Raw genomic sequence first — 993,243 nt, 5'->3', positions numbered from 1 at the left:
CAACAAATAGAGTCATGTCAGATAATAGTAATCTTTCCTCATCATTTGAACCTTAACTCAGACAATAATCAATAACAAGAAATGAAAAGAAATGAAGCCTGGTAAGTAAGCCAGGTAAGTCTTGCCCAAATATTTACATCTGTTACCAAAATTCCACTTACTGTTTTATTGCTGTCACAGATTTTATCCCCACATTGTTTTGTTATATAATTGTGGCCTTGTTAGGAAGATGTTTTAATTCTGCTGCTTTTCATGTTGTTACATAGGCATTTTATTACACATAATTTATAAACCTATCAGTTATTTTTAATATTCTGTCTAGTATAGTGGTTTTGAACCAGGGAGAGCATTGCACCCCAGGGGACATTCGACAGTGTCTGGGGACATTTTTGATTGCCACATCTGAAAGGGGATGTACTGGCTGGCTCCTACAGGGCAGAAGCCAGAAATGCTGCTACACATTCCATAATGCACGGGACGGCCCTTACCGTGGAAGACGGCCCAGCACAACGTGGCAGTGGTACAAAGGAGACACTTACCTTCATGGATGTCCCGTGGCTCTTGTGAACATCTTCCTGACATCAGCTGAGTAGGCTCTTTTCCACCTCTCCCTCCTGCAGCACTATGATCAACATTTCTTTATGCAAAAAGCTTTTATCACATTTAGGATGACTCCTTAGTACCAATTCCTGTAAGTGTCATTGGCAAGCATTTTGAGCATTTCTGTGTCTTAGTGCTTTGGCTTTCCAAGAGGGTGGTCCAGTTTACACTCCCACTGCCAAGGTGCTGGAGTCTTACTTACTCTGAAAGCTCATGGGTTCAGGCCTCTGCTCAAACATCCTCTCTTCAGAGCAGCCACATTCCCCCAGATGGAGTGTCCCCTCTTCCTAAGGAAGATACTCAAATATTTAGCACTATTATCAGAAGGGGCTTGAGCTGGCTCAGTGTCCAGTGTGTGCCGGCTGAATGTCAGCCCACCACTCTGCAACCCCCTCGCCCTGGGTCCTCCCACCTCCTTATCCTGCTGGCTTTTTCTCCAGAGCACATTTTGTTTCCTGATAATATATTGGTTTGTTGTCTGGTTGCTCCATTAGTAATATACACTCCATAAGGAGAGGAATTTTAAGTAAACTTCTGTATTTCCACACCCAGAACAGTGCCTGGCACATTACCTGCAATACGTTTTCAATGAATGAATGAATGAACCAATGAATGATTTTTTTAAACCCAGGACAGGAGTTCCCGTCGTGGTCCATCGGACACCAATCCGACTAGGAACCATGAGGTTGAGGGTTTGATCCCTGGCCTCGTGCAGTGGGTTAAGGATCTGGTGTTGCCATGAGCTGTGGTGTAGCTCGCAGACGCGGCTTAGATCCGGCATGGCTGTCTGTGGCTGTGGCTTAGGCTGGCAGCTATACCTCCAATTCAACTCCTAGTCTGGGAACCTCCATGTGCCACCTGTGCAGCCCTAAAAATCAAAAAATCAAAAATAATAAAATTAGGACAAAACTATTCTTTACTAATAATCCTGGGAAACCTGACTGTAGCGTTCCTCGACATACAATAAAAAGGTATCAGTTTTGACCTATTTCCTTTCTGTAGCACCTTTGTAAATTAGCGCAATTGAAAAAAGGTGCTCCGGACAGAATTTATCTCCAATATTAAATGACGTAGAGCGGTTCTACAGTCTCAGTAAATAATAAAGATGAGCGTGATCCATCTATTTAGCTAAATGTACCAGAATTCTAAAGTCCATCATAGTGCCCAGTCTGAGACTCCCTGAGAATTTATGGCAGCTGTTTCTTCCTATAAAACTAATACAAACATTTAATATGTGCATGTTCTACTCAACATTACACCATAGGACTCTTCCTTAATTTTCACATTTCTGATCCCAAATCCCCTAATTTGTTAGCATATAAACAAACTTTCCCCAAATATACAAAACTCAAAAAATAAGCACTCTTTATAAGCAGATACACTTTAAACAGTTTCTTAGAATTGAATCCCATTCAGGAGTTCCCGTCGTAGTGCAGTGGTTAACGAATCTGACTAGGAACCATGAGGTTGCAGGTTCGATCCCTGACCTTGCTCAGTGGGTTAAGGATCCGGCATTGGCATGAGCTGTGGGGTAGGTTGCAGACGCGGCTCGGATCCCATGTTGCTGTGGCTCTGGCATAGGCCGGCGGCTACAGCTCCGATTCGACCCCTAGCCTGGGAACCTCCATGTGCCACGGGAACAGCCCTAGAAAAGGCAAAAAAAAAAAAAAAAAAAAAAAAATAGAATTGAATCCTATTCAGTACATAGAATCAGAAATCCAAAGTACTTATTGAATTAAAATGAACTTTTTAGGGAATGTGGGAAGACCTACACATTTGTCAAAATAAAAACACACTCTTATTATTATAAGTCATGATCGAATATTTATTAACCACTGGCTAACTGCAAAATATTCTTGAACTTTAGCAGTCTCATGAGTTTAGTATTGTTGTTAGAGAGGGTTAAATGTTAAGACATATAAATTAAATGCACTACATTGGTATGCTAGATACCTTCTGTTTTAGCGCATGACCAACACAAATTAAGCTTTCAAGTTAGGCCTTAACTTCATGTTTTGCAACTGTTGCTAATTTTAAAAAATTAATAATGAGCGTTATGATTTTTAAAAAATTGGAAATAAGAAGTTATTGGATTAGCTGTCAGTGACTAACAACTACTCCTTTAAAACAGGCAGCTTTTCTCACTGGATTCTTTCCAATAGAATTCAGGTCTGGTCAGTGCAGTTCCAAAGCAAACAATCCACAAATGTCAACCATTGTAAAGAAAGCTAATCTCTACAACATATAAAATTAGCTACTTTGCATGACTACGCATCTACGAGGGAGCTAATAATATATTGAATAGTATGAATTTAATACGAATATTTGTTATGACATGTATATGATTATTATTATACTTTTCCATCACACAGTAAGTAAGGTGTGTTCTAAAAAATTATACATTTGAGGAGTTCCCGTCGTGGTGCAGTGGTTAACGAATCGGACTGGGGACCATGAGGTTGCAGGTTCTATCCCTGGCCTTCCTCAGTGGGTTTAGGATCTGGCATTGCCGTGAGCTGTGGTGTAGGTTGCAGATGTGGCTCGGATCCCGAGTTGCTGTTGTTGTGGCTGTGGCGTAGGCCGGCAGCTACAGCTGTGATTCGACCCCTATCCTGGGAACCTCCATATGCCGTGAAAGCGGCCCAAGAAATGGCAAAATGACCAAAAAAAATAAAAATTAAAAAAAAATTATACATTTGACAATTTTTTGACAGAAGTGTCTCTAAGGAGTTCCTTTCTCTAATTCTCAAAAAGGCATCATGTGGGCTAGTGGTGGCCCTAAAAACACAGTAAGAGAGATTCTGTAAATCAAAGTTTTTCCTAAATTTAGACATTTTTCTCTTAGTGTTTTTTTTTTTTTTTTTAACTTAGGGCCGAACCCGCAGCACATGGAAGTTTCCAGGTTAGGGGTCAAATCAAGGAGCTAGAGCTGCTGGCCTACACCACAGCTACAGCCACGCAGGATCCAAGCCATGTCTGTGAACTACACCACAGCTCATGGCAATGCCAGATCCCTGACCCACTGAGCGAAGCCAGGGATCAAACCCGCATCCTCATGGATCCAAGTTGGATTCATTTCTGCTGCGCCACAACGGCAACTCCCTCTATGACCATTTTGAGATTCTCATTATGGATCTGATCATCTACGGCTTGAGAAGAATGGATTCTTGGAGTCTTCCAAATGTATCCAAAATATTGAAAAAAAATCTCAAAACTAAAATCTCATTATCTTTAACATAAACTTAAAGCAAGTGTTATTACAAAAGTTATTGCAGAGTTACCGTCGTGGCGCAGTGGTTAATGAATCCGACTAGGAACCATGAGGCTGCGGGTTCGATCCCTGGCCTTGCTCGTTGGGTTAAGGATCCAGTGTTGCCGTGAGCTGTGGTGAAGGCCGCAGACGCGGCTCAGATCCTGCATTGCTGTGGCTCTGGCATAGGCTGGTGGCTACAGCTCCGATTCGACCCCTAGCCTGGGAGCCTCCATATGCCACGGGAAGCGGCCCTAGAAAAGGCAAAAAGACAAAAAATAAATAAAAGTTATTGCAAAAAAAATTCCTAATGTCTTTAAACATCTACTTGGTATCAGGCTTTTCTCTTACATTTTATTATTAACCTTTAAAACCATTCTGTGAATTACTGCGTTCCTCATTTTACGGAAAAGGAAGCAGCTAGTACGTTGTAGAACCATCTGTTTCTCAGAGAAACTTGTAGTGTCTCATGAGTCTACAACAAGGAACGCTGGAAATGTGTCATCTGGAGGAGGCCAGAAAAGGCAGAAGGATCTGGAAGATGGGAGCATTGGGTCTTACCAAATGCTCCAGGGATTCACAAACTGTGGCTTAAGTTTAGGCTTATCAATAGACTCCACCCATCCATACCCAGATTCTACCACCTTTACTGTTGAAATTTCTGCTGGAAAACTTGCGGTTGAGAGGGCAGTGTTCCACTCTGTCTGTACCCACGCTGACATTTCCTTTCCTAGCACTCCCACTGGACCCCCCTCCTTAATCAGACCCCCTTTGTCACTCGGTCATCAAGCTCAAACCATCTATTACATCGGTGCATGCCCTCTCCCACTCACCAGTTCCCTAGATCCCGCGCCATCTGGGTGCTCTTCCAGACTGACAGGGATCAATGCAACATAAGCTGTTATTTCCTAACTGATTATGTTAAATTCAATGTCGTGGTAGAAAGAAATGCCACAACAGACATGTCTCTCCTTAGCAATAGACTATTGATCGCCACATACTACTTTTGGCAGGTGGAACCAGGCCTTGATCAACGTTGGTCCTTTTCAAATAGCACAGATGGTATCTCAACTGCTGTATGTCCCCCACAGAACACCTGTTTATGGGGAGAGCAGAAGTAATTTCATATGCCAGAATATGACCACGGCCCATCAGAAAGTTTAATGTATATCCCTAAAGAGAAACATTTTTTTTCTCTAAGGTGAAAAAAAGATTTATACAACTTGAGATATAATTCACATCCTGTACAATTCACACAAAGCGTACAATTCAGTAATTTTAGTATATTCACAGAGTTGTGCCTCCATTCCCACAATCAATTCCACAACATTTTCATCATCTCCCCGCAAAACCCCCCAAACTCATTAGCAGTCACTCCCACTCCCCCCAAGCCCCCCAGCCCTACGCACCCACTAATCTACTTTCTCCCGTGTAGAGATTTGACTACTCTGGACATTTCATACAATTGAGACCACACGTTATGTGCCTTTCATGCCTGGCTTCTTTCACTTAGTATATTTTCAAGGTGTGTCCATGTTGTATCATGTTATCAGTACTTCATTTCTCTTTTATTGCCAGATAAAAATTCCAGGGTATAGATACGCCACCTTTTGTTTATTCATCCATTATTAGATGGACATTTATTTGACTTGGTTTGGTTTCTGGTTGTTATGAATAGTGCTGTTATGAACATCTCTTTATAAGTTGTTGGGTGGACATATTTCCATTTCTCCTGGGTGTATACCTAAGAGTGGAATCGCTGGATTATACGGTAACTATGTTTAACCATTTGAGGTACTGCCAAACTGTTTTCCCAAGCAGCTACACCATTTGGTAGTTCCACTAGAAGTTTATGAGGGTTCCAGTTTCTCCACGTCTTCACCAACACTTGTTATCTTTTTCACAATAGCTATCCTGGTGACTCTGAAGTGGTATTTTTCTGTAGGTTTGATTTGTATTTCCCTGAGAGCTAATGCATATTGATCATCTTCTCCTATGTTTATTGGCCTTTTGTATATCTTCTTTGGAGAACTGTCAATTCTGACCCTTTGTCCATTTTTTCAATTGGGCTTTGTCGTTTTATGGGATATAGTTCTTTATTCTAAATACAAGTTCTTCTCTTACCTGATATATGATTTGCAAAAGTTTCTCATTCTGTGGGTTGTATTTTGCCTTCTAAATGGTATTCTTGGGAGCAAATAAGTCTTTAATTCTGATGATATCCAACTTATCTATTATTTTTCCCATTTGTTGCTTATGCTTTTGATGTCATTTATTTAAGAAACCATTGCCTAATCCAAGGTCATGAAGATTTACACCTATGATTTCATCTAAAAGTTTTATAATGTCAGCGCTTATATTTAGGTCTTTGATCCATTCTGAGATAATTTTTATATGTGTTCTGAGATAGGGAGTCTAACTATTTGGGTTTTTTTTTTTACTTTTTTAAAAAATTAAAGTGTAGTTGATTTAATATTGTGCCAATTTCTGCCATACATTAAAGGGATTCTAACTTTATTCTTTTGCACGTGGATATCCAGTTGTCTTAGAACAATTTGATGAAAAGACTATTTTCCTCTATTGCCTTTTTCAAAAATTGACCATAAATGTGAAAGTTACTTCTAGACTCTCAATCTATTCCTATTTTACACTTTTTCCTCAGAATTTTTTTTTTAATTTTTTAACTTAAAAAAAAATGGAGCATGTGGAAGTTCCTGGGCCAGGGATCATAACTCCGCCTTAGTTGTGACCTGTGTCACAACTATGGCAATGCCAGATCCTTAACCTGCTGCACCACAAGAGAACTCCTAGAATTGTTTTCTTAATATCACTTTTGTTTTGTTCAATTGAAACTACATACAAATATAGTCAATTTTTGAAAATCTTGTATCTCACAAGTTTGCTGAATTCATGTATTAGTTTTTTCTATGCTTAATGAGGTGATCATGTAGATTTTGATTTAATCTTACATATTTCATTTTCCAAACACTCAAGAGAAAACCGTTAAGAAATATCATTTCTAAATAAATCGTAATTTTACAAAAAAGGCATAAAATAGCACTGATGCACAGGTTTATGGATAGGCATCCAACTGAGTCAGTTTGAAAAATACAAAAATAAAGCTGCATGAAGAAATGTTTTCTTTGCTCTTTTTGCTTTTTAGGGCCACACCCATGGCATATGGAAATTCCCAGGTTAGGGGTCAAACTGGAGCTATAGCTGCCAGCCTACGCCACAGCCACAGCCACACCAGATGCGAGCCATGTCTGCAACCTGCACCACAGCTCAGGGCAACACCGAATCCTTAACCCACTGAGCGAGGCCAGGGATCAAACCCACGACCTCATGGACACTAGCCAGGTTTGTTTCTGCTGAGCCACCATGGGAACTCCAAATTTTTTCTTACTAAAAAGATTAAAAACGTCACCTGCTGATTACAGGAAAATATGTTGCTGTAAGAAAAAGTTGCATAATAAATTAACAAATGATACAGTCGTTATTACTTTTATACATACATGGAAAACACATGATAGAATTATTAAAGTTCTCTGGTAATTACCAGCATCTCTTGTTCAGATGTTGCATATTAAAATAGAGATTTATATTTCAAAAACACCATTGTATTGACTTCACCAAGACATATCATGCTTTATATTTTGATAGATCACATTAGCAAGCATGTTTTTGCACCACAGTTCAGAGCTGTGTTGCCTGGGAAGATAAAAACAAGATATAATTCTCAATTATGGCTTGATTGTGCTCTGTGTAGTATACATAATGCCTTCTGCTTTAATTCTCTCCAATATTGGTCCATAGATCTCCTTTGAAAACGGCCCCATCAGGCCTTTAGCTTGAATTTCACCTGGAAGAAAATAAGTTTGTAGTTACCACCTTAAAGGGGGAATGAAAGGTTAACTTCTGTAGTAACAATCTCTATACAGCAGTAAACTCTGAGTCAATCATTTGTTGGCGGTCTAGAGATTTTTTAAATAGCTACTAAATCATTATTTAACCAACACTCTAAAAGGAAAAGGAGTTAACTGAAAGCCCAGCTGGACTTGCGGACCGAGTCTGAATTTATACACTTCACAGCATTAACCATCAAATCATAAAGTATAACAAGAAAGTAAAGGAAACATAACTGATCTACTTTATTTGCCGATGTCATTTTTTAAGACGCATAACACCAACAGAATGAGATTAAGCCCAACCTGGTTGCCAGGGCACCAGCATCTGTTAGAACGGCTGAGAGAGCAAGTCTGGGTGCTCACTTTCAAGGCCATGATGACCTCACCCCTCATCACTTCTTCACTCTGCTTCCTCAATAACGAAGCAAGGGGGTGTAATTTGATATTAGCTACCATGCTATTCTAGATATGTCTTCTCATCATTTCACATTTATATGCTTTGATTTGATGCTTTTACTCCCCTCCCACTTTCACAATGGGGTGTTCTATCCCGAGGTCATGCTTACTGAATACAAACGTGATCTTAAGGGGAGAGTGGAAATTTGGATTCCTTTCATTCCAAATATATATTGATTATTTGTAATAGGTTGAGATAGGAAGGTTAATGAAACATGGCCTATATTTTTCAAGATCTGGAAGTGAATACCCTCTACTATTTCAGGGTCGCTGCTTCCAAAATATGAAAAGCCAAGGAAAGAAAGGAAGGAAGTTAATACGCCCTGGGGACCCTTCTGTGTAGTAGGAGCTTTATTTATTATTTCCATTTAGTGTCAAAACAACCTTATGAATTTGTGATGACAATCCTAACTTTAAAGATGAAAGAACTCTGACTCGAAGATGCTACCTTGCACCCATCACTCAGCCATCTGGGGGCTGAGCTGGTACAGAAATCAGGTCTAACTCCAAAGCCCCTGGTTTTTACTCATCACAAGGTGATCTGCCAGTCAGCCAGGGCTTGGGTCTTCTGAACTGGCTCCCTTTTACTTTATTTTAATTTTTATTTTTTCCTTTTTAGGGCCACTCCTGTGGCATATGGACATTTCCAGTCTAGGGGTTAAACTTGAACTACAGCTGCCAGCCACAGCAATGTGGGACCCTTAACCCACTGAGCGAGGAGGCCAGGGATTGAACTGTACTCATGGATACTAGTTGGGTTCCTTACTGCTGAGCCATGATGGGAACTCCTGAATTGGCTCCCTTTTAGTTAAAAGACAGTGTCATACTCAAGAATAATTATTTTCTATCCAGGTGCTACATGACTTGGAGATAATATGGAGACAGACTTGGTCCCGCAATGAAAGAACTTACCATCAAGTAACATCTTGGCTGCCATAGCAGTGGGTAACCCCACAGTTTTGGCCATGGCTGAAAAGCCATTGACATCCCCGTAAACCACAAGATCAATTGTTTTATTTTCTAGATGTCCAGAAGGATGTCTGATTCCAAAGTTGTCTCTCATCACAATCATATCTTTCTCTCCAGGGCCTTAAAATAAATAAACATACATTTTAAAATGCCACCGCCATTACAGATCCAATGTCGTATTGCACCCCCTTGCTTCTGCCCTTCTGTTCTCAAGTTTCCTTTCCCATTTTATATCTATATATACTTAGACAATTGTGTTCACTGCTTTCTAGCCCAAACACCAAATTAAAAATGCAAGGAAATGGTAAGTCAGAGCTAGTTCCTCTATCCAGGATATATCTGTATCATATTACAGATCCTGTGTGTACTGCTATAGAGGCTACCCACCCTTCTCCCCAAAATGCTCCTTCAGCATTTCCCTAATGTGCCAAAAATTAAAACTAGTGATTTTTGCCTTTGCCAGCCATATTAGCCAAGATCTTTTTTTTTTTTTTTTTTTTTTGGCCACACCTGAAATTTCCCTGGCCAGGGATCAAATCCACACCACAGCAGTGACAATGCTGGGTCCTTAACTTGTGCAGCCACAGGGAATTTCAAGCCAAGTTCCTTCTTACTGCAGAGTTCCCTTATTCTTCCTGCGCTTCCCGCGCTTTTCCCCTCATTTCATGTTTCCTCATTCCCACTGAGTGGCTCCAGCCAGACAAACTAATTCACAGATTCTTATGATTCTTCTCCTGGGATGTTTAGGTAATAGCCCCCGGCCTACCATAGGAGAGCTTCGTGGCCAAATGTTTGGAGAGTGCATCCACCAGAGACTCTGCCCGAGGGACTTGCTCATCCCCAAGTAAGCCCAACCTGAGAAGCACAAGAGAGGGCTGCATTAGTGCAAGCCCTGTACATATTCTCACTTGGGAATCAGAGAGAGAACTTGTTGGGTTTTATCTGGAAAGGGCAGGACCACAAGATGAGAGTTCAAGTTATAGGACTTTTAAGTTCCTGTAAAATAGCAGTAACAAGAGCAGTGTTTAAACCTTTAGAGTCATCCCAGATGCTCCTGGGAGTGCAGCCCGGAGCCTGAACTGACACATTATGAATGCACATCGTTGTAAAGCTTTCTAAGATTAATTTACAGTTTGGTTCTCGCATGTCAAGGCTACCAGCATAATGGCCACAGCTACGTGAATAAGTGTTTTCAAGTAGTTAAAGGAAGACTGGGAGAACCTCCTACAGGAGAGAAAAAAATATCCCACCTTTCTTGGGAACTGAGTAGAGAAGCTCCTCAAAAATAAGTCTTCCCGGAGTTCCCGTCATGGCACAGTGGTTAACGAATCCGACTAGGAACCATGAGGTTGCGGGTTCGGTCCCTGCTCTTGCTCAGTGGGTTAACGATCCGGTGTTGCCGTGAGCTGTGGTGTAGGTTGCAGAAGCGGCTCGGATCCCGTGTTGCTGTGGCTCTGGCGTAGGCCGGTGGCTACAGCTCCGATTAGACCCCTAGTCTGGGAACCTCCATATGCCGCGGGATCAACCCAAGAAATAGCAACAACAACAACAACAACAACAAAAAAAAAAAGGATCTGGCTTTGCCATGAGCTGTGGTGTAGGTTGCAGACGTGGCTCGGACCCCACATTGCTGTGGCTCTGGCATAGGCCGGCGGCTGCAGCTCTGATTCAACCCCTATCCTGGGAACCTCCATATGCTGCAGGTCCGCAGACATAGCTTGGATCTGGCGTTGCTGTGGTTGTGTTGTAGCTCCCATTAGACCCCTAGCCTGAGAATCTCTATGTGCTACAAGTCTCCATGTGCTGCTGCAAGTGTAGCCCTAAAAAGCAAAAAAAAAAAGCAAAAAAACAAAAGGGCTAATTAATCACTGACCTGGTGTTTTGCTCTAAGCTGACTGATTGGTGCTTACCATTCGGCAGCCTCCAGCTGGGCACTGTCTCCTCCTAGTTTCTTAAAGACAGCTTCCTTAAGCACATCAGACTTGGAGGAGGGTAAAATCCCAACTAGATCACAGAGGAGTTCTTTCTGGTTGGAAAAACAAAGATGAAAATTCTAAGTTCCTGGTAAAATGAAAAATAAGTTGATAAGTTATCCTATGAAACCATTAGAGGACTTCCCGTCATGGCTCAGTGGTTAACAGATCTGACGAGGAACCATGAGGTTGCGGGTTCGATCCCTGGCCTCGCTCAGTGGGTTAAGGATCCAACATTGCCATGAGCTGTGGTGTAGGTTGTAGATGCAGCTCGGATCTGATGTTGCTGGGCTGTGGTGTAGGCCGGTGGCTACAGCTCCCATTAGACCCCTAGCCTGGGAACCTCCAGAAGCCACGGGTGCAGCCCTAAAAAGAAAAAAAAAAAGAAAAAAAAAAAAGAAGAAGAAACCATTAGACCTCAAATGCACTTCAAATTTTAAATTGGAAATAATTAGAAATAGCAAAGTGTGGCACACACATGTGTGTACACACAGCACACTGCCACATATCAATAAAAGCCTAGTATTTCAGGATGTTATTTCTGCAATAAAAATGGGTCATAACACCAAATCAATATGAAAAAAAGGTGATACCATAGTCACTATCACATTGCCTGCCTTTGCATAGCCTCTCCATAACCTTTTCATCCTCAAGGAGTTGATTTTGGCCAGAAAAGAGTGGAAGGGGCTTAGTGCTATGGTTGCTAGTAGCAACCAGAGTTCTTTTGTAGGTTCAAGAAATGAGGAAGAGGAGTTCCTGTTGTAGCTCAGCAGTAACGGACCCCACTAGCATCCATGAGCTTGATCCGTGGCCCCACTCAGTGGGTTAAGGATCCAGCATTGCCATGAGCTCTGGTGTAAGTCGTAGACATGGCTCAGATCTGGCATTGCTGTGGCTGTGGTGTAGGCTACAGCCTGCAAATCAACCCTTGGCCTGGGGACTTCCATATGCCACAGGTGTGGCCCTAAAAAAAAAGAAATAAATGAGGAAGATTCTACAGAAAATAAAATCTAAAATCTCAAGGGAGGGAGTTCCCACCGTGGCTCAATAGTTAACGAACCCGACTGGCATCCATGAGGATGCAGGTTTAATCCCTGGCCTCGCTCAGTGGGTTAAGGATCTGGCATTGCTGTGAGCTACAGTGTAGGTTGCAGATGCAGCTCAGATCTGGTGTTGCTGTGGCTGTGGCGTAGACCTCTAGCCTGGGATCCTCCATATGCTGCGGATGCGGCCCTAAAAGACAAAAAGACAAAAAAACAAACAAAAATCTCAAGGGAAGAACAGTGGTCATAGCTTTTTCCACTTCCTAAAAAAAGACTTTTTACAGGCTCCCTAGGTGAAAGTTATGCTCTAGATTAAGGATCAACAAACTAGTCCCCAAGCTAAATTGAGTTCACCACCTGGTTTTGTAAATAAAAAGTTGTGTTGGAATACAGCCATACCCATTTGTTTATGAGCAGTCTGAACTGAGTGGTCTGTAGAAACAATATGGCCCACAAAGCTTAAAAAAATTACAACCTGGTCTTTTACTGAAAGAAAAAAAAATTGCCAGACTGCAGTTACCAACGTGAGGGCATTGGCCCCAAGAATGCCTGCACTAACCTTCCCAGTCCAGCTCCCTCAATTCCAGTGAATATAGCTATTTATTCACTGCTATCCAACAAGTAAATTTATGACAGTTGTAGTCTAGATTGAAGTGAGTCTCAGATACACACACACACAAACTGAATGTGTGTGTGTGTCTTTTTTAGGGCCACACTCCAGGCATATGGAGGTTCCCAGGCTATGGGTCCAACTGGAGCTACACCTGCCAACCTACACCACAGCCACAGCAATGCAGGATCCGAGCCACATCTGTGACCTACACCACAGCTCACGGTAACACCGGATCTTTGACCCACTGAGCGAGGCCAGAGATCAAACCCTGATCCTCATGGATACAAGTTGGGTTAGTTAACCACTGAGCCACGACGGGAACTCTACAAACTGAAATTAAAAGGAACTGGCGAGCCAGAATACCAGCATTTCTTGGGAGACATAATGAGATTAGCAATATTGATTCTTTTTTCCTTGTGATAAATTTCTGGCATTTCTATTAGAATATGAGGTCATTTATTTAAGTTAAATGACCAACTGGTAACAAGTTAATTCCTGGAAGTTAGCAGAAGCTCTACTTTATATTCAGGTCAAAGCCTTCCAAGTCCCTTCCAGCCCCGAGACTCTAAGATTTTAATACGACACAGATATGCGCATAAACTCAGTAATTAAAAACTCAAATTGCTCATGATCACAAATAGCCAAATGAAAGAACTACTGGAACTCAGGGGTTGGGAATCTAGTTCTATGATCCCACCAGCATTTCTCCTGTTACATCAGTTTCAAGAGGCCCAAGCTGAACTCCTGTTACTGCATCACTTCTTAGACAAGTGGCAAAGCCCAGAGCACAATGCCAAGAGCAGGTCCATCTCTACTCAGGGCTGAGGGAGCATCAAGTGGTAGAAGTTGCTGCAGGGAATAGGCCCTTTGAGTCCACCTCTATCCATCCTTCCATAACAGTGAAGGGAAAGAGGGCTCTGGTGTTAGGAATTAACTTCCTGCACGTTAAGTCACAGAACGGGCGCTTTTTCCGGTCCAAGCCAAGGTTCTAACCTGACCATCTCAGGAGGCACTTCTGAAGAGCAGCAGACAGTGTATAAATCTGGAGTCACTCACCCAGGTGAGGGGGCTGGCTTCAGGTTGGAGGGCAGGAAACACATCTCTGTTTATAAGACCCAGTTTTACAAAGCCATTCAAGGCTTTGGCATATCCCTGTAACAAGAGGTATTAAGCAGTATGTGAAAATGTTCTCTTCAAAGAAAAAAAAATTTAAGTTTGTTTGAAAAGAGGGATCTATCTTCCTAATTCATTTAGAGAACAGGCTGAAAATGGCCATTTGTAGTGCTAGTATTGATGCAGCCGCCTTCAAGTTCAAACCAAAATCAGTGGTGTTGCACAATCCCACCGATTCATATAAGAGACCTTGCAAAGAATGAGTCTTTACTTTTGTTTCTGGGTAACATGTGAGTGGTGTTTTCTGACAGTTTAAGGGCAAATTTACTGTGTTCTCTGATTTCAGGTCAGCAGAACTGTATTATAATAGAACAGTTGTTCTCTCTCTTATAACAGAAGAAAGAGCTTGTAAGAATATCCCCCAATGCAGATAATCCATTCTACTGATTAGGAACCATCATCCTAAAGCATATAGGGAGCCAGGGAAAGGTAGGAATTAGAGCAGTATTTCTAAAATGTCACAGCTCTGATTAAAATTCCCCATGTGTCCGCCACTGTCTAAGGGCAAGTCGGAAAGTCCTTGGTATATAAACCCATCCCAACACATCCCTCCGGCCTGACTCACGAGTCATCATCTCCACACTCACCGTCCCCCAAACAAGCCACTGTGCTCTTTCCAGGACCTCAGTGCATGCCGCTCCTGTGCCTGGAAGGTGGTAACCACCCTTGCTCACCTATGAAATGCTCATTCTTTCCTTAAGACCCAGCTCAGCACACCTGCTAGGCCCCCAAGTGAGGGGGCGCTCCCTTCTTCTCTGTATTCCTGGAGCTTTGTGTTCATACCTCTGTCATGGCACTCAACACAAACTGCAATTAACTGTCTCTTCAGCTGCTGAACTGTCAGCATAGAAATTGTGTGTGTCTGTGTGTGTGTGTGTGTGTGTCCTTCATCCCCAGTGTCCATCACTACGAAGGACTGGATGGAAGAGATTCTGAATGAGGAAGCAAAGGACCACCATAATGTGTGTTCTTCTGGGAGCACATCATGCGAGGGGGTGGGGTGGGGGAGGGAGGGGAACGGGAGTCCAAACACGTGGCTTTACAGCTACTGCAACTACAGAGGGAGAGGAAGGAGGAGGGGGAGGGGGAGCGGAAGGAGGAGGAGAAGGGAGGAAGAGGAGGAAGAAGAGAAGAGAGGTAGGAAATTATTTCAAAAAGCAATGAAGTTATTAAGCTATAACACAGGTCAGGTTGTCATTGTATTTTTTACCATTTAATGTGTGAATTTTCACATTTCTGAAAGGTGTCCTATTCAAACTGTTCAAAGGTTACTAATCAAAAGAATTCACATTCATTTGCTCGAACCCAGTGTAAATATATTTCAAAGAGGAGAAACAAAAAAGCAAACCCCCCAGCTTGCTTCTAGAAGCTGAGAAATGCTGGAGATCCTGTCCTCCAACAGCTCAATGATGAAACATTTCCGAGCTATTTCTTAATCTCAGACATATATTTTTAGGGTGACCTCTACAAATGATTTTATGATGGGTATGCATTTATCAATAAGCACTTGGCAAGCTGCTGCCACATGTGAGACTCATGCCAGGGGCTGAGGGCACAGAGATGAAAAATGCAGACCCCACCATGAAGCAACTCCAGCCCCAGAGAAGCATCAGCTGAGTCAAACAATAAGGCCTGGCACAGAGTGGGCAGAACCATGACCACTGAGGACTGACTGCGCGACAGTGGGGCATCACAGGTGCTACGACAGAGGTGAACACGGAGCTGGGGACACAGACAAGAAGAACTCGAGCAGATGTGGGGGAGCGGAGACAAGGAGAGGAGTTAAGAAAGACCCAAAGCTGGGTCTGGGAGGACTCAGGTGACAGGCAGGCGCAGGAGAATCAAGGTCTCCCTGCCATATTTGGGTGACAGGGCCATTTCTCTAACATTGGAAGGCATATGCGGGTTACTGAAGGGCTGCTGACACTGCCCGGATGGTGGCCCTGAAGGATATGACCACCGTGACGATGGACATGGCTTCCATCTAGACACATTTTGAGAGCTTTATGTCATTTTTTTTTTTTTTTTTGCTTTTGTCTTTTTTAGGGCCACACCCGCGGCACATGGAGATTCCCAGGCTAGGGGTCCAATGGGAGCTACAGCTGCCACCTATACCACAGCCATAGCGACACCAGATCCCAGCCGCATCTGCAAGCTACACCACAGCTCATGGCAACACCGGATCCTTAACCCCCTGAGTGAGGCCAGGGATCGAACCCACAACCTTATGGTTCCTAGTCAGATTCCTTTCTGCTGCGCCACAATGGGAACCCCTATTTAATTCTTAATAGTCTTAAAATCCTCTATTTCTGAGTCTGTATGTTTGGTAAGAGACTATAACTAAGGCTATCAGTAAATCCTAACTCCTGAATCCCATGGGAAAAAAAAGTCACTACTTAAAATCTTAGTACAGAAGACTTTTTTTTTTTTTTTAAGCTATCGCATGAAGTGGCTTGATACAGGATCTCAATTCCCAGAGCATTAAATTCTTAGAACAAATTGAGGAAAACAGAATTAAGAATCTGCCAGATCTGGGGGGTATATGGCTTCAATTCACACTAGAATTTCTGCTGTACCTTAAAGGCTTGTGAAACATCCATGGTTTTCCATCTTCCAAGCATACTCTGACAAATCATTTAGTTCCTGGACAGTGAGGACACCACATTCCTATGAGTAGGTGCCAAGAAACCTCACAGGGCACAGGGATCTGAAAGCAGATCTCGAGTTTTTAGGGATCTATGTATGTTAGACGCACTGGTTGTAAGTGGGTTGGGTCGTGCCCCTTGTAATTCGTGGCCACTCAGAACCTTAGAACGGGACCTTATTTGGATCTTTGCAAATATAATTAGTTAAAGATCTAATCAAACTATATTGAGGATGGGTCTTAAATCCAATGCCTGGTATCCTTGTAAGGAGAGAAGAGGACACAGTGACACAAACAAGAGAAGGGGATATGAAGACGGAAGCAGAGATGGGACCAATATGCCTACAAGGTAAAGAACAGCAAGAACGGCCCACAACCACCAGAAGTGAGGGGTGAAGGTGGGGGACAGTTTTTCCCTCAAAGCACCAACCCTGTCACACTGTGATTTCAGACTGTGACCTTCTGGATTGGGAGAGAATAAATTTCTGTTGTTTTAAGCTAGTAGTAATTTCTTACAACAGCCCTAGGAAACTATGACACAGATGGCCTTAATCTGGTCACACTTGTAACTACTCTGGTGATTAAAAAGATGTGTACTTGGAGTTCCTGTCGTGGCTCTGTGGAAACAAATCCAACTAGGAACCATGAGGTTGCAAGTTCGATCCCTGGCCTTGCTCAGTGGGCTAAGGATCTGGCATTGCCATGAGCCGTGGTGTAGGTCGCAGATGAGGCTCAGATCCTGCATTGCCGTGGCTGTGGTGTAGGCTGGCAGCTGTAGCTCCAACTGGACCGCTGGCCTGGGAGCCTCCATATGCCACAGGTGCGGCCCTAAAAAGCACCAAAAATAAACAAACAAACAAACAAACAAACAAACAAAAACAGGCAACCTGTTCCTCTCCAATAGAGCCACTTACCTTGTACCTTAGTGTTCCTCGCAATAAAGTGTGAGCCGATGAAATGCCATAAATCTCGGCATATTTTGTGCTGTCTCTGTTAGGATAACCTTCCAAATTCAATCCAGGGAAATAATCCATGGGAGTAACAGAATCCAGAAATGAGACACCCCCTACGACATTCACAACCTGAGGAACAGAGAAAAGGTACACGTGGGGTTAAAATAACGTGGCCCCTTTGGATTTACCGGTATCATCTGAGTAAAAAGAAAACCTGGGTTTTATGAGAAAAGCAATGGGGATTTGCAAACAAAAAAATTTAATGACACTACGCTAATCAACATCTCCTACTCGAGCTGTTCCTCTAATGTCATAAATTCACAAGGCCGTTGTTCTCCCAAGCGTTAAAATCTGACTTAAACCATTTCATTTTTTACTAAGATCTTGCTTCTAATTTTTTTTTATTGCCCCTGGATAAGACTACATTGAACTGTCCCTCTAGAGTTTTGTTTTGTTTTTAAATTAAGCAATATGCTACAAGCAACAGATACCCAAGTGGCTTCTGTGCTCAGACAGCAATGGTCACATTCTCACCCTGTTCTTCTTCACTCCCATCCCCCTTCTGAATGCCATGCCAGGTGCCAGTCTTGTGCCGCCATTCACACAGCTAGCATTACTGAGCCCCTGCTATGTGGGTACCAGGATCACACGCACGGTAGAGGGAACAAGGACCGTGATGAATGAGATTCAGTTCTTGCCTCCAGGTACGCCTTTGCTCATTGAACAAACATTTGCTTAATGTCTCCTAAGACCCAGGAGCTCACAGCCTAGCCTAGTCAACCCACCTGTGTGTGAGGGGAAAGGCAGTGGGGAGATGCCCCCTCACAGGGAGTACAATGTGATGGTCATACGGTGAGACTCAAAAAAGTGCCACCCTGGAGTTCCCATCATGGCTCAGTGGTTAACGAATCCGACTGGGAACCATGAGGTTGCGGGTTCGATCCCTGGCCTTGCTCAGTGGGTTAAGGATCCAGCGTGGCCGTGAGCTGTGGTATAGGTTGCAGACTCAGCTCAGATCTGATGTTGCTGTGGCTCTGGCGTAGGCCGGTGGCTACAGCTCTGATTCGACCCCTAGCCTGGGAACCTCCATATGCCAAGGAAGTGGCCCTAGAAAAGGCAAAAAGACAACAACAACAACAAAACAAACAAAAAACAGAAAAGCACCAAGCACCATCTAAAATTCCAAGAGCGAGATTCCGAAGAAAGTGGGAAATGCTTTCCATGGAACTTTCTTGTGAAACTCTTCTAGACTTCACTGTAAACATTTCCAGAGGAACCATTTCTATACTATATCTATAAAACAAATTTCTTTTAGCAGGATTCCAAAGTTTTAAAAAGTCTGATAAAAAGGCAAATGTTAACTTTTAGGGTCACCTCCACCAATCTCTCTTCCATAACCTATAGCAATTCTAAAGTCTGGTTTACTTGTTTGAAGGTTAGGAATTTTTGAGAAAAATTCTGGAAGATAATGTGAGAAAAAGAATGTACATCTATGTATGTGTGACTGGGTCCCTTTGATGGATAGTAGAAAATTGACAGAACACTGTAAACCAACTTATAATGGAAAAAATAAAAATTAAAACAGAAAAAAAAGAATGTATATATCTGTATAGATGGATCATTTTGCTGTACAGCAGAAATTGATGGAATATTGCAAATCAACAATAATAAAACATTTTTTATAAAAAGAATTTTAATCGGGACTACTATATTCTAGCACTGTACTAATCAGAAATAAATCATAAGTCTTTCATGAGATCCTCGCAAAGAAAATAGGGAAATATAAGTTGAAAGAGAATGATTCATTTAGAGATTGACAGCTGCTGAAGCAACTTGACCCAAAAATTACTGGGTAATTTGATATCAACTCGATATCAATTGTGACATATCATAGGCTTCATTAATAAGTCCTGTCCTGTTTAACATTTTATTAATGACTTGGATAAAGAAAGACCTATTTACCAATTTGGCAGAGGATATGCATTTTTTTTTCTGACTCAGCAATGCTCAATCCAAGACCTACCCCAGCAGACACGCAGCTCACTGCTGGTGCAGGCTGGCTGCTCTAAGTCTAACGGACCCTTTCCCCACACAAGCACTCACACCCACACGTTTCCCAGCCACTGAGAATAACTGACAGCAAGCTTGCTATATATAAGACATTTAACACAGACAATATTCAGATAAGCATTTATCCAGGGCCCCTACTGTTTGCCAGCTATCTTATACATTACCTTTAAGCCACACAATAACCCATTTTTCAGAGGTGAAAACTGAGGCTGAGAGTCACCCAGAGGCAGAATGGAACCTAAGTCTATTGGACTCCAATGTCCATGTTCTTTTTACTCCACCATGTGGTCCACTGTCTACTTTCTACTCTACCAGACTGTCCCTTTAACCTTGCTTATTTGTGGATCAGTATTTTGAGAAGGATATTGATTGACAAGATACTGCATTCCCAATTATGCCACCAATGATGCACCTGAAAATTGTACCGAGCATGGCTACAGGCAATGGAGAGCAGCAGCTACGAAGACGGGGCTGGTTGCTGTAGTCAGGAGAGAGACAGGTGACAGAAAGGGCGCTAGAAAACCTATGTCAAAGTTATGTTTGCAGAGCAAGCCCCATCTGTAGTTAGTGTATTCGTTTAGCTTGGGAGTGGCTTGAAGGAGAGGATGGCAGGCTCTGCCATGTCACACCAGGTGCCAGAATATCCCACCACCCACGAAGGGAACAGAACTCAGACAGGACATAATTACCATCTCCAAATGTATGGAAGGAAATCAGACTTGTTGGAAATAAGGTTAGAAGTTAGAAGTTATCAGAGTTCCCATCATGGCTCAACGATTAACGAATCTGACTAGGAACCATGAGGTTTCAGGTTTGATCCCTGGCCTCACTCAGTTGGTTAAGGATCCAGCGTTGCCGTGAGCTGTGGTGTAGGTCGCAGACAGGGCTCAGATCCCGCGCTGCTGTGGCTCCAGCGTAGGCCAGCAAGAGCTCCGATTCGGCCCCTAGCCTGGGAGCCTCCATATGCTGTGGGAGCGGCCCTAGAAAAGGCAAAAAGACAAAAAAAAAAAAAAAAAAGTTAAAAGTTAGCAATAGTATGAGTGGTAGATGCACTGTCCTACCTCCTTGCAGTAATTTCCAATGAGGTATGTCCTACTTCCTGGGGCACTGCCTGAGTTGCTGGAAAAATTTAAGATCTCAACTTAAAGCAGAAGCCAGAGAAGTCACCTGGCTTCCCCCGTGATGAGTCTGTGACTTACATAAGGTCCACTCCACAGTGGAGGGTGATGGTGGCAGAGGGGATGGAGGGACTAGAGAGGCTTTGAACAGTTTAACACTCCAGGTTAGGACTGACACACTTGAATTTCTGAGTGAATAGTACCGCATCTGGAAAATTCTTAAACAGAGACAAAGTGTGGGAGTTCAGACAAAAGAAGAGTGAACAGGGGCTGGAGTGGTCAGGAAAAGCTGCATCCGTAAGAGGAGACCTTGAAAAAAGTATCATTTTAGCAAAGAAAAGAAAAGCATGTTTTCCCTTGGTGTCCTCTACAGTGTCAGGGAGATGCAAAAAGCACTCTTTTTTTTTTTTTTTTTTTTACAAAAGGAGTTCAGGATAAAAGAGAAAAACTTCAAATTCAACAAATACAACTTCTGCTGCTTGAAAGTAACCTCTCATTTTCCCTGAGCTCTCACCTCAATTTCTTTTTGTAGCGAATATTTGCTAGGAATTTAGGACATGCCTGACACTCCGTTAGGCAGACTATAATCCATGCGACCTCATAAAACCCTACTGCAGGAGCTCTGCGGGGCTGGTGTGACCATGCTTATCTTCACGCAAGGAGCCCAAAGTTCAGAGAAATGAAATGATTGTTCCAGTGCCACCCAGCCAGCAGTGGCTGAGCTAGTGCACCAAGCCAGGCCCACTGGCATCTGATCCTATGCTCTTTCTGTTACACACGTTGCACCCCACTGAACCTTCTTCCCATTATCTTCTTTATCACTTATATGGCCTCCCAAAGATAAGCATTTTGCCCAAATGAAGCAAGAGCTCTTCCCCCACTCACATGGGAGTTTATACCAAGCAGAGGCCCGTCTCTCTTCCACGACTGCAGAAGGTGGAAGGGGGCTGTGGACACACAGCAAGAGATCAGCAATGGCCGAGAAAAGGACATGTGCCTGGTGGAACATTAGACTGAGGCTCAGAATGATTCATAGACTTGGAGAACTATTCAGGTCCTCCGTGTCCACGTTACACCTCAGGACACTGATGCTCAGGGGACCTTTACGATTGCCTGGCCTTTGGTGACATGGAGGGATGTCAGCGCTTGGATCAGAATTCAGGGGTCTTGTTTCATAGCCTGAAACATGTGGATGTGTTTTTCCAGAATCAAAGTAAAGTGTCCTGCTTGTTTGCTAGGGTTTTAAGGGCAGCTATGGTCCCCTGGTCGCTAAATCGGTTCTTCTCAAGTTCGGTTGCACATTAGAACCCCAAGCCCATGTGGATCAGAATCCCTGGGGATGAGGCTCAGACATCAGTATTTTGTAAACTGCCTTGGCGATTGCAATGTGCAGCCACGTCTGTGTGCAGCACTCACTGCAGGTGCAGAAGTCAATGGCTGATGATAACATTCACTTTGTTTCTCAAGCAATTCTTTCAATTGATTCCTGTCTGTGTACAAAATAGATTTGGATCACAGATACACTGAGAATTTATAATACTGCTGCCAGAATAATCTTTTTAAGACCCACATCTGATCACATGGCTCATCTCTCCCTGTGGATTTGGGACCAGGGGGGAGATGAGTGAGGTGCCTTGGGCACACAATTTAAAGAAGCACCCTCTGGAGTTCCCATTGTGGTATAGTGGAAACAAATCCAACTAGTATCCATGAGGATGTGGGTTCAAATCCTGGCCTCGCTCCATGGGTTAAGGATCTGGCGTTACCGTGAGCTGTGGCGTAGGTCACAGAGGAGGCTTGGATCCTGTGTTGCTATGGCTGTGGTGTAGGCCGACAGCTGTAGCTTTGATTTGACTCCTAGCCTGGGAACTTCCATGTGCCACATGTGCAGCCCTAAAAAGCAAACAAATAAATAAACAAGAAAACATAAAGAGGCACCCTCAGTCTAGTTATAGTTGTTCCTAAATGTGAGTCCTTTCTTACAGTCAAGAGCATAAACTATGACAGCAGATCGATGAGATTTGGACAGTGGCCATGCCACTTGTCATTTCTGTAACTGTGGCTGAGTTAGCTAATTACTTCTGATGCCCGTTTTCCCTCTTAGGAGCCTTACAAGTTTGAAGAGTGAAATGAACTAGAGGCTTAGCCCAGCCTCAGTGGCAGTGTCTGTCATGCTGTCCCCTTCTTATCTTCCAAGGCTGAACCTATCTTCTCTTCCCTGCTAATTTTCCTCTCCCCAGCCTCCTCAACAAGGTCAAGTCAACCGCCCTCTCCTCTGCATCACTGTGGCACTTGAACATACTTTGGAACGTCCCTCATTGGATTATAGCTATTTATTCTAGTGTCTGTCTTTCCGGCCATGAAGCAATCTGGTCAAAGAAAGGAGAAAAGGGGCTTTGGAGTTGGTTAGACCTGGGTTTGAATTCCAGCTGAATGACCTTGAACATTCTCCTTGAGCCACAGTTTCCCTATTGTAAAATGATGAAAATAATACGAAACTCAGAGAGCTCTTACATTCTGCCTCAGAGCAGCTGGGAAATAAATCTCAGTGTCTTTCCCTGAGCCCCCACACCCTCTGTTCTGAGAGCCACCTCTATTCCTCTGAGATTAGGAACTTCATTCAGTGTGACAACCTGTAGTGCCTTGGCCCACGTCCAGCACATAGTAGGGATGCAGGAAATGTCTGTCATGATGAAATAAATTGCAAGATGACCTATAGTTACACATGCAGAGAAACTGAGAAACGAATATTGAAACTGCAGAAACAACTTGCAAGGGACAGAGAGGAAAGAATGAGCATGGGCTTTGCTGGGAACAGTAAGGAGACCACTCTAAATGGAAGAGAAAACATGCACTGAGAAACACTGCAGGAGGAGAGACTGCAGAGCAAGCAGCACGACCAGCATTAAAGGGCCTCGGGACCAGGGAGAGAGGGTTTGGACTTTCTTAGGCAGTTAGTGCAGGTTTGTACGCTAAAGCTTTGATGCCATTCCTCACCTTTCCATTGAGCAGATAGGTGGCGGGCTGCATGATGTTCATCAAAACTCCCACTGGACTCCAGCTAAACTTGTATCTCAAAGGATTGTTTGAATGTTCAGGGGCTGGAAGCCCGCCACAGTAGGAAGTATAAGATTCAATCTGTAAAATAAAGAATCAATAAACTAGGGAGAATTAACAATAAATTAGCGAGAACAATCTATCCAAGTAATTAACTGAATACAATGACACAAATAAGTAAAGTTATTACAGCTTCCCCTTTCTTAAAAGTTACAAGGGCTTTCAAAAATACATCCTTAAAGGAGTTCCCATCGTGGCTCAGTGGTTAACGAATCTGACTAGGAACCATGAGGTTGTGGGTTCAATCCCTGGCCTTGCTCAGTGGGTTAAGGATCTGGCGTTGCCGTGACCTATGGTGTAGGTCACAGACACAGCTCAGATCCCATGTTGCTGTGGCTCTGGTGTAGGCCGGCGGCTAAAGCTCCAATTAGACCCCTAGCCTGGGAACCCGCATATACTGTGGGCACGGCCCTAGAAAAGACAAAAAAAAAAAAAAAAAAGATACTTTATATACTTACAGATTGATAATATTACAAAGAATTTTTCCTATCTTTTTTTTTTTATACAGGGAATATAGCCAATATTTTATGATAATTTTAATGGAGTGTAACCTTAAAAAAAGAGAATATAGCTATTTCTACAATCAAAATTATAGAAAGATTATTTCTGTACACAGAAATCTGGACCCCTTAATATTTTCCTAAATGGACCTTTGGATGTCAGATGACTCACCGTGGCTCCCACTTCTTTGGCCTTATCTATCGTTTCCATTGCCAACATATGGTCAAGACCAGGGTCCAATCCCAATTCACCAATGACTGTGATGCCAGCATCTTCCACACTGCAAAACGTGAAAAGAGAGGAAAGAAAGATTTGGAGGGAAAATAAAAACAATTCCATGGGGCTATTTTGTTGAAGAAGACAGAAATTTACCTCTTTTCTAATTCCTTTAGCGCAGGAGTGATGTAGCTTGCAGTGATCATGTTAACTTTGCTTGCAATGCATGCCTTGGCCACAAGAGGATGCAGTACGTAAGGCAGCAAGCTTCAAAACAGAGGGAGAAACTAATCAGAAACTTTCTCTTCCAACCCTTCCTCCAATGAACTGCATGAAAGCTAAGGCATCAATCTGATTAAATTATTCCATCAGAGATGATCAGGGGCTCCTTGAAGACTGTAGAATAAACTCATCCTGTTATCACATTTAAAACTCTCCACAATGACCTTCACTTAACCTTTCCATTTTTTTCCCTGTATCTCCTTCACAAAATATTTGCAGGGACCAAAGAAGCTATTGCACTTCTCCATTCACAGCCTTTACTCTTCCAGGTCTGAAGCTTTACTCTCTCTGTGTCTTTCACTTCAAATAGTCCCTCCACCCACTCACTCCAACCAGGTCATACTTCCCTTTAAGAAATGTCTGGGAGTTCCCGCCTTGGCTCAGTGGTTATCGTATCTGACTAGCATCTATGAGGACGCAGGTTCGATCCCTGGCCTTACTCAGTGTGTTAAGGATCCAGCATTGCTGTGAGTTGTGTAGGCGGCAGACACGGTGCAGATCCTGTGTGGCTATGGCTGTGGCTGAGGTGTAAGCCGGCAGCTACAGCTCCAATTCAACCCCTAGCCTGGAAACCTCCATATGCCACGAGTGTAGCCCTTTAAAAAAAAAAAAAGTCTGAAAAGTAACCCCTCCAAGAAGTTTTCCCAGATTCCCCCAAATCCAGACCTTCCTCTGCATGCATTCTATCCCTTTATAACATTTAATGGAATTTATTCCACTCATCCTCATATTTCTATGATTTTCTGTCTTGGGTCCCCTAGTGAAAAATAAGGTTGCTTTTCCTTTTACCTGTACATTTCCCAAATGGCCATCTTTATTTTATTTATTTATTTATTTATTTATTTAGGTCTTTTATAGGGCTGCACCCGTGGCATATGGAGGTTTCCAGGCTAGGGATCTAATCAGAGCTGTAGCCTTCAGCCTAGCTAGGCCATAGCCACAGCAACACAGGACCTGAGCCGTGTTTGAGACCTACACCACAGCTCATGGCAACACCTGATCCTCAACCTACTGAGCAAGGCCAGGGATCAAACCTGCAACCTCATGGTTCCTAGTCAGATTCGTTAACCACTGAGCCACGAGGGGAACTCCCCAAATGGCTATCTTTGAAATAAGTCAAGATGACCCATACATTACATTAAAGAGCAGAGTCTAAGAAAGGCCAAGAGAGGAGATAAGTTTCAGTGGTAATGATTGGTGTAAAAGCTATTCGAACAGCTCGAGGTCTATATGGTGAGTAAGAACTGAAACTGTACTCAAAATTCTGCTTTGGTGCTAGGACCACAAATCAGCCCCCCCCCCAAAAAAAAGAAAAGAAAAAAATGAATTTCCTTAAATATTGATATAAATAAGTATATTCTTGTTCTATCCAAGGAATAATAAGAATCTTGTCAATCACATAACAATATTTAAGTTCTACTTTCTTATTACCTATTTGGTAAAGGAATCTACATGGTACCAATGAAAATGAAAATGCAAACTTATTATTACAGTGTATCACTGTACTTGTTACATTCTTCCTGTTTACCTCAGACTTTCTCTATTTCACATAAAACAAAACAATAAAACCACCTCTCAGGCATTTAATTTCTCTTCAGGTTAACAGAACAGAGTATTGTCATTTAGAGTTGTTTCCATGCAGAATAAAATTGTGTACATACTTTGAAAGTCACAATATGAAAACCCTTGATCTCTTTTTTTTTTTGGCTTTTTTAATCAAAAATAATTACTATTAAAAGCCAATAAACAAAATACTTGCAAAAGTCTTTGTTGGAAAAACATTAATAGAAAATGTTCAATGGCATCATTCTAAAGGTTGAGTGTTTTTTGTCACATTTGTCACATTAAAAACTTGCCTGATAAAAATACTACCAAGATCTAATATGTTTAAATGTTGACATTAACAGCACTAATTTAATAATATACTGAGAACTAGAATGATTGACTTCAATGGTGCCTATTTTAGACAAAGGGATTAGAGTTCATAATTCACCATATATGTAATATGGCAACTATTTAAAAGGACGTAAGTCATTAATCCAAAGAGCTGGAAACGCCACTTGTGAAAACATACATAAAATAAAAATTTAATTTTCAAAGTAATTTATCAAACTCAATTATTACTTTGCATTAAATTATTAAAAACTAAACTTGCAACTAAAACCATGACAATTGGACATATTATTATAAAAATTTTTGTGAAACATATTCTTTAATCTTTTTGCTTTGATAGTCTCTAACATTGTGTTTGTATCAAAACATTCTTTCTCCAATTTCAAGAATAAAAAGTTGGGGAGTTCCCGTCGTGGCGCAGTGGTTAACGAATCCGACTAGGAACCATGAGGTGGCGGGTTCGGTCCCTGCCCTTGCTCAGTGGGTTAACGATCCGGCGTTGCCATGAACTGTGGTGTAGGTTGCAGACGCGGCTCGGATCCTGCGTTGCTGTGGCTCTGGCGTAGGCCGGTGGCTACAGCTCCGATTCAACCCCTAGCCTGGGAACCTCCATATGCAGCGGGAGCGGCCCAAGAAATAGCAACAACAACAACAAAAAAGACAAAAGACAAAAAAAAAAAAAAAGAATAAAAAGTTATTTAAGGAGTTCCCATGTGGCTCAGCAGGCTATGACCTCAACTAGCATCCATGATGCTACGGGTTCCATTCCTGGCCTTGCTCAGTGGGTCAAGGATCTGGGTATTGCTGAGAGCTGTGGTGTAGGTCACAGATAAGGCTTGGATTGAGCATTGTTGTGACTGTGGTATAGGTCGGCAGCTATGGCTACAATGCAACCCCTAGCCTGGGAAATTCCACATGCTGTGGGTGCGGCCCTAAAAAGACACACACACAAAGTTATTTAAGGAACATTCCAGTACAACAATGTTTAACAGCATTTCCTCTATTCAGCATAGAAACTCAACCAACTGAAAAAAACGAAATGTAAAACAAATTTTGCTAACACTAAATTTTATTGAAGGCCACCAGTTTGCTGAATTTTAAAATTTGCACCTATTAATAGGTTACTGTCTAGGTCCGTTATCTTGTCATATTTTGCTTCTGATTTTGTTCAAAATGTGTTTTATGATGTTCTTTCCTTTTCATTAATCAAAAACAATGTTATAGGAGTTCCCATCATGGCTCAGCAGAAACAAATCTGACTGGTATCCATGAGGACACAGGTTCAATCCCTGGCCTCACTCAGTGGGTTAAGGCTCCCGCATTGCCATGAGCTGTGGTGTAGGTTGCAGTTTCGCCTCAGATCCCGCATTGCTGTGGCTGTGGTATAGGCCAGCAACTGTAGCTCTGATTTGACTCCTAGCCCAGGAACCTCCATATGCTGTGGGTGCGGCCCTAAAAAAAAAACAAACAAAAAAAAGTTATATTTAAATATCTATGTGCGGCAAAACAAATTCTCTTTGTTTTATTCAATAGGCTAGAATATTCAATTTTGAGTAAGGGCTTATTTTCATAATCATAGCCTGACAGACAAGGTCTATTGGTTATTGATAAGTTTTTGCCAAAAGATAATTAATGTACATTGAATTTGTGTAAATTGAATGTTTCTAAGTGCCTAAAGTGAGCCTATATTTAAACACATCAAGAGATAAGGCAAAAGTTCCCACTTAGAATTACCTTTTATTTGTCTGTTTTCCAAGCACCCTCTCCCTTTTTCAAGTAGGACATCACAGAACTTTCTCCAAAGATATTATTTGAATTTAATCTAACTATGAAAGTGACCTGATTATGAATGAGCACATAACTTTCTTCACTCCATCTTGGAAAAATTATAGTCTAAGAATAAACGGCTTACTCTCATCACTTTGGTATTTCGAAATCAAGTTTAATTATACAGTGACCCTCACGTAGCCCGTATCTAGAAGCTAGATCTACATTTGTATTAGACCGTAGTAAATAAGATATTTCAAGATCTGTTCCTCTGCTAAGGCTAGAAACGGTCATAGGGCTAGAGAATCTATTTATTTTCCTTTAAGCTTTATAAGTCCAAAGGATAATATAGCCACCAAAATATGATGCACGAGTGCATGACCTAGCAAGTCTGCTGCTAGGTAAATACTCAACAGCAATGGTAACCAAAAGATAACTACTAAAGTGTTCATGGCAGCCCTATTTATAATGGTCAAATTCTGGAAATAATTTAAATATCCATCAACGGTCAAATGGATAATAATAATATATCCACACAATGAAATACACTGCAATTACAGACACCACAAACGACTCTCACACTGCTGAATGAAAGAAAGCAACCACAATGAGGAAGATACTGAAAGACTCTAACTGTACACACTGACAACTAGCAGAAACTAATCTCTATGTTAGAAGCCAGGAAAGTGTTTACCTTTGAAGGATGGGATTGGCAATAAAAAAGGGGCTCAAGAAGAGCTCCTTGTCTATGACAATATCCTGCGTCTGAATGGGGATGATGGTTACATGGCGTGTTCACTTTGTGATAATTCGCCGAATTATGCACTTATGACTTGTGCACTTTTCTGAATGCGCACCTCCATTTAATAGTTTACTGAGAGAAAAGGAGGCATGAGTAGTAACAACAGCAAGGAAATATAGAGCAATCGTTTCTTGCCACATACTAACCTGATGACAAGATCCTGTGTGGCCACCAAGGAGCCCAACTTCTCTTCCTGTTTACCAACATCCAGGCTCACAGGATTAATACCGTATTTCTTGCCCAACTGTTCGATCTGATTCTTCATGTCAGAGCCTATTTTAAGAATTAAAAAAAAAAAAAATCCAATCCTTAGATTTCCCTCGAGTCAGAGACTAAAACATTTTAACATCTCCAAAAATAATTTTTCAAAGTTTAGAAGCAAAAGAGTCATCCAAAATTCAGAGTGATCATGTTTTGAAATCAGTTTTACATCTTCTTCTTTAAAAACTGGGGCTTATTTACCTACTGTTATTTCTACATTGTCGTCTCTTGACAGGTATTCCAATACAGGCTCAGATACGTAACCAGATCCAAGAACCAAGACCTTTTTCTTGGTGCCCATTGAAAGTGACTGGGCACGTTCCCTAGAAATAAGAGGTGGAGGAGAGAAAATTTTAACAAAAAAAGTTTGCTGTCTCCATACCAAACTAAAACTCAAGACTATGAAGCCATCCTTTTTCCCCACATTTCGTATAATAAGACCCTCAATAGGAGTTTCCTATACCAAGATTTTTCATTAATTATTTTAGATTTTGTATGATGAGCAATAGACTCTGACGCTGCTAAGGTGTGTGAATGAATGCTAAGGTGTGCACATGCTGGGCCGATGCCTGGCTTCCTCGCAACGGAGTAACTAGGTGTCACATTTTATCCTTCTGAGGGACATGCTCAAGAGCCTGCTGGGTGCCTTAGATCAGAAACCTCATTCCCTCCTCACGACAATCCGAGGAGACAACCATTTGCGGAGGAAATTATCATCATCCACGCTGGACACTGTCTTGTCATTTATCTTGAGGGTCGCTTGAAAACAACTAAAACCGTAATTGTGAAATCACAAATGCCATGGATTAAGGGTAGAAGCCTAAGATGAGCCACTAAGTAGAACTTTAATTCTTGAACTTTTTGTTGTTGAAATTTGTGCCTTCCTGACAAAAAACTTTGTCTTTCTTACAAACTACGACCTCCAAGCAGTGACTAAGTCTTATCCATCTTTACAAACCCCCTATTGCTCACTGCATTTTGTCTTAAATATGGAAGATACTCATTAGAAATCTTTTGGGAATTCCCACTGTGGCGCATTGGAAATGAATCTGACTAGGAACCATGAGGTTGAGGGTTCGATCCCTGGTCTCGCTCAGTGGGTTAAGGACCCTGCATTGCCACGAGCTGTGGTGTAGGTTGCAGACGCAGCTTGGATCCCAAGTTGCCATGGCTATGGTGCAGGCCGGCAGCTGTAGCTCCAATTTGACCCCTCGCCTGAGAACCTCCATATGCCACAGATGAGTCCCTAAAAAGTAAAAAAAAAAAAAAATCTTTTGAATCAAACCCCAGATATCAATGCAAAACATCAGAAATGGCTTGGGGTCAGGAACTTAAGCAGAAGGCTCTGTGGCTAGAATGGTTTAGGGCAGGATGTCTCTCAAACTTTAACCTTTATTTTGTTTCACTTCATTTCACTAATTATAAGTGAATGAAAATAAATTTAAATATGAAATGTCCCTGCCCCTTTCACCCCCAATACTTGTATTACTGATGAGGGAAAGTCTCCTTTAACTTCCACCCCATCCCATTTCACTTCCCAGAAAGAAACAGTATTATTTGGCCAATATAGGTGCTTTCTAACAACACTTTCTGTAGTTTGTATCGCTGAAACACTTTTTTTCCCACTGCAACCATGGCATACAGAGGTCCCTGGCCCAGAGGTCCCTGGGCCAGGATCACAATAGTGATCTGAGCCACAGCGGTGACAACGCTGGATCCTTAACTGCTAGGCCACCAGGGAACTCCAAGCAACATGTCATTTTGATGTCTGAAAAGTAAAACGTTCAAAATACACTTAAAAAAAACTCACTCCTGGATTTTAACACTGCCTACCCACCAGCAAGCCCAAACACTTCGGGTGAATAATCACTGTGCTGAGGAATGAAGAAAACAAAAGAATAAGGTAGGATTCGGGATAACACAAATTCCCTTCCAAAGTCCATCTTCATTTTCAGTCTCTCAGCACAAGATTCCATCTGGGAAGAAGGGCCAGGAGTCCTAGGAGCTGGAGCCAAGCAGCCCTGCTGCTACATGAACTACGGTGGGTAAAGAGTGAAGGTATCATCGTGACAAGCCCTGTTAGATACGTCACTGGGATTAGTAACAGGAGATGATCAGATGATGAAAATGCAAAGATTCACAGAACTGTGAAAAACAAAACGCAGGACGTTTCCCCTACAAGACACTCTCCTACAGAGTTACAGATCTAGTTGCTTTTTCATGAAACAAAGTATATGAGCTTGCCATCAAGCCAGAATATTCCACTGACACACAAAAATAACTATAAGCTAACAAACATGTGGAAAAGGCACAACAGGAGTACTTGATCTGGTCAGATCTCTGATTTACTTCTCGTAGGTAGAACAATTGAGAAAGAAGATCAGGCGGTTTGTTGGTTTTTTAAAACTTTCCAACTCTGGCTCCTCCTGAGAATTCAGGGCGTGGGGTATTTTGTTAAATGTGAACAGATCACTGGAGCTGAAACAAATGCAGGTCAAGTGCAATCAGCTGTAGGAGAGCAGAACATTCCAAAGAAATGTCAGTGTTTCCAAACTTGAATAGTAAAATCAGTTAAGGAAACAGAGGCCTTAGCTAAGGGCCTCTCTAAGAGAATGCTTCTCTTGGACACATTTGCCACCTTACTTGTTGACACTTTCCTCCTAATAAGAATCCCCCGGGCAACGTGGACCACTCACCATTTTTTTCCTTCACTACTTTGCTTTCTTTTTTTAATCTAATTTTGATTTTGTGTTAGAATATAATTGATTTACGATGTGTTAGTTTCAGGTGTACAGAAAAGGGACTCAGTTATACGTATACATACATCCATTCTTTCCCCATATAAATATTACAGAATATCGAGCAGAGTTTCCTGTGCTATTGAGTAGGTCCTATTTTCTATATATTTACTACTTTTCTTAATTTCTAACAAAGAGGTCACGCTGCTAAGTATTATCCCAAACAAAACAGAGTCCAAATCCTCGACTAAAAACCAATCTGAAAAAAAAAAAATTAAAAAAAAAAACAATCTGACAAATGCCATGTGATATCACTTATATGTAGAATCTAAAATAGGGCACAAATGAACCTATCTATAGAACAAAAACAGACTCATAGAGAACAGACTTGTGGTTGCTAAGGGAGAGAGGGAGGGAAAGGGGTGGGCTGAGAATTGGGGTTAGAAGATGCAAATTATTACACTTAGAATGGATCAGTAATAAGGTCCTACTGCATAGCGCAGGTAATACAAGAATATATATATGACCGGGTCACTTTGCTGTACAGCAGAAATTGACACAACATTGCAAATCAACTATAATAAAAATTTTTTAGTAAATTAAAAAAATAAAAACCAGTCTGAAAGCACCATAGACAAGGACAGTGTGCTCATTTTCCTTTGAGAGAATAATTGCGATATTACAATAAACAAAATGCTAGCAAAAGAACAAGAACTTTTGCAGTTTCAGTTGCTAACACACAAGTCTACATGGGATATTAGAAAGCCAAAATGATGCTACAATACTGCTGGAGGGAAAATAATTCACAGTGGTTTCAGCCAGTCCCGTTGTTTGAATTTCCTATATTGACAGACATTTTTTGAAAACTGTACATTGCCTAATTCTAGTATCCTGAACTCACATGGAAGCATTAAAAAAATACTCATGAGGAGTTCCCATTGCGGCGCAGTGGTTAACGAATCCGACTGGGAACCATGAGGTTGCGGGTCCTTGCTCAGTGGGTTAAAGGATCCGGCGTTGCCGTGAGCTGTGGTGTAAGTTGCAGACGTGGCTCGGATCGCATTGTTGCTGTGGCTCTGGCGTAGGCTGGAGGCTACAGCTCCGATTCGACCCCTAGCCTGGGAGCCTCCATATGCCGTGGGAGCAGCCCAAGAAATTGCAAAAAGACGAAAAAAAAAAAAACAAAAAAAAAACAAACAAAAAAAACCTCATGAGATCCAAGACAAGAATAGATATACTGAAGTTCCTGTTGTGGCACAACGAAAACAAATCCGACTAGTACCCATGAGGATTCAAGTTCAAGCCCTGCCCTCACTCAGTGGGTCAGGGGGATCCAGTGTGGCCATGAGCTGTGGTATAGGCTGCAGATGCAGCTTGGATCCTGCGTTGCTGTAGCAGTGGTGTAGGCTGGCAGCTGCAGCTTCGATTGGACCCCTAGCCTGGGAACTTCCATATGCTGCAGACGGGGTCCTAAAAAGTAAAAAAAGAACTAATATATTAAACAAGAGGATGTGAACAATGCTTACCTGCTCTCTCGGAGTGTCTGGATGTATTTATACTTCTTAGCCAGTGTGCCGTTGGATGTAATCACTGCCTAAATATATACGACACAAGGTATTTCTTTAGTCACCACTTTTAGTCCCATGAACATGGGCTCATGACAAATAGAGGAGAAAGAGAGTGACGAGATGGAGCAAAACAGGGAGAGAAACAGGGAAAGGGAAAAATGGAAGTGAGGATAGTGGTGGAAAAAATACATTAAGGAAAAGGATTTATTTTCATAACTTACGTCTCTCACCACGGGAGAAAAATTCTGACTTTCAAGAGGCTGCGTCGCATCTGATAAGATCTGAAAGGGAATTGAGATTGAGAAAAGATAAATGACACTACAAAGAAGGCTTCTCGCTATCTGTATCTATATTAAAATATTAGTCAAAGGAAAAAAAATTTAGAAATCAGTTTTCTGAAAATCACTCAATTGTGTAAATAACTAGTAAGAGAAGTTTTCTGCAGGAGTTCCCATTGTGGCACAGAGAAAATGAATCCAACTAGTAACCATGAGGCTACAGGTTCAATCCGTGGCCTTGCTCAGTGGGTTAAGGATCCAGCATTGCCGTGAGCTGTGGTGTAGGTTGCAGACATGGCTCGGATCTGACGTGGCTGTGGCTGTGGCAGGCGGCTACAGCTCCGATTGGACCCCTAGTCTGGGAACCTCCATGTGCCATGAATGCAGCCCCAAAAAGCAAAAAAAAAAAAAAAAAAAAAGGAAAAGAAAGAAGTTTTCTACAAGCAATGAACTCTGCCCTCAAGAACATGCCATTTTGGTACAATTTCCAGTTCTAAAACGAGAGCTTAATTACAATCTGGTTTGCTTGCTGGAAACACAAAAAATCCTATGCTTCCCCACCAGTCAGATGAGCATTCTGGCAAACACCACCACAGGCTGTACAGGCACAGTCCTCAGCCCGAGGACCTCTGTTCCACCCCCAAAGGTTCGGGCTGTTCTATAGAAATAGAGAATGAGTCTTCCAGACAGCAAGACCACCAATCCCACCATGCAGTCTCCTTAAAATCGCTATTAGTTCTGTGTACAAGCACATAAACATTTCAAAAGTGTCGAGAAAAATGTCTTGACCTGGTAGACCTCAAGTCACTCATACTCATCCCACTTCCTCGCAAGGAGTCAGACGGCCAACAGAAGCCACACATCTCACAGCATCATCCCAGCATCTCAGTGCTCCTCTTTACTTCCAAAGCATCCAGCTTTTGCAGAGACCGCCAAAGGGTGAAAGTCAAGTAAGTCAGTATGGTTGCTTCCGATGGGCAGGGGGTGGGGAACGAAACAATCGTTCCATCTTTCTCCATAGGTTAAGGTCTAGAGCAGTCACCCAACTAAGAGCAAAATGCACCTACTCGATGCTAACAGGACAGTATTTATTCACTGTGTTAAAATGAATATAAAAGTACTTTCATGAACCTAAAACATAAACAACTAGGCTCTCTATTCCTGGGATAATGGCATTTAAAATACATATATTTTATATTCTCTCCCTCCTCCACTTCATTAGCATCTTTCTGTGGTTGTCGCATCCCATCTTATGGCAGAGTTGTGCACTTGTCCACTTGTCGTATCCCCTTCCAGGACCTCATGCTTCTGTAGGTCCAAAGCTGTGTTTGTTTTAATCCTCTTCATCTATATATATGTATGCCTTGTTCCAAGAAACAATAATTAGCTATTAAATTCAACTGAAACAAAACTTCTGTCTTGCTTCAAAACGATATCCTATGTGCCCTGCAATACTGCAGGATCTGTAGGGACCTCAAGTCAGAAAGGAGAATCTGAGGGAAACAGGACAGTGCATAGTCAGGCAGACCTCTTGTTTCATTTGTCTTCACTTTATTGTGCTTAATAGATGCTGCTTTTTTCACTGAAAGTTTGTGGCAAGGTTTGCTTGTGTCGAGAGGGTCAGTGCCATTTTTTCCAATAGCTTTTGCTCACTTCATGTCCCTGTGTCTCATTTTGGTAATTCTCCCCAAATTTTTTATTATTATATTTGTCATGCTGACCTGTGATCAGTGACCTTTGATGTTACTACTGCAAAAAGATTACGACTCACTGAACATTCAGAACATGGTTAGCATATTTTAGCTACAAATTTTTTTTTTTTTTTGGCTCTTGTCTCTTTAGGGCCGCTCCCGCGGCATATGGAGGTTCCCAGGCGAGGGGTCGAATCCGGAGCTGTAGCCACCGGAACCACAGCAACTCGGGATCCGAGCCACATCTTTGACCTACACCACAGCTCACGGCAACGCCGGATCCTTAACCCACTGAGCAGGGCTAGGGATCGAACCCGTAACCTCATGGTTACTAGTCAGGTTCATTAACCACTGAGCCACGATGGGAACTCCTATAAATCATTTTTTATTGATGTACAGTTGATGTACAATATTGAATTTCTTATGTGTGTATATTGTCTTTAAACATAAAGCTATTGCATACTTTATAATAGACTATAGGAGACTTTAAACATAACTTGACTACGTGCTGGGAAAACAAAAAATTCCTGTGGCTCACTTTACTGTGCTGTTCGCTTTATTGCAGGAGTCTGGAACCGAACTCACAATATCTCTGAGGTAACTTTAAATACAGCCCCCCCACCGTTATCAGAAGAGAACACAGACAGAATACTTCACCTTGTAGTGGTAAGCAGACACACATACTATCAAGACTACGTAGAGACAACCAACAGGTTTCACAACGTCCCATGCTTAGAGACAGGCTGAGATGGAGGCTCCCAAGACAACCCCACCACACCACGTGGAAGATCATAGTGACATATAAAAAGAAGAGAGTGTGACAATTTAGAGAAGCTGGCTTGTCAATAGACACCTAAGCAATACCACCTGCCTCAGTGCAGTGCTGACCAAAAATCTCCATCATCCCACTGCCTTGTCATACGGCCTAAAAGTCTAGAAACTCTTGATTCAAGTACATACAAGCATATCACCTTTTTTTTTTTTTTAATTTTATGACCGCACTCACAGCATATGCAAGTTTCTGAGCAGTTTCTAGATGCAACTGTGACCTACACCACAGGTGTGGCAATGCTGGATGCTTTAACCCATTGTGCCGAGCCAGGAATCAAACTCGCACCTCCACAGCAACCCAAGCAGCTGCAGTCGGATTCTTAACCCACTGCGCCATGGCATCCATTTTTTAATGTACATTTCCCATCCAACAACAGTGAATGAGCACTTTCCAGACCAATCCTTTCATTGAGAAAAACCAGGGGAAATCGGAAAAGTCTCAAGTTCAAAGATAGTAGAGACTTGCTATACCAGAATTCTGGAGAAGGAAGACCAAAAGGATGCAAGATTTGGCACCACTATTCTTAGATGTAGTTGCCCATTTGGAGGCAATGGCTGGGATGCTGAGAGGTCAAGCAAAAAGCAGCAGAGAGAAACTCAGAAGAGCTCTGCAGTGACCTTAAACGACAGAGAAATAAAAATTGGAGTTTAAGTCCTGCTGAAGGAGACCCTAATAAAGGCCAAATTTTCATCTGGGATCCTGAAAGAGGGTATTCTAAAGAAAGGATAAATTGAAAACCATCGGTTTTCCAAAGGACCAAAGCCCAGCTTTGAATCACTTCCACCCCTAACTGAACTGAGGTGCTACTGTCCTATCTCCCTGCCAGAAACAAAGGAAATCTCTGGAAAAAATTACACAACATCCAGAGCCGCAAATCATCTAGAATTTTATGTGTACAATATCCAACATTCGATCAAAAATAATCAGGCATGTTAAATAATAAGAATCCACTGAGAACCAAGAAAAAATAAAACAGATAACATAAACAGACCCAGGAAATGTATTAGAATTATCAGAAGTGAGTGTAAATTCAGATTAATATGTTCAAAAAATAATTTCCCCCCCAAAAGGCAAAATGAAGCCGTAGTTATTAGTCAAGATAGTAGGTACCTTTAGGAAGGAGAGTGGGATTGATGCTGGGAAAGGCATGGGGGCGTTCTGGGATGTTAACACTGTTCTATTTTTTTACTTATAGAGTGTTCACACGGTCTTTGTGATAATTTATCATGCTGTGTACTTATGTATCACTCATGTGTGACACTTTAATATTTTTTATTACTACGTAATGTAAAAAATTATATTTGGTTCTTTACAAAATTTTTTCTTTAAATTTCACTTATCTTTCATCAGTCCAAAACTCTGCCAGAGTCAAAATGATTTAATCAATGTATTATGACAGGAGTTCTACTTTAGATAGGAACTAAGTTCTAAAAGACCATGTCTCTTATACCCCACAACTATAAACTCTAGACAAAATACAAACCAGGAGTTCCTGTTGTGGCTCAGTGGTTAATAAACCCGACTAGTATCCAGGAGGACGCAGGTTCAATCCCTGGCCTTGCTCAGTGGGTTAAGGATCCAGCATTGCTGGGAGCTGTGGTGTAGGTCGCAGACGTGGCTCAGACCCCACATTGCTGTGGCTCTGGCGTAGGCCGGCAGCTACAGCTCTGATTGGACCCCTAGCCTGGGAACCTTCATCTGCTGAGGTGCGGCCCTAAAAAGACCAAAAAAAAAACAAAGAAGAAGAAGCCTAAGTAACTACATAAGGGCTTCAGAGCATGAAAAATAGCAGGTGGTTTGGGGAGAGTGTTAAAACTTGGAAGAAATAACCAGCACAGTAGTCGGGTTTGCTCTTCTTTTGGCATTGCCCTGAGCAGGGAGCATGTGGTATAAGAAGATAAAAAGTTCAGCAAGCTCACAGACTTTCTGATCTAAGGAGACAAGAGTGAAACCCAGAGCACCACAGCCTCTGGAGTGTGAGGGGGAAATGCCAAAAAAGGACGGATTCGGAGTTCCCATTGTGGCTCAATGGTTAATGAATCTGACTAGGAACCATGAGGTTGTGGGTTCGATCCCTGGCCTCGCTCAGTGAGTTAAGGATCTGGCATTGCTGTGAGCTCTGGTGTAGGTCGCAGATGCGGCTCAGACCTGGCATTGCTGTGGCCCTGGCGTAGGCTGGGCGGCTACAGCTCCGACGAGACCCCTAATCTGGGAACCTCCATATGCCGCACGTGCAGCCCTAGAAAAGGCAAAAAGACAAAAAAAAAAAAAAAGAAAGGACAGATTCAGATAAAATGTGAAGCCTAACTTCCATGTAAGCTCTGGTCCAAAACTGGAGAGACTAAGTATGTACAGATCCGAGTATAAACAATCCAGGTAAAGATGAAAGAGCTGAACTTTTATTTGAGCTACCTGCCTCAGGTGAGACAGAGTTCTCAGCTGAAGGGTAGCCAAATTAATTGGCTGCTTAAAAAATAAAAAACAAAAACAAGAACCCAAAAAAACAAAATCAACACTTTTCAGAGAAACATAACAATCCAGAACCTCCGCATCATGACTATGTACCTCGTCCAGGACACGCTCCAAACTCATCCGACTAAGGAAAACCAGCAAACTCTGACCTAACCCGTTCTCACGGGAAAAGACAACAAATTTCACGCCCAAGTTTACCCAGAATTTTGGAGATACACGGTAGACTGTAAAGTAGCTTTTATACCATGCTCCGTGTGATAAAGAAAACCCAGTCATAATCAATAAAAAGGTAGAAATTCTCAGAAGAGAAAGAAGAAAAAGAACCATACAGAAATGTTAGAATTGAAAAGACAGTATCTGAAATAAAAAATCCAGGTAAAGGGTGAAAGGAAGCTATTCAGTCTCCAGGGAAATGATTGCAGAGGGAAATGAATGAACATCCCTGAAAACAGAAAACATCCGGATAAACTGATTATTACTCTTTTATATACACATGCCCTTCAGCCACTTAGAGCTTTACAATTCCAGGGTGCTGGAACCAGAGGTCCCATTAAGATTATGTATTAAAACCACCTTATTTTACAGAGAAACACCTGAGGCTCAGAAAGGAGGTGAGTACCAGTCTCCAGGACATAAACCCAAGTTGATGTCTCCAGTAAAACCTGCCATGCGTATGCTCCTTCTCAGGCTACTTTAATCCCTTAGCACCGATTGCAGACACACAGCAGATCCAGCACTATGTCAGCAACCCTTCTTCGCCTTAACCTCTTTGTGCCTCAGTTTCCCCATTGGTAAAATGGGTTGATAATATGGTACCTACCTGACAGGGTGATTGTAGGTTATTTGAAAATTAAAACATATAAAATAATTTGAACACATCTAGAACATAGTACACAATATACAACATGCTGTTCAACCACGGTAATGCTTGCCCCCTGCTTTTTCTAAAGCCTGTTATGTCTCCCTGCTGACATATTACAGGACGAAAAACAGGGGGTCGACATGGAATGGTATGTGAAAGGAAAGAAGAAAATCACGAACTGGAAGTTGCCCTTATCCATGCCACAGTATGTACAAACCCATTTCAGAATGAGAGCCCCTGAGTGGAACGACAGATGATGCGTATGCGTGGGACCACCGCCTGAGGCAGACAGCCGTTAGCAATAGAAATAGAGCAGGATGGGTATGAACACTCAGGGTAAGGACTGAAAGTAAGAAAGCTTTCAGGAGTTCCCTTGGTGGCTCAGCGGTTCATGAGCCTGACTAGGATCCATAAGGATGGGGGTTCAATCCCTGGCCTCGCGAAGTAGGTTAAGGATCCAGCGTTGCCTCCAGCCGTGGTGTAGGTCACAGACTCCACTCAGATCCTGAGTTGCTGTGGCTGTAGCGTAGGTCAGCAGCTGTAGCTCTGACCCCTAGCCTAGGAACTTCCATGTGCCGTGGGTGCAGCCCTCAAAAGTAAAAAAAAGAGAAGAAAGAAAGATTTCCTCTGACAAAGAAAAACGGAGTTTAGGTAACAGTGGCCAATCACTGATCACAGTAATACCTAGCCAGAACATAGTGACTAAAATACAATAAAATTGTCTATATTTATGATTTTTCAAATCTCTTAATCACAGTACAGTAAGACTGCTCCAATATGAATTGACCTAGAAAGCAGGAAAATAATTGAAAATAAAGCACATCTTATCTCACACCTCATGAACACTCTTAACAAAATCTTCTTAGGGAGAGGCATACACAATTGTAATTATTCATGAAGGCAGTTATATAACAATATTTCCCATGAAATGAGTAAGCAGAACATGTGAAATAAGAATGTCGGTAAATACTTGGGGGAAGGGCTGGCATTTCATTTTACAGCAGATTTCTTAGCTGCAGGAGACAAGAACATCCTTAAGATCACTCTGAAGTTCTATTAAAGCCACAGAGATGTTGCAGATGCTACCAGTCCGCTTACCATTTCTTCAACAAAAGGGTAGAGCATGTCTCCAAAGTACTCTGTAGATTCAATTGGAAGTTGTGCCGGCAAATTATCAATGGAACACATCAGAATCCCAGAGCCTTCAACACTAGGAGAAGCAACATGCTTTATTCAGATGGACAAAAAATGTTATCTGTAAGCTCTAACTTCCCTAGGTGTGGACTCCATTAGCTAGGCTTCACAATCACCTGAAATTTTGTACCAGAATACTAAGAAAATAAATAAGACTTTTCCAACAAACCTTCTCCCTTCTTCTGCAACCCATTTCCCACTTGAATACAGTATATATAAAAGTATGTGTGTGTTTTAAGAGTTGAAATGTGTATGGTTTTTCCATCAAATTTTTAACATGTTGAGCATATCTCTGGAAATTTGCACACCCTCGGTAAAGATGTGGTGTTGAGTATTTTAGATGAGTATATCGGAGGAAGTAACTCATGTATTAGTATGTGTCTCTCCTCATCTAACAGCTTTGCAAACTCACCTGTCATGAATAATATGCTGATCTGCATCATACATGCAAAAGGGGTGCTCTATTGTCGTACACTCAGTCATAAACTCAATAGACCCTCCTGTGTCGGCTGAAATGTCACATATTGCCACAAGTCTGTAAATAACATCGATACTTAGATGAGAACGTGGAACTCTGAGGTCTCCGACAGAAGTAAAAATGAGAGCAAATGAAAGGTACTTCCACAGTTTTCAATGTAGAGGCCAAGTCTTCCTAGGCTCTTGGCTCTTTTTCCTATAGCTCACTGTTGAGGAAACTGTTCTCCAGGGACACAGAGAATCTTTCCAAGAGGAGTTTAGTTTCCCCAAGCAAAAAGAAAAAGGGGAAGGAAAAGAGATAAAGTAAAACAAACAAAAAACCCTTCCTTAGAGAAATGATTGACATCCGCCTAAAGTTAAGCCAGTTATGAAGTTCAATTACAATACCTCCACCCTGCTTAATAGTACATAATTTTACATGTTATTACATAGGAAATCTCTGGAATTAAGAACAGAAGTCTCAACCCAGGATTCAAAATCCCTTAGCGGTTGACCACAATTTTCCTGGCCAATCTCTGATTTCCACTGACCCATATAAACCCTATCCTAGTAGTTCCCGTTGTGGCTTGGCAGTTAACGAACCGGACTAGCCTCCATGAGGACCCAAGTTTGATCCCTGGCCTCGCTAAGCGGGTTAAGGATCTGGCATTCCCGTGAGCTGTGGTGTAGCTCGCAGACATGGCTCAGGTCTGGTGTAGCTGTGGCTGTGGCGTTGACCAGAGGCTACAGCTCCAATTCAGTCCCTAGCCTGGGAACCTCCACATGCCACAGGTGCAGCCCTAAAAGACAGAAAGACCAATAAATAAGTAAATAAATAAATAAATACATAAACCCTATCCTAGAGCTAGACTGTCTCACGCACAGTCTTAAATTGTGCTTCAGTGGCTCCATGTTTATCAAATCCCAGTCCTATCAGTCAAAAGTTCTTGTTCTCCCCACTCCTCCTAAAGACTGTGCCAAGCCCGTGCTCCCACTTCCTTCTAAGCTCCGGAGATACTGATTGCTCCTAGCATTTTCTTGGTATTTACTTGATGCCAGCTGCATGCCAGAGGGCACAACCATATTTTTTCTCTCTCAGCTTAGCAGAGTGCCAGGCAGACCTGGTTTTCCACAAATATTTATTGAGTAATTTATTCAACATTGAGTAATTATTTGAATGAACATCGTGTGTCAAACAATGTCCTGCATACTTATGGCCAAGACAAATGGGGACCCCATCCTTAAGGGATTAAGTTCTAGTAAGTTGGGAAAAACTATAAACACAGGAAAAATAAATGATCATGAGTTTCAGGGGGCAGGAAACAGTAACAGGCTGTTACTGAGAGGTGGAAACGGAGAAGCAAGAGAAGAACTCTCTGAGGAGCTTCCTTTTGAGCGATGTGTCGAATCACAGAGATTAAGAGAAGAGAATTTCAAGACAGGAAGGGAGGAGTTCCCATCGTGGCTCAGGGGTAATGAACCCAACTAGTATCCAAGAGGACAAAGGTTCAAGCTCTGGCCTTGCCCAGTGGGTTAAGGATCTGGCGTTGCTGTGAGCTGTGGTGTAGGCCAGCGGCTGCAGCTCACATTCAACCCCTAGCCTGAGAACTTCCATATGCCTCGGGTATGGCCCTAAAAAGACAAAAAGAAAAAAAGAAAAAAAAAAAAGAAGAAGGGAAGGAAATAGACTTACCAACATAGAAAACAAACTTATGATTACCAAGGGGGAGAGGGATCAATCAGGAGTTTAGAATTAACAGATATATACTATATATACAATAAATATCTAAACAACAAGGACCTACTGTATAGCAAGGGGAAATACATTAAATATCTTATAATAACCTATAATGGAAAGAATCTGAAAAAATATTTCTATCTATCTGAATCACTTTGCTGTACACCTGAAACTAACAATACTATAAATCAACTGTACTTCAATTTTAAAAATTAAAAAAAAAAAAAGAGGGAGGGAGGGTTAACTGCCAAATATTCCAAGAGGTGGAGTAAGGTAAGACAGACAACTGGCCATCAACAGTCAAGTCCTGTGCTCTGTGGACTGTCTATGTGTGGGTCTTGCTGCCAAAAACTGCCATCGTTGCTGAAGTCCTTACTTGTGTGGCAATGCAGGGCAGCCTTCAACACCAGCAACTGAGGACTTGCCTGGAGCCAGGAGACTCTGAGCATCTTGGCGGGTTAGTAGACGAGGGGTATTTTGTTCCCAGTAGATCCCATTGATTAAACAAGTTGTATAGGGTGCAATCTGTAAGGCAAATTCCCAAGTTCAACGAGGTAGGAAATGGCCTTTTTCATTGCAGTGTGCTGAAAGAGAGCTACCAGTAAAGTCCATGAGGAAATTATTTAAGGTTACTTCTAATTGGCTTTGTTATTTACCAAGTCAGTGGCCACGTTCTGAAGCAAAGACAATAAACAGCCACCCAGATTTCAATGGAGAATTACATTATGGGAAAATATATGAACATATATTAATAATTTGCATTCTATAATGCATTGCAGAGCCAAGACAAAGGAAATAACAGAATAGGGCTCTATTTCCAGCTCAGCCTCTAGTAGAGTGTGATCTAAAGCATGCTACCTCAATTCCTCTGGGCTCTGTTTTCCTTACCTGCCAGATGGGGATAATACGTACCCTAGTCCTCAAAGGAATGCTGTGAAGATTAAATCAGATAACATCTGTAAGCTCCATGGACAAATGTGCTACATGCATGCATACATGGTAACTAGGTCATTTTTAAGTTTTAGGATGTATCCAATCACCAATACTTCTGTGATTGGGGAAAAGAGAAGAGATGGAAACTTACTAGATTCTAAATTTTTCAATTTGAAATGTTTTATAATACCTGTTTCTCAAGCATCTCCAGCATTCTCCAGTTACAGGTAAGAATCCTTCTTCTATAATATGCTCTACATGCTATAACACTAAATTTCATACCAGAATCTAGAAATTTTATATTGTTCAAATGTATCTGAGATTATTTGAAACATTCCTTTTCACCATAGGTGCATGCATTTTTTGTTGATTTGAGCAGGACCATTGTATGACCAATGACTAGAGAACACCCAAATATACTATCCCTCTTATGAGACCAGTGTGTTCCCATCAGAAGGAATTGAATTGGAAGAAACTTTTCTGTGCAGTTGAGATGAGTCTCTGCTTATATAGCTATACTATTTCACCCTGGTCCCCTGTAATCAATGGCATATATATCAAGATGGCTGGCTGAGGTTTCAATTGCAATTTGTGGCCAGAAAAGGGACAGATGTATTTCAAGACCAAACCTCACAGACACTGTGCTTTGTCAACAGTACTAATTCAGGATAAACACGGAAAACACTAACGCGCAGGAAATCGTTTAGCACTATGGGGTGCATGCAGACCTGAAGTAGAAACAGAGTCAGTGAAGCTGAAACCACCAGACCCACTAATTGAAGGCCACTCCGAACAGCAATAAAAGCCAACAACTCCTAGGCCCAACTCATCATACCCAAAGGAGTCACAACAAGTCAATGTGGGGAACTGAAAAACAATGTACACACTCACAGTATCTCCCCTTAAAAAGGGCCTAACCATAGTGTATCATGAGCAGCCAGCTCCGGGGCGGGTATGACACTCACGTCGGTACTGAAACGACTTGTGTAGCGCTCAGGATGCTTGTCGTACTCGATGGGGTCATACACACCATCGGTTTTCCTGACAAGATGATGATGGCGACTCAACACGGTCCCGTACACTTTTCTCAGGTCTTGGGAGGAGAAAGAAATGAGTAAAGTGGGTTGCAGATGATAGACTATGGCGATAGAATACTGTAACACAGCACCTGTTGAAAAACGGCAAAAGATGCACACACCACCCGCCCCCCTCACCTCCAGTTTGGGAAACTTCTTTTAATTCATGTGGCTCCACATATTCACAAGGTAATTCATTGAAGATTTCTTGGGCTCCCTGTAAAGAAGACATGAGTGACGATCTAAAAATCAGTCTGAAAAGAGCCAGTGCAGTTTCCTGCAAAAATTCACCCTATAATAATATAGCTCAGCTTATCCTGCCCTGCAACTGGGACCACAACACAGGAGTACAGGTCAGCTCTTGAATGCAGCCTACAAATCAACTTTATTCCCACTTAAACACTACTCATTGGGAGGGACTTTATTCTTTTCACTTAAAGTTATTCAGCAAAGGAGTTTCCCCTCATGGTGCAGCGGAAACGAATCCAACTGGGAACCATGAGGTTGCGGGTTCAATCCCAGGCCTTGATTAGTGGGTTAAGGATCTGGCATTGCTGTGAGCTGTGGTGTAGGTCGCAGATGTGGCTCAGATTCTGTGTTGCTGTGGCTGTGGTGCAGGCTGGCAGCTAGAGCTCTGATTCGACCCCTAGCCTGGGAACCTCCATATGTTGCAGATGTGGCACCAAAAAGCAAAAAAAAAAAAAAAAAAAAAAAAATTATTCAGTATAGAAACAAAAGTATTTAGAAATAAGAGTACAATAACAATATTTCTATTTACTTTTTGATCCATTGCAGAAATTATTTCAAATTTGGAAAACTATATTTCCTACAAAAAAAAAAAAATCAGATGGGTATCTCACAGAATAATAAATAGCGATATCCTGTCTTTGCTAAAGATCTATTTTACAAAATTCTCTGGGGGATCACAAATGCATTCTCACAACTACCTCAAAAAGAAGAAAGAAACAATTCTAGTCTTGAATTAAGCCTAGAATTTTTTGGCAAAACTTCAAGTCTTGAAAAATTTACATCCTGGGATCACTTCCAAATTTTTGGTCATCTCAGTGACGGAAGTAAAATAGACCACCCTAGAAACAGACCTTTACACAACAAGTACTTATTCTTCTGAGAAGAAAAAAAAAGAAAAGGAAAAGCATTCAAGCCTCTGACAGCTTGGACTCAGCTGAAAGCAAAGACAGTACGTTTGGACCAGTGCTGCTCTTTACTGTGGGAAAAGCACATAGGTAAGAAAAGTACCAAGAAAAGAAGGCCCCATCATGGAAAAGGAGGCTCTGAAATGTCCACAAAATGCCCACATCCTTTGCGTTAGTGTCAGAGTTTCAGACTCCTTTACAGAAAAGAAAACAGTTGAAATTTACCTTAGATACGTTACCAGTTCCTGTGAACACAAATGTTAAGGGTCCTATTGACTTTGGCATCAAACCCAGAGATATTTCATAGCCAGCGTCCCGGACAGCTTGCACAGCCTGACTGCTGTTCCTGTAGTTATGAGCCATGCCAATGTGCTGCAAGCAAGCACACACGGTTCAAGTTAGCCTACCATCCAAGACATGTTCCCATTCTTAAAATGTGACATTTAAAAAAAAAAAAAAAATACACAAAAACATCTCACCATAAAAGGTGTGTGGTGTCCCAAAGCAAGGAGCCTTAAACCCATTCCATGTAAAATGTTGAGCATCCCTGTTGCAGAATCAGACCAACAGAAGATAGACCATTAGTTGGGAGGCGTTGAAGCTGTTCTTTACTGCCCATTCTCCAACCTGCTTGGTGCTCCGACAGCGTCTTTTTCCTTAACATTAGTCACCCTCAAGATTCTGTACCAGGCTCTATTCTCTTCAGTCTTTACATTTTGTTTCCTTAGCTAATCTCCTTCATTCCTGAATTTCAAGTACTCTCCATATGCTGATGACTCCGAGTCTATAGTTTTAACACAGTTTTAATTTATGTCAAGACCCAACCAACCACCTTATGGATTGCCTTAGCAAGCCTCCAGGGAAGACCTCGGCATCCGACATTCTCTCCTTCTTTTCCAGATGAGAATTTTCCCTCTCCATATTCCTGCCAAATTTTCTTTGGTCTTTTTTCTGATGTCAACTTTGAAAGGAACGATTTACATACAATAAATCACACCAATTTAAAACCTACAGTTGGATAATTGTTATCAAATGTACGCACCCATATCACCACCAACACAATCAAGACACAGATTATTCCCATCATCCCGGTCAATCCTCCCCAGCCCTTGGCCCCAAACAACTACTGATTTTATTTCTGTCCGTATAGATTAGTTTCTTCTTCAGTTTCATACAAATGACATTTTAAGTATTTACTCTTTTTGTGAGTCTGCTTTTACTTGGGATAATATTTTTAAGATTCATGAATGCTTTGGGAGTCCCTTTCATGACTCCGTGGTTAGCAAACCCAACTAGGATCCATGAGGATGTGGATTTGATCACTCACTTCGCTCAGTGGGTTAAGGATCCAGCGTTGCCGTGAGCTGTGGTATAGGTCACAGACACAGTTGGGATCCCACATTGCTGCAGCTGTGGTGTAGGCTGGCAGCTGCAGCTTCAATTCGACCCCTAGCCTCGGAACTTCCCTATGCCTTGGGTGCCGCCCTAAAAAGCAAAAAAAAAAAAAAAAAAAAAAAAAAAAAAAAAAAAAATTCATGAATACTTTGTGTGTATAAGCAGTTTGCTTTTTTTTTTTTTTTTACTGCTCAGGAGTGTCGCATTTTATGGATATACCACAATTTATTTATCCATTCCTCTGATGATTGCTTGGGCTATTATGATTGAAGCTACTATAAATATTCTTCCCAAAAAAATTTTCTTTCTCTTGATAAATGTCTATGACTAAAGTTTGTTTTACACATTAATATTCAAGTTTTTTAATTTCTACTTGAGTTGTGCCTTTCAAGGATTTGTCCGTTAACACTGTCAAATTTATTGGCCTAGTCATAATATCCCCTTATCCTCTTAATATCTGCAAGGTTATGATGGTTCCTCTTGTATTCCTAATATTGGTAAAAAGCAGCTTTTTTTTTTTTAATCAGTCTCACTAGAATTTCTCAACTTTAGTGATTAAAAAAAGAAGAATCACCTTTTGATCTTCTCCATTGTTTTCCTATTTCAATTTCATTGATTCTCCCCTTATCTTCCAAATATTTGAAAATGTTCTGGCTATCCTTCTGTTATAATTCCAATGTCAATTTCATTATAGTCAGTGCACATACTCTATGATTTCATTATTATTATTATTATTTTTTGTCTTTTTGCTATTTCTTGGGCCGCTCCCGCGGCATATGGAGGTTCCCAGGCTAGGGGTCGAATCGGAGCTGTAGCCGCCAGCTTATGCCAGAGCCACAGCAACGCGGGATCTGAGCCGCGTCTGTGACCTACACCACAGCTCACAGCAATGCCGGATTATTAACCCACTGAGCAAGGGCAGGGACCGAACCTGCAACCTCATGGTTCCTAGTCGGATTCGTTAACCACTGCGCCACGACGATGGGAACTCCACATACTCTATGATTTCAAACCCTCTCAATTTATGAAGAATTGTTTTGTGACCCAGCATATAGACTCTCTAGGACTTCTGGTTGTGGCTCAGTGGTAACGAACCCAAACAGTATCCATGAGGACCCAGGTTCGAACCCTGGCCTCACTCAGTGGGTCAAGTATCTGGCATTACCATGAGCTGCAGTGTAGGTCACAGATGCGGCTCGGATCCCAAGTTACTATGGCTGTGGTGTAAGCTGGCATCTGCAGCTCCAATTTGACCCCTAGCCTGGGAACTTCCATACACTTCAGGTGCAGTCCTAAAAAGCAAACAAAAACACAAACAAATAAAACACCGTTAGACACTCTAGGTGAATGTTCCACATGACTTGAACAGAATGTGAATTCTATTCTGAAGTTGCTGGATGTGGGGGGGGGGGGGTGACAGTATTTTGAGTCTTATATCCCTACACATTTTGTCTAATTACTCTGACAATTACAGGTCTTCACGTAGTCTAGCTTGATACATTCCATGGGGTGTTTCTCAACTAAAAATGGTTCAAAGTTCTAAGTGGGACAAAAACCAAGTGATGTTCTTCCCCAAACTCCAGTTCTTATCCTTGCTAGACTGCTCCTCTGTGGGCTCCTGTCCTCAGCCCTCTTCCTCTCTTTTATATGTTCTCCCCTTCTTCAGTTTCTCATCACCAAACTGACCTCTCTTTCCAAGCTTCCAAACAGAACCTCCTAAACTTCAGAGCCTATCCGTAGTCGGTATCTTTCCCCCTGCTCTCTTTTTCTTAATTTTTGTAATGAACATAGTTTAATAAAATAAAACACGTCTTATTTTACTCCCCTGATATTCATCACCCTTAGTCACACCCCTGTTTATTTTTAGTGGTGAAAATGAACACACCTATCCCCTTGCCACAGAAAAAACAGTTACTCCTCAGGCAAATTGAGAGAGTGGGTGATGTAACAGCCCTGGGATACCTACCTGCCACACCTGCCCACTGTCCAAACGCCACTACCCGTATTCCTCTATGATCCACCATTTTCTCATAATCGATAAGTCGGATTTCCTGAAGAAAGGATAAAAAATTTCTCAACCAGACTCATCCTTAATTTCAATGAGTAGTGCATATGAGCAAGTGAGTGTTTCACATTTTTTTTTCCCCTTATAAAATATATCTTGACTTGCTGAGGTGCATCATGAACTATTTAGAAAATGCTGGGTCACAAACCAGTGACAGGTTTGTGTTTAGAGATGGAAGAATGGTCCTAGCAGGGTGCTAAATGCCCCTTGATGATAAGCAATAAAATAACAAAAGTTCTTGAAACTTTTAGCCCAGCATGATCTACAAATATATTTACATAATGCCCCACTTATCCTCTCTCAATTCCTTCTAGTCTCAAAAAATAAAGCCCTTCTTGAGATTAATCCCTGTGAGCTAGAACCCAACTTTCTTCGCTGTCCTCTAAGGCCACTGCTGAATTTTTTCTCTTCCTTGTATTATCTCTTTACAGTGTCTCTTCCCATCAGCCATTCTAAATACACCCAGGCCTCTCTTCTACCTTAAAAATAACAATACTCCCTCTCAAATCCACACAAACAAACCTATCTCATTCTCTCTCTCTCCTCCGTTCCCTTCCCCTCATCTGTCTAGTATCTCTCTCTGTCTCTCTTTTTTCTCTCTCCATCCTTTCACAAGTAAGCTTCATTTTAAAAGTTAAAACACATGCTGCCTGTGTTTCACTTCCTTGCCTTCACTAAAACCACATTTTTCCCTTCCTTAGCAATCTTCCCTCTCTTTTGGAAATGCCCTATTAATTCATGCTTAAAAGCTACTGACACCTTGTAATTATAGAATGTTTTAAACAGTCATTTTATTTCCTCAGATGATATGAGTTTTATCAGGTGCATGGATTTAAGAATATTTAATATTCATCCAACTCCAAATAACTTATTATAAAATGTTGCCCCAGAGCAGCCTGCTGGGTCTGTTTTTATTAATTTCTTGCAATGAAAGGAAGTTCATACAACAACAGAGAAAAAAGTTTCTGAAGTTATTTTTGAGTAGTATATCTGCTTAAGGGGAAACATTCTTCTTGTAACATTATTTCCATTAATTATGTTTTGAATTTGTTCTTCTGAAACACTGCAAATTAACTACAGCCTCCCTCAAGTGAATCTGAAATTAGTAAGAATGAATTCTACAGGCCTATGTAAAATACGTCTTCCTCCATTGCTTTTACTGTGGGTGACTCTTCTGTCCTCTACCGATTGTCCAGTTCTACTCTAGTTTCTATGCCCTAATGTCCTTACCCCATGACGTAGGCCTTGCACGTCTCCATCTACCTTCACTCCTTACCCTCATTCAGTCTTCCTGCCTCTGGATACCATCTAGTCTCTGACCAATTGCAAAATGTGTATCTGGAGAAGCTGCCCTCTTGAGCTGCAGACTCACTTCTTTGCTTTTTTGTCTCATGGACAAATTAAACTCCACAAACCCTAAGCTCTAACTCTTGATCCTCTCATCCAAGCTTGCTGCTCTGGAGTAGCATCAGCTCAATCTTAGCCAACTCCTTTAAGCTTCTCAAACCAAAATCTTGGCGCCGTCTCCGACTCTTCTCTTTCTCTCGTTTCAGCAGTGAACCCTGTAGGGTCAGACCTCTAAACATCTCCAAGATTTTCCAGGTATCCCAGCCTGCCCTTCCGCCACCCTCATGCAGCCACCGTCATCTGTGGCCTAACATCTGGGCTAGTTTAGACTAACAATCTTCCTCTTAATTTTGTTCTCCTTTTCCCACCTCCAAATTATTGCCAACGCAACTGGCTGAATAAGCTTTTAGAACATGATTGACTCTAATCCTCCACACAGAAAGATCATCAGGCCTTTGCACTATTATTCTTTTAGTTTGAAGATTTTTTTTCCCCAATGGATATGGCTTGATCCTTCTTCACTTCCTTCAAATTTTGCTCAATGCCAACTTCCCAATGAGGCTCCCTCTGATCATCCTATTTAAACTAGCATTGTCACCTCCCCCAGGGCCCGGCACTCCTTTCTTTCTTCCGTATCATATTTATCTCTATTACACACATCACCTAGTGACATATGAGGAGTCATTTATTATCCATCTATTCCTACTAGAATGTAAGTTCTGTTCACTGAGGTGATCAATGTCAGACACACTATGGGCGCTTGGTGAGTATCTGTTGAGTGAAGAGATGATAGTTTTTCTGTCATATTTATATCTCAGACAAAAAATTCTTTCCCTTATGAATATTAATAAGTGCAGAAGGAGTCTCCAGTCCAGTTCTGGTACTAGAGTTGGGCAGCCCCATTCAAGTCGCTTCACCTCTCTGGGCTCCATCTGAAAAGTTAAGGTGATGGGTTATATGCCCTCTGAGGTTCTTTTCAGCTCTAAAATTCTACCTAGGGACATTTGACCAATTAACCTTATAAATTAAGAATCATTTGAGGCAAATGCTTCTATTGTTCTTTTCATTTTAGAATACAAAAGGAATGAACTGCTTGGTTCCTCTTATCACAAACTCCAAGATGGTCCAGCCTAGAAGCCTAAGAGCCACAGATCTACTCAAGCACTAACTAGCAGATCACCTTTCCTATGAAAGTAACATGATATATTCCTAGATGCTGAAAGAAAACAAAAATCCCTCGTGACAGTTAAAAGTTTTTTAAAAAAACTATGTTTCTAAATTAACATTTATGAATATTGGTCACTAATTACCTGTTTTAGAATCTCATCCAACAAACCCATATTGGCCTCCTGAGCCTTTATTGTGTGGGAGAAGAATGCATAAGTCTTCTTGGACATTAATTTTTCCTCTGGGGGTCTTTTAACTCCCAAAATTAGACAAGCTTCAGAAATATCCTCCTGAAGAATGCCACCAGCTTTCACATATTCCTGGGAATATAATTTTGATTAAAGGTTATTCCCCAAAATTCTGTTATTCATATTTTAATAAATAAATGTAGCAAAAAAAATTTTAATAAATAAATAAATAAATGAATGTAGCAGTTAAAAGGCACACACTTTCAGAAGAATAAAATAAAATTTCTAATATTCTTACTTGCTGGCTACAGATCAACCTAACATGCTTGACTTTTATAGCAAACACTTTTATTTAAGAACAGTTAAGGAGTTCCCATTGTGGCTCAGTGGAAAAGAATCCCACTAGGAACCATGATGTGGTGGGTTCGATCCCTGGCCTTGCTCAGTGGGTTAAGGATCCGGCATTGCTGTGAGCTGTGGTGTAGGTTACAGATGTGGCTCGGGTCTACCGTTGCTATGGCTATGGTGTAGGCCAGTGGCTACCACTCCGATTAGACTCCTAGCCTGGGAAACTCCATATGCCGCAGTTGCGGGCCTCAAAAAGACAAAAGACAAAAAAAAAAAAGTTAATAGTCTGACATCTTTTTGCTGGCATGCCTGTGGCATGTGAAAGTTCTCAAGCCAAGGGATCGAATCCAAGCTGCAGCTACAACCTGATCCTTAACCCACTGTGCCACAGCAGAAACTCTATCACTCAGGTGTATTTTTATTATTTTTTATTTATTTAATTTTTCTTTTAGGGCTGCACTTGCAGCATACGTAAATTCCCAGGCTGGGGGTTGAATTGGAGCTACAGCTGGAGACCTGCGCCACAGCCACGACAATGTCATAGCCAATCCGCCTCTGCAACCTACACCACAGCTCACAGCAATGCCGGATCCTTAACCCACTGAGCAAGGCCAGGGATCGAACCTGCAATATCAAGGTTACTAGTCGGATTCGTTTCCGCTATGCCACAACAGGAACTCCTCAGGTATATTTTTAAAAGACAGACACATATCTGCAATATTTTCTTTTTCTTTTTTGGTTCAATTAGTATTTACTACTGCCCTACTCTATGCAATGGACTGTGCTGGTGATAAAACACAAAGACAAGATCCTTCCTATAAAGGAACTCATGAAAAATTATAAAAGGAAGTCAGAGGCACAATACATGAGGCTAAACTCAAAAGAACATTATGATTAGCATGATTTAAGTGGTATATTAATTTAATGGATCTTGAGATAATTCCCAGGTGGGATGATCAAGGAAATACAAAAATTTAAATTAATCTAAAAGACTGGGCAGGATTTAGAGGTAGGGAGATAGGAGATACAAGATGGTAATACCAGCAAGAGGCATTGAAGGAATATATACAAATATGGAGACAGGAAAGTAAGGAGACAGTCAGGGCATGAGTGAATATATGAATATTATGAGTGAATATAGCTTTATTGGATAAAAATAAAAATAATCATTGACATTTATTAATAATAAATTACTATTTGCTTTGCTAACCTCTTTGCATGATTTATTTAATTCTCAAAAACTCCCATGAGGTAGGTACTATTATCCTCATTTTATCAATGGGAAAACTGAGTGTTATTTATTAAATATAGATTTCATAGCTATTGTACATGGAGGTAATAGATAGTCATTTCAGATTTTTAAATAAGGGGGTAGCATGATCCAGGGAGAATTTTAAAAGTATGAAAGCGGGCTATTGAGTAAAATGAAGATAAATCTAGAAAGGAATCTACTTCAAAGGAAGGTATAAACGAATAAGAGAGATAGTAAAAGAATGAACGTGTGGTTCATACCTGATTTCTTTGAAAAGAGTCTATTTGCCCATTTATAGTGGACTGGTTAAATAAATCATGAGAAATAATGGAGTAATTAGAGGAGAGTAATTACTACACAGTCATTAAGTAGAATGAAGCCAATCATTAAGAACTGACATGGGAGTTCCCATTGTGGCTCAGCAGTAACGAGCCCAAGTAGTATCCATGAAGATGAGGGTTCGATCCCTCGCGTTGCCACTGGATTAAGGAGCTAGCATAGCTGTGAGCTGTGGTGGAGTGATTTCCAGGATATGTTGTAGATGGAACAAAGCAAGGTGCAAAAGAAAAGATAGAGTATACAACAGATAGAGTATTCTGCATAAGATTGAAGGGAAAATTAAAAACACACACACATGCACACACATATAAACATACCTACTTTTGCAAGAAGAGATATAGAAATGACAGATCAGAAACTAATGAAAATAGAAACCTACAGGGTGGGTGGGAGTGGCATGTAGGGAAATAAGATGAGAGCAAGACTTCTCTGTGTCACATTTTTTTATATAGTTTTAATCTTTGAAAGCTGTAAATATTTAACTTATTTGAAAAAATTAAATTAAATTAAAAGTATGTAAAAGCAAATATTAAAATGTAATAAAAACAAAAATAAACCAATCCAACTGGATATCATATTGACAATGTAACCACACAAAAAAACTAATTCAGACATCTTTTGAACACAGCATTCTGAATATTCTTTGTATATTCTAAGACGTATTCTAAAGACAAAATTCTAAGAAATATAAACCTCCATCCAGCATTCTTATTGAGGTATAATTAACATTATAATAGTTTCGAGGGTATAACAAAATCTAATATTTATATTTTACAAAATGATCACCACAATAAGCCTAGTTAACACCCATCATCATACACAGTTATAGATTCTTTTTTCCTTATGAGAACTTTCAAGATCTACTCTCTAGCATCAATAGATTTATTGCTGGTTGTAATATTAGTATTATGATTCAAACACTACATATAAAATTTAAATCAAAAAAGATTTAAAAGCAAACCTTAGGAGTTCCCGTTGTGGTGCAGTGGTTAACGAATCCGACTAGGAACCATGAGGTTGCGGGTTCGGTCCCTGCCCTTGCTCAGTGGGTTAACAATCCGGCGTTGCCACGAGCTGTGGTGTAGGTTGCAGACGCGGCTCAGATCCCGCGTTGCTGTGGCTCTGGAGTAGGCTGGCAGCTACAGCTCTGATTAGACCCCTAGCCTGGGAACCCCCATATGCCACGGGAGCGGCCCAAGAAATGGCAAAAAAAAAAAAAAAAAAGCAAACGTTAAAATGTAATAAAAACAAAACAAAATAAATATACCCAGGAGTTCTTTTGTGGCTCAGTGAGATAAGAATCTGGTGGTGTCACTGCAGCAGCTTGGGTTGCTGCTATGGTACAGGTTCGATCCCTGGCCGAGGAACTTCCCTGTGCCATGGGGACAGCCAAATAAATAAATAAGTTCAATTAGATAGTAAATTAACAAAGTAACAACATAGAAAAACTAATTAATTAATGGGCTAAAAATGTGCATTAATGTTACAAAAAAATACAGTTTTTACCACTGAAGAAAACAGATGCAAATATAAAAATTTAAAGGTAGGAAAAACCTTCAATGTTAAAATTTAATTTGGAAACATTAGTATTAACTCATGGTTAAATAACAGCTATGTATGTGTGTCTGTATATTTCTCAGCTCTGTCCACTAAGAGGGCTAAGAGCAACAATATCTCAGTAACAATAAGCACACCCAGCACCAGATCTTGGTTTCTATATATAAAAAGAAATCAGGACTCCCTGAGGAAATGGTTAATTCCAGAGGTGTGGCAGAAAAAGCATAAGGTGGAGCTAGGACAACCTGCTATTGCTGGAAACAAGAAAGTTCAAAAATAAACTTATTCATGTCCAAAGGACATAGGCGCCCTCTTAAAGGCACTCTGTCTCAAATCTGATAATTAGGACATTTGAAAGAATAATGGCTAATGGATTATCATACATTAAATGAAAAAGGCCCATGCAACCATAATAATACTCAAAAGAGCAGGAGAGACAGGGGAAACTAAGGAAAAACTTTTTCTACAGAAGAGTATCAGCAGAAAAAAAAAAAAAAAAAACTTAGGTGCATGATAAAATCAGAAAATCATTGCTTTGCAAGTTTCCATGTAAAAATTCAGGCCAAGATTATTGATGGATACTAACATTAACTGAAAGCTTGTTGAGAAACAGGAGATTCACAGGTCTCCAAATATCACCCCCAAATGACACAGTAATTATGAAGGGAGAACAGTACTTTTACAACAGAGAGATCTGGGAGCAACCAGCTCAGTCAAGTCACATGTTCTAACCATGTGACAAAAACTGGATATTTTCTGTCTGATGTGATACAATGGGAAATATATATCACTTATAAAATATTTATGTCAAAAGTGCTTAACCTGAATCTAATCAAAAGGGAAAAACTAGACTAGTTACACCTAGAAGCAGAGTATTCTGCAAGTTGACTGGCCCGGACTCTGCAGAAAGAGTCAATGTCAATGAAAGCCAAAAGAGGGGTGGGGGCTGCTGTTCTAGATTAAAAGAACTAAAGACACATAATAATAAATGCAATGAATCTTAATTAAGCCTCGATTAAAATAAAAACCATAAAAGACATTTGAGACATGGGGAATATGAAACGGGCTATGTGAGATGATATTGTGGAATTAGTAATTTCTTAGGTGTGAAAATGATACAGTGTTTTATGTTGGAAGGTGATTTATTCCTAGGAAACGCATACTGAAGCATTTGCTAATAAAGCATTAAGGTCCACAGCATATTTTCAGTGGCTCAGGGAAAGAAAACCATATGCATATCTTTAAACTAAAAATAAAAGTCAAGGAGTTCCTGTCATGACTGGGCGGTAATGAACCCGACTAGTATCCATGAGGACGAGGGCTCGATCCCTGGCCTTGTTCACACAGCTCTGGTGTTGCCATGAGCTGTGGTGTAGGTTGCAGACATGGCTCGGATCCGACATTGCTGTGGCTGTGGTGTAGGCCAGCGGCTACAGCTCTGATTCTACCCCTAGCCTGGGAACCTCCACATGCTGCAGGTGCAGCCATAAAATAAAATAATAAAATAAGATAAAATACAGGTCAAACCTGTGCCATAAGATTATTGTGAAGAACAAACGGAATGATGAATGCGAAGGGCTTCGCCCAGCGGCTGGCAAGGTAAATGCTTATGAACCAACTCTACTCAGTGAAGAGTTTCCTGGAGTCATCTGTCTCCCCCGCCCTAGAACCAGGGTCACACACAAAGGAGAGAGTGACTGACGAAGGCGAGAATGACTGATGGAGGGCATCTCCTAAAAGCCATCCTTTCATCCCTCAGCTGGAGAAAGCATGGAATGGGGTGAAAATAATCCCTATTGGCTAAATTCTGGGCCCAAGAAAGGATTCTAACTAGAAATCGCCTTATAACTATAGAATCTCATTATAACCAAAGTCAAGGAATATTGCCATGTGGTCCTTAAGTGACCCTAGCAAACATTTTCTTTCCACTTAGATGCTCGCTGTTTTTCATACACAAGGTCATGTTACTCCTCTATATTTAGAAAAATGGAAATATTTACCTTATCATGAATGGCCCGCCGATTGGAAGGCTGTATTAAGACCTTGTATCCCAGATTGGTGATCCCTTTGACGTGCCGGGGGGCCAGAGGCGCCCGCCTCTCCCAGGCATTCACATCCTCCCTCCTCAGCGCCATCACCGCCTTGTGGTGAAGCCTCTTGGAGAGGCTGAGCCTCAGCCTGCCCAGCTTGGGCCTAGAGAGTCGCAGCATCTCGAAACCTGGTAACTGCAAAGACACTGTAAGAGCAGGACAACACAAGGCAGGAGGGCTCACAGGGCAGTTCTGGTCTCCGGAGAAATCTGCTGTAAAATTCAACCAGCTCAGCTGGTTCACAGACGCAAGAGGGAGAACGGGGAGGCAAAACTGGATGATGTAAAGGGTTCCTTCACCCAAACAAATCCAAACTTCCATAGATGAAGGTTTTTCCAAAATCAAAAAATGTCCCAAGCAACTTATGGGATGCTAACCACTATCTGCTAAGCCGAAATCATTTTTTAAATATATATTTTAAACATACATTTTACAAACATATATTCAGCACAAACATTGTAAGCAAGTTAATACAATACAAATACAGGAAGGTAATTTATGCCAATTTTGATGACAAAGTTTATTTTTTCTTTTTTTCTTATTAAAGTATAGATGATTTACAGTGTGGTACCAACTTCTGCTGTATAGCAAAGTGACTCAGTTATACACATATATCCCAGGAGACCGGATATAGTTCCCTGTGTTACATATACAGCAAGACCTTGTTGTCTATCCATTCTAAATGTAATAGTTTGCATCTATCTACTAACCTCAAACTCCACCTCCATCCCACTCCCTCCCCTCTCCCCCTTGGCAACCAAAAGTCTGTGATCTATTTCTGTTTTGTAGATAGGTTCATGTGTGCCCTATTTTCAATTCCACATATAAGTGATATCATATGGTATTTGTCTTTCTCTTCCTTACTTCACTTAGCATAAGAACCTCTAGTTGACCTGATGACATAAAGTTTAAAATCCTTTAATAGTGTGTAAGAGTCTTGACAATCCAGCTCCCACCTCTCAAATTTCACCTCTGACCGTTTCCTCAACTAGTTCTACTCAATGTGGATTTTAAAGCCCATTGTCAGGGAACTGCTTTTTACTGGTCCAGGATGAGACACACGTAGAAATAGAAAGTAAGCATCTAGAAACCTTTATATCCCAAGATCATTTTTCTAGTGATTCATCGATATTGAATTTTATCAAAGCATTTGTCCTGGCAGATTGAAATTTAGGAAAACAAAACAAGCCAACAAATACGTTTTTCATATTTCACGGGGGTTAGAAGCTGAAGAAGCATGGCCCTAAATAAACCCTCCTCCCCACCTGAGACCCCCCAGCCTCCCTTCACTGACTCTCTTTGTTACTCTAAACATGCTCATTCCCTTTACAGAGGTTCCTCTCGATACCACATTCTCCTGCTGGTGCATTAGGCCTGGACCCGTCTTAAACACTTTCCTAAATCCTATTCCAGATTTTAAAACCCTAGTTACTTATTCCATCAAGAAATATTTATAGGAGGCTTACTATGTGTCAGCACAGAGTAAATTTTATAGAAAATTTTAAAGCATAAATAGCAAACACTATTCTGTCCCTCTTCAAATTACATAAACTCAGTAGTCAAAGGTCATTTCTAACTATAATTTGCTGAACTGTTTGGATGCTAAATCTTAGTCTTCTATGTTTAAGGATGGCATCAAAATATAGAGACTAGATGATATTACCTCTTCTAGAAATTCCCGACCAATAATTACCAACATATAGCAACATTCCTCTGGAATCTATTTTCGTTACATCAGACTGCAGTCTCTAAATCAGACCCGGAGCTCCCGTCGTGGAACAGTGGAAATGAATCTGACTAGGTAGGAACCATGAGGTTGTGGGTTCGATCCCTGGCCTTGCTCAGTAGGTTAAGGATCTGGTGTTGCCATGAACTATACTGTAGGTGGAAGACGCAGCTCAGATCTGATGTTGCTGTGGCTGTGGTGTAGGCCGGCAGCTGTAGCTCCGATTTGACCCCTAGCCTGGGAACCTCCATATGCCTCAGGCATGGCCCTAAAAAAAAAAAATAAAGTAAATCAGATCCACTTTATAGGCAGGGAAGTGGAACATATGAGAACATTTCCTGGGGGCAAACTACCTGTCACCTAGAAAATTTATAGGACAACTCACAACACAACTGACTAAAAGAATAAAGCAAATAGCACAGGGTCCAGCCAAGACGGCTTTAAGAAGCCCAGGGGCAGAGAGAGAAAACTTGTCGCAAACAGCAAGCCAACACGCTGATGCTCAGGAATGCAGGCAAACCTTTACTCAGGCCAAACTACGGTTGATCAACATCTGTAAAAGACTGTGACATTACTCTAAGTTTTTGTTTATTTATATAGTCTTGTTTTTAAAGGAGGCCACGTTAAAGCCAAGCCAAGCTCGAGCCCATAACATTTATTCTCCTCCAAGCCAAAGAAAAATTTATAGAACTTGAATCCCTATGTGTGCAAATGAAATCAATTCCAAAGGCAAGTGTGATCCTTCTGAACACATGGCTGAGCCCAGAAAGGGCCCCATCTTCCCAGCAGGGGTTGTATCTCACATACCATTGGTGACCAAGTGACCCTAACCCTCTATACTTAGAAGGCGTTCTTGGCACCAAGATGAGAGAACATGTTTAAATAACTCAGTCTCTCTCCTCAGCCCAAACTTGATTTACAACCACGGCCTCCCCCTCTCTCGCTCTCCCCTCCTACCTCCTTTGTCTGCAGTTGAGGGGGGCCGTGGTGTGAGAGGAGACACAGACACACACACACATGTAATACTGCACACACATGTTTGCAAAGGCCGACTTCCCAAGGGGACTGGTGCAGCAGAGGCTGACGGGCATTTTATTGGGGAAGGTACTTTCACTTTCATTTCTTCTAGGGGACTTTTGAATCACAGTTCCTGACACTGTTTTTAAAGAAATGTGACAATAGTTACCACTGATTTAACGTTATATGCCAAGCACTAGGCTGAGCGCTTTACAGACATTATTTCCTCCTTGCAAAAATCTTACTAAACAGACACTATCATTATCCTCACTTTACGGATGAAGAAACTGGAGTGAAAGCCGACTACCATGGTTGCCTTAAAGCAGAAACAGAATCCCTAGGTTAATATTTACAGGAGAGTTCCCATCATGGCTCAGCGGTAATGAACCTGACTAGTATCCATAAGGATGCAGGCTCGATCCCTGGCCCCGCTCAGTGGGTTAAGGATCCAGCATTGCCACAAGCTGTGCTACAGGTCAGAGATGCAGCTTGAATCCCACGTTGCTGTGGCTGTGGTGAAGGCCAGCAGCTGCAGCTCTGATTTGACCCCTAACCTGGGAACCTCCATATGCCACGGGTGCGGCCCTAAAAAGCAAAAAAAAAAAAAAAAAAAAAAAAGATTTGATTATAGCTGTGTCTGATTTTGTTAGTAATTGCTTGAACCTTGAAACTTTGTCTCAGCATGGAACCATCTGAGACCACTACTCATTTCATTTTCATGTGATCAGGAAATATATAACAATGAAACTTTCTGAATTGCTCTGAGGCAGGCCATTGCAGGTATCTGGTATTTCATAGAAACACCCAGGTGGGCCGTTCTGGGTTTCCCTGTCCTGGATTTTGTGGGCTTTTCCAAGAATATCGGGAAGTAGATGTGATGTATATTTCTGAAAAACACCTTCAAGCGGAAGCAAGGCAGTGAGACTCTGCAGTTACCACTGGCTGTAGTGAAGCTACCTGACAGCGCTGCGTGCTGATAATAGCCTGTAGCCTGAGCAAGGAGGATGTGGAAAGGCAACAGGAGGAAAAAGCAAAGGAAAGAGGGAAAATGAGGAGGCGGAAGCAGAGATGAGAAATAAGGGGAGAAAGTGAAGTATCACACAGTAAAGGATGGGGAACAGGGCTCTTCCCCTAACAAGTTCTCAGCAGTCTTCCCTTCAAGATGTGATGAAAGGCCAACATTTCAAATAGCATTAAAAGAAAATTTTAAAAGATTCTTTTCTATGTAAAACAAGAACAGCCCTATGACACACCTTTTCCCATACCTGAGATTGACTGGGAATTTGAACTGCCTCTAAACGTCATGGGAATATTGTGGTGAACGGCACAGAGCAGCACTGAGATAGGAGGGAATCAGTGGATGGCCTCTAGCAATAGGAGAGCACGCTACATGGCAGCACCTCCCCTCTCCCCGTTTCTTCATGGGAGAGAAGACTTCAGAATTCATTTTAATTTACCTATCTTGCAAATTACCTACCTTGGTGATGCACCCATGAGAACTGGGGTGAGAAGGGGAACGTGCTTAATTGTTCTTGGTATTTTCTATCATTTTCAAAAGAAATGAGAGAGAAAATGGTCACTAGAGAAAAAAGACAGAGATAGATGATAGATAGATAGCTAGCTAGATAGATAGGCAGAGCTTCCCACTCCATACATAACCCATCATTTTTTTCAGTGACTATGATATACACCAGGGTCTTTTGTACATCATTACCCTAAAGAACATGATGGGATAAAAGATTTTATGAGGTGTGTTCATGAAAAGACTATGCCTGAGGGAAAGCCACCTTGAAGGGCAGGGGACCCCTTATGAGGTTGGGAAGGTCCTTTCAAATGGTGAGCAGACTGGTTTTTTGTACAGTTACATGGACTAATGACAGTAGTATTTAGTCATTTGCTTCTAGCACGAAAGTTTTCTAGTATTTTTGTAAAAAAACAAGAAAACCCAGAAATGTTCTTTTGGAGCTATCATTTGCCCGTGGATTGTGGCAGAGGTGTTTTGATGTTCTTTCTTTGATTAGAAATACATTTGAGGGGTACCTGAGGCATGCATATCATGATGTCAAGTCCTTACAAAGAACAGCAACCCAGTTCCCTGCTCATTTTCATAAGATCCAGCAGATCCCAAACCAACACCTGTTGGTGAATTATCGAGTATTAATTATAGCTGAGTATTAGAGTCAGAATGGACCTGAGAGAAGATAATCTAAAATAAGATGATATAAATGAAGGCAGTGTGCCCCACATAAATAAGAAATTTTTTATCTTTCGTAAAAGCATTTTCCAGACATCTATGGATGAATCATAATAAAATGGTCTGCTATTCTGGTTGGTATAACTTTTCAATGTAACTAGATTAGGTTAAATTTGAATGTTCTTGTCCAGGTAGTACTCATGCCATAAAATGATGCAATTGATTTATGCTGGTCTTCACAAGTTAGAGCAGTAGGTAGATAAAAAGAGCTGAGATCTACACAGAGCTTTTTATTCTTCCATCAAATGTTCAAAACTCCTTTCAGTCTCTTTGGTCCTTTCCATAACATCAATCTACTCAGAAAACTTTTTAAACCGATAAATCACCTACCAACACCAGAACAATGCACAAGCAAACACAAGAGCTTAAGTACAAAAAGGAACTGGATGTGGCCCTTTCTAATTTCTGTTGTTTCCATTGGGATATGTAAAACGGATTTCAAATTCATTATTAAAGACATTTTAAGGCCAAATCATCTCTCCCTCGCCCCCCCCAAATCAGAGATGTGCCTTTTGTCCTTATATATCTTTAAAATAATTCCACTAGAACACAATTCAGTAATTCAAACTAAAACTAAAAAATTACATGGGGAGCTTTCTCAGTGTCAAGTTATTTGCAATAATCAGGCATACATTTTGGTTGAATACTGAGAGACGAAGGATGGAGTAGCCTTGAGCTGAAGAAAATAAAGCAATGGGTGAGAAATGCAAATGATTTATATCCACACTTCCAGTTCATTCCAAAAATGTTAAGTGTGTTTAAGAAGCGGAGTGCCCATTGTGGCTCAGCAGTAATGAACCTGACTAGTTCCCATGAGGATACGGGTTCAATCCTTGGCCTTGCTCAGTGGGTTAAGGATCTGGCATTGCCGTGACCTATGGTGTAGGTCACAGACACAGCTCAGATCTCATGTTGCTGTGGCTGTGGTGGAGGCCGGCGACTACAGCTCTGATTCGACCCCTAGCCTGGGAACTTCCATATGCTGTGGGTCTGGCCCTAAAAAGACAAAAAAAAAAAAAAAAAAAAAAAAAGCCATGGTTTCCTAGGAAGCCCTGGTACTATACACAAGGATAGGCAGCTCCACGGCCATAAGTCTTGACCCACACTACCTATTTAGTACCTAGAGCATATTAATCCTGGATTAGGATCCAGGATTAGGTCCACAAGAGCTGCAAGTTAATAGAACACCTGGTGATGACCTAGAACTAATCCAAATACCTCCCAACCCCAAGGCTTGCTAGAACTAGGCTTGGGCATGCAGGAACACCAACCTCCATGCTTTTATTTCCTGTTGCATGGCTAATATTCTTTTAAACTCCTTCCAAAAGAGTTAGCTAAAAGTAAAAACAAGTACACTTGGGGTATGTCTATTAGTGTTAATCTGGTCTAAGAATATTTATAATTCTCCAGCCCATCAGCTACTCAGAGTCATCCACAGGTATAAGACCTATGAATCTCCTGGTCTCTAGCCTACAAATTTAGCTTCACTGAGATGGAATTTTGCAGTTAGTTCTGAATTGGAGTCTAATCCAAAATATTTATCTGCTTACTTGCCTGTCTCTTTGCTAACTCTAAATTCTTTGAGGAAATGAATTGTGTTTTCATCATCTCTGTATCCCAAGTGATTGCCGCATAAGAAAACTCAACTGTTTGAGGAAAGAATAAATAAATGAGCAAATTCAAATGACTCTCATAAAAACCACTGGACTAGAATAAGAACAGGAACTCATATCTCCCATCCCACAACAATGCCCCACAAAAGATCTAGTCTTTGCCAAGATCTCATAGACCAATTAACATTATGAAATACAATATAATATGATAGCAAAATACAGGCCTGGTTGCTGAGACAACCAGATATGATATGGGGCTCCTTACTTGACCTCAGTCTTGTAATTCAGATTGGGATATAATACTAAAGTCATTTTCAGATCTAATATACTTGATTATATTAAGTATAATAGTGGCTGGGAAATGTGGGTTATAAAAGCCTTAGAATTTTATGTTTTCTTCTAGGAGTTTTATAGACATGTTTTTATAACATGGCTTTCATAACCCATGTTAAACCTCCTAGAGGAAAACATAGGCCAAACACTCTCTGACATAAACCACAGCAACATCTTCTCAGATCCACCTCTCAGAGTACTGACAATAAAAACAAAAATAAACAAATGGGACCTAATCAAACTTCAAAGTTTCTGCACAGCAAAGGAAACCCTAAACAACACAAAAAGACAACCCACAGAATGGGAGAAAATCTTTGCAAGTGAATCGACTGACAAGGGATTAATCTCCAAAATTTATAAACAGCTTCTGCAGCTCCATACCAAAAAAACCAACAAGCCTATCAAAAAAATGGGCTGAAGATCTAAACAGACAGTTCTCCAAAGAAGACATACAGATGGCCGAGAAACACATGAAAAGATGTTCCACATCACTCATTATTAGAGAAATGCAAATCAAAACCATGATGAGGTACCACCTTACACCAGCCAGAATGGCCATCATCCAAAAATCTACAAACAAGAAGTGCTGGAGAGGGTGTCGAGAAAAAGGAACACTAGCACACCGTGGGTGGGATTGTAAATTGGTGAAACCACTGTGGAAAGCAGTATGGAGATTCCTCAGAAAACTAGACATAGAGCTACCATTTGATCCAGCTAGCGCACTCCTGGGCATCTATCCAGAGAAAACCACGACTCAAAAAGACACATGTACTCCGATGTTCATTGCAGCACTATTTACAATAGCCAAGACATGGAAACAACCTAAATGTCCATCGACAGAGGAGTGGATCCAGAAGATGTGGTACATATACACAATGGACTATTACTCAGCCATGAAAAAGAACAAAATACCGGCATTTTTAGCAACATGGATGGACCTAGAAATTATCATGCTGAGTGAAGTCAGCCATACAATGAGACACCAACATCAAATGCTTTCACTGACATGTGGAATCTGAAAAAAGGACCGACGGAACTTCTTTGCAGAACAGACACTGACTCACAGACATTGAAAAACTTATGGTCTCCAGAGGAGACAGTTTGGAGGGGTGGGGGGATATGCCTGGGCTGTGGGATGGAAATCCTGTGAAATTAGATTGTTATGATCATTATACAACTACAGATGTGATAAATTCATTTGAGTAATAAAAAAAAATATTTAAAAAATAAATAAATAAACATATCAAAGCACACACACACAAAAAAAAAGCCTTAGAATTTTAGAACATCAGGAGTTCCCATCATGGCGCAGTGGTTAACGAATCTGACTAGGAACCATGAGGTGGCGGGTTTGATCCCTGGCCTTGCTCAGTGGGTTAAGGGTCCGGCCTTGACGTGAGCTGTGGTATGGGTCGCAGACACGGCTCAGATCCTGAGTTGCTGTGGCTCTGGCATAGGCCGGCAGCTACAGCTCTGACTCGACCCCTAGCCTGGGAACCTCCATATGCCGCAGGAGCAGCTCAAGAAAACACACACACACACACACACAAAAAGAATTTTAGAATATCAACTCTGACTCATGAAGATCCAGCTAAATGAAGTACATTAAACAGGGAAACAAAATACCAAAAACACTATAGAGGAAGACAAGATTTTCACCAAAGTTACCTGCATTAACTGCAGTGACACGAACCCAGAGCTTACACCAGGCAGGGGACAGCTATCTCAAAGGAATTCTGACTCCGCTCCTCCACAAATGGCCTGGGTTCCTCAGTTTCCCACTTACTCTATGACCTTGGCAAGTAACCTGTCTGTGCCTCATCTGCAAAATGGGAATCACATTAATATCCACCTCTTGGGACTATTACGAAGTTTATTTGAGCTCGGATGCATAAAGTGCTGAACACTGCCTTGCATGCCCAAACACTCAACAATTGTTAAGAAAAAGGCCACAAGCCTGCCCACTCCTCAAAGGTGAGGGCAGCCGTTATCACCGTGAGAAGACAGCACTTTCCCTTCCTCTGGTCACACTGTGGGAAGGAAGCCTTCACAATGGCTCCATGTTAAACCTCCTTCCTACTTTTTTAGGGAAAAGGGAAACAGGGCCCAGCAGGCCTTCTCTTTAACTTTACTCCTTATGAATGAGTGTTTAAGATAAATAACTTCTTGTTTTAATACTGTATTTCATCAAATTTAAAACACATTCTTTCATATTTTAGCATCCCTGGAATGGGGAAGCATCTTACAATTGTCTGAATATAGTCATAATGTGGTTGGTTATTTCCCCTTCCAAATGGATAGCATTTTTGCAATTCCACAAATTCCATAGAATTGGGGGGGGGGGGCTCACCAAAGCAACTTGCCACTGTTTGTAATGTTATCTCCATGAGAAAATTAATATAAGAATCTTTGGAAGAGTAAAAACCTTTTTGTTAAATGGGCACTGCTTACACACCAAAAATTCTGAACCAAAGTCTGTTACTGCTTAAATTAAGGATTAGTTAGCTAAGGGGGAAAATTTTCAATTATAAATAAATCACAGTTCTGATGATGCTGTCACCAATAACGAGATGGATAAAAAAATATGATTTTCTGGAGACTGGAAAGTCACTTGGGGACATTGGCTTAAACTTTTGTCCTCCTAACGAACTCATTTTGCAGAATAGCCACCAGATTACATCACTAGAAGGGAGAGAAAGAAAGAAAGAAAGAAAGAAAGAAAGAAAGAAAGAAAGAAGAGAAAGGAAGAAAGAAAAGCTAGCAATTGAGAGGTAGGTAGGAAGGAAGGAGGGCAGGAAGGAGGGGAAAAGAAAAGGGAAAAAAAGAAAAGAGGAAGAAAGGGGGTATTTCAAGTGACAAAATACACACAACACAGACGTACATGTGTCTACACCAAGTGCCATGGGTTATTCATTTTTTCGGGATAAAGTATATAAAAACCACACGCCTAAGTCAATGAAAGTCCCATCCCGTGCACAGCTAGGTCGCTGTAATCACAGCTACGTTTGCACCACATTCCGATAACTGACCGCCCACAACGTCAAAAAATGTTCATCTTTGTTCAAGTTATTAAACACATACTCTCTCTCCCGCTCCACCCCATTCTCACTCTCCTAAAATCTGCCTGAAAAGCACACTTCTTCCCGAAGTAGTCAAGACCTTCAGCTTCTATCAGCGCCCCCTCCCCGGGCAAACGCTCAACTGGCCCACACAACCCCTGCGGGGTCACAGAGGTCTCAGGAGTTCAGGAGACGCGGACATCCAAGGCAACCAACTTTCTCACTTCTCCTAAATCTTGCAGCGGATGGACTCCAAGAGCGGCAGCTTCCGGAGGCGGAGGGGGGTGGTCTCCACCTCAGAGAGCATGGCCAGTCCCTTACGGGCAGAGTGAAGAAGTTTGTAAGCTGAGCTTGGTTGAGCACACCAGAGTTGAAAAGATCACCAGTAACTGCACAGAAGGAATGGGGGGCGCGCGCGCGGGGGCGGGGGGTGCTGCCCGCCAGAATCTCGGTCAACCACCCCCCGCTGCCAACCTAGCTAAAAAAGCACACACTCCAGAATTAACATGGGGTTTGTTCTACAGCTTCAACACCACTCCTTTTCTCCCCAGCAACCGCTCCCCGCCTCAGCCGTCGCCAAAAAAGAAAAAAAATCTAAATTGCCATCCCTTTGCTTTTCTGTGCAGTAATTGCGGAGCTGCGCCCACTGTCCCCCAACTCCCACCCCTCGCTCTCCGAGAACCGCTAGGAGGGGAGGCCTGGCGAGGAAGCCCCAGTGCTCACCACCCTTTTCCCCACGCTCTTTCCGGCAACGGGCCCGCGTCTGCGGAGCTCCCGGGTCGCCAGCTCGCACGGAGGAGGCAGAGCTGGCTCGCACTCCCCGCCGAAAGGCAGAGCCCCGTCAGCGATCCCCAAACTAACCTCACGGGCTGAGCCCACTGCCCATCTGCTCAGCCCCCTAGCACCCCTCCTCACCTCGTCCGGTCCCTGCAGCCTCCGTGCTCCAGGGGCCAGGAAGGTTAGGCTCGGAATTCCAGGCAGAAATTGGGGTGGGGGCCGTGAGGAGGAGGTGTTTGCTCAACTTCTCAGAACGTCATGCTTTTTCCTCCGCAGCCAATCAGGGGCCGCCCTGAGGGAACAACCTTCTCCTCTGCCAATGGGCGGCGCTGCCAGGTGCTAGGTCATGCCCTGCCCCTGCCCCTCCCCGAAAAGCCTTCTGCCTTTTAGGTCTCCGACCTACGTCAGAGACCTGGGGGCATCACGTCCTCCCAGGAAGGTTATTGACCAGGGTTGTAACTGTCAATAGAAGACAGGCGTGGATGGAGAAGGACGAAAGTAGTCTGGGCACAAGCTCAACAGATGCTTGAATCTCCCGGAAAAAAAATTTTGAGCTCATGTGTATCACGCTTGTTTAGTGGTATACACTTCTCAAAGCATTTTCACCTCATAACAAGTCTGTGAAACCAGATGACAGTTCTTAGAGTAATTTTAGAGTCCAGAAAACTGAGACTGAGAAATTAAGGGCAGTGTATTCACATCCGATGATTATTCATTTTCATTAAAGAATTTAATAATTTTAGTAATGAATTTTCATTTTTATGAATAGTGTGTAGTCCCAGAGGCTTTTTGCTCAAGCCAATGAGACGATCAGAGTTGTATGCCTAAGGGAATATGGTCTAGATAGTGCATAGAAGGTGTTTAAATGCGAGTGATAGTAAAGGAATTTTAAAGGAGAGAGTCAACACCATGAGTAGAGGAAGAACTGAAGCAATTCAGTGTTTCAGGTTTGGCTAAGTGGCGATTAGGGAGTTGGTGATATCAAGAACGGTGCAGGGAAACAGAGCAAGAAGGGAAGGCTTTACAGGAGCAATTAGTAATATGATTTTGGACATGTAAATCTAAAGGTACAGAGGAAACTCCAACTTCCAGAGAAAACTCTAATTTTCTCTGAAATTGTAGATCTGAGTGGAGTTTATAAAAATGTTTTAGGTTCAAGATTGTTGACATGAGAGTTTAATACTTAAATATACTTGTAACACATGTAAGTGTGTCGAAGAAAGTTATAAAAACAGAAGGGAAGGCATTCCGTCATGGTGCAGCGGAAACGAATCCAACTAGGAACCATGAGGTTGTGGGTTCGATCCCTGGCCTCACTCAGTGTGTTAAGGATCTGGTGTTGCTGTGGCTGTGGTGCAGGCCGACAGCTGTACCTCTGATTAGATCTTTAGCCTGGGAACCTCCATATGCTGCAGGTGCAGCCATAAAAAACAAAAACAAAAACAGAAGGGAAGATTATATGCTGGCCATTGACTCTCCAGGAAAATCACAGAGGGACTGCAAGTGTTTTCTCAGCCTCTAGTGCCGAAGCTAGGCTTCACAAAATGTATTTCCCCCATTCCTGTAGGGCCACTTAGCCAGGACTTTCAAAGAATATTAAACTGGATTTTTTTTTTTTTTTAGGGCCACACCTGAGGCTGACAACATTTTGAAAGGTGTTTATTGTTAAATAAGTGTGATGGTCATGAGCTCGAAACTTTTTCCAGGAGATACACACATCTATTTAATCTGCGATGCCCAAACTATTTTACCCAAAGTCCTTCACCCAATGTGTGAGTTCCTTCAAGATGTGGCGAAAAATCTGCCACCTCAGCTTTATGTCTACAGCTAAAAATCAGCCTGAAAAGAACACTGAAACATAGTCTGTGCTTTGCTATCTCCGAAGGATTAAGAGACTGGGTCAGAATCCTTACTTTTCCCCCTCTAGGTATATAAATCATGGACAGGTTACTTAGTTTAAAAAAAAAAAAAATAAAAGCCCAGGTTTCCTTATCTGTTAACAGGAAAAGAATAGGGACGACTTCGTGGGATCATGATGAAGGTAAAATGAGACGATGTCCAAGATGCTCTGCTAAGTGGCTAAAGAAACAGGCGATTATTTACCTCCCCAGCATCTCACATTGTCTACTTAGGTGTACTTCTCGCCATTCCAACTGCATACATTAGGAGACCTGCAAGGAGTGTGTTTAGGGATAAAGGAGGGCAACCAAAGTGGTGATGCACCCCAGGAGTAGCAACCAGGAGAATTACCTGCAGGCTTTGCTAGGGCCCGGGGAAGAGGGAGTTACCAGAACTCAGAAAGAGCTCTAGCTGCGGTGTAGCTGACGCTCTAGCTAGAGCCACCAGACGGTAGTGGCTTTTGACAGCAATGAAGATGCCTAAGGAATCAATAGGGAGCTACCTAAGGCAGGGGTCAGTAAGTTTGTTCTGTAAAGGGCCAGAAAATTAGTAATTTAGGTTTGCAGGCCTTAAGGCCTCTGGCACAGTTACCCAACTCTGTCATAAAAAGAGAGTAAAAGCAGCCACAGACAATAAGTCAATGGATGGGCATGGCAGTGTGCCAATAAAACTTTATTTTTAGGAGCTCCTGTCGTGGCACAGCAGAAACAAATCTGTCTAGGAACCATGAGGTTTATAAAAATTAACTACAGGCTAGATTTGGGCTGAGGGTTACAATTTGCGGACCCCTGGCCTGTGGAATGCATAAACCCTACACTCCTTTCCTGCCCTCCCTTCTCCTGTCAGTGCCTTCCACGAACTGAACACAAGGAAAGCCAGAGGGTTGATAGAGTCACAAAGTCAGGCCCTCAGGGACAGAGCAGGAAGAGAAGGGGAAAGAAATTCTAGTCAAAGCTTCATAGGAGAAGATCCAGCACAAAGGTATTCAGCAAAGGCCTGTCGAAACGAATGAATCCTATGCTTGGTCACTGTGAATTACTCTAAAATGGTTGAACACTCCTGGGAAAGCTATCAAAATTGCATCCTTGAATAGGCAAAGCCAGGAAAGGGTCCTGGGTTGGGGTGACGGCACCCAAAGCCTGTGATGCTCCATTAGCTTCTCTCTTGATTTTGCAATCCCATGCACTTCTGACTTGCCAATGAAACATTAACCTAGCCAAAATAATCCTTCTTCTGAATTCCAGACTACTGCTCAAGTGGTATGGTGTTCAGGGATTTTGCAAAATATGCACATGAGAAATACTGTGCCTTAAAATGAGGGAGCCAAATGTTTTTCGTCAAAGAACACTTGTTGTGATAAGTGTGACAGGTCTCAGAAATTTCTGCACAATGAGAAGCGACAACAGATGCAAGAAAAACCAGGCTTGGATATACCCCACGTCAATTTCTGCAGCCAACCCCTCAGACTCTTTCAATACGGGAGAAACCTTCACCCATGTGGGGTGCTAGGTCGATACTCCTAAAATTAGAAAGTTGATTTCCACTCAAGCTTCCTCTCTTCCTATTTTTTTTATTTTTTAATTTTTTAATTTTTTGCTTTTTAGGCCTGCACCCACAGCATATGGAGGTTCCCAGGCTAGGAGCGGAATCAGAGCTTTAGCTGCTGGCCACAGCCAGAGCAACACAAGATCCGAGCCGTGTCTGCAACCTACTCCACAGCTCCCGACAATGCCAGATCCTTAACCCACTGAGCGAGGCCAGGGATCAAACCCACAACCTCACGGTTCCTAGTAGGATTCGTTTCCTCTGTGCCACGATGGGAACGCCTCTCCCACTTTCTTTGGCTTTCTCTCGTCCCTCATTGTTCCTGTTTGGCTTTGTTCTTCCGGAGAAGCCGTGAGGGTAGTAGGTAGGCATGTAAGCATTGGTGTGAGCCAGACCTAGACTTAATCTCTCTTTCGTCAACTCACTTTTCCCATAAGGACACTGGAAAATGTCATAGTATTTTCGAGAAGATTAAGTGATGCATGTTCTCAATGTAGATGAGCTGTTATTGGGGTTTATTTTATTTTGTTTCATCTTCTCCTCCCCTTTGTATTCAGAACACATTCTCAATCTTTTTGCTACAAAGAGAAAAGAGTTGGACATTTGGAGGGAAGAGGAAGAAGGAATCCGGTGTGCTCCTCAGCTTGTTCTATTGATTTCTCAAGGCTTTATATTTCTCAAATGAACAGCAAATTTCAGAATATCACCTATATCTTCCCACCCTAATAAAATATTCTACTATTAAAAATAGAAATTTCTTATAGACAGGGAGTACAAAACCATATATTGTTTAAAATAAGAAGTAGTTTAGGAAAGAAAATTTCTTAAATGACAACTCCCATTGTTGTGGCACTCCCAAGTTATCTTGGGAATGAAACCTTTTTTAATCATCAAGGAATTTAAAAATCTGTTTAGGTAAGATAAGGACAGGAACCACCCACAGAACAAGTCACAATTCCTGCAAACAGGTTCTAGTGACTCCTGGGTCCCTCCACCCTTAAATGAAAAAAGCAGAGAAAACTAACTTTTAGTTCACCTCCACTACTATTAGCATTAGGGACCCTTCCTGAAAAAAATGTTGAGAAATTTCCAATCCCCTTTATATTTCCAGGATGAACCTTGTTGGTTTCTAATATTTTACAAAGTGCCCAAGTATCCATGACACCCTTTAAGAGTTACTTATGTGGGGAGTTCCCTTCATGGCTGAGCAGTTAATGAACCCGACTAGGATCCATGAGGATTCTGGTTCAATTCCTGGCCTAGCTCAGTGGGTTACGAATCTGGAATTGCCGTGAGCTGTAGTATAGGTCACAGATGAGGCTTGGATCCCGAGTTGCTGTGGTGTGGTGTAGGCGAGTAGCTGTAGCTCTGATTTGACCCCTAGCCTGGGAACCTCTACATGCTGAGAGTGCAGCCCTAAAAAGACAAAAGACAAAAGACCAAAAAAAAAAAAAAGGGGGGGGTTACTTATGCAGGCATAACTCACCTGGCAAGCTTGACGCCCATCATCAACTACTTAGTAACTATTATCATAAGTCTACCAGGACTTCTAAATTTTCAGTTACTAATCTATGCATTTTATAAACTGGGTAATAATTATATGCTATACCATACTGATGCCAGAAAGATGTTACCAGAATCTGGGTTCTTGTTCACACAGTCAAAGAATGAACTCCGTGAACACACAGGCAGCAAGCAAGCAAAGTCTTTATTACAGGAAAGCAAAGAGCTCCCAGGGCTGCTGGGAGGGGGGAGAAGAGCCCCTGCTCTCCATTGTCCTATAGGGGTTTTTATCCCTTAGAGATGGGGAGGGGGTACCAACGTGGGTCCAGAAAGATGTGGTTTTCTCCTATTGGTCTTGCTCAATTACCCATATCAGTCCTTGTCCAGTAAGGGTCTTAGAGGTGGCAATGTCCCATATGTCTCATTGTTTCTTTGCCCTTCTCTTCCCATAAACTGAGTCACAGGGAGTTAGGGATTAATGTGCAGAGGTACACTCCCTATGGTAAACAAGGCCTGTGGGGACGTTACTCCCTGGAGCCCTTAAGCCACAAATGTTAATTAATCAATATCCATATCAAAGAATGCATCGTAGCCCAGGCTCCTACACTACCCGAGTTGGTATTCTGCCTCAACATGGTATCATTTATATGTGTGGGAACTGCAGTTTGGCCCTTGCCATCAGCCTCTACACAGAGTGGAACATGAACCACGGCAGCTGCCCATCCACAGCACCCCCTGAGTGGAGCTCAGGGTGGAGACCAGGAGGGAGGCACGCTGTGCTCTGAGAAAACTGGAAGAACAGGTCTTCAGACAGATATTTTTAGGAGCAGATTTTATGAACCCAATTCTTGCATCTCCTCATATCTAGAAAAACACGAAAGTCCATCAATGAGGACTAAAGGCTGCGACTTGTAACCTTCACGAGACCAGCAGCAAACTTCTGTAAAATGTGTGCATGGCTGCAGGCACCTTCCCCGTCACCTTTACGACTTAGATCTTAATATTCCCCCTCTCAGTATTTCAGTACTTCTGGGCTGTACTTAGTGGGCAAAACAAAAGATGTCACAGTCATCTGTGAGAACAGCCACTCCCAAGGGTGGGCCAGTGAGCCACGAGGGAACGCAGGAAGGAGGGAACGCAGGAACGCATCAAAGGCGGGATTCCAGTAAGCCCAGACCTTTACGTCTTCCCATAGAAATGATTTTCGGGAAACCTTCTGTAAATCTGGTAAATCTTTTGTTCTTACTACCTCCCTTTTGTGGAAAGAACTCATATATGCTAGAGCTTCCCCTCTCACCTCCTCTGAGTGGTTTCTCGGGGCTACCTGAGATGCTGACTCCCAGGCTTAAGTCCTAATTTCACCCCAAGTAAAACTTAACTCTCAACTTTCAGGCTATATTTTTTTAATTGACATGTGGAATTTAAAATATGGCACAGGAGTTCCCGTCGTGGCAGAGCGGAAATGAATCCGACTAGAAACCATGAGGTTGCAGGTTCAACCCCTGGCCCCACTCAGTGAGTTAAGGATCTGGCGATGCCATGAACTGTGGTGTAGGTCGCAGACATGGCACGGATCTGGTGTTGCTGTGGCTGTGACAGAGGCTGGCAGCTGTAGATCCGATTCGACCCCTAGCCTAGGAACCTCCATATGCCACGGGTGCGGCCCTAAGAAGCAAAAAAATAAAATAAAATAAAATATGGCACAAATGAACCTAGCTATAAAACAGTAACAGACTCATGGACATAGAGAACGGACTTATGGTTGAAGGGAGAAAGTGGGATGAATTGGGAGTTGGGGTTGGTAGATGCGAACTATTACATTTAGAATGGATAAGCAATGAGGTCCTACTGTATGGGGCAGGAACTATACCCAGTCTCTTGAGATAGACCACGATGGAAGATGATAAAAGAAAAGGAATATATATATGGTATTTGTTTTTCTCCGTCTGACTTATTTCACTTAGTATGATAATCTCTAGTTGCATCCATGTTGCTGAAAATGGCATTATTACATTATTTCTTATGGCTAAGTAGTATTCTATTGCATATATGTACATATCTTCTTAATCCATTCATCTGTTGATGGACATTTAGGTTGTTTCCAGGTCTTGGCTATTGTGAATATATATACTCAGCCACTTTGATGTATGGTAGAAATTGGCACAAAACTGTAAATCAACTATAATTTAAAAAAATAAAAAATAAAAAAAAAGAATGAAGTGAGGTGGAGTTTCTGCTATGGCACAACAAGATCAGTGGTGTCTTGGGAGAACTGGGATGCAGGTTCTGTCCCTGGCCTGGCACAGTGGGTTAAGGATCCGGCATTGCCACAGCAGCAGTTTAGGTTGCAACTGTGGCCAGTATCTGATCCCTGGCCCAGGTACTCTATATGCTTTGGGGTGGCCAAAAAGGAGGAAAAGAAGAAAAAACAAACAAAAAAAAAGAATGAAGCGAGTGGAGGGTGAGAAGCTGACAGCAGAAGGATTAAGGCAAATCTTACTCAATGCATGAGAGCCCAGTGTAAAGGAGACAGGAGAAGGAGCTGCCACAAAGAACAGAAAAGGGTTTCAAAAAGGATAAAGAAGTCAAGGGTTTAGGGAATATCCACATCTTAGACACTTCTGTTGAATTTTAACAAGGAACTAAGTGCAATAAATCCTTCACTGCTAGAAATGACTTCTGCTTCTTTCCTTCTCTTTCTTGGGCACAGGCTGCCTTTGCCTGCTTACATCCTCAGCTTCTTCTCAGGTTCCATGGCTGGTGAAAGCATGGCTATGCCATCTGCTGAGCCCACAGCAGGAGATACCCTCTCTCTGACCAGAAGAGAACTGTGTTTCTAGCAGCTAAGGGAGTTCAATGGCCTTTGTATTGGGTTGAATATGTCAGATCCATCCAGAAGCCTCCAAATACGATCGTACTTGGAAGTAGGAGTCTTAGCAGATATAACTAAGGAAAGAATTCAGATGAGATCATACTTGATTCAGATGGGCTTAAATTCATTGAAAGTATCTTCAAAAGAAAAGGACACACCAAAGGAAGACGCCCATTACAGAAGCAGAGATTGGAGTTACGCTGCCACAAGCCAAGGAAACCCAGAAGCGCCAGGAGCTTGAAGAAAGAAGCAAGGACTCTCTCCGTAGGGCCTGCAGAGGGAGCATGGCCCTGCCGACACCTTGATATTGGACTTCTGGTCACCAGAACTACTTGGCTATCAGGTTCTCCCAAAAACAACCTTATCTCGGATTCTTGGCTCCATTGCCCCACATTCTTGTCAGTTCACATGGCTACTCCTTTGGCTATTTGCTCTATAACATGACTGCTTGTCTAGAAGACCAACTGTCTGTACACTTATGCTCTGTATGCTCTGGATTCTGCCTCCCTAGCTGCATTTTCTCCACCACTTGTAGCTGCATTCCACTGATAAGCGCTGTCCTCATCTAGTCCCTTCCAATTTGTCATTCCTTCCATGGTGTACCAAGGTACTAGCAGAAAAGAAGTGGCAAACGAAGACTAACGGAGAGAGTTCCATGAAAGAGGTATAGGCAAGGTGAAGGGAACCAAAAGGTTTGGTAAAACACTCAGGGATTATTAAGAGGAGATCATTGCTACTGCACAGCTGAAAGGACAAGAAAAGGGAACAGTGTTCCAGTGCCTAGGACAAGTTCAGAGCCATAGGAGAGGAGCTGAAGGACAGATGCTGGAACTACAGAACAAGCCACTGCCAAAATGGCCAAGCCAAGGTACGGGGGCAGGGGAAATAACTACCCCAACATCCTTCTCCTCTTACCTTCCAATACTCTGCTGCTGCCTCTTTTTGGCCAAACCCAGCTGGAAGCCAAAGGGCAAAGGAAGCCTGGTAATGGAGTCTGTAGAGGTCTGAGTCCTGAGACACAGAGGGTAAAGGGCATGGCAGAGATCAAGGTATGAGGCGGGGGTACACAAACAGAGACTAACCCTTACAGTCCATTTTTTGCTACTCAGCTTTCACTCTTGACCTTTGCCTGGATGAGAACTTGTGACGCCAACACAGGAGAAACAGAAACTCAGCTTGATAGCGGGATCGCTATCGAGCGATGTCTGTTCTCCCTTACATCCCACCACCGGCATCTACACTGTGAACTTAGCCTTCTTCAGAAGAGGGGGAAGGACAATTAAAACTGCTGCCACAGTGTTTTGTTAGCTGGTCACAAAACTTAAACGGGTAACAATAGCTTCCCTGTTTTGCCACTCATTCCCTTACTTTTCACCAGGACCTTGGCTGAACAGAATTCTTTAGGTAGTGGGGTTACGCAGGTCGGTACAATCTGAGCCCTTGGTGTTTCGGATTTAATAAGCTCTTAGAGTTTTCCACTGACTAGGGCTTTGAGCTGAGAATTCTAGCCTTTAGTTTATCTTTCATGTATACTCTTCAGAGTAGCCAGAAGTGTCCAGTTCATTCCACAAGCCACCCTGTGGTTGTCATAGCAACTAAGTGGAAAGCTATTTGATCCCTCATTACTTTGCTCTCTCCCTCCCTGTACTACATCACATGCTACCTTCAATGACCATTTGAGTAATGTGATGTTATCATACCCCATTTCCTCCCAGCAAGGAGGGTATCTGTGCATTCAAATATGTGAGCATTTGCAACCTGTGAATCCCATTTTGAGGATTACTTCTGGAACCAATGTCAATCAGGATCTTAGCTGGAAAAAAGGACTCAAAGAGTCCCTTGGCATCTTTTTCTTCTCATACTCCAAGTTTTGGCCAGAGTATGTCATCAGTCCAATTCAGTGAGAACTCTGAGGGCAAACTGGGGCTGCATTCCACTGTCTGGGTGGGGCACAGAGCAAGTTAGAAGCCTGGAGCATGGCTGTGATAGAGTATTCAGATGATAACCAGCATGCTTGGTCACGTTGACATTTTAAAAGAAAATGTGTTTTAAGATGTAACTCCTGAATTATAAAATTTAAGGTTGAGAAGTTTTTCAAATCTTTTTTGCAGAGCAAACATATAAATATTTGTCTCTTTAAACCAATTAACATAAAAGACTATATGAATAAACATGAGACTCTCTCAGTTCTAAAGGCCTGGAACCCCACTATCTAAATCCACCTCTACATGGAAAGATTACTCAGCAAATGCCAACAGGCCTTATAATTATTTTTCTTTGATTATATTTTCCTTTTGAGGTTTAATGAATTTGAATAACTTGCTGATGCAGTTTTGTTAAAACGAATTTATCCGTTTTAGAAATAATTTCTTATAAATTATATTTGATGTAATTATAACTGGAAACACTCTTCGGTAATAGTCTACATGTTTGCTAATGTCACTTGGAGCAAACAAAATTACCAGAGCCTATCTGGACTTTTTTTATTTCCTGGCACTAATGAACACTCGACTTATCCTTATAATTGTAGCAGTCCTTGGAACTGATAGTCTTCTCTTTGATGAGGTTTTGTGACCCTTCATGATGCCTCGTAAAACTGGGAATGATAAGATGTGGGTCACTCCTGTAAATAATGTCAAAATACAGTGTAATGTAAACGAAGGCATATTTGCTGATGCTAATGTGTTTCAATTGGAGAACTTACAGAGCTCTGCTACTGCTGGATGGAAATTGAGTTTAACAGCTCTGATTACACTTAGCATTAAAATAGAATGGAGGAGTGGGAAGTGCAGAGCTTGGGAAGAGTAACGCTGGGAAAGGAAGAGCACGCAGTGGTAAGAGAAGCCCAAGGACTACCAATAAGATCTTATGGAGACTCCAGTTCCTGGCTGAAAAACCACCATTTCCACTTAAAAGGTTTTATCTGGATAATCAAATGGACTTGGATCAACCTCATGATCTGGTTCTCCAGACCTAGATATAATGGGGAACATATATACTTGTAGAAATACGCCAATATAAACTTCCAGGGCGTTGAGTTATTTTAATTCTTGGCGTTGTACTCTTAACAACATTTTGATGGTTGGCTTCTGTTGTTATCATTTCATGGAGAAGGTTGAGTCCTGTGCTGAAGTATTTAAAGCAGGAATGCAGGAAAACTATTTATATAAACACAAATATTGGATTCTTACAGAAAACTGATGAATCCCGAGATGTTTCCCAGTGAAAAATATTCTGCAAAACATCCTAAAATACATGAAAAGCATAGCCCTAAATGTTTCCATGAAAAAACAAATAAATATGAACAACAGAGAGCAGTGAAATAAAAGTGGTGAAAGTAAAGGTCAGAATTGAAGCATATAATGTATATTTGAGAAGATCCTAAGTGTGAAACAAAATTTATATTTTATGGCATGACAAGAAAAAAATTAAACCAAAAATTTTTTTCTCTGTCTTTGGGCCTCCTCTCTCCCCTCTACTGTGCATTGTGTATCTGCATTATGCATTAACCACACATCCTCAGCAGGAGAAATACCTGCATACCTGCTCAACCATAAAGAGCAACATTCTAACATCAAGAAAACTCCTTACAAGATAACATTCCTTCTTGATCTTGCAAGGAGTCCCAGTGACCCACTTGGAGGTTTAGGTTGTGTAAACTGGCAAAGATATGTCATTTAAAGTATAGCCCTCATGGCGTTCCTGCTGTGGTGCGGCAGGCTTAGTGCATCTCTGGAGTGCTGGGACCTGGGTTCGATCCCTGGCCCTGGCACAGTGGGTTAAATGATCCAGCATTTTGCCCCAGTGAAGGTCTAAACTGTGGCTCAGATCTGATCCCTGGCCTGGGTGTGCCACAGCGTAGCCCAAAAAAGGGGGAAAAACATTTAAAATACAGCTCTCTGTCTCAAAAAACTTCCCTAACTGTACCTTGACTTCTAATGAGCAGGACAGTTCTTGGAGCTTCCTGAGATGCTGTTCCCAGGTTATAATCCTCAATTTGGCTCAAATAAAATTTCCCATTTCTTTCTTAGATTGACTGATTCATTTTTCATTAACATAAGAAAGAAATTTAAAAGTACATACAGTGATAAAATACAATGAGGTAATTACATGGTAATGGCTGTGTGTATATTAATAACTGAATCACCTCATTGTACAGCAGAAATTATCACAACCTTGTAAATCATATATACTTCAATAAAACTTTTTTGTCTTTTTTTAGGGTCACACCCATGGCATATGTAGGTTCCCAGGCTAGGGGTTCAATTGGAGCCTTAGCCACTGGCCTATACCACAGCCACAGCAATGCCAGATCCTTAACCCACTGATTGAGGCCAGGGGTTGAACCTGCACCCTCATGGTTCCTAGACAGATTCGTTTCTGCTGCGCCACATTGGGAATTCTGGGAACAGTTTTAAGACTTGGTTTCAATGGCAGGCTAACAGTTACACCTCCTTTCCTTTCCTTCCTTGGTGAATATTCAGAGTTACCTGACACTGAATTTTTATTATTGAAGCACATGATGAAATAGGAGTGACAAATAATTTTCTGGAACTCTCTTGGGGTATATTTACACTTATCAGAAGTCACCTGGTCATCAAATTACTGGCATGGGACTAGAGTTGGACTGTGTGGCTGGTAGAGAATCCTGGGGTGCACATACAGGAGTAATAGAGAAGAAAAAAGGGAGCGAGTAGGATCTGAAACCAGTAGGATCCAATATAAGAGGAAGTTTGCTGTTAAAAAAAAGAAATGAGAGGGCCGGAGCTCCCATCATAGCTCAGCAGAAAGGAACCTGACTAGTAACCATGAGGATGTGGGTTCAATCCCTAGCCTCGCTCAGTGGGTTAAGGATCTGCCACTGCTGTGAGCTGTGGTGTAGGCCAGCAGCTGTAGCTCTGATTCAACCCCAGCCTGGGAGCTTACATATGTGGCAGGTGTGGCCCAAAATTTAAAAAAATAATAGTAAGAGGAAAGGGCCTACAGAAGTTTCCAATTCAAAACATATAGACAGTTGAAGAGATGTTTTTTCACTTCTCATGACCACCAGCATGGTTGTGCCTAGACCGCTTCAGAAGCAGAAGAAAACAAGACCCCTAATGATGAGGAAAAAGTAGTACAAGGGTGGAATCAAACATTTTTTGAAGATGTCTAGAAAACAGAGGAGACAGAAATGGCGCAATTGGAAACAGTCAAATGAGAAAATACATTCTCTAATACAAGTACCATATTAGGCAGACACAGTAGCTGGCAGAGTTAAAGTGTTGTATTAGAGAAACCGAATGCAGTGTTCCAGCAAGATATCTAAGTGACAGCATAGAGTAGGAAATTAGAAATTCAAGACTAGAGTTAGAAAAGTTAAGACTGTAGGTAGGATTTGGTGTTTGCAGGCACAGACAGTAAAGAAAGCGAGGACCCATCCTTGTAAAAGCCTTCAGGGAAGGGGATGATGAGAGCTGGGCTTGGGAAGAGAGTACACCAGGAGAGTGGGGCACAGTGGACTTTAGGAGAAGGTGCTGCAAGGAGAAGGTGGAGCTGGGTAGAGAACTCTGATTTAAAGAAGCCACCTGGACCAAGAGTTCTAGGTATAATTAGACATACCTGGTGAGAAGCCATAATTTTGGACTTCAGGAATGCAATGGCTTGCAGTACCCAGGAAGAGATGGCTAAGGAGTTGTTAGAAAAGAAGGGGTCATGGGGTTTCTAAGCCCATATTGTTTCTACAATGCCTCCATATGGATCACATTTTCTTGTGTGAAATTGTCACGGGGGAAGGGGACCAAAGAGCATAACACCCAGACAGGTGAACAGACTGGTAGATTAATGGCTGCAAGGAATACCCATGAAGTACTGAAATGAACAAACAAGCAAAACTGTCAGAATAGAATTACATATCCAGCCCTCTCCTGCCAATAAAAGTCATTCAAAGATTAAGGTGAAATAGTTCCCTTCGTGGCTCAGTGGTTAACGAACCCGACTAGCATCCATGAGGACGATGGTTCGATCCCTGGCCCTAGTCAGTGGGTTAAGGATACAGCGTTGCCTTGAGCTGTGATGTAGGTCACAGACGCGGCTCGGATCCCAAGTTGCTGTGGCTGTGGTGTTGGCCAGCAGCTGTAGCTTTGATTCGACCCCTAGCCTGGGAACGTCCATGTGCCTCGGGAGCAACCCTAAAAATAAAAAAAATTTAAAAAAAGATTAAGGTGAAATGACATAAAAACATGTCCAGGCAAACAAAGACTAAGGGAATTTGTCACTAGCAATCCTGTGTTAAGAAAAATATTAAAAGAAGTCCTAAATTAAAAAATTAAGAAAACCGAAAATGGCAAACATAAGGGTAAATAAAAAAAAACTTTTCTAACTTTTTCAGAACTCCCGTTGTGGCACAGTGGAAACGAATCTGACTAGGAACCATGAGGTAGCAGGTTTGATCCCTGGCTTCGCTCAGTGGGTTAAGGATCTGGTGTTGCTGTGAGCTGTGGTGTAGGTCTCAGACTCCACTCAGATCCTGAGTTGCTGTGACTGTGGCGTAGGCCGGCAGCTGCAGCTCTGATTCGACCCCTAGCCTGGAAACCTCCCTGTGCTGCATGTGTAGCCCTAAAAAGCAAAAACAAACTAACTAACTGTATGCTATCTTAAAAGAAATCCACTTTAAATATAAAAACACAGATGAAGATAATAGATGGAGAAAGGCATACTAAGCAAACAGAACTCAAAAGAAACCTGGAATTGAATTATTACTATCAAATAAAGTAGATACCAGCAGAAAGGAATAGGTGAGGGAGATTAAGAGGTACAAAATTCCAGCTGCAAAGTAAGTGAGTCATGGGTATGACAGTATAATTGTGGGAATATAGTCAATAACCATGTAATGGCTTTTTGTGGTGACATATCCTAACGAGGCTTATCGTGGTGACCATTTTGAAATGTAGAGAAATATCAAATTACTGTGTTGTTTCACAGGAACTAACATGTTATTGTAGGTCGATTATACTTCACAAACAAACCCACAGAAAAAGAGATCAGATTTGTGGTTAGCAGAGGTGGGGAGGGGGTAGTTTGCTGGAAGGAGGAATTGAATGAAGGTAGACAAAGGTACCAACTTCCAATTACAAGATAATAAAGACCAGGGCTGTAATAAGCAGCATGATAAGCAGTCATAACGTAGTAATATATGTTGATGCAATATACAACATACAGCTGTCATTAACACTGCTGTATGTTATATATGAAAGTTGTTAAGAGAGTAAGTCCTAAGAGCTTTCATTACCACCCCTCCCCACCCCCACCATCAGTGCTCTTAGAAGAAGAGGAAGAAAGAGAGATTTCTTCCTCTCTTCAGAACACATTAAGGAAATGCCATGTGAGGACACAGCCAGAAGGATGCTGTGAATCTCACCAGCCACTGAATCTGCTGGCCTCTCATCTTGGACTTCTCAGCCTCCAGAACTAGGAAGAATAAATTTCTGTTGCTTACGTCACCCAGTCAATGGTATTTTGTTAGAGAGATGCAAGGTAAGATAACTGTAACCCCAGGGACAGATTAATCAATACTTCAAAAGCAATAGATTTTCTAGTAAGTTGAGTAAGGTTGTGTCATAAGTCATTTGCTCAGAATTTCACAATAAACAGTAGCATATTAAAGAATCTAGGAAGTACCTATTTTTAAAAAAGGAAAAAAAAAAAACCTATTTGAGTTAAGAAAGCTTTTTCCCATCAGAACTGTTAATTCCTCTTGGAACTATCTCCCTGAATAAACCAGTTTGAAAAGTTCTGGTTTCAATATTCTTTTAAGAAGTTTGTCAGCAAGTGAAATATGATCAATGGGTCATCTGATCAAAAAGGAAAAAAAATATAACTTAAAAATATACAATCATTATTTCTAAATAAACATACAGTAAAATTTTCCTTTTTTGAATATGGTCCTAAGAATTTTAACCCATGTATAGATTCGTAACCATAATCACAAATTTACAGAACAGTTACAGCGTCCCCCAAACTCCCTTCCTGTTCATAACATCCTTTGTAGCAATATTCTGCTCCCTTTGTTCTCTATCACTATAGTTTTGTCTTTTCAAGAATGACATACATTTAGGGAGTACCCATCCTGGCTCAGCGGTTAACGAACCTGACTGGCATCCATGAGGACGCAGGTTTGATCCCTGGCCTGGCTCAGTGGGTTAAGGATCCGGCGTTGTGGTGAGTTGTGGTGTAGGTTGCAGACATGGCTCAGATGCCAAGTTGCTGTGGCTGTGGTGTGGCAGCTATAGCTCTGATTGGAAGCCCCCCACACCAACCTGGGAACCTCCATATGCCAAGGGTGAGGCCCTAAAAAGACAGAAAGACAAAAAAGGAATGACATACACTTAGGACCTATAGTATAGCTCAAGGAAACTTATTCATTACTGTGATAGCCAATATGGGGAGAGAATCTGAAAAAGTATGGGTATATATGTATGGCTCATTCACTTTGCTATCACCTGAAACTAACACAACATTGTAAATCACCTATATGCCAATAAAATTTATTTTTTAAAAAAGAATGACATACAAATGGAATCATTCTGTATGTAGGTGACCCTGAGGTTAGCTTCTTCTACTTAGCAAAATGTCTTCGAAAACCATCCAAGTTGAGCAGGTATCAGCAGTTCATTTTTCCTTATTGTTGAATAGTATTTCATGGTGTGGAAGTATCACGGTGTATCTGCTCACTCACTAAAGATCACTGGGGTTGTTTCGACTCTTGGCAATTATGAATAGAGCTGTAAATATTTGTGTACAGGCAGTTGTGTTTTCATTTTTCTAAGAGTGGGATTACTAGGTCTTAAGGAAATTTATAAGAAACTGCCGATCTCTTTTCAGAGTGGCTCTACCATGTTTTACTACTACCGGGAGCCCAGAAAGTTCCAGTTTTTCTGCATCATCACCAGTATTTGGTATGTTTAGTCATCTTAATTTTAGATATAGCAGATATATAGTAGTGGCATTAAAGCTGTGGTATTCATTCCTATTTTCCCAGTGGCAGATGTGTTGGCTATCTTTTCATGTGCTGGTTGCTTGCCTTACACATAACTGCTTTAGTGCAATGTCTTTTCAAGTATGTCCACATTTGGGGGGGGGGTCTTTTTGTCTTTTTAGGGCCGCACCCGAGGCATATGGAGGTTCCCAGGCGAGGGGTCAAATCGGAGCTGTAGCCACCTGCCACAGCCACAGTCACAACCACGAAGGATCCAAGCCACATCTGTGACCTACAACACAGCTCACGGCGATGCCAGATCCTTAAACCACTGAGGGAGGCTAGGGATGGAACCTGTGTCCTCATGGATGCTAGTCAGGTTCGTTAACTCCCTCAAGTATGTCCACATTTTTAATTGGGTTGTTTATTTTCTTTCTTTTGAGTTTTAAGAGAGCTTATATATTTTGTAGAAGCAACGCTGACTAGTTATGTTCTGAGCTACCCGGGAAGTCAGAGAGCTTATACATTTTGGATACAAGTCCTCTGTAGAATATCTGGAGTACAATTTTTTTTTCAATCTGAAACTTCTCTTTTTTATTTCCTGAAAAGTGTTGTCCACAGAGAAAAGGAGATTAATTTTTATGAAGTCTAGTGTGTTAATATTTTTCTTTGGTGGATTGTGCTTTTGATGCCTTGTCCAGAACTCTTTCTTTAACCCCAAGCCATAAAGATTTTTCCCGGCTCAGCAGGTTTAGGATTCATTGTTGTCACTGCTGCAGCTTGGGTGGTTGCTGTGTCACGGGACGACACCTGTGCCACAGACCACTGGCCCCAGAACATCTGCACGCTGTGACTACAGCAAAAAAAAAAAAAAAAAAAGATTCCTCCCAGGTTTACTTCTTTTTTTTTTTTTTTTCCTCCAGGTTTACTTCTAAAAATTTGTATAGTTTTAAATTTTATTTAGATGTATGATCCATTTTAAATTAATTTTTGCATAGGTGTAAAGTTATGTCAAGGCTCTTTTTTTTTGCTTATGGTTGTCTAGTTGCTCCAACATGATTTGTTGAAAGGCTACCCTTTCAATATTAAATTGCCTTTGCATCTTTGTCAAAAATGAGTCGACTGTATCTGTGTAGGTTTATTTCTGGACTATCTACTCTGTTTTATTAGTTTATGTATGTATCTCTTTGTCAATATCACACAACCCTAAATGCGGTAGCTTTATAGTAGGTTTTTTTTTTTTTTTTTTGTCTTTTGTCCTTTTAGGGCCACACCCATGGCATATGGAGGCTCCCAGGCTAGGGATTTAATTGGAGCTGTAGCTTCTACCCTACACCAGAGCCACAGCAAAGCCAGATCCAAGCCACATCTGGGACCTACACCACAGCTCACGGCAACACCAGATTCTTAGCCCACTGAGCAAGGCCAGGGATCCAACCTGCAATCTCATGGTTCCTAGTCGGATTCATTTCTGCCGCGCCACAATGGGAACTCTTATAGTAAGTCTTAAAATCAAGTACTGTGATTTCTCTAATTTTATTCTTCCTTCTCTTTCTTTCATTTTTTTCTGCTTTTTAGGGCTGCACCTGGGGCATACAGAAGTTCCCAGGCTAGGGGTTGAATCGGAGCCACTGGCTCCAGCCTCCACCACAGCCACAGCAACAAGGATCCCAGCCGCGTCTGTGACCTACACCGCAGCTCACACCACAGCTCATGGCAACTCCAGATCCTTAACCCGCTGAGCAAGGCCAGGGATCCAAACTGCATCCTCATGGATCCCAGTTGGGTTGTTAACCACTGAGCCAAGATTTATTCTTCCTTTTCAAAATTGTTTTGGACATCCTGGTTCTTTGGCCATCACCCAGAAATGTTCATATCTCAAAAAAAAAAAAAAAACCAAAAAACTGTTGTGATTTTGATTGGAATTGCAGGGAGTGGGGAATGGTTTAAATGGATGAAGAGAGTCAATAGATAGAAACTTTCAGTTATAAAACAAATAGGTCCTGGAGACACATATACAGCACTATGTTGCATATTTGAAAGTTGCCAAGAGAGTAGATCCACAAAGTTATCATCAAGAGAGAAAATATTTTTGTAACGAGTATGGTAACAGATACTAACTAGACTTATTGTAGTGATCATTTCCCAATACATATAATATCCAATCATTATGTTGTATGCTTGAAACTAATATAATGTTCTATGTCCATTAGACCTCAATAAAAATGTTTTAAAGCAGCAAGATGGTATAAAAAATTTAAATAATGCTTGTATATTAAAAGTGATGATAAAAATAGAAGTGAAATTTTATCAATAAAAGTAATAAAATACTTAAGAATAAACTTAACCAAGGAGGGAAAAGACTGAAAACTATAAAGCACTGCTGGGGAAAAAAAATTTGAAAGGTGCAAATAAACAGAAAGACCTCCCAAGTTTATGGACCACTTTCATTCTCAAGCAAAGTGCAATCCACATGTGTGTCCTTGTCCCTTTTCTCCTAACTTACATATCATTCCACAATATCATCTTTTTGCCCACCTGTTACACCCATGGTTCCTCCCCATGTACCAGTCTGAAAACTATTAGCAGCTGGAATTGCTGCTTAAAGATGAGGACTTGCAAACTGCTGCTGGATGCGGTCAAAGCACATGATAACAGTAGCCTAATACTCTTGTTTCTTCATCTTGTGACATAAAGGGTTAAAATGGTCTCCACTTGGAGTATTATAAAACATACCTAGGCTTTCATCTGACAAAAGTTTCAGGATTTTGTTGAGAAGGGAAGGGATTGTTCAGAATATTTCTGAGTTTGCTGACAACAGACTATCAGCTGAAAGAAAGAGAAATAGAGTTGTCAAAGGGCAAGTTTCAAGGAGATACAGGCAGAAGGCACAAAAGCAATTAGACTGAACTGAATAGGGATGAACAAGTGGTAAAAGGTAAACTGGAAGGTTTTCAGTGGTATTTTAGTTCCTGTAACTTGTCCTTCCTCCCTTCTGGGGCTGCCTGATAAGAGAATATATTATTAAGACAAAAAAAGTTAAGCAAAAATGTATTATCACAACACCAGGGCAGGTAGGTATATCTCAATGGTAAATGATGGAGAAGAAGGTACTGTTTCGTTTTTAAGGTGAAGTGAGATCTCTCACCCCAGAGGACCTTAACAGATGCACCAGTAGGTGGAGGCTGGGATGCTGTGCAGAGCGTACATCTAATCACTAAGCCAACCAGCAACATGGATGAGAAGGGGAAAAACTACTTCATCTACCCAGTCTTCTGCTTGTTGTAAAGATACTGTCCAATTTACCTAATTTTCATTTAAATCTAGCAGCTATCAGAAAGCCAAGAGATGCTGACACCAAAGGGCACTGGTTTAGCCCAGTGATGCAGACTCCACTGAATCGGCCTTTTAACTCCCTCTCCTATGGAGAGAAATGAGGATGGGGTGAAAATAAAAAAAGGAAGGCCAGAAGGACTCACTTCAAACTTCCTGGGAAGTGTGAGTCCGGGGTGGAGATAAGACCTAAGATTTATAATGAGATGGGTATTGAGACTCAAGGACCATGAATCGATGACAAGATAGCACCTGGTTAGTTAGAAAGCAAGAATAAGCTGCTGTCTGAAATGCTCAAATGAGAACAACCAGGCTTTCGTTTATGATGTGTTGCCTCCATCCATTTAAAGGACCTAGAAAATAACCAAAACCGGGGGCTTGGAGCATTCACTTGAAGTTCCTAAAGACACAAAGGCCAAGCTGTAGTCACATTAACATTGCCATGCCAAACCTGGACAGCTGCATGCAAAACAAAGAAACTAGAGCACACCCTCACACCATGCATAAAAATAAACTCAAAATGGCTGAAAGACTTAATTATACGACAGGACACCATCAAACTCCTAGAAGAAAACATAGGCAAAACACTCTCTGACATCAACATCATGAATATTTTCTCAGGTCAGTCTCCCAAAGCAATAGACATTAGAGCAAAAATAAACCCATGGGATCTCATCAAACTGAAAAGCTTTTGCACAGCAAAGGAAACCCAAAAGAAAACAAAAAGACAACTTACAGAATGGGAGAAAATAGTTTCAAATGATGCAACCGACAAGGGCTTAATCTCTAGAATATATAAACAACTTATACAACCCAACAGCAAAAAAGCCAATCAATCAATGGAAAAATGGGCAAAAGACCTGAATAGACATTTCTCCAAGGAAGATACACAGATGGCCAGCAAACACATGAAAAAATGCTCAACATCGCTGATTATAAGAGAAATGCAAATCAAAACTACCATGAGATACCACCTCACACCAGTCAGAATGGCCATCATTAATAAATCCACAAATAACAAGTGCTGGAGGGGCTATGGAGAAAAGGGAACCCTCCTGCACTGTTGGTGGGAATGTAAGCTGGTACAGCCACTATGGAGAACAGTTTGGAGATACCTTAGAAATCTATACATAGAACTTCCATATGACCCCGCAATCCCACTCTTGGGCATCTATCTGGACAAATCTCTACTTAAAAGAGACACATGCACCCGCATGTTCATTGCAGCACTATTCACAATAGCCAGGACATGGAAACAACCCAAATGTCCATCAACAGATGATTGGATTCGGAAGAGGTGGTATATATACACAATGGAATACTACTCAGCCATAAAAAAGAATGACATAATGCCATTTGCAGCAACATGGATGGAACTAGAGAATCTCATACTGAGGGAAATGAGCCAGAAAGACAAACACAAATACCACATGATATCACTTATAACTGGAATCTAACATCCAGCACAAATGAACATCTCCTCAGAAAAGAAAATCATGGACTTGGAGAAGACACTTGTGGTTGCCTGATGGGAGGGGGAGGGAGTGGGAGGGATCGGGAGCTTGGGCTTATCAGACACAACTTAGAATAGATTTACAAGGAGATCCTGCTGAATAGCATTGAGAACTATGTCTAGATACTCATGTTGCAACAGAAGAAAGGGTGGGGGAAAAATGTAATTGTAATGTATACATGTAAGGATAACCTGACCCCCTTGCTGTACAGTGGGAAAATAAAAAAATTATATATATATAAAAAAAAAACATTGCCATGCCAAACACACAAAATTTTCACCTTTTTTTGTTTGCCTCACCCCCACCCCGGCCCCACTCCCTAGGCTGAACCTCTACGTGAGCAGGGAAGATCCTGGTTTAGCCCCCTCAGACTTTGCTTAATGGACCCCCTCAACCACCCCCCCCCTATTCTTACAGATCACTTTCAGACCATGTATTGAGAAAGATAGGGAAAGAGACTTGTTCTAGCATGTGGAGGGGATCACAAGTTCATACTCCATTTATGCCTCCAATAATTCTATTTGTCTCTTTTGCATCGTCTTCCGAGACGATGAATACTTCCATAGTAACAAAAGTCTGAAAATAAACCGTTACCTTGATTTTCACATTCTCAAAGAAAAATCCCTCAATGGCAACCACACCAGAATCTCAGCAATGAATATGCACACTGAACTTTGAAGTCATCTCAAACTTAAGTTCTTAATCTTTAAATACCATAGACAGGACTTCAGCCATGGAAATGGATAGGAGTGAATGTAGAGGAGAAGAAAAGTAATCTGGGAATGGAAAAATGATGAGGAAAACGAGTTGGAAAAATAAAGAGGATCCACAAAGGAAACTAAGAGGGAGCATCAATAAGAAATAATGAGGTAGAGAAATGATGTTAAGTGCTTATGATAGACCCAGAAAGGTGAGGACTTAAATACACCACTGAATTTAGGAATAGAGGAGGTCATTTCTGACTTGAGTAGAACAAGTTTAAGTAGCGTGATGTGGATGGAAGCCTGCCTAGAGGCCATTCACGAGAGCAGGGAGGAGAGGAAGCGGAGTATACTGCCATCAAACACAAGTCTGCATGCCCGACACATGGTGAGGCTGAACAAATCTAAACATCAGAGTTTGGAGCAGAGAAAGTTTTACTGTAGGGCCAAGCAAGGTGAATGTGCAGCTCATGGTCAAAAAAAACATGAATTCTCCAATGGTTTTTTGAGGAAGTGTTTTTACAGGCAAAATTTGGGGTGAGGGCTATAGGGTGTGTGACTGACTCTCTTCTGATTGGTTGGTGGTGAGTAAGAGGGCAGTGGTCCAGGAACCCTAGGCTCAGCCTGGTTGGGGCCCCTCCTGCAGAAGAACTCAAAGATTCATTGGTAAGACACATCCCTTGAGGAGACGTTGCTTTGTCACTATTGTTTCTTGACTGTTCCTCCTTTGTTTCCGCATTTCCTCTCTTCCCTAATTAGTACCTGTTTGAACCTGACCTTTGGAACTCAGGGAAGGTCTACAAGTTTGAAGCCTTTTTCTACAAACTAAAAATGGCTTTTCTGGGCTAAAAGGAAAGACTTTTTTCACCCAGGGATGGCCCTTCAGGGTCCTGCTCAGGGTCACTACCTTTCTAAGAAATTTTGCTGTCAAGGGGAGCAGAGAAATGATGGAAGCAGGTGGGACATACGAGATCTAGGGAAACTTTTTTTAGATGAGAGATATTACAGCATGTTCTGTGCTAATGTGAATAACCAGGTAGATACATACAGATTAATTATTGAAGGAGAATTGCTAAAGCAAGGCCCGCGGGACGGTGAGAAACAATGGAATCCTGGGCCCAAAAGGAGAGATTGGCCCCAAATGGGAACAAATGTTCCTCTCCTTCACGAGGTAGAAGTTACACGGGTTTAGGTATAGATGCTTTAGTAGATTAGGTAGTGGGAGCCTGTGGACGTCCAATGCTAATGACTTCTATTTTCTCAGCCAAGAAACAAGCAGGGTCATCAGTTGACAATGTGGTTGGGGGAGTGAAGAGTTGGGAGTTTGAGAAGAGGAGCATGAAGTATCCATCTAGCAGGAGTGTGACAGGACTGGAAAGATGTAAAATCCCTGGGAAGCAGCATAGGGGCTTAGTGGGTGAAGGACAGAGTCTGTATCACACTGCCCATTGTAGAGCAGACCAGGACCCAGCTCTGTTTTGCACAAGCAGATCTGAAAGGAGAGAATGTGAAGGGGAAGAGCCAAGCACATTCAACTCCAAATTGAATGAAGATTATTCTTCTTCAAAACCCCCTAATCAGGTAAGTCAATCTTCTTCTCAGAGAGAGAAGAGAGCAAATACCCCTCTTGAGCCTTTCCCTCTTTGGGAGTGGGAAGAAAATGTCCTTTCTCCTAAGAAAATAGGAGTAGGGGGAGATGTTCCCCGACAGGCTGCATCACTTAATGGCATCTCGGTGGGATACACATCCTCCACGTAGTGTTCAGCGATTCCTCTGAGACACTTCTTAAAGAACTGCCCAGTTTTATGCAAATATTCTGTTGAGATTCGTTTTAATTACCATGACAGAAAAAATAAATAAATAAACTTGGCCCCCAAAGTGGAAATCTGAGGCACAAAGAAAGTAAGGCTTTAGTAGCTATTTTCTAAAGATATTACTAAATTCCTACTTTTTTTAACTCAGTAAGGGGACTCCTGGATTCATAGGTCACCAGCAGTGACACTTAATGAGCCCTTCTTCAGTTTGCCGAGACCTGTCCTTATCCATTTTATCAGTCACACTTCCCTATGTGAGGTTATCACCCCAGAGCTGGAGCTAGAGTTATGGGGGCTTAGATAGGCAGGTCTACCTATGGTTGAAAGCCCTCAAATCAAAAACATTCTAAGTAATCCATGAGTCAGCTTGCTTGGAAAACTGGGAAGCACAACCCTGTAAGTAAATCCCACGTGGAGTACGAAGATGGCATTGGCCAACCGCTTCATGCCCAAATTGGATCCCGTCAAGATTCTGAGGTTCTCAATACACTTGGTTTGCAACAGTGAAGCCTGTCTAGCATACAAGCATGTGTAAAGAGAAATGAATCCCTTTGGGAGGAGACAGAACTTCCAGCCAACCTGACTATCTCAGGTGTCGGCCACCGTTGAGAAGGTTATGGTTTCTGAAGAGTCTTTCCAACAATAAAATGATCTCTGCCTGAGATCTTCAAAGGACAAAAGCAAAGTATTAGCTATTTAAATGTAACCAAGCCACTTTAAAGATAGCTAACAATTGAAAATGTTACGAAATTTATGTAAAAAACAAATGGGTAAAATGGTGGTTAATTTTATCAGTGCGTGTCCTATTTATAGAGGAGTATATTGTTATTTTTTGCACCAGATATTTCATCGGGAACAGAATTTCCATAGAAAAGAGACTCAGAGTAAGACTCAAAACGTACAAGCAGTTCTGAGGACTTTCCTCTACCTGTCTGCCTCATTTGCTTTGTTTGGTTTCACAGATGAAGTGTGGGGAAAGCTAAGGATGGGAAGAGGAACAGGGCAACAGCCATCAGAGATTATGAGATGGAAGCTTCTTGTCAAGGCCACAGAGAGAAGGAGTCGGGGTCCTGGATGATTGTAAAACCACAGCCCCACAGTTGGGAACTGCCTACTCAGACGTTAACATGAGAGAGCGATCTGTTTCTCTGTCTTGTTCAAACCACTGTTATTACTGAATGTCTCTCCACAGCTGAACCTATAATACAAGTCTTAATCAGGTCGTCTTGTTCTAAAGGAATGTCTCATTCAAAAAAAGTGTTTTTAATGCATATGGTTGTGACTCAACCTGGATGACCAAAAACTTCCTGCTACTTCAACAAAATGCACTTGTTAGCAGGCAGTGAGTTTCCTACCCAGTGAGGATTTTCATTCTTTGTTTTGGTACCTAGGGAGATGGCTCTCATATTTTTTCTGTAAATGACTTTGAAAATTTTAGACTTTTGCAAGACTCTTAAAAACATATTACAATTTTTTTCACGTACACAAATATAAAGCTGTTATTTAACGTAGTGTAATATAAAAATCTTATTTGCCTAATGCAGTTGATGCCAAAGTATATGTATTTGCAATTTAGATCTTAAAAAAGGTTTTCCAGCTTTTGCCATAATGTAGGTAACACAGTCCCATTTCATAAATGCAGAAATCCACAACACTCGTTTCCATTCTCTTAATTCAATATTTTCCTAAATTAAATTACCTCATATTCCAGTAAAATATAACTCCCAAGTTTATGCCTTTTTCCTTTTTATAATTATTGGTATCTCTATGAATTGCAGGGTATATATTAAGGAACCAGTTTACAATTTCAACATGAAATGCTTCTCCTCACTGTCACACGTATGCTACAACTCACAATTCCGCCACTGGATGGCACCAAATTTTACCTTTTAAAGTTGATTTTCAATTGAAATTGAGACCCGTGCACAGCAGTAAAGTAAATATTTAAGTTACCAGAGTTAATCAAGAACTAAATACTATAATCAGTTAAAATCAAATCTTAATCCCCAAGTCAATGTTAAAACCAACGTTTCTGCACCACATTTGCAACTGAAGAAACAAAATACGTGTGTAAATGAGCATTACAATTCAAAAGCGCTGACTCAAAGCAAATTGTATGTAACACCAATGAATGTTTAAACTTGAAATTAGATTAATCCAAAGGAAAACTATTCAAATACATAAGTCACAATAAACCTTAAGAAACTCGCAGTACAAAGACACAGAAAGTAATGCAAATATGCTCCAGCCACATGAATTCAGGTTGGAGAATATTTAAAGCTTACAAAGCCCCTATTTATTTATTTATTCATCTTTTTGTCTTTTTAGGGCCGCACCTGTAGCATTTGGAGGTTCTAGGCTAGGGGTCCAATGGGAACTATAGCCATCGGCCTTCGCCAGAGCCACAGCAACGCCAGATCCGAGATGGGTCTGTGACCTACACCATAGCTCATGGCAACCTGGATCCCTAGTTCGCTGAGCAAGGCCAGGGATCGAACCCGCATCCTCGTGAATGCTAGTTGGGTTTGCTAACCGCTGAGCCACATAGGGAATTGGCCCCTTATTTTATTTATTTATTTTTGAACAATCTGCTCTAAGCGTTTACTCCACTGTTTCACTCCCTTGGTGGGTTTTCTCAGTCGTGCTGTGGTCTATGATTTCCCTATCAAAGTGGCTTCTCTTAAAAGAAGAGAACCTTCAAGATATTCTTGGCACATCTTTCCTCTTTCCTCTGATGAGAATTTACACATCCAATCCAAAGTTACCCTTTAATCATTCTGCAGTATATACGTATACCAGTCATATTTTACGCCTTAAACTTCCACAGTGTTAATATGCCAACTGTATCTCAGGAAAGCTGGGGAGGGGGATGGGTGGAAATGTGTTTTAATACTGACTGGTTGGGCATCGTAACCAGCTTTTCACATGCTACCAAGGAAAAGAAATGTGCACAAGAGCAGGAAGAAACCAGAAGAGGACAGCGCTATCCTTAGAGCAAAAATTACACGTGCTTCATTGCGATAAATTCCATCATTTCTAAAATGAGTACTATAGACAGTGAAACTCCCAAGTAACCTCCTCTTCCTAGTAAAAAATACTAGTGACAGTTTGATGGGGTTTTTTAATGCAAATGGGGTCATAATATATTTTTCTGCAAGTTACTGTTAGTTTGACTATATTTATGGATATTTTTCTGTGTCAATATATATAAACCCACCTCACTCTTTTTAATAGCTATATCACCACAGAATATTGAATGGCTCTGCCATAATTTATTTAACCTATATGCGATATAGGAACATTGGGGTTATTTTTTTAAATTCATACTAATTCTTCAGTGGCCATCATTGCACAGGCATTTTTACATGCATGTGAGTGTATGTCTGTAGGTAACGTCCTATATATAGGCTATGAGACAAATTGGTGTCAAAGCCTCGATTCTCTTAGTTGCCACCCTCCTACTCCACCTTCTCCCACAAGGAAAAGCGTTCCCTCCCCTGCCCCCAGTTCTCCTAGGGTTCTACATGGAGATCACAGTGCCTCATCTCCACCTGGAAGATGAGACAGGTGGGTCTCAAAGGGCTATGCTAAGATGCTACATGCCTAGTAAGTACCTACAATGAAAGTCAGACCTAAGTTTGCCTGACTCCACAGCTGTGTTCATCCCCCTATACTGCACTTGGGTACAAACAGAAAAACCTGTTGAAAACCATCCAAATATGGAAGTGAAGTGGATTCCTCGGGACCCAGGATTTAGACTCTGGTTGGGTTTGTGCTGTTTTCTGAGCAACAAGAGATGCAGAGATCCCTACCCTGGCATCTAAATATTCTGACTCTACAGAATCACACAGTCCTTGCTTCTGGGTATCTGAATTTTAAGGTTTGGTAATAAGCCATGACTGGACGTTTTATATCTTGTCTGAGCACTTGGGAACTGTAGAGACCAACAGACTGTGATTAAGCACCTACAGTGTTCCCGGTGAGAGGCAATGTTCATTGGAGCATTCGTGACTCAAGGAAAGAAGAAAGCTGCTAGCAGTAGAAACATTCATTTATTTGAACCTGATAAAGCACTCAGATACTGTTGATACTTATAATCCAGTACATGCTTATAGGAAAAAAGAATGTTTTGATGGCAGAAGTTTGTTTCCTGTGAGAGGATTCTCTTCTATTTTCTTTCTTTTTTTTTTTTTTTTGTCTTTTTGACTCTTCTTGGGCCACTCTCTCGGCATATGGAAGTTCCCAAGCTAGGGGTCAACTCAGAGCTGCAGCCGCCAGCCTACACCAGAGCCACAGCAACTCGGGATCTGAGCCGCATCTGTGACCTACACCACAGCTCACAGTAATGCCAGATCCTTAACCCACTAAGCAAGGCTAGGGATTGAACCCACAAACTCATGGTTCCTAGTCGGATTCGTTAACCACTGCGCCATGACGGGAACTCCAGGATTCTCTTCTAACACTTCTCCAGTGCTGGAGAAGTCAAGACTAAGGTCCAGAGCGCACATAACTTGGATGTTCCCCACCCAATCCAGTCCCAGTGGACAGTGTGGTTCTAACAGAACATACCTGCCTGTAGCAAACCTGGGAAGTGAGTCAAGCTGCCTTCCTTACAGCATCTATCAGAGCTCCGTCATGGCTCAGCGTTTAACAAATCCTACTAGTATCCATGAGGATGCGGGCTCGATCCCCGGCCTCCCTCAGTAGGTTAAGGACCTGGTGTTGCCGTGAGCTGTGATGTGGGTCGCAGACGCAGCTCAGATCCTGTGTGGCTGTGGCTGTGGCAGGCCAGCAGCTGTAGCTCTGATTCGACCCCTAGCTTGGGAACCTCCATATGCCATAGATATGGCCCTAAAAAGCAAAATAAATAAATAAGTAAGTAGTATTGGCACAGTAATAGACTCAAAGAAAAATAGTACAAAATAGAGGGGATAAAAATGGATGAATGGATATGATGAAAGTAGCATATGAATCAGCAGGAAAGGATTGATTCTTCAATATGTAGTGTCAGCACAACCAGCTATACATTTGGGGAACAATTAAATTAGATTCTGTTCTGTCACACTGTATAAAAAGTAAATTCTAAAATAAAGTATCAACAGAAAATATTAAAAGATATTTTCCTAATTTATTGCAGAAAATCTGTATAAGCAAGTCACAAAAGTCAGAGCCATTAAAAAAAAAGGCTGAAATATTTGATTAGATAAAATTGAGAATCTCCACCTCATGGAAGGCATCACAAACCTATAACTATGGTGAACAAAGAGTGCTTATAAAACTGATGGGATCAGAATTGATTATGTAGAATGCACCAATGTCAATTTCTGGTTTTGACAGTGCACTACAGTTATACAGGTGGAGGCTGGCGGAAGAGTGCAACTATCTCCCTGTGCATCGTGTGTGTGTGCGTGTGTGCGCGCGCGCACCTGTGTGTACAAGCACGCTGGCGGGTGAGGGGGCAAGTTGCTATATATGTCTATGTAATGGTTAATTTTATGTGTCAAATTCAAGGGGTGCCAGAATACCCAGGTTAAGCATGATTTCTGGGTATGTCTATGAGGCTGTTTCCAAAAGCAATTAACTTTTTGAAGCCGTGTTCTTGGTAAGCTGTTCTCCCCAACATGTGGGCACATTATCCGACCCAGTGAGGGTCTGAATAGAAGAAAAAAGCAGGAAAGGGGGAATTCGCTCTCTCTGCCTGATTAATTGAGCTGGGACATCCCTATTCTCCTGTCCTCCCACTGGGGCTTACACTGTGGGCCTCTGGTTCTCAGATAACAGCACTGACGTCCCTGAGTCTCCAGCTTGCAGACAACAGACTGTAGGCCTTCTCAGCCTCCATAATCACATAAGCTAGTTTTTTAAAATAATATATCACAGAGAGAGGCACACCTCTGTAAATTTATATGCATATCCATATACGGTTGATGTTGAACATCACGGATTTTAACTCAAGAGTCCATTTATAAGCAGATTTTTTTAAAAATTAATATGTACTATAGTGAAATATGATCTGTGTTTGATTGAATCCTCAGAAGCAGAGCCACAGATATGGCAGGCTGACTATAAAGTTATACATGGACTTTTTTTTTACTCATGGGGGCATTGGTGTCCCTAACCCCACATTGTCCTAGAGATACATATATGGGGAAATATGTGTGTATGTGTGTGTGTACATATATACATACATATATATGTATATATATATATATATCTCCAATTCTCTGGGGGACCCTAATAGACTATCATTATTTCAACATCATAAATTAAAAATAAAAAAATATATATATATACTGAACAATTTTTTTTTAAACTTATGTTTCAAAAGTAATAAACATATCTGTAGAGAAGCAAATAAACAAGTTCAATGTTTTCAGGCAACAGCATGGTCAAGAAAAGCTCAGGCTCTACGGAGTGCCCGTCATGGCTCAGTGGTTAACCAACCCAACTAGTATCCATGAGGACGAGGGTTCAATTTCCGGGCCTCACTTAGTGGGTTAAGGATCTGGTGTTGCCATGCACTGTGATGTAGGTCACAGATGCAGCTCAGATCCCGTGTTGCTGTGACTGTGGGTGTGGCTGGCAGCTACAGCTCCAATTCAACCCCTAGACTGGGAACCTCCATATGCCACGAGTGAGGCCCTCAAAAGACAAAAGACAAAAAAAAAAAAAAAAAAAGAGAGAGAGAGAGAGAAAGAGAAAAGCTCAGGCTCTAAAGCCAACAAAACTAGGCTGAAACCCTAGCTTATGCAATGGGCAGATCCAGGCAAGATCCTTAATCTTGATAAGCCTCCATTTCTCATCTATAAAATGGACCTTATAGTAGCTACTGTATTGGGGATACTGTGAGAATTAAATTAGATAATCCCTGTAAAGCATTCAACCCAGCACCTGCCAAACAGTAAGTATTCAATACAAGTATGTTAGTTATAATTAAAATTATATTCGTTCATATTTAAGTATATTGTATTTCAATGCCCACATAATTTTGGATTTCTGTCATAGTTCTAAACCTGGTGCAAGCATAAAAAAAATGTTATGAAAGCTATTTTCAACTTCATTTTTGCACTAGAAAATAATTTATGAAATCTTTTATGTGAAACCTTTGGAGCTTAATTTTCTTCACTCTATTTCTCAGCATGCTGGAAAGCATATTATGCTATTGGCTATTTAGTCTTGGAATTTCATTCACACTGTTCTCAGGAAGTGTTGCCAAGGAGCACAGATAAAAACCAGAATTGTGAATCTTTCTTATCCAAATCTCACTACTAACTCCATCTCTGATGGCGGTTATATTGAAGACTAAAGTGAGTTGTTATAATGTGACCTTTGAATTGTACGATCTTTATATTAAAAAAGCATTATTTACTCAAAGGCAGCTGGGAGCCCAGAGCCCATGGCTACTTACAGCATTTTCTATGTCAGTCAATTTTCTGTCCTAGAGACAAAATGTGAATGGCCCAGTAGTGGAATGACCAATGGCAGTGAGGGGGTGGGGAGGGAATGACAGAACACTACATAAAGGATATATACACAATTAAGGAGTTCCTGTTGTGGCACAGCAGAAATGAATCCGACTACGAACCACGAGGTGGCCGGTTCAATCCCTGGCCTTGCTCCGTGGGTTAAGAATCTGGTGTTGCCATGAGCTGTGGTATACGTTGCAGACGTGGCTTGGATCCTGAGTTGCTATAGCTGTGGTGTGGGCCAGCAGCTGTAGCTCCAAATCGACCCCTAGCCTGGGAACCTCCATATGCCATGGGTGCAGCCCTAAAAAAGCAAAAAAAAAAAAAAAAAAAAAAATACACTCGCCATTAAATGTCACTGACTAGTCTCATTAACATCAGATTTTCTGGAAGCATTGTTTTCACAATCAAGCACTGAAAGTTGATTGGACGAAGATGAGAAGATGACCACCATTGGGTAAAATTGGATAGTAGGAAAAATTAGAAGGTTTTAAATTCTAAGATTAGAATTAGAATTTATATTTTCATGTAGAACTTAAAATAAGAAATGCAAAATATGAATGAGATTTAAAATTAAGTAGCTATCACACAATATGTTCTAGTTCATTGAGGCAGGATTTTAAAGTTTCTGTCAGGAACACCAGGGGACTCTCACCAAAATGGATTCTCTGATGTATCAATAGAACAATTTGCTTTGAAAGCGGTGGCCCACAGCAAGATGAGGAGTACCAGGAAGCAGCTCTCTACCTGCCAAAGAAGGGGCTGCAATATCTTGGCTCTACTACCAATTAGCCTATCAGCCACGCATTTGAGATTGGCCAACTCTGATTTATAAAAGTTGTTACAACTGCCCCCAAATTTGATTTGCCCCAACTGACCAGAATGCTATGGTTTTATTAAAAACCCAAATCCGGGAGTTCCCGTCGTGGCGCAGTGGTTAACGAACCCGACTAGGAACCATGAGGTTGCGGGTTCGGTCCCTGCCCTTGCTCAGTGGGTTAACGATCCGGCGTTGCTATGAGCTGTGGTGTAGGTTGCAGACGCGGCTCGGATCCCGCGTTGCTGTGGCTCTGGCGTAGGCCGGTGGCTACAGCTCCGATTCAACCCCTAGCCTGGGAACCTCCATATGCCACTCACGGCCCAAGAAATAGCAACAACAACAACAACAACAACCAAAAAGACAAAAAGACAAAAAAAAAAACAAAAAAAAAAAACCCAAATCCGGCCTCAGCTTGATTTCATGAAGCTCTCGTGGTTAGGCTGCCCTGAGAGTTGCTACCAGAGCCCACTCAACACCACCTCTGGACATGGAAATTCGATTTCTTAATATTAGTCAGGACTCTTCTAATTGTGAGTAACAGAGCTTTTACATCAGTCAACTTAAGGAATAAAACAAAAGGAAATACATGGGGTCATATAACAATTAGTTCCATTAGAAATGAATGTTCACGTTCCCATTCTTTCCCCCTTTAACGTATGTGGTAAGTTACTTCGCTATCATTTACCAAATTTTTCTATAAACATATGGACCAATTATCATCATTGACTATATTAAGTAATGATCAAAGCTGGAGTAAGCAACTACTACATTGATAAAGGGGGTTAAGAACAATCCAGAGTATCTGACTCAGCTCATCCCTTTGCCCAACCTAAATGAATCAGGATGCCTGGGGTTTGAATGTTCTAATAGGCTGTGTTCAAACCATGTGCTCAAGGAGTTCCCATCATGGCTCAGTGGTAAGAGACCCAACTAGTACCCGTGAGGAGACGGGTCCAATCCCTGGCCTTGATCAGTGAGTTAAGGATCCAGCATTGCTGTGAGCCACGATGTATAGGCCGGCAACCACAGCTCCGATTAGACCCCTACCCTGGGAATGTCCATATGCCCCAGGTGCCACCCTAAAAAGACTGAAAACAAAGCCAAAAAAACCATGTGTTTGAATCATGTGTCATCCCAGATGAAGGGGGAGGGGACTGCTAAACAGACCTAAAAGTGTTCAACTTTATTTATTTATATATTTGTCTTTGCTGAGGCTGCATCTGCTTCTTTTAAGATAGCATACAATTAGTTAGTCTGTTTTTGCTTTTTAGGGCTACACATGCGGCACATGGAGGTTCCCAGGCTAGGGGTCAAATCAGAGCTACAGCTTCCGGCCTACACCACAGTCACAGCAACTCAGGATCTGAGCGGAGTCTGTGACCTATACCACAGCTCACAGCAACACCAGATCCTCAACCCACTGAGCGCGTCCGGGGATCGAACCCACAACCTCATGGTTCCTAGTCAGATTCGTTAACCACTGAGCCACAACAGGAACTCCCAAAATGTTCAACTTTAAATATGAATATTTAAAACATGATCGGCATTGTAAGTATAATGAATATAATTACTATGATTATACATATATATACTTAAATATAATTATATAATAAATACACCATATAAAATATAACATGTTTGTACATATTAAATATATTTTAATTGTAGGCTTTTAAGCTTATTATATTTCATATTACATGTATTATATAATAAATAAATAACACATGACCTAATTATACTCATACATACTTGTATAAATACTGTAATTGTGATTAATAAGCATTGTAGTTATATGACTGCTTCTCATCCTTCCATCACCCCCCAAGAATTAAGGGTTATTCTTACTCTATTGACAATAACACTGAGGATTCAAGAGGTTAAGTAGGAGTTCCCATCTAGGGGCAGCAGAAACAAATAGGACTAGGAACCATGAAGTTGCAGGTTCGATCCCTGGCCTCGGCTCAGTGGGTTGAGGATCCCATGTTGCCATGAGCTGTGGTGTAGGTTACAGATGCCTCACATATCTAGCCTTGCTGTGGCTGTGGTGTGGGCTGTAGCTCTGATTGGACCCCTAGCCTGGGAATCTCCATATGCTGTGGGTGTGGGTGTGGCCCTAAAAAAAGACAAAAGACAAAAAAAAAAAAAAGAGTTTAAGTAGCTTCCCAGTAGTATCCTTTATAATTAAAACATATAGCTAAAAAAAAAATCCTCAACAGGATAGCAAAAAATACCTGAACATATAAAAGATTATAAATACAAATGCCAATCACAGATACCCAGAATGCAGGTATTTAAATATACTGATATATAAATCTCTGTGCGATGTTGCTTTTAAAACTTAGCTCCACCTTACTATAATAAATGCAGGGAGCCACTGAGAGGTCAATTAAAGTTGAATAACTAAGCCCCACTCCAGCATTTTAATTATAAAAAACACTGCTAGACTACTCATTTTTGTCTACTCATTGTTCCCTAAATAATATCCTAAGTTGCTAAAATGATAGACAATGATAGAAAACAGTAAAAAACAAAAAACAAAACAAAAAAAAAAAAACCTCAATTTTCATAGGTAACTAGACACTTCATACCTAGGAAACTGTACAGAAAACTGTTCAGAACTCAGTTTTATAATCTGGAAAATACTGAAAAGTTTTGATGTCAGCCTATGTTTTGATATTAGGAAGCTTTCTTTCTTTTTGAAAATATTAAGATCCAGCTACTGAGTCTAAAATGACCAGGACTACCTGTCACAATCTTGTGTCACTATCAGAACTACTAACCACTCTTGCTTTCTTTCAAACACCGATTTGAAAATTCCAATTTCAAACAGGATTCAAAAATACTCTGAATACATAAATATGATGTATGCTAGCATCTCTCCCATCACAACTGTCTTTGGAGGTTTTTCCAATAAAGTTTGGAAGCTCCATCTTTCATAACAAAAAGTATATAACTTTCTATGTGGCATCCATGATGAAATAGTACATTTAAAACAAGTCTAATTCCTGTTATCACCATATTTAAAATTAAATCTGAACAATTAAATAGGTATAGTCATAAAACTGAGTACCATAAGTTCCATCTACAACACATGCAGAATTTTGGATGAAACGACAGCTAAACACAAGAAATGCATACTTCATAATAAGTGTAAAATTTTTCTTACTATTTTTTCTGTTCAGAAATTACACAGTAAAGGAATTGAGGCACAGAGACAGAAATACATTTTAATTGCAGACCCCAAATAGTCACCTGAAAACTATTACTGCAGATTTATCAGAGAAGATCCCCCCAGGCATTCTTACCAGCCATCAGGTGACTTCCATTACATGAAAAACGCTAAAGCTTGGAATTGTTTTGGTTTTTCTTCCAGTGGTTACAAAAAGAAAAGGGCTAAAAGCAATTCAGTATTTATGATACTATTTAAAAATACACATGAGGAAAAGATTAAGCCAACTCTAATACATTAATATAGTGTAATATATAACTAAAACAGTGTTCAAGCAGTAAACATACAAAGATTTTGCTAAAATTGTTAAACTACCACATGGTCATCAAGATTTATAATGTGGCTATTACTTAAAAACATACTGTTTACATGGCAATAGGCCGACTGAATGTTTAGATGTGAGTGTGTTTTTACGGCTTAGTAACAAATTACCACAAATACAATAGTTTAATACAGCAAAAAATTCTTACCTCACCACTTCTGTAGGTCAAAAGCCTGGTACCACATGGCTGGTCTTCTCAGGGTTAACACAAATTTGACTCAGAGGGGTCCCTCAGGCTGAGTTCTTCTGGAGGTTCTGGGAGAAGTCAGCTTCCGTTGTTTAATTTCAAAGCATTTGTATTCCAAGAAAAATTCCGTTTTTTACAGTTTTAAGACTGTGGTCTCTGGTTTCCTTTCTGACTGACTGTCAGCTGGGGCTGCTCCTCGGCCGGACATTCCACCAGCGTCTCTTGCTGCAAGGCCTCCTTCATCTCCAAGCCAGAAAGGGTGCATCAAGTCTGAAAGGGTGCATCAAGTTCTCATGACTCTGACTCAGACCTAGAGTTTGTGTGATTCGTTAACACCCACACGGATAATCCCGCTCTTGTTAATCAACTGATTTCATAACTTAATTGTACCTGTGGAACTCCTGCTCAGGAGTGTTGCTTAAACTCGGCCTCTGCACACCGGCACAGAACTGAATCATGGAGACAGAGCTTTGGGTGAAGTAAAAAGGAAGAGCTTCATTGCTCTGCCAGACTCAAGGAACCACAGCAGATCAGTGCCCTCGACACTGCGCATCCCAGCCTGGAGGCAGTCGTGGGGAGTCTTATAGTGTTCAAGGAGTGGGGTGTGGTCAGCTCCTGGGCATTCTTCTGATTGGTTGGTGGTGAGTTAATTGGAAGTCAGCATCATCAACCTTCTGGTTTCAGCTGGTTTGAGGTCTATTTGTTTGTGGGCATTTAGTTAACATCTTCTACCTGATGAGAATTTCAGTCTGCAAAACAGCTTGAAAACACATGGCCCAGAGTATTATCTATATAGTCCTTGAGGAAGAACTAAAGGTCCTTGACTTTGTTGAATGACTAAAGTATTATTTTGTCTTGCTTGACTGCTTTCCTTTCTTTGGGCATTTTCTCACTTCTATGATTAAATTTATTTATTTATTTATTTTTATTTTATCTTGTCTTTTTACCATTTCTAGGGCCACTCTCACGGCACATGGAGGTTCCCGGGCTAGGGGTTGAATCGGAGCTGTAGCCACCGGCCTACACCAGAGCCACAGCAACATGGGATCCGCGCTGCATCTGCAACCTACACCACAGCTCACAGCAATGCCAGATCCTTAACCCACTGAGCAAGGGCAGGGATCGAACCCACAACCTCATGGTTCCTGGTCATGTTCGTTAACCACTGAGCCAAGACGGGAACTCCTAAATTTATTTTTTGACTGAGTTTTTTCTATAGACAAAAGGCAGGTGGAAGACGTAGGTGGAGCTCTATCCTGGGAAGGCCCCATAGAGTCCTGCTCAGTTATAGGAGTGCCTAGATTACTATTTAATTGAATAATTGAGAGAAGATGTGTATACACCAAGAGTCTGGGGAATACCGTATTTGAGAACATCTTAGAAGTCTGTCTATATATAGCAGCTCCATTTCTCACAGATTGAATTCTTTCTAGGGAAATAATTAAGTAAATCTACTTAAGAAATTGTTCTGATGTCAAGAAGGAGAATAAAGAAACCAGCCATCCCTATGTAGAAACTATATTTTTTTATATTTAAGAAATAACAAGAAATCTCTTGAATGGATGGGAACTGAAGGAGTGGATAGAAGAGGAAAGTAGTTGCTTGGACTATGGATTTAGGTCCTGGTTGGCATTTGAGAGATTTTCAAATTTAAAAAAGGAAATTATTTTTAATTGTCTTTCTCTGATCTAGTGGGTCCATCAGTGGTGTCTCAACGTGTTTTCAATTTACATTTCCCTCATGACCAACTATGTAAAATGTCTTTTCATATCATTATTAGCTATTTACATATGCTCTTTTGAGAAGGATCTGTCCATGTCTTTTTTCCACTTTTTAAAATAATTGAAATATTTTTCTTTATTGTTGAGTTTTTTGTTGTTGTTGTTGTTGTTGTTTTTTTTTTTGTCTTTTTTGTCTTTTTGTTGTTGTTGTTGTTATTGTTGCTATTTCTTGGGCCGCTCCCGCGGCATATGGAGGTTCCCAGGCTAGGGGTCGAATCGGAGCTGTAGCCACCGGCCTACGCCAGAGCCACAGCAACGCGGGATCCGAGCCGCGTCTGCAACCTACACCACAGCTCACGGCAACGCCGGATCGTTAACCCACTGAGCAAGGGCAGGGATCGAACCCGCAACCTCATGGTTCCTAGTCGGATTCGTTAACCACTGTGCCACGACGGGAACTCCTATTGTTGAGTTTTAACAGCTTTTTGTGAATATAATTTGCCAAACATGTTTTGCTGATATTTTCCCCAAATTAATTTGCCTTCCTTAATGATGTGTTTAACAAGTAACGTTTTTTTGTTTTAAAAAATTATGCGGTTTTCATCTATATATATCTCTATAGATATAAGAATTGGTGTCAGTAGTTCAAAAATAGTTTACTAAAGTATATGACCTTAAAAAAAAAAAAGTAAGTAGCTTCCCAGGCTCACTGCCAGTGAGTGGAGGAATGCAGACTTGAACCTGGGCAGCTCCAGTCCCTCAACAGCTACCCTGTGCTCTCATAGCCCTCTTTTTCTTCTGCTCTTTCTTTACCTAATAAACCTAATAGACATCTGCCAGCCCTCTAATCTTCAAATATTTGGTCTTCACTCTTTTCTTATGAAACACTGAAGTAATTTCCGTAGTCTGATGTATTACTCAGGCTATGATGGAAGGAGAGGGGGACTCAACTTTCATGAGTGAGGAAACCAAAACACTAAGATGTCTAGCAAATATTGGACTCTCCTGTCCTCTCAGAAAAGAGTGGCACCAAGCTGAGTGCTCACCTGGGCATGAACAGAGCCAGACAGGAGGGGCCTCACAACAGCAAGAGTGCAACAATCCATGGTGAGATGGCAGAGTGTTTTTCACTTTCTGACAGTATTACTTGCCCAGCACATCCATTCTGGAGCTAAGCTACCCAAATAAATATGCTTCATTCCCGCTGACCTCAGTAATATCACTCAGATTCTATGAGGCAAATCAGCTTTAGTCTTTTTTTTTTTTAATCTGAGCTCCTCAAATTCATGACTACTGCACATGGAGTCAGTATACTGATAACTTGCATTTTGTGAATAGAAGAATTGATGCTCAAGGTATCATAAATAGCACAAGAAGTGGATAAATACAACCAGAGCTTCCTTGTTCTCAATCTCTACTCATTGCACTGATGAAATAGTCCGTAAGAGATATATGAAGGGGTTATACCTAATTCTTATCGAAATTTTCCTTCAGTTGTTGTCTTTATTAACCAATTCTGAATTGGTCTTCCAGAGACAGTAGTATATTTTATTAAATGCTTATATAGAAGTATAAATATTATTCAAGGTACATGCATAGTAAGATGATAAATGACTTCCCCAGAAAAGCATACAAATTGAATTAACTTTGGGAGTGAAGTCTTCATTTTCAACAGAATCCCACACAATCTACTGCTTTCCCCCTGCTGAGAGTGCTAATTTAATTTTTCTTAACTAGAAAACCATAAGAAGATCTCTCTTTAGACTGGGTTTTCTATTTATTAATTTCTTTCATTGTTTCCACGATACTTTAACAACAACCGTGCATCAATGGTTACAGTATTTTCAAGCTATTTAATGTAACATCAGACAAAACGTTTCATAGCGGAATTCCTTTGGAGTGTTAGTCAGTTCGTCTCCCTGTATAAAGTATCAAAAGACAAGGAGTAGCAAAAGTTTATCACGGCCTCAGAAACACAGTAATTGGATGGAATTCTTTGGTCAACAACAGATACAGAGAGATGAATGCTAATTTTTCCAAGCATTTTATTTAGAAAGCAATTCAGGTGCACATGTTCAAAGAAAATATTTAGTATTAGGAATAGTTGTTTATGACTTTTCCCTCCGTTCACAGGAGCTAAAAAACTGCGGGGATGGGGGGGAAGGCATGGTTCTGCTTGTCAAAGGTAATTTACATCATAGTAAGAAAAGACACCTAAGGTAAAGCGCTTAACTATGTTCTCCATGCCTCAGACTCCAATTTGAATACTGTTTCTGTTCTAAAATTAGCTTAGAGCTTTAAATATTGTCAGAGTAGGAGAGCAGAGTTATACTACGAGTTGTATAATCTTGGGCAAAAAAACTTAGTTTCACTGAGTTTAATTCTTTATATAGAAAATAGACCTAATTTCTACCTTACAGAATTATTTTGAAGATGTGGTAAGATCATGAATGCCAAACATTTAGTATACTTCCTAGCAAACAGTACACGTTACATGGAATATAGCCCACAGAGGCCACTTTGAGCCATTTAGAAAATTGAAAACAAATTTTATGTTCGTATCAAACTCTGGAATAGAAAAGATACAGGTTGTTTATACAAGTAAACTTCTTGCTGAAGTATGAACACATACAGTAAAGCCCTCAAGTCGTAAGTATATTGCTCAATACATTTTAAAAATATACCCACACCAGGTAACCAGATCAAGAAACAGAACACTACCAGTATTTCCAAAGCCCATTCTTGTGTTCTGTCTCCCAGTCTCTACCCCCTTTTCAAAGTGAATCCGTGTTCTGACGTCTAACACCATAGATTAGTTTTGCCCATTCTTTAACTTATAAAAATGGAATATACTGTATGTATTCTTGTGTCTTCAACAATGTCTTGACCATGATATCCATATTGCTGTATGTATCACAGTACTTTATTTTCACTGCTCCCTTGTATGGATATACTACAATGAATTTTTTCATTGTAATGTTGAAGGATTCTTAGAACTATTGCCAAATAATGCTATTACGAAGATCCCTAATATAGTGATGGTATAGGATAAGGCTACAATGAAGAGTCTCTGTACATGCTTTTTAGTGCATATATATATATATACACATTTCTATTGGATATAATTTCTGTTGGGAGTGGAATTTCCAGGTCCTAGGGCATGCACATGTTTGCAGTCAGTAGATACCACTGAATTCTTCCCAAGGGGTGGCATCAGTTTACACTCCCAGGAGCCATGTATGGGAATTCCACATGCTTGCTGACACTTGATATTGCCAGATTTTTTTATTTTAGCCATGTGTCTGTTCTGTAATGATAATTATTTAATTTTAATTTCTCTGAATTGCAATGACGTTGAGCACTTTATTATAGGCTTATTGGTCTCTCTTTTGGAAATTCTCTTTTTTTCCCACCATTTCTTTAATTATTTTTTATAAGTATGGAAACTGAATCAAACCAAACACATAGCCAAACTCACTGCCTGGAAATCATCGGGTAGGGCAAAGAGAAACACCATGTCAAAGGTATTGCAATAGTTATTCTTTCATTTTTTTCATAACATCCAGACAAAAAGCACTTGTAAGTAAATTATAGTGAATGATAACTCATAAAGAGAAATGAAAGAATTTATGGAAATGGAAATTGAGGGAGAAAAGAGCTAAAATTTAATTTTAAGTGATTGACATTTTTTATATCAATGATAAGGAAAATAATATTCCAAGGTTAATGTATCATGCAAGTATAAATTGATGGTGTGTATTGGTGAGGTGGCAATGAAATTTCTTTCTTTTATTTTATTGAAATACAGTTGATTTACAATGTTGTATTAGTTTCAGGTGAATAGCAAAGTGGTTCCATTATATATTTTCTTTTTCAGATTCTTTTTCATTATAGGTTATTTCAAGATATTGGATGTAGTTTCCTATGCTATAAAGTAGGTGCTTGCTATTTATATATTTTATAGTAGTGGAAATTCTCTTTTGTGAATTTCCACTACCTGTTCAAGTTCTTTGCCCAAATATCTAATGGTTTTTTATTTATTTTTTTTCGATTTGTAGGTTTGTTTTTTTTTTTTAATATTCTGGATATGTCTTCAACCAGACACATGAATGCAAAAACATTCTTTCCTTCTAAATCTTTACTTTTACTTACTTAATGACTTTTGGGGGTGGGTGGGTAAGGGCTTTTTAGGGCCACACCCACGGAATATGGAAATTTGCAGGTTAGAGGTTGAATCAGAGCTGCAGCTGCCAGCCTACACTACAGCTGCGGCAACGCGGGATCCAAGCCATGTCTGCAACCTAACCTACAGCTCGCAGCAACAGTGGATCCTTAGCCCATTGAGCAAGGCCAGGGATCAAACCTGCATTCTCATGGTTTCATTACCACCGAGCCACAAGGGGAACTCCTTAATGATTTTTTAATAAATAAAAGTTCTTAATTTTAATGTGGTCCAATTTATCAAAAAAAAATTTTTTTTAGTTATAAGCCATATGAGTAACAAATAGCATTAAAAATAAATGACAGATTCAGAAGACTGGGGTTTTGCTCCCGTCGTGGTGCAGCAGAAATGAATCTGACTAGGAACCATGAGGTTGCAGGTTCAATCCTTGGCCCTGGTCAGTGGGTGGAGGATCTGGTGTAGCAGTGAGCTGTGGTGTAGGTCGCAGATGCAGCTCAGACCTGGCGTTGCTGTGGCTGCGGCATAGGCCGGCAGCTGTAGCTCCGATTAGACCCCAAGTCTGGGAACCTCCATATGCGGCCCTAAAAAGACAAAAATGGCAGAAGACTGGGGTTTCATTTATTGAAAATAAGATATGTAATATGAAATTACTATGCAGAAAATACTTAAAATGGAAAAATAGAATTTTTTGAATGAGAAAAAACTATTTAAATCTTCTGAGATGATTTAAAAACTTTTATTATTTTTACTGGAAATTTGGTGCACAGAATTGATTTAATCGTGGCCCTTTAATCATGGCATAGTAGAATCATTTGCCCAAGAATGGCCTCTTTAATTTTATTTTACTTAAAACGATAATGAACATTTGGATATTCACCACCTAATCCAAAAACTAGAATTATCAACCCTAACTTACACTTACTACTGCTGCTAGTATCACCTCAGTGGACAGTTAACAGCATGTTAAACATGGTTGAAAGCAAACTGAAGGACCAAGAAAGAGAGCTTAAAAATTACCATAATGCAACACAAAGAGAACAGAAGTATGGAAAATAGGAAAATAAATTTATGAGATGAGAAAGTTCTTACATAAGATGGTCTGATAGGAATTTAAGAAAGAGGCAATAGGGAGAATGGATGGAGAAAAGTCAAAAATATGAAGAGGTAATGACGAACAATTTCCCAGAACTGATAAAGGCTATCACCTCATATTTTTTAAAAACCATTAAAGCCAAAGCATAATGTATACAATTCACATATAGACGTACTGCAATGAAACTGGAGAACAAGAAGATTGAAGCAAACATTTTTCAATTTAAAATTTTACATTTGTAAGATAGCTGGAAAAAAAGGACTAACAGGCCAATAGCAACTATGCTAGCATCTGTTGTTGCTAGAGAACAGTAAAAATAATATATTTAGAGTTCATTAGGGAAAAAAATCCCAACTAACAATGAGAATTATAAAGTCATCAAAACTATCTTTTAAGAACAAAAATTTTCTTTAATATACATCTGGGTCTTGTGTCCTCTCTGTGGGAAGATAAAAGAAAACCGAGCATGTAGCAATAGAGCCTCATTGAGAAACTTCTTTTTTTTTTTTTTTTTTTTTTTGTCTTTTTGGGGGCCAAACCTACAGCATATGGAGGTTCCCAGTCTAGGGGTTTAATTGGAGCTGTAGCTGCTGGCCTATGCCACAGCCACAGCAACACCATATCCGAGCAGTGTCTGCGAGCTACACCACGGCTCACAGCAACGCCAGATCCTTAACCCACTCATGTGGCTGCTGTGGCACAGGTTCGATGCCTGGCCTGGGAACTTCCACAAGCTGTGGGAATGCCCCGCCCAAAAAAACTACTAAAAATATTTGGCATTATAAAAATAATATATCAAGCAAAAATTTGGAATGGAAATGGGAGTAAGTATAAATTCTATACTTTTAGCATTTGTTCAGGGCATAAAAATTTTTGATAAATTTTGGTGACAACATTTAATTGCATAAAAACATAAAAGGAAATACTAAAAGTGACTAAAAATAAGAATGTAACTAACCACTTGGAAGATGAAAGACAAGGAAAGAGCTAAGAGAAAGTGTAAACTGCTGATTTTTCTCATTTCCTTCTACAAGGAATAGTATAGTCTAAATTTGTTAACTTAAAAACATAGAAGATTAGGCATAATACATAAAGTTATAAAGGCAAGTAGGAGTTTTAAAATAGAACAAAAAATTGTCCAAATTATGAAAAGAAAAACATGCACACCTCAAAAAAATTCACATAGCAAAAGAAGGACTATGAAGCATTAACAACTTAACATGACAAAAAGAAATAAAACCCAATGTAGTTGTTATATTAGTAAATATAAATAGTATAAACTCAACAGTTAAAAGAAAAAGTATATATTTGGAAAATTTTTTAAATTCTGTATTGTATGTAAGAGACACATCTAAAACAATGTGATTCAGAAAAAGTTTTAAAATGAGAATATATTAAGATAATTCTAAAAAGCTAGCTAAAATAGGAGTTGAAATGTACTATTTTTCAGTAAACTATCAGAAAGAGAAATTAAGAAAATTTTCTACTTTATAACAGCATCAAAAAGAATAAAATAGTTATGAATACCTTTAACAAGAGATGAAAGATTTGTATACTGAAAATAATAAGATATTGATAAAAGAAATTGAAGAAGACACAAATAAATGGAAAGATATGCCTTGCTCATGGACCAAAGTAATTAATATTCAACCCAACATGAACTGCAGAATCAATTCAATCCCTATCAAAATCCCAATGACATTTTCCACAGAAATAGTAAAACAAACAAACAAACAAACAAAACTAAAATTTGAATAGAACCACAAAGTAATCTTAAGAAAGAAGAACAAAGCTAGAAGCATCACACCTCTTGGTTTCAAACTATATTACAAAGCTACAGCAACAAAAACAATATGGTATTAGCATGAAGACAGACACAAAGATCAATGGAACAGACTAGAGAGCCTAGAAATAAACCCATACATGAATGGTCAGTTAATTTTCAACAAAATAGTGAAAGATATACAATAAGGAAAGGATGCTCTCTTCTTTTATAAATCATGCTGGGAAACCTGGACAGCCACATGCAAAAGAATGAAATTGGACTCCTACTTTACACAATACAGAAAAATTAACTTAAAAAGAATCAAAGACATGAGGCTAAGCTTTGAAACAATAAAAACTCCTAGAAGAAAACAAAAGGGGGTAAACTTGTTGACTTTGGTCTTGGCAATGGTTTTTTGGATTTGACACCAGCAGCAAAGGCAACAAAAGCAAAAATAAACAAGTAGGACTGCATCAAACTAAAAAGTTTCTGCTCAGCAAAGGAAACCATCAACAAAGTGAAAAGGTAAATTATGGAATGCGAGAAAATATTTCCAAGCCACATGTCTGATAATGGGTTAGTATCCCAAATGTACAAAGGAACTCCTGCAACTGAAAAATAAATAAATAATCTAATTAAGAAATGGCCAAGAGACCTTTTTTCCAAAGAAACAAATGGCCAAGAAGTTAGTGAAAATGTTTTCAACATCGCTAATCACTGGGGAAATGCAAGTCAAAACCACAATGATTATCACTTCTCACCTGTCAGGGTGGCTACTACTAAAAAGACAAAAGATAACAAATGCTCATGAGCATGTGGAGGAGAAACCTGCAATGCTGGTAATGGGAATATACACTGCTATAGAGGTTCCCTAAAAATTAAACATAGAACCACCACATGATCCAACAGCCATAACTGTGAGCATATCTCAAAAGGAAACAAAGTCACTTTCCCAGAGACATCTGTATAACCATGTTCATTAGGAGCATTATTCACAACAGTCAAGGAACAGAAACAATCTAAGGGTCCATTGATGAATGAATGAATCCAGAAAATGAGGCCTGTATTTACAATGGGATATATTCAGCCATAAAAAAGAAAAACATTTTCATTTGCAACAACATGACATGACAGGATTTATAAGAAATACGTATTTGGTCTTTATCACGGCTCCTAGAACCCTTGGAGTTTCCTATGAGGAGAGCAATAGAAGTGTCTTTTATTATGTTAATGTGGTAGCTTTTGGAAAGCTGGTTGCCAGGGGAGCCAAGCCTCTGACCTCTGGATGGGGAGAGGATGGAAGGTGAATTAATCACCAATGGCCAATGAATTAATCAACCATGTCTCTGTAATGACCTTTCATAAACACCCAAAAGGACAGGGTTTGGAGAGTTTTCTAGGTGGTGAATTTCTAAGGATTCGGGGAGGTGATATGCTCAAGAGAGGATATGGAAGCTCTAAGACCTTCCCCCTACTTTGCCTATGCATCACTTCCATATGGCTGATCCCAAGTCATATCCGTTTGTAGTGAACAGGTAATCTGGTAAGGAAAATGTTTCTCCAAGTTGTGTGAGCCACTCTAGCAAATTGATGGAGCCTAAAGAGTGGGTCATTGGAACTTCCAACTGACTCTTACAGTCAGTCAGAAGAACAAGTGATGACTTGAACTTGAAATTGGTCTTTGAAGTGGTTGGAGGTTGGGGTGGGTGGCACAGTCTTACAGGAGTGAGCTCTTAAGTCATGGAATCTGACGCTACTTCCTGGTAGATATTGTTAGAATTTAGTTGAGTCCTAGGACATCCAACTAATATCTGAGTGTTGCTTGATATGGGAAAAAAAACCCACACCTTGGAACTAGATACATAATTGGAGATGGATGAACCTGGAGGGCCTTCTGTTAAGTGAAATAAGCCAAGGAGAGAATGACAAACACTGTGTGGTATCACTTATTTGTGGGATATTAAAAAAGAAAAAAAGAAACAAAAGTCAAATTCATAGAAATAAAGAGTAGAAAAGTAGTTGTCAAGGGTTGGGGGTGTGGGGGAAATGGGGATAGGTTGGCAAAAAGGGTACAATTTTCAGCGGTAAGATGAATAAGGATCTAATCTGTAATGTAGTGATATCGTCGATTACACTGTACTGTATAACTGAAATTTGCTAAGATAATAGACTTTAAATGTTTTCACCAAAAAAAAAAAAAAAACAAAAACCAAAAATGTGAGGTGATGGCTGTGTTAATTAGCTCAATGGGGAGAATCCTTTTTTACAATGTGTTCGTGTAATCATATTGTATACTTTAAATACAGTACAATTTCATCAATTTATACTTCAGTGAAGCTGAGAAAATATAGTTGTTTTGCCTAAATAATGATTATAGCTCACATTTACAGAAAGTACGTTAACATAAATAACACATTTAAACCTAAAAACAACCTCTGAGGCTTATTAGCCCCATTTTACAGATGAAGGAACTGAAGCATGGAGCAATTAAGTGAATTATTCAAATCACAGAGGAGGTCACATGGTCACTGGAAAAGACATGATTCCAACCCAAGTTTTCTAGCTCTAGAGCCTGGCTGCCTAACAGCCCTGTGCTAACTATAGTCCCCAAAAAAGAATTTTTAAAACATGTATTTTCATATGCTTAGAGCATTTTCGAGAAACTAGAAATTGTCGAAACAGTAGTTCTCTTTAAGGTGAATGCCTAGGGGTGGAAGAGATTTTTACTCTATTTCAACCGATTTTTGTTGTTTATTTATTTGGAAGAGAGTTAAAGATCATCATGCATCCAAAAGAATATATGAAACATCCATGTATATTTTTAAGCAGAACAATAAAATGAATCTCTGTGAATCAGCAGTCTTAAAAACATAATCATCACCAATACTATTGCATTTAGACCTGTTGTAAAAACCTGCTGATCATGTGAAGGTAGTGCTATCATTATTATTATTATTATTGTCTTTTTAGGGCCACACTCACAGTGTATGGACATTCCCAGGCTAACGGTTGAATCAGAGCTACAGATGCTGGTCACCACAGCCACAGCCACAGCCACAGCAACGCCAGATCCAAGTCGCATCTTCAACCTGCGCCACAGCTCATAGCAATGCCAGATGCTTAATCCACTGAGTAAGGCCAGGGATCGAACCTGCGTCCTTATGGGTACTAGTTGGGTTCGTTACTGCTAAACAGGAACTCCCTACTTTAATTTTTTTAATTAAAAAGTTGAATGGGAGCTATATGGATGGTGGGAGAATACGATTTTTGTCACCAAACAAACCCATTTACAGTTCCTGGGGAATAAAAATAGAATCTGGATAATAAAATGAAGTCTAACCTTTTATTCTTTCTTTTCCTCTGTGCTTGGTCTAGTTTCACTTGGTCATAGGAGGCCTGCTGCATGAAGAGGGCTCTCACCGAGCACTTCGGACCAGAGTTTCTACCTCGAAACGGCTGCACCAACACCTCAGCAGGGCGGGCTGTGTGCAGAAGTGTTGCACCCAACAGTGACAACGCAATTCAAGATGGCAGCGACTGGCTGTGTGCAGAGATGCTGTGTCTCCCGGGCACTGCGATCTGGAGCCAGACGCAAGAACACTCCGCCCCTTCCTCCCCTGCCCCGCCCCAATAATAATGCGAAACCTACAAAGAAGCCCCGCCCACCGCCTACCTGGACCGCCCAGTATTCTAGAGCCCAGCTCCAACCTCTTCGTTCTCTGAGCAAAGAATAAAAGCTTTCCTTTTCTTCTGAACCGAACTTGATCTCCTTCTACGAGAGAGACATACACAAGGCAAGAGAGAGACATACACGAAGCAAGAGGACCCTTGTTAGGGACACACTTGGGAGAGTTGGTAACATTTTTGTCTTCTCTATACATTTCTAAATATTTTTTAAGGAACCAAAGAATAAAGTGGGGAGGTGACTGGGAATGCTACATTTTCAAAAACGTAGTGGCTTGGCGTTCCCGTCGTGGCGCCGTGGTTAACAAGTCTGACTAGGAACCATGAGGTTGTGGGTTCGATCCCTGGCCTTGCTCAGTGGGTTAGGGATCCAGCATTGCTATGAGCTGTGGTGTAGGTTGCAGATGCGGCTCGGATCCCGCGTTGCTGTGGCTCTGGTGCAGGCTGGCGGCTACAGCTCCAATTAGACCCCTAGCCTGGGAACCTCCATACGCAGTAGGAAGCGGCCCTAGAAAAGGCAAAAAGACAAAAAAAAAAAAGAAAGAAAAGAAAAGAAAATGTAGTGGCTGTGAGTTCCAGTCACACCCAGGGATATTACCGCACATTATAATAGCCTAGCAATGCCTTTGATTAAACCCATGTGCACCTCACTTGAGGCAATGTGAAACACTATTGAAATATCCATTATAAGTTTATATAACAGGTTATTTTACAACCTCTGAAAGAGAAGTGAATTCCAGAGGGGAAAAAAGCAATTGTATGCAAGTCCTTTGCTTAAAAATAATGTGTATAAAAAAAACTGCCCATGGCTAGAGACTCTTATCACTATTAACTGTAGCATGAGAACTCATCTCCTTGGGCACCGGCAGCTTTTGTCTCGAACTCTACTCTTTGCCTTTGCCAACATCACTTTCAGTTTAAAAAAAAAGAAAAGGAAAAAGCACCTGAAAACCTTGAAAGCCCACTATCTTTCCCACACGGTTCTGGGACAAACAAACAAGTATTGTTCAGCTGCCTCACAATAAGGTTAAGGACCTTTAATAATAATGTTAGCACATTGATGATATTGTCAAAAGCTTTATTCTAATTCTGAACACACAGGCAGAATAAGTTGTATCACTGGTGCTTTTAGGTGTTCTTTCAAAAACCTTTAAAACCTGGTACCTTGTGAAATCTTTACCACTTAATAGAGAAGTTTCAGTTCTTGAGTATGCTACTTATGTGAAATAATGTTTTTCATTAGCAAATTGAGCACCAACAAAAATTTTTAAATAAATTCAAGTTTCTCAGAGATGCATTTTATATAATACATTCTTTTCAAGTGATAGTTTACTTCTTTCATTGCCAACTGTTGAAAGGACAATTCAGGAAATTGGATGTGAAGATGCTATTTGAAACACTACATACACAAAAAAACTTCTATCCTTCAGTATAATCTTAGCACTGCTGGCACAGGGATGACTTCAGCAGAAGGATCTTTAAAGTATGAGCCAACACAAGCCATATTTCTAGAATAATCTATACCTTAGATAACCTGACATATCCCCCATTGCCTTCCTCCTAGCATATATCACTGCCTTAGCCCTCTCACCCCACATCAGCAGCTGATGCTTTTTAACAGTATAGTATAGTGGCTAAGAGGCTGGACTTTTTTTTTTTCCATCTCTTTTAGGGCTACACCCGCAGCACATGGAAGTTGCTAGGCTAGGTGTAGAATCAGAGCTGTAGCTGCCAGCCTACACCACAGCCACAGCAACATGCGATCTGAGCCGCGTCTGCGACCTACCCACACAGCAACACTGGACCCTTAACCCACTGAGGGAGGCCAGGGATTGAACCTGCGTCCTCACGGATGCTAGTCAGATTTATTTCTGCTAAACCACTATGGGCACTCTGACTCTTTTAAATACATCTAAGTATTTAAAAGACTTTTAAGTATTAAGTAGTTAATTCAAACCCCAAAAGGCAGGCCCTTAATTACATTTTAGTAAGAGGAAAATCTAATAGACCACAAATCTCTCACAATTAAGAAATGTGTGGAGTTCCCATCAAGGTGCAGCGGAAACGAATCCGACTAGGAACTATGAGGTTGCAGGTTCAATTGCTGGCCTCACTCAGTGGGTTAAGGATCCCGCATTGCCATGAGCTGTGGTGTAGGTCACAGAGGCAGCTCAGATCTGATGTTGCTGCGGCTGTGGTGTAGGCTGGCAGCTGTAGCTCCAATTAGACCGCTCACCTGGAAACCGCCATATGCCGCAGGTGCGGCCCTAAAAAGACAAAAAAGAAAAAAAAAAAGAAAAAAGAAATGTGTGTGATATGAGGAAAAATTATATTTCATATATATATAGTAGGAGAGCCCATGGAGTTCCTTTTACATTAATTGGAGAAATGAACACAAAATCAGAGATGGAGTTAAGCATAAAACCCCAAATATTAGGTTCTTATTGCATTCATGTAGCCTAGAATGCAACCACAACCCTCACTTTTTTTTTTTTTTGATAATTCCTATTAAACCAGATGGAAAGAGAAATGTTTAAGTATGCAATAAAACTTGAACTGTTGTAAATGTATATTTAGGGAGAAAAGTGAAGTCAAAGCACTATGTTTTTTTAAAAAACTGACACTGTAGTTCTTTTCAAGGTAACAAGACAAATATCAGAACATTTTAATTACACATTTTTATGACCATGCAAGACCAAATAGCTAATTTGGCTGAGTATTTCCTTAACGGACTTGCTTGATCAAATAAACAGCTTGATTTGCTACAAAGTAGATATATATTAGAGTTTTGGAATGATTCTACTTTTTACCAGAACTGTTTTTTTAACACATTTTGAATTGCCTCTTTGTTACTTCCTGCACCATGGTGCACAGCAAAGAGAGGCAATATAATGCCTGTTTTCTAGCCACTATATTTTCATGCAGTGTAAAAACTGGCATCTAAAACAAGTCCTTGCTCTCCTGAATATAATGACAGCTTTACTTCTGCAGTCCAATTAGATAAGTCATGGTACCTGATATAAATTCTCCTGCTAGATCTAATTGGTAACAATTAAATTTCACCAGTAGGTCTATTCCATATACTTTAGAAGGTACCACCCCAACTTAACCACAGGTAATAGATGCTGCTCTGGAAAGGACCCTCAAAGATAAGGCTGCTTTGCAATTACAGGACAGCATGAAACTTCCATCTGTCTGCCCTTCTGTATTCAAAAACCACAGTCCTTGGGTTTCAGCCAGCTAACAAAAGACAATAGATCGCCATCCGTCTTATTAGATTATGCTGTTGACAGTATGATAATCCATGTGTGTGAACAAGGCTGAAAAGAAGGTGAGGGAGCAGAATTCTCTTTCTTCACAGCAAGCCTGTGAAGAACGTCATTTGGATTTTGGCAAAAGACACTGCCCTACAAGCATCCCTGGTTATAGCTCTGTGTCTGCACTGTTCAGATGGTATCCTCAGAACATCTGCTTTATTTGTTTGGGCTTTGCCCCCACCCCCACCCGGTGTTGTCGGCTTCTTGGAGGCAGGAAATCCAGCGTGTATTCCTCTGAGATCCCTAGGGAACTGGTGATCTTCTCTGAACAGTGGGTAATCAATAAGGACTTGTTAGGCTAATTTGTTTGCCACTCCTGTTTGCCAACAGCTCACAGCTACACCACATTGCTTGATATAGTGCTTCAGTGAATCCCTTATGAGTCCTTATGACAGTGTCATGTAATTGGAAAAGCAGGGAACAGAGGATTCTAATACCTGGATTTTGGTCCCCAATTGCTGCGAACTTAGGTGTTGTGGGAGATGCTCAGAAAAACTCTCTCCATTTGGCAGTCAGATTCCTTGATATTCTCCCATGGAGAACTTTAGGGAGAACTTTTTAAAGAGGGCTTTCCTGGAGTTCCCGTCGTGGCTAAGTGGTTAGCGAATCCGACTAGGAACCATGAGGTTGCGGGTTCGATCCCTGGCCTTGCTCAGTGGGTTAAGGATCCGGCGTTGCCATGAGCTGTGGTGTGGGTCGCAGACGCGGCTCGGATGCTGCGTTGCTTTGGCTCTGGCGTAGGCTGGCAGCTACAGCTCCGATTCGACCCCTAGCCTGGGAACCTCCATGTGCAGCGAGAGCTGCCCAAGAAATGACAAAAATAAAAATAAAACAGTAAAGAGGCCTCTCCTATCTTAGTTAAAATTACAACCACCATCAACTTCAGCCCCGAAGCCCTCTCCCCCTCGTCCTTGCTTCATTTTTCTCCACAACACGTCACACAGTTTCGCGTACTAACTTATTTTTTACTACCTCCCCTACACCAGAGCGAACGCTCCATGAAATCAGGGACTTTCGTCTCTTTCAATGAAAGTATTTCCAACATTTGGAACAATGCATGGGTGACTGTAGACACTCAATAAGTATTTGCTAGTGAGCCATATGTAACTACATTCCGCTCACAAGGAGATGGAACTAACAGGTTGGAACTGAGCTAGGGTCCGTTGCTATTTGTGGGCTCTTTGCTCAGAAGATAGGCTACATCTTGCAACAAAGAAAGAGAACATATAATATTTGCAAATTTCCTATTACAAGTACCTCTTTGTTTAGAAACTCTGCAAACCTGGTCTTTGTGTTTCTTCTGGACAATTAGGAGGAACTTTCCCTCTAGTGTCCTATTTAATAGAAATTATCCAGGAAAAAAAAAAAAAAAGAGTGATGACCACATTCCAGGTTACATAAAGCATTTGCTAGAATTGGCATCCCAGAGAAAGTTCAAAAAGGGTGTCATAATCTCTCCTCTGGGAAGTGGCATTTCAATCCATCAGAGATTCCGCTCAGAAGTTTCAAGAACCCCTGCTTGTGGTCCATCCCCTATCCTGAGAGGATAATGTCAGCTCATGGCTCAGAATCCTTCAAAAATTGAAAAATCCCACCTTCAGGCAAAAGACTGGAAGGCCTCAGTGAAACATCTCTGTATTGCTTAGTATTCTATTTGACAGGAAATAAATGGTTTGAAAAGGTCTTTACTATGTTCTGTCTCTTGGTGTCCTGCAATGTTCCATTTTACTGTCATTTTAAAGAGTTAGCAAATAATGTATCCTAGACAGAGAAGTCTATGAGAAAGAGTCCTACCAATTCTGGCAAGTATGCATGATAATCATTCTTCCCGTCCTTCCCCAAAGGGTCCCATAGCTAGTTATTTGGGTCACTACTTACCAAGGAGAGGAAATGCACAGTTTGACTTGCTGTTTAGTTTTGTTCTAGGGCTCTTGGACAGATGGTCTGAGTTGAAACTGATACTCAAGGACTTGAAGTGCCATTGGAGCCCAATTATTAGAGTGGAAGCATATGGGAACCAAGTAATAAATGGTGTTATGACCCAGATTATGTTATTATTATGTTATGATAGGTCCACTGGATCCACTTTGTTTAGGGACTCACCCAGTGGTCATTTCTCTTGTACCTACATGGCCATACTTAGTACTTGGGCAGAATTAACACAAAAATTCCTTGACATGGGGGATAAGAGCAGTTGCCATGAAGAAAACAAGGTGGGACTTCTGAATCTGCCCTTGCTCTTCCCGAGATAGTGAATAAAAAGCAAGATTCTGTTCAATTACTGATGAGATAAGCTTAGTGTCCCGTATGGTGGCCTGCCAGGAAAAAAAAAAAAAGTCATCATATTATTAATTTCCATCTCTGCTATTCTCTTACAGGGAATGTCTGGCCATGCAACCAAGCTGTGTAAGACATAAGAAGAAGCAAGAAAGTGCCATCCCTGGCCAAGAAAGGAAAACCGTGAATAGGAGCAGATTGATGTCTCAGACTGTAAAATATCGCATGATTATCAGATAGAGATTTTCAAGTAATTATGATAAATGTTAGAAAGAGGAAGTGGAAAAGACAGACAACAAGAAGATGGTAAGTTGTAGCAGAGAGATGGAAACTATGAATGAAATGGCTAGAAATTAAAAATATGAAATCAAAATTAATTTAAGCAATAGTTATCAACTGTGCTTCAACAAAAATATATTTAATTTAAAAATAGAATTCAAGTAATAGTCTGAATAGCACACTGGATACTACAGAGGAAAAGTAAGTAAATTTGAAGATAAGTCAATAAAAATTATTCATATTGAAATGCAAAGAGAAAAAAAGGGTGAAAAATAAAACAGAACATTTTAAATTTCTGGGACAATATCCAGGAGTCATGGCCGTAATACACATATTACAGTGGCCATACCCATATATTATGTTGGCCATACCCACAGCAGTGAAAATTCCCTGGGCCAGATACTTAACTGCTAGGCCACCAGGGATTTCCTGTAATACATTTTAAATAACTGCTGCAAACCATCAATAAAAAGAAAAACAAGGAGGTCCCATCGTGGCGCAGCGGAAACAAATCCGACTAGGAGCCGTGGAAACAAATCCGACTAGGAACCGTGAGGTTGTGGGTTCGATCCCTGGCCTCGCTTAGCAGGTCAAGGATCCAGTGTTGCTGTGAGCTGTGGTGTAGGCCAGCAGCTACAGCTCCAATTAGACCCCTAGCCTGGGAACCTCCATATGCCATGGGTGCAGCTCTAAAAAGACAAAAAGACCAAAAAAAAAAAAAAGAGAGAGAGAGAGAGAAATAGGCTTGTTAGCCTATTTTAAGGGGCAAAAGTCTTGAACAGACAATAAGAGAAAATATAGATATAGCCTATATCACATGAAAAGTGGTCAAAATCATTAACCAGTAGGAAAATGCAAATTAAAACCCAATGCGGTACCATTTCACACCTGTTGGAATGGCTAAAGTGAAAAAGTATGCCTGTATCTAATGTTGATGAGGCTGTGGAGCAATGGATCCTCCCACGTAGTGCCAGTGGGAGTCAAACATTAGTATAACTTCTTTGGAGAATTGATTGCAAATCTCCTAAAAGAGGCCTTGATCATCTGGACATCTGCTGTGACATGACATTGGACACTATACCAATGTTATCATGTAATTGAAACAGATGAGCAAAAGAACCTAGTACGTTGGTAGCTTTGGTAAAGCACCTGTGTTCTAGAGGGTTTATTTATTTACTTGTTTACTTATTTATTTATTTTGTCTTTTTAGGGCTACACCTGCGGCACACGGACATTCCCAGGCTAGGGGTAAAATCAAGCTGTAGTTGCCGACCTACAACACAGCCACGGCAACGGGGAATCCCAGCTGTGTCTGCAACCTACACCATGGCTCATAGCATCACCAGATCCCAGACCCACTGAAAGAGGCCAGGGATGGAACCCACAACCTCATGGATATTAGGTTCATAACTGCAGAGCCAAGACAGGAATTCCTGTTCCAGAAGGTTTTAAACAAACCCTATGAAGACTCAAGAGTCAACCACATCAGTAAAATTTTTAGGATTTTCGGTGGCCTGAGATATGTCAGGATTATCGCATATTAGGTTCTGGAGACAGCACATTTCACACTTGCAAATACTGCTCTAACCCATTAAGTGAGTGGCATGGAAGGCTGACAGCTTTTAATGAGATCCAGAGTCGTAAAGGGCTCTGGGGCAGGTTTTAGACTGTAGAACAAGAAGCCCTGTCACTTGGACTGTATGACCCAGCAGATCCTATTGTACTAAATCTGTGCTGAAAAAGATGTTGCATGCATTTATGGCAAGTTCCTGTAGGAGAATCATAACATTAAACACCTAGGGTTCTGGAGTAAGGCCGTAGCATCTGCAGCAGATTATTAGCCGTAGTAAGATGGAAATCTACATTGGAGATCAGTCCTGAGCAAGGCCAGGAGGCAGAGGAAGCTGCCTGAGCTGATGGCCCGGACTCCAGTGACATCCATTAGTATTGCCATGAAGTCTGCTTTCAGCTCAGACCGGAAATAAGTGCTACCTCAGGCCCTGAGCACAGAAGTGAAAAAAGGCCAAGCTGGGTTGACAGGTTGGCTCAGCACATAAGTGCAAGACAAAATATGGCTGCTGTTTCACTACCCCCTCACTCAGAGGGAGAGAAGGTGTCTGAAAGAAAATGAGACAGGGGAATCTTCCCCAAAGCAGGCTTGGATGTGGGCTGCTCCTGGGGAAGGGGTGCTGGAAGGCTCATCCCCCGCCTCGCCTCAGCTCAGGACTTAGCCGATGAACTATCGAAGCTTCACAGCACACTGTGGGGTCCGATTCCGCTCCCCTCACATCTTTGCAGACCTTATCCCCAAGAACACATCTCAGTCTCTCCAGTTCAGTCTTTTCCAGGAAGCCCAATTTGCAAACAATAAATAAAAAGAATCCATGAAATAAATCAGGATTAAATATTCTACATTTAGGAAGTTCCCATTGTGGCTCAGTGGAAACAAATCTGACTAGTATCTGTGAGGATGCGGGTTCGATCCCTGGCCTTGCTCAGTGGGTCAGAGACCTGGCATTGCCCTGAGCTATAGTGTAGCCCGCAGTCGTGGCTGGGATCCTATGTTGCTGTGGTATAGGCTGGCAGCTGTGGCTCCAGTTCAACCCGTGGCCTGGGAACTTCCATATGACATGGGTGCGGCCCTAAAAAAAAAAAAAAAAAAAAAAAAAAAAAAATTCTGCATTTAGCAAGTTTGTGGAAGGCAGAGAGTAATGTTAGTTCTACCTGGAAATCCAAGTTATCGACTTTGAGACTTGGTTTTTTAGTTCTCTTATTTCTGATGGTTAAGATGTTGTCACCTTGCCTAGAGCTATTCCACGGTATAGACTTGGAGGTGGGCCTAGCACGGCTGCCACCCCACTACCTGAAAGCAGAGGGCGCTTTTGCCTGAAACATGTGGGTACAAATCGCTTTCTCGCTAGTTTTCTGCAGCAAGGGGAGGGTAGCTTCCAAAAGGCTAATGCTTGCTGGTGAGATTGCAACAAATACTGATGTATATATAAAAGCAAGGAGGGACACTAAGGCCCCAAATTGGGGGGAAAGACACTTACTACCGCATGGGAACAGCCATGCTTGGAGTATGTCACGCAAAGGGCAAACAAGTATTTCTTCCCTCCTTTCTTTTGTCAGGTTTTTCCATTGGAACTCGAGTGCACAGAACTGCATTAATTATAATTCTAAATTCATAACAGTCTTCCAGCATTTATATGCAAAAGGCCTCCTTTTATTTGTTTGTTGTTCATGTGTTGTTTTGTTGGTTTGAATAACAAACAATGGTGAAATCAACGTTGAAGAGAAAATGTACCTGCTGACAATAACTCACATCCACATGAGATCCTCACCCGCCCTCTCCCCTTGCTTCTCACCTTGAAACTTGACTTCGTTGTTGTCTTACTTTCCTTTGATATAATTATATTATCATATTATACTGTATTTATTAATAGCATATACTTTTTGGTTGTCTTTAAATTTATAAAAGGTGCCGCTTTATCCACTTTTAGTGTATTATATTTCACAGTAAAAAAGGATTATTTAAAGGTACCATGATGAAATCTCTGCAGACTTTCACTTAAAATTATACGCCTAAAATTTACCCATTTTGTCCTACGTAGCTATGTTCATTCGTTCTATTTCTTGAATTTTTTTTTTTTCTCTGTCTTAAAGATAATGTGCTAACTTGAGCAACACAAAAATCTCATCCATTTCTGGAAGTTCATTTATAGACAGCACTTTTTTCCCTTATCTGTTCCTTGAAGAATATTTTACGGCGTTTTTCTTTTGTTCTCTCTCCCCTTGCATAACACCCTCATTCACTTTACTGGGAATCTCACACACGCTTTGCTTTTTTCTTTTTCTTTTTCCCATACAGTTTCAAGGAACCGTGGCATCTCTTGTTTAGTCTCAGGAGGAGGGGGGCTTGTTTTTCTGGAAAACCAGAACAGATAAATTCAAAATGCCTTTCATATAACACCACCTTTGAAAAACCCCTGTGCCTACGCAGGGGTTCTTGTGGGTCCCTTAAGCCCACCTGAGGCCTTATACCAGTTGAGCTGTTTGTAAAGATTCATTTCGTTGGGCATAAAGAAATCTCCTGTGGTATTGAAAACACGTCCCTTAGAGAATAAAGGACCAAGCTGTTGGGCATAATGAAAATCAAGTATTAAACCTCAGCCATACAGGCACTTCACACACCTGGAACAACAGCCCGATGGTTTGGAGAGACAATGGCAGAAAACGAATCTCATGTGTATTCCAGATGGTTCTGAAGGATCACAGACAAAAAGCGTTCATTCCACCCCCTTTTCAGAGCAACTCCAATTAAAATTTCCTTCGACTCTCAGCTAAATATGAAAAGTTAAGTGGTTACACAAGCCCCTGAGATGTGACAGTTATCTTTCTCCTCTCAACTTGCACGTGAATGTGAAGTCATCTTGCAGGAAGAAATGACCGACACCCAAAGCACCAGCATCACACGGACTTCTTCCTGGTGGACGCAATGACCAACAGAACACGGATCACCACACTGAGACGAAAAGAGATGGGAGTGCAACGTAAACTGTGCTCCCAGGCGCTGGAGCGGCCAGGAGGAGAGAGAAACTCCGAGCTCTGAGAAGTTGGATGGTGCAGCCACATTTCTGCAGAGACAGGAAGAACACAGTTCCACTGTTCACGACAGCTTTTAAAAGAGCAAATATTTTCTATTCATTCTGAAGAAAATTATGTTTGTGAGACTAGAAAATTGTGTGGATGCAAATGCTCCAACCTAGTAATTATCTCTGATCCGTTTCAATAAGCAAAGGTTTGGGGGAATTATTCACATATGAATCATTTTCACGGCTTTTTATTTGTAGAATAGACTGGAGCTCTGTGAATAAGAGACCTTCAACTCCTATTAACATTTTTGTGTGTAATCGAGGCTCTCCAGAAATTGAAAGACAAACATTGGTAAATCAATAAAAGAAAACATTATTTTATTTCGCCTTGGGCTCAGCCACCCACTGCCTGTCTTCTCTCCATCCTTGGAAAATTTTCTTTTGAGCTGACCCAGCTAGAATATGGACAGGCAGTGTGGAGGTGGGGGTGGGCGCTAGAGCTGAAGGGAGCTGCTTGAGCAAAGGTGAGAATTTGTGAAGAGGGGAAAAAAATACACGAAGCGGCTCCTTTGGCCGGATTGAAGGATTCGCGTGGGGAAGTGGCTGCAGAGGAGGCACTTTGTGGAGAAATTTGAATATGAACATAATTGGAAGCCACAGAAGCCACTGGGGCGAGTGTGGGTGGGGCGTCGACTGATGACTTGGGCTAATAAGTAAGTGGCAGTAGATCATTAGCACGCTGTCCTGAAAACTCAAGGACTCATGTTAGACCCACCACAACTAAAACATTGTCTTGGCTACTTCCTAACTCTGGGCAAGTTACTTATCTTGTCTAAGGCAAAATCACCTCCTCTCCAAAATGGAGATGATGATATTAACAATTCCAAATTCACAGCCGCCGGTTGTTGAGAGGATTACATAAAATCATCTATACAAAGTACTGGATACATTGTAAGACTAAGTATAAGTATAAGACACTATCATGGTTATTATCTTCATTATTGTAATTATTATTTTAGGAAAATTCTTTCTTTGTATGAGATGAGTAGAAATATCCATCCACTACGGCACTTGGCTCTGATAGAAAGAACCCTTATTTTCAGCAGTCCTGTAAAGCAACTAAGACATAGGCTTTTCCCATTTTGAACAGCCTTTTAAAATGTACCATTCTTGGAAAAAGTGATTACAAAGTCCTTATTGAAGATGACCTTAGGGCAAGGTGAACTTTACTTCTTTAAATTACCAAGAATAAACACAGGTGAACTTCAACTTAAGTTTCTCTGTAAATTTTCTGAGGGAAAAAAAATTGGCCCAAGTCTAGCAAAAAAAAAAAAAAAAAAAAAAAAAAAGAATGAATGTACATGTTAAAGGCAAGTCTGTGCAGAGAACCCCCAGTAATGCATCAGCGGGGAATCACCTCCCTCAGGAAGGAGCAGGGTAGCTACAGATTGTAGCAGATGGGGATTATGTTGTCTTTGTTTGGCTTTATGGGTCTGAGGCATAGGAACATGACGGGGTTACTCAATGACAGAATTAGGCAATTCCATACCCACCTTACTGCCTCCAGTTTTCTTTTTATTAAAGGAATGAGGAAATTCAAAGGAACAGCCATGCTTATTTTCTAAATAGGCTACTTAAAAGTCAAGATTTATGTTACCTATTTAAGTGGGTGGCTGTGTGAGGCAGAGGGACGCTTACTAATACCTAAGGATGGGGTAAGTGAGATCCCATTCCATCTCCTTATTTAGGGGGAGAGATTACGCACCACCTGATTTAGAAGAGAAGGGAAGGGTTCGAATTAGATGATGATCCAAAGTTTTCTCCCTGGTCTCCAATTCTTCGTTAGCCATCTTTTACATACCAGTGTCTTCTCACTCCTCCAAACCAGATGGGAGTTTTCCCTCCTTTAAAAAGCCATAGGCTCCCACATGTACTTGCTTCTAATAAATTCTATGCCTGTTTTATTAAAAAAAAATAATAATAACTGTAGGATTTCCCCCTCTTTTAGAACACTTACTACGCCCTACCTTGAATTCTAGTCAAGTGTATATCTGTCTCTATTTCTCTCCAATTGACTATAAGATCCTTTAAGGCAGGAGGTATTTTTTTTTTTTTTTTTTTGCCGTGCCCATGGCATGTGGAAGTTCCCAGGCCAGGGATCAAACCAATATAGGCATGAGGCATTTTTTATTCATTTTTGTCTGATTCAAGAGTGTATGGAAGGAATTTTATACCACAGCCAAGTGGGACTTAGTCCAAATATTTAAGGCTGATTCAACATTCAAAAATCAGTTAATGAAACCCACCATGTCAGTAGCCTAGAAGAGAAAAATCATGTGATTATATCAATTAATGCAAAAAAAAAAAAAAAGCATTTGACAGTATCCAACACACATTAGTAATTTAAAAAAAAAGAACCTCAGCAAACTAGGAACAGAGGAAAACTTCCTCAATGTAATAAGTAATATTTCATTAAATCTCTACCTGATATCAGACTTACTGGTAAGCAACTGGATGCTTTAGCCCTAAGATTGGGAACAGGGCACTCCCCTCAGAATTGCCCTAGAGAAACTAGCTAATGCACTAAGAAAAGTAAGTAAAAAGGTATACAGATTGGAAAGGGAGAAATAAAACTTTTTAATAATAGATGGTAATGATTATTATGTAGAAATCCCCACAAAATCTACAAAGAACTTCTGGAATTAATAAGCTAATAAAGCAGGATGGCAGGATACAAGGTCAATGTGCAAAAAGACCAAAAAAAACCTTATATACCAGTAATGAACAATTATAATGTTAATTGTTTAATTTATGATAATATCAAAAAATTATATTCTTTGATATAAATCTAGTACAATATATACAGAATATGTGGGAAACTATAAAACATTGATGAGGGAGTTCCTGTCCTGTTTCAGTGGAAACACATCTGACTAGCAGCCATGAGGACACAGGTTCAATCCCTGACCTCCCTCAGTGAGTTAAGGATCCAGAGTTGTGGGTGTAGGTTGCAGACTGGCTTGGATCTGGCATTGCTGTGGCTCTGGCCTAGGCCAGTGGCTACAGCTCTGATTCAACCCCTAGCCTGGGAACCTCTATATGCCTTGGGTGCAGCCCTAAAAAGATAAATAAATAAATAAAACACTAATGAAAGAAGTTAAAGAAATCTAAAGAAATGGAGAGAGAGTTTGTGTTCATGGACTGGAAACCAATAAATGTTTGGTTTCCAGTGGCTCAAGGGGAAGGGACTTGAACAGGTGAGGCACAGGAGATTCGGGGGTGGGTGCTGAAATGATTCTGCATGGTACTGTACTGATGGATATATGACCAGGAATCTTGCATTTGGACAATGGCAAGGGGTTGAATGGTGAGAGGACAGCAGAATTGAATGATCTTAAATCTAAGATTTTAAGCAGGCTCAATGGAAGCCTTGAGGGGTGCCAGCCACTGGACTCTCCCTACCCTAGATCCCCCACCAAGCAAGTTGCCTCTGTTTAGTGTCACAAATAAAAGGATGGTGAGAAATTACCTGGCTGCTTTTGAAAGGCTGAAATTGGAAACTGCCTATTTTTTTCCCATCTTTTTAGGGCCATACCCACCACATATGGAGGTTCCCAGGCTAGGGGTTGAATCAGAGCTGCAGTTGCCAGCCTAGGCCAAAGCCACAGCAATGCCAGATCCAAGCCACATCTGTCAGCTACACCACAGCTCACAGCAATGCCGGATCTTTGACTCACTGAGCGAGGCCAGGGATTGAACCTGAGACCTCATGGATACTAGTCAGATTTGTTACCACTGAGCCCTGATGAGAACTCCTAATTTTTTTATCCACCTCTGAAAAACTAGTTCTTTCTCAAAAGCTTTGGTGTTGTCCCTCCTGGATGATGAGTCTGAGGCTTTTTCCCCCCAACTTCATCGAGGGATGATTGACAAATAAAATTGTATACATTTAGGCTTTACAAGGCAGTGTTTTAATAAACATATTCATTGTAAAAGTAATCTCCATAATCAAGCTAATTAACATATCCATCACCTTATATAGTTACTCTTTCTATGTGTACTTGGTACACTTGAGATATACTAAGAAAACTTCAAGTAGGCAATACATTATGATAAACTACTATTGTCATCCTTTGCGTAATGTCTCCAAGACCTACAACTGAAAGTTTGTACCCTTTGATCAACATTTCCCCTTTCCCCTGACTTCCTAGCCCCTGGTAACTACCACCCTCCTCTCTATTGCTCTGAGTTCAACTTTTTTTAATCTTATTTATTTATCTTTTTGCCTTTTCTAGGGCCACACCCACGACATAGGGAAGTTCCCAGGCTAGGGGTCGAATCAGAGCTGTAGCTACTGGCCTACACCAGAGCCACAGCAATGTGGGATCCGAGCTGCATCTGTGATCTACACCACAGCTCACAGCAACACCAGATCCTCAACCCACTGAGTGAGGCTGGGGATCGAACCCAAAGCCTCATGGTTCCTAGTTGGATTCTTAATCAGTGAGCCACTTTTTTTTTTTAAACGTTTTTTCAGATTCCACCTATAAAGACACCATTTGTCTTTCTATGTCTGGCTTATTTCACTTAGCATATTGTTCTCCGGTGTCACCCATGCTGTTGCAAATGACAGGATTTTCTTCTTTTTGGAGCTGAATAATGTTCTATTGTGTGCACACAGACGCACACCCATTCATCCATTGTTGGACAACTGGCTGTTTCCATGTCTTGGCTATTGTGATAATTTTGCAACAAACGTAGGAGTGCAGATATCTTTTTGAAACCAGTAATGGCATTTCCTTTGGGTATATATTCAGAAGTGAGATTTCTGGATCATATGGTAGTTCTCGTTTTAGTTTTTTGAGGAGTCTTCATCTGTTTTCCATAATGGCTATACCAGCTATTGGTGACCAATTTATATTGTCACCAATAGTTCACAAGGGTTTCTTTTTCTCCATATCCTTGCTATCACTTGTTACTTTTTGTGAGTCTTTCACTTTAAAGAATGTGGTACATCCAGGTGCCCAAGAGGACACAGGCTGATATAACAAATGCAAGAATTTGTACCTCCGAAAGATATCAGCAGTGTCCAGCTAACTGCAATTCAAGCTTTGTCTTTATAAAATTCTTCATCTAGTCCATCATGGTTCTGTTTCCATTGCCACTGCAGAATCAGAACTGCTTTGATGGGTTTTTTTATTGAAGGGTCTATGTTGAATCAGTGAACGAATGCCTGGGTGAATGGATGGATGGACGAATATGGATAAATATTACCTGTCTTTTAAGGACCCTTCAATGAAGGTCTTCCTGATTTACCCAAATGAAAAGCAACCTCTCTCTGACCTATAAGCCTTATGTACAGATCTTTTGCCTTATTTATTTGTAGCAGAATCTCTATTCTCTGGTAAGTGCTCAATAATATTCACTGAATGAAAAATGCCTTCAATTATGCTTCTGTCACAGACTATATCATGGTATACCTCCCATTATCATTTGTTTCTGTAATAAATATCAAGCTATAATTTCTATGGGAGAATTTTGCCCTAATTTTTATTTCCTTCCGTTCTTATCACAGTAGTGGTTGTTCAATAAGGGCAGGAAAGAAGAACACACTTGTCAAAATTTTCCCCAAGAGCACTAAAAGTTGCAGGTCAATGTCTTATAAATTGCTCTAGAATTTTCTGGCATCCTTTAGGGATCTAACCCCTGCCAGTTATAAATTTAGAGAAAATATAAGCACTTCAGTCCGCAGAAGTGACCACTTAGTGAAGTGAGAACTAAGCATATTTTTCATCCATAAAAGGTGGAGTGCACTGAAAGAGGGTTTGAGAGAATTGCTAATCGTAAGGAAGACTAGTTAAAGACCACGGTCCAAAGGGGAAATCAATGCTAACGAGACTCACAATAGGGGAACTTCAGGTGATTGATTTTTCAAACACAACCAGCAATTCGGAATGCTAATAATGAGGAATAAATGAGGGGCTGTAAAGAAGGCCTGGACGCAACAAGCAATCCCAAACCCCGTCTATATTCATGCTAGAAATTTCTATCCCTTAGCCTATACGGGATTGTTTGATTGAATCAACTCTATTGATATTTATTAATTGGATAGCAAGACTAATGCTATCCAATTACAAATACAATGTATTGCTTGACTATACTTCCTCCAGATTTCTCAATTTTGTGACCTGCCCTTTTGTCCAGATCATTCTGGCACACCACCATGATTATATGTAACTGCTTCTTCTGCTCTGGATCTAAGGCCAAACACCACCGGCTGACCTCCTAATGCCAGTTTCCAGGTGGTTTGGGGCAGCAGCCAATCAAGAAAGAGGATGCAAAAAGCCTGAAGAGAGAATGACAGAACCCATGAGAAGCTGATTTTTAGTGAAGGAGAGTAGTGCTAGAGACTCCAACAGAAACAGAGGGAACAGGAAACCAACCACAAAGCTGTGCAAATACTCAGAAAGTGGAGCGTAATGGAATTGGAACGTGTAGGAAACTGGGTAGAGGCTGCCAGGTGGAGAGAGGCAGCAACACATACACACACAGACACACACACACACATCAAAAACAAAAACAGAAACCTTAACAGGGAAAAACATGCTACCCCTGACCTGATTCCTCACCGACCCAGAAACCTTCAGTCCTCAATAAGTCTGGCTAAGTGGACTGTGGCAACAATCGCAGATCACAGCCAGCTGGAGAAGGAGGTCGGAAACCAGATCCCACTTCCAGGCAGAGGCAGTGCTCAGACACTTAGGCAAGACCCGCAAGTGCCAGCAGCAGCAAAAATCCAGGAGTTCAACAGAAAATGAGACTTCAAAAATGGACAAAGGACATGAGCAGACAATGCACCAATGACAAGAATATATAAGTGGTCAGTAAACATCCAAAAACCATTCAAGGTCATTATCAAAGAAAGACACGTTGTTAAACTTTATTCTATCATTTTAGTCCCAACTTTCATAACTATAATACTTGATGATGACTAGAGTACAAGGGAATTTACACACAAACCTGGTGGGAATATGAGAGAAAATAAGCTCTGAAAAGCTGTCTGGTTATATATGTTATGTATAGTATCACATATGATACAACCCACGTAGTAGGAATTCATTCATTCATTATTTCCACGAGGCTTTGTTGAATGCCCTGCGATAGGCACTAAAATAGACACTCTTCCATTAACTTTACTCTCAGAAGCCTAGAGTGCAGTGGGGAAGAGAAGTTAATCTAATAATCACAGAAACATATCATTTCACACTGTGATAAGTGCTATGAAGGAAAATTACAATAAACTATGAGAAGGTAAGAGCAACTAGAGGAGCAGCTGCTGTCATCTTAGTGAATCAAGAGAAACCTCAGTCCTTCCTCATATTGTAATATCTTGTTACAATTTGAGGGTGAAGAGCCACCCCCAAAACGAATAGTATAATCAATGTACTATTCTTCTTGGCTAGATATTTATAACCACTTTATCTTGGAAAGTTCATCAATGAGAAAAGTTACATCACTCAACATATTACAGTATAGCCTGAGTTTTTTCTCCTTTTTTTGATAGTTGAGGTGAGTATTTGGTTACAACTGCCTTAAAATTTTCCCAAGCTAAATTCATTACATCCTATAACATAGAAAATTAGATTTGATGACTCCTTGAGGGTAACAGCAAAGTCAAAATTACATTTTACAGGAATCATGTAAAAAGCATTCCTCTGCCCTGAGTGATGAATCTGACTGCAGAGGCTCGGGTCACTGCAGAGTTGTGGGTTTGATTCCCAGCCCAGTACGGTGGGTTAGAAGATCCAGTGTAGGTCGCAGCTATGGCTCAGATTCTGTCACTGGCCCAGGAACTTCCATATGCCAGGGATGCAGCCATAAAAAGAAAAAAAAAAAAAAAAAAAACTATCCCTCAGACCTTGTCTTTGCTTTTGTGGTATAGCAATCTATTCCAGAACATTGCCTATTCTAATTCCTCAATTTTAAATACCATTTTAATTGTCTTCCATCTCTGTTGATTTTTAAAACATTGTTCATTGATTTAATTAGCAATATATATTGCAGATTATATTACACTACATCTATTACATTAATTCACTGATGGTCAAAGCATTTTAGGCCCTTCTGTTGTGGATGGTGGGTTAAGAACCTGACATAGTATCAGTGAGAGTATGGGTTTGATCCCTGGTCTCACTCAGTAGGTTAAGGATCTGGCATTGGGACGAGCTCTGGCATAGGTCACAGATGCAGCTGGGATCTGGTGTTGCTGTGGCTGTGGTATATGCCAGCAGGTGCTGCTCCGATTCAACCCCTAACCTGGGAGTTTCCATGTGCCACCGGTACAGCTGTAAAAAAGAAGGAAAAAAAACTTCAAATCCCCATTAGGATAAATACAGTATTCCTTAAAGAGTGCCTGAAATATAATCTAACTATACCTGCAGAATCTCTAGGTTTAGAAAAAAAATGGAGAATTGCATCCTTGAGTCAAACTGCTAGGCCCTTCAGCTGTACTTTTGACATTTTGCCAATAGCCCAGGCTGAGCAAAGCTCTACCAAACAATTTTTAGGAGTTGGGTGTTTACTATGAAGACGTTTTTGAGGATGAAATTCACTGCATCCTCTCAGTGTCTTCTCTCCAGGAAGACGTATCGGTGGGAATCCCTACCATGTCTTACTACAAAAACGGTTATATTTCTTCCCAGAAAATCTTTCTATAGGTACAGTCAGTCTCAGCACTGATGATTTCTTCCTTTTTCATGTTTGCTTTCTGAAAGCATAAAACAAAATTTGGGTCTCAGTGCCGGTAAACCAACAAGATCTGGCAGCACAGTACCATGCACTAAACCTAATGCAGTCCTGGATCTAATCTTTCCTGTCTCCATTTTCTCATCTGTTAACTTTATTCTCTTATACTGTGTAAGTATTTCAGGAATCTATTTTTAAATTCTTCCTGGAAGAAAGAAAAGAACTTTCTAATATCCCTAAAGAAACCTTTCTCAGAATGGGTTTTCTGCTAAAACAAATGAAAATTCTGAGGGCATTTCAAGCAGCCAAGCAGAGAAAAAAAATTGTATTTCCTCACGAAGGTCCTCCTTTAAATGCTGCTCTTCAACCTACTCTACTGGAATGTAGAGAGTAGGCTGGGGGGGAGAAAGAAAAGATCTTCTGTGACTCATTTTTGAAGGCTTCTGAATGAGCCTGGAATCTGTAATCTGAGGAAGCTCAGGTGGGGTAAAATCCAGACAGCATTTCTCTGAGAGGCCCGTGTTTCTGGCCAGGATTCATTGTTCTGAGATATTAGCACAGGACTCATGGCTGTGATGGAGTCAAGCATCCAGTGCAGTGGTGGCTGTGGCAGAATCTGAGGCAGAAGCTTGGCCATTTCTTGCCTCCCTTTCTTTCTGTCTGAGTTTAGTTCAAAGCCCTGTAGCCCAAATCATAAATGAGTGGGTCTATGAGCCAAATGATTTCCACTCAATAAATTCCTTTTCTTTTCAGATATGCAGATCAAGTTATGGGGGTTGTTTTCACAAATCTGGATTAGTCCACAGGGCTACTTAAGGAGCGAGGCTGACACTCTGGAATTCGACGGGGGGTGGGGGAGGGAGCTCCACTTTCTAATTCAGAGAGTTAATATGATGATGATGATATCAGGAAGGTGGTCCCAGGCTGGAGATGAGCGCTGACACAGGAGGGAAAAGCAAAGGAAAGACAGGATGTATTTTGTCTCAGAAGATGCTGAAGAACACAAATGTTATATATCCTCTTTTTTAAAATTATTACTTCTTAACTCCAGATAACAGATATCACAAATCAAAATGGCTTAAACCATGGGAATATGTTGTGCAGATTCAGGCATTCTGAGACCTGAAGGTGTACACAATTTTTGAGGCTCCCTTCATGCCAAATAAAGCAAAATTATAAATTTAATATTGCTTTCTAGATCTTAGAAAGGCCTACACAAGAGAAACACTCTGATTTTTAAACTTTATGTTAAACCTACAAAAATTATTTATACCTCCATAACTAGAAGTAAATTTATAATAGGTAGTTAATTAGCAGTTTGTTGATATCATTAAGGCTATAGGTTCCTTACAGATTTATGCTCTACCATCCTCTGCAAATCCTTTTCAAGTTATCTCTCCTCATGATAACGAGGATGCTGCTCAAGTTCTAGGCAACATATAAAAACACTAAAATATCCAGTAGAAGAAGATGGTCATTGAAATAAGGTAAAGGAAAAGAGATAAAAGTCATAAGGCTAGGAAAAAAAGAAGAAAAACTGTTTTTTTCTTTTCTTTTTAGGGCCACTCCCACAGCATATGGAAGTTCCCAGGCTAGGGGTTGAATGGGAGCTGCAGCTGCCAGCCTATGCCACAGCCGCAGCCACAACCACCGCCATGGCAGATCACAGCCACATCTGTGACCTACACCACAGCTCATGGCAAATTCCAGATCCTTAACCTGCTGAGCAGGGCCAGGGATCACACCTGCATCCTCATGGGTCCTAGTCAGGTTCGTTACCACTCAGCCACAATGGGAAATCCAAGAAAAACTGTTTTTATTTGCAGATAAATTTTGTTAAACTGTGAAAGACTGATTATTGATTATTTAGAAAACTCTAGGGAATCTACTGAAAAACTACACATGCTAATAAATTTAGCAAAGTCACAGCATACGAGGCAAAAGCACAAAACTTCACTATTTTATAAACTGGAAGTAAACAATGGGAAAATTGAATTTAAATATAATTCAATATATGATAGGCTCAGAACTACATTTAGGAATAAATTCAACAAAATATATCTTATACCCCTACACAGAAAACTATAAAAAATATTTCTTAGAGAAATTAAAGAATATCTAAATAAAGGAAGAAATTAAATCATATTCATGGATTGGAAGACAATATTGTTAGTGCGTTAATTCTTACTAAGTTTATTTAGAGACTCAGCACAGTTATAATCATAATTTCAGGAGGATTTTGTATCAAACATGAAAAACTGATTCTCAAATGTGTATAGAAATTCAAACTGTCTAAAATATCGAAAGCAGTCTTTAAAAACTAATAATAAAGATGGGGAGACGGGATTACGATGGCGGAATAGAAGGACTGGAGCTCAACTTCTCTCCTAAAAACAACAAAATTCACAACTAAAGGCTAAGCATTCTTCAACCAAATGGACTGGGAACCTTAAAAAAGATATCCTACTCCAGAAGAAAAAGAGGAGGACACATCAAGAGGTAGGAAGAGCAATTTCACGGTATAAACAACCCCATACCTCCCAGGTGGGAAGCCCCACAGACTGGAAAGTAACTGGTTCACAGAGACTTACCTACAGGAGTGAGAGTTCTGGGCCCCACATCAAACTCTCACGTGTGGGGATCTGGCACGGGGAGAAAGAGCCCCAGAGCATCTGGCACTGAAGGCCAGTGGGGCTTGTGCACAGGAGCTCCACAGGACTGGGGGAAACGGAGACCCCACTACTAAAAGGTACACACAGACTTTCACGAGCACTAGGTCCCAAGGCAAAGCAGTCTCCATGGGAATCTGGGTCAAACCTGACTGCAGTTCTTGGAGGACATCCTGGGAAAACAGGGGTGAATGTGGCTTGTTGTGAGGGAAGGACATTGAAAGCAAAGCTCTCAAGAATATTCAGCAGCTGCCTTTCTCTGGAGGGGGCCATTTTGGGAAAATCTGGCCCCACCCATCAGTCAGCAGCTGAGAAGCCCCAGGGCAAACAACAATCCAGGTGGGATCACAGCCCTGCCCCCTCAGTAAACAGGCTATCTGAAGACCCCTCAGGCACACAGCTGCCTCTAATCCCATCCAGAGACTAAGCCCCACCCACCAGAGGGATTAGACTTGGCTCCTCCTACCAGGGGGCAGGCATCAGTCCCTCCCATCAGGAAGCCTACAGCAAGCCCCCCATACCGACTTCAGCCACAAGGGGGGCAGACATCAGAAGTAAGAGAGGCTACAACTCTATTATCTGTAAGAAGGTCACCACACCAAAAACCTATAAAAGTGAAAAGACAGAGAACTATAACTCAGATGAGGGAGAAAGGAAAAACCCCAGAAAAACAGCTAAGCAATGAGGAGATTCTCAGCCTCCAGGAAAAAGACTTTAGACTGTTGATGCTGAAGATGGTGCAAGACATTGGAAATAAACTGGAGGCAAAGATGGATAACTTATAGGAAACACTGAGCAAAGAGACACAGGATATAAAACTGAAACAAGAAGAGATGCAAAATACAATAACTGAAATAAAAAATTCACTAGAAGCAGATAACAGCAGAATACAGGAGGCAAAATAACAAATAAGCGAGGTGGAGGACCAGATTAGTGGAAATTATGGATGCAGAACGGAAAAGAGAAAAAAGATTGAAAAGAAATGAAGAGAGCCTCAGAGAACTCTGGGACAACATTAAACGCACCAACATCTGTATTATAGGGGTGCCAGAAGGAGAAGAGAAAGAGAGGGGACAGAAAATATATTCCAAGAGATAATAGCCAAAAACTTCCCTAACATGGGAAAGGAATCACTCACTCAAATCCAGGAAGCACAACGAATACCATATAAAATAAACCCAAGGAGGAATACACCAAGACACATATTAATCAAACTAACCAAAATTAAAGACAAAGAGAAAATCTTGAAAGCAGCTAGGGAAAAGAAATAAATAACATACAAGGGAACCCCAATAAGGTTATCAGCAGATTTTTCAGCAGAAACTCTGCAGACCAGAAGGGAGTGGCATGATATACTTAACGTGATGAAAGGAAAAAACCTCCAACCAAGATTACTTTACCCAGCAAGGCTCTCATTCAGATTTGAAGGAGAAATCAAAACCTTCTCAGATAAGCACAAGCTGAGAGAATTCAACAACACTAAACCAACCTTACAACAAATACTAAAGGAACTTCTCTAGGCAGAAAAGAACAAGAGAAGAAGGAAAGAAAAAAGAGCAGCAAAAACAAATCCAAGTCAATTAATAAAATGGCAATAAGAACATACAGATCAATAATTACCTTAAATGTTAATGGACTAAACACCCTAACCAAAAACACAGACTGGCTGAATGGATACAAAAACAAGACCCATATATATGCTGTCTTCAAGAGACCCACTTCACTTCTAGGGACACATACAAATTGAAAGTGAGAGAATGGAAAAAAATATTTCATGCAAACGGAGATCAAAAGAAAGCCAGAGTAGCAATACTCATATCAGACAAAATAGACTTTAAAATGAAGAATATTTTAAGGGACAAAGAAGGTCATTACATAATGATCAAAGGATCAATCCAAGCAAAATGGATTAAAGACCTAGATATAAGACCAGACACTATAAAACTCTTAGAGGAAAACATAGGCTAAACACTCTCTGACGTAAACCACAGCAACATCTCAGATCCACCTCTCAGAGTATTGATGACATAAGCAAAAATAAATTAATGGGGCCTAATCAAACTTAAAAGTTTCTGCACAGCAAAGGAAACCCTAAACAACACGAAAAGACAACCCACAGAATGGGAGAAAATCTTTGCAAGTGAATCAACTGACAAAGGATTAATCTCCAAAATTTATAAACACCTTCTGCAGCTCCATACCAAAAAAAAAAAAAAAAGATGTTCAACATCACTCATTATTAGAGAGATGCAAATCAAAACCACTCTGAGGTACCACCTTACACCAGCCAGAATGGCCATCATCCAAAAGTCTACAAACAATAAGTGCTGGAGAGGGTCTGGAGAAAAAGGAACACTAGTACACTGTTGGTGGGATTGTAAATTGGTGAAACCACTGTGGAAAACAGGACGGAGATGCCTCAGAAAACTAAACATACAACTACCATTTGATCCAGCAATCCCACTCCTGGGCATCTATCCAGAGAAAACCATGACTCGCAAAGACACACGTACTCTGATGTTCATTGCAGCACTATTTACAATAGCCAAAACATGGAAAGAACCTAAATGTCCATTGACAGAGGAGTGGATCCAGAAGATGAGGTACATATACACAATGGACTGTTACTCAGCCATTAAAAAGAACAAAATACCGGCATTTTTAGCAACATGGATGGACCTAGAAATTATCATGCGAAGTGAAGTCAGCCATACAATGAGACACCAACATCAGATGCTTTCACTGACATGTGGGGTCTGAAAAAAGGACCGACTGAACTTCTTTGCAGATCAGATGCTGACTCAACAGACATTGAAAAACTTATGGTCTCTAGAGGAGACAGTTTTGGGGGTGGGGGGATGTGCTTGGACTGTGGGATGGAAATCCTGTGAAATTATATTGTTATGATCATTGCACAAAAAATAAAATAAAATAAAATAAATAAATAAAAATAAAAAGTAATAATAAAGATGTACTATAAAGCTATAGTAATCAAGATAGATTAGATACTATTAGAATAAAAAAAGACATATAAGTCATTGGAATAGCATACCAACTCCAGAAATAGATCCACAGTAATATGGTTATTACAGTCTCAACAAAAACACCAAAGAAATCCAATGAAGAAAAGAATAATATTTTGACAAATAGTTAAGGGAAAACTGGATATGTATGAGGACAAGAAATTATTCTCCACTCTTACTCCAAAATTAAATCAAAATAGATTATAGACCTAAACACGAAAGCTAAAACAATAATAATTTTAAAAGAAAACAGGAGAAATTCTTAGTAACTTTGGAATAAGTTTTCTAGAAAGAATGAATAAAAGAAAAAGGCTGATAAACCATAAAAATTAAAAATTTCTTATCAAAAGTCACTACTAAGAAAATGAATATGGAAGTTGTAAACTGGGAGAAAATGTTTGCAAAATACATTTTTGATAAAGAACTGAAATGTAGGATATTTAGAAATAACTCAAACTAATATAAAGAAGAGCACCTCAATTAAACAAATAGGTAAAATATTGCTATAAATATTTTTTAGTCATCAGGAAAGTGAAATACCATCATATACTCACCACAATGCCAAATATGGAATAACAGACTTACATATATTTTGTAGAGTGTAATATATTGCAATCACTCGGGAAAACTTTCTTATAAAATTAAACATACGCTTTCCCTATAATCCAACAATTCTACTTTGAGGTGATTGCTCAAGGGAAATAATAACAAGTTTCCTCAAAAAGATGTATATACTATGTTTATAGCGGCTTTACTCAAAATAGTCAAAAGCTGGATGTCCATTCATAGAAGAATGCACATCTGTGTTATATTCATATGGTGAAATACTGCCACACAATTAAAAAGGAAGAAACTACGGATGCATAAAATAACGTCGTTAAATCTCAAAAACGCTACACAGAATGCAAAGGGTCTTACACAAAGGAGTATACAGATGTTTAGTCCTATTTATATAAAATGCTAGAACAGGCAAATTAATCTATGATAGAAAAAAACAGAACAATTGTTGTCTCTTGGGGGATTTGACTTAGGAGGGAAATGAGGGAACTTTCTGGAGTGATGGCAAAGTATGTTGGTGGGGACTTATTTTACACAAGTGTATGCATTTGTCACTTAAGATTTTTATGTTTCATTTGAAATTTTTGCTTCAAAAGAAAAAAAATGTAAATACGTAGAGAACTCTAGTTAATATTACACATGCTGAAGTATCTAGTGAGAAGGGTATGGACATCTGTAATTTACCTTGAAGTGCATTAAGAAATAAGATGGACTGATGGAATTATAGATGGATAGATATGCGATAAAACATAGTAAAATATAGAACCTTATTGATGAGTATATGTATTTACTAAAAAATCTTTCATCTTTGCTAAACACGATTTTATAGTAAAAAGCTGAGGGAGAGGGGAAAGCCCAGAAAAGAAATGATTGCTTTATTCTTCTGAGTCTCTTTTTTATGAGCAATGAAGCCTTTCCCCCAAATAATTGTCAGAAGAATTTCCCTCTTTCCTCATTGGTAGGAATAGTAGTGTGCTGAAGCTGGCTCACAGTGGCTTGCGAGAGTCAATTGCTAAATTCTCAGGAATCTTGTGAGCCAGTTGATGTCACATTGGAGCTTGAATTGACCACAGAGGGATTATTTATGCCAGAGAAATTGGTGAATGCTACAAATTAGGACTTTTCTAAAAAGAGCCAGTCATTAAATATTTACCAATACACCCCTGGCCATTCTCAACAAACCCTGGACAAGGAAATCAAAACACAAGGGTAGACATATGTTAAGCAAGATATATCTGAGTTATGAGTCAGAATGTGAGCACCTGAGCCAAATCAGGTCTCTTCTGGCACGGAAAAAAAAAAAAAAAAGTGACTAATGGATAGCTAGTGACCGTGTCTGGCATACATATACACTGACTCGCAATTCAGAAGAGTATATAGTACCATTTTTATTCAAAAGGATATACAGTAAAATCTCTCCTCCTTCCCCTCTCCACTTTTCCTGCCCTTCCAGTCAGCCAGCTCTCTGACTGCATAACCAAAGCCAGGAATATTACATGCATGTACAAGCAGAAGTTTTTCTTCTTCTCATAGTGATCATATACTGCTACGCTGTTTTAAAACCTTGTTTTTTAACTTAATTTTATAAAAACTATGTTGAACATAATTCCATTCATATTTGAAAGCACTTTCGCATTTTTTAAGCCTTGTAAGGTTTCTATTACATGAATGCAGTACAAATGATGTTAACCTGGCCCTAGACATGGGTATATAGGTTGTTTCCAGTCTTTCCTATTAGAAATTATGCTGAAATGAATTAGAGAGTAAGTATTTCCCACATGTGAGACACATTTCTAGGAGTAAAATGATGGTGTCAGAGGGGGTTGTAACCTGTAATTTGAATGATGTTGCCAAAATCCTCTCCACTGATATTGTATCAGTTTAAACCACCACCAGCAATGAATGAATGCCCCTTTGCCCAAAACCTTGCCAACAAAGTGTGCTAAATCTTTGCTAATCAAGTAGGTGAAAATTACGTCAGTGAAGTTTTAATCTACAATTCTCTTAATGCACTTGAGGTTGAACATCTGAGGTTGAACATCTGAAAGACATTTGTACTTTCTTTCTCTGAAAGACATTTGTACTTTCTTTCTAAAGAACTGTCTCGGAGTTCCCGTGGTGGCGCAGTGGTTAACGAATCCGACTAGGAACCATGAGGTTGCGGGTTCGATCCCTGCCCTTGCTCAGTGGGTTAAAGATCCGGCGTTGCCGTGAGCTGTGGTGTAGGTCGCAGACGCGGCTCGGATCCCGCGTTGCTGTGGCTCTGGCGTAGGCCAGTGGCTACAGCTCCGATTCGACCCCTAGCCTGGGAACCTCCATATGCCGCGAGAGCGGCCCAAGAAATGGCAAAAAAAAAAAAAAAAAAAAAAAAAAAAAAAAAAAAAAAAAAAAAGAACTGTCTCTACGAACATTTGTAAGGTGCCTCATTTTCATGGCAAATGTTTAAGGAAATCTTCTTCATATAGTAAGGATATTTGCCATCTTTTTGCATTTTAAGTTGCAAACATTTGTCCCAGTTTATCAGTTTTCCTTTGACTTTGCTTAACTTTTTAAAGACATGCATGACTTTTCATTTTTATGAGGTTGGTTTATCAATATCTGTTTAATGTGTTCTAGGTTTGTTGCCATTCTTAGAAAATTATGCTCATTGTGTGTGTGTTCAAAAATGTTCCACATTTTTTCTATGGCTTTTATGGTTACATATTTTTCATTTAAATTTTTGTCCTTTTGCAATTTTCTGTGATTAACGTAGGATGTATAGACCCGTACTTATTTCTCTTAATGACCATTCAGCTGTCCCAGTACAATTTAATACTATGACTTATCATTCTAAAACAAAAACAAAACAACAACAAAAAACCAGCATCATCTCATTTATCAGTTATTTTTTGTCATTTAGTTTTTTAGTGATCAGTTTTATCATTTCTATATTTCCTTCTGCTTCCCTGAACATTTTCCTCAGTTCTTTTCCTAACTTCATGAGTTAAGTGCTAAAAACATTTCTTTTCATTTTTTCTAGATTATTGCTATAAAAAGGGCATGAATTTTCCTCTGATTTAGATGTATCCTAAAGGTTCCAGAATGTAGAGGTCTTTCAAAATTTTTTTACTAAAAGTTAATCAGATAAAAAAAACTGCTACAAAACCTATTAGGAACCATCACAGAACAAACATGGATACACATAGTCCAGTTTAATAAGAAACACCCTGTTAATCTCAAAGCCTCCTGTATATCTTCCAGCCTCATTCTCTTATTTCCTTCTCATAGGCAACAAATTCTCTATTTTTTCCTCATTTATTGGTTTGATTGGTACTTTCACCACATACATTTAAAATGTTTTTGTTAATGGATTCACATAGTGTGCATTCTTCACAGACCTGCCCTTTTACTCCAATTATGTTCCTGAGATTTAGCTGTGTTTTTGCACGTAACAGTAATCCACCTATTTTCGCTGCTGTTTACTATCTCATTGTATGTCCACCACAATCTTTGTATTATTTTCCTGTTAATAGACATTTGAATTGTTCCCAGTTTTTTAATAACTGTAGCAGTGCTATTATGAAATCTTGTACCCTCGTGCCTCTATGTCTATGGTAACTGTATGTGAGAAGCTAAGTTATGTAGCTAATAGAAGAATTACTAGGCAATAGAAACAGTATGTATGTATGTATATATATATATATATATACACACACACACACACACACACACAATACTAGATAACGCTGTGTTTTCTAAAGAGATTCCTAAAGTTATTACAGGTTCCTTTGCCATCTTCAAGAGGGTATAAGTGCTGCAGATGCTTTATGTATTTACCACCATTGCTGTTTGTAAGAATTTTAATTTTTCCAATTGGTTGTGTATGAAATGGGATCTCACTGTGGTCATACTTTGCATTTTTATGATTACCAAGAAGACTAAGCCTCTTTTCACATGCATGTGGGCAGTTTGATTTCCTTCTCTATAATTCCTTGTCAAGTGGTTGTCTGTTAGTCCATATTCTGTTTTGCCATTTCTTTTTGTTTGTTAGGTTTCTTTACATCTGTTAGATATATGTTGGATAAAACCATGGATCTGTGTTGGATGTTTAAGCCATTTTAGGTGTTGAAAATACCTTCTGTATACTTACTGGCTCTACTTCCTTGCTGTGAAATTTCTTGGTCTGAAAAATTCATGTGGTATGAAAAATAAACAGAGTTTAGAGAAGCCATGGATGGAAGTGCTGGCAAAAACACTATGTACAAGAAAGACAAATCTAAATACAGAATATCTATCTCTTCCAGCAAAGACAACCTACTGTCCTCCATGAGGAAGAGTCTAAAGTAATCAAGGTGTCACCAGCTGGTCACCTGTCCCATAGTACCATACCAGAGGCTCTTCATTAAATTCTAGTATTGGCAAAGAGGTCATTCATCCGTGAAACCCACATCAGTTTTAGCGAAAGGGAAGTCTATTGAGCCCATGCATAACTTCCATCCTTGTCACCAAGACTGCTTTGACTATGAACCCATTTAACAAGTATTGGGACAGTTGGGGAAAGAGAATAGCTAACCCTGGCTACTTGATAACTGGAAGATTTTGTCACAATTGATTCCCACTGGTGACCAGTATAGGAGACAGGAATATCCTCTTAGGCTGGGCCATTCAGAAAGGTCTGTTTCCAAGATGTTCCTTTCACAAATTCTCCAAATCATGTTCCTTCTCAGTCCTTGACTATCTGGATAAATAATTAGCTAATTATTAAGAATAAATGTAAATCCATGCTTCCTGCCATCTCTCCTTTAAATAGGAAATCAGATATATTACGCAAAAGTTCTTTCCAAATCAAGCATGTCCCTTCACTGTTTTTGAAAGTTTCCTCTCTTTGGATCATAACACTTCAGGAGTTCACTTCTGACTATTGCCATCGTATCATGTGGACCTATCTTTAAACTAGACTCATATTTTTTCCCTCAATCAATTATTATAGGGGGACTTCCCATCGTGGCTCAGCAGAAGTGAATCTGATTAGTAACCATGAGGACACAGGTTCGATCCCTGGCCTCATTCAGTGGGTTAAGTATCTGGCATTGCCGTGAGCTGTGGTGTAAGTTGCAGATGAATCTTGGATCCTGCTTGGCTGTGGTTGTGGCATAGGCCAGGGGTTATAGCTCTGATTTGACCCCTAGCCTAGGAACCTCTCTATGCTGTGGATGCAGACCTAAAAGGACAAAAAAATGTATCATAGGGGATGTCCCAAGAGGCCATAAATATAGGATGAGATATAGGTGACAGGAAAGCCTTGGTCATTTGCTCTTGCAGCTTACTCATGCCTTTAGGTTCTAATTAGGCTGAATTTCAAATCTAACACTTTCTCTTGGTAGTGGAATCATGCTTCACAAACTCAACTCTGTGGCTTGGTGGATTGGAAACACCCAGTTCATGTTGGGAGGTTTAGGTTTTAAAGTCATTTGATGTCTGATTGTCAGGTATCAAATATTCTCCAGGACTCAGTAAAAATCAAGAGCTTTTTCTGAAACAGAGTGCAATTATTTGAAGACGAGGACGTGACTTTGCTCTAAAACCCAAAGATCTGCTCCATGATTCCCCTACTGAATTCTAACAGAGTCTCCACATGGCCTTCTGATCCTCGGCTGACATTTATATCACTATTAAATTTGCTGCACAGCTCTTTTAACTGAAACTGTATCATCTCTGAAGACTTATTTTGCTCGGGATCCCACTCAAAATGTGTAGCCTTTAAGCCACTCAGTATATAAGTCCAAAGACAAACTCAGAGACGTTACCTCCATAGTCAAAAAACACCACGTGTCGTAACTTTTTTCTTAAGGTCAGGAGGTGTGAGAGGCAGCACCGTGTTCACTTTGGAGGTGCTATCCCCCCTCACCCCAGATTTCTAGGCCCTAAGATATCACTGAAGTGACAGGCTCCTGAATTTTCATTGGGCATATCGCTAAACTTCTGACACACCCTTGCCTTTCCAAGGCATAGACTTGCAAGTTTCTGCTCAAAAACACTTCATCGGCATGATGTAATCAATGCTGTGGATCAGCATGACTTCCTAAGGGTCAGAGACTATGGAGACCAGTAAGACAAAGGAAGGGTACTGCTGACATTTGCAAGTGGAAACAAATGGTTCTAGATGGTCTTTACTCATTACTGTGGAGGAAAGGAGCATTTGACAGACAGCAGGCTTCCAGGCCTCAGGGATGTGTTCATTCCCTCCAGAAAAGAGACCATCAATGGGGCTATAATTATAATTAGAATCATTCCCAGATTAAGTTGCCTAATCCAAGTGTCATTCTCTAAGATCAATTTATTTCTGGCACAGTCCAAACAGGGGTGTGTTATAGAAATAACTATGTATTACAGTTTTATCTTTTATGTGTTTGATGCTAAGATTTGAACTTCCCCCAAGACATCCAGAAGCACTAAACACGGCTTTTGAAATTAAAAAAAAAAAAAAAAAAAAAAATCTGTCTCTTGACAAAGCCCAGATCTTAAGGCTTATTCTACCACAGATTCTAAAGGTAACCTCTGAGAATCAAAGCAAAATGACAATTTTTTTGTCCTCAAATTGCATTTACTTCTCTTCCAAAAGATTTGTCTCTTATTGAAAAATACTAGTTTATACACAAGGAAGGTACAGAAATGGTAAAAATACTCCTGTTAAAATCACCTCTTCAGGAAAGCCTTTCCAAATGTCCACCTCACCCACTTCATTAAGTCCTCCTTTGAGAAATTCTCACTTTCTTTTTTTTTTTTTTTTTTTTTTTTTTGCTATTTCTTGGGCCACTCCTGCGGCATATGGAGGTTCCCAGGCTAGGGGTCCAATCGGAGCTGCAGCTGCTGGCCTACACCACAGCCACAGCAACGCAGGATCTGAGCTGCGTCTGCAACCTACACCACAGCTCACGGCAACGCCGGATCGTTAACCCACTGAGCAAGGGCAGGGACCGAACCCATAACCTCATGGTTCCTAGTCGGATTCATTAACCACTGAGCCACGATGGGAACTCCCTCACTTCTCTTTCAATGTACTTTTCATACTTGCAATTATCTTTGGTTATTTTTAATTATATATTATGATTACATTAATTATGATGAGATCCATCAAAGCACAATGTTCCTTTATTGCATAATTATTATCATCATTTCTTTTTGCCTTTGGCTTTTTAGGGCTCTACCCATGGCATATGGAAGTTGCCAGGCTAGGGGTCGAATGGAAGCTACAGCTGCCAGCCACAGTCACCGCCAGAGCAGCACAGGATCCGAGATGCACCTATGACCTACCCCACAGTTCACACCAACGCCAGATCCCTAATCCACTGGGCGAGGCCAGAGATCAAACCTGCAACCTCATGGTTCCTAGTTGGATTTATTTCCTCATGGAGACTAGTCAGGTTCGTATTATCATAGCATTCGGTACAAGGCTTGTCTCACAGTTCCTCAAACAACAATAAAGTTTGATTGACTAGCCGAATTAGCTTTCATAATATTTCCCCAGTTTTTCTCTCAGGCTTCCTTCTATTGCAGAATTCCTATAGATTCTTAGATGAAGCCTGAACCAGTTCACAACATATTTGAAATTTATTTGATTTCTCTTATTACACTATACTTTATTTTATTATTTTTTGGTCACTCCCATGGCATGTGGACATTCCTGGACCAAGGATCGAACTCACACCACAGGAGCAGCCTGAGCCACTGCAGTGATTAACACCGTATCCTTGACCCACTGCACCACAGGAGAATGCCTCTCATATCATACATATTTTTAAATTTGTTACTGTTATTTCCCTCATATTATATTTTAAACTCACTCTATAAAATGTTTGTGCTCATTTGAACAGCAATAAAGATGTATGTATACTATAAAAATATGTACAAAGGTGCATCATGGATTATTCAGTGGCATGTAGAATTTTCTGCCAATTCGTGGGAGACTGAGACTAGTTCTGAGTCCTGGTACATTTCTCAGACTATGTTTTCATCTCACAAGTTTCTAACTTTTTTATATACCAGTGTTATATATGTTGATTATATAAACGAGTGGATTAAATCATTTCAAAGTTAAGCATACCTAATCAACCCAGTCACATTATATTCTAATCTATGCTGTTAGCAAGGGAGACACTGTAACTTTCCTGATTATATTAGTGTAGAATTCTCCTCAGAGCTAATTAATAATTATAAGTTTCAACAGTGTAATTTTATCTCCAACTGTGGGTACTTTTTAAAAATATCCAGCCCCCATTGATTGAAAAGTTGAGTCATTCCTGGTTCTGGTTCTGAATTTGTTAAGCCTTATTCCTTTGGCATTCCAGGTCATTTGCTGTCAGACCTTACTGGTTCCAATATTTTCTTAGGATATTTTATAGCATCCTGAGTTTGGAATCAGAAGACAAGGCCATTTTGGTTCTGCCTCTTGCTGGCCGGGTGATCTTGAGCAATTCTCTTCGCTCTGAAGTCTTCAGTGTCTTCATCTGTCAAATGGGGTTTAAACTTGGTTTTCCTAACTTGTAATATTTTATAGAGAATCGAATGACAGCGTACATATAAAAAGTGTAAAAAGATAAGACAGGGACACTTTCTCACCGTAAAGAATTATAAAACTAGACAAACTATATGAAGGGCTTGTTTCAGGCACCGAACAATAGACCGTGCAGAACTATAGTCCTTAAGAGAAAGGAACCCTAGGAGGTAAACTCTAGATTTAGCCTGGCTTTCTGCCTGGAGGCAGGTTACAAAGCAAGGCCCAGGGAAGTGAGTCTAAACAGAGAACAACCATCTCACTTCATGGAGAAAGCAAATACCAGAGTGTGGAGTTGCTGAAGTGGCTGGAAACTATAGGACAGGGTGTGAAAGAGAAATGAACTGTATAGAAAAAAGAGCTCCAGAAATCCATATGGGGTTCCCTTGAGTCTTTGACCAAATACTAAGCTAAACATACATAGGGAGAAATTCCGTGAAGCCGGGTAGAGAATAACTACTGGAGGACTCTGAGATTTTAGAACGTGCCCAATGCTGGAAGATGGGATTCTGACCAGCAGGAGTGGAGAGACCTTGCTGATTACTCAAGCATTCAGCTGAAAACCCAGAAAAACGACATCTTACTACGGCTACAACAGACGGCTCCAACAAAACCTAAATTCAAGCTCCAACAAGATCGAAGACCTGGCTGAGGAATGAGAATTTCTAAATTAGAGTTTCTCAGTCTTGACATTATTGACATCTTAGACCAGTTAAGTATTTGTTGTGGGGGACTCTCCTATGCATTTTAGGATCTTTAGCAGCATCCTTGGCTCCTACTCCATACATGCCAGTTGTATTCCCTTCTCAGTTGTGACAATCAAAATGTCTTCAGACACTGCCAAATGCCCTCTGGGGGAAAAAATTGCCCCTCTGTTGAAAAGCATCACTCTAAGTGAATAAAAAGACTATATCGCTGGATTTCAAACTACCTGAAAGATTATTCTTTTCACAGATTACATAGCCGTCTGTTCACACTTACAATTTATAATCACGGTTGACTTCTGTTTTCTGTGCTAGAATATGAAATCCAGGAAAACAAAGTAAAATGCTTGAGAGTGTTTGGAGAAGAAGGAACCTTCCTATACTTGGTAGAAATGTAAATTGGTACAGCCACAATGGAAAATGTTATGGAGGTTCCTTTTAAAACTAAAAATGCGGTTGTTATGTGATCCTGCAAACCCACTTCTGGCATATATCTGGAGAAAACCATAATTCAAAAAGATACATACACTCCAATATTCATTGCAGCACTATTTACAATAGCTGAGACAGGGGAGCAATCTAAATGTCCACCAATGGATAATGGTTAAGGAGGATGTGGTACATATATACAATGGAATAGCCATAAAAAAGGATGAAATGGTGCCATTTGCAGCAATATGGATGGACCTAGAAATTAGCATACTAGGTGAAGTCAGAGAAATACCATGTGACATCACTTATATGTGATACCTAAATAATGATACAAAAGAACATATTTGCAAGACAGAAATAGACTCACAGACATAGAGAACAAACAGAGTTACCCAAAGAGATAGAGGGAGGTGGGGGGGGAGATAAATTAGGAGTTTGAGATTAACATATACACACTATTATACGTAAAAGAGATAAACAAGGACTGACTGTATAGCACAGGGAACTACACTCAATATCTTGCAATATACTATCATGGAAAATAATCTGAAAAGAATATGTATATACATCTACACAAACACACACACACACATAGATAAATCACTTTGCTAGACACTTGAAACAAACACAGCATTTTAAATTAACTATACTCCATAAAAAATAACAATATGTGTGTTAATTCCTAGTGCATACCCAGCACCTAAGCTGGTTGGTGCCTTTCACTTTGAGTGAATCAATGAAATAATGAATGAACACTGAGTTTTTGTCCTGGTTTTCTTGGGTTGCAGAGTGATTCTGTAATGCTGAGGCAGTTTCACGTTTATGTATCGCCTTTCGATTAACTGGAGCACACATGAGCTGGTCCCTCACTACCTGAATCATCCCAACCGATATGAATTTTCTACTATCGTTTACTCCCAACCTTTTAGCTTCTCAGGAAAGTAACAAATCCGCTGGTTCTCTTCTTTACATCATAAACTGAGAATTATTTACGTTTAATTGAAGAATTAAATTCTACAAAATGTTTAAGCTCTATGTTGTATCAGTCTTGGAATCAGACTAAGAAGAACAGTGTCAACAATGCAATTAGTGCTTTAAGGTGATAGGAGTATGAATGTTTAGAGAAAAAAATCTTGTGATATGATACAACTTACTATAAAAGATTTTTAAGTGAAAATTTTATCAAATTAATCTAAATGTAGAACATAATCTTGTTTACTATCACCCGGCTGCAAGAATTATCACTTTATGGCCAATTTTATTGATTTGTACTTATACCCACTTCCCTCCTACTGTTATTATTGTTCAGCAAATTCCAGGCGTCAATTTCACCCTTAAATAGTTGAACACACATCTCTAAAAGAACTATTTTTAAAACAAAACTACAATTTATTTTATATCTTAAAAGTGAACGTAATTCCTTAATTTTATTAAACACGCAGAGTTCAAATTTCCAGCAGCTTCAGACATCATAAATGACTCTCATTTTCTACAGTTTATTCTATTGACCTGCGATTGAAATAAGATTTACTCATAGCAATTGATTATTAATAGCAACTGTTTTTAGCAAGTGTTAAAATAAACAGCTATGTTAAGAGCATAGTGACAAGTTCTCTTATGGCACAACAGGTTAAGGATCTGGCATTGTCCCTGCAACAGCTTGGGTTGCTGCCCTGGCTGGGTTTGATCCCTGCGGGACTGTTTTTAAAATCTCTTTTAGCTGATAAGTTTTCTTGTTCACCTTGCCCTGGTCCCCTTCCCCTCCCCCGCCTTCCTCTCTTTCTCTTCTTTTTCTTCCTCTTCCTCTGCGGCTCTCCCTTAAGAAAGTGGGGAGTTTGTTCTACAGAGCTTTGTTGCAAACTTCAGGTTTAGCTGACATTTTTAAAAGGCAAATCATATTCAGAGATTTGTGTAAGCAATTTACATGTGTGGAATCTTTCACTTTCTCCAGATTTCATTCACTTTTAAATGGGGAATTACTTTTCTATGGTGGGCTATCAAAAGACATCACTAAATTTGTTACTGGGATTCAAGGACTCTGCATTGGTCTGAGCTTTTAGATTCCTCACACGTAAAAACTCTCCGTTATTGTTGTCAAGAAGAACAGAGTGAAATCAAACTGGAGATCTGTTCACTTGAGGCGAGCTTTCCACCTCCAGTTAGGAATGGATGCATGACGTTTTTTCTCCCCACTCTCACACTTTTGTACCCAGGAGCAACATTTTGTTGCTTGACAGCAAAATATTAGTATTGACAGACTTTTATTCCCTCTTTATTTAGTAACTTGATCTCCATAAGACCAATAGCAACATGATTTTATTTGACACCAATATCACCTTCGAACTTGAACAGAAAATGTACACGGTTATTTGTGATAATTTTGTACCTGTTCAAGTGCATGGTGAATTTTGACTTTTTCTTAGAGTTTGTTTTGGACAACGTGTCACAGTACAAGCAGAAAAAATATAATAGCAGAGGTAGATTTTCCTATCAAGGTCATTTATACACCAAGCTTCCTCTTCTGTATAACCTCTGCTGGCTTGAGCTGGCAATTGCTTCAACCCCAAGAGAACACAAATGACCACTGTGGTGATTAATAATATATCTTTGTTTTGAGTTAGACCTCCTGGAGCTGGAATGGATACATTGATTTCTAGAAATAATGAAATTCATAACAAGGTATCTTCTACTTACAAATATGATTCATTTCTTTGTTTTTAATTAGCCTAATAGAAACATACAATTTCTTGTGTGAAAGTAATCTGTGTTTTTCACAAAAACATAGCAAAAAGGCAATGGTTTATCTGATTCAAAGTGTTTTTTGGGACAGGGCAACAACTTCCTATACTTACCCACTGAGATTTAGATTTGCCTTTGATTTTTATGCTTTAAAAAAAATGTACTGTTTAGTAAAAGAGTAAGTCATGATCCCTTAAAATCATAAACTACATGTGTAATAAAGATTTAATCCATTAGAAGGGTTTTTCTCCTAAAGCGACAAAGAAAACTTTTCTGTAAGAGACGAATCTTAATTTTGATTTGAGATCATTTGTATTTTATTTTGAATAATTTACAAAGACAAAATATCCCATTACAGTTATAATTTAGTCAGTGCTTTGAGTTGTCACCAAATTTAACAAAAGTATGCGTTCTGACATTGTGAACTGCCACTAATATAAAGGACATCCATCAAACCATGCACACAGAACTGGGACTCATGATCCCATTGTATCTTGTGGCTTCATTTCTTCCACATTTGGAAAGGAGCAAAGTTTGATAGGAAACTCACTAAGCTTCAAATGCCACTAACAAGTAACTGATGAGGCCCCTAAAAATGCTTTCACTCACTGCTGAAAAATTGAGACCTCAGTCCTAGTCTTGTACAATAACTTGTTCTCAAACTAAATGTTTTAAAGTCAGAACAACTCTTATCCTGTAGGAACAGATATTTAGAAATCAGGATTTGAGTTCTAGGTTAAAATAAAATCAGTAGGAATTAACTATTTACATGATTCATTCTCTTCCCTTCTATACTGATTTCCAAAATTGAACAAAACATAAGGCCCCAGGTTGGTAACTTTCTAAAATTGGTTCCTGCAGTCCCATGGGCCACCTTCCTTTGCACCAAAAATTTAACTCCAGCAGAGAGTTGAAGATAAACCATTGCCCTCTGCGAATAATTTGCACCCTGGCCACTCTTCTTTACTAAACATGTGAGAATTTGCTGGTTAACTTCAAGTAAAAGGAAGTTGGACTGGGATAAGCCCATTTGCTCTTCATACCATTATGTTCATTTACTATTTTATAAATGAACATAAACAATTACGTAACACACAAATACAAACATGGGTTAGATAGTGAAGGAAAAACATTACTTTTTAATATTTTTTGGAGGGGAGGAATCTAAATTATCTAACTAAGTATCCCTCTTTATCAATTTTTAACACCCCCCCTTGCCAGCTCCCACCCCAACTTAATCTTTATGCTTATATCATCTTTAAGGAGATTCTCCTTGATGTTTAGTGACTGCTAACTGTTTTGTCATAAATCAAATTTCATTGATAATTTGCCTCCCGACAAGTAGTTCTCCTGAGTGCTTATTTTAGAGAATTTCCTTTTGGCTTCTCTTTCGTAACTACCTCTACGGCAAGCTACTCAAACCTGTGGCTAGACAGACAACTTTCTTCTTTGGCTGTCTTCTCTGGAACTATTGCTCCATCCCAAATCAGACCTGCACAAAGTCATTCCAGATAACGGGAGCGGAGCCTCTGTTTCTCTCTCTCCTCCACTACCACCAATGGGCCTATTCTATTCCAGAGGCTTTTTCAACATAAGTCAAAGTACATAAGTCAAAGTGCACTGGCAGAGGCTGGAAGATGAGAGTAAAACACGTAAGTACTTCCTAGCTGTCAGTATTCTATGGCTTAGTAATTTTCCTCAACAATGTTCATTTTCATTTCCACCAGTAAAACTGTATCACCTAGAAAGTCTGGGAGAATTACACCCTGGCGTTTTGAAAATAAGTTCAAATACTTATCGAGAATAAATTTAAGAGTCAAAGGCCATTTTCTGCCCATATAATGACCCCTGATCTCATTCTGTTTACTCAAAGAGCACAAATGGCTTTCAAGATCCAACTGACTAGGCCACCTTGAAAAGGTGGTTAGTTACCCACAAGCTATGAGACATTTTCCCCAAGCTCCCTGGGGCCCGGGCAGCTGTGAGGGAATGTGGCCTGCACCTGGGACAAAATTTTTCACTCGGCTGTGATATTCAGGAGAAACGGCATTTCTGCCAGCCTCGCAGATTCAGAATTGACCAAACTATGGAATTTCACAACTCGCCATCTCTTCCTGAAGTCAAATCTAATACAGACCTAGTCTCAGCAAAGGATAAAGTGGGGTGTGGGAAAGTCAGGAAAGGAGAAAGGTGGGATTCAATCAACTGATTTGCTAGGTTGGGACTTAAGTGCCCCAGGGCCCGAGGGCGACCAGATGGCAGAGGGCGTGCATCCTGGAGCAAGAGCTGGGATATCTGCACGTGGACTCAGGAATTCCGTTATCGGGAACCCTCTGGTCCAACCCCATGCCCGGGATCTTGGGAATCCCCAACCCGAGATGGGCTAGGATGTCCTGGGGGCCTGCTCCCCACGTGTCCACCGTCGCCTAGCCCCGAATGCCTATCACCTTCCTGACTCTGGGGCCGCGGCGGAGCCCCTCGGGTCATCGGCTCTCGACGTCCCATCCGTCCGGAGCTGGCAGTCCCCACTGGAAATGGGGGCTCTGGTTGCCAAGGAAATAGCCGCCTCACCCTTGCGGTGCCACCTACCTACCCGGCCCCTCGTCCCGCCTGTCGCCGCCCGGCGCTGCATTTCCTTGAGGGCCCCAAGACTTACAAAAGCAGGAACGGACGGCAAATTTAAACCCTTTCCCCACGCCTCTCTTTAGAGCCTCGGGGCGCTTGAGAGCCGGCAAGGTTGCGCTGCCCCAGGCGGGAGGGGATCCTGCGCTCACGATGCGGATCCGTGGGGGGAATCTCCACCCAGGCCGGGCCCGGAGGGAGCTCGAGGCCGAGGGAGGGGCCCGGTCGCACCCCTGGGACCTGCGGGGCTTCGCAGACCCCTGCGTCCCACTCCCCACAGCCTCCCTCCCCGGATGTGGCTCCGCTGCAGCGGGATGGCAGGGCTGGGCTGGGAGCTTGTCTGGCAGCTTCTACTGAGCAGCTAATAGTATAACAACCCGGCTTTGATAAATCTGAACTAATTACCCCTCTTAATTAAAGTCTTTAGCAGTTGTTTCACTGTTTTGGCAAGAAAACAGGAGAGATTGCAGTTAGAAAACACCAGAGCCCGAGCTCACAGCGGAGCTGCTGATTAACACTTGAAGCATTTCAAGGACCTGGCACCCGCCACAGTTTGGTTTTCATCCATGTTTCCTCCTTGGATGGAAGTATATTCGTCTATAAACATATATACACACAGAAAAACACGGAGGCTCCCTTTGCCAGCTGTAAAGAAGTCAGTAGGTGCCGTCAGGATGTGAACAATAGATCCCCGTCTAGGTGGTATCACTGTAATGCGTGCGTGGCTGTACACTACACACTTCTCCTATATATGTATTGTTCCTACTTAACTGAGCACTACAAATATACCAGATGGTCCAGGACAAAAGACTTGCTTCTATTAGAAAGCTCCATATTTTCTGTCTTTGAACTTATCGAATTTCATTACTTTATCAAAGTCCTAACTATTTGGAGAGACTCTTATTTGCTCTTAGTGATTTTTTTCAGATCAAATATGAGGTGACACTAAGCCAGGGTTGAACTTATTCAAAAGGAAGAAGGCTGAGGGGATCCGAATCAGTGATCTCTGGGTGAATAATATGAACAGAGCTCTGAAGTTTGTTGATTAAATACGCATGTTCCAAGTATTTATTTCCAACAGTCAATGAATCAGTTTCCACGTGCAAGAATCAAAACCAAAATTCCAATTCATCCATAATGAACCACCCTTATCTAATGTGTTTGTGTGCCTGTATGTGTGCATGTGTGCTCACGAATGCGGAATGTGCCTTTACAGGCACATGCATTTATGTGTGTATGTATAACATACACACAGAGTTTTGTTACCTCAGGGAAAGAGGAAATGATAATAAACAATCGGCAGGCATCTTGAGACCGCAGAATCAACACAATGGAAATATATACAATAATAAAATTAAAGTGGTGCAGCATTCCCGGGTTGGCTAATACAGGTCTCAATAAATACAGCAGAGATTTGTTTTAAAAAACAAAACAAAACAAACACCATCTCTCCACCCGAGATGAAAAGTCTTTCCAAATTAAAAAAAAAAAATAGAGAGAAAACAAACAACCCCCCAAATTTCCTCATAATTGTTAGTGCCTATATAGAATATGATACACAAGACCATTTAGCAGGTGCATGCAAGAGGTGAAAGGCCGGGGAATTCAGAGGCGTCTGGTCAGGGCTAACGGGTGCGGCCCACCATGCCCTGGGTTCTGCAGATGAGCTTGGGTAGAGAGGTCCAGCTCTATTCCGCCGCTGTCTCAGTGGTGGGGAACCCGGCTGGGGCTGGGAAGGGACTTTGGCCTTGATCACTGGTGGCCTGGGTGGAGCCCAGGCTGCAGGGGCCCAGGGGGCGGCAGCGGCGGCGGCAGAGGCGGCAGCGTCGCGGGCGGCGGCTGCTGTAGAGGGGGCGACGGGTCCGCGCCCGGCTCCCCGGCAGAAGTGCGGGTCAGCCCCAAGCCGCCGTCGTGCAGCTTGCGGACGTGCTTCTTGAGGTCAAAGTTCCTGCAGAAGCCCTTGCCACACGTGGGGCAGGTGAAGGGCTTCTTGTCGTTGTGGGTGTGCATGTGGAAGGTGAGGTTGTAAACCTGGTGGAAAGCTTTGTTGCAGATATTGCACTTGAACTGCTTCTCCCCGCTGTGGGTCAACTTGTGGTTTTTGTAATTCCCTGAAACAGACAAATGACAGGGACGTGGATTTGAAAAGAGAGCTCCTAAAGGGAGGAGGGGACGGCTGAAGGACCTCGGGGCTGCGACAGCTCGGGCAGCCCGTGCAGGGCTATGCTGCCCGCCTGCACTCTGCGCCCCCAACTCATTTTTAAACATCAACAATAAGATCGTTCCCTCCACATTTTAATACAATAGTTATTAACCCAATTATATAAAAGGAGAACCAGCAGTTAAAAAGAAATACCCCCTTTGTATAAGAGCCATGTCTTTCTCTAATACTCATCAGACTTGCCGATGGGAAGTTGGAATGGCAACACGTTCTCCAGTGACACCTACACTTTACAAATCATTTTCTGAAATATCCCCAAAGCTGAGGGCTTTCCTTAAGACTACTGCGAAAGACAAGCCCCTGGGTTGGATACCTTTTTGATGAAATCCTTTGCCACAGAATTCACATACAAATGGTTTGTAGCCTGCGTGTATTCGGGTATGGGTGTTTAAGGTAGAACTTCTATTAAATGCTTTGCCACACTGGTTACATTTATGAGGTTTTTCCTAAGAGGAGGAAGAAAAATTAGAAAAGTTAAGGTATTTTTGGTTAGTCAGCAGAGTCTTAAAAAAAAGACAAAAACACTGCTAAGCTCTCCCTCAAGCTTTTACATAAAACAAAGGCAAACAATACCGGGCATTTCCCCCTCGTCCAGCTGGTACTTTTAAAGCAAACCTTATGCTAGAGGGTAAGAGATTATTGGCCTTTTTTCTTTGTCTTTTTTTCTTTTCTTTTCTTTTTTTTTAACAAACCGCTAGGAAGGAAACAAGGTGAAACTGAGAGAGCCGAACACACCTGGGTGTGAATGATCTTGTGCCTGCACAGGGTGCTGGCTTGCCGGAAGCCCTTTCCGCACACTTTGCAAACGAAGGGTCTGGCTCCTGTGTGCACTGGCATGTGACGGGTTAAGTTATAGTGCGCGTTAAAGACCTTAAAGTTAAACACAAGTACAACAGGTTAGTCCAACAAGCACTTTAGAATCAAACTGGGCAGAGGAAGGGGAAGGAGGTAATAACGTTGTAAAGGTATAAAATGATTACAAAAATAAAATTAAATTTGGAAGGAAGGAAGGAAAAACATCCCCCATCCCTTACACAGTACTTACCTTTCCACACACTTCGCAAGTGAAAACTTTGGGCTTGGTATTAGGAGAGCCTCGGCTGAAGTCAGAGGTTTTGAACGCTATTTTTTCCGACAGAAGCTGGGCGCTCTCTTTCATGTAATGCTGCAGCTGAGCCTGGGACAAGTCTTTGAAAGCTACTCCCGAGGGGTATTTCTCCACCGCCGGGACCACCAGTTTATTCCTTTCCGCTAAATACGTTTTTGGCTGCGGGTGCAAAGGGGAACTGAGAAAGTAGGAAGCCACTGGGTGGATGTTAACGCCGGCCGTCGGGTGGCACGGGCCGTCACCTCGATTCAGGTAGCACAGGGCTCCCATGGCGTGGAAGGAAGAGTGGTTGACGACCCGCGGCCTCACCAGCTTGTACTGCTGCAGCGGCAGCGCGTCGCGGGCCAGGTCGCCCTTGAGACTCAGCGCGCAGTTGAGCAGGTCGCTGCAGCTGAAGGCAGGCGCCGCGGGCGCAGCTGCCGGCGCTGCCTGAGCCTCCAGACTTGTTTTCCGAGGCTCCGAGCCCGTCATCCCCGCCTTGGGGCTCGTGTCATACGCCACAGGCACGAAGGGGATCATGCAGGGGATCGACGAGTTAAGATGCAGAGAGTGCTTGGGGTCCCCCTTGGGCACGGCTCCCTGCAGGAAGTGGGGAACGGGCAGGGCCTTGGGCTCGGGAGTGCGCGCCATGATCCGTTCGATGGAGAAAGCCAGGGGTTTGGAGGTGCTCATCACGTTGCTCCGAGCCGGAGCAGTCGCTAACATTTTGGCAGTCGCGTTGTGGCAGCTACTGTCCATGTCTGAGTCGCCAGCGTCCGTCAGCCGGGGCCAGGCTGCGCCGTCGTTGCCTTGTTCCCTGCTTGTCACAGACCTGCGGAGAGGGGGACGGGCACCATCACCACCAGCAGCCTCCTCCTCCTCCCCAGCATCACCAGCCGAACCTGCCTGCCCAGCCCAATGGACTCCTGCCAGCCCATCGCAGAGATCTTGGCGCACCAATGACTCGGGGACAATCACTACTTATTTCTATCAATAGAAAGTGTTGTGTCAATAACGCAGCCAAGATCTCGCCAATCGTTAACTTCCAAGAGGAGAAGGTAAACTAGATAATTGCTCAATTCGCTTCCAACAGTCAACAGGAAAACTTTTTTTTTTCCTTTGCAGTCAGTGACTACTTTTCATTGGTGAGTGAGGTTCCTCCGCCCAGAAGAGGCGGGGGAGATCGCCAAAGCGCATCCGGCCCTCCCCTCCGCGCACACTCTCCCGCGCACACTTTGCTACCCTCCGCTCCCCCCCGCCCCTTCGCTTTTTACTCTGTCTTTTTAATTCTCAATCTGCTTAACCAGGCTTTAGAGGCCAAGCGAATCTGAGATCAATTTTCTCGTTTAGCTCTAAATGACATCATCTAAAATCATTGTGCAAGGGCTAAATAAGGAAACAGACTCTAATTCAGGGGCAAACGCCAGGCTATATTTATCAACCGCCAGGCTCTAGAAAGCTGCGTCCAGGCAGCCTTCCGCAGCGAAATCCGAGCCTTCCCTGTTAGGTTCCGCCGGGCCCGAATTGGGCCTGAGTCGGAGCCACACAGCCTCCTCCCCAGTCCTCTTTCTTCTTCTAGGGTCCGGGGCTGAGTACTCCTGGAATCCCAGAGTTTCCGCGCCCTGAACCGAGTCTGGACCATTTGGAAAACGCCGGCAGGTAACTGGCCTCCTCAAACGCCCCTGAGAATTAAAGGCCTTGGGAGGCTTGTTTTGTGTTTGTGGTTTTGCAAATGCGATGCCATGACATAAACTTGGGAAAGACATACTCCATCCACAAAGTTGAGGAGGAGTTGCAAGGAATAAACGGGTGTCACACCAAAAGAAATCTCGACTAGGGCCGGACACCACCCCGCCCCCCGCGCGCACACACACATACACACACACACGCGCGCGCGCGCGCGCGCTTTTTATGCCTTTCCACTGAGAGCCCGTAAAGAGTATTTCTTTAAGTACTTGCGCTCAGGTAGAGATCTCTTGGAACATTTTAAATACTGAATGTTGAACAGAGAGGAGAAACAACGTATTGATTTACTTCCCCACCTCCTAACTGCTGGTGTCCGCACGCCTCCTCAAAGCAGCGCAGGCGGCAGCCTTGGGTGTGTGCGCGCCGCAGGGTGACCAGCTCCACCACCTGCCTGAGAACCAGTCCTGGCCTCAGCCGCACTTCCGCCTCCCAGAGTGTGCAAGGAGACTGTGTCTTGCAACGTCCCCAATCCAGGTGCCCTCCAGGCGTGGCGCCTTGGCCCAAACTCCCCGGAAGGAGCCGTGAAGCGTTAAGGAGTGTTGCAGTGGCAGCGCTCCGGCAGCGCGTGTTCTCACCGCCTAGGCGGGCGCCGCTGGAAGCGAGCCCCGAGCAGCGGCGCGCGCGGTCCTCGTCGCTCCCCTTGGCAAGCCTGAGATCATGCGGAGCTTAGCCCTGGGGCCAGTCGTGCTGGGGTCCGGCGTGCACTAGCTGCGGCGTAAAGAGGACTCGGCTGCTGGGATCTTGAGCGGGGAGGCGGACGAATAGCGCGGAGGTGCCTGCGCTGGGCCTTTCCGCCTGGACGCCCGCAGCAGCTCAGAGTGCCTTCTACCTGGTGAGTTACCCGGAGGGGGTGCGTGTAGAACAAGAGGTGGCGGGTGCCAGACATCGAGCCAAGCGGGTGTGGGCGTCCTCTTCCAGTAGGAGTGGTGGAAAGGGTTGGCAGTGGGAGGCTGGATGCAAGCGGGCTAGAAACCCTGGGACTGCTGAGCCGCTGACCAATTTCACCTTCAAATGCAAAGCTGGACCCGGGCCGGAGGAAATTGACCTCGAAATAGTCCTTGTTCCCTACCCCATTGCCCCGCACAGGCCACCTGTGCTCACTCTGGCTTTTCGTGGGGGTCTGCCCGCGGGCCAAGAGAGGTGTAAACCGAGGGACTCTGGGTTTGGGAGCGCGCTGGGTGCACAACCGCGAAGCAGAGCAGCTGGATGGGTGGCAGGGAAACCTAATTGCGGAGGAAACTGGGGAGGAGACGTGAGTCTTATTGGAAGTTGGAGGCAGCCAAAGGGTCTGGTGGGGGAAAGGTCTGGATGCGACCAGGCTTAGCAAGGAGGCCTGTAAGTGCCTGGTTTCAGGTCTCCAGGTGGCGTGGGGTTGGGAGCACAGATGCAGCCGTAGAGAAGTACAGAATGAGGCGGGCGTGGGCCGGGAGTCCGGCAAAAGGCGCCGCACCCCCGGCGGCTCCTCCGAGAGGTTCTCGGCCAGGCGCAGACACCCAGGGTGCGCCCAGGCTGGAAATTCTCTTTCCGTTTGCCGTTGGGGCCGCAGAACCTGCCTCGTCTTCGCCCGGGTTCAGACAAAGAGCACGGGACGCCTTTGCTAGGGTAAAGCGGAGGGGGCGGGGGTAGTGTCCCACGACAGATGGGTCGCAGTTAAGACTTTAATTGCTGCCTTTGGGCGCGGATCAGGTTTCCTTCCCTACCTGCCGCTTCCCAACATCGAAAAATCTCCCTCCTGCTGCACTCCTCCGACGTAGAGCCAGGTTTACAAGAAAACGCGAAAAAGCACTAAGAGGCCGACTCTGCAAAGCTTTGGAGCGCCCAGCCGACTCACCACTCACCCGCTTCCGGAGCGTTACCTGCCTTCCTGACTGAATGCCACCAGTTTGTTTCTCGTTCGTGGCTTGTCCCTCCCTCATCTCCCCCTCCCCCACTCCCTCCTCCTTAAGGGCAGAAGAGCCTTGGTTTGACCTCGGGAAATTTCTCCTTCGTTGGACACTAAACTAAAAAGGAAAATTATTGGCTAAGGAGTATACGTGTTTTGCATGGTTGATATTTCAACAGTTTGCTTTTCACTGGTCTTTTTGGGCTTTGCCTTTTTGACAAGTGTTTGAAAGTATAGTGTCATTTGAGTAACACAAATATGGCAAAGTAGCAATTATGCCCTTCCTTTACTAGAGCTGAACTTCCTCATCCTAAAGACTGTGGAGGTGATTTATAAATCCAGGTCTTCATAGTCTAGCATTTGTTGGTGAGTATTTTCCATTAAAAATCTGAACTATATGGTAATCTTAAAAAATCTAAGACGTAAGCATTGTTTTGAACAAATGCAAAATGTATTCAGGAAGCGCTTCCATCTTATTAACAAATCTATCCAGTACTTGAGTTTTTTTCCCAAACACATTTGTAAAATAATAACCAAAAAACCACGGGTGAAAGAAGAGGATATTTAACAAATTGAGAAGCTTCTAAAACAGTTCAACACTTACAAATTATTAAAAGAATGCAAAGGAGCCTTGTTTGTTTTGTTAATGGAAAAATAGAAAGTCAGTAATAATTTCTTTGGATTTTCCTAGAGACTCCTATAATCCTCCCTTTTCTCATCAGAACTGATGGTTAAGTGCCCCCCTCCACCAGCCTTGGAAAGGCAGTATTCATTTTCCCTACCACTTTAAATCCTTGTGGAAGGCAAATTTTAAATGTGTGGCTTATCCTGGTTGAGAGGTCCTGAGGGAAGCAGAACAGCCCTTGGTCAGAGACCAGAGAACAAGCTCTGAGTTAAGACTTTCTGAGAAAATAAAAAAGTTTCACTCTGCTAAAGTAATTTAAAGTTCTTTTTTTTTTTTTTCTGGGGAATCTAAGTGTGATCTTAATGCCTCCTAAACAGTTCTTGGTATTACTCAAGAACTCGCATAATTTTCATAGGCTTTTGATTTATGGCCTTGTCACAAGTAAATGCAGTTTCTGGTCAAGATTATTGCAATCTGCAATAAAAGACAATAGAGCCATCAGTCACAAGTTTCCCATAATTTTGATCCCTTCTTCTTTAATGCTCCAAAGTACCATTGAATATTTTTAAAATAATAAAAAAAAAATGGACTGGGAAACATTATAACTTATCCAGCCTTCTGCCAAGTGTACTAGTTCATCCCTAGTCATGCTTTCAAGGTTTTCAGGCCTTTCCAACAAGGTTCCAACAAGGTTTTCTACCACCCCTGCCTTTTCCATAAAAGCAAGAGACTTTGCTTCTTATTAGCTACCGCAAGCTACACAAGCCAGAGAAAATTAGTCTTATGACTTCCTCCCCCTTTTCCAGGCATTCAGATTCATCTACACTTTTTCCTATTTAATAAATAGCACCCAGGGCAATGTACCTTCCTTCTAGAGGAGAAAAAACATTCCTAAATTCATCTATACTTTTGCTCAGCCTTTATCCCTGACTGATCTTTTGTTATTTCTTGTGTGTGATGGAGGCGGGTGATGGAATAGGACACAAATAGGAAGGGTCTGTAGGGTTCAAGAAAGTCTTGTTGAGTTTCTCTGATTAGTTAATGAACACACAGTAGGAACTAACTTTCTAGGACCTTAACAAATACCTGGGCCACAAGTTCAGATTTAAGGTTACTACTTTTGCTTTTAGTTAGCTTGGTAGCAAATACAGAATTCTGGCTAATTTTGTATAGCACGTGAAAGGCAGTAAGTATCACAGGTTAGGAGTAGAAGAGGCTGCAGTTAACTCACAGAACCATCTTTTCCTTGGGGAGAGGAGGAGTGGGAGAATGAATGGCTTAGGGCTTTGCTCTGGGTCTTTGTTGTTACTGTTTCTTTCATATTAGGGTTTCCTTTAAACCTCTCGAAATTCTCCTTTTGAAAACAACATTTGCATATTAAATTAGTTTGTAAAAGTAAATGAGGAGCCCCAAAGGTGAGAGCTGGTAATGAGCTGGCCGGCATTACAGTTGGCGATCGCTGCCCTGCCTTGGTTTCTGTCCCTCCACTAATGCTGGGGTCTTTCTCACCCATTCCCACAGGCCTGTAAAGTGTTTTCCCTCCAGACTCCCAGGCTCCGACTCAGGGCTGGACTTGATGGAAAAAGAAGTTTTTAAACACGTAACCCGATTTCTCCAACTTATTTGAGGAGCTGCCTAAAAGTCAAGCAACAAAAACCAGCCTTGCTTGCAATTGACAACGGAGTTATTGAAACTCGGGAAGTGAACAATTAGAAGAGGACCCCCCAAGTACCACTCTTCTTGTCCTACACCGCTAGCTGCTCATTGCGGTTGGCTGATAAGCGTTTTGTGGCAGTCCCCAGATAATTTTTTGAAAGTCACTTTGTGGTCAAAATAAAAACTATATTTACCACACAGCGCGACTCTTTCCTTGGTACTAGCCACGAGGTTTAGAGCAATTTTACTTTCAAACTTTCTTAATCTCACGAAACAAGTCGACAGTGGCAATTCAAATAACACAGAGCGAAGAATGAGTTTACAGAAATGGAGAAGCAATTAAAGTAAATCAAAGCCCTTGAGCTAGAAATCTCTCAGAGCCGTGGTAAATTCAGTTACCTCCCGGACCCTGGCTGTCGGAGCCCACGCCGACCCGCTGCCCTTGGCCGCCTGGGCTGCCATCACCTCGGCGTCCCCTGCCCTGTCCTCCGAGGGGGATCGCGTCCCGCTGCGGGATTCGGAGCTGGGGCGCCCGCCCCTCGGGCCGCGCTGGCCTGAGCTCAGCCAGGTAATAGAAGCCCGAAGTGAAAGAGAAAAGCTAAGCCCTCTCCCCGGCCGGGCTCTCCACTCATTGGCTCATGCCCACTAGTCCCAAACCGTTAAATGACGTTGGCAAGGCCGAGGGCTACCAGGCTGCGCGAGGCGGCCTTGGAGGGGGCCTGGAGGAGGCAGGGAGTTGGGGCGCCACTCCCGCTGCCGGCCGGCTGCCAGCCGACCTTCCCTGCCCGCCCGCCGCGCGGTGCGGCGCGGTGCGGTGCGCTCCAGCCGGCCGGGTGCCGGGTCCGCCAGCGCCTCGCGGTCGCCGATCGAGTCCCTCTGACCTCCAGCCTTGGGGACCGCCACTAACCCCGCGGGCTCTGAGGCCCCTCAAGGGCGCGGTCGCGCTCCTCCCTCTTTCCGTGCACCCCCCGGGGATCTTGCGGCTGCTCCATCCTCCTCCCCTCCGCGGGGTGGCCTGAAGAGGGGAGTCTCCAAAATCTCCCAAGAGTTTCGGGAGGGGGTGGGGTGGGGGTGCCGGATCGAGTTTAAAGACCAAGTAACAGATGGCGGAGAACTTCTGTTTGAAAAGTTTTTGAACAGAACATTCACTAATAGACTTGCTTTGAGGACTCAGAATGTAACTGAAGGGTCATTTAATCTAGATGTCAGGTGAAAGAAAACAGGCTTGACGCTGTGGCACGCCTAAGAAGGAACTGGAGCATCTTTTTATTAGTTTTGCCTGTCATTTTGGATTTCCCAGAAAACCCTTTCTTAAGCCAATTTTAAACGGGGGAGGGGCACCTCTGGATTCTCCTCCAAAAACCTTTCATGTCCATTGTCCCGTATTGTATTTTTGCGCTCTCCCCCACGCCCAGCCCTCGCGAATCTTCGCTTCGGAGCAGTTTGGCTCCTGCTTTGAATTAGTTGGTGTCTTCTGACGGTCCTGGGGAATGCGAGAGAATTTTCTAACTAGATTCTCCTGTTTTAAGGCAGTTTCCTTTTACCTTCCCCTCTTGGTCCCACTCTCCAATTTGTCCTTTTATTCCGGCTCCCCAGCTCTCCCTGTCAAGCCCCCCCTCCCCAAAAAGAGGAGATGGGAAGGCTGTCCACTGAGCACAATGCCCCCGCGGCCACCTCCAGCTGGCTTCCCGGGACCTAATGGGGAGGAATCGCTCAGCCACCGGCCGGCCCCCTTTTCTTAGTGGGGGTTGAGGCTCCTTTGCGACTCCCCCCACTTCCCTCCCTAAAGCCTCCCTCAGACCAAATCTTGTAGGCGTTGATCCTGGTTCAAGAATTGAGCTGTAATATCCAGAATATCCCAAGATGAGGCTTGATCTGTCATCGAGGCATCTTACTAACTTTTACAATGTTAAATACTTGCCTTCTTAGTTTGAAGCAATTGGAAAGTCATTTTTCCTTTTCTCTTCCCACCGTCTCTATGTTCAGTTTGAGTCTTTGAATTTCCCTAACTGCGGGCCAGCTGCCCTTGGAGTTTCCCATCCATCTCACAGGAAAAGGGTACAGGAAATACCGGGAAGCTAAGCGCCTGGAGGCGGCGTGAACGCCGCCGGTCACAGGGGAACAGCATCCCGCCGCCCGCGGTGACCTGGAGGGCCTGCCGGCGGCCGAAGACCAGACCCGGGCCAGATGACGGCACTGCGTCCCTGCCGACCCGCAGGGTCGAAGGTGGGGAGAAAAGCTGGGCCCCGGTAAAAAGCAGGAGGAAGACACGAGGCAGGGTACCATTCACAGAAAGAGAGGGGTCCGTTCCTGCTGCCAGTGGGGGGGTGGGGGGGAGGAACCCTCCTCTACCTAACCCTGTGATTCACAGCTTCTCAGAAATTTACATAATACAGGGGCGTAGATGTAAACCTAAAGGACAAAAATGATAATTCGACAGCCCGTATTCCATTTTCGCACCGTGGGCCTGGATATGTTCCCGGTGTTGGCACATTCCCCTCCCTGAGCTTTTTATTCAGGATGGAGAGTAACTGAACTTTCACAACACTGTTGAAAGGACAGGCAGAGCGGGAGGAAAAAAGGGGAGTGAAAGAGAAATTGGCTTGAGTGATGCTGATGTAGATTTCTTCCTGATAGCAAAAGAGTTTTAAAAATTGAGAGCATATGTTGTGTTCAAAAGGCAGCGGGCATGACAGTAATTGGGGTCCCTCACTTTCCAAAGGATCTGTTCCCCTTTTATTTGGCTGACATCAACATTTTATTTGAAAAGCAAATTCATTACCCTTTAATATTAATAGGAAATTCCAATTTATTACTTCCCCGAGATAAGTGAAAGTCACAACATCTACACAAAGAAAGGTCCTGCTGTCAGCCTGGCTCCAACTGGCCAACTCAAAATGCAAGATTGAAGAGGAAAACTTGGCAGCTATAAAAGCTGGCTTGCCTTTTGGATTAATTTTTTTTTTTTTTTTTTTTTTAGTTAGGGTTTTTTTTTTCCCCTTCTGCATTTGATACCACTAAGAAATTCAAATTCTGGAGCCCTGCTGGAAGCATTTTCTTAATGATTCTCCATGGAACATAGAGCAAGGGGAAATCCAAGGGCCAGTTGCATGGGATCCCAGGGTCCCCAGGTGCCCCTTTGGTCTTGTGTCGAGCAGAGGCTCAGGTGAATCTGGCGTCCAGTCCATCTGCAGGCAAGCAATGGAGCCCTTCCTTCTTGCTCAGTTGCTGAGGTGGCAGTCACTGGAAAGGAAAGAGGAAAGGGCTTTTCTTCTTCCATTTCTGCCCTTCTGCATGTTATGGTTGTTCCAACCATCCTTTTCTCTGCGAAACTCATGGGCAAAATTGGCCATATTCTCTAACATTCAATCCAATCCATCAGTAGTGTGCAGTTATTTTCAATTAATTTCTGGAGGTTTTACTTAAACCTGTATGGTTAAGAACTTAAGAGGAGAAAACATCTACTTTTTCAAGTATGCAGAGAATCCTGCCTCCACTAACCACCTGCCCTTTTGCTGTCCCATAAAAGGTAAATAATTACCCTGTTTCTTCCTTTTTGTCCCTTTCTATCTTTTAAAAAATGATTTCTTCAATTATCCATTGAAATTGAGGACAAATTTCCTCCTTTCTAAGAAACATTTTCTTCCTAAGTATACCTACCACCGATGTGTCCTAGACCTTTTGAGGGCTGAAAGAAATAATGCCAGTGCCCTGTCCTGCTTTGGCCTCCTAGCCAGGGAGTGCCAGCTGGGGAAGGGCCACACAGCTAGTGGACTCCGTGTTAACCCCGAATGAATGGTGGCAGTTCCCCTTTGCCTTGAATTGTTTTTCTGTAAAATGGGACTAAATCAAAGTCTACTTCATTCTTGGGGGGCTTTGAGATTGAAAAGAGATTTACAGATAAAACTACTTTACATATGAAGAGCTGTCCATCACCTTGTTAAAAAGTTAAGCTATAAACTTTTCCAAAATATTTCTCAGACAAATGTATTTAAAAACAACCCTTCTGCTCAATGATTTGCTTCCAGGTTATATACATGGAAATGTTAAAATACACATACAAATCACATTTGCTAAACTGTTTTTCACAACCTTGAGGACTTTCCTTATTCTTGATGGTCTGCTCTCCCACATCCAGTCTTGAGTTCCCCAGGAGACAATTTTGTCTATAAATTCACGAACTAACCTTTCACAAAAGCTTTTCAAAAATTCCAATTTGATTAAAGCAGATTCCATTTCTTTAGAAGGGGTTATGCATTTCTAAAATTAGTCAACCTCCTGATAGGCTCTCCTGATTATATGAAAGAACATGCTAGTGATCACCCAATGTAAGGAAAAAAACTGGGAAGTTTGAATGAATGACAATGAATGAGCTTCTTCAGTACAGCGACTTTGAAGGGTGTTTAAAAAAATTATTACCTAGCTTTTGTGTATGTTGGGGGAGGGCTAACAAAAGTTCTCCCCAACACAATCTGCTGCTACCCTGGCCTTTCCATGTTTCACTTTCCACTTTTTGAAATCCAGTCCTATTGGGTTTCAGCAGAATGAAACCCCTCTTGATTGAAACTTTTTCTGCATCCCTACTAAATATCCTTCCAAAGTTACGATTAGTTTCACTTCCATGGCATTTTAAACAGCAAACTTCAGCATTTAAAGTTTTCTTTCTGCCAATCATACCCAAGAGAGTTGTTACCTGTTGGCTGTCAGGAAAGAAGTAGTGTTTAAGGGCAAACGAGAATTGATTTAAAGCAGAAAAGGAAATAATCTGACACGCCGTTTTCGATTTCTGCAAATTGTGTGTATGGGCTCCATAAACAAGCCTGTGCCAGGGCCCAGGAACAAGCATCTACTCTGCCTGAGCTTTCTTGAGTTTGAATCAACCCTTCACTTCCTTTCTGACCGGAGAACCACTGATCCTAGGGATGGAGAATGTGAAAGGAGATCAGACAAACCTAGAATAGGCTTACTGGCTGATTTTTTTAAAAATCACATGCAAAGAGAGATTAAAGCCAACGTGGCATTCCAGAGTGGAAGGGTGTAGGTGCAATCCTGTTAGCTAGGTCTGGAACTCTGGAAGCTGGTACCAGGCTATCTTAAAGGAATGATGGGGATGGGGAATATTCCTCCAGTTTAAAATGCAGCTCCAGTCCCTTTGGTGAGTGATCAGTTTCTGCCTCCTCAAGGCCACCCCAGGCCTGGCCCCAGCACAACCAGGGTTCATCAGGGACACCCTGGATTAAGACCCTGGGCGTGCCCTCAGCCCAGCACTGGGTCTCCATGCTATTGGAGCTTTTTCCTAACAGTCTAGAAGGGCTGTCAGTTCAAGCCTCTGGGGCAGGATTCCGTGCTGGCTGTAGTTCTCAGTGCCTGGCTGAGGTCACCTTGGGGCACACCAAGGTGGCCTTCTGTCTCCTCTGCCTCTCTTTCGGTTCTCCTTTGCATTTTCCAAGCACTTTCTGTGTGTGCCTCTCTGGGCCGATGCACAGAACACCATTCTAGCGCTCCTTAAACTTTGGGAAACATTAATGAACATCAATTTGCCCTTGAAATTCTCTTGACCTCAAACTACTGGGCATGGGTTGAGGCCTGGGATTCCTTGTTTGTGACAGGCACCTCTTGATATACCCGTCTGGTTTCAGAGGCCCGGACCAACATCATCCCTATTTGGACCCAAAGACACTTCTCTAGCTGCCTCCCCTCCCAACTGCAGCTCCAGGGGACTGCTCTCGGAATGCTGGCCCTTTCTGAGACAGTCAGCTTGCCTGTCCCTCCCTCTCTCATCTTCCCAGGAAGCTGGCTGTATAAATAGCCCTGGAACTGCAATTCTAGCCAGTCCAAGAACTGCTCCAGGGACAGGGCTGATGGTCAGCTGAGATAACAGTGATCCGGAAGGACCCTGTGCCATTCCAGGGAGAACTGGGTGGTGAGAGTGGTGACGTATGTTGGCAGAGGCAGGCCTCCCACAATTTCTTCTGAATCCACCCCTACCTGAGAAAACAGTTAACAATGGCCACAACTTATTATATGGCTCTAATTCTCACACCCACCTTCTTTATTGAGTGCCCACTTTACAGAGAGGTTAAGTAACTTGCCCAAGGACCCTGAGCTCAAAGGTGGGGCAGGCATGTAGATGCTGGGACTCAAACCCAGGCTTTTCTGGCTCTGAGGCTCTGGCTCTTTATGGTTCCCCAGGCAGTGTCACATGCACCAGTTTCTGGGTAGTTCTTTAAGTCTGGGACTTTTTCATTCGTGAAGCACATCGAATTCTCTCTGTAGTGCACGCACACTCGGACAGGTCTGCCCCCAAGTTCCAGCCCACGCTGGGGAAAAGCCTTGCCCTGTGCTCTGCGGGGTGGGTGGGTAGCGCTTCGGGGCTGTCGCGGTTGCGGGGTCCCAGCTCCTTTTCGCTTCTGCCCTGGCCAGCCAGGCCCCTAGGCTCGGCTCCATCTGCAGCGAAGCACCGGTGCCACAAGAGCCTCTGGCCTTTCCCGAAGGTTCCTGAGGGTCCAGCGAGCAGGAGACCCACGCGCCCGGCGTCTCTCTGCCTAGTACCAGAGAGGGGGTGGGGAAGGGACTGATGTACAGGCGGGATGAGCCCGGCCCTCCCGAATCCCCACCAACTAGGCCTGCGAACTCTACACAAAGCCCGCGGGGGTGGGATGGGTGGAGGGCTGGAAGCGGGGCGGGGGCCGCGGGGAGGGCGAGCGCGGGGCGCAGGGCGGCGACTGGTCCCTCTCCGGGCGAGTAGCTGCCCCGCCGGCGGCGCGCGAACAACTCTCGGGAACATCGATCTGTCACCTCCCTTGAGGGACCCGGACCGGGAAATTTCCATTTTCTGTGCTGGGAGTAAGAAGTAAAAGCGGCCATGCTCTTGCTAGCATCTCCTCCATCCGTTCTACCACACGCGTGGCGGGAGGGGCTCGGAAGTCCGGGTCCGCGCCCGATGCCAGGCCTGGGGTCCCCGGGGGCGTCCGCGGGGTAACTCCGGGTGCGCCCCTCGCCGGAGGCCGACCGCGGCAGCGGGTAGGGGGTTCGGGGCTCCCTAAGTGACGACGGCGGAGTGGCCGCTTTCCCAGCCCGGGAACCTTCCCGGAGCTCACGGACCCCCTCTCCCAGCGCCGCCGAGGGGCCAAGCCGGCCGTGACCCTGGGGGGCGCGGTGAAAGCCCTGAGACACTTTGCAAGGGCGTTTATTGCAAAAGTAGCAGGAAATCCTTTCTCCAGAGCGAGGGACAATGAACAAGAACTAAGGGGAATTCAAGTGGAAAAAATCCGTGAATGCAAGAACGACCCACAGCTGGAGCTGGGAGGTTTCTATTAAGCGCTGTGCGCTTCTTTCCTTTTCCGGGAAAAGGCATTATTATCATCATTGTCTCCAACAAGTGTTTGGAGAAACTTTCCCTCTAAACATGCGATTTAACAAACCCATTCCGGCTGGACATTGGACTTGTATTAGTTATTTTCTCCTGCAACACTCACCAAACTGTCCAAAGAATGTATTGTGTTTGCCTTTCGCCAAAACCGTTTAGGAGCAGAGAGCTCGTTCTTTCGAGTTCGACATGCTTTTCATTTCAAAAATCGTGTTACACTTGTTAGGTTTTCGATTAAATTTTTTTAAAATACTTTTTTTTTTTTTTTTTAAGATCAACACTTGGCTTCTTTTACCAGACAGATGTTTGGGCATTCACCCTCACAGTTACACACACCAACGAACAATTATTAAGTCATTTCAAGCAATTTGCAGTTATGTTGAAGAGCATTTCTGGGCAAAAACTCAAAACCGACTTTTCATTCTTTTTCAGAGTTACTCTATAAATTTCCCTCCAAACATTTTTCTGTGGCTCAAAGGTTTGTCCACACAGTCCTCATAAAACCGTGAGCATCTCCACTACCTGCCCTTGACTGCTGTTGTCCTCCCTAAGCAAGCCAGCGGGGGTTGGGGTAGGGGAGGAAGCATTGAGAAATCTCCTGGGTGTACAAGGGAAGCAGCAGAGAACACACCACTCTGGCGAGGAGCTACAAGGGGCTGACCAGCAAAAAGCATCAGTAGGCAGGTTAACTAGGTCAGGTCAGCAGCAAGACCCTCCTGGCCACAAGTAGGCAACACTTTTCCCTTTATTTCTGAATTCTATCAGCTAGATAGCTCCTTGAATAGATATATGGCCAAGGGGGTGGCGGGCATCAGTCACTTACACTTTAAGATGAAATGGGCCCTTTACGCTGAGATAAGCTGTATCAAGCAAATGAACATTTTATGATCTAACTCCTCTTTGTGGGCTTGCTGGTTCAATCCCCAACCAGGTACGGTGTGTTAAGGATCCAGTGCTGGTGCAGCTATGGCATAGGCTGCAGATGTGGCTTGGGTTTGATACCTGGCCTGGGAACTTCCATATGCCACAGGCACAGCCAAAAAAACAAAAAACAAAAAACAAAAAACAAACAACCCCCCCCCAAACAAAACATTTTATAGAAACATGTTCTAGAAGTGCAGGTAATTTCCAAGTATAGAGCAGTTTCAGCTGTGCAAAGCAAGCTTGGGGTAGGCACCGTGGGTTGGGGGGGTTGAGGGTAGCCTGACTGGTCACCTGAGGGCTTGAAAAAGGGATAGAATTGGCCTGAGGATAGAGAAGAGGGGAAAGGACAGCATTCCAACTGGCTTTCAATAATACCGAGCTGGATTATTTTGTAGCACAGGGTCCCTTACTCCTAGGACCCAGAATTGAACCAAAACAATATTATAGTTATGTATAATAACTGTGGAAAGGATTAAAGAACTTTTCATAGGCTAGTCTGGGTCAGGCACCAGAATAAATTTGGAGGGCCAAGAAGTTCCTTCATTCCAATGTTTCAGAACTTACATTTACATAAATTCAGGGATAGCTTCATATTCTGCATTAACTTAAAAATTATTTATGAATGAATGCCAGCATATTTTTGAAAAAAAAATTAAATTTCAAAATACATTACAAGAGTTCTCCTAGTGGCGCAGTGGAAACGAATCTGACTGGGAACCATGAGGTTGCGAGTTCGATCCCTGGCCTCGGTCAGTGGGTTAAGGATCCTGTGTTGCTGTGAGCCGTGGTGTAGGTTCCTAGCCTGGGAACCTCCATATGCAGCCCTAAAAGACAAAAAAAAAAAAAAAAAAAAGAAAAAGAAAGAAAGATACAATTCAAAATTTTAGCCTGAAAATACTTTGGGGGAAAAAAACACTTATAACTACTAGTCAACTTTGCTAATATTCCTAGTATTACTCATGATTAGTTAACACTAATTACCAATGTTAAATAATACATGATCCATGAGTATGTAGTCAACATTACCTTCGCTAGAGAAATATGCTGCCATAGTTAACTAATTTTGTGTAACAAATGTATGTGCCTACTAGGTGGAAAGCAGTGTTAATATCTTTTAGTCATTTGATTGTAAACAAACAAACAAAAACGCAGAGCCAAACTGTTGAGATGTTTGTAATACTGCAACATTTTTTTACTGCATTTAATTTATACAAGTCTAATAAATACAGAAGTGGTTAGGACCAAGTGTACTTTTATTGCCTGCAAGCTGTTACACTTAGCAATAGGAGAATATGGTATGTTGATGGGAGCACACTTACTACCCTGCCCTTTGGGATTCTTTAATATTTGAAAGAAGAATTGTTCAGAATGGAACAAGACACAAGCCCATTGGGTAATCTAGTCTATATTTGGGTTTGGTGATCTTTTAAGCTCAGGAATACACCTGCAGACCAACTCAGAGTACTAAGAACCAAGATTGAAGTTTTTTACACGCATCACAACAATGGGTAAATTAACTAGAAAACAAACCTTGCACACAAATGATCAACTGTCAAGAACACACCATTTTGACAAGGGTACAATAGAGCTGGGTACAGTGATTAGAAGTGGCTTGTTCTCACAATGTTGTATTATGAGAAATACATATCTCACTTCACACACAGGACACTACTTTGATGTAATTACAGGGGGGAAAAAGTTAAGTCTTCTTAAAAAAAAAAAAGGTTCATGTTTCAATCACAGAGCCAAAGGTCATTTTAGGTCAAGCTACACAAAAAAAGCTGATCTTCTTCAAAAAATACTTGGCATTTTCTCCTTTAGCGCTGCTTCCAGGTTAACTTTTTAAAAGGTAGAGCGAAATACAAGCATTTATATTTGGTCCAAACAATCAATGTAATTACAAGGACAGGTACAAAATAAACATGTCACGGTCCTCCTCCTTCTCCTCCTTTCCCGGAGCTGCGTGGTCTCAGCCTTCTTCTTCTTCATCGCTGTCCTTCATGGTGATGCCCTGAAGCCCTCCTCCTTCCGAAACGGAAGCTGTGGCCTCCTCTACTGTTAAACGTCTGTGCAGGGTGTCATAGGTCTTACTGTTCAGGGTCCCTTCCAACACGCCCTGCAATCGGAAGTCCCTGTAGGTTTTCTGGAGGAAGGAGAGAGAATTTGCTTAGATCCCTTACAGATTATATGTGTGTATGTGTGTATATATATATATATATATATATATGTATATGCACGTCTAAACACATGTATGGCATTTCAGAAATGATCTTGGACGGTTCACTAAGGGATATGGATTGTGCTGCCCGTGTAAGTCATTCTGGTGTAGTTCTGGAGACTTTTGATAGCACTATTCAAACTAGAATCACTCCGAGTAGGTCAAAATGTTGTGACTGTCAGATGACAAATAAGCTTCTTTCCAAAAGGGTACTCACTGCACAGAATTTACTATTTGCATAACCTGTAACAAAGGTAAAATATGTACTGGTGTACATTTTAGAAGGAATTCTTGGCTTTTCAATTGAGGAGCCTGCATTTTAGGATGGAGAGATACATGATACTTTATAAAATGTGTTAAGTGTTTTGGGGGAAGTGTGTGGAGGGAAGAGGATTAATCCTATTATTACTAAAAGACATCTGCATCTTCAGCACGTGTGCATTATAAAATTTAATGTATAGTGGGTAGAAATTTGTGCACACCTCAATGTGTCTGCGAATTTTGCCCTTTCCTTTTGAAACTGCCTTGGAATGTGAACTGTCAAGTTCTGGCATCAAGCTTCCATAGATGGGCTAATAAAACACATATTTACATTTTGTGTGTGTGAAACAGTAAGGTATTTGGTGTATTATATGTCAAAATTAGAACAAATACCATTTTATTGTTTATATAGTGATCCTTGAAAACAACAAGAATTGGAGTTCCCGTCGTGGCTCAGTGGTTAGCTAACCGGACTAGCATCCGGATGCAGGTTCGATCCCCGGGCTCAGTCAGTGGGTTAAGGATCCGGCGTTGCTGTGAGCTGTGGTATAGTTTGCAGATGCAGCTTGGATCCAGCGTTGCTGTGGCTGTGACATAGGATGGTGGCCATAGCAATGGTGGCTGTAGCTCTAATTGGACCCCTAGCCTGAGAACCTCTATATGCCACTGGTGCAGCCCTAAAAAAAAAAAAAAAAAAAAAAAAAAAAAAATAACAACAAAAACTGTGGTTTCTGTGGCTCTTCAGATATGTAAACTGCAAAACTTCCCTTATTTCACTTTTCTCCTTAAGTGAGAATTTCTTCACACATGATTTTTCTATGATTAAGCAAGGTTGGTATTTTACTATTCATATTTAAAATGGCAGAAAATGTCTAGAGTTAGTTCACGGGGGAAACAAAGCACGAAAGCGCAAATGAAGATATCCCAGTCTGTACAGGCACTTTTAAGGCCATTAAAAATGTTAAATATCTCAATATCTTTCAAGACTTTTTTTTTTTTTTAATTCTTCCATGTTAGACTTAGATACTAAACAGCCGGATTTCAACAGACTGGGCCCAAAGTATCATTACATATCTATGCCACTGTTTTGTTTGAAATGATTGCTAATAGCCTTTTTTTTTCTTTGTTCTTAAAAGACGAAAAAAGTCAAGTAAGAAGAGGGAATGTTGTACTTCCTGCCCAATATTACAACCCCAATAGCTGAAAATTAACTTTAAGGGATGCTTGATTTCACTCAACACAATTAGAAGGGAAGTAGCGTGATATTCAGACAGTTGAGTTGAAGATGCTTATTTACTTGAGGCAGGAAGTGCTGACTGATGGCATCTTAATCCGCTGGATAGACACACCTGGTCTACTAACAGGATTCTGGGAAGGAGTCGAGCCATTACAAGGTAGCGAGGCCACTGGTATTTTCACATTTTATCCTCTTGTTTTCTGTCATCTGACTTACGCCCCACGATATCATTCCAAGTTTCAGAGGCAATCTTCACTTGTTATAAAGAAAACCCATATTTGAAAAGCCTACCGCATGTCCAAAAAATAAACCATGAGGAACACTGCACTGTATCTGGGGTCTCTATCTCAACAGCAAGAAAAAAATTTTTTTTCTTCAATGATTGAAACTATTTTTAATGTGACCTTAATATTTGATATTAAGACAGAAACCCCACCATCCTCATAATCTTTTTCTACACTATTAAAGCAGCTACTATGGTGATACATTCACATCAAAACTTACGGTAATTTACATCAGAACCCATGAGGTAACACTGTAAATTTTGTCTAGAAAATCTGGGAACTAGTATACATGGTATTCTACCATAGAGATTTGTGTTCAATTCTCTAACAGTCTAATAGTTTAAAATTATATCAAGCACACAAAATATTCATCTATAGATAATGCACCTGAAACAGAGTATTACTGTTCCAACTGGCAATTATATACTGAATTTGGGAGTCTTACTTTCTTATTGGGCTGACTTCCCCCCCCCTCCCCTCACCTCACGGTCCCACCCCTGGAATGACTTTGCTTAGATAATTAGCTTAATTATCAAAAAATTGGCCAGGAGAGAGTTGTATTGTGGATTTGCAGTCTTAAAGGCTTTCTAATTTGTATATAATTAAGACTCTACTTCCTTATTTTATTAGTAAGCGATAAGCAGTTAGGGGAACTGCAGGGCAGGTAGCCTTGCAATTTCTCTCTTTTTAGAATTCATAAAATGCTATTGACACTTAAGAGATCCTCTGTGGCTGCCAAGGTCTGCTTGGCTCTTACTTAGGACAAGTGCCTGCCACAGGGTGCTGCTCACTTGCCTTCTTTTCTCCTAGTAAAAGGCAGCTCATTTATGTTAAATGTCAAATGGCCTCTAGGGAGAACAGAAATCCATCAACCATTTTGATTATTTCAGGATTCTATTTCTCCCCTCCCTAAATAAAGCATTCTGATGTTAAAATTTTGTGAAAACTTTTGCTAAATCTTCTGTAAAAATCTGTGATTTGTTTTTTCTTAGTGTGCAACATGAATGAATCAATTAGTGTCTAAGTGTCTTTGTCGGGCAAAGCTGGCTATCATGTACATTTTGTTGGCACGTGGGTCTCACGGGCACAGAAGAATGACAATGCTTGTGATGTAAGGACCAGGCCGCCGGGGTCCAGCAGCCTGGCTCCTGAGTAGAATGCACTCCTCTCCTGCAACGTGCAGGCCTAGCCTAAACGATGTGGATAGAAGGAAAGCCTGCCCAGGGCCTGCTCGATTTTGTACATATACTATTCAATAGCTGCTCGAATTCACTGGAAAAAGAACATTAAAACATAACTATTGAGGCTCTGAAAAGTGGTGAATCCATGGATGAAACTGGTTAAACTCTGTTTATATTCGAAGTAGAAAAAACCAATTAGAACATTAAATTAATTCATTTTTAATTATTAAATGAAGCCCTATGACTTGATTAAATGCATCAGCCCAAGAAAGTACTGGCTGAGTTTGGGGACCTGCTTGTGAAAAACAAAACATGGAAAGTCAAACACATCCCTGAAATTGAATTTCATATTTATCAGCCTTTGCTATTGGTAGCCATAATGAAGACTATAGTAAGATATACTGACTGGCTTAGAATACAATGGAAATGTGACCCTATAATTAATAAAATTATTCATCATTTTTTTCTGCTAAAATATTCACTGGTTCTTGAACATCAGCCGTTATGACTATGTGAACATGATAAAATGGATAACTTTGAAAGAAACAAATGATGGGCTAATAAAAAAATGGGAGATTATTAAAAAAAAAAAAACAAAGAGCTTACCAATCTATCAACTAATACCAATCAGCTGAATATGTAATTTCTGACATCTTGAATGCAGTAGACAGTAGCTTGAAAATATGGTTGATCTTAAGGGTAACCAGCTAATCCCAATATGAATCACAGTACAGACTGCAATCTTACCGTATACATATATTTAGAAGGTAAACACAGACTATCCTGATTTTCTTTTATGAAAAACAAAAAAACAAACTTCATTTGAAAACTTTCCAAGTCACATTTATAGAAATAGGGAGAAACAATGGAGACACTAAAGCAAATATGAACGTTATCACAGTGTGCTTTCAGTTTCTTTGCAAAATAAGTAACACCTGGTAAAAAGAGCTCTTGATCAAAGGTATTCTGCTGAAATGTAGTAAGTTTAGCAGTATTAAAATTAGTGGGTGGCTATAATTTTTTGCTATTCATGAAGAATCGTGTTCGCTATTTCTGTGCCATTATAAGGTCTGGTTCTATGTTCCAGGAGATTTGCCCTTTTCTGACTTGAGAACAGAACTGTCCTCTGGGTAGGTCCTTCTAATCTGTGATAACCTATGTATCTATGGCCCCAAAGAATCTGTATTCTAACGAGGCTGCAGGAATCAATAGAAAGGTAGAAAATATTTTAATATGGATAAAACCTTTAATGATGCTACACAGTGATCCTTCTCAAATTTTGATATCAGAATCCTCTGAAGGGCTGGTTCATGCACAGACAGCTGCCCCCCCCCCCCAGAGGCTCTTGATTCAGGAGGTCTGGGGTGGAGCCCAAGAGTTTGCATGTCTAACAGGTTCACAGGTCATGCTGATAATGTTAGATCGGGAATGACACTGTGAGAACCAGTGCGTGTGTGTGGGTGCATGTGTACATATACACACAGACCCACAGCCATAAATATACACACATATAGATATGTGAATATATACATATCCATATATAGGTAAACACACGCATATATAGAAATATATGTTTATCAACATACTATTTGATAAATGGTTATAAAGTGGAAGTAAAAGTCACTTATATAAAGGAAGAGCTGATTGTCAATCGCTTAGAGTGATGTTTTTAGCCACAATGCAGAATTTGCCTCCATTTTAAGAAAAAGTTATACCTGTGTTAAGTTTTGGGCTTCGATTGCAATTTAGAAACATGCAACATGTGCTTCTACTGCAATGTGAAAAATCATGTTGAATAATATGACTTAAAGCCCCTACCCACTAATAAAACATGCACGTGACTGCATTTTCTCTTGAAAAGCAAAAGTCAAAATGGCTTTGTTGAACTGATATAACATCCGTTAGTGGTTCTGGATGGTCCCCAAGACTCAAAACTGATCATCTCTTCCATATAAGAAGGGGCGTGCTTCCAAAAGAATTCAGGCAGGGACGATGTTTTACTTTCATATTAGGATATAACAAAATAATGAAGACTCTCCTTATCCTAGGGGCAAATATATTTCAAAAGCCCTCATGATGATATATGATCCTAAAAAATAGGAAGGAAATGTATTAGGAGAAAACATTTCTCTACTGAGGAAAATTAATACAAAATTATTGTGGACCTGCGACATGTACTAGGAGCTTCATGCACATTACCTTCAAATGCGATTACCTGATAACAAAATAGTTTCTATTAGTGCAAAGAAGATATTTAGTAATCTAGCTGAAAATAGAATAAACAGCAGCACACCGTTGCTAAAAAGTGGTGTTTTGAAAGTACTTACATCCACGCTGTTACATTAGATACAATTTTCTTCTATGTCAATCTCTTATTCTTTATAGCTTGGTGGGCAATTCACATCTAAATGCATTTTGTTTACCTTCACAATCTTGATGAGCGTCTTCAGTTGGTAAATATGAAGCTGAAGGTCTAATCTATCAGCCAACCACACACAAATGACTTTCATGGAACTGCTGTACCATTGCTGGAAAGAAGGATGAGGGCAGAGGGGAGGAGAACAAAAAAGAAAACAACCTCTGCAGTACTCATTTGACAGATTCGGTAACGAGGGGGTAATGAAACACTCTGAAACGACCACAGATCAGCACTTGAAGTCAATAATGCTATAATTTCCTGTTAACAGAATTGCATGTTTTGCTAGAAAATCTGCTAAGTTGACCTAGGCTGTTCTTTACATGAATTAACATTACAGTCTTTCAGCAGTGACATATTCAGGGGAGACAGGGTTTCTACACTTGCAGCCTAGCGGCCTGCTTTGTAATTTGTAGGTAACAATGGGTACTAAATACATGGTATGGGACTGAATGGACTGCCAAGCAGCAGGAAAAAAATGGGTGAATTATTTTCAAGGGAAAATTTCCCAATGGCCTGTAGGTTACGCAAAAATCAGAGTGAGGCGAGTTATGCCATAATGCAGGCAGGCGATACCTAGAAAGAGCATTTTAAAGGAGGGATGGCAAAAAAAAAATCATCCGCAGCTTGCTAAACCCGCTAATCCTCAATCACACCTTTATCTACTGTTCGGTTTTTAGGTATTTGCCAAGATGATCTAAAACCATCTGAAACAGAGATTCCAGATCTTAGAAAGGAACATTGTCTGGATGGAATTCCTGTGTCTCCTAAGAATCACCAAACAGATGTCAGTTGTCCAAATACAAAAGAAAACGTTTCATTTTGCAAGTGTTTCTGGAGGGTTCATATTTTTCTTTTTCTGTTTATTATAACTCTCTTGAGGGGGAAACTGAAATTCTTCTCTAATGTAATTTCCTGCTCCCTTATAATGCCTGTGAGAATAGAAAACGAAGAAATTTTGTTCCCATTTAAAAATAAAAGGCAATCTGCCATTAGCGATAACATTTTAAGGGGTTCAGTCAGTACTTACATGCCAGAGCTAGGTTTAGGTAATACTGTAAGAAAATAACGCCACTCCTTCGGAGAGCTGTGAGAAATATCAACGGCCATTGAGCACTTGAGAAATGACAAAAGAGTTTTGAAAGAAAGAGGATTTTGTGCCTCGCATGTACACATAAACACAGTGACACTACAGATCACATGTGTGTGTGTGCATATGCTCTTGGGTATTCCAACACAGCAAAAATTCTTAACAAATATTTTTCTTCCTTAAAACGTGGTATATTCAAATTTCTAAAACAAATCTGAAGTGATACAAGTCAGTCTGAAATTCACCTGGACTTGTATTTCCTAACATTGTTCTCATTAAATTTAGTATAAGAAATGGCGTTTTAAGCATAAGTTAAAAAGGAACTAGTCTGACAGTTTGTCAGCCTTATTTCTATTAATTTGTTAGTATACTGGACACACATGCATAAAATAAGCTAATTAAAATGAATAACTGGTTTACTGAATACTGTGATATCAAATGGATGAATGAACATTTCAAGTTTTCAAAATGAACATTTCGAGGCTATGATTTTTCAAAAAAGAAGTCCCAAATTCTGCTCTTTCCTAATGATTACTTTAATTATTTCAGCATGTAAAAGTATCAGAAATAAGTTTTACACAATGAGATGCTCCTAAATTCTTAAAAAAATAAATTGCTAATAAATTCAGTATTTTAGCTACATACTAAAATCTGAACAGATATAGTATTTGATATTTAAATTCAAGACTTCCTTAATTTAAATTATTTATAGCCTCCATTTCTTCAGTTCTATTCTGATACAGGTAAACTTGCATTGGTATTGGTGATATTGAATAGGAGTTTACTGCATTAACATCTTCACCCCTACTCCACTCTCCAGGTCGTCTAACACCTAAAATGTGGTCAGAATGGTTATGACTCTTAAATTACAGTCCTTCTTCAAGGGATAATAATTTTTTTAAGTTTGGGAGGGACAGAATATATTGTACATGGTTTATAACGTACAAGTTAATCTGGCTGTTACACTGTAAAGCTACTGTATAGATATTAAGTTGTATGAATTTGAGGTAGATGAAAATACTTTCTTAAAATTACTCCATATGCATCTTATGTTCTTTAAAAAACCTTGCCTAATTTAAAGTTAATGTAACTTCATTTTTCCATTACATATAAATGATACTTATGATTAAGTGATAATTGAACAGACATCTGTAACACAGAAATTATTAATATGTTCTTTAATATAATGCAAAATTATAATTTAAAGAAAAATAATTTGGGAATAAAATGATCTGAAGTTAACTATAAATATAGAGAAAAAGCACTATGTTAATAAAGTGCTTAAGCTACTTTATCATCTTACTTTAAAGGCAAACAAATAATTCTACAAGGAACATTTATAAAAAAACTATTCTATCTCCTAATCGTGCGTTTTTTTTTTGGTTCCTAATCGTGCATTTTTTTTGGTTACCAAGTCAAAGCATTTTGAAGAATTTCAACTAAATCAAGCAACTGATTGAGAGAAATTAGTACCTCAGAGTTTATGTTGCAACAAAGCATAAGTGAACCACCTCACTAGGCCTGCTTCTTTCTTGTATATGGTAACACACACACACACACACACACACCCCACACACCCCTGAACATGGACAAAACCACCAAACAGAAATCACCAGCATTTTCCTATCTCTGGCGCTGGCATGGATAGGTTCTTCATTTGGGTGGAGAAAGGCAGGTCCTATATTTTCGTCTGGAGAAAAAAGTCAAAGGTAGGCAAGCTTCAATCCCCCTCTACCAGACCAAGCCAACCACCCCCTCTCCAAACAGAGAGAAAAAGAAATCATTTGAAAGGGATGAACGTGCGGGAAAGTGTGACTGTTAGAAAATGTGCTTTCATTTTGGAAAAGTTAATTTTATAAAGCGACTTGCTTGACAATTCACTTTTCCCTTCAGGAGATGACAAGGAAGGGGCGCTGGAGCTTGCACTCGAGTCATGGGTATGGCATTACTGCTTTATTCTCTGCTTGGTCTACTTAGGAATAAAGCGGTAAGTGTATATTCTAGACTTTTTTCCTCCATCAATCCATGCCAGCAGCCTACCACTTTAACAAAAAATGTTTTTTTTTTTTTTTTTCTTTTTGTGGTTCATTCAACTCCTGTAAGGGCATGCATTACTCACTTCATTTTCTTGAGATATCTCTTTTAAAGCAAAAAGAAAAGAAAAGGAAAGGCTAGGGTTGACTCTGTGAGACCCCTGTATTTATTCACACTTATTGTGCATGACTGTAGACTGGTAAATCATATTAGCAGCCCGTCTCCCCATCAAGCTGCTACTTGCTTTCCAGCCCTGGGAAGGTTCAACAAATCAACAGGAGCACGGAAAACAGAACATCAGTCTAATCTAGTGTTTAAGGTGAAGTTTTCAAACCCAATCTAAGAAGATCTTTAGAGCAAGCAACAAGCTGAAGGGCTCAGAAGGTGGTATTGACAATGAAAGAGTGTTGAAATATTGAGAAGCGCAGCACTTGTGCATTTTTAATAACAAGAGGGTCAACAAGGACACAGCTCCCTCCGTGCCAGGAGTTGCCACTGACTATGGAAATTGCCACACCAGGGCTATAAACGCTTGCAGTTCATCAGCTTTCTTAAACAGTTCATCAGCTTTCTTAAACACCCTGAACCCCCTCAGTGGACCTTTAGTCTTGAATTAACAAACCAAAGCAATGAAAGAGGGTGCAGTCTGAATGGCTGGCATTGATCCCCAACTGTGTCAGCACTGCTACAGGCCCTGAAAAACTCTCTCCATTGTCAATAGAAATTGACAAACCTCCTCTCCTAAATAGTGCAGCTGAGCCGGGCGGGATCCACGCAGCTGTAAAGGGCTCTGCTCTTGGGGCCGGGGAGCACTAACAATGGAACAAGCATGAGCTCTTTGTCAGGCCCAGACTCGGCAATTTTCTAACAAGGATTAAAGTTGTTTCTCGGCAGTGCTGGTGAAAAGAGATTTAGCAACATACCGTGCTTTCTTCATGCAAGTTAAAGAGAAGTAGTTAAGGAATTTCATTATTCTGTTGACTGGTGCAAATACAAAACAAATATATTAACTATGCACAGCTCCCTTTTCTGCCTAATTTATGACATTTGGAGGAGGATTCAACGAAATATAACACTTACTGCCTGGAAGCAAGCGCTCTGCCTTTATTTTGGAAGTTTTATTTTTAAAAAAAGTCCAGCTGCTTGCCACCTGGAATGAAGTCTCAATACATACTAATGCACAATGCCTTTAGACCCTCTGAGGCCGATATTCCTAAATCTGAATCACAAGACCACATAGGGTTCACATATCACGGCTGCTTTGAGCAAATGATTTCTGTCAGAAGGCGGCTTCTGATGATGATGGGCAAGGCAAAAAAAAAAAAAAAAAAAAAAAATAGCTGCTTTGCTGGGGAGCAAATCTGTGATCTATTTTCTGCTTAAGTGTTTAGCTTTTTATTGATTACGAATTGGTACAACTCGTTGATATATTTTCATTCTTCTCCAGCTAGGCTCTTCTCAATAGGTGAACAACAGGGGGAAAAAAAAACCAACCCCAAAACCCCACCACTTTTTAGTGCACTCAGCTATGGAACGGCTAAATTTCCAGAGTATGTATGCATTTCTTCATTTATTCCAAGGGACGCTGGTTTACTAGAGTTGAGTCACCGTGTTGGAATGAAACACCACCTAGAAAACTTCATCTTAGGAAATAGGTACCTTTTAAATGCTAAGTCAAACTGACTGAAAGAACAACTAATAGTTTCGAAAAGCTGAAGGTTTTGATAAAACTGATAAATATAAAGCCACTGTTAGGATCTCTTTGTGGCTTTAAGAGGGAAACAAAATATTTAGGAATGTTAACACATACAGTTTCACAAGTACATTGAAAAGTAAATATAAATGCTCCTTTAGATACTGAGTGTTCCTTTTGTTAACAGTATAACTAAATTTGTGCTCACTCCCCATTTCTAAATGCTAACATGCAGACTTTACATTACAGGTAAATTTGATAGAATAATACCAACATTTCCCTCCTCTACTCAAGGCATCCCACTGAAATGACTATATTTGGTCCCACACAACAGACTCTTGAAACACAAGCATTTTGAAAGTTTTCAGTGTGAATTTTTTGTTGGCTTGGAATAGGATTAAGGGCTATATTTAAGGAAAACCGAAACCAGTTTCTTTGGTTAAGAATATAGGATGCGTTCAACCCAACCTATACCCATCAACCAGCCACACCTGAGAAGGGAAGGAGGCGAGGGGGACAGAGACTTGGATCTGGACGTGGCACAGGGGACATGTGAACACACCAGAAAGACATCGACACAGTAGCTGCAGGGCAGGCAGTGTCAGCCCCATGATGCTACTGTTTGCTTGACTGAGCCTGTCACTTAATTTCTCTATGCCTCAGTTTTCTCGTATGCATATGAAGGAGAGACTATATGAATATAGCTTGAAAATAAGATTCTTAAGCTGTCCAGGAATATGACGAGATCAGATCTGATCTGACTGTTGAGGGAAAGGGCATGATTAGAAACAATACAGCCTGTGATTCTCCTAAAAATGAGCCAAAGGGAAAAGTCAAATTGTCTTTTTTAACACTGCTTACATATAGCTTTACCCATCCAAATAGGCAAGGAAGAATTCCAGAAATTTCTACCTTTATTTTGTTTTAAATTTATTCATTTTGGCCTTTTAATGAAGTACAGATATATAAAAATGATGCAATAGGAGTTCCTGTCGTGGCGCAGTGGTTAACGAATCCGACTAGGAACCATGAGGTTGTGGGTTCAATCCCTGGCCTTGCTCAGTGGGTTAAGGATCCGGCATTGCCATGAGCTGTGGTGTAGGTTGCAGACGCGGCTTGGATCCCGCGTTGCTGTGGCTCTGGTGTAGGCCGGCGGCTACGGCTCCGATTCGACCCCTAGCCTGGGAACCTCCATATGCCGCGGGAGCGGCCCAAGAAATGGCAAAACAAAACAAAACAAAAAAAGGTGCAATAAAGTGTAAAGAGGAATAAATGGAATGGAATTTATAAAGAACTGTGAAGTCCAATTATAATTACTATTAAATGATCATACCCATTACATTATAGCGCATATTATGTAATAATAATAATTTGACTATAAAGGCATCTGATTAAAAAAAATCCTCCATAGGAATCAATTTTCATTTGTTTCTTATAACAACCTTTACAAGGTGGCTTATTCCCATTTTCCGTGGAAACTGAACCCACACAGGTAGAAAAGTGAGTTTAGATTAATCAGTTCAGTCATTTTATGTAAGTGCGGGGTTAAAATTCATCTTATATCTATGCTCCAGAGCCTGTGCTCATGACTACTAGGTCATTTCCATTTCTTTCTACCAAACAGTCTATCACCGAAGCCTTTGATTTTTTAATTGTTTGGGAGTTCCCATTGTGGCAGAGTGGGTTAAGAATCTGACTGCAGTGGCCTGGGTCGCTGTAGAGGCACAGGTTCGATCCCCTGCTGGTGCAGTGGGTTAAAGGATCCAGTGTTGCTGAAGCTAAGGCTCAGGTGGCAGCTGCGGCCTGGATTCAAACCCTGGCCCGGGAACTTCCATACATTCTGGGTGTGGCCATTCAAGGGAAAAAAAAAAAAAAAAAAAGAAAAAAAGAAAAAGAACAGTTTGATGCCTGCAGCAGACAACTAAGAAGACAACCTCAACCATTCCTGGTGGTTCCTGAGTCAGGACTGTGACGTAACACAGGCGATGCTTACTGTTTCAAAGAAGTCTATGACATTTTCTTGCCCATTAATGCAATCTACATTTTCAAAGATATCCGTATACCTTTGCTATGTTATTATGTATGTAATGTAATACATTTTTTGAAGAACCACACTTTCTGCTAGGATACCAACCAAATGGTTCTCATGCCACGCATCTTCCACGTGTCTCCTTCTTAAGTTGTTTTAAAGTGCTCTACCCCCTAATGCTTAGGAATACTGGAAAGAATTTTTTTCACTGCGACAAAACAACGCAACGTGGAAAGAAGATCCTTACTTCATTCATGAGGGGATTCGATCTACATGTGCACTTTTCTTCATCCTTTTTAAAACACAGTAGGGAGTTCCTGTCGTGGCTCAGGGGTTAACGAACCCAACCAGTATCTGTGACGATGCAGGTTCGATCCCTGGCCTTAATCAGTGGGTTAAGGATCTGGTGTTGCTGTGAGCTGTGGTGTAGGTTGCAGACACGGCTCGGATCCTGCGTGGCTGTGGCTGCGGTGTAGGCCGGCAGCTACAGCTTTGATTCAACCCCTAGCCTGGGAGCTTCCATAAGCCATGGGTGTGGCCCTAAAAAAGACCACCCCCCCAACCCCCCCCCCAAAAAAACACAGAGAACTTGATTCATGCCTTTTTTTTTTCCTTCTGTGTTCCACATACTCACATTCAGGGTAATTTACATTTGTAGCTCTCTGAGGAAGTCTGCAAAGGGGAGTTGATGAGCCTACGATGTCTGCTAAGAAAAAGACAACGTAAAACTGCCAACACAGGAGGTTTGGCATATAGTGGGTACCTAATAAATGCTTGTTGAATGCTGAAAAATCTTTCCTACTCTTGAAATTCAATACTTTTTTTCTCACTCTTTCTTTTAAAAATCCACGAATATAATAACCATATTATATTTCTAGATGCATTTGATCTTCTTCAGTTGTAAAATAGGATAAGTGACATAATAGGGTAAGTTCCATAAACTGGGAGTTGCACAAGCTCTTTCCCACTCACTGCCATTTCATTAACTCCACATTTCCTTCCTTCCAAAATGTCCTGAAACTAATATTATTAAACCAGCCTATCTTTTCTCACGCTAAACAAAGAGCATTAAAATCAATACTGTTCGTCATTATTCATTATCATCAAGTAGGCAAGCACCTCTGTAAGCTTTTTCTGTGGTTCTTTTCCTGGTGCTAAAAAGACTCGTGATGATAAAGTGAAAATTTCAGATAATCCGTTGTTCCCCTCTCCCCTGCTTAATGACAAATGATAGGATGCACACTGGTTTGGCTAATCTCTTGATGGACTAATCAATGGTTTGGCGGAACTCAGTGGTCAATCCAGTTATAATAGTGTGTGTACCAGCTTGGCGCACAGACCTAGTCTATGAATGGTTTATTTGGGCATTCGACCTGTTCATCTGCTTGAATGACTCATTTTGAGCCCTATATATAAAAATTTGGTTACTACGACATTTAAGTCAATAATATGGGATCTGGATAAAAATAAATTGGACTCTTGCAACTTCTATTGAATGGTACCAGTTTGAGATAAAATCTAGATCTGAGAATAAATGATGAGCAAGTCTTACTGCTTCAGGTTCATTATCAACAATGGGGGAACAACCATTCTGAAGTTCTGTTCCGAGAGTGTGGGAGGGACCCGAGCAAAGAGCTGCCTTTCTGTCTCTGACTCAGGCTGCACTCCCCCAGGAACCATTTTCAGCAACTGAGTGACCAGCTGATGCTAGATGCTGGGTTTCTCTCTGTATCTATGGTTTTTAGGTGTGCCAATCCCTCTCTCTGGACTTTTAACCCCATGTTTGTTCTTTGACTAGATTCAGGTTGAACTTTTAAGACTCCGTTGAACCATTATTTCTGCTATGAAGCCAACGTTATCTCTTACTAGACAGAGAATCAGATGCTCCCATATTTCGGCTCCCAGAACTCTGTATAAGTATCTATAAAAATACTGCACAAGGTGCTGTCTGCCTCAACGGGCTGTGAGTATCCATAAGGCAGAGGCTGAGTCTTTCTTGGCATCTTCAGCTCTTAGCAGAATGTCTGCCACCGAACACGCATTACCTACTTGTTGAAGGACTGCTTTTAAATATTGGGAAACATATAAACTCTTACATACATTATAGTGGCAGTGCAGCTTTTCAACAGAAAAAGGTAAAAGTGTATCAGAGCCAGATGAACTGTTGACGTGAACTGCATGTTTTCATTAATTGAAAAAATAACTTAATGGATGGTAAAGTTGAAGAAAACACCAAAAAGTAAACAACTGCGTTTGGCTAAAGGAATTTAACACCGGACTTAAACTGTGACAGTCTAATTTCATTGTAAGTGATGGATTAAGTAAAGGAGACGGTACTGTAAACTAATAACACCCCCACGCGTATGTACCCACGGGAGTGTGAACACAGATACTCTTCCACACAAAGATAACGTTACGTGCTCAGATGCTGATGTGCTCAGCTCTCAGTCTGGCCCCCCGGAGTCTGTCACGCAAGCAGGGAACTGCCTCTCCAGCATATGCTCAGGGGTATTGGTATCTATTCCTGGTGGGTATCTGAGGCTGTGGGGCATAGCTACAGTACAGCTGGCAATGCTGCCCACGCATTTTCACAACTAAGTGACATGTGCTTGATGCCCCCAGTGCTCGTTGGTTTTGTGAGAAGTATTTTAAAGAGGCAGAGAAACATCATTGCAGAGCTCTCCTGGGAGCTGGGATAAGCCTGCCTTTTTTTTCTTTCTTTCTTTCTTTTTTTTTTTTTTTTTTTTGATTTTTAGGGCCACACCCATAGCATATAAAAGCGCCCAGGCTAGGGGTTGAATCAGAGCTGCAGCTGCTGGCCTACTCCAGAGCCACAGCAACTCCAGATCCTTGACCCACTGAGTGAGGCCAGGGATTGAACCCGTATCCTCATGGATACTAGTCAGATTCACTTGCACTGCGCCACAACAGGAATTCCTGGCTTTTAAGAGCAAAGAACCCATGAAGGGTAGAAGGGGCGAGTGTGCCCTTATCACAGTCATGGCTTTTATGCTGCAAGCACTGGAGCCAGGAACAACTCTTGCATTGGCCCTAAGTTCTGACAAGTGTCTGGTCATCTGCTTATAACAGACAGGAATAAACTAATGTCACAGGTAATCACTCTCATCTATTTTGCAAGTGTACTGAATTTTAACTCTCCATAGTACATCTGTTTGCAAAACAATCTATTCATGCCTCTTCAGTAGGTGAAAATATGAAACACTTTAATGTGGAAATTCACAACTCTTTCAAAAGACTTATTTGTCCCGAAGAAGGCAAGCTCCCTCGGAGCAGGGACTTGGTCTATCTTGTCTAACATTATATTCTCAGCCTCCTGTAGTGTGTGGCCTCTAGTAAATAAATACTGGTTGTAAGACTAAACAATAAAAAGAGTTAAGATTTCCTATTTTAATTAGAATCGTCCCTACTGAGTCATTGCTACAGAGGTACCTAACTTTATGGGATCAAACCAATGCCTAATCTTTTAGTCCCAACATTCCCCACCATTCTGTACACATTCTAATGAATGATGAGCTGGACTTCTTTTCTAGATCTTATGTATCCAAAACATCAAATAAATGAACATTCTATATCAGTAAACACAGGCATTATTGTAAATAATATAGAAGTGATTAAGGGGAAAGTCAACAAGAAATGCGGGGAGTGTATGGAAGCAAATTTATGAGGATCAGTAGAACAAAAAGCATGGGAAAAGGATATACTAGAATGCCTGCATAGGAGTTCCCATAGTGGCTCAGCGGTAACGAGCCGCACTAGTATCCATGAGGATGTGGGTTCGACCCATGGCCTTGCTCAGGCCATGGATCTGGTGTTGCCATGAGCTGTGGCGCAGGTCACAGACTCGGCTTGGATCTGGGGTTGCTGTGGCTGTGGTGTAGGCCGGCAGCTACAGCTCCCATTCAGCTCCTAGCCTGGGAACTTCCATATGCCACAGGTGTGGCCCTAAAAAGACCAAAACAAAACAAAAGGAATGCATACATAGGACTATGTCTTAGAAAAAAACCTTGTTCAGCCACATTCAAATACCACTTGGATTCCTGACTCTAAAACCCTAAGCACGACAGGGAACATTTTGAGAAGTTTCAAAGGACAGCCACAAAGATGATTAAAGGGCTAGAAAAGGGGTCTATGAAGAGAAGTTTAGCAAACAGGGATTACTTATCATGGAGCAGACAAGTATGACAGGTGCCTTAATAACAGTCTTCATATATAGGAAGGATTATTCCCTTGATATGCTGGCTACCTGCTTTTTGTTCTCCTTTGAGAGGAAAAGGGGAAATGGGTTTAAAAAACGGCATGAAGAATTTTAGGTGAGGTAGGGGTTAGAACTTCCTTTATTTCAAACAAAACATTTTGTCCATGGTAAGAGCAAAATTTAGATGGTCTCTTACCTAGGGCTGGGCTGAGATCAAGAAATTGGGGGTTCTCTGGATTCAGGGGTTTATAACACTTGTGGAAATCGTTCTTTTACAGAGCCTTTCAATGCATTCAATAAATACATGGTTTTGCCACAATGATGCTGGTTTACAACAAGAGCTGCTTCTTTACACGATGTTTTATTTTATTTTTAGTTGGACGTAGTCAGTAGTGGCGATCTGGCTGCCACTGCTGTGCCCACTTGCGAATGGCACCAACCAAGCAGATGGGGCTGGAGGAAGGGCTTGCAGATGGGACGGAGGAGGAGTTCAAAAGCCACCACAGAAAATGGCCTTAAAGTCATGTGTCATTTGCTTATGAAGTTAGGTTGGAAGAGAAGGAGAAGGGTAGCTATCGTTTCTATGAAAACATCACATTGGTCAACTGGTAGAGATGCTGGTCTCAGGGGAGGCCTGGGTATTTTCATTACTAAGTCACTGGAAGCCAGATGCAGTGCAAGCATGCAAAGCCACCAAGGAAAAGCCAGGCTCTGGGTGGGGAAGTCAGAGTCTCCGGACCATGCGCTAAGTGAAAGCGGCGCGAATTCAATACTAAGTGACTTTTGAAATGCTCAACATGTTCCTTATTTCAACTACCTTTGATAGAATCAGTTGGGAGAATATTCGAATTTCTTTCATGGATGAAAGCAAATGCACACTTATACATGTGGTGTTTAGGAAAACTTCTTGATGAAAATTCATGTTGCAACATCTTCCCTTCATCAGAGACAGTTTGGCCATTGCTTAGAGATTTCGGATGATCAACCACAAATTATTTTCTTCTTATTCAAGCAAAAGCCTCAGATCAGTTTGCATGTGAGTTTTTTTTTTTTTTTTTTTTTTTTTTTTTAACATCCTGAGCACAATTAAAGGTGAGTTAAGGCTCTGGTGGAAATCTAAAGAGCATCAGCAAATCCGAGCACTGCTCAGCTTTTGAATTGCTTTTCTACTTCTCAGTTCTTTTAAATGGTTTTCTATGGCAGGAACATTTTTCTTAATTAGTCACAGCTAATTAGTGTTCTGGCATAGACAAGTAATCAGAAATGTCAGAGCTGCAAGGCTACATCTCCCTAATCCTTTGATAATAATTTAGCCTCCTGGGAGGGCCCCAAGCTGCGGTAAGTAGTGACTGACAATAAGGCAAAATTAGGTGGGCAGCAGACCATTAGGATAGAAAAATAAAAAGCACTACCCGATCCCGCTGAGCACCATCAGGCAACTAACTGCACTGCCAGATGAGGTGCCTGTTTAAGCCTGTGTTGTTAATTAGCTGATTCTACCAGACCTGCCACATATGTCCAGGTGCCTCATGCAAAGATGTGTGTTGCTGGGCATGTGCCAAATGACAATTGTGTCCCGTGATCACATTTCAAGAATCTAAGTAAGACGTCCACATATTTCTTGAAGATTCTTTTGAATTATCAAAGAAAGAAGATCAACAAGCTACAATACATTTTTCTCGTGGAGTTTCTTTTAGGCAATTAGGCACGCTTAGCTCAAGCTTCTCAGGTTTTAATTCACCAAGAGCTTGGATTCAACTGTGGGTCTCCGGCCGCCGTGAGCTGCGTCCGGGCTTGCCACAGCTATTCTGGCGCACACCACACATCAAACGTAGATCCTTTCATAAATTCTTACACTTACGGATGATAACTTAGCATTAAAATGAGGCTTATTAACTAAAATGAACGAGACAGCTGTAATTCGAGAGCAGAGGTTTTGAAGAGAAACAAACTTTGAGGGGGGAAAAAAAAAAACAGCTAAGGAATAAACTCTGTGTGGCGTTCACTGAGGCAGAGGAACCATCTACAGAAAAAGTCTGTCTACAACTATCGTGAAAGAAATCGAACAACTTCAGCGTGAGTCCAGATACTGTGGGTAAAACAAAGCAGGAATATATGTAATTAAAAAAAAAAAAACAAAAAAAAAAAACAAACCCACCTGGAAAACAACGTGTGAAAGCAGCTAAAATGCTGAAACCTGGGAGATGGGAGATGCTGGTCCTGAACACCGATAAGAAACATAGCGTCCAACTTAGCCACCTCTCGTGCACCGTGAAGTGGCAGGGCAGATGGCATAACAACGGGTAGAAACAAATGACCTCGAAGAGTCTCAAGGACATCAGTGAGCTTACACCACCCACCTCTTCTATTGGCGGAAAAGGAAAATAATGGTTATGATGTGAGCGTGACAGGAACATTTAAATTTTGGATATCGATAGGAAAATCATGACTGGCCATCATGGGCCAACAATTACTGCTTTATGTTTGACTTCTTTTTACCTAGAGACAAAACCAAAAAGAAAATTCTCTGTAATGGGAATCTATACTGATTTCGGTAGTCTATTTAACAACTTGCCAGGCATGTGAAAGCGAAAGATCATTAAAAAGAGGCAAACTCGAGTTCCCGTCATGGTCATGGCTCAACGGTGACTGAATCTGACTAGCATCCCCAAGGACACAGGTTCGATCCCTGGCCTCGCTCAGTGGGTTAAGGATCTGGCGTTGCCATGAGCTGTGATGTAGGTCACAGACATGGCTCAGATCCCACGATGCTGTGGCTGTGGCGTAGGCCGGCAGCTACAGCTCCTCTCCGATTCGACCCCTAGCCTGGGAACCTCTATACGCTGCAGGTGTGGCCCTCAAAGACCAAAAGACCAATAAATAAATGAATAAATAAAATAAAATAAAAAGAGGAAAACTGCTATTTTTAAATCAACATTCAAATATAAGGGAACATATCTATAATAGCATGGAGTTATAAGAAACGCAAGAAGGCAAAGAAGCCTTCATCTTAGTGGGTTACAGCCTGCATTTCTAATAAAGAGGTTGGTTACCTACACAAAGAAAGTCATCCAAGGAATAGGACTGAAAAGGTAAATACTCAGTTCTAAAAATATCCTACTATCCAACAGTCATTCCTATCCATGGTCTGTTGATTTCGAGTACTCTTGGGAAATCAACATGTTAATAAATTTAATTTTAAAATAAGTTAAGGAGTTCCTGTCATGGCTCAGTGGAAATGAATCTGACTAGTATCCATGAGGATGCAGGTTCGATCCCTGGCCTTGATCAGTGGGTCAGGGATCTGGTGTTGCCCTGAGCTGTGGCATAGGTCACAGACTCAGCTTGGATCTGGCATTGCTGTGGTGCAGGCCAGTGGCTGCACTTTTGATTCGACCCCTAGCCTGGGAACCTCCAATACTGCAGGTGAGGCCCTAAAAAAAAAAAAAAAAAAAAGGTTAAGAATAGTAGTGTCAATCTTATCAAGGACGAATAAAATCTTTTTTTCTTTTTCTTTTCAGGGCCATGTGTGGCACATGCAAGTTCCCAGGCTAGGGGTTGAATTGGAGCTACAGCTGCTGGCCTACACCACAGCCACCGAAAATTGGGATCTGAACCATGTTGGCAACCTACACCACAGCTCACAGCAATTCTGGATCCCTAACCACTAAGTGAGGCCAGGGATCGAACCCACATCCTCATGGTTGCTAGTCGGGTTCATTACCCCTGAGCCACGACAGGAACTCCCAGAATGAATAAATTCTTGAATCAAAAAGTTTGAGATTGGCATGAAACACTAAACTCAAAAATTCTGAGCATTTCCCCTCTTTCTTATTTGGGACTCCAGAGGCAAAGAAGTGCATAGAAGTGCAAAATTAATTTTATTTTGAAAAGCATATTCACTTGTAACAGTTTTGTTTTTTTCTTTTTATCTTACCGTATCTTAAAATGGCTACCAAACTCACATAGTTTAGGTCCATTTTACTTAAAATGTTCAATTTAGAGTTTTCTTATCGAAAAGAATTCAAGGAAAGTCCTGAGAAATTAATCCTTTATAAAACACTATTTGGCTGAATATAACTGATTAACTATCATTTAAAGAATTACTTTTAATTTTATAAGACATCACAACATGATTTTTAAAAAAATCTCCTTGAGATGAGACTCCTCAACAATTAAATATTTAATCAGTTTATAACACAAGAGAATGTTTAATCTGCATGATTTACCAATTAAATACTGCACCCTGATGTGTCTTCAGCAACACGAGAGCTAAAGCAAAATTATTTCAAAGGGGCTCAAGATGGGCTATGCTCTGTAACTGCGCAAAGGGTTTGAGAGTTAGGTGGGCTGCATGTCTCTCCTGGACAATGGGATGCACTTTAGTCAACCCCTAAGGGCCTCGGTATGTAATATGCTTGGACAGCAGGAAGGGCCACAGAGGGTGCTCCTGTGCTGATTACTGTGGACGTCAGTTCTGGCTTCTTAAACATCCCCGCTTTCCAGCCTGGAGATGAGAAGCTCTCTGGGAAGGTGCCCAGCCTCTCTCCTGACACACGGGCACCTGGGCGTTGCGCTGTGTTTCCTGAGACCTGAGCGTGTGGGAAGAAACTTCATAGGAGGCACTGAAAATGGAACTTAAGGACTGGAAAATCATTGCCATACTTTCACAGTGGGATCAGACACGCTGGAGCCGGTTTTGCTCTGAGAACATTTTTAAAATAGCTGCTGACAATGATGTTTTATACACTGGGGTAAAAGAGATCGCCTACAGAGCAGAGGAGACCACCAGCTTTTGGTGAATTCATGATTTCTCCTGCTACAGGAGAACTTCCTTCAGATTTCTCTAATCCAGCTGAGACTGGTTTTTTTTTTTTTTTTTTTTTTTTTTTTTAGGGCTGCACATGTGGCTCATGGAAGTTTCCAGGCTAAGGATTGAATTGGAGCTATAGCTGCCGGGCTCCACCACAGCCACAGCAACACGGGATCCCTGACCCCACTGAGAGAGGCCAGGGATGGAACCTGTATCCCCCTGAATACTAGTCGGATTCACTTCCACTGTGCCACAACAGGAACTCCAAGAAACATTTTTTTTTAATTGAAAAAGTAAGTTGTGGTGCAGTGGAAATAAATCCAACTAGTATCCATGAGGATGTAGGTTCCATCCCTGGCCTCAATTAGTAGGTTAAGGATCCAGCATTGCCATGAGCTGTGGTGTACGTTGTAGATGTGGCTCAGATCCTGTGTTGCTGTGGCTGTGGTGTGGGCTTGCAGCTGTAGCTCCCCCTACAGATTTGACCCCTAGCTTGGGAACTTTCATATGCTGCGAGTTCAGCCCTAAAAAGCAAAAAAAAAAAAAAAAAGTAAATTTAACATGTAGATTTTTTTTTTCCCTTGGCTAAATTCAAAATATAATTGTACTGAGTATAATTTTTTCTTTTTTAAAAATTTGAGTTGCTGTACAATATTATATAAGTTACAGATGTACAATATAGTGATTTAAAATTTTTAAAGGTTATATTCCATTTATAGCTATAAAATATTGTTGTACAATATAAGAGACAAGAACATATTGTGCAGGTGTAGGTCTCAGATGAGGCTCAGATCTGGTGTTGCTGTGGCTGTAGCGTAAGCTGGCAGCTGTAGCTCCCATTAGACCCCTAGCCTGGGAACCTCCATATGCCACGGGTGTGGCCCTAAAAAGCAAAAAAAAAAAAAAAAAAATATATATATATATATATATATAGTGCAACATGGAGAATATCATATTAACACAGATTTTTAAATTTAGCATGTGTACCACTGATGACCACTTGACAGGCAAAGATAGCTTCTGTTTAAGATATGCTGGTTACCCAGAAGACTTAACACGAATACAGGATGTATGTGTTCCAACTACTTTTCTAAATGTAGGGTTCAGAACCCTGGTGGTAGAGATATAGAAAGTAGAATGGCACAGCTGTTCTTTTTTTTTTTTTTTTTTTTTTGCTTTTCAGGGCTGTACCCCACGGCATATGGAAGTTCCCAGGCTAGGGGTGGAATGGGAGCTGTAGCTGCCGGTCTACACCACAGCCACAGCTACACAGGATCTGAGCCACATCTGCAACCTGTCTCACAGCTCCCGGCAACCCTGGATCCTTAATCCACTGAGCCAGGCCAGGGATCTTTGGAACCCGTATCCTCATGGATCCTAGTCAGGTTCATTAACCGCTGAGCCGTGAAGGGAACTCCCACCGTTGTTCTTTTATACAGAACCTCTTTTCTAGTTCCCTACTACGCTTGCTGCTGCATCTTGAGGAGGATACGCTGCTTTTACCTGGCCATCACAAAACAAGCTTAAGAATTGCTCGCCGCTCTGAGGTGCAAGACTCTGCATGCAGCCGACCCAGTAAGTAACTTTTGTTGCCACTGCTAAAATGAAAACTAATTTGTTGGTTCAGAATCTGGAGTTCTAGAGGAACTCCTTCAGTGTATCTGAACTCCCCCGTACGCAGTTGCCAACAGGGGCCACAACTTCTTGATGCTCACGCGTACAATTAACAGCAGACCTGTGGCTGGGCCTCAGGGTTCTGGATTTCTGGTTCGACTCTCTTCCTACAAACACGTTGGTTCCACCATTTCAAATTGTGTACGTCTGAAGGATGGTAGACATAGCATCGGCTTTGAAAGTAGAGAGACACAACTTCAAAGTCTGATTTAACCCTTCAGTCCTTTCTTATCTCTGGGTGGGAGATTCCTCAACCTGAAAATAAAGCTAAAATGGGGACGATGGCATCTACCCAGAAGGTTAGAAATGGTAACGGTCAGGTACGTAGCACAGTTCCTGGTACATGGAGGTGTCCCAGGAATGGTAGTGGTGACAGCTGAGGCTGTTATTATAATTTTGACACTTTGAAAAGATTAGGGACGTCCCTATTAATCAAACTCAGCACCTTCTATTAACAGGGGAAATGCCATCATTTACTTACACGTCTTTGAAGGTATTTCTGTCTTAAGCAGAAGGTGTTTTATGGTTTTAACCACTTATGGGGTAAAGGAGAATGTGTCGATTATTTATCCTAATATTAACGGCTTTGCTCTTCAAGTGACGCTTTTAGTTTTAATATTTTAAGATTTGATGTAAAAGTCTAAGATTACCCTACATCTGGCTTTAAGATAATACAGATTTTAGTCACCCCCCTCTTTAACACATTGAAGAAACAAAAAAAGTTCCCACAGAGGCTAGAAGAATAACAATAGTAGTGTGGGATGCAGGGAGCAGGGGGATGGCATGTGGCTGCGGGGGCTGTACATGGACCACCGTAGGAGGTACCATTGTTTTTTACAGGTACATGCCAAAACAATGGACAGCAATCTAGGGCAATGGTCATTTTTTTGAACCTTAGTCACTGGTGCAATTATTTAATATGGAACCCTAAGCATTCAACTACAAATATTAGTAACTATTAAGATGCTTAACTGATCAAAAAGTTTTTGAGGCCAGAAACGGCACAAGTAATTAAATACTACCCTCAGGGAAAGTTTCACAGAATTTCCAGTAGTCTCTTCCATGCTTAGGGAATCATGCAGAAAAAGATGAGTGAGTAACACACATGAGCTCTTTTGTTAAAGTGCTAGTATTGGAGGCAGGATGGGTGTTCTGCAGAATTAATTTGTTTTTATATAGAAATAATTTTATTTGTCCCAAAATGAAGTGAATTTCATCTAGGCAAAAGCATATCCTTTGTAAGAAGTTAAGCACTCACATTGTATGATCAGAAACTGGAGCCCCTGTTCTCTTATCTGGTTTGGTTAAAACCACTTGGTTAAAACCAGGTATTGACTCACTGCAGTGTGCTCGCCCATGTGTGTGCTTATGTGTATGTGTGTGCATTTTCCCCTGCATCTGAAGGTAGGAGGTGTCCATTTCTTACTTGGGAAACACTTTAATTGGAATAGCAAAAGTTTGTCATGATGCCTGAATAAAACTGTTCTCTTCAATCTTCTATCTGTAATAGACAAGGTTGCTAACAGTATTTATAGGGTCATTATTTTCAACAGTTTCTTGACACCTAACAATATTATTTTAAGCTCCAGCCAAGTGGATTTCCAATAATTATATAATGTCTCTCAGTAATGATCTGTTGCTTAAGATACACATTCTGCTTTACCTTTCAACACATACTTGATAACCTCTCATTTACCAACTATAATTGAGGCACATTCAGTCCTGGCTAATTAGGGGCTCTTAGTACCCCCTCATCTGTGTTATGCTGGATGACATCTCAATAGCATCAGTCTAGTTTTTATTTTTAATTACAGCAATAAAAAATGTGCAACTTAAAAATATTAGAATGTTTAAGGACATTATAACTATTTTACAAATAACGAGTCCCATGTTCCGCTGGGGATATGCAAAATGACACAACTTTCACAGCGCAAGCAGAATGGTTGCTTGTCAAGGGTTCCTTTTGGAAGCAAACCCACAGCCATGTCTGATGCTTAGACATCGAAAGGAAAGTATATCTCTATCGCCAGGACTATTAAACTAGCACACCATCTTAACGTTGGCCTCCTGGCATCCACTTTAGTCAGCTCCCTTTGTTAGTGTTGCCCTAAATGGGGTCTTCAGAAGTCTGGTGAATATGAAGGGGAGTTGAAGTGGGAAATAACTTGATGAAGAAAAAAAAAAAGTCTACCTCTGTTAGGAACTGATGGCAAGCTTTGTAGCAAATAGGTCACCGAGACAAAAGACAGAAGATGTTAAGAAACACGCGGACACACAGACCCTCCCATCTACAGGGGCCTATTTCCTGAACAACTACCACGGTCTCATGACAGAGGATGTGCTTTAACTCTTCTAGGAAGAAACATAATGGGAATAAGATCAACACAACTTTCCTTCTCTGCTCAACATTTTTGAAAACGACCACATAAGCAAAAAAAGTCAGAGAGAACTTGGAAGTGAAACACACGCTTGTCAATTCAGAGCAATACCAAATGGAAGCAAAAGTTGCTAATACGGTTTCCGTATTTTGTAAAAGAGCCAGCTGGAAGGATGATAATTTTTCTACCCCTGCAGGGCATCAAAGCTTTTAGGAAATCATTCTTTTCACACATATTAACACTTAGCTTATTAAAACAGATGATACTTTTATTGTAAAACAGCCCGGGTAGAGGCTAGAAACATAAAGTAGGAAAGATAAGGCTCTTTTTGACCACCCAGCCTGACAAACAGCAAACACGGACACGACAGAGCAGGGTGGAGATGACGTAGGAGGACCTTCTGTAACTGCCACAGCTGAAGTGTCACCATGAAGCCCGTGAATTGCTGTTATGAAAACATTTGGAGTAACTTGCATAATTAAATGAAACTGCCAGAAAAGCATTTCTAAAATGCAGAGAAGATGTACATAAATAAATACAGTTCAAAGCAAATATTACATTTCAGAATTAGCATAGTAGTGAATTATGCAAAGTTATGTCACAAGCAAAGTACCATTTCCTTTGAACCAACGGCTGAATAATTACAAATGAGTGACAACATTGTTATTGAAATGGACTGCTCTCTTAGTCTCTTTTACAGACAGTCTATGAATGAAACTTGCTGAGCACGGCATCTAAAACCACATCGTCCCACTTCTAGGAGCTGCCATGCTTCAGGAAAGACCTTTGCGACACTGCTGGGGTATTCTATCTGTTAGCAAGCGTCAGCACTGGAAATCAAGATGAAAACGCAGACTAACTCCTAGTACAGTGGCAGATATTTGGCTTTATTGAAGTTTATTTCTTTATTTAATTGAAGAATATTACGTTAGCTTAAAAAACTTATGGTAGGGGCCAAATCCACTGTACCGTAATTCTGTTTATGGACTGCTGCAAAGGCAAGTGTTATGATGCTGTACACGACGGTCAACTGGTTATCCTCTTGCTTGTTAAAATTAACCTTAGAAGGATCTTGAGACTCTCATTCTAACAGTGACAGTTTTCAAGTATAAAAAAGAAGCCAATTAAGGCTTCTGTCACCAGTCAAAGAAATAAAACTATCACCTCTATTAGCTGCATAAAAGAAAAAGAATTAAAAGAGGAGTGTGCTTTGCAGACATACCATTAAAACGCAGCTTTTCCCTTCACACTGTGCCTACAACGTGAGCCTGCGTTGCAAGGGTTGTTACTTACATCAAACAACTTTTCTATGTACATTTCCTCATTGACCTTTTCTCGAAGAATATCCTGGTTTTGCCGAACAAACATAATATAGGTGTCTGCCAGATCCATTCCTGGTTTCTGTGGTGAGGAAAAAACATGGGGAATAAAACGGTATCAGGTCTTGGTTGTGAAAATATTATTTAATCACGACCCTAAAAAAAATCACTCATTATATCACTTCAAAAGTTACACTAGTAAAATATGCCTTAGATCAAGTCAGAAATGGGTACCTTCAAATTCTATAATTAAATAAAAGTTTATTATTGAGGTCTATAACTTGAACTCACAGTCATCATTATTCAAATGACTAGAAATATGTGGTTGTAAGCTAGTAGATATTTTTTTAAATATAGCTATCTTGCAAGGTCAATATGCCAAGCAGTATAAATGCATACATTTCCCCAAGAAATTCCCACATACAACAATCATTTCCTAAATGCAAACACAATTTCCTTTTCACCATTTCTGGCTGGTTTATCCACATACACTTATTTATTTATTTATTTTGTCTTTTTAGGGCTAAACCCACGGCATATGGAGGTTCCCAGGCTAGGGTCAAATTGGAGCTACAGCTGCCGGCCTACGCCACAGCCACAGCCACGCCAGATCTGAGCCATGTCTGCGACCTACACCATCGCTCATGGCAATGCCGGATCTTTAACCTACTGAGCGAGGCCAGGGATCGAACATGTGTCCTCACGGATGCTGGTCAGATTCATTTCCGCTGAGCCACAACAGGAACTCCCACATACACTTTTTTAGAAAGTTAGCTTTTTTGCCTTCCTTAACTACTATGGATGCTCAAGGAATACAAAATAAATTTTCTCATTAGGAAGATACTGAGCAAAAAAACACTGAATGCATTACAAAGTGAAATGTAAATCAGAATTCTGTGGATATCCATTGCTTCTACTCACACATATTTATCAATACCACCTCAAGGAGTACACTATTTTAGAAAGGCAACATCAATGAACTAGTCTCCTATGAAGAGTCAAAGATGAGGATGAGAGAACTCTCCAGAGTTCTCCGGCATCTGGTGTCTTCTCATGTGAGAGGAATGGGGCAGTTACGCTAATTCCTCTTTGCTATAGAGTCTACCAAATCAGCACTAGGAAGGGACAGAAACCCAAATGGCTCCTAGAGAGTTGTCCTTCTAAACGACTCTTTGGTTCCTGAGTTTCACATAACTGGACTCTATTGTTTGTGCAGTCTATACCAGGGATTGATTCATAATCTGTCTCGAGTTATCCATTTAACTAGAATACGGCATTAATAATGATGAAATGGTAGAAGGCATGCCCCAGGTAGTCAGTTGGCTGTACATCATTTCAATCTATGGGAGACTTTTATAAACCCCGTTATATGGACTCTCTGCAAAAGTAAACAATGTAAGGAAATCGGGTGAAAGAGGATATGGATCATTTAACTATTGCTATTGCAGGAAAGACAAGAGATCCCTCTGAGTGATGCTGAGACAGCAGTAGTGCTTTTTCCTTCCATGAAGGACAGAAAGCGATCATTTGCTTGGGAGGGGAGGGGATTCTATTTTATGTACAATGATAAAACTGCCCATCTCTTAACCAGCACACAGTACAGGCACTGGGCATATCTCATTAATAAAGTGATTTGATTTTTCGGTAACAAAGTTATTTCTGGGCAATAAAAATCACACAAAGTTCTTACTGTTCTTATACTTAGCCTAAAGGGGACTTTATACCACATAAATTCAAGAATCCTTTCAAACATGACCTTGACATAACAAAATTCATGATTAGTGTTAGTAATGATTAGTAATTTGAAACAACTACTTATATAAATGTCTTCACGGGTCTTTCCTTTAAGGGGATCCATACATGATGTAGGACACATATTCCAAACTCAGTGGAGACAACTTACCGAGTTCATGCCTTCACTATTTTTCTACATAATTCTCATAAGCAACGTGTCAAAGTTTATTTTTTTTTTTTTTTTTTTTTTTTTTTTTTTTTTTTTTTGTCTTTTTTGCTATTTCTTGGGCCGCTCCCGCGGCATATGGAGGTTCCCAGGCTAGGGGTCTAATCGGAGCTGTAGCTACTGGCCTACGCCAGAGCCACAGCAACGTGGGATCCGAGCCGTGTCTGCAACCTACACCACAGCTCACGGCAACGCCGGATCATTAACCCACTGAGCAAGGGCAGGGACCGAACCCGCAACCTCATGGTTCCTAGTCGGATTCGTTAACCACTGCGCCATGACGGGAACTCCCAAAGTTTAAATAATTACAAGACTACTCAAGAGAAACCTAGGTTCTCTGGGGGCGAGGGGTATATGCTATACCTATGTTTTTCCAGTGAAAAGGCAGGGTCATTTACTAACATCCTATTAGCACTTGAGGACAACTAAGCCATAAGCTAAGGATTTCTCTCCGTGCCTCTCAAATTTTGTCAAAACACCGAAAATGAGAACATTCAGAACACATACTGCTGTGGAACGAAAATGACAGGAGGACAATTTTCTATACATGATAACAAGCCAGTTCCACCTTTGAGTTTCAGTCAGGTGCTTGAAAACAAAATGCTAAGAAACATATGATACCAAGGCAGTTGGGCACAGCTCAGCTAAACGGAGAGTTAAAGAATAGACATATGAGAGGCTTGACTCCTCCACTATTTCTCCCCACCCCAACCTTATTTTTATTTTTGCCTTTCAAAAGAAGAGTATGCTTACAAGTGTAATTTAGTCAGTCACTTGACCCATGACGCTCCCTGGAAACTGAGTTGCAGCCAGGAGGAATGGAGAATCCTGTCTTTAAACACTTGCAATAGACTCTAAGGTAGTAGTTTTTTTCCTGATTCCTTGATCACTTTTAAGATAACACTAGACGTCATGAAACACTGTCTCGGAAGAGTTTATCTTTCCCCTGTCTAAAACTAACAAATACTTTACAATTTAAGCCTAAAAGAAAACTCGATGTTGTTTCCTTTGGCAGACCCAAGGGATAAAACCCTGAAATCTGTAAAGCGAGACAGCTCACCAACTCTCCAAGAAAATAAGAATTTCTGGCTGAGAGTATGAAGTAAAACTCATTTAAAAGCTTATTTCAACAAATTGTTTATTTTTATTTTTTTTTTCCTTTTGGAAATTACATTTTCTCCCTTTTAGCAAATTAAGATCTGCTTGTCTAGAAAACAAAACCTCCAAGTCTTACATTCCTCATTAGCATTATTTCTTCTGTTATCTTTGAGCTGTTTATCTATTCTTGAAATTGTGACATACGGGAATTTCACACCTAGTGAATATATTTTCATGTAGCTTGTGGCATGAGACTATAATCATTAAAAGAATATACACAAGTAAGAATAACTGCAACAGCTGGTGACATTTACCAATTAGAATTATCATTCTTTAAAACACTTTATCCTTCCTTTGGTGTATGAAGGGTAATTATCTCTGATAAATTGCTGAAAAAGATGTAATTTTCCTTTTAAACAGTTTCTACTTATAGTACAAATGTGTTTGGATAGAAGACATTATCGCTGGTTCAGTGATCCTTCGTGCAAAGACTCTTGTTTTATGGCAGTAAAATTTACATACATCTAATTCCATTATTACATGTTATCTGATTAGGAAATAAAGTTTGGTTAAAAAAAACAAAAACCTGAATGCGCTCGGTTAACTTTTTGCTTTCTGGTGTGTAAATGGAAAGAATGCATGTGTTCGTGTCACCCAGATAGAATATCGCTACACTTTCTGGTGCAAGTGGCTGTCCCCAGCCTTACCAGTGGAACAGTCTGTTAAACTTGGAGCTAGATGAGTTTCTATGAAGAATATCATGTTCTAGAGAACTACATTTACTTTTTAAATTTTTAAATTTTTTGGTGGTGCTTGAGGCACGTGGAATTTCCCCGGCCGGGGACAGAATCCGCGCCACAGCAGTGACTTGAGCCACAGCAGTGACAACACTGGATCCTTAACTTGCTGAGCCACCAGGAAACTCTGAGAAATTTTTTCTGGGTTTGTAATTAAATGACAGTTTTCCGAATGCACAAGAAAATAACAATTAACAACCAAATAGCAAGCACAGGATATATTCACTACCACTAAGAGAGAGTAAAGGCTGTTTTTTTATTCTCCCGTTTAAACCTTTGGGATCCTGAGTTCCCCAAGCACTAACTTTCCCCTCTTGTTTCGTAGGGGAGTAATCTCTAAATCACAGTAAGATTTCCTGGGTCTCTTCTAAATTTGATTCAGAAAAGAGCATACTTTAGCTTGAAGACGTTCGAGTGAAAGGATACAAGCTCTAAAAAATCCCCCCATGAGCATAAAGAAAGCAGTAACTATGGAAAGGAATGGCGTAGGGGAAGGTGACGTTCCTCTGACTTTGGCTGCATCAGTAATAGAATACACCAGCGAGTGAATGAGTTTAAGGAAGGGTGCAGACCGCAGCAAGTTTTTTTTCAAGCGTTAATCACTAGTTAACCTAGTGAGATGAACACGCCATTTAAAAAAAGAAAAAGAAAATTCCTTGTTAATTATACACGGCAAGTGCTCTTACTTCCTGCTGCTGCACCTAATCCCACAGGTGCAAGTCTTCACTCTCCCCATTCATGGGTAGGTGGGTGCAACGCTGCAGACATTTTTCACAGCTACACATTTAGATACAGAAGAAGCCGCTTAACCTCCCAAGGGAGGTTAACAATACACAATGCAAACACTGTCATGGTGTCTATTTAACAAGGAGACAAATTTTTATATATACTATTCCAGTCTCAAAGATGAACAGAAGCGACAGTATAATTGACTTAATTTGAAAATACGCTTCTCATAACCTAGAAAAGCTTGCCTTGAAGAAACAATCAAGAGTGGAACTGTGATTTATGAAAATCTGCATGCTTTGTAAATGAAATACCTGTACCTGTTCATTACTACCATGGGGGAAAAAATGGATCTTGTAAGATTTAAAACAATAGCATGTCTCCTTAATTTGAAATCATGATAGGAACAATTTACAGTTCAACTCTGGCTTTGCAGATCAAGAACAGTCTATAACTGATCATGAGGGAACACGGGACATAATTCTACAAACATGAAACTTATCCCAAGTACTGTTAACAATATATTTTTTCTTTTATGGTCTAATATACTCCTTATTACTTTGGCATTTATGCAGCAATTTCTATATTTTTTATCTGAGGGAAAATGGTCTTAAAATTAAGCTCCTTAAAATTATTTCAAGTAGTTTAAGTTATATGTTCTCGAATATTTTTAAAAAGGAGGTTTTTGAGTATAGCTATGATGATTATGATGTAAAACATACATATGTACTTTTTAACCAAATTTTCTACCAAGTGGAATAATTACGTTGTATTCATATATAAAAGCAAAAGGAAATAAATAGAAATAAACCCTTCAAATTAGATTTATTCCAGCTTAAATATTATATAAGCCCAGGCAGAAGAGTAATTCATAAAAAGAGGAAGGGGGAAGAAATGTAAACAATGAAAAAGTCACAAGGATATAAAATTTTCAAGATTTTCTAATAATGGCTTATATATATATTTTTAAAACCACCAATGAAAAAATTCTCATTGTTCTTTAGAAAAACTCCAAATTATTCTTTCAAGCAGTGAAACGGGCCACGGTCACCTTTCCCTTTGTTAAATGTGACAGTATTCAAAATCCCATCCACTTATACTTTTATGCATTTCGACTCCAAATTAGGAAGTAGAAAAATTCTGAATTAGATAACGGGGATGGACCTAGAAATTATCATGCTAAGTGAAGTCAGTCAGAAAGTTAGACACCAACATCAAATGCTATCACTTACATGTGGAATCTAAAAAAAGGACACAATGAACTTTGCAGAACAGATACTGACTCACAGACTTTGAAAAATTTGGTTTCCAAATGAGACAGGTCTGGGGGTAGGGGGATGCGCTGGGGGTTTGGGATGGAAAAGCTATAAAATTTGGCTGTGATGACTGTTGTACAACTACAAATGTAATAAAATTCACTGAGTACTCAAAAAAAAAAATAAAGATAACGGCATCCACATCCATCTGAAAACACCTTTCAGACGTGGAACATGTAACACGTGTGTTTTAAGTGTGTAATCTCATTCGGTCCCACGTTCCCAGGGAGAGGGTCACATTGCTGCGGATTTCTTGCTCTGGATAAGGGTCTTCTGTCTGCTGCCTGTGAGCACAGTCAGTAAAAAGCAGATTCCTACCACAACGCTACCAGAGTGTTTACTTCAGAATCTGCTATAATTAACGCTCCTGTACCTTATGTAGTCATGTTGCTTTCATTCTTAAAATCCACGCAAATGCTTCACATTCTTCCTTCTAAGTAGTGATATATGTTATGCATTCATAGTTTTAAGCAATAGTACGTTCAAACATTTTTGTTGCGTCCGTGGGGAAAACCTTGCAAAGAGGAGGTTATTTTAAATATTAAAAGGAATACTGGATAATAGTTTAAGAAATTAGCCTGAAATACTTCCGGAAAAGAGGTTGATTTTCAACTGAGATATATGGGCCTAATTTTCATCTTGCTATGGTCTCCCATTTGCGACCATAGGCATCTAGGATCTCTCTTGCTCTTGCTGACCTATAAAAATCACTAACATCTCAGAAACTAGAGGAAGAGCTGCTCGCACAGGAGGAGCAGACAAGGAAAGTGCTACTATGTGTATCACACATTGGCTTTATACTATTTTATACTTTTACACTATTTTCACATGTAATAATTATGATGATGATGTGGTATTCAATCTCTCAGTTTATAATATGTTCAGTTACCTTTCCCTCATCCGTGTATAGGTGATATGGTGTCAACTACAAAGGCTACACTGAGGACGCAAAGAAGTGAAATTAAAGTGCTGTGAGTATTACTTTATTTAGCTTTTAAAATTTGTTTTTCTTTATGGTCGTACCTGGAAGTTCCTGGGCTAGGTGTCAAATTGGAGCTGCAGCTGCCAGTCTACAACAGAGCCACAGCAACATGGGATCCGAGCAGCATCTGGGACCTACACTGCAGCTTGCAGCAATGATGGATTCTTAACCCACTGAGCTAGGCCAGGGATCAAACCCACATCCTCATGGACACTATGTCATGTTGGGCTTGTGACCCGATGAGTCTCAATGGGAAATCCCTTGCTTTTATTATTTAGACTGAGGAGTTCCCGTGTGGCTCAGCAGGTTGAGGATTAAGCATTGCCACTTCAGTGACTCAGGTCATTGCTGAGACATGAGTTTGATCCCTGGCCCAGGAATTTCTGTATGCTGTGGGCATGGCCAAAATAAATAAATAAAATGAAATAGAATAAAATTTAGATGGACTGGGAATGAGTTAGCCCCAATTTGGAACCTTCCCATTTTGGCTTAAAGGTGACCTGAGGGTGCTAGAGTGTCAGGGTTCAGAGGCAGTTCATGCATTCACCTTCTACGAGAAGAACTCAACAAAAGAAAGATGCGAGAAGCCAAGCATTCATCTACAAAGCGCAAAAGGCAACCTCCCCTGCTCCCAGACCAGTGAGACTCTCAACCCCGTCCCGGAGTGGATCTGCCTCGCCAGGCCAACGTGTCCCAGTGGGCAGGCGCTCCACTCCCCATGTTCTGCCGTAAAGCTCTGAGTTTCCAAGTGGCCTCATCTAAGTCATACACAATTATCGGAAAAAAAGGAAGGAGGGAAAACACCACCATCACCGAACGGAAGGGCTGCACATTTAAAAGTCACCACCGACATATTCAAGAGGCTTGATATTCACAAAGAAAGGAAAATAAATGAAAACAAATGGTTTTCCTTTTGGAAAATGGCCACGTGCTGAAGCAGGGGGTGGAGACTGCAGAGAACGAATCGTTCCGCGAAGAAACAATGGCAATGCCACTTCTTTCAATGGTGCTTTACCTTCCCTCAGCACTTCCCCAAGCGCATGCACGCTGAAGCCTCACGGGAACCTCGTGAAAAGGGCACAGCTCAGGGATCCCACCCTGGTCCGCCCGGCACAGCTGGGAAAATGGAAGCCCGTGGGGCAGACTGCCAGAAGGGGGCAAAGGTGGGACTTGAACGGAGACCCTGCACTCCACACCAAGCCTCTACAGCACAGAGCTGAATTCAAGCCGCACTGTGGGGAGGCGGAAAATGAGCAATCTTCGGCAAGGGTCATAACAAAGAGAGGGTGATTGAGAGAATTATTTAGGACAAGAGAAAGTTAAGCCATCTCTGTCATCTCAGGACAGACAACCAGGATCTGGCACCAGCACTAAGAAGCCCATCAATGGGGAATTTCCTTCTTCTAGGTCTCTTGAGCTGTGTCACCTCACTGTCCAGCACAGAGACATGCAGTGTGTGTACTGATGTCAACAGGACAATTTTCAACAGGCATTGTACACCTAACACACCCACCTCAAAATGCCCTATAACTTACACAATCTATAGAACAAAATTCTGGAATTAGTGTTGGAAAGGGCTCTTCATCCGTTTATTTTTAAAATTGTTTTTATTATTCAATGAATTTATTACATTTATAGTTGTACAATGATTATCACAATCCAATTTTATATCGTTTCCATCCCACACCCCCAGCGCATCCCCCCACCTCCCCAAACTGTCTCCTTTGGAGACCATAAGTTTTTCAAAGTCTGTGAGTCAGTGTCTGTTCTGCAAAGAAATTCATTGTGTCCTTTTTTCAGATTCCAACATGTAAGTGATAGCATTTGATGTTGGTGTCTCATTGTCTGACTTCACTTAGCACGATAATTTCTAGGTCCAACCATGTTGCTAAAAATACCAGTATTTCTTTCCTTTTAATGGCTGAGTAATATTCCATTGTGTATATTACCACATCTTCTTTATCCACAGGGCTTTTCATCCTTTTAAATGTTAAATGTCATCTGGTCATACTTCCTATGTAATGCAGAAATCTTCGGTACATCTGGCAAATAGTGGTGTAACTACTAACATCCTTGTAAACAATTTCTTTTTAAGTTTTTTTTTTTTTCCTTACACTGATTTCAGTTCTGCCTCCCACTAGTTTTTAGTCACTGTTCCTAGTTCTATCCTCTTAACTGATATAGAATGAAGCTTCTTTTTCTTCCAAATAGGAGCTCCATACTTTAAACAGGACTCTTTTGTCTCAGGTTTTTCCTCCCTCAAGGGTAACATTCCAATTTCCTTTTTTTTTTTTTTTTTCCCATAAGCCATTATTTCCAGATCCCTTTAACTATGCTGGCTGCTCTCTACTATAGGATGTAAAATACACAGTACATTTTGTTTTAAAAAGACTTTAGGTGGATTTGCCCACAATAACAGATGTGAGCAAGACAGTATAGAGCAGGACAATTACTTTTTAGAATCTGGACATTAGATTTATCATGATTAGTGATAATGTATGATAACAACGGATATTTATCAATGACTCATTTCATTCCAGGAATCCTGAAAAGTGCTTAGTATACAGTATATTTAGAACACGCCCAGACTGGTATAATTTTTTTTTTTTTTTTGCTTTTTAGGGTTGCATTTATGGCATATGGAAGTTCCCAGGGTAGGGGCTGAATTGGAGCTACAGCTGCCGGCCTACGCCACGGTCACAGCAATGCATCCAAACAGCATCTATGACCTACCTCACAGCTCACGGCAATGCCAGATCCCTGACCCAGTGAGTGAGGCCAGGATCTAACCCGCACTCTCATGGATACTAGTTGGATTCCTTTTCCTCTGCGTCACAATAGGAACTCCCAGAAGTGGTATAATTCTATTTCCACTTGATAAGTCATTGGTGTCCACAGAGGTATTTGCATATGTCCAAACTCAGCTAACTGAATGCACATTTTTTCATATGCCAACTATATCTTAACAACAAAAAAGAAGAAACTGGTGGCCAAGATCATACAGATATTAAGTCATGGAGTAAAGGTTCAAATCCAGGCCGTCTAGCTCTTGAGTTTTGGTTTTTAACTTTTCTGTTGTGCTGCCTCCACAGGTTCCTGCTGCCTTGTGGTTTTGTTTTAGCAGCTACCTTACATTATGGTCTCACATAATTTTTTCTACAATTTATTTTATTGAAGTATAGTTAATTTACAATATTGTATTAACTTCTACTGTATAGCAAAGTTATATTTGTATACATCTCTTTTCATATTCTTTCTCATTATGGCTTATCACAGGATATTAAATACAGTTCCTTATGCTATATAGTAGACCTTGTTGTTTACAAACTTTTTTTTTTTTTTTTTTTTGCTTTTTAGGGCCCCACCCATGGCATATGGATGTTCCCAGGCTAAGGGTCAAATTAGAGCTACAGCTGCTGGCTTACGCCACAGCCACAGCCACAGCAATGCCAGATCCGACCCTGAGTCTGCAACCTACACCAGAACTCATGGCAATGCCAGGTCCTTAACCCACTGAGCGAGGCCAGGGCTCGAACCTGCAACCTCATGGTTCCCGGTTGGATTCGTTTGTGCCACAATGGGAACTCCTACAATGTTTTTCTTTCATGGATGTTTTTGGTGTTGCATCGCAAAACTTACAATCAAACTTAATTTAAGGCTACAAACCTTTTTTTTTTTTTTTACATTTTCTTTTAGAAGTTTTATCATTTATGTTTTAAAGGTAAGGTTTTGATCAGTGCTCCTTTTGTGAAAGGTGAGGCAGTGTTCTTTTTCTCTCATGTAGCTCTCCTTAAAAATATTGCTTCAGAGAGTTACCTTGCTGGAACTTTAGCATAAAAAACAGTAACAGCCAATAGCACCTCATAGCTTTTGAAGTTAATGTTTACAGGCATCAATAGCAGATCTGTACTGTCTGGATCCTAGAGAGAAACTCTTCTAGCAATCTCCCATGGCCAGATCACATGTATGGTTTGGTATGCTCTGCTCTGGGTGGCAACTTGATTTGATAGTGACATGGGTAAGCTGGAATTCATCTAGAGAATGACTGGCATGATACAGAATTTGGGTACAATCGCTATGGCTGTTTCACCATATGTCTATTTCCCTCTCTCTCTCTTTCTTTGGCCGCACCCACAGCATATGCAATTTCCCGGGCTGGGGATTGAATCTGAGCCACAGTTGAGACCTATGCCACAGCAACACCTATTTTCCTACCTCTTTAATCTCTAGACACTGAACAGCCTGTGGGCAGGACATGTTTATTTTCATCATACAGGCCCAGAGCCTAGCACCTCATATGTATGAAATAAGAATTTGTGAATTCAGTGAAAAAGTTGAGGACATTTAAAATAGAAAAAAAAAAAAAAAGAATTCCTCAGACAATATATCCCTTTGAATAGCCACCATATCCCTTGGGAAGAGGACACACAATGATAATTATCATAAAATATGTGAAGGGCTATCATGCAGGAGAGGGATTAGAACCAAGATAGAATTTAAAGAGAAACAGAACCTCAACTCATTACATAGAAAAGGGGGCTGCCTTACTGTGAGCCTGCAATCACTGAAAAAATTAAAAGTGCCTGACGGAATCTTTGTGAGGGATGAAGAGGGGCCTTATGCATTAGGAAGGAGAGAGAATAAACCCCTTTCTGTATCTTTCCACTCTGAAGCTCTATAGGTTCTAGCTGATCCAGTAAAACGTTAAATTAAGAATTTCAAAAGCTCTAAGAACAGAAATAATTATGGTGCCCCATTCCATTTGTAATTCAAAATTAAAAACAAAATCGACATTATAAAATATGTTACCTCAACTATACTTCAATAAAGCTTTAAAAAAATAAAATGTGCTACGAATTCCAATGGCATTCACGTGTTCCCACGAGTACCTGTCCTTTTCTTTTTCAGAGAACAAACAGAAATGATTTCCCTTCATTCTCCCTGCTCTCTCTTGTGCTGCTCCCTTGTAGAACCATGTATGTATGACTATTTCTGCTTATCCCCCAGTACCGATTTTCTGATTCTAGGTACAAGACAAGGTCAAGACTTCTTTGGGAATCACTTGTAAAATAAAATAAAATTTCTTTCCCTCCAAAGAAACCCAGAAAAGTCCATACATAGTCTTTTCATTTAAAACGTTCATTTCTAACAAGTATAGCAGCAACAAATCCAGGAACTACCTAGTCCAAAGTATAAAATGCAGTTATGCATTTTAAAAATAATGTACTTTTAAATAATAATGTAGCCATCTATCAGCGGAAACGCATCTGACTAGCATCCATGAGGATGCAGGTTCAAGCCCTGGCCTCACTCAGTGGGTTAAGGATCCAGCGTTGCCGTGAGTTGTGGTGCCGTTTTGCAGATGCAACTTGGATCCTGTGTTACTATGGCTGTGGTGTAGGCCGGTGGCTACAGCTCCAATTCGACCCCTAACCTGGGAACTTCCATATGCTGTGGGTGCAGCCCTAAACAAACAAACAAGCAAGCAAGCAAACAGACAAACAAACAAACAAGCCACCTGCCAGTAACATGCATAACTTGCCGGCACTCAAACCACTCACACTCATGATGATCTAGAGAGGCGATGCCATTCGAGCCCAGCCTCAATCCAAGAGGAGATGACTTGTATTTCATTTCGTTTTAAATTTTAAGTTCCTTCAAACTGTGCTCTACTTCTTTGAAAACTGATACACGTGCCAAGATATATAGTTAAAAACAGAACATCTTAGGCCTTGATCATATATATGTGATAACAGAATTTAAGGCAAAAACTAACTTGTTATGACTATCAACTTAAAAATGCTGTCCTAGTGGATTATGATGTGAATTTTTTTCATCGTAGCTAAGTAAGTTTCATCATTTCCTCTCCTGGTATCTTAATCTTTGTACAAATGTGCAGGCTATGCATGATTTCCCAAGAATTCTGTGAAAAACCCAGAAGAGTACGTGAATGGTGATGGACTTGGAACACTTTTGTATACACTTTGGTGTCACCCGTTCGTCTTTACTGTTACTTTAACTCCTGTAAGAAACCTGTTAGGGTTTTCCTGAAAAGGGCAGAAGAGTGAACATTTTCCTATAAATGGTGCGAGGCATTTGCTACCTCATCCTAGAGCTGCCACTGAGCTGATCCGTTCTCGGGATGAGCTGACCTCCGTCACAGTCCCCAAGTTAAACGGAAAACGGACACTGAAATAACCTTGCCAGGCCTTGTTATGAGGCTGAGTGCTCGCTTAAGAAAAATAAATGGCTCCCCAAGGAAATGACACTAGTTTAAAGATTTGAAAAAACAAAAAAACAAAAAAACCCGTGCCGCACCATAATTATTTTTTAAAGAAAGGATTATATATAGTTTTCAAAAGCCAATCAAAAGTACTTACTGGAACATCAACATATTTTGCAGCTGCTTTCACCTTAAGTGGAAAAGAGATAATGATGAGAATTATTTCCTTAACTGTTTGCTAAGTACTGTGACAGCAGTCAAAAGACAGCGAGGAGAACTCATTCAAATACTCACAGTGAATGACAGAATGGAGGAGAAGAAAGTGCCTTCGTCATACCGTGACAGCTTCGACAGCACCCCTTCCAACACTGAAACAAACTAGAACACAGTTTACAGTGAGTGCCTAGGCTGCGACTGTGCATCCAAACAAATAACAGGGCAAACAATTCCTGGACCATCCTCTCCCACAGCATGAAAACACGGAAGGGTACAAACTGACGCCTGCGGGGCTGCCTCGTAATCTTTACTTTCATTCCGAAGAGGTTCAAGATGTGTGGTTGCCAAGGGGGAGCAGGAGGGAGTGGGAGGGATTGGGAATTTGGGGTTCACAGATGCAACCTACTGCCTTTGGAATGGATAAGCAATGAGATCCTGCTGTATAGTGCTGGGAACTCTATCTAGTCACTTATGACGGAGCATGATAATGTGAGAAAAAAGAATGTATATATGTATGTGTGACTGCGTCACCTTGCTGTACAGTAGAAAATTGACAGAACACTGTAAACCAGCTATAATGGAAAAAAATAAAAATCCTTTAAAAAAAGGATGTTCAAATGAACATCTAAGGATGAACTTTTACACTGCTGGAAATAATATGCACGCTGTGTTCTAAGATAAAATAACGTCTAATAGGAGTCTGGTTACTACACGTAGGAAAATTTAAATCACTAGTCAATAATTTTAAATTCCTGATACTACTCCTTCAAATAATTTTCAACTCCAATATCGATGTTGCTAAGTCATCGCAAGAAAAAAAAATTGTAACCATGTGCGGGATGGATGATGTTCACCAGACTTATTCTGGTGATCGTTTTGCAATTTATACAGATATCAGATCATTACGTTGTACACCCGAAACTAACATAAATGTTATATGTCAATTACATCTCAATAAAAAATTGAGATGTATTTAGAAGCAATGATGGTCAAGCTTTATCAAATTCCTTTCTATCACATGTCACGTGACCATTCCCTAACTTTTTCTATGTACAGAAGCTGAACGAAAAGGAACAGATAATGAAAGGGAGGTGTAAAACAATGGGGCCCTTGCAACAGACTTTGAAATGAAGTCTGACGTGTTAGCTAACAGGTGTTCACCAAGGAGTTCTAATCGGGACATGTAAGGATCACCCCTGCTTTCGGAAACTTTCAAAATAGCTGGGAAGCTTGGACAGACAAACTGAAATGCAAAGAGCACTGGACTGAGAATATTCTGTCACTGGCTGCTGTGTGGACTCAAGCCAAGCACTGCACCAATTCTTCCCTCCATCAGCTAAATAGTTTTGTGTCTGTGTTTCGGGTGGGTATGGAACTAACACTGTCTCGAAACTTTCACATTTCTAAAATTTTATATCTCCATGAAAGTTAAGACATGAGGAGTTCCTGTTGTGTTTCAGGAGAAATGAATAGTATCCATGAGGACACAGGCTCAATTCTTGGCCTTGCTCAGTGGGTTAAGGATCCGGTGATGCCATCAACTGTGGTATAGGTCACAGATGCGGCTCGGATCTGGTGTTGCTGTAGCTGTGGCCAGCAGCTATAGCTCTGATTCAACCCCTAGCCTGGGAACTTCCATATGCCGTGGGTGTGGCCCTAAAAAGACCGGGGAAAAAAAAAAAAAAAAAAAAAAGAACAGAAAGAAAAAGACATGGGTCCTGTGGAGTAATTAAAAACATGGAAAATTTTATTTTCTTGCGCAGAAACCTTAGGATCTGGCACGAAGATAAATAAGAGATATTATTAAGGATCTAACTGCCTACATCTTTCCTCTTTAGAACTAAAATAATATGCACTATTGACAAATTATATGTTCCCAAAGGAAAAGTACTGACAAGGTTTTTTAAATACGAAAAGGGAAATTAATGAAGGCTGGTTTTTGTTCACATAGCTGCTTCTTCAACCAAGTGATAATAGTTCTAGGGATGCAGCTTATTGGTCTCTGGTGACCAGAGAACTCGCTGCGAGGGCACAGGAGATAATCTTTTCTCTATGGCTGGTCAATTACCACAAAATAGTTTATGCAAAAGAAACAAAAACTTCCCTACAGGTTTCTCCATCACATCATTTGTGACATGATGTAAGAGCACAGAAACAAATTCATGCAAACTGCTGACTAAAACTTTTATCTTTAAAGGATGAGGATCATGTACGGCTGCTTAGTTATCCTAGGAGCTACGAATGTCACGAAACCCTACAAAATTACAAATTGCTCACAACTCCAAGTCCATTTAGCACTTTCCCTCTGCCCGTTAAGATTTCTTCCCAGTCGCAGCTGGCTAACTCAGCTTGATGGCGTTGGCAAAGAGCCAGAAGACCAATACTCCAGGGCTCTGTCAGACCAGGGGAAGGGAATTCCAAACTTAATGGCCCTCTGTGGAAAATGCCTCGTCTCTTGTAACTCAAATCTTGAGAGCCAGTGTGTGCTGGGTGATCTCATTTGCCACGAAGAGAGCGACGATTGCTATGGTTACCAGACAACCTGAACCACTGAAGGCTCTGGCACAACACCTGGTTCTTGGTGCCTTTGTGTGAGTATTTGTTTACAGAGGTGAGAGCAGCGGAGGGACGAGGCGCGGTAGAGGCAGAACCCTGTGGATGGATGTAGAGGGTCTGAGTGCGCATTGTAGCTCTGCCACTCTCTGGCCATGAGACATCAGTCTGGACAGCCAGCTTCTCTAGCCTGGGTGGTCTCATCAGCCAAAAAAAAAAAAAAAAAAAAAAAAAAAAAAAAAAAAAAAGGGAGAACAACACTGCCCTGCCCATAGCAAGGATGGCGTGAAGATCAGCAGAGATGATTCAGGGGGAGCGACTGTGCAAATGGCAACATATTAAGAAACGTAAAGAATTAATGTTATTGTTACAATTAGCTACATCACTAGTGATTATATGCCTAAAAACCTACAGATAAGTCACAGGTTAATGAGGATAGTAGCCTCAGGATTGTTTAGTGATCAGGAGAAAGAATAAATCTAGTTACCAGCAAATGGGTCTCATTCAGTTAAATGATATCCATGGAGGTGGGACAGAGTGGACGCTCTAAGTCAGAAGACCCAGGGCGTCATCCCATCTGTTTCAAGGTCCTCTGGCTGACAGCAGAAGAGGGAGGCCTTGGACACAGGTGGATTGGCTCTAGAGCCCATGCTCTTCACCATCATGTTCCAGAGGCGTAAGCCTTAAATGAGGCAACCTCCGTAATGTGCCTGGCTTACAGTACGGGCTCAGTCAATTTTGTTCTTATTACTGAGCACCTAATACGGGAAATACAAAATTATGACTCTTTGACCCTTCCCTCCAGGAACAAACTAACAGGAGAGACAGACATGTATACAGTTGGTCATGACCCAAGGCATGAGGTATTGAGGGACACTCCGTGCAACCCGAACTAGAAGAAGAAAGAATAACTTCCACTGGAGGAGACTGGGTAAGCATCGTTGCAAGCTGGCACTGGAGCTGAGCTGCAGGACAGCAGACACAGAGTGGCTAAAATGACACGTGGGGAAGCGCGAGCAGCTGAACTTTGAGCAGCTGTCTCCCCACTATGGCATCTGGCAGCCTGTCTGGCTTGGCTTGTCCTTGAGAGTCTGAAGCAGCACTGGACTATATCCCCCCAAGTTCAAGGCGTGGACCTATGCTCTGCGGCAGCCACATCCCAGCCATCTTTGCTCCATTTTAACAAGAGTGCAGAGCCTCTCCTTGGGATCCTCCCCACCCCAAATTGTCCCTGGGGAGACTAAATGCAGCGGAGGCTCTAAGTGCTTACAAGGCAGTGAACAGCGAGGACACCCCTGGGAGCAACCAGTGAGCCATACGGTTCCTCCAGGAAGGTTTTCTTTGTAAGATTTTTGTCAAGGCACACATGGTAGAAGAGCTACCTTAAAACCCAAAGTCTATTAATATCAAGATTGGCTAGTGATGATATAGTTTCCATCTGGCTTTTAATTGCATAAAACAGCAAGATTCCAAAGAAATCCAGTGAAATGCTGGGTTTGGTTGCTATGTCTTTAACTGCTTCCTGTGAACTTTCTTCGTACAGCTCAGGGAGTATATAAACACTTAGCAGTTTGCCTTGTGCTCTCTGTTCTCCTGAGGGTTTTGAGTTGGAATGAAACCCTGTAATCTCTTTGTTTCTCTGCTCTTTATTGGGGATGTCATTTACTGGGTTTGTTGGAATAATATTGAATACCTAGAGTCTGCCTGGGTCATTACCAACGTTGCCTCATCATGCACACTCTCGGGGAAATTAAAGATGAAAGCACGCTGCAATGACTGGTGGAGTGAAGGCTAAAGTATGCCACAAGGCATGTTGGTTTAAATTTCCTGTTGGATTTTAACAAGGTATAAGATTCATTTTCCTCCATACATGGAAAGTTGAACCACAAATTCTAAGAGGTGCTAGGAAGGATTCCAGCTATAGATTGGTGGGTTCAAAACACGCCGTTCTCGCCTTTTCAGCTGTGAAATGTTAGGAAGCAAACATTTACATGCAGGTTATTAAATCTTCTGCAGAAAAAAGATTCACCCATAAATAAGACTAATCATGAAAAACTATGTGTATTTTGGGGGGGGGGCGGTTAATAGGGCTAGAGATATCTATTAGCAGGTGTTCTCTTCTGTGTGGTATAATCAAAAATCCACATGGAACCAGAATATCATGGACTGGAAGAAAACCAGTTTCCTTCCCTGAATTGGAATGTTAATGTTATGATATAAAGAAAACAACTCTCTTTTCTCTCACTGTGACTCTACTTCTGCTTTGAACCTTCATTCCAAGAGACTCCAAAAAATTCTTTCCAGATTATCCGTATCTGCATTGAAGACAGCACATCTGTATATAGCACACCTCGTTCTGCAAAGTTTCTCAGACAACTTCCGAAACAGCCCACCTGGCCCTGATGTTGGTGAATCCTCCACATTTCTCTCCTTGTTCTTTTCGCCCTTGCTCTCCGTCCCTTGAGACTGAACCACCTTAATTTGCATGTCCTCTTTTCTAGTGCCTGTTACTCCTTTCAAGCAGGTGCTTAGATTCGAGCGCTTGTCTTCTGAATACATAGCCTTGATCCAAACAAGTAAATTCAATCAAACCAACCTCATCAGGTTGAGCTGGGGGAGATATTTTAACTATATCATCTAGACAGTCTGGGCAGATCTGTCCTCTGTCCCTTCTTAAACTAGAGTATTTCCCCCTGAATTTCTCTTATAAAGAACACGTGTGTGTATATATGTGTATTCACACCTACTTACCTATCTATCTATATATGTACTGAAAAAGTGTATACTCTTTTTTTTTTTTTTTTTTTTTTTACGGCTGCACCTCTGGCACATAGAAGTTCCCAGAAGGAGGGTGGAAGTGGAGCTGTAGCTGCCGGTCTACACAGCATTGCCAGGTCTGAGCTGCATCTGCTACCTATGCCACAGCCTGTGGCGATGCTGGGTCCTTACCCCACTGAGTGAGGCCAAGGATGGAACCTCGCATCCTTGCGGATACTAGTCAGATTCTTAACCTGCCGAGCCAAACAGGAACTTCCCAAAGTGTATACTCTTTTTTAAATCCTGTATTGCAATAACTGGGGACTTAGGAAGTTGAATATATGGCATGATCTTTTAATTTATACCCAGAATTTGCTGAGCCCCTATTACTGGAGTGAATCGTGAAAGTGGCTGCTCGTTCTTAGCTCTGCTGGCCATTCCCCCCAGTTCTTCCCCACAGCCCTTCCAGTTTTTCCTCAGCATCCTCATGTTGCACACACTGAATTCTGCTCCCATCTACCTGACTCACAGCTACCTGGCCAAGCTGGTCCACAGTGTGTATGCCTGTGTGCAACAAATATCAAAGGAACTAGCCACTCAGCCTGGACATATATAAAAGGGACATGAGAAGACAGGGCAGTGAAGCTCCCACTGTTTTCTTCTCGGGTCTTGCTGAGTTCTCTGTGGTGAAATGGAAAGACTGAAGGCTTAGGGCCACAGGCTCAAGTCCTGGCCCACAGGCCATCCCACCGTACGACCCTGGGTCTTGGTTTCCTCATCTGTGAACAAGGGTTCTGGACCCTGGGTGGATCAGACATGCCTCAGGGGATGGGGCCCCACAGGTAGGCTTGAGGCCTCCTTCCCCTCCTCAGTCAGAACTGCTTTGCTGCCATCAGCGTTGTATCTGGGGTGCCACCCAAGATATATTTGAAGATGTTACATCTCATAAACTTGACAGAACACGATAAACCAGCTCTAACGGAAAAAATAAAATGAAAAAATCATAAAACTATACAGAAACATGTCTTCTAAGCATAAAAACGTCTGAAAAGTCCCTGCTTGATGATCTCAGGATTCTCTTCCAGCTCTAGCGCTGTGTGTGCTATGGGGCTTCAGCGCCTGGGGCAAAAAGACACGGATCCCCAGAAGCCCCCACACGAATGTACATCAGGATCTTCACTTTAGACTGAGAAAGGGCTCTAGGCATTTTTCTCATCTAATACTCCTGCTCTTTTGATGAGGAAACTGAGTGATGCAAGAAGACTCAGTTGGTAACATGAAGACATGGGAACAGAGTCCAGCTCTCCCTCAGTTCAACTGATTTAATTAATTCTAATATAAGGTGGCAATAAATATGTCATTTATTGCATCCTCTCCTTGGCAAGATTTAATGTTCCTGCCTTCAGCTTTTTTCTTGGTAAAATAACCTATTAATTATCTATTAATTAATCTAATATTAATTATCTCTTTTTCTGGCTAGAAGCTTCTTTGGGCTTTTTAGTTTTTTGCTTTAAGGTGGTTTTCATTTCTTCGTTTCCTCCACTGGGGTTCCAGTTATAACACAACCACATGAGAAGAGCAGTCACCGAGAGAACCACTTCTCTCTCTCTTTTTTTCTGCTTTTTTAGGTCTGCACCTGCGGCACATGCAGGCTCCCAGGCCAGGGGTCCAATCACAGCAACGTGGGATCCGAGCCGTGTCTGCAACCTACACCACAGATCATGGCTACACCAGATCCCCAACCCACTGAGTGAGGCCAGGGATTGAACCCTCAACCCTATGGCCCCCAGTTGGACTCACCTCTGCTGTGCCACAATGGGAATCCCAAGAGAACCACTTCTATTGGCTGAGATCTTATGCTCACCTTTGGATTTTGATCCCATATCCTTCCTCTCAACTTTAGCCCCAAATATCTAAATATCTGAATGTCTCCTTGGTATCTCCCCCTGCAGGTATCTCAGAGGCAGCTCAATCCCAGCATGTCCCATACTGACCTCATGGTCTTTCCTTCCAAATCTGTACTTCTTCCAGGGCACCTGCATCACTGAATGGCATCAGCTTCCATCCCATGCTTCAGGGCATAAACCCAGAAGTAACCCTTAATGTTTCCCTTTCTCTCCCCATTACTAACCCTCTGTCTTCAGCTGCTCAAGCTGCTAAAACAGAATGCCATGGACCAGGTGGCTAAGAAACAACAACCATCATCCCTCACAGTCTGGACGCTGAAAAGTCCACAACTGAGGTGCTAGAAAACTCAGTGTCTGGTGAGGACTCACTTCCTGGTTCACAGATGATGTCTTCTGGCTGTTTTCACATGGCAAAAGGGACTGAGGAGCTCTGTGGGGTATTTTGTTTTTTATTTTTTTAATGGGCACTAATTCCACTTACAAGGACTCCAACTCATGACCTTATCATTTCTCAAAGGTCCTACCTCCAAATACTCTCACTCTGGGGATTAGGTTTCAACATATGAATCTCTGAGAGGACACAAAACATTCAATCTATAGCACCTGCCCACTGTATATCTTAAATGTTTTTGGGTTAATCCAACAGAGACCAATGTTACAGCCTCCTTACTATATGTTTGCTGCAGGTAATCCAGTGAGTCCTCTGACAGTGCAAATATGACTCATTCTCTACCCCCACTCCCTGCCTCTCCAACATTTCTTTGACTTCTCATTGCTTTTGTGATGAAGGCATTAAACTCCTCAGGACTGTAGTTGGGCATTTAACCATAACTCCTTGCTACATTTCAGCACAGAGTTGGGAGCCATCAGCATGGAGGTAAAGCCAGAAGTGTGAAAGTCACAGAAATCTGGGGAATGAGTTCAAGACTAAAGATGGAAACCAAGAATACTACCATTTAGCAGCTAGGTAGAGAGAGAACACAGAGATGGAAAGCCAAGATCTTTCTGAGGCATGTAAAATGTATGTGCAGTTGGGACACATCCTCTTCAGTGTTATGTGTGATTAACAGCCCTAGAACATTCTTAAATTATCTGTGAGAATAGCTAAGACATGGAAACAATCTAAAAGTCCATCGACAGATGAATAGATTAAGAAGATGTGGTGTATATACACAATGGAATACTACTCAGCCATAAAAAAGAACAAAACAATGCCATTTGCAGCAACATGGATGGAACTAGAGACTCTCATACTAAGTGAAATAAGTCAGAAAGAGAAAGACAAATACCACATGATATCACTTACATCTGGACTCTAATATAGGGCACAAATGAACCTTTCCACAGAAAAGAAAATCATGGACTTGGAGAACAGACTTGTGGATCCTAAGGGGGAGGGGGAGGGAGTGGGATGGACTGGGATTTGGGGGTTAATAGATGCCAACTATTACTTTTGGAATGGATAAGCAATGCGATCCTGCTGTACAGTGCTGGGAACTATATCTGGTCACTTACGATGGGGCAGGAAGGGGGATAATGTGAGAAAAAGAATGTATATATGTACGTGTGACTAAGTCACCTTGCTGTATAGCAGAAAATTGACAGAACACTGTAAAGCAGCTATAATGGAAATAATAAAAATCATTTAAAATTAAAAAATTAAATAAAGAAATAATTTGTGAGGATGTGGATGAGAGGAGGATACGGAAGGGAACTGAAGAGATAAAAAGAAGGAAGTGTTCCTCCTTATTAATTCAGAATTAAAATATGGGAAGAAGCATTTGGGATACAATATAAGGACTTCACTATTTTACTCACTGTTTTATACTGAATTAATTAACATGCTATAAAATATCTAGGACATACCTCTTGGAATTTGACAGACTAAAGACAGTTAATGTAGAAGTTACATATTTTAATTTTTACTGTCTTTGTTTTTTACTGATTTCCTGGAGAACTAGAATCAGTGCATTAGATTAGGAATCTGAAACTCAAGAGGTTTGAATCCTGACTCCTGCACTTCTCAAGTGTGTGACTCTGGTTCAGTTACTACATTGAGGTTTACGTCCCTTTTGGCGAAAGATGCGAAGTCCACCCATTTCCGAGGTGCTATGCGGTTTGAATGAAATAACCTATGTACAGTGGCTGCGTCACAGTAAGTACCTCAGAAATACCTCCTTTAAAAAGAATAACTTCTTCTTTGGTGAAAACAAATGGGCACACTCTATCTTAGGAGTTGTCTTGTTTTTAAACACACCGAAATTTTAAGGTAGTTTATATGACCCTAGAAGGAGGGTCTTCAGAGCGATGGTTCTCAAAGTCTGGCTCAAGGAGCCCCTACATTAAAATCACCATGGTGACTAGTTAAACATGCACATTTCTGCCCCTCTTCCAAAACTTCTGGAAAGCAGGGCTTGGGCAAGCACATTTCAGAAAGCTCTCAGGCAATGTTTTGGCAGGCTAACATTTAAGGACTGTATTACAGAATCGTATTTGTCTTGGCTTAATGAAATAAAACCCACCATTTACCAACATCTTCTCCGGAAGCTTAAGATGGTTGTCCAAGCTACCAAATTAATTTCATACTTTTCAGCCAAAGATTATTATTTTAAAAAGAATTTTAAAAAATTATAGTTGATTTACAACATTGTGCCAATTTCTGCTGTACTGCAAAGTGACCCAGTCATTCGTGTATACATACATATATACACATATACATATGTATATATACACACACATTCCCTTTCTTATATTATCTTCCATCATGGTCTACCACAGGTGACTGGATATAGTTCCCTGTGCTACACAGCAGGACCTCATTGCTTATCCATTCTAAATGTAATGGTTTGCATCTACTCACCCCAAATGCCCAGTTCATTCCATTCCTTCCCCCTGCAACTAAAGATTATTAAAAAGTGCTATTTGACTGTGAAGAGAAAGGATTCACAGAGAAAAACTATAATCCAGACCTGATTTCTAAATATAACGTCTAGTTCCATTAGGCTGTTTCAGTTAAAATTGAATAAAATGAAAATTTCAAGGAGTTCCCATTGTGGCTCCACAGATGATGAACCCAACCAGTGTCTACGAGGATGTGGGTCTGATCCCTGGGCTCACTAGTGGGTTAAGGATCTGGCATTGCCATGAGCTGTGGTGTAGGTCACAGACATGGCTCGGATCCCATGTTGCTGTGGCTGTGGTGTAGGCTGGCAGCTGTTCCCTAGCCTGGGAACGTCCATATGCACAGCTATGCCAGTCCCCCTGCCCCTGAAAAAAAGCAAAAAAAGCAAAAAAAAAAAAAAAATTTCTTCAGTTGCACTAGCCACATTTCAAGTGCTCCATAGCCGTGTGTGGCATACTGGATGGTGCAGGATAAACATTCTATCATCACAGACACTTATACTGGACAGTGTTGATCTCTAGAACACTATTTCCCAACTTGCCTCTAGGATACTATATTTTCAATTAACCAGATGCATGTGGTACAGAAAAATGTACACTCGTTACTTTGTCAGAAACAAATGCACAGAGGATGTGCAGTGCTGCCTGCCTCTTCTGCAACCCTTCCTCCCATCCCTTCAAATCAACTACTTACAGCCCTTTTGCCTTGTTGCCTCTTTAACCCTTCATCAATTGCATGCTAGCTTGTAATTCAGTGGTTTCCTTTATGTACCTTCTCCACAAAAGGCAACTTCCACCGGAGGACCGTGCTGATGGGGAGGCTCCAGCTGAATAAAATTTCCCCAGACTGCACAGGGTTAACTACGTCGCTTTGCTAGGCTGAGCTCCTGGGAGGGTGAGAATCTCATGGTCCTTCCTCTGAGAACTTCATTCTCTACTGGTTCACCTCTCCCCGCACCTTCCAGATGGTTCTCCTGGTAACCCTTCCCTTTTCCCCTGTTGGTGTCTGTCTGTTGCAGGTGTAGGTATTTGGTGCTGTGGGAGGAATCAGGTAGCACCATCCTAAACTCACTTTTTTTTTTTTTTTTTTTTTGCTTTTTAGGGCTATACCCATGACATATGGAAGTTTCCAGGCAAGGAGTCCAATTGGAGCTGTAGGCCCTGGCCCGTGCCACAGCAAGGCCAGATCTGAGCTGCATCTGTAACCTACACCACAGCAACGCGGGATCCTTAACCCACGGAGCAAGACCAAGGATCAAACCAGTGTCCTCATGGATACTAGTCAGGTTTGCTTCCTCTGAGCCACGACAGGAATTCTCCTAAAATCACCTTTCTTTGTGATTATTTTCTACCTCAATACCTGCTATCAGAGAATTTGGAAAACACAGAAAATTTGAAGAAACCCCCCCAAATCCAACTATAATCTCACCACCCAGATAAAAGCTCTGTTGACATTCCGGTGTTCATCTGTCTTTTTTCTATGTGATGCTAATTCAGACCATGGTTTACATTTATAAATATTCACTTAACACTGTACTACGAAACTTTTCCTTTAACAGTATAGTCTTTGAAGGCAAACTTCCTTAACACGGATGTCCCATAATCTACTTGACCATTGCCCTCATGTTAAAATTGATCCCAGTTTTTCAGAAGAAACATTGTGGCAAGTATCAATGAATATGTATCTATATCTATGTATCTATATCTGTGTATATAAATCTGTATATATATATATATAATGCATCTCTTTGAGGAGTGAGAAAAAAGTGCAAAAGGAATTTACAGTGAAAGGGAATTAATGTGTACTTGATAACAGTTCCAAACTGTCTTCTAGAAAGGTTGTAGCAATTTATACACACACATATACAGGCAATGTGAGTGTCCCACCTCACCTTTTCTAAACCTGGGTATTCACGTAAAAATATCCATACTAATTTGCTAGAAAAAATGCTATATAAATTGTAGTTTTTTGGTATTCCTTCAATTATTGAGGCTTAGCATTTTTCATGCATATTTGGGCATCTCTATTGTTTCTTTTCTGAACAACATGTCCTTTGTCTGCTTGTTAAATTGAGGGTGGCTTCTCCTTTGCATTTGGGGCATTCTTCCAATAGTTTTACGAAGCCTGATCTGGGGTTCTTTGATGGAGTATCTGCTCTTATCAAAGTGTCCCTTGGGGGCACGCCCACTTCTCCCCTCACCTTTCAGCTCCCTGTGTTCTCAGGTTGTTCATCTCTTTTCCTATCAGACTTCGATCTAATGCCACCTAAGGCAGTCTGTTCCACTCTAGTGTGAAATCATCTGATCATTCAGTGCAATGTTCATTTATGGTTCATCTCTACTTATACCGTGAAAGGGCACAGCTTTTGTCAAAGACGTCTGAAGCATCAGACAGGAAATAATAGTGGGAGACCTCTGGGAGGGGAGAACCTCAGACACCACCCTGCCAGCCTGCTTCGTCCGCCCGTGAGACCAGTTCTAGAGTCCCAGGGCTGTCACCGCAATAAGTGGGCTAAATTCCAGGACTGGCGACTACTTGCCTCATCCTTGGAGATAAGGCAAACATAAGAGAACATGAATGTGAAAGAATAAGGTCTTACTGGAAGATAGAGTTATTTTTAAAAGGACAACAATTTTAAGGAAAGCCAAAATTCATGATAAACCCCCAAACCAAAAGTTGCTGCCAAAGAGTATTCACAATTTGCTCATAACTTTTCTTAAAATTTGAACTTTCCTTGCACTTATTTATTTATTTATTTGCTGTGCTAGTCGCATGTGGATGTTCCCAGGCTGGGAATCGAACCTGTGCCACAGCTGCAACAGTACTGCATCCTTAACCCACTGTGCCACCAGGGAACTCCTCTTGCATCTGTTTTTGTTTTTGTTTTGCTTTTTAGGCCCGCACCCAAGGCATATGGAGGTTCCCAGGTCAGGGGGCTGAATCAGAGTTGCAGCTGCTGGCCTACACCACAGCCGCAGCAATGCGGGATCCAAGCTGCATCTGGGACCTACACCATAGCTCAAGGCAACACTGGATCCTTAACCCACTGAGCGAGGCCAGGGATGGAACCCGCATTCTCATGGATATTAGGTGGGTACATTACCACTGAACCTCAACAGGAACTCCTTGCATGTGTTTTTAAATCTACTGTTTCTCATTTAAGTATTTAGAAACATGAGGCAGATATTTCTAAAAATTCTCGGTGGAAAATAATTTGATTTCAAAAGGTAAATGAAGAATACCTTACCTTTGAAACTAGAAGTGAAATGATTTCTTTTACGGTGTTGTCAATCAAATCATCTATTTTGGAATGGTACTGCTGCTAGATATGAAAAGACAATGATGTGTTAGTTGAGGTGGACACAAAACTTGTCTTAAGTCATAAATGTTTTTAAAGCTACTAGTTATGACATATCAGATTTACATAAAGTGACCATTTTGCACATTAGAAGCAGAACAAAACCTTGAAAACGATCCACCCAATCAACACTTTTTGCATTGTGGTTTGAAAATTTTCCCATGTGCGCTGCTGAGTTAAGCAGCTAATGGGGTTATTATATAGGTGAATTGAGTTCTCACTCTTATTCAGGCAGAGGAATGTGAAGGATACTTTTTGTCTTCTCCTCTATAATTAAGGTGGCCGTGTATTTTTCTAAAGGGTTGGTTTAGCCGGAGAAGCAAAAAGACTAGAAAAGGGTTTAATTAATACAGCAGTTCATGTCTGACAACTCTCATTCATAAGTTATTCTAAATGTGCTCTAGAAATAAAATGAGCTCCCAATTGTTCCCTCTGAAAAGACCTTTTTGTCAGCGCAGGGAGCTGCAGTTTATACAATTCTTACAATATGCTCAAGCAAGGGCAAAATTAAAATTTCATCAACAAAGGTGATAGATGGTAACAAATTAATAGGCCATAAAAGGTATAATGAAACGGCACTCACTCCCCATAGTCTGATTACTGCCTCCTCATGAAAAAGACGCCTAAAGTAAATACAAAAAAGATGCATTTAAAATAAACCTGAAAGACTCTTTTTTTGCTTTCTTCAGAGAATACTAGAGAGTCCCATTCTTAAAGTAGCAGCTTTGGCTTCGATGGCGTGCGAAGGCACATTCATTTAAACAGTAATTCTTCCTTTAGAAGCATTTATCTGACGGCTGATTGTCCCCAATAGCCACTTCACAGAAAATGTGACTTGTAAAGACTAACCCTATCTTGATGGTTCAAGGCTTCTTGGAACAGCTAACATAATGCATAGAGTAAAAGTACTCAGGTCAGTATAAACATTAGACCAACTTAACAGCTGCTGGTTGAATGGTTTCCAAAGATGTAAGTTTTTGAAAGCTATTTTTTCCTTCTGAAAACATGTCTCAAAGTTTCCACACAGAACAAAACATCGACTTAGGTCTGCTTTGGAATACTCAGGAATGAGTTCTCTCCCCCAGCCACCACCTACCTGCATAAATAATGAAGAAAGAAGGTGTAATTTTGGATCTTGTGAATTATTTTCTTTTCCTGCTTCTGTGTGTGTGTGTGTATCCTCAAATATTTCTCTTTGCCCTAAATTTCATTTTTTAACTCAAAAATAATGAAAGGCCATCAGAAGGTTAGAAGATATAAAATAGTGGAGCTTCTACTATTTTAAACTGTTAAACTTTTGGGTTGGGCTGATACTGGCAATTCTTCAAATCAAGAGATGAGCCACCAAAGTGGTCATTTATAGCCTTTCAATGAAAGGCAGGGAAAGCCACAGAGCCTAGGAGCCATCAAAGTCTCTTATAATATACACCATCAGACTGTTTTTTCATAACTGAGCTACTAGCCAAAAGTAGAGAGGGAGGGAAGGGGAGAGGGATGGAAAGGGAGAGAGATTAGGAAGCGAAGAAGAAAGAAAAGTGTGCATCTTGAATATGTTATCCAGGGGCAAATCCAAATAGTATAAAAGTCGCTAGGCTTTTATACTATGAGATTCTGCTGGTGTAAATTGACGTGGTTAGCTCTGATTTATACTAATATGAAATCTAAAAGCTGTTGGGGACGTCCAGGGTCTGCTCGGGCTGCATGGTTGGCAGAGGTGGTCTAGGAGCACTGTGGGTGGAAATGGGGAGGTGGCCTCAGAAGTCACATTTTACATATCTATTCTGCAAAGAGAATACCCCAGAAATGCCACAAATAGATAAGAGAAAATGATGGAGAAGTCGTCACTCATTAGGGTATCCAGGTAGCTTCCAAAGACAGGTACGCACACACATGACGAGATCAAAACAGAGAGGAACAGAATTTATCTGGAAACATTCACATTTCCTAAGCTAAAACGGATAGGTTTTTCATTTAGATTAGCAGACCAAAGTTTTGCTAAAAATCTGCCAAGTTTTTGTCTGCAACAATAAAAGCCTGTAAAATTCCCATCAGAATATTTCCAGTTTGATCAATGATCCTACATGCCAGAATTTTGGTACTTTCCAGATCACTCAGACTCTCCCCACAGCTGCCCTCAAAAGTAACCATTCCTTGGTGCCTTGCTTCTCTAGTAGAGGACTCTGAGCTTGGATTAAGACAACCCTTGAGGAGTTTTTACTTCGTGGAGCCCAGGGAATTCAGATCAGGCATGGCTCTGAGATCCTGGTCCCCTACACTGGGGTAAATATCCACGTTTCACTTGACTGTTCGCATGTGGACATGCAAGAAATGGAGACGAAGCAAATGCCAGCGCAATCCAGCCTCCTTAAAAGACTTTGGTCCTTCTGTTGGGATGAGTTTAAAGGAACTGGATTGTTAGTTCTGGAAATGGAAGTATTTTACTGCAGTTGAGCACAAACCCCACATAAGGACGACCTCCCCCCACCCTGCAACCTGCTCCATTAAAGTGCTTTCATCCTCAGCGGATGGACCATGAGATACAGTGGTTCTGACAGCACAGGACTGCCTAAGGCCTGTGCAGTCATCTGCTTTTCTACAGGGATGGATAACAAGGATGTCTAAACACTGGTGGTTTCCTGATCTCAACATCTGTCCCTGAGGGACTGGCCTGAGATTGCTGACTCATTACACGCAGCTGTCACAAGAGCAGATCATTCACTCACTAATCACTCCATTAAATGCTGTTCTGGGCTGTGGCCAAGGGTGTCTGCATCATTCTGTGCCATATAAGAACACAGAATCTTCATTTAGGAGCCCAGAAGGGGCTCCACTGTGGGTAAGGAGTTGGGAAGGTTTTATCCCAGCAATGATAACATAACAAGTTTACTAGAGATTCTACAGCGGTAATTCCCTTACATACATAGAGTATACAGTTTATATTTTTATAAAGTTCCAAACTGTATAACAATCTAGCTTTTTCAGCAACTTTATTTGCAGCTTGCTAGAAAAGGGGGACCCCTGGCTCACCTATGCATGCAATGTTTTCACTCCTCTGCAACAATTCCAAGACTTGAGCATGTACAGAGAGGAAAAGCCTGTGCAATTATGTGGGTATATTTACTGGAGATTAAAAGCAAAGTATTAAATACTTTTTTTGCACTGAAATTCTCATTTACTACTTTTCAGGGTTGCTAATGGGTTTTACACCTGCACATTCTGAACTACGTTAATTGTGTGAAAGTTGTGGGGAACTAATTGTCTCTGGTGAGAAGGTACAGGTGCAGACATAATGAACAGTAGCAGATTACTCTTCAAAGCCATCCACCTATTAATGTAAAGCATCATTTGACAATGCAACAATGTTTTGTCATTTGTGTGGGTGCTGCTTTTCTTTTAAAGTACCGAAATGAATTGTTTCTTACAGGGAAGGACTTTTAAAGCAGTGACAAAGAAAAAAAAAATCAGTCTGTTCATTCAACAAATATTTACTAAGTGCCTATTGTGTATCAGATATTGCAATGTATATAACAGTAAGAACAAACGGATAAATCCAGTATTAATGGGAGAGGCAAGAGGATTCTATAAACCTGATGAGAAATGGCTGTGTGTATACAGAGACTTAAGGCAATATTCTCAGGCAGATGATCAAAGGCTTACATCTGGCTATTGAAAAGCAAGAGAAAGTGGTTATGAGCTACTGATATCCAAGCCAGCTGCCTACTCATTCAGATGATTAGAGTTAATCAATCGTGTTGTAAGAGATCAGAGAGTGATAATTACTGAACACTCTATATAACATGTATCAGTTGCTTACTGTATCTGTAAGGTTGTACACTGTGGTATCAGAAATACATCTTTTGTATAGCACAGGGAACTAGTTCCAGTCACTTGTGATAGGACACGATGGAAGATAATATGAGAAAGAAAATGTATATATATGCATGACTGGGGTCCCTTTGCTGTACAGCAGAAATTGACAGAACATTGTAAATCAACTATAATAATAAAAGGGAAAAAAAGAAATATATCTTTCCCTTCTGAATTGCTCCAAGAATGAAATACATGCACACACACATATATTATGGCCAAAGAGCTAATATCTATCTCTGGGTTAAGTAAGTTTGTTCACAAATAGCAGGCCTTCTCAGCCTCTTTTGCAGTTATCTAGGTCCTTCTGCTTGGGTGAGAATTATTAGCCTAGTGAAGAGTTAGTTCTGAGTTTACTCCCAAGTGTCAACTGTAAGAATTGTAAGACTTAACATATCCATAAAGAACAAAAACGTTTGACTTATGAAAAACCAACCCATCAGTCAATGAATTAAATCTAGTCAATCCTGTAGGCCCAAAGGGTTTTCAAACTGTGTTCCTCTGAGTTTCCGGGTGCTACCTCAAGACAATCTTATGCTGGGGAGGGGGACCCACCTCTTCTCTGCCTCTGCTGACAGGTACACCCTAGACTAGGAATGGGAGGAGAGGCTGTTATCACAGTGTGGGCATGTCCCCCATTGCAACCCCCAACTGAGTGATTCTGTATGAAGTGACCTTACAGTGTGTGGCCTCCTGGTCCTCAAATTTAGAGGTTACTCTGATGTATACTATTTGTCAGCTAAAGCCCCAAACTCTAAATTCTTCTGGTATTAGTAAAAGTATATACTACAGATATATGCATTTGAAAATATTAGCAATCACTCTGCTTCTGAATTTATTCAGACTTTAAAGGAGGGTGAATACATTAGGTTTGAAATAATTTTATCTTTAAAATTAAGAGTAGTTTGTTGATTCTGCAGCTTAATAGGGAAGAAACATTCCCCTTGGCATTATTTAATATTTAAGTATTTACATGTGGGTTTTTTGGTTTTTTTGTTTGTTTGTTTTTTGTCTTTTTAGGGCTGCACCTGTGGCAAACGGAGGTTCCTAGCCTAGGGGCTGAATCGGAACAACAGCTGTCAGCCTACAGTACAGCAATGCCAGATTCGAGCCACATCTGTGACCTATACCTCAGCTCACAGCAGCACTGGATCCTTAACCCACTGACTGAAGTCAGGGATCAAACTTGCATCCTCATGGATACTACTCAGGTTCTTGAACTACTGAGCCACGAGGGAAACTCCTACATGTGTTTTAATGTGTCTTTGGGTATTGCTACGTAGTGTGTTAGGCATATATACAGAAACCAAAAACCTGAAAATGAATGAATTACCCAAAATAAATTTGAACAGATGAAAATAAAAATGCAGACTTACAAAAATAATAATTCAAGTGAAAACGTGCTTTAAAAAAAAAAAAATGAAACTTACCCACTGACTACCAAACTGGATCATGCCATGGGAAAAAAAAAAAGACGATGAAGGAGAACATAAGGGAAAAATAGAGATGATAAAACGTAATTACAATGGGAAAAGATAAAATGAAATATACAACTTAAACAGAAAATCTAAGAAAAAGAGATTCATTTTCACCCAATAGTCACTCTCAACAAAAATAAATCGTGGGGTAAAATAAACCGTATTTCTGAACATAGAACCAAACAAAATAGAAATCAAATTGAAACAAATCAAATAAATGGGAGTATTTATTAAAAAAAAAAAAAAAGAAGCAAAGCCCAAATCTTAAGTACTTTCTACTTGATCTTTAAAAAATGGAAACTTTTGTGTAAATAAAATAATTCATGGGCTATTTCTATGGCCTGTTCTTTGGATGCAAAGTCCGGATACTCTATATTTGTATAAACAAAGCAAGCAGCTTCCTAGTTTTCTCATTTGCTTGTAAGAAGCAAGGTTTATGTAAATATACAACACCTAAGCTGTTAAAAGGTCTATCTGAAATTCAACGGCTACTTGTAGAATTTTAGGCAGTCTTCATATATTAAAAAAGACGACATTACCATGAGCAAAGGATAAAGGGATATTCCATTATTATAGTAAAGCAAAGATGAAACAGTTTTAAGACAGGAACCTGGTCTTTTTAATCTAATCAAGTGAGAGACTTCTAGAAATAGCATCCTCCTCTGCCAGGGCACCCTGTGCTGCATTTCCACATGCGACATTCGATCCACCTACCTCCTGTCCTGCATCCAGGGCACAGAGTTTGGTGCTTTGCTTTTTGGCATCAACTAATACATTAAACATTGTACACACGGAAGCTGGGATGCGCAAGTCAGTCGTTTTGCTTGCCTTTTGCAGCTTGAGTTCGAATGCAGTTCTTGTTCTATTCATTAAAACATGAATTCAGAGTAAGAAATTCTGACATATGTCCCACCTGTTTTGTAAAAGTGAAATCAACACGACAAGATGCTAATTTAAAACATGCAAATAGGGATTGTGGCATTGCCTGGGAGCTAGGAGGCGGGATGCTCTTCTTTTCAGGTGTCTTGTATGAAAGATCAGACTGTGATATTTTATATTAAACAGAGCTTTTGCACTTGCTCAGACAGCATCTCTACCCAAATGAAGCTACCTGGTACATCTAGTCTGTACTTTTAAGTGAAAAACCTTGTAGTTTCACTGAACTACCTGAATGAATATCCAAGTAGAAAAATCACTTGCTTCCCTATATTAAAGCAGAACAAATCCTCTGTGTGAGGTTTACCAAATCAAAAGGACAAATCTGGAAAACTCTAAAACACAGGATAAATGGGTAACAAAGAATGCGTAATTTTTTTTTTTTTTTTTTGGCTTTTTTAGTGGCATATGGAAGTTCCCAGTCTAGGGGTGAAATTGGAACTGCAGCTGCCGGCCAACACACCACAGCCACAGCAATGCGAGATCCGAGCTGCACCGCAGTTCACAGCAACGCTGGATCCTTAACCCACTGAGCAGGGCCAGGATGGAACCCTCATCCTCATGGATATTAGTCAGGGTTCTTAACCCGCTGAGCCACAACAGGAATTCCAGAACGTGTAATTCTTTTATGTCACTTAGTTTCTCTTTCAAATACCTAAAGTTGCATGTAGGTTTTTTGTGTGTGTGTGTCTTTTTAGGGCCACACCCATGGCATATGGAGGTTCCTAGGCTAGGGGTCAAATTGGAGCTGTAGCTGCAGCCTACACCTCAGCCACAGCAATGCTGGATCTGAGCCTCGTCTGCGACCTATACCACAGCTCACGGCAACACCAGATGCTAAATACACTGAGTGAGGCTGGGATTGAACCTTCGTCCTCATGGATGCTAGTCAGATTCATTTCTGCTGAGCCACAATGGGGAACTCCTTTTTCTTTTCTTTCTTTCTTTTTTTTTTTTTTAAAGAAACTGCATAACAGGTGATTTGGAAACGGTTTTGCTAAAGTATCCAAGGAAAATCCCACAGATCTTATACATCAGTCAGAGATGATGAACATGATTTTTTAAAAAACATTAAATAACCTACTTCATGGCCTTTCTTTAGGAAGCTGTTAAGCATTATTCTAAAAACAGGATTTTTCTTGCTTTCAAGAATTCAGAACTACTCAATTGCTACAACTAATATTTGTTATTCTAGTACGCTGCCCGCATTGGTGCTGTAAATACCTTGAACAAGGACAATGGGGAAAACAATGCTCATCAGGATTCAATGCTGATTTTCTAAGAACTATTAAAAAATGAATGTACATGTGGAAGAATCCCAAGCCTTATCACTTATTTCTGGTGAAGTTCTGAAGAATGAAAATGGATACTTGGAACTCACCTGATGGAGACAAAGAATACCAGAAAACATGCCATTTGGCAGCACACAGACACAGTACGTAATGCACAAAGTATTTAACAGACTGCTTCCATATGTCTTGGGAAGTATTGACTTGGGAATTTAAAGCACAGTATTCCCAGAGAGATGACAATAAGCACAACAGAAAGGATTAATATGGTAAAGGTGCTACTGATGAGGGCAATGGTTAAGAGACCTGAAAAACAGTAGCAGGCCAATTTTATCAATTACATGGGCCCCCAGAATTTAGGGCAAAGGACCTCATGTCCTTCAAATTTTGGAAAAGGAGTACATGCACATGGAAACCTTTCGTGTGACAGTTATATAAAAGGTACTTGGTAAAATGTGGTATTTGGGGAGCTGGCATAGGAAGCAGCAACTTGAAAAATACACGTCTACCTTTTGACACAGGCCTCAATCATATCACTGGCCATTAGTTTAAGTCTTTGCTCTAAGTGATGGGCAAATTCTTGTTCTGGCCAGTGTAGATCAAAGACAAACATTTGCAGTGCATCAAGCTTCCAAAAAAGGTCTTCCGATGTTGCTGAGCCATTGCTACAAGAAAAAGGAAACATGAAGAACATTGTGAACGCTCACGGTCAGCTACGCGGGTCCCCAGCCATTGTTTTTTCTTTTCTGTATCAACTGCCATCGGTGAAAAAATAAAAAAAATACTGCATAACAACCTCTAATGGTCAAGATTATCTTTGTTCAGTCTTATAATTTTTCCTTTTCACTTCTTAATAAGGCAAGGCAAGGAGAACAACATAGAAACAGTTGTAAAGTTTCACATAAAGGGGTAAAATGGATAATGATTCTTTAAGGGAAAGAAATCAAATTACATACATAAGGGCAAACATCTTAAATGTTTTGTTTTTTTAAGCCAATCTCTAGGATAAAGATAAAATACATTATTTCCTCCTAGAAATTTAGAAAAGTATGTTTTGTACAAGAAAACCCATATGACAGCAACTAGGAGCTCTACATAACTCAAGCATATGTGGCCTCTGTCACCTTGATGGCCTCTGTTTGTCTACAGGTGTGTGGCCTCCAGGGATTTCTTTCTTTTTTTATTTTTATTTTTTGCTTTTTAGGGCCACACCCCCAGCAAATGGAAGTTCCCAGGCTAGGGGTCCAATCAGAGCTACAGCTGCAGGCCTACACCACAGCCACAGCAATGCTGGATCTGAGCCACGTCTGCAGCCTACACCACGGCTCACCGCCACGCCAGATCCTTAACCCACTGAGAGAAGCCAGGACTGAACCCACAACCTCATGGTTGCTAGTTGGGTTCGTTTCTGCTGTGCCATGACGGGAACTCCCTTCAGGGTTCTAACTTGCTCAACTGCAAGTAAAGGTGAAACAGGTACTGGGAAAGGGATAACAGGCTGGGTAGGGAAGCAAACCTCCCACTTGGAAATGCTTTGTGCCTTTTCTTGCTCATAATTAAACCTAACAGTATGAGGCGTGGCCTAACAGAGAAATGACATTCAAGGTGCTCTCAAGTTGAGCAGCATCACATATCTTAGGGTCCCTTCCATCAACCTAACTGCGGGGCCAAGGTCTGCCATGCACTCACTACTATGGTAAAGTTACTCTAGGGACCAAATGTTTACACCGTGCGTGAAAGCAATTTCTGCCAGAGTAGGTAACACTTGGGTGAAGGGGACTATTACTACTTTCCATTAAGCAAGTACACAGCTTTGCCATAGAGGAAGGAGACAGGAAAACAGGATTTCAAAGTAAAACATTTCCATGTACATGGAAACAATTATAAAAGAGCACAAAAGAAAGAAACCAAAAGCTGCTTTATGATTCATTTCTGCTTAGCTTTCCAACAATTGTTTCACATATACTAACCGAAACTTTATATTTTAGCTTTGTAAAAAATTTTTTTTAAAATAAAATATTTGATCACAAGGGCATGGTCGAGACATTTCATGGAAAATAAAATCCTTTTAAATCACCACACTGTTTAGCTAAATGTATCTTAATTAGCCAGCTTAAAAACAATCACGTCCTGCTCTGGCTAATTAAAAGCTTATTTCTGCCCCCCACCCCCCTCAGCATCTTAGCTCCATTACCAATCTACTTTGCCTTCCTTCTCCCATTCTGCCAGTAATTCCTCCTGATCTTCTTGTCTAGCCAAGACGTCCTCAGAGTTAAATTCTCAAGGGAACAATCATAGCAAAGCAGTGAACATGACCCACAGCACTTTCCTCACTTAATATCTCTGCAGCTTAATATTCAGAGCCCCCCAAGTATCGTTAAACAAAAGAACCAGGCTACCATGCTGACACGGCTGTAAAAAAAAAAAAAAAAAAAAAGTTTGAAAAAAAACCATATTTAATTCTCGCTCTTGCTATTTATATAATAAAAATAAGAGAACAAAATGGTGATGCAATATCTTCTCATACATCTAACAGTGCACAGTTTGGTAGGCTGGAGGAACTCCGTTTCAAGAGAAATTGAATGAAGTACGTTTGCAAAGAAGCAAACGTACTTATAATTTTTTACTTTCGAGAAACGTAGGGAAGAGCACAAAAAAACAATAGCAACAAAAACCACCATTAAAACAAAATCCCAAATAGTAAAGGTAGAATTCTACTAAAAAATGGCCTTTCTCATAATATGTGACAATTCAATCTTTACAGGAAATACAGATATATGTTTTTTCTGTTCTTTGATATTATGGTAAGATTCTGAGCCATACATGTGCTTAATTGGGAATGTAATTAAGATAACGAGTGTTGGTTATAATTAAATCGACAGATAAAAAAATGTAAATAGGGTTTCTCTCAAGCTGGCATGTATAACCTACAATTTTTTTCAGAACTTTTCATTTTAAAATTATCTCCAATCAGTGACCTATTCCTAAAAGTATTATTAACAGATGAAAGAATTATGATGTGAATAAAGGAATCTGAGATAACTTCCTAAAAATGCCAGGAATAAACTTACCTTACTGGTATTCACTTCTAGAGCTAAAAAACCCAGAATGAGGATGTTATATACAGGGAGCAATTTGAAGGAGCAACTCTTAAGGTGATTTATACACTAGTAGGGAGAGATAATATCTTTAAACTCATTGACATTTTGGTATCTCTTCTCTTTATCAGTAGTTTCATTTTTAATTTCTTACATACGTAAAATGGGAAACTTTTCTTGCTATTTCATGCTTTCTAAGAAAAGCTAAAACAACGATGCAAGGACATCGGAACATTATGAGTAACGCTGGCCACCCTGACAAAGAGCCTTATGTTGACAGCCTTGGCAGATAAAGATAATGATGACTAACTTGTAAACCATATTTTTATTTGTCCAGAATGATGGACGTATAAGCTCTTTATTTATAAAGTCACACTCTGTTACAAAGACAGGACATTGCTGTCCTGAAACACAGGTCATTTTAAAAGAAGAAGCTGCCAATAATGAGATTTAGGGTTTAAAGCCAAGAGAGTAATGACCAAAACAAACAAAAAAGCAACCCAGTAAATTTCACAAGGCAGTGCCCATTATATTTTCCTTCATTAAAATCAAGGATGTTAAACAGATGGGACATGAGGAAGAAGGGGAGTAGAATTATAAAACAGTATAGAGAAGTACAAAAAAAAAATCACGAAGTTCATAAATAATTCTTGAGCACATAACAGACACCAATCTACACACCATAATAGCCCAAAGCATTTGCCTGAAAAAGATTCACATGTAACCTAATATCCTAATAATTATTATGAGTAGGGTGATTATATCAAATTTAAAGAAACACTGCAGAACTAATCTGTTTTTTTATCTTTTAAATTTTTTTTTTTGCTTTTGAGGGCCGCTCTTGCAGCATATGGAAGTTCCCAGGCTAGGGGTTGACTCGGAGCTACAGCTGCTGGCCTACGCCACAGCCATGTGGGATCTGAGCTGTTTCTGTGACCTACATCACAGCTCACAGCAATGCTGGATCCTTAACCCATGGAGTGAGGTCAAGGATCAAACCCGCATCTTTATGGAAACTAGTTGGATTCATTTCCACTGCGCCACAATAGGAACTCATATTTTGTAGGTTTTCATTCTTTCTCTTGGTCTCTTCTTCTCTCTTTTTTCAACTGTATGCAGACTGCACCGGGAACAGATCTGACATATGGTAGGACAGGTAGGAAAGACACTGGACAAGTTCTAGCATCAATACATTCTGTGGAAGCACCACATATTAACACAGGAGTGAGGGCTTGGAGTTGAGCAAACCTGGGTTCACTTACTTACTGTGAGACATGGACAAGTTCTGCTTCTTAACTTCTTTGTGACTTAGTGTCCTTAATGGTAAAATGGGGAAAAATGACATTTACCTCACAGGACTATCATAAGACTTAACTGAGATATAGAATTTGGCTCTGTAATTCTCAATAAATGGTTGCTCTTTTTCTTCGAATTATTATTCTATTAGCTGACTTCATAAGAGACTTTGTACAAAGCATTGACTATTACTGAGTTCATTTGATTGCTGGGAGGCTCACACTTTTGAAAACCATACAGTTACGAATAATAATGATGAAGGTGGATGGGAGTAATAATTACAGTTACAGTCACAGTGTAGAGTAGGAGAAGATATCATTTATTGAAAGCCTAGGCTGTGCCAGGCACTTTTTTACAATTTTTTAATTCAATTTATGAATTTATTTATTTTTGCTTTTTCAGGGCCACACCTGCGGCATACGGAAGTTCCCAGGCTAGGGGTCGAATGGGAGCTACAGCTGCAGGCCTACGCCACAGCCATCAGAATGCCACATCTGAGCCGCATCTGCAATCTACACCCCAGCTCATGGCAACACCAGATCCTTAACCTACTGAATGAGGCCAGGAATCGAACCCTTGTCCTCACCGATACCAGTCAGGTTCGTTACTGCTGAGCTATAGCATAACTCCCACAGTTTTATAAAATCCTCACAAAAACATCTTTAAATTAGGTGTCATAACCATTTTAGAGTTGAGGAAACAGGTTAAGAAATATTTAATGGTTAATAAATCAGGATCTAAATTTGGAGCTGCTCGATTTCAAAGCCCATGTCCTTTTCACTTTAGTGAGTCTTGGTAACTGAATCTTTGATAGGTAGGCTCAACACAATGTGCAGTTAATAAATACAGCTTATGATGATATAAAGATTATTTAAAAATAACAAGGTGCAACAGATGATATACGAAAGGACAAAAGAACTTGCTGGTACTGAGAACAAAAGACAGGCTCTTCTCTGCAATCTGAACTCCTGTTTCTTTAAAGACGAAGAAAAAAGTAGAAAAAGATTATGTTCTTGACACTCTTCTTACAACGGTTTTCTACATACACAAGAGGAATTGCGTGGGCAGTAATAAAGCTGGAGCCAACTAAGGATCCTGGACAGACATACTGTTAACCACACAGCTTGTCTGAATATGGAGAACCCTGGTTACATCACTTAGACTAGAGTCCACAGCCTGGGTCACACAATGACCTCAGCCCTGCAGATCACATATGAACGACATGAAACAGGTGAGTATTTTTTTAAAAATGGGTATCATTTATCATCGATATGCTAAGCTTAGCTTGATAGCTGAAAAAGCTCAAACAAATAAAACCAAAACGTCGTATTCCTCAACCAACAATGATAAATGCCATGCAATCTAAACACATCTGCACAGAACACAGCCCAGGCCATGCACCAGCTAACACACCACCAGGAAATAAGTGAGGGATACACACGTGGACTCATATAAAGAAGCCATCCACGAAGGAGTAGAAAAGCTAGGAATCTGTGGAAGATTAAGAGGCAGACTTGGAACTTTTGGAAGAGCTACATTGGGAAGACTGTTGGCGATATTCCTGTAAAGAAACAAACAACGTGGGAAGGGACCACCATAAGCAATAACTACAGATGGCCATGTGTAAAGTCATAAGGTCAGGACAGAAGAGACAGGGGTTCTAGCATCACTGGACAAGATACCTACTTGACAGGCTGCCATGTCTCCTGCTCAAAACCTCTGTGAATCGACTGGGCGATGGAGGACTCCATGAGATCCACGTAGCGGACAACCAAGGGCACAAAGAGTTCTTGCAAGTGTTTATGAAATTTTCCATTACATAAAAGTGCTGAAAGAGTCAAGCAGAAACAGTGTTTGTCAGAGGATAATATCAGGTATTTGGAAAATATGGATGAAAACTTTTCCTGAAGGAGTCTGACACAGAAGTGATAAAAACACAGAGAAAAATGGATCTTGCTTCTCATGCTGGATATCTTATCGTGAAAACTGATCAAGAAGTATAACTGACCTCCCATATGTGGCTGTCAAAACCACAAATAGATTCTATCTCTATAAAACATCCCTGGCAGGCGGTATGTTTTTATTTTCTAAGAGGTTTAGCGCACGAGGCATTTGACCACTTGCTGAAGATTCAAGGGAGCCGCTGAATGCCCTGAAGGCCTTGACTTGGGTAAATACAGCAATTAGAGTTATAATCCCTGTGGTATGCTATATATTGCAGAAGAGCTAAACCTCATCAGTTCTAAGAGATAATGTTTGACTATTTCTAAGAGATACACTAGTTTAAGTCACCAGAAGAGTGACTGTGGCCTTGAAAATGTCTATTTGGCTTCATGCACTTCTTAGTTATTTGCGCGTTTTTTTAGTCATTTGTTTTTCCACATGTGTACTTAAAAACAGCCAGCACATATCACGTGCATTTTCAGTTGTCCATCAGGCTTTAATGACTTGTGCTACAGATCATCCTACCTAAAGCGGTTGCAGAAGCCTGAGAATTTGTGTTATTTGGACAGGACTGCTGGATAGGATGCACTTACCTCCACTAGAATGTGGATGCTTTCTATGCGCAGGTCATAATTTCATTAGGACACAGGTCAGTGCTGGAGACCGAATGTCTGAGTCGCTCCCAAATTCCTACGCTGAAATCCTAACTCCCGACATGATGGTGTTAGGAGATGGGATCTTTGGGAGATGATCAGGTCATGAGGGCTGCGTCCTCAAGATTAGGACTAGGAATCGTATCAGAGAGACCCCAGAGAGATTTCCCCTGACCCTTTCACCATGTGAAGACACAGTGAGAGGATGCCTGGCTGTGAGCCAGGAAATCGAGCTCTGGCCAGACACCAAATCTGCTAGTGCTTTGATCTGAGATGCCCCAGCTTCCAGAACCGTGAGAAATAAAACGTGTTGTTCATAAGCCACCCAGTCTCCGATATTCTGTTGCAGCCGCCTGAACTAAGTAAGACAGGATGTTTCCTGAGCTGCACCGGGAAAGAACAGAGACTCTCTAGGAAAATATTAAGTAATGCTAAGCCATTGTCAACAAAGAATTTGTAATTTTTCAGATGGATGGTACCTATTTTCAAGTGAACATATCCTAAACATATCCCGAAGTCCAGCTGTGACTTCTTTTGTTAACCCTCAAAGCGAAAACGTGTTCATTAAAAAATACACTCTGTGGCTGGGAAAGGGATTTCCGAAGAGATGGTATTTTAATTGAGCCTAAAGGATAGCGGAGCCCTCCGTGGAAGATCTGGAGGGAAGGTTTCCGGGTACAGGGAAGAGCTAGCACAGATGTCCTAAGGAAGGAATGCGAGGGTGTGCTTCTGGAAAAATGAGGACGCCAATGCGGCAGGAGAGGGAGAGAGGGGAAAGAACAGTCCAAGGTGATGTCTAGATGGCAGGGCACTGTGAGAAAGAAGGATTTTATTGGGGACAATGGGACACGTTATTATTGTAACTGTTATTAAGAAGGCGTGACTGGATATGGTTTCTCTGGCTGCTTTGTGGAGATGGGGTAGGCGGTGAAGGGTGGAAGAAGCAGAGAAGGAGGTTAGCACTTAATAAGACCTGCAATAGACCAGATGAAGGATGACTGATGATGGCAGTGGTGGCCTGGCTTAGAGTGGCAGAGGTGGAAGCTGGGGAGAAGCCTCTCAGTAATCTTTATTATTTTTTTAGTGTGATGAAAATGGTTAACGATCCTGGCCTATACAACTGAAAGTTGCCAAAAGAGTAGGTCTCACATGTTGTTACTACACTCCTCCAAAAAAATCACAGGCCTGTGAAAGGAAGGTATGTCAACAAACCTTCTTGCATTAATCACATCGCAATACCTAAGTATATATATCACCACACGGTACACTTTAAACTTACACAGTGTTGTGTGTCAATTATAGCTCAACACTTTTATGAATTTGAAAAGCTGTATATGCTCTAAATTACTAGCACATTTTAATAGCACTGTCTTTATAAAATGTTCAACTAAATATGCTAATTTCCACATAATCTTCTTTGGGGCAAAATACCTCAAAAATCTAAATAATATTTTATGTCTGTCTGTCTGTCTGGACCCATGGCATATGGAAGTTCCCAGGCTAGGGTCAAATCAGAGCTGTAGCTGCTGGCCTGTGCCACAGCCACAGCAACATGGGATCCGAGCGTCTGTGACCTACATCATAGCTCACAGCCACGCCAGATCCTTTAAACCATTGAGCAAGGCCAGGGATCAACCCCACGTCCTCATAGACACCAGTTGGGTATGACACCGCTGAGCCACGATGGGAACTCCCTAAATCGTATTTTAAAACTTGGGCAAAGTATGTGATACTTACCGTGGTGGTATGACTATGAAAATGCACACTTTCACTTCAGTTTAGTGATTCTGAAATTTGTCAGATGGTGGAAAGCTACAGCGGGGTAGAGTAGAGTAGGAAGTAATTCTAAGTACAGAAGTTAATACAACATGATTCCCTCCCATCTCTAATTGATACAGTTTAGCATGTTTTTGTTGTTAAATAATCTTTTCTGGATTATCTATATACTAAAAGGCGTCTCATTAAAGTGAGAATGATAATTATACTTAATGACAAATATCTTATTTAGGAGACTAATGTTATCTTAATGATGCTTTCATTAGCACACTGAAAGGAGCCTTATCTATTCCTGGAGATTCCATCATAAAGCTAGAAGGTATCATAGATCATATAATTCCATTCCTTTTATCAAAGGTCACCTACGTAAGGCCATTAAGCTGAAGTATTCTTATTCGAGTCATCTAAATCACTGTGGTTAAAAAATATTAAAACACACCCCCATCTGCATTTACTGGATTTTCCCTTCAGAACTCTCCTTTTCTTCTTCACCTGCTCCTTCTCTCCTCCTCCTCACTAGCATGTCTGGAGTGTCAAGCACTGTACGAAGGCCTTTGTATGCATGCTTTCATTTAATCATGCCCTCTGTAAGGGAAGCACTATTAATTTTTTAATTTCATCAATAAGGAAACTGAAACACCGATGATTTAGGACATTTGGCTAAGTCCTTTAGTCATTAGAAAGTAGAAGCAGGATTTGATACCAGAGCCCCTCTCAACGTCCACAGATTATTCGACTACCCCCCCTCGATTTTAGTTACCATCAACTCTCATCACTCTATCTATTCATTCACACATCTGTTAAACCTACCATCACTGTATTAACATTAAGACCTAGAAATAAATTTTTTGAGGTTAAAAAAAGTCTTGCAAATGACGAACACACCACACCATATCTTAGAGGAATTACATGTTTTCAGAATCAGAATTTTTGAAAACTTAGTTCAAATGAAAACGTGGAAAGGTTGAGCAAGACTATGACATTCAATGAATTGAAAAGTGAACCAAAGTCAGGAAGTGTGATTCCTCCAGTGCTGTTCTTCTTCCTCATGATTGTTTTGGCTGTTCTGGGTCTTTGAGCAATTCCAGCCCCGGGTCTATATCTAAAAAAAACCTAAAATGCTCAGTCAAAAAGATAATACATCCCAGTGTTCACAGCAGCACCATTTACAACCATCAAGATGTGGAAGCAACCTAAATCTCTCAACAGATGAATGGATAAGGAAGCTGTGGTATCTATCTATCTATCTATCTATCTACAATGGAATACTACTCAGCCATAAGAATGAAATTTTGCCATTTGCAGCTATATGGATGGACTTGGAAGACATTATGCTAAGTGAAATAAGTCTGACAGGGAAAGACAAATACTGTATGATATCACTTATAAGTGGAATCTAAAAATACAACAAACTAGTGAATAAAACAAAAAAGAAGCAGACTCACAGAGAACAAGCTAGTGGTTGCTGGCGGGGAGGAAGAATGGGGAAAGGGCGATATATGGGGAAGGGAGAAAGGGGTATAAACTACTGGATATAAAATAAACAAGGATAAACACACAGGTAATATAGTCAATATCTTATAATAACGATAAATGGAGTACGACCTTTAAAAATTGTGAATCACGGAGTTCCTGCTGTGGCTCAGTGGTTAACGAATCCGACTAGGAACCATGAGGTTGTGGGTTCGATCCCTGCCCTTGCTCAGTGGGTTAAGGATCCTGTGTTGCTGTGAGCTCTGGTGTAAGTCGCAGACGTGGCTCAGATCCCGAGTTGCTGTGGCTCTGGCATAGGCTGGTGGCTACAGCTCTGATTCCACTCCTAGCCTGGGAACTTCAATATGCTGCAGGAGCGGCCCAAGAAATGGCAAAAAGACAAAAAAAAAAAATTGTGAATCACTATATTGTACACCTGTAACTTACATGTCAACTATACTTTAATAAAAAGAGTGAACATTGTAAACATACTCAATGTGCTTATAATACACATTAAAAGCTGGACAATTTTATATTGCTATATAGCTAGACTAAGCCTGAATTTATGTAGCCTACTAATAAAAAATATATAAAGAAGCTTAGACTCTAGATCTTGATAGGTAGTTAAACATTGTCATTATTTTTAACCACACCAAAGATCAAATACACGCTAATGTAACAAATCATGACATCTGCAAATGAGCACTCTACCTCATCAATTCAAAAGCTACTTTATCATACATTTAGAGTTTAGGTATGTTGGCTATTAAGTCATACTTGGTTTGTTAAGATGAAGGAGCACATAAGGAGAATCACACTCAAGTTATTACTAAATGTTATTATAATGATTCGAAGATTAAGTAGCAATTGACTCAAACATATTTCTAGCAAGAGCGCTCTTTTATGTAACAAATTAGTACATCTGCAAATGAGCACTCTGCCTCATCAATTCAAACGCTACTTTACTGTACATGTAGAGATTAGGTATGTCGGCTATGAAGTCATACTTAGTTCATTAAAATGAAGCACATAGGAATCATACTCAGTTATTATTAAATGTTATAATGATTCGAAGATTAAGTAGCAGTTGACTCAAATGTGTTTCTAGCAAGAGCTCTCTTTCTGATACACTTGATAAGCACTGAATTCATTATCTTTTTACATAACTCTGATTATCTCCAATTCCCATCCTAGGAGTGAAAATAGAGATTTTTACCTACACCAGCAACCTGTTAGCTGTACTAGAGACTTTTCTATCACTTCCGACATTCAATTAGTCATCAATTCCTGCATATTTTATATCTTTATTATCTTTTTAACACATCGGATTCCTCTCTTCATCATCACGACCATTGTTGTTCTAGTTCAAGCCTTCTCATCTCCTGCCTTGGCTAATGCAAAAATCTCCTAACTGGTCTTACACTCTTCATTCTTCAACTGCCAATCCACCTCCTTGAAAATCTCAAGCAGAGGGGTTTGCTAAAATATAAAACTAGTAATGTACCTTCTGAAGATATTAATTCTTTAATGGATCCTTAAGACAAACTCCAAAAGCCTTAGCATGGTATGAAAGCCATATATGGAGTGTCTTTTTTTTTTTTTACAGTAATTATTATGATTTACTGAGAACATGTCAGGTACCATATTAAACACTTTGAGTTTATTTTTTTTTTGCAAATTTTTTTTTTGCAAAATTTTAAAATTGTTATTTCCCCAATACAATTATTTTTTCTACTGTATAGCATGGTGACCCAGTCACATGTACATGTATACATTCTTTTTTCTTACATGTCCCATCATAAGTGATTAGACAGAGTTCCCAGTGCTACACAGCAGGATCTCATTGCTTATCCATTCCATAAGGCAATAGTCTGCATCTATTAACCCCAAGCTCCCAATCCATCCCACTCCCTCCCCCTCCTCCTTATGGGGTGTCTTAATATGACTTTCTCTGGCTCATTTTGGTTGCCTGACCCCTACTACCCAAGGTCCAGCCATAATGATTTTCATGGTTCAGTTCAAGTGCACACTTTCCAAACTTTTCTTGAAATGCTTCATTCTGCTGTTGCTTTGCCTAATTAACTGGTTTCCCCTGCTTATTCTCCACCCTGCATAGGCTTCCACTGTTGTCCATGTTGTACTTCTGCACTTGTCGATGTACCTCTTTCTTCCTATGAGGTGAAAAGTCCTTGAGGAAGGGACCATGTCTGTATTCCTAGGACCCAACAAAGTCCTCAGCTCAGAGCAAGGGGTCAAAGTTTGTGGAATGAATGTCTATTTCGATACAATACTAAGATTAGACTACTACATAGTTACTACATTATTATTCTGTAAAAGAACCTATTGAGGTCTGTGTATCTTTCCATATTTCTTAAATAAAATATATGGTATTAAATATTTTCATGAGAAATTCTACGTTTAGACCCCTATGTCCAAGATCAGTCTGCTAAAAATTCTCCTGGATATGAATTTTGGCTATTTTATGTCTCTAATTTTAATGAATGTAGCAAAGGGAAGATTACCTCTGTTCAGGCACGATTAGATATGAAACTATTAAATTCTGCAGAATTAGGAGACAATGGAGACTTTCTGTATTTCCTGAGAACTATCACAAATGTTGAATTCTGGCCAAAAGTGTGCTCATGTTTCAACAGTGTTTCTTTTTTATTTAAAAAAAAAAATCAAATTTAAACTCATGTTCCAAAGTTTCAGAGAACTACCAATTGGTAGTATTATTTCTCTGGCAACTAGATTCAGAAAAGGCAAGAAAGGATGGAGGGAGAAATGGGGTGGAGGGGGGAAAAAAGAGGAGGAAAAATGAGGAGAAATGAAGAGAAAATACACACAGAAAGGGAAAGAAAGGGAAAAGAGAAAATTCCGCTTCAAAGGGCAAGACTCCTGGAATAAAGACAACACTATACTTGTGTATGTAAATGTATGCTTCTTTTCTCAGTTGCCCATATGCCAGTTTGCATCCCACTCTTATCAGACACTGTCAAGAGCCCCCTTAAGATGTCGCCCCAGGCATCAGAATGAGTGTTTCTATCTTCTCCATATGGTTTAATAAGGATAGGTTAGGACTTGGGGCTGCCACCTGTCCAAATCAAGCCTTTACAAGCTACCACTGCAACGTCTCATTGGAACAGGCAAGTTTTCAACGTGGCCTCATCCAAGAGCGCTTCTGACATTATACCTGAGGTGGGGAAGGATAAAGAGCTGCTCAGGAGGAGCCTCAAACGGGGCTAGGAGAACACGAGTGGAGGATCATATCTACTCTGTTGATAAAAATACTGTTTCCCCCCAAAGGTTCCATGTTTCCCAATATCACCTTGTCAGAACATAATGAAGCATCAATGACATCAAGCCCATCGGTACAATTAGAAACGGCAAAAAGCAAGCAAAAGGCTTAAATAAGAGGTAAACTGGGGGTGCAGATGTGCCCAATTATTTTGAACATCCCAATAATTAATAAATTAGTGTTGATTATTTACATACCAAAAAGAGTCTTACATTTACCAAAGTACTTGTCATAGGCTTTTAATAGCAAGATTTCAACAGAGACTTTAAACCACAATCCAATTAATAACAATTACTGAGACAATAATCACTGGATAAATTAAGATAAGCAGATAAAAGAGTTCATGTATTGTGTTTAGGGTAAAACTATGCTGTTGACTCCTGAGCCCACATAATCCAATTTTATACTGCAGCCTCCTTCCAATTAGTTACCATTAGTGGATTACTAGGAAGAATGATTCCCCCTAAAATGCTAATTAGGCATTTCAGAAGGGAAAGTGTAATTTACGATCAGCAACCCCACCGCCCAAAAAAACCCCCAACCAACACAAACAACAATCAAAATAACAGACTTTGCCATAAAACAACCATTATTCAAAGGGCTACAAATTGTATCAATCCTCAACAATGCAAGCACCATGGCCTAAGATTTAGAAGTAACAGGTCACTCTCCATGTTGACAAATGCATATAATGAGGACCCGTCACAGGACATATGAATCTGGGCTTCAGGAGCAAAGTCAAGAGAACTGCAGCCTAGAATAGCATTTTGTAAAATGAAAACACACACACACGCCAAACAAACCCCCTCTCCCCACTCGGATCTCAGAATGACACCCAGTCTAGAATCTAGCACATTAAGGAGGCACTCAGTAAATGTCTGTTTATTGAATAAACATCAATAAAGACCCACCCTCTGAAGGAAACTCTGAGAGCACCCCACTGAAGTTTAAGTAAAATAGAAAACTCTTCAGGTGTAACTCTCCTTTTAATTAAAATTCGATAAGTAATTTTAATAGTTTAGTAATATTTAATTTATCCTATACTACATGATAATCTCCTAAAGCCACACCCAACTCTTCCTTCCTTCTCAAGACACTTGTTAAAAATACTACAGCATATTATATATTCATCCATCTATCTATCTATCAGGCGCTAAAAGGTAATAAGGAGTGAGGGCACCGATGTTATACTTTCTCTTAGGTTTCTTATTTTGGGGGCAACAAGTCCAAATGCAACAAATCCGAGCGTAAAACTGTAATTAAAAATGTCAGGAGGTCCCTTCAAGGCTCAACAGAAACTAATCTGACCAGCAACCAGAAGGACGCAGGTTTGATCCCTGGCCTTGCTCAGTGGGTTACGGATCTGGCATTGCTGTGGCTGTGGTACGTAAGTCAGTAGCTACAGCTCCGACTGGACTCCTAGCCTAGGAACCTCCATATGCTGCAGGCATGGCCCTAAAAAGACAAAAATAAATAAATAAATAAGTAAAAGTCATAGCACACAGTCCACATAATTGAATTATAATTCTACAGTCTGTTGCATTATATTAGTAGTGCATATATGTCCATATCCTCCATTAGATTATGTTTTTAAGAGCAGGAATTGTTTTTTATCCACGTATCTATAAGGGGACTGGGTTTGGTAAATTGCAGGCTTCTGTTTCTTGCAGAATTAATTCATGAAAAAAAATAAATATATATATTAATCAAGACTTAGGGCAACCATAACAAAGAAGTCTCATGATCTTGCAGTTTTCATGCGGTCTTTTATGAGATTATAGCCAAATGGAAAAGAGTAATTTCACTCCAGTTGCACACACACTTTCTCATCTTTGGGGGGTATGTCCCACAATGCTGTCCTGGTACTGCAAACAACTGAGTGCAGCTCTAACGGGACCATCAGCTCTCAGGTGTGGGGTTCTTGATGCTCATGGCCTTCAGGAGTTAAAGATGTTCCTGCAGATCTACAGGGAAGGACACTTCGAGAGCAGTTCAGAACAGATTATTTTCTCTAAGGCGCTAACGTCTACGAGAATATACAACCAGATTAAATTGTGAGGATGTCTACATGCGATAAAGTTACGAGAGCAGTACTGTGAAACTCAATTAAAAAAAAAAAGTCACTGATTTTTTGCTTTTAGATTTCTGTTATAGTTTTGGTCGGTAAAACAAGTTCTAACCCACAATTTGGAATCCAATCAACTCTTGGGATTGGAGTTAAGTATTTTTCACGCGTTAGTGGTCATTTTATCGCTTGTAAAAGCTATAAAACTAAGCTGGCACAAAGTCCTGCTATAATCTAGAGGTTATATCCGTTCTGCATTGTTCCTAGTATTTGTATGTCCAGATATATCTACAAACACCAATCTGTGAATTTCAGATGTACAGCTCATTTAAGCACTTGAGATAGAGTGACATGAAGGTGTCAGCCCTCCATATTTCAAAGCTTGAAGATTAACCTAATATACAATATGGTGACCTAACAGTTCTTCATTTGAAAGAAATCTGAAAAATAATCTCTGATACAGCTGAAGTGTGAGAATAACCCAGCGGGATTTCCACCTCTTCATTTCTTAATGAGTTTTTTGATAATGAGAGGTGACTTTGCCAGTCACTCTGGGCTCTATTATGGCTAATTTGACTCCACTTCACTCTCCTTGTTAATTATTAACACTAGCCTTTTTATCCTCATGAGACCACATTCCAATTTTTCTTTTTTCGATTTTTATGAGCCCATCTTTATGAAGGTGAAAGTCTGGGAGGATAGGTTTTCACTTAGTGTAGAGCCCGAACATTTATTATTCGTTTAGGCAGAGATGCTGTGACATTGATTGTATAAGCACGGGTGTTCTTCAGTGTGGCTTTAATGTGCTAGCAATGTGAAAAGGCTGTTAATTAAAGAAGAAGCGCCGTGGTATTTTTCACTTGGGAATCTGTTCCCAGTAGAATGGTCATTTGCCACTTGCTAGCATATCCACAGATTAAAAGGTGACTAGCTTCTAAGGGCGTGCCTTTCGGTAGCCCTGAAAGAAATGATGTGTGCCGTTTGCAGATGGCTTTCATTTGTCCCCAGCCGTCACTTACCACTCCTGCTATCGACAGGAGGACTGTGGAAAAGAGCGTGCAAGGGCAGAGTCTATTTGTCCCTGCTTCACAGTTATGCAGGATCATTCAACTATCATGCTAATTGCTTCGTTATGAAAACATGTATTTTCCCTCAATTTTAATACATCTCTTTTTCAAAACTGTTTCGTTATCATTATCATTTGAAGTGATTATCCATCTAGTTAAATCTTGAGTTGGGGGGGGCATGGATGGGGTGGATGGATGCAGAGTGGAGAGGCAAGCTGGAGTTGTCTTTTTTTGGACAGTAATGAAGGAGCTGGAGTTTGTTTTCTTCATCAGTCCTGCTCTGGGAATCAGTGGGTGAGGCTGTGAGGGGCGGGAGATTAGGGACAGTTGCTAAAAGTGTGCTGCAGCTGGTCCTCGTCCCTTGAGGAAAGCCACACTTCATCTCCAGGGCGTCTTACGGCTAAGGCTTTCCCTAAGCATGCCTAGCTGGAAGGAAACACACACGCCCTCCAGACAGAACTCTTTTCTCCCCTCCATAACACCGTGACCGAATTCTCCGTCTCGAATCTTTTGCTCCACCAATGAGTTCAGTCCTGGAATGCTTGTCGTGGATGCTTCAAAATGCACATGCTAGGACAATACTTTGTTGGGTTCTTTCTGTACCCTTTAAGCAACCTGCTTCCTCTGCCTGTACAATTCGAGGCCCTTATAAATATTTTATGAGGTAAAAGTGAAAGTTCAAGGAGTCTCTTACCCCCCTACCCCGCCTTTTTTTTTTTTTTCTCATTAGGGCCACACCTGAGGCATATGGAAGTTCCCAGGGTAGGGGATGAATCCGGGCTGCAGTTGTAGCCTACACCACAGCAACACTGGATCCGAGGCACATCTGTGACCTCCATTGCAGCTTTTGGCAATGCCAGATTCTTAGCCCACTGAGCTAGGCCAGTTATCTAACCCGCATCCTCATGGATACTAGTCATATTCTTTTATTTTATTTTTTTTGTCTTTTTTGCTATTTCTTGGGCCACTCCCGCGGCATATGTAGGTTCCCAGGTTAGGGGTCCAATCGGAGCTGTAGCCACCGGCCTACACCAGAGCCACAGCAACGCGGGATCCGAGCCGCATCTGCAACCTACACCACAGCTCACGGCAACGCCAGATCATCAACCCACTGAGCAAGGGCAGGGACCGAACCCGCAACCTCATGGTTCCTAGTCGGATTCGTCAACCACTGCGCCACGACGGGAACTCCTATATTCTTAACCCACTGAGCCGCAACAGGAACTCCATCCTATCTTCTTTAAAAATATTATTTTGGAGTTCCTGTCCTGGCTCAGTGGTTAATGAACCCAACTAGTATCCATGAGGATGTGGGTTTGATCCCTGGCCTTGCTCAGTGGGTTAAGGATCCAGCATTGCTGTGAGCTATGGTGTAGGTCACAGACAAGGCTCAGGTCCCGAGTTGCTGTGGCTGTGGTGTAGGCTGGCAGCTACAGCTCCAATTGGACCCCCAGCCTGGGAAACTTCATATGCCGTGGGTACAGCCCTAAAAAGACAGAAGACCAAAAAAAAAAATATTTTATAAATGCCCTCCAGAACCTGCTTTTGCCATTGGCGATGGAGGCACACTGAAGACCAAGTAATGAGGTTTGTGTTGGCCTGGTTTCCTGCAGAAGGCCCCGCCCAGGCACCTCCCCTCTTTGGGGTTTAGTTTCTTCAGCTGGAAAATGAAGATGCTTGTCTAAGGTCCTTTCTACTCCCCCAAAGATAAGCACCTATTTTTAACTATTGAAGTATAAATATTTTAACAGAAGAAAGATGGTAAACATCCAGGGGGAACATCTAAATTATTCACTGAAAAACCAAAACCACCACTTGGCTCTAAAGCTTTCCAGATGCAAATAAAGTACAAATTCTAACTAATATCTCTATTAGTGTTAGTAATTTTTATTTTGGAAAAGCAGACATGAGTATGTGACATTATTAGTAATAAATCACAACTATTTAAAATCTCTACATAATTAGTGGTATACCACTTGTGGGTAACAACAAGCACTGTTATTCAGCAAATTATCTTCCTTAACAAGATTGGACATTTCAGAGCAATCTGTTCCTATTTTACCTCTGGCTAGTTAAAGTTTAAATTAATTAGGATTTGTACTATAACTCTAATTGGGTCAAAATGATAAAAACTGTCATGCCATGGCAGTGATGTAAGAATCTTTTGTAGAAGGGGTGGTGGTGGAGAAAGAACAGGAAGTTTTATATTGTCCCATAAGCTTTCCAAAAGGACAGTTTAGGGGCAGCTTGTAAGTTGAAATTTAGCATTTGAATTGAATTCATTAAATCATCATCTGACTATTTTAGGAATTTAATAAAACCCAGACTTATCAATAATAGTCTTCATTCCTATCACATATAATATTAATGGCAAAAACATGTATGTCTTACCATCTACTGAGATATCAGTAAGTGGTCTTGGCATTGGAGAGGAACTTATGAGTTCGAGTTGAAAGTTACTGCATTCTATTTCAATTCCCCAGACCACACCAAACTCCCAACCAAAAGGAAATTATGGCACCAGGCAACATTTCTATTTACCTCACTCCATAAAGGAGCTGTTTTTCTCTGAAATAACTTATGTTTTCCAAAATAAGTTAATCACTGCAAAATCAACACCTAGGTCTAGATTTACCCCCCAGACTGACAGCCCTCAAAGGATATCATCAGTAAATGCTTCTGTGTTTTTAAATAATATACAACAAGATGATATAACATAATACTTTATCCATATAATATAGCCAATGGAAGTAGAAATGCTTTAAGACAGGGGAGGGATATGTCATTCTTTCGAATTAAATATTCCCAAAAAAATCACACTTCTTATTTTATTTTAGTGTTATTATAATTTTTTCTTTAGGTCTGCAGGTGCAGCATATGGAAGTTCCTGGGCTAGGGGTTGAATCAGAGCTGCAGCTACTGGCCTACAACAGTCACAGCAACACGGGATCCAAGTCAAGCCTGCAACCTACACCTGGGCTCACAGCATTGCTGGGTCCTTAATCCACTGCATGAGGCCAGTGAGCAAACCTGAATCCTCTTGGTTACTAGACGGGTTTGTTTCTGCTGAGCCATAACAGGAAATCTTAGTGTTATTTTTGATATAACTCTCATAAAATTACACTTGCAATGTAAGAGCTTTTAAAAATAAATTTTAAGAGATGTTAATTAGTTGGAATTGCAGTAGAGGTTGCCCCCAAATTTCTAAGAAAACTAGAAAATGTTTTTGTTTATAATAAATTCTAATATATTGAATAGTTAAATGAGTCATCATTTTGACTCTTTGATGGTAATCATTAATAAATACCATTATCTTTGAATAACCCCCCAAATAAATCTACACATAGTCAATTCTTGAGTTTTCATGAAGTAGAGAAAAGCAGTGTTAGAAATAATCCTATATTTTTTCTCTTTAGGGACCTAAAGTACAATATATGTATTTGTTTTTCACAGCGGGTTTACTGTTACACACTCTTCTTAAGACAATATTAAACCTGACTTGTATTTCGCTAATACTTAGTGATATTGAGCATTGTTTCAAGTGCTTGTTGGCCATCTGTATATCTTCCCTGGAGAAATGTCTATTCAGGTCTTTTGCCCATTTTTCAATGGGGTTGTTAGCTTTTTTGCTGGTGAGTTGTATAAATTGTTTGTATATTTTAGAGATTAGGCCCTTGTCAGCTGCATCATTTGAAACTATTTTCTCCCATTCTGTAAGTTGTCTTTTTGTTTTCTTTTGGTTTCCTTTGCTGTGCAAAAGCTTGTCAGTTTGATTAGGTCCCACTAGTTTATTTTTGCTTTTGTTTCTGTTGCTTTGGGAGACTGACCTGAGAAAACATTTGTAAGGTTGATGTCAGAGAATGTTTTGCTTATGTTCTCTTCCAGGAGTTTGATGGAACATGTAATGTGAGTAAAACGAATGTATACATGTAACTGGGCCACCATGCTGTACAGTAGAAAAATATATACATAAATAAAAGATTTAAAAAAAAACCCTGACTTGTAATTCCTTAGCAGAAAAAAATGGTGATAAGAGACTAGGAAAGGAAGAAGGTCTTTTGAAGTCTGTTAGCCGCAAGAAGGAACCAAACTGGAACTTAAAATCTCACTGACGATAATTTGCAGAATCAGTGTTCACATACAGATAACAGTGGGTGTAGCAACTCCTGAGAGCAGATGCTGCTGTTGAGTCTGAAGTAGGAATTAAAGTTTAGTATTTTTGGCTTTCTAACATCATCTCATAGAAGTGAAGTTGGGTAAGAGGATGAACAGGGTGGCGAAAAGAATCAAGATTTAAATGTTAACAGATCAATATCTATAATATTTATTTAGCATCACATATGACCTATCACCTTCTTTCATCTTCATTGCCAATGACACTGTAGGCACTATTATTTCTCTCTTTTACAGATGAAGAACCTAAAGTTGATCAAGGTTAAGCTACTGTCAAAGGTAAAGTAGCAAGTGGCAGAGACAGATGTTTATCCCCGAGGCCCATATTATTAATTAGTATAACATGATGCCTCTCTTACTATAACAGGTTCTTCACTTGGTGTCCAAAATCCAGACATCCATGGGGAGGAGTCACTATGACGCACAATTTCATATTTATGTGGATGCTTTTCTCAGGTGAACAGTTGTAGTTTTATCACAGATCCAAAGGGAAGAATAACCAAAGGAAGGTAAGAAATGATGGACCACCATGATGAACAAAGGCAAGAATTTTTTTTAAAAAAAACAAAGATAAATGTCGGAAAAAGGACCGAGGTTTAAACCTAGAACTATAGACTAGTGATATCCTGGTAAGAGAGAAGCAAAAAGACCTGTCGTTTTAAAAATACAGCAAGTGTGAACTGTATTGGGTAACTAAGTTCCTGGGAGAGCTGGCAGACCTGCACTGCAGGAAGACAGGGCAGAGGGCAGGCAGCTCTCCTCGGGGTCTAGGTTCCTCAGGTCATGTCGTGGGCGCTGTGTGTGGGCGCTGTGTTCTCAGCATCACGCTCCAGAGCAATACTGAAAGATGGAGTGACGTCTCTTCAGAGAAATGTGATAAGAATGGTAACGGGTATGACACGAGGAAGAGCTAAATGACTGGGAATAATGGCTGCGAGAAACCATATGCAACAGAAGAAGGCCATTCCACGGATCAAGTAGGACAAGTCAGAACCAGAGGTTAGGAGGAAGCAGAATTCAACCTGGTTTATAATGAGAGTAACACTAAGAATAGGGGGTTAATGACCCCAAGACCTCTTCGAGTTGAAGCAAAGGCCTTCAGTAGAGACCAAACTTGGATTGAAGGGAAAGGTCAAAGAGAATCATCATAGGAAAGGCCCACAGGAATCTGTGCACGAAGAAATGCCTTCACAAAACCCTGATGAAAAACTAGGTTTCTACTGGCTGCTAGAAGACCATCTGCCAGAATAATTATGAAAGTTATCACTGCATTGGAAAAAATGTCTCAGCAGAGAACCTCTGATTCTCTTTAATTTCTAAATACTGAGAGAGCAAGTGTACCACAGGGCAATGTCGCTATCATCTGTAGAATCGAATCCCTTCAGACAAACAGCATTAGCACACTGCCTATTAGCAGAAGCCTTAACATAGCTCAGTGTCTAGAATAACAAATTTCTAACGTTTCTTTCAGAATGTTCGTATTCTCGAATACTTCAGAAATGTTAATCTTGGAAGATTTTCTGATTCAAGAGGTACCAAGAGAAGGTGCCTATGTCATCAGGGCTTGATGAAGGCAGGGCGGGTGGGAATGACAGCCACTTTGGAGGCCAGCGGAACAATGCGAGAGTGTTGCTGGTACCCCCCAGACCCTGGCTGGATATACCTTGGAAGGCTGAGCAAAGGTGAATGCTACCCATCTTGATCCTGCCAGGTGAGTGCTAGCGCTCTGTAAATAGACGCTTAGGCACACAGCGTTCCGTCCCTTCCCCCGTTTCCTATAATACAAAAGAAAATGCACATGCTTACCGTCATTTCTGAGGAAATTATTAAGTAGTTGGAAAAGAGGAAAACTGTCCCAGGAGTCTTGGGGTTGAGCCTCTAGTGCAGTATCCATATCCACTGTGAATAAAGCCCAAAATTTCTCTGCATGCTCTGCCAATAAATCAGGCCACCAGGCAAATGCCTGTGAAGAAATAAAGAAATAATGTAAACAGAGATTACCTCTTGAAAGATACACAAATACTGTGCTGCCTGAAAACGTGTTCTTAGAAGTGAAATTGTAGAGCAACATTGTAGAATATGGTATAAAATGTTTTAATATCTCTAGTCAGGGAAAAATATTGGAAATAAATACAAACATTTATAGCAGTTATGATTAAATTATGAGCTATAAGGAAATTTTCTTTTAGTCTTGTTTTATATATTTTTCAAGCCATTTAAATTAAAACTGTATTAAAAAGCAATAATATCATTTTACATTTTAAGTCAACTTTAGATTTTATATTTTATTTATCAATGCCAAATTTGTTTACTATTTAAATACATGCATTTATAAAATTTCCTTAAATAAGCTTTTTGCCCCTGTACAGCAGAAACTGACATAACATTGCAAATCAACTATAATAGAAAAAAATAAAAATCTTAAAAAAAAAAGAAAGAATGACTTATGTCCCTAATCTGGGGTGATAAATGAACATACACATTTGTGAAACCCAAAGGACCCCAAATGGATTGGCCTAAAGAGCTCTGTCCTGAGACACATCATAATTAAAATGTCAAAAGTCAAAAACAAAGAGAGGACTTTGAAAGCAGCAAGAGGGACTCATCAGACACAAGGAACCTCCCAAAAGGCTAATGGCCAGCAGATTTATCAGCAGAAGTTCATTCATGGACACAGAGTATAGAAGAGGTAATATTTGACATCAATAACAAAGTGTGTGCGGAGAAAGTAAAAGTGCAGGGTTTTTGCATGTGATTGAAGTTATCATAAGTTTACATGGTTAAAAACTCTGGAGTCCAGTTGAGAGGTGTGTCTTTGCCCATTAATAGTTACTTTAAATGTAAATGGATTAAACTCTTCGATCAAATGATAGTGGCTAAAAGGGTAAACAAGATACAACTATATGCTTGCTGCCTATGAGAGACTCACTTTAAAATGAAGGCCACACACAGGCTGAAGGTGAAGGGATGGAAAAAGATGGACAAAGTTATCATTCTATGCAAATGGTAACTGAAAGCAAGTAGGGGTGACTACACATAGAAAAAATACATTATAGGTCAAAAACTGCCACAGAAACAAAGAAGGCTATGCAATGGGAAAGGGTCAATTTGCCAGAAAGCTAAAACAATGAGGAATACATAAGCATCAAACATCAGAGCACCTAAATACATAAAGCAAACACTGACTGTGAAGGGAGAAATAGATGACTTACAAAAGGAGACTTCAATACTGCACTTTGAAAAATAGAGAGATTATCCAGACGGGAAATCAATTAGCAAACAGTGGCCTTGAACAACACCAAATCAGCCCAACAGACATACACAGATCATTCCACACAACGGGAGTACACTACATATTCTTGTCAAGTACACATGGAACATTCTCCTGAAAAGATTATGTTTGGTCACAAAAAATTCTTATAAATTTAAGAAGATTGAAATCATCCCCAGTATCTTTTCCAACAGTAGGAAAAAACCTAGAAATGAATAAGAAACAGAAAAGAGAAAATTTTCACAAATACATGGAGATTAAACAAGACACTCTTGAACACACATTCACTCAAAGAAATCAGAATAGAAAATATCTTGAGACAAATAAAAACTATAACATACCAAAACTTATGGGATGCAGTGAGGGCGGTACTAAGAAGGAATTTTATAGCAATGAATACTTACCTTAACAAATCTTTTGTTAGATTAACAAAGAAGAAAACAAAGAAGACGCTAATAAAATCATAAATGGAAGGGAGACATTACAACTGATGCCAGAGAAATAAAAAGACCATAAGAGACTATTATGAACAATTATATGACAAGTTGGACAACCTAGAAGAAATGGATAAATTCCTAGACACACATAACCTGTCAACACTGAATTAAGAAGAACAAGAAAAGTTGAACAAACTCAAAACAAATAAGGAATTTGAATCAGTTATCAACAAACTTCCAACAAGAAAAGCCTAGGAACAGATGGTTTCATAGGTGAATTTTATCACCAAGCTGCCTCCAAAAAACAGAACAGGAGGGAAATTACCAAACATATCTTATGAGGAGTGTTATCACCCTGATATCAAAAGCAGAAAAAGACACCACATAAAGAGAAAAACACAGGCCAATATCCCTGATGGACACGGATGCAAAAATCCTCAAAAAAAAATATTAGCACATAAATTTCAACAGCATATTAAAGTGACCATGTACTATGACCAAGTGGGATTTATCCGTAGGATGTAAAGTTGATTTGACACACACAAATCAATGTAATAGATCAAATTAACAGAGAAAATGATAAAAATCACATGGTCATCTCAGTAGATGCAGGGAAAGGATCTGACAAAATTCAAAAGCCTTTCATGATAAAACTTCTCACAAATTAGATACAGAAGGAACTTAACATGAAAAAGACTGTATATGAAGGGCCCATAGCTAATCCTACACCCTCCGGTAAAAAACTTTCCTTTAAGATCCAGAATACAGCAAGAATGCCCACTCTCACCATTTTTTTTCTCAACATGTTAATAGAAATCTGTGCTAGAGCAATCAGGTAAGCAAAAGAAATAATAAGCATCAAAACTAGAAAGGTAAAATTATCTTTGCAAATGATATAATCTGGTAAGTAGAAAAAACTGAATATTCTATAAAAAAAACTGTTGGAACTCATGAATATATTTAGCAAAGATGCAGGATATAAAATCAACATCCAAAAATCAGTTCTATTTCTATATACTAATGATGAACCATCTGAAAAAGAAATCAAGAAATAATCTTATTTACAATGATATAAAAGAGAGTAAACATTTTTAGAAATAAACAAAACCAAGCAGGTGAAAGACTTGTAAACTGTGAAGTATAAAACACTGATAAAAGAAATTAAAGCAGTCACAAATAAATGGACAGATATCTGGTGTTCATGGATTGGAAGAATTCATATAGGTAAAATGTCCTTACTACCCAAATGATTTACAGACTCAATACAATCCCTAACAGAATCCCACTGAATTTTTATAGGAATAGAAATAAACAACTGTAAAATTCATATGGAATCACAAAAGACCCCCCAGATAGCTAAAGAAGTCTTGAGAAAGAAGAACAAAGCTGGAGGCATCACACTTTCTGATAACAAAAAAGGTATACTGCTAAGCTGTGGTAATTAGATAAGTCTGGCACTGGCATAAAAACAGATATATAGCCCAATGAAACAGAATAGAGATCTCAGGAATAAACTCACACACACGGTCAACTAATCTTCAATGAGGGTACCAAGAATACACAATGAGGAAAGAACAGTTTCTTCAATAAATGTGCTAGGAAAACTGGAAATCCACAAAGCAAAAGAATGAAATTGGATCCTTAATTTACACCATGCACAAAAATAAACTCAAAATGCATTAGAGACTTAAACTTAAGAATCTGTGAAACACTTAGAAGGAAATAGAGAAGAAAAAGCTTAACTTTTTCTGTGGCAATGGTTACTTAGATATGACACCCAAAGCATAGGCAACAGAAGCAAAAATATGTAATTTATCAAACTAAAAAGCTAATGTGGAGCTCTCCTGGTGGCTCACTGAGTCAAGAACCTGACATGGTGTCTGTGATGATTCAGGTTCGATCCCTGCCCTTGCTCAGTGGGTTAAGGATCTGGTGTTGCTGCAAGCTGTAATGCAGGTTGCAGTGCAGCTCGGATCAGGTGTTGCTGTGGCTGTGATTTCCTCATACGCCTGTAGCTGCAGCTCAGATTTGACACTTAGCCCAGGAACTTCCATATGCTGCAGATACAGTTGTAAAAAGAAAGAAAAAACAGCTCATGTCCTGTAAAGAAAATAATCAACAAAGGGAAAAGGTAACCTATACAATGGGAGAAGCCCATACCTGATAAAGGGTTAATATCCAAAATATATAATATGCTCCTACAACTCAAATCAAAAAACCCCAACCGATTAAAAGATGGACATGGGGAGTTCCCGTCATGGCACAGTGGTTAACGAGTCCGACTAGGAACCATGGGTTTGATCCCTGCCCTTGCTCAGCGGGTTAACGATCCGGCGTTGCTGTGAACTGTGGTGTAGGTTGCAGACGCGGCTCGGATCCCACGTTGCTGTGGCTCTGGTGTAGGCTGGAGGCTACAGCTCCGATTCGACCCCTAGCCTGGGAAACTCCATATGCCATGGGAAGTGGCCCTAGAAAAGGCAAAAAGACAAAAAAAAAAAAAAAAAAAAAGATTGATATGGGATGGAAAAAAAAAAGACTTTTCTCTGAAGAAGACTAACAAATGGGCGACAGGTATATAAAAAGGGCTTCAACATCACTTACCATTGTTTGATTTTTCAAATGCCAATCAAAACTACAATGAGATCTTTATTTCTGTTTTTGTGCCAGTACCACATTGTTTTGATGACTGTAGCTTTGTAGTATAGTCTGAGGCCAGGGAGCCTGACTCCTCCAGTTCTGTTTTTCTCTTTCAATATTGCTTTGGCTATTCGGAGTCTTTTGTGTTTTAACTTGCATTTTTCTAATCTTGAATGAGTTTGAACATGTTTTCATATGTTTCAGGGTCCTCTCTCTTTCTCTCTCTTTTTTTTTTTTTTTGGCCATGCCTGAAGTATGTGAAAGATCCCAGCCTCAGGATCGAACCCATGCCACAGCAGTGACAAGAGCAGCTGCAGTAACAAAACTGGATCCTTAACCCACCGCACCACAAGAGAACTCCTTATACTGCTTTTAGTGAAATGTCTCTCATGTCTTTTCCTCTTTCTTCTATTCAGTTTTTGACAGTGTTATAAATTTTTAACTAAATAACTGTCAAAAATACACATTTCTGTGACAGATATTTTTGTGATTCTTCCAATTAAAATTAATTTTTACAAAATGATTCATCATAGTATACTCAGAGAAGTCCATATCTACTTTCAAGAACTTTCTAAGAATATGTGAGATTTGTGGTTGCAAAACTCCATTTAATTTCTGGCAATGTGATTTAGATTATAGCAAAGAGTCAAACCATAAAGGGAACCAAAAAAAAAAAAAGGTGGCCTATAAAATACTGACATACTGAGCATTTTCTTAAAAACCGTTATCCCCAAAATAATATTCAATATATTTATAGAAACATTACCATGTAAATAATTAGCAGGTGGTAAATAGAAGAAAATATTGCCTGAAGAAAGCACGGTGCAGTACAAGTATCAGACTCTAGAGTGAGGAACATTTTAACGGCTGGCTCCATACTTCTAACTTTGACTTCGCTGTTACAAACATATGAATGTGAAAGCCTGTTAGAAAAGGTATGTTCTATGGTACACTGAGCTGTTGTTCTTTGAAAATGTTATATTTGTATACTTTTTTGTTTAAATCTCCACTAGAATGGGTCTATGACAATAACATAAAAGTTAACAAAAATAAAACAGCAAACACCATTGCACTGCATATACCTCGCTTCCTGTCTTTGAGAGCCATGGCAGAGAAGCAGAGATTCCTTACTCTGAGCAGAGCAGGATCGAAATGCTAGTAAAAATGCAGTACTGCAAAGAGACATTTTCAATGTCTCACTTCCAGTTCATAACCAATACCTCTGCGAAAGGTTAAAATTAAGAAAACAACAGTCATGTTAGGTCAAGATTGTCTCGAGTCTCTGAGAAAAATTTCCAAAGCGCTTTCAAAAGTTAACTTGGAAGACAAAGCCATGGTGGGGAATGAAATGCAATGGAATATAAATTTTCTTAAAAAAACAAAACAAAACAAAACAAAAACCAAAAAAACCAAAGCAGCTTCAGGTTGGCAAGACTTTAATATTAATTCAAAATTTTCATCATGTTTTACATTAAGTACATATTTAGTTTCGAATTGTATTTCTGATATTATTATTCCTGATAACCTGTGATGAATGCTTATTGTTCTAATGATGACCAGAGAAAGAGTTAAGCAACCACTGTCTTTGAAAATGAAAATCGAGGGTTGCAGGCTATTATGTTAAGAACACAAGGTCAATACTACCACCTGTCCCCTCCCTCTTTCTGCCATCCCTCTGAGTGTCAGTGCTCCCACCCTGGGTTGGTAGGAAGAAGAAAGGCTGAGTAATTTCCTGCCCAGAGCACCACTTCTTGAGATGGCTGAGGCTCCACAGTGTGTGAGGCTTCACCAAGGGAGGAAAAAACCTTTCTTAGAAAAGCATCCATCTGTAGGACACCAATCGAAAGTCATGATTATCTGGGTTAGGGTTATCCTGGCTCTAAAGCTAAGCTGCTAATTAGTGTAAACAAGACGGCAGACGTAAAAGAATTTAATTAAGAAGAAAATACAAAACTTGATTGTAATCCTTTAGCCATTCTAGTCTATCAAAGTTCTAACAAATAATAAATCGTGTATAGTGAGAATAAACTATGTGGCAGGCTGAAGATACTCTGAAGGCCAAGGCTGTGTGTTTGTTCAATGTAGTTGACAAGAGTGGCAGGGAAGGCTATCCCTGGAACTGCTATCCCCAGAGCCCTGGGCTTTTGAATTTGGTGAGGCTTGACTGAGGGTGGGCAAGTCAGTTCCCCGGGTGGGTGGATTTCCATTTCTTTACCTGTAAATTAGCAATGGCAATACTTGCCCTCACCTCCTCCAGGGTTGTTTGGAAAAGTCAGTGAGTATGAAAAGCTCTTGCTTTACAAAAGTAAAAACTAATCATTACCGCACACAAAAATGAAGTGAAATTCACACAAATCTTATAACTTGAGTTTAGATGTTTTACCAATAATAATGTCCAACAGGAGTGTAATAGTTTCTATGTGCCAAGTATGGCTCTAAAGGCTTTTTGGACATCATCTTACTTAATCCTTTCAGGAAGACGGTATAATTACCTTTATTTTATAGGTTAGTATGTTCTGAGAGATTAAAGAATTTGCCCCAAGTCATAAAGTTGGTGGGTAACAGGACAATAATTTGAAGCCAGGTCAGGTGGAGTATAGAGACCAAGCTCGTACACTTCCAGCTTCTTTTTAATTAACCGTATATGGCACATTGCCTGTCCATCTGTCTATCTAGTTTTGCAGATCAGACCAAAGTTAAGATCCTCTGATTTTTCTTCTTGCCAGAGCATCTCTTACTGTCTGATTTCTTTATATCTTTTCTAATTCCTTTGAGGTCTTAGGCTTTTCATTACGTTTACCCTCAAAATATGGTAAATATTTGATAATTTACAACAACAACAGAAAGCATAAATGAACAAAAACAAGGCATCTGACTTCAGAATGTATTATGTGCTTTCCCCCCCCCCCGCCCCCATGCCACCCCCAAGAAAAGATCAGTTTGCAATCCTGTGTTTTGTAGATGATCTTAAAAGCTCTGGCGACAATCCAGTGTCTGGGGTATCACTCTGTTCCCCTCCCCCAGTATGCTGAAGGATCATATTCTAGAAATATTTAAGCTCTTTTGAGGAGCCAACACAATGGACTGGAACCTTCAGGGCAATACTTAAACAACTGTCAAATAAATCATAAGTGTTCTATAACTCTTCATTCACAAAAATCTGTGTTCGCAGATGAATATAAATATTGAGATAACCAAGTGAGACGAGGAGCCGAAAATACTTTAAAACACAGGTCAGGGTAAAGTGCTATTCTTGTTAGTCTATATGTTTAAATTCATGAATGATAATATTTTGGTAGGTTATCTGTGCCCGTGCAGTTTCCTTTGAGAGTCACTGCTGCAAGTGGAATTCTGCCTTTAGAACTCACCCAGGTGGAAGCCACTTGCTGGTCATCCTCCAAAAGGAGGGGCATTTGCTGGGTCATAGGCTAATCTAACCCTAAACCTAAACCCATCCTAAAAAAAAGGTCAATTTACCTCGCTGGCTATCTGGATATAAATAACTATGTAACTACAATTAACTCAACACTTGAGATGACTGCAATTCAGTTAGTACTGTGTAGTAAACAGATCTTGCTCAGAATAAGTTTTTGTATAATCACAGCTTACTATGTTCCTTAACGTGCATGGCAGGAGACAGCAATAAGGATACAAAGGAGTAAAAGCAATGGAAAACACTCAGATGTCCTTTCTCTATGTTAGAATCCACCCAGACACAGCATCTGATTGAGACGTCAATGTTCACGAGAATGACCATAAACACAAATATGTGTGTCCATGGCTGAACCCCTCTCCCTGCCCTGGCTCTGCTGCCAGAGCAGCCCAGGATGCAGCCAGCTGGGGTGCAGGATGCATCAACCATTTCCAGTGAACTGAGAGCTAAGGTGCAAACAGCAAACACTGAATTACTGTGAGACATCCTCCTTGCCTACAGCGTCACAGATATGGTGGACAATATGATACTTAAAATACTTTCGGGACTTTCAATCAAGATTCTGCTGTAACAATGAATAGCAGAATAACAACCTAAGCTGTGCTCAGGTTGCTTGTAGTGCCTCTCTCTCTGCCCCTTCCTCAGGGTTTATTTCCAGCCCTCCATCCCCATAGCAGAGTCCCAGGACATGCCAGGAGAGGAAGGCCTGACAGAACGGAAAGGGACATCTCCAGGCTTGTGCTGTCATCATTCTCTCGCCATTAAATCCCTGCTATGATGCTGGGGTCAAACCTGCCAGAAGAACCAGGACAAGACACCCATTCAGGTCATTCTATTCGAACCAAGAAATAACAGTGCGGTTCCCTGGAAAGGGCAGAGTCTAGAGTCGGCCCGAGTCTTCACCTCGTCACTAACCAGCCGTGCATCTCTGGCAAGCTTTCTTACCCGGAACGTGGTGCATGTGTGTGGAGATGGTGGGCTGGTGAGCCCACCTAAGGCTTTCCAGCTGGCATCCGGGACTTGCTGCCTTTGTCTCAGATGAGTGAGTGGCCTTGGATGGACAGCTGTCAGACCAGTTTGCCTAAATTTCTGGGCAGACACAATCTCATCACGGGAGTGTGGAAGTGAGCCTTAAAGATTTTCTGGAAAGGAACTTAAATGATCTTTCTCAAGAGAAAGCACAAAAACTTGGAAGAAAAGCCTGAGAGGAGAGGTCGAGAGACCTTCAGAGAAAAGGGAGGACTGCCTGATGTGTAAGATACTGTTGAAGATCTGGAGGACGTGACACCTGCTTAACTGAGAAATTGCTGGAGGGCAGAAACCACCCCTTGGCTCTGTGCTGTGAACCGCCGCAGTGGTGGGAAGCAGAAGGAAAACGGGAAGAGCGGACACAGGGCCACTTGAAGGTCCCTGAGACAGTCGCATTAACCTCCACCAAGGGAGCTGGGCTGGAGTTCTTTCAGGCAGGAAAGAACGTCTAGCCTGGACATCCAGCCAAATCAAGATCAGCGCACAGTGCAGTCCACTAAGTCATTCTGGAAATGCCTTTGGGATCAAACCCCTTCACCCCCAATATCATTCCAAGAAAAAAACAGGATCTTCTGGTTTAAAAAAAGGCACCAAAAAACACCACTAAAAGATAAAGCCAACACCAAAATGACAAAATCCTCTCAGCTGGCCTTTACTTAGATGGCCAGTAGTAACTATGCATGTAATTAGGAACGAGTCACCTTGACCCCAACAGGACAACAAAGATTAGCCTATTCAAAGAAATACAGTCCCTAATTCCAAGGAGAGGAGCTAGGTTGGCTTTAAACCTATAACCAGAGTGGGTTTTCCCTTATCTTCACATAAAAGTTCTTCCACGCTAGAAAAACGGGTGAAAGCGATTTTACTCACCTCTCTTCCCTGAGGAATTCCAGGAATTTGGAAGCATTGTGGAATGAAGACATGCCACAGCGTTACAAAGCATTTAAAAAAGAGGTCGTTATAACAAGTCTCTATTTTGGCATCCAGTTCAGTGATATTTATGAGTTTTGATTATCGTTTTTCAATACAGTCAACTCTTATCTTTGTGGAGTAGAAAATAAGTAATACTTACATTTTAATTATGTTTGGACACATTGTACTTAACAAACATGTAGTGGTTGTGTGGGGTATATAACACTTACTAATTACACTTAGAAGACAGGAGAGTTATTATTGTCCTTATTAGTGCAGAGAAATCAAACATATTTTTTTGTGAAATGTATAGGAATATTAGATGTACCTGTTTAGGTGAAATTGGATATCCAATTGGAAAAATTTTTTTTTTTAATTTGAAAAGGTCTAATACTCTGATGATAATGGCTTTTAACAAAAGACAAAGACAACACATACATGCATTTTTATCATATAATAATTTTCATTGTAACATAGCGGTAGTACTAGCCTAGAAAAGCTCCTCCTGGGAATTCATTTCAAATTATTGAAGCAGCTGTTTCTTCAGTTTAAAATAAAATATCCATAACAAGTTCACACATGACAGATGCAAGGTAAAAACTAGATTCCACAGTGTGAGCTAAAAGCAGATGTTTTGAATGATCATATTTATAACCAGATACAATAAATCTTAGTTACCTATAGTAAGGTTTCACGAATATTCTTTTCTGAGAAAATGTGCTTAAAATGTACTTCCTGTAGTTTCTCCTGTTTTGGAGAACTAGGCTTCATTAAATACAAATATTCCATAAATTCTTCTGTATCTGGTCTTTTTCATTCTTGCTCATTTCATGTGCTTCCCCAGGAATAAAAGCACTGCTGGGACACTGACATTGATGACATTTCTTTGATTCTACACATTTTCTCTACAGAATTCAAAGTCAGAAGACCTTTAAAAACATAAGCTCACGGCTACTAGAAGCAATGACACTTTTACGTCTCAGAAGAAGCAGTTTGCCTGATGAAATACCATTCTCTGTCTTTAGTGAGTGTTAATATATCATTAGAACTAGAATTTGTAAAAACTCTTAAAAAATGCAGGTTTAATGAAAATGTAAAGAAAAGTTGGATGGAAAGAGTGAATGACGAGAGGTATCAACCACATAGTTATGAATGTCTTCTATTCGACTGTGTTAGCATACGGTTTAGCACTACTTTTCCTTTTGCATATTGATGAGTTGACATTTCTAAACGAAAGCAATCAGGATGGTGGTGGGGGAGCAAGTGATCTGGCGGCACAAGATGGGGTCTGTGTTTCACCTTTGCTGCTTACTAGCTGTTCACCTTCGGCAGATCCTGTAAGCTCTCCCATGTCTCTCACAGCAAGGCTGTTGTCAGGAATAGACACTAAATTGCAGACATATCCAATTCCTTTGTAACACATAGGAGTTACAGTTCCAAGAAATGCACGGGTTCTCAGTGTTCTATAGATAAATGGCCCGATGTGTACCAAAGGCTATGGGCAGACCACTTCTTCAGTGTTGTCCCCACTATGGCAAAGCATTGTGTGCATCTGTGACAGTTAAAACAAGTCATCACCTCTGCGTGATGCTCTTCGTTCTGCTGCAAGACTTCTATGCAGAGCTCTGCCAGATGAAGAACCTCTTCCAGCTTCCTAGCAGGAGTCGCCTGGTTCATGGTCTCTATATTAAAAACAAATCATAATAATATGTTACCTTGAAAATAAAAAGCCAAGCAGAATCTAAGATGTAATGATGAGACCAGGGTGTCGAAACAGAATGAGAAAGCATATCTTTTGAGAAAGAAGAGAGACAAGAAATATAAATGAATGCATTCTTTAAAAAAAAAAAAAAGTCAGTTCACCAGTTTGCAGAAAATATTTGCTACTCACAAAGCAATCATAGAAAACCGCAAGTGCTTTGCCATTTAACATATAAGAATGAACAGGTGCATCAGCACATTAGATGCTCAACTTCTGCAACAAACAAGTTGTAATTCTCCTCAAGGTCAGAAATAAAAAGAAAAGCAGATACCACAGTCTCTTCCTTCTCTCTGCATTGTGTTTTTAATACAATACCATTCTCACCAGATGAGTCATTCCTGGCATTAGTGAAACCCATGCTTTTCTTTGTTGCTATTTAAATTTCCAGGCTGAAATGTGTAAGGTTCATGTCGATCTTAAATTGAAGAAGTACAAAGTCACCTAAAACAACTCTGACAAGCTGCAATTAACTGATTTCCTCCCCTCTTTCCCTGCCCACCATCCCCTCCTCCAACAGGGGAGGGGTGAGGAGCCATTCTTTAGAGCTGAAGGTTCTTTCAGCACTACGGCAAACCGGGATAAAAAGGCCAGGCCACAAGGAGATTAAGTGCAGCTACCTGAAATGCAGCAACAGAGAAGGCAAAGCAGTTGATTTCAGAGATAAAATGAAGTGGCAAAAATTAGGGCTGCCCCGTGTAATGAAGCTGTTTCAAAACTGAATGTGAAGAACAGTTTCCAATAAGGATATTAAAGATACAAGCTGTCTTAAATTTATGGATGCTCTCTTTGCCCCTGGAGGTTGTAAGGAAGAGAAAGAAAATCTTTGGATCAAGAGCTTTTTCTGTGGAACTGAAAAAGTCTTTTTTTTTTTTTTTTTTGCCATTTAATATCTAATACCTTTAATATCTCCCTAAAACTTCCACCTTTGCTCTGAATTTGTTCCCAAGGGATATACGATGATGCACTGAAACACAGCTTACGGTTGGTAATTGTTCATCGAACATTTATTATAAGCTTACTAGGGGTCACCATGTGATGCATGTGGAGGTGCCACCCCCCCACCCCCCGCTACACAGATGCCTAAATTCCCCCGGAGGATGAAAGCCACTGCTTGTCTGTGACAGGGAACAAAGAGTAGGATCCTTCAGGAAAATAGTTTGCTAAACGCCACAGAGTTGAGTGTGCCTGCAGTGAAGGATCTTGGCTGTGGGACGTAGGAGGAAGCAAGACATGTCCCTGCTCTAAAACAACTCAGACTCCAAAAGTCACTACTGCGAGGATCCTCAGATCGCACTATCCAATCTTCCACTGGTTTCATGATCACGTCAACCTCCTCAAACCAGGCTGAAGTCAAGGAGGTGCATGACTTTGCACGACGTCTATGCCATGGGGGGCAGCTGAGGTATTTCAGCCTGGTGAGGAAACTAAGAAAAGCTTGGAAACAATGCAAAGCAGACAGAGGTGATGCAGGGGGATGAGAGGAGAGACGGCTGAGAGTAGGTGTCTGTGTGTGTGTTGGGGGGCAGCAGTGGGAAGATAAACAGGACCCAAAGGAGGTCCTCCTGGGTAAGAGGAGGAAGGGTTTCTAGAAATGGTTGCATGACAGACGTGGTGCATTTCAGAGGAAGGTGATTACAAATGCTACCATTTATTGAGAGCCAATTATGTGTCAGGCACAGACCTGGGCACTTCCCATGTGTCATCATGCTCATTTTCCTAATAATTTTAAGCCATTTGGTTATTTATTCATATAAGTCATAGATAAGGAGACCAACTTGGAGAGATGAAATGCAACTAACAGGAGGTACAGGTGAGACCTGACTCACTCTCTCTGCTCTGCACTTGCTTGGCTACAGTATAAACGTGCTACAGAATGATGGGCCATGAGCCTGAGGTCAGATCGTGGCAGGCTTTAAGTAAGATAATAAGTAGACTGTGTAACTATATCCTACAGATAACTTGGAGCAGATGTTTCTTAGCTTGGCTTCATAATAAATTAATTTTTTGAAAATGTATTTGTAGCTGTGTAGAAGGAGGACTGGTGAGGGCCAGGTCTAGTAGCATGAGAACTTCAGGAAGATGGTAACGGAGACAGAAGAGGAAGGTACAGGGACATTTTGCAGAAAGGATCTGCAAGCCTTTGTGAGTGACCAGAAATTGCAGGTGAATGACCCGGAGGTTTGGAGACTATGTAGCTCAGAGAACAAAAATGCATGGCTGATGGAACTAACGAATGGGTCTTCAATGAGCCAGCCCATATATATTAGGACTAATTACCATGTACGTATAATTCAAATAAACAAATTATTCTAAACTAAAAAGAAAGCTGTGTATTGTAAAATTTGTGTGCACAGGAAATTAGGCTATCTGGATCTTTAGCCTGGCAAGCTTCTACGCATCACCAACACAACTAACAAAACTACATACTGCCTTAGGCGTGGGACCTTCTCAAAGTTCTGGGGCTGAAGTTGCTCCTCTCTGAGTTCTCCTATTACTGGCTCACGGGCCCGTTATTAGAGTGTGACCAGATCAGTCAGAAACTGAGTCTCATTGTCTTGTGTTCTCACTGTCTTGAACAGGCTTCAGACCATGACGGGTACTTAATGAATGTTTACTGAGAATGCAGGTAGAATAATTTTTGGGGAAAAGCATGTTAAAAATAGAGTCCATACCCAAATTACTTCATTTAACTTTGCATAGGATTGCAAATAGCTCTTCTGTTACTCGCACACCAAGAGTGGACTAGATGGCAAAGTCTACCTGTGAAATGCAGCTGGAATCTAAGGACACTGTTCAAATAATTGATGGAAGTTGTGTTCTTAAATTATTAGACAATGGTTTTGAGGGAAGAATTTTCAAAATAAATTTTAATTCTCAAGAACTTACATTCCTTAACTTTTCCATCTTTAGATTGAGGGTGTTGAGTATTCTTAAACCAAGGGTTAGGAATAGATTTTATGGAGTCTTTCAACCCCTTAAAATATATGCTAATTTTTGTGTATAAAGGCTTTTGAGGAGTGAAGGACTATAACTTTCAGGTTCTCAAAGTAGTCTGTGAGCCAAACAAATGGTAAGAATCACTGCATATACTCTCTAAGATTCTAGCTATGAGATTCTATGCTTCCTGTAAATATTGGGCTTTACCTGTCTTGGATTATATTATTTCAACTTGAAGAGGAAAGGGAAAGGCAACAAAATTTAATCATTTTTATCACAGAAGAGGAACTCATTTTTCTATATACTTTAGTATATTGTTTACTGAATCCTTAAAACCATTCTGCAAGTTAAGGAATTGGAATCCCCCCATCCCCGCTCCATTTCCAGATTAGGAAAAAGAATCTTGGCGAGGTTAAAAAAGTATCCAAGGTCATACAGATGCTGGTTGAGAAGGGATTAAAATTTTACCACTGATGTCATATAAGAAGCGATAATACAACATTTGAATTCTCTTCCATTTTCAATTCTCTGAATAGGATTAACACACACACACACACTCAACTGAATATATATATATTCAATACGAACTTCTGAAATAGCTGAAAGCTTGAGTTTACACAGTCACCATATCCTTGGCCATAAGTATGCAATAATGGAAAAGAAACACACAAGCAACCTGAAAACGTATTTCTCTTTACGTGTGAATATGTCAAAATCAGCTTTTACAATTGACACTCTCTTAAGGAAAAACTCAGAGTACCCTGTGTCCTACTGAAACTTAAAAACAGTCTGAAATGTTTTATTCTTTCCAGATTAAATTTACTGAGAGGATCAAAACTTTGTACTTGAACATAATGGCCACTCTAATACTTTAAATAAATAGCATTTTTATCAAGTACACTATGTATGCCATCTCTAGCTGTCACTCATTTGACTACAGCCAAGAAGTTTAATGCATTTCATAGTCAGAACTGTATCAGACAATGAGGTTACCGACAGCTCCATTAAAATTCTGAACACTGTGAATATTTGAAAACTCCTCTTTAAAATGTCCACTTTCCCTCTTTTTGTAACATTTCTACAGCATTACAGATGTCTCTATATTCTTTACACTTCACCCATTTTCTTCTGGAGACTTTTAAAATAAATAGGCCCAAAGTGGCAAGCTTGCTTGATGAATTTCAATGTATTACTCTTGGTTAAGATATTTCTTCATTTTGGAACACTTTCACTTTTCTAGGATAACACCTCTTGTCTCCTCAAAGCAATTACTTTTAATTATACCTCTGTGCATGTAAGGAGAGATTTCACCGGGAGAAAGGCCGGGAGGTGGGGAGACAGAAGAAGCCAGCTTGATCACTGTGCACTAGTAGGTGTTAACTCTGCTGCCCCACATCAAAGAGGATGTGTACTCCCAGCAAACTCCCCTTGGCTGACCCTTCCTCCCACTGCCTGTCAAAGTCCTTTGTGGCAGATACACAATGATGCTCATTGTGAAGGCTGTAAGGGGACATTGGGAGAAGACCAGTAAGATCATTTCAGTCCATTTTCCTCTATGTATATAAGATACATAGACATTTGAAATGTATTTGACCTTAACGTTTTCCAGACTGATTGTATCTGCACTTGCAGCTCAATGAGAAATAGAATTCAAGATGGTGCTGGATTGAAGGGCTATGGCAATAATCCCACTGTAATAATGACTTCTCTCCTTTGCACATGGGTTAGGATAACCTACTAGAGTGCACCAACAATAATTCATATATATGCACTAAGATTTCTTACCAGTTCTTTAACATCCCTAGATTCTGTGGCTCTGAATTTGATTTGACAAACATAAACTGCATGTAAGATACTATACGAATAACTGAAGGGCTATCACGATGGAAAAAAAAAATGATGCCCGCCTTCAAAGAATTTATGTATTTCTCTCCCTAACTGGTTTATAAGGTAGAGGATAACTACACCCCACCCATTTTTGATCAATAGGAAGTTCTATAACAGAGCTCTTACAGAGTGAATTAAATGTACTCAATATGCAAGAACAGAGTTACTGGCTTTCAAGAAACAAGATTAAAGATAGAGAAACAGGATGGCTTTAAATTGTTTGTGGATAATACATGGAGTTCTTCCAAAAAGAAATTATTCTTTTAATGGGTGTGTGTGTGAGTTCAGAAACTTCAGATCAGAGAAAGTTAGCAGCAGTCTGACACAGAAATCTCTCATCTTTTTCCTCCTCCCATCTGAAGAAAAAGAACTCACTCACCCTCCTGCTGCTTCTCCCTCCTTCTCAAGGATACAATCAGATGAATGGGGAGAAAGCCCTGACATTCAGGAGGTAACGGAGGTGAGAAACTTGTAAGACTGAAGAAGGAATTATAAGGATATATGCAGGTCCTGGGGGAGAAAAGCAAGACAGAGGCCGGGATAAAAGAGGAGAAAGAACAGGGAAAATGATCACTGTCTTGACAAAGGAGTTAAAGGAACGCCTTCTGCTTGAAAGGAGAAGAGGATGGACAACATGGAAGCACTGACCTGGGGCGCCGTGCAGGCTTTGCTTTGTGAGGTTTAACTAAACATGGATGTTGGGCCAATGGTACAACATCTAAGTTCTTCTACCTGAAACCGCAAAGGTCATTCAGTGGCAAGGGCTGTCAAGCACCCTCTCAGTGGACTGCTGATGGGAAAAACTTATCCATCCTTAAACCCACTGAGAAATGATGGGTGCTTCCTTGTGCCTCTCTTCCACCAAAGTAGATGGTGACCGCTCCCTCCAGCCTCCTCACCCTACAAAAACATACGGCACACAAACGCTGTACGCTGCTATAGGCCCATAAATGACCTGTACCAATCCGAGAGATTAGGAATGGTTCCATCTGAGTGACCATGTCCAATGCCTTTTCCCATCCTTACACTCCTACAGGCCAGCCCAGCTGGCTTGGGGGGCGTTCTGCCAGCTCCCTAGCCTGTCTTCATTTGAACCTTAATTCTCATCTGCTGTCAATGTTCTCCCTCTTTGCATGATCCATACTGATGACTCAGTTGGAAGAGTGTATATTTTATTGCAACTTTCTGACCCCTCCTCTAGCTCCAGGCACAGCAACCTATGGAAAGTGATACAGTACCAGAGCCTAGTACAGCGAGGCTCCTGGGAGTCCTAAACCTGGGCCAGATCTCAAAACTCATGGGCTTTCTCATCCCAAGAGGGAAGGAGGGCAGGAGATCAAATACTTCCCATTAAACAAAACAACCCCTTCCCCTCAAACCTGTCTGCCACTTTCTTTAGAGCTTGTGACTAGATTAGATGATTCTGGGAGAAATTCCCTCAACTTAGTCCCTAGAAGAAACAGTATTAACGTGCTGGCTAAGAAGACCACCTCAGAATCCAGGGGAGGGGCAGTTTCAAAAACTAAAGCCCACTTCCCCAACCTGAGCTATACTTTGTTCAGTATCTGACTCCTAACACATGGGGAATGATGCAAAAGCTTGGTGTATCATTAACTCTTTTGGCCTGATGTAGCCTATTTTGGTTTTATGAGTGCCAGACATAAATAGACATACATTGCTCTAATCAAGGAATATCTTCAGGATAGACCTGTGGTTCTTAACCTCATCATGCACCAGAATCACCCAGAGGGCTGGTTAAAACACAGATTGATGGCACTACCCCAGAGTTTTAGATTCAGAAGGTCTTGTGAGGGGCCAAAGAATTCATATTTCTAACAAGTTCCCAGGAGATGCTGAAATCAAGCTACAGCTTTACATAAACGTGTTACTGAAAAAAGGTGACTTTTCTATAGAATCAGAACACATTTTCACCTCTCTGTAATGTTATCCAAGGTACATATCTGGACAATCTTTGGATGAGTGAAAATAATCTAGGATGGGATACATATCTGGATAATCTCTGAATGAATGAAAATCACCTAGGATGCTATGGCCTCCCCACAGCTGTTTGAAATCCATGAGAATACCAGGGCCACAATGTTTGAAAACAAGAGGTCTATGGCCTCCTAATTCCAAGACTCCCTTTGGGGCCAACTTGTTTAATGACCCTGTCGTTTAAAACAACAGTTCCAGTAAATACCTTCTTGGAATTAACCATGCTAATGATACAGTGCTTTCGAGTAATTGTCCTGCAGTCCCAAACACTTTAACTACTTCACCTGGATTATCTTTCAAATCGATAAGTTCATTTTTAAGCTATGGAACAAAGGAGAACTGGACACTGTACTATAGGCAACAGCGGCCTAATTGGATCCAAACTGGGCAGTCCTCACCAGCCAATGGCAAATGATGATCCATGAGTGACGGACCATAAAAAGTCAGCTATACGTGGAGGTCAACGTCAGGGATACTTGGTGAGCCTTGAGGAGGAATACGGTGGCACAGTCCCCTCTTAAGATCTTAAAATACGGCACAGTGGTGATGGAATTACAGAGAGAGAAGATTACTAGGAGGCACGCAATTTAATATTATGTGGTTTAACATCTGTCACAGCCTTCTATAATTATGTGATTTATAAGAGTGAAGAAAGACACCTTGGTTTGAGTTTTACTCAAGTTTTAACAATCCTTTTACAAACTGAAACTCCAGCTCTCTCTAAATTTGTGAAACAGGAAGATCTAAGATCTCCTGGGGAAAAAAAAAAACCCTGCATGGTGTTGCTGATGGCAGAGCCTGCGAAGGCATGAAAGAGAAGAGAATTTTCTTATAAGGCATATTGACTTTGCTTTGCTTAGCTCTGGCTACAGCTATGTTGTAGGATTCTAATGTCAGCAGAAATTCTTTCCACTAGCAGTTTTGGCAGCTATTTGTATAACAGGGGCTTTTCCAAAGACTGGTCTTTAGCCATGCTATCTGTATTTGTGTCGCACATACAGGAGATACAGATTCAGCAGCTAAAACTGAGAAATGGTTCCCTCCCTGGTTTTATTGCTCTTCATATATAGATACACCATATTTATTTCTCCTCAATATCATTCAGATTCGGAAATGGAAAACCATCTGAGTAATCGCAAGTCTGATAAGTGCCATGCCAGTATGAAATGATCACATAATGAAGGCCTAGAGAGAGCGTGTTGTTTTATGCTTAGTCCTGTCTGTATTCTAATTATATTTCTGTACAACAGCCTCTCCCGGCATATTCGTTATCTTCTTACATACAGGGAGTCCCCCCACAGCTCCACACCCATCCATTTCCTGCCCCTTAAACTCTTTTCTCCATTTTCAAGGAGAGAGTCTGCCTCTGAAGAATGGAGGGCTAGGCAAGCAGGACTCAGTGAGGCGGTGGGGGTGAAGGCGGTCTGTGCAGGGATGGGTGAGGGGAAAGGCACTCCAGAGGCTTGCCAGCTGGGAGGCAGGCTGAAGGAGAAGGAATGAGAAGTTTCCTGGATACAGCAGCCACAATATGAAAGCGGCAATGTGCAGATGTCTCAGCCTTGGGTGCTAAGAAATTAGTCAAAAGCTCTTGATGTCTATATGTCTTTGTGTCCTTTGACTCATAACCAAACTCTCTTAGGGCAGACGGCGTGTGCATGAGTGGTGATAATCTATTTGATGCCAGGATTTGGAGGACGTCTCCTAGTTGGACAAGTGTAAAGACTGAGTGCAGAGACTAGGGCTGGACTTGGTGACATCCTGAGTAATCCTGCTGTTTTAACATCCTGGGTCTGCCTGTCACCATGCATGTGTGCATCTGCATTGATGCCTCAGGATATTTTATAAGTTTTCTTTTTGGAAAAAAAAATCTAACATTACAAATTCTTTGATTAAGTCTTTTAATGGAGTGCTTGAAGCTCTATGGCCACTTAGCTATAGGTTACCAGCAATGAAATCTCCCAAATTTCCCAACCTATTCATCCATCCGGGCTCTGAGTCCTCACAAACTCTGTCTAGAAATAAAGAGGTGAAATCTGTCAGGTTGCATTACTCTGGTTTTGTCCAATTGAAAAGACTTTTTAATATATCTAAACTCGGATTAACAAGGTGCTGCAGGAGCCACACTGCTGTGTGTCACTTGGCTTACCTGTTGACATGTGTTAGTAAATAAACAGAAGGGTCATCACTCAGTTGGTTTCAAACCCTGGCTTTGGAGGATGATAAATTCTACAGAATTGCTCAGGGAAGGAAGAAAGCTTGCTGTGTTGCCAAGACTGCATTTATCTGTGAATCACATTCCATACGAAAGTAAATATATAACAAAAACTACATGGCATGCTGTCAAGTGAGCTGAATAAACTGACATCTTTTCTGAGACCTTTTAGGGAACAGGTGTTGAACACTTGTAATGAGATTTCCATGTTATCTTCAGAGGAAGGAGATAAGACTCCAGCAAGAGCTGTTCAGAGTGTTACAGATCGTGGCCGAGGGACTAGTTCTCAGGAAGGAGTGAACGGAAGGCGATATTACACAGACATTTTATATTCTCAGGAGGTGCTTATGTTCTAAGAATTTTTACAGAAAGCAAATATTCACCCAAGAGAAGCTTTTGGAAAAAAATTTTTTTTTCAGATCCTGAAGAATCTGGGATATATTCAATTAAGTACTCCTGATGCATCACCTTGTGCATTTCCCTCCTATTATTTTACGAATCTTCTGAAAGTTTGAGAGTATCATTCATGAGGCTTTCATGGCCTCACTTCAGCGTGTGTGAAGTATTTTTTTTTTTTTCACGTATAAATGGTTGGCTGACAATTCTGTGCAGAAAATGAAGGAACTAACTTGGAACTTGCTATGTTTTATAAGACAGTTAAAACAATACTATTTCAGCTCAAACAGATGTGTGAGCTGGAAACTGGGAAAACTGAGGGAGTGAAAAGGTAAAAACATTAGTTGAGACCAGGTACAATGAAGAGAAAGGATATATGTTTAGTGATAGACATTTTCTTCAATACTGGAGAGGTCTCTAATCTCTCTGGAAGCCGGTTCAGTTTATTCTAATCAGTTCAGTGAGCCCTGCTTTCTGACACCATCTCTGAAATAGCCCATCCTTCCGTAGTGATTCGTGATCTCACTTTATTCTGGATGAAGCAGATCAGTGTCTCCACTCCTACTCGGAGTATCTGCCTGACCATGACGTTTTGGTGACGATTTTGTCTTTTTTTTTTTTTTTTTTTTTTTGTCTTTTTGCTATTTCTTTGGACCGCTCCCTCGGCATATGGAGGTTCCCAGGCTAGGGGTCAAATCAGAGCTGTAGCCGCCGGTCTACGCCAGAGCCACAGCAACACGGGATCCAACCGGCCCTGCGACCTACACCACAGCTCACGGCAACGCCGGATCGTTAACCCACTGAGCAAGGGCAGGGACCAAACTCGAAACCTCATGGTTCCTAGTCGGATTCGTTAACTACCGCACCACGACGGGAACTACTTGGTGACGATTTTGAAATTTGTCTTAGTATCTGGCAAGGCAAGTCTACATACTGTTTTCTTTTCTCCTTACTCAGTATCCTTATTTTTCAATTTAAACTTTGAAGTAGTTTTATCAACTTAAAAAAAAAAAAAAAAAACAAACAACAAAAACACACCACCCTGGAATTCTGGTGGACACTGCAGTGAATATACAGATTAATTTGGGGGGACAGTTGACATTTTAGTAAGTCCTCTCTCTTAATTAAGCACATGAATTGTCTCTTCTTCTATTTAGATTCCTCTCTGTGACCTTTATTTGAACTTCAGAATTTTCCTTATACAGGTCTAGGAAGTTTTGTATAATTTGGCCAACTCACAGAAGTCTTAGAGTTTGGTGTTTACTGTGAAAGATCTCTCGATCCACCCACCGACCTACCAGTTGAGAGATGGTACACAGCAGTGTTTCTGAGTGTGGTCCATGGACCACTGTGGATCCTTAAGACCTTTTGGGGGCCTGCAAGGTCCAAAGTACTTTCAGAATAAGATATTTCACCTTTTAAATTCTGTTGACATTTACACTAATGGTGCAAAAGCAACAGTGGGTAAAACTGCTGTTGCCTCAGCATGAATCAAGGCTATGGTGCTAAATTATATTCTTTATCACAATGCACTCAAGAAAAAAGCTTGTTTTATACAGGAATGTCCTTGATGAAAGGGCTAAAATTAATTTTATTGAATCTCTACCCTTGAATATACATTAAAAAAGTATCATCTGTGACAAAATGAGAAGTTCGCATAAAGTGCCTTTGTATACTGAAGTACAATGACTTTCTCAAGGAAAAGTGTTTGTGTGACTGAGTCCAGGGCTGAGCTAATTGCCTTTTTTTCTTTCATCGAGAACCATTTTTAGTTGAAAAGACTACCTTCAAAGTAGGGTTATTCAGACTTGAAAATTTGGTAGACATTTTCTGAAAAAAGTGAAGTAAACCTGTCACTTTAAGGAAACAACAGATAGTATTTTTTTGGCCAATGATAAAATGGGAGCTTTCAAGGAAAAGTGGAATTTTAGAAAACTTGTATCTGTCATGAGCTTGACAGCTTCCCAATGCTTTAAGATTTTCTGATGAGTTGGGGTGATATTAACAAGGATGTTTTTTTGGTATCACATAATATTTGTTAACATTAAGATCACAGCTAATATTTTTTCAAATGATGTTGAAAAATCACGCACAGTGAAAGAGCTATTCAAAATACTTGATAAACCAACAGAATTTAATGTAATAGCATGAAAAGTTCACTGACATACTTTCAGACTCCACATTTCAATTAACCTGTAAGAAACTACTACTTCCCAGGTTTTAGCGTAATATCAAAAATCCACAATTATCTGAAAAGTCTAGTATAATAGCCCTCCCTTTCCAACTACCTATCAGTATGAGCCCAGATTTTTTTCCTATCTTTTTTTTTAATGGTTATACCTGTAGCATACGGAAGTTCTTGGGCCAAGGACTGAAACCGAGCCACAGGTGCTACCCATGCCTTAGCTGTAGCAATAGCAGATACTTTAAACAACTGTGCCAGGCCAGGGATGGGTGGCTCCACAGTGCCCTGAGCCACTGCCATCAGATTCTTAACCAACTGAGCCATGGCAAGAATTCCTTTTTTTCATATCTTAACCAAAATAATACATGGCAATAGACTGGATGCAGAAGCAGGCATGAAGATCTAGCTGTTTTCTATTAGGGAAGCTCTTAAAGAGATGTACAAAAAGGTAAAACACTGTTAATACTTATTACTGTTTTTTGTCCTGGAAATGTTTTCTTTTCATAATCAAGAAATTGAAATAGTTGTCAAAGATCTCTCATCCCCAGATCCTTAAGCCCAGTTGTTGTGGGCAGGAAGCTCTACCAAACTTCTAAAGAATATATAATTCCTGTCCAAAATAAGTTCCCCTTGTGACCAGCCATACTCCTGGATAGTGTAACTCCCCACCAGACAGACTGGTGACCCTGGAAGTCAAAATACTTTGGGCAAAGTGAAATGAGGGTAAGGCGACGGAGAGAACATGCCCTACCCTTGGGTGGCAGATGAAAAGAGGTGCAGAGCTCAGGGTGGGGTAGTTCTGGGGGAGATACCATGGTTATAAATGGAATGGGAAGATGCAGAAAGAAGACTGAGGTACAAACCCCAGGAGAAAGCAGAGATACACAATGGAGTAAAATATATCCAGAAAGAGCTAAGTGGAATTGGGGTCAATGAGTTGGCCTTGAGGCAGCAGCTACCTCATTCCTTGGCTGTGAAGAATAGAAGACACGGGTGGGTATAAATAACGGGATGTTTGTAGGTACAGAGCTAGAAAGCTGAGGCTTCTTACCCAAGACTGAAAGGAAGAGACTGCTCTCAAATAACCTTAAACTTAGGTGTCATTTAAACTTAAAGTCAAGTCCCTATCATAAGCTGGTTTAGAAAGAGAACACTGTTTAAGACTGAAATGCGTTTTCATTTTTTGTAGATGGAATTAGCTACCACCATTGCTGACTGAGGTCGTCCTTATCCTATTAGGTCACACTCAAGACAAAATAGAAGAGGAGAGAAAGGATGGATGACTCACTGACAAAGAGACTGTGGATCAAGGGAAGGTTCTGCTCATTTAGGTCACACCAGACCAGGGCAGAGGCGTGACAAATCATCCAGCGTTGGCAACACGAACTCCAATACAAGAGGTGCAAGGCCAGAAGCAGAGGGCGGCGTGATGGTGCGGCCAGCAGTGAGCTGTTTCAGATGGAGTACCACATACTAACGTCGTCCCAGAATTAAACAAGGACCCACCAGGAGACATGGTGGAGGAGTGCAGACTCAGGACTAATTTTAGAGGAGAGCGAGCTAAGGGTCCTTAAATGTCGGCGTGCTTTGTCTGGAGCCGACAGACCCTTGTGCTTTGGTCACTAAAGCTCTGGGTAAATAGTGAGTGCAGAGGTCCTGCCAGGAGGTGGCTACTGACGAACACGGGTGCACCTCGTGTCTCCGTTTGGCTTGTCGCTTAGGTGGTTAGTGACCCGAGCAAGCAGAGAACTACACCTCACTCTTGTCCTCTGTCCTAAGATAGCGGAAGGTACACAAAGAGCTTTAAAGCTGTCAGACATAAGCAAATAACGCCTTCATCTGCCTCTTCTCATCAACGACCCCTGCCATTCCTACTTGATATGTTCCCCCAAACAGCTTTTGATACTTAGGAATTAAGCTGCCAACAATGTCATGAGCTGACCAGCGGACATGAACACGAATCATGTTGTGTGGGGTTGTTATCTTGAGCGGCTTAGCGAGGTGCTGGGAGAATAGTTGAGGCAAATAAACGTACTAGAAATCCTCATTCATTCCAGACTGGATGAGGAAATGGCCAAAGTGCGTTCGTACTACTCACATGGTGTTTAAAAGAAACTGGGATCCTAATGCTTTCTGGCACACACACTACATAGACTAAGGCTAAGGGTGGGGCAGAGGTGTTAAAGACGTCTTACTCAATATGCTGACTAGAACTACATTGATAACAATAGCGAAACATTTCGATGGTGTCATGCTAGGTGATAGAATCAAAGTAATGTATGGCTATCAGAACAATGTATCTTCTTAGGTAATTTAAATAGTTCACCGACCATCTGAAAGATATCCACAGCTTTGCTTTACACACAGTGCCAAAATAAAGTCTAATTTGACCCGTGTCCAGATGATCACAGATGCTAACTCAGGGTAGCTCAAGCAGTGCATTTTTACTAGATAGACACATATTGCCTTAGGAACTAAAAAAATCTTTGGAGATTTTATGATGTTTCTCAAAATTTTAAAATAAAAATAGGTCACTGTCTTTGTTTCAGAGCCAGAAATTGTATCTATCAATTTGTCCCTAAATCTTCAGGTGAAATCAATAAAAGCAGAAACGGTCACAGAGGTTTTACATTCAGGCCGATGGAGTCTAAGCCACATTGTCCAAATAGGCTGGACAGAAACGCTTTAATTTCCTTATTTTTAAGGTGAGGATTCTGTTCATTTTAATATACAGATTAACTCATGTAAAGTGTTGTCAAGTTTATGGGACTGCAAAATTTCAGGTCTATTATTTAGGTACCAATAAACTGACTTCATGGTAACACACAATACTCAACAAGTTTTTAAACCAAATTCATAAGGAAACTCAAAAAACTTTGAGAGTAACTGGGTCACTCTGCTTACAGCAGAAATTGGCATAGCACTGTAAAGCAACTATAGTTTAATTAAAAAAAACTCAAAAAAACTTTGAAAGTGTTATCATAGAAATATTAGTAAGAAATTACTAATCAAAAATTTCATCAGTATATATACACAATGGAATACTACTCAGCCATAAAAAAGGATGACATAATGCCATTTGCAGCAACATGGATGGAACTAGAGAATCTCATACTGAGTGAAATGAGCCAGAAAGACAAAGACAAATACCATATGATATCACTTATAACTGGAATCTAATATCCAGCACAAATGAACATCTCCTCAGAAAAGAAAATCATGGACTTGGAGAAGAGACTTGTGGTTGCCTGATGGGAGGGGGAGGGAGTGGGAGGGATCGGGAGCTTGGGCTTATCAGACACAACTTGGAATAGATTTACAAGGAGATCCTGCTGAATAGCATTGAGAACTATGTCTAGATACTCATGTCGCAACAGAAGAAAGGGTGGGGGAGAAAACTGTAACTGCAATGTATACATCTAAGGATAACCTGACCCCCTTGCTGTACAGTGGGAAAATAAAAAAAAAAAAGATATACAAATACAAAAAAAAAAAAAATTTCATCAACTGTGCAGTTCATGTACTCACTTCTGTGCCACGCTGCCTTAGGCAGAACACATTTTATTTATTTATTATTTATCGCTACATGCTGCCAATGGAGTGCTAAATTAAAATGCCACCCAGATGGCAAACACATCCCAATGACGTAAGGATGGCCACAGTGCGACTTCTCTCAAAGCAAGCAAGCAGCCTGGCCCTCTGGGAAAGCAGCTCCATCCTGCTCAACTGAGACTTTGAAAATGAGAGCACTGGGGCTTAGACCTGGGAACCTGGCAACCATAGGGCCCAGACAGATCCTCACCGCACAAAGCCTCTGCCTGTTCATTCCATGCTACCTTTTGTTTAGGGCACCTCCACGCTTTGAGTCACAAGAAGCTTAGGTACCAAATTAATGTAAGAATCGCTGTGAGGTCAAGGCAAGCTCCCTCTTTTATTGTAAGTCAAAGTGTGATATGTGGTTTTCAGGAGAAAGCAGGACTATCACTAGATGGTTTATAGCTATCCTTGTCTGTAAGAAAATTCCTTGAATTTAAGAACAAATGGATTGTTCTTTAAAAATAATAGCTAATTTGCATCAAGGCATGTGATTAAAAAAACACTAAAAAATAAAGTTTTACTATCATTTTGAACCCTGGAATATAAATAAAAATGATCTAGTACACAAAAAGTTGGTGATAAAATTAAACCAAAGAAGAAAACTAGTTGAATTTGCCATAGGGTAAATCTCAAACACTTGTTAAAATTTTTTGAAAAATTGCTTTTGAGAAATTTCAAGTTCTTAAAATGAATTATCTCTTCTCAAAAACTGCATGTAAATAATGCCCAAGAAGGAAAGAAGGCACTTAGAGAGAGGTCATTTGTTTTATTTCTTCTATTACAGAGCTGTCAAATCCCTTTATTCTGCAAACTTGGGCTGCCCATTTGAAGAATTCCCAAGGATGGAAGAGAACTATGAGTCAAATTGAGTATGCTGAATTTTAGAAGCAACTGAAACAGGTCAGATTACTAGATGTTATTAATGCAATTTGTTATCTATAACTTCTGGCTTCTGTGATCCAGAGTTAGTGCCTCCTCACTCCCACACCCCTTTATAAAGGGCATGAAATTCTGGCTTAATTTTTTCTAACCTCAGTATTTTTAAGGGGGTGGTTTTCTCTATGTTGTTAACTATTCAGTGATCGGCTTGAATGACCTCTTGCAAGGCAGCTTGACGGTTTACAGACTTCGCTCAGCTGTAAATAGCCCGGTCACTTTCTGGGCCAGAAATTCATTCGTCGATTCAATGATTCAAGGAGGTATTTATCAAGTAGCAACGCCCTAGACACCTTTCTCCGGCACTGGAGATAGAGCATTTTTGAAATACACAAGCCCTGCCCTTGTGGGGCTGATATTCTAGGACAACCATGGGATGAAAGAACTATTTTGTGTGTTAGAGCATAAGGGCTGGAGAGTGGCTGGGCGGCTAGGGGTGGCAGGGGAGGCTGCACGTGTGAATCATGTTCAACACCTGACATTTAAGATGTGCAGGGGAAATAGAATCAGCTTCTGGAGTTCAGCTCTTAGCCCTCTACCCGAGACCTGTGCTGTCCCACCAGCCACATGTGGTAGATGAATACTCAAAACAGGGCTACTTTTAATTGAGATGTGCTGGGAGAGGAAAATGCCCGTCGGGTTTCAAAGAAGTTGTAGGAAAAAATAATGTAAACAATCTCAGTGGTTGTGTATACGGAATACACTTTAATGAGATACTATTTTGGACATACTGGGTTAAATAAGCGATATCCTTAAAATTAATTTCACCTATTTCTTTTAACCTCTTTAATACAACTACTAAACATTTTTAAGTAACATTTATGGTTTTGATCATATCTCTGGGGGCAGCACTGTTCCAGACTATTTTTCAGATGTCCATGCATTTTTGACTGAGTGCAAATTTAACCATGCAAGCTTGCCAAGAATGCGGAGGAAGGAAGGCACGAGAAAATATGCAGATAACTTAAAGAGCTAGACAGTGGATTCTAATTTCTTACTTATTAGCCATGTGACCAGAGGCTGACTGGTAGATAATAACCTCTCTGCTTCATTCAATAGTATTTATTGTAAAGCGTTGTAAAGACCACATGGACGCATGCAAAGTGCTTAGAACAGTGTCTGGTATGAGCTTACTCTTAAGTAAATATCATCCTTTTTGGAAAAAATGGCACTACAAATGTTAACCCTTGGCTTTTGTGACGCGTGTGAGAAGTCTGTCCAAAAATGCCATTGCTCTGGATGAGAGGGACTTAGGGGCTGGGCAGCCAGTGAGAAGGGCACAAAGGAGGCTCTGGTGTGGTGTCTGAGAAACCATACGTGCAAATCTCAGGTCGGCTGGATTTTTTTTTTTTTTTTTTTGCTTTTCAGAACTGCGCCCACAGCATATGGAGGTTCCCAGGGTAGGGGTTAAACTGGAGCTACAGCTGCCGGCCTACACCACAGCTCACACCAACGCTGGATCCTTAACCCACTGAACAAGGCCAGAGATTGAACCCGCAACCTCATGGTTCCTAGTCAGATTCGTTTCCGCGGAGCCACGACGGGAACTCCAGGTCTGCTGGATTTTAATAACAGCAGCACGACCTTGTGCAAGTTACCAATGTTTTCTGAAGTCTCAGTTACCTCTTCTGTAAAATACCTGTTTTGAATAGTTGCTTAAGGAACTCTGAGGCAGGGTAAATGAAAAACCTCTGGGGCAACAGGCAGGTTATTAGATGACACAATTATGATAACCCTGGAGCAGAATTTTACTCTTCTTCGTGTGATACAAACTAACCGAGGATGACGATTATAAGGCTCAAGAGAGGATTGTTTCAAAGTCTTATCAAGCACTTAAGCTCTTAATCACGCAACTGATACTCTAATTTTTATTCACTTTTAAAAGCATCTCCAAGGGTCACTCTGCTGTACAGTAGAAATTGACAGAACGCTGTAAATCAACCATAATGGAAAAAATAAAAATCATAAAAAAATGTTGGAAAAAAAATCACATTTTTAAAATCACCTAAAAAAAAAAAAAAGCATCTCCAAAAACCCTTATTAGGTAACCCTGTCACCTTGCAACCAGACGCAATTAAAGGAATGTAACTACATTTCTTAAAAACCTCTCTTCTGTTACTTTAGAGCAGTCTTTAACCGAGAGCAGCTTTCCCTTCAATTCACTTAAATTACTGAGACTATACTCATTTCTCCCTCTTTTCCATGCAAGCATTTACTTTTTAAAAAGTAGTTTTCCCAGAGTCTGCAGCTTTGACACTTGAGCAATGATCTGGAGGGTAAATATACTGGATTAGGAGTTTGGGAGTAACATGTACCCATGACTATCTAGAAAATAGTTAATCGGCGAGGACCTACAGCACAGCCCAAGGAACTCTGCTCGACATACTGTGATAACCTGTGTGGTAAAAGAATCTGAACAAGAATGGATATGTGTATGTGTATAGCCTTTTCACTTTTCTATACACCTGAAATTAACACAACATCGTGGTCAACTATACTCCCAATAAAATTTAAAAACTATGTAAGAAAAAGGAGGACTTGGCTCTGGTGGAAGTGGAGACCAGGTGACAGCAACTTTCAGAAGCAGGGCCACTGTCTTTGCTCCATGATGAAGCCACACCAGGACCCCTTCCTAGTTCACGAGGGAAGGAGGGTCACCCTTGTCGGGGATCCGGACACCTGACTGCAGTCCCAGCTGGCTGACTCTTACTTGACGGCAAGTGGGAAAACGACTAACCATCCTGGACTTACTGTCTGCAAACTACATAAAAACTATTTTCGCAACAGAAATGTGGGGGATAAAATGCTATAAGAGGTTTTCAAAAGGTCCGTGGTGAAAGAGCATGGGCTGCTGCCACCACCCTGGGCTGTCCAAAGAGGGGATGGCAGTCTTGTTATTTTTTTCCATTTCACTTTCCCTAAAGTGCATTCCAGCAACCGTCGTAGGTATGTTCTTTCCCTTTTCTCTGGCTCTGAGTGTTTTGTTTCTGACCCTTCTGGGGGGTCAAACACCCTCAAAGAGCTGAAGACATGTTCCTTAATGGAAGATTTCTGTGAAAAATGACCCAAGCAAACTTGTCTATAATACTGCATGAAAAATTTGATGAAGATGAGAAAGCTAGGTCTAGAAAAGCTTATCACTTGTCTCTGGTGCCAACGTTTTTCGCTGGAACTAAGGGACTTCCTGTGTCTCTCCAAGTATTGAGTACCTACTCTGTGTCACGGGCACAGTGCTGCGGGCTGGGGAGACAACGGTGAAGAATTTTAGTTAAGACCCTGCCAGCAAGAGGATGAAGAGGAGATGGGCAGGATACACGGATAATGGCACAAGTAATTAGATTAATTACAACTGTGACAAGTGGCATGTACACACAAAAAAGTAACAGAAGCTTTGAAATTCAGAGACCCAGAGAACTCTTTCCTAGCGATTTCTTGAGAACAAGATTTCAACCTCTGCTCATTCCTATGACTAACAACTTTCAAAGTTAAGAGCTGCTAACTTTTTGTTTAATAGCATCTATGTTTTACTCTTAGGTTATTTTCCTGGAGTGATAAAAGAGAGTCCTCTTTTCTCGCTATAAGAGTCCTTCAAATGTTGGCGACCGCTTCCAAGTAAGATTTCGTGTACACGCCTAAAACCTAAGGCATAACATTAACATGGCCTCAGGTGTTTTGCTTTGCATTCATATAAAAAATACTGCAGAGCTTTTGCAGAGATAAATGGCCCGTGTTTTCCTTACAAAGCATCAGCAATAGGTCCAATAAAATCAAAGTCTTTTAGTATCTTTGTCAAAGCGATCTAATAGAAGACCTTAAAAGGAGAGAGCTTTTCACCAATATCAAAACACAACACCACCACATTGGAAATAATGGCACATACATGCACAAGCATTAATTACCTGTGTCCTTTTCTGCCGGGCCTAAAACATAAGAGAAGAGAATTTAGGAGAAAAGCAAACTCAATTCCGTTGCTCACTCACATAATGCAAGAGACCATCACGTAACGAAAAGTAGCCCTCTTCCTGTTTCTAACTCAAAGTGTATTTTGTTCTTTGTCTGACCCTGAGCATCAAACAAAGCTCTTTATTTTCTAAGATACAAAAAAAGGGGGGAGAAGGAAGAACATGAGAAGCATAAAAGTTTTTCTGGTCTAATACGCACGCCCTTTGCTTCTGTGAAGGAGACAGCTCAGCAGTCCTACCCGACCAGATTTCCAGACCCCTTTTTCTAGACCGTTCTCACACTGGACTTGAGATAAGAGAGTGCTGACTCCAGAGAGGAAGAGGTGGGAGAGTTCCCCGCTCATTCTCCACTGGGTCCAGGCTTTTCTCTGACACAGACTTGTTCTTCTGTGGGATCCAGAAGGAGGTTCCTTTCTGATTGTTAACAAGTTTATCTAGCTGATGCGTGAAAGCAGCCCAGGGCTGTGTACACAAGTGCTTTACCTGTTCATATTAAAATGGACTCTATAACGAGAAAACAAATACAGAGGTAAAACGAAAAACATACTGCATATCTTTTCAGTAGCGTCGGACAAGGGAATGGTCAAAAATATGAACTAAAAGAGTTACAGACAAAAGGATCTGCAGTGTTTTGCACAGGGTTCATAATACTTGGATAAAATAATACTGCGTTTACTCGGATTATCAACAAATTTGTCCCTTTGCAAGATTTGAAAGGTTTTAATATGTCTATTTTTATGTTAATTCTTTCAATCTGTGTTTCCAATATTCCCAAAGCCTGAAAATTGAATGAGTATTCAAAATGTGAAAACCAACCTGTTTATCTTCCACTTTCCCCAAATGATCTAATATTCGTTGCTTTTGCTTTAACACAACATGATATCATAATTAATGATGTTAAACTGGTAACTAAGGAGGTTTCATGTTGTTACTCTCGTGATATAATATTGGTTGCTATAGTGATGGGATGGCTTTTTTGTTAATCACTCAGGAGGTTGGTTATCATGTGCTTGTTAGAAAGCTTGATCAGATTTGGAAAGAAAAAAAAGATCTAACACGGCCAATTATAATCATCTTTTTCACTGTCCCAATTTTGATGAAACTATCCTAATATCAACAAATTAATAAATTTATAATTCATTAAACACAATTTTATATTAACAGTTGCTAAAGTTTTTCTAGTGGATGATTTACTTTTTATTTTTAGAGATGAGTATTTAACACTGTAACTCTTTCCTCCCTAAATTAATGCTACATGTATTACACAAGCTAGTTGTTTTATGATAAAGAATCTGAGGTCATTTCTATTTTAATTATTTCAGTCAAAAGATTGTTGGATAAAAGCTGATTGTGTGACTTTGCCACAAATTTCAATCTATGTATTTCTAAACATCTTAAACTTTAATGAACAAAAATGAATAATTATCCTTAATGAATAAAACCTGAAGAAAGAGAAAAAATGCACAGTCCTCTCAAGAGATCTAATCTTTCAAATGCTTCAATATATTGTAAGCAATTAAAAGTTGCAGGAAATTCTATCAGTTTATTTCAGCCCTCACGATAATCAACAAGTTTCCTCTTTTTTTCTGAGAGATGCTGCAGAACTGAAAATAAAATAATGTAATACTACGCTATACTGTCACTGATCAGGAAAGAATACTCTGCCCAGAGTTTAAATGTTAGACATGCTTACAGTAATGTCAAAAAATACAACCCATGAAAACACGTTTAGGTTTCTTCAAAACTCAAAATAAGAACAAAGGACAACTTAAGCACGGATCCTGGGTCTTTCATTCAAGCAGAGTCCCAGGAGGCATATTAAAGCAATGAATAGGAAAAAGCTCTTCAGTTCACCAGCTGAGATTTTAATGAGACATTTCCCTTTGCCGTGGCACAGGTTTGTTCAGGAAAGGAAAGGACTTCTCACAGAAAAGGCAGTTAATAGGCATTGTTGGCGCCCAGGGCCACTTCGGCAATTGCTCACTGCACTGACCTTCTATTTTGGCATATTCTGTGAGTCTCGTGTAATTGATCAAGGCAGCTTTCTCAAGACATTTTCTGACCACTTTTTTCACCTCTTCTGCTGGTATGGGAGTGGCAATGTCTTTCATTAAAACCTAGAGAGAGAGAGAGAGAGAGAGGAAGAGCATAAAATACTAAAAACAAGTACACAAATGGTCCTAGACCTGACTACTTCGTAGGAAGGGGTCCCTAAGCAACTTTGGGGGGAGAAAATGAGTCGGCACTTCACAACTGGGAAGTAATCTCTCAGTCTTGGCTCCTCCTGTCTAAGCCTCATTTATGCACATCAAAACCTCCCATAGGCCAGGCCACCATTCAGTGTGACTGTCACTTTTCCTCCAGGGACCCACAACACCACTAGAGCAGCTGTTTCAGGGGAGGATTACAGTCCTTAGGATAAGTAATAAACAAAGTTTATCTTGTATATCCCTGATTTAAAAGCTTTAAATCTCTTGAGCAATATACATGAAAACAAAAATTCATTAAAATAAGCATCATTTAGGAGCTCTGTAAAAATTAAGATCTCTACTCTCACTAATGAAACTTTAATCATTGTGATCTGCTGGGGGGGATGGGAACTTCTTTGTCTTAGTGAAATGAATGGAACATCAAATGTTAAAACACAAGGAAACTTTCTGGAATTAAAAAAAAAAATAAAACAAAAACATAATTATTCTCTGTTGGGTCCCTAAATTGTGTTTTTGGATTTTTCTTTTAAAAGTATTACTACCAGCAAATGGAAAATACAATTATGTCCAGAACTCAAACTATAATACATTTATGCACTGTCATAATAACTCATTGGTAATTTTCCTTAAAATTTTCCTAGTGATAAAAGTGCTCACAGTAAATTCTGCTTGTACTATTAGTCAAACTCTATTGTCCATATAATTGATGTAGTTTTTCTTGCTTTGCTTATGTTCAAATTATAAAATATAGCAAAATCTTACCATAAAGACAATACTTTTGTAAGCGTTCTTACTATCCTATTTGTCTTTTACTTTGAAAGAAATACTGAAAGAACATAAAGACAATCATTTCATGCTTCGTTATTTCATTCTCTTTTGATCAGCCTCAGCTTAAGGATTTTATAATCTCAAATTTTTTTCAATCATTCTAGCACTGGTGATCCTTGAGAACATATTTTCATTTTAATCAGGACAGGTTTCCCTTTGAAAACAAACTTTATCACTTAAAAACTTCCCCCTGTCAAATTTTTCACCATTTCTCATAGTAAAAATCTTTTAACCCACTGGTACATACTTGGCACTTTAATTAGAACTGCATATCAGACTATTGCCAGAGAGATCCTTCTGTTTAGAGTAAAAAATATATAAGCATTAACAGGCACTACTATTTTTAATGTGATTATCATTAAAATTTAAGATTAATTTTGTTCTACATACAGAACCATGAATTTTACTATTAGGCTTTCCCATGGTGACTAACTTTCAAATAATACAAAGAGCTGTTAAAATTAGAATATGTATATCTATTACAGAGGTGAGTCCAGGGGTTAAAATCAGGCAACGTTTCATAATATTTAGGAGCCACTTTGTTTGCAGTGAGCAGGGAGGGACTGAATCCTCTTTCCCGGTGAAGTGCAGATAAAGGGCTGGTAAGTGCAAAAACTGAGACACAACCTCTGATGCTTCCTCCCCACATTCTTCCAAGACATCCTAAGTATCAAGAATTCACATGTAGATTTTATTTTATTTTTCTAAGATGTCAGGAAGTATAGAGACATGAAAATGAAGAAATAGCCCCTACCATTTGTCTTTCAACCCAGCAAGAGACATGATTAGTGACTATAACTGGAATAAAGGTCACTGTTCATCCTGCGACCTGTCAGTGCAGGACATGAGGGCACCTCTGCTATTACTAACTCTTCCCTGCTCGGGGGAGGAGGGGAGCTCTGCCATGGAAACCAGCATAGAGGCGCTGCACTGGTACCCAGGATGGGATGCTATTCCAAAATGCAAAGCTGCCTTTAAGGATTTTATCTCACTGATGATACCTTAACGGATAGGATGAAATGAAAAGCCTGAACAGCCTGGGTTACATGCAGCTTTTAATATTATAAAAATTCTAATAAAACAGACAACTGTGACAATAATACTTTATCATACAATTCATGTTAATCAAGGATAAGACAGGAATAGACAGATGAATCCAGGCTGTAATCCAAAGATCTCATTTTAGTCATCAGTTCTAGCCCTCAGCTCCCAAATCCTGAAATCACTGAAGAATGTCTCTCCCTTCTGTTTTTCAGAAGTGTGAATGCACAAGGTATTATCTGGAACTGCTTGGGCAGAGAAATCGACAAGACCAAGTGCTTGAATTCCACAAATCAGGTCCAGAATACCTATTATGAAATATGGAAGATCCCTAGATATTCTTTTTATTTACTTTTAATTTTTTATTATTTATTTGTCCTTTTAGGGCTGCACCCTTGGCATATGGAAGTTCCCAGGCTATGGGGTCGAATTTTGGAGCTGCAGCTGCATGCCTATGCCACAGCAACATGGGATCCGAGCCGCATCTATGATCTACACCACAGCTCACGGCAACACCACCTTAACCCACTGAGCGGGGCCAGGGATTGAACCTGTATCCTCACAGATACTAGTCGGGTTCATTACCATTGAGCCACTATGGGAACTCTGACATTCTTTTTAATGCTGTTAAGAAATAGGACTCGTCCACATTACTGAACCGTTGGTGCCCACCTAAAAAGTGAATAGTTTTATAGACAGATGAAATGATACTTCCTTTTCACACCTCATTTGCCACAAAAACAGCAGTGGAGAATACACTGTCATTAATTAATGACTTTCAGCGTGGATATAAAACTTCATTTGCTATTGACTTTTTGTACATTTCTATAATTTCATGACTTCCACAATCATCAGTTTCTGTTAAGTCATGAATTCATTCAAAGTAACATGCAAAGTGAATGGAAATAAATTCTGAGATAAATTTAGGATAAAAGAAATGATAGGTTTGTGACTTAAATGTTAAACTTGTATACGGATGAGGACTATGACAGACAGAAGTACAGATAAGTCAGGGGGGTAACAAAAGACAACTGTACAGTCCGCAAAACCAGTGATCAGACATAACTGAAATAATGACTATTTCATGCGGGGAAAAGAGGTGGGAAAAATGGAAACTTCCAAAAAGATGCTATAAACTTGGCACAGGATGGCAGTGGTAGACTTCAGAAAGGCTTCTGGGAGGAAACGCAGGCTACAGAAGAATTTGAATGTAGCCAGAAAAGATGAGAAATTGATGAAATGCAACAGACCCAGAAGACACGGCCCTCGTGGAGGAATGGGACCGTCTGCCTAGTTCAATAACTAAAACACACAGCCAACAGGAACACAAACAGTATTTACAAAGTAATGTGCAAACATACCCTTTCAAGTAGTGAAAGTGTAGCTTTCAGCGCACCTTCGGGTCGTCCAAAGGGAAAACAGTATCTTTAAAAAAAAAAAAAAAAAAGTTAAACATTTAATATCCAAGACTGCTAAGTAATTTCCTCTTCTATTACTTGACATTATTGGAGAACAGTAAAAAGTGGTTAAAAGGGCATCAACCCACCTGGGAAAATTTTAGCTGCTGACATGTACCTAGTCCCATGATTTAAATGTCTCAAGCAGTAAAGGTGTACACTGTGATGAAAAAGGTTCTAAAGTTTCGATGATATGTGTCCAAAAATACAGTAATCAAAAAGGGATCTCCAGGGTCTTATAAGTGAAGAGAAACTTAACTTGCATTTCTGAATACTTTCCTGTTTAAGGTGTTATTCGGGCTCTGTGATAAAATGAAACGACTTTGCCCATTTCCTCCTGTATTTCTGCGCGACTGAAGATGGAAACCTCCACCACAGACCCTTTCGGCTTGGCTCCTCCCCTCGCCTCCTCCCCACCCAAACCTTCCGCAGCTCTTTCGCTTTCCTAATGCACATCAACAAGTGGAGGGCAGGTTATATGGGTATTCTGAAATCAGCGTCAGGGCTGGCAGGGGAAGTGGGCTCTACGTGGTGGTGACAAGCTTCCTGCTCTTTACAAGGGGGTCCCTCTTCAGGTCCCCTTTCGCCGTGAGAGAACAGAATGCCAGGGCTCCTTCGACCTGCTGGAGCGCCTCCCTGCTCACTCCACCCCCAGCCCACCTCAAGATCAAGTGCTACAGGCAGCTGGGATGTTGGGGACTGCCATCTGGCTCTGACTTAGACATCTTCAAATGAATAACCTGAAAAGGTCACTTATTTCCGTGTCTTTTACCACCATCCGAGGACTTAGAAGACATATATATTCTAAGACATAATTAACAAGACAATTTTTTTTTTCACACTGTAACTTTAAGAGGTTTAGCTCAAAAATACGTATGTTTTAAGCTCAAGTTTGTTTTACCGGGCCAAATTTTAAAAAGAAAGATTGATTCCTCACAAAGAAGAAGTTAAATTTATATCTGGACTGGGTTTTAGTCTGAGGAAACTTTCATTCACGTCGCATAAATGCAAGTGGCATAGCAATCTAGCCACTCACATTTTTCCTCGGAATACGGTTTACCATTTCCTTTACTATTAAAAATTTCCTTCACTTAATCGGGCCTCCATGCATCCTCCTCTCCTACCCTCCCCAGTGCATAAAATGCCACGGCCAATTTATCCTGATAAGAGTTTTTCCTGTGCAGGGGTGCTTTTCAGAGCATTAGCAAATTTGTAAAGTCGCTTTAATCATTTTGTATACCATAAACCTTAATCCACATTTAAATAAAACACAAATTGGGTCCTTGTAGTCCCCTCCTCCTGCTTAAATCTTTTCAGGGTATTTACATAATCCACCAATTGTCTTTCCTATTGTTTATTTCCATTAACCTGTGGGTGACACATTTTATGAATGGAATGTTACTGATCCCAAGATTACATTTAGCATTTCAGGGCTCTGAGGTCCCACTGGGTATGTTCTGAATTAGCATTAGCTGCCCATGATGTGTAAATAATTCAGCACATTTACAGAGTAAAAGTAATCCTTAATCAATAAAGTACAGAAAATAACTACACAGAAGCTTAATTAATCTTCACAAAACAAGTTTTCAAAGAAGGGGACCATTTTTGTTCTGTCTTTCGGGATAAATATTTTGGGTTTTTACCAATTTGATAGCTGAACAAAGTGGAAAACACTCAATTATCAGATGAAATTCAACCAAGTTTAATACCGAATCTGAATAAATTAAAGTCACCCTGATTTTCACTTTAGTAAATTAATTACAGAGATAAATGAGCCTGAATAGAGCTATCCAATGATTAAACTGTTTAAATTTTAAATTAAGACTTTAAATATGGTATTTTTTTTTATCCAAGTTATATGTGCACATAGTCTAGGAGGGAACTTCTAAGGGGATTTTTATGAAAAACATTGTCCTTCGTGTCAATTCCATCCCATGTCTCATGTAATTTCTCTAGAAAATTTTTTGTAACTTTTAGTACCTAAATGTCTCTAACCTATATGATAATATTTCAAATTCTTGATTTTCCAGTTCTAGATATCATACTAACTTCCTAAAACGGAAGAGAAGTACTTAGCCTTTTTTTTTTTTTTAAATAGATTTAGAGGTGAGACATATAGTGAACTGAACATATTTAAAGGACACAATTTGCTAAGTTTTGACATATGTATACACTTGTGAAACCATCTCTATAATCAATGTATTATATGCATATTCATGACCCCCAAATGTTTCCTCCCCACTTCTGGAGCCCAGTCCCCAGTGATTTACTTTCCGTCATTAAGATTAGTTTGCATATACTATAATATGTAAAAGGAATCGAGCAGTATGAACTCTTTGGGGTCTGATTTCTCTCTCTCAGCATAGTTGTTCTGATAGTCATGCATGCTACTGCAGTGTATCAACGGTTCATTCCTTTTCATTGCTCAGAAGTATTCCCAGACATTTTTTACCCGTTCCTTGTTGACAGTCATCAGACTTGTCGTCATATTTTGGCTATTACGAACAATGCTGGTATGAATATTCACACTAAAGTCTTTGTGTGGACAGATGCTTTTGTTTCTCTTGGGGAAATACCTAAGAGTGGAATAGCTGAGTTATACGTTAGGTGTTTACGTTCTTTGAAACTGCAAACTATTTTTTTTTTTTTCCAGGAGACAACTAGCACATTTATTTTCTAAACTATTCCTATTGATGTAATTTCACACATGCACAAATACTGCCAATAACAGTACAGAGAACTCCTCTGTGCCTTCACTGAGACTCACCAGTTATTTACATTTTATGCTATGAAATCTTTTTTTTTAAATTGGAGTATAGCTGCTTTACAATCTGTTAGTTTCAGGTGTACGGCAAAGTGATTTAGTTATACATATTCATTCCTTTTCAGATACGTTTCCTGTATAGGTTTGTACAGAATATCGAGCGGATTTCCCTGAGCCATATAGTAGGTCCTTGTTGGTTATCTGTTTTATATACAGTGGTGTGTGTATGCTAATAACCACCTCCTAATTTACCCCTTCTCCTAATGTTTCCCTTTTGGTAACTGTAAGTTTGTTTTTAAAATCTGTGAGTCCATTTGTTTTGTAAATAAGTTCATTTGCATTTTTTTTAGATCCTATATATGTGATATGATATTTGTCTTTCTCTGACTTACTTCGCTTAGTATGATAATCTTCAGGTCCACCTATATTGCTTCAAATGGCATTATTTCATTCTTTTTTATGGCTAATATTCCATTGTATGTAGGTACTGCATCTTCTCTATCCATTCCTCTGTGGATGGACATTTAGGTTGCTTCCCTGTCTTGGCTGTTGTAAATGGTGCTGCTATGACCATTGGGGTACATGTATCTTTTTGAATTATAGTTTCGTCTGGGTATATGGCCAGGAGTGAGGTCGCTGGATCATATGGTAGTTCTATTTTTAGTTTTCTGAGGACTCCCCATACTGTTTTTTATAGGGGTTGTACCAACTTACATTCCCACTAACACGTAAGAAGTTTGGCTTTTCTTCACACCCTCTCCAGCATTTATTGTTTGTAAACTTTTTGATGACAGGAGTTCTGACTGGTGTGAGGTGATAGCTCACTGCAGTTTTTATTTGCATTTCTCTAAATATTAGTGATGTTAAACACCTCTTCATGTGCTTTCTGAATGTCTTCTTTGGAGAAATGTCTGTTTAGATTTTCGCCCATTTTTTAATTGGGTTGGTTGTTTTTAGAGGGAAATCATTTAAGTTTTATTGTAGTTGATTAACAATGTGATCATTTCGGCTGCACAATAAAGCGATTCAATTATACACACACATCCCCATCAACAGTGTATCTGCGGATACTCAAGGTCCTTATCAAAAACGATGTTGGCCCTGTATGTCTGTCTGCAGATTCAACCAATCCAAATCGATCTGGCCAGGGATGTGAAATCTAAGGGTAAGAAGGACCAACTGTACTCCTATTTTCTTTCCATTTCCCCCCTCCCCCCGATTCTGGAAGATTTCATTAACCGAACTCTTTCAATAGTATGCATATATTTATGTGTCATTTGCATCAATTTCTAAGAGCTCTTATTTGTTCCCTAGTTTCTTTTTCTTTTTTTAACATCTTATTTTTTAATAGACGCTCCATCTTCTCAAATCTCTCCAAGGATATCAGTAATAGATTCCCGCCACCCCTTCCACCATTTCCCTCTTCCCATGTAATCCAAGTTGCCTTTATATTATTTGTTTGGGCTTTGTCTCCCACAGTAAAGACGTTCCTTAAATATCTGATGATCTTTCCTTGGCCGGCTGATCATTTTCGCAATTAAAAAACTGAGCAGAGGCCATGTGCACTTCAGCGGTACATGGAGACTATGGTCTTTGCTGAAGGGGAACTGAACTGAGCTCTCTCAGTGGGAGTCTTAACTACCCACAGCTTTAGGTCTTCTCTCTGGGGCTAGTCAAGAGTCCCATGGGCAGACACCTGTCACACGCATGGGAGGTCTAAGGCTGCCTGTATGCCTGCCCACCAGCATTTTGGGTGTCAAGCGTGTGGGTTGGAGGGAGAAGGCTGTGACTCTCAGATTTCAGAATGAACATTTATTTAATGCCCGTGTGTCTATGTAATCCTTAACTCCAACTGTGCCAGATGTTTCCTCCCTTCTCCCACCTCTGTCCAGAATTTTACTCTCTCCGGGGAATAAACCTGCAGTGCTCTGCCAGGGAATGGGGTGGGGGGTGGGGGCAGCGGCCCGGCTGCTGAGTTGGAAAAGAGATTTTGGAATCCGAGTGTGTCTTAAGCAGATTTATAACAAATCATCCTTTACTCTTAATTTTCAGAAGGGCTTAAAACTGGCTGTCCCTAAGCGTTTTGCTGAGTGTATGACATAAATCAGATTGTGTCTCTTTTCCCTACTGCCAGATTACGATCCAGTTTTTCATGGGTGGCTAAATCAGGTGCCATCTATCCTTCTGACTTTCAGGCTTTTAATTCATTTTTTCCATTTTTCCCTCTCTTATTCTTGTTGTCCTTATGGATTTATGTCTTTTGAAAAATACTGTTCTTTTACGTTCTGTGAGGAAGCTGAGCCAGACATGCATTCAAACTGCTGTCTTTACCAGAAGTTCCTCATTTATGTTTAATTTAGTTTGCCCCGTTATTTTATGTGTTTTGTGTCTGAATAAAAACCTTTCTATATAAGTGTTATTAATACTCTGGTTACTTCTTTGGTGTGTGTTGATGAGAATTTTATGTTCTTTCTAAATTTTAACATAAGCAGTTTAACGTAAGTGGCTAAAGGAAGATCATTTGGTAGAATCCTTAGGAAAATCTTCATGAACAATTTGAACTTTTTTCTAAATTTCCCTAAATGGATTCCTAGTTTCCTGTTTTATTTTAATCCTATTTCCTTTTACCCAGTTGTCCCATGGATTTAGCAAAAACAAAAGTGGTAAAATTAATACAAACTCTACAAACATCCAAAGGGAATATAAAAGTCGGCCCTAAGTGTCTAGACCAGTTTATTTTAGTTTTTTTTTTTTTGGCCTTTTAGGGCCGCATCAGCGGCATATGGAGGTTCCCAGGCTAGGAGTCAAATCAGAGCTGTAGCCGCTGGCCTACACCACAGCCACAGCAATGCCAGATCAGAGCCACGTCTGTGACCTACACCACAGCTCACAGCAACACCAGATCCTTAACCCACTGAGCGAGGCAGGGATTGAATCTGAGTCCTCATACATGCCAGTCGGGTTTGTTAACCATTGAGCCACAACGGGAACTCCTATTTTAGTTCTTATCTTCAGTACAAAGAGGTAAAAAACTCTGATTCTAGAGAAAAAGAATTCTAGAGTACACGTTGACAAATTATTAAGAGAAATAGAGAAACAAAACTAAGACGGAGGAGACTAAATAGATGATGCAGACAACTGTCATTCCTTGCATCCTACTGCCTCGTTGTGAGCCCTGTGGGGGCCAGGCCTCCCGCTGTGGCTGGCTCTGCCCAGCCCAATTCAATCAGGGTGGTCCCACTGCTTGTCAGTGACTGAGGATCTAGTGTATGGGCTTCCTCTGGCCCTTGGATTTGGTTCAGGGCTGGGCCTACAACATATTTCGGGCAAAAGATACAGGCGAAAATCTCCTAAGGAAACTTTTCATCTTAAGGGAGAATCGCAGAAGAGAGAGCTGCCACTACCTTCCAACTCTGGCACGTAGGGATGTGAGGCCAGGAATTTTGTGGTCTTGCTACCAATCTGGGGAAAACGCCATCCCAAGAAGGAGGGAAGCCCTGTGAGAATCACAAGGAAATGGAGCTCTGGCTACTAAATTCAGCCTGTCCTGAAGGTCACCCTACCTGGGGCCTGCATGTAAGTGAACATAGGCATTTATTTGTTTCAGCCAGTTTGAGGTAGGATTTTGTTACCTGCAGATGAAAGCACTGCTACAAATAACCATGGACACTTGGAGGGTTACTGATGCAGATGCTCAGCTGAATGATGTCTCCACATCAAAAACAGGAAAACCATGTACTGATTTTCACTAAATGACATACACAATAAATTTCAAGATCTCTGCCCAACCTAAAAGACAATATTCCTAACAGCAAATGCAGAGACATCCCCTGCAAATGCAAGAGCCATCTTTGTGTCTCTGTTTTGTTTATAAACTGAAGAAACAAAAAACAAAAATCTTAACTCTAAGTTGAATTCTGTTATGCTCTTGAAAACAGTGTTTCCTAATGTGAATGTATTGGCCTTTGGAGCAGAGTAATTCTCTAGTGTGAGGCAGTCCCACACATCATCTCTAAACCCAGCACCAGACGACTGCCTCCAAGCACAGTTACCAGGACACTTACCTTAAGGCGGTGGGACCAGCCCTGGTTGAGATCACTAATGCAGGGAAACAGATGAATAACACATCCTAGGAGAAGTTCTTCCCTCAGCATCATTTTAAAAATCAGAGCCTAAACGTTTCATATTGCAAACAAGGAAACTGAGGCCCAGTGCAGCCATACACTGTTCACATGGTTAAATAACAGTGACTTCAAACTCTTAAGGGGGAAGAGGAACTAAACTTTTTTTTTTTTCACTAAGTTCATGTGAAATGATTCCAAATCACGTACCTGTAACATGACAGACATGCGGTACGATATAATACCTTTACATGGCAACATTTCACAGGATCTAATGATGAGAGTGAAAGAAAAAGGCAGATTTCTAACTATTAGGGTTTATTAAACTATAATCAGGGAAAAAGGATACTATCAAGATCTTTATCCTTTACCCTGCAAAGGATTCTTAGTATCAATACTATTTTTGAGCAAGAAACCAGTGCTAGATGCAGTGTGGTCCTTGTTCTCATAGCGTGCAAATGAAAGCATAACTAAGGACTTGGGGAGTTTATGTCATTAATTTGTGATCAGTGACTAGGGAACAGTATAGCTGATGAAGACTCAAAGACTTCAGCTTTTCCACTTTCTGCTGGAGTGACTGAGAAAGGCTCCACTGTGAAGGTGGGACTTGATGCAGGGGGAGGAGCAGTCCCCAGGGCTGCGGGAAGAGGCTGTGCAAGGATGAGACAGGCAGAGGTTCAGCGGAATGGACGCTGAAGAGGATGGGGTCTCCCTAACGGGTAGCGGGAAAGGAGGGCGGGCTGAAAGCAGACCGTGGACTGAGCGACGTGGGCCAGACCTCAAGGCCCCGGAAGAGAAGCTACTGATCATTCCTGTGCAGTAGCAGAATGACAGAGTAAATATTTGTCGGGGGTTGGAGGGCTGAGTGAATTAAGAAGGCAAATACTTAAATTTATGGAGGATATACCTGAAATGGCTTATCTGATTCTCCAACAGGGAAGAGAGTCTTTCCTTTATCTCCTCAAACCTCTCTTTTTCTTCCATTGAGACGGTTCCAATCCCATCAGGCCTAAAAAAAAAAAAAAAGAGAGACAACCAGTAATTTGTAGTGACAGAACATTGACTGTTACGTATTTTGTATCTTTCTATTTCCCTGAAAAATCCAAATAATTAAGACAAATGTGTATCAGACCACAGTGTACACATTACTTTGTGTCCACAGTGGAAATTTATTGGAGATATTTGTAGCCATTTGCTTCATATTTTGGCCTGGGATGAATGGAACAGAATTATTCTCTTTAGACAGCCTTCAAGGTAAAGGATTACAATAAATATTTTTCAGATCTACAGAAAACAATGACTAGTCCTTGAGAAGAGCAGTGAAAAGAGTTTTATACAGTGATACCAAACATCTGACCAATTAAGTGCTCTGAATGGAAATACATATATATATATATATATATATATATAAAATAGACTGAACGCAAGCTAAATGTCAGACCTGCTTCGCTTCCAAATAAAAATTAAGCTAATGTGAAATTCGAGATTTAATTTTTTTTAATTTAAAATTTCTGCCCATACCTGTGGCATTTGAAAGTTCCCGGCTGATTGTGAGCCACAGCTGTGGCAATGCTGAATCCTTTACCCCACTGTGCCGGCCCAGCATTGAGCCTGCACCTCTGCAGCGACTGGAGCTCTGGAGTCAGATTCTTAACCCACTGTGCCACAGCAAGAACTTCTTGAGATTTTGTTTTAGATGTTATAAGGAACAGAAATTTTGGATTCATGGAGGGCTTTACTGTTCTATTTTTTATTTACATATAAATCAAATATAAAAATATGAATAAAAACATATAGAAAAGAAAGGCCAACTATGTTTCAAGACTTTTGTGCCTAACCAAATATGCCTATAAACAAAGGCAAATTTTCAGCAGGATTTTTAAAAGTAGCAACAAAGACTGAACAGAAACCTTCTTTTAGTAAGACTAGGATTGAAAATATAAAATCTAATAGCAGGGATTCAGAATTTATTCTGTATCAATTTAAATATCTGCTAGTATAGCAATCATCTAAATTTCTGAGTATAGGAATTTTAACTGTCTGTTAAAACAGAAGAAAAGATATATTAATCTCATATTCACTTTAAATATATATTTCAACAAAATGAATCTTTTGCATTTCTTAATACTAATCATTTCTTCCCTATTATTTTTCTAAAAATTATATTCCAGTTTCCAAAGACATTTGAACCTACTAATTTTCAATGTTTATGTATAAAACAGGTAGAATTGAGGATTATGAAAAATGGATATTTACATTTCTCAATAAGATTTTTATTTGCTGTTCTGTTTTTTAGACATCTATAAAGTGTGTGTGTGTTTTTTTTTTTTTTTTTTTTTGTCTTTTTGCCGTTTCTTGGGCTGCTTCCGCAGCATATGGAGGTTCCCAGGCTAGGGGTCGAATCGGAGCTGTAGCCACCGGCCTACGCCAGAGCCACAGCAACGCGGGATCCGAGCCGCGTCTGCGACCTACACCACAGCTCACGGCAATGCCGGATCCTTAACCCACTGAGCAAGGCCAGGGATCGAACCCACAACCTCATGGTTCTTAGTCAGATTCGTTAACCACTGCGCCACGATGGGAACTCCGTGTGTTTTTGATGCTTATAAACTACACAATTAGAATAAAGGCAACAAATTTTAAAGTTATACCTGAATCATACTGTCATAAAGACCTTTTATTCATGACAAAGCATCATTTTTTTCCCATAAAAAGCATCACTGAAATCTGATAATTTTTTTCTAATATAGAATATTATTTTAGAAAATGGCATGGTGCTTGAATTTATGCTTTGAAAATATTATTATACTTTTATACTTCACTCTAATCCACCAAAATGCTGTTGGAATGTTAAAGAAAAACAAATGGCAAAATATTGGTCTTTGAAATATTATCTTTTAGGAAGGAAAAAAAGATTTTAAGTCATAAGCTAACCCTAATGTTTTGTAATAACTTGATGGTGGATTTTTTTCACATATTACTTCAAAGTCAATTTCTACACAGCAAATAATAGCACAAAACCCAGACAGTAACCTAAGAATAACTGTTGCCAGTGATCACAAAAGTTGGAGAGCTCTATATCGTATTAGCGTGGGAAACTGTGGGCATTCAGACAAAAACTCTAACTACATACTGTTATTACAATGAAAGCATAAAACCCCACAGCACAAGGTTGTAGGTGGTTATTTCACAAAACACTCCCATACAGACCTGATGAAAAAGAGCAAAGAACTCGTCTTTATTGTTCCGACGACTGACCCAGTCCTTTTGCCTTGCTCTCTGATGGATGCATGTACTTAAATCTGAGCGGATTTTACTATTTGTTTCAACTGTCAAAGGAGACTGTCACCCACAGTGATAGAGTATGTCGTCCTGTCATATTAAACTTCACGGGGGCACGTTGCCCACCTGATGGAACGCAGCCAGGGGTTCAGTGGATAAAGAGAAAAGTCAGTCAGGGGAATGGCACGCGTGTCACCTTCACTAAGATACAGATGGTTATACACGGTGAAGGGCCATCACTTTACTGAGCTTATTGTTAAATGAGGGACACATCTGACACGTTAAACACATTTTATAGTTTGGACCTACCCTTAGTCACATGTCCTTATTTTAATGTGTACACTGGACTATGCTCTATATATCAGGTATATGAAGTGGCCTTCTCTATCTAAATGATTGGAAATAAATAGCAACTTTACTTCAGCCAAGCCTAAAAGGCACAGTCCTTCTAAAATTATCCTTCCCAGGGAATACAAATACTTCCTGTGTTGTTAATATTTTCCTGTCACAGTCATTATGAAAGCAAACATAATAGGAGTTCCCGTCGTGGCTCAGTGGTTAACTAATCTGACTAGGAACCATGAGGTTGTGGGTTCGATCCTTGGCCTTACTCAGTGGGTTAAGGATCCGGTGTTGCCATAAGCTGTGGTGTGGGTCGCAGACGCGGCTTGGATCCTGTGTTGCTCTGGCTCTGGTGTAGGCTGGCGGCTACAGCTCCGATTTGACCCCTAGCCTGGGAACCTCCACGCGCCATGGGAGCGGCCCTAGAAATGGTAAAAAGACAAAAAAAAAAAAAAAAAAAAAAAAAAAAAAAAAAAAAAGACAAAAAAAAGAAAGCAAACAACAATTATCAATGACAAAAATTTTAAATGTGCCTGATACTGTGCTGTTTTATATGTATAACAACATAAGGTGCTCACAGCAGTCTTTTCTCTAGTCCCCAAGAAAGGAGGTTGTTGAGGCTCAGGGAGGTGAGGTGACTTCACCAAGGTCACCCAGCTTGTAGGAACAGGAGCCTGGCCTTGAAGCTAGGTCTCCTGTGTTCCAAATCCAGGGCTCTTACTGCCCATGCCTTATTGTCTTTCATCTATGTTTTAACAAAAATAAACAGCAATTAAAAAACTCTATTTAGAAAATGAAGCTATAAATGAGAAGCTATAATGGTGGAACTATTTTAAATGCATTTATTTATATCCGACATGTTCTGTATTATGTGTATACAGCAGAGAGTTTAAGTATCAATACAGTTTAAAATACCTACCACTGAATCAGTGATTTCCTTAAAAAAAATCTTAACAAATGTTCTTTCATACATTACAACATAGGTACTTGCAGAAACCTTGAGAGAGAAGTTAAACCAGTTATAGTTTATGAACAAGTACCTAGTAGACTCAGGGGAACAAAGATTTAAAATAGGACAGCTGGGAGTTCCCTCTGTGGTGCAATGGGTTAAGATGACTGCAGGCGCTTGGGTCTCTGTGGAGGTGTGGGTTCGATCCCTGGCCTGGTGCAGGGGGTTAAAGGGTCTAGTGTTGCTGCAGCAGAGTTTGCAGCTGTGGCTTGGATTCAATCCCTGGTGGAGGAACTTCCATATGCTGTGCGTGCAGCCATAAAAAATAAAAGTTTTACAAGTTCAGTTTATAAGTTAATTTGTCAGCTGTATATTTAAAACATGTCCAGAACTTGACCCCCCCGCCAGCTACCTCTGTTCTCTCCTGATTCTGGTCATTATCAGCTCTCCCCCACGCATGGCTGTAACCAACTTGGTCTCTCTCTCCCCGTCTTTTGTCAGAGCAGTGGCTACACACTACTGTGGGCATTTGAAAGCATGAGTCATGTGCCTGTAGCAGGAACACTCACGGTAAAAGCCCAAGGCCATGCCGATCTCCTCCACGCCCTCACTCCAGGGCAAGGCCCTCCACTCCAGGTTGGCAGGCCTCCTAGCTAGTCCTCCCATGTGCTGCTTCAGGCCTTTGCATGTGCAGCTTCCACTGCCCAGAAGCCTTTCCCTAGGCACATGCACGGCTTGCTCACTCCCTTCCCTCCCAGCTCTACCGACATGACTCAGGGTGAGCAAGGTTATTTCTAACCAGTGATGTAAGAGTGTACATTTCCACAGGCCTCCTTATTGCTTGCCATTGTATACATTGCTGTCATCCAACATGTGATATATTCATTTATTAGCTCCCTTATGCTATACTCCTCGTGCTTGGGATGGTAGCTAGCATATAGTTAATGTTCAATACATAAATGCTAAGAAATGAATGAATGCTATATAAACTACAAAATATCATTCTTACATAAGAATTTATGAATTAGTAATACCACCGATATTATCATTTTTGTTACTTATGGGTATTTGGAATGTTTTTATTATATAGCTGTAGGTAAAACAGGAAAAGTTTTGAAAAGCAAACAGGAGCAGGAATTATTAAGAATTCTGGGTAAAAAGATCTCTAACAAAAGTTAGCATGTATTTATACCCAGCAGAAAAATTTCAGTGTTTAGGGTTTTGGTCTTTTTAGAGCCGTATCTGCAGCATATGGAGGTTCCCAGGCTAGGGGTTGAAGTGAAGCTGCAGCGGCTGGCCTACGCCACAGCTGCAGCAATGGGAGATCTGAGCTGCGTCTGCGACCTACACCACAGCTCAGGGTAGCCCAGGATCCTTAACCCCTGAGCGAGGCCAGGGATAGAACTCGTGCCCTCACGGATGCTAGTTGGGTTCATTACCGCTGCTCCACATGGGGACTCCAGCTGCCACTTTAATTACTATTGACATGAACTGCTTTAAGTCTCAAGAACAGAATTCTTTTACTGAGCTAATAAAAGTAAAAATGATCATGCCTCTTTGACATTGCCAAAAACATGATGTTAAAATATGGTCATTTAGAATGCTGAAAGACCAGTTTTTTGATTTGAATGTTAACTGGGCCTTAACTCTATGCCTAATAATATTAAAGGGGTTCCCATGAGAAGGAAACATATGCTGATACCAAGAGTGAATATTTTCATTTTTTTCCTGAGGCCTGTAGTTATTGAACTCACATGATTTTAATAAAAATGGTGTTCTCTGAAATAATTTTAAGATAGGAACAAATTATAAAGCACAGTTCAATAGTAGATACACTTCTTTTAATTACAGATGACTGTCAAACTAGCTATGGCACAGAACTTCCTTCTGGTATTACATAAAAAGCAACTGAATGGCACATACAACTGTGTCTATGTTATACTTGAAAAATTCTAAAAAAAACCAGAATCATACAACAGAACTTTCTGTCACTGATTCTCATCTAATAGACTGATCTTACATCTGCCACCTTTTCTGAAAGGTAGATTCACCCAAAACATAGTTCCTATACCTATTAAGGCCTGTACAAGTTAATTTGACTCAATTTCTCCATAAACTAAGGGATTGTATAATTTGTGCTACTCATCAACCTGGCAGGTTAAGCGTTTTAAAAGCAAACAGAATCCTTTCTATACGTTTGACACCTTGTCATGATGACCCATTTCTTCCGTAACAAGAACATAAGCTCTAAAAAACCAAACCAAAACAAAACAAACAAAAAAAGCCCAAACCTGTTCTGGAAAGACAACTCCAGAACAAGAGGGATCCACACTATCACCCATTGATTTTCTATGATCTCTGGTGGCTTTGGGGGTAGTTCAAATAATACATTAGTTTCTATAAAGGGGACGGATGATTACACTGTTATTTCAAGAAAGACCTGAGAGGAGGAAAAGAGTGAATGCCCTGGATTGCCGAGTCAGCTGTGTGAACACCAGGGAGAATACCAACGAAGGGATCTGCCTAAAGGTTCAGATAAAGGCTACCCTGGTTGCCCGCCCAGACTGGGCCATACCCAGTTCCCACGTTCTGCAGTCCTTACTTTTTCCCCCAGTGTAATGCATACCAACGGCCTATAAGACCAACACAGACTAATTCCGGCATGTTTATTACCCATGTCATCTGGGTGAATTTGAGTCAAGGACGGTCTACTGGCGGTCAACATATTTATGACCTCCAACCAAAAGGGTGAAACAGCCCATGTATTTTTTTTTTTTTTTTAAACAACACAAATCATGAGACCTGGTTGGAAGTTCACAGTGCAACCATGAAGTCTGAGAAAGCTGATAGTAAAGAAGTCTGTTTACATTTGTTTTAATTTAATAGCACATTCCAGAATTACTTATTCATGGTAACGCCCCACAATTTCCACTTAAAAAGCACCACTATTGATGGAGCATTTGTCTTCTTACTCAAAGAAAATGCTAACGTTCTATGGTTTATTTTCTTAATCACGTTTATCAGTGGGACAGCACTTAAATACTTGGAGAGAAATGTGCCCTTTGCTTTATGATCTCTAGGAGTTGGCATATTGCTGAGGAGGCCTGTGGGAAGACATACAGCAGGCGTTCACACTGCGTGGAAAAGTCTGGTAAACCGATGAGAGAGATTTCCTTTACCCCACACTCTCCCTCCCTCCCCAACTTCTCAGCTAAGTTAGCTTGTCCCGGCTGTTTGGTGGTTTGTGGTAAAAGATGTTTTGCAAGCAAGAGTGGGCAGATGCCAAAGTTCGTGGTGCTTTTGAGTTCCTTATAGGCTTCTTTTCACCTGCCCTCTCTGATGAGGAATGTACGATATCTTAGCCTCCTCCAGAGAGAGTGAGAAGGGGAGAGACACCTAGAGGGTGGTATTTCTGAATTGTCAATTCTGCCTGCAGCACAGCAGGTAAAAGTCACTTTGCACTTCGTGTATTTCCCACCAATATCCATTTGTGAACGGAATAAAAAAAGAGGAGGACACAGCACGAGAATAAGAAATGATGGAGGATGAGGGAGAAAACAGTACTCTCTCATTTTTCCTACCTAGACTATAACATCGCCTAGCGTTTCAAACACAATGATGTATCATGCGGATGGTCATATAACACATCATCAGTGTCTTTTACGTCCCTTGAAACATTTAAGTATCCAGAGTGAGAAATTAATTCTATCTCCATACAGTCACTGAAATAGAAGAAATGGATTTTCTATGAGAAAATATCTTGGAAATGAAATTTAAGGATCAAATTTTTCTCTTTTTCTAAACCTTCCTTCCTCCTAAATATTTCCATATTTGAATTTCCTACTGCATTATATTTTTTGGGGGGAGGTTTTCTACAAAAAAAAAAAAGAAAAAAAAAGCGGGAATCTGATACTATGAAGACATGTGATCTTGTGACCTAGTGTTTGTGGTAAAATAGTGATGGACAGACAGGTCAAGGACAGCTATCGAGGTGTGTCATAACTGCCCTCTGGAACCCAACTAAAATCACTGCTGCGCACAATTCTAGAATTCAAGACAAATAAAATACCAAAAGGATTTTAAAATAGACAGAATTAAGGTTGACAGTGTTCTCTGGTATAAGTGCCAACTCTGCCTAATACTAAATATTACTTAAGATAACTTTTTTTTTATTATTAAAGGGCCACATACACAATGCTTGGGAGGAGAATTCACAAAAACACAAAGGCAATTTTCTTAAATGCCTCGATCAGAAATAACTGGTAATAACATCTTGTAAATACCATTCTGCTTTCTATACATCTCTACATATATTACGCATTCTGATTTATAATTATGATTCTTTTAATGAAGCATAAACATTTTCTCACATCATTTAAAAATTCTAATATATGCTCTTTAATGGAAGTATATTTCATTATACAGATGTACTATAATTAATCCGATATTCCATTAGTAGAAATTTAGACTTTTCCCATTTTTTTCCCTACCATAAATACTGCTGTAAGAACTAATCTTACATATTTTTAATCTTCCTCTGATTGTTTCCTTGGGATAAATTCCTAAAAATACATTGTTAGGGGATGTTCCCATTGTGGCTCAGTTGTCATGAGCCTGGCTAGTATGCATAAGGACTCAGGTTCAAACCCTGTTCCTTCTCAGTGGGTTAAGGATCTGGCGACACTATGAGCTGTGGTAGAAGCTGCAGACATGGCTCGGATCCTGTGTTGCTGAGGCTGTGGCTGTGGCTGGCAGCTATAGCTTCAATTCAATCCCTAGCCTAGGAACTTCCATATGCTGCACTTGTGGCCCTAAAAAATAAAAAATAAAAAGCACATCATTAGGTTAAATGATGCTATGGACTGAAATGTGTTTCCCTAAAACTCATACGATGAAGTCCGAACACCCAGTATTACTGTATTTGGAGACAAGGCTTTTGAGAAATAATTAGAGTTGAATGAGGTCATAGGGCTGGGGCACCAATCTAATAGGATTGGTGGCTTTATCAGAAGAGGAAGATTGCGATCTTTCTCTTTTCTTAAGAACAAAGAGAGGAGGCAGCCACCTACAAACCAGGATGAGGGTCCTCCCCAAAACCCAACAACACTGACACCCTGAACTCAGGCCGATGGTGTCCAAAACTATTTAAGCCATTTGCTGTTGAAGCCATCCAGTGCACAGCATTTTGTCATGACAGCCTAAGCTACGACAAATAAGATAGTATTTTCAGGCATTTGACACATATTGCAAAAACCGCTTCTTAAGAAAGCACTTACCAATTTAGACTCTGACCCACAGGGCATGAAATTATTCCTCTCCCTCTGACCTGACCAACTGGGGTCTTTATCGTTTGTTATGATCATTTTCAATTTTATACAGAAAAAGGGTATTTCATTGTCTTAATTTATTAATTGCGATGCTGTAAAATGACACCACCTTTCAGGTTACACGGAGTCTTTCTACAGGCCGTAAAACGCACTCCATCTGCTCAAGGACATTTCACTGAAGGCTCTATTTATGAAGTGCCCCAGCACAGCACCTGCAAAGTTTGTAAAGGGACAGTCCGGTATCATTCATTTACTTATGCAACAAACATTTACTGAGTACTGGCCAGGTCCTGGGGGTACATTATCAGCACAAAAGAAATAACTCTGGCCCTCAGAGTTTTTTTTTTTTTTTTTTTTTCTATTTCTTTGGGCCGCTCCCGCGGCATATGGAGGTTCCCAGGCTAGGGGTCTAATCGGAGCTGTAGTCCCCGGCCTACACCAGAGCCACAGCAACGCAGGATCCGAGCCGTGTCTGCAACCTACACCACAGCTCACGACAACGCCGGATCGTTAACCCACTGAGCAAGGGCAGGGACCGAACCGCAACCTCATGGTTCCCAGTCGGATTCGTTAACCACTGCGCCACGACGGGAACTCCCCCCTCAGAGTTTATAATAGGGAAAGGCATAAGAAAAAGCAGACAATAAGCATACATTACATTTAAGAAGGGCAAAAGTATAAAAGCTCTGACAGTTTGGATTTGAGGCAAGGATTCCCTTTGGGAATGATAGCTAAGCTGAGAAGTGGTTGATGAGCACAAGTTAATCAAGTGGCCCCTGAAGCACAGCAGTTACGCAGAGGGTGCCAGGCAGCTGTCCTTAGAGATGTCCAAATGTTTTTTTACAAAATGTTAATTTCTATCATGTGACTTCTGCTCCTAGTATAGCAGACTGGCTTGATACTCCAAAAATCTCTCTTCACTACAAAACACCTAAATACTAAATAAACTGTATCAAATATACTATTAAATGCTACACTGTGCTATACTTATAAGAAAGTTAAAAAAAAGAAAAGAAACAAAAAAACAAAAACCCAAAACACAATTCTCCCAAGGGAAGGGAAGTACAAACAAACTAGAAGCTAAACCCAAAGCAGGAATGAATGTGAATGCCAGGACTGTCTTTGGGGCTAATGCTGATTCCAAGGAAGCTCTACCGCTATGTTCCAAGGAATGTACCACAGGATCAGAGACCTAACCTGCATGGGCCAAAAAGCAATGCCAAAATAAAATGGTAGAAATGAGTTTACTTATATTAATACACATGATAACTAGATGGACTAAACTGCTGAAAAAAACAGAAATGTCATATTCTGATCATTAAATCAGTCAGTTTGCTATTTATAAGACACAAGAATACAGAAACGCTAAGAGAATAAACATGTATCAGATAAATACCAAAAGAGGGCTATGCTAATAACCATCTAAATAAACTTTAATGAAAAATACGTTATTAATTATGAAAAGGGTTGCTAAATCACGATAATAATTTCCATTCATCAGGAAGATTTAATACTTTTTAAACTTGAATGTGCTTAATGAACAGCCTCGAAATACACAAAGCAAAAACTGGCAGGAGTAGAGGAAGAAACACCACTGGAGTAGCAGATCTTCACTCATCTTGGACATAAACCCCCTCCATCAAGCAGGTAAGACAGTACTAAGAGTTCAGAAGACCTGAACCACACAACTCCTGCTTGCTTTATCCAGCTACGGAATATACACATTTGAATATGTACATGAAACATTTAACAACTAGCACATAACTGTCCATAAAGAAGTCTCGACTTATGAAGAACCAATATCATAAGATTACATTCTCTAAACACAAAGAAATTAGGTTAGAAATTGATTTTCAAGTAAATAACCAAAAAGGATTCAATTTCCTAGAAATTCTAAAATAACTCTTCATCGAAAAAGAAAATTAGAGTTCCTTTGAGTGAATTTTAACATCTAAACATGACCGATTACGTTAGTTAGCATCATGTCCACAGACAAATCGATCTACTTTTTGTCTTTTTAGGGCTGCCCTCACAGTATACAGAGGTTCCCAGGCTAGGAGTCAAATCAGAGCTATAGCTGCTGGCCTATGCCACAGCCACACAAGATCCGAGCCACATCTGCAACCCACACCACAGCTCATGGCAACGCGGGATCCTTAACCCACTGAGCGAGGCCAGGGATCAAACCCACGTCCTCATGGATGCCAGTCGGGTTCCATAACAGCTGAGCCATGATGGGAACTCCTATACATACCTTTTTGATATTATCTTCCATCATGGTCTATCTCAAGAAGATTCCTGTGCTATACAGTAGGACCTGACTGTTAATCCATCCTAAATGTAGCAGTTTGCATACTCACCCCAAACTCCACTCCCTTCCTACTTCCTCCCCCTCTCCCTTGGCAACCACAGGTCTGTTCTTTATGTCTGTGAGTCTGTTTCTGTTTTGTAGATAGCTTCAGTTATGCCCATCGCTCCTTCTAATGAAAACAATGGCAGATGAACTGACGCATCTACTCAATGGTTTTCTAGTCTCACCTTCCTGCTTCAAATCTGCCTAGTCGGCTGCTATAAGACCACTACCAAAGCTCACCTTTACAAGAGTCCACTCTCCTTACAGAGCAATGCCCCAAAGCTTATTTAACTACCATATGCACATAAAACATCATCACTTGATATGTAAGTGATATTTTATCACTTACAAAATGTTTAGATAATCATAGTTGACCTACTCAGGAACTGTATCAGGTAGGTAGCATTGATATTATCTATAAGAAAGAGATGGGGAAACTGAGGCTCAGACAAGACCAGTTGCTCCACATAAAACAGCTCACAAGTGTTGGAGCCTGGACAGGAAGATGGATGTTCTGACTCCAAGCTCAGTGCCATTTCCAACATACTAAGTCTCTCCCCGCGTTGCTCACTTTGTTTTTGTCTTACCATAAAAATCATGGTTATCTTAAGTCCTGAACTCCAAGTTGGATGGGGGTAGATAGTTTGACTGAGGCAGATTTGGGCTGTTCTATAGTTTCTGAAAAAGTCAAAGCCGATTCCTCAGTGTGTATTTAAAAGGCATTCATTGACAACTGTCCTTTTTACCTCTGCACACGTGGCACACAGGGTAAAATTCATCAGATCAGCCACGCTCTAAGTTTAACCTTGCTGTGCCACTATCCAGTTGCTCCTTTGTCCCAGAAGTAAGTCTTTAGAGTCACAGTGGGTGTGGCATTTATACTCACTTCCTCTAAGTCCTATGTCAAAAGACCAGAGTTAAGAAGTGGTAATGAAAATTCTTGATGAGCCTAATGTGATGCACTGTTGTACGCTTTTACTCAAAAGCGCATCCTTGTCTCCAAGAGGAGAGGTGAGACGGTGCGTGATTTGTGAAGTGACAGGCAAGAGGAAACGCCCTCATCTATCAAGACGGAGGCAGGTGATTCAGTGAGGTGACTGGTGCCCACGAAGGTTGCTTATGACTCTATGAGATGGTCTGGAACTCACGGAACAGAGGAGGACTCTACACATAAACCACAGTCATCTCGTGATCCCTGGCCCTGGTTCTTGAAAGCGAGCCTGGCTGAGTGGCCTCTGTGGGATAGAAAGCAGCTCGAAGAACGCCCTACTGAATCGTGCAAGAGTCAGCGTCTACACTGCTATCTTACATTCAGCAGGGCCAAAAAAGCCACTTTGTGTTTCGGCCTTAGTTTCGCCACCTGCAGCGTGACTCACAAACCTGGCGTGTGTGTGAGCACACACATCATCCTAGAACTCTGCCCCGCAGGCACTGTCTCTTTTCGCCTCCCCGCCACCCCGAGCACACAGACGACGCCGAGCCGCCGCACTCTCCGCGGCGCCGCCCGAGCGGGGCTGGCGCCCAGCAGGAGTGTCTCGGTTTCCGTCCTTGACTCATTTTTCCCTTTCTTCTTTTCTTTTTCTCTCTTCCTCAGTCGTAGTACCAGCCAGACCTCTTCTGTTTAACTCTATTCTTTTATTCCTGAAACACTCAGGGTGCTATTCAGAGATGCTGTGTCTGCACAGAAGGGACACACCTAGAGCACTCCATGCCGTGTGACGGGATGGGCTCCCGCAAACGTTTCCCATCCACACAGCCCTGCTGTCCTTCGCCGCCGGCAGTAACAAAAGGCGGTCTTCTGGTCTTTTGAATTCTTGACAGAGGCAGTTCAGGTAATGAGTAAAACGACTCTTTGAGTGTGTGTCTTGACAGATGGAAAAATGGTCATAAAAAGAGAATACGGCAAACACCATAGAAAAGGCAGACTTGACATTGACAGCATTTTTAACGGAAGTCTGCATAAATATCAGATGCCACAGACATGGAAGAGAGAAGCTTCTTTTCACAAGGGGCACTTGCTAAAACCCAGAATGTTCTATGAACAAGGAAATTCAGAGTATAATTACATACATGCTGAAATATTCCCACTTAGCATGAGGTCTAACAGCTGTAACGACCTAGGTTTCATGTTTTCCTTCCCTCAAAATTCACATTCTTGTGGCTGGCTGACAAAAGGAAAATACGAGAATAATGACCAACCAACAGTGACACATTATTTTATAATTATCCAGTACCTTCGCCTTAGTATTCCCCTTTCCCATATGAGAAGGCCCAGTGCCAGAGAGGTTAGGTGATTTACCCAACATGGATCACATTGCAAATTTCCAAGCCAAGAATCAAGTAGACATCTTTGGCCTCTTGTAATTCTTTCATTGTGAACCGTACGACATTTCTGAATGTCATTATAGGAAACATGACATCTTTTGGGTTATGTTGGATGGAGCATTTCAACAGGAGTTCCCATTGTAGCTCAGTGATAACAAACCTGACTAGTATCCGTGAGGATGCAGGTTCAATCCCTGGCCTCACTCAGTGGGTTAAGGATCCAGCATTGCCGCCAGCTGCAGTGTAGGTCACAGATGCAGCTGGGATCTGGCAATGCTGTGGCTGTGATGTAGGCTGGCAGCTGCAGCTCCTATTCGACCCCTAGGCCTGGGAATTTCCATATGCCACAGGTGCAGCTCTAAAAAAAAAATAATAAATAAATAAAAATTCTACCCTAAACTGAGGTTCAAATTTCCCCAAAACTTACACTCCTTCCTTTCTTTTTCTTAAGCTACATGTGACCTAAATGTTGAATTAGACCCTGACTCCAAATTCTGTTCTTAAACACCACACAGAGAAACCTGAATATGTACGTGTTTTAACCTGGAAAATAGATTTCATGTGTCATATTAAGTATAACATACGCATGGCTATATAAACATACCATCCATCGCACTTCACAGTGCATCATAAGAAGGAAAACAATAGTTTACAGGATGGAAGTAACTATGGCAACCTGTAGATTCAAATCAGGCTGCCTCCCAGGCAGTGGCAGCAGCTCCCAGTTGCCTCAGTAACTTTCCATTAAAATGTGTCTCAAACACATACATTTTAGGGGCATGTTAGCTGAATTTTCCACTTTATATTCTCAATTTAATTGTACCTTTCTGTGTTAAGGACTAGAATAATCTGATCATACAGTGCTCTCTGGGTGTATCTGTTTCCCTGCAACCTTCTTATCTCTCTTGCGCTGTCTAACATTGGGAGGCCTAGATTTTGATAACCTTTGGTCAGGAGGAAATATGATGGAGCCTGGAGAGAGAAGAGACAGCTTTTACTACAACGGTCCCTCACTTTGACTATCAAAGATTGGCCATCCTGGTATCCTAACTGTCCCCTCCTGCTCCTCCGTCACCTTACCTAAACTCACCCAAAGTTTGTGGAGTGCAGAGGGATTAGTTTGGGGTAAAAGAAAAGCGACTACACTCTGTCACCCTCCCCTAATTTCCAAGTAAAGCTGGGTTCTGTAATGAGGAAAAAGCCTGAACAGATTCTGAGATTAGGATCAGTCTTGTTTTATTGTGGGATGAGGAAAGGCAACCGTAGGGACTTGAGCAAGTGCTTCCTCTGTACCTGCAATGTGCGAGGCTCTGTGGTAAGGCATACAGAGGCCAACAGGTGAGCAAGAAGTAGTTTTTGCCTTCAGAATATGATCTAGTGCAGTAGAAGCAGGTGTAGGGATGTGTGTGTGTGTGTGTATGTGTGTATTTAGTAGACAAGTACACATGATAAAAAGTTTATAACTACAGATAAAAGGTTTGTAGCATTTGCTTGCGTTAACACGAGTCTTCAGAGAAATTTTGTGATACTGACCGCTGAAAACTTGGAAAAAGAGAAACCTTTCAGGGAGGGTAAACGGGTTGTCTGGGATAAAGGTTATGTAGAGAAGAACAGCACACTTCCAACTGGGCAGATACAACATGATGATGTTGGGAAAACCCTGACACTCTGGCTTGTAATTTATTTTTATTTTATTAATGAAATGAGAATCATGGAAGGTTTTTTAAAAGGAGTACAGTAGTGGTTCATCTTTAATTTTGAAGGTGATTGCTAATCTGTGGGGAGGAAAAGCAGTAGAGAGATAAATAAAAATAGAAGCATGAAAAAAAATGAAGGCTAGAATTAGGATGGATACAATACAAAAGGTAAAAGAGAGACAAATCCTAGCAATACGGTAAAGACAGAATACTGACACTGGCAAGAAAATGGGGTTGGGGTAAAAGGAAAAAATAAATGAAAAACGAATGGGTCATTATTGGAAGCAATAGTAACACAATAAAGTCATTCGTTCATTCATTCATTCATCAAATATTTACTGAACACTTACTTTGTGCCAGGAGTGTTACTTTTTGTCAGGCACTCTACTAGGAGCTCAAAGAGGTATAGACACTGGTTTCATGAGATGATGGATTTCATTTTAAACATGAAGAGTTTAAAGTGTCAGGAGAACATTCAAGCTGCTGGCTGTAGACAGAGATCTGTAGTTTAGGAGAATAATTGGGTTGGAATTATCTGTATAAAGAGAGGTCACAGTTGAAGTTGTGGAAAGTGGCAAGATCACTGAAGTAGAATTTTTCACTGAAGTAGAAAAACTCTCAGCAAGAAGAGAGAAAGTTCAAGAACAGCAGTGAGAAAAAAATGTTATGCTGTATGCGGGGTCTGGAGAAACAAGAACTATTCGCAAAGAGATGGCCCAAGGTTTCTTTTACAATGATAAAATAAAAAAGAGGAGAGCGGGATAGCTGCGCCAGGGAAGAAGAGCAGCATTTGCAAGAGCACAGGGTCTTGGACAGCCCAGAGGACCAACTTCCCCATGAGAGAAAGGAGGGTGCAGCTGGAGAAGACAACCCACTTCTTGCAGCCTCACCAGCAAGTGAGGAGCTGGGAGCCGAACCGGGGAAATGGAGAGAGGAGTTTGCCTGGGAAGATGAAAAGAACAATGGAAAGGTAGCTTGACAGGATAATAATATCTAAGTGTCAGTGTGAACTATCCCTTTGCATGCTTTCAACCACTCCAAGCCAGGCATTGTTCTAAGTGCGTGATACACATTAAAGCATTTAATCCTTATCACAACTTAAGATTTCTGAAAGAAACTATCTTAGGTCTTACTCACAGGCACGGAAGTAGAGACACAACTAGCCTCAGAAGCTTGCCCTACCACACGTAGGTAGTAAGTATTACCACTCTGTTAGGTCGTGAGGCTAAGTGAAGCTTAGGCTTGTGGGAAGAAAGGAAATATAGAGAGAGGGAGGCGGAATAATGGCTGAAACACGGTAAAAAGGGGATGAGATGAATAAACACGATGACGACGTTTCTAAGATACCCTCACATAAAAGGTTTGTAGTGTTTGCTTGAGTTAGCTCCTTCACGGGAGGAGCCCTAGGTAGCAAAGTTTCCCTGGGACAAGATTAAAGAGGAAGTGACGCAGAAAGATTTTTAAGTTCAGAGGTGCATAGATATGGGGGCCTGCATTAGGTGATTGTTTTTTTTTTTTTTTTTTTTTTGGCCCTTTTGGTAAAGCCAGAGGTGAGCTCAGAGGGCTAAAACGGGACCCTAAAGTGTTCCTAAAGCGTAGGTTAGGGAAGGAACTAGGAGACTCTACGGAAGTCCGTTCTTTTTCTCGCTTTATCCACAGCAGCTTCTTCCCCAGTGGAAAAGCAAGCAGCATCAGGTTTACACAAACATAGCAACAAACCCTACCCAGCCAAACATATGCATTACAACAGAAACAGAGAGGACCCTTGAGCTGTGTGAACCCTAGTACCAGGTGGGACATAAGAACTAAAAGGCAACTTTTAATCTCATATTCTGTTTCGAGAGGCTTTGATGGCAAAAAGAAACATAAAGTGCAGCCCACCTAAATCAACAGCAGATTGATGTACATTTTTCCTTTGTGGGTTTTTTTTTTTTTTTTTCTTTTTCTCTTACAACAAGTGTTTGCTATTTAAAATCTGTTACCAGGTGATAATGGCAAAGTACATTTTTCTCTCTTCCCAAGTCAACCCTCCACATTTCACTGTGTGTTTGCAAGTAAAAATACCTGTTGCCGTGCACATGAGAAGCGCAGAATGCAAAGCTGTAATGGAGCAGGGTTGGGTCAATGACAGCACCATTTTCTGAATGTTCCATCAGTTCTGTAAGGTAGCAGAGATGTCTGTGACAGCCCCTCACGCCGTAACGGGCACAGTACTCATCTAACACGAAGACCTGTCCAGGGCTAAACCAACCCTGCAAAAAGAAGAACAGAGAAAAAGATGTTTTTTTTTTTCCGTACTAGGTTTTGCTTTTCTGGAGGCATTGTTAGGCTTTATGAGCAGAAGCTGCATTACAGTGTCTTCTGACAACATTTTTTCTTCATGGTATGTGTGTTTCATACTGTTTTCAAAAGAGTGAATGTCATCAGTTCTGGAACTTGATTTGAGCCAGGGACAGCCTCACACTATCCTTATTGCCACAGTGAGGCATGGGCAACCTGGCCTTCTCCAGTGTCACTCAAAATCAGTCTGATTTGTTCACAGGATCTAAACTGTCAGTCACAAAGAATGACATTCCAAAAAACCTGAAACTCTGTACGAATCAATTAAAAACAGAATGGCAAAGGAGTCACGGTGATAACTGAAACTGCCTCATTTCCAAAAGTATTTTATAAAATGAACTAAGAGAATTTCAGTAAGTCGAGCAGTGATAAACATGTCCTATTTCGGTATATAAATATTAGTGGTATTGTTCTCATTCCATTGTCTTTCTATGACCAATATGAAAAAGCAGTGGCTCTGGTTCTCTTGAAATGATCTGCTGGGGGTGTGTGAGTGCTGACTAAACCATCAGGCAGCCAGCTTGGCTAACAAAAGAGGGCAAGGTTAGGTAGAGCTGGTTTATAAAATATTTCTGTGGATTATACGGTTTAATTTAGATACAAAAGAGAAAGAAGGGGGAATGGAGGTTTTCAAAGGAGGGGCAGCATAATCATGCAAGAGAAGGAAAAGAATATCAAGACATGCCAAAAGATGAGGCTGCAATAAACAAAACAAATAAAAAGGAAGGAGAAAAAGTGGTGGTGGTGGTACAGGCACTGTCCTGGACATGCGCTGTACAGCCTCACTAGTTAGAATCCTCACGCAGGGCAGTCATGATGATCTCTGTGCTACCGATTTAAAAGCTAAAATCAGAGGTGTTCAGTGAACTGCTCAAGACCACAGGGCAGATCAGCGGCTGAGTCATGATTTACATCAAGGTCATCCTGCCCTGAAACACGTTCCAATCGCACCTACCGTCTAGGTGCCGCTGAAGGCACACGGCAGTGTTCTCCTCACACTCCCTATGACCCTTGGATCATCCGTATAATCAAAACAGCTCTTGACAATTCAGGAACCCCATGGAGGGGAATCCAAGAGAAAAAACATGCCTTAATGATGACTGTTCAATGTGTGCTTGTCCACGGAGAGAGGCGTTAGAGTTCTATAATGAATTGTTTTACCCTCCATGTAATTGTAAAGTTTGGGCTGGATCAAGTTTAAACTACGTAATTACAGGTTGAGTAACAGGTACCTAACAAAGAGTCTATAAATGAATTATATGATCAGAATGATCATAGCTGTAAGTTGTTTCATTTCTTCCAGAAACACCTCTGATAAGCTGAGAGTACATCCTGTCTAAAATTTCATTCATTCATTTATTCATTGGCCATGCCCCTAGCATGCAGAAATTCCTGGGCTAGGGGTGGAACCTGCGTCACAGTGGTGACCCGAGCTGTAGCAATGACAACACTGGATCCTCAATCTGCGGAACCACTAGGGAACTCCCTAAAATTTTAAAGAGAGTGTAACTTCATCGAATGCAGCTACTGTGATCAGTAGCCAAGAAACCTAGTGGTGATAGAAGTTGGGATATTTTGCCTGGAGAAATTCCAGAGGAACTGTCAAAAACAAAAGAAATCCTTGGATTTAAAGGCACGTATGATTCTTCGGCTCTAGTCTAATGCCCACGTTCTAAGGAGTCAAGCATTCCTTCTAAATGTAAATTTTACTTTGTATCCCCAAATTTGGCTGGTTTAAAGTAGCAGTTTAACTACCTAATTTTTTTTTTTTTTTTAAGCAACTCAAGTTATCTTTGGAGGGTTAGATGAAACTCAAGTTCCCTTTGTTATATACAGTCCTTGTTGTTTATCCCAGTGTTTCTTTCTCTTGTCACTTAGGTTATCTTTCTGGGAACAAGAGAGAGACAGGAATGGTATCACCATTTGGTGAGCAGAATTTAAACCTTATAATGTCTGTATAGGTGTTAGTAAATCCTATCATAGAGGTGTTTTGTTTGGGTTTTTTTTTTTTTTAACCTTTATTAAAGCCTTCTATTTTCATCCCACCTTCTCCAGAGGGACTGAGAAACTGCAGTTCAGTGTCTGTTCGAGTCCATTCTCCTGTCTATTGAGTGGCACAGCAGTGGTCTTCAAGTGTATAATTTTCAAATTGGGAAGCAATCGATTGGAATCCTTTATCCCTAACTCCAACTATAGTTATTAAATGAGTCAGGGATAAAAGGCCGATTCCTAGCAAGTATGTCTCATTTTTAAAAATCTTTCACTCTAACCTATAGGGACAAGATAGACAGATTTGTACTAACCAAGCAAGAATAGGAATCATTCAGTCTGTGATCCAAAGTCTGCCTCTGGAGGATTCTAAAAAGGAAGGCGTGGTCAAGCTTGCAGGGATTCGCAGAAATAAACTCATCCATACCATGTTTCTGAAAACGATCTGCATCTGTAAATTCAGAAAAGCATGTGCAATACATTTATTTTTCTGGTTTAATAACAAGCAAGTGTGGTTTTTGAACAACACAAAATGCATGCCTCATGAGAACAGATGACTTCTTTCCATTACATAAAATATGATGCCAAGAATTCAGGGTATTTAACGTAAACTGCAGCATTTTTTTTGGAGCCTAAAAAAAAGTGACAGAGAAAAATCTGCCAGCCAATCACTTGGAATGAGGAAATTATATTTTCATTCAGAACTATTTCAAATATCCATCACAGAAACAGATTTTTCCCCCCAATTTTAAGAAAAGTTGATATATTTTAAGTATATATTTACTGAAGGAACTGCCTGGAAAAGAACCCAGGCCTATTCATAACAAACCCACAACGATGGCTAGGGGCCTGCTTTCCAAATGGCAAACTAGGGCACAAATGAACACACTGACTTTAGCTGGATCACTTCCAGTCTTTTTTTTGTAGGGAGCTTTTAGCTGGACCAACTTTAATGTAGAAATGGCAATGAATGCTCTCAGGCTTCAAGTTTAAGAGGCAGGAAAAAGGGCGCATCATGTTTGTGCAAATATGCAGACAAAGCATAATGTCCCAAATGGCACTTCAATCAAAGGCCCAAATTTATTGTTCTTTACAGATTGCATCTTTCAACGCCTGTAGACCCTGCGGGTTTATCAAAAGGCAAGCTTTTATGATTGCTTTCATTAATGGTATGTTTTGTCAAAGTCTTCAATGTGAGTTATTTACGAAGGATAGAGAGAGAGAGCCACACACCACCCCAAAGGAGTGCTGGGGTGTTACTACATTAGCTCTGATAGAGAGGTAGTGCATATTGGGCAGGCAATCAGTTATCAAGATAAAAGTGGGCTCTCTTCACAATGGTAGAGCTGAGGCTCCATTGTTCCTTAAAATTCACAGATAGATCTCATCTCTGGTCATCATAAGGAGCAGAGTCCTAAATGTAAGCTAAATGTAGTTTTTAAAAACCTGTATGGTACAACCCTAAAATTGCAAAGGAAAGGAGACAAAAGTTTATTGATTAAACCCAATTATAGAGTCAGGCTTATAAAAAAACTCAATATTGATCTGTGGACATGATGCTAACATAATCAGTCACATTTAGATATTTAGCCCAGATCATATTGATCCATGTCAAGTTCAACTTTCAGCCATATTTGTGGATGGAAGAACTATGTAATTCAAGCTGAAGGGTCTTCAGAATCACATGTCAAAAAAAAAAAAAAACAAAAAAAACAAAGATACACAAACTAATCTCTCCCTCACATCAATGACAGATACCCAAACGGTGAATACAGCAAGCAAGCAGGGAATGGTCATTCATCAATGATGTAAGATATGAGGTTATGATTCATGGAGAGAGTAGCATATGTATTCTTTTGCATTTATTACTTACCAGAATGACTAAATACATTACATGTGGTAAATTAGTATTAACTGAATGAACAATAAATTGCTTTTCCTGAACTGAGAAATAAGGCAATTCAACTTCTCCTGTATTTTATTATGTCTGATAGCCTTTTAATACAGTTAAATATATAATAATGTGAAGTAATAATCAAATGAGGCAGAATGTTGAAAAATGCAAGGTACACATATTATAAAATCAGAGTTTGTATTTCAAAGAATTTGTCTTAGAATATTCATCTCTCCATTTATCTTGGTAAAAGAAAATCTTTTAGTATCACCTTTATGAAATTAAATTACTAATTTTATAAAGCATCTGCTGAATTTTATTATTTCTTTTACCAGAGAAGGTCATAACTAGAAGTTAAAAATAACGCCCATTAATGGTTTATCTGCTGAGAACAGGAGATGTAATAAATTTCAGAGAAAAAAAATCCATATAAAGATTTGTAAAAGCAAATTCTTTTTTAAAATAATGGGCGTACAAACTTAAAATATACAAGTTCCTGAAAAAAAAAAAAGTCTATAGCTCATTTCTGTAATTACAACATATTGCAAGAGTGAATTTACCTTATGAAGTATTTTCCTTATGAAATATAACTCTAAACCATATATTCACTAATGTAATAAGTCTTTCTGAATCACATGAATGGAAAAGTACTTTTCCAGTAATTACTATAATGATAAAAAAATAATATTCATGATAGTCCTTTAAATCACAAACATGTACATTGACAATGAAAAAATTATAGGCAAATGAACTAAAATTTTTATGAAAAAAATACCCCCCCCCCCCAGCAACAAAAACCCCCAACAACCTACAATCTCTCCAGGGCTGTAATTCTACAAAAGCAAAATGTACTGTTGAGGATTACCCCAAGAGCCCAGCCTCTTTACCTCTTCCTTTCTAATGTCCAATCAGCACAATTTAAAATATTTCATGTCAATATATTTCACCAGGCACTATTTTACCATCAGTGTCCATGAATTTATGAGAAAAAATAAATTAAAAAGGCAGCAGTTTTGATCTCCCTGCATAAAAAAGCTCTCATTTTAAAATTGTCTCATGACCTAAAAGTAGGAAATAGCTATCATCAAAAATACCAAGTTTCTCATTTTTATAGAAGAATATTTTCATACAGTTTTCTCTTAGCATAATATAATCCTCACTTAACTGTGAAGGTAACACAGAGATACCATCTAGATCAAATGGAAAACATCTTTCAATCTATCACAGAACCAAATCTAAGGCTTGAAGATTTAAGATTGAGTTATACTTGATTATCTTCAATTAATGGTCCAACCTTAACACAAAATTATGGTGACTAGTGTTAAATGGAACATTATTCATGGCACTAATCAAATGTTCCATGACAACTTAGTTCAGTTTGTCTTCCGAAACAATGGGAGAAAATCATCAAAAGAAATCAATAAGATATGAGCTGGAACAATGTACTACGAAACTGTCATACATGGTGATGATTAGCCTGTGGACTAAGTACAGATGTGGGACATGGTAATTGAGGATGCTGGGGGAGAGTTTCTATGGTAACAGCTGGATATTTGCTCCAGCGTCTTTAGGTGATACTGTCACCAGGTGTGGTGAAAGTGGATGGAATAAAAGCCGAAGTGAGAAAGATTACTATCTGCTATAGATTTAGGAAATTATGGAGTGTTTATTCAAATGGAAGCTGAAAAATTTAAATTTTCATAAAGGTAAGAGCTGTTGGAAGTCCAGACAAAAGAAGAATAAATAGGCTCATGGTATCCATTTAAACAGTTAACAGTGGCTTGAAAATAGCTAGACTATAAAACCATGTGAGGTCTATGAGCAAGCTGGCAGGTCCCACTGTGGTGGGAGGCCAGCTCCTATGTGCTCAGGCACTGGTGGGCATTGACCACTGCCAGCTCCTATGTGCTCAGGCACTTGTCCCAGGAAGGGCACCTAAGTCAGAGTTCAGACTGTGAGAAGGGGAAAAAAATTAACTGAAGTGTTTCTCTTCCCTTCGCAACTAATTCCAAAGATGCTGCCCCCCCCCACCCCCCGCTGCTCCTGATGGTGTGGGAGATTAGGGATATAAAAGGGCAAGGGGAAGAAAAGCGCTGGGGGAGGGGTCCCTGCAGAGAGGGGGCCTTCCACCAGCCTTTTGCGACCACTCAGGTGCTCAGGTGTCTAGGCGTGGGATGCGAGGATCAAAAAGACAAAGAAGAAGGTGCTGCTCGCTAAGAGCTTGTCTCCTCTGCAAAACTGTGGGCTAACTAAGCAGCAAGAGAACCTTTTGAAATACAGTAACTTGTTTTAAAATTATTCTATGGGGACTTCCTGGTCGTGGCACAGTGAAAAACGATCCTGACGAGGAACCACGAGGTTGCAGTTTCCATCCTTGGCCTCGCTCCGCTCCGTGGGTTAAGGAGCCGGCGTTGCTGTGAGCTGTGGTGTAGGTTGCAGACGCTGCTTGGATCTGGCGTTGCTGCGGCTGTGGCGTAGGCCGGCGGCAACAGCTCCCATTAGACCCCCAGCCTGGGACCTCCATATGCCGCGGGTGCGGCCCTCAAAAGACAAACCAAACCACAAAAAAAAAAAACCCAAATAAAATTATCCTATGGTTAGAGTTTGCCCTAGCTGCATTTACCACCACTCACCCCTGAGTGGATTTTCCTTTTAGCTCCAACTCTCGTTGAGCCTGAAAACTTACAGCAAGTTAAAAGTGGCACAGAGAAGTACCCCTGCTCTCTTTATAGCACCCACATAGCCTTTGACAAGAAGAATTTAATGTTTTAAAATTTTATGTCGATTATCTGGCTGGTATGTTCATGTACCTGTTTTATGATGAAGACCTAAGAGAAAAGGTTGGCCAGTAGATGCGTGAGGGGTTTGTTCACACCTCTATTACGGACCCAAATAATTTCTTGGCTTGTTTGGTAAATTGATTAAAAACAGGTGTATGGATTTACACATCTTACTTTCTGCAGCAAAGAACAAATAAGTAATGCTTTTGTGTGTGTGTGTCTTTTTGCGTTTTCTAGGGCTGCTTCCCATGGTACATGGAGGTTCCCAGGCTAGGGGTCAAATCGGAGCTGTAGCCACCGGCCCGTGCCAGAGCCACAGCAGCGCAGGATCCGAGCCGTGTCTGCAACCTACACCACAGCTCGTGGCAACACCGGATCCTTAACCCACTGAGCAAGGCCAGGGATCGAACCCACAACCTCATGGTTCCTAGTCAGATACGTTAACCACTGCGCCACGACGGGAACTCCCCAATAAGTAATACTTTTACATGATGACAATTTTAAAAAACACATACAGACCTATAATCATAGGTATTTATTTGAAATAATATATCCCATGTAAAAGTAGGACATACTTGGCCTATTAAGGGTGAAATTTAACTTGTTAGCTCAATCAGGAGAATCAGCTTATAAAATTAAATGTAAGTTTATACTCTGACTTAAGAATTTCTAAAAAACTTAGCTGAAGATTGAAAAGATGATAACTACTCTGGTTCATTTTTGACATTAGTTTATTATGAAATTCAACTAGTACCGTGGTATATTATGTAACATACATATTACATGTCCAAGTGAGAGAAAAATGAGGAAAAAAAAAAGGTGCTGCATAATATTTTGTTTGGGGACAGCAAAGAAGGAGAGTTTAACCAAACGATGTCTATCAGTCTGGCTAAAGCCTTGTTTGAAGCAGAAAAATTGGAGAGTGCTCTACCCATTTACTTAGCATTTCCGTATATATTGAAAGTCAAAGAAATTGGGAAGGAGAATAGATCCACTTATTGGATAAATACATAGCATTATTTATACTTTTAAAAGATAACAAGGTTGTCTCCTAATAAATTAGATTTTATAACTGCATTATTTTGTTCTGACTATCCCTAACCATTCAGTATGCTAGTTTAAAAAAGAGCTTTTCTTTTTAGTTATAAAAATGACACTTTAAAGAAAATTCAGGAAACAGAGGCAGTGAATTAGCAACCCTCCGATTAAACTCATACACTGTAAATATTTTAGGTCTATTTCTTCCAATATTTTTAAATCTTATTTTTTTTTTTAGCAGAGTGGAAATAATATCACATACATAATTTGACATTTTCCCACTTAACAGTATAGAGCAGTTTCTGCATGTTATTATAACATCTCCATTGCCATGTCCTGTATATGCCCACATGAATGACAGGTACTAGGTTACTAGGTTGTTTCCACTTTCCTGCTGTGGCAAAAGGAAGCATTTCTGTTGATAAATGGTGAAGTTAATGTAAACATCCTGGGTTTGTCCAGAAAGCAGGAGACTGATAATTTAAACGAGATTATATTACTCCAAAGAGAATCCTATCACTACGAAAATTTTAATACGGTGAAGCAAAAAAAAAAAGCAAAAAAAAAAAAAGAAAAGAAAAGAATATACTTACCCTTACCAGCTATAGGTCAGCAAAGAAATAAAAAACATATTTAAATGGGTTAGAAATATCTATTTCTAGTTATCTTGTTTTCTTCTGGCTGTACCCGTGGCATATGGAAGTTTCTGGGCCAGGGACTGAATTTGTGTTGCAGCTGTGACCTACGCCACAGCTGCAGCAATGATGGATCCTTGACCCACCGCGCTGGGACGGGGACTGAATCCATGCCACCTCAAGGACAACACCAGATCCTTAACCCGCTGCACCAGAGTGGGAACCCCTCCAGTCATTTTAATTTCATGTTATTTCCTCAGTTTCTACTACTGACTTTAAAAGTTGTCCTCCCAAGAGATGATCAAGGCAAAGAGATGGAAGTCAAGGAAGGGAGGAAAATACTAACGGCAAAACCACTCTCTGAAGTAGCCCGACGGCGCCTCTGGTGAAGGTCAGGGTCAGTGTTCTCACTCAGGTAAGGCAGACGCACAGGCTTATTTTTATTTTTTCTTTCCTCTTTTTTTTTTTTTTAAATGAAGATGAAATAGCAGGGTCTGCTCTGTCAGAAAACTTTACTAACACCCTGGAATATAAGAAAGAGCTTAACATGACTGGAACACATCTAGCTTTTCAAAATAAATTAATCGAGGAGTGGAAAATTCAGTTCCCCTAAGCCTGATCAATACTGCCTTGAAAATTCATTGTTATCTCACGGAAAGGTTTTGTTAGAAATTCGGCGCTTATCTGAATCAACCGATTGTGAGATCCTTTATTCATTCTGTAGTGTGCAGTCATGATTTTCACGTTCTGGACCCGGGGTTCCCGATCACTTTTTTTTGCCACTATGTGTGAGATGGAGCACTCCCTTTATGATTTAAGCACACTCTGTGAGTACTCCTTACCCTTGGGATGCAAAGAAAAAAAAAATGCTGGGGTGCAAGTGGGTAAGCGAGACATCTTCACAAGAAGAATTTTCAGGTCACTGTAACTCAGCAGTTATCAAATGGGGGTTAATATTCCCCAGCTTCGTCCCTGTCCCCTAGAACATTTGGAGATATTTTTGTCAGACTCAGGATAGGGGGTTTGGGAACGGAGTGGGTTGCTCCTGGAATCTAGTGGGTAGAAGCCAGGGATGATGTCAAACACCCTACAACACACAGGACAGCCCTCCCCACAACCCCCTAAAACAAAGAATCATCTGGCTCAAAACAATAGTCTTGCTGAAGCTGAGAAATACTGCTCTAACTTAGAAAGAAAACCATTATTCTATTTCTGGTCAAGACGGCAGAATTAAAAAAAAAATAGATGGTAGAATTAAAAACAGATTAACCCCTGTACCTGAAACAACTAAAAATTCATGAAAAAATATCACATAGGAGTTGCTGTTGTAGCTCAGTGGGTTAAGAACCCGACTAATATCCATGAAGATGCAGGTGTGATCCCTGATCTCACTCAATGGGTTAAGGATCCAGTGTTGTCACAAGCTGTGCCATAGGCTGCAGATATGGCTCGGATCCCTGGCCTAAGAACTTCCATATGGTGCAGCCATAAAAGAGGGAAAAAAAAAAAAGGTTAAAAATATCATACACAGAAGTTCTCAACATTTCGGGTATCATGCAACATAAGAGAGTGGTTCCTAGGAGGCAGGGAAACAGATGAGTCTTAGCGTTCATATATTCTTATATATTCTTATATTCACATCTATTCATATATTCTTTTAGTTGACCCAGGTTCGTGCCAAGAGGAAACTTCATAGCTGTAGTTCGGGGAAGAACCCCGGGAGAACTGGTGGTCTCCCTGTGTTGAGAAGATAGAGCTGACAGTGCAGGAAGGCCAAGCCGCTAGAGTGGGCAGGAAAGAGTGCTGCTCCCTCCTCCACCCCCTTTTGTATTCAATTAATAGGGACCACCTGGTCCTTGGGCAGGTGAAGCAACAATCTGAGGATGGAGAAAGAACTATGCCCTAAAGGACTAGAGGGGACAGTACCTCAAACTCACACAGGGCCTGGAAGAATGCTTGCTCCCAACAGTCGGAAGATAGAACCTCAAATTTCGCTGGTCATCAAGTTGGGACCCTGAAGAAGACCGCTAACCCTAAACTAGATGCAATTTGGTCCCACCTAACAAAACTTACAAACAAAACCTGAAAGGATCACACTTCTTTTCAAGTAATTCAACTGAGTCTTAGAATAAAGCTCAAGAATATTTTTTTGTGAGGAAAACTATACCAAGGCACATCATGATCAAATCGGTCACAACCAAAGTTTAAGAGAAAAAGCTTTAAAACAGCTTGAGGGAAAACACACACACACACATATGTATGGAGGAAGAAGAAGAAATGATGGCACATTTCTCCCTGAGAAACAAAAAAGCAAAGAGAGAGTGGAGCAAAGTCTTTAAAGTACTGAAAGAAAAATATCAAAATGAAGGTAAAATAAAGACATTTTCATACATAAAGCTAAAAGCTGAACATACTCCAAGAAAAGGCAAAGGAAGCCTGCAAGAAGTAAAATCTCTCTACAGGAGAATAAAGAGCGCCAGGAATGGTAACTACATAGTTGAGTATATAATGTTTTCTCTTATTTAAATTTCTTTAAAAGGTAATTGGCAGAGTTCCTGTCGTGGCTCAGCGGTTAAGGAATCTGACTAGGAACCACAAGGTTGCGGGTTTGATCCCTGGCCTCGCTCAGTGAGTTAAGGATCCGGCATCGCCGTGAGCTGTGGTGTAGGTTGCAGACGCGGCTTGGATCCTGCACTGCTGTGGCTCTGGCACAGGCTGGTGGCTACAGCTCCAATTAGACCCCTAGCCTGGGAACCTCCATATGCCACAGGTGTGGCCCTAGAAAAGCTGCTCTCCCCCCCCCCCGCCAAAAAAAGGTAGTTGGCTGCTCAAGGTATAATGATATAAATGTACTGTGAGATTTATGAATCTTGAGAGTAAAGGATGTTGAATGGAGAGTCACGATTTGAGCTTACAGTTAGTTAGAGACAAACTGATTGATTACATTTTAGGAGGAAGCAAAGAAGGTATGAGCAGACTGGTACAGGGGCTGGAAGGGAGCTATGTAAGTACACAATTGTGAGGTGCATATACTATTCCGGAAGCGACATAATCACTGGAAGATGGATCATGGTAAGTTTAACAGTGTACACGCTGAAGCCTAAAGCACACAGGAGACTGGGGGTGCGCTCATCTTCCATCTTTATTTGGCCGAAAGTGACTTTAAGATGCCTAAATGTAAAACACATGCCAAAACGCTACCCTCCTGAAGAATCTCGGGAGTAAAGGGTGCTGAATGGAAAGTCGCAATTTGAGCTTACAGTTTGTGACACACGCTGATTTATTACACATAGGAGGAAGCAGAGAAGGTTTGCAGAGGAGCTTAACAAGTTAAAACATCTGATTTAATGATGATTAAAGCTATGTCTGAAAGTGTTTCTAGCAATATTATATAACTTGTTATTAATTACTTGCAAATTAAAATGAAAAATTTAGTTCTTAATGATTTAAACTAGCATACAGAAAAAATGGCATCAATATTAAGGTATTTAGAAAAAGAAAGTTGCCTTGATGACTTTTTTTTTTTTTTTCTTTTTTCAGTCTACAACAGAGAATGGGCCTCTTATCCTTTCTCTTATTCTTGGGGTTTATGAAGAACAACTCTAGAAAATTGATAGTTCATCATTGTGGTATTCTGGAATCTTACCAATGCCAGCTTGATTTGGCAGTATTTCTCATTTCTACAAAACACATAAGTTATAATTACAATAAATTAAAATAAATTTTCTTTGCTGTTGTTGAGATTCCCAGAGACACCCCAATGCTTAGCAAATTCATGACTGGAAACCACGGGCACCATTTATTCCAGGTTTGTGTGAAAAATTAGATAACTGATTCTATGACTACTAAAATGAACTATTTTTATTCAATTAGGAATCAGTTAATGATGTAAACTATAATACTGAACAAATGTGCCTCAGACAATTTTATATCTTATTAAGGTTATTAATGGATAATCAAATTATTTTTCAACAAAACTTACAAAGCTGAGCATCTGCATGGAGAGGTCCTCCTTTAGGATTCAGCTTCTGGGTCTGAATTGCAGGAATGGGTTTATATGACTGACCTGTGGCCCTATACATCGCTTGAACCCACAATATTCTATCCTGTTCATCATCACTGGCGAATATCACAGTGTCTCCTTCTTTAACTGCATTGAAGAACATCTGACCACCCTGAAGGCCTGTGGAGGAAAAAAGACACCATCATTAACAACTTATGGGATCAACAGTTTTTAATCTCATTCACTAAAACATCTCTTGGAAACAAAGTGATCTGATATTTTCAGCTCAAGGCCTTGAATCATTTTTAGTTGAGGATCAAATCCACAATCCAAGGACGGAAGGGAAACAACAGGAGGAAGATTTACACTTCCGTGTCACTTGGGAAACTAAAAATAACCTAGGGAACAATTCAAAACACAGCAGCATTTTGCAAGACATACCAACCTACCCCATAGGAATGCATAGCAAAGTCTGATATTTCGCGGAAGAAAGTCCTTCTCTGTCGGCATATTTCTCAGTCTATGCAGGAGATTTATATGACCAGTTTAGCAGAAAAAAATACAGGTAAGACAAAAGTGATACATTATGTGGTATTTCACTTTTGCAAAATTCTTTCAGAGAAGACATTTTGCATTTTATCTGATTGATTAATGATTAACAAACTTCTACTTTTAATCTATATGCTAATTTCTTAGTCTATTTGTTGGTATCTATGTACTTATTAACCCTACTTTATTAATTTTATTAATCTCCATATATTCATTCATTCAATCCTTTAGTCACCCAAATTCACTAATCTTAGACCTCCAGTGTCCAGTATTATACCCAGTAGTAATATATTAGAAGGGGGAGAGAGAGGTGCAAGAATATGTTGCTGGGGAGAAAATTAGTAAAATATATGTACAGTAATGCATTAGTCATTTATTTCCCTCTTTCTCTGCACCTTTTTGCTTTTCAGTAAAGAAGTTTCTATAACCACCGCTGACATTTCTCATCTAATTTTCCTGTTACAGCAACTCTCACATATTCCATCCTGTACTAACAGAGATGATGAGTTATGGCTAAAACTAGCCCTCATAAAGATATAATTTAAGTCCATTATGTCTTGTCTCGGTATATACATGAAATATGTACCATTCACTGAATGGAGTGCAGAACCAACACAGGATATTTATGAGAATTTCATGAACACAGGAGAGGCAGGGAAAGTGATTCAACTAAGGATTACCTGGGTGAGGATCTGTGTAATCCACAGTGTATCCTTCAAGCTGCATTAATTCTTGTGGTTCGGACTTTTTCTCTCTATAACTGCACATAGCAAAGGTGTACTGGCTAACCTGTGTGAGAAAAAAGTTTACATATCGGTTGCATTAAGTTTATCTTTTAGTTTTTTCCTTTCTCAGCAGACTCTTCACCCAAATGTTTAAAAAAATGTATATCGTTTGCATATAGTTTTAAAATGTTAACATTTTAAAAATATTGCTCAGAGATTAAAGCAAATTTCATTTATCTGTTTACAGTTAGGCCTTTGATGCCCATGTCCCAGCATTTTCCAAACTGGTGATCTGCTGGCAAGGATCCTATGAATTGTTAACAGAAGAGCCATAAAAAGGAGTCACGTTAAAAATAAGTTTGGGACCATAAAACTCCTAGAGGAAAACAGAGGCAGAACACTCTTTGACATAAATCGTAGCAATACATGTATATCTTTTCTATCTATCTCCTAAAGCAAGAGAAGCAAAAACAAACAAATGGGACTAAACTAAAAGCTTTTTCACAGCAAAGGAAACCATTAATGAAACAAAAAGACAACCTACTGACTGGGAGAAAGTATTTGCAAATGATATGACTGGTTAAAGGTTAATATCCAATGTATATAAACAGCTCATACAACTGAACATCGAATAACTTGATTAAAAAATAGGCAGAAGAGCTGAAGAGACATTTTTCCAAAGAAGAAATGCAGATGGTCAAAAGGCACATGAAAAGATGTTCAAGATCATCAACCATCGGGGAAAATGCAAATCCAAACCGCAATGGGTATCACAACACACCTGTCAGAATGGCTGTCATCAATGAAAAAACAGATAACAAATGTTGGTGGGGATGTGGAGAAGAACTGGTGGGAATGTAACTTGGTGCAGTCACTGTGCTCAAAAAATTGAAAACAGAACCACCATATGACCCAGCAATTCCAATCCTGTGTATATGTCCAAAAGAAACAAAACAATAATTCAAAAAGATATCTGCACCCCAATGTTCATAGCAGCATTATTTATAATTATCAAGATACAGAAGCAACCTAAATGTCCATTAATTAATTGATGAAGGGATAAAGAAGATACGGTGTACATATATTTACATATACACAATGGAATACTACTCAGCCACAAAAAATGATGAAAGTTTGCCATTTACAGCAGCATGGATGGACCTGGAGAGTACTGCACTCAGTGAAATAAATCGGAGAAAGACAAATACTGTATATCACCTTATACATGGAATCTAAAAAAATACAACTAGTGAATATAACAAAAAAGAGCTGGACTCACAGATATAGAGAACGAATTAGTGGTTACCAGTGGGGCAAGAGGTACAAACTATTAGGCCTAAAATAAGCTACAAGGATATGTTGCACAACACAGGGAAGATGGCCAATATTTTATAATAACTGGAATATAACTTTTAAAACTATAAATCACTATACTGTATACCTCTAATTTACATAATATTGTATATCAATTATACGTCAATAAAAAAAGTTTAGGAATTGGAGTTCCTGTTGTGGAGCAGTGATTAACGAATCCAACTAGGAACCATGAGGTTGTGGGTTCGATCCCTGGCCTCGCTCAGTGGGTTAAGGATCTGGCGTTGCTGTGGCTCTGGAGTAGGCTAGTGGCTACAGCTCCAATTAAACCCCTAGCCTGGGAACCTCCATATGCCGCAGCAGCGGCCCTAGAACAGCCAAAAAGACAAAAAGTTTAGGAATCATCAGGGTAAATAAAGGCAAATAGGCTTCTTTTACTGTAGGTTTATGGCCTTTAATGTGCCAGCATACATTATGAATCTCCGAAAATGAGACATAGTAGGAGCATTATTAAACATGGAAGTATGGAACATTTTCAAGCACACATATTTCAAGACTTATTAACCAAAGTGAAAGATCTCAATAAATGTTGGGCCACATACACCCCAAAGAAGGTCCAGAGTGGATTTAAGTTTTCAGCAGCCAGTGGCTCAACCTGGCCAAGATCTGTGGTCTTTCCGCTCTGCTTCTCTTGTCTTCATGTTCTTGTCCTGAAGTCTCGCTGGGATAAAACCATAGCTGCCAACATCTCTGGGGCCTCCTTTCTGGTTGTTGCAGCTTAGGTGTAAGGTCACATATGAACTAATCACTGTGGCCAAGGGGCAAAAGTACCATTGTTAGTTAGCCCAGTGTGGGTCAAGAGCTCCTATCTATGGCCAAGAATACTGAATGGTGTAACAGGCAGGCTCTTAAAAGTTCCCCTAAAATAGGGGGTTGGGAGGTGCTATTCCCAGCAGGAGAAAAGGCGGTTTGGTGGACTCATAAATACCTAAATTGCAAAATATCCTACAACACAGGATTCCAGGGAAAACAGTTTGCTTATTGAGATGTCCTTTTCCCACTTTCATCCATCCATCCATCTACCTACCTACCTACTTTAGTATTTTATCATTTTAGGGCTGAACCCACAGCATAGGGAGGTTCCCAGGCTAGGGGTCAGATTGGAGCTGTAACCACTGGCATATACCACAGCCAAAGCAACGCGGGATCCGAGCTGCATCTGAGATCTATACCACAGCTCACGGCAATGCCGGATCCTTTAGCCCACCAAGCAAGGTCAGGGATTGAACCTGCATCCTCACGGGTACTAGTCAGATTTGTTTCTGCTGAGCCACAACGGGAACTCCCCCTTTCCCACTTTTAAAAAGAAACTGAAACTAAGGAAATATAAGCATAACTTTCAGTAGACAAAGATTACTTAAAGAGGACTCAAAAAGGAGCTAATAATGGGAGAAAAGAGATTACATGACAACCTTAAAATTAAGACTTCTCATTAAAGGTACTACAAAGAAAGTAAAAGGCAACTCCTGAGTTTCTAGCTGGCTGTCCTTTTCTGGAGAACCCTGACTGATAACTCTTTGCTCTAGCCAATCTCCTTTTAGGAACTTACTCAAGGAAGCAAATGGACAAGTACACATAGATGCACAAGGAGAGTGTTCACTGCAGCACTGCATAGAAGAAAAACCAACAGTGGTTTAGTTAAACACATTACAGCATGACCATACAGTAGTGTAATGCTATACAGTCATTGAAAGAGATAGGATGGATTCTTTTTCTGGACATAAAATGATTTCTAAGATATGTTATAACATAAAGAGCAGATTAAAAACAAAAATATAGACTGTGTTTTGGATAAACACTACACATACATATGAATAGAATCATATACACTAAAACATTTATGGTGATTATTATTGGGTAGTACAATTATAGCTTTAGATTTTTTTTTAGTATTTGAGGGTTTTTTCCCCCCAAAGAACATGAATTACTTTTATAATGGGATTTTTTTTTGGGGGGAAAAGACCCATAGTGCTGTTTGGGAACAGTGAGGCCAATAACTTGAGACACCTGTGGTTCTTGCTGCTTTTAGGTTTTCCTTTTCTTTTTCTTTCCTTATCTGATAGATGGTCAATGAATTTACTTTTTTTACCTGCACACATCTAAGGCTTAGAGATGAAACCTAGTGACTCCCATAGGAGCTTCAGTTTCCCTATGTATAAAGGGTGGGTGCTTTTTAAGAGCCTAGTGATAAGGGGTAAACAATAACATATTTCTACTATTTATTCTAAAAAATACAGTAACATTACATTTATTCTCATACTTAAGTCCAAAATCCCACCATTCTTCCATAAAGTGATTTAACATGTTATCTTCAAAATACTACGAAACATCTCAGGCATAAAAAAAGTATGATCATGGAGTTCCTGCTGTGGTGCAGGTGGTTCAGAACCTGACGGCAGCAGCTGGGGGCACTGTGGAGGCTCGGATTTTGATCCAAGGCCCAGTGCAGTGGGTTAAAGGATCCAGTGTAGGTTGCAGCTGTGACTTGGATTTAATCTCTGGTCCGGAACTTCCATGTAGCCATTAAAAAAAAAGGGGGGGGTATGATCGTATTCTTACATATATACACCCACCAGCCAGCTTTGCTGAATCACAACTCCTTATATATATACATGGAGTTAATATACTTTATGTCACCCTCCCCCTTTGGACAGATACAGTTATTGCCTATATACCTACTCAAACCCATTTCCTTTTCTCTTGCCAGAGGCAATTATTATGCCGAATTTAGTGTTTATCTCCATGCATGTTTTAACACTTTTATTACATGTAAATTCTTTCCGGTTCCTGAACCCAGTTCCAATGCACCTGTGGGGAGCGGGTGGGGGGTAGTTTCATCACCACCAATAAACAATGCTCTGTACAAGCTGGCTTTCCTACAATTTAACCTAATTCTGACACTGGCTCTAGGGAGAGAACATCAGATTCCACAGGTGAAGGATTCAGTTCAACAAGCCCGCCCTCTCCCTCCCCGACTTGAGATGTAAGTTGCAAGCCAAGGTTGTTTTGTGTTTCTGGGCCGCTGCTTACAACCCTGTACTTCAGAGCCCAGTCGCAAATCCAAGTTGTTAACCTGTGCCTGCGATCATCTGGCTATGGATCAGAGATGCCCACAATTCTTCTCCCACGACCCCTCACTCCGCCTTGGGGTCAATTCATTTGCTAGGGAGATTCAAAACACTCAAGAAACCAAGATCACAGGCTTCCCATGAAAGAATATAAATCAAGAAGGGTCAGATCGAAGAGATGGGGGGATCAAGGCTTGGGGAAGATTGAGGAGCATCCGTGCTTGCTGGTTCTCCACTCTTCCCAAATCTCCACGTGTTCACCGGCGTGGAAACCCTCGGAACCCCCTCCTTTTGGTTTTTATGGAGGCTTCATACATGACTGATTAAGTCACTACCCCTGGGGATCTATTTGTCCTCCAGCCCCTCTCCCTTCCCCAGAAGTCAGGGACCTTTCTGTCCCACCCTCTAATCACGTGGCCCCTAGCCTAAGGTACATTCCAAAAGTCTCTGCATCAACAGAAGACTTTTATCACTCTCATTACTTAGGAAATTCTCGAGGTTTTAGAAGCTCTGTGTGAAAATGGGGATGATGGCCAAATATATGCGCCTAAATACAGGAAACTGAGTGCTCTGCAGAAAACTAAATACGGAAAACTCTGAGTGATTTATAAGATGGAAATCTTATAAATCAGTGCTCTTTAAGTTACTTCTATATTTTTTTTTTTTTTTTTTTTTTTTTTTTTTTTTTTAATTTTATTTTCCCACTGTACAGCAAGGGGGTCAGGTTATCCTTACATGTATACATTACAATTACAGTTTTTCCCCCACCATTTCTTCTGTTGCAACATGAGTATCTAGACATAGTTCTCAATGCTATTCAGCGGGATCTCCTTGTAAATCTATTCTACGTTGTGACTGATAAGCCCAAGCTCCCAATCCCTCCCACTCCCTCCCCCTCCCATCAGGCAACCACAAGTCTCTTCTCCCAAGTCCATGATTGATTTTCTTTTCTGAGGAGATGTTCATTTGTGCTGGATATTAGATTCCAGTTATAAGTGATGTCATATGGTATTTGTCTTTGTCTTTCTGGCTCATTTCACTCAGTATGAGATTCTCTAGTTCCATCCATGTTGCTGCAAATGGCATGATGTCATCCTTTTTTATGGCTGAGTAGTATTCCATCGTGTATATATACCACATCTTCCGAATCCAATCCTCTGTCGATGGACATTTGGATTGTTTCCATGTCCTGGCTATTGTGAATAGTGCTGCAATGAACATGCGGGTGCATGTGTCTCTTTTAAGTAGAGCTTTGTCCGGATAGATGCCCAAGAGTGGGATTGCAGGGTCATATGGAAGTTCTATGTATAGATTTCTAAGGTATCTCCAAACTGTTCTCCATAGTGGCTGTACCAGTTTACATTCCCACCAGCAGTGCAGGAGGGTTCCCTTTTCTCCACAGCCCCTCCAGCACTTGTTATTTGTGGATTTATGAATGATGGCCATTCTGACTGGTGTGAGGTGGTATCTCATGGTAGTTTTGATTTGCATTTCTCTTATAATCAGCGATGTTGAGCATTTTTTCATGTGTTTGTTGGCCATCTGTATATCTTCCTTGGAGAAATGTCTATTCAGGTCTTTTGCCCATTTTTCCATTGATTGATTGGTTTTTTTGCTGTTGAGTTGTATAAGTTGCTTGTATATTCTAGAGATTAAGCCCTTGTCAGTTGCATCATTTGAAACTATTTTCTCCCATTCTGTAAGTTGTCTTTTTGTTTTCTTTTGGGTTTCCTTTGCTGTGCAAAAGCTTTTCAGTTTGATGAGGTCCCATGGGTTTATTTTTGCTCTAGTTTCTATTGCTTTGGGAGACTGACCTGAGAAAATATTCATGATGTTGATGTCAGAGAGTGTTTTGCCTATGTTTTCTTCTAGGAGTTTGATGGTGTCCTGTCGTATATTTAAGTCTTTCAGCCATTTGGAGTTTATTTTTGTGCATGGTGTGAGGGTGTGTTCTAGTTTCATTGCTTTGCATGCAGCTGTCCAGGTTTCCCAGCAATGCTTGCTGAATAGACTTTCCTTTTCCCATTTGATGTTCTTGCCTCCCTTGTCAAAGATTAATTGACCATAGGTGTCAGGGTTAATTTCCAGATTCTCTATTCTGTTCCATTGGTCTGTCTGTCTGTTTTGATACCAGTACCACACTGTTTTGATGACTGTGGCTTTGTAGTATTTCTTGAAGTCTGGGAGAGTTATGCCTCCTGCTTGGTTTTTGTTTCTCAGGATTGCTTTGGCGATTCTGGGTCTTTTGTTGTTCCATATAAATGTTTGGATTGTTTGTTCTAGTTCTGTGAAAAATGTCATGGGTAATTTGATAGGGATTGCATTGAATCTGTAGATTGCTTTGGGTAGGATGGCCATTTTCACAATATTGATTTTTCCAATCCAGGAACATGGAATATCTTTCCATTTTTTTACATCTTCTTTGATTTCTTTGATTAAGGTTTTATAGTTCTCGGCATATAGGTCCTTTACCTCTTTGGTTAGGTGTATTCCGAGGTATTTGATTTTGTGAGGTACAATTTTAAAAGGTATCGTATTTTTGTATTCCTTTTCTAATGCTTCATTGCTGGTATACAGAAATGCAACTGACTTCTGAATGTTAATCTTATATCCTGCCACTTTGCTGAATTTATTAATCAGTTCAAGGAGTTTTGGGGTTGAGTCCTTAGGGTTTTCTAGGTATAGAATCATGTCATCTGCATACAGTGACAGTTTGATCTCTTCTCTTCCTATATGGATGCCTTTGATTTCTTTTGTTTGTCTAATTGCTGTGGCTAAGACTTCCAAAACTATGTTGAAGAGCAGTGGTGAGAGTGGGCATCCCTGTCTTGTTCCAGATTTGAGTGAGAAGGCTTTCAGTTTTTCCCCATTGAGGATTATATTTGCTGTGGGTTTATCATAAATGGCTTTGATTATATTCAGGAATGTTCCCTCTATACCCACTTTGGCGAGGGTCTTGATCATGAATGGATGTTGAACTTTGTCAAATGCTTTTTCTGCATCTATTGAGATGATCATATGATTTTTGACTTTTTTCTTGTTAATGTGGTGTATGATGTTGATTGATTTGCGTATGTTGAACCATCCTTGTGAACCTGGGATGAACCCAACCTGGTCATGGTGTATAATTTTTTTGATATGTTGTTGGATTCGGTTGGCTAAGATTTTGTTGAGAAGTTTTGCATCTATATTCATCAATGATATTGGGCGATAGTTTTCTTTTTTGGTGGTATCTCTGCCTGGTTTTGGAATGAGGGTGATGGTGGCCTCATAGAATGTCTTTGGGAGTATTCCTTCTTCTTCAACCTTTTGAAAGAGTTTCAGGAGGATGGGCACCAATTCCTCTTTATATGTTTGATAGAATTCACCTGTGAAGCCATCTGGTCCTGGGCTTTTATTTGTAGGGAGTGATTTTATGACCTCTTCAATTTCATTTCTAGTGATTGGTCTGTTCAGTTGGTCTGTTTCTGCTTGATTCAGTTTTGGCAGGCTGTAAGATTCTAGAAAATTGTCCATTTCTTCCAGATTGTCAAACTTATTGCCATATAGTTGTTCATAGTATTCTCTTATGGTTTTTTGAATTTCTGCTGTATCCGTTGTGATTTCTCCTTTTTCATTTATAATTTTGGTGATTTGGGTTCTTTCTCTCCTCTTTTTAGTGAGTCTGGCCAGGGGTTTATCAATTTTGTTCACCTTTTCAAAGAACCAGCTCTTGGTTTTATTAATTTTCTCTATTGTTTTTTGAGTCTCTATTTTATTGATTTCTTCTTTGATCTTTACAATTTCCTTCCTTCTGCTGACTTTAGGACTTCTTTGTTCTTCTTTTTCTAATTCATTTAGGTGGAGGGTTAAGTTGTCAATTTGGGATCTTTCTTCTTTTTTGAGAAAGGCCTGGATTGCTATAAATTTCCCTCTGAGCACTGCTTTCGCAGCATCCCATAGATTTTGAGAGGTTGTGTCTTCATTATCATTTGTTTCAAGATAGTTTTTAATTTCCTTCTTGATTTCCTCATTGACCCATTGGTTTTTTAGTAGCATGTTGTTTAGTCTCCATGGAGTAGGTTTTTTCTCTTTCCTTTTCCCATGGTTGATTTCTAATTTCATGGCATTGTGGTCAGAGAAGATACTTGAGATAATTTCTATGCTCCTAAATTTATTGAGATTCGCTTTATGTCCCAATATGTGGTCGATTCTTGAGAATGTTCCATGAGCATTTGAGAAGAATGTGTATTCTGATTTTTTTGGATGTAGTGTCCTGAAGATATCAATTAAGTCTAACTTTTCTATTGTTTCCTTTAGGATCTCTGTTGCTTTATTGGTTTTCTGTCTAGAGGATCTGTCCATTGATGTGAGGGGGGTATTTAGGTCTCCTACTATGATTGTATTCTCATCAATATCTCCCTTTATGTCTGTTAATATTTGTTGTATGTATCTGGGTGCTCCTATGTTTGGGGCATATATGTTGATGATAGTAACATCCTCTCCTTGGATGGATCCCTTAATCATTAAATAGTGTCCTTCTTTGTCTTTCTTTATGTCTTTTGTTTTAAAGTCTATTTTGTCTGATATGAGCGTTGCAACTCCTGCTTTTCTGTCATGTCTATTGGCATGAAATACTTTTCCCCAGCCTTTCACTTTCAATCTATATGTATCTTTTGTCCTAAGGTGAGTTTCTTGTAGGCAGCATATTGAAGGTTTTTGCCGTTTTATCCACTCAGCCATTCTGTGTCTTTTGATTGGGGCATTCAGTCCATTGACATTTAAGGTGATAATTGATAGATGATTATTTATTGCCATTTGATCCTCGTGTTCCAGTTGATTCTATGGTTCTCCATTCTTCTTTTTTTTTTTTTTTTTTTTTTGGTTGGATGGTCTCCTGTTATTATCTGCTTGAGTGTATTTTTTTTTTTCATTTTTTGCAAATGCAATATTTGGTTTTGGCTTGTGGTTGCCCTGTTTTTTAAGTATGCTAACCCCTTCCCATAATTGTGTGTTTTAGCCTGATGGTCCTGTAAGTTCAAACACTTCATTATTATATTAAAATTAAGAAGAGAGACATACATACAAACAAAAAGGATTATTTACCTCCTAACATCCCTTGCCCACATTTTATGGTTTTGATGACTCTTTTATTTTTTTCTTTTTAATTTTATTTTGTTTGAAGCATGTTCATGATTAAATCTGTATGCTGGCTTATTTGAGTGACTGCTCTCTGATTGTATCTTCCTCAGTCCTAGTTCTTCCTCTTCTTCTTCTTCTTCTTTTTTTTTTTTTCTTTTCTTTTTTCTTCCCTTTCCTTCCTTTCTTTTTGGTTTAGAGAAGCCCTTTCAATATTTCCTTTAACCTGGGTTTTGTGTTGCTGTATTCTTTAAGTTTTTGTTTGTTGGGAAAAATTTTTATTTCCCCTTCTATTTTAAATGATATTCTTGCTGGATAAAGTATTCTAGGTTGCATATTTTTTCCTTTGAGCACTTTAAATATCTCTTGCCATTCCCTCCTGGCCTGTAGTGTTTCTGTAGAGAAATCAGCTGATATTCTTATGGGGGTTCCCTTGTAGGTAACATTCTGTTTTTCTCTTGCTGCCTTTAGGATCCTCTCTTTATCACTAACTTTTGCCATTTTTATTATGATGTGTCTTGGTGTGGGTCTGTTTGGGTTCAGTTTGTTTGGGGCCCTCTGTGCTTCTTGTATCTTGAATCCAGTATCCTTTAGATTTGGGAAGTTTCCAGCGATAATTTCTTCAAATATATTTTCCATTCCTTTATCTTTTTCTACTCCTTCTGGAATTCCTATTATGCGTAGATTGGCCCGTTTTATATTATCCCATAGGTCTCTTATATTGCTTTCCAGTTTTTTGATTCGGTTTTCTGTCTGTTGACCAGATTGAGTGATTTCCATTATTCTATCTTCCATATCACTGATTCGTTCTTCTGCATTATTCATTCTGGTTTTTACTGCCCCTAGTTCAGTTTGCATCTCTGCAAATGAATGTTCTAGTTTTTCTTGGCTCCTCCTTATATTTTCTAGCTCCTTTCTGAGGGTATCTGCATTGCTGTTCATATCTTCTCTTAATTCCTTCAGTATTTTCACTATTTCTCTTTTGAACTCCAGGTCTGTCAGACTGCAGAGATCAGTTTCATTGTTGACTGTTTTAGGTGAGTTCTCCTGTTGGTTTGACTGGGGGTGGTTTCTCAGCTTCTTCATCTTGCTTGTTGTCTTCTTTCTCCTTCGGAGGCGAGGTCTCGGTATATATTTAGTACATTGACATTGTCACAGAAAATATTAAATGTTATACAGCTAGTATTTATTTGCCCCTATCTTTACCCATTTTTTGGTGACCATTATTTCTTGAATTATAGTCTATCATTCTGAGTTAAATTTCTTCCCTTTCTCCCCTCTTTCCTTCCCATAAAAGTTGTCTGAATAAATTTTTCTTTTTCTTTTAAAATGTCTTTAGTGCTCCCTTATTATTTGCTTTTTAGGGCCACACGCATGGTATATGGAAGTTCCCAGGCTAGGAGTCAAAATGGAGTTGTAGCTGCTGGTCTACACCACAGCCACAGTAATGTGGAATCCGAGCCACATCTGCCACCTACACCACAGCCCCCGGCAACACTGGATCCTTAACCCACTGAGCAAGGCCAGGGATCGAACCAGCATCCTCATGGATACTAACTGGATTTGTCTCCACTGTGCCACAATGGGAACTCCAGTTCGCCCTTACTTGGGATAATTTAGTTGGTTATATATAGCATTTTAGGCTAGTCATCTTTCAGCACTTTGACAAGATTGTTCCATTCTCAGAAGGCTTAAACAGCTGCACTGAAAAGTGTGACAGAAGTACAAATGTGGTTCCCCTGCAATTTTCCTTTTCTCTCTGGTGTCTCTTAATCTTTGTTATCCTGTAGTTTCATTGTGAAATTTCTAGTTTTATATTTATTCATATTTGTTACATGTCACGTTTGATAATACGTGGGGTTTTTTTTTTTAAATCAATTTCAGATTCTTATCCACTACCTTTTCAAAGGTTGAGTCTGTCTTATTTTCCCCTTTATATTGTCTTTCTTCAAATCCTATCAGGAGTATCTTGAAACTTTAGATTATTTCCTCCATAGCTTTTACCCTCTTTACATGTTTCATGTTTCTGCATTTCTGTATGCTGAGTTCTGAGTAATTTCTTCAGACTATAATATCTTTTTTTTTTTTTGTCTTTTTGCCATTTCTTGGGCCACTCCCGTGGCATATGGAGGCTCCCAGGCTAAGGGTCGAATGAGAACTGTAGCTGCCAGTCTACACCAGAGCCACAGCAACGCGGGATCCGAGCTGCATCTGCGACCTACACCACAGCCCACGGCAACGCCGGATCCTTAACCCACTGAGCAAGGCCAGGGATCGAACCCGCCACCTCATGGCTCCTAGTCGGATTCGTTAACCACTGCGCCACGACGGGAACTCCCCAATTTTTTTTTAATGCCAGATGCCTTGGATATATTAGTTACTTTTTATCCAGAGGTACTTTTATGTTAATTTCTTAGCTTAAGTGTTTCTCTTATATTTGCATAACATAAATTAGAGCTTCCAACACTCTGAGCAAAGACTCACAGTTACATTCTTAGGAATCCATTTTACTCCACATTCAGGGCCTAAGGCCAAACAAATTTACCAGCCTGAGGGCAGGCTTTTTTCTAGTCCACCATTTTGCTGAAATCTAGCTTTTTTAAGTTCTTTATGAGAAAGTCTCTGTTCTAAATTCCCACTTTAAGAATGCCTCAGAGTGTGCTTGCTTACTTTCTTTTTTTTTTTGTGCATGAACAATGAAACTCCTAGCCCCTGACCAGGCAACATCAATACCCTTTGTCCACACTCCAGCCCCAGTGCAGCTACAATGTCACCTTACAAGCTTTACTATTTGGTCCCTGAGGTTTTCCTTTCTTCTTGCAGTTATGTATTTAAAAAGATTTATTATATGTTATCATTTCTAGATGTGTGCCATAAAAAGAATTCTTAGTATTATTTTTAGGACTAGCCAAGACCACCGATTTAAACCCTTTGGCTAATCTTTTGATTCTAATTTTGTTTTATGGAGTTTCTGAACAGTGGGATTAACTTTTATATGGATGAGAGAGACTACACAGGTCCTTTTCACCACATTCCAAGAAAAAAAAAAAAAACTATGATGGTTAGTATATAAAATCAAATGTATGCTCCAATTTGTCTTATAATGAAAAAAAAATTATTAGACACCAGAGACTACTACAAAGAAATTGTTTTGTGATCAACTATTATTAGAATAGAAATAGATTTTTAAGCAAATCCTTCCTGTTTTCCACTTCTTTCTTTTGGAGAATCTTAAAAACCTGACTAAAAGTCTCCTGATGCATCACCACAGGAACAGTCTGGAACCTGCTGGGAGAGAGATGAAAAGCCCAGAAGGTCTGCCTTCCTTGCAGGCTAGCGACAATCGCCAGCGTTTACTGGCTGGGGTAGGTACTAGGTCTGATGCTCCAGACAGACTATCCAGCAAGACTTGCCTGCTTTTATTCACCTCTCTACCTAAACTCCCAAACAGGAAATTACTACCTTCGCCTTTATTTATTTATTTATTTATTTTTGCCTCTTAGGGCTGCAGGTGCAGCATGTGAAAGTTTCTAGGCTAGGGGTGGAATTGGAGCTGCAGCTGCCAGCCTAGACCACAGCCACACCAGATCTGAGCCATGTCTGTGACCTATACTGCCGCTCATAGCGTCGCTGGATCCTTAATCCAGAGAGCGGCCAGGCATCAAACCTGCATCCTCATGGATACTAGTCAGGTTCGTTATCGGTGAACCACAATGGGGACTACACTACCTTCACCTTGAAAATCTCATTTTCTGTTTCTTTTTCTAGGAAAACTCTACTCCTTCCAAGACCCTGACACACTTGTCCTCTTTACCTTTCTAACTGCATTTCCTCTGTGTTTTCCCTTGGTTTTGCCTCTGTGGCTTCTATGCTGCCTGCTGTACGATCCCTGCCTTTTAATTTCTCCATGAAATTCAGCTTATTTCAATTCTCTACTGAGCCACATTTGAAAAGCTATTAAAAATACAAATCACATGCTCATCTTGTTTTTTTAAAAAGAGTCTAGCAGCCCAAATTACATGGCTTGTACTCTTAAATGAGTCCTCTTCCACTTGCGATACAAGCAATAATTGATTTTTAAAATACCAAACACTCCACTAAATAGGTTTAGGAAACAATACACACGAAGCCAAATTCACTCCTTTGTCCAACGAGCCTGTCTTGTGCACCTTTTATGTGATGGGCACAGCTGTGAGAGCCATGCGGGGCACCAGGTCTTACTCCTTCAAAACACACAGCTCCTGGATTTCCTGTCATGGCTCAGTGGTTAACGAATCTGACTAGCATCTGTGAGGACACAGGTTCAATCCTTGGCCTTACTCAGTAGGTTAAGGATCCAGCATCGCGAGCTGTAGTATAGGTTGCAGACACAGCTCGGATCCCGCGTTGCTGTGGCTGTGGTATAGGCTGGTGGCTACAGCTCTGATTCTACCCCTAGCCTGTAAACCTCCATGTGCCTCAGGTGCAGCCATAAAAAGCCAAAAAAAAAAAAAAACAAAAAAAAACAAAACAAAAACCCCAAAAAACCAAAACCCACACAGCTACAACGTGATCATAGTCAGAAAGCCATTAAAATGCTAAGATGATGCAGGAAAAACAAAATGAAACAAACAATAAGTCAAAATATAACTTGGGAAAATAATTACGGAATGATTATTCCTATTAAAAATAAATTCTTACCTTCTCAAAGACATCTGATTCATGTAAGCAATGAGATCATTCTATTTTTTATATAGAGAAAAAGACAAGACCAAAATAATGGAATTCATTGTAAACTGAAAATAGAATGCATTGTAAATTGAAAGTTGACCAGAAAAAGACAATAAGCAATTTCAAAACTGTGAAACATAATAAAATGTATAATTCCATTCTGAATCCCATATCTTATTTATACATATGTCAGACACATATAATAATGCACATGGGTTTGAACTTCTCAACATTATAGATTTACTTTTTGATAGTATTGTCTTAACGCTCTGCAAGGTATTTATTTAACCAGTAAAAATTAGCCAATGGGATGAAATATTGTCACCTTTGCTAGCATTACAGATTTTGATTATGTGCTGAGGATTTTAAGAGGATACACTGGAAACTAGGGACTACGACATCCAGATGACTCAAGTCTCACTAAATCACACATAGTCACTCCCAGAGCTAAGCTTCACTGAAGAGAACACACAAGATTATTCTCTGAAACATGCTGGTATAGAGACGAGGATTCTGGACCATTGAGAAGATGTGGAAATTGACTTTCCCAAGGTCACCCAGAAGGAGACGGTCATCTTGAATCTAGAACCTAAATCTCTTTAATCCAGTAGAATATTCCTTCCAATACACCACATTATAATTCACATTCTGAAACAAAAAGTATCCCCAAATAACAAGCCAATTGCCTCTTAATTTCTGGCAAAGATATTATTTAAGATAGCAGTAAGATATTTCCTGAGATATCTATAAGAATCTGTGAGCAAAGGCTACTGAGGGTGTAGGAGAGAAAAAAAAAAGTGAACTGAAGAGCAAGCCAGTTAAGGCACTATCCATTTATTATTTATCTTCTCTCACATTTAATAACTTGTTTTATACAAATTGTTTATTATATCTTTAATATAAAATTATAATCCTTTTATATATGTAACACTTCTCTTGAATTTTACTTGATCTGATTTATTTGTTTTTGTCTTTTGAGGGCCGCACCTGTGGAATATGGAGGTTCCCAGGCTAGGGGTCGAATTGGAGCTGTAGCCACCAGCCTACACCAGAGCCACAGCAATGCAGGATCTTAGTCGCATCTGCGACCTACGCCACGGCTCACGGCAACGCTGGATCCTCAACCCACTGAGCGAGGCCAGGGATCAAACCTGCAACCTCATGGTTCCTAGTCGGATTCGTTTCCGCTGTGCCACAACAGGAACTTCTTGATGTGATTTTAATACTGCCATCCTAGTTTCTGTGTTTTTGCCTTTTGTTTGTGGTATATCTCACATATGAATTTTGGTTTTTATCCCATTCTGAGTATCTGTTAATAGGTCCATTTAACTCATGTATACAAAAAAAATCACATATACATACATATACACACACCCTACTGTGTTCCATTATATGGTTACTAAAATTTCTCTGGCATCCCGTTTTTAACCTACACTACTAAAATTTTTCAAAAACATAACCGACCCTGTATTTTCTCTATTTACTGAAAGATAAATCATTTTTTACTGTCCTGTATATAACTTGAGAAATGTAGCATAATTTTATCTCCCCATTAATTTTCACAAAGTCTGGAGTTCAGGATTCACATGCTGTCAAAATTACTTATTTCATATGCCTATAACTTACTTCAGGATTTTTTTCATATTCATGAGTCAAAATACTTTATAACAGCAATTTAGATTTAGCTCTATTTCATCATTACATGCTTTAACTCTTCTATATTTTAAGGTTGATACTTCTGAGGTACTACACTCATTCACCTTTCAAGTATCAGGAATTCTTTCAAAATTTTCAGGAGGGTGAATTGTCTGTTTTCTGAATCTCCACCTGTATTATACTATTTTTTCCCAGTACTTTTATTCATGAACAACTTCTTGGATGTCTACTAAATCCTCAAGTCACACAATGTGTAGATACTCTACTGATTTTGTGGCTGAGTGTTCAGGAGATATCTCAGGTAACATGTGCATCTTTAATTGAAAAAGTATTTTGAAAGCAATGTTTGGACAAAGATCTCCTCTCACTAAATTTCCTGAAATGTGAGAAGTCTGTTTACCCCCAGGATAATTTAAATATCAGAGAAAAGCAGAGACTTTTGTTATACTGGATATTTGCTTTCTTTCCTTAGTATTTGCCATTGTGCACAGTTTTCATTTCGGACTTTCAGAGCTTCTCCATCGTCTTCTACAGAACTGATGGCATTTTATACGGTGTTCGTTGTCTGCATTACTGCCTAAAATGTACACATCAATTAGCTGCACTTTTACTGCCTTCTGATTTCTACTAGACCTCTTTCATTAACCTGTCAATTCATCTCATTTGCACACACTTTTTAACAGAGCCCATTCCTCAGCAATTTAAAACATAAAATATATTTGGTTTCGACACGACAGAATCTCTTCATAGGTCTCCATCAGCCCCTCCCCTCCCTTTTATCTGTCGCTGAACAGTGATTTTCAAGGTCTGATATTTGCTAAATGATAGGAAATCCTCATTGATTCCCTGAAGTCTCTCACTGGAGTATGGTCACAATCCCCCTCTTCAATCTCAAGAGCAAGTAGAAATGAACAGTTCTCTCTAATCCAATTTCCATTCTCCAGCAGGCATTTATGTGGTGAAGTTTTGATAGGTATTCATGCTGCAACTGTATGACTCTTTACACTCAGAAGCAAAACAAAATATTCAGAAAGATTTGCTTTTAGCAAAATTGTGGAAAGATCTAGTTGTAAAATGACCAAATATTAAAAAGAAGAAGATATATCACTATGCATTTGGGCCATATAACTTGGATTTTTTTTTTTTTTTGAGACGCTGAATACTACTACTGTGACAAAGGTTCTGTTTCCCTCTACTTATTTAAGTGAGCCAGGCTTCCTCGTGCTTACATCTTTCAAAAATTATATAAACAAAAAAGGAATTAACACGAAACCCTTTCTCATTATGGAATAAAAATCCATTCACAGATAGATTGGAAGGGAAACCATATCCTGCTCTTTAAGACAGGCATTTCCAAGAAAATTTAACTTTAATAATTGTTCTTCAAAATGTGTCAGCTGTGTGCTACTTATAACTGCAATTATACCTTAATATAAATCTTTAATACTTAGAGCCTTCCAGTTACAGGAGGTTTTGTCTATCTGCTTCCTTTTGACTGTTTTATTTTCTTCAGGTGAGGTAGTTTGACTGACTTGGTTTGTTCAGAAGGACAAGGGGAAATCATTATGGGTGTTGACAATAAAAAAGCTAATGATCAAAATTCTTTAGGAAAAGGGGCTTGTTGGCCTTCCTGTGTTATTCTTTATATCTAAAATCTCTGTTCTCTGGATCTTTATTTTGGCTTAAACAAGAGAAATTTAATGTTCGGCAGTGCTGGAGGCTACAAGTTTAATACTGAAGTGTCTGCAGGTAGGTCCCTTCTGAGGGCTGCGAGGGATAATCTGTTCCCTTTTTCTCCCTTCACTTGTAGCGGGTTGCTGGCAATTTTTGGCATCTCTTGGCTGTGGAAGTATCATATCCATCTCTGCCTTCATCTTCACCTGGCATTCTCCTTGTATGCATGTCTGCTTCCAAACTCCCTTTACTTATAAGGACACAACTCATACTGGATTAGGGGTGCACTACTCTCAAGTATGATTTCATCTTAATTACACATAAAAATTTGGGATCTTCAAATAAGGTTACATTCTGAGGTACTCGTGGGTTAGGACTTCAACACAGGAGGGTTTTTTTTTTTTCTTTTTCTTTTAAGTCCAAGTTTTAATTGCAGCAGACAAAAGAGTGATCAAGAAGATTTCGATGTATACTTATTTCCTACAAATAAAATTCTGTTGGGGAAAAGCCATGGAATTAAGAATTCAAGGACAGACTTATGGTTGTCAAGGGGAAGGGGGATGGAGTGGGATGTCTGGGAGTCTGGGGTTAATAGATGCAGACTTGCATTTGGAGTGGATAAGCAATGAGAGCCAGCTGTATAGCACAGGGAACTACATCTAGTTCCTTGTGATGGAACATGATGAGGATAATGTGAGAAAAAGAATGTGTATATGTATATATATATGTGTGTGAATGGGTCACTTTGCTGCTCAGTAGAAATTGACAGAACAGTGTAAATCAAATATAATAGAAAAAATAAAAATTATAAAAAGAATTCAAGGAGAAAAAACTAACATTTTTGCAATAACTATAGAGGTAAAAGAATCACAACGGTATTTAAATTCTATTCTATTATGATTGATTTAACGGTTTTATTTTAGAAACCGCATCCATTGCAATTAAACTTATGAAAAGTTTACAATGATCTGTAGTTGTAAAAAATTAACTTAAATGACATACCAGTAAACAGCTTGATGAATGATGTGAGTGCCTCTTTCTATCTGGTCTTTTTCAAGGAAGACATATCTGGCCCTTCATGATTTTTAGAGATATGAGAATTAGTCTTTCATTGGCTACTAGTTGGAATGGTAAACAACTAACTATAGTTTCATGTATAGCTACAATTTTCGTTATCTTCTTCCATGTTCTTATAAGTAGTTTCCCCATTATTCATTTATTCAACAAATATTTATTGGGTATCTACAGTGGATTTTTCTAGGCCTTGATGATACAACAATATCCCCAGCGTCAGAATCAAAAATAAAAAAACCAGAAAAACAAAATTAATCTCATACAGTGAGATGGAAAAGACCAAATTACAAATAAATAGAAATACCTAAAACAACTTAGGGTGGTGAATTGTTTTGAAGAAAAATAAAGGAGAGTAGAGTATGCCATTGAAGGGAGTCTAGTTTTGATAATGTGGCCAAAAAAAGGGGCTCTCTGAAGACAGTCATATTAAGATACTTCAGTTGCAAGTGACGTGGGATAAGCCAGCTTTAACACGTGGTTGAAGTCCCACTTTCCCATCCCCCTCTACTGCTTATTCTTTCCAACTTATCTTTGGCAAGACCTTGGACAGATCACCTTAACTGCTGTGGAGCTCAGCTTGATATTCGGAAAAGCAGAGACAACAATGCATGTTACATGGCTCTGAGGAAACTGGAGATAAGTGACAAAGAGCACCCAGCCCCAAGCTTGCCTGTTACATGTTAGTCACTCAATAAATCAAGCCCATTGTCAGAGAACCATCCCCATGCTCCTCCTCTACCTCTCTGGTGTCTTTCTACAGTCATTTCATTTGGGTTAGAGATGCAGTTTGGAATGACCAAGGACTGGCGACCACTAGGTCCCAGCTTTCTGCTTCCCAGTCTCAACTGCTTCTGTCCCTCTTGATCCTTCTACTTTTCCCCAGTCTCATGGGTTGTTTCTTTTCATTAAGAATATAGTGACTATGTTGCTGAAGATACTTGTTGAACAAATAGGTAAATGGGCAAGAAACGGAGGAAGAGAAGAAAAAGTGGAGATGCCTCTAAATACAGTTTTAGATATTACTGCCTCCATTTCTAATGGACATTATCTTGAACATATACGCCAATGGGTATTTTAAAAATTATTCTCTTAAAAAAGATTAATCTCTAAAGCTCTTTCCGTAAATTACGTTCATGTTGCCATGCATTAAAGAGTCCAGACTTGATAGGCATAATGCACCTGAAATGCTAAAAATCTGCCTAGCCACTTAAGATCTAGCTTTAAAAACTATCAAAAGGCTACTTGTCTTTTACATGCAATGATGTACTAATGCAATTATGCACTAATTCTAAAATCTTTAGAGATCCTAAATAAAAACTGCAATCAAAAAACCATCTTTTACAGAAATCACCTACTTTCCCAAGCCATGGTGATTTTTACGATAAAGTATGAAATATCTGTTTTATTTTGCATTTTTAAAAATATTATAATATCTCAAAAGTCACCTAAGAGACCTGGAGTCTAGCATAGATAATTGGGCCCAGACTTTTAATGAAGAGTACAGATGGAAGAGTAACAAAATACCAACGTCTAACCAAGCTGTCATTGACAATTAAGAAATCTGACCCAGGGGACAACAGAAAAAAGTGCAGTCTGGCTTTCAAATACTTTGGCTCAGGAAGCAACTAACTACCAACACCATCCTTTTGACTCTTTGGCTCCTGATTCTATTTCCATAAAATGATGCATTTAAACTTTTAAAAAATTTTTTATTTATTTTTAAAGTATAGTTGATATATAATGTTGTGCCAATTTCCGCTGTAGAGCAAACTGACCCAGTCGTGTATACACACACACACTCCCTTTCTTAAATTATCTCCCATCATGGTCTATCCCAAGAGAATGGATATAGTTCCCTGTGTGTACAGTAGGACCTCACTGCTTATCCACTCCAAATATAATAGTTTGCATCTACTAACCCCAATCTCCCGGTCCATCCTACTCCCCCCGACCCTCCCCTTGGCAACTACAAGTCTGTTCTCTATGTCTGATGTTGCATTTTATGATTTTTTTTTTTTGTATCTGTCTTTTCAAGGACTGCACTTGCAGTATGCGGAGGTTCCCAGGCTAGGGGTCTAATTGGAGCTATAGCTATGGACCTACACCAGAGCCACAGCAATGCCAGATCTGAGCTGTGTCTGAGACCTACACCACAGCTCACAGAAACGCCGGATCCTTAACCCACTGAGCAAGGCCAGGGATCAAACCCGCAACCTCATGGTTCCTAGTCGGATTCGTTAACCACTGTGCCACGATGGGAACTCCTCTGGTATAAATTCAAGTGAATCCTTGAAGCAACTTGTAGCAATTGGTTTGCTAGCCATTATCTAGACTGAGGGTCATCTGGAAAAGCTGCACTCTGAAAGAACTGTCATTATCAGGCGGCACTAACAGTTAAAATATGCTGCTCAAAGACACAACACAGGGGCCATGGGTTCACTAGGCTCCCCGTGCTTCTGGATGGAGGCAGTCTTACAGTCTTCACTCTGCCTCATCTCTACATGGCAGGGAATTAGACAGAAACAGGTGGTCTGACCTATTCTGATCTAGTATTTGTTTTCATTTATAAGCTTAGGTATAATCTTATACTACATTGCAAGGGAAAATCCAGTCAGTACAAAGACACAGCAGTGATAAAAATCCAATATTCTTAACCCAATCCACTCTTAATACCTCCATACAGAATGGATTTGTTGAGAATTGGGAGATATAAACTGACTTTAATCTGAGGACAGCGTTAAATCAGGTCTTGGCATCACTACCTCGAACGGGGCACCTTCAGTTGCTGAGGTCCCACAAGGCACCTGCATCTGCTCCAGGAAACCTCCCAGTTTACTTGCGACTGCCAATCTGTTCAGCACCTGTCCTGTCCACACGTGGAGGGGCCACTGATGAGTTCTCAGACCACAGCTTTCAGGTTTGTATGTTGTACTCTGACTGCAGGGATCATGTTAACAGCTGGCAGCTTAGCAACTGCCACCATCTAATTTCAGTAAAGATTAAGGCTTAAAAAATCCTTAGCTGGAAATGTTCTTGGCAGAGGCCAAAGGTGCTGCTAGAGTTATTAAAAAAAAAAAAAATCTCAGAGCTTAATCAAGAAAAATGAATACATCTTCAAGATCATGATGGATTTGAAAGGAATATATATTTAGTGTTTTGACCAAATGGCACATAAAAGACTTAGCAATCAGTGTATAAAAAAGAAAGGCAGTCTTTTTAAAACAATACTCAGAGCAATTAACACTTATTCACTTATTTAACACATATTTAGGTAGTTTCTACTCACACACAGTAGCTTATAAGACAGACAAGATCCTTATTTTCAAGGAGCATATATTCTAGAAGGGGTAAAGAGAAACTTAAAAATACATAAATAAAAATGACAACTTTGGTTAGAAATAAAATGCTCTGAAAAATACAAAACAGGGAGTCACTTCAGATTGAGTCTTTTCTGACCTAATTAAGGTGACATCTGACCTGATACCTAAATGGGCAGGTAGAACACGCCAGTCACAGGGAAAACGTAAGCCGTAGAATGAATGTTCCGAATTTCTTTAGGTGACTTTAGGGGTAGCAGAGAAACAAATGAGTGGTAGAAAGGTAGGGGGACTTAATTCAAAGGCACATCTGCATAGAAGTAACACTTCAAAAATAAACTCAGATTATTATATATTTATTGGAGAGAGGGGGCTGGTGACCTGGAGGTGTTAAAACTCCAATTCTTGGCACTGTGATTAATCTGGGAGCAGGGCATTACAGGTCAAGGTGCTGCTCAGTGACAGGCAGGGACTCATCGAAGGGGAAGCCAGAGGCCACAACATGCACAATATGCAGGACCTTCTCCAGGTGATGGTCAGAAGTTATTCTAAGAGTACTGGGAAGTCAGGGAAGGATTTAAGCAGAAAATTGGCAAAATTGGAGTTATGCTTCAAATAGATTATTCTGGCAATGTGAAGAATGGATTGTAAGGAGACTGGTGGAAAGCTGAAGCAGGAAAAACAGCTGGGATTCTATTGTAAAAGTCCACATGAAGATAATAGTGGTTTCAAGTAGAATGGTAGCAGAGAAGATGGAGAGAATTGAATGCAAGCGGGATACTGTTCTGGCTGCAGATGAAACAGTATTTTCTGACTGACATGGGGCTAATGACAAAAGAGGGATCAAAGACAACATCAAGGTTTTGGTTCAAGTATGCTCAAATATAAGTCAATTTTATGTTCCATACAGAGGTTTGAGAAGGAACTCAAAGGAGATATTCATTTAGTTTACATTTACCGAGTCTTTACCGTGAACAGAACACTGCACACGTTTATGTGTAGAGATATATACGCATATGAATGCACACATACACATAAAGATACACACATACAGCATGTTTAAACTGAGTCTCATGAAACAATTTTTAAAAATTGAGCCCATTAAAATTGAATGTACATTTCTCATTCATAGGTCCTCTACTCTTGCAGGTAGGGGTGAGCTATAAAGGAGACACAGACATTTTTCTGCAATCTAAACATGAAAATAACACATTTTAAGGGAAGACAGGGTGCATGTAAAAGAAGAATTTTTGCATCAGGATCACTTCCTGACCCGTATGAGATTTTCTTTACCAAATCTAGCCCTACTCTCCTTCCACTGTCTCTTGTTTAACATCAGATCTTGAAACATGATCCTTTTCATGTCTTTTAGAACTCTTTTGAAGAGTAAACGTAGTAAGCTTGTTAACGACCAAGGGTAAATTGTATAAATCAACATGGCCATTTCCTTGATTCTGGGCTACGGAAAATTCAAAGAGCACAAAGCAGAAGTTATGTAAAAGATGAAACTTAGAAGAAAAAACTCTTTTCCTCTGAGATTTTTTTCCAAATAAGTGCCACAACAAAAGAATTTTCAATTTTTTTCTTATGTGCGTTTTGAAAGATAAAATAATACAATGCAACTTGACCCATAATGACCATTAACTACAAAAAAGACAGAACCCCACAAAGTTTTGGTGACTATTAAGTGTTTATGAGTCATCTAGAGCTTTAGAAATCTTACTGCATATCATAGGTATCTTGTGCCCTTTGGTCCAGAAATTTTGTTTTTTATAAGAATACTCCTACATACATCCAAAGATAAATATGTAAGAATTGCATATATACTAATTCCAGCATTGCTTGTTGATTTTATAAAAAAAAAAAAAAAGGAATTTAAATGTCCGAAAAGGGAGATCTGTTACATAAATTATCTTCATCTACATTATGGAATTCAATCCATTAAAAAAATAAAGTGGATTTTTATATATTCACATGGAAACTTGTCTGTGATGTAATTTTAAAGAGGATCCAAACAATTCACAAACAAATATATATATGGGATGATTCTATTGAGGATGGATTAAACTGATACAAGTTTAGAAGGTCAAACTACTAACAATGGTTACTTGGCTGTTTGGGGATAGAGACTGGAATAAACTGGCAATGCTGGTAGGAGTATTGATGGGGGCCTTTCACTTACTGCCATAAATACTTGTGTAGGGTCTGATTTTATTCTTTTTTTTTTTTTTTTTTTTTTGTCTTTTTGCCATTTCTTGGGCCACTCCCGTGGCATATGGAGGTTCCCAGGCTGGGGGTTGAATTGGAGCTGTAGCCACCAGCCTACGCCAGAGCCACAGCAACACGGGATCCACGCCTCACCTGTGACCTACACCACAGCTCACAGCAACGCCAGATCCTTAACCCACTGAGCAAGGGCAGGGATCGAACCCGCAACCTCATGGTTCCTAGTCGGGTTCGTTACCCACTGAGCCATCATGGGAACTCCCTGATTTTATTCTATACTGACCATGTCTTGGGTTTGTAAATTTTAAATCAATTTAAAACATACCGCCAGGAGGGCCCATTGTGGCTCAGCGGGTTAAGGACCCAAAACAGTGTTCGTGAGGATGCAGATTTGATTCCTGGCCTCGCTCAGTGGATTAAGGATCTGGTGTTGCCACAACTTGTGGTGGCGGTCACAGATACAGCCTGGATCTGGTGCTGCTGTGGCTGTGGCCAGCAGCTGCAGCTCCCATTTGACCCCTGGCCTGGGAACTTCCATATGCTGTAAGTGAAGCTGTAAAAAAAAAAAAATTAACTAAAGCCAGAGGGCCACTACCCCATGACTTTCCTTATTTGACAGCAATATATTTGCTCACTTTGCATTACTATAGGCAAACACCAGCTGATGTTCTAAGGCTGAACCTAGATGATGTAATTTCCTGCAGTAGTGACATTCTCAAATGTGTGACAGCAGCCTGCTGCAGCGCAGCTCCACGTGTGCTGAATCTTTCAGATGTCAATAGGCTGGGGCAGCCACTTCTTGAAATTGACGGTACATTTTGATGGCAGCTCACTAACAGAGTGGTCCTGTTTGCAGCAGGTACAGTTACTCAGTGGCATGGCTGTTTACAGCCTGTGCCAACTCAGCTGATAGGTAATTAACATTATGTCTTGGTAGCCTGCTGTTGTTTGCAGCAACTTCAAGTCATGATTCTGACACATTGACAACGAGTAGGGAACACTTTGATACAGGGCCAAAACACAGACGTCTATCTACTTCAGTTTTCAGCAGTGTCACAGAGTAGGTGGGTTCCATGAGCATGGGACTCTTTATGCCACCACTGACTGGCCATATTTTTAATGTAGTAACACTGTTTTGTACCTCATGAAATGAGTGATCCACAGTGATTATTCTGATTATCTGTTGCTCTTCGGATCAGCTACAGCCCTGTGCATTAATTTAATCTTAGGAAAAGAGCTTGGCCTCTAGAGACTGACAGAACTGTATTTGATCACTTGAGTCTATCGCACACTAACTGCATAATTCTGCAAAAATATAATAACCCCTTTGTACATCAATTTAGTCTATGCAATGAGGATAATAATACCTACCCTAAAACACAACTTATTCTGAAGAGGTAAAGCAAGAATGTGGTTTACATAATAAATGCCTGCCACATTTGCTTAATAAATATTAGATTAAATATAGCAATAATTTTATTAATAGCTGAGTGGCTTCAGGAATTTTTGGACTACCATGGAATATGAAATACCTGGGGACATAGAGTTACTTGAATAGGTATTAGCTGAATAGAGAATTACAAAATAATTTGATTTGTTTAAATCATAAATACAGATATAGTATTTTAAAGCTATTAAATGGTTTATTATAATGAACTAAAATATATTAGTGTCATAAGTACTTCCCACCAAGGATATCCTTTAATACTAAAACACTGAATAAGCATAAGAAAAACGAGTAAGAAACACACTTAAGTTTGGTAAGATTTTAAACATTTTCCTCAAAACAACTCTTCTTTTAGTTTAGCCTGAGCCTAAATTTGCCTTCATTTAAAAAATGCAGCCTCTTGGAGTTTCCTTTGTGGCTCAGCAGTTAACAAACCCAACTAGCATCCATGATGATGCAGATTTGATCCCCGGCCTCACTCAGGGGGTTAAAGATCTGGCGTTGCTCTGGTGTGGGTTACAGACATGGCTCAGATCCTGCGTGGCTGTGGCTGTGGTGTAGGCTGGCAGCTGTAATTCCCATTTGACCCCTAGACTGGGGACCTCTATATGCCATGGGTGTGGCCCTAAAAAGCAAAAAAATAAAAAATAAGAAAATAAAAATGCAGCCTCTTAAAAAAACATGAAAATTGAGAGGTTCCCATTGTGGCTCAGTGGAAAAGAACCCGACTAGTATCCATGAGGACGCAGGTTCAATCCTTGGCCCTGTTCAACAGGTTAAGGATCGGGTGTTGCCATGAGCTGTGGTGTAGGTCACAGACGTGGCTTGGATCTGCCGCAGCTGTGGCTGTGGTGTAGGTCGGCAGCCGAAGCTCTGATTCAACTCCTAGGCTGGGTGGGAACTTTCATATGCCACACGAGCAGCCCTGAAAACAAACAAATAAAACACCCAACCAAACAAAATCTGTTTAATAGTCTATACAGAATCTAAATGGGATCCAACACTAATCTTACTTGGAAGTCAAATAAATATCCTATATTGATAATTAATTTATTTTACCATTTTAAACTCTGATTTAAATGCTTATACCAGAGTCCTTGAAAAGTCTCTTCACCTCAGGGGCTCTGCGAGTGCTCACCTTGAACAATGACTTTGCAGCTGACCAAACCTGACTCTCCATCAATTTTTATGAGTACAAATTCTTGGGCTGATAGCTGGAGCGCCAGCTCTCTCTCTCATATAATACACACTCACAAGTGGTGATGAGATTCACATTATCACTGGAGCACCATTCTGCCCACGGTGGCAGCAGACACAGCAGGGGGCTACTGTCCTCCCTAGAAATCGACTCCTTCACCTTTCAATAATGCAGCCTGCAGGTATGGCCCTACAAGTTATGTGCTGGCAGAATGAGAGATGTCTTTAAAAACACCAATAAAAACTACCCAGTTCCTCCCAATGAGTCATTCTTGTTGAACCTCCATACATATCCAGCTTGATGCTGAAGTGTGTATATTCTGTTTGTCTTCTCAGGACATTTGTAATTGAAAAGGAGATTCAACTGTATTTAAATTTTCAAAAAGTTGCCAGCATACTAGCATGTAAATCTTAGTACTTGCGGGTGTGGGATTCTCCGTGTGAGTGCGTTATGTACACATATTTGTATAAAGATACAATGCTTAACTAGGTCTTCAAATTTTAAGATAATATCTCAGGTAGACTAAATCTGAATTCATTATAATTTGGTGGCGTTTTTCCTAAGTTTTAATTATGGAGTAGAGAGGTTTACCTCCTTTGGTTTAAATTGGATTTTGCCTTTTAAAAATATTTGTTACACAGAGAACATTCTAGCTCCCTAAAGAGATGGTTCATGTTCCTTAAAGATATATCAACTAATGATCTAAAAGTATTAAAAATCCTTTTTTCATTTCTAAGCTTTCTTATGGGATAAAAATCAAAGTATACATTTTGCTCTTTTAATTCTTACAATCATACGCCAGTAAATAAGGGACAGAGCAAAGGATCACCCTGAACCTTACTTGACTAAAGGCATGAGGTGTCTCTTTGACCTCTCAAGACAGATCTACTAAGGCCTAATTTTCATATTAAGACAAAAGTGTATCAGAAACTCTTTTAGCCTATGGATACTTCACTGAACCTCTCTCTACACAATGAACACTCTGATTCATTTTTAAAAAATAGTGAATATGAGCCAGCAATCATGCTCGTTTTACCCTAGGGAGCTGGAACGTTATGTCTACACAAAAACCTGCACACAAATGTGTACAGTCGTTGGATTCATAATTGCCAATATTTGGAAGCAACCAAGCTGTCCTTCAGCAGGTGAACAAATACACTGTGGTTCATCCAGACAATGGAATGTTATTTGGTGCTAAAAAGAAGTGAGCATTCAAGCCATGAAAAAACACGGTAAAATCCTAAATGCATATCCCATACTACATGATTCCAACTCTATGACATTCTGGAAAGGGCACAACTATGAACACAGTAAAATGATCACGGGTTGCCAAAAGTACTGGGTTGCATCCTTATGTGCTCTCATAACATTCCCACCAGTTAAATTCTATGTTTACTATGAGTTCAGTAAGGGAGTTCCCATTGTGGCTCAGTGGTTAACAAATCCGACTAGGAACCATGAGGTTGCGGGTTTGACCCCTGGCCTTGCTCAGTGGGTTAAGGATCTGGCATTGCCGTGAGCTGTGGTGTAGGTCACAGATGCGGCTTGGATGCCGCGCTGCTGTGGCTCTGGCGTAGGCTGGTGGCTACAGCTCTAATTGGACCCCTAGCCTGGGAACCTCCACATGCTGCGGGAGCGGCCCAAGAAATGGCAAAAAGACAAAAAGAAAAGAAAAGAAAAAAAAGAGTTCAGTAAGTAGGCTTTGTTTAGGCCAAAAACACCAGCTACTGAACTTAGGGGATAGGAACGTGTATTTTTACATAAATGCATGACCCATGACTATGAAAAAGAAGCTGCAACGTCTGTGAAAAATTAGTAGACTGCTTTATAAAAATTTGATAGAGATAAATCATTAACACAAACTTTTCAAATTAGATGTGGGTGAGACAGCTCTAACTGGGAATAAAATCAAAATGCACAGAAAGAGCTGCACTCTAACCGCCTAGTAAATGCATTTAAGTTGTCCTGACAAAGCAAATAAATTAAACCTGTAAAAGAGAGATGATGCCTTATTGGTAGTTTTTGGAGGACAGATGACTCAGAAACCCCAACAGAGAGCCCTTCCTCAAAGCAATTGCCTGGGTTTTATATAAAAAGACTGCCAATGGGTGTGCACATCTTTTTTTAAACTGGTTCTAATTACCTAAGAAAAAGTTACATTTTTACCTGGGGGTTGGGAGGAACTACTTTTCACTAAAAGTTTGCATTTTCCATGAAGTTACCATGCCATGATGGCACATCAATAAAATAATATTCTCCAGCCATTGACAGATGGCTTTATTTCCGGATGGTAAATAATTTTTCTTCCTTGGAATTTCACCATGTTAGTCTCATCTAACCTATTGAAATTTGCTTACTGTGTAGGTAGGAATTCACAAGATTTTATAGACTGTTTTACATTAAGAATCCCAAGACAGCTTCTTTTCCCATATATATTCATTGGGAATAACACGGCTTGGATTTGTTTTATTATACTCTATGAGCAAAAGCTGTCCATTACTCAAAAACAAAACAGTCATCCACAGTGTGTATTCCAATATCTGTCTACACTCAGAATCCTATCACAAAACTACCAGTCAAGGTAATTTAAAGACATATATATGTGAATAAGTGATAAATATATGGCACATTTTTTACAAAAAGGCACGTTTTTGTGTATTGAGTTTTATCTATAAAATACCAGTACAGTGCAGTGGTTCTCAAGGTATGGTCTAGGCATCCTCTAAAGATCCTTTTAGGGGACTTGTGAGGTCACTACCACTTTTACAACAACATTCAAACATCCTTGCCCTTTTCACATTTACTCTCTCATGAGTGTACAGTGGAGTTTTCCAAAGGCTAAATTTCATCTGAGTTGCAACAGAACGAAGGCAATAACTGATATGAAAACACAGCTGCATTTTATTTTATTAAGCTAGGCATTAAGACGTGAGCAAAATCATAACATACTAGTACTTATTTCACTAAAATGTTTGGCTTGAAAAATCATTATTTTAAATAAAAAGGCTATTTGCACTGACATGTAATGGGTTTTACTATTTTTATTTTTATATTTTTTCTTTTTACGGCCATACCTATGGCATATGGAAGTTTCTGGGCCAGGGGTCGAATGGGAGCTGCAGCTGCAGGCCTTCACTAGGGCCATGGCAACACCAGATCCGAGCTGCATCTGCGACCTACATCACAGCTTGCAGCAAACTTGGGTCCTTAACCTACTTAAGCAAAATCAGGGACTGAACCTGAAATTTCACAAAGTTGAGTTCTTAACCTGCCAAGCCACATCAGGAACTCCTTTTAGTTTTAAGTGATTTAAAATTTTTCTCAGTCTTAATTTCTAATAGAGTGAATATTGATAGACATAACCCCCACAAAAATTTGAGAATGGCTTAGAGTGATTGTGTAACAGAAAAAAAAAAAAAACTTACTTGAACAAGGACAAAATAACGTTTTTTCCATCTTTTCCAAACCTTCTGTCCAAGGGCATATAGATATCTGGTAAGAAAAACAAGAATACATGAATACTGAGTAAATTTATTTCTTACATAGGTATTTATTCTTGAGACCGACCTGCTAAAGGCGAAGTTTAGCTCATTTGGAATCTGTGACAGCATGCAGCTTCTGTGTTACAAAATGACTAAGCCTGTCCCAAGACTCTTGAAAGGGAATTGATTTATATGGCTGATCAATTTGTCAGTTCTTTCCACCAACTGAGCAAAGCTGGACTTAGGATCATCAAAGAAGAAGTAGGAATTTTATTCTTACACATACTTCTTAGGAGAGACAAAGGCTATGAATTGAGGGTATGCTGCTGAATGTTTCAGCTCTCAGATGACCAGGGCTGAGGAGTGTGGCCTGCCAGGGACCTGGCTGTACTGTCCAGAGCCCAGGGTGAAGGGTCCCTGTCTAGAGGAGTGTCCCTGAGTTGTGCTTGGGCCAATCTCAGTTTCCATTTCCTCAACTGTCAATAGAATAAGGGCTGGATGCTCCTGCCAGCCCCATGCTTTGGAGACTTACCTGACCTACCGAAGCTTCTTACTGCAAACTTTCCTAACTATGAAATTCAGGTAAAAATGAGGACAGCATTGTATAATTTAAGATAGTTTTTTATTTAAGCAAGGCTTTTGTTTAACTTTGCATTGCCATTCGTAATTGAAATAGAATGATTAAAGTAGTCCATCACTTGGGAACAGAACTTTTGTTCTTACTGGGTAGACAGATGAAAGCTTAGGAGGAAAAAGAAGAAATTACAGATTAATCAGGTGTGAGTGTGTCATGGAGAGCTATTTAAAATTATACCACATACCTCCTACAAAAGTGGAAAACAGTGTTAGAAGTTTAAAATACGGCAAATAGAGACTATGCTTTTAAATTAAAATAAGGTTTTTCAATATTTTATCACAAACCCTTTTTCTGAGGTCAAGTTTAACATTGCAGAGGCTATACAAACTAACGTACATATGATTCTGAGCGATAAATGGAAGCACTAGAGATAACAGTTTATTTAGAAGCCAAAAGTCTCAGACTTACAATTTTTAAAACTTAAATCTTAACTTGAATTTTTAGTATCTGTCTTCACAAAAATAATTCTCTTTTGCAAAACGAAGCAAATATAGTTTTTACCCCCTTTACAAAAAGATCTATGGGGTTTGTTAGCTAAGATGCTCTGAAATGATGAACTCTCTTATTCACAGCTAGTGGAGTGTAACAGAAGACACCTTTCTGTGGGTTAACACGGCAATATGGAGAAACAAGCCTCACCTTTTCAGCCTGGCATTAGATAATTAGAGAAGCATACAAATTTGTAGGCTACGTGGATACATAGAACAGTGTTGTTTGTATTATGGGAAAGGTAACAACTTAAATGCCCAAAACTAGGTGAATTGTTTTATGCTGCCACTGAAAAAAAAAAATTTTTTTTTTTTTTTTTTTGGCTTTTTAGGGCAGCATATGTGGGCTATGGAAGCTTCCAGGCTAGGGGTCAAATCAGAGCTGTAGCCTCCAGCCACAGTCACAGCCACAGGAACACCAGATATGAGCCACGTCTGCAACCTACACCACAGCTCACAGCCACGCCAGATCCTTAACCCACTGAGCAATGCCAGGCATCGAACCCGCATCCTTATGGATTCAAGGCAGTTTCGTAACCCACTGGGCCACAATAGAAACTGCCTGAAAAAAAGTTATATATATATATATATATATATATACACACACACACACATATATATATAACATATATATATATATATATATTTTTTTTTTTGCCTTTTTAGGGCCGCACCCGCAGCATATGGAGGTTCCCAGGCTAGGGGTCGAATCAGAGCTGTAGCCTCCAGCCTAAGCCAGAGCCACGGCAACGCCAGATCCAAGCTGCGTCTGTGACCTACACCACAGCTCACGGCAACGCCAGATCCTTAACCCACTGAGCGAGGTCAGGGATTAAACCCGCAACCTCATGGTTTCCAGTAGGATTCATTTCCACTGAGCCATGACAGGAACTCCCAAAAATATTTCTGATAAAATTAATAACAGAAAATATATGTTATGTAAAAAGAAAATCCAAAACTACATATATACTGAATGACTTGAAATCTGTAAAAAAAAAATATATATATGAAATAATCCAAAATTTTAGTAACAGAATCTCTGGTGAAATTATGGAGGATTTAGGTTTCCTTCTTCCTTGCATTTCTAAAATTTTAGAATAAACACACACACACAAACATGGAGTTACTAAAAGTCAAAATAAATACTAGACTCTTGTATGGAAAGCATCAAATCAATTATATATTTTCTTTCTTTCAGACACATTAGCCTGCTGAAGTGTTTGGCCGGCATATGTTTGGCTCTCCCAGCACCCTTGATACCATTCTGTCTGCACTTGTGGATGCAATGCGAATTCATTTAGAGACTGGCAGGAACAGCCTCTGCTACTGTTCTCACCTGTTCACTATCCCCTCCTGAGGGCCCCTGGAAACCCTTTGCCCCACCTTCGCTCTAGCCTCTAATTTCTCTTCTGTGGTTCTGGTGATAGGTGTTTCGTTGCTCTCTTTCTGTCTTTCCTATATAATTTCCCTCTCCTGAAAGGCACATATCCAAGCTCCTATTACAGGGTTAACAGCAATGACCTCAGGAGCTATATACTGTGGACACAACAGATGTTCTCTATGCAAGTTCACAAGCAAGATGTGCATCCAATAGCTGCCTAGGAGCCAAGAGGGCACTTGGAATAACCTCTCCCTGTGACCACAGGCTGCTTCTCCAACGTGTCTCACTTAGCATGCTGTTGGGCCACTGGGTCAGACGTCAGTGAAGGTGAACAGTGATACACAGACCATCAACACCACAAGCAAGTGTAAGTCTTGCTGACAGTGAAGGTTCTGCATAAGGAACAATGTCAGCTGCAGCTTCTTTCAAAAATCATGGATCAACACATTTGGAATGAAAATGTACAGTTCCTGCCTGTGAAGACAGAAAGCAGAGGAGTGGGTGGATGCACACATGTGTATAGTGAGAGATGTCTGAAGAAATAGAACAAAAGACAATTCAAGATTGCAACCAAAGCAAGCATTTGAATGTTGGGCCTTGAGGTCTTTTGAGCTATTGCACTATAGGCATTGAATAAAATGTATACAGAAGCAGTCGCAATTGATCAAATGTTTCTAGAAAGGAAACACTCTTTAAGAGTTTTCCTCTCTACGTAAGAAAAAAAATTACATTCAACGAAGCTTGTCAGCATAAAGGAAATGTTACAGTTGCTAGGTAGGAAAAATGATAATTTCTGCCCTCTAGTTCTTCTATTAGCCAAACAAAAATTTTACATAAAAAATGAACACAAATGAAAGCTATCGTAAAAGCCATCAATACTGAATAAGAACACTTTAATCTTAATTTCAATAAATCTGAGTTTCTTCACTATAATCATGAGTTTTGGAACTAGGTACCAATATTGCTATTCAGCCACTTTTTTTTTTTTTCCTGTCTTTTTGCCTTTTCTAGGGCTGCACCCGAGGCAGATAGAGGTTTCCAGGCTAGGAGTCTAATCGGAGCTACAGCTGCCAGCCTACACCAGAGCCATAGCAACGCGGGATCCAAGCCATGTCTGCAACCTACACCACAGCTCATGGCAATGCTGGATCCTTAACCCACTGAGTGAAGTCAGGGATCAAACCTGCAACCTCATGGTTCCTAATCGGATTCGTTAACCACTGAGCCACGACAGGAACCCTGTTTAGCCACTTTTTCACTGGTATAAAAGCAGATTCTTTGCACAGGAGATACAACTAAAATTGAAGAGAGAATGAAGAAAAATGATGTTCATCAATATTGTCTAAGACCGCCCAAGAGCAAAAACTCAAGAACCACATAAGAATCAAGCAGTTAAAATGATTGCGTTGCCAATGAGGAATGATGCCACAAAGAATGATTTGGAAAACTGTAATATCGTTAAGAAAAAGCTGTCACATGAGCTTATCATGTATGTATGGGAAAAAAATCCAGAAAGCTGTGTCAACATGTTAAAGATGTATCAAAATGTTATTATCTGGTTGGTGAGATTTTCTTCTTCATGCCTTTCTGAATATCCCCAATTTCTACATTGAGCATGTCTTTCATTTTTTTAATAAGTAATAGGTTAACTGGTATAGTTGATTTAAAGTAAAATTCACCCATTTTAGGTATACAATTTGAATAGCGCTGATACAGGAGGAATGTAACCACCACAACAAACTTCAAACAACACTTCCACTCCCACCCCCTCAAAGGTTTCTTCGTGCCCTTTTATGACCAACCCTCTCGGCAATCACTGATTTTTGACCTTATAATTTTTGTTTCCCAGACCTTATAATTTTTGTTTACCAGAATGTCATGTAAGTAGAATTATACAATACATATGTAGCCTTTAGTGTCTGGCTTCTTTCACTCAGTATAAAGCTTTTGAGATTCAGCTTTTGTCTATATCAGGCTCATTTCTTCTTATTTCTGAATATTATATCTCAATGTATGACTTCAATGTGTTTATCCTTTGATGAGGTGATGACATTTGAGTTGTACCCACCTTTTTTGGCTATCTTAAATAAGGTGGCTATAGCCATTCACCTACTAGTCTTTGTGTGGGCACATGTTTTCATTTCTCCCGGGTAAATATCTAGGAATGGGACTACTGAGTTACAGCGGAAAGTGTGTTTAAAAGAAACTGCCAAACTCTTTTTGCATTACCATTAGCAATGATGAGCACTCATCTTACTTTTATAATGAGAAGAAATGATTATTATTAAGGAGTTGAAGGATGTGGGCATTAGAGCTCCATAAATAATACTTCCGTCATGACTAAGTGGAACTCTTATAGACCAAAGATGAGAATCTTTGTCACTTTATCTTGAGTACAGTGGGGAATTCCTATAGACTTTAATGGTTAAATGGGTTTTCCAGTTTTTAAGAGTATTTTCAAACTCTGGTATTTAAAGCAGTCCAAATTCTTTGTAGGTGGGTGTTCTTACCGTGGGATGATTAAAGTGTAGAGAGAGTAAGGAAAAAGGAGCCAACATCATTTGAATATTTGATTACAATCAGCTAATTCATTGATTAGAAAGCATCTGTAAAAAAAGTACATTCTCTCCTAACTCACCTTTATGCCTAATGCTGCTGTTGAATTCAGAGTTCTGTTTTTTTGTTTTTAATGTTGAGCGTTGTTGTCATTTATCTCTTTATGGATAAAAATCTAAGATTTTTTTGATTTCAGAAAAGTTATACTAAAGTTATAGTGATTATAACTAAATTTATAACATATTATGTTATACTAGGCAATGGATTCATTTCATTACATTTACACAGCAATACTTGAGTACTTTTCATTATTGTGAAATGAGTTATTCTATGTAGAGAGTCTGTATATTATTCATCCATACTGAATTTTTAAAGAATTTGTATATAATAGGTTGACTTGACTTCAGTCATAAAATATAATTTGATCATTCTTTAATGACTTAGAAGGGGTGCTATTGCAGTCCCAGGGTCATTACCACGATCAATTATAACTGCACAGTTCTGTAAAAGGAGAAGGTAGGGCTGACAGGACTCAGTTTACCATTTGATATATAATGACAACAGTGTTAGCTGAATGGATCTTTGAGAGCTATTTACTTGTCACTTATTTCTCTTTCATAAAAATGAGAATTAAAATATATATTAATATTTCTTGCTGTCTGAACTCTAGAAAAATTCATTTTTTAATGCTTTATGAAATCTGATTCTATCTCATTAAAGTGTAGAGAACATAACCCCAAAAGTGTATTTGTCATCTGGGGGGCGAGACAGGGAACCTTGGCTAGTTTACTGCAGATATGTGGAGGGGTCTGCTCTGCAGCTGTGTTCTTCCTGAATGTATTATAACTGCTGAGTCACTACTAGCTTCTTCTCAATTGCATGCTTTTCTCAAATAAAAAAAGTTTTTTAACAAGAGTATGTTAAGTCAGACATGCCAGATACCAGGCAAATTGGGAACACACATTTAACTGGGTTTTATGTGACGATTTATAATGTTACTCAATAAAATAAATATTTCTCACACAGCATGAGAGCAACATTCTCTAATGAGTGAATTTTCTCCACCTTAAAGAAGTTTTAAAGAGCAAAGCCAGTCTTTTGTTTTATTTTAGGTGGGATATTCAACATTATTTTCATCAACCTATAGAAGTTGGTTTTAAACAAAAGATGTTTTCTTTCCTTTTTAAATTATCTCAACTAAGTCAGAAAAGCAACACCATTTAGCAGTAGTTTTCACAGTCTTAATACATTCTCCAGTACTCTACATTAGAGTATGACCCTAGGAAAAAGATTCCTTAAGCAAAGTTAAATTTGATTCAAGATTATTATTTAAATGGAGGTGAAAGATATTCCATTGTAAGTATTTCAAAAGCACATATTTCCAATGTTAATTTATATTAAATATAGCATTTTTCCATTTAAGTATTTCCAATGTATTACAATACTCATGTCATTAGAGTATGTTGGAGTATTTTAAAATAACTGCTCATATGGGAAAAAAGAATGGATATATTTATATGCCAAACTGACTCATTTTGCTGTACACCTGAAACTAATACAACATTGGAAGTCAACTCTGCTCCAATAAATTTTTTTTAAAAAATTAAGTGCTCAGATACTATTTTAAAGTGTTTGCTTTTTTCAAACCCAACGTAAGTAAGGTATTAAGAAGTTGTTCTCTTTGAACAAAAAACTGCCTGCTTAACTTTAAAATCTTCTCTTCTTACATGGGATTAGGTAACAAAGAAATTAGCAGCACTGACACAAAGCTTGGATTTAACACATAAGAGTAAAGCCTTGAAGCATTTGGTTCTATAAATCGGTATAAATACAGCAATAATCTTAAAGTAGTAATCCCTCTTTTAGGGCTGTTTTTAATGGACAGTATATTTGCTCCTAAGAAACAGGAATCAGCGAGGAAAAAAGACACGAAATGAACTAAATGTGTATCAATGCTCCCTTTGCTGCAAATTTTTTTTTTTTTTTTGGTATTTCTAACAATTTCCAGGTCATACTCTCTCCTCAAATATCAAAGCTAAGTGACAGGGAACTTTAAGATTTTGGGCTGGTGTATTTAAAATTTGGTATGAATATACAGATTACGTACCATGCTGTTAGGAAAAACGTCAAGAAAAGAGAAAAAAGTAAGAGAAAAGAACTTTGGTACGGCCAAACCTCCAGTCAACATAGTTACTATCAACAAGGTAAACAGGTCATTATTTTTCACCCACTATGTCACAGCTATAAATGGTCATTAGAGAACCTCAAAACTTAATGCTAAAAATTATACAAGCTCTATGATCTCAACACAATCCTAAAAGAGTTATCAGTTAAGAAGCCAACTGGTATGAACATACACCACTGTTGCTTCTGTACGTTTTCATCTGGGGACAAACAACAGCTAAGTCGTCATGAAATCCATCAGAATGTCCTGGGACAACAGGAATAAAACCTTTTCTGTAGGGATATGTTGATCATTAACAACCTCTATTGCCCTCCTATTACCAATAAAATGGGCTCAACAATGTATTTACTGAGTAATATGAAGTTTGGTAAAAAATAATGTTCAAGCAAAACCAAAATCAGTACATTAAGGCACTTATTTTTGTTAAATTTTTAAACACATATTTACATTTCAACACGTGTACATTTCATTTCATTCACACTACAATGCTTCTAAAATAAAATGATTTTAAATGCTTATTTTTCACAGGACCCCTTTAGACTATTAAGAAAAAACAGATTCACACATAACATTGTGATTTACCTTCCTTTAAGCCAAAAAACTTCTGAAATTAGTTTTACTAATAAATCAAGCCATTTTCTATAAATGCTATATATTATCTGCTAATATATATAATCACAAAAGTTAATGAAAACTCAAGAGCTCATTTTCTGATTAGTTTTAAAAATTGAGATTTAACTCATCTTCGTAACACAGTATGTCTGAACTACATTATACTCTGTATTATCCTAGTGAAGAAACAGCTCATAGTCTCTAAGCTGAATTTGAAATAGAAAATGGTGACGTGAAATAAAGAACTCATTTATCCAAACACTTTAAAAAGCACTTTACACAACCTTTCTAACTTGAAGATTGTTCAAAGAACACTTCAACACACACAAATTTCCCAGACATATTACTAAATATTGTAGTTTAGTTTCAATTAGAGTGGTGGTATTCAGTTCTAATAGAAAGGAGAAAATGACGATTTATTTTCACGGAGTCCATGCTGTGGGAGTTCATGGTCTTACTTTACGATGAAAAATCACTAATGAATATTTGAAAAACATAATTGTATACAGAATATGGGAATTGTTCACTGCTGAAAAAAAAAGATTATTACTTTTGGCACATTACTTATGAGTTGAGCTTTTTATTCAAAGGAATGGGACAATCCATCTACATGTTGAATGAGAAAGCCTATTCTTCTACAAGCCTTCATTTTTCAAGGCAAAATACAGAGAGAAAAAAAAAATCAATATATAGAGTAGTTTAGTCCTGGAAAGGGCTTTCTTAAAGAGAAACCTCAGTCAAGGTTGAAAGAGCAATTAATGCAGGCTCAAAAATCTGGGCCATTCTGATAGAGTTCGGTTAACATGTGGCAGAAGTAATCATCCACTTGTGAAAATGATTTTCGGTTCATTCTCAAACACCTTTCAGACACTCATGATCCCATTTAACTGACAACAATACAGGCTATCCGTGGGCACCACTGCATTTGATGTGAAAACCAATAGGGACCAAATGCCCTCAGGCACTTTCAGTCATCCCAGCGCTGCGGTCTCTGCTCCACCGTGCACATAAAAGGAATCTTCCTTCTTTCACTACATTCTTCCTTTATTTAACCCCACAAGATTAAGCCTTTTTTTTTTTTTTTTTTTTGGTTTTGTTTTCAGCTAAGGATGAGAAGAAAAAACTGCCTCAAAACAACAGTGTGACCTGGGCATTAAGAAATCTAGAAGTAAATACTTTCCAGTTGGCTTTTATACTTCCTGAATCCTTAAGGGAAAGAGAACAAGAGGGGAGAAAGCAAGGATGGTCACCAAACAAAATTACAGAACATTTTGAAAGAAATGGTGATTGAGGAAAAATCAGAAACCCCTATTGTTGAGCAAGAAGTTAAAATGTGCCTATGTCAATAGGACAAGAGACTTAGAAGAGCAAAGGCGCAAAACGCAGTTCTTCCTTCCCCGTGTTACATTTTGCAGAATCAGGAACATAAAATGCCACCTCCCTTCCTTTTCCTGAGAAGTCCCATCTTCTGCTCATTTAATCTCTGTTAAATCTGAGCTTACATTGGCATTATCAGAGTAAACCTAAGAGCCTAAGCTATAAAAGCTGTCTTTTAAAAACTAGTTTGCTGTTGCACAAGCTACACTATGAATATAGGCAAACTGCCAGGATGAGAAGATGGTAAAACCCTACTCCCCCCTCAGATGAGACATCAAGGTCTTCAACGGACCACTCTTAGAGGAGGCATTCTACAGTGAAGGGCACACACTGGCACCTAGAAACAAAACAGAACTGCGGAAATTATATACACAGCTTTACAAGAAGTGGTTTTAAAAAGCTAGACACAAGCCAAACCATCGGGCAAATCAAACTGTACAGAGAAATTTTTCATGATTAAGGCAGTTTTTCCTTTATTTTTGATAATTCATCATCAGCACCCTTTCATAGCTTAATTAGCAGAAAAAGTGGCCTAAAACATCTTTTTCAGTGGTTCATCATATTACCAATAGTGAATATTTTAAAATTATACAAACTTGTCAGGGTCTCATTCTAATATGCTCTATTACAGAGTGCATATTTTTGTAGGCACGCTTTCATGTCTTTCCCAGTTTAAATGTCCTCCAAAATACAATAATACTCTTCTGCATGTGCAGAAACTTTACTGCTTTGTTAAAAATTCAAGAAAATTCATGAGCTTTCCAAGTTGGTCTACCCTAACCAGGCACACCTGCTTAGAGTAGAGCCTGTGCCTCCATCCCCTGGAAGGGGGTGGAGGGTCGAGGCGGTGAAGATGTGACTCCAGGCGTCAGGCTATGACACATTCCAAAGGGAAGGATGCTGTGCACTGCTTAGCAAACAAACACCACCAAAAACAAACACTGGAGCACTTAGCGATGAAAATGAAATAATTCACTTGGGCAATCCCAGATATTTTTATGGTCCAATCCACTAGGCTTACTTCTCCCTGAAAATGCACACGGTTTGGTGATAATGAACCAAAAGTTTTAGCAAAGGCTTTTACGCATGCCTCATACTACATCTTACTTACTAGTGGAAATACCCCTTTGGGGGCACACTGTTCCTAGTGCCAAGCAAACATTATACAATATAGGTCATCCTGAGTTAGCACAGCTACTGTAGGTTTCCCTTTTCTCTTCTGTTAAGTAGATATATCCGTTCTCTCTTCTTCATATTTAGGAAATGTTCAAGCAAAACATGGATTATGTTTGACTCCCAAAAGGTCTCCAATTCTATGACGTTTACTCTCTGATCTCAGTTAATGAGGATATTTTTGAGGGTTCTGACATTTAGAAAACAGTCTACGTCCATCTTTAAAGTAACATATCTTTGTGTTATTTGCAAAGGTATTTGAATTCCTCCTGACATACCACACATTTCACAGACTCCCTTCCCCAGCAGCCTTGGTCTACCTAAACCGTGTCACTTGAACTTCACTTTAGTGCTTTATGACCAATATTCTCTGTCCTCAAGGAGGTCTGGGGTTCTGGATCGACACTTGAGGGACTGAGCAGTGAGACACCTTTGCTGTCCTGCCAGCTCTGAGGTTGCACCTTGGCGTCAGTGTCCTGTCCCTGTCCTGTTCCCCTGAGCTCAAGTGGTTGTTTGGATAAGCCACCCAAGACTCCAGGCTGGGGGCCCAGCTGTGCTCTTTTCCTTGCTAATTTTTCTCTGATACGCTGCTCTTGAATTCTGGACTTGTTGGTCAAAGACATTTCCATGATTGCTCATATCTGTGAACATTCCTGTGCCTCAGCATGAGATCCTTTGATACTTTTTTTTTTTTTTTGGATACCAAGTACTCCTTTGTCTCAATACTCTGAGTTCTTGCTGCTTCTCTGATTGCCTGTTACTTGTCTTACCCCACCAGTCCCACACATCTTAATATTCCATCCATTCCCGACAATTTAAATTCATTTGGTTCTTGCCTCTCATGTTTCCAGTTTCCTCCCACCCCTCAGAGGTTAACGATTACTGGCTCAGAGAAGCCCTCCCTGACATCCCAAACGAGGTCATATTCTCTTCTCACATGTATTTGGCGAGATGTGGACATTTCTCCCATAGCCCTGCGACAGCACATGGCACAGCATATTGCACGGATGTCTATTTCCGACACACACAGCATGCTCTGTCAGGGTAAGGACTACATCAGTTACCACTCACCTCCCTGTCCCAGCACCATGCCTTCATCCAGCACATATTCCATAAACATTTTTGAAGTGACTGAACGGCTGTTTCTAGTCTTGGCATTCATTAGGAAGGCTTATCAGAAGGACAGAATGAAGAAAGTAAATCTCCAGCAAAAATGTATTTAATATATACTAAAGGAAAAGCCTTGGCTAGACTTTGGATTTTCCATAAAGGTTGTATTTTTATGTTTTTAATCAAGAATACTCAAATGGTTTTAGCAGCAGAATTTCATCCTGATATTTAACTTAATATGGAAGATCAGGAGTCCAGTTTGCCTATACGCTCACGATTTAAGAACAGATTCCCAGGGCTTCCGCCAATAGTTTGAGCCACAGGTGAAAATGGCCCAAGGTCACATTTTCACAGAGGCATGCGACAGAATATATTCTATTCTAGAGATCTCAAAATGCCAACAGATTTCTACTTCCTACACACACACACACACACACACACACACAGACACAGGTATATATGCTTTAACTTTCTGATATGTGAATGTTGCTGGAATCTCTGAGAAGGCCCAATAACTTAGTACCTCTTTCCTTTGCCTCAGTTCTGAATAAACTGGCTCAAGACAAAAGAGCCGTTAACAAGAAGCTAAAAGATCACTGATAAATACTGTAGAATGTGGCTTATTTCAGTGAGAGGAGGGCTTCCTTATGAGGTCCCCTATTATCAGACACTGCTGGTCAGGCTAAGTCTGTCCATGTGGAGATCCTGCTCCTGGCCGACTCATAGTGAGAGCAGCAGTGAACAGGTGCTCGAACAGGTGTTCAAGGGACAAATGGAGTGGGAAGGGCTGAGCTCTGCATGCCCAGGTCCTGCTCTCAAACTAACTAATCAGATGCTGCAAAAAAAGTGGGGGTGGGGTTTCAGCAGAGGGAGGCCAGAAGTATTACTGTCAATGGATATTCCTCCACATGGAAGCAAATATGAGGGGTGCAGAATAAGGGCTTTTTCAAAATAGAGATGAAAGAGTAAAAATGAGAGACAGAGAGAAGAGGAGGGATGGGGGGAGAGGGAGGGAGGGGGAGAGAGAGGGAGAGAGAGAAAGGGAGAAAGAGACACACAGAAACAGAAAATGAAGTCAGAGAAATAGATGAAGAAAGCAAATGATTCTCTTAAGTCTTTTGACTGGTATGTGCGTGGTGTGATTTTCACAATCTTTCATCTGTAAAACAGAAAAAGCACTATTTGCACCCTACGAAAAATAGTGTCATTACAAAAATTTGGTTGAATAATGAATGTAAAGGGGCCTTTGCAATTACAAAGCACAACTTCAATCAAGGCATTATCAATATCATCATTATCTTAGCGGGAACGTATGTACTGAAAAATACTTCAATGTAACTGTTTAAAAAAACATTGGAAAGCTTGGGAAGAGTGGCAATAAATTTTTCAACTTGAGGGAAAAAAACTTGAATGTGGCAAAAATTTAAGTATATATTTTTCTACAAATGAAGTATAACTATGAAATCACAAATTACAACAAAACAACCAGTTCTCATTCATCAGATAAAAGTAATATTTCTATAGAGTGCATGTATTGTATTTCCCAGCTCCTCAATTCCTTAGGGTCTTAAGAAACTGCTACTATTTTAGAGTTCCGGCTGTGCTGCAACAGGACTGTCTCCATTTCAGCAGTGCTGGGACACAGGTTCCATCCCTGTTTTGGTTGCAACTGTGGCTTGTATCTGATCCCTGGCCAGGGAATTCCACATATGTCACGGGGCAACCAAAAAATAAAAAAAAAATTAAAAAAAAAAAAGAAATGGCTATGGTTTAGTAATAATCTATGAGGGAAAACAATGTGAAAAAGAATATATATATATGTATATAAAATCTAATAATAGATATATATCACTGTGCTGTATACCTGAAACTAACAAGACATTATAAATCAACTAAACTTCAATAAAAAATAAAAGGAAAAAAGAAACTCCTTATCAACCTATTGAAAGACTACTATGGAAAAGTATACTTTTTTTTTTTAATTTTTTTTTTTTTTTTTGTCTTTTGTTGTTGTCGTTGCTATTTCTTGGGCCGCTCCCGCGGCATATGGAGGTTCCCAGGCTAGGGGTCGAATCGGAGCTGTAGCCACCGGCCTACGCCAGAGGCACAGCAACGCAGGATCCGAGCCGCGTCTGCAACCTACACCATAGCTCACGGCAACGCCGGATTGTTAACCCACTGAGCAAGGGCAGGGATCGAACCCGCAACCTCATGGTTCCTAGTCTGATTCGTTAACCACTGAGCCACGACGGGAACTCCCTTTTTTTTTTGTCTTTTCTAGGGCCGCACCCAAGGCATATGGAGGTTCCCAGGCTAGGGGTCAAATCGGAGCTGTAGCCGACAGTCTATGCCACAGCTACAGCAATGTAGGATCCAAGCCACGTCTACGACCTACACAAGTCACAGCAATGCAGGATCCTTAACCCACTGAGCAAGGCCAGGGATCGAACCTGCAACCTCATGGTTCCTAGTTGGATTCATTAACCACTGAGCCACGATGGGAACTCCAAGGAAAAGTATACTTTGATGATCCCTTTCTCTCTCACACATTTGGAGGAAAATCACTAACAAAATACAGGCAACAGCAGCAAGAGGGTTACATACAATAGGTTGGGATTCACTGGCTAGGCTTGTAAAATGTTTCTCTTTCTCCTGTAGACTGAAGCTTAAGAATTCCATTTATTTATTTACTTGGTTATTAAACTGTAGTCACAATGTTTCTGCCTATGAATGCAGGATACAAAGAAAAATGAAATAAAGATAGTCAAAAAAAAAAAATCACCCTTGACATTTATAAAACATAGTCACAATTTCAAGTCTCAGATATTTTTGGTTAAAACTGACCTGAGTGGTACCTTTGATTATTCATATACTGTTGAACACTAAGTTTTCTGTATTAATTTTATAAAATGTCTTGACAAGTTTGGTATGTCCAAAGTGAATTGCCACTTCACCTTCTAACATTTTCTTCTTACATTTTTTTTTTTAAAGAAAATGTCTTGAAGATTACTTAATACTACTTTAAAAGTGCCACTTGTGTTTCCAAGTTCTCTACTTCAACAGAAAAAAAAAAAAAAAAATTCTTTTGGGGGATGCTTGCGCCATCTACTGGAGAAATATATCACTACTTTTGTCAAATGAGAACTGTTGGCATTTCCAAAGACACTTGTGAGGTACTTCCCTCTAAAATGCAACACTGGGACAAAATCTGGTCCTTTTCTTTCTTCTGTTTCAAGGTATGTGTTAGTACAGGCAATCAGAAGCTTCTCCCACAAAACAACACAAGTGTACATTAGTTCAAGTAATTCAATATTCCCATCTTAATTTGACAGAATAATTCATTCACAGGCAAAAGTAGATACGGAAGAGAGAAACACTGATGGAAGAAAGGGGATTATGTAACCGTTTTACTGTTTATTTAAAAAGTATGCAAATACCTAACTTTAAAATAAATATAAGCATAGGCTTTCTCTCCCATTTAGCTACACAGCTAAGAATAAAGACTAGAATTGTTAGAATTTGTAGACTGTCAAAACTACTTTGCAGAAAAGAACTGAAACCATTCCAAAGCTATCCCTGGGTTTTTCTTAATAAATAACCACAATCACAATAAAATGGAGTGTAAAAAAAAATAAGTACACATAAGACATGATCTCTAACTAGCTTCCCCCTCCCCCACCTTCCCTGTATGATGGCACCACCTAAAGCAGAAGAACTAAGACGGAATTTAAACTCTATTCATTGTTCACTAAGACATTGTTATTTTTTCCCAGCAAAAGAAATGAGAATCATATTTGACGATCCACATCATAATTATATCTCTGGGTGTGGGGTGTGATTCATTTGCAGGTATTTATACATCTTCTCTTTAGTGGGATGCATGGATTATTAGAAAGTTAACATAAATTACGCTGTAACTGCAAGTGATTAGAATCCAAATAATTTTCAATTTATGGGTGCTTTCTCTACCTTCCTCTTTCCACAATTAGAGGAAAACAGACTAAAACAAAACAACTAACCAAACAAAAAACTCACTGCAGAGACTATAAAACATATTCTGGAGTTGGTGCTCTTGAGTGATCACTGACTTAATATTTACTTTGTGCATTTTAGGACAGAAGATACACTTACTGTAATCATTAACAACAGTGTTTGAAGATACTATGAAAAATCAAAGAAAATATTATGAAAATGAAGATAAACTACCATGGGAGTTCCTGTAAATCAGAGATTCTTAGATGACCTTAAATGAATAAATGATCCTTAATCATCAAATAAAATTAAAATTTATTAACTCTAAAGAGAAATATAGAATTCTAATAATTAAGGGAATTGCAAACAATAAAGTTTATGACTTAGGTTTCCAGTTAGATTTATTTTGCTAGGATTCAAGTGAATCTTTTAAATCAATCTGAAATTTAAAAAAATCAAAAATCAAAAAAGTAAATTGACTACAATTTACAGTAGAATATATTGTCAGAGCACACATCCTATACTGATATTCTTTGAATCAAGTAACTATTTCCAATGCATTTCATCATTGTTTTCTTTATGAACAGGTTACATTTTTTTTTAAACGTGTACTGAATTCCAGGCATTATGCTTTGTATTTTAACATATTATCTTGGTTAATACCCACTAAGAATCACAATCACTATCAGATAGTATAGTTATTGTTACAAACGATAACAAACACACAGCTTACCACCAACTTCTGAGACCTTCAATACTATAAAAATGACATTAAGGACTACCTTTAAGTTTTCATTAGCAATGCTCCCCAAATATACTTTCTAATTTTGCTACAAGATGCACTTTGCAGTTGTCAGTTGTGAGGGCACAGGCCCCGGCTTCTATATGTGAAAGACACTTCTTTCTCTTCATGGATGGAGACGTCTCTACCTGGAGACAGTCCTGATCTCAGAACAGTGATGTCCAGACCACCGCCTGTACGCTGCGTAAGACAGGGCCTGGACTGGTTGCTGATGGGAAGGGTTTACTTACTTAAACAGGGGGCCACTCCCTGGTGCTGGCTAGGTGCTAAGGCAGGAGTCTTCGTTTGGAGAAAAGACAAAGAACGTAATAGCGGGGAGCCCTCTTGAGGTGCCAGCTAACTCAGGCTGGCTTTTTGGACAGACCACACGGTTTGCAATGAGAGTCATAAACGGGTCAGAATCCACAGAATGAAAGCAAGCTTTACTGAGAGTTTCTTATATTCTCTGTGGATTCTCTTCCTTGCTCTCCGTTAGCAGCATGGTTTCGGCAGCTCTACCCTGCTCTAATGAACCAAAGGCAAACGAGGAAGGCCAGTCCACCGTGGAAGAGGAAGGACAGGAGCTGGAGGCAGGGCGCATGTGAAGCTAGCACAGGACGGAGGAAGGAGGTGAAGAGCCGTCCCAGGAGGGGACACTCGGTCCCTTCTGAGGCCAGTCACCTGCATCTCCAGAAGATTCCCCTTTCTGAGTGCAACACTGGAGGTTGGGAGTTGTTCTTGGCACAGAGGCCTTTCCTCCCAGTAGTTTCCATGAACTCTCAGGAACAAAATTAACTTATTAAAGAGAGAATGAGCACAGTCCCTACACGAACAGCCCACCACTTTGCTATGATTTCTGAAACTGGTCTCAGTTGAGCCTCATTTTTTTCTAACTGGAAATAGAGCTAAGAATTGGTTTCTTAGTTGCCTTAAAGGGTCACCTTGAGGCTCAAATGACCCAATAGATATAACAGCTCTGATAATAAATGTAAAGATACTATAAAGATGTAAAGAAATGCTCTTAGCAGTTTTTTGTTAAAATCCAGGTAAGGTCTTATTACCATCACATGAAGTTAAATTTGAGAAATGTTATTGGGCTTATTTATCTACATAATACAAAGCAAATGATTAAAACTGGTTTCTTTTTTGGGAGTGGGGGATGAGAATGACTAACGATTCTGACTCAAATGGACCTAGTTGTACAATCATGAATGCAAAAATTCTTTACACTCATTTTTTTGGTTCATGTAGGAGAGAAAACTTCCCTAAGAAACACATTTTCACAACATTTTAAGCACATCAGATGAGTTAATTTCTAATGTAGTAATTTCTAACAGAAATGTTTAAAGTATATCAAAATTCACTTATTCGAATTCAGCGCTTTTCAGATGTTATGAGCAAGTAATGAAATCATGCACAGAACGCTAGTGAAAACACACACTGCTGGGCCTGAGTTTCTGGTGCCCTGCAGCTGGCCTAAGAATCTGTATTTCTAACAAGTTCTCAGGTGAGGCTGATGCTTCTGGCCCAGACAACATATATTAGCCACTGGTTAATCTATACCTCTTCTGAAACCTCAGCCACCTTGAGTATATATTTAAAAGGCATTTTACCTAAAAGTATATAATTAGTTAAGCTTTCCTCAGAGTAGCACTATGAACAATTTTTCTAACTGAAATAAACAACATTTTTTCCCTTTCTTCTTAAATTTGATCATAGTGCCCCCAAGTGGACAAAAACGCTACTAACAAGAAAGGAAAACAATTATGTCAATTTATACCTGTATCTGACAGAATAGCCAACTGAGTGTTTTTCCCAGGACACAGCACAGGTTAACCGAAAAACTACCCACACATGCTTTGGGAAAGCTTACCACTCTTGCTCTCAGTGTTTTATTTATAACACTAACTTTGGGTCAATTAATTCCCAATCTCTTGCAGCTCTTAAATTCTACACTGGCATGAAGTAACCACAAAAACCTATTCAGAATCAAGTGTAACATCAAGAAATAGCAAAGAAGCTGTATTATTCTATAGTCTCCATCCTTACCATCCCATAGCTCCTCAAAGCTGCGATGGGATTGCAATATGCATTCGTGTAGGGTTTAGAAAGAAAATATTTGTGCTTAAATGACTATAATGCAGGGTGGTTAAACAGGCTCTGGCTAAACACTTGCCTCCCCAGTGTGGTTATTTCTGCCACATCCTGGAGGAATTCTCTGGAATAAAGTAAACCATTCTTTCTGGGTATAATACACCAGTACACGCCATAGAAATTTGTATGTCATTTTGCAGCACTATAATTCAGCTGAATTATTATTTTTTTTTTTAGTTCAGGGGGCATATATGGAATCAATAAATTAAGGGCTTCTAGTCAATGTCACAAAAGCAATATTGCTGATAGGTAAAAATGGTATCAAAAACACTGGTGAAGAGGCTTGTGGCTTACAGGCTTGATAATGACTAAACCTTTTTCTTAAAAATTAAAAATTTTATAGTTGATTTACAATGTTCTGTCAATTTCTGCTGTACAGCAAAGTCACCCAGTTTTACATACATACATACATCTATCTAACTATATATCTTTTTATCACATTATTATCCTCCATCACGCTCCATTGCAAGTGATCAGATATAGTTCCTTGGGCTGTACAGCAGGATCTCATTGCTTATCCACTCCAAATGCAATGGCAGAATCTCATTGCTTATCCACTCCAAATGCAATGTTTTCACCTACTAACCCCAAACTCTCAGTCCATCCCACTCCTTTCCCCCTCCCTCTTGGCAACCACAAGTCTGTTCCCCATGTCCATGAGTTTGTTCCCTTTCTGTAGACAGGTTCATTTGTGCTGTATATTAGATTCCAGATATAAGTGATAATATACAGTATTTGTCTTTCTTTATATGCATGTATCTATCTTCCTCCCACGTATGTGTGTATATGTGTATCTCTTCACTTTTCATCATTCTCTTAACTTTAAAAAAGGCTCTTCTATTTCAAATGTCTCAAATTTTTGTCAACTGCTCATATAACCTCATTCAGCCTAAGAGAAGGATAGAAATGCAAAGGGGAGGACCACAGGCTTTAGTGGCACATACAGTGACACTGGTGCATGCTATAAGGGGATAATGCATACACTGACCTCTGGATTTCCCCTGGCTTCCTTAAGCACATGTATTTCTCATATGAAATACCCCAAAGAGAGAGTCTCATGTTATTTCATGCCAATTAACAAACTGCTAACATGTCATGTTAATAAAAAAGCAATTGACCTAAGTAGAAGGGCTAATTAAATGGAGTAAGGTAATTAAACGATTCTTAATATGTAATCAAAAGATATGGCTGGAAGTGTTTCACAATGTTGTCTCTTTGTTTTCAAGTATCTGCCTATCTGCAAAATTCTAATCAGTGTAACCATATGCATAAAAGACAGATCCAGTGCAGATGTTAATTTGTTGCATGATAGAAATCAGGTGTTCAATTACAAATAATGGGGTGTATGAGAGAACGTCCAAGATTTCCATTTAGCTGAACACATGCATCTCAACCGGCAAATGATTGCAAAGCATTTATATTGGAATTAGCTACTAGCATGCACCCAAGGCACATCACATTCAAGTCATTTATTATCTTCATTATATAATATTCACATCCCCAGCCCTATGTGTTACCTAATTTGCCACTGATTTAGGAGTTTGAATATTTGATCGTCTAAATTCTATTTATTGTATCTGAATTTCTAAAAGGATGTTTTTGATTTTGAGCCAAATTCTAGAGCACTTTAACATGAGCAATTTTATTTCCAAATATTATTTTTTAAATAAGCAAAACCATTTGCTTTTGTACTAAGGCAAATTCCTTGAACTAAGAATATGCAAAGCTTTTAATATGTAAAGCCTATCTCAGCAAAGCCCTCCCAACATGGTACCTAAATGTATTTTAGCAAAGCAACCACAGAGAGGGCCAAATATATTCACGTGGTTAAAAGACATTATGCAGATTTTCTTTTTTAATATAATTTACAACAAAGACAAAGGCTTAAAACTTACTTGAGATTCACACCACACCAAGCTTACAGACTGATACAATTCTGAAAAGATGAAGAAATACCAGACTGATGCTGAATTATGTCCCAAATCAAGACACTAATATTGAGGGTTTGCAATTTAGTTATTCAATAACTAGTAAACCATATCTCTAAACCATAATGTCAGATAATCATGGAGGTGACAATGAAAAGAATCATCTGATTAGATGCAAGAATACTAGCAACATACATCAATGAGGAGGGCTGCGTTATTTTAAAAGAACATAGAAAGGACATTTAAAAAAAGTGCATTAACTTTTCAAATTCAAAATATGTGACTAAGGTCCCTTACTCATTTAGAAAATAAATAAATGTGATTGCTGAGTATGTGGCAACTTGCAAAACCTCAACTATTCAAAGATAAGAATGGTGAGGGATAATTCCTGTAACCAGGAGACGCAACATGGTGACATTATGGGCCCAATCGGACCTACAGATAGGCTTTGAAAGCCAAGTATCACAAAATATCATTCTGAATTTCTTTCTGTAAGGCGTGTTCTCTTGAGTCCCCTAATGCTGACTATTTCACTCTTCATGATCTTATACTTAATCGCTTCACACTTCTGTTTGGCTTGCCTGGCCTATGATGGCATTCCAGTATTGTGAATTCCTGGCGATCCCTTGAGAGACGGATTGCATATTATTAGGCAGTGTTGCCTGGTGGTTTAGAGAATAAGCTTTGGAATGAGACAAACTTGGATTTAAATCATGGTCACTTACTAGTCTGTAAGACTTTGGCCAACTTCTTTGACCTCTTTATGCCTCAGTAATCTCTGTAAATTGACACAACAGTGACATCAATTATATCATATAAATCATGTATATGTATATAAATTACATAAATCAGAGTTGCAAAAAATAAGAATATATCATATAATCAACCAAGAATATATATTATAAACAAGGTTTTTTAAAATTTAATTTTTAAAGAGTTTTAGGTTCACAAAAAATTAAAATGTAGGTATGGAAAATTTCTCACATTCTCTGCAAATTCTCCTCAGTACTGACATGCTACACCAGAATGATAGGTACATCTGTGACAATTGATGACCCTATAATTAACACATCATAATCACCCAAAGTCCAGAGTTTAGGTCATGGTTCACTCTTGGTGTTGTTCATTACAAGTATTTGGGCCTATGTGTAATGATACATATCCACCATTATAATATACAGAATATTTTCACTGCCCTAAAAATTCTGTGTTCTGCCTATTCATCCACTTCCTACCCCTCAACCCCTGGCAATCACTGACCTTTTTATTCTCCATAATATTGCTGTTCTAGAAGGTCATATAGTTGGAATTGCACAGCCTTTTCAGAGTTTCTTTCACTTAAGATTTCCTCCACATCTTCATATTTTGATGGCTCATTTCTCTTTAGCACAGAATAATATACTATTGCTGGATGTATCACAACTTATCCATACACCTAATGAAGGACATATTGGTTGTTTCCAAGTTTTGGCCATTCTGAGCAAAGCTGCTACATCCATGTTCAGGTTTAGTGTGGACAAAGCTTTCAACTTCTTTGGGTGATACCAAGGAACATGACTGCTGGATCATACATTCAGATTATGTTTAGTTTTGTAAGAAACTGCCAAACTGCCTTCCAGTGTAACTGTACCATTCTGCAAGCCCAATTAATGACAGTTTCTGCTATTCCACACACTTTCTCCATTTGGTATTGGCAGTGTTCCACAATTTTGCCATTCTAATTGGTACGTTGCAAGATAGGTAGGTTGTTGGTTGCTTTTTTTTTTTTTAAAACACAATTCCAGTGACAGAAAATCTCTCTTAAATTATTTTAATAAAAAGGAAAAGGGGGGGAGAGGAAAAAACTCCACAAGCGGTTTAATGAGAGTAATATAACTGATTCTCCAAATTAAAACTGAAATGAAAACATTACAAGAAAAAAAATTGTAGGCCAATTTCATCTATTAACAGAGCTGAGAAATTTGGCAGTGAAGATGAATATCTGAATTACAGAAAAGCAGCTCGACTAGTTCAAAAACCAAATGAAAATTTACTCTAACTCATCAGCAGTCAGATAAATTGAAGAGAATATTTGTCGTTTAATTTTAAATAGTTTTGATAATTTTAAATAGTTTTAATAAAACTATTTCAACTATTCATATGTTCCATGAATGTAGAGATGGTTTAATATCAGTAAAACCACCAATGTAAATCACTATGTTGATGACTTAATGGAGAAAAATAATATTACTACCTTAACAGATACACAAAAAGCATCTGATGAAGTTCAGAAATTGATGCTTTAACAAACAATTTAGTAAAGCTGTATATCAGGGGTATAAAGCAACTATGCTCAACAAAAGAAATTTTAGATATTATGATGGTTAATTTACACGTCAATTTGATTGGGCCATGGGTCCCTAGATATTTGGTCAAAGATTATTTTAGGTGTTTCTGTGGAGAGACACCTAAAATTTAGTTCTTTTAAAACTGAGAAAAGACAGATTTGCCTGCTGTCATTTCTAAATAACATAGCATTCAAAGCCTAGGCCCACTGTATATGACAAGAAAAAGAATGAGATAAAGACGGCAAATTAAGAGGAAAAAACTGCCATTATTTGCAGATGACAATCACCTACAGAAAAAAATATGACAAACTGTTAGAGTGAGGAAACTGCTCAAGTTAGCTTTCTACTATCAATACTATGCTTCTATACCAAAAAAGCAAAGATGGATGGATGGATTGCCTTCCACACAATAGTGTGGGAAAACTGACTTTTTGAAAAAGAAAAGTTCGAGTGCTTCCTTATTACACCTTATCCAAAAGGGAGCTCTATGTGGGTTAAACACCTAAAAGAATAAGTATAAAAAACCTAAAAGGGAAAAATGAAGATTATTTCTGTGACTTATGGGTAAATGATACTTTTAAAATGATTCCAAAGGCATAAATACACAGAAAGAAAATGAATGTTTTTGATTATCCAGCAGATAACAGATTGGGAGGATATATGTCATAACTAAAACCAACAAAAGATAATTATCTATGGCTTCTCTGTCCAACAATAGTAGCTAAATGTGGCTATTTAAATTGATAGAAATTGCAAAGAATAAAAAGTTGGCTCTTCAGTCCCACAAGCCACATTTTTCAAATGCTCAAAAGTCATATGTGGTCCCCATATCATGATAATACTGAAGCAAAATAAAGGAAAACCATCAATACTCCAGCAACCTGAAAGCAACCTAGGAATTCAAACTGGAAAAGGAAATGAACCTACAAATCACAAAAGCAGCAGCCTAGAAAAAATGTATGGGAAAGAAAAATATTCAAACTTTTTTTTTTTTTTTTTTTTTTGGTCTTTTCAGGGCCTCACCAGCAGCACATGGAGGTTCCCAGGCTAGGGGTCGAATTGGAGCTGTAGCCACTGGCCAACACCGCAGCCACAGTAATGTGGGATCTGAGCTGCGTCTGTGGCCTACACCACAGCTCCTGGCAATACCAGATCCTTAACCCACAGAGATAGGACAGGGACTGAACGTGTGTCCTCATGCTCATGGATGCTAGTCAGATTTGTTTCCACAATGGGAACTCCAAGTAAGCCAAACTTTTTAACCCCATGAAACACTGCTTCCCATTAATCAGAAAAAAACAAAATTTTGAAATTACCTAATTTACTAATTCTAGGTAAGCATATAGGGTAGTAAGACTGTAAATAATGACAATCTAGAAAGCAATTCTTGGGACATTTACTGAAATGAAGTATGTGTGTATCTGATTCTTATTTACATATGGTGGAGAAATTCTTACATAGGCTTACTAGGATGCATACAGACAATCAAGGGGGAACTGTGTATACCGAAGGACAGAGACAATGTGGGTGTTCACCATAAGAGGACTCCATAGGTCAAGTGGGGTAGAGACTATGGAATGTACAGAACATCAAGAAGCAATGACCTAAAAGAATGTATGTACAGTTACATATGTAGGTCTTAAAGTAATGATTCATAAAAACATAAGTCAAATATCTTGAGCACAAAATATATAAATCTAAAACACATATGCACACAAAACATTACATATATTATAAGGTTACCTAACATTCAAAGATACACTGCCCACTACAGAATGGATACCTATGCAGGTAGGAGCAGAATAAGAGATGGGATCGGGAATCAAAGAGCCAAAATGTAAAACAAAGGGGGGGCTGGTGATGGTGTGCCATGAAATGAGGAATATGAGCATTTGAATTTCAGTGCCTCAAATTCTAAAGGGACAAGTAACTGCTTTAATTCTTCAAGTACATGTCCTTTTAGGTGTATTTATTTTAACCTGAAAATTTTAAGGTATTATCTATAATTTTTAAAGTCCATTGAATATGAGATGTATAAGTTGCTATGCAGTGTTACCAGAATGTGTAATTCATACAATACTGACATCATTATTTATTAAAGATTTTTTTCCCAGATGGTGATGAATGCTCAAACTAAAAAAATGAAAACACATTAATATTCAAGAAATCTGAAAGCAATTTAGGAACTCAACTTAGCACTACAACAATTTAAAAAAACAAATGAAGATTTAAAATATAAACTCCATTTGTTCAAGTTCAATAATAAATCCAATAAAAATTAAGTTGTACTAAATTAAAGAAACATCTAAGATTTTATGGTTGTTAAACTTTCCTAACCATATATCACTTTAACAAAGTCTGTTGTAGGTATGCTCTTGAATTTGGAACTAAATATATATCTCAGCTCTTACAAATATTCTAACTAATTATTTCAGAATGAATGTAGAATGACACTTTAATTAGTAATGCATCTCCTGGCAATTAAGATTCTCTTGCTTTTCTAAGCAATTAAAATGGCAAGGCATATTATTAAGGTCCCACAATTTCTCATACCTCTTCCTGACAATTACCGTGAGAAATATTAAAGGCAAGATCACAGCTATAATCCATTCACTGAATATTCAGTAACAGGATAAACACTTTCTCCACCTTGCCTAGTAGTTTTTCATTTCACTCATTACCCATCAATCATTAGTCCAATTTGTGCTCTATCTCAAAGTTCAATTTTTCATTTTACACAATTTATTACAACCAATTGATTTTGTAGGCATGCACGTTGTAAGGATAATTTTAATTAATAATTTTTAACCCATGTATTCATGACATAACTTTGTCAGAACATGAAGTACCATAGAGTGGCTGATGCTGGCAGAAAATATCAGTGCTGGAATATGACACCTAAAATTACTGTCTATTGAATATATTGATATAACAAAGGCACAAGCACAAAATTGTAGATAACCACTGGTAAGGTCAGAGAATAAGGAGAAATAATTTTTAAATTTTAAATACCTAAGGTTTTTTTTTTTAAGTGGTATTATGAGGTGTCTTTTATGTTCTTTTTGATTCTCTTATAATTCTAGTTTCTTATATTAAATATATATTATTACTGGAATAGGAAAATAAAGTTACATGAATTTTTATACTACATAATGGTATATCATAAAAGTAAAACATGGCATTCACATAGGTATGAGACTGCTGAAAATTGTAAAGCACTATAGAATTTAAGAATCTCATTTATTTGTAAATCATAATTTGATTCAACTTATTTATTAATAACAACTAAAATGTATCGAATGTTAATTATGTGCCAGGCACCTTAGTGATCTTACCTATTTCTGTACAGGGACAGTGTGAAAATTGATTATCATCATTCTACTTAACAACAGAATAGTGAAGGCACAGGAAAGTTAAGAAATTTAGTCAGGAGTACCCAGTGATGGGGCTACAACCAGGCACATGGGCTGCCGGCTAATCCAGTCACTCTGACGAAGCTATACAGCTCTGCTATACGTTGGTCCTTTAGCAGTTTTCCTTGTGTCGTTCCAACAGTTCATCAGTAATTCATATCTTCCACTATAAATAAATGTAACATTGTCACCCTCTCAGATATACTTCATAAATCCAATGGTTGAACCACTGGAGCGAATAACACATAGTTGTCTCTAAGTACAAGTTTTGGCAGGTGTAAGCAGATCTTGGCGCATGTCCATAACTGTGTCTTGCTTAATGTCAAGGCAAAAGAGTAAACATAGGCAATCATAACTTGCTTTGAGTAAAAAAAGGAATGTTTGTGTCCAATGCAAAAAGAGGCAGTGCAGGGCATGATAACCTCAGCCAGGAACTCAGCAGTAGTATTTGCGATTGTAACATGACTTACCTTTTTTTTTCCTTTTTTTTTGGTAGCCATCTTACTCAGTTTTACTCATTTCAGATCTGACTCTTACTCATTTCATTCAGTGATTTCTTCTGCCTTGATCATCACGGTCTACATCAATCTAGAAATCTAGCTGATCACTCAGTTTGATCAACTTTCCTCCTAAGGATTTTCACATTTCTTTAGAAGAGTTGAGCCCTCTCCTCCTTAAGTATGTACCATGTTCCTTTAGTTTAATAAATACTCATAAACACACAGTTCTAACAATCACTACCTATGCAGACAATATTGTTCAGTTAACACACTGTTCTCAAATAATCATCATATGCTCGTTCTTTCACTGGAGTGACCAAAGAAAACTATACTCACTCAGTTTGGGCAACATCTTCAAAGAAAAATTTTTAAAAAAGCTATTTTTAAAATTGTTTTTGAATTATAAGGGGTGTTTGCAAATAGTTTCAAACCATTAGTTAAAATAGGTCCTGTAAACTAATTATTTATGATACGTTTTCAGCTAGGATGTTAAGGCATGGAAGAAGCAATTGATATCTGATAGCCCATCACATTCTGTATATATAACTGTATTTCGCCAGCTTAGTTTTTCAATTTACAGTTTTATTCCTAGCCTATGCTATAGGTTAAAAGCTGTTCTATTTCAGTGGGGAAAGTAACAGCAATTACTTCCACTGTATCTAATGCATCTTTTGTGTTGATTAATGTCTTTTTTTAAGCATTACTATTTTTAGCATATTTAGCCTTTCCATTCACTCTTTCATTCAGAGTTTGGCCCGTAGTAATTAAAAAAATCTGTGTTGAATGACTGATTCAATGAAACCATGCATGTATTCAGTGCCGGGTCAAACAATGGTAAATAATAAGCTTCTTTCTACAAGGAATTAACCTTAGCTGGATGGACAAACCAGAAGGTGGACAATTTTAATTCTGTAACAGTGCATGTTCAGTGTCTCTGGGAGCACAGACTTAGGAGCCTGAATTGAAGAGAGGAGGAGTATCCAGGAACTTTCATATTGTGTCTTTGTCTGAAAGTACATAAAAAAATCAACCAATTATCAGCATTTCATGTATATCACACTATATTATGAATCCTACGAGCAAAGTAATGAAGAGTCGGGATCCCTGCCTCAGGAGACAAAAATACAGTGACAGACTTAAACATATACGAATATAAGTATCAAAATAAGGGAATAAGTGGTAAAAGCCAAAAAAAAAAAAAAAAAAAAAAAAAGGATCTCACATATAGCTAGAGAAAATGTATACCAGTACAATTAATAATACAATTTGAAGTATTATCTTGTACATTCTCATTAATTCAGCAATTTCACTCTTAGGTACACACTCAAGAGAAACCACATACATGCCCCAGGTGACACACAAGGAACTGTCTGAAATAGCACAAATCTGGAAATCAGTCAAATCTCCCTTTTGATAAAATGGATAAATTATATTTATAGAAAGGCAGATCATACAGAAGGTCACACATATAATTAAATATATAGATCAATGTAGCATACAGCATGGGCCAAGGATTATGACTAATCTAACACTGAGTATCTAATGTATAATCCAAGAGGGAAAAAAGTCAACAGGATTTCATAGCAAGACAATAGTGCACAGTATGTTAGCCTTTTCTGTGCAACTTCTTAACTTAAGACAATCAATTATTTCTTAAGAACACAGTTATTTCTTTAAAAAAAACATTTTTTTTTTTTGCCTTTTTCTAGGGCTGTACCCGCGGCATATGGAGGTTCCCAGGCTAGGGGTCTAAGCAGAGCTGTTGCTGCCAGCCTGTGCCCAGCACCACAGCAATGACAGATCCGAGCCACATCTGTGACTTACACCACAGCTTACAGCAACGCTGGATCTTTAACCCACTGAGCGAGGCCAGGGATCGAACCTGCAACCTCACAGTTCCTAGTCGGATTCGTTAACCATTGTGCCATGACGGGAACACCTAAAACACAGCCATTATTTCTTACAGTTTCCTGAACAGTTCTACTGATCTGATCTGAGCTCAGCCTGACACAAACATGGGTGTGTAGTCAACTGCAGGTTGGTTAGCTGGCCTTGTTCATTTTATCTGGACTCAATTACATGCCTGACATCTTGGTCAGGACAACTGGGTTGATTCAACTCCATTCCTCTACTGGTTTAGCCCACACATGTCCTTTTGGCAAAGTCAGGGAGCAAGAAACAAAGTAAAAATGCACAAATGCCTTTTTAAGCCTCTGCTTATACCAAGTTTTCTATTGTCTCAAAGGCCAAAGCAAGTCACATGGCCAAGCCCAAAGTTGGAGGGGCCAACCTAAATACAGGGCAAGAGGTGTGAATTTAGGGAGTTCATCTGTTGGGTCCATTTATGCAGTCAACCCACTGCATACACAAAGAATGAATTTTCTACACAACCTTCTCTCTTCCACCAACATAGCAAAGCTCAGGCCTAGCTGACTTGATTTTATGTAAGGACAGTCCTAGGCAGAGGAAGGAGGCTTGCCCTTCTGGGGCCTGGGGTGAAAAGAAAGACAGAAAGAAGGCAGGCAGGTTGTGGGAGGCGCACCACAGACTTGAGGAAAACGCTAGCGTGGAAGGGTTTCTGCCCCAAGTCTCACTTCAGATTCTGTCCTGGACGCTGTGGCAGAAGCCAGCAAGAGTGATCCTGATGAAGCGGAGAGCGCCGGAGCCGCTTTAGGGTAAAAAGCATTCAATGGTTCCCTCAAAATCAGGGGCGTGGAGATGAAGTGATGTGGGTTAGCCGAGTTTCTGCTCAAGAGGCAGTCTATTCCTTTCCGGACCAAAATAATGCCACTTGCAGCAACATGGATGGAACTATAGACTCTCATACTAAGTGCAGTCAAAGTGAAAGACAAGCACCATATCACTTATATCTGGAATCTAATATACGGCACAAACGAACCTTTCCACAGAAAAGAAACTCATGGACTTGGAGAAAGATTTTCGTTTGCCAAGGGTTGGGGAGAGGGAGAGGGATGGACTAGGAGTCTGGGGTTAATAGATACAAACTATTGTATTTGGAGTGGATAAGCAATGAGATCCTGCTGTATAGCACGGGGAACGATACCTAGTCACTTATGATGGAGGATAACGTGAGAAAAAGAATGTATACATATGTGTGACTGGGTCACAATGCAGTATAATAGAAATTGATGGAACACTGTAACCAACTATAATGGAAAAAATAAAGATCATTAGAAGACCTTAAAAAAATTACTTTCCTTTCTGTGCACTTCTGTATTAGTGACAGAAAACGTGTAACCCAGTATCAGACTGGTATGGTTTGGTTAGGCAAAAAAGTAGAAAAAATAGGCTTGGGTTAGTAAAAGCATGTTCAGGGTTTATCAACTGATGTGGTTGAACTTGGGGGTTTGCTTGGGTATCGAAAGGGCAAAAAGTTGCAAAGACTAGATGGGATAGGTTTTAGAGGAACTTGAATACTAGGCTAAAAATGTGAATCTAAACCCACAGCAATGGGGAAGCACTAGAAGTTCTTTAGTAGAGATAATAGTATTCCTAAATTCTTGAATGGCTTACAAATCAGGTTAAACAAGAAAATTAGTACAAAAGTCACTGAACTTTATTTCTTTGTTGCTACTGCTGTTACAAGAGACTGAGACTTGGGGTTGGCAGAAGGAATAGCAAGGGATTCATCTGTGGGAAACAAGACAGAGGGAGGGATTAACTACAAGAGGTGAAGAGGAAGGGGTTAAAGGCGAATATAAAGATCAACCTAATGGGCAGAAGGGATAAGGCTGCCAATTTCACAAAACTGAATATAGACGACATTCAAATTTTCTCTGACTTTTGGTCTACTGCCATGCCTTTCTCATCTACTGTTAAAGAATTTTTTTTTTTCCAGAAGTACTGACATATGAAATAAAGGTACTAAAATATTCATATTTTTATTAAGACAATAAACATTTCTTTTTTAAAATCATGAAAATAAGGTGGATGTGCTTTTTCCTGTATTTGAATATTAATGTACCATCCTTAAGAATATAAATGACTTCAGGATGATTAGAAATTTTAATACTTGCAGACCCTTTGCTCTTCATTCATATCATCACCACCACTATTAATTAACATTTAAACTGTGGTGGTGATACTTGTTATAATCAGAACATGCTTCCATCTGGCTAAAACAAATTCATTTGCTATCTCCCCTATTATCATGAATTTAGAATGATTTTCAGGCATTTCAAACACAGGTGAGATGGGGAACTGTGGCTGTGATGTTACTTCCTGTCATCGATGTCTAATCCTGCTAAACTCCAGCTCTGATCAGAGAGAGATGAGGAAATACTCCTTATGACCATATGCTATTTATGCAAAGACTTACAGAATTAAATGCACTAGTCGTCAAGTTGGAACTACTACTAAAGAGATTCTTTCTAACCATTTCTGTATTTTCAGACACTACCCTCCTCTGTCCCTACTTCCTACTAACACTCATTTTCTCCCTTTTGGACCTCTCTCTTATGTCCCTCAGTTATTTTACTCCTCCTTTTACCTGGGGCTTCCAAAAGAGGCCAGCTTTGCTGTACCATCTGTTGATCGAGCTTTTTTTTGTCTTTTTGCCTTTTCTAGGGCCACTCCCACAGCATATGGAGGTTCCCAGGCTAGGGGTTGAATCGGAGCTGTAGCTGCTGGCCTACACCACAGCCATAGCAACGCAGGATCCGAGCCGCGTCTGCGACCTACACCACGGCTCACAGCAATGCCGGATCCTTAACCCACTGAGCAAGGCCAGGGATCGAACCTGCAACCTCATGGTTTCTAGTCAGATTTGTTAACCACTGCGCCACGATGGGAACGCCCGATCAAGTTCTTTTAGTGTTGTTGCCCTTCACTGATGCCATACTTCATCCCGCTAATTTATGCCTATTTTTCGTGCTCATTTTCACCCACAGCCATACTATGACTGTTCGAAATCTTTACAAGTGGTTTTTGTTTTTTGCTTTTTAGGGCCTCACACGGGGCATAGGGAGGTTCCCAGGCTAGGGGTCGCATCAGAGCTGTAGGTGCAGGCCTATACCACAGCCACAGTAACACCGGATCCGAGCTGCGTCTGCAACCTATACCACACAGCTCACAGCAACGCTGGATCCTTAACCCACTGAGCAAGGCCAGGGATTGGACATGAATCCTCATGGATGCTAGTCAGATTCGTTTCCGAAATCCTTTCAAGTCTTGGTAGCAGTCAGCCCTTTCTCTTGCCTATACCCTCAACTCGGCACCCATGCAACAGGTAGAAAACCCTTCCTGTCTCTCTGGCTGATCATCAAAGTGCTGGTTCCTTTTTAGTTTCTCTTCATTCTTCTTTGGCAGTTGTTGGGAAGAACATTTTCAGAAGTATTTTTGAGCTTATCTAAATGGAGTAAAAGTGTTCACTAAATAGAACTGCTGGAACAATTTTTGAAATAAAAATGACTACTTCAAATCAGGAGCCACTGTAGGGGAAAGAAATCGAATGACTTATTGATTCCACGAGGAGTATGAACAAAAACCTAGTTTTTTTTTTTTGCCCTAATGAATACTGGTTATGTAACACATCATTCTTATATATGAACCCTGAGGTACAATCCTACCCAGAGAAAATGTTGCTAAAACTTCCTCCTACAGTTCTAACCACATATCACAGGAAGGGTCTAAATATAAATGTTGACAGATAATAGATACCAGAAATTTACTTTATTGTGTTTAAGCAAAAAGTCATTTAAAAAACAAGCCTCACTACAGAGAACAACAACTTAAAAAAGTTTTTGGATAAGAATACACTTTTTTTCCCCCATACTACAGCTGTTAGATTTCCAGTCATATGGAAATCTGCGGACTAATGAAACTTCCTGTAATTATTCTGGGGCAATAATATTTTGAAGCACCCTTCAAAATAAATTTAAATTATAGTAGCACCAATTAGACAGTATTATAATTTGAAGTTTATGTCTAATATAGCTGAACAACCAATCCAAAACTTACTTTGAATATAAAAGAACTGTGAACATAAGTTCTGCATTATTTTCTCTTTGGGAAAAAAACATTCATTCATTCATGCAACAAATATTTAATTAGCTCCTGCTAAACAGTAGGAAATTTTCTGAAAGCTGGGTTTAAAAATAGCAAGGAATAAGGCAAGGTGCTTATAGACATTAGATTTGGCTGGGGATTAGTCAACAGCAAATCACTCAAATGGAGATAACATTCTAGTTGGTGAGACAGTTAATAAACAAGCGTCGATAAGTATAATGTTGAGTAATAGGAGCTTAAAGAATGAAGCAGGTCAAATGAGAGTTGGCAGTGAGGAAAGAAGAGCACTATTCAATGTAGGGTGATTACAATGAGCCTCACCAAGGAGACGATATCTGATCAGAAAACTGGCACAAGCGGGGTAGGGTAGATGTGGGGCCAGAGAATTCTGTAACAGCGTCAGCAACTGCTATGGTTCTACGTCAGCAATCAGCCGAGAGTGTTCAAGCAGCAGCTTTAGAACTCGAATCTCAAAGATACCAAACACTCTCAGTGATTATTTTTATTAAACTTTAGCATATATGGTAATCTATTCAATTAAATGAATGTCTTTCGTGCTAGGGTAACTACAAAATAGTCTTTTAGTAAGAACTGAGTAAGCTATTCAGGCTTATCAATCCCTCCTTAAATGAAACACAAATAAAACTATAATTAAAAAAAAACTGCAAAATACCTGAGGTGAAATTAAGGTTAACTTATTTGGTATGTACAAACTGAGACCAACAACTCATTGATAGGCGAGTAAATTTTAATACCACAAAGCAAGATGTGATAAGACTGCTTAGAGCTATGGCATGTAAGTCCTACTTCTCTAATGATTTAAGAAAATTAAAACTAGCAATTGCACTAACATGCAAAAGGCACCACACCAGTTATTTAAAATCCAATGCTTTGAAAGTATTTGCCATTTTTAAAATAAAACTGCACTGGAGAAAACAGAAGCTCTATCAGATTCTTCTCCCTTGCTATGAAATAATCTCCAAGCGTACTTTCTTAGAACTTGAGCTTATTTCTTAGATAAATCATTCAGTTTAGTTGCTCAGACGTGGTTGAAAGCTCTTACACAGTACAGTTGACCTTTGAACGACGCCGAGGTTAGGGATGCTGAACCTCCACTCTGCAGAAAGATCCTCTGTGACTTTAGCTCTCTGTATAGGCAGCACCTCTGCATCCTCAGATTCTACCAACACAGGATAGTGCATATTTACTACTCAACAAACAAAAGCAAAACCAAGTATAAGTGGCCATGCACTGTTCCAATCTACGTTGTTCAAGAACCAACTGTGTTTTTATTTTTCTTCCTTTGTACAGAGAAAAGACAAAATGAGCAGCAAAACACACAAAGAGAAATAAACCACCACTGCCACCTACATCCATACAGCTATTAAATAAAGATATAAATTAAAGCCTAACAAGAAAGCCCTCATGAGAGAGAGAACTTTTATACTCTCGAGAAATTAGTGAGGATTTTGTGCATTGTTATTTTCCCAACTGTCTTTGATCATCTTCTTCCAAATAAAGTCAAATGATGTAGTTAAAACTAGAAGGTCTAATCATATTTCAAGAAGCAATTTTTTAAAAATGTTTATTTCAATGACTGCCACTAGCTAATTGAGCACTTACTATGTAACAGGCACTGTGCTGCAAGCCTTATGAGTATATCTCATTTCATGCTCAAGACAATCCAACTTTATGGCTGAGAAAAGTGAGGCTATGAGAAGATTTGACCAAGCTTGCTTAAAAAATATGACAGGGCTAGCATTCAAACCCAGGTCTAACTTCACAACCTGTGTTCTTTATCACTCTCTACCCAGCTTCCTTGTAGATGGAAATGTCCTCAAAGAGAATAATGTGTTTTAAAAATCATTTGACCCTTTCCATCCTGCCCAGGAATTTGAACAATTCCAATCTTACTTTCCTTGAGAGACCCAACTTTAAGACTAAAGAATTAAGAAAAAGATTCCGGAGCTGGAAGAAACCTAAAGATCATTTAGTGAGTTCAGTATCTTGTTTAAAGATAAAGATGAAGAAACCAAGGAGGTACTGACTGTGGACCCAGAACGGCCAGAAGGCAGAGCTAGGGGGACCCTGGGTCTCCCAGTCCAGGCCCCCTATGCCTGGCTGCAGCCCTCCTGAGCGCTGACAAAGAGCAGAGCCAGGGGTCAAAAGTGGAGGGTGAAATGGAAATCATGCCTTATTTCTTAAAGTGTTTTGGTCTGTTTCATATTTTAAGTATTGTATGTTTATTTGTCCTTCTTTTATTAATAGCTGAACTCAAAGATATACCTGCCTTAGGGTTTTATTAATAGATAAACATATTAAGTATGACCATGTACTAGCCAGCTGGGCGGTAGGGAGCCTAGACTGGGAGACAAGCTAATGCCACTTTGACAAAATAAGATTTTGTTCCCTTTGGCCTTCAGACTGTCCCCTAAACTACTTGAAGATGATATACCTTTTTTTTTTTTTTTTTTTTTTTTTGGCTGCCCCCGTGGCATATGGAGCTCCCAGGCCAGGGGTCAGATCTGAGCCACAGCTGTGGCAACACCGGGTCCCTAACCCACTGTGCCAGGCTAGAGATTGAACCCGAGTCCCAGGGCTCCCAAGATGCTGCCAATTCTGTTGCTCCACAGCAGGAGCTCTAAAGATCATAAACCTTAAATCATAAACAAAATCATGCAACTTATTTTGCATTATTGAAGTTATTTCCCTTTAGGAGCAAAGGCCACACTTGAGTATTAGCAATAAGACTGAATGGTTCTACAGGTTGTTACACTGCAGTCCCTCAATGCCAGACTTCACTGGAAAGCAGGGAAAACAAGAATGCAGCCAGTTTGGTGTTTATCCTGTTCTTTCTGCTGGAAGCTCAACTATTGTCTCACTCTTGCAGCAGGAGATGGGCTCAGTGAGTTTTATATCTTTATGATGGAAATTAAATGGAGTTTTATATAGGATAACTTCAAAGTATTTCAATACTTCTATTCATTCAATAAATGTTCAAACTGCCAAACATGACTCTACAGATTTATGAGATTTATATGGCAGTGATTTGGTTAAAATTTTATCTTACTGATTTTAACAGTGACAAAATTCTTCTATAGTTATATACTCATGAAGTTTTATTTAATTTTTACTATAAAAGTAATCACAAAAGTTGCACACAAGACTTTTTGTTTGTTTGTTTTCGTTTTTTTTTTTTTTGCCCTTTCTTGGGCCGCTCCTGCGGCATATGGAGGTTCCCAGGCTAGGGGTCTAATCGGAGCTGTAGCTGCAGGCCTACACCAGAGCCACAGCAACGCGGGATCCGAGCTGCGTCTGTGATCTACACCACAGCTCATGGCAACACCGGATCCTTAACCCACTGAGCAAGGGCAGGGATTGAACCCACAACCTCATGGTTCCTAGTCGGATTCATTAACCACTGCACCACAACGGGAACTCCGCACACAAGACTTTTGGTAGATCCCGATCATAATGCTTCTACGTATTTGTGATAATTTTCTTTTTTCCCCTTTTTAGGTTATAGATTTGTCATACTAGTCATTTGCTTTATAAGTCCCATTTTATTTTGCCTTTCTTTTAGCTGAGAAAATAACATTTGGATTAAGAAAATATGATTTAACAGATAGGGGAACAGTAGTTTGAGATTTAAGTTATAGTACTCCTACCCAGCCACTAGGCTATGCTAAAGGATAGTCCATTTCTTCAACACACTTCTGCCTTGGAGCTACCCGAAAAAGCAGGAAGACAAATTCAAAAACTGGATACGAATTATTTAACCACTCGAAATCCAGCTGGAAGTTCATTTAACAGATTTATATAAGAGCTGGCTTACGTAATTAGTTTATATGACATACCTCAAAGAATAAATGAATTCAAATTTTTACCAAATAGATATCACTTAGTAGTGTTCGGTGTCATTTTTGAAGAATGAAATCATTATGCTTATGTAAATATCCATTTTCATTTGCATCTAGTCTGTTCTATTTAGAAACTATAATATATAGTTACAAGAAACATGATCTTTGGATCAGACATATTTTTCTTTCTCCTTCAAGAACAAAGGTCATTTTGAAATGCAACAATTGAGATTCAAACACCATTTATTTCATTTATTTTAGGTATTTTTCTCCACAAAATTATACTCTACCCTCTATGAATCATTTTAAACCTTCTAAACCTGTAAGGTTCTTCAGCTTAAGAATGCACATTACCGAATTACTTTGTCCCTAAAACTCTAAGGAGCACACTATTATTTTCGTCATTATTCATATAAATATATACCTTGTTTACACATGGTGGAGGCATGAAGGATTCAGACAGGTCTAAGAAACTTACAGTGTTGTTGGGAACACGCAAATACAGAGAACATGAATGAAAGTACTTACTTAGGGAGGATCTAGGGGCTATAGACGCACAATAAACGAAAGAGAATACATGTTAAAATTGTCACATAAGAGAGAGAAACGTGTTGCCCACATTATTAAAGCAGAGAATAGGTTTTTATGACTCAGGTCCCAAAGGATTTCAAAGTTAGATCTGGAAAGTGCTCTGAGGACAAAAGATCCACAACCCTCCTGTTTATTGTGTAACCACCTTTGACACCACAATCTGTAAGAGTTTCCCACATTTTAAAGATCAATTTTTAAACTCTTTTTCAATTACCCATTATTCATCTGTCAATCATTCATTATAGGATGAATTACCGACAGAACATAATCCTGCCTGAGAGCAAAACACTATTAATCTACTACTCCTATTATACTACTGCTTTGGCATATGACAGAGCACTCGGAGGAGAAAGGCTGGTTGATTTTCTTTTCTTAAATGCAGTTAAGTCCAGTGAAATCCATTTGTGAAGCACCACAGAAAAGACGAATATAGTCATGATAGTTATGATGTGGGTCAACTCAGGTTTTCCCATGTACATTTAAAACACAGGGGTGATATCCAAAATATTTAAACCTGTTACCACACAGGCACTGAGAAACCTGGACAGGTGCTTGTGGTCCCTGCCCATGGTGATAAATTGCTATTGCAACAATGCTGACGTTCTGGTTATTATTATGTCTAAAACTGGTACTGATTTATTATGTTCCATACTGTTACTGGTTTTTTTGATCACCATTAGGAAATATGATATTCTTTTTTTTTTTTTTTTTTTTTGTCTTTTTTGCCTTTCCTAGGGCCTCTTCCTTGGCATATGGAGTTCCCAGGCTAGGGGTCTAATTGGAGCTGTAGCCACCGGCCCAACATCAGAGCCACAGCAACGCAGGATCCAAGCCGTGTCTGCAACCTACATCATGGCTCACAGCAATGCCGGATCCTTAACCCACTGAGCAAGGCCAGGGATCGAACCCGCAACCTCATGGGTTCCTAGTCGGATTCATTAACCACTGCGCCACGACGGGAACTCCAAATATGATATTTTTAACTATGCTCCATAACATACCAGCTAGCAGAATAGCACCACAGATATTTTTAATTCTAGAGTTTCTTTCTTTTGCATATCATAAACTGCAGTTACCTGAATGTCTGGAGCCACCTGGTAGTATCTTTTGGCAAAGGCAGGTCACAAGAGTTCTTGAGCTTTCCAGATTAAATTCAGAGACTAGGATATATTCTCGTGAGTTGTCTCCTTCGCTCATAGTTTTGGAGAGAAGTCAACTACAGAACTGTTCTGGGGGGTCCTAATCAAGTCCTGGAAGGCAGCTGGATTGTACCACCTGCCCCAGAGCCTTCTAGAACAAGAAAATGCCAGGGTTTAGAGTGGAGCTTTCTTCCCACAGGAGCTGAAGGCTTCAGAACTTGCTAGGTGCCCAGCTTCATATTCAATCTTGGTTCTTGGGACAACCTGAAGGCTCTAGGGTATTCATCATGGCACTGTCCACGTGTACACCAGCAGCTCCCTTCGCATTATGGTACATAGGTTTCCGCATGTTGGGCCATTTATCAAGACAAAGAGACTGAGTTCATGGTAGCTAAGAAGTAACTACAATGCCCAGAACACAATGTTTGGTTTTTTTTTTTTTTTTTAATCTCCCTCTGGTTTCTACTAGTCTCTAAGGATTTTAGAGTGGCAGTACTCTAAGTCTCTAGTCTTAAGGCACTCTGACAGCTATACCAACATTGTCATGGTTGGCTAACAGCTCTTCCAGATCTCCTGTGTATCTGCTACGTCATGTGTCTGGACTACCCTTCCTCCCCACTGTCCAGCTGCTCAATTCATCCTTCGGCTTCATCTCCAAGGTCAGCTGTCTTGTGAGGCTTTGACTAACTCCAGCTAGAATCCGATGTTATTTCCACCAGTTTGCATTCTTATCACTACATTACTTATTACATAGTATTATAATTATTTGTGCACAAGCCTGAATCCTTGGCTAGCTGGTTCCTTCAGGTCTGGGATGGTATCTCATTGAGGTTTGCACTAGTTCAAACAGAGGATGTGCTCAATACACATCTGCTGCATAAATCAACAGTGAGCAGGTAGATGGACGGTAAAGAAACAACTCTAAATATTAAATCCCAGGAGCTCCATCAGCTTCATGCATCATCATTAGACTCTCTTTCTAGGAGCCTGCACCCTGAGGTATTCCTCCCCTAAGTGAGACTCGTTCTAACACTACTGCCCACCTAAACAAAGCAGCTCTGTGGCCTTCGAGCCTCATCCCAGCTGCAGGAGATACATCCAGGCTGCCTTCTGCTCAGAGCCTAGCTTTGTTTTCCCTAGCGGTCCTCCAAAGAATCCCTATCTTGCTGACTTCTCAGCTGACTGCCACAGTGCCAGAGGTTTGGCTCCAACACCAGCAGAAATGCCTCTCTGGTTAGGAAGGCCCGTAGAATGTCATGTCTTCTGCTGAACTTGGGGTGGGTCACTTAAACTACTGCTTCTCTTCAATTTAAGAAAAATCGTCACATTCTTTCCTAAAGGCTAACACCTCTATGCTGGGATTTAGCTGTAGTGAACAGTAAACTTAAACTGTTAATCTGAGAAAGACCTGGGCTTTTTTTTTTTTTTTTTAATGTATTTTTGTCCTTTTTAGGGCCGTGCCCACGGCACATGGAAGTTCCCAGGCTAGGGGTCTAATTGGAGCTACAGCTGCCAGCCTACACCACAGCCAAAGCAACGTGGGATCCGAGCTGTGTCTGCAACCTACACCACAGCTCACGGCAACGCTGGATCCTTAGCCCACTGAGCGAGGCCAGATTGAACCTACAGCCTCATGGTGCCTAGTCAGATTTGTTTCTGCTGCGCCACGATGGGAACTCCAACCTGGGCTTTTTCAAAACGTGTTTTCTCATACTCATGAGTTCAGACCTGTTTCCTCATCAGCTACAAGGAGAAAAGAACCCTGGAGATGGAAACTGACTCTGACCCACATCCCCTGGGGACAGTCCCTGCACTTCTGGTTATCTGCCAGCATTCGTCTTCTCTGGTATTGACTTCGTTTCTCACTCACGTATTGGGTGAATACTCATGGCCCTCCCGTCAAAACTTGTGTGGCCTCCTGGGTTCTACCCGCACCGCCATTTAGCTTTAACGTATACTGTATATGCTTAACTATTTCTGGGGGTCCAAACCCTAGCCTTGTTTCATCTATTACTGTATTTTGAAACAGTATTTCCTGGAAGTTATCTCCATACATCACGGTTCTTTATCAATGTAACGATGTATATAAGACCAATGCAATCAAGCACCAATATTACGTTAGCATGCGAACAGTTACGTTAACTGATACCCATGTGTTTAGCTATAAAGATGTCTAGAGATTAAAAAATAAGTTATGAAAGTCATTTTGGGGAGAAAAGTTCCATGTGAATGCCTGATATTCTGGCTCTGAGTAAAATGACAAAAGGGAGACAACGAAATGAAACCCAATAACTCAGAAGAAAAGCATCTTCAAGGACCCACTCACCCACTATGTTTCATATGTGGTGGTTTATCCATTCGCACTGCCAATTTGATTTTTAAGTCAGAGTCCTGGCTATTTTTTGGAACTATCATTCGGTGCAACTCAGCTGACTTGGAGCTGTTAGAAGTTGGGTATAATATCACCTGTAAGGGACAAAAAATAAAAAAAGAACACATTCAGGTGCATAATACAGAATGTCCAAGGAGAAGAAGTGAAATCCTTCCTATATATTTTCCTTTTCAAGAGGTGATATCATGCCTAAACGTGCCTAACAAACCATTTCACTCCCACCACAGCAGATGGGTTTTCAATACAGATTCGTTTATTTATTTATTTTTTGACAAATCCATATCATCACATAATGAGTTTTCTTCCTGTGTCACTTCATAATGAATTAATAGCACAGCAGCTACCGCTGAATTGACAGTTGAAAAATACTTAATAGACACCTATAATTTCAAGACCACTCTAAAACTCCTCAGGGCAAAAAAGTTCAGAAAGAAATATGCTTTGAAATTATAGATACCATGCTTAAAAAGCCAAACCAATTATTTGAAGCAGCAAAAATATACCTCATGTCTTAATATTTTCAGTGTAAAACAATATTAAGGGAAATCAACTCAATTAGAAATGGAAAAGACGGATCATAGCACATTTTCTGCTCTGGATCAATACCAAAGAAGGACTTTTTTCCTAACTAAATATTTTTAAAACTATAAAGACAGTGTTATGTTGACTGAAACAAAGTTAATTATTTTTGATAAAACATAACACCACAGCTCCACAGAGCCAACACAGGGGCCAAAGCTTACTCTTTGGATGTTAAGTACCATGTACGTAAAAAAAATATTTTTAGTATAAAAAAAGTATTTTCTCTCTTTTAGTCAGTACTGACACTATTTAGACACAGATAATTTTTAAGCCTTAATGACTATTTTAAAATAGGAGAACTATGTTCTGAGGTTAACGTACGAAATGCAATACATTCTATTTTAGGCAATTCTTGTTTTATTTCACTATTACTTTTCCTTTTTAGGGCTGTAGCATATGGAAGTTCCCAGGATAGGGGTCGAATGTGAGCTACAGCTGCCAGCCTATACCTCAGCCACAGCAACGTGGGAGCCAAGCCGAATTTGCAACCTGCACCACAGCTCATGGCAATGCCAGATCCCCGATCCACTGAGCAGGGCCAGGGATGGAACCCGCATCCTCATGGATACTAGTCGGATTTGTTTCTACTGTGCCACAACAGGAATTTCCAAGCCACTTATTTTAAACCAGTGTGAAAAGTAAATAAACTTAAAAATTTCTAAGTAGCAATACTGAGTATTTATGTTGTGAGCCACACAGGCGGTCCAAACGTTTCTAAGTAAATGGAAGAATTATAAACATACGCAGGTATGCTAAAATGTCTTTAAAGCACAACCTGGCAAATGAATTTGGCATGTTCTGCTGAAAATAAAAAAATATCCATTTCTTTATATAAATGTAAAGTGTTACCGAGAAATCTTCAAGCAAGGCTCCTTCTCTCTCTAGGAAAGACAACAGAGTCACAAAAGCTTCTCCAACTATTCTCAACTTTCAAGTTGTTAAATATGTCTATTTTGAGACTCTGCTCAAGCCTACCCTAAAAGCCATAGCTAAATTCAATCTAGCATATTTATACATGTAAGCACATAAAGGCTCATCCAAGAGCAGATTAAATGGCATTTGTGATGTTTTCAACAATTATGATCAGATTCTGGAATGAATTCTTTTGACTGCTGAGACAGCCAATGGCCTATTTCACAGACTCTTTCTTAAACAATAGTAAAGGAAAATAAGTTGATAATTTCTGGCTCAAACCAACTGACAAAGGAATGTCATTTTCAACTCCAGTGACTCCAAAAAAGAAAAACTAAGTCAGGGCTATACATTCTCTGCAGCTATGGCTGTTGTTTCCCTAGCAAGTCTGGAAAGCTTTTTCTATTTTTCCCTACCCCTTCCTCAAAAAAAAAAAAATTTTTTTTTTGGCATGAGTTGCCTACAAACATTATTCCTTTTTAATTCTTCTATGTTTATATGAGAATTGGTATTGCTCCAAATTTGAAACATCTTAAACAGGAAGAGAATATTTAAATTAAAACTTCTGACAATTTCTCTCTAAATGCCAGTGATGGGTTACAAAAAAAAAAGGTCCCCAATAACTAATTGCAGTTGTTCCTCAACTTAAGGAGCATCCCTGCCCTCATCTCTGCCACATTTTAATTTTCCAACAGGAACCTCTAACTAAGGTCCGTGGAAGGATTTAGTGCTCACCTCTGTCGGTTAAACATCTGAGTGCTTACTATGTGGGGTCACAGAAAGATGAAAGAATATCAACGAGTCCTCAAGCAGCAACGAGCTTATGGTCTGTTGCTATCAGAGCTAAAAACACCCAGAGACTACTGAGTAATACCACTCCTTTCTACTGGCTATCCCCGGGGTGGGTAGCAGTTTCCCAGTTTTGTCTGTCACTGGATTTATTCGCCATCATTTGTTTGACTCCTCTGTCCTATCGGACATGGAGCTAATTCCCTGTGTTAAATTTCCTCCATTGCAGTGACCTGGAATTGTCTGTTTTTCTGGACAGACTCAAAGGTGTGAACACTGGCATATGTAACAAATGGAGGCCTAGAGATATGAAATGTATTGCTTCTAAAAATGGTATCCCTCTTCCAGGCTTTAGCCATGGATGACGACAGACAAAGAAGCAACTCTCAGATATGTGAGCTCAAAGGGCCAGGGAGAATAAAAGACAAAGCAAGTATTTCTACATGCATAATAAGGATCTAATCAAGAAATCCTGAGCACTACCAGGCAGGGTGTCTTCACAGTACCTGCCACGACAGAATTCCACTTTTCTCATTGTACGAGAACTGCTCTGTATTTCCCAGTTCCCCTTTTTTTCGAATGGGAGGCTTAACTGTACCTTTTCTGCCCTGTTCCATTGCTATATATCGGATTTGTGCTTGAGCAGTGTGGGGAGGGCAGGTGGACAGGGGGCAGTTAACATGAACCTTAGTTCATCGGTCACCAGGCTGCAAAGAGCCGAAGCTGGACTGACTGAAATGCTGGACTTTGGCCTGAAAATCAGAACAGGCTGAAACTTTGGGGCTGTTTCGCTTTGTGAAAATGAGTATGTTCTACCTGTAATGAGGAAGGGTTACAGAATTGTATCCTTGGCTATAAGTGTGAGCCATGGCAGCTCACCTAACCATCCACCAGGATTCATGCTTTCACTGTATAGAATTGGGGCCACGAAGCAGCTAGCCAGCCATATTTTCTAGTTCCCCTTACATCTAAGTAGGGATATATAAAAATTCTAGCTAATGGAAGCAAAGTGGTTCAAGTCCTTTTAGGGAATGATAATTAAGACAGAAGTATGCATTCTTCATTGACAGGCAGCCAAATGCAGAGGACTCCAATACTCTAGGAAATGGGAAGGTCATAAAACAGAAAAAACCAGGGCCCTGAATCACCACATGGAGGAAATCTACACACATCCACAGTGAACTGCTACACTGGTACCATTTAAAATCCTAAAATGCTACTATTTGTTTGTTACAGCATTTAGCAGTATACTAACTGGCACAGTTAACACAGAGAGCAGCATAATACTCTCACAGGTAGTAAGTGCTTGAAGTATTTTATGTCATGAGAAGCAGATAAATAATTCTACTTCAATAGTTCAAGTCCAGAGGAGGATGTCTGATGTTGAAGGTACAATAATTAAAATCCTAAAGACATAACAATTTACTAACGATTCTTCTTGTATTTTAGGTTCACATAAAAATTAAATCATAGCTCTGTAGAAAAGTTAGCTTCTTATTTAGCAAAGTAGTTTATTCTTTGTTTTTCATTTCTCTGAACTTTTCTCCACACATTTCTGCTTCTTCTAGTTTATTTTTGTCACCAACTTTAAATGCCTTGTCACTTAGCATAACAACACATTTTATGATTTCTTATCTTAAATATAAATCCAGTGTATCTTCTTCATAATAAAATGTCAACATCACTTTCCATTTTTGCTAAGGTGTAATGGAAAACAAATTTTTTTTTCAGGCTTCATTTAAAATTCTAATTTTAAAAAACAAAAAAAGCAAAAAAAAAGGAGTTCCCGTCATGGCACAGTGGATGCAAATCCAACTAGGAACCATGAGGTTGTGGGTTCAATCCCTGGTCTTGCTCAGTGGGTTAAGGATCCAGCGTTGCCGTGAGCTGTGGTGTGGGTCGCAGACAGAGCTCGGATCCCGCGTTGCTGTGGCTCTCGTGTAGGCCGGCGGCTACAGCTCCGATTCGACCCCTAGTCTGGGAATCTCCACATGCCACAGGTGCAGCCCCGAAAAGACCAAAAAAGTAAAATTCTGTCCAACATAGAGGAAAAAACTTTAAAATGAAGTGCAAACACACATATGCACATAATATTTAGAGTAATATGGGGTTCAGAAGGATCTTTCTCTTAAAAAACAATTGTGTAGCTGATACTTCTACTACACTATTTTCCCTCTAATAAGATACATTAATTAAAGCCAAGACATGTGCATCTGGACACACACCATGATGGTTGAACTTTGGGACTTATGAGTTCATGAATTTTTAAATTTCTAAACCATTTCCATATCTGAAAAACTAAAAACTGGTGGAGGGAAAATCCAGAAGAACTGGGAGGGAACTAGACAGATTCTGGAGTGAGGTAATCAATTCACTGCCTCTTCTCATAAATATCTCTTAGCCCAGAGGAATTTAAAAAAAAAAAGACCACATGACCACAATAGTTGCACCATGGTCTTCAAGTAAAACAATAGTGCTAGCTATCTGGTATGAAGCTAGCTCAAAGATGGGACAATGAAAAATTCTTGAAAATTCTTGAAGGAATCAAAGTCCCTGTTGTGGCTCAGTGGTAAGAGCCCGGCTAGGATCCATGAGGACGTGAGTTCGATCCCTGGCCTCGCTCAGTGGGTTAAAGCTCCAGCGTTGCTGTGAGGTATTGTATAGGCCAAACATCTGGCTCGGACCCCCTGTGGCATAGGCTGGCAGCTGTAGCTCCAATTCGACTCCTAGCCTGGGCATTTCCATATGCCGCAGGTTCAGCCCTAAAAAAATAAAAAAATAAATTCTTGAAGGAATCAAGACAGACTTCATAGAAGAATCATTTCATTTTGGAGTCTAAAAGAACACAAAAGATTTCCAAGTTAAAAGACAGACATGACAAGGCTGTTGGACCTGAACCACCCTTAGAGCAGTAGCCTAAAAAAAGGCACGCAATCCTGATGCTGACATTCTTATCACACCTTTGGTTCTCAAACCCTTCCCCAAGGTTTGATTGGTCTTCTCTTTCTTTGTTCCCTGAGACCTAGCCTCCGTTCCTGTTGCTTGCCACTAAAAAACTCTGACCACTACAAATGTCCATTACATTTTCCGCCAGGTCAGTTGTCTACATCATCAAAAGGTAAGGCAAGAACACTAACTTTTAAGGATTAGGAAAAAGAAGAGAACTCTATACTTGAGCCCAGAGGCCAAGGAGGCAGAAAGAAAAGCAGAAGGGTGGGATGCACTACATTCAAGGCAGACAGCGTTTCATGGAACAGGAAATAGCTATCAGTGCTAAGTGACAATCAAGAGGTCAAGTCAAGGACAGAAAGCCTACTGTTTGGTTTAACAGCAGAAGTCACTAGAGATCTTAGCAAGAAAAAGTCTAGGTGAGGCCAGACTGCGATGGGGTGAGATGAGCGAGATCACTTTGTCTAGAAGGGACATCATGTCCAAAGCCAGGGAGAGTGAGGATATGGCCAGGAAGGTTTTGCTGAGAGGTGAAATCAGAGAGGAAGACCAAGAATAGACTGTAAAAGCACGTTTCCCTAAGGAGTTTGTATGTTATCCCGTAACACGTATTGAAAGATGCTTCTACTCTAGAGAACAACATCATCAAGATACTCTACTCTCGGAAAGAATTATCCCTGTTTATTCAGCTGTACAGCTCCTGGAGAAGAGTCATGTGTGGTTAAGTGTCCAGCATCTGATAAGGAAATGAAATGGCCTTAGAAATACATCTTTAAAACAGTGGAAGATGGGACTGAAAATAGCTTTAGCTGAAATGTTTCAATTTGTGATAAAAAAAATTGTTTTTTTCTGACAATCCAATGTTCTTGAAATACAGGGTATTTTAAAGAAATGTCCAAGGGAACCCCACTCCAGATAAGCAGAACTATCTGTATGAGAAGCCTTGACTTTGGGGGTTCTGTTGACAGTTTTCCTTCTCATTCACCTGACAATAAATTTTACAGTTTTGCAAGGAATCACGACAACTGTTCCTTATGGACATTTCAAGACCTTCTTGAAAGGTCAGAACCTTGAGAAAGTATGTGCTGTGAAAGAAATAACTGAATTTACTTCATTTCAATACATTTTTATTTAGCACATGTTAAAAACCTAGCACATATCTTCTCCAATGTCAGAGTCCTGTATTCTCCGTGTGTGAAGATGATGAACTGGCTGATTTTTCTGAGAGAAATCTACATCCTTCTGAGTAACATTTTCCAGTGTTTTAATACTCTTGAGGCTGCTTCGTCTAAATTATTTCTCCTCTCATTTAATATCACCAGTTCCTGTCCTACTTAGTTGAAGTGAAGAACACCTGCTCACTCTCACCAACACGAGGCTCTTTTGTAAACTGAAAGATTAGCACTGTGTCTTCTGTCAACCTTACTTCTGTGGGTAAAGCCAGTTCCCTTCATTTTCAAAGCTGAAAAGAATCCTGGAATTTACAGTACAGAAGTGATCCAACCCCCAACCCCTTACAAAGTGTGTACTTGGCCTGACAGAATTACACATTTCCTTCCTTTTATATAGTGTTTATTTATTTATTCATTGACTTAGTTTTTGTCTTTTTAGGGCTGGCCAAACCTGTGGTGTATGGAAGTTCCTAGGCTAGGGGTCAAATGGAGCTGTAGTGGCCAACCTACACCACAGTTTATGGCAACACTAGATCCTTAACCCACTAAGCAAGACCAGGGATTGAACCTACATCCTTATGGATACTAGAGTTGGGTTTGTTACCCCTGAGCCACAACGGTAAATTATTTTTAAAAATAAGATAGGCCTTTTTAAAAAATAAAGAATATGAATAAAGAAAAATGTTATCTTTACATATTTTTCTTGGCATTACCTTGTTTAAAAAATCGAATTGTAAGCTTTGCTATTTGCATGATGGGAGCTTGAGAGAGAGCATGAAAAAGACACCAAGGTATGTAAATTACACTCAAATCTTTCATGCCATCTCTACTTAATAACAAACCATCTCATGAAGGGCTTTGTGGAATGCATTTAGCAGAGAACAGTCTTTGAGGGCAGGAGCTACCGTGTGATACACAGAGTAAATCACCTGTGGCTCATAGGGTAATTTAAGGCAGTATCTTTCATTAAGCCATTCTTTTGACTTTTACATTGAAGTACAGTGAGGGTTCACAATATGGTGTTAGTTTCAGATGTACAGCACCGTAATAGCTTATTACAAAATAATGGCTATAATTCTCTATGCTGTACGGGGTATCCTTGTTGCTGATCTCTTTTAAATAATTTGTATCTTAATCCAATGCCCCTATTTTGTCCCTACCCCTCCCCTCTGGTAACCACTAGCACATTTTCTATATTGTCAGTCAGTTTGTTTTGTATATACCCTTACTGTTATTTTTTAGATTCCATATATAAATGATATCACACAGTATTTGTCTTCCTCTGACTTATTTCATGAAGCATAATACTGTCCATCCATGTTGTTTCACATCCTAGACACTTACTACGTGTCTGTTGGCTGACCAGTTGCTTGGTTGACTGGGTAGATGGGTGGATGCTTCAAGAAATTAGAAATAAAAATGCAAACTGAAAATTGATACTCCCTTGAGGTGAAAAAAGATAAAGGCTTGGTAATCAAAGTAGTGCCTAAGTCTGATAAGAGAAAATGACAGTAGTAAATGCCAGAACATGGATGTACTTGCCAGTCTCTAAACTTTCCATTTCTGGACTGCAAGAGGGAGAATCATAGCCTCCCAAAGATGCTAATCCTAATCCACAAGACCTGTGACTATGTTACATCCACGACAAAGGGGAACTGGTGTAGCTGGCGGAATTAAGCTCAGTGATTAGCTGGCTTGAAAAAAGGGAGATGATTCAGGTGGGCCAATGCAAACACATGGAAGTTCAGATGTGGAAGAGGAAGGACCAGGAGTGATGAAGTCATGCGATGTAAGAAAAACACTTGACTAGCCATCGATGGTTTTAGAAATGGAAGAAGGCCATGCCTGGGCCAAACACAGGCAGTGTCTAGAAAATGGAAAAGGTAAAAACTGAATTCTCCCTCACATCTAGAAAGGAACACAGCTCTGCCACTCCTTTAATTTTAGCCCACCAAGATTCACTTTGGACCTCTGGCTACCTCAACTGTCAGGTAATAAATCTGTGTTGTTTTAAGCCACTAAATCATTGGCAATTTGTTAAAGTTGAAATAGGAAACACATAGATACTAAAAACTGAGATTTGATTATAAAAGAATATCAACCTTACTTTAAAATTTCTTCTAATTGTGATTTGAAGATTTTTTTTACCATACAGATTTCTATCATTATCTCTGATTAAACAAGATGTTTTTGTGTGTGTGATTATTTCTCACATTCCAAATTATTCTGCTTTTATGAAATTTTTCAAAACATTGTTTTATCATTTTTTGTTAATTCACTTTAAGTTTGACTTTCCTTATCATAAGTTAAAAAAAAGGATTCACAACAAGAGATTATTTTGATTACCAGAACGAAGACCATCACACATACAGTTCCAACAAATTTCAAATTCCATACACCCAAATGATCAAGGATTGTATCTTCTAAGACCGACCTTGAAAGATGTAAAGTTTTTCACAATATTTTTCATGGCTCATTTAAAGTACTTGGCCCTTATTCATCTACCTGTATCACTTCTATTGCCTGTGAGGTCTCGACTTCATGCTTCTCCTTGAATAGAGCAATATATTCCATCACAGTTACATCTGTGTCTTTAAGACTTTTATAGGCAGAAAAGCATTATTATTCTTGATCTATTCCCCCTCAGCCATGAATTATGAATAGCAGTAACATTTATATTTCCATGCCAATTCAGTTTCTATTAGAGGACACTGCATGAGTAGCTTTATTGTGTTTCTTTTTACTAGTCTGGTTATAATAATGCCTGGCATTTATACGGAACCTTTCAACTCAGCGTCTCAAAGTGCTTTGTGAAATTTAAATTAGTTTTCACATAACCCTTAAAAGATAGGCACTGCTTTGTTATGTAAATAACTTGACACTGAAGTTAAATGAATACCTAAGGAAAATTATTTCAAAACAATAGATACTTTCAATTTTATATCCCCTCCCCAATACATTCTTTTGATTATTTCACAAACATTATAATAACTGATGTATCTGTTCTTACACTTTGAGTATTAAATATTGGAATTCGTAGACCTAAGCAATTTTATTTCTGTCAAACCATACATATATATGATGGTAGGATGGAAAGGAAGTTATATAGTAAGTCTAAACTTGCATTACTTCAGCTGCATCATTAAACTGACGATAATCATTGCAAAATGTTTGGGGACTGATTAACTTATAGATAAATGTTGGTATATATATTAAAAACCAACTAACATTCTGAAGAGAGAGGTGAATTACTATTCTTCATTCAACAAGAACTCAAAGCAAGGTCTAATAATTGAAACCTAACAATTTGCCAAAATAAGATTCATGAAAACCTTTGGAATTTGTCATTCTATCTGTATGCGAACAGTCAGAAGTCATTTAAATAATGGAAGCGGAAGATAGGGGAGTACAACGTTAAGAAATGTTGGTGTTACATTTTCACGTGCTCCAAAGAACTGAATGAGTTCAGAGAAAGATGGAAGGGTGGTGGGGAAGAAAGGTCAAGGCAGAGGGAGAGAGGCTAAGCGACTTGTTCATGACCTCGTTAAGGCAGAGCCAAGACTAGAATCATCATCTTCTGAAGGCAGGCTTCAAGCGTTTCGGTCTGTGATATTCAACAACCATCTAATTTGAATCTTGGTACTTTGACCTAAAGATTTTAGTTTTGACTCATACAATACATATAAATACTAGCAGCAAATAAAACTTGGCTTTTCAGTATCAGTGCTAGAGACAATGAAGGTGGGTATTATTAAGAGGCTTTGGATAGGTCCCAGATGCACAGGGACTTCTTAATGCAGGAAGAGATTAGTAATGGACTTGAAGATGTTCCACATGCCTCTTCTGTGTATTACAAGTAAGAGAGGGGCTGGACATGCTAGAACCTCACTCTTACTATAGAATCTAACAAACTATATTATCATCCTGTAATTGCTTTTTCAGCTTACCACTTGTTTAGGGGGCTCAGACATTCAAACAAAAGTGACTCATTCTACTGCATACTGTAAATTTGCAAAGGAGGAATGAAACAGAATCAAACCTCAGGAGATTTATTTGTTCATTCATCCTTCCAGCAATAGTTGGATGTATTGTGTGTTGGAAACTTAGACAGATGGTGTTACTGAAATAATATATCCTAGGCCTTACCTTTGAGGGCAAATGAAGGTATAATAATATTGTAGGGCTCATAAACTACACCATGAAGTGTATTATTACTGTGATGAGTTAAAATAACACTTAAAATAACCGTTATCAATAATAAGCCAACAAAGATGGAAAAACAGAACCATAAAAATTTCATTTAGTCTTAAGAAGAAGAAAAAAGGAAAAAAGGGAAATAAAGAATATAAGGGGAGTTCCCGTCGTGGCGCAGTGGTTAACGAATCCGACTAGGAACCATGAGGTTGCGGGTTCGGTCCCTGCCCTTGCTCAGTGGGTTAACAATCTGGCCTTGCTGTGAGCTGTGGTGTAGGCTGCAGACGCGGCTCCGATCCCACGTTGCTGTGGCTCTGGCGTAGGCCGGCGGCTACAGCTCCGATTCGACCCCTAGCCTGGGAACCTCCATATGCCGTGGGAGCGGCCCAAAGAAATAGCAAAAAGACAAAAAAAAAAAAAAAAAAAAAGAATATATAAGGGAAAAAAACAGCTAAATAATCAACTTAATCTTAATATTATAGTTTAAACACTGATTGAAAGGCAGAGACTATTAGATTAAATAAAAAATAAAGACCCAAGCCATATGTTGCTTCAATCAACATATTTTAAATGTAAAGACACAAATAGATTAAAGGGTGTAAAAAGATATAATACACCAACACTAGTTAAAAGAAAGCTGGGTCAGCTAAGAAAAAGACTTTATTTTACTTTACTTTTTTTCCCATTTATTTATTTATTTATTTTTTCGGGGCTGCACCCATGGCATATGAAAGTTCCAGTGTCTTTCCTTGGAGTTCCCGTCATGGCGCAGCGGTTAACGAATCCGACTAGAAACCATGAGGTTGCGGGTTCGGTCCCTGCCCTTTGCTCAGTGGGTTAACGATCCGGCGTTGCGGTGAGCTTTGGTGTAGGTTGCAGACGTGGCTCGGATCCCGCGTTGCTGTGGCTCTGGCGTAGGCCAGTGGCTACAGCTCCGATTCGACCCCTAGCCTGGGAACCTCCATATGCCGCGGGAGCGGCCCAAAGAAATCGCAAAAAGACAAAAAAAAAAAAAAGAAAGTTCCCTAGCTAGGGGTTGAATTGGAACTGTAGCTGCTGGCCTACACCACAGCCAAGAAGGATCCGAGCTGTGTCTGAGACCTACACCACAGCTCACAGCAATGCCAGATCCTTAACCCACTAAGCAAGGCCAGGGATTGAACCCGCATCCTCATGGATAATAGGTTTGTTACTGCTGAACCACAACAGGAACTCCAGGATATTAAATCGAAGTATATTAACAGGGACAAGGAAATCATTTCATGGTGACAAAGTGGTCAATTAATGAAGAGAGAATAGCAATCTTAAATACTTATGCACCTAATATATCTTCAAAATACAAGCAAAAAATGAGAAAAAAATGAAATTATAATCAGATATCAAACTCTCAATAATTGATCTTTAAAAAGATACAAAATCCTTAAGGATATAGAAATCTGAACAAGAACTTGTGATTTGACATTTATAAAACTACTGAACAGAAGAATTTGCAGTCTTTTCTACTGTGAATGTGGAACACGCACTAGATGGACCATATTATGGGCTACAAACTAAGCCTCAGTAAATTTAAAAAGGAACAAGCCATAAAATATATCTTTAAGCAAAACAGACTTCAATTAGAAATCTATAAGAGAGCGTGCTAAGAAAAACTCTTACATATGTGGAAACAACACAATTTTAATAACCCATGGGTCAAAGAAATCAAAATAAAACTTAGCACTTTAAACATGATGAAAATGAGAAAAACATAAAAATTTGGGATGCCACTAAAGCAATATTTAGGGAGTGAGCACTTATAGCACTAAATGTCTATATTAGAAAAAACTGATTTTTCTCAAATTAATGGCTTCAGTTTAATAAGAAAAGTATCATGGAGTTCCCGCTGTGGCACAATGGGATCAGCAGTGTCTCTGGAGTGCTAGGATGAACACTGGCCCAGGCTGGGCACAATGGGTTAAAAGATCTGGGGTTGCTACAGCTGTGGTGTAGGCTTAGATCTGATCCCTGGCCCACAAATTTCATACCCCAGGGGGTGGTGAAAAATGAAAAAAGTATAGTGAATTAAACTTAAACTAATAGAAGAAACAATAAATATTCAAGCAAAATATATTACACAAAAATTAGCAAAAGGAGAGGTACTGTTGTGGCTTAGCAGTAATGACTTCAACTAGCATCCATGCGGATGTGGGTTGACCCCTGGCCTTGTTCAGTGGATTAAGGATCTGGTGTTGCCATGAGCTGCAGCGTAGGATGCAGACATGGCTCAGATCTGGCGTTGCTCTGGCTGTGGTGTGCTCCAGCAGCTGCAGCTCCAGTTCTACCCCTGGCCTGGGAACTTCCATAAGCTGCAGGTGCGGCCCTAAAAAAAAAAAAAAAAAAAAAAAAAATAGAAGGAACTTCATTGACCTGAAGAAGGAGATCTACAAAAACCCTACAATTAATGTTATAATTAATGTTGAAAGACTGAACGCTTTTCCCATAAGATAAAGACTAGGATGTGTCCATTTTCACGACTTCCATTCAGCACTGTTTTAGAGGTTCTAGGAAGAATAATAAGACAACCAAAATTAAAAATTTAAGCACCTAGATTGGAAAGAACTAAAACTATATTTGTAGACAACAATATTGTCTACAGAAAAACAATAAAGCCACCAAGACAAGACTAGAACTAGTGAGTTTAGCAAGGTTATAGGAAGTAAAAGGAATAAAGAAAAGTCAATTACATTTCAATGTACCAACAATATCTAAATTAAAAAATTAAAATGATGCCATTTAAAATAGCAACAAAAATATGAAATACTCTGATAGATGGGACAAAAGAAATGCAAGACCTGTACACTGAAAACTATTAAGACACTGTTATGAGGGATGAAATAAGACTTAAGTAGAGGGATATACTGTGCTCATGGGTCAGAAGACTCAACACTGTTGATCAATTCCCTAAGTGATCTACAGATTCAATGCAATCACAATCAAAATCACAATGGATTTTTTTTTTTTGGTAGAAATCCACTAAATGATTTTAAAATTCACAAGGCATAACAAAGGACCTAGAATAGCCAAAACAATGGAATATTGAGGAGAGAAAATAACAAAACAGAGTTAGAGAACCATCACTACTTATGAAAAGGTCAAATCATTACAGCAGTGTGCCATGTACATCAAGATACGAAAACAGGGAGTTCCCATTGTGGTGCAGCAGAAACGAATCCAACTACTATTCACGAGGATGTGGGTTCAATCCCTGGACTTGCTCAGTGAGTTAAGGATCTGGTTTTGCCATGAGCTGTGGTGTAGGTTGCGGACATGGCTCAGATATGGGATTGCTGTGGCTGTGGTGTAGGCTGGTGGCTACAGCTCTGATTTGACCCTTAGCCTGGGAACTTCCATATGCTGCAGGTGTGGCTTTAAAAAGCAAAAAAAAAAAAAAAAGGAAAAAGATAGGAAAACAGATGAATGGAACAGAATAGAGTCCAGAAGTAGACCAACAAACATGTGGACTACTTTCAACACAGGTGTTAGGAAATTAAATGAAGAAAGTCTTTTCAATAAATGGTACTAGAACAACTCAATATTCCTACACAAAAACGTTAACATTTTTGGCCATGTCTGCAGCATGTGGAAATTCCTGGGCCAGGGACTGAACTTGCACCACAGCAGCAACAATGCAAGTTCCTTAACTGCCAAGCCACCAGGGAACTCCATTAAATTTGATTTATATGAAGTTCTAGATATAAAAATTATCTAAAAAGGGATCAAAGACCTAAATCTAAAACTGTAAAATTACTAGAAGGGAAGTATAAGAGAATTCTGACCTTAGATCAGGCAAAGATTTCTTTTTTATTTTTTTTAGGGCTGTACTGCTGCAGCTGCCAGCCTGCACCGCAGCCACAGCAACGCCAGATCTGAGCTGCATCTGCAACCTATACTGCAGCTCACCGCAATGCCAGATCCTTAACCCATTGAGGAGGCCAGGAATGGAACCTGTGTGCTCATGGATGCTAGCTGGGTTCTGCTGAGCCACAATGGGAACTCCAGGTAAAGATTTCTTAAGTATGGCACCAAAAGCCCAAGCCAGAAAAACAAAATAATTGGATTTCATCAAAATTAAAACCTTCTGCTCTCTGAAACACTTCTGAGAATGAAAAGAGACAAGCCAAATTCCGGGAGAAAAATATTTACAAATCATAAATCTGATAAAAGACATGTAAATAATACGCGGTTTTTCCAAACTTAAGAAGAAAACAAGCAACACAACTAAAAATTGGGTATATCTGTTGCATACCTGAACATATTCTTCATCAAAGAAGGTGTACAAATGGCAAGTAAGCACGCAAAGAATGTTCAACATGATTAGTGTTAGTTGTTATAGAAATACAAATTAAAACCATAATGAAATAACAATAGAAATAAGAAATTTGTACAGCGTAAATGTTGCACACTTATTCTCTCTGGGACCACGGCAGGCCTCTATTTTCCTGAGGAAACTGAAATGTCAACTTCTGCTACTATAATCACCCACATGGACCCACCATGGAGGACGCCTATTTATAACTTGCTCTTTTAGTGATGAGAATGTAAGGAAACGCTCTCCTCTGCCTCTACAGTGAGGATGCCAGCCAACTCCTGTGAGGAGATCCGAGGTAGACCCACTGAGGAACCACTGATGCACTCAGGATGACAAGTGGTCTCCTCCGACCCTCCCCGGCACGTGATTAATGACCCAGACACAGATAACTGCTGCTAGAAAAAATATTTAGAAAGACTTCACATCATATGTGAATGATCTCTGGCCCTTCACCTGTTTGTGGTCCTGCTTCTTGTCACTGGTGTGGCTTCTGAGATATGACAACAAAGTCTTGTGACAAATGGCTACGTGAAAGGATTAAAAGAGGAAGGAGAGCTTTTCTGGGATTTTAGTTTCAGAAAAAGGACACCACTCGTTAGAACTACAAAGATAATAAAAGTTTACTCTGCAAAGTGAGTTGAATTAGACATATATGAAATGCAAATGAATTCCCATTCCATTTTGCAGCAAGTGGTATTAATTTGCAGGCTAAAATAGCAGTCATCTAGGGCTGGCTATTTCAATAAAATTGGATATTAAATCTGCTTTCAAATTGAAGAAAAATGCCTATGATTATGATTTCACTAGCAGCTTCTCTAGTGCTTTTTTGATTCATATGTAGATGAATCAAATTTATATAATGCTGGAAGTGATTCTCAGCTATAAATTTTGTCTAAGGGAAGGCTTAAAGTGATTTTTATGAATTTAATTGTATAATTATTTGTGAAAAATTAGGATTGTTAATTATTCAATAAGGCATCTGCCTATTCCTGCCCTATTACCTTGTAAGTTGAAATAAGTTTTACGATGACTGTCTTTAAAACAAGCAATTAGAGACATGTTTTAAACTCTACCGGTTAATAATCAGCTATATATATGAGAGATACCATTAAATAGCCTGAATTTGTCTAAAATAATGTTAAAGCCTAGACATTTTAATATAAATGAGAAATAAACAGGTTAACATAAGTGAGGAATATATATGGGATATACCATTCCATATCCTGAATTTGGCTAACATAAGGTTAGCTCCTAAACATTTTAACATAAATGAGGAACTTAAACGGAACTATATAAATGAGAAAACCTAAAAAGGATGTACTCCAGAAAAACAAGAGGCCAAAAAAAAAAAAGAGAGAAAATCAGTGAATTAAGAGTTCCTAAGACACTATTTATCTCCCAAGAAGACAGATGTTGAACACATTTCTACAAATTAAGACATGTTGAATAGCAGTGCAGATAACAAATTATTATTTAATCAGCGAGGAAAAAAAGATGATGTTCTAGGTCCACTGCTCCAGAAAGGAAAACAGATTTTCTGATATATATGCTTCTCCATCCTGAGGGAGGTAGAAGAACTAGCCATCTCCTGTATATGCCAACGATGTGGTACAAGAGCCATGAACTCAAGGTGTATGAACAGACAATAGGTTCTTTTTCCAGCAACTGTCAGAAAGAATATCTTTATAGTAACACTTCTAAAGCTAAAAATTCGGTAAGAGTCTTCAAAACTTTATTTTGGACTCAAGAATACCATTCAACAAGTTACATAGTACCCAGGGGTACAACAATTCATTCTGAAAGACTCCGTGGAAACTGCATTGCCCACAGATAGATGCCTCGTGGGATCACTCCTTAGATCTTTATATGGCTGTATTACGTTAGCCTTGCTTTTAAATTTTTCAGGACAATTGCTTGATTATGGTGAACTATATATTTTGGGGTACTTAACTGGTCCACTATTTACCTGCTGGTACATACCCATAATGAGAAAAACTCCCTGTTCTGCCTCCAGGTATTCCTTTAGCACCTGGTGGAGGGCTGGCCACTAACTCAGATGAAAAATCTCCATATGCCATCTCTGTTTCCATAAATAGGTATTTGCATCTGCCATCTACAAACAAAATCTGCACGCCAAGCATCTGTCAAAGATCATAATCTTCAACTGCCCAATGCCTATTTAAATTTGAGCTATCATTTCAAAAACTATGTGCTATAATAGATTTTTCTTTCCTATCCTTACGAGTTCTCAATCCTAGCTGCATATTAGTGTCAGTGATACTATTTTTAAGCCAGTGATTCTCAACTCTTGATGCACATTAGGACATCTGTGAAATGCTTAAAATGCTCCTTCCTGGGCTCACCTTAAACCACCCAAAAGCGTGAGCCCAGAATCTGAGTCTTTTAAAACACGCCCCCAAGCAGTTCTTAGGTGAATCCAGAGTAGAGATGCACCATCACAAATGAAAATAATAAAAGCGGCCGGAGAGTACCATAATAAGATTCAAATCACTGTATAAAATGATATAAAATGACTATGCATGAAATGGCTTCAGCTTGAATAATATTCAGTTCCTGCTTTAAGTCATGAAACTAAACTGGTCCACACCAACACCATGATTTGTAAAACAGTCACATTTCCTCATTCTATCAAACGTAGTATTTAAAGATTGTTTTAGGTCAGAAAGCTCAAGTTCAAATTCTGACTCCTGCAACTGCTAACAAAGTGGTTTTCACCTCGATTCTCACTGTCTTTAAATATGGCCTGTTACTATCGCCGTCAAAGAACATTAAATGGAATATTTAAATAGTAAGCAGTAACAGCAACCAGTAAACCAATATAGCCATAGAGAAAAGAACTAGAAATGACAACAGAGATTTATTTCACCTAGCTCAATTTACAGACAAGGGGTCAGAAAACCAGAGAGTAAATGCCTCCGGATCACATTTAATAAAAGGTCAGTGGAGTTAAGCCTACTTTATATGGCAAAACGGATCTAATAAACCCTTTAGTGAGTTGCTTGCGTAACAACTATTACCTGATAGATCTGCTGAAGGACATCTTCATAATGACTGAACCTGCAATATTTGCAGTAATATTTACCATTTGGAATATAAAGAAGTTTTATCTTCTAGTCCACTGGGTTATTTTTAAATGAAATAATCAGACACACACTGTGACTAGAATATATTCTAAGGACCAAAAGAACTGCAAAGAAATACTGACTATTACTTTGTAAGTGTGTTGTTGGTTGTGACACTGGTATAGTATTTCTGGAACCATTTTATATGTATTATAAGACAGAAAATAAGTATATACATGGATGCTGCAGGGAACCTATAAACTCATGATTAAAAAAAAAAATATATATCCCTTAACCAGAAGTGATGATACATAGAATGTTGGTTTCTAAATTCCATTATCACTAAAAAGACCCAGTGCTGATTATAGGCCTGGGACAAGGAGAGAACGAGTTGAATTGATTAACACCTCAAGCACCAAAAAACAAAGACTGATGGGCTCAAACTTAATATCACCATTATCAAGAAAACCTGCTCCTGTATGACTCCTGATATGATGCAAAGGGAATCACAAAACATCACCTACCGTGGGGTTCTTACACAAACTGTTCACCTAAATCCAATCATGAAAAAGTAGTTAAGACAAATCCAGAAAGAAAAACCTTTTTTTTTTTTTTTTTTTTAGGCCATACTCACAGCACATGGAGGTTCCTAGGCCAGGGTTCAAATTGGAGCTACAGTTGCCAGCCTAGGCCAAAGCTACAGCCATGTAGGACCCAAGCCATGTCTGTGACCTACACCACAGCTCACAGCTATGCAGGATCCTTAACCCACTGCATTGAGGCCAGGGATTGAACCTGCAACCTAATAGTTCCTGGTCGGATTCTTTCCACTGTGCCATAATGGGAACTCCCAGAAAGAGAAATATTCTACACAATTAAACTTATAAGAAATGTCATCATGTACCACCTCATACCAGTCAGAATGGCCATCATTAATAAGTCCACAAATAACAAGTGATGGGGGGTATGGAGAAAAGGGAACCCTCCTGCGTTGTTGGTGGGAATGTAAGCTGGTACAAGCACTGTGAAGAACAGTATGGAAGTATATTAGGAAACTATACATAGAACTCCCATATGACCCAGCAATCCCACTCTTGGGCGTATATCCAGACAAAACTTTCCTTAAAAAAGACACATGCACCTGCATGTTCATTGCAGCTCTATTCACAATAGCCAGGACATGGAAACAACCCAAATGTCCATCAACAGACGATTGGATTAGAAAGATGTTGTGTATATACACGATGGAATACTACTCAGCCATAAAAAGAACAAAATAATGCCACCATTATAAAGGGGGCAGGCACTGTAATGCTCCTAACAACTAAGAATTATCCTGTTCAAAATATCAATTGTGTTGAGGTTAAGAAACTCTAACGGAGGTTAAAAAAAAGAAAACAAAAAAACCCCAAAAAACTGTCTTATGTATCAGGAACAAGCGAGCACAAGGCATTTCTCATATATACAAGTGACTGGAAAATATACCACTCATGCACACAAATAAAGACTGAATATATAAATGCATATATATACTATATATATGTGGCCAGCTGAAAAATTAATTGAAAATATATCAAATTAGATTACAGCATTAGACTTAAAATGGCTATTACACAGTGAAAAATAGCTATAGTAAGGAAATAAAGTAAAATGAAAGCAATGATCGTTTAAGTAAAAAAACTGACTCACAAATCCATCAAACCATATGTAGTTTCCAGGGTTATCCTGTTAGATTATGCCACCTGAACACTTTTGTTAAATGAATAAATGCATAAATATGAGCATATGAATGAATAAAAATTATGGCTTAGCTCTCTTGGGTAGTAAAAAATATATATATAACAGGGAAACAGTAGAGGAAATCTGGAATATGACAGCAGACTCACAAAATCGTCAGAAATGAAATAACTTCATTGAGTCCCCACTGTGGCTCAGCAGGAACAAAACTGACTAGTATCCGTGAGGATGCAGGTTTGACCCCTGGCCTCACCAGTGGGTTAAGGATCTGGCATTGCTGTGAGCTGTGGTGTAGGTCACAGCTGTGGTTTGGACCTGGCTGTGGAGTAGGCTGAGAGCTGTAGCTTTGATTAGACCCCTACCCTGGGAACTTCCACATGTTGCAACTGCTGCCCTGAAAATAAAAAAATAAATAAAATAAAAGAAAAAACTTCAAAGGCATAAAAGAGACATGAAGAGGAATATTTGAAATGAAAAGAAATCCTACTTTCAGGGGGAAAAATCTAATACATACACTAATCCTAGCATCCTTCAACCTCTAGCATCACACAAGCTGTCCACCATCACTAGAAATTGTCAAGATTTCTGAAGGCTTTATTCTCTGGAAAATATCTGTGCATGCCGTGTTCAGGTTTGGGTAAAACAGAGCCACGTTACAGAAGATAACTTTACAGCCTACTCATTGGAACACATCTACTTCGTAAATAAGACTTCAGGTAATCTTTCATACTGAGAGGTGTTAAGGGCACAAAGCCACCCTAATGTTGATTCTTTTACTGTCAGAAGAAGCCAAGTACAGATCAGAGTACTGGAATTATAGGATAAATATATTATAGGTATGAGGAAGTGACTATAGAAAAAAAAAAATTCATTGTTAACAAGTGGGAGGAAAACATTCTCACAGGGAAAATGAGAGAGGTACAACAAAGAAATATATGTAAAAGATATTCTGTAATTAGTCTAATCATAATGAATGCTAAGAGGAGATGGTTTCATATATGAAGAGGATGCTTTTATTTTTTTAAATTTTTTGTCTTTTTAGGGCTACACCTGCAGCGTATGAAAGTTCCCAGGCTAGGGGTCCATTCTGAGCTGTAGTGCCTGGCCTATGCCACAGCTACAGCAATGCCAGATCCAAGCAGCATCTGTGATCTAAGCCACGGCTCATAGCAATGCCAGATCCTTAACCCCCTGAGTGAGGTCAGGGATCGAACTTGTGACCTCATGGATACTAGTCGGGTTTGCTGCCGCTGAACCACAACAGGAACTCCTAAATATGACGTTTTTCATCTATGGACAGGAATGTTTAAATGAGGGTAACCTTTCACTGAAAGACAAGGTGGCCTGAACCACTCACACAGTGGCTGGTGGAGAAAATGTTTGACAGGAATATCTTATGTGTTCCTTTTACACACCCAAGGCCTACGGCAATACTTTCTACTACGTTATGTTACGACACCTTCATTTAGTAAATGAGAGCTGTAAGCTGGGCTCATGGGGAATTGCAAATAAACTATTAATTTATGAAGAGAAGGTTCACACATTACACGCTGGTCCATCTTAACTCTCAGTCAAGAGAAGTTAAAATTGTGCAGCTTTGCACACATGGGGTTGACCATAACTCACCCGTCCTAACTCTTTATCTTCAAGGGCCAGGACTCCAGTGCTCTCCGTGAAGAGCTTAACTTTGACCACAGGCCGTGGATGGGTAGTGGTAAAATCTCCTTGGGTTCCCCATCTGCAATGAAGTAACAAAGATTCTTTTTAAAATGCAGCATTATTATTTTTTTTTTTTTTCTCGGAAGAGATGTGTCTCTTTAGAAGGCATGATAAGCAATATAGAATTGTCTCTGGCTCAGTAAGGTTTTTTAATCTTTCCTTTTGTTTCTGACAGATGGCACAGTCAAGAAGGAAAATAATAAGTTTTGCAGCTTGTAATAATTACTCAACTGTTCCAAAAATTAGCACATTAGAGTACAAAACAGAGTGTGCAAGAAGAATTTGGGTTAAGATAAAGCTTTAAAGATGTAGCTATTGAAACCTATTTTCTTAATTCAAATACAAATTGTAGCACCATTTTTATGGATGTTTGGGGGAAACTGCTAGGGGTTTGTGTATGTAAGAGATAGTTTCTTAGAAACTATTTTTGCATGCTGAAGATTTCGCCCCATCTCTTTTTGCAGCCTTTAGATATTTTATTTATATGTTAAAAGTGGAGGTAACTATCTCTTCTCTTACTGTATATGATTTTTGTAATGTTACTGTCAAAAGGAAAAAATAAGCATCATAAAAACAGGAGTGCTTGCCATTAATTTCCCAATATGCTCTCCTAAGAATGGAGTTAAGTCAGCCAATATCTGGCTTTTCAAGTCATCATAACAAAATAACATGATTCCTTGGCTTATCTTTTAATTAATAGCATCGTATCACAGAGCAACTCATTTTAGTTTACAAACTTAATTGGCACACCTGATATTAAAAAAAATATTATCAATATTACTCATAATTCTAAGAAATCAGACATGAGATATCAGCACAGTGTGAAGAAAATGCCATTGAGAAAAACAGACACAGGAGGAAGAAAAGAGACTTAATGCAATAAAGATTCCTATTAAAAATAAGTAGAGCCAAATAAAAATAACAATTTCTTACATTATTTAAAATTTTACCATTTTCATGGCACTATCTAAACTTTATTTTATAAACCTACAGAAAGCTGAAACAACAACTTAATCGACAACTTAAAAGAACCAGAAAAAGAAGAAAAAAAACCTAAAGTCAGCAAAAGAAAATCATAAAGATCAGAGAGGAAATCAATAAAATAGAGATTCAAACAACAATGGAAAAAAAAAATAAAACCAAGAGCTGGTTCTTTAAAAGGGTAAATAAAATTGACAAACCTCTCGCAAGACTCACCAAGAAGAAGAGAGAGAACCCAAATAAGCAAAACAAGACATGAAAAAGGAAATATTTCAATGAATACTGCAAAAATACAAAAAACCATAGGAGAATACTATGAACAATTACATGCCAACACATTTGACAATCTAGAATGGACAACTTTCTAGAGACACACAGACTGACAAGACTAAACAAGAAGAAATAGATCATTTAAACAGACCCATCGCTAGAAATGAAATTGAATATTTAATAAAAAACACTCCCCCAAAACAAAAGTTCAGGACTAAATGGCTTCACAGGTGAATTCTACCAAATATACAGAGAAGAAATTATGCTCATCCTTCTTAAACCTTTTTGGAGAGGTTTAAGGAATAATCCCCAAAACATTCTATGAAGCCACCATCACCCTAATACCAAAACCAAAGATACTCCAAAAAAAGAATATTATGGGCCAATAACTTCAATGACCATAGGCGCAAAAATTCTCAACAAAATTTTAGCCAACGGAATCTAACAACAATAAAAAAGATAATACACCACAACCAAGTGGGATTCAATCCAAGTTCACAAGGATGGTTCAACATCTGCAAATCAACAAACATCATACACCACATTAACAAAAGGAAAGTCAAAAGCCACATGATCATCTCAACAGATGAAGAAAAAGCATTTGGCAAAATACAACATCCATTCACGATAAAAACTTTTAACAAAGTGGGTATAGAGGGAACATACCTTAGCATAATAAAAGCCATTTATGACAAACCCACAGCCAACATAATATTCAATGAAGAAAAGCTGAAAGCCTTCCCACTAAAATCTAGAACAAGACAAGCATGCCCACTCTTACTACTTTTATTCAACACAGTATTGGAAGTCCTAGCCACAGAAATCAAACAAAAGAAATAAAAGGTATCCAAATTGGAAGAGAAGTGGTAAAACTGTCATGCTCCGTAGATAACATGATACTGTATACAGAAAACCCTAAGGACTCCACATGAAAACTATTGGAACTGATCAACAAATTCAGCAAAGTAGCAGGATACAAGACTAACATCAGTAATCAGTTGCATTTCTATATACTACCAATAAAATATTAGAAAAGGAATATAAAAATAAAATACCTTTTAAAATCACACCCCCCAAAATTAAATACCTAGGAACAAACCTGACCGAGGAGGTGAAAGAATTATATGCTGAAAACTATGAAAAGTTAATTGAGGAAATTAAAGAGGATTCAAAGAAATATATTCTGTGCTCCTAGATTGGAATAATATGGTTAAAATGGTCATACTACTCAAAGCAATCTACAGATTTTTTGCAATCCCTATCAAATTACCCATGACATTTTTCACAAAACTAGAACAATAAAAAAAAAGTTATATGGAACCATGAAAGACCCAGAATTGCCAAAGCAATCCTAAGGGGGGGGGGGAGATCAGGAGGAACAACTCTCCCAGACTTCAGACAATATTACAGTGCTACAGTAATCAAGACAGTGTGGTACTGGTAAAAACCCCCAAAACACATACGGACCAATGGAACAGAATAGAGAACCCAGAAATAAACCCAAACATAGCCAATTAATCTTTGACAAAGGAGGCAAGAACACAAAATGGGAAAAAGTCTCAACAAGTGGTGCTAGGAAAATGGGACAGCTGCATGTAAATCAATGAAACTAGAACACAGCCTCAGACCATGTACAAAAATAAACTCAAAATGGCTTAAGACTTAAACATAAGGCAAGACACATAGAACTCCTAGAAAAGAAAATAGGCAAAACATACTCTGACATCAACCATACAAACGTTTTCTTAGGTCAGTCTCCCAAGTCAATAGAAATAAAAACAAAAATGAACCAATAGGACCTAGTCAAACTTATAAGCTTTTGTACAGCAAAGGAAACCATAAAAAAAAAAGACAACATATGGAATGGAAGAAAATAGTTGCAAACAATGCAACTGATAAGAGCTTAATCTCCAAAATATACAAACAACTCACACCAACTCAACAACAACAAAAAAATCCAATTGAAAAATGGCTGGAGACCTAAATAGACAATTCCCCAAAGAAGACATACAGATGGCCATCAGGCACATGAAAAAAATGCTCAACATCACTTAGGGAAATGAAAATATAAACTACAATGAGGTACCACCTCACACCAGTCAGAATGGCTATCATTAACAAGTCTACAAGTAACATATGCTGGAGAGGGTGTGGAGAAAAGGGAACCCTCCTACACTGTTGGTGGGAATGTAAACTGGTATAACCACTATGGAAAATAGTATGGAGGTTCCTCAGAAAACTAAGTACAGAAATATGACCCAGCAATCCCACTCCTGGGCATATGTCTGGACAACATTTTCACTGAAAAAGATACATACATCCCTACATTCTTTGCAACATTATTTACAATTGCCAAGACGTGGAAACAACCTAAATGTCTATCAACAGATGAATGGATTAAGGGGATGTGGTACACATACACAACGAAATAACACTCAGTCATAAAAAAGAACAGAATAATGCCATTTGCAGCACCATGGATGGAACTAGATTCTCATACTAAGTGAAGTCATAAAGAGAAAGACAAATACCATATTATATCACTTAAAGGTAGAATATACAATATGTTTGTTGGTTTTTCTTTTTCGGGCTGTACCTGTGTCATATGGAAGTTCCCAAGTCAAGGGTCAAATTGGAGAGGGGTACACCACAGCCATAGCAACATGGGATCCAAAACGCATCTGTCACCTATGCCACAGCTCATGGCAACACCAAATCCTTAACCCACTGGGCAAGGCCAGGGATTGAAACCTCATCCTCATGGATAGTTGGGTTCTTAACCCAGTGAGGCACAACAGAAACTCCTGGAATCTAAAATATGGTACAAATTAACCTATCTACAGAACAGAAACAAACTTATGGACATGGAGAACACATCTGTGGTTGCCAAGGGGGAGGGGGAGGGATTTGGGCGTTAGTAGGTGCAAAACTATTGTATTTGGAATGGATAATCAATGAGGTCCTGCTGTATAGCACAGGGAACTATATCCAATCATTTGTGATGAAAAATATTATGAGAAAAACAAAGTATATAAATGTATAACAGGGTCGTTTCGCTCTACAACAAAAATTGACAGAACATTGTTCATCAACTGTAATAAAAAAATTTTAAAAACTGAAAGCTTTAAAAAAAAAAGCCAAGCAAAGTATAACAAAACTATATAACCATGATGTCCCATCACAGCAGTTATAACATTGTGATGTATGTACAGTAAAAGCAGAGGCTATTTCAATGATCGAAGAAACTAACATGAAGATGCAATTTAATTTGTTCTTTGGAAATTAAAGTCATAATTTAGAAGGGAGAGATTCATTTAAGGTTGAAAAGCAGCTTAGTTCTATTTTAGAATCTCAGAAAGGGGTTAGCAAAGATTCTTTTAGCCATTTCATAGAATTAAGATGATCTGAGAAAAAGAAGAGCTAAAATAGGAGAGAAAAAAAAAAAAAAAAAGCAAAAATAGATTCAAAACCAAAATAAGGAAGTGGAGAACGATTCTCAATTTAGAGTGTGGGATCCTAAGCTTCGAACACAGTCCGATGTGGATGACAACTCTGGAGTCAATCCCCATGACCTACCCCTTTCTTTACTATCACGCGCTTAAGTCCGAAAAACTAACTTCTGGAGACATTTTCTTAAAACTGAAATCAAAAGATTTTTAGTAGTCATGTGAACACAGCCTAACAGTTTTCCATAGAATTTGCTCATCTTTTAAACTAAATTCTCTTCATCAAAACTCTTTTGCGTATTGAACTAATGGTGTTGTTTTTCTCCTTTAATGTCAAAAACTCCTTTGAAAGTATTACTATGGTTTTATATGATTATGTGAAATTCCTAATCCACTCCAATAGGCAGTTCTCCAAAGAGAAAAATACTGATGGATCCTATTAACCATGACTGAGGGACCTGGCGAGTCTTTTACCCTCATCTTCCTGTCATTTTACCTGAAGGGAAATGTGTTGCCAATTCTACCTGTTAGAATAAGACAAAGAATAACACATCTGTAAAGAACTATGCTCACTCACAACCCCACGAACTTCTGGAAAACTCCCTACCACCTCACAGTCCAGCACCTCCGACAACTCTTTAATCTATTCACTGTGGTGCATTGTTTACTCATTAAAAACATTTTATTGTGAACATCCTGTAGAAGGTGTCTAAAAATGAGATACACTGTAAACAATAATCAAAAGAAAACCGTGAGTGGGGAGTATGGAATGCTAATGCCATAAGGAAATGAGGAAAGCTTAACACACTTTCGTCAGGGAGAAGTTGAGGCACAAAGAGACAGACAGATCCTAACTGTCACAGACAAAGGACAAAGCTTTACAGACATTTGACAAAAGTGTGCAGTTTCAAAGGGCTGCAAAAATATAAATTTGATGGCACTGAGTCATTATAAATCTCAACAATTCAGGATACAAAACAAACTGGTACCACCTTGATAATGTCTCCTCTGAGACATGTACAGTTAGAAAAGATATGTATAGTTAGAAAATGCTGATGCATTCTATAAGGAATGAATTAAAAACCAAAGCCTTCCTCCTCCTCCACCAAAAAAGTCAGGGAAGGAAGGAAAAAGATAATAAGCCTATCTTCAATATTCACGAAGATACTTCCCTGTTTTCTACTTAACTGGCATGTTTAAACACTTTGAGGAATTAATACCAGTTATTATCTTCTTGGTATTTTCTCCATATTACATGATGAAAGAATACAGTACCCTTGCTGTCAATTTGCTATGACTCAAAAATACATGGCCTTTTTCTGCTGCTATGAATGTATTATTTATGAGGATTCAGACTTCCTATGTAAATCTTCAAATGAATAAAATATTTTCAAAGCCCCTTTATGAGGACTGCAGGACTCTGTGGCTATGAAAACACAGGGTAGTTCATACACCAAATGAAATAACTGACGTTACTTACGTAGCTCTAATAAATATACTGGAAATTTATATCAGGAGCCCAAATATATGTTCAACCTATATATGCATTTGTAAGGCTATTTCTAGGAATTTATCATAACAAAATAATCACATAATAAAAAAGTATAAGCAGCAACATTCACTATAGCATTATGTATAATAGCAAAAACAAGCAACTTAATAGCTAATATCAGAAATAATTATGTACATCATGTGTCATTCAATAGAATATTTTGCTGCTACTTATGATGGTTATCAAGGTGATGTAAAAACATGCATGATTTATAAAATTAAAGAGGACACAAAACTGAATCAGGGCCTTTTATTCATTCAAAAAAAAAAAATTGAGTACCTCATGTATGCCAGGCAGTGTTATAGTGTCAACAACCAAAGTCTAGCCTCTTGAAATTTATGTTCTAATAAAAGAATGTAGACAATAAATAATACTATATTCTGTAACATACATCCCTCTCTACCCCTGCACCACATTCTTAACAGCTGGATACCTCCTATGGCCTCTTAACAGTGGCTAGAGAATTAGATTTATCTTGTGACAAGAATTATCAAACATTAATAGCCTATTTGTTTTAAAGTATGTTGAAAATCATGAGCAATAAAACAGTCATGCCAAAACCCATTCAAATCCCTTAACTCAAAATTCTTATTCACTGTGAACATATAATTCACCATGATTACAGAAGCTAAGAACTTAAAAGCAGTCTCAATCTTTATTCTTCATCTATAATCAGCAGTAACGAATTAAGGATATTATGTAACTCCAGAATTCATTTCATCCATCATCTATCTCTTCATCCTTTCATCTATCCAACTATGAGACTGGCATTGGGAAAGGTAGTGGGAGTATTCAAAAAAAACAAAAAAACAAAAAAACAAGACTAAAGACCTGTGCTAAGTGAACTCAGGCTAGCAGGGGAGACAGACATACACACCCATTAAGAAAATAAACCATACCATGCAAAATTGTAAAGGGCTCTAAGTTGCACTTTTAAATGACTTTTGAGGTCAAGCACTTCCTCTTTACTAGTCATCTGTATTTCTGACTTGGCTTTTTATTACCATTGTCCACTTCTTTCTTTGCAGGCTTTCTTTTAATTGGTGATTTTTAAAAAATGCCTTGTAGACACTGTTTCCGATACATATGGCAAATACTACACTTCGTTATGTTCTATTTAACTCTTATGGCTTTTTCACATCTACAGTTTAAAAATATTAGCCAATTCTTTCAATTTGATTGATAGTTTGAGGTTGACATCCTATTCAAAAAATTTCGTTTTAACCAAAGATTATATGAATAGTAACCCATATTTCTTGTTTAAATCTTCAAGTTGTCTGAAATTTAGTAGTGATATTAAATGGCAGTTTCCTTTTTCCTTTCTGTCCCAGTTTCATTTGGTTGAGAAGTGCATATTTATTATATAAACTGGGTTTGGTTTTTGAACTTTTTGTTCTAAAGATCTCCTGAGTATAAAATTATACTGTTTTTTTAAATTGTTATGGCTTCATAATGTATCTGTTAGAACAACAACAACAAAAAGACATTTTCAACTTATATTTCTATTCAAGAAAAAGGGAGATCCCCATGAATTAAAGTCTACTCTAATATTTCTTGAACTCTTAAATTGTTGCCTTTGTCCATGTAGGTTTTACACATTCTTTGAACTCATTCTGTAGTATAGCTGACCCTTGAGCAATGTGGGGGTTAATCCCCATGGAATGAATAGTTGGCTTCTGTAACTGCAGTTCCTCCCCCTCTGCAGATTCAACCAACCACCAACCATGTAGTACTGTAGGATTTATTATTGAAAAACATCCACATATAAGTGGACCCATACAGTTCAAATCCAGGTGGTTCAAAGGTCAACTGCCTTTCTTATTTTGAAATTCTAGGGAATCTATTTCCTTTATATTATCTGACTATTGCTATTATAGAAGAAAGTTAAACTCCTTCGTGCCTACTCCCAATCTAGTGAGAGATTTTAAAATGATATCTTCAACAAATCACCTTCAATTCTATTGCAAAAGTAGTGTTATTAAAATAATCAATAAACAATGACAATTCTAAACAAACCACTTATTTTCTAGTAAAAACATTAAGGATCTAACAGAGATAGAAATAAGTCTTTAAAGAATCACATATAATTCTTAAGATTTTTCATGCTGCAATCACTTGACCATACAATCTACCTATAAATTATCATTTTCATAATGTAGGCATTTTAAGATTAAAGGTGATGTAAGACTCCTCCAACAATCTTTGCCTAAATAAAAGTTTTGGTTCATAACTTAAAAATCAAAACATCAAACATTTGGTAGCACTGAGTTAGATATTTATTGGAAAGTAGAATGTATTTCCAAGTTTTCTGCAACTGATTTCAAATAGGTCTGAGGTCTCTTTCTCCTATCCTATAGGGAATTTGCTTAAGGAATTGAATTTGGATTCCCCCAATTCATGATGAATAGTTAGGATGGTTCTGAGTTTTTCTCAATTATTCCTATTTGGTGATAAGGTAGTTGGGCACTCCTCACAAGCTCCAAGGACCAAGAGGGAATAAAGATGCTTGAGAATAGGATGCTATGAGTTCATCAGCAAGGCCTGATGGTATGTATCCTCAAGAGTATCAAACAGTATCAGCTACAGACAATGCACAAAAACACAGCATCACTTCCCAGGCCACAAGGATAACGTTTATTCAACAAATCACATTTTCACTTAAGACATCATGATATACTACTCTATCCTTTTAACAAAACCAAAGGGATTATTCTTCATAGCTATCCATCAAATATAACAACTTAGTAATCAAGTTAATGACAAATAATCACAACACAGTTCTAAAGAGTTTTATATAAAGATGTGTGGAGAAAAAATAGGATTACAGAAAATCAGAAACAGTAACTGAGTTCTTGCCTGAGTGGAACACCATGGAAAGGAGACAGGGCTAAAGAGTGCAGTTCCCAGAGATAGTTTGTGGGCTCAAACACCAATTCCAACATGCAAAGGGTCTCCAGGCAAACAACATTCTCATAACTTAATAGCGCTGCCCTCATAAAACTGTTGAAGTATAAATGAAGACAATTCCTAGTAATAACCATCACAGCCCAGCAACTTTAACATAGAAAGCGCACACACAATGCTAATTCTTACTAATAGGACCCAGAAGCATTCCTTTACCTATTAAGCAAAATGATACTTTCTGAAAAAACTTGGTCATTTTGAACACTGTGTTACTGTTTCATAAAATGGCGTCATTAAAATCCAGACAATATCCAGAAACTAGAAAGAAAGATGAACTAATAGTGAAACACGACAAAGAAGGGGAAAAAAGGAACGGGAAGAGAGAGAGGAGGGAGAAAGAAAAAGTGAAAAAAAAGAACAATGGAGAAAACGAGAGGGGAGAAAAGAAGGATTAATAAAAAGACCAACTTGGAGAAGAGAGTTATCAACTCAGAAGTACTCTGAATCTTAACCCATTTTTGCACATTATCTGTAAGCTTCCTTTCAAAAACAATTTACAGCCTAAAACGCTGACATGATGCAAATCTTAACAGAAGAAACAAAAAATATTCTTTAAAGTTTTATCAATCTAAACTTTGGGAGGATCTTTCAAAAACTCTGCACTAAAACTTTTTATTATGATGAAAAGATACTACAAAGTTATCTGTTTCTTCAACATGACAAAGAAAGAAGGAATCCTGGGATAACGTCTTGAAATTTAAGGTACGACCATATTTGGGAATGGCTTGGGATGGGTAATGACCACTTTCATAATGAAAGGGAAATGCCATGGGCTTCACCTTCATTCTTACTCTTGCTGTCTACTGGATGTTTTCCTTTTCCCTTCAAAGATACAGCTCCATTTTGTTGCTCTCAAGATCGCTAAAGCCCCGAGAATAACAGGATAAAATTATCTCTAAAGTCTACATTTCATTTATGGAGTGTTCAATGTCATTAAACCTCCATATCCAAAGCAGAGAAATCATATTACATCTGTACCATTTTCTTCTGAACAAGTCTAGCAAGTGCATTAGCACAAAATCAGATTTCAGGAAAGACAGAAGATATAATCTCTCATAAGCATTTTCCTTTTTCTCCCTCATAGCAGGATAGTTCAGAGGCATTAGCTTGAAGCATCTAATTTTAAAGAGAACCATTTGTCATGTCTTGCATTATAATTTTACTTGGTCCAGATAGTTCAAAAAAAGAATAACTTTTCATAAGATGGAAAACAAGATTTTTAGAACTTATATACAGGAAGACAGGCTAAATAACTGATAAATTAATGTAACTTTACAGCATAAAGTCTGCATATGCATGCAAATTCCTAGAAAGAGGTTTAAATAATAAAACACAATGGTGTAAAAGTGAGCATGACATACTGCATAAACCAATAATTAGTCACCTACAGAAATTTATCAATGTATATTCATACTGTTCTCATACCCACAACTTTGAAGCTTATGTGAGAACATCAGTCTGGTTTTATTCTGGTTTTTGATATGAAAATAAAAGGTGGATGTGTTATATAAACTGGATTTAAAAACAAAACAAAAAAACAAATCCTTTCAAATGCCACAGAATTAATGCATCATCCTATAAATGTGAAAATTAGTTTACAGTGTTTCCAACCAACAGGGTACAATGATCACTAATTAGTACAGCATATTGTTTTTAGTAAGTTGCAGTATAAATCCATGTGGGTCAACAGTCAGCTGGCACCTGCTTTACAGGATCTTGCAAGGATTAATCTCTCATGTGACAGAACTTCAAGTGGAGGCTAATGTGTTTGGGGCTAGACATAAGGGCCTGAAAATATTTTGCTTTACAGATTTTTTAAATTGGAAGGCTCTGAAATGGTTAAAGTAATATACTATTAGTGCATCCTATTCTTAATGACTTACATTTAAAAGCAAATACTCCTCAACTGTTTCAGGCAGCTCCAAAGGTAAAAGACTCTTGGCTTCATCTTCCTCATACCAATCTCTCTGAGAGGAAAGCAGCCCTGGGAGGGATCTTACAGTCTGTTTTTGGGGGAAGGCAGCAGCAGGTCCATCAAGTACAACAGAAGACACGCTCAGAAACACCACAGCTTTTACCCATACTAGATGCAGATGCAATTTGGGCTGACAGTTTTTTGACTTCTGGGAAGTTCATTTGTACTGAATTAGCTCCAGAAAACGTAGCTGCTGATGCCTGTTTTGGCTTTCTGGGCTCTTTAGTAAGTGAACGTAAGGCACAATTATTTCCACATAGCTGTGGTATCCAATCCCCAGGTAGGAAGCACTTTGTGGAAAGTCGCATCAAAGTCTAAGATATTTGGAATTCCTGAAATATTTGCGAAATCTTTACAGGGTCTGAAGCAAAATAAAATTAAAATTCCAGTCCTTAGAGTACTTTGTAGTAGTACAGAGCTGGTGTTTATCTTGGTCAGACCAAGTCTAGGCGGAGCTTTCATCATCAATACACCAGTGGGAAATCTAGTCTGCAGAAGAATTACTCAAGACCACTTGGCAGGTCTCTCCCCTCTTTTGGTTGGTAAGCACAGAGGGCAGCTTGGGATTTTTTGTTTTTTCCTTCATTCCTTCTGTTCTTGAACTACTATGGTCACCAACAGAAACTTTAATGGTGGAAAAGATGGTAAAATGTAAAGAACGGCTACAGAGATGAGTTGACTAGAATGACCAGAGCCACGAAAGAGGCTGAATCAAGTAGCAGGGATGTGGTGATACAGGCAGAGCCCCTCATGTAAAACACTGTAGGTACAGTTGACCCTCAGGATCTGGCAGGTTCTACACCTGCTGATTTAACTGCAGATCTAATTCAGTTGGCTGACTGCAAATGTGGAACCCATGGATGTGGGGGCTAACCGCATAGAGGAGGAGATCAGGAGCTGTGTCTCTTTAATTACCACCCCACCGGACAACTGCACAATTTGCAGGTATGACAACTCTTGGCCAGACTTCCAGTCCTACAAATAAAAAAGTACTGAAAATATTTCAGTTACAAACACACACAGTTCTACGGATAATAATGCAATCAACTCAGGCGGTAGGAGGGATACTATTAAATAAGAGTAATCACCTGAATCTGAAAACCACTTCTGAATTTTAAAATATAACGTTACACACTTAAATGGTAGTTTCCGTTTGTCAAACAAGTGGTTACCTACGTATCAGAACTGTCACAGCTGATAAACACATTTATATATATGTATATATGTATTTTGTCTTTTTGTCTTTTTTTTTAGGGCCCCACTCCCAGCACATGGAGGTTCCCAGGCTAGGGGTCTAATTGTAGCTGTAGCCACAGGTCTACGCCAGAGCCACAGCAACGCCAGATCCGAGCCGCATCTGCGACCTACACCACAGCTCACGGCAACGCCAGATCCTTAACCCACTGAGCAAGGCCAAGGACCGAACCCGCAACCTCATGGTTCCTAGTCAGATTCATTTCCGCTGCGCCACGACTGGAACTCCCCCATCTATATATTTTAAGAGTTTACATGAGATTGCTGTTCATTTCTTACCCAATTGCTGTCTCAGTCAACCCTGAAGATGTGGAACTTTCTTTATGGAAAATTTGTTAATGAGTAACAGGTGTGTTTTTGTAATTTATTCCAGAAACATTTTTTTGAGAGTTTAAATGTACTTAAGCATTTTGATGCTTGAACAAAATGATTTTGTAGTTATTTTTTCATTTGTCTCTTTGGGTCGATGTGTCTGATCCTATCATCACTGCCCCCATGCCCTGGTTAAAGAGAAAGTTAGTATAACAGTCACAAGAATTAAATGCTACATGACTGCTTAAGTAAAAGCGTAAATTTCTCTATGAAGTGACTCTGATAGAGCTTTTATTCACTAAAATGACTTCCCAGAAATAAAAAGGAAATCCTGAGGAAGATTTGTACATATTGTAATATGTCTATTTGCACATATTATAAAACCAAATACTAACTTAAGATTTGTAAAGACTGTCACCAATTTCCCTTTGGATACCTCACAAACATTATGTTAAACACTCAAGTCATACGTCTGATATAACTTCAAAAGAATCACAAAACTGTGATTTATACTTCAAGTTAATCAGGTAAAAATACATTTGTCGTACTTTTCAATGGAAGCAAACAGAATTTGCATAAAACCTGATTTGGCACCTTATTAACCTTTTTTAAGGGAATAATATGGTCTTAGAAGATGAAATATTAGCCAAGCCCTTTGACCACCGAAATGAGGTTTACAAAACGGGTGGAATCTAGCTTCCTGGTTAGATCTTCAATCACTTTGGAACTACAACTTCCTTTTTTCGTAATTATCTATACGCACACATTTTTAGCTGTTGCTTTGTTAATCCTTATTTACATATGCAAAAGTCAGAAGCAAGCAGTGTGGGTGGAACATTGAGTGAAAACAAGCACAGTTGTGTATCTGGTTAAATAAAAACATTCTACCTTTGCTACAAAAATGTCTTTTTGAAAAGTACCCAGATACTTCAAAAAGTAAGAATATTAAAACAGCTTTAAAGAACACTACAATCCCAGCTTAGATTGCAGGAGCGTTTTTTCCAAGAAACTCCATTTCGTTTATAGAGGAGATTTCAATAACGTAAAACATCTCTGTCACAGCACAAATGTTCTGGATATGCAAGATGGGACATCAGTGTTGTGTTATTTGCAATTTATTCAGGTCTGGGCCATGGGAAGTGATCTGTACAATGTCACTTAGCAGATTGCATTTCACTGTGTAGTGGGTGGAAATTAGGATGACAACTGACTCTCAGCTGCTTTGAAGTCCATTCCAACTCAGGTTTAACTTTCTAGAAGACTGTCAATTGTATGCGCATATCTAATGTCTATTAATCAGTATCCTCGTTATAGATGAATTACTCTGACGCTTAATAGATCCGAGAGAATACTGTCAGTTATTTGAGTTCAAATGCTTCATCAGATAGAGGTCCACCATTGAGCCAGGGACTGGGAATGCAGGGCTGAACAAGATCTGGCCTTTGCCTTGAAGGAGCTCCCAGTCAGGGGGCAGCAGACAGAGGCACCACCACACAGAGTGAGTTCTGAGAACAGATTGTACACGGGGGTTAAGGAAGCCTTCTGGGGAAATTAGGGTCAGGGGTTCAGGATGGCTTCACAGGAGAGCACCCTAAAACAAGCCTTCAAAGAAAAGTAAAAGGTAAGCAGCTAGGTGCAGTACAAAAGGTAGAAAGGGAGTTCCTGTCGTGGCTCAGTGGTTAACGAATCCGACTAGGAACCATGAGGTTGCGGGTTCGATTCCTGGCCTTGCTCAGTGCGTTGAGTGAGGATCTGGTGTTGCCGTGAGCTGTGGTGTAGGTTGCAGACATGGCTCGCATCTGGCATTGCTGTGGCGTAGGCCGGCAGCTGTAGCTCTGATTAGACCCCTAGCCTGGGAACCTCCAAACTGCCACAGGTGCAGCCCTAGAGAGACAAAAAGACAAAAACAAAACAAAAAAAAGTAGGTAGGCCCTGGGGGAGGGCAGATAGCCGTCCTCAGGGACGGTGCCGCCTCCTGTTAGGGGCATTTCAAAATGTGTGTGGGCAGAAGCTAACCACCCTGTGAGAGAGGGGGTCATTCCACGGATGAAAACCATAAAATGCAACAGCACTCCTGCTTGGAAACACCGTGGCTGGCAAGACGTACGAGGTGGGAGGCAGTCAGGTAAATGCAGGGTCTTTCACGCCAGATTTCATCCTCAAGGCAAAGGGACTTGAACATGCTGAGGGAAATGACCATCAGATCTGTTTTAGAAAAAATGGATTGAAGGAGAGACAAGAACAATGGCAGGAGACCCCACAGGGGCTCCTGCAGCAAAGGTGGCGGGTTGCAAAAAAGGTGCTGGCAATGAAGACTTACTTGGGAAGAGATTCGTTGGGCGTTCTGCAAGTGGAATCAATAGTATTTAGATGTGGGGATCAGAAAGGGGTCGAAATGAGCAATGCCCCCATTTCTGTAGACAGAGGTACACAGACTGAGATGGTAAACAGGAGGGGTGTGTTAGAGGTAAAAAAAGAACTGTTTCTATTTTGTTTTGTTTTTTTGTCTTTTTGCTCCCTGGCATATGGAGGTTCCCAGGCTATAGGGGTCGAATAGGAGCTGTAGCCATCGGCCTATGCCAGAGCCACAGCAACTCGGGATCCGAACCACGTCTGTGACCCACACCACAGCTCACGGTGACACCGGATCCTTAATCCACTGAGCAAGGGCAGAGATCGAACCCACAACCTCATGGTTCCTGGTCAGATTCGTTAACCACTGAGCCACGATGGGAACTCCAAGAACTGTTTCTATTCTGAACATGCCGAATTTCAGGAGGTGTAAGATCCCCGACTGAAGGTGTCCAGACGCAAGAAGGATGTGCTGTCCAGTATTAACCTGGATAACTAAAAAGACGACGCTAAGACTGTAGAATTACTTTTACTACAGCCTCTGAACTTGAAAGTTTTCTCACTGTATTTCTACTACAGGGACTCAACCATTATAAAAGTCTTAGAATGAACGATACTGCACACAATATGAATTACATATTAAAGTAATACAAAATAAATTGTATCTGTCTAAGAGAGTGATTATATTCTACTGTGAAATTCTTGCTTACCTATGCCACGTGGATAAATATTCCTAGATTGGATTAATTATCCTCCTTGTAATATATCTTAATTTACATAAGTAGTGCTATAAAACTGAACAATTTTGATCAATTTAGAAGAATGTGCTGTTGGAGTATTACATCTTTGGACTGCTTTTAAGAAAAGGATGATTATAAAATGGATGTACATTTTTTGTCCAGGCCATCACGAGCTACGTGATGGAAAGAAAACAAAGCAAACAACACATACAGTAGCTAAGTAAAGGAATCAGCCTCTTTGTGAACAGAAAGAGCAGCCCCATGGAGTCAAAGCAACAAAGCCAAGTTCAGCTTGGTGTAAACAAGCTCTGTCTTTCTAAAGATGCCACCGACTGAGAGCAAATAGAAAGGTCACTGGCTAGGTTGGGGACCTGCTCTGAAAAGCTGAGCCATGAAATATTCACAGATATGCCTGAGCAAATACTAATGATGAAGTTGTAATGGGATCGCTAATTTGATTCTGAGGGAAAACAGTCCATGTGTCCAGGTTAAGTCTCATCACAAAACTGACTAATCACATCAGATCCACAAACCTGTTCTAAGCCTCCCAGAAATAGTTACTTCCATAACTTTAATGACTTCACGGCTGAAATCCAGACCCTCTGCTCTAGGCCGTTTACCATTCTAGTGCCACTTCAAGGAGGATGCGTGCTGAGGCAAAGAGCTCAAATACCAAAGTCCACCAAATTCCTACTAAGACATGAACTGCTTGAAGCTGAACTTCAGCAGAACATACGTCTGTTTTGGCCCTAACTGCCCAAGAGTCTTACTTACTGAAGAACTAACCAGTCTTTCCCCTAAAAGTTCATTTCTTCACCTAGAATCCAGGATTTGCAGAGAAATAACATAAGGCGGCAGCAACCTGAAACACTGCCCCTTTGTAATTTGAATTTTTAGAGAGAACTTACAGGAAAAGTTGTTTAGATATTGACAGAAATGTTGACCTTTGGCTACTGATTATTTTAAAACACAAGTTGTTACTTTAGGAACACAGTTTTTAAATGTGGAAGATACTAGGCTAAGTTTGTAACACCCTTAGGATTTTATTCATAGTAAACAGTTTAAGTTCTTTTTCCTAGACATCGATCCTATTTAAATGTGAAGTAATACAGGGTATGAAAATAAGAAAAATGCTTAATAAATTGCCTCTACCACTCTGGCAGACCTATGTAAAAATTGTGATTTTTTTCTCCCCACATAAAAATACTAAAATTTTTGGAGATTCTTATGAGAATTTTACCAAATTCAATATAATCCAAATGTTGCCATCTGCCAGCAAAGCTATATTATGGCAAAAAAGAGGAAAATTAAACATTAGAACAGAGTGAGAATTTCACAAACTTGCTTCAGGTAAAATTTTGCTATTTTATAAGTCAACAGACAGCAAATCTTTGCCAACCAAATTCATCTTGCATTTTTATAGAATAATGAAATCTGTGCCAGGATAACAAAAGTATATGTCTCTAAAAACTAATTCTTCAATTTTATTTCTTCTGCCAAACCATCACTGTGGTTTCTTTGGTCTTAAGTCAATGAGGTCTTTTCAGAGAACTAGAGAAATTTAAAAATAGGCTTCTCTCCCCATCTTTCAAAACTCTGTAAATGATGTTATGTCAACATTTTTGATGCAATATTTCCAGAGCCTATAGTTTTAATTAGGAGGATATAAAAGTGCAAAACAAAACCAAAAAACCTTTGAAAGTTTACCTAAGACTTACTCTTTCCTTGAAACAAAAGAAAACGTAAGAACACTGTCACCTCTTCTAGATAACAGGATTCCTATACATAAAGAGGTCTTTTCGAATTTCAGAGAGAAGGAAAAACTATCATGTACAATAGGTTTCTTTCAGCAAAAGCTGTCTACTATCGTCAATACTTTAGAAGATTTATTTAAGTGTCCACTTCCTTCTAAACAGAAAGGCTTAGAAATTATGATTAAAAAAACACATTAATTTCAAATAATGCGCTTGTAATTAATCTTACTAAATAAATTAGTGACAAAATATCTCAGAAGTAAAACTTAATGAGTAGAGTCACTGTCACAAGTGCAGTAATAAAAGGGCCTTACGGGGGGAAAAATGTCACTTGGATGGTTTGAGCAGAAACTTCTTAAATTGACAAAGCTTTAGCTAGACTACGTAGGATAAAGACTCAAAACCAGAAAAGAGGAGATGTTACAACTGATACCACAGAAATATAACTGTGAGACTACTATGAACAATTATACACCAACACATTGTATAACCTAGAAGAAATGGATAAATTCGTAGAAACATACAACTTACCAAGACTGATTCATGAAGAAACAGGAAATCTGATCAGACTTATAACCCCGGTAAGGAGACTGAATTAGTAATCAGAAATCTCCCAACAAAAAAGCCCAGAATCGGATTGATTCACTAGTGAATTATATCACAATTTTAAGGAAGAATTAATGCTGATCACTTTTCAATCTCTTCAAAATAGTTAAAGAGAACACTTTAAAGGTCATTTTAAAAGGCCAGCATTATTCAGACACCAAAGCCAAAGACACTACAAGAGGAGAAACTACACGTAAATATCCCGAATGTACACAAACACTAAAGTCCTCAACAACATATCAGCAAAACAAATTCAATAGGATATTAAAAGGGTCATACACCATGACCAAGTGAGATTTATTCCTAGGATGCAATAATGCTTGGACATATGCAAATCAATGTGATAAACCATTCATTAACAGAATGAGGGATAAAAATCACATGATCATCACAACAGAGGCAGAAAAGGCTTTTGACAAAATTCAGCCTCCTTTTATGATAAAAGATCTTGACAAGCTAAATATAAATACAATTTAACTCAATATAATAAAGACCACATGTGACAAGCCCACAGCTAACACCACACTCAATGGTTAAAAAAAAAAAAAAAAAAAAAAAGAAAAACTTTCCTGCTAAGATCAGGAACAAGGCAATGCCCATTCTTACTACTTTCATTCAAGATACTAATGAAAATTCTAGCCAGAGCAATCAGGGAAAAAAAAAAGAGTTTTAAAAGCATACAAATTAAAAAGAAGTAAAATTATCCAGATAACATTTCTACTTACAAGATAAACACTAAAGAGTATACAAAAAACTGTTAAAACTAATAAATTCAATAAATTCGCAGAATACAAAAATCAACATAAACAAAACCAGTTGCATTTCAATACAGTAACAACAAACTATCCAAAGAAGAAATTAAGAATAGTATCAAGGAGTTCCCGTCGTGGCGCAGTGGTTAACGAATCCGACTAGGAACCATGAGGTTGCGGGTTCGGTCCCTGCCCTTGCTCAGTGGGTTGAGGATCCGGCATTGCCGTGAGCTGTGGTGTAGGTCTCAGACGCGGCTCGGATCCCGCGTTGCTGTGGCTCTGGCGTAGGCCGATGGCTACAGCTCCGATTGGACCCCTAGCCTGGGAATCTCCATATGCCGCGGGAGTGGCCCAAGAAATAGCAAAAAAAAGACAAAAAAAAAAAAAAAGAACAGTATCAAAAAGAATAAAATATTCAGGAATAAACTCAGCTAAGGATGTGAAAGGCTTCTAGAATGAAAATGAGATAAAACTAATAAAAGCATTTAAAGACAACACAAATAAATGGAAAGATATCCCATGTCCATGAGTTGGAAGAGTTAATATTGTTAAAAACGTTCATACTACTCAAAGTAATCTACAAGTTCAATGTAATCCCCATCAAAATTCCAGGGGTATTTTTTTGAACAAAAATAGGAAAAAAAAAATTCTAAATTCCAAATGGAACTGCAAAAGACCTTGAATACCAAAGCAATCTTGAGGAAAAAAGAAAAAAGCTGGAGGCATCACCCTTTTTTACTTCAAAACACATTACAAAACTACAGTAACTATAACAGTACGGTACTGGCACATATACAGACATATAGACCAATGGAACAGAATGGAGAGCCCAAAAATAAACTTACACATATATGGTCAACTCATCTTCCACAAGGGTGTCAAAAATATGTAATAAAGAAAAGGTAGTCTCTAACAATTTTTAGTGCTGGGAAAACTGGATGTCCACATGCAAAAGAATGAAACTGGACCTTCATCTTACACTATACACAAAAAACCCTGTGTGGAGTTCCTGTCATGGCTCAGTGGTTAACGAATCCGACTAGGAACCATGAGGTTGCAGGTTCAATCCCTGGCCTTGCTCAGTGGGTTAAGGATCCGGCATTGCCATGAGCTGTGGTGTAGGTCGCAGACAGGGCTCGGATCCCGCTTTGCTGTGGCTGTGCTGTTCACTGGCAGCTACAGCTCCACTTAGACCCTTAGCCTGGGAACCTCCACATGCCACGGGAGCAGCCCCAGTAAAAGACAAAAAGACAAAAAAAGAAAAAAACCCAAAAACCTTGTGTGACAAAATGGATGAAACTTGAAGGCATTATATCAAGTAAAATTAGCTAGTCCCAGAAGGACAAAAAGTGCATGATTCCACATACATAAGATATCTAATATAGTCAAATTCATACAAACAGGGAGGAGGATAGTTGCCAGGGACTAGAGTGAACGGGAAATGGAGGTGCTTTTCAACAGGCATACATTTTCAGTTCTCTACAAATTCCACATATCTGCTGTACGACATTTTCCCTACAGTCAACAGTGCTGTACTGCACACTCGAACATTTACTAAGAGGATAGATCATGTTTGTGTGTACTCTCACAGTAAAAAATAATTTTTCCTTCCAAAGACTGCCAACCTTGGTCTCATTTCAACTACAATCACATATATTTACCAAAGCACAGGTGACTTCTAATGTGCTAATTTCTGCTGCACAGCAAAGTGTACAATTGTATTTCATAGTTATACAACTTAAAATACTCTATATAATAATGCATATACCTATGTATTATGGATATTACTCCCAAAGGAGTTTTTCTATGAAGTCTATACAACCAGTCATTTGAATAAATATAAAAAACTAAATACATTATAACACATTGTACTGAACTATTTTTATGCATTACACTATAGTATGTTAACATTAAAAGTGTTCATAAAGAAGAGTGTGCCAAGACGAACCTGGGTGCAGAAACTGTCCCAATGTGAATGAGTCTTGGAACATTATTCCCATTTCCCGGACAGAGTAAGGCAAGGGGCAGCACCTTGTTCTCAGGCACAGAGGGATTTTTGACCCTGACTGCCTGCATCTCCCAGTCAGCCACCAATGCCATCTGAACACTCTGATGAAACGACCTTCTGTATTCCCGTCTTACTAGTAGTAAGGGACTGTGAAGGGTTCCAGGATATTTTTACAAATTGTTTCAGATGTCCCCATGTTTGAGACAATTCTAGTAATATTAATCACACTGAATTTAGGATTATTCTTGTATGTTTATTTTTAAATTTTTTTATATTAATGTATAGTTGGTTTACACTGTTTCTTCCATTTCTGTTGTCTGGTAAAATGACCCAATCACACACAGTTCCCTGTGCTTTACGGCAGGGCCCCATTGCCCATCCATTCCAAATATAATGGTTTGCATCCCCAAACCCTGAACTGTCTGTCCATCCCGCTTCCTCTCCCCTGGGAACCACAAGTCTGCTCTCCTTGACCGTGGTCTGTTTTGCAGACAGGATCATCACCAATTTCATATTAGTGCCATATTTTAGATTCTACAAACAAGTGATATCATATGGTATTTGTCGTCTTCCTTCTGGCTGGCTTCATTTGGTATGTGAATCTCTAGTTCCACCCATGTTGTTGCAAATGACATTAGTTTATCTTTTTTTAAATGGATGAGTAGCATTCCGCTGTATATATGTGCCATATCTTCTCAATCCATTCATCTGTTCATGGACATTTAGGTTGTTTCCATGCCTTGGCTATTGTGAATACCGCTGCGATAAACATAGGGGTGCAGGTATCTTTTTCAACGAAAGTTTTGTCTGGATAGATACCCAGGAGAGGGATTCCTGGATCATATGGTACTTCTATATTTAGCTTTCTGAGGAGCCTCCATACTGTCTTCCATAGAGGGTGTACCACCAACAGTGTAGGAGGGTTCCCTTTTTCCACACTCTCTCCAGCAATTTTTTAGTTGCTGACTTGTTCATGATGGCCCTCTGACTGGTGTGAGGTGGTACCTTGTTGCAGTTTTGATTTGCATTTCTCTAATAATTAGTGATGCTGAGCTTTTTTCATATGCCTGTTTGCCATCCATGTGTCTTTGGAGAAATGTCTATTTAGGTCTTCTGCCCATTTTTCAATCGAGTTATTTTTTTCTGGTTGAGTTGTATAAGTTATTTGTATATTTTGGAGATTAGGCCCTTGTCTGTTGAATTGTTTGCAAACTTTTGTTCCATCCTGTAGGTTGTCTTATCTTTTTAATGGTTTCCTTTGCTGTGCAAAAGCTTTTGAGTTTAATTAGGTCCCATTGGTTTGTGTCTTTGTTGTCATTACTCTAGCAGGTGGATCAAATAAGATGTTGCTGTGATTTACATCAAAGAGCATTATGCCTATGTTTTCCTCGAGAAGATTTATAGTATCTGGCCTTATATTTATCTTTAATCCATTTTGAGTTTGTTGTATATGGAGTTAGATAGCATTCTAATTTCATTCTTGTACATGTAGCTTTCCAGTTTTCCCAGAACCATTTATTGAGGATTATCCTTTCTTTTACTGACCCACATGTCAACTGGAGTGGGGGGTCTCCGGCTGCATTTCTATTCTGTGGCTCTAGCACAGGTCACGGTTGAGTGCTCCACACGTAATGTATTAACACGGTGCCAACATGGAAGACACGGCTGCAGTTACTGTCAACAGTGGCGGGACGCTCTGCTGCACAGTTAGTCACCCTTTGACAGCTGTGTTTTTCCACCGCAGATACAAATCTTCAATGACATCAATTGAGAAACACAACCAATGCTGATAGTAAATATATGACAACCGAAGAATGCCGTCCTTTCATAACTGACACTAGGGCATTATTCATGTTGAAAACTATTCCCTTTTGATTGAAACACTCAAATCTTTAAAAAAAAAATGGTTATGGGGTTCTCACCAAATAAATACTACACGACAACAAAAATACCCAAGCCAAAAATTACAGACAGGAGTCAGGAGACAAAAGCACACTTCATATAATGTTCTTTCATGCTGTCAAGAGCATTGGGTCTTTCATCAGCTATGAGCCCCTCCTGAAGATTCTCAACTCTAAAACAGGGTGCCTAGAGAAAAGGTTTAAAGAAAGGAGGAAATGGGAGTCCCTGGTGGCCTAGCAGTTGTCAATGCTGGGGCTTGGGTTCGATACCTGGCCCAGGAACTTTTATATGCCTTGGGCGTGGTCCCCTGGAAAAGTGTTGATTTAAAAAAAAAAAAAAAAGCAGAAAATGAACACAAGAGTAAAAAAACTGAACAGGGGCTAAAGCAAAGGCTAAAACATTCAGTACACAGGGAGCAGTAAAAGCAGAAAAATGTGGCCCAGTGTTCCTACATACATTATGTCAGTTAATTCAGAATACCTCCCTTGACATAGGCACTACTGTTCCCATTTTTCCAACAAGGAAACACATTCAAAGAGATGTAAGTGACTAGCTGTGATAACATGGCTCATCTGTGGCAAAGTCTAGATGTACACTCTGAACTGTCTCATTCTTCCCCTTAGCCATTTGGTCTGAATATAGACTCACTACCATCACCTTGATATTAGCATTTTAAAATCCTGAAATGTGAGTTTTTAAGAGATCTTACTTACTTTCCCATTTATTTCATATCCCATGTATTTCTTTTTTAAGGTATTATACATTCTGGTTATTTCTGCAAACATGAACATACTTGACCAACTCACAATAAATGCTATTCAATTAGATGTGTTTCCTACTTATTATCTTTCTTCTCATTTGCTGATTTGTCCTGGCAAACCTTTACACGTACCACTCCCAGTCTCTCTCCACAGCAGTGCTCTAAGAAGTGATTACCGCGCACGTGACTCAAGAGAACACTGGTCCTTCACTGCACCCTTGGGCACTGATCTGGTTTGGGTGAATACCTGCACCCATGGAGGGGAGCCCCAAGCCTATCTCCTTGGCTGCTGTCTGTATATTCAAGATTTAAGGATAGGAGCAGCTAAGACTACAGGCATTTCTCCTGACAGTATGGGCTGTGCAGCCTGCATGTGAAGCACTGCAAATGTCAAGTCTTCTGACCTTAGTACTTGGTCTGGCTCCAAAATCTTGCATGTCCTAGAAAAGCAGCCTTCAAACTTTTTCTCATGTACTTAAAATAATTTTGAAAAATTATGTACCCTCTTCACACGTTTTTTAATTGACATCTAGAATTTTTAAATATAAATTTAAAGAGTTGCAAAGGGTGTAATTTCTGGTGTGTTGGAAACATTGACATTTAACATAAAACGGTGATATCATCCTTAAGTGGATCCAAGGCAATTTATCATAGCAAAATGATTCCACCATCATCCATTAAAAAACAAAAAAAAAAACCCAAACACCTGTACAACTCCTCTTTCAGAATTTGATGTTATTCTTTTTTGCCTTGAAGTTCTACTTTGATTCTATTTACCCGTCATAAATTAGAATTTTATCCTACTATATTTTAATGCTTGACCAATGTCTGATTGATGATCCTATAATTAACTGTACTAAATATATGAATAAAGTTTTATTTTCTCTGATCATAAGTTTCAACGGGGGGGGGGGAGGAGGAGAGACGAGAGGGAGGGAGAAAATGAATGACTGTATTTCCTTCTGGAATATACATCAACATTGTAAAAGCCACACATGATAAGCCCACAGGTATCATATGCAGCAGTGAAAAAGTGAAAGCTTTTCCTCTAAAGTCAGCAACAAGACAAGGGTGCCCACCTTTACCACTTTTATTCAACACATTACCAGAAGTCCCAGCCAGAACAATTAGGCAAGAAAAATAAAAAGTATCCACACCAGAAAGGAAAAAGTAAAACTGTCTGTTTGTACATGATATTATCTCTTTAATAAATGGTGCTGGGAAAACTGGAGAACCATATGCAGATAGTGTATCTTCGAGCACACACAAAATCAACTAAAAATGGATTAAAGATTTAAACATAAGGCCTAAAACCATAAAGCTCCTGAAAGAAAACATAGGGGAAAATCTCCTTGACATTTGTCTAGGCAATGATTTCTTGGATATTACACTAAAAGCACAAGCTACAGAAGAAAAAATAGCTAAGCAGGACTACATCAAACCGAAAAGTTTCCACACAACAAAGGAAACAATTCACACAGTGTAAAGGCAACCTATGGAGTGAGAGAAAGTATTCCCAAACTCTACTGCTGATCATAAGTGCATATCCAAAACATATAAGGAATTCAACCAATTCAACAGCAAAAAGAAAAAAAAAATTAGAATAGGCAAAGAATAGAAACATTTTTCCCAAGAAGATATACAAGTGGTTAACGGATAAAGAGATGCCCCGTATCAGTCGTCGTGAGGAAAATGCAACTCAAAATCACAATGAGATATCACTTCACACATGTTAAGAATGGTTATTATCTAAATAATAAAAGAAAACAAGGGCTGTTAAGGATGTGGGAAAAACTGGAACCCTAGTAACACTATTGGTATGAACAGAATATGGTTTAGTTGCTATGGAAAACAGTATTGAGGTTTGTCAAAAAATTAAAAGTAGATCTACCAAAAAATCCAGCAATCTCAGTTATGCATATGGACTCAGAGATATTAAATCTGTATCCTGAAGAGGTATCTGTACTCTTTTGTTCAGTGCAGTGTTATTCACAGTGACCAAGATAGGGTATCCATCTATAGAAAGAACATATATATGCAAACAATAGAATATTAACACAGCCTTACAAAAGAAGGAAGTCCTGTCATTTGCAACAGATCTGGAAGACATTAAGTGAAATAAGCCAAAGACAGACAAATATCGCATGATCTCACTTATATACAGAATCTAAAAGTCAAACTCATAACAACAGAGCAGAATGGTGGGTACCAGAGCCTGGGGGTAGAGGAAAAGAAAAGAAATTGATCAAAGAATACAAAATTTCAGTTATAAGAGGCTTAAGTTCTGGAGACCTAGTATACACAAGCACAGCATGGTTACTAATTAATAATAATGGGGTGTATACTTGAAATTTGTTAAGAGTAGATCAAGTGTTCTCACCACACACACTAAAAGATAACTGTGGGAGCTGATGGATATGTTAATTAGTCTGATTGGGGTAATCCTTTCACAGTGCACATACATGAACAAACATCATGTTGTACACCTTATATGCAGTGTCTGTCAAAAATCCCCATCAAAATAAAATTCCTTCTGAATTTAGTGTTTATTACAGTCACTAGTAGTAGTCAGATGATCCAAAATGTGAGAAATGAACATCAATAAATATGAGAAGTAAAATGATTATACATTCATTAATAAAATGGATGGTGCTATTTTTCCAATTATTTCACATATCCATGGGTGACCATAGCTTAATTCTACATTGAAACAACTCAGCATCAATCTTAACCCAAGCTTTTATTCTTTCTGTTGTAAGCCCTAAGAAAATAAGTAGATGTGACATTATTATAGCAAAGTCTACCAACTTGTTTACTTCCTTCCGATTTGAAGGTCCCCAAACAATACAGTGATTGATAAGCAAAAAATATTTTTCAATCGTTCAGCAGCCAAAAACTTGAATAAATCCTTCACCAACTTTGTTGAAAGCAGCAAAATAGAAGACATCTAATTTATAGGAGGATTTATTACATCATTGCCACACTGCTTTCTCAAAACTATCAGGAACATGATAAATTTTCCCTTTGAATGGTGAAGTAGAGGGTTTTTCACTCTAGAACAAATGTCATGGTAAGACCTGAGTTGAGTCAGAAGTGTATTTTTCTTTTGTCAGGTCAAAGGAGGGAGACAGAAAAGAGGGTTGAGAATGAACTTGCATTTAGCAGTCTTCCCTCGAAAGATGGACTTTAGAGAAAAGTACTTCAGAACCAGTACAATTACACACTGTTTCTATTGAAACTACACTGTGCCTTGCACCCCTCTGGAAGTCATCTTGTTTACTCCGGTGGCCCCCCATTCTCAGGGTAGCCAGGAAGCGAGAATCTGGAAGTGATCCTGAATTCCAGCTTCGAGTTAGTACACGGAAGCAGAAGAACTGACCCTTTAAAGTGAATATGTTTTCCAAGGAATTTCTAGAAAATGGGAACTTGGAGCATGAGAATGAGGACTGGATATCCTGCTAATGTGGAGAGGTGCTGGCTCAAGTGTCATCCCCTATCAACCTACTGAAAGACAAAACTTTTAAAATTTCCCAAATAGTAGAGAAAACATTTCAATTCCATTACAGAGCACCAGTGAGTCACATTATGTGAGGCTGGTAACAGCCAGGAGGTATAATATACAGCCTTTGTCTTCCAGGAGCTTCCAATTTATCTGAGCCTCTGCTAAGAAAATTAAATTCAAGTACGAAGAGGATATGTGGGTACTATTACTTTTTTAAGGCCAAACTGGCAGCACATGGAAGTTCCCAGGCTAGGGGCTGAATCAGAACTGCAGCCACCAGCCTACACCACAGCCACGCCAGATCTGAGCCGCATCTGTGACCTAAAACTGCAGCTCGTGGCAACACCAGATCCTTAACCCACTATGTGAGGCCAGGGATCAAACCCGCATCCTCACGGACACTGTGCTGGGTTCTTAACCCTCTGAGCCACAAAGGCAGCTCCGTTGATATGATTTACATAGTTGCTCAGGGAAGTGGAAGGAAGTCAGCTACAGAAGGCATCACTCTAGGAACGAATGGCGTGGAGTCAGAAGTCGCAGACAGCCTGGGGGTCCCCAAGGAACTGCACCAGAGACATTAAATGCAGACACTCCCTAAGACAGAAGGCATGAGCTAACCGAGAGAGGACTACAAAAGCACCTACATACAAAGATGTTTTGTCCCTTCACCTCTTCCCCTCATCGTAACTTCCACCCAACCCCAACCTGGCAGATGGAGCACAAGCAGAACGTGAGGGACAGACAAGAGGACTGTTCCCAGGACAGGTTTCTGGGTGAGCTGGGACGAAGGAAAGGAAGAGCTCACCCTTTAGGAAGGGGTAGGTTTTGATTTAAAGTGCTCTGAAAATGTTAACACCTGAACATGTTTAACACCTGCAAATGAGCAGCAAAGCTACGGTTTCCGCCGAGATCTCCCCGAGAGGCGTGGGAGGGTGATGCCGAGGCACGTCTGAGAGCAGTACTGAGAAGTGAGGTTGTTTGCTTCTTACCCTCTGCCATTTTCATCCCACTCAATAAACTGGTTCCACAGATCCAATAATGAGGACCACTCCAAAACACTGCTCGGGGAAAAAAGCCGCAGATTATACGGGGAAGTTATTTATGAGCTGTAAATCCATCCTGGAGACGCTGACAATGACAGTTACACACGCTTTCTCCCAGGCCCCGTCACTGCTATTTTCCATTAGTGCTCTTCAGTGAGCATCGGGAATCTTAAGCCATCGTATTTTCCCTCTACTTCAGATGCCACTAATTATGAGGATCCGCACATGAGCTTCTTCTGCTTGCACATAAACTCGAGGAATGTAATTTCTGTTTTTGGCCAATGTTCACCTCTTTAGGACTCATTTTCTTCTGCATCAGTACTATGAATTTCAGAGAAATGTTATTTCTGGTGAATTTATATAAGAGAAAAGAATCTCATATTTTTAAAGACAGAAATGGGAACAGAGGAAACTTCTGTGAAGTTTGCATGTTTTCCTTCTGATTCATTAAAAGCAGGCATACTTTTGGATAGATCATTTTAAAATGTAGCCTATTTTCCCTCTCATCAGCAAGAATAGCTGGCTAATGAATTATACTTCAAAACTAATTCTGGCATTACCAGATTAAAATGAAAACTACTGTGTTGTCAAAAAGCAGTTACTTCTCTTATGTGAAATCTGTGTTTAACCTCTTTCAAACACTTGTCCCAACAGCTTGTCATTCTGATAAGCTTTCCATTTGAAGCAGCAATATTCGTTCAATAGTTTGACACATTATTACAATTCTCATTCAGAATTGAAAGTTGCCAGAAATGGGTACTGAAGCCTGCACTTTCATGAGGAAGAAGAATGTTCTATCCCAATAACCATATTTCTCTAACGATGCAACTCATCAGCTTATTGCTCCTTGCCTTTCTATTTTATTACTTTCTAAGGGAGGAACAGAGACCAATTAACCCTCAAATGTCTTTTTATTATTTTCATTAAAGTATAGTTGATTTACAGTGTTGTGTCAATTTCTGCTCTACAGCATAGTGACCCAGTATGAGAAACATCTTTTTTCTCATACTATCTTCCATCATGTTCTATCCCAAGAGAAATGTCTTTAATAACACAGCACTATGGGATGATAAAACTGAGTATAGCAAACAAACAAACAAACAAACCAGTGTTGCTCCTGAGGATCTTTTTTGTGTGCGGTAAGAACATTTTAAAAAATTTTTAAGAGGGTAGATCTCCTGTTAAGAGTACGACACAGTATTATAAATGATAGACACGACGTGGCACAGCAGATCTCTAGAGGTGATTCATCTTGCATGACTGAAACTTTATATTCCTTGAATAGAAACTCCTTAATCTCTCCTCTCCCCAGTTCTTGATTTGCTTTTCTGGCCATACTCGTGGTATATGAGACTTCCAGAGCCAGGGATCCACGGCTGTGACCTGCGCAACAGCTGCAACAATGCCAGATCCTTAACCTGCTACACTCGGCTGGAGATGGAACCTCCACAGCAACCAGAGCCTCTGCAGTCAGATCCTTAATCCACTGTGCTGCAGTGGGAACTCACCTTATTTTTTTTTTTTTAAACAATGAATTCCTTTGCTTTTTTTCCCCAAGAACCAAGGTCTACCTTGTGCTTCCACAGGGTATTATTAGCTCGTGTGTTTTTAGGCACTCAAAAGATGCTCATCATCTGGAGGGAAAGTGCTTTAAGATCACTATGTATCAGGAGACTGGTGACTACAACGCCACCATTACAAGTCTCCCCTATCGCTTTTAGTTTCAATTTGTCATCTGTTTATCCCTCCACTTCCTTTCAGGTTGTATCATTAAGGGCATGGACTACAACTGAAATAATGAAATGTCTCTAAATGGTAAAAAGGTATGAAAGTATAGTGGCAACACTTCTCTACCTCATTCATGAAGAACATAACTTTTCCTGGTTGACTGAGATGACAAAACAATGACATAAAAAAATCATGAGTAATTAAGTTTTCTTCATAACTAAAAATACCATTTATCTACATTCACTTCCTTTTATTAAAAAAGAAAAATTAAACACAAAACTTTAATAGATGATCTCACTACCACTGTTAATAAATCAAACTGGTCTATAAACACTGCTGTTATCAGACCCCAAGGTTCCATATCCTAAGTGATGTACCAATCACACATGCTGTTTTGCACCCAATTGCTGGCAAGAAATCCGAAACTACAGGAATGAAATAGGCAATGGTTAGAAATCATAATTACATTTATTGAAAAAATGAACTAAATAAGGCACTTTAATTAGTATCAGACAGAAGGACGAACTGATCTCCAGCAAAGCACAAACTGTTGAAGCAATAAAATTTAGAAAACGTGTCTGAGACATAATTCACTATGACGATGGAGGAGATCAATCTCTTTCCTCTTGTGCAAGATCAGTTCAAGATAAGAGTAACCACATTGCTGAAAAGCTGCAGTTGTTCAGTATTCAAGACACACACTTTCAAGGTGATCTAGCCCTGGGGTGTAAGGATAAACACAACTCTTTTAGTTCTTTTTAAAAGTCAACTCAATCTTCATGAGGAAACACAACTAAGGTATTTTAGCCAAACCTCTCTGAGGTAAGAGTGATAAAAAGAGTACTGGAGGCTTATGGCAGTATTTTCTAACTCCCAAGTATTTTAATTCATTTCAATTGTCCCTGTATATGGTCCCTACTATAGAATCTCTATGAGGGCATGCAGAGTATACCAGAAATTAAATGAGAAGTATCCTGTGAAAACTTTTACTATTTGTGGGAAAAGCTATTGTTAAAAATAACTATTTATATAAAAATTAACTGATTTGATTGATCAAATATTTAAGTATCAAATAAAAGTCACTGTAGAGATTGTGCTAAGTAAAGAAAAGCCGGATACAAAAGACTGCATATCACATGATTTCATTTACATGAAATGCCCAGAAAAAAATCTGAGCTAGAAAGCATATGAGTGGTTTCTTGGAACTGAGCAAGAGCTGGAATAGACTATAAATGGGAATGAGGGAACTTTTTGAAATGACATATTTTGAAACTAAATTATGATGGTGGCACGAGTGTATAAATACACTAAAAAAAATCTAAATTTTAATAAAAGAATTTTATGCTATATAAATTATACTTCTATAGCAAATAAGGTCATGTACCATATTGATAGAGTAAAAGGCAAATAGCACATGTTCATCTCAATAGATGCAGAGAAAGTATTTGTCAAACTCCAACACACTTCCGTGGAAAAGAAAGCCTCCTCAAACTAGGATTAGACAGGAATTCTCAAACTGATAAGGGGCATCTGTGAAAAAGGCACAGTTAACATCATGCTAATGATGAAGAGACTATGCTTTTCCTCTAAAATCAGGAACACACAGATGTCTATTCGTGACACATCTATTTAGCATTGTACTACAGGGGAATTAGGCAAAAAATAAAAAAAAATTAAAAAGCATTCAGATTGGACAGAAAGAAATAAAATGATCACTTTGTAGATGACATGACTTTATATACAGAAAAGTCTAAGAAATCCAGCAAAGAAAAACCTAATAGAATAAACAGGTTCAGCAAGGGTACAGTATATGGGATTAATAAAAAATCAAATGTATTTCCATACACTTGCAATGAATAATCCAAACATTAATTTAAAAGAACTCCATTTATAACAGGATCAAAAACAATACTAGAAATAAATTTAACCAAAGAAGTACAAAACTCGTACTTTGAAAACTACAAAACACTGTTGTAGGAAACCAAAGATCTAGATACATGGAAGGCCATCCCATGTTCCTGGGGAGGAAGACTTTTGCTAAAATGGTAAGACAATCCCCATCAGAATCCTAGCATGTGATCTTTGCAAAACCTTGCAGAATGTGACAAACTGATCCTAAAATTCACATGGAAAATTGAAATAGCCAAAACAATCTTGAAAAAGAATACAGTTGGAAGACTCACCCACCTGAATTTAAAGTTCATACAATACAGTGGTAATCAAGGTAAAGTGGTAGCATCATAAGGACATAGATAAATCAGGGAAATGAAATTGAAAGCCCATAAATAAACCCATTTATCTATGACCAAATGATTTTCCAAAGTGTACCACAAACACTTAATGGACAAGGAATAGTTTCTTCAGTGGTGTTGGAATAACTGGACTGTCACACACCAAAGAAGGAAATTTCATCCTACATCTTACCACGTACAAAAGCTAACTTAAAATGGATCAAAGACCTAAATGTAAGAGCTGAAATTATAAAAGTCTTAGGAGAAAACATAGGGATAAATCTTTGTGACCCTGGATTTGACAGTGAATTCTTAGATATGACACCAAAAGCACAAGCAAACAAACAAAAACCAGATACACTGGACTGGAAGCTGTCAAACTTTGGGCTTCAAGAGACACTATCAATAAAGTGAAAAGCAAATGCACAGAAAATATTTGCAAGTCATATATATTTTTTATATGTAAAAATATTTTATATCATATGAAATCATATGCATATATAATAATCACAAAATATATGCTATAATATATATTCTATAATATATATTTTATAATGTTTTATATAATTTACAATAATTTTATTATATATTTTTATATTGTAAATTTAGACTATACAAATAGCTTTTTCAACTTAACAGCCAAAAAGCAAATAATTAAAATTTAAAAACAGGCAAAAATTTGAATTTCTCTGAAGAAGATATATAAGTGGCCAATACAGCATATGAAAAGATGCTTAACATCATTAGTCATCAGCAAAGTGCAAATCAAAACCACAAGATACCACTTCACTCTTACTAAGATGGCTATATGTTGACATATATTTTTAAAAAGTTAAATAACAAGCATTGGGGAGAATGTGAAGAAATTTAACTCTCAAATATTGCTGGCGGGAAAGTAAAATGGTGCACTCACTTTGGTGGATCGTAAAGAGCGGAACATAGAATACCGATATTTTCTCACATTATCATGCTCCATCACATGTGACCAGACAGACAAAGGTCCCAGGGCTATACAGCAAGATCCCATTGCTTAGCCATTCCAAAGACTATAGTTTGCATTTATTAACCCCAAATCCCCAGTCCCTCCTACTCCCTCCCCCCGCCCCCTTGGCAACCACAAGTCTTTTTCTTTCAGCAATTCTACCCCTAGTTACATACCCAAAAGAACCAAAAATAGGTTCTTAGATAGGTATTTCTTTGTATACCAGCTTTAACTGCAGCACTACTCGCAGCAGCCAAAACGCTGAAACAATCCAAGTGTTACCACCCTAGATGAATCAACAAAATGTGGTACATACAGAAAATGGAATATCACTCAGTCATACAAAGGAATGAAGTCCTCAACCACGCCAAAGGATGGAATTTCTTTTTGAGGTGCTAGGTATGTTCTATAATTGATGATGACTGCACATCACTGTGAATACAATAAAACAGTTAATTTTTTAAAACAAATCTCTCCCTTGACTCCATATTCCCTGACAGAAATGGCCCCTATTCCTTCTCACAGCCTCCTCTTAAAGAGGTTTTAACCTCTTAAAAGAGCTATTTATCCTCCTCATTTTCACTTCACTGTCTCACTGTAAATCAATTCTATTTGGCTGCAGGGGTAAACACTACACCCTTAAATATGTGCTGTGACCAAGGCATACATGTGAGTTCAGGCAACTGAATTAGTGATTTCTGACTGAGCACCTAGTAGGTACTAGGATATAAGATCCAAGAGGACAAGATCTCTGCCCTTTCCTCACTGGGAAAGAATTAAAAATACATAGATGAGAAGCCCATTAATCTAAAAATTATAAAGTGACGAGCCTGAAAAACGTCTGCTTAGTATTAGGTTATCTGCAGGGAAGGGCTATTCTCAGCAAGTGATGTTTAAGTTTCTCAACACCAAGGATCCAGCTATAAAGAGAAGAGGAAAAGCAACTCGGAGGCAGAGGAAAAAGCAAGTGCAATCCTCAGAGTAGGCTGGTAGTAGATTGGAGGAACTGCATGAGATCCAGGTGAGTGGAACAGGAACTGACAAGAACAGAGGGGCAGGCAAGGCGAGGTCTCAGAGGTAATGAGAGACTGGTCAGGGGGCAGACCTGTAGGGTTCTGTAAGGCAGCATGAGAAGTTTCAGCCTGCTTCTTCTCAATCCCGTAATACTCTGTGCATATCTAATATTTAATCTTTTGTAGCCTGCCCCCCTCCACTGCCTTAGACCGCGCCCATCCTAAACAAAATCAAAGTTTCTTGTTCATCTTGACCTATCTAGTGCCCTGCCAGAATCTCAACAGAGGTCAAAGTTTCCTGAATGAACAATCCATATATCAATACCATACGGCAAAATTCCCAAGATCTATGAAGTAATTCTGAATAAAGTTTAAAGAGAAGAAAAAAATGTGCCCCCCCCCCTTTATTTTAACGTGATCTAAAGGCAGTGTACAAATGAACAGGACACTTTCCTTGAATTCCTTCCGTCAATCTAGTTATTTCTACCAGAGATTAAGATGCTTCCCAACTTTGAATCCATTGAAAAAGAACATCTTTCAAGCTTAAACTCACTCCCAGAATTCAAAACATAAAACTGCCAGCAAAGAACAGCTTCAGTATCTCCAATTATTGCATGGTAGTCAATAACTGGTTCTCCAATGCAAGCCTACTCACTGAAGTATCCCAAGACATCTTGCAGAATAGTGAGTGGCACCTCCCTTATCCCCACCGCAGAGCTAAAACATACAGAAATGGAAGAGCTACAGATTACATTTCTAGTAACCGAAATACAGGATTAAGCATGACCTTTTAAATAACACATAATAACAACACATGCTTTCCTTGCAAATGACTTACAAACATTTAATTGCCTAATAATTAGCTTCATATTTGCATGTTAGATTTTGTTTGTACTACACAGGGATTCTGCTATAGCTCTAATTATGGCATCATTATCCAGAAAGGCACGCACTGATTCTAGCACAGCTGAGACAAAGCTAGCCAAATAACGGTTTCAGAGTGTAAAACCACATACAATTCTGCAAAAAAAAAAAAAAAATAATAATAATAATAATAAAGCATGTTTCTTTGGGAGGGGAGAACAAAAAAAAAAAAAAAAAACCACTTTTTTTTCAACTGGCTTACTGTGGCCTTGAGGCTTCAGCCTGATCTGTCTGTAGTTTTTCTCCTCCTTCCACTTCCATTGTACAGTAAACAATTCGATTGGGAGCGACTGACTTCAAACCTTGCACTTCCATTATGACGATCTAAAGATAAGAAAAATGTTTCACTGATACACAATATTGACAGCATTTAGCAATTGAGACAACAGCATGAACTACAATTAGGAAGACCAATTGAAAAAAATTACCTGGCAATACCAAGAGTATTTTTATCTTGGGGGAAAGGGGAGGGAGTGGAATGGACTGGTTGTTTGGGGTTAACAGATGCAAACTATTGCATTTGGAGTGGGTAAGCAATGAGATTCTGCTGTATAGCCCAAGGAACTATGTCTAATCACTTGTAACGGAAGATGATGAAGGATAATGTGAAAAAAAAAAAGGTATACAAATGCATAACTGGGTCACTTTGCGGTACAGCAGAAATTGACACAACACTGTAAATCAACTATAATAAAATTTTTTTTAAATGGCAAATAAGAGTACTTTATATCCTTTATAATCTGTCTTTATTCAGGGAAAGCACAGAAAATAGCATTTTCAGCAAGTCTGATATCTGAAGATGCATCTGCTGCCAGTTGTTCAAGTCTCTAACATGAGCCACAATGAATTAAGTGGGATACAGACTTAAAAAAATGAATTAAGTGGAATAAAGCCTTAAAAAATTATGCTAAATCTGCAACCGGTAAGGCAGAAATATTAATAAAGATTCAGTCGAGGTGATAAAATACAGGTTGAGTTCCACAAAAAATGACTGGTAGACATTGTCACCATCACACCAATTCACTGATGTTAATACAGGACATCAGGAAAGGAATATATTCACTCATTTTATATGACAATTAGCATTTATAATAGAATGTTCTTTATGACCAAGGTACATTTTATGAAAAAATGGAAAACATAACTTGCCAAAACATAACTTGTCTTCCTACTAACCTGACAAGGGAAAACATTTTTTTCCCCATCCATTAGAAGTATATACTAATTTGATGCCGTCCACCGGAAGTGGGTGGAAAGACTGATAATAAACTTATGTATTTGTAACCCCTGGGAAAAGGGCAACGTACTTTTCAAGTGTGCTTTTTAATCTCTGGCAGCCTTTTAAATGATCTTAAAATATTATAACCTAACATTCTCAGGGGATGTATACATAAAATATGAATACTATTGAATATTATTTACTGCAGTTTTTTAAACAAAACTTGCATCTTAAAATTTCCTAAATTCTCAAAATTAAAAAAAATTCAATGGTATTTTAAAAAGAAATTTTGTTGGAGTATAGTTGACTTAGAAATTTGTGTTAGTCAATGGTATTTTTATATATGCACATTTTTTAATCTCATGTTGTATACATAAAAATTTTAATGTCATTCATGTCATGTAGCCACCAAAACCTTCACTAAAGCCATCATTTATTGGTCTTTTAATACCTTAATAAAACCATTACCCTTTTCAAAGAGTTGTGATATGAATCTTGAGGCATAAATCCTCAAAAAACCAACCCATTTTAAAAAGAACTTTTCTTTTCAGCTCTGGTACAATAGCTTTGTTTGTAAATACAAATGCCTACTATTTTTGTTCTGCTTTTTTTTTCTCATAAAAACATATGGAAAACTGGCCACCAAAACATACAGGTGAAATTCAGAACCATTTTCCTCCCTCAACCAAGGCTTCTGTCATTTTTATCACACTGGAATGCATACCAACACATGAAAAAAAAATGAGGACTTAACTGAAAAGAGACTATGAGAATTAGCAGAGAATAGATAATAGTTGTATCTTCCACAGCTGCCCTAATACTCAAGAAGTTGAGGTGACGTACTGAACATGAAAGGGAATTGTGTACATAAGATAAATCAAAGCATCCTGACAGCACTGGTTCATCTATGGGAATATGACTGTTTGCACTGCATCTCTCTCTGTGGTGTGTTTAATAGCCAAAGTACAAGAGAGAAGAAAGGAAGCATCTGCTTAGCACTATTTCTGTCACCTCTACTACAAGCTACTATAAACAGGACCTCCGAAAACAGATGACTTGCCAAACAGTTTTTTGCTCCTGAAAACAATACTTCCATCTGTGTCGGGAATATTCTATCCTGCAGAATTGCCACTTTCAAAAGATGTAACTTCTGTTATGAATCCATACATATCCGTCAACAAAGCAGAATTCTACAGATCTCCCTTCCCAAAGGAATTAGACAAGCACAGTCAGTCTCAATCATTGATGATAATGACAGCTAAGAACTCCATGGACTATCACCTAATTTTAGGTAACGGTTTCAACCAATTCCCAGCAAAATCTGATAACGACACGACAGAAAGTATAACAGATTTGCATTTCATCTTTTCTTCCTAGATCTTTATCCGCCTGAGGTAACAAGGATGAAACAGACAACGTTATTCTGGATGCATAAAGGGAAGCATGTACAAAATAGGAACTTAGACAACATGCCTCTGAATGTGCACCATCCGCCCACAGAGTTCCGTGGCACCCAGGCATGGGGAAAAATTATAGGGAACAGGGGACCCCATACGTACCTGCAGACACAGAGGAGGTTATGGGGTCTGCTAGCTCAATACCAACAAAAAGGCTCAGGGTGAAAATCCTTACACTATTCCCCTTACAACGTAACAAACTCAGAACTTCACAGATGAACATTTTCTAACCATACCTGAATATTTATCATACCACTGTATGGCTTAGTGTTTGTGAGTTAGCTTATCTCTTGCTTGTTAATTCTATTGGAAAGCTTCGTGAATGAAGCGATCTAAAAGTAATCTTGTGAGACTAATTGCTGCTTTTTGATGCCATCCAAGTCCCTAATTCAATAAATATCAAGTTAGCTGAGTGCCAGGCACTGCTTTAGGCTCTTCGGATGGATACCTCAGTAAAGAAGAAAGATCTTAACTTCCAATAGCTTACAATCTAGCAAAGAAAGTCAGACAAGGAATAACAGAAATAATAAATAATTGAATGTTAGGTGGCAAGAGCTGTGGCAAAAATTGAGCTTGGTGAGGGAATGGGGTGTGGTGGGAGAAGGGAGGGGTGGACAGCAATTGTTTTGAAATGATAAAATTTGAGAGGTTTTTCACATGTGCACTTCCTCCTTAGACTCAGTTCAGATCTTAGGAAAACACTCCTTCTCCACTGGACCAACTCTAAGCCTGACTGATGACATGTGAAACCTCTCAACTGGATTAACTGCTTGCCTTTCAGTTTTCTTAGGCTAAAATCTGGGGCCTGAGGAGCAAGTCTTAGCGAATGGGCTAAGGGTAATGATTCTGCTTGGCTGGGCTGCTGTCAGAGGACTTGGGGCTGGAAGAGGCACTGAGTCCTTTCCATCAGGTGCCCCCCACACAAGCATCGTGGAGTTTGCCCTGAAAGTGATTTCTTTTTGTTGTTAGACACTTCTTGTTGTTACAACTTCTACTTATAATACCGCGGGCACCACAGGACAGATTAGTATTCTGCCATGATAGGAAAATATCTATATAGACATAGTAACAGAGGACATCAAAACAATTATATAAATATAGACGCTTCTCAGACCATGGCAAAATGAAGCTTTAACTCCTATTATCCTAACACCATTTTATTGTTAACTGAGCAGCCTTGTTTAATATACTGGCAATAAAGTACAGAACAACAATTCATTGTTCCACAGAAAAACTGACTCATGAGCATAATTTTATTTTCAAAAGGGAAAAGAGAATTCATAAAAACCAATTATTTGCAGTGGTGTAAGAGTTTTAAGTAGCAGTAAAAAAAAAAAAAGTGTTTTGAACTGTTTCGGTTCTGCATGTTGATACAGATAATAGTAAGTTTAAGCATTACAAAAAGCATTTGCTTTCCAAATTAGTTTTATCATTAATGAATTTAACCATCAAACTCTTGTAAGAAAAAGTTATACTAATTAAATAATTGATTTTGTTTCTACAAAACCTTAAGAAAAAAAGAGTTAGCACTTCGCATTTCAGTCCAGAGGAAACCTGAGGCAGGAATGATTGGGAAATTCTACACGGAAGGACACTGTCGAGTTTCAAATTAAACATCCTTGGGTTAGGAGCTTAAAAAGATTGAGAAGAAACCTAGGTGCAAAGTCATTAGCTGATCCCAGAACTGAGTTTGGAGTCTGAAGAAAACCTCTTTATTTCTACTCTGGCACAAAATTTAGTCTATCAACCTACAAAGAAATTGTGAGCCTGGAAGTTAAGAAAGAAAGAAAGGCAGGTATCTTATCCTCAAGCTTGAATTTCTCTTAAATCACTTAAGGAAAGAACAGAAGCAGACATTTGCTTTTTCTGCCATAAACAAAGCAAGCCAAGTATAAGAAGTATCAACAAAGAAAGCTAGAACTGTACCTCCCAAGACTCCAGGTACTTCACTTTGTCAATCAGCAAACTCTAAGGCAGTGCTGGGAACCAGCAGAGAGAACACAACATTTTAAGGAAGGAGCTACAAGCGTCCATCTTTGAGAGAGCTATAAATTTAAGCTTGATATTGTGATATACGTGTGGGTGTTGTACATAAACCCACACACACATACGTGGATTAGCCCATTCACAGAAATTACTGGTGAAGAAATGTCATCATGAAAAATATCCACAGGGAGTGGTAAGAGGCAGTTATCAGCATCTTTGGTTTCCAGTGATTTGCATAAAAGGGATGCAACTCTGAAGTCTTAAGGAAGCACAATTTTAAACATACAACATTTGTTCTTATTTTTCCTATAATATTTACTGCACCTATAATGAAACTCAAAGTCCTAGAAAAAAGTCTTTACTTCCCATCACCGTGCATTACAACCGATTTAGGTGATTTGATCCTTGACAGATGATCTCACAGGCGAAGCAGACTAAAAACAAAGCTAACCAAAAGCCTGAAAGGAGTTTCCAAATGATAGTGAACTCAACTCTGTGTTTAAATTCTATTTCCAGCTAAGTGCTTATCTTACCAATAGATAGATTTACACTAGCCTAGCTGGCACCAAGAAAATCTGCCTCCAAATTTCCATTATTTTATTATTTAATCCTCATACTGCTATGTTTAAAGGGCAATTTGCATTAATTTGCATTCACAATCTGGCTGTCCAGCAAACGAAGAAGAATTTAACATCTTCAAAATACATTGCAGTGTTTTAAATTTGCAAAGTTACCACAAAGGTCAGCAGAAATGATCCTGCAACGTCGTTTTCGCTGTCAGAAGTGAACTTCGGGTAAAGTCACTTACCTCTAAGGTGAATGACAGCACCACGTCAGACTTTGACAGCTGAATCTCATTCTCATCTCCTATGTCCAAAAATGCAGAATTCTGTGAACGTTTTAATTTTTGTAACTTAAATTCTGGACCACCTTTTGAAACCGGAAGACTCTCCAAATTGGCCATTAGCAAATTCACTGAAGACCGCAGCTCTTCTATATACATAGTCTCCATTTCTTTTGCTATAAATCTGGGGAATTTTCTTTCCTTGAAAATAATTTCAAAAATAATGTTACACAAGTCATATTTCAATTTTATCATAAAAGATTAAGTGATGTATATACACTTGACTATCTTAGAAATTGTAACACTCAATGTAATGCATTCCCCTGATACTTGACTCTCTAGGCTTTAAAAGCCTCAGGCTTTCACAATTTTGGTTATGTTTAACTGTACCTTACATATCTTATGGATGATCATCATGGTACAAGATGGATTAACACAATACACATTTTCACATTAACTTTATTTTTCATATGATATTTACTTGAAAAACTCAGAATACATATAAAAAATTTTAGTGTACAGATGAATCTTAATGAGCCACTGTTAGCTTTGAAATACTTGGAATAACTCTGTAAGAGAAATGTTCACTATATACTACTCTGATGGCTAAGAAAATATTTTAATAGTACGTCTCTTATGATAGATGTGTAGTACTGGGAGGGTATGCATTCTATAAATAGGCATTCAAATTGAAAAACCTATAATGTTAAATAGCAATAGGACCCTATTTCTAAAATTAGTTAACTTCCATGTAATACAAATGTGCCAAAATCCCTTAGGGCCCAATATTCCCTTTTTAAGTAAAGTTTAGAAAAATTTAAGTTTAAAGCCTAAGACCAATTTATGATAAAAGCTATACATACTAAAGAGCAGTAATATAAATTTAGGAGATTCAGGGTTTTTTTCTGAGTTATATGAGTGTTGCTATCCACTTATTAGATCTCTGTAATCAGATTTTGTTTCTTTCACTCAAATTAAAAGAACATCCCAAATATTGGTACTTAAGATAGTGACACAGCTACTTCTAAACTGCCCTTAGAGAAGTTTATACTCATTTACATTCCCACAAATAGCAAGTGAGGTTTCCTCACATTCTTGGCTCTTTCTTTACCTCTCACAGCCTGGCACTTCTCTCTGAAAGGTGAACGGTATACAGCTTTGTGATAGGAAGTGAGATTTAATGTGATGACAGCTGGACAAAATCGGCTGGGGGATGAGAGCCTAAAGCAGCCACCATTCAAATGACTGCCTAATGCTCCAAAAAACCAATGCCGCCTTCACCACGACTTCCCCTGGCATCCTTCAAAACATAACCTAAGAAACCTGCATCTCCAGGGTGACTGGAACACACCCAGGGTGCGTTCATCAATCTGCCCCTGGTCTGACTCACTGGCACCAGTTCGTTCATGGAATGGAAAGGACCATCTGTCACGGCCTCACCAATGAGTCCCCGAGTTTCGGGCCACCTGTTTTTCTTTTGCCCCAATATAACCTTGGCATATTTCTTTTAAAATAATTTACCTGTGTCAATATTAAAATTGTGCATTTATTATCACAGAGTGATCAAGTAGCTATTCCCATAATTAACCTCCCCGAGGAAGATTCTTAAGTATCCTTTTCACATCCCTCTAGAGTCTGAAGCAACATTCTCACACAGCAAGTTTGCGTTCTCGGGAAAAACACGTTAAGTACTCGGTTGTCGAATACTTTGGTTTCCTTTGGGCAGGGGGTATAATGTTTTGGATGGTTTTTCAACACATGCAGAAGAGAAAAAAATAAAAAAACATTTTTACATTGAAGACTAGTTTTAAAAGCTGTCATAAAAAACATCCAAAACTCAAAAAGTGAGGGAGCAGGTCCTTTCGACATCATATGTGAGCAAAGGCTGTTGGGAACCTACTTAGTGTGACTTACTATTTACCACTGATTAGGGATCCCAGACAGTGGATGTCACCTGTTCCTTTGTAGAACTTTGGCAAAGATATAAATAACTTGTGTCTGGTGAGTAAGATAATTCAGCAGTTATAGTTGAAACTCTTGTTGGATTGGCCATTTTTATAGCCAATTCTTGAATTTTATTTTAGGTATACTGCCTAAAAAACAGCTACTTTTAAAATGCTCTTTGGATCAGTTTTAGTATCTTGTTAGTTAGGCTCATTAATTACATCTTGAGTACCCTAAACACTTTGTGTGTTCATTTTATATTTGTATGACAGTCACAATTTTGCCTTTTAGAAATATTTTAGCAAGGCAGAAGGAAAATATACATTTTTAAAAGTTTGGATGTATGAATTTTTTTTCCCGCAAATTTTCAAAGTCTTAAATGGAAAACTTAGCATTGGCAAATGAAAAACATCTATTTTTATTTAGCTTTCATTTTTCAAGGAGAAGACTGGCAGAAATCACCCCAAGTGACAGTCTGAGCAGCATTTTCAAACTTTCCAGGAAACAGACTATACTAGAAATTTTTTTCTCTTGGGGAAAAAACCAACAAATCTGTTTTAAAGCTTTGAGGTTTATTGATATTATTTCATAAATTTTATTTATCCTGCTTGTGTTGCCTTTTTCTTGAAAATGACTATACAAGTTTACATATTGCATTTGATCTTTTAAACTAGAACAGAATCAGAATAGGGTTAATCTAGTTAACTGTCAATTGTTACTATAAACCATAGCTTTAACATCCTAGTTCAGTCCTCTGTACGACTTAGCTCATTAGCAGCCGTGACACATTATATACATAAAAACAATGCTTGCTCCATAAATTTGCCATTTTTCAAATTTAGTCACTCTTCAGTGCTCTGAACTTTCTAGCAGAGGAAGCTTGGACCTGGCGCGAAGGATGAAGATGGTGACAACTGCGACACTGTAGAAATACTCTGTACATAAGATACAAATGGATTTCCCGGTAAATTTGGCATGAGGGGAAAAAAGGGAGCCAAAGGTGACTCCAGGATTTTGAGCCTGATGTACTGGAAAGATAGCACTGCCAAGAGCTGGCCTCCCTGGACCACTAGACTAGAAACTGTTAACACGCTCCTTCCCTCTGCCACTCCTGATTCTGCCTTCTCTGCTTTATTTTCTCGAGAGCAAACAGTCATCTTCCACAATTACATAGCATGTTTATTGTGAGCTCCCCAAGTGCCTCGTAAGAATATTTTTTGTCTGGTTTTACCCCAAGACAACTTATATTTGTCTGGATGTATCCCAAGCACCTAAAATAGTGTCTGGTTATTTTAGGAGGTGTTCGGTGAATACTTATTCATGGGATTTATGAATATAAAACTTCAGGCTCCAAAAGGTTAACAAGTTGCCTAGTGTTACATATATCCAGGAATGGCAATCACGGATTTGGCCTACCGGTCATTCTGGTCCAGTTTATCCAGTTTTCCTACTACTATTTCCTAATTAGGCCTTGGCTAAAATACCCAAGTCAATATTAATATCTCTTTAAACAGATTTCTGCCCTGTGGTTTCACTGTTATGATATATGCTGTGTTGTGGAGTGTGGTAGGTGTTACTAGTAGACTGCCAACTATTAATTACTAATAAAGTTCATTCCTGGATTTAGGAGACGAAGAGGCATCATAGCCTAAGAGAGCAAACCAGAGCTCTAGAGTCCAACGACCAGCACCTGAGTCTTTTGATTTGTTCAGTATTCTTGGTCAAGTCAGCAATCTTTCCTAAACCACAAACTCCTTGTCTATAAAATAAATTTATTATTCCATCTGCCCTTGCAGGTTTATAGGATTATGGGAGATATCAAGATAACAAGGTTGATAAATTATAATTAGCCTTATAAATATTTCATGAAGATGGCTTAAATGTGGTGAAACTGAAGTAGAAAAAAATGAAATATGCTCTCTTCTGCTAGTCAATATATTCACCAAAAGGGGGCATCTTTGGAAGCAGTATTTTTTTTTCCTTCTAACCCCATCAGCTTAAATTCCTTCTCCATGCTTATTCTACTTTATCAGCATCTCTGATAAAATCATCAGGATCCCCTCAAGGGGAAGGTGCTACACGTGCACCACGGACCCACTCCAGAGGCTATACACAGTTTTGTCCACAGATATGACCTTGAGAACACACCCAAGGCTTTCCACTCTGTCCTGTAACCCTCTAGAAATTCAGCCAGGCTTTATTCTAAAGCATCACATATTTTGGCCAGCCCCCAGAAGTCCAATTTATGACAGAGTGCACAGGTAAAATCTAAATACAAGTAGGCAGCTGTATGATCCCAGGTCAGGGTCCTGCCTCCTGTGCTGGGCACGTCTCTGGAGGCTCTTAGCCTCAGGTCTTAAGAAACGCGAACGCTCTTCCAGACAGACAGCTTCCAACTCAAGTTAAAGGTTTTGGGGAAAAGCATTCTTTTCTCTAAAGCTTCCAAAAGCCTCAAGGCTACTTGATTTCTAGTCTATGCATCCCACATCCAAGTTTCTGGAATAATGTCATGCTTCTCCCAATATCCAGAGGATGGTAACCAGCGTGTTCAGCCTCCGCCCTTTGGGAGAATGTTAACTCTTTGGCTCCTAATTCATACCATGATCCTCCTCATGTATCTCTTGGTTTGATTCTCACACAACTAAATGTCATCTCTCTTACTCAGATTCTCACCATTTTCTCTGTTTTTCTATTCATCTCCAATCTCTCTACCTTTTTTTTTTTTTTGTCTCTTTGCCATTTCTTGGGCCACTCCAGCGGCAGATGGAGGTTCCCAGGCTAGGGGTCAAATTGGAGCTGTAGCTGCCAGTCTACGCCAGAGCCACAGCAATGCAAGATCCGAGCCGAGTCTGCAACTTACACCACAGCTCACGGCAATGCCGGATCCTTAACCCACTGAGTGAGGCCTGGGATCGAACCCGCAACCTCATGGTTCCTAGTCGGATTCGTTAACCACTGCGCCACGATGGGAACTCTACTTTTTAATTGAGATGAACACAGTATTAGTGTTCTTAAAATGTACATGATCAGAAATACATTTTTCTTTGGAAAACACAAAAATCCAATTAATCAGAACAGTATGGGATATTTTTCCTTAAGATCTGCACAAGTTCACCACCTAGGTTTGGAAGGTGGTTATAAAGGGTGTACACACATACGTCAAGATGTAAACTAAAAACCTGTGCCCTTGGTGTATACATGTTATACCAAAATTCTTCAAAATGAAGAAAAATCCCAAAGTGAATATTTTTTAGAGAGACAGTGATAGATATAATGGAGAGACGGTGAAAGGGAAAGGCAGAGTCAAAGTTTTCACTCAGCAGAAGGGAAAAGGAAAAAGAATCTTATTCTCAGATAAAGAGCATTACAACCTCAAGTCTATTAGAAGGGTCTAAAATTTTATTTTTTACCACTGAAGTAAATTAATGCATCCATTTACTAGAGAATGATTTAGACAAAGAGACCTTATATTAAAAAGAAACTCATGGTGGAGTTCTCGTCGTGGCGCAGTGGTTAATGAATCTGACTAGGAACCATGAGGTTGCGGGTTCGATCCCTGGCCTTGTCAGTGGGTTAAGGATCCGGCATTGCCGTGAGCTGTGGTGTAGCTCGCAGACGCGGCTCGGATCCCGTGTTGCTGTGGCTCTGGCGTAGGCTGGCGGCTGCAGCTCCGATTAGACCCCTAGCCTGGGAACCTCCATATGCTGCAGGAGCGGCCCTAGAAAAGGCAAAGAGACCCCCCCCCAAAAAAAAAAAGAAACTCATGGCTTTTGTTTGAAATCTATTTCTGCTCACAGAAACAAAGTGATTGTACAAATAAAAGTAAATAAAGTATCGTATTCAACATACTGTTTGAGACTCTACTAGAAACTTCAGATTATATTTTTCATTCATTCAAGTATTAGTCGATACCACTGTATGCCAAGCACTGTGCTGGATACTTGGGAATATACTGTATGGTTCTGCAGGAAGGATGGTTTTCCATGTTTATATTATACTTTGTGCAATATTAAAGTTCTTCTAGGTTTGGTAGATTGAGAAATTCAGGCATTAAGAATAATTTACAAAAGTTATCGTTGCATTAAACATCTAAGGATGGATATGTAAAGTAGATAACATGCTCCATTTAGATAATATGCATTCAGGTATTTGGGCTTAAGAGGTATGCAGAGAGATGAGAAAATGACAAAACCATGCTGGACTTACCTATACAAAGCTCACTCAGCTCACAGAAATCTAAGTACAGAAAGAAATGTGGTACAGAATATCAAAAGTTAGCAATTTACCTTTGCCATTTTCTCTGCCAATTGCAAACGACCATCAAGTTCCCTTCTGATCTGGGCTGCTTGTTCATCTGCATTATCCAGCTTAAAAATAAAACAGAAATCACACAATGTCATTATTTAATGGCGGTGACCTACAGATTAAAGCAAAGACTAAATGACTCAAAAGCTTTACAAATAAATCCTCAGCTACCTATTGAGAACATAGAAAGTTGTTGAATGAGATTGACAGTCTAACTCTCTTGTGTGCTTTTTATTGTGGTTTGTTCACACACACACACAAAAAAAGTGAATAGGTCTCTAAGGTTAATAGCTCCGTTTACCAAAAAAAAAACCCAACCATAGTAATTCTTTGCCTAACCAATCCACAACATCTCTAAACCAAGAAGTCCTTGTTTCCTTGAGGATACACTCAGTCATCATTAAGCTTATTCATTCCATCCTTCTGCCCTCCTTAAGGTCCATCCTAAATAGTTCCAAAGACATAAATCTCTGGTTGGAGTCTTTCAAATTCTCAGACTGCATTTCTGGATAGTGAGATACTGAGTGATGTTTCACTTTTTTCCTTGTTCTTTCAAAAAATTTTTCCTTCATTTTTATAATAGTTTAGCCTGAATGCAAAGTTATCAAAGTACTATTTGATTGACTGCTCTAACTTGCTACTGTTTAAATCTTCATATGTTCCTCATTCTAGTACCAACAGATTCACACTGCCAAGAAATCGTTTTACAGACTGGCACCACATTAGAATTCCATTTCTTATTCTAAATCTGATTGAAAGCTAAGCATGTGATCCTCATTTTAAAAGATATTTCCACTTACATGGAAAATTTAACTTCTCCACTGAAATAATCCTTGACTTTTTCTACAACTTCTTTTAACTTTTCCTCATGACTCCATCATTTTTTATGATATCATTATAAAACCTCTTAAGTAGAGGTAGTCCTATGAGCCATGCACAGATGGAGGTAGGCTACAGATGTGAACCAGACCGCTGTTGCTCTTGGTTTTAGTTCCTTCCCTCCTCCTACTTCCAACCTTATTAAGCCTGGACCACATAATACAACCATCCTTTAGTAAAACTTCATCTAGCAGTTGGATTAGTATTGAGAACAACATTAACTATCCAGGAGAATTCAGATTAACTTATTTTCAAGTAGCCTTGAAAAGAAAAAACCTGAAAAAGATGAATAGGGGTAGAGTGGGTTAACAGGATGGTGGTATCAATGCATATGAAAAATCAGGAAGAAGGGCGAATGCTCCAGGAAGAGGTGAGATGAGATAGTTTAGGGAAAGGAGCTGGGAGAAGGGGAAGAAGGGGCGGTTCACGGGCGATGGGGCTGGAGAGAGAGGTGGGGCTACTTTATAAGCCTACTCTTGACACATGAATTAGGGAGTTTGGGGTTGGTTCCTGCAGTACTGAGAATTCAGAAAGATTTTCAGTAGGACTTTGGAAAGGTCATTGAGTCTATCTCCATCATAAAAAAACAAGTTGGAAGGACATAAGGAAATCTATCTGTCCATAAACCCACCCATCTATTAGTTTGACAGAAAAATCTGAGGTTACCTTTCTGAAAAAATGTTTCCAAGTTGATTTTTAAGAAGTCAATTCATTTAAAAACTGGCAAGATTTTAAGCTAAATCCTCACTGTAAAGAAGTTTCTGTCATCTCAAAAATGAATATACTTTTTAATTATTATTCAAAATCAAATAGGTTTCTCTTCATTGTGTCTAAGGTCAAAACCATTTACATTAAAAACGCACACAGGAGTTCCCTGGTGGCTAAGCAGGTTAAAAATCCAATGCCATCACTGATATGGCTTGGGTCATTGCTACGGCATGGGTTCAATCCCTGGCCTCAGAATTTTCACATGCTGTGGGCATGGCAAAAAAAAAAAAAAAAAAAACCCTAATATAATTATTAAGGAAAAGAATATATTGTAGATACCTATTACAGATAACTGAAATCAAGTTCCTAAAAACAAAAGTTATTTATAAGAACAGTGTAACTACAATACCTCAAATACATTAAATGTAATATGGGATATCTTCTAATCTCTATTTAAATGCTGATAAATACTTTTCCACAAAAAAAATGAAGTGGTTACTTGCATGTGAAGAGAAACAATTTCACCAGGAAATAGCATTTAATATCTTAAAAATTTTAAAATTCTCCTTCAAACTTCACCACAAAGTACTATTTAACATCTTTAAATATTTGTGTCTTCATACGAACAGCTCTTAATTTTAAATGAAAATCTTTGAGTCACTTCTGGGATTTGTGAGTTTCTCTTTAAGACAGTTTTCTACTACTTTTAAAAAATATTAGTACCTTAACTACATTTGTTTGAAAAAATGTAGACAAAGCAGAGCACTGCTGTACTAAACTCTGTTACCTGCAGTCACTGAGACTGAAACGTTATCAACTCTGATGACTACAGTGTCATTTTGTGACACCAGAATAGCATACTTCCCAATGTTTACCAAAAAAAGAGGAAAAGTTAATAAAGACAACGAATAAAACTACCATTGTTTGGGAGTTCCCGTCATGGCTCAGTGGTTAATGAACCCATCTAGCATACATGAGGACGTAGGTTCAATCCCTGGTTTCGCTCAGTGGGTTAAGGATCTGGCATTGCCGTGAGCTGTGGTGTAGGTCACAGATGTGGCTCAGACCTGGCATGGCTGTGGTGTAGGCCGGCAGCTACAGTTATGATCTGACCCCTAGCCTGGGAACCTCTATATGCTGCAGGTGTGGCCCTAAAAAAAAGACAAAATCATTTTAAAAACTACCATTATTTGTCTTGTTTAACATAATGCTAGACAGAATTCAAGGAATTCAAGAATCAAATTTTAATTTACCATCCCTTTTTTTTTTTTTGTCTTTGGGTATTACCTTTGTTCTTAACATAATTTAAAGTTTATAAAGTTTTTATGACCATTTTAAGATTGGCTTCTCCATTGAGATAATTGTAGTTCCACATGGCAGTTTTAAGAAATAACTGAGAAATATCCATGATGCACTGCCCAGCTTCCAATGGCAACATCTTACAAAACGCGACCGTCATATCACAAGCAGAATGCCGACAGATACAGTCATCCATCTTATTCCAATTTCCTTACTTTTACACATACTCATTTGTATGTATTAATTTCTATGTAATTTATCATTTGTTTAGGTTCGTACTGTCACCACCAGTTCTAACACCATATGTTGCCCTTTTATGAGCACACCCACCTCCCCCACACAATTCCCAGCTGGCTAGTTTTAATGATGTACTTCATTTTCAGAATGTTTAATAAATTTAATAAGGCAAGCAGATTTTCTTTCAATTTCCATTATTAAAACTGGAGAAGTGCTCCCACAAGGGATGAACATTTATAAACATTAGATTAGGGTCACCAACCTCTTTCATCTACACATCCAATAAGTAGGTGCTTTCCTCAAAGCCCATGGCCATCAAGAGTATCTATTTATCAATAACTCCCAAGTATGTATCTCTAGCTCATACTCTCATCACAGTCCCAAGACTTTTATCTTCAACTGTCTACTTCACGCCGTTTCAATTTGCATGAAGACAAGGCACATTGCATTTAACTTGCCCAAAATGGAATCTTGATTTCCAGCTCCCACCCCAAACACTCATTCCAGAGTACTTTATGTCACTTAAATGGCACACCTATTCACCAATTGCACAGGTCCAAAAGGTTGTATCATCTTTGACCTCTCTCTTTCCTTCACAGCTCACAATCAATCCAATTACAGTCAGGTCGAGTGAAACCTGGAATCACACAGTTGAAGGCAGACCAACTGAAGACAAAATCTGTAGAGAGATGCATTGTTCTTCTTGAAGAATTATCTTAATTTCATAGTTTACCTAAAGGGGTGATGAACTCAGAAGAGGTAAAGAACTACAGCTCTAAGAGAATCTTCTTTGGAGAAGCCTCGCTGCATTTGTCCTCGAAGAGGCTGTATGGCTTTCCAAACATAAGCCATGGGAAACAGCGACCTCAGACCTGCACATCACCAACTTTACCTTTCTAGAGATTTGCTGAATTCCTTGTTCAGAGCCTGTGTCTTAGCATCCTTTTACAATGTTGACTGAATGGTCCAAGATCACTTTACCAACTCGATATTTTTTCTACACCTACTGCACAGCAAGAACTGCTGAAGGTCATTCAGCAGCTGCAGAAATAGTAGCCTTCCAGGAGTTCATACTTCATACAGAAAAATAGTAAAAGATAGTATTTATGACAGAATAGAATAGCCACAAGTAAGCTATCAGTCAAAGACTGTGGGAATTCAGTCATGGAAGAGTATCTTCCTAATTGATATCAAGTTGGATTTGCTCAAATGGAAACTACAACAAATAGGCGTTAAGCAACAGAGAAAATGCTGATCTGATGCAACTATTAGTCTGGACTTGCAAATTTCAAACACTGGGCACTCCAGGCCCCAGTTCTCTCAAGTTCAGTGGAAACAGCTCTGGAAAAGAAGATCTAAGGGATAAAAAAATCTCCCTTCACAAAAGTCCTTCACTGGTGGCCATCTCTACTATAGGTAACAAAATTTTAAACACCATAAAAATAACTTTACCAAGTTTCACCCAAAAGCTTCATTTTATAACATGTGATATAATTTTTCTAATGCTTTAAAAACTACCAATATTCAAATTCATTAAATCTGCTCATATGTTAAAGGAAAAAAATGTCTTTTATAAACAGCACTTTTTTTTTTTTTGGTCTTTTTGCCATTTCTTGGGCCGCTCCCTCGGCATATGGAGGTTCCCAGGCTAGGGGTCTCATTGGAGCTGTATCCGCTGGCCTACATCTTAGCCACAGCAACGCGGAATCCGAGCCGCATCTGCGACCTACACCACAGCTCACGGCAACGCCAGATCCTTGACCCACTGAGTGAGGCCAGGGATCGAACCTGCCACCTCATGGTTCCTAGTCAGATTTGTTAACCACTGCGCCACGACGGAACTCCTATAAACAGCACTTTTGACAGCACTGTTTAGCCTCATTGCTATGATTAATCTATTTTCTAGAACCAGGATAACTGTCTTCACATTAATATTGTCAATCACTAAAAAGGGGGATTAATAGCTGTGTTTTCACCCATAATGATGCCTTTCTAGTGCTAACCCTAACCAATTGTGCCTTTTTCCTACTGAAAAAAAAAAAATTAGCTTTTCTGAGTTCCCAGTCCAATTACAGCTTATCTTTTCCAAGAAATTATATTCCATTATTTTCTTGTAATATTCATCTTTATCCTTTCATATGAAAACTACAAGTAGACTAGGATGTGCACCATTATATAAATTTAATGTTTTCCCTGAGATTGATTCATTTGCTAATTATTCTATTTATGTTTTCGACAAATCTGGTGATCTAGAGATAATACATCATGAGAAGTAATTGGCCCAAACCTAACACTGATTCCAAAAGAACACTCCAACACTGTTTATAATTTTCTAGTTGCCCAGTGTTTGATTTGACAGTGCCAATATGCATGGATTGTGCAACATAGCCTAAAAACCCTGATCCAAAGCTGTATTAACAAATTCACTTACTTCATCAATAAATCTGTTAATGCTCAACCATCATTCAAACCAAATAATTTATCATAAAGACAGAGTGCAACTCAATCCTACTGATTGCTCCTGCTCTTTTCTGGGCCAGGCCCTTTCATTCTCTCCGCCCACGAGCACACCCAAGTTGGTCCTTGGCTGTCCTAGTCTGCAGTTTTTTTGCAAAACAATGTCATCCTAAGTCTGCACACAGCTCTGGCCTCTCTCGAGAGTTCCAGCTCTCCATCTCCAGCTAAAGGCAAGGTCTTTCCTTTGAGGGATCCAACAAGGGCCTCCAACTAAAACTGAATTGCCCTTCTTTACAATCCACTCTATCATGGTGCCCCTACGTCCACACATGAGCCTCACAACCTTTGATGAGGCAAACATCTCAGAAGAGAAGCAGTCAAGGGTGGGGTGGGGGTGGGGATGGAAAGATGGGATTAAATCAGTGAGAGGAAGTGAATGTGAATGAGAAAGAATGATGCTCAAACACCTTAGAGTTCAGGTCCACCCTATTTTGTACCAATCGAACTTTTTAACCTCTTAGGTAGTGGGTCCCCTTATCTATACAAATTAGTTTGTTCATTATGGACAAACCGTATTACATTTTCCCAATCATCTATTTTGCTTGTGTTTCTCCTGCCTGGGATGCTCTTCTTACTTACCTCACTGTCCAGATCAACCTCCATATCTTCTGAGAAGAGTACTTACCTACCTACTGAGTAACAAAGCAGGTACTATCTGGTGACGTCTTTTATAACTGTATTATTATTATTCAGCTTCTCAGATATTTATGACCTTTACCTCACACCGCAACATATGACCCTACCACCCTAACAAGAAGCCTAAACCAATCCATCTCCAGTGCTGCGGCTCACAGGTTTAACAAGTACAAAGAATATTTCCACCTGGGTTTGAAAGGTTTCTGGACCCTAATATCCTTCAGACTGACCCATCTTTCATGAGACCTCTGACAAAACCAAAAACCCCTTCCTCCCTATTTTTTTTTTTTTTTTTTTTTTTGGTTTTTTAAGGCCACACCCATGGCATATGGAGGTTCCCAGGCTGGAGGTCCAATCAGAGCTGTAGCTACTGGCCTACACCACAGCCACAACAACATGGGATCCAAGCCGCTTCTGTGACTTACACCAGAGCTCACGGCAATGCTGGATCCTCAACCCACTGAACGAGGCCAGGGATCAAACCCGTGTCCTCACGGATACTAGCTGGGCTCGTTCACCACTGAGCCACAAAAGGAACTCCCCTCCCGGCTATCTGACCCCTGACAACTGGCCAGTAACTATAAGGTAACTAAAACTTTTTTTGCAATTTCATGCAACAAAAAGAATATAAGTAAATGAAGCTACTCCTGTACTCTCGAGCTAACACACTGCCTGTGTGATGTTATGTAGGAATCAGGTAGCAGTCTGCTGCTGGAGGCAAAGCTTTTAAAGAATTGCCTTATATCTACCTTCTAAATTATGTATAAGAAACCTGACTCAACAGCAGTTCTGCCACAGATTCTTGTAGAACAGGTTCTACGAGTCTTAAAAATGCATTTCCCAAACCACATTCTCTTTTGAATACTACTTAAAAGTAGGGGAAAGATGAATGAGTTAATCAAACATAAAATTGCCCTATGTGAACTGAACTATATTAAATAATGGATTAAAATGTTCAAAAGTAAGAACACAAGAAATTTAACCTCAGACATCAAAACTAGGGAACTTCGATAGCCTGGAGACTATGCATACATAGTCTCTAAAATGGTAGGTATAACCTCGCAAATTTTTACACATCCTAAAATCTTTAGTATTCTGTTTGGTATTAACACTTTATCTTCCAGACAAAAGTAACGAGCTAACATTTTCAAGCAATTATTACTTATTTCCCTCAATAAAATAACTGAATATACTGGAATAAGGATGAGACAGAGATTTCCACACTACATAGTACAGACACTACCAGTGATTTTAGAGAACTCTGTCAGAGTAGATTAGAACTTTAGCCTCATCAGGATTAATATGAGCTAAATTTATACAGTGCTACAGTCAGGAACTGTTTTAAATTTTTATAAACATTACTATAAACCTCAGAGCAACCATATGGAATAGTTATCATTATCCCAGCTTAGGGATGAAAAATCTGAGGCAGAGATAGGTTTAAGCAGTTTTCCAGGGTCAGGATCTTACAAGCAGGTCCAGGGTCTAAATCCTGCAGTTTGACCCCAGTATTCGATTTAACCACCTCACACGCCTTCACAATGCCTCACACTCAGCTTTCACTCTGCCACTATCTCTGAGTGTCCACAGCAGGAGAGACATTAAATACTACTGCATAATTTACGGTACAAAGATTAACTATTTATCCTATACTCATGTTGTTACAATGCAATAAAAGAGGCCTGTGTAAATATCCATAATACGAAGTAAATATCACAATGTTTGGGGTTGAGAATTATAAATTCCTCATGGATTTTTGCCCCCCCCTCTCACAATATTTAAGAGAAAGGAGTGAAGACAGGAGCAGGGAAGGCTTTGTGGAGGTGAATTTCTCTCCAGTCTTTAAGAATGGATTAGAGGGATTTCAAGTGAAGAGAGTAACAAATGAGGCAAAATTAAAATTCAAGAAAATACAGGGTGTGGATGAGGAACAGGAAGTGATTTCCTGTGCAAACAGGAAATAACATCATTTAAACACACTCAACAAGAAAGGCCTTTCCACCAGTTTGTAACAAATAGCTAGAATCAATCACGGCCACCCATGACACAAGGCCAAAGGTAAAAAAAAATAATAATACACAAGTCAAAGGAAGCAATACCAATAAAAGCTGTAAGTTGATTTAAGAACATAATAAAACTGTCTTCACAAGATTAAAAACTTCATTTTTAGAGAAGAAATTGATTCAACATTACTAATCAGATTCAAACTCATTTAACCAAAATCAGATTCTCATCTAACATATCGTGATGCATTTCTTTTTAAAAGAGGTGTTTATGTATACAACTATTATGGCTCAGGATTTCAAAAGTCAGGTATTAAAAGATCTCATCCGTCTTAAGGTTTTCACTTTCTCCTTGATGTTTCCTAAAACCCAACGGCTGCCATTTAATGACATTCACTTGAATCTTGTCCTCAAGCACTCTCAGATTTAAAACCACACACACAGCAAAGACATACCTTGCTAACAGTCATTTTCTCAGCTTTGTTTTCCTACTTTGAAAGTGATTTTTGTTATCAAATGTAATTGGCTCTGTAGAATGTACTTTTAAATTTCTGCCAAAGTAGACAAATTGTGTTAAAATGATTATCAACCACAAGCTACCAGTTGGGAAAAAAGATGACAGTGGTGAAAGGCAGATACCAATTTCCTCTGAGGACTCATGGCTCTCTCTCTTCCCTCTGTACCCCTTGAAGGGGGTCTTTAGAACAGACCCAGGGGAGACTCACAGCGAGAGAACAAGCAGCACAGGAAATGCCTCTCTTTGTTGGTTTTTAAAAAAATTCCTAGACCCGAAGTACTTAATCTCCAGAGCTAAAATTCTGAGGGGAAGGGGAATCATAAACAGGAACACCGTACTTTTTAACTATTCATGAATATTCCTGCTTATTCCTTACAAACAACCCAACAGTTCTGTAGGATTACTCAACACAGTTCTTATAGTCTTTAGAACAGAAGGACTTCTGGGGTTCCCGTAGTGGTGCAGCACAGACAGATCCGGCTAGGAACCATGAGGTTGCAGGTTCGATTCCTAGCCTTGCTCAGTGGGTTAAGGATCCGGTATTGCCGGGAGCTGTGGTATAGGTCGCAGACATGGCTTGGATCTGATGTGGCTGTGGTCCCAACTGGGCCCCTATCCTGGGAACCTCCATGTGCTATAGATGTGGCCCTAAAAAGCCAAGGGAAAAGAAAAAAAAAAAAAAAAAAAAAAAAAGGACTTTATTGGGTGGGGGTGTTTAGAGAGAGGAAGATTCAGTTAACTTTGCTTTGACTCTTGAGTAAATATGGGTGAGACTTTCTTCAGTTAATGGAATGAGATTATGAAAGATTAACGGAGATTGCTTTTGGCAGAAAAGATCAGGATTTAGATGGCTATAAAATTCAGTTAAATTAATCCTCTTAAAATACAAATAGAGGTAAAAGGAGAAGCCTGACACAGAGCGTATGTGGTCCTTTGTATTCCACGGTCAGACTTGGGGTCATTGGATGGTGTGTGTCTGCAATCTACATGAGCATTACAGGCATGGGCTCATGTCACTCAAACCACACCCCACCTTATTCTAATAGCCTAATCCCCCCACCCCCAAAGCCATGCTGCTCCACACCTCCACGTCCAGACAGGTTCACTCTCCCGCCCAGAACACTTCAGCATCTTCTCGTCCCGTGGACCTCTTTATGACACCTCAAGTTTACACACTCCTCCACAACACTGCAGTCTCCTTGCCCTTAAGAGGATAGAGCCAGGGACTTATCACACCACGGTGGCATTTACAACAGTGCTGCTGTCCTTATTTTTTCATTCAAACTATCAAATAACAGAGTTCCCGGTGTGGCTCAGTGGTTAACGAACCTGACTAGTATGCATGAGGATGCGGGTACGATCTGCAGCCTTTCTCAGAGGGTTAGAATCCAGCGTCGCCATGAGTTATGATGTAGGTCGAGAGGCGGCTCGGATCCTGCGTTGCTGTGGCTGTGGTGTAGGCCGGCAGCTACAGCTCCAATTCAACCCCTAGCCTGGGAACCTCCATACGCTGCAGGTGCGGCCCTAAAAAGACAAACAAAACAAAACAAAAACAACTAGCAGATAACTCGGTTTCCTATCTGTGTTTCCATCTGTATTCCCTACATGATTATGGAAAATGGGTTAACTAATTGATCCGAAAATACTGTATTACCTTGGTGTCGTATTTTAAAATAATCTTTTAAAAACATTCCTGTTTAAAGAAAGGCAGCTGATTCATTACTGGTACCACATAAGTAACAGTATTTTAATTAAAAAATGGGTGAAAACAAAAATGATTAGTATGACTACGAAACACACAGCTTTTATCTCAACTAACTTCATTTCTCTAAAATATAATTGTATTTACTTGAAATTCACTGCATTTCCTTAACGTTATTCTGAAATGAAACTTTCTACTGACAGACTGTGCTTCTTTCACCCCATTACTCTACTGTACCCTTTAATCTCCAGACTCAGGTAAATGATGGCTAAAAATTTCAGCTTCTGGTATTGTTATGTTGCTCATTTTACAATGTACACTTTGTACCTTTTTCATTTTCTCTTAATATTTTGTTCTATGAATGTGCACCCATGCAGGTGCATTGTTTGCAAACCAGAGTCCAAAACCTGGCAGGCAGTTTTAATAACAACTAATTTATGACACACAAGGGCTGTTTTCATGCGTTGTTTTTCTGAAAACACGTAAATAATTTTTTTTTCAATTATCCCCGATTTCATAACTTCATTGTGATATGTGCTATCTTCTAAATTAGTCCTTTTAAGAGTTTCCCTGTAAACCTTAATTTTGAAATTAATAAGTCTTGGCTCTGACTGAAAGTAATGTAAACACCTATGATTCTTCAGACGATGGCTTCCTGTTTTTCCTTCCCGATGCTAATCCTGCAGCTCTGGGACAAGGGGTGCAAAAGCCCGTGAGCCTCCTCCATCAGCTTTAGGCGGCAGCCCTGGCACTGCTCCCTTCTCATCCTTCCCAAGTCCCCAGGGGCTCTCTGGCCATTGCCTCCTGGCTCATCCTAGTAGAATAAAGAGCTTTCTATCCTGAGTGTCTGACCCTGAAGGGACAACACATCTTTGAGATTTCCTAGGAGAACACTGTTGGCGAAAACAAGGGGCAAGACAAGGGCAAACAAGTACAGATGCGAGAATGTTCCAAGTTAGAGAGTCTCAGAGCCTTTCCTGAGATTCGGGAAAAGTGACGTACAGGTCAGCAACCCAGACCGGAGCCAGATGCCAGCAGCCTGGCTAGCTTAATCCTCTGTCTGCTGCCGCAAGCCCTGTTCTACTCTATTCCTCTCTTTACACCACTTTTTCCTCCTACATACAACAGGCTATTTTCTGTGATTTCTATCACCTTTCCTTGGAGTTCCCTGATGGCCTAACAGGTTAAGGATCTGGCCCTGTCACTGCTATGGTGCAGATTTGATCCTTGACCCTGGAACTTCCATGTGTCATGCATATGGCCAAAAACCAAAAACCTATCACTTTTTCTTTTTCAAACGTTGCTGAAAAATAACAAAAGAACAAATAAAGTAAGATAGGCCCTGGAGGGGACAAAAAGAACCTTAGCTGTTTTTGTCAACAATCATTTTCATAATTTATGTAAAATTGTTACTCCAAAGGAAAGTTTTTCCCTCATTTCTGAATATTTCTGTCCTTTATTTTTGAGTTAATCAAAAATCTTTAAGCTTCGTTTCCAGGTCTCAGAACTGAAGAGAATTTTAGTTTCAACTCAGACATGCGAGTCATCCCCGTCCTTAAAGACCTGGACAAGCTCAACACCAATCACTTTTCTTGACTAATCAGAGCACTGAGGTTTCAGGGCAATTCGGTAACCCAGGATCTGGAGACACAGGCACAACAGAGTGCTACTGCACTTGGGACAGACATCAATGAAGACCATTATCTAACTAGTACTTTGTTCAAATTACTAAAAAGCTGAGTGTGGAGAGGGAGAAACTCCTACGGCTGCCATCATAAAGCAGCTTCCACACTTTGCTGGGCTTTCTTCTAGCAACCCCACCAAATTCTCAAGGGCAGGATCCGCAGTGTGGACCTGGCAGCAAGAGAGAGAGAGAAAAGCTATTGTTGTACTTCCCAGAGTCTTCTCCCACACAAAGGAGGAACAACTTTGCAACAAGAAAATACTGAAAACTCAGCCCATCTAGAGGAGGAAAGGGCTGCCCTCTGTGGTCCTTTGCAACCTTTCAGTCTTGCCTATTTGAAGAAAAACAATCCAACTAACCCAGAGTGATCCCAGGGTAAGATTCCAAGGAAACAAGTAGAAGATGCTTCAGCCAGGGAAGAGGGAAGGGAATAAGGGACATGGGTGAGGAGAGAAGCAATACTCCCAGACAAAGGATAGAAACACTTGTGAAGGCTACTCTCCGGGAAATAGGTCCCCTCAAAGACTGAGAGCTCATTGAACATGTCCTTCTCAACCCCTTGCCACAACCGCCAACAAGGCTCCAGTATAACCAGAGCTGATCATGGCTAAAAAAGCTGCAAGAAGAGGAACACATATGGAAGCCCAAAGGCAAGATAGGAGACCAAGATGAGGACACCGCAAGAACTCAAAGCTTCTTGTACCTGTGGTTACAACAAACACTACACACAGCCAGCCTTCCAGTCAGACTGATGTGAGTGTTCACACTAAAGACAAATACACCATTGCCGCAGGTATGGCCACGAAGAGGGGGGGAAAAAAAAGACAAATATACTATAGTTTCTATTACTTGATAGTGCATGTCTGTCAACAAAAAAATTACAAAGCATGCCAAAAGGCATTTAAAAAAGAGAAACACAGAGCACAGTCCGCAGAGATAAATCAAGCATTCAAACAAGATTTAGATGGGACGGAAACGAGGTAGTTGACAACAAGAGATGTAAGGAACTATCAACAATATGTTAAGGGCTCTACTGGAAAAAGCTGAAAACACAAGAACTGGTGGGCAACATAAGCAGGAAAACTAAGAAAATCACAAGGAAATGCTAGAAATCAAAAACATTGACAGAAACAATGCCGTGGATGGGTTCATCAACAGATTTGCTGATTCTGAGTAAAGAATCACCGAGCTGGAAGGAAGGCAGAAACTTCCCTCTCTGAAATGCAAAGAACTGAAAAACAAAAAAATGAAAAAACAGAACATCCCCAAACCATGAGGAGGAGCATAACAAATGTCATTAAAATACTGTAGGAGAAGATGAGACTAGGACATAAGGAATATTTGAAGTAATAATGGCTGAGAGTTTTCCAAATTTAATGACAGAAGCTCAGAAAATATTCAGCAAGAGAAATATCAAAAAACTCACACCTAGGCATGAGTTTGCAAAATGGGTAGGAAGGGATAGATAATAAGCTCATACTGTGCAAGACATGAGACATGGCCTCCGATCTCTCTTCTAAATCACAGATCCAATATCAACAAACAGCAGTCAAGAGTCATTAAACATCTATTCTCTCATCAATATTCCTAAGACGTCTATATACGTGTGTGTATAACTGAATCACTTTGTTGTACAGCAGAAATTAGCACAACCTTGTCAATCACTATACTTCAATAAAATGTGTTCAATTAAAATTAGAAAAAGCAGAGGAGACAAAGAACCAAGGCAAAAAAGTGACAACACTAACAAAGACTGTAGAATTTGATCCAACTACATCACTGTAAATATGAATGGTCTAAATACACCCATTAAAGAGTTCTCCTGTGGCTCAGCAGGTTAAGGGTCGGGCATTGTCACTGCCGCAGCTTGGGTTGCTGCTTGGTTAGATCCCTGGCCTGAGAATTTCCACATGCCATGGACACCACCTGAGGAGAGGGCAGTGGGGGTGGGGGACCCACGCCCATTAAATGACAGAGATTGAATTCATTTGAGTAATAAAAAACTTAAATAAAAGTAAAAAATAAAAATCATAGGAGAGACATGTGAGGTAATGGCAATATTCCACTTAGTTTTGGTCTGGTTTAGAGGGTTATGTTCAGATTATGAAAATTCATCAAGCTGTAAACTTACTAATAGAAGTATTTTTTTGCATGTATCTTAATCAAAAATAAAAAGGAAACAAACCCTTTTTTGTTGTAAAAAAATAAATAAAAGACAGATTGTCAGACTGGATTTAGAAACAACAAAAACTAAGAGGCAGTATGTGTTCTCCACAGGAAATTCACTTTAAACAAAAAATCAGATAGGTGAATAGTGAACAGATAAAGAAAATACCACGCCAACCCTAATCAAAAGAAAGCTGAAGTAGCTACACTAGTTTGAGACAAAGTAGACTTAAAAAAAAAAAAAAGATTATCAGGGACAAAGAGGGACTTTATATAATGATAAAGGGGTTAAGTCCACAAACAGACTTAACAATGCTAAAGGCTACAACCTGTAGAACAGCATCAAGATAAATGAGGCAAATACTGATAGAAAAACCAAATCCATTATTACAGATGGAGATGTGCCTTAGGAGTATATTCCAAAGAAACCAGGTCTTGATTCCCTGGTTTCTTTGCTGAAGTGATCTTAAGTAAGCAAAGATTAATTTTAAAACATTTTGGGAGTTCCCTTCATGGCTCAGTGGTTAACGAACCCGACCAGTATCCACAAGGACTTGGGTTAGATTCCTGAACTCACTCAATGGGTTTAGAATCTGGCGTAGCCATGAGCTGTGGTATAGATTGCAGATGTGGCTCAGATCCCAAATTGCTGTCGCTGTGATACAGGCCGACAGCTGCAGCTCCGATTCCACCATTAGCCTGGGAACTTCCATATGCCACACTTGTGGCCCTAAAAAGACCCCCCCCCAAAAAAAAATTTGTTTTGAATATTTTGAGCTACAGCTCCACAAGAATTTATCTTATGACCCTGTAACATTCAGTTACACCTTGAGTAACTTACATGTATCAGTTACTCTAATACATTTGTAATAACTCATTTTAGAGGTCTATCTGCTCTATTTAAACTTCAGTACATAATGAATATTTTGTTCAGATTGGCTTCCTCAACACCTAGCAAAATTTTTGATTTGACCACTCAGCGAATATCTAATGAAGGTCTGAGTCTGAATTTTACTAACAAACTATATTCCTCAATATTTAACTATATAAGCTACTGTTCCACTAAAAATACAAAGTCCCAGTTATGTTCCTTTCACAATAGAAGATTTTCGTTTTATCGTCAGCCCCAGCATTATCAAAACACCTGGTTTAATAATACTGAGAAAACAATTATAGTGAATGCATGAATTGTTCACAGGGTTACGGTTCCACATTGCTTTTCCATTAATTAATCTGTTAATTTATTCATAGGAAATGAGTCACAAATTAGTAATGCAAACTATGCAATACACATAGAATACAGAAATTGAGAAGTAGATTTTCAAAAAGATTAAAAATAAATGTACACATATGTAAACTATAGATGTGTGACTTAATGAACATATGAATTTTAAAATGTCAGAATTTTGTCAATTTACATTGTATATTGGGGCATAGGTAAGTAATTCATACCTCTAAAACAGGCAAAATACAACAAAGGAAGGAATACATTTAGACAAATGACAGGATCTAAAGACGAAAGATGTAAAACATTTTATTCAGTTTTTTGTATGTATCATTTAAAATAACTGAAGAGAAAATGTAGTATTTACTCTGTCACCTCTAAATTACGTAGTTTAGCCATCATCTTCAATTCATTGCTACCTGGTTGGGTTAAAGAAAAAATTTTTGAAGTTTCAGTCACTTCTAGAGAACTCTGACGATGAGTATCGCATCTTTATGAAAAATTATTTTGCACTGAGGAATACCCATTTATTATAAATTGCCAAGCTTCTTTAGATAACAGGTGATTTTCACTCTACTATTCAGGACATGCCCCATATATGCGCAGGGCATTACACACCATTAGGAAAGCTGATGTCCTAAAAACAGGGCACATGGGAACAATCACTGAATAAAAGGTACAGATATTCTTCTTTGCCTATCAAATAATCCTTTCAAAGCTTCTTCCATACATCATTATGGGACTTATTAAAATTCAGTTTCCCTCAACTCTCAAAATGACTCAAGAAAGCAACGTCTACCTTCAAAGGCCTGGGGCTCGTTCTGCTACGTCAGATGGGGGAAGGGAAGGAACGTGAGCGCTTACCTGACACGCATTGTAAAGGAGTTGGTGCTCCAGTTTCTTAATGCCCAAAATCTGCTGAAACATTTCATAGAGTTGTTCCTTGCTCAGAATAAGTTCAGAAACAGCACTAAGGGCCATTCTGTTCGGCTGTTTACACAAGTCCTCTTCGCCCCTGTAAATGGCATCATATTTGGCTATCCATGAGCTCAGCACTGTCTCTTTGCTCAAACCATCGATTTCTGGCAAACTCCGCACACGTTTTTCAATGTTTTTCTTAAACACCTCTCTGAAGTCATTAGCAGAACATCCTCCACTCTGAACCATTCTGGCCACTCTATCACTCTTCAGAAAAACCTGGGGACAAAAAAGAAAGAAAACAAAAACCCATTTACAATTAGGCAGGGACACTAACACCAACTGCTTTTGGCAACCCCAGAGTTGTGAAGTTATGACGCCAAATATTCCACAATGATTCAAATGTTTCATAATACATGCTAACCAATGACCAAGTCGAGGCTCCAAAATCATCTCTTAAAATGTTTTTTTTTTTTTTTTTTTTTTTTTGCTTTTTAGGGCCATACCCGAGACATATGGAGGTTCCCAGACTAGGGGCCAAATCGGAGCTACAGCTGCTGCCCTGCCCTACACCACAGCCACTGCAATGTGGGATCTGAGCTGCATCTGAGACTTATACCACAACTCATGGCAACGCCAGATCCTTAACCCATTGAGCAAGGCCAGGGATTGAACCGGCAACCTCATGGTTCCTAGTCAGATTCATTTCTGCTGCACCACAATGGGAACTCCAAAATGTTGAAATGTTTATGAGAGACAATAATGAGCATTGAGGAAACTGTAAGATGATCCAACCTTGACCTACATGCTCCCCACCTGAAGGTCATGGGCATCTCCCATAACTTAAACCTTTAAAGCTAGTTGAAAATGTAAATGGAGCTTGAGTGTTCTGGTTAGAGGAGAAGGCCCCTTATTGTTTAGGAATTTGAAGGCCAAAAGTGTGGTAACTCTAGTACCTAAGTCAATACCCTGAAAGTTATAACTGATAATCAAAACTATGCCACAGTTGGAGAGGGGGTAATACCTCTCCCCTTCCTGACTTCCCACACTCCCTAAGTTCTCACACTTCTCAGAGCTGGGAAGAATCAATGAAGAAGCAAAATCTAAAAGTTATAACTGCCCACTAATACTGGGTAAGAAATAAAATACCAACAGTGACAATCATGGAGAGAGATGCTTGTGAAATGGGTAGGAAGAGATAGGCAAAAAGCACATACTGTGCGAGAGACATGAGACCTGGCCTCAAATTTCTTTCTTCTAAAAACACGGAACCAAATATCAGCCAATAGCAGTCAAGATTCATTAAACATGTATTCTGTCATCAATATTCCTAAGAATCCTCTATGGGTTATATGAGGCTGTTTTTATTCCTGTTTTCTCCCTGTAACAACAAAAAAATTCTTCCGGAAGAGCCTGTAGGACTACAGCCCCACAAGTTAGAGCCATTGATATGGATTATGGAACAAAAGTTCAACTTTTTCCCTAACCCATGACACTGAGGTGCTCGCAAATGATGACCCTACTATCTGTTTTAAGCTACCGCAAGAGGGCAAGCAGCATGTGTGGTCCACACAAAGCAGCCTCACTTACCCCAATGTCCAGCATGGCAGCTCCGCTTCCAGGTCCCAAACCCTCTCCTCACCACTTGATTTCTCTCCTTTTCAGACCATTTGTACAAAATATCATTTTCTATCTTTGCTCAATGACCAGAAAGCACTGACTCTTGAATATTTTGGTTGACTAACCTACCGAAGTATGGGTTGTGAATTTTACATTAGACACAAGCATGACACATACACACGATGCTTCCTCACTTTACCAGCTGTGGCTCTGTCACAGTTAAAGACTCTTATTTTCCTCTGTTTTTAGGCCAAAACTACTTAAGTCACAGGTATAAGAATAGTGCCTTTATCTTGATCAAGGAAAATAAAAAATAGTCTTTTATCTAAAAGTGCTATTAACCACCTCCAAACACATGGGGTTGTCTCCGTCTCCTTTCTTGCCCTCATCTAATTGCACTCCTCTCATTGGGCCCTAGAATTCAAGACAAAAGTTATACAATTTTTTTCTAATCTCTGTTACAGCTGTATCTTGTTAAATGGGAACATACGTAGGCTCAGTAGTCAAAGGGAGCAGAGTGCCAGCTGTCAATCTACTGCTTTCCAATGCTGCCTTCCCCTGGCTGCTGGCAGTTTTAGGGGGTGCTGCACAGACACTGGAGGAAAAGGGGCTCTTCTTATACCTGAAGGCACATGGCACCAAGCTCTGTGGCAGCTTCCCTGCAGACCCCAAGGAAGGCTTCACAGAACACCTCCCACCCTGGCAGACTCCTGGTCAGTTCTCCAGGGCAGCACCTCCCTCGGAAGGCAGACCCCCAAGAGTCCTACCGGTGTGGCCCTGAAGGGAACTTCTGCCATCCAGCAGGACACACCCCATCCTCTCCAGTGAGGTCTGGATCCTGGCCCCAGGGATGAAGGGAGTAGGACCTTCTTCTAGGTCTGTTCCTTCCTTGCGTTCTGCGCTCCCTGTACCTGCTCCTCCTCTCTTTAGTTTTCCTTACCTGATACAGCTAATCCCCCATTATTCATGATAAATTTTCCCTGTTCCATTAGCATGTGGTTTCTGTCTCCAATTGCACCCTGAGACAGAATTACTGAAATACGGCGTGGAACACTATTTGTAAGGGAAGATTTGAAATGGAAATAAATAACTTTTAAAAATTTGATAACTGTATAAAACTTGGAACAGCAAGATATTTTTAAATTCACAACATAAATACCTTAAGACTGGCTTCAGAAAAACTTTTAATTACTTGATATCTAATACTAAGTTGGCAGGCATTTCATTTTTTTTTTGTCTTCAGCCTCTTCCACCTAACAGTCAGTGCCAAACTCTGCCAAGCAACCAAATAGTATTTTCAAAAGCAAGAGCACTGATGAACTTATATTTTCAAATCTTAATCTCCCCTATAAAACCATACCTAAAGCCATACTAGCTTGGTCCAAGTGTATGTTATCTAATCTACGTTTACTAAGTGGGAGCAATGTGTCAGGCATTTTGCTAAGTGGTGGAGACACAAAGACAGATGAGCCAAAGACCCTGCCCTCCAATAGCTGAGAGCAGCTAAAAGAGACGGGATATACAGGAAAACAGAAGAGGGTGAGAGCAGAGACTTACACAAGGGGAGGGAAAGAGAAGGAGTCATTAACTCTGCTGTCTGGGAGGCAAAGCTGGGGAGGAGGGGGGCATGGAACAGATAAGGGACCTGTGGCTTGAGTGAGAGGAAAAGGGAGAAGGAAACATATTTCAGAAACATAAAAGAGAGAAAAAGGATAGGATCATAGAACTGCATGGCCTTTGAAGGGAAGTGTAAGAATTTTTATACTTTAGGAACATTAAACGTAAGGGTAAAGCGAGCAAAAGTTGTGCCCATCAGACCAGAGACCAGATGGCCAAATGCAATGTGTGCCAAGCAAGGAACATGAGCTCTGCCTCAGGGTCCAGAGTTGACAATGGCTAGGTCACCTAGGTGCCAAAATGCTAAGAAGCCACAAATAAGTGGCAGCAGCAGCAAGGGTAGATGCCAATCAACCAGAACAGAGATCGGGATCATTTATCAGAGACCAGGGAATTAGCAGTAAGGACCTGATGTAGGGCAAACATGTGCTAGAGAGACAGGCTGAGGGGAGAGGGAGCTGGAGATGTTAACTCCTCATGGAGAGTTAGAGAATGTGTAAAGCCAGGAAAAAATATGATTCACAGAGTTACTGGGACGCTTGACTCCACTAACCAAAAATAATTGAGGAATACAGGTGGAACAATGTGTGTGCGTGTGTGTTATGGTGTGTTTGCAAACAGTGGTGGATACTGGGCAGCACGACCATGGATTATTGGTTTCGTTTTGGTAGAGGCCAGCTTTGAAGACCAAGTAGAGTAAAAACGGAGTGAGGAGCAAAACTCCAAGAAACACCTACATTTACAAAGTTGGCAGAAGAACCGGATCCAGGGAAGGCTAGTGGTGTCAGAGACGTAGAAGGAAACGGATGACATGTTAGCAATCAAGAGGGCAGACAGGTGTGACACAAAGAGAATCAAGTGCCGTCAGAGAAATCCGCTCCCATCAGCAGAGATCCAGCTGTCCCTGCTACAACCAGGTCACCCGTGTCAGAGAAGATTTCGTGGAGGGGTCAAGAGTGGAAGCTGACCTGCAGGGGCGAAGAGGACCAGTTGTGACAAACTTAAGACCCAAATAGAAGCCGTCCTTCTAGGAAGCTTAAATGAAAAGGGCAATGAGAAGAAGGCAAAAAGCTAGATGGCAATGAGGGCGTCAGTAAGGGGAGGCAGCATGAGGGGTGGAGGACAAAACACAGCGATGGCAGGTCACATCGGAGAGTCACGTCTGGCAGCCTGTGGGAAAGCAAGCTGCTGTGAGGCCAGAACCATGAGCTGGGCTGGAAAGCAGGTTCTTCAGGCCCAGTTGAGCTGCAAGATGTGCAAGTCTCGGCAGACAGCTTGACTGGAACTTCACGAGGAACCCTAAGCAGAAACCCGCTGCCAAGCTTCTCCCAGATTCCTAATCCTGAAACACTGTGAGATACCTTGTATCTGTTGTTTGAAGCTACTGTGTTCATGGATAGACTGTTGCACAGTCATAGCCAATAGTCATCCATCCACTTGGTTTACTCTCTTCATGCAGGTGTCAGTACCATCCTTTCCTCAGAGGAAGCCCTGCCCCCTCGCCTCGTTTCATCATCATACTCCCTCATCTTGCTCTGTTTCTCTATTGAGCCCATAGCATCCCCAGATATGCATTCACTGAGTCTCCCCAGAATATAAGGGTAAGGGCCACCAGAGCAGAGACTCTGTTTCCTAGTGAATCTGGTGCTGAATACAGTGACTACCCACAGTCAGAGCTCAAGAAAGTCTCACTTTTTCCAGCAAACCTATCCGCAAACACTGACTTCTCTACGGCTAAAGAGTTAGACACCTAGACCACAGGTTTCCTAAGATATGGATGTCCGTGGGAGAAGAACCAGGAGATGGAGGAACACCAAAAAATTGGAAGTATATGAAGTCATCACTGTTGACAGGTAGGAATGTTCTCCAGAGGGCAAGAGAGTCTAAGTGAGGGAGGAAGAGCAATGATCTGGAAGCAGGAATGAGTCCTCCTGGCCCGAGATGCAGAGAAAGGCAGGCTCCCGTCACAGGAAGGCTGCGCCTCCTCCCGAACCGGCCACGTCCCAGGTGGTCTGTGTGCAATCGCTTTCTTTTACGGAAACTGTGCGACTGCAATAGTTACTTGCAAATTCTATTACTACCTTTTTTTATTACTCACTGGACAGTAAGTTCCATAAAGCCAAAGACTGTTTCATTAACCATCATATGTGCGGCACCTAGTACCAAGGCAAGCACATAGCAGGCACTTAGAAAATGTCCACTGAGAGGATGAGGGAGGAATACATGGTTTGGCTGGTTAAACTAATCATTTCCCCCCCATGCAACTGCACAGGGTAATCATTAACCGGTAAGGTACACTGATTTTCAGTGATACACTTACAGAATAGCAGGACATGGACCTTGGCTCTCTGAATGGGAGAAGAAAAGGCATCTCATATGGAAGGAAGAGAGATAAGTGATGTCACAGAGAACTCATTTTGTGAGAAGAATGTGTATATCGTCTCAAGAACATAATACTAATTATTAAACTGTGCTGTTCTTGTAGAAATGACAGTTTAATTTTTCAGTTATTTATGAAACAGTAAAACATCTAGTCTCATAGGTATCAATTTTTTTTTTTAAGCTATGCTCACGGCATGTGGAAGTTCCCAGGTCGGGGACTGAACCCCCACCCACGGCAGCCACTCAAGCTGCTGCAGGGACAATGCGGGTCTCTAACCCGCTGAGCCACAAAAGAACTATCTTAATCCTGCATCCTTTCACTGTAACAATTATCGAGTTCAAGGCAGGTAAAGTGTGACCACATGCAGAGGCCAGTCCTAGACACCAGTCTCCACGCCAAGGGTACACAGACACCAGCTTTCTGCTCTAGGCCCCAGGATCCTCAGTGAAACTCTGTCTGGAGAACAGAAAACACAGGGCAGCCACAGGAACTTAGTATATCAACACGCCCACCCTTGAGCAGGCCTGCTGTCTCCCTAGAGCTCTTCACCTACTACCACCTTCTTTCATCCCATCACCCTGTGCCTTCTCCACTATCGCGCTCTTTGGCAGATTAAATGTTTAGGTTGGGAAGTTAAGTGACCAGCCCGAGATCACAAAGTTACCAGGAGAACAGAGCCGGGATCCCGGCCTTGGGAATCCAGGAGCAACATCCTTTCATTTCTTCTTCTTTCCCATGTTCCCCCCACCACCACCACACCCCACTCCTACCAAGCGTTCACCCCTGAGAGAGGTATATTCTGCTGGGTGCTGGCCAACACCCATGGAATTATCAATCCGTGACCTCCTTGGGAAAAGGCCACTGCACACAACCAGTTCAGGCTGGGAGGGAAATGGTGTTAAGAACTGGACATCAGAAAACCTACTGCATGTGCTACATTTTTCCACATTTTAGCGGGTTTGAATTTTTACAGGGGTCCTCTGAGAACCAACAACTGCCACCCTTCCCATTCGCTTGTTCAGCTTACAGAAAATGTTACAGAATGAACTAACGACAAAATTGAAACTGTGTCTGCGAAGGGTAAGTCTGCTCAAATACACTTTTCCACAAAAGCACTTATTGTTCACTTATCACTTCTGATCTGAAACACGCATCATTGATTCTTTGATTCAAAAGGATTGTATCGTGACGAGCAAAACATTATCTGCTTGCCAATCATTGTGGATATTTATGAGATGGTGCCTGGGAGGGCTGCCAGCATGTGTCCAGCCAGGAAAACATTGAGAAAGTACCAAAGCCCCACTTAGATGCCTTTTTCTCCTTAATGATGCCAAATAAAATATTGTCTAATAATTCTCATAATCTATGCTGTCCATGGAGAAAGTTTTTAACACTATTTTTCTGGTGTTATAGTTCATAATTTTTTGTTAACATTGATGAATTTAATCTTCCTAGATATCAAATAATTCCTAGTTTTCTTATATAAATATCAGTATTTATCAGGTCACTTTTCATGACCAAAGCCAGTCAATGGTACCCTGTTGACACCATGTTGTGTCTAAGTCTCCCTCGACCTCCCTTTCCAGCCTTCACTTCCACTGCTCCCAAGAACCTATTTTCTGCTCTAATAAAGGGAAACACTTGTTTATTAGCCTTCGACATTCTCAAGTTCCTTCCCCCATACCTTATCCATTTGTTTCATAAATACTTATCAAAAATACTACGTGCTGTGCAATGTGCTCAGTGCTGGGGATTTACTGGTGAGCAAAATGACATGGGTTTGCTGTCTGCACAGAACTTAGAGTCGGACAAAAAACTACAAAAACTAAAATGACTGCTGCTTGATGACTACTACGGGCAATTTGTGGCTCCATGAGAGTTGTAACAAGGTTTTGAATCTATCTGAGGAAGTCACGGAGGCTTCCCTCGAGGAGATGAATGGCGGTATGAGGACCAAGCGGAGTCAGCTGGGAAGTGAAGGGAGACCAAGGGACAGTGAGGGGGCGTGGGGGCGGGAACAGCCGGTCTCAGCGGGCTCCCATGAAGGGAATGAGGCTACAGTGGTGTGAGAAGAGACCTCAGAAAAGGAACAGGCTTTGTAAGCCCTGGAAAGGTGTCTGGCCTTTATCCCAAGAGCATGGAATGCCATCAAAGCATTGAAGTCAGAGAGTCATATGACAACAACCGCATTTTGAAAACAGCCAAGACGTATTCTAGGGGCTTTATATATGTTAATTCTCAAACACATTAAGAGGGACATCACCACCTACTCTAAGGTAAAGATAAAAGCACAGACTGGTAAAGACATTTGCCCAAGCACACACAGACTGTAGAGAAGTGAAAATTTAAGCCCAGACCATTTAAACTCAATGTGATGATTTATCAAGTTACAGCTCATTCAACAAGCCGGAGAGCAAGGAGCAGAGGGAGAATGCACGCCTCTTATTCTGGCCTCCTTTGTGAGGCTTCGTGTGGTGGTGCCATGTCTTCATCCTGTGCCTTCCTAGCACTCCCCACCCTCTGTGAAGATGTGCAACACACCCGCTCCTCACGTGGAGCAAATTCTGTACAGCTTCACCATCTCTCCTCTGCTTAGATGGTAAACTTCATTAGAGCAGCACATCTTTAGAGCCTCTGTAGGGTCTGGTATCATTTGATATCCAAATGTGAAAGGAAATCATGATTTCATCACGGATTGGAAAGTTATTAAATTTGAAAGGTGCTGTTTTGACCAGTGTGGGATGAAGTTTTCACCGATTCAAATGTAAAGAAATGAACAAATAAAGCCACATTTATTCCATATTTTAACAGTAGAAATTGTAGGTACAAGTCACTTCTCTGTAATATAATGTTAACAAATTGTGGGTTACTTTTTTTGTTGTAGTGATTAACGATCTTTCTTGGCAAAAAATAAAAAGATATATCTGACCTTGATGTTTTGTTGTTTTACATTTGTTTGTTTTGACCGATCCATGAATTACAAGGGTTTACAAACCACTGATTTAACCAATCCCATTCCCTTACCAAATGTTAAGAAATTATAATTTAAAACTGATAGCCATCTTAAATAATATAGGTAAGTGATACATCTAGACCTTTATCTGTAAACTTCAGGAAGCAGGTGCTTTCAAAAAACCCTCTGCCTTATAACTTATCTAAATCCCTTATACCAAATATCAACCCCCTAAACCACCAAAGACGACTCCTGTTGTCTGAGGTAGGAACTGAAATGAGTTTATATCCCAAAAAAAACCAAAAATGTGGTTTAAAAAGTATGAAACTGTTTTAAAAAAAAAATATGCATCCTATTCCCATCATCAATATTAAAGTTTTTATAAAGCTCCCCCCACCCAATATCAGCTAATGGCAGATCCTTTAGTCTGTCTTTTGCCAGTTCAATGATTAGCTTAAACCTCCCTAAGCCGATGGCAAATTCTCCTTAACCCTGTAACCACAGAACCTGAAACTGAAGAATTTACCAAGCCAATCACTCTGAGCACAAATATAAATGGAGAAGCAAGATCTCTGAGCTCTAGCTGGGCTTTCACTCTGTACAGACTGAAATTCATGGGGGGGAAAGAAAAAAAGATCATGTTCACAGTGGAAAATGGAGCCTAAGTGTCAATCCGTAAAGTCAATTTCTACATGCATACCAAGCGAAAGAAGGCATCACCCTCTCAATCCATCCCCTCATCCTCCCCCAATTTCATTCAGTGTTTCAGGATATTATAGAAAACTCTGGAAGTTCCTGGGTTGGGCTGCCTTGTTCTGCCTATGTGATGAAGGATTTGGGGGGAATTTTTTTGCCTTCATAACATCGAAAATAAAATTTTAAAATGTAGTATATTACGTTTGAAGTCTCATAATATCTAATGCTCTGTAAATCCTTAAAATCATTCATCTTTACTGTGTGGAAGAAAATGTGCTGTTTCCAGCTTTATAAGCTCCCAGCCCCAGCTGTGCATTCCCATTCACTCCCTCTCGCGTCTGCTGTGCTATTCTCCTCCCAGGAAAGAAGGCTCCAAAAATCGAAAGGAAGTCAGCCCTTAGTGCTCACGTGCGACACAAGCTGCGAGACTGGCCTGTTCTGGGTCGGGTTCCTCCCTGGTTGCAAGAGGAATAACACCATGTTTTTCAAACCCAATTGTTTGAGAACCATACGCAATAATACAGGAAAATAAACTTTTAATCAGTGTTTAACCAAGTATGATCCAATGCCAGCATTTGAATTGTAACCTGCCCTTCAACAAGTGCAGAGAGTATGTTTTTATAAACCTGAAGTGACGTGACATTGCCATGACATCCCAATACTTAACTTTAAACCAACATTTTGTTATGAAAATGTCCAAACATACAGAAAAACTGAAAAATTTGAACAGGTTTGAAAATCAATCATGTAATGAATCCTATTCCTTTATCAAATGTGAAAAGTCATGAAACAGCCAACGATCTCTTTTTGTTCTGACATTTACCTCCTACCTACATTCTACCAATAACTTACTTGTTTTCACATATCTATCTGTCCCTCCATCAGTACAAATTATTTTTGTTACACATTTCATTGTAAGTCAAAATCCAAGATTTTGTATTTGGCAAAATCCAAGATTTTGTATTTTACAAAATCCACAATGGATTGGAAAATAATCAACACTGGTCCTTTGCTACAGATACAGAATCTCAAGAAACTTTTGAGAAGGTAAGTGATGTCCTTATGTTGACACAGAAATTGGGAGAACTTATTTCTGAAAACCAAATCATTATATTTTTCACAACACTATCAGCATATCAGAGAATGAGATGCCCTTTCAGATGCAGGTTTATAAAAGATGAATCTTGAGGACTGCAAGTCATTTACCTCTGATAAGCCAAGAGCCTACAGGCAGACAAAGCTCCAAAATGAAAAAAGAATTCTAGAAAGTAAATCAATCTTAAAAGCAAACATTCTGTTAAATCAGAAAAATGAACCCCAAACCTCTTGAACTACATTTCCCTGGCAAAGAACTCTCAATAAATATTTGTTGAATGAATTCTGTAGTTTATCCCTTGTAGTTATTTGGTTTTCACCAGATGGCCACTATGTGTGGAATACTTTTTTTTTTTTTAATCTCAGAATGTGATTTTTAGGGTGGTGCAAGACTTTGAAAGCATAAATCCAATTACCTTCAGAGTTTGAATTCCCTCACCACCACCACTAAAATGACACCCAAGCCAGAGCCAACTCCTTCAGGAAGGAGTTATTTTTTTCTGGTTTTGGTCGCACCCATGGCATATGGAACTTCCCAGGCCAGGGATCAAACCCAAGAAATAGCTGTGATCTATACCACAGTTGCGGCAATGCTGGACCCTTAACCAGAGATGGGCCAGGAATCAAACCAGCAAAGACACAGAGACAAGCCAGATCATCAACCCACTGCACCACAGCGGGAACTCCCCCAAGTTACATTTTGACCACCTCCTGTGAGCGCTTCCAGTGCCTTTAGCTGGGGTTTTCCTTTCAAGGCCCAATCCTCGTTAAGTCCTCAAAACTTGAATTCCCTACATACTTTCTTCTTTAAAAACTAGCTTTTCAAGCCACCTGTAGTGCAGTGATTAAGACCAGGAGCTATGGAACCAGACCAGGTTCCACAGAGGCTCTGACGCAAACTGGCTGTTTAACTTTGGGCAGCTTACTTGGCCTCCCTAGTTTCCTCATCTAAAGAATGGGGAGACCAATACATGCCTGCCTCGGAGTGACTATTGGAACTCAAGGGGTTTCCACTTGTGAAGTGCATACGTATAATATCACCGTGGTACACAGTAGCTCTTTTTATCACAGCCATCCTCATCATCCCCCTCACAACCAGCAGCTCCGTTCAGGCTAAGCATCGTTGGGAGAAAAAGCCATACAATCTTGTAAATGGGAGTCCTACAGAATCAGGGGATCCAAAGTGGCAACCTTAAGTTTCACATAACAGCAAATTACCACTAATGTAAAAATAGTGGGTGGGCATTCCCGTTGTGGCTCAGTGATAACTAACCCAACTGGTATCCATGAGGATCTGGGTTTGATCCCTGCACTTGCTCAGTGGATTAAGGATCTGGTGTTGCCGGTCGGACATGTGGCTCAGATCCCACATTGCTTGTGGCTGTGGTGTAGGACGGCAGCTGCAGCTCTGATTTGATCCCCTAGCCTGGGAACTTTCATGTGCCCTAAAAAGCAAAAAAAAAAATATAAATGGTGGGTGAATTGTCTTGTTAACAAATCACAAGTACTCACTTTGTATCATCCCTTTTGCTGTACTGTTACATTTACCTCATTTAATTAGTACAGACCAATTTTTTTTTTTTTTTTGCCATACCTGTGGCACATGTAAATTCCCAGGCTAGGAGCCAACCAAATAAGAGCTGCAGCTGCTGGGCTACACTGCAACCAGAGCATTTCCTTATGAAACTGTTCCTTGCTTCTTCAGTTGAAACCCATTCTTTCATATTTCCAGAAGCCTTTATCAATTCCTCTCCATGAGATGTAACCCTTTATAACTTCATATTTGGATTTCTATCTATTTTTTAATTTTTTGGTCCTTTTAGACCTGCACCCTCGGTACATGGAAGTTCCCAGGCTAGAGGTCCAACTGGAGCTGCAGCTGCTGGCCTACGCCACAGCAATGCCAAATCTGGGAGTCACATCTACAGCCTAGACCACAGCTCATGACATCACCAGACCTTACCCCATGGAGCGGGACCAGGGATTGAATCCAAGTCCTCATGCATACTAGTTGGGTTTGCTACTGCTAAGCCACAATGGGAATTCCTCCACCTATATATTTTCAAGAGATAAAAACAAGTGAATCTGAAAGAATCAGAAGATGAACCTGGGAACTTGATTAATGTAAAGGCTCTTTGGAGCAACAAGCCCTATGGCAGTAGTTCTCAATCCTGTCTGCACACTGGAACCACCTGGGTCCCAGATGCCTAAGGCCCAGCCCAGAGGTCCTGGGTACAGCCTGGGCACTGAGCATTTTAAAAGCTTTCCAGGTGATTCTGATGTGCAACCAAAGCTGCTCTATGGGGAAGACTAAAAAAGATTAATAAAGGAATCTTAAATAGAACTCAGGATTGGATAGAAATCAGTAGAGACAACTCAGGGTAGGCAAATGGTACTGTAGAAAAAAATCTGGAAGACAAGGGCTTCAGTGGCACTTGGCAGAGTAAAACTACAATGGTTTACAACTGGTTCTAGGCTGAGGTGGAGAAGATGAAGCAGGCTGGTTAAGGGAAACTCTGCTTGGAAGGAAAACAAAGGACCAGTGGTGGCAATGAAGTCAAGTGAATTCAGAGGGAATTCTGAAAAAGACGTCAAGTTTTAAAAATGGCAGAACTTGTGCAGCAACAATGGCGTTGCTGACTTAGGAGATGAATGTTACAAATGTAGGGAAATATTCAAATCAGGGTTACCCTGGTCAACAAGGAGAAGGAAATTCCTATTAGCCCAGCAGCTGAAATCAAAGAACGCGGACGCTGGAGGTCTGAATGTAGACTGATGACAGCATAACTGTGGAGGGAGGTGTCATGAACTGTGGGGCAGCTATAAAGAAAACGGGATATTTGGTGGGAAGCTTGTGATGGAACACCTCTAACACGTGTGCCAGGAGCACATCATCTAACTCTATTCCCTGTCTCCACTTGCCCTTCTAAGAAAGTTCTTGCAGTTTAGAAAAACAGGGATGTATTTCAAGCTATTTCTGTATTGGTAACTAATAACCCATATTCCTTATTTTTTCATTATGAGGCATTAAACATTAAAAAAAAATGAAGTACAAAGCCAAATAAATTCTAACACACAAAACCCAGTTGCTCATAGTCAAGGATGGAATGGGAAACACGGAATTGCTGCTAAATTTGACTCCTTCCCAGTCTCGATGTGTGAAGGCCTCCCATCTTTTACTTCAATACTGCTTATAACTCTGATCCTTTCTCCCACCTGATTCCTGCACGCTGCTTCAAAAACCACTGAGTTTTGGAGAAGAAAACATTTGGAGAAAACATTTTGTACCCTAAGCTCAAATACCATTAGAAATGCCAGTCCCTGGCTCACTAAACCTTAGAAATATGTTACTGTAAATATTATGGCATCTCTCTACAGGACAACTGCATGATGATGATTCTACAGCAAGAGACAGGGAACTATCAGTATGGTGTCTTATATGAGGAATTGTACTGTTAAATTCACCAACAGGATCACCCAGTTAGTGGCCAAGTGTCTGAGAATCATTTTTACTACAGTTGGTATTAAATCCAATTTACTCCAGTAATAAAAAAAGATTTTAATTTTTATAAGGAGTATCAAACCCCTACTTAGCGAGGTGGGCAAGGGGAATTATCAGAGAATGCAGAGCTAGACATAAGGAGAAGTGCAAGGAAAATCCATTATGACACTGGTGTTAGAGGCAAAATAATTCACATTATAGCCCCATGCCATTATGGCAAAATACATTTGCATCACTAGGTACAAGAGAAAATGGTGTACCCCACAGAAGAGGTTAAAAATTTATTACAGTGAGTAATACCTAACATTTGACATAGCAGTGCTATTTCCAAGTTCTAGTTATTAAACCCAGAGTAAAAGTGGTTTATTGATCTGTTTACAGCGTTCTAAAGACAAGGATTAAAACTGCTGTTTTGGGCTGACATAAGAAACAGCTTTGGAAAGAATTCAGTCTGCTGCCTGTTACATGGGAGGCACTCAGCAACGTCAGTTCCCAAGGTCACTGATGTGACCTTTCCCTCCCCACCTTAAAAACAGATTCTAACTATCTTTTAGAGAACATTGGTTGAAAATTCTCCAATCAAGACAAGCACACCTTGTTAAACACTTGATGTTCCATTAAAATTATAAAAGCATACATCTGCAAATTTCTTATACACAAGGGCACATCAGGTCCAAGATTGACAATGATGAACAGAGTAGAGAGAAAGAAAGGGGAAAACAAGGAGAGTGCAGAGGAAAGATGGAAAGAACAATGTCAGTGTCACCATGAAGAGCAAACAACAAATTCCTCAAGTGCTAGGTCTACCATCAAACACATAGCCCACATACATTTGCTAAGAGTAAATAGAAGTCTAAGAATCCGAGAACCCTGGGAATGGGGGCTGCCAGCAGCACTCATTCCCACAGCTCCAATGATTCCCTCAGGCCACCAGGGGAAGGCCCTCTAACCAGCCCCTCACAGCTTATTCTGATAGGAATCCTACCAGGAGTGGCTCCCCTGGGGTCCCCAGTGTCCTGTCTCTTCAAGGTCATCTATGGACCCTCACAAAACTCTGCTCTCCTGGGATAAACTCAAAAAGACACTCAACTCTCCCAGACTTCAAGAAATACTACAAAGCCACAGTCATCAACACAGTATGGTACTGGTATCAAAACAGACAGACAGACCAATGGAACAGAATAGAGAACCCAGAAATAAACCCTATGGTCAATTAATCTTTGACAAGGGAGGCAAGAACATAAAATGGGAAAAAGAAAGTCTATTCAGCAAGCATTGCTAGGAAACCTGGACAGCTGCATGCAAAGCAATGAAACTAGAACACACCCTCACACCATGCACAAAAATAAACTCCAAATGGCTGAAAGACTTAAATATATGACAGGACACCATTAAACTCCTAAAAGAAAACATAGGCAAAACACTCTCTGACATCAACATCATGAATATTTTCTCAGGTCAGTCTCCCAAAGCAATAGAAATTAGAGCAAAAATAAACTCATGGGACCTCATCAAACTGAAAAGCTTTTGCACAGCAAAGGAAACCCAAAAGAAAACAAAAAGACAACTTTCAGAATGGGAGAAAATAGTTTCAAATGATGCAACCGACAAGGGCTTAATCTCTAGAATATATAAACAACTTATACAACCCAACAGCAAAAAAGCCAATCAATCAATGGGAAAATGGGCAAAAGACCTGAATAGACATTTCTCCAAAGAAGATATACAGATGGCCAGCAAACACATGAAAAAATGCTCAACATCGCTGATTATAAGAGAAATGCAAATCAAAACTACCATGAGATACCACCTCACACCAGTCAGAATGGCCATCCCTAATATATCCACAAATAACAAGTGCTGGAGGGGGTATGGAGAAAAGGGAACCCTCCTGCACTGCTGGTGGGAATGTCAACTGGTACAGCCACTATGGAGAACAGTTTGGAGATACCTTAGAAATCTAGACATAGAACTTCCATATGACCTGGCAATCCCACTCTTGGGCATCTATCCGGACAAAACTCTACTTAAGAGAGACACATGCACCTGCATGTTCATTGTAGCACTAATCACAATAGCCAGGACATGGAAACAACCCAAATGTCCATCGACAGATGATTGGATTCGGAAGAGGTGGTATATATACACAATGGAATACTACTCAGCCATAAAAAAGAATGACATCATGCATTTGCAGCAACATGGATGGAACTAGAGAATCTCATCCTGAGTGACATGAGCCAGAAAGACAAAGACAAATACCATATGATATCACTTATAACTGGAATCTAATATCCAGCACAAATGAACATCTCCTCAGAAAAGAAAATCATGGACTTAGAGAAGAGACTTGTGGCTGCCTGATGGGAGGGGGAGGGAGTGGGAGGGATAGGGAGCTTGGGCTTATCAGACACAACTTAGAATAGATATACAAGGAGATCCTGCTGAATAGCATTGAGAATTATGTCTAGATACTCATGTTGCAACAGAAGAAAGGGTGGGGGAAAAATGTAATTGTAATGTATACATGTAAGGATAACTTGATCCCCTTGCTGTACAGTGGGAAAATAAAATAAAAAAAAATTTAAAAAAGACACTCAAAACAGTGCTCCTGCTAAATCCTTCAGTAGCTTTTTTTTTTTTTTTTTTTTTTTTTTTTTTTTTTTTTTTGGCTATACTAGCCCTTCAAAGAGTAGCTCTTGGGATTAATTTAACCAAAACACTTGTCCATGGTTGGATATTTTTTTAAAAAGAAAAAAGCCTGTGTGTACCAAGCCAGCCATCACCCTACCTGGCCATGTGCCTAATTTTTGCTGCATCTCAGTTCTCTCTGGCCTTAGAGGAATCTCCTTCCTCCTTGGCATTGTGGAGGTCAGAATCAGCTTCTGCCTGTCTCTGAATTCCAGTATTGTTAGCACTGAGCAACTCACAAAAATCTCTTACTAGAGCTCTCTTCCAGGGCTGCACAAGAATTCACACCCCTCGTCAGCCCTGAGGAGTTCAAAGCTCTTCACTGCAATTATGCATGCTTAATTATAACACTGAATTCTAGAGTAACAATTGTAATTTTCCATTTTGTCAAAGTGATTTGGGATGAAAATTTTCAGGATGGAAGTTCCATTATTTTGGATGATTGGAATAAACTGTCCAGTTTCAGATTAACATATAAGAGTTACATTGTTTAAAAATCCATTTACTCAAATATTTGTGTGTCTAGCACTGTGCTAGATCCTGGGCAATACAGTACACAAAAAAACAAGATGTCATAATAACTTCCACATTGTGGTACTTATCTCCCAAATAATCTGACATATTTACAGTGTTTTATTTAACTGTAGAAAAATGAACCGGGGAATAAGTGGGACACTGAGAAGTAAATACACTGACTAAATGTAGGAATTCGTCATCATTTAAATTTTTCCATATATTATGTAACAACTATGATAAGCAATACTGGGCACTGAAATATCTGCAATTCACTTAAAGAGTGCTAGGAATTTTCCTTTAAAATTTCTATCACTATGCACACACAGATCACATAAGCTGCCCTAATGACTTGAACAGAACTAGTCAAAAGTAATACAGAAGTACAGTAAAATTTTCATGCCAAGAATGAAAACAGCACAATGACTTCAACGTCAGTATATTGTACTATAAATATCAAAAGATAAATTTTATTCTTCCTAGCATATAAAAGGTAATTTACGGTTTTCAAATTTCATTGGTACTTTCTATGTTATAAGGAACATGCAAATATATCAACAATTTTCTTACCAAAATAAAGTCCAATATATAAACAAAAAAATTCGGGGAATAAAGTTTGTCCTTGGTTTAACATTCCTGTGCACATGGAAATAAACCATATATACTCAGAGGATTAACCCACACTGACAAAAAGTCAGTTAGCAAAGATGAAAAAAAGGGAAAAAAAATCCTGCTAGGACTTTTTTCTGTCTCTGAGACTTGACAAAGCATGTAGATTACTGAAGTAACAAAAAAAGGACACAAAAACCACACTTCAGACAGACAAACTGCTTGTCAGTATTTAGGACCTGATTTCACAAACAGGTTTAATCCACTTCCTCGAAGGTCATGCCAGGTTGTCACGGTGGAGGATGAACATCTGCTGATACCGATTCGGCCTGGCCGGCAGTCTGAGAGGCAGGCTGTGCCTCCACCTCCACGTGGGTCACTTTATCCAACCTTCCTGCAGGAGGAGGTTCATTACCAGGGCCTTCCTCACTAGGTGACAAGAGACCAGGCAGTTCACTCGACATTAGGATTTGCAAAGATTCTGTTCCATCTTCAACATCCACTTGAATCCCCAGAGCTTTAAGAATGTCACATTTGCACATGGGGCACGTCCCGTGGGCTAGAACCCAGGGGTCAATGCAATTCTTGTGGAAAAAGTGTTTACAAGTCAGAATACGAACGGTATCATTAGGCTTATAGAGTTCAAAGCAAACCACACAGCTATCGCCATTGGGACCGACCTCGTCGTCTCCCTCTTTCAGGACCCGAAGTTGAAGTTGGCCGAAGGCTTTCTTGAGATCGGTAGTTAACCGCTGCCATCTTCTGCTCTGAATCCTTGCTACCCAAAGTCTTCGAATATGATAAAAGATGAAATATGCTAAAGTAGCAGTTGTGACGATCACAAAAGAGACAAAATAGTGATTCATCCAGATGATGTGTTTTCTTCCCACCTCAATCATGACTGTGACGTGAACTCCCTTCCGAATTAAATGCAAAATCTCCATGCCTTTTAAGTTACCAATCATGACCACAACGATGTCTTCGAAGGTCTGATGAGACATGGGAAAGACCTGATTGCCAGTTCCTGGGAAGTTGTAGATGATGACTCCACTGGCTCCCTTTTCCACGGCCACCTTGATCTTCTGTGTGAAGGTGCAACCTCCCCGTTCAACCAGTGCGAGCCACGTCTCTGAGTTCTTCGGTTTGCTGAAAACGGTACTGGGGTTGCATGCATTTTGTGTTTTTCCCTGTGGCGGCACAATAACTCCCGCCACCGTCTTCAAAGTGGAGCTTCTCCCAAATACTCCGGTCTCTCCCAACTCTGACAACATGCGATTCCCGACATGAAAAGATATGTTCATGTAAGCAGTCCAAACAGCACTGGCTCTGCAACAGTGCTGGCTAAGCAGCCAAAGAAAACTGAATGTCATGAGCCAGGAAGAGGCAACGTTGCTTCTCCAGGTGCCAGTCTTGAGGAGATTCATCATCTCTCTCTCGGCTCAACGACTGAAGGACCAAACCAACAAAAAGATGTGGCTCCCACATCTGTTGATGATCAATTGAAGATAGTAAAATCAAAAATATCTGGGTGAAAACAAGTTCCACTGTCTTTCAGCATGTTTTTGTAAGAAATTCTTAAAGATGTCTTATGAGTTTCGGATGTTTTATTTTTTGGAGAGAGAAAAACTTTAGATTGAAAAAAAAAATCCCAGTCTCACTACTGTAACTCTAGATACTGCTTACTGTTGGGTGATATGATTATGACATAAAAGACAACGCAGCCAATTAGGTAAGAGCTTAGAGCATGCTGCAAATTGACAGGCTTGAGTGTTTCAAATGCTGTTATGGGTGATTTCAGTGTTGTTACAGGATGGATTCGATCCTTGAGCCACATGTAACGTTAGCAGGTATCACATTAGACTAAAACACATAAAGATTATACAACGCATGCATTTAAAAACTTGAAAGGATATGCAAGAAAAGCCATACAACTAACATTTTCCTTCACGATCAGTGAAGCAAATATTCATAACAGAACAGCAAGTTTTAAAACCATGAATGACAAAAATTAGTACCATGATCAGAAATGTGATAGAAGCAGTGAAAAAGGTTTTAACTCACATTTGTTCAGAGTGCAATTTTTTTTCTATCATGTAAACTTTTGAACTGATTTTATTGAATAAAAAAGCTTGCTCAGAAGTTGGTTGGACCCGTTTGGTTTTGATTTGCTTTTTGAAAATAGGGTATATATCCTGTAAATTACCTCACCTCACTTCCCTCTCACATTGACTATACTTAAAGATGACAGCAGTAAAGACAGAAAAGACTAATCTCATTTCTCTGAAGACCTTGACATCTGTTACTAATCTAATGGTACCTTGACGGAAGAAGAGGATGAGTATAGGGGAAAAGATTAAAGACAGCAATATTAGTTTAGCACAATTCACTTTGAACAAAAATGTAGCTATAGATTTTAAAAAGAAAAGCTTTGAGGTCCTCACTTAGACTGAACCACTGACAACAGTGACTGGTCAAGATCAGAGATGCTTTTGTAACAAAATGTTTACCAAAAATCAAGAGAGATGTTCCGTGGAAGACCCCACATACACTGTCAGTTCTGCCTCTATTTTTGCTACACCTAGGCCAATGACACAATGTGACTTCATAGCTGAAGAATGACATATGAACTAACAAATACAGGCAGCCCCTGGTACTGCCACACACTTTCCTGGTGGTATCCTCTCTCAAGTGGTTCTTATTCACCAGCTAGGACACCAAAGACAGGGATTTTGACCTTGGAAAGAAATGACCTCTATGCATAGGGTACTGAGACATTTTTGGTTGGGTCTCACCAGGACTATGGGAGTTAGCATATTCTTATGAAACATTAATCAAGAAACAACATGATAACTCAAAATAGCAAAGAGAAAGGGAGAAAAGGTCCCTAACAGGCCCAACAAGTAGTAGCATTAAAAGAAAACACAGATGTGACCCCTACAGCTCACAGGGGTCGATTTTCTTTCCCAAAGCCCGTTAATCTGATTTCATTTCCACATGCTCGCTCTTTAAAAAAGACAGTGTAGTACACAGTGCATTGACTCACAAAGTGCCATTTGGATTAGAAAGCAATGATTTAGCATATTCTCCAGAGATTTTCATCAAAACACCACCCCCCAAATCTTTCAGCCTCTCACTGTTACATAGGTGTTTATCTACCAGGAAAAAAAGGCAGAGGAAAAGTAAGCAAAAAGATACGATTTGGAAAGACAATTGAACAAAATCTCAGTTTTGCCCTAGATCCATATTATCAAAATGCCCCAAATAGAGATATACACCACCTTAAGAGGAGAGCATTTACTTGAGTCAATTCTAGAAGGAAAGTCTGCAACCATAGCTGATCCACTAGGCTACAATTTAAAGGGCTCTGGCAAACAAAAGTGATTTTCTTAAAATACTGTCTAAATGAAGCATATGCTAATTTAAAATATTTTTGGATATATAACCAGAAATAAATAATTATTTAGAACACGTTACCTACAGAGTCAGTAAGCTTTGACAACCAGACTTCCTGGGTATTAATAAAATTAACCTTTGAAAATGAAATCAAGATCAGCCATACCACCCTGAACACACCCAGTCTCATCTGAAATCAAGATCTAAACCTATAATGAAATTTATTGAACAGAGGCCTTATTAGATATCAAATTAAACATATGGAAACAAAGTATAAAAATTACTAAACTTTGAAATATTCTGTGGCATTACCACAATTGCTGCAATTTGAAAATCAAGATTAATTTTGCTTTTAACATATACTACTGTTCTTATTGAGACAAGGGCAAAATGCGTAACAAAACACTAGAGAAACAAGTTCAAAGAGCTGGACATGATACGGAGTTTTATTTAAAAACACTAATTTCACCCTTTTTAGTACTTGCATAGAGAAGATACAGTTGAATTTTCTCTCTACATCAAGTGCTAAAAGAGAATTCATCTTAATCTTTGGAAAGACTCAGATCTTCGGGAGATTCTCTGGGTTTCTTAAGGTTTCAGAATGTCACACTTGCACATGGGGCATGTCCTATGGGCTAAAAGCCAGGGGTCGATGCATGCCTTATGGAAAAAGTGTTTGCAAGTTAAAGTACGTACTACATCTTGAGGTTTGTATATGTCAAAGCAAACAACACAACTGTCTTCTTCCGGGTCCAGTTCCTTATCCCCATCTTTGAGCACTCGCAGTGGAAGCTGACCTATAGCTCTCCTCACATCTGCCTTTATGTGTCTTCGCCTCCGGGTGGGAGAACTGGGCACTCTGGGTCTCCAGGCACAGAACAGGAAAAGGTAGGCCACCGTGGCAGCCAGGAAGGTAAACAGAGACATGACGTAATGGCTCAGCCAGGGCATGTGCATTCTCCCCACTTCAATGATGATCGTCACGTAGACTCCTTTCTGAATCAAGTGCAACAGTTCCATGCCTTTCAAGTTGCCTATCATCACCGCCACTGTCTTTTCCGTTCCCTGGTGAGACATGGGAAACACTTTGTTGCCCGTACCTGGATAGTTATAGATGATCACCCCATTTGCTCCTTTCTCTGCCGCCACATTGATCTTGTGTGTGAAAGTACAGCCTCCTCGTTCAATGAGGGCCAACCAAGAGTCTGCCCACTCAGGCCTGCTGAAGTTGGTCATAGGATTACAAGCATTCTGATTCCATCCTTCAGGAAGTACCACCACACCAGACACCCTTTCCAGAGGAGAGTGATTCCCGAACACGCCACTCTCTCCTAATTCTGATATAATCCGAGTTCCCACCTGAAACGTTATATTCAGGTGGGCTGTCCAAATGGCTTTCCCCTTTGAGACAGGAAGGCTAAGTAGCAGAAAGATGTTGAGCCTCAACAGTCCAGATGAAAGAGATCTATGGATTGAAGGAGTAATTCTAAGTAGGTTCATTCCTCCATTTGCCTAGTAACTGACAAACACGAAGAACACCACAACAGCCGTTGTAAAAGAAAAGAAGCTTGCTTCAAGGGTTGGCAGTAGATAATTAAAGCAGGTAAATGGAAAAAGTCTGCATGAATCAAAGATATCTTCCTCCTCCTGGCATTTTTATTTAGAATAACATTTGTTATTAGTACAATGTGATTTCAAGAAAACTGTGGCTTCCTAGTGGGGAAATTGTGACATCAGAGGTATTTAAGCCAATCCAAGAGTTTATATTAGTGCACTGCATACTGAAATCCTATTGGCCAAAGAGCTAGGCAGCAGTGACTCATGCTAAATACCAATCTGAATAAAGGTATAAGGCAAAAAAATGAAGAAAAAAAAGAAAAGGGTAAGAGTTAAAAAACAAACAAAAAACAACCACCTTGAGCTTCTTTCCTGGTTCTGGATAGGCTGAAAAGCTGCCTAAAGACTCCTATACTCATTTTTCTCCTGTCTATAAGGCAAAGAAGAAATCATTCACGTGTGACTGCAAGTACCTGGAGAATCACTAGTTCTCAGGTATCATTCTGTGCCACCCAATGTGCCATTCTGAGGGAAGGAAGAACAAGTCCTTCCCACCGGCTTCCAATATTAAATGCTTACCCCAGGCCTAAAGATTCAACGTGAGGGTAATTAATATAAACCTATATTGTCCATCCTGCCAGGCAAATTCGACTTTATTCACTAAAATCACTACTGAGAATCTACTATGGGCTCGGCAAATGCTAAGCATGGGTCACACATTGAAGAAACACAAATCTACTTTGTGGAAATTATCTGGTGAAGACAGATTAATTTTTTTGGCCATGCCTGTAGTATACAGAAGTTCCAGGGCCAGGGATTGAACCTGCGCCACAGCAATGACCCAAGCTGCTTCAGTAACAACCGATCCTTAACCTGCTTGCCACAAGGGCACTCCCTGATGAGGGCAGCTTTTAAAAACACATACGTGTAACTCCCAGTTGTGATAAGGGTTCTGCAAGTAAAAACACAGAGGATCAAAAGAAAGAGTAAAGGTAAAAGGGACGCAAACTGTGATTAGAGGCTCCAGGGCACTGCTAAGAAAGTAATACTTAGTCTGAGACCTGAGAGATAAATCAGAATTAGCCAAGCAAAGAATAAGCTCAGAAGATCTCAGGGGAATCAGCAGTTTCAAGACCCTAAGATGAGAAGGCAAGTTACAGGATCTGAAGGCACCTGAGTTTGGCAAAGCCAAAGAGGCAAAAATTAAGAGTGATGAAGGAGGTAAGGCTAACAGCAGTCAGAGGTTCAGGGTCACAAACCTTAGACTATGGGAGTTCTTGTTGTGGCTCGGCGGGTAATGAACCCCAACTGGCATCCATGAGGACACAGGCTGGATCCCTGGCCTCGCTCAGTGGGTTAGGGATCCAGTGTTGCTGTGGCTGTGGTGTAGGCTAGCAGCTGTAGCTCTGATTTGACCCCTACCCTGGGAACCTCCATATGTCAAGGGTGCGACCCTAAAAGAGACAAAAACAAAAAACAAAAAACAAAAAAAACAACCTTAGACTAAAGGATTCCCAAAGAAGAAACACACTGAAAGGCTTCAATCTGGGGATCGTGACTTAAGTGTTTCAAAGTGTTCACTTTCTCAAAAGTGCACTTTCGCTGCCTTAAGTGGAAAGTAAACAGAAAGAAGAGGAGAATAAAGCGATGAGGGTGTTCTGGGCAAAAACTGGCTCGGACTTCTGAAATCGCCGTAAAGATGTGGAGACAGACAAATCAAGTGACTTTAAAGGCACATTAACAGAGGAAGTAACTAGAAAGGTGGTGGTAGGCAGGGCAAAGGATGACCACAGCTATCACAAGTCACTACACCATTTTACTGTTGCAAACTATAGCAACCTTTCTGCTTTAAAGATGCCTTAATGCTTGCTTAGAGTTTAAGCAGTAACTGTATTTTAGCTCAAAACATCTCAAATCTAAAGAGTCTTCATAGAGCTGAAGAGACCAATTTGAAAAACTCACTCATGTATTGCTCTATCAGGTGAAGTGGTTAAGGCGATGGTAGTTAGGACCTGCCTTCTCTCTTCTGCCTGAATCTTAGGACAAACGTCCTTATATGAAACAATACTTTGTCTCTGACATAGTGGTTCCCAGGTAGGGGATAATTTTGCCTAGGGGTCTTTGGCTATTTCTGGAGCCACTTCTGACTGGTGCAACACTACTGTCATCTACTAGTTCCTGGCCAGGGATACAACTAAACATTCTAAAATCCATGTAACGGCCCTATGCAAGCAATTATCTGACCCAAAGTGTCAGTAACAACAGCCCTGGGAGAGAGGAACCGTCCCCAAATTCATTTGTCCCCGACAAATCAGGTCTCTTATTATGACACTTATAATTGGCAATATTGTAATCCATCAAGGAGGATTCCTCAACCCATATCCATTTACCGTCTTCCCTGAAATAAATGCAGCCAGCAGATGCCTGCCCCAGTGATCTATTAGCCTATGAAGCCTGATTAAAAACTATTTATCACGGCCAAATCCAAGAGCCTTTTATGCTGGGGCCAGAGTAGCTGAATGGCAAAGAAGGGAAGTGGGGGAGACTGGATGACTGATGTTACTCTAATCTGGGCCTTTCAGACCATTTATTCAATACACAGACTTCCTTTCTTTTTAATAGCCAAGTACTAAGGAGGTTTTGGTTGCTGCAAACACCAACCAAAAGCGACTGAAATATACTAAGGTTGGTGGATCCCCCTGGTTCAAAATCCCTGCCCACTCCTTCCACCTTGCCACACCACCTCTCTAGGTACCACAGGTTGATCTTCCTCTTTGATAGACTCACTTCATTATCCCCCAAAGTGGCTACCGTCGTTCCAGGTATCAATAGGCAGAAGGGCAAGGGCAGACCACCTTCAGAAGCACAGAGACACTTTTCTTTTCTGGAAACCTACTAAACTTGCCTCAATGTCACCATGGTTAGCAGTAGATATCCATGCTTAATGGACCCACCAGAAATCACAATTGGTTCAGGTTAACCACAATTTATCCTACACCTTCCCCAATGGAGTACATGGCAAGAGGGGACGTGAAGGTCATCAGTGCCCTGCCACCAAAGGAAAAAGGTATGAGCAGAAAGGTGAGCAAGTACATGAAGTTCCTGAGGCTTCCCAAAGGAATGCTATTTAAATAACCATTAGCCACAATAAACATGTAATATTCACTCTATACAAGGTGGTGATAGGAGCCAGAGCCTGTTACCAGGGACACAGCATGGCCTTGTTCTCAGGGGTCATCATCTAGGCAGGAGAAGAGTTATACACCAATTAGCTATGTGCCTTTCTATTTCCTAACTGCTGGGTTCCTATTAAAATTCAAGGTTATAATTGCCGTTAATGGGGGGGGGGATAAATCAGCCTCTCTATTCCTTTGCTATTCAGCAACCTCTGTTGAGAATGCTCAAACATCCAGAACTCTCTATTTGATAAGAACAACAGCTCAATACATTCACACAGAATTGCCTAGGTAAGATCTCTAGGACTACCAGAGAGACTTCAATATGTTACCTCACAAGTCCCTGTATTCAGGGCTATGATACTATTAGAGATCTCTAGGAACCCACAAAACACTCTGGATTTGCATTTCATCCTGAGAACAGCTGTATAGGGTTTCTGTGAGTAATGAAAGGCATCATAATGGGAGTTGGCAGGGACAGAACACTGACTCCTAAGTAGCTGCCTAAGAACCACAAAAAAAGTAATGCTCACGGCAAGTATTTTCTGAACTATCTTTACTTTTAAAGAATTTTAAAGATAAAACTTACTTGAAAATGTTACTGTATTTGATTGCAAATTGGTAAGACCTTGTAAAAATTTCTCCCATATGTTAATCACTACTCTCACATGGTCTCCTGGATACACCCAATAAAAAATTATTTCCCATAAACAAACATACTTTTCCCTCTTACTATTTCTGAACCCAGGAAAGAGTTCTGAACATGCTAAAATGGAATACGGTCAATTTAAAGACTAATACATAAGCTTTTTGAATTACCAACAGACTATACTATAATGGGGGCAGGTACAGACGTATAAAAGTCACAACATTCGCTCAGGCTCTTCATTCATTATTCTTTACATTAATAAATATAATAACTTTCTACATCACCAAAAGTTCTGATAACTCCATGTACTACGGGGGAAAAAAAAAAAAAAGCCAGACAGACATTTTAAATCACCATATCACTAGCCGTGACTTCCTCATTATGGAAGCCAAGATTCCTATTCCACTCTATTTGTCCAGAGTAGAGATAACACGGATGCATGAGGAAAAGGCAACTTGTAGAAGTGTTCCAGAAGTCCAAAGCTCTGAAAATCCAGTGTAACATTAAAGAAGAGGAATTTCCACTGACATTTCTCCAAACACCTAACAGTGCCTGGCTCAAAAGAGCATGTTTAAATGAATGATTAACATGGCCAGGCTTACTACACTTGGGCGAACACTTTCCACTGCTTTAGTTTGGCCTCATCATCGTTCCACAGTCTACAATTTTGCAATAGCATCTCATTTGCTATCACTGTTTTGCTCACCTTAAGTTCATTCTGTTGCCAGAGCAACCTACTTAAAAAAAAAAAAAAAAAAAAGTAACAAAGTGTCCAATGGCATGTCTGCTTGCTTAAATCCTGACATGGCTCCCTCCCTCCAAAGGGTAACACCCAAGCTTCTCAGAAAGGCACTATAAGCCTCTCCAGCCTGGTCCTCTTTCCTTCAATCCAGCCTCATTTACTACTATTGTCACTCCTGAAATGTCTGCAATTCTGAGGCCTTGGAGTGTCCTATGCTTCTATTTTAGCTGTCACTACGTTAGATCTTATACAGGCTTGTTCCTCCCACAAAACTCTCTCTACGGTAGGAACACTAATTGCGAAAGTGTTCCAATTACTTCCCTCCCAGTGATGATGCCCTTTGCAATGTGACTTAGCAGGTTGTTACATCAGGAGATGGAATTTATTTCTATAGGGCTGTTGAAATAAATCCTATCTCCTGATGGAATGGTGACTCAGGGGTCTGGTACTCCCGCTGGCAGACAGACTGGCAGGAAATCGATGACATGCTAGCACCAAGCCTAAGCCTGAGTGGAGGGGTGCACTCCTCCTCTGGCTCTTGAAACCCTGCTGCCCTCCAGTGAAGAAGCCTGGCCTGACAGGAGAGCACAGGTGTTCCAGCTGGGGCTACCCCAGGTCAATCTACAGATAGGCCACCATATGTGCGCCCCCAAGACGAGCAGAGATGTCTCCAAAATCCTGAGGTGGCCACAGACATGCGACTGCATCCAGCGGAGACCTGAAGAATCGCCTCACTCACCCAGACTCCTGAGCAATGACAGATACTGACCCTTTTAACAGTTCATTTAAATTAAAAAAAAAACTGCCCTGCTATACATTGAGTTTGGGAGTGGTTTATTATTCAGTAGCTGATACAGTTCCCTCCACAAAATGATCTACTCTACTAATCTCCAGGTCTGGGATTAAATCTTATTCTCATTTTTTGCATATTCAGCTTCTAGCACAGTATCTAGCACATCATAGGTTCTCAATGAAGATTAAATTGACATTCTCTGAATACTAACCTGTAAAATTACTTATCCAATAATGCACCTACTTAATTTAATATTTCAGTTAGAGCAGAGAATAGTTAGAATATCCATAATGATTTTAACCTTTAATTCTTCTATAGATTTAAGACTCATAAAAGTGAAGTTTTTATAGTCATACCTAAACGCTAAGATAAACGACCATCTGGAATATGACCAAATCCCTTTTAAACTTTAATGGGTATAAATCAAACTCCATAAATTCTTTTACATTCTGAATTCAAGCCTATAAAACTTTAACACTAAATTGATAACTTTTTCTTCTCATGCAGTCTACCAAGTTAGAAGACAGAATAGCTATCAACAGAGTAGAAACACATCACTAGTAGTTTGGGAAGTAACAGAAAAACTTAACACTGCTTTTGCATCAAGGAGGAGAGAGAAAAGCTGAACAAACATCCTTAAGCAAACATGAGATTCAAGATTAAGTACTCTGGAGTTCCCACTGGGGCACACAGAAACGAATCTGACTAGGAATCATAAGGTTGCGGGTTCAATCCCTGGCCTTGCTCAGTGGGTTAAGGATCTGGAGTTGTGATGTAGGTTGAAGACACAGCTGGGATCCCTCATTGCTGTGGCTGTGGTGTAGGCCAGCAGCTGTAGCTCCAATTCAACCCCTAACCTGGGAACCTCCATATGCTGCAGGTGCAGCCCTAAAAAGAAAAAAATTAAGTACTATAATTAGTGGTATTATCTTTCTTTGAGCCTAAGACAAAACACACCTTTTACCATTTAGACTGGATCTTTGTTTGAAAGGGTGAAGGGAGGCAATATAATCAAATAAAGAAAAAACATTACGCAGAATCATTTGAAGAATCACCAGAACTGGCCCTGTTCTCTTAACCGACTATTTTGCTTATGTAGTTAAGAACCACCGAGGATGAGGAGGCTGCTTTTGGAGCTCTGTCATTTCAAAGTTGTCCTAAAGCCCTAAAGTAGATTCTAGACCTCTTTAAGCTACAACTGGTCATCAAGGTTTGTACAAAGCTTTGTCTTCCCAAGACCCCTGGAGTGCAGTTAACAGAGTGAGTTCTTAGCAGTCAGAAATAGCAGGGCAGTGGCAACTAAGATTTTCCCACTTAGGAGTTTCTGTCGTGGCACAGCAGAAACGAATCCAACAAGGAACCTTAAGGTTGCAGGTTTGATCCCCGGCCTCGCTGAGTGGATTAAGGATCCGGCATTGCCATAAGCTGTGGTGTAGGTGGCAGACATGGCTCAGATCTGGCATGGCTGTGGCCGGCAGTGTAGCTCTGATTCAACCCCTAGCCTGGGTACCTCCATATGCTGCAGGTGCAACCCTTTAAAAAAAAAAAAAAAAAAAAAAAGCGGGGGGATCTAAGTGGGAAAATCTTTTTCAGATTCACAGGTCACAAAAGCTTTATTCATTTATTACGTAATTTGATCTCTCCTGGGAGGCAGCAGAGAAGAAAAACAGAAATACGGAGCCCTCACACACGCAGAAACTGTCCTGAAGCCCAAGGCTATGAGACAGAGTATCTGTGAAACCCCACACACTTGCTCTGTGAAGGGAGTCACACGGAGCCTCTGTCCTCCGATTTGTAAGATGGGGAAGTGATGCCTGCTTGGTGCCTGATGACCTATTTCACATCTATTTGAAATTCACCAAGCACACTGCTAGCATGGGGGTTCAATAAAGGGACCCTGTCCCTCTTCCTAATTCTCTGAAGGCTCTTTCCTCCCTTTTCCACCCAGTAACATTTTCTCAGCCTTCAAGACTGAGCCCCATCTCCCTTCTGCAATCGTCCCGGTCTAAACAACCTGCTCCTATGACACATTCTTTTTGCACCTACTTGTCATTTAACTTTGCCATATATTACATAGTATAGTTACAGGTCTGTCTACACTTGTTTGATTGAGAATGTCTTGGGAGGAGCCGTGTCATCTTATTTCTATAAATCCTGTTTTTTCCTCTTGTCCCTACACTAGCACAGTAAAATCTGTTCAGGGTCCTCCAACAAATGTTTGACTTTTTGAGCACTTGTTCTTCAAAACAGTAAGACATACCAGCAGCTTTTGGCAACCTCTGCATTACAGCCATTTATTTAAAAAAAAAAAAAACAGAAGCAGCAATGATTTGACATGTCTTCCCTCAGCTAAGAATTACTTTGACAACAGTTGTCCAGAAAAAGGTTTATTGAATATCACAGGATCAGAGGCCATCTGTCTCACATTTTCCCTCCAAAAGTCAAGAATAAATTCCATCCACATCTCTGAGAAGTAAAAAAAAAAAAAAAGTGGAATAATATACAGCCATAAAGCAACTATTTCTAATGCATAAGCAACTAGACTACGAAATTAAAAATGCCTATTTATATTTTTACATATAAATTATCTTTTACATATTTATTGATTTTGTTCACTTCAGAGCCTCAAGTCCTAACATCTTATCCATGCTAACAGTTACAGCAAAAAGTTCAAAATGCAACTAACATTCTCAACAACCCAGAAGGCCTTTTATTCCAGCCCCAAATGCACCAAAACCTTGCAATCCCCAGAAACCATTAGACAAATCCAATACAAATTATGTTCCACTATGAACTTCTAATGTTATCATTAAAAAATTCTGCACCTAGATTTTTAATAAAAACAGTATATGTTACACATGTACATTTTTAAATAAAAATAAAAAACTAGGTACATTTTTAAGAAACACTATTTTATTCTTTTTCCTACATCCTTAGGAAATTATATACTGCCATGGTGACATTTTTCTGCAGGTGTTAACATGAATTTTCTTTTCCCCTCTAAAAAAGGATTTTTTGACAATTACATGCTCTTTGAGGGTAGGATTTTGTTATATTCCTTTGTCTTTCTACAGAGATTTGTTTCTTATATTCTTTTGTCTTTCTACACTGATTTATGTTAAAATCAATTACTTGATTCTTCACAATAAAGGTGATTCTCTGACAAAAAGAATCTGGCAGGTTGTGTTTTTCACATACTCTCCAGGAGGACAGCCTAAGAACTATCTACTCAGCATCTACGCTTTTCTTTCACTCATTCATGCACACATTTATCAAGAACCTACTATGCACATAGTTCTAGATGCTGAGTCTACAGCAGTGATTTTAAAAAAAGTCTTTCTGTACTCATCAGCCTGTGTACCTGGGGATTCAAAGATGAGGCCAAGGTTGTATCTTATCCAAGAACTCTGATGTAATTTTTTAAAAAGTCATGTGAAGGAAGGGCAAAGTAGTACCAAAGGATAAAGCCTGCTACAAATGGAGCAGTTAAGTCACCCACAGTCCGGATACCCTAAGCTAGTATGTTTCCTGCAATCTGCGAGAAAGCAGCCCAAACAGCTCATTTAATCACAAAGCCTCATTAATGCAGGTTTATGAAGCTCATGGAACTGTTGAATTTTTATATTTAAAAACAAATATTTGATAAGCAGTACCAAATTTTCAAAACTCTTAGGAGGATTAAACAAATACACAGGTTCTGAAGCATTTAGGACACTATGGCTCAGACACAGACCCACAGTTGTTCACCACAATATCATCATAGTCGCATTCGCTTATTATACTAGGTAAGAATGACCCCAAGGTCTCTAAGGGACTTTCTCAATCCTTTCATTCTAAGGAAGTCTCCATACTGACATAAAACATTTACCATCATGTTTCTACACGCAACACTTTAAAAACTACTGATTACATAAGAGTCTGTGAACATCTCCAGCTAAACAACTACGTGATTGCCCATTAGAGAAAATACTTCATGATTCATAAAGGGTACATGAAGAAGAGTCAGATCTTGCTGATTATGAGTATCAAATTCATGGATATGCCAACTTCAAAAAAACAGATCTTTTTTGTTCCTTCACACCCACGAACCTCCCATAAAAACAAACACTAAGTTAACACTTTTGATTAGGTCTCCTGGCAAGATCTCTTTCAATATGTTCACCCAGTTATTGTTAAATTAGTAATCCATGGCACACTGCAAGAAGAACATTCATGTCACCCACGACTCAAAGTTTAACTTGAGACTTAAGAGGTTGTCATGTGAGAAAACAGAAGTGTAATATCCCCACCTAAAACACGTAGTCTGGGCAAGACCTGGAACTCCATTACTATTGTTCTAACGTCCATTTGAGTGAGATTACACTAACAGAGATTACACAATTGGGAAAATCAAATGACTGATACTCCATATAAATAAAAAGTCATATAGTTCATCCAAAAATGCACAGGAGTGACAGCCTCTTTACCTGCAAGTATTTTAAGTGGACAATTCATTGTTCCTTTCCTCTCTACAACGTTTGAGTTGGTTGTAGATGTTTTAAATTTTTAACTTGATTTTATACATCTCATTTTAATTTCTTTGGTAATTTTTTAAATGTTTTTCTCTTACACATCCTTTAATAAAATCAAACATTTATAGGGCCATAGGCAGAACAACTATAGAAAGAATCCACAGTAAACTGAAGATTGAATGCCACAAGATTCGACTTATGTTTATGTCTCAACAAAAAATACATGTATGTAAAATGGGCTACTTTGCGAGACACAGATCGAGCAATCTACAACAAAACCCACTGCCAAACACAGGTGTAAACCTACTTTCAAGGTGATTAGCACAGTGTTCATACAAACTATCCTAGCTGCTATTTCAAGTGTTGGCAGAAGATTTACACTTTGGCCAGAAGCACGTAAATACTTACTCCTCTATATACTTATCAAAGTTGAATGCTGCCCAGTTTGCAAAACTGAAAGATGACAAGTGCTATTTACTTGAATCCGAATATCCTTGATCACAAGGGATATTAACCATCTCGACACTGTACTAAGTTGAACAATGACTGCCCAAAATATCTATGTCAAATTCCTGGAGCCTGTGATTATCATCTGATTTGGAAAGTCCCTGCAGATGAAATTAAGAATCCTGACCTGAAGAGATCATCCTAAAGTATTGGGCAGGTCCAAACCCAAGGACAAGTGCCCTGGTAACGAGAGTCACAGGGTAGATTTGGCAGACAGATGAGAAGGGGGCAATGCAAACACAAAGGCAGACATCAGAGTGATGTGGCCTCAAGCCACAAAGTCAAAGAACGCCAACAGGCAAGCCTGGAAGAAGCTTCAAAGGATTCTGCCCTAGATCTCCCCTAGAGGGAAGGTGGCCTTGATTTCAGAGGTCTGGCCTTCCCAACAGAACAGACCTGTTTTAAGTCACAGAGTTTGCTGCAATTTATTACAGGAGCTACATGAAACTAATTCAATAGATTGGCCATTTAGGCTTCCTATTCTCTGAATCATTTATATTTCTTTTTCATGAGTTGTGAGCCTTTTCATACAGATATACAGGAGTTCTGCATGCATTTTAGACAGGAAGCCTATGCTAAGGATAAGCATTATGATATCATCTCAGTCTTATTGTCTTGCTTTGTTTTGCTTGTCATATGAAATATTTCAGCTTTAATTTAGGAGAAATTCTCAATCTTTTGATTTGTGTTTTCTTTGGCTTAGAAAAATCCTGTCCTAGTCTTCATACTTTTTCTTATATTTCCTTCTAAATTTCTGCTTTTCACATTTCTCTAGTTAATATATTTAGAATACATTTGTGCCGAAGGTAAAGACAGAATCTAGTACTAACTCCATTTGGGTAGCCAATTATCCTAGTAAAGTGTATCCAGTCTACTACCACCAAAATTCATTATGCCACCTGTAAGACATATCGAGGTCATAATCTGTGCAAAGGTTTATTTATGACCTAATGACTTATTTACTTGCCTTCTGCTACCGGTCTATCTCAGTTGCAATGACTCTGATCTCTGGTGGGGCAAATCGCCCCCCATGTCACTCCTCCTCCTCCTCCTCTAATGTGGTCTTGGCTATTGCTAACAGCCCTTTGCTTTTCCATGTAAATTTCAGTATCATCTTGTCAAGTGACAACACAAAGCAAAACCCTATCAGGCTGTGATTGCAATGACTTACTAAATTGAGGATAATTGCTATCTTTAGGACAGAGTCTTTCTATTCAGAAACATGGTCTCTCTTTTATATTCTCCAGTAATACTTCACAATAGTCTCCCCTGGGGTCTTGTAGTATTAGGACTGGATTTGTATTTAAGTGGTACTTTATATATCATGATGCTTTTAAGAACGAATTACTTTTTTTCCTATTGCTATTTTCTAATAAGTTATTTAATAAAAGTGCTATAGATTTCCGTTATGTTTGCTGGATAAAAGCCAGACAATCTTGAAGTCATTACTTTCACTAGTGTTTCTATAGGTCCCCTTGAAATTGTCTAGGTGGAAAATACACCACCTGCAAAATACAGAGTTTCTCTCTACAAGTTTAACAACACTCTTTCTTATTCCATTACAGCACATGCATACCTTGGAGAAACTGTAGGTTTGATGCCAGGCCACCATAATAATGAAAGCCATACAAATTTGTTTTTTGGTTTCCCAGCGTATATGTTATGTTTGCATAATACTGTAGTCAAGAAGTGTGCAATGGCATTATGTCTTTAAAAAACAATGGACATACCTCCATTTTTAAGTATTGCTAAAAAACTAACCATCTTCTGAGCCTTCAGCTAGTTAGAATGTGTTTGCTGATGGAGAGTCTTGCCTTGCTATCGATGGCTGCTGACTGATGAGAGTGGTGGTTGCTGATGGTTGAGGTGGCTGTATCCATTTCTTAAATGAAGTTTGCCACATCAACTGCCTCTCTCACAAATGATTTCTTAGTGGCACACAATGTTTGGTAGCATTTACCCACAAAATTGGACTCAAATTCTTTCCCAACTTACCACTGTTTTATCAACTAAGTTTGTGTAACATTCTAAATTCTTTGTTGTCACTTCAACAATCTTCACAGCTTCTTCAGCAGTAGATTCCATCTGAAACTGCTTCCTTTGCTCATGCATAATTTGCAATTCCTCACGCACTAGGCTTAAGCATGAGATGGCAGCAATTCAGTCACGTCTTCAGGCTCTACTTCTAATTCCTGTTCTCATGCTACATTTTACCACATCTGCAGATATTTCCTCCACTGAAGTTTTCAACTCCTCCAACTCATCCATGAGAGTTGGAATCAACTTCTTCCAAATTCCTGAAATACAATATTCAGTCAACTATACTTCAAAAAAAAAGAGAAAACTCAGTTAATATTTTGACCTCCTCCCATGAATCACTAAATGTTCTTGGTGGCATCCAGAATGATGAATCCTTTTCCAAAGGTTTTCAATTGGCTTTTCCTGGATCCATCAGAATTACTATCTATTTCAGCCACAAAATTTCAAACTTTGCTTTTCGTTTTTTAATTTTTTTTTAAATAGCCGCATCTGCAGTGCATGGAAGTTCCCAGGCTAGGGACTGAATCAGAGCTGCAGCTGTGACCTATGCCAGAGCAACACTGAATCCTTAACTCACTGAGCAAGGCCAGGGATCGGAGATGCATCCTCAGAGAGTCAATGTTGGGTCCTTACGTCCCAGCCACAATAGGAAGTTCCACAATGTGTTTCTTAAATAATAAAACCTGGAAGTCATATTTACTCCTTGATCCATGGGTGTTGTGTTAGCAGTCATGAAAACAATTTCATAGCACATCTCCATCAAAGTTCTGGGATGACCAACTGCACTGTCAATGAGCAGTAATATTTTGAAAAGAATTTTCTCAGGAGTATGTCTCAAAAGCAGGCTTAAAATATTCAATAAATCACACTGCAGGCAGATGTGCTGCCATCCAGACTTTGTTGTTCCATTTATGAAGTACAAGTAGAGCAGATTTAGCATAATTCTTAAGGGCCCAGGATTGTCAGAATGGTAAGTGAACAATGGTTTTCAACAGAAAGTCACCACCTGCATTAGCTCCTAACAAGAGAGTCACCCTGTCTTTGGAAGCCAGGCATTGACTTCTCCTCTCTAGCTATGAAAGTCCTAGATGGCCGTCATCTTCTGTTATAAAGCTGTTTTATCTACAATGAAAATCTGTTGTTTAGTGCAGCCACCTTCATGAATTATCCTGGATCTTCTGGATAATTTGCTGCAGCTTCTCCATCAGCACTTGCTGTTTCACCGTGCACTTTCATGGAGTGGCGACAGCTTCTCTCCTTAACCCTTAAGAACCAACCTTTGTCAGCTTTGAACTTTTCTTCTGCCAACTTCCTCACCTCACCAAGCCTTCACTGAATTGAAGAGAGTTAAGCCTGTGCGCTCTGGATTGTGTTTTAGCCTTTGGAGAATGTTGGGGGTGGCTTAATCCTCTACCCAGACCACTCAAGCTTTATCAGCATCAGCGACAAAGTAGTTTCGCTTTCTTTTCACATGGATGAGTGATTCACTCGAGTAGCGCTTTTTATTTCCTTTAAGAACTTTTCCTTTGGATTCACAACTTGGCTAACTGTTTGGCACGAGAGGCCTAACTGTGGGGCTGTCTTGGCTTTCAACATGCTTTCCTTTCCAAGCGTATTTCTAGCTTTCAATTTAAAGGTAAATGCGACTCTTCCCTTTACTTGAACACTTAGAAGTCTTTGCAGGGTTATTAACTGGCCTAATTTCAATACTGTTGTCTTAAGGAATAGGGAGGCCCGAGAAGAGGGGAAAAAAAAAAACAAAAAACAGGGAACAGCCAGTCAGCGAAACAGTCCACACACTTGCCCATTAAATAGTCCATCATTTTATACCTGCGTCATTTGTGCCACTCAGGACAATTACAGTATTAACAAAGTGATCACAGATGACCATAACAAATGTAATAAAATTTGAAGTAACTCCAAGAATTATCAAAATGTGAGAGACAGGAAGTGAGCAAGTGATATTGGAAAAATGGTGCCTAAAGACTTAATCCATGTAAGGTTGCCACAAACCTTCAGTTTCTTAAAAAAAAAAATTAACATCTGCAGAGAGCAATACAATGAAGCGCAATAAAAGGAAACCTGTCTATATTCAATGGTAAGTGACCGTCATCCCTGTCTTATTCCTGATTTTTCAACTTTGATCTCTTTACTCCCTATTAACTATATTGTCTGTACACTTCTGAAATTCACAAAGTTTGTAGAAAATGCTCTTTATCTTGAGTAGATTTGTTTCATGCTGAACAGAGGTTCGATTTGATTAAACCCACCCTGTTATATTAATCATGTGATTCTTCACCTCTTGATGTAGTAGGTGATACATTAATAGTTTTTCTAAGACTGAATCATTCACACACTCATGGGACAAAACATACTTCATCCTGATGTACAGCGCTGGAATTCAGTATTTTATTAAGGATTTCTGTATTCATATAAAATAAGACCAATCTTTAGTTTTCTCTTCGTACATTACCCAAATTTGGTTTGTGCAAAGATATACTAGCCTCAAACAAGCTTTGTCTCTTCTAATTTCTGAGACTTTCTTAGAAATTATCTTTCCTTGAAGGTTAGGTAAAAGTATTTGTGCCTAGACTTTTTTGGTAAAACAGACTGGATTATCATTTCACTATCTTAACAGATAAGTCCATTCAAGTTTTCCTTTTACTTCAGTCCAAATTATTTTTCACAAAAAGTATCACTTCCTGTAAGTTTCCTGATTTACTGGCATGACATTGTTCCAAGTAAATTCACGATTTTTAAATTATTCTATCTCTAGTTAAATCTCATTTTATATTCCTAGTTGTGTTTATTTGTACATTTTTATCAGTCTTGGTAGTATCTGCTTCATAAGTCTTATGTTACAATTATTTCTTTACACTATTTTAAGATTCCTATTTTATCATATTTATGTCCTTCCACGTCTCATACGTCTGTGACTACCCAGGCTTGGATAGCGATAATTCAGTTATCTCAGACAAAAGTGTATCGGGCAAAGATCACAAAGTTTAAAAAGATAAACCAAAAGTTTTGCTTTTTAGCTTTGCCAGAATGCTAGTCAGTCCACAGGATTGTTCTAAATCTATGACCTATGAATTTAAACACTCCCATCAGGAGACTAAGTTTGGCACTAGGAATTCGCCAAGTCTGAACAGCGCAAGAATCCATCTCTATATACAATCTCCTCTGAAATGGCCTACAACTGCACCTTCTTTCCTTGCAATGATGACCGCCCCTGTTATCCAGTTTTATTTGAGGTTCTTGATCTCTTCTGCCCAACACAAAACCTCTTAACCGTTCATGTCTCCAGGACTGAAGGACATGGGAGTTCTCTCCAGGGAGGACGGGATATCTGCTCTTTAGTGAGTGACCATTATTGAACTGTCCACCACTTCTAGTTAGGACTGGTTGGTCCTCCTCCTCGCAACCCTGCCTCTTTGAGAAGGCTTCTTGCTCCTGAGCCAAACTAGTGGCGGGTGACTTGGACCTGTAGACAAGTCAAATAAATACAAGTTTGGCTCCTCTATAAACCACACAGGATTTCTGGTCCTTGAAGTTCAAAACAGCAGGTATTTTTCTCCCTATGGCTACACTTAAAAGACATACAACTGTGCCTACGAAGATACCAGTATCATTCCAAGGCTACTCCATGGCCCAACTGCAGTACTGAGTCCATCCTCCTTTGAGTAACGTCTGGACTGTAGTATTGGTCCTGCATCTTTTAGTCTTTTTTTTTTTTTTTTTTTTTTTGGTCCTTTTTAGGGCCGCACCTGAGGCATACATAGGTTGCAATGAGCCTACGCCACAGCCACGCCATGTCGCAGCTGCATCTTCGACCTACACCACTACCGCGCACAGCAACGCCAGATCCTTAACCCACTGAGGGAGGCCAGGGATCAAACCTGCAACCCTCCTGGTTCCTAGTCGGATTCATTTCTGCTGCACCACAATGGGAACTAAAAGCTGCTTCTTAAGGACAAAGCCAGTTATACTTATCCCACCACGGTTAAAATTCTCCATACTTTAAGGTTTAAAAACTCACATAATCTGTGAGAGAAAGCAAGTTGTACAACTATAAAAACCAATCGCAGTGCAAAGCTCTCACATGGTCTGCTCTTACTAAGGTACCATCGAAGCTTAAAGTCCACGTTGGCCCTAACAGGAACATATGATTGTGCTCTCCTAGATTTTACCAAGGGCCATCATCTTTTATGGACATTTCAACACCAAAACTCCTAAGAATTTTTTTCCCTAAGTTTGCAGCAATTTCACTTGGTGGGCAAAACCAGACCTGAAGTCATGTGAGTCTATTTATAGCCACTTAATGTCCAAAGTAAAAGGGAGTTCAGTTTTCACTTGGAATGTGAATGTGCCTTTCATTGTACTAGAACAGAAACTAAGAGGTCAAAGGCTGACAATCCCTGTAACGTGTGTATTAAATCTGATTTTCAATATACCAGCAAAATTTGCCACTGAAGCAAACTGTCTAAGGCAAAACAAAAACTCTTCGTGCAGTGTACACCTTTCCTAATACTACCCACTCCATACATTCATACCTTTGATTTCAGGATATGACTGATGCCATCTTATCCACATATTCGGCATTATCCCTGTTTACCATTTGGTGTTAATTTCCCAAATAGGGTTGTCAGAACCAAATTACGAAGTTTTTCTCTTCTCTGATCCCACTAAACAAGCAAGGATGACAGATATTTAGTGGCAATGCCTGAATAGTCTGACAACTTCAAAAATGTGCAAATTGAAGGTACAAAGACAAAAGCACGGCATAGAGAGGTCTTGTTGATAAGATCTTTTCAAAAACTTTGAACAAAATATTAATGGATAAGACCACAAAGATTTTTACCAAAATTATTTCGCACACTGACTTTAAAAAAGGGGCAGAACCTTTTCCTGCCAATGAATAGTGGCTACCAACAGTTTACAGATAACACTGTCAGATTTTCCACCCGGAAATTATCCTGGAAGTGAAAAGGTGATAACTAACTTTCATAACCAAAAGTTAGTAATAATGAAGTAGCTGTAAGATTAGGGAGAGAAACAACACTCTATGGCAGAAAATCATCTTACACAACACTTAGCAAATAAAGTCTTTTCAACCTTTTCATCTTTTGGCTAACAGGCCTTAAATTTAGGCACATACCCTGAGGAGGGGGCCATAATCATTTTCCCCATGTAGCGAAATTCCCGGGCAGAAAATACGGATATGCTACTTAATTACCTCAGCACAACAGTAGTCTACCCTACATTCTTTACCTTTTTTTTTTTTGCCACAACGTGCAGCAGCTTAACATTACCTCAGTTCCCAGCCCAAGGATTAAACCTGGGCCACAGCAGTCAAAGTGCCTCATCCTAACCCCTAGGCCCCTAGGGAACTCCCTCTCTCATTCTTTACTTTCTCAAAAGACACTGAGTTTACTAAGTGGAAACATTACCTGCGTAGCTTATGTGCCGGTCGTTATGCAGGTCAACCATGACCTTTTAACTCACTACTCAAAGCGCTTATCAACACTCTCCATCATGTTCTTATAGAGCTAGAAATGTCTTGACATGGAAAAACCACAGGAGGGAGGAAGGGGGAAAAAGGAAGGGACGAGGGAGGAGGGAAAGGAAGAATTGGGTGGGGGGGGGAGGCGAGAAGAGAAGAGGATGGGGCAAGAGGGAGGAAGAGGGAGAAGGTGGCGAGGTGGGGGGAACTAGTGAAAGCTACCTGAAAGAGGGAACCCGAGAGCTCAGCCTCACAGCACAGGGAGAGTTCTCTGGGAAGCCAAGGGTGGCAGGAGCCTTCTCAACAGGGCGCAGGATAAGGAAAGCTGTATACTGCATTCAGGCAAGCACGCTTCCCCTGCGCAACCACTCATGAGCCAAGGGCATATGAGGACGATTAGTGAGACAAGGTGCTATGTGATATGGGTACTCGCAGAATCCATAGTCCAAACTGGAATTCACATCCTAACCCCCTCATGTGAGATTCAGCAGGCGGGGTCTTTGGGAGGTGCTTAAGTCACGTGAGGAGAACCCTCAGGAGTGGGACCAGTGTTCTTATAAAAGACCCGGGAGCTCCCTGGATGTTGCAGCCACCTGGGGACACAGTGGGAGGACATCCTCTGTCAATCAGGAAGTAGGTCCATGCCAGCCACGACCATCAATCTGCCAGACCCATGATCTTGCACCTCCCAGTATCTAGAACTGTGAGAAAGCTCTGTAAGTCACCCAGGCTGGCAGTTTGTTAAAGCAGCTTGAATGCACTAGGACAGAGAGGTGTAAGAGCTGCATGTGTCATCCAAGCATCACAATACAGCACTTGAAGGAGAAAACACTGTGGATGGAGTGACCAGTTATATAGGCCTTCTTGGGTACAATGTGGGGCGCCCAGAACTCTGTCAGCTGGGGTAACCGCTGGCAACAATGAAATGGACCTGCTTCTCCGTCAGAAGGAAGCTGGCCAGCCATCCAAGGTCATGGGAGACTCTGTCTTGCTTTCTCCCATCCTACTGCGTTTATGTTATGGTCACTAATTATTTCAAACTTTTCAAGGACTGCCAGCTTGCCATTTAAACATCCAAAACTGTGAAAAGCCAGGTAAAGAAAGAGCCAAAATTTGAATCTCTCCTTGTTATATAGACTCCATCTCTTTTGTATTCTTGCTGATAGCCATGGAACCTAAGGGGCCGGCCTGACAGGCTGAGAGCTCTGCCAAGAGGGGCAGGGGGAGGAGGGGAAAGGAGACGGGAGTGAGAGAAAGAGAAGGGCCCAGTCCAACTGCAATGTGGAGCTATGGCATGGAGGGAGCACGTTAGAAGCCCCCAACACCGCCCTTCCTCTCTGCTCCTGGGCTTGTTAGAACCATCTACTTTCGCTGGCTACCCTGCTAAGGAAAGAAAGGTCACCTCACACCACAGCTACCACCTGGGAGTGCAAGAAAGCACGAAACGGAGCCAAAATGGCAGCAGGAAGAGGCTACCAGGCTCAGAAAGAAAGAGGGAAGGCTGGTTCCCTCTTTTCTTCCCAACATGCATGGAAGGAAGGTTAAGTATATTTAATACCTCACCTTTTAAGAGTAATCCCATCTATCTATAATCATCACTGGTTTAACACCTTCTATCCATGCTACCCTATCTGACGTGCATGCAATTTTATAAGAAACAAGGTAAACTGGAAGGGAATTAAATTCCTCTGTGACACAAAAATTTTTAGAATGAACTCAGCAGTTAGGCTAAAATCTCAAATCTCAGCAGTATATAAAGGATTAAACCTACTCCAAGGTAGGTGCCTCATTATCGTGGTAGGTAGTACATTGGTCTCATAAATATATTCCATGGTGACAAAAAAAATCCCACAAAAGCAGAAAATCATCACATTGCTTCATCTAAACATGTAGAGGTGACTGGGGAAAGAAAAGTTTCTTCTCCACAACTATCTGTTGTCATTTTAAAAATAAAAGCATGGACAATCCATCTCAAAAGGCAAAGAATGTGCTCAAAAAGAATTCTTGCAATAGAAAATGACAGTTACTAACTTTTTTCCTGAACATTATGCTTGAATTAAACACTTCATGATTTCCCCCTACTTCTGGAGCAACAGACTACTCCAAATCCACATAACCAGTGGACACTCAAATGTTGGCTGAATAGAAATAAAACAGTTGTAAAGATAGTAAACATAGGCCATCCATTAACTACATTAGTGTTAATTCCTAAATGTGATTTGAGAGGTCCTACCAAACTTTCAGAAGCAAAATTAAAAGCTCTTTAAAAACATGATTAATGATGTTAAAAATGTATATTCCTAAACATACCTTAACAGTATACAAAGTCTAAGGCATTATGTGTCTGTTCATGACAAACCTTTGGGATCTGCTAGTATGCCCCTAAAATGTCCTACCCTCCTATCATGTTCCTAAAAGTGAATCACTTAGATTTTGAGTGATAACGAGCTGTTCATAAGGTTACTGCCACAAAAAACCACCCAAGGGGGATAAGCAAGTAGAATTAAATATGCTGCTTTGAATGATTAGGTTTATCCATAGGAAGCTGCCTTTTTTAGTACATAAAAAAACAGACTATGACAGTTACAAAAGGTTCAAGTGAAAAGTTAACATACCTAATCTTCTCAGCTTCATGAAATCCATACAATGCTAGTTTAAACTTTAAAAGAGTGAGTCTCAGTCATCCCCTACTCTAAGCCCAGAGTGTGGGCCAAGGTGACTTCATCATCAACTGCCTATACACGTCTCTCCCAGGAGACTGTGGACTCTGAGGTCAAGGACCTTACCTTACTCATCTTTGTATTTCCTGAGCATGAGGCAGTACTGATCAACACTAAACTTTTATCAATTAGATGACTCGTTTTGACTTGATTACCGACTTTATTGTCTATGTATGTTCAGTACAGCATAACCCATCATGTCCTGCTCTGAAAGAGCTTGTAATTATCAGAAAGCATTACATGTGACAATATGAATTAACTGGCTTCATCAATAATCTGGGCAGGTAGGTACATTATCTGTATTACAGATGAAGAAAATGAAATACAGCAAGATTGAGTTCTGGCAGTTACACAGATGAACGGTGTTAGATCTAGAATTCCAACTCAGAATTTTTTTCTGCCTGTTTTCCTCCTGTGTTTAAATTCCATTTCCCTATGATGAAGCTCTCACAAGTCCTTTAAGTCAGACACGGCGAACTATTTTTGTAGCATCGATCTTTTGGCATTTTGGTAAAGTTTATGGAGCCCTTCTTGGGATAATGCTTTTACATGCACAAAATCAAACTCATAGGATTATGAGGAAAAGCAGTTTTACTGCAGTTATAAAAATATTTTAAAAAATGTGTGTGATGGCAATTTATGTGCATCTTTTAGAACTCATTAACAAGATATAAGAAGGGATTTAAAAGTACCAGTTTCAGTGAAGTTCATGGACATAAACAGTATTTCAAGATTACAGCAATAAAATACATGATATAGAAATACACGTATTTTGATTAGTGAGAAAGCCAACAGATACTGCTGATACTACTTTTTTTTTTTTGTTCTACATTGATAATGTTAAGGCTAAATGTCAGCTAGAGATTAGTGAAAATAAAAGGTATAAATGTTTTCCCATCTGAGTTCACAGATTTCCTGAATGTCATCCAGATTAAGAACCTCAGCTGTATACTGCAGCTCATCAGTTTCTCTCTGAAATCATCTCCTTTCCTCTTAGAGCACACATCTCAGTTCTTCCTCACATCCTGGCTAGACCGTTGGGGAATGCGCCTTAACCTTTAATAGGCTATCAATTCCATAGGAGAAAGGGAGCATCCTTGCACCTGGAGAAACCACACAGCACCTCACACAGAATGGATGGCTGAAGGCTTCCAGGATAAATGCCCACACATGATACTACCCTTTCAGCTAAAGAGAGTAGGCATCTCATCAACAGCTTGAATTTTTAAAATACAGACATCCTCCTTCAAGACACCCAATCTGGAGTTCCCATCATGGCTCGGCGGAAACGTATCCAACTAGTATCCCCAAGTTCGATCCCTGGCCTTGCTCGGTGGGTTAAGGATCTGGCATTGCTGTCAACTGTGGTGTAGGACATAAATGTGGCTCGGATCCTGCGTTGCTGTGGCTGTGATGTAGGCCAGTGGCTACAGCTCCGATTCAACCCTAGCCTGGGAACCTGCATATGATGCAGCTGCAGCCCTTAAAAAAAAGACGACACCCAATCTTACCTCACTGACTCAGTAAGAAAAACTCCCATCATAAACCTGGCTTTGTAGGCACAAGAATGCTCCTCCAAGTGGTTTATAAAAACAAGAAGATTCTCCATCCTAGGGATTTCTTCCACGACAAAACATGAGTTTTTCAATTATAAAGTGGTAAGTAGCAGGGACTGCCTTTTAGTGTGTTTTATGGGGTACCAAGTGAAAACAGGCCCTTCAACAGCATTCTGAAAACAATTAAGATAAATTATAAAAGCTAAACCAAAAATGTAGTTAAGAAACAGATGATTAACGATTACCTGGGCTAGTCATAGTCTTACGAAATTTACCTATGTAACGCTTTTCAAGAGCTTACTCTAAACACTTTGATAATGGGAGAGAAAGGTTTTAAATACACGAAGATGAGATCAGCTTCCATTTGGACTGTGCCAACAAGGCGACACACATGGCCCCTCTCAAGATCTTATCCTGGAATCCAAAGACAAGAAGCTCTAAAAATAGAAGCTCAATTTTTAAAAAAGGTCTATTGAGTAAATCTGACAGACAATAAGCAGTAAAAATGTGACTTAAGTGTGACATTTACTAAGGAGAAAAACTTCATGACTCTTTTAGTGTCATAAACAGAAATGCAATTAGGCACCCTTGAATGCTTTGAGAAATTGAACAATGCTCAAATTTATCAAGATAAATTTTAATTCTAAAATCAGAAGTTTGATACCAAAAAAAAAAATCCAGATAAAATATCATTTGCCTAATATAGTTTTTCCAAGAAATCTACTTAAGCTTATGGTTACAAGAAAATTTCCTTATTTTACTTTAAATTGAGCAACTTCAAGAAAGAGTTAAAAAGCATGTTCTTTGTAATGGGGAAATCTTATAAAATATCATCTGTGTCCAAAAAGCTTACCCAGCAGGAAGCTGCTGGTGGTGCTCCTGCTCAGAGATCCTAGAAGCCATAACTTGGCATTTTCCCTAAAAGAGGATATGGCTGTGCACTAAATTTATTCAAAGAACCAAGATGATCCTGTAGGGAGTCTGATAGTTATAAACGCTCCCAGATATGTATAAACTCTTCCTGAATCATAGTGACAGGCCAAAGTACAGAAAGATTGTGGCATAGTATAAAAACAGCACCTCAGGTAGGGTAGGCCTGACGATGGCAACGTGAAGACCTGCACTTAAGCGCCCTCTCACCAGGTCTAGGGATTAGAGAATGATGCAATGAAGTTAGTCGCATGTGCTTCTGCTCTTTCCGGCTACCTGGCTTGGGTTAAACTTACCAATCGTCAGCCGAACTTGAAATCTGTACTAGGTCTACTCACCCATGACCCCCTGAAAAAATAAAACATCCTTTTATAAGAATGTAGATGCAGAAGAAAAGATGAAGAGTTAACAGATAAAGGACCAAACATACCCTCTGCCACAGATGTGCTACATGGGCGTGAAAAACAATCTCAGGTTCTTCTAAAAGTATGTGAACGAAGGAGAAAAATGCTCCAACAAGATTTCCTTGGCTATCGCAAGCAACCCAATTCTACAGTCTCTGGATCAGGTCTTCACAAAATGGACAGCAACAAGACTGCAGGCAAGTCTACAAAACATACTGACAGGCAGCAGAAAGCTAGCTACCCTAAATAGAAATGGGAATCACAGATAAGAAAACACATTTTCCAGATTCCTACAAAATGCTTAATTTAAAATGCCATCCTCAGAATTTAAGGAAATGTGATGGGAAATAGAATGACTAATATCAAAAATAACAAATACAATGTGATCTGCAGAGCTCAACAAAAATTTAAAACCTCACTTCTCATTACTGGTTACTGGACTTCATCTATGAATGTGTTGACCTTTTTTCAAACCCTCCTGCCACAGGATGCCAATCTTGGTTTACTTAGCGATCATCAATTCACTAGGGGAAAAAATAGGCCTTTTCCATGGTATTATTTCAAAGTTTACGAGAGATTTTTGACAGAACAAACATCCCTTGGAATATAAAAAGTAAATCCTTCCATCCCAAAGTGATACCGAGAAACTGATATCGAAATATTTAAATACATATCTGCCTCTCACTCTAGCTTGCATACGACAAGATTAAGCAGCACTTGGGTGGTACATATAAATCCTAGAAAAGGTAATCACAAAAAAAGAAAAAAGCCTTAAAAGGCTCTCAGTTTTCAAAACCAACCATTAAACCACTGCACTTCTTTTTTCAATCAAAGGTTGGTGTATAATGTCAGGGGAAAGCAGGTAAAAGAAAAGTTACGACACCAAACTGAATGTTCATGGTGGGAAGCTGGGACAGAAATTCCCAGTTTCCTTGGGAAGAAGCTGACAGCTAAAGTCAAGGTCCTTGGTGCTCTGGACTAGGATGTAAGATACACAGATTTTTATTTTTTCCCAAAATAAGTGTACAAAATTCTTGGGGCTATAGGATCAAGCCATGCTTTTTGTCGTTGTTGCTGATGTTCTTTACATTTTAGGGCAAGGGAAAGACAACATACAACATACAAGGAAACAGGAGTTCCCGTCGTGGCGCAGTGGTTAACGAATCCGACTAGGAACCATGAGGTTGCGGGTTCGGTCCCTGCCCTTGCTCAGTGGGTTAACGATCTGGCGTTGCCGTGAGCTGTGGTGTAGGTTGCAGACGCGGCTCGGATCCCGCGTTGCTGTGGCTCTGGCGTAGGCCAGTGGCTACAGCTCCGATTCAACCCCTAGCCTGGGAACCTCCATATGCCTCGGGAGCGGCCCAAGAAATAGCAACAACAACAACAACAACAAAGACAAAAAACAAAAAAAAAACAAAAAACCAAAAAAAACAACAACAACAAAAAAACAACATACAAGGCAACAAATTAACTCTCAGAGGTTTGTACAACAGGAAGGAGCTTTAGAAATCATCTTCCCCCATAAACAGATGGGGAAATAAGTCCACATCAAAGACTTGCGTTACCCTAATATTCTCGAAGAGCTACTAACCCAAGAACGGTGGTAGCTGGAATGCAGAGAGAAGGAAATAACTTGCAAACAAGAAAATAAAATCCAAAGGAAATAAAATGTAGTACAGTCTTTTTTTACTTGGAATGTGACTATGTCTCTCATTCTACCAGAAGAGGAAAATAACTGCAGCAGGAAAAACAGTTACAGTCATCTTAGGGTATAAAGAATACTTGTCAACAGTATTTAAGAGATGAAGATCCAAAGGGGAAAATGAACGAAGGACATGAACAGGTTAACGCACAAAGAAAGAAACAGGAGTGATCAATACGGAATGTTAAACTTTGCTAACAGGAAAAGAGATACAAGTGAACCTATCAGCTGGCATTTATTTTGTGCTAATACCAAGTGTGAAGAAAAAAAAGGGCACTCTCATATTGTCACGGCAGCATAAAATGTTCCTACTTTTGAGGGCGATTTGGTCATCTGCATAAAGTGCTTAAAGAATGTTTATCTTCTATGAGCGAATAGTATCACTTGAGAAAACTTGAACCTATGTAAGAATATAAATGATCACCTCAGCATTTATTTTAACAGTTAAAAATGGAGACAACTTTAAGTGTCTAAAAATAAGACGGAAATTGCATAAAATGTAGACGTACACAATGGTCTATTACACAGCTATTTAAAACTATTTATGGAGAAGATTTAATATTCAAGCGTGATCACGACATGAAAATTAAATGATTCCCGTTTCATACATGCAAAAGAGAAACACCGAACTTAGAACTGTCTATAGATATTGGGATTAGAGAGGATATTTATCTTCCTAATACTTCGACAGAAGTTTTTAAGAGGACAGAAACCTTTCCTCTTTATTTTTCAACTAAGAGTCACACAATACTTCTATAAAAGTGTTCTTAAATATCAAAGTAGAAAACTTCTGAATCCCAGAATAATGCATTTTAAATAAGTACACAATAAAAGGGCCAAAATGAGCGCTTAGTATTTTGAGATGAAAATATTTTCCTTTTAATGCGAAATTTGTAAATGCTGAAAATTTTTTTCTTTATTGAAAGAATTCTCATTTGTATCATTATACAACTAGAAACTCTAAGAAGCAAATGGTAATGGTGGGGGCAAGACTTATGTTAATACTTCTTTGATCATTTTTTAAAGATTAAAAACCTCTAACTCTCATTCATTCTCTGGAACCAAAAGAACATACATATACGCAAGTACTAAGAAAAATACACATCCTTTCCAAAAAGTTTGTGAACAGAGCCAACCCACAAAGAAAAGGAAAAAGACACCAACATCCATTTTTTGCACAATAACAGAACTTGGATGTTTGTTACACTGAAAGCAGCTAGGAAGCAATTCTATGCTGTCGTTTGGAAATCTCCAAAAGAAAAGCCATTTACTTCTCCACATATCTGTTATAAATCACACTGTCACTGGTCTTATTTGGATGAAGTCCACATGAGTTTTGCGAACAGAAGCCAATAGCTGATGAGAAGAAAAGCTTGGAAGGTAACGTACAATAAAGTTATGTATCAAAATCAGCTGAAATCTCCTAACTGAAAAACAAGCAAGAAGTTCCCACTATGGTTCAGCAGAAACAAATCCTACTAGTATCCATGAGGATGCAGACTTGCATTCCTGGCCTCACTCAGTGGGTTAACGATCCTGCGTTGCTGCGAGTTGTGGTACAGGTCGCAGACCTGGCTTGGGTCTGTGACTATGGCTTCTCTATGCCACACCTTCGGCCCTAAGAAGGCAAAACACGACAAAAAAAGAGAAATGGCTAGAAAGGAAAAGCAAATACTAGTACAATTACTGTCGATTTTGTCTTCTTCCAGACAATGAGTTACTGAGGTGGGGGGGGGGGATGTTTGAGGGGGTAAAAAGAAAACTTCAAGGGAAAAAAAAAAGACAAAGGTACTACAGAATCTAATAGCTACTAGCAACCATAAAATTATCAATATTTTCACTGCTATCTTTTATTAAATAGCTGTGTATGTACCTGCCATTTCTTCTTTTCCTGTTCTGGTTCTTTTCTAGCATGTCTGCCTAGTTGGCGGGGGGGGGGGGGGGAATGGACCCAAGTATGGAAACCACCTAATTATGCTAACCTTATCAGAGAAAAGACTGACGGAATTTCAAGAATAGATTTCTTTTTCATTATTATTTTAAAGGCCCATAATTAAACCAAAGTTAAGACATCTTGAATAAAGGATGAGCTAGAAATTGAACTGTCATATAAAAATTCTTAGTAGTATATGCTGCCATATAACATTGAATAGTATCCATGGTAAATATTTAACACTTTTATCACACACAAAGATGCATGGATGCACACCCAAGAGGGCACTGCATAATGAAATCCAAGGTTCAATTCTGTCTCAATCTAGTTGAAAGACATTATTTACTTTTTAAAATAATGAATGTAACTTGAAGAAATGCTTTTGATCAAATAATGGGGAGAAAGAGAAATATCTTGAGTGGCATACCTCTATCCTAGATATTGAAGAGAGCTAATGAAAACCAAATATACAAAAGTACAATCAACCTAAACAGATAACTCTTAATTGTCTATGGAAAATACAGACACATAACTAGGATAGAAAAAACTATTCATAAAAATCATTAAAGGAATAGCATTTATGAAGCTAAAAAATAATAACAAACTGACTTTGGGGAATTTGTCACCCTGAGTATGAAGACATTTTCTGTTTAATTGGCGACACACATTTACTAGGGATATATAGAGAGAACAAGCAAGCCATCACAGCCAAAGGCTATTAAAAATTCAAAATAGAAGCTCACCACTGATGGATTGTTGAAAACAGCTGTATACAGCAAACAACACGTAACATCTCTGAAAAGACAGCCTTTGAAATACATAGGCCAAAAAGGATCATAAAATCATGGAACACTAGGTTAGAAAGAACATAAAGCCCAGACATGCTTCCGAAGCATCCGCCATCCTCAAGCACTCACAAAACCATAAACTCGTGATAATAAAAACAAAAAATCCATGGAAATATTGAAATGATACTTTATTATAAATTGTGTATTTTTATTACCGAATAACTTTTAAAGTAGTAAGTGTTACATATTCATCCACGTAGTCAACAAGCATTTGTTGAAAGCAATTGTGTGCCACAAAATATGTGCTGTATTTGCGGAATGAGATGATAATCAGGACAGAAATGGCTCCTTCGTGGAACATACATTACAGAAGTCATGAGACCTAGGTCAAAATGTCTCTCAAAAATATACAGTGAATCAAAATCATCCAGGTCCAAGTTCAAAATTCAGATGCTCTACCCGCAGGATTTCTGATTCAAGAGGTATTGGATAGAACCCAACATCTGTTTGCAATAAGCTTTAGTGGAAAGAATGAGGTTTTAGCTCTGCTAATAATTAGCTAAGCAGCTTTGGGCACCAGTCACTTAACCTTGTGTCTAAGACGGGAATAATTCTGTTTAAAAGGTTTATTCTGAAGAATGAAAACATTTTTGCACTGTTTTGCACAGTACTTGGTACAGGTGTATTCAAAACGGCAACTGTGAAAGTTAGAAAATCTGGATTCACCTTGAAGTTGGATACTTCCTAAATATGTAACATTGGATAAGTCACTGAACCTCTGTGAGCTTCCATTTGTTTCTATGTAATTTGTGGGTAGCAATATTTTCACTGTTTACCACAAAGATACTGGAAGAAAAAACAGATGTTTTTGGTAAGCTATACAAAATTCTACATGGAGATAGTAGTTGTAAAGACTACTAGCACTGTTAGTCATAGCAGAGTGTACAAAAATATAATACTAAAAAAAGAAAAAGATTGGTGTGGGAAAAATTGAAAACCAAAGTTTTTTACCTCATTTTTCCAACAAAATGTACTTATCCACTCAACAGTTTGAGTACTGAATGTGCGCCACCTGGGAAATGGAAACTCCTCAAACGTAAATCAGGAAATATAGACTCCATACATATTAATACCATAAATCTTAACACCTTTGAGGGGGCACAAGGACAAGGTGGATGCAGTCTCACAAACCATCAATTGCTGAAAGTACTACCCAAAGAACAGAAAACCCTTGGTCATCTAGTCTACCGCTTAGATACTACTAACTGCCAATTACAGAAGTAAAAGCACTGAAGTTCAGTACAGCCCAACTCCAGCGACACTAGATTGAAATCCTCCCCACTGCAGCTTCCATGTTAGTCACAGTTCTACTCTTGGGACCAACACAACGCAAGCCTAATCTGTCTCCAGGCTAAATTATCTCCAGTTCCTTTAAGTGACCCCTATTATGATGTTTCAAACTGGAAAACCTTAAATGGATACACATCCTTTCATTTACATGCGGTAGGGAGGATGCCATCCTCATTTAGAAACCAGTGGCAACATTCCTTCATTTGAAGAACAGTGTTCTCTTTCTCACGGCTCAAGCAAACTTAATAAAAGCACCTATTTTGGAATATACTTACTCTGAAATAATTTTAGGTTTACACAAATGTTGCATATGTAATACAAACAGCCCCCATATCCCCTCACCCAGTTTTCCTAGTGTTAACACGTACAGCACCATAGGACATTTACCTGAACCAAAAAGATTTCATTATATCTTTTTATACAAAGTACTTTTCTAAACACATGTCCTTCATCCCGAACACACACTTTTGGCTTTTGTTTTATTATGCAAGTTATAGGCCCTTACATCTCATCTGTTAAGATTCAGGGCAAGATTTCATCTTGCAAGACTCTGACCCAAAGATTCAAGCTTTGGGTTTTACAAGATGAAAGGTAATGCCCTCTACTGGGTAAGATATTCCGAGTCAAGATCCAGTTGGACAGCATCCACCGTTGCCACTACATTCACACCGTATCTGTATCTGGTAAGTAAGACCCCTATACTTTCATCTTGTTCAACAGGCCTAGGCTTGGAGTAACATAAACCTCCCTGGGCTGCACTAAGCAACTTCTGATGCATACATACAATCGACTAAATACAAATCGAACCCATCATGTGTACATCCAGTTACTTTGCTATTCTTTCAAACTTATTTCCTACCTCAGAAAAGTTCAGACACACTGCATCTCTCCTTTTTATTAGTCTACCTTTGCAAGTTGTTCTTCAGCTGAGAGGTATAGAGCATCTGCACCATGGAAGGAATCCATCCCCCAAATGACTCTAAAGTCCTTAAGACAAAAAGAAATTCTCTCAATTTAACAGCTACTGGCCACCCACTGAAGCCGTTAATGACCCTGTGTGAAAACGGGTGCTCAGAGGAAATCCGCAGACAATTCCGGATGAGCACAAACTAAAATCACAAGGTGGTGTTGGTAGTAGTATTCCTCCAGGAAGAAAAGAATTCAATTTATTCTTGTGAAATTAGTTACTGGCCTTAATTATTATAAAGTTTAGTGAACAAAGTGGCACAAGATAGCCATTTACTATTGAAATCCTGATTAAAAGGGATAAATTAGACATGTGGACCCACAGATAGCTACACTCAGCTCTATCAATCACTGCCAGAAGATTTTTCTAAACAGCTTACTTCTCCTCAAAAGATGTGAATAATTTCCAACTCTGTTTATCTCTCAAAACCAGACTGTGGAATTAGTTTTTAAATGGCAAAATAGAATTGACAATGCTTTTAAGAAAGGTTGCAAACTCACAGCCTTCCAATCGTACCAGTGAGCTTCTTAAAATGGGAAAGCCATTAAAAAAACAAAACAAAACAAAAAAACTTTCAAGAGACATCAGAATGCCCAAAACAAAGCTCTTCAAACCTACCTCATAGTAACTCCGAACTGCATTGCAAAATGCTTCATCAGCTACGATTTGGGTTTCCCCGTTGAGGAAGGCCTGGAACCGTTCTTTCAGTAACTGCAATTGTTGCTTGTTAAGCTATAAGAAAAAAATCAGGACAAAAATTAGCCAATCCATGAAATGCAATGACTTTTAAAAGCTATTTTCCATCCTGGCTCAGTGGAAAGGAATCTGACTAGTATTCATGAGGATATGGGTTCTATACGTAGCCTCGCTCAGTGGGTTAAGGATCTAGCATCGCCGTGAGCTGTGGTGTAGGCCGCAGATGTGGCTCAGAGCCTGTGTGGCTGTGGCAGAGGCCAGCAGCTACAGCTCCAATTCAACCCCTAGCTTGGGAACCTCCATATGCTGTAAGTGTGGCCCTAAGAAGACAAAAAAGTTGTATTTGCCACATGTGTCTAAGATTTGATACCCAGAATTAACTTATGAGTCAATTTTACAATGTTTCTAAGTCACTGCCCAACATACTCTGGATTACCCAATATTAATTACCAGAGTCCACGTTTCTGCCCCAAAAAGAACCCCCATGATTACTACACTCCAGTCTCTTTTGCAGAGATGGGGGAAAAAAAAACTGAAACTCTGAATAAGAAATGAACTGTTGTACAAAAAACTGCCAGCTGTCCTGAACAGAGAGGGCCGAAAAGCCAGGCACCCTTGCAGGTGAGTGGACAACCACAGGCTTTGGACAAAGAGTAATAGGAAAGACAGAGCGACCCTGAGAAAGAACCCTCTGGAAAGGATATCTGTTGGATGCCCAAAGCTTGAATTCCATGCACACACACACCTCAGTGCCTGAGCTGAGATGAAGGAATGATGGAGAACAGAGAGGCAGTGGGAGTGGGGTGGCGGCCAGCGGGTGCACCTTTACGCAGGTTGGAGGAAGGCTGTGACTCAAGGTTTACAGCCAGATTTCCTCACCTAGGTCTCCCCGCCAGAGTTACTGAGCGAGGTTAGACACCAACCACGACTTACTAACCACATCTTCTAGTCTTCAACTACCACCAGAGGCAGCTGCTTCATTTTGTTGGGCTCACTGTAAAATGAGAACGAGGACCTCCTTGCTGAAAAATTTCAAGACTGCTGCAGCAAAAGAGCATTAAACCAAGCTGGTGCCTGGTGTGGCCACGCAGGCTCGGCCCACGAAGCCAGCCCAGACCACAGAGGCCCGCACTTCACTAGATGCAGGGCACATTCAGTCAAGCAAAAACATTTTTTTTTGCTCTTTAATGCTTAACTGGAGAAAGATCATCATCTTGCAGATAAAACAGCAAATCCTGAGCTACATAAGCAACAGGAAGGGGGTGATCTTTCCATCATTTCAGTCATCCTCATCAGACTCAGAGAGCCCAGCCCACTTCTGGATGCTACAGAGCGATGTGAAGCATTTGGAAACATGCCCGGGATAAAATGATTAAAGGATTAGAAAAACTAAACAAACTGGTATGATTTGGCTTCAAAAAGAAGGCTGATATGAAGCAAGTTTAAAACTATTCAAAAGGCTTATTAAAATGCCATTCAAATATGAGAGACAAGCTCTTTCAAAATATGGGTTTTATTTAGGAGACTAGCAAACAAGACAGCTTGTCAAGGAACTGCTGCTGGTACCAACGGACTGATAAAAAAAAAAAAATGTCCTGTTGCATCTCAGGGTAAAAAACCTTTGTCCTGAGCAGTAGAGAGAGAGGACGGGTCCAATTCTTTTCTAAGGTTATTTTCTCCATTTTAGGGAAAACTACACCAGGCTGATAAGCAGAACATCACCGCTATATTACATTCTCCATTTCTGTAACACAAAGCAAATGAAAGCAGAGGGTGTGTGTGTGTACCAGCAAGGCAAATGAAGCCTATGCCTTTAGCTCTCTCAACATGGTTCACAAAAGACACAGATGGAACTAGGACACCAACTTCTGAGTGAGCCAGCTCAGAGCACTTTAGCTGACAAGCCCTGGGGACCACCAAGAAAGGCTTCAAGTTGGAAACCAAGTGTCCAGGTGAAAGAATGGAAATGTATGTGGGGAATGATGATGAACTGGGTGCGGGGGGAGGGGACCTTATGACCATTTGTTCCAACTCCTCCATTATTTCATACATAAATACTGCTCAACAACTAGAACCTGGAGATATCTTCATTCCCTTTTCTTCTACCAGAGGCATTTATTCTTTAAAGAATTCCTCTAAATCTTTGTAATTTCTAGTTTGCCAGTGTTAAGTTTAGCCATTGTACCAGTGAGTTATGTTCTGGTGATCACGGTTTGGAAAATTCATGAATGTGAATCAAGGAGAGGAGATGTGCACAAACCATCTTAGAAACTATCAATGCTGGTGTAGTTCTCAGAACATGCTGAAGGCACCTGGCTAAGTATCAGGCTTCAATTTGTTATGAATAAAAATTCCTGCTGTCATATTGAAGACATAAAATGACAACAATATACAAACAGTTAAAAAAATACTTCATGGAGTTCCCGTTGTGGCGCAGTGGTTAACGAATCCGACCAGGAAGCATGAAGTTGTGGGTTCAATCCCTGGCCGTGCTCAGTGGGTTAAGGATCCGGCGTTGCCGTGAGCTGTGGTGTAGGTCGCAGACGTGGCTCGGATCCAGCGTTGCTGTGGCTCTGGTGTAGACTGGCAGCTACAGCTCCGATTAGACCCCTAGCCTGGGAACCTCCATATGCCGCGGGAGCAGCCAAAGAAATGGCAAAAAGACAAAAAAAAACAAAAAACAAAAACAAAAAACTTCAGCATAGAGAAAAGGTCTACGTTTCCAGGGAGGGAAAAAGGCAAATTTAAAATATAGCCATTGGAATAGTGGTCAGAAAGCAGATTTTCCTAAAAATCTGTATTATCAAAATAAACTATATTAAATATTAACGGATTGAGACCAATGTAATGGACCCAAGAAATAGATCAAAGACCACCAGATATGTACTATAAAGTAAAAGATGGTCTATTCAATCAATGGTGTTGGAATAACTGGGTAGCCATGCAGAAAAAAATTAAATTGGGCCATAACACAGTTACAGTCCAAATGAATTAAAACTTTTAACATAAAAAGATGAAATCATAAAGACATTAGAGGAAATGGAAGAATTCTTTTAAACACTAGTATGAAAAAGAGCTTTTTAACTGTGAATCAAATCCATAAATTTAACTACATAAATATAAAAAATAAATTTAGCATGGCATGAACTACTATAAACAAAATCATTGGAAAAGAGACCGGGGTTGGGGGGAAGAAACCAAACAAACTTGCAACTCTTTTTCTAAAGAGCTAATTTTCAAACACAGGGATTCTAGAAATTGATCAGTCTGACCAGTAAGCCCAAAGAAAAATAGACAAAATGGATACACTGCGAAATGACTCAAGCTATGAAAGCCTGTCTGACTTAATTTACATCTTTTCACGAATGAAGTCTACATGAGAGCAGAAAGATTCTGGGACAATCGATGGTGGAGTAAAGGTACCAGAAATCTGTCTCCCACCTAAACAACTGCACTGGCAGTTATCTGTCTGATGTAAATATTTTGGAACTCTGGAGCTTATTAAAGGCTTACAACATGAAGGGGAAGGCTCGACTGGAAACTGTAGTTATATTTTAATCATTTTAAAATTCTGTACAGTAGCAGCTACCCATCCCCCACCCCTCAAGCCCCACTGCAGCAAGGGAAAAAGAGCCAACAATCTAACTTCAAATAAATACTACATCCAAAGAGTGGTAATATAGTATTAGCTTTATAAAAGGCATGACAAAGTTCTCTTACATACTAATATGAAAAGATCTTCAAAATATCTTGGGGAAGGAACCAATATAAAACAGCATGTAAAATAAGCCATCACTCATATAGCAGAGAGACAAAATCAGAATATGTATTTGCCTCCATATGCAGACAAAGAAGAATGGCCTAGGACACAAGACAGAGAGAAAATAAGGATGAAAAAGATTTTTCAACCTATATTGCTTCATTTTAAGTTTCAAAGAATCTATACATGTAAGTGTAACTGGGTCACCATGCTGTACAGCAGAAAACTGACAGAACACTGTAAACCAGCTATAATGAAAAAAATATATAAAAAAGTCTCAAATCACAGCACTCTACATATTCAAATTTTAATCAATTTGTATTTAAATGATAATAGCCACTTCACACATTTTTTAATTCTGAACAATCATGATCCATTGCACACAGTTTAAATCTGATCATCCTGCAAAAAAAACTGGACCAATTGACTAATTTCTTCTTTCAGGTAGAAGTTTTGAATTTGACTGCATTTTTTTTTTTTTAATATTTTAAGGTTGAAGATTCCAAACAAAAAGTCAAAAAAGCAGCATAGTAATCATAGTAATCAACATTCTAATCAAGGCATTAATCTTTATGAAATCCATACCAAGTGGTCTCCTGGCCTTCATTTAAAAGCTGATTAAAACTGAAACACACACACCCTAACTTTATCACATCACAATGAAGCCTATTATAATCTTAGAAAGTTATGAAGGATTGAAACCTGTTTCCCTATACTTTCCAAAATCCTAGTGCAATTATCTTAGACCCAACCATCTAAACATTACTTTTCTTCTTCAACACAGCAGTTCAGGAACTTAGAGACTGGTACTAGATTAAGTTTTCTCTTTCCTAAAAGAAACTTTACCAGTTCCCTCAACATCCTAAGCATGCTCCATAGTTTGTCCTTAAATAAAACTGCATAGTTTTATGCAAATAGGTTGTATGTTTTTTGCTTGTTAGGGCCACACCTGCAGCACATGGAAGTTCCCAGGCTAAGGGCTGAATCTGAGCTGTAGCTGCCAGCCTACGCCACGGCCACACCTGTGACCCACAGCACAGCTCATGGCAAAGCCAGATTCTTAATTCACTGGGATAGAACCCACATCCTCAGGGATACTAGTCAGGTTCACTACCGCTGAGTCATGACAGGAACTCCCAAATAGGTTTTATTTAAGTACAAAAAAAAAAATATATACTTTGAAAGTTATGCCATAAAATGAAACTGATAAACTCATACAACAGCAATGTCCCTTCTAAAACATACTGTATAGACTGATCATGATCCCCCTAGGATGGGAAGGCCAACAAAGGCAAGTGGAAGAGCCCCTTCCCACATCTGAAGCACTATGTCTATTAGTTCAAACTAAAAGCAAATTAACTCTTCTTGGCAGTCGCATCAACTGACTCACATCGTGCTTATAATCAACAAAAATTCTAAAACATTCTTACATGAGCTTCATTAAGCCATATTTCACCCTGGCTAGCTTCAGATTTGGTTCATTGTTCCAGGAGATTTTTCTTTAAAATTCTGATTCCTTCAACCCCATGACCAAAGAACACTCCTAGTTCTGTTACACCGCTAACATTGTAAGGTACTGTCCAATCTTCATTCAGGTCATTATAAAAAAAAAATCCACCAGTTCAGGATTATGCTAAAAGAGGGAAACCTGTCACAGGACTTCTTCCTGTTTGACACAATCAACATGTGGGGGGAGAGTTGGTTTTATTTTTCAGGCTTTATATTAGCTTCACCCACATATTCTCTTCCTACCAGGGTGTTAACTAATGCATGAGTAAAGTATTTTTTAAGAATAAAAAAACTGACGACCAAAAATTATCTGGTGGGAATTTTAGAAGAGCTTTTTACATGAAACTAAACAGCAGAAACTTAACTAGTACATATATATCCTTGCAAACATCTAAATCCAACCCAGAGCCTTATAAAAAGAACACTTCAAATACTGACAGTAAAAGCTAAATTTTATAAATCTTGGCTGGCAGTGATAGTTTATCCATAATAGTGGTCTCGGAAAAAAAATACTTAACTTTCCAAGTTCATGGACGTCTTATGTCTCTTCTTTTTGTCCTCGAATTATATTCTAGCCTTTTCATTCTAAGACACAATCAACTGAAGCCTTATGCCAAGATCTTGATCACAGCAGGAGACCAGCCATTATGCTACTCGGGAACCTAGCAACCACTGCTGTACGGAGCCTGCCCTGACCTGTGGTCCCCATCATGAGTCTTAACGCTCATGGTAGGGCCTGCACGACCTCCTGGTGAGTAATGGGGACCACAGTCAGATTCTACAGCAGAGTGGCAGGTGACCAGAGAGTACTGTACCTCCAGGAAGGGGAGGAGCTGGCGTGCACACATACCTCAGAGTAGACAGACAAATATTTTTCAAGGAGGTAAAAAGGACTTAATCCAAGCACAGAAGTTGCTGAAATGCACAAAAGCATAGCTTCATCATTTGTTAATGAGATGTAGTAAAAGATATTAACAGGAAAAAGACTATGATATAGGGACAGTTTTCTTTTTTTCCCTTCCTATGGACACCACTGCCAAAAAGATCTATATAAAACCACTGGGGCAAAATGAGTAGAGTCTCCTACATTTTCTGAAACAGACCTTCCCAAACTCCATGTCAGAAGAGACTCAACCAAGGGGTTCCAGCCCATCTCATATATTATAAAATCCCATGAGAGGCATTGTTATTAATAACTTCCTATCCCAATAACTTTCTTCACCCTCTTTGGGACAATGAATACGTCCACCTAGGACTACAAATGCCAGCCTCACACGACCATGGAAATGGTCAAGAGACTAAGTTAAAGCCAATGAGATGTAGGCAAAAGGGCACATGACTTGCAAGAAACCATAAAAAGGAGCTAAAGCAAGTACTTCTTGCCTCTTTTCTCTTCCCTCTTTTCCCACTGGCTAGAATTGCATTTGCTAATTTGAACTGTCAGCTTAGCCCATGAAGATGATGGAAAAAACAAAAGAACAAGAGCCTAAAACTCCCAAATGTGGAGCAGCCCCTGTATCCCTAGACCACCACCTCCCAACTTCCTTTATGTGAGAGAGGAGAAACATCTCCAAGTACAAGCCACTCCGGGGAGGGGGATGTCCACGGGTAATGTAACTGACAGAAATCCCAGTGACATACCCAAGAGGGAGAAAATGCTATAGCACCACCTTCCCTGGCTACTAAGGTTTGTCTCGTTTTATTCTAAAACAAAAAATTCCATAGGTTATCTTATATGAAAACTTCCTTATCCAGGGAACTTGCCCTCAATGAACAGTGAACACCAGATTCTAAATGCCCGAGGGAGCCTAAAAATAAAGTTACTTTGACAAACTGAGTTCCAAGGTCCCACATCGTCGAAACGGAGACACTGAAAAGCTCCTGACTTGCGAATGCTGCTTTGACATAAAATGCATGCTAAGTGATGAGAACGGAGCAGAAAAACCCCATTGCACCATGGATAAACAGGCCTCGTGCTAGGCTTACCTAGTGCTAGGTATGATTGTATCCACACGCTCCCTGACCTCCTTGTCAAATTTAAGCCTCAGCAAAATTATATGTCATTACGGGGGACTGTCTTAGAGGATGGGAGCTGCCGGTGAACACACCCCAGAAAAGGTAAACCCATGATCTGTGACTTTCCCTGCTGCACTAAGTACATTTCATGCCAGTCTCATTAAATCTTCCTAAACCTCTTGCAATGTTTATCCTCATTTCACAAATGCCGAAGTTAAGCGCCAAGTGGTTAGGCATCTTGCCTAACTTCACATCTAGAAGAGATGGGACAGTCTCAACCACTATCTTGGATCTAAAGCCTATATTCTTTCCAACGTCCATGTCATTCTGTTTCCCTCATAGTCACACTTTTTCTTCCCAGTAAGAGGTGTTTAATTCCTGTACATTTTTAAGTTCCTCCCCCCACTACAATAAAAATCAGACTTTAGGATGAGAACTTGATTGTACCTCACCAGCCCTAATCCCACACTCAATGCCTCAAATTCCACAATGGATGAGAAAACAGCCCGTCATACATACCTCCACTTATTAATCAGTAAGGCTATCTATGTAAGACTAATAGGGCAACAGAGTGACAGGCTCTGACTGAGGACTACCGTCTGTGGGGCATTTTGGGTACAATCTACAGGCTCTTCAACAGGTCGCTTAACCTTCGTGCCTCGAGTTCTTCATCTCAACGATGAGGATAGTACAAATGCCATTTTAATAGGGCTGTTAGATACATATGGTGGTATTATTTCAACCACTGCAGAAGCTGCAGACAAAAATGAATCTTAAGATGAATGCAAATGATTAACAGACTCTCCAGAGCTGTGCTGTGCAATCCAGTAGCCACTAAACACACGTGGCTACTGAACACGTCAAAGTGTGGCTAGTCCAAGTTAACATGTGCTCCAAGTCTAAAACGCACACTGGATTTCAGATACTCTATGCAAGAAAAAGAAGATTATGATGAAAGAGCTAACACTTGCAGTTACATGTGTAAAAAACTTTTTGGATCTGTGGATTAAAAAATTAACAATGTGACTTCCAGCACTCTAATGTTTTAAGATAGCTACTAGAAAATTCTGAATTGCCTATGTGGCTCACACTAGCTTTCAACTGGACAGCACCAGGACAGAGAAACATGTGTGACGGTCAAGAGTCCCTTGAAGACACAAGTGAGCAGGGCCTTGCTGCATCCACAAAACAAGTGTGGCCTCACTCACAGCAGCAGATCCCCCAGCACACAGCTTGGGGCAAAGTCTGTGATGTAACTGATGGAAGAGAAACTGAGCAAGGACCAAAATGCAAAACCTAGGTATTTGCCTAGTGTTTTTCAATGTCAGAAAGTGAAGGGGGTGTTATGAGTCCCATGTTTATAGATGAGAAACAGAGGTTAAGGTACAAGGCCAGTTAGCTCATAGGACCAGGACCCTAACCCTAGGTCTCTTGAACTGAAGTCCACATTTTTTTTACCCTGTCCTGCATGCCCCATCCCACTGAACTGGCATGTTCGACTCTCGGGTCTTCATTCAGCCTAGTCTGACGAGACACCCGCGCTAAGTGCTGGGGACTGTGCCATGTTCCTAAGCATCACCCCAGGTAGAGAAAAGGGGCAGATCCTGATGACCCGCCCTCCCCAAACTTGCTTTTTCCAGTAGCATGTTTCACCCACCAGAGTCAAACAGGCCCTATGACCATAATTTTTAGTGGTTGGTCCCCACTAATAACATAAGATCATCAAAAGCAAAACCAATTGCAACCGTTAATTTTGTGTGTCAACTTGATACATAAAAGGGATGCCCAGATAACCGGTAATAAATTATTTGAGTGTCTATCATGGTGTTTTTAGAAGAGACTAGCATGTGGATTCAGCAGAGCAAGTAAAGAGATCTGCCCTTACTAAGGTGGGCAAGCACTCTGCCATTCATTGATGGCTGACTGCAACAAAAAATGCTGAGGTAGAGCGAATTCCCTCCCTGAGCTGGGAAGTCCATCTTTTCTGGCCCCTGCACATCAGAGCTTCTGGTTCTTGGGACCTTTGGACTCTGACTGAATTATACCACCAGCTTTCCTGGTTTCTCCAGAGGGCAGACTGTGGGACTTTTCAGCCTCTATAACTGCAGGAGCCAATTCCTATTAAAAAAAAAATCCTATTTTTATATATGAATATATATGTGTACATATAAATACATGTGCGTGTATATATAATGAATACAAAGTATGTATTTATAAGACAATATATATTTTCTTCTACTGGGTCTGTTTCTCTAGAGAACCCTAATATGTCAATCACTGTAAATAATAAAAGCCGTTGCAACCCAGCAATTCGGAGACGACTGAGGGCCAGGAGGGGATAGAAGGTTCAAAGAGCAACAGGAGCCATCCTGAGAAGTCCGTTCTACAATGGTCACTCCCTCCCCCATTACGGTCTGACAGAAATCAAGAAGGGCTCCTCAAACAAGTCGTCTTAGAGGTTTACTGCAGAAACAAGGCAGGAATGGGAAGTGGTCCTGGACAAGCTTTGCCGAAGTCAGAAGAGTCTGTAAACAGCCACCTTTGAAACTTCCTCGTCCATGGTTTCCCACAAGTCATTCTGGTGAATTATGTGAGCACTGCTCTTTTGAGGAAATATGATTTCCCCTTTACCACTCGTAATGTGTAATTTAACACCCAGTGAGAATAGCTAATACTAATTGACTACTTACCACAAAATAAGCACATTTCTAACCTTATTACAAGGATTTTTAAACTTCCTATAAGTAGGTTCCTTGTTTCAAATAGGAGGAAGCTAAGACCCGAGAAGTTAATAAAGTGGTCCAGTTCATACATTTTAGGGGCAGAGCCAATACATCTACTGGCGTGCTTGTGGCCACCGGCTATCCCTGAAGTTTCTCCTTGAATTCCCAAACTCACATTCTCCACACCCAGGTCAAGGGACAGGGCCACCAGAGCCTAACAAACACAACTGTGTGATTCAATCAGACTAAAGAGGCAAGTAAAAGCTCCCCTTCTTGCCATTTACCTTCAAAACATCTCATCATTCTCGCCCTGAGTCTGTGTACATGCCAAGTTCCCTCTGCCTGGACTATCCTTTAGAAACATAACTCGGACGGAACCTATAGAAATCATCATCTTTCTGCTCCCCCCATCCTCTGTCAGTTATGCACCCCCCCCACACACACACATCATTTGTTTCACGTGGCTTTCTCCTTACTATGGTGCAGACTCCTTAAACAGCAAGACCAGTCATCTCTATACCCCCTTCCCCAGGAAGTACAAAGTGTGTTCATTATGAATTCATTTGCAGGGGAAGAAAACCCAGAGAGGAAGAGGGTATCACCATTCGCTACTGCTTTTCTGGGATGTATCGTGTCACCAAAGCCTTATATCTAGCAGTGACATATGTGAGTAAGAAACAAGCAGTCTTAGAAAGAATACCAAGACCACTTATATGTTCTACAAATAATAAATTCATGCTCAGACTCAGTTAGGCCTGAAGAAAAAGCAAAGGATTTCTTTGATGAACTACAGTATGAGTGGTTCTGTTTTGCAGATGATACTGTTCTCAGGCAGGAAGCACTTTGTGCCTCAGAACCATCTGGTGTTTCACGGCAAAGTTCTGCATGCTGAAGCCATTTTTGAAAGAAACAGTGATTTTATATCCATTACAAAGAATTCGGACAGGATCAGCATCAGACATAGACTGGCCTAAAAGCTCAAACAATGACCAGCTCCAAGCCACACAATGGCCTTTTCCAGTAGAAAGTAGTTGGAGATAGCAGCTTTTGAAAGATGATTAAAAATATGTTTTCCCAAGAAGTAATCTAAATTTTTTTACTTTCTAAGTATGTCATGGATAAGAAATGGCTCTCTGCAAAGGAAGGAAGAAGAGGAAGGTAAGGAACTCTCAGCTTGGATCTTTGTGGACCCATCCTTCTAACATACACAGTGGCAGAATTAGCTAAGCATTAGGGATTAACTTACTGCTTTAATTTAGTGAGGGTGCATTTGACTGAAAGCTGCAGAAGCCCCAACTCAAGATAACATGTTAAAAAAAAAAAAAAAGAGGCGTATTGTCATACTTAGTTAATTCACTCAGTGAAGTCACCAACGACCTGAGACTTTTCTGTATGTCTATATCCTCCGAATGTTGGCTTGTCCTCAGATTTATCGTCTCCAAAAAAGTCCACGTTAACTCTATGCAAAGCATCCCCACACAATAACCAAAGGTTGAAGAAAATATTTTCATTCTGGAAAAGGGATAGAGGAAGAAGAAAACTTTCCCTCCAGCAGATATTCCCCAACAGGTCACTGGCCAGAAATGATTCCTGCATCCCTTCCTAAAGAAATCATAGAGGGAGAGTAAAAAGCATCTCATGGAGTTCCCATCGTGGTGCAGTGGAAATGAATCCGACTAGGAACCATGAGGTTGCATGAGATCCCTGGCCTTGCTCAGTGGGTCAAGGATTCTGTGTTGCTGTGGCTGTGGTGCAGGCCAGCAGCTATAGCTCTGATTAGACCCCTAGCCTGGGAACCTCCATATGCTGTGGGTGTGGCCCTAAAAAAAAAAAAAAAAGACAATAGAATCTAATGAACAACCAAAGAAAAGTCATCCAGAGACTAGAAGAATTTAGCCACTCCTGTATAAAAATAGGGACCCGATAGCTGAATAAAACCAAAGGTCAGTTCAGAAAAAAGGATAGCTAGAGAATGGCTACTGTTTGGGCAACTAGCACTGCTGCTCTGTTATGACTTCTCCAATAAGAAGGGCTGAACTGGAAAACCACACACAAAATATCAAGACCAACATCTCCTAATGTCCAACAATATTTCCCTAAGAAATAACAAAATTCTACTTGTACCTAAAACAAATCTTAGTTGTAACAACTTGAAAATTTTCAAATAAATCCAACAACCACTATGTTTTAATTTATCTATGTACTTAGGTGAAAAAATTCAAAGATCATATCATTCCCTTAACAATGAAAATTATTCCCTATTTCCTTCTTAAATTTTATAAAATTTCACCAGAAAAAATAATGCTATATCATCTCTAAGACATCATGGCAAATGTGTGTACATATATCAGCAAATTCAAGGATCTGTGAACATTAAACAGATAAAATCCTCTTCATAATCAACATTAAAAGAACTGAATACCTAGACCAGTATGATATAAGCATTTGCTTTAGAATTTTGGATTCTAAAAGTAATTCTGAATTTAAGTACAAAAGATTGTTGACAAGTAAAAGCAAATGTTCAGCATATTTGTTCACCAAGTGATGTCAAAAAAGAATAATGATTTTCCCATTAAGAGGGAAAAACAAAATGAGTGTATACTTAAACTAGCTTTGTCAGTGATAGAATAATTAACAAGAAAACAAAAAATGGTTGGAGTTCCAAGGATGGCAGAGTAGGAACAGCAGAAACTCACCTCCTCTCACACCAAAATTACAACTGTTTGCAGAACAACTATCAAGAAAAAGAATAAAACCTAACCAGGAGGATCTTCTACAACTAAAGATATAAAGAAGGAACCACGATGACATGGGCAGGAGGATGGAGTCGCAGTAATCAAGACAAATGTGCCTGGGTAGGAGACCCACACATGGGAGAATAATTACAAGTGCAGAGGTTCTGCCCAAGGAGGAAGGAATCTGGGCCCCACATCAAGCTCTGCAGCCAGAGGCTCCTAAGGCAGAGAATGAGCCCCCAGAACATTTGACTTTGAAGGTCAGTAAGACTTCACTTTCAGTAAAACAAGAAAGCTTTGGGAGATAGAGACCCCACTCTTAAAGGGCACACACAAAATCTCACACACACTGAGACAGAAGAAAAATAATCTGAAAGAAGCCTGGGTCAGACCCACTTTCTGATTTTGGAGAGTCTCCTGGAGAGAAAGGAGGCAACTGACTGAGGACACAGACCTTGAGAGCAGAAATTTGGCGGAGCTTAACCCACCAGGAGGTCACTATTAACAGACAAAAGGGAGAGATCAATAGTAACACAGTAATCAGGGGATTTTAACATCCCACTGACATCAATGGACTGATCTTCAGACAAGGTCCCTAAGGAAACACTGGCCTTAAATGACAGGTTACATCAAACGGACTTAACATATATTTAGAACACTGTTTCCAAAAATAGAGTAACATTCTTTTAAGTGCATATATTCTTCAGGGTAGATCACATGCCAGGCCACAAAACAAACTTATATGAATTTTAGGAAAATTAAAATCAAGTATCTTTTCCAACCACACCACTATGAGACTAGAAATCAACTACAAGGGGAAAAAAAAATGCAAAAAAAAACCCTAGTACCCACTACATGTGGAGACTGAACAACATGCTACTCAATAATCAATGGGTCACTGAAGAATAAATCAAAAATACCTTGAGACAAATAAAAATGTAATACAATGATCCAAAATCTATGAGGCACAACTAAAGGAGTTCTAAGGGGGCAGCTTATAATATACAAGCGCACCTCACTAGTAAAACCTCAAACAACTTAACCTATACCTAAAAAACTGGAGGTGGGGGAGACCTAAAAGTAGTCGTCAAAGATTAGGGCAGAAATAGATAAACTGGAGACAAAAAGAACAGATGAATGAAACTAAGAGCTGATTCTTTGAAGATATAATCAAAATTGATAAACCTTTAGCCAAACTCAAAGAAAAAAAGGTAAAGGGCCCAAATCAAAACTGGAAATGAAAAATGCAAAAATCCTCAATAAAATATTAAGAAACCAAATACAACCATACATTAAAAGGATCATACAGTACACTGAATCAGAATTTATCCTAGGGATGCAAGAATGGCTCAATATCTACCAAAATCTATGTGATACATCATATTAACAAATTGAAAAGTAAAAATCATATGATCATCTCAAAGCATACGGATAAAGCTTTTGGCAAAAATCAACACCGATATGATAAAACTCTTCAAGTGGATATAGAAGGAATATACCTGAACATAATAAAGGCTACAAATGACACACCTAAAGCTAACATCATATTCAATGGTCAAAAGCTGAAAGCACTTTCTATAAAATCAGGAACAAAACAAGGGATGCCAACTCTAGCCACTTTTATTCAACATAGTACTGCAAGTCTTAGCCACAGCAATCTGATAAGTAAATAAAAGGAATCCAAACTGAGAAGGAGGAAGTAAAACTGTCACTAAAGATGACATGATACAATGTATAGAAAATCCCAAAGACACCACCAGAAAATTATCAGAGCTTATCACTATATTCAGTAAAGATGTAGGATTCAAATTAATATAGAAATCTGTTACATTTCTATACACGAATAACAAACTATCAGAAAGAAGGAAACAATCTTTTATAATCAAATCAAAAAAATACAATACCTAGGATTAAACTCAAGGAGGTAGAAGACCTGTACTCAGAAAACTTACGGCAGAAATTGGAGATGACATACACATATAGAGACACCATGTTCATGAATTAAAAGAATTAGTATTGTTAAAATGGCCATATTACCCAAGGCAATCTACAGATTCAGTGCAATCCCTATCAAAATACCAATGGCATTTTTCACACAACTGGAATAATTTAAAGATTTGTATGAAAGCATAACAGACAGTCCCAAATAATCAAAACCACCTTAAGAACAGATCTGGATGTATCCCTGACTTCAGACTATACTACAAAGCTATAGTAATCAAAATAATATAGTACTGGTACAAAAACAGATACAGATCAATGGAACAGATTCCAGAAATAAACCCATGTACTTAATCTAAAACAAAAGAGAAAAGAATATACAATGGAGAAAAGACAGTTTCTTTATTAGTGGTGGCAAGAAAACTGGATAGCTACATGTAAAAGAATGTAAGGAAAATAGACTATATTCAAAAATAAACTCAAAATGGATTAAAGATCTAAATGTAAGATTGGAAACCATAAAACTTCTGGAAGAGAACACAGGTAGAATACTCTTTGACATAAATCACAGCAGTATCTTTTTTATATCTGTGTCCTAAGGCAAAGAAATAAAAGGGAAAGAAACAAATGCAACCTAATTAAACTTAAAAGCTTTTGCACAGCAAAGGAAAGCACCTATAAGACAAAAAGAAAACCTACTTCATAGGAGAAGATATTCCCAAGGGGTTATATCCAAAATACATAAACACCTCATACAACTTAATATCAAAAAAAAAAGAGACACATGCACCCGCATGTTCATTGCAGCACTATTCACAATAGCCAGGACATGGAAACAACCCAAATGTCCATCGACAGATGATTGGATTCGCAAGAGGTGGTATATATACACAATGGAATACTACTCAGCCATAAAAAAGAATGACATCATGCCATTAGCAGCAACATGGATGGAACTAGAGAATCTCATACTGAGCGAAATGAGCCAGAAAGACAAAGACAAATACCATATGATATCACTTATAACTGGAATCTAATATCCAGCACAAATGAACATCTCCTCAGAAAAGAAAATCATGGACTTGGAGAAGAGACTTGTGGCTGCCTGATGGGAGGGGGAGGGAGTGGGAAGGATCGGGAGCTTGGGCTTATCAGACACAACTTAGAATAGATTTACAAGGAGATCCTGCTGAATAGCATTGAGAACTATGCCTAGATACTCATGTTGCAACAGAAGAAAGGGTGGGGGAAAAACTGTAATTGTAATGTATACATGTAAGGATAACCTGACCCCCTTGCTGCACAGTGGGAAAAGAAAAAAAAAAAGAAAAAAAACAAAAACAAAAATCAGAAGACCTGAATAGACATTTTTCCAAAGACGACATACAAATGGCCAACAGGCACATGAAAACTTGTTCAACATAATAAGAGCAATGTAAATTAAAACCACAATAAGATATCACCTTACATCTGTCAAAATGGCTATCATCAAAAAGACCCCAGTAACAAATGCAAACAAGGATGTGGAGAAAAGGGAATCCTTGTACACTGTTAGTAGGAATATAACTGGTGCAACCACTGTGACCAACAGTAAGGAGGTTCCTCACAAAAACTAAAAACTATCAAATGACCCAGCAACTCCACTAGGGTAAATATCCAGGAAAAAAAGGAAAAAATTAAAAAAGAAACATGCACTCAAATGTACGTAGCAGTATTAACAATAACCAAGACATGGACGCAACCTGTCCATCAACATATGAATGGATAAAGAAGATGTGGTATATATAAAATGGAAAACCATTCTGCCATAAAATTAAATTTTGCCATTTCAACAACATGATGGACCTGGAGAGTATTACGCTTAGTGAAATAAGACACACTCTGTTATTACTTATATATGGAATTACAAAACCAAACTAGTGAATATAACAAATATGAAACAGACTGACAGATACAGAAAAACTAGTAGTTAACAGTGTGCAGAGAGCAGTGGGAGGGGCAGGATAAGGGTAGCGGATTAAGAGGTACAAATTACCATTTGTAAAATAAGCTCCAACAATATATTGTTAGGCACAGAATATAGCCAACATCTGGAGTACAACATCTAAAAATTTAGAGTCACTACTCTGTACACCGAAGTATATTAAGAACATCTCAATACATTTTTAATATTTTAGATTAAAAAACACATTTTGGGGTTTCCATCATGGCTCAGCAGTTAATAAGTCTGAGTAGCATCCATGAGGATGCAGGTTCAATCCTTGGCCTTGCTCAGTGGGTTAAGGATCCGACGTTGCCCTGAGCTGTGGTGTAGGTCCCAGACACAGCTTGGATCCTCACACATTGCTGTGGCTGTGGTGTAGGCCTGCAGTTGCAGCTCCAATTAGATCCCTAGCCTGAGAACCTCCATATGCCACAGGTGCAGCCCTAAAAAGCAAAAAAAAAAAAAAAAAAAAAAAGCAAATAAACACACGCATTTTTAAAATAAAGCCTGCTCCTAGGGCTAGTTAAGTCGAATGGCTATTTTGTGGTACACCACTGCATCCAAGCAGAAGGTCATCCCCCTTCCACAGTAGTTGGCTTCCAAGGTGGGGCTGCCCAATTAAATATAGGATGTCCCATTAAATTTCATTTTCTGATAAACAGGTAATGATAAAATACATTAAAAATTGAGATAACTTTTACTCTATCTCATGAAGTACCTGGCACATCCTGGTTCTAAAAATTATTCACTATTTATCTAAAATTAAAATGTAACCAGTCATCCTGTATTTCATTTGAATTAGAGCTTTTGACCTTCATTCTAGGTCTTTAATAACATCCTTCTTTCATTCATTGGATTGTCTACATTTCTGTCCTGTTAGCTTTGCCTCTTAGGACTTGATAATGTTTCATGGTCCAACTCCTTAATCTTTTCAGTGCTGCCTAAAAAGGAAGCTCAGAGGAAATTTCCACAGCAGAGCTCAGCCTGCTGTGCAAGACTATATCCAGACAAATATATGCCACCAAGAGCCAAGTCTGATCATTTTTATCGAATGAAGAACCAGCAAGTTTCCTGGCTAATCACAAACTTTGAAAAGCTTTTTCAAAACCTAGATATTGAATACCTAACCTATCCCTACTATTTCTGAATTCTTGCCCTGGAAAGCTATTCAGTTTTTAAGTTCTTGGGGGTCTGATGTTCAGCTAGGTTAGGGATTTGCTGGACCTGGTATTCATATAAAAAAATCTCCCCCAACTCAAAGTAAGGGAGGTTATCAATGAACTGATTTAACTTTTCACAGCATAATACTTGGCTGTAACTCTAGAATTTTAATTTTTAACCAAACCGGAGTAACAGATAAACATGATACACAGGATAGGACTAAAACCAATTTTTAAATTACGCTTTGGAATCCCCTTTGTGGCTCAGTGGTTAACGAACCCGACTAGGACCCATGAGGTTGCAGGTTCGATCCCCGGCCTTGCTCAGTGGGTTTAAGGATCTGGTGTTGCTGTGAGTTGTGGTGTAGGTTGCAAACACAGCTTGGATCCTGCATTGCTGTGGCTGTGGCATAGACCAGCGGCTGTAGCTCTGATTCGACCCCCAAGCCTGGGAACTTCCATATGCCGCAGGTGTGGTTCTAAAAAGCAAATAAATAAAAATCAAATTAAAAAAATAAGTTAGGCTTTTAATCATGACAAAGAAATAAGAGAGATTTATCTTCTGGTTAGTATAATCACAAACCACATTTTAAGATATAAACACTGTGTTACATCTTGTCTGCATTTACATCTGAAGCAAATTTCTCATTGGGAACAACCTAATTTTAAGTTGTCTGGATCTTACAGAAAGTGGCGAGTTTACGCCAAACCTGTTTTTTTAAGACAGAATATTGGCCATATCCTAAGAAATTAAAGCAATTCAAATAAACATGGAAAGGCTCTGGCTCCATAAACAGAACCTCCCAAGAGAACAAACACCACAGGGGTGGAGAAGGATCAATGCACAGGACCACTCACTGGTGACCAGACGTCCAACTATCGCCACATCACTGGTCTAAAGAGAAAACCTACAACACATGAAATATATACACATAAAGGCTTGTATAACAGTCAACTTCCATGTAATCCTGGCCACAGCATATGTCTACTGGTGAAAGGAGTGCCTTTGCTTCCACTCTATGTGCTGCCCACCTACTGGGGGACACCGAGCCACACCACCTTGAAGAGTCCTTGCTTACTAGGCTAATATTTAGAAATACTATCAGCTCCATTTTATAGGATAAAACCTAAAATTCACAAAACAGATGTCCAAGAAAACTCAAAAGGGATTCAAGATGCCAAAAACTGAAAAATAATCTAGGATGTGAATACATAGAACAGAAAACTTAAATATTTTGTGCTACAGATCTGAAAATCTTTCCATACTGAAGACATTATTCTAAAGTTAGTTTCTTTTCAGTTAATCTCTCTCACAAAAAATTCTGTTAACAAACCCCACTTACCCTATACCTATTTACACTGCTAAATTGCAGAACCATCAAAAATTATTTTTGTAACAAAGAACAGCACATTTTTTACTTTCTGGAACAGTTTTCTCATGTCCTGAATATTACAAATTCCTGAAATGTACCTGGATATCACAGTGAAATCTGACTACAAGGGGAGGTAAATATCAATGCAGAGATTTGAGTAATATGCTAATAATCACAAATATAATTTAGCACCAAAATCATTAGCACAGAGCAAGGAATTACAGGACATAGTTAAAGCGAAAAATCTCTGGGTACATTCTGCACAATTCAAAACTTTCATGACAGGTTTTTGATTTAGCGCATCTTCCTCAATATTAGTCACACACTCTGCCTTGTCTTTATAGAAGACCAGAAGATATTTTGGCTGCCAAATTTCTAGGGCTGCAGTACTGTTTCCAGGACCCCCTCCTTGTTAAAATTCCCGCAGCAGAGGTTAGGATGTAATCCCCTCAAGTCCTTTTCAACTCAAAAGCAGCTTAACCTTAGTTGACTAAGCAGATATAACTTACTCCTAAGCAGATAAGGCACATTAATAAAAACTGTCCCACCCATTAGGAACTGAGGGAAGAAGAGGAAAAGGAGGAGGAAGGAAGTAATGCAAGAGGAGGAGGTGGGGAGAGAAATGGGAGGGCATGACCTGAGATCGGAATCTCCACTCTCTGAAAGGAGGCACCCAGGAAAAGTACCCAGTGGCTATAGCTAGAGTCAAGCAAGTCGGTCAACAGTCCTCAGAAAGAGGTTACTTGTCACTGAACTCAACTGGTACCTACAGTTTCCTGTTGGCACATCCTATAAGTATGCTTTTGAAATAAAATTCGATAGGGTATAAATTAAGTCAAAGAACTCTTCCAGGAGAAAGATGCACCTTATACTACCTACAATGAAGCAGAGAAATTCATTCTCACACTGTTCATCATTTAAGCCTAAAGCCTCACTTCTGTACTCCCTTATCACCCTAGTTGTCTAAATGCATGGAAACAGGAAACTTTAAAGTATTAACCATCAACTTTTATTTAGAAAGGCTATGTTGCTTTTAGTGTTTCTTCAAATCTTCAGCAAGTGAGTAATGCAACAAATATTAAGAAACCACCACCTTCCAAGTACTGCGATAGGGATGGGGCCGACAAGAAAGAAGCCTATTTTCAAGTGAGAGTTTAGAGATATTGGAAGAGGAGGGAATCCTCATTTTTTCCAATACTTTGTAAAATAAACTGATGCTCTGAATAGATTGTTCAAATACAATTATGATTGAAGAAAGTAAATTTTTCTCTTCCTATTATCACTTTGGCCAACAGCTATCCATGGATAGTCAAAAATAAGGAGTAATTTAAAGCGCACTTCATTGTATATAGTTCAACACAAATGTTTGCATGAACTTGTGCATATACAGACATACTCTCCTACCCACCTACTGGGAATAGTATTTTACAGAGAGGAGCTTCTCAAACAATGTGACAGGTCGACAACAGGAATTTTTTAATTTTTAACCACTATTCAAAAAATGTAAAATAGTTGAATCATATGTAAAATAGTTGAATCATATGTAAACATTATTTAAATAGCTCCCTGTATAAACTTTCTTAATGACATAATTGTCATTTTGGCAAAGACGACTTGCTATAGAGCAGTCCCCGCCAAGGGGCTGTGCAATCCTACACAAACCTTTGGCTACATCTCTCAGTAGGAAAGGGTTAGTCACAGGTCATTTAGGATCAAGTTTTGTTTAGCATGTATGTAAAGTACTCTGTTCTCATTCCATTTAATTTGCTTACACGTTTCACAATTTTCCCTTCCAGTGACAGAGCACAAGTTCCCATCACTACCGTTACTATTATTTTTTGTCGTTATTACCTTCTTACATCAGTATTAATAAAGTCAACATAATGAAATTCAACTTAGCAACTATATGAATATATGTACAATTGGTTAATAAAAACTAAGTGACTCTTAAAGGAATTTGGTAACTTAGCCAAAGGTTTGCTTTTAAAATAATTTGACAAAATCCAATCCTCCAGGGGTTCTGATTAAAACCCTCCAGAATGTGGGCATACAGGAAACCTACCTCAACATAATAAAGGCCATATGACAAACCCACAGCTAACATCATTCTCAATGGTGAAAAGCTGAAAGAATTCCCACTAAAATCAGCAGTAAGACAAGGATGTCCCACTCTTGTCACTTTTAGTCAAGACAGTTTTGGAAGTCCTAGCTACAGAGCTACAGCAATCAGAAGCAAAATAAAAGGAATCCAAAGAGGAAAGGAAGAAGTGAAACTATCACTGTTTACAGATGACATGCTAGTATACATTAAAAAAAAAATCCCAAAGACACTACCAGAAAACTGTTAAAGCTCATAAATGAATTTGGTAAAGTTTCAGGATACAAAATTAATACAAGAAATCTATCCCATTTCTATATCAACAATGAAAGAATGGTAAGAGAAATTAGGGAAACAATCCCATTTATCATCACATCCAAAAGAATACAATACCTAGGAATAAACCTACCTAAAGAGACAAGACCTGTACTCTGAAAACTTTAAGACACTGATGAAAGAAATCAAAGACGACACACATGGAGATACACCATACTCTTGGATTGGTAAAATCCATGCTGTCAAAATAAGGATACTACCCCAGGCAATCTACAGATTCAACACACTCCCTAGCAAATTACCAATGGCATTTTTCACAGAACTAGAAGAATTTTAAGTTTGTATAAAAATAAATGCAATGATTAAAAGGTCTCGAGTTCTGAAATATTTATCTTAAACATATTTAAATATATTAAATTATCCTAAATATATATTTATATATCTATTACTATAGTATCTACCTCGTGCATTTCTAAATTTTAGCTGTACAATTAGATGAAATTCATACCTCAGTATTCCTAATGCCGTTTTAAATTTCTTGAATAGTTTATACTCACACATTAAGAAAAACAGGTTTGGCAGTTCCCATCGTGGCTCAGAGGAAATGAATCTGACTAGCATCCATGAGGATGCAGCTTCAATCCCTGGCCTCGCTCAGTGGGTTTGTGGCTGTGGTGTAGGCCAGCAGCTACAGCTCCAATTCAACCCCTAGCCTGGGAACCTCCATGTGTCACAGTTATGGCCCTAAAAAAAGACCAAAAAAGAAAAAAAAGGAACCAGTTTAATTCTTTTAGATCAAGTTTCTAAATTCCTAATAGCTCAGTCTCCCTCAGAAGTTTATCTAGATAAGTTTATATCTCTTTCCAATGTAATGCACAATTTTTTTTTTTTCCCAATCTAGTTCTTCACATGATGGTCACAGAAAGGTTTGCCACAAATCAGCCTATCTGATGAGGACAATACAAAATCCATTGGTGTACTCCAGTTTTCTGCAAACCAAGTGTCTCATTTCATGTAAACGTTACCAAGCTAAACAAAACTACCAAACCAAACCATGCTAATACCTTTCCAAAATACACCCGTTCTAAATATTAAGCTACAAATTTTAATAGCTTGAAAACTGTTTCATGAGCCAGGTTACAAGAGTCTCATACCGAACTCAAACTCATGCAACTAAGGACTTGAAACCCGAATCTCTCACCTACAAGAATCACCTATTTTATTAATGTTCATATTATCAACACTGTATTGTACATGGGACCAGTGAAGCAAAGGGATATTAGAAATAGGTCAGTTGCCAAAAATTTTAGTAGACAGATGTCAGGTGACAGATAACACTAATTTGAATTATTAAATCAAAAGAATTTCCATTACATATTAATGAATTCCTGGCTTTTAACACTATTTAAAAAATTAAATCCCAGAGTTCCCATTGGTGGTACAACAGAAATGAATCCAACTAGTATCCATGAGGATGTGGGTTCGATCCCTAGCGTCACTCAGTGGGTCAGGGATCCAGTGTTGCCGAGAGCTATGGTGTAGGTCTCACATGCGGTTCAGACCCCACGTTGCTGTGGCTGTGGTGTAGGCCGGCAGCTGCAGCTCCAATTCGACCCCTAGCCTGGGAATTCCCATATGCCACATGTGTGGTCCTAAAAAGTAAAAAAAATAAAATTTAAAAATAAATCCCTAGATTTATTTTGTTTTGTAGAGAAATATACAAACTTCCGGGGATGAAATATTCTGTGTGGTAGAAGGAAACCATGAAACCAGTAAGACATTCTACCATCAGGGCCCATGTTTATGTTCTGCACTGACAGGAATATGTAAAGGCTTTGACACCAAGAGTTTATTCTGAAAACATTGCAATTAACACATTTTCTTCCAAAGAAGCTTCCTATAGAAGTTTGCCTGGATTCCACACTAAATTTTGTTAACAAAATAGTGAATATAATATAATCCAAGCTGCTACTATCCCATCTGTTTTCAACTTTTATGTGAAGAAACAGGATCAGAGCACCATTTATTGTTTCCTACCACAGCATACTGATGGTACAAAAAAGTTCAATAAAGACTTTAAGCTGAAAGTTTTTTGTTTAAGAAAACTATTAATGCTTTGATTTCACCTTGTAGATCTGTCATTGGATAGTTACTGGCTTCAAAAGGTGGCTAACTTAAATGACACTATAGCACCAGAAGGAGCTAACTGAAAATTACAAGGACTCCATAAATACCTGTTAAAACATACGGACAAGGCTAATGGATTCAAAGTGAAAAAGGGAAGTTAAAGTCACTAAGCCCTGTACAGCTGCTGTTACCATTTTTTATTCTAACATTGTAAAACAGCACCTAAGTATACTTAAAGAACAGAGCCACTCTGAAATTCTTTTTTCAAACAGGTGGCCACACCTGCGGCACACGGAAGCTCCCAGGCCGGGGATCAAATCAGAACCACCACAGAGAACACTGAGTAGTTATGATGTGAGCCACCAGGGGAAGTCCCATTTTGAAATTCTTGATATGAGAATATTACAAAGAAATACATATTTGTTAAGAGATTAGAATTTAAAATATTTTGCCTTTAATATATAATTGAATTTACAGACACCTGGCTCTTTTCCCATGTCATTATCAGGTCATGAATTCTTGCCTCAGACTCCATTCAGGTGCCCTGTTCCCCTCCAGTCTGTACTCCAGAAGACACTCTAGACAGTACTGACATTACCACATCCCTTCAGGGAGCATCCTTCATGTGGAATAAACCTGAATGGTACTTTTTGGAATCATACTGCAAGGCAGACCTCCTCCTCCCTCCCCCTTTCTCTATATATGTATTTATTATAAATGTCCATTTTGAGTGTATTCCAGCACACTGGTGGGAAAACTGACACAAGGCCAAAGGGCAATGTTTCAAAACACTGCTGTTCAGCTTCTGTTAACAGTAAGTTAAACATAACTATTTTTCAAAGTGCTCTCTGTACTACATCAGTCTGGCCATCCCTGACCCTCTGTGGCAACACAGGAGAGAGAGGACCATGCCCCTGGGTTGAGGCGCTCTTGGCCAAACTCGGCATTCCAGTTCCTGATCTAGATGCTTTGTATTAATTTACGGCAGTTATAGGCATTCTCAACATACATGTCCCCCCAGAATGGCTGAAATTTGAAGCTACTGAATAATCATCTTGTAGTAACATTCTTGTTTGGACATTTAATCTCAAACGTTTCAAAAACAACTAGCCTTTGCTGCACAGCAGAAATTGGCACAACATATAAATCAACTATAATAAAACCTACCAACAAGTACCTGGAGATTAGAAGAGATATAGAAATTATAATTGCAATTTAGAAACCCATAGGCAGCCATTACCCACATGATACTGTTTGCACAGAACAGAAATCCACTTTAAAGCAAAGATAAAGTTATGAAAAGTTTATCTAGCCCATATCCCATTAGCTTGGCCATTTTCCCTTGTATGTTCACACAGTTCAGAGAGAGAAAATTAACAGAAGCATGAGGTAAGCAGACAAGCATAGCCATGATTCTCCAAAATAATTTTTTCCTACCCCTACAATGCCGAATTAAGAGTTTAGAAAAAAACCACCATTTGACAAGATGACACAATATTTTCCTAATAGAGAACCATAAAATCTATTAGAGGCAAATGGAACCCAAAAAGATAAGCTTGCTTCCCTTTATACTTTGTTAATAACTTCCTTGTAGTGTTTATACCCTTGGATTTTCTTTTTAGTTATAATTGATTGAAACTTATCTTTTTAAATTACTCAATGAATTTTATTACATTTATAGTTGTACAATGATCAGCACAACACAATTTTATAGCATTTCCAACCTCGGTCATTAAGGTGCATGTATAACCATCCCAAGCCTATGAAATTAGGAGCTGCTTTTGGTTGAAAACGGCCAGGACTTTTTAAATTTTTTTTAATTGCCGCACCCATGGTACATGCAAGTTCCCGGGCCGGGGACTGAATCTGAGCCACGTTCTCAACCTACACGGGTCACAGGTGCAGCAATGCCAGACCCACTGCGCCCAGCCGAGGATGGAATCTGTGGCTGCCAGAGACAGCACTGGATCCTGAACCTGCTGCACCACAGGAGGATCTCCCCGGGCTTATTTTTACAGTGCCCGTCAGCTCACAAATAAATGAATGTCCCACCCTATGGAGTTATACACCCAACCTCAGAAGGAAAAGGGCCAGGCTGCAAATAAAGCGAACTTTTTAAAGGATGAAGTAAAATACAATGAAATCTATCTTACGTAGTTTGATGACCACAGGGGTGAAACAGTAAATTTAATCTTGCGTTCAATTTGGAAAGCCTCTTCCACTGGATGTAAAGCACAATGACTGTAATATTAATTTCTGTGATGTATGCCATGCACTGAAATTAAAAGCCTGGATTTGAGTACAGATATGAATTTTATACCATGTCTCTTAAAAGAGTTTCCTACTCAAAATACAGTTAAGCTACGGCCACTTTTTAAAAAGGTACATCATATAGAACCATCTCTATTCCTTCTTAAGACGGTATATGAAAGCAGACCTGCAGGGACATGGGGCAAAAGCCTCTGAAGTTCAAAGGAAGATGTGATTTGCATGTGTTTACTGACCTTTCTCTAAGCAGTCTTCAGAGCAGATGCTAAGCTACCTTTCAAAATTAGAATTGAGTTTAATTATTTCTTTTTCTACCATGAAAACCTTTAGGATTAAAAAAGAAAGTGATAGCTACAAACCATCTATGTTTCTTAAACCAGTTTTTATCAACAGAGTTAAGGCAATGGGGATGGCCAGAATAAAAAGAAAAAGGCATTACGGTTAACACATTTCAGGAGTGCTTGTAGAGAAGAGAAATTTTTAGTTAAACTAAAACTCATATTTAAGGACTTCCTCTTTTGGGGCGGGGGGGGGGGGGGTATCCAGGAGACTTTAAAGGAAAAGTAAGAGGCTAAGGAATCCAGGTGGTTTCAGAGGAGACGACCATGTTTCTGTGAGGACCAAAAAAAAAAAAAAACCAAAACAAATCCAGTTTACCCACCCTATGGATTACTATAGTCTATAGTCTTTGGAGGCACTGCTTAAACCAGTGGGAATCCTGTATTTAGATTTGGTTACTGTCTGAAAATGAAGATCTGGTAACAAATTACTGTTCTGAGCAGTATTTTATTGAAAAGGCATACACCCTTACGAGCAATGAGGCCAAATGTCAGTCAACAAAGATTAAAACACAAGACAGAGGATGGACTGAAACAAAGGTTAGAAAAGAAAATGAAATACCATTTCAATAAAGTTATGTTTCTAGTTTTTTAAAAGTACAAAGAATTACTAGCCTGGTATATTTCATTATGCAGATCACATCATAAATTAAAAGAAATATGACAGAGGTAGTGCCCCTGAATTCTCAGCAATTCGGGGTTTCATTGCAAAAAGGCTTTTGAAACTTCTGAAAATTCTGTAGTAGAGCTTAGTGTCATTAGACTACACAGTCATTAAGCTGATTTATAAGAGGACTTTATGATTTTAATGGATCAACAGTATTATTCAGAAATGAGAATCTCTTCCTGTCTAGACCTTTGCTATTAGTCCAACTGTCATCATTTGTAAAGAACGCTACTTATCTTTGTAATGTGATTTTAGTATTATTTTGTCTAATTCTGTTCCAATCATATATCGTTTAAAGCTAGCAGGAAATGAAAAATCAAAATATAAATATCAGTTCCTTAAGTGTGCATAGAAAACAGAAAATAACTACAGATCACACCAATCTTTAGCCAACTAATTCAGAAATTCAGGCACAAGTTTGAGTTGTATGTGTATATATGTATACATTTGCCAAATATATGTATAAAAGTACATATATACAGTGAATAAGTTTATATGGAGAATACAATAGAATCAGTAGGTATATGCATATTGTATATGTAGGCATTTTCAGGTGAATAGATGCTGTATAGTAAATCATAATCAATAGTAGATGTAAATATATTATTAAGCAGTGTATAATCATCAGCTTCAGGAAAAATCCTGAACAATCCTCAGTTGTATATGTAAAGGCAAGTGTTTCTGCATAATGTATAATCACATAGATATATTCAGACAAGGACTGCCAGAGAGAAAACCCTCTAATATAAAAGGAAAAAAACAGAAAAAGGGAATTTGGCAGAAACAGACTATGCAGAAAAACAATAAACCCATCTTTAATACTATCTGAAAAAACATCCAATGAACAAACAAAATGCTCTTGAAAAATAGGATAACAGAAAGGAAGTACGCCATAGAGGGACCAGAAGATAAAGTTCAAGAAATCTAAGAAGGAAGAGGTAAACGATATAGAATATAATCATGAAAACACAAACTTGGAGGAGTAGCTAGGCAGTCTAGTACCAGGCTAATTGGAAATCCAGAAAAAGAGCAGAGAAAACTGAAAAATAAATCATCGACAGATAATTCAAGAAAATCTCCTAGAAAAGAAACATAAATTTTCAGATTAGGGCTGAGTTTCCAGGACAAAGGGTGAAATTAATAGGAATCAAAGCACATTACTGTAATAAAAAGAATTAGAATGGCTTCAGACTCCTCACTGGCAACTAAGAAAACTGAGCAAGGGCTTCAAAAACTTGAGGGAAACCATTTTCTACTTTTTTATTTTTTGTCCAGTCATACTATCAATTAAGTGGTTATGTAAAAAGGACATTTTTCAATATTCAGGAATTTAAAAAATATTTCTCCCATGCACAACCAACTCTCAAGAAGTTTTTGGAGGACGTGCTTCATCGAAATGAAACACGCTCCCAAAAGAGAGGAGGACCAGGTCCTACAAAAACAGAAGCTTCAACCAGGAAGATGGAGAAACCCGTGGATGAAAGAAAGGCACCAGCCACAGAAGGCAACCCTGCCCATAATGGAGCAAAGGGATGACACGGGAGATCTGCTAAGGCTGGTCACCCCAATGCACTTTGCCATTGTACGTTTACCTTCTTTTAGACCTGACAAAGCTCTGAGAGAACACGTCCTGCCCTAACAAAGGAGAGATGAAGGAAAAGAGGAAATCTAGGGTACAGGAAAAATGACTCCGAGAAGGCCAAGTGAATCATCTAGAACAGCAACAAAGCAAAGTTCCAGGAAGGAAAGCCTAGAAGGCAGCTTACAGACCACCTAGTAAGTTGGGGGTCTCCCGAGAGATGAAATCAGAGAAATTAAAAGATACTCTCCTGCTCATGGACCAACCTTCTGGAGGGCTGTGTTGATATCCTTTTGGATCATGTGAGAAAATCTGCAATTGGTACAGTGAAAACTAAGCAAAGCAAAGCAAACAAGTCACCATTAGCTTCAGGAGAAAATACAATCATACTACACAACAAATCCCAGCTGTGAACAGTATTTGCACATACATAATACAGTGATCTGAGAAAAAAATTCAACACAATTCTATGGGAATAATGAAGGGAGGGAAAGGAAGCAAAGGAGACAGTTGGGTAACAGCATGATAAGAAATCAGCAGATAATGGCTAAAACTCATCAATGACCCCAGTTCATAAACATCATGCAGAAACACAGGCATAAGTAATTGTCAGAAGAGGAAGGAACAAAGATGTTTCTTTTATGCAAATAAGTGGAGATAACACTGCAATACCACATCCATATTCAAAAAGCACTGTATCACCATGATGCAAAATGTCAACTCCATCCTGGAGAATAAGTGTTTTTGTCCATCTTTATTCACTGTGCCTGGCAGACAGGGGTTGCTCTATAATGCTTATTACTCAGTGAATACACAAATGGCCCCAGCAACATCAATATGATAGGCTCTGGAGAACTTTTTTTTTTAGGTACCACCAAAGGGGTTTGATTTATGACAATACTAACATTGGAATATATACATTAGGCTGTTTCAAAATTTTTAAAGTAGAAAAAGAAGTACTTCCAATATATTGCTTTATAGGATATGGGATTTAGTCTAGCCAAAGAAGTATTATGAGTATATTTATTGCATTAGTCTATCTAAACATTTACATACTTAACTTGGCCAAAAAAACTTTAAGATCGCTTCATTCAGGCAGCTAAACTCCTAAAATGCTCTGGGCACTCCTGCTCCTCCAGGCATTTCCCTAGTTCCCTTTGCCTCCCCCAGCCCACGTCCCTCCCACACTTTCGCTTCACTCAAGCTGCTTCTAAGACTGTATCATTCTCTAAAATGACCTTCTCTGATCCTTAAGACTGCAGACCCTATCCCTAGGTGTTCCCACAGAACCCTGCTTACACATCACAGAACACAAAAACTCCCTGGTTTTGCCTTTCATCCACTAGAAAATACGATCTGATTACAGTGACTGTATCCTATTTTTAATTTTATCCTCAGCAACCAGCGTGATACATGGTAATCATAAGTTCGTAAATGTCTGATTAACAAATATATTTGTTCATTAAGTTAAGGAATACTATTTAGCTCTTACTATGTGTCAGGTATTTTCTAGGCACTGAGAATAAAACTGTCAAGAGAGGGGGGAAAAAAAAAAGAAGTCTATTGTGGGGGGACGGGATTAAGATGATAGAATAGAAGGACTGGAGCTCAACTTCTCTCCTAAAAATAACAAAATTCACTAGAGACTGAGCACTCTTCACCAAATGGACCAGAAACCTTAAAAAAGATATCCTACTCCAGGAGAAAAAGAGGAGGCCACATCAAGAGGTAGGAGGGGCGATTTCACGATATAAACAACCCCATACCTCCCAGGTGGGAAGCCCCACAGACCGGAAACTAACTGGTTCACAGAGACTCACTTACAAGAGTGAGAGTTCTGAGCCCCACATCAAACTCTCATCTGTGGGGATCTGGCACAGGGAGAAAGAGCCCCAGAGCATCTGGCATTGAAGGCCAGTGGGGCTTGTGCACAGGAGCTCCACAGGACTGGGGGAAATGGAGACCCCATTCTTAAAAGGTGCACACAGACTTTCACGTGCACTGAGTCCCAGGGCAAAGCAAAGTCTCCATGGGAATCTGGGTCAAACCTTACTGCAGTTCTTGGAGGACATCATGGGAAAACAGGGGTGAACATGCCTTGTTGTGAGGGAAGGACACTGAAAGTGAAGCTCTCGGGAATATTCAGCAGCAGTGCCTTTCTCTGGAGGTGGCCATTTGGGAAAAATCTGACCCCACCCATCAGTCTGCTGCTGAGAAGCCCCAGAGCAAACAACAATCCAGGTGGGATCACAGCCCCACCCCTCAGTAAACAGGCTACCTAAAGACCCCTCAGGCACACAGCTGCCTCTAATCCCATCCAGAGACTAAGCCCCACCCACCAGAGGGATTAGAATCGGCTCTTCCTACCAGGGGGCAGGCATCAGCCCCTCCCATCAGGAAGCCTACAGCAAGCCCCCCCATACCAACTCCAGCCACAGGGGGGGCAGACACCAGAAGAGGCTACAACTCTGTTATCTGTAAGGTCACCACACCAAAAACCTATAAAAATGAAAAGACAGGACTGTAACTCAGATGAGGGAGAAAGGAAAAACCCCAGAAAAACCGCTAAGCCATGAGGAGATTCTCAGCCTCCAGGAAAAAGACTTTAGACTGTTGATGCTGAAGATGATGCAAGACATTGGAAATAAACTGGAGGCAAAGATGGATAACTTACAGGAAACACTGCGCAAAGAGATACAAGATATAAAACTGAAACAAGAAGAGATTCAAAATACAGTAACTGAAATAAAAAATTCACTAGAAGCAGCTAACAGGAGAATACAGGAGGCAGAAGAACGAATGAGCGAGGTGGAGGACAGATTAGTGGAAATTACAGATGCAGAAAAGAGAAAAAAGATTGAAAACAAAGGGAGAGTCTCAGAGAACTCTGGGACAACATTAAACACATCAACATCCATATTATAAGGCTGCCAGAAGAAGAGAGAGGAGGAAACAAAAAATTTTCCAAGAGATAATAGCCAAAAACTTCCCTAACTTGGGGAAGGAATCACTCACTCAAATCCAGGAAGCACAACGAGTACTAATATAAAATAAACCCAAGGAGGAACACCCCGAGACACATACTAATCAAACTGACCAAAATTAAAGACAGAGAAAATCTTGAAAGCAGCTAGGGAAAAGAAACAAATAACATACAAGGGAACCCTGATAAGGCTGTTAGCAAATTTTTCAACAGAAACTCTGCAGGCCAGAAGGGAGTGGCATGATATACTCAACGAGATGAAAGGAAAAAAACCCAACCAAGATTACTCTACCCAGCAAGGCTCTCATTCAGATTTGAAGGAGAAATCAAAACCTTCACAGATAAGCAAAAGCTGAGAGAATTCAGCAACAGCAAACCAGCCTTCCAACAAATACTAAAGGAACTTCTCTAGGCAGAAAAGAACAAGAGAAGAAGGAAAGGAAAAAGAGCAGCAAAAACAAATCCAAAGGAATTAATAAAATGGCAGTAACAACATACATATCAATAATTACCTTAAATGTGAATGGACTAAACGCCCCAGCCAAAAGACATAGACTGGCTGAATGGACACAAAAACAAGACCAATATATATGCTGTCTTCAAGAGACTCACTTCACTTCTAGGGACACATACAAATTGAAAGTGAGAGGATGGAAGAAAATATTTAATGCAAACGGGGATCAAAAGAAAGCTGGAGTAGCAAATACTCCTATCAGACAAAATAGACTTTAAAATGAATATTTTAAGGGACAAAGAAGGACATTACGTAATAATCAAACGATCAATCCAAGACGACAATATAACAATTTTAAATATCTATGCACCCAACACAGGTTCACCACCATATATAAGGCAACTGCTAACAATCTTAAAAGGACAAATCGACAATAACACAATAACAGTGGGGGACTTTATCACCCCACTTACAGCAATGGACAGATCAACCAGACAGAAAATCAATAAGGAAACACAGGCCCTGAATGAAGCATTAAACCAGATGGACTTAGTAGATGTTTATAGGACATTTCATCCAAAAGCAACAGAATACATATTCTTCTCAAGTGCACATGGAACATTCTCTAAGATTGATCATATCCTGGGCCACAAATCCAACCTCAGTAACTTTAAGAAAACTGAAGTCATATCAAGCATCTTTGCCGACCACAATGCGGCACGACTGGCAATCAACAAGAAAAAACCTGCAAAAAACACAAACACGTGGAGACTCAACAACATGCTACTAAACAACCAATGGATCACTGAAGAAATCAAAGAGGAAATTAAAAAAATACCTAGCAGCAAATGACAACAAAGACACAACACTCCAAAACCTATGGGATGCAGCAAAAGCCATTCTAAGAAAGTTTGTTTGGAAGCACAAAAGACCCAGAATAGCCAAAGACATCCTGAAAAAAAATGAAGCTGAAGGAATCAGGCTCCCAGACTTCAGACTATACTACAAAGCAACAAGCATCAAAACTGCATGGTACTGGCACAAAGACAGAAATAAAGATCAGTGGAACAAGATAGCCCAGATTTCAACCCATGCACCTACAGCCAACTCATCTATGACAAAGGAGGCAAGGATATACAATGGAGAAAGGACAGCTTGTTCAATAAGTGGTGCTGGGAAAACGGGACAGCCACATGGAAAAGAATGAAATTAGAACACTCCCTAACACCATATACAAAAGTAAACTCCAAATGGATTAAAGACCGAGACAGAAGACCAGACACTATCAAACTCCTAGAGGAAAACATAGGCCAAACACTCTGACATAAACCACAGCAACATCTTCTCGGATCCACCTCTCAGAGTATTGACAATAAAAACAAAAATAAACAAATGGGACCTAATCAAACTTCAAAGTTTCTGCACAGCAAGGGAAACCCTAAACAACACAAAAAGACAACCCACAGAATGGGAGAAAATCTTTGCAAGTGAATCAACTGACAAGGGATTCATCTCCAAAATGTATAAACAACTTCTGCAGCTCCATACCAAAAAACAAACAAGCCTACCAAAAAATGGGCAGAAAATCTAAACAGACAGTTCTCCAAAGAAGACATACGGATGGCCAAGAAACACATGAAAAGGATGTTCAACATCACTCATTATTAGAGAGATGCAAATCAAAACCACGATGAGGTACCACCTTACACCAGCCAGAATGGCCATCATCCAAAAGTCTACAAACCCTAAGTGCTGGAGAGAGTGTGGAGAAAAAGGAACACTAGCACACCGTGGGTGGGATTGTAAATTGGTGCAACCACTGTGGAAAGCAGTATGGAGATTCCTCAAAAAACTAAAAATAGAACTACCATTTGATCCAGCAAGCCCACTCCTGGGCATCTATCCAGAGAAAACCACGACTCGCAAAGACACATGTACTCCAATGTTCATTGCAGCAATATTTACAATAGCCGAGACATGGAAACAACCTAAATGTCCATTGACAGAGGAGTGGATCCAGAAGATGTGGTACATATACACAATGGAATATTTACTCAGCCATTAAAAGGAATGAAATACCAGCATTTTTAGCAACATGGATGGACCTAGAAATTATCATGCTGAGTGAAGTCAGCCATACAATGAGACACCAACATCAAATGCTTTCACTGACTTGTGGAATCTGAAAAAAGAACAGACTGAACTTCTTTGCAGAACAGATGCTGACTCACAGACATTGAAAAACTTATGGTCCCTGGAGGAGACAGTTTGGGGGGTGGGGGATGTGCCTGGGCTGTGGGATGGAAATCCTGTGAAATCAGATTGTTATGATCATTATACAACTACAGATGTGATAAATTAATTTGAGTAATAAAAAATGGAAAAAAAGTCTATTGTGGAGCACACATTCTAAGCAGAGACCAAAAAAAAAAAAAAAAAAAAAAAGATGCATATATGAGTGGTCCTTTGGTATCTGTGGAGAACTGGTTCCAGGAACCCCACTGATACCAAAATCAAGTTCCTTCTATAAAATGGTGTAGTAAGTCAGCCCTCCGTATCCCTGAATTCAGAGGGCTGGCTGTATGTATGAAACACAATGTAAGATGGTGCTGAGTGTTATAAAGCTGGGTAAAGGCACCCAGAGAAATAGGAAAAAGTACTATTTAGAACGGAGAGAGAAGGAAGAACTCTAAGGATTAAGATTAAAGATCTGACTAAGCGAGAGAGTCACTCAAATCAACAGAAGACTATTCCAGGGATAAGAAAGAGCCCAATTCCAAGCCCAGAAAGAGAATGTACCGGATGCACTCAAGGCAGGCATGCCACTCTCTGGTTAAACAGTTTGCACGGAATCATTTCATTCTTCCAAGCCTTATTCTCCCCATCTACAAAACCTGGAGTCCTTTAAACTCAAAGCAGCACTTGCATCCCAGGCTTCCTACAACCTGGCTTCACTGCTCTTCCACCTCCTACTACAACTCAGTTTGGGGCAGATGGCTGGCCGTGTATGCTGGCTTTCTCAGACATACAGTCACCCCCCTCCTTCTCCCAATTTAATCCAAACAGAGGGACCCATCTGACACTGATGGATTATACCAATTGAAGGGTACATGCTCTGGCATGTAACAGTTTATGCACTCCAAAAAATGCATTGGCCAGATCAGGATTTAGAAGGCTCACAGTTGGATTTTCACTCCCAGCAAAAAGTCAGGGCTCAAGTTAAAATCATATCAAGCAGGACTTCAATACCTGTAAATCAAGATTTTCAAGCCTAACAATATAATTCTCTCCCCTTATTAAGGACAATTCATTAAAATTCTCTGGTGACCAGAGAATTCTGGTCACCTTATACAGCTTCTTTCTGACCTGTGTTTAAAATTTTTTTTAATAGAAATTAAGAAAACCCAGCCTGGAAGCTAAGGGTGAACAGCCAACACCAAGAAGAGTGCCCAGGACATGTAAGAATCCTCATAAATATCTGATAAGCTATGACTGACCAGTTACTTACTAGAACACAGCAGCAGCAGTTAGGAACTCACGGATCACTGTGACCAGACTAACTTCCTAGAGCACCCACTTCATTGTCTATTCAAAATAAAGCTGCTGGGGTTAACAGATGCAAACTACTGCCTCTGGAATGGATTAGCAATGAGATCCTGCTGTGGAGCACTGGGAACAATGTCTAGTCACTTATGATGGAGCATGATAATGTGAGAAGATAGAATGTGTGCATGTATGTATAACTGGGTCACCATGCTGTGCAGTAGAAAAAAAACATTGGGGGAAATTAAAAAATTAAAAGAAAAAAAATAAAGCTGTCTGTAGTATTTCTAAAACTAAGCAGGAATACTCTTTGTTAGGGATATAGTGTGTCCTCTATGTAAACAGAAGAATTAAACACAAGCTATCACAGTTTAAGGGGCAGCTATCCAGGGAGCCTAAAATGTGCTGTGCTAGCTGAAATGCAAACCCACTTGCTCAGCCAAACAAACCTATATAGGAACCCTTATTATCTCTAACTTATCCCTGAGACCTATTTCAGTTCAGTAATGTTTGCAAGGATACATACAGAGGTGGATGGTTGCAGGTGAATCTCAGGTGTTTGATTTCTGGGCTTGTTTTCTCTAACTCTCATGAAGGTAACCAAACAATACAAAGGGTTTTTTTTTTTTTTAATATGACAATGGCTCAAATAATAAGTGCAAAAAGTGATTGTTAGCCTGCTGTAATTCAGAAAATTTTTATACTGATTTAAGAATATTCTATCAGACCACTTTATCAATATGCCCTTGGCTCACTCTGCTCTAACAAACCCCACAAGGGCTATTACATGTCTTGAAGACCATGCTCATTGGACCACGGTGGGCGGGAAGCAAGGTGAAATGTTCATTCCCCTCCCAAACACAGACACAGCTAAGAAAGACGGGCCCAAAATGCCCATCCATCCCCCCCCCTTGCTCCTTGGGAACCCCAAGTCTGTTCTTCCTGTCCATGATCTGTTTCTGTTATTTTTAGATCAGATCACCTGTTCCATATTTTAGATTCCATGACAATTCTGAAGTGTTGACACCTGAGAAAAGGTGTTAGCAAGGGTATGTGCCAGTGCAAGGGACACTCAATCTCAAGGAAGGGCTATTTCAGAAAGGACTTTGCAGAACATAGAAATGTGGCAGAAATTGCATCAGCGGATGACATGAGCTAACAGGATAAGGAATGATGGGTAACAACTCAGGCCTATAGACAGGGCTGAAGTTAAACCCCAGCTCTACCATTTGCTGGAGAGTAGGAAAATAACTCATTTTCATATTCTCCACAGCTCCCTTTCTTATCTGGAAAGTGGGGATAATATTATATTTCACAGGACTGACATATGAAATGAATCCATATCAAGTATAAAAGCCAAATGTCTGAGTTCCCACTATGGCTCAGTGGGTTAAGAACCCAACAGACTCCGTGAGGACACAGGTTCAATTCCTGGCCTCGGTCAGTGGTTAAGGATTCAGCATTGTCCCAATCTGCGATGTAGGTCACAGATGCAGCTTGGATCTGGCCTTGCTGTGGGATGGTGTAGGCTGGTAGCAGCAGCTTTGATTTGACCCCAGGCCTGAGAACATCCATATGCCACAGATGTGCCCCCCCCCAAAATTAACTACTTAATAAAAACTATTCCTGGACAACATAAGAAAAAACACAGAAGGCTGCCTGCCAAAGCAGGTTTTCTGTGCTTATCAAATGTAGTTTTCAGACACTTAGAAATTTTATTTAATGAGTTTTTAAATATGTATTTAACATCATTTTAACTTCTTCATGGCTAGTTAAGCATTCATCCCGTATTGAATGTTTCCTAGGTTTCAACACTAAACATGTTTCTCACCTAATCTTCACTCTTGTGAGGAAGATACTATTCCCCCATTTTAAAATAAGAAAATGTGGACACAGAAGTTACAGAAACTTCCCTTGAGGATAAAGGATAGAGCTGGGATTCCAAACCCAGGTCTGTTGGATTCCAAAGTCTATGCTTTTAAACATCATGTTACCCTAACCCCCTATTTCCTCAGAGAGCAGAGTTGTGCCAACCATGGTGCTTTTCAGCAAAGTTCAGCTTCTCGGTTGGAAAGGGATTACTGTACGATTATTTCTAAAAGGAAAAGTCGATAGCTCAGAAAGCCTTCAAAAGCATGAAGTTAGAGCAACAAAGGCTTAAACTCTCCACAGCTGGCATACCCACTGTGCCTTTTTCTTATTACTTCGGCATTCTCCCTAGACAGTGTGGCGTGTAAACAATTTTAGTAACAGTAAATTAATCACTTACTGACATTCCAAACAATCTAATTCCAAGTACCTTTAGGAAGATATGACAGAGGAAGGTAACACTGACTGGAAGAACTCCCAGATTTTCCATCTATTCATGAGACTGTAGTTAAAAAGGGTGAAGGAAGTATTTCATAATAGAACTTAGATAACAGGATTGCAGAGTTAAGCTTCTAGAATTCTACTATCCTTACTGTAACTGATCTGTTGCCTATGAAAGTATAGTTGATTTACAATGTTTCAACAAGTTCTGTTGTACAACAAAGTGACCCAATCACACACAGCTCCCTGTGCTGTACAGCAGGATCCCATTGCCCATCCATTCCAAATGTAACAGTTTGCATTAAAAAAAAAACCAAAATGCCCATCCATCCCACTCCATCCCCCCCTTTGCCCCTTGGGAACCCCAAGTCTGTTCTTCTTGTCCATGATCTGTTTCTGTTCTTTGTTATTTTTAGATCAGATCATCTGTTCCATATTTTAGATTCCACAAATAAGTCTTATCATATGATATGTCTTTTTTTTTCTAGCTTATTTCACTTAGTATGAGTGTCTCTAGATCCATCCCTGTTGTTGCAAATGGCATTCGTTTGTCTTTATTTCACTGGGGAGACAATAACTTTGCATTCCTTTTTGTTCCCAAGTCTAAAAAATAAGGTTGGGTGGAAGAGATTAGCCAAAATGAGTTGCTAGTCTTATATACAGCTTTTATTATAATCTGCAGCCAGCTGTCAATCACAAATTAACAAAGGGAAATGTGGTAAATTAAAGCCAAACTTGTCTCTTAATAAAGGAAGGCTTAAAGCAGGCACCTGCAAGTGTCCGTAATCACTGACATGGCTGAGTGAGACAAGCACCTGACATATCAGTCAGAGAAAATAGTTGATACTGGCAAGCTCAAATCTAGGGTTATGACTTCCACCTGCTAGTTACTGCTTTAGCATACCTGAGTAGCTAAGGTCAAGGTAACATGAAGATTTATCCATACCTGAAACATACAAAATCACCATATCTGAGATTTACCCATTATCTGAAACATACAAAATCACTATAAATCCAGGTAAGGATTTATAGGCACACAGGAATTTTTTTCAGTTCCTACTTTGCACCAATAATTGTTTAAAATATTTTAAAACCAAATATAGGAGCCCAATATATGGCTAGTTAAGCACAAAAAGGAACCTGAAAGGTTTCAGAAATGTCACATTAGCTTATATTCAAACAGAATCAGTCACAGAGGATGGTGATTGTTAAGTTGAAAACAAAATGCTTAAAAAGGACACAAAATAATGTTTTCAGTTTTGCAAAAAGAAAATATATGCTGTGTTTAAAGTTTCTGCTTAGATGTGAAGAAAATCATATTGTGCATAATTACATAATAACAGTTCCTTTGGAAGCAATATGTTTAGACTTATAAGCAAATATTTTCCCTTTTATGTTTTCTATTTCAGTACTGAGTAGCCCAAAGATCTCATGCATATAAAGTCACAAGACAGCATGAAGATGTGTTTTATTCTAAAAAGAAAGCCCAAATGAGGAATGACAACCACACTGCAAAGCACAGAGCTTATGATGGAAAAAATGTAGATAACCTGAAAGAAAGCATATGCTGCTAAAGTGCCACTATCAAAAAAGAAAGTCACAGCTGCCATAAGTATGTATTTCCAGATCACAGCAAGGCTGCCACTCAAACTCTATCAAATTGAGCCATTTCTTATGAGATACAACTCCAAGAGTTGGAGACCTCAAGTAAGTAACTGAGACATCTAATGTGACTTTCTGCTTTCTGATTAGCCCTGCCCTCTGGACAATTTAGCTTAGTTTTATGATTACTGGATAAATGACACTTAGCTCTATTCCTCCAACATATGGTTTCCAAAATTCATCGATAAAAATTAGCATCCAAATCTCATCTTCTCCCTTTGGATGGGCCTTTGGCAGCATGTCTATTCCCTCCAAATTTATAACACAGGAGAGCCCCTAGGCCTTGGACAGTGGCCCTCGGATCCACAATTTGCAACAGCACAATTCTGAGGGCTCCTTGACATCTCCAAGCCACAGCATCTGTGCTATTCCTTGACCCCACCACTTTGACCATTCAAAACCCATCATACCTCTCACTGCCAATTGTTTACGAAAGCCCCTCCCTCTTCTAATTCACTCTATACTTGGAACCTGATTTTCTCGAAATGCTATTAATCTGTCCCCTAATTCTAATGTGCAGAAAGAAAATGTGCCCTGCCCATCACCTGAATGATGGGACTGGCAGTGGCTGGAAATTCTCATGTGGTGGGCAGGGCACATTTTCTCTTTCTGCACATTAGAATTAGGGAGTTTTTCCAAGGTAACCATGCTGAGGTCCAACCCCAGGGATTAATGTAATTGGCCTAGGGCAGAACCCAGAAATCAGACTGGTTCTTCAAAGTGCTCTAGGAGATCCTTACCAAGCAGTAGGAGTTGACAACCATGGCCTTGGGTGGTTAAGGTCTGGAGAAATACTGCCTCAAGTACTTTATCACACAGGTGTTGAGTCAGCAAAGGATTTACTTTGCTGGTGTACAACTGGTCATCTTTTAGAAAGGACACTGGTGGCAGTGAAGAAGGAACAAAAAGACCAGAGCCTGCTGCAGCCTAGGCGATAGGGAGTCTGCATCCATCCATCCACCCAATAAATATCCGAGCTTCTACTGAATAAGATGAATAAGGCCCACCAACTCTTGCTCTCAATGAGTTCCCAGTGGCGAAAGAGGCAAGAAAGTTAAAATATTGTGCATTAAAGCAGAACAAACGTGAAAGATACAATGGGAGAAGAGAGAACACCTCAACATGGTGTGAATGGCAGAGGTATCACAAGACACTTCCAAGATGAAGCAGATTCCAAGCATACAAGGAAAGCTACAGCAGTCGCTAGGCCAACAAGGCAGTACATGGGAACCTCCTATCAGGCTTCTGCAGAATTAAATGAAGCAATGATGCAACAAGGGTAACCATGGGACCTGAAGGTCATCAGAGATAGAAATGAACCAGGGTAGGGGTTTTAGCTTTGCACTGAAGACAGTGGCACCCCACCAGGTGACTTTAAAAATAAAGTTGACATATTAGATTTGTGTTTCAGGGGAAAAATTCAGTCTGACAGCAGAGAAAGGATGGCAGAAAGGCAAATAAGGAGACCAGTCCGGAGGCCGTACGAACAGAGCAGGGGAAGAACAGGGGGACTAGCAGAGCCCTACATACCAGAGTTGGAGGTGGGGTGGGGGATGGATTCCACTTTTTAGGGGTTGATCTGGTACCAAGCTGACCCACTTAGTATTGAAGGGTGACAGAAACAGGAGTTGCGACTTTCAAGTGACAATGTGAAAACTGGTAGGAAAACAAGCAGAGTATGGAACATGTGTAGTCCATGAAAATGCTGGAAAAAAATATGACTGTATTAAATACTTCAGGAAATAAAGCAGTTTCAAAGGTAGAGTAAAATATCTATGAAGACAAGGTCATATTTCTTCAAGAATGGTTTAAGAAATTTGATTAATATGTCAGTTCAAAAGGTAAAACTTTTGGAAACCATACACTGATCTTAATATGTGCTAAAAAGGTATTTATCAAATTTGATATGGAGTTCTGAATTTTTTTTTTCTTTTTATGGCCACAGCCATGTACTATGGAGGTTTCTGGGCCAGAGACTCAATCCAAGTTTCCGTGACCTATGCTGCAGCAACACCAGATCCTTTAACCCACTGCACCAGGCTGGGGATTGAACCCAGACCTCTGCAGTGTGGTCACTGCAGTCGGATTCTTAACCCACTGTGCTATATAGCAGAAGCTCCTTAAATTGATCTTAGAGATACATCACAACACCTTTATCTCAAAACAAGGAACATTCCTTTGTGAAAAACAATCCCATTAAGAGTCAGAACAAAATACGAATTATCACTTTACTTTGATATTATCCTATTTAGAAGACCTGAATTAACTGAGTAACTAAATAAGTAAATAAGGGAGTTCAGGAAATTCAATGGGCAGAAGTCAAACTTGCCCCAACCCAAACCAAGAACTTTCCTAATAGTAAAAATGATTTTTTAAATGTAGCAGAAAATTAGCTGGCAAATTTAATCGCAAACTAAAAGAGGGAAATACATAAGGTTCAAAGATCTATATAAAAAATAAGTTTTTACCTAGAGATTTAAAAGAAAGCGTAAGTACCAGAAGAAGGACATGGCTATAGGGAACCTTTTAAGTGTTTTAGGTGAGCATGAGAACTGGCAGAGCATTTCGGAAAATGCTAGTTGGCCTAAGGCTCAGAGATTATTTTATTTAAGCAGCACAGCTCCTCTTTAATAATTCAAAAATCAATACTCATTTACTGAGTGCTATTAGTAACCACATTACACTATCAGCACTCAACTGCTATTATAAAAACGAAGGCTGTTTAAACTTTAAGCCTACCAATGTTAATAAGAAAATAAAGATAAAAACATAATTTTATGACTGTGTATTAAACACCATGAAGGAAGAATGAAGAGGGTACCTTCGACACAAAATGAAGGAACAGAATCCAGACAAGACATTTGGGAAAGGTTTTTGCTCAAAAAAACATTTTTCTATGTTTACACACACATGCTAAATGCTATACAAAAAACAAGTGTTACCTTTACTGGCACTGCTTTAATACCAGCAACAAGTTGGCATGTAAAACACTTAATTTTCTTTTCTACTTGTAGCAAAACAAACTGCTTTTCAAATTCTCTCCCACTTTTCTTACGAAGCTTTTCCTAAATTACTTTAAGAAATGAAGACAGCTCGATCTCACACCATTCTTGCTCTGATGTTTAGCATTCAGATTTTCTGAAACCCTGTGTGCTCTGCATGCTGTGCAGATTATAAACTTATTCTGTTCGTTTTCTACCTTGCGTAAACTCTGCATATTATAGGTCCACTTTTTTTTTATTAGTTAAAGGCTGTATAAAAGCAGAGTCAGGAAAATAATGTAGTTCACAGATACTGATTTAAAGTCTTAGCATTTTAAGACTTTAAAATAAAGGAGAAAATAGCTTTTCCATTTCACTTAATTTCCAGTACTGCATATTGACCTAAGAATCTCTAACAGTAGGTCTGAGTTATTGAAAGCTGTTTTTGGAACATAAAAAATTAACTTGCTAAATTTTTATCTTTCTATAAAATCTAAAAATACACGTTGGAAACATACTAACTGACAAAAAAGCAAAATCAAGCCAATTTATTTCCTTCACAGTGAAAGAGCTATTTTTTTTTCTTTTCTAAAAATGGAACAGTGTGTGAGCACAGGCTTATATTTAGCAATAAGAACCAAAAAACTTCCAAGGAAAAGTTAGATTCTTTGGTTTCAAGATCTGAAATCATTTACCTTCAGGTCACTCTGCTTAATAAAAGCATATGTTACGAATTTTCTACCAACCATGGTTTGTTCACTTACCATAACCTTTGCTACAGAGCAGACCATGTCTCTTATTATTCCTCTAGTTTCACGTTTAACACTCTGAGTCCCATGTTATGTACAAGAATGCTTAATTTGTTAGAATTTTTGTTGTCCCAAATTTTGTTGTCCCAAATTTAGACAAGCAAAGACTGAATTGTTTTCTACTCTATTTATTGAAATTTTCTTTGAAACCTACAATATTTAATATTTGACATTTGAGAGAGATAGCTCTAAAATTTTTACTTGCCTATTAACTTTTGAAAGAACTGGTTAAAGTTACTCAACTCTAACTTAAAATGCACAATAACCTACTTCTAAAAAATTTCAGCTTTATACATTCAGTTGCTATGCTGTTTTGTATCTTAGAAGTCTGAGGACAATTATACTCAGTAATTTCTCAGTATTGGATGCCCTTTTATCCAGGTGTGATATGAAAAATATTTAAGAAACAGTACAGCACAATGGCTGTCAAGAGTCTGAGATTTCAGGCTATTTGGAAACTGTTTTACAGATGCTGGCACAAGACAGGAGACTCCTGGATCAAAAGTAAAGGGTATTACTGACCACAACATAGAAGGCAACATTTGCTTCGTGTTCTTGTGTGTTCTCCTTGCCCCCAAATCCCAAAGCGGTAAGGTAAGGTGGTGCATTCACGATGCTGCATACACAGTGGGTTTGTGTTATAGCTGAAAATCCTGGGAGAATCCTGTTACAGCTGAAGGCTTTAAGGATAGCCATTTTCTGTTTAAGTGCTACTAGCACATCTATCCAAGTTTTGTCCCAGGAGGAGGCAATTTATTACCCTGGTTAGGAAACAAATTTACCCTGAGCCAAGAGATACATTTTTTTTCCCAATACTTTCTTACCAGTGATCATCTTTAATTTAGCACATGTAAATCCACATTTGCTTATCACCATCAAGAATTAACACTACATATGATCTCACCCTCCCCTCCCCCAATAAAACATGACAGTAAACAAGGTTGATTTCCCTTCCAGGCCAACATCAACTTTACTGGCCTGAAATTCCTGGTGTTTTTCCCAACAGTATAGCTCTTGCATTTTGAAAATCTTTTCCTAACTGCATTAATATTCACAACCATCTTATGAACAGTTATTTAGACTTAATCAGAAGTTTTTCGCTAGTTTCAGCATCCATTCTACTTTTTTAAAACTCAACTTTTAACTGTACATCATCACAACCCAATTTTACAGCATTTCCATCCCAAACCTCCAGCACATTACTACCCTCCCCAACCTGTTTACTTTGGTAATCGTAAGTTTTTCAAAGTCTCTACATCAGTTTTTGCTCTGCAAAGAGGTTCATTGTATCTTTTTAGATTCTATGTATAAGTCATAGTCTATGACATTTGTGTCTCACTGTTGAACTTCACTTAGTATGATAATATCTAGGTCCATTCATGTTGCTGCAAATGCCATTATTTCATTCCTTTTTATGGCTGAGTAATATTCCATTGGGTCTATGTACCTCACCTTTATCCACTCCTCTGTCAATGGACATTTACGTTGTTTCCATGCCTTGGCTACTATATATATAGTGTTGCAATGAACAATGAGGTACATGTATCTTTTCAAGTCAGGGTTTTCTCCGGATAGATGCCCAGGGGTGTGATTGCTGGATAGAACAGTGATTTCATTTTTAGTTTTTTGGGCAATGTCCATACTATTACCCATAGTGGTTGCACCAATTTACATTTCCACCAATAGCATAAGGAGGTTCCCTTTTCTCCACAACCTCTCCCAACATTTATTGTTTGCACTTTTTGATGATGGCCATTCCAGCTGGTGCAAGGTAGTACCCTCATAGTTTCAATCAGCATTTCTCTAATGATTAGTGATGAACATCTTTTCATGTGCATTTTTTTTTTTTGGTTTTTTTTGGCTGTTGTCTTTGAAAAATTATCTGTTTAGATCTTCAGCCTATTTTTTGATGGTTTTTTTTTTTTTTTTTGTATAGAACTACAGCAGGTGTTTGTATATTTTGGAGAATAATCCCTTGTCAGCAAGTATTTTTCTCCCCATTTTGTGGGTTGTCTTTTCATTTTGTTTAGGGTTTTCCTTGCTGAGCAAAAACTTTTAATTAGGTCCCATTTGTTTTTATTGTCATTACTTTAGGAGGTGGATCTGAGAAGACAATCCTGTGACCTATGTCAGAAGAGTATTCAGCCTATGTCGTCCTTTAAGAGTTTTATAGCATCTGGTCTTACATTTAGGTCTTACCAAGGCTTGATCTGTGGCCCACAATGTGATCTATCCTAGAGAATGTCCCATGTGCACTTGAGAAAAACATGTATTCTGCTTGTTTTGGATGGAATGTTCTAAAAGTATCTATTAAGTCCATCTGGTCTAATGCATCATTTAAGGTCTGTGTTTCCCTGTTGATTTTCTGTCTGGATAATCTGTCCATTGCTGTAAGTGGGGTGTTAAAGTCCCCATTATTGCATTACTATCAATTTCTCCTTTTAAGGTTATTAGCAGTTGCTTTATATATTGAGGTGATCCTGTGTTGGGTGCATATATATTTACAATTGTTACATCTTCTAAGACCTATCCTTTGATCATTATGTTATGTCCTTGTATCTTACACCATTCTTTAAGGTTTGTCTGATATTGAGTACTGCTACTCTAGCTTTCTTTTGATTTCCATTTGCATGGAATATTTTCTGTGTTCCTTGTGATTCTTTTTCCCCCCACTTGGATAGAAGTATGATTTCAAGTTCAATTTTTTTTCCTTCTGAAGTTAGATCAGTATATAGTTCCAAGGCCTATAAAATGACAATAATTGTTCTCCTATTGGAACTGTCTCACTCAGCTACTTCTGTGTGACAATTAATACCAGACTCTCAGTGCACATAGTAAGCATCTATTCTCACATTCACCAGTCTTCAGCAGGAGCAGCTCTGCTTCAGGCTACGGGCAGCCCAGGGGACTATTCCACCATCTCATTCTATAACCAGCCTCAAGGAGCAGAAGCTACCAAGACACATTCTTCTCATGCTGGAGGTCAGCAGCTCCCAGGGAGCTGATTCCATGGCACAGGTCATGACTCTGCTCACATTACACCAATATTCCACTGGCTAAAATTCATCAAAAGGCTAAGCTTGGAGTTCCTGTCATGGGTCAGTGGTTAACGAATCCGACCAGTATCCATGAAGACTCCTAGTCTGATCCCTGGCCTCAGTCTGTTAAGGGTCCAGCATTGCCATGAACTGTGGTGTAGGCCACAAATGTGGCTGAGATCCCATGTTGCTCTGGAGGCTGGCAGCTGCAGTTCTGATTTGACCCATAGCCTGGGAACCTCCATATGCCATAGGTGCAGCCCTAAAAGGAAAGAAAAAAGGACTAAGCTTAAGCAAAGAGGTAAGATTACACTCCGTCCAGTGAGCAGGGAGGAAAGTGAGCACTTGCTAGACAATAACCTAAATTCTGACAGTCATCTACAATATACAACTGAGTATAAACTTCCCAGTTCAGTCTCCCACCTCCCTTCTCCTGGATACAACAAACATCTTTTCAAGGCCTTCAAGATCCGAGGGTCAAGGAAACCAAAGCCCACTGCAGCAAGTCTCCTGTCTTGTGAAACATCTTCAGTGAGCCAGGTCTGGAGTCACACATGCAGATTTCATTGATATGTGTTCAAAAGCCTTCATTTTATCACTTTCTGTATCCCTTTCACCCATTCCAAGATGCTCCAATTCCCTGCTACTCTGAAACTACTGGCTTATTTCAGCCTTTTGGGTGAAACCCATCCACTGCCTGGTTACTTACTAGGCAGCCCATCCATTCCGTGTGTTGACTCAAGGGCCAGTCAGCATTACTCTTGATGGGATCTTGTCTGCTGCAGAACTGCTAGCAATTCCTCAAAATCTCAGGCTATCTGGTGGCATCCTTCCACATTTTCTAACACTATTGCCAAGTTTTTAAGTTTTTACGTATTTGTTGGTCCTTTCAATATTTTTAGGAGAAAAGAGGGAAGTGTGTAGGCTCAATATCTTGACATCAGAAGTCCAAAAGAGAGACTATAATTTTAAAAATCTACTTTGTATATTACATAATTTTACATAAATACATAAATATCACAATCATTTTTTTTCTTTTCTGCTCGATTCCACAGCACTTCCTCACCAGCCTTCTCTTTAAAATGCGGATTCTCAGAACCAACCACTGAACACCACTTCCATGCCACCCCACCCCTAGGTGAGAAGGAGGATAATTTTTCCCCATACTAATGCTGTTACACATACATAGCTACACAACTAAGTCATGGTTATTGTTTTGATTTCACAAAAATGGGCAAATATATAGTTTCTGGTGACCTGCATTTCTCACTCAACTGTACCTCCAGAGAAACCTCCCCTCCTCCATGTAATCTGGCTCAGGTCTGAGCCATTCTTTTCAGGGCTGCGTAACAGTATATAATATACAGCTGCACCACAATTCATAAAGGTCTTCCACTTCTAACAGTATTTACATTGTTTTCAGTTTTGTGACATTACAAATAATACATCAAAAAACATACAGAAGAATGTCTCATACATTCCTTATATAAGGGTGCTTTTACTCTATGGGGTTTATGTGGGAATGTTGAGTTAAAGGGTATGCTACTTTCAATAGATTTTGGCCGATAACTATCAACTTATGCATTAGAATATCCTCCCTCCCTTGCTGTACAGTGGGAAAATAAAAAAAAATTAAGAATATCCTCCCCATCACATTCATGAGAGACAAAGAATTATCTTAAAATTTTTGTTAGCCTGATAGCAACATTCTTGTCATTTTAATTTGCATCTTTTCATAAATTTGTTCAGTTTGCTCTTCTCTGAACTGTTTATTCATTTATTTACCCATTATCCTGTCGGTTTCGTCTTTTAATAAGTGATTTTTTCCATAGAATTGCTATAATGTATACCATATTTTCAAAGTGGGGAGACTTGTTTTGTTGTCTTTTGAGGGCCACTTCTGTGGCACATAGAAGTTCTCAGGCTAGGGGTTGAACCACAGCTGCAGCCACCAGCCTACGCCACAGCCAAGCAGGAACCAAGCCAAGTCTGTAACATAGACCACAGCTCACAGCAACACCAGATCCTTAACCAACGGAGCAAGGCCAGAGATCAAACCTGCACCCTCATGGATACTAGGGTTTGTTAACTGCTGAGCCACGATGGGAATGCCCAAAGCAGAAGACTTTTGATCTTGTTTATGGTATCTGCTGCTATTCAAAAGAGATTTACATTAAGTCAAATGTTCTCTTTTATAGTCTCTGTATTTCCAGTCTTGGTTAAGGTGTCTGGGCTCTTATTTTTTATATTAATGTCTTAACCCACTTGTGTTTTAGTTTACTCTGGTACATAAGAGAACTCATATTTGCTTCAACAATGCCAGTACCATTCAATAAAGAATCTACCTTTTTGGGAGTTCCCTTGTGGCGCAGTGGGTTAAAGATCTGTCATCACTGCTGTGGATCTGATTACAGCTTTGGTATGGGTTTGATCCCTGGCCTGGGAACTTCTGCATGCCACAGGCATGGCCAAAAAATAAAAAAAAAAAACTACCCTTTCCTATTTTTGTAATGAACTATCACTATAAATATATTTCTAGATTTTTAATATTGTTCCACCAAGCCAACTCTTAATACCATATTGACGATAATGGATTTATGGTATTATATTTAGAGACTATTCCAATTTAAGTAGCTACTTCCCCAATAAGGTTCTATTCTCACTTATTCTTCTCCATAAACTTTATAATTAGCCCTTTTAATTAAAAATCAGGATGGAATCTGTAATGAAAACGCTTTAAGTCTGTCTGACTGATTTGATATTTACATGCCACCAAACCTTCCATCTAAGGGCAAGAAATGTCAATCTATTCAGCTTTGAAAATTAAGTTTTCCTCTCACATGTCTTATGTTTATCTTGTTGAACTTGTTAATACATTTTTGAAGTTCATTTATTTGCATTTGCATTTCTAGATGTTCAGTGTAAAGAAAGCTATTATTTTGGTGCATTTACTTTATACACAGCAACCTCATCAAGTTCTCATTAATTTAACTAGACTCACGTTTTCTAGGTAAAAATATCAGTAAAAGGGATAATCCTCCTTCAATGCCTTGCACCAATGTGCTGCTGTAACCAATTATGTGAAGTGATTGTGTGAATCCCTTTCTATTCTATTCACATCTTTGTTTTGTTTAATATATTTTGGTGCATTTACATTTTTGTCTTCAAAGAACTTGCATTTTGAGTATCTTTGTCCTAGTCTCTTTTTCTAATATTAATACTGTCCTACTGACTTATTTTGCATTTCCTAGGATCATTTTAATGAATCTCTGTATTTCAAACATTTTTGTGCACATACTAACAAAGCAATAAGCAAAGCATATACCTGGCTTTATTTTTCTCACTCAACTTTTGATTTTATAATTTCATCTATTCATGCTTAATGACTGATATTTTATACATTTTATTTTTTACATCTTAAAACACATCTTTGTGTTTTCATCTTTTTATATTGCTATTTTTGTTCCGTTTCCTTATTTTTGAGTGGCTGATCAATTTATTTTTTCCCATTAGTTAAGAATTTCATGCTACACTCTTCTACTCCATTAGTAGTCATATTTCTTTTTCCTGTTATCATAAACATGACTATTCTTTGAAAAAGAACATTACAAGTACTCTGGTTAAGAAACTGAGTTTTCTAATTATGACCCTCTATTTACCCCCTTTTCTCCCCTAGTAAGCTCACTCTTCTATAATTTTTCTATTTTTCACCCTTCTAAAAATCTTTTCAGAATACTTCTACTTTTCTACCCACCACTTTCCACACTTAGGTTGTCTGCTAACTTTTCCTCTCCATTTTTAGGGAGGCTTAGTGGGTCCCTCTTTTGAACTTAGATTACAAACCCCCAGACAGCTATCTCCATCCATTTAATTTCTAAATATATATGCACCAGTAATGTTAAAGTTCACTGTGAATACTTCCTCTTTAACTTTTCCCATCTTGAGGTCTTTGTTCTAGTTCATTTACTATCTGGTGACTAACCTTAGATGGGGTACATGGGTGATGCTCTGAATTTCTGCATATCCTCAAACATCTTTTCTTTAACCTAGGCAGGTTCAACTATGTAAGCTGGAGGTAAAATTCTAGGATTGTGGTCCATTTCCTTCCATAATGTGCGGATACCTCCATCTCCTCTCTTTCTTACTTGCAAATGAGAAGTCCAAGGTCAGCTAGGTCCCACCTTCCAACATTTTCTTTTTTTTTTTTTTCCCCTTCTTGGGCCTAGTTCTATGTGATTAGAGAATATAGAATTTTTCCAGAATGTATTTAGACCATGCACCTTTCTCATCAGGTGAGCCTAGACCTTACTGAGCCCTTTCAATTTAAGTTCTTCCTTCAGCTCAAGTCAGAAGGATTGTCTATTACATAATTAGCACCTTTCCTATCTATAACTCACCTCACTAACTCCAATTATTTTCCTTTCAAAGTCACTAACCTACTCTCCAGCTCTCATTTTTTTTCATGATTTCAATCTTTTCATATCTTTGCTCCATGACTAAGGTATTTTTCACACAATCCTCTAGAATGCTAAATCAGGTGTCAACAGCAACCAACCTCCCCCCCCCCTTTATGCAGAAACGAAATTCTTTAATTGGCAATCATGCTTACAATTTTAGGTACAATTAAATCTAAAGAGATACACTTTTTTCCCCTCAAGTATTTAATGCGTCTCTTCCAACCTTTCTACCTCCTTTCACATTTGATTTTCCTCTGTGCAGCTATAGGTCTTTTATTGATTGCTGTCTTTGTTGGCTCCAGTCTAATGCTGGTTCTCTAATTTGCACACTTACCTGGGTGGTGGGACATTTAAAATCCCTAATGCCCAGGGCCTACTGAATGAGAACTGAAAGAAGTACTCAGGTATCAGTACTTACATAAATTCCCCAGGTAAGTCAAGCCAAGGTACTAAAGGTTTAATGCCACTCTAAATCTCACCCATCCAGTCCCTTGCAGAGACAGCAAAGGGAAGCCTCTTTGTTCTCAAGACTACTTGTCTTTGTGAGCTCAGGAGCGTGGGTGACCCAATCTAGCCATTCGTCTGTCTCTTGGATTTTTTGGGAGTCAGATATCCAGAACATTTTAATACCTCCACTACCAGGATTTCTGAAAACTGGGTTTTCTCAGGATCTGCCTCTCAGCTGCTCTTTATTTTGGGGTACCAATATTCTGTTCTCCTAGCAAGGCTTACACCACTTAGAGCAAGCCCCTACCTCCATGTGCTATTTCCCTTCTTTGAAGCCCCATCTGGCAAAAGGTCTCCCTTATTAACCCAGGTGCCTATAGGTCCTTCAGGGTCAGAAGAGCCAGGTAACAAGTTTCTATAAGAAATAAACCATACCCAGATCTTCATATTAAAACTCTTAGAAAGAATCCCACAGACTGATCTTTTATGTTTCCATGTCTATAATCAACATCTAAGTATAGTTTTTGCTCCTATAAATAACAAATTAGCATCACTGGGGTGATAGGTGAGAGGAACAATGGTTAGTCTGCTAAAAATGAGCATTAGACTCAGAGGGGAGGAAGAAGGATAAAACAGACTGGGAGAAAAAACTGCTAACACCTGAAGCAAAGTCAACATGATTTACAGATATCGACAAATAAATAAGCAGTACATTCATAGATTAGGTTTATACAAGAATGTGCAGCTGGAGGCACATCAACAGGGAGTGACATTCTTATATCTCTTCAATTTGTCAGTGTCAGGGAAATTGTGCGTGTAAGAATTTATCAAGAACTTTGTTAGTCATGGATTTAACAGCAAGTATATGGTACCCACTAGGTAAGAAATACAGCACAACTTGTGAATAATTCTGCCTTCCAATTTTGAGGTATCAGCATTGTTACTCATGTTGTGAGTCCTATATTCAAGACAGGATGGCAGCTACTACTTTCAGAGCTCTCACCATTACATGAAAAGTAAAAGGCAATAAAGTATCACCAGATTCCTTTTTTTTTTTTAAAGCAATTTTCAAACTTGTTTTGGCCATTCTTTTCTTCAAAAGAATTTAAATAAAAGCTGACATTGAAAACCAGAAGCCTGCTTAGGACCCAATCTTCCCAAACCTAAGCATCCTCCTCACTAGAAACCAAGTTCCATGCAAATGAAGGCTTTGTGTTTCTCAAAGCTATATCCTTCATGGCTAGAATAAGGAGGCCTTCCCTAATATTTAACAATTAAACCCCTTAGGCATATGAAGGACAATTGGGCAAGCACCATTCCTGACTCTTTTGTGTAAGGAGTCTCTGGGTAAGTCATCCCAGTAAGAATAAAACTTTAAGCACAACAGTCAGGCTTACTCAGTTGAGTGATGGGAGACAAGGTAAATCACCTTCCTGCATGCATTTCATGGAGTATTTTAGAAGGGGCTTTCTCCTCTCAAAAAAAGGAATCTGGTGATACTTATATATATATATATCTAGATATAGATATATATAGAAGGTTTGGTCACCTGTGTTTCATGCCATTTGACACCAAGTAGTTATCATGAACTCGTGCACACACTTTTTGGAGGGCACTGCAGAAATGGCCAGAACCAGCACAGGCCTATCAGCTCTTTGCTTATTACAACAATTTCTCAATGAACCACACACTCTGGAAATTGAGTTTGACTCTCATCTCTGACTCTCAGGCACATTCCAATGTGAGGTCCAAATTCCAGATGACTGAAGACTTATCAAAGTTCTAATGGACATTTGGGAGTGGGCAATTAATTAGCACCAGCTCTGGGTCTCCAGTACAGGTGGTTCATCTTTAATGGTAACCTCAGTACACTGCAACCATCTACATCCATATCCATCTCCCCCCTCAAGAGACTGGCTCCCTGAAGATGAAAATCACATTGTATACACATTAGTAAATAATGTAAGCTGTGCATTGCACAATTTACTGCAGGCTCCCATTTATGTGTCTGGGACAGGCAAAAGGTAAAGCTTCAAGTAACTGCATTCCAGGAAATCTGGCACTAGCAGGGTGGACAACCTTCCGGAATATCTTTAATCACATGCAAAAATTCATGTTGCTCACAGAATGAGGCAAAGTGTTACCAAACATCTGATCCCCTACCCTCAATTAGACAGCTCCCAAGGTCCAGCCCCAACTGGAAAGATTCCGCAGGACTTGAACGTTATCAGGAGTCCCTGACAAACAGCACTCAAAGGCTAGAAGACATACACATCCTCCATGTGACAGAGCATGCTACAGGAGACTGAGAAAGTAAACACTCAAGGCAAAAATCTGCCCATCAGGCTGGACTGACAGACACAGACAGAACCAACTTCAAATAGGAAGGTGTATGTTTTTTTCAAGGACATTCTGCTACTATGAAGCATGATTAAAAACCCCTTTCTTTGAGCATCTACTGTTCTACTCTCGGAGAAACCAAGTTCTCTAAAATCAGAAACTTTGCTGCTTGAAGTTAGTGTCAGAATGAAGCACTTCACTCTTGCCTGAAAGAAGTCACTCTGACATAGAAGTGGCCTTGATTTACAGGCCAGGTGCACAGCTTCAGAAAGAGGTTTCTGGATACAACATTCCACATTGCTCTTAACTTTGTAGTTTCGAAGGAAACAGGCCCATGGTCCATGGTGCAGTGATGCTGACCAATTTATACACAGTACTATTGTACTTTCAACCTATCACGAAGCTATTCATTCAAGTTTCACCTTAACTCCCATCTTCTCCAAAATCCTATCCCAACTTTTTATTTTCCTTTCACTTGTGACAAGTCTCATGAACAGTTCCTCTGGTGTGTGGTTACCCTCAAGTCAATGAGTCAAAAAACATGATCTTTTTGGACTACAGCTCTACCCTAGATGATCTTAGACTGATTGGGCTAAGACTTTTAAGAACTCTTCTGGTAACCACCCTTTTCCATGATTCAAGGGAAGTTTAGGTTCAAGTAAAAGCCTTATGCAATAAAACCAATCTCCAGGGGTCATAAGGCTCCACTTTGTCCCCTGTATTCAGTCAGGCTCAAGTGGACTTGTCCTCCCCAGGATAAGTCCTCAACCAGTCACTAGGATTGAGGAAATGCCTCTTCAGCACTACAAACAGCTCATCACCTCCCTCTCACCAACCCTTTCTACTTTCAACACACAATACACCCTGGCTCCTATAGGATGTTGACAGAAGTACTTGCTCTCTCCAATTCTTGGTCCCACCATGCTCAGACTCCGTATGTTCTCATATGTGGAAAGTGTCAGAAGGCAGAGGCAATGGTAATGGTTCCTCTTGGTCCTCAGCCTGGCTGCACAAGACACTGCGTGAGGGAGGAGGAGGAGGAAGAGTAGATCAGTATTAGGGTATCGTCCAGACTGGAAGGAACAACAACTAAAGCAGCCAGAGTATATTCAGGGCCTCCGTGGTTTTATAACCCCTTTCTTATCTGTCAGAAAGGAAGGGTTATTGCTCTGCTACCCAACACCCTCAAGGCCCAAACATTTCAAGGAAAGTTTAGCTTCTAATTGGTCCATGGACTCCAAAGGCCCAGTAATTAGAGCTTCTATTTAATTGCCTCAACCACTTCATCTTGACTTTGGAAAACACTCTAAACAAAAAGGGTCTTGTTGCAAGGGATATCTGCTAAGGACTACAAAAAGCTCAGCTACTTACTAGAAGCATTTATCCTAACCCCCAAACATCTTTAGTTCTCAAATCCAGGGGGCATCAGTACAAACCCTTCCCCTTCCCACAGCAACAAAAAAGTCCAGACAATATGCTTTAAAAAATTAACTTATAGCTACAACTGTCTAGAGGTAAGTGGGTACATTCAACAAGTACGTTCAAAACTTATTTGCAGATAAAACCCAGAGGCCAAAAAGGAAAACATTGATAATCTGACTCTACACAACTTTAAAACTTGCGTAAGAAGACAACAAAAATACTATTTAAAAAGGCAAAAACATGGCAGCAGGCGGGGGGGGGGTACCTGAAGTGCTAGGAGCTAAGGTGGTATTTTCCTTAACACAGCAGACTTAAATAAGCAGTTCACAGGAAATGACACTTAGCATTTTCTCAGAAAAACAAAGTACAGTTGAAGGTAGAGCGCTGAGGGGAAGACAAATTTTACATGTTCACGTAAGAAAAAGGAATCCTACTGGGCAGGTCTGAGGAGAGAATCACAGGTCTGCGTATCTAAATTTGTAAGGATAAAAGTTGTGGATTAAAAACAGAAAAACAAACCACTGTCACCGTGATGAGTTTTTCCTCAAATGGAATTTCACTAAAATTTTTATTACCCAAGGAAATACTAACTCCTCCTTGTCCAATGTAATTTTTGAAAATAAATACTGTCTAGAAATGAACTGAAAACAGGAACCACGGGACTTTAAAATATCAAAGCATATAAAGATCAGCCTAGCTCTTATGAATAAAACATCCAACTTAATCCACAGGAAATTGTTTTTTAAAATAAGGATCTAAATCTAGTATTCATATCCCTTAGTCATTCTTCATGAGCTATAGTTTTGCACACCATCCGGGGCTGAAATGTGTTTCAGGATGGCTCTTAAAGATACTCCAGTGCATGACTAGTTCTGCCTAATTGATCCAATACTTGAAAATTCACAGGCATGTAATCCAAGCCAAACTCTCCCAAGAGTCCATCTTTATAACTTGTCCTTGTCATCAAGTCTTCACACTAGAAGATTTAGGAATATTAACTATAAGTACATAAGGAAACAGTATAAAATAAGCGACCATTTTAATTCAGAGTTCAATAGGCAGTGTGCCCACAGTGTATCTACATTTGCCTCAATTCTCCCAGCTGTCTGAATTACTTTCTTAAACACTATACACCATGTGGACCAGAGCAAGGTAAGTTGTATGAGACTGCTGATGGGCTAAGAACACAAATGATCAATGTGTAAGGCCCGAGTTCCAGATGCTAAAGTTCTCTAACTTGTCTTACACAGATTCACATACATACATACACACAAAAATAAGTTTTGAAACCTTAACTCTTCTTAGTTCTTTCAAATGTTCTAGCCTTCCTTGGGTCATTCTGACACTCAATGCAAACTAAAACTGGAGTTTGTTCTGAACTGGGCAAAAGCTGAATCAAGCACGTCGTGAGATAGCAATTAATAGCAGCTGCCAGACTAACAGCAGCTTTTCAAACCATCTGAAGGAGGACTACAACAGGATGCCATTAACTAGTCAATTGTGATTTACCAACTGAAACATTTATTTCATTGCTATTTAATTATTCTAAGCCTAGAAAGAAGTTTTACAAAAACAGTCTATCTTGGAAGTTTTTCAGAGTCAATGTTAAAATTTTTAGAAATGTACTCAGTCTAATTATAACCCACAATCTAAAATGTTTCTTCAAAGTTAAAGCCATGAATATTAAAATTACTAAGTAGGCTGATTAAATCACAAATCTATCCTTCTCAATTGTCATTAAATTGAATTAAATGATTTATATGCCTCTATTTCTTAAAATCATCACTGGTAAAGAAAATACATTTTGTATGAATGTTGATGCCTAAAGGGAACTAAATCAAATGGCTAAGTCAGTCTGTAAACAAGAGACCAATTTCTACATATCACATTTGCTTTCTGTGTTGAATACTAAAAAGGAATGAACCTAAAACAAAAGGCAGACTCAGTGTCTGTCAATCAAACCAACATATTATACCAAACAAAATGTTCTTTTCAGGTATCCCTTTTGGTGAACAGAGATTATTATTCTGGTAACATACTATGGGGGGGGGGAAGCTAGTGTAGCTCAACATACCATTTTAAACCAACAAAAATGCAAGTCCTTAGAAGAAGCACCCTTAAGATTCTCAGAAGTATTTAATAGCATGACATTCTGAATTTTAAGTCAATTAGATTTGATCTTTCAGTCTATTTTCCCACCAAAGTAAATAAATGGAACCAATTATAAGATGTGAATAGAATGAATAAACATAGGTAGATGGCTTACCCCAGGTCAGGAAACTAGTAACGTATACGGTCTCTCAATATCAACCATTTACCTAACAGCACCAAGTTTATGTTAACTTCTAGTCCAATATACCATGGATAGGATCTATGCAGTTCTAATATGATTCATGTACAAACTAGTGTTCCTATTGGATTGTTCTTCAAAGAGTGCTGAGTGCAAATGAATATAAAAAGCTGTACCTTTCAGCCATACTAATACATGCATACTAAAGTCTTGCCTTTAAATAAAAGCACTCAAGATCTTTATAATTTCTTTAGTTTCCTCTCATTTCCACTTCCACTGATTGATTTAAAAAGGCTCAGTCCATGCCTCCAATCCCTGACCCTTGAACGTCAATCTTTGAAGTTCAAACACAATTCTCACTTTCATAATACTGTCAAGTATGTTTATAAATGCATTCTAACACCATGGAAAAGCTCTAGTGAGCTCTCTTTCTCCTCCCTTATTTTCATTACCAAAGAGGAAAAAAAAAAAAAAAAGGAGTTCCCTGGTAGCCTACAGGTTAAGGATCCAGCACTCTTATTGCTGTGGCTCAGTGTGCTCCCTGGCTTAGGAACTTCCACATACTGCGAGGCACAGCAAAAAAAAGAAAAAAAAAAAAAAAAAAAAAAAAAAAAAAAAAAAAAAAACACACACACAGGAAAAAAAAGGATGCTATGAAACTCCCTGAACACACTGCCTGCCCAGAGTGCAGTTCACCCAGCCCCTAAAACCAGGGTAAAATGCTACTTCTCCTGGATGAAAAACTTATGAACTCCCTCATAGATTAACTAGGTCATCTAAGGTGTGAAGTATTAGTTGAAACAATGAATTCTTTAACTAGAAACAAGGCTAGCTAGAAGGTATTTCTCTTCTGTGTCTACATCAAGCCATATACACGTCCTATATTATCAAGAATGTTGCAAAGCCAAGCAAAGATTAGTTTTCACAAAATTTACTTTTATTTTAGTCTTAAAAGTGTAATGGTTCAGAAGAACCTTTCTGACTGAAAACTTACTGAAGATCTCACTAAAATCACTACGGGAAACTCGACCATTGCGTTCCATCACAGGCCTTTTTTGTAGACCCAGTTGTAAAGAGACTTCTATAAGAAGTTCTTCATGAAATGCTTGTCCCAGGAAGAAAAGCCAACAACTCCACTATGGATAGAAGGTTTGAGGTTTCCCGAGGTCATAAAACATATATACGACTTGCCTCATCTGCTCAATTTTCCCAAGACAGAGAGTAGGGAGGGGGAGGAACCTCCCTCTGCAGAAGGCACTTGTTAACAGATACTTTGGAGAGCTATGTACGACCCCATGAAAAGACAGCCTCTATCCAAGGCAAGTGCAATCACCTGTCCAGGTATACCTGATATTGAGAAAATGGTCTTCCATTGTGAAAATGCTGTTCACACATTCATCGTCACCAATGAATAGGGTACATAAATCATAAATAGCTTTACATACAAAACCTTAAATAGATTCGAGTTTGTTGTCTTCCTACCATTCAAGAATATTTTCTCTAAGTTCCCATCATGGCTCAGAAGTAAATGAACCTGACTAGTATCCATGGGGATGTGGATTCGATCCCAAGCCTCTCTCAGTGGGTTAAAGATCTGGCATTGCTGTGGCACAGGCCAGCAGCTACAGCTCCAATTCGACCCCTAGCCTGGGAACCTCCATATGCCATGGGTGTGGCCTTAAAAAAAATTAAAAAGAAGCTTTAGAAAGGATTCCTCTAGCTCATCAGAAAAAGTGTAACCCCTGTCACTCAGTTATCCTGGAAGGCACACATCATCGTAAGCAAAGAGTGTTCCATAAATGGCATTTACACATAAGGTTATTACATACACTGTCTAGTCTAGGACCTGGAAAATATTATGCGTTCAATAAATGAACAAGTGAATACACCAAGTCCTCATACTAGTTTTATTCCCACTAGACATTTGATTCACATTTATGAGAAATATTTTGATAAATGTAGTCACGTTGAAAGTTTAACACATCTCAGAATTCCCAATATAAAAAGCACAGTGTTCAACCTAACAACTTGTCAAAATAAACTGGAAAATTTTACCTCACATAATACACTTCTTCCAAACACCTAGGTAACCTTTACAAACACTGATCAAGTTCCAGAGCAGCGGTTCTTGAACTTTAACATTCACAGGAGTCAACTGGGACTCTTTAAAATTCAGATTCTGATTCAGGAGACAGAATGGAGCCCAAGAGTCTGTATTTCTAATAAGTTCCCAGATGATAATGATGCCGCCTAAATCCACTAAGTTTTATGCCAGGAATGTACAGGTGACCCAACAAGGAAGAGATGCTCCAATCATCTGTGACATTAGTAGATTAAAGGACAAAAGTCATGTGAGCATATTAATGCTTGAAAAGATTTGATCTAGATGCTTCATCACCCTCTGCTAACAAAAAGTATTAGCAAGGAATAAACAGTAGTCTAGCTTCCTCATTTAGTAAAGGGTATCAAAGCATACCAAGCAGAAATCCCCAGACATAATAGTTAATAGTAAAATATTAGATAGGCTCCCATTAGATCAGGAAAAAGACAAATGTATCTATTACCACTGCTGCTATTAAGACACATACTAGACCCCTTCAAATGCAGTAAAATGAAAATGCTAATCAAAAAATTTATATTGGAAAGAAAAAAAATCAGTTGTCTTTAAAGGAAACTGTATAATGGTCTACATACAAAACCTCAGAATCAATTTTTTAATTATAACTTCGATAAATATTCCAATATAAAGCATCCAGTATTTTAAATCTCTAGAAAAAGCAAATCTTAAAATGCGTAAAAATTGTCACAATATGGGAAAAAAATACTTTAAAAGAATTTTTCTTTTTATGGCCACACCTGTGGCATATGGCAGTTCCCAGGCTAGGGTTCAAATCAGAGCTGCAGCTGCCAGCCTACACCACAGCTTGTGGCAACACTGACCCTTAACCCACTGAGTTAAGACCAGGAATCGAACCAGCATCCTCAGACACTGTGTTGGGTTCTCAACCCACTGAGCCACAACAGGAACTTGAAAAAAATTCTTGAAGGACATAAAAATAACCTGAATACATGGAGTGAAAATTTGTGTTTCTATTACATTAGAATCTATACTGTGATTATGTCAAATATGCCAGATTACCCTGTAAATGCAAAAAAAAAAAAAAAAAAAAGCCCAGCTTTTTTCAAACTGACACCGAATCTACAATTAATGTTCAAAGAGGAAAAATAGGGTCAAAGCTCTTTCCCTTTCTCCACCAACCTCAGCACATACCTGCTTCTCAGGGTCTTTGCACATCCCATTCCTTCTGTCTCAAATGTCACACGTCAAGTCTTCTGGGACAGGGGGCCCTGTCTCACTCACTGGACCTCAGCTTAAACTTACCTTCTGATTCTGACAGACGTATACAAGCGCCCACATGCACCCCGGCTGTAAGTCTCTCATTATGTAGCTGAAACCATAACCACATCATCTCTATCCACCTGCTTTGTTTGGTACTCCCAACAGAACACATGCTCCATCAGCTCCTGCCATCATGCCCAGCCTCCAGGCTCCTTGTTCTTTAAGAATTTGAACGTGTTCCTCAAAACGGTGGCTCTTTTTCTCTATTATCAACCATCTGGACGTCTAAGTGGTTGGTTGAGTAATTACATATGCAGATAATGGAATAATACACAACCATTAAAACGATGTTTATGAGTAAGGACAGCTGTTAGTGAAAGTATATAAAACAATGTAGGCCCAATTACATTTCCTTAATCAAATTCACATGTAAAAAAACAAAGATACACAGTTCTATCAATGACTACCTCTGGTTAATAACATTAAAAATATTAAACAATTTTTTTACATTTTCTAAAGTAACTGATTTTTAACAAGAAGGAGCTAATATACGTGTGTTATTGTATACGTGTATGTGTATTCTTAGGAGACAGCAGGCTGTTTTACTTCCCAACTCCCTTATGACCTTTGTCCCAATGTATGTAATTGGAAAAAAACAATTTAAAAAATTATACTGTGAGCTTAACTCAAAGAACTCAGTGCTGTTTATAGAAATCCACTTACTCCTGTACCTTGCAGCTTTAAAACAAATGCAAATCTAAGTGGGGGAAAAAAAAGTAAATATCGCTAGTGTTTGTTCTGTAAAGGGTAGTCACAATTCCGGAGGAGGCATTTCTTCCCTTTCAAGGTTGGAACAAGAACAACAAAATCTCTTGAATTCCCACCCTGGTAATGTAAGCAGAAGAGCAAAGGAGGAAGGTTTTGTTATTATGTAGTCTCATTTTACGATCTGGAACAATGTTAGATTGCTACCACTGTGACACAGCGTTTGTCATTCCCATGGTGCTTCCTATCAGAAACATGCGTGAAAATGTGACACAAACCCCCAAGTCACAGTAGCCGTTCACCACTAGATGGTGATCTTGGGGCTTGGCCGCTCATGCTTCTGACATCACTGGTCTCTTTCACCAAGAAGTTTGACAAATTAGGCACTCAATTCCTCTTAAAATTGTAATGGTTTGGTTAACAAGTAATTTGCAACACAGCATTATACAGCTCAAACACAGCTATCAAAACACACACGTAAGTCCTGGTTTTCTTAGTATACACCTGTACTCAAATTTAAGTGAGGCAGATTGATTAAAGCGAGAATTCCAACACGCAGACTTTCTAGTTTTGACCTCCAACCTGTACTGGCATTTTTTAACTCATCTTAAATGGACAGAGCCACTACCAGGTTTGCACTGAGGCTTTCGCTTCAAACAATTGACAGCCACACTTGGGTCAATACCTGGGAAAAGTAACCATTGTGGTCATTCATTCCCAGCCATCAATTCTATGGCCTCTACATAGGTATTTTATTTTTGAGCTTGTAGAATATGTGTGTTCTTTTGAATGAATAAATCAACTTTGTGATTATCTCAGTTCTACACTGAAATAAAGCTGCTTGGAACTGGCAATAAAAAAATAGTTTGACTTTTTATTTATCCCTACCCCTGCACCCAAAGACATCTAACAATGTTCTGGTTGGGAAACAAAGGCCAGAAATCTAGAATTTACTGCCCAATTCCTTCTCTAGTAACTTCACTATTGGCAAGGACAGTTGATATTTATAAATGCTGCTTTAACACTGACTTAAATAACTTAACATGTTTAGATAAACAAACTGCTCATCCGGCAATTTGTTTATCTGTCGTCTATTAACAGCAACCCTTTTGATTCTTTCTCTCATAGCTTACCATTAAGTAGCGTGAAATATTCTAATACGATGATCTCAATAAACCCAAGATCAAACCATGAGTTACTTAGATTAGCACTAAGAATCTTTGCCAAACCTAGCACTTACATAATCCTTCTCTCTGTGGTATTCATGACTGTATTGAAGTCTAACGACCTGTTAGTTAAGCCTATAATATGAAGACAGGTAATGTTAGAATGAAAGTCAGTTGGAATTTTTTTTTAAATGATTCCCAAATAATTTTCAAGACTACGGTCATTTATAGGAAAGAGGGAGAATTTAACAGGCCTACAGCTATCAGCTAATCCTCCCTTGGCTCCACGTCTACCCTACTTTGCCTGCTCACACTGGAGAGCTCAACACTGACCCGTGGTCCTACTCTGCAGAGGATGTTAACCTTTGTCAGCAGAAGATGCCAGAGCAACTCTGCAGGAGGAAAGGGCTTTCCTTCCCTGATTCTAATGAGCCTTTACCTGGCCCTGGTCCTGTCACCCAGCAACAAGCAGCACACAAATGGGAGGCATACAGCACTCCAGCCCACACTCCAAGTCCCAGAACCTCTCAGTGGGCGCCTCACGCCCCCCTCAACCCAGTCAACACTTCACCTTCGCCTCCTGACACAGACACTGCACACCCTAGGCTCTCCTTACTTGACCCATGATCATGGGTCCCATTGCTTAAATCCACCCACAAGCCCAGATCCACCTGAATCCTTAAGATGTGTTCCCCTCTTAAGGAGTCTTAAGCTGCCTAAAACCTGGAGGGGTTTCCTGCTTGTCTGGCAACCGTGGACCAGCTCTGACCTGGACAACTCAGTAAGCCTCTGAACATCCAGTGGGTTGCAACTGCTATCTTCTACAACGAGGTCTGAATCTCCGCCTCCGCAACGGGGCTCCCTTTCCAGGTTTGCTCTTTCCTTGGTTTATTAGTTTCCTAGGGCTGCCATAAAAACACCACACTCGAGGTGGCTTAAATTCATTTTCTCAGTTCCAGAAGCTAGAAGTTAGAGTTCAAGCTGTCAGACGGTTCAGTCCCCTCTGAGGCCTCCCACCCTGCCTTACCAATGGCTCCCTCGTGTTCGGTCCTCAGTCTCTCCTCTGTGTGCACCTATCTGTGGCTTGCTCTGTCCTCATCTCCGATCATAAGGACACCAGTCAGACTGGATTTGGGCCCACCCCGACCGTCTCATTTTTAATTTCATTACCTCTTTATAGATCTTACCTCCAAATTCAGTCACATTCTGAGGTTTTGGGGATTAGGATTTAAACATATGAATCTGGGGAAGTACAAACACAATTTGGGCCCCTAACACTTGGGTGCTCTCACCCATCCAATTAAGACAGAGTTAACAGTTTTTACCCCTCTATGGTTAATCTCATTATAGTTGCCTTTTTTATTAATTTTATTTCAAATTACTTGGTGCTTTCTGAGTGAACCCTTTCTGATACAGTGAACATGACATCATGCTGTTTCAGCTGGGAACTCTCCACATGTTCCAAGTTCACCTTTTTTCACTTCCACATTCCTACAGTTTTGTACCTTAACTGATTCAGAATTAAAAATGCAGTTTTGCAGAAATACAGTACAAATTCTATTGACTTCTCTGCCACTTATCACTCTTAACCACGACAACTTTACTGATCAAAATCATGAGGTCCTATGGTTCAACAACTAACAGCAGCTCCACATACTGCCAAACTGACACGATACATGTGACCACTTCTTGATATGAGAGAAGACCTATGCAGGTACTGAAGCGTTGCTCAAAGGCATACGAAGACTTAGATGTCACACTGTATCACTTCTTAATTTTTTTTTTCAACAACGTAAAGCAAACAAAATTCAGATAGCTCTGAACAGAGGTAAGCTATCCACCTGACATTTTTCTGAAGCTCCAGTATTGGCCACAATAATGTTCCACATGTCAATAAAAATTAAGATATTGGATGAGTTTATGGAAAACAGTATTTCAAGACCTCAGCCTTAGCACTAGGGATACCTATTATGACTAGACTGGTCAGTTTCTATGAATTTTCAGTAAAAAGAGGTAAAAACAGAAAATATGGGCTTATTTACCTTTCATGTCCCATAGGCAAGGATTATAGAGATAGGTAGGTATGTGTACACATATGGAAGTTCATACTAGTAACTTCTATTTAAGTTTAGGACTATCATTGCTTTTCTTACTAGGAGAAGACACTGGCAGGTTTCTAGGTACCTTAGCAAGGCCCTGTCACCTCATCGCCAAAACGAGGACATTTGCCTTCAATAACTCATTAAGTTCCATATTTGTTTCATTCTGCTTTCTGTAGATTAAATATGTCATTTCATCATAAAAATGTTTTTCAACAATTAAAGTTGCAACATTAAAAAGATAGCAATACAAATTTAAGGTAAAAATATGCTCCCTTACATCCTAGTATAAAGCAACCTGGTAATAAGGTATTCTAAAATATCCACAATATGAACTATCAAGCCATGAAAAGACATAGAGAAAACTTGAATGCATATTACTAAGTGGATTTTTATATATAGCAAGATAATTTTTTCCAAGAACATTTTATTACATTACACTGTGCTAAGCAGACGTAACTACTGATTAGGGAGATAATTTACTAAACTCATCTTTTATTTATCTACTCAATCATTTAGATCATTTGCCTTTACACATTAACTTTTTCCTCTCCTAGATTTCAGCATTCTTGGTCCCCAGTTAATTGGAGATTACACGGTTTCTTTCCCTCCTGTGTATCTCCTTGTAAGGAATTTAGTTAATGCAAGTCCCAAAAGATTACATATTCTACTTAAAAAAATATCTTGCTCAGTGGTTTCTTAAGCAAATCAATTCCTCATCTCTAAGATGGAAATAATACATGCATAGAGGTTATATATGTTGATGAACTTCAAAAACAGAAATAGCATTTACTCCTCGGTGATAGATGTACAACTTCCAACCAGTGCTGAGAGCTACAAAGTCTGTTAGATAATAAACGTAGAAAACCAAACAAAAAACTAGAGTAGAATTTAAAACGGGAATTACAAGTATTAAAAACACTGCATGGCTTGGGGTGAAGACAGTTTTTTTGTTTTTGGCCACACCCACAGCATGCTGAAATTCCTCAATGAGGCATCAGACCCATGGCACAGTAGGGACCCAAGCCACTGCAGTAACAATGCCTGATCCTTCACCTGCTATGCCACAAGGGAACTCCGAGAATTGTTCTTATAAGGCATTGGCCCTATCTTCAGAATCTCTCCACAAAACTCAGCACACAGTATTTGTTTATCCAATAAATATTTCAGTCCTTACCGTTTTCCAGGTATTACATTAGATGCTTAAAAAAAATGACTGTAGTTATAGAATTATGTTGTATTTTTTAAGTATACTGCCCTATCTGAACTTACAGAGCCGATGCTACTGTACGCTAATGCACACTGAAAACATTTTCAGTTGGCTCTCAACATGCTGTTTGTCATCAAGCTAGATTTCAAATTCTTTGGGGGTTATACCCATGTGGAAAGGCAGCCAGAAAAGCTATGATAAAAGGACCAATAGGCAAGGACATACCGCTGCCCATTCTTCCTCTCTACACAGATTTTAAAGCAACACAGGCCAGAAAAAAAGGTTTTTTTCCTAAAGTCACTTATTATCTTAGAGAAAACTGCAGGCTAATTATGCCTTTATCTGTACCACATCCCTTTTGACCCTCCCTGCACGATGTAAATCAATACCAGTATTTATCTTCAATACCTGCATTTATCTATTCTTCTATTCTTCCCACTCCCAATTTAAAGACATACCTCAGGCAAAATCATGAAAACACCACTTTCATTTTCTATACAAGTCCAATTTTTAGACTTATATTAACATCCTATAATTATAATAATTATGATAATTTGTAATGATTACATTTAAGTCTTTTTGCTAGTGTTACTGTGGAATTATATAACTCATCATTTCAAATTGCCCATTAACCATACATGGAGTATTTATTGTTCTCCAGTCAAAAAAAAACCAAACAAAACCACTCAGAACGACCATCATTTGTAAATTACCTTATGTTCAGAGACTTATCAAGGTACAGAAATTCTCCTAAGAACTGAACTTTATCATAAAGTTGAAGTACACATCTGCAAATGCATGGAGTCCCTAAAGAGGCATTCTGACAATATCGCTGCATTAAAACCATACAATTCTGACGAACAGCCTTGTCAATTATTTCAGTGCTTTAATTGGTAACATTTTTAGCATAGCACAAAAAAAGACAGTGGGTTTTGGGAAATACTTAAGGCATAGTGTTTCTTTTCAAGTTACACATATACTAGCTTCCCTTTCCCCACCCCCCCAAAGGCCTTCGCTTAAAACTAATGCTAAAAAATGAATGCAACCCATAAATATGGGAACTAGGGAGAAATGAGATCTGCAAGTTTTAAAGGTATTATTTCCTATCGATGCTAGCTTTTAACAAAGCGGTTTTAGGTTCACAACAAGACTGAGGGGAAGGTACGGAGATCTTCCACATACCCCTGCTGCACCAGCATCCTTCATCGGACTGGTAACACGTCTGTCGCAACTGGTAAACCTCCATTGCTAGGACATCACCTCAAGTCCAGTTCATCCTTAGGGTTTACTCTGGGTACACTGTGTCTGGGTTTGGAGAATGTGTACTGTCATGGATCCATCATTATAGTATCATACAGATTTTCACTCCCCTAAAAATCCTCTGTGCTCTTCCTCTTCATTTTTCCCCCTCCCCTAAGACTGCTGACAGCCACCAATCCTTTTCAGATAGGCTTTTTTTCCCCTACTTAGTAATATGCATTTAAGGTTCCATCATGTCTTCTCATGACTTGATAGTTCATTTTTGGCACTGAATAATATTCCATGATCTGAATATACAACAATTTATCCATTCACCTACTAAGGCCATTTTGGCTGCCTCCAAGTTTCAGAAATTATGAATCAAGTTGCGATAAATATCCACAACAGGTTTCTGTGTGAACATAAGTTTCAACCACTCTGGATAAATGCCACAGACAACACTTGCCGGCCCTTTATGATAAGAGTATGTTTAGTTTAAGAAACCTCCAAACTCTCTTCCAAAGTGGTTAGACCATGAGACACTCCCACTGGCAATTAAATGAGGGCTCCTGTTGCTTCACATCCTCACTGGCATTTGATGCTATCAAGGGTTGTGTTCCAAGTTTTAGCCTTTCTAAAAGGTGTGCAGCAGGATTCCGTGGTTGTTTTAATTTATGTTTCCCCCAGGTTTTGTTTATAAAATCACATTAATTTAACCAATGTGTGTACAGGGATATGGGGGCAAAGCCAATCATGCTATTCCCATTTTAAAGCTGAATCAGATGAGGCTGAGGCAAAGCTAAATAAACGCAAACAAATCACCCAACTATCATATGGAATCTGACTTCCAAGTTTAACTACACCAAGCTATTCTGCCTCCCAACTGATATCTTGCTAATATTTGGGGGGGGGGGGAAACAAGCAGAAAATATTTGGGGAGGTAATAACATGATGAACAAAATACACAACAGTAATGAGACCTATACTTAAGCAGATCATATAAGCAAAATGACATGAAACCTTCTCAACTTAGTGAGGCTCAAAAATAAATGTAGACTTTTGAAACATTAAGTGAAATACTCTAATAACCATCTCAAATTGCAAAACTGTAACAGTGTCAGTAAAAACTAAAATGTTTAACAGGGGGGTTGGCCAACAGTTATGTCCTGTGAGTTAAGAATGATATTCTCATATTTAAATGTTACAAAATCAAAGTGTCTTATTCATGACATGTCAGAATTACGCGACATTAAAATTTTAATGTAAAAGTCGTTGACACATTGCCATGCCCATGCGAGTTATTGATACAGAGACACCATGGCCCACAAAGCCTAAAATATTTACTCTATATACATAATACAAATTGAATCTATTGTTTATTGCGTGGCTTTAAACATAGCCAGCATTCTTAAAAGAAATCACTATGACTCAAGAAGCTGTCAACCAAATAGAATTATTGTTTTATTAAGTTTGTTATATTTTGATTAAATAGAAACCTCCTCAGACACTACTTTTGATTCAAAGTCTGTGTACTGTACAGGCAGGGTGGCAGTTCTTCCTAGGTCAGTCCCACAGCTTTCACACAAAGCTCAAAACGCAAAGTAAAAAGCATGAAGGGATGAAACAGATTGAAGCAGGCAGTTTTATAGGCAAAAGCCAAGATGCAGTTAGGATGTAAAGGAGGCTAAATAAAGAGACTGTTCTCTGCAGATTTCACAGAGCTAGAAAGAAAGTGGTTTGAGTATGCTGCTCCCCCAACTCATTAATCTACTTGAAACATCTGGTTTGTTTTCCTTAATCAAAACTGTGAGTCCATCTGCAAAAGCTCACCTACTAGAGATACACTCCTAACTAACCCAAAATGCTAACTAATTCCCTTCTAGCAAGAAATGTGCTCAATGTCCCAGGTAATACTCAAAGGTGTTCAAATGATTACGCTCTGACCTCACATCTGGAAAAACTGTTAGATAGCTTATATCACAAAGCTGTACCAAAGAAAAGTTCAACTGCAATTTGCAACACAAGATCAAAACATTAACCCTCATTTATAAGTCAAGCAAAGTACGTGATTCTAAAACGTATGCCCAGTCTTGGGCTCTGGTAAAAAGTGGTTTAGGAAAACGGAAATGTGGAGAAATATAACAAATAAGCCTGAAGAATAAACAGCCATTGCTGTTAATACAGATACCCCCAAGTTCATGGTCTATTCCACAAGATCACAAGACCTTGACAAGATTAATACAGAATAAGCTTGAATGAGTTCCCACATGATTATAAAACTATCAATTATGATCTCTAAACAGAAAAAATGTTTCTTTTTAATTCTCAAAGCAGCTCCAAATGAAGTTACTTTGCTTGGGAATTAACCAAGCTATTGTTAACACAAAGAAAAGATGAAATTCTACTTTCTCAAAGGTTAAAATTTCAATTTATATTTTGCTTTTTAGGGACATACATACAACATATGCAAGTCCCAGCCTAGGAGTCAAATCAGAGCTGCAGCTGACGGCCTACGCCACAGCAAGGCCAGATTCCAGCCACATCTGTCCTACACTACAGCTCACTCATGGCAGATCCTTGACCCACCTAGTGAGGCCAGGGATCAAACCCTCTTCCTCATGGATACTTCCTTACTGCTGAGTCACAACGGGACCCCCGCTTTTTTTAAGGCCACACCTATGGCATTTGGAAGTTCCTGGCTGCAGCTGCTGGCCTGCAACACAAGATCCGTAACTCACTGAGCAAGACCAGGGACTGAACGCGCAACTTCATGGATACTACTCGGATTCTTCACCCACTAAGCCAGTAACTCCTCAAATTTCAATTTTTATGAAGTTTTATATCAAGGAATAGGCTCTCAAAAATTCAGTCCTTATCAAGTGAGAAACATCTGATGCTCATCTCAAATTTAATTGCACAATACCATTCCATTTTAGATGGGAAAAAAAAAACCTTCCCCTTGCCTCAGTTTCCCCCTCCATAAAAATGGGTAGATTTGAACCTAACTCCTAGGTTTGAAGACAACGTGTATATAGTATGTAACAATCTTAGCATATTAGGTGTTTAATAGGTCATTTTTTATATATTGAAGTCTCAATACTGAATGAAAAGGCACCCAAATCAGGTAATAAAATTTAAATTAGGTATATAGTTTGATAGCTTTACCACAGGAGTATCCATTAGACTGTGCTTTTGACTCTGATATGCATAGAAATCTAGAGATCTCGCTAAAATGCAGATTCTAATTCAGTAGGCTTGTGTAGGGCTAGAAATTCTGAATTTCTAATAAGTTTTCATGGCGCTGGTCCAGTCTGCCCACAGTCTTCGAGTAGCAGGGCTCTGTAAATGACTACGGATGGAGATTGGCTGCAATTAGAAGGGCTATTTTGGTTGTAAGGAAGAGACTCCATGGAGTCCACTCCAGAAACAAAGTATAACCTGGAATAAACCTAACTCTGGAGCCGGGTCTCTGTGGAAGTCTCTTTCCCATTTTGCCCTGGTCCGCTCTCTTCTTCCAGCCAGGTCCTTTCACCAGCTACTCTTGGTAGGTCAAAATCAGACTAAGAGTTGAGAAGGAGGTGGTGATGGTTCTCGGCGTTTTCTGGTGTACCTCTGGTGGCAGTAGCTCTCTGCGAGTTCTGCTGTGCTTCCCTCAGCGGAGGGTGAAACTTGCTCAGGCAAAAGGCCTTGGTTTGCAATCGCCCATTCTCAACCTCCAAGAACCCTCTTGGCTCCTTTTCCCCTTCGGCTAAATGAGTTACTCTTACCTGATCTGGTCCCTTAATTATTAACATCCATCATTTAATGTAAAAGTTCGGAAAACAATGCTAACAAAGGTGACAGTGAATTCACTGTTTCCATATATCATATAACTCTCACAGCAGTCACACCCAAGGTAAATATTTTTACCATCCCCACTTCATTAACAAGACGACTAAAATTTAGGGAGATCAAGTTTGTGCAGCAGTTCTCTCGTGGCTCAGCAGGCTAAGAATCCAGCATTGTCACTGTGGTGGCTGTTTACAGCTGTGGTGCAGGTTCAATCCCAGGCCTGGGAATGTCTGCACGCCACAGGGGCAGCCCAAAAACACAAAACACACTTGTGCAAAGGCCCTTCTGGTTATAATGTCCATGCTCTTAACCGCACCCTGAAACGACTTTGCCCAGACAGGCACTGAGGACTCTCAACTCACAGGCAATGTCTTCAAGTACTGTTATTCTCAAAGCTTTGCCAGCAAAGAATCATTAAACTTGTGAATATTGCCACTCTGATAGGAAGAATGATCTTTTTAATTAAAGATGGAGTATACTTACTTGCATATGTTTAAGGACCATTTGCATTTTCTTTTCCCTTTAATTCTAATGTGTTTTCTTCCTTTTCAGTTTTCAGCAGCTCTGTACAAATCAAGATTGAGTCCTGATTCTGTGTCTGACACTAGCAAAAATTTTGAGTATTCTGACTGCTTATGTCGCCTCTGGTCATGCAAATGTATTAAAGTCTTCTTTTAACTACTTTTAGGGCTTGAATCTTGTACTGGAACATTTTCTCCACTCCTAAGCGCTTGTACTATTTCATTTTCAGTATTTAGAATTTATTCTGAATTTGGAATTTATTCTTGTATATTATGTAAAGAACAAATCTAATTTTGTATTTCCATATGGCTATCCAGTTGTTCCAATACTATTTATTAAAGTCTGTCTTTTCCTCTGATTTGATATGCCACCTATTACATATACTAAATTTTGACCAAAACAAAATAATGTAGATATAACCCAATAGCCAAGAATTAAATAACCCAGATGCCCTTTAATGGTTGATTTTAAAAGCTTGAGGTAGAAAAATAGTAAGCACAGCCAGAAAAAAACACAGTAATTGCATAAAAGAGGAAGGTTTTCCAGCCATAGCAGATATTATAAAATCTCAAGGATACTCACAAAATTACAAATTATGTTCTCACTTGATCCAAAAATCCCGTTTTATAGCATCTTCTAAAATACAATGCCAAGAACATATAACCCAACCACAAAGTACTGTGTCATTATTTGTAAGATCAAACAAACTATGGTTCATTCATACAATGCACTGATGAAAATCTGAGCTCTCTAGGGAAACTAGTCTATACAAAGTGATCTCAAGAGAAACTACTAAATGAAAAAAGCCTGGTGCACAATAGTTTCAATGATTCTACAAGAGTGAGCGTGGGTGGGAAGGAGGGAATACAAAAATAGAAAATGTATTTCCAAAGGAAACAACAGAAAGAAAACAATGGAGTTTACGTTATGGCTCAGCAGTTAATGAGCCTGACTAGTATCCACAAGGATATGCAGGTTTGATCCTTGGCCTTGCTGCTTCAGTGGGTTAAGGATCTAGTGTTGCCATGAGCTATGGTGTAGATCACAGGCTCAGCTCTGTGGCATAGGCTGGCAGCTACAGCTCTGACTCGATCCCAGCCTGGAACTTCCATGTGCCAGGAGTGTGGCTCTGAAAAACAAAAAACAAAAGATCAAACAAAAATTATTCACATGGTTACCTATAGAAAAGAAGGAGGGCACGGCGTTGGAAACTAGATCTCTGAATATACCTTACTGTAATACAGTAAGCTCCGGACACAAAATTTCTATTTTAAATCCTTAACATTTTTACTTAAAAATTTATTGATAATTGCAGAATCAGCTATAAATATAGAAATCTAAAGTTCTTTTGCCTCTTTGCTCCAACAGTAACATTTTCCAAGTGTGTATAACAATATCACTATCACTGTTTTGACAGACACCATCCATCCATTTTATTTAATTTTGCCAGCTTTATTTGTATTCTGTGTGTGCATGTAGCATGTATAGTTTTATCACCTGTGAACTGATAAAACAGACACAAAACTAAGGATTTATCTATCATCTTGCCCTTTTATAATATCATCCATATCCTTCCTGCCACCCTTCACCTGGCCCCTAACCCCTGACGAATATGGCAATGATGTCTAAAACTGTATCATTTTAAAAATGCTATACTGCACTTTTGCTTCTGGCAAAATTGAACATACTTTTACCTATTCCTCGTATTAAGTGCAACTAAAAGAATTGGGTATCATAAGTAAAATAAGCATAAGGACTGGTAAAGAGAAAAAGGTAGACAGGCTAGAAACTGTGGGAACCAAGGAATGTCATAATAGTTGTTTCTGCCACACCTCATACATCCCTGGAGCTGAAGGTATAGGAGATCTAGAAACACAAAGGACCAAATGAACAAAACAAAAAGCCTCAGTAAGAGGTTTATCTAGCCAAAGGACCCAGAAACAGGCAACCTAACAAAAGAAAACACTTAGGCAACACTCTATTCCAATCACCACTGAAAACCTATGCCCCATCCCCTCCTCCCCACTTCCAGCAAAGGACAAGCATACACCTAGAATTCCACCCTCTTGAGATTTACCAGGTTCTGAGTACTGAAGATTACTAAAGCCCACTGGGCAGTAATGAGTCAGTGGAGGGCAGCATTAGGGAGCCTGCACTTCAGCCCCCACACACATAAGGCAGCCGAGATGGAGGCAGAGGAACCTAAAAACCTTTACCATCATCCAGTGGAAACACCATGGTGTCCATGGCGAGGGAGGAGGAGATGCAGAAACCCCACCACACCCAGCAGTAATTAAGAGCCTCTCCTCCAGGTCAACTGAGGCTGAGTGAGGAACCTGGACTTGTATTTCTACCCAGCAGTCATCAGGCAGCATCCCTTTCTCCTGCCAGAGCAGCATCACCAACAGGTAGTTAAAACCAAGTTTAAGTAACAACCAAAGTTTCACAAAACATGACACAAAAAGATCCAAGTTTCTATAGAAAAATCACCCATCATAACAAAAAACCAGGAAAGATCTCAAACTGAAAAGGATCAGCAGACACCAATACCAAAATGATAGATGTTAGATTTATCTAACAAAGACTTTTAAAGAAGCCATAAAATTACTTCAAGGAACAACTATGAATACACTTAAAACCCATGAAAAAAAACAGAAGACCTCAAAGAAATGGGAAAGTCTCAGGAGGGAAGTAGAAGATATAAAGAAAAAAAACAAATGGAAATTTTAGAAATACATAATGAAAATTAAAAACTCAGTGGATAGACTCAATGGCAGAATGCACTGGACAGAGGAAAGATGAGTGAGCTAGAAGACAATAGAAAATACCAACAAAAAAATTTTTTTAAATGAACATAGCACTGGCAACTTGTGGGACTGTAAAAATTAACTTTCATGTCATTGGAGTCACAGAAGGAGACAAGAAACAAGGGCAAATCTGGAAAAGTACTAAAAGAAATAATGGCTGGAAACTGTCCACATTGTTCATGAGACAAACATACAGATTCAAGAAGTTGAGATAATCCTAAACAGAATAACCCCAGAGAAATCCATGACAAGACACACAATTAAAATCCCTAAATCTGAGAGTAAGAAAATAATCTTTAAAGCAGATGAGAAAAATGACACACCTACAGAAAAGAGTGATTTCTCTTCAGAAAGCAAGGAGGCCAAAAAGCCACACGACGTTATTCAAGTGCTGAAAGAAACGGTCAACCTACAATTCTACAGCCAGCAAAATATCCTCAGGAAAAAAAGGAAAAAAATGAAGACACTCTCAAAAGAAAAGCTAGGAGAACTTTTCACAAGCAAACCTACACTAAGAGAATGGCCTGTTTTCTAAACAGAAAAAAAAAAAAAAAAAAAAGGCAAGAAAACCACCACAGAACATCAGGAAGGAAGACTAAACTAAAATGTGGATAAATACAATGAGCTTTCCTCTGTAAATTTTCTAAGTTATGTTTGATGGCTGAAGCAAAAAGTACAACTTGGTTTCATGTGGTTCTAAATGTTTCACATGATTTAAATAAAATACCTAAAACAACATCTTAAGAGTATTAAGACCTAAAAGTTTTCAATTCTTCAAATGAACTGGTAAAAGGATACCAATGGATTATGATTTTTTTTGTGCATTCAGGTAATACCTAGAGCAACTTCTTAAAAAAAAAAAAGCTATACAAAGTTATACTCATTATAGAAAACTCAAATACATGAAAGTAAGCCACAGGAAGGCAGGACAAAGAAAACTAAAATGAGACTACAGAAAAGAAAAATGTTGTAGCAGACGTAAGACCTAACAGATAAATGGTTATATCAAATGTAGGTGGTTTAAATATATCAGTTAAAAGCAGACTGGCAAAGTAAATTTTAAAATGTGCTGCTTACAATAAAATCACTTCAAATACAATTACATAGGCAATTGAAAGTAAATGTAAGGAAGATTATCATGCAAATATTAATCAAAGGAAGCCAGAAGTGCTATCACAATATGACAGCAGAGAAAACTAATAGAGAGGGATATTATAGTAATCATCAATCCACCATAGGAATTCCCGTCATGGCGCAGTGGTTAACGGATCCAACTAGGAACCATGAGGTTGCAGGTTCGATCCCTGCCCTTGCTCAGTGGGTTAAGGATCCGGTGTTGCCATGAGTTGTGGTGTAGGTCGCAGACGCGGCTAGGATCCCGTGTTGCTGTGGCTCTGGTGTAGGCCGGCGGCTACAACTCCGATTAGACCCTTAGCCTGGGAACCTCCATATGCCGCAAGAGCGGCCCAAGAAAATGCAAAAAGACCAAAAAAAAAAAAAAAAAAAATCCACCATGACACAGCCAACCTACATGTGCAAGCATCAAAAAACAGGACTGAAAAATACATGAAGAAAAACTCATAAAACTCAAACATACAAACATACCTACAAATCTACATGGAGACTTTAACACTCCTCTCACAACAATGACTAGAACAAAAAGACAATATAGGCAGGATACAGAAGAACATCATCAATAGGATCTAATGTGAACACTCTGCCCAACAGCAGAACACACATTCATTTCAAATGGCATGAGACCACATATCAAGGTAGGGCACAAAACAAACACCAGGAACTTTCAAAAAACTTATCATACAGAGTATGTTATCTTACTACAAAAAACATCAAATTGCAAGCAAAAGGAAAATCTCCAGACATCTGAAAACTAAGCACCACACTTTAAAGGGCGCTGAAACAAATTAAAACATACAATATATCTAAATGTGTGGAACACAGCTAAAGTTGAGAGAAAAGTTAGGAAACTAAATGTACAGATTTTAAAAATGTAAAGTTCTCACTTCAAGAGCCTAGGAAAAAAGTCAACCCAAATTTAAGCCAAAGTACAGAAATAAAAATAAAAGCAAAAATCAATGAAATTGAAAATAGGAAATCTACAGAGGAACAAAATCAATGAAACAAAAAGCTGATTCTTGGGAGAAAAATGAAATTGATAAATTCTTAGCAACACTAATAAAGAGAAAAAAAGACAAATTACCAATGTCAAGAATAAAAGATATTACTAGAGCTTCTTCAGCCATTACAAACACAAAGGGATGCTATGAATTTTATAAGTTTGACAGCTTACCAAAAATAAAGGGCCAATTCCTAAAAAGAAACACAACCTACCACAGGTCACTAACATGAAGCAGATAATTTCAATTGCTCTGTTAACTATGAAAGAATCTGAGTATGTATTTAAGAGCATGTTATTTTTTTAAAAAAAAGAAAAAAAAAAAAAAGGGCAGTCTCCCAGCCTAGACGGTTTTGTTGCAGAATTCTAGCAAATGTTTAGGGAGCTTACCACAGTTCTACACATTCTCTTCCAAAATAGATAAGGGAGTACTTCTCATTTTAAAATGAAGCTGGCATTACCTGGACCCCAATATCAAAGAACTAGAAATACCGTAGATATATAAATCCCTAAAATATTAAACAGCATCCAGCAATACGTAGAAAGTAATACCATAATCAGGTGGGATAAATGTTTTAGATGTGAAGCAGGTCAACATGCAGTGGCGGCCTGTGTTGTCCACCTCTTCCATAACCTTGTTTCGGCTCTACGCAGTTCCGTCAATGGCCGAGAATGCGGTGTTTACATTCCCAACCGAAACTGTAGATTTTGTCTTCCTTTCAGTTCTACCAATTTTTGCTTTACTGTGCGGCATTCTTTGGTGTGTAAACATTTAGGGTAATGATGTCTTCTGGTGGATTTACCTTTCTATCATTAGGTAATGCCCCACTAATAATGTTTGCTCTAGAATCTAACCCATCAGGTACTGATAAATCATTTCTATTATTTTTGATTAATGTTATTAGTAGGGTATAATTTTTCCATCCTGTTTTCAACTCCCCTCCTGACACTGACTTGAAGTGCGTTTCTTACAAGCAGAACTGTTTTTCTTTCATCTACAATGTTCATCTCTGTACAGTGGCTGGTGCATTTAGAACTTATTTTTAAAGTAATTATTGATAAGTTAGTGCTTAAGTCTGTCATGGTTTTTTTTTTTTGGTTTTCTTCATTCCTCTGGATTTCATCCTGTTTCTCTTTTGCCTTCCTTCAGGTTACTTCAAGGAGTTCTTTAAAAAAAAGTTGATTTCTTTAGTGTTTCAGTGTATCTCTGTATAGTTTTGTAATGGTTGCTCTGGGCATTATATATGTATGATAACAATTTACTGATACCAACATTTTACCATCTCAGGATCATGTAGGTGCTTTTACCTCCCCCCCACTTTTAAATATCAGTTTTGCATGCTGATATGTTTTACAATTTGTTTCAAAGAATTACTTAACGAAGTAGTGAAGAGAAGTTTAGTCTTTTGTATGCACTCATTTATGCTCTGTTCCTTCTTCCTTCCTGATGCATGATTTTCTTATTTCCTGTTTGAAGAACTTTAGCCAATCTTTGAGCAAAAGTCTGTTACACAACAAGTTCTTTTTCATCTGAGAAAGTTTATTTCCTGCTTTCTTTCTTGAATAGTTTCATTGGATATGAAATTTGCAGTTGATAGTTTTACTACTTGAAAATATTCTATCATCAATTGTAAAAACTATACTTTTATAAAAATTAACACTATAAATCAACTGTACTTTAATGAAATTTTAAAATCTATATTCCAAGGCTGCAGGTCAAGAAATGCTCGGTGTGGGTGGTCTTTTGTTGGGTGGAGAGACCCAAGAAACCTACTACTGTGCTGTTCCAATCTTGCTCACCTTATCACATTTTAGAGTTCTCCTTACTTGTCCCCTATATCATCTTTTCTAGAACTAAAGGGTACACAAGTTTTAAACAGTTTTAAGTTTCCATCTTCAAACCTCCATTTTAACAGCAGAAAGCTAACAGTGCTATTCTTTCCTCAAGAAGAAACAGGGCCATCACAACCTGGAGGCTCTCAGCCTGAGGTCATGGGGAGCAACACCTAGGTATTCTCTTAGTCAAAGAGCACTATCCTAAAGTCTCGTCAACCTGATTGATTTTACCCACAGTCTATGGTGACATAAAATTTATACCACGTGCACTAATCAACTAACTTTATTTTCCTTCAAGAGTGAAGCAGAAAATCGAAAAGCAAAACATAAATTGTCTTCCTTTTGTACTTTAAAGGAAGAGATACTAGATCACTTTTGTTAACAAATCTGTTTTCCAAGAAGAAATCTTCTTACATTACAAAACCAACCTCCCAGATTCCCACCCTTGCATGCCAAAGCCACATTCGAAACTTTGTCATTTTTTTTTTTTAAGAATTGCACCTGCAGCATGTGGAAGTTACCAGGCCAGGGGTCAAGCTGAAGCTGCAACTGCTGGCCTATTCCACAGCCATGCCAGATCTGAGCCACATGCACAACCTACACTGCAGCTCACAGCACCACAGGATCCTTATCCCACTGAGCGAGGCCAGGGATCAAACTCACATCCTCATGGATACTAGTCGAGTTCTTAACTCACTGAGCCGCAACAGGAACTCCCTCACAGCCATTTTTTTCCATTTATTCCTATGGAATAAAGAATGATGGTTAAACTGGTAGATTAAGCTATCTTTTATATGTTTATTGTATGTGAAAAAAGCATTAAAGGAAAAGCTTATAATTTAGTTCAGTTATATAAATAGTCCACTTCACTCTTAAATAAACTTAAGCCATGAGTTTCCATCATTTCATGTATCAAATATTTTTAAAGTGGTTCTGAAATACAACTTTAAAGTCAATGAGCCCAGAAGAAAAAGTCTAACAATGTTTTGTTTATAAAAATCTTCAACCAGAATCTTCTCTGGGGCCTCAAAGATGGCTTTATAATTCAGAAGTTGCCATTATAATTCAATCAGGCCAAGTTTATTCAAAATAGCACAAGAACAGATACCTTTTCAAATATTGTGACATGCACTACAAATGGTTATAAATTGTAAAACAAGTAACAGTTATGCTATACAACTATCCATTGTAACTTCATAGCAGAGATGATGGTATAAAACACCACAGAATAGGAATTATCATCCCTATATCCCGATTTCAACTTAAGAATATTTTAGACACAGAAAGGTTAACTAGCTTGCCCAAGGTCACACAACCCGTGAGAGGCAGAATCACTGTTCAAAATCAAGGCAGTCTCTCTTCAGAGTTCCTGGCTCTTAACCAAACACTACACTGCAGAGACACTCCAGTCCTGGGATATCAAAGGAGTATGTCTATTGCAAGATTGACAAGGCCAAGTAAATATACAATCTAAGATATTCTAAGTGGGGAAAAAAAGAACAAATAAATGGCATTCCATTCACTGACACTGCTACAGAAATAGCATGAAATCAATTAAACTTTCTTATTCTGATGCTGCTAAAATCAAAGGATACAAATCCCACTGACTTCAAAAGGCCTGCAAAGATGACAATCCAGAATATGCAACAATTTAATAAAGCAGTAAGTAGCAAGACCAACAAGAAACTTAACTGCTCCCATATACAGTACATTAGCAGAGGATAAACAGAAAAGACAAGCTTAATATGTTTTCAATAATTTGCTTTATTCAATTTGTTATAACTGCAAAAAAACTGCATCCAGACACCAGGCAAAATCTTCAATTTCCATCTAATAGGTTATTCAGAAAAAATAGGAAAGGCAAAAAGATCATAAAACAATTTGTAGTCAACAGAAGTAAAAAGGTTAAAGATATTCTAAGTCCAATAACTAAATATCCCTTTAAGCTATACAATAACTCCATTCTATTTCATTAAAAGAAGTCATTTGTTTTTCATTTATAAACTCCAGCTATAAAACCACGAAACTCAAAAGGTGTTCCTAAAATGTCATCATTAAAAGAAAGCAATCTACTGAACAGGACTTAAGAACATAAGAATCAGAAGATTTAAGTGGAAATAGCAAGAAAAACCCAATTATCAGAACGTTTTGTGTTTTTTTTTTTTCTAAATAGAGAAATTTAACATTTAAGGGCCATTCTATTAAAGCTACTCAATGAGAAACAAAAGCTGGAGGAGTATTAGGCAAAGCTCAACATCCTACTATGAGTAGAAATTAGGCTTCCTCTTCCTTTTCCCCATTGAGTAGGAGTAACTGGAGCTGTTACTTGGCTCCTCTCCTTACTGCAAAAAGGGAAACTGAGTCCCACCTTATACCGCTAAGGTTTAAGCATCTCAGATCTATATTTCATCATCACCTCATGCAACAAAATATGATACCTCACTGGTATTATCCGGGGTAAATAAAACAGAAATGTAACTGTCATCCATACCTGAAAACCAGAAACATTCCAGTTTTCAATTACAGATTTTCATCAGAACTTAAGATCACGTTTGTATTTCAATGGAATGTATACAGATTAAAGCTCATTTTTAAAGAAAAAGGACTTAGAATCTGGAAGCTATATGCCCAAAGGGGAAGTACTTCAAGGAGTCCTGCTGGGGTGGGGGTTGGGTGGCTGTTGGTTTATGTTGACATTAAGTCCCTGGAATTGCTAGCAATTAAATTTTATCACGAACTGCATACCTAACTTTTCATCTCAGCACAGGCCAAAGCCTGAAACTCACTCTCCCACTAAGCAATTTTGCCAAAGATTAAATATCCCTTTTTACTAATAAGGGCCGGACAAAGACGTTGATAAGAGGACACCGCACGAAAGAAAGCATACACTGGGATTACCACTATAGCTCTCAAACATGAGCAACTCAAGTCTGTAATAAATGATAACCCTTCATTTATTAGTTTTCAAGGGTTATGATAACCCTTCCCTTTGAAAACTAATGAAAATCTGTCCAGCAAAAGGGAAATGCTGGCAGAGTGTAAGGAAAGCTGTATTTCATCATTTCAAAGATGAGAGGATGGATCCATTCTATTTAGACTATGAATGTAGCAAGTTTATGCTATAAAATACTGTCCCTTTAAGTGTATAGTTGTTTATGTACATGTGCTATGTTTTATTCACTCCGAAACCATTAAAAAGTAATGAACCCTATGTGCCAAGCATTGTTAAAGTATGTGTATATGAAATATATGTCCTTTCCTTAATGAAATTCTAGACTAAACTTCACTGGACTAGACATGTAAACAGATACTGCAATTCCCTCAGAAACATCAGCAAGTCAAGTCACTTAATAGCTTGATTGGCAAAGCCACCATTTGCAGGATCATGGTCATAAGGAAAACTGACATAAGAAGCATGTAAAGGAGTGCCTGCTGTGGTGCAGCGGAAACAAATCCAACTAGGAACCCTGAGGTTGCAGGTTCCATCCCAGGCCTCGATTAGTGGGTTAAGGATCCAGTGTTGCTGTGAGCAGATGCGGCTCAGATCTGGCATTGCTGCGTAGGCCAGCAGTTGTAGCTCTGACTAGACCCCTAGCTGGGAACCTCCACATGCCTCGGGTGCGGCCCTAAAAAGACAAAAAAAAAAAAAAAAAAACCACGTAAAAAATCCCATGTGTGTGCATACACGTGACACTAAGTAAAAGTATACACATACAGAAGATTCCTGAATTACCTGCATACACAATCTGGTTTTGCAGGTGGACTTTTGCATTACTTGTTCAAGAAACATGACATACAGATTGTCAAAGCCTATTTACCCTTAATCTTATCCTACCACAAATGTCCAGAAGTCATCTAAAGATGTAAAGGCATACTTCCGAGTCTAGTCTCCCATCTGCATTAAGGGCAAGTGTAACAGACTTCTTCTGCCTTTCCAGAAATCCACCAGCATAACCATGGGCGTGGACGGCAGTATTGTTGTCTAGTTCCAGCTGCCATTTAAAGACAAGTCACCACCACATACGTAAAAGAACTGATGTTAAAATGCTGCTACACAAATATGGTAGTAATTCAAATCCACAGCTGGCTAAGCTGTAGAATCAAAGACAACTATGGAAATTGCCATAACAGGTCAGACCACAAAAGCACCACCCAAAGTCCCCTCCGCCATGAAAACCTGGCAAATTTTGACAATGACTCCTAGATTTTAAGAAGACTATTTGGACAATGAAAGTAGTATGATATAATGGTAGATATGTCATTACACATTTGTTCAAAACCACAGGATGGACAACACCAAGAGAACCCTATGGTAAACCATGGACTTGAGATGATGTCAACACAGCTTCATGGGTGTAACAACTCTATCATTCAACAGCAAGGCATGTGTGTGGGTGGAGGGCCTGAGGGACATCCCTGTACCTCCCCTTCAGTTTGGTTGTGAACCTAATACTACTGTAAAAGAATGAAGTCTCAGAGTTCCCATCATGGCACAGAGGAAACAAATCCGACTAGGAACCATGAGGTTGCGGGTTCGATCCCTGCCCTTACTCAGTGGGTTAACTATCCGGCGCTGCCCTGAGCTGTGGTGTAGGTCGCAGACGGGGCTCGGATCTGGCGTTGCTGTGGCTCTGGCGAAGGCCTGTGGCTACAGCTCCAATTAGACCCCTAGCCTGGGAACCTCCATATGCCGTGGGTGCAGTCCTGAAAAGAAAAAAAGTCTCAATTTTAAAAAAAGTTTAATGATACTGAAATAACGTTTCTCTTTACTTCTGTCTCCCTTCTCAGTTTATGTCTATGGATTGCAGGAGTTAAAAGGATTTTTAACTACAGAACAGCAGTACAGTCCCTCAACATCTGTTTCCTACCCCTAAACTGGGAAAACAATCTAGGGAGCCACAAACAACCTCCCTGTCCATGCTCAGCTGCTACTAGTGACATTTTTATTTATTTCCCTCCAGCCTTTGTTCTGTCCATAATCTTTATTTTACCTAATTGTGATCATATGGGATCCTATTTTAATAGCAAAATGACAGGACTCAATCTTTGCTAACACCTGAAGCCTAGTTATTTGCTTTGTGGTAATTCAAACTGAAATTAACCATTTTCCACCACACCAAAATTAAATTATCATAAATCAATTCAAGGAACAATTGATATATATCATGTTCTACGTTTAAATACTAAAACTGAAAAAATGGTTTGAAGTAACAGAATAGTCTTAAGGAAAAAAGTGTATTTTCACTTCTCAATACTTATACCCAAAAACATTTCCCTTAAATTTACCTCAACAGCAATAAGCTTTTTTTAATGAATAGTTCAAATTAACACTAAGTCCTTGATTAATTTGTAGAGTTAAATTTATAATTTAAGAATTGCTGTAAGAATTCAAGAAATATCAGATTAGAGTGCTCTGGAAAGATTTTCGAATGGGAAACAGATTTAAGGTGGTTTTTATAGAACAAGGGATGTTTGAACTGGTATGGGAAAAAAAAAAAAAAGACATCCAGGAAGCAGAGAATAACTGAACAAACAGGTTTGGCTAAAAAACACTTATAAACTATTCAGGAAAGTGTGCTCTTGAAGATAACGACAAATAGAAGAGCAGGGGTGTTGGCAAACATGACAGGAATAGGTGAGACAGTTGAGGTAGAAAAATTAAACAGGTAACTGAAAAATCAAGGTCTAACCCTTGGGAAATAACCCTAAAGAGCTGAAGAATCCAAAGCGTTAGAAGAGAGAAGAGCTATCCAAGCTTTAAGAAAGGAACTCAGGGTAGAGTGGAATTAGAGATTTAATGAGGAAGACAGTTTTAAGAAGCCAAAGAGTCAAGAAAACAACTGCGAAGATGCCAGTGGCTTTGGTGGGAAAGACACTCCAGAATCTAGTGTCAATAGGAAGGTAAGCCTGCAGATTCTGCAGTTTATCTTTTCCAAAAAAGACGAGCACAAACCCAAGTTCCTCTATGAGCTAACATGGTCATGTTCAGGGAAACGGATGATCAACACATCCATTTTTCAAAGAGCAGTCACGTCAGTCTCCAAAAAAAAGGGTCACACCAGAGCCAGACACTGGAGGTGGTGAGTGAGCCAGGCACATAGAGATGAAGAGCACTCCAGGCACTGGCATGCACGAGGGGTACGTTGAGAGGAACGGGGAGGCAGATACACGATGTGAGGTCAAAGGGCTGACAGGGCCAATCCCATAGGTCGATGGAAGGATCCGGCTTTTCTGCTGAGTTAATCAGGGAGCCACTGGAGAGTTTTTGACCATTAAGAGTGAAAAACCATCTGAGTCAGAGCCCCTAGCCAAAGAACCACCACAATTCAGTGACTGCAGCTGTTCCTAAACTGCTTTCTGTGTTGAACAACAGTCTTGAACTTGCATCCACTGTGCTGGCTAAGTCTGTAATGAGCTTTGCACTGAGCCTCCACGGCACAGGCATCATGAACCAGAATACGGTTGGGTGCAGGGTAGGAACAATCTCCCAGGTCCTATCAGCTGGAAATGAGGGTGGCCTTTCCAGCTACCTCCAAGTCCTATGCAAATACCCTTTGTCCAAGTATGCTAAGGACAGAAAAGATTAGGAAATATTTTTCTACAGGGAGGTCAGCATTAATTATGTAAGCAAATTAAATTTTTAAAGAAAAAAGAAAGTTTTATAAATTTTAGATTATGGGAAAACAAACCCCTTCAGTATTAGAATACAAGTTACCTTTGATTTTACATTTTGGCAAGACAGGAAATAGAGACAACCAACTGAAGACTTGAGTCTTTAGACAAATCTACTTGCAATGATAAGAAAATTTCATGGCGCCTCCATTTTCATATTTGTTCAACACTTAGTAAATGATGCATGTGAAAATTTACATGTAATACTAAATCATCTGAGAGGTTATCTTACATCTTTAGAATTCATTTTCTGTAGAATATAGATCACTTTTCAAGCTTAAGTAATTCAGCTGTAGGTAAAGATTACTAAAAGCATCTAGTTGATAGAAGTACCAAAATGTTACTAACATTTTTTTTAATTTATAATAAAGAGTACAACACTTTGTCAGCCAAGAGACTAAATATATTTATATGTTTACATGGGTATTTATGAGCCATGCATGTCTCATTGGTCTAACATATTTACTTTAATAACTGTAGATCCACTTTCCACTTGTAATACCCATCACCACCCCACATACTCTCCAACCATCACTAAACAAAACAATTTAAAACACTAGTATTAGCATTAAAAGGAATTTTTAATTCTGGATAAAAGACTATTAAATGATGGCCTTCTAGCATCGCATAGAATATCTAGCACCGCATTTTACAAAACACTTAAAAAAAGCCATTCTCCAACTTCCAGATTCCCCCAGCTTTTTGTATATCAGAGAAAAGAGGGGGCTCAAGGGTGCCAGAGTGGCACCAAAACTCCTTAAGATAAACAGTAGAGATGCCCAGCACGGCCCATCTGAGAGATTAGCACTAGCATACTTAGACTAATGTTACCCCAAAAAGTTACATACCACAAATTAGGGCCAGGCCACATAGAGGCAGCCTCCAATTTACATGGGATTGTGTTACTGTATAATTTATCGGGGGGGGGGGGGAAGCAGGAGGGTTTATAGTTTTACATTACTTTTTCCAATTAAAACATTTTAAAAATAATAGAAGTTGATAAAAATGATAAAATATGTCACACCAAAGTTAAAACATGCCTCATCAGGGAAAACTAGGGCACTTCTCTTCAAATACAATCAGCTTCAGTAAGAAGCCTACTACCATCATTGTTAGTATCACTTTGGAAATTCTCAATGCTATGACGTGAAACAGCACAGTAAATACTATAAATGATTATTCACAGACTTAACATCCACAGAAAAGATCAAGGTAAAATTAACAGTATTTAGTGAAGCCATGTACATAATATAAGCTGCATTCTCATATAACAGCAACTAGGTAGAAATCAACACACAAAAATCCACAAGACCAACAAAAATTATAAAATACTGAAACTGAGTAAGAGTATACAACCAACCAAATTATCTAACATTGCTATACTGTAAGAAATAACTCCAAGAATGCATGCTCCTTTATGAAAAATCTAAACACAGCAAAAATGTGTATTAGTACAACAGAAAATATAAGCATTATCAATAAAAATTCATTAATAAAAACTTGATTCGAAAGAATAAACTTGCCTAATATTCTAAAAGAAAGACAAGGCTGAGATGTAGGTCCAGATGCAGCTTGGATCAAGCATTGCTGTGGTGTAGGCCAGCAGGTGCAGCTCCAATTCAACCCCTAGCCCAGGAATTTCCATATGAGACTATGTTGACCTTTAAAACACACACACAAAAAAAACCACCACTGAAGAGTTGGGAAGTGTTGCTATCACCATAGATAGCTTTCCATTTAAATCTATACCTTATAGCACGAAACATGCTATAGCTACAATATATTTTAAGCAAATTTATCAAAATAGAGGTAGAAATGAACATCAAGTATTAAATTTCTGTAGGGGTGTTAATTTCCTTCAAGCTTTGCTGTAAGCAGCTGGAGAAAATAGTCAAGAGAGAAAATCCAATGATCTGATTGTGCGGGGGAAAAGATGAGTAACCAGTGTACACCATAAAATAGCCAAAGAAAAACTGACTGGGATTCCTAGCCATTCCCTTCTAACACCATCCTAAGAAGGAAGAAACTAAAGAACTACAGCCAGAGTCAACTAAACTCAAGAGGAATTATGCTCCTTAAGTACGGTATCCAAAGTTTTCTACTCTTAGCAAACTATCTAATGTGACCAGCACATGACATCGATGTCCACAGAAGAGACAGACAGACTTACAGCATGAGATTACAGGAGGAGGATGTGTTTGCAAAAGGGCGATTTCCAAGGTGTGGATACAAGGGAACCAAGGATCGGAACCTTGGCATACAGTAGCGACAGCTGAGCCATTACCACTCCTAGGTTGAAAAGGAAGCAGCACAGGAGCAGTTACTGCAACCCTGAGAAATAGTCAGATGGTGACTTTGTGGGGAGCACTGAGCTTTGGCTAAGGAACACAGCCCACTCCAGATGACCTTAAAAGGGGAGACAGGGAATCAACACTTGAACTTTTTTCCTCTCTGTACCTTCTGCCAGGTTCCAACTCAACCAAAAACCCAGAGGACAAGAGTCCATACAGGCCTGTCCTTGGGGCAGAGAGCAGGGTGGAGAAGAGTGGATGGAAAGTGGGTCTAGAGGAGCAAACAAAAGAAATCTAGTGCAGCTGGGAAGCCCGTTCTCATGACCTCTCTTCTGCTTTAAGTTCTGGTGTGCAGCTTTATTCTTGCTACCTTCAGACCCCTTCCTTGAAAGTGAAAGGCCCCTGACAATCTAAAGCCTTCCCACCTCTTCCTCTTTAACCATCTTAAACTCTGACGCTTAACACCAAAAAATATTTAAAATGATAATGACTAAAAATGTGACAATATGGAAAGACCCATTAAGCTATTATGTTGTCCAATGTAGACAGTGCTTATAGTATGACATGAAAAAATAAAGCACATCTCTTATATTAGGGTTATAAGCACGTGAACCAATGTATTAAAAATGAAGTGAGAAAGTTGATATGGCCAAAGTGTTGCATGTTAACATATTTTAGAAACTCAAAGACCATTACACTACCAAATACAGGTTGAGGCATATAAAGGAAGGAAGAAAATGAGAAAAGGAAACATCATCTTCATTACCCAATAAGGGCCCCGGCAATGCTTAGTTTGGAAACAATCATAATTTTGCTCTCAAGATAATTAGAGGAAATAACCTAGAGAGCCTGCTAAGCCTTTCAGTAACCACAATACCAGGGCAGTGTTTACAAAAGGGAACCACAATCAGGGACACAAATCAAAAACAACCATTATATCTGAAGGTAGAAGACGACACAAAAGAAAACAATGCTTTCATCTCCTATGACTAAAGCATTTAAGAGATTACGTAGATTCTCAGGATCACCTGAGTTGGAAAAACAAAATGCTTCATTAAAGGAACAATGCTTTCTGTGAATTCCGGATGACTCCTGTTTCTGAATGAAGGCTGGGCAAAGGCCTAGTAAATGGGACAATTTTCCTTCCTACCAAAAGCACACAGAAAAAAATTTCCCCTCAACAATATCTAAGGATGAGAGAGAGTGAAAGCCACACACTTATACACACCTGCCATAATGGAAAAAGCTAGCAAAAATGGCCTAAGATATTAAGTTAGAAGAAATGTAAGCAGTCTGACAGTATGATTAGATTCTGAACTATGCAGTGTCACTTTCTACTGTCAAAAAGTTACAACCAAACTTTAGAATGAAGGGATATTTGATGACACAAATATAGGTGACAAACTTGATATACTATAAGTAGTGTCTGGGAGTTTCTCTGCTGCAGAGGGTTAAGAATCCGACTACAGTGGTGTAGGTGGCTGTGGAGGCACAGGTTCAATGCTGGCCCAGCACAGTGTGTTAAAGGACTTGGTTATTGCTACAGTGGAGGTCACAGCTGCAGCTTGGATTCAACTCCTGGCCTGGGAACTTCCATATGTTGTGGGTGCAGCCATTAAAAAAAAAAAAAAAAAAAAAAAAAGAACCCAGAGTTCCTGCTGTGGCTCAGTGGGTCAGGAACCTAATACTTTCCTCTGAGACTATGGTTCAATCCTTAGCCTGAGTGGGTTGGGGACTTGGCGTAGCCACAAGCTGCAGCACAGGCCACAGATGCTGCCGCCTTAGCTGCCACTCTGATTTGGCCTCTGGTCCAGGAACTTCCATGTGCTGCACAGAAAGTCCTCCCCGGGAATCTGGCTGCCAGGCAAAGCAACTCACATCTAGTGGATTACCTCCTCTAACCAGACAGGATACTGTTTCAGAAGAAACAGACTACCAACTCCCTTTGAAATCCTTCTAACTGACTACTAGCTCATGACCCTTGCTGGGGGCTTAATCTGAATCAGCCTAGACCTCAAAAGCCAGCGATTCCCATCCAAGTGCCTGGATCACAGCGCTGTCCAACTCACCCCTGCTATTTCTATATTCCTAACCTTGAGGAAACCCACCAGCAGCCACCATCACTCAATCCCAAACATGAAAATCATAAATCCCTACCCTTTTCCTCACCCTCATCCAATCCATGATTAAATCCCATTGATCCTCTTAACACACCACAGTATCTCTTTACCTCTTAGTTCGGCTTGTCATGTGTTTACCAAGACCTTCCCATATGCTCATCCAGCCTTGTTCTCATCTATCCTTCTTGTTTGCCCAGAAGAGTTTTTCTAAAACCTGACCTTATTTCCCTCTTTTAAACACTTCACTAGATCTCATTTTACAGAATAAAGCCTAAATCCCTGCTAAAGGCTCTGCATATCTAATTCCTACCAATCTGCCAAGTTTCACCTTTCGTATTTGCTTAACAAATCAACAGAATTTTTATCCATAGAACCAGCACATTTGAGATGCACAGATAAGCCACAAATCTTACCAGAACATAAAAGCCTTACGCTGGACAATGGGCCAGCCTAGAACTGGAGCAAGAAAAGATAGCAAAGTCATCCCTCATTGTGACCGACATTAGAATCATCTAGAGAACATAGAGAAGAAAATCAATACTCAGGCCAAGCTGCAGAGTTATGATACACTTGTTCTGAATGGGGCTTGTCTTAAAGGCTCACCAAGTGACTAATGTGCAACCACGGGTGGAATCTATGGGACTAGGGGGAAAGCCCATCTCCTCTAGCCCTGCCCTTGAGGAGAAGAGGAAGCTACATCCATGTCTCACACTGACTGCATCTCAGTGTTTGAACCACACCTTATAACTTAAGAGTTAAGAGCTACTAAAAAGAAGGGTATTTTGCACCCCTTCTTGCCAGAAATATTTCAGATACCATTCTTCCTGGTTCCACTGCCAGAATTGACATTATCTTGCCACCCTCAGTCATGGGTGTTCTATAGGACAAATAGGACAAGTTGAAACAGCTGTCAGTATCCCACGATTTCACTGCTGACTTTAGCTTTGTAAATTAAGGACATAAGCAAAAAAAAAAAAAAAGTTAACCTCTTCAGGAAAAAAAAAGAAAAAGCAATGTCCTTGTGAGAATGTCTTTGTCCCAGCCAGAGGTAACCCCACGTGTACATATGACCCTACTGCCACCTCTCAGCATGCTTGCCCCCTAAGCTGGGTCAGAGTTTCCCTCTCTCCCAGGCATCCAGAACCACTCTTTCTAGGCAATCTGCTGGCAGCTAGTGTAGTAACATGTCAAGTCCAAAGCTATTTAAGAGTCATATACATGAAGAAACAGACTATCAGACTACGGTGCCAAAAATGAGACCAGAGATGGGGGAGAGGCCATCCAGTCGCAGACAGAGTCTGGCCATCTTTATAAGTTTCCCATTCCCTAGTCAAGGCCCTCAAGTACTTTGAAACATTTTCACTTGTAATAACACTCCCACACCTTTGTTTCTATGACTCATAGCCGAGAAAGAATCTGGACCATGACATGTTTAGCCCAACTGGATCTGATGAATGCAGTGCTTGGCAGAATCAGATTATGAATGGCCACAAGCCTAGCATAAAATCAGAGGACTGTACCCTAAAACACAAATTCTATGAATCTGGGTGTTGCAAGTTAGAAGCAGAAAAGGCTTGAATTGTTAAATGCCGTAGCATTTTGTAAGTGAATAAAGCCAAAGGCTGATATAGAATTGAGTTAGGGAGTTCCCATTATGGCTCAGTGGGTTAAGGACCCAACATTATCTCTGTGAGGATGCAGGTTCAATCCCTGGCCTCACTTAGTGAGTTAATGATCTGGCATTGCCACAAACTGCAGTGTAGGTCACAGATGAGGCTTGGATCTGGTGGTGGTGTGGTATAGGCCACAGCTGCAGCTCTGATCTGACCCCTAGCCGGGGAACATCCATATGCCACCTGTGCAGCCATAAAATAAAATTGTCCAATGTGTACAGGTGATTTTTTAAAAAGGGAGTTAAATGTGAAAAGAGCTGAAGACATTCTGAAGACATTAGAGAAACTTCTCACAGTTACAACTGTTAGCCAGTATTCTAACTTCAAATTTAACATTCATTCCACTATACAACATCTAGCCCATAGTAAATTCTTGCCTGGACTTATTCAGGTCCCCGACATCTCTTGTTGTGTTATAAATCACTCTAAAACTTAAGGGCTTTAAATAAAAATTATTTCTCATAATCCTATGGGGCTCAACTCAGCTGTGACTGGATTATTTGGTAAAATCCCATTCGTCAAGGCTAGTTACACAGCAAGGCCAGAGTGTGCTGCAAAAGCAACTTCCCCAGGGCATGGGCGCTGGCAGTATGATGGGGGAGTGCATATGCGTGTAAAGCCTCAATGTACATCTAAGTATAAGTCAATCCACGCCTAAGAACTGAGACACTCACACACACCCTGTCCTGGCAACACTAGACTTTTCCTCTTCTAAGGTCACTGCCTCACCACACAAAATTTTTACCCTAGAAGTAAATGCTTCTAAAGTAACAACCTAGCTTATTCAGATTTTAGAATGAACACTAAATCTGCTACATGAAGGACAGTCCTGGGCTTCAAACATCCTCCAGGACATCCACATAGGCTCAAACAGTATGTGATTTCCTGTCTAACACTAAGTTTATATAACCAAAGTGCACGGGTTTATTAACATACAGATATACAACATTGTTTTACTAAAAAATTTATCAATGGCTATTTGCTGGTTTGGAAAATCATGTTGCTGGCCATGGTTCTGAATACATCAATAGCATCTACATTTATCAGTCTGCAGTGGTGATTGCCAGCAAAGTGATTTTATTCAAACGAGTGCATGCTATTGGGAGTTCCCGTCGTGGCTCTGTGGTTAACGAATCCGACTAGGAACCATGAGGTTCGGTCCCTGCCCTTGCTCAGTGGGTTAAGGGTCCGGCATTGCCGTGGGCTGTGGTATAGGTTGCAGACGCGGCTCGGATCCCGTGTTGCTGTGGCCCTGATGTAGGCCGGCGGCTACAGCTCCGATTCGGCCCCTAGCCTGGGAACCTCCATATGCCACGGGAGTGGCTTCAAAAAAAAAAAAAAAAAAAAAAGATAAAGAGCGCACGCTATTGTATATTGAATGCATGGTCAACAAGGACTTACTGTAAACCACAGGGAAGTGTATTCAATGTTCTGTGATAACCAATCTGGGAAAAGAATCTGAAAAAGAATGGGTGTGTATATATGTATACCTGAATCACTTTGTAGAGCAGAAATTATTACAATGCTGTCAGTCAACTCTATTTCAATAAAACTTTTAAAAATGATATGTACTGCTTGCACATATATTCAATGGAATACTAAGCCATAAAAAACGTCATTCACAGCAACATGGATAGACCTAGAGATCACATGAAGTCAGAAGGAGAAAGACAAACACCATATGCTACCACTTACATGTGGAATCTAAAATATGACACAAATGAACTCATCTATGAAACAAATTCACAGTCAACAGACTTGTGGCTGCCAAGGAGGAGGCTGGGGTTAGCAGATGCCAACTCATATAGAGAATGGGCAAACAAGGTCTTGTTGCATAGCACAGGGAACTATATTCAATATTCTGTGATAGAACAAAGCAATGTTGAAAAAATGGGTAACTGAAGTACTTTGCTGTGCAGTAAGAATTAACCAAGTGTAGATCAACTATACTTCAAATTTTTAAAAAGTAAAATACAAGTGCATGCATTTTAAATGTTATCTTCAGGGTAGTTATGCCCAAGTCATTAAATACTGATTTGCATATTACTTTACTAAATTATTTTTACTTAATACTATGGATTGAGCACTACACCAACTTCAATTATATATTTTACCGTTATTTAATACAGATATATAATTTATGAATATTTCAGGATAGAAAAGGTGATGTTAGTTTTTTTTTTCCTTTAAAAAGGACCACTGGTCCCTGATGATCAAAGTAACTTCAGTGTCCTCACTTAGATTTTAAGTGCATGTTTGTTTTTTGTTTTTTTTTTTTAAAAAGTTACGTTTGCATACTAGGCCTCCAACATTATTTTATTTTCCTTGGAGATTTAGGTTTTACTCATTCTCATATTTGAATTTTCTTCTAGTCTCATAGCTCAAGAAGAATTCTTATCATTTTCCTATATCCCATGGCCCCTAAGCCTCCAAACACCACTAACAGCCGAGTGGCCCCCCCAAAAAAAAAAAAAAAAAAAAAAGAGGCTAAGGAATCAAGACCATCAGCTTACCCACCAGCCCATGCTAACAGGCTCTGCATTAGCACCAAATAACCAAAAGTCATTTCCAAAAATTTTGGTTTTTATAGTTCTTCCTAGATAGGGCTACATGAATCAACAATTAGCAGGAGCTGGGACGTGTGGTCTTAGTTTCATCTCTAGTTTTCCAATATGTCCCTGGCTAAACTCTTAATAACTAAGTTCTTCAGCTATAACCTGGCACACACACACATACACCTTGGTCTGAAATCATGAGACAAGTTGTCTCAGGATAATAAAGTGTTACCTTTTGGAGAGAGTAACAATTAAGAGAGACGAAATTGGTACTTGATAAAGAAGAGTATTTTAAATTGCACAGCAAGCAAAGCATGTGAGATATCCCTAACAAAGAGTTCACTCCCTTGAGGAATTACGCTATCATGCCAGATACGTCTGACAGAGGAAAAGTAATTTCGCCATAAAATTAAGTCATCTGACAAGACAGACTACAGAAGCCTTAACTTAAAATTCCACACAGATCAGAATAAAAGAGCAAGAAAAAAGAAGAGTCAGTTAATGAAGAGAGAGTAAAAAGGGCCTGGGTCTAACAGCAGGTCTGAAGTAGGAATTGAGTCTACAACAAAGGGCAGGTGTCGGGGATGGGGAGTATTCAAAAGTTGAAAGTGAAAACAGAATCCGGGTGGAAGGCAAGCTGGAAGGCATTATGAACTAAGAGGTATGACAAAAAGGCAAACAAGGAGCTCAGGATGAGTACAGCATAGCTGAAAGGAAAGTGGGGTACCCAGCAGAGAGACCGTCACAGGAATCCAGTTTCCAGGCAACTGGGGCACCAAGATGAGAACAGGACTGAACACAAGCCCAACCCAAAGCTGAATGTATGGCCCTCTGTTCCCAGCTCCTTTTTACAGAGGCCCCCAACAAGGGACAAACAAGCCCTGCCTGGGGGGCATGGCTGAATCTTCCATTTGGGGTTAAAAGTCACAGACGTAAGCAAACTAATTGAGTAGCAACACGACCCAGACTTATCTTGGATTTCACGCTGATATTAAAATTCATCTTCTAAAAATCAGTGATCAGTTTTTACGGTTTTCAAGTTAGAGCAGCCAGCCCACTTGCCCTTTAAGAGGGGTACTTCAAATTAGAATCCTCATTTCAACATAACAAGTTCCTGACTGCTAATGAAGACATATCCCGATTTACTTCTAAGGGTTCCTGTGTCATAAAAGCATGCCATAACAAGGCAGATTAATCAACGGCTATGCACAATACCACCAAGAATATTAAAATATCCTTGATATCCAGTATTATATTAATGCACAGGAAATATTTTAGAAGACTGGCTCTTAAATACTAGGTTGGAAAGTAGTAAGTAGAAAACACTTCTTTTTGTCTCTATCTATATGACGTATCCTAGGTTACATAGTTTGTGGCCAGGAACTGGGATATAATGTATTCAAAGGTTTGTCCAAAGTTACACCAAAGACTGGAAATCTGGGAAGCATAATGTGGCTACAAAGGTCAAATATTCAAGTCCAAGAGACAAAGGGGGGAAACTGACATATGGCAGTTTTAAGAGATTAAGCAAAGCTCCGTTGTAAATAAAGATGTGGCCTAAAGAAAGAGCTAAATCAAGAGATTTAACAAAATCATTTCTAAGGCTTGCTTACTGAGGAGTCTATATATATATATGCATGGGTGTGTGTGTATGTTTTTGTAATTTATTATTCCATAAGCTGCTACCAGGCTCAAGAACAAGGTACTTCTGAGAGATCTGAACCTTCAGGGTAAGGCTTTTTACCATTTCCCCACTGATACATCTGATTCAAATAAATATCCTCAATTCTCCCACCACAAATCTCAGGGAGGAGGAAGAGGGGTTATTGTCACCAAAAGCCAGATAATGGCTTAAGCTGATAAATCTCACAAGTTCTTAGATTGGTGGCTGCAGGACATCACTGCAGAACCCGTACCACATCATCCTCCGAGATCACGTGCCAGCTCAGACCTCTCCATCGTTGTGCTACCGTGCACACCGAGCCTCATTATTATCTTCAGAAAGTCCAGGTTTTGGAGTTCCCATCATGGCTCAGCAGAAATGAATCTGAGTAGTATCCATGAGGATGCAGGTTCAATCCCTGGCCTCGCTCAGTATCCTCACTGCCATGAGCTGTGGTGCAGGTCACAGGTACAGCTCAGATCCTGCCTTGCTGTGCACCTGTGGTCTAGACCGGCAGCTGTAGCTCTGATTGGATCCCTAGCCTGGGAATCTATATGCCATAGAGTGCAGCCCTAAAAAGACAAAAAATAAAGTCCAGGTTTCCTTGCACGGCACTCAGGAACATCCACAACTTGACCTTTCCGATTTCTAAGTGCACCTTTACCTCCTCCCCAACACCCATTACACTGCAAATTTCATCCGTTTACAAAACCCTCCCAACGTACCCGCCACCACTCCTACTCCCACTCCTTTGAACTCCTCCCCTTTCTTCTTCTCTATAAACGAGTTCATATGTCACGATCTTCTTGGTGCCTTTTCTCATCACCCCATTAAAAGCAGCCCCCTAAAGCATGGTGTCCCATACTTATTGTTCGTTTTTCACTTAAGAAGCCTCATTTGTATTTTTAAGTTAGTCTCTCCTTTGGGAGTCAGACATCAGGCCCACTGCAAAATGAATCTAACTGCTGGGTCTGCAAGATGTCACGGTCATCCTCTTCTGAACTTCCACGACAAATGGACCCAGCTAATGTGACTACTGATGACTATGGGGGAAAAAGACCCACCATCTCCCTAATCCAGGATGCCAATCCCCAAGGACCCCATCAGCACATGTCCGTGAGCACCCTGGGCTATACTGTGTAGAATGGAATAATAGGCTGGCTTTTAGACACACAAGTCCCACCAGTGGGATTGTTCGGGTCCACCTCTAATGGCACTCGACAGAACATGGGGTGGCAGACTGTACTGTGACTGCTGACTCCTGGCAAGACCACCAGAATATTTCCTTTAAAGCTGGGCTTTCCCCTCCCCACAAGGGTGGCTATGGGTTTGTAAAAACCAGGGGTGGCCTTTCCTTCTGTATTGTATTTGCGGGATCTAGTAGCAATGCCCCTCTACATACCTGACCCTAGGAACATCCTGGAAGACAGGTGGGTTGAGATGGTAAGGGCTGTGCAGGGTATGTAGGGGAGGGAGAGTATGGCAGGTCACTCAAGATGGCTATCCTCTTGCTCTCTGTATGTCCCCCCACTGCTGGACCAGTGCCTGTATCACTTATACCGTAAGCACGGTGTACTTCCTATATACTTGCCCCAGGCCCCAGCTAGTGACTGTTCGTATCAATGGGGTTGGGAGCAGGGGGATTCTGCTGGTTCTCCTGGTAACTAATGAGGCAACCTGACATCAAGTCCCCCTATAACTGACAATCTCCCCCCCTTCCCCCTGGGAGGGGAGACGACAGCTACATTGTGCCCTCCACCCAGCATATTAGGTAGGTGTCGCTCTAGGACCCTGCTTCAGACTATAAGATCCCCCATCCATTAAACCACTGATGTCCCTGTTGCTGACACCAGTCTTTTTTCAGTCTTGAAGCTGAACAAGCATGAGGCTTGAAGGACTGCAGGAGTGCAGACCAACAAGGAGAAAGGCTTTTAAAAAGAGAAAGTGTTTGAAGAGACAGAGGAGTTCCCGTCGTGCTTAATGAATCTGACTAGGAACTATGAGGTGGCAGGTTTGATCCCTGGCCTCGCTCAGTGGGTTGAGGACCCGGCGTTGCCGTGAGCTGTGGTGTAGGTCACAGACGAGGCTCGGATCCCACGTTGCTGTGGCCCTGGCATGAGTTGGTGGTTACAGGTCCAATTAGACCCCTAGCCTGGGAACCTCCATATGCTGTGGGTGCAGCCCCAGGAAAAAAAAAAGAAAAGAAAGTTGAGTGATGTAGCATCAACACAGTAGTTAAAACATCAAAGGAGAAAAATGGAGCATATACATACTTTAAAAATTCAGGAGTAAGGAAATACGGTGAGTTCTACCTGTTTATCTTCAGGAATTTCACGATTAACTTTCAGGGACATTTATTGTAATGTAAGGTAATAAATGGCAACCATTGCCTCTTACATATTCCATTTAGTCCATATTAAAGTTAAATGCTGAGGATGTTCAAATATAAAGTGATAAAGGTACTATAAAATCTAGTAAGCAAAGTTTATTCATCCCTACTCTAAGGAATAAAAAGATAAAACTGATTTAACAACCTCGTAGAAGAAAAACTGCTTCATATGCCAAAAACATTGTATACTAAATTGCTGCCTAAAGCAAAAGGTATAAATCTCTCAAATACCAAGAAAATTACAGTAAGTATTTTACAAATGTTGAGAATCTTGATGCGTATACTTTGTAAATCTCAAAAGTAAACCAAGTTTTAGTTAGATGCAGAAAGGGTCTAACAGGAAATCTAAATGAGGCGTTTGAAAAGCCACCTCAAGGTTTTAAATGAACTATGTATATTCAGGAACTCAGCATGAGAATTATTATAGAGATAAAGGAATTGTGAAATAAGCTGTGAAATAGACTATGTGAGTAACCCTTCAAATAGGGAACCAAAAATTTAAAGGAAGAGGCAGACCAGTGAGTTACATCTTGGTAAGGAACAGACAAAAAAAATCAAACAGGCTGAACACAGTCAAGAAGGAAGTTCCAGGAAACAAAATATAAAAAATACTAAAGCTGATATAATGGTTAATTTTGTGTGTCAACTTGACCGGATGAAAGAATAGCAGGTGTCTTATTTCTGGGTGTGTCCTGGGAGGGTGTTTTCCAAAGAGCCTGGTACCGCAATCAGGAGATGGGTAAAAGACTGTCCTCACCAATGCTGGGGGCCACGAGCCCAGCCACCGAGGATCCAGAGAGAACAATGAAGGTGGATAAAGAGCACATCTGCTCCGTTTGTGCTGAACTATCCATTCTTTTTCCTGCCCTTGGACATCAGAGATCCTGGACCTTCAGACTTGGACTTACACCATCAGCCTCTCAATTCTGAGACATATTTCCTGCCACACCAGAAAATAAAGGACATCACAGTCATCAATGATTGCAGCCACCTCCAGAGGTGAGCAGGTGAGCCCTGAGGGAACTCGGGAAAGAAAAAGAATACCTGCCACCTAGCAGTCTTCAGACTGCAGCTACTCCTGACAGTCAGCCCTAGGACATGAAAACAGAGGATTCTGGCCCCAGAGAGCTGAGGTGCCCATCAAAGGAATGATTTCAGCGAGCCCAGACCTTTCCATCTTCCCATACATAGAAAAGCACTCAATTCCTTAACTGGAAATATCTAGTTTTCTGTCAGCAGTAGTCATCTTTTGTTTCTACTACCTGCCCTTTGCTGCAAAACTCCTCTGTATCCCAGCTCCCTCCTCATCTCTCCCTGGAGCAGTTTTCTCCGGGTTCCTTGAGATGCTGCCTCCAGGGCTTAAAACCTCATTTTTCCCAAAACACACATAGCTCTCAACTTTCAGGTTGTGTATAGATTTTTCTCAGGCCTTTGGACTGAATTACATCACCAGCTTTGCCTGGTTCTCCAGCTTTCGTGGGACTCCAGGCCTCAATCAGATGAGCAAGTTCCATGCAATAAATCTCTTGCTTTCACCCCTCACACACACACAGAGAAAGAAACAGTGTGCTACACACATACACACTCCCATACCCAACTGGTTCTACTTCCCTGGGAATCCCAATATAGCTGCTTCCACAGCCAAGTCGACCAACGCTCCCTTCCACTTGCATGACCCTCAAAGTTGGCACCAACTTCCTTCCAGCAGTACGTCAGGCCATGCGTGACCTTGCAGCAGCCCCCACCAAAAGTAGGTCAGTGTAGCCAGTAACCATAACTGGGTGTTTATTAAAATGCAAGTTCCTGTGCCCCATCCCCTATCTGCGGCCCAGGAGTAGGCCCAGGAATGTGCATTTTAAGACTCCTCGGGTGACTAAGGCGTGCTACGGTTTGAAAACCACTGCTCTAAAAAACCACAATCTAAATCTTTATTTTCCATCATTCCTCATATTCATTTCTTCTCCCCTAGTTCACTCACCTCCTACCAGAAGGCGTCTGTCATGAACAACTTTCAAACTGATGGGTCTTTGACTTTCTTCAGTTATGTGTACAGATCCCCATCTTTCCCATTTTGAGACAGCACAGTAACTCAGGTTCCATCACATTCTTTGATATGGGTATTGATTAACCTTTGTGGCTTAAGGGTTCCAGGGAGTCACACCTCCCCAGGCCTTGTTTTATTGTAGGAAATGCGCCCTCCCCAAGACTTTGTTTACTGTAGGAAATGGGAATCTCTAGCCCACTCCTCAACTGGTTTTAAAAAAAAAAAAAAAAAAAAAAAAAGGAATGAGAGGAGTGGTGACTTAATCTAAGGAAGGAAAAGGACAAACCATAAACACTGGGGACATTTCCAACCCTAAAAGCCCTATTGGACAAGAACTGATGCAGGTAACTGAACAAGGCCAATAGGAGAAAACCACATCTTTCTGGACCCCACGTTGGTGCCCCTCCCCATCTTTAAGGAATAAAAACCCCTCAAGGACAATAGAGGAAGGGGGTTCTTCTCCCCCCTCTCAGCTGTCCTGGGAGCTATTTGCTTTTCTTTACTAAAGACTTTGCTTGCTTGCTGCTTGTGTGTTCACGGAGCTCATTCTTCAATTGCCGTAAACAAGAACCCGGATTCTGGTACCATCTTTCCAGTATCAATATTGGGTTTACTGTTCCTACATCACTCCACTGTTCTGTTGAATAGTCAACACACACTAAGCCTTTGCTATTAATCTACTTAAGTCAGATTTTTTTCTTCATGTTATCATTAACATACAGAAAAACAGATTATCAAAGTCTGTCTTCAGCTAACACTGCTAAAAATTAGAAAAGTTACTATTCAAACCCAAAGGGCCTTATCAGTTATTGCCCTTAATTGTTTACTTAAACTTTAACCTCCTTGAAGCAAATTTTGCTTCCCAATACAGCAAGGAAGCAAGTAAAGGTATTGCTGGCATAGAGCAGGAATGGCTGCCCTGAGTGGTCAAGGCATCAAAGCCCTGGTTAACGTCTGTGACTAAGAGGTGCCTAGATGACAGAAGCATTAGGCGGAACAGAAGGTAACCACTGCTGTAGAGCATCTATAAAGTAATTTGCCAGGATGGGAAGGTTTGAACCTTCAGTCTAATGCAATGATCTCATCAGCACATTCAGTATTTGCCTATAGCTCACGTCTTGTTTTTTAAACATCCGCAATAAAAGTGATGCCTTTAACTCCCCAGCTCAGCAACCAGCACGATGAAGGTGTCCCCGCTGAGGAGCCCACAGATGCCAGAATAGAGAGGACAAAGGAACTGGAATCTCAATTTACATGGAAAGAGGGAAAAACTCTCCCCTCTAAATGGCAAACACCTGTAGTGGCAACCACCCATCTACTGGCTACCATGCCAGATGGATGCTGTATTCTCCCCAGAAGAGTGGCCAGGACTCACCAAGGCTCAAGACCAGATGCAGGAAGTAGCAGAGCTGAGAGTCCAACAGACTCTAGTGCTGCTATTGCCCTTGGCTCCCCCATCGTGCTTTGTTTCACTGAAGTCACTGTGAGTTTATGTACTTCCAAGTTAGTGTGCCATATTGATACTTTGCATCCGTGCATAAAATACAAGGCTCTGACTTCCCTCAAGAGTTTCCAGACACCAAAGCAACCCCTGCAGCTTCAAGCAACTCACGCTACATAAACTCAGAAGCAGTGGATGGTGGGGAAGAGAAACCCCATCCAGGAAACCTGGAGATTTATACACAAGTTATTGAAGGGGACAGTGTCACCCCAAAATATGTTTTGGCAGAAGAATTCTTAAACAGATTTTTTTAAGCAGCAGCAGACATAATAGAGTCTCTGAAAACCAAGTACAAGTTACCCTTCTGAAAGACACATTTATAAGGGAAATTTCCATTTTCAAAGGCATCTCCCGCCCTGATCCAGGAAAAGGGGACTAAGCTTCTAGAATTTCTTATCAAGGAATAAGGCAACTGACTTAAATCCACGTTACCACCATCCCCTTGTTTACTGTGATTTACATGAAACCTCCCCTAACTGGCTTCTCTCCCCCTGGACATCTTGTCTTTAACTGGAAATGATTAAGATGGCAGCTTGGGGAGTTCCAGTTGTGGCGCAGTGGAAACGAATCAGACTATGAACCATGAGGGTTTCGAGTTCAATCCCTGGCCTCACTCAGCAGATTAAGGATCCGGCATTGCCCTGAGCTGTGGTGTAGGTCGCAGAGGCGGCTTGGACCCTGAGTTGCTGTGGCGTAGGCTGGCAGCCATAGCTCCGATTTGACCCCTAGGCCTGGGAACCTCTATATGCCGCAGCTGCAGCCCTAAAGACACAAAAAGATGGCAGCTTGGGCCATTTCACGGAATTTACTCAGTTTTCCCTGGTCTCTGCCATGTACACAAGAAGTATACATGGTTTTAAACTTGTCTTTTATTGCATGGACTGCCTCAGCCAAGAACCTAGAAGGAAAATTTTTTCCTTCTGTACACTATCTTTCAGAAGATTTCACAAGGGGGAAAAAAAAAAACCAAACTCTGCAGTATCTTGTACAGCTTTTCATGTTCTATTAAGAGTTTCAATGCAAGAGCGTGGAATCTGCTTCCCAAAGTCCCAGGCAGGTTAACGAATAATTAAACCTTCAGCCTTCTGCATCTACAGCTTGCATCTGAAGGCTAAGAAAGGAATTTGGTCTAAACATGGTCTCCTTACTAAGCTCTCTGGAAACAACGCAGAAATTCACATTTCTGTCCGTGATTAATAACTGCGTTAGTGACCCACTACTTTTCATAAGCACAAATCTGAGGTCCATTTATCCAAATTTTGAAAAGTTCTATTTACAAAGTATGTTAGCACATTCTGAAGTTCTACTCAATCTGTAAGGTATCTGGGGGAAAACTTTTTTTCTTGGTGTATTTAATCTGCTTAGGCAAAAACAATCTAAGAACAATGTTAGTTTGCATTTTACCAAGCCTCTCTTAAAAGTGTACTCAGAGCCCTGATGAGTTCTTTCTCAGGACGGCAGAAATGCCATTGCCACAGATTTCCTGGTAAAAAATCTCCGATGTCATCAACTCCTAAGTCCATCAACCTCTGCCTGCCCTCCCCAGCTGCCAGCAGCACTTGATCACCTACTCACACCCCAAGAAAAGTGAACACAGTGTCAATTAAGCAATGTCTATCCCACAAGTTTTTAGGGAGCACTTTACGTGTACTACTGGAAGTAGCTGCTACGGCTGATGTAAAAGCAGCACATGACTGAGTCTTTGCCTTCAAGGAGCTTTCAATTCAGAGAGCCATTAACATCAGAAGCTTCAACAACCGCCATGAAGACACGTATTCAATGCTTCCCATCCACCTTGGCAGTTCTCATGAGCTCGGGGCCCATTACAGCTGGCTGGCTTCTCTCCCAGGTCACACCCAGCACTTCCACTGTTCATTTGCATTGAGAGGAGTTGATAAATGTGGTTATTGTACCTGACAAATTACAGACTGGAATTCAAATTCCAAACACGGACAAAGAACCCTACCGTTAACGCTATAAGCACACCCTAGAGAACTGAGGACACTTAATAAAATGACAGCAAACGGGACCAGAATGATGGGATGTCATGGGGACTCTGGCCCTGCAGTTGAAGGTACAGGGTGTTATCCTCAGGAAGAAAAGCCTAGAAACAGGAATCTGAAGTCCTTTAGTTATAAGACTGAATATGAAGCAAATGTAGACGGCATCTACCTGTCTTCCAAACCACGACAATGTCTGAAATCTGTGTGCTATCTTCCACTGCATGAAAGCCTCCTGTACAAATGTGGCCAACCTTTAATGTATATTCTGCCCACTTGTTGGCATATTATCAGTGGCTTAATTCCCATTCCAAATCCCTTCTGCTTTCCTCTCGTACAGAGGCCAGTTTTAAAAAAACCACACTATCCCAGCCTTCCTTACAGCTAAAGATACAGAAAGTCGTCAAGGTGGGGAGGGACACCCCCTTCCAGAATAAGGTCTCTCCATGGCTCCTCCTTTCCTTCTGTTGCAACAAGTCCCTGACCTGCAGGTGGTGGCAACCATAGAGGCACAAGCCACATGCCAGGGATGGAAGAGCAGCAAATAGCAAGAGCCTGCTTTGGGTGGCATCCCTGAGTCACCACCCCAGCCAATGCATCCTGTAAAGAGAGATACATAAAAGCCCAGTGGTTGAAGCTATCGGGCTGTCTGTTCAGAGCCGACGTAATCCTCACTAGAATACACCCACATCTTCTTCACGTTGCCCATCCTGGTAATGGTTCCTCAACACACAAGTGCCACTAGCAAGATCCGAAGAATCATCTTTAAATCCTCCTCATTCAATCGGCCCATTTGCTTCTGTCTCACACATCTCACAGCCCTTCTCTAGTTTTCCCACCACTCATCTCTGCATTCACCACCTTCACACATGCTCTTTCCTCGACCTCCGAAATGCCACCAAACTCTTCTCCATCACCAATATACCCATCTTCTTAGGCACACAAACCTCTACTTACAGGCTCTTCAGACACAACACCCCAAGTTTTTGGCTCCTAGCTTGCCTCAAGGGCCTTCACAATATGGGGCCCAATGATGACTAAAAACATTGACAAGTCAATACCTGAAACTTTTTAAAAGAAAACAAGATACCACTTGTGTCAAGTGTAGCAAGTTAGGAGTTCCCATCGTGACACAGCGGAAATAAATCTGACTAGGAACCATGAGGTTGCAGGGTTGATCTCTGGCCTCACTCAGTGGGTTAAGGATCCAGCCTTGCTGTGAGCTGTGGTGTAGGTCGCAGATGCAGCTTGGACCCCGTGTTGATGTGGCAAAGGCCGGCAGCTGTAGCTCTGATTAGACCCCTAGGCCTGGGAACCTCCATATGCCATGGGTGTGGCCCTAAAAAGCAAAACAAACCAACCAAAAAGAATATAGCGAGTTGTATTAACCATGGAGCAATAGTAAGAATTGGATGTCTGTTAAATGAAAACTTAGAGTTATAATGTTCAAAGTTAGCAAGGATACAGTGAGATTATATCTGTTACAAACCATTCCTAGGACTATGTATATACATTTGTTCTGGAAACAAATTATTCAATATACTACAAGTCTTAATGTGCACACATTCTTTATTCCCAGTCTAGACATATTGTGAAGTCCATCCGTCATCCTGCAAGATGTACTCAGATGCTCATCACAGCATATAAATGTTAAGTTATGTATATACGAGGTTATATATATATATAGAGAGAGAGAGAGAGGTTATGTATATACATTAAGAAACATTAGAGTTTCTGAATAGAAATATATTCAGAATGTGGCGCTAGATGGGGGAAAAAAAAAATGCAAGGTACCAAGTTGTGTTTACAACATAATCAACAGGGGAAAATAGGAGTGGAGACCAGCAGGGTGAATAGCTCAGCACTTGGGGCTGTTACCCTCTGGTCAGAACCTAAGTATCTCTCCAAGTTTCTGGACTTTATAAGACATTACTTCTATATTCAGAATATATAGAATTCTGGAGACTCAGTCATTAAAAAAAAAAAAAAAAAAAAAAAAAAAAGACAGTAAACAACTGGAAGAGGAGAGGAGGAACTCCGCTTGACCTATCTTAAATGACGGTTTCCCTGGCCAGATCCAGCACTGCTTTGGGGAAGGGGAGCTCTGAGCACAGGCACCCAAGGCAGGCATTTGGAATCAAGATCAATAACCTCCTTTGCAGTGAGACTCTGACAGTCTGAGAATTCAGAATTCCAATTAGGAGGTCCTGACATTTTAAGATTTCCTGTTCAGTTTCCCATACAAACTTAACTCCCTTTTTTAAATTCACTGCTTTCTGGATACTCCCATTACCTTAGGTCGGGCTTTAAGGAGTAATGTTTTAGGGGCACATGATTTGTCCTGCAATATACCCACATACTCCTGGACTTCAGCACCATCTAAGAAAACAATTTCAAACGAGAGCTCTTACACCAGAAACAAAGTTGTTCTTATCTTGCAAGAAGGGGGAGGAAAGGAAAAAAAAAGACATCTTGGGAAGCACCTGACATAAAGGTCCAAGGGTTTGGAGGCACCAAGATCTGAGTTGGAACTCACACCACATCCTTTACCACCTCACTGGCCTTAAGCCATGTGCTTACACTCACAGCCAAGGCGGGACGAGAACTAAGGTGAGCTCAAACCTCCAAGACTTAGAAATGTCATATAATCCTCGCATTTCTTCTAAAAGCCATCTTTTCCCTTTTTAACCTTCATGCTCTGAAGGGCATCATCTCAGAACCTGGTAAACAATGTCAGGCACATTATGTAGAGTTGACATTTTAGACTATATTTGTGGGTGAAGATATTGAGATTGTTCTGCTATGAGGCCTCTGAATGGCAACATGCAATTCTAAAATTAATGACAATTTGGGGGCCTAGTAGACTTCCAGGTGAGGGGAAAAAAACCCAAGTAAAAAATGCAGTAGTTAAGCAAATACCCTGAAGAAAGCCATTTTTAATTAGAATAAAAGAAGTTACTCTGGAATCGACAGTTCTCATTGTCAGGCACTTGGCTCGCGGGGTGGGGGAACACAGATGGTCCTTCCTACTGAAACCATTTCGTATAGATATGGGGAGAGAGCAGGGCCTGAGGGGCTTGCCCTGTACAAAGAATCATGTGACTTCTGCCAACAAGTTACTAATGGAATTCAGGTCTCTCCCAGACCCTAGCACGTATCTCCCAAGTTGTATTTCTGAATACACTCCCGATTCCCGTCATTTCTCCCTTACTGGTTTGCTCTTAAAACTGCTTAAAATAATCAACGTCACTGGGTTTTGCTTAATTGAAAGTTGGTTATTCTGCATTAAATATCCCAGACTCAGAATCGTATGGACATAGGAGCGGTGTGTTTGTGTCTTTGTCTACACACACACGCACAGGTTGCAAAGAGTTGGATAACTAGATGAGAACATTTTATTAGCTTTACTATTATTGGTTAATGCCTGCAGGCAAAAATGAATTAGCATGTTTCTTCCAAAAATTCCTTTCTCCAGCCAGATGTTTACATTCCATCATAACAAGGTCATTTTAGGACCCATGGGCCTTACTCCAGTCATACCTTAATACACAGCAGTGTCAAACATAAAACTAAGTCATATAGGAAACTGTAATAGGGAATATGCACTCAGTATCAACAGTTACGTTCTTTGATCCTCCTAAATCTTCCATTACTCTGTGTTCCCAAAGTAAAGCCAAGACGCAAATGAAAACACTTGTTTGTTAATGACAGTCAATCTGAAAATTAGAACATTCACCCAAACAGAACATTCCAAGATCTTTAAATGTGCTAATAAAGACAGTAGGATGATTTTCAAGAAGCTGTCTCTCAACGTAAAGAAAAGCAACCACCACCCTTGCCGCCCAGCACCCCTCCATTTCAAGTTCACAAAATAAGAATTTCTCAGAGTTGAAAGACACACTCCTGGAGCCATATTGAGTGTAAATAAGTGCCGAGCACAAGTTCTTTAAAAGCCAAAAGGAGTTATCGTAACATTTTAGAACCCCCTAAAGACAACAGCAAAAGCATACGAGGCAGGAGAAAAATGGGTCATGCGAAAATGAAACTGGACTTACAACTTTTCATTAGCAACACCTGTGGAGCAATGCCTTCGAAGTTGAGGGAGAATGATTTCAACCCCAGCATCTACAGCCAACCCACTTCTCCAACAAAAGAAAGAAAACTACAGACTTGCATGGGTTTGGAAAGTTTGTCATAGTCTTACAAAGGTACATGTGTAAAGAATAGAACAGTAAGAGTGTCTCCAAACCGAAAGAAATATGATAAGTACAACTCCGCGCACCCGCCAAACACACAGAGAGAGAGAACCACTATCCTTCAGCACACTGACTCTGAAACCTAAAGCAGACTGGACATCCCACATGTTGGCAATTCCTCTTTGCCCTAAAATGCTTTTCCCCCCCTCTTGTCTACCCTGCTCTGGGCCTTGGGGAACTCAATACTCACAAATGCACTTCTGCTCTCCGGCTCCTCTCTGGGTTTCCCTGCTGGTGAGCGGCCAGCAGGAGACCAGGGGGAAAGAAGACAAAGACAGAGGCCAGTCACTCCCTTAGCTCCTGCCCTGCACGGTCTCCACCTGGAGCCCACAGCCTCTGTGACAGCCCAGGTCACAGCTCCGTCCGTTTGCCTTGGGAGGCCCCGGGTAGCAAGGGCCTCCTCTTCCTCTCACTGGTTCCCTCAAACCTGCCTGGGCCTCTCCTTTGCAACTGCCCCCTGGAGTGTGACAGCTATTTCCCACTGGGCCCTCATTGATAAGCCCCCACAACTTTGTAGTTGTCTTTGTAAGACAACAGAACAATTACCCGTTAGCTATGCGTCAGTTTTTTTGTTTGGTTTTGGTCTTTTTAGAGTCGCACCCCTGGCACATGGAAGCTCCCAGGCTAGGGGTCGATTCGATGCTTCAGTTGCTGGCCTACACACACCACAGCAACACAGGATCCGAGCTACGTCTGCGACCTACACCACAGCCCACAGTAACGCCGGATCCTTGACCCACTGAGCAAGGCCAGGGATTGAATTCACATCTTCATGGATTCTAGTTGGGTTCATTACCACTGAGCCATGACGGGAACTCCTGCAGCAATGAAATTTATAGCTAGGTTATGTTATCTCCACAGTTTTAAAAATATAAGTAAGCATAACATCCTGACTGGAACAGAAGCAAAGTAACTGAAATAACATCTTAGGATGTAGATGCTTAGGCATAGCTGGTCTGCAAGATGAAACAGAGAAGACACATATACCCACTTATAAAGAAGTGGGAATTTCAGAGAAGTGAGGCAATATTTAACTCAAAGTGTCAAAAACAAAGAATAGCGTTGACATTTTGAAAGTAAGGGCTAAGCAGTTTTTATATATATCCATAAAATCAAGGCGAGTGTGACAACTGAAAATGAAGGCTTGACACAAGCATCTTGTATTCGTAACAAGCACCAGAAGCATCATTGCTGTTGATGACATTTTTCAAAATGGTGAACACTTCTCAGGAAGGTTCTTAAAATTTAAGTCTTCCTTCAACTTACCCAGAAGGTATAGTTCTAGAAAAATAAACCCATTCAAAAGGGAACGCTCCATTTACAGAAGGCAAAATATGTTCTGGGAGCAAATAATTACAGAGCAAGTTAAACTACAGAAATTTCCAAAAAGGCATTCCACTGCCATGTGTGATGGACAAGAGACGGCACACATGCTAGCATTTCTAGAAACCCCAGATCCCAACAAATACCAGCAGCAGCCCCTCGAGTCACTGAGAAAACCAAAAACACCCCATACATTTTTTAAGACGTCTGCTAGGGATTACCACAATTCCGGTTGAGAAGCACCAGTTTATAACGTGGAACAATTTAAGGAAGTACTGAAGGGAAACAAGATGGGTAAAAAAGAAAAAAAAAAAAAAGACTCCAAGAAAATGTTTTATGAGAAAGGCAAGCAAGCATATTATATGGTTTTGCAGTGAAAGATAGTCTTGATGTAAACTCCACTGAGTAGCTTTCAATTTTTAGAGTCAATAGAATCAACTCCTCAGAGCAGAGATCTTAACGATTCTTATCACAGAAGGAAGACTGGATGCAGGTGCTACTGCTGGCAATGGTTACAGAATCAAGTGCGTCTGATCCAACATCTCTGCAATTCCTTCAGTATCTTCCTTGGTCACAAATGACTGTCTGTCTCCTGTCTCATACACCAGAACTTATGTCACATGGCCACCCCAGCTGCCAGGGAAGCTGGGCTGGAAACATAGCAAGAGAGGAGGGGAAATGAATGTCAAGTAATTAACACTAATAGCAGCAAGTGTCCAGCTATGAGGTCTACAAGTCGAAAGCTGAGAAGTAAAAAGCTAAGTACACTGGCTAGGTTAAAAAGCATGGTGCAGGCAGGATGAGGAGAACTCATCACTTCAAGTTGGCATAAACATGACAGTAGTTCATTTCCCTCTCAGAGATCCAAGCTGGTGTGGCAGCACTCTTCTGCAAAGCTACGGGAGCCCCAGGCACCTTCAGATGTGTTGCTCTGCCAGCCCCAACAAGCAGCAACCACATCCAAACGTCTGCTCTCCTAACACAGCATCCCAGCCAATGGGAAAAGGGAGGGAGGGGGGACATGTCTTTCTCTTTCCAGGGAATGGGCCGCGGGGCCAGCACAGGTCACTTCCATTCATACCCCACTTACCAAAACTGAGTTTTCTGGCCCCACCCAGCCACAAGAAGCTGGAACAGACAACCGTCCCCGACTGTTCTCTTGATGGCTACTCGGAACCTTGCATGCCAAACACCTGCTCCTAATCTGCCAAGACTTGCTTTCTGCTCTCCTCAGCGACCTGTGGCCTGTCCTGATTTTCATGAGAGCAGAGACATTGCCTGGGCAATTCCTCATAAAGACCGTTGGTCTCAGAGGACCCAGTCCTGTTCTCCTGTGGGAGAAATAAAGCCCACATCCCCTTAGGGAGACAACACGCCCATATTCTCTGATAGTTGTGTGCAGTCCTGTGGTTAACGAGGCAGGGGGGTGGCAAGATGAGAAAAGGCAGCCATGCTCCCAACTAAAAAGTCTACTGCTTCTAAGAAGGGAAGAACACGCTGCAGTCAACGAGCAGAACCAATCATGGTGAAAAGCTATATTCCAAGTAGAAGGAGCCAGATGCTTCTGGGCGAGCTCCAACTCCCCACACCGCCCCTTCCACAGGAAGGGACGGCTACAGTCTAAAGAGGATGGGGGAGGCAAAGTAGCATGCGCGCTTTATTTCAATTCATGAAGGATTTGCAAGAAGAATTCAAAACTTAGTGAAGACACCTGACACCAGCCAGAATGGCCATCATCAAAAAGTCTACAAACAGTAAGTGCTGGAGAGAGTGTGGAGAAAAAGGAACCCTATTCCACTGTTGGTGGGATTGTAAATTGATGCAACCACTGTGGAAAACAGTATGGAGATTCCTCAGACAACTAAACATAGAACTCCCATTTGATCCAGCAATCCCACTTCTGGGCATCTATCCAGATAAAACCACGACTTGCGAAGATACATGTACTCTGATGTTCACTGCAGAACTATTTGCAATAGCCAAGACATGGAAAGAACCTAAATGTCCATCAACAGAGGAGTGGATCAAGATGTGGTACATATACACAATGGAATATTACTCAGCCATTAAAAGGAACAAAATACCAGCATTTTTGGCAACATGGATGGACCTAGAAATTATCATGTGAAGTGAAGTCAGCCGTACAATGAGACACCAACTCAAATGCTTCACTGACATGTGGAATCTGAAAAAAGGACAGACGGAACTTCTTTGCAGAACAGATGCTGACTCAGACATTGAAAAACTTATGGTCTCCGGAGGAGACAGTTTGGGGGGTGGGGGGATGTGCCTGGGCTGTGGGATGGAAATCCTGTGCAATTGGATTGTTACGATCGTTAACTACAGATGTGATAAAATCATTTGAGTAATAAAAAAACAAACAACTTCGTGAAGAGTAAATAAGGGTTCCCCTGGGGAGTGCGACGAGGGATGGGGAAGGTGGGACAGGAGAGTTACTGTGTGTTATAAGGTGAAAAATCAAGCCCTGCAGAATTTACGACTATATCTTGTTTATTAAAATAGCCGAAGTGGATTTAGCACATCATCATCTTCAAAATTAAGTTACCATGTTGTCCATTATAACGCACTCAGGAACTTACATAGTGGTGGGTAAACACTCCCTCTTGGGCTACTACCCCTTGCCAACCAGAACCACTGTCACAACCGCCCAGTTGGTCTCCGGCTCCCACTCTTGCTTTTATAGTTTAGTCTCAAGGCTGGACAACCTTGAGGCAGTGCCTTAAAATCCCCTGCAATGTAGCAGCACTGGCTATTCTCAGAGTCCTAGGTCACTTCTATGAACCTGCGCGATACTCACCAGCTCCCCACCCAAATTCTGACCTTATCATGGCTTTGCATAGGCCTTGCATAGGCTGGCCCATGCCTACCTCTCCAGCCTCGTGCCTTGCCAAAGCTTGCTTTGGTCCACCTCGAGGCTCTCTGCACCTGCTGTTAATGCCATCTGCAATGTTCCTCCCCCTCCCCACCAAGTGGCTCACTCCTTTGATTCAAGCTCTGCTCAGCCACTACTGGCTCCTCAGAGGGGCTTTCCCCGACCACCTCCCCAAAACAGCTGCTGATGCTAAACGCCCTCCCTTAGTGTGTATACACACGTATGTTGATTATCCATCTGCTCTGCCAGAATACAAGCCTCACGAGGGCTGTCCTGTCCACATCTATACTGCCTACCCCCAATACGGTGCCTAGCACACAATCCCTGTTCAAGTATTGCCTCAATATTTGACAACAAAGTGCAATTATGCTTTACAGAATGAAAACTCCTTTCCGAATGAAAATTATGCGGAAAATAAAGGAAGCTCTGTAGATCTACTCCACGCCAGGCACCGTGCTCGGTACTCTTCAAAAATCTTGCACCCTTCGCAGCATTGTGCTGGACCAAGTAGGAGTCATTTCACAGACGAGAAGACAGCAGTTTAGAGGGGACAAGGAAGGGCAGAACTCTGTTCTTCTCCGATAGGACCCCCGTGAACATGACAGATCAGTGGAAGTGGGAAAGCGAAATGAAGAGGAAGGTGACAATGGAGAGTATAATTACCGTCAAGCTAAAAAATATTACCTACCTGGTTTCATCCCACATTTTATGTATCCCAGCATTTGCACAAGTCCTTTGAGATTTCATTCAAAACTAAAACAGCTAGACCTCCAAGTACCCGATTAATATCAAAGATTTGCTAGTAGTTGTAGCATACTTCATGGTCTATGGCTCACCTGTACCCTATCTGAAATCAATGTTTATCACCAAATTTTATTTCACTTTTATAAAACAAAAGCAAATACACTTATCTGTATAAGCTGTTTTGTAGGAGAACCCGTATAAAGTGTGGCACTGAAGCTTAACTACTGTTGGGTGGCAAAGTCACCATGTTATGACTCAAGCTGTTCATCAGATGTAAGAAAGGCTGAATTCACCATGCAAAACACAGCTTAGAAATCAACGTTCGAAAAAGTGGGTTGTGAAATTCAACTTCTGAGTTGTAATGGTGTAGACGTCTCCATATTGCTAAGTCCATTCATATTTTCAATCCCATCCCTCCCTGACCTCTTGGGAGCCCCTGACATCGTTTTCTACCTTTTTTTTATTAGCAGGTCTTCCCGGAGCTTCTGAGAGAAAGGCCACCCTATCTCTTACATACCTGGCTGTTCCTTTCTCCATTTCCTTTGCCAGTTCAACCTTCCTGTCTTTTAAATACTGAAGCGTTTTAAGATTGCCATTAAAATCTCCTCTTTGCTGGATTGTTTCAGCCAGTCACACCCATGACTTCAATTACCATCTACATGACAATCCTCAGATTTTCCTTATACCCAAGTCTCTCCTCTGAGCTCCCAACAACTATCCTTCAACCTCTACTTATTTGAAGGACCACAAAAATCAACATCCCACCTATTAGGTTCCAGCAGTAACTGCGTTGGCGTGTCTATCTCTACATCACTTTCCTCAAATATTCGTAAGGGAATAAAAAGGAAAAACAAAGTCTGAAGCCCTGGATTCACAGGATGTGATGCTCAAACTCTGGAAATTCTTATGGGATTTTCCACTTGAATCACATTAATTTTTGATAATCCCTCAGTCCGCCGGTCACACTTGAGGTGTACTGTTCTAAGAGCAGAGTGGCCGTGGGTGATGCGAAGACAAGAGAACGAGAAGAATGTGCTTTCTCTCCATTCTCCTTACTGACCGCTGCTCAAGCAGAGAGAATATACGCAAAACTTCTGGTTAAGAAAACCAGAGCCTCACAGAGGTAGGCGACGGTCACCTTGTTGTACTTCAGAACCGTTCCTGATATCCAGCACTGTGTACGCCCTTCTGACGACAGCAGCATTTTGGGTTTTAGATATTTTTCTAGAGAACCAAACAAATTAGAGTCTCCAAGATTTGGAAGGTACTTCCCTAAATATGTTGTAGTAAGAATACAGCTTTCATGGCAGAATTTAAATGTCCCATCTTCCCACAAAAATACTCAGATCCATAAAAATGTTTTTAAAAGTAATACTGCACACTAAATGTAAAACTAAAGTCGGTTTTCAAGAGGAATGTCCACTAACTTCAAAATCCATCAAGAAAATTGGAGACACAGCCTCCTAAAACCAGTGCGCTCTGCCCAGTGAATCAAAACAGGAGGCACAACCATGAGGAAGGCAAAGGAAGATTTGTATCATGTCACCCTAACCTGTCCCTGGCTCCAGGATGGGAGAGCTGAAATGCCATACAACAAAGACAAAATAAAGCAAAGGAAACAAAACACTAAAAATGAAAACAGTTAAGGTTAAACACATCATATTGGTGATGACTAAAAATGTCTCAAACTCTTATAAAAGATCAGGCAAAAACTATGGTATTGGATGATTTTCAATACAAAATAACCCCCCAACAACACAGATGCAGGTAACATGTGTGTACTGTTCTATTAAACAGGTGAACAAGACTGTGGATAGGTATGTATGATGGAGACCATCTATCTGAAAAGTAGTTTCAATGTTAAAATTGGACAAAGCAGAATCCTTGTTCAAAGCACACTATAGATCAGTTACTTTTCACTTTTAATAAAGATTCTTAAGTACACACTTATAAAGAACCTGGCATGAAAACATATGAATACTTGTAGAAATGCACAATAAATTAAATACAGCTGACCCTTGATCAAAACAGGTTAGGGGCACAGACCCTTGGCACATTTGAAAATCCACATGTATTTTTCTTTTTAAACTCTTATTGAAGTATAGTTGATTTACAATGTTGTGATAATTTCTGCTTTACAATGAAGTGATTCAGTTATACATGTACACACACCCATTCTTTCAGATTCTTTTTCCCACATAGATTAGCACAGAATACTGGGTAGAGTTCCCTGTGCTATGTATACAGCAGATCCCTGCTGGCCAATCATTCTATATACCTCAGTGCGCATATGCCAATCTGCCTGTAAGTTATAGCCACCATTCCAATTACCTGTATCTAAGGTCCTGCATGGGCAGTCAGCCAACTGCAGATCAGATAGCACCGTAGTACTTACCGTTGAAAATAAACCTGTATAGGTATGCCCTACGCAATTCAAACCCATATTATTCTTCAAGGGTCAACAGTCCATATGATTACAGTGGGATAATTCAGTGACTATAAAGATGACAAGTGGAGTTCTCACCATGGCTCAGCGAAAACAAATCTGACTAGTACCCATAAGGACGCAGTTCAATCCCTGGACTCACTCAATGGGTTACAGATGGAGCGTTGCCATGAGCAGTGGTGTAGGTAGCCAGGCGCCGCTCAGATCTGGCATTGCTGTGGCTGTGGTGTAGGCCAGCAGCTACAACTCCAATTTGACCCCTAGCCTGGGACCCTCCGTATGTTGTGAGTATAGCCCTAAAAAGGAAAAAAAAAAAAAAAAAAAAAGATGACGAGGTAGGAATGATTATCACAATAATGCTGATTTAGGTATAAAACGTTCATCCCAAAGTCAGAAGACGTATGTATATACTAATTTATGATGTAAAAAATACTAGTTACATACTATGCAATAGCTCAATGAGCCACACTACTAGCACAAAAATAGAAATCCATTACTAAAAAGAAACCAAAACTTTCAAAAGTGACCCCAAACTATATCTAGAGGTAAATTCATAGCTTTGTATACTTTCATTCTCATTACAAAGAAAATAATCCTAATTAAGCCAAATTAAACTACTCAGAGTACCCCATTTAAAAATGGTAAAAATAAGCAGCAATTAATGATTTATGATAGAATTTATGAAGTTAACATTTATACTTGTAAAAACGAATATTTGGATATCTAATGGATTTTTACAGGATAAAATCTGAAATAAAACTTTAAAAGAAAATTGAGAAATGTGTCCAACTCATATATAAACAATCTAGAAATACCCAATTTTCTCAAACTATGCAATCATAACTGAATCTGAGTAAGAAAAATCTAGTGGGCGAAGGGAAAGGAAAAACACCTCAAGTAAGTTTAGGATGCAATTCATTTCATGAGTGAGTTCTTTCAAAAGTCCCAGGATCCAGTAATAGGGATAACCACAGAAATGCAAATATGGTTTAATAGGAAACCTAGAAACCTGTCACATCAGTAAAACTAGACAATCACCTCAACTGATGTAGAAAATCTAGTAACAAAGTCCACTCTGATACTTTATCCCCTTAACGTAATAAAAATAGAATGATCCTTAAATAACACACACACCATATTCACTACTGGAATACCAAAAGCATTCCCAGGACTGCCTGGACCAAGACAAAGGCACTGGCAATAAGTACACATAGTCTTCTGGATACTGGATTAAGACAATGCCTTGTGAAACAGGAAATACAGCTACTGAATAGGACCTGATAGAAGTTATTATGATGAGCAGATGATTCAGCTGCCTATCTAGAAAATCTAGCCAGATCAGGCAGTAATTACTGAAACAATCAGTAGTATAGTAAAACCAGTTGTAACAAAGAAATTGGAGTTTATTATTTCCTAATAGGAAAGGATGTCACAAAAAGCAAATTATAAAATACTTAAAATAACCTTGATTATAAATGCAAGGAGTCCATATAATGAAAGCCACAGAACATCTTAAAGATACAAGAGATTTAATCTAAGAGCTATGCTACATTCCTAGAAGACTGAATGAAAAAAAACATTGTTTCCCAAACAGGATTAAGTTAAAAAAATGACAGCATCTAATTTGGAGCATATCCACACAGTAGGCACTATATCAAGCACTTTATATGCATCATCTCATTTAATGATAACAGGAACAATAAGAGGTCCCCATAGTTTGTAAAATCCTCATTTTACAAACAAAAAAGCCAGGGCCCAGAGACATGAAATGCCTTGCTCACACAATGAATGAATAGAAAAGAATGAAGCCCAGGCCCTCTAAAGCCAAAGAGTGATTTCATCAGACATTAAAATCAGTCATAAATTATAGGCTACTAGTAACAGGAAAAGATAGATGAGTTAGGTTAGGCAGCCCATCCTAAACAAAAACAAAAAGAAAACATAGACATAATCTATAAATCATTGAACATTAGCCCAAGAGAAAATTTCTGCTTGCTTTATTCTCTACTATATTCTCAGAATCATCTTGTGGTTTAACTCACATACTAGGAGTTCAATAAACATTTGACCAGTGAGTTAATGAAGAAAAATGATTTGGCCTAACAGCTTAGTAATGAAAGTAGAGCTAAATCAAAAACTAGGCTGCAAGAATTGCTTATTGGGGGAAAAAGTAAAGTCAACTCCTTGCTTCAAACTTGAATTCGAGATGGGAAATTACAGCGTACGTGAGAAATTTTTAAGGAAAAAATCCAAGTATATCTAAAAACAAAATGGAAGGCGGACTAGAGAGACACATTCCACAAAGGAATGCTACCTTCAACATACTGATGAAGGGGTCAAATTAATAAGTAAAACCAAAGTCCCAAAAGAAAAGTGGGGAAAGGACATCAGACCATTTACCTACATTCATCCTCTCAAGCAATCAAAAGTGAATTAAATATCACCTTAGCTATCAGATTGAAAAAGATAGTCTTTTAATTATTCATACCCTTTGCCCCAGTAACACTTTCATTATAAAAATTCATTACTAACTTGAAAGTTACAAGATGAAAATATTCAAACCATAAAGTTTACAAAGTGATGCGATAAAATTTCAAGCAGCACAGTATAAAGATACTCTGCAATGCAGAAGGCTTTCAAACCCAAACCAAAAACCTATTAATGTGATTTTAAGGAAAACAGAGGCTTTTCTTACTGTCTACTAAGGTTAGAATTTTGGAAATGACAAAGTCAAGATATGACAAAATGCACATGAAATAGCATAAAACTCCAGAGGCCCACCTCACTAGCACATCACAATATATCATGATCATCAAGAAATGACCAAAAAGAATCAACACACTCTAAGTTCTTGCTTCGTTTTAATTACATCACTTAAAACTACTTGAGAATACCTCCTAAGGTTTACATTTTGAAAAGCCCACATGCTGGAGGTTCCCGTCAAGGCTCAGTGGAAATGAACCTGACTAGGATCCCTGAGGACACAGGTCTAATCCCTGGCCTCACTCAGTGGGTTAAGGAGTCAGCACTGCCGTGAGCTATAGTGTAGGTCGCAGACACATCAATATCGACCCCTAGCCTGAGAACTTCCATATGCTGGGGTGCGGCCCTAAAAAGAGCAAGAAAAGCCCATGTGCTTTCCTAAGACACACATGGAAGAAACATTCCACCCACTGATTGAGACACTCTCTTCAGTGAGGCACTCCTCAGGGTCAACTCCAACTCTGAGGTTTTTTATTTTCCTTTCTAGTTCATTTTGTAAAGGAAATACTCAGGCTTACCCTCCTATGTGTGGTGATCTGTCGAGGGTTTTGTGATGAATAAATTACACAATGCTAATGTAATTTAATCGCCTCCAGCATATAGCCAAACTAAATGCCTTCTAAACATCTAAATATGCACCGTCTTCCCACTGTATTGATTCAACAAAGTCTGAACTATTTTTTGTTCCTTGCTTCGAGCATCCCTATTACCTTTTTCTTAACACATAATATGGGTTTAATTACTCAGTCATCTCACCATCAGTTTCACCTAGGCAAGGTGACATTTAAGACACAGGCCATTTCCCTGTACCGTCCCTTTAAAAAACAGGATGCTCAAGTTTGATTGTATATTGGAATCACCTGAGAAGCTTTAAGACTAACCCCAGAGATTGATTTAATTAGTATGGGGTACAACCTGGATAATGAGATTTTTAAAAGCTCTCCGGGTGACTCTAATGTGACGCTAAGGCAAAGAATACGGCTTTTTAAAGAAAAAAAAAAATAAAAATCCTCAGGTAACAAACACCAGTCCTAAAATAAAATGTTACAGATCTGCAACAGGTTCCATGATTTGGTTCTTGAATAGTCCAAGCTTTGGGACAGTGTTACTCGTTCTAATGACATTCTACTATTCATCATCACTAGGTTTTTCTAGCTTAAAGCGCAAGAGCAGTAACACTTGACTATGCAACTGCAACCCACCCTCTTTCCCCCCAAAAAGGTCTAGTCTGAAATGCACATGAAATAGCATAATAACTCCAGAGGCCCACCTCACTGGCACATAATGTATCATGAATCCAAGACATCATGGATCCATGATAATAGGATTTTCAATTCAGAATTCCAATCCTTTAAATAGCCTAGCAATTGTCTTTAACCTTGTTTGGAGAGTCCTTAGTGCCCTTCCAATGCTATTTATCTTGTGAGTATAAAAATAAAGGGACCCAGTTTTCCATTTTAAACCCTGAAAACACAATTACAGTATTTTATTTCACTTCATAAGCAATATAAATCTGAACTACAGCTGATTTCATTTTTGAAAAGAGCCAAACTCCAGTATCACTTAATCCATTTGAGTTCTCATTAGCACAACTCATTCCACCAAATTAAGTGCTGCGGTCTCAGGATACCCCGTGGAGGGAAACATGAATCAGCTGCGACGGCATTTCCCTGAGACACTGCTTAAGTCCAGCCTGAGCTTTCACTTTAATCTGTTTCCAACTTATGGCCCACAGGACAATGCACTCCCTATTGTTCAAAGCAGCAAGTGACATAACCCATCCCTTCTCTTTGCCCCATAAAGAACCACAGCCTGAGGAGCACAAATCAGGAATGATCCTGACTTCCTACGAGTGGGCTTTTCAGACCATCAGCAGATCCACTGGAAACCTGCAAGCAAGGAAGCAAAGCACATATACCCTGAGGCTTCGACCATGCCCATCTCTCAGGTGTGGTTGTGGCCCTGGAAAAGTCTGATGTCACTGGTTCACAACCAGTAGGCACTGCCATCTCTATGGCTTTCTTTAGAAAGGGTGGGCTGAGTCCTGGGTATCTCACATCAGGTTCAGGAACATTGCTGCCACAGAAAAGTCAGCGCTTTCCGTTATCCTGCCTCCATCTGACACCGAATTCTTCGAGACCTGGAATAAATCTGACACTTCCGTGAACGCGACATGCATTTACTAGGTTCCCATGCACCATGCAGCGAATACACGAGACTGCAGCTCTATCTCCAGCTCAAATACAGCCAAACGAACCCCAGCATAAGGCGATTCTCAGCCTTTGGAAATGTAGCTCATTTTTTCCAGAAAGTTGGGTCTTTCCCTGAGCTTGGGGAATCACTAAGTCTTTTTTTTTTTTTTTTTTTTTAAAGCCATTAACAAGTACTACCATTCCCAAGAAGGGATAAAAGTGGCCACTTTATTATAGTACAATATTCAGCTGGGAGAAGTATAGGCAAGACCCCACTGAATATTATTTCACTCAAGACTATTCCCCCACAATGCTCTCTTTCCGATCAGTTTTACCAAAAGATTTCCTCACCATCTGCAGTCTCACATTATTTGTACACATTTGTCAAACTTAGTGTAGAGAATTATGCAAGGTGGTGGGAGTGATTATATAAAAGGTTTAATAAGGCACAGCATAGTGTGATTACAGTGGCAAGGCAGACACAAATGCAAAGAACATGGGTATATGAATCATATGCAAAGTTAGTAGGTACCGTTTTAATCTTTTTAAGTTTCCTCAGCTTCTAGTTCAGGAGAGTCAGATGTTGAAGCTAACCAAGTTTAAACACACGATGAACAAAGCAACGACTGACTAGAAACCCATCAACTGGCTAACCCAAAACAGGTCATGCACACCTGAAGTAGTTCTACAACTGAGACCTGCAATATGTAAACCCCATCTATGGAACGTATTTCACCTCTTCTTTGGTGGTCACTGTATTTGTCAGATTATCCTTACCTTTAACCATAAAGGACCTCTTCTATCCTTTAGGGTCGCAACGTGTTTTCCAAAGGATCAAAAAGTTGCCTTTACTAAGTAACAACTTTCTTTACCTGCGTCATTTTCAGGTTTCAATATTGATTCTCTTTAACCAATGATCTAGAATCATCCAAGGTTCATCATTGCCTTTGCACCACTGGATAACAGAGATACTCAAGGTAAATAAGCATAGACTTAATTATGCACAACTGAAGTCATTTTTGCCAGTGGCTGTTACTTCATATTTGTATCACGTGTAAACCACTTAGGTGGTATAACCACCTGGTACGTGGCTTCCTCACAGTGTATGATCGACCACACTCACCCCTAGAATGTTCTATAAAGCCATCACTTATCATACCGGCCTAAGCTAACCACCAGTATTCTTTGGAGCCGAAATTTTCCAGTCAAAAGCATAGACAGACCGGTTTTAGTCAACTGAGTTTAATGCTATTAAAACTTTCTCAATTCATGGATGCAACTTACTAGCTTCACGGGCCAATTTGGCGGGGGGGGGGGGGGGAGAGCAGGGGACAACGCTGTAGCTCAGCAGGTTTGTAGAAATTCACTAGCCCTAAGGGTGAGGGGGCTTTGACTGCCACGAGGCTTTTTTCGTCTTTATGAGGACCTTCTGAGATGTCAGTTTCTAGGTTTCTGAATGCTCAAAGTTGAGAGAAGTGAGTAAGCAGCAATATGCATTTCAATAACAACTTAAGCTATTAAATCCTTTTACTAAATGTCTGACTACTTGAAGATACAGAATAAAAATATACAATGGCTTAGCGATTTTGCAATTATCTTGTTACTACTTTTATATAACCCAACTGTATAATTCAAGACAAAGTTTTTGGCATTAATTACTGGCTTGTGCATCAAATTCACAAGAATACAGTTAAATTCCCATTTCATTTTGTCCTAAGAGGAAACCTGACTGCCAAGAACTGCTCCAGTTCCTTTAGTAAGCAACATGTTTAAAAAAAAAAAAAAAAAAAGTGTAGGGCCTTTTGAATAACTTTGAATGAGAGGAATATTTAAGCTGTTTGGGGGCCTCCCCCTTGCCAATATAATAATTCACAAAACTTCGACAGCATTCGATGCTCTCAATATTTAGCAAATAGAGATTTCCAAGTGTTCCAAGTCTCTTTGTACAGAAAAGAGTGCAATGTTTTACGTCTTTTTGCAGTTTGGCATTATTTTTTGGTGGTGCCTGAATGAGGTTGTAACAATGGTCTCGGAAGTATTGTGAATGAACTTGTTTGCCAACTCAAATAATTTCTGCAAAAACATTCTATTTAAACAGAAGGAGTCAAGAGATCTGCACTATTTCAAAGTGAGAGTTTGCTGCATTTTGCTAATGAAACAAGCATGCACTATTCAGCTACCAGTGACTTTTCGCACAAGAATCTTCGATAATATTCCAGACAGGAATAGCCTCAGTTTCACCATGTTTTTATACTTAAACACACTGAAGTTTAAATGCAACAAGAATGACAAAACTGGAGACTGGTTGAGATTAAATAATCTTTATGACTACAAACAGCATACCCATCAAAAATTAAAGAGTGACTACACAAGTTGAAAGTTGCTTGACCCACTGGGTTAAGAGGCACAGGGGGACTGCAAGACATCCTGACGCAAGCCAAGGGATGAGAGGGTACAGTACTCACCTAGGAACGTAAGGCAAAGCCCACAAAAACTCCACGGGGCCTTCAGCTGAACTGGAGATGAGTAGCCTCAATCATGGTAATTGGCTAGGGAATAGAAAATGTTACTTGGAAATACTTCGCCCCTCCAAAATGAGGGGGTCTACCTGGATCCCAAGGTACTTTGCAGCTCTAGTGTTTTGTAACTGAGTTACCTAGTGGTTAGGTGCATGAAGAAGCTGTGTCATTAGCCGCCAACTGTAGACAATCATCCCAAAAGCCTGCTCAGTGAGGGATTCAAAACAGCTGCTAGGTTTAGGCCTGCTTCAAGAGATGGGGTAAATGGAGGTGGACGGGGCGATAGGAAAACTGTTTGTGATGAAACAGCATTTTCACAATTCAGAAGTGCTCCAGATTTCTAAGAAATACCTCAGTGGAGGTAATGCTTTAGAGCACAAACCATCTGTGTCACCAGGCACGCCTGGGGCAAATTCCATTCTCTCTGGGTCTCCACATCTTGTCTCAAACCAAGGGGACTGCTGCAGGTTTCCACTGAACCTTCTAGGTTCAGCAATCTCTAAAGAGCTCCTAGACGGTTCCCATTGAAAACACTTACCCAACTAGAGCAATTTGAGTCATTACTTTTGTCTGTTACAGAACATTAGACCCCTGGGGTCTTGTCGGCAAACACTTTCACCTGTTACAGACTCCTTACTTCGGGGAGGGAAAAGGAAAAAAAAGAAAAAGCATTATGAAGTGGTTATGCACCAATCCTTTATTTTTCATCAATTGCGTTTCATCAGGCCTGTCGGGGACTAGGAATTACTGACCCACAGCAACTCTCCAAAGCTGAACACCATTCTTAGGATTTGACGTCCAGGTTATATACTAGGACAGGAAACGTGTCAGTTTACCCTTTTCATTCACCGAGGGACATTTCTACTCCTCACCCTAGAGAGGGCTTCCTTCTAGTTAACAGTGGTGTTCTGATTCCACACACATTCAGATCCACAGTAGAGCCCCGACTCCAGCAGGCTGGGCGGACAGGAATGCACCACTGCTGTTCGAAATTAAAGTTGATATGAGTTGCGTACCGACCCGGCCAGGGCCGTCCGCCGGGTGCAAACAGCCCACCGCCGGGGCTGTCGGGTCGGTCTCTGTCCCACGGATGCCAGGCTGACAGCTTCTCCCAACCGTGAGGGAGAAAATGTGTCCGCTGTAACCCGATATCCAACGGGCTAAAGCAGTGTCCCTCTCCCAAAGATTCCCTTGCCCTCCAAGACCAACAAAAACACAGTGTCCTGCAGAAAGACAGCAAGCAGGCAGGCGCCCCAGAGCTCTACCCAGGAGAAAAGCCCGAGAAGAAAGCAGTGGGGGTAGAAGGCGCCGGGTCCTACAGGCAACTCACCTTCTGCTGCCTCCGGGCCATGTCAGTGGGCTGCTTGGCATTAAACGGGTACGCGATACATCTCACCACGAAGACGTAGAGCTGCAGGCGGATCCTCCGCTCCTGCTCCTCGTCCAGCTGCCTTTCGGGCTCCTCTCGTCCCTCGCTGAGCACGGAGGGGCTCGGGCTCACGGGTCTGGCCGCGCCGCTGCCGCCCGCGCGCCCCGCAGCGTCCCGCCGCCCTTCCCGAGCCGGGGCCGGCAACACTCGCTGCGAGCCGCCGGCCGCCACCAGCACATCGCGGCTCTCTTCTTCCAGCCCCTCGTCCGACTCCTCTTCGCTGGAAGACGGGTCCAGCATGGTGCTTGGGGCGCCCCGCCGCTCAGCCCGCGGCCCCCAGGAGCCTCACCCCCAGCGGCTGCGCCCGTGGGTGTGCGGGCGCTGTACGGCCAGCAAGCAGCGGCTGCAGAACGAAAGGGAAACTGGCGGAGGCTTTCCGGACACGTCGAGCTAGACCCAGGAGTGTTTCCTACCACCAGGGCGCAAGGGGCGGGCAGGAGCCGCCGGGATTAAATAGGCGGAGTTAGCGTCGGGGGGTGAGCCCGAGCGCCTCGTGAACTGCTGGGCCGGCCCGGGGCCCGTGGCCCCCGTGGTCTTCCAACGTCCGCCGGCCGAGGCGGAGCCGCCCGAGCGTCCGGGCGCAGGTGGGGAACCTGTGGCGCCTACAACTAGCAACACGTGGAATGGAATGTTGAGGAGCGGGCACGGGGCCGGGGAGTGCGCGTGCGCGCGCCGCCGCCGCGACCAGGGCCCGGTGCTCTGATGCCCGGCGCGCAATTTGCAAAGATGGGAAGCAGCTGAGCCTAGTGGTTCTGCGTGCGCCCACTCGGGTTTCTGGAACTACCCTGACCCCACTACCCATTCTCTTTTCGCCCGCCAGCTTCCGGAGGGGCAGGCGGACAGGGGGCGAGAGAGCCGCCTCCCTCCACCTGCCCAGGTGAGGGGAGCGTCCAGAATGAGTCTCGGATCCAAATCTGATACCCAGGGTTGAACCCCCGCACAGAAAAGTGGGGTCAAAACTGTTTACCTCCAAATAACGTTGGGAAGGGACTTTTTAAGTCTCTCCCTCTGCTTTATTTTTGTTTGATGCTTATGCTGAAGTCCAAATTGTGAAAGTCAGAGAGGAAATATTCTTGAAAAGAACAGCAAAAAGTACGCGAGGCTTTCTTTTTAAACTGTCTTTATTACTATGGATGCATGAGCAAGATAGGTCTTATATGTGCGAAATGGTTCTGATTCAGCTCACACATAGCTTGATTATTTTCTAGGTTGGAATGCGATTGACTCAAGACAGGTTGTGTGGTGTAAACATTTATTCAGCAAATATTTGAGCGCTCTCTGAGTCCAGCACGCTTATCGTTTGGACGCGCAGCGCACTGAGGCACACAAAACTTGGTCACTGTTACTTCTGGCCTCAAGTGGGCGTCTCGCAGCTGCACCTGAAGCCTGTTTTATTTATCTACGCAGATTTCTCAGTTCCAATGTCAGACCCATCTAGGAGTTTCTTTCTGTGGTTTTTCCAGTGCTCCTGATCCGGACGAAGGAGAAAATAGGGGAAACAGTGCATTCAACACGAGGTGTCGCGAGCAGTGGCCAAGCTGGCACAGAGGCGACTGAAGCTCAGTACAATTATCACCCGGCTGATAAAACTACGAGTTCTGAGCTCATCTACCCACGCCATGGCCAAATAGCAGCTGCATCTTTTTCAACCACTTCCACAGTTAGTTAGGTACACATGAGGGGCTTTCCCCTCTTCATTACTCATACTTTCCCTAGATAGAGAAAGACAAGGAGACATTTTACTCCTGGGGAGCCTTGCCTATTTATCAATTCTTATCAGTGCCCACAGTGATAAAAGCTGTTCACTGAGGGTGTGACTACTGGCTGATCTCCAACTGCCAAGGAATACAAACCTCAAAAACTGATGTATTTAAAAATAAAATAAAATAAAAACTGATGTATTTAAAGGCAATGTTTCGTTTGTGACATGGTAAACTATAAATGACAAGTTTATTCATTTAAGTTACAGTATCTAATGTTATGTCAGATACATAGCACTTTACATTTTGCAAAGTTTTGTAAATGTGCTTATCTAATAATTCACCAAATTTTGAGACAGGTGGTGGTGATGATGATACTTTATATACATTGTTTTAGTTCCATTGCAGAGATAAGGAACCAGAGACTTAGAAAATCCTTTTTCCTACAGAACCAACAACTAGTAGAACAAGGACTCAACATATTGAATCCTTTCTGGTTTCAAAAAGTGGCTTTTGCTATTATAATTTGTCTGATTATAAATCAGTGTATTATATGCATTATGTTTGTTAAACTGATAACTAAAATAAGAATTTAATTCCTAGGCACATAAAAGAATATATATATATATATATATAGCAGTTTTACTGTCCTTCCTTTTCTTGCCAAGGAAAGGTATTTTTTTAAGTTGCCTTTATTAATTAGTTAAAACTGCTTCATGTGATAGCTTATTATTCTCTTCCTATTTAAAATGGTTATCAAATTAAAGATTCTCCAAGCCTAGAAAATCCCACTGGAAAACATCCAATAATTTTTAGAATAACATATACAGTGCTTCATCTATAGGGATGAAAATGGTTTAAGAGGCATAAATTAAATTGCCAAAACAACAAGGAGAATGTTTAAAGATTTTGTTATTACACATACATTAGTTAAGAAATTAACATTGTTAAAACTGCAAAGTATATTTAGGAGAACAAGATATAGTCTCCGACCTTAAGAAGATTACAGGTTAAAGAATGACAAATGAGAAAAACTTTTAATGGAAAAAATAAAAAATAAATATTGGTGTTGCAATCTGATGCTTGTTCTAATATCTCAGAAGATAATGGTAATGCACACACACACACAAAAAATACCTTATTGAACTTAGAGTAAGGGAAGGCTTCCAGGATGCTTGACATATGTTTTGAAGAATGATTCATAGCTGTTGGAGTGAGGGCATCATAGACAGAAGGAACCACATTTGCAAAGGTATGAAATTGTTTGCCACATTTGGAGAATTGCAAGTAAACTGGCATGCCTGAAATAAAGGGTACATATTAAGATGGGGAGGATGAGCCTAGAGAACAGACAAATTCAGTGCTGAGAAGAAGACCTGTGGGCAGGTGTCCATGGCCCTTGGATACCATGCTTAGGAATTGAAAGTATGTCCTGAAGAAAATGGGCACACACATAAAGGTTTAAGCAAAGTACAACTCTTAAGAGATCAATCCAGAAGAATCTGATCTGTAACTCTTAAGAGTCAATCTGGGAATGTTAAGGGCAGTAAAACAGATGCAAAATATCAGTGAGATGACTAAGGAGATCTGGGAGAGAAACAAGGGCTTGAATTTAAGACAGGGAACAAGCGGAGAAGGAAAACTTAAGGACAAAGGAATTAATAGACTAGGTTTGAGGAGCTGAGGAAGAGGGTCAAGGATAAAATATGATTCCCAAGATAGGGTAACTTGGCAAATATGAACGTCTAGAGGACGCATAGTTATGAAGAAAGTTTTGAGGCGCTTACCAGAGAGCTCCTAGACTCACTTGGAGACGCAAACCTGTTACTCTATCTGGATAAAGGAATCGTGAGCATATTGGTGGTAATTGAACCTACAGATATGGATGATTAGGTCCAGAAAGCACGTGTTCAGAGTTAGAAGCATGCCAGTGATGGGTCTCTGAGGAGGCCTCCCTGCCTCTCCTCCAAATAAGAGATGGTTTGAAGGAGAGGAATTTTAAAAAAAGAAAACCTGATCATTAAAAATGAATTGTGCCCTAATAATTCTTAATTAACGTTTTCAATTTTGTGCTTACACGAAAGTTCTTGCCAAATTTCTACCTTAAATATTACCTCGTCAGGTAGTTCTAATATCAGTTGATGCTCTGGGATAATTGAGTAAATGATGCCCAGCCTAAGACTATGATTAGCTTATACCATTTCATAAAAACACAAAATAACTTAAATTTATTCAATGATTCAGTTTTACTTTTGTCAAGGTGAGCATAAAAACAAATGGATGCTATACTGCTTTTTAATGAAACACCTTTAATGCTTAGGAAAGATGGATGCACAATAATAAAATAGAATATAAAATGTGTTTTGGCAATGATATTTAAGGAAACAGGTGTGTGACCTGAATAGCTGCAGGTGGTCTGTTTTCTGGTTGAGAATTGATTTGTGCATTTGACCTGAAAGGAAGGTATTAACTCTTTCAAGTCACAGATGAAATCATTCTTTCATTGAACAGATATTTTGGGGGCACCCATCCTAGGCTATGCGCTATTCTAAGTTGATGAAAATAATAAAATGCAGTCCCTGAGGGGACGCATATAAAACAGGCATGAGCAAAATAAGTTATGGTAGTATATGCTCTTGCGGCAATAGAGAAAAAAAAATTAACTCAATATCCCTTAAGTGTTTGAGAAGTCTATTACCTTTTGAAGTTAGAGCTAAAATAATATCACAACAGAGAGAGGAATCTTTTTCAGGTCAAATGGAAGGTTCAGTTTTGCAAATATGTATGAGGAAAGTGTCAACTCACAAATCCAGCTGATAAAAGGGTATGCATTTGCAAAAGTAAGATAAAAACAACACATTTTTGAAACTTTAAGATGAGTATTTACGCCTTAGGAGGCTACAAACCTCCTGGCAACCTCATTTAAAACCGTCTTCTTACTTTGCTCAACGTGTTCTTTCTTACCTCATCAGTTAGGATTTGAGTCCTAGCGAGAATTGTTCTGAGATCCCACGTTTTACAGATAATGGGTAAAAATATATGCTGACGATGAGCACAAATTGACCAGTATATGAGTAGTACACACATACACAAGATACAAGGATTGTGGTGAAGATTGTCTGGTATAGTGCAAAGTCTCAGTAAAAGCCAAGTATTTTATTGTTATTATAATCACTTTATCATTTAGCTCATTTTTAACTGGAAAGCTATGGAAATAAATTGCGGATAAGCTAGTAAATGGATGTATGCATTTATTGATTGATTTTACACAGCTTAGAATGAGTATTTCTCAATCATTTGCCTTGAAACAACCAAGCTAAGATAACTCCCAAATATGTGGTACGGTGTTTTATTAAGGTCTTAAAGATTTCATAATTCTTTTAAGATGGTTTGACCCCACAATAAGAAACTACTTTCCTTCTGTTTTTAGTCAATCTGGCAGCATGCACCAGTGATTGATTACAGTCCCATTTTTTAATTTTGTGGAAAATCTGGAGGAGATAAGGGAAATGAGTTTGTTGTAAAGTACAGGGAGGAAAGAAAGGTAAAAGCATATTCTGACCTAAAGGCCCAAAATATCATAAGAAAAGTCTTGCATTAATTCAAGATCTATAACACATGTGATGACAATTATGGTCTCCTAGAGAAGCAGGTACTTAGCCTACAAGAACTTGCTTGTGTTTTAAATGTTAAGAGAGATACAGATGACCCTTTTTATGGGAATGGATAAAAATCCAGTAATTATGCTCATAAATATATAAAGCAATAAATAGAACTTTTTCTCCCCTCTAGCTTTCACAGTTTTTTTGCACTTTTATTGACTTTGTTGTTAAACACATTTTCTGTCCATCAATAACATTGATTGAGTGCCTAGTCTATATTAAGCACTGTACTAGGACATTGTAAAGACAGCATTGCATTGATTGACTAGGAATTCAACCAGTGTCTCAAGAGATGAGAATTCTACTACTATAAAAAAAAAAAAACTTAGGAAGTTCCCCTGTGGCACAGTGGGTTATGGACCCGGAGTTGCCACAGCTGTGGTGCAGTTTGCAACTGTGCAGTGGGTTCAGTCCCTGGCCTAGGAACTTCCACATGCTGCGGGTGTGGCCAAAAAAATAAAATAAAAAATAGACCATTTCAATAATAACGCTCAATAAAATTAAACTAAATTACAGTAGATTTCTAGTGGAGAAAATTATATGGGCAATTTAAAAGGGAAAATAAAGATATGTCTTCATTAATTATGTACTATTGCCTTGGTCCATAACAGCGATTAACAAACTTGTTCTCAGGACCCATTTACACTCTTTTTTTTTTTTTTCTTTTTTTCTTTTTTTAGGGTCACACCCCAAGCATATGGAGGTTTCCAGGCTAGGAGTCGAATTGGAGCTGTAGCTACTGGCCTACACCACAGCCATAGCAATGCAGGATCTGAGCCAAGTCTGTGACCTACACCACAGCTCAAGGCAATGCTGGATCCTTAACCCACTGAGCAAGGCCAGGGACCAAACCTGCATCCTCACGGATACTAGTCAGGTTCATTATTTATTATTATTATTATTTATTAGTATTTCTAATAATAGAAAGATGAAACTAAGGAAATTTAGAAATGACAATTCATTCAATAATAAACCTCTTATTTAACATGAGTTATATATTTTATGAAAAAACTGTATTTCCAAAATAAAAAATTGAGTGGGAAGAGTTGCATTATTTCACACTATAAAAGTCTCTTTAATATCTAGCTTAGTAGAATTCATGTGCTTCTACATTCTCATATCTGTTTCTATATTCAGTCTGTTGCAGTATATTGTTTTGTTTGAAACAGATGAAAAAAATCCAACCTTACATAGATATATGGTTGAAAAAGGAAGGAGTATTTTAATAGCCTTTGTACGTAACTGTAGATATTCTTCTGTGATATTAAGCCAAAACTCAACAAGTGGTTATTTAATGTTTGTTGCTACATGGAATCTATAACCACATCAACAAATTTTTCTTACTCTGTGATTTTTAAAAATCCATTAGCCTATTTTGAACTTTGAATGGAGACTTTACTCATGGATAATTTCATCATGTCATTCATTGGTCATTTGGAAAAACACTGGTTCGTTGGGTAATGTAGACTGTCCCAAAGTTGACATATTTATTTTATTATATAGTATCGCAAAAATTACATTTGTCAATAACTTCATCACAAAAGTCATTAAGTACTGGAAACCTATCAAGTTTACATTGCCAGATAAAGTTTTGCAAAATTCTAATTTTCACTTGAAAGCTTGAATTCCTCCCTGGCACAAAACTGTAATTCATTTTCCTTAAAGTGACAAGCCCATTTCACTCACATCTGGGAAAGTGTCTGCCAAATGTGTAAGTATGAATAACAATACTTTGTCAAATTTTTCTCTCAAATGAAAATGGTGTTCTGTGAAAAAGTGGCTAGTTCAGTTTGCAACTCAAACAATTCTCCAGACAACCATTGTACTTCATTATGCAGCGGAAGTGTTTTATATATACTCCCCATTTCTCTTCAGAATATTTTTAAAGGATTGAGATTTTTAAAGGGTTGAGATGAGCAAAACAATACTTTTTACTGCTTAATCAGAAATATTCTTAGGTGAAACTGGCTTATTTTTTTCTGTGAATATGTGTGATGGGGAAGAAACACAATGATTACTCATTGATTTGGGTGCCATTGTCTTGATTCATGCTAAAGTTCCAGCATGAATCCACCACTGCCACTACACTATCTATACAACGCCAACACAGTGACAAAGACAAGGAAGATCTTAATAGCCCTATGAAAACAGTTTCAACTTCACAGATCTCCCTGATCGGGTTTCAGGGCCCCCCAGGGGGTTCAATCCTTAGTTTTCAAGGTTAGCCCTCTAATTTTATTTCATTTTGTTTTTGTTTTTGTTTTCCTTTTATAGCCACACCTGCAGCATATGGAAGTTCTGGGCTAGGGGTCGAGTCGGAGTTACAGCTGCAGGCCTATGCCACAGCCACAGCAACTTGGGATTCAAGCTGCATCCGTGACCTGCCCTAAAGCTTGCTGCAATGCCATTGGATCCTTACCCCATTGTGCAGGACCGGGGATCAAACTCGCATCCTCACAGATACTATGTCCAGGTCTTAACCCACTGGGCCACAACGGGAACTCCCTCTACTTTTACTATTGCATCTAACTCATTTTTTTACTCAGCAAATATTAACTCTCAAATGTCCTTCTCTCCTCCCAATTTAAGGACAAAGTAGGTCTTACAATATGTAAGACGAATATATTCATGTCCTGGATCTTAATACAGTTGAAGGTATAGGTCGTAAGATGTTTTTATTCCCATCATGAATAAATATCAGATATCTAAATTTTTCATGAATTTTTATGCAATCTGCCTTTAAAAATAAAGCATCGTAAGAGTTCTCTTATGACGCAGCAGGTTAAGAATCCTACACTGACACTGCAATGCTTCAGGACTTTGCAGTGGCATGGGTTTGAGCCCTGGCCCAGGAATTTCCATATGCTGCTGTCATTGCTAAAAAAAAAAAAAAGAAAAAGAAAAAGTATAGAATTAAAGCATTGTATTAAATTAGCAAAGTTGTACTAGAATATTAATAAACAAAATAATTTTTACATTAAGATGATTTTGCATTGATAACATGAAAAAATTAATATCTAATATAGTATCTTGGATCTGAATTTAAATATCATACTATTATTATACATCTATTAAATTTCCCTGGATTTCTTATTCAGCTATAAAATACCTATCCACATCTAATAAGTGAACATAAAAATATGTATATGGTATGTTTAGAATCTTTCAAGCTTATGTTGTACTTTATCAATATGGACATCTAGAAATAACTTAATTTTACTAAATCAGTTACAAGTTTACATTTGAAACAAAATTGAGAAATTTACAGTCAAGTCTACACAATATAGAAAATGATTCATAATAGGACATTATTGGAACCTGTACTGTTCTGTGAGGATGAAGCCAAAAATTCTATATTATTTGTAGTCGATGTCAAATTTTTACAGTAAAGAACATGAAAATAAAATCTATCTTAAACTAATAAGAAACCTTTTACTTACACTTATGGATCATCTTTCTCATAAGAAGACTTGGCATTTTTGTACCTAAGCTGCTCCTGGCTTTTACACATCAAGTATTAGGTCCAAAAAAAATAAGTGTTTAAATAAGGAGAATACTATTTAAAATCATAGAGTATGGATGAGCTCCAGGCAGTCCAGAAGCCTTCCAAAATTGTACGCAAAAAATTTATGAACTTTTTGTTGCCCTTGGCATGTGCAAGTTCCCAGGCCAGGGAATGAACCTGTGCCACAGCAGAGACCCATGCCACAGCAGTGACAATGTCAGATCCTTAACCCACTGAACCACCAGAAGCTCCCCAGACTTGCTTCTCCAAGCTGCTGCAATGACAATGCTGGATCCTTAACCCACTGTGCCACAGGAGAACTCCTTATGGACTTTTTAAATATTTTTTTGTGGGGGGGTGCTGCACCCACGGTATGTGGAGGTTCTCAGGCTAGGAGCTCAAATCAGAGCTGCAGCTGCTGGCCCACACAACAGCCACAGCAACATCAGATCCGAGCCACATCTGTGACCTACACCACAGCTCATCGTAACCTGGATCCTTAACCCACTGAGCAAGGCCAGGGATTGGACTGGTGCCCTCATGGATGCTAGTTGGATTCCTTAACCACTGAACCATGATGGGAACTCCTGGACTTTTTTAAAAAGAGGGGTTTCAAAGCTTTTATCATGGAGTTCAAGACCCCAAAAAGCTAAGAACCACTGAATCTGTGTTTTTGTTAGAGTGACTCAGCGGTAACAAACCAGACTGGTATCCATGAGATATGGGTTGGATCCCTGGCCCTGCTCAGTGGATTAAGGATCAGGCATTTCTGTGGCTATGGTGTAGGCCAGCTGCTGCAGCTCCAATTTGACCCCTAGCATGGGAACTTCTATATGCCATGCGTGCAGCCCTAAAAAGACAAAAATTAAAATAAAACAAAAGTGAACTAAGCCTTAAGGTTATGATCCATACATATGTAATTATACCTTAATAATTAATTGGGGAGTTTTATTCAACAATTTTTCTATAAGCTCCTTAAATTGGCTATGTGTTTTATATTAAAATAATGAGAAGGATTGTTTGAAAGTGTTTCTCCAAAAATATCTGTATCTAAAATCTGAATGAAACAATGAGCATAAATCACTTATAAAAACATTTAAATGGTAGATAAATATAAGGAGACTTTATTACCAGTTCTATAGTATCAGAAGATAGTTAAATACATTTATTATCATACATAAATTTCTCATCACTCTAGAAAGTGTGGCTCATGTCTCACAAGAACACTTTTTTTGCTAAGTGATACTTGATACTTGGTGTCATTTAAAGACAGACATATTCTGAACTGTGTGTCTTATTGCACAAAATTATGAATTTGTATTGTAATAGCAGGGTTTTTTTGTCTTAGAATTCTTAACTTTGAAGGCAAAAGTAATTACAAATCTCAGTTTGTACCTTTATATACTATACCATCAAAAACACACATATTCACATATGCATGTACACACACATGCACATACACATTCAAGTTATTCAATATTGCTTCATTTTTCCTTGTTAACAGTAAAATATTCTCCCGCAATTTTTTTTTACTGATAAAGCTTTTCTATTCCAAAACTCCAAAAGATTTTTATATTTCCAAATTTTACAAATATAGAAATATCCATAAGATGGTGCTGTATCTTTAATTTAACTTGGTCAGATACTCGAATGCTAAAATACATCTATTACATATGCGGTTAAAAGACTAGATTAGAATTTAATCTTTAAAAATCTTATCTGTAAAGAAGTATAATCAGAATCTTTACATAACTTATTTTTCCTATATCACAGATTGCTAAAGCATCTTTGTCCCAGATTTAGTTGCCAACTATAGGTGAAAAACATAACTGAAATTCTCATTTCAACAGACATCTTTGAAGAATAGCCACTTTGTACATACCATATAAGACAAATGAAGCAGTTGAATTATATACAGTATCAATTTCTACCAAGGTCGATAATAGTCCTTAAAAGTCCTTTGAAACATCCAGTTTGATGGAAATTAGAAATGACATTGCATGCAAACACTCCCTCTCAAATGTGGAAGAACTGCGGAGGAATTAACTCAATAATTTTCTCTACCTAGCAAGATTATTTACCCAGTGAGGGAAAGGTAATTTAAGATATGCTAATTATATAATGTATTTCTGATTTAGGCTGATGCAGTCAGGAGAAGTCACATTTCATATCCCATTTAATTATCACTGATAAACAGATTTAATAAAGAGTGTTCAAAATTGGCCATAGCATCTTTTATTTTTTTTTAAGATGAACAATCTTATGCCAAAGGAATAGAAACCACCGGTGAAAAGGGAAAATGTGTTTATGAATGGCAATATTTGGAGTCATGAGGTTGATAATATCAGTGTATGGGTGTATCTAAGGCAGGAACCGTGTTGTCATCACATAACCACATGAAAATCTTCAATAAAATATTTACTGCTATGGTTTGAGAGCATATTTAATTTTCTAGATTTGCTTCTCTATCAATGGCTCGTAATTTTTTCTCCCTTTGAACAGTGCCATCTTCTGAATTATACCATCATTACATTTCTTAATCCAGTCTGATGCTATAATTTTGCAGAAAACTTTGACTAGATTAGTAGTCATTATGAAGTACAAATAAACACAGAATTCTATATAGAGTATATTGCAAAATAGCAAAACCTAGTGACCAGTTATTATTGAGAACTTCTACATTTACAGCTAAACTTTTTGGTCAGCAAAATATCAAACTATTACTGCTATCTTTAAAAATTATAAAATAATTCTAAGAAATACACACTACCAGATTTGCAGGGTCATTTTTACCTTCTCAAAAATTTCTCAGAATTTCTCTTTCTTAATTTTTCTTAATATGCATTTTTTTCATATTGAAATCAAAAGTCTAAATAATATTGGGTTTATGTAAATAAAATAATACCACAAAACTTATATTTGCATGATTTAAGACAAAGAAACTAGGAGTTCTCTTGTGGCACAGGGGATTAAGGATCCAGCATTGTCACTGCAGCAGCTTGGGCTGCTGCTGTGGCATGGGTTTGATCCCCGGCCCAGGCACTTCTACATGCCACAGGTATGGCTAAAAAAATAAGAAAAGAAACTAAAATCAAATGATATTGTTGACAACCATTTTCATTACAATAGGCTATCAGCCTTTCAATCAAATATTTTTCCATTCACTTGATTAGAGTGTGGGTTATATAATGATGCATAATAAACATTTATGCTGATAAAACCTTCCCACAGACATTTTTCTATTATAGTATTTTTCTGTATTCAGTGGGGGGGGGGATAGTATTATGATGTAAAAGAAATAGCTAATGAGCATTGAAAAGATCAAAAAGGTAAATATTACTTATGTTTTCTCTGCACATTCACTTTGAAAATAGGACCAACTGGACCTGTGGGTAAAATAATACCTGATCACATGCTTCAGAAGAAATCAAAGAAAAAAGTCTCTATTTGGGGAGGCTAAAGGCACCACAAGGCAGGAACTGCGTGCGAGAAATCTTTCGATATCAAAAAACCATGAAGAGTGTTAAGAAGGCAGTAATGAACAGGGTTTTATTATGAAAATCCCCACAGCGTAATTAATGGATATTTATTAGGAATTCACAAAAGAATGGATATATGCATATGTATAATTGATTCACTTTGCTGTACACCTGAAATGAATACAACATTGTAAGCCAACTATACTCCAATAAAAGTAAGCAAAAAAAGAATTCCTTCGGAGCCACACACTGTGGTAAGTGGGGGAGGAAGAATGATGAGCAAAAAAGATATAATTTCTCCCTCATGCAACATAGAGTATAAGATGAAGGTAGACACTCACTCGAAAACCATACACATAAATATATAATTACACACTGAAATAACTTTTAAAAGTAGAAGCACTGGGTGCAATGGGACCATGTGACAGGGAGGTAGGAGGGATGAGGAAAGCAAGTGGTACTTGAGCAGAGACCTTGAGGATAAGTGTGAGTTAGAAGGAGTCTTTCATTACATGTCTGGGATTTGCTTCAAAATTATCTGAGGGGGAGGTAGGGTGGGGGGTGCCATAGATGACATAAGATTGACATGTGTTATTAAATGAATGTTTGATCATTTCAATAAGAAATACTTTAAATACATATATATATATAAAAGACTATAATAATATATATATTTTTATATAGTATTTCAGGCAGATCATGGGACATATTTGAAGGCCCTGGGGCAAGAGGAGTTTGGTTGGTTCTAAATCCTAGAAAGAAGGCCAGGGTGGCTGGAATGTAGAGAACTGAAGCCAGACAGAATAGGGGCCTATCGACCACCCTAAAGGCTTTGGTCTTTATCTTAAGAGCCATAAGGGGTGGCTCCTACAGTCACACATTCTATTTTTTATAATGAAAATCATCCAAGATGTACTGTAGAGATTAGAAGATGGCAAGAACAGGGGAGGGTGACAGAAATGGAGGAAAGGGAAGGATTGGAAAGAACGTAGGAGGTACAATTGTAATAACTTACATACATGGATATTAGGTAAAAACGAGCAGAGGATATTAAGAAGGTCTCCCACATTTTGTAGTGTGCACAACACTGGGCTTAAGAAACTCTTTTAATGGAAATTGTTTTGCATTTAAAACAACACAAATTCAAAACTAACATTATTGTCTTACTATTGTTCTCTTACCATGGAATCGCATGCAATTCAGTCCTTTTTGGCTCTTTTAAAAGATTTAAGCCCCTGCTATAGTGCTATAGTCTTCCCATTTAGTTTCTATTTCACATGGAATGTGGAGACCATACAATTAAATAAACTCTTTTGAGTAGAGTAAAACCAGCTTTAATACCTTGGATCAAGGAATCCAAGATATCAGTTGTATTTATATTTCTGATGTATATTTCCCTGCTACTACCATTTGGCATTCACAAGTCACGAATTGCAAACCTACCGTCTTCGGCCAGATACGATACATTTTTAATAAATAAAACAAAGAAATCGTTATGATGAAAATCTGCAGCAAAAATAATGAGATTGAGCTTAGCATTCCTATCTTTCAATACTAGGGTTAGTCTTAGTATAACAGTGACACTGATAGATTTATTTACATTCCTAACACATATGGACAGGGGGCCAGAAATGGTTCAGGATCAGGAGTAGCTAGTAAAAGATTTTCACTGAGAAAGGAGTTTCCCTCGCAATCCTCACTAGGGAATATCTGTCACAGGATGGAGCACTCACTACAGTGAAGGATACTTAAGTAAAATTTATTGCTTCCAGACTATTAGTTTCATGTTGGTGATGCAATACTGTTCAAATGTTCCCATTTAATATTTTAACATGAAAGGATGGAGATGATGTTACCCTTTATCCACCCCACCCAAATTTTTTTCAGGAAATCACGGGAGAAATTTCGGGACTAAAAAAGGTAGCCTATGTTATAATAGAAAGTAGAACACGTTAAATAACACCTCTAATCCTTGCATTTCTCTGTGATTTGATGTGAGAACCTACCTCCTCACCTGAACCCAGACTAATCATAACCCCGAGGTGAGCCCTAAGTGAAACGTATTAAAAAGAAAACCTCTCATTTGGCTATATCTTGCTTTACAGTACATAAGAGAAGGAAAAAGGATAAATGAACATTTTATTCCTATTATGGTGACCTAACTTTTGAATTCATATGCTCACTTGGTTGTTTTCTGAATTATCTGTGTTTTATAAAAATTAAACTCTTCTTTTTTTTTTTTTTTTGGCCTTTTAGGGCCGCACCCCTGGCATATGGAAGTCCTCAGGCTAGGGGTGGCATCAGAGCTATAGCTGCTGGCAACAACCACAGCCATAGCAATGCCAGATCCAAGCCGCAGCTGCAACCTACACCACAGTTCACAGCAACGATGGATTTTTAACCCACTGAATGAGGCCGGGGATCGAACCTGCATCCTCATGGATACTAGTCAGATTCGTCTCCCACTTGCGATGCAAACTCCTAAACTCAATTTTTTAAACTGCAGAAAAATGTTAAATTCAAATATTTTCTGACTGATAAAACACTCTTTGGGGCAACAAGCATCCTAGTAGAAGATATCAACAACATTCTCATTAATATTAGGATTTGCAGAACATTAGTCTGAGTACTTTTAATTGGGTGGTAGAGGTAGGAAATAAACATCTCTGTGGATCCCAGAGATCCCAAGATCTACTACCTTAAGAGGCAGTGACTTCCTTGACATTTTTTCCAATTCTTGTCAAGAATTGAAATTAGTTACTTCCCTAATGATAAATATGCTTTGTGCATTTGTTATTTATGAGCTAAGGATACTCTTTGTAAAGAATCACTTCAACTTGTTTTAACAAATATGTATTTTGTGCCTATGACACACTAGACACTGGGATATACAGCAGAACACAAAATAGACTTAAAGGAAAAATTAGAATTTCTATAATGCTTTTAATATTTTCAAAGGTCTTTGATGGTTATTACTCCATTTTTCACAATAGTTTTGTAAGGAAGGTACAGAGGGATTAAACATTTTGCCAAGTTTTCTTTTTTTTTTTTTTTTCTTTTTAGGGCCACACCTGCAGCATATGGAAGTTCCCAGGCTAGGGGTTGAATTGGAGCAACAGCTGCCAGCCTGCACCACAGCCACAGCAACAACGCCAGATTCAAGCCACATCTGTGACCCACACCACAGCTCATGGCAACGCCAGATCCTGAAGCCACTTAGCAAGGCCAGGGATGGAACCCGCATCCTCATAGGCACTATGTTGGGTTCTTAACCCACTGAGCCACAAAGGGAACTCCAGGTTTAGTTCTTTAATTGATTAAATAGTCTCTTAAGCCTAGACTCATTATTGCCTCCTGAGTTACAGCATTTTACTCATCCCCCAACTGATTTTCTTTACCTGGCAATCTGAAAATACCTCATCATTTCTTGAACAAGTCGCAGTGTGGTACAGACTCTGTACCCATATTGTCAGGGTTCAAATACTTTCTGCAAGTTGGTTAAGTGGCTGAATAGCAAACCATTGTAAAGCTCAATGGAATAAAAAACAATCAGCTCTTCTCTGCCTGTGAGTTACTGATCCAGGCTGGGCTGGGCTTCAAATTACAGGTTGGTTCCAGGTCCACTCCACCTGTCTTTCATCTTTGAACTTGTAGGCTATCCTAGAGCGTGTTTATCTCATAGTGATGGCAGAGGAGGCATGAGAGGAGAAGCATCTGTGCAAGCATATTTCAAGCCTCTGCTTGGGTGACGTCTGTTAGCATCCCATTGGTCAAAGCAAGTCACATGGCCAGGCCCAACGTCTAAGACAAGGGACAGGGAAGTATGTTCTGTTCACCGTGAGACCAAGCCAAGTAGCGGTGAGAGAGAGAAGTGATGGTAAGGGAACGCGAATATTTTGGAACAATAATTTAATCTACCAGAGTGACCTTAAATCTCTTACCTTAGTCTCTCCCTCTGTGTAAAGCCTTCGAATGGCTGCAGAGAGGATTCAATAAAGCACATAGGATTAGCACATGGTGAACACTAGGGAACAGCAGACACTGCTCTTTCTGTATACGGCTTCTCATTTAATTTGACTCCCACCTCAAGTCCTCTCATAGCCATCCCATTTCCTCGCACATCCAGTCCTTTTCTTCAAGGTAGCATATTTGTTTCGTCTAAGACAAAAATTTTGCTCTTAGGTGCAGCTAGCCCTAGTGACCATATCCATAAATGACTCCTCTATAGGGAAGATGGGTCAGGCAAGCCATGAAGATTTCTCTTCTTTATTTACGGCACACCTCATCATTGAGCTTTCTGCTCCAGATGAGACTGCTAACATCCAAAATACAGATTAATGAGATAAATATATTTATAGTTTCTAAATTTGCTGTGCTGAATGTTTCTTTTTCCAAAAAAAAAAAATAATAAGCCAAACAGAGTTGTAATAAAGATAACTTAATTCAAGCTACACCACCTCTGTAAAGTTTTCTGTAATTTCGCCTTCCTCTGTGATGATCAACATTTTTTCTTGTCTTTTACTATAGCAATAACTGGATTGTATGTGACATGTTTTTATTCCTATTTCCCAAATGAAATCTTCTGGAAACTGGTTTCTTATTCTTGTCTCTTTTCTAATACAGTACATGACTTAGGTAAATAATCCATAATTTTCACTGAATGGAATTAGGGATAGGACAGAAATTGAACCTAGAAAATCTCATTGATTCCACTTTCAAAAGTGATGTGTCACTAAAAGATAAAGTTTGCTGTTTGTCAGTTATACCTCAATAAGGTCAATTTTAAAGGAGTTTCCCAGAAGACAAAGGGTAAATGTTCTTTGAGGTATTATCTTTTTACTGGTAGATAATGATCTTTATTGTAAAATAAGGATAAAATAATATTGCTGAGCACTTTTAAAAATGAGCTTTGGCTAGTACTAGTAAATCAGCATTGCGTAGAATATGGAGGATAACACAAAAATAGTCTTTTCAACAAATGGCGCTAGAATAACTGGATAGTCATACAAAAAATAAATATCAACCATCATCTCCTATCATACACAAGCATTAACCCAAATTGATGATAGACATAAGAGAGAAGATAAATCTATAAAGTTTCTAGAAGGAAAAATAAGAGAAAATTTTTCTGACCTTGCAAAGATTTCTTTTTTTTTTTTTTTTTTTGTCTTTTTGCTATTTCTTGGGCCACTCCCGCGGCATATGGAGGTTCCCAGGCTAGGGGTTGAATCGGAGCTGCAGCCGCCGGCCTACGCCAGAGCCACAGCAACGCGGGATCCGAGCCGCGTCTGCAACCTACACCACAGCTCACGGCAACGCCGGATCGTTAACCCACTAAGCAAGGGCAGGGACCGAACTGGCAACCTCATGGTTCCTAGTCGGATTCGTTAACCCCTGCGCCACGACGGGAACTCCCAAAGATTTCTTAGTTCAGAAACAATAACAAAAAAAGCAAAACATAAAATAATGATAAATAGGTCTTTACCGAAATTAAAAGCATTTCCCCATCAAAAGACACCATTAAGGAGTTCCCACTGTGGCGTAACGGGATTGGCAGCGTCTTTGCAGTGCTGGGATGCAGTTTTGATCTCTAGTCCGGCACAGTGGGTTAAGGATCCAGTGTTGCTGCAGCTGCAGCGGTAGGTCACAAGTAAGTCTCTGATCTGATCTCTGACCTGGGAACTCCATATGCCACTTGCAGCCAAAAAAGAGAAAAAATGAAAGAAAGAAAAAAAGACAGAGGGGGAGGGAGTGGGGTGGCTGGGGAGCTTGGGGTTAACAGATACAAACTATTGCCTTTGGAATGAATTAGCAATGAGATCCTGCTGTGTAGCACTGGGAACTATGTCTAGTCAGGTATGATGGAGCATGGTAATGTGTGAAAATACATGTATGTATAACTGGGTCACCATGCTGTATAGTAGAAAAAAAAATTGTAATGGGAAAATAACTATTAAAAAATAATAAAAGAAATTGAGAAGGCAAACTTCAGATTGGGAAAAAATGTAGCAACCACACACATATCTGATAAAAGACTAAAGGACTTTTTTCCAGAATATATACAACTCTTTAATAAAAAGTCAAATAACCCAACTTAAAGATAAGCAAGGAATTCCCTTGTGGTGCAGCTGGTTAGCGATCCAATGTTGTCACTGCTGCTGCTCCAGTCACTGCTCTGATGCAGTTTCAATCCCTGGCCCAGGAACTTCCACATGCCATTGGTATGGCCAAAAAAAAAAAAAAAAAGAAGAAGAAGAAAGAAAAAAAGGCAAGAGACCTGAACAGATACTTCACAGAAGAAGATATACAAGTGACAAGTAAACACTTTTATGAAAAAATGTTCAACATCATTAGCCATTACGGAAAATGCAGATTAAAACCACAATGAGACAGTACTATCTACCCATTTGAATTAAAATTTAAAAAGACTAACAATACCAATGATTGGTGAGGATGTGGAACTAATAGAATTACACTCCCCTGGTGGGAATGTAAAATTGTACAACCACACTTTTGAAAATTATTTGGCAGTTTCTAATACACATCTTTACCATAAGACCCAGCAATTTCACTCCTAAGTATTTTGTCACCCAGGAGGAATGAAAACTTATACTCACATAAGAACTTGTGTATAAATGGTCACTTCAGCATTATTCACAATAGCCAAAGCTTGGAAGCTATCCATGTGTTTATCAGTAGACAGATGGATTTTTTTTTTAAAGTGGTAAATCAATATAATCAAAAACCAGGCAGTAATAAAAAAGAATGAACTATGATACAGGCAACATGGATCAATCTCAAAAACATCGTGATGAGTGAAAGAAGTCAGACACAAAAAGTACATATGTATCATTCTATTTCATTAAAATTTAAAAAATTGCAAACTAATCTATCAGGACAGAAGGCAAATCAATGGTTTCCTGGAGCCAGGAGCAGAAAGAGAGGTGAATTGAATGGGGCCATGGGGAATATTTGGGGGGTTATGAAAACATTCCATATCTTGATTTGTAGCAGTAGTTTTTCAGCTACACACATCTGTCAAAACTCAAAAATTGTATAGTTAATAAGCAGTTCATTATTTGTAAATTATACCTCCATAAAGTTGATTTTAAAAATAGGCATGGGATGAAATGACCTATAGAGAATTAATATTTTGTTGGCAGATCATTTATTGCAAAATAGAAAAAAAAAAGTAGTACTGCTGAACACAAAAATAATTATTTAGTGCTTTAAAAAAATTAGCACTGCACAGTAGATGCAGGGTCACATAATCAAATATAGAATTTTTTTTTTTTTGTCTTTTTAGGGTCACACCCACGGCATATGGAGGTTCCCAGGCTAGGGGTCTAATCGGAGCTGTAGCCGTGACCTACACCACAGCCACAGCCATGCCAGATATGAGCCCGTCTGTGACCTACACCACAGCTCATGTCAATGCCACATCTTTAACCCACTGAGTGAGGGCAGAGATGGAAACTGGGTCCTCATGCATTGTAGTCGGATTCCTTAACCACTGAGCCAGGACAGAAACTCCTCAGATATAGAAATGTTTTTATCCTTGCTCTTGGAGTCTCTGAATTCTTCCGCCAGCCTTCCCTCTACTCTCCCCTCTTCCTTAGCCGAACAGATGGACATTGCTTTTCCTTCTTTCCTCCTCTCTCTCCCCTTCACATGTTGAAAAAAGATCTATTATTTTGGGCACTGCTGATTACACAAAATGGTAAGGGCAGGGGACAATTTGCGGGTGTAAAATTAAAATAAATAGTAGTAGTATATGTAATCCCATTAAAGCAATTGGTAGTACTGACCAAAAAAAAAAAAAAAACAGAATTAAACAATTCATATGCAGTCTCCAGAATTTAGGGAAAGTACTCCTAAGGTCATGGCATCATAGAAGTACTTACAAAACGCATGAAACTCAGATCTAATTTAGTGCATCTCTGAGGAGACTGTTGCTGGTTTCTAGTTGTTCTCCCCTCACAATTGGCACATTTGAATCCACAAGTTGATCTTACTTTTTTTTTTTTTTTTTTTTTTTTGTCTTTCCTAGGTATGTCATTTACAAGAACAGAGCAGAGTTTATGGGCTTATTTCTAAAATAAACTCAATTTTTCTGTAGTCTAACCAAACAAACTTTTTAACAGGACAGTCTCTATATAAGTTCCGACTAATTTAATTTTTTAGCTTAATTTCAAAGAACTAATACTGAAGGGCTACGACTATGGTTAAGTGAGATTCTTTGGAATTCTAATAGAGCATTTTTTTTTTTTTACCTAGAAATGTTAGTCATTCTCTCTCTCTCTCTCTAAATTTTATACTATATATATATATATATATATATATATATATATATACATTTTTCTCCATCAAACATAGACCTATTCATATTTCCACCAACATTCACAAGTTGTCATGAGCAGAAACTGGGAAGAAAAACTTAAATAATATTAAATAATCAGCAATTTTGGTTAATGGCCTGTTTTCCAAATCTTTCACAATCCTGACTTCGCCACAATGATGTATCATGCAGAGAAATATGGGAAAGTTCACAGCATTTTGGATATAAGGTAAAACACTATTAGCATTTTCCCCCTCCACTGCCAACTATTTATTTGAATTTTAGAGTTTGTATAATAAGATAGCCACATGCTAATACCCTGAAGATAGCCACCAGTGAATTCAAATGATGGGTTGAAGACTGCCTGGAAATATAAAACTTGCTTTCCTGCAAACAGGTGACCTAGGAACCGTCAAAATACAATCCTGGCATGAATGTTCACTGTCGATCCTGTTGATTTTCAGTGGTAAAATGACCTGGAATTTTTCCAAAGCTAATGTAAGTTCATAGCCTTATTTCCGGTAACAAAATTTCATTATTATTCGAACTGTAATATCTAATCACACTGCAAGTGTGATTACTGTTGTTGTTAATAACAGCAGTAATAATAACAGCTAAAGTTACACTCAGAAGCATTGGCATCTATATTAGGTGAAAATGTGTATTATAAGCCAGCATTTTACTAAGACCTTTACATAAATTTTGTCTCTGAAATATTACAAAACCTTATGAAGTCGTTTCTATTATTATATCAACTTTACAGATAAAGAAATTGAGACTTGGAGATGTTTATGTCTTCAAGGTTGTTCAGCAAGTAAACAACCGGGCTGGAATTTCAATGCAGTTAGTCTACCTCCAAAATACAGCCTCTTAACCACTGTGAGATGCAAACACTTGCAACATACAGAGGAGGTGAAAGGTAACTGTCTCTAACCTTTAAGTAGAATGGCAGAAACTAGGCACATTCCTTAGGACCTTAATTTCTTCAGGGCACAAGAAACATGTATTCATTGCACCTACATCATGTTTTGTGGCGGGCACTCAAGTCCCAAATTCTCTAAGACTGGAAGTCTGCTGTTGAGGATATCAAAGATTGGTGAAAGAGACAGCTATACAAATAGTTAAATGGAAGAACTTTGGTAAATAATAGAGGTATGAGAAGTGCTGGCAGAGCACAAGAGGAGGGAAAGCTTGAATGGTTTAGGAGAATCCATGCAGCCTTCCCAGAGGAGGTAATATCTGAAGTCAATGCTCATTAATGAATGATTTTCACAGCAAATGATATTTTACAGACACCTGTGAAGCAAGAGATAATACAAAATTACAATGGGAAAAATAATGGCTCATTAAAATAGTTAAGAATATTAGAGAAGTTTCCCAGTGGCTCAGCAGGTTAAGGATTCATCATTGTCACTGCTGTGGCTGGAGTCACTGCTGGGGCAGGCACAGATTGAATTCTTAGCCCAGGAACTTCCACATGCTATGAGTGCAGCCAAAAACAAAAAAAAAGCATGGTACAGAGAAGGAAGGAAGTAGCTGCCTATTAAGTGCTGTTAAAAATAATAGTATAGCAAATAGCACAATATTAATATAAAGCTAAGAGAGAAGGTATGTCCATGTGTTAACCTACGCTTTTTAAAAAATATATGTATACATATGGAAATAACATTTGTAATAAACTACCCAAAATAAGAGAGCAAAAATTAATAAGGAAGGACAGTTATAGGCACTCGTAATAGACAGAATCAAATAGATAGGGAAGAGGCATTGAATGACAGCAAACGAGTGGAAAACTGTCAGATGCCTTGCCCAAGGTCAAAAGCCAGTTGAGCAGCAGAGCTAGGATGCTATCCAAGCCATTAGGCTTTGGAGATGACGTTCTTATTCTAGATTTTACCTTACTGCCTCATGGAATATTTATTTTCCTCCTCATTTTTTTCCCCCAAGTCCACAACATGCGGAAGTTCCCATGCCAGCGATCAGACCTGTGCCACAGCAGTGACAATGCCGGATCCTAAACTGCTCGGCTAATCATTTAGCCTAGGGAACTCCAAAGCTAGTGATTTTTATTATATTATTTCAGAATAGGGTATCCTCATTAAAGTAACTAGTTTTCTTGAAATATTACATTTGAGTATCCATGTATTTTCACAAAGGATACAAGTTTGGTCAAAGCTATAATATAATCAGATAGAGATTCTGGCTCTAAAAGTAGAGTTACCACTTTTCGATGTGTATTTAGTCAGAGGTTAGCTTTGATGCAGCCTGAATGATGCTTTTGTTCATATGAGGAGAAAACCTCTTTCCCAAGACAAGTACAGCCATCTGTCAAAACACCGTGGTGATAAACACACCAAGTCCAGGGCAATTGTGAATGGGAATAACACTCCCTGGAGCTGTGCACATCCAACCAGAGGCCCTGGCCCCAAGAGAGACCCCATCAGTGCTCCTGTTTACATTGGTGACCCGTTTCCGACTGTACTCAGCCAGCCTGGGTAAGAACTGAAGTAATCACTCATGAGTATTTGAATTATTTGCAACTGAGAACCAGGTATGCTAAGATAGCGCAAGAAAGTAATTTGATCTTTGTGATTTCATGGCATGTCAGTTTCTACCGCGTGCCAGAGAATCTTGTTGTTTGGCAGAATCTTGCTGTTTATTAGTTTGAACCCAAATTTCTCCTCTGGTCTCAATGTTTGAATGTAGCATTACAGCACCCCTAAAACAATATGAAATAAAATGACATTTTAACTGCTAAATATAATTTACCTATTTAAATCACAAAATGTTATTACACTTTTTTTGAAGAACTCACATTTCTTATGATGTAATAATTTAAATATCTTACTTTAATGGAAAGCATCGTATTCTCTGTATACAATTTACTTGATTAACACTGAAAAGAGTAAGACAAAATAGATGATTAAGGCTATTATCACAAGTTCTTACATTTGAAGCATAATTAAAAATCGGTGGGATTTGGAAGTGGAGGTGGGGATATGAACATGCTTTAAATGAGATTTATGAACTACTATACTGAAGCAAAAAGCCTCCTTAGTAACCAACTAGGTGTAACATTGAGTGAAATAGAATATTTTTGAACAAATGAGCAACAATATTGGTAACAGTGTTTTTAAAAAACTGTAGGTAAAAAACTTCAGACATTGATCTCAATCATAGGAAGAGTACAAAATATTATGGGGAATTCAGAAAACTAAGGATAAACCATATTGTGTGTGTTTGTATGTATATGTATATATATGTGTGCATGTGATATGTGTGGTTAGGTTCAGAAGTTTAAGCTGTATCCTGAAATATATAATTACGTTTTTAACATTTACTCTCTTTCGTTCTTTCTAATTTCCATTAAAAAATATGTGGAAGGCTTTGAAAAAAGTCTATGGATTAATTATTCTTGCCATATCAAATGCTGTTTTTTTGCCTACATTTGCTGGGTTTTTTGCCTTTGATGAATATGACAGCCAGTGATTATATATTCTAAACATGTTGAGACTGAAGTTGGAATAAGGCTTTGAGATTAGTAGCCCACTCATCTAATACTCTTTTTCTTTCAAAACATGGGAACTAGGGATGAGATTAAAGTGTAACTAGCCACTATGTTCATAGATATTTTTAGTTTTTGGATGAGGTTGAGGTAAGTCATTGAACATTCATCTTTTGAATAATAAAACTTGGTCCAGGGCAGACCACCAAAATGTATCAATCAAAATTCAAGCCAATCTCAAAAATCCAGAACTCAAAAACTAAAAGGTTTCTTCATAAACAATTTCTGAAAAGCTGGAGAGGAAGGTAATCTAGAATCAAAATTAAGTATCTCAAACTTCAAGCGGACATAAATCTCAGGGATTTTATATCTTATCAATTTATAGATGTCCAGCCTGGGTGCAGCCTGATGAAATGTATCCATAGTGTTAGCTTATACATGGTCCAGAGAAAAGCTGATATCCTGAAGATGAGCTGCTCAGAGAAAATGTGCTGGCATATTAAGAGGCTGGATGACAAAATGAACATGGGAAGAGTAAACAGAAATGTGAGCTTGTTATTAGAACTTCAAGCAAGGGAATAGGGATCCAGGTATGTTATCTGGTTAAAAGGTCAGCTCCAGATAATGAATGGTACCTTGAAATTTCCCAGAAAATTGTTTCTTTCTATATCAATACTACCTAAGCAAATGAATATTCAACAATTCTTTTCTTTTTTTTCTTCTTTTTAGGGCCACACCTGTGACATATAGAAGTTCCCAGGCTTGAGGTCGAATTTGAGCTGTAGCTGCCAGCCACAGCCACAGCCACAGCAATGCCAGATGCCACAGCAACGCCAGATCTGAGCTGCATCAGCGACCTACACTGCACCTCATAGCAATGCCAGATCCTCAACCCACTGAGCAAGGCCAGGGATCAAACCTGCATCCTCAGGGATTCTAGTCAGGTCCTTAACCCACTGAGCCACAGCAGAAACTCCAACAATCACTTTCAAAAACTAAAATTTTCTGAGCTACATACAATGTAATCTCTATAAATCATAGATATCAGGTTCTTCAAAGGGTGGACTTGAACAAAATGAAATTTCTACACTGTCCTGTATGAGGAACAGTGGACCCTAATGCTAAGGTCAGAGTGAAGAGAGTTTCTTGGTGTCCTGCATCTGCTGTTACCAAGCCCTGTGTCTGGAGATGTTAGGATAGGGATACTGCAACATAAATTTGTTGTTGTTGTTTTCTTAATTCCTTCATAAAAAACCCTTTCCTCTCTACCTTGATGAATTCAGTTGTATAGCCCAGAAACAAAATTGAAGACTTCCTTATAGGTATATCTTTTTTATTTATTATATTTTTTTATTTTTAATTTTTTTGTCTTTTGTCTTTTTAGGGCCGTACCCATGGCATATGGAGGTTTCCAGGCTAGGGGTGGAATCAGAGCTGTAGATGCCGGCCTACACCACAGCCACAACAATGGGAGATCGGAGCTGCATCTGCAACCTGGTATCTATTTTTATCCAAAGCTAAGAGCAAGACCTGAACAGACAACATTTATTTTAACTTTAGCAGTTCTTGCTAGAGAGATGGTTTTTTTCCAGTCTAATATCTTCTTAATTTCTCAAGAAATTTTGCATGTCTAAAGGCACTCACTAGGGAAGGCCTGTAGGCTGTTTCCAAGAGTCCTCACAGAATAACACTCACCTTGGCAATTCATCAGGAATTGGAGTTTGGGTTTCAGATTACAAACCTAAAATCTTGATAGCATATTAAAAATGGACTCTGCTTGGAGAGCCTGCTGACAATAATACAAACTCACATGTGTAATCAAATCCTTGTTATTTTATAATGAGAAGAATAATCTTGCAAATCAAAATTCTTACACATATTTAATGCATTAAATTCAGAGTTGTTAGGGAAAACCATTTGTAATCAAGAATTTGGAATGAGCATGGAATCAAAGCAAAGGGAGTTGTGTCTGAAAAATATAATTAGAAAAAAATCTCCTCTCAACTCAGAAGAACTCACCACGAAGGTGGAAGAGAAAGAAGACAATTTGATTATTGAATAAGCATTAATCAGCAATGTGTTGCACATCACAGGCAATCTGCTAAAGAGATTGCAAATACAAAAAGAAATCTCACCCTTTCGTATAGCCAAGCAGGTATAATTCCTTACACACCTGTTCTCAGGATGAACAATAGCTAGTTCTTTTTTTCACTTGTTAAAATTTTATTGAAGTATAGTTAATTTACAATGCTGTGATCATTTCTGCTGTACAACAAAGTGATTCAGTTATACATGTACACATGTCCATTCTCTTTCAGATTTTTTCTTAAGTAAGAGAATTTGGCACCATTGGTTACACATAGTTCATCCTCAATTCACTTGGTAATTGGGGTGACCATCTGTGTTAGCTAATTGACTTTACCCAAAAGAAAAATAAATGTCTTATGTCTTTAGGACAGGAGGTACTTATGCAACTTGGAGTGTGACTCCCATTGATGTTAGGCTATGCCTCTTCCGCAGAAACCAGGAGATAGGAATGCTATCTTTCGTGATTATTACTTTTCAAAGACATGGGCCCCCAGGTCCTTGAGAAAGATATTCCTGGGTCTTTAAGCTGGCAAAGGCTAATTTAACTTTTAAAAAGACTTAGGTGAGGGGAGAGATGGGGGGAAGTGGCCAGGATAGTGGAGTGAGAAGACCCTGGTCTCTCCTCCTCCCACAGGTACACCAAAATTGCAGCTATTTACAGAGCAACTATCCATGGTAACAATGTGAAAACTAGCAGAAAAGACCTTCTACAACTGAAGATATAAGGAAGGAACCACAATGAGATGAAGGAGGAGGGGTGAAGACGCAGCATAGACAAGACCCATACCACCAGGTAGGAGACCTATAAACAGAAGGATAATTACAATTGTAGAGGTTCTCCCTTGGAGTGAGGGGTCCAAGCCCCACAATGGGCTCCCCAGCCCAGGGGGTCCTATACCAAGAAGATGAGCAAAGCCAGTGGAACTTACTTTCAGGGGAGTAAGAAGACGGTGGCAAATGGAGACTCTACTCCTAAAGGCCCACACAAAATCTCACACACTCTGAGACCTATGACAGAAGCAGTCGTTTGAAAGGAGCATGGTCAGACTTACCTGCTGATCTTGAGAGCCTCCTGGAGAGGCAGGAGGCAACTAAAACTCACTCTGGGGATGTAGACTCTGGCAGCATCTATTTTGGAGAGCTCATCCCACCACAAGACCATGAGCTGCTGACTGTCATTTTGAAATTCTTTATTAGTTTATTAGTGCCAAGACTATCTGGCCCACCAGCCTGTGCACACCTGTCCTGGGATACCCTAGGCCAGGAAGCTAGCTAGAAAGGGCACGGCCTCACCCACCAGCAGGTCAGCTGCCCCAGGACCCTATCACTCCCTAGATACCTAGGGACATGGCCTCATTTACCAGCGGGCTAGCATTAACACCAGGACCCCTAGGGCTGGGCAGCTAGCCCCGACACCAGCCCTAGGATATCCTAGACCTTGGCCCTGCCCTCTTGCCAGCTGACGTTGAAACTGGGAGCCCCAGAGCCCTGCAGCCAGAGACCCTGGGACCAGCTTTGCCCACCAGTAAGCCAACATTAGCCCTGTGTCCCCCTTGGCCCCAGAGCTGCCAGGCAGTGGGCTAGGACAACAGCTCTGGAAAGCCCTCCTGCAGGGAGAAACCCCAGGACCCTGTCTTCCCATCAGTGGGCTGGCACCAGCCCCAAGACTTAGCCTTACTCACTGGTGGATGGGAAGCATCCTAGGACTCCCTGGGCGCTGGCCCTGCCCCAAAGCAGGCCAACACAGGTTCTAGAACACCTTAGACCTCTCAGCCAGCCATGTCAGGATCTGGCCCCACCCACCAGTGGGAATCACCAGCCATGGGTCACCCCAGGACATAGTTATGCTGACAAGTGATCCAGCACTAGCCCCCCAAAGTCCTGGAGCTCTAGTCACCTCATTATTTGGCCCCACTTACCTGTGGGTCTGCACCAGGACTCAGACTTCCCTGGCCACACAACCAGCTGTAGCAGGACTCAACTCTGCTTGCTGGTAGCTAGCAAACTTCACACAAGGCAGTGTTTGAGGACAAACCAGACCAGAGGGCAACCACAACTACAGATCTCATACAGTATTCATCCCCTCAAACCAGAAGGGCACAGGTAGCCCACATAGAGGATACCACTAAAGCATATAGTTCTGGTGAACTGTACTGGGAAAACTGATGAAAGATATTGTAGATGACACAAATAGAAAGATGTACTGTGTTCATAGATTGAAAGAGTTTATATTGTTAAAATGACCATAGCATCCAAGGCAGTCTACAGATTCAATGCAATCCCTATCAAATTATCAATAGCATTCTTCACAGAACTAGAACACATAATTTTAAAATTTGCATGGAAACACAGAAGACCAAATAACCAAAATCCAAAGCAATTTTAAGAAAGAAGAACAGAACAGGAGGTATCAAGCTTCCTGATTTCAAGCTATACTACAAAACTACAATAATCAAAACATACACACAGATCAATGGAACAGAATAGAGAGCCTAGAAATGAACTCACACTTACATAGGCAATGAATTTATGAGGAAAAAGAGGCAAGAATATACAATGAGGAAAAGAGAGCCTCTTTAATAAACAGTGTTGGGAAAACTGGACAGCTACATGCAAAATAATTGAATGAACTACTTTCTCAAATCATATATAAAAATAAACTTGAAATGAATTAAAGACTTAAATATAAGGCCTGAAACCATAAAATGTCTAGGAAAAAACATAGGCAGTATACTCTTTGACATTGATCTTAGCAATTTTTTTTGGATATGTCTCCTCAGGTAAAGGAAGTAAAAGCAAAAATAAATTGGACTACATCAAACTAAAAAGCTTTTTGCACAGCAAAGGAAATTATCAATAAAATGAAAAGGCCACCTACTGAATGGGAGAAGATATTTCAAAACAGGGTGTTTATATCTAAATTATACAAAGAGCACATAAATTCAATATCAAAGAAAACAAACAACTTAATTATATAATGAGCAGAGAACCTGAATAGATATTTTTCCAAATAAGATGCACGCATGGCCAACAGGTACATGGAAATATGCTCAACATCACTAATCATCAGGGAAATGCAAATCAAAACCACAATGAGAGCTCACCTCACATCTGTCAGAATGACTATCATCAAAAAGACAACAAATAATGAGTATTGGTGAGGATATGGAGAAAAGGGAGCACTTGTTCTCTGTTGGTGAGTATACAAATTGGTAACACCATTATGGAAAGCAGTATAGAGATTCCTCAAAAAACTAAAAATAGAACTATCATATGATCCAGAAGTTTCACTCTTGGGTGTTTATCCAAAGAAAATGAAAACATAAATTCAAAAAGATATATACAGCTCTATGTTCATTGAGCATTATTTACAATAGCCAAGATGTATGGAAGTAACCCTAGTGCCCATCAATAAATGAATGGATAAAGAAGATGGTGTGTGTGTGTGTGTGCGTGCATGTGTGTGTGTGTGTGTGTGTGTGGTGTGTATACCTATATTCCATTCTTTCTTATGGCTGAGTAATATTCCACTGTGTGTGTATAAGTATATTCCATCATAAGAAAGAATGAAATCTTGCCATTTATGACAACAAGGATGTACCTAGAAGGTATAAGTACCTAGAGGGTACCTAGGTGAAATGAGTAAGACAGAGAGAGAAAAATACTGCATGATTTAACCTATATGTAGAATCTGAGAAACATACGAACAAACATAACCAAACAGAAACAGAGTAAGAGGTGCAGAGAACAAACAGAAAGCAGCCAGAGGGGAGGAATGGAAGGAGGAGAGACATAGGTGAGAGAGGTACAAACTTTTAGTTCCAAAATAAATGAGTCACAGGTGAAAAATGTTGAGTGTGGGAAATATAGCCAATAATTATAATAATATCTTCATATGATGACAGATGACAACGAGACTAATCACGGTGACCATTTTGAAATGTATAGAAATATCAAGTTACTATGTTATGTAATAGGGACTAACATAGTACAGTTCAACTATACTTCAAAAGCAAACAAACTCATGGATCAGATCTGTGGCTACCAGGGTGGGAGGATAAGGATGTAGGGGGAGGGAGAATTAGATGAAGGCAGGAAAAAGTACAAACTTCCAGGTAAAAGATAAATAAGTACTGGGGATGTAATGTATAACATGATAAAGATAATGAACACTGCTGTACATTGTAAACGAAGATTGTTAAGGAGGTATACCTTTTTTCTTTTTTTTTTGTCTTTTTTTTTTTTTTAAGGGCTGCACCCACGGCATACGGAGGTTTCCAGCCTAGGGGTCAAATCGGAGCTGTAGCCACCGGCCTATACCATAGCCACAGCAATGTGAGATCCAAGCCATGTCTGTGACCCATACCACAGCTCACAGCAATGCCGGGTCCTTAACTCACTGAATGAGGCCAAGAGATTGAACCTGCGTCTTCATGGATACTAGTCAGATTCATTTCTGCTGAGCCACGATGGGAACTCCAAGGAGGTAAATCTTAAGAGTTCTCACCACAGGAAAAAAAAAAAAAAATTTATTGCTTCAATGTGTCTGTATGAGATGATGGATGTTCATTAAACCTAATGTGGTAATTATTTCATAAACATGTAAGTCAAATCATTATGTTGTGTGCCTTAAACTTAAACATATACAGTGCTATGTATAATTATATATCAATAAAACTGAGAACAAAAGACATATGCACTGTATTTTGTAACTACGCACAGTGATGGATGTCACCTAGACTTATGGTGGTGATAATTTTGCAATACAGTCATCCTTGGGTATCCTAGAGATTAGTTCCAGGAATCCTGTGGATTATTAAAACCAGGAATGTTCAAATTTCTTGTATGGTGTAGTATTTGCGTATAACCCCCACACATCCTTTTGTATACTTTAAATCATTTATAGATTACTTATAACACCTAATACAATGTAAATGCTATATAAATAGCTGTAAACATAAGCCACTGCCAAAACATGGCAAATTCAAGTTTTGCTCTTTGGGACTTCCTGGAATGTTTTTTCAAATGTTTTAAGTCCTCAGTTGATTGACTCCGTGTAAGTGGAATCCCTGCATACAAGGAGGGTCAACTGCATACACAAATATCAAACCTTTATGCTGTGCACCTGTCAATTATATCTAAATTTTTTAATTAAAAAAATGAAAAGACACATATTTCCAAGAGGTGAGAGAGGATTTACAAACTCTGTAAATACTCTAAGAAAAGGGAAAGAAGAGAGAAGTTCCCTTATTTTCAATAGGGAGAACTAAGCCTCTTCATTTTAATTTGTGTTTGTCCTCAGAGGTGCAGTATTCCAATGTTTAATTTGCATCAGACTTGTTTTGGCCAGATTCCTTTTCCTCCGGATCCCTGATTTTCACTTCCTACCTTTGCTTACCCCGCTCCCTGCCAGCAAACCATCTTCTCCATTCATTAATACATTCTTCCTTTAAATTCCTTGCTATTTCATTTAATCAGGTTACAAAATAGCCAGGGGAGCCATTCAATCTCTTCGAGGTAAATTTGCTTATTGCTGCTAAATACACTGATTTCAGAGTTTGGCTCTTAAAGCAAACTCAATTTCCCTTTCTTCCAAGTTTCTGAGAGGTACTCGTTGTAGATTTACATAGAAAATCTGACAACTGGAGTTCACCTAAAGTTGCATCCCAGGAGCCAGGCTCAGCAACTATGGTTGATTGATTGAGAAACCTCATTAAGTGAAAGGCTAGCTTTGCTTTCATTCCAGTTCAACTGGTTTCTGTATAAAGCTGGGGACTGGCAATTACAGGAATGGGTTCCATTTCCCTTTGCTGTTAAAGAAACTGGCAGAATTAAGCAATCAATGACATTACCAAAACAATGACTACATCTAAAATGGAAACATTCCAATTGGCTTGTGAATCATTTATTCAACCTCTTGAGATTTACCTGAGCTTGCTAATCACTTTGATGTGAAAATTTAGAATAGAAAAAGATCTTAAGGTTGAACTAGGACTGGCGACCTATTCGATTTCTCTTTTCCAATATGTACATCCAGCTACTTTATTAGCATGTTGGTTGCTGCAAGTTCTGTTATTGCCTTTGGCACTATGAGGCATACTCAAATTAGCATGAAACCTTTGCCTTAGTTCCCTTAGGGCTTGATGCCTCCGAAATTACCTTTGGAGGCAGTTCTGCTGATCTATGTCCACTGATTTAATAAGCAACAATCACCGCTATTAAGAGTAAGAAACTTTTAGCTCCTAAGTTGGTTGTGCTTCTTGCTTCAGAGGCATCTTCCTTCAAAGAAGAGCGTTTGTTCAGGATAACATAGAAAACAAAGAGAAATTAAACTGCTATCTTTAAACAGCTCCTAAATTAGTAACCAAATGTTATATTTCTGCTAGATATTCTAGTAAGACAGTTTCTGCAAGACCACTACCAGCTGCACTTAACAATTTAGAAACAAGAGCCAGTTCGCTCTTTTTTTATGTCAAGATTTCATAGTCTCCGCCGGAGAATAAATAACAATTTATAAAAAGCCACAACTCCTCAATATTATTTCTGCATTTTTGTAGACTTTCCCTCATTTGGTATATACTTGGCCTGAGATTCAAATGTGGCAGAGAAGTTTCATAGGAAACATAGCATTCCCTTTTTGGAGATTACAAAAAATCATGGTCTCACGAGATCCAAGAGAACTGAGAATGGATCCATTTCTGCCAATCACCAGATCTGTGAGTTTAGGTATGTTATTAATCTTCTTGGGTCCTAATCCCCTCATCATTTCCTCTCTTGTATTTATATACACTTATGTATATACTGATATACTGCTGGTCACTACATGCAACCCTGTGACATGGTTTATAATAGAGTTGTGGAGAACATACAAAACAGCTGTCACATAGCAGATGTTCCATAAAGATAGCTCTTATTATCTTCCTAACCAGGGCCCAATAGCATCCTTTTTAGAGATCACTGAAAAAATGACTATTATAATTTGCTTGGCACTATTCTCCTGGACTCTAATGCATAATTTCTGTACCTCATGTTAGTGCAACATGTTTTCATAATGAGCTCTAATCTATTCCTAACACATCATCCTTTTCCTGCAAAAGCATCCAAATCATGTGTTTTCAGATCAGAAAAACAATTCCATCAGAATATGTATCCATGCTTCCAAAAAAAATTCCTTATCTATTTGTTATTGGATAGTGTAGCTTTTCCTTCCCTAGAACCCTAATTCCACATACTAAGATTATTCCCATGGCATATGTCTGAGTAATAATCAGAAAGCATGGCATATTAAAAATATCAGTGTCTTAAAGGGAAAAAGTAAAATGAGGTTTTGTCTAGTCAAGAATCCTAAAAGATCAAGATGCATAAAATTTGGGTAGTGATAGAGCTTTTGATGCTTTGGAGCAGGTTTTATTCAAGTCTTTTACTCCTTGCCCTTCCCCCACATTTAGAAGGACAGCAACAATAAAACCTCATGTCCAGAGATAATTTTATGAAATTGCTAAGACCAAAGCTAAGATTCCTAGCATTTTATTATATCATGATGGTTATTTTCTTCATTATATTTCCACACAGAACTTCAAGTGGATGAAAAAAGAACCGGCAACTTTTCAAAACTTCAATCTTCATCCCCATTTTTCTATGCTTCTATCGATTTTGAAAATGAATGGTGGGGTGAATCCTTGCTGCCTTTGCCTGATCAAAAGATATCACCTTTCTTCTGATAACAGGACAAATTTTTCCTATGGGCACCCATTTCACCCCTACTCTCAGTTTATGTGATGACATGAACTGAATTGTCTCAATAAATACTAAATAAGTAGAATAATGAAATAAACTTTTTTATTCATCAGTCGTGCATCTACACATTTAAAAAAATGGCAATACATAGATGTTGAGGGCATATAATTTACATTGCATAAAGATAATTTGGGGTGTGTATATGTATTTTTGGCCTCGAGTATCCCAAAGATTCTCAACTGCAGTGCCATGCAAATGTTAGTTATTCTCAAGATAATAAAAAGCAGCAGAAGGCATATTTGCAGAGCATTTTGCACAAAGTAAACAATAAGGGCTGGAAGGACTACAGAAGGAACTTTGGAATCCTCTAGTGGTCTCTTGTACTGTCATATTCACTAGAATTAATGGAACACTAGCGCATATTCATCCAGGCAGGATCATCACATGTTCACTATGCTAATGAATGAAATTTGGTTCTCCTTGCCAGTCAAAAAGTCTCAGCAAGCTGAGGTGGCGACTGAGGACAAAGGCAATGCTAAATGAATAGCGTGGAAGGAAGTCACCTACACAAACTATGGTCTAGTGATCCTTTGTGAAAAGCAAGATGGTACTTAAGGTATTAACCAAGTTTTATTCCTCCCACTTTGTCTAGTATTTTATACAGGCTTTGTGGCTGGTGGTTATTTTTATAATTTATTGATACATTATAGAATATCAAAACAGCCCTATAATTATGTAGGGTGATGGATATTAGCTAGAATTATTGTGGTGTTCATTAGGCAATACATACAAATATCAAATTATGATGCTGTACACCAGAAACTAATGTCACATTATATGTTAGCTGTATCTCAATTTAAAAAAAAATTAAAAGCAAAACAAAACAAAAACCAGCATTGGGAGTAATTCAGGGGAGGAGAGCACATGGCCTAGGGATACCAACATTGGACGTGGATGCAGTAACTGATAAGATTTATGGATTATTGCTTTTTAGGGAGTTTAGAGAAGTAAGAATTTTCCTCTACCCTTAAAAGTTTCTTTTAGCTGGTCTCATATCCAATTGACATGAGACAGAGTCACAATTTTAATTTTGTTTCAGGACAGAAGAATAAAACCGTGTATGTATGCCACCCTGAGCCAAGGAATGGGAAAAGGGCCTGGGGTTGCACAGGAGAGGAAGGCAATTCACAAGACAGTAAGTGATTTGATGTAATTTGAATACATATGTACATACAATAAGTAATTTGAAGTTTTCCCTGAAATATAGATGAGTCTCACTCAGATAAAATTTATCTTCAGTAATTTAAATTCTCATTTGGGGAAAGCCCTCCAAGTTATGTTCTTCTAGATAGTTAAGGGAGGAACAGAAGTTTCTCTCAAGCCCATGGGGGTCTTGATTGCCTTTAGCTCAAAATAATTCACATGCCAAAGTGGCACATTGTGGGGAGGTTCATTCTGAACCCCTTTCAGGGAGCAAATGAACATATTTCATTTTGCTCTGCTTTTACTGGAGCAGCATTCTTCTGCTGGGATGAGAGATTTAATGTGGTGGGCATCAAGGGATGGCATTTAGAGAATATTCATCAGCTGAGTTGCCCAACATCTTTAAACCTTCTTATTTTTTGCTTTTTTTTTTTTTTTTTTTTGGCCGCACCTACAGCATATGGAATTTCCCAGGCCAGGGATTGAATCCATGCCATAGCAGCAACCTGAGCCGCTGCAGTACCAACATTGGATCCTTAAGGCACTGTGCCGCAAGAGAACTCTCTTTTTGATAATTTCTTATATTGTAAATTAATCTCTCCCAAGAAGCAAGTAAATTCACATATCCAGACTTACTTTCATCTAGGATGCAGACATGTGGTAGAGATGTCTAGATGGAAGATATGTTTCCACAGTTTTCTGGCTTCCAGGATAATTGTCATTTTGGGGGGATCAATTTCCTTTCTCTTGCTGATTTAAAATTTTGAGTGTGTGTGTGGGGGGATGATCTTGTGTTTCACTACACTGTGTGTATTGATTTTTTTTTATCATCATTTGGATTTCTTGTGAATCTTCAAACTGAAAAGTTTAATTTTTCCTCAGTTTTAGAAAATGATTAACTATTAGCTTTTCCAATATTAATTCTCCCTGATTTTCTCATTCCAACCTTCTGAAATACTATTATATATACTAACACTGGTCATTCTACCTTCTGTGTCTTTTCATTTTTCATATTTTCTTTTGATGTCATCAAAGTTTTTGTGGATCTGTCTTCCAGTCATCACATTATTCCTCACCTCTGTTTAGTTAGCTGCTTAGTCCTTCCAATCAGGTTTGCTATAGTAAACATGATTAGATTATAACATACATTTAAAAATACACAAATCATAAGATTAGCTTCATGTGCTTTAACCATTACTAGTTATCTCAGGAGGCATCTTTATGTTCCATCCAGACCCTCTTCCCATTCCAAGGATAACCAATATCCTGACTTCATAGAATTGGTTAGTTTTGTCTGTTTTTTGACTTTCTATGAATGGAATATTAGCATACATATTTTTTGCTTATGGCTTCTTTCTTAAAACAGTGTATTTGTGCTGCTGCATGAAACTGTAGTTTAATGATTGTCATTGCTTGATAGTGTGCCTTTAAGAAATACACCATAATTTATTCATCAGTTTTACTGCAAATAGACATTTACAACTGTCCAGTTTAGGGCTATTACAACAGCACTGCTATAAATATTCTCATATATATATTTTTTTTCCAATAGGCAAGAAATAGATTTATTAGGATAGGACACTTGCGAGAGATGCCAGCGGGCAGACACGTGAGCTCTGCCTTGTATATGTTTTTCTTATTAACATTTGTATGCATTTCTGGTGGGTATATATTTAGGAATAGAAGCTTGATAATGTGTGTGTAAGGCCCACAGTAGTAGGTATTGTCAAACAATTTTTCAAAGTGATAATATCAATGTAACCGTCTCAAGCAGTGTATGACAGCTCCAATTGTTCCTCATCCTTGTCATCTTTGTCTGTTCTTTTCATGTTGACATTTTCACGGCATTGGTAGTGTAAAAAAATTGAACACGCTTTTATACATTTATTAGCCATTTCAATTTCCTCTTTTTTGTAATGGCTGCTTCAGTTTTTGGCTCCATTTTCTCTTGGGTTGTCTGTCTTTTTTTATGGATTTGTTAGAGTTCCTAAATATTGTGCATGTAAGCCCTTGACAGTTATTTAAGCTACAAATATCACTTCCCAGTAACTTTTTCATACCCTATCATGACATCTTCAATGATTATAAGTTCTTAATTTTAATGCAGTTCAATATATTCATTTTTAATTGCTATGCTTTTTGTGTTCTGTATAAGAAATACTGGCCTAACCCAAAATACTGAAGTTGGTTTTTTTTTTTTTTTTTTCCTATTTGCTGTATTTACTTACCTTTCACATTTGCTCTTGATATATTTCAATTTAATATGTGTGGAGTATATGAAGCAAGGAGTCAAGGTCTTTTAAAAAATTTATATAAATATTCAGTTACTGCAGAACCATTTATTGAAAAGCAATTCATTTCCCACTGAGTTGCTGTGGTGCCTTGGCTATTTGATTCCTTTGTTCCAGCTACCTATCCTTGCACCAATGCCACAGTTTTAATTATTGTGACATGATGATAAATGTTGAAATATGATAGTCTAAGTTCTCCAAGCTTTTTTTTTTCAAGTTTGTCTTGTCTACTCAAATTTATTTGAATTTTTTTTTTTTTTTTTTTTTGTCTTTTTGCCATTTCTAGGGCCGCTCTCCCAGCATATGGAGATTCCCAGGCTAGGAGTCGAATCGGAGCTGTAGCTGCCAGCCTACTCCAGAGCCACAGCAACGCAGGATCCGAGCCACATCTGCGATCTACACCACAGCTTACGGCAACGCCGGATCCTTAACCCACTGAGCGAGGGCAGGGATCGAACCCACAACCTCATGGTTCCTAGTCGGATTCATTAACCACTGCGCCATGACAGGAACTCCAAATTTATTTGAATTTTATGTAACTCTTAGAATCATCTTGCCAGTTTACACCCGACAAACACCCTCACAACTTTCTAGGTTTTTGGTGAAGATTGGATTGAAAACGTGGTTGATTTGGGAAGAACTGAGATTGGCAATATGGACACTGTGGTATATGGAATGATGGTCAATGGAGACATGATGGGGACCCTATCCAATATTCTGTGATAATCTTCATGAGAAAAGAATCTGAAAAAGAATGCATGTATGTACATGTATAACTGAATCACTTTGTTGTACAGAAGAAATATCATTATAACATTGTAAATCAATTATACTTCAATAAAACTTTAAAAAAATGAGGTCATTAGAGTGGGCCCTAATCCAATGTCACTAGTGTCCTTATAAAAAGAGGAAACTTGGACATGGACATGGACAGAGGAAGGACATACATATGAAGATAGAGACAGAAGATAGCCATCAAAAGCCAAGGAGAGAAGCCTCAAACAGATTCTTCCACATAGCCTTCAGAAGGAATCAAGCCTGCTGGTTCTTTCTTGATTCCAGACTTCTAACCTCCAAAACTATAGGAAAATAAATTTCTACTGTATAAAAAATATTGAGGCTCCCATAAATATGATTTTTCTTAATAAAGTTGTGAAATTTTCATTGAGGGACATTTCACATTTTTTTTAGATGTAGTTTTAGGTATTTAATGATCTTGATGCTGCTGCAAATGTTATTGATTTAAAATTTTACTTTCCTTTTTTATGGCTGAGTAGTATTCCATTGTGTATATATACCACATCTTCCTAATCCAATCGTCTGTTGATGGACATTTGGGTTGATTCTATGTCTTGGCTATTGTGAATAGTGCTGAAATTAACATGAGGGTGCATGTACCTTTTTTAAGGAAAATTTTGTCCAGATATATGCCCACGAGTGGGATTGCTGGGTCATATGGTAGTTCTATGAATAGTTTTCTAAGGTACCTCCATACTATTCTCCTTAGTGGTTGTACCAGCTTACATTCCCACCAACAGTGCAGGAAGGTTCCCTTTTCCCCACACCCCTTCCAGCACTTGCTATTTGTGGACTTATTAATGATGGCCATTCTGACTGGTGTGAGGTGGTATCTCATGGTAGTTTTGATTTGCATTTCTCTAATAATCATTAGAAACAATTGAGCATTGTTTCAAGTGCTTGAAAAAGAACAAAATAATGCCATTTGCAGCAACATGGGTAGAACCAGAAACTCTCATACTGAGTGAAGTAAGTCAGAAAGAGAAAGACAAATACCATATGATATCACTAATATCTGGAATCAAATATACGGCACAAAGGAACCTTTCCACAGAGAAGAAAATCATGGACTTGGAGAATAGACTTGTGGTTGCCAAAGGGGAAGGGAAGGGAGTGGGTGGACTGGGAGCTTGGGGTTAATAGATGCAGATTATTGCCTTTGGAATGGATTAGCAATGAGATCCTGCTGTATAGCACTGGGAACTCTGTCTAGTCACTTATGATGGAACATGGAATGTGAGAAAAAAGAATGTATACATGTATGTGTAACTGGGTCACCATGCTGTACAGCAGAAAAAAATAAAATAAAAGGTAAAAATAAAATAAAATAAAATAAAATTTTACTTTCCACTGATTCATTGCCGGAGTACAGAAACAAACAAACAAAAAGGATTTCTGTATATTAACCTTGTTAATCCTGCAACTTTGTCAAATTCATTTATTAGTTTTAATAGTTTTCCTATTTAAAAATACATACATACACATGCTATGTGCAAATAAACTGTTTGGGTCCCTTCTTTCTAATCTTTATGCCACTTCTTTTATTTGTCTTATTACACATGCCAGGATCTTAAAGACAACATTGAATATAAATGGTGAGAGTGGGTATTTGAATCTTATTTCTGATTTCAGGATGAAAGCATTCACTCTCTCTCTCTCTTTTTTATTCTTTTTTTAAGGCAGCACCTGCAGCATATGGAAGTTCCGAGTACCTGATCCTAGCCGTGTCTGTGACCTACACTGCAGCTCGAGGCAATGCCAAATCCTTAACCCACTGGGCATGGACAGGGATCAAAACCACCCTCAGATTCGTAATCCACTGAGCCACAGTGGGAATTCCTAAAAGTATTTACTCTTTCATCACTAAATAAATTATTATCTATGGGTTTTTTTAATAAACAACATTATAAGTTGAAGAACATTCCTTCCTAGTCCAAGTATGTTAAGTTTTTTAAATCTTGAGTAAGTGTTGAATATTATCAAATACTTTTTTTGCACCCCTTGAAATGCTCATTTTTTTCTCCTTCATTCTGGAGAAATGAAGAAATGTTAATGTAGAAATTTACACTGATTAATTTTTGATGTTTACCCGACTTTGCATTTCTGGGATAAACTCTCTTTAGTTATGGTGCATTATTTTTCTTATATGTGCCTACAATTGATTTAACAATTTTTAAAAAGATTTTTGCATCTTTATTTGCAAGAGGGTAATTTTTAACTTCTATTTCTTGTACTGCCTATGTTGGTGTAAAGTGAAATGGGAAGCATTTACCATTGCTCTACTCTTTGAAAGACTTTACCTAAGATTGGTATTATTTGTTACCTAAATGTATGGAAATATTCACTAGCGAAGCTTTTGGAAAATGATTTTATTTTATAAAGATGATTGTTTCTTCAATAGAATTAGGAATATTTAATTTTTCTATTTTTCTTTACACATAAATGTGTATATTTAAGGAATACAATATGATGTATTGATATATGCCTACATGGTGAAATGATTACCACAATTAAGCCAATTAACATACCCACCACTTCATATAGTTACCACTTATTTTTGACTTTCAGTTCTTATATGCATTTTGGTACTGTCAAAATTCACTATGTTTGAACAAAAAAGTTGCTAACTTAATTTTTCACTTTTGTTCAACTGAAACATACAAAATTGCTTCAAATTCACAACCTTAATTACTCTTAGGATAAACAAAGCTAATTAAAATACATTTTTAGTAGAACACAGGCTGCCAAAATAGCAAATTTCCCCTGAATTGTTAATTTTTTGAGTGGTTCTTATGCTTTCTCTACAGTTTTAATATTCATTTTGAAAGTATTTTTAGACTATATATTTGGCATAACATAAAATTAAGAAGTAACATAAAATTTACTTTTATCATATGTACTTGTAATTAAGCCATTTTCTTCCTGTTTCAGACTGACTCTTTAATATTCTGCCATGTCTTACCAGGGCTGGGACTCTGCAAACCACATTTCTGTTTTGCCAAGTGTCTCCTTGCTGGACTCTGACGGTAGAGAATTCTAAAGGAAGACTGGAGGTCTGGGAAGGAAAAAGGGATGTGTCCTTCCCTGTTTCTTCCTGTGACGGTCAGCATCACCTGAGCAGTGATTTTTTACCTTGGGCAGTAAGTGACAGTGGTAGCTGGTTCTAGTTTTTACCTCTTTTCCCCAAATTTAAACAACCTGTCTCATTTTGCCTTCTCAGAGAGACCAGCACTGGCTGGCTGGAATCCTCTTCTTACATAGCGAGGAGAGTCCCAGCTCCCTACAGGCTCTCCTCTGGGGCTGTGAGTTATAAGCACCAGTCAAGCAATCTGTCTTCAACTACGAGTTTTTTCTAGTATCCCCACTCTCTCCTCTTTATTATCTCAGCCATACGGGTTCTAGCTTCCTTCCGCGGTTGCTACCTTAACAATAATTCCGTGTTCCCTTTTTTTTTTGTCTTTTCGGCTCTTCCACATCTGTTAAGTCAGTTCTTTCTGTTACAATCTCTTGTTAAAGCGGTTGATGCAATTTCTATTTTCTTAAGGGATAGGCTATTTCTTAATCTTTGCACATAACAGAAACATTTAAACCAGGTTAAGAAGAAAACACACTTTATCATAGGATAGAGGTTTCTCTTGGAATTCTGGGACAGGAAGTACAATTAGGTTGGTCAGCTTTATTTATTTTTTTATTTTAGTGTTTTTCTTTCTTCTTTAATTACTCAATGAATTTACTACATTTGTAGTTTAGAGAGAATAGAGTTGTAGCCTCTCTTACTTCTGGTGTCTGCCCCCCTGTGGCTGAAGTCGGTGTGGGGGGCTTCCACAGGCTTCCTGATGGGAGGTGCTGATGCCTGCCCCCTGGTAGGTGGAGCCGATTCTAATCCCTCTGGTGGGCGGGGCTTAGTCTCGGATGGGATTAGAGGCAGCTGTGTGCAGAGGGGTCTTTAGGTAGCGTGTTTACTGAGGGGCGGGGCTGTGATCCCACCTGGATTGTTGTTTGCCCTGCGGGTACTCAGCAGTGACCGATGGGTGGGGTCAGATTTTCCCAAAATGGCCACCTCCAGAGAAACGCACTGCTGAATTTTCCCAAGAGCTTTGCTTCCAATGTCCTTCCCTCACAACAACCCACGCTCACCCCTGTTTTCCCAGGATGTCCTGCAAGAACTGCAGTCAGGTTTGACGCAGATTCCTATGGAGGCTTTGCTGTGCCCTGGGACCCAGTGCAGGTGAAAGTCTGTGTGCGCCTTTTAAGAATGGGGTCTCCGTTTCCCCCAGTCCGGTGGAGCTCCTGCACACAAGCCCCACTGGCCTTCAATGCCAGATGCTCCAGGGGGTCTTTCTCCCAGTGCCAGACCCCCACAGGTGAGAGTTTGATGTGGGGCTCAGAACTCTCACTCCGGTAGGTGTCTCTGTGAACCAGTTAGTTTCCAGTCTGTGGGGCTTCCCCCCCAGGAGGTATGGGGTTGTTTATATCGCGAAATCGCCCCTCCTACCTCTTGATGTGGCCTCCTCTTTTTCTTCTGGAGTAGGATATCTTTTTTAAGGTTTCCAGTCCTTTTGGGTGAAGAATGCTCAGCCTTTAGTTGTGAATTTTGTTGTTTTTAGGAGAGAAGTTGAGCTCCAGTCCTTCTATTCCGCCATCTTAATCCCATCTCCTAAAAACCAGTCTTTAAAGCTCTAACCATAGCGGCTCAGCGGTTAACAAACCCGACTAGGAACCATGAGAATGAGGGTTTGACCCCTGGCCTCGCTCAGCGGGTTAAGGAGCCAGCGTGGCCATGAGCTGTAGTGCAGGTTGCAGTCGCAGCTTGTACATTTGTAGTTTAGAAAACAGGCTGAAACTAAGCTTGCTCCTTTTAGTCTTTCTGATATTCCGTGGTCTCCTATCTTCTCTTTCTTCACTTTCCTTCTGTCTCTCTTAGTAAACCTATTTTCTCTATCTTACTAGCACAACACTCCTTGGCTCTGGGGTCAATCTCAATTCTAGTTCAGAAGGAGAAGAGATCCTGAATGGCCTTGTTTTCACAAATGCCCACACTCGTCCCACCAACCTTAGCTATTATAAATACAGCTGTGGGCCTCTACCACTGGCATGAAGAAAAACAATTGTCAGAGATGTGGATTTTGTGCTGAGTATATGGCTTAAATAATTTCTAATACACTTTCTAATTTTTTTCATTAAAAGGATCACAGCTTAAGGAGTTTTTTCTTTGGATGATATGCTTAAGGCATATTCTATTTGTCTATAGTAATTATTAGATTACTTTTAAAAACTTTACATGTTCACTGAAAAAAAAGTCATGAATATAGATGATCAAAGCAAAAAAAAAAGACATCACACAAATTCCTAGCACACAAGTATATATTCCCCAAATTATACCTATGTATATTTATATGTGCATAGATATTTATATCCTTTTCAAAAAATGGTTTTTGACATTAGCAATTATTTTAACTAATTTTGCATGTCAACAAAGATGTTTTAAGAATATCATTTTTAAAGGCTTGCCAATAATTTATGAAACATAGTTACTTGACTCAGATTATTGGACCTTTACAGCCTTTAATAACACAGTTAAATTTTTGAAGATACCATTAATTTTTCAGAACAATAATTTCTGACTTGATAGACATATATTTCAAGATATTTGGAATGCATTTTTTTTTTTGCCTTTTTTTTTTTTAGGGCAGCACCCATGGCATATGGAGGTTCCCAGTCTAGGGGTCTAAGCGGAGCTGTTGCTGCCAGCCTGTGCCACAGCCTCAGCAACACAAGATCCAAGCCATGTCTGTGACCTACACCACAGCTCATGGCAACGCCGGATCCCTAACATACTGAGCGAGGCCAGGGATTGAACCTGCAACCTCATGGTTCCTAGTCAGATTCATTTCCACTGCGCCATGGTGGGAACTCCAGAATGCATTTTTTTAATTGCCACAAAATTTGTGTACATGTCAACCAGGTGCCAAGAAGGCTATATCAATGAATGTTATCTCCATCAATATAAAGGATTACATGTTTTTTCCTCAGTGCAATGTTATTATCAATTTTTAAGCTCATATGGCACTTATTTTGTTCAAGTACCATTGAGATTAAAGCTCATTTCTCTGCCTCCCCATCTCAATCTCCTATTTTATTAAACAAGTCAATTGCTCAAATAAGTGTTCAGGTATTACATATTAATCTGATCTAATTTGGTCAAAAGCTAAAACACAGATTTTTAAATGAATCACACTAAAAATAATAAATCCTTGAAAAGAGGAATTGAATTAGTTATAAAACTTATCTACTTAAGATTCAGTGAACTATGTACACTTACTAATTTGATAACAAGATGTACTAGTGCGTATGTGATAATGACTTAAAAACATCATTTCATTTATTTCAAGCATCACATTTGAATTTTGATAGGAGATTTATGGACATGAAAGATTTTAATTTTAAAAGAATGGAGAGTTCATGCAAGTAAGAAGTATTTGGGGCTCTTATATATTCTCCACAGTTCAAATGTTATCAGCAGTTAGTTACCAACCTTACTTAGATATGACAATTCAGTAGGGAAATGACTAAGCTTTAAACATAAGAGATGAAAACAAACATGAATGAAAACAAAGTAAAATTCTATAGACGATGAAATAATAGATTTAGTTTATAGTTAAAAGAATGCAAAACACAAAGGAAACATTTAAACTCATGCAGTTACTGGAAGATCATTCCAAAGTTATTCAAATTTTCAAATAGTGTGTAGTCACTGGATTCTAATATTTAGTTTCACATCACATCATCTCCAGTAATTTAAAGCTCTTTTACCATTTCCCAAGTACATATAGAAGAGAGGACATGAATGATAAAAATTAAAAAGAAATATTCTAGACTACCTAGAAAAAAACCACCCAGATATATTCTGATTCTTTTTTGTTATGTCTTTCAATTCTGTGTTGTGGGAAACAACAGAAGAATTACACATATTAAAATTCAATATGTAAAAAATATCCTGATACCATTTGAAAGGAAGAACTCTAGGTCTGCACTGTCAGAGGCTCTGATTTATTTCTTATAGGGATTGGAGTAGTCTAATGAAACAACCTCGGAACTCAATGAGAATGAAAAGAAGTCTGGGAAGGCCTGAGCGTGGTATCGATTGCATGGAGACAGGTGCCCATATAACACAGGGAACAAAATACATTGCTCGGTTAGGGAGGAATCTGTGTGAGTTAAGCATAGTTAAAAGGTGATGTCATGCTGATGTTCGGCAGCAGGGCTAAGATGTCCCTTGTCCCCGCCTTCAACAACAATTTAGCATTAATCCACAGACGGAAGCGCCTTTGTCTGTGGACTCAGCAGGGGACTGTGGACAGGCTCCAGGCCCTCTTGGCTGCAGTTTGGGAGTCGGTGGAGACCCGTGTTTTAGACAATCACCCATGAATGAGAGAGACATTGCTGGGTTTTCAGGGGAAACATTCCACTGGAGCCCACCATGGGAGCAAAACAATACAAGTCTGGATGCATTATAGAGTGTAACCTAACACCATCCCCTGTCCCCCACCCCCCAAAATTGGCACAGCTTAGCGCCAATCAGGAAATAATACTGCCCTACGATTTTCCTCCCTGGGTGGGGAGGGTGAGTGCAAGAGTGAGAACCGAGCTTTCCCCACTGTGTGGGATGTTGCCAAGGAGGCACATCGCTCCCCGCCACAGAGAGTACTGAGTCCGGAGCTGCTGGATTGGAAGGAGGGAGGGAGGCCAAGAGGCCCCGCTGCTGCAGAGGACAGTAAAGGGCCTGGGGGTTCTACTCACTGCATCACAGACGCCACTAAGAACCGCACACACGAGGCACCAGGACGCCTCACCCACCGTTCCCCCAACTGGCCCATGAGCACCCTCAGTACTCATTAAAGAAAATGTGGTTTGCATTGTATTTACTATCTGTCTGCACCATTTGAAGAAACACACTTATGAGACATTTATATTACTGTGTGATGTTCGCCAGTTGCCATTATTTTCAATAAACAGCTCAGAAATTAAGTTGGTTCCTAAATTCCTAATGTGATCCCTATGGACTCACTGAGCACTAATGTTCAATAAACACTAGTACTAGGTAGAAGATCTGCTGAGTTTGTGAGACTCTAAATATGTCTAAGTAATGTCCTCTGCCTTCAAGATGTTATCTAAAATAGGAGACTAAAACCAAGATTGGAATAAACTAAAATCATGTATTATAAAAAGATATTTATTCAAGATAAATACTCTGATATCCTTATATGGAAACAGACCCAAAATTATTTAAATTTGACAGATGAGACCTCTCCCTAACCTTTAATTTTAGCCCAACATATAGTAAGAAATACAAATGTAAGCACATCTTTCTTACACATCTTTTGCGCATCAGTGATTGTCTCCATGCTTTATGGCCTCAAGATGGTTTAAAAGACTTTCCCTAAAGCGCTTTGATTTGGAGTAACCTCACTGATTGTTTCCTTCCCGACATTACTTTGCGAAATTAGATTGGGGCACGCTTTTCCCTGAAGAGCTCTACATCCACAAATGTTTCCGATTACATGAAATCATTCAGAGTGTGAAGGGTCATCACACAGAGAAAAGCGTTCAGCGAGTCTCTCTCGCCATAAATGACAGAATAAGAGAATATGAGTTTAAATTGAAAGAGAAGGAGGGATTTGGCTTGCCTATGGGGAAGGTGTTATTATTTCAACCCTTCTGTCTTAGAGTAGCATGGATCTCCTGTTATTATTAAGAGCCAAGAGCTGCTTGAAACTTACTATGTGTTAGGCACGGTCCTAAGTCCTTCACCTAGGTTAACTCATGGACTATTTGTAGCAGTCAGTCCTGTGAATCAGATATTGTTAACATCCCTGCTTTATAGATAAGGAAGAGTTAGGATTATAAACCTAGAAGAAAAAAGAGAGAGAAGATCTCTGCTTTTCCCCAATCCATTATTGGGTGCATCGTGCTGTCTTAGCTCTTACCCAACCCCAGCTTCTTTCATGAGTAGCCTTTCTGATCTGTTCTCCAGAGCCCATCTTCCCATTCTTGCCAACAGATACCGCTTCTCCAAATCCGATACACTGAATCCACTGTCCTAGGATTAAGACCCATTTCATCTTTTCAGAGTTACATACAGAGGAGAGTTCATCACTATTGTCTCCTAACAAATGATTCATAAGTTTTACATTGCTACCCAGCAGCAAAGTTTCCTGGTGATGTTTCATAAACCTTTACCTAGTAAACAGAAGTGATCAATTAAAAAGCACTTCAAGGAAAGCTGGGTAATGAAAATATCTAACCATCAACATAAGAAGACAAGTGATTATGTCTGAGATTTTTTTTTTTTTTCCCTTTTATGGCCCTGCCTGCGGCAAATGGAAGCTCCCAAGATGGGGGTCAAATTGGAGCTGTAGCTGCCGGCCTACGTCACAGCCACAACACGGGACCCGAGCTACGTCTGGGACCTAGGGCAAAGCTGAATCTTTAACCCACTACATGGGCCAGGGACCGAACTCACGGTTTCATGGATACAAGTTGGGTTCATTACCGATGTGCCACAAGAGGAACTGCACATTTAAGTTCTTTATAAAGGAAATGGTTTGTTCTCGTTTGGCAAAGCTTTTTTTTCTAAAATCTCAGAAACTTAATCCTGAAGGCTTAGACAAGCTTAGTTAAATGAACTTAATGTCTCATTAGTTAGTTAAAGATTATGATGCATTTCTGCCCAACATGCACCCTCATTTTCAGCTATCATTTAGTTGTGCTTTGCATTATTTCCCATCTGCCACTGGGCTTCGATCTCATCAAGTTTCCAGGTCCTGCTGGGTGGAGTTTTCTAATGGCCCCTGTTCTAACAGCGTCTAACAGTGTAGAAGTGATGATGATGGTGAATTTCAGTCACTTTGCACCGAATTATTTCTGATACAGCATTTTTTTCTAATTTTGATGCTATAGGTAACATCTAAAACTGTCCTTTTTTCTCTCAGGGCTTCCCTTCGCATTCTTGGGTATCTTGGCCCTATTTTGAAAACTTAGCGGAAAGGAGTTCTCATCGTGGCTCAGTGGTTAACGAATCCAACTAGGAACCATGAGGTTACAGGTTCGGTCCCTGGCCTTGCTCAGTGGGTTAAGGATCTGGCGTTGCCATGAGCTGTGGTGCAGATGCGGCTTGGGTCCCGAATTGCTGTGGCTCTGGTGTAGGCCAGTGGCTTCAGCTCCAATTGGACCCTATCCTGGGAACCTCCATATGCCATGGGTGTGGCCCAAAAAAGACAAAAAGACAAAAAAAAAAAAAAAAAAAAAAGAGAGAGAGAGAGAAAACTTAGTGGAAAGGTATATTGCCAAATGAGATTCTGAATAACTTCAAGTGACTCTGGATAAAACAGCACACTGAGGAGTTCCCATTGTGGCTCAGCAGAAACAAACCTGACTAGTGTCTATGAGGATGCAGGTTCAATCCCTGCCCTTGCCCAGTGGGTTAAAGATCAGTGTTGCTATGAGCTATGGTGTAGGTCGCAAACATGGCTAGGATCTGGTATTGGGAACTTCCATATGCTGCAGGTGCTGCCTTGAGAATCAATGTTTTGTTATTTAGACAGCACCTACCTCCAGAGGCAATGATACTAGAGAGGAATCGGGGATAAGTATGACTTTCAGAGTCTTTCTAAGGAAATGAACTTCTGTTTAATTTACCATGCTTTATGCCAGGTGCAGAAAATGAAATAGATATAGCACCAAGGGATCCAGCCATGGATAGGTGCTCTGCATAAAGTAAATTTATATGGTATGTACATAAGGTATACCATCTGCTACTGAGATAGCTTGGTGCAAAATTCTGCCCAATTGGGGTGTGTCATATTGGATATTTGTCTTACTAATGGAGGCTGTCCCAATAAAAGGTGGGTTTCTAGTCCTCCATCTGAATATTTTGGGTGAAAACAGGGCTTTGCTCTGGTTCTTCGTGGACCTTGATGTCATAAGTTCCTTCTGACTGACTATAGCTACTGAGATGGGTTCCTGAGCTTTTTTATTTTCTAGGATATCTCTATAATAGCCTACTATCATCTAATTTGGCTTGTCTTTTCCTTGCAATCTCAGAGATCTTAGCAAAGAATTAGTATAAAAATTCACTTAATAGTTGCTATTCAGTACTAACGAAAGGAGAGAGATTATCAATAATAGAAACAAGGCAATTTTCTTTTTGTTAGAAACATTCTAGACAAACAACAGGGTTCTATTGTATAGCACAGGGAACTATATTCAATATCTTATGGTAAAACATACTGGAAAAGAATATTTTAAAAAGGATATATATATATATATATATATATATATATATATATATATAAAACAATCATTTAGCCATACAGCAGAAATGAACACAACATTGTAAATCAAATTACTTCAATAAAAAATTCTAGTTTCGAATGACTTAGTTATGTTTATGTCTGCTCTCTCCTAATAGCAAAAGAGGAAAACTGCAAAACCAGAAGCATAATTTGTGTGAAAACAAAGTCTTGATACCCTACTTGGACATCTTTCACTGAGCATGCTTCCTGATCATTTCTTTAAAAATGTAATTTTCTTTTCCTAGGAGATGCATATAGGTCTGGGGTCAGATGTCAACTAATAGAAAGTTATTCAATGAAAGCAGCATTAGTGTAGAAGTTTGAAAAGTACCGCTCCTTTTCTGCTCTCTCTTGGAATTCTTAAACAAGCTAAGGAAAATAAGCGAAAATGATAAACAAATAAGCATAAGCTATGTTAAGAATATGTTGATTTTTTGGATTGAAAGTAAGAATAATGAAACGGAAGAAAAATGTTAGAGAAATAAAAGCTTCACTTCAGCTGGAAGTCTCTAAACTTGATTTAATCTCATAGTCTCAACTAGCAAGAGAAAAGAGCACTTCTTAAATCTTTTTATCTTTTCCAAACCTAAGATTGTACCATGTATATATATGATCTTCATATTTAAATTTGAAGGTTTATAATGTGTGGGCTTTTTAAGACTCTGTTAATGTGCTGTTAATAGTACCTTGCTATTGAACTAGAATCTGGAAAATTATGTTTTATAATTGAGGTTACTGAGTACATAGCATAATTTAGGGCCAAAGTCATGATCAAATTTATTGTTAAATATACACTAATCCAAAATGCATGACTGTGATCAAGTACAGTACTGCACACTTGGAATGTAATTAAAACAAAAGCTTAGGAGATGACAAGGCAAATCAAGGTGAAGCAGTACATATTTTTCTGTAGTCTTCAGCGTTCTTTCTACTCCTTCTTTCTTTACAACTAATGAGCACCCACAGTTTTGAAAATCTGCTGTTTCCCATCCATCATTTCTTTACAGACCATGTGAGGTGGCCTTCTGGGGAAACACCACTGATTGTGGCACCTAATCTTTTTTCACTTTCCCCCATCTCCCAATATTATTATCATAAACCAGCTGATTTCCATGGACATATGTACTCGTTACCCACATACCTATTTTTTTGGCCAAAAATCCCAAAATCAAGGTGTCAGCAGGGTTCCTTCTTTCTGAGGGCTGTGAAGGAAGGATCTGTTCTAGGCCTTTCTCCCTGGCTTGTAGGTGGCCATCTTCTCCCTACGTTTCTTCACATGGTCTTCCCTCTTATTTCTGTGTCAAAATTTCCCTTCTGATAAGGGACACCAGCCATATTGTACTGGGGCCCAACCTAATGACCTCAGTTTAATTTGATTACTTCTATAATGATCCGGAGTTCCCTTGTGGTGCAGTGGGTTAAGATCTGACATTGTCACTGCAGCGGCTCGGATCACTGCTATCTGGCAACTTCCACATATTGTGAGTATACCCCCCTGCCACCGCCCCCCCAAATATCCTATCTCCAAATAAGGTCACATTCTGAGGTACCAATGGTTAGGACTTCAACATATGGATTTGAAGGGAACAGAATTCAATAGTTGCCCTTCACAGGAAACAATATTTAAGTGTGATGGCAAATCAAAACCATTCTGCAGTCTGTGTGACCAAGAGATTTTTACCACTGGCCACAACTGTTATTGAGGAAGGCTGATTCCAGCATATTCATGGCTTCAACCAAAAGTACTCCTGGACCAAACTACCTTGGTGTAGCAGTGTTCTTCAAAAAACAATGACTGAGCCTTGACTACATACCCTCTTCAGGTGTAACTCTGTATTGCTAAGCTGGTGAGCCCAAGCTTCTCTTAAGAACACTAACACTCTTCTGGGAACTGGATAACACATGCTTCACCACACTGGTGGGCAAGGATATGTTCACCATGCACATGAGTCATTTTCCACAGCAATAGTGTAAACACATTAACAGAAACAATGACAGCAGAAAACTAAAGCATGTGATGGAGGAAATAAGGGACTAATTAGTTCCTCTAGCACTTTCTCTGTTTGGTGTTTGGACTCAAGTATGGTCCCATATATATATATTTTTTCTATTTCTGTGGAACAAATCACCATGAATGTAGAGGCTTAAAACAATACCCATTTATCAGCTCATGGTTCTATAGGTCAGAAGTCGGAGCACAGCACGACTGGATTCTATGCTCAGGATCCCGAAGACTGAAGTCCAGGTGTTGACCAGGCTGTGCTCTCATCTGGAGGCTCTGCGGAGGGATCTGCTTCCAGACTCATTAGAGTTGTTGGCAGAATTCAGTGCCTTGCAGCTATAGGACTGAGTTCATGTTTCCTTGATGGCTATTGATCAGGGGGCTCTTCCATTTCCATTCTCTTAATTCACTCTCTTCCTCACACAGCCTTCTCTATCTTCACACCAGGAATGGTGTGTCAAGTCTTTCTCATGCCTCCCATCTCTTTGCCTTACTTTACGTATGTCCATTGAAATCAGCTGGTTTATGATAATAATGTTGGGAGATGGGGGAAAAGTGAGAAAAGATTAGGTGCCACAATCAGTGATGTTTTTATACATTACAAACAATCACCACAACACGTCTGGTTACCATCTGTCATAATACCAAGTTATTACAATGTTATTGCCTAAATTCCCTATGCTGCACATTATATCCCTGTGACTCTTTTACCTTATAACTTGGAAGTTTGTACCTCTTAATCTCCCTCACCTATTTCACTCATCTCTCTAACCCTCTCACCTACAGCAACCAACAATTTTCTCCCTGTATATGTGGGTCTATTTCCGTTTTGTTACATTTGTTTGTTTTTTAGAGTCTATGTGTAAGTGAAGATTTATTTGTCTTTTTCTGACTTATTTCAATAGCATAATACCCTCTGGATACATCCACTTTGTTACAAATGTCAAGATATCATTCTTTTTATGGTTGAGTAATATTCCATTGAATAGCTATACCACATCTTCTTCATCCATTCACCTATTGATGGGCACTCAGGTTGCTTCCAAATCTTGGCTATTGTAAATAATATTCAGTGAACATAGGGGTGTGCATATCTTTTTGAATTAGTGTTCTTTTTTCTTTGGAAAAATACCCAGAAGTGATATTGCTGGCTCATATGGTAGTTCGGTTTTTAACTCTTTGAGGAAATGCCTTACTGTTTTCCATAGTGACTCTGTCCATTTTAAGTGCATGCTTATATTCAGGTATCTTTTGAGCAATGAATAATAATGTAACTCCATTAATCATTGTTTCCATACTATTTTCATTTTTATATTAGAATGAAAGCTAGGTTATTATTTGGAGAATCTGGCTAAACTTTCTGCTTATCGCATGTCATGATTATCTCCAAAATACCGAAAGTTTGGGATTTAGTTCCCCAATGGTGGTATCATGATGATGAATGTTATTTAATTCTGATATCTAGAACAGATTTCAGGGACTTCCCATAAATTAAGTTATATGATTTTGGGGCCTCGTACAAAATGTCCCAGTGTTGGCAAATGCTAACCAAGCCTCCTGCTGCTCCCCAAACCTTGAGCATTTGCTATAAAGTCCCAGAATTGAGCTTTTTGGATTCTTGTGTAGACTTAAATTGGATGAGCTGAGTAACAGAAGCATCTGGCTTTAACTTCTGTTTTTCTAAAGTTTTACCAGAGGGATTTTTATAATGATTCTGTTTAACCTCATTTTCATTTGTCAGTGTCAGCCTCTTCTGTGGGAGTCTTGAGTTTACCTTCTGTGACCTGCTGGCCGTTTAGCAGAGCTAAAAATATAAAAATACCTCTCTAGGCTTTAGTGTCAGTTAATATCTTTAAGAAATAAATTCTACATACATGCTCTTAAATGCTCAAATTCCCATTTTGCTTAACTCTAAGATTCACCCAGATATATTCAGTCACATTGTACAGCTTTTGTTTTTTGTTTTTTGTTTTTTTAAAGAAGCAGCTCTAACATATTGCCATTTCAAAGAGTTTTTGCAGCTTAATGCCATATTTTTATACTTTAGACAATCATGAAGGGTCTTGAACTTCAGGCCAAGGAGTTTGTACATCATTTGGCACAGAATGGAAAAATAAGATACTACAAAATGCTGCACTGATGAAATAATATTTTCTGAGAAATTCCTTGGATCTTTAAGCAGACTGCTATTAGTCCATCAACATCTATTCTCTTCTTCTTCTATATAAATGGAAGTTTCAGTGGACCATATGGACAATGAATAGCCTCCTTTATATTTAATGTGGTCATTATGAATTACAAAGATAGAGCACAAAGATAAAGCACTAAAAGAAAAGGAGCTTTCCCACTTTTAATCTCTTTCTTCATCCTGCTGCAAGGGATGGAGGCAGGGGGGTGAGGCATCTGTGAACCTGTAGCTGCCCCAGGGATGCAAGAGCAAGACGAAACATGGGAACCTCCTGGGCTACTTTCCATATGACTATTAAAGGGGAAAGAAACTCTGCCCTATCTGAGCCACTTTTAATATGGTGACCAGTAACAGCAGCTGAATTTATAGCATAGCTAATCCAGTCTGGTTTTACATGTGTAAATAACTATTCCTTAGTAAGGAATGTGCCCTTCAAAGAACAAGACAAAGTATAAACAGCTTTAGTACAAAGAAAATAATCTCTGATGGTATTGCCTCTTTTTTTCATATTATTTATGGCAATGAAAACCATAGCTCTGGTGAATATATGTTGCATAATTTCCCCATACACTAGTTCCAAAGGTCATTCATTCTTACACCACCTTCATAATACTTGCCACATCCATGTCCACTTTTTTTCTTTTTTTTGCTTGTTTAGGGCCGCAGTTCCCAGATTAGGGTTCAAATCAGAGCTGCATTGCCAGCCAACACCTCAGCCACAGCAACACCAGATCTGAGCCGGGTCTGTCTGTGACCTACATGACAGCTTGAGGCAACACCAGAACCTTTAACCCACTAAGGGAGGCCAGGGATAGGACACACACCCTCATGGATACTAGTTGAGTTCTTAACCTGCTGAGCCACAATAGGAACTCTAACATTATTTATTTAACTTTTTCTTCCAATTGGCTTTTTATAACTGATATAAATGGAAATTGATATGATTTGGAGTAAGTACATGATGTTTATAAAAATAAACGCACTAAAACACTAAGAAAATTATAAAAAAAATATTATTACCTTCCAAAGGCCCTGGATCCAAGACCTGATCCCTATTTATTAAAAGAGATCAATTAGATTTAGAGGAATGTTTAAGACATACCAGCAAGAATTTGAGACTTTCTAATAATTAAGTTTTTTGGGGGTTAAATTAAGACTTAAGCCCTGGAGACAGCATCTCAGGTAGCCCTGAGAAACCACTCCCTCTTTTGTGTGATTAATTGAAAGAGATTCAAAAAGAGAAAATCTTTAGGTAATTAAATCTGATATAAGGCTGCATGAAACAAAGTTATTCAAGAGTACCCATCTTGTACTTCAGAAAATGCTGCTCTCTTCTGTGTCTTATCAATAAATAAAAGGTAGCAAAGATCAGAAAAATGTTGGGTGGTATATTCCATTGTGCTGTGTAGTTTCACTTGGTACCTGTTTCAGGCTCTTGCTCTGAAAGTAGATAAGAAGGGAGCTATCTACTTAAAGACTCAAAGTTCTTGCTACTTGCTATATCTTCTCCTATTTTTGCTTTTGAGCCAGGCATTCAATACTTTTAAAAAGTAACTTCAATTTTCCAATATGTGATCCCAAGAGTGAAATCATGACCTCATCGAGGTACAAGTCTGAAATGAACATCAGGAACAAACTGGTTAAGCCTGAATGCACATTTAACCTTGGGCATGAACATAATAAGCATCATTAAAGAACAAGATGAAAAGAGAGTGGGTCATTTTACAAGCAAATATAGATTTGTTTAATTTGAATGGTTTCTGATTACAGAGCAATCTTTCCAAACCGTAGAGGTTTTGTTTGAAAACTGTGAGCACACAATGCTGCATTTCTGCTGAAATGATGTGGAAATGTGCTGCCTATGAAAGCAAGCACAGTGTAGGCAGAAGTTACAGGACCTTCCCAACAGAAATTCTCTTATGCCCTGGGTCATCGAGAAAGGAGTGATAATTTTGTTGGCATAAATTTGCCATTAACAGGAACTTCAGCATGTTCTGAGGCATTGATGTCAACATCCATAGTACATCTTATGAACATTTCTAGGTGTAATTCAGAGCTCGGCATTCACACACAAAAAGCCTTTTTTTTTTTTTTTCATAGTGCTTATCAAACAAGTAGGAGTTTCATTTGTTCAGATTCTCCATTTAGCACTCGATACAAGCCCTTAAGCAGGAAACTTGAAAAAAAAATTCTTCTCTCTTCATTCTAAATACAACTGAATGGAATTCCCTGGTGGCCTAGTGGTTAAGGGCTTAGTATTGTCATTGCTGTGGCTCAGGTTGGATCCTTGACCTAGGAACTTCTGCATGCTATGGGCCTGGCCAAAACAAAACAAAACAAAACAAAAAGAACAACCATACAACCCCTAAACAACTGGATCAATTCACGTTGATTTGCATAACACCATGGTGCCTCCCTACTTCTAAGATTAGACAGTGTGTCACACAGCTGTATATTCACCATAATCAATTTCGGTTTTCTTCTGGCCTCATAAATAGATCCTATTTCCCATTCTTAACTGAGTTCTAGCCCACGGAATGCAGAAGGGTTATACACCATTTCCAGGCTGGTGCAGAAGAGGCAATCGTGTGATTTTTCTCCTGTTCTCTTTCTTTCCCTTTCACTGGTTCAGGGAATTCCGTGAAGGGAGGTCTCTGAGTTCCTAACAGATGGTGGGACTATAGCATGTAAAGAGGCTTTGAAAACAAGCTTATGTTACCAGAGAGGAAAGGGGGGGGGGATGGTCTGGGGGGTTGGGACTGGCATATGCACCCTATGGCATAGGGAATAATTGGCCAATGGGGACCTGCTGTATAGCACAGCAAACTCTGCGCAATGTTCTGTGACAATCTATGTGGGAAAAGAATCGGAAAAAGAATGGACGTGTGTGTATATGCATAACTGAATCATTTTGTTGTACAGTAGAAATTATTACAACATTGTAAACCAACTATACTTCAGTAAAACTTTAAAACTATATATATGTATAAATATACATATTTTTTAAAAGAGTCTATGTCCCTGAATGACTTCATGGAGCAAATTGGTCCTCAAGCCCTACCCCTATTGATTGGACTTTCTGTGAGTAAGAACTACACTTTTTTGAGGGAGAAGGTGCTGTGCCTGTGGCAGGCGGAAGGTCCTGAGCCAGGAATTGAACCCAAGCCATAGCAGTGACAATGCTGTGCTACCAGGGAACTCCAGAAATACAGTTATTGTGTTATTCCAAGGGTACTTTGAGGTTATCTCCTAAATGAATGCAGCTTGATATGATCAAAAACATCAGATAATGGACAATAATATTAAAGCTGAAGCAGAACTGGTGACCATCTACATCCAGATACCTACCTGGACAAATGCTCTTGTGGCCCAGGCAACGCAGAACTCCCCTCTGCTCCCGATGGACAGGGAATGGGAACAGTACCCTCTCCACACTCTGCTCCAGGATTTCTGTGTCAACATCTCTCTGAGGCAATAATCTCAAGATTTCCAGGAAAAAAAAAAAAGACAATAAAATTGTTTAATATTCTTATTTTATAGGTGAAAAAAGTTGAGACGTAGAATGTTTAAATGATCTGCTCAAAACAGCTTCATTATTAAATGAGAACTGTAAACTAAGTGCTCTAACTTGTCATCCAGGTGACTCATACTTAAGGTCACTGTAAGCCGTTCTGTTCCAAAATGCGTGAATCTCCTTATGGGCTATAGAGTTTGAGGAACTAGTTCTTGACTTGAGGCAAGTAAATAGCTATAGCTGAAAATAAAAGTAGATGACCAATGGTCTCAAATTCTTAGCTACTCCTCCATTGAGAAGTGGAGTCTAAATCCCCTCCCTATGAATCGGGTTGGCTTTGGCAAGTTATTTGAGAGAACGTAGTAGAGGGAATTTCTAACATTAGGTCATAAACATCCTTGAGGCTTCCCACTAGGTTCTTTTGGGACAGCTCTGAATTTTCATGTAAGTAATTTGACTACTCTAAGCCTGCGAGCTCCAGTGGTCATGTGTAGGACCTCCCAGCCAATTGCTCCAGCTGAGCTCAGCTCTCCAGCACTGCCCACCCCAAACAATGTGCCAAACATGTGAGTGAAGGCACCTTGGACTCCCCTGATCTGCTCATTTATCAGCTGAAAACCACAAATTGAGAGAACTGCCCAGATGAGGCCCTCTTGGATTTCCAACCCATGAAATCATGGGCTATGACGGAAATCTAGCTCCTTGTTTTCAGTGTCTAAGTGTCTAATTTGCTTCACAGAAATAGATAAATAGGATGCCCAGGGAATGAGATACTCTCTTTACTCTGCAGGGTAACAGTTAAAAACGTGGAACAGGACCAGTCTCCCTAGGTCCAAATCTTGGCTCTACCATCAACAAATTGTATGTTTTTTTGTGTGTCTCAGGTGCCCAATCTGTAAAATTTGGATTAAAATAGTGCCTATCTTATAGTGGGGGATTAAGTGAATTTGTTTATTCTTAGACCATTGCCCTGGAACATATAAATAAGATGTAAAAATTGGCTTTATTCCTTGCTTCTTGGTTTCTCATTATAATGCTCATAAGACAGCCTTCCTCTGGTTGTCTCGATAGGCTGCTAGTATGCTGGTTTACCGACCACATCAACTTGGGTAAGTTGGAACTGCTTTTCCCAGAACCCCCTTCCTCTAGTTTTAGATTAGATCCAGACAAGAGAGGGCCTTTGGCTGAGTTTGGATGGCAAAAATGAAGTAGCAGCCATTTCTCTCTGTAACAGCTTCTTGAGGCTGCTTAACAAGTGACCACAGATTTAGTGGCTTAAAACACCAGGAATGTGTTCCCTCACAGTTCTGGAGGCCAGAAATCTGCAGTGCTTCACGGAGTGGAAATCAAGGTGTCAGCAGGGCTGTGCTCCCTCTGGAGGCTCCAGGGAGAAATTTTCCTTGTCCCTTCCTGCTTCAGATGCAGTGGGTGCTCCTTCACACCTGGTAGCATCACTCCAGCCTCTGCCACCTCAGTAGCTCTTGGCCTTCTCCTCTCCCTGAGTGTCAAATCTCCCTCTTCTTTTCTTTTCTTTATTTTTTTTTTCTCTTTCTTCTTTTTTTTTTTTTTTTTTTTTTTTTCATTTTTGGCTACACCTATGGCATGCATAAGTTCCCTAGCCAGGGACAGAACCTGTGCCACAATAGTGGCAACACTGGATCCTTACCTGCCAGGCCACCAAGGAACTCCTGCCTTTTTCTTAGATGGGCATTTCTGATTAGATTTAGGGCCCACATGGATAATCAAGGATAATCTCTCCATTTCAACACCCTTAATTTAATCACATCTGAAAAGATCCTTTTTCCTTATCAGGTGATACTTGCAGGCTCCAGGGGTGAAGAGCTGATGCCCTTGGGTGGCCACTCTTCAGCCTCCCGCACTCTGGCACCACCATGTTCATTCTTTCCTCTGACTCAGGCTCCTCTAGTGATAGTTTACAAACCATATCAACATGGTTAAGTGGGAACTACTTTTCCCAGAGTCTCCATTCACTGTACAGTTCAATGGCTAGAGTTGGGCAAAGGATGGATTTGTACAAGGTTTGAAAGGCAAAAGTGAAGCAGTGCTCATTTCCCTCTGAAGATCATCATGGTTTTGCAGTAAGAGTGAGACGCTGTTGGATTCCAGACTGTCCTTTCTCTCCAATGTCCCCTGAAAATGAAGCTGCCATGTGATCTGACGACCTCAAAATGGTAGGTCATTTTAGGCCACCTTAGATCTTGGAAGGATGTAGACGATAATAACGTATCATTTTATGTAGATTAGATCTCAGGTGCTATCTTTTTTGAAGATACAAGCTAATTTAAAAATATTCAAGTAATATAGAGAAGTACAAAGAAAAAAGCAAAAGATCACTTTTTCGCTCCAACTCAGAAATAACCATTATAACCTTGGATATCACGCCAAACAGTAAATAGGTAACTCAGGGGAAAAAAGGTGATTTAAAGGATTAAAGGATTTATGAAAGGATAGATTCATAGAAAGTTACATGGAAAAAATTTCATATCCCTGAAGGACAGGCAATTAGTCTGAGCATAAAATTCGTGGTTATATATTTTTTATTTCAGAACTTTGTAGGACTTCACTGACTTCCTTTGTTACTGAATACTTTTTTCCCTTCATAGTGACTCTGTGAGTGTGTGTGTGTGTGTGTGTGCGCGCGCACGCACGCACATGTAGTAACTGAGGAACTCTGTTTGAGAATTTTTTTTTTTAGGGCAGTTTCAGGTTCATAGCAAAATTGAAAAAAAGACACAAGAGATCTCGCATATACTTCCTGCCCCCATGCATGCATAAGGAACTTTGTTTTTGAAGTATGGCAATTTAACTAGGATGTATTTATATAGATAATCCTACATTCATCTTTCTTGTTTTACAGCATACCTATTTGATCTACATATTTGCACTTTAATTTCAGGCAAATTACTCTTCAGGGCTTCTAATTGCTTTTAGAAATGCAATGTATGTATTATGTTTTAGCTAATTATTTTAATCCCTTTTTTTATCTTCTGCATTTATTGGGATTATCCTCTGTGTAATTAATAGATTTTCAGCCATGTCAATTTTGTTCCTTGCTGATTCCAAGTTAGTGATTAATTCTGAAATAATGTTTCTCAAGTCATTTATAAGGTTGCTTTATCATCTTTTTCTTTTCTTTTCTTTTCTTTTCTTTTTTCTTTTCTTTTTGGCTATGTCCACAGCATGCAGAAGTTCCCAGAACAGGGACTGACCCCACACCACAGCAGTGACCTGAGCCACTGCAGTGACCATACTGGATCCTTAACCTGCTCTGCCACAAGGGAACTCCTATCATGTTCTTTTTGAGTTTATGTTTTATTGAATTACTATTTTTCTCTATAGTTCAAAACACTTTGGGGGGCTTTTCTTTACCTTGGATAATGTTTTCTTCTGTATTAGGTTCTTCATCTTCTACCTACTTTGTTCTCATCCTTCTCTTCCTCCTCCTCCTTTTCTTTCTAATATGTTTGCTTGTTTTTTCTTTGTGGTTGTTTTTTGCCTTTTCCCTCAGCTTAGGCATATTTAATGTGGGCAGTTTTTATCCAGATTCTCAATGTTTTGACATAAAGTGGTTGGATTCTTTTTGGCAGCCTTAATACTTTCCCTAAGACTGATTTCTCTTCTTTTTTGAAGGCTGGGGACTTTATCCCCTTTCCAAAGCTTGAAATATATGTGAGAGCTGAAGCTTTCTTCCTAGGACTTGAGTCCTGAATTCTTGTTTGATATTTTGGTGATGGTCACCTCCAGTCTTCATGGAGTCTACTTTATCTAGTCCAAGCTATGTTGTGTTTTTAAAGAGACAATGGTTTCAGGCCAGAGTGTTCCTTTGTTTTGGAATTGACCCCTGGACAATGCTATTCTTAGCAACATTTTCTGCCTCTGCTAAGCTTCTAAGAGCCTGATGTCAATCAACCACAGTGGCTTCTACTCTCAAAGCTTCTGCTCTGCTGTTGCTCACTTTATAATACATTTTTCTCCACATTGACTGTATTAGTGAGAATGTTTAGGATTTCATTAATTCACTTTTTCTGGAACAAACTCAGTAATACTTCTTGAAAGTTCAGAGATACAGACAGAAGCCCCAGAATTTTCATTTTTTCTTTGATTGTAATAGATTGTCATTTCTTATTGTTTAATTTGCATTTGAGAGCAGGAGATCTTGCAATCCAGTGTGGCTGTGTCGTCGTTAAAAAGACGTTTGACAACACACTTGAAATAACATTATCAGTCTGGAACTGATTTAGAAGAAAACAATAGCAATAATAAAGTGATTCAAAACTTTGACAGTTACGAAACACTTTAAAAATGTCATTTACAAAGGAACAGAAGGCCTTTAATTATGGAAGACTCAGACACAATCAGTAATTATTAAAAGCCTTCTGTTAGAGCAATGAATAGTTTTAGTGTGTGTGACCCCAGAGACAGGAGAAATATCAGTGGGTTGAAATCCAAGGGGAACTGATTTCAAATTGCTGTACCAAAGAAACTTCAAAAGTAAAAACATGCCTGCCTCTGGGCCTTAGCGCTTGTTTTTCACATTCTTGAGACATCCTAATTCTGTGATGTCTGTGGAAGGCACTACATTATTTTCATCAGTCCATAGGCCTTGCAAATCTTCCTACTGTTATTTTCATTTCTCCTATATCTGTTTTTCCACTGTTCTGTTGAACTATTAAGGTGTACATAAAAACATATGTGGTTTTGTAAATATTTGTATTTTGTTCCACCTAAAATATCTGGTCCACGTTAGTGCCTAATACAGGGTCTTAAACAAAGAGTAGATGATAGGCAGTGTTGACTGAATTAGATTATATACATTTAAAACATATTTACTCTTTTTTTTAAAATGACTGCACTTGCAGCACATGGAAGTTCCTGGGCTAGGGGGTCGAATAAGAGCTGCAGCTGTCGGTCTACACCATAGCCACTGCAACACCAGGTCCGAGCCACATCTGCAACCTAAGCTGAAGTTTTCAGCAACACCTGATCCTTAACCCACTGAGTGAGGCCAAGGATAGAAGCCACATCCTCAGAGACAATGTCAGGTTCTTAACCTACTGAGCCACAACGGGAACTCCAAAAAACACATTTGCTCTTTACAAAGTATTGAATTAGTTTGCTCTAACGTAATTGTTCTATTCATAAAAATTAAATTTACTGATAGCCTATGTAGCCTGAAGTAAGCCTCGCTTAATAAAAATTTTTTAACCTAGTTATATTCCCACTTACCTAAATATTTATTCTTTAGAAGTTCCACAAGATAACTGGACATATAACAATCACACAATCTGTTGGGTATAATCATCAATCTTTTAAAAAGGTAAAGTCTTACAATATGGCATTGTTTTTGTTTTTATTTTATTTATTTTTTAAGGGTTGCAGGTGTGGCATATCGAAGTTCCCAGGCTTGGGGTCAAATAGGAGCTGTAGCTGCTGGCCTACACCACAGCCATAGCAATGCCAGAACCTTAGCCCACTGAGCACGACCAGGGATCAAACCTGTGTCTGCATGGATAGTTGCTGGATTCGTTACCACTGAGCCACGACGGGAACTCTCTGGTGTTGTATTGTACTGAGTATAAATAAATATTTGGTAGTAGTACAGCCCTTAGTTTTTGGTATTCTGATAGACTGAAAATCTCATTTTTTGTTTAAACTTGGAGGATTTTAACATTCCCTGTAAGAACACGTTATAGAAAGAAACCAATTTAAATGCCTTTCTATCCCCCTACTAACCTCCATAATTAATGATGTCTTTCATTATTAAATAAACAGGCTGAAACCATTTGTCTGAACTAGCAGCTACATATTAAACTGAGCTATTACTTGTTTTGAGTGGGTAGAATTTAAAAATTTATATATGCTATACATTTAAGTGTTACTAGTATATTTTTAAAAGAATGTACTCAGCCACAATTTCACTTCCTAACTGGTGTGCCATTTGATACTATTAGAATTTATAATGGATTATCATACTTTGCTTTAACCACCGAAAACACTGAATATATATTTTAACCATCCAGTTTACACATGGTCCTGTTTGTATTCACTACTCCTTCTATTCACTGCCCTCTTCATTGGCAACCTCTCTTCCTCTTTTCTGTGGACTCCCCAAATTTTGGTTCTAGCACTTCTTAGTGTTTCAAGCTTGGGTCCAATTGCCTGCAAAAGTTACTGGACACTTTTTGTGGAAGTTCCCTTCTCCTTCTCCCCACCCTCTTCCTCCTCCTTCTATTCCTCTACCTCCTTCCCCAATTCTTTCTTCTTTGCCCGGCTTTTGCAGAGGAGAGGACAAGCAGAACTGAACTGATCTCCCAAAGGTTCTGCTGTGTGTCTGTACATTTTTTCCATCATATTTAAAAACAGTCCTTTCATTTTTTTTTCTTTTTCTGTACAACAGCTCTAGCTTTTAGGCAAAGAAAAGTAGGAACCAGAGGAAGAAACATGAGACAAAAAAGAGCATACGTGGAGAGAATTAAGAAGAATGGAGGGATAGACATGGAAAGCTGAAAGGAAGGGCAGGATAATGTGAATGAGGCTATAGGAGAAGACAGGAAAAGTTGTGTTTAAAGTGAGATCCAAGAGTTTTGATAAAATAAAGGCAGAAGAGTTGGCATGGAAGCTGGTAATTAGCTTCTCCTTCCCATCCTCATTCTTTGTAGATTTTTTTTTTTTTTTTTTAGTATTTAACTAAATTAATTAATTATTTTTGGCCACATACACAGCATGCAGACGTTCCTGGGACTAGGGATCAGGGGTGGAACCAGAGCCACAGCAGTGATAATGCCAGATCCCTAACCTTAGGGCACCAGGGAATTCCTTCTTTCAGGATTTTAATCTCATTCAGTTTTCTATCTCCTTGTTTTTTTTTGTTTTTTTCTTTATTTTATAAAATTAAAAAAATCTTTAATACACTCTAACAAAACACACACTCTTGCCCTCCCTTCCCTCTTCCTCTCTCTCACGCACACATGCACATACACACCCCAAAAAACCAGACTGGCATCCTTCAAAAGCTCTCTATTTCTGAGTATGCTGTGACTCAATCCCCCTGGGCCAGCCCCTGTGCCCATCTCCTCCAGGACCCCATGCCCAGCAGGCTATGTCCACAAAGTCAGGGAGATATCATATAAACTAACTTTTCTTTCGCTCTTTTAATTTTCTCTAGGACCTTTAAACAAAAAGTCTCAGTTACAGATTATTGCTCAAAGTTTTATGAGACAGAATTTAATATTCTCTTTTTGATATGACTAGACATCTAATGTTTGCTTTTCCTTCTCAATAGTAAGCAAAAAATGTTTTTCTTAATATAATGCTTTTCTTGTGACTTCCAGTCGGTTAATTCAGTTTAAACAGCAGGGTTCCTTCTTTTTTCTTTCCTCCCTTCCTTTTCCCCTTCCCTCCTCCCTTCCTTCCTTCGTTCTTTCCTTTGTTTCTCCTCCCACCCTCCCTCTCTCCCTCCCTCCCTCCCTTCCTTTGCCCCCCGCTTAGATGATTTCTGCCTGACACACTAGAGAGCTTCCTAGTCCCTCAGCACAAAGGAAGTAGATGTTGTTTCTTGAGGGAGAGGGCGCAGCAACTTCTAGTGTTTACACACCAAGACCTTACACTGTATGTAAATACAAGCTGTGACCCATGTAAATATAAGGACCAGAGTTCCCATTGTGGCTCAGCAGGTTAAAGACCCAATGTAGTGTCCATGAGGATGCAGGTTCCATCTCTGGCCTCGCTCCGTGGCTTGGGGATCCGGCGTTGCCGTGAGCTGTGGTGTAGGTCACAGAGGCAACTCAGATCTGGCATTGTCATGGCTGCTGTGTAGACCGGCAGCTGCAGCTCCAACTGGACCCCTAGCTTGAGAACTCCCCTATGCCACAGGTGTGGCTGTAAAAAGGAAAAAAGAAAAAAGAAAAAAATATATAAGGAACTTTCCATGCTCTTTGAGTTGTTTATTCAAGTGGACTGAAATATATTGTTTAGATGGGTGACTCCTTTATTCATAGTCCTGCCTTTAGCTTAGACTCATTTTCTCCAGTCCCGCCCCTCCCCCATCGGGGCGGGGAAAGAAGGCAAGGGAGACTCTACAGAGAATGCAAATAGTGAAAATAACTTCCAAAGCATCCGTCTATTAATCATGACCTCCATGGGTTCTCTACAGCAGCGAAAGAGAGGAACCACGACAGCGGAGTGCAGACAATGTTTGAAAAGGCTGTTGTTTTGTAATATTCCTGCTATACTTTGAACAAAGCAAATTCTACTTGGTGAAAAAATGCCGAAGAGCAGACGTTAATCTCAGTTTTCACAAATGAAATACTTATCTTTTACTGAACGGTAAATTCTTCTCTGTGCTTTGCTCCCGGCTTCCCTGTCTCCATGATGTTTTATTTGTGAAATTAGCCTTTCTTCTAAGAATGAAAGAACAAGCACGCTACAGAAACCTTTCTCATATGGTTTGTCTCCCGAAATGATTGGCTTGGCAGGACCCTTCAGTTCGGGGAGATTAGATGTGTTTCATGCAGATCACCCTGTAACCTGGGCAACCGTACAGGCAGCCTGGGCTGTGCGACTGGAAGGTGAGCAACGGAAGACATTCGGTGTCACAGAGTGAGCTCACAGGGAGTGGAACTAGAGACAATGAAACTTCTGTTACTCCTCTGGCCAACCTCAGCCCAGGCTGTGGGGAAAATAGCCTGGGAAAAAGGATCCTTCGTTCAACACCACTATGTTGAATCACTGTTTAATGGTAATCAAATCATTGCTTTGAGGGTCAGAGTTTGTTTCCCCCTGATGGGGGAAGTGAGGCTAGAAGGGAGGTAGAACATTTAGTTCTTAGGGGTTAGGGGAGGGTAGAGACACAAAGATTGGGAGAATTGCAGAGAATCGTCAGAAATCAAAGAAAGCTGAAATCTACAGTCCAGCTTATTTTTCAGAAAAGCCTTATATTCAGGAGGAAAGAAGAACCTAGGAGTTGAACTATTCTTATTTTGTATGAGAGCCAGAAAGAGATGGAAAGCATTCAGTGAACTGAAAGAGAAAGGCAAGGGCCATGGGGCATAAGATAGTCCGAAAATGAAACATGCTCAAAAGAGCCTGCTTTCTTTTATTTTTTTCTCTATCTCTCCACATTTTTTCTTTCTGATTATGTAAGCAATATACACTCGTTATTGAAAATTTGGAAAATGGTGAGATAAAGAGCAAGAAAAATAAAAATCACTTGCAATCTACCATTTGGACAACTAATAGCATCATGAATATTTTGGTGTGTTTTCTTCTTAATCTTCTTCTTGTGGTTTGTATCCTTTGCAAATGCAGTTTTAGATTTTATACAAGTTATACATTTATAAGGCTTTAAGACAACAAGAATCCTGCAAAGGTTTTTTGTTTTTTTGGTTTTTTTTTTTTTTTTTTTTTTGGCTTTTTGCCGTTTCTTGGGCTGCTCCTGCGGCATGTGGAGGTTCCCAGGCTAGGGGTCAAATCAGAGCTGTAGCCGCTGGCCTACGCCAGAGCCACAGCAACACGGGATCTGAGCCGCGTCTGCGACCTACACCACAGCTCACAGCAACGCCGGATCCTTAACCCACTGAGCAAGGCCAGGGATCGAACCTGCAATCTCATGGTTCCTAGTCGGATTTGTTAACCACTGAGCCACAACGGGAACTCCAGTTTTGTTTTTTGTTTTTCTTTTTGTTTTTTTTGGCCACACCTGTGGCATATGGATGTTCCTGGGACTGAACCCATGCCACAGCAGTGACCTGAGCTGCTACAGTGATGATGCCATATTCTTAACCTCATGAGCCACATGGAAACACCCTTGAAATATTTTATTTTTTAAGGAAAAGCAGCACTTTCAAGTTTTCATGAATTCTTTTGATATTAACTCCTCTCTTTCTAAGTAACATGCTTATTTCGCCTATTTTTTTTCTTTTTAAGTTTTAGATAATTATCTCTTGACTTGGAAAAGAGAGGATCTGGCTATTGCTAAAACATAACTTTTTAGAAGGTAACACTGTGACTCTGATTTAATCTTAAAATGAATATATCCATCTTAGTGGCTTAAAACAAGCCAATTTACTATTTTTCATGATTCCATGGGTAGACTGAGCTGTTCCTGAGTTCTAAGAGGGCAAGAACAGAAGCTTCTAGGCTTCCTAAATATGCTCTCATCCCACCATTGGCCTATCTGTCAAACACATCACAAGCCAGCCCAGATTCAAGGGGGTGGAGACAGGGACTTTTACTTTGATAGGAGAAGGAGCAGTACATCCTTGCAAAGAGCATGGTCATGGTTTATTAGGGGAGTTGTTCACCACAAAGTCCTTTTAAATTTTTGTTCTTGGAGTTCCTATCATAGCTCAGTGGTTAACAAATCCTACTAGGATTTGTGTCAATGCAAGATTCACTATGGGGTGATATGGCTGGGCATTTGTTTGGGGAACCCCTAATAGTAAAATTCCCCAGGGAAATGTGTCTAATCTCCTTCCTGGAAGGTATCCATTTGACTGCTGGAGTTCTCTGTCTTGAGTCCTGATAGAAGGCTGCTTTTAGTACGGTACTGTCTCAGCTATGGGAATGACTTCTGTTTCAGGTCCCCTCTGTTTGATCCTCTTTAGAGAATGAAACTCCAGGCTTTGCCAGGGCAGGCAAAGGAACTGTGGCTTCCATTGCTCTCTTCAGTAGAACTGGGCAAAGATCTCTTGTTCTTAGTCCATTTTCATGCCCATTTCCAAAGTGCCCGGTGCCTTAGTTCCTTTCATGGGTTATGTGGTATAAATTGATTTGCTTTTTGGCTTTCCATATTCCCAGTTTGGATTCAACTTCTGTGGTAATGCTGAGTCAGTTTCCAAACCTTTGCTTTCCAGCTTCCAAAATATTTCTCTGTTCTTTCCTCTCTATCTTTGCACAGATTTATTCCCTGTTCCCACCTCCACCCCTCTTCCTCTGTCATTTTCATTAATGTGGTTTCAGGAGTGACTGCTGTGTACATTCAGGTTCGACCTGAAATCCCCATGCTTTATGCATATTACACATATATACTATATATTAATTCATTGCGTATGTTTATTTTTTCAAAGTTTGGGTTTCAGCACACACTGGATCACGTGACGTGCCCACAGTTGCCATAACCCTTCTGGAAACCACCGTGCTGCTACATCAATAGCCTTCAGTGCAGAATCTTTGTGCCACTACTGCGGCTGGAGCTGACTGAAGTAGGGATGAGCTTCTGACACAAAGGAACCAGATCTGTGGGTCATGGCCTTTGCGGTGGTCACACAAGTCCTCTGTCTTTTACACATTATTCTGTATCGAATGGTGACTGCCGTCTTTCTAAAGTGTTGGTATTAGACCATCACACACACACAGAGAAAAAGGAATCTATTACCAGTAAAAACAAGAGCATTAAATATAGAGATTACCTAAGTCAATCCTGTATTAGGACACTGGAGTAGAGAACAATGGATGTCTGCTACTGATTTGGAATGAAAAATTGGGACGGTAAATTGCTTTGGACCAACATTTCAGTGCTCTGTGAAGCCTGATTATGGGATAGGTGATACTGTTTACTATTTAATTTACTTCCTCCTTATATCCATCCAACAAACGCAGATTCATTAGCATAAGCTAATCATAGTTCTGTTACTTGTGCAACCTGGAAAGAACTAGGTCCCTATAATCCTCACTAATGGGGAATACACTGCCACTATTACTGTGATGAGTACAATCCTGGAAGAGAGGGCCTGAAAATATCAGCCTTGCCTAACATGGGTTAGGATGAGTACAGTGTTTATAACGTACGGTAGAAAAAATTGCGTCTCACTTGACAACTGGAAGATACAGCTTCTAATTTTAGTTTCCTTATCAACTACTTAGATTCCTGAAGCAGGTCACCAAAACAGACATACAGACCAATGGAAACAGAATAGAGAACCCAGAAATAAACCCAAGCACCTATGGTCAATTAATCTTCGACAAAGGAGGCAAGAGTATAAAATAGGAAAAGTGGTGCTAGGAAAACTGGACAGCTGCATGTAAATCAATGAAACTAGAACATGCCTTCACATCTTGCACAAAAATGAATTCAGAATGGTTTAAAGACTTAAACATAAGACAAGACACTGTAAGACTCCTAGAAGAGAACATAGGCAAAACATTCTCTGACATCAGTAGCACAAATGTTTTCTTAGGTCAGTCTCCCAAGGCAACAGAAATAAAAACAAAAATAAACCAATGGGACCTAATCAAACTTAAAAGCTTGTCCACAGCAAAGGAAACCATAAAAAAACAAAACAACAACTACAACAAAAAAAAACAGAGAGACAACCTGTGGATTGGTAGAAAACATTTTCAAACGATGCAACTGACAAGGGCTTAATCTCTAAAATATACAACTTGTAAAACTCAACCAAAAAACCAACAACCCAATTAAAAAATGGGCAGAAGAACTGAATAGACATTTCTCCAAAGAAGATATACAGATGGGCAATAGGCACATGAAAAAATGCTCAACATCACTAATTATTAGAGAAATGCAAATTAAAACTACTATGAGGTAGCACCTCATACCAGTCAGAATGGCCATCATTAATAAGTCAACAAATAACAAATGTTGGAGAGGGTGTGGAGAAAAGCAAACCCTCCTACACTGTTGGTGGGCATGTAAATTGATACAACCACTATGGAAAACAGTATGGAGGTACCTCAGAAAACTAAATTAGAACTACCATGTGGAGTTCCCATTGTGGCTCAGTGGTTAAGGAATCCAACCAGGAACCATGAGGCTTCAGGTTTGATACCTGGCCTTGCTCAGTGGGTTAAGGATCTGGCATTGTTGTGAACTATGGTGTAGGATGCAGATGCAGCTTGGATCTGGCATTGCTGTGGCTCTGGTGTAGGCCAGCTGCTACAGCTCCAATTGGACCCCTAGCATGGGAACCTCCATATGCCACGGGAGGGGCCCTAGAAAAAGCAAAAAGACAAAAAGACAAAAAAAAAAAAAAAAAAAAAAAAAAAAAAACCTACCATATGACCTAGCAATCCCACTCCTGTGCATATATCCAGACAAAACGTTCATTGAAAAATATACATGTACCCATGCAGATGATATGATACTATACCTAGAAAACCCTAAGGACTCAACCCCAAAACTCCTTGAACTGATTAATAAATTCAGCAAAGTGGCAGGATATAAGATTAACATTCAGAAGTCAGTTGCATTTCTGTATACCAACAATGAAATATTAGAAAAGGAATACAAAAATATGATACCTTTTAAAATTGTACCTCACAAAATCAAATACCTCAGAATACACCTGACCAAAGAGGTAAAGGACCTATATAAAACCTTAATCAAAGAAATCAAAGAAGATGTAAAGAAATGGAAAGATATTCCATGTTCCTGGATTGGAAAAGTCAATATTGTGAAAATGGCCATACTACCCAAAGCAATCTACAGATTCAATGCAATCCCTATCAAATTACCCATGACATTTTTCACAGAACTAGAACAAACAGTCCAAACATTTATAGGGAACCACAAAAGACCCAGAATCGCCAAAGCAGTCCTGAGAAACAAAAACCAAGCAGGAGGCATAACTCTCCCAGACTTCAAGAAATACTACAAAGCCACAGTCATCAAAACAGTGTGGTACTGGTATCAAAACAGACAGACAGACCAATGGAACAGAATAGAGAATCCGGAAATAAACCCTGACACCTATGGTCAATTAATTTTTGACAAGGGAGGCAAGAACATAAAATGGGAAAAGGAAAGTCTATTCAGCAAGCATTGCTGGGAAACCTGGACAGCTGCATGCAAAGCCATGAAACTAGAACACACCCTCACACCATGCACAAAAATCAACTCCAAATGGCTGAAAGACTTAAATATACGACAGGACACCATCAAACTCCTAGAAGAAAACATAGGCAAAACACTCTCTGACATCAACATCATGAATATTTTCTCAGGTCAGTCTCCCAAAGCAATAGAAATTAGAGCAAAAATAAACCCATGGGACCTCATCAAACTGACAAGCTTGTGCACAGCAAAGGAAACCCAAAAGAAAACAAAAAGACAACTTACAGAATGGGAGAAAATAGTTTCAAATGATGCAACTGACAAGGGCTTAATCTCTAGAATATATAAGCAACTTATACAACTCAACAGCAAAAAAAACAATCAATCAATGGAAAAATGGGCAAAAGACCTGAATAGACATTTCTCCAAAGAAGATATACAGATGGCCAACAAACACGTGAAAAAATGCTCAACATCGCTGATTATAAGAGAAATGCAAATCAAAACTACCATGAGATACCACCTCACACCAGTCAGAATGGCCATCATTAATAAATCCACAAATAACAAGTGCTGGAGGGGCTGTGGAGAAAAGGGAACCCTCCTGCACTGTTGGTGGGAATGTAAACTGGTACAGCCACTATGGAGAACAGTTTGGAGATACCTTAGAAATCTATACATAGACCTTCCATATGACCCTGCAATCCCACTCTTGGGCATCTATCCGGACAAAGCTCTACTTAAAAGAGACACATGCACCCGCACGTTCATTGCAGCACTATTCACAATAGCCAGGAAATGGAAACAATCCAAATGTTCATCGACAGATGATTGGATTCGGAAGAGGTGGTATATATACACAATGGAATACTACTCAGCCATAAAAAGGATGACATAATGCCATTTGCAGCAACATGGATGGAACTAGAGAATCTCATACTGAGTGAAATGAGCCAGAAAGACAAAGACAAATACCATACAATATCACTTACAACTGGAATCTAATATCCAGCACAAATGAACATCTCCTCAGAAAAGAAAATCATGGACTTGGAGAAGAGACTTGTGGTTGCCTGATGGGAGGGGGAGGGAGTGGGAGGGATCGGGAGCTTGGGCTTATCAGACACAACCTAGAATAGATTTACAAGGAGATCCTGCTGAATAGCATTGAGAACTATGTCTAGATACTCATGTTGCAACAGAAGAAAGGGTGGGGGAAAAAACTGTGTAACTGCAATGTATACATCTAAGGATAACCTGACCCCCTTGCTGTACAGTGGGAAAATTAAAAAAAAAAAAAAGAAAAATATACATGTACCCATATGTTCATTGCAGCACTATTTACAATAGCCAAGACATGGAAACAACCTAAATGTCCATTGACAAATGAATGGATTAAGAAGAGATGGTACACATATACAATGGAATACTACTCAGCCATAAAAAAGAACAAAATAATGCCATTTGCAGCAGCATGGATGGAACTTAGAGACTCTCATACTCAGTGAAGTAAGTCAGAAAGAGAAAGACAAATAACATCATATCATATATCTGGAATCTGATATATGTCACAAATGAACCTTTCTACAGAAAACAGATAAACTCATGGACTTGGAGAACAGATTTGTGGTTGCCAAGGGGGAGAGAGAGGAGGTGGGATGGACTGGGAGTTTGGGGTTTGTAGATATAAACTATTGCATTTGGAATGGATAAGTAATGAGATCCTGCTCTATAACAAAGGGAACTATATCTAGTCACTTGGGATGGAACATAATAGAGGATAATGTGAGAAAAAGAATGTGCATGTGTATACATATATGTATATGTATATATATATATATATGACTGGGTCACTTTGCTGTTCAGCAGAAATTGACAGAACAATGTAAATCAACCATAATAGAAAAAAATAAAAACCTAAAAAAATCAAAAAAAGAAAATAACTCAACCTAAGGGCCAATGATAAAAGTGCAAGAGGTAGTTTGCTGGAAAATTCAAAGAGCTCCCTGTAGTATTTTCGTCCCTTCCCCCAAATTAAAAACCAAGCCTCAGTGCCTTTTGTCTTACCCACAAAAGACAAAGTTCTCATTAGAAACTCTCCCTTTTGTGTAAAACAAATACACTTCCACTGAAGTATATAGCCCTGGATATTTCACAAAGAGGCTCTCAAAGCAGGTTCTGTCTGAGACATACTCTCAAGAGGTTTGCAGCAATGGCTCTACCCTCTGTTAGTCATGTGTTCATGAATAAATTTTCATTTGTTCCTGCTCATATAATTTTACATACATTGGAATAATTCATTTTAAAAGGTTATCTCTTGTCCTTGAATAATGTCCTAAAGGACATTATTTAGGAAAAATATATATATAATACTTGCTTGCTACCAGCTTGTCACTAAAATTTACTATAAGGTGAATTCAGTGTTGAGTTTCTTCTGTTTATACCACCAGAAAGGAAATTACAATTTAACAGGCACACCAGCAGCTCCTAATATTTAATATTTTAGTGTTAAGTGTCAGGATTATCATGCCTTGATCATCAGAAATGATTAGCTAGTAATATAAAAATGCTGTTTAGGGTAAAAAACTGTGACGAGATGGTTTTCTAAGTCAATTTCCCTAGTAATTCTGATCCAAGGAACTCTATGAACTTTGGTTAAAAGTACACATTCTGAGGAAAATCTCCTTCTGGAGATTCCTTTTTTTTTTCTTTTTTGCTTTTTAGGGCCGTGCTTGCAGCTCTCCGGCCAGGGATCGAATCAGAGCTGCAGTCACCTGCCTATACCAGAGCCACAGCAATGCCAGATCCAAGCCGCGTCTGTGACCTACACCAAAGTTCATGGCAACCGCAGATCCTTAACCCACTGAGCGAAGCCAGGAATCGAACCTTCATCCTCATGGATACTAGTCAGGTTGTTACTGCTGAGCCACAATGGGAACTCCCTCCTGGGGACTCTGATTTATTAATTTGAAGTGGTTCCCAGGAATCTTTATTTTTAATAAGAAGCCAGCTAATTCTTTAGATAAAGAAAGTTCAGAGGACATTGCTTCAAGGTTCGATTTTACTGATCCATGGTAATCATTACAGGCTTTTTTCTTAGCATTTAGGAATTACAGAAAAAGCAGATGGCTGTGCACTTCAGGCATCACATGAGGATGATTCTGAGTTCTTCACATAGGTTTCTGCCTCTGGTAAGAGAATAGAGATGCTTGATTTGAATCTGTCCCATCACTTCAGTTCTTGGCTGTTTGGTCCTCGCCATGTGTGGCTTTAGATGCGCTGAGTCCTTAGAGGGGATAGCTCTGTTTTATATGGCCCATCTTTTAACCTCCTTGCAAAAAAGGATAGGCCTAACTTCCCCCACACTGCCCGCTTTCCAGATCCCCATCCTTGTGACTACTATATTGGTATGTAGTGTTAGTATAAAGAATTCAAAGCATAATACACTTCTTTCTATAGGCACATATACAGAACAAAAATATTTGTTTGGTGGGTATTTGGAACAGTGAATTATTTTCTTTTCCCTCTTTTTTAAATTAAAATACAGTTGATTTATAACGTTGTGCCAATTTCTGCTGTACAGCAAAGTGACTCAGTTAAACACATATACACATTTTAAAAATCATTCTTTTCCACCATTGTTTACCCCAAGAGATGGGATATAATTTCCTGTGCTCTATAGTAGGACCTCATTGCTTATCCAGTTCTAAATGTAATAGTTTGCATATCCTAACCCCAAACCCCCAGTCTGTCTCACTCCCTCTCCTCTCCCTCTTGGCAGCCGCAAGTCTAGAAGAGTGAATTATTTTCAAACCGAGGAGGGGGGAAGGTTCCATATGGTATTTCAAACCAGAATAAGGAAAAGGGGTGTACAGTTTGAAAACATTCTCAATGGTAGAATATAATTTTAATTTGTAAAATGAAAAATTATTTCTATGCTTTTCATATAAGCTGAAAGAAGAGTACAACAGGTATTTTTTGATCAGTAGAGATATGCAGAAGTTTAGTGATTTTTAACTAGAAGCAATCTCCTCCTGGAGGAAATATAAGAAGTGAAAATTTAATTTTAACAAAAGAGGATGGTTTAAAGATTTTAAAACTAGGATAGATGGCTTCTAATATATTTCTTCCAACATTAAGATTATGTGATTTTTCAAACATTCAGTATCACTTGTTTTAAAAAATACTATTTTTTTTCAGCTTATAATATTTATTTTTTCCTTTTTCTTTTAAAATTTTTTTATTATAGTCGATTTACAATTTTGTGTCAATTTCTGCTGTATAACAAATTGACCTGGTCGTATATATATTCTTTGCCTCGTATTATTTTCCATCATGTTCTATCACAAGAAATTGGATATAGTTCCCTGTGTTGAACAGTAGGACCTCATTCCTTATCCATTCTAAATATAATAGTTTGCATCTACTAACCCCAAATCCCCAGTCAACCCCACTCCCACATGTCTGTTCTCTGGGTCTATGAGTTGGTTTCTATTCTGTAGCTAGGTTCACTTGTGCCACATTTTAGATTCTACTTATCCATATGATGAGTGATATCATGTGCTATTCATCTTTCTCTTTCTGACTTAACTTCACTTAGTATGATAATCTCTGGTTGTACCCATGTCGCTACAGATGGTATTATTTCATTCTTTTTTATGGCTGAGTAGCATTCCATTGTCTTTTCTCCCTTCTATTCCCCTACATGCATGGTTGATTGTAATGTACATAGGGATAAAGAGAAAAACAAAACTGCAATTCTGCTTACTCCTTGGATATAGAAAGCTGAAAAGAACATGCTTCCATCTACCACTGAGAAAGCTGGCTGAATGACAAAAATATAACTTTTCCTAGAACCTATCAGAGACCTAAGGACACAAGGTAACCAAATGATCTAAACCAATGGAGAGAAAACCTCCTCCAAGGAGAGAAGGGATGTGTAGAATGACTCACTTCTGTAAACCAAGGTAGGAAGAGAGGTCAGCCACCATACCCACACCCTGACAGAAGAAATGGCATATCTATCTCTAGGCATAAATGCTGTTCACCTCAACCTCCACATGTCTACGTAAGATATTTGGCATTCAATGAAAAACTATGAAACATACAAGGAAGAAAAAATTACTCTCAAGAGACAAAGAAATGACCCAGGTGTTGGAAGTGTTAGACAATTGAATTGTTCTTTAAAAAGAAGAAACTTTGCTTATCAAATACTGTTAAATTTACAAAAGAGTTGCAAAGCTAGAACAAAGAGTGCTGATACCTGGTTTCCCTGATTGTTAATTAGAATACTTAGGGTGTATGTGTACGTTTGTCAGAAGCAAGGTTCTAACATTGATACGTTATTATTAACTTCTGCGGTGTATTCAGATTTCACTAGCTTTTCCTTAATGTCCTTTTTCTGTCCTCCAGTCTTACCCACAAAATCATGTTGCATTTAGTCATCATGCTGCCTAAGCCTCCTCTGGCCTGTGACAGTTTTTCCAACTTTCTGATTAGCTGGACGGCAGGCATATGTAAGTTCCCAGGCTAGGGGTTGAATCGGAACTACAACTGCTGGCCTACACCACAGCCACAACAATGCAGGATCTGAGCAGTGTCTGCGACCTATACCACAGCTCATGGCAATGCTGCATCCTTAAACCACTGAGCAAGGCTGGGGATTGAACTTGCATCCTCATGAATCCTAGTCATGTTCGTTAACTGCTAAGCCACAAAGGGAACTCCTAGCTGGACAGTTTTGAGGCGTACTGGTCAGATATTTTGTAGATGGTCCCTGAATCTGGGTTTGTCTGACTGGTGTTTTTCACATGGTTAGACTAGGTTTTTAGGAGGAAGACCGCAGAGTTAAAGTGTCATTCTCAGGACTGCATGCCAAGAGCTCATGCTTGTCAAAAAGACTTATCACTGCTGAGGTTAACCTTGATCACCTGGCCTCGGTGATATTTGGCAGGGCTCAGTCTTAGCTTTTTACTTGCTGTTAGGTCAGAGTGGCAGCTTCCAAGCTCCATACATGAAGAAAAGAAAACTGGAAGTCCCTGTTGTATTATTCTAGAAAATGATTTATTTCACCTGTATTTTAAAACTGTTTGCTTAGAGCTTTGCAAAGTAGTCTCATGATTTTTTTAAAAAGTTCTTCTGTTTTACTGGCCTGCCCTTTATAATTTTGTATAATTCTGCTTTGCTCTTTTATTTCTGGACTAAGTTAGCTAGGATCTGTCTACAGTATTAAAATTTTAAACTTACATATTTAAATTTTATTAGTTTAAATATTTTTCCATTTTCAAATCCATTAACTTTGCTTTTATATTGATTACTTTTCTCTGGCTTTTCCTTTGTTTTCCTTTTTATAGCTTCGTAAGTTGAGTGCTTAATTAATTTTCCTTTGTATTGTATTTCTATAGGGATTTAACACTAAAAATAGCTTTAGCTGTATTGTATCTCATGGATTTCATACATTATATTTCCATGGTTGGGTTATTGTCAATAAATTTTGAAATCTTGATTGGGGTTTTCTCTTGACCCAAGAGTTGTTTTATTACCATAAATCACATATTATATTTTTTCTTCTGCATTACATATTACATATTTATTACAGATTATGTATTAATATATTCTAATTTTTATGTAAAAGGATCCTTTTGTATTCATTTTTTTTTTGTATTTTTTTTTTAGGGCCACACCCGCAGCATATGGAGGTTCCCAATTTAGGGGTCGAATTGGAGCTGTTGCTGCCGGCCTATGCCAGAGCCACAGCAATGTCAGATCTGAGCCATGTCTGCGACCTACACCACAGCTCACTGCAAGGCCAGATCCTTAACCCACCTAGTGAGGCCAGGGATCAAACCCACAACCTCATGGTTCCTAGTTGGATTTGTTTCCACTTTGCCACGATGGGAACTCCTGTGTTTGTGTGTGTGTGTGTGTGGGGGGAGTTTGGCCCTGCCCATGGCATGCAGAAATTCGCAGGCCAGTGATCGAACCCATGCCACAGGAAGAACCCAAGCCATAGCAATGACAATGTCAGGTCCATAATCCCCTGAGCCACCAGGGAACTCCTAAAAGTTAAACTCCTTTTAAATATTTTTTATTACTAATTTCTAGGTTTATTGCATTATGTAAATAATGCTGGTATTATTCTTTCCTTTTTGGTATTTATGGAGCTTTTCCTTTTTTTTTAGTTTAATATGTAGTCAATTTTCATAACATGTTCCATGTACAATTAACAAAAAAGAGTATTCTCTAATGTTAGAGTTGAGACTTTAACATATATCTACCTTATTTTTATACTGTTTACCTGTCATATATTTCTCTTTACTAATTCTTGGTTCATTATTTTTATTTATTTGATTTTCTATTTGTTTTCTACAACAATATTGAAATCAGATAGTTTATATTTAGTTTACATTAATATGTTATCAAATATAAATATAAACTCAGTTTATATTCATTCCCTGGATAGAAAACTTGAGCAGCTTCCTGTTCAAATGATATATTGAAGGAATATTCTCAGGATAAAACAGGTGAGGGATGCTGGACATGGCAAGGGGGGAAAGCTAGGTAAGTATGTGGAAGCCCAGGGGGAGTTTGGAGCATGAATTACACCATAGAGCAAATACCCTGTATCACTTGGTAATTAGTGTAGGCTAAGACTAAGCTTGATGTTTTCCAGACTCTTTATAGCTAGGGTTCTCTATGTGATCCAGGTTCAGTCAAGCAGAGACATCCATGAGTCATACAGGGAGGAAGTGATGCGGGTAGTGGTTGTCTAAGCAAGAATTAATCTCAGGTCAGAGGTATCTAAGCTCTGGGGCATCTGTAATGCACATTCTGTTGCCTATTCCCTAGTGTCATGGATGCCAATTGGCAGATGACACTGCTGAAGCAACCCTATAGTATGATTGAATATTTCTTCTGGCTGCTTGGCTTCTGTCTATTTTTGTAGCTCTCCCCAAACTATATCCTGCCTAAACACGTGGTATAAATACCTCCTTCCTCAAACTGTTTAGAGTGGATTTCATTGCCTACAACTAAGAACAATGACCCAGTCAGGGATGGCAAAAAACCTGAGAATAGCAGGATTATTCTCAAAATAATATCTCAGTGAGGTTATCACATTCTAGGTTCCACTCCTTAACTCTATGGGTCCAGAGACCCACCCCTGTCCGTTCTCTGGGGTGGTCAGATTAAGAAACAGACTCACCCTACTGAAACTGACATGGAGGTAAATGAGATTGAAGAGGAAATAAGCATGAAGGTTAATGAAATGATCACACCTCAGGGGAAATTTATGCCTAAACTCATGCCTATGCTTTTAAGCCTGGGAAAAGAAAACTGGGGCTGAGTACAAAGAAGGAAGAAAGGAACCTCATGGAAACCAATGTGTTAATATTTATCAAATATCAAAAATATTTTAGGACCTAGGAATTTTCCTTTTATGTCCACTTAGAGGCATGGTCATAGACTATCATAACATAAAATGCCAAATCATAATGATAAGTGATCGAAAGAATATAGAACAAAAACTGGAGGGATTTATATGACCTTATGGACAAATCTCTGGGAGAAGAGCCTTAAGGACTTGTCAGTAGGACTAGAAAGCTTCAAGCCGGTTGCCCAAACAGCTCCCTACCATGCGCAGACCTGGATGGACATCATGAAGTTCAAATTTCTTACCTTTTTTTTTGTTTAGTTCATTTTGAGACATGTTTTACCTCTCTTCCTATTTCATATGTTACTGTCTGAACTCTGTCTAGTCCTAAATCTTGAGATTTGATTGGAAGACACTCTACTCACCTATTTCTGGTTAATTCTTGAGTTACTACATTTAGAGCTAAGTTAGAGAGAAAAGTTGACTTCTTGATTTACCCTTCAGAAGACAATCTTATTTCCCAGTTCTTGAAGTTGGTCTCATTCAAACCATCAAGCACTGACAACACCAATCTGCCAATATTCTCCAGAAATATCTACCTACACAATCTATCTTTACACTTTAAGAATGAAAGCTTGTGAAATTTATCTTCCTCTAATTTTAAACAATTTTTAAGATCTATTTTTTTCCTGCAAATGCAAGCGATTATTTCGAGTCATTTTGACTGTATCTTGGCTGTGTTTCAGTTACTTAAATTTAGCAAATTTTAATAAAAGTTAATTTTAAAAAATCTAATATTTATTTTGAAATTCAAAGAAAAACTCAAGTCATGATGTGGTTTTATCTCTTATCTAACCAAAGTGACCTGTCATTTTTGATATAGTCTATCTAAAACATTATTTGAAGAAACTTGGCACTAGAACACTTTGTACAACTGTATTCTTGCCACCAAAAACTAGCAAAAAGTCATTCCACACTCAGGATCGGTTTTGTAATCTTTGTTAAAAATAGAACATTATCTTAAATAAATGTTGCTTTGGGAGTTTGAGACATGGCTAAAAGATGGTGAATGAGTCTCAAGGATTCTATTAAAAGGTCTGTTTAGAAAGATCAAAGAAGATGTATTTTCACCTCGTATTAAGAAGCATTTTTGACATTATGAATAGTTACGGGAATAAGTTACTCTATACTGATTGTAAAATACACCGTAGATACTCCTCTAGGCTTTATAGGAAAGGGTTCCCCAAACTCTCTCTAATATGCATCTATGGAATTAAAGTAAATTCTGATAATTTTTTAAAAAGGTTTACAATTGCAGCCATGTTATGATTGCTGTTTTGCTACAATACTACTCATACAATTACCTGGTAGCCTCTCCTTATTTTCTGGCTCTTTATCTGTAGCATGACCAGTTTTGGAAAGAACTTGCCATAGTTCACCATAGAAATATAAGAACAATGAGGACCATTAACTCAAGAACAATAACACCATTCACAAAACACAAACATAAATACCAGAATGGGAAAGAGAGCAGAACTCAATGTTCTGCTTCTGAGTTACTAGACACAAAACGTTATTGTGATGAAGTCCAAAATTTAAGGCTACTCTGTCTGGATTCAAGTAGAGGGAATCATGAAGGCTGTGGTGGCAGGAAAACTAAGACTCATCAGAGCTAAACCTTTATCTTGGCCTTTGGTTTAATTCCTTCTGAGAAAGGAATTTATCTCAGGGTCTGTGTATAAGGAGAACGTAATATACAGTACCTGACAAGCAATCTCAGAGAAAATGTAGGAGCATTTAACATCTTGCTGACTTTTTGTGTCTCCTGGAACAATTTTATTGAATATACTGAGCTCAGAAGAATCAAGTTTTTCTCCACTCTCTGTCTTCTAACATGTTCGCAAGAGCATCCCTTCTCACCTCTTGAGGGTATGATAGATTCCACAGGTTTCTGAGAATCGTTTCATTTTGATTTATAGTGTGAAACTAAAAATCAACAAAAGGAAAACTGGAAATTTTACAAGCACATGAGAAGTAAACAACACACTCCTGAACAACCAATGGGTCCAAGAAGAAATCAAAAGAGAATTTTAAAAATATCTCGAAATAAATGAAAATGAAAACGCAATAACCAAAATGTGCGGGATGCTGCAACAGCAGTTCCTTTCCTTTTCTTTTCTTTCTTTATTTCTTCTTTTTTTTTTTTTTTTTTTTGTCTTTCGTCTTTTTAGGGCTGCACCTGCGGCATGTGGAGATTCCCAGGCTAGGGGTCCAACTGGAGCTGTAGCTGACGGCCTACACCACAGCCACAGCAATACGGGATCCGAGCCACGACTGTGACCCACACCACAGCTCACAGCAATGCCAGATCCCTAACCCATGAGCAAGGCCAAGAATCGAACCTGCCAACTCATGGTTCCTAGTAGGATTCGTTTCTGCTGCACCATGACGGGAACTCCTGCAACTGCAGTTCTTAAAGGAAAGTTCATAGTGATAAATGTATATGTTAAGAAAAAATAAAGATGTCAAACAGGCAACCTAACTTTACATCTCAAATCACTAGAAGAACAAATGAAGCCCAAAGTCAGCAAAAGGAAGGTCATAGCAAAGATGAGCATGGAAGTAAATGAAATAGAGACTAGAAATATAAAAGACTGAGAAAACTATTGCCTGTTTTTCAAAGATAAAATGGGCAAACCTGAGGAAAAAAGAGAGAAGACACAAATAGGATTAGAAATGAAAGAGGAGACATTACAACTGACACCATGGAAACATAGAGGATCCTAAAACACTGCTATGAACAATATTTCAAAAAAAAAAAAAAAAGAGTAACCTAGAAGAAATAGATAAATTCCTAGGAACATAAAAGTTTACCAAGATTGAATCATGAAGAAATAGAAAATATAAATAGATCAATAATGATTAATAAGACTAAATTAGTAAGCTAAAACCTCTCAACAAATAAAGCCCCAGACTGGATTATTTTCTTGGTGAATTTTACCAAACATAATAATCTTTTCCTTCCTTTTTCTTTTTCTTTTTTTGTCTTTTTAGGGCCGTATCCCTTGGCATATGCAGCTTCCTAGGCTAGGGATCCAATTGGAATAGTAGCCGCCGGCCTACACCATAGCCACAGCAACATAGGGTCTGAGCCACAGCTGGCACCTACACCACAGCTCACAGCAATGCCAGATCTCTGACCCACTGAGCAAAGCCAGGGATCAAACCCACATCCTCATGGATTCTACCTGAGTTCATTAACCACTGAGCCATGATGAGAACTATATTACTAAACATAATAAAGAAGAATTAACATTAACCTTTCTTGAACTCTTCCAATAAATTCAAGAGGAGGGTATGCTTTCAAATTAATTTTATTAAACCAGTTTACCTTGATACAAAAGCCAGACAAAAACACTGAAGAATATAGATGCAAAAATCCTCGACAAAATATAAGCAAACCAAGTTCATTAGCACATTAAATGAATTATAAACCATGATCAAGAAGAATTTATAAATTGGGATGCAAGGATGATTCAACATACACAAATCAACAAATGTGATATACCGCATTAATAGAATGAAAGATAAAAATCAAATGATCATCTCAATAGAGGCTGTGAATAATGAGTGTTATACAGGTTAGACTGCTTACAAGTTGGGCAATATATGGGCATAACTCCTTGGTGCCTGAGTCTCATTACCTAGCTACCTCAAGCTCTCAAAAGAATTTCCTTGTTCCTGGACCAAACATCTCTGTTTTTCTTTCTAAGGTATCTTCCTTTTAAATCCTAACCACCTTCTTCCAAATTAAAATTCTCTGCTTCTTTAAAATATATCTCTTGGTTTCCTCTCCTCTTCCCTTGACTCTTAGGTCTGATAAGAGTGAATTTAGGTAATTCATGTGAATTTTGTGGGTCTGTTTCCCAGGACTGGATGATAATGACTATCCTGTCCAGCTGAAAATGATTAAATGTGTGTGAAAACTGTGAACTATTAGGTGCCACAACAACAAGGGGTAGTTGTTATTTCTGTTTCTATGTTTTATTTTATTAGTTTCTGGATGCCTTTCACTGACTCTAACATCCCTACCTCATGCACATCCTGGATACGTTCCTCATTGTACTTTACTCAAAAGAGAAAGGTAAGAGTACTATAAATATTTAACAGCTTCCAGAAGAGTATCTCTGTATTTGGTAATTGGGGGCAGAGGGAGAAAGTTTTTCTTTAGTCCTTGTTCTCTGTTTACATGTGTGTGAGGAATACAGTTTCTGTTTCTTTCAGCTTCCTGAGATTTTAGAACATGCAATATGTGGACACACATGGCCAATAGCAATAATTCAAATTTCGTTTGCTTTTGTCCCACTTGTTCTGGGAGGCTCCCAAACTCTTGCAGCCCACCACCCACCAGCTTCCTAAGCACTCCCGAGAGTCTCTGCGCAGATAACACGAGGTCGAAATCCAACTTTGATTTTCCTTTTTCCACCCAGTCCCATGCCATCTGGTTATGACTTTGCTCCCCAGACAGCACTGCATTCACCAGGTCTGTCCCACCTTCTATGAACAGTTGAACCACTGGAGCTTGGAAGACGCCAAGGCTGCACGGGGTGCTACTGTGAAGTGAGAAAATAGGTTTACTCCCCTTTCTGTGCAGCAGTAGAGATGCTGCTGAGATATGTCAAGTGGGACAGAGTCTTTGGAAAAAGTGTTCTTTCAATTTGTACTTTCAATTTGTACAATTTCACACACTCACTTTCAAATATGAATTCAAGGGATAAGTTGACTGGGAGACAAATCAAGATCAGAACGTTTATTGCCTTGTAGGCCCAAGCCTTTCTCTGGCAGTCAAACTTGAGATACCTGCATTCTTTTCCCCGTAGGATGGGCATCTTATTTATTTATTTATTTTTTGGGAAGCGTTTCAGTCTTCCAGTGGCAGAGCCAGAAGTTCATTTCATCAGACATTCCCCAGATATATAAAAGGTGAAAAAATATTATATTCTTAATCTCTGGCACCAGAAATCTTAAAGAGATGAAGCCATCCTTAGGAAAAATACCTTGATAAGTGCCTGGAGCAGATGGAAGCTGAAACTCAGATGTCTGGCAGTTGGCAGTTAGCAAGACACTTTGTTGCCAGTGGGCGAGGGTGAAGAGGAGAGAAATAATGAGAGAGATGCTGTGGGGATAAGACAGGACTTGGTGCTATAGGGAAAAGGGTATGAGAGAAACCTGTGGGATTTGGAGGCTGAAAGGAGCTTCTAAAGAGCAGGAAAATCCTATAGGTGATTGTAAATTGATTACTGTGCGGTACCTGTATTTTTATCCAGTTGGGAAGAACTTTGGACTGTCAGGGAGAACAGAATAGAAGATTATAGAAAATTTAAGCCAATTTCAGTCAGATTTCGTGATGTAGAAGGGTTCCCAGTTGTCATCTGGGTTGTATATGGTAGAAAACCAGCTAAGCTTCAATCTGGGAATATTTCTAGAAAGTTCATTCCAATTCGTAATCCAGCCAATTGTAACTGTGTGCAATTGTCCCAGTTAAATTGTCAATATTTGAAGAGGTTTCAGAATGAAACTAGTTGGATATATAGTCTGTTATTCTGGGAAAAGTACAATGTCTTGACAAATGAGAATGAAAGAAGAGTTAAAATTTGACTTGAGTATTAAAAGCGTAAAGGCCACAGTATTTGAAAGAGACACGAACAAGGAATTCCATATTATTGAATAAAGGTCCAGAAGCAGCAGCAGAGAGAGTTTTAAGTCTTTTCTTGACTAAAGTTTGGAAAGTAGATCAAGGGCTTAACCTGGAGAACATTCAGGGTGTGGGCAATAAATTCTTGTGGGGAAGGGATTCACATTAGTATATGAAGAATTGGCAGTCATAAATGGGTAAAATAAAAATAAAATGTGGATACCCTGATTTTGATTTTGGACCTCTTGTGTTGAATACACTGGAAGTGAGATTCCAGAGGTAGGGGAGATGAAAAAGGGATGGGGAAGTCATGAGATAGTTGGGACCAACCTGGAGCTTGTGGAAAAGAAGAGAAAGGAGTGGCATTGATAGAGCAGGGATTGCTTCTTTAGAGATAGATGGCTGTGGGCGAACAGAATGAGGCTTGCATTTTTGGTGTGTCACTATCACTTAGGGGATTGTCGAGGGTCATTCCACTTAGGTTACTGATATTAGTTATGTCAATGCAAACTCCCTTTTGCGTTTGCCCAGGGGTCTTGTTGTACCGTGTGCCTCAGGCAGCCTCTAAGCCCCAGCATCTTACCTTGAAAACCCTTTTCAATTTAGGGCTGCTCAGCATCAGTGAAGTAGAATGAATAGAGACTATACCATAGATGACAGCTTCCCAGACCCAGAACCAGGATTTTTTATTAACTAGGGCACCCATGATGGAGATGATTGTGGTCAGAAAATAAGAGGTGAAGAAGATGAGGAAGATGGCCAGCGACCTCAGGGCAGTAGCGGGAGCTTTCAGGCTAAGGTTGGAGTGGCTGGTGTGATGTTGTTTCATCTGCCTCACGTGCTGGGACAATGAGGCCATGAGCAAGATGGTGGAGGCCAGGAACAGGAGGAAAGGAACAGCCAACATAATCCCTTGATATATGGCATACTGCTGCAGAAATGTCTCAAGCCTCTCCGTCACGGTGCTGTTTCTAGAGAAATGCCTCATGGAGTTTAACTGAATCTTGATGTGATTCCTAATAGCTGAAAAGATCATTGACACACACGAAATCAGCACAGAACCCAGCAATAGCCATGGAAACAACCTCACAATTCTCCACTTCAGCCAGAGGAAGATGGGGCAGCTGAAGGAGGAGACTTTGACGCAGTAGAGGACGGCAAGCCAGCTGGTTAGCCAGAACGAGAGCGTGTTAGTAAACTCCCAGACGATCCCGAAGTACCAAAATACACAGTGAGGATGGAAGTGGGAGAAAAAATTGAACAGCATGGATGACCACAGTTGACAGAAGCGGCAGATGCCCAGGCTGGTGAGAATCACGTCCACAGGAGACAGCCTCTTGACTTGCACCCACTCTCTGCCCAGCAAGACAACAGTTAAGCTGCTCTGCACAATTATTACCAAGCACTCGAGCACATAGACGATCATGAAGAAGACAGAAAGTTGGATGGGGATCATCCTTCTACTCCAAAAGCTTCTGGGCACAGACTCAGAATCTCTGCAGCAATTTCCAGGTAGGGACCAGGCTCCTGGCCGGCTAGCGTTTCATGCAAGATAGTGCCTCCCTCCGGATGCAAATTTTTCCCAGCTTGTTTTTCACATTGCCATTTTCCTATCTGCAGGATTTGCTTAGGCTTTGTTTGCTGGCTGATTATCAGGCCTGGATGCAGGGAAATGTTGTTGGAATGTGGATTCTTGCTCCTGAAGTGATTTGATTATTCCCATAACAGGCATCACTATTTCATAACCATCTTGTTTATTCCTTCATTATCAGCCTGAGATGTCTTTAGCTTACTTCATTTTTTTTTTTTTTTATATGATGGCCTCGTTCTTTCAACCTAACCACAGGGAAGATAAATCTTTCGCTGTCCTGTGTAATATTTCTGGTCTGTTCATGAAGTGCTGTAACAATGTCAACTTCAGAAACCCTGTCTCCCCAGCTTTCAGAACCACTGGGTGTGGATGCTACAACTAAAGTATGAATGGGAGTCGAAAATAATAAAGATATTCTTTGCTCTGAGATTCCACCCACAAAATTGCTGAAACCCGAGACCCTCAGGTATGCCCATTAGAGAAATCACAGCATAGTCCCCATTGTACTGCCTGGAATCAAGGTGTGGCCTCTTTGACTATTGTGCTGCTAAGTCCTGTGCCTTAAGCACAGGCTTTTTTTTTTTTTTTTTTTTTTTTTTTTTTTAAATCTTTGGGAATTGTTTTTGTCCCATTATTATAACTTTTTTTCCCCCCTTATATGGTGAGGCTCTGTCACTGCTCCCTACTCTCCCTGAGGCTCAAGAGGAATTGAAAGAGGGCCCTCTTGGAGTTCCCACTGTGGCTCAGCAGTAAAGAACCCGACTAGTATCCATGAGAATGTGGGTTTGATCCCTGGCTTCGCTCAGTGGGTTAAATATTCAGCATGGTCATGAGCTGTGGTGTAGGTCGCAGAGGCAGCTCCGATCCGGTGTTGCTGAGGCTGCGGTGCAGGCCAGCAGCTGCAGCTCTGATTCAACCCCTAGCCTGGGAGCATCCATATGCCACAGGCGTGGTCCTAAAAAACAAAAACAAAAACAAAGAAAAAAAAGAGGGCCCTCTTACCACTGGTCAAACGATTTTTAAACATGAGGCCCACTGAATAGAACCACATAGACTTTCTCTCTTTGTTTGTTTATTTATTGTCGTTGAGCTTCCCCTTCTCTCACCAGCCTGTGGAGACAAAGGAAATCACTGGTGGTGGTATCTTCAAAGCCCCCTGACCCTGGTGTAATGGGGTTTTGTAAAAATTGTAGCCTTCTGTACAGTCCCCGCTACGTATTTCTGAAAGTGTCTCCTGTGGGCTTGCAAGAAAGTCTGACCCCAGTGGATGCGGGATGGGCTGACCTGTCAGGCACCTGGCAGCTGCTTCCATCTCCAGCTGTGGAGCATGGCCTGGGCTGCACCATCCCCTATCATGCCCTCTTGCAGCTCACAACTCCATCCTTACAGGCCCTGAGGCTGAGCTGAGCAGCCACCCATCTGTGGGGAAGCGGCCCTGTACTCTCGCTCTGAGCTGTTTGAGGGAACTTGGAAGCTTACCCCCTTGCCCTTCTAGCCTTAGTAATCTCACTAGAGATAAATCTGATTTGCAGTTGCCCAAACAACTGCAGTAGCACCCTCAGGAAGCAAGCTCTTTTTCTTTTTAGGTCCACACCCACGGCATATGGAGGTTCCCAGGCTAGAGGTCAAATTGGAGCGACAGTCACAGCCTACACCACAGCCACAGCCACAACCACACAGGATTTGAGCCACGTCTGTGACCTACACCACAGCTCACGGCAACGCTGGATCCTTAACCCACTGAGCAAGGTCAGGGATCAAACCCGCAACCTCATAGTTACGAGGCGGATTTGTTTCCTCTGTGCCACAACAGGAACTCCAGAAAGCTCTTTTTCTATCTTGAGTCTGAGACCACATTTCTAAGTATCCAATGTTGTGGAAGTGAATCCCTGGTGGGGTGTGGCACCTTGGCATGTAAAGGAGGTAATTAGAAGACTCAGGGACAAAAAAACTTAAAAAAAAAATTTAAAAAACCCCAAACCTACAAGTAGGGCACTTATGAATTTGCAGTCTTTGGAATCTGTTTTGAATGAGGGACAAAGTATACATTACTTCTGAATAGCTAAGTATCTAGGAATCCGTAGCTATATAGCAGATTGGAAAATAAATTCAGGAAGTGAGTTCTGGAAAACGGTACCAGATAGACACCAAGTATTTAATTAGTGGCTTCAGAATTGACAGGCTGATTCTGATAATTATTAGTTGGTGAGGGAGAAACAGTCAGTCATTGACCCTCCCTGAGACAAGCCCCAAGTCTCTATGATGTTTTATTCATTCGAGGAAGGGAAAATAGAAGTAATCCAATGTGAACATAAAACAAGAAACCACTGAACTCATGATGCAAAGGTAAACCGTGGTTAAAAATTACACCAGGAAAGAGAATATTAGATGGATCTGCTCTGCATTCTCAACAAAATGCAAGAATAAGGGGATTTAAAAAGTGAGATGACAAAACAATAGTTTGCAGTTAAAAGGTGAATTGACTGCGATGGAAGAGATCAGAGTCGTGACCCAAGGAATCCAGGAGAAGCCTCCTCTCAGTCCGTGCTCATTCTCATTTATTTCGAGGGATGTATTTGTCCTGTGGAGGAAGATTGCATCCAAACTTGAAGGCTGTGGGAAAAATGATTTCATCCTCACCTTAAAATCAACAGCACACTTTGTTTGCTTGCCGTCCCCTTTATAATTCCTTTTCCTGAAAAATAGAACTCCTTTCCCCGCATGGCTTGTCATGGAGTGTTGCCTTTGACCCTTGTTAAAGCAATCCCAAATTTGACCAAAACTGGTAGAATCAGATTTTTCCCAATTAGCCAAATACATCGTCTTCCTTGTGCTACTGGCTTTCAGTAACAGTCAGAATTGATCTTTTTCATGCAGCTACAACTCCCAAATGGTCAGCATTTGAAAAGAATATCTAATAATAACTAATGTGGTCCAAGCACAGGCTCCGAGCTCATTCTCTCTTCTATTTTTATTTCTGCCACCAAACTATGCAGCCCGAAGCCAGTTCATTTTGTTTCCTTTGGTTTTATCTCATTCTTTAAATAAGAATCATGGCATTAATTTGTTTAGTTTCAATTTATTGAATGTACACATTACTGAAACCCTGGGAGCGTGTACCCAGTCAACTGGCAAATTGCAAATTACAGAAAACACAAGAAATATAATTTGATACTAAAACGATGCCATCCAAAGGCCTTAGGCAAAATTCTGACCAAAAGGAGTTAAAGACCCACCCCCAGCAACAAGAGCAAAACAACTGTGATTCAGGTGACAGACGGTACTCCAGTGGGCTCAGCTTCTATTTTCATCACTCTTACTGGGCACTATCCTCAATGCCTTAGAACTTTCCACACTTAAGATGCAGGGCCTCTGGTGATCTGAGGCAGCGTGGAGGAGAATAACTCTCGCCTTCTTCTGTTATATTCAATTAGAGGGGAACAAAAGCCTAGCACACACTCCAGGGCCTCAGAGATGTTTTCATTACTTTGTCTCTCTCCCTAGGACATAGGATAAGTCCATGAGGCTGGAAGGGGGTTAAGGCAGAATGATAACCTCCACCCTGGGATGGGCTCCTCTTTTGCAATGTTCAAAGCCACGGTTCCTATGGATTAAGAGCATCTGCATCTCCTGGGCAATAGTTAGAAATTCAAATTCTTCAGCCTTAGCCAGACCAACTGATTCAGAGAATCTCAGAGTGAGACCCAACAATCTGAATTTTAACAAGCTTTCTAGGAGATTTTAATGCTTGATCTGGTTTGAGAATCATCGATTTAAACACACCCTGGCTGCTTTCTTCTAGTGCGGGGATGACTCAGGTCCTTGTACAGACAAGCTATCCTGTGCCCACTCCTCAGGAAGCTCCAGTTGTAAGTGGAGGTATTGGACGCCAGCGGAAAGACACGGCTTTGGCCCCAGCTGAGACTTTCTCCACATATAAAAAAGTGAGGTTTTTTGGTTTTGTTTTTAATAAATGGTATCCCAGTGTGAAAATGTCCTTGTTCTAGTTTGGGGATGTACAATTTTCAGAGGTCGAGTACCTTCAAGAGAGGGTTTGGAATAAATCTTGCCTGAAAATATGTGGTAATGGAGAGTGAGGGTAGGTGGGCTGCTGAAAAGCCGTGAGAAACCTTCAGGTGGTTTCCTTTTGTATCCTTCTCAACTGTAAGGTCAGTAGCTCATCAGCCAGGGCTGGTGCACACAATGGTGCCAGCCCTCTGGGCTGACTTGGCTATCTCTGTACCACCAAAGGATACACAAAGGAAAAAAAAAAAGAAAGAAGGAATGGGGAAAATGAAAACACAGGAAGATGAAGAGAAAGGAAGGATTATAACTGAAGAGAGGAGTTCCCATTGTGGTGCAGCGGAAACGAATCCGACTAGGAACCATGAGGTTGCAGGTTCGATCCCTGGCCTCGCTCAGTAGGTTAGGGATCGGGCGTTGCCATAAGCTGTGGTGTAGGTTGCAGATGTGGCATGGAGCTGGCATTGTTGTGGCTCTGGTGTAGACTGGCGGCTACAGCTCCAATTAGACCCCTAGCCTGGGAACCTCCATATGCCGTGGGTGTGGCCCTAGAAAAGGCAAAAAGAAAAAAGAAAAAAAAAAAAAAGAATTCAAGAGAAAGAGGACAAACATTCTCAAGCCTCCTGGTCTCTGTCCCATTTCAGAATTCAAAGGTGTTCACAGGCAACCTACACCTGCTTCATAGAGGCCAGAAAGCTTCTGCTGGGTCTATGTCTCTGGAGTTTGAAAATAAACATTTCTCCAGGGTAAAGATGTCAGCCACGTTGGGCCATCCTTCTAGGACCTGCCCCCTTCGTATCCCTAACTTCATACATTTTGAAAAGATAAATCAAAGCATGTTGTATATAATGGTAATGATTGAGTAGATCTAGTAGCAGGGAAATTGATGATGCAGGTGCGGATGGGGAGGAGAGAGAGAGAGAGAGAGAGAGAGAGAGAGAAATTAACTTCCAGAGCTTTGTCCTTCGTAAGCAAGAGGTGGTGGAATCTAGTCAAGTAGAGAAGTTGGCCTTTGCTGTATGCCAGGATTTTCCCCCCAGTAGCAGGAGGAAAAGATGCATATACATGCTGATAACATGTACAAGTCTCTTTCATATTATGCCTGTTTTTGTTGTCGTTGTTGTCATTTTTTCAGTGAGGTAGGAGGCAAGGTTCTATGCATTGAGAATGAGGAAGGGATGGAAATGCTGGAATTTAAAGACGGAAGTGAGTTTGTGCGGTGTTTAGGAGTCAGAGACCGCTTGGGGTTGTACCTTGAAGAACTCTAGAGGGCAGTATTTGCATAGACTAGTCAACAAGAAGCTGTGCTGGCTTTGGCTATGAAAATGTGTTGTTCAGATTTCTTGCTGCAAGGAATTTTGTAATTGACTGGTGGCCCCAGCTTCTTTCCTTCTGGATCTGCAACCACATTTGCAATAAGAGTCCCTTGCTTCCCATGAGCTGTGCTCACCTAGTGATCACCTCGTGATCAAGCATGGCAGAGTTAGAAGGAGAAATAGTGCAGATCCCTTCCTGCGAGATGGGAGACTCCTCAACTGTGACCCTTCATTCAGGCCAGAACTTCCTTAGAACTCTGTTGCAGTCCAGGAATCTTCCTATCAACCCTCTTTCTTCTCTTCACTCCTTCACAGAGGTCAAGTCTCATCCCAATCTGGATCCTATCTCTGTCTTCTCCAACTTTGTCCCTTTTTTTTGTTTGTTTGTTTCATAGGCTTTTCTCCAATCAAACTTTTGCATATTTAATACCATTTTGGTGTCAGCTTCTTGGAAGACTGAACGAACATAAGTGGTACTAGGAGAGGTCTGAGAAACAGGTGATCAGATGGGGTTTGGACGGGCTCATATCCTAGGAGGCAACATGAAGGTTATTTAGAGCACATGTAGTCTCTGGCACAATATAGTAGCCTGGTTGCTAAAGATTTCACTCGTGGCAAAATACGTCAGACAGAAAATGACAAATACTGCATAATATAACATATGCGAAATCTAAAACAGCCAAATTCATAGAAAGAAGAATAGGATGGTGGTTGCCAGGGGCTGAGGGGTGAAAAAAATGGGGCTATGTGTGTCAAAGGGGATAAACCTCTAGCTAGAAGATGGATTCGTTCTGGGGATCTAATGTACTTTATAATTAACAACACTGTATTATATACTTCAAAGTTGTTAAGTGAGTAGTTCTTAAATGTTACCACCACCAAAAATGGTAATTATGTGAGGGGATGGATGTGTTAACTAACCTTATTGTGGTCATCATTTTGCAGTATATACGTGTATCAAATCATCATGTTGACACCTAAAACTTACATATATGTCGGTTACTATTTTAATAAGACTGGAAAAGATAACAGAGTAGACTCTGCAGATAGAAAGATCCGTGAATTTGAAGAAATAACAATGGAATGTGTATGAAACAAAACTCAGAGAAAAAAAAAGCTAAGCCAGGGAGAGGGAGGCAGGGAGGGGGAGAGAGAGAGAACTTCCAGCAGCCTAATATACATGTCATCGGAGTCCCTGAAGGAGATGAGATGGGGGAGAGGGAAAGACAGAGAGAAATATTTGAAGATATAGTTTAAAAAATAATGGTAGTCTCTGTAGAAAAAAGGAATAGATCCATACAATGAAATATTATTCAGTGCTAAAAATAAATGAGCTATCAAGCCATGAAAAGAAAACAAGGAACCTTACATGCATATTACTAAGTGGAAGAAATTAATCTGAAAAGGCTGCATACTCTATAATTCCAACTCTATGACATGCCATAGAAGGCAAAACAATGGAAAATCAGTGGTTATCAGTGGTAGGGGGAGTATGGAGGAATTTTAGGGCGATAAAACTATTTTGTATAATACTGCAATGGGACCTACATGTCATTGTACATTTGTCCAAACACATGGAATATACAACACCAAAAGTCAACCTTGATGTAACCTGTGGACTTTGGGTGGTGGTAATGATGTGTCAATGGAGATTCACTGATTGTAACAAATGTGTTACTCTAGAGGGGGATGTTGATAGTGGGGAAGCCTTGGGGAGGGGCGAGGGGGTGACAGGAGGTACATGAGAACTTGCTGCATTTTCTGTTCAAGTTTGCTGTGAAACCTAAAACTACTCGAAAAAGAAAATCTATTTAAAAAAATGATGGTCAGAAAAATTTCCAAACTCATGAAAATTGTGAACTTATGGATCTAAGAATCTTGATGCACCCCAAACGCAAGAAACATGAAGAAAATTATGCCAAACCATGTAATGATCACACTTCCTAACACAAGGGCTAAGAGTTCCCATCGTGGTGCAGCGGAAACGAATCTGACCAGGAACCATGAGGTTTCGGGTTCGATCCCTAGGCTCAGTGGGTTAAGGATCTGGTGTTGCTGTGATCTGCGGTGTAGGTCTAAGACATGGCTTGGGTCTGATGTTGCTGTGGCTGTGGTGTAGGCCAGCTGCCACAGCTCCAATTCGATCCCTAGCCTAGGAACCTCCCTACACCGTGGGTGTGGCCCTAAAAAGGCAAAAAAAAAAAAAAAAAAAAAAAAAGGCAAAAAAAAAATTTTAACACAAGCGCTAATGAGAAAATTTTATAAGTAGCTAGAGAAAAAAGGTGCACTAAATCTAGAGGAAAAATAAGAATGATAGAAGACTTCCTGTGGGGAACAATCGAATCTCGAAGGTAGTGGGGCAAAATTTTAATGTACTGAAAGAAAATGAGAAAACTGTCAAACTCAAATTCTACAAGCACAACAAAATTTTTCAAAAATTCAGGACAAATAAATACTTTCAGTCACATGAAAACTGAAAGAATTCATTGTTAGCTGACTGACCAGATCCAGTGCAGGCAATAATAGGGAACAACTGGAGCTCTTTGAATTATTGGTGGGATTGAAAGTGGTGGGGCACTTGAAAAACTGTTTGGTAGTTTCTTTAAAAAGTTAAACACACACCTACCATATGATATGGCTATTTCATTCCTAGGTATTTAACTAAGAGGAAGAAAACATGATTGCCTGCCGTCTTCTATACAGATGTTCCTAGCAGCTTGATTTGTTAGAATCCAAACTGGAAACAACCCAAATATCTATCAACAGATGAATGAACAAACAAACTGTGGTATACTCTCACAGTGAAATAGTACTCAACAATAAAAAGCAAATTACTGTTATACAGGATGGATGAAGGTTAAACATTTAATTCGGTATCACACATTAATTCCCACCAGAAAGCAGTCAGCGTGGAAGAGGCGAGGAACTATCAGGTAGATGCAATGATCTGGACAGTTCGCCTTCGCCAGCCTTTGTCATATGAGATTCTAGATTTTTTTTTCAGGTTTACGGGTACAGCATAGGGAAGTTCCCAGGCCGGGGGTCTTATCAGAGATGCAGCTGGCGACCTATGCCACAGCCACAGCAAATCGGGACTCAAGCCACGTCTGCGACCTACATTGCAGCTCACAGCAACACTGATCCTTAACCCACTGAGCAGGGCCATGGGTGGAAACACTCGTCTTCATGGATACTAGTTGGATTTGTTTCTGCTCAGCCACATTGGGAGCTCTGGGGTTCTAGAATTGATTCATAAATAGAGTGGCTGCAGTAGCAGAGATGGAATCTACGCTGGGCCTACAGTACAGATTCCCACTTTCTAAGGCTGAATTCTAAGGCTGCTGCTGCCTCAGAATGTCCAACCTGTCAACAACAGAGACTAATGCTGAGCCTTGTCTCTGACAGTGCTCTGTGAGACCAGCTGACCACTCTTCATTGTCAAATTGTCCATGGTGGCAAATTGACTATAAATATTCCTTGCAGGGCTCATCTTCCTAAGGATAGATATCTGTTTTGTATGTGACTGTCTTTCCTGAACTGAGTCTCTGCAATCACTGTTATTTGGCTATTTGGGGACTGACAGAATGCCGGATACATATGTTAAATGCATAGCATTTAACCAGGGGGCCCACTTTACAGCAAAGGAGGTGCAGAAATGGACCCATGACCATGGGATCCACTGATCACATACGACAAAATTCAGAAGAAATAGACTTCTAAAGTTACAGCCGAAGGATCGGCTCAGAGGAAAAAATTTGAAAGGATGAAATGTCATGTTTCCATATAAGGGATATACAGTAAAGCAGAGACGCCTTAGCGTTAGCAAAGGGCTCAGCTAGGAACGTGCTTGTGATTTGCAAACGAGCCCTTCCTCTTCTGCTGGCTCCTGAAAACAAAGATTTATAAAATGTCTAATAAAATTTTGAAGACAGTTTCCAATTGTAATTCACAAACTTTGGTTTGCTTCTAAGTCCTATAATTTTTATTAAAAATATAAAATGAGGCAAGTAGAACATAAGTCTTTGGGAACTGTCACCAATAAATAACATATTTTGATGATCAGTCTATGCTGTCTTTCAATTATTTGTAGTCTCTCTCATTTTCATTTATATGTCTATTTTCAACCTAGTCTCTCAGATCTTCCTTTGATCTCCTTCCAGAGAAAGATAATGGGCACAGAAAGACCCAAAGGAATTTCAATATTATCCTGTGTAAGTAATGTAGTCACAATACTTTAAAACATATAGCATGCCAGTTTCAATATCCTTTCCCAGTTTTTCATGATATAATCTATTATTTTGGACATAATGCATCAGCTTATTTCTTTCTCATGTATAAACATAAGAAAGTGCTCTCCTAGACAAATTAGGAATAAAAATGTGTGACTTAGGTTAACTAACTGGTCACTTAGTAGTTTATAAGTCAAACCTTTATTCTCATGATAACACACACAGAGTTTCAGAGGTATCAAATCCAGATCAGGGAAGGAAAGAGAACGGAGTGAACATGAAGGCAGAACATTTCTAACTTTACTTTTTTTTTTGGGGGGGGGTAGAATATTTAAAGACTGTCTTGACTTGGAAAAGGGGGAAATAGGAAACAGGAAGAGGTTAAAGGTATTTATAGTGGTAATATAATATTTGGGATAAAGAAAAGAAATAGATACAACTTTCACAAAGCAGCAAGAGTTTTATTTGAAAATCACTTAACTTGGCTTCACTAAGTAAGAGAATTCAGTCGATCCAATAAGGAAAAGTTATCTGTAAGTATTGGATTTTTCTTTGTATCAATAAGCAAAATAGAAATGAGATTCTGCTACTGATGGAATACTTTTGGATGGAGGGTGATGGTGAATGGCCTCGACAAAGTGCAGATTCCAACTCCTGAGGCTGGAGCAGGAGGAAAAAATTAAATGCAAATCAAAACTACCATGAGATACCACCTCACACCAGTCAGAATGGCCATCATTAATAAATCCACAAATAACAAGTGCTGGAGGGGCTGTGGAGAAAAGCGAACCCTCCTGCACTGCTGGTGGGAATGTCAACTGGTACAGCCACTATGGAGAACAGTTTGGAGATACCTTAGAAATCTATACATAGAACTTCCATATGACCCCACAATCCCACTCTTGGGCATCTATCCGGACAAAACTCTACTTAAAAGAGACACATGCACCCGCATGTTCATTGCAGCACTATTCACAATAGCCAAGACGTGGAAAAAAACCCAAATGTCCATCGACAGATGATTGGATTCGGAAGAGGTGGTATATATACACAATGGAATACTACTCAGCCATAAAAAAGAATGACATAATGCCATTTGCAGCAACCTGGATGGAACTAGAGAATCTCATACTGAGTGAAATGAGCCAGAAAGACAAAGGCAAATACCATATGATATCACTTACAACTGGAATCTAATATCCAGCACAAATGAACATCTCCTCAGAAAAGAAAATCATGAACTTGGAGAAAAGACTTGTGGCTGCCTGATGGGAGAGGGAGGGAGTGGGAGGGATCAGGAGCTTGGGATTATCAGACACAATTTAGAATAGATTTACAAGGAGATCCTGCTAAGCAGCATTGAGAACTATGTCTAGATACTCATGTTGCAACAGAACAAAGGGTGGGGAAAAAATGTAAATGTAATGTATACATGTAAGCATAACTTGATCCCCTTGATATTCAGTGGGAAAATAAAATAAAATAAAATAAAAAAGAAATCCTGAGTCCTACTTGAAAACCTGCACATCATCCTTATTTCAATAAAAATTTGAGAGCCAACTCCAATTTTTGGTTATTATTCATCCATTCTTGCTATGACAATGTTGCTGGACCTCAGCATTAATCAAATCCCACTGCAAGAGGAGCAATTAACCTTATAGCTATTGTCTCTTGCTCCCCAGCCTGAGGGAGGACACCTGGCTGAGAAAGGAACATTTCCTAAGACCTCAAGTGACAGGTAAGAAGAGATAGGGGCTGGGGTCTCTCCCTCCTACTTTGCTCTTTGGAGCAAAATGGATTGGCTTTTGTTTCAAGAGTCTCGGTTGGATGTATATTCAATTTCGCTGGGCTGGGATAAACTATCCTCACCCCCTTCCTCATTCCTCCAGCTAGTCAAGCGATCTGGAAGAATTACAGGGCATTTCTTATGTTCCAATTTATCGTCTTTGAACTTCCCAGATTTAACAATAAACAACAAGCCTGCTTCTCCAGCAGTCACCTCCACGAAATGGCAGCAGTGGCTTTTCAGTGGCTCGTGATGAAAATATTTAGGTCTCTGCTGAGTCCTTCATTCTTTCATATGCCACACCTTGTCAATTAGCAAATGTGGCTATTCAAAACCTAGCACTTATTTCCTTTGCTACTACAACCCTGGAGCGAGCTCCCATTATCTCTCACCTTGAGAATATTGCAGTAGCCTTTCTACTATCTGTCGGACTCTACTGTTGCTAGCCACTATTTATTCTCAACAAGTGTAAGCATGATCGTGGTATTCCTCTTGCACAAAATCCTCCAATATAGCTTCTCATATTATGATGGTCCATCTACAAGACCCTACAAGCTCTAACTTTCCCCAGCCCCATCATTTTTTCCGACTAGGCAGGCTCCAACTTCAGAGTCTCTTAGGGTTTTTAATGTATTATTCTTAGTCCCATTTAACTTCTTCTTTGAGACAACTAGTTTATTGTCTCAATAAATTTCTAGTCTTTGCTCAAATACCACCTTCACGAGGAGGCTATTATGCTTTGTTCAAGATTGCATTTTCTCCTTCTGTAGCTGTATTTTACTGGTGCTACCCTCTCCTCTCCCCCCCCCCACCCCGCCTTTTTTTTTTTTCTCATGGCACTTATTCCCAACTGATGTACCATATAGTAAATTATTTGTTTAGTATCTGCTCTCTGCATCTGAATATAGGTGTCATGATCACAGAAACTTGGTGTACTGCTATATCCCCAGTGTCCACAGCAGTGGTGGGACCAAAATAAGCCCAGTGAATATTTTCTTGAATGATGTGTTGAATTTTGCTCCTGTTAGTCTAAGCATTTCTAAGGCAACTCCTACTTCTTGAAAATATTTGCTCATCATCACAAAGAGGACCAGATGAAGGAGTGTGGATTGGAAATACACCCCATGTTGGGGGCAATAATCCAATATGAATGCTACGGATCTCCTCATGGAGAAATCCAGCATTTGCATGAACATAGTTAAAACCTGCCATTGTGTCTGGAGAACAGCAATTTGGCCTTATGTCTGGAGAACGTCATGACTGACTGATTATTTCACGGAGCAATTGTTCAAGATTTCATTTAACCAAAGGGATAAATCTGTAAACAGTACCATGGAAGTAAAATGGACAGTTAGTGAAGAAAATAAAAGGAGTACTTGAGAAGAATGTCAGTTGGGTACAATGACTCTGTGATTATGAAATATGATAATAAACAATATGCTGTAGCTTTGAATATCCTCAAAGATTAGATCTGTGCAGGATGTTCTTTTCCTCTTCTGTTGTCATGTGCGAAAATAGCACTTTTTTTTTTTTTTTCAAATTACCTTGGAATGCAATGACCTGACTCGAGAATGTTTATCTGAGGAAAATCTACTTAGCTCTCACCTCCCCTGCTCACCTGTTTTTTCCTCCAGACACCCTGACCCAGTTGGGGTTGGTTTTCTGTACCCTTTGTCTTCATCCATTCTACTTGCTCCCTTTCTCTTAGTGACTTCTTCATGGACTCCCCATCAGTGCTCTGCTGCCATCTTGATTTGCCTTCTGTAGCAATGCTCTTTGATGATTCTTCTGTGCCTAACCTCCCGTGTCTACCTCACGGGTCACTTCCTGGCTCAACCTCAACATGTTCCCTCTATTATTCTTTTTTTTTTTTCAATTTCCTCTTGTACCTTCAAGTCCTCAACTAACAACAGAGCCTAACCAAGTCTTTGTAAAGGAGAGTATTCCTTGATCCTATGTCTCTATCCTAGACAGCTCAGGAAAATGGATTTTTCTTTCCTCGCTGAGATTCTGGCTCTTTGTGTGACCCTCTCATCTCATCTTGTCCCATTTCCTTTGGAGTCATGTTCACATTTTGTCCTCTCCCTTACTAATATTCTCTTTCTCCCTCCTGAGGCTTTTTATACCTGCAAACATTCTCAATATTCCCAGGTGATGAAATCAAAACAAATGAAAGCTAAACAATCAGAATCAAAATTGCGCAAAACTCTGCTAATACTTGTAGCCTTTTTTCAATCTCTAATGTTTTAATGCAAAACACCTGGGTGTAGACCGGCCCAGTGTCTGTTTTCTATTTCTGCTCACACTTTAGGATCTATTTTTTCTGCACCATTTTTTTGGTCTTTTTTGTCTTTTTAGGGATGCATCTGTGATATATGGAGGTTCCCAGACTAGAGGGTTGAATCAGAGCTGTAGTCACTGGCCTATATCACACCCATAATAATACCAGATCTGAGCCACTTTTGTGACCTACACCACAGCTCACTGCAATGCCAGATCCTTAACCCACTGAGGGAGGCCAGGAATTGAACCTGTGTCCTCATGGTTACTAGTCAGATTCATTTCCACTGAGCCACGATGGGAACTCCTTTTTCTGCACCATTTGCCTGAAATCACTCACCAGTATGTATCATTTATTTCTTTCTTTTATTCTGCCCCTAATTATTTAGTGAACACCTTCTTTATGCAAGGGATTGTATTAAGCAGTATGGAGGCACACGCATTACTTCTAAGGAGAAAGTTCAGGTTATTTACTGAGTGTTGTTTAGAAAATGAGTAGAAAAAGGCAATTGGATGTAAAGAGCAGAAGGTAAGGGAATTAATAATTGTATATAGAAGTAGCAAAAGAGACCAACAATAATTACAGTAAGTAATGGATACTATAGCATAATGAAACAGAATTCCCTGGTCAAATTGACTGGCTTAAAGTCTTGGCTTCACCATTTTAATAGTTCTGTGACTTTGGTCAAATTACATACCTCCTTAAATTTGCTTTCTATAAAATGGGAGGACAATTATAGCCACATCAAAATGTAAGCTTGAAAGTTAAAAAGAAAAAAAAAAAACTATGTAAAGAATTTAGTTCATTGCCTAGCACTTAGTAAATGCTCAATTAATGTCAATTATCTTTACTATCGAATGGCCTACAGAAGATACAGGTGAACATTATGAGATATGAGAAGGGGGAAAAGATTAAAATTTAATTTTTCAAATATTCCTTTGTTTAGAGGAATTTGAAATAACATTTTTGTGTGTGCATCTGGTGCTACAGCACTTATTTTAATATGATTTTGTCTGTACTGCCCATGGTCCGCTGTATTCTTTATGTTCTGATAAAGTTGTGATAAAGATGGCTAGGTGCTCTCAATATCCATTTCCCTTTCCTTCTGGAGTAACATATCTTGATTTTTAGCTGGTCACCTTGTAGCCTATCTAAAAGAATACATTTTGCAGACACATTTACAACTACCTGTGTCTATATAACTAAGTTCTGGTCAAAGAGATGTAAGCACACATGATGTGTGGAGTGCCAGGGAATCCTCCCCTTTCTCCATCTTGTTGCCTGGAAGGTGGATAAAGAGCTGGAGCACCAGCAACCATGCTGGATCATAACGAGTCCGCTAAGGATGCTGAGGCAGCAAGATACATAAGCCTGGGTCCCTGAGGGCCATGGAGCTGCTGTCCCTTCCAGGGACTGCCTACTTTTAGAATCCTTTGAAGAGAGAAATAAACTTCTATTTTCCTTCAGATGATATTATTTTTCTTGCGAATTTTGTTACCAGTGTTATATGCAACTGTGCCTAATTCTGACACAGACTTTTTTCAATTGCCTTCCATAATCTACTTCAATTTTTTCTCTTTTACCTATATTCTTACCTAAGATTTTCCAATACATACTCACAAAGGGTTGAAGGCACTCCAAATGAGTTGAATCACGTTTTTATCTTCAAAATATTTTCCACTCATTAGCTTTGTAATTGTCTATTACTTTGGTAGCACGATTGCATTGTTTTCTATGTTATATTAATCCATTCACTGCCCTGTTAATAAACAAACAAATAACAGTTTTGCTAAGTGGGAAGGTGGATCAGTGGATGACTCATCAGAAATTGGAAAGAATTTTGAAGGAATAACATCTTTAAAAGAGATGTAAAAAACGTTGTGTTCCTCAAAGAGTTACTTAAAAAGGGCCCAGTTATTTTAGGGTGGACTTTGTCATGAGAGGTGAGAAGTATTGAAAAAGGGGTGTTTGTGTTCAGATTCTTCAGTCCTTTAGAAGCGATTGTAGTGTATAAAAAAAGAGGCCGACATGGAGAGAACATAGTAATCAAGATTTAATAAGCACGGGTCACAAAGGCAGCGTAAGTCATTGAGGCTGAATTCGGAAGATGAACAACACAGACCCGTAACCATGGAAACACAATGGCCAAGGATAATTCTAAACCTCTGATCAGTTTTTGTTTAGTATTAAATGCCACTTGGAAAAGAAGGAAAATGAAGTGCTGAGGATACCCAGACGTACACTTCACAAACCATTTCAAAGCCAAATAAGCAAAGAGATGGCTATTGAACGTTTGCCGTGACTAAAGGCAGGTTGATGTGCCAATACTTGTTTAATCAGATGCAGGCACCGTCCTCACATAGGAAGTGCTAGAACTAGCTCAGTTTTCCTTCTTTTGTTGGTATAAAAGGTAGGAAATCAAAGGTACTAAAGACACATGACCAGGAGTTCCCACTGTGGCACAATGGGATTGGTGGCATCTTGGCAGCACTGGGTTGCAGGTTCGATCCCCTGCCCGGCACAGTGGGTTAAGAATCCGGTGTTGCCGCTTAGGTTGCAACTATGGCTTGGATATGATCCCTGGCCCAGGAATTCCATATGCCACAGGGTGGCCAAAAATGAAAACTACAACAAAAAAACGCATGACCGAATATGTGAAGTGATTGATAGAAATAAAAGAATGTGAACATTTGCAGGCTGCTTAGTCTACAACACTCTTACACTGAAAGAAGGGCCATAATGTTACTAAATTTCAACTTGATCCATTGATTCAATTAACAACCATTTGTTGGCATCTTTTATATACATAGGACTGCAGTTAGCAAATGCAACCCACCTGAGACTCAGCTCCAATGAGGAAATATTGCAGAGTCACATGCCTTCCAAAGGTGTGAAGATGACCTTTGGAAAATAACATGCTTCTCAGTGTTCCCACTGTGTTACAATGAGTTAAGGATCCAGGGTTTCTGCAACTGTGTCATAAGTTGCAGCTGTGGCTGGGATTCAGTCCCTGGCCTGGGAACTTCCATATGCCAAGGTTGTGGCTGGAAAAAAAAAAGCTTCTCATCCCTGTCTTGGTACTTAAGCTCAACATTCCATAAGGAAAGTCTCCTAGACCCTCCTTCATAATTATATGTATTCTTATTTTATACACGGTTGGGTTAAATTTGAATTTCTGATTACCAAGCACCTAGCAAACTAGAAGCAAAAATCTAAGAAGAAGGAACAAAGCCACTACAGAGGTCTCATTGTTGCTGGCGAGGATGACAAGTGTGACTCCTGAGTCCATGCATGATGAATAACAAGAAAAGAGATTGAAAAACATCTTTAAAAAGGTGATAAAAACCTTGACGGTAATAATTTGCAGCGTCTGGCTTTGGGATCGAATGACCCTATTTAACTCATCAGCCATGAAAGTATACTATATTATATACACACTATTATATAATAGAGAATATGCATTTTTTAAATTGTTTATGTCCACACCTGCAGCATAGGGAGGTTCCCAGGCTAGGGGTTGAATTGGAGCTGTAGCTGCCAGCCTACACCACAGCCACAGCAACATGGGATCCAAGGCACGTCTGCAACCTACTCCATAGCTCACGGCAATGCCAGATCCCTAACCCACTAAGCGAGGCCAGAGACTGAACCCACATCCTCACCGTACCCCCTATTGAGCCACAATGGGAACCCCCAATAATTGTTGATAACTAACATTTATTGAATTCTTACTATATGTTAAGCACTCTATAGGCCTATTGGGATACATTATCATCTCATTTAATCCTTGAAACAACCATGTGCTATAGGTATTATTATTTCCCTTGTTTTACAGATGAGGGAGGTCTCAGACATTTTAATTAAATCTCCAATGTGTCAGTAAGCTTCAAGGGACTGAAATGTGATTCAAACTCTGGTCTCTAGGTTGCCAAGTCCATGCTTTTAAAGTATCTTTATGTTACCCATCGCTATCCTACGCTGCATCTCAAAAGAGAAATACTGTTTTGAACCCATTTCCTTTTTACCTAAAAAAAAAGGGAGCTAATCCAGTCATATTTGCAATAGCTGTATTTCTTGTAATTATAATCATTATTTCATTTACTAGCATCGATCTTGCAGGGGAACACTATTGGTATTCCTGTTCAACTGCCAAAGAAACTAAGTTTTAGAGAAGTTTCACTCGTCCATTGTCACGTGACTTTTCAATAGCAGAGTGGAGTTAGTGGGGATCTAGAGTAGCAGGATCTAGAACCAGATATTCCTCTTTCCAGAGCAGGGGGTCCCTGGCTGCCTAGAGAAATGCAGGCTTGCTCCTTCACCTGAAGTCAGACTTTCATCTTAGTCTCTCCCAGGTGTCTCAACTCCTTCTTTCTTTCTTTTTTTTTTTTTCACATAGGCATTTTCTGTATTACATTCCTTGCCCACTAACCCCATCTTGATGTCTATTTCTCAGAGAATCTAGACTAACATAGTTATTTGGTGTTTGCTCTAAGACTTGAGACAGGTAGAGGGTGGAATGTTGTTTTGAACTGCCCTAGTACGTGTTGAAAAGGATAAGCTAGCAAATCCCTTGAACAGAGTCCCATTCCTTGGCATCCAGAGGTGTTTATTTTAAAAATTAGTTAAACTGGACCTGTCTAAAATAGGATGTCTCTGGAGTTCCCCTTGTGGCGAAGTGGAAATGAGTCTGACTAGCAGCCGTGAAGTTGTGGCTTTGATACCTGGCCTTGTTCAGTGGGTTAAGGATCCAGTGTTGCCATGAGCTGTGGTGTAGTTTGCAGACATGGCTTGGATCTGCTGTGGCTGTGGCTGTGGCCAGGAGCTACAGTTCCTACTAGACCCCTAGCCTCTGTATGCCACAGGTGCAGACTTAAAAAAAAAAAAAAGCAAAAGAAGTAAAATAAAGTAGGATGTCTCTCCTATTTGACAAAGTCCTAAGAGAAGTTGGTGCAGGGCGTTGCTAGGCACTGATCGATTCTGAAGCAGCATCTGCTCTGCAGAAGTGCTGGTCCAGGTGCACCTACTTGGGCACTACACTCAGTGTCTGAGAAATACAGGCTGGACAAGCTGAGTCCCCAAGTCCTTTCTGTTTCATGAGAAAAGCCTGAAAAGTACAGGTTGTTACCTCCCCCAGCCAGTTATTTAGTGTGACTCTATCCTAGGTTCTAGCCAGTTTTCCTACCTGTCTAGGGTTGGGAGATGCTTTGATGATATTTTTCTGTTTTCATGCCTATCTTAGCAGCCAATTATGATTTTACCAGCTAAGCCCTAAGTTAATAACATCACTGTGATTTTTTAATTTAATTTTGTTTTATTTTATTTTTGCTTTTTAGATGCGGCATATGGAGGTTCCCAGGCTAGGGGTCTAATCGGAGCTGTAGCGGCCAGCCTATGCCACAGCCACAGCAACGCGGGATCTGAGCTGCATCTGGGACCTATACCACAGCTCATGGCAACGCCAGATTCTCAACCCACTGAGCAAGGCCAGGGATCAAACCCAAAACCTCATGGTTCCTAGTCGGATTTGCAAGATCTGAGCCTACACCACAGCTCACGGCAATGCCGGAACCTTGACCCAGTGAGCAAGGCAGGGATCGAAATTGCATCCTCATGGATGCTAGTCAGATTCCTTTAATCGCTGAGCCATGACAGGAACTCCTACTGCGACTTTTTGAAAAACTTTTTTTTTATTTTTACTTTTTTTTTTTTTTTTAGGGCCGCACCTGCAGCATATGGAGGTTCCCAGGCTAGGGGTCAATTGGAGCTGTAGCCACCAGCCTACACCAGAGCCACAGCAATGCGGGATCTGAGCCACGTCTGAAACCTACACCACAGCTCATGGCAATGCCAGACCATGAACCCACTGAGCGAGGCCAGGGATCGAACCTGTGTCCTCATGGATGCTAGTCAGATTTGTTAACCACTGAGCCATGATGGGAATTCCTCCTACTGTGATTTTAATTAAAGTTAAGCAGAATGAAACTTTCACCTAAATGTGCAGGACTTCTTCAAAAACGAAAGTAGTCCTTATGGAAAGGGACTACACAGGCTTTGGTTTCCTTTGGGGAGATAATGGTCTTTGAGTCCATGTGTCTCCAAGTATGTAAATGGAATTTATTTCTTCTATTGATAAGACCTGTGATTTTATCAACTTGGGTAGTAACCACAGATGGTCCCTGCCTCTTGGCAAGTATTTTCTATGTTCATGAATGTAGAATTGAAAAACAAATGTATTGATAGTCTGACAGATTTAGATTGTGTATTTCTAGGGTGGGGCAATTCATAAATCAGAAAATATAAATAATATGTGATAATTTAATAACAACTACAATGAATGACAGTAGCCATATTAGTTTCTAGGGCTGTTTTAATAAACCATTAATTCAGTGATTGAAAACAACACTCATTTGTTTTGGCTCAAATGGGCCTCAAGAGTGGTGTTCCTTCTGATGGTTCCTGAGGAGAAACCATTTCCTTCCCTTTTGAGATTTTTCACAGGCTGCCTGCATATTTTGGCTTGTAGCCCCTTCATCTGCAAGGCCAACACTGTGTCCTCAAACCTCTCGGTCTCCCCTCCCTACTTCAGTCCCCACATCTTCATTGCCTTCTTTGACTCTTCCTGATTCCTTCTTATATAAGGACCCCTATGGTTTATGTTGGGCCCACTAGGATAATCCAGGATGATCTCCCCACTGCAGGATGCTTAACTTGATTACATCTGCAAAGTCCCTTTTGCCATGTAAGGTACCATATTCACAGGTTTTAGAGATTAGGACAAGTTTGTCTTTGGGGAACTTTATCCTGCCACCACAATAGTCTGAACAGTAATAAGTGATGCAAATTCAAACAAGACTTAAAAAAATATATAGGCATTCTATATTTGGCTAGAAGTATAAATCTGTAAATTCTGTAAGGATTTTAGCAATATGCACCAAAGAGCTTCAAAATAGCTATATCCTTTTGAGCCCCCCCAAATATGTATAATTTGTTTATAAGAAAGGAACTGAATTATGATAAATGGAAACAATGTATCATAAGTTAATATATAAGTATAATGTATATGTTAAATGTGTTTTGATATAGTCATAATAATTTACCAATAATATCTTTAGTAAAATCATTTTTGAAGGATATTAAAAAATATGGAAAAGCCTTTAAGGTATTTCATAAGTGAAAAAAGTTTTACTCTATTAAATACCATATGACTCTAAAATTTGAAATTTTCATATTATAATATTTATTTACAGGCACATATAAAGGCTGAATGGATACATAGCAAAATTGTTCACATTTGAGTAATGGAGTTTGAGTAATTTAAATTTTTGTGGATATGTTTCTCCATATTTCCTAGTTTTCTAAGCTAAATATGTATTATTGTTATGATAAAAAAGAAAAGTAAGTATGTATTTTGAAATCTCAGTGATCTTATTCCATGGAGGATAAAGAATTTTTAGAAGTAAGTTTTAATTTTGTGAGGATATTAATAATTTCTAAAATGATAAAGCAGGGGTGGATGGACGAACTATAGCACTTTAAGTGATCATCACAAATTTTTCTCAAGCGTCTGTTATTTCTCAGAACCACCTTAACCTTCTTATTTTTCTGATCTTTTTTATTTCAATATTATTATTATTAATTCCTTAAGCTTTCTACTTATGAAAAATTTAGAGAACATATTTTTCTGTGTGCCTACTTAATTAAACTACCTTTAAAGTGTATTAAAATTGTTATTGGTTATCTTGCTGTCAGGTTTTAGTTTATAGAGTTACCGTGTTTCTAAAAACACAGTGTTTAAAAATAAAACCATGCAATTATACATGCATAAAAGAAAATTTCTGTGGCAAAATCTTATGCAATGTTATTACATAAGGAGATGAATGCTCAATTAACCAGAAAGCTTGAAAAGTAAACAAAGAAACCTATTCCTCAATTATACTAGTTAATAAATGTTTGTGTCTTTAATACTTTGTACCGAGATCTTAGAAATACAATGTAAATATATAATACTCTTCTTAACAGTACTCTTGATAGACTAATTTTAGCAACTGGGAAACATTGAAGACATTGCCTTAGGTCATTCCAGAGGTCAGCAGCAGAGATTCAGCAATAGCCTTGCGAGTAATTTTCTTTGGAAGTAGAATGCATTCTCTCAGTAGTTTTAGCATGCTAATGATTTTTCAGCACTTCATGTGTGCAGGTCTAAGAAGGGAGAATCATTAATCTCATGATAATAAGAGAGCGATACTTCTTGGAGGTCTCCCAGGAGTCTTGTGCCATGACTTTTATGTTCTTAGACAAATCACTTCGTTCTCAGTGCTCCAGGTTTCTCATCCCTTTTTTGGAGGGCAAGAGAAATGGTGGAGGCTTTACATGTCTAAGTGACACCTCTAAAGTCGCAGAGGGAAGAGAACTGGGATTTCAACCTGATGCTCTTTGGGCAATTAGAAAATGTTCAAGAAGAGAGCCAAGGCTAGAAAGGAACCAGGTAAGAATTTGGGGAAATTTATCTGAGATAAGTGGCAATAGAAAAGAAACATTTAAAAATACATGCAGGAGTTCCCACCGTGGCTCAGCAGAAATGAACATAACTAGTATCCACGAGAACGTAGGTTCGATCTCTGGCCTTGCTCAGTGGGTTAAGGATCCAGTGTTGCCATGAGCTGTGGTGTAGGTTGTAGATGTGGCTCAGATCCCATGTTGCTGTGGCTGTGGTGTAGGGTGGCAGCTACAGCTCCGACTTGACCTTAGCCTGGGAACTTCCCTAAGCCGTGGGTGCAGCCCCCCCCCCCAAAAAAAAGGACAAAAAAAATATATATATACATATAAGCAGAGCCATCACAGGGCTATTATCCAGTGGGCCAGGGTAGGAGAGTCTGGAGAATACAGCCAAATGCCATGCAGACTGCCCTACACAGAGAGGGCAAATGCTGTAGATGCTTTGAAGCTGAAAGGAAGAAAATATTGACTCCATAGGAGATAGGACAACTCTAACGGTGGAACAGGATACCGTATACAAGCTGGAATGCTCCCTGGTGTTGGTATTTAAGGAGAATCCAGAGGATCTGATATGCTGTGGGAAAGATTTATGGACTGAGTGAGAGACTGAGTTAGAAGAGTTTTCTAATTTTGAGGGTCTATTTTTTAATAATCAGAACAATAGCATTGTATGAATGAAGATAAATAGACTTAGTTAAATATTACTTTATTTCTATTTTAAATGCATAGAAGGACAGTTTGGGGAGTGGAATCAGTTGATGTTTTGGTCAAAGTTTTGATTCTTCTTAGGTGTATGACCTTGATGAATTTACTTGAAATCTCTGAGTTTCCTCATCTATGGTTTCTACTAGCAAGTCCTTCTTGAGCTGGTTGTGAAGTCAAGTGAGAAAAGCTACATATACGAAACTTCCATGTAAAACTCCTTTGTGTTGTTGGAATTGCTAGACAATCATTCACTTCCTGTCATTCTTTTTCTTAATACAACCTCTTTTTGTCAAGCATATAATAGGACTTTACTCTCACAACCACTCTAAAAGGATTATTCATCCCTATTTTATAATTTAAAACTAAGACTAGATGCCAGTTAAATTATTAGCCATATCTAAACCCAGACTAGGACATAGACTTTCTTTGCAGCATGAAAATAAAGATGCTTTTCTCAGGTAAAGGAGGCATGTCTATGAGCTTCTTCATTTCACCTTCCTGTGCTTGAAATTGGTGTTCGTGGTTACTGGTGTCTGATGTGTAATTTGATCCGCAAATAGGTGAAAGCTGAAAAATGACAGAGAGCAGTAATGGGGCTGAAACCAAGGGGTAATTCACAGGAAAAAAGGAGAGGGTATTTGTAAATTGTTCAAGGTAAGCTCGCTCCGGAGTAATCCTGAGATCAACCACTTGATGAGCAATTATGGGATGGAGTATCATTTAACTTGACACAGATTTTTTCAGACTTTAAGCTGTCTCTCGAAAAGTCACATTTTCAATTTCCCCAGTGGGTGAAGGAAAAATTGCCTTTCATTGACTTCAGACATTTTTCTCTACACTTTTTGTAAAGGACTGAAAGTTCAAGAATGAAAATGTAAAAGACACATTCTATTTCCTGGCTGTCGGAAGTAGGAGGTAGGAGGAACAGATAGACCTCCTCCAAAGATGATACAAGTCTAGCCAAAAGCACATTAAAAAAAAAAACCAAAAAACAAAAAACAAAAAAAACCCCCAAAAAAACAGAAAAACACCAGAAAGGTTATCTGAGCTACCAAGAATATTTACCACTTAAAAAACACAGCCACTTTTATTAAGGAACTTTTGAAAGTCACAGCGTGTGAAGCACCCAATTGACCCTTGAGATGTGGTCAGGCCTGAGAAGTCTGGACATGACGCTGAGCTGAGAGAATACACACAAATATAAGGAATGGCTCCATTTCCAAAATGACTGTAATTCTTGGTTGATTTATTTGCCTTTCACAAGAGATGAAAACAACTCTCACAATGGAAATAAATGGAAAATAAAATTCTTAAAGAAACTATCTTCATGACATTGTCATAGCACTTACAATTTTTGTTAAGCGTTAATTTAAAAGGTAAAAAGGATTGTAATTGAAAAGGAAACGTCTGAGTCACGAAAGGAGAAAGGCTGAAAAGCATAGGGTGATGGGTGGGTATGATGTTTTTAAAGCAGAAGTGTCAAAATTTGGCTTATTTCTACAATAATTGTGACCACAATAAGTGATTTTGATTTAGCGGGCAGTTGCTTAGACAAAGAATATTAAAAGGTTTTCTGGAAAGAAATGCGGTATTAGCAAATTTTGTCATTGCAGTAACATCTGGCAGTGGGAATACCTGAGTACAAACCAAGAATATTGACTTACAAGTCATGTTTACCAGCAAGCAAACATCACAAGTGCACAAAAGCAAGGAAGTATTACTGGGAAAAAGATGGTACCTCAATGAATTTATTTCTTTCTGAAATTAAAAGGCCTCCAAGTGGAATTCCCTTTGTGGCGCAGTGGAAATGAATCCGACTAGGAATCATGAAGTTGCAGGTTCAATCCTTGGCCTTGCTCAGTGGGTTAAGGATCCAGTGTTGCTGTGAACTTTGGTGTAGGTTGAAGATGAAGCTTGGATCCTGCATTGCTGTGGCTGTGATGTAGGCCAGCAGCTGTAGCTCTGATTCACCCCCTTGTCTGGGAAACTCCATATGCCATGGGTGCAGCCCTAAAAAGCAAAAAAAAAAAAAAAAAAAAAAAGAGGCCCCCAAACAACATTCTTTGTTCTATTTTCTCTTAACTTTCTCCAATTTTCTTCTATAAATGCTGGCAATCTTCAACAAAATTCCAGTGAAGATATCTGAGCTCAAATCTGACCAAGACACTGGAGATTGTTCTAGTTTGGGGACTCATCTTGTGACCTCCTTCTGTTGTGGAAGGCCCACAGGTGGGTGAAACTTGACTTTTTATATCAAGCAGTCTTTTTGAACCCACCAACACTGCCTCCTATAGGGTCACTTTCTTCTTCGAGTCTCCTGCCCTTCTTTTCCTCCAGAGTCTCCTCTGACTTCTCTAGACGTCTATCCCCCTTATCAGATCCAAATTTTATCCTGGAAGCAAGGTTCAGCATCTCTGGTTTAAGATGGTTCCCATGGCCAGATAGTGATGGGTTCTCGCTGTCCCTCAAAGCAAGAGGCTTCTTTTTTCTGGTATCTTCCGAATGGACCATGTACAGTATACATATTCAATTATGCTTCATGCCAACATCTTATTAAACCAAGTCTCTGTGTTACCCAAACCCCTCCCCATCATGGTAAGAAGCACATAAGAATAAAGGTGTGATCGAGAACACTCTCTCTCTTATCATCCATTCTCCCGAGCCTCCTTATCCCAACACCTACTTGATTAGCCTTGATTAGCGCCCATTTGAAGGGACTTTGTAAGGCCATCCTAATATTGGCCCTTGAATTGTTCAGGCAAATTGTAGATTCTTTCTTTCCAAGTTGGTATCAACTTGGAAATAAACTACTGTAACTTCTTGTCCCTTCTGAAGAATGGAGAAACGGCCAACCTAATCTTAAAAATGTCATGTCAATTCAGTTAAAAACCAGTCAGTCTTGTTCCTTGTTACCATGGCAGAAATCCTAATTGTATAAAACTTGGCTTCTCCTTTTATCTTACTGCTTACTAGCTTTGGATTTTATGTTTTGCCTCTTTAAAGTAAATGAGAAAGCATTACTACCCACCTATTTCACTGGGTCATTGTGAGGATCACATGAGATTAATATAGGAGAAAATTCTTTGAAACACACACACACACACACACACAACAAAAAACAAAAAACAAACCCTTTATGTAATTGTGGAATAGAATGTTTTTTCCAAATAAGCGTTCAAACGATTTTTTTGTCTTTTAATCTATATAGGTTGAGTGCCAAGAACTACCAGTAATTCAGCCAGTACTTAATCTCTCCTTTTCCCTTTCACACTGAACCTAGATTTTGTTGTAATAGCAACGTGCACAGGTGAAAATCACACTCCTAGGCTCCCTTGCAGATAAAGGTAGCCATGCGTCACAGTCTTGATCACCCAGGTATGGAGAGAAGTCATTGAATAGGATCTGTGGGAAATCATAAAAGAGCGACTTTTGTCTTGTGCCCTTTATTTGCTCCTCTTCCTCTTCATCCTTCTTGGATTGTGGGTGATTTAGTTCTAACGACAGTGGTCATTTTTTGACCTTGTGATGACTTTAAGGCTGGAGACCACCAGAAGGTCTAGCACAGAGGAGAAGCCCAGGATGCCTGGGTCATTGATCTGGATTGGTCATGCTATCTGGGAAAAAAAATCCCCATCTTATTTCATTCACTTTTTTGCATATTTGCTATTCATAATCAGGGTAGACTCTAACGGGAGGAGGATAATTTTATCTACAGTTTCTATTACTTGGTTTTAAGTGCACATATATCCAACAGTAATATTTGATATTTCTATTTTTTTATTACTCAAATGAATTTATCACATCTGTAGTTGTATAATGATCATAACAATCCAATTTCACAGGATTTCCATCTCACATTGCACATGATCTTATATGTCCCACTGCTGTTTGATATGCTAATGTTCAACTCATCCTTCTCACCAGAGCCCTTTTGTCCTTCAGTTCAGTGCAAAGCATTATTATTTTCTTAGTGAAGCCAAATGTGGATGCATCCTTTTACCTCCTTGGAGATATTAATGGTACCTCCTTGTTAGCAATTCTCAACTCTGAACTTGGCCCTTAAACCTTCTTTATCTTTTATGCAGTTGCTGTTGAGCCTTCTAAACTGCACGGAATTTACTGATTTAAAAGTCTTAAATAGCTCCTTACTATCTACAGGAGTATGTCTCTGCTTTTCTCTTCTGATGGCACACATAGAAAATGCTGTGTATTTGGGGATGAATGGATGAGACTGCTTGTCCAGAGTGACTGGCCTGGGAGATTTTACTATACTCTAGACACCCCAGAGTTTAGTTGCTCATGGAATGTGTACCTGTAACAGATTCAACCTATCAGTTGGATATGGTACATTGTTTGGGAAACTTTGGCTTAGAAGATACAAAGTCGGACTATCTTAACATGTCATACAAAGCTTTCTCAGTGTTAGTCTTTGCTTCCAACCCTCTCTCAAGCTGCATTCTTTTTTCTGTTCTTTTCCTTACACTTCCTAATCCATGGTTTTGTGTGTGTCTATACATATATGTATGTATATGATATATTATGATGTATTATGATGTATGTGTACGTATAGGATGTGTGTGTATATGATGAATTCAACATATAGGTATCAGTATGTGGTGTATTATATATGTGTTTATATACATACATATATGTATACATACTAATATATGTGTGCTTTTCTATATATATATTTTTTTTGTCTCTCTCTTTTTCTCTGACTATTCTGAATATTTTTTAGATAATATGCCAGATTTTTTTTTCCACCCTCCTAGCCTTTCCTTCCTCACGTCATCCTCATCGCCAATGTGCCTGTTGAATATCAACTCATCTTTTCAAACTCAATTCCAATGTGGTCTCCTCTGTGAAGTCTTTGCTTATCTTTCCGATGCAATTGATCTTTCTCTCTGTATATCCATTGATCCTTGTTAACACTTTGGTAACACTCACTGCCTTTTTGTTAACGTGTTGTTCTCCCTGCACAAGGCTATGGACAAATGAAATTCAGAGGCCATGAATATTCATTGTTGTACCCAGTATCTATTTACAACAGTGCCTGACTCATGATAAATACTCAATAAATATTTGTCAAATATTGTTTGTTGTCTTAAAAATATTTTGAGAAAATGTTCAGAAAAGTTATTAGACCCTATTTATAGATCATACTGACAGGAAATTCCCCAGTTTACCCTGCTTAAGATCTTAGTGCTAGTTAAAATTAAAACCCCAAAATTTTTCCCCCAAATTTGTCCTTTGCTGATTGTATCCTATGGACTGTGGCTAATTTTGAAGACAAATGCAATACTTAAAATAGCTCTTGAATAATTTTGGCTTTACCACTCTGGTTATAGATATAGCCTTAAAATATAAGGCTTTAAACCACCTGGCTCTTGCATAAGGAAACAGATGTTCTGTTTGCTCGAAGAGCTAAGTATCCCTGGTATTTCTCGACCACCATGAGCTTTACTACTGACACTTTGTAAAAATCACTTGGTGGTGCTTTGAAGTCTAACGCCTAACCAAGAATGATGATGACTCTGGAATCAGAGTAAAAGCAAGAAGAATTTGATGATCCACATTGCACATCTGAACATTGAGTTTATTAATTTTTATACAATAAATAAGAGCAAGTAACTTTCCTTTTCCCTCTCCCTTCCATAGTTTTTAAAAACTAATTTTCAGCAAACTTACTACATTCTAAGTGCTACTTCTCATTAAGACAAGGCTGTTTACATCCCTAAAGAACAAGAGGATTCATTACATCAAGGTAGAGATATCTTCCATGGATTTGGTATTCTCATAAATGATTTTCCATTAAAGAAATTGATTGCTAGAGGGAAGCTGACTGCATCTGTCAAAATTTTAAAATGTATCTCTGTTTAATCGTATGTCAATTGTATGTGCAAGGATATTCACAAAAGCATTGATTGTACTAGAAAGGGTTGGAAAATAACTGAAAGTCCGTCAATGAGGGCTGATCAAGTGCATTATGGCATATTCGCATTTCATGGACTGATGTAGAAATATCATAAATATAACTATGATATTTAGTGAATAAACCAGGTACCAAAGAATGTGTATGGTATGCTGTTATTTTTATCACAAAGCAAAGGATGTATGCATAGTTTTCAAAGGCATAACACTTTCCTAGAAAGATACACAAGAAACTAGTAAAAGTATTGGCTCAGAGAAGGCGGGGTCTGGTAACTATGGAAGAGAAAAGAGATTGAGATTTACCCTTCGCTGTGTATTTTACAATTTGACTATCTTATCACGGGTGTTCATTACCTATCAAACAACCTGACAGACAGCAGGAATGATTTCAAAGAAGACATGTTCTTGGGGTTTTGGGACTGGCATATGCACACTGAGGTATATGGAATGATCGGCAATGGGGAACTGCGGTATAGCATGGAGAACTCTACCCAATATTCTGTGATAATCTATGTGGGAAAAGAATCTGAAAAAGGATGGATATGTGTATATTTATAACTGAATCACTTTGTTGTACATCAGAAATTATCACAATATCACAACCTAGTAAATCAGCCATACCTCAATAAAACTTTAAAAAATGAAAAAATAAAAATAAAGAAATAAAAAGAAAGCATGTTATTATTTCAAAATGAATGATAGTCATATATCAATAACAAGGTCCCAACATAGAGATTTTATGGCAAAAGATTGACTACAAAATTTTTCTGAACAGTTACTAATTGAGGGTATATGCTCTTGTATAATAAGCAGAGTGTGCCTATTTTTAAAACCTCTAAATTTCCATAGCTTTATCAATTCTACAAACTTGGAATATAGCATATGGTTTTATATATGGTTTTATTCTAAACTAGATATCATCTTCCAGTCAATGCTGTTATTTTTCTTTTTAAGGCACCAAAATACCTAACATAATTTCTTACATATGGCAGGAAGTCAAAAATGTACTTATTGATTGTGCAAGAAAAAAGATTAGTAATGGGGCTTAGCATCTTTAGTAATCCTTACCTCTAGCTGTGTGAAATCAAAATGTATTAATTTATTTCACCACCTGCAAATAAAAACTTAGCATGTGCCACCTTCTTTAGCAATTGAGTGATCTTAGAGAGTTATTAGCTATTAACTGGATTTATGGAGTGTACTCTTCAAATAGGCCTCTAGATATAGATTCATAAAACTATGAAATAAAGATAGAATTGTTGCCGTTAAGGTTTATAATGAAGTCCTCTAGAGGCAATTCATAAAAGCATGTATTGGCTATAATCACACATGTACACCCTACCGATACTCATCTAGTTTAGGAAGAGGAATGAGCTTAATGTTCCAGAATTAGAATCCCAGAATTAGAATTGTTTGAGCACATACGTGATTCATGGGAATCCCAAAAGCAATTAATTGGAATACATGTAGCTGAGGTTTTACTTGATGGGACAAAAGTGAAATGAGCTATTACCATTACTCTGTCTCCATCAGAACCATAGATCTGGCTTTTATAAATAAATGTAGGTAAGTCATACTCAAACTTATATGTTTGAGTGTTTGGTAAAGAAATATGACCTTGAGTCTATATTCATAACATGCGAACTCCTTTTTTTCTGAATTAAAAAAATCTTAGCTTGTTATTTTGACATGAGTTCAGAATAGGCTTTCTGTTGTTTGATCAAGTGTTAAGGCTCATGATGAATTAACATCCTCTTTGTAACTAAACCTCATAGTGTTTTCCTACTAAGAATGTTTTTGTGTTCACAGGAACTGATGTAGTGATAAGAAACTCTGGGTTTCCTACGATCTTCAATTAAAAAATACTAATGCTACCCAACTCCCTAGTACACTAGGAAGTAGTGAAAGAGGAATTTTAAATCAAAGGTTTGGGCTTCAGTTAAAACAGTGGAATTCTTTTTTTTTTTTTTTTCTTTTCTTTTTCTTTTTGTCTTTTCTAGGGCCGCACTTGCGGCATGTGGGGGGTCCCAGGCTAAGGATCTAATAGGAGCAGTAGCCACCGGCCTATGCCAGAGCCACAGCAACGCCAAATCCGAACCATGTCTGCAACCTACACCACAGCTCACAGCAATGCCAGATCCCTAACCCACTGAGCAAGGCCAGAGATTGAACCCACAACCTCACGGTTCCTAATCGGATTCGTTAACCACTGAGCCACAACAGGAACTCCAAAACAGTAGAATTCTTGACTTAAACTTCAACAACGACTATGTTAGCATCATACATTTAAAAAATGTTACAATAGTTTGTTGCTCAGTTCCTCAATAAAATTAAGACAAAAGCTTTAAAAAATACTGTGTGTGTGTGTGTGTGTGTGTGTGTGTATACACATTAAATATATAATGTATATGTGCGCATGTATTCCTCCATTTACAAATTGGGAATATGTAACATTTATGATCTATGCTGAGTTCTTGGGTAAAATCCTCTTCACAATGTAAAAGGAGTTGCTTTCAAAGCAATGCTGTAGTTTTTGTATTTTTCTTATTTAACCATCAGGCATTCAATGTTTGCTTGAATCATCAAAAAATTTATTTCAGATGGCAACTGACATTTTCTCATATTAAAAAAATAAATCCTTGAGTTGACAGACATCCAACAGTAGGAGGGAAGGCTTGAGCTGACAGTTGCTTCCTTGCACAGGCTTTTAATTACAGAGTCAGCATGCAAGCTTCAGAAGCCCCCAGGAGTTGGTAGCTAGCATTGACTGACATTCAATCCATTGCTAGAACAGTAATGGAGAGAAGTGTGGCGATTACTATATTTCAGTAGGAACATGGAGTGTATATACCTGTTCTGGGACCAGGAGTCTTAATTTCATTTAGGAAAGGAAAAGAAAAAAAAAAAGACTATCATTTCATCTATTTAGCTTTATCAGAAAATAAGCTGTTTTCCATCATTAAAATTTTTAAGTAATTTAGGCTTCTAATTTAGTCACATAATACTTGAGCCATCATGATCTTTAAAGTCACATTGTTTTAATGTATAGTAGAAATTTTCCTGTCTTCTTAAGCACAATATTCTGCACAGAATATAAACTTCTCTTACACAACTCAGTGAGCGATAAATTCCAATTGTTCCTGTTTTACTGTGAACACAATGAAACCCCGTTTTTCTAGCTCTGGGTCTTATATCGGCTGTTCTTTCTCAGAGTCAGTTTGTAGCATGACAGTGTGGTTGTTCTTCCAAAAAGATTGTTTTCTGTAATCTAGGGACACAGATGACCAAGTTTGTTCAATTAAAAAAAAATTATTTCCTCATCATGATAAATCAGTGGGCTTTATCTGAGGCTCAAAAGAAGACTTCTTTTCCTGAGGATTAAAGGATTTTTTTTTATTGCCATTTTTACAACCAATTCCCCAAATATTTACAGAGCATCTATTATGTGCCAGGCGGTGGAGAGGTTGCCAGCAATGTGTCCTTTGGATGAGCAAAATACCACTGAACTCGCTGCAGCTCCAATCCACCCCTAGCCTGGGAATTTCCATATGCCATGGGTGTGGCCCTGAAAAAAAGTGCCACTGAATTCAAATTCTTTGGAAAATTGGGAATATGAGTTTTGAATTTCTGCCCAGGCCTTCCTCACCTCCAGGTACAATTAGGAGCTTCTGCATTTTAAGATCTTCTACCTTCTTCTGCATCAGTGCAGGATCAGACATGACCTTGTCAGGCTTTTTAGCATCAAAAGCATAGCTTTTTCTGTGGCTTGTCACTTTTACAAGGCCTTAGACTTATGGGGTAAAGTCCTAAGCTGTTTGTATAAAGAGCTCTGGTCCAGACCTCCACATAAGGAAGCTGCCTGTGAGTTTCACATCTGAAGTAAGATGGCTCATTCTTAGTTTCTCTGTTAAGTTTGTTGCCCCCATTTGATTGCTCAAAAATAAAGGCCCTACCTGAATTTGGGTAGATCAACTTTAAGAAAATATATAGGAATAGCAAACATATAAAAGGCGATAAGGGATTTTTGCACCATTGGTTAGCCTTAAAACCTCGATGGAATAAAAAGATCTAAACTAATGTACAAACAGACCCCTGGTCCTACAGTTTCTCTCAACTCTTTGGTATTCTACTTTTAGGGGAAATCATTGGTCTTGTTCTTTTTAGAAGCTCCATTCTTGTTCAGTTAAATTAAAATCTTTAGACTCCTCAACTATTAATACCAGAAAAAAAACATTAAACCTTCCTAGGGGACTCTTATTAATGTACAGCACTGAGTTTGATTGATTTAAAAGGCATAGTGAACAGACACTGCTTTTGCAAAGTCTTCCAGACAGGCACCTGACGTTTTAGTTACTCTGATTGCTGAGACAATTTCACTTAAGCAGAAAGTTGGAACAAATATGAATGAAAATAAACTCTGGGAAATTTGTAAGCCAAAGACAACATATCAGGGACGTATTTTTCATCCAAATAGGCTAATGAGAGACTACAAAATGTGAGAAGAGCATGTCGTATTTTGACATTACAACAATGGCTGTTAATCATAGCTTTGTATTTTACTATTAAAAAGTTACCACTTAAATACCATTTGTTATTGATAACTGTTTGAAAGTCTAGTTATATGTAATCTAACAGGGAAAATAGTTCATAGCTTATCTTGAATTATACATCAAATTGAAAACCCTTTTGCTAAAAATAATCTGGAACAGAGACGATATTGTGCAAGACACTAAAAATGTGTGCTTTGGAAAGGAAAGTAGGTGAGCTAGTTTCTACCTATTCTGATTTTTTTCCTTACAAAGTTTTCATGTAATAAAAAGGATAATTTACCAAAAAAACTCAGGACATAAGAAAGTTACATTAGTTCCTTTTGACTCATGTGGAAAGTTTAAATGAAAGCATTGTAACTTTGTCCTCTAGAGTGCCTAGAATGTCTTAGAGGACAAAAGTTTAAAACCATTGAAACGGAAAGAAAATAATTTTCAAAACCATTGGAATTGAGAGGAAATCACTTCCTAGGTTCTCTAGAGAAATCTATAACGTATCTTTAAAATAAATAATAAGTCACGTTGTGAAGCATCAGAATTCTTTTCAGGATACTTCATTTACTTTTTGATTAATTTTTTGGAACTGTTCTGGGTAAAATTAAAGAAGTTTCACACGTTAAAAGAAATCTAGAGTCTGAGTGCTTTCCAGATTTTTCATGTGAACAATAGTGTCTTAGCATCTTTAACATTTCAAGGAAGAGATGTGCTCCAGTTAGCCGAGTGATGAGGCTTTAACTGAAGACAAATAGGGAAGTGTGGCTCCTCCAGACATCACCACAGGCAGCTGAGTAGCTGTTCTGATGCCAGTGCATCCAACTGACCATCATCACAGAAACAGCGTGCAAAGCGCTGGCACCCTGGAGCCGAGAGTCTCAGAACCTGCCTTCCTGACCACTGAACTACACTGCCTCTCTTCCAAGTCCCAGAGAACAAGAACCAGGTATCACAGGACAGCCTGCAGAGAGCCCAGAAAGCCCAAGTCTGGAAGTGAATTTCAAAATCCACCTGGGAGTCAGGACACCAAAAGCAAAACTTCAGAAATTAGTTTTCTATCTTTGCATTTCACTGTGTATTGACTTTACCCAATTTCCTAAAAGCATTGACAGCAGCAAATAAAAAAAGAAGGGAAAATAGTTACTTTCTAAGGATGCTATTATAAAGCACAGTTGAGTGAGAAGAAAATGCTTCCAATCAGGACCATCTGGGGTGGCCTCGAGGCAAAGAGAACGACTGAGTTTCTCAGTATTGCCCTAAAGGTCAGTAAGAAGAGTCTTTACACTTGACTCAGGATGGCCAGAATCTAAACTCTGCTTCAGGCATTCAAGCTGGGGAATTCCAAGGAGGCTGCTTTTCCCCTCTCCCTTCCCGGCCTCCGTTCCTTCCCTCCTGTGCTTCCTTCCTTCTTCCTTCCTTTCTCCTCTCCTCGTCCTCTCTTTTTATTTTTTTCAAGAAATGAGCCCAAGCAGGAGGCAGTTTCTCTTCCCAAGGTGAGAACTTGTTGCAGGGGGGTGGCCCGCAGGTTGGCTGGGGGTCGTCAGAGAAGGGGTCCTCAAAAGGAAGGAACTAAAGCGGAGAAGCAGATCAGGCTTTTTAAAAAAGATTGTGTGGAAAGAGAAGAGAATCAATTTTTGGTCAGCTGTGTCCAAGGAGAAATTTAAAGAGAAGGAGAAAAGTCTAAACACATCTCTGCGGTTTGTGTGTTGACCACACAGGAACCCAGTTTTATTGTCTCCATATTAAGATCTAATATGTTTTGTCTACCTATGACTTGGTAGCCCTTAAAATCACATTTTCCAGGATGCTTGATTCATGGTTTTAAAAGAATGGAAGGCAGCCACCTTAGAATAAGAGAAAGCTAGTCTGGAATGGAAATTAGAACCACTGTGATAATGCAATGCCTGGATTTGATGTATTAGACAGAAAATTGAAGAAGAAATCAACTCTCTTGTAATCAACAGAACTTTGTCACGCTTTCTAAAAATAAAAAACACAATTGAAAATATCCTGAATGGGGAGTTCTCTTACGGCATAGCAGGTTAAGAATCTGGTGTTGTCATTGCAGCTGCTTGGGTCGCTGCTGTGGTGCATGTTCGACCCCTGGTCCAGGAACTGCCTCATGCCACAGGCATGGCCAAGAAAAAAAATTCATAAAAAATCCTGAATGGTTTATTCTTTTGGATAATCATCAACAACTTTTCAAACATCTCATCTTTGTTCTTCTGATTTTCTTGGCTCCCTTTCTTTTCAAGTATTTACCAGTATCTCTTTTGAAATATAATGGCCTTATGAAGTTTGTTCTCTTTTTGGTTAAAGGCTCATCTTCCACTGTGGATCCTAAAGCAATTCTTGAGGATGCATGTGGGGAATCTTGGATTAAACTGTACACCAATAGGTCCAGAAATGAGATTTGGCAGTTCCTGGTCTGGGTTGATGACCTCCTCATTTTTTTTTTTTAATATACACAGAAGCTATGTTTCACATTTCCTGGTCTATTTTTCTCACACCCAGCTGAATTAGATTCAGGGAGTGTTTGGTGAGATACCCAGAATGAAAGAGTATAAGAAACTCTACTTCAAACTTGTAGGCTGGAAACACTTTTTTTTTTTCTTTCTTTTTTTCTTGTTAGGGACACACCTGCAGCTTATGGAAGTTCCCAGGCTAGTGGTTGAATCAGAGCTGCAGCTGCTGGCCTACACCACAGCCACAGCAACACCAGATCTGAGCCACATCTGCAATCTATGCCCCAGCTTGTAGCAATACCAGATCTTTAACCTACTGAGCAAAGCCAGGGATCAAACCTGCATCCTCATGGATACTAGTCCTGATTCTTAACCTGGTGAGCCATAATGGGAATTTCTGGAAAGATGTTTTTATCTTTCCTCCCTCATACATACAGTTTATTTAAAAATTAGAGTCCATTCTGGAAATGGTGCTGAGGTCTCAGACACATACAATCACGCTGAAACCTTGTCTGTAGCTGAGACCATCCATGGACACCTGGCTGCCAAGACTGGGCAATATTGCTTTAATTTGTTTGCCTCCTGAAATTTCACAGGTATCATTGTATCAGGTATGAGGCAAGAGGATATTGGTTCATGCTTAGAAAATATATTGAATTGTAACAGGGTGTGCAGACTTTGGGGGCTAAGCAGAGACTTAGGTTAGTGGGGTAGTCCACAGGGGCTGGCATTAGGACTTATGTTCACTCCAATTTTTGTAGCAGAATGCTCATCCGTCGCAGATGATGGGAACAAGGATGGAAACATTGGGTTCACATACTGAAATCTTACCTGCATATCTACAGAAGGGTCAGAACGTGCCCTACCTATGTGTTTAGACTTGAGGGAAATTGACAGGGGCCCAGTCAACCAGGTGTTGTGTAGTGCAGTCTAGTGAAACTGAAAGATCTGCCTAAAGCCCATGCAGGTCTCAAGGGTGACCAGGAGTTCCTTCCAAACTTAGATATTCCTCAGAACCCCTGAAGTCTTGCTACTAGTGAAGCTACTAATGAAGTATAAAAATAAAAGCAATGCCTCAGACTAGAGCTTTGGTGTGAACGTGAGGACAGGCACAAGTGGGGTGGCTGAAGCCAGACCCTCTGCCAGCAAGTGAGCCAGCTGGGTAAGCAGAGAGGTAGATTCTTTCCCTGGGTCACTCCCCACAACTATCCAGCAGCTGGGTCATACCATGCACCCCCAAATTTGCTTTCCTCATAGCGGGATGTTTCCCAAGTGAGATCATTGACAGTGCTTCATCAAGAGTCCCTTGGCCCTTTGCTGACCTCAGCATGACCGAGACATGCACAAGTAAATCCAGAAACACCAACACCCCAGAGAGGAAATATCTCTTCATCCTGCACCCAATTTGTTTGAGCTGCAGTGAGAGAGGACAGTTGTTGGCACAGAGCAGCCATGAAGATAAAAAACCTTAATATCCTACCATTCTCCTTCAGAAGAAGACCCATGGGGCAATGGAAATGCGAATTCCATTCTGACGTTGCTGGGTTGGTTTTTTGGGTAGTTCCCAGTGTTCCAGTCTCAATTTAGGCTCATTTTCATGCTGGTTCTAAACACATATGTACACACACACACACACACTCAGATGGAGACTATCTATATCTGTATTCATACCTATGTGCATTGTTCATCTACACTGTAATGTGTATATTTTGCTCTGTATACTAATAGATTACATAATATATATCTAAACTGGGTCATTTTCAAGGTAATAGAAGAGAATTTGTTTCTTCATTTTTTCAACAAATATTCATCGGGGTTTTTTTCCACAACAAATTCTCACAGTGATTCAAATACCATTTTGGGTGCCAAGTATATAAGTCAGGCAACTTCCTCTCGTGGAATCTATTTTCAAGTTTAAGGCGACACAAAAGGAACAAATAAAACTACAGATTAATTCCACATAATAAAAATTGCCATGAAGAAGTTAAAACAGAGCAATATAATTGACAATGTCCTGAGTGAACTGGGAAGGTTAGGCAAGACCTTGCAGAGCAAATCATATTGAAATATGAATAATGAGTCCAACCATACACGTATCTGAACACAGATGGGCAAAAAGTCTGAGGCAGCAATGATCTTGGCCTTTTTCAGGAAGTGAGGGATGTTTCTGAAGAGAAGGAAATTAATGAGAAAGTTGAAGAGTTGAGGTTAAAGGGGTAGGAAAAGTCAAGTCACTTAAAGTTTATAGACAGTTATAAGCAGGAAGGATTCCATTCTCACAGCCATTAGAAGCTACTGGAGAGCTTATAAGCAGGAGAGTGATTTGTTCTTATTTATATTTAACAAGTAAGTCCTTGGAGGTGTTGCCCAGGTAGGGTAGAAAGAGTGGAATCAGAGAGATAGCCTTTGGAGTTTCAGACCCACCAAATTAGGGGGAATTAGGAAACACTTTTAGAATTTTATATATAAATATATAGTAAACAAATATAAAAGCAAGACTTTCCAGGTTCGGGTGATCACCCTATAATTGAACTGTCTATTCTCAGAAGATGATAGAATCCAGACTCTCTACAGGGCAGCATCCTCAAAGTCCTGTACACAATCAAAAATTCTTAGGCACGCAAAAAAACCAGGAAACTATAACTCATACTCAAGAAAAAAATGCCAGAATTCCCTCATGGCTCAGCATGTTAAGAATCTGCTGTTGTCACTGCTGTGGCTCAGGTTACTGTTGTGATGCAGGTTAGATCCCTGGCTCAGGAACTTCTGTATGCCACAGGCACAGCATACCAAAAAACAAAAAAGTGTCATTAATACACCTGCCTCAAAACAGCCTATATATTGGATTTAGCAGACAAATATTTTTAAAGAAGATTACAAAAAGTATGGAAAATATATTCAAATACAAAAGAAAAATGTTTTTTTTTTTTAAATAAAGAAACAAATAAATCTCAGCAGGGAAATGGAATCTATAAAAAAACCTGCAAATTCTAGGGGTTCTTGTTGTGGCTCAACAAGCCAAGGTTAAGAACCTGACTGGTATCCATGAGGATGTGGGTTTGATCCCTGGCCTTGCTGCAAAGTGCAGTATAAGTTGCAGTTGTGGCTCAGATCCAATGTTGCTGGGCTGTGGTGTAGACTGGCAGTAGCAGCTCCTGATTTGACCCCTAGCCTGGAAACTTCCATATGCTGCAGGTGTGGCCCTTAAAAGAAAAAAAATTGCAAATTCTAGAACTGAAAAGTATGAAAAGAATTCAAAAAATGGAAAATTCACTGAGTAGGCTTAACAGAAGATTTAAAGGAGTGGAAAAATGAATTAGTAATCTTGAAGATATATCAATAAACATTTTCCAGTTAGAAGAATACAGAGAAAAAGATGGATAAAAATGAACTGTCCTTCAGAAATAGGTGGGGCAATATCCAATAGTCTGACATACATGTTACTGAAGTCCCAGGATAAGAAAATGAGAATAGGCAGGAGAAAATATTTGAAGACAATGACCAAAAAATCCTCAAACTTGATGAAAATCTAAAAATGGAAGAATCCCAGTGACCTCAAGCAGGATATTCTTCCAGTTACTGATTCAGCAGTTCCTTCAGTACTTATTGAGTTCTTACTTGTTTTGTTGGGCAAGAGAGAACATACATTCTCTACTGTATTTAACTATCTAGATCTATAATATCCAGTTCCCGAATTACTAGCCACCTGTGATTACTGAGCACTTAATTTGAAATGTGATGGGTGGATAGTATAACATGATGAAATGGCAACATTTTGGATTAGATAAAATATGTTATAGAAACAAGTTTGACCTGTTTCTTTTTATCTCTTTATAGAGTATTGGTAGAAAATTTAAAATTATTGTGCAGGGAGCTTGCACTATATTTAGACAGAACTGACCTACGTAATCTTATTCTAGTTTGTAAGATAGTGTCCATATGTAAAAATGCAAAGTCTCAACTCAGGCACATTGGGACTAGGCAATTTTTATGAGGTATTTTTTATTTATTGGTATTTTCAGTTACTACAGTTCTGCTTGTTTCTTTTGAAGCTGTTTTAATTTGCGTTTTGGAGAGGGAAGAGAAACATAGTGGGCATCAGAAATTATCCATCATAACCATGAACGATGGGTTACCTGGATTATTCTGAATGCAGTATAAAACCCTTGGACAACTTCAGCTCTTTATTTCAAGATCCACATTAGTGGAAGGAGGTATGACTTGGTCTGCTTAATATATATTTCACGTGGTTCTTTTGAATATAAAATGAGGAATATTAAAAACATTTTAAAACATTTGGGATGGAAATGCTATAAAATTTGGTTATGATGATCACTGTACAACTATAAATGTAATAAAAATCATTGAGTAAAAAATTTTTTAAAATAAAATAAAAAAATTTTAAAAAAGATGTTTTAAAACATTGTATGATGTTTTAACCTACTTAAGATACCATTTGAAATAAAGTAGATTTTATTTTTTATTTTTATATTTTACTCTGAGTATTTTTTAAACTTATTTGGTAGGTATTAAATTAAAGGAAAATGTTTTACCTCCTGTCATTAAAAACTGTGTCCAATAAAACATTTTGAAATGAGTTAGGTGTCACAGGTATTAACTATTACACTAGTAAATTAAAGTCTTTTTTTTTTTTTCTTTTTGGCCATGTTTGTAGCATGAGGAAGTTCCTGGGCCAGGGATCAAAGCCATGCCACAGCTGTAACCAGAGCCACAGCAGCGATGATGCCGGATCCTTAGCCCACTGAGCCTGAGGGAACTCCAAAGAGTCATTAAAAAGAAAATATTGAAGTAATTTATTCATTTGTTTGAGCATGTGCTATATCAAACAGTACATTAGACACTGGAAAACCACAGTTTACACAATCTGTGTGATTCTTGCCCTGAAGCAATTCATGGTCTTATGCCTGGTTACTTCCTTCACAGAGTTAGGTTTTCTCTTCCCCACATGCTCTGCTAAAGTTTGGTCTTTGATTTTATAGATTTCAACTCTTAAAAAAGTGAAGAGCGTTGAGTTCTCTCCTTGGAGATTTCTCATTTGCCCCCCAAATACAACTCATCCTTCCCCAGACGCAGCTGTGGGTTTGCAACTTAGAATGTCCAAAGGGCAGTGATGCTGGGGAAGCTTGCAAGTGGTGAGATGGCTCAGAGAAAGAGGGTTCCTAAAATCTATTAGGAGTGATGGGGGCTAAAATGTTCATGCTGATAGTTTGCATAATGACTAAGATTTCCTAGAGTTTGGAAATTGAGCTATTCAGGAAATCACCACTGCAGATCTTGCTATTGCTGGCAAGATAACAAGGCCATACTTTCACTAAGACACTTTTGCTGGGAATATTTTGTTCAAACAGATATTCTGTTTCCATCTCCACAGCATGTCTTGGTCCAAACAGTGTCTATTTATAAAGGACATTGCAAATCTGCTTCTGTAGTACCTATAACTATAAAGGGTGTTCCAACAGATGCACAAAGGTGGGAGAAAATATATAAGGAAAGTAGCTAAATAGGATTAGAATTTGAGCTGCTCTAGGAGCCAAAGTGATATGCATGTGTGTGTGTGATCTGTGCAAAAATGAGCAAAGGCATCTTTTTCTTACATTCCTACATTTCCATCAAAAAGGCCAAGGGCATGTAAAATAGCATCACATCTTACAACTCTGTTAGAAACTAAGGAGAGGTGTCCTCTATGTGACAGAAACATCAAAGAAATTCTTCGTGATGTAAATGCTAAATCTGGTTATTCTGAGAAACAATGGCATCCACGGGAGGAAATAAAGGAGACGCTGTAAGAACACACCCACACGCCCTGAGGCACAGACCTCCTTGGACCCTAATTAGCCAGAATTCAACACTAATATCTGAACACGAAAGCACCAAAGGTCCGAGTTTAGTTATACCAAGCAGGAAGTCTGAGTACTGGTAACATCAAGCAGAAAGTTAGCCTGGGCTAAGGAATGGCTAAAAACTGAAGAAAAACCTGTTGTGTATCCATACAATGGAATATTATTCAGCAACAAAAAGGGATGAACTACTGATACATGGCACAACATGGATGGAAAGCAAAAACACTGTATGAAGTAAAAGAAGCCAGAGGAAAGATACTATATATTGTAGGATTTCATTATATGATATGGAAAACTCCAATCCACAGAGACAGAAAACAGATGGATGGCTGCCTGGAATGGCATTTGGGATGAAGAGTGGCTGGGAACCTGCAAAAGTGATCTTTTTGGGGTGATGCAAATGTTTTGAAGCTGGATTGTGATGATGGTTTGACAATTCCGTATATTAACTAAAAATCATTTAATTGTACACTTAAAACAGGTGAATTTTATGAGCTATGTAATTTACCTTAATAAAGTTGAAAACCAAAAAAAAGAATGCAAATGTTGAAGATAGTCATTAAGAAGATGCATAGTTAAAAAATTCAAATAAATATCAACTGGGCTCAAATCAATAGAACTAGGTGGATAACAGAGAACCAGGTAGAAATCAATAGGTGAATGATGGAGGGTGAGATGCTGATAAGCATATGTATGTCCTCATTTTACACTGAATGGCGGAATGAATCTTATGTTCATTGTTAGAGGTTTTAAAATAAGTAAAAGCTGTTAACATTAACACTGTTGTAGTTATATATTATAATTACAATTATATAAGTGATATTTGCTTCAGTTTGTAAACATAGTTATTATACATGAGGATAAAGTACCCTATGACCACTGCCTCAATCCTGGTCCCCTTTGCTACTGTCACCAATTGGATGTGTATCTTTCTAAGCACTTTTTTATACATTTATGAACAAAATCATATAAAGTATGATCGGTCCATTGTTTCCTTTTCAATGTTACTATAAAACATATATATCAAGATAATGTTGGATTCATTAAATGAGTTGAAAATCCTTCCTTCTTTTTCATGTCTGTGGAAGGCTTTATAAGATATGGAAAATAACTATTTCTGAAAAGCACAGAGTCACCCAAACATTCTTCTTGCCTCAAGATTTAAAAAATTGGAGTTCCCATTGTGGTTCAGGGATAACAAGCCCAACTAGGATCCATGAGGATGTGACTTTGATCCCTGGCCTCACTCAGAAGGTTAAAGATTTGCCATGAGCTGTGGTGTAGGTCACAGATGTGGCTCTGATCCTGCATTGCTGTGGCTGTGGTATAGGCTGACAGCTGGGAACTTCCATGTGCTACAGGTTTGGCCCTAAAAAGAAAAAAAAAGAAAGAAAGAAAAAGAAAGAAAGAAATATAAAAAGTCACTCATCCATTATTTTTTCCAAAGTCTTCCCTCTATTTACATTCTCCCCTTCATCTTCAATCAACCACAAATGCTGAGAGGGTAGACTGGAGCAGGAAGCCAGAGTTTTGCCATACCATCCTGTTGGAACCACAAAGCTCGCACGTAAGGGAAGGACATGGGCCAGGGCTTCCCAGTCATGGCCTTGAAACTCCACAATGCTTCTCTCTAGCACTGCTTTATCCTTGAACACTGGCTCCAGGTGTGATGGGCAAACAGGGAACTGCTATTCCCACTGCTGACCCCTGTCTCACGTAGTTTTCTCTCCAATAAATGCTGTCCTGGTTCTGGTATATACACTGCTGGGTCACAGTACTCGTTTGTTATTTAATTGCATGTCAAAATGTATTTATGAATGTTTACTGCAGAAGATTTTATAATAATAAAAAGTTATAAATATGATAAATGTACAACTGAATATTACTTATATGTATAATAAAATATAACAAAAAGAATATAAATGTTTTTCTGAGAAAAGAAACCACATTTTACTAGTTCTTTAACTCATATCCCTTTTGATCCTTCTTTCCTTCCTTCCTTCTGGCCAATTTTGTTATTAACATTCAATAAGTTATTTTTTGCCATGAAGTATGTGTCATGTTCCTTCAAGGAATCAGTAACAATAATCTTATCTATCTTATTAAACAATGCTGTTATTAACACTCTAATCTTATTAAAGTGACTCTATTTGATGATTTTGCACATTATCTAAAATCTTCAGTGGTCTCTCTGATTTAGGTGTTTGGTCACACTAGACTGAAGAAGAGTGAAATGATTTGGTGTTAACCAAAACAGGGCCAAGCTTTGGCCCTCCAGGGGTGAAGTTGAAGTATCTCCTTCTGAATAGATGGCCATTACCCTAATTATTCTGGAAATATTAAGACCTGAGTTAAGACTAAATATATGCAATCAGAGTTTTTGAAAGGCTGCAGTCTGTGTCACCTAACTCAATTGAGTAAATGAACTTGTTCCAAAGAAATAGAATTTCCTCTCAAGAAAAGGCACGGGGTGTGGGGGAAATGTGGAGATGCCAGTCAAAGGGTACAAACTTTCCATGGTACATAAGTTCTGGTGATCTAAGGTGCAACACGATGACTACAGTTAACCACACTGTATTATGTCCTTAAAAGTTGACAGGAGATCTTAAATGTTCTCACCAAATACACACACACACACACACACACACACACACACAAAGGTAACTATATGAGCTTGGAGGTGTCAACTAATATTCTTGTGGTAATCATTTCACAATGTATAATATAGCGAATCATCACATTGTATACCTTAAACTTACACAGTGTTACATGTCAACTGTATCTCAAAAAAACTGGGGGAAAAAAGAGAACCTGTAGAAATTCTAAGAAATTATACCTCTAAGAAAACTATAGTTCTATGAGTGCTTGACTCTGAGCAACTCATAGAGAAGCAGCAATTAGGGCAATATTCTAGCCATGCATCCGGTTAATTTCCGATGCTACTGATAGAAGCAAAAAATGCTATGAGGCACAATTTGTTCAGGTATGTGTGATTAATCCCAGCAATGTCCTTGGGGGTGAATTTTAGGAATCAAGACCAGACTATTGGGACGTCATATTTTTTCTCACTTCTACTTTGCTTGCATGATGATAAGTATGATTAGAGAGATTTACAGAGGGAAGATTATTCTTTTTTTTTTTTTTTTTTTTTTTTTTTTTTTGCCATTTCTTGGAGGTTCCCAGGCTAGGGGTCAAATCAGAGCTGTAGCCGCTGGCCTACACCAGAGCCACAGCAACGTGGGATCGGAGCCGCATCCACAACCTACACCACAGCTCACGGCAATGCCGGATCCTTAACCCACTGAGCAAGGCCAGGGATCGAACCCATAACGTCATGGTTCCTAGTCGGATTCGTCAACCACTGCGCCACGACGGGAATTCCAGAGAAGATTATTCTTCAAGCAACAGTTCTTTTATTTGTTGTGACAAGTGTTCCAGTTGCAAGGATGAGAGTGGATTTCCATTCTGAAGCAATTCACTTCAGTTTCCATTAACGAGCCTGAAGCCTGTTTCAAAATGCAGTTAACTGTATTTATATCATGCTTCCTGGCGAAAGAAACATAACTCAAATCATATTTACAGAGCAAAATGTTAAGTAAACTTTCCAACTTTGAAAAAAATGTCAGGAGTGGGAGTGAGGGAGACTTTAAGTTGGGAATGAAAACCAAAGTCCTTAATTTTTCTTATGTGATGTATGAAAGTGGAAAGAAATGAAAAGCTTCATCACTGCATGTCATTAAAGAGAACAGGGTCTAAGGATCTCTCTCCTATGTCTGAACATAAAGCAAGTGCCCAGAAACTCATTACTGTTTCTTCAGGTCACTTGAACCACATGGTGACTTCATCTGAAAATGAATTTTGTGCTTTAAACACAATAGTTAGGAAGACTCTGGAAGACTATGCTGACATCAAGTAGTTTTCTATAAGATTTTTTTTTATTAGGGTATAGTCAACTTACAGTGTTGTGTCAATTTCTGCTGTCTGGCACAGTGACCCAGTCATACATATATGTGCATTTTTCCTCTCTCATATTATCTTCCGTTACGGTCTATCCAAAAAGACTATGCATAGTTTCCTGCGCTATAAAGTAGGACCGCATTGCTTATTCATTCTAAATGTGTAGTTTTCAGCATGTAGGTGGAGATCTGACTTAGAGGTGAAACTTCGCCCAATGAGGTCATTCTTTGATGAAACCTTCTTGTATGCAGTTAAAATAAGTCATATTCCACCAATTTTGTTCTGTCAAAAATCATACTGTGGACATTGTAAATCAACTATACTTCTATAATATTTTAAAAATGAAAAAAAAAATCATACTGTGGAGACACTCTAGTTCAGCAGTGTCTAAAATGGTCTTAACATTCCCCTACAATGTCCTGACTCTAGATAGCCTTCTTCCTAACTCCAGGCTCCCAACTTCCTTTTTTTCTCAGAGCATTTGCTTTAGAAAATATATAAATTCTTTCTTTGCACACTGGAGATACAAAGTTTTTAGAAGCTTCTTGTCAGTTTTATAGCCCAGGAATGTCTTTCTCCAGGACCCAGGAGTCACCCCTTTGACATGTGATCATCCCAGAGATAGAGCCCCCTGTCTCAAAGATTCTGTGGAAGAATAGGTGCCTAAGTTCTTTGGGCTCCTAGTAGCAAACACAGATGGCATAATTACAGAGAAAAACATCTGCAAACTGAGGAATAACTCAATGGCTCCAGACATGAATAAATTTTCCCCATAATGTGCTCCAATACTTTTCCACAAGCTTAACCAGCCTTTAAAAACTCTTCTGCCTTTTGTTTCAGAAGAGACATATTCAAAACTAGTTCTGGCCTTTTTCCTCTGTTTCAATAGCTTTGAATAAAAATTGTCCTTATGGAGTTCCTGTCGTGGCGCAGTAGTTAACAAATCCGACTAGGAACCATGAGGTTGCGGGTTCGATCCCTGCCCTTGCTCAGTGGGTTAAGGATCCGGTGTTGCCGTGAGCTGTGGTGTAGGTCGCAGACGCGGCTTGGATCCCGCGTTGCTGTGGCTCTGGCATAGGCTGGTGTCTACAGCTCCGATTCGACCCCTAGCCTGGGAATCTCCATATGCTGCGGGAGCAGCCCAAGAAATGGCAAAAAGACAAAAAAAAAAAAAAAAAATTGTCCTTATTTGTTTAAATTTGGCTGGTGGAGTTTTTGCTTTGACATCCAAATGTGAATGTCTGTGGTGAGCATGGAAGCCTCTGATGTCCTGATGTGCTGTCTTGTTGAACTAGAGTGGCTAAGTGGCTAGAAGGTTTTTGGTAGAGGATGGGGACAGGCTGAGTCAAGGGAAAAATTCTATAGTTGTTGTGAATATATTTCCCTGTGCTTGCCCACATGTTAATTGATGCTAACTTAAGGTAGTGACCCTATGGAGTGTTATCTTTGGAAAACATCTTTGGACTTTAAAGAAGATCATACTCAGCTACAGCTACCTAGCAGCTGTCCAAAATGAGCTCCTTGAAATTTCCAACACACTAAATTAAATATTTGCAAAAATGTTAAATATATCAATAATTAAAATTTACCTTTTCAGACTTTGTATTACTGTTTATCTTACAAACCATCCCCAGGAGAACATGATTATACAGAAGAAAAAGGAGTTTGGCTGTGGTGGTGAGAATGGCAGTGCAAGGAGAGGAGTGGGTTTAGAATAATACAAAGGAAAAAAAAAAAAAGAAAGATGGTACAATCGTAATCCCCAGTCACTGCCTAATTAGGCTGTCCTACTCTCTTAGAAAGGATAATAGCACAATTTAATAGCTTGATTTGAATGTTGAAGATCAGTTTCACAGATAACTAGGAAATTGCCTAAAACCCTAAAGTTCTAAGTAAAACTCCTGAGTTAAAAGTCAGTCTTTCTTGGTGATGGAAACTTTTAGGATTCTGGGGAGAACAGAGGGAGGCCATAAAGTGGTCTGGGGAGAGTAAGATAACAGAGACTTTGTTTTGTTTATGACAAAAACAAACTTTGATGCCTCCTTGCACCTCCCCCCCCTAAAAAAACCTAAATGGTTTCCCCTAAATTGACAGCAAAGCAGAATTAGACACACATTGACCTTTTTCAGAGCTCATAGATATCAGAGCTGTAATTGTTTGGAAGAACTTTAACTTAAATTCAGTCAGAGGCTTTCTTTGAAAAGCTGGTTTGAAGCAGTTGCTTCACTTTTTGGAGGTTCCTATGATTTCAAGACCCTAAACAGTATGGAAGATTAAACCTAATCCTTGCACATGTTCAAGGTCAAAAGTCTTTCACACGTATTCATTGTCTTGGAGAAAGTTCTTCAGGGGCTCCCAAAGACTGGGCATTTTCAAGGTAGACGAGCTTCTCTGAGAGATCAGTATAGAAAGAAGGTTGAGTTTTATAGGCATCTTTTCTCTGATCCCTCTCCAACTATTTCTGATTCATTATTTTTAAAAAGACCAACCATTATCTTCCTATTGCAGAGACTCCAGCTCCATTGTGAAGTTCAAACATGTTGAGAACATGCATTTCCAGGGATAGGTGGGGGTGGAGTCTGAGAGCCCCTGTCACTCAGGTTCATACTAAGGGAATCCCCCAACTTCTTAGTTCACTAAGCCTTAGAGTACTTGTAGGAATTCTTTTTTGTTGTTAACCTACCAGTGTTTAGACTCAGATGTAACGAACATTAAAAATACCATTTTCAAAACACTTTACGTATTGATAATACCTTATATATCCACAGCACTTAATCATTTCAAAAATATTTTATACAAACATTTCAACGTAATTTCATAACTACCACCCACCCACCCATTTTTGTATTTCTTCAATCAACATATAATTTTGAGTAATTATTAAGTGCCAGATGAAATCATACAAATATGTATTTATAAATGTATTTTTGGATGGAAGAAATTGAGGGTAAGGGAGATTAAATGACTAGTTTGGCACCACAAGGAGAGTAATTTTTAGATCCTGGGCTTGCACCCAGAGAGCAAGAGGAATCCAATACCATTCTCCCTATCTTTAGGAAAGGGGGTTTCCTCTGGCTGTGCAAATGACTAAGACCTTTTGTTGCCAGTCTGAGCTATAAAGTGTTTTTCTTTTTGCTGAGAAATAAATCTTCTGTCCTTGTAGGTGGGAAGGCCATCTCTGGAACTAGAGAAATATTGTGATATTTGTGTTTAATTATATAATTATATAAAGAAGTAGAGGAAAGAGCTAAGTCAGGTACGTAATGTCAATTTGTGTTAACTTATGATACATTTACGGGTCTAAAATTATGTAATCATTACTTCTCTACTTGTGTGTGCCCTGGAAGATGAGCCTGAAATAAAACTTGTGCTGTTATTTGTTAAGTGCTTTCCTCTAAGGAACTTACAATGTTCAAAAACTAGCCATCTTTCTGATTTTTATTAGAGTGTGGTGAGGAAGCAATGGCATAGGGAATTAAAATTATTTGGACAATGTCAGAAAAAAGTGTGAGACAGAAGGGTTGCATCTATATATTTGAATTCAGTCTAAGTATTAAGTGGTAGTATTAATATTAGAGTTTAGGTGGTAGTATTAATTTTACAAGCAGTATCATATTATATTAATAATAGTATTATATAGCATATTATGTTAATAATATTATATAATACTATATATTATATGGTAGTAATATTATATATCACATGGTAGTATTACATTATGTTATATAACTTTTTATTATATCAAAGCTGTATTCAGCTTGTTACTCTTTTAGAGAATCCAACCACATTTCATAAGGATATAGTGGCCATCAACTTCCTTGGAGTATTTATATAGTGCCAGCAAGGAAGCATTGCCACATATATTAGTCAGGATAAACTAGCTTATGCTGCAGTAAAATATTAGCCACAAATTCTGGTGGTTTAATACAATAAAGGTTTATTTCTGTATTATGTTCCATGTTCAAAGCCAGACAAAGGCAGGCTCTGCTCCACAGAGTCACTCATAAGCTCTGATCAATGGAGGAGGCATTGACTTTTCAACATGAGGTTTCAGGGTTTGCTGCAGTAGAGTAGAGAGACTGGAGAACTGCACAGGGAGATTTTTACTCCCTCACCCTGGAAGCGACGCAGTCATTTCCATTCATATGTCTTTGGCCAAGACCAGTCACATTGCCCTGCCTAACTGTAAGAACTCCAAGGAAGCTTAGTTCCCCGTATGTCCAGGAAGGATGGAAGAACTAAATATGTAGTATTTATCTCAACATATTTGTGATACAACACATAGATGGGCTCTGAGACTAGAGAAGATGAAAAACAGCATAAACTGACAGTCTGAATTAAGGAAAACACAACTGGCTACTCAATATTATGTATAACTATGCCGAAGTCAAAATATATGTTTATAAATCCATCTTTCTAAAAATTGGTGATACATCATAATTCATTTCTGTATATACTGTATTAAGCAGGGTTCTACAGAGAAACAGAACCAATAGGGTGTGTGGATGTAATTAGAAAGGAATTTATTTTAAGGAATTGGCTCATGTGATTATTGAGGTTCACAAATTCAAAATCTGCAGGGTCAGCTGGCAGGCCAGAGATCCAGAGAAGAGCCGATTCTGCAGTTCAAGTGCACAGGTCATCTGTTGTGGAATTCCCTTTTGCTCAGAGGAAGTCAGTCTTTTGTTCCATTCAGGACTTCACCTGATTGGACGAAACCCATCCACATAATGGAAGGAAATCTGCTTCAAAGTTCTGATTTAGGAGTTCCTGTCATGGCTCAGTGGTTAACGAATCCGACTACAAACCATGAGTTTGTGGGTTCGACCCCTAGCCTTGCTCAGTGGGTTAAGGATCCGGCGTTGCTGTGAACTGTGGTGTAGGTCACAGACATGGCTCGGATCCTGCATTGCTGTGGCTCTGGCGTAGGCCAGCAGCTACAGCTCCAATTAGACCCCTAGCCTGGGGACCTCCATATCCCACGGGTGCGGCCCTAGAAAAGGCAAAAAGCCAAAAAGCCCCACCCCCAAAAGTTCTGATTTAAACATTTATCTCATTCAAATCACCCTCATAGAAAAGTAAAAAAAAAAATATTTGTCCACATATCCAGACATCATGGTCAAGCCAAGTTAACACATAAAATTAACCATAACACATTCTCAAGTATAACTCCACCCACCAGCTATGCGAGCAAGGATGAGCGACTGGCTCTAATGACCAATAACCTCAGCATGAAATATTCTTTTATAACCACATTCAGATTCATGATTCCTTAAGAATCAATGCTTTTATTAATAATCCCTTCAGAATTAGTGCAAAATGTTTTGTTTTCAAGCATTAAGCTTAGAAATGAAGTCTAGTGAAGTCTAAAATCTAATGGCATTTTTGAAATCCTGATTAGTTTAGCAAATACCTTTACAACATAAGTTGGGGTTTTTTTTTTTTTGAGAATTCTAAATCACTAAACCATTACAATTTTTAATAAAAGTTTTCCTTAGATTTTAATTAAAGCATGAAAATATTTCTATGCGCCCAAGTAACATTTAAAAATTTGTATTAAAATTGAATTCCTTTCTCTGCTAAGAATTAAATACTTAAAATTTAATAGCACATTGAAAAGAAGGAAGAGTATTTTTGCCTGAAAAAAGTCATCCAACTTTTATAAGCAGAAGAAAGGAAGAAACAATCAACTAACACATGAGTTGAAACAGAGAACATGAAATACGTTTTTCAATGCTTTTTCTCTTGTCATAAACACTGGCAAAGCACTTAATCTGTCTCAGAACTAATAAAACAAGCATAATCAAGTTGTCACCTATTTCTAGAGCATTAAATCGGGATTAACAAGATAATGTTGGTAAATTGCTTTGAGAATCTCAGATAAAGGGCATTGAGTGAGAAAGTAGTTAGCTAGGTACTGATTACAATACACAAACATATGCATACGCTTAGTGTGTATGTATGTGTCCCTGTATTATCTGGAGCAGAGTTCACAGCTTGGTGCTATTAACATTTTAGGTCAAAGAGCTTGTTGTGGAGGCTGTTCTGCGAATTAACAGAGTGTTTAGCAGCATCCCTGGTCTCTATCCAATAGATGCCGGTGACATCTCTCGCTCCAGTTGTGACAACCAAAAATGTTTGCAGACATTGTCAAATGTCCCTAGAGGGTAAAATCACCTCGAGTCTAGAACCACTGATTAAGACAGAACCAATGTGAGGGATGGTGAATATGGGAAAATTCATAAATTTGTCCAAAAGGAAACTTGCAAGTTTAAAAGAGAATAGAATAGTTATTCTTTAAGATAATAGTTTAAAGGAAACTTTTTTAACCCCAAAATTCATATTGGAGAAAAAAAAGACAAGATTAACGAAGATAATTTTGAACAAAATTGGTAAGGGAATTGCCTTTGTGATTAGTTATTTTGATTAAGGCAGTGCTAATGAATAGGAACAAATCAACCAATGAAACATGATAGAAAGCCTAGAAACACATAGAAAAAGAAGATGCCCCTAACATTTGTGGGACCTGGGACAAGGGTGCAAAGGGAGGCCCATATAGCATGTGTTTAATATTTAATCAAGCTGGCAAACAATTAAATCAAGCACGTTTTATATTTTTACCTTGATAATATAAACCTTTGTAATAACCTCAAAGGCAAGTTTGAATTTTAATTCATTGTATTCCTGGAGTCCTATGAAAGAATGTGATGTCACAGGAAAAGCAGGCCTCTGACTCCAGATTCTGAAGTTTTGCGCAACCCTATTCTCTCATTCCCAAAGATCTCATGCACGCCTATGTGTGGACAGCAGGGCCTTGCCTGCACCCCCAAGATCTTCCCACAAACCCTTCAAGACAATTTCCACTTGGCTTACTGGGGGTATGGTCTTCCTTTAGGGGAAACAGGCCCCATAAGTAGGCTCAGAATTGTTGGGCAGAAAATTCTGGAATCCAAAATAGGTAGGTTCATTCCTGGGATGTGGGCTCTGGCTGGGTGTGTCTCTTGCCAGGCCACCTCCTCTCACTGTAGGAAGGGATATAGCTAGATGGGAACCAGAGAAGACCCTTTGAAACATGGATCCTAAGCTAGAAGCAACTCTTCTTAGAGTCTACGGGTGACAGTGCACCAACACATATGGAACTATTTTTATATGATCGAGTTTCAAACCAGTGGAGAAATACAGGAATATTCAATACTGGATTGGATTAATTGGTTATCCATACAGAAAAAATAAAATTATGTCTTCTCCTTACAGTAAAATAAATTCAAGCTACACTGAATGCCAAAATACTAAAAGCAAAGCTATGATCTCAGGGAGAGCAGCATGTTAAACCAAAGGAGAAAGTCAGACAGACACAACACAAAGACTATCACCACAGGCTCATAATTGATATACTACTGAGAAATTTAAAGAAATATTCAGTTATTCTGTAAACATTCACTAGAACACAGTTTAGAGCCTTAATTTAAAGAGGTATACATTTGTTTTAGTGAGCAAGATAATTGCTGTGGCAGGATTAATTGTCTTCCATCACCTGCTCCCTCCCAAATTTGGTTCAGCTGTCAGGCTGATAAGCCACACAAACACCAAGAGGGTAGGAAAGGCTGTATTACTCACACAATGAGAGCAGAGCAGGCGCACAAGCAGATAAAAAAATCTAAAGCCACAGTCTAATCATGAGAAAAACATTAGACAAGTCCCAAGGGAGTAACATTCTACAAAATGACTCAAAACTGACTCAAAACTGTCAAGATCATCAAAGCAAACAAAGCCTGAGAAACTGCCGGCTAGAGAAGTCTAAGGAGAGATGACAACTTAAGGTAACGTGGTCCTCCCGACGGGATTCCACAACAGAAAAAGAACATTCAATAAAAACGAAGGCAATCTGACTAAAGAATAGACTTAGTAATATATTAATAAGATCTCGACCGTGGTTCATTAATTGTAACAAACATGTTAGTTAAGGTATTAATAATAGAGGAAGTTGGGTGCAAACTACATGGGAACTCTCTACAATTTTTGCAATTTTTTGAAATTTAAAAGTATTCTAAAAATAAAGCTTATTTTAAAAAATTTATCAAAATTTCACTTTAAAAAACTAGGACCAATGGAACAATGAAAGAGAAATAGTCCCCATGCAAGGATTATTCTCGTAAAGAAAGTTAGCATGTACAAAAAGTGGTTTTATTAATCAGTAGGGGAAATGTTAGCCCTCTCAAGTAAAATTCCTGGGACAGTAGGTTTCCACATACTGAAAAATAGATTTGTATTTTCAGCATTTATGATTACATTTCAAATGGATTCACAGCAAATGTGAAAAGCAAAACATTTTAAAGGAAATTGTAGGGAATAACTTTGTAATAGTGGAATTAGAAATGCTATTCTTAAATAAAATACCTATGGAATAAAACAAATAAAAGGATCAACTTGATAAAAATGTATAGGAATTTAAAGTTAATTTAAATGAGGCTTAAATCTAAAAACTTCAATTTGATAAAAAAAATAAGCAAAGGGAAACAACAATCGTTCACCTGGACAAGATATATGCAACCCAAACATCAAAGGATTATGAGCAAGGATATACAAAGAAACTACAAATTAATAAATAGAACTTAATAGAAAAACAAACTGGAAAAATTCAATTCATAGGAGAAGAAATTAAAAACATTAATTCATAGAAGAAATTAAAAACATTAATTCTTATTAACAATCAGGGGAATGCAAACTTAAAACATGAAATACTAATTACCCATCCATCAGATTGGCTAAGTTTATAAGAAAACTAAAATATTAATTGCTGCAAAGAATGAGAGGGAAGTTATCAATAATTTTGGTGGAAGTGGAAAGTGAAGTAACTACTCTCAAGGGTCACTTGGTAATATGCAGTAAAGATAAAGATGGGCACATAGCATGAAATATCTATAGTACAGAAATTCTCACACAAAGACAAAGGAGTCACCAACAGGCTTTTCATTGCAGCATTAATAAGGAAACATTGCAAATGTTTTCAGTGTAGATCAGTGGAGGAAACACAAGTATTTCATGGTATATTCTTAGAAATTTTCTAAATTGATTAGAATGAAATATGTGTATTATCATGTTATATTTTAAATACATATTAAGGGAAATACATAAATTGAAGCAATACGTATGAACATGAGCAAATGAAAAGCCAACTTCAAATCATGTTTATCTAGTCATTAAAAGAGATTCCAAAAAATTTTAAGTGCCAAGTTTTTGTTTAGTTTGAATAACAATAGAAAATGCAAAAGAAGGTTTTCTAATAATTTTTGAGAACTTTTTCTTTTGCTAAGTAAAGTTAGTGACATTTTACTTTTTATTGACACCTGCAAAATACATAGCAGTTTGGCAAAAAATCAGAAAATTACAAAGTTTAGAATTAACCTTGTACTCAATATCTATCTCATACTATGTTTATACTTCTTAAATTTATGAAATTTTATCTTTAGAAAAACTATTTTTGTCAATTTTTTTTTTTTTTTTTTTTTTTTGGTTGTGCCTGTGGCATGTGGAAGTTTCCAGGCCAGAGATCCACCCTGTGCCACAGCAGTGACAAGACCTTAACCACTAGGCCACCAGGGAACTTCTTTCTCAACAACATTTTACTTGAAGGAAGGGACTGTTTTGTTTTTTTTTTCATTTCTTCAATTTCTATCCTCTGCAGTTTGTAGATCAGAGGAATCATTCCAAAACTGCTGAAGGACAGAATGAGTATTGCCTCTTAGTCCCTATAATGCAAATGACTAACAGCTAACTGTTATGCCCTGATGACTCTAATGCAGTGTTCCTGGTCATAAATTTTTATTTAATATTTTTCTCAATGTGATCAATTAAAAATATTCTACTTTTAAATATGAAATTTCAAACCATATTTTGTTATAATAGCCACCTTATTTTCTGTTATTATTTATCTTCTACAAATCAGACATATTACATGTAGTTGCAATTAAATATATACATAATTAAATATATGCCGGTGGTTCTTTTTTTTTTAATTTTATAGTCATACCCACAGTATATGGAAGTTCCTGGGCCAGGGATGAATCTGACGCACAGCTGCGACCATGCCACAGCTGTGGTAAAACCCGATCCTTTAACCCACTGCACTGGGCCAGGAATCCAACCCACACTTCTGCAGTGACCAGAGCCACTGTAGTCAGAATCTTAACCCACTGCACCAGGGTGGGAACTCCTCAGTGATTCTTAACTGGGGTAATTCTGCTTGTCAAGAGGCATTTGTCAAAGTCTAGAGATATTTTTGGTTGCTACATATGGAGGGCATTTACTGCTGGCATCTAGATGGTAGAGGCCAGGAAGGCTGCTAAACAGCCCACAGCGCACAGGACAGCTCTTCACAAAAAAACTTACCCGGACTAAAATGTCAATGATGTTTTTGAGAACCTGACTGATACTGAAGGGAGACAGATAGACATGCAAAAATGAATCAGTAAGCTAGTTTTTCAAAGTGAACAAACGTGTAACAGAAAGTAGGATCTCCTAGAAGAAGAAATCTGAGGAGTTCCCATCGTGGCTCAGCAGTTAACAAACCCAACTAGTATCCATGAGGACACAGGTTCAATCCCTGGCCTTGCTCAGTGAGATAAGGATCCAGCGTTGCCGTGAGCTGTGTGGTTGTAGTGTAAGCCGGCAGCTGATTCGACTCCTAGCCTGGGAACCTCTGTATGCCACAGGTGCGGCTCTAAAAAGACAATTAAAAAAAAAAAAAGAAAGAAAGAAAGAAATTCAAGTGCATGTTAAAGGCTGCATGTTTGTGTTTGTTTTACTTCTCTTCAGTAATGCTTGGTGGAGGTGCCTCTGTCCTCTTCACTAAGCTTTACAGGGTTAGAAGGGGGGCAGATCCTGGCTGAGGGCAAACACTCCTCTCCAGTGATTACAAAGAAGGAGTTTTTGCCCACAACAAGGAAGACAAAGGACAAGCTTAAACAATTTGGTTTAAAAGAGAGTTAAAACCCTGGTTCTCTTGGTTCTATAACCAAAAGATACATCACATGGTTAAAAAAGGAAGGGCAAGTACATAGTTACCAGGATTACGACCAATCCTCTACTGGAGACCTCAGCCTTCAGGAAAACACAATAAAGCCAGATCTTGTCTCAACAGGATCTTAGATATGCACTTTTCCCTCATCTATTTGAACATGAATAAAAACCATCAAATAAGCATGCAAACGTGATGAAGATAGCTTTAGTCAACAGCACCAAATGAATGGAGAAGGAAAATAATCTTTAAAATTGGGAGAATCATTTATACTCTTCTATAGTCATGGTGAGACTTTGAGTTAAGGCCAAATAATAAATTACATTTGACTGACTTTGCATATTTTTTCCATAGCCTATGAAAATGATAACAGAAATTATGTTAATCCAATATGCTGTGGCACTCTTAATCTTAACCACAAGGGCAAGAGGAAAATGATGAAAACTTGTTTATTACTAGCCCTGCTGACACTGAATCTGAACCAAACTAATTTTTCCACTTTTAGCAAATTGGCAAGATAAACATCAAATACATCTCACTGTAGGAAGAAAGTCAAACATGTTATTATGACTCCCGCAAAATAAAATATCCACATCCAAAATGTACAAGTATGTGTATATCCCCTAGAACCATACGTGCTCTGTAAGTGTGAGCCACTATGTTTATTAATGCTAAGCACCAATACAGCTTTGAACCTAGTAAGTATCTTGCGATTAAACAAATGAAGGCAGCATAAGTGCAGCGTTCCCAGCCCAGAAGTCTCACGTTGCTGATTCTAAATATTAAGGAAAAATATCTGTGGGAAAACCTGTCTACTTATAAAAGGAATTCTTCTGATATACCAGCACCAGGAACAGCAATGCACAACTGCTATTTTTTGTTCTTCAAACAACCCCCTTTTTAGAACTAGAAAAAGAATAGGTAATCTGAATAGGAACAGAAACCTGAGTAAGAAAAATCAGTGACACACACCATCTCCCAGCAAGAACAGATGGAATGACAGTTTTCAGCCATATTGAAACAAGCGAAGGGAGGCACATACTGATTATGGTCAATTGGTGGAACACTGTATGGAATTCCACTGAAAGAGGAGCTCTGTTGAAAACTATTTGTTCTGCTGATGATAACATCAGTAATATAACGTCAGCATGGAGCCTATAAGAATAAAACTGCAGAATCTTATTAAAGTGCATAAAATGAGGTCTCAATAAATGTAGTACAAAAGAAAATGCATATTGAATATGATCACACATCAGTTGATAGCCATAAATGCTGGAGGCATAAAGGTGTTTCTGGCAAGTAACAAAAAGAACATATATAATATACACGACCGCATAATATACAATTCCTGCTGTGTTAAAATTTGTTAGAAATGTTTTTAAAATTTTTAAACCTAAAGGGTTTTTTTTTTTTTAAACTATCTTCTTGCTATTAGCTACTAATTTTATTGCCTTGTGGTCAGAAAACCTTGTCTAAAATTTATTTGTTGTAATTTATGGAGACTTATTTTGTGACCTAGTTCATGATTAATCAATTTGTAAAAACAAAAAAGAGAGATGGGGCATAGGTACAAGTACAGTAGAAAAAATAAAAAGGATCACATTAAAAACTTTATTCCAAAATTCTGAAAACTGAAGTGAAATTCATTCATAGAAAAACATTTTTTAATTGAATTGATTTATTAAAGTAGAATCAACATTTAAAGTCTACTTACTAACCAGAAATCTACTGGATAGAGGGATGGACAGACAGATAGATATGTGGTAAAGCAAGTAGAATAAAATATAATGCTAGACTCCAGGCGTTAGGCACAGAGATGGTCACTAAAACTCTCTCAACTCTGTTTATTTGAGAAGTTTCATAATAAAACATTGGGGGGAAAATCTAAATATTTACATAGTTTTTTACAAGTCTTGGAAGAAAGACAATTCATATCCAGTATAAATGATTCCAGAGAATAGAAAAAGTAGAAGATATTCAACTCACGTAAGAGTAATATAACCTTAGCAATAAAATTAGACAAAGACAAAAAAGAAAGAAGTTATAAACTAATTTTATATATGAGCATTGCTGCAAACCATAAGAGAATATCTGTATTACATTGCAGGGAGGGATGTGTCTTAAGTAAGTTGCATAGAATATATACGCATAAAGGGCAAAAAAGGCAAAAGCACAAATGCTAAAGGAAAAAATATTTTACTCTATCAAAGGTAATAATTTGATTCAAAAATAATCCACCATGAGAAGATTTTTAAAAACGGAAAACATTATGCCAGCCAGAAGAAGGATTATTATGTACCATAGAGAATTACCGTAAGTAAATACTGAAAAGAAATTGTAGAAAATTAGGGAAAATATAGACAGTTCAAAGAATATGAAATTTCAAGGGTGAATAAATACATGAAAAAAATGCTCAGCCTCACAACACACTAGGGAAATGTTAAAGTAATATCAAGACACAATTTCTGTGGAGTTCCCGTAGTGGCTCAGTGAAAACTAATCTGACTAGTATCCTTGAGGATGCAGATTCGATCCCTGACCTTGCTCAGTGGGTTAGGGACCCGGTGTTGCCATGAACTGTGGTGTAAGGCAGACACCATTTGGATCTGGTGTTGTTGTGGCTGTGGCATAGGCCAGTGGCTACAGCTCCAATTGGACATAGCCTGGGAACCTCCATATGCTGTGGGTGCAGACCTAAAAAGACAAAAAAAAAAAAAAAAAGATAAGACAAATTTTCTATGAGAATGGCAAACATCGAAATGTCTAGCAAAAAATGTTGACAAGGATGTGTGCAAATGGGAACTTTCATGCATTGCTGTCAGAGTATAAATGACTACAGCCCCTACCAAAAGCAACTAGGCTATAGCTAGTAAAATTGGATGTGTCCACACTCTAGAACAGAGCAATTTCAATTACAGTGATCTTCTCTAGAAAACTTATCTATGTGCACAACAAGCCACACACAAAGTTATTACTAGGAGAAAAAAACATATTGTCCATTATTAGGAGAATTCATAAAATTGTTCTTTAAAATAAAACCTAATGCTGTAGAGAAACTAAAATGAACATACTAGATCTACACATATTAATAAAGTTAATAAGAAAAATACACCTGAGATAATTTTATAAACCTTTTAAAACTCTAATCATAGTATTATAAATTGCTTATACATTCACACAAATACAAAAAATACGAAATCATGCTTACAAGGGATAATACATATCAATTGAGGCTAGTGATCACCTCCGGTGGCAGTTTTGAGTTAGGGAGCTATAGTTATTTCTTTTGGGAAAAATATACAGAACAAATATTCAAAATTGATATTAAGTTTTAAAATCTGCACAATGGGTCCATGGGATGGTGTGTGCATTGGTGTTGTTAATAGTATGTCAACTCACTTCCCCTAACCTTCTCCTCCACCCTAGGTCATAACAGGACTTACTTTCCTGAGTGAAGGTTTGTTGTTATTCTATAGGCTTTTATTATAGAACATTCTAAGAAAGAGTTCAGGAGCTTAATTATTAAATGAATGTCATTAAGGGTGGGGTCTTCTTTCTCACCACGGTAAGAAGACACATGACAATATGGAAAATATCATAAATGCACTGTAATATGTTTAGCTGATTTTCCCACATTTATTTTCTCTATACTGTTTATTCCTTTATTTTTTAAACTCTCTTTTATTTTAATATCTATAATCCAACTAAAATCCTTCTTGGAAGGAAATCCAGATAAATGTTTAAACAGCCTTAAGAAATTATCAAGAAGTTTCAAAAAAGGAGTCAGAGTCTAATGAAAGTGAATAATGCGAAAATTTTCGAGAACATGCAATTATGGTTTCTTATTAATTAGGAGTTTCTTATTAATCCTTCTCTTGAGTAAAAAGTAGTTCTCCCTATAGGCAAAAGCACATTTTCTAAACAATAATAAAATAATAAGGACTATTTTAAAATGCTTCCTAAAAACTAAATAGATGCATTATGTCTTGTAATCCTAATAGTTAAAAGTGCCTATAACAGTTACGGGCAGGGAAACTTGAAGTGAAAGAGTTAAAAAACTGGGCCAAAATAATGGAACTAGAAAATAGTAATATTCAAGCCCTGGCATTTCTTACCCGAAAACTAGGCTCTTAACTCTTATTTTTGTGTTTATTATGTTACTTTATTGAAAAAAAATTAATTGAGGTAACACTGGCTTATAACCTTCTATCATTATATAGGTTTCACGGGTACAACATTATATTTTGCCTTCTGTATACACTATAGCATACTCACCACCAAAAATTTAGTTTCCATCCACCACCATGTAATTGCTCATTTTGCCCCAGCTCCTTCCCTTCACTAATCACTGCTCTATTTTCTGTATATAACTGGTTTTTTGTTTGTTTGGTTGTTTTTGTTTTTCATTCATTTTGTTTTTTATATTTCACAGACAAGTAAGGTCATACAATATTTCTCTGACTTATTTGACTTAGCATGGTACCCTCAGGTTCCATCCACGTTGTTACAAACAGTGAGGTTTCATTCTTTTTTCTGCTGACTAGTATTTCCTTGTGTGTATCTACGTATGTGCATACATTCATTATTGTTCATGGTCATTTAAGTTGCTTCCATATCTTCACTGTTATAAATAAGCCTGCAACGAACGTAGGGGTGTACATACCTTTTCAAATTAAACTCCTATTCTTTACTTTCCTAATTTTGAATTAGACAGTCACAATCATATTCTGGCAGTTAACCTAAATGCAAAAGCATTTTCATAATATTTAGATAAAACTGTACAAAAATCTTCCTACAACACTCTTTAATTGTCCCTTCACCACACTTTGCCAGCCCCAGGCTTCCACAACTCTGTTCATACCATCGAAACAACAACTTGGTCATATATCCTTTAAAATCAACTGAGTAATGAATGAGATTTTTCTTGTCAAGGTCCTTTATACACTCATATTTATCCAAAAAGTGAAAATGTGGACTAAATGGTCTTTTCTAGAAGACCATTCTTGATTTTATTTATTTTTTCCCCTAGGAGGGACAGGAATATTTATGACAGTGAAGCATTTTCATGAAGAAAACTTAGAACCCATCACAAGTTCTTACTTTGGATTTATACTTTGTACAGGGATTGAATCAGCCCATAACTAATCTAACCTTTGAACAAGGGGGAATAGCTGGTTTTCCAACTCTTCTGAGAATTCTTGTAATTATTATTATAGGAATTCAGAATATGCCTTTCTGAAAGAAAGAGGGCATTATTAAGTCATCATTATACTTTTTTTCGAAGAGAATAAAAAAGGGATTGGAAAATGTCAACAAGAAATTTTTGGAAAATCTCTTAATTCACAAGCCGACATTTCTTCATGGTGAAGAGTTAGAAGAGAGACTAGCAAGGATTGCATTGATAATTCAGATATTGTTGCTTTGCCTCTCAGGGGGCACTTAATCAGAGTCTAATGAAAGTGAACAATGTGAAAATTTTCGAGAACATTCAAATATGGTATGATGCATCTTTCAATTCACACACTGACTTTGAGTGCTTTAAAAAGGTACTCCAACAGCCATTCAGATAGTATAAACGAAAAGAAAAAAAGGTGGATTGTGAAGAATAAAAATAGGAGGAGAAAAATGAGGCTCAATATCACTCCTGTATGTGCAGAGTATTGCTTCCATCTCTTCAGTTTACCAAAGTTCAGGTGTAGCTGGAAAGTGATGTTTGTACCTCTAAGAGCCAATCTGTCAACAGCATCTTCCATCACAACCTCCATCTCCACATTTTTTACCATAATTTACCTTTTGTAGAGAGAGCCCTTAGAACAATGTAAGAAATACATTTTACAGCTACTCCACAAAACTGTGTTAACTCACTAATGCAAACCATCACCAACACTGAAGAGATGCTCAAGGCATACCCGGCCAACTTGTGTCACTATATACACTTTAAGAATCCCACTGGGGAGTCCCCTTGTGGCACTTCGGGTTAAGGATTCAACATTGTCACTGCAGTGGCTTGGGGGTTATACCTCTGGCCCAGGAATTTCTACATGCAGTAGGGGTGGCCAAAACAAACAAACAAACAAACCGCATCCAACTAGACCTGAGAGCTAGTGAGCCCAACTCAGTGAAAAGCAAACATGGAAGGTACCATTTGTGATTAGTAATTAATAAATAAGGTTAATTGTCCAGGAAGATTTCTGCCAACCTTGAAACTTTCATGCAGTTTTCTTTGTCTTTTCCACTGAGGTAGACAAAGTGAAGGGGTACACTAAATGTTTGCAGCCTGATAAAAGGAGGTTTTATTTGTGGGAGGAGGTGAGCTTCATCAGCTTGATCATTTCCTGCAAGAGGAGATTTTAGATACTAGGCACCCTATTCCCTCAGGAATAACTGGAAGTAACATTTTTAAGTACTCAATAGGTATGAGTTTTTCCTTTCTGTCTTGACACTCAAGTACATATATTTTTACTACTTTTAAAAAAGTATTCTCACCACACACACAGACACAGGCACACACACACACACACACACACGTGTGTGTGCACACACACAGGCAAAGTTACTATGTAAGATAATAAATGTGCTAATTATCTTGATCTTAGTAATCACTCTACAAAGAGATTATGTATGTATGTATAACAAATCATCATATTTTACACTTAAAAATGTATTTTTAAGTTAAACTTTTTTACTTCAACATAATTATAGATTCTTATGCAGCTGTAAAAATAATGTAAATAAATCTCCTGTTCTTTTCACCCAGTTTTCCTCATCTTGTAAAACTATAGAATACTTCACCACAATGATATTGAAATTGATAACAGTCAAGATGCAGAACTGTTACATTCCCATAAGGATTGCTCTTGTTGCCCTTTTATAGCCACACCAACTTTCATGCTATTCTCACCTCCTTGAACTCTGTCAACCACTAGTCTCTTTTCCATTTCTAGAATTTTCTAGATTCAATAATAGTCTATAAATAGAATCATACAGTCCGTAACCTTGTAATTGTTGGCTTTTCACACATCATAATTCTCTAGAGGCTCATTTTAGTTTATAACATATCAAGTTTGTTTGTTTATTTATTTATTTTGCTTTTTAGGGCCACACCTGCAGAATGTGGAAGTTCCTATGCTACGGGTAAAATTGGAGCTACAGCTGTCAGGCTAAACCACAGCCACAGCAATGTGGGACCTGAGTCACATCTTTGACCTACAACACAGTGCACGGCAACACCAGATCCCCAACCCACTAGTATCCAGGACCTCATGGATACTAGTCAGATTTGTTTCCACTGTGCCACAATGAGAACTCCTGTTCTTTTTAAATGCTGAGTAATATTCCATGGTATGAGTGTATCATGGTTTCCTTAAAAGGCAAGTGCTTTAGGGAATTTTATAGTTTTGTTTCTTGTTTACATTATGTAGTCAAGTGAATATATGAAGATAAAGAAAATATACGCAGGAATTGGAATGTAAATAGTGGCCATTGAGACTTCACACCCCATGGGAAGACTGAGGTTCTCTATAACCTCACAGTACTGGCATTTTTTTAAAAAAATGGGGAAATAAATACAAGTAATACTAGCTTTCAGAAATATATTCATTATAAAGATGTATTTAACTGAAAGTATAAATTATCTAGCACATTAAATCTCACATATAGTTCTGACTACAGTTGCAATAGTAGAGAATGTCAAGTTCCAGTTCTGATGGTAGATTATGGCCCTTCTCAAATTCTAAGGAGGACCCATAAGTAGGTTCTGTTTGGAGGAAGATTCAGACATCCCAAAGCATCCTATCAGATTCTCTGAGGACAGGACTGTACATACCCAGTAAATGCCCAGCTCTAACCACACACAATTTCTTTCCAAGCTGAGGTGGAGATTAAAAGTTTATGGGAGAGGAATGTCAACGATTGTGGTTCCGACCCTGAGGAACAACCTGCCATTATTTATTATGCATTTAACATTTGTGAGATGAACCACCCCAAAAACCCTGTGGTTACGAAGATAAAATACTCCTGTGAGACTATAGATTCTATCAGGGACTGGCCTCCTCAGGTTGAACTGACTTTGGGGTTGAATATTTTTCTGAAAATTTTTCCCAAGATTTAAATCTCCACATACCTGAATTCTTTTTCAAAATAAAACAAGAAAGTATAAGTTGTATTTGTCCCAATGTATTTTCAAATATGGTTATGAAATAATGATTTCTGAATATAATAATAATAATCCAAAAATACACCAAACGCTTTAGGAAATGACTATAATGGAGCTACAATACTGAAGTTGAAGAAAAAACAGAAAGGATGTTCTTAGACTTTTTTTTTGTATGCTCTGGACTCACTTCATCTCATAGAAACACTGCATTTTATAATAGAAATGCAGTTCTGACCACTGTCCTCTGCATCATATTTGGATTATTCAAGTGCCATTAGTCACTTACTTTTGACTCTCTCATAAGTGCTGCATAAATCTTAAACTCAACAAATTCAAAATTGCATTCACATTAGAACCTTCTCTACTCCCTAATACAACCACAGAGGTTCCTCATCCACTGTCTATTCTCTTATGTAAAAGCTGCATTATACACTAGTTATTAAAATTTCAGAACCAACCAATTAACTCAATTTGTCTTGATTCCAAGCTTACCAGTGGGAAAAAAGTATTATAATTAAATGTGACTCTTCTAGAGACTGCCACTTTTGGCAAGATACAGCACTAAGAGAAGGATTTACTCTTCTGCCTGAAATTAATAAAAAACAGGAAAAAATTATGAAATAACAATTTTCAGACACCGACTATCAGGCAAAACATGACAATGATTTCTGAAAGAGAGGACACAGTTGAGTCCTATGATTGCTTTTAGCATGGGAAGAGTTTCCAGGCAACAGCTCAAAAAAGGGGGAAATCCAGGCAGAGCCTGGTGCTAACCTATGTTGAATAGATGGAGCTGGGAGTCTGGGGAAGACAAGTAGCTGTGGTTTGTAGGGAAGAGTACCAGAGAGGGGAGATGTGCACAGACAGATCTCCACCACCTTCTGCTGAATAGTTATCAACATACACTTGTCATAAAACCACTTTGAGGGTAATAATACACAAAACTATTAGATGAGATGATCACAAGGGCTCACATAGGGTTGGGAATAATTCAGGCTCCAATCAGAGTGGAAAACCTCACAATTAATAGAGCATCAAGTACAATACTCAGGAAGACATTGCCTAGGTAGTGAGGTAAGTGCATCCCTAGATTAAAAGTTGCTTTGGCTTTACACAATAAATATTAAGAGCAAACCCTTTCCAAAAAACTCTTCCCCAGAATGACACAAGAATATTTATGGTAATAAAAATATATCTAGTAGTAAAAAAGTAAAATCAGCACTCTCTAACCTGCAATTGAAAAAAAATTAACAGGTAGGAAAAGAACAAAAATATGGCCCTTAAAAGAGTGGTAAATCAAGCAATAGGAATAGAAGTAGAAATGACAGAGATGATAAAATTAGTAGACAAGAACATCAAAAGTTATTAAACCTATATTCATATGTTCGAGGAGGTAGAGGAAAAATGAGTATGCTAAGTAGCAACAGGAAAAATATTTGAGACTCAAATTTCTACAGTTGAAAATTACAATGTTTGAGGTGAAAAAAACCATATTGATGGAATTAACAGAGAATTAGACACTGCCAAAGATAGAATTAGTGAATCTAAACACATAGCAATAGAAACTATCCAAAAGGAAACACAGAATAAAAAATGACTGAGGGAAAAATCCCCAGAGGTTCAGGATAATTTGAGACAATTTCAAGTAACCAAATATGTGTGTAATTGTAGTCCTTGAAGAAAAAGCAGGTGGAGAGAGAATATTTAAAGAAATAATGGATAAAGATTTCCAAATTGGATTAAAAAAATCTACAAATACATTGAAACTTAATCCCAAACACACAGAAATATAAAAAAATGACTTCTAGCTACCTCACAATTAAGTTGCATAAAACCAGTAAGAAAATACTGAAAGCAGCTAGAGAGGAAAAATACACATTACATGCAGAAGAACAAAATTAAGAATAAAGGCAAAAAATTTTTTTGGCCATGCCTTTGGCATATGGAAGTTCCTGGGCAAGGGATTGAACTCATGCCACAGAGCAACACAAGCCACTGCAGTGACAACACTGGATCCTTAACCTACTGTGATACAAGAGAACTCCTAAAAGCACATTTTTAAATTAAAAAGAATATAGAATAGAAGACTTGCAACATCTTTAAATTCTTGAGCAAAAAACAGTCAATCTAGAACTATGTTCCCAGTGTAAATATCTTTCAAAAGTGAATGCAAAATAGATGTTTGTTTTTCAAATTTACAAAAGCTAAAAGAATAAAATTATAACAGGTATTAATTGAAATAACAAGCCTATACAGAAGGAAAGAAAAATAGAAAAAGATAAAAGACTTTTTGATCATTTCTATTTTAATCTTTTAAAAAATAATCTACTGTTTAAATTACAAAAGCAATGCCTTTTGAGGTTTATGATATATGTGTAAATAAAATGTACAACAACAATAACACAAAGATGTGAAAGGAGCTATAGGTATGAACTCCTGTGAGTCCTATACATGAAGTGATATAATACAAATTGTAATAAACTGTGATAAATTAAAGATGTATGCTATAAATTCTTAGACAACCACAAAAATTATGGTAAATAAGTCAACAAATGAAATAAAATTAAATTACAAAAATGGTCAATTAATCCAAAAGAAGGCAGTACAAAAGGAAAACAAAACACAGAACAAATAAAAACCAAAAGATAAATGCAATCATACCAAAATGTCATTAAATATAAAGGGCTTAGACACATAAATTAAAAGGCAGAGGCCATCACATCTGATTAAAACCTAAGCAAAATTCAATTATATTTTACCAACAAGAAGCCCACTTTAAATATAAAGAAACAAAAAAATAAATATAAAGAAACAAATATGTTAAAAAGAAAAAGAAAAAGCTACAGCATGCAAAAATTTTAAAAAGTTGTACTAGTTACATTAGCACTAATGTATTTCAGAGTGAAGAATGTTAACAGTAATAAAAAGTTTTATATAGTGATAAAGGCATATATTCATGAGAACATAGCAAACTTAAATGTTTTCAAACCAACCAAATACCAGAGCTTCAAAAAACATAAGGCAAAACTAGATAAAAATGAAAGGAGAATTGACAAATCCACAACTATAAGCAAAAATTTCCCCATTCCTCTCTCAATAATTGATAGAACAAGTATAAAATCAATAAGGATATAGAATAATGTAAAATTTCCTATCAACCAACTTGATTGATTGACAATCTAGAACACTCCACCCAACAACAGCAGAATACATATTCTTTTCAAGACAACCCATATTTTTTTTCATACACAAATCTCAATAAACTTAAAATGAATCAAATTCTATAGAATCTTTCAGATAACTGAAGAAAAAAGACTTCCTAACTTGTTCTCTGAGGCCAGTATTACCTTAGTGCCAAAACCTGACAACACAGACCTGTAAGAAAGAAATCTTAAGACCAATGTCCCTCCTGATCATTGACGCAAAAATTTTAAGCAAAAGTTTAGTAAATAAAATTTAACAATATATGAAAAAGTATAATACGCAATGCTCAAAGTTGTTTAGTTAAATGTAATTTAGCATTTTAACAGACTAAAAAAGAAACTGAAAGATCATCTTGGAAAGCACAACAAAAATATTTGACAAATGCCAACAAATATTCCTGATAAAAACTCTCAGCAAACTAGCAATGGAAAAGTTTCCTCAACCTGAAAAATTCTACAGCTAACATTGAAAATTTGTGGTTAAAAAAAATGCTTTGCTTCTAACAAAAGAAAAAATGGGAACTTCCATACATGGTGGATGCGGCCCTTAAAAGAAAAAGTAAATAAATAAAATAAATAAGAAACCAGAAACCTAAGTTGAAAAGTTAAACTCTGAAATCAGTAAAAAACACTGAAATGACTAAACTGGCTTTTGATTTAGTTAGATTAAGTGTTCTGCTGTGAAAAAAAAAAAAAAAAAAAAAAAGGAAGCTTGAGAGTTAGAATACCTTGGCTTCTTTATATATTATGCTTTTTCAGTATTTTAATTCTAGTTTTTTTTAAAAAAAACAATATGTTTATCATTTTGGTTACTCACAATTTCTTATTGTGAGACATCTCTCTTAAATTCTTTTCTTTTTCCTTTGATATATGCATTTGAAGCACATTCATGAGTTTTGGTTAGTGGTAAGCTCTCTTAGTTTTTGTTGGTTTGAAAATTTCTTAGTTTTCTTTCATTTTTTTCTTTTTGTCTTTTTAGGGCCACACCCACAGCATATCGCGGTTCCCAGGCTAGGCAGAATCAGAACTGTAGCCACCAGCCTACACCACAGCCACAGCTACTCAGGATCTGAGCCACATCTGTGACCTACGCCACAGCTCACCATAATGCCAGATCCTTAACCCACTGAATGAGGCCAGGGATCGAACCCACATCCTCATGGATACTAGTCAGATTTGTTAACCACTAAGCCATGATGGGAACTCCAGTTTTCTTTTATTCTTGAAGTAAGATTTCCCATGTATACAATTCTAGGTTGATAGTCTTTTGTTTAGCCCTTGGAGATTCTTAACTGTTTCCAATTGTTCCTGAGAAGGTAGACCTTGGTCTAATAACAGTTTCTTCTCTCTCTATTATCTTTTATTTCTTTTGAGTGGTGTACTATTTCACTACCATGTAGCTGAGGGTAGATCTTCCTTTTTAAAAATTTGCTTTGGGTTCATTATGCTTCCTGAAAATCTTGATTGGTTTCTTTCATTAATATCGGGAAATTGTCACACATTGTATCTTCAGTGACTGTGTCTGCTTCATTTTTTATTATTTACTTTTGGAATTCTGATTAAACATATGTTACATTTATCATTTTAGTTTGCATTTTTCTTAACTTCCCCTTCAGAGTTCTGGCCATCTCTGTGTTTCACTCTAAATCATTTTTTTAGAATATGTCTTCAAGTTCACACACTTTCTTTTCTGGTTTGTATGACATGCTATTTAACCTGTTCATTAAGTTTTTAATTTAAATTAGTATACTTTTTCTATCTAAAATTTCTATTTTACACCTTTTCATATCTATCTGGTCACTTTTCATGATCTCTTATTCCTTATGTGTATTTATTTTCTATTGTTGCCATAACAAACTATCACAATTCAATGGCTTAAAACAATACTCATTATTACCTCACAGCTCTGTAGATTAGCAGACTTGTCCAAAACAAATCTCCTTGGACTTAAAGTAAGGTATGGGCTGTTCCTTATTGGAGGCTCTTAAGGAGGATCTATTTCTAGGCTTATCATGTCATTGGCTGAATTCAGTTCCATGCAACTGTAGGACTGAGACTTCTGTTTCCTTGCTGGGTTTCAGGCAGGAGTCATCCTCAAGTTCTAAAGGCTGCCTGAATTCCCTGGCTTGAAACCCTTTTCATCATCAAAGCCAGCAACTGTGGGTCTAGTCCTTATGTTTCAAATCTCTCTGACTTCCCATTCTGTCTCACCTCACCCACCTGACTCCTCTGTCTTCCTCTTCTGCTTCTAAGAGCTCATATAATCACACTGGGTCCACCTGAATAACCCAGGATAACCTCCCTATTTTAAGCTTGTCCCTATTCTAAAGTTTCAGATTTAGGTTGCTTACACACACACACACACACACACACACACACACACACACACACACACACACACACACACAGATATTGAGACTCTAGGCCCCTACCCTGTGTAACCCCTTTACCAAGTGCATAGGCCAGAACATTAAAATTCCCTTGATGTTTCCTTCTACAAGGTAGGATTTCCCCCCACCCCCTTTATTTTCACTAAGAATATAGCCCTTTGAGATCTTAATTCTATGTAATTTTCCATTCCACCCCAAACTTGCTTGGGTCCTAGCTTAGTCTCCTATCCCTTGTACCCTGTTGTACTTATCAAAAGAAAATTTCAAGATCTCTAGGGATTAGCAGTTGCTACCTTAAGTACTTGCTTAAATCTCTGGATTCTTACTGGTCCTTCACCACAGTTCTCTTTTGAGGACTTACATTATTAGTAGTATTATTTTCTGCTTACACAGTAAAGTGTGTTATACAATATTTTTATTTGGCCTTAAGAAGATCCTCCTTCCTGCTCACAATATACTGTTAAGAAAAGACCCTTTATTTCCTTTTTAAAAAATTCCATGTTTTTTCCTTCCTGGACAAATGAAGATAGTCACATTTGGAAAACCTTTTTAATTTCTATTTTATTTATGCACTGTTTTTACATTTACTCCTGGACTAGGCTGATCTTGCTTTGCACTGAGCAAGATATTTGCCTTCCCAAAGCTTACCTAGTAAGTTCTTACTTTGACTAGAGTACTTCATTTGACTAAAGTACTTAATTTACTGCCTTAGTGGTAACAAATTAAACTATTCTGATTTTTATATTGCATTACAATATAAAAATAAATAAAGGTAACAAAACTGACCTTTTGTTTGTGTTTACTCTTTCATTGCTAGTACAACCCTCTCCTTCCTAAAAATAAAAACATTTAATTGGCAAAAATCCACACACAGGTAAAGATAGTAGTTATGCATTCTAACTGAAAAAACAGAAACTTTGGAAAAAAAGTGTTATCATAAAGATTCCTATCAAGTATTTACCCATGGCAAAGATATAATAAAATATCTATTAATAATCTTTGACATATAATAAAATGTATTACACATATTTAGACTCAATTGGTGTGTCATGAAATTGTTTTAGAAGGTTTTGCTAATAAATTTAGTCAATAATATTGGCTAAAAGTGTACCTCTGCACCTCCCAGGCTGAAAAGAAGCAAACAAAACCTTGGAGACCAAGTTGCGTGAAAACAGTGCGCATGTTTGAAAGGCAGGAAACCTGAATTCTGGAGGGCTGACATTGGTGGTAGTTGTGAGAGAAAGATTCATGTTTGCCAGCGGAGCCCTCCAGGCAACTTATAGGAACAGACGGTAAATAGGCACTTAGTGAAATTGCTCCTATTATCTAGACAAGATCCAACCCTAAGTAAGATATAGGAATTTAAAGTGACAAAGATTTCTGGTTAACCTCTAAGTAAGGCTGAAGACAATTACAAAAACACTATCTACCCCAAAGTGGGAGGGCAAAATTTGTTGGATCTTTTCAGGCTGCCTTTTGGAAACTTTCAAAGATAGAATGCAACTCTCAAACTAAAAGGGCCTGAGAACTTTGATGTAAATGGGACAGATGTGAAATGGATGAGTTAAGTCATTTTTGATATATCAAGTAAACCTAAAGATGTAGCAAGAGAACCATATGGCTCACTTAAACAAATTTTGACTAAGTATCATTTTTCCTGTACTCAGCTGGCAGCTGTTGGAAGTAATTCATTAAAATGATTCAAGCTGAAATGTTTATATTATTTTCTTCAGAACACAACTAACTCATAATTTGAAAAGTCATTACCATTTTTTCATAATGAAAATATAGTCATCATATGATATAATTCAGCAGTGATAAATTGAATGGCTAGAAGAAAAGCAGAAATGTAATAAAGACTATGGATCATAAATAAATGTGTTATACACGAGAGGGAATAGAACAGGTGAATAGGGTGAACATAGATGATAGACACAAAACAGAAATATTATGTTTAAATGGATACGTTTTTCCTTGGGAAAAAAAATGGTTACTTCTGCATTGAGTAATTAATAAACAGACAAACAATGAACCTGAGCAATCTATTATATATGATTTTTTTTTTTTGTCTTTTTGCCTTTTTCTAGGGCGGCTCCTGCAGCATATGGAGGTTCCCAGGCTAGCGGTCCAATCAGAGCTACAGCTGCCAGCCTAGCTAGGCCACAGCCACAGCAACACAGGATCTGAGCCATGTCTGTGACCTACAACACAGCTCACGGCAACGCCAGATCCTTAACTCACTGAGCAAGGCCAGGGATCGAACCTGCAACCTCATGGTTCCTAGTCGGATTCGTTAACCAATGAGCCATGACGGGAACTTCTATTATATATAATTTTAAAAGAAATGCATAACTTAAAAAAATCCTCTTGACCATATTTAATATTCAAGAATAATTTTATAAATAATGTCCTTTTCACAAAAGACCAAACCAGGTCTGATGACTTCTATGAAAACTAAAAATAATAAAGGTATTTTTAAAAACTTTTTGTCCCATTTTATTTATTTTTTTCATTTTTTATTACTCAAATGAATTTATCACATCTGTAGTTGTATAATGATCATAACAATCTGATTTCACAGGATTTCCATCCCACAGCCCAAGCACATCCCCCTACCCCCAAAACTGTCTCCTCCAGAGACCATAAGTTTTTCAATGTCTGTGAGTCAGCATCTGTTCTGCAAAGAAGTTCCGTCTTTCCTTTTTTCAGATTCCACATGTCAGTGAAAGCATTTGATGTTGGTGTGTCATTGTATGGCTGACTTCACTTAGCATGATAGTTTCTAGGTCCATCCATGTTGCTAAAAATGCCAGTATTTCGTTCTTTTTAATGGCTGAGTAATATTCCATTGTGTATATGTACCACATCTTCTGGATCCATTCCTCTGTCGATGGACTTTTAGGTTGTTTCCATGTCTTGGCTATTTTTAGCATGAGAATCACTCTGTTTTAACCTCTCCATATTTTCCTAACTGTACACAATTTTTTGTCTTTGTCAGTGTTTCCCCTTTAGTGTAATTTTGGCATGCCATTAGACCTTCCTCTTCCACATCCCAAAGGCTAGGAGATTGTTCTCTTCCTACTTCTGTCTGAATGTTCAATTCCTTTTTCTTTTTGGTTTGCCCATAGGTAATTTATTTTTGTCTTTTGCAAATATATCAACAGTTTTGATTTTTTATTATTTATTTCCCCTCTGGTATTTCACTGTTGATGTAATGGAATTATGTAAATTTTTCTGTGTCTGTATACACAGTGATAATTCATTTAAATTTCTGAATCACTTGTTTTTACATAAGGGATTATGTACTTCTGAAATAAACACAAGCAAAACTGTTATAAAAATACACAAATGTGTTAATAGTTTTATACTGTTTAGCATTCTTTTCTTACTATACTATGCTAATAGTGCAAGTCATAGCAAGCCTTAACCATAGTTCTATGAAATGTATTTCTCATTCATAAAAGTATGAATTATGTTACTTTAACTATAGGCCAAGTGGACATTAACCCTTATATTTTCTGTTGTTGAGTGGATTTAGCTATAATTTTGGAACTACTACTCACTTTCAATTTTGATATAATATGGATATATCAAGAGTAATCTGGTTGGAACAGTTTTTAAATGAGAGAATGTACATTTTATTTATATTAAACTTTTCTTTTGTACCACCAGATGACCACAGTTTTGATTTTTCAGAAAATTCTCTTGGACAATACTACAGAAAGAATTTATACAAGTACCTAACTAACTTATATGTTTTATTTTCTATTTCTAGGCTCATGGAAAGTTTTTGAAATAATAAACTGACACTTGAAATGTTACAGTGAACTCAAACTGTCAGATGAAGCAAATGACCTAATCTCTCTGAAGGTCAAGTTATAAATTATTCTTATGATGAAACAGGATGCATATGATCCATGAGCAAAATATCAACTGTGGGCTTCTTATGAAGGCACACAGATGCTCTTGGTTGCTTCTCTAAGGAAATGTGGGTTCTGAGTCATGACAGCAGGTTTTGGGTGTTCACTGGAACTGTAGCAGCTACACCAGTACTTACTGAAGTGTCATCAGTTTTCTAGAACCATATTTTGCAGTGAATTCTTAATGGTTCCTAAAAACTCACCACGGGATAATCAAAGCATCCATGCTTGTCAAGGCAGGGTCTCATTAGCAATTGTAGGAGCCCAAGAAGGGTAAGTGTGGAGGTCAAACATGGGTACCATCCAGACAAACAGGCCAAGCATCACCACAGCAACGCCCAAGACATTAACGCCAAGTCCAGCTTTAACCTTGAATACAAAAAAGCGTAAAGTCAGTCTGTCTCTAAAGACAAACAAACAAAGAAACAAACCCCCAAAAAACCTATGGGAGAATTAGAAACCTGTTGCAGAAGGCATATGTCAGTTTTACATGCATCCCACATGATTAATATCAATTATCAGCTTCCTAGGTCAAGGGGTCCTTCTTCTATTCATGTCAAAAGAGAATCTGTTTCCAACTAATACCATTTAGTTGGAGAGTCTCAGAGAGGTTCCTCTCAGGAATATATGGAAGTCATTCTTATTTTATTTTTTTAGGGCCACACCTGTGGCATATGGAGGTTCCCAAGCTAAGGGTCAAATCAGATCTGTGGCTGCTGGCCTATGCTACAGCCACAGCAATGTGGGATCCTAGCTGCATCTGTGACCTACACTGCAGCTTGTGGCAGTGCAGGACCCTTAACCCACTGAGTGAGGCCAGGGATCAAACCCACATCCTCATGGACTCATACTTCGGGTTCTTAACCTGCTGAGCCACAGTGGGAATGCCTATGCTGAAGTCATTCCAACTAGAGGAAAAGCTCTTTAAAAATCCGCCGTTTCATGTCAAATCAGGATATGAGTTTTTGGGATTTTATATTTCAGAGAATAAGGTTCAGGTCACTATATGATAGCTGCCTCCTTCATAGTCACTCAATATTATTTTCAATGTAGCCTTCAGTATTCTCTTACTGAGATTTAATGCCTCTTCTATTCATCTGTCTCAGACTTCCCATTTTTCTAGCTTTGACATCATTATTCTGGTGGCTAAATACTCTCAAAGTTTCTTTCCATCTATTAAAACAGAGGCTGTCAAAATACTGACCATGAACGGTTTTTCTATATAAAATTTTGCAGGACCACAATCATATCATACCCATTTCTTTACATATTGTTGTTGGCTGCTTTCATGATACAATAGTTATGACAGAGACCATAGGGCCCAGAAAGTCTCAAATATTTATTCTCTGGCTCTTTACAGAAAAAGCTTATTTATCTCTGCATTCTCTGCATTAAAACATGGAGCCCCAAGGCAAAATGGGGATACCTAGCAATGAATATTACAGAGGCTGCCTTTTCTGCCCATAGAAGCCACTCAATTATTTCAGAATCTTGTTTTTATTTTTAAATTAATTTATTTACTTTTGGGGGGGGCACACCCATGGCATATGGAAGTACCCAGTTCCCAGGCTAAGAACTGAATCGGAGCTGTAGCTGCTGGCCTATACCACAGCCACAATCTGAACGCCAGATCTGAGCCACGTCTGCAACCTACACTGCAGCTCATGGAAATGCCAGATCCTTAACCCAATGAGCAGGGCTGGGGATCAAACCCACATCCTCATGGATACTAGTTGGGTTTGTTACCACTGAGCCACAATGGAGACTCCTTTTCCTTTTTTTAAATTCACATACTTAACCACATTGCTTATATACAATTATTATGCACATTTTCTTTACCAAAAGGATATTATATGACTTTTGCATAGCGGCTTTTCCAGAATTTTTACATTACGAGGTTTAGAGACAGCAATCTGAGTGGAAGAAGGAACGTGAGACTTAATTTGGAACTGCATTTGCACAGCAAGCTCATAGAATTTAGTTATATTCTTGCTTGGTTTGGTTCACAGGTTGGTGATCAAGATTGAGAAAGGAATAGAATATTCTCAAACTAGTTCATGACTTAATCACTATTTTTGCAGTTGCCAAAAATATGCTCGTTTTGTCACTTAAATTTTCTATTATCAAGTGTTTATGCTAATTTCATTTCCTTTCATTTTTTTTTCATTTCATTTTCTTTCAGGTGCCACTATTGGAATCAGAACAAGAAAGACGACTTTTCATCAGTCAGGCACTGAGCCTAACATCTTATTCAGAGCAAATGTGGGGTGCACAAATATTCATGATAGCAAACTACTGTGCTTGATTCCTGTTTTGCCTAGGTCCAGTTGGAACCTGATCTTAACATGTAGTTTAAGCCATCATGTTGAGTATATTCTAGCTCTCTTCCTCTTCCAGCATATTACTGACACACTCAATATCTCTATTTGTGACTATAAGCATTAATGGCATGTTTGCTTCTCGTTTTCACTCTTAAAAATGATTTTATGGCCAGTCATGCACTCACCTTCAGAAGAAGAACTCAAGCTATGCATTTCCTCCTAGAAGTCAGTGTGTAAAATGATAGACAACCCAAGACATCACAAAATAATGTCTGTTGGACCTAAGAGTATTCTTTCAGCTCACTCACCATGTCGATAACTGTTAGATGGCCGTATGAAAAGACAATAGCATTGGGTGGATTTGCTACTGGTAAGAGGAATGCAAATGAAGTACACAGAGTAGAAGGCAACAAAATATAAAGAGGGTTGACGTGAATGGCTTCAGCCTGTTGGAAAAGATAAAAAGAATCTAAGTAAAATTTTGAGATAGGCATCACAATGAGCAAAAGTATAATATACTTTCCCAGCAGTAGGTTGGAATGTAAAGACATAAAATTATATACATTAATGCACTTATAACTGGAAGAATAGCTTTCAGAAGATATAGCTTCCTCTTATTGTTGTTTACATGGTTATTGGTGGCCATTTAAGCATTATAGCTCAGTTCATTTAGAAAATAAAGTATATTCCAGAAACAAAATAAAGCAACTATCATTTATCTAGTACAAAGTGCTATGCTAAGTGTATATATACATATTAATGTATAATATATAAGTATTATATATGATACATGTAACATTTAACATATACATAATATATAGTATAAAATAACTGTGTGTGGGCATACATGTATACACACATATGGATATATATAAAATTTTCACAATGACATTATGAGATGATAACTAAAGTCCCAAAGAGCAGATGAAAAAACTGAGCTCTCTAAAGGCTGAAGTAACTGATCCAAAAGCAAGCAGTAGAGCTTAAGAAGAGTCTTAAGTTCCTCTGGCTCCAAAGTATCTTATCATTCCATTAACTTTACTGCCTCTGTGACAAGTATAATGTTCTTAGGGATCATTACAGAGGAGTTACCACTATTCTTAATTCATCACATAATTTTTTAACTGCTCCGTGTTGAGAACTAAAAACCAGAAAGAAAAAAAAAATCATGATTATATTTCACCAATACAACCTGTCGACATTTCTTTTCTAATTTGAAGCAGCAGTTCAAGAATGCCAACATCTGCCCCTTGTGCTGGTAGCAGAACAACTCCAGAAGGGCAATCCTTCTTCACGTAAAATGTTTTCTTTCACCAAACTCATCTGTCCCAGTAAGGAAAACATTTTACTTAAATCTATTTCTTGTAATTGCTAGCTAGTTGTGGAAAAGAAGAGAGACATCTTTCCCTCTCTCTCCTTGCAACTCTGCCTCTTACCTACATTTTTAAATTCTTCCCTGCGTCGTACAGAGCTGTGTCTAAGATATTTCAGCTTGAAGCCTAAAGTGTAAACATAGCTTTTTATTCCCTTGTAAATCATTTATATAAAGAACTTCTCAAAAATTGGAGACTAAGCTTCTGGAGGGAGAAGTGTCAGTGTTAGAGATCTAAGCACTAAAGTTGCCAGGAAGCAAGGAATCCCAAAGTCTTAGAGCTGGAAAGGATCTGGACTACCCCTCTCGTTTATCTGAAAATGGAAAATCTGGGCAGAAAGAAGGTAAAGGGCTCACTTAAGATCATGCTGATTGAACATGGAAGAAGAGTTCTCCCGAGTCAAGGTCTCCTATGAAAGGGTGAATGTAAACAAGGACCACTCCGTAAGTCACCTACAGGGGATCTTTCAACCCAAATGATTCCACACCACAATATGAGAACAAGTGAATTAGAACACTACTCTTTCGATGAAGAGTATAAATGGGATAAATGAGATACTCACCAATGGAGCTAGTATTGGAAGAAGGAGGGTAATGGTAGCTGGATTGCTGGCTACCTCCGTTAAAGATGTGACGAACAAAGAAGATATCAGAATTATTAGCCAGACCGGTAATGAACCTAGAGGAGATAATTTATTTCCTATCCACTTAGATAGTCCTGACTCCTAAAAAAACAAATGTGCAATATTTGTTATTCATTAATAATTCACTATAATCAGACAGTTTAAATATATAAAAAACATCTGTTCTAAGAACTCAGTTTCTAAATTAAGATTTTAATCTTTCATATTGATCTGTGGTTTGTTAGGTATCAGTGCCCCTGACATGGAGACATTCTCAATTATTCTTATTTTAACACTACCAACATGCTTTAGGGAGCTGTCCTCCTGTGTTTTTTCGATTAAATTTTAATTATATCTAATTATCACATGTGATATTTTAACAAGCCATGTAGTACTATAGGGCTTTAAGAAAAGATCAGCTCTTCTGGTCTACCTCTCTCCACTTTTAAGTTGTATTTCCCAGAGGCAACAACCTTCAACCCGTATTAGCTATTCGCAGCTATGTTTTTGTGTTTATAGCTATTTTACAAATAAAACTTTTTCATTTAGACATTATGTACTGGTTTCCTAATATGCACATGACAGTTCAGCTTTCTAACACTTTCTACCGTACCTGTATTTCCCGTCCCCTCCATTCCCTTACATTCCTATATCAAAGGTTTTGGTTAAATCAATATTTAAAGTTTGCCATTACGATTATATGCATTTTGTTCCCAACTGAGCTGCTTAGTGTACTGTAATTGCTTTCACTTTTTTGTTTTACTTTTCGTCTGTTTGTTTTTCCAGGAAATAACTGCACTAACCTTTTGTTTGCTTAGTTTTCTAAGTACCTATCACCAATAATTCAGTACCCTCTCCAGTAAAGATGGAAAACTCCTCGAAAGTAGGTAAACATTTTGGGTAATTGCTCTCTTTCATTTTCCCTCATGGAGATGTCCATTTTGGAGTATTCTCTCCTATGGCTCCACTGAGACTAGTTGCTATTTAGATCTACTTCACTGTTATAAAGAGACTTCTCTTCACTAGCTGACTAAAGATTCCTTTCATCTCCCTCTGATGACTCTTGTTAACTCTTTTGTGTTGCTGGGCCACAGGACTATACCTTCTATAATTTCTGGGAAATTGCTACACGGGAAGTAAATTTTTTTAGTCTCTGCACATCTAAAGATCCCTTTCTTTTCTTTTCATGTTGCTTTGCTAGGTTAGCTTCTGTTGCATTCTAGACTTGAAATAATTATCACTCCAAATAATTATGATTCCATTTCTTGCGGCTTCCAGTTGGAAGCCAGGAGAAGCCTGATGATGTTTTAATCTTTAATTCATTGTACATAACACATAAAAGCCAGCCACACTCAGATTAATAGGCATTAATAGGTATGCTGTTCAGTTTTTCTTCCAGGGAAAATCCTCCATCTGTGAGGAGATTTCAATGAGCTCCTGAACATGTGTATAGTCATCTTACAAAGACGGACATCAGAAAAGCTCTAATCACAAGCAGTATACTCTTAGAACAGAAGTTGGCAAAAAACATCCCCAGAGGCAGATACAAGACTTATGTATATTATTTGTAGTTTTGACTTATACCTTCATTTGTGGTTTTGATTTTTTAGATAGAAAAGGACTATTTATCATTTAAGTCACATTGACACAAATTCATCTTTAAATATACTTTTAAGAATGGATTTTTTGATTAGATGTGGCTGGAAAAGATTACAGCACATGCTGCCCCCACTCACCCCCCTGCCAGAAGCCACGGGGATCATCATGTCCAGGATTCTGAAATCTTACACAAGTTGTTTTGGTATTGGGTTTGCAGTAGCTCTCTCCATTCCAGAATCACTAAGTCCTTGGTGACTACACACAACAACATTTGTGTTATTTATTTATTTTTTTGGAGGAGACCTTTTATTTCTTTTTATTTTCTTTCTTCTTTTACTTCCCTTATCTTTTTTGAAAGTCTTAACTGGCTGGTGGACATTTTGAACTGATAGGCTAATTTTCTTATCTTTTTCTAAAAAAACATTACTATCTCTTCATCTTTTTATTCTATTTTTCGGGATATATTCAATCTTCATCCTCTAAACTTCCTACTGAATTAAAAAATTTCTGTTATGATATTTCTTATCTTCAGTGGCTCTTTCTTATTTTCTGTCTAGTCCCTTAAAAACAGTGTTCTGTTTTAGTCTCATGAATTTGTGTTTCTAACATCTCTCTGAAGACTCAAGGAAAACGTTTTAAAGTTTTCTTTTGCTTTATATATTTACTTGCGTTGTTGTTGTTGTTAATGGTTATGGTATCAAGGGCTTTCCCAGCTGTCTGGGGGTCATGGACGACCTATTTGTGTTTAAAAGAGAAGCAACAAGCTGACGATTGAAAGCTCTTTGTGCCCCGGCAAAGATTGTTGAGAGGAAGACATCATCATGACTGAACTGTGAGCCAATGTCTCAAGAATTCAATTTTTTTACAGAGTAAATCTAAATTTTCTACCAGGGGAGAGTCCTGTTTATTCAGAACTGGAGAGGGTATCTGGGAAGTTCGTGCCTCCTTAGGCAGTTTTTAAACAAGCCTCCATTTTTAGTCCTGGTGTTTCCTCTGGCTTTTCAGTTCATCTGCTGCTTCCAATTCCCAAACTCTTTCAGAATCCTGTGGATGAACTGCTTTGTTTCTCTTTGGTTCTTTTTTTTCGCCGGCCTATATAGAGTTACCCTTTCTCTGCTTCTTCTATTGTACAAAGTCACTGACCCCTCAAATATCTTTAAAATTTTATCAGTATCTCTCTTATCAGTATCTGTTACTGTTCTTTCCATTTATTCTTTATCTTTATGGACCGATATTTTTTCGTTCTGTTATTTCCATTTTAGTGGAGATCTGAGTAAGCGTTAAGTCCTCCGTGTTTAACTTAATAGAAAAATTGGGGGGAATGTACAAAAATGGGAGAGGAGGAGTTATTCAATGATAAGATTTTGAAGAGTACTATCAGCTCATGAGAGTTCAATCATATTGAAACAAAATCAAGGGGTATTTAAGAAAGAAGGAATAGCAAGGAGGTGAATGTTTCAGGAGTTGCTCTCTGGTGGTTCCCAACTAGAAGGGTTATCCAGTTCTGGACGTTTACCAAACTAATTATAATTTGGAAAAAAAAAAACTGTAAAAATTTAACAATTTCCAAATCTTTGTAAAACCAATTTCTAGTAGAATAGTTGTTCACAGCTCTATTTTTGAAGTTCATGGCTTCAATCTGACCACTCAGAGGTAGAATGATTCTGGGTATCCCAGAGGAATCTGAATCTATGCACTAGGATTTTCATAGCAAAGTAGGCTCCCTCCATGGTTTCTCTGATTCTTCCAGTGAAAGCCTAATGCATCTGAATAAGTCCACTCCTTTGCCTTTCCTTCCATTTCGCTATTGAGTCTGGTCAATGCTTTTAAAATCACTTTGCGTGTCTAGGGTCTAGTCTGGACATATTCGGGAAGGAGAGCTGAATAAATTTACATCAATGCTGGAAGTGCTGATTCTCATTTCCTCACAATTCAAATTAGCAGACATAGGAATGGAAGTTATTTTTTTCTGAGAAACCAGGACTCATTACTACTGAGCTAGTAGAAAACTGTATTTGTCTTCTATTTCTGTCATTTATATTTGAACAGTCTGTGAGGCAAGCCAAATCTAGACCTATAATGACATTGTAAGTGGCACTCAGAATTGAGACAATTTCTAAGACTTTTACTTATTACTAAATTGCTGGAATCTCAGTATCAAAATATCATACAGAAAAAGTGACAATAAAGTCAGAAGTAAAAAACAATCTTCCCTTGGATTTTCGAGAAGAGATAGTTATTTGCCTTAAAAAGAATAAAAATTTAACTTTTGAGAAATAGGACACAAGGAAATAGAATGTCTATGAGCTTTGAGTGTGTCACTGAAGTCCACTAAGTCCAGAAATGAGAAATTTATAACTAGTCAAAGAGTAGAGAGTTTTCATAGAATTTTTGGAGAAAATACTTTTCTTTTAGCAGCTCTATAAAGACCAAGGCAATTCAAGGGACCAAGGCCTCCCTAGATTTCTACTTTATATCAGCTGGATAGATGATAGATCAAAGAAACAGCAAGTTTTACTTCTTGTGGTAGTTTTATTTCTTTTTAAAATTAGACATAACACAATATTAAACATGGCTATGCGAAGTTTTTCCGGACTTCATTCAATAAACATTTATTAAGTACCTTTACTGTATTTAATATGTTAAATAATATAATAAAGTACTATTATTGCCCATTCTTCTTGGACACTATTAGCACCATGTTATACCTCAGAGAAGGCTGAGAGCTACTTAAATTCATCCTGAAATGAGGTAAAGGTATAAACAAAAAAATATGTTTCAGTCACTGTACACATGACTTTTACATAAGTTATTTTCTTACTAAGCTGGTCTTCTAATACTATTTCATGAATTCATAAGTCTAATTTTCTTTACTTATTTTTCTTTTTTGGTTACCCTGTGGCGTATGGAGTTCCCAGGCCAGGGATCAGATCCCAGCCACAGTTGCGACCTACACTGTGGCAATGCAGGATCCTAACCCACTGTGCCTGGCTGGAGATCAAACCTGCGTCCTAGTGCTCCAGAGACCCCAGCAATCCCACTGCACCACAGCAGTAACTCCATTGAACTTTATTTCTTTTGATATTCTGGGACATTATTAAAAAATAAGGTTTTATGCCTGTAAAAATTCTTGAACTCTGAACTCACCTCATCTGTGTGGTATACTTACTGCGTGGCTACTGAAATCTGTATCATTACAATGATAAGGTGAAGGTGAATATGCAAAACCTTGACTTTCTCTTCTTTTGAACAGTCTAGTTAATTGCTAACTGTCTTAGAAGCTGAATATTACCTCACAGCCGTCTGCCAAGGCAAATCCTCCACCAACAAGAATGGCTATATCCCAGGGCATGAATGACTGGAATTCTTTCCAAGTAATCAGTGGAGAGTAATCAAAAGCAACTACAAAACAAAAGCCCTACAGTTACACATTGCTTAAAATATGACAATGTGACATTCCTTATTATCCTAAATAGCCATCTCACAAGAAGTTTTTAATATTCCCACATTGTTTTTAGATAGGGAACTTGATCTGGACTTTGGGTAATTTCCACCTGGCCTCTGTAGAACATTAATTATAAAAAAAGAAAAAAGGCCATAACTTGGAAAAATATTTTGCATTTTATTATAGAATAAATTTAGGTAAATGATAACATTGTCATTGATAACACTATTCATTCATTCATTCATTCATCCCACTAACATCTTTGGCTACGATGAGTAACAAGTGCATGGGACTATACCATCCTTCGCTATGTAAAATGTGTCATTGGCTCTAACAGCATCGCTGGAGCATTACAACTACTATTCACCAATATCTATTTAATTTGTATTATTGTTTCAAATCATGAGAAGGGTTAGGATATATTTATCAGGATTTCAGTTTAAAATGACTCAAAGTTCTGATTAAATAATTTAAGTATCATTCATGAGACCATTACAATGCTCATAAAGCAATAATCATAAGAATTTCTCCTGATATTTGGGTCCTCGTGGCTCAATGATTAGCTTAGAAGTAAAGTCATCCATGAACACACTATGCCCATTTAACTTTTGGCTGTAAGAGGCAGGCTTCTATGTGGCAATATTTTAAAGTTACTAATAAGCTCCCTTCTTAAGTCCTTCCTCCAAACCAAAACCAAACCTAGCCTCACTGTTGATGGAAATTTTGCTACTTCCTACTCAAATTAAGGCCATATATCCTGTTAAAATGCAAACATCTCTAAATGTACTTCTCATGTAAAATTTAACATTTTTACTATCATTTCAGAACCTAGAGTGAATGAGTTTATCAGGGAGAAGAGGAGTTGAAGAATGAGAAGAGAGAGGATGATGGATAGGGCAAGGCCTTTTCTGAGAGGGGACTCTGATGTAGAAGCCAGAGAAGTTAACCCAAGAGCTACATGTGCCCCAGCAACAGGGCTTTGATTATAATGGTCAGAGTCTTCAGGTCCCACAGGAATCATTGCTCTGTATTACAACATCTCTTCATGACAAATTTGAGATAGGCTAGGCTCAAGTGAAGAACAAAAGGCATGTATTTCTACACCATACTCTCTACATATATCATGTCCTAGAAATATACTTATTAGTCATTTACCAATTCTGACTCAAGGAGTCAGCTGGGCCACGCCAACTGCCCGAATGCCATTTCTATGCCAGTAAGTAAACAAATAATGAATGAAAAACCACCAAAAACCCACAACTCTACTAGGCTGTTTCCATACATTTTAAAGCATTTGTCCCACATTGACAACAAAGGAATCTGACTACCCAAAACATGTTGTGTGAGTATAAGGCATAGAAATGGAAGAATCATGTTTAAGAAGTGTGTGTGTGTGTGTGTGTGTGTGTGTGTGTGTGTGTGTGTGTGAGTGTGAGGGTTGGGAGGGGGAAAATTGACATAAGCACACACACACTTATTTTCTCCATGTGCTATAAAGACAATGACTGCTCCTAACAAATATATTTTCTTTCTAACTGCGACACCAGGTTATGGCTAAGTGTGGGGTCATTTTCTCCAAAGCTACTGTCAGGCTGTAAATACTCTTTCCCTTGAAACTGCTCCACTTTTTAGATCCTCAGCATTTACTACCAAGGGCTCATCATGAAGTATGACTTCCAAGTTCTTCTTCTTATGTTTGCCAATAGTAATATTAATTCTGGGTTATAGTAGACCAAAGAGTATGGCAGAATCCTAACTATGGTGCATAAAGAAATCTACCTCTAGCTTCTGCAAAGTAAGATGATCCTTCTGAAAAGGGGAGGACGTGTGCTGGCTGAAGAGGGGTTGCGGCGTGCAAAGAGGAGATATAAGTCAGGGGCTGTGTCCTGTCCATGCCTTCTGTTTTATGTGTTAATTGAACCCAAGGGAACTTTGTACTTTTTATGCTTCTGTCAAATTCATTCAGAATTATAAATAATACTCAACCAGTTTCTCCTGTAGGTGTAGTTTTGGTCAGTCTCTTAGCAGGGATAAGAAAGAACAGGAGTCCTACAAGTAAGGCAACAGTTGAATCTGTAGCAAAACCAGGATACCTGAAAAGAGATAAGTGTGTTCATTAAAAACTGTCATCAAGAATTTTGTATAAACTGGGAGTTCCCTTGTGGCACAGCAGGTTAAGGATCCAGTGTTGTCACTGCAGTGGCTTGGGTTGCTGCTGTGCAGTGAGTTTGATTCCTGACTCAGGAACTCCATATGCCACAGGTGCAGCCAAAAAAAGGTATTTGTATGAAGTGAGTACCAACTGCTTATGGTGCTATACAAGGATAATCTGCTCTAAAATAGATGGATTCCCAACTAAATATGTATCTTAGTGGAACTGAAACTCTCAGGCCGTGTTCCCATTGTTTTCATTTATGTCTCTTTATTTTCAAAACCATGTAGACACATACTGATATACTATGCTAAAAGTTCCCTTTTAGGTAAAGCTGGAGATTAAACAATTTCTTCTTTTTCTTTGAATTATATTGGCAAAGAATTGAGGTTGAAACAATAGGCCAAATACTGTATAATTGATTTATAAAAGGCTTTGACTAAACTGTGGCAAAGCCTGGGTGTTTCTAGAGTCCTCTAAAGCTCTTTTGTAAATTGTGAAAAGGAATTGATCTGTTTTTCTAAGATATAACATCTGCTTCTCTGTTTATAGGCCCTGGCCATATCATACAAATGAAATCAACCCATTTAATGCTTTGCATCCTGTGAAAGTCAATCAAGAATATTAATTATTAGAATGGCTTAAGAGATGCTCATAAATGATCACTGTACAAATTAAGAGTGATTCAGAAACAGATGGGGTCTTAGAAGCACCAGACCATTCCAGCAAGTAAGACAGCTTCCTGGAAACCCCAACAGTTAAGAAGAAGCACTTGGAGACCAGATATGGATGAAACAGGCATAAATAATTGGAAATCAGTTTTAAAAGTCAGCATATTTAGCAGTGGATCTTTGCAGTCTGAAAAGAAGTATGAATACACTAAAGATTATTTTGCTACCTTGTAATTCAACAATGCATACATATTATAGAGGTTCTCTATTCCTGTAATTTGCTCAAACAATCTAAATAATCAAGGAAATGCACTGTTTTATTCAATCTGACAATTTATAAAGCAGTCTGTTTTCCCTAAATATAGATTTTCTTTATTTCACTGTGGAGTAAAAAATTGCCTTGGTATAATTTATTCAACAGAGCAAACTTAACCAATACTTATTATTTTACTGTTCTCTGCTTCTTTTATTTCAGTTATAATTTTGGTTGGATTTTTGCCAAATCAGGTCAGGCATCATGTAATCTGATTTTGTTTTAAATGAAAAGACATATTGAATTCCTTCCAGGTTCAAACAGATGGAATGAAAACATGAGGTGGTAGCTATAAATCTTGATTTATCATTCCAGCCTTGGAAAACCTCTACACTACAAATCTATTCTACAGAATATATACTTTAAATGAAATCAAGCCATAAATACTGAAATAATTGGTTTTCAAAAGACTTTTAAAACTATTATCATTCTATCATTAGTTCATTTTATTTTTGGTTTATTATGAACTGAGTTAGGTTGTCTCAGTATTAAAAATATTAAGCTTGTGCAAATTTTATTTGCTTTGGTTAAGTCCTAAATAAAATTGCCAATTAGATGTATATCTTCAAATCCTGTCCTATCTCAAACCTTTGTCCTTTTTCTTATTGTTTTCCCTCAGAATTCTAGGTAACATGACCACCTCTCCGCAGCAAATACACTGTAATTTCTTGCTACAAACAAAACAGCTCCTCAATTACATCTTCTTCCCATAAAGAAGAGAAATTAGAAACTGATTATACTGAATTTCCTATTGGGATTCCTGCCTGGTTTTTATTAGCCACTGCCTGATTTCATTTGGTTTGTAAACACGGGTGTTTAGGGAAGATTCCCCCTACCTAGAATGATAGGGGTGGATTTTTAAAAGGAGGAAGAATTATTTTTTTGGTCTAGGTCCTATTGCAAAACTCCAAAGTCCTAAATCAAACTATTCTACAACAGGTTGCTTTGAATAGCTTGCTTCGAATGATTGGATACTTCCTTTGGTTGAGACTTCTTGAAATGAGGAGTTTTTGTCCTAATAGAAATGAAAAAGTTTACAAAGCTGCAGCTGATCCACCGAAGCATACACCACACTGCATTGCTGCATTTGTGTGCTCAGTAGGCATTTGCATGCAGATTGTGCATCTCTAAAAAAAAAAAAATTCTGGCAATGCTTATTATATAACCAGAAAGCTCTGATGCAAGAAGAGAGGAATTTCTTCATTCTATGTGGGCAGAAGAGATATGACTGAGTTTTGGTTTCTACCCCCTCTACATGGAGTTTTACTGGGGGATGTGAAATAGGCAGTTCAAATCAGAGATCTGTTGAATTTAGGAACCAAAGGACTTTAATGAAAGATAGATTTGGGAATGCAAATCTCAGAGCCAAAGTATTTAAACTGACATGTAGGATGGTCCTTAATTTAGAAAATTATGCTACAATCTTCCTCCTCACTTCACATGACTCAGCAATGTCTGCTGGGATATATAAGACACAGAGAGTTAAAATTAACTGACCCAGCTTCTAACATTAGTTTGTAACTCAGTCTTTCTTTTTACTTATTTAGGAATTACTTTCTTATAAAATAGGGGCAGGGATGGATTTATAGTGAACTAATACAAAAACGGACATCAACAGAGGAGAAAACAAGATAGTGAACCAAATAAATAATCCTCCATGGAAGTAAAAAAAAAAAATCAAGTTGGCAAAAATATCAGAATATGAATTCTTATCAGGGTACTAAGAATCATTGAGTGGCATTTATATCACATAGTGAACATTTAGGTACACTTCCTGTGGGAAAAAGGGCAGCACTCTTCTAGGTGCTACTATCAGCACCATTTTACAGATGGAGAAACTGAGATGTAAGTGACTTAGCCAAGGTAAGTGCAAGAGCAGGGAATGAAACCCAAGGTAAGTGCAAGAGCAGGGAATGAAACCCAAGCTGTGTTCTAAAGTCACACCTTAAAACACAGCTTAAAACACAGCTTTCCTGCAAAGTATATTTCTATTTTTGTAAGGATGAAAAATAGCCTTGTCTGAAGGAGCCTGATTTTTGGTTGCAGCGTACTCTGGTTATCTTGCACCTGACCCTAGATTTCACTCCTTACCATTTTTTTTTTTTCATGAAAAGGTTAGAATTAAAAAATCTTTTCAATGGAAAGGAAGAATACAACCTCATACTGTCTTTCAGAGCTATGAGAACCACTTAGGAGAAAAGCAGAGTGTAGAACAGGAAGGGCTGACAAACATATGTAACGCTTACTGCGAAAAAAGCGCAGACCAGCCAGGAACAAACCCAGGATCTCGGCTGAACCACAGCACGGCCATTACAATGAAAAGGACTAAGGTCACAATCTCTTGATACCTGTGGGAAGATTCCAATCCTTTCATTTATTTTCTCAGTCAGGACATTAGTAGAAACTCCCTGAGTTACTGTCAGGAGTAATCTTAGCAGAATGTTAAACATTGCAAAAACCCAAAGTGTCAATAATTCGAGAGAATCAGCAGAGTTAGATAGGGGCTATACACCTCTGTGGTCCTTTAGCTTCTTGTTATTCTGCCTGGGAAATCTCAATTACACGAATTTTTGTATTTTATCATGTTGCGTTATATTCATAAAGGTTAGAATATTCAGGGCCCTTATGAAGTGTGACAAATTCATTCTATGCAACTGTGTATATTTGCCTTTAAACAAATACTCGCAGTATAAGCAGTGTCTCTCTGTGTGTTTGCATGCCTGCGTGCATGTGTGCATGTGTGTGAGTGTGTGTGTGTGTGTGTGTGTGTGTGTGTGTGTATCTTACCTTATTGGTCCAAGTTTTTGGTATTCTTGTTTAATCACCTCAGCACAAGCTTTTTGTTTGGCTGTTCCGGTCTTGTCACATTGGAACATCTCCTTAAAACTAAAAAGAATTGTTAAGCCTGTTCAGCAAAGAATTCTCCCTTTATAGAAGATATTTGTGTGAAAGCATCAGAATATACAAATCTCCTGACTTAAAACAGAAATCTGTTTTTTTTTTTTTTTTGGCCTATGCCTCTATCTCTGTCTTTGAATGTCCTCTTCCCTCTTTTTCATTTTTTCCTGGTTTGCTTAATTTCCAATGTTTCCATGACATTGTCCAAATTTTCCATGACATTGTCCACTGATTTCTATCTTTTTGCATCATTGGAGTTTTGCCATGTGCCACTCATCTTTAATTTAATACTTAATTGATATACATCTTAATATATTTTCTAAGTATCTTGATTATTAATTGTTCATGTATAACTTTTATCTCACTGGTGATAAAATAAATTATTTGAGTTCGTGGGTAGGATCATGGATATTTTCTTTGGTCTAGACACTAAACACTGGTATACACAGTAAATACTTGGCCCATTAATTCGATAGTGCCTTTGTCTAATTTATGAGATTGTTGATTGTTAGATCCATCAATTTTCACAAAATACGTCAAACTCCAGTTATACGCTAGGGCACAGAAGTCACATATGTTGACCATGAACAGAGTCCAAACTAGGTCTATTCTCATAACTAAAACCAATTCCATTACATTTTTCTTTGAGCTTCTTCACTCCTTGTGTCCTAATAGCATCAACCAGATAATTTTCCAATTTACTTCTAATAAGAAATTTCAGTTTCTATTTCTTTTAGTTGTTCATTTTAGTGACCCTCTGTTTCCTGTGATTAATTCTTTTATCCTGCAGTCCAGGGTCTTCAAAACTTTGAAGAATTTTTTTGTGAAGTGCTGCTCTAAACCTTGATTAAAAGAAAAAAAAAATCCCTCCTGAGGAAGAAACAAATAGGAAAATATCCAAATTCTTGTGGATTATCTTTCGGAATGTATATGAGTAGCTCAGATGACACTGTAAGTTGGTATAGAAAGCACTTCTGGGTATGTATCCAAAGGAGCTGACGTCTAGATCTTCAACAGCTATCTACACTCACATGTTCGCTGCATTACACGCAAGAGACAAGACGGGGAAACAACTCGAATGTCCATGGATGGACACGTGGATAGTGAAAAAGTGGTATATCCATACAATCCGATGTTATTTTGTTATAAAAAGGAATGAAGCACGGATAGATGCTGCAATGGCAATGGATCTGGAGGACATTATGCTAAATGAAATAAGTCAGACACGGAAAAACAAATTTGCATGATCTTACGTGTGGAAACTAAAATAGTTCAATACACAGTAGGGGAGAGTAAAATGGTGATTGCCAAGGGCTGGGGTAAAGGGAAAAGGGGGAGGTGCTGGCGAAGGGCACCAAGTTTCAGTTATGCGAAATAGGTAAGTTCTGGAGATCTGCTGCACAAATAGAGCCTGTAACTAACGACACTGTATTATACACTTAAAATTTTCCTAAAAGAGTATATCTTATGTTGCGTACTTTTACTGCCAACAGAAAAAAAGAAAACAAACAAACAAACAAACAAGCAAAGGAGGTGGGAGGAATCTTTTGGGAGTGATGGATAAGCTTATGGCGCTGATATTGATGATGATTTTATGGGTGCATGATTCTCGCCAAACACAGTCCGTGTTGTAAACATTTAATATATACAGCTTTTTTATATGTCAATCTTACCTCAATAAAGCAGTTTTTAAAAAGAAAGGAAGCAGGGACATTTTCTTTCATAAAACTGCTGGGGTAAACATGAATATTTATGAGGGAGTAAATAGGAAGACTGCTGTGGTGGAAGGGCAGCCATCACACAAAGACAATTATATTTGGTTATTTTCCTGTAACTGCTTCTTAGATATGTTTGGATTGTTATTACCTTTAAAGGAGGAGAGATTCCTCAGTTCTTAAGTCGTCCATTCCACATATTCATGACCCGCCCTCATGCACACACTATCCCTACTGAATATGATTAGACGGATGTTGTTGCATTTAAGACCAGTGTGGTAACATTTAATTTCTATAGTCACAATGAAAATACTGATGAGTGTCAGTCTTGAAATTTTTCCCCTTGCCAAAGTATAAACTCTACTATTAAAAGCAACTAAGCCATGGGCCCCCTTAAGAACATTCTATAGATGGTTTTGTACAGAATTTTGTACAGAATACAAACGTAGAGTTAAAGAGAAAGATGACTTTCCTGAGACACTGTTTTCTACCCAGTAGACGGTATACGTATTTTGTCACTTTGGTTGGGGACAATCAATAGTTAAGTCAAAAGCCAAATTGGCTTTGCTACAAATGAAGGTTAATGCCTTCACAAAGGAACTGGTGAAGCATATGACAATGCATCAACCTCTCCATTTAAATAAGTTCTTTGCCATTGATGGATGAGCTTCAATTCCCAGGTAGGTTGGGGTCATTTATAATGGGTGAGTTAACTGTGTTAATGGCCAACACACTAATCAGAATGCATGGTGACCTGCCAGGGGAGTGGCTGATCATTTCTTTGTCGATCTCAGAGGTGAACACCTTGGCAGACTGAAAAGGACACTGAAAAATTAGCTGGAGCATGAAGCTGTGCTGTGTAACCAATAGTGGCCAGCTCGGGGGTGGGGGTGGAGGGGGGAAGGACTGTTTAAATGTGCCACTGATCATGATTTATGGACTTGGCCTAATGTATGCACTTCATAGGATTTTTTTCCTCATAGAGAACACATTTCAGTACACCTGCCCTTTATCTTCATTTCTCCTTTTTAAATGGTGGGCTATTTCAAAATAATGACAATGGTTGTATGCATATTTTATAAAGCCATTACAGGTAGCAAAAAAAGAAGGAAATAGCTGTGGGTCTGAGGTCAGATGCTTTCTCTGCTGGTTTGGGATTCCTGTCCCCTTCATCCTGCGTTGCTACCTGTACAACTGAATGGACCCCCAAAGGCTTGGATTTCCAGGAAGGGGCATTGAGTATGCAGCTGGCCTCTCCCCATGGAGGCCCACCTGCTGAAGTCAGTGACATTCCACACATTTGCTTCGGCAGGAGGACGGCCTCACACTGCTCCCACAATCTGGACCAATAGATTTTTTAAAAAATCATCAGTACCATCTCCCCACTGCTAACAAAACTGTGGCAGTTTGGGAGAAAAAACAGGAAGAGGAACAGAAAGGGGAGAATATTAGTCCTTATATGACTAAGCTTGGAAAATCTGGGCACGGGCATAGAACAACACCCAATTCCAGTGTTTTGCTTTTTAAAGGAAGGACAAAGAGCTGACTTCAGTCTCACCTGCCTGATGGATAACACACTGTTTCATTCATGGATCCTTGAAATTATTTAAATAAAACCCTGTAAAAATGGAGTTGAATTGTTTTGTTTTCTTTTGTTTTTTAGGAAAAAATTGTCAAGGTTTGATATACAGCCCTTTCCCCTTTCGTTTTGGAGTATTGTTAAATGTGCTGAATATATGATACAGCATTTTAGATTTTGCTGTGGAGCCCTGCATAATTTTAAATGCTGGATGTCATTTAATTCATGAACCTTGTTGGTACTTATGACACCAATTTCAGTCCCAGCCAAGGTAACAATTGCAAATTCTCCTTGAATACATACATTTGACATTTTCTGGCTGTTTTTGATCAGCGTTTCCTACCTTGACTTCTTTGTATTCAACTAGGGTCCATCAGTGTTAGAATTACAGCTTGGAAGTGATCTTACTGATCTTCCACTTCAATTCTATTATACTTAGTTGAAGGCACTGGGGCTGAGGATGGACCAGGACTTGCAAAGATCACTCATCTGGCTTGTGAGAAGCTACCACTTTGTCCCTGGTCTCCTAATTCCTAATCTAATATTCTTTGCACAGAGCACACTCTCAGATCTTTCTTTTAGTTTCTCAAGGACATATCAATGTTGGTATGAAGATGAAGCAAGAAACCCTGCATGTGACAGCTTAAGGTAACTCAATAACCTGAGAAAATCCTCACATTAAACCAAGAGGAGGGTTTAAAATGCCCCTTTAACAGCTTGGATTGGGTCTTCATCAAAAAGAACTCCTGATGCCCTTTTGGCCTCTTAACACCTTAACGGCTAAGGATCAAAGGAGACCAAGATGTATTTGTGGTCGACACTCTCTCTTCCACAGCCAGTGTCGTTCTGGTGATTGTCTGGAGCATCTTTAATGTACATGTTCAAATGTGTCAGTTTTGTAAAGAGAAGTGCAGAAATGCAGCAGTGAGATGGGGGTGGGAAGCTCAGGCTCAGGCCGAGGAGCTGAGAACATGGAACCTAGGCACCTTTATGCATCTGATTAACATGGAGCATGTACTCACTTGAATCCTAGGAAAAGCCACTGAAGCCAGATCCAGGACAAGAGGAGAATAATAATGGCAGCTGGGAAGGACATAATAAACCACGATCCAAAGTTGATGCAGTGACAATCAGGGTAGCGCCTGTGTGAAAATAGGGAAAAGGGTTCATGGGACGAGTACAAGTGGGATCCTTTCTGATGGTTTGTGGAAAGTACTTCACATCCTTCTGTGCCCCTAGCCAAGAGGGGGGATAGGGGGGAATGGGGGAGCGTATCCACCCTTAAGTACAGAATTTAGTTTTATTCCTCCTCTCCTAATTCTGTAACTGCATAGTTATTTGCTGTTTCCTACAAAACCCAGCGTAGATATGTTATGACTTTTTCTCCCTTTACTCAATCTGTAACGAAGTGTTTGCAAAAGGACCTAGCAATGGTATCTACTCACGGAAATGCACAAGAAAGGAGTGTGTGAGTTTTGTTGTTTGTACTTAAATCGTCAGTAAATGAATGAGGAAAGACAACGAAGCAGGCTCGGGATCAGATGGAAATGGACAGAACTGAATCTTTCCATTACCATTTCACCTTGGTAGCTGGCATCCCAGACTCTGAAGGGACTCTGATCTGTCCCACACAGTCTCTCAAGGCTGTTTCCTCGTTTCTTCTGCCCCGAAGCAACCATCTTACCAGACATATTCTAGCACTTTCTTCCTAGAATTAGACAGTGCTTTGGGGCTCAGCCAAACGGAATAAATATGAACCAGATAAAAATAATTAAACGTCCTGTGGGGAACATCAATTTTCCTTTATCATTCCTAGTTATTTTCAGTTTTTGAGCTCACAAAACAATAGCAACAAAAAATGGTCAGGCACAAGCGCAGTTTCTTTGGTAACCTCACATTCACTGTTTTGAAATGTAGTCTAAATTCTCACACAGTTATGTTTTATGGCTGTGGGGAAAAAAAAGAAAAAATTTGAGAAACAGTTGTCTTTAATTTTTCCTCTTGAAGCAGTAACACAAAGACAGAATCAAAAATCAGGAAAGTGCAGAAATAATGCAGAAGTAATAAAAACATCAATATGTTTTTATTATTTTTGAAATCACAAAATACAGAGAACTTTATAGAAACGATAGACTTTCAGTATTTTTTCTAATTAAAGCATTCCTTGTATTTTGCCACTTAAAAGGGATCATGTAAATAAATGAAGTACTTCATTTTGCATGAATCAGTATAAGTCAAATTTATTTATTTTAGAGAATTTCTTCTATTTTAGAATGGATCCTAAGAAATGCAAAGCCTGTTTAAAAAAAAAAAGAAGAAGAAACTTTCAAAACTAGATTTCTAATGTTGTCTCCAATTTCTTTGAGCTGATCTTCCTGGGTCCTAGAGTTATCATTAGCAACTAGAGGATGATGTTGCCTTAAAGAGATCCTAGGATTAGCTTACATATTTAGGCAATTAGAAAGTGGCAAATGGTAAGTAAAAAATGCTAAAGAATACCTGAATTAGTGAATGGAAAAAAAGTGCTTTACATGTCCATGAGGCTCTATTGAGAACTTCCTGCTTTTAAAAAAAAATGTTGTTTTCAGTTGGAATGTAAAGTAAGTGGGAAAAGGCTTAAGCTTATCTCCCATCAATTTATTAGATTTGAATCACAGGGCAGTGGCCTATGTTATCCTGTTCAGCCTAAAGACATTGAGAAATGCTGCTTGGATGAGGTCCAAACCTTGCCCTAAACAATTTCTAACTATCTGTGACTCATATCTGGAAATCAGGCTGCATTGTTCCCCACTCACTGCAGAGTCCTGTGAGATTGTCTGACGGAAGAGGGGCTTTTCAGAATTTTTGCCTGGAGGGATAGGTCATTTAGAAAAGCTTGAAAAAGCTAAACTCTGTTTTATTTTGTCTTTGTTTTTTAGTTCAGTAGTAAGAAAGTAAACACCATGTGGGTGTAAATATTTTGAATGAAAATGGAATGAGTGGTATACGCTAAGGGATTAGTTTCTTTTTCCACTTCCTCATATCCTGTTTGTGAAGTGACTGCAAATATGTGCCTAAAGCAAATATAGATTTCTTCTATCAGAAACTATGAGAAGTACATCTAATTCTGGTAGAATCTTTTTCTTTCACCCAACACTATACTTCTGCGGTCTACTATGTGCCAGGTACTCTTCTAGCTTTTGGAAATATAGTGATAAATTAGATGGACATAGTCTAAGCTCTCATAAGTTTATGTTAAAGGAGGAACACAGGCAATAAACAGGTAAACATTTAACGAATCAAAAAATAAAATAGAATAATATGATAAAAAGTTATGTGGTAAAGGGAAAATTTTTACATAATGTGCCCAAGGACAATGATATTTGAGATGAGATCTAAATAAATGGCCAGAAGGAACCAGTCAGGTAAATAACTGAGAAATAGCATTCCAGACAGAGGAAATAGCAAGTACCAAGGCCCAGGGGTAGGAAGGAGTTGGAATGCTTGAGGATCAGACAGAAGGCCAGTGTGGCTGTGGGTGGTGGGCTAAGTTTACAGTCACATGAAATAAAGTCTAAGAAGTGCCAGTAGAGGACAGATTATACATAACCTTGAGAATTTGGATTTTAGTACTAATGCAATTAGGAGGAATTGGAACACAGTAAGTAAGTTAGTGACATGATCTCATTTAAAGTCTATGTAAATTGGAAGTCCCCATTGTGGCTCAGTGGTAATAAGCCTGACTAGTATCCATGAGGACACAGGTTTGATCCCTGGCCTGCTTAGTGGGTCAGGGATCCGGCGTTGCCATGAGCTGTGACGTAGGTCGCAGGTGCGGCTCAGATCCCTCTTTGCTGTGGCTGTGGTGTAGGATGGCAGCTGTAGCTTCATTAAACCCCTAGCCTGGGAACTTTCATATGCCACAAGTGTGGCCTTAAAAAGCAAATAAATAAATAAAGTCTATGTAAATTTATGAATTTTATGAGACATGTTGGCTGGGTGGACTCTCAAGAGCGAAGGTGATAAGAGTGGGAGCCAAGCACAGTAGGCAGAGTTCCCAGATGACTCTCAAGACTTCTGCCTCTGGGATATATACCTAGAATATTCCTCTCCCTGTCTGTGTGGACAGAACCTGTAAGTAAGATGAAGTTTTATTCCCAGTATTAGGTTCTTCTATGGCCAAAGTGAGGAGATTTTTGTAGAGGTCCCCATCAATTGACTTTCAATTAATCAAAAGGGAGATTATCTTGGGGTGGGTCTAACTTAATCAGATGAGCCCTTAAAAGGGAGATTTTCCTGTTGGCTTAAAGAAGCAAGCTTCCAAGCAAGGGGCCACATGGAAAGGGCCTAGGGCTGGCCTCTAGCTGCCGAGAGTGATCTTATGCCAATAGTCAGCAATAAAAAGGGCACCTCAGTAACTCAAGCAGAGGAAACTGAATTGAGTTACTGAATGAGCTTGGACTAGGACCCTGAGCTTCTGTGGAGACTGCAGGCCCAGCTAACACCTTAATTTCAGCTGAACAAAGGAGCCAGCTAATCTGTGCCTAGACTCCTAATCCTCAGAAATTAGAAGGTAACAAATTCATGCTGTTTTAAGGTTCCTAAATTGATGGTAATTTGTAACAGCAATAGAAAGTGTACACAAGGAAATCTCTTAGAAGATAAAGGCAGGTTTGCAGAGGGTAGAGGGGGTGGAGAGTTGCGTAGATTAGCTTAATTTAGATTGGTAGCAGTGAAGAGAAGGCAACACACTTTCCATATATTTGACATAAAATGTAGGAAATGGAGAAAAGCTGTCATTCATTGAAATGAAGTCTGAGGGAAGAACAGGTTGGCAGAAGGGAGTGGTGGATCAAGAATGCTGCTGTGAGCGTGTTAATTTGAGGCGTCCCTTAGTTTCCCAAGTGGCTATGTTGAATCAGCAGTTAGACAGTTGAGTCTGGAATTGAAAGGGCAGGTGAGATATAAAATTGGTAGTCAACATACAGGTGGATTCATAAACCATGGAATGGATGTGATAATTTCAGGAAGAAATGGAGGTGAGAGGAAGAGGAAGTGTACCAGAGGCACCGTAAGTCTTAGAGGTCAGGCAGAAGCGTAGGATGAGCTAAACACATTTAATTCTAGCAAAAATTCTGTGAGCAAAGCACTCTATTTCCATTTTACACAGAAAACACTGAGTCTCAGAAGGTTAAGCGGGTTGCTCAAGGTCACAGAATGTGCAGTCAAGCTGTATATTTAAACCCGGGAGGGGTATTGAAAATACCATCTTTTCACTAAAGACTAGTGTCCTCCACTCCAGCTTCAAGGTGAAAAAGAGAAAATTCCATACATGTAGCAAAACAGCCATAAGCTAGAGTACAAACTTGAAGGTTTAAGGATATTTTAGAACACTCTCTAGGAGTGACTACACCGTAGGAGGGACAGGCTTTGACCTAGTGTATATTTGCATGTCAGTGTTGAAATTTAGAAAGACAGTGCTGTTGAGGCGGTTCTTATGCCCACTACAAAGTCACAAATGATACTAAAGAAACACATAGCAATGGTCTCAAAAGAATGGGTGTGGCTGGGGACATTTACAGCCTTGAAACGGACTGTGGCCATTAAGAGCGCTGTAAGTTAGCACCCACACTGATCATAGTCCCTTCGATTAATGACTGTTCTGATTTTTTCTGAGTCAAAGCCATTTTCCAGTTTTGTACTGATGTACTTCCAGAAGTTTCTTTTCATATATTAATTCTTGTTACTCATGAGCTAGGCTGATATTTCCAACAGTATGAACAAAAGTAGGAGCAGCAACAACAAAAATGGCTAGGGATGTTGACAATTTCCTATGTGCCAGGCCCTATAAGAGCCACAGGTGCCTTACGATATTTAATCCTCGTAATAATGCTGTAAGTTCTAGTTTTGCCTCCATCATACAGACAGAGAAACCAATGCTCACAGAAGTTAAGCTAATATACGGCAAGGAACTCGGAACTAAAGTCTGAGCCCAAGTTCTGCAATATCCAAACTTCTACTATAGTACTTGCCAGAGAAATTCTTAGAAACACATATTGCTCTTTTCGGCAGGGGAAAATCATGGCTATTGAAAGCGGCTATTTCTAAGCAATTGGTTTACCATCTCCCTCTGTAATTAGCCAAGAAGAGAGGTTAGGGAGGTGGGCTTTGAATTTGGGGCAAACACATTTCTTTTACCATTTCTTGGTTTGTGAACCTATAATAGTTATTATTTCACATATAATTAGTAACAGTGACTGTGCTAATCACTGACAATTTAACTTCCTTCCAAGCTACTTTGTATACCCACATATTTCACAGCTGACACCCACAAGCTGAATAATATACTTTGATAATCAGCAAGCTATGAAAATTTACTTGTCATAATCTTCCACTCTTAATCTGATAGATTTTCCTTTTGTGTTTTGCTAATAGCTGTTGTATTTGTTAAGCGATATTGATACATCAAAACTACTCCACTATGAAAGCAGTAATTGCTCCTAATAATATTTCCCTTAATAACTTTCTTTTATTATCAAAAGATTATTCAGTTACTTAGACGACAGTCAGCACTTCATTTATGTCTTGGTGCAGTTCATCTCAACCAGTGTTTACGGATCACCTGCTCGTGCCCCTTGTGGGCTAAAAGAAGATGACAATTGCTCCTTAAGCCTTCGCAAGCCTGCAGTCAGGGACGGTGGTTGTGCGTGTGTTTAGATAAGACAAGTTTATAGAAATGTCATATAGTTTATGATAAGAGGAAATGGGAATGGAGGTTTTGGAGTAAGTGAACAGTTTCAAATGATAATGACACAGCATCCACACAATAAAGAGAGAAGCTGGCAGAATTGGCAGGTCTTTAAAGAACCAGAGTAGCAGCGTAGGAAGAAATGGGTAAATTACCGGATAGTATTCATTATCAATAGCATTAGGAAGGGAGCGGATTGGGTGATGACTGGAAGAGTGTACCAGAGGAACAGAAGGGTCTATCAGGTAGAGAGCATTGAGCGAGCAAGATTTCCCTAATGAGGAGCCAATAAAAATCCAAAGAATCTCTAAGACAGTAATAAGAGACAGAGGGGGAACAAAGACTTTCCAGAGTGCCCTATTCCAAGGATTAGTCAAAGCTAATGGTGAATTAATCACAGGGGAGTCAGAATTCAGGTGCCACAGGCATTGGATTCAAAGCCTAAGAATGCAAGAAATTTCATACCTTACAGTTGAGTTAGAAAATTGGCTGTCTTGTTAGTATTGTTCTGAAAATCACCTTCCAAGCTCTACATCAGCTCATGACAACAAAAGAATGGTTCAGTCAAACTAGCCACATTCTCAGCTTTGCAACTATTTCAAATACTACTTGTTATGTGTGCATGTTTATATTTTATAAAAAGAAAATGCAACACATGAATGCAAGTACCGATACAGTCTTTTCTTGTCACAGGCAGCAGGCTTGCTTTTTTAAGAATTTTGTCAACACGGCCCCCTCACAGATGGTCAGTGAGGCAACAAGGCTGCAGAGTGGAAAGCGCTCAGGACGTGGGCCATCTGCCTTCACCTACTGGTGCCCCACTGACTGGTGATTGTCAGTAAAGCTCTTGGAGCCTCGGTTTCCTCATCTGTGAAATGAGGCTGTGTACACATGGGAGATTTCTCTGTCTTCACGTGTTTCCTCTCATTATCACTCAGGAGGACATGCCCTTCTTTTCCAAGACTAACACGGCTGCTCTTGTTTCTATTCCATTCCATGGCCATCTGACTCTTAGGCAATTGGTATTCGCCCTCTCTCTCTCTCTCTCTCTCTCTCTCTCTCTCTCTCTCTCTCACTAGCTTTTTCCCCCAAACCTCACACAGCTCTGTTTTTACTGCACCTTCCCCTGAGTGTAAAACTAGACTGACACCTCCCTTGTTCTAAAGGAACTCTCTGCCTCTGGTCCTACCATGCTTGTTCTTTTTTTCTTTTCTTTGTCAAACTTGAAACAGTCATTTAAACTAGATACCTTGCCTTCCCACTAAGTACTCACTCCGTAAGTCTCTTCAGATCAAATTCTGCCCCAGGCCCCACTCTTCCACAGAACCTGCCTTCTCGGAGGACACTGATGAGAACCAAAAGCCTCTTCTCAGCCCTCATCCTACTTGATCCTCACACCACGTTGCATGCTCCTGACTCATCCTCCTTTTGGAAAATGGTCTTATCCTTTGGCTTTCAAAATCCCCTGGCTCTCCATCTACCTTGATTAACTTTTCTTATCTTCTTTCTTGTCGGTATTTCCTATGACTCTAACCATGTCTCAATTCTTCCAACTTTTTTCTCCCTACATGACCATTTCTGCACTCGAGATTTTAATTTCTCTGTTTATATATAGTCTCAAGTTTATAACTAAATCAAACAATGCATTTGCAAATGTCTGCTCAAAATCTCCTTGTGGATAGACTATGAGCAGGCCATTTCAATATATTCAAAATAAAATCTGTTCATTTCTTTAATGAACCTGTCCTGTCTTCTCCAGAAGTTCATGGTATCACTATCCATAGAGCCATATTGTCAAATTTTCTCAGAGTTGCTCTAACCCCTCCTTACCCTTAAATCCTCACATCGGATTACTTACCACTGTCCTACTGTACAGTGGCCTCAGTCTATATCCTCTTACTGCTTCACAACTAACCTAGTTTTGCCCCTCATCATTTGTCAGCACTTTGGTAATAGATTCCTAATTGGACTCCCATCCCCAGACTCTTAGAGAGCCAATCAATCTGCTTTATTCTAATACCACTGTTATTCTAATCTGTGCAAAAACAAGTACAGACTATTTCACTGCCTTCCTAAAAAACTGATTACAGAACTTTTGTGCTTTAATTTGATGGATTATTTGCATCCATTTCCTCCATAGACATGGTGTTTATCTCTTTTAAGATTGGGTCAGGTTATACAAATTTTCTCTAGTGATCAAGGGGTGCTGAACACAACAACTCCTCTTTAAGGATGCAGGTCCAATTGTTTCTATGGAGGTATTTTAGAGAGACAAACTTTGGGGTCTGATGGATCTTGGTTTTGTTTTCAGTCTGCTAAGCTGAACCTCCACTTTTTCAACTCTAATAATAATAGCCAATATTTATGGAGCACATGCTCATGCTAGGCATTATTCTAAGTGCTATTTAATTTATGTTAAAACTCAAAACAACTCTATGAGGGAGGGAGATATTATTATCCTCATTTTTTTTTAAGGCAAATAACAGGCTTAAAGAGATTAAATACTTTGTCCAAGAGCTAGTATTTGAACATAGATATTTTAATTTCATACCCTATGCCTTTAATCAGCACTGTATACCACTTCTATGACAAAGATACATTGGATTTGTATAACTATAATATATGTAATTTATCTGGTAAGGGCTCCATACATGTCATTTTACTTTCTTCCCTATATGTCAAAAAAATGTCATTATGTTTTAAAAAATTTAATGGTTTCCACATATGTGTATTTTGACAATGAAAGGTAATTTTCTTACTGTTAGGTTTTATTTTTTGCATTCTTCTAAAAATTTAAAGCCAGGAGTTCCCGTCTTGGCTCAGCAGTTAACGAACCCGACTAGTATCCGTGAGGACGTGGGTTCGATCCCTGGCCTCAGTGGATTAAGATTCTAGTGTTGCAGTGAGCTGCAGTGTAGGTCACAGACATGGCTTGGATCCCAAGTTGCTGTGGTTGTGGCTGTGGCTGGCAGCTACAGCTCCGATTCGACCCCTATCCTGGGAACCTTATGCTATGGGTGCAGCCCTTAAAAAACAAAAAGCAAAAAAAAAAATTTAAAACTGTGTTATGTACATTGTCTGTCTTCAATAAACGTTTGTTGATTGACTGAGGGAATGAAGATCTGATTTTATTTGCACTGAAAAAAATTTACCTTTCTCAGAATTCATTGTTATAATTTTCTTGGTGTAAAGAGAACAAAAGACATTATGTATATAACATGCAAATATATTTTATGTATGAGTCAATAGATAGACATATAGATAGATAAGGCTTTGAAATGTGTTATCCAATCTCTTCCTCCCACAGTTAATCTGTAAGACGACACCTTTCCCTAAATGTCAGTGGTGGCCAATCACTAACTCTCAGGCTTATGTACTCTTTGGAGCTTGGCGAGACTCAAAATAAATTTGTACGAAATGATCATTGGTATCGCTCAAAAAGATGGCAAGCGGTGTCAAGAGGAAAGGTGAGATTATTGTAGTAGGTTTGGAAATAAAGGGTGATTTCTCTCTGCCTCCAAACATCTGGACTTAGAATATAAATCTTTTTTTATTTTCTGCAGTATTAAGCATCTGGAACATTTTCCAGTGAAATTGAACGCATTTCATTCCATTATTGCATTGGGATGCTGTTGTATCTTTTAGGGTCAATATTTAAGAAAACACTTATTAAATACCTAGCTTATTTAATAGTGTCAATTGTGCTTTGTCACGTAATGTTGTTTTTCCCCTTCTATTTCAATATTTTCTATCAAGAAAGGATACTTTGAGTTTTTTCCAGTTTTTATATAACACTTAATGTTAAAGAAAACTTGAAGTAAAAAGATCACTAAATTTCAAAGTACATTTTAAGCATTTTCTAAATTTAACGAATGTTTTGGCCAAATTCCCATGATTAGGAGAATTAGAAGATTAGACAATTAGGGAAAATAGTTACCGAAACATTTTGCTCAAAGTGCTACAATGCTCTCAATCTGTCATTGCAAATGGATGCATGCATTCAGAGTCAAGGGAACAGTTAAATAAAAGAAAGAAAATTCTGTTGATACATCAGGCAAGCACACAAAGACCAAGGGCAAACTCAATGTGGATTACTTTGATGATATCAAGTAATTTCATGGGAATGGTAGAAACTAATAGTTCTCTAAGACCAACACAAATAAAACAATAAAAATTTGGTTTAAATTGTAGTAAAAGAGATTTACAGAGAGGACTAAGAAGGGGAATCTCTTTCTTTGGGGGTTTGTGAGAAAGGACAAAAATCCAACTTGCAGGAAAGGATCAGGTACATTTCCCATGCTGAATTAGGAGATAGCTGGGATAAATCCTCCTAGCACTGGGAATTTCAGAAGTTTCCCACTTGTAAACCAGAGGTCTTTCAAAGGTTCCTTTCTAAGCCAGCCATTGGCGTACGCATGACAGGTGTGTACTCATAGAAACAATAAGAGCATGTAGAGGTCTGGGTTATCTTGTCCCTAACCTGCTACGTCAGTGCTCTTTTCTGTACACGAGTTCTCATTCTTTCCTAAGGGAGGATGACATTTTTTGAATCTTGGATCTCTCGGATTATTTTGCAAGTAATTTCAGAAAGTTCAAAGAGTCTGTGAATCTGCTTCCTAGAGTGTGGTTTTCCTGCTTCTGAACCCCAATTTTTCCCAACACTGTCCATGCTCTGGAGATTTCCTGTCCAATGAGTATTTGAAAATGTATCTAGGGTGTAGGATCAGTTTGAGCACTCACCAAAAAACCACGGACTTTCAGACTATAATTTCAATAGTTCTTACATAGCACCAAGTATTAGTTTACTTCATTTAACTCTCACAATAACTCTATTTTAGATATAAAAATTTTTTCTTGGAATAGTTATTTACTTTTTACTGTTCACATTCACAAAGTAAGTGAAATCTGTGGAATTTTTAACTTAAGCGCTCTGACTGTATCCAAGATTCCCCATTTTCTGCACTGGAGTGACATCATAGCACTAACTTATATTTAAAGTCATACATCTGTTCTTAGAATACTTTATTACTACCATTTTTTGGTTAATTGACCAATCCTTCAAGTCTTTTTCAATTCCAATACCAAACCTCCCATAATGTAACTTCTGTTTACACTCATCACTTAAGTTTAAATGTCAGTTGCCAACCCCTACACGAATTGTCCCATGTAAACAACCTCTTTTCACTTGAGGTAACTACCATTTACAATATTATTTACAATGAAAAATATCTCCTGTGTTTGATGAGCATGGTCACCCAGGAGTTAATTCTTCTAGGCTGACCTTGGAATTTGCAGATACCTGTTAATTCACTATGTCCCACATATGGAACTCCCAGTAGAAGGGAGTATTTCTAGACCTATAGATGTCCTGATGGGGAACAAAGGAGAGTTACCTCAATAAACTCTCTCTTTGGATTCTCTGAGTCAGGTAAGAATAATTCTTGTAATTTGTGTGCTGTCCATTTATTAAATCAGCACTCCAATAATTGTACTTACATATTGAAATGCTCCGCGAAGATCAAGTTGGTGGAGGTACCAGTGATGGTTGTCAGTCCACCAATGGTAGATGAGTAAGCAATGCACAAGCACATTAGTTTACACATCATGTGGTCCTTCTTTGTTCGGTATTTGTTTCCTGTGCCTGAGTTCTGTTCAACAATAAAATGTGCAACGGTCATAAAAAGAAGTAATACCATTTGTCATGGGCTGAATGTCTGTGTCCCCCCCAACCCCCAACTCATAGGTTGAAGTTTGAAGCCCCCCACCCCCCTGACTCCCAATATGGTGGTATCTGGAGATGGGGATTTGGGGAGGGAATGGTGTTAGATGAGATCATGATGGGAGGGGGGCTGGCATGATGGGACTGGTGCTCTTGAAAGAGGAGACACAAGAGAGCTTGTCTCTCTGTCTTCTATGTGAGAGCACAGAGAGAAGGCAGCCATCTGCAACCTAAGGAGAGAGCTCTCATCAGACACTAATCCTGCTGGCACCCTGATCTCAGATTTTTAGGCTCCAGAACTGGGAGAATAAAGCCACCCAGTCCGTGGTATTTTGTCATGGCAGCCCAATAATGCAACATTTCTCTTTCCATCAATATAAATGTTAGCAATAAACAAAACAAAACAAAACAACACTATTTCACAAGCATAGTTTCATTCATTTATCTTTTTTTTCTTATTTCTGAACCAGCTCTTACCTCCTTTATTCCCCTCTCCCCATCACTCCAAAATCTTTCCACTATTTTCCCAATGAATTACTGGTACCTGGTCAGTGAGTTCCTAAACCTATTTTTGGAGGGTCTCTTCTATGTTCCCTACACCTGGCCCATCGGAAACAGCCACCTCTGCCCTGTTGGCAGTGAAAATGCAGCAGAAACTCCATTAGGGCTTGGTCCTTTCTTTCTTGGGCTCTGTAGTATATCAATCTTCTGGTTTTTCTTCTACATCTCTGCCTGTTCCTCTGTTTCCCTTGTCAGTTCATTTTCCTTGATCCTTCCTTAAAATTAGGATTTCTTGAAACTCTATCATAAGAACTTGTCTCTTCTCACAGTAATATTTCTTCTTTGGAAATCTCATATATTTTCATTGATTTAATAAAAGATATATAGACCACCAAACTTCTGTCTTCAGCCAGAGTTTTCCTCTTAGACCTATATATCTAATTGTCTGTTCAATATAATTTCAACGTCTTTTAAAAAACTCCAGTCCCCGAATAATCAAGACGGAACACACTGTTTCCTTCCTCAAACCCTGTTCTTCCTCAGGACCATCTATATAGGATACAAGCGTCACCATCACCATGACTACAAACACCTAGAGGGTGCTTAGTAGGTGAAAGCACTGCTTTAGGTTAAAACCAAATAAAGAGTTAATTCATGTTATTTTTTACAACAAACGAGGGCAGTACAGCTATTATCCCACATTACACATGAAAACACAAAACATAGACAGGTAAAGTGGCATGTCTTTAACATGAACATGAAGCATAGATGGGTAAGATCAAGACAGAGCCTGAAAATGGCAGACTTGAACATCCAAACCATGCAGAGCTCATAGCCTCACACCCCAGCCTCTATACTATATTGCTTGTCCTCCTTGGAATCAATCTCTTCCTCATCCCACCAAATCCTCTCAATTTTATCTACTTAAATAATCTGGACTCGGGGTTTTTTTCTATCTCCACTATCACCTGGTCTAAGTCATCACTATCTCTGATTTGGGTTACTGTAATAGCTTCCTTTTAGTCTCCATGTATCAATTCTTGCCTATTCTAGACCTGTCTTACACACTGAACCTTAAAAAAAAATCTGAATGTATTTAAGAAATATGCAAACAGAAGAATTGCCCTGTGTCATACAGATAAGCATGCTGCATATGACACTGGCACTGAAAGATCCTTTTGAGAAAGCACGACAGGAAAAAATTTCTACTCACTAAAAGCCATTATGAATATGGGAATGGCATTTAGCACAGCGGGCTTAGTGCACTGGATTGTAATTTGCCTTTATTTCTAATTAACTTAAAGGTTAGCCCCCAAAGGTATCTACACTTCACCCCAAATAAATTTACAAATGTCTTCTTTTGTCTTATATTCCCTACATGGAAATGATTTGTATTTGCCATATTATAAAACTTTCCATTGGAAATTTGAAAAATAAATATGTAAATAAAATAGCAAAATAAGTTTTAAAATTATGAGCGATACGAAGCGATAAGTGAAATTCAGGGTTTACCTATTTTACTAAAGGAAAGACTTCAACCACAAATCAGAAAGTGACGTATAATTTGGATGTAACTAAACTGATAATAAGAATGTAAACTTAAAGATGTAGTATGGATATATTTCCTCATCATCACATTAAAACATTCAAAAATACAAAGAAAAAATTGAATTTAATATAAAAGCTTAATGGCAAATATATGCCTATATATTTCTATATATATATACATATAAATGTATATCTAAAGCAATAATATATATTCATATCATATTCATTATATATACCAATAATTAAATTACATTGGCAGGTATAAAATTGAAAGAACAAAACAGAGGAATTCCCATTGTGGCTCAGTGGTTAATGGATCCGACTAGGAACCATGAGGTTTCAGGTTTGACCCCTGGCCTTGCTCAGTGACTTAAGGATCCGGCATTGCCATTAGCTGTGGTGTAGGTTGCAGATGCGGCTGGCATCCTGTGTTGCTGTGGCTCTGGTGAAGGCTGGCAGCCATAGCTCCGATTAGATCCCTAGCCTGGGAACCTTCATATGCTGCGAGTGTGGCCCTAGAAAAGACCAAAAAAAAGAACAAAACAGGAAAATATTAATATATTTACCATACTTTATACCTTATGGATTTCCCACTCTTTCTCCCATATAAAGACCTTCAAAACATACATTAATGCTATAGCATATAAGGTGATGTTTATGCAAATATCATAGACAAAAAACACATCAAATTCAAAATAAATTCAAATTCTGGAGTAAATGGTAACACTAACATATCATAAAACACATTAGGGGTTGAGAGGAGGTGTTCGGGAGGTGGGGTGGGGCACACTACTTTTGTTATCTAGTCAGTAAACACGAGCTCCAGGCAGTCAACTCTATTGCTTTCTTCTTTAGGGCATGTGATGGCTGGGCTGACCTGGTCGAGGAGATGTTACTATAGTAAGGAGTAAAGATTACAAACAAGAAGGACGGTGGTAGAGGGCAATGGGCAGGAAAATAGAGCTCTTCAAAAGTCTGAGATGAGCCACTAATTAAGCCAACAATTGGGACAGAAATGACAAGAAAGAGGAGGGAAGGACCCTCAGTGGATTAGTCCTTTGCCCAAGATAGTAGTTTCAACCTGAGACCAAGGGGTTGACCCTAACCTGAGAGGAAGTTGGAATAAGTTATTTGGGGTAGAAAGTAAGACCCAGACTCCAACAGCACATGTTTTCAGATAGAACTAATTACATTTCTCCATAAGTAGAAGAGGAATTTGGTGTGTGTGTGTGTTGAGAGGGAACATATCATCTCCTAGGAATTTGGGAAAGGAAAAAAAAAAAAATCCCAAAGCAAAGAAGGGAGGAGAAGCAAAGCGTCTTGAGGGTGAGGCTGGAGACAGTCAGGGATGAAGGGGCCAGAGAAAACCTCTTACGCTGGTGACCACGGACATGTTGTGAAAAGGAAAGCACTTTCTTGTATGATGGAAGACTTATGTGAAATTAAATATACAGAATGATAGAATTTTTAACATTAAAATATATCCATGTACATATATGTGCTGAGAAGAAAGACTGAAACAAAATGTCAAGATTTGGGGGTATCTGCTAACTTCTTGATACTTTTTGATCATCCACAATCACAAAGAAGTTTTAAAATACATAAAAGAATCATAGACTATTAGAGTAGACAGGTATTTAGAGATAATCTGGTACAAATAACTAATTTTTCAGAAGAGCAAAATGAGTCAATATGACATAGCTGGTCACAGCACAATTGAAACAGAATCCATGTATCTTGAGTTCCCTCTCAATGATTTCCCTTATGTTCATCTTGCCTTTCAGAACACTTTTTATTTATCTGAGTTTTTTAACCTACATTTAAAACCTTACACTTAATATTTTGCATTGCTTTCACCACATCAGTTGTAACTTAACATGATTTTATTTAATTCAAATTCTGTCTGTCATACATTCATATTTCCCACAGATAAATGCCAGCTAAGACTTTGTGAGCATGTCTTCCACAATTTCTTCCAAGTGACTGAAAACATTTTGTCCAGGAGATAACCAAATTCAGAATCCTAAGAGATTGCAAACGTGTGGTGCTGAAAGGACAGAAATCAGAACAGAAATCCTGCAGGTCCAGATATAACTCACTATTGCCACCTGGTGGCAGTGATCGCAGATTCCAGGGTCATGTTACACACTGACCAGGTGCTAACAGTGCATAAACGAGTCACCATAGACTAAACTAGTTGTTTCCAGTACGCTGTAGAAAATAATTCGTTTGGGTGAATGTGGCATAACAGGGGTTCTATTTATATGTAAATAATTATGCAAGGTTAATTGCACAAAATATTAGTTCCTGCTAACCAGTTTCTACTTGCTAAAGAAAGCTAGTTTAAAAATTTCCAGCTCCTTTTATACATTTATTTGTACTCACTTTGATACTATTCATATAATACCATCTCGATTTCTCAGTTGAAGGCACTACAATTAAAATTCTGCAATATTAGATGATGAGAACTTAGCTTTCTTTCACAGTCTCCTCCACTGAACACATGCATACATTTCATGTTTCCATTATCCTCCCATTATGACTCTATCACAACTTTGCTTAGAGCAGAGTCCAATATTCAGAATGTTGTCGAGAGATTAACAGTTAAGCATAGGATATATATTACTTTTTCTGTTTTGTATCCCTTGCTTACTTGCTTAGTTTTCTAAGCGGGTATCACTAAATCAGCCCCCAATATTCCCTGGTTGTTTAAATCTTCTCTCTGAACAATCAAATGATAGGATATCTAATCTACATTGACTGGTCTACCAATTCCATTGCCTCAGAGACACCTTTTCCAAGGCTTTCCTGCCTGCCTTAAATCTAGTCATTTTCTTCCTCTAGGACTGCAAAAAGCTATCTAGAACTAAGTCCACCCTCTCACTTCATTGATAGTTTGACTGGGTATTGATTTCTAGATTGGAAGCAATGTTACTCAGAATTTTAAAGGCATTTGCCCCCTATTGTCTCCAAGCTTCCAGTGTTGCTGTAGAGAAGTCTTCTGACATTCATGGTTTTTCTTATACTTTTTAAGGAATCTGTTTTTCTCCCTTTCTGGAAACATTTAGAGCTTTCTCTTCATTTACCGTTTTCTGAAAACTCAGTGTCCTTCTCTGTGTGGGTCTGTTTCATCAATTTTTCCAGTACTTAGTGAGACTTTAAGTCATAAAAATTATATTCTTCCATTACGGAATTTTTATGAAATTTTGATGTAATTTTCTCAATTTTCTCTACTCTTTCCTGAAACTCCCATTTATTTTATCTTGTTTCTTCCTCTTTTTACACTAATATTTCCATTTATGTTTTATATATTTATATTTTGTAAATTATGTATTTATTTTCTATTTTATTTAATTTTTGTCTTCTTGTTCCTCTTTTAGAGAATGTCATTCACATATTATGAATGCAATTTCTTTATTTACCTGACTATATTAATGATAGTTTCTTTCCTTGTGTTTTCATCTTTTTGCACAGTCTCTGTTTCCTGCAAATTTCTGGTTTTTTGTTTGTTTGTTTGGATCTCTCTCTTTCATGCCTGAGGCTGTCTTCAGATATCCAGGCACTTTGGTGCTTTGTTCACATTTAAGGCAGTGAAAATCTGGCTGGAAACCCTGTCCACATGCTTTGGGATTTGTTGCTGACTGTGGGCTCATATATCGTATCATCTCACTGGACTGTTTTTTGAGAAAACCAAATGCTATACATTCATCTTTTCCCTTGTGCTGATTACATTCCTTCAAAGATAAAACCTCTTGGTCTCTCACCTACTGATACCTAGAGGGAATAGGCCAGGCTATTGGAGCCAGTGAGGTAGAAGGCAGTGTTCTCCCATTTAGCATATAAACTGTCACTCAGTGTCCCTGAGTGTTGTCAAACAGTGCCCCTGTTTTCATTGTGAAACCTTTCCCTGACCCTCAACTATGTCGAGTTCTCCTTACCCTCTGCTTTCCCACATCTAAAGATTATATCTCTGTTCAGTGGAAGATGAGTTGCATCCAGGTAGATTTGGGGAAGAAATTTGGGGATTAACTGGTTCATAAGCAATTTTTAATATTTACCCTCACTTTTCAGCATTTAAAAAACTTTGAGGGCTGCTGCTAGGTAACTTAGATTGCTTATTGTCTTTCTTCACTGCTGATTTAGGACTCCAGTTTCGTGAGATAACTGAGGCATTTCCCATCCATTCTTCAGCTTTCCAGCTTCCAAAATCATTTTGCTGTCATCTCCTCTCTTGACATTTTTGTAATCATGACTTTTGACGTAAAAAGTCAACTCTTGTTGTAATGGAGGTTCAAGATAGAGTGAAGGTAAATGGGCCTATTCAATCTGTTGTCTTATTGGAAGATGCAATATTTCTCTTTCTACATTAAAAATACCTGGAAATAAATGATTCTTGACTAACAACTGACCTTGATGCCTTCATGGTCCACACCTTGGTGGGTGATAGAAGTAAAAGAGAAAGGCAAGGAAACCTCCATGTGCACAGAGGGATTGACATGAGGGGCCCTGCCCCCTTGGTCACTCTTGGCATATTGAGTTTACATGTGCTTGGTTAAGTGGATAACAGATTATCATTACTAGTTGTAATAAACGAGCCCCTCCCATAATGTGCTTATAGCTTTAAATGATTTGGATAGGAAATGAGCTATGTGAAGAAACCCTAGAAGGAAGATAATGCCTGAGTGAACAGGAAGAAAATGTAAGAGGACAGCCTTCTCCTACTCTTGATATGATCGCTTCATGAAGATCTGGTCAAGACCTAATCAGTAATAACCTGAACAACTCAGAAGAGTGGGTGACAGATTTGAAGTTATCGATAAGACTCCTTGATATATGATTTATGTAGTTAATAAAGAATAATGTTGCATATTGGGAATTGAGATATAATTTTATACAGTAATAACATAATGGATTGTTTGTTTGTTTTTGTCTTTTAGGGCCACACCCGCAGCATATGGAGGTTCCCAGGCTAGGGGTCGAATCGGAGCTGTAGCCACCGGCCTATGCCAGAGCCACAGCAACGCGAGATCCCAGCCGCGTCTGCAACCTACACCACATCTCACGGCAACGCCGGATCATTAACCCACTGAGCAAGGGCAGAAACCGAACCGCAACCTCATGGTTCCTAGTCGGATTCGTTAACCACCGCGCCACGACGGGAACTCCCCTTGTAATTTCTTAGTGAAGAGAAAAAGAACCCAAAATATACACAATATTGGAAAAAATTTTGTTCTTTTTATAGTGACAAAAATGGCTAAAATACTATATAAATGATATAGCAGATTTCTCTCTATCCAGTCGCATGACAAATCAGATTCCCTGTTGAATGCTGTTTAAAATATTTATTTATTTATTTTTTTTTTCCCACTGTACAGCAAGGGGGTCAGGTTATCCTTAGATGTATACATTGCAGTTACAGTTTTTTCCCCCACCCTTTCTTCTTGTTTAAAATATTTTAAAAGCATCTTTAAAAATGTATCACTAAACTGATACAAAAGTAAGGAATCTGCCTTGGCCCCAAATAAAGTGAAAGTGGGAATATTAAATTAGATAAGTGACTAGGCAGTTTTTTGACCTGAGGATTTCAGTTTATTCTTTTCACAGGGAGAGCCGAGGATGGCATATAATGCTTAAGGCCCACTTTGTGTGGGGAAGAAGGTAGGAAAACAATGGTAAAGCTGGCATTCTTTGCAGAAGTAGACAGCAAGGAAATCTTATTTTAAGGGAAAAATGTAATGTACCCTGAAAACTCCTAAATCATGAATATTTTTAGCCTAAATTGGTATTACCTGTGTTAAAAAAAAACAGTAATATAATGTAAAGCTTTTCCACTACAGCTACAACCCAGGACTTGAAGAATTCCCATAGAAGTTCCAAGGAAAATTAGCATTTCAGTATTTAAAAGCACAAAAACAGGAGTTCCCATTGTGACTTAACGGAAATGAATCAGACTAGTATCCACAAGGACACAGGTTCAATCCCTGGCCTCGCTCAGTGGGTTAAGGATCTGGCATTGCTGTGAGCTGTGGTGTAGGTCGCAGATAAGGCTCGGATCTGGCATTGCTGTGGCTCTGGCACAGGCTGGTGGCTACTGCTCCAATTTGACCCCAAGCCTGGGAACCTCCATATGCCGCAGGTATGGCCCTAAAAAAAAAAAAAAAAAAGACAAAAAAAATAAAAGAATATATAAACATTCTAAAATGATAGGGACATAACATAAACTAAATAATCCACATTGCATTAATTGCTGGGTTAAGCAGACAAAAAATTGCTTAGGTCACAGATGACTTTACCCATGACTGAGTGACAGGAACAATTGGCTTTGCTGCCCAATTCCACCCAGTCTAGGATAAGGGAAGAGTCGTCAAGAAGCACGTACTTGATCTAATCTAAAATACCTTTTCCACATTTAATCTAGGGACTAGATATTCTAGAATTGATATCTCCTTACTTAGAACGAATGCCTTTAGTCCCTGAGTATATGGTCCATGCTTACTACCATTATATACTTAATTCTTGAAGACCATTAAAGAGTGCCATCTTACAGAATTTGATTTTCAATAATAAGGATTTTTACCCCCAAACTAAACACCTAATGAAAAGCAAGATTCAATTTGTTCAAGGAAGTTTCCCTTTGAACTTTTCCCTCGGGGTAACTCTAAATTATATAAGATAAATGAAAAACAATTATCTCAGACCTTTCATTAAAAGCATACTGATTTTCCAATTCCTTTCATTCAAAGATGCCTGGGGGTTTAGAAATTGAGCTAGTGTAAAAATCTGGGGTATCTCTTTGAATAATACTAGTGCTCGCAAATAAGGAAAAAAATACAGCAACTCGATGTGAAAATTGATTTTTGGATACCTGGAACTCATTTCTCATGGAAATAATATGAGCGATGATTGGTCTCCCAGTTGTGCCACTGGAACCTGACAAATCCATTTCTCCATGTATGTCAGTGTCCTTTTGGGGTTTTCCTTTCTTGTTCTTTTTCTCCTCTAAAAAGTATTTCAGCTACTTTTGAAGTAACATAGAAATTATGGGCTAAGTACCTACCCACCGTTTTTACTCTAGGCAGGAATACGGAGCTCTGTGAATGTTTGGGCCATGGACTATAGTTAAGAGGATACTTGGTGAGTTATGGAAGACATATCTTTTTATGTATGCAGCATAGAGATATGACTCTTAGATAGGAGTTCTCCTTAATCAGTTCCTAGAATCTGAGGCACTACCAAATATCCATCCAGCTGCAGCAGCAATGGGAAAATTATCATCAAATTGTCATTGTTATTATCTATATCAAAATTCTGCACTTCCATTAACAAGAATTTTAGGACTGATAAAGTATATAAGAACTCATACAACAAAACAGCAAAAACAAACAAACAAAAAACCCCAGATCATCCAACTGAAAAGTGAGTAGAGGATCTAAATAGACATTTTTACAAAGACATGCAAATGGTCAACAGACACATTAAAAGGTGCCCACCATCACTAATCAACAGAGAAATTTAAATTAAAAGCACAATGAGTTATCATCTCACACCTGTTAGAATGGCTATCAGCATAATAGCAATATGCTATTATGCTGATAGCATATTGCTATTATGCTATTTCACTTAGCATAATAGCAATATGCTAAGTGAAATAAGTCAGACAGGGAAAGACAAATACTGCATGGTATCATTTATATGTGGAATTGATAAAAGCCAAACTCATAGAGAGTGGAGTGGTGTTACCAGGGGTGTGGGTGGGGGGAACGGGAAGATGTTGGCCAAAGGGTATAAACTTTCAGTTATGAGATGAATAAGTTCTGGGGATCTAACGTATAGCATGATTATTTTAATTAATAATACTACATACACTGTTGGAAGTTTCTAAGAGAGTAGATCTCAAATGTTTACACTGCAATAAAGAAGTGGTAATTATGCAACATCAGGGAGGTGTTAATGCTATGGTGGTAATCATTTCCCAATAGATAAGGATATCAAATCAACATGTTATGTTTTAAATGTTTAGAAGTGTCATGATTTTCACTAGAAATCACAATAACATTTTTAGTAAGAACATGGAAAAATGGTACAAATTACAGAAAAAAATCTATGCCCTTAATTTTTTCCCTCTTCTTTGAAATTCATTTTAAACCATCCCCCCTCAAATGGAGTAATATTTGCATCTTTTTTGACTTGTAGTTCACATTCAAAACCAAACCACACAGGATTTATTTTAATTTAATTAAATGATCCACATACTTTATAAAGAAAGCAGACTAAAATATTATGAATATAAATATTCCTTCCATTTCATAGCTAAATTTAGTAAATACAGATTCTTTCACATAATCAGTTAATGTTAAATTATCTAGTTTAAACCTAGCAGAGAACAGGTGCAATTTATTATAATTACAACACAACTATGCAATATGTTTATATCTGAGAAGAGATTCATAATTGTTAAAAATCAAAGCATATCTTAAATGCATAGTATGTAAAAAACTTTCATGTGTATTATATAATACTTATATACATGTGAACATACTTACATGTATATTGTATAATACCATACACATTCTTATAAATAGAACCTTTATAGATCAAAAAGTTCTTCCTTAATTTTCCTTTTACATAAAGCTAAATTTTTATGTATAAAGTTCTAGGAAGACCATAGAATCATTATTCAAAGACCTTCCTCTCCTCTCCCAAGCTCAGATCTCAATCTCTACTGCCTAAAATACACCTGAATTATCATACTTTTCTCTGTTGAAAAGTTATCCCTCCCTCGACACTCCCCATCTTGGCCAGTGGCATCACAATCTGCCTTTACCAAGCCTACTGGTAGATGCACAGGCATCTTCTACACTTTTCTCTCTCTCATCCACAAAGTCAGATTAATCAAAAATCCTGTAAGGCCCATATCCTCTGCCCTTCATATTGCTGCTGTGGTAAATGTCTCAACGGGCAGAATATACCCTGCTGCCTCCTATTTCCAAAGCGCTCTATTTCCCTTAAGATGAACTAATCTCTGTTGCATGGCACAGGACAGCTATTTTGAACCTGGCCCATCCTCTCCAGGCTTTCACTTTCCACAGCCCATCCCTGGCACCTGCACTAGAGAAGTTGCCTGAAAAAGCCTTGCTCTCTCCATATTTGAGCTTTTGAATTCATTCTCCGATTACATTACCACTTCCTTATTTTCACTCCTTCATTCATTAGTCAAGACAAATACCTATTGAACACCTACTCTGTGTCAGGCAGTGGAGTGTGCTAGGAGATTAAATGGTGAACCAAGCAGACATAGTCCCTGTACGCATGGAGTTTGCACTTCTCTGATTGCTCTCGCCATCTTCCCTTCAGACTCAAACGTCTTTACCTCACGTTCCCCACAGGCAGTGTGCCCAGACTGAGCTAGCTGCTCCAGCTTCTGGGAGATCTGGCCTCTGTGTGCACCTTTGCTGTTGTATTTATGTCACATATCTTTAAAGTCCATCTTCCCCATTAGACTCGGAGCTGCTTATAGTAAGGAGCAGGTCTTTAAATCAATAGACCTTCCTATAATGCCTAAGATATTGTTGGAGGTCAAATCCATTGGAAGAGCCTTGACCCAAAATTTGGGCATCTTGCCAGAAAACTAGGTTTCTGAAGATGACCACAAGAAAATTACTGATTGCAAGTACAATCCAAAAGTTTTGCAAGTTTGTTTCCAATGTATTCTGCTGTAATATATCTAGTATACTGTCGATTTTTTATTTTAAAAGAATTACTTCTCTCCCTAAAGAAGATAATGTTCTCATAAATATATATTCAATTATCATCTTAGAAACCCTTAATATATACTGTAGCTAACGGCTTAAAACTTACATTTGTATTAGTTTTCTTTTTATATAGAAATCACTCTTTCCTTGAAGATTCCTGTAGACAACAAGAGGGTTTTATTTTTCCTCTTGAGTTGCATGCTAATGCATTACAAGCAGAGGAGGGAACACATGCCCCCCTCTCATATTTCTAATGTCATGGTTACCATAGGACTATCTCTATGCAGGATTATTTCTCAGTGGTCTCGAGATATATTGCTCCCAATACAACTTAGTATTTTTATATTGATTTATTCTGGCGAAATGAATTCTATGGGATAGTTAATAAAAGTCTCCTTCCTGCCTTTAATAGCTAGAATAGCTACAACTCCTGCATCTGTATTTGACAGTAGCAACTCACAAATTCTACATTGAATTTTAGTGGCAATGAGGACACTAAAGATAACTGGATTGTCATTATATGAAAAGGTGTTGCTCTAAGTTCATAACCTGGAAGAAATAGGATGTACCTAATAAAAAGGCAGAAAGATTTTAATAAGAAAATGAAACAATCCCCTGAGACAAGCATTACATTTTTAAAAAATACATATGCTAACTGCCATCACCATGAACTGGGTAAAAGGAAAAAATGATGCTGATTTTCAGAGCTTAAAATATTTCCTACCAGGATGTTGATTTCAGTCTATCCATGAGGTTTATTAAACCATTACACCATGCTTTGACTTAGGCAAGCAAAGCAATTTATAGACAAAGAAGCAAGTAACAGGTTTTAAAAAGTGTACATATCTGGATGCAGATCTAATATAATTTTATGTATAATTATTTACAAAGAATCAAATTTAATGTACCTTTTCCAGCTCCATCTTGCCTGATATTTTTCCTGCCTCATTTCTGTATCTGAAAAATAAATTGACCCAGTTTATAATTTTATTAAAATGTAATTTAGAAAATCCTAATCAAAATGTCAATATTCTTTACCCTGCAACTGGTTTTGTTTTCTCTTTTCTCTCATTTGTTTCATGTCCATTAACACTTTCTGCAAAACATTAAAAAGAAAAAAGTAATTTAAATAAAGGGTTGAGAGTGTGTGTGTGAAGATGGAAGCATTATTGGAAGCTGAAAATAAACAAATTCACCTTGTACTGACATAACATTCACTGTAATAAAGTATTTCATAGACACAAATATCCTCCCAACACTTTTTCACTGTATCAGAGCAGTGCATCAGAACCAGAAATAACCAAGGTAAAATGTGATGCTGTTTCTATGAATTAAAGGTTCCCAATATTATTCAGGAAAGTCAATTCAGTACAAAAGAGTTACCTGAAGGTCTACTGATAAAGACATGAAAGAGAGAGAGTTCCAACAGACTGGATGGAGCATAGAAAAGTCATTTCCTCTCGTTTTGCCAGAGAATGTAAATTCAACTGTTAATTGAAGGCAAAATATTTGCATAATGTAATTCCTTTGTACAAATATTGGGAAACAGAGAAAAAGAAAGGTTAAATTCACACCGTGCTTATAGGGACAGTTGATGCAAAATGTACAGAAGCATTTTTTAGTTTATTCTATTACCCAAATAACCAGACCCCACTGTGGCCAAATCAACATGTCATACCATCAGTTTCCAGTCCAAGGTTGGTTGATCCACTGAAATAAGTCATCTGAGTAGCCTCAACCTCTGCTTCAGCATTGATGATCTGCTGGGCCACAGCTTCCACGATGGGCATCACCATGGCAGCAGTAGAGGTATTGCTAAGCCACATGGATAAGAAGGCGGTGCTGCTCATGAATCCCAAGGTCAGCCTGAAATGAGAGGGCCCTGAGTAGGAAAAGTGCTCTCTAACTTAGCTAGCTCTGTATTACTTAACTGCAAAGGGCGTTGTTTATGAGTTGGGAATTATTTTGTTTCAAAACACAGGTTAAAGATTCCCACCCCACCGCCCCCAGATGAGGAACTCTGAGAATGGTTATGGTCAGGTAGAAATCAAATTGGCACATATAAGAGGGGATTTCTAATGAGATTTGTCTCCCTGGAAACCATAAGAAGCTTCTCTCCAAAACCACAAAAATGATAAAACTTACCATCAAACTTCAAGTTGGTAGATATTGTAATAGCTTACAATATTACAGCAATATTACAAATGACACTTTCAAATACTAGTAAGACAAGGTGCCATCAGCATTTGAGTTCAGGATCCCTTATTCTTTCTTTTATCTTTGGGTCATATCTCTGTTTATTAGTATATGTGCCAGGGAGGCACAAGGGCAAGGAAGGAGATTCATATTTATAAACCTGCTTTTTACTTGTTCACTACTCCAGTTCAGTATGTGGTGGGTGGAGGAAATGGTTAAAATCACTAGCTAAAAATGAGGTTTCAGAATTTTCTGTAGATTCAATTATTCATGCTCTCCTGAATCTGACATTCCTGCCTGTTGTCAAGAACTGGATATATTACATTGTCTTTTCTTACAAATAGAGTAATTCTTCTCTCTTAAAAATAACATATCTAAGATTATAGGATTTTAAACCATGTCTATAAACTTTCAAAATCATACTTAGGGGGAAAAAACATGATTTCTTTTGAGTAGGAGGTCCCAGAAAATCATTCAGAGGCATATCTTTCAATATAGAGCCATTTATGAAATTCTCTCTGTTCTGAAATCGATCTACAAGAAAAATTCCACACTCTAAGTCCCAACTGCGGACGAGGTGAATATTTTCTATGTGGAAAATAAGACAAAAGAAAACTTTTTAGAAAGCTGTTTAAACAAGAATTGATTCTTAGTTTAAAAAATAGAAACAATTTTAAGGCAAAACACGAAATCTTCTAATACAAAATGGTTGGGAACTGATAAAACTTCTGTGTGGTAAAAATGCCTTCACTTGAAAAGCCACTTAGTGGTATAATGGACAGGACTCTTGCCCCCCTGTGTGGTGTACTACCCCACCCCCTGGGGCCAGTGAGCAGATGGCCAAGGAAAAGAGATATGTTTCTATAGCACCTCAAGAGGCATGGAACATTATTTCATTTCAAGAGTGAAACACTCTTGGAGTTCCGGTCATTGCTCAATGATTAACAAATCTGACTAGCATCCGTAAGGACACAGGTTTGATCCTTGGCTTTGCTCAGTGGGTTAAGCATTGCTGTGGTCTTCGGTGTAGGTTGCAGATGCTCAGAACCCAACTTGCTGTAGCTGTGGTGTAGGTAAGCAGCTGTAGCTCCAATTCGACCCCTAGCCTGGGAACCTCCATATGCTATGGGTGTGGTCCTAAAAACACACACCAAAAAAAAAAAAAAAAAGAAAAGAAAAGAAAAGAATGAAACACTCTTAATACATACATGTTATAAAATTTTTAAGTAACAAATGCTTTAAACATTTAGTTTAAATGAGTTATTTAATTTTTTTTCTATTTAACAAAACTGTTTGCTCTGCAAATGATAAACATAGATGTGGTTATACCCTAGCATGAATTATGCAACACAATTCAATACAATTTTCCTATTTTTAAAGAGAGATGAGAAGGGAAGAACCATCTAAGGCTTTAAAGCATAATGCTATTATGCAAATGATCATGACATTGAAATTTTTGTTCACATCTATGTTCTAAACAAGAATGAGAATTAAAACCTAAACAGCCAATCAATTTTAATGAAAAAAAAGCATTTATTTTAGTGGGGAAAATCAGTCAAATGAGTGATTTCACAGTCTATAGATGAAACTTTTTAATTGATTGTTTCACTTTGCAACAGTTCATTTAAAAAGAGAAATGTTCACCTTGGAATTTTTCTGCACACATTTGTATTTTGTCAGTAATGTCTTTGTCTTTGATTCTTAACATCCTCCCTGATGATCAAGGATACTCTTGAACAAGTCTTGAATGTGTAATCAGCCAAATAAACAAGATAGCACTGAGTCTACTCTGAAGTCTATCAATCTTGTCTGTTGAGGTTCAAGGCTTCTCTCAGCTTTGACTCCTACAGTGCATAAAAGGTGAGAGAGTAGTGTGCACTTATTCCAGTCTCCCTGTAATTAGACCTGCAGTGAGAGGAAAGTTGTTTCTTTTCCTTTTCCAACTCGAGTACCCTTTATATCACTTTCATATTTGCAGAGGAAAAAAAAAATGTCACGAATTACACTGCCATGCAAATGATTGCCTGAATGTGCATTACTTATCGGGTTATTTGCTCTGCACAAAAATGGTCTATTTGGAATGTAAACCTGGAACAGTAAACACAGTACTTACCATGCTGGGTTCACACCCACTGTCATCACCATTCTCAGAGCAATCCTTTTGTGCAGATTCCATTTTTCTATTGATGTTGCTAAACAGATGACTCCAATGAGCAGGAGGTGAAAATCTTTGAAATAAGCAGATGCCACCTGAAATTACAATTAAATCCATGGTTATTTGCGTTGGTAGGGGGAAAATAACATTGTAAAAGAAAGACATTATCTTTCTGCTCTTAACTTTGACCTTCAACTACATAACCTTTCTATTTTGTTGAACGAAATGTAAATGTGTTTGAATATAAATTTAAATAAGCTCCATATCCCTACTCAAAAATAGTGGTGTTAAAAAAATAGAGAGAGAGAGAGAAAAGGTACCCATATACTGGGCTCTTAGGTTGCTGAGTAACATCAGACAAGTGCCTTCTTGTGCCTTCATTTCTCCACCTATAAACTGGGATTAGTTAGTTTATGCTCCTATGGCAAAAAGGCGATGATTATGACCATTTGTCTTGAGTCAAGCTCCAGTTCACCAATATCTTCAACATCGCCCATTGTAACAAACCCGAAGTGTCACTCTTTGAATTCTGAATCGAAATTAGTAGAGTATACAGACCCTTGGACAACTATCTGCAGCTGTATTTACCACTCTGAAAGGTACATAAGTTTTTTCTTAAAAAAAGAAAAAAGTTTCTGTGGTCGAATAAGTTTAGAGAACAGAGTTTTCTAAAACTCCAGAATTTTCTTTCTTGTAGGCCTTCTCCAAACCTTTAAACACTAGTGTGAACTATCACTCCCCAAACTGAGATTCTCTATACTATATACTTTTCAAACTTATCCAATCATAGAAACCTTATTTTAAAATACTTCATGGTACTGATTTTCATGAGACCTGACTTTACAAAATGCTTGGCTAAATTGAATCACCAGGCTATGGTGAAAGGAAATAATTCTAAGAGGAAATATCCCTTAAAACAAACAAACAAAAAAACAAACAAACAAAAAACCTATATAATGTCTAGCAGAAAAAAATGGAAGACTTGGAACAAAACCACTCTTACAAAACCATTAAGGACTAGCAAAATCAATTCTAATGATGATTTTGCTATTTTAAATTGTATCTGCACTTTTAAAATTAAAATAAGAAATTTTTTTTGAATCTGCATTTTAAGTACAGCTTATAAGGAGTTCCCATTGTAGCTCAAGGAGGGTTAAGGAACTGATGATGTCTTTGTGACAATGCAGGTTTGATTGCTGGTCTCGCTCAGTGGGTTAAGGATCTGGCATTGGCACAAGCTACAGTGTAGGTCACAGATGTGGCTTGGATCCCACATCACTGTGGCTGTGGGGTAGGTCTCAGCAGCAACTCTGGTTTAACCCCTAGCCCAGAACTTCCATATGCTGCAACTGTGGCTGTAAAATGAATGAATAAATAAATAAATAAATTAATTAAATAGATAAAATAGATAAATAGATACAGCTTACTAAGCTTGCCTTGGTTTCAAAAAAATGTAAAAATGGAAAATTACCCTTGGAATTAAAAATCGACAAGTAGTTTATGTTTTATGAATGGTTAGTTTACAATGCTTTTCAAAGCTTATATTTATCTCTTCGCATTTTATAATAAATGCAGAGTAGAAAAGAATTATATATCTCCTTATTTCATTTGTTAATTATTCTAACATTGAATAAGTATCTCCTACGTACCAATGCTGTTATCGACGCAGAGGATACAAGCATGTGTCCAGTATGTTTTCTCCTCTTTGTATCTCTTCACTTCTCAAATACCAAGCTTCTCTGAATAGACCCTGATATTTTTCTGTACCACAGAGCCATGTTTGTTTTCTTCACTGCATATCACATTGTATAAACACCATTTATTTACTTGCTTATTGAATGTCTTTTCTATTATACTACACATTCTTTGAGGACAAGGAATCTGTTTTGCTGACCATTGCACATTTGGCACTTAGTTTTGGGAGGGAGAGTAAGGGTAGTCAATGAATAAGCTATGGTCTGAGCTCCTAATCCTACCGTCCTAACTCTCTCAACCTTACTCTTGATATAAATGTTCTTTCACATTAATTTACTAGTATTTCCAGACATGTGACTCATTTTTTCCCACCCTAGTTCTATCCCTGCCTCTCTGAATTCTTCTTCTTGAGTGACTTTGAAAATTAGTTTTCCTCTGCCCGTCTCTTAAATGCTGGTGTTCTCTGGGGTTCTGTCTGAGCCTTCCTGTTTTATACACCCAATGGTCGAATCCTACATTTCAACTGCTGTTTTTATGTGTCTAAATAATGTCTGGCACATAGTAGGCATTCAGTACACATTCTAAAGACACTAAAATCTTTGTTTCCAGGCATATATGTCTTCTAAGTGCCAGGCCAGTGTATCCAACTGGACATTTCCATTTGAATTTCCAACAAGTACCTAAAAATTCAGTGTGTCCAAACTAACACCTTTCATCTTTCCACCCCCCGTCCTTCAAACATACTCTTCCTCACGTACTTCCTTTAGTGGTGAATGAAACCTCCATCTACTGGGTTGCCCATGCCAGATACCTGAGAGTCAGCTATGATTCCTTTTCAACTTCCAATATATGTGTATATCACCAAGTACTATTATTTCTAGTTCCTTCACATCTTAAATTTGTCAACTTTCCTCTATGTCCACATTACCACCTTAATTAAGCCCTTCACCATTTCTCATCTGGTTACTGTATGATCTTTTTCCAATTTACCCCTTACCATTGTTATAGTCACTATTCTTCAGTGTAATCTGGAGTTTCCATTGTTGCTCAGCAGGTTAAGGACCTGATGTTCTTTCCGTGAGGATGCAGGTTTGATCCATGGCCTCACTCAGTGGGGTAAGGACTCAGCATTGTCACAAGCTGTGGTATAGGTTACAGATGCAGCTTGGATCCTGATCTTGTGTTGCCTTGGCTGTGGCGTAGGCTCAGATTTGACCCCAAGCCTGGGAACTTCCATATGCCATAGGTGGGGCCATAAGAAAATTGAAGTAAGTAAATAAAAGGAGTTCCCGTCATGGCGCAGCAGAAATGAATCCAACTAGGAACCATGAGGTTGCAGGTTCAATCCCTGGCCTTGCTCAGTAGGTTAAGGATCCGGCATTGCTGTGAGCTGTGGTGCAGGTTGCAGATATGGCTTGGATCCCACATTGCTGTGGCTCTGACGTAGGCCGGCAGCTACAGCTCCAATTAGACCCCTACCCTGGGAACCTCCATATGCTGCCGGTGTGGCCCTAAAAAGACAAAACAAAAACAAAAACAAAAAAAGCCAAAAAAAAAAGTAAATAAATAAATAAATAAGGTGTAAATGTGGTTGCATTGTCTTTTCTATACTCCTTCAGTGGACTCCAGGTCTTTTGAGACCAAATCCAATCTTCTCAATATGTTTTACAAGACTTTTCATTATTTGGTCTGATCTCACTTTTCCTGCTTAGTCTTTCAGTGCTCCACCAACTTCCCCCCATGTGTGCAATTCCTCAAACCCAGAAATGCTTTAACACTTCTTGTCATTTAACCTAGAATGATCCTCCTCTCTCACTTTGGTTACCCCTAATCATCTTTCATGGATTAACTCACATATCATTTCTTCCAAGAAGGGTTCCCTGACCACCATAAACTTGGTTGGATGGTACTTCCTTTTGTTTTGGAACAATTTAATCTGTATAGTGGTCATTTCTTTATTTAATTATCTTATTCATTAAACTATATGAATAGACATATTTTCAAGGCAGAGATGTGTCTTACTGATCACTGTATTTATGGACTTAGCACATGTGTGGTATATATTGAGTTAATAAGTCCCTAGACTCAAGAACCTTACAGGTTATTAGATGATGAAAAACAAGCTAATGAAAAGTGCATATCATAAGTGCATAGGAGATACCTCATCAATACAGTTGAAGTCCAAAGGGGAATTGGGAAAGCCTTCTTATAGGCTCTGATACTTGCATTGATTACCAACATATTAATAGATATTTGAGTTTTCCTCTGCCCTTATCTCTTTTGCAATTTTGCTCATGGAAATAAGATCCTATTTCACCAACACTCTGAGAATTAAATAAGAGGATAAATACAGAATTACTTCAAAAATACAAAGGAACATATAGAAGCAAGCAATTGTTAGGGAGCAATTAAACACAGAAAGAAATACAGGAACATGAAATATTCTTAAAGAGATTATACTATTTAAATTATACCAGTAGTTGACAGACTTTGTAAAGTGTCAAACAATAAATATTTTAGAATGGAAACAACCCAAATGTCCATCGACAGATGATTGGATTCGGAACATGTGGTATATATACACAATGGAATACTACTCAGCCATAAAAAAGAATGACATAATGCCATTTGCAGCAACATGGATGGAATTAGAGAATCTCATACTGAGTGAAATGAGCCAGAAAGACAAAGACAAATACCATATGATATCACTTATAACTGGAATCTAATATCCAGCACAAATGAACATCTCCTCAGAAAAGAAAATCATGGACTTAGAGAAGAGACTTGTGGCTGCCTGATGGGAGGGGGAGGGAGTGGGAGGGATCAGGAGCTTCGGCTTATCAGACACAACTTAGAATAGATTTACAAGGAGATCCTGCTGAATAGCATTGAGAACTTTGTCTAGATACTCATGTTGCAACAGAAGAAAGGGTGGGGGAAAAATGTAATTGTAATGTATACATGTAAGGATAACCTGACCCCCTTGCTGTACAGTGGGAAAATAAAAAAAATTATAAAAAAATAAAAAAATAAAAAAAATAAATATTTTAGACTTTGTGAGCCTTACAGTTTCACAACTATCATGACTACTCAACTTGTCTTTGTACCACAAAAGTAGATAAAGACAAATGTAAACGAATAGCTGGATGTGTTTCCAATAAAAATTTAAAAATTAGATTTGGCCCTCAGATTCACAGTTTGCAATCCCTTAATAGAATATGCAAAAAAAATACATATATATATATAGCCTGCAACATAATTGTCCAAATGAAATTAGTTGTTAAACCTAAGGAGGAACTTTCACATTTTCTGTTTTCCATTGCATTACCCATTCTTTGTTTTTTAATCAGTTGTTATATTTGTAGAACCCTAGCCACAGGCAGATGTGTTTATTTATAGTCTACTCATACAAGAAGTAATAAGAAAAGGTGCTATTGGTTTGAAATGACACTGATAAATACAACTATTTTTGAGGTAAAATTGCTATGTCAAGAAAAATTCCTAATGGAATTTGAAATCTATTTGCAAGATCAAGGTAGTTATATTTGTTTGAAAATGGAATTTCATTAAAAACATGAACTTTTGTGATCAGAGCTCTTGGGTTCTCTGTTAGCAATGTAATTTACACCAGTTTAGCAACCTTTCTACAAGTCAATCTATCTTCTCATAAAAGTTATATAATACTTCACAACAAGTTTGTGAATTAAATGGGATTTTTTAAAAAGATGCTTTGTCAGTTATAATGTGTATGATTATAAAGCCTATATTTTGTCGTTCTGTTTTTTTTTAAATATTGACTTGTGTTGCTAAATCCAATTGTCAATTTCCAGTGTTCACATTAATTATCCTATTAGCAGATGGGACACATTTGATCATTGCTGCATCCTTGAAACATTTGTTCCACTTGGGTTCCAGGATCCTGCACTCTCATAGTCTTCCTCCTATCTCAATAACTTAGCTTTTTTAGTCTTCTTTGCTAGTACTTTCTTTTCTCACCAACCTGTAATGTGATTCTCCCAAGCTCGTGTCTCTCTTTGATTTTCTACCTTGACTCCCTAAATAATCTTGAGTTGCAGGATTTAAATACCATCCTAATGCTGAGAGTTCTCAAATCCATATTTCTCTCTCTTGAACACTGGACTCTTTTGCATTTAAATGCCTACTCAACATCTTCACTTAGATGTCAAATAGGTGCTTCAAACCTAATGTCCAACAGTGAACTCCAGGTATTAACCTCTCTCCTGCAACAAGCCTACTCTGCCCATCAATTTCAATTTGTAACAACTCCATTTTTTCTAGCTGGCAGGTCATATAGCTATGAGGTATTCTGAACTCCTTTCTTTTTATTATATGCCATATTATATCATTTAGGAAATTTTGTTGGTTTTGCTTTAAAAATGTATCAATAATATATCCAATATTCTTATTTCTATTGCTTGTCTGAATTACGATGTCCTCTTACCTGGATAATTGCAATAATCTACTATTACTACCCGTCACCTTTTTCCACCTGGTTTCCCAACTCAGCAGCTCAAGCTATCCTTATAAAATAAAAGTCAAATAAATCATGTCACTTTTCCACTTAAAATTCTCTAGAGAGTCTCACTTCATTCAGAGTTAGCACCTCACAATAGTCTTCTTTAACCTCCATGGTCCAGTCCCCCATAACATTATCTTCCTGACATCATCTCCTATCTCTCTCCCCTTCACTCACTCTGCTCCAGGCACACTGCAGACATATATCCATCTTGAGGTCTTTGCACTGGGTGTTTTCCCTTCAGCAATTGTTGTTCCTTCATGCATCCAAATGGCTAACTCCCTCATTCTCTGTACATCTTTGTTCCCGTTTTGATGTCTCATTGAGGTCTACTCCGATCATCCTATTTAATTTAAAACTACTACCCTCTTCCAATCCTCATTAGCTTTCTTAATTTTTTTCCACAGCACCAATTACCTTCTCACTCACTATGCAATTGACCTATCCACTAAGGTATATTGTCCATTGTCTCTTTTCTCGTAGGAAGACAGAGATGTTTACTTGTTTTTATTTATTGATGTATTCTCAAGTTCCTGGCAGAGTTCAAACACACTGAACTCTGCCAGGAACTGACTGAGTAAATGTAATATAATATCTGTATATCTATATATTCAATATCTGCATATGTGTATCTGTATATCTATATATGTGTATCTTCACATTTATATATTACATATAAACATATTTTTAATAATAATAGTAATGCTACATATCTTAGAAAATCTAATTGGTCACACTAAATATTTAGTATTTCAGGTTTAATTCCACAGATAGGAAAGTCAGTATTTGTGATATTCTCCAATGTAACCATGTGCTCAGTAAGATAGATATTTCACATTCACTAAATAAATAGGTAAATTAAGTTTAAAACTATGGTGGCCAAAGAGAGCAATGTTTAGGGCTCTGAGGTTAGATAAGGACATTGGAAACACGTCACTCTCCCCAATGACAAAGCTGTGATTTCAAGATACTTTAGTAGGCTAGAGTGACAGTGTAACACTAACAGGCAAATTTTAACTGTGCATATTAAAACTCATAAGAATACTTGATAGCTAGTACGCATCATGGGTGTACATGTATTATTAGATTTGACTGTTACAACAACCCTTGGATTGTGTGGCAGTAAAATCGCCTATTTACAAATGAGAAAAAAAGAGTTGTTAAGGATCATGACAAGGTTCATACAAGTAATCAGAGGTGAATATCAGGTTTTAAGCTCAGAGCTTCTGACTAAATCTTTAGCTCATTCCCTGTGGCTTTGGTCAGCTATTTCTGAGTAAAAGGTCAGTGGCCCTGTCTAGCAAGAGAATCACAAGATTGAAGTTTTTCTCCAATAACACTCCGAAGGAATTTTGATTTGTTCCAAGTTCCCATCAAGTTTAACAGGTGGAAAAAAGTCAAATGAAATTTAAAACACATTTAGGCTGAAATTCTAGAGGGGAGAAGACAGAGCCCCTGAGCTTCACAACAGTTGGAATGTCTCGAGTGATCTGTTTGCATCTGCCGATGTTCACATAATAATAACATTAACTAACATGTATGGAGTGTTTGCCATATGACAGACATTACATTCATTAACCACTGAATCCTTGAATCTCACTGACAAACTAGACAGAGTTTCAGGAAGAGAAAAGAAGATGTGGCGGTGATGGAGATGGCAGTGGTGGGCTTGAGGAAGGGAGTTGGGTTTGGAAACTCTAAAGCCTGAAATTAGGACAACTTGAGGACATGATACTTATGTTCAAATCCAAGCAACACTACCACGTGGAAGGAAGATGAGGATTATTTGTGGAAACTTAGATGTTAGAGAAAAGTTTAAAGAGTCAAAATGGCTGTGTTTCAGACCTGGGCTCAAAAAGGCCAAGCTGCTTAAGTGTTATGATTCTTCAAACATGGTAAGGATTCCTTTGTGGAGTAGTATAGGCCCACTCAAGGAAACTTTTAAACACTTCCTGAGTGATCTCAGTGAGAGATATCATGGAGGGGAATTCCTGCCCCAGGGTGTATGACCCAGAACTCCCTTCCAAGTCAAAGATGCTTTGACTGTTAGTCTGAGACTGATAACCTGAGGGATAGAGGGTTCGGGCAGATGTTGGCAGCCTGAATAATGCAACTTCCATGGGCACTTATAAGTTTGCTGCCTCTAGTCAGGCCTTCACATCCCCAAAGAGGCAGAGATATTTCTTTGGCAGCTCCCACAAAGCCAGGCCTTCCTAGGCATCCTTATCTTCTTGTCACCTTCTAGCCTACCTGCTACAGAAATCCCCCATAATGCCAGTTAATCTTGCTCAGCTTCTTTGAAAAAGTCAATTTGATTGTTATTACATCATAAGAGACAAATATGTGACTGCTAAACTTAATTATCTCTGGAGTTAGGAACCCCCAAGTCAGCAGGACAGGGATTAGGAATTGGGCACCCGATTTCTGAAGACTTGCCAACCCCTTCTTTTTTATATTTCCTTTACTTAGAGGCAAAGAACATGTTGGAACACTTGAGAAACTTCTTAAATGATAGGTCCCAGGTTCTGTGGCGGGGGCAGAGCTTCAGCCTAGGCTGAGAGGAACAAAAGTACAGCCTCAGATACACTCTTCCAAATCAACAGTGCTTAGAAAGAGAAGAGTCAAGATTATGAGCGATGGGAAAATGCAGTAAGAAAAGAGGAGCAGAGGGGATCAGAAATGTAAAAAGATGGAGCTGGACTCCAAAATGGGGAATAATGACAATGAAATTAAGGAAGAGAATAGCTTCTCCCACAAGGGAGGAAAAACTGGATCATAGGTTAGTTTAAAAAAAAAGTCTCCACCCACATTACAGGACAGATGAGCCTCATGATAGCATTATTGGACCTGGGCAGAGGATAGAAGTCCAAAGGTGATAAACTGCATTGCCTGGCATCTTGAACGTGACATCTTTCCCGAGAATGTTTCAGCTGTAGTTTAGGAAATTGTGAGCTGGGTGGCTGCAAGCTTCAAGGAGATAGATATTCTGGTTTCAATGCTTTTCATGCTTTTAATGGGAAACTGAATCCATTTTCTTCAGATGGGTACCCTTAGATTGTGTAAAGGTAAGAAACACCTCTCAGCATGAATAAACTCTTCTCAGCAAGAGCAAAATGGAAATACATGTGAAAGTTAATTTGGCTTTATCTTCTGAAATGGCAGCTTTCTGGAAAAGAAAACAGGGAAGCTTTTTCTTCATTAAAAACAAAAATTGCTTTTCCAACACTGTGTGACACTGAATTCTGTTGAATAGAAAAAGCTGATGCAGGACATGAAAGAGGTGGCCCTTTTGCTGGGAGGGAGGCACCATGTGTAGATGACAGCCTGGGAAGACTGGACCTGCATTTCTCTTGCAGACACGCACGATGCAAGAAGCCGTAGCCTGTGTTTTGCTTTTCTCCACCCAAAGTTGGACACAAAGGCAGAATTCTCAAGGCAAGAAACAGTTGGAAGTTTGGAGGACTCCTGTGGAAGCCTTATCAAGAGGATTATTGTTCCTTTTAAATACAACTTTCTCCTTGAAGCATCAGCACACTATTGGTAATCTAATTATGACAAAGAGCCACAGGAAAACTTACCTCCTTGGAAGGCATGATCCCAAACAAGGGGAACATTAGTCCAGGCAACAAAGCTGTCACCGACAGAGGCAAAGCTTCTGTCAGCCAAAACATGGCAACAACGAAGAGGGTGTAGGCACATTCTGCTTCCTGGACGGAATAAAGGCAAAACACAAGGTGAGATTAGGAGGCAGGGAAACCATTGTTAAAATCCACCCACATTTGCTGAATGGAACTAAGTCACAGAGAAAGTAAGAAGAAACTGAAGGCCTCTGCACCTTCGAGTTGGGCAAAAAACAGTTATTTCTTAGGGGTTCTAAGAGTTACAATGTAATGCTCATGAAAAACCAGTGACGTAAAAAAAATCTTCATTCATCATGTTTCCTTTGCATTTCCTTCAAAACAGGTAAGAGCATATAGTCAGTTTTCTGTGTGCATAAGTATTTGCTCTCCCCTTCATCTGGCCTATAAAATCCACTCCCATTTCTGCTAGAGTGTGGAAATGACCAAGTTACTGCCTTTCCCCAGGGCAGGACACCCCTGCCTTTTAACTGCACTCCTTGGTGCCTGTTTGGGTGGGACCTATGCACACATACCTGCCTTCCCTGCCCTCTATATAACAGAGAAATTAATCTAGAAGAAAATTTCTGGCACGCTTTTTTTTTTGCAGAGAACTAAGAACAGTGTCTAGTTACACAGCATGATGAGACTGAATTAGCTCCCAAGTGACAGGGACCTGGGGGGTGAAGAGACTTCCGCTTGCTTTTTAGAAAGAACTGAGCTCTTGGGGAGACACAGGGAGACTCAACAGGATGGAGACTCTTAATAGAATTGGTTGTTTTGCTAGGTATAAAACAAAAACCTGTGGGTTTCTGTTTTAGGGTACTGTTAAGAAATGGTTGAAATTTATCATTATATTTGGCTTAAATAAATAATTTTGATATGAAATCACCCAGGACATACTAAGTGATCGATAAAGGGTAGCATCTCTTATATGGCTTTGTTTTGTTCCCATACTGCTTAATATCTGCAAATTCTGAGCTGCCTTTGAAAAATTTACAAATTTACAAAAACTGCTCTCTGAGTCCAATGAAGTCTTTTATTTAAGATTTTCTCAGGGCAGTAACATTTATAGCTCTGCTGGCCTTGATTCACCTACCTCAGGGTGCACCCTCTGGCCCTGCTCTTTACTCAGACAGCATCCTTACAACTCTCAGTGGGGTTTTAAGAAATTCTTAATAAGCCACAATTGTGTCATATCTTTATTGTGCTTTTTCAAGGAGAAAGAATAAAGGTGTTTTGATGTTGATGATTTTATACAAAGTCTCCCTACATAATCTTGACAAACAATAAAACAGTAAAACAAAGCTGAGCCTTGACTAAATCTTCCTGACTTGCTCTTGAGGGAATTTGTGAAAAAGAGCTTAATTTAAAATGCCAGAGTAGGAGAAAGACTGGGCCTGCTTTTGCTCTTAGAACACATAGCTAACCCCAAAGCTCTTCATTATGACTCTGTTTTCTATCAGATTTATAAGAACCTAGATTTCAAAAATAAAAAGGACTTTGCTTTTTAATAACAACCAGTCTCCATTCCTCCCCCAACCCCAGGGTCCCCCCCCTGGGGGGGGGGAATGGGGATTTTGTCTCTCAAATCTGCCCTTCAGCCTCCATTCCACTTCCTTCACCATAGGCAAGGCTCTTCCAAAACCAGATCATCTTCCAAGAATCCACTTTGATTTTGTCATTCCTTACATGAGGCTGGATTAATGGACTAGCTACCCTGACAACTATGTGGAGGACCAATCTAAGGGACTGCTAAAACATCAGAAAAATAAATAAAATATGGTGCCAGGGAATTCTGTTCGCCACACATATTCCCTGCCACGGGGTTGAAATTTCATTTCCACATGGGTCTACTTCAGCTAGACACTCATAGTCTACTCAGATGGGGAAACTTTGGGGAGAGAATAAAGAGCAAAAATTCAAATATTAAATTACTGGCCTGCCTAGACTACTTTCATATTTTAACTGGTCCAGCCCAGACTTCAAATGATCAAATCAGTGATTTTTTAGTTATTTATTGAAAAGAATCCAAAACCCTCATCTGGCATTCAAGGCCACCTTCCCTCTCACTATACATGACTCCCCCCAGTACTTCCTGAAATATTTCTTTTTTTTTTTTCTTTTTTTAGGGCCACACCCACAGCATATGGAGGTTCCCAGGCTAGGGGTCTAATCAAGACTACAGCAGCTGGCCTATGCCAGAGCCATAGCAATGCCAGATCTGAGCCACATCTGCACACCACAGCTCACGGCATCGCTGGATCCTTAACCCACTGAGTGAGGTCAGGGATTGAACCTGGAACCTCATGGTTCCTAATCAGATTTGTTTCCACTGAACCACGACGGGAACTCCTGAAATATTTCTAAAGAGTCTTAGCTACAGTCCTTTCCTCATATTTGGGTTCTGGTCCTTGCTCCTCATCATGCATGCTTTTTTCTAAGTTCTAATCCATAATGTTCAATCAGGCAGTCATACTAGCCCTCATATACTCTCAAGTGACAGCTTCTATCTGCCTGTGACCATATTCTGGACTCTTGGACACTTTGACTTAGTTTGATGATTTTGGGGAGGTCGAGGGGGGGGAGCCATGCCTACAGACATGGACGTTCCTGGGCCAGGGATCAAACCCGTGCCCCAGCAGCACCCAAGCCACTGTAGTGACAACACGGGATCCTTAACCTACTACACCACAAGAGAACTCCTCATTTGACTATTTAGATGAAGCTATTGCAAGCTGATGCCAAGTCTAGCAAGAGAATACAGTTTATTTGATTTACAATGGTATGTGTGAGTTTAATTTCAGTAAAGATGTGCAAACCAGCAGATATCGTGTTAGAAATAAAATCTGAATTTCTGGATCTCTTGAAAAACTAAGGAATTTGGTAACATTGGGATCATATTTTTCCAGGTCAACAGTTCTCCAGGGTGGAGGAGAGCTTCCCCTTTAGAGACTGAATTGTGCTCTCAGTCCTGCACATTTAACGCCATACCATCTCCTGTATTCCCTTACCTCCCTGGCCTTAGTCAGCATCTGAGTAAAATCTCTGGTAATAAAAATGCTGCCTACCTGCTTTTCTTGCAAATCTTGTTTTACCATTTCAGAATCAGAAATGGATTGCTTGGTTGGATTTCTCTGCCTCCCAGCTGAGTGGTCCATGGACCAGCAGCATCAATATGTTCTGGGAGCTTGTGGGAAATGCAGAATCTCAGGCTCTAGACATACACCCTTATTCAGGATCAGCGTTTTCAGACTCCCCAGGTGATTCTTACATAAGTTAAAGTTGGAGAAGCCCTAGGTTACCACCTCTTTCGGACTGTCCCTTTTATCCTTATCGCTGGGTCCGACTTGTACGTCAGAAACACGCTTCCAGGTAGTATCCTTTTGCCCAAGCTGAATCCCTAGACTCAGACTGTTTGGAAAACTTGTCCATTCTGCAATGTGAGGATCAAATTTCCATCTTCTCTGTGGAGCTTTCCCTGAACACTTAGGTACATTTCCTATTTTTGCGCACGTGTCCTAGGAGATTACAATTGCACAAGGCTAAGGCACCATCATATCTGTGGTCCCTGATAACCACCTTCCCAGAATTTGTAGGAAATGTATCCTTTTCTAATATCTTAAGGAAGCTCAAAGCCTAGGAAAGGAGGAAACCAGAATTAACACCCTCTGAATGAGTAATGGATGTGGCCATATGCCCTAGTTTTCTTGGGATAGTGTGAGCTGTTGTACAGGTGTTCCCCCCTCCCCTTTTAATATAATGTTTGGTTCAATTTTATTTTATTTTATTTTATTTATTTATTTATTTATTTATTTATTTTATTTTTTGTCTTTTGCCTTTTCTGGGGCCACTCCCTTGGCATATGGAAGTTCCCAGGCTAGGGGTCTAATCGGAGCTGTAGCTGCTGGCCTATGCCAGAGCCACAGCAATGCCAGATTCAAGCCGCATCTGCGACCTACGCCACAGCTCACGGCAACGCCAGATTCTTAACCTACTGAGCAATGCCAGGGATTGAACCCGCAACCTCATGGTTCCTAGTCAGATTTGCTAACCACTGAGCCATGACAGGAACTCCCTTTATTTTTATTTATTTATTTATTTATTTATTTATTTTGCTTTGAGGGCCACACCCACGGCATATGGAAGTTCTCAGGTTAAGGGTCGAATCGGAGCTGCAGCTGCCAACCTACACCACAGCCACAGCAATGCGGGATCTGAGCCACTTCTGTAACCTATACCACAGCTCGTGGCAACACCGGATCCTTAACCCACTGAGTGAGGCCAAGGATCAAACCCTAGTCTCATGGATACTAGTGGATTCGTTTCTGCTGCACCATAATGGGAACTCCCCAGGTGTCCCTTTTGATTAGTGACCCCTTTCATTCTCAAAAGTGTCCCTATTTGGCTGGTAAGTAATGCAGTCATACTATTGATGGATCCATCCTAGGAAAACCTTCCAATTCCTCCTTGTCTATTATGGGCTCTTTCTGTAGAAGCAACACTGAGTAGTTACGTTGTGAGCCACACGGGAAGTCCTATTATGGGCTCTTTCTTGGTCAGGCTTGGAGTCATAGGCAGGAAAGTGTTCTCTCCCATCAGCATCCCAGGCATTCAACAGCAGAAGTTTACTCCAGGCATGATGTTAAGCATTTTATTTTAAGACTTATATTTAATATATATGGGGTTATTTTTAAGAAATCAAAGATCTGTTAATATTCTTAAGAAGAAGGAAAAAAAGATAAACATTTCATTTGTTATTTACATGTATTCAAAAAAATTGAGGGTGAATAATTTTTGGTGAACAGATTTTTCTGATGAAGAAGAAAACCCAGAAACTGTCTCAGTGTGTGCAACATAAAAGACATTCTGAAGGTTTGATTTGTAGAATCATTTTTAAGACAGAGGAAAAAATTCCTTCATTTCATCTCTGGAAATTCTTAGAGGGACTCTATTACCCCTAGCTATACAGTCTGTCTCTTCTCTTTCTCTCTCTCTTTTACTTTTTTAATTTAAAAACAATTTTGTTTTTAAGGCCCAACATGTGGCATATGGAAGTTCCCAGGCTAGGGAGCTAGGGGTCAAATTGGAACTACAGCTGCAGGCCTCCCATTGCAATGCTGGGTCCTGGATGCAGCTTGTGGTAACACAGGATCCTTAACCCCCTGGGTGAGGCCAGGGATCGAACCTGCATCCTCACAGAGACTATGTTGGGTACTTAACTGGCTGAGCCATCATGGGAACCTCTGTCTTTGTCTCTTCTTAATCTCTTTACTTTTTTTCTCTTCCTTCTCTTTCCCCACCTCTTATTAAGCCCCCTGCTGCTAAAAAAGAATGACACCACCAATACCATCATCATATACCACAATCCCCACAACTACTACCACAAGCAAAGAATATGCAACAACAATAAAAGGCCAGTTGTCAAGTAAGTTAGACTGTGGGTGAAAGTCTAATGACAGTCGTGAGTACGTCTGATATCTTTATTAAAATTAACCCTGTGGAGCTCCCCTCGTGGCTCAGCAGAAACAAATCTGACTAGGAAGCAATGAGGTTTCGGGTTCAATCCCCAGCCTTTCTCAGTCGGTTAAGGATCTGGCGTTGCTGTGGCTGTGGCAGGCAGCTGTAGCTCCGACTTGACCCCTAGCGTGGGAACTTCCATATGCCACAGGTACAGCCCTAAAAAGCAAAAAGCAGGAGTTCCCGTTGTGGCGCAGTGGTTAACGAATCCGACTAGGAACCATGAGGTTGCGGGTTCGATCCCTGCCCTTGCTCAGTGGGTTAACGATCCGGCGTTGCCGTGAGCTGTGGTGTAGGTCGCAGACGCGGCTCGGATCCCGCGTTGCTGTGGCTCTGGCGTAGGCCGGTGGCTACAGCTCCGATTCAGCCCCTAGCCTGGGAACCTCCATATGCCGCGGGAGCGGCCCAAGAAATAGCAACAACAACAACAACAACAACAACAAAAAGATAAAAGACAAAAAAAAAAAAAAAAAAAGCAAAAAGCAAAAAAAAAAATAAATAAATAAAAAATAAAATTAAATTAACCCTGCAACCATAACAAGGAAAAACTTGAGTCAAATTCTGTTCCAGAGATAGCAAAGCATTTAATATTATAAATTCCTGAACTGAGTGAGAGCCACACAAATCATGTCTACTTTTATTTTATCTTGAAGGAAAATATAGGAAGAAAAAATGATCCAAAGGTACGACTAAGACTGATCTTATAAAAAAAAATTTAAAGCAATGATTTCTTCTCAAAATACTATATGAAACAAAGGGGGAAAGTCCAGAGGACTCCTCAAAAATAAAAATACCGATTTTCTATTTAAAAAATTCTATCTACTCCATACCACTTCCAAAATTTACAATGAGAAGTTCAGCAAACAAACCACGTCCCACAACAGAGATGGCTGTGCAGAAAACAGATGATGTAAATTCCACCAGATACTAGGAGGTGTAATGTCACTAAACTGTGGTTTCCTGCTCTGTGTGTATATGCTATGTCTTTCTGGCCGTCTCCGCCTTCCTATTAAGAGATTCTCTCAAACTACCAGGGAGAAGAAGCAATTATGTGCTGCTGATGATCAACATGGACAAGAAATTTATGTTTCCTGATTTTTTTTTAAAAAAAATTAGTATAAGAAGCCTTCTAAAAGTGTATCTCTTAAAAGCTTTTTAAAAATTATGAAATATTAACAACATATGGTAAAATTGTATAATAAACACTGTGCACGTACTTTAAAGTGTGGACATTTTGCCACATTTGCTTGAGGTTTTAAAAAAATAAATAAAACTTTCAGGATTTATATATACCACTCTTTCGCTTCTTTCACCTCTGAAATCCCAGAAGTCAACCACTGTCTGGAACATGATTTGTATCTTTTCTATCCATGCTTTTGTGATTTTACTACATGCAGACATTAATACATTAACAAACAACATGTGCTCTTAAGATCAAATAAGATTTTCCGAATATATTATTTTCAACTTGCTTTTTTAAAATTACTTTTTTTATGGCCACAGCATACAGAAGTTCCCAGGCTAGGGGTCAGATTGGAGCTGCAGCTGCAGGCCTGCACCACAGCCACAGCAACACCAGATCTGAACCACATCTGTGATCTAGGCCACAGCTTACAGCAAGCCCAGATCCTTAACCCACTGAGCTAGGCCAGGGATCAAACCTGTATCCTCATGGAGACTACGTTGGATCCTTAACCTGCTGAGCCACAATAGGAACTCCTCAACTTGTTTTTTCATTCGGTGTTTTATGTATCAAGGCATTCATTTTGATACATGTGGATCTGTTGTTAATTCATTTTAAATGGATATAGCATTTTTAACATAAGTTATAATTAATTTGTCTCTTTTTCTACTGATGGCTTATTATCATAAGGCCATGAACATCTTTGTACATAGCTCCAGGTGAATATAGGAAAGAGATTTCCCTAGCTATTATATAAAAGTAGTATTGAAATTTCTGGGTGGAAGGGATGCCTTTGAATTTTGCTAGGTACTGCCCAACTGCTATGCAAGATGGTTCTATCAGCCTATGTTAGTACCAACAACTTGAGAAAGTTCTGTTTCACCAATGATTGGTATATTGAACTAATTTGTGTATTTGACAATCTGATGGTACGGAAAGTTCTTCTTAATATAATTTGCATTTGCTTGAATACCACTGAAGTATTTTTTCGTGGTTATTGAACATAATTGTTTCTCTCCTGCAAATTATCTTACTTATAGTCTCTGTCCATCTTTCTGTTTTGTTGTTTACTTTTTTTTCCCCATGAATTTGTGGAGTTATTTTCAGATTCTTAATAATATTTCTATATAAGTGTATATTTAGCATTAATTCTTTTTTAAATATTTTGCGGCATTTGCCAGTGACGCCCTGGTCCTGGGCTTTTCTTTGTTAGGAAGTTTTTGATTACTGATTTAAGCACCTTACTCAGTGTTGGTCTGTTCAGGTTTTCTATTTCTTTATGATTCAACCTTGATAGGTTGTATGTTTCTAGGAACTTATCCACGTCTAGGTTATTGATATATTTCTCTTTAAGACATACAATTGATATATTTCCATTTTTAAAATATTGATGAATTTCTATTTTAAAATTGTAATTAATATATTTCTATTTTAAAAATAACTTGGGTTTTTTGGTGGGTTTTTTCTCTATCCTCATCTGCTGATTTTCCTATCATTTTTATTTTATTTGGAGTGTCTTCATCTCTGTGTTGATTTCATTGTCATATTTTCTTAATTGTCTTATAATATTCTGAAATTTTATTTTCAGATTTATCCAGAGTGGCAATTGTTTTGTTTTTATGTTTTTTCTTTCTGTACTCTTTATTCCCCATCTAGAAGTTTTAAAGTTGCCTCCAGACAGTCCCTAACTCACAATCCAGAATGTGCCTTATCTTGTCAGCTTGAAGTCCTGTGCTGCCAGGACAATGCAAACCCAGCCCTCTAGTTGGATCAGGTAGCTTGGATCAGGCTTGGCTGGGAGGCTTGGCAGTCGGCTTCCTCTGACTGCCACCACAGATGGTGGTCAGTCTAGCTTTGTTTGGTCTTTCATAGCTTAAGAAAACCACTCTCCAGCCCTTAGCTTGTGGCACTGAAGTGAATGACCTAGACTGACCTGAGAGCACTTTAGACCATGAATTCTCACATTTGTTCTGCTTGCTTGCTTTTCTGACTCACTCTGGTCTACAGTAATATTAACTTGCTTTGTGTTTATGGTAGAGAAGTAGATGAGGTTGTGGGGGGGTCTAAATTACCCAAACTCCATCTGGATTGCTGATGATAGGCTTTATAGACAGGAAATCTTATTTAAATGGTAAAGATATTTGCCAAAAAAGAGAGACAAATCTATTTTTCTGACTTATGACTAAGAAGAGGGGAAAATAACATTTAGGAATATCTACTCCATGCTAGGTAGACTTGGTGCTTCACAGGATGTTTTATTTAGTGCTTACCCAAATTCTATAAAGTAGGTATTGTAATTCTATGTTTAAGGATCAATAATCACATTGCTCAGGAGTTCCCGTTGTGGCGCAGCAGAAACAAATCCGACTAGGAACCATGAGGTTGCGGGTTCAATCCCTGGTCTTGCTCAGTGGGTTAGAAATCCGGTGTTGCCGTGAGCTGTGGGTGTAGGTCACAGATGCGGCTTGGATCTGGAGTTGCCTGGCTGTGGTGTAGGCTGGCAGCTGTAGCTCTGATTGGACCCTAGCCTGGGAACCTCCATATGCCGCGAGTGCGGCCCTAAAAAGACAAAAGACAAAAATAATCACGTTGCTCATATGTAGTAGAGTTCAGTCCAAGTATATCTACAAGAGCATATCTTATTTCATTTACTGCCCTATTCTCAGCACTTAAAAAGTGCCTGGCATATAGATTGTGCTCAGTAATATTTATTGAACAAATGAAGTTTCTCTGTGTCTTTTCTAAAACCATTTTAATTCACATATCTTGAATATCCAATCACTCTCCTAGGCATAAAATTCTTTAGCTTCTTTTCTTTGCTTTGTTCTCTTTTCTGTTTTCTCTTCTATTGGCCTGGCATTGGATACTTTAATGCTCATTCCTGTGGGTGAATGTCTCTATGTTTCTCCCAAGGTCTCAACTCTCTTACCAATAAGCTGGAATTGGGACTAAAACTTTTACCTGCATTGGACACTTCCCCAGAGCTGACACTCTCCCACATCCTCTAATAATACTCCAGTCATATCTTAACCACTTCTAGTAAGCGCAGCTAGGCAATTGCTGCACAGGCAGAAAAGGCAAATGCAGCTATGACTAGGCAATTTGGATAATGACTGCCTCCCTTCTCCAAGTTCTGAGTGTCAAATTATCTTGGGAAATGTGGCTGATTATATTTAAAAATCACCTTGGTTCTTTTTAAATTATAGCTCCAGAGGGAAATGAAATATAAATTGGGCTTTAAAATACAGTTTTTTCAGCCCTCCCCCCCTTTTTTAATAACACACTGACTGATATTAGGGAGTAATTTTTCCTGATGAATTAGTATGTATGTGGGTACGACCTCTCAGTACAGCTTGAGAAAAGCGGGACCAATCATAGGCCTCACTCATTGCAATTGATTTTCGACACAAAGAAATTAAGTCAGGAGAAAAACCATGCATTCTGAATCTGTGTGCTACAAGAAAAACACTATTATTCTTTGACAGAGCCTGAAAAGGTGTTTGCATGGTTTGTGACACACCTATCCCTACTAATGCAAGAATTTCTCAAGACTCAATCCATATTCATTGCAAAGCTTAAAAGTGACTACAAATGCCCTCATTGTGGAAGATGAAGAATAAGAAGGAGCTGAACTACAAAATCAAGGAAAAATAGTTAGTATTTCTTATTAGTTTTTAGCCGAAAATGGATAGCAAGGAAAGGCAGCTGGTGATGCCACTATGTCAATTACAAAGGAATTTTTAACTCCTTCTTTTCACTTAATCTGAAACCAATTCATAAAGGAGAGGCACTGTGTTCCTATCCCATGCACACAGTGGAACTGGAAATAGCCCTAGAGGTCGTCTTGTTTTCTAACCTGATGATGTGTTAGGGTGTGACCAAAATGTAGTCCGTGAATTAACTGCTTTGGAGTCAAGAGGAGTCATTAAAGGTGCAGCCTCCTGGACTTCCCATTCAAGGGTTGTGATTTCACACAAGAACCTAGGGCAGTGAATCCACAGATAACATTGAAATTTCTTTTAAGCGTCTTGTTCACTGTACAGATGAGGAAATGGGCCAGAGGGCAGCATGACAGAGTCACCTGGTGGGTTTTGCAGAATATGTTAGGTAAGTCAGGACAGCCTAGGTCATGCTGTGGCAAAAATCTCTAAATCTCAGCAACTTAACCAAAGTTTGTTTCTTGCTCACACTATTTGTGAACCAAGGGTCGTGGTTGCTCTGCAACCCAGGCAGTGGGCAACCTCATCTCAATATGTGTTTTTGTAATTGTAAATGCAGGAACAAGAGTGCACAAGATTTTACAGATCTGATAGAATTGCCATTCAAGAAATTTCCATCAGGGCTTAGCGGTAATGAACCAACTAGTATCCATGAGGAAGGGGGGTTGATCCTTGGCTTTGTTCAGTGGGTTAAGGATCCAGCACTGCTGTGAGCTAACGTGCAGGTCGCAGACAAGGCTTGGATCTCACCTTGCTGTGGCAGTGGTGTAGGCCAGCAGCTACAGCTCCAATTTGACCCCTAGCTTGGGAACTTCTATATGCTGTGGGTACAGCCATAAAAAGACCAGAAAAGGAAAAAAAAAATCCATTCAAGTAGCTATAGCATCAATGGGTTTGGGAGTTAGACAGCTTGTCTTTAAATCTTCCTACTCCTCTTACAGACTGTGTGAGTTGGGGGAACATCCTTAATCTCTTTTGAGTGTCTGTTTGCTTATCTGTAAAATGGGGATGCTATTAACTTTTTTTAATGGTTGTTAGGAGGCTGGTGCTGGACATTCACATATATTATTGTTACCCAACAAGCTATAAAAGTGTATCATGAAAAGAAAAGAAGGACTTTGTGGAAGAGACACATCCCTGTTACACTTACATTCTTGTTCTGTCCCTTAGTCACTCTCTGCACACTATTTGAAGTTCCTTCCTTTCATCATCTTCTTTCTCCTGTATCTTTTCCTTCCTATAAGATCTAACTTAGGTACTCACATCCTTTTGCCACAAGTAATCCTTAATTCATCCCTTCAGCCCACTTAATCCACTATGTCCTGTGTGCTGGCACTGTGTCTGGGCAGGAAGAAATAAGTCAAGCATGTTCCGTGTTCTTGTTCCAGTTTAGAGGGAGAGGTAAAGATAAAATCAAAATGAATAGAGGCCAATGTTGCCAGAATCATGAAGGGAGAGCATGGAGGATGACTCTCTTCATATCATAGCCAAGCTGCTTTTTCCAGGAAGGACAGACAGGGAGAGAAGAAGAGGACACAGCAGGTGCAAAGACAGGCAAGCTTAGTCATGGATACTCTAGCGGCGGCAGACAGGGAAATATGAATGTGGGAGATAAGTACTGGGGCCTTTGGGGAGACCTGTAAGGACAAATAAACGGCAAAAATCCCAAAGCTCTATTGCATATAAATGTTTTGTTTTGATGTTTTTCCCCCTGTCAGAAAAAGGGAACCACGAAGAAATTTGCCAGAGGTTCAAGAGGACGAGGTTGGCATTTTTAAAATAGTCCTCTGGCACTTTGGAAAAAGAACGTGAAAATGGTTTATAAAAGAGAGAGATAAAAACAGCCTTGTGAAAAGCAATGTTAGGCAGGCATGGACGTGGGAGGTGGGTAGATTCAGGAGGTAAAGTAAAATGGACTGAGGGACAGGGGCTTAGGACTATCTGAGGGATGTGACATGACACACAGGTTTCAGGTATGGAAATGGGGTGAAGGGTAGCAGGTCCTCTGAGACAAAGAAAACAGAGCAGCAGTTGGAGGCAAGTGGGACTGTGTGTAGTTGGGAGAATGGAGGGGCTAGAGGGTGAGGAACCCCTAGAAGTGTAGCCACCTTTTAATTCCATGTCTACAACAACACAAATGATTTGTTTCAAACATTTGACATGAGTCCACACACAACCTTATTTTGTGATGAATGTTCGCCATGGTATACATTGACTTTTCAGTGATTGTACAAGCTACTTGAAAGGAGAAACATTAATTTAAACTTCTGTGTATGTGCCACCGTTCACTGAGCACAACACTTTGGGCTTAGCAAGTTCTCATACAATATTCATGAGACAAATACACAGCACATTTGGATTTGCTGGTTCTGTTCATCTCCTACCACATTACTATTAGCATGATTCCTACGTTTTCTTTCTTCTTGTCCTCCATCATTTTGACACTCTTTTGTATCTAAAATGTTCACTTTCTTGGAATTTAGAGCATTCCCCCCCTTATCTTAAATCCTTACAACAGTTTAAACCAATAGTGAAAACAGTATCTACTCTTTCATTACTTGATTCACCCCTTCGGAAGTTCATGCTTTCTTGGAATTCCTCCCCTTCTTCTTTTCTTGTGGTGCTTTAAAACTCTCTCCCACTCGTTTTCATTTTTCTTTGTTATATCTCTCAACCTACCACTTCCCCTTCCATTAAAGCCTTTATAGATTTTAAATTTACACTTCCTTACGAGCAATATATTTCTCCCAGACATTTAGTTTTTCTAGATAAGTCCCTCATTATGTATCATTTTCTTTTACTTATTATAACTTTATTACAACGTTGAAATTCAGGATGCATGCATCAGATGCATAAACTGTGAAGAAAACAGAAGCAGCCCACGACAGGTGCAGAAAGAAAGGTGGCCCTTCCCGCTGTATTTCCTCTATCCCTAACCTTGGCTGGTCCAGCTCACTAACACCCTGCTGACTCTCCCACTCTCTCCACTCTTCAAGTTTCTCTTTACTGAAGATATTTTCTAGAGAAATCTTGAAGGATCTGACGGAAACCTGAAATCTGGTCTTGGATTTACAACCAACCCACTAGGGAATGCTGCTCAGTATCGGTGTGGCTGTTTTCCTCTCTCCTTAACCAAAGAAAGGGATCCTTAATGAATGGATAAACTAGATGGAGTGACATACCTGGAAGAAATGCACTCTATAAATAAGATATTATTGTTCCATTTTCTCCCCTTACAACTTATCAACCAAACCTGGTCTTCTTCTTCTTTTTTTTTTTTTTTTTTTTTATCATTTTGTTCCATCAAAAAAAAAAAAATGCAAAGAAAAGCCAAAAACTAGAAAAATAACTAAGGAGATAGGACAGAGTTCTGAGAAAGGTAAAAATTAACAAGATGCTAGAAATAGTCATAAAAGAAAAAAGGTACACAAAGAATATCACTGGAACCATGGTGTGTAGCCTAAGCCAATTTTAACAAAGTTTTAATCTGGGAACATTTAAGAAATTTCCTCTCCAAAAGGAGAAAAAGTCAGTGCAGTTATTCATTGTATTCAAATATCTGCATAAATATCAATTGCATGACAAGCGTGTTTTACCAATAACTAGCTATTAATTGGGAAAAGACTAAGACTACTTTTATGTTTATGTGACAGTTAAAAATATAGCATTTCTGATGTTTCGGGGTAAAGCAATAAGAAAACAAATTCCTTTAGTAAAGTGACATGTACACCAGTATCTTAGGAGTATACTTATTACCACTGTGGAAGCTATAAAGACACGAATATTCAGTTACGGTTGAGATCACTGACTCTAGAGTCAGACAGATGTTGATTGGAAACATCTGTAGAGCCACGTTTTGGTAAGCTATTCACTTGTTTCTACCTTCATTTCTAATCTGCAAAATTTGACCAATTACAATACCTAATTCATAAGGACTGAATTTGAGCTTCTGTTTGACTTATACCTGTGGGCTTCTGGGGTGATGCATATTTATTTATTTATTTATTTATTTTGCTATCAAATATCATTTCCATGAAAATACTGAATGCACAGTTCCAAGGTCTCTTTCAACTGGAAGATAGTGAGATGCCAGCCTAATGCCATGACTCATGGTAAGCATCCATGAAGAAAGGGGCACCACATCCTGCCAAGCTGATAACACCAGCTTGTTTAGTGGGGACTCTGGGACATTCAGCCAATGACACATATGAGACCACAACTCCAGTTCTCAGAGGTCCATCCCCAGCGATTAGAATCATTGTAATTTTCCCACTTAAAGACACTGAGTAGCATGAGGTCAACTGAGGAAATGGCTAACATACACCTCTTCTCTGGTTTGACTTGTCTAACGTATTATCATAGAGAACTATGCCTGAGTTGTTGATAAAGAATTATCAAGCACACTTAACGCAACTCTTCAAAATAGAGTCAATTTTCAAAAGCACAAAATTAAAAAAAAAATTAAAACAAAACCACAGTTAAAGCATGAATTCTGAGTTCTGACAGAACCTGAGTTCAAATCCAGCTTCTATAGCATCTCTGTGGCTTATGTTGGGTCACATATCTTTGAGCATCAGTTTCTTCCAATGTAAAACAAGAATGATAGAACATCTGTCATTGTCTTATTGGATTATAATTTGTATAAAGCAGCTGGCAGAATGCCTGAAGCAGAAACATACTGTGTAAAGTCAAGCCCTTCCCTTTACATTTGAATATGACATTGCAAAATCACTTGGAGTCTGTCATCATTGGTGTTACATTTTTAAGTTGAGATGGAATCAAGGTAAAGGTTAAGCCTGGTCTATAGAAACAACTGGATAATCAGTAAGAAAAATGGAAAAAAAAATTGGTCAATAATTTATTACTGATTCTATATCACATAGATAACAACTTGGATAATCAGTAAGAAAAATAGGAAAAAAATTGGTCAATAATTTATTACTGATTCTATATCACATAGATAACAACTGGATAATCAGTAAGAAAAATGGGAAAAAAATTGGTCAATAATTTATTACTGATTCTATATCACATAGATAACTGGATAATCAGTAAGAAAAATGGGAAAAAAATTGGTCAATAATTTATTACTGATTCTATATCACATAGATAACAACTGGATAATCAGTAAGAAAAATGGAAAAAAAATTGGTCAATAATTTATTACTGATTCTATATCACATAGATAACAACTGGATAATCAGTAAGAAAAATGGAAAAAAAATTGGTCAATAATTTATTATTGATTCTATATCACATAGATTTATTATGTTTTTATAAAGCAAAACTGACTTTTTGTTTTGCTTGAATTCTTTAGTTGTCTATTTACTGTGGGTTTAGAGGCATAGGGTTCTCCAGTTTGGTAACCCGAAAGTTATAATAAATTGCACTAGGTCAAAGTAAGCCTCTACTTAGCTTTTATGCACTCTAAAGGCTCAGAATCTGGGAAAAAAGTTTTATTCTCATCGTAAGCAACATTTAAAATATTCTTTGTGTTTAATTAGCAGTTGATTGAATGATGAAATATATATTTAAAGTAGCCAAAAACCGAAATCACGTTATTGTACTAGGAAAAAGTCCTACCATTAACATTAATTGAGTTTTAACAAATGAGTTGATTAGAGTGAAAGGAAAGAGGAACACAATTCATCAAATGTGACTTGATGCCAGGTCTCCCCACAGACCTAATGTACTCTTGTCATAGCACCTTGGGAAAAAAAATCAATGATTGCATTTCTTAGCAAGAGTACACTTTCTGGTTAATGAATCATGCAGGGAGAGCGTTGTTTTTTATTTATTTACTTGTTCTTCCTTTTCAAAGAGTTTATATTCACTTTCTCTGAAAATTATGGAAGATAATCAAGTGTCAATGTGTGTATGTGTCAAAGGAGCAGCACAGATGAAATGCAGTTGTGGCCAGAGTTTGTCTTGACTAGTTTAACTTCCTATTTTCTCTGCCATGAGTAAGAACTTCTGCTGAGACTAACCCAGAAATATTAAAATATAGCAGGGGTCCAGCTATCAATCAGGATGTGCTCATGGTGAGATTCAGCCAGGTCTAGGGGCACGTGGGACCAGGGAAGTTGAGAACAGGAGGCCATCAGGTAGACGGGTGAAGAAGTCTTCCAAAGGGGGTGGGGTGGGCATTCAGATTAGAGTCCCGTGTCTGTGATTCAAATGTGTCATCTAGTGGCTGCCAGAGATGCATAGAGGGATCCTCAGAAGTAGCTGGGGTGGGAGGGACAGTGAGAAGAGGGGAGGGTGGGTCACACAGAATTTGAAAAACAAAACCAACCAAACCCAAAACAACGGAGTGTGCCTGTGGTTTTCACTAGAAATTCTCTAAGACTTCGGGGGTTCAGAACATTGTTTGACCAAAAGTGGGGAAGAGTTCTTCCCTTCCTCCACTGGCGCTGTCAGACCTCAATGCTAAGAGAGGCCCAGCCTGGGAGGCCGCGCCCCAGTGGTTTTCTGCTGGCACCCCGACAACCCCCCGCAGGAGACAACCCACAGCTGTGGGCAGCAGAGACCAGTCCCTTCGCCAGCTTGGCAGGTAGACGAGACCTTGGCAGAACTAAAAAGGACTTTTTATTAGCTCGTATGAATTTCCTTCAGAGATCCCCAGACCAGTGGCAGACTTCTGAGGGAGGCTGGAGTATTATAATTACTGTGATTCTATTTTTACTCAGACTAGTACAACCTTGGTTAATACTTGTTAGAAAAGAACATCAGAAAGGTTCTCTTCTACACAAAGAAAAGGCATCATAGGGCAGCAGGAACTGCACAGCTGTGGAGTCAAGAGATTTTGGGGGAGAGTCTCACCAGCCCACTTATGGTGTGCCAGCCACTGCTCCAAGTAAGGGCTTGATAAGCGCTTGTTAATTTAATCCTCACAACGAACCCGTTACCATCCCAATTTTACATATGAGAAAATGAAAGCACAGAGAGGTTAATTTGCCCAGTTCACACAGCTTCTAAGTGTAAACCTGGGACTTAAAGCAGAGAGCCTAGTTCTGGTGACTGTCCTTTTACCACGAAGAGACACTCATCATATCTGGCATAAAGAAGGTGCTCACTAAATGTTTGCTGACATAAACCATTTTACCAAGATATTCAAAATGCTTTGGAATTATTGTTCTGGACTTAACAGACTGACCACACTTAAAAGCAAACAGAAAAAGCCCTACAAATACATCAAAAGGAAATAAAATCTCAAAGGATCAGAACATGAACACTAATTTATTAGATTTTTAACCAAGGAAAATTACTTCATGCTCTCAATGTCTTCTTATCCCATAAGGAACTAAATTTCCAGGAGGTTCCGCGGCCCACACCAAGCCACAGAGCTGACAAGTTAGTTTATGCTAGACCCTTCCTAGGACTCCCAACTGTTTTTCTAGCTCTTACTCCCGGGATTGCTGCCTTGTCTCAGCGGAAGGGACTGTGTCCACCCAGGATGCTCCCTAGAGATTGATGACTAGAATGACAAGATCTCAAGGGTTGTGATTTTTTCGTTCGTCTCCTCATCTGGATGCCAGGCAGAGGACAATTCTGATTGAATACACTATTTAATTATTCTAGTTAATAATACTGAGAATCAACAACATTAATCATTAAAAAGGAGAAAAATGGACAAAACACCATGTATAATCATCCCGATTTCAAGCCCAAGGCGTCACCACCCATTCAGCTCTGAGCTAGATAATTACATAGGACAGTAAAACAGAAAATCCACCAGCCTGTTTTCCAGGCTCACTTACCTTGGTGCCGAGGATGATTGGCAATGGCAATAAAAACAACAGTGTGAAAACTACTAAGAGAAGCCGGCGGTAAACTAAAACATAAGAGACTTTCATTGTCCTGAGCAGGTGCCTTCAACAGTGTTCTCCTCAAAATCAGGCAGATGTTAAATAACCAACCTGGATTAATATTTCTCTAGCCCATCATCTTCATTTACTGCCCCAGACTCACCAACATGAGTTAAAATTAAATCTCGATTTTTATTGCTTTACTATCACAATTAACATGGCGAGATAAGCCCAAGAGTGTCTGTGAGAAATCAAAGACCAATCTCTGGTGTGGTTTTCAAAAGGCAAAACTGTCCTTATTTTCTTTGTTCACATTAACCAGGATAACTGGCTGAAACCATGGGGTTGGTTGAGCCTGCCCACAGTGGGGCCCCTCCACCCCTTCTGACGTCCCCTGACTTTGAGGCTCCACCTGGGTGGTGCCTCGAGCAATCCCTTACTGGGTGCCTCCAGTCCTCTTCCCAGTGAAGCATGTTTTCAGTTTGTGAATCAAATAGCAACCCAGGAGTGGGAATTCCAGTGAGAAAGGGTGAGTTTGGGTACAGGTGGGTTTTCCTGGGACCTTCTTAGATAAAGTATTGAGGCCGCTGCCCTCACTGCCTACGTGGAGTACAGAGCCGAGGAGGGCTTCTGACGTCTCTCATGCAGGGATTCTGCTTCTAGGAGTGGTATTTTTCTCCCCAATATCACACTCAGGTGCACAATGAGTTCTTCACTGCTTGAAAGCAAAGTTCTGTGTATTTCTTGGACTCTGTGGCCTCTTTGAATAGGAAACCAAAAGCTACCATAAAGTTTTATATCAGCCCTCACCTGTAGGACTTATTCAGAATTGAGTTGATAATATTGTGCTGATACTGACTAGATTGACTAGATAATTATCAGGGAATTTGTACAGAGATGAGTCATTAGTGTCATCCAAGAGGAGTGTGTGTATGTGCATGTGCCTGCGTGCGTGCGTGCGTGCGTGTGTGTGTGTGTGTGTGTGTGTGTGTGTGTAGTGATAGTGAGGTTAAAATGCCTCAGGGCTGGGGACTCCTTGGTTTACTTCTCATTGTATTGTATTGTATTGTAAATTAATCATCCCAAAACTCTCAACTAAACAACTACTATGCACCTAGCCTGAGGTATAAACAAAACACATTTCCTTCTATAATTTATAAACAATTTCTCTTGGTACAAATAACCTGACTTTTACGTAATCTATGGTTAGCATTTAGACCTTACTGCTAATTCCCCACTAATGTCACTCTGCTTTCTTTTTCCATTAAGGAAGCCAATTCTTTCACCAACACTCATTTCACCATAGTGTTAATATGGATGAGAAAGCATTTTTTCCTTCTAAATTTCTAAAGATATGTCATTTATGATGATTCAGAGATACCAGCATACTAAATAGGGAAAAAAAAAAAAAAGCTCTGAATCAGAAAGGTACATTATATCTTGAATTTATTAGGTGGAAAAAAAGAGAGGGTAATTATAAATAAAAGTGATAAATGGTGAGCAGTAATAAATGAGCAGTTATAATACATAGTACTAAAAACATATTAAAGGAACAGTTACTTAGAGCAGTTTAGATACTTTTTCAAATATATATAACACTCTGTATAGTTCATTGCATGCTTTTCTTTTAAATATTTTTTGAAGAAACCACTTCTGTTCTCAGATTTCCTTCAGCCAACTGGTGAGGCCACTTAAGCCTCACTTTCTCATCTTAGAAGATTTTCCTCTGAGATGACACCAAAAATGAAAAGGCATTTAGGTGACATTGAATGGAAATGAGGCCCATGCATGCAGGGAACAGTGGCACTTGAACCAGAGTGAAGCTAAAGGAAACACACTTGACATTCATCAGGGCCTCCTTTCTGGGCCATATTTTCTCTGTTCTGGTGCCCATTTCTCACTAGACCAAGTCTTGTAGGACACTCCTATTATGGCCTGAAGCTCTAGCCGGCTCCATCTTCTGGGACTGTCCCTTATTACAGAATGGTTCTATTTTTTCTTTACATCTAGCCAATCTCCTGTTCCTCAGGAGCTCTCTCTCCACTATCAGAGAGAGAAAAGATCTGACAAAACAATTCATACTTACCATGGAGGACTGATTTGAGCGGCAAACCCCTGCAAGAGCCAGCATGGAATGAAACGCTGATGGGAGACTTTGGACCCTTTGGAAACACACCTTAGAGGGTCTTTCACATCACATCACATTGCCAACCAGTTCCACAGTTGTCAAATTCCACCTTTTTTTGATATATGAAAAATATAAATCTCTTTTACTACATCACAATTGCGCTGTCTTATCTATCTGACCGAAAACAAATCACATCATTGCATAATCAGGGATTAGTTCACTTAAAACATCTCCACAAATATAAAAATATTATAAATATTATTCATCCACTCACAGTTATCTGCTTCATGCCAGGAAGTTTACTACCTTCTTTAGTCTTCGAAACCCAATGCAAGTTATTGGTATTGTATGAATTTTTATATTTCTCTTCTACAGATTTGGAAACTACAATTCAAAGAGGCCAAGTAAAATGTTCTGGGTACTAAGTGGTATAATAATGAATTTAAATCCAGTTCTTTCTGGCATTTAAGTCAATGTGGGGTTTTTCGGTACTATGTCATGTGTCTTCCATAATGAATATTAATTTGACACTAAACACCAAATCATCAACTCTTAACATCTGTAGGAGTTCCCTTGTGGCACAATGGGTTAAGGATCTGGTGTTGTCACTGATTGGGTCACTGCCGTGGCATGGGTTCACTCCCTGGTCTGGTTTCACCGGTGTGGCTCTCCAAAATCCCACAAATTTAGCATTTGAATATGCTAAATTTTGTTATGATTGGACATAACTCATGTGAAAATCAGGTTCAGGCATAAAGAGAAAGAAAGATCCCTTGTTCATATATTCAGATTATCTTCATAAAGAAGTTAGATGCTTAAGTTGTACAAATAATCAACATGAGGGGAGTAGAAACCAGCTTTTCTGTGCCATCCCACATGCTTATTTTCCAGTTGTCTCTTTCCTATGCCATATTTCCTTTCAAATTTGTGCTCTTCTTCAGGCCTTGCCTTCTCTGTCTTTAAGTCCCTCCTTTCCTGGAAGTTTGACCTAGCAGATGCAGCTCAAATCTTCTGCTTTCTATAAATCCATTCTGACAATCAGCAGCAGTTCTTCAAGTAAATATTTAGGTTTTCAAAGATATATTGGGGGAATATTTGCTCAATTGCAAATGTACTTATATAAACTTTGATGAGAAAGTGTGTATTGGAGTTCCCGTCATGGCGCAGTGGTTAACGAATCCGACTAGGAACCATGAGGTTGCGGGTTCGATCCCTGCCCTTGCTCAGTTAAGGATCTGGTGTTGCCATGAGCTGTGGTGTGGGTTGCAGACGCGGCTCGGCTCCCGCGTTGCTGTGGCTCTGGCGTAGGCCAGTGGCTACAGCTCCGATTCGACCCCTAGCCTGGGAACCTCCATTTGCCGCGGGAGCGGCCCAAAGAAATAGCAAAAAGACAAAAAAAAAAAAAAAAAAAAAAAAAAAAAAAAAGAAAGTGTGTATGCTTCGACTAAGAAAAGAAAAAGTCAAAATGCTTTTACTGTTGATGAAAGCAGCCAGGCATATTTATATATAAAAAGACTGCATTTGTTTCAATTATGTGTTTCTATTTTCATTCGTGGAGTTCAAAGTGCGTGCCATTTTGAGTTGATCACTATTGTTGGACTCTGGAGGCAGGAATGTAAGTCAGATTTTCTCTTCATAGTTGTTTCTAAGCCTTGACTAGATCCTAATTCTGAAACTCACTCACAGCTCATCCCAATTTATATATTTTGGTTACTGTCATAAATTCTGTCATTTCCAGATACTGCACTGTAAAGTGTTTACTCTCCAAATTCCTATAAGCTGTGCCTTAAAACCTTTTCTGATACCTTGAAAACTAAGATCATTTTCCCCTCCTAATTGGCATCTAGTAGTCATTTATTTGGGCACTTTTTAATATTTTCAATTTCTTCATGCTCACTTTTCTATTCCTTAAGGTGATAAATTCTCTTGATGAAAGTGAAATGTACAGATAATGTATGTAGTGAAGTTCCCAGACCCACATCAATTAACCATATCAGTTTTCATTTCAAAGGGTGAAGGCATTACCTAGGGTAAGATAATCTACCCTGGAGCCTCCAGGTTCATGTACAACTCCCCAGACGCCTAAATTGGTAGCATTCATTATTAACCACAACTTCAATAATCATTCCTCCAATTCCATGAAGTAAATGACTGACTGAACAGATGAAGATTGAACTGTGTCCTATGAGGTGTTGACCTGAACTCCCATGAACTGAGAAGCAGAGCAAATTCCAAAAGACGAGGATCTATTTTTGGCAAGAACAGCAGCTGCCTGGACACCTTAGCACTTCTGCCCAGACACAACCGGTCACACCCTCCACCAGGGAGCAAGGAGTATATTCCTCTTGATGAAGCCTGACCATGTCTTTATCTTGAGCTATCTGAGGAAGGAGAGGGGAAAAGTCAGGATGGAAGAAGGAAAAGGAGGATGCTGGGGAAAAGGGAGGGGAAAGTTCGTTTTGAAATACTTAGCATCTTGTTAGAAAAAGAAACAATAAAGCTACTCAAAAAGGTCTAGAACTCTGTTGACTCCTGTTCCCTGCTTCTCTCCCACTATTCTAGAAGCCTTCACACATGAGCCAGTCTAGGACTCCTCATGAGAACTCAGGGTATTCAGAGCCAGGATTCCTGGATATGCCACTTATTGTCAGCACCTGGGTGGGGAAAGTCGACCAGCGTTTAAGGTGCACTGGGAGGATTGCTATGACTGTAGGACTCGTAAAAGATGGAAGCGGAGGATCCACAGAAACAGATCACTGAGAACTACCCTATGATCCCAGCTGATCCAAGCATTCGCTCCTTTTGCAAAATCAGGAGGATTTCAGAGGGTTCAACTGGGCCATCAGTTGGGGTATAGCCAGAGAGACCAGTTTAAAGAGACTAGAAAGGTAAAAGGTTTTCCCTGGTAATCTCAGTGCTGCTCTGAATTCACTGGCTTGTTGCTCACAGCCAAATGTGTCCATTTTTCTCCCAGAGGGGTGAAAAATGGTATTTCTCCCACCATTTTTACCACCAAAAATATTTTGCATTTGAGTTCAGTACATCTCCTGTCCTTGATGACAAAGAAAAAAGTCCCTAACAGTGATTTCATTTTAAGTGTAGTAAGTGGCATTGACACAATTCAGCTTATTGTCAAGCTGACCCATCTTTCTTGGAAATTAATTTTTATCTAAGTGTAAAATATTTCACAATATGTCATTAACATGAATATCGGAAGTCAGCCAAGGTGCCCTCTCGCAGTAATTTTCTGTTGGCATAGCTACAGCATTCCCTGCTCTTCACCTTCTGGCTTCTTTTATTACTACTTGGGTCTGGTGGCTTTCGGTTCAAAATGGTCCTTATAGAGAAAACTCATTGTTTAAGGGAAGGAAACGTGTGCCTTGTGACTACTTACAGTCTTATGAAGAAATACACCAACATTCATTCTGACAAGTTATTTATGCTCTCCTTTTTGTCCATTTTCTTTACCCTAGACTCACAGAGGTACGTTTTCAGAACAATATTCTCTTCTTCATTTGTGTGATTGTACAGTTAAACCACATTGACAGACCATGAGGACTCTGGTTAATTTCTACGTTTGGCCTTGGATAAACATGAAAGAAAATGATAGGGATGAGGAGTAGTCTGAATCCTGGGAGGTTTTAAAAGAAAGGGGGCTAATGCAATGGACTCTTGTGGTGATTGCATTGATGTGAATAAGATATTGTGCCTTCTTTACAAGGGACCTGCTATATGGGAAAGACAGTGTGCACACAGCCGAGAACTCCTGGTGGCTTAGTGTAAGAGCAGAAGACAAGTGCTGTGGGAGGGCAATTAATTTCGTTATCTTTCATAAAGATCTCTATTTTCACAGTCTCTAAAATAACTAATTATAAATTCTCAGGGCAAGAGTCTTAATCTAATGTAAATTTCTTTGCTTTTAGAGAATCATATTTTCTCTGGTTTGGAAAATTGTTCTAGTCCTCCAGGAAATATGAGTGTCAAAAAGCCCATTCTTTCTCAGCCCATTCTCAACTGTCTCTAATGACAGGTAGCTCATCCCTTATTCCATATTTAAATATCCCCTCTCTTCTCTGATTTTTTTCCCCCAGACATGGAGCCAAAATTTGTCTTCCTGTAGCTTCCATCCACCATTTTAATTCTGCTCTTGGGGAATCACTGGGAGGAAAACCACGCTACTTTTCATGTGACAGTTTATATATGTGAAATCACCCCTTATCCGTTTATTTCAACTATTTCTCATTGTCGAAAATTTTAAGTCTTTTCATTATTCTGGGCACTCACCCCAAATTAAGAACATGGACTAGTTTTTGTTTTTGTTTTTTTCTTCTTCTATGTTCCTTAGCTGGTGTGTGAGTTCAATGCTCTATTACTGATGCTGTTCGGCAGACAGGAGCACAATGGGACTATCATGTCTCTGGTTCTGGAGGTGGTTCTTACAGAAATGCAGGCTGCATTTGCCCCCATTACACTGCTGAAACATTTTGAGCTGGCTATCCAATAGACTTTGAAAATATTTTTCTAGGGGCTCTAGCTAAGAAGTAAATTCTATCTTGTTATCTTAATAAATACGGCAAATTTTCCTTATACATTTCCATCACATTAGATTTTTACACATGCTTTACCTCACCATGACTTTCCTCATTCATCACATACACACTATACGCGTATTTAAGGATAGTTTCCCCACATTTGCATTCAAAATCATTGATAATGCAATCAACATATTCCCTTCTCCAAGTACATTCCTTCAAGTTGATACTCTTGCATTAGACAGTAGCTTTTGGACACTCTCATTAACTCAGGTCTACTGAATCGTCTCCTTTTCTAGAATGTCTCCATTCTAGAATTTGGCCCAAGACTGGCATCTCACTCACGGAAGTGCAGTTAATAGCAAAGACTTGCTCCTTGTTGACAATCAGGATGGCAGTTTCTTGTCTTTGAGCACAAATTCACATTTCCTCTAAAATTTTTAAACTCAACCTTCCCAGAAATTTAAGTTACACATATGATTATATCTGCCTTCCCACTCCTTGGCTGGCATAAATGCCAAAAAGGACACAAACATTTTTTTTTTTCCTAAGGCATAAGTTACTTTCAATTTCAATAACTTGAAATATGCATTTATTTGGATAAAAAGTGTTTGTTACTATACTTATTGTGTCATTGATTTCTCCAAAGAAAGAAGGATTTTCCATTAATCATAATTTAAAAAGTAGAAAGGTTCCTGTTTTCTAGAAAGGAAATGTTATCAGTATTAAAGAAGTGTGAATGCCTACATGTGACTCTATAAACAGACACTCAGAAAATCACAGGTGGAGTTAGAGTGAACCTAATAGAATGGGATACTAGCAGCAGATGTCCTCCAGGCCTCTCTTTCCTCTCTCTCCTGTAGGATGTTATCTCTAGGGCAGATTCAATATCAACCACTCAGTGATCTCGTCAGAGTCCACTGGGGAAATAGAGAACCTGGACTAGGAAGCTGAGAGGGTGCATGGACCTCAGACTTTGCCCTCAGGGGGAAGGAGGCATCACCTGAAATTACAAAGACCCCACGACAAAAATCAAATTACTGATGGCTCGTTTTTGTATTTGTCATATACTTGATTTCCAACAACACTCTCATTTTTACAGATGAGATTCCAGGAGGTGAAGTAACTTGCTTGAGGTCACTCAAGTCCAGATCCAGATCTGTTAGCTTCCAAAGCTGGTGCTCTTTTCTCCCAACTCACCACTAGCTCTGGCTTCATATGGATGGTGTAACTGGGTGCCAATTAGTGAGGAAGCCACAGAACATAGGGCTCCAAAAGTAAGGCTAGCTGAAGAGAGAGGGGCCAGAGGCACTTCTAAGTAGCCTGGCTTGTTTACTACTGGGAATGTAGGAAACAGGTGCAGCCACGGAAGTGTCTACATAGGCCCTGGCCAACTGCACTTGCGTTTAAGCAGCTGTTCAGTCCAGATGAGAAATTTCTTCTTCAATCAGGAAATGAGAGTGGGGGACCAAATGTATTCATTTAGAAAACCTGTCAGAGACTGGGGGTGGAGTGGCAGCTTAGTGGCCATGAAGGCCAGGTGTGAGGACCTGGAGGGCCAGCATATTAGGCTCACGACTGGGGTGACAAATTGTACCAATATTCCCCAGACCAAGAGTTTCTGGAACATGAGACTTCCAGTACAAAAATTAGGAGCATCCTAGGCAAATTAGAATGTGTGGTCACTCTGTCACGGTATCAAGAAGGCTCTTAACTCCCATTAACCAGAGATCAGAACATTATGTTGACTCTGTCCTCTCATCCCTACCCCTCGTTTCATCCATCATCGAGACCTCTTCGCCACTGCCGTGCTCCCAAATCTCTAGTCTCCCCCATCCTCATGACCTGCTCCTTGTTCGGGCTCTTGCCGTCCCTTACTATTACTGGCCTCCTAACTGGTCCGTGTCTCTGTACCTCCCCCAGGGATACACCCTCCACAGTGCCACCAAAGGGATCTTCCCAAATGAATCTGACCACGTTATTTTCCCATTTGGACATATCGACGGCTCCCCACTAGGGGAGAAAATGTCCAACATCCATACGTAATTTGAAAAGTCCTATGGAATGTAATGTTCTCAGCCTCATCCTTCTGCACTGCTCTGCTTCATATGTGATGTTTTTCTGTAAAGCAGTTTCCCAACACATTATCTGCAGTCTCAAAATGCTTATTCTCTGATACCTTCAAGCCTCTGCAATCAATTTTCATGCTACTTGGAGCATTATTCTAAGCTTGGGCTGTACATAAAATTTGTCTTTCAATGGCCAATTTAACCTCTTTTAATTTCAAGATTCTCTCCCAATCCAAAACATTCAAGGCAGCTGTCTGCTATTCCCCCATCCATACTTTCTTAAAAGACTATTGCTTGGGAGTTCCCGTCGTGGCACAGTGGTTAACGAATCCGACTAGGAACCATGAGGTTGCGGGTTCGGTCCTTGGCCTTGCTCAGTGGGTTAAGGATCTGGCGTTGCCGTGAGCTGTGGTATGGGTTGCAGACGTGGCTTGGCTCCTACATTGCTGTGGCTCTGGTGGAGGCCGGAGGATACAGCTCCAATTAGACCCCTAGCCTGGGAACCTCCATATGCCACAGGAGCGGCTCTAGAAAAGGCAAAAAGACCAAAAAAAAAAAAAAAAAAAAAAAAAGAGAGAGAGAGAGAGAGACTATTGCTTGATTTTCATCTTTTGTGGTGATACTCTCTGGGTCTGACAGCTTCATGGTAACTCTTTTCATCTTAACCTTGCTCTCTAGGTCCTGTTGGATTAGTTAATGTATCACTATGACAGCTGATAGGTCAACTCTTTCATACTGGGAAAAGCCCTCCAGGGCTTTTAACTATGCAGTAACTGTACATGCATAGTTACTACAAGTTTGAAAGTTCCATTTTTGATCTCTTTTAAGACTGGAACTATAGCCTCCTACCATCTTTCCTTATTACCTAGCTACTTCTCTGTGGGCAATCTCCAGATAAATATATTTATCTTTGCTGGTTTCATTATTCTCCCTTTAAAAATCAAGGAATGGTGGGGAGTTACCGTCGTGGATCAGTGGTTAACGAATCTGACTAGGAACCATGAGGTTGTGGGTTCGATCCCTGGCCTTGCTCAGTGGGTTAAGGATCTGGTGTTGCCGTGAGCTGTGGTATTGGCTGCAGACGCAGCTCAGATCCTGCATTGCTGTGGCTCTGGCATAGGCTGGTGGCTGTGGCTCTGATTAGACCCCTAGCCTGGGAACCTCCATATGCCGTGGGAGCGGCCCTAGAAAAGGCAAAAGGGCAAAAAGACAAAAAAAAAAAAAAAAAAATCAAGGATTGGGAGTTCCCATCATGGCTCAGTGGTTAATGAACCCAACTAGTATCCATGAAGATGCAGGTTCGATCCCTGGCCTCGCTTAGTGGGTTAAAGATCCAGCATTGCCCTAAGCTGTGGTGTAGGTCGCCAGCTGCAGCTCTGATTTGACCCCTAGCCTGGCACCCTCTATATGCCACCAGTGCAGCTGGCCCTAAAAAGACGAAAAATAAAATAAAATAAAAAATAAATCAAGAATTTATATTATATGATCTCGCATCTCTTTCAGTTCTTACGTTCTGTATCTCCAGGCCTAAGTTATATTCAAATAATTTCTTTTCAGAATATACATTAAAATTTTTCTTTTAAAAAACATAGAACTCTCAAAAATTTCTACAAAAATCTAGAGATTTCTAACCTTTGACTCTACGTTTCTCCTAAAAATGAAAAAAAAAAAATTCAAAAAGGAAGCTATTGAAAGTCAATCCAAACAAGTATTCAAGAGATTTGCTACCTAAAATAGATTTCAGCACAACTTCTTGTTATATAAACCTCAAGGAATCCAGTTACTTAAAGGAAATTTTAGATGATTTTATATAATTATTCATCTTCTCACAGACCCAAGGACTTGCTCTAATTACTCAGCTCAGAAGGTGTTTCTATAGACATTGAGAAAACTGTTTCTTAGGATTGACTTTGTCATATATTTTCACTAATTATCTAGCAGCCAGTGCTTGGTTTGGGAATGTGTACTTTGAACTTGGGTGAAAGGAACAACTAGTCAAGACTAACTTGGAAGCAAGCAAAAGTAAAACTGCTCTCTAAAAATAGAACTACCATATGTCCCAGAAATTCCACTCCTGGAAAAAAAACCCAAACACTAATTCAAAATGATACATGCAACCTCAATGTTCACAGCAGCATTATGTACAATTGCCAAGATATGGAAGCAACCTAAATACCCATCAGTAGAGGAATGGATAAAGAAGTGGTATATATATACATATCCCTGCCTCTCTCTCTCTCTCTCTCTCTCTCTCTCTCTCTCTCTCACACACACACACACACACACTATATATATACTCTCTATATATTATACTCAGCAGTAGTATAATATATATACTATAGAATACTTATCAATAGATAAGAATGAAATGTTTCCATTTGCAACACCATGGATGAAATTGGAGAGCATTATGCTAAGTGAAATAAATCAGACAGAGAAAGCCAAATAGGTGTGATCCCATTTATATGTGGAATCTAAAAAATACAACAAACTGGTGAATATAACAAACAAGAAGCAGACTCACAGACATAAAGAACAAACTAGTGGGTGCTGGTGGGCAGAAGCAATACAACAGTAGGGAGTAGGAGGCACAAACTATCAGGCATAAGATAAGCTCAAGGAATGTATTGTACAATATGGAGAATACAGCAAATATTTTGTAATAACTGTAAATGCGGTGTAATCTTTAAAAATTGTACTAAAAAAGTAAAACTACTCTGATGAGCATACCAAGACACTTCAATAGGGAAAGAAGAGTCCTTTCAATAAATAGTGTTGGGGCAACGTGCAAAAAAAAATGAAGGTGGACACCTGCCTCATGCTATATACAAAAATTAACTCAAAATGGATCAAGGAACTAAATGTAAGAATTAAAACCACAAAACTCTTAGAAGAAACACGTTTAAATATTTGTCACCTGGGATTTGCCATTGGCTATTTATTTATTTGTTTACTTGTTCTTATTGCTGGCTTTAATCTCATTTTTTGATATAATTCATTTATTAAATTAGTTTCAGGTGTATAATTTAAACATTTGATACTTGTATATGTTAAGAAATGATCACCACAATAAGTCTTACTAACATCCATCACCACAGATGGATGCAATTTTTGTGTTCTTGAGAACTTAAGATTTACTCTTTCAGCAACTTTCAAATATACCATACAACTGATTACAGTCACCATGCTGTACATTACATTCCCATGATTTATTTTATTTTACAGGTAGAAGTTTGTCAAAGACCGTTTTCACCCATTTCACTCAGCTCACAAGTAACCAAAGTAAAAATAGAAAAATTGAATTTCAAAATTAAAAAATTTTGTATTCCAAAGACACTACCAAGACAAACCATGGAATTGGAGAAAATATTTGCAAATACTATATTTCACAAGAGTCTAGTAACTAGAATATGTAAAAAACTATTGCAATTCAATATTATAAAAACATAATAGCATAAATAACACAATTTTTGAAAAATAAGCAAAGGATCTGAATAGACATTTCTGTAAAAAATGTATACAAGTGGTCAATGTGCACATGAAAATATGCTTAAGATCATTGGCCACAAAAGAAATGCAAATCAAAATCACAACAGAAGGCTGCTTCATACTCACTAGGATGGCTAGAATTTAAAAAGACCAATGACAATAACAAGTGTTGACAAGAACACAGAGAAATTGAACCCTATACAAGCTTGATGGGAATGTAAAATTGTGCAGTGACTGGAGAACAGACTGGGAGATCCTCAAAAAATTAAACACAGAGTTAGCATATGACCCAGCAATTAGGTTTATGCCACATTTAGGTATATGCCTGAGAAAAAATGAAAACATGTCTGCACACAAAAACTTGTACATGAATGTTTATGGCAGCATTTTTCATAATACCTTTGAAAAGTGTAAACAACCCTACTGTCCATTAAATGATGAATGACTACACGAATGCGGTATACCCGTACAATGGAATATTATTCAGCCATAAAAAGGAATGCAATTTTGATACACACTATAACAGGGATAAACTTTGAAAACATTTTGCCAGATAAAAGATGCCAGACACAAAGGACACTTATGGTGTGATAACATATACAAAATGCTCAAGATAGGTATGTCCACAGAAACAAAGATTAGAAGTTGCACCAAGAGGAGCATGGCGAGTGACTGCTAATGGGTCTGGTCTTTCTTTGGTTATGAAAATATTCTGGAATTAGATAGCAGTGATGTTTGTGTAACTTTGTGAATATACTAAAAATCACTGAATTTTTAAAAGTATATAATTCACATAACAGCATGTGAATTACATCTCAAATTTTTTTTTTTTTTTTTTTTTTTTGGTCTTTTTGGGGCCGCACCCATGGCATATGGAAGTTCCAAGGCTAGGGGTCTAATTGGAGCTGTAACAGCCAGCCACAGCCACAGCAATGCCAGACCCGGGTCACGTCTGTGACCTACCCCACAGCTTATGACAATGCCAGATCCTTAAACCACTGAGCGAAGCCAGGGATGGAAGCTACATCCTCATGGATTCTAGTCAGATTCTTAAAACACTGAGTCACAATAGGAACTCCCTATATCTCAATTTAAGAAAAGTTAAAAACTACTCAAAACTACATAATAAACGTGAAATAAATTGCACTCTGTCAACAGTTCTCAAACTTTTAGTCTCAGCATTCTTCTACATTCCTACCTAAAAATTGTTTTCTTACACTGGTAGGAAAAAAAATGAGAACAATTTTAAATGTTTATTAGTTTGTTTAAAACTAAAAATAATAGGAGTTCCCGCTGTGGCTCAGTGGTTAACAGATCCGACTAGGAACCATGAGGTTTCGGGTTCGATCCCTGGCCTCACTCAGTGGGCTAAGGATCCGGCATTCCCGTGAGCTGTAGTGTAGGTTGCAGACGCGGCTCGGATCCTGTGTTGCTGTGGCTCTGGCATAGGCCGGCGGCTACAGCTCCAATTAGAGCCTAGCCTGGGAACATCCACATGCCGCGGGAGCAGCCTAAGAAATGGCAAAAAGACAAAACAAAAACTAAAACTAAAAATAATAATCCCATTACATGCTAACAAAAATAAGATATTTTAAGAAACCTAAATTTACTCTCTAAAAATTTTGTGAGAATACTGGCATTGTTCTGTATTTTTTGCAAATCTCATTAGAGACTGAAAATAGTTGGATTGTGCATTCAATCTATTGCCATGTCACATGTCAACAGACACTGGACAACACCACTGTGCCCTTGTGAAAGAATGAAAGAATTAGGTGAATAATGTTTTTGTCTTATCATCAAAATAGTTTGACCTCATAGACACACTGAAAAGGGTCCTTGGGACCCACAGGGGTCCCTGAAGCACATTTTGTGAAGTGCTGAACTAATAATCTATTATTATTAGAAAGAAGTTTGTCTCGGAGTTCCCATTGTGGCTCAGTGGTTAACAAATCCAACTAGGAACCATGAGGTTGAGGGTTCGATCCCTGGCCTCACTCAGTGGGCTAAGGATCCGGCATTCCCGTGAGCTGTAGTATAGGTCGCAGACCTGGCTCAGATCCTGCGTTGCTGTGGCTCTGGCGTAGGCCGGGGCGGCCACAGCTCCAATTAGACCCCTAGTCTGGGAACCTCCATAAGTCACAGGTGCGGCCCTAGAAAAGACAAAAAACAAAAAAAAGAAAGAAAGAAGTTTGTCTTATAAGGGAGGGAGATAGTTAGAGGGGTCCATTAAATCTGATGGTCACAAGAAGAAATCTTTTACTCAAAGAAGGCTGCTATCAAATATGAAAATTGTAATTGCTAAATTCTAGAATAAGGACCCCTCTATATTATGATAATTGCGAACACAGATTTCATTATGAACTGAGGCAGGGCTCAGGGGTAGGGCTCAAACCTGGACACTTGAGAATAAAAGGAATGCTGTTAATAATTCCTCTGGGACTGATCCAGACAAGCACATCACGTGGTCCCCTTAGGGACCCAAATTGAGAATTTGGTTGCATCTGAAAATAAAGATTTTGAATATTTAGAGCACCTGCAGGGAGTGTCTACTTGGAGGGACATGGCAAAAGGAATGCAGGCTGACATGGGTTGATTAGTTCATGGCAATAAAGGCTTTTAGAAATCCTGAAAGCTCTAGAATCTTAAGATTAATCTTACGAATTTTCCTAAAAATTTTAAGCATTTGAAGTAATCTATTTTTTGAGTGTCAGGAAAATTTGTTGCTACAAGAATGTCTTAGAGATGGATCTTTTCTAGGATCCGGTTAGACTTGCTAATTCACAGGCCATGGGGCTTAATCCCATTAAAAGAGTAAAACGCATTTGTTGTGGGGAAGGTAACTGAGGTAACTGCCTCCTCAGAGAGGACCACTGGATGGAAGTAATATAATTACTTGTTAGGGATAACAAACAAAACAGCCCTCAAGCAGGGACAGCAAACCCAGATGCTTTCAGACACCAGACTGTCAGATGTGAAAGAGAAGGTCAGGCTGGGGACCTTGGAAAAAGTGAAAGTAGGCTGAAGGAGGCAGCCATTCCTCAGAGACAGCTCACATGAGACACGACAGGTTCCAAGTTTTTTTTGATGTTTCAAAAAAAAAAGTCAGGAACATATTCTTTTATGTGAGATATCCTAATATTTAAATGTTAGCAATTGATTCATTATGACACTAATAGAATTACAGGCATGAGTCTGATCCTGTTGGTGATTCTTCCAGCCAAAACTCTGCCCCAAAACCCATAGCATAGGCTCATTCTAAACCTGGCCAGCTACATATCACAGAGAGTGTGGTTGTCTCATGACACAAATCCACACCATTAATTAAAAAATATCAAAGGCCTGTTTGACTGAGGGTCAAAACATCCTCATATCCCAAGAGGAAACTGTTTATTGTATATTGCAGCTAGGCAATCCCTGGAATATAAAATGAACCTACTATGAGTTATGCTTACAGACACATTTATTATTGCAGCATTAAGGTGAGTTAACTATAATTATAGAAGCCAAACTGAAATTGGACATTTGAAACTTCTAATTCAAATCCTTATATCTGAGATGAGATGCCAAAGATGAGCAGCTTTCATAGATGAAAGCTGGCTTAAGCCATGGTCACACCAAGACAATGCTTTTCTCACCTTTACATTCCACAGTAATTTAACATCCCATTATACTGTAAGACACAGTCTGATAGTATATCCTATTCCTGCTCCTTGTTTATAAATAACATACATTAAAGTTGTATTAAACAAGATAATCTACTTTTCGTAGGGACAAAAATTTGCAACGCTGACTTTGTGTATTGCTTTGGCCATTCTGACCATTTTTTCTGGATGATGCAGGATCTGAAACACAATGTTCCTTTCCAGAGGGTCAATATTTATCACAGCATCAGTAGGATTCTGCTACTTCAAGGAGTTAGACAGACTCAGATAGCCAGTGAATGTGATTACAGATGAGGGTCAGTGCTTTGAAACTAGTCCCTACAGGAGAATCGAATGAGATATCTATGAAATCCCCATGTCACCAGCAGCTTTAGAAAGAGGAAATATCAGTGTCCAAGGAACTCAACTTAAAGGACAGAAAAAAGGGGACAGAGGAGAGAAAAGGGAGAAAACAGATTGCAATCCCAGCTGTAGAACAATTCGGTTCAAATAATTTTAGACTGAAATCTTTGCAGATGCCCAAATGAACTCTTTGGGAGCTCTCTTTAGAACTCTGCAAAAATGCTATTGTAGAAATTGAAAACCCAACAGGTCCTGCATGGGTAATTGTCTGCAAGGCCCTCTGATCTACACCCTGACATGCAGCCAGGCTGAGGGCACCTGGTAGTGAGTGCTGGCACAGGTTAGACCTGCTTCTGCCAGGAGGACAGTGGTAGACAACTCAGCATCCCGAGGAAATGGGTGTGATAAGGACAATCACTTTGGCATATGATGGGTGCTTTCTTCAATGGAAAGACAGAGAGATGAAAGACCAGTAAATGATCAACTAGATGTAATACCCTCTAAAATGTGTTTCATAAAAAACCCTGTATTTGTTGTTTGCATTTCTGCTGCTTTTCATTTTATTCATGGTATTTCCTTTGCAATTTCTAATGCACTTTATAGTTTTCTCCTTTCTCCTGGTGGCATTCCTCAGTTCATCTTATCTACTGCTAGGACTGCAACTGCCTTCTAACAAGAGATAACTCTCTGCTCTCTCTCCACTGCCCGCAAGGATGACTGGAACTCCTCTGAGGTCAGTTGGAAGTCTTCAAGTGGCTGTGAGCCTTTACTACTTTCCCTTTCACCAATCTTGAATTTTCCAATGACCAACTAGATGGCCATTCACTGCAAAGTTCTGCAAAACAGTAAACTACGATTTCAGTTCAGGTCCCTTCCCATCCAGCTTCTCAGTGGCTACATTTCACACTTTGCATGTGTGTGGCTAATAGGATGGTTTGTTTCCATCACTCCCGACAGCTCCCCTTCATTTTCCATAATTCCAATACTCATGGTCCTTCGGTCAGGTCTCCAACATCCTGTTCATAGGGCATATGTAGAAATAAAACCCCCACTATGTGTTCGCTACTCTTGATTTAAAAGGCTTCTCCCTTTATCAGCTCTCCAGGCTAGAAGAAAGACAAGGTTACACTTAGACTCTATACGTTATGCTAAGATTTAGGGCTTTGGAAGATTTAAAACATAAAAGTATATTAAACAGACAAGCATTTAGGAATGACAATTCTGGCTATAGCATTCAGGATCAATATAATGGGAGGGCATCTATTTCTAAAAGATACAAATTGGTTGAATTCTCTCATTATATCTCATTTATCAATTTCTTGTTTTAATTTCTCCAGTTAATTTTCAGCCCCTTGTACTGCTTAAAATAACTTGATTTTTTTTTCTATTATGTTATCCTATCTTTCCATCTATCCAGCCATAAACTAAATCCACCCCTAACACAAATATTAAATCTCACTTTCTTTGGAAACATTCCCTTTTAGTGAAAGAGTAAGTAGTAAAGGCACAAGAGGAAATAAAGAGATTTTTGGAAGACCAGGAAAAAGAAAGGCCAAAATACTTTTTCCACTAGAAGGATGTGGTAGAAAGATTCAAGGAATTTATCATGCTTTTATCAAGCTTCTTTCATTTGCTAGGTATTTCGGTCAGTGCTTGCATGAGAAAGATTAAGAGGACATGGCCACGATCCTCTAAAAGCTTGCTGTAAAGAGAAACAGCATAGGTGAACAAAAGCAAGAAACTATCTTAGAGTGTGATAAAAATCTCTTTAGACACAAAAGAGGGAGTAATTAGACATATTAGGGAATTGGAGGGTGGACAGACATGCTTAGTAAGAAGAAGCTAGCTGAAGAAGCCTTGTTAACTATGTGTTTCCAGAAAAACATCTGGAGGAAGGACTTTGCCGACCAAGAATAGTGATGTCAGGTCCCCTTGGTATTAGAGATGTTTAAGTAAACACTTGGCTGAAGTAGGTGGGATTGAGTGGGATACTGAAAAAGGTCAAGCTGGATGAACTGAAAAGACTAGGTAAATTTATCTGTTCAGCTATTCATTTGTGATGTATAAAGTTCATATCAAGTACTGGGACTGTGCTGGGAGTGGGGCTACGAGAATAGCCAAAAGGGTTCTTGTCATTGTGACACATGCAGTACAGATGGGTGAGGCCGAGGTCTACACAAATAATTTCTTCCATGTGATGAGTATTAAAATGGAGCCAAGCAGGACACAGTGTGGAAAGACAGAGGGAAAATGCATAACTCTGCTAAGGAGGGTTATGGGCAACGAAGGCAGCGGTGAGTTACGTGAAGGAAGAGTAATGTTCACTGGACAGAGAGGGAGCCAGGGGCATCAAACAAAGGGGACAGCACTAAAAACAAGGCACATAGAGGGTCCTGTGTGTTGTTGGGGGTCCCTGGGCTGCAGAGTGTCTGTGCAGGAAGAATGGAAGGGCAAAAGGATGCAGAAGTGGATGGTACCTAAATGGTGATGGACCATGAATGCCAGTTTAGAGAATCTGGACTTTGCTCTATGGGCTGTAGGGAGCCCTGAAGAAGTTTAAGCAGGGGAGTGAAATGATCAAGTTTATTCTGCAGAATGATTACTCTGCGGTCATTAGAGGCAAGAAAAAAGGAGCTGACTTTACTGACAGGCCACTGGGTGATGCATGGAACCCCTGGGAGTGCTGAAGAGCCAGGCTTAAGGGTACTTTGAAGAATGACACCCTGCATCACACTCAGAATTGGCTCCCTAGGAGGTGACTGTTGAGATGCCGCCACCACTGGATACTGCAGTGACTCTGTTGTTAGAACCAGGCTTTCTGCCACAACATTTGCCAGCAAAATGGAATCCACATGGCACCTTTTCCTCCATGTATCCACTTTGGAATCCAAGTGTTGCTTGGGCGAGCCTAAGTCACAGAGCCTGGGGCTCATGCCTATGATCTTGCTAAGCAGCAAGTAAGGTTGATTTCTGGCTTCTACATTAGGAAGTCAAATTCCATAATGTTGCAAATTCTCTAAGCATAGTAAGCCTGGCCCCAAGGTGCTGGGTTGTCATGGCAGACAGCATGTCACCTGGCAATAGAGTTAACAATGATTAGAAGCAGGCAATTCCAAGAAGAGTTCAAAACATTTTGCAGTAATTCAGGAGATACATAAACTCTGATGCCAAGAGTGGGAAGGGAAAAGAGGAATCAAAACTAAGTATGTGGCTATTATATATATAGGATGGATGGGTAACAAAGAACTACTGTACAGCACAGGTAATCTACTCAATACTGTGTAATAACCTCCATGGGAAAAGACTGGATATGTATATACGTATAACTGATTAACTTTGCTATACACCTGAACCTAACACAACTTTGTAAGTAAACTATACTCCAATAAAATTTATATATATAAAACCCTAAATATGTGGGGGTTCCCTTATGGTGCAGTGGGTTAAAGATCTGGTTTATACACACACACACACACACACACACACACATAAAACCCTAAATATGTGGGGGTTCCCTTATGGTACAGTGGGTTAAAGATCTGGTTTATACATACATATATATATATATATATACACACACACACATAAAACCCTAAATATGTGGGGGTTCCCTTGTGGTGCAGTGGGTTAAAGATCTGGTTTATACATACATATATATATATATATACACACACACACATAAAACCCTAAATATGTGGGGGTTCCCTTGTGGTGCAGTGGGTTAAAGATCTGGTTTATACATACATATATATATATATATATATACACACACACACACATAAAACCCTAAATATGTGGGGGTTCCCTTATGGTACAGTGGGTTAAAGATCTGGTTTATACATACATATATATATATATACACACACACACATAAAACCCTAAATATGTGGGGGTTCCCTTGTGGTGCAGTGGGTTAAAGATCTGGTTTATATACACACACACACACACACACACACACACACACACACACACACACACATAAAACCCTAAATATGTGCGGGTTCCCTTGTGGTGCAGTGGGTTAAAGATCTGGCCTTTTCACTGCAGCAGTGCAGGCTCAATCCCTGACCCAGGAACTTCTACATGCCATAGGTATGGCCAAAACAAAAACAAAAACACCCAAAAACTAAATGTGAGAAATTTTAGGAAGTGGAATCTATCAAACCAGAAGACAGATTGGATAAGACAATCTGAAAAATAAAGGGTCCTGCAGAGCCTGCCACAAGGGACAGGGAGAAAAGAAGGAGAAACACACTAAAGGGTAGTAAATGTGAAAATAGAGGAATATATATTTTGATGTTTAAAGTTTTTGTTTTTGGTGATCTAGAAATTCACTTTTTGAATGTTTTTCTTTCCAGCAATACTGACCAAATGAGCTAATCAAGGATTTATAAAACTCTTGATTGTGTTCAAGGAATTGAAATGCTCACCCAAACTTAGAGAAATTGGCTTCTATTCTCTGGAATATTTATGTATTAAATTATTATAAATTTAGGATACAGAGAGAGAGAGCAATATTCAAGAATTGACATTTTCAGCAAGTCATCAGATGTTAATTTTTCAGCATTTAATTCTAACTAGTTAGTGGTTTACTTATTTAAATATATAGCATGTGTCCCAATTTAATATCCATGGGGAATATTTTTCTCTGAATCATTTATCCAGTCTGGCCTATGAGGAAACGTGACAAGAAGGATAAATTGCTATTTGTCTCATGTCTATCATGACTCTTTTTTACTCAGGCAGGCGCTAGGAAAATTCCTTGAGGGTATCACTGTGGGAAAGTGGTGGCTCCGATCTGTCCCCAGAGCAAAATGGCAGCCCATGAACACGCTCCTGGGTGAGCCATGTGGCAGCAACCTAGGCAGGCACATCTTTCTTCCTGGCTGGATACACAGAGCGTGGGGTCTTAGAAAAGGACAACAATCTTCCCATATGTGGGCTGCTTTTTCAGTACTCCACAGAGTCACTGGAACATTTGACAAACCAAAGCTCTTTCCTTTTCATCAGTGGAATTTAGGACATAAGAAGGCTCTTTTTTCTTTACATTTGGTCCTGGGGAGTGTGGATGTTCACTTCCTCTTGGAAGAGTTACTGAGTAAATAAGAGTCCTCTGGCTCTGAACAAAGATCTATCTTCATAGCTTCCTTTCATCTAGACAGTTCTCCCTAGCTATTGCTACATGGCCAAAGAATTCTGCCCTTCATCTTTTGATTCTATCCTTCTTACAAAAACAAACAACAAACCACAAAGTGCTCCTGACATCTTTATACTCTCATAAAACTTAAGACAAGTGATTCTAGACTTATCAGAACAATCTTAGCTGCATACACTATATCATCTAGTAAAATATTTTCTGTGATGTGATGCGATGGAAAGTGGCTCAGGTTTGGGGTCACCAGCCTTGGGTTCTAACCTTGGTTCTTCAGATTGATTTTAAACTATGTGAACTTGGGCAAATCAGTTAGCATCTTTGAAAATGAACGAAGAAATAAGACTGTCTTGAGGACATGGAGTTTCTTTATGCAAACATTTTGATAACTGCCAAGAGATGCACAAACCGATGTGTTGCTGATGCAGTAGAGGAAGAGAACAGATGGGATGAACTCAGATCCACAGTGTGGTCCACAGGTCTTGGGTAGTCTGGCCACACTGAGAAAACATTCTCTTTCTTCATCCCCATCACTGTTCCCTAACTCACTGTGCTTTGACTACCCACCGACCACACACCCACATCAAAGATTTTCACAGCTACTCTTCCTGCAAATCTCTGCATTCAATTACCACTTCTGCTGACTACTTCTTGCCCATTTTTCAAATTTCGGCCTAGATATCAGTTCTTCAGGTAAACCTTCTTGGCTTCCTCAGAGAGAGTTGGGGGTCTATTCCAACTATCCTCATAGTTTCTCACTCTAGATCCTAGGTAACTTCTAAATGTTTCCACAGTACCTTATATTTCCTTATCACAGATGCTACTAGGTTTACCTGGTCATTGTTAAAATATTTTGAAGTCCAGGCATTATCTCAAAACAATTAAACTAATATCTCTTGGTCAGAGACCTGCGTCATCATTTCTTGAAAGTTCTCCCTGGTGATCCTATTATGAAGTCAGGGTTGGGGACCACTGATTATTATACTATATATTTATCATCTGTTGACATATCGATTTCTGCTAAGAGGCTCAGGTCTTTGAAATAAGATTTTAAACTAAGACATCATATTGATCGTCCTATTCTCTGGATCTAGCATAGAACTGAGTACTTCAGTAAGTACTCAAAAAATACCTTTGAATGAATGGGCTAGATGAATGTATAGCATAAGAATAGAAGTAAGAACATGTCAATATCAGACCACTTTTATGTCAGATTTGGCTGGTAAGGGAATGCTTTAATAAAGACAATGACTTCTAAGCATTACACAAAGGCATTCTCTATTGAGTGAGAAAAATCTAGAAACCTATTGTTGACAAAATTCAAGATGCTTTTTTTCCTTTTGGATAGTATAATAGTATTTCAGTCATATGGAAAGTTTTCCAATAGTACTTGGTTGCAAGAGAGAAGCTGATTGAACTACTGTGATTTGATGCCATCACGAGTACAAGTTTCACAAAAAAAGGCAAACATATGCCAATAGAACAACCATTGTGTTTCCTTTTTAGCAGTAAATGTAGAGCAGCTGAATAGGACAGTATTGCAAGTGGCGGGGGGAAGGGGGGTGAAGTTGTATTTTTCCAAAACTTGATTGCCAAGAACTCTACTGATTTACTTAGTGAATGTTTCTGGTCAAAGTATAAGTAGGTCAATGGGTGGGGGGCTCTATTTGCTTGCAAAACTTGAAGTTTTCCATAATTTAGAGTAGGGGCCCATATACATCTTGAGTTCCTATCTATGGACATGTATGAGTTTCCCTAGGAAGACAAAAGAACTTCATCAGATTCTTGAAGGAATCCATCACCCAAAAAAGGTCACTGCTAGAGAGAGTTTTGGGCCTCTACTGACTGCCAGAGCAACAGCCTCGTGTGGGCCAGGAAACCTGACGAGGTCTTCTGATCCACCCTGAGTAGACCTGAGATCCTATAGCCTTGTCCACAGTCTCCTGTTCAGTCACATAGTGACTTGAGGATTATCTTGATTTCCCATGTCTTTATTTTATAGTTTTATCTTCAGTTTCAACTGAGTTTAAATCTGCCTTATTTAATTGAAAGTTGTCAGAATTTTCATCATTCCAACACTCCCCTCTCTTCATTGCTTCATTAGCATTTACTTCCTCACCATTTTAGTGTCTTCTTCAAGATCTTTTGGATTATGTTCATAATATAGGCAGAATGTTTCAAATTGCAGCCTACAACAGAACTCCAGGGAACACTGGCTTTTGGGATAAGAACATGTGAAAGAGAGGGAGATGGATCCATTAGAGAGATCAGAGAAGAAGCAGAGAGAGAGAATGGTGGGGCCAGGGATAGAGTGAGTTACAAAAGGATGTGTCTTTGAATGTGTCCTTGGATAGAGGTCATGGCAGTCCTCATATGAGGGCATCTTCCTAGGGATGTGGGAATGGAAATCAGACTGCAATAGGCTTGAGGGTGAGTTGAAGACAAGCCAATGGAACCAGTAAGATGGGTTATCTCTGAAAAGTAGGAAAGAAGGGGAGCTTTGGATAGAAAGCCTTTACATGCTGAAGGAAAGGATATAAAGGGGGAGACTATTTTAGAGGCAAAAAAGGATATTTGATGGAACAATATCTCAACATAAGAAAAGAATCTATTTTTGGTGTTTTGTTTGTATTTCACCATATAATCTCTTTGAAGATGAGTCATTTGTTGTTCTTAGTAGAGTAATATTTAGCAAAGCAGAGTATCCATAAAGCATAGTTTAAGGAAATAAATATTAAAGTTATATAGAGAAGATAAAGATTCCTGATTCTTTACTTCAAAAATATCTATCTTCACCTGTATACTCCACTCCTTTAATGTTAGTGGGAGACACTTACATTCTCCTTTCTAGAGCAATCACTTTCACCACTAGTCTTAGTCTCAGGGGTTAGTCCCCCTTTCCAGCATTTTCAATATCTATCTAGTTACATACATGTTTAATTCACCCCTGCGCCCCTCCCAACAAGCCTTAAGCTAACTTTTAAAATCAACATTCCATTGATCCCAACCCTTTGCCTCTAAAGATCTCAAGAGAGTAATTTTTGCTCTTTTTTCTGAATTTCTATTTATTTATTACCCTTACAGAATTCCTCTGCAGCCTTCCAATATCACTGTTTCCAAATTTGGCTATTGTACACAGTAGGTGCTTATAGCTGTATAACCCATGGTGCAGAGGTGAAGGGCATCATGAGGGTACAGTGTTACTATGGTGTCTTGTGGCAGTGAGCAGTAAGTAGGTCCTGTGATATTGTGATTTATGATATGAAATGTATATTTGGTCTCCCACCCAGTTTCTGGCACTGAGCTCCTAAAATCCCTGGGATTTCCTAAATGAGGACAGTGACAAATGTCTTTTGTTATGTTACCAAGGTGACTTTTGGAAAGCCCCTGAGCTAGTTGCCAGGCTCAATTCCTTTATTCACATCTATGTTTAACAAGGCATGACCTACTCCATCTATTCTTGTTTTAGTAACTCCAATTCCTATGGACCTGAGCCTGCTGGTCATCAAATTTGATGTAAAGCTTTTGATATATAATATTATTCTAATTTCTTTTTTTTTTTAATTTTTTATTTATTTATTTATTTATTTTTTTGTCTTTTGTCTTTTGTTGTTGTTGTTGTTGCTATTTCTTGGGCCGCTCCTGCGGCATATGGAGGTTCCCAGGCTAGGGGTCGAATTGGAGCTGTAGCCACCGGCCTACTCCAGAGCCACAGCAACGCGGGATCCGAGCCGCGTCTGCAACCTACACCACAGCTCACGGCAACGCTGGATCGTTAACCCACTGAGCAAGGGCAGGGATCGAACCCGCAACCTCATGGTTCCTAGTCGGATTCGTTAACCACTGCGCCACGACGGGAACTCCTATTCTAATTTCTTGAATGGCCCCACCTGTGGCCTCTCTGATCCAAATCCAAGTTCTGCACCTCAGTTTGTGCAGATTCCCAGCACAGGACTATGCAAAGCAGATTCACTCAGCTTTTACAGTTTTTATAATACTAACTTTCTGCTCTGGACATGCTCTTTTCCACTGCTCCTTAAAGATGTCTTGTTCCTTCTTGTCTCTAGGTATGTCTGTATGCTGTTCCTCTGTTGAAATGCCTTCCCTTGCCCTCCTTTGACTTTGAGAATCTACCTATATTTTTTAAGACTGACTTCAGGGCCTTCACCCTGCTACAAAGCCAGGGCAGAATATATTATGGTAATGTCCATACTGGTTTGGGGTCAGACAAATTTGCAATCAAGTGTGAATTCTGGCATTGCTAACTCTGTGACCATGAGTGAATTTACATAGCCATCTTAGGATTCAGCATCTGCATTTATAAGCTGCGAATAATAAGAGTGTGTTGTTTTCTCTTTTAAGCAGGAATAATAGAGAAGGGGATTTATTATGAGGATTAAATCAGAGAAGGCACATAGAGTACTTTGCACTGTACCTGGCATATGGTGAGCATTTAATGCTCAATAAATGCTAGCCATTGCTGCTCTAATGATCGTAATTTATAAAAATAATTTGAAAACCTTTGGCCATTTATCGCTCCTTTCTGAGTTTCTATTACACTGAGAGTCAGCTCCACCCAGTTTGGCCTTTGTTGTTCCCTTATTATTTCAGATGTGTAGGTTTTGCCTCTTTGATTCAACTGCAGGCTCTTAGCGCCTAACACAAAGCCGACTGCATAGTAGGGATGCTGTACAAACTTGCCGATTGGTCGATGGGTTTCGCCTCCAGGCTGCTGAAATAAAACCCAATAATGTCACCCAGGGAAACAATTCAGATCAGGAGTGGGCCCTTTCTGAATCCTTGGAAATCTAATTAAGGGAAGAAGGCTTGTGCTCTTGCGCCAGACTCAATGCAAGAGGAGAACAATTAATGCTCTTGTTGAAATCAGAATGGGAAACATTTCTCATATCAAATGTCCCAGACCTGGCCTGCAGAACACGACATGTACTGTTCTCCCGACAAACCCGAGAATAATACCCTCACAATATCTATTCTGCTTTTGTAAACATTCATTTGTCTTCAGACAGGAACTTCCTTTTCTGAAGCCACAGATTTGTTTGCCATCAACACCTGTAATATGAAACTCTTTCATCATTCTGACAATGATAATTAAGAACATTTACCACATCCCATGGCAAACAGATTGGATCACAAAACAATGATGAATATAAACGCACAAAAGATACCTTGATTTATTTATTCTTTGAACTTATAAATGCTCCCACCATTTACCTCTTAGTATACATAATTCAACATGAATAAAATTTGGCTTTAAAAGGATGAATGTATTACCTAAAGTAGTTCTGGAAAAGTGAATTTCAGCAGTAGTAGAAAAGAAGGAAGCAAAGTTCCACAGGATTTTGGGAGGGCTTTGGAGGGCTTTACTCTCCCTTTCAAGCAACCATTAGGTTCTCCTTTCCCAGTCACGGCCACCACAACCATCTATCTCCTGCTTGTCCTGCCAGACCAACTTTTATCTTCTACATGTCTTCAACTACTCATTTATGTTTTTCCTCTCTATCTTTCCAAGCTTATCTTGGCATCTCCAAATTCCATGCTAATTTAACACACTAGAATCAACATGGGGCACATTCTTCGGTAGCATTTTTGAACAATCACTAAAGAGCATTTACCATGTGCCAGTACCGTTCTAAATACTTACATGCATAGCCTTCCTTGACCTCCCAATACATCTATGTGGTAATCACTCTTACTTCTTCTATACAGATGAACTTGTTCATGTCCATGGCACATCAGCCATTTGACACCCCAGTTCAACACTGCATCTAAGTCAGCTTGGGCAGCTAAAACAAAATACCATAAACTGGATGGCTTAAAAAAATAGGCATTTATTTCTCACAGTTCTGAAGCCTGGGAAGTCTAACAGGGTGCAAGCATGGTGAGGTTCTGGTGAGAGCTCCTTTCCTAGTTGGCAGATAGCCACCTTCTTGTTATATCCTCACTTGGTGGAGAGAAGGATTAGCTCTATTAGTCTCTGCCTTTTTTTTTTTTTTTTTTTTGTCTTTTGTTTTTTCAGGGCCACACCCACGGCATATGGAAGTTCCCAGGACAGGGAACTACAGCTGCCAGCATACACCACGGCCTCAGCAATGCAGCATGCAAGCCATGTCTACTACCTACACCATAGCTCGTGGCAATGCCAGATCCTTAATCCACTGAGCAAGGCCAGGGATTGAACCTGCATCCTCATAGAGCCAAGTCAAGCTTTGTTAACCACTGAGCCATGACAGGAACTCCCTCTATTAGTCTCTTCTTATAAAGGCACTAATTCCATTCATGAGGGCTCCAACCTCATGACTTAATTACCTCCCACATGTCCCATCTCCATATACCATCACGTGATAGGTTATGGCTTCAACATATGAATTTGGGGGAGGGCAGGGGACAGGAACTTTTAGTTAAGAGCACCCAGCATCCTGAATTTGATGCCTCCCCAACCTAAGTTGCCGTTAACTCCTTAACCTAGTTTTTCTTAACACTGATACTCTGTGAGTTTGCCTTTCAACCTCTTATCTTTCAATCTCTTCCTCTTTATTGATGCCACTGGCTCAGTTTGGAAAACAAGTTACTCCACGACTGAATGCTCCAATGCTGTTCTCCCTACTATCTCATATGCAGCTCTTCTGATATTCTGGCATTATAAACCTGCTGCTATTGTAAAATCACATATCAGCTGGATAGGATTAGACCCCAAAATAGAATAATATATCCATTTACTCAGCTCTTGCCAACCTCAACAGGGCACTTGTGGTTGTTTGGCAAATGCATTTATCCAGCTTTTATTGATTTTCTGATACCTTCCTTGCTCCTGGCCACGCATAAATTAGTGGGTTTTTAATAAAAACATCTTTGGATTGAGGAAAGAAACTACTCTGAATTCTGTACTGCTTTTAATTTGAGGTACAACTTATTAATCATAAAATACAGCAGAAATATATATGAGAATATTATTTAGTTTATAGACAATGTATTATATTTTACATAACTTTTTAAAATTCTTGCAATAGCTCTGAGTTCCACAGAGGGGAAAAACCCACTGGAAAATAGACAAGACTATCATTTGTCTCATTAATTATCCTGTGTAATCTATTTCATATGCTTTTGTAATATTTCCTAATCTAATTATTGTCAGTAAGCTTTTTTTTTTGTTTGTTTGTTTTTGTCTTTTTGCCATTTCTTGAGCTGCTCCCTCAGCATATGGAGGTTTCCAGGCTAGGGGTCTAATCGGAGCTGTAGCTGCTGGCCTACGCCAGAACCACAGCAACGCCAGACCCGAGCCAAGTCTGTGACCTACACCACAGCTCATGGCAACTCCAGATCCTTAACCCACTGAGCAAGGCCAGGGATTCGAACCCACAACCATTGCGGGTTCCTAGTCGGATTCGTTAACCACTGAGCCATGATGCGAACTCCTGTAAGCTTCTTAATAAGAGAAAGGGTTAGGAAAATAGGCTCTGGAGTCAAAATGTTCCTGCTGAACATTCTGGTTCAGCACATACTCTCTGTGTGAACTTGGGCAAGTTCCTTATCACTCTGTGCTTTCATTTATTTTTGTTAAATCTATATGATGGCAATAAGAGTATTTGTAAGGTTGTGAAACTTAAATGAGCTAATGTATGTAAAGTGCCCAGTGTATTATCCAGAACATAGTAATCACAAAATAAATATTACCTGCTAAAATTACTGCTATTATTCTCGTTACTATTATCATCATCATTGTTGAGTTATAGTGGTTGCTCAATAAGTACAACTCAGTTGGAATGAAAAATTATCCACCTTCCTCAAATTGAGGCCACTTCACAATAGCCATGATGACCCATTAGTAGATACCACTTTTTACCCAAATTGGTACACTTTTGAGAGTTAAAAGAGAGCCATTAGTATTCATTTGGGGACAGTTGTCATAAACTGAATCTGTTCTCTGAAAAACCAGAACATATGCTCATGGAAAATAATATCCTTAGAGAATGGTTTTCCATAGTTCTTATTTAATAGCTCTGTGCCCTCTTTTTCCAAATTGGTTTTTTATTTTTTTACATTTTTTAAAAGTATAGTTGTTTTACAATGTTGTGCTGATTTCTGTTGTATGGCAAAGTGACTCAGTTATATGTATATACCTTTATTTTCTATAGTCTTTTCCATCATGGAAATATTATTATTTAACAGCTGGCCAGAGCTTAGCATTGCCTATACTTTTATTATCCAATATAAATTACAATACCAAATTACTAAGTCTAAAATGAGTAATTGTTAATTGTTATTTATTCATTGGTGTTCTTGCCATGGGTAGTTGTCAACACACATTTCTTTGTAAGTGAAACCCTTGCCCAAAGTATCTGGAGAATCAAAAAGTGAATTCCCTAACAGTATTGGGAAGTCCAGATTTCTGTCATTATTCATATGTGAAAATGATTTCTAGGTATTGTCTAGAAACATCCACGTACACACATCTTATTTTTTCATTCCTCCTGTACTTTTATTTTGGTGTTTCTGGCCTTTCTTTTTAGATTAAAAGTTTCCTTGATGATAAAGGGCAGATCTTGAAAAAAGGCATTGACAGGTACTCTCCAGTCAGAGTGAAAACACTGATGAGCTAATATCATATAGAGTCTTTTTAGTTCTATATCTTTATTCCAATACCCTTCCTTTCCATCTCCATCCAGTTACTTTAGGCACAAACTACAATGAGGACTTAATAAATATTTATTAACAGACACCACCATCCTGTCATTGGAAAAAATTGAGGTTATGAGCAATAAAAAATATAGTCCAACTCCTACTGCCTTGTTTTCTGTAGAGTCATTTTCATTCCTGTCACATTGAATGAAAAGAGCAATGAATTCTGTGAGTCTCCATATACAATTTTCCTAAAGGGATATTCATTTATGATGCCAAAAGTGAAAGGAAGACAAATGACTTTTTTCTCTTACAATGGCCCACTTCAGAGAGTGCCAAAAGGCCATTTCATTTTAACTAGTAATTTGTAAATTTTGAAAAGTGCCCTTCCTCTCCCCACATCTCCATTTTGCCGAGATCCCAACCTTACCATCACCAAAACAACAAAAAAGGAGAGCCAGTAAGCGGTAGCCTTTCTATCAACCTCCATTCTTGTCCTTACTTTTATTGCTAATGTATGGGGAAAATGCGATTTTCCTCCCCATAACCAGTGCTGCCTTAGGGCCTAGCTAAAGCTTTCTTTGGGACCAGAGGTTTGCAGTCGCATTACAGGGAAATCAGAAACAAATGACTTGTGCTTTCTTTCTAGCTTCTTGCAGAAATAGATCTAGCTTCTGCTACCAGTATTTAGGATTGTCATAAAAAATAAAAGGTAGGTTTTCAGATTTTTTTAATTAATAGCAAAATGTTTTTTCCCTGTCTGTGCTGATCAAACTACTAATCCAACTGATGAAAAGCCTTATTCCTGGAGTTTTTACTTATAGTAGAGTTGAAATAATGGCCCTCCACCCTCTCCTCAGGGTTCCATTGTAACCAAGTGCAGATCATCCAAGGATATGGTTGGTTTTAAGGCCACTCTGAACAAAGACATCTCACCATTAAAGATTCAGCTCATAACTCAGGGTAGAATATCAGCACTCAGATGCCTCAGTGCTGTAGTGACTTGTAAAGCATAGAACATCCAGGGAGGTGATACTGAGACCAAGTGACAAATCCAGGAGAAGTAAATGCAAATAATCCAGATGGCCACATTCTGTAACTTTTCGTTTTGAGCATTGTAAAGTCCCTAACTTGTGCACGATTTCTTGATGAGAGTGGACAGCCTTATTCTGTATCTTTGTAGAATGAATTCTTCATGCAGATTATGGTGTACAGTAAGGCCAAGATAAGCATAGAATGAGATGAGATGAGAACTCACACCCTCAGGACAGCCCCTCAGCAAGATTCTATCCACTTTCTGATCCTTCTCCTGACCACTTCCAGTTCGTCTTCCCAGCTTGAGCTAAAATGTTGCCTCTTTTGGAAAGCCTTCCCTATGCCAAACCAAAAGGTTAGGTAGTCTGTTCTGGGCTTCAAAATACTATCTCCCGCCCTTATTTTTAATTATTTGTAGAACCAGAGCTACTATAGCTCAGGCATCTAAGAAGTGTTCAGATCAGGGACTCCAAAAAACACAGGTATGGCTCTTCCTCACTCACTACCCACTTAGTTTTTAGGTTCTCTTCTTTGGACTCATGGGTGCCTGGGTTTATAATTTGCATTTGGGTGATCAGATTATCTAATAAGAAGACTAAGGCATAAGCAAAGGAAAGTCACATGGCAGAGGTAGAAGAAGAGAGAGAAGTTCAGCTTCAATTCAATTATCTAGAACTTTGTAATCAAAACTCTGATATTTTGATTCAGCATATGTTTGAATCATTAAAAATATTTTGATTAGATTATATAAAAGGGATGCATCAAAATCTTGTTTTTTTTTGGGGGGGTGTCGGTGGGTCTCTCAACATCTTTATCTGGGCTTCAAGTGGATGCATATACAGGGAGTTGGAGGGAGGCCCAGCCAAGTCTCTGGCCAGGATGGGCATGGCTCCCGTGGCCAGGCCATGGTGAGGTGTTGGTGCAGCAAATTCAGTCAGGGAACCAGCTGGCCATTTTCTCCTGAGTAAAAGTGAATAAAGATTCTGCCTCTACAGGGCTTCTGGACACTCAAGTGTGCTTTTTATGGCAATTATTCCCTAAGTCCGCTTACTCAGTTTTTCCCGACTGTTCTTGGGAAACTGCTCAGGAATTCCTCAGGCCTCTATTGAGTATCCTTCCCTCAGTTCGCTCTTTTACTCTTCTCCCTTTTGCTCTATCATTCCTGGACCACTTCTTTATCCTTCTAACTTCTCTGGGTGGATTATTATAGATGTATAATGTTCATCTACAATAGTGCACCCACCCCAATGACTGTTATATATTAGGCACTAAGCAATGTTTTTGGAAGAGGTTATTTGGTGGCATTTTTCTTAGTTAAATCTCTGCTGATAATAAATAGGAATAAAAAGTAGAAACTTATTGATCCCTTTCCTGAATATTTTTGTCTGATGCTCTTTCCACCTTGCACCCTAGCAAGCATACTTCACTGATGAGTTTAGTGAACAATTATCATATCATGTGCAAAATTCATTAATGCAACATTTATTTGAGAAAATTACTTGAGCACCTTCTTGCTCTCACAGAATATACAATATGTAAGACAAACAATAAACAAATGAAAAAAACTAATAGATAATTGCAAATTATAATAAGTGCTATGATAACAGGCGTGAATTATAGTTAGGTGAGCCTGCAATGTCAGATTAATTTGTTGTCTTCAAACAAAATTAAACTTTCCTTTGAATTCCCAACTAATCGGGCTGGCAGAAAATTCAATCACAGTCATTTTGAGAGGCTTACCTCTTCCTTCTCCCTCAAGTTGCAAAGAAAGTACCCAGGGAGCTTTTCAATGGCCTGGAATAAGGGAGAGGAAGCTGTGGTCTTCAGGCCAGCATGGCTGGGATTGGATTGCTGAGGTCACTGGGGTCACTGACCCACATAGTTCTGGCTGGGCAGGAAGCCTGGTGCCCCCATGCCACCGCTGAACTCAGAACTCTTAGCTGAGGAAATGAGTCTAATTACAAGTGACCAACATTCTTAGAGACACACTGGAACTCTGAACCTTCTCCGAAATAAGGCCAGCAAATAGGAACCAGGCACACTGCCTATGGACTCACACACCTCTGTCTCTTTCCTCTGGAAAATGTTTTCATCCATCCTCCAAGCCCAACTTCATGGGCATAAACCTCTCTTTTCTTCCCTCTGGAATACCTAGCATAATCTCCTCTTTAAAATTAGCCAACAGGAGTTCCCGTCGTGGCGCAGTGGTTAAAGAATCCGACTAGGAACCATGAGGTTGCGTGTTCGATCCCTGGCCTTGCTCAGTGGGTTAGGGATCCGGCATTGCCGTGAGCTGTGGTCTAGTTCGCAGATGCAGCTCGGATCCCTCATTGCTGTGGCTCTGGTGTAGGCCAGTGGCTACAGCTCCGATTAGACCCCTAGCTGGGAACCTCCATATGCTGCGGGAGCGGCTCAAGAAACGGCAAAAAGACAAAATAAATAAATAAATTAAAATAAAATAAAATAAAATTAGCCAACAAACCTGGGAGAGGGAAAAAAAATAAACAAACACAAAACACAATAGATCTTATTATTTTGCTTCTTCTCTACCAGCAAAAAGAAAATGCAAATTAATATCTCAATAGATGATCCTGATACAAAATTCAAGAAACAAACAGGGTTGCACTGAAAGAAGATAACAAATTGGAGCCTATACTATAAGAAATCAGACCAGGTCTCCCTGGAGGCTAGGAGAGTGAAGACAAGCCAAGCAAAGTGGAAGGCTGAGGAGCACTCCTGGCAGGGGTGCAACCAGGCAAATGGCCTGGCAGGTGGACCGAAGTGCTCAGGGTCCTGGAACTGAAAGATCAGTTTCAAAGCAGCTTCTTCGGTGGTACAGAGTCTTAAAAAATCAAGTTGAAGAGATAATAATAGGAAATCTAAATACCAATCACCTCTTGTACCTTCATTTTATTTATTTATTGATTTATTGATTTAGTGATTTATTTAATGGCCTCACCTTTGTCATATGGAAGTTTCTGGGCCAGGGATGGAATCCAAGCCACAGCAACCTATGTAGCAAGGCCAGATGCTTTAACCCACTGTGCCAGGCCAGGGATCAAACCTGGACCTCCACAGTGACCCACACCACTGCAGTGGGATTCTTCACCCACTGTGCAATGGCAGTAAGTCCCATTTCTTGTAACTTTAAATGTATAATCTCATATAATCCTCAAAACTGATCTTTATGAAGACCCTTCTAGGTAACTAGCCAAAGACACAATTCCTGCCCTCAAAATGTTTGTATGCTGAGGAAGACACACATGCAAATAAATGACACAATCTTGTGTTGAGGGTAAATGACATAGCTCAAGAAGTGAAGAAACGTGGAAGAGGGACACCTAATTCAGACTGGCGGAGACCAAGGAGGCTTTCTGGAGGTGATGCCTCTGGATGAATCTTGAGGAAAGTGATGGGCAAAGAGGGCAAGGCATCTCGGGTAGTGGGATTCATGTGCATGAAGGTCAAGGGATGAAGGCTCTTTGTTCATGTGGGAGCACTGGAACTTTCTCACAAGTACTGCTCCTCAGCAGCAGTGTTTGGTAAAGCGTGGACTGCTAAGGAGCCAGTCTACCTCGGTTGGAGTCCCAGTGCTTCCATTTCTTATCTGGAACCGTCTTAGATGATAACTGTCTCCTTAAACTTCTGTGTCTCAGTTTCTTCAGCTGTAAAATGGGCTAATAATAGTGTCACCCTCCTATGTTTATTCCTATGGGAATAAAATGAGTAAATCAAAGTAAATAACTAGCACATGAATATTTCCTACTGACTGTATTTCCGATTCTTAACAATACTCATGAGCAGATCCTAAAATATTCTTTTCATTCTTATTTCTTTGTAAACTGTCATACTCCATTTTGTATTGTGTCATGTGGAATACTCTACATTTCCCCTCTTTTAGGAGCGCAAGAAAGAGATGCAGCCCCCCCATGGATTCCCCAACGCCCCTTTGTAAGCTCTCTACTCCGTGGACCTTCGTAATATATTTTAGGGCCTAAGATAGTAGGAGCTCAGTAATATTTGTTAGACAGATCAATAAGTGAACAGATTCAATAAATACCAGCTTGTATTCTGAGGAGAAAGACAGGAACAAACTGTTGTTCTTAGCTAGTACCCTCATAAATCATAATTTGCAACATATCAGAATAAACAACTCATAGCTTGTATAGCTAGGTGACAGACGTGGGGTTTAGTTTAAAATATAATAATTGAGGACCTATTTGTACATCAGCCTACAACTGGATGTAGAAGTCAGGCCTCAGCCTGGTGTTCTTCTCCAGCATGAAACCAGCTCTTTCAGATCCTAGTCACACTTCATGTTGTCAAGACCTTGTTTGGAGTTCTTGTCTGTGTGATGCTTTCATCACTTCCACCCCATGGCAAATCACCAGTGATTCTCTTCAGTGTTGTGGCCCCTGGTCTGAACTTCCCTCTCAAGTCTCTCAGGATCCTGTGTGAGGGCAACAGGGAAGGGAGACATTCTCCCAAGGTCCCGTTTGGGGCAACCCCCCTGCTCCCCTTGCATTGGTCCCTATGAGATTTCTCCTTTTTATTTCTTATGTTAACCTCTTTCTCTCATCTTAAGGACATAAGAAACAGTTCAAATAAAAAGAGCATCATATACAAGCTAGTATGTGTTTTCTATAGAATATATATACTATATATTCTGGTTTAAAGTGTCTCAAGGAAAAAGTCTCTTGAGAACCCTGTGCAAGCTCTGTGTGGAGTTTCGAAGTGGGCAACGTTTGCTTCTGAAGCTCTCCCCCTCATCTCTATGGACCTCCCTCATGTCCTGTGGCCCCCTCAACCCTAATTCTATCTCTAGCTCCTCAGGGATTCCCTCCACAAGGGCCCCCAGAGGTGTGTCATTCCCCACTTACCAGCCTACTCTTCATATCCCAGTCCTCCCCTCACCTGTTTGTTCATTTATTTATAAGTATTTACTGAGCACCTAGGCACTGCACTGGATGGTCTGGATGCCACAGTACACCAGACGAGCATGCCTTTTCCCAGTAGAATTGCATTTAGGGAAAAAGATGTAACCAAAGCAAGTATATAAAATAATTCCAAACCATGGTGACACTAGGAAGGAAACAAAAAGGCTGATGAGAGAGAAAATAATGGAGAAGGCTACTTCATGGTGATCTGTTAGACCTTTCTGATATCCTAAGGATGGGGAAAAGGCCAGCCATAGGAGAAGAGGGAAAACAAAACACATACAAAGGCTTTATATAGGTAAATATGAGCCAGTTTGAGGGTCAGAGTAGCTAAAGCCACCTTGGAAAATGGAATGAGAGAAGGCAGGAAGGTAGATCAGACATGGCACTAGGTCTTGGTAAGAAGGTCAGATTTAGCGTCCCAATGTGAATCTTACTGAATAACTTAATTCTGAAAACATTTAAGAGCATTGGCTTTGGAGTCATAAAAGTTTGGGTTCATATATTGGCTCTGACACTATTTCTTGTCTCAAAATTTGGATGATGTCTAGCCCCAAGGCTTGAGGTAAGAATTAAATGAGACAATGTGTGTACAGAGCCTTTGACCAGTCATGTCCAATTAATAGCTGCTATTACTGTATTAGTTAGCTGTTATCGCATAGCAAACCAACCAGAAACATACAAACTTATAAGAGACATATATATGAGTCAGTTGAAGGTTGGCTGGCTGAGGCGAGACCTTTGCTGGTACGCTCCAGTCTCCACACATGTCATTTTGGGGCATTGGCTGAAGGAACAGCCACTTTCTGGAGGTGGTAGGCAACAGCAGTAAAGTAAAAGATCAAGGCCCGATGATGCAGTCACACTTAAAATCTGCCAATAGCCCTCTGGATAAAGCAAGACACAATCTAAGCCCCAAATTAAAAAGCAGGAAATTACATCCCGCCGCCCTGAGTTCCAAACCCAGCATGTAAATATTTTAAACCATAATCTAATCTACAACAATCACTGTGTGGCTGATAATAATATGTTACCTTACTCAAGAATGCCACTGTTTTCATGAGACGATTGCTAACACACAGAAATGAATGAATGGGATCTACAGCAAATACTTGCTACAGAGTAAGGAACGGTTTCTTCTTCAGTAATGGACTGACCACATGCCCTGATCTATTTGTTTTGTACATGTGGAAATTAATACTTTATTGCATTTCTTCCAGAAGTTCACACTTGTATTTTCTTTTTAGACATCATTATTATGGAACCACTGAGGTTGAAAATCATTTCACTGATTGATCTTAATGCAGGACTTGCCATTTTTCAGAAGTGAGTTATTATGCTGAGGCCAACAGAAACAAAGTACTGGAGTAACAGAATCAATCTAATTGTCCTTACGAACTAAGTAGAGAGCTGAATGATTGGGAAGACTGTGTGTCATCTTTCTCCTCTGTAACTTCAAGCCAACCCCTCAGACTTATTTTACAGAGGAGGAAATGAAAGAATGGAGAGTTGTACACATAAGTAATAACTATTAGGAGCTGGGACACTTGCCCAGTCTCCATGGGAGGTGAAGATACTAAAATACATTATAGCCCAATTCCTGATGAAGTCAATCCAGCCAAATTGCCTTCTATTGGTGCCATGACAGCTCAGGGAGAAAGGCATCCTGCATGCCAAAACCCAGTATGAGAGCAGCTTTCCAGAGTTCTCTTCACAGATATACCAGAGCCTCAGAATCACAGAGGGAGCTGAAAGGTTGTCTGGAGACCAAACAATTACCCCTCCCCTACTGTGCTTGCTTTTATAAAAAAAAAAAAAAAAAAAAAAAAAAAAAAAAAAAAAAAAAAGCAAATAGGACCTAAAGTGAACAAAATTGCCAAAGATTGTATTTGAGTTTTCATTCACAGGCCTTTGAGGGACTATTTATCCCTAGGATGGAAATTAACTTGATTTTATAAGGTATTAAGCTGGAATCACTTTATGTTTAATCTAGTAAAGATGCTGTTAATTTTCATTTATTCCTCAACCATGAGACTGAGAAGAAAAATCAGCATCATGCTGCTTAAATTCTAATTATGTTCAAGGAGATAACTTGCCTACTTAAAAATCTCCCTGATTCCGTAACCCCATCACACCCTCTTTCCCCACCAGCCCTATTCCAGAAATATTTTTAAAATGCAGAACAGTTCTTTCATCCTGAGAAGACAAAAATAAAACCAAAAGAGGACATCCTTGCGATATCTGAGATTTTAATAACTTTTCAGAAAGGACTAACTGATACTGTTTTGGTCTATTGTAATATTTTGCTCTTTATCCTTCCAGATCAGAAAAGATACACTTGAGTTGTTAGGTTAACCTGGAGGGTACACCTAATAAGTTTAAGGTAATTTTATGAGTGTCATCAATTAGTGTGTGTGTATGTGTGTGTTTTGTATACTTACTATGCTGGGCAGGGTGTGAGGTAGAGATGGGAAGTCCAGCCAGAGATGGAGCCATGGAGCTGTTGATATTATCACCAAATGAGGAAGAAGCTGGTGAGCTTCCTGCAGGAGTGAAAATTTTCTCCTCAGGACACTATAAAACCACTGTGTAGGAAGGCTAGGAAATTCCTCATGTCTTAAAGGACTGGATATGGAATAAGAAGGCACTATTAATTCAATTAAGAGGTTTGTTAGGACTTTAAATAGATTTGTATGGGATAAAGGGACCTTCAAAGAACTCTTGGGGAGAGAGGCCTATAGGAGGAGGCACCTGCAAATAGTAACACCAAGTCCAAGAACACAGCCCAGCCCCTGGCCACACTGAGGTTGTTGGACCCCCTTCCCACATTAATGCCTCAGATCCTCAATTCTCCCTCTGACAAAGGGAATCCAACAACTACTTCTCATCCTCATTAAGTGTAAATGAGACCACGTGCTAATGTACAGAATGGCATTTTATAATCTGTGACAAACTGATCCTGCCATAAATCCTGTAAGGCCTACCTCCAAACCACACCCAGAATCTGGTCATGTTTCACCACTTCCACAGCCTTCAAGCTGGTCCAACTCACCTTTAACTCTGACTGGATGGTCACAATTATTCCTACTAGGCTCTTGCAATTATTCCTAAGGCTCCTTGATTCACAGTCCCCACTGCCCACTCCCTTCAGCCTGTGCTCTATGGAGAGGCCAGAGGGACCCTCAATATGTCAGTCAGTTCATGCTGCTCCTCAACTAAAAACCCTCTGCTGGCTTCCCGCTTTCACTCAGAATAAAAGCCAAGGTCTAAAATGGTCTCAATTCTTTGCAGAACAGATACTGACTCACAGACTTTGAGAAACTTATGGTTTCCAAAGGAGACAGTTTGAGGGGTGGGGGGATGCGCTGGGGGTGTGGGATGGAAACAATATAAAATTGGAATGTGATAATCATTGTACAACTATAAATGTAATAAATTCATTGAGTAATTAAAAAAACAAAAACTAAAGTGGTCTCAAGACGCTGTTTCCCCACCTCCCATTCCCCTCCGCCTCGACTTGTCTGACCTCATCTCCCTCATGGATCTTCTTGCTCCTTATACAACAAACCTAACATGTTCCTGCCTCTGGGACTTTGAATTCGCTGTTCACTTTGCCTTCATTGCTGTCTCCCATTGTCCTCTCCTCACTGGACACCAACAGTGAAGCCTCATCAGAGAGATCACTCTATATAAAAATCTAGGATTCTCTTTACATAATTATTCAGTGCAATCAATTCCTAGGTATTCTTTCTAATGCTAACTTCAAGTCAATCTTTCCAGCTCTTCATATAGAAAAGCAACTCTGTGTTAGGAAGGCCTGGAGTGCACAATTCAATTTACATCTCTAAATTCCTCTCTAGCTCTATCCTTTTGATACTACCTTTCAGTGTCTCCTCCATATTACATTATTATCCTGATATTTTCTCAGAATTTCCTCGTGAAAAGGACTGTTATTTCTGCTGTGTGTCCCATCTGAGAGCCCTAGACCACATTAGACCCTATCCAGCTCACTGCATTGAGACATCAAGGCTCCACCAAGAACAGAATGAAATGAGGCAGTCTGACCCTACAACCCAGGCTTTTAACTGCCGTACCACCTGCCTTAGTCTTCATCATACTTTAGATGTCTTCCTGGATACTCAGCAAGAACACACTGCAACTGATGTATGCTGGTGTGATACATGTCACTGTATTGACTTATACAAAGTTAAAGAACCATTAGCAACTAGGGTGTCCACATATATGTGGCTTGTTCTAGATTTAAGTGAAGCCAGGAGTTCCTGTCTAGGAACCATGAGGTTGCAGGCTCGATCCCTGGCCTCACTCAGTAGGTTAAGGATCTGGCGTTTCTGTGAGTTGTGGTGTAGGTCACAGATGTGGCTCAGATCTGGCGTTGCTGTGGCTCTGGTGTAGGCTGGCAGCAACAGCTCTGATTAGACCCCTAGCCTGGGAACCTCCATATGCCACAGGTGCGGCCCTAAAAAGACCAAAAAAATAATAATAACAATAATAGATTTAAGTGGAGCCAGAAGGCTTAACTGTGTATACTACATTTAACCAGGGAGCAGAAAACTAATAATTTGGGAATTTAGTAAAACTGTTCCCAAAATATGGCTTTAACTACTTAAATCTCAGGATTTTATTTGTCAGCCATCGTATAATGACAGGAAAGGCAAGGGCTTTCTGTGGATGGAAGAGAAGACAGTGAAAGCAACCATGTTGGGGAAGTAAGAGAGTTCTTCAACCAGAAATCTGAGAGATTACATGGGCAGGACAATGGGCGGGCAGAGACCCAAGGCAGGAGAGGCAAATGTGGCACTTTGGCAGGAGTGAGGCACAGGGAAGAAGGGAGGGTTTAGAGAGGTTTCTAAGAGTTCTAAGTGCTGAAATCTGTGTTAAGGGCTGGGGTTGAGGAGCTGTAAAGAAATTCAAGGTCTTTCACCGGTTAAGAGGAGTCTACTCTTGGTGGGTGTTTGGATGGTGCCTTTAGTTGAGCTAAAGCAAATCCTATTTAGTGGGTTCAGATTCATTGATTCCAACTAGTTATCTAAGGGTTAATCATCTGGTTATATGTTCATCACACTGAACTACTCTCCTGTAAGTTTTAGTTTAATTCACGAGAGTCTTATGAAAGCATCTTTCTCTTTTTTTGGTTTTTAGGGCCGCATCTGTGGCATACGGAGGTTCCCAGGGGTCTAATCAGAGCTACAGCTGCCAGCCTACAGCATAGCCACAGCAATGAAGGATCCGAGCTGCGTCTGCAACCTACACCACAGATCATGGCAATGCTGGATCCTTAACCCACTAAGCAAGGCCAGGGATTGAACCCATAACCTCATGGTTCCTAGTTGGATTTGTTTCCCCTGTGCCCTGACAGGAACTCCAAAGCATCTTTCAAATGTTAGCTGAAAGTTAGATTCCCTTTGTCTACTCATCCCTCTTAAGTACCAGTCCATAACTGAGCATAAAATTACTTTATAATAGTATAACATATATCATCTAGCCTAATGTAACACAATATAATAACCCTTATTATTAATATTACTAACTAATCAGTGTTGAGCACTTACAATGTGCCAGACACTTTGCCTCCATTTATCCAAACAACAAACTTGGGAGTTAGGTAGCATTGAAGTAAGGCTTTGAACAGTTCAATAACTTCCCTGGCTCATATATAAACGCCTGGGCCAAGGTTTAAACTCACATTATTTGATTTCAAAGCCAAAGGCCCTAAAAACTAAAATACCTTGCTTTCTTTTTGTCCTCTATCTTTCAACTCCTACAGCTATTTTCATGTAATTTCTACTAACTATGCTTTTTTAATGTATGTGTAGACAAAGCACCATTTTTAAATACATGAAAAGAAAATTTGTTCTTTTAATTCTGTCAAAGAAATAGAATTATATAGGGTACCAGATTGGTATAAAAAGAATTCTTCTTATCCTTCCTCTTCAAATTATGTTTACTTTGTTCTTATTTCTTGTGATTGAATTTTTCACACTTAAATGTTTATCTTGATACACATAATGAAATTCAGAACAATTCAAGCTTAAATAGCTAAATCTTGGCAGTACTAAATTTAATGCATGAATTACGGTGATGGACTAAGATAGCATATAATTTTTGAATATCACTATTGAAACTGCACTCTCCGTTGCCTGAGCCTACCATGCTAATTTGATAGATTTAAAAAGAAAAAGCTCTTTGATTTGGAAAGACACAGCAGAAAATTGATGAGCATGAATCTGGCATTTTGTCACTCAAGTGAATATGATAATGATGGTATCATTAGGCAAAATAATAATGTGACAGTTTCATATGATGAAGGAACACTTCTGCCACAGAGATTTTAAATGTCGAGCACCTGGATTCCCAGATGTTTACCACTTTCAGCCACACAAAATCTTCTGCTAACCTGTGATCTTTGAAGAATGACTTTGAATGGTGTTGGGTAGTTAGAAAGCAGAGGCCAAAACACATAATCATTGCTGGTGGTAGGAGGAATAATATGCCTTTATCCATCTGTTAAAATCAATCTGTATTTACTCAATTAGCACATCATAACCTGGATTACTTCAGAAAGAATGAGAAACATGAATTCAATTGTGACCACCTTCAAACAGTTTTTAAGTATTCCTTTATAAAGGTTACTTTCACCTCCTGTGCATATCAATTTTTTTACATGTAAACAGTCTTGAGTGTGTGTGTGTATGTGTTGGGGTAGGAGTGTCTTTCTATTGGGAGTGAATTTTTCTCCCCAGTTAGAAAAAAATCCTTGCTTCCTCCTTTTGTCCTATGATTACTGCCTTACAGAAGCCCTGGGTTTTGTATGGAAGCCAAGTTCCGGAGTGGCCAGTGTTTGTTCACCCACTTACTGTGATTCATAGGTGTCTTGGCACCTGGCGGAACAGGTAAGCAATTACTAAGCTTCCTCTTTCATTGTCCTTCCAAGGTCCTACCTTCTTTTTAGTTAGAAAACACAACATAATAACTGAGCAAGTGGGTCTGACCTACAAAGAAAACTGTTCTGTTTAGGTGGCGGTGAATTGTTTTCACCCAGTTCTTCAAAGCAATCACATGGTGCACACCTGCTCGCTGACAGGAAGCAACAAACAGTGCCAACTTTCTTGGGCCCTCTGCCGAATGAACTTCTCATTCTGAGAGTTCTAAATTCCAGTTCTCTAAGATTCTTGTAAATTTGAAGAAAACACCCACGTAACCCTGACGGTAAAGTACCCATTGTCACGCATCAGTGGTTTCATCATGGCTGCATTTTGGGATCCTTTGGAAAACCTCAAAAACCATCACGACTGGGGCCCTCCTCTAGTGGTTCTGTTTAATTGAGCTGAAGTATAGCCTGAGATTCAGTATTTTTCGAAGCTTCCTAGGTGATTCTAATATTCAGCCAGGGTTGTCCTCCTCCAGTCAAGAGGCTTAGGGACCCCTTGGTCAACAGGTGCTCACTTTGAATCACCTTCTGGCTCTTGGTTGTGATAGTCTACATGTACACAGGCTACTTCACTGACTTAATTACATCCTTAAAATTCTCAGAACACAGCTAAGCACTCTGAGAACATCAATTTGTTGAAGAGTAGTGTTATAGGTGAAAAGATTTGATTTTTCTTAGGTTAAAAAGTCAATCTAAGCTTATTTGAGCAAGATTTAAAAAGTATGTTGAAGTTTCTTTTCTTGTGATCACTCTGTTATTATCATTTTTAGAGGTGAAAAAAAAAAGCAGCAATCCTTACTTTTTGACTACCAGGTAGAATATTTTTAATGCAGAAAAATGATGAATCTTACCAATTGGTTAGTAGGTGGTTTTTCTTACTTATAAACAGAAGTATTATGCTTACGGATTAAAAAAACAAAAAAACAAACAAACAAAACAAACAAACAAAAAACCCTGGGCTTCCTCTGAGGTATTTCTATAAAGAATAAAATGAAAAATTAAATGAAAGATAAATGTTAGTATTTGACAGAAAATGTCCATTTGAGGGGGAAACCTTAGCATCTAGTGTTTACAACTTATGTCAAAGAATCATGTCTTATTATCTTAATACCTGGATCTTTTCTTGATTCAAGCAATTAGAAACTCAAATAAACTGAAATTTAACATATGAAATATATTTTGCTTAACTGAATGATGTATTGGTTTTCAAGATTTTCTTGGGCTTGATATGGCATCATTTAGAATGCTGAGCCCAAGATAAGTTCTATCAAAAACTATATTTCTGTAAGTCAAGATTCATTTGCAAACATTCCTGTTGGGTTTCTAAGTTTTTCTAGAAGGGTTCTCAGGTTACAGATATCCACAGTGTAGCCTAGAACAGGCAGGCATCTGGCCTGCTTGACTGGCCACTCAAGAGTCAGTCCTCCAGTACTAGGAACAATGGGAGAAGGGACGCTCTGATGGATGGGTTTTTCCCCAGTTTTGTTGGGGGGGTCCAATTCTAAGCTTTTAACACTGAGAAAAGGTCATCGGTCTTGACTGAAGTGCTGCCAAGATCTGCATACAGTGTATACCTCTGCTATGACCTCTAGGGCCTTTTGTCTCATGTTAATGTAATGTCAGATTATAGCTCCAGATTACATGGAATAACCTGAATACTGCCCCCAACACAATGTCATAAGCCTTTTCTTGAAGATCTGAATAATCCCTCTACCTCCTAAGTGTATCCTGCCTTGAGCTCTTGTCCAGTGCCACTGCCACCACCTCGCCACAGCCACCACTCTGTTGCTTGGACTCCTGACATAGCTTCCTCATTAATGGTCAACTTCATCTCCTCCCTCAGTGCTCCCACACTGCCTAATCTATTCTCCACACAGTAGCTAAGTGATCTTTGTTCTGTCCACGTTGCTTCTTTCCTTAACTCTACCCTCTTAGAATAAAACCCAAACTCTTTCTCATGGCCCTGCCTTCCGCTCTAGCCCTGACCTCTACTCTCTTTCACCCCCAACCATGCCGGCTTTTTAGTGTCTCAGACTTGCAACCACCTGAGAGCCTCCAGCCCTCACCTCAAGTCTGTTGATTTTAAAATACAGTGTTCTCTCCTTGAGGTCAGACACAAAGATAACCACAGAAATCATGCATTTATTAGTTTCCTATTTATCTCTTAGGATCCTAGTGAATATTAAATATATACAAAATACAGACAGATGTTGTATTCGTATTATGTTCTATTCTCTGAAAAACCAAATGCATTTAAATATATATGATATTCATGATACTTTTCCTGAATTCAATTAAAATAATTTCAAGTCTACTTTTTAGTAAGTTTTGACAGATAAGTGATAAATAGAAACGTACAAACATCCAGTAACACAAAATGAGGAGAAAAAAGACCCAAGAACTTAAACAAAACAAAAAAGTTGAAATAGGCTCATCTAAAATAATGGCCAATAATAGCTCCCAAAACTCATCTGCATTGTTGCAGCATCAAACCTTTACATAACTATGTTCTACAATTATTAAGAAAGCTAAATTGTGCATCCTGTTTAATGTAGCAGGGAAATGCAAAATATACTTAAGAGATATTTCCATCTAAAAGATGAAAGCCATCAATCAAAATATTCTACTTAATTACCTAGGCAGTGCACTTGTGTGGAAAATCTAATTCTTAATTTCCTATGGCTGCTATAACAAATGACCTCAAACTTAGTGGCTTAAAATGGTGCCAATTTATTGTCTCACAATTTTGTTGGTTAGAAAATAGTGAAAAACAGCCCTCACCATGTTTAACTGAGCTAAAATCAAGGTGTCGAGAGGACTATGCTCCCTTCTGGCAGCTCTAAAGAAGAATCTGTTTTCTTGCCTTTTCCAGATTCTAGAGGCCACCCACATCCTTTGGTCATTGGTCACATCCCTTCATTTTCAAAGCCAGCAACAGTAGGTCTAGTCCTCATACAGCATCACACAGACCTCTTCTGCCTGATCTTCCACTTTTAGATCCCTTGTGTTTTCAGTGGGCTCACCTGGCTAATCCAGGATAAACTCCCATTTTAAGGGATTACCTTCTGCTTAGCAACCATAATTCCATCTGTAATCTTGATTTCTTTTATCCATGTAACCTTAGCAAATTCACAGGTTCTAGGGATTAGAATGATGATGCCTTCGCAGCAAGGTGGGTAGGGCCGCATTTTGCTGACCACCAGTGTTATATTTACATATTTAAGCAATGTTTATTTACTAACACAACCCACAAAAATGCATGAGACATTTTCACAAAAATGAGATAATCATCAAAATAGTATCCCCTTCGTAGCGTTATTGTGAAAATAAAATAAGGAAACATTCATGAAACACTTTTTGGAAATGATAAATTCCCCTTAAAGTTAAGGGCATGTAATGAATCTACACAAAGGCAAGAAAGCTGTGGAATTCATACTGGCCAAGATTTTAGACCTGCCACAATGCCTGTACTTGTAGTGGGGTTCAACGGTGAAAGGTTCTGCAGCTGTGTAACTGCTGCTTTTAGCGTCTATGCAGACTGTGCCCCTAATACTCCCACTCCCTTGGGAGCAGGAGGTAGATAGATGCCAACAGCAGAGTGGGGTCATGGAGGGATTCTCCTGATGAAGGCCTCCAAATGAGTGAGCCCACACCCAATACCCTGCTGGTCCCCAGCTGGCCCAGCAGCAGAGTGTCCAACGTAATAGGCAAAGACAACATATTAGAAGCCAAGTATTGGCTGTCCTAAGACTGTAGTTCATCCCAAAGCTCAGGTTCCTAGCCGGGATACAGCAGTGCATGTTCTAAAATATTGATCTCTTCAAACTCCATGCGCTCTCCATATATGATCAATTTCTGTGTGAACTATGAAGCAGAGGGGGAGAAAAAGCTGGATAACATTGCAAGGTCAGACTTTGTGCTGATGGTCCCCTTTACCTCCATTTCAGTGACCTTTGTGACTGTCCGGAGGCCTCTGTAACACTCCCGTAGTTTTGTCACAGGCCTAAGAATGAGTTCTTGTCTAACACTCAGAAATGAATTGTCCAAGGAAACACGTGCTGACAAAGCAAGAGAAGGGGTGCCCGGGCAGAGAGCAGCAGGGTAAGGGAACCCAGGAGAACTGCTCTGCCATGCGGCTCAGTTTTATGGGAATGGGGTTGATTTCCAGGTTGTCTCTGGCCAGGCATCTTGCTCGGCCTATACTTAGTCTGGCCCAGAGTCCTTCTTGGTGGCACATGCACCTCTTAGCCAAGAGGGATTCCCACGCCCAAGGATCCTGGGAGTTTGGTCATCTCCTCCTTCCTACCCACCCTCCCAAATCCTCCCGGTTTGTCTTCAGGGCAGTACCAAGTTCCTCATTAGGGCCTTCTGCTGTGAGACAGCTCATGCAAGGGCTATTGTTGTGCTTGGCCAAGATGGGCAGTTTCAGTCAATGTTCCCCTAAGAGTTTCTGTGGAAACTATGCTCCTACCCAGTTCCTCTTCTCAACATTTTTATATGTACTGATTCTCCTGTGTCAAGCATCCTACTAGGAAGCATAAAAAAATATCTTGTACCAAAGAACTTTGATAATGATTTAGTGGACTTCAATCAACCCCAAAGAAGCCTTGCAACTACTGTCTTGGATCTGGAAGCAGTGAGTGATGCTGGTATTTCAGTCATGTGAATAAACTAGAGATGAACTATCTTTGGATAAACTCTGTCTGTGGCAGTCTACTTCATCACCACCTCAAGTTTACCTAGTCCTTTAGGTCCATTTTTATCCACAGTTTTAGACTTTCATCAACATAAAGAACAAAACATTAAGAAAAGAAATGACAAGTTACTTACTCAACAATCAATGAGACCATTTTTATTACTGTTTTTGAGGACAAGCTACTTTGAAAATCTTGCCTTTAAGGTCCAAACTTCATTATCACCATAAAAATAACAACCCCAAATGGATTTCAAGTGTATATTGAGGGTATATGATTTCTATATTTGTTTCTACCTTCAAACTCCTGCTGAGTAGTTTTCTAGTAAGAAATGCAGGATCAGCCCCAACCTAGTCTTAAGATGTAAAATAGCTAACATGTCACTCTAAAAGCTTCTTTCTGCAAAAAGGCAGCAGATTACAAAATGGCCATAATGATTATTTGGGGGCAGATGTACGTATGCATTTATGTTCATACATATGTGTTATGCACCTAGTGAACATTGGAAAAGTAAGAAAACATTTAACAGACATGACTTGCTCGGCCCCTCTGATAAGGTGGCTAAATGAATATATTACAGCTGATTTCATGAGTTCCATCCTGTGCTTTCCTATCCTCAAATAGATTTCTGGACATATGCAAAAAAGAAAGGTTACATTCAGAATTATGCCCTGTTTACCCCAGCAGCAGGCAACCTATCCAACTTAAAATTGAGTTTCTCCCTGCAACGGAGCTAGTGCCCTGTGGGTCTCCTAGGGTGCGCACGCCTTTCTGTGTCCTCCATGTCTTGTTTTTAGGGACTAAGCCTCAGCCTTCATGACCTTCCCTGGGTTCCAAGGGCAGCTGCTAATCAGGGAAGGGAGGGAATGCAGAGACCAGGGAGGAGAAGTGCAGCCTTGGGGCAGGGTCCTGGTTCCTCCTTAAGAAATATACATAACAATATCTTTGAGCCTTTCTGCAGAACTAAAACCCCTAACAAATGGAAGAACTCCTTGACCAAGCATTCCTCATTCCTGAAGAAGGAGGACCACCAAAACCAGTCCTAGGGCAGCTAAACAGCAGATGTGAAAGACAATGCCAGCTTTTCTCTACTCTGATCCCTAACTGTGGCCCTACTTTCCACTCCCCAGACTATAAAACTACCTCCTAATCCCTTTCAAAGGGGGCACAGTCTTTAAGGCATTAGTCTGCTATGGCCCCCTTTGCCTGGCAAAGCAATAAAGCTATCTTTTCCTCCTTCATCCAAAACTCTGTCTTTGCATTGCTTTTCAGCAACACTGGACAGAGGCCGAGTTTCAGCAGCATCCCCTAGATCCTAACTTCTACATTTCTGTTCCCCCGAAACTGCTAACATAGAATTAGGTATGAGATTCATTTTTCCTGCACCCTCTTATGAAATAGCGTTCTATGGATTCTAAAGGACTAGCCTAAATCCCTCATCAGTACTCAAACACCAGGAATGAAATTCTATACCGAAGGGAAATTACTGAGGAGAAGAGCAAGTATATTTCTGTATTCTACAGCTACCCAGAAGAAGGCCCAAAGTTTCAGGAGGGATGACAGAGGAATGAAAAAAAAAAAAAAAAAAAAAAAAAGGCAACTTTCACAACTCAGAGATAGCAAGTGCTCTAGGCATGAGTGAAGAGCCAGAATGATCCACTGTGAGGCAATCACTTTACTGTGAGTCCCAAAGGAAGAACACAAGGGAATCCTAAGTAATATTTTCAGTATGAGTATGTGGCACCCAAAGAGGTTAATTTGTTCTTTCTATTTAAAAAAAAAAAAAAAGTATCTAATTCTTACGAGAAGAACCAAAACAAACAAAAAGACTTCAAATTTCTGATAGAAATGATAGGACTTGAGAGAGTAAAAGAAATACATATGTAAGGAAATAACAGAGATTCACTTTGAAGACAGCTCAGTAAATCCCAACATCCAGAATTTCACTCTCTAAGCCCTCCTACCTAAGAGGCCTAAACCAGCTTTCCTCACAGAAGGAGTAAAAGTCAGTTTCTTTTGAGTCCCACCCTTGCCCTACAGGGGATTAAATTCTGCATCTTAAATATCTTGTTAATTATTTAAGAACCTAATTCCTCTCTCTTTTTTCTTTGATCTGCAATGTGCTTCAGAGAGGACATCAGTGAACCTCTTGAAATGTAATCTACTTCCTTGCACTGCAGTGAAAAGAATCAGACCAAAATGAAAGATGCTGTCAAACGCCAAACTGGATGGTATTTGAAAGACTCAAAAAATAAACAAAACAAAACACACAAAAAACCAAAACTACATCCTACAAAAGGCCAATCCATTTGATTTCAACAGATCTGCACTGAGAGCCCAGGTGTGGTGAAACAGCTTGGAGTCCGCAGTCCTATCGTCCTACCTACTCTCCCTTTCTTGTTGTGGGATTCTGGGCTTTAGTTTGCTCTTTATTAAAATGAAAGGACTGGACTAAAAGATCTCCAAATTCCTTTTTGGCTCAAAAAATGAAGATTCTATGACCCTTATGACTTGGCCTCCAACCCACTCACACACACAACCCACTTACACGGTGTCACTAACTAGGTTGTTGGCAATTCCAAACACATGAACACCCCAGATGAACTGAATTAGTGATTGGCTTAGGAAGTTTATCAGCAGTTAAAATAGCAATATGGAAAAGCACTCTGAAAGGAGTTTACCCACCAACCCACTATTCATAAGCACCGGAAAGTACAGAAAAAAAAACTCCATCTTTATGAGTAAACAAAGTATTGTCAATGAAACAGGTGATTTAAAATGAAACATAGTAAGAGAGAAGGGACCAGTGGAAGAGTCTGGAGACAAAAGGAGAGACTGAAATGGGTGGGAGATGAAAGACAAGGATTGTATGTCTCTGGGTCAAAAGACATCAGTAGAAAAAAGTTGAGTGTGCTCTCAATTTCTCACTTAGAAGATGATGTTTTTCAAGCTGAAAAAAATAACTGTATTTCACATACATGCACTGATTACAGAAGAAAAGCTAACATTTCTAAAGACCCTTCAGTTATTAAGAATGGAAGATCAGAAAGGGAGTAGTGTCTCAGCAGAGTCTTGAAAGGATGAATTGAAATTTGCAGGAAGTCTGGGTGGAGAGTTTATCATCATAAATGGTTGATTTATAGCTCAACCATTATACTTTAATACATCCTGAGCTTTCTAAGTTCTCAACTAAAAGACTTACATTTACAATATATATGACAAACAATCCTGAAATGCACTTAGTAAAACATAGTTTTATTAGATAAATATCTTTAAAAGTGGAGAGTGGAAAACAATGAGAAATTATCCACAACTCTCTCAACAGATCTATATTAGCTTAGAAGATGTTGCAAATGTATATCCCATTGAGAAATCAGAAACATGCTTTTAAATGAATGATGCTAGTACAAAAAAAAAATTTTTAAATCACTTGTTTAAGAGGACTGATCAGTTTTCAGACAAGACAACTTTTTCTCTTTTCTTGCCACATGGTAACATCTTAAAACCTCATCCTTTTCTCCCATGGTTGAAATCAGTTTCCCCACCCAGACTGCCTGGAAAAATTGAATTCATCCTTCAGATCTCTGCTCAGACATTACTTCCAGCCCAGCATTACTTCCCTGACCACTCACAAAGCCCTCAAATCAGTTTTATCCTAATGTTCCTCTATCATTATTTTTTTATCATCTCACCCACCAATTATGAGCAATTTGAAGCCCAGGGAGATACTTTACTCATCTCTGTACCTCTATTAATTTGTGTGGCATGTGAATGAAAACACACACACACACCCCTCCTAGAATACTGCCTGCTAGTTGGGAGTGCTATATAAATGTTTACTATTGTTATTATTATTATTGTTATTATTAATGTTAAATCAATAAATACTGAATGTATTGAAACGGAAGGACATACATCACAATCTGATTAGCAGTCCATCTAATTCCTTAATACTCTAAACTTGGGAGCCAAAAAGTCAATAATAGTGAGATCGGTACCTGACTATTATACTCTTAGAACCATAGATGGGCCCTAAGAATACTATCTTGCACCAGAGACATATCCCCTTTACTGTGTCAGAAATTATAAGCCTGCTTTATTTTGTTTTTCTAAAAATGCTTCATTCTGCAAAAGCCAACTTTTTAATAGAGAAGGTTTAGGATAAATGGTATTTAAAATATGAGCCATGGTAATAAATAACTTTCAAAGAGGTGCTTCACATTAAGAACAGAGGTGAAAGAATGCTTACATGGAAACAATTTTCTTACTTTTCTAGTAACTTGATGAATCTCCATTAACATATCTCTGAGCTATTTTTGATTTTTCCATCAAGTTCCTCTGTTTGTTACATCAGAACTCGTTGCTATGGAGATGACAGAGATGGCACAGATTCACCAGCATGGACCATTTTCCAAACAACTAAGCATCTTTTCCTACCATTAAAGAAATATATGCCTCTCCTTGTGTTTTTATTCTGAGAAATAAAAAATAGATCTATTTTCCACTGAATAATGAAGATGGGCCATTAGAAGTGGTGAATTTCTTAATAAAATATTAGTTACATTCGGAGAAAATGGATCTATTGATAAATATTTTGATTTATTTTCAATGTAAATCTTACTAAATATTATATTTAATAGCATTTTTACAACTCACAAAGTTATCACATATGCTCTAATATTTGATTCACTCAGCTTCCAATGACATAAAAGATGTTTGTTTGTTTTTTTTTTTCCCATCTTATAAATGAGCCCATGGAGCCCAGAGAGACTAATTTGCCCAGGGGAAAATGTAAAATAGTGGAACTTACACCCAGATCTCTTGATAATTCCTCCTCAACTTATTGCACCTCCCCATATCTCAGGATATAGTATTACTTTTAAATCTAGTAATAATTACAGTTTTCTGACTCCTTCATCTTCCTCCTGTAACAGAAAAGAACAAAACTAACTCCATATAGGAGCTAATGTTTTTGAACCTTCATGTTCTGTTGCCTGTGCTTAGTCATGCTGGCTCTGCACTTCTGTAAAAGAATGTTGCCTAAAACCTGAAATATACATGATAACACAGGCTCAAGACTCTGCCTTCCAGGCCTAACCTTTCAAGCTATAACATTTTATGTTCATATAAGATAACAAGTTGCAGGACTGAGAATAATGTTGGTCTTGCTGGAGGTTTATAGGAATATTGTGACAAGAACTACATGGACAGCTAAAAGAACAAAGGATTCTGTCACCAGTAGCCACAACATTACATGGGTTAAGGATCCGCCACAACAGTTAAGGATTTCTGTGGCTGTGGTGTAGGCCAGCAGCTGTAGCTCTGATTGGACCCCTAGCCTGGGAACTTCCATATGCCGTGAGTGTGGCCCTAAAAAACAAAATGAAACAAAACAAAACAAAAAAAGAATTTAAACTCCATCGTAGTTCATGAATCAGCCATGGTCCCTCTCTCTACTCTTAAGGCTGCCCACTCACTGAAAACCAATTTATCATAAAGTATGTTTGAAGGTAATATACTGGTATTTATAAGGATATGAAAATGAAAAACTGTCTTTTGGTGATCCCGTTGTGTGGTTCAGCGCATTAAAGACAAAACAGAGTGTTCATGAGGATATGGCTTTGAACCTTGGCCTCGTTTAGTGGGTTAAGGGTCACAGCATTGCCACAAGCTATAGCACAGGTCTCAAACACAATCAGATCTGGCATTGCTGTGGCTGTGGTGTAGGCCTGAAGCTGCAGCTCTGGTTCAACTCCTAGCCTGGGAACTTCCACAAGAGGCAGGAAGGGCCCTCTGAGGCTCCTGGGCACAAAAGCCTTTCTGTGTTTCCCATTTCTTGTTCTTAGGAAATGGGCCTCATTCAGCCTCCATGACTTTCCTTGAATTCCAAGGGATAGGTTCAGACGGTTGCTGATCAGGAAAGGAAGGGGATGCAAAGACAAGGGAGGAATAGTTAAGGAAACAATAGCACAGCCTTGGAGCAGGATCCTGGCTCCCTCTCAAGAGGTACATACAATAACACAGGTATCTTATACAAGAGAAAAGTTATATTCCTTATGCATCTTTTAGAAATGAATACTTTAAAACTGAACAGAGTCCTTCCTTGTCCCTCTCCCAGGCTTAACTGCATCCCAAACACAACCACCCATAAGCTAAAGATTAGGCACCCTGAGCAAAATTGCCTGTTGTAAAAGATTTTAGCACATGACGTTTTTCAGGAACTTTCCTAGTTTATTGTAATCTCTGGTCAATATGCCCATTTCTCAAGCACTGCTATTCTGGGCAATAACCCAGAAGACCATCATCGTGATCATACCGAGATCTCTCGTGTTCAACTTCAATGACCAAGATTCCCCCAAGAAAGAAGAATACATTTTTACTCAAATCCTTATTCCTATCTGAAAACTTGTTTTCTCCTTTTTATTGTAAAAATCCCTGCAGTTCTTCCCAAAGGAGGGCACAGTCTTTAAGGCAGTAACCTGCTGTGGCCTCATTTGCCTGGCAAAGCAATAAGAGCTATCTTTTTCTCCTTCACCCAAAATTCTATCTCTGAGTTTCTATTTGGCACCGGTGGACAGAGACCAAGTTTTGGTAATGGTATATCTGTAAAAAGGAAAAAAAAAAAAGAAAAAAGAAAAACAGTCTTTTATACTCAAAACTAGAAGACTGTCAAAATAAATCATATCAAAATATCACAATAAGAATATTGAAAACAATACTGTCAGATATTTAAAGATTTGAAAAAAGTTTTATTATGCATTTACGTGAAAAAAGAAAATCTTAAAACAAAAATTTTTAATTAAAAAATGGAATATACTCCTAAACATTAAAGATATTTTATATCATAGCTGAATTATAGGTTATCATTAATTTATATTTCCCTATTTATGCTTTCTTATATTTTCTATTTTTTTACAGTTGATTATTTTCTATTTGAAATTGGGAAAGTATGTTATCACAAGAAACTAGGGGAAATTATGAAGAGAATCCTCATGGCTAACAATCACTTTGGGTTCCCTGGCAAAATAAGAGAGAAGGCTGAAACATTGCTCCTGTATATCTGCTTGTGTGACTTTATGTAATAATTAGAGAATGCCAAGGGAAAACATTTAAATATCTCAAAACAAAAGCAATTAAGAATCTTAAACGCCAGGATAGAAATGCTCAATTAACTTAAAAAAACCCTTCCCCACTGAATTTCGTGTTGCAATTAGAACAAATGCAACACTTACTGTGTGCCTGGACTTTAAAAGACATTATGCAGCATCCCAAATCGTAAAAACAGTGTTAATTCAAATTAATTTGCATAAGTACATGTAGAAAGCATCAGCTGAAAGACACTGAGAAGAAAAAAACACAAACTATGTGTTGATTGAATGGCAATATTTCCAGTTCTAAGGAGGCATTTGCATCGTCTACCACAAATATCCATAATAATGTAATTCGAACATATTTGCTAAATTCTTACTATGCGAAAAGCATTATGCTGGTCCCTATGGGAAATGCAAAGCTGCATATCCTCTGCCCTAAAGACACTTATAATCTCTAATCTCCTAGGGAAAATGAATCCAACTAATCATATGCAAGTCTGTCTGGGAAGTGATAAGAGAGAAGGGTAAGCAGTTTTCTATAGGAGTTAGGAGAAGAGATTTTGTTTATTAATAATCTGAAATTAGGAAATGAACTTCTTAACAGTGCTGACTGATGATTTCAAATTGGGAGTTGTTCAACAAACCTAGGGTGGAAAGAAAGATGATCTAAATTTCCAAAAAGAGTTTGGAAACGGGAACAGAAGTGAGCAAAATATGATTCAATTTGAAAAAAAAACAAAAACAAAAACAAAAGCAGTGGGATGAGCAGAGAAGGCATATAGACATCTGAAAACTAATCACTCAAAAGCATGAGGTATCCAGTGGGCAGAAACCTAGCCTTAACATGTGGGCTAGTGAGTCAGACATTAGTTGCAATTCAATGTTACAGTACAAAGGCCTCTTCAGGGTGTTTAGTAGGTGAAGCAGATAAAGGGACCTCCATGAACAGAGTTTGAATTATTCTAGTGAAATCACAGCTAGAAAAGAACATTCCATTAACTCTGAAAAAAAAGAATGATAACCACCTGTCAGGCATCTGAAAAAGCACTAAAGGTCTTTACAGAAACAAGAACGGGTGAGTAAAAAAGTATAGCGGAAAGAAAAAGTTGAAAAAACCAGAATTATACGAGGAAGAAAGGAAATCAACCAATGGTATTATGCCTCCAGCTAAGACAATGAAAAAATCATGTACCACAACAGGGTTAATTCAAGAACTGTCGATTTATTAATTATTAACTAATTGGACTGCCATTGCATCAGTCAAATTAAGGCCGGAACAAACCAAATCTACTTCACTCTTGCTGAATGAACTGTTTTTTAAGACATGAACTTAATAAGATCAAATTAAGATTCAAAGTTAGGGAGATAGCAAGGAACAAAGCACAGATTAAGCTGTCTTTTAACCATGGTGTTTAAGAGTATCTGGAATAGTTCTTGGCTGGTAAGTAGCTATTTTTCTGAGAGCACCTCAATGCTCATTTCTTTGTGGGCCACTTCAATTCATTGTTACACGATCACAGGTTTCTGGCTTTCTTCCTTTCTCTCTTTCTCTCTTTCTCTCTTTCCTTTCTTTCTTTCTCTCTCTCTCTCTCTCTCTTTCTTTCTTTCTTCCTTCCTTCCTTCCTTGTCTTTTTCAGGGCGGCGCCCACAGCATATGGAGGCTCCCAGGCTAGGGGTCTAATCAGAGCTATAGCTGCCAGCCTACACCAGAGCCACAGCAACATGGGATCCGAGCTGCGTCTGCGACCTACACCACAGCTCACAGCAATGCCAGATCCTTCACTGAGTGAGGCCAGGGATTGAACCCTCATCCCCATGGTTCCTAGTTGGATTCATTAACCTCTGAGCCACGGAGGGAACTTTTAGCTCTTTCTTACAAAGGTGTTGGTTAGCTGTAACTTGATCTCTTTGGCCAAGTAAGTGTAGGGCATTCAAGCAATCCATCTTCTTCATTGGGCAGATGGTAAAAAGTATAACGTGCCTGTTCTGATAATTACAGTTTTGGACTAGAAGATGCCAAGCAAACATTTTTTTCTTCTCTCCTTGCTCTGTCATCTATTCCTCTTCTCTATACTATACCTCTTTATTGCAAATTAATATTAGCTTAACTACCCTATTTTTATTTAGGAAAAAAAGTTAAACTGATGCTTGAGGTTTAAACATCTTTATAGTCATGCCATAATGGCCAATTTAAAATTATCTTTGATTCACTCACTCAAAACAATATGTTGTATACCTAAACAATTACTGTTGTTTTTATATCTTCTAAAACGAAGTTAACTGTGAACAGGATTCAATAAAATTTTTAATTCTCAGGCTGATACCTGATTTCATTCTTTCATCAGCAAAGGAGAGAGATTCATAAGCCAGACTCTGGATTGTGTTCGAGTTTGAGAAAGAGGAGTACACCTGAAGCCCCTCCATAGACTACTTGCCCCCTTGACCACCAGAACTGGCACTCTGAACCACCAGATCAGTTCCAGAGCATCTGCCTCATTCTGCCTAAAGCCGAATTGAGCAGCCTTTGTGTCTGGGATGTTCTGAGTATCATCAGGGTCAACTCACTTTGGTATATTAAAGTCCTCTACCTATTTTAGCAGAACCTGAAATACCATCCTAACTTCTGCTTGTGTTTTTGCTTCTGCTGTACTCTTTTTTTCTAGTTGCTCATCTCTGAACCTCTGATTCTGCTTCCTTATCTGGGGCGCCTCAACATCAGACCTCCAGAACATGGCCAGCTGTGTCCACAGCACCAAGTTCATGGTTATGAGTTGGCTCACTGGGTATAACTACTCCCAGTTTACAGCAAGTCTTTAACTGCTTTGCAAATGTTGATGAGAATGTAGTCACACTCCACATTTTCACAACTTTATAAAAAGATAAAAACTGACAATTTGAATTCTATTAAGTCAAACATAATACTTAATTTTTTAAAAAATACTAAAGAAAAAAGCATATCACAGGTTTCTTAAGTAGATACACAATTTGAATTAAAATGAGTCTTTACTAGGTTAAAGAATACTTGTAGTCACAACAGAGGCTAATTTACTCCCAGATGTTGGATCCTTCTTGTTGAAAAGAAGACTTTAATACTGGGTGCAAGGCTTAGGATTTTGAATAATCACTTGGTTGAAATTATTGCATAAAAAAGACTAGGCAAACAAAGAGAACTGCAGAAATAAACTTAGATAGTGAAGTAATACCAGAGAGTATTGGCTTATTGCCTGCCCCAGAGGTCTCACAAGGCCAGTGTCCTGCCTGCATGGGGACAGATGTCCTGGACACTGTGGTCTCTATTGTTGCCACAGCTCAGCCTTTTCTTAACTTCCTGCCTAAGTTTCTCCTTTCCTGTACTTCTCAAACTTGAGTGTTTTCTCCTTCTCACTTTTTATATTTGCTTGCTGCATTCTGATGCCTCCAGTTTTAAATATCACAAATCTATAAATTTCCATCATTGTTGCTCTGAGTCTACATTTTTAAAAGTTAGCCAGGAGTCTGAACACATTCCAGTGTATCATTTGTTAATAAAGATCTTATTTTCTATGAAATAAAAACCCTCAAAGACATACTACCTCTGATAATAAAAATAAATCTGTTGACAAATGCCCCTGGTCATTTTCATAATTGACTAGATTAAGAAAAGCCGCTGACTTATTTCAGACCCTGGTTAACTCTTAGGCAGGAGCTGGCCAGACGGTCATTGTCGTGACTGAGAGGTTATCATTGAGGAGCTACATAATGGTCAAGACCACATTGTGTCTGTTTGTGACTTTTGAGGACTTTAAGCTCAATTAGAAAATATATCTTTGCTCTCCAACATATCAAACAAAAAAAGCAGATATTCCTTCACAACAAATACTAAAAAACTGTGCACAAAGGTAGTCAGACAAGATGGTATCTTCTGAGGAACTGACTGAGGGGGGTCTCCTGGGCAACTACTCTGTTCGCTGTTAAGATGTAAGAACGTGAGGATAGTATGTATGGGGCTCCAAAGTGAATTTATTAAATTCTCCAGCTATCCAAACATCAGCAGAGAGGAAAGAGAGTCAATGCGTAAGAATACGAGGTAGTTTTGGTGATTGTGACCCCAAAGCCTGGAATCTACAAACAGAAGAGGTCGTGGAGGCATGGAAAGAGTCCCAGGAGCTTTCCTCTGCTAAGGTTAGTCTTAAACACTACAGAAATTCTTTTTCACTTCAATCAATTCCTTTTCCTCTGAAGAGGCACAGATCTTTACTAATACAATCTTTATTTACCAGCTTCTCTATCCATGTTGCAAAATCAACCCTACTGAAACATAACACCAGGAAGAAAAACAATGAGGAAACTTCTATAATTGGCTAATAGTCGGTATTTTCTTGAAACCAGTAGAAATTTCACCATCTGTAAATCTTAGAGAAAGATATAAAAATAAAGTTATCAAACCATCAGTTAAATCTACTGGATAGCTTGGTAATTGTCAAATTAGAAATGACAAAGCTGAGTAATAATACCAGAGCAGAAAACAAAGCTCTACTCTGAAAAACATAAGGGGAGCTTCTGTCTTCTTAGTCCTGAAAGGTTGATCTGTCTTCCTCTCTTGGATTTACAGGCAAGAGTCACTGTGCCTGTAAGATTTTGTCTGTGAGAATTATGCCATAATTTACTATCTATAGATTCAGGGGATAATTAAAATATGAGTAAGTGTTTATCTTTGTTATGAGCAAGGCCTCATTTTTCTAGTTCTTACATTGGTAAAAAGCAGTACTTGGCAGAGAGAAACCCTACTTACTCTAAGAGGTTGAGCCATAGGGAATTAGCAATATTCCACCATTTTTCAACTACAAAATTGGAAATTTCCTAGCATTCAACCCAAGAGGTGAAAGCAATTTTTCTACAGATCTTTGGTTTAAAAAGACAGACTTTTCTAAATTCAGATATGAAAACTTTCCATCACTCTGAGAATTCCCAAATGCTCTTAAATCTGACTTCCCCAAAGTCTTCTTCCTATTTTCCTATCTGACGGTGGGCCCTGTTAGCAGTCATTGGGATATGATCTGTGAATGGTATGGATTTCAGGCACACCCTTCTTTTCTAGCATGTAACAAGAGCATTGTCATAAGTAGCTCAGGACTATCAAAACAAGACCAAAAGGCCATATGCCTTGAGTGCTTTGAATTGAATGGAACAGTTTGCCAGATACTCTCATGTCAAACCTTATTTGCCAACTTCATATGAACTTGGAGGAGGAAATGGAAGAAAATTTGTGATAGGTGCAGCATTTGTAATATCTTGTACATATTAGACTATACACATACTATTAAAACAGAGGTGTAGCACTGACCGCTCTCAGATCGACTCTAATGATTACAGATGATACAGGCTTGGCATAAAGTAGAATCAGAAACAGTGATGTAATCTCTACACCATGTGATGCTCATTTGGTGGCAGTAGCATAAGTGAAGTTTATCACATTAGAAAGTGTCTATGTGTTTTAATATATAGATTTATTATTATTATTCAGGTATAGCAAAGACAACAGATTAGATCACTGCCATTGAAAAGCTAGTCTGTTAGACTCACAGGTGACAGGAAATGAGGACATTATCATGTTGGGGTGGGGGACACATGGGGAAGCACCAGGGTTAGTCAGGAGGCAGAGGGAGAGAAAGAAATATGGGGACACACCTATACTGTGATTTCCACAGGAAGGAACAGGCAAGACAGGGTAATCAGGTTTGGGATTAGCCAGTTTGAATAATTTCAGTGGGCTCTGGGGCATAGGGCCTGTCCCTAGCTGTCTGGTACGTGGTCCTGGGATGGTTAGGGTCGGGGATAGTGACTGGATTGTGAAAGCCCAAGAAAGCTGGTTAAATTAGGATGTGGGCTCTGGATTGATTAGTTTGCCATCGAAAATCATGCCGATGAGCAAGTTATTTACTACCTCTAGGAGCTGGCTAACTCTGGGAGAAGCAGTCCCTCCATGTCAAAAAGGCTCCAGATGTATCAGAATACAAAAAATGAAAGACATGGCTAATCTGTTACATTGTCTAATAGATTCCCTGCAGGTCAAGTCATGGGTTCCTATCATAGCTCTGTTAGCAATTATCTGTGTAACCTTAAAAGGTCACTTCTCTAGCCTTTAACTCTTCCACTAGTAAATTAAACATTATTTGACTAGATAAATCTTAAAGATAATAGGTATGTACTTAGCATTCTTTGAGTTATGATCACATGACAAAAGGAGATGCCTTATTATATTCAACAAGATAACTCTTGTTCAGGACAAGGATTTGGTAAATTCAGTCTGATATAGAAAAATTAGGTTTGAGTACACCTGTTATTTTAGGCAGTTTCTAAAGTAGACACGCTATTACTGCCACATGCAGTCTAAAAAATTGCACCTTGAAAGCTAGAATGTCTGCTTATGCCTCAAGGCTTCTTCTAACCACAATGAACTTGGCCACTAGGATTTGTAAGCACTGCCAGGTCCAGGACTCCTTCAGAAGCACTCTTTCATTTTTACTGATTGCTAACTGACATAAATAAACAACAACTGCATCTTATTGTCCTCTTATTCAGCTTTCATATAGCAACAAGGATAAGGAGAGCTCACCATATAGCTAGTAACCAATAAATTTATGCAGAGGTAACCAGCCCAGTATTAAAGCATCTTAAAGCAAAATACAAATGTAGGCTTAACATTGTTAAGATGAAAATCAGAATATTGTTCTCAACCACACAGAAAAATGCCACTATATTTCTATATCATACCTGAAATGACATATTTTTCAAAACTGTGTCTTGGTGCCTCTGCCATGTTAACCTGGGTACATGATACTTAGGAAACATACACACTTCTGATATTTCTTAATATTTAAGTAATAATCCTTTATCTTTCGTGCTCCTAAATAGGAAACCCTGTGATTAGATATTACTCAACACTTTTATGTTTTGGTTGTATTGTACATTGTTAAAAGAGAAAAATTCCATTGGTGGAGTTCCCATTGTGGTTCAGTGGTAACGAATACAACTAGTATCCATGAGGATGTGGGTGCTATTCCTGGCCTTGCTTAGTGGGTTAAGGATCCAGCATTGCCGAGTGCCATGGTGTGGGTCACAGATGCGGCCTGAATCCCATGTTGCTGTGGCTGTGGTAGAGGCTGGCGGCCACAGCTCTGATCTGCATCCAACCCCTAGCCTGGGAACTTAACATATACTGTAGGTGCGGCCTTAAAAAGAAAAAGAAAAAAAAATTCCAGTGGTATGCGTGCTTGTGTGTGTTTGTATTTTTGCTTCTAAGATGGGGGAAGTCAGATCACAAAATAGTATAAAGAGTATCATCATATCTTTGTAAGAACAGATAAGGGTCTGGAAAAAATACAGTCTATTGCAAACAGAATTCACTTTTCAGTGATGAAATTATGGTGATTTTAATTTTCTTCTTTACATGTTTTTTAATTTTCTGAATTATTTGCAATGAATACACATATATTCCTTTGACAAGGAGGAAAATTAAATTATTTGTTTGGCAAAACAAATATTCCTACACCCTTAGAGAATTTTTTTGTGAAGGCAGTATTGAACATTAAAAAACTTAAATGTCAAATGGTCACTTTCATGTAGATTTAGAGATCACTATACAGGTTGTTTTCTCCACTTTATTTAGGACCTTCTGTTCCTAATTATTAAAATCTTTGGCAAAGAGATAATATTTAATGCAAAAAGACTACCACTATGGTAGAGACTATAAGTAAAGATTGCTTCCTGATCAGTAAAGCTGCTATATTCTTAAGGCCATAGGAGGTGAACTAAAAGGAGAGAATTTCATTATTAAAAAGAATTAAACTAGTTTATCAGCCACTGCCACGGTCTCAATTCAAACAATTTCTCAGCCCTCGGGTCCTCAGGGTTCACTCTAACAGGCAACTGAGTATTTAAAAGGTTTGTTTGCTTGATTAGAGTACTATAGTAATGAGGTTGCCATCCCAAGAACACTGCTTTTCCCAAATAGTTTTATATTAAGGAGCAACTGATTTGCAGCCACAGATTATACCAGAATATCCAGCAAGATCTTCTGAAAGCACAAGGTTCACAAACAGAGGAGCTTAGGAGCACGTGGCCAAAGAAGCACAAATCTATAACTACTAACATTTCCAAAGCAGCTTCAAGTTTATTCCAAATCAATAACAGCTTTAAATAGAAATACTAGGATTTCAAAGGTGGGACTGGAGTATAGACAAATCATTTTAAGTATGTCTTTTAAGTAAACCTCCCTGCTCAAAGCAATGGGGAAGCTCACGTGACCCAGCAACCTATACATCTGATATCAAAGGAGCAAAATAACTGTGAACTTGAGGCTTTGATCTATCTTCAAAGTCCTAGAATATTAACACAGTATGTAAAATTTGAAAAGTTGGAGAAAAGAGCAGACTAAGGTCCTTAGACTAAGTAACTGAGGTGGCAGCCACTCTTAGTGTAATGTCCTTGTGCTCATTCCTATTTGTTATCCAGACTTTGTGGTTATCACTTACTTCCATGAGTTATTACATGAGAAAAGATGGGAGAAACGAATTTAAATTGGGTGAAATTTTGCAAGGAGCCGTATTAAAGAATAATTAACACTGTCAGGTTAGAAGAACTAATTAAATTGTTCTCATTGCCTACAACACAGAAAACTCCTAAAGTCTATATTTTAACTGCCAAGCATATCACTAGCAGATAACACAAATATTGTATCACAAATGTTTAGGGTTAAAATTATTTTCATAAATTAATAACACTTTGAAATCATCAGTCAAAACTTCAGGCTAAGGGCTAAACATTTTCAAATACACTAATCCCCATTATTCTCCTTTAAGTGAGTATTATTAGCTCTGTTCCAAAAACAAATCATCTGAATGGCCATAAAAGTGTAGTTTGATAGGTAGAGCCAAGGCTACAATGCAGATGAAATGATTCATAGACCATGGTGCTAAGTTTTATCTAGTCAGTATTTTTACAGGTTCTAAGATCAAAGGTCATATATCTTCCCTTGGATACGTCAACCATCGCATAATTTTACCAGATGGAATGAGAGGTAATTGACTGGTGTGTTGATAATTAAACTCTAGGTCTCTGCCAATAAACTTAATTTATATAGTATCATTGTGGAATAAGATCATTACTGACAAAGTAAAAATGTAAGTTTTTTAATTAGAATCATGTGAATACACTGGCTGACCAGCTTAACATAAAATGTCTGAAAAGATTATAACAAAAGTGACAAAAAGGGAATATAATATTTGATATCACATCACTTAGTCATTTAGTATCAAAATATGCAAAATGGTGATATATCTTTGATTTTTATATAAAAAGCACATAAGATCTATCCTCTTAAGGTAACAATACCATATTGTTAACTATATGCACAATGCTGTACAGATCCCTAGAAGTTTCACATCTTGCATAGCTATATCTGCTGAATAGCAACTCACTTCCTAGTTCCCCCACCTCCTAGCCCTGTCAACCACCATTCACTTTTCTGCATCTATGAGTCTGGCCACTTCAGATGCCTCACATAAGTGGAAATGCAGTACTCATCCTTTCGTGACTGGCTTCCTTCATTCAGCATTAAGTCCCCAAGGTTTGATATATGTACACTCCTGTGTTTACTGCAGCGTTTTTCAGAATAGCCAACATATGGAAGCAACCTAAATGTCCACTGACAAATGGATAAAGAAAATGCGCTACATACATACAATGGAATATTATTCAGCCTTAAAAAAAGACATATGTATATTTTTAACTTTAACTTTTTATTAAGAAAAATTTTAAACCAAAAATCATGATGAATCCCCATACTCCTATGATGCTGATTCAAAAATCAACTCATGGCCAACTCTCTCACCTTCTCCTGTACTAGAAGCAGACCTCAGTTGCCAGATGATTTCACCCACTAACATTTCATACGTCTGCCTGAAGAGTAAGGATTGTTTTATATACATCACCATAATGTAACCAAGCAGAGTTCTGTGGAGTTCCTGGGCACACAAGCCTTTCTGTGTCCCCCCATTTCTTATTTTTAGGGGAGAAGCTTCAGCCTCCATGACCTTCCTTGACTTTCAAAGGGTAGTTCCAAACTGTTGCTAATCAGGGAAGGGAGAGGATGGAGACCAGGGAGGAGCAGTCAAGAGACAACAGTGCAGCCGTGGGGCAGGGTTATGGTTCCTCCTCAAGGAATATAGATATCAACATCTTTGAGATCTTCTGCAGAACTAAAACCCCTGATAAAAGGAAGGTGTTAATGAAGCATTCTTCATTCTAGAAAGACCACCAGACCACTAAACACCAGCTTTGAAAAACAATGCTGGCTTGCCTCTACCCTGATCCTTTTCTGCGGCCTTATTTTCCATTCCCAAAAGAATAAAACCACCTCTGAATCTCTCCCAAAGAGGGGCACAATCTTTAGGCCATTAGCCTGCTGTGATTCTCCTTTGCCTGGCAAAGCAATAAAGCTATCTTTTTCTCCTTTACCCAAAACTCTGTCTTGACATTTCTATTTGGCACCAGTGGACAGAGACTGAGTTTCAGAAACAACAGTACTATAATACTATCTAAAAAATGAGGTAAAAATCCTTCAATATCATTAAATATCCTGGAAGGTTCACATTTCCAACTGCTCACAAATATAAACAATATTTTACAGTTGTTTCTTTGAAATAGAATCCAATAATACCCACCTTGTGATTGATTGCTTTATCTCTTGCATCTCTTTTCTTACTTCCCCCTCTATCTTTCTCCCCCCTTTAAACTTAATTGTCGAAGAAACTACGGCATTTGTCCTGTTGTCTGAATATTGTCATTGTATCCACTGGTGCCATTTAACATGTTCCTCTAAACCGTAGTTCTAAAATTGGTAGCTGAATCTAAAAGCTTGAACAAAATCAGGGCAATTTTTTTCCTATAATTCTTTATAGACATGGTAACATTCTTCCTTCAGGTGCACTAAATGTCCAATAGTACCTATTTTGTGATTATTTTTTGAACATTATTACCCAACTCAAATAATCTATTAGAATTTGCATACTGATGATTCTTTACTTCTACCATTTCTTCATTTATTTATGTGGAATTCCTTTATAAAAATAATATCTCCTCTATTAATACTTGGCTAAACAGTGGTACAAATTTGATAAGAAAGAGGAAAAAGAGTTTATCCTAAACTTCTTCCTTTATTGATTTTATTTACTCTGTTTACCTTAATTATACCAAGTTAAGCATACTTGTTTTATCCGGGTTTTTTTAGTATTAAATCATATTTTAAAGAATTTTTATAGGAGTTCCCATCATGGCACAGTGGTTAATGAATCTGACTAGGAACCATGAGGTTGCGGGTTTGCTCCCTGGCCTTGCTCAGTGGGTTAAGGATCTGGCGTTGCCAAGAGCTGTGGTGTAGGTCGCAGACACAGCTTGGATCCTGCACTGCTGTGGCTCTGGTGTAGGCTGGCGGCTACAGCTCCTATTGGACCCCTAGCCTGGGAACCTCCATATGCCGTGGGAGCGGCCCAAGAAATGGCAAAAAGACAAAAAAAAAAGAATTTTTATATTGGCCAGGACCAGTATGGTAAAAAGTTGAGATGTTTAAAAAAAGCCAATGTACTGTTTGAAGTTGTCACTTTCTACATTGTATACTTTAATCCTCCTAAGTAAATATGTTTCAAATTAATAAAAGACAACCAAAGAGAAAATACAGAGGTGCCCCGGGTGTTATGCAGGTAGAACTTTTCACTACTAAAGGATTGGGAAAGTCTAAGGAGGTTCGGCCTTAGACTGAACCTAAAACTAAAGGCATCTTTTCAGGGGCTTAAATATTGAAAAGACAGGAAAATATTTACCTACCCATGACAGGAAGTATGAATTTTTTTACATGTTCCTCTTTTTTCTTTCAGTTTTTTTTTTTTTGAGATAAAATTGACATACAGCACTGTCTAAATTAAAGGTGCACAGCATAATGACTTGACTTACATCATCAAATGATCACAATAGATGCAGTGAGTATCTATCTCCTCATATAAATACAAAATTTAAAAAGAAAAAAATATTTTCTTTGTGAGGAGAACTCAGAATTCATTCTCTTAACAATTTTCATATATAACATATGATAGCGTTAATTATATTTATCATGCTGTATATTACATCCCTAGTACTTATTTATCTTATAACTGAGAGTTTGTACCTTTTGACTGCCTTCCTCCAAGGCCTCTGATAACCACAAATCTGATCTCCTTTCTATGAGTTAGTTTGTTTGCTTACTTACTTTTGAAGTATAAGTAAATGACAACACTACGTCAGTTCCTCTTACACAACATATCGATTCAATATTCCTGTACATTTCAAAATGATCACAATGATAATCTGGCTATGATCTTTTACCATACTATATTCCACACACTGTACATTTCATACCCATGATTCATCATTTTGCAACTGGAAGTTTGTACCTCTTAATCTCCCTGTCGTATTTTTTTCCTCCACTACCCACTCCCCTCTGGCAACCACCCGTTTGTTCTCTGTATCTATAACTCTGCTTCTGTTTTGTTAGGTTTGCTCATTTGTTTTGTTTTTTCAATGCCACATATAAGAAATATCATAGAGTATTTGTCTTTATCTATCTGACATTTCATTTAGCATAATACCCTCTAGGTCCATCCATGTTGGTGCAAATGGAAAGATTTCATTCTTTTTAAATGATTGAGTAATCATCCAAGTGTATGCATTTCTTGTCGTTATTCTTTCATCTATTGATGGCCACTTGGGTTGCTTCCATATCTTGGCTATTGCAAATAATGGTACAATGAACACAGGGGTGCATATCTTTTCTGGTCAGTGGTTTTGGTTTTTTTAGGTAAATACCTGAAGGTGGAATTGCTGGATCATATGATAGTTCTATTTTTAAGATTTTGAGGACTCTCATCAGTAGCTGCATCAGTTTACATCCCTACCAAAAGTGCAAGAGAGTTCCCTTTTCTCCACATCCTCACCAACACTTGCTATTTGTTGTCTGTTTCATGATAGCCATTCTGACAGGTGTGAGGTGATATCTCTCATTGTGGATTTGATTGACATTTCCCCGATGATTAACATTGTTGAGCATCTGTATACCATCTGTATGTCTTTGAAAAAAGGTCTTTGCACATACTCTGCCCATTTTTCAGTTGGGTTATTTTGTTTTTAATGTTGAGTTGTATGAGTTCTTTGAATATTTTAATATTAACTACTCACAGGATATACCGTTTGCAACTATCTTCTCCCCTTCAGTAGGTAGTTTTTCATTTTGTTGATAGTTTTCTTTGCTGTACAGAAGCTTTTCAGTTTGATGATGTAATCCCATTTGTTTATTTTTGTAACTGTTTCCCTTGCTTAAGGAGATATATAATATATACATCACTAAGATCTATGTTGAAGAGTTTACTGCCTAAGTTTTCTTCCAGAAGTTTTCTGGTTTCAAATCTTACATTTAAGTCTTTAATCTATTTTGAATTTATTTTTATGCATGGTATGACAGAATAGTACAGCTTGATTTTTTTTTTTTTTTTTTTGGCATGTAGGTCTCCAAGATCAGCAGATTGCTGATCAAAGGACTGCCTTTACCTGGGTCCCAGAGTGTGTGAGCTTCCGTGTGCACCTTTTATTAGTAGATTCTCTGTTTCCATGGCCCTCTGATTGTCTGGAAAGTAAGCCCCATTGGTTTTCAAAGCCAAATGTTCTGGAGCTTGTCTTTCCAGTGCAGGATCCCCAGGCTGAGAAGCCTGATGTAGGGCTCAGACCCCTGCTCCTTGTGAAGAAGCTCTGCAATTGTAATTTTCCTCCCTCTTGTGGGTCACCCATCCAAAGGAGGTATGGGTCCTGACTATACCAACTCTCCATTCTCCTACCCATCTTGTTATGGTTCCTTCTTTATATCTTTAGTTATAGATATTATTTGCTGGTCTTCTGGTCTTTGAATAGTTTGCTCTGTAAACAGTTGTAATTTTGGTGTGCCCTTGAGAGGAGGTGAGCTCAGGGTCATCTTACTCTGCCGTCTTGGCCACTCTCCCCTTACCTGTTTATCTTAAAGATAAAAAATGAAGAGATGCCATGGCCAAAGTACGGAAGTCTCTAGGTGAACAGTGCCAATGCCAGGAGCCTCTTCCTGCTTCCTAACATACTGTTGGTATCTTGAAAAGAGCAGGCTGCTCAGAACCCTCCTGCTTGGCAGACAGCCAGGCTCATGGCTTCATATGCTTCTAATGGGTCAAAGGAGAGAATATTTTCCCACGTATATCTGAGAAAAGATAAAGCTAAAATAGAGCCTGACTATGCTGTGGCTTGCTGAGCTGCTTCAGTGCCTTGTCACTGCTCATGGGATAAACCCCACCTGTGTGACTTGCTAGTCAAGGCTACTATAACCTGGCCTACCCTAACAATTCTAACCAGCATCCACTATGTTTATTTCATGTCCTCCCCATTAGAGGGCCTGTGGTCTAGTAGAAAAACAATCAAATTTACTACTCTTCTCTGGACATTCTTGAAACACTTCTCTTCCATGTATGCTCATGCTGTTCCACTTTCCTATTTATCAAATCCTTCCCATCAAACACCATCTCTGAGTCTTCCGCTCTTAAACCACAATTAATATCCCCTTCTGTGGTAGGTGGAATAATGGCCCCCAAAGATTCTAATCCCTGGAACCAGTGAATATGTTTTTTTACATAGCAAAGGGGAATAGGCTTACACATGGAATTAAGTTTGCTAATCAGCTGACTTTAAAATAGAAAGATTAGCTTGGATTATCTGCAAGGACTCTGTAATCACAAGAGTCCTTAAAAGTGGAAGAGGCAAGTAGAAGAGTAAGTGAGAGTAATATGATGTGAGAAGGACCCAACTCATCATTGCTAGTTTTGAAGATGGAGAAATTCTCCTTCCTCTGGCTCTTCTGAGCCAAAGAATGCAGGTAGCCTCTTGAATATGTAACATTTTACAAGAAAACAGATTTTCCCCAAAACTTCCAAAAAGAGACACAGACCTGCCGACACCTTGATTTTAGCCCATGAGAACTGCTGGACTTCTAACCTAGAGAACTCAAGAGAAGCCACTAAATTTGTGGTGCTTGTTACAGCAGTCATAGAAAACTGAAGCACTGTTATTTTTGCTCACTTGGCACTTTGTGCCACTATCATAGCTGTGTAGTTGGAGGCAGTAAATGTACTGCATTGGTAAGATTACACCTGGATGCAAATTTCTGTTCTGCTACTTTTAAGCTGTATGATCTTGGGTAATTAAAGAAACTTTTCTGAACCTAACTTCACATCAGATCCATCTGTTTACAGGCTTCCACTGCACAGAGCTCCTGTCCTTTGAGGTATTTATCACAATTATAATTAAATAATCAATTGAGTGCTTAATTAGACACCCATTTCTCACTTGAGATAGGGCTTCCCCAAGGGAAGAAGCTATAACTATCTTGTTAGTATCTCATATCCCTAGCACAACGCTCCAGTGCTAAGCAGAAACAGGCATTTAAAAATATTTGCCAATGACATGGAATTTATTAAATTTATCACCTTGGTGTGATTTAGACAATACTGTCCAGTAAAATATCAATACATTTAGAATGTAAAAATAAATTCACTTCACTGGTATAATTCAGGGATTCAGAGAGCCATGACTCAAAAGATTTCATAATCTGCTCTTTTCAATTCCCATTTTTAAAAGTTCTTTTTATTTTGTCCCCTCCCTCCCCAGTTGGCTTTCCTAAGGAGATCTTTTCACTGTTAAGTATACCTAAACAGTTACGGGTAGGGCCTCCTTGGGTATATTCATCCTGGCAGAGTCTCCATGAGGCCAGGTTCTGATACTCATATTTACAGGTAAAAATATAAATTTAAAGTAAGCTTTAGGGCACTGATTCAAGTCAATCAACCAAAATTTACAAGGAGAACTATTCCAGGAGCAAAATTAAAATTTTCTCCACATTGGCTCACATATTCTTTATCCAGAAGGAAAATTTATAAGGGAAAATGTTTCTCAATTAAAAAAAAAAAAAATGAAAGACAAAAAAAAGGAGTTCCCGTCGTGGCGCAGTGGTTAACAAATTTGACTAGGAACCATGAGGTTGCGGGTTCGGTCCCTGCCCTTGCTCAGTGGGTTAAGGATCTGGCGTTGTCGTGAGTGTGGTGTAGATCGCAGACGCGGCTCGGATCCCGCGTTGCTGTGGCTCAGGCGTAGGCCAGTGGCTACAGCTCCGATTAGACCCCTAGTCTGGGAACCTCCATATGCCGCGGGAGCAGCCCAAAGAAATAGCAAAAAGACAAAAAAAAAAAAAAAAAAAGAAGAACAGACAAGTACTATGTACCTTACAACTTATAAATACAAAATGTATATAGCAAGTACTCTTACAAGCAAGTAATACTCATAAAAGTATGATTTTATTTGAATGCATCCAGAATTGGTATTTGCTGTTCAGTTATCAGTATAAATGGTTAATAGATTATGCAAACAATTTTCTTTCATCTAGACCATCGGAAAAAAGAGAAGAATCTTTTAGAACTAATAACAATGTCTACTTTAACACTGAACAACTTGTTTCTAAATCTTGAAGACCTTTTTTTATTTTTTTTTTAATTTATTTTTTTCCCCACTGTACAGCATGGGGATCAAGTTATTCTTACATGTACACATTTTTCCCCCACCCTTTGTTCTGTTGCAATATGAGTATCTAGACATAGTCCTCAATGCTACTCAGCAGGATCTCCTTGTCAATCTATTCTAAGTTGTATCTGATAACCAAGACCTTTTTTTAATCAACAAATACTTACACTTCAAGCCTTCTCTAGAAATGGATCCCTGTGGAGCTCTTGATACAAGCCCTGTAAAGATATTAGTGTTTGAAAGGGGGTCTACAGAACATGCTAGTGATTGGTCACTCTAGGTTTTTGAAATTCAAGTCTCCAAGCCCAGCCTTCAAGAAGCCAAGCATTTGTCCCAGAGAACTCTGAATCCCTGTAGAACTAGTTTGCTTTCACTGTGTTGGGCCCGCAGCTGCTATGAAGGTTGTTTATAAGGAATAGTTATGTGAAGAATGTGTCAGCATCCTTTCTAAAAGAAACTGGAAATGCTGTGGCTTATACTTTTCACTATCTCCATACAAAGACCTGACCTACCAATCAATGAAAAAAGTCTTCCTCAGTCTTAAGCTTTATAAATGATTAGCAAAGAATCCAAAACAATAATGCAAGCAGCACTGATATCTATAAGGCCCCAAATATCAGATGCAGCTCTTAAAATACCCTTTTCTACATCTGAGTTCATTTGGTCTCTGAATTATCTATCTAACTGGGTACTTGTCAAGCACAGGGAAATCACTGAGTTTGGGGTCTCTTAAACTTATATGTCCCATTAATCATATAGACCTGTTCTGGCTACATAATTAAATTCTATTCTGCAACACAGCTGCAGCACATACTTCCATAAATTTCAGATATGTTTATAAGAATCAAACTAGATAAACCAGGTACACCATTCTAAAAGCATTCATGTTAAGCCCTCATTTATCTTTTAGTCTGTACATTCCATAAGTCAATGTTTGCACAAGTTCAGGTCAATCTTACCTCAGGTATCCCTGAGGAGAGGAAACTAGTTACAAACCCAGTTAAATCTTTTCTTCCCTGTGTGTATATAAGGATCCTTTGGGTAAACAAACTACTCAAATAATTCAGCAATAAGAAATCTCTCTTTCTCTCTCTCTCTCTCAAAAAGATGTCAAACCTTTCCACAGAAAAAGAAAATTATGGACATGGAGAACAGACTTGTGGTTGCCAAGGGGGAAAGGGAGAGGGAAGGGGAGGGAGTGGGATGGACTGGGAATTTGGGGTTAATAGATGCAAACTATTGCCTTTGGAATGGATAAGCAATGGGATCCTGCTGTATAGCACTGGGAACTAGTGTTGGAGCATGATAATGTGAGAAAAAAGAATGTATACATGTATGTGTCACCTTGTTGTGCAGTAGAAAATTGACAGAACCCTGTAAACCAGCTATAATGGAAAAAATAAAAATCACTATAAAAAAATAAAGTCACCTAACCAACTCAGTGATCAGAGACGACTGATGGCCCCTGGGCGGGGGCGGGGGGAGAGATGTCAAACAAATACAACTATTATTTTAAAAGATTGTGGTGCTTACTTTTAATTGGCAATAGGAATTATATTACTCAATATTGCTCTCCTTTTTTGGCTTTAGCTTCTACAATATCACACCTTAAATGAGTGCATAATCTCAAAATTATATCCAAGGTTTTATATCTAATTACCTTCAATCTGATATACCATATGATCTTTTTCTTCCTTTAGAAATGCATCTTCTACTTCCTACACTATTGGTGGGAAGTAAATTGGAGCAGCCACTATGGAGAATAGGATAGACGTTCCTTAAAAAACTGAAAATAGAGCTACTATCTTACCCAGTAATTCCATTACTGGTTATATATCTGGAAAAGACAAAAACTCAAATTTTAAAAGATACATGCACCACAATGTTCATAGTAGCACTATTTACAATAGTTAAGATGTGGAAACAAGCCGAGTGCCCATCAACAGATGACTGGGTTAAGAAGATGCGGTATGTAGAGAGAGATATAAATGGACTTTACTCGTCCATAAAAAAGAATGAAATACTGCCATTTGCAGCAACATGGATGGACCTAGAGATTATTATACTTAGTGAAGTAAGTCAGGCAAAGACAGACAAATATTGCCTGATATCACTTACATGTGGAATCTAAAAAATAATAAAAATGAATCTATATATGAAACAGAAACAGAGTCACAAACAGGAGACAAACTTATGGTTACCAAAGGGGAAAAGGAGGGAGAAAATAAATTAGGAGTATGAGATTAACATATAAAACTACTATATATAAAATAGATAATCAGCAAGGATTTACTGTATAGCACAAGGAACTATATTCAATACCTTGTAATAACCTCTAATGGACAATAATCTAAAATACATATATAATTAAATCACTTTGCTATGTACCTGAAACTAACACAACATTGTAAATCAACCACACTTCAATTTAAAAAAAGAAAGAAAAGAAACGTGTTTTCTATTTTAAATGGCCTCAATCTTTGGAATAAATATATTATAAATAGCTAAAATTTGTATATTTATTAAGAATAAAATTATAATTAGCTTCCTATTTCCTATAGCTATTTTACTTCTCTTCCACACCTGCCTCTTCACCCTCTTAAACTTTCTTTTTCATAAACTACCACCTATACACATCATAATCAAAGGTTATGGAATTTAATTCTTATTACTGGATATCTTCTTTCCCTACAGCCTTTTCCAAGGCTAAGGCTCTGAGATAACTGCATCACCCTCACCCCACAAACTCAGGGACCTTAAAATCAAATGCTGTCTTTTCATTCTGAAGTTCCAAAGTTTCTGGATGCTGGAAAGAGAAATTCTGAACCATTGAGGTTTGAGCACCTGCTCATGGGTTAATGGTGGGATCATCGTATTGAAGGGAGGAAGAAGTGGAGGCTCTCGATAAACAGTGAGACTAGGTCCTGTATTTTATGGTTGGGCTAAGGGATTACAAGGACACGGTCAGATTATTGAGAATGAAATACAAAACCAAGATCCCACCAAGCATATAACTTTCTTTCTCTTGTATTTGGTAGTTCAAGCATATTAGAATTCTAAAACATTAAGATTAAAAGACTTCAGAAATCATTTTATCCAACTCAATTCAAAATCACTTAAGATCAAACTGGGAAGGGGAAAGACTGATGATGATGGCAAAGCAAATCTTAATTTCCTTTCCTCTCTAAATCTCTTCTGTTGCATTTGGAATGGATGGGCAGTGGGGCCCTACAGTACAGCACAGGGAACTGTGTGTGAGTGGTTCACTTTGCTGTACAATAGAAACTGAAGAAATCTTGTAAGTCAACTATACTTTAAAAAACAAAACAAAACAAAACAAAAAAAACCCTTCTTTTTCTTTGAAATTGTTTTTTCCTTTGCTTCACAAATTTCTGAGGTCAAAATTACTAATCTTTCCTTTAGTATGTCTCAAGTATTTTAGCTATAATTAAGAAAGCTTGTTCCATTTCTATTTTATAGAAGAATTCATTTTTTTCTGGCACATAGTTTTTTTTTTAATTTTCATTTTTTAAATATTCAGATATCTGATTGATCACTAGAATTTATTCTATGTACAGTTTGAGGTTAGACTATAATTTTATCTTTTTTCAATATTCCTCACTTCCTATTGCCCCTTTTCTCCTGTTTTTTCCCACTCTGCAGTAATTTGAGCTTCACTAATGTTTTATAACAGTTTATCCAACTCTTTTTTTAATGGTATTTTTACTGGGGTATTTTAAGTGGTATTTATATTATCTTGGATAGAATTAACATCTTGATGATGTTTATTCTTACTTTCTAAGAATATAACGTTATAAATTTCATAAATATTTTAAGGTTTTCTCTATACCTTTTACACACTTGTAAATTTATACTTTCCTTTCTAATTCTTTAGTTATGTTATTTCTATTTACTCAGAACATTTAACATTTACATTCTAATCTTTCACCTTTATTCTCATTATTTTACTCTTAGTTGACCAATTAAATATATGCAACAAGTCCTTTGCCAAAATTATCTCTTGATTGAGTGGAAACTGTTCTCTGGCAGATTCCTCAGGAAGAACCTGTGAGCACAATATTTCCTGTGTTCTTACATGCTTAAAATGGATTCTCTATAACTGTGAAAATTGAAGGGCAGCATATAAAACTCTTGGCTCACGCATTCTTCCCTGAGTTTCTTGAAAATGTTACTCTACTTTTGTCTACTATGTTACTGTTGACAATTTCCAGTCTGTGTTTTGAGTTTCTGAGGTGTGGTTGTCTTTTACGTCTTCAATTACTTGTTTAATTATTTAAATTTACCTTTTAGTATTGTGTTAACGATTTTCCTTTGTGTTATGGATTTTTCTCAGGGCAAGGCAATCATTATCTTATACAACTTTTCCATTTTCTTTTCCTTTTTAAATTTTTTATACAAAAAAAATAGTGCCTATTATCTCATTTAGAGCAAGATAGGAGATGTTTCAGCATCAAAGTAAAAAGTTGCACAATTTCCCATTATTACTGCATGGTTGGACTTCACCTCTCTTACGATTTGATTTTCTCTCCCTAGGTCTCAGACGTTTCTTTGCTATCAAATAAACCCTCTGGCTGATTGTCCTTTACCTATTTTCAATTATTCCTGCCAATGCTGTCTTCAGTATCAGAAATGATGAGAAAATGAGCATTTTTCCCTTGGAAAATATAACTTGGCTGTATCTTACTAGCTGAGCTCTACATATCCAAAATCAATAACCTCAGTTTCTTCCCACATTTCCTAAGTTTTGAAGAAAAATTAGAATGCTGTAAATAAATGTGGTACCAGATGCACTCCAGCAAATGATAGCTCTTGGAATAGCATCTAAAATGACAATATGTACTCACTTGGAATTCAGAAATGAAAATGTCCCAGTGCCTTCCTTGCTTCATTACTGAAGGGAATCAGCCTTATACCACAGCAATTGCCTGCTCCCACCAGCTGACAATGAAATGAATACTCTGTAGGAGCTGAGATGATTGTGGCATTAAACTTAGCAGTCTCTCCATGATCCTGCAAGCCTGCTACTGAATCTAAACTAAATCAGTTTTGAGAAGAGTCTGTATAGAACTTGTTCATCATTTAAAATCTGGAGGGGAAAAATGAGTGAAATCAAATGAGTTAGGAAAGATATTATTAATTAAAAGATGGCTCAGGGATCTCTTTTAGATCAGGCAGAGAGAATAGAGCAGAAACAACCAAGCAGTCTGAGGAGAGTTGACATGATCCACAAAAACCCGAGAGATTGTTTATTGTTGTCATTAGTTGCAATGATGATGATAATAATAGTCAGCTGGTGTTCAGTGGACACAAAACACTGCAATAGCAACAGCATTTGCTTTGGATAGAAAAGCAGGATACAACTTCCCTGGCTGGTGAGCTTGGCATCTAAATTACCTAGACTATGACCCAGAGCAGGGACACTGAGGGAATGAAGTAGATGCCTGAGATAGGGCAAGCATCTGACGTAATAAGACATTAGAGAGAGACGATTGATTTTAGCCCTTTAATCTCTTGTTTGGAAGAGTAATAAGTGAAAATTTAGTCCTAGGGGTAATAGAAGTTTAAGGAGCAAGGTAGAGAGGGATAATACTAATATCTCCAGGTAAAGCTTTCTGAATGTATCTCATTTAAGTTTCACAACAATGCAATTAGTTAGATATTACGGTTTCTGTTCCACAAAGGAAGTAATGAGGTTTGGAGAAGTTAAAATTGTCCAAGCTTCAGGTAGTGATGAGAAAGAACAGGGTGCAGGCTTGAAGTTCAGGGAGGCGGAGCTGCAACATTTACACTGAGGGCCTCCTGACAGAACTGGACAGGACACGAACTGGAAGGTGCTGGAGGATGTGGTCTTCCCTACAGAACTTCCTCACCTATGTGGTCCTGCTGGGAGTCGCTCCTTTTATCTTGAAGAAACTGGACTGCATCTAATGACTGGCATTATATGTGGATGCATGGTAATGAAGAGCCTGATTACAGTTTTTCCTTCTATTGGCAAATGAGGCTCTTTGAACCTTCATAGCTAAAATATAAAACTATTTATAAAGTATGAAAAAACATCTTCTGGTCATAATGTGCCTTATGCCTGTCATATTCTCCTTCCATTAATGTTGATATAATTGTAAATCAGGCTAAACTTCATTTTCCAACAACTATTAATTATAAGAGAATTATGTCAAACTGGCACTGTCTTATAAGTCATATCTGTTTACATTTTTATGTCTGGTCAGAGTATTTTTGTGAAGCATTTCTTACAATTAGTTATATTTTGTGAAAGCACGTAACCACATTTAAGCATTAGTAGACCGTTCATACATTTTTAATAAGTGTATGAAATTTTCGTATGCTTGATTCATCTGTTACTCAGAAATATGATTAAATATCTCATTACACTTTAGATTTGTCTATTTCTTTTGCATATCTATCAATTCTTAATGTATTTTGAAGTTTTGTTATTAGAGATACACAAGTTTAAAACAAGGCACACTAATGCTTTAAAAATTATATTGTGATATTGTTTATCTTTAATATTTTTTGCCTTAAAATTTTCCTCATTTGATGTTAATGTACCAATTTTCATTTAGTTAGAAATATCTTTTTCCATTGTTTGCCTTTTAAATTTTCTTTAAATGATGCTAATATAAACATACCATCTTTTGTTTATTTAGGAATATCTTTTTCTACTCTGGTTTTCAGAGTTAATGGATCATTACGTTTTAGACATGCCTCTTATCAAAAAGATATAACTGAGTTGTATATGTGTTTAAATCCAGTCTGAGAAAAAAAAATTAACTGATTCAACATGCAGGTTTTCCAACTGGAGGATTTATTCCATTTATATCTATAATGATTATTGGTATGTTTGAATTTATTTCTGTGGTTTTGTTTGTTCATTTGTTTACTTACTAAATGGCTACATCCTCAGCATATGGAAATTCTCAGGCCAGGGATTGAATCCGAGCCAGAGCTGCGGCCATGCTGGATCCTTTAACCCACTGCACAGGACCAGGAATCAAACCCGCACCTCTGCAACAGTTTGAGCTCCTGCAATTGAATTCTTAACCTATTGTGTCATGGGGGGAAATCCCCTGTGTTTTCATTTTTATTTTCAGTGTTGCTTTTTTCTCCTTTCTTGCTTTTAAAAAATTGTATTATGTTTTTTATTCCATCTCTTTTCATTATAAATTTGAAGATACATACCACATTCCCATTCTTAGATTAGTTTCCTTAAACTTTCTATTATGAGCACTTAGCGTCTTAAAGTCTGAAATCAATATTCTTATAATCCTCCCAAATAATGCAAAGATCTTAGAACTCCAAACACATCTGACTTATGTGATATTGTTGTTGAGTATTTTAGTTCTTTTTTTTTTTTGTCTTTTTAGGGCTGCGCCTGGGCATATGGATGGACATTCCCAGGCTAGGGGTTGAATCAGAGCTGTAGCCACAGCCGCAGCAACACCAGATCCAAGCCGCATCTGTGACCTACACCGCAGCTCACAGCAACACTGGATCCTTAACCCACTGAGCAAGGCCAGGAACCCAATCTGCATCCTCATGGATGCTAGTCAGATTTGCTTCCACTAAGCCACGATGGGAACTCCCTATTCTATGAATACATCTTCTTGTAAGTTACCTCCCCTGACATTCTCTTAATATATTTTGCTTGCGTTTCTCAATCTTCCTTTTGTGAGTGATACTAGAAACTCCACGAGGGTAAGGAGTAGGATTATTGTGTTTATTACTTCCTCTCCAGCATCTTGCACAGCAGCTGGGCATGTCTGACAAACAATATGAAAATATTTATTTCATTTACTTATTGTTAGCATTTATTAAAATACTGAATGAAACTGTTTTACTAGCCTGATACTTTGCAGTATGCATTCCTACTATCTCTAGTAATTATTAAAATTCTTAAATAGTAGAATATGATCTGTTCCTATCTGCTGAAAAGTGACTAATAGGTCTTTTATAAAATATTCATGGGTTTCTTGTAAATAAAGTGACTATAAATTTGTCATCCCAATAAGGGCACTTTTGAAAGTGGGTTTCAGGTCTTTTAGGATTTATGCCAAGATACCATGCATAAGAAGGGAGAGTGTTGGCAAACCAGCCTATGTGGTCAAATAATCCACTAAGGAGGCCATTAGACTGAGGTTACTCCAATGCCTTGGTAGCCTACTTACAAAACCAAAACTGAAACCAGAGTTGATTCCTGTTGATGCCTAAAGAGAAAGAACCAGTTAGGAACCGTCAACTGGACTTTGCCAAATAATGCAAAGGCTTAAGCCAGAGCCATCAATTTCCTTGCTTTGTTTCTGTTGTCTGTATACAGACTTACATCCTAGCTCCAGTCAGTGCACTGCTCCTAGCCACTTCCTGTACTATATTCCAATTTTTGCTCAAAGAAACTCTTAAAATTTTTAATGTGCCTCAGTTTATCTTTTAATAGGGAGAAGCTATTTCATGGATAAGATTAATGTTGTGGGCTCAATATGTTGCTCCCCAAATTCGTATGTCAGAGTCCCCAGTATCTCAGGATGCTGACTGTATTAGGAGACAAAGCCTTTAAAGAAGTAATTAAGATAGAATAATTTCATATGGGTGGGGCCTCATCCAATATGACCAGGATCCTTACAAGAAAAGGAGATTAGAATACAGACAAGCACAGAGGTTAGACCTTCTGAAGACAAAGGGAGAAGAGAGACATCTACAAAGCAAGAAGAGAGGAATCAGAATGAAACCACTCCTGCTAACATCTTGATCTTGGACTTCTATCCTCCAGAACTGTGAAGAAATAAAGTTCTCCCATTTAAGCCACCTGGTCTCTGGTATTTTGTTATGGCAGTCGTGGTAAATGAATATAGTTGTCTTCTCCAAATTGTTTTCATAATTTAAAAAATATATCTCTTTACAAAGGTCACAAAGTAGTAGATTGCATCGCCAGTCACATTAGTAAAATATTTGTTTGGCCTCCATGGTGCTTTAAAAAATTAAGTTAGTTGCCAACTATTCACTTAAAAATCTGCATTTCTGGCTCCCCTTGAAGTCTCAGAAAACCCGACAACACCTGGGCATCTATTCTCTTGGCGATAAGGCTTATTAATGACATAAATTAACTTACATATTTATTTTATTCACTGATGATAAAGTTTTTGTAATAAATTACACATAATATGTGTGGACTCTCTTGGCATTTGAATTTTAACCTTTGCTCCACATATATTAATTGAATAGTTTCACTGGGTAACATTATTAACATTTTTTCCCTCCTTTTGGAACACATTTCCTTGCAATTGGTTAAAACTTGGAGAGCTGGTTAGAGAAAAGGCTAGTTTCATGGTTCCTCTGAGACACCCAATTGCTGAGGTCTCACACATGGACTGAGTGCTTGGGCAGACCCATCAGTGCTATGATCAAATCCTATTCTGAGAGCAACAGTCAGAAGATGGAAGTTTGGCCATTTGGAACTGTTTCTTCCTCTTGATTCAGTTTCCTCCTCTTGATTCAGTTTCAGCCTTGATTCAGTTTAACCTTTGGGAGTGGGGGGGCACTCAACCTAACCAAGAGGCTCTCTTTTACAATATAGATCTTATGGCTGAAGGACAGACCTGTCTCTGAGATATAGGATAGGTTCCTTTTCACTTTCCTGTGTTTAAGGCTGCTAATGTTCCTTCTCTTTCTTATATCTTAGCTATGAGGATTTTAGGTAGGTGATTGCCCTCATCTACCTACAGAATGAAGATTATTCTTCTCTTAGCCATGTCCTCTGTTGGAAGAGCACCAAAGGAAACACTTCATTAGCAGTTAGAATGGGACTAGGACCCTTTCCCTGTGACACCTATTACTTAGTCAAAAGTGGTAGAACCCTATGATATCAATCTTCCTCTGCCACATACTAAAGGAATAACCAAAAATATTATACATAAGCTTGCCTTCAGGAAGTTTCTAATCTAGGCTGTATAATGTGTTTGATAGATAATAAGTGAGTATTCATGAAGGCAGAGGATTGAGGTAATTATAAAAGACTCTTCTCTCCCTACATCATCCAAGTAGAGGTCCATTTCTATACTATTCTCTTATGTTGCTCCCCACAAATAGTGCCAGAGCTAAAGTTACTTAAGCCCAATCTCTCTCTCTCTTTTTTTTTAACCTACAACCCAACCGGTACATAAGTCCCTAGACAGAACTGCCTAATATTCAGGTAAACTCTGAGTTTGAACATCTGGGTTCTTATTTCATGTGAATCACCTCTCTCAGTTTTATTATCCACATGTAGTAATCTTTGTATATTCAAGTATGTAGGGTAGTTCTGAGTACTAAATGAGGTAGAATTTTAATTCAGTTAGGGTAGTACCTACCACTATGTAAATGCTCTACAAATAATAGCTGTCACCATTAGACAAAGATATGAAAGAAAACGAGGAATGAAAATAGAAGGAGTGCCTACAATCTATTTTTCATGGAAGGAAACAAAGATATTACATTAAAAATTAGTTTCCAAACAAAAATTCCAAAACTACCTCTTGTTAAGTGTAAAGAAAATAAATATTTTGTTCTCTCTGACGCAGGGAATTTGGCTGGTATTTACACTGAGAAAAATAGGAGGTGGATTCTAAGTCTGTTTCATCTGTATTCTTCTTCTCAGCTGGCTTTTACTCTATTCTAACAGAAACCCAACATTCAGCAAACTGAGTAATTGATTCTGAGCAAGTGGGAAAATGCTATAAAAGGTGACTATGCTAATATTGTTTTATATAGAAGCCGAAATCTCCAGTATCACACTGTAAGATTCCTGTTGAATCTTCAGTTACCCAGAGTTACTTCTACTTCAGCCTAACATTGTAATTTCTTATATTCTCTTGACCACCTTTTTTTTTTTTTTGTCTCTTGTCTTTTGTCTTTTTAGGGCTGCACCCATGGCATATGGAGGTTCCCAGGCTAGGGGTTGAGTGGAGCTGAAGCCACTAGCCTTTACCACAGCCACAGCCATGCAGGATCCAAGCTGCATCTGTGACTTATACCACAATGCCGGATCCCTATCCCACTGAGCGAGGCCAGGGATCAAACCCACGTCCTCGTGGATGCTAGTCAGGTTCGCTAACTGCTGAGCCACGAAGGGAACTCTGCCACCTTTTTGGATACCAATTAACTCTTTAGTTATGAAGGGGTGTCTGAATAATAGAATTTTCTGGAAAGAGGTTTTTAAAGCATCAGGGTTGAGTTTCTCATCCACAAGGATCTGGTTCACCTCTTGATTGTCTTGTAGTATATTCTCGTTAGGCAACTGAGGAGAAACCGCCTGTCTCTTAGGATTCTGATGCTGTGTCAGGTAACCACTAAGTCCATGCTCTCCAGGTTAGACTTCAATGTTCATATTTCATATTAATTCTATAAGCAGTCCCGAAATGCTTACTTATATACCAGGCACAGCACCAAACACTAAGGATATAGTATAAAATCCACATACCTTCTAACCCTCAAGGAGTTTCATAGTCTCTTTAGCTTAGGAAACAGGCAACATCATTTTAGGGCTCTCATTCTAGCTAAGTAGTACTGGTATCTCCTCTCTAGAGAATTATAATCTGACAAGGTAGCAAGACATAGCAAGGACATACCAGTTTAAATGCCAAATGTTCGCATAGATATTAAAGGCTAAAGGAATTCAGGAGAAGGAGGAAGCGGGTAGTTGAACATCTAGAAGACTAGTAGAACTTGAGATCATTCATTCATTAAGTTGAAGGTTTATTTCAACCTGAATATATGAATTTTGTCATTTTTTTCAACAAGTGTCCCAGCATATGGCCTTCCATGTTATTAGAATCATTATATCTGTATATATTAAATATTGAAGGTATAAAGATACAACAACAAACCTTTTTTACTTGCTTACATGGGAAGAAATAACAGAGGGAGTTTGAAAAAACCTAAATCCTTTGCTGTGAACCACATATGGCCTTTTTTTCAGGTGAGAAATGTCACTGATAGTTTGCCAGGTAATAACTTGACATGCTGAAATCATTCCCAAGAGTTGAATTGATTCCTGTGCATCCACCTGATGTAAACTAATAAGTCATGCTTCCAGTAAAATTTAAGCGCATGAGCCCTAATCTCAGTTTCATTTGACAAAGAAAATGAAGATTTTCTTTTGTTGCCCTAATACACTTAAAAATACTCCATTTTGAAGTCTGTTTCTGCTTTGTATATAAGTTCATTTCTATCTTTTTTTAGATTCCACATATAAGTAATACCATATGACATTTGTCTTTCTTTGTCTGAATAACTTCACTTAGTATGATCATCTCTAGGTGTTGCTGCAAATGGCATGTTGCTGCAAATGGCATTATTTCATTCTTTTTAGTGGCTTAGTAATATTCCATTGTATATAGCACCACATCTTTATCCATTCACCTTTTTATGGACATTTAGGTTGCTTCCATGCCATGGAACACTGGGGTACATGCATCTTATCAAATTACGGTTTTCTCCAGATATATTCCCAAGAGTGGGATTGCTGGCTCATATAGTAGTGGTTACCAAAAGAGACGGGGTGGGAAGGGATGGATTGAGGGTTTGAGATCAGCATATGCACATTATAGTATATGGAATGGACGGCCAATGGGGACCTGCTGTATAGCACAGGGAACTCTACCCAATATTCTGTGATAAACTATATGGGAAAAGAAACTGAAAAAGAATAGATTTGTGTATGTGTATGTCTGAATCACTTTGTTATACAACAGAAATTATCACGATGTTGTAAACAAACTATACTTCAATAAAACTTTAAAAAGAAACAAAAAACCAAAAACCCCACCCAATTTAGGGGTGATTCTCAATCATTCACGTTTCCTAGTTAACTGAGGAGCATGGTAAAAATGCAGATTACTAAGGGTTCTGCCTAAATAAGTCCAAGAACCATCACTTTTAATGCCCAGATGAATTGATACAAGTGGTCCACGGAAACACTATCTATCTACAAAGAGAAAAACCTATGAGAACAGACTGAAAGTAAGGAATAAGTCAGTTTGTGGGGGGGCAGGGGCATCTGGGACCAATGCATGTGAAAGGCCCTTCCAGAAGCATTCTACAAGATGAGCAAATCAGGACCCAGAGGGCTCTCTCTCTCAATTCTTGGTTCTTGCATTGGCCTCAGGAGGCCTCATTAACAGGTAGCAAGAGAAAGGATGCAGTGCCCATTAGGCTCCTAGTGAGCCTTGCAGTTTGCTTCCTTCTCTTCTTTGGTTTTTCAGGAGTCAATCTCACACAAATTCTTTCTACTAGGATTCCCTTGCCCACTGCTCCCTTTTCTGAATGATAGACCTAAGAGAACCTAAGGGAACTTATTAACAGTAAGCACCAAAGGATTACACTGACTTGTGACCAGAAAAGTTTGTATTACATCTCTTTAGAATCGTCTAAGGATCGACACCCTTTTGGTTATATTTCTCCCCAAAGAATGGGGAAAAAAATAAAACTATTACCCAAAATTTTTTGAGGCATACTGAGGAGCATGGTAAAAATGGATAACTTATGACCTATGAAGATGGATAGCTTATGACCAGGTTTACCAAATACCATTCTACCTGGGCAGGAAGGTTTTTTCCCCCAATTTTCTTTTATTGGGGTAAAATACAAATAACATAAAAATTTAACCTCTTAAACCATTTTTAAGTGTACAGTTCAGTGGTATTAAGTACATTCATATTGTTGTACAACAACCGTCCATCTCCAGGACTCTTTTTATCTTGTGAAACTGAAACTCTAGACCCTTTAAACAATAATTCCCCTTTCTCCCCTTCCCCCAGCCCCTGACAATCATCATCCTACTTCCTGTCTCTATGATCCTGACTACTCCAGACACCTCATGTAAGTGGAATTATACAGTATTTGTCTTTTTGTAACTAGTTTATTTCACACAGCGTTAAGATTCTCAAGGTTCATCCATGTTGTAACATGTGTCAGAATTTCCTTCCTTTTTAATGCTGAGTGATACTCCATTGCATGTATATACCACAATTTGATCATCCATTCATCTACTGGTTGGTTCATGGACAGGGCTTTTTATTTATTTTGTTCACTGCCATATCCCTAGCACTTAGAAAAGTTTCTGGTTTGTATCAGGTGTTCAGTGATTTTTTGTCGTTAAACAAATGAATAATGAACAGTTAAATATATGATTCTAAGTATTCTTATAGCAGCATTATATCCATTGAATTAATTGTAAATCTTTTTTTTTTTTTTTTTTTTGGTCTTTTTAGGGCCACACTCATGGCACATGGAGGTTCTCCGGTTAGGTGCTGAATTGGAGCTGTAGCTG

The 993,243-nt window shown here is 39.3% G+C and overlaps 7 protein-coding genes and 1 long non-coding RNA gene across 44 annotated transcripts; all 8 read right to left on the bottom strand.

Annotated features, from left to right (window-relative positions):
* Positions 4,989–105,820, bottom strand: AASS (aminoadipate-semialdehyde synthase). Of its 6 annotated transcripts, XM_021078483.1 has the most exons (25): positions 105,680–105,820; positions 105,251–105,559; positions 58,260–58,484; positions 52,719–52,895; positions 49,963–50,047; positions 47,081–47,148; positions 46,827–46,973; positions 45,586–45,664; positions 45,337–45,464; positions 43,815–43,963; positions 41,657–41,779; positions 41,149–41,260; positions 34,137–34,196; positions 33,874–33,941; positions 29,811–29,932; positions 29,495–29,621; positions 24,761–24,871; positions 24,560–24,668; positions 23,768–23,908; positions 17,544–17,711; positions 13,869–13,964; positions 11,094–11,209; positions 9,950–10,038; positions 9,127–9,303; positions 4,989–7,712 (listed from the first exon to the last, which is right to left on the bottom strand). In XM_021078483.1, the coding sequence occupies exons 3-25, from the start codon at positions 58,467–58,469 to the stop codon at positions 7,594–7,596; spliced, it is 2,781 nt and encodes a 926-aa protein (XP_020934142.1). In that variant the 5' UTR covers positions 58,470–58,484; positions 105,251–105,559; positions 105,680–105,820; the 3' UTR covers positions 4,989–7,593.
* On the bottom strand, positions 159,396–162,336 carry FEZF1 (FEZ family zinc finger 1). Of its 2 annotated transcripts, XM_021078843.1 has the most exons (5): positions 161,864–162,336; positions 161,492–161,713; positions 161,182–161,316; positions 160,760–160,892; positions 159,396–160,336 (listed from the first exon to the last, which is right to left on the bottom strand). In XM_021078843.1, exons 1-5 carry the CDS (start codon positions 162,290–162,292, stop codon positions 159,978–159,980), a joined length of 1,278 nt encoding a protein of 425 aa, XP_020934502.1. In that variant the 5' UTR covers positions 162,293–162,336; the 3' UTR covers positions 159,396–159,977. The 2 variants fall into 2 exon arrangements, with proteins under 2 accessions (XP_020934502.1, XP_020934501.1); XM_021078842.1 differs by having other exon boundaries at positions 161,492–162,336.
* Positions 176,899–671,639, bottom strand: CADPS2 (calcium dependent secretion activator 2). 30 transcript variants are annotated; one of them, XM_013985660.2, is made up of 32 exons: positions 670,962–671,637; positions 547,271–547,384; positions 493,699–494,031; positions 477,243–477,323; positions 470,977–471,213; positions 465,709–465,830; positions 430,363–430,474; positions 408,905–409,044; positions 368,311–368,377; positions 337,979–338,087; positions 336,729–336,929; positions 332,705–332,713; positions 326,714–326,850; positions 324,135–324,322; positions 306,703–306,804; positions 298,815–298,878; positions 295,368–295,491; positions 293,312–293,332; positions 273,084–273,187; positions 271,464–271,472; positions 261,593–261,749; positions 245,024–245,165; positions 244,779–244,898; positions 239,453–239,608; positions 237,433–237,580; positions 236,671–236,685; positions 231,263–231,337; positions 217,975–218,058; positions 217,838–217,870; positions 204,553–204,660; positions 183,340–183,444; positions 176,899–177,878 (listed from the first exon to the last, which is right to left on the bottom strand). In XM_013985660.2, exons 1-32 carry the CDS (start codon positions 671,298–671,300, stop codon positions 177,705–177,707), a joined length of 3,930 nt encoding a protein of 1,309 aa, XP_013841114.1. In that variant the 5' UTR covers positions 671,301–671,637; the 3' UTR covers positions 176,899–177,704. The 30 variants fall into 30 exon arrangements, with proteins under 30 accessions (XP_013841114.1, XP_013841115.1, XP_013841125.1 ...); XM_013985661.2 differs by having other exon boundaries at positions 231,263–231,334; XM_013985671.2 differs by lacking the exon at positions 183,340–183,444 and having other exon boundaries at positions 670,962–671,638.
* Positions 510,250–513,230, bottom strand: RNF133 (ring finger protein 133). The gene has a single exon (XM_005673216.3). It carries the CDS (start codon positions 512,856–512,858, stop codon positions 511,722–511,724), a length of 1,137 nt encoding a protein of 378 aa, XP_005673273.1. The 5' UTR covers positions 512,859–513,230; the 3' UTR covers positions 510,250–511,721.
* On the bottom strand, positions 515,243–522,528 carry RNF148 (ring finger protein 148). Its single transcript, XM_003134733.4, has one exon. The coding sequence runs from the start codon at positions 516,322–516,324 to the stop codon at positions 515,413–515,415; it is 912 nt and encodes a 303-aa protein (XP_003134781.1). The 5' UTR covers positions 516,325–522,528; the 3' UTR covers positions 515,243–515,412.
* On the bottom strand, positions 672,682–674,735 carry LOC106506794. The gene is made up of 3 exons (XR_001302352.2): positions 674,548–674,735; positions 673,898–674,061; positions 672,682–672,772 (listed from the first exon to the last, which is right to left on the bottom strand). It is a non-coding gene; the product is annotated as an uncharacterized LOC106506794 (long non-coding RNA).
* TAS2R16 (taste 2 receptor member 16) lies at positions 753,964–762,242 on the bottom strand. Its single transcript, XM_021078844.1, has one exon. It carries the CDS (start codon positions 757,754–757,756, stop codon positions 756,854–756,856), a length of 903 nt encoding a protein of 300 aa, XP_020934503.1. The 5' UTR covers positions 757,757–762,242; the 3' UTR covers positions 753,964–756,853.
* SLC13A1 (solute carrier family 13 member 1) lies at positions 830,741–907,795 on the bottom strand. 2 transcript variants are annotated; one of them, XM_005673212.3, is made up of 16 exons: positions 907,488–907,795; positions 889,267–889,395; positions 879,412–879,548; positions 876,781–876,968; positions 876,141–876,198; positions 876,011–876,059; positions 863,079–863,230; positions 851,878–851,997; positions 847,451–847,549; positions 846,910–847,011; positions 843,514–843,620; positions 841,375–841,484; positions 836,424–836,585; positions 834,797–834,934; positions 832,371–832,536; positions 831,253–831,555 (listed from the first exon to the last, which is right to left on the bottom strand). In XM_005673212.3, the coding sequence occupies exons 1-15, from the start codon at positions 907,581–907,583 to the stop codon at positions 832,399–832,401; spliced, it is 1,785 nt and encodes a 594-aa protein (XP_005673269.1). In that variant the 5' UTR covers positions 907,584–907,795; the 3' UTR covers positions 831,253–831,555; positions 832,371–832,398. The 2 variants fall into 2 exon arrangements, with proteins under 2 accessions (XP_013841132.1, XP_005673269.1); XM_013985678.2 differs by having other exon boundaries at positions 830,741–832,536; positions 907,488–907,794.

The sequence above is a fragment of the Sus scrofa genome, chromosome 18, assembly GCF_000003025.6.
Source record: "Sus scrofa isolate TJ Tabasco breed Duroc chromosome 18, Sscrofa11.1, whole genome shotgun sequence".
Classification (NCBI taxonomy): Eukaryota; Metazoa; Chordata; class Mammalia; order Artiodactyla; family Suidae; genus Sus; species Sus scrofa.
The sequence above is the reverse complement of the archived record's forward strand: the minus strand, read 5'-3'. Positions and strand labels throughout refer to the sequence as shown.

Coding starts and splice junctions, on each gene's coding strand:
- TAS2R16 (XM_021078844.1), bottom strand. CDS start 757,756: ATGATCCCCATCCAACTTTCTGTCTTCTTCATGATCGTCTATGTGCTC.
- RNF133 (XM_005673216.3), bottom strand. CDS start 512,858: ATGATGAATCTCCTCAAGACTGGCACCTGGAGAAGCAACGTTGCCTCT.
- SLC13A1 (XM_005673212.3), bottom strand. CDS start 907,583: ATGAAAGTCTCTTATGTTTTAGTTTACCGCCGGCTTCTCTTAGTAGTT. Junction 876,969..879,411: donor GTGGGTGTGAACCCAGCATG/GTAAGTACTGTG, acceptor CTCTCATTTCAG/GCTGACCTTGGGATTCATGA. Junction 836,586..841,374: donor CCTTGGCAGACGGCTGTGAG/GTAATATTCAGC, acceptor TTGTTTTTTTAG/GAGTCAGGACTATCTAAGTG.
- CADPS2 (XM_013985660.2), bottom strand. CDS start 671,300: ATGCTGGACCCGTCTTCCAGCGAAGAGGAGTCGGACGAGGGGCTGGAA. Junction 237,581..239,452: donor ATTGAGGCCTGTGTCAAAAG/GTAGACGTGTAT, acceptor TTTAATGAATAG/AACAAGAACTGCATTCGAAC. Junction 218,059..231,262: donor TTTCACTTCTAGTTTCAAAG/GTAAGGTATTCT, acceptor ACTGTGTTCTAG/TTTGTTTCAGTGTTGGAAGG.
- FEZF1 (XM_021078842.1), bottom strand. CDS start 162,292: ATGGACAGTAGCTGCCACAACGCGACTGCCAAAATGTTAGCGACTGCT. Junction 160,893..161,181: donor ACAAGATCATTCACACCCAG/GTGTGTTCGGCT, acceptor TCCTCCTCTTAG/GAAAAACCTCATAAATGTAA. Junction 160,337..160,759: donor CAAAGGATTTCATCAAAAAG/GTATCCAACCCA, acceptor TGTCTGTTTCAG/GGAATTACAAAAACCACAAG.
- RNF148 (XM_003134733.4), bottom strand. CDS start 516,324: ATGAACCTACTTAGAATTACTCCTTCAATCCATAGATCTCTTTCATCT.
- AASS (XM_021078482.1), bottom strand. CDS start 58,469: ATGCTGCGACTCTCTAGGCCCAAGCTGGGCAGGCTGAGGCTCAGCCTC. Junction 46,974..47,080: donor GACACCACACACCTTTTATG/GTGAGATGTTTT, acceptor GCTTGCTTGCAG/CACATTGGCATGGCTCATAA. Junction 24,872..29,494: donor ACACAGGATCTTGTCATCAG/GTTAGTATGTGG, acceptor TCTGTTTTGAAG/CTTGCTGCCTTACGTACTGC.